We start from the raw sequence: 1153433 nt of genomic DNA on the forward strand, positions 1-1153433 counted from the left end.
GCCAGCTGGGTCGCCTAACAATCAGAGAACTGCTGGGGACCAGGCCCATGCTCAGACCTTCGCTCATGATGATCCTCTGTTTGTTGCAATATGACATCTGCTGGGTGTGCAGCAAAGCCATGTGGAAAATATGTCGAAGATGCCTGAGGTCATGTGTGGCTTTGTGCATGCCATGGAGGAGTGTTTGCAAGCCACAATGTCTGCCATGTCCCAGGCATTTGAGGTATGGCTTCCTCAGTCGAGAGTCTGGTGAGCTCTGTGGTGAGTCTGGTTGAGCACTCAAGCCATATGTGATCTGTCCTGAACTCCATCGCTGTTGACGTGGGCTCCATGCAGCAGCGTCTAAACGAAAGGGGGACAAGGAGCCTGGACCTCCCTCCAGGTGCTGCTTCCCCTCAGGGAGACAGGCAGGTGACATCGTGCACACAGATGGAGGAGGAGCACAAGCCAGCTGTCCCGTGGCCTTCCTGACATTGACCCCCTTACATCCAGCAGACGAATACATAGGGGATACTCAAGCACCATTGCTGCAGACCCCCAGTATGATGGAGCCATCCAGGCCCCGTTCCTCCAGAGGGCATCTGCCACGGTCATCCACAGTAACAGGGCAGCACAAGGCTGCTCCTCAAGTTCTGGCTGCACTTCAGTCCCACGCTCCTGATCTTTGGGCACCTGGTGCGGAGAGACGTGGGCCGGGAGGAGGATCTCCTCGTCGGTCTGCTCCTGGGCCTGGCCAAGGTGGCAATTCACAGGTCCAGGCTGTGGGCCGTCGGGGGGTCCGTCCTCCCCGATTGCCTGCCCCTCTTCTGCGGTTACGTTCACGCCCTGGTGTCCCTGTGGAGGGAGCATGCGTTGTCTACCGGTACGCTTGAGGCCTTCCGCAACCGGTGCGCACCACAGGGACTGGAGTGCATCACTGACGCCGAGAATGGCAGTTTAATTTGAGTTTTTTGTTTATTTATCTGTTTTTAATAAAGTTATTTTTAAAATGTAAATATGTATATAAAGGGGACCTGAGGAATAAAGGCCCCCTCGACATGAAAAATATAAAAGGGGCCTGGGGTATAAAGGCCACCTTGGAGAAAGAAAAAAAAAAACGGGGTCAGATCAAGAGTAAAGCTCCCTCTACACTAAAGAAAAAGAAAAAAAAACAGGGCAGCACACTGAGCAGACTGCCTCCACCTCTGCTGCTAATGTCAGGGTAGCACCTAGACGTAGTGGAAGAAAAAGGAAATTGAAACAGTATTGATTATGAAGCTGGCATGAGTGCTGTATAAATTGTCATGGTTGCAAAGGTTCATTAAAAAAAATCTTATTACATGAAAAATTTGATCCACTCTCGGTAATGTTTTTCTTGGTTGCAGATGAATACAAAGATATTTTTTGGAGGCCTATGACAGGAATGCAATGATGTTTGCAAAGCATCTCAGGAAATGTCGAGTGTCCATTTCTCATTGGAATTTGAGCCTTCACTCTTCAATAACGGCTGTTTTCTTATTGATGATTATTCACTTTTTCAATACTGTCACGTCTTACTTTTGTTTCCTACGGTCATAACTTAACGCTGCTCGCAGTGGTGTGTTATCACATTCATCGTGGCCCATAGATGATTTAAAATGCCAATCACATGAATGTGCAGCAACACTTTGTTAAGATTGCAGAGATGAAAACGACCTTATGCAAAAGGGAATTTCTGTGGGGAATTGTTATGTTTCTCCTTCCAAAGTTCCTTGATGATGTGACTTATTGTTGGCTAACTGTGCATAAATCTGGTTCTCCCTGATGTCCCTTGCATGTCTCTGCATGGCCCTCATATATATGGCATCACTGTCATTGTTGTTCTCCTCCTCACCCTCTTCATAGTCATCCTCATCTGAGGAGGACTAGTGTTCCTCCTGTTCCTCCGACTGCAGAGTGTTGCCGCGTCTAATTGCAAGGTTGTGCAAGGCACAGCAGACAACAATTAGTCGTGACACCCTCTGTGGCACATACTGAAGAGCCCACCCAGACCGCTCATGGCAATGGAATTGCATTTTCAGAATGCCAATGATGTGTTCAGTGATGGCTCTGATGGATGCGTGAGCAACATTGTACCACTCTTCAGCAGCGCTTTGGGGATGCCGTACTGGTGTCATCAACCTTGTACAACCTTGTCACCCAGGATCCAGCCGTCCACTTTGGCTGGTTCCTCGAAAACTTCTGGCAGCTGGGAGTTCCTCAAAATGTTGGAGTCATGACAGGTCCCTGGGAAACATGTACAAACATGCATGATTCTTCTCCTGTGGTCGCAAACCAGCTGTGCATTTGAAAAATGGAAACCTTTGTGATTGACAAAGACAGCAGGCTGGTCACAGGGAGCTCTAATGGCCACATAGCATAGTCGATCACCCCTTGCACTCTTGGGAACCAAGCGATGGTGCCAAAGGTCACAGACCTTGCTCTTGGCTATCCTTGTGTGCAGGTAAGTAGATAAAATCACTGTCACACCAAAAAAGGGCATTCATCACTTCTTTGATGCAGCCGTGGGTTGCAGACTGCGAGATGCCACATATGTCACCTGTGGATCCCTGGAAGGAGCTGCTGGAGAAAACATTGAATACAGCAGTCTGCTTGAGGGCAACTGGCAACTCCCATCAAAGCCGAGCGGCTGCAGGTCACGCTACAGGATCCTACAAATTTCTGTGACCATTTCATGTGACATCCTCAGGCGTCTCTGACATTACCTCTCTGACACTTAAAGGTAATTTGTCCTTGTCCTGAGGATACGATGATGTGCCAGCGCCCATCTTCAATAAGGCCATTCCTTGATGTTATCATTCAGACCATCATCACTTTCCTGTTCTGCCTGTTGCTGGCGCTCAGGCATCATGAGTTGAGGGTAAACAGCCATAGAGTCATAGATGCGTACAGCATAGAAACAGGCCCTTCGGCCCACCGCGTCCATGCCGACCATAATGCCTATCTATACTAATCCCACCTGACTGCATTAATTCCATATCCCTCTATGCCTTGCTCATTCAAGTACCTGTCCAGATGCCTCTTAAATGTCGCTACTGTTCCTGCCTCCACCACCTCCTCAGGCAGCTCATTCCAGATACCCACTATTCTTTGTGTGAAAAATTTACCCCTTTGATCCCCTTTAAACCTCCTCCCTCTCACCTTAAATCTGTGCCCTCTAGTTTTAGTCAGCCCTCCTTATTCTCTCTCTATGTTCTTCTTCCCATGGTCCTGAACAAATTGTGTGGGATTTATGCTCTCCCCCGTGGCGGTTTGGAGGATGGGAGAGCATAAAATCGGGTGGGATGGTGGTGTGGGAGGACACCGCGACCAACCCGTCTCTGCCAAAATTTAGCCTGGGGTGGGAAGGCCTGTCAACTGAGGCCCTTAACTAAGTAATTCACCCCCAATTAAGGGACTCTTCCCACCGTGGCCGCAATTACCTGTACGGCGGGCGGCCCTATTGCCGCATGGAAAGCATGGCACAAAAAACTGTGCGGGCTGCTTCCCGGTTCCAGGGGTGGGGAAGAGGATCCCTCCTTCAAAGGCACTTAGCGCCTGAACCAGGGACCCAGCATCGGGGGGGTGCCCGCTGAGGGCTACACCTTGCTGCCAAGCCCCGTTCCCCCCTCCCCCTGACCATCACCCTGTGAGACCCCTCTCATCTTGTTCCAGTAATGCTTCTTGGTGTCTGGTCACTGCTAAACTACAGCAGCAGCCACTACCTCCACAGTGTCTCTAATTGGCCAGTAGCTCTGCAAGGCCGGGACCTCCGGCGACGGGGTTCGAAATCCTATGGAAGGTCTGCTGCTGTCCAGTTAGGTGCCTAATTGGCACTAAATTCAGCAGGCCTTCCGTAGCAGAGGCAATGAGGGGATCTCAGCGTCGGTTTCCCCCAACATCGAGACCCTGCCAGCAGCATAAAATTCCCCGCATTGGGTGTATGAGACCCATGTCGCTGTGGCTTTTCGGAACAATAAATAAGCATAGCATGGTGATTCCGCCCTCTGTTGATAGTGAGCTGAAACATCGAGGCAATGAACAGTTCCCTTATATCTGCCTTCAAATTGCAGCCAAGTAGAAGACACACCCACTGTCATTTGCCTCCTCCCACTCTCCTTGCAATCCTTGCGTATCCACGTGGTTCCCATTATCATTGTAGAAAAGTGGTGCGGGTGGAATTCAGGTCAAGTCACCCCACCTTCCAACGTCCTCCTGCAACCTTCCAGCTTGAACCCATCACCCTTGACCCATCCAATGTTACTGTTACACTTCCCTCCATTACCATTGAGCCTCCCCCCATTGCTGTGCACAGTGTAATCATCAATGTATTCATGCCATCTCTCGGCCCTTGTTCCAATCCCATTACTATTGACATGCTGACTCTTATCCTTGAACCTTCCCTCATTGAACTGACCATTGTTGCCGAGTTCCATTCACCTCCATATGAAGCTGTCGAATATCCACCCAATAGTCTTGACCTCCCCGCTACAGAATCCATTTGCCCCCATTGACTGTGACCTTTCGCTCTGCTAGTCAGTACCTCAATTTGCCTCACAGCTCCCTGATGTAGTCAGCACTCCTCCCTCCCTTTAGGCCATTGTCAGATATCTTCACACAATTCTGATCTAATCCACCCATTACCCCCGCGCTAGCAACTTTGCATCTTCACCATCAACATCAACCATTCAACAACCTGAATGCTCCACTCCACCCTCCCCTTCTCCTCCATGCACCCGATCAACCCCACCCTTCCCTCCCCGATTACCCTGCCCTGCTCTTCCATGTAGCCCCTGCACTCACCGTTGCCGCCATCCCTTGAGATGATTCACCCTTGCTGGGGCGAGTCTGAAGGCAAACCTCCATTCCAATGCTGGCTTGGAGGTAAGCATCCATTGCAATGCTGGCGTTAGTTTAGCTGATGAGTTAAAGAGAGAAAAGTCTTGAGACTCAACTGCACAAATCCGACAGTTGCACGCCACGTTGAAACATTCATGAACTGGGTGGCACGGGAATATCGCTCACCGTTCACTTAATCTGGCAGATAGGATTAAATCATAACTATGTGTATGGTAATGAATATTCATGTTATTTAAATGAATGCAAAGCTGCAATCCGTCACCCTGCTGGGGGAACCCTGGAATGCCACAAACCTGCCGCTGACTTAATTTCTGTAAAATATCCCGCTGTTAGGAATCCAAAAGAACACCTCCTGCCTAATTATACCACCCCACACGCCACCAAATCGGTGGACCGCATAAAAGTTGTCCCATTGTTTCTGGTCCATGGCCTTTCATCAAAATTGTATTATAAAATTACAGTACAATGCTGAATCATGGACAGCGTATAGGAGGCACCTCAAAGCACTGGAGTCATTTCATCAATGCTGCCTCAGAAGATCCTACATATCAAGTGGGAGGACAGGCGCACCAACATCAGTATCCTCTCTCAAGCAGGCACCACAAGCATCGAGGTATGATTATCTGCCATCAGCTTCATTTGATTTGTCATATAGTTTGGATGTCAGATATCTGGCTCCCAAAGCATGTCTTCTCCCAGCTCAGGCAGGGCAGACCAGAGGAGGTCAGAAATAGTGCTTCAAAAATGTGCTGAAAGCCAACATGAAGAAATGCAACATTGACATCAACTCCTGGGAGACCATCACCCTGTACTGAAGAGAATGGAGGCAGAGTCTGTGAGAAGGAACCCATAATTTTGAGACCAAATGACGACAAAATGAAGTGGCGAAGCAAGAGCAGCGAAAAGAACAAGCCATGACCCGAACTAATAATAAACACCTAGACATCCCACATGACAACAAATGCCCTACATGCCATAAAGTCTGTAGATCCCGAATCAGCCTCTTCAGCCATCTTCAGACTCACGGAAGACAGTCATCCTTGCCTGCGAGGGATAGCCAATAATAATAGTATTATAAAAGTGCTGGTTACTCTTTTCCATGGTATAAAAATAAGCTGTTCTCTTTAAATCAAAGAGAGAGAACTTTGTTTAGGCCCGTTTTTGGGCACAGAATGGTTGGCAGTTAGAACACATGCCAGAATCCAGGGGTCCATCTAAGTTTATGCCTCAGGCCCCAATGACGTAATTCAGTGAGCTGCAGACACTAATCACAGCACCCAATGCAGCTGACTGGTTTCTAGGGCAACCAATTTGGGCTGGCTGTAATGCCAACAGTGGCTCTCAGGTAGGTCCTGGAAAGGGACAGGACAATGAGAGGGAGACAGGGAGGCATAGGCCAACAGGGGCCTGCACTAGTGCTGTGCAGTCATGAGGAGCACTTCTCATGAAGTGCCCACATTAAGGTATGTTAACATTTAAAACTTACCTTTAGTTGGTGAATTCCAAATGGATACTGAGTTCAGTAGCTAAAATAATTACTGGACAGGGTTTCTGTTCATTTACTGGGCATATTACCAAAAGCTCATCCAGATCTCAAGGCAAGAACAGATACTCTCAGTGGTTTGAGGAGTTGGGACTCATCTTTGAAAGTAATCTAATAAACAAGAGCCAAAACTATCTAAGGTGAGAATATCACAAAAGACCAAAATTGTAACGAATACGTGATTAATAGCAATGAATTGTCCCTGACCTACCAGTCTACTCCCAGCATAAATCTACTGGGATTGCAAAAGAAGGGCTGTAAATTAGGCAATACCTGGATACACAGACTCTCGGCCTTTACCATTAGTTTCTGAAGATCCTTGCATGGAACTGAATCTCTGCCTGCTCCAAACAAGATCACCTGTTCAGAGGGATCATGGCCAATAGGATAGAGCTCCCAGGCTGGAAGTTCCCACAGCTCCAGTCTGAGTTCCATCAGGTGGCTAGTACATTGAGAATGCATCTATGAGGGTTTGAAGCTCGGCCTCAGAGTGTGCGCATATGCAAGTATCATCAGCATACTGCAGTTCGATGACAGAGGTTGGTAAGTTTCCCGCTCGTCCTGTAGAGTAGATCTACTCCGGCAGGGAGCTTCAAGCAGATGAGGTGGAGTGTTGCGGCGAAAAGGATGGAGAAGAGTGTTGGTGCGATGACACAGCCTTGCTTGACCCCAGTTTGTACTCGGATTGGGTCAGTGGCAGATGCGTTGGCAAGGATTACAGCTTGCTTGTCATTGTGTAGCAGGTGGAGGATGGTGACGAATTTCTCCAAGCAGCCAAATATGAGGAAGGTTTTCCATAATCCCTCCCAGTTGATAGAATCAAAGACCTTTGTGAGGTCAAAGAAGGCCACATATAAAGGTTGCTGCTGCTCCTTACATTTTTCTTGGAGTTGTCTTGGAGCTGTGAAGATCATGTCCACTGTGTCTCTTAATGGACGGAATCCACACTGTGATTCCGATAGGAACTCTTCAGCCACAGGGAGGAAGTGGTTGAGAAGGACTCTTGCGATGACCTTCCTTGTGGCGGACAGCAGGGATACTCCTCTGTAGTTACCACAGTCAGTCTTGTCACCTTTTTTGAAGATGGTCAAACTTACAGCATCTCAGAGATCCCCCGGCATGCTCTCCTCCTTCTCAATGCATTCACGATGGCATATGAAAGAATGGGCCTTAAGCTAAACATTCAGAAGACAAAGGTCCTCTACCAGCCTGCTCCCACAGTGCAACAGTGCCTCCCCTGACTATCAAGATCCACAGCGAACCACTGGACAAAGTGGATCACTTCCCATATCTTGGGAGCCTCCTCTCAGCAAGGGCAGACATCGATGAGGAAACTCAGCATCACCTCCAGTGTGCCAGCACAGCCTTCAGTCATCTGAGGAAAAGAGTGTTTGACAACCTAGCACCAAGCTCATCGTCTGCAGGGCCGCAGTGTTACCTGCCCTCCTGTATACATTGGAAACATGGACACTGTACAGCAGACATCTCAAAGCCCTGGAGTGCTATCGCCAGCGGTGCCTCCGCAAGATCCTGCAAATTCAGTGGCAGGACAGGCGCTCCAATATCAGTGTCCTCTCACAGGCCAACAACCCCAGTATTGAGATACTGGTCATGGCTAGTCAGTTATGTTGGGCGGGCCACATCGACACTAGACTCCCAAAACAAGCTTTCTACTCCGAGCTCTGACACAGCAAGATGCTACCAGGAGAGCAGAGGAAATGTTACAAGGATGTCCTTAAAGCCTCCCTGAAAAAATATGACATCACCACTGATTCATGGGACTCCCTTACCCGAGACTGTCCAAAATGGAGAAGAAGCATCCGTGATGTTGCCAGCTAGTTCAAACAACATCGGCATGCCCAGGCAGCGACCAAGTGCAAACAGCAGAAAAAGCATTCGGAATTTCGAGCATCCCATTCACTAGCCTCACCAAACACCACCTGCCCCACCTATGACAGAGTGTGCAGATCCAAAATTGGACTATTCAGTCACCTAAGGACCCCCAACCCTGGAGTGGAAAAAAGTCATCCTCGTTCCTAAGGGACTAACTAAGAAAAGAAGAGTACAATAAGAGAAAATGGCCATCGGACATTGCCTGCAGCAGAAGTGAGGCCCACCTGGCATTTCAGGCCTGGATCTTAGTCACGATTCAGGCTACCAAGGTGCAGAAATTGTCCCCCTTTGAAAGAAATCTTGGTTACAAGGCTTCTGTTACAAAGACCCTGTGTTCCTTGAAGCAATGAACCTCTACCTCTATTTCCTCCCACCCTGTTCTGGCCAGCATTCAAAAATGCACCTCTAGTGATGCAGGTTCCCACTGAGAGTATTTAAATTGGGGAACCATCCCCTGACTCAGCGAACCTTGACAGGGTCAATGGTGGAGGTTCTGGGAATGAGGTTCCCAGAAGTGGTTCCCAGCACTTACAGTGGGATAAGTGAGCCAAAATTTCACTTGAGAACTCTCGTCTCCAAATTAAACAAACCCAATTTTTGCAGCAATATAATAAAAGCAAAATACTGCAGATGCTGGAAAGCTGAAATAAGAACAAGAAATGCTGGAAATACTCGGCAGGTCTGGCAGCATCTGTGGAGAGAGAAGCAGAGTTAACGTTTCAGGTCTGTGACCCTTCTTCAGAACTGATGAAGGGTCACTGACCTTAAACGTTAACTCTGCTTCTCTCTCCTCAGATGCTGCCAGACATGCTGAGTATTTCCAGCATTTTTTGTCCCAATTTTCTCAGCTTCTTCTCATAACTCAGCAGCATTAAGCCTTTCTATACTGCCTGGATACTTTTACTGTACTCCAGCTGTGTCTATACCAGTGCCTTATACAGACTCATTATCATCTCCATGGATATTGTGCTCTATCCCTGGGGAGGAAAGGATAGCGAAGATGATTCTCGACAGGGGCGAAAGTAACAGGGTAGTTGTTATGGGGGACTTTAACTTTCCAAATATTGACTGGAAATACTATAGTTCGAGTACTTTAGATGGGTCAATTTTTGTCCAGTGTGTGCAGGAGGGTTTTCTGACACAGTATGCAGACAGGCCAACCAGGGGCGATGCCACATTGGATTTGGTACTGGGTAATGAACCCGGCCAGGTATTAGATTTAGATGTAGGTGAGCACTTTGGTGATAGTGATCACAATTCGGTTAGGTTTACCTTAGCGATGGGCAGGGACAGGCATATACAGCAGGGTAAGAATTATAGCTGGGGGAAAGGAAATTATGATGCGATTAGGCATGATTTAGGATGCGTATGATGGGGAAGGAAACTGCAGGGGATGGGCACAATCGAAATGTGGAGCTTATTCAAGGAGCAGCTACTGCGTGTCCTTGATAAGTATGTACCTGTCAGGCAGGGAGGAAGTTGTCGAGCGAGGGAGCCGTGGTTTACTAAAGAAGTTGAAGCGCTTGTCAAGAGGAAGAAGAAGGCTTATGTTAGGATGAGACGTGAAGGCTCAGTTAGGGCGCTTGAGAGTTACAAGCTAGCCAGGAAGGATCGAAAGGGAGAGCTAAGAAGAGCGAGGAGAGGACACGAGAAGTCATTGGCGGATAGGATAAAGGAAAACCCTATGGCTTTCTATAGGTATATCAGGAATAAAAGAATGACTAGAGTTAGATTAGGGCCAATCAAGGATAGTAGTGGGAAGTTTTGTGTGGAATCAGAGGAGATAGGGGAAGCGTTAAATGAATATTTTTCGTCAGTATTTACAGTAGAGAAAGAAAATGTTGTCGAGGAGAATACTGAGATTCAGACTACGAGGCTAGATGGGATTGAGGTTCACAAGGAGGAGGTGTTAGCAATTTTGGAAAGTGTGAAAATAGATAAGTCCCCTGGGCCAGATGGGATTTATCCTAGGATTCTCTGGGAAGCCAGGGAGGAGATTGCAGAGCCTTTGTCCTTGATTTTTATGTCGTCATTGTCGACAGGAATAGTGCCGGAAGACTGGAGGATAGCAAATGTTGTCCCCTTGTTCAAGAAGGGGAGTAGAGACAGCCCTGGTAATTATAAACCTGTGAGCCTTACTTCGGTTGTGGGTAAAATGTTGGAAAAGGTTATAAGAGACAGGATTTATAATCATCTTGAAAAGAATAAGTTCATTAGAGATAGTCAGCACGGTTTTGTGAAGGGTAGGTCGTGCCTCACAAACCTTATTGAGTTTTTCGAGAAGGTGACCAAACAGGTGGATGAGGGTAAAGCAGTGGATGTGGTGTATATGGATTTCAGTAAGGCGTTTGATAAGGTTCCCCACGGTAGGCTATTGCAGAAAATACGGAAGTATGGGGTTGAAGGTGATTTAGAGCTTTGGATCAGAAATTGGCTAGCTGAAAGAAGACAGAGGATGGTGGTTGATGGCAAATGTTCATCCTGGAGTTTAGTTACTAGTGGTGTACCGCAAGGATCTGTTTTGGGGCCACTGCTGTTTGTCATTTTTATAAATGACCTGGAAGAGGGTGTAGAAGGGTGGGTTAGTAAATTTGCGGATGACACGAAGGTCGGGGGAGTTGTGGATAGTGCCGAAGGATGTTGTAGGGTACAGAGGGACATAGATAGGCTGCAGAGCTGGGCTGAGAGATGGCAAATGGAGTTTAATGCGGAAAAGTGTGAGGTGATTCACTTTGGAAGGAGTAACAGGAATGCAGAGTACTGGGCTAATGGGAAGATTCTTGGTAGTGTAGATGAACAGAGAGATCTTGGTGTCCAGGTACATAAATCCCTGAAAGTTGCTACCCAGGTTGATAGGGCTATTAAGAAGGCATATGGTGTGTTAGCTTTTATTAGTAGGGGGATCGAGTTTCGGAGCCACGAGGTCATGCTGCAGCTGTACAAAACTCTGGTGAGACCGCACCTGGAGTATTGCGTGCAGTTCTGATCACCGCATTATCGGAAGGATGTGGAAGCTTTGGAAAGGGTGCAGAGGAGATTTACTAGGATGTTGCCTGGTATGGAGGGAAGGTCTTACGAGGAAAGGCTGAGGGACTTGAGGTTGTTTTCGCTGGAGAGAAGGAGGAGGAGAGGTGACTTAATAGAGACATATAAGATAATCAGAGGGTTAGATAGGGTGGATAGTGAGAGTCTTTTTCCTCGGATGGTGATGGCAAACACGAGGGGACATAGCTTTATGTTGAGGGGTGATAGATATAGGACAGATGTCAGAGGTAGTTTCTTTACTCAGAGAGTAGTAGGGGCGTGGAACGCCCTGCCTGCAACAGTAGTAGACTCGCCAACTTTAAGGGCATTTAAGTGGTCATTGGATAGACATATGGATGAAAAAGGAATAGTGTAGGTCAGATGGTTTCACAGGTCGGCGCAACATCGAGGGCCGAAGGGCCTGTACTGCGCTGTAATGTTCTAATCTATACATCCAAGATCAGGTTAGCTTCCCTTGCGGCATGGTACCTAATGGCTCCAGAGTCTTAGAGAACAGGAAGTAACATTCTGCTTCTCTCAGTGCTGATCACATTTCCACCCACTTGCTTTCTTTCCCACCCAACCCCCCTCAACCCCAGACCCACTGGAGCAGCAATCGGCACTAAGCTGTCTACGTGGTTTAAAATCCCACCTTTGTGCATACAACCTTCCACAGGCAAGAATCGCAATGATTACATATTATGAGTAAGAATAGAAGCTTTGGCAGGAACATTGGATATCCCAAAACATACTGCTATTTAACTCAACTTTCAAGTTACACTGTTATTGTTTCCATAGGCCAAGGTTAAATTGCAATCAGTTTATAACATACAGATTATATGCCTACAAGTGAGTGCTTAATGCAAATCGTGATCTATCTTCGTGTCACTGTTACTGAATTAGCGCTGCTGGAAACTTAAAATTTGTGTGAAGTAAGCAAAGCTAAACTGCCATGGTGGTCTAATCTATTATTAAAAATAAAAGTATCAACTTCAAAAATATAAAAAAGACAAAGCTCTTGACCTATTAGTACTTGATAGGGGAGATAAAATGATGTTCATTTTAGTTAACAAGATTGAGCATGTAGTATAACAGAGTGATTGAGGGCCCATTTGCCAGCCATAGGGTAATGAGGGCCTTGAACCCAGAGGCAGTGTATGGTCCCTTTGGGAACATCCCTTTTAAAGATAACCATGTCTGGAGTGTCCGCTGTGGCTCATCTGATAGCACTCTTGCCTCTGAGTCCAAAGGTGCAGGGTCAATATTGTGCAACAATATAGGTTGACAGTCCAGAGAGTGCTGCCCTGTCTACGATGATGCCTTTAGATGAGATGACAAACTGAGGCTCTGTCTGCTCTCTCAGGTAAAAGATCCCCTGACTATTTCAAAGAAGAGTTATCCATGGTGTCCTGGCCAATACTTAGCCCTCAATCAACATCACAAATAATTTGTGGAAGCTTGCTGTCTGCAAGTTGGCTGCTGCGTTTCCTACATTAGAACAGTGACTACACTTCAAAAAAAATACTTCCTTGGCTGTACCATGTCCAGTAGTTGTTAAAGGCACTATATAAATGAAAGTTTTTCTTTTCTTTCGGAGTGGGAGGGGACTGTCCTCAACCAACAAAGCATGAAAGAGGAAGTTCAAGAGCAGTGGACCGTGAAAGAGGCTGGGATTTGAGGAAATAAAAGATGTACTGTGTGATCTTGCTTTGTGTTATGTGTAACGAGTTCTTTTTATGTTGTCTGATGCAAAATAAAATGAGATGCGAGGAGTTCAGGATGTTGAAAATCTCAAATAGATTCATTAACAGATAACTATGATATACAGTACAGAACTAACTATTTACAGAACTTGCCTCTAGGTGTTACAGTTGCAGAGTGTCTCAGGCTTTGAGTCACATGACTACATCCTGGTACCTAGTTCATTCGTATACTAAGATCTTAAAGGGACATCACTCTTAAAGGCAATCAGAAAACATCCCCTTTCTTTCCAAAGATTAGTCTTGTATGCTAAAATTAAAAATACATAAAATTAGATAACATCAAAATTATTTACACATGGATAGAGATTATGAACTTTACAAATATAGGAGCTTAAGATTCCATATATTGTTTTGATGTTTTGTCAACTCTTACTCGGAGAATTTACATCTTAGCTGTTGCTGTTTTTTCTGACATTTCTCCCTCTCTGCATTCAGTTCCTGTTGCTCTGCTTTCAGCCTGCTAAGATACTCTGTTGCTTTTCTCAAGCTCACCATTTTTGAGATCTTGTCATTCTTGGAAAGTTCCAGCACCTCATCACGAAGAACCAATAGACAATGCTTCAACTTATTCCTCCTCCGCCTCTTCAGGGCATTGTGTGTCCATCACCTCTCCTCATCCTCCGCGTCTGAAGGTCTGGGGATCAAGGTCGAGGACTTTTTGGGGCAGGAGAACGTGGCCTCATGGCGGTACCTGTCCATTCTGGCTCGTTGTGGTGCTGGTGGTTCTCTAGATAGCAGAAGTGAAGGGGCGGCATAGTCGCGCTGTTGCTGGGTTTCCAGACTGCACCATTTGATGTTGGCCAGAGTCTGCGAATGGATTCTGAGGAGATTTCCCTTTGGCAAAGCTCTGGTGAATAATTATAATGTTGAGGTCCTTACATGCTGATAGTCCTGCCAAGGCTGGTCTGCTCGTGTCTACTAGGTAGAAGATTTGTGGTTTCCATGCCAACTTGCCATAGCTGCATTGCATTGTTAGTGTGCCACTGCACGGGATGGGTGACCCATTGTATGCCAATAACTTGGCGGTTGTCAGTTGTATCATTGATTTCCTACAACTCCAGTACATATCTTTCAGGTTTCAGACTGGTATGATATTTGCACTAGTGCCAGTGTCAATCTTAACCCTGTGTGTGTTTGCTAGCTTTCTTTGGGCATGTAATGTAAATAGTGGCGAAAGCTTCCAGTTGTTTAACTTCATCAACATAATGTCTCAGGTTCAGAATGTGGAACACCTGTTCGGCTCCTGACTGAGAACAGCTTCTTGTCTGAGTCTTGTCTCAGGTCTGTTTCAGCATGGACTTTGTGTATCAGCTTGTGTTTACGCTGGTCTCTGGAGCTCTCCTTGATGCTGTTGCCCTGTTTCTGTGCCTATCGTCTGTTGGTCTGTGCTCTACTGTGATATCTGGCTGCATCTTCAGAGCCAAATTTCTTGCATATGTAGGCCCAGTGTCCTTTTGCACTGCACACCTTGCACAGGTCTCGAAATGCAGGACAATTTCAGCGTGAGTGGGACCAACCACACTTAGCACACAGCTTGTTTGCCTTTTCGACCAGGTTATGGTACAGATACTGTTGGCTGCACCTAATGCTTTCTGGTGTTGTTGTCCAGCTACAATGCCTCGTATTTCCTGTCATCTTCCAGCAGTGCATCAATGCTGTGACCTTTCTTTTACCCCAAGATGTCTTTCTGACATGCTTTAATGGGTGTTGATAAAATCACCAGCTCCATTATTCGGTCTGACAGCTCAGCTTCTGAGAAATCACATTCATTGCCCTTACTATAGCATCTACTGATGAACTGGTCTATTGGTTCCTGTGGCTATTGCCTATAGGACATCAATTCCAGGCAGTGAATTTGAAAATTCACTCGTAATCAGAGCTGCTCTTACACTGATTTTCATATTTTTGTGCGATTTTTTGGTCCTCTTCAGATATCTCTGAGGTATTGGTTTTGTGTAATACCTCATTTCCAATTACTATCATTATTTTTACAGCCTGTTTTACAGGTTCTGTAATCACGAGGTCGGTGAAGCATAACTGCTTGAAAAGTTGGAATTCAGATAAGATACCCCAGGCTTTCCAGTTTACGCTGGGAAATTTGGTATCCCTTTTTCTGCTGTTCTTTTGCTTAAAAATAGATTTAAGATTTGTTTCTGTGGCTCTGTACTGCTTTCCCTTTTTTAAAAAAACTCTGTCACTTAGACTGCCTGCTTTGATTGACAGGAGCAGGTGTTTAACAGTGCATGTCTGTTTATCTAGCTTCCAGCACTCTCGTCTGTCTGTTTACACAACTATGCAATGGGCATTTTAACTAAGAACAAAGAACAAAGAGAACAAAGATAATTACAGCACAGGAACAGGCCCTTCGGCCCTCCAAGCCTGCGCCGATCCAGATCCCCTCTCTAAACATGTCGCCTATTTTCTAAGGTTCTGTATCTCTTTTCTTCCTGCCCATTCATGTATCTGTCTAGATACATCTTAAAAGACTCCATCGTGCCCGCATCTACCACCTCCGCTGGCAATGCGTTCCAGGTGCCCACCACCCTCTGCGTAAAGAACTTTCCACGCATATCCCCCCTAAACTTTTCCCCTTTCACTTTGAACTCGTGTCCTCTAGTAATTGAAACCCCCACTCTGGGAAAAAGCCTCTTGCTATCCACCCTGTCTATACCTCTCATGATTTTGTACACCTCAATCAGGTCCCCCCTCAACCTCCGTCTTTCTAATGAAAATAATCCTAATCTGCTCAACCTCTCTTCATAGCTAGAGCCCTCCATACCAGGCAACATCCTGGTGAACCTCCTCTGCACCCTCTCCAAAGCATCCACATCCTTTTGATAATGTGGCGACCAGAACTGTACGCAGTATTCCAAATGTGGCCGAACCAAAGTCCTATACAACTGTAACATGACCTGCCAACTCTTGTACTCAATGCCCCGTCCGATGAAGGAAAGCATGCCGTATGCCTTCTTGACCACTCTATTTACCTGCGTTGCCACCTTCAGGGAACAGTGGACCTGAACACCCAAATCTCTCTGGACATCAATTTTCCCCAGGACTTTTCCATTTACTGTATAGTTCACTCTTGAATTGGATCTTCCAAAATGCATCACCTCGCATTTGCCCTGATTGAACTCCATCTGCCATTTCTCTGCCCAACTCTCCAATCTATCTATATTCTGCTGTATTCTCTGACAGACCCCTTCACTATCTGCTACTCCACCAATCTTAGTGTCGTCTGCAAATTTGCTAATCAGTCCACCTATACTTTCCTCCAAATCATTAATGTATATCACAAACAACAGTGGTCCCAGTACGGATCCCTGTGGAACACCACTGGTCACACGTCTCCATTTTGAGAAACTCCCTTCTGCTGCTACTCTCTGTCTCCTGTTGCCCAGCCAGTTCTTTATCCATCTAGCTAGTACACCTTGGACCCCAAGCGCCTTCACTTTCTCCATCAGCCTGCCATGGGGAACCTTATCAAACGCCTTACTGAAGTCCATGTATATGACATCGACAGCCCTTCCCTCATCAATCAACTTTGTCACTTCCTCAAAGAATTCTATTAAGTTGGTAAGACATGACCTTCCCTGCACAAAACCATGTTGCCTATCACTGATGAGCCCATTTTCTTCCAAATGGGAATAGATCCTATCCCTCAGTATCTTCTCCAGCAGCTTCCCTACCACTGACGTCAGGCTCACCGGTCTATAATTACCTGGATTATCCCTGCTACCCTTCTTAAACAAGGGGACAACATTAGCAATTCTCCAGTCCTCCGGGACCTCACCCGTGTTTAAGGATGCTGCAAAGATATCTGTTAAGGCCCCAGCTATTTCCTCTCTCGCTTCCCTCAGTAACCTGGGATAGATCCCATCCGGACCTGGGGACTTGTCCACCTTAATGCCCTTTAGAATACCCAACACTTCCTCCCTCCTTATGCCGACTTGACCTAGAGTAATCAAACATCTGTTCCTAACCTCAACATCCGTCATGTCCCTCTCCTCGGTGAATACCGATGCAAAGTACTCGTTTAGAATCTCACCCATTTTCTCTGAGTCCAAGCATAACATTCCTCCTTTGTCCTTTAGTGGGCCAATCCTTTCTCTAGTTACCCTCTTTCTCCTTATATATGAATAAAAGGCTTTGGGATTTTCCTTAACCCTGTTTACTAAAGATATTTCATGACCCCTTTTAGCCCTCTTAATTCCTCATTTCAGATTGGTCCTACATTCCCGATATTCTTTCAAAGCTTCGTCTTTCATCAGCCGCCTAGACCTTATGTATGCTTCCTTTTTCCTCTTAGCTAGTCTCACAATTTCACCTGTCATCCATGGTTCCCTAATCTTGCCATTTCTATCCCTCATTTTCACAGGAACATGTCTCTCCTGCACGCTAATCATCCTCTCTTTAAAAGCCTCCCACATATCAAATGTGGATCTATCTTCAAACAGCTGCTCCCAATCTACATTCCCCAGCTCCTGCCGAATTTTGGTATAGTTGGCCTTCCCCCAATTTAGCACTCTTCCTTTAGGACCACTCTCGTCTTTGTCCATGAGTATTTTAAAGCTTACGGAATTGTGATCACTATTCCCAAAGTAGTCCCCTACTGAAACTTCAACAACCTGGCCGGGCTCATTCCCCAACACCAGGTCCAGTATGGCCCCTTCCCGAGTTGGACTATTTACATACTGCTCTGGAAAACCCTCCTGGATGCTCCTTACAAATTCTGCTCCATCTGGACCTCTAACACTAAGCGAATCCCAGTCAATGTTGGGAAAATTAAAATCTCCTATCACCACCACCCTGTTGCTCCTACATCTTTCCATAATCTGTTTACATATTTGTACCTCTATCTCACGCTCGCTGTTGGGAGGCCTGTAGTACAGCCCCAACATTGTTACAGCACCCTTCCTATTTCTGAGTTCTGTCCATATTGCCTCACTGCTCGAGTCCTCCATAGTGCCCTCCTTCAGCACAGCTGTGATATCCTCTTTGACCAGTAATGCAACTCCTCCACCCCTTTTACCTCCCTCTCTATCCCGCCTGAAGCATCGATATCCTGGGATATTTAGTTGCCAATCATGCCCTTCCCTCAACCAAGTCTCAGTAATAGCAATAACATCATACTCCCAGGTACTAATCCAAGCCCTAAGTTCATCTGCCTTACCTACTACACTTCTTGCATTAAAACAAATGCACCTCAGACCACCAGTCCCTTTATATTCATCATCTGCTCCCTGCCTGCTCTTCCCCTTAGTCACACTGACTTCATTATCTAGTTCCTTACAGGCTTTTGTTACTACCTCCTTACTGTCAACTGACCTCAATTGGTTCCCATCCCCCTGCCACATTAGTTTAAACCCTCCCCAACAGCGTTAGCAAAAGCACCTCCAAGGACATTGGTTCCAGTCCGGCCCAGGTGTAGACCGTCCAATTTGTAATAGTCCCACCTCCCCCAGAACCGGTCCCAATGTCCCAAAAATCTGAACCCCTCCTTCCTGCACCATCCCTCAAGCCACGCATTCATCCTGACTATTCTTTCATTTTTACTCTGACTATCACGTGGCACTGGTAGTAATCCTGAGATTACTACCTCTGAGGTCCTACTTTTTAACTTGGCTCCTAACTCCCTAAACTCTGCTTGTAGGACCTCATCCCGTTTTTTACCTATATCATTAGTGCCTATGTGCACAATGACAACTGGCTGTTCACCCTCCCCCTTTAGAATGTTCTGCAGCCGATCTGAGACGTCCCTGACCCGTGCACCTGGGAGGCAACATACCATTCGGGAGCCTCGTTTTCGACCACAGAACCGCCTATCTACTCCCCTTACAATCGAATCCCCTACGACTATAGCCCTTCCACTCTTTTTCCCGCCCTTCTGAACAGCAGAGCCAGCCACGGTGCCATGGACCTGGCCTTGCTGCCTTCCCCTGGTGAGCCATCTCCCTCAACAGTATCCAAAACGGTATACTTGTTTTGGAGGGAGATGACCGCAGGGGACTCCTGCGCTGCCTTCCTGCTCTTTCTCTGCCTTTTGGTCACCCATTCCATTTCTCCCTCAGCAATCCTAATCTGCGGTGTGACCAATTCACTAAACGTGCTATCCACGACCTCCTCAGCATCGCGCATGCTCCAAAGTGAGTCCATCCGCAGCTCGAGAGCCGTCATGCGGTCTAACAAGAGCTGCAGCTGGACACACTTCCTGCACGTGAAGGAGTCAGGGTCATCAGCCATGTCCCTGAGCTCCCACATTGAGCAAGAGGAGCATGATACGGGTCTGAGATCTCCTGCCATTTTTAATCTTAAGTTTAAACTTTGTTAAATGAAAAAGGAATGAAAAGTTTTTACCAATCACAATAAAACCAGAGAAATCGAAAAAGCCTTACCTTATAAACACCCCACCGAGTCCTTTTTTTTGGTTAGAGGAGGAGGGCGGGTGGGTGACACTACAAGTGTGGTGTCTCGGGTTCAGAAACCGCCCAAATATATAGTGTTTTATTTACCCAGCAGCCCCCTGGCCTCCGCCGAAAAACAAAAGGAAATTAAATTTACTTTCAAACTGACTTTCCCAGCTGCTCACTCGCTCACACTCTGCTCCCGAAAAAGCTACTGCAATGAAAGGAAAGTTATTTTAAACCGCCCAAATATATAGTGTTTTACTTACCCAGCAGCCCCCTGGCCTCCGCCGAAAAACAAAAGGAAATTAAATTTACTTTCAAACTGACCTTCCCAGCTGCTCACTCGCTCACACTCTGCTCCCGAAAAAGCTGCTGCAATAAAAGGAAAGTTATTTTAAACCGCCCAAATATATAGTGTTTTACTTACCCAGCAGCCCCCTGGCCTCCGCCGAAAAACAAAAGGAAATTAAATTTACTTTCAAACTGACTTTCCCAGCTGCTCACTCGCTCACACTCTGCTCCCGAAAAAGCTGCTGCAATGAAAGGAAAGTTATTTTAAACCGCCAAAATATATAGTGTTTTACTTACCCAGCAGCCCCCTGGCCTCCGGCGAAAAACAAAAGGAAATTAAATTTACTTTCAAACTGACTTTCCCAGCTGCTCACTCGCTCACACTCTGCTCCCGAAAAAGCTGCTGCAATGAAAGGAAAGTTATTTTAAACCACCCAAATATATAGTGTTTTACTTACCCAGCAGCCCCCTGGCCTCCGCCGAAAAACAAAAGGAAATTAAATTTACTTTCAAACTGACTTTCCCAGCTGCTCACTCGCTCACACTCTGCTCCCGAAAAAGCTGCTGCAATGAAAGGAAAGTTATTTTAAACCACCCAAATATATAGTGTTTTACTTACCCAGCAGCCCCCTGGCCTCCGCCGAAAAACAAAAGGAAATTAAATTTACTTTCAAACTGACTTTCCCAGCTGCTCACTCGCTCACACTCTGCTCCCGAAAAAGCTGCTGCAATGAAAGGAAAGTTATTTTAAACCGCCCAAATATATAGTGTTTTACTTACCCAGCAGCCCCCTGGCCTCCGCCGAAAAACAAAAGGAAATTAAATTTACTTTCAAACTGACCTTCCCAGCTGCTCACTCGCTCACACTCTACTCCCGAAAAAGCTGCTGCAATGAAAGGAAAGTTATTTTAAACCGCCCAAATATATAGTGTTTTACTTACCCAGCAGCCCCCTGGCCTCCGCCAAAAAACAAAAGGAAATTAAATTTACTTTCAAACTGACTTTCCCAGCTGCTCACTCGCTCACACTCTGCTCCCGAAAAAGCTGCTGCAATGAAAGGAAAGTTATTTTAAACCGCCCAAATATATAGTGTTTTACTTACCCAGCAGCCCCCTGGCCTCTGCCGAAAAACCAAAGGAAATTAAATTTACTTTCAAACTGACTTTCCCAGCTGCTCACTCGCTCACACTCTGCTCCCGAAAAAGCTGCTGCAATGAAAGGAAAGTTATTTTAAACCACCCAAATATATAGTGTTTTACTTACCCAGAAGCCCCCTGGCCTCCGCCGAAAAACAAAAGGAAATTAAATTTACTTTCAAACTGACTTTCCCAGCTGCTCACTCGCTCACACTCTGCTCCCGAAAAAGCTGCTGCAATGAAAGGAAAGTTATTTTAAACCGCCCAAATATATAGTGTTTTACTTACCCAGCAGCCCCCTGGCCTCCGCCGAAAAACAAAAGGAAATTAAATTTACTTTCAAACTGACATTCCCAGCTGCTCACTCGCTCACACTCTGCTCCCGAAAAAGTTGCTGCAATGAAAGGAAAGTTACTTTAAACCGCCCAAATATATAGTGTTTTACTTACCCAGCAGCCCCCTGGCCTCCGCCGAAAAACAAAAGGAAATTAAATTTACTTTCAAACTGACCTTCCCAGCTGCTCACTCGCTCACACTCTGCTCCCGAAAAAGCTGCTGCAATGAAAGGAAAGTTATTTTAAACCACCCAAATATATAGTGTTTTACTTACCCAGCAGCCCCCTGGCCTCCGCCGAAAAACAAAAGGAAATTAAATTTACTTTCAAACTGACCTTCCCAGCTGCTCACTCGCTCACACTCTGCTCCCGAAAAAGCTGCTGCAATGAAAGGAAAGTTATTTTAAACCGCCCAAATATATAGTGTTTTACTTACCCAGCAGCCCCCTGGCCTCCGCCAAAAAACAAAAGGAAATTAAATTTACTTTCAAACTGACTTTCCCAGCTGCTCACTCGCTCACACTCTGCTCCCGAAAAAGCTGCTGCAATGAAAGGAAAGTTATTTTAAACCGCCCAAATATATAGTGTTTTACTTACCCAGCAGCCCCCTGGCCTCTGCCGAAAAACCAAAGGAAATTAAATTTACTTTCAAACTGACTTTCCCAGCTGCTCACTCGCTCACACTCTGCTCCCGAAAAAGCTGCTGCAATGAAAGGAAAGTTATTTTAAACCACCCAAATATATAGTGTTTTACTTACCCAGACGCCCCCTGGCCTCCGCCGAAAAACAAAAGGAAATTAAATTTACTTTCAAACTGACTTTCCCAGCTGCTCACTCGCTCACACTCTGCTCCCGAAAAAGCTGCTGCAATGAAAGGAAAGTTATTTTAAACCGCCCAAATATATAGTGTTTTACTTACCCAGCAGCCCCCTGGCCTCCGCCGAAAAACAAAAGGAAATTAAATTTACTTTCAAACTGACTTTCCCAGCTGCTCACTCGCTCACACTCTGCTCCCGAAAAAGTTGCTGCAATGAAAGGAAAGTTACTTTAAACCGCCCAAATATATAGTGTTTTACTTACCCAGCAGCCCCCTGGCCTCCGCCGAAAAACAAAAGGAAATTAAATTTACTTTCAAACTGACCTTCCCAGCTGCTCACTCGCTCACACTCTGCTCCCGAAAAAGCTGCTGCAATGAAAGGAAAGTTATTTTAAACCGCCCAAATATATAGTGTTTTACTTACCCAGCAGCCCCCTGGCCTCCGCCGAAAAACAAAAGGAAATTAAATTTACTTTCAAACTGACCTTCCCAGCTGCTCACGCGCTCACACTCTGCTCCCGAAAAAGCTGCTGCAATGAAAGGAAAGTTATTTTAAACCGCCCAAATATATAGTGTTTTACTTACCCAGCAGCCCCCTGGCCTCCGCCGAAAAACAAAAGGAAATTAAATTTACTTTCAAACTGACTTTCCCAGCTGCTCACTCGCTCACACTCTGCTCCCGAAAAAGTTGCTGCAATGAAAGGAAAGTTATTTTAAACCGCCCAAATATATAGTGTTTTACTTACCCAGCAGCCCCCTGGCCTCTGCCGAAAAACCAAAGGAAATTAAATTTACTTTCAAACTGACTTTCCCAGCTGCTCACTCGCTCACACTCTGCTCCCGAAAAAGCTGCTGCAATGAAAGGAAAGTTATTTTAAACCACCCAAATATATAGTGTTTTACTTACCCAGAAGCCCCCTGGCCTCCGCCGAAAAACAAAAGGAAATTAAATTTACTTTCAAACTGACTTTCCCAGCTGCTCACTCGCTCACACTCTGCTCCCGAAAAAGCTGCTGCAATGAAAGGAAAGTTATTTTAAACCGCCCAAATATATAGTGTTTTACTTACCCAGCAGCCCCCTGGCCTCCGCCGAAAAACAAAAGGAAATTAAATTTACTTTCAAACTGACTTTCCCAGCTGCTCACTCGCTCACACTCTGCTCCCGAGAAAGCTGCTCTTTCTTTCTCTGTAAGAGTTTGTTTATACAGCTGTTCAATCTATATTGAGCGGTTTTATGGGCTTTTTTTAAACTGTGACTCTTCGCACTAGAGTGGTTTGATGATTTTTTTCTAGCTTTAGCTGTGGGCTGTGAGAATGGAGGATTCTCATGCTTTTGCTGTCGGATGCTTCATGTAATGGTGCCGACTTCGATCATCCTGGGAGGGGAGCCTTTGAAAACAATCAATCAGCTTGAGATAGGGATTGGGTTTTCCATGTTTTTTTTTAAACTGAGCCTTTAAAAAAAATCAAGTTTGCGAGCACCTCAAAGCTTTTTTTTAAATGGGGATTCCTGCACCGTTGGGACAATGACTCACCCAATCGCAATGATTGATTTGTAGCCTGGCATTCAGCACTCCGTCTTCTACAGCCTGAAGTAAGTGTTTTCCTCTTTCCCTGTTTGGGCCAGTATTTTCTTTTTTTTTAAACTTTCTTTGCTTTAGCTGTAGGAAGGTAGTTTTTAAAGCTGTTTTACTTCTGGTCTTCAGTCTTAAATTCTGTCTTCTCACCACAGCTGAGTTCTTTTTCTGTTGTCTGATGCAAATGGAGTCCAGGTTGTTGAAGATCTCAACAAGTTTATTAACAGCTAACTATTATATGCAGTAGAGCTAACTATTTACAGAACTTGCCTACAGATGTTATAGTTGCAGAGTGCCTCAGGCTTTGAGTCACATAACTACATCCTGGTTCTTAGCTCATTAATATACTAAGATCTTAAAGAGACATCACTCTTAAAGGCAATCAAACAACATAATGTACATTAACAGGTGTTTAAACTTGGATTGTTCAAGGATTACTATTTTTAAGGAAAAAGAGACCCCAAGACTGTAGGGCACTGTAACAGTTGCTATCCCTTATTCTTTCACCAGAATTAAATACTTCTTTTTTTATTAGCAATAGAAGATTGAAACTTTCATTCAAAGTATGTACAGCTTACATGATTTGAATGTCAAGCCAATTGAATTGCCACTTAATATATATAAGCATATATATATATGATCTTCAATCATATGAGTCTATTCTCAAGAGAAGCCTGCATTTATTTTTGTTTTTTACATTAAATGACACTTTTGAAAACTGTAAATTATGTAGTCATGTCTGAATCAATTTATTTTGAGCCAGGCGAAGATGACAACATCTTAAAATTGGAATTCAGAATTTTTCGCCTATTTGCAGGACTTTGAAATCCACTTACAGACTATTAAATTTGTTTTGTTTTATTCGTTCGTGCAATGTGGGCATCGCTGGCTAGGTCAGCATTTATTGCCCATCCCTAATCATTGAGGATGGGGATATATGTGGAGCCTCCTCCTCCAGTTAGTTGTTTAATTGTCCACCACCATTCATGGCTGGATGTGGCAGCATTGTAGAGCTTAGATCTGATCCGTTGGTTATGGGATCGCTTAGCTCTGTCTATCACTTACTGCTTACGCTGTTAGGCACACAAGTAGTCCCGGGTTGTAGCTTCACCAGGTTGACACCTCATTCTGAGGTATGCCTGGTTCTTCTCCTGGCATGCGCTCCTGCACTCTTCATTGAACCAGGGTTGGTCCCCTGGCTTGATGATAATGGTAAAGTGGGGAATATGCTGAGCCATGAGGTTACAGATAGTGGTTGAGTACAATTCTGCTGCTGATGGACCACATGCCTCATGGATGCCCATTTTTGCATTGCTAGATCTGTTTGAAATCTATCCCATTTAGTATGGTGGTAATGCCACAAAACACGATGGTAGGTATCCTCAATGTGAAGATGGAACTTTGTCTCCACGAAGACTGTACGGTGGTCACTCCTACCAATACTGTCATGGACAGATGCATCTGCGGCAGGCAGATTGGTGAAGATGAGGTCCAGTATATTTTTCTCTCTTCTTGCTTCCCTCATCACCTGCTGCAGACCCAGTCTAGCAGCTACGTCCTTTAGGACTCAGCCAGTAGTGGTGCTACCGAGCCACTCTTGGTGATGGACATTGAGGTCACCCACCCAGAGTGCATTCTGCACCCTTGCCACCCTCAGTGCTTCCTCCAAGTGCTGTTCAACATGGAGGAGCACTGATGCATCAGCTGGGAGGTGGCAGGTGGCAAACAGCAGGAGGGTTCCTTGCCCATGTTTGACCTGATGCCATGAGACTTCCTGGGGTCTGCAGTCAATGTTGAGGACTCCTAAGGCAATTCCCTCCCGACTGTTTACCACTGTACCACCACCTCTGCTGGGTCTATCCTGGCGACATCGGTGACATTGTCTGTAAGATATGATTCGGTGAGTATGACTATGTCAGGCTGTTGCTTGACTAGTCTGGGGACAGCCCTCCCAACTTTGGCACTAGTGCCCAGAAGTTAGTAAGGAGGGCTTTTCAGGGTCAACACGCCTGGGTTTGCCAATGTCATTTCTGGTGCTGAGTGGGCCGTCCAGTTTCATTCCTTATTGACTTTGTAGCGGTTAGATAAAGCTGAGTGGCTTGACTTGCTCGGCCATTTCAGACAGCATGTAAGAGTCAACCACATTGCTGTGGGTCTGGAGTCACCTGTAGGCCAGACCTGGTAAGGATTGCCAATTTCCTTCTCTAAAGGGATATTAGTGAACCAGGTGGGTTTTTACAACAAATGGTTTCATGGCCATCATTTTTAATTCCTGATTTATATTAAGTGAATTCAAATTCTACTTCTGCTGTGGTGGGATTCAAACCCTGGTCCCCCGAGCAATAGTCTGGGTTATTAATCCAATGACAATACCATTACGCCAACACCACCCCGTGGTGTCTTTTTATGAAGTTCGTAATCATCACCGAATTCTAGGCCTAAGTGTTTTGTTGTCCTTTAATTGGGGCATATCTGTCCTACGTGGGATTTCTGCCCATTTGAAAGGTGCCCTCCATCCCCAGCAATATTTCCAGCCCCTGAGTCATTTACACACAGGAAGTAGCCACCCTGGTGAATGTCAGTGGAGAGGTGGAGCCATGTTGCTGCAGGCCTGAGTAGCCTGTCACAATGGAATGAAGAGGCAGCTGATTGATAATACATTTGGTGATAAGGTTTTACACAATGGCTGTTCCCTAAGAATGCTTGGACAAGCCCTGTTCATTTTTTTTTCTGATGCTCCTTCTACCCACTTCTGAAGATCAGAATCTAACAAGCAACTCCTGCATTCAGTGTTTGAAGAGAGAAAATGGTTGGAAACATACCAAAGACCATGTTTCCACCATTTCCATGTAGTTAACATTCATTTACCCATAAATGGTGGACGTTCTTTGTCCTGACAAGACTGGTTCAAGAAAATGACAGGGACACAGGAAACAGTAGAAGACCTCCTGATTAGCTTTCTGCCTCTTCCCACCCCAGATTCACTGAAGAATTGTTGGGGGCAGGCAAGAAGCCTACACCTCAATCTTTGCATGCTGTTGATCCCTTCCCATTTTGTTCTTCTCTGTCCTCTTCACAGGAACCCCCTTTCATCTGCCTATGCTAGTTCCAAAGAAGGATATGACCCAAAATATTCTGGTCAGTCCTGTCCAGAGACCTTTCCTACCTGATTGTGCCAGTTGTGATGAAAGAATTTCACCTGGAATGTTATGCTGCTTTCTCTCAGGTGCTGCCTGATCTTACTATGCATTTCCAACATTTTATTTTAAGCTATGGAAATATGGTGAGAAATTTCTCAATAACTGTAAGGGAGCAGCATTTCAATATCAACTGATGTTATATGGAGGATGTCAATCCTTCTGTAATTGTGCGTTTAAGCATTAATTTTGTTGTTATTCATATGGTTATGTCTTTATTAAATTGATCCAACTGCAATCAGTCCATATGTCACCCATCTGATTTATGTTTCAGCAAAATTGTTTTGTTCTGGAAGATCAAGATCAAGTTCATCAAGACATTTTTTGTCATTTCCTGCTTGGGATTCAAAATGTTGCTATTGAGCAATAACTCCTCCCAATCATAAAATAACAGTGCATCAAGACCTCAAGTGGACAAAAGAGGATTATGGCCAGAGATTGACCAACGAGAGACTGAAAAATTACTGACCCAAAGCCCAGGCCAATATGTTCAAAGAAGGTTAAATATGATTTGCACCTTTTGATGACGCAATGTCTCAAGAACCATTGTTTGTGGATGAGGTGGTGGGAGGGATAAAGATACAAACAATCTGTTACAGATAGGGTGGTCAGAGGTGTGGATAACTTCCACTCTTCACTTCCCAACTGACTGCAGTCATGTTTTGTTAAAAATGGTGTGTTACTCTCTGAGTGTTTTTTTTAGATAAAATAAACAAATGACAAGTTTTCTCCTAGGTCAAAAAAAGATAACTATTTTTTTTAAAGAATTCCCAAAATAGTCGCAACCTTCACCCACTCACACATTCATACACATTTGTATACTCAAGAATGAATAGATCGAGAGAAAAGAGTAGGATGCAATTTTAAAGTTCAAGGTGATGTAAGAGTTTGTGACTTACAGAGTATTGTTGAGTCTTCTCAGGAGGAAAAGTCTTCTTTAAAGGTGCAGGCCTGGTTGTTTGCAGTATTGAACTTGCTGAGGTGTTGTAGCGTTCTAGTGGTTAAAACACAGCCCAAAGTTGGTGGTGTGAATTTGGTTTACCTTCACAGATGGAGAGTCTGAAAGTTACTTTGGACTTTCTCTGATGTAGTGGTGGTTCAGTTCTTGTTCAGCAGGTTTCTTCTGTTTAGCTGAACCTCTCTCAGTCTCTAGCTGGAAACTGGCTTTCTGAGGCCTTGGCTTGATCTCTTCCTCTCTCTCCAGAGGGTTACCTTTTAGGGGAGGCAGTGGCATGCTGGTATTGTCACTGGACTAGTAACCCAGAGACCCAGGTATTGCTCTGGGGACATGGGTTTGAATCCCACCACAGCAGAAGATGGAATTTGAATTAAATTAATAAATCTGGAATTTAAAGCTAGTCTAATGATGGCCATGAAACCATTGTTGATTGTCGTAAAAGCCCATCTGGTTCACTAATGTCCTTTCGGGAAGGAAATCTGCTGTCCTTACCTGGTCTGGCCTACATGTGACTCCAGATCCACAGCAATGTGGTTGACTCGTGCATGCCCTTGAAATGACCTAGTAAGCCACTCAGTTCAAGGGCAATTAGGAATGGGCAATAAATGCTGGCCTGGCCTGCAATGCCCACATCCCATGAAAAAAAAAGGTTAAAATCCATCACCTTTGATTTTCTTTTAGGTGACACATGGCCCTCTCCCCGATATAACCACACAATGGACCAGGATATGGAAGTGATGGCTGTCTATTGATGTCTGAATGGGTACCATTCTTTTAGAATGGTGCTATTTCTCACCTATTCATTTTGGTTTGGATTGTGAGTCTCTGTCTCCAGAACCTTTTGTTATTTCATTCCTGTATATTGGAGTCACCAATAAGCAATGGTACCTGTCATGCTAGACCCCTACCTGTCAGGAATGAGGCATATTAATTTTGCCATATGAACATTAAATTTCAAACTGTTGCTGAAGTGAAGAAAGGACTTGTTTAAAAAATCACCAGGCCCTTGACTGGAAAAAACATTTTTGCATACCAAAAGACAGTGCTTGGAAGGACAAAGGGGTTATTCCCTACTTCAATTTAACCCACAATGGACTTTGAGCACCAGGTATTTTGCGTAAGAAGAGAAATTCCAGGGTCGGCTAAGACCAGAGAATCCACAAACATACATGGTCAGACCAGCTAGTCACATGACTTACCTGCTAGGCAACCTGGATTTTTCTAAATTGTACAAACAATTTGAACTCAGAAAAGACCCCCACAGCCTTTTCTGTCTGCTCCCATCTCTTTCTCATGGAACTCCAAATCCACTGAAGACACATGAACCCCAAGAGAGAAAAGTCTCCCACAGCAAACAAAGTTTAAAATGAATACTGGGTCCCAACGAAAAGCAAGATCTACCTACAATCAAGGACTCTACAGTGAGCTCAAAGATCCATAACAAAAACCCTCTTCAGAGATTGTCTCAAACTTTTCCACTTTATCTTTCTTCTTCTCTTTTCTGTCTCTATCTGCATGTATGTATCGCATATGCACGCTAGTGTGGATGCGTTATGTATCCGTACACGTTAACTGTATTAGAGTTTAAGTTTAAGTTTCATAAATTTCAACCTTTCTTCTTTAAACTTAAGAAACCCTATTTCTGCTGGTTTCTTTGCCTTATACTTGGAAGGCAGTGAACAAGGATTCACCAAGGAGGAGCTAAAAACATGGTGTGTTTAAAATTAATACCCTGTTACGGTAAGACCGGGTGAAGGCTGAGAGGGAACCCTAGACCCCTTTCTCACCTGGTCGTAACAGTGCGACTTTCAATTTCAGTGGATTCTCCCCAGAGCTATTTCAGACAAAGTAGAGTTTTGTCTTTGCAGACAGGTTTGTTGATTTCCCATACAGGAGGGGAGGGCTGACATGACTGCTACTCCATTTTGATTGTGGTGTAAATGTCCATATTCTTGTGGTTTCATTTAACAGCTGACTTTATATTTACTTAAGTCCTCCAATTCATTGTTTATTTCATCATGGTTCCTTCTGTGCATGACACAACCAGAGTGAAAATCCTTTAACCACTTAGTTGTAGTACCTTCAGAAAGTATCTAGGGGTTCTGACAGGGCAAGTAGTATCCCATTTGTACATGTTTATTTATTTTTTTAAATTTAGTAATACAGCACTGAAACAGGCCCTTCGGCCCACCGAGTCTGTGACGACCAAGAGCCACCCATTTATACTAACCCGACAGTAATCCCATATTCCCTACCACCTACCTACACTCGGGGCAATTTACAACGGCCAATTTACCTATCACCTGCAAGTCTTTGGCGGTGGAAGGAAACCGGAGCACCAGGCAAAAACCCACGCGGTTACAGGGAGAACTTGCAAAGTCCGCACAGGCAGTACCCAGAATTGAACCCGGGTCCCTGGAGCTGTGAGGCTATGGTGCTAACCACTGCACCACTATGCCGCCCCATGATGTTGCCCATCATCTTCCAAGATAGGGAGCCAAGTCTAAAGGAATTTTGCTTAATTGTTGGACAGGAGTATAGTTGGGTTTTAATGAAGATTTTGTAGTTACCTAATAGTTTGGACTTGAAATTGCTCCGATCAAATTATGTTTAATTTGCCTTCCAAGAAGCACTGAATGTATTGATTTTGATACAAAAGTGCTTCCATTTTTTAAATATTTTATTTTTTTGAGGACTTGTGTTAAAACTGAAAAGTTTCCATGGATGTGTTTTTTTTGCCAAGTTCACCAAAAGAGATGTGGTTTGGAAACCACCTGTGATTTGGACTCAGTAAACAACAGAACACTTGGTGACCTGGCGAAAAATGGTTACAGAGAAGTCACATGTCAAGGTTTATGGAGGTCAGGAGATCGACTCTCTGTTTGGGGTTTGGATATTATTTTCAGCAGTTGGGGTGTGAACTGCTTGAAGACAGTTGGTATTTAACCTGCCAGGGATAAAGAGAATAAAAATAAGAAATGCTGGAAATACTCAGCAGGTCTGGCAGCATCTGTGGAGAGAGAAGTAGAGTTAACATTTCGGGTCAGTGACCCTTCTTTGGAAGGGTTCCGAAGAAGCGTCAGTGACCCAAAACGTTAACCCTGCTTCTCTCTCCACAGATGCTGCCAGACCTGCTGAGTATTTCCAGAATTTCTTGTTTTTATTTCAGATTTCCAGCATCTGCAGTATTTTGCTTTTATTTTAGGGATAACGAGAAACCACCCAGCTCACCTCCTTCTCTACCTCTGAAGAAATCCTGCAAAGATCCAGGGCTGGATTTTACCAGCCTCCCAACATCGGGGGTCGTGGCTGGGGGCGGGGGACAGAAAATACCTCTGGGAGAGGCCAACCACAGGCCTCGATGCTGGGAAGGCCCCGCCCCATATTACCAGTGGCAGCGAGGCCTTGTGGTGGCCCCCCCACCATTCGGCAACAGAAACTTCATTTACATATTTAAATAAATGTTAATTGATGAATAAGTACTTACCTCGTCGCGACGCCTGTCCCGCTCCGATAGTCCAGCCAGTTGCAGTAACTTCCGCACATTTGGATCTCCGTTTGGAGATCCGAGGCGGAACACTGGTGGGGAGGTGGGAGGAGTTTTCAAGGCGGGGGAGTGGGGAAACTCTTGCGATCGGTGGAGGGGATGGGGGAAGGGGTTGTAGGTCAGGGAGGGAAAGTTCCGGATCGGAAAATGAGTTGTTTTTTGGGGAGATAGGGCAATCAATAAAGTCTTCAGTCATTGGGGGTTGAAAGAGGGTCTGGAATCATTTATTAAATTTTGCACATTACATTTTTAGTGCATGTGTCCTTAAAAATTTAAATTACATGTAAGGGCTTGAAGCCCTTTAAAAATGGTGCAGGCACTTGCGCAGTGATGCCAGACGCTGTTTCTGGGGATGGAGCACCCGCCTCCTTCTACATCATCGGGGGCGGGCAGTCTGCTTCAAACACGTAAATGAGCCATCGCGTGAAATATTACAGTCGCTCCGAGGGGCAAATCCTGCGGGTGCACCTCGCCACTAAAATTCTGTCCCCAGTGTGGGAGAGCTAAAATCATTGACGCTGAAAGAAATCCTATGATTCACGTCTGTGTCGGTGGAAAACCCTGATGCCACATTTCTCCTGGACAGCCTACTGGAATAATTCTTGACATCTCCAGAACGGACTGCTTCTGAAATGATCCCAGTGACCCATCTGTATGCCTGGATGCCAGACCAAGAAAAAGGGACAACTGACTTCTTTCCATATCTTCTCTTTTACTTGTCAAGAATTAGCAAGTATTTGGCCAATGTAGATTTTTTTGTCTTTTTTTGTAACAGACCTGTGCAGAGAGAATTTCTGTATTTTTTTTTCCAGTGTGTGTGTGGGCTGAATTTTACAAACAGCCCGACATTGGGGGTCATGCTAGGAGGGCCAGAAAATGCCTCCAGGAGAGGGCCGTCATGCACCCCGATGCCAGGAGGGCCAGGCTCGATACTGCCAGCGGCGGCGAGGCATCGTGGCAGCCCCTCCGCAGCTCAGCTACAGGACTGCCATTTAAATAAATTAAAGTCAATGAATTAATTATACTTACGTTCCCACCATCTGTTCCGGTGTGATCTTCATGCCGCTGGCAGGCACTGCCATGCCTTCAGATCCCCATCCAGGGAACTGAGGCAGAACACTGGCAGGAGTGGGGAGGAGGGAAGTATCTCAGTGCAGGAGTGGGAGAGCAGGGTCAAAGTAATTGGTGAAGGGGATGGTGGGAAGGGTTATAGTTTAAGGTTTATGCACTTTGGTGGGGGGGGGCGAAGGTCAGGTGGACAGGGTAAGTGTTTTGGGGGGGAGAGGGCAAGTAATTAATTCTATGGCTATTTGGGGGGGTGGGAGAGTGGCAAAATAAATGTTTTAATTTTTTTTATACGATTTCTCTTTAAATATTTAAATTGAACGGTAGGGCTCGAAGCCCTTTAAAAATGGTGTCAGTGCCTGCGCACAGGCAACTGACATCATTGCTGGGAACGGACAGCCTACCCCCTCCACGTCATCAGTGCAGAGGCGGTCTGCACCGGCTATTTAAATGAACCGCTGTACGGATGACTGCGGCGGCTCTGCCACGTGCGACACGCATGGGCGGGCCGCCCTTGTTTTTGCCCGCCGCCAATTTCAGCAGCGCGAGTATAAATTTCAGCCCTGTGAGTGTAATTTAGGGATTTTAAAAAGGGAACTTTCATATTTCAATGTGTGTGTTAATGCTTTGCTTCGTTACTGGTTAATTCTTGTTTCATAATAACCTGATAATTTTGTTTTTTATTAAAGAAACCTGGTTGGTGTATTTTATTCTGGGATAAAAAATAAAGTGTATGATTGGCTGTACTGGTAACCTGCGAAAAATTTAAATATGTGCTGCTAACTGTGGACAAGTGAAACTAGAAAAGACAGTGCACTCTTCCTGCCTCGGTCATAACAATTTGCATCTGTTTCTGATGTATACATAGCCTTATTTTCAGATAGCGAGTTTCATCAATCTGTGATTTTTTTTCATGCATTCACTGGATGTGGGTATAGCTGGCTGGATCAGCATTTATTGCCCATCCCTGATTGCCCTCAACTGAGTGATTTACTGGGCCATTTCAGGGGGCAGTTAAGAGTGAACCATATTGCTGTGGGTCTGGAATCACATATAGACCAGACCAGGTAAAGGTGATAGATTTCCTTCCCCAAAGGGCATTAATGTATCTGATGGGTTTTTTCCAACAATTCAGGAGTTACACAACTGATACTAGATTTTTATTTGAGATTTATTTGTTATTGAATTTAAACTCCTCAGCTCATGAACTCATGTCTCTAGATTATTAGCCCAGACGTATGGATTATTGATCTAGTACCAAAACCACTATGCAACCATATGCATTTAAAACTTATGTGTTTCTGTTTCAGCTTTTAGATTTATTATAATACCGTTCCTGGTTCATAAACACCAATGGCAGATTTTTACCACGTAAAATAGAATGCCTTGTGCAACAAGGAGAGAAAGTATTTACTGATGAGAATCTTTTATAATATATGAAAAAGAATAAAAGAGTTGTTTCTTCTAGTGTATATGACTGTTTGCACTACTTTGTTGCTACAATAAAAATGGCCCGAGAGGAACATAGAAAAGGAAAAGAGTTGGAGGTTGTGAAGAAAATGTGGCTACTTGGACCAATACTTCTGTGACTTATATTTTCAGTCACCATAGTCTGCTATTGTTACCTGATGTACAAATGCTCGCTTTTAGGTCTTATGGAAAGGTTTTATTTTTCATAGGATTTATTATTTTCTACATTGCATTATGCTGTTATCATAACGATAATGATACAAATTCCATTTTTGATATGACTACTTGTGAAACCATTGTTTTATAGGTCAGAGATTAGGTAAAGAAAACTAAAATGGGTATGTGAAATCAGTAATAACAACAATCACTTCTATAACACTCCTGACGCACAGAAATATGTCTCAAAACATGTTAGAGTAGAAGGAAAGAGAAGTGGAGAAAGCAGAAATGGTAAAGACAAACCTGAAGGGTGCAAGTGGACTTGAAAGCACAGTTATCTCTGCAGCTGCCTCCATGATCTGAAGCTTAGCAGGTGGCAATTACAGAGCTGTGCTCTCTGTTTCAGGAAGACCTGCATTATATTTAGCCAAAGTATGGCATTGCCAGTGGCTGTCAAGGTCATCAAGACACTCAATTTTTTTGTCTTCAGCTCTTTTCAGGATAGCAAAGTGTACATCTGTGCTGTTGGACAATTTGTTGAGATGACTGATACTTTATTCAGAAAAGTCAACACCACCAGTTGTTCTCCCTCTCTTCTGAAAAACAACAGCAAATTAACAAGGCTGACAAATTCTATGGGACTGCTGGCTTTCCTAAAGTACAGAGAGTGATTAGAATACCCATGTGGCTCTTCTGGCTCCTGTCCAACGCACAGTAGCCTGCATGAGAGGAAACAGTATCTACTCTATCAATGTGCAGCTAGTCTGTGACCACCAGCACTGTGTCATGCAGCTCATTGCCTGCTTCCTAAATGTTTTCATTTTGTACCAATCATCTACACCAGATTTATTTTAAGGTGCAGGGAGATTTAAAGAAGAGTTCCTGGGAGACCAAGGAAACCACCTTCAGCACTGGCTAATAATAGCCTTGAGGTAGCTATGAACAGAAGCTAATGACCAATACAATAAAGTCTGCACCAGTACTGAGCATGCTCGTCACTAAGCTGCACTTCAGATGTCTAGTCAGTTTTACAGTTCAGACTTTCCTTATCTCCTTATTCACATTCACAGCAAAGTTCAGCTGACCCACATTTCCTAACAACTCAATCTTATATCTGAAGGTGCTGTGAAGGAGTTTGCCACATGATTAACAATTTCCCGATTACCAAATTATTTCACTTTATAAATTACACAGGCTGCTCATTGTGGCTGAATTTTCCCTGGCCTTTGATGATGGGTTGGGAGGTGGGATGGCGATGAATGTGGTGGGAAGGCATCAAGAGGGGAACCCAATGTCTTCCCACCACCAGGGCATATTACCAGTGGCAGGAACCTCAGCAGCGTGGTCAAGTTGAACCAATTAATTGCCCAATTAAGGGCCCCCTCCTGTCCCCGCTGGCATTTTACTGGCAGCAGAAGGTGATGGCCACCCCCAGGTCTAAGTTGCCGTCACTGGAATAACATCCCCCCCACCGCAATAACCCCCATCCCCAATCACTGGGACCTGCCTTCCTGGCCCTGGCTTCTTCAAAAAAACGTACATGTATCCAATGATGCATTGAGATGCCCTCTCCTTCGTGCTACAGCCTCGGCAGTGTCCATCGCTAGTGTTGGCACTGCCGAGGTTGCCAAGGTGCCAGTCTTCTGATTGGGTCAGCAGCTCTGGGAGGCGGGCTGCCATCCTCCATTGGAAGGTGGCCCCAGTGGCAGCCTCTTTACTGGCCGCTGCTGGAAACGTGCCGCCCGCTGGTTCCGCCACCCGCCAGCATGGGGTCAGCTTCTGCGTTCGGTCACAGTGGTGGGACTTCCTCAAGGCTGACAAAATTCATCCCTGTGCATTCCTGTCCTTTTGAAAAGGGTGGAAAACATTGTGCTGATACACTGGACTGAATTTTGTCAGCCTCAAAGAAATCTTGCCGCTGGGACCGAAGGTGACTCTATGCTGTTGGGTGGTGGGACCTGAGGCAGCAGTTTATTGGTGATGGCCAACAGAGAGGCTGCCGCCAGGACCGCCTTCAAATAAAGGATTATGGCCCACCTCCCAGAGCTGCTGCTCCAATCAGAAGGCCGGCGTCTTGGCAGCCTTTGCCAATAGAGGTGTCCACTGCTGAGGCTGCAGCACGAAGGAGAGAGCGCCTCAATGCTGAGGCACCCTCAAAGACTTGTACATTTTTCTGAGGATGCGGGGGCCAGGCAGTCACATCCTGGTGATCAGGGCTGGGGTGGTCATTCCAGCAGCGGTGACTTAAGTATAAAGGCGGTCAATGCTGCCAGGGAGCCCCTACCTGTTCCATGGAGCAGCCATCAAGGCGAGCCAGCTCATCCTCTGGCAAACCACTATGAAACCGCTAAGATTTACCCGGCTGTCTCCCCATTAAGTGGCGGCCCCTCCAGATTCCGGTAAAATGCTGGTGGGTGTGGGAGGTGGCCCCTAATTGGGCAATTAATTGTTTCAATTGGCCGCCTGGTGGTTGGTTGTGCTGTTGATGTTTCCACTGCTGGCAATATGCTGATGCAGCTAGATGATGTCAGGCTCCCAACCGATGCCTTCCCCTGCCATATTACCAGCACTCCTTCCTCCTCGCCCATTGCCAAAGGGCTAGGAAAATCCAGCCCTCTCTAGAGTACAGATACAAACCAATGATTGAATTTACTTACACAGATGCAAAAGTGGTACAACAGATAATCAGTAATATATCATTGTACTTCCATATTACTTTAAATTATCCTGTACATAATAAAATTCCCGACATCTTACAACTCTCTTCCTTTAGCTGAATCTCACTTCCCTCTCACCACAGCTATATGGAAACAAACAATTACAACAAAGGAACAATAGAATATGGAAAACCACTTCTACTTCTCCAAACAAACTCTTTCCACCCAGGCCCAACCTGAAGATAGATTGGGCCATAAACCAACACGAATCAGGTGAAACTGGTTTCTGCTGGCTCTCCTGACTTCTAACGTCCTGCTCATGCCCCAAATTGGGGTGCTGGTATGCCAAAAATCAACCCATGTATGTTTTGTTATTTAAGCACACGTGTCCATGACGGAAACATGACACTAACCCTATGCTTGGAACAGCCTTTGGCTTCACTGCTCCTGTGGTCTCGATGGTCCTGTGCCCTCTGATTTCCAGCATAACCTCTACAAAATAATTTAAAGGATGGTACTGCCTTTGACATCACCATTTTGTTTTACTCCATTTGATGATGTGCCCTCTTGTCATGTAGTCAGATAAGTAGCCTTGCAATATTGCAAGTTAATGCAATATAGACCAGTGTTGTGCAATTATTTGTTCATAACACCATCTTGCCTGGTGCTACGTGAACAATGTATAATGCAGATATATTGGCTCACAAGGATTTCTGTGATGAATCCCTTTAAGATGCTTTGGTGCTCACAGATCGGTTAATATTGTTGCTCACTGTATTTCTTCCATGCTGCAGTATGGCATGTATTGAATTGTAATTTTGTATAGGTTAAGCTTTTATTACTGGTTAGCATGATTCAGCACAAAGGATTTGCAGGTTCTGAGGACAAACTTTGTGACATGGCTCAATGATCAGGTAACAGATATTCCAAATGACTGGCCTTCGCTACTTTCTTCAAATCAGCCATCTTCGTCCCCAGGTCTCCAAAGGTTTTGAAGACTACATTCACCAAGTCTGCTAGTTCTTTCTATGCCTGTTACACCAGGAATTTCTGATGAGGGTGTCCATTAGTCCCATAACAGGCCTCTTGTCAGGGGCGGCACAGTGGCGCAGTGGTTAGCACCGCAGCCTCACAGCTCCAGGGACCCGGGTTCGATTCCGGGTACTGCCTGTGCGGAGTTTGCAAGTTCTCCCTGTGTCTGCGTGGGTTTTCTCCGGGTGCTCCGGTTTCCTCCCACAAGCCAAAAGACTTGCAGGTTGGTAGGTAAATTGGCCATTATAAATTGTCACTAGTATAGGTAGGTGGTAGGGAAATACAGGGACAGGTGGGGATGTTTGGTAGGAATATGGGATTAGTGTAGGATTAGTATAAATGGGTGGTTGATGGTCGGCACAGACTCGGTGGGCTGAAGGGCCTGTTTCAGTGCTGTATCTCTAATCTAATCTAATCTAAATCTGCTCTCCCATGGCCTGGATACCTATGTTGCACAATTAGCTGAATAGATCAGAACGTTTCAACCTTCTTACTTCCGAGTTCCCTCTCCTGTGTTATTAAATTTCTGCAGAGCCCTTGTAACACAATGCAAGTATTTTTCCTGTATAAAAGTTAGTTATTCATAACATTATTACAGCTCACGTAAAGAATAATTTATTAAGTCCTACATCATGTGCCTATCCCTGTATCGGATCTAGATTATTATGACTTTGCTGCAGGCCCAGAGACTGGAAATTCTCTTTCTTTCAGCCCCCCATCCCCCCAACCTCCAAGGCCATGTGGCACACAACTCACACCATTGACGCCACCCTGTCCCTGCCTCAAACACCAATTTACTCAGGAAAAATCAGTCTCTTTTCAAACACCCAAGCAGCTTCCAATCAGCACAGAGTGATTCCCCATGAGGGGAAAAAAAAAGCTTGAAAGAAAGGCTCGCACTACCCCAGCCCATGAACTGCCATCAATTCAAGTTTAAATCCCTTGGAAGGGAAATTATAACTCACACTATTTTGTTTATTAGTTAAAAGTGGTAAGTGGCTTATGAACATGGAAGCTAATAGGGCTAGATCAAAAAAAACTTGCCAAGATAAATGCTGCTAGAAGGGTCAGTGACTTGCAAAAGGGCTTATCTAATGGTCACAATGGTGTTGGACAGCAGGAAGCTGAATTGACCGCACATGCACAGTCTTTGCATTGCTGAGACTATTCCATTCATCTCACTATACTGGGGAAACTTGCAATAAACATCAGTAGTCTCCTATATATTTTGATAGGATGAGACAGCTGACGGGTCCCACCTAGGGGACCACACCCCCCCAATTGAGAACCTCTGGAATACACAACTGTTTTGCTCTCCCCTGTGCTGGTTAGCAAAGGGGCTTCATTACTATCATTTAAGAAAAACCACACAGTTAACACCTGAATAGCATACTAACAACAATTTGCCTTTTACGGAAAAGAAACTCAGGCAGCGTGTAAAACAGTGCAGCTAAGCGTGTAAAACTGGCAGCCAAGCGTGTAAAACAGGATGACTGAGCGTATAAAACAGGGTGGCTGAGTGTAAAAAGAGACCATATAAAACAGGGCGGCTGACCATGTAAAATGGGCAGCCAAGCAAGTAAAACAGGATGACCGAGCACGTAAAACAGGGTGGCTGAGAGTAAAATAGGGTGGCCGAGTGTAAAATGGTCAGCCAAGCACATTAAACATGGCGGCCAAGTCTGTAAAACGGAACTGCCAAGTGTGTAAAATGGGACGACCAATTTGCTGTCCCCCATTTTGCAGTACCACCCAAGACCAACTTATACCCCTACATCCCAGAATATTTTGACCATGCAGCCCATGAATTTCTGTAAATTGGTGATTTTTATATTGAGATGATTTTAAATAAAGATTCTAGCACGGATTGGATAATTCGCAGATTTGAAAACCCTAAATCAGTTGGATCTGTTTAAATTCAGCAGTGATGAGAAGTTAAGTTTAACTTGAGAGCTTTCTGGGATGATGTCATCACATTTTGCCAAACACAAAACACAAGAGTCACCTCAGCACCAACTGTTTTCTCTACCTCATGCATTCACTCTAACACTTATTCCCGAGAAGGATGAAGCTTCTACTGTGTTTCCCAAATTAAACATTAAATATTGATTAAAATGTTTTATCTAAATTGAAGCTAATTGGCCGGATCATTTGTTGGGTCAGTTCATCTCATCTGAGCAGCTGGTGTTTATAATGGATAAAATGCTTACTGTTATATTGTTTCCTGGAAAAATTATTTTAAAAGCTTAGTGTGGAACCTTATATTTGGCATTTTAGTGCAAGATTAATGTTGGGCCTATTTTATGGTGCCTGTATTTATGGATCAATAATCTTCACATTGAAATGTTCATTTGTCCACTAGATTATTGGAGGCAAAGTGTTTTTGCAGGCTTACATTTTAGAATAAGGTTTTCTATATAAACATTATAGTTTAAATAGGCAGCAGACAGTGTACTGAAGAAAGTAAGCCAGCACCTAAAAACCGATTGGCCTCGCAAAATAAAGGAAGAACTGGTTCCATACTGCAAAGTACGTAATGAGCTCGCATTGTTTGATGACAACTGTATAGCATGCGGAACTGGAGCAGTTATCCTGAAAGCATTGCAGCAATGGGTGTTGCATTTTGCCCATGAAGGACATCCAGGGGTAGTTAAGATGAAACAACGATCCCATGAAGCTGTCTGTTGGCTAGCAATAGATCGCTGCATGGAAGAGTTCACCAGAAACTGTGTAGCATGTACAGTCAGTGAAAAATCTGCTAAACTGGGACCCGCACCTCTACAACTGACCCCATGGCCAACAAAAACCATGGCAACAACTCCAAGTAGATATTTTCAGAGAAGTGCATGCAATCCCTGGCAATCAAGGTGTCATGCTAGGCCCCCACCTGCCAAGAATGAGGCACTTTAATGGTGTCATGAACATTGATTTTAAACTGTTACTGGAGTGAAGAAGACTTGTTAAACAGATCAGCCGTGGCTGGAAAAGACATTTGCATATTAACATTCAGTGTTTGGAAGGACAAAGCAGCCAGTCCCTGACACATTCAACCCACATTGGACTTTTGATCACCAGACATTGAAGGTGGGGGAGCTTGCATTCCAGGTTGACAGCTAAGATGGCCGAATACACAAATGGACATGGTCAAACCAGCTAGGCACATGACTAACCTGCTTGGCAACTTGAGTTTTTTGAATTTGTACAAACAGTTTGGACAGAGTGTCTGTTTGCTCATGGACTGAGAAGATGTCTCTCCTGTCTGCTCCCATCTCTTTCTAACAAGCCTCTGAATCCACTGAAGACACATGAACCCCAAGAGAGAAAAGTCTCCTACAGTGAACAAGGTTTAAGAAGATTACTGGGCCCCAATGGAAAACAAGTTCTACCGACAATCAAGGACTCTACAGTCAGCTCGAAGAACCGGAACAACAACTCTTCAGATATTGCCTCAAACCTTTCCACTTTATTTTTCTTCTGCTCTTTTCTGACTCTATTTGCAAGTGTGTCGAATATGCATGCTAGCATGGGCACATCCTGTATCCGTAGGCGTTAACTGAATTAGAGTTTAGGGTAAGTTTAATAAATCTCAACTTTTCCTCTTTAAACCTGAGAAAGCCTGTCCGTGCTGGTTTCTTTGCCTTGTCACCACCATCCAATGTGAACGTCAGAGTGAAAGCAGAAGAAACCAATAACGAAACCCATGCAAGGAAACCACGATTTGCAGTCGGAGATTGGATTCGCATCAAACGCCCAAATTGCAACCACAAGCTCGCATCACTTCTATCACGACTTAAGCGGTACCGACGCTTATCTCTTGGACGACAACAAGTAGAATGTGAGATGCTTCATTACGAGTAGACCTGGAGATTTTGAGATCATGACTCTGAGAATACATTTCCTTTCCTAATTAGTGATCATGATGTTGATCAAGATGATCGTGCTGAACCACAACCATGTCACCATCATAGAAGACCTCCATATACCGAAGATAATTTGTCTACTTAAAGGGACAAACAGACTAAAAAAAAATGGCTCAATATAGAGCTGTTTGATGCTTATTATGATTTCATTCAAAATAAACTCCTTCGTCTTCAAGGGGGAAAATATGTTGTGTTTGATTGTTCAGTGATTGATTGCTCTGTGCTGGGTAAGACTGCTCACGATGGTGTTAGTCAGCTCTGGAAGGGGCATGGATACTAAAGTGAAACTTAGACAAGTCCAGATGATCCAGGCAGCCTGCTTGAATAAAGCCTTTGCACATACAGAAATTGAGAGTCTAGTTTCTTCATGTTTGGGCACAGAACATAACAGTGTTATGTCAAAAATGATGAGGAGTTTGGGTTGTACACTTCTGACTGATGCAATTGTTTTTTATTATTAGGGTTTAACCCATTTGTGTTTTATTTGTTAAATAAACAGACAGCAACAGGTTTTCTTGTAGGTTTAAAACAGAAGATCAATTATTTATTGATCAATACACCTTATCCTAAAATTGTCACAACCGCATCCATTCATGCACTCACTCACGCACATAAGAAGATACAGATGGAGAGGAAAATGGGTAAGTGGTTGTAAGTGGGGTAGGTTTTGGGGCTCACAGTGAACCTGTTGAATTCTCTTGGAAGTCAAGTTCTCATTGGTTGCAGGCTGAGGTGTTTGTAGGTTTTTCTCTTGGTTGAAAGTTCAGTCGAAGTCAGTGTATCTCTTTTAATTCACTGCTGGATAAGTAAAGATGTAGAATTCTACAGCAGGACACTTTTCTTCTGACCTTCTGGATTTCTCCCAGCCCCTTAGCTGGAAACAAGCTTCTTGGTGATGCTTCTTTTTGGGTGTCCCCCTCTCTCTCTTCGGGGAGATACCTTTAAGGTTAAAAATGGTTTCACACCTTTGTCTCTGTGGGAGATGTAGATCTCCCTCCCGGTGGTGACCAAAAATGTCCTAGGATGTGGGTACTTCACACCTTCTTTGTTTTCAAAGAACCATGCAATTCAAATTGTTTCTTGATGGGTTCAGGATGAGAGTAATTTGGTTATGATGTTTCCACTTTATAACTTCTTTGTTTCAAAAGAATCCATTCAGTTCAGGAATGTTTCATGATGGGTGTAATTGACACCTCCCAACTCAAAAGGTATTTCTTTGCCCATGTCAGACAGTTTGAATATACAAAGACCAGGTCATTGACCTTCAGCAGCCATTTTTAGCAGCATTGTCCATTTTTTCAAAAAGGTAAATGTCAATTTTTATAACTCTTCAGTTTTAATCTGTATTTTTTTTCAAGCGTCGTGCTTCTAGCACACATAACAATAGCTTGCAGGCCAGGTGGAGCAGGAACAATTCCTCCAGGATCAAAAAGCTACCCAGTAAACTCCTGAACCCCGTGATCTGTCTGCTCCCCACCCTGACTACCACAGGGGCCCCCGACCACCATCAGACCTCCTGGGCCACGATCGGACCCCTCACCCCAGATAACCATCAGATCACATGCCTCTGAATTAGCCTACAGGAGCACCATCACACCCAGCCCCACCCTGCATTCCGGAACGACAGCAACCACCCTGCCCCCATACTCACCCGCTATTGGGACTCTTCCCCCTACACCCACCATCCGGACCCATCCCACAATTTCTCTCACTCATAAGCTTCAGCAATGTGACGCAGGCTTCCTGCCAGACAGATCTCCAACATGTCAATCAGGCTGCCTGTGAGCAGGAATCCCACTTAAAGGAGCTTTGCAGTTAAATTCAGTGGGACATTGCCCTCACAATGCCAACCCACCACACCCCCCTCCTACACCAACCCTTGTCACCTCACCCCACAAAGAACTCACCTCCCAGCTAAAATCCACCGACCAAATCCAAATTAAATAACTTCTTCTTGCAGGAACTCAAACTAGGCATCTGTGTGAAACAGTTTTGGCTTTTATCATCCTTTCTGCAGGAAGGATTTTCCTTTTTTCATTCTTTTTTGGGATGTAAGTGTCACTGGCAAGATCAGAGTTTGTTGTCCATCCTTAATTGCCCTTGAGAAGGTGGTGGTGACTCACCTTCTTGAACCGCTGCAGTCCATCTGGTGTAGGTACATCCACAGTGCTGTTAGGAAGGGAATTCCAGGATTTTGACCCAGAGGAAGTGAAGGAACGGGGATATAGTTCCAAGTCAGGATGGTGCGTGGCTTGGAGGGGAACTTGCAGGTGGTGGTGATCCCATACTTCTGCTGCCCTTGCCCTTCTAGGTGACAGAGGTCGCGTGTTTTGGAGGTGCTCTCAAAAGAGGCTTGGCAAGTTTCTGCAGTGCATTTTGTATATGCGACACACTGCTGCCACTGTGTGCTGGTAGTGGAGGGAATAAATGTTTTAGCTGGCGGATGTGGTGCCGATCAAACGGGCTCCTTTGTCTTGGATGGTGTCGAGCTTCTTGAGTGTTGTTGGAACTGCACCCATCCAGGTAAGTGGAGAGTATTCCATTGGCCTCGGCCATTCCTTGATATCATCTGGAGTGAATTGAATTGGCTGAAGACTGGCATCTGTGATGCTGGAGACCTCAAGAGGAGGCCGAGGTGGATCATCCACTCGGCACTTCTGGCTGAAGCTGCTCGCAAATGCTTCAGCCTTGTCTTTTGTACTGACATACTGGGCTCCCCCATCATTGAGGTGATGTTTGTGGATCCTCCTCCTCTGGTTAGTTAATTGTCTGCCACCAATCATGATTGGACGTGGCAGCACTGCAGAATTTTGAAGTGATCTGTTGGATGTGGGATCACTTAACTCTGTCCATAGCATGCTGTTTCTGCTATTTAGCATGTATGTGGTCCTGTGTTGCAGCTTCAGCAGCTTGGCACATCATTTTTAGGTATACCCGGTGCTGCTCCTGCCATGCTCTCCTGCACTCCTCATTGAACCAGAGTTGATTCCCTGGCTTAATGGCATTTGTAGAGTGAGGGATATGGCTAACATGTCCCCAGGTCCTGATAGACTTCATCCTAGGGTCTTAAAGGAAGTGATGAGTGAGATAGTTGATGCATTGGTTTTACTTTTCCAAAATTCCCTAGATTCAGGTAAAGTTCCATTTGATTGGAAAATAGGCAAAGTAGCTCCTTCGTTCAAAAAGGGAGGGAGACAGAAATCAGGAAACTACAGGCCAGTTAGCTTAACATCTGTCATAGGGAAAATGTTAAAAGCTATTATTAAAGACGTTATTGCAGGGCACTTCAAAAAATTCAAGGCAATCAGGCAGAGTCAACATGGTTTTGTGAAAGGGAACTTATGTTTAACCAATTTATTGGAGTTCTTTGAAGAAGTAACATGTGCTGTGGATAAAGGGGAACCAGTGGATGTACTGTACTTAGATTTCCAGAAGGCATTTGATAAGGTGCCACATCAAAGGTTATTGCGGAAAATAAAAGCTCATGGTGTAGGGGGTAACATTTTGGCATGGATAGAAGATTGGCTAGCTAACAGGAAACAGAGAGTAGGCATAAATGGGTCAATTTCTGGTTGGCAAGATGGAACGAGTGGTGTGCCACAGGGATCTATGCTGGGGCCTCAACTTTTTACAATTTATACAAATAACTTTGATGAAGGGACCGAAGGTGTGGTTGCTAAGTTTGCTGATGACACAATGATAGGTAGGAAAGTAAGTAGTGAAGAGGACATAAGGAGGCTACAAAGGGATTTAGATAGGTTAAGTGAGTGAGCAAAGATTTGGCAAATGGAGTATAATGTGGGAAAATGTGAAATTGTCCATTTTGGCAGGAAGAATAAAATTGAAGCATAATATCTAAATGGTGAGAGATTGCAGAGCTCTGAGATGCAGAGGGATCTGGGTGTCCAAGTGCATGAATCACAAAAGTACAGCAAGTAATTAGGAAAGCCAAAAAGAATGTTATTGGTTAGTGTGAGGGGAATTCAATACAAAAGTACAGAGGTTATGCTTCAGTTATACAGGGCATTGGTGAGACCACATCTGGAGTACTGAGTACAGTCTTGTTCTCCTTGTTTAAGGAAGGATGTAAATGCGTTGGAAGCAACTCAGAGAAGGATTACTAGACTAATACCTAGAATGGGCGGGTTGTCTTATGAGGAAAGATTGGACAGGCTAGGCTTGTATCCGCTGGAGTTTAGAAGAATAAGAGGCGACTTGATTGGAAACATATAAGATCTTGAGGGGTCTTGACGGGGTGAATGTGGAAAGAATGTTTCCTCCTGTGGGAGAATCTAGACTAGGGGTCATTGTTTAAAAATAACGGTTTGTCCATTTAAGACCGAGATGAGGAGAAATTTTTTCTCTCAAGAGGGTCATGAGTCTTTGGAACTCTCTTCCTCAAAAGGCAGTGGAAGCAGAATCTTTGAATAATTTAAAACAGAGGAAGATAGATTCTTGATAAGCAAGGGGGTGAAAGGTTATCAGAGGTAGGCGGGAATGTGGAGTTGAGGTCTCAATCAGATCAGCCATGATCTTATTAAATAGCAGGGCAGGCTTGAGGGGCCGAGTGGCCTACTCCCGCTCTAATTCGTATGTTCGCCATGCCACATTGTTACAGACTGTGGTTGAATACAATTCTGCTGCTGCTTCTGATGGCCCACAGTGCCTCATGGATGCCCTGTTTTGAGCTGCCAGATCTGTGTTTTGTTCTGAACTTATCCAATTTAGCACAGTGGTAGTGCCAGACAACATAATGGAGGGTATCCTCAGTGTGAAGTCAGGCCTTTGTCTCCACAAGGACTGTGTGGTGGTTACTCCTACTAATGCTGTCATAGACAGATGCATCCACAACAGTAGATTGGTGAGGGTGTGGCCAAGTAGTTTTTTTCTTCTTGTTGTTTCCCTCACCATCTGCCACAGGCTCAGTCTAGCAGCTATGTCCTTCAGGACTTAACCAGCTTGGTAAGTATTGGTGCTGCCAAGTTACTCTCAATGATGGAGATTGAAGTCCCCCAGCCAGAGTACATTCTGTGCCCTTGCTACCCTCAGTACTTTTTCCAAGTGGTGTTCAACATGGAGGAGCACTGACTCATCAGCTGAAGGGGGTAATCAGTAGGAGGTTTCCATGCCTATGTTTGACCTGACAATATGAGACTTCATGGGATCTGGAGTCAATGTAGAGCACTCCAAGGGCAACTCCCTCCTGACTGTATACCACTGTGCTGCCACCTCTGTGGTCTGTCCTGCCGGTGGGTTACCCAGGCATGGTGATGGAGGAGTCTGAGATATTGGATGCGTGGTATGATTTGGTGGGTATGACTGTCAAGCTGTTGCTTGACTAGTCTGTGGGACAACTCTACCAATTTTGGCACAGGTCTCCAGATGTTGAGAAGGAGGACTTTGCAGAGTCAGCTGGACACAGTGTGTTGTTGTCATTCCTGGTGCCCAGGTTGATGCCGGGTGGTCATAGATACAACACTGAAACAGGCACTTCGGCCCACCGAGTCTGTGCTGACCATCAACCACCCATTTATACTAAATCCTACATTATTCCCATATTCCCTACTACATCCCCACCTTCCCTCAATTCTCCTACCACCTACCTACACTAGGGGCAATTTACAATGACCAATTTACCTATCAACCGGCAAGTCTTTGGCTGTGGGAGGAAACTGGAGCACCCAGCAGAAGCCCACACAGCCACAGGGAGAACTTGCAAACTCCGCACAAGTAGAACCCAGAACTGAACCTGGGTCGCTAAAACTGTGAGGCTGCAGTGATAACCACTGCGCCACTGTGCCGCGCAAATCATAACAGTTTCCAGCATCTTCCCAACGGGTGATGTTAGGCTAACTGGCCTGTAGTAACCTGTTTTCTCTCTACCTCCTTTCTTGAAAAGCGGAGTAGCATTTGCCAACTTCCAATCTGACGGGACATCCACTATCTCTGCAGCTATCTCTTTTAGAACCCTCGGAATGTTGGCCATCTGGTCCCGGGGACTTGTCAGATTTTAGTCCCTCAAGTTTCTCCAATACTTTTTCTCAGCTGATATCAAGTTCTTTCATTTTCTTACTCTTTTTAGCCGCTAGGTTACTGCCTATTTCTGGTATGGAACTTATATCTTCTACTGTGAAGACAGACACAAATATTTGTTCAATGCCTCTGCTATTTGATGTTGATGTTGAACAGTTGATGTTCAGAGGGAGGATGTGCTGGAAAATTTGAAAGACATGAGGACAGATAAGTCGCCGGGGCCAGACGGGATATACCCAAGGATATTACAGGAAGCAAGGGAAGAGATTGCCGCGCCTTTGGCAATGATCTTTGCATCCTCACTGTCCACTGGAGTAGTACCAGATGATTGGAGGATGGCAAATGTTATTCCCTTGTTCAAGAAAGGGAATAGGGATAACCCTGGGAATTATCGACCAGTCAGTCTTACGTCGGTGGTGGGCAAATTATTGGAGAGGATTCTGAGAGACAGGATTTATGATTATTTGGAAAAGCATAGTTTGATTAGAGACAGTCAGCATGGCTTTGTGAGGGGCAGGTCATGCCTCACAAGCCTTATTGAATTCTTTGAAGATGTGACAAAACGCGTTGATGAAGGAAGAGCAGTGGATGTGGTGTATATGGATTCCAGCAAGGAGTTTGATAAGGTTCCCCATGGTAGGCTCACTCAGAAAGTAAGGAGGCATGGGATACAGGGAAAGTTGGCTGTCTGGATACAGAATTGGCTGGCCCATAGAAGACCAAGGGTGGTAGTAGATGGAAAGTATTCAGCCTGGAGCTCAGTGACCAGTGGTGTTCCGCAGGGATCTGTTCTGGGACCTCTGCTCTTTGTGATTTTTATAAATGACTTGGATGAGGAAGTGGAGGGCTGGGTTAGCAAGTTTGCCGATGACACGGAGGTTGCTGGGGTTGTGGATCGTGTGGAAGGCTGTTGTAGGTTGCAATGGGACATTGACAGGATGCAGAGCTGGGCTGAGAAGTGGCAGATGGAGTTCAAGCTGGAAAAGTGTGAAGTGATTCATTTTGGAAGGTCAAATTTGAATGCAGAATACAGGCGGAAAGACAGGATTCTTGGTAGTGTGGAGGAACAGAGGGATCTTGGGGTCCATGTCCATAGATTGCTCAAAGTTGCCACCCAAGTTGATAGGGTTGTTAAGAAAGCGTATGGTGTGTTGGCTTTCATTAACAGGGGGATTGAGTTTAAGAGCCACGAGGTTATGCTGCAGCTCTATAAGGCCCTGGTTAGACCACACTTGGAATATATTCAGTTCTGGTCGCCTCATTATAGGAAGGATGTGGAAGCTTTAGAGAGGGTGCAGAGGAGATTTACCAGGATGCTGCCTGGACTTGAGGGCATGTCTTACGAAGAAAGGTTGAGGGAGCTAGGGCTTTTCTCATTGGAGCGAAGAAGGATGAGAGGTGACTTGATAGCGGGGTACAAGATGATGAGAGGCATAGATAGAGTGGATAGCCAGAGACTTTTTCCCAGGGTGGAAAGGGCTGTCACCAGGGGGCATAATTTTAAGGTGATTGGAGGAAGGTTTTGGGGAGATGTCAGAGGTAGGTTCTTTACACAGAGAGTGGTGGGTGCGTGGAATGCACTGCCAGCGGTGGTAGTAGAAGCAGATACATTAGGGACATTTAAGCGACTCTTGGATAGGTACATGGATGATAGTAGTATGAAGGGTTTGTAGGTAGTTTGATCCTCGAGTAGGTTAAAGGTTCGGCACAACATCGTGGCTGAAGGGCCTGTATTGTGCTGTACTGTTCTATGTTCTATTTCGTCATTCCCCATGATGATTTCTCCTGTCTCTGCCTCTAAGGGACCAATGTCTACTTTAGTAACTGTCTTCCTTTTTATGTACTTATAAAAGCTCTTACAATCTGATTTATATGGCTGGCTAGTTTACTCTCATATTCTATTTTTTCCCTTTTTATCAACTTTTTGGTGGTTTCTAAAACATACCCAATCCTCAGACTTTTAGTCTCTTCTTTTAGTCTAATACTCCCCTTAACTTCCTGAGTGAGCCACGGATGGGTCTTTCTGGATGAGTTTATGTTTTTGAACGGAATGTACTTTTGTTGAACCCTTTGAATTGTTTCTTTAAATGTTTGCCACTGTTCATTTACCGCCATACCTTCCAGTCTATTTATCCAATTAACCTTAGTCAGTTCTCCCCTCATACCTTCGTAATTGGCTTTGTTTAAGATTCTTGTTTGTGATTAAAATGTGTCACTTTCAAACTTAACATGAAATTCAATGGTGTTATGATCACTATTTCCTGGTGGATCTTTTACTATGACATTGCTTATTAAGACGAGATCTACGATAGCTTTATCCCCAGTTGGTTCTACAATGTATTGCTCCAAGAAACTGTCACAAAAGCACTCTACAAATTCATCTTCTCGACCACTGTTGCCAATTTGATTGTCCCAGTCTATATGCAGATTAAAAGCCCCCACAATTAATACATTACCTTTTTTACATGCTCCAATAATGTCCCATTTAATGTTCTGTCCAATAATATAACTACTGTTAGGGGGACTGTAAACTACTCCCACCAGTGCTTTCTGACTCCTGCTATTCCAAAATTTCCACCCAAACTGATTCTACTTCATGATCTTCTGAGGCCAGATCCCTTCTTATTAATGTCCTTATGCAATCATTTACTATCATGGCCATCCCTCCACCTTTGCCATTCTGTCTGTCTGTCTGGAATATTGTTTACCCTGGAATATTTATTCTGAACCTTGATCTCCTTGTAACCATATCTCAATAATGGCAATTAGATCTAGATCATTCACCTCTATTCGTGCTATTAGTTCATCTATCGTATTACAGATGCTTTGTGCATTCTGATAAAGGAACTTTGATTTCATTTTTTTTACCTCTATTCCCTGTAATGACCTTATTTGCCAATGTACAATTTTTGTTAAACTCTCTGTCCCTTCCTGTCCCATTCTGTTGGGAGTTACCCACATCACTATCCTGCTCCGATGCCTTGACCTCTCTATTTGGATTTCTAAATTTCCCTTTACCCACCCCACCCCACCCCACCCCACCCCACCCCACCCATTAGTTTAAAGCCCTCTCCACAGCCCTAGTTATGCTCCTGCTTCTATTTCTCATGTTATTGTTATCTTCTGTTTTTTTTTAAGAGATACAGCACTGAAACAGGCCCTTTGGCCCACCGAATCTGTGCCGACCGAAAACCACCCATTTATACTAATCCTACATTAATCCCATTGTCGTATCCATTGTCTCTCGAGATAAGGAGGCCCAAAGAAGAAGACATTAATCCCATATTCCTACCACATCCCCACAATTCTCCTACCTATACTAGGGGCAATTTATAATGGCCAATTTACCTATCAACCTGCAAGTCTTTGGCTGTGGGAGGAAACCGGAGCACCCGGCGAAAACCCACACAGTCACAGGGAGAACTTGCAAACTCCGCACAGGCAGTACTCAGAATTGAACCCGGGTCGCTGGAGCTGTGAGGCTGCAGTACTAACCACTGCACCACTGCTCTAAAGAATGGCTGGAATGTTCTGGAGCTTTGACTAATACATGTTTATGCCAACTGAAAAAGGTTTCCTGCCACTAGAATGGAATATCTGGTCCACCTAGTTTTATTATTATAATGAAAAGTTTAAAAAATCAGAAATGGCCAGTTTGAATGCAAGATCAGGCTTATGGTTGATCCTGCTTTACTTTCTTTAATTTATGACTTTCATAATGTTGGGATCTTTTCTTCAGTGTTGAGTCAGGGAATGCAATGTCTGATTTCGGTGTTCGTTGAACTGTGCTGTTATTTGGCTTTATGGTTCATGCACTTCTTCCTGTTTGAATAAAATGGTCTGACAGGTATCTAATTTCTCATTTTATTGGGTTTTAGTATTCCAGTGAACTTTGATTTATTGTCCACTCAATTTCAGAGATTAAAAATGTAATTTTACTGACTATAGAGAAACCAAATAAACAAACGCATTTGTCTCTGCCGTTGGTATACTTGTGGTGATTATATATTTGGTGAATTTAATTATAATCTATTATATTTGTTTTTGATAAACAGATGAACAACATTTCTCTGATTAGATCAAAAATGATGAAGAGAAAATTACAAGCTGATATGAACTTGGGCTGGCTAAGAATGATTAGTTTGGGTTTTGCTTTAATTCTTGGAAAGTAATCAGTATTTTTTTATTTCATAGTGATTATCTTGATCCTTGAAAATTATTATTACCTGAACCTGAAACCTGCCTCTCATATTTCTAGTTTAATTCTCGGCATGCCTTCCGATACAATCTTCAGTATCCCTCTGCAGAATGGTTCATACTCTTCTGGAAATAGATCTGGGTGTAACAGTCTATTTTTAGTTAGAATCGGTCTCGTTTAATGAATACGTTTGTGGAGAGGAAACTGTTTTCTCTTAAATATAGTCACTTCATTGATCTGGGCTGAATTTAGTGAACCTGCTGCAGGTCCCAGTGGCAGACATGAAAGTGGGCACCATCACTACTTGTCACATGCAATACTGGTGGGCGGCCAATTATTATAATGGAGGCGTGGGGCCATCCAATTACATGACGGGGCAGGCAGTGAGGTGCCGATGGTGTCATCAGCAGAGGCGACGCAGGTGCTGGCGCCATCTTTATAGCATTGCCAGCCCCACTTAAACTGCTGCTTTACTGACTGATTTTGTTCCTGATCTGCCTTGAATGCTGCTTTGCCTTTGCTGCTGCTGTAATCCTGTGCTACTGACACCAACGCCCCCCTACTCCCCCAACCCTCCATTCCCTCGCCTGGAGTCCCTCTAAGAACCTAAGAAATAGGAGCACCCTGTCGAGCCTGCTCCACCATTCAATATGTTCATGACTGACCTTGGGCTTCAACTCCACTTTCCTGCCTGCTCCCTACATCCCTTGATTCCCTGAGAGACCAAAAATCTATCTCAGCCTCAAATATATTCAATGTTGGAGCAGCCACAACCATCTGGGCTAGAGAATTCCAAAGATTCACAACCCTTTGAGTGAAGAAATTTCTCCTCATCTCAGTCCTAAATGGTTGGCCCCTTATCCTGAGACTGTGCCCCCTATGTTTTAGATTCTCCAGCCAGGGGAAACAACCTCTCAGTGTCTACCCTGTCAAGCCTGTTCATAATCTTGCATGTTTCAATGAGACCACCTCTCAATCTTCTAAACTCCAGAGAATATAAACACTATTTACTCAGCCTCTCATCATAGGGCAATCCTCTTATTCCAGAGATCAATCTAGTGAATATTTATGAACATACAAACATACGAATTAGGAGCCGGAGTAGACCACTCGACCCCTCGAGCCTGCTCCCCCATTCTATAAGTCCATGGCTGAAGTGATTACTCCACACTTCCACCTACCCCCGATAACCTTCCACCCCCTTGCTTATCAAGAATCTATCTACCTCTGCCTTAAGAATATTCAAAGACTCTGCTTCCACTGCCTTTTGAGGAAGAGAATTCAAAAGACTCACGACCCCCTGAGAGAAAAAATTTCTCCTCATCTCGTCTTAAATGGGTGACCCCTAGCTCGAGATTCTCTCACACAGGGAAACATCATTTCCACATCCAGCCTGTCAAAACCCCTCAGAATCTTATATGTTTCAATCAAGTCACCTCTAACTCTTCTAAATTCCAGCCTAGCCTGTCCAATCTTTCCTTGTAAGACAGCCCACCCATTCCAGATATTCGTCTAGTAAACCTTTGTTGAACTGCCTCCAACGCATGTATATCCTTCCTTAAATATGGAGACCAAAATTTCACACCGTACTCCAGATGTGGTCTCACCAAAGCCCTGTAAAATTGTACTCCAATCCCCTTGCAATAAACGCCAACGTGCCATTTGCTTTCCCAATTACTTACTGTACTTGCATGCTATCTTTTTGTGATACATGTACAAATACTCCCAAGTCTCTCCGAACATCAACATTTGCAAGTTTCATGCCTTTAAAAAATATTCTTTTTTTCTATTCTTACGACCAAAGTGAATAACCTAATACTTCCTCAAATTATACTCCATCTGCCCCATGTTGCCCACTTTGTGTTGTCCTCACAGCTTGCATTCCCACCTAGCTTTGTATCATCATCAAACTTAGATACATTACTTTCAGTCTCTTCATCAAAGTCATTAATATAGATTGTAATATAGATAAACCCCAGCACTGATCCTTAGGGCACTCCACTAGTCACAGCCTACCAACTTGAAAATGCTCCATTTATTCCTACTCTCTGCTTCCTGTCTGTTAACCAATCCTCCACCCATGCTAATATATCACCGCCAACTCCATTAGCTGTTATCTTGTGCATTATCTTTTGTGTGACACCTTATCAAATGCCTTTTGGAAATCCAAGTACACTACATCTACTGGTTCCCCTTTATCTACCCTACTAGTTATATCCTCAAAAAAACTCTAATAAATTTGTCAATCAGAATTTCCATTTCATAAAACCATGTTGATTTGTTCTAATCTTACTATGCTTTTCTAAGTGAATTACTAATACTTCCATAATAATAGATCTTCGCACTATCCCAATGACTGATGTGAGGCTAACTGGCCTGTAGTTCCCTGTTTTCTCCCTCCCTCCTTTCTTGAATAGCGGTGTTACATTTGCTAACTTCCAATCTGCTGGGACTGTTACAGAATCTAGGGAATTTTGGAAAATCATAGTCAGTGCATTCACTACCTCTGCAGCGATCTCTTTTAGAACCCTAGGACGTAGGCCAACAGGTCCCGGGAATTTGTTGGATTTTAATCCCTTGAGATTATCCAGTAGTTTTTTTCTTTGCTGATATTAAATACCATAATTTCCTCACTCTTACTGTCCCCTAGTTACCCTCTATTTCTTGTATGTAACTTGTGCCTTCTACTGTGAAGACAGACACAAAATATTTGTTCAATATCACTGCCATTTCCTCATTCCCCCCGATAATTTCTCCTGTCTCTGCTTCTAAGGGACCAATGTTTAGATTCTCTCTTCTTTCTGATATTTTGTCATGCTAGGCCCCCACCTGCCAAGAATGAGGCATATTAATTTCAACATACAAACATTAAATTTCAAATTGTTGCTGGGAAGAAGAGAAGACCTGTTACAAGGGCTGCCAGACACTTGGATGGAAGACATTTGCCTACCAATGGAGACAAGAGATGTTACTTCCCTGATCCACTTAACCTAAAATGGACTTTGATCACCAGGTATTGTGTGTAAGAAGAGACATTCCAAGGTCTGCTAGGACAAGAGAATCCACAAACACAGAAGTGATTACACCAGCTGGTCACATGACTAATCTGCTGGCCAATTTGGGAGATTTCGAATTGTGCAGACAGTTTTTGAACTCAGAAAGACTGCTTGTTCCTGGACTGAGAAGAACTCTCCTGTCTGCTCCCATCTCGTTCTCAAAAGCCTCTGGACCCAGTGAAGATACATGAACCTCAAGAGAGAAAAGTCTCCTACATCAAACAAGGTTTAAGAAGAATACTGGGCCCCAACGTAAAGCAAGACCTACCTACAATCAAGGACTCTACAACGAGCTCGAAGAACAGTAACCAAAACCATCTTCAGATATTGCCTCAGACTTTTCCACTTTATTTTATTCTGCTCTTTTCTGTCTCTATCTGCATGCGTGTATCATGTATGCATGCTAGCGTGAGCACGTTGCGTATCTGTAGCTGTTAATCAGATTAGAGTTTAAGATTAATAAACTTCTACCTTTCTTGTTTAAAATCTAAGAAAACCTGTCTGAACTGATTTGTTTGCTTTATAATTGGAAGGCTGTGAACAAGGATTCACGAAGGGGGAGCTAAAACATGGTTTTTTTTTTAATTAAACCCTGTTACAGTTAAACCAGGCAAAGGCTGAGAGGGAACCCCTAGACCCCTTCTCACCTGGTCATAACAGAAATTTGGGGGCTACAGTTCTGGATTTGACCCAAAGACAAACAAGAGAAATTGGAAGTGGGTAGCCAAACTGTTCCCAATCAAAAAAGAGCAAGATTACAATACAGGTTTTCTTGTGGTTGTGTGTGCTTGAATACTAACATGTCTGCAACTGAAGCCAGTAACTCCCCAAGCCAGGGTGAAGTAACTTGGGATAAGTTAAAAGAATTGTCTACGGAGGAGCTGAGAAAAATGGCTGAGCAGTGTGGGATCACTGTCCGTGCCAAGGCTAGAAAGTCTGAACTCCTAAGGCTAGTGGCCAACCATCTTTTCCTTGAATCTGAAGAAGCAGAAACAGGGTTAGAAGCAGACTCTAACAGGGTATTGTTAACAAAGATACAATTGGAACAGAGGAAATTTGAATTTGAGGAAAGGGAAAAAGAGAGAGACACACAGAAGGGGGAGAAAGAAAGAGCCTTCCAGAAGGAACATGAAGACAAAGAGAAGGAGGAGAGAGAGAGAGAAAGAACCTTCCAGAAAGAATGCAAAGAAGGAGAGCTAAGGCGGCTTGAGTTAACTCTTGGGCGACAGAGTAACCCCAGTGAAAGCAAATATGAAGGAGCGTAATTCAGGGAGGGGTACAGAATTGTTAAAGCTATCTCAACTAATCCCAAAATTCAATGATGGAGATGTGGAAGTGTTTTTTGTATCTTTTGGGAAACTGCCAAGGCAGCTAAAATGGCCAGCTGAGACTTGACCTCTCTTATTACAAAGCAAGCTAACCAGAAAAGCCCATGAGGTTTATTTCCTGTTACCAGATGAGAGTTCATCAGATTATGAACTGACAAAAAATGCTATCCTCTGGGCATATGAAATAGTACCTGAAGCCTATCAATGAAAGTTTAGAACTCTCAAGAAGCAAGCTGATCAAACTTACCTGGAGTTTGAAAGAAGTAAGCAGCTGGCTTTTGACCAGTGGCTGAGGGCTGTTAAAGTACAGCTCAGCTATGAGAATCTCATAGAAGTAATTCTGTTAGAGGAATTTAAACACTCTCTCCCACTCTCCATAAAGACCCATGTAGAGGAGCAGTGGGTCCAGAGAGCCCAGCAAGCAATCGTTCTGGCTGATGAGTTTGCTTTAATTTATAAGTCAGTTTCCCAGGGGAAAACCTTTCCTGGTCACCTCCACAAATCCGAAAAGGACAAAGGGTGGAAAAGTGATAGTAGCCCAAGCAGTACTGGGAGAGACAGAAAAGCAGGAGACACAGGGGGCCCTCCTCTAGCCAAAAAGGAAGGTGGTGTGAGCAGGAGTGAGACCCGGAGACCTGTGCGCTTCCATTGTAATAATGCAGGTCATATAAAAGCTGACTGCGGGTAACTAAAGGGAAAACCTTGTAAAGCTCCTACAATCCTTTTTTTTATATTCCTGGCTAGTTTACTCTCATATTCTATTTTTTCCCTTTTTATCAACTATTTTGTTGTCCTTTGCTGGTTTCTAAAACAGTCCCGATCTGCACTATTCTTTGCAACATTATGAACATTTTATTTTAATCTTATACTATCCTTAACCTCCTCAGTAAGACACAGGTGGATTTCTCACTGAGTTTTTGTTTTCCAATGGAATGTATTTTTGTTGAACGTTTTGAATTGTTCCTTTAAGTATTTCCCACTGGCTCCACAAATATCCCCATCCTCAATGATGGATGAGTCCCAGCACATCAGTGCAAAAGATAAAGCTGAAACATTTGCAACGATCTTCAGCCAGGAGTGCCGAGTTGATGATCCATCTCAGCCTCCTCCTGAAGTCCCCAGCATCACAGATGCCAGGCTTCAGCCAATTCGATTCACTCCGCGTGATATCAAGAAAAAACTGAAGGCACTGGGTACTGCAAAGGCTATGGGACCTGACAATATTCCAGCAACAGAAGAACTGTGCTCCAGAACTTGCTGTGCTCCTAGCCAAGCTGTTCCAGTACAGCTACAACACTGGTATCTATCTGGCAATGTGGAAAGTGTCTGGGCATGTTCTGTACACAAAAAGCAGGACAGATCCAGTCCAACCCAACCAATTACCACCCCATCAGTTTACTCTCAATCGTCAGTAAAGTGATGGAAGGTGTTGTCGACTATGCTATCAAGTGGCACTTGCTTAGCAATAACCTGCTCAGTGATGCTCAATTTGGGTTCCGCCAAAGCCACTCAGCTCCTGACCTCATCACAGCCTTGGTTCAAACATGGACAAAAGAGCTGAACTCAAGACGTGAGGTAAGAATGCCTGCCCTTGATATCAAGGTAGCATTTGACTGAGTATGGCATTAAGGTCCCTCGCAAAATTGGAGTCAATAGCAATCAGGGGGAAAACTCTCTGCTGGTTGGAGTCACACCTAGCACAAAGGAAGATGGTTGTGGTTGTTTGAGGTCAATCATCTCACCTCCAGGACATCACTGCAGGAGTTCCTCAGGGTAGTGTCCTAGGCTCAACCATCTTCAGCTGCTTCATCAATGACCTTCCTTCAAATCATAAGGTCAGAAGTGGGGATGTCTGCTGATGATTGAACAATGCTCTGCACCATTCGCGACTCCTCAGATACTGAAGCAGTCTGTGTAGAAATGTAGCAAGACCTGGACAATATCCAAGCTTGGGCTGATAAGTGACAAGTAACATTCATGCCACACACGTGCCAGACAATGACCATCTCCAACAAGAGAGAATCTAACCATCTCCCCTTGACATTCAATGGTATTACGATCGCTGAATCCGCCACTATCAACATCCTGGGGGTTACCATTGACCAGAAACTGAACTGGTATAGCCATATAAATATAATGGCTACAAAAGCAGGTCAGAGGCTAGGAATCCTGTGGCGTGTAACTCATCTCCTGACTCCCCAAAGTCTGTCCACCATTTACAAGGCACAAGTCACGAGTGTGATGGAATACTCTCCACTTGCCTGGATGTGTGCAGCTCCAACCACACTCAAGAAGCTCGACACCATCCAGGACAAAGCAGCCTGCTTGATTGGCACCCCATCCACAAACATTCACTCCCTTCACCACCAACGCACTTTGGCAGCAGTGTGTATCACCTGCAAGTTCCCCTCCAAGCCACACACCACCCTGCTTTGGAACTATAATCGCCGTTCCTTCACTGTCACTGGGTCAAAATCCTGGAACTCCCTTTCTAACAGCACTGTCTACACTAACTACCCACATGGACTGCAGCGGTTCAAGAAGGCAGCTTACCACCACCTTCTCGATGACAATTAGGGATGGACAATAAATGCTGTCCGAGCCAGTGATGCCCACATCCCATGAACGAATAAATAATTTTTTACTGTTATACTTTTTAGTCTATTTACCTGATTTACCTTAGCCAGTTCTCCATAGATCCATAGAAAAATCTTGGCACAGAAGGAGGCCATTCAGCCCATTGTGTCTGCGCAGCTGAAAAATCTAACCCACCTTCCAGCACCTGAACTGTAGCCTTGCAGGTTACAGCACTTCAGGTGCATGTCCAGGTGCCTTTGAAATGAGTTCAGGGTTTCTGCCTCCACCATCGTCCCTGGCTGTGAATTCCAGACACCCATCATCCTGTGGGTGAAATAGTTTTTCCTCATGTCCTCTCTAATCTTTCTACCAATCACCTTAAATCTGTGCCTCCTGGTAACTGACCCCACTGCTAGGGGCAACAGGTTCTTCCTGTCGACTCTGTCTAGGCCCCTCATAATTTAGTACACCTCAATTAAGTCACCCTTCAGCCTCCTCTGTTCTAAGGAAAACAACCCTAGCTTATCCAATCTTTCTTCATAGCTGCAACTTTCAAACCCTGGCAACATTCTTGAAAATCTCCTCTACTCTCTCCAGAGCAATTATGTCGCTCCTGTAATGTGGTGACCAGAAATGTACGCAATACTCCACCTGTGGCCTAACCGGCATTTTATACAGTTCCTGCATTACATCCTTGCTTTTGTATTCTATACCTCGGCCAATAAAGGAAAGCATTCCATAATGCCTTCTTCACCACCCTGTCTACCTGTCCTGCCATCTTCAGGGACCTATGAACATGCCCTCCAAGGTCTCTCACTTCTTCTATCCCTCTCAATATCCTCCCATTTATTGTGTATCCCATCACTTTGTTTTCCCTCCCTAAATGCATTACTTCACACTTCTCTGGATTGAATCCCATTTGCCACTTTTCCGCCCACTCAACCAAACCATTGATATCATTCTGGAGCTTTCCTCTTCCCTATCAGCTACATGGCCAATTTTTGTGTCATCAGCAAATTTCCCAATCATGCCTCCCACATTTAAGTCCAAATCATTATGCATACCCACAAGCAGCAAGGGTCCCAACACTCTGTGGAACACCACTGGAAACTGCTTTCCATTTGCAAAACCATCCATTGACTACAATCCTTTGTTTCCTGTCACTGAGCCAATTTTGGATCCAACCTGCCACATTCCCCTGTATCCCATCAGTTTTAATTTTTCTGACCAGTCTGCCATGCGGAACATTTTCAAATGTCTTACTAAAATCCATGTAGAGCACTAACCTGATCAATCCTCCTTGTTACTTCCTCAAAAAACTCAATCAAGTTATTAAGACATGACCTTCCCTTAACAAATCCATGCTGCCTATCCCTGATTAACCCATGCCTTTCTCAGTGGCAGTTTATCCTGTCTCTCAGAATTTATTCTAATAATTTACCTGCCACCGAGGTCAGACTGACCAGCCGACAATTATTTGCCCTATCCGTCGCACCCTTTTCAAACAATGGTATAACGTTCGCAGACCTCCAATCCTCTGGCACCTCGCCCATATTCAATGAGGATTTGAAGATGATCTTCAGTGCATCTGCTGCTTCCTCCCTGGCATCCTTCAAATACCTGGGATGCAATCCATCTGGCCCTGGCGATTTATCCATTTTCAAGGATGTCAAACCCTCTAGTACTTCCTCTCTCATTGTGCTTATCGTATCTAATACTTCACACTCCTCCTCTTTTACTGCAATGTCTGCATCATCCCTCTCTTTTGTGAAGACAGAGACAATAAACTCATTAAGAACCCTGCCCACACCTTCTGCATCCACATGTAAGTTCCCTTGTACATCTCTGATAGGCCCTATCCTTTCCTTAGTTATCCTCTTCCTCTTAATGTACTGATAAAACATCTTTGTGCTTTCCTTGATTTTCCTGCCAATAATTTTTCATGTCCTCACTTTGCCGTTCTAATTTCCTTTTTTACTTCACCCCTGCATTTTCTATACTCCTCTAGGCTTTCTGAAGTATTAAGTTTTTTGTGATCATCATAAGCTTTCTTTTTCTGCTTTAACTTACCCTGTAAACTTCTAGATAACCAGGGGGCTCTGGATTTGGTTGTACCACCCTTTATCTTTGTGAGGACATGCCTACACTCTCTCACTTTTGAATGCCTCCCAGTGATTTGCCACTGATTTTCCTCCAAGTAGCTGTATCCAGTCTACTTTCGCCAGATCACTTCTCAGTTTCTTAAAATTTGTCTTCCCCCAATTTAGAACTTTTACTCCTGTTTTATCTTTGTCCTTTTCCATGATTATGCTATAACTAGCTGTATTATGATCGTTATCTCCAAAATGGTCACCAACTGCTACTTCATCCACTTGCCCAGCTTTATTACCAAAGACTAAATCTAGAATTGCGCCCCCTCTCGTTGAGCTTGTTACATGCCCTCATACCTACATATTTGGCTTTGCTAAAGTTTAAGATTCTTGTTTGTGATTGGAGTATGTGGAATTCAATTGCATTGTGATCACTATTTGCCAGTGCATCTTTTACTATGGCATTACTAATTAACCCTGCCTCATCTTATTCTTTCATGGGATGTGGGCATCGCTGGTAAGTCCATCATTTGTTGCCCATACTTAATTGCCCTTGACAACTGAGTGGCTTGATAGATTATTTCAGAGGGCAGTTAAGAGTCAACCAGATTGCTGTGGGTCTTGTTATGCCAATGCATTTTGTTGAATGATAATTTTCTTTGGTCCAATGAATGGATATCTGAATTTATATTTATTTTGAATAAATTTTAAAAGAACATTAAAAACAGAATGACTGCTGGCAGCTTGGTATGGTCATCTAATTTGCAACACTGTATCCTACATTGCAAAGGACTGTGAGGAGGGAGATGAAATGCATTTCCCAGCAAGAACCAAGACCCAGGAAGTTTAAAGGAACTACTGCTAACTGCTATGCTTGAATCACTGAGTGACTGTCATGTGACAAGCCCCTCCCCATCTGTGGTTTTAAGCTGATGTTTTCTCTGCAGCACAGGAGAAGCAACTGGACTCTGACATGAGCAGCCCTTAAGTGGGGTCCCCCCCCTCCACCCCCCCACCACCTCCTCTCTCTCTCTCTATCTCCAGTCCAGCTTGAAAGCTTTAAAATCCCGCTTGTTTACTGACCACCTTTGTATACTCTGGCTACAATGAGAAACCCTGTTGGAGAAAATCATCTGCATCGCTATCTCCAAAAGACTCATCAAACCAGTCATCTACTTCTTCAAACTAAAAGCCTCAGGACCACTAAATTCAACTGGAAGCCAACTGAATCACCAAAATCCACAGACTGTATACCTTTTTTTATGAACTATAACTCAACCAATCTACCTTTCCCCACTCTGTAACCTATTTGTGTGTTTGTAAACCTCTAATGTGTGAAAGAGTGAAAGTTGGAGCATTGTTTATTATTTTTTTAGTTTGGTTTAGGTACAATAAAGTTAATCACTTTGTTAACTCAAGAAAACCTGTCCAATTGGTTCTTGTTATGATCATAGCAAGTAAGCAATCAAACACCTATTGAATTGGTCAGTACATCCACGTTGAGAAAGAATTAAACCTGTTGTGGTCAAACAAGGAGAGGGAAGAGGAAAGTCCTTCAACCCCTTCTCATTTGATCATAAATATCTGGAGTCACTTGTTGGTGAGACCAGGTAAGGACAGCAAATTTTCTTCCCTAAAGAACATTAGTGAACCAGATGGGTTTTTGTGACAATGATATTCTTATGTCACCATTACTGAGACTAGTTTTCAATTCCAGATTTTTAATTAATTAATTGAATGTATTAATTAATTGAATTTAAACTCCACCAGCTGCCATGGTGCGATTTAACCTATATCCTCAGGGGATTAGACTGGGCCTCTGGATCACAAATTTAGTGACATTACCACTATGCCACTATCTCCCCAATACTAGATCTGAAATAGATTTATCCCTAGTTGGTTGCACAATGTATTGCTCCAGAAAACAGTCACAAAAGCATTCTACAAACCTATCTGCCAGACCACCTTTGCCAATTTGATTGGTCTAGTCCAAATGAAGATTAAAGACCCCCATAACTATTAAATTGCCTTTGTTACAAACTCCAATAATTTCTTGTTTAATGCTCTGCCCGATGGTTTAACTACTGTTAGGAGGCCTATAAATTATTGTTACAATCACCTAGTTCATGGTTTATATTAATTTTTTTCCAGAAGTCACTTTTAGTTTTGGGGAAATTAAATTTGTAGATGTAAGGTAATCCAAACTATGGAACTTAGAGATTGGCAGACCACTCAAGGTATCTATACTTCAAAGGTATACATGCATACTTACAGGGGCAGAGTTAGAGGGGTGAGAGCCATAAAACAGCAGACGGTCCCGTTTATTTGGGGAATTGAATTCAGTGAGCCTGAAGAGGATTGCCCTGTCTTTGTTAGCAATATAAATTATTCATGTGGGTACCCAGAATCAAAGGGATGTTTTGGAGTTGGAGTTAATAAATTTAAATTTCTATCTGGCTCATCACAGATGTACCACATTGCTATTGAGATAGATGATGCAGGGGGCCTTTTGGTCTTGGGATTTTATCTCTATGATTTCTCACAGAAAGTTAGTTTGTGTTTTAGAGCAGCTTGAATGAGACAGAGAGAGAATCTGCCAGAAGCTGGGATAAGGAGCAGAGAAGCCATCAGGAATCAGGGGTGTTTCTGATTAGGAGTCACTGAACAAGGATGCGAGTGAGTCAGGCTGTGGAAATCAAAATTTGTGAGGTGTTTAAGTAGGGCTAGATGGTTCGCCGAGCTGGATGATAGAGTGGGAATCCCCAAGGAACACCTCACCTTGGAAGATAGCTGGGAAACGAAGGAGAATCAAAGTGAGTTCCTGAGAGCTGTGGGATATGCTTTGGATTGGTCCCAAGTGATGTGAATGAACCCTCAAGATCCTGTAATACATAGGGGAACTCCTGGGTGGAATTAAAAGTCATATGGGAGGGTTCTGTTGAGATTTTCAGGTTTAAAGTATAAGACTTTACGTTCTGTTAAGATTTTGGGTTTAGAATATAAATGATTACAAATTATAGTGTTAAGTTAGTAGTGCTTGCTTCGTTTAACACTTGTACAGTAAAGGTTTTTGTTTAAATTATGAAATCTTGTGGCATAATTCTTTCAGTTAGTAACTGTGAGTTCGAATTACTCTTTTTAAAAGTTACTGGTTTCTAACAAGGTCGTAACGCTACTCCCACCAGTGTTTTCTGACACTTGTTATTCCTAATCTCCATCCATACTGATTCTACTTCCTGATTTTCTGAGCCAAGATCCTTTCTGACTGATGTCTTTATGTCATCTTTTATTATCAGGTCTACTCCTCCTTTTCTATTCTGCCTGCCTTTTTGAAATATTGCTACCTTGGAATATTTATTTCCCAACCATGGTCACCTTATAACCATGTCTCTGTAATGGCGATTAGATCTAAACCATTTTTCTCTATTTGTGCCACGAGTTCATCTATCTTATTGCAGATGTTCCATGCATTCAGATAAAGTGACTTCAATTTTATTTTTGTACTACTATTCCCTGTATGGACCTTACTCTCTGATTCACTTTTACTGTTAAAGTCACTGTCCCTTCCTGTCCCACTCAGCTTGTCTTTACCTACATCAATATACTTCTCAATTGCCTCAACTTTTATCTTTAGATTTCTAAATCTCCCTTTTTTTCCTCTCTGTTAGTTAAAAGCCATTTTTCCCTAATCTGACCATATTTGTGGGTGCATTCTTATGTTTGTATGCTCTGTCCCTTCCTGTCACCCTATGGTTACCATTACCCATATCGCTACCCTGCACAATTGAAGTGTCATTTCTCTTTAACTTTCCAAACCTCCCCTCACATGAACCCTTCCCTGACTATTTAGTTTAAAGCCCTTTCGACAGTGTCATGAAGACCCCACCTGCCATGAATGAGGCATATTCATTTTGTCATTTGCACATTGATTTTAAACTGTTATTGGAGTGAAGAGATGAATTGTTTAAAGAGATCAACAGCGGCTGGAAAACATTTACATATCAAGAAATAGTGCCTGGAGACAAGAGAACTGCTCCCTGATCCAATTAACCCAAATGGAGTATGATCACCAGACACTGAATGTGTAAGAAAGCCAGCATTCCAGGGTGTCTGCTAAGGTGGAGAATCCACAAATGCAGGAGCTTGTTAAAAAAAAACACCTAGTCACATGACTAACTTGCTGGCCCAGGTTTTTGGTTTTGAACTGCTCACAGGACAGTTTGGGTCAGATTGCAACTGAACTTGGAAGAAGAAACCCTCTCTCCTGGCTGGTTCTCTCTCTCTCACACGAATCTCCGGATTCACTGAAGTCACTTAAACCTCAAGAGAGAAAAGACTCCTACATCGAAACAAGTTAAAGCGTGCACTGGGCCCCAACGGAACAACAAGACTTAGCGGCAATCAAGGACTCTGCATCAAACTCAAAGGACCGTAACTAAATCCCAGCTATTGCCTCAAACTTTTCCACTTTATTCATTCTACTTTTCTGTCTCTATCTGTGTGTGTGTTTATTGCGTATGCATGCTAGCATGGTTGCATTGTGTATTCATAGTCGTTAACCAAATTAGAGTTTAAGGTTAATAAACCTCCACCTTTCTTGTTTAAATCTAAGAAAACCTGTCTGGTTGATTTCTTTGCCATATAGTTGGAGAGCAGTGAACAAGGATTCAGTCAGGGGGAGCTAAAAACAGTGTTTTTAAAAATTAAACCCTGTTACGGTTAAACGAGGCAAAGGCTGAGAGGGAACCCCTAGACCCCTTTCTTACCTGGTTGTAAGAGAAATTTGGGGGCTAGCTTCCAGGAATTGACCCACAGACAAACAAGGAAAATGGAAGTGGGAAGCCAAATTGATCCCAATCAAAAAGAAACAATTTCAATACAGGTTTTCTTTTGGTTGTGTGTGCTAGAATACTAATGTGTCTGCGACTGAAGTCAGTAACTCCCAAAGCCAGGGTGAAGTCACTTGGGATAAGTTAAAAGCACTCTCTATGGAGGAGTTGAGAAAAATGGCTGAACAGTGCGGCCTGAACTGTCTGTGCCAAGGCTAGAAAGTCTGAACTCCTAAGACTAGTGGCCAACCATTTTTCCCTTGAATCTGAAGAAACAGAAACTGGGTTAGAAGTAGACTCTGACAGGGTATTGCTAGCAAAGATACAATTGGAACAGAGGAAACTTGAATTTGAAGAAAGAGAAAGAGGAGAAAGAAAAAGAGACGGGAGAGAGAGAGAAAAAACCTTCCAGAAGGCACATGTAGAATAAGAGAGAGAGGAGAGAGAGAAAGAGCATTGCAGAAGGAATGTGAAGAGGGTGAGCTGAGATGATTTGAGTTAACTGGGGGGGGGGGGGTGGCGACAGAGTAACCCCAGTGAAAGCATGGCCAATATGGAGGATCATAATTCAGGACTGGGTGCAGAATTGTTAAAACTTTCCCAATTGATTCCAAAATTCAATGAGGGAGACGTGGAAGCATTTTTTGTATCTTTTGAAAAACTGGCAAGGCAGTTAAAGTGGCCGGCTGAGAAAGCAAATTAACTGGAAAAGCCCATGAGTTTTATTCCCTGTTGCCAGATGGGAGATCATCAAATCATGAACTGACAAAAAATGCTATCCTCAGGGCATATGTGTTAGACCCGGAAGCGTATCGCCAAAAGTTTAGAATCCTCAAGAAGCAAGCTGATCAAACTTACTTGGAGTTTGAGGGAAATAAGCAACTGGCTTTTGACCAGTGGCTGAGGGCTCTTAAAGTGCAGCTCAGCTATGAAAATCTCAGAGAGGTAATTTTGCTCGAGGAATTTAAAAACTCTCTCCCACTCTCCATAAATACACATGTGGAGGAACAGAAGGTTCATAGATGAGTTTGATGCATTTGCCCTCTTTTAGAAGTTGGTTTCTCAGGGGAAAACCTTTCCGAATCACCCTCACAAATCCAAGAAGGACAGAGGGTGGGAAGGTGATAGAAGCCCAAGCAGTCCTGGGAGGGGGCCCTCCTCCAGCCAAAAAGAAAGATTTTGTCAGCAAGAGTGAGACCACGAGACCTTGTGCTTCCATTGTAATAAAGCAGAGCATCTAAGAGCTGACTGCTGGAAAATAAAGGGAAAACCTATAGGGTTAATCAGGGCACATCCGCTCAGTGAAGGAGAAGGAACCCTGATGGAAAGCACAGCAGAACAAGCTGTGGCTTTAACTGCAGTATCAGTAAGACCCAGGAAGCCTGCTGCGGCAAGTGCAGGAAAACTTAACAGGATTCCTGAAGGTCATCAGGGTTTTGTGTCTGAAGGGAGAGTAACCCCATACCCCTCGAGTGGGGCAAGCAAGCCCATAGTAATCCTCAGGGACACAGGGGCCACTAGATCCCTTTTACTGGGAAAAGGCCTGACCATTCCCCCAGAGAGTGCAGTAATAACCAGAATGGTGGTAACTGGTATTGGACAGCAGTGTACCTTTACACGGATGCACTTGGAGTGCGACCTAGTTTCGGGACTGGTGACCGTAGGGTTTGTCTCTAATTTGCCTGTGGACAGGGTTGACCTGTTCCCAGGTAATGATCTGGCAGGGCCGAAGGTGGTAATTTCCCCAGTAGTGAAAGAGAAACTGCATGATGTCAGAGAGATAGGGCAGTGGCAGGAGACGGTCCCCTGCAGTTTCCCAGCATGTGTAGCGAATCGAGCCATGACCAAACCAGCTCCCGCAGAGGAAACTGAATTAGTACTGCAGGCAGATGACCAAGAGGTCTGTCGATATGAGACATTCTTTGGAAAATTAGAAGACCCAGGAAATTAAGTAAATAAATCTTCCCTAGCTGAGGCTCAGTGAGCTGACCCAGTATTGAGAGAGTTAGCACAGGCTGCCCAGTCTGAAATTGAAGCAGAGGGAGCCCCTGATTGCTACTATTTAAAGAATAATACACTGGTGAGGAAGTGGAGTTCCCTCACAGACCTGAGAGCAAGGGGTGGACAATAGTTCACCAGTTAGTATTGCCGCAGAGGTACTGGAGAGAAATATTAAGAAAGGCCCATGAGATTATAGTGGCTGTACATGTCGGTATACGAAAAACCAAAACCCATATAAGATAGCAGTTTGACTGGCCAAAACTCCACAATGATGCGGTGGAGTACTGTAGGAGTTGCCACATGTGCCAGGTTGAGGGGAAACCCCAACCCACAGTGAAATCTACATCCCTAAGTCCTGTATCGGTGTTTGGAGGACCCTCCAGCAAAGGGCTGGTAAACTCGAAGGGACCCCTGCTGGGAACAAAATGTGACAGACAGGCACAGAGCTGACAAAAGGTTAGAGAGGAAACGGGAAAAGGCAACAAAGAGGACAGATTAAAGGAAGTCCTGGAGGATTCGTGTTTTTGGGATCCTTAAGGGGGAGGGGGAGCAGCCCCAAGTCGTCGTCCACATAGGCACCAACAACATAGGTAGGAAGACAGATGGGGATTTAAGGCAGAAATTCGGGGAGCGAGGGTGGAAGCTTAGTGCGAGAACAAACAGAGTTGTTATCTCTGGGTTGTTGCGCGTGCCACGTGCTAGCGAAGCCAGGAATAGGGAGAGAAAGGAATTGAACACGTGGCTGCAGGGATGGTGTAGGAGGGAGGGTTTTGGTTTCCTGGATAATTGGGGCTCTTTCTGGGGTAGGTGGGACCTCTACAAACAGGATGGTCTTCACCTGAACCAGAGGGGTACCAATATCCTGGGGGGGAGATTTGCTAGTGCTCTTCGGGGGGGTTTAAACTAATTCAGCAGGGGAATGGGAACCTAAATTGTAGTTCCAGTGTACAGGATGTTGAGAGTAGTGAGGTCAGGGATAAGGTTACAAGGATGCAAGAGGGCACTGGCAAGCAAGAACTTGGTTTAAAGTGTGTCTACTTCAACGCCAGGAGCATCCGGAATAAGGTGGGTGAGCTTGCAGCATGGGTTGGTACCTGGGATCTCGATGTTGTGGCCATTTCGGAGACATGGATAGAGCAGGGGCAGGAATGAATGTTGCAGGTTCCGGGATTTAGATGTTTCAGTAAGAACAGAGAAGATGGTAAAAGGGGGGGGGTGGTGTGGCATTGTTAATCAAGGAGAGTATTACAGTGACAGAAAGGACGTTTGAGGACTCATCTACTGAGGTAGTATGGGCCGAGGTTAGAAACAGGAGAGGAGAGGTCACCCTGTTGGGAGTCTTCTATAGACCTCCGAATAGTTCCAGAGATGCAGAGGAAAGGATAGCGAAGATGATTCTCGACAGGAGCAAGAGTAACAGGGTAGTTGTTATGGGGGACTTTAACTTTCCAAATATTGACTGGAAATACTATAGTTCGAGTACTTTAGATGGGTCAGTTTTTGTCCAGTGTGTGCAGGAGGGTTTTCTGACACAGTATGTAGACAGGCCAACCAGGGGCGATGCCACATTGGATTTGGTACTGGGTAATGAACCCGGCCAGGTGTTAGATTTAGATGTAGGTGAGCACTTTGGTGATAGTGATCACAATTCGGTTAGGTTTACCTTAGCGATGGGCAGGGACAGGTATATACCGCAGGGCAAGAATTATAGCTGGGGGAAAGGAAATTATGATGCGATTAGGCAAGATTTAGGATACGTAGGATGGGGAAGGAAACTGCAGGGGATGGGCACAATCGAAATGTGGAGCTTATTCAAGGAGCAGCTACTGCGTGTCCTTGGTAAGTATGTACCTGTCAGGCAGGGAGGAAGTTGTCGAGCGAGGGAGCCATGGTTTACTAAAGAAGTTGAAGTGCTTGTCAAGAGGAAGAAGAAGGCTTATGTTAGGATGAGACGTGAAGGCTCAGTTAGGGCGCTTGAGAGTTACAAGCTAGCCAGGAAGGATCTAAAGGGAGAGATAAGAAGAGCAAGGAGAGGACACGAGAAGTCATTGGCGGATAGGATAAAGGAAAACCCTAAGGCTTTCTATAGGTATATCAGGAATAAAAAAATGACTAGAGTTAGATTAGGGCCAATCAAGGATAGTAGTGGGAAGTTGTGTGTGGAATCAGAGGAGATAGGGGAAGCGTTAAATGAATATTTTTCGTCAGTATTTACAGTAGAGAAAGAAAATGTTGTCGAGGAGAATACTGAGATTCAGACTACTAGGCCTGATGGGATTGAGGTTCACAAGGAGGAGGTGTTAGCAATTTTGGAAAGTGTGAAAATAGATAAGTCCCCTGGGCCAGATGGAATTTATCCTAGGATTCTCTGGGAAGCCAGGGAGGAGATTGCAGAGCCTTTGTCCTTGATCTTTATGTCGTCATTGTCGACAGGAATAGTGCCGGAAGACTGGAGGATAGCAAATGTTGTCCCCTTGTTTAAGAAGGGGAGTAGAGACAACCCTGGTAATTATAGACCTGTGAGCCTTACTTCGGTTGTAGGTAAAATGTTGGAAAAGGTTATAAGAGACAGGATTTATAATCATCTTGAAAAGAATAAGTTCATTAGCGATAGTCAGCACGGTTTTGTGCCTCACAAACCTTATTGAGCTTTTCGAGAAGATGACCAAACAGGTGGATGAGGGTAAAGCAGTGGATGTGGTGTATATGGATTTCAGTAAGGCGTTTGATAAGGTTCCCCACGGTAGGCTATTGCAGAAAATACGGAAGTATGGGGTTGAAGGTGATTTAGAGCTTTGGATCAGAAATTGGCTAGCTGAAAGAAGACAGAGGGTGGTGGTTGATGGCAAATGTTCATCCTGGAGTTTAGTTACTAGTGGTGTACCGCAAGGATCTGTTTTGGGGCCACTGCTGTTTGTCATTTTTATAAATGACCTGGAAGAGGGTGTGGAAGGGTGGGTTAGTAAATTTGCGGATGACACGAAGGTCGGTGGAGTTGTGGATAGTGCCGAAGGATGTTGTAGGGTACAGAGGGACATAGATAGGCTGCAGAGCTGGGCTGAGAGATGGCAAATGGAGTTTAATGCGGAAAAGTGTGAGGTGATTCACTTTGGAAGGAGTAACAGGAATGCAGAGTACTGGGCTAATGGGAAGATTCTTGGTAGTGTAGATGAGCAGAGAGATCTTGGTGTCCAGGTACATAAATCCCTGAAAGTTGCTACCCAGGTTAATAGGGTTGTTAAGAAGGCATATGGTGTGTTAGCTTTTATTAGTAGGGGGATCGAGTTTCGGAGCCACGAGGTCATGCTGCAGCTGTACAAAACTCTGGTGAGGCCGTGCCTGGAGTATTGCATGCAGTTCTGGTCACCGCATTATCGGAAGGATGTGGAAGTTTTGGAAAGGGTGCAGAGGAGATTTACTAGGATGCTGCCTAGTATGGAGGGAAGGTCTTACGAGGAAAGGCTGAGGGACTTGAGGTTGTTTTCGTTGGAGAGAAGGAGGAGGAGAGGTGACTTAATAGAGACATATAAGATAATCAGAGGGTTAGATAGGGTGGATAGTGAGAGTCTTTTTCCTCGGATGGTGATGGCAAACACGAGGGGGCATAGCTTTAAGTTGAGGGGTGATAGATATAGGACAGATGTTAGAGGTAGTTTCTTTACTCAGAGAGTAGTAGGGGCGTGGAACGCCCTGCCTGCAACAGTAGTAGACTCGCCAACTTTAAGGGCATTTAAGTGGCCATTAGATAGACATATGGATGAAAATGGAATAGTGTAGGTCAGATGGTTTCACAGGTCGGCGCAACATCGAGGGCCGAAGGGCCTGTACTGTGCTGTAATGTTCTAATTCTAAATTCCGAGATAGAAGCCTCTACTGTCCGCTCAGTCAACCCCGAAATGTTCGAAAAGTTAGACCCCACATCCTCCTATGTAAATGCAGACACTATAAGCACCACACCAGAGTTGCTAACAGCATTTACAGCAACCTGCAGGGACAAAGAGAGACCTCTCGGAGGCAGAGAAACCATGAGGATGATGCCACACCTAGTCGAAGTGCCGCAGTGGAGTGCAGTGGAAGCTGCGCAACTACATGCAAGCAGGAGTGTCCCAGATGAAAAAAGGAAGGTTAGCAAGGAATCCACCCCCACAGTCAGGACAAAAGGGAACCAACCAGCCCCTAAGGTGAAAAGCCCTTGCATGACGCATCAAAGCACTGAAAGAGAGTTCAGAGTGGAACCACCCACTGCCAACATCCATGAGCAGAACTCCAACTTAGGGCTAATTAAATCTAGCCCCTCCCCTTGCAGATCTCAGCAGGAACAAAGACACCCTAGGCAGTCATGGAATTGTGCAAACTGAAAAACTTCCCCGAACATCACGTGTTTATTTGGACGTCCAAAAGAGCAGTTTAAAGCAGCACTGCTACCAAGAAAAGACAGGCAGTAACAATTTTAGGAATTCTGCATGAATGTGAGAGATGCATGTGTGTTTTCCTGTACCTGCGCTTCTTTCTAGTCCCTTTTAATGAAATACTCTTCAAAAATCACATTTTATTCCACTGGCTGTGGAGGTGTCATGAAGACCCCACCTGCCAAGAATGAGGCATATTAATTTTGTCATATGCACATTGATTTTAAACTGTTGCTGGAGTGAAAAGATGACTTGTTTAAAGATATCAGCAGTGGCTGGAAAATATTTGCATACTAAGAGATAGTGCCTGGAGAGAAGAGAACTGCCTCCCTGATCCAATTAATCCAAATGGATTTTGATCACCAGACATTGAATGTGTAAGACAGCCAGCATTCCAGGGTGCCTGCTAAGATTGAGAATCCACAAACACAGTTTGTTAAAACACCTAGTCACATGACCAACCTGCAGGCCCAGGTTTTTCGTTTGAACTGCTCGCAGGACAGTTTGGGTCAGATTGCAACTGAACTTGGAAGGAGAGAGCCTCTCTCCTGTATAGCTCTCTCTCTCTCTCTCTCTCTGTCTCATGAATCTCCGGATCCACTGAAGTCACTTAAATCTCAAGAGAGAAAAGATTTCTACATCGAAACAAGTTGAAGTGTGCACTGGGCCCAACGAAATGGCAAGACTCAACGGCAATCAACGACTCTGCATCGAACTCAAAGGACTGTAAATAAATCCCAGCTATTGCCTCAAACCTTTCCTCTGTATTCTTGTTACTTTTCTGTCTCTATCTGCGTGTGTGTTTATTGTGTATGCATGCTCGTGTGGTCACATAGCGTATTCATAGTTGTTAATCAAATTAGAGTTTAAGGTTAATAAACTTCCACCTTTCTTGTTTAAATCTAAGAAAACCTGTCTGGTTGATTTCTTTGCCTGACAATTGGAGTGCAGTGAACAAGGATTCACTGAGGGGGAACTAAAAACACAGTGTTTTTAAAAATTAAACCCTGTTACGGTTAAACCAGGCAAAAGCTGAGAGGAAATCTCTAGACCCCTTTTCACCTGGTTATAACAACAGCCTTCGTTATACAATCTGCCACGTTCTGGCCCCAGCATGGTTCAGGTGATGACCGTCCCAATGATACAGCTCCCTCTTTCCCAGTGCCAGTGTCCCATGAATCGAAATTCACTTATCCCATACCAATCTTTGAGCCACACATTCAACTCTATGATCTTATTTACCATATTACAATTTGCTCATGGCTCAGAAAGTAATCCAGAAATTATTACTTTGTGTTCTGCTTTTTAATTTTGCCCCTAGCTGCTCGTGCTCTTACAGCACAGCCTCTTTCTTATTCCGACCTATGTTGTTGGTACCCACATGTACCACAACTGGATCCTTCCCCTTCTACTGCAAGTTCCTCTCCAGCCCAAAGGAGATTTCACTAACCCTGGCATCAGGCAGGCAACACAGCCTTTGGGATTCATGTTCTCGGCTGCAGAGAACAGTATCTATCCCCCTAACTATACGGTCCCATACTACAGCTACATTCCTTTTTACTCCCCATATTTGAATGCCCCCTGGTGGTGCTCTCATGCATCTGCTGATCTTGTCCTTCTTGGTCATAGAGACCACGGGTTTGGAAGGTGCTGTCAAAGGAATCTTGACGAGTTGCTGCATTGCATCTTGTAGATGGTGCACACTGCTGCCACTGTGGAGGTGGAGGGAGTGAAGGTTGAAGGTTGTGGATGGGGTTCCAATCAAGCAGGCGGCTTTGTCCTGGATGTGTCAAGTTTCTTGAGTATTGTTGGAGTTGTACCCATCCGGGCAAATGGAGAGTATTCCATCACACTCCTGACTTGTGCCTTGTAGATGGTGGACAGGCTTTGGGGAGTCATGAGGTGAGTTACTCGCCACAGAATTCCCAGCCTCCGGCTTACTCTTGTAGCCACAGTACTTATATGGCTGGTCCAGTTCAATTTCTGGTCAATGGAAACCCCCAGGATGTTAATAGAGGGAGATTCAACAATGGTAATCTCATTGAACGTCAATGGGAGAAGGTTGGATTAGCTCTTGTTTGAGATGGTCATTGTCTGGCACTTGTGTGGCACGAATGTTACTTGCCACTTATCAGCCCAAGCCTGAATGTTGTCGAGTGTTTTATATCAAAGCAAAATAGTGTAGATGCTGGAAATCTGAAATAAAAACAGAAAGTGCGAGAAATACTCAGCAGGTCAGGCAGCATCTGTGGAGAGAGAAGCAGGGTTAATGTTTCAGGTCTGTGACCTTTCCTCAGAACTGTTTTTTGTCCATATTTGGACCAAGGTTGTAATAAGATCAGGAGCTGAATGACCCTAGAAGAACTCAAAATGAGCACCAGTAAGTAGGGTATTGCTGAGTAAGTGCTGCTTGATAGCATTGTCGATGACCCCTTCCATCACTTTGCTGATGATTGAGAGTAGACTGATTGGGTGGTAATTGGCCGGGCTAGATTTGTCCTGCTTTTTGTGCACAGGACATTGGTGGGCAATTTTCCACATTGCCAGTTAGATACTAGTGTAGCTGTACTGGAATAGCTTGGCTAGGGGTGCGGCAAGTTCTGGAGCACAGGTCTTCAGTACTATTGCCGGAATGTTGTCAGGGCCCATAGCCTTTGCAGTATCTTGATATCACATGGAGAGAATCGAATTAGCTGAAGACTGGCATCTGTGATGCTGGGGACTTCAGGAGGAGGCTGAGATAGATCATCCACTCCGCACTTCTGGCTGACAATAGTTGCAAATGCTTCAGCCTGATCTTTTGCACTGATGTGCTGGGCTTGCCCATCATTGAGGATGGGGCTATTGGTGGAGCCTCCTCTTCCTGTTAGTTGTTTAATTATCCACACCATTCACGACTGAATGTGGCAGGACTGCTGAGCTTAGATCTGATCCATTGGTTGTAGGATCGCTTAGTTCTGTCTATCGCATGCTGCTTTCGCTGTTTGGCATGCAAGTAGCCCCATGTTGTAGTTTCACCAGTTTGGCACTTCATTTTGAAGTATGCATGGTGCTGCTCCTGACATGCCTTCCTGTACTGTTCATTGAACCAGGATTGATTCCCCAGCTTGATGGTAATGATACAGAGGGGGATATGCCGGGCCATGAGGTTACAGATTGTGGTTGAATACATTTCTGCTGCTGCTGATGGCCCACAGAGCCTGATGGATGCCCAGTTTTGAGCTGCTAGATCTGTTCAAAATCTATCCCACTTAGGATGTTGGTAGTGCCACACAATACAATGGAGGGTAACCTCAATGTGAAAATGGGACGTAGTCTCCACAAGGACTGTGCGGTGGTCGCTCCTACCAGTATTACCATGGACAGATGCATCTATGACAGGTAGATTGGTGAGTACGAGGTCAAGTAGGTTTTTTTCTCTTGTTGGTTCCCTCACCACCTGCCACAGACCCAATTTAACAGTTATGTCCTTTAGGAGTCAGCAGGTTCGGTCAATAGTGGTCCTATTGAGCCACTCTTGGTGATGCATTCTGTGCCCTTGCCATCTTCAGTACTTCTTCCAATTGGTGTTCAACATGGAGAAACACTGATTCATCAGCTGAGGGGGGTGGGCGGGAGGCGGTAATCAGCAGGAGGTTTCCTGCCCATGTTTGACCTGATGCCATGAGACTTCATGGAGTCTGGAGTCAATGTTGAGGCCTCCCAGGGAAACTCCATCCTGATTGTGAAGGTGGTGTCTGGGACATTTTCTGTAAGTTATGGTTCTGTGAGTATGACTATATCAGGCTGTTGCCTGACTAGTCTGTGGGACAGCTCTCCCACTTTTGGCACAATCCCCCAGATGTTAGTAAGGAGGAATTTGCAGAATCGACAGGACTGGATTTGCCTGTTGTTTCCAATGCCGGGTGGTCCGTCTGTTTCATTCCTTTTCGACTTTTCTCTAGTGGTTTGATACAACTGAGTGACTTGCTAGGCGATTTCAGAGGGCAATTAAGAGTCAATCACATTGCTGTGGGTCTGGAGTCACAGGTAGGCCAGACCAGGTAAGGATGGCAGATTTCCTTCCCTGAAAGACATGAAGGAACCAAGTGGGTTTTTATGACAATCGACAATGGTTTGGTTTCATGGTCACGATTACTGAGACTAGCTATTTTTAATTCCATATTTTTGTAAATTAATTGCATATACATTTCACCAGCTGCCATGATGGGATATGAACCCATGTCCCCAGTGAATTAGCCTGGGCCTCTGGATTGCTAGTTCAGTGACACTACGCCACAGCCTCCCCCTTAATGGATAGCCCTTGTCACTGAGAATCCACCCTTGAACGCAAGCAATGGTGTGGCATCTGGGACTGGCGAAGTATGTAGGCGTCCCGCTTCGCAGGAAGTGGGCACATATCTGTAGGAAATGCTTTCAATGGTCACAGACCAGTAGAACATTGGTGGAATGAAAGCCCTTCCTGTTGATGAAGGCGGCTTGCTGGTCCCTTGGAGCCTTGATGGCCACATTCGTGCAATCTATTACACCTTGTACCTGGGGGCATCCAGTGATGGCCTTTAATCCGATGACCCTCTTAGCCTGACTGTCAGGGTAGGTCCAGTTGTGCAGATAGTCACCGGCCCTCTTGAACAGGGCATTGGTCAAGTCCTTGATGCAGCAGTGGGCTGCTGCCTGGGAGATCACACACATGGGCCCAGTAGATCCTTGGAATGATCCAGACGCTTAAAATTAAGTGCCACTATGATCTTCAGGGCCACTGTCATTGGGTGACCACCGAATCCCATAGGTCACAACTCGTCTTGCAGCATGGTGCATAAGTCAATGACGGCCTCCCTGGACAGCTGCAGTATTTGCTGACAGTGCTGCTTGGTACACTCACAGCTTCAGTTGGGCCCTTCTTGGCATGGCTGGCTGCAGCTGCTGTCGTTGCGGAGCTTCATGGGCAGGTATAGCAGCCTCATGGCCCTCCCTTTGTTGAAGACAACACATCACACCACAGGGCTCCAAAAAGACAGGGTGTATGAGATCCATGCCAGCTGATCAGTTGGCCTCCAGAGTGCTGTCCTTGCAGAGGCGAAGTTGCCTTTGCATCTTTGCCTTTGCTGCTCCTCTCGGCTTACACACTGATGCACCTCAGTGCCCACCCTTGCTGATAGCCGACCCTCTCACCCAGCTGTATGGCTACCTGTGCCAACCACCCAAGACCATGCCCTGTTGTCCACTTAGTCCCAAAGCCCCTATTGAATCGCTGTCAAATGCATGCAAATGTATTATAATTAACTGTTCTATGATTTAAAGGGCAGTCGCATCCCGTCAGGACAGTCGGATCAGGGCACAAATTTCATGTAAGATATTTTTCAAAAAGTCATGGGTAACTTGAGCCTAACCCAGCTAAAGTCCTCAGCCTACCACCCACAGTCATAAAGGGCTTTGGAGCAGTACCACCAGACCCTAAAGACAACAATCAGGGCGTATTGCTTTGTGTACCCCCATGACTGTGACAAAGGGCTGGAATTTCTTCTCTTTGCTACCAGGAACTAACCCAATGAGTCAACTGGCTCTAGTCCCTTTGAATTAGTTTATAGACACAAGGTGAGAGTCCTCTAAAAGTAATCAAGGAGACGTTTTTGGGACACGGAGATGAATCTTCCCTGTTGGACTACATCTCCATGTTTCGAGAACGGTTCACGAGAGCCTGTACAGTGGCTCAGGAACACCTAAAAGCCTCCCAGACAACTTTGAAAAGGCAGGCGGATAAACATGCCAAGGCCAGAACATTTCAGCCTGGAGACCATGTGTTAGTGCTACGACCAATACAGGGAGAACCAGTGAAAGCCCGGTTCAGTGGTCTGTACAAAGTAGTAAAGAGAATTAGCCAGATGAATTATATAATTGACATCCCAGATGGCAGGGAAAAGAAAAGGGTGAGCTACATCAATATGCTAAAATGGTATCACAGCCGGGAAGGGGACAAACAAGCACAGGTCTGTCAGGCAGTCAAGTAAGAGGAGGGCGAAAGGAATAGTGAGGGCGAGTAAGAGGGAGGCCTGGACGATTCCCAAATCGAAGCCCCTATCGTCTGGTTAGCTAACACTGAAATGTTAGGGAGATGAGACACCGTACTCTCCAATTTAAACACAGAACAGAGTGGAGACCTAACAAGGCTGCTCACAGCGTTTAAGGGGATCTGCAGGGACAAACCAGGGTGAACAATCCTAACCCTACACGATGTGGATGTAGGAGAGACCCCTCCCATAAAACAAAATCCCAATCGCCTATGTCCTGAGAAACAAATGCAGGTTTGCGAGGAAATTCAGTATATGCTGGAGCACAAGTTGACTGAGCCCATTGTCATGCAGCCCGCCAACTGCCAAGAATGAGGCATATTAATTTTGTCATATGAACATTGATTTTAAACTGTTGCTGGAGTGAAGAAATGACTTGTTTGAAGATCACCAGACACTTGGCTGGAAGAATATTTGCATACTAAGAGATAGTGCTTGGAGAGTCAAAAGAATTGCTCACTGATTCAATTAACAGAGATTGGTCTGGGTAATGGTTTCACAACTTGTCGGTAAGAAACAGCCCAACACGCACCCCCGCCCCCCCCCACCCACCCCCCTCCACCGCACTGCCCCCACCACCACCGAGAGCTTTGAAATCCATAAAGGCAGGACTGGTTAAACCAGCTGGTCACATGACTGACTGGCTGATCCAGGCTTTTGAATGCAACACAGGACAGTTTGAATTGAGACGACAGAGTTTGCAACGGAAACTGGAACAAGGAGGTCTCTCTACTGGCTGTCACTCTCTCGCTTTCTCCCAAGCCACCAGTCCTACGGAAGACATGTAAACCTGAAGAGAGAAAAGACTCTGACATCGAAACAATTTGAAGCATGCACTGGGCCCCAACAAATTGCAGGATTTACCAGCAACCAAAGACTCCACATTGAACTTAAAGGACTGCAATTATAACCCCGATATTGCCTCAAACTTTTCCCCTTTATTATTTTCTACTTTTTCTGTCTCTATCTGCATGTGTGTTTATCGCGTATGCATGCTAGCGTGGTTGCGCCGCATACTCGTAGTTGTTAACTGGATTTGAGTTTAAGATTAATAAACTTCCACCTTTCTTGTTTAATTCTAAGGAAACCTGTCTGATTACTTTGTCTTACAATTGAAACAATCGCAAGGGGAATTGAATACAAAAGTAGGGAGGTTATGCTTCAGCTATACAGGGCATTGGTGAGACCACAGCTGGAGTACTGTGTACAGTACTGGTCTCCTTATTTAAGGAAGGATGTAAATGCATTGGACGCTGTACAGAGCAGGTTTACTAGGCTAATACCTGGAATGGGCGGGCTGTCTGACAAGGAAAGGTTGGACAGGCTAGGCTTGTATCCGCTGGAATTTAGAAGAGTAAGAGGCGACTTGATTGAAACATATAAGATCCTGAGGGGGTCTTGACAGGTTGGATGTGGAAAGGATAGAGTCATAGAGTTATCCAGCACAGAATCAAGCCCTTCGGCCCATTGTGTCTGTGGCGGCCATACAGCACCCAACTATTCTAATCCCATATTCCTACACTCGGCCCGTAGCCCTGTATGCAATGGTGTTTCAAGTGCTCATCTAAATACTTCTTAAATGTTGTGAGGGTTCCTGCCTCCACCACCTATTCAGGCAGTGCATTCCTGATTCCAACCACCCTCTGGGTGAAAGAATGTTTCCTCAAATCTCCCCTAAACCTCCTGCCGCTTACCCTAAATCTATGCCCCCTGGTTCTTGACCCCTCCGCTAAGGGAAAAAGTTTCCTCCTATCTAACCTATCAATGTCCCTCATAATTTTGTATACCTCAACCATGTCCCCCCTCAGCCTTCTCTGCTCCAAGGTAAACAACCCTAGCCTTTTCAGTCTCTCTTCATAGCTGAAATGCTGCAGCCCAGGCAACATCCTGTTGAATCTCCTCTGCACCCTCTACAGTGCAATCACATCCTTCCTATAGTGGGAGAATCTCGAACTAGGGGTCACTGTTGAAAAATAAGGGATCGCCCATTTAAGACAGAGATGAGGAGACATTTTTTCTCTCAGAAGGTCGTGAGTCTTTGGAATTCTCTTCCTCAAATTGTGGTGGAAGCAGAGTCTTTGAATATTTTTAAGGCAGAGGTAGATAGATTCTTGATAAGCAAGGAGGTGGAAGGTTATCAGGGGTAGGTGGAAATGTGGAGTAATCACTTCAGCCATGAACTTATTGAATGGCGGAGCAGGCTCGAGGGGCCGAGTGGCCTACTCCTGCTCCTAATTTGTATGTTCGTATGTACATATGTTCAAATGCAAGTTAAATCCTGTTAAGGATAGACTAGGCAAAGGCTGAGAAGGAACCCCTAGACCCCTTCTCACCTAATCGTAACACCAGTCAGAGTAGTTGAAGCTCCCCAGTTGTGCTGGTGCCCAAAGCTGATGTCTCAATCAGGCTCAGAGAGATTAATGCAGTGACCAAAGCTGATTTCTACCCAATTCCCCACCTGGAAGACTGCATAGATAGAGTAAGAAACACCAGCTACATAACCAAAATAGACCTGTTCAAAGGATACTGGCAAGTACCGTTAACCACCCGAGCTAAAGAGATCTTGGCTTGTGGCACACCAGACGGCTTGTTGCAGTGCCCAGTGATGACATTTGGATTTAGAAATGCCCCAGCCACCTTCCAAGGCCAATGAACCAGGTAATGGCTAGCCTGCCCGACTGTGTACTGTACCTGGATGATCTGTTAGTGTACAGTCACACCTGGAGGGACCACCTAGACCAATTAGAAGCACTCTTCCAAAGGTTAGTCAGCTGATTTTGCGGTAACTCTTGCAAAGAGCGAGTTCTCCAAAGCTCAAGTAATTTACCTAGGGCATACTGTGGGTCAAGGGAGAGTTTTGCCCAGAGAAGCAAAGGTACAGGTACTGATAGATCTTCCTGTCCCCACAACCAAATGGGAAATAATGTGATTTTTGGGGATGTGTGGGTTTTACTGCAAGTTTGTCCCAAACCTCAGCACTATGCCCCCCACTGACAGACTTGTTACAGAAAAAAGCAAAGGTAGTGTGGTCAGGGAGGTGGCAAACAGCTTTCGAGAGGCTAAAAGCCATTTTAGAACAAAGGACAAAGAACAAAGAAAATTACAGCACAGGAACAGGCCCTTCGGCCCTCCAAGCCTGCGCCGATCCAGATCCTCTATCTAAACATGTCGCCTATTTTCTAAGGGTCTGTATCTCTTTGCTTCCTGCCCATTCATGTATCTGTCTAGATACATCTTAAAAGACGCTATCGTGCCCGCGTCTACCACCTCCGCTGGCAACGCGTTCCAGGCACCCACCACCCTCTGCGTAAAGAACTTTCCACGCATATCCCCCCTAAACTTTTCCCCTCTCACTTTGAACTCGTGACCCCTAGTAAATGAATCCCCCACTCTGGGAAAAAGCTTCTTGCTATCCACCCTGTCTATACCTCTCATGATTTTGTACACCTCAATCAGGTCCCCCCTCAACCTCCGTCTTTCTAATGAAAATAATCCTAATCTACTCAACCTCTCTTCATAGCTAGCGCCCTCCATACCAGGCAACATCCTGGTGAACCTCCTCTGCACCCTCTCCAAAGCATCCACATCCTTTTGGTAATGTGGCGACCAGAACTGCACGCAGTATTCCAAATGTGGCCGAACCAAATTCTTATACAACTGTAACATGACCTGCCAACCCCGTCCGATGAAGGAAAGCATGCCGTATGCCTTCTTGACCACTCTATTGACCTGCGTTGCCACCTTCAGGGAACAGTGGACCTGAACACCCAAATCTCTCTGTACATCAATTTTCCCCAGGACTTTTCCATTTACTGTATAGTTCACTCTTGAATTGGATCTTCCAAAATGCATCACCTTGCACTTGCCCTGATTGAACTCCATCTGCCATTTCTCTGCCCAACTCTCCAATCTATCTATATTCTGCTGTATTCTCTGACAGTCCCCTTCACTATCTGCTACTCCACCAATCTTAGTGTCATCTGCAAACTTGCTAATCAGTCCACCTATACTTTCCTCCAAATCATTAATGTATATCACAAACAACAGTGGTCCCAGCACGGATCCCTGTGGAACACCACTGGTCACACGTCTCCATTTTGAGAAACTCCCTTCCACTGCTACTCTCTGTCTCCTGTTGCCCAGCCAGTTCTTTATCCATCTAGCTAGTACACCCTGGACCCCATGCGACTTCACTTTCTTCATCAGCCTACCATGGGGAACCTTATCAAACGCCTTACTGAAGTCCATGTATATGACATCTACAGCCCTTCCCTCATCAATCAACTTTGTCACTTCCTCAAAGAATTCTATTAAGTTGGTAAGACATGACCTTCCCTGCACAAAACCATGTTGCCTATCACTGATAAGCCCATTTTCTTCCAAATGGGAATAGATCCTATCCCTCAGTATCTTCTCCAGCAGCTTCCCTACCACTGACGTTAGGCTCACCGGTCAATAATTACCTGGATTATCCCTGCTACCCTTCTTAAACAAGGGGACAACATTAGCAATTCTCCAGTCCTCCGGGACCTCACCCGTGTTTAAGGATGCTGCAAAGATATCTGTTAAGGCCCCAGCTATTTCCTCTCTCGCTTCCCTCAGTAACCTGGGATAGATCCCATCCGGACCTGGGGACTTGTCCACCTTAATGCCTTTTAGAATACCCAACACTTCCTCCCTCCTTATGCCGACTTGACCTAGAGTAATCAAACATCGGTCCCTAACCTCAACATCCGTCATGTCCCTCTCCTCGGTGAATACCGATGCAAAGTACTCGTTTAGAATCTCACCCATTTTCTCTGACTCCAAGCATAACTTTCCTCCTTTATCCTTGAGTGGGCCAATCCTTTCTCTAGTTACCCTCTTGCTCCTTATATATGAATAAAAGGCTTTGGGATTTTCCTTAACCCTGTTTGCTAAAGATATTTCATGACCCCTTTTAGCCCTCTTAATTCCTCGTTTCAGATTGGTCCTACATTCCCGATATTCTTTCAAAGCTTCGTCTTTCTTCAGCCTCCTAGACCTTATGTATGCTTCCTTTTTCCTCTTGGCTAGTCTCAAAATTTCACCTGTCATCCATGGTTCCCTAATCTTGCCATTTCTATCCCTCATTTTTACAGGAACATGTCTCTCTTGCACGCTAATCAACCTCTCTTTAAAAGCCTCCCATATATCAAATGTGGATTTACCTTCAAACAGCTGCTCCCAATCTACATTCCCCAGCTCCTGCCGAATTTTGGTATAGTTGGCCTTCCCCCAATTTAGCACTCTTCCTTTAGGACCACTCTCGTCTTTGTCCATGAGTATTCTAAAACTTACGGAATTGTGATCACTATTCCCAAAGTAGTCCCCTACTGAAACTTCAACCACCTGGCCGGGCTCATTCCCCAACACCAGGTCCAGTATGGCCCCTTCCCGAGTTGGACAATTTACAAACTGCTCTAGAAAACCCTCCTGGATGCTCCTTACAAATTCTGCTCCATCTAGACCTCTAACACTAAGTGAATCCCAGTCAATGTTGGGAAAATTAAAATCTCCTATCACCACCACCCTGTTGCTCCTACATCTTTCCATAATCTGTTTACATATTTGTACCTCTATCTCACGCTCGCTGTTGGGAGGCCTGAAGTACAGCCCCAACATTGTTACCGCACCCTTCCTATTTCTGAGTTCTGCCCATATTGCCTCACTGCTCGAGTCCTCCATAGTGCCCTCCTTCAGCACAGCTGTGATATCCTCTTTGACCAGTAATGCAACTCCTCCACCCCTTTTACTTCCCTCTCTATCCCGCCTGAAGCATCGATATCCTGGGATATTTAGTTGCCAATCATGCCCTTCCCTCAACCAAGTCTCAGTAATAGCAATAACATCATACTCCCAGGTACTAATCCAAGCCCTAAGTTCATCTGCCTTACCTACTACACTTCTTGCATTAAAACAAATGCACCTCAGACCACCAGTCCCTTTGCGTTCATCATCTGCTCCCTGTCTACTCTTTCCCTTAGTCACGCTGACTTCATTATCTAGTTCCTTACAGGCTTTAGTTACTACCTCCTTACTGTCCACTGACCTCCTCATTTGGTTCCCATCCCCCTGCCACATTAATTTAAACCCTCCCCAACAGCATTATCAAAAGCACCCCCAAGGACATTGGTTCCAGTCCGGCCCAGGTGTAGACCGTCCAATTTGTAATAGTCCCACCTCCCCCAGAACCGGTCCCAATGTCCCAAAAATCTGAACCCCTCCCTCCTGCACCATCTCTCAAGCCACGCATTCATCCTGACTATTCTTTCATTTCTACTCTGACTATCACGTGGCACTGGTAGCAATCCTGAGATTACTACCTCTGAGGTCCTACTTTTTAACTTGGCTCCTAACTCCCTAAATTCTGCTTGTAGGACCTCATCCCGTTTTTTACCTATATCATTGGTGCCTATGTGCACAACGACAACTGGCCGTTCACCCTCCCCTTTCAGAATTTTCTGCAGCCGATCTGAGACATCCCTGACCCGTGCACCTGGGAGGCAACATACCATTCGAGAGTCTCGTTTTCGACCACAGAACCGCCTATCTACTCCCCTTACAATCGAATCCCCTATGACTATAGCCCTTCCACTCTTTTTCCCGCCCTTCCGAACAGCAGAGCCAGCCACGGTGCCATGGACCTGGCTACTGCTGCCTTCCCCTGGTGAGCCATCTCCCTCAACAGTATCCAAAACGGTATACCTGTTTTGGAGGGAGATGACCGCAGGGGACACCTGCACTGCCTTCCTGCTCTTTCTCTGCCTTTTGGTCACCCATTCCCTTTCTCCCTCAGCAATCCTAATCTGCGGTGTGACCAATTCACTAAACGTGCTATCCACGACCTCCTCAGCATCGCGGATGCTCCAAAGTGAGTCCATCCGCAGCTCCAGAGCCGTCATGTGGTCTAACAAGAGCTGCAGCTGAACACACTTCCAGCACGTGAAGGAGTCAGGGACATCAGCTGTGTCCCTGAGCTCCCACATTGAGCAGGAGGAGCATAACACGGGTCTGAGATCTCCTGCCATTTTTAATCTTAAGCTTAACTTAGTCTTAACTTAGATAAATGAAAAAGGAACGAAAAGTTTTTACCAATCACACGAAAACAAATAAATAGAAAAAGCCTTACCTTATCTGCACACCACCGAGTCCTTTTTTTTGGTTCGCGGAGGAGGGCGGGTGGGAGACACTACAGGTGTAGTGTCTCGGGTTCAGCCGCTGCCCAAATATATAGGACTTACTTACCCAGCTGCCACCTCGCTCTCCCTGTCGCTGCTGCAAAAAGAAACCAGCTGCCACCTCGCTCTCCCTGTCGCCGCTGCCAACGAACTGGTGCTGGCAGCTCCAAACTTTAACACACCAATTAAAGTGGCAGTGGATGTGCTGTCCTGCTCCAGGATAATGACTTAGGCATTGAGAGACCAGCTGGGTACTTCTCCAAAGAATTAAACAAGCATCTAGTGTGGAAAAGGAAGCCCTGGGAATGTTACTGGCTCTCAATCGTTCTGAGGTATATGTCCAAAATGGATATAGAGACATCATGGCTTATACCGATAACAATCTTTGACCTTTGTAGAGAAATTCAAATCCCAGAATGCAAGGCTTTTTCATTTGAGTCTGCTTCTGAAACCTTACCACCTTAAGATTATCCACATTGCAGAGAAAAACAATGTGATAGCTGATGCTTTATCGAGGGTTTAGCTCAGCACGGAGCTATCCCAGATATTTCTATCGTCACATTTCATTTCGCGTGGTGGGGAGGTGTCATGCCAACTTGCTTCGTTAAATTATAATTTTCTTAATCCACTGACTGGAGATCTGAATTTATATCTTTTTTTTAAAAGAAATTTAAAGAAGAACAGATAAATGATGACTTTGCTGGCAGCTTAAGATGACCACCTAATTTGCAACACTGTATCCTACATGGCAAGGCCTATGAGACAGGAGACAAAATGTCTGCTCATCCCAGCACGAACAAAGACCCAGGAAGTTTAAGGGAACTGCTTGTTCTTTTCCTTTTAACAAGAAGAAATACTGATAGCTACTATGTTTGAATCACTGAGTGACTGTCATGTGACAAGCCGCTCCCCATCTGTGGTTTTAAGCTTGTGTTTCTCTGCAGCAGCAAGGTGAAACATCTGGACTCTGACATGTGCAGACCCAAGTGGGGGTCCCTCTCTCTCCCTCTCTCCATTCCAGCTTACAAGCTTCAAATCCTGCCTGTTAACTGACCACCTTTGCATATTCCAGCTATAATCAGAAACCCCATTGGAGGAAATCATCTGCATCACTGTCTGCAGTAGACGATTTGAACCTTTTCAAACTTAAAGCCACAGGACCACTGGAAGCCAGCCGAATCACCAACTCCACAGACTGGATACCCCTTTTTGGTGCATTGTTTATTATGTTTTAGTTCAATTTAGGTACAATAAAGTTAACCTCTTTGTTTAACTCAAGAAAACCTGTTTGATTGGTTCTTGTTATGATCATTGCAAGTAAGTAATCAAACATCCACAGAATTGGCCAGTAGATCCACTTTAAGAAAGAATTAAACCTCTTGTGGTCAAACAAGGAGAGGGAAAAGAGGGAAGCCCGTCGACCCCTCCTCACTTGACTGCAACAAAGTATACACTCGCATTGGAGGTGTATAGTGAAGGTTCACTAGATTGGTTCCTGTGATGTGAGGGTTGTCCTTTGATGGGATGCTGAGAAAGTTGGGCCTATACTCTCTGGTGTTTAGAAGAATGAGAAGTGATCTCATTGAAACATACAGGATTCTGAAAGGGCTTGACATGGTTGACACTGAGAGTTGTTTCCCCTGGCCTGGGATTCTAGAACATTGGGGTGCAGTCTCAGGATAAGGGGTCGATCATTTAGGACTGAGATGAGGAGAAATTTCTTCACTCAGAGGGTGGTAAATCTTTGAAATTATCCAACCCAGATAATGCTCCACTGCGTGAGTATATTTAAAGCTCTAATACATTTTTGATCTATTAGGGAATCAAGGCAGACCAGGAGCAGGCAGGAAAGTGGTGTTGTGGTAGAAGATCAGCCATCATAGTATTGAATGGTGGAGCAGGCTTGAGGGACCATATGGTCTGCTGCTGCACCTATTTCTTATGCTCTGACATTGTCCAAGTGACTAGTAATTCTGTCTCAAATTTCATTTCTAAAAGCTGTCCCACCATCGAGGTTCAACTGACTGGCTTGTTGTTGCTGGGATTATCCTTAATCCTTTTTTTGAACAATGGTGTAACATTTGCAGTTCTCCATTCTCTGGCACCATTCCTGTATCTAAGGAGGTTTTGAAGATTATGGCCAGTACCTCCATAACTTCCACTTTTACTTCCTTCAGTATCCTCGAATACATCTGAACTGTTCCTGGTGACGTATCAACTTTCAATACAGCCAGCCATTCTAATGCCACCTCTTTATCAATTTTTAGTCCAGTATCTCAACTCTATCCTCATTCACCTCATTCATCCTCATTCATGAGAAAGGTAAAATGGGTTGCTTTCATCTTGAAAGCCATGCAATGACACAAAAATGACCCGAAATCATTTTGGTTAATGTCTGTTGTCAATCTTAGTCAAAAAGGGGACCACCGCCTAATCTGACAAATCTGTTGCTTTCTAAAAAAAACCATAATCTATGGATAGACATATGGATGAAAATGGAATAGTGTAGGTCAGATGGTTTCACAGGTCGGCGCAACTCGAGGGCCTAAGGGCCTGTACTGCGCTGTAATGTTCTATGTTCTATAATGGTATTCTTATACTTTGACGTAAGCACTTTATGAGGTGCTATCTGACCGATCGGATCACAGTAAGGAACTATGGGGGCTAAATAGGATAGTTACCGAAAATGGGTGCAGGGATCACAATCTGCGATGACCCCATTCCCATCCAACTTCGTCCAGGCAGCACGCCATCTTTGTGCTGCCTTTTCATCATCATGATTTCTGCATGCAAACAGCACCAGCTACATCTGTTCACTGGCTTCACACATCAGTGGGGCCCAATATCGTTACTTCCGAACGCCACTTGAAGCTAATCTGCACCTCTTAAAGGGAACAAAAACAGATTATGCTGGAAATACTATTCCTCCGTAGAGATATCTGCAATTCTAATTTAAGTTAAGAATTATTATATGAAACAAAGTAAAATTACAGTAAAAGTTTTCTTATTTATTGAAAGGTTTTGTAATCAGTTTATTAATCCAAATGAAAACTATATAAATTGCTGTACAGAATTGCAGCCTGAGATTTTTCTAAAATTATGCAGTGCGACAACCAGATTAGTAGTTCAGGCATTTTCTGCATTTAACAGTTTGACTTTCAGGGCATGTAACACCCTGTGGAAATTCACAGGTTCACAAGCAATAAATCAAGCTGATAAATCTGCTGCACTTTGAAGTCATTTATGTAAATATGTGCCGATCTCCCACAGCAATACCCATGGTGAATTTGAGGTTTTATAAGAATCGGGGTATTACGCCTTTTGTGGGACAACTCAATCACTACACGAGGAGACACAGGTACAGGTTTCAATCGTTTATTCAAACATGCGCAGGGAGAGACCATCTCATCTAGTCTGATTTTACACTTAAAGATTCAAACTTATATACTGTTCTTGTCACGCTATGTAGTCAAACAATGGATGATTTATCATGCAGTTTCAAGAATACACGGTTCTAGTGCTCATAACAGATGTCTCCAGCCTTGGTCCTCTATCTTTTTGTTTCACATTAGTCAAACATTCCACAGTTTGTAGATTGTGCAGCTTGGACTGCAACACTCACTGCCTAACCTTTCCACCGTCCGAGCAGCTTGTTTGTCTTTTACTCATCCTGACTGGAGTACATTCTGCTGAGTTTATTTTTTATTCATTCATGGGATGTGGGCATCACTGGCTAAGCCAGTATTTATTGCCCATCCCTAATTGCCTTTGAGAAGGTGGTGGTGAGCTGCCTTCTTGAACCACTATCGTCCAGGTGAGGTAGATACACCCACAGTGCTGTCAGGAAGTGAGTTCCAGGATTCTGACCCAGCGACAGTGAAGGAACAGCGATATAGTTCCAAGTCAGGATGGTGTGTGACTTGGAGAGGAACTTGCAGGTGGTGACGTTCCCATGCATTTGCTGTCCTTGTCCTTCTAGTTGGTAGAAAGGTGTGTTTGAAAGGTGCTGTCGAAGGAGCCTTGGTGCATTGCTGTAGGGCATCTTGTAGATGGTACACACTGCTGCCACTGTGCATTTGTGGTGGAGGGAGTGAATGTTTGTGCAGTGGGAGACAAGCAAGTGGGCTGCTTTGTCCTGGATGGTGTCGAGCTTCTTGAGTGTTGTTGGAGCTGCACCCATCCAGGCAAGTGGAGAGTATTCCATCACACTCCTGGCTTGTGTCTTGTAGATGGTGGACAGGCTTTGGGGAGTCAGGAGGTGAGTTACTCGCCTCAGGATTCTGAGCCTCTGACCTGCTCTTGTAGCCATGGTGTTTATATGGCTACTCCAGTTCAGTTTCTGGTCAATGGTAGCCCCCAGGATGTTGATAGTGGGGGACTCAGCGACGGTAATGCCATTGAATGTCAAGGGGAGATGGTCAGATTCTCTCTTGTTGGAGATGGTCATTGCCTGGCACTTGTGTGGCTCGAATGTTACTTGCCACTGAACGGCCCAAGCCTGGATATTGTCCAGGTCTTGCTGCATTTCTACATGGACTCCTTCAGTATCTGAGGAGTCACGAATGGTGCTGAACATTGTGAAATCATCAGCGAACATCCCCACTTCTGACCTTATGATTGAATGAAGGTCATTGATAAAGCAGCTGAAGATGGTTGGGTCCAGGACACCACCCTGAGGAACTCCTGCAGTGATGTCCTGGAGCTCAGATGATTGACCTCCAACAACCACAACCATCTTCCTTGTGCTAGGTATGACTCCAACCAGTGGAGAGTTTTCCCCTGATTCCCATTGTCTTCAGTTTTGCTTGGGCTCCTTGATGCCATACTCGGTCAAATGCTACCTTGATGTCAAGGGCAGTCACTCTCACCTCACCTCTTGAGTTCAGCTCTTTTGTCCGAGTTTGAACCAAGGCTGTAATGAGGTCAGGAGCTGAGTGGCCCTGGCGGAACCCAAACTGAGCGTCACTGAGCAGGTTATTGCTAAGCAAGTGCCGCTTGATGGCACTGTTGATGACATCTTCCATCACTTTACTGATGATCGAGAGTAGACTGATGGGGCGGTAATTGGCCAGGTTGGACTTGTCCTTTTTGTGTACAGGGCATACCTGGTCAATTTTCCACATTGCCAGGTAGATGCCACTGTTGTAGCTATACTGGAACAGCTTGGCTAGGGGTGCAGCAAGTTCTGGAGCACAGGTCTTCAGTACTATTGCCAGAATGTTGTCAGGGCCCATAGCCTTTGCAGTATCCAGTGCCTTCAGTCGTTTCTCGATATCACACGGTGTGAATCGAATTGGCTGAAGTCTGGCATTTGTGATGCTGGCGACTTCAGGAGGAGGCCGAGATGGATCATCAACTCAGTACTTCTGGCTGAAGATTGTTGCAAATGCTTCAGCCTTATCTTTTGCACTGATGTGCTGGGCTCCCCCATCATTGAGGATGGGGATATTTGTGGAGCCACCTCCTTCAGTTAGTTGTTTAATTGTCCACCACCATTCACGGCTGGATGTAGCAGGACTGCAGAGCTTAGATCTGATCCATTGTTTATGGGATCACTAAGCTCTGTCTATTGCATGCTACTTACGCAGTTTGGCACGCAAATAGTCCTGTGTGTAGCTTCACCAGGTTGACACCTCAGTTTGAGGTATGCCAACAAAAATTCGTTTTAATTTGATAAAATGTTGAAACTAAAGGAACCTCCAGTTCTACCAGTCATCAATTCTTGATAAATACATCGCCAGCAGAGACCTCCTGCACTCTTCATTGAACCAGGGTTGGTCTCCTGGCTTGATCGTAATGGTAGAGTAGGGTCGACAGATGCATCTGCGGCAGGCAGATTGGTGAGGATGAGGTCAAGTATGTTTTTCCCTCTTTTTGTTTCCTCACCACCTGCCGCATACCCAGTCTAGCAGCTATGTCCTTTAGGACTCAGCCAGCTCGGTCAGTAGTGGTGCTACCAAGCCGCTCTTGGTGATGGACATTGAAGTCCCCACCCAGAGTACATTCTGTGCCCTTGCCACCCTCAGTGCTTCCACCAAGTGGTGTTCAACATGAAGGAGTACTGAGTCATCAGCTGAGGGAGGGCGGTAAGTGGTAATCAGCAGGAGATTTCCTTGCCCATGTTTGACCTGATGCCATGAGATTTCATGGGGTCCAGAGTCGATGTTGAGGACTCCCAGGGCAACTCCCTCCCGACTGTATACCACTGTGCCGCCACCTCTGCGGAGTCTGTCCTGCCGGTGGGACAGGACATACCTGGGGATGGTGATAGCAGTTTCTGGGACATTGTCGGTCAAGTATGATTCCGTGAGTATGACTATGTCAGGCTGTTGCTTGACCAGTCTGTGGGACAGCGCTCCCAATTTTGGCACAAGCCCCCAGAGGTTAGTAATTAGGACTTTGCAGTGTTGACAGGGCTGGTTTTGCCATTGCCGTTTCTGGTGCCTAGGTCGATACTGGGTGGTCAGTCCGGTTTCCTTCTTTTTTACTGACTTCTTAGCAGTTAGATACAACTGAGTGGCTTGCTAGGCCATTTCAGAGGGCATGTAAGAGTCAACCACATTGCTGTGGGCCTGGATTCACATGTAGGCCAGACCAGGTAAGGACAGCAGATTTTAAGGACATTTGTGAACCAGATGGGTTTTTACAACAATCGACAATGGTTTCATGGCCATCATTAGACTAGCTTTAAATTCCAGATTTATTAGTTGAATTCAACTCCCACCTTCTGCTGTGATGGGATTCAAACCCATGTCCCCAGAGCAATACCCTGGGTCTCTGGGTTACTAGTCCAGTGACAATACCACTAGGCCATCGCCTCCCATGTTGCCTTTCTAATTCACGTTATTTCTTCTTAACCCCTTCAGTCCCCCGTTTTGGCCCTTGGCCGAGCCCAAGATGGCGAATGAATCTAACAGTGAAGAATACAATCCCATTTGCTCTACGCCACTCATAGATACTGGCCAGGCATCAAGTTTAGGGTCGCAAAGGCAACTGACTACATCGTCTGTATCGGTCAGCCCTGCGGTAAGGGCTCATAAATAACCTGTCTAGCCCCCATATTCCCATGTCCCCATACTGATTGCCTTTTCTTATGTGTCCTCCTGGCCCTGTAAATATGAGAACTGACTCACTTAATATGTGAGGTTTTCCTTTATGCCTTCTGTGACCTGCAAGGTAACCCTCCCCTCTTACCAATTAGTGATCAGTCTTGGAAAGGACGTCTTTTTTAACCAACCAAGGATTATTTTGTGATGTTTGCTAACCTTCTGCATTTACGCAATTAATACATAGAAAAAGTCTCTGTGTTAAGCACCTGATCTCAATGCATGTACTTTTCCAGGAATACCTTATCTTACTACGAGACAAATCTATGCAGAAGCTGTGTTCACTGTCTGTTCTTAAGGTCTGACATTTTTACTGCAATAAGCATTTAGAACTTGACATAATCTCCGAGAATCCCTCTGCCTTGACATCTTGTCTATACTGTGTCCTATTTTCTAAGTTTTCCCACTTAATCATACTACAAAGAAGGATTCCAATAAATCTAAATGTTAGACTCTAAAATGGGACATTCTATCCTTTCATGGATCATTGTCTGAGCATTAGGGCTATTACTACCCCATCTGTGGATGTTTATATCATGGTGGCAACATCCATGGATCCATGGCCCAATCACACTCTCTCACAAAAGCGTCATATTACATCCATTACAATATCACGATACTTCCATCATGCATGAACTTAAAAGATTCTCCAGCTCTCTCTTTGCCTTTATCCATCTTGTGAATAATTCTTATTATCATTTTTCTAGCCCTTCAACTGCCTTTCTGAACTTTAATTTTACTCACTTTGCATTCTTCAAGGAAAGGGGGGGGGGGGGTATGCAGGGGTCTAACTCTGCATTCTTAAAGGGAGGAGGGAGGGGGGGATATGCAGGGGTCTAACTCTGCATTCTTAAAGGGAGGAGGGAGGGGGCATATGTAGGGATCTAACTTTTATTCCTAAAGGGAGGAGGGAGGGGAGATATGCAGGGGTCTAACTTTCATTCCTAAAGGGAGGAGGGAGGGGGGAAGAATACACAGAGGTCACACTCTGCATTCTGAAAAGGAGGGGATCTGGGACTGTTGGAGGGAAAGCTGTGCTGGCATGAAGGGAGGTACCATGTACCATCCCTCTGTTAACAGTGTACACTCTGTGTTTGTGAGGAGGCAATGGCACACTAGGCACCCTGTGTGTGGGGAGGGTGCCAGAAAGGGCAAGAGCATTAAGGTTTTATGGATGGTGGGGACAATCGATTCAGCTGGTAGGATCTTGATGTGGTCATGTTGCGCCACTCTGAGTGTTGGCCAAGATGGGCAATGCCATGGCATGCCACATAGTTGATCCAGGAAAGCAGATGATGTACCCGTCAACACCAACCCATGCCCTGTTAGGAACCTTCAAATACATGCAGGGTTCAACTTTATTTGTCACATGGAAATAGGTACGGCTCATCCTACATTGTGTGATCCTCTGCACGTGAGGATCTGAATGCGCCAGAGGCAATATCAACAGGCTGGTGCGATCCACGTAGAAGCCCCCGGTCATGAGCAGCAGCCCCCAAGGGCGAACCCGCCATTACGGTTGACGTGCATCTACAGGCCCCACATGACGTGCCATTGGATGTCAGAGCCTCAGTGTCAGAGGAGATTGCACATATAGAGAGGGTGGTGACACGTCTCTGTGCCCTGCTCAAGGATAACCTACAGCCCATAGACTCCGGTGGACATCCCATTCCTTTGTTCCTCATAGTGGCAGCAGTTCTCAAGCCTGACACCTTTGCAGCCTTTTAGGGGCCCACCAGAGACCTGTGTGGGGTCAGACAGTCAGCAGTGCACCACTGCATCAGGGAGGTCACCAATGCCCTGCACCGGAGGGCCAGTGAGTATGTCCACTTCAGGACGTACTCCCACAGCCAGGCGCAGAGGGCCATTGGTTCGAGCACCATTGCCGGAGAACCATAAGTTGTAATGTTCATAGACTGTACTCATGTGGCCATCAGGCCTACTGCCAGGCTACCACCTGCAGACGTTACGATTAAAACAGTCCTCTCAATCTAGGTGAAGCTGGTATGTGATCACCGCAGATGCTTGCAGCGAATCTGTGACCACTTCTCAGGCAGCTACCATGTCACCTGGGTCTTGCGCCAGTCCCGGCTACCACTGCTGTTCACTGAACTGACTCAGATGGAGGGGTGGCTTCTTGGAGATAAGGGCTATCCTTTGCAGACATGGCTCCCGACACCAGTGAGCGACTCCACCACTGCTGCAGAGGAGAGATACAACTGAGATACAGCCACTGAGCTACATCAAGCCACCATTGAGCAGGAGATCAGCATGCTGAAAGAGCACCTCCAATACCTGTATGGATAGGGTGATGCCCTGTGGGCAAAAAGGCCAGCTCTTTTCTTTGCTGCTCTGCACAACTACGCACCCAATAGGCCTGGCATGATGAGGAGAGACGTCAACAGGATTCCTCCTCGGACTATGAGGGCGCTGAGGATCTACAACATGAAAGACACATGGGAGGGCAGATGGCACCCAGGTTCTGCACACAGGACTAGCAGTGAGGTAGGGATGTATGGCAGTGGCTTATCAGACAAAGGTTCTCTGCTCCATCGGAACCGACATGAGCTCTGCAAGCCACACATCACCAACGCTCTCCTACTGTGCACCAGTCCACATCTGCAGCATCCCTGTGTAAACCATTAGAGGCAGCAGCTGACTGAGCCAATGTCCATGTCACTGCATCCGTGGAGATGCTCATGAGTAATGGTAACATGGCAATGATGTTATTGCATCTTTGGCTCTTCTGAAGGGGCAACCATGCAAAGGGATGTGACATTGGCACTACATGCTGGCACACATCATTCACACAGAGAAAAGGACACACATGTTCGTGAGGAACATTTAGTGAAAGACGTATTTACATTGCTATGACACCTGTGCATTCCCATTTGTGTCAGTGTGTTCTCTGTAAACCTCTGTAATACCTTTTATGGTCTATTTAAGTCTCACGTCCTGGAATGTGCAAAATTAAGATTATTCACCCAGGTGCAGCACGCCTACAAGAAGGAATGTTACACTTGAGTGGAAGAAGAGGATCGCAACTTCACAGGACACTGGGACACAGCAGGGTAAGTATGTGGCAGCAAAGCAGAAAGTGCTGGGGCCACTCAGCAGGTCAGGCAGCATCTGTGGAGAGAGAAGCAGAGTTAACTTTCGGGTCTGTGAACTTGGACAAGCTAACTCTGCTTCTCTTTTCACAGATGCTGCCTGACCTGCTGGATTTCTGCAGCACTTTCTACTTTGCTGCCAGATTGACAGCAGCCCCACTCTTTAGCAGTCAGGTAAGTATTTCTTTGACAACTGTCAGGAAGCAGGTGCTGGGGCGTTTAAAATAGGGTTCCAGCACCTGCTGCACAACTGTCATAGGGTTCCTCATTGCGCCAAATGTCCCACCTCTCCCCATGTAATATTGGGGTGGGGGGGGGGTGGCGGCTCGGCGCAGTGATGCTAATGAGCCCCCACGCGTAATATCGGGGGGCTCTGCGGCAGCCGCTAAATGCAGGCGCTGTGCTGAGTTCAAAGGGCGCTGCTGCGGACGGCGGCGCCCCAATAAAATTCAGCCCAAAGCCGCCCTCAAAAATTGACATGATATACTTGGAATTCTTTGTGGCTACAAATGAAATTCCAGTTTTCTCAACTTAACAAGTTAGGTAACCTTAATAGTATAAACTTAATTCAGACTTATTAACTTATAATATTTATTAACTACAAACAGAACAGAATAGCATGTGTTTTTTTAAAGAAAAGGTAAGTTACATCATTTTTCTTGTTCTTTCTTCAGGTGCCTTTTCAATTGACTAATAAAACCAAAAACTAAATAAAAAGTTATTTAATATTCTTACAACAAAAGATTTAACACCAGCTTCTTAAACAGAAAGAATCTTTCCCATTTCTCCTTTGTTTATCTTTCTCTCCCTTAAAACAATATCCAGTTTCTGACATTTGCTACTTAAAAACAATCAGTAAGACAGGCATTCAATTTAAACTGCAAAGTAAAGCAATAACAGATTTCAAACTTTGGTCCACTTAAAACAAGGTGTTTCAAACTTTAAATTGGATTTCTGCCAGACATCTTCAGGCATTCAAGGCTGAGGCTTATGTCTTACAAAATTGTTCATTATCATTTCACAGTTGCAAAGCCAACTTTTGAAATAAAAATAAAAACTTTAATTTAAAATATAATTCAATTTTATATCCCATTCCTGGGTGCACAATCTTGAAATGAATACACTCAACAATCACTTCCCTACTCATTCAATTCCAAACAACTTAGAAAAAATTGATTTCAAAGTACCAAAAATCTGTGTTAAATTCCCTGTCCCAATCCCAAGGAACACACATAGGTTAGAATCATAGAAACATAGAAAGTTTAAAGCACAGAAAGAGGCCACTTGGCACACCGTGTCATTGCCGGCCAAAAAACGATCCACCTATTCTAATCCCACCTTCCAGCATTTGGTCCGTAGCCCTGCAGATTACAGCACTTGAGGTGCATATACAGACTCCTTTTGAACGAGTTGAGAGTTTCTGCCTCAACTACCCTTTCAGGCAGTGAGTTCCAGACCCCCACCACCCTCTGGGTGGAGAAGTCTTTCCTCATCTCCCCTCTAATTTTTCTACCAATCACTTTAAATCTATGCCCCCTCGTCACTCACCTCTCTGTTAAGCTGAATAGACCCTTTACCTTCACTCTATCCAGGCCCTTCAAAATTTTGTATAATTCAATCAGATCTCCCCTCAGCCTTCTCTGGTCCAAGGAGAACAACCCCAGCCTATCTAATCTTTCCTCTTAGCTGCATTTTTCTAGTCCTGGCAATATCCTTGTAAATCTCCTCTGTACCCTCTCGAGTGCAATTACATCCTTTCTGTAATGAGGTGACCAGAACTGCACACAATACTCAAGTTGTGGCCAAACCAATGAGTTATACAGTTCCAGCATAACCTCCTTGCTCTTATACTCTATACCTTGGCTAATAAAGGAAAGGATTCCATATACCTTCTTAAGCACCTTATCGACCTGTCCTACTATCTTCAAGAATCTGTGGACATTCACTCCAAGGTCCCTCACTTCCTCGACACTTCTCAGCACTTTCCCATTAGTCATGCATTCATCTGCCTTGTTTGACCTCCCCAAATGCATCACCTCACACTTCTCCAGGTTGAATTCCATTTGCCACTTTTCTACCCATCTGACCAGACCATCAATATCATCCTGCAGCCTACAGCTATCCTCCTCGCTGTCTACCACACGGCCAATCTTTGTGTAGTCTGCAAACTTCTTGATCATGCCCCTACCTTTACATCCAAATCGTTAACATATACCACAAAAAGCAGTGGACCCAGTACTGAGCCCTGCGGAATGCCACCAGAAACAGCCATCCAGTCGCCAAAACATCCATCAACAATTACCCTTTGTTTCCTGCCACTGAGCCAATTTTTGTATCCACCTTGCTACATTTCCTTGGATCCATGGGATTTTATTTTTTAACCAGTCTGCCATGTGGGATTTTGTCAAAAGAATTTCTAAAATCTATGTAGATCACATCAACTGCACTACCTTCATCTATCTTACTTGTTACTTCTTCAAAAAATTTGATCAAGTTGGTCAAACAAGATCTCCCCTTAACAAATCCATGCTGACTATCCTTGATTAACCTGTGCCTTTCTAAGTAACAGTTTATCCTGTCTGTCAGAATAGATTCCAATAATTTGTCCACTACTGAAGTTAGACTGACCAGCCTGTAATTATTTGGTTTATCCTTTGCTCCCTTTTTAAACAGAAGTGCAACATTGGCAGTCCTCCAATCCTCCGGTGCCACACCTGTATCCAGTGAGGACTGGAAAATGATGGCCAGACCTTCCGCTATTTCCTCTCTTACTTCTTTTAACAGCCTGGGGTACATTTCATCTGGCCCCGGCGATTTATCAACTTTCAAGGATGCTAATTCCATTAATACTTCCTCTCTCCCGATGTTTATCACATCCAATAATTCAATTCCTCCTCCTTAACTACAATATCTGCATTGTCCCCACTTTTGTGAGGACAGACGCAAAGTATTCATTAAGAACCATACCAACATCTTCCACCCTTACATATAGGTTACCTTTTTGGGCCCTACTCTCTCCTTAGTCTTACTCTTAATGTATTGATAAAACATCTTTGGGTTCACCTTGATTTTGCTTGCCAAAGAACAAAGAACAGTTCAGCAAGGAACAGGCCATTTGGCCCTCCAAGCCTGCACCGATCTTGATGCCTGCCTAAACTAAAACCTTCTGCACTTCCGGGGTCCGTATCCCTCTATTCCCATCCTATTCATGTATTTGTCAAGATGCCTCTTAAACGTCTCTATGGTACCTGTTTCCACCACCTCCCCCGGCAACAAGTTCCAGGCACTCACCACCCTCTGTGTAAAGAACTTGCCTCGCACATCACCTCTAAACTTTGCCCCTCTCACTTTAAACCTATGTCCCCCAGTAACTGACTCTTTCACCCTGGGAAAAAGCTTCTGACTATCCACTCTGTCCATGCCGCTTATAACTTTGTAAACCTCTATCATGTCGCCCCTCCACCTCTGTCGTTCCAGTGAAAACAATCCGAGTTTATCCAACCTCTCCTCATAGCTAATGCCCTCCAGACCAGGCAACATCCTGATAAACCTCTTCTGTACCCTCTCCAAAGCCTCCACGTCCTTCTGGTCGTGAGGCGACCAGAATTGCACGCAATATTCTAAGTGTGGCCTAACTAAAGTTCTGGACAGCTGCAGCATGACTTGCCTATTTTTATACTCTATGACCTGACCGATGAAGGCAAGCATGCCTTCTTGACTACCTTATCCACATGCGTTGCCACTTTCAGTGACCTGTGGTTCTGTACGCCCAGATCTCTCTGCCTGGCAATACTCCTAAGGGTTCTGCCATTTACTGTATACTTCCCACCTGCATTAGACTTTCCAAAATGCATTACCTCACATTTGTCTGGATTAAACTCCATCTGCCATTTCTCCGCCCAAGTTTCAAATCGATCTATATCCTGCTGTATCCTCTGACAATCCTCATCACTGTCCGCAACTCCACCAACCTTTGTGTCGTCCGCAAACTTACCAGCTACATTTTCCTCCAAATCATTTATATATACTACAAACAGCAAAGGTCCCAGTACTGATCCCTGCGGAACACCACTAGTCACATCCCTCCATTCAGAAAAGCACCCTTCCACTGCTACCCTCTGTCTTCTATGACAGAGCCAGTTCTGGCGATCCATCTTGCCAGCTCCCCTCTGATCCCATGTCACTTCACCTTTTGTATCAGTCTGCCATGAGGGACCTTGTCAAAGGCTTCATTGTAGTCCATATAGATAACATCCACTGCCCTTCCTTCATCAATCATCTTCGTCACTTCCTCAAAAAACTCAATCAAATTAGTGAGATACGACCTCCCCTTCACAAAACCATGCTGCCTCTCGCTAATAAGTGCATTTGCTTCCAATTGGGAGTAAATCCTGTCCCGAATAATCCTCTCTAATAGTTTCCCTACCACTGACGTAAGGCTCACCGGCCTATAATTTCCTGGATTATCCTTGCTACCCTTCGTAAACAAAGGAACAACATTGGCTATTCACCAGTCCTCTGGGACCTCACCTGTAGCCAATGAGGATGCAAAGATTTCTGTCAGGGACCCAGCAATTTCTTCCCTTGCCTCCCTCAGTATTCTGGGGTAGATCCCATCAGGCCCTGGGGACTTATCTACCTTAATGCTTTGCAAGACACCCAACATCTCCTCCTTTTTGATAATGAGATGACTGAGACTATCTACACTCCCTTCCCTAGTATCATCATCCACCAAGTCCTTCTCCTTGGTGAATACTGATGCAAAGTACTCATTTAGTACCTCACCCATTTCCTCTGGCTCCACACATAGATTCCCTTCTCTGTCCTTGAGTGGGCCTACCCTTTCCCTGGTTACCCTCTTGCTCTTTATATACGTATAAAAAGCCTTGGGATTTTCCTTAATCCTGTTTACCAATACCTTCTCATAACCCCTTTTAGCCTTCCTGACTCCTTGCTTAAGTTCCTTCTTACTGTCTTTATATTCCTCAAGGGATTCCTCTGTTCCTAACCTTCCAGCCCTAACGAATGATTCCTTTTTCTTTTTGACAAGGCTCACAATATCTCGCGTTATCCAAGGTTCCCGAAACCTGCCAAACCTATAATTCTTCCTCACAGGAACATGCTGGTCCTGGATTCTAATCAACTGACGTTTGAAAGACTCCCACATGTCAGATGTTGATTTACCCTCAAATAGCCGCCCCCAATCTAAATTCTTCAGTTCCTGCCTAATATTGTTATAATTAGCCTTCCCCCAATTTAGCACCTTCACCCGAGAACTACTCTTATCCTTATCCACAAGTACCTTAAAACTTATGGATTTATGGTCACTGTTCCTGAAATGCTCCCCTACTGAAACTTCGACCACCTGGCCGTGCTCATTCCCCAATACCAGGTCCAGTACAGCCCCATCCCTAGTTGGACTATCTACGTATTGTTTCAAGAAGCCCTCCTAGATGCTCCTTACAAATTCTGCCCCATCCAAGCCCCTCGCACTAAGTGAGTCCCAGTCAATATAGGGGAAGTTAAAATCACCCACCACTACAACCCTGTTACCTTTACATCTTTCCAAAATCTATCTACATATCTGCTCCTCTACCTCCCGCTGGCTGTTGGGAGGCCTGTAGTAAACCCCCAACATCGTGAATGCACCCTTCCTATTCCTGAGCTCCACCCATATTGTCTCGCTGCATGACCCCTCCGAGGTGTCCTCCCACAGTACAGCTGTGATATTCTCCTTAACCAGTAATGCAACTCCCCCACCCATTTTACGTCCCCCTCTATCCTGCCTGAAGCTTCAAAATCCTGGAACATTTAACTGCCAATCCTGTCCTTCCCTCAACCAAGTCTCTGTAATAGCAACAACATCATAGTTCCAAGTACTAATCCAAGCTCTAAGTTCATCTGCCTTACCTGTTATACTTCTTGCATTGAAACAAATGCACTTCAGACCACCAGTCCCGCTGTGCTCCGCAACATCTCCCTGCCTGCTCTTCCTCTTAGTCTTACTGGCCTTATTTACTAGTTCCTCCTCATTTATTTCACTTGCTGTCCTACTGCTCTGGTTCCCACCCTCCTGCCACACTAGTTTAAACCCTCCCAAGTGACGCTAGCAAGCCTCGCAGCCAGGATATTTGTGCCCCTCCAGTTTAGATGCAACCCGTCCTTCTTGTACAGGTCCCATCTGTCCCTGAAGAGATCCCAATGGTCCAGATATCTGAAACCCTCCCTTCTACACCAGCTGTTCAGCCACGTGTTTAGCTGCACTATCTTCCTATTTTTAGCCTCACTGGCACGTGGCACAGGGAGTAATCCCGAGATTACAACCCCAGAGGTCCTGTCTTTTAACTTTCTACCTAACTCCCTAAACTCCCCCTGCAGGACCTCATCAGTCTTCCTGCCTATGTCATTGGTACCCATGTGTCCCACAACCTCTGGCTGTTCACCCTCCCCCTTCAGAATGCCCCATGCCCGTTCAGAGACATCCTTGAACCTGGCACCAGGGAGGCAACATACCATCCTGGAGTCTCTTTCACGTCCACAGAAGCGCCTATCTGTGTCCCTGACTATAGAGTTCCCTATAACTATTGCTCTTCTGCGCTTTGTCCCTCCCTGCTGTACAACAGTGCCAGCCGTGGTGCCACTGCTCTGGCTGCTGCTGTTTTCCCTTGATAGGCCACCCCCACCAACAGTATCCAAAACGGTAAACGTGTTAGAGAGGGGGATAGCCACAGGGGATTCCTGCACTGACTGCCTGCCCCTTCTAGCGGTCACCCATCTATCTGCCTGCACCTTGGGTGTAACCACTTCTCTAAAACTCCTGTCTATGACGCTTTCTGCCACCTGCATGCTCCTAAGTGCGGGCGGTCCATGCGGTCTGTGAGGAGCTGGCACTGTTGTACAGCAGGGAGGGACAAAGCGCAGAAGAGCAATAGTTATAGGGAACTCTATAGTCAGGGGCACAGATAGACACTTCTCTGGACGTGAAAGAGACTCCAGGATGGTATGTTGCCTCCCTGGTGCCAGGTTCAAGGATGTCTCTGAACGGACATGGGGCATTTTGAAGGGGGAGGGTGAACAGCCAGAGGTTGTGGTATACATTGGTACCAGCAACATAGGCAGGAAGAGTGATGAGGTCCTGCAGGGGGAGTTTAGGAAGTTAGATAGAAAGTTAAAAGACAGGACCTCCAGGGTTGTAATCTCGGGATTAGGAAGATAATGCAGCTAAACACGTGGCTGAACAGCTGGTGTAGAAGGGAAGGTTTCAGATATCTGGACCATTGGGATCTCTTCAGGGACAGGTGGGTCCTGTACAAGAAGGACGGGTTGCATCTAAACTGGAGGGTCACTAATATCCTGGCTGCGAGGTTTGCTGGCGTCACTCGGGAGGATTTAAACTAGTGTGGCAGGGGGGTGGGAACCAGAGCAGTAGGACGGCAGGTGAAATAAATGAGGGGGAACTAGTGAATAAGGACAGTAAGACTGAGAGGAAGAGCAGGCAGGGAGATGTTGCTGAGCACAGCGGGACTGGTGGTCTGAAGTGCATTTGTTTCAATGCGAGAAGTATGACAGATGAATTTAGAGCTTGGATTAGTACTTGAAACTATGATGTTGTTGCTATTACACAGACTTGGTTGATGGAAGGACAGGATTGGCAGCTAAATGTTCCAGGCTTTAGAAGCTTCAGGCGGGATAGAGGGGGGTGTAAAAGGGGTGGGGGAGGAGAATATCACAGCTGCACTGCTGGAGGGCACCTCGGATGGGTCATGCACTGCGGCAACATGGGTGGAGCTCAGGAATAGGAAGGGTGCATTCATGATGTTGGGGGTTTACTACAGGCCTCCCGACAGCCAGCGGGAGGTAGAGGAGCAGATATGTAGACAGATTTTGGAAAGATGTAAAGGTAACAGGGTTGAAGTGGTGGGTGATTTTAACTTCCCCAATATTGACTGGGACTCACTTAGTGCGAGGGGCTTGGATGGGGCAGAATTTGTAAGCAGCAGGAGGGCTCCTTGAAACAATACTTGGATCGTCCAACTAGGGATGGGGCCGTACTGGACCTGGTATTGGGGAATGAGCCCGGCCAGGTGGTCGAAGTCTCAGTAGGGGGGCATTTCGGGAACAGTGACCATAATTCCGTAAGTTTTAAGGTACTTGTGGATAAGGATAAGAGTAGTCCTCGGGTGAAGGTGCTAAATTGGGGGAAGGCTAATTATAACAATATTAGGCAGGAACTGAAGAATTTAGATTGGGGCGGCTGTTTGAGGGTAAATCAACATCTGACATGTGGGAGTCTTTCAAACGTCAGTTGATTAGAATCCAGGACCAGCATGTTCCTGTGAGGAAGAAGGATAAGTTTGGCAAGTTTCGGGAACCTTGGATAACGCGGGATATTGTGAGCCTTGTCAAAAAGAAAAAGGAAGCATTTGTAAGGGCTGGAAGGCTGGGAACAGACGAAGCCCTTGAGGAATATAAAGACAGTAGGAAGGAACTTAAGCAAGGAGTCAGGAGGGCTAAGAGGGGTCATGAAAAGTCATTGGTAAACAGGATTAAGGAAAATCCCAAGGCTTTTTATACATATATAAAGAGCAAGAGGGTAACCAGGGAAAGGGTAGGTCCACTCAAGGACAGAGGAGGGAATCTATGTGTGGAGCCAGAGGAAATGGACGAGGTACTAAATGAGTACTTTGCATCAGTATTCACCAAAGAGAAGGACTTGGTGGATGGTGAGTCTAAGGAAGGGAGTGTAGATAGTCTCGGTCATGTCAATCAAAAAGGAGGAGGTGTTGGGCGTCTTGCAAAGCATTAAGGTAGATAAGTCCCCAGGGCCTGATGGGATCTACCCCAGAATACTGAGGGAGGCAAGGGAAGAAATTGCTGGGGCCCTGACAGAAATCTTTGTACCCTCATTGGCTACAGGTGAGGTCCCAGAGGACTGGAGAATAGCCAATGTTGTTCCTTTGTTTAAGAAGGGTAGCAAGGATAATCCAGGAAATTATAGGCCGGTGAGCCTTACGTCAGTGGTAGGGAAATTATTAGAGAGGATTATTCGGGACAGGATTTACTCCCATTTGGAAACAAACAAACTTAATAGCGAGAGGCAGCATGGTTTTGTGAAGGGGAGGTCGTGTCTCACGAACGTGATTGAGTTTTTTGAGGAAGTGACGAAGATGATTGATGAAGGAAGTGCAGTGAATGTTGTCTATATGGACTTCAGTAAAACCTTTGACAAGGTCCGTCATGGCAGACTGGTACAAAAGGTGAAGTCACACGGGATCAGAGGTGAGGTGGCAAGATGGATACAGAACTGGCTGGGTCATAGAAGACAGAGGGTAGCAGTGGAAGGGTGCTTTTCTGAATGGAGGGATGTGACTAGTGGTGTTCCGCAGGGATCAGTGCTGGGACCTTTGCTGTTTGTAGTATATATAAATGATCTGGAGGAAAATGTAGCTGGTCTGATTAGTAAGTTTGCGGACGACACAAAGGTTGGTGGAGTTGCGGATAATGATGAGGATTGTCAGAGGATACAGCAGGATATAGATCGGTTTGAGACTTGGGCGGAGAAATGGCAGATGGAGTTTAATCCAGACAAATGTGAGGTAATGCATTTTGGAAGGTCTAATGCAGGTGGGAAGTATACAGTAAATGGCAGAACCCTTAGGAGTATTGCCAGGCAGAGAGATCTGGGCGTACAGCTCCACAGGTCACTGAAAGTGGCAACGCAGGTGGATAAGGTAGTCAAGAAGGCATACGACATGCTTGCCTTCATCAGTCGGGGCATCGAGTAGAAAAATTGGCAAGTCATGCTGCAGCTGTACAGAACTTTAGTTAGGCCACACTTAGAATATTGCGTGCAATTCTGGTCGCCTCACTACCAGAAGGACGTGGAGGCTTTGGAGAGGGTACAGAAGAGGTTTGCCAGGATGTTGCCTGGTCTGGAGGGCATTAGCTATGAGGAGAGGTTGGATAAACTCGGATTGTTTTCACTGGAACGACGGAGGTGGAGGGGCGACATGATAGAGGTTTACAAAGTTATGAGCTGCATAGACAGAGTAGATAGTCAGAAGCTTTTTCCCAGGGTGGAAGAGTCAGTCACTAGGGGACATAGGTTTAAGGTGTGAGAGGCAAAGTTTAGAGGGGATGTGCGAGGTAAGTTCTTTACACAGAGGGTGGTGAGTGCCTGGAACTTGCTGCCGGGGGAGGTGGTCGAAGCAGGTACGATAGCGATGTTTAAGAGGCATCTTGACAAATACATGAATAGGATGGGAATAGAGGGATACGGACCCCGGAAGTGCAGAGGGTTCTAGTTTAGGTAGGCATCAAGACTAGCGCAGGCTTGGAGGGCCGAATCACCTGTTCCTGTGCTGTACTGTTAGAACATAGAACATAGAACAGTGCAGCACAGTACAGGCCCTTCAGCCCACGATGTTGTGCCGAACATTTAACCTACTCTAAGATCAAACTAACTAACTGCCCTTCATTCTACTATCATCCATGTACCTATCCAAGAGTCGCTTAAATGCCCCTAATGTATCAATGTATCTGCTTCTACTACCACCGCTGGCAGTGCATTCCACGCACCCACCACTCTCTGTGTAAAGAACCTACCTCTGACATCTCCCCGAAACCTTCCTCCAATCACCTTAAAATTATGCCCCCTGGTGATAGCCCTTTCCACCCTGGGAAAAAGTCTCTGACTATCCACTCTATCTATGCCTCTCATCATCTTGTACCCCTCTATCAAGTCACCTCTCATCCTTCTACGCTCCAATGAGAAAAGCCCTAGCTCCCTCAATCTTTCTTCGTAGGGCATGCCCTCCAGTCCAGGCAGCATCCTGGTAAATTTCCTCTGCACCCTCGCTAAACCTTCCACATCCTTCCTATAATGAGGCGACCAGAACTGAACACAATATTCCAAGTGTGGTCGAACCAGGGCCTTATAGAGCTGCAGCATAACCACACGGCTCTTAAACTCAATTCCCCTGTTAATGAAAGCCAACACACCATACGCCTTCTTAACAACCCTATCAACTTGGGTGGCAACTTTGAGGGATCTATGGACATGGACCCCAAGATCCCTCTATTCCTCCACACTACCAAGAATCCTGTCTTTCCGCCTGTATTCTGCATTCAAATTTGACCTTCCAAAATGAATCACTTCACACTTTTCCAGGTTGAACTCCATCTGCCACTTCTCAGCCCAGCTCTGCATCCTGTCAATGTCCTGTTGCAACCTACAACAGCCTTCCACACTGTCCACAACTCCAGCAACCTTCGTGTCATTGGCAAACTTGCTAACCCAGCCTTCCACATCCTCATCCAAGTCATTTATAAAAATCACAAAGAGCAGAGGTCCCAGAACAGATCCTTGTGGAACACCAAAATCGTTATTTATCAGTTATAATCTAGAGAGGTTCAAGAGTTATATCTAGAGTTACTACTTATTGTGAAATATATTTGATCCACACACCAACTTAGAAAATCTGATCAACAACTTCAGGAGAGCTGATAACTCGAAACCAGTCTGAGTAGAGTCCTATGATTTGTAGATACTCTGAAAGCAACCTGCCTCTTTAATAACTTGCACAGTCTTTAAACAGTAAAACCTGTTTGCACGAAAGATCATAGGCTGGATTTAGACAAGTACTGCTGTAAGCAGGTTAAAGTCTTGCTCTTGACATTTGTAGACATGTCCAACATAAGTATGATGACAAATCGTATCAAAAATTTCTTAATTTTTAAAAAAGAATACAATACCCTACAACCAATCCCTCTGGACTTCACATGGACAGTCAGCACAATGGAAAATTAGCTCCTGCCTCCTACCTGAAGCTGCTGCTGGACCAGGAGTGGATCTGTTACTGCGCAGCATGGATGTGAATTCTCATAACAATTTTGCAAGAACAGGAATTTCCTGCAGCAGAATGGGCGGAGCAGTGGTTAGCACCGCAGCCTCACAGCTCCAGCGACCCGGGTTCAATTCTGGGTACTGCCTGTGTGGAGTTTGCAAGTTCTGCCTGTGTCTGCGTGGGTTTCCTCCGGGTGCTCCGGTTTCCTCCCACAGCCAAAAGACTTGCAGGTTGATAGGTAAATTGGCCGTTATAAATTGTCCCTAGTATAGGTTGGTGGTAGGGAAATATAGGGACAGGTGAGGATGTGGTCGGAATATGGGAATAGTGTAGGATTAGTATAAATGGGTGGCTAATAGTCGGCACAGACTCGGTGGGTCGAAAGGCCTGTTTCAGTGCTGTATCTCTAAATCAAACACCACTGGTCACCGAGCTCCATGCTGAATACTTTCCATCTACTACCACCCTCTGACTTCTATGGGCCAGCCAATTTTGTATCCAGACAGCCAGCTTTCCCTGAATCCCATGCCTCCTTACTTTCTGAATGAGCCTACCATGGGGAACCTTATCAAACGCCTTGCTAAAATCCATATACACCACATCCACTGCTCTTCCTTCATCAATGTGTTTTGTCACATCTTCAAAGAATTCAATAAGGCTTGTGAGGCATGACCTGCCCCTCACAAAGCCATGCTGACTGTCTCTAATCAAACCATGCCTTTCCAAATAATCATAAATCCTGTCTCTCAGAATCCTCTCCAATAATTTGCCCACTACTGACGTAAGACTGACTGGTCTATAATTCCCAGGGTTATCCCTATTCCCTTTCTTGAACAAGGGAACAACATTTGCCATCCTCCAATCATCCGGTACTACTCCAGTGGACAGTGAAGATGCAAAGATCATTGCCAAAGGCGCAGCAATCTCTTCCCTCGCTTCCCGTAATATCCTTGGGTATATCCCATCTGGCCCCGGGGACTTATCTGTCCTCATATCATTCAAAATTTCCAGCACATCCTCCCTCTTAACCTCAACCTGTTCGAGCATATCAGCCTGTTCCACGCTGTCCTCACAAACGACCAGGTCCCTCTCACTAGTGAATACTGAAGCAAAGTATTCATTTAGGACCTCCCCTACCTCCTCCGACTCCAGGCACAAGTTCCCTCCACTGTCCCTGATCGGCCCTACCCTCACTCGGGCCATCCTCTTGTTCCTCACATAAGTGTAGAACGCCTTGGGATTTTCCTTAATCTTACCCGCCAAGACTTTTTCATGTCCCCTTCTAGCTCTCCTAAGTCCATTCTTCAGTTCCTTCCTGGCGACCTTGTAACCCTCTAGAGCCCTGTCTGATCCTTGCTTCCTCAACCTTAAGTAAGCTTCCTTCTTCCTCTTGACTAGCTGTTCCACATCTCTTGTCATCCAAGGTTCCTTCACCCTACCATCCCTTCCCTGCCTCATCGGGACAAACCTATCCAGCAGTCGCAGCAAGTGCTCCCTAAACAACCTCCACATTTCTGTCGTGCATTTCCCTGAGAACATATGTTCCCAATTTATGCTCCCCAGTTCCTGCCTAATAGCATTGTAATTCCCCCTCCCCCAATTAAATATTTTCCCATCCCGTCTGCTCTTGTCCCTCTCCATGACTATAGTAAAGGTCAGGGAGTTGTGATCACTATCACCAAAATACTCTCCCACCGAAAGATCTGCCACCTGGCCTGGTTCGTTGCCAAGCACCAAGTCCAACATAGTCTCCCCTCTAGTCGGCCTATCTACATATTGAGTCAGGAAACCTTCCTGGACACACCTGACAAAAACTGCTCCATCCAAACTATTTGCACTAAGGAGGTTCCAATCAATATTAGGGAAGTTGAAGTCACCCATGACAACAACTCTGATACTTCTGCACCTTTCCAAAATCTGCCTCCCAATCTGCTCCTCCATGTCTCTGTTGCTATTGGGGGGTCGATAGAAAACTCCCAACAAAGTGACTGCTCCTTTTCTGTTTCTGACTTCCACCCATAATGACTCAGTAGACAAACCCTCCTCGACGACCTCCCTTTCTGCAGCTGTGATACTATCCCTGATTAGCAATGCCACTCCCCCACCTCTTTTACCTCCCTCCCTATTCCTTTTGAAACATCTAAACTCCGGAACATCCAACATCCATTCCTGCCCCTGAGATAGCCACGTCTCCGTGATGGCCACAACATCGTAGCTCCAAGTACTGATCCATGCTCTAAGTTCATCACCCTTATTCCTGACACTTCTTGCGTTAAAATAGACACACTTCAACCCATCATACTGGCTGCAACTTTGCCCTGTCAACTGTCTAACCTTCCTCGCAGACTCTCTGCACTCTGCCTCTGCCAGCTACCCCATCCACTGATCCGTGGCTCCGGTTCCCATCCCCTTGCCAAACTAGTTTAAACCCTCCCGAAGAGTCCAGTCCATAAACAGCAACAAACTTTCAATGTGAAGTCAGTGACCTCTTTGAGCTCCTATGCAGAGAAATCATTTGGAACATTTTTTTAAAATACCAAACAATAATTCAATCGATTGCATTTCTCTGTCGAGATCAACCACATTTTTCATATAAACATCGGGCGTATACTGTTTTCTTCTCAAAAATCTCAATCATACAGATGCAGACTGCTACCAATTCTTCACTAACACTGCTGCTGTTTAATCCTGTGTCCTAAGATTGAGAGATGTCATTCACCATACATAACCTCAGAGTCTCCTATCACAATGCAGCAATGCAGTTTGACTGCCTTGCATCCAGAGATAGATTTTTGTCTAGTTACTTGCACTTCTGTGTCAGATTATAAATATATTATTCATGAAATAATATGTATTCAAGGTATATTTCCTGAGGCGCATATTCATGCTGAGCTTAAAACTCCTGAAGGGCCTTTAGCATCATGCAAGGTCATCCTATTATTTCTGCAGCTATTTGGTGCAAGCAGGCTGAAGATAGTCCAATTCACTATTTTTCAAAATTGGTTTAAGTAAAACTCTGTGTTCAGTATTATTTAAATGTTGAATTGATCGCCATTAATTCCTTTGGTTTTTTAAACTAACAGATATTCAGGCTTTCAAACAATTCTGACTTCAGACATACTGACAGTGGAATCTGTCTTGGATGGTAATGCAAAACAGGTGACAGTGGATCGACTGCACGCTTTACGCTATGACCAATTTTCTTTAAAAGATTCTAGATTTACAAAATTAAGAAAATATAATTGCACAGGTATTATTGAATTAGGCAGTTCGGTGGGTGCAATCGTTTATGCACTTTTGGATCTGAAATAAAACAGAACCAGTATTATTTATGTTCCTGATGCAGAACTTTGTCCACTGAGAGTGCATGTCAAAAAATCCAAACTCAGAGGTCAGTGGAAAATGAAGGATGTCATCCATTTCATCAAGGTTCTCTAACCTTTGTACCTATAACAGGAGCACAAAATTCACCCAATGCAGCTGCTAAAATAGAAAAGTTAGGAAATTCGGTATATTTTGCAAGTTATCACTTCTAGAGCAGAGCCTTGCTCACCTGGACAAGAGATCACACAATTTGATTTTGACGTCTGGTGTGGGAGATGTGGCAGTGCAACGGGGTAGCAAATAAGATGCATTATCCTGTGTGCATGATTGTACAATTCACCCTGTCGTTGAGCAAGGCTTCACACTATGAGCACTCACTTGTAAAACTTGCCTACTAAGCCTAACATTTCACAATTCTATGTGAAGTAAATATTAAATCTTTAACAATAGAATGGTCGAGGTATTTCAAATATGAACTCTGGAAATAGGTGTTTTTAGTCAATTAACTTTAGGAATGAGGTCTTTCATACTTCCGTTATTCGAAAGCTAAGAGTGAATATATAACATTAAGCAGAGAAGGCCATAACTGTATAGTTCAGAAAGGGACCAAGAAGCTAATTGCAAAGCTATTATGGCTGGTCTCATTACATTTGAAGGATAAAAGAGCTATAGATCTTAACAGCATTCTTGCTTACATCCTTCAAGTCTCACTCATTTATAGTGAGACTCATTTTAGTTCAAATTGATAAGTTTTTTTAATGTATCTTATGTGGAAAAGTAAAGAGAGCTCCGTAAGGCCAATTTTCTTAGCCTTACCATCCCCTGAGCACAAGACGGGAGCACGGAACTATAACTATGGATGGAAACGTCTCCAGAGCACCGCCCACAAAGTTCCTGACATGATCTTCGTATTGATGTGCCTCAGGGAAGTGTTGCCCTGGAAATTAGTTATTTTGTCACATTTATCAAACTACAGGCAGCTGCAATCTTATTTTTGTGCCCAGTGCTAGTCATAGGTTATGGACAGGTTTATTCAAAAGGTAGGACGCCATGAAATTTTAAAGAGCTGTACTGATATTGTGAGGGCTGAGTCAGCAGATTGTGTGAGATAAAGTAACATATCTAAAATTGGAGCCTTATGTTATTATTAAAAGAGATATTTTGTTTGCCCATTTTGTCCTGTTATTTATGGTTTTTGGAGTACCACAGTGAGAGGTGTATGATGGGGTTGCCCTTGGGATTCCTCTTTATCTGTATTATTTGGAGAAGGAAAAAGCTACTCAAGAAATGTTGTCGGATGTGAGGACTGTGAGACGCCAGAGGAAGAGGATGCTGACTCAGAAATAATCAGAGCAAGGGGGGCATTCCTGGCCACACAGAGAAACAATACTTGTAGAGGCTCTGGTTGAGCTGATTTGCAAGCTCCAAGAGATTGAAATGCTCATTATAGCAATCATAACGAATACAAGTCATTTGGGGTAATTTTGACTTTGTGCGAATTGTTACAATGGGTAATAGAGAATTTTTAACATCTCTTCCGATTTTTATTTCCATTGACTTCAATGAAGATCAATGTCCATCACCAGATTTTGCATGAGACAAAGCAGGCACTATTTCCCAGTGCTCAATGAGTGTGCCTGAGTGCACATCATGCCCTCTGTACATATTATCCTAAACTGAGCTACGCTTTACCAAGTCTTGAAATTGTGATGGGGTACCAGATTCTTGCAGGTTCCTTGGACCATCCAGCTTCAGATTGTACTGGTGTTCCTGTGAAGACATATAAAATGGATAAACATGAAGACAATGGGCCAGATTTTATTCCATCTACTGGGGTCCCAGCAGTGGCCAGAAGACAGGGGAAGACCCTGCCCTGAAGCCCATTTGGACCCCCATTGCTATCTCACGGCGCAGCTGCCTCCAGAGCTGCCTGACAATCGCAAGGCCAGCAGCCCCACCAAGAGTGGTGGCCAGAGCTGGTACTGCAGGAGGCTACAGAGGAGAAGACTGGAGGAGACCGTGGGAGAGGTAATTGGGGTCTGGCTCGCCATGGCCATTCAGGCAGGTCCCAGCGAGTGGGTGGGGTTAGGGTAGGTGAGGGTGGGGGGGTGGTCTTCCCAGGAGGGTGGCCATCACCGTTAGGGGGCCTTCTGGGGCTCGGGATTTCCCCAAAGGAGGATGCGCACCAATCCCATTAATTGGCCACTTAAGGACTCAATTGGCCTGGGGCAGGAAGAGCGTGGTCAGCCTTTTCTGCCACAGACCAAATGGCAGGGGGCCCAGGCGATGCTGGGAAAAGCACCCTCTGCCATTTTATTTGCCCCCGTCCCCCCTGCCTCTGATCCTGTTTCCTAAGGAAGCACAAAATCCTGCCCAATGTAATAGGTGAATGTGTATTCATGAACCTCATTGTCACTTTCACCTGCATGGAAAGGTCCTGAAGGTTAACATTTTCAGACACAGAGAAGGATAAAGAATAACAAATCCTTAGCAGGTGCATGCCCAACTGTTTCACCCTCCCCTGCCACTTGTTTCAAGTTGTGTTGCAGGAGCACTATCACTCTATCCTCAAACAGGGCCACTTCTTGAACTGTAGCAGATCCTCCTCCAGTAACTGGGGCCTGTCCTCTTGCAGAGACATATAAGAATTTTATGATTTACCTAATTTGCCCCTGCAACATTAGCAGTTACATTTCCCTTCACTTTCTGAAGTAGTTGTAGTTACTGTGAGGGTGACTCTACAGATCTTTCATGCACAGGATTCTTCCAACTACTTGTGTGGAGTGAGTGTAACTTGTTACCTGCAAGCTAATGCTTATTGTGAATGAGACTGTATAAATCCTTATATGATTCCAATTTAAATGACTGATTGCACTGAGTGATAGAAAGCACAGGGGAGTTGGCACAAAATAGTTTTAAATCCACTCCTCTGGCTCACCCAAAATGCTTTAGTCCCTTTAAACAGCAACAGGCATTTAAAGCTTGCAGCAGAACTTCTATTTCCTGTTCCACATGACTGCACCCAATTGAAAGCCTCAGCTATGTTATACATATGACGCACAAATTAGTCCTGAAAGGAAGTTGGGAAGATTGGGTATCGCACTGCCAAATCATAGCCATTCATTTCCATAGGCCCCAGGAAAATTGGTCCTCATATGTTTAAATAAGTTTGCTGTTAATTTCATTTTTTGACTGTAAATTTCTCTCCCAACATTCCCCTGATGATGGTGTTTTTAAATGTTACTGGGTATCCTTTTATAGTTTGATAATTGATCCCTAACTAGGAAAAATATTATTAAATCTCGGGGATAAATACAGATGCATATTTACTTGACTTTCTTTTGTCCTTTTCCCTTATTTCTTATTAATGAGGCCTCTCTTTCTCTATGTTTCTGTTTCTCTCTATCTGTACCAGTACTAAAATACTCTATACAGAAACCAGGTGTAATATACTGTAACTCGATAATGAGCAGATTCCCATCTCTGATGTTATTGAATATTTAACATTGTATTGTTTGATTTGATTTTCCTTGTTTGAGGTATCTCTCATGGAATCTGTTGAAACAAACATGATTATGTGCTTTTTAAAGTAAATCCTGGCATTTTATGTAAGCTCCTGTACTGACTATTGATCTGTGTCTATGTCTTAACCAATGTTTTTTTTTGCTCGACCGTATCCAACAGTCCCACTAAACTTAATGATGTGTCTGGCTGTGCCCTGAGTGAGTTGGGCTCTGAAGACATGAAATCCTTATTACACTCACATCAAGATAGTATTTATTATGATCAGTATACAGACTGAAGTGTTGTAAAAGTTAGATTGGAAAACACACTTGTATAAATCACTACCCTAATTTATGGTTATTATTTTGATCGGAAATGAGACCTCCATGCATGCCCCTGCCTTGCCAAGGACACAAAATAAGTATGACTATCTGAGTTATAAATGGGATCATACAAAAGATAAACTAGAATCAGAGTTGGAATGAACTGGCCAGATTAAGGCAGCTGGCAAAAGCTTCTTTCAGTATGTGAAAAGGAAAAGATTAGCAAGGACGAATGTGGGTCCATTGCAGGCGGAGACAGGACAGTTTGTCGTGGAGAATGAGGACATGACAGAGAGACTAAACAATTTTTTTGTGTCTGTCTTCATGGAGGAAGACACTGAAAATCTCTCAGAAGTGGGACGGCACAGTGGCGCAGTGGTTAGCACCACAGCCTCACAGCTCCAGCAACCCAGGTTCGGTTCTGGGTACTGTCTGTGTGGAGTTTGCAAGTTTTCCCTGTGACCGCATGGGTTTCTGCCGGGTGCTCTGGTTTCCTCCCACAGCCAAAGACTTGCAGGTTGATAGGTAAATTGGCCATTGTAAATTGCCCCTTGTTTAGGTCGGAGAATGGTGGGGATGTGGTAGGGAATATGGGATTAATGTAGGATTAGTACAAATGGGTGGTTGTTGGTCAGCACAGACTCGGTGGGCCAAAGGGCCTGTTTCAGTGCTGTATCTCTCTATGACTCTAAATACTAGGGAACCAAGGGACTTGTAAAAATGAGGAACTGAAAGAAATTACTAGCAATAAAGAGGTAGTACTCAAAAAATTAATTGGATTGAAAGTTGATAAATCCCCTGGACTAGATAAGTTACATCCCAGAGTATTGAAGGAGGTAGTTATAGAGATAGTAGATGCATAGGTGGTTAGATTTCAAAATTCTATAGGTTCTGGAAGTGTTCCTGCAGACTGGAAAGTAGCATATGTAACCCCACTACTTAAGAAGGGAGTGAGAGAGAATACGAAGAAGTACAGACCTGTTAGTTTGATGTCAGTAGCAGGGAAAATGTTAGAATCTATTAGAAAGGATGAGATAACTTGGTACTTGGAAAATAATGATATGATTGGGCAGAGTCAACATGAATTTATGATAGGGAAATCATGTTTGACAAACCTGTTGGAGTTTGTTGAGGATGTTACTTGTAGCATAGATAAAAGAGAACCAGCGGATGTGATGTATTTTGATTTTCAGAAGGTTTTTGATAAGGTCCCACACAGGAGGTTAGTAAACAAAATTAGAGCACATGGGATTGTGGATAATATACTGCTATGGATTGAGAATTGGTTAACAGACAGAAAGCAGAGAATAGGAATAAATGGGTCATTCTCAGGATGGCAGGCTGTCACTAGTGGGGTACTGCAAGGATCAGTACTTAGGCCACAGCTGTTCATAATCTATATAAATGATTTGGATAGGGGGACCAAATGTAATATTTCCAAATTTGCTGATGAAACAAAACTAGGTGGGAATGTAAGTTGTGAGGAGGATGCAAGGGGATTCAGACAGGCTAAGTGAATGGGCAAGAGCATGGCAGATGAATATGTCAGTGTGGAGTGATCCACTTTGGTATAAAAAACAGAAAGGCAGAGTATTTCTTAAATGGTGAGAGGTTGGGAAGTGTTATGTCAAAAGGGACCTGGGTGTCCTTGTTCAGGAGTCACTAAAAGTTAGTATGCAGGTGCAGTAAGCAATTAGGAAGGCAAATGGTTTGTTGGCCTTTATTGAAAGGGGATTTGAGCACAGGAGTAAAGATCTCTTACTGCAATTGTATAAAGCCTTGGTGAGACCGCACGTGGAGTATTGTGTACAGTTTTGGTCTCCTTATCTAAGGAAGAATATACTTGCCATTAGAGGGAGTGCAACGGAGGTCCACCAGACTAATCCCTGGGATGGCAGGATTGTCTTATGAGGAGAAGTTGGAGAAACTGGGCCTGTATTCTCCAGAGTTTAGAAGAATGAGAGGTGATCTAATTGAAACTTACAAAATTCTAACAGGGCCTGACAGGGTGGATGTAGATAGGTGTTTCCCCTGGCTGGTGATTCTAGAATGAGGAGACATATGGTTGAATTTGCAGCAGGTGAAAAAATGGTGGCCCGCACATATGGGCCGCGTGCCATCATGCTGCCGCGATCTAGCGCATGGCAGCTCATTTCCATATGCAGGGCGGTCCACCCCCCACCCTCCCCAATCACGTGGCAGTGGTGGGTTCTGTTACACCAATAAAGGCATCAGCTGCCTCTGCGCAGGCGCTGGTGCCATTTTTTAACAGCCTGCACAGAGAGTACAAAGTTCAACCCCGGAACTTCCCCAACAACCCCCCCCGCAACTACATTCTACATAAATGTGTGACCCAATACACAGAAAATAAATGGTAGCCCCATTCTCTCTCCCCTCCAAAGCACTTAAATTGAATAGTTGACCTCTCACCACACCCCCCCACCAACTACACAAAGTGCAGAGGTCACCCCTTCCCCCACCCACCGCCCCCCCCCAACACTAGAAATGCAGAGTTGACCCCATTTCTCTTCCCCCTGCCACTACACTAAAAATCCTAAGTTCCCCCTTTCCTCACCTCGGTCGCACCAGCTTTCCCTGGACGAGAAAGTGAAGGCGTGTGAATGCCACCCATTGCATGGAAGATCGTGGACAGCTGGGAAGATTGCAGGGCATAGTATGTTAAATTATTCATGTCCTTTCAATATTTAAAGTTGGGTCCCATTGCCAAGTGGCGGGAGGGCTGCCACGGAGCCTCAGCGGCGTCGGGAGGATCGGACCCAGCATTCCTGGCGTCAGGCTCCATGGTGGGCCGCTGCCGGTACAATCTTCCAGTCCCCACATGCCACAGAACCGTTCGTCGGGAGCTCAATAAAATCAGGGCCATAGTCTCAGAATAAGGGGTAAGCCATTTAAAACTGAGATGAGGAGGAATTTCTTCACTCAGAGGATGGTGATTCTTTGGAATTCTCTACCCGAGAGGGCTGTGGAAGATCAATCATTGAGCATGTTTAGGACAGAAATCGATAGATTTCTGGATGCTAATGACATCAAGGGATATGGGAATAGTAGGGAAAAATGGCGTAGAGGTAGATGATCAGCCATGATCTGTTTGAATGGTGGAGCAGGCTCAATAGACTGAATGTTTCCTATGATCCTATGACAAGGGCTAACATTAAAAACATTGGGATTAACATTTCATCTTGAGTGGCAGCACAAAACGAGTGATAGCCCATTGGCTGTTAATTGTACATTCCACCTGATTGGGAAGAAAATCAGGCAGTGTGTGAAACTGGCACGCCACCTGTTTTACCCTTTGCCTGATCAGAGAGAAAATTAGACGGAGTGTAAAACAAGCAGTTGATAAATGATTGAATTGCACCCACAACAATATTCTAATACACTACACAAAACAATTGTCTTTATTGAATCACACAGCTCATGAGGTCAATTCGAGGGTGGAGTTGATATGGAAACATGAATAGGCCATTCAACACCTTGAACCTGTTCTGCCATTCCATTAGATCATGGCTGATTCGAATCTTAACTCCATCTTACCCTTAATACCATTGTCAAAGAAAAATCTATCTAATTTTTTGTAATTTTCAATTGACCTACCTCAACATCTTTTTGAAGGAGAGTGTTGCAGATTTCCACTACTCTTTCTGTGAAGAAGTCATTCCCGACATCACCCCTGACATCCTAGTTCTAATTTTAAGGTTATGCGCCCTTGATCTGGACTCTTCCACCGGAGAAAATAATTTCTATCTATCCTATCAAATCCTTTAATCATCATAAACTATTGATTTAGAACATTTTTTATACTATACTTAAGGGAATACAAGAACAGCCTATGCACCTGCCCTCATAGTTTAACCCAGGGTTGTCTAACATAAAGCCTGCGGCCAGAAGCTGTCCCACCAAAGGTTTCCATCCGGCCCACCAAGGATGACAAATTTCGGCTGGAAATCCGCCATTGGCTTCTTCCGGTCGTCAAAACTTGCTGTGACTGACAATGGCTGCCGTTCCTTTGCTGATATGGCAGACACGCCTCACTGCACATGTCCTCCTTTACCAAGATGGCAGATGCTCTTCACTTCCTGATATTCTGGCTGCTTCAGTAAGATGGCTGCATCTGGGCTGAGCTGCATGTCCGCCAGTGCTTCCTGCCCCCAACCCCACTCCCAGTGCGGCTTTCCCGGCCTTGAGCTCGAACCCCAGGCCCAGCACTGGCTCTGCCTGCGTACAGACCTGGCCTGGGTCTCGGACCCCGGGTTCTTCATCTCCACCGTCACCGAGATGGAGCTGCCTGAGTAGGCGGAAGGGCCTAGTCCCGGGCTGTGGGAACAAGGTGCCAGGGTAACCGAGTCCTGGGAGCAGGTTGCTGGGGTAACCAGGAGTAGGGTGCTGGGGTAACTGGGCTCTAGGAATGAGGGTTGGGGGGAGAGGGGGCAGCCATGAACTCAGAGAGGAGTGCTGTCACAGAGGGAGGGGGGAGAGAAAGATAAAGGCACACAGAGACAAAGACAAAGACAGAGAGAGACAGAGACAGAGAAACACAGAGAAAGAGAGAGACAGACACACAGAGACGGACAGAGAGAAAAACAGATGCCGGAATTTTTCACTGGGTGGGAGGCCCCGCCCACAGGTTGTAAAACAAAGTCGGTGGCGAGCCCGCCTCCACCGGGCCAAGGGAGCCAGACTGGGATTTTCGCTCCCCAGGCCTTCAATTGGTCATGGGCGGGACTTCCATCTCCTTGAGGCAAGAAGTCCTGCCCAAGGAAGCTGCTGGCCAATCAGCGGGCCGGCAGCTCTTAGTCACAGCAGCACCACCGGGAGCAGTGGCCACTGCTGGGACTACAGCGAGCCATTGCAAGCAAGGTGAAGGATGGCCCCAGAAGACAGGTAAGTTTTTAGGGCTCACTGGAGACAATCATCCGGGCCCCGGCGAGGCAAGGGGGGTGCGTTAGAGGGGCGGGGAAGCGTTGTGCGTTGGGGGCGGTTGGGGCTTCGGGGGCAGCCCTCCATGGTGCACAGGGTGTCCGACCAGGAGGGCCCCCCACAGCCCACAAGAAGACCGCCTACTTTTAATACCCGCGGCAGCAGAAGGAAGCCCTTAAGTGCCAATTAATTGGCCACTTAAAGGTCTTGATTGGCCTGGGGCAGGTGGGCCATTTCTCTCAGCCACTGCCCCGCATATAATTGCAGAGGGGGAGGGAGGAGGTCGGGAACACCTCTCCCCCACCCCCCCCACTGTCTCACGCTCAATTTTACGCCCCCCCCACCCCCCCCCCCCCCAACACCTCCAGCCCACTCATTTGGGGGCTGTAAAATTCTGGCCAGGGAGAGACACACAGAGACACAGAGAGAGAAACACAGAAAGGCAAAAACACACGAGAGAGAGAGAGACAGAGAGAGACAGAGAGAGACATACAGAGAACACAGAGACATAGAGAGAGAAACACTGACAAAGGCAGAGAGAGCGAGAGAGAGAGAGACAAAGAGAGAGAGAGTGATACACACAGAGGCAGAGACACAGAGAGAAAGAGAGGGAGAAAAATAGAGAGGAAGAGAGACAGAGAGAGAGACAGGAGGGACAGAGAGCGATCAAGATCACTCCTGACAGATGGACATCTATCCGGAATACTTTGCATTGCTACCATCAAGTTTGCGGGCAGACCTTGTCTACTTCTGCAAACAAAAACAATGCCAGGTATCTCACTAAACCAGTGTAGTGATGAAAAAGTAAGTTAATAAATTAGTCTTCTCATTTAAAGCTTGTTCACAAAAATGCACATTTTTTGTTTTGATTAATAGTAAAATAAAGTTCTAATACCTTTAACTTTCTGAAATTTGCTCACCGGCTCCCTATGTATGACAAAAATTATAACGCAGCCCCTTACACAAAAAGGGTGGGCACTCCAGATTTAGCCCTTTTAGTCCTGGTGAATCTGCATTGCTCCTCCTCAAGACCAATATATTCTCCCAGAATTGAATGCAGCATTCCAGATGGGGTCTCACCAGAGCTCTGTGCAGCTATAACATAACTTTCACCATATTTTTTTTTATTTGTCCACTAGCTTTTAGTGTTTTATGTACTTGGACCCCTAACTCTCTGCTCATTCACAGTTCCTAGTTTCTCACCATTTAGAAATACTCTGATCTATATTTCTTAAGTAAAAAGTGGATGAGTTCATTCTTTCCCCACATTAAACTCCATCTGTCACAGTTTTGCCCACTCACTTAATCTATAAAAGTCCCTTTGCAAACTTTCTGTCTCCATGTACACTACTTATGGTGCCACCTAACTTAGTGTCATCAGCAAACTGAGATATACAACTCTGTACTCCTTTCATCCAAGTCATTTATAAATAGAGTGAAAAGCTGTAGCCAAGTACAGATCCAAGTACAGACACCACTAGTGACATTCTGCCAACATCAGTACGTACCCATTATCCCTACTTTCATCCCTCCTAACCAAGCCAACAGATTGCCTCCAATTCCATGCATTCTTATTTTTGCTCAGTCTCTTATGTGGAACATTGTTGAATGCCTTCTGGAAGTACACATAAGTTACATCCATAGATACTTCCTTATCTGCCATGTTAGTTACTTCCTCAAAAAGTTCAACTTTTTGGACATGAAGTCATCTTTACAAATCCACGTGATCTCTCTCCGATTAGCTCATACTAGTTCAAATGCTGTCACATTTTTTCCAAATAACATATTCTAGTAATATAAATTAGCTGAACACATAAAGGTTGATAGTTTCAATCCTCTGTGCAGATCAACATTTGTAGTCAGTTTGTGGAGTTCATCAGTAATAATAATGTGAAAATTACATATCAGGGTAGATTTTATGAATGTGGACTCACAGCACAGAAATGTACAAGATAAGAGTCTACTTTAGGAATTCAGGATCAAAGGTCAGCACACATTGCAGGGTTTCCTGTTCATCAGTTTTAATTGACAGATCTTGCAGGGCCCACTAACACGCATGGCCAAACTCCTGATATGTGCTCCCAGCACGAGTTTAAACTGGAGTGCAAATCTGTAAAGTTTAATATATCTAGTGATACTTTCTGTTCATTATAAATGTAGCTATTGTAATCAGTCCATTCCAAAAAAACATGGCAATTGCAAACACATTTCATGTTGAATGCGGAGGGCGGCAAGCAAGTTTTCCAATGTAGAGTTACAAAGCTGTAAAAGTATGTTGGAATTTTTCTTGATTACTGTGGGATCAGTAAATATTTATACAGGATTTGCTCTAAAGATATTAACTGGTTTGAATAGGGCCTGACAGACCATGGCATGCCTTGCCAGGCCAGCACAGACTTGAGGGGCCAAATGGCCTCCAGCTGCACTGTACTATTCTATGTTTCTATGCGGAAATTCGATGGGTTAAATGGTCTTTTCTTATCCCTTTCTTTCTAGTGTTATTATGCACCCTTTAGCTCCCTCAGACACAATTAAACTATGGTGGAAATTTGCCGATTGATTTTGGTCTGAAAATCTGTAATTCTATCCAGCCAATTATTCTCAGCCAGCAGAAGTAGGCGCTAATTCTTCAATTTTCTACTCATTTCTTTGTGTCCCATCAAACAACAAATAGTCTACTCAAACTTAACGATCATTTCTTTCACTTCCCCTCTAAATTCCTATGGATTTTTCTTTCTTTGCATACCTGTTACAAGCCCTAAGCCTACCAATGGTAGCAGCAAAGAATATTTAACCAAAGGCAGCAAACAAAAGTAACAAATATATTGATGCAATGCTCCAGGATATGTATAGTTATTGAATCCATGCAATTCCAATGCAAACTAGCACTAAAATATTCCATTAAACCAATGAGAATGTTAAATAGATTACCACTGAAATGCTCATCGATGCCTTTTCCATCTCAAGTCTCAACTATTCCTATATTCTCTTAACAGGCTTCGCAAACTCCATCCTTCACCCTTCACTTCAGCTCTTCCAAGATTCTTCTGCCAGTATCCTACCCCACACCAAGTCCTGCTCACCCATATCCTCAATGACCTGCATTGGCATCTTGACCTCCAATATTTAAAATTTAAAATTCTCATCTTTGTACTTAAATCCCTGAACAGCCTTGTACCTCACTATCTCTAACTTTCTCCACCTCGCCCCCCCCTTAACAGTGCCTTCCCCCTTCACCATGCCCAGCCACTGATTCCCATTCCTCTGACTTTGGACTCTTGTGCATGCCCCCATCCAACACCCTTTGCCCCAATATTGGCATCAATACCCTCAGCTGTCTAGGTCCTAAGCTCTGGAATTCCCACCTGTCCAACTCCCTCCCCTCCTTAAGATCTTTCTTATGTCAGCCGTGGCTCAGGAGGTAGCACTTCTGCCTCTGAGTCAGATGATTGTGGGTTTAAATCTCACTCCAGGAAGTGACCATAAAAATCAAGGCTGGCACTCCAGTGCAATAACAGGGAGTACTGCACTGTCAGACGTGCCATCTTTCACATGAGACATTAAACAGAGCCCCTGTCTGCCCTCTCAGCTTGACATAAAAGATCCCATGGTGCTATTTCGCAGATGAATTATCCCCGGTGTTCTGGCCAGTTGCTATTCCTCAATCAGCATCATAAAAGCAGATTATCTAATCTGTTTGTGGGAGCTTGCTGTGCAAAAATTAGCCACCATGGTTCCTACATTATAACAGTAACTACACTTCAGAAGTACTTCATTAGCTGTAAAGTGCTTTGGGACATCCTGAGATTGTGAAAGGCGCCATATAAATGCAAGCCTTCTTTTGAAACCTACCTCTTATCAAATGTTTTGTTCAGCTCTCCTAATCTCTTCCTTTTTGGTGCAGTGTCCTTCTTTTTACCTATATCTCTGTGAAGTGGATCAGTTTTTTTTCCTTATGTTAATTGTATGACATAAATACAAACTATTGTCATTGTTCTTGGCCCCTTCATCTTAATTTTTTACCCTCACTTCTCTTTACAGTGGTGGCTCAAGAAATTGGTAGTGGGCTATGTGCCAGGAGCCCACTCAGATCAGGAGAGCCAACAGCAAAGTGAAGAGGACTAAGAGATATATGTCCAAACTTTGCGAGCAGGGCTCGATCCCTTGCAAAAATCAGAAGGGACTAGGACCAGCGACCAGGCTCACAGCTCCACTTCTGAATCCACCATGACTCCTGGCACTTCGTCCTACTTGGGGAATGTGCCCACATTAATGGCCTGGCCCATCAAATTCATGAATGAAGGCCTGAACAGGCAAAGCACACAATTGATTCATTCTACCAGTCCTTTCCTGGAACAAGGGGAGGAGAAGAGTATGGTGCCCTGTAAACATGCATTTTAGAAAAAAACAAGTGAACAGAAATATACCTTAAATAGTAAATCCTGAGTAAGATACAGGCAAAAATTGTAGTAACTTTTCCCCAAAGGATGGACATGGAAAAAAGATCTGAATTGCAGAGATGAGGTGAAAGTGACTGCCCTTGATATCAAGGCGACGTTTGACCGAGTGTGGTATCAAGGAGCCCTAGCAAAATTTAAGTCAATGGGAATCAGGGTAAAACTCTCCACTGGTTGGTGTCATAACTAGCACGAAGGAAGATGATTGTGTTTTTTGGAGGCCAAACATCTCAGCACCAGGACATCGCTGCAGGAGATTCTCAGGGTAGTGACTCACAGCCAGCCACCTTCAGCTGCTTTATCAATGACCTTTCCTCCAACATAAGCTCAGAAATGAGGATGTTCACTGATGATTGCACAGTGTTCAGTACTAATCACAATTCCTCACATACTGAAGCAGTCTGTGCCTGCATGCAGCAACATTCAAACTTGGGCTGATAAGTAGCAAGTGACATTCACACCACACAAGTGCCAGGCAATTACCATCTCCAACAAGAAAGAAACTAACCATTTCCCCTTGGCAGTCAATGGCATGACCATCGCTGAATCCCCCACTATCAACACCCTTGGGTTTACTATTGAGCAGAAACTTAATTGGGCCAGGTGTATAGATAATCTGGCTGCAAGAGCAGCTCGGAGGCTGGGAATTTTGCAGTGAGTAACTCACCTCCTGACTCCCCAAAGCCTGTCTACTACCTACAAGGCACAAATGAGGAACGTGATGGAATACTCTCCACTTGCCTGGATGACTGCAGTTCCAACAACACTCAAGAGGCTTGCCATCATCCAAGACAAAGCAGCCTACTTGATCATCACCCCTTCCATCACCTTAAACATTAACTCCCTTCACCACTGGCAGACAGTGGCAACAGTGTGTGCCATCTCTAAGATGCAGTGCAGCAACTCGCCAAGGCTCCTTCAACAGTTCCTTCCAAACGCATGACCTCTACCACCTACAAGGACAAGGACAGCAGATGCATGGAAATACCACCACCTGCAAGTTTCCCTTCAAGTCACTCATCCTGACTTGGAACAATATTACCATTCCTTCACTGTCGCCGGATCAAAATTCTGGAACTCTCTTTCTAATAGCACTTTGGGTGTATTTAACACCAGATGGACTGCCGCGGTTTAAGAAGGCGGCTCACTGACACCTTCTCAAAGGCAATTAGGGATGGGCAATAAATGCTGACCTTACCAACTTCGCTCACATTCCAAGAATGAATAAAAAAAAAAAATCCATGCCTTCACTCCAATGTTATCGATTTCTGGGACATCAAGGCTGACACCGGTGAATTGCTGAGGGAGTACTGTTTTCTTGCAGATCACGGCATTAGTTCAAAGCTCCATCTGTCCTCTCAATTCCCAATGTCTTGGTTAATATTTATCCCTCAAGCAACCTCACTAAAACAGATTATCCAATCATATGTGAGATCTTGCTGTGCACAAATTGATTGCTGTGCTCCCCTACGTCACAACAATGACTGCACTTCAAAGGTAATTAATTATCCTTATAGCACTTTGGGAGGCCCTGAGGATGTGAACGGTGCTATATAAGTGCAGGTTGAGGCTCTTTTCTCTAGAGAAGACTGTGGGCTAAACTGATAGAGGTCTTTAAGATTATGAAAGCGTTTAATAATGTAAACATGGAGAAAATGTTTTCACATTTGTCGAGTGCGAAACTAAGGGCCATATATAAAAGGTAGTCACCAATAATTCCAACACAAATTCAGTAGAAACCTTTTTACCAACAGAATAATTAGGAAGTGAAGCTCTCTCTTTCTCTTCTCTCTTTGGCCTCCTTGTCTCGAGAGACAATGGGTAAGCGCCTGGAGGTGGTCAGTGGTTTGTGAAGCAGCGCCTGGAGTGGCTTAAAGGCCAATTCTAGAGTGACAGATTCTTCCACAGGTGCTGCAGGCAAAATTGATTGTCGGGGCTGTTACACAGTTGGCTCTCTCCTTGCACCTCTGTCTTTTTTCCTGCCTACTGCTAAGTCTCTTCGACTCACCACGTTTTAGACCCGCCTTTATGGTTGCCCGCCAGCTCTGGCGATCGCTGGCAACTGACTCCCACGACTTGTGATCAATGTCACAGGACTTCATGTCGTGTTGGCAGACGTCTTTAAAGCGGAGACATGGACGGCTGGTGGGTCTGGTACCAATGACGAGCTCGCTGTACAATGTGTCCTTGGGGATCCTGCCATCTTCCATGCGGCTCACATGGCCAAGCCATCTCAGGCGCCGCTGGCTTAGTAGGGTGTATATGCTGGGGATGTTGGCCGCCTCGAGGACTTCTGTGTTGGAGATACGGTCCTGCCACCTGATGCCAAGGATTCTCCGGAGGCAGCGAAAATGGAATGAATTGAGACGTCGCTCTTGGCTGACGTACGTTGTCCAGGCCTCGCTGCCGTAGAGCAAGGTACTGAGGACGCAGGCTTGATACACTTGGACGTTTGTGTTCTGTGTCAGTGCGCCATTTTCCACACTCTCTTGGCCAGTCTGGACATAGCAGAGGAAGCCTTTCCCATGCGCTTGTTTAATTCTGCATCAAGAGACAGGTTATTGGTGATAGTTGAGCCTAGGTAGGTGAACTCTTGAACCACTTTCAGAGTGTGGTCGCCGATATTGATGGATGGAGCATTTCTGACCTGTCCCATGATGTTCGTTTTCTTGAGGCTGATGGTTAGGCCAAATTCATTGCAGGCAGCCGCAATCCTGTCGATGAGTCTCTGCAGACACTCTTCAGTGTGAGATGTTAATGCAGCATCATCAGCAAACAGGAGTTCCCTGATGAGGACTTTCTGTACTTTGGTCTTCGCTTTTAGATGGGCAAGGTTGAACAACCTGCCACCTGACCTTGTGTGGAGGAAAATTCCTTCTTCTGAAGACTTGAACGCATGTGAGAGCAGCAGGGAGAAGATCTCAAACAGTGTAGGTGCGAGAACACAGCCCTGTTTCACGCCACTCAGGATAGGAAAGGGGTCTGATGAGGCGCTGCTATGCTGAATTGTGCCTTTCATATTATCATGGAATGAGGTGATGATACTTAGTAGCTTTGGTGGGCATCCAATCTTTTCTAGTAGTCTGAAGAGACCACGTCTGCTGATAAGGTCAAAGGCTTTGGTGAGATCAATGAAAGCAACGTAGAGGGGCATTTGTTGTTTACGGCATTTCTCCTGTAGCTGGTGAAGGGAGAACAGCATGTCAATGGTGGATCTCCTTGCTCGAAAGCCACACTGTGCCTCAGGATAGACACGCTCAGCCAGTTTCTGGACCCTGTTTAAGGTGACACGAGCGAAGGCTTTCCCCACTATGCTGAGCAGGGAGATTCCACGGTAGTTGTTGCAGTCACCGCGGTCACCCTTGTTCTTATAGAGGGTGATGATATTGGCATCGCGCATATCCTGTGGTACTGCACCCTCGTCCCAGCACAGGCAAAGCAGTTCGTGCAGTGCTGAAAGTATAGCAGGCTTGGCACTCTTGATGATTTCAGGGGTAATGCCATCCTACCACAAGAAGTAGTTGAGGTGAATAGAATAGATATATTTAAGGTGAACCAGATAAACACATGAGGGAGAAAGTTAGAAGGTTAAACTAAAACAGTGAGATATAGAGGGGTGGGAGGAGACATATGTGGATCATAAACAGTGATATGGACCAGTTAGACTGAATGATCTATTTCCATGCTGTAAATTCTATGTAATTCTATGTAAGTTCTTTCTTTCTTGGACATAAGAGGAGCAGGCAGAAAGCTCAACCATTTTCCCAATTATCTGGTTTTTGGATTGCTTTTCCGGTGGAACAATATTTTAGCAGATTCAGGTTTTACCCAAAATCCTGACCTCCTGGGACAATCCAACCCAGCATTTTTTCCTCTCCCACCCCAGGAATTTTGGTACCAGTACATTTTTGGGCAGCCAACCTCAAAATATCCAACTATGTTAGCCTAAATCTTAGTACTACTTCATTGACGATGTTCTAAGTACCAACTACCATCCGTAGCAAGGAGATGTGAGCCTGATCCATAGGAATTTGTGAGATCCACTCATCTAAATGTGAATTTTGTCACTCTTCATTTGAAAACTGAAAGATGAAAGAGTGATGGTTCTCCTGACTTGTTGAATGGGGTTAGCTGAATTTGTTCCAGTAACATGCAGTTGTCAAATTGGATTGATCCATGTCTGGTTATAGGGCTGTGTACAAATAAATATTACATGTGTAAAAGAAATTAAAGTGTGACTAAATTTAAATAATGTAGCTGTGCACTGCCATAATAAATTGAAAAGAGATTGAAAGATTAATGAATGTGACTGATCTTATCTTTCATTTCTCTCCCAGTTTTCACTTGCATGGTGATAAATATGTCCGCCCATCATCAATGATTTAATCATTGCTCAAATGGTACTGATGACAAATCACAAAACGAACCTCTTGCAGGATGACAATTTAGTTTTAAAACAGCATGAAGTAAATCCATCTGCAGTAGAAATAGCAGACAAGACACAGCACTTTTATCCCTAGCTGAAGTAGGCAGTAAATAGACTTTGCTACACTGGAATTGTCCCCATGCAGATAATCATAATTTGCCTGTATCTTTGCTCTGCATAAGGCAGAGGCACTGATGAATAATTAACAAGACCCTATGTGGGTCACCAAGATAGCTTAGCCAGCAGGTTTATTTGTAACAAGCTCTCAGCTGTGACCAAGTTTAAGATATTGGAATATGAAGCATTGGAGAACTGTAATGAAATCACTGATTTCTGTAATTTACTGTTGCTGTTCTGAACTGTTCATAAACAGTTTTTTTTTAATATCATAGCAAATTCTGGAAGCATTGCAATCAGTGACAGCGGCACTGGTAATGACACCAATTGCCAAGTTTTAGATTTGAATGCAAGTATTTTTATTCTATATGAATAGTGCGCTGTGATATATGGCAATGTGGTTTGATAATGAATATCTGCCCTGACACTGTTACTGTGCTTCTGTATGATCGTCTTTAATTCAACAGTCCAGTAGTGTACCAAATGAGTTCCCCTAAAGTAAAATTAATTAAGGGCCTTTCCTGTTCAAAAAAAGCTAATACAAATGCCTTAAGGACTCAAATTTTCTGGTTTTTTTAACACATTGCCATTTGGCAGCAGAATGATTTTGCTGCACAGCCGAAAAAGTAGTCTTAGCAGCACCATATGCCTGAAACTCCTGTGACAGCAACATTTTACAAAACAGCCACCGCAATACTCGCTACAGTGTAATAACATCACCAAACCCTGTCTGTAGTCAAGCACCATTCCAGCTGTGCTACAAAAGCCTAAATATAGGGATAACTACATCTGCTTTGCATTGTTGCTTAAAACAGTGCACCACAAATTTCAATTGCATTTGTACTGTTCCAAACAATTCTTATCACAGTGTTGTGAAACTGATAGAAAAAAAAACTTATAGCACAATAAGACATCTGAATGAGCAAAGCCACCTGCTGACAGGGCTACCAAGAGATCTGAGCTGATCTGTTCTCTCGACAGATATATTTAGACTGCGCAACAGCACAAATTCTAGTTACAAACATGCTCCCTGATTTGTGATTTAGCAGTATGGTGCCTTAGTTCATGTGAAAGGGAATATGTTTTAGTACTAAAATAAAGAGAATAACACTGGATAGAGTGCTGCAGGCAGTACTGGTATCATAGATGGAATAAGCATTTCTGGAAACACTACCTGTTTTTGATCTCGGCATTCTTCTTAATTAAAATCATCAGCTGGGCTTTGACCAGCAGGGCATAACTCAACATGTGAACCCTAGCCGTGCTGCAAGAGGTTGGATGTAGCTGATATTTTCACTCCCCTGCTCCCCTTACAATCTACAGCTGGGGGAGGTTAAAGCTAGAGCAGAGTGAAGCCAGGTCAGATCATTGATTTTGCAGTAAATAACAGTATCACATGGAACTCTGGAATTGTCAAATCATTTTTTTCCTGCTGCATGTGAAATACTAGTTTAAAAATCCTTAATATATTTGTAGTAATGTGGTTTATAATGCATAAAAGGTGGTTTATGTTAATGTAAGCCACTGATAAAAATAACTTGATTATACTGCCTATCTTAGAAATTCAATGTGCCTCCAGGTTATGTCAATAATCCAATGCTCTTTCAGATCCACTTTACATATCAACATTTGTGCACATCCTATGTCAAGTGGTATCGCCAACTGCAACAGAATTATAAATATTGTAACACAATGGTTAAAAAAACTCATTGCAAAGGAAGTTCACAACCTTATATACAGATTATAATATAAATGATAGATATTTCATGATGGATTTAAGGCAGTCTCAAAATTCAGAATATGGGCATAAAAAACATATTTCACACTTGTCATTTATGGTATCATCTCAACAACTACTTAAATCAAAAATACAATTTCCTGAAAGGTATCTATTATGTGTGCTGCCCTGGAAAAATTGGACAATTGAAACCATGCTGTAATTTGTGTAATTTTATTGAACCTGTTAAATTAAAATTTTGTTGAGCAATTCATTCAATAATTTGTCAGCTTCAAGTTAGACTTTATAGAGAATGTGGATGGTATCACAGCAGTGTAAAGGTGTTTTAACATATTCAGCAATAAATTAATGGAGTTTTCTCCTGTAGTTGCCTTCATCTTTTAATTATTGTTGTGTTATAGAATTAATTAGAAAACAATTTCAATTATATTTTTGTTTCAATCTTAACATGAGTATCTGGAATTAGTTTTTTTTTAGCAATGTTTCTTCCAAATAGTTGCAAATCATCTGCTTTGCAAATCCACTGAGCATGACAGGTGTGCTTTTAAATGAATGTCCTTGTCAATATTTTATAGCACAACTTATATTTATACTTCAAATTCCTCAACACTGACTCCATCTGGAATTTTCACACTATCACATAGTGTCAGCAATTGATGTTTGTACTTTTCTAATGCTCTTCATAAGAATTAAGAAGTGAAATATTTCTCTTTCTACCATATTCTTTTAAATATTTGCAGAATTGGAACATTCCTCTGCTGCTTCTTGTTTTGATGCAAAGTCACAGTGGAACCTTTGGACTATGACTTAGGATAATTGAAGATTCCCAAATGCTGGTGCAGCTGGTCCCAGGCATGGTAATAAAGAGGAATACAGTAATAACACCAATTTGCAGTACTGGAGTGGTTATGTTACTGGACTAGTAATCTAGAGAATGCGATTTCGAATCCCTCAATGACAGTTTAGGAATTTAAAATACATTTTTTTTAAATGTTTGACAAAAAGGCTGGTACCAGTAAAAGTGACCATAAAGCTGTCGGATTGTCATAAAATCCAAATCAGATAATGCAAATTATAAAACTAAGAATGGTTTCGCATTCAGAAATTGTTAATGATCCAGAATGTTGCTGACAGTCATTATCAGATAACTCGGACATGCTTGTCAGCAGTTGCTGTTATTACGGAAGATATTTCCACTAACATGCTATCGTGAAGGAAACCTGCTATCCTTACCCAGTTGGTCTACATGTGACTCCAGCCCCACACTAATGTGGTTGACTCTTAACTCTCCTCTGAAGTGGTAACATGCCACTTAGTTCAGCAAAACAAGGGATGGGCAATTAATGCCAGCCTTGACAGCGATTCCCACATACTTAGAATGAATTTTTAAAAGGAACATTCTGGGAGTGAATTTCCTTGGGTCGCTCCCGCCCTGTCATTGTAACTGCAGTTGAACGACTGCACACATTTCTAGCAGGAAGCCCTGAGGAAATTCACCCCTCTTTTAATTAAATAAAATGCAAGTAACAAAATAAAATATATGTAGCTTTGATATTGTTTGCAAACTTCATCCTGCAACAATTCTGGCAGGTAATCAGGATAATTGGAATGCAGGACCCATTGGAAAGCAAAGAATTATTTTTAATTCAGAATCTTTAATGATTCAGAATGTTCCCACAGAATAAGAGTCATTATTAGATAACTTAGACATGCTTCTCAGCAGCCACTGTTAATGCTGAAGATTTGTTCAATGGACTATTGTCATTGAATTATAAGTGATAATTGAAATACTATGTTATCACAAGTGCGCCATTATTCATCTCCTATTTTGATGTCATTATTGCAGGTCTTTGTGCTGCTAAACCTTAATTAGAGCTGTTGATTAAAGTGGCATTACGGATTCCCAATAAAACTAATTTAATTTCCTGTTCTTTCTAAGTGAAAAAGGGTTAATAGCATGGCTAGGATAAAATGTCATGTACTACTTTTGTTTATATCTGGCTGAATAATCCTGTGGTTGATAGAAATTCAACAAGACATCATAAGGCTTCGAAGAAACCATAGCAACTCTGGTAATGATATTAAATATGTGCCAACTTTTTTTTCAAGGGCTACTGGAACCGATCACACTACAAGCACGATATCAAAATAAGCATGGTATTTTCTAGCAGACTTTACAGTATCAACAAACTATAGTGTTAAGAAACTTGCCTAATGCAAACTCTTAGCTAGATATTGTGAAACAAACATATTTTGCTTCACTCATATATGTGACCATGTTAACAGCCACAAGATCTTTGATACAGCTGTAATGTTCAAAATTCTAGCACGCCTCTTTGATCAGTAAACATTTAATACATGCATTATATAATCATTATTTAACTACTTAATCACATATAAGTAAACACTAGCAGTGACTTTACTAAACATAGAATAATGTACAACTGAAAGTGACTTAATCTAATGTGGAATTTCAGATTACTTCACAACCCATGACAATGAATATCAGGCAGTTTATAAATGTCAGCTCAACCCTGAGATTAATTGTGATTATTACTCACTTCCTGGTATCTAAGATTTCTATGTATGGATTGATGGGGAGAATTTGCACAATTGGAAAAAATTCAAGTGATTTTTCAGGAGCATCATGTGTCTCAATTAGGTTCCCAGATATGTGCAATGCAGCTTTACAGTATGTGTACCTTCACAATTAGAGCAAATAAATTTGTATTACAGTATAACAGAGATATTTCATTCCCAATAAATCTTAAACAGACTGTTGTCTTTCTGTTATACAAGTCAATACAAGTTTAGCCACATTGAGTGCTCTAGAGCTTGGAAATAAACCAACTATAAAACAGATAACTTGCTACTTGACCTAATCTATAAACTGCTATAAAAACAAGAACTTGCTGGTACCTACGGAGAATAAGTCAATGCCTCCCTGTAGCTCTTGCTTCTTGCATTTACCTTTGCATTCTTTTCCTTGAAAAAAAATCTCAAAATTGTATTTATAGTTTAGCAAAAAAAAAACTTATCTGTATCCTTGAGAATATTTAGTTTAAAAGCATCTTGAGTTGTTAACAAAAATTATTAGGAATACAGTATAAATGAAACAGCGTTTTCATGCTCTGCTGTTTTGTTTTGGCCTATTGCTGCATTCCCTTCCATTACTTGGAGCATGAGAAACCACTTCCTCACATGAATCTTCACACTCATGGTATGACATGAGTCCAAAATATAAACAGCAGTCCCTAGCTGATTAAGTTTTCTGGGGAGAAATTAAAATTATTTTCAGTCACTTCTTTATCAAGTCAATCTTGTTGACTGTCTCAGTGATAAGATTGTACTTTAGGGGTAGAATGCTCATGTAATTGACACAGTTATAGAAAGCATCTGAAAATAGGCCATTTAAGGTATAGACAGTGTATATTCTCCAAGGTAATGACAAGGGTGGGAGATTATCGTTATGAGGAGGCAGCTGAGATTCAAAGGCGATTTCCACAGGGGCAAAGAAGGCTAAAGAGGTAAATTTATGAACTTTTAATAGAGTGAAGCTGAAAAACCAATTACCTCTCAATTTAAGATATTCGCTCAGAATGAAAAGAGCAGTTGGGAGAAATTTATTTAAACAAAATATTGTTAGAGTATGGATTTGCTTTGGTGCAGTGAGTGTTTTAGACAGCGATAGTACATTGTCTATGGAAAAGTTCAATAACTATTTGAAACGGAAGATGCATGTTGATGTGGAGCAGTGGGATTAGTTTTGGATTTCTTTAACAAACAGCCAGAAAAGATATGATAAACCAGATGGCCTGTTTTGTTGTTGTAAACATCTACGACTCCATGGTAAGGGTAAATTTTCCAGCAGGCAAAATTATGTCCAATTTGTTTGGGTGGAGACTGGGAAATTTGGTGCTGTACAATCCCACCTGGACTCCACTGGAAACCTGCTAAGAATCAATCACCAGATAAGAGGGTAATGAGTGTGAAGAGAAACCAGATCTGTAAAAGAGCCCTTAAAGGGACAAAGACATTTTTAATGAAAATTGTTATTCTTTTCAGTTTTTTTTGCTGCAGGTATTTTTATGAGCTTTTTGTGGTTTGTTTTATTCCTTGCCCAGCGCCTTTTTTTTTTGCTCTTTTTCTGGGCGTCAGGACATGTTTGGAATGTTTGTGTGGAATCAAAGCAACCAAATTATCTTGTAAAATCCCCAGGAAGCTTACTGTGATTGAAGTAGTTAAAATAGTTCAGTGTATCAAGAACACAGTTAAAGAAAAGTGTGCTTGAAAAAAGGCTGCTGCAAAACTCCAGCTCAGGGAGAAGTACACCATCTAATGTAGGCTACAGAGTTCCATGCCAGTTGGGGGTTGTTTATGAAGCACGTCAATTTCCTTATTTCATGATTGAAGAGGTATAAGATGAAAAGAGCTATAACAGTGAGGTCAACAAATAGCAAAACCAAGACAACATGACCAGAAATGTCATCTCCTTTCCACTTACTAGAAACAGTAATGTGACATGCTCAATGTCACCACACATTGTATTTCACAAAGTACAGAGAGGCCATTGGCAGCTGCTGTTGGGCTCCTCCCCTCAGATGATCACTTGGTTCTTCTTACTTAGTCACTAGAAACATAGGAGCAGGAGTAGGCCATTCAGCCCATAAAGCCAGCTCTGCCATTCAATTACATCATGGCCGATCATCTACCTCAACGTCACTTTCCCGCGCTGTCCTCATATCCCTTGATGTCATTAGTATCCAGATATCTATCAATTTATGTCTTGAATATGCTCAATGATTGAGCTTTACAGCCCCCTGGGGTAGAGAATTTCCAAGATTCACCACCCTCTAAATCCATGTTGACTCTGCCCAAACATATTATTTTCTAAGTGTCAAATTATCACATCCTTTAGAATAGATTCTAACATTTTCCCTACTACTGATGTCAAACTAACAAGTCTGTACTTCCCCATTTTCTCTCTCCCTCCTTTCTTAAATAGTGGGGTTACATTTGCTACTTTCCAGTCTGCAGGATCTTTTCCATAATCGATAGAATTTTGAAAGATAATCACCTATAAGATTATTCGGTTGCTAAAAGTCACTAAACAGCATACTAATTGTGATCATCTAGCTATTACAAACTAACAAAGGACTTGTTATTATAAACTAACATTTAGCTTTATTAGAATCCTTCTGAACAAATTAAAATAAAATAAACACAAAAAAATAAAAGAAAAAATAACTAAAGATAAAAGTAAAATGGGGGCCCGTCATGCTCTGAAATTATTGAACTCAATGTTCAGTCCAGCAGGCTATAGTGTGCCTAATCAGTAACTGAGATGCTGTTCCTCGCGCTTGCGTTGATGTTCACTGGAACACTGCAGCAATCCCAGGACAGAGATGTGAGCATGAGAGCAGGGGGAGTGTTGAAATGGCCAGCAACCGGAAGCTCTGGGTCATGCTTTCGGACTGAGCGAGGTGTTCCGCAAAGCGGTCTCCCAGTCTCCATTTGGTCTCCCCAATGTAGAGGAGGCCACATTGTGAGCAGTGAATACAGTATACTACATTGAAAGAAGTACAAGTAAATGGCTGTTTCACCTGAAAGGAGTGTTTGGGGCCTTGGATAGTGAGGAGAGAGGAGGTAAATGGGCAGGTATTACACCTCCTGCGCTTGCAGGGGAAGGTGCCGTGGGAAGGGGACGAGGTGGTGGGGGTAATGGAGGAGTGGACCAGGGTGACGCGGAGGGAATGATCCCTTCGGAATGCTGACAGGGGAAGGGAGGGGAAGATGCCTTAGGTAGTGGCATCACACTGGAGGTGGCGGAAATGGCGGAGGATGATCCTTTGGATTTGCAGGCTGATGGGGTGGAAAGTGAGGACAAGGGGAACCCTGTCGTGGTTCTGGGAGGCAGGGGAAGGGGTGAGGGTAGAAGTGCGGGAAATGGGCCGGACACAGTTGAGGGCCCTGTCAACTACAGTGGGGGGGAATCCTCGGTTGAGGAAAAAGGAAGACATATCAGAAGCGCTGTCATGGAAGGTAGCATCATCAGAGCAGATGCGTCGGAGACAAAGAAACTGGGGGAGAATGGAATGGAGTCCTTACAGGAGGCAGGGTGTGTTGAGGTAGCTGTGGGAGTCAGTGGACTTCTAATGAATATGAGTAGATAGCCTATCCCCAGAGATGGAGACAGAGAAGTTGAGGAAGGGAAGGGAAGTGTCAGAGATGGACCATGTAAAGATGAGAGAAGGGTGGAAATTAGAAGTAAAGTTGATAAAGTTTTCCAGTTCGGGGGGGGAGCAGGAAACGGCACCGATACAGTCATCAAAGTACCGGAAAAAAGAGTTGGGGGAGGGGGCCTGAGTAGGACTGGAACAAGGAATGTTCGATATATCCCACAAAAAGACAGGCATAATTCGGGCCCATGTGGGTACCCACAGCAACACCTTTTACTTGAAGTTGAAGGAGAAGTTGTTCAATGTGAGAACCAGTTCAGCCAGGCGGAGGAGGGTGGTGGTGGATGGGGACTGGTTGGGTCTCTGTTCCAGGAGGAAGCAGACAGCCCTCAAACCATCCTGGAGGGGGATGGACGTCCATAGTGAAGAGGAGGCGGTTGGGGCCAGGAAACTGGAAATTGTCAAAATGACGTAGGGCGTCAGAAGAGTCACAGATGTAGGTGGGAAGAAACTGAACCAGGAGACAAAAGATAGAGTCAAAATAGGAAGAAATAAGTTCAGTGGGGCAGGAGCAGGCTGAAACAATGGGTCTGCCGGGACAGTCCTGTTTGTGGATTTTGGGAAGGAGGTAGAAGCGGGCTGTCCAGGGTTGCGGGACTATGAGGTTTGAAGCTGTAGAGGGAAGATCTCCAGAGGAGATGAGGTCAATGACAGTCCTGTGAACAGTCGCTGGATGTTCGGTGGTGGGGTCATGGTCCAGGGGGACGTAGGAAGAAGTGTCCGAGAGTTGGCGCTGAGCCTGTACAAGATTGGTACGCCATACAACAACAGCACCACCCTTGTCTGCAGGTTTGATGACAATGTTGGGGTTAGACCTGAGAGCATGGAGTGCGGCAAGTTCAGAGGGGGACAGGTTAGAGTGAGTGATGGGGCAGAGAAATTGAGATGGCCGATGTCTCGCGGACAGTTTTCAATGAAAAGATCAAGAGCGGGTAAGAGGCCAGAGGGAGGGGTCCAGGTTGATGGAGAATGCTGGAGACGGGTGAATGGGTCTGCTGATCGGGGGGAGGACTCCAGATCAAAGAAGCGAGCCCGGAGGCGGAGGCGATGGAAGAAGAGCTCAACCTCATGCCGAGCGCGAATTTCATTGATGTGAGGGCGTAAGGGGATAAAACTGAGTCCTTTGCTGAGGACAGAACGTTCAGAGAGGGGGAGGTCAGAAGGTATAGTGAATACACGACTAGGGCCAGATCAGAAGGGGTAGAATCAGAGGGAAGTGAAGGGGAAGAAGGATCTGGAGGGGCATTAGTCCCCATCAGCTGCTGGAGCTTGCGTTCCTTAACACCTGAAAGGAAGAAAAAAAGTTTTTTGTTAATGCGTCGGATAAGACGAAGGATGAAATGAAACTGTGGAGTAGTACAGATTTGAGATAAAATGAGGCAGTGCTTCTGGAGAGAGAGGTCCAGTGTGTACATGTGGCGGCGCATAGCACTGAGTGTGGATCTCAGGATGTGGCGAGAACAGCAGTCCGAGGAACATTGTATTCCTCAGAGATACCTGTAATCCTGGGTGGATTCAAAACATGATGAGTGAAACTGCAGTTGGAATCCACGTGGAATAAGTCGGAGCCGGAGACAGTCACTGAGGAAGGAAATGTGGCTGTGAAAACCTTTTTCACATACCCCTGCAAATTAGTCTTCTTCAAGTACATGTCCCCATACACCTGGACCCCACACATACACACACTCCATTCCCACATACATGTGCACCCCACACAATTGGTTAATTGTCTGCCAAATCCTTACTAGCTTCCTGCTACATTAACACCATTGAGATCCAAAGGGCATTAAGTATTGACACTTCTTGTTTTCCATTTCCTATTTTAGTGAATGTTTCTGCCTTAAAGTTGTAGCCTTGACCTTGATCCCTTCACTCTGAGTTAGTTTTTTTTAATCACTTTCAGAAGGAAAAAACATAAAACCCCAGAGAAGTAAGTAACTAACCCACTAATTAGCGTATAAAGTGGGAGAAATTTGTTCATGTTGAGCTGCTTCTTGTGACACTATGCAGACTACATTGATTCCCTGGGGGCAGACAGTGCTACTGGCTGCTACATGACATTCTTCAATGATATTAATGAGGAATGCCACACGGACCATGCAGGCCATGGTCCACGACATTGCCTGCCCCAGGGAAATTGACATAAACCTGCTAGAAGTGTCGCTACGAGAATAAATTTCAACCCCAAAGTCTTTTACTTTACTAGCCAAAGACAACTATAATTACAACTGCAGGACACTAGATAACAGAGGATCTTCACAACGCTAACTACATTTCGACTTTGTGCACTGTACCATATCACCATTCTCACATGCTTTGCACCTTCCTCAGTCATACTGTTCAATCACAGCAGCACTGTGAGTTCTGAAGCCTGTTTGCCTGTCTGACAATGACTAGATCAAATTACACATTGCAGAGGACACTTAATTACTCTTAATTACTCTCAATCTTAATCAAAGATTACATTAGATCAAAGGGAGTGGTTTATAAGGTTGCCAGAAAAAGTGGTAAACCCAAGGATTGGGACACTTAATTAGCAGGCAGGATCAAAGTATACATTCCAGACAATTGATTGGGTGTGTCTTGTCCTCCAAATGGAACAATCAGAAATCTCGTCCAACCCACTTGTGTTGCAAGTAAACGCTGTCACTGATTTATACCTAAAATGTATGTGTAATTTAGAAGAGGGGTCTCTAGAGAGAAGAAAAACATCACAATTGGAACTGCTTCAACTGAGTTTTATGCAATCCAGTTCATTTAACACTTGCTTGGTTCTTCTTTAGAACTTTCTTTTAGTGTTCCTTAGAAGTTCTGCTATCCTATGGGCATTCTGTCTGTCTCTGTCTCCCTCTGATCACCTTGCAGTATAGTCAGATCATTTAAATTTTCAGTTTCTTTGCCCTTTTTGTTTGCATCTCTGTATCTTAACCCCCCTCCCCAGACACTGTAAAGTTCTGATTTTACATAAATCGTTTAAAGCTTCAAAGTCGATATATTTTATAAAAGTGTTTACTGAAAGTTGTCAAGTGTGGATGTAGCCTTAGTTTATATGTAATGTTTACCTCCAAACAATATCTTAGCACTAGGATGTAGGGATTTAAATAGACAAATGAACCAAACAGAATCCCCTCAGATTGAATTGAAAAATAGTAAGGGATTGATCACATTAATGAGAGTAAGTGGCAGACTGTTAAACAGCAGAAAGAAGTTTAAATTTGAAAATTGTAGACAAATTACAGAGTCTTATGTTAACAATACAGTTCTGAGTATAGATTTTAATTATGCATGAATGGACTGGAAATTGTTAATTGTGAGAAAGGGGAACATTTGTAATGTATTCAGGACTCTTTTCTCAATCAATATGATATGACTTCAACAAAGAAGGAGACACAATTTGACTTGGTTCTGGGTAATTAAGCAGAGAAAGTGGTGACCAAAAGGTTGGTGAATATTTAGAAAATGGTAAAATGTAAACACAGAAAAGGAAAAAGAGAAAATTGGGAGACGTGGGTATTTGACTGAAAAAGACATAAATTATAGCAAATGCAAATAGAAGTAAAAATCACCTGTGAAATATTTAAACAGGAAATGGAAAAACACAAATGCAATCCTGGGAGAAATATAGAAGTATATTGAATCAACAGTCAATGAGTGAATAGGGAGATAAGCTCAAATCCAAAGTAAAAAAGAAACATTTAACACCTATAGAGAGGTAATAAAAATGAAGACAGGGCAAATATAAAGGGGGAAATTTTAGCTCATCCCACCCAGAGCAAACATGACACGTGGATAGTTACAATGACTGCAAAGATTTACTGCCCATTCCTTCCTGCCACCATTTTAATTGAGCTCCTTTTTTAGGAGGCTGAGAATCCCGTCTAACTCAGGCTGGAAGTGACCATGTTGATGCAGGAAGAGAAGCCATGCAGTAAAGATGCAATAACTAAAAATTGGAGAGAGGGATGCCATAGAAGAAGACTGTGGTGGAGAAAAACAATCCAGAAAGATAGAGTAGCAATCAGTAAAAGGCAATGCAAAGGTTGAAGAGGATGAAGAGGGACAGTAAGCTGCATTGCAGTTAGACAACAGTCATTAGTAGTCTTAACAGTGGCATTTCTCTGATCTGGATGGGGCAAATGTCTGATTGGGGACTTCAGGGACAAATGGAAAATGTGGAATCGTATTTGTGAGGTGACCTGTTCCAGCACTTTGGAAAGAAATGGAAGGTTGAAGTTGAGTTGGTAACTGCAGATGATACACAGGGTGATGGTAATGACTCTGAATGATGTCGGGATCATGCTGCCTATGGATAGTAGCTTAACAATGATACTGTAAAGGAAAAGTAGGTGGGCAGGAGTTGGGATGAGAAGGAGTCAAGAAAGCAGATAGTAAGCTTTGTAGATGAAATAATGTTTAGTGAGGCCAAACGGTGAGAATGATACAGTAAAAACTATGTAATAAAGGGGTAAATAGCTGGAGCTTTTACATCTAATGTCTGGGTCGTATTTGACTCCAAGATGAGCTTCTGAACACCTACCTGCTTCATCACTAAAAGTGCCTACTTCCACCTGTGTAACTTTACTTGACTCTGTCACTACCTCAGCTCATCTGCTGCTGGAACCCTCATCCATGCCTTTATTACCTCTAGGCTTGGCTATTCCAATGTTCCCCTGGCTGGCTTCCCATCTTCCACCCGATCCAAAACTCTGCTACTCATATTCTAACTCGCACAAAGTCCCCTTCAATCATCAGCCCTGTGCTTGCTGACCTACATTGGCTCCTGATCCAGCAGCACCTCAATTTTAGAATTCGCAGCCTTGTTTTCAAATCAGTCCATGGCCTCACCCTTCCCTATCTCTGTAGCTTCCTCCAGCCCTACAAGCATTGGAACATGGGAACATGAGTATTGCATTTCGCCCCTCAATCCTACTCCTGTTCCTATGTTCCAACACTTGAAGGGCTGGAAGAAATAACAGCGATAAGGTGGGGCAACACCATGGACAGATTTGAAAACAAAGATGAGAATTTTAATTTAGCCACTAGTTCCTGGTACTCTCCAAAGAGGACCACTTGCCTACTTTTCCCTATGTTATTGGTCCCAACAAGAACCACATTGACCAGATCCTCCTTTTCCAATATCCTTTCAAACTGATTCAAGTTGTCCTGCACAAGGCAGGCAAAATAACACATGGAACTTTCAATCCTGCTTACAATAATTGAAACACATACGACTCCCACATTATACTTCCCCTCTTCCTCCTCCTCTTTCTATGCTGGCACCCCCTACAACGCCCCCAACTTTGCCCTGCTCCAAGATGATAAGGTCAGCACACTGGATGTCCTTCCAATAATTTTTATCCTTATCCTCACAGGTAGCAAGTACATTGTACCTGTGGAATAGGATCAGTTGCTGCAGATCCTCATTCTCTATCTCACCTGGGTTCCCCTTACTCTGCACACTGTTGGTCACACCAACCCTGTTCTAAACCTGCACCTCTGAACAATGTGTGGCTGAAGTCTGAAGCAAATTGTCCATGTACGAATTCCTCTTCCTTATGTGTCCAAATGTCTCCAACTCACAATCCAGTTCAATGATTCTGAGCCAGCGAGATTCAAGACAGAGATATCTACTGCAGATAAGCTTGCTCGGGACAGTCTCACCTTCGAGGTCTCTGCACACCTCCAATTCTGGCCTCTTGTACATCCCCAGTTTTAATCACTCCACCACTAGTGGCCATGTCTTCAGTTGCCTAGCCCCTAAGCTCTGGAATTCCCTCCCTGAACCTGTCTGCTTCTCTACCTCTTTCTCCTCTTGAAGATGCCCCTTAAAACCTACCTCTTTGTCCAAGCTTTTGATCATCTCTCCTTTATGTGGCTTTGTGTCAAATTTTGTTTGATATTGCTCCTGTGAAGCAGCTTGGTACATTTCACTATGTTAAAGGTGTTAAATAAGTTAAAGTTGTTGTTGTCTGTTGTGGACTAATTGATGGTGATTGTTAGTTACAATTGGTCAATACCTGCATTATTGTAACAGGTGACTACCAGGATCATATATGGTGAGATAGATGGAGATTGGCTGATCCTCATCTAGAAATTTGTATGTTCCCAGTAAGAGTGAGTAGGGAGTAGAGTTGAAAGGCTGGAGAATTGGAGGAGGCAGAAACAACAGAGTAGATGTTCTTAATTTTGATGATTAAACGGTCCATAAGCCCCTCACATTTGATTTCTGAAGTGAGTTTAGAGGGAATAGTGGAAGATCATCAGAGGGGAAGATTTATTGTTGATAAGTGGAGTAATATTTGATGGTACTTATTGATGCAGAATTTTGATTTTATTTTCTTCTGCTTTTTGAGACATGGTAGAAACAACTACAATTGCACAGAGCATTCTGGACCAAGCCAGCACCTCATAGCACCCTGCATCAGTGACTACCAGCACAGCTATACATATCCCACAAGACCTAGATAGTGAGGTTAAGGAGGGAGGGCAGGGTGGATTACAACGCACAGGTGGAGAGGAACAAGTGGAGGTAATTAATGAAGACCAGGCAGCAAATAGCCAAAGATCTAGCACTGCTCCTGCCACTACTGCAGCTTCTGGGAATTCAGACCTCACAGTGGCTGCTTGCAAATAAAGATTGCTGTCTAAGTAGAATTGATTGTCTAATAATTCACTTCTGTCAATGCATAATACACTGGAAGGTCTGGCAAGGAGTTTACATGCCTAATCTGGGCAGTAGTGAATAAGCAGTTGTCTGCAGTGCAATCTATCAAGGAGCACATGGCATGTGCAAGTGTGCAATGAAGCTTAGGTCATAGTCACAGTGAAAGCATCTCTCATGAATGCTCACATTGCTGCTATGGAACCCTTACTCTTAAGAAACTCTTATGACTAGTTTCAACATGCTCAGAGAATAGCTAGGGATGACTTTGAGGTGGGATTCACAGAACTCTGAGCTGCCCAAAGTTCTGCTTCCACATGAATCAGTAACATGGTAAAAGAATATCCAGCTAGTATGCCTGTAACAGTGACCAGGCAGATGTCTCTCAAAGTACTGCCACATCCAGACGATCAAGTATTTCTGCACAAGTGCTATAGCTTACTCAGGTGTGGCAGACTCAGTTGTAGAACCATCACAATATACACTGCAATGAGGTAAAGCTTCGTTAGTATCCCAGTGAATTCCTATAGTGAACAGCACACTTTCTTCTTCCACAAGGGAATACTTGGAAGAAATAATAGACTAGAGGGGTAATTCCACAATCCAACACTTCCAGCGGGAAGTCAAGCTTGCAAGGGGAGTGGGTCAGAGAATTAGGATGATGGTATTGTTGGCCTATCAACATTCTGTGCTCCTTGCTGGGAGTGTGAGATTGTGGCATTATCCATTAGGTATCACATTGAAAAGAAACCACTGTCAAAAAGGGGGAACCACTGTGGCAAATCACACTGACACATTTCATCAACTATAAACTAGATTAAATAAATGCACTGCACTTGATTTAAACACTGTATTGAGTATTTGTGTAATTGTTTCGAGTTATACAGGACCACAGAAAACATGGGTGATAGTTGAGGAGGTGAACCAAGAGGTACAACAGTTGTTTTGATCTGTACAAGACATTTCAGAAATCTTGGTGCTAATCGGACCATATCTTGTACAAGTATCTCGTCCACCAGTATGTAGTAGTATTTCACATCTTATTGTCATTTCAATGGTGGCATGGCTCCAGCATTCTGCTCATCATGGCATATCCATGTAGAGAAATGTTGTGCATTTTATTCTTGACACTCTTGGGGAAGGAAGCTGTACTGCAATGTTTCCCCTTATCTGTTGCTGCCTGTGACTTGTTTGGGATAAAGTTGAGACTGAATCATGACTACTGCCAGGAAATTGGGGACAGACCTGCATGATGCATTGCCTGTGGTTGCAAACAAGCTGGACATTCAGGGTGTTGAATCATTTTGCATTCAGAAAGATACCAGGCTAGTTATGGGGAGCAAGTAGGCAATGTGACTGCAGTCAATGGCACCTTAGATCATGGGAAAGCCTGCAATGCAGGCAAAGCCTAGTGCTGTCTCATCCTACTTTGTTCTGTCCATTGGGAATGATATAGGTGTTCCTCTTGGTGTAGAGAGCTTGGTGACCTCCCTGATACAGCAGTGCAAGCCAAACTGGGAGATGCCACTGATGCCACTAGCTTCAGCCTGGAAGAAGACTGTGATATAAAGGGTAAGGCCACAGTAACTTTGACAACCACAATCAGTGCTGTCAATGTCTTGGCTTGTGGCTGCAACAGGTGGCGTAGTTCAGTGACAGCCTCCCTGGTAAATGTGCAGGCGCCTCCCACATTGCTCTTTGGTCAGGTTGAGGTACGAGAAGTGCTCTTTGAAGACTCACTATGTGTATGTCCTCTTGCCTTCAGTTGAGAGAGCATCAGCCAACTGTGGCAGAAGCTTTGCTGGAGGGGCTGGAAGGGGGCGACGATGAACAAAAGGGCAGTGCTGGAGGGCCTATAATTGTGGGAGGTGACATAAGACTAGAGGAGATTGCATAGATTGGGGGTTGAGGCAATGGGAGATGAGGACGAGGATCCTAAATGCAGTCCATTGGGGAACAGGAGTCAGTGTAGGCCAGTGGAAACAGGACTAGATTGGAATAGCAATGGCTGAATTCTGGACAAGTTCAGAGTTATTGATGGTAAAGAATGGGAGATCTGTAAGAGGAGAGTTGGAGCAATTGGGAGTAATTTTGACTTTGTGCGATAGCGTAAAATTTGTGGTAGTGAACTGGAAGCCCAGTTTACAGCTTTTCCGATTGTTATTTTTAAACATTTCAATGAAGGAGTGAGTAGGGACAGAGGCGGGCAATGTTGAAGCGGTGGAAATCAGAATTCCTGGTGATGAATAGGATGTCGGGTTCAAAGTTCTCCTCTGGATCAAACAGGGTGTCATGATTTCATAAGATCTGATTCAGCCTGAGTTAGTGATCAAAGAGGAAGATGCTGTTGGTACCAAGGGGCTTGATATCAGGACCAACAATGATGGCTTCAGTACCTCCATGTTCAACTGAAGGAAGTTATGACTCATCCATGACTTGAAGTCAGGTAGGCAGTCTGACAACATGGGGCTGAGGTCAAGAGAGGGAGTCTAGTGAGAGAGTCAGGCGTTCTTGACATAGGTATGGAAACTAACCATCCAACTGCGAATTATGTCTCTTAGGACAGCACATGGATGAGAAATAAGAAAGGTCAAAGATGATTCCTTGGGTGACATAGCAGGGTTGTAAAGAAAAGCCATGACTGGAGGTGTGTTGGCTATATTCAGATAGATGGATGATCATGCTGTCAAACCCTATCATTCAGGCTAAAATTAGCAATCAGATTTGTTTATAGGATTTATAATTATACAGAAGTGAATAGAATATAGCAGCTATACAAATACTTTATACCATTTAATTATCTTGAAAATAAGCAAGTGCCTGAAATCCTAGTTAAAACATTCTGAAAAGGATTTCGAATCCTTGGGGATTGTAATATAGATCTGCCTCTCCTTGGGGAGTTCCGAATCATCGCTGTAGCATTGAAAACAAATGATCGACATGAGAGAATTGGCAACTGATGAAACAGGGAAAATCCCCACTTATTATACCATTCTTCTCAGTCTCAAAGACACAAGTTTAAAGGAGTTCTTTCCCCGAGGCAATTTGTTATAAATCAATTTTACTTTTTGGATCGATGAGTCAATTGTAGCTGCTGCCTTTGATGGGTTTTGTGTTTGATTTTGACATCTGAGTTGCATATCAAATAGTCTGAGCCTGAGGACCAGGAGCTTGACACCAAAGAGAATCTGCAAGCACACCTGTACTTAATGTTTTAAAGATTTGACTCATTTGTTGATGCAAACACCAAAGACTATCTTTTTCTTTCTTTTGGACCTCCTTATCTCGAGAGACAATGGATACGTGCCTGGAGGTGGTCAGTGGTTTGTGAAGCAGCGCCTTTCCAGAGGCCAATTCCAGAGTGACAGGCTCTTCCACAGGTGCTGCAGAGAAATTTGTTTGTCGGGGCTGTTGCACAGTTGGCTCTCCCCTTGCGCTTCTGTCTTTTTTCCTGCCAACTACCAAGTCTCTTCGACTTGCCACATTTTAGCCCTGTCTTTATGGCTGCCCGCCAGCTCTGGCGAATGTTGGCAACTGACTCCCACGACTTGTGATCAATGTCACAGGATTTCATGTCGCGTTTGCAGACGTCTTTAAAGCGGAGACGTGGACGGCCGGTGGGTCTGATACCAGTGGCGAGCTCGCTGTACAATGTGTCTTTGGGGATCCTGCCATCTTCCATGCGGCTCACATGGCCAAGCCATCTCAAGCGCCGCTGACTCAGTAGTGTGTACAAGCTGGGGATGTTGGCCGCCTCGAGGACTTCTGTGTTGGAGATACGGTCCTGCCACCTGATGCCAAGTATTCTCCGGAGGCAGCGAAGATGGAATGAATTGAGACGTCGCTCTTGGCTGGCATACGTTGTCCAGGCCTCGCTGCCATAGAGCAAGGTACTGAGGACACAGGCCTGATACACTCGGACTTTTGTGTTCCGTGTCATTGCGCCATTTTCCCACACTCTCTTGGCCAGTCTGGACATAGCAGAGGAAGCCTTACCCATGCGCTTGTTGATTTCTGCATCGAGAGACAGGTTACTGGTGATAGTTGAGCCTAGGTAGGTGAACTCTTGAACCACTTCCAGAGCGTGGTCGCCAATATTGATGGATGGAGCATTTCTGACGTCCTGCCCCATGATGTTCGTTTTCTTGAGGCTGATGGTTAGGCCAAATTCATTGCAGGCAGCCGCAAACCTGTCGATGAGACTCTGCAGGCACTCTTCAGTGTGAGATGTTAAAGCAGCATCGTCAGCAAAGAGAAGTTCTCTGATGAGGACTTTCCGTACTTTGGACTTCGCTCTTAGACGGGCAAGGTTGAACAACCTGCCCCCTGATCTTGTGTGGAGGAAAATTCCTTCTTCAGAGGACTTGAACGCATGTGAAAGCAGCAGGGAGAAGAAAATCCCAAAAAATGTGGGTGCGAGAACACAGCCCTGTTTCACGCCACTCAGGATAGGAAAGGGGTCTGATGAGGAGCCACCATGTTGAATTGTGCCTTTCATATTGTCATGGAATGAGGTGATGATACTTAGTAGCTTTGGTGGACATCCGATCTTTTCTAGTAGTCTGAAGAGACCACGTCTGCTGACGAGGTCAAAGGCTTTGGTGAGATCAATGAAAGCAAACTATCAACCATACAGTAAGTAGCTGAACACATATTCCCAGAGAAATGTATATTTTTCTAGGCAGTATAGCCATGAAATTCCATTGGCGCCCTACCAGTCTCCTACCATTACATGCCAGTTCACAGCTATTTTCATTGTTTCTAAAATTTCCCTGAGGGTTGCACTAGCTTTGCGGTGCAGTTAGGCAAGAGATTGGTAGAATATCTATGGAACATTAGAGCTTAAATTGTTTGTTTATATTACTTTAACTTATTCTCCTGTTCCCACGGAACATAAACAAATATTTTAAAAATCTTTTCAGAAGGCAGCTAACAGTTTCATCTTAAATTCACCATATAATATAACTAAAATTTCAAATTAAGATACAGTAAAGACATTTTTACAGTTCGAGTAAGATAGACCTCAGTTTTCATCCCCTTTCAGCAAATGGTTACATTTAGGTGCCATGTGAATGGTCCTAATGGAAATTCATCCAATGTCTTACTTGATTGAACTGCTGGGGAAAATGGCAACAAATATTTTTCGATACACCACTCCATGAATGTATGGAATTCTAATAGAAGCATTCTCTCTGTGAATATTACTATTTGCACATTGCACTCATTGTGGTCTTGTACATTACATGGCATGGCTATTGTTTGGGTGGCACCATACTGGGCAAATTTCCTTAGTTGGCAAAAGTGACTGGAAGCTTTCCATAGGCTTTTCTGCTGTAACTGCAAATATATCCATTCTGTCGCTAGAGTATCTTAATTTATGCCAATTGTAAAATCATTTTTTATTCGTTCATGGGATGTGGACATCAATGGCAAGGACATGATTTATTGCCCATCCAAAATTGCCCTTGAGAAGGTGGTGGCAAGTGCCTTCTTGAAATGCTGCAGTCCATGAGGTGTAGGTATTCCCTATTAGGTAGGGAGTTCCATACGTTGAACCAGAAACAATGAATAAATAACAGGACAAATTGAACAGGCTGGGTGTCTTTTCTCTAGAAAAGAGAAGACTGAGCAGTGGCCTGATAGAGGTCTTTAAGATTATGAATGGGTTTGATAGGGTATAAGTAAAGAGGTTGTTGCCACTTGTCATGGAGACCAGAACTATGGCAAATAATTATAAGATAGCCTTTAATAAATCCAGTAGGAAATTTAGGAGAAACTTCTTTACCGAGAATGTGGTGGGGATGTTGAACTGACTATCACAAGGAGTAGTTAGAATCATAGAATTATAGATTGTCACAGCATAAAAGGAGGCCATTCAGCCCATTGAGTCTGTGCCAGATCATCAAGTACTTATCCAATTCTCTTTTGAAGACTACTGTTGAATCTGTATCCACCCTATCAGACAATGGATTCCAAATTGTAACCATGTGAGAGTAAAGACTTTTTGCCACATATTGCCTATTTTTTGCCAATCACCGTAAATCTGTTCCCTCTTGTTATCAACCTTTCAGCCATTGGAAACAGTTTCTCTTCATTTAAGCAATCTAAACCTTCATGATTTGAAACACCTCCAACAAATCTCCTTTTAGCCTTCTTTGCTCAAAGGAGAACAACCCCAGCTTCTCTAGTCTATCCACGTAATTGTAATCCCTCATCCCTGGAACCATTCTAGTAAATCTCTTCTGTACCTTCACCAAAGAATTTATGTTATTTCTAGTTGGGGAAAATAGCATAGATGCATATAAGGAGAAGCATGATAAACATATGAGGGAGAAAGGTACAGAGGAATATTTTGATAGGGTTAGAAGAAGGATGGGAGGAGGCTCGCGTGGAGCATAAACACCAGCATGGACCTGTTAGACTGAATGGCCTGTTTCTGTGATATAAATACTCTGTATATTCAGGAGTTGCTATGGCCTGTAATTAATACTGGATCTGTTATTCCCTACAACAGAATGAAAAAGGGTATGGGCTATCACTTCATTGCACTTACATTTCACCTGAGGCTGCCTTAGAGTGATGTTGACATCTGCACCATTTGTAAAAAAGATATCATGCAAAGTTTGTTATTTTCTTACATGGGTGAGATTGAGTTCAGTGAACTTATAGCCTCAGGCAATGAAAGGCGATTTGACACAAGAACTCCTGGCCAAGACACCTAACTAGGTCACACTAACTTAGCACTGAGCAGCTTCTTTAACTAGCAATCACACATTGGCTGTGCCACTCTGCTATAGGTCACTAAGTAGGTCATGCAGTAATGCAAGGGGGTGGGTGGGAAGAAGAACAAAAGGGAAGATCTGTGATAGGACAGATTAAGTAATAAAAGGTTTTATGATACAAAAATAATGTGGTAATGTGGAGAAATCAGTTCAGCCATGAACCTATTGAGTGGCGGAACAGTCTTGAGGGCCGAGTGGCCTACTTCTGCTCTTAATTCATATGTTCGTATGTTCTTAAAATAAAAGGGAGTGGTAATTGGACAAGTAAAGAAACAAAAGATGTGTCCAGATGAGGTCTGAATGTCAAGATAGAAGTAATCCAAACACAAATTAAAGAGATTAAGAAACAAGGGAGAAAACTGAACCAGCAAAATAAAGGAACAAAATCGGGACAGAGGTTATGATCTAAAATTATCGAACTTAACAGCCACCTTGACTGCACTTCCTTACACCCCCTTCCTGTCAGGACTCTATCCCATTCTTCCAGTTTCTCTGTCTCCGTTGCATCTGTTCAGACAATGCAACCTTCCATGCAAGTACTTCCGATATTTCTTCCTTTTTCCTCAACCAAAATTCCCTGCACCATGGTTGACAGGGTCCTTGACTGTGTCCATTCTATTTCTTGCAATTCTGCACTCACCCCTTCCCCTCCCTCCCAGAACCACAATAGGATTCCCCTTGTCCTCACCTTCCACCCCACCAGCCTCCGTAGTCAATGGATCATCCTCCACAATTTCTGCCACCTCCAGTGTGTTGCGACCATCAAACACATTTTCCCCTCCTTTCCTCTTTCAGCATTCTGAAGGGACCGGTCCCTCTGCAGCACCCTGGTCCACTCCTCAATCACCCCAACACCCCCTCCCTTTCCTACGGCATTTTCACATGCAAGTACAGGAGATGCAAACCTGCCAGTTTACCTCCTCCCTTCTCATCGTCCAAAGCCCCAAACACTTCTTCCAAGTGAAACAGTGATTTATATGTACTTCATTCAATTTAGTATACTGTATTTGCTTCTCACAATGCGGTCTCCTTTACTTTGGGGTGACCAAATGCAGACTGGGTGACCACCTTGTGGAACACCTCCCTTCAGTCCACAAGCGTGACCCTGAGCTTCCTGGCGCCTGTCTTTTCAATTCTCTACCTTGCTCCCATTCTGACTTTTCTGTCTTTAGCCTGCTGAGATTGACAGATTTCTAAATACAAATGACATAAGGGGAGATGAGGATAGTGCTGGAGAAAAGCATTGAAGTGGATGATCAGCCATGATCATATTGAATGGGGGGGCAGGCTCGATAGGCTGAATGGCCTGCTCCTGTTCCTATGTTCCAATGCAGTGTTCCAATGAAGTTTAGTGCAAGTTGGACAAACAGAACCTCATCTTTCAACCAAGCACTCTACAGCCTTCTGGACTCAACACTGAGTTCAACAATTTTAGATCAAAACCTCTGTCCTCATTTTGTTCCATGTTTTTCCTGGTTCGATTTTTTTCTCTTGTATCTTCCTTAATCCCATTGCATTTAGATGGCTGCTATTCTGCCATTCACACCTCACCTAGACACATCTTTTATTTCTTTAATTGTCCTATTACCATTCTCTTTGCCTTTGCACTATGGAATCTTTTGTCATTTAATCTCTCCCGCCCTCCACCCTATTACAGACCTTCCCTTTTGTTCTTCTTCCCACCCTCCCCACTTTAATTTGCTCAAAACCTATTACATTTCTAACTTTTCCCAGTTGTGATGAAAGGTCACAGAGCTGAAACGTTAACTCTGTTTCTCTTTCCACAGATGCTGCCAGACCTGCTGAGTGTTTCCAGCACTTTCTGTTTTTATTTCAGATTTTCAGTATCCACAGTATTTTGCTTGTGCATGCAGAAATGGAAGCAGTTTAGTAGGTTACACACATAACTTATTCAATTGAGGGTGAATGAAACGCAAACACTATTAGTCCAACACTACGCACCCCATAAATCACGGATGTGAAAGATCGTGTAGTTAATTAACGTTATACCTCTTTCATTGGGTGAGGTACAGATCGCAGATATTGATGTTATTGTCTTGCTCAGCCCCAATTTTCATTGATCGGCCATTTACGGCCATGTCTGGGTCCTGGGCTCTGGGGTTCCTTCCCTCCACTCCACCTCTCTATTTCTCTTCTCTTTCCTCCTTTGGGAGGCTCCTTGGAGTCTACCTCTTTGGCTAAGCTCCTGGTCACTTGCTCTTGTGTGGCTCGGTGTCAGATTTTGTTTGGTGATGTTCCTGTGAGGGATATTGAGATGTTTTTACTGCATTGAATTTGATGTTATAATTGCAAGCTGTTTTTTTTTTCTTTTTAAGAATTTGTGTGATTTTTGAAGAGATAAATAAAATTCAAGTGAGATCAGTGGGAAGTTTCACAGAGCAGAGCAGTGGCAGAGAGAGAGAGAGAGAGAGAGACCAGCGGGAGTTTAACAGAGCAGTGGCAGAGAGAAAGACAGAGAGAGGGACCAGCAGGGAGCTTAACAGAGTGGTGGCACAGAAAGAGAGAGAGAGAGAGAGAGGAACCAGCAGGGAGTTTAACAGAGCGGCGGCAGAGAGAGAGAGAGAGAGAGTGAGGGAGAGAGGGACCAGGGAGTTTAACAGAGCGGCGGCAGAAAGAGAGTGAGACCAATGAGGAGTTTAACAGAGCGCTGGCAGAGAAACAGAGAGAGGGGTCAAGCGGAGAGTTTAACAGAGAGGTGGCAGAGAGAGAGCAAGACCAGTAGGGAGCTATCCCGTCCAGTCCAGTCTGTGGCTCCAGAGCAGATCGACGGTGTTCTGAAAAAATCAAAGTGTGTTATCACAGGAAAACAGGTACCTGATTGTTTTGTGAGTATTTTTTATCATTTAATCTTACAAAATTAGGGTAATTTTAAGGCTTTATTAGTAGTAGGGTTTACGAATAGTCATAAGGTTTATTAGATTGTCTGGTGATTATTTCCTATTTATCACTATTACTATTGCTAAGGTTCATTGCTATTTGTGTGCTTATTACTACTATTGGTAACGTTTTAGTATTGGTAGAGTGTATTAACAGTGGTAATGTCGATAAGTATTGGTAAAGTTTATTATTAGCTTTAATGAGGTTATTATTACTATTGGTAATGTTATTATTACTATTGGTAAGGTTTATTAATTTTAGTAGGGTTATCAGCATTAGTTGTAGCAGGGTTTATTAGTAACAGGGTTTAGTTTAGTTTAGTTTAGTTTAGTTTAGAGATACAGCACTGAAACAGGCCCTTCGGCCCACCGAGTCTGTGCCGACCATCAACCACCCATTTATACTAATCCTAAACAAAAACAAGAAATGCTGGATTCACTCAGCAGGTCTGGCAGCATCTGTGGAAAGAGAAGCAGAGTTAACGTTTCGGGTCAGTGACCCTTCTTCGGAACTGACCTACACTAATTCCATATTCCTACCACATCCCCACCTGTCCCTATATTTTCCTACCACCTACCTATACTAGGGGCAATTTCTACTGGCCAATTTACCTTTCAACCTGCAAGTCTTTGGCATGTGGGAGGAAACCGGAGCACCCGGAGGAAACCCACGCAGACACAGGGAGAACTTGCAAACTCCACACACGCAGTACCCAGAATTGAACCCGGGTCGCTGGAGCTGTGAGGCTGCGGTGCTAACCACTGCGCAACTGTGCATTATTATAATAGATAGAGGAATGGCAGGGCTGCTCCAACCTCTGTAGTGTACATCCTGTGCTATGTGGGACCTCCAGGATGCTTCATGTGTTCCAGATAACCATATGTACAGGAAGTATCATCAGTTGCAGCAGCTTGAGCTCCATGTTTTGGAACTTGAGCAGCAGCTGGTGACACTGGGGCGCATCCATGTGGTTGAGAGCTTCGTGGATAACACGTTTATAAATGTGGTCACATCGCAGCTTAAGAGTATTTAGGGAGAAAGGGAATGGGTGACCAACAGACAGTCAAGAAGAAACAGGCAGGTAGTGCAGGAGACCCCTGCGTGCATCTCACTCTCCAGTCGGTATTAAGTTCTGAATACTGAAGAAAGTGATGGTTCATCTGGGGAGTGCAGCCAAAACCAAGGCCATGGCACCACGGGTGGCTCAGCTGTACAGAGGGGGACAAGGAAAACTGGAAGAGCGATAATGATAAGAGATTCGATAGTCAAGGGAACAGACAGGCGTTTCTGTGGCCACAGAGGTGAATCCAGGATGATGTGTTGGCTCCCTGGTGCCAGGGTCAAGGATATCACTGAACAGCTGCAGAGAACCTTGATGGGGGAGGGTGAACAGCCAGCAGTCGTGATCCACATTGGTACCAATGACATAGGTAGGAAGAGGGATGTTGTCCAGCAGACAGAGTTTACTAAACTAGGTAAGAAATTAGCAAGCAGGACCTCAAAAGTAGTAATCTCCTGATTACTCCCGGTACCATTCGCAAGTGAGTATTCTTGCGGATTGTCATGATGAGTGCAAGACAAAAAGCATTGACAACATGTCTCTATTTTCAGCAATACTCAAGTTTTGTACTACCAAATGACTATTAGTATGGAAATAGGAGGATAGTGCAGATTAATGTGTGGCTGGAAAGATGGTGCAGGAGGGAGGGCTTTAGATTCATGGGGCACTGGGATTAGGTCCGGAGAAGATGGGACCTGTACGGGCTGGACAGGTTGCACTTGAACAGAGCTGAGACAAATTTTCTAGAGTGCAATTTGCTTATGCTATTGGGGATTGTTTAAACTAACTTGGGATGGGTGTGGAAACAAGGAGATAATACAAGAGAGGAACACCAAGGTGCACAGAGAATTGGAAGAGACATTATGCACTAGGGTAGGAAATAGCAAAGTATTAGGTGGGGCCAGAGTGAGAGTGTTAGACAGTACTAGACAAGGGAGTAGTTCCAAATCAGATGGGGGTACAGTGAGAAGGACTACAAGGAATGCAAAGACAGGATTACAATTCAAGTGTGTAAACACACAAAGTGCTGTGAATAAGGTTGGTGAGTGCAAGCACAAATAGCAATATCAGAATATGATGTAAAGGCAATAACGGAAACGTAGCTTAGAAATGGTGCCAACTGGGCACTTAACATACAAGGATATAAAATGTTCAGAAAAGATAGAGAAGGAAAAAGGAGAGGTAGGGTGGCAGTCCCGATTAGGGAAGATATTGCAGTGCTGGAAACGGAGGATGCCCTTGAAGACCCAAGAACAGACTCCATTTGGTTAGAATTGAGGAGCAAAAAGGGAATGATCGTGCTACTAGGGTATTGTATAGGCCTCCAAATAGTGAGAGAGAGAGAGATATTGGAGCAAATCTGTGGGGAAATCACAGAGATGTGCAAGAACTATAGAGTGGTGATACTGGGGGACTACAATTACCAAAATGTCAGTTGGGATAATTTTAGAGTAAAGGGTAAGGAGGGGGAGGAACTTCTAAAATGTTTTCCCGAGAACTTCCTTGATCAGGATGTTCTCAGCCCAACTAGAAAAGAAGCATTGCTGGATCTGGTGCTGGGGAATAAGGTGGGTCAAGTGAACCAATTGCCTGTGGGAGATTACTTGGGTAAGAGTGATCATCATATCATAAGGTTTAGTCTAGTAATCCAAAAAAGCAAGGAACAAAATAAGATAGAATGTCTGGATTGGAAGAGGGCTAATTTTAATGCAATGAGAAGGGATCTAGCCAGGGTAGAATGGAATCAAAGACTGACAGGAAGAGCTGTATCAGAACAATGGGTTATCTTTAAGGAAGAAATGCTTCAGGTACAGGCTAGGAATATTCCAACAAGTGTGAATGGTAGGGGAACTGAGAACAGGGCTCCTTGGTTGACGAGGGAGATAGAGATAATGATGATACAAAAAAAGGTGTATGATGCATGTCAGGTGAACTCATCAAGTGAGATCCAGGCCATATACAATAAGTTGAGAGGGGAAGTGAAGTAGAAAATAAGACTGGCAAAGAAAGAATGTGAAAATAGAACGACAGTCAACATAAAAGAGAACCCAAAGATCTTCTACCAGCATGTAAATAGTAAGCAAGTAGTAAGAGGAGGGGTGGGGCTTATTAGGGACAAAGAGGGTAATATATGCTTAGAGGCACAGGGCAAGGCTAAAATACTTAATGAGTACTTTGTATCAGTGTTCACTAAAGAATTGGAGACTGACAAAATAGCAGAAGAAGCAGAGAGAGTAGAGGCAATGGATAGGATAAAAATAGAGATGGGGGAGGTACTAAAAAGGCTGGTTATGCTTAGGAGAAATAAGTCACCTGGTCTGGATGGCTTGCATCCCAGGTTGCTAAAGGAATTCAGGATGGAGATAGTGGAACGGCTTTCCATAATCTTCCAATCTTCCCTGGATATGGGGGAGGTGCCAGAGGATTGGAGAATGGCAAAGGTGACATCCTTGTTCAAGAAAGGGTGTAAGGACAGTCCGAGCAACTACAAGCCAGTTAGTTTAACATCAATGGTGGGTAAGGTTTTAGAAACAATAATCAGGGAAAAATCAACACACACTTGGAGAGGTTCGAGTTAATTAAGGATAGCCTTTGTAAAAGGCAGATCATGCTTGACTAATCTAATTTAATCTTTTGGTGATGTAACAGAGAAGGTTGATGAAGGGAATATGGTGAATGTTGTTTATGGGAATTTTAAGAAATAAGGTACCTTTAAGTGATAAGGTACCACAGAAATGGCTGGTTAGAAAATTGAGGCTCATGGAATAGGAGGGTCAGTGTTCAATTGGATTTTTTTAAAAATTGGCTTAAGGACAGAATACAGCGAGTTGTAGTAAATGGTTGTTTTTCAGACTGGAGCATGGTAGACATTGGTGTTCCCCAAGGGTCAATGCTGGGACCACTGCTTTTTTGCTCTATATAAATGACTTGGATCTTGGACAACAGAGCAGAATCTCAAAATTTGCAGATGGCACCAAACTTGGAGGTGCAGCAAACAGTGAGGATGATATGAACCACCTGCAACAGGACATAGATAGGCTCGCTAGGGCAGAGCGGTAGCAGATGGAATTTAATACTAACAAGTGTAAGGTGCTGCATTTTGGCAGGAGGAATACGGGGAGGCAATATATACTTAATGGCACCAATCTTTGAAGGTGGCAGGACATATTGAAAGAGTTGTTAGTAAAGCACATGGGATCTCAGGCTTCATAAATAGAGGCATCAAGTACAAAGCCAGGAAAGCTATGCTGAACTTTTATAAAACTCTGATTAGGCCCCAACTGGAGTATTGCATCCAGTTCTGGTCACCACACTTCAGGAATGATGTGAGTATCCTTAAGAGGGTGCAGAGGAGATTTACCAGAATGGTTCCAGGAATGGAGGATTTTAGTTACAAGGTTAGTTTGGAAAAGTTGGGTTTATTCTTAGAACAAAGGATATCAAGGAGAGATTTAATAGAATGGTACGAGATTATGACAGACTTAGAAAAGTGAGACAAGGAAAAGCTGCTCCCATTAACAAATGGTAGAAGGAGTTGGGGACACAGATAGAAAGTTTTGGGCAAAAAATGCAGGAGGAATATGAGGAAGCATGTTTTACACAGCGGGTGGTAATGACCTGGAACTCGCTGCCCACAAGGTTGGTGGAAGCGGAGACAATCAATGACTTCAAGAGGAATTTGGATGGGCGGCTGAGAGAAATAGACTTGCAGGGCTACAGGGATCAAGCCACGGAGTGGGACTGACTGCATAGCTCTGTGGAGACCTGGAATGGATTCAATGGGCCAAATGGCCTCCTGCTGTGCCATAAATGACTCTATGGCTGTAAGTTCTGAAGTCCATCTGAGGGTTCAGTGGATATCTGCACTGAGCTACAGAAAGCAGCAAGGTCAGGCTTCAATCCTGATCTATTAATTGACGGAGGTAGGATTAATACAATTGGCCTCAGCTCAGGGAGCTGCCTAGAAGGACAAGGGCCGATGGGAGTACCACCACCTTTAGGTTCCCCTCCTGTCTTGTACATATTTGTCTGTTCCTTTATCGTCACTGTTATGGTCAAGTGAGGAGGGGTTGAAGGGCTTCCCTCTTTTCCCTCTCCTTGTTAGACCACAATAGGTTTAATCCTTAAAGTAGATTTACTGGCCAATTCAGTAGGTGTTTGATTACTTACTTGCTATGATCATAACAAGAACCAATCGGATGGGTTTTCTTGAGCCAACAAAGAAAGAGGTTAAATTTATTGTACCTAAACTGAACTAAAAAAAAATGCACCAACTTTCACTCTCACACACACACTGGAGGTTTACAAACACACAAATAGGTTATAGAGTTGGGAAAGGTAGATTGATTGAGTCAGAGTCCATAGAAAAGGTATACGGTCTGTGGGGTCTGGTGATACGGCTGGCCTATAGTTGAATTCGGTGGTCCTGAGGCTTTTAGTTTGAAGAGGTAAATGACTGATTTGGTGAGTCTCTTGGAGACAGTGGTGCAGATGATTTCCTCCAACGGAGTTTCTGATAGTAGCTGGAGTATGCAAAGGTGGTCAGTCAACAAGCAGGATTTGAAAGCTTTCAAGCTGAAATAGAGAGAGAGAGAGGAACCCCCACTTAAGGTCTGCTCATGTTAGAGTCCAGCTGCTTCTCCTCTGTTGCAGAGAGAAACACCAACTTAAAAACACAGATGGGAAGGGGCTTGTCACATGATAGTCACCTAGTGATTCAAACATAGCAGTTAGAAGTATTTCTTCTTCTAAAGAGAACAAACAGTTCATTTAAACTTCCTGGGTCTTGGTTCTTGCTGGGAAATGCACAAACATTTCGTCTCCCTCCTCACAGTCCTTTGCAATGTAGGATACAATGTCGCAAACTAGGTGATCATCTTAAGCTGCCAGCAGTCATCCTATTTTAAATGTTCTTTTTAAATTTATTCAAAAAATATAAATTTAGAAATCCAGTCAGTGCATTAAATAAAATTATCATTTAACAAAACACAAATGTCCTACTTAGCAGCACTGTGCAAGTACCTTCACCACATGAACGGCAGTGGGGTCAACATGAAGGCAGCTCACTACCACCTTCATAAGGGCAGGTAGGGCTGGGCAATAAATTCTGGCCTTACCAGCAACACCACACATCCCAAGAATCAAAGGTTTTCCTCCTGATCCTTATCCTGATCTGTCGGTTCGGAATAGCATGAACCAGAGCTTCTGATTGCTATCCCGGAAGGGACACTCAGATAGATTTTCTTCTGCCCTGTGCCTGGAAAATTAGTATTCCACCAGCACAGGACGAAGGGAAAGGAAATGAATGCATTATGTCAGGTCACAGTCCTCATCTTCTCTTTCTGGGAATTCCCTGGAGTCTTTGCAAATGGCCCCACACCTACTTAGCATAGTGAGTTGGGAGGAGTAAATCCAGACCGTCCATGCCAATTTCATTTGACAACGGTGAATGGCAAAAGAACCAGAGGTGATGTAAGAAAACATTTTTTACATAGCGAGTTGTTGTGATCTGGAATGCACTGCCTGAAAGGGTGGTGGTAGCAGATTCAATAATAACCTGCTAAAGGGAATTGGATAAATACTTTAAAAGGAAACATTAACAGGTCTCCGGTGAAACAGCAGGTGAGTGGGACGAGTCGGACAGCTCTTCCAAAGAGTTGGCACAGAAATAATGGGACAAATGGCTGTATTATTCTACAATCCAGCAGTATATTTCCAAGTCAGGATGATGTATGACTTGGAGTGGAACTTGCAGGTGGTGGCATTTCCATGTTCCTATTGCCCTGTTTTTCTAGTTGGTAGAGTTCGTAGGATATGCTATTGAAGAAGCCTTAGTGAGTTGCTACAGTGCATCGTGTGTACTTTACACACTGCAGCCACTGTGTGCCAGTGTTAGGGAGTAAATGTTTAAGGTGTTGGATCAGCTGGGTTTCTGGTCAATAGTGACGTTCCCAGGATGTTGATGGCGGGGGATTCAGTGATGGTAATGCCATTGAATGCTAAGGGAGGTGGTTAAACTCTCTCTTGTTGAAGATGGTCATTACCTGGCACTTGTGTGGCACAAAGGTCGCTTTCCACTTATCAACCCAAGTCTGAATGTTGTCTAGGTCTTGCTGCATGCAGGCACCACACTGCTTCAGTATCTCAGGAGTTGCAAATGGTACTGAACACTGTGCAATCATTAGATAACACCCTCACTTTGACCTTATGTTAGACGGAAGGTCATTGATGAAGCAGCTGAAGATGGTTGGGCCTGGGACACTACCCTGAGGAACTCCTGCAGCGATGTCCTGGGTCTGAGATAATAGGCATCCAACAACAGCAACCATCATCCTGTGTGCTAGGTATGACTCTAACCAGTGGAGAGTTTTCCCCCTAATTCCCATTAACTTCAATTTTGCTCGGGATCCTTGACGCCACATTTGGTCAAATGCTGCCTTGATGTCAAGGGCAGTCACTCTCACCTCACCTCCGAAATTCAGCTCTTTTATCCAAGTTTGGACCAAGGCTGTAATGAGATCTGGAGCTGAGTGGCCCTGGCAAAACCCAAACTCAGCATTGGTGAGCATGTTATTGGGTGAGTAATTGCCACTTGATAGTACTGTCTATGAAACCTTTCATCACTTTCTTATGATTAAGTGTAGACTGATGGGGTGGTAATTGGTCAGATTGGATTTGTCCTGCATTTTGTAGGCAGGACATACCTGAACATTTTCCACATTGTTGGGTAGATGCCACTGTTGTAGCCGACTACCTGTTCTTGAGCAGGCAAGAGACAAAAAGCTATGTCATCATGGGTGAGGTGTTGTGATTTTTTATCAGCCCTCACGGGTACTTCTGATGAACTGATACTGCGTTTTGGGAATTAAATGATCCTGTAAGCTCAATCTGTACAGTGAAATCTATGGTCCCCACCTTCCTTCAAACAGTCAGCACAGCAATAGGGTTATTGTGCTGAGCCTCTACCAGTCCTAATTTAGGCCTCCCTGAACAACAGTGTTTCAGTTAAACTTTTTAGGTGTTTTGCTGCCTCTCTGCATCTTCAGCAACCCTGCAGATGGAGCGCCGAGTACATACACCTGGTCAAGGCCAGATGGGTCTGGCTATTCCAGGATAGAATTCTTGTTTGTATCATAAATGTTCAAGGTCAGATCCACTGACATCAAGTCAGTGTTCTTCTCTGACAACTGCCTCCTACTGGTCGACTGTCACTTACAGGAAGACCAGGGGGTGGGCAAGGAGGTATGGAAGCTGAACATGAAACTGTTGATCCCAGAAAACATTGAGGAACTCATAAGGGATTACAGAAGTTGGAGAACCGTGAAAGCCCTTTTTGAGTCCCCGATGCACTGGTGGAAAACGATCAAGGCAAACATCAAGAGGTTCTTCATCCTCAAAGGAGTTCAGAGGGCAAAAGAGAGACAGAGGGAAATGTCCCAACTCCAGAAAAGCATGCAGAATGTGCTCCTGCTGCAGTCAATGGGGGTCGATGTCAAGGAGGATCACCAAGAGGTGAACAGCCAGCAGGCCTCGCTCTTTGCCGCAGTGGCTTGCAAGATCATCTTCTGGACCAGAGTCCGCTCCATGGAGCAGGATGAGACATGATCGCATTTCTTCTTCCAAAAGTTAGAGAGAGAGAAATCTCTGTGATCGGCAGCCTGAAATAAAGAAGATGGCTCGGTAATGTCATTGAAGCCTGACAGATTAAGGACTAGTAAATCCTTTTATGCTGGGCTGTATGACGTGAAGACCACAGACATCACAGCCTTCCAGTCCTTCCTGTCCTCTATCACAGAGGTCTGAGAAGACAGTATGTGGGAGAGTCTGGACGAGCTGACAAATGTTGTCATGTCCTTCGAGATGAATAAAACCCTCAGAAGCGACAGTTTACCAGCCGAGTTGTATTCTACTTTGTGGGACTGGATTGGCTGGAAGTATATGAGTATGCTTCTGGCCGGCAGCATGTCAGAATCCACGAAGAAATGCATCATCACCCTCATCTACAAGCAGATGGGAGAGAGGGAAGAAATCAGAAATTGGCAGCCCATTTCACTACTGAATGTGCAGTACAAAATTCTGTCCAAGATCATCACCAATCGGATCAAGTCTGCTCTGGAGTTGGTGATTCATCCCGGTCAGCCTGTATTATATCCGGCTGGAAGATCTCTGATATCTCACGCTACTCAGAGATACAATCTGTGTAACAAGGGGGCTGGACACCTGATTTATCAGCTTGGACCAGGAGAAGGCCTTTGGCAGAATATGATAGATGGCACCTATATGATAGACACGCTCTCCAAAATGGGGTCTGGGAGAGAATCCTCAATTGGATCCAAGTGTTCTGTACAAACATCAATAGCACAGTTTCAGTAAATGGGTGGAAATTGGAAAGCTTTCTGATCAAATCTGGAGTCAGGCAGGGCTGTCCTCTCTCCCTGTCTTGTTCATGTGCTGAATAAAACCTTTTGCTGAGTCCATCAGAAGGATGCATGCATAAAAAGGGTGACAATCCCAGGCAGTAAAGGCACTCAGGTCAAAGCCTCTCTGGACATGGATGACACTGCTGTCTTCTGCTTGAATCCGCTGTAGGTGCAATGAGCGTCTGCAAGTAGTTCGAACTGGCCTCGGGAGTGAAAGTAAATCACGGCAAAGCAAGGCCATGTTCTTTGGGAACTGGGCCAACTGTTCCTTTACCCCTTCACCGTCAGCTCAGACTACCTGAAGGTGCTGGGGATATAGTGCAGACGGGCCATGGCGTGTGCCAAAGGAGCATATAGACAGTGTGAAACAGAACCTGGGCATGTGGGAGTGATGGTCCCTCTTCATTATGGCTAAGAACCTGGTCATCAAGTATGAGGTGCTCTCGGTGTTGCTCTACATGGTGCAGGTCTGGTCCATACCCCAATCCTGCGCAGTGGCAATCACCCGAGCCATCTTGCGCTTTATTTGCAGATCAAAATGGACTGTGTCCACATGGACAAGATGTTCAAACCTCTATATAAAGGGGGAAAAAACGTACCCAACATTGCCCTCATCCTAATGGCCACTTTTGTGCGAGGCTGCATCAAGTTGTGCGCAGACCCTCAGTACACAAACGCCAAGTGTCTCTACATGCTGAGGTTCTATCTGTCCCTAGTGTTGCAAAGGATAGGTCTGGCCACGTTGCAGTGGAACGCTCCATTCAGTTGGACTGTGCTGTACAACCTATTCTTCATGGAAATGTTTGTACAGAATAATACCTTTGACTACAAGTCTGTCAGGTAGTGGTCCGTACGTATTGTCCTCGAGGTCCTGCAGGAAAAGGAGATGGTGGACCCTGTCAGATGGTTCCCGGAGCAGACTGTCAGAATGCCTCATCACCAGAACTTTCCAACAAGCACCAGGACGTAGTTTGACTGGTGGCGAGAAGGGTCCTCCCTGTCAGATCCTTCCTCCGCACCCGGAGTCTCACTGCCTTCACACTCTGCATGCGAGGCAGCTGCGGTGGGGAAGAGACTGTTGCCCACCTCCTTGACAAAGCAGATCTGGAAAGAGATGCAGTGGTTTTTGTCAAGGTTCATCCCGAGCAGCTCTGTAACGCAAGATTCAGTGCTGTACGGGCTGTTCCCAGGGACGCACACCGAGATAAACATTAGCTGCTGTTGGAGGAACATCAACTTGGTGAAAGGCTCTCCTTGATCTGCCCAAAACTTGCTGGTCTTCCAGTGTAAAGAGCTGTCAGCAACCAAGTGTTGCAGACTGGCACATTCCGATGTCCAGGACTATGTGCTGAGGGACGCACTAAAGCTTGGGGCAAAGGCTCTGTGGGGAAAGGCCACAGTATGCCGAGGAGCTGTAACCTGTGTAAAACCCCTCGGGCTGTATGCATGAGAGAATGTTTGACATGAAATGTAAATATACATTGTAAATATAACCTGTAATGGCAAGTGTAGTGAGGCACCACATGTACTGTATTGAAAGAAACTGATCTGTGTTGCACTTTATGTAATGTCAAATTTGAACTATTATGTCATTTTATTTACATTTTTATTAAATTTTATGAATAAAGTATATTTTTGGAAAGAAAAAAGTCTTGCTGTCTCTCTGCACTTGCCCACTGCGCTTGGAGTTAATGTGCCCTTTTTTGTGCCTCTAGTCGGTTCAGGTTTATGAAACTCTGCCCCCCCCCAATGCTTTTGACATCTACCACTAATGCCTATGCTCATCTTACAAAGGAATAATCCTGTTTTTCACCTGCTATAGATTTATTAAATTAACTACATATTAGTCGTTATTTAAATAATTTCCCAGTAAAACATCATATAGCAATGTTGTAAAAACCTCTCATTTACACTTAGTTCAAAATGGACACACTAGTCACACCTCATAGTTCCAGATACATCTGCTCGCCTACCCTCTATAGGCTTATTGCCTTTCACTGACACAGATGTAGAGCATCAGATTCTGCAGGCTGAATTTTCCCATGGGCTTCGTGACCCAATGGCAGAACCAACTTCGGGTCCCGAACCCACAGTTGCCAGCAACAGGATTGGCACAGGGATATTCCTGGAGCCGGCCTCCTAATTGGCCGCCCCCGAGCGTGTCATCCAATTAAGGACAGCAGGCAGGCTCCCGATGCTGCTGGCCCAGAATGCCACCAGCTCTGAAGCCTTGGCAGCCCCAACGGAAAAGGTGGGCATTGCTGAGGTAGGTAGGAGATCAAGAGAGCAACTCAACATGGAGAGAAAGGTAAGTTTAAAATGAAATTTCAGAGGGGACAAGCAAACAGGCCCCTTGGATTAGAGGGGAAAGCCCTCTGGATAGTCTACTGGAGCCACGGGGTCTGCCTTTCATGCCCTTAGCCCCCTCTTTGGGCCTCTGGCTCCTATGCTTCCCTGGACTGGTGCAAGAAGATCACCTCCGTGGAGCTGGTGACTTCCCTATGGGGCCATCTAAACCACCCTGAATTAGGGCCTTAAATATGGTAAATGGCTGCCTGCCTCCGTACAGCGGACAGCCAATCTGGGTCCCTGACTGCCACTGGGAATCTTCGCCACTATTTTCCTGGCAAACCCCTCCCCACACCCCCCATCTCCAAGCCCGCCACCCTGGGGCCAGGAAAATTTTGTACTACATCATAAGGCTTCTGGTATATAGTATCATGAATACTTTCTGTCGGGTAATCTCATGTCTCAAAGAAGAACTCATCGTCAGCAAATGCACTTGATTCTCTTTCTAGACAGGCAATTGTTTACTTTACATTCCACCTTAATACACACATTTCATTAGAGTTCCCTTGAATCCTCCCTCTGGGACTTGCTTGGCTGCACTGACACAGGCTCTTGCATGTTATCTGATTATTTGGTTCAGTTATTTACTTGTCAGTCAGTTGGTGTGGCACATCTGCTTTCTCAACCACTTCCCAACTCCCTGATTCTCTCAGCCATCTGATTCAGGATCTTGTAACCCTGGACAAGCATCCATATCCTTAAATCATCTGGAACCACTTCCCGAAAACAATTCCTTAATATTGTTTGCTACATTTCACTATATGACATATCCTACCCCCTCCAGCTGGTGCATTCCTATTTGCAAGCTCTTTCTAGCTTCAGTCCTGAAGTGCATGCTTGTGCACTTCTGGCTTCAAATTATAAACAACAGGAATTGCTCATTTTATAACATTATAATCTGCACCATTCATTGGAACTATCAATTTTAATGTAATGAGTTAATTTTATATTGTCGATGCAATATAAATAAGATGCGTGGAGTTCAGTTGGTTGAAGATCTCAAAACAGGTTTAGATTAGATTAGATTAGAGATACAGCACTGAAACAGGCCCTTCGGCCTACCGAGTCTGTGCCAAACATCAACCACCCATTTATACTAATCCTACACTAATCCCATATTCCTACCAAACATCCCCACCTGTCCCTATATTTCCCTACCACCTACCTATACTAGTGACAATTTATAATGGCCAATTTACCTATCAACCTGCAAGTCTTTTGGCTTGTGGGAGGAAACCGGAGCACCCGGAGAAAACCCATGCAGACACAGGGAGAACTTGCAAACTCCACACAGGCAGTACCCGGAATCGAACCCGGGTCCCTGGAGCTGTGAGGCTGCGGTGCTAACCACTGCGCCACTGTGCAGCTAACTACAGAACATGCCCCCAGGTGTTACAGTAGCAGAGTGACTCAGGCTTGTAGTTACATGACTGCATCCTGGAACCTGGCTCATTAGCATAATAAGATCTGAAAGGACATCATTCTTAAAGGCAATCATACAACAATACCTGGTTGAAGAATGTGAATTGCAGCCTTGATAGTTTTTGTGTTTTGCTTTTGACATCAACTTGTATATCAATAGTTTAGTCCTCAGACTGGCACCACTGTGAACCTGTAAGCATGCATGTATTTAACATTTCAAAGACCCAGCTCAATTGCTGATGCAATCAGCTGGTAAGTACAGACCATCAACCACGCTGTAGGAAAGTTGTAGGCTTGATAGGCCCCCCAGAAATGTATATGCCCCTAGAGAGTATTTGGATATTGCTTGAATTCACTTCTTCCCCACTCAAACACAAAATAATTCCTTTCAGAAAGCAACTAACAGAATTTCATTTTAAATTTGCAATATGTTATTCAGTATAAAATGTCAGTATAAAATTACCTTGAAGAAGGTAATACCAGCAGAGCTATTCATGGTTTGATATGAGGCACAGCTCTGCTTCCATCAGAATCTCCTCATTTCTGTTCTCACCCCATTTAATCCACATGTGCATATTCCATGACTACAACAGTAGTGTTTGTTCATTTATTATTCATTTTGTATTCATTTTGTTCATTTGAGGCCACCGTGCATGCGCCACTAGAGGGAGACGATGGTGAGGTTTCAGTTTACAGCAGCAATCTAGAAGGTAGTGCCATGTGTTTCTTCCAGAGATTTACAATAGCAGATCTACAATGTGAGATCTTACAATGACTACGAGGACAGAATCTGCATTTACTTTATAGCCAGGTATAATTCACTGTGATTCCAATCATGACCTCCAGGTAATACAGATTGTCAAATACGGATAGTGTTGTGGTTTGTGCATGGCAGGCCTTGTATCTTTGTGCAGCTAATGCAGGACAGTCATTTTGTCTCTTAACCGATACAAAGGTAGTTTGATCTGCTTAAGCCTTAAAGAAGAATTTATTACAGGATTGTAGCACTCCACAAAATGTACATTTGTTTCTTCCACCTGCCATCATTACTTTTGATGACATCCGTGTGTGCCTGCGGAACACTTTCCTGGATCCTTGATCACGCACTATCACTGTACTGATGATCAAGATGGCGATGGCTATGCCCAACCTATCACATTTTGACGTGCGCTCCGAGCCTTTATTTTTGTTCCCTCGTTGGCAGAAGTGGCTGTGACAATTTGAGGGTGCAGTGGTGGGCTTTGGGATCACCGATGATAAGAGAAAAAAGGCCTTACTTCTCCACTATGGAGGTGAAGAATTGGAAAATATTTTTCAGCCACTTATGCCTGCACAAGACGACTATGACTCTGCAAAAAATGCACAAATAACTTATTTCATGCCCAAGAAGAATGCAATATATGAAACAATTATCTTCTGATCAGCCAAGCAAGAAGCAAGTGAGACAATTGATCAATATTGCACATGATAGAGACAACTGGCAACCAAATGTGACTTTGGTGACATTAAACATGTTGAACAGGAAACACAAATAATTGAAGGTTGCCTCTGCAGTCAATTGCGCAGAAAACCACTTGAGAAAGACAGAAATCTGTCAGAGCTGCTAGAGTTAGCAAGATCGCTATCCCTTTCAGAGTCCAGAGCTGCTGAAGTTGAGACTGCCAACAACAACTGTCACACTTTAAGCTTAACTCCTGTGAACAGTGTTCATTGCTCATGTGCCAGGCATCCATCTGAAAGCAACAACAGCAATCTTGCAAACAGGATCATGACTTGTCCAAGCAATGCTTCCACTGTGGTAATGCTTATCCACACCAGACACTATGTCCTGCTGCTGGCAAGCAGTATAAAGCTTGTAGGAAACTCAACCATTTTGTTCATGTTTGCCATTCATCAGCGAAATCAACTGTTAAGACCAGTACTTCCAAACAAATGCCACGTATGCATACCACACCAAAAGGGCAAGATAATGTAGTCAATGTAGATATAGATGACCCTGAATTTACTTTTGTGCTCAATTCCAGACACAACAACATGTGACAGTGACCATAGGCTGTTGGAAAGTAGCTGTTCTCAGATACAGGAGCATTTGTCAACGTCATGGGAGATAAAACATTCAACGGACTGCAGGACTGCCCCATTCTTTGCAAGCCAGGGAATACAAAAATATTCCCCTACAACTGTAACAAAGGGACTTTTGAAATGCCAGTCACATTCAAAGACACCAGAACGAATACTTTATTCCATGGCATATCTGGAGAAAGTGACACACTCATCATTTTCAACACAGCAACAGATCTGTGCATGATTGCAGTAACATAAGTAGTTCCAATGCATACTGACAACGTTCTTGAACTGCATGCTGACTACTTCATGGGTATTGGCAAACTGAAGGGTGCTACATGCAAGCTGCATGTAGACCCCAAGGTGAGTCTAGCCGTGCGTCAACATAGATGACTACCATTCCATGTCAGAAAGCAGACAGAGAAGGAACTTCATTGCTTGCTTGACCTTGACGTCATTGCGAATGTTAGCGATGAACCCACCTCTTGGGTCCCACCCATATAACTTGTCAAGAATCCAGGAGCGAGAAGAAGATCAGAATCTGTGTCCATAAGCAGTTACCAAGCCAAGCAATTCAACAAGAATATTTGACACTGACATTTAATGATATCATAGGAAAAGTGAATGATGCCAACCATTTTGCTAAACTTGACCTCAATGCAGGCTACCATCAAATTGAGCTTGCAGAAGAATTGTAGTATCTTACAGTGTTCACCACTCATATCGGGCTCTTTCAATACAAGAGGCTCAACTTTGGTCTTAGTTCTCCAGCTGTGGTATTTCAGCACATAGTTCAGTCTGCACTGCAAGGACTTGAGGGCATGCTGAATATCAGCAATGACATTTTCATCTATGGCCATACTGAAAGTGGAATCGAGACACGCCTACAAGCATACCTACAACGTCTTAAAGAATGCAACCCCACCCTGAACAATGACAAGCACCTGTTTAATGAAAGCAGAATTGAAACCTTTGGTCATGTATTCAGCAGTGAAGTATCACTTGATCCACGGAAAGTTGAAGCCATTGCAAACGCTGCAGATCCTACGAACGTGCATGGAGTCCGCAGTCTGCTTGGTCTCATCACATACTATAGTCGTTTCATTGCTGACCTCATTACGCTGTTGGACCCCCTACATGATCGCACAAAAGAGACCACTAAGTGGGAGTGGAATAAGTCGCACAAAGAAACTGTACATCAGATCAAACAACAGTTGTCAGCAAGTTGCACAAATGTCTACTTCGACCCTGAGAAAAGCACCCAGCTAGTCATGGATGTGAGCCAGGTTGGCTTAGGTGCAATTGTTGTGCAGAAAGACAAAGCAATCATCATAATGGTAAGCAGATCGTTCATACCCATAGAACAATGATATTTGCAGAGAGGGAAGCACTCTCAATGGAGCATCCTACACTTTCATCTCTACTTGTATGGAAGCAAGTTTGAAGTGACAATTGATCATAGGCCACTAGTGAGCTTGTTCAAAAACTCGCATAGCAAGCCACTTACTCAAATGGAGCATTGGATACTCAAATTACAAGAGTACATGTACCATGTCAAGTATCAGCCAGGTAGTTTTAACTCAGCGGACTAACTTTTGTGCCATCCTTTGCCGACAATCAGTCCTACTAGTCGTGAAGAACAGACTGCAGAACAACACCTTAGCTATGTGAGAGTAAACACGGTGCCAAAGTTGCTAAAATTAACTAACATCAAAGTGGCAACTCATTTGAAATAAGTTCACAGTTGCAATTACTTCTCATCTTGTGTTCTGCGGCAACTGCATTGTCATTCCACAATCATTGAGAGAATGTGTTGTAGAAATAGTACATGAGGGTCACCAGGGAATTGTCAAAATCAAGCAACTTCATTGGGAAAAGTATGATTCCTGGGAATTGACTTGCATGGTGGAGCACAAAATCAGTCAAGCATGTCCAGCAATCATGTCAAATCCTTGTAAACCGCTCAACATGTCTGACCTACCTGCAGACCCATGGATTGAATTTAGTGTAGATTTCGCAGATTTGTCCACTGATGAGCACTTGCTTTTTGTCACTGATGACTACAGCAGATTCCCAGTTTTAGAAACAGTTACATCTACCTCAGCGAAAGCAGTCATCCCAAAGCTTGACCAAATTTTCACTTTGTTTGGAGTCCTTCAAACAGTGAGCAGTGACAATGGACCCCCATCTAACAGTGATGAGTTCAGTAAATTGCGAACTACCTGGGCTTCACTCACCACTGAATCACGCCCTGTTGGCCAAGAGCTAATGGAGAAGCTGAGAGATTCATGTGTATCTTAAAAAAGTGATCCATACAACTACTGCTGAGCGCAAGTCATTGAAGCAGGAGTTGTATTGTTTTCTTCACAATTACAGAGCAACTCCTCACTCGACCACTGGAAACCCTCCAGCTACACTCATCTTTGCACATCCTATGTGCGCACATCTTCCTGAGCTACCCCGCAAAACAAATGATCAACAGGTACGCGAGCGTGATCAATGACAGAAAGATCCCATGAAAGCAAACGCAGAGCAAATATGAATTTCAGAACTACACCGCTAAAGCCAGGAGACAAAGTGCTTGTAAAATGTGATGGTTATGTTGGAAAGCAAAAAACCCCCTTTCCACAGTTCCCAGATTTACATGGTTTCTTCTCAGTGTGACTGTGCTTGTGTCTTGACAGGCCAGATGTTCAGCTGAAACCTCGTCCAAACACAGAACATGTGTACAGTTTCTCCCCACTGTGATCGCTGCTTTTCCTTTCACATTCAAAATCCAGCCATTTGTTGTAATCAATACAAAAGGATCACTGATCACTGCTAAGTGTGGTTCGTAAATCATCACATGAAACGCATCATTCTTCAGTGCTGCAAACACCATTGCAAGCGCTGTGTCTGATCCAGACAGCGACACTTCAGATGAAGCACATAAGGTAAATGAGACAACACCTGATGTTACATGTTGATATCTTACTCATGAGCAGAAACATCCACCCTACTTAAGTGATTATGTTACAATCTGTAATTAAGGAATGTCCAAACAGAACAAAGCATGCAAACCATTAAAACACTCATTTACCAAGAAGGGGAGGGATGTGGTGTATTGTTCATTTATTGTTCATTTGATATGTAGTGTATTGTTCATTTAAGGCCACTGTACATGCTTGGTGTGTGCCACCATACATCACAATTGAGGCCACCGTACATGCTTGGTCTACGTCAGGCGTGCTATAGACACCTTTGAGACTGCGCAAATAATCAGCATGAAAGAGAAAAGGAGGAGAAGGATAGATCCATTTGCCCACAGCAGGGACTACAGCTTCACCTGCACCCGCTGTGGGAGAATCTGCCGGTCACGGATAGGCCTGACCAGCCACCAGTGGACCTGCAACCGATGAGTACAACTTTCCTAAATTTTTGTCCATGAAGCACGTGCAGTGTGCCACTAGAGGGCGTTAACAATAAAGTTTCGGTTTACAGCAGCAATCCATAAGGTGTTTATTCCAGAGATTTACAATAGCAGATCTACAATGTGAGATCTTACAACAACTTACTTCTGTAATAGGGCTGTTCAAAACTGCACAAAATACTCAACTATGGCTAATCAACTTCTAGTGCATTTCTTGTGCACTTCCTTACTTTTGTACTTAATGTCATACATATAAACCCATAGTCCTATCTGCCCTTTTTATGGCCATTCCACCTGTAATTCTGCTTTTAAAGATCTGTGTAGTTGCACCTCTAGATCTTTCTGCTTCTCCACTCAATTAAAAATGTCACTGTTTAAGATCCATTACCATTTCTGCTCTTTTCCAGAAATGGACTACATTGTATCTATCTGTGTTCTAATGCATTTTTTACTTATTCCTCTAACTTGTCTATTTTCTTCAATTCAGAGGATAATTCCCTTTTTCTGTGTATTTTCCCATGGAATCCTGCACACAAGTTTCTCTCTATTTCATTTCAACTACATCGTCTCAGGTATTAACCAACTCTTAACATTTTTAATCTTTACTTTTTCTTGTTATTTGCATTTGAGGACTTAGACTATGAGAAGATCCTTCATTGCCTGGGTGACAGTGTCAAAGTGGGTCACCTACCCATTATAGAACCTGCTTGATTTCATTCCATTTATTTTAATGGAATAAACATGGTATGGGCTGTCCAATGGCAGGAGGTGGTTGAGGGGGGGAGTGGGGGATGGGGGCAAGGTGGGGCAATCTGCTTTGTGACATTAGTCCTCCAGGTTATAAAGATTGGCAATAGTAGCCTGGATGAGGAGTTTAGAGAATGCTTTTGAGATAGTTTCTTTGAGCAGCACGTTCTGGAACCAACCAGAGAGCAGGTTATATTAGACTTGGTATTGTGTAATTTGACAGGATTAATTAATAACCTCAGAGTAAAGGCACCTCTAGGTAGCAGCGACCACAATATGATTGAATTTTACATCCTGTTTGAAAGCGAGAAGAGTGGGTCTAAGACTAGCATTTTAAACTTAAATAAGGGCAACAATGTGGGCATAAAAGCTGAGGTAGCTGAAGTGAACTGGGTTACTAGGCTAAGGGATAGAGCAATAGAGAAGCAGCGGCAGACACTTAAGAGTTTTTTTCAGAATACTCAGAATAAGTATATTCCTACTATGAAGAAATGTTCTAAGGGGAGGACCCACCGTCCGTGGTTAACGAAAGAAGTTGAGAAAAGCATCAAACTTAAGGAAAAAGCATATAAATTGCACAAAGATGAGTGGCAGGTCAGATGATTGGTCAGTATATAAAGAACGGCAGAGAATGACTAAAAAGTTAATCAAGAGAAAGAAATTAGAGTATGAGAGGAAGTTAGCTAGAAATGTAAAAACAGATAGCAAGAGTTTCTACAGGAATTTAAAAAGGAAAAGAGTAAGTAAAGTGAGTTTGGTCCTCTCGAGAGTGAGAATGGGAAGTTAACAGTAGATAATTAGGAAATGGTGGATGAAATGAACAAATATTATGCTTCTGTCTTCACTATGGAGGATACAAAAAACATTCCAGTAATAGTTGCAAACAAGAAGGTGGAAGGAAGAGAGGAACATGGTGAAATTACAATCACCAGGGAAGCGGTATTGAGCAAACTAATGGAGCTGCGGGCTGACATGTCCCCGGATCCTTATGGGCTTCATCCTAGTGTCTTAAAAAAGGTGGCTAATGAGGTAGTAGATACGTTGGTGTTAATTTTTCAAAATTCACTAGGTTCTGGATAGGCGAGGGTTGCTTTCCTTAGGACAGAGGAGACTGAGGGGTGACTTAATTGAGGTGTACAAAATTATGAGGGGCTTAGATAGAGTAAACAGGAAGGACCTGTTTCACCTAGCAGAGAGGTCAATTACCACTGGATACAGATTTAAGGTGATTGGTAGAAGGATTAGAGGGGACATGAGGAAAAACCTTTTCACCCAGAGGGTGGTGGGTGTCTGGAATTCACTGGCAGAAACAGTGGTGGAAGCAGAAACCATCAACTCATTGAAAAGGTACCTGGACCTGCACCTGAAGTGCTGTAACCTGCAAGGCTACGGACCAGGTGCTGGAAGGTGGGATTAGATTGGGCGGCTAGTTTTTTTAGTCAGCGCAGACACGATGGGCTGAATGGCCTCCTTCTGTGCTGTAACCTTTCTATGATTCTATGATTCTATGACTGGGACAAAGGGCTGGGATTTCTTCTATTTGCTACCAGGAACTCACCCAATGAGTCCACTGGCTTTAGTCCCTTTGAATTAGTTTATGGACACGAGGTGAGAGGTCCTCTAAAACTAATCAAGGAGCGGGTTTGAGGACACGGGGACAAATCTTCCTTGTACGACCACATCTTCATGTTCCAAGAACGGCTCGCGAGAGCCTGTACGGTGGCTCAGGAACGCCTAAAAACCTCCCAGACAATTATGAAAAGGCAGGCGGATAAACATGCCAAGGCCAGAACATTTCAGCCTGGAGACCATGTGTTAGTGCTATTACCAATACGGGGTGAACCACTGAAAGCCCGGTTCAGTGGCCCATACAGAGTAGTAAAGACAATTAGACAGGTGAATTATATAATTGTCATGTCAGATCATAGGGAAAAGCAAAGGCTGTGCCACATCAATATGTTAAAATGGTATTACAGCCGGGAAGAGGACAAACAAGCGCAGGTCTGTCAGGCAGTTAGGAAAGAGGAGGGCAAAAGGAACAGTGAGGACGAGTTAGAGGGAGGCCGGCCCGGAGGATTCCTGATTCAAACCCCCTATCGTATGGTTCACTAATGTTAGGGAAATTAGACTGCATACTCTCCTATTTAAACACAGAATAGAGAGAAGACCTCACAAGGCTGCACACAGTGTTTAAAGGGATCTGCAGGGATAAACCAGGATGCACAACCCTAACCCTACACGATGTGGATGTAGGAGAGACCCCACCCATAAAACAAAATCCTTACCGCCTCGGACATAGGAAACTGACTCAGATTTGGGAGGAAATTCAGACTGAAGACCTAGAAATTAAATATTTAAATTCTTAAGGGAGACGCAGAAAAGCTCAAAGGGAAACCCTAAGTCCCAACAAGGTTTTTGTGGCATATTTGGAGGGTGGTGATGGTGGTGGTGACGGAAAGTCAAGTAGCCTAACTGAGGAGAAATTGTGGACCAGGCTGGATGAGCTAGAACAACAGGAAGAGATGCAGGATGAAATTGATAGACGGTCTCAAACTGCAAGGAAGAAAATCCAGCATTGCGTTAAAGTACAAAATGACTAGGAAGCACTTCAAGGCAGGCTTAAAACCTTGCTTGACAAAGTGTCATATGATGTTAAGGTGCCATTTGGCCCACTTGCATTTGTACCAGGATAGCTAATCCACACAAATGAAGTCACCGTTTTACTAGGTGATAATTGGTTTGCAAAGTGCTCTGCAAAGCAAGCTGTTGGCCTGGTGTAGCACAGAAAAAAAAATGTACAAAAAGCACCGGATGATCTTCACAAAGTTATGAACAACTTTGAATCCAAGGTTGAATTCACTGGTATAGAGAAACTGGAAAAGGAAGATATTGTAGAAATCTTTGGCCTCCTTATCTCGAGAGACAATGGATAAGCGCCTGGAGGTGGTCAGTGGTTTGTGAAGCAGCGCCTGGAGTGGCTATAAAGGCCAATTCTAGAGTGACAGGTTCTTCCACAGGTGCTGCAGAGAAATTTGTTTGTCGGGGCTGTTACACAGTTGGCTCTCCCCTTGCGCCTCTGTCTTTTTTCCTGCCAACTACTATGTCTCTTCGACTCGCCACACTTTAGCCCCGCCTTTATGGCTGCCCACCAGCTCTGGCGGACGCTGGCAACTGACTCCCACGACTTGTGATCAATGTCACAGGATTTCATGTCGCGTTTGCAGACGTCTTTAAAGCGGAGACATGGACAGCTGGTGGGTCTGATACCAGTGGCGAGCTCGCTGTACAATGTGTCTTTGGGGATCCTGCCATCTTCCATGCGGCTCACATGGCCAAGCCATCTCAAGCGCTGCTGACTCAGTAGTGTGTACAAGCTGGGGATGTTGGCCGCCTCGAGGACTTCTGTGTTGGAGTCCTGCCACCTGATGCCAAGTATTCTCCGGAGGCAGCGAAGATGGAATGAATTGAGACGTCGCTCTTGGCTGACATACGTTGTCCAGGCCTCGCTGCCATAGAGCAAGGTACTGAGGACACAGGCCTGATACACTCGGACTTTTGTGTTCCGTGTCAGTGCGCCATTTTCCCACACTCTCTTGGCCAGTCTGGACATAGCAGTGGAAGCCTTTCCCATGTGCTTGTTGATTTCTGCATCTAGAGACAGATTACTGGTGATAGTTGAGCCTAGGTAGGTGAACTCTTGAACCACTTCCAGAGCGTGGTCGCCAATATTGATGGATGGAGCATTTCTGACGTCCTGCCCCATGATGTTCGTTTTCTTGAGGCTGATGGTTAGGCCAAATTCATTGCAGGCAGCCGCAAACCTGTCGATGAGACTCTGCAGGCACTCTTCAGTGTGAGATGTTAAATACACAAGGAAATTTGTGTATGCCGGAGCATAAGCTGATTGAGCCCATTCAAAGCAGTTGTGTTCATGCACAATCCAGGATAAACCAGAGTAAGGCTATGATAGTGAGACTGATGGGTGTGTATACAGAGTTTCTTTTTAATTGGTGACCTCATAATGAAATGTTCCTGTTGTCACATTTAATTTTGCATGGCGGGGGTGGGGGGGAGGTATCACACCCATTAGCTCTGTTAAATGATAATTTTCTTTAATCCACTGTGCTAACACTGTATCCTACATTGCAAGGCTTGTGAAGTGGAGACAAAATGTCTGCTCATTTCCCAGTAAGGACCAAGACCCAGGAAATTTAAGGGAACTACCTGTTCTTTTTAGCAAGAGAGAAATACTGCTAACTGCTATGTTTGAAGCACTGAGTGACTGTCATGTGACAAGTCCCTCCCCACCTGTGGTTTTAAGCTTGTGTCTTTCTGCAGAATAGAGAGGAGAAGCTTTTGGATTCTGACACATACAGACCCAAGTGGGGGTCTCTCTCTCCATTCCAGCTTGAAAGCTTTCAAATCCTGCCTGTTGACTGACCACCTTTGCATACTCTGGCTACAATCAGAAACCCCATTGGAATAAAAGGGATGGTATCAACATGGATATGACATAGGCTGAATCATAGGAAACAAAGAGTCGCAGTTAATGGATGTTTTACGGGCTGGAGGAAGGTTTGTTGTGGAGTTCCCCAGGGATCAGTGTTGTGACCCTTGCTTTTCCTGATATATATTAATGACAGGTTTGCGTCTTCCTGCAATGAATTTGGCCTAACCATCAGCCTCAAGAAAACGAACATCATGGGGCAGGATGTCAGAAATGCTCCATCCATCAATATTGGCGACCACGCTCTGGAAGTGGTTCAAGAGTTCACCTACCTAGGCTCAACTATCACCAGTAACCTGTCTCTAGATGCAGAAATCAACAAGCGCATGGGTAAGGCTTCCACTGCTATGTCCAGACTGGCCAAGAGAGTGTGGGAAAATGGCGCACTGACACGGAACACAAAAGTCCGAGTGTATCAGGCCTGTGTCCTCAGTACCTTGCTCTACGGCAGCGAGGCCTGGACAACGTAGGCCAGCCAAGAGCGACGTCTCAATTCATTCCATCTTCGCTGCCTTCGGAGAATACTTGGCATCAGGTGGCAGGACTATATCTCCAACACAGAAGTCCTTGAAGCGGCCAACACCCCCAGCTTATACACACTACTGAGCCAGCGGCGCTTGAGATGGCTTGGCCATGTGAGCCGCATGGAAGATGGCAGGATCCCCAAAGACACATTGTACAGCGAGCTCGCCACTGGTATCAGACCCACCGGCCGTCCATGTCTCTGCTATAAAGACGTCTGCAAACGCGACATGAAATCGTGTGACATTGATCACAAGTCGTGGGAGTCAGTTGCCAGCATTCGCCAGAGCTGGCGGGCAGCCATAAAGACAGGGCTAAATTGTGGCGAGTCGAAGAGACTTAGTAGTTGGCAGGAAAAAAGACAGAGGCGCAAGGGGAGAGCCAACTGTGCAACAGCCCCGACAAACAAATTTCTCTGCAGCACCTGTGGAAGAGCCTGTCGCTCCAGAATTGGCCTTTGTAGCCACTCCAGGCGTTGCTTCACAAACCACTGACCACCTCCAGGCGCGTATCCATTGTCTCTCGAGATAAGGAGGCCCAAAAGAAAGAAAAGAAAGATTAATGACCTGGACCTTGGTGTACAGGGCATAATTTCAAAGTTTGCAGATGGTATGAAACTTGGAAGCATTGTGAACTGTGAGGAGGATAGTGTAGAACTTCAAAAAGAGATAGACAAATTGGTGAAATGGGCAGACAGATGGTGGATGAAGTTCAATGCAGAGAAATGTGAAGTGATTCATTTTTGTAGGAAGAACATGGAGACACAATATAAAATAAAGGGTACAATTCTAAAGCAGATGCAGGAGCAGAGGGACCTAGGCGTATATGTGCATAAGTCATTGAAGGTGGCAGGACAAGTTGAGAAATTGGTGAACAAAGCATACAGTATCCTGGATTTTAGTAATAGGGGCATAGAGTACAAGAGCAAGGAAGTTATGTTGAACTTGTATAAGACACTAGTTCGGCCTCAGCTGGAGTATTGCGACCAGTTCTTGGTGCTGCAATTTAGGAAAGACGAGAAAGCATTGGAGTGAGTACAGAAAAGATTCATGAGAATGGTTCCAGGGATGAGGAACTTCAGTTCTGAAGATAGATTGGAGAAGTTAGGACTGTTTTCCTTAGAGAAGAGAAGGCTGAGAGGTGATTTTATGGAGGTATTCAAAATCATAAGGGGTCTGGACAGAGTAGATAGAGAGAAACTGTTCCCACTCGTAAAAGGATCGAGAACGAAAGGGCACAGATTTAAAGTATTTGGTAACAGAAGCAAAAGTGACATGAGGAAAAACTTTTTCACGCAGGTAGTGGTTAAGGTCTGGAATTTGCTGCCTGAGAACGTGGTGGAGGCAGGTTCAATTGAAGCATTCGAAAGGGAATTAGACAGTTATATCAAAAGGAAGAATGTGCAGGGTTATGGGGAGAAGGCGGGGGAATGGAACTGAGGGAATTTCTCTTTCAGAGAGACAGTACAGACATGATGGACTGAATGGCCTCCTTCTGCACTGTAACAATTGTGATACTGTGATTGTGATTGTGGAGGAAAACATCCACATCACTGTCTCCAAAGAGACCCACTGAACCAGTTATCTACTTCTTCAAACTAAATGCTAGAATTCAGCTAGAACCTAGCCGAATCACCAAACCCCACAGACTGTATACCCCTTTTTTATGGACTCTAACTCAACGAATATACGTTTCCCCACTCTGTAACCTATTTGTGTGTGTGTAAACCTCTAGTGCATCTGTTTGAGTGCAAGTTGGCACAAAGTTTATTATTTTCATTAGCTCGGTTTAGGTACAATAAATGTTTCATCTTTATGTTGTTTCTGGTTCCCAAATGTTGGAAAGAATCACACTTTAAACTTGGAAAAGGCTGGAGTCAGTCTTTATTTATTTCAACACCATGCTTGTGCTATACAATCTGGTTGAACTGGTTCTTGTGTAACATATAACATGACTCCCCAGTGCAGCCATGAATGAGACCCCCCCCCACTGGAACGCTTACACATAACAAATAGTTCCCAGATAATTAGTTCCTAACACTTAGTTTTTACGAGGAATTCCAGAATATCAAGAGTAGCATCCCCAATACCGAGCACCTGTTTCTGCTGGGGGACTTTAATGCCAGGGTTGGGGCCGACTATGACTCGTGGCCCTCCTGCCTTGGGTGCTATAGCATTGGAAGGATGAATGAGAATGGACAGAGACTGCTTGAGTTGTGTACCTATCATAACCTCTGCATCACCAACATGGTTCTTTCACAATAAACCCTGTCACCAGGTTTCTTGGAGGCACCCAAGATCACGTCGTTGGCACCAGCTGGACCTCATCGTCACAAGTCGAGCCTCTATAAACAGCGTTCAAATCACACGCAGCTTCTACAGTGCGGACTGCGACACCGACCACTCCCTGATGTGCAGCAAGGTTAGACTCAAACCAAAGAAGCTGCATCACTCCAAGCAGAAGGGCCGCCCGCGCATCAACACTAGCAGAATTTCTTATCCACAGCTGTTACATAAGTTTCTAAATTTACTTGAAAAAGCCCTTCAAAACACTCCGACATGGGATGCAGAGACCAAGTGGGCCCACATCAGAGATGCCATCTATGACTCAGCAATGACCGCCTATGGCAAACGTGTGAAGCGGAATGAAGACTGGTTTCAATCTCACTTTGAAGAGCTGGAACCTGTCATAGCCACTAAGCGCATTGCACTGCTGAACTACAAGAAAGCCCCCAGTGAGTTAACATCCGTAGCACTTAAAGCAGCCAGAAGCGCTGCACAACGAACAGCCAGGCGCTGCGCAAACACTGGCAACACCTATGCCATGATATTCAGCTGGCCTCTGACACCGGAAACATCAGAGGAATGTATGATGGTATGAAGAGAGCTTTTGGGCCAACCATCAAGAAGATCGCCCCCCTCAAATCTAAATCAGGGGACACAATCATTGACCAACGCAAGCAAATGGACTGCTGGGTGGAGCATTACCTAGAACTGCACTCCAGGGAAAATGTTGTCACTGAGGCCGCCCTCAATGCAGCCCAGTCTCTGCCAGTCATGGATGAGCTGGACGTACAGCCAACAAAATTGGAACTCAGTGATGCCTTTGATTCTCTAGCCAGTGGAAAAGCCCCTGGGAAGGACGGCATTACCCCTAAAATAATCACGAGTGCCAAGCCTGCTATACTTTCAGCACTGTAAGAACTGCTTTGCCTGTGCTGGGTCAAGGGAGGAGTACCACAGGACATGCGCGATGCCAATATCATCTCACTCCATAAGAACAAGGCTGACGGCGGTGACTGCAAAAACTACCGTGGAATCACTCTGCTGAGCATAGTGGGGAAAGTCTTCACTCGAGTCGCTTTAAACAGGCTCCAGAAGCAGGCTGAGATTGTCTACCCTGAGGCACAGTGTGGCTTTCGAGCAGAGAGATCCACCATTGACATGCTGTTCTCCCTTTGCCAGCTACAGGAGAAATGCCGTAAACAACAAATGCCCCTCTACATTGCTTTCATTGATCTCACCAAAGCCTTTGACCTTGTCAGCAGACGTGGTCTCTTCAGACTACTAGAAAAGATCGGATGTCCACCAAAGCTACTAAGTATCATCACCTCATTCCATGACAATATGAAAGGCACGATTCAGCATAGCGGCACCTCATCAGACCTCTTTCCTATCCTGAGTGGCGTGAAACAGGGCTGTGTTCTCGCACCCACACTGTTTGGGATTTTCTTCTCCCTGCTGCTCTCACATGCGTTCAAGTCTTCAGAAGAAGGAATATTCCTCCACACAAGATCAGGTGGCAGGTTGTTCAACTTTGCCTGTCTAAGAGCGAAGACCAAAGTACAGAAAGTCCTCATCAGGGAACTCCTCTTTGCTGACGATGCTGCATTAACATCTCACACAGAAGAGTGTCTGCAGAGACTCATCGACAGGATTGTGGCTGCCTGCAAGGAATTTGGCCTAACCATCAGCCTCAAGAAAATGAACATCATGGGACAGGTCAGAAATGCTCCATCCATCAATATCGGCAACCACGCTCTGGAAGTGGTTCAAGAGTTCACCTACCTAGGCTCAACTATCACCAGTAACCTGTCTCTTGATGCAGAAATCAACAAGCGCTTGGGAAAGGCTTCCACTGCTATGTCCAGGCTGACCAAGAGAGTGTGGGAAAATGGCGCACTGACACGGAACACAAACGTCCGAGTGTATCAAGCCTGTGTCCTCAGTACCTTGCTCTATGGCAGCAAGGCCTGGATAACGTATGTCAGCGAAGAGCGACATCTTAAATCATTCCATCTTCGCTGCCTCCGGAGAATCCTTGGCATCAGGTGGCAGGACCGTATCTCCAACACGGAAGTCCTCAAGGCGGCCAACATCCCCAGCATATACACCCTACTGGGCCAGAGGCGCTTGAGATGGCTTGGCCATGTGAGCCGCATGGAAGATGGCAGGATCCCCAAGGACACATTGTACAGCGAGCTCGTCACTGGTATCAGACGCACCGGCCGTCCATGTCTCCACTTTAAAGACGTCTGCAAACGCGACATGAAGTCCTGTGACATTGATCACAAGTCATGGAAGTCAGTTGCCAGCGATCGCCAGAGCTGGTGGGCAGCCATAAAGGTGGGGCTAAAGTGTGGCAAGTCGAAGAGACTTAGCAGTTGGCAGGAAAAAAGACCGAAGCGCAAGGGGAGAGCCAACTGTGTAACAGCCCCGACAACCAATTTTATCTGTGGAACAGTCTGTCACTCTAGAATTGGCCTTTATAGCCACTCCAGGCGCTGCTTCACAAACCACTGACCACCTCCAGGCACTTACCCATTGTCTCTCGAGACAAGGAGGCCAAAGAAGAAGTTCCTAACACTTTATAGATAGTAAAACAATATATACATATATAGCATCCCTCTTTAAAACATAATGCCCCATTTCAAGATAACTGTCAATATAAATAAAGAAGATTATCTTCCAACTTGTGGAAATAATCTGAACCCATTTTAAAATCTTTTATCGAGCGTATTTTTTTAAATATTATTCACGGTATCGCTTGGGTGGTAAGATGTTGTGCCTCCATCTTGTAGATTTGGCATTTGTGTTCTTAGTGGTGAGTTGGCACGCTGTACAGGTGATGATGTGTCACTTGCTGGTGATGTTGTTAATGTTGTCTCGCTGGATAGTAATGTTTCCGGTGTTGTTGATGGTCTTTTCTGTTGTTCCAGCTCAGGTGTAGGTCGAATGTGGATTCTGTTCCTTCTCATTTGGTTACCGGTTCAGTCTCAATGATATATGACCTTGGAGTCTCAGCTTCACTAACAACTTTTGCTGGGCTCCAGGTTTTCATGATTGGATCCTGTACATGTACAGTTTGTCCTTTCAACAGTTCGGGTAGGGATTTAGCATATTTGTTGAAGTGTTGCTCTCCTCTTACCTGTGCTTCAGTGACTTGTTGTTTCACTTCCTCCTGGTCACTTGAAGGGTGTATTTTGCTTGGCAGAGTGATCTTGTATTTTCTTCCATTAAACAGCTCTGCAGGTGATTTCATGTCAGCCTTGAGTGGTGTGGATCGCAGTGACAATAAGACCAGGTTTGGGTCTTTCTTCATCTCTTGGCATTTCACAAGTGTTCTTTTGACTGTCTGGATGTGTCTTTCTATAAATCCGTGTCCCCGTGGGTAGTGTGGAAATGAGGTGAAGGCGTTGAACCCATACTGGTCAGCGAATTCCTTAAATTCACTGGATGTAAATTGTGTGCCATTGTCACATATTAACCTTTCAGGAATCCCTTGCTCAGTGAACAGAACTCGTACTGCTGAGATTATTGTTGTGGCTCTCAAGTCTTTCATCTTCTGGATAAAAGGGAATTTTGAGTAGTAGTCTGCGACTATGAGATACCATTCTTGATTATGTGTGAATAAATCGACTCCTACAATATGCCATGGTCTGGGTGGTACTTCAGTAGCTATCATCTCCTCTTTCTGTTGTGAGTTTCTGTACTTCTGGCATACATTGCGTGTTGACACCATATTTTCAATATCTTTGTATATGCCTCTCCAGTGCACAGCTGATTTGACTCTGAGCTTACATTTCTCCATTCCCATATGGCCTTCGTGTATCTTTTGGAGAAGTTGTTTTGGATATGATTATTCTGGATCCGGCCAGCAGAACACCATCTTCTAGTGAGATGTCATCTCTAATAGACCAGTACTGCTGTATTGTTGGCTGTGTGTGCTGTATCCTATCAGGCCATCCCTGGATCACTTACTGGAATAGTATCTGTACCTCCTCATCTTTGCTGGTCTCATCTCTAATTTGACTCAGTTTTGGTGGTGTTACGTTCACTAGGTGATGAATCTTTATGCCTAGATCTTCTATCTCATGTTTCTCCTGTGGCAACAACCGAGATAGGGTGTCTGCTAGCACCATTTCTCTTCCTAGCTTATAATTCAGGCTGAAATCATAATTCTGGAGCCTCAAGAGTAACGTCTGCAGTCTTGCTGGTGCTTTACATAGATTTTTCTTGTAGATATGCTCTAGTGGATGATGATCTCTCTCCACTGTGAACTTCCTCCCATAGAGATATGTGTGGAACTTCTCACATTCATACATGACTGTCAAAAGCTAGGCATATCTTGCCTCAGTTAATGTCAGAGTTTTGGATGCAAATGCTGTTGGCTTTCCCTCTTGTACCAGGGCTGCTCCCAGTCCTTTTGTGGAAGCATCTACTTGTGGAGTGACAGGTTTATTTCTGTCATAGTACGACAGACTTGGCTCCTTGCATGCTACCTTTTGGAGTTTGTTGAAAATCCTGTCATGTGACTCTAACCACTGGTACTCTACATCTTCTTTCATCAGCTCCCGCAGGTTTGCCATGTGTTCTGACATGTGCGGAATAAAGGAGCTCATGTATTGTATCAAACCAAGGAAACTTCTCAACTCTCTCATATCTTTTGGGGCTTCCATCCCCGAGATGGTTGAGATTCTTTCAGGGCTCGGCTTAACTCTGTCGGGTATGTACACCATTCTGAAGAACTGACATTCTGTCACTTTCACAATGCATTTGTCTGCGTTTAGTTTAATCCCAGCTTTCCTGGTTCTCTCCATGGCTTTATGTAGATGGTTATCATGATCTTTTCCATCTGCACCATATATCTGGATATCATCAGCTATGCCAACTGCTCCTTTGCATCCCCTGTATGTCTTGTCTACTTTCTGTTGGAACACATCCTGGCTCACTTTAAGGCCAGTGGGTAGACGCAGGAATTTGTACCATCCAAAGGGTGTGTTGAATGTTGTCAACAGTGAAGATTCTGCATCTAGCTTCACATTCCAGTAGCCATTTCTGGCATCAAGCTTGCTGAAAACCTTTGCCCCTGCCAGTGCTATTGTGATTTCTTCCAATGTTGTAATAGGGTAGTGACCCCTCTTTATTGCTTGGTTAGGATCTTTGGGATCTAGGCAAATTCTTAGCCGTCCATTTGGCTTCTCTCTCACCATGATGGAATTTACCAAATCTGTCGGCTCTGTGACTTTGGCGATGACCTTTTATTCCATTTATCAGAGATTTCTTTCAAGCTTTCCTTTTAGTTCTACTGGTACTTTATGTGGGAGATGAATCATTGGTTTCATCGCTGGGTCAATAGCGATGTGATACTCAAAATCTTTGAAGCATCCAACTGTCTCTTCAAAACACTCTGGGTACATTTGTACCAGAACTTCTTTGCTTCTTATCGGAGAGTGCTTTTCAACGGGTGTACTATCTTCAACCCTCAGTGTCACCTCCTTCACCTCATGGTTTACTGAGATAATCTGCAGCTCTTCACAACTGCTCAACCCCAGGATAGCTGGACCATCCGTTTCTGTGACGTAGAACATACAGTTAACATCTTTTCCTTTGTGTGTCCTTCAGATTTGGGTTGTTCCGAGCTGTCGAATCTCAGTTCCCCCATATGCTGTTAGCATGACATTGTTTGGTTTAGAGCACCTTCCCTTGGATAACCAATTTTCTCCAAATTTTCGGGAAACATCTGCTGGTATAGTCTGAGTGGGATGATGTTTCTCTGTACTCCAGTATCAATCATTACCTTCAGATTTATCATTGTGGGCTTATTTCTCAGCCTCTTCCTGATCTGAATGGTTGTATGAATTTCTTTTCTCTGGGGACTGTCACATCTGGACATTTCGAGCAATTCTATGGTTCCTATGTTTAACGTGTTCTCAAACCCATCGCAATCTTCCGCCGTATGGTATTGGTTTCTTTCACTAGTCCTTCGCCCTGTTACTCTGGCTCTGATGACTCGTTTACCACCTTCTTGCCTTGTTCTGCACATCTTTTCCCAGTGTTTGGTCTTTCCACAAGCTCTGCAGATTGATCCATATGTGGGACATTTCCTTCTATCTGTCAATTCATGTGGCCGTCCACAGCTCCTGCACGTCTTTCTCTCTGTTTGGTGTATATCCTTTAGTTGTTGTTTCACAGCATCAACCCTGCTGCCTGTCTCTTGGCTGAACTGAAGGCTAGCCATTTGGGAGATCAGAGTCTTCATCTGTCTGCTCGTGGCTTCATGTGCTCTGGCAGTGTCTACAGCCTGCGATATTGTGAGCTTGTCCTGTCCGATTAGAGCTTTCTGTACCCCAAATAAGCTGATCTATCAGCCGTTCATCTGTGTCCTTTAATTTGCATTTTCTGGTTGCATTTTTCAATCTTGCTACAAAATTGTCAATGGGCTCACCTTGTTCCTGACTAAGACCTTGAAAATGATTTCAGTATATCCAATGATTTGATTTTGGCTGGAGATGGGTGCTGAATCTTTCAAAAATTGTATCTGGGTTTCTGCTGTCCTCTTTGCTTAGGTCCCAGCTGTTAAATAAATGTAATCCTTTATCTCCAGCCCAAAGAAGGATATAGATGACCCTCTCCTCTTCACCAGTGCCTTTTAGGAAACTACTGAATGCCAAATTGCACTTTTGTTTAAACTTCTCAAATGCTTCTACAACATCATCGGCTCCCCAATTCATGATGGGCTGTAGCAGTGCATTTATTCCTGTCCCGGCTGACATTTCGATCTTTTTTTTGAGTTTTTGCATGAGTCACTCAGTTTTTCTGTCTCTCTCATTCTGGCACTAATTTGGGTCACTTTTCTCAATCTGATGCTTTTAAAAATGTTGTAGGTTTACTCACAGACTCTCGCTGCCACCAGATGTTGGAAAGAATCACACTCTAAAATTGGAAAAGGCTGAAGTCAGTCTTTGTTTATTTCAACACCATGCTTGTCATAGACTCATAGAGTCGTACAGCATAGAAACAGGCCCTTCGGCCCACCGCGTCCATGCCTATCATACTGCCTATGTATAATAATCCCACCTGCCTGCATTAATTCCATATCCCTCTTTGCCTTGCTCATTCAAGTACCTATCCAGATGCCTCTTAAATGTCGCTACTGTTCCTGCCTCCACCACCTCCTCAGGCAGCTCATTCCAGATACCCACGATTCTTTGTGTGAAACATTTACCCCTTTGATCCCCTTTAAACCTCCTCCCTCTCACCTTAAATCTATGCACTCTAGTTTTAGTCACCCCTACCATGGGAAACAGACTCTGGCTATCTACCCTATCTATGCCTCTCATAATTTTATATACCTCTAACATGTCCCCTCTCAGCCTCCTTCACTCCAGGGAAAACAGATCCAGCCTATCCAATCTCTCTTTATAACTCAAGCCCTCCCAACCAGGCAACATCCTTGTGAATCTTTTCTGCACCCTCTCTCGCTTAATCACATCTTTCCTGTTGTGCGGCGACCAGAACTGCAAAAAGTACTCCAAATGCCGTCTAACCAACGTTATGTACAACTGTAACATGACGTCCCAACTCTTGTACTCAGTGCCTCAACCGATGAAGGCAAGCATGCCATATGCCTTCTTCACCACCCTGTCTACCTGTGTTGCCACTTTCAGGGAGCTATGTACTTGCACCCCAAGGTCTCTCTGCTCAACAACACTCCCCAGGGCCCTGCCATTCACTGTATATGTCCTGCCCTGGTTTAACTTCCCAAAATGCATCACTTCACACTTGTCTGCGTTAAATTCCATTTGCCGCTCCCTTGCCCACTTTCCCAGTTGATCTATATCCTGTTGTAAACTTAGACAACCTTCTTCACTGTCCACTATACCACCAATTTTGGTGTCACCTGCAAACTTACTAATCATGCCCCTTACATTCACATCCAAGTCATTAATATATATGACAAACAACAGAGGGCCCAGCACCGATCCCTGCGGCACACCACTGGTCACCGGCCTCCAATCTGAAAGACAGCTCTCCACGACAACCCTCTGCCTCCTATCACCAAGCCAATTTTGTCTCCAATTTGCTGGCTCACCCTGGATCCCATGTGTTCAAACCTTCTGGACCAGCCTACCATGCGGGACCTTGTCAAACTAAAGTCCATGTCGACAAGGTCCATCATCCTGCCCTCGTCAATCCTCTTGGTCATCTCTTCGAAAAACTCTATCAAATTCGTGAGACATGATTTTCCATGCACAAACCCATGCTGACTATCCCTAATCAGACCATGCCTTTCCAAATGCATATGAATCCTGTCTCTCAGAATCCCTTCCAATAACTTTCCCACCACTGATGTAAGGCTCACCGCCCTGGCTTATCCCTGCTGCCCTTCTTAAATAAAGGCACAACATTAGCTATCCTCCAGTCTTCTGGTACCTCACCTGTGGCTAACGATGATACAAAAATCTCTGCCAGGGCCCCAGCAATCTCCTCCCTTGTTTCCCATAGCATCCAAGGATATACCTGGCCAGGCCCTGGGGATTTATCCACCTTAATGCGTTTCAAAACCTCCAACACCTCCTCCTTTGTAATGTTGATATGCTCCAGGATATCGCTGTTCCCTCCCTTGAACTCACTAGCTTCCATGAGCTTCTCCACGGTAAATACGGACGAGAAATATTCATTTAAGACCTCGCCCATTTCCCGTGGCTCCACACATAGATTGCCACCCTGATCCTTAAGGAGACCTACTCTCTCCCTAGCTACCCTTTTACTCTTAATATACTTATATATACACCTATACAGTCATATTCAGCTGGCCTCAGACACCGGAAACATCAGAGGAATGTATGATGGCATTAAGAGAGCTCTTGGGCCAACCATCAAGAAAGATCGCCCCCCCTCAAATCTAAATCAGGGGATATAATCACTGACCAGCGCAAACAAATGGACCGCTGGATTGAGCACTACCGAGAACTGTACTCCAGGGAGAATGTTGTCACTGAGACTGCCCTCAATGCTGCCCAGCCTCTACCAGTCATGGATGAGCTGGACATACAGCCAACAAAATCGGAACTCAGTGATGCCATTGATTCTCCAGCCAGCGGAAAAGACCCTGGGAAGGACAGCATTACCCCTGAAATAGTCAAGAGAGCCAAGCCTGCTATACTCTAAGCACTACATGAACTGCTATGCCTGTGCTGGGACGAGGGAGCAGTAACTCAGGACATGCGTGATGCCAATATCATCACCCTCTATAAAAACAAAGGTGACCGCGGTGACTGCAACAACGACCGTGGAATCTCCCTGCTCAGCATAGTGGGGAAAGTCTTTGCTCAAGTCGCTCAAAACAGGCTCCAGAGCTGTCCGAGCGCGTCTACCCTGAGGCACAGTGTGGCTTTTGTGAAGAGAGATCGACCGTTGTCATGCTGTTCTCCCTTCGTCAGATACAGGAGAAATGTCGCGAACAACAGATGCCCCTCTACATTGCTTTCATTGATCTCACCAAAGCCTTTGACCTCATCAGCAGACGTGGTCTTTTCAGACTACTAGAAAAGATTGGATGTCCACCAAAGCTACTAAGTATCATCACCTCATTCCATGACAATATGAAAGGCACAATTCAACATGGTGGCTCCTCATCAGACCCCTTTCCTATCCTGAGTGACGTGAAACAGGGCTGTGTTCTCGCACCCACACTTTTTGGGATTTTCTTCTCCCTGCTGCTTTCACATGCGTTCAAGTCTTCTGAAGAAGGAATTTTCCTCCACACAAGATCAGGGGGCAGTTTGTTCAACTTTGCCCGTCTAAGAGCGAAGTCCAAAGTACGGAAAGTCCTCATCAGGGAACTCCTCTTTGCTGACGATGCTGCTTTAACATCTCTCGCTGAAGAGTGCCTGCAGAGTCTCATTGACAGGTTTGCGGCTGCCTGCAATGAATTTGACCTAACCATCAGCCTCAAGAAAACTAACAGCATGGGACAGGAAGTCAGAAATGCTCCATCCATCAATATTGGCGACCACGCTCTGGAAGTGGTTCAAGAGTTCACCTACCTAGGCTCAACTATCACCAGTAACCTGTCTCTCGATGCAGAAATCAACAAGCGCATGGGAAAGGCTTCCACTGCTATGTCCAGACTGGCCAAGAGAGTGTGGGAAAATGGCGCACTGACACGGAACACAAAAGTCCGAGTGTATCAAGCCTGTGTCCTCAGTACCTTGCTCTATGGCAGCGAGGCCTGGACAACGTATGTCAGCCAAGAGCGACGTCTCAATTCATTCCATCTTCGCTGCCTCCGGAGAATCCTTGGCATCAGGTGGCAGGACCGTATCTCCAACACAGAAGTCTTCGAGGCGGCCAACATCCCCAGCTTATGCACACTACTGAGTCAGCGGCGCTTGAGATGGCTTGGCCATGTGAGCCGCATGGAAGATGGCAGGATCCCCAAAGACACATTGTACAGCGAGCTCGTCACTGGTATCAGACCCACCGGCCACCCATGTCTCCGCTTTAAGGACGTCTGCAAACGCGACATGAAGTCTTGTGACATTGATCACAAGTCATGGGAGTCAGTTGCCAGCGTTCGCCAGAGCTGGCGGGCAGCCATAAAGGCGGGGCTAAAGTGTGGCGAGTCGAAGAGACTTAGCAGTTGGCAGGAAAAAAGACAAAAGCGCAAGGGGAGAGCCAACTGTGTAACAGCCCCGACAAACAAATTTTTCTGCAGCACCTGTGAAAGAGCCTGTCACTCTAGAATTGGCCTTTATAGCCACTCCAGACGCTGCTCCACATACCACTAACCACCTCCACGCTCTTAACCATTGTCTCTCGAGATAAGGAGGCCAAAGATGCAAGAAGATACTTATAGAATCTTTTAGGATTCTCCTTTATCTTATCTGCCAGGAAAATCTCATGGCCCCTTTTCGCCCTCCAATTTCCTTCTTAAGTGTGGTCCTACATCCCCTATACTCCTTGAGGGACTCGCTTGATCCCAGCTGCCTTTACCTGACATATGCCTCCTACTTTGTCCTGACCAGACCCTCAATATTCCTCGTCAACCAAGGTTCCCTAAACATGCCAGCCTTGCCCTTCCATCTAACAGGAACTCTTCCTATCTCACTTCTAAAAGCCTCCCACTTGCCAGTCGTTCCTTTACCTGTAAACAGCCTCTCCCATTCAACTTTTGAGAGTTCCTGTCTGATGCCATCGAAATTAGCCTTTCCCCAATTTAGGACTTCAACCTGAGGACCAGTCCTATCCTTTTCCATAACTATCTTGAAGCTAATAGAGTTATGGTCACTGGTCCCAAAGTGCTCCCCCACTGACACATCAACCACCTGCCCATCCTCATTTCCTAAGAGGAGGTTAGTGTAGCCCCTTGTCTAGTCGGGCCATCCACATACTGCTTCAGAAAACTATCCTGGACACACGTAACAAATTCTTCCCCCTCTGATCCCTTAGCACTAAAGCAGTCCCAGTCCATATTAGGGAAGTTAAAATCACTTCCTATTACAACCTTATAATTCCTACACCTATCTGTGATTTCCCTACATATATGCTCCTCCACTTCCTTCTGACTATTGGGTGGCCTATAGAATAATCCCATCAAAGTGATCACCCCTTTCTTATTTCTACGTTCTACCCATATGGCCTCGCTGGACATTCCCCCCGGGATATCCTCTCTAAGTACTGCCGTGATGTCCTCCCTAATCAATAGTGCAACTCCCCTTCCTCTCTTACCTCCACCTCTGTCATGCTGGAAGGATCAGTACCCCGGAACATTGAGATGCCAGTCCTGCCCATCCCTCAACCATGTTTCCATAATAGTTATAATATCACAATCCCATGTACCGATCCATGCTCTGAGTTCATCTGCCTTACCTGTAAGACTTCTTGCATTAAAGTAAGCAGTTTAGCCGACCAGACCTTCCACGCTCCCTGTCCTGCCGCTGCACGGCCTGTCTACAGGACTTGCTTGCTTTAACCTCTGCACATGCCTCAACTATCTCATCTGAGAGACTACTACTTTGGATCCCAAAGTCAGTCTTTGTTTATTTCAACACCATGCTTGTGTTTTAGAAGCTGGTTGAACTGGTTCTTGTGTTACATAGAACATGACTCCCCAGTGTAACTGTGAATGAGGCCCCCCCCCCCCAGTGGAACACTTACACATAACAACAAGTTCCTCGCTAATTAGTTCCTAACACTTTACAGATAGTATAACAATATATACATATACAACATTAAAGTTAACCTTATTCTTTGTTAAACTCAAGAAAACTTGTCCGATTGTTCATGTTATGATCACAGCAAGTAATCAAACACCTGCTGAATTGGTCAGTACATCCACTTTAAGAAAGAATTAAACCTGTTTTGGTTAAACAAAGAGGGGGAAAGGAGGGAAGCCCTTCAACCGCTCCTCATTTGACCGTAACAATAATTACAAAGTGAAAAACCATTTTACTGTCATTTTCACTTTTGCTTAATTGCAAGTGTATTAACATATCCAAAAGAACAGTAATGCAAATTTCCAGACTGCAATTTGAAATGCAATTATCAAATACTTACTAGAATTGAATTAATATACATCTTAGCACATACAATAAAAGCAACTCAGTCTATAGGTTATGCAATGCATATATTCTTCAGCTGCATGATATATTGATCTGCTTTCTTTTTTTTGCAGTGATGCCATCAAATGTTTCCACTTTGAGTCATATCGGAGTTTTCACTGACTCGGAAAGGCTTTTGTGCAATTTCTGTCCTTGCAACTCATTGTCTATTGGTAGCATAATCTCAGCATGTCTGCCTCAATCAATAATGTCAAGAAACAGGTCAATATCATTTAGATGTAAATAGTTTTTCTCTCAACTGAAAATGGTTATACAGTTAATATTGGGCTTTTTTAACTTAAAAATCCTAATCCACCTCCCAGTGGGAAAATTTACATTGAACAACATATTTCTGTTAAGGTCACTGCTGCTTGCAGTCATTTCACTTGGTAAACACTTTAATTGAAATTTTTGTGTTCAACACTTAAACATGTCGGAATGCAAGATAACCTGTCATGCAGTGTTTGGTATATTAGAATAGTGATTTTTCTTTACATTATATTGCTATAGATTGAAGATAGATTGTATAGGAACATTTTAGTAGAGAAGATCACTAACTTAACCATTCCTGTAACATTCCTGCAGGGGGTGGTGGGGGTGTGGCAGGGGTGGGGGGGTGGGGGTGTGCGTGTCACCGAATCACAGAATCACAGAATAATACAGTGCAGAAGAGGCCCTTCAGCCCATCGAGTCTACACCGATGCATTAAAGACACCTGACCTGTCTACCTAATCCCATTTGCCAGCACTTGGCCCATAGCCTTGAATGTTCTGACGTGCCATCCAGGTACTTCTTAAAGGATGTGAGGCAACCCGCCTCTACCACCCTCCCAGGCAGTGCATTCCAGACCGTCACCACCCTCTGGATAAAAAAGTTCTTCCTCAAATCCCCCTTAAACCTCCTGTCCCTCACCTTAAACTTGTGTCCCCTCGTAACTGACCCTTCAACTAAGGGGAACAGCTGCTCCCTATCCACCCTGTCCATGCCCCTCATAATCTTGTACACCTCGATCAGGTCACCCCTCAGTCTTCTCTTGTGATGGTGATGGTGGAATTACACAGGTTGATAACTTCATTGAAAGAATCAGTCCGTGTATAAATAGGAAATCCTTTTCAGTAAAATTAACTTTGCTTTAAAAGTCAATATTTACATGTAACCCTTTTCAGTGGAAAAAGAAGTTAATAAATTGACATTCTTGAACATTACTTTGTCCCTTCCATGACCTTCTGTATACCATCTGTCACCTGACAACCCTGACTTCCAATCTTACATGGGCATGATTTACATCTGACACCTTACATGCGAGACCAGTGAGATATAGACCGGAATTTTACATCCCTTCCCCACCCATAGGGAAGTGGCCGGGAGGCAGCTGGTGGGGGGGTCGGGTGGGGGGTGGGGGGGGCATAAAATCGGGTGGGATGGTGGAGGGTGCTGGTCCTCTAGAAAGTGAGAATGGGGAATTAATAGTAGATAATAAGGAAATGGCGGATGAAATGAACAGATATTTTGCTTCTGTCTTCACTAGAGAAGATGCAAAAAACATTCCAGTAATAGCTGTAAGTCAGGAGTTGGAAGGAAGAGAGGAACTTGGTGAAATTACAATCACCAGGGAAATGGAACTGAGCAAATTGACGGAGCTGCGGACTGACACTTCCCTGGGTCCTGATGGGCTTCATCCTCGGGTCTTAAAAGAGGTGGCTAATAAGGTAGTAGATGCGTTGGTGTTAATTTTTCAAAATTTCCTGGAATCTAGAAAGGTTCCATCAGACTGGAAAGTAGCAAATATAACCCCTCTATTCAAGAAGGGGGAGGGGGGAGGCAGAAAACAGGTAACTATAGGCCAGTTAGCTTGACGTCTGTCGTGGGGAAGGTGTTAGAATTGAGATGGTTCAGAGGAGGTTTACTAGATTAATACCTGGAATGAGCAGGTTGTCTTATGAGGAAAGGTTGGACAGACTGGGTTTATTTTCACTGGAATTTAGAAAAGTGAGGGGAGACTTGATTGAAGTTTATAAGATCCTGAACTGTCTTGACAAGGTGGATGCGGAAAGGATGTTTTCTCTTGTGGGTGAGTCCAGAACTAGGGGGCACTGTTTTAAAATTAGGAGTTGCCCTTTTAGGACAGAGATGAGGAGAATTTTTTTCTCTCAGAGGGTTGTGCGACTTTGGAACTCTCTGCCTCAGAAGGTGGTGGAGGCGGGGTCATTGAATAATTTTAAGGTGGGGTAGATAGATTCTTGTTAGGCAAGGGAATCAAAGGTTATCAAGGATAGATTGGAGTGTGGAATTCGAGACATGATTTTATTGAATGGCAGAGCAGGCTCGAGGGGCTGAATGGCCTACTTCTACTCCTAATTCGTATGTTTGTATGTTCTCTCTCACTCTCTTCTTAATTAGTGGAGTTATAGAGTCATACAGCACTGAAACAGGCCCTTCGGCCCACCAAGTCTGTGCCGACCATCAACTACCCGTTTATACTAATCCTACATTAATCCCATATTCCCTACCACATCCCCTCCTACATTAATCCCATATTCCCTACCATTCTCCTACCTACACTAAGGGCAATTTACAATGGCCAATTTACCTCTCAACCTGCAAGTCTTTGGCAGTGGGAGGAAACCGGAGCACCCGGCAGGCACCCACGCGTTCATAGGGAGAACTTGCAAACTCCACACAAGCAGTACCCAGAACCAAACCCGGGTCACTGGAGCTGTGAGGCTGCAGTGCTAACCACTGCGCCACTGTGCCACCCAGTTACATTTGTTATTTTCCAGTCTGCAGGAACCCAAAGACTGGTGGATTGAATCAAACAATATGTCCCTTCTGCTGTTTGCAACGGGCAAGGTACAGGTCGTACACAACCAGCCCGTGCTTGCGAAACTCAAAACACAGTGTCCAACATTAAATTTGATTCTGCGATTGGACAACATTTGTTTAGTAATCTTCAGTGTGCTAGGAATTATACTGACAACCAATTTAAGATTGTCAGTTGGGCTCGTAGTGTGGCAGTGGCATACTGGTATTGTCACTGGACTAGTAACCCAGAGACCCAGGTATTGCCCTGGGGACATGGGTTCGAATCCCACCACCGCAGAAGGTGGAATTTGAATTCTATTAATAAATCTGGAATTTAAAGCTAGTCTAATGATGGCCATGAAACCACTGTCGATTGTTGTAAAAACCCATCTGGTTCACTAATGTCCTTTAGGGAAGGAAATCTGCTGTCCTTACCTGGTCTGGCCTACATGTGACTCCAGATCCACAGCAATGTGGTTGTCTCTTACATGCCCTCGGAATTCAGTTGTCAAGGGCAATTAGGGATGGGCAATAAATGCTGGCCTGGCCTGTGACGCCCACATCCCATGAAAGAATAAAAAAAAACATTTGCACGTACTGGAAGCTACATATATTAATGCACAGGACCCTGTTCTTTGTAGACAGAAAGAATATGTACAAGCATTGCGCCTGTTTCAGCTAAACAAAATAAATGGCAGCCATTCGCTGGTTCATTCCTCAGGGCAATGCCTTGACCAATCTAAGTCAAGCTGCCTGGTTTAAATTTCAAACAAAGCTTGGCAGTTAACTGTCAGTCACCATTAACTGGTGCATTCTCCATGCCAACGCCTCTACCAATCAGAGTTCCCTTGCCAACCAATCAGCACTCTCTTCTCATACAGTATAAATTTGTTATTTTCCATTACACTGGTATTCTTGCAGATTGTCCTGATGAATGCACGACAAAAAGCTTCAACATAATGTCACTATTTTTAGCAATACTCGAGTTCTTTACTACCAATCAACTATTTATTATGTCTTTATTGATACTAAGTTATTTCAGTTCCTCATTTTCACAAGTCCCTTGGTTCCCTAGTATTTCTGGGAGATTTTCTGTGTCTTCCTCTATCCATGGATTGTGGATGCTCCATCGTTGAATATATTTAAGGTTGGGATAGACAGATTTTTGGTCCCTCAGGGAATCAATGGATATGGGGTATGAGCAAGAAAGTGGAGTTGAAGCCCAAGATCAACCATGATCATATTGAATGGTGGAGCAGGCTCGATGGGCTGTTTGGTCTTCTCCTGCTCATATTTCTTGTATTCTTATGTTCTAATGTCGACCAAGCTTTTAGTCATCTTTCCGAATATCTCTTTATGTGGCTTGGTGTTCAATCTTGCATTGTTACATATAAAGCACCTTGGGATCTTGAATTTTGTTAAAGGTGCTATATAAATACAAGTTGTTGTTGTTGTTACATGACTCTAGGAAGAGGAGCAGGCCATTTAATCCCTTGATCCTGTTCTGTGGTAGATTGGGTGATCAAGTGATCTCTATCTTAACTATATCTATCCACCTTGGCTTCTTAACCTCCTAATGTCCTTGCCTAATGAAAATCTATCAAAATCATTTTTGAAATTTTCAATTGACCTGACCTCAACAGCTTTTTGGGTGAGGCAGTTCCAGATTTCCACTATCACTTTGTGTGAAGAAGTACTTCCTGACATCACCTCTGAACGGCCTAGCTCTAATTTTAAGGTTATGTTACCTTGTACCAGCTCCACAAGAATTCAGGCAGAACTCCTGCAAAACCAACTTCGATTGACTGGACACTCTGTCTGGATAGCCGAAAACCATCTCCCCCACCATGTCATGTTTTCTCAACTCTCAAATGGCCAAGAGAAGGCAAAGAAAATACTTCAAAGACACTCTGAAGCTCTCTTTTAAGTGCAGAAATATTGAGATTGATGCCTGGGAGAAGCTAGCTACTAATCATTCAAAATGGTGACAACTTGTCCATCTAGCTGCATCATACTTTAAGTTCAAATGCCTTAATGATAAGGCAGAGTGGCGGCAGAAAAGGAAGCAAATCCTGCAGTCCGGATTCCACTACCTTGTGGGACATCCTGCCCCATGTGCCCCAAGATCTCCGGGTCGAGAATCGACCTGTTCAGTCACCTGAAGACCCATGGCAGAAACTCGGGACCTTGAGTCAACGTCATCCTTGAATCAAAGAACAGCCACCGCTGACGACCTTGTACTGGACACTCCCACCGGAGGAAATAGTTACCCTCTATCATATCAACTCTTTCAATCATTATAAACACCCCAACTGGATCACCTTAACTCAAGGGAATAAAAGCCTCGTCTATGCAACTTGTCCTCATACTCAAACCCTTTTATTCCTGATGTAATACTGGAGAATCTGCACTGCACCCTAATACACTATATGCTATATGCTTCCTGAGCTGCAGTGCCCAGAACTGAATCCAGTTCTCTAAATGTGATCAAACCAGACTTCATATAACTGTAACATAACTTATACCCCATTTGAATTCCAGCCCCTTGCAGATGAAAGCTAACTAACGTTCCATTTGCCTTTTTAATTATTTTTGTACTTGTCCACTCGATTTTAGTGATTTCAGTACCTGAACCCTAAATCTCTCTGCTCCTCCACAGTTCCTAGCTTCTCGCTGTTTAGAAAATAATCAGATCTATCTTTCTTCAGTCCAAAGTGGCTGACCTCACACTTCTCCCCATCAGTAAAGCACAATAAGCACCTAAATACAACAGTGCATCAATCCTTGGATGTGATCTGTATATTGTGAAATTGGGATACTTTGAAGGATTTCTATCAGTCAGAGCTGTGAAAAGCAGTTTAGAAATCTGATAAATGGATTTTATTTGAATCTCAGGAACCTTCTTTGAAGTTCAGCAAATCAAAAGTGTTCACTCTGAAAACTACTAAGCGGAAGCCTTGACACTTTCTCTATAAAACCCTATGATTTGACAAGTTCTTGATATACGGTGCCCTCTACAATCTGACCTTGTCATATCCTGTTTGGGCTTGCCACAAACTACATGGTGAGGCTGTTGTCTGATGAAAGTCTTCATTTTTGCTTTTCATGGATCATCCATATAGTAGAAGTTTTGGGGAAGTAAAATAGTTCTGTGGTCACTCAATAGTTTTGATATCACTTCCTGAACGCTTATTTTTTGGGGGATTTTTTTTTTAAGACTTTATCAAAATGGATATGTTTGATAGCTTGTAAAAGTATAATACTGTGAAATGTACTTGTGTCTACTCGTATAAGTGTGAATTATCATTGTTGGAAAATCAGGAATGCTGTGAATCAACCACACTGACCTGCATTGATCCAGTCCACACTACCATAAGCAAAACTTCAGGAGCTTTGTCTTGCAAAATCTACCCTATAGATTTATTTTGAATTCAGATTGATCTTAACGTATTTGAATTAAAATAGCCACTTAACATTATTATTTCTGCCAATATTGTTGGTGGGTAAGTTTGTATTCAGGTCACCTATTTATGATGCATTTACAATACTTTTGTTTAAGAAGTAACAATGGAATTATGAACATGAATTTCCTGTTATCCCTATTATCTGTGATCCTCTAATTCTGGCCTCTTTTGCATCCCTGATTTTAATCGCTCCAACATTGGTGGCAGCGCTTTCAGCTGCCTAGGCCCTAAGCTCTGGAATGCCCTCCCTAAACCTCTCCACTTCTCCACCTCATTTTCCTCCTTTAAGACACTCCTTAAAACCTACCTCTTTGTTTTGGTCATCTGACCTAATATCTCTTTTTGTGGCTCAGTGTCATACTTTGTTTTATAATGCTCCCGTGAAGCACCTTGGGATGTTTTAATACATATAAGTTGTTGTTGTTACAGCACTTCCTGTTTGATGATGAATAGAGACAGCTGAAGTAGAATTTATTGCAGCAGGAAGTTCCTGTTTACCAAAACCTCAACTTCAAATATCTATACAGTACTATCATTCCGAAGCTATTGATACAAAAGGAACAAAAAAGTGCTCAACAGCATATGCTGACAGCTTTAATATATATTGCTGCTGAGTACATTACTGCAAATGATTACTCAGGAGCTGTTTTTTAGACCAGCTGTATTGCGGTCAAAACATTTAGCAGGCAACAATGGCTCTAATTGTCAGATGAAAGATTACAGACCTGAAACATTAACTCTGCCTCTCTCTGCACAGATGCTGCCTGACCTGCTGAGTATTTCCAGCACTTACTGTTTTTAGCTCTAATTGTTAGCTTGAGTGAGTAGGTACCACTCTTACCTTTGTTTCAGGAAGTTGTGTTTAAATCCCACTCTCAGACGTGAGCACTTAATCCAATCTGCACACTTCAGTGCAGTACTGAGGCACCATCATTTAGATGAGATATCGAACCTGTTCAGATTCATGTAAAGACCCCATCGCACTATTCAAGGAAAAAACAGGGAACTCTCTTGCTGTCAAGGCCAACATTTCTCAGTCAACCAACACCACCACAAACAAATTAACTGCTCACTTATCACATTTGCTGTTTGTGAGACCTACTTGCCATGTTCAACTTGTATGTCGTGTCCTTTTCTATTCTTGCATGGGATGTAGGTGGCACTGGCCAGGCCAGCATTTGTTGCCCATGTCCTTGAGAAGATGATGGTGAGCTGCCTTCTTGAAATTGCTGCAGTCATTCTGGTGTAGGTACATGCACAATGCTGTAAGGAAGGGAGTTTCAGGATTTTGACCCAGCGACAGTGAAGGAACGGCAATATAGTTCGAAGACAGGATCGTGTGTGGCTTGGAGGGAAACTTTTAGGTGGTGGTATTCCTATGCATCTGCTGCCATTGTCCTTCTAGGTGATAGAGGCTGTGGGTAGGGGGGTGCTGTTGAAGGAGCCTTGGTCAGTTGCTGCAGTGCATCTTGTATACAGTACACACTGCTGCCACTGTGCATCGGTGGTGGAGGGAGTGAATGTTTAAGTTGGTGGATGGGTGTCAATCAAACAGGCTGCTTTGTCCTGACTGGTGTCGAGCTTCTTGAGTGCTGTTGGAGCCGCATTCATCCAGGCAAGTGGAGAGTATTCCATCATACTCCTGACTTGTGCTTTGTAGATGGTGGACAGGTTTTGGGGAATCAGATGAGTTAGTCACCTCAAAATTCTCAGCCTCTAACATGCTCTTGTAGCAACAGTATTTATATAGCTGGTGCAGTTATGTTTTTGGTCAATAGTAACATCAAAGATGTTGATAGTGGGGGATTCAGCAATGGTAATGCCATTGAATTTCAAGGGGAGATGGTTGTATTCTCTTTTGTTTGAGATGGTCATTGCCTGGCAGTTGTGTGGCATGACTGCTACTTGCCACTTATCAATTCAAGCCTGAATGTTGTCCAGGTCTTGCTGCATCTGGGCATGGGCTGCTTCAGTATCTGAGGAGTCGCAAATGGTACTGAACATTGTGCAATCCCCACTTTTGACCTTATGATGGAAGGAAAGTTATTGATGAAGCAGCTGAAGATGTTTGGGCCGAGGACACTACCCTGAGGAACTCCTGCATTGATGTCCTGCGACCGAGATGATTGGCCTCCAACAACCACAGCAATCTTCCTTTGTGCTAGGTATGTCTCCAAACAGTGGACAGTTTCCCCCATGATTCCCATCGACTTCAATTTTCTCGGGCTCCTTGATGCCACACTTGGTCAAATGCTGCCTTGATGTCAAGGGCAGTCACTCTCACCTCCCCTCCAGAGTTCAGCTCTTTCGTCCATGTTTGGACGAATGCTGTAGTGAGATCAGGAGCCGATTGGCCCTGGTGGAACCCATTTTGAGCATCAGTGAGCAGGTTATTGCTGTGTAAGTGCCGCTTGATAGCACTGTCGACGACAACATTTTGCTGATAATCGAGAGTAGACTGATGGGGTGGTAATTGGCCAGTTTGGATTTGTCCTGCTTTTTGTGGACAGGACATACCTGGGCAATTTTCCACATTGTCGGGTAGATGCCACTGTTGTAGCTGTACTAAAAGAGCTTGGCTAGGGGCGCGGCAAGTTCTGGAGCACAGGTCTTCAGTGTTACAGCCAGGATGTTGTCAGGGCCCATAGGCTTTGCTGTATCCAGTGCCTTCAGGCGTTTCTTGATATCATGTGGAGTGAATCGAATTGACTGAAGACTGGCATCTGTAATGCTGGGGACCTCAGGAGGAGGCCGAGATGGATCATCCATTCGACACTCCTGGCTGAAGATGGATGCAAATGCTTTAGCCTTATCTTTTGCACAAATGTGCTGGGCTCCCCCATCATTGAGAATAGGGATATTTGTGGAGTCTCCTCCTCCTGTTAGTTATTTAATTGTCCACCACATTTCACAACTGGATGTGGCAGGACTGCAAATCTTTGATCTGATCCGTTGGTTGCAGGATCGCTTATCTCTGTCTATTGCATGCTGCTTCTGCTGTTTGGCATACAAGTAGTCCTGTGTTGTAGCTTCACCAGGTTGACACCTCATTTTTAGGTATGCCTGATGGTGCTCCTGGCATGCTATCCTGCACACTTCATTGAACCAGGGTTGGTTCCCCCGAATTGATGGTAATGGTAGAGGGGGATATGCCGGGCCATGAGGTTACAGATTGTGGTTCAATACAATTCTGCTGCTGCTGATGGCCCACAGTGCCTCATGGATGTCCAGTTTTGAGCTGCTAGATCTGTTCTGCATCTATTGCATTTAGCACAGTGGTAGTGCCACACAACATGATGGAGGGTATGCTCAGCGTGAAGACGGGACTTCGTCTTCACAAGGACTGTGCAATGATTACTCCTCCCTGTCCTGTCATGGACAGATGCATCTGCAACAGGTAGATTGGTGAGGACAAGGTCTTTTAGTAGGTTTTCCCCTCTTTTTGCTTCCCTTATCACCTGCCACGGGCCCAGTTTAGCAGATATGTCCTTCAGGACTCAGCCAGGTACTGGTGCGACCGAGAAACCTTTGGTGATGGACATTGAAGTCCCCCACCCCGAGTGCATTCTGTGCCCTTGCCACCCTCAGTGCTTCCTCCAAGTGGTGTTCAACATGGAGGAGTACTGATTTATCAGCCGAGGGGGGCGGTAGGTGGTAATCAGTAGGAGGTTTCCTTGCTCATGTTTGACCTGATGCCTGATACTTCATGGGGTCTGGAGTTAATGTTAATGTTAAGGACTCCCAGGGCAACTCCCTCCCGACTGTATACCACTGTGTTGCCTCTTCTGTTGGGTCTGTCCTGTCAGTGGGACAGGACATACCCATGGATGGTGATGGTGGAGTCTGGAGCACTGGCTGTATCTATCTATAAATAAGAACTTCACTTAAACAGCAAATCAATGGCTGTGACATGTTTTGAGACATTCTGAGGACATGATAAGGCATTATATAAATGAAAACTTTTTTTTCTTGGAGAATCACCTGTCTAGACTAACACGTATGCCTAGACACTTTCTCAAAAGCAAATCTTCTATGATGCAAAAGAATGAAGCCTTAAGCTTGTTATTCAATTGTTAAGCCACAGAATTCAAAACAGAGTGCTCATACCATTAAAGAACAATTTGCTTCACAAGCACAAATTTATTCAATTGTCCCACAAACTAGTTTTGCTTGCAGCAACCATTGCTAATGACACACCTGCCGATGTCTCGACTTCCCTGATGCATTTAGATCTCATTCTCTAAACAAACAGACTAACAAAAAAGACAAATTTGTTCTTCCTCTGAAACTTCAAAAGCTTTTGATCTTTTATAGAACTGGGTATCAAACGCAGTTCAAACACACAAAGCATTCACTTACATAATAAAAAAAAAGCAAAATATTGCAGATGCTGGAAATCTGAAACAAAAACAAAAAGTGCTGGAAATATTCAGCAGGTCTGGCAGCATCTGTGAAAAGAGAAGCAAAGTTAACGTTTCAGGTCTGTGACCTTTCATCAGAACTGGCAAAGGTTAGAAAAGAATTAGGTTTTAAGCAAGTGAAGGGGAGAGGGGGTGGCGGAAAGAACAAAGGAGAAGGTGTTTAAACAGGTTACGACTCTACAGGCTCCTACCCAGAATCAGCAGCTCAGATTCTCCAAGCTAACTATAGTTGGTTACAAGGCTTAACATCTGCTTTTTCTGAATGCCCTTCTTAATGGGCACCTGGCAGAAGGCTTTCCTGCTTTATTTGCATAGCTGTCTGACCCCTGCGTCTGTTCTAGGCAGAAGCACTTCACCACCCTCCCTTTTCCCCTATGGGGATCTCCAGGAAAGCCATGGGCAATGTAAAGGAAACAGAGATCTGCTTACTTTTCTTCTTCTTTGCAGATGGCAACTGAACTTTTCTCTGGCACAAAGGAGATGTGTATCTGCCCCCATGCCTTCAGTAGTAGCCTCAAATTAATTGACGTGCAGGAAAAGACCAGGATGACTGGAGCTTCATGACTCGACATCTCCTGTCCTCCCTTGCCACCTAAAATTAAACAAAAAACCTGCACACAATCAAAAGCCCCTGACAATGCAGGTCTATGATCTGCCTTAAAAGTGCCCATGAAAGCAGCAGGAGTTTACAAAGTCTTAATAGTGCCCACTGGGAAGGACAACCACTAAATAACAATTTAAAGCACATTACAAAGGAATTAGTATAGCTGTCAACTATTTCTAACTTGGCTGATGTTAATGAAAGTTACAAAAAAGAGGCCAGGGAGGGAAACAAAATCCAATTTCAGCAGACAGTGAGATGTCACTGATACAGCTGCTTCCCAGCAGCTAACAGGATGAAACAATCATTCTGTCAGTTGCTGTTTTTAATGCATTAACATTTAAGCTGCATTCAGAAAAGCAAGCCGAGGGCTAGATCTTGATATAAATTCTACCTGCTGTGAAAGCAGGAACAAATTGAAACTAGTCGGCAAACAAAACTGTAAAGGAGATGGAGAATCAGCTAAGGCATAAAATGCTAAGTGACCAGACTGGAAAATTGGAAGTAGTTTTCAAACCAGAGAAAGCTACCAACACCCAGACCGAGACACCAGTTCCAAAAATGGAATGTAGAATTTAGCGGAGTGTAAAACAGCTGGCCAGTTTGCTACTGCCCATTTTGTGTCGGCATCCAAGTCAATGTCACCCCTTAAGACTCTGGAGGTACGGGAGAAGCTATTATTGATCAAGTAAAATTTAAAGCTACAAACAAAGTAAAGTATTAAGCTTTCGGATGAAAGATCACAGACCTGAAACATTAATTCTGGTTCTCTCTCCACAGATGCTGCCTGACCTGCTGAATATTTCCAGCACTTTCTGCTTTTATGTAAATTTGGCACTGCAGTTATGTGAAGAAAGATGGGGACTGGTCATCTCAGGTTCAGGCCTACAATCAACATTGGTAATGACCAGCCGGGTGGGTGATTGTAAGTTTTTCAGTCAAATCTTCAAGAGGTTTGTACTGTGGGGGCTGCAGTCGAGAAGGAGAGTCAGGGGTGGTCAACCTGGCTCGTGGAACTACATTTCTCACTGGAAGGACCAACCATGTGGAGGATTGTAAGCTATCAGCCAAATCCAAAGGGTATTTGGGGCCGAGAGTTATAAAAGTATTTTAAGTGCAGCAGCCAAATCCAGGAGGGTTTGGGTTTTGAATTGAGTGAATTTGGGGCAGTGGCACAGTGGGTAGCACCGCAGCCTCACAGCTCCAGCGACCCGGGTTCAATTCTGGGTACTATCTGTGTGGAATTTGCAAGTTCTCCCTGTGTCTGCGTGGGTTTCCTCCGGGTGCTCCGGTTTCCTCCCACATGCCAAAGACTTGCAGTTTGATAGGTAAATTGGCCATTATAAATTGCCCCTAGTATAGGTAGGTGGTAGGGAAATATAGGGACAGGTGGGGATGTGGTAGGAATATGGAATTAGTGTAGGATTAGTATAAATGGGTGGTTGATGGTCGGCACAGACTCGGTGGGCCGAAGGGCCTGTTTCAGTGCTGTATCTCTAAACTAAACTAAACGTGTGGTTTTGCCTGTGTTTTTTTTTCAAAAAGGTTTATTTTATAAGTCATGGGAACTTGTATGTTTGTGTGAGTGCTGAAGTTAAATCGTGGAGGGATTTATATCGGACTAACCAATCAAGGTGTCCTTTAAATTAGTTTAGAGGTCTTTGTAACAGGGTGTTAGGAGTGCTTTTGTTTTTTTTTTAAATAAACAAATTTGTGGTTCAGCCTAACTCTGTGTCATGTGCAATTTTGTTCTTGTAATTCCCAAAGTCCAAGAACTGTAGTAAGGGGGTACGGGAACAGAACCTTTTTCCAGTACCTTGGCTTTGATTGACGGCTCTCCTATTAAGGTGTACATCAGGAGGAGGGGATAGCCAGAACTTGCATCTGATGGATGGTGGATGCCTGTCTGTGATTGGTCACTGACTGTGATTGACAGTGGGCTTTCTGGGCAGGATGAGCACTGATTGGCAGTTCATGCCCCCTGCTATTTTCGCACAGTTCAGAGATTGGGCAGGAATGGCTGCTGCAGAGGAGAGGGAGAGAGAGGCCAAGGGGAGAGGAGGAAGTGGGCCAGCACACAGCCAGAGGTGTGAGACGTAGTGGCGCTGAGGGAACAGTGAGAGAGAGAGGAGAGCGAGCAAGTGAATTAGGCAGTGCTTTAAATCAGCACTGATCCAGTTGGGTGGGGGGTGGAGGGGGAGAAGGGGTAGAGAGAGAGATGCGAGAGGAGAGAGAGTGTGTGAGAGAAGAGGGAGAGTGAGAGAGAGGGTGGGGAGAGACAGGGGAAAGAATGAGTGAGACAACCCTTTAAACCAGCACTGGCCTCGGGGTAGTAGGGAGAATTGGGAGAAAGGAGGGGGGAGAGAGACAGAGGGGGAGGTAGAGAGAATAAGTCAGACAGTCCTTTAAACCAGCACTGACCTGGGGGGAGCAGAGAGAGAGAGAGAGAGGGCCGAAGTGGGTAGAGATGGGGGGAAAGAGAGAGGAAGGGAAGGGGGTGGAGAGAGGGGGGAGAGGGAGAGAGTGGGAGGGGAGGGGGTGAGAGAGAGAGGGGAGAAGGGAATGGAGGGGGAGAGGGAGGGGAGGGGGTGGTGAGAGAGGGGGAGAAGGAGAGAGAGAGATGAAAGAAGAGAGAAAGCTAGAGAGAGAGTGGGAGACAGAGAGAGTGGAAGACAGAGGGGGAGACAGAGGGGACAGAGAGATGGGGAAAGAGAGAGGGAACAGAGAGAGTGAGGGGAGAGAGAGAGAGGAGGGAGAGAGAGGGGAGAGAGAAGGAGGTAAAGAGAAAGAGGGGAGAGTGAGGAGAGATAGAGATGAGAGAGCAGGAGAGAGAGACACACACACAGAGAGGGGAGAGAGAGACACAAAGAGAGGGGAGAGAGTGAGGGAGTGGGGGGACAACAAGAGATCAAGATCCTGGCAGATGGACATCTATCGGGAATACTCTGCATAGCTGCATCAAGTGTACAGGCAGACATTGACGACTAGTGCAAGCAAAAACAATGCCAGTTATCTCACTAAATCAGTGTTCAACATAGTGATGAGACAGTAAGTTAATAAATGAATCTTCTCATTTAAAGCTTCTTCACAAAAATACACATTGTTGTTGTTTTGATTAATGGTAAGATAGATTTCTAATGCCTTTATCTTTCTGAAACTTGCCAAATGGCCTCCTGTGTGGGAAAAAATTGTAATATAGCCCCTCACGCGAAAATGTTGGACAACCCTGATCTACAACAATAATCTGCATTTGTATGGAAGAAAAGGCATGTAAAACAGCAAATCAGCAGCAAACAGGATCTGTGGTCAATTGGCATCTTGCTGCTTGTAAGCACTTGTAAAAAAAGCAGGGTCAAATTCAGGCAAATGTGGTATAGAAATCTGTATGCCTCGTAGTCTCCTAGTAAAAATCCTAGCTGCTTCACTTCAGGAGCAGATTCTTTGCTGCAATCAGGAATTCCTGGAAATGTTAATGGATCAGAAATTCCTGCCGATGGTGTAGTTTGCCTGCAGAATGTAACAGCAAGGTCAGGCTAGAGCTGTAGTCAAGACAAGAGCGAAAGGATCATCAAGATAGGGCGGCACAGTGGCGCAGTGGTTAGCACCGCAGCCTCACAGCTCCAGGGACCCGGGTTCGATTCCGGGTACTGCCTGTGTGGAGTTTGCAAGTTCTCCCTGTGTCTGCGTGGGTTTTCTCCGGGTGCTCCGGTTTCCTCCCACAAGCCAAAAGACTTGCAGGTTGATAGGTAAATTGGCCATTATAAATTGTCACTAGTATAGGTAGGTGGTAGGGGAATATAGGGATAGGTGGGGATGTGGTAGGAATATGGGATTAATGTAGGATTAGTATAAATGGGTGGTTGATGTTCGGCACAGACTCGGTGGGCCGAAGGGCCTGTTTCAGTGCTGTATCTCTAATCTAATCTAAGAAGACAAAGGCCTCAATGTTACCCACCTCCCCAACCCCTGGGTGGGAGAGAGTCAGGGTGGAGGGGGTGGGGGAGATAAAAAGTTAAATAAGCAGAATGCTATCCCCGACTCTAAATGACGCTTAATTAAAATATTAAAATCAGATTCCCGGGGGAGAAATTTGTTCACATAGCGTCTTACAGCACTGCACAGAGTTACAACGATTTCCTGGGGCAGGTAGCGCCATGGGCCGCGACCTGCATGGCATTCTTCAGTGATATCAATGAAGGACACCATGTGGGCTGAGCAGGTAGTGGCCTGCGGTGCTGCCTGATCCCAGGGAATCGACATAATTCTGCGTGGCACCACATGGTGAATGGATTTCCCATTTCCCCACCACTACCACCTCCCCGGTACAGAGCCCAATTTGAAATGTACTGCCGTCACAGGAGTCAGGAAACTTGGCAGTGAAACAGAGGCAAATGTCAGCTCCAGAAGACATGTAAATAACAGAAAGTGACACTTTCAGCTCTCCTTGTGAACTGAGAGAAACGAAAGTACTCCCATCCAGCCCCTCAGCGAAGCCTTCGCCTACCCTGATTGCTGAGCTCCACAAATCCAACTGACAACCAACCCTCAGCCTCCCCAATCGTAGGCCTCTTTCCCTTCCCAGTTGCTGGGGACGGCCTCCAGCTGCAGCCTTCTACTGCTGGTGATCACTGTCACCCACTTGCCACACTGTCCATTTGGCTGGCTCCGGACAGGAGATGGACCTACAGGATATTAATAAGGTCATGCCATTATGATTGTCAGGACCTTTGCATCTTCAGCCTTACCAGGCATCACCCACGCTCTTCCTGCCTCCTTGCAAATATTGGGGCCAGAGTGTCTTGTTTACTGGGAGTAAGAAGGAGACTTAGGAGAGATCAGAGGGAGAGATTGCCTCTGTAAATTGAGGGGTTAGAGGGAAAGATAACCCCCGTGAACTGACAACAGTGTTAGAAGGGGATGGTGCTGCTATCAAGGGGAGGGAACTGCCTTAGTAACTGGGAGAGGTTATCTCTGTGAAGGGTTGAGAAGATGTCTCAATGGAAAGGGAGGGAAGTGCCTTGGTGCAAGGATGAGTAATTGCTCAGATAGCTTTCAGAGAAGTGATTAACTGTTTTGTCTCTTGAATGAGCATAAATCTAAATATAACAATTTGTTCACACAGGGAAAGATTCTGTGGTGCTGCCAAGGTATCAGTTGCATAAATCGAATTGGGAGATTATGCTTGTGCCCATTTTAAACAAGGTTCCAATTCTGTAGTCTGCATCATTCTGTGTGCTCATGTCCTTCTTGTAACTTTAGCCTCATTGAGGCACCAAATTTCATGGAGAAATATTTAAATGACCTGCTTGTAAATTCAGTGATATTCTTTTATCTGTATGTGCCCATTAGGAATGGGTGCAAGGAATTCTGTGGTGAAGAAACTCTTAAAGTGGTGCAGATTTCGTAATTTATTTTGCTGAAAAGCTTATGATAGGCCAGATGATATGAATTTTTAGTTAGACATTATCTTGAATGGTTAATATTTATAAATGTTTTCCCACAAGTCTGCTAGAGGTGCAGCCGATAACAGTGCTGTTAGGCCAATAGGGTATCTGGAATCTCGAACAATGGGACTGTTATGCTTACACAGGGTTGCTGGATATATTATATATCTGATTTATCTCTGAGTAATGCAGATATGTATTAAATCGCCAACTGGTTTATTTACAGAACTTTAAAATATCTCAGCACGACAAGATTTCAGCACAATGTCTTCTTCAGAACAGTCTCTGTTTCAAACATTTTAGCGCTGTGACTTTTAGTTTCAGTTTCAATTTCTTCAGCTCCACCCATAGGCTTAAGCAATCAAACACAGTGAACACAGATCAATGGACAGACTAATACAATCAAACCCAGATCACTCAAACACTACATTTTTCCCCCTTTTAACTAAAGACATTGGGCTGAATTTTACCAGCCCCCTGATGTTGGGGGTCATGGCGGGTGGGCCTGGAAAATACCTCCGGGAGTGGCACGCCACGGGCCTCAACACTGGACAGGCCCCACCCCATTTTACCGGCATTGGTGAGACCTCGTGGCGGCACCCCCCACCCCCCCCACCGCCGTTCGGCAGCGGCGCATTCATTTAAATATTTAAATCAATGCATAAACACTAACCTTGTCCCGGCGGCTATCCCACGCCTTCGGATCTCCGTTTGGAGATCTGAGGCATGACACTGGTGGGGAAGGGGGAGGAGTGAATTTTTCAGGGAGGCGGGGGGAGCAGCAAAAATGAATGCGATTGGTTGAGAGGATGTTGGGAAGAGGTTGAAGGTTAAAGTAAAGAAAGTTCAGGAGGCAAAGGTGGTGATAGAAAATCTACTATTTTGTCGGGGAGAGGTCAAATTATAAACTGATTATTTATTGTGGGGGGTGAGAGAGGGGATTAGAGGTGTGAATAAAATTTTATTTCAATTTTTTCACAAATCTGTCACTTTAAACAATTAAAAGGCCATGAAGGGCTTGAAGTCCTTTAAAGGTGGCGCTGGACGCCGTTGCTGGGGAAAGAGTACCCGCCCCCTCCAAATCATCAGGAGCGGGTAGTCCGCCCCTAAATGTTAATGAGCCACTGCGCGAAATATTGCGGCAGCTTCACAGCGCATGTCTCGCACATGCGCCACGCACTTTTTGAAGCTCACCACCAAGAAGGGCGGCGAAGTTTAAAAATTCAACCCATTTTTGAATTAAAGTATTCTAAACATCAAACACATATACATCAAGTTATTTCTTAGTGTTCAACTTGTCTGTTTTCTCTGAGCACAGAAATAGTCTATGAGATAGGGAGGTCTCTTAGGTCTGCCATTAGATTTATGAATTCGAGGTGTTTGATCAGCTTGATGAGGCAGATGATCAATATCACTCATAGGAAAAGGAAATTTATTCTCATACCCACTATCCTTAAAATACCCTGGTTTGCTCCTTATCAAACATCTCACATCTCACTTGCTGTCGTCATCCAACAGATAAGCATTGGTACCAAGCAAACATTTAATCTACTTTGGACTTGATTCTGATGAAGCAAGTTTGTGGTCGCGATTTGGCTGTTTGATTCAAACCCAATCTCCAACTTTAAATTTTGTTTCCCTTGCGCCTGTACATTTGTCCAAGTATGCTTTTGCTTGACCTTGTCGCTTTGTGATTTCATTTACTTTTGCTCTGACGTTCTCGTTAACTGGTTGTGATGGCTTAAGAATGGTGAGTGGCATACAAAAGCTATGACCCATCATAAGTTTGTCTGGTGTTTTTCCGGTCAGAGAGCGTGTAGGCTTTACTCCAGCTGCTGTCACACTGTAACCTAGAAAATTAATGGCGTGTGTCGCAAATGTGCATATGCCCTTGTTGAGCTTCAAATTGTGTTTTGCAAGTCAAATGAGCACTGCTGATAATCGTTGATCATGTTCAGTTTTGTCCCTTCCATGGACAACGACATCATCAAGTAGGTTGAGCATCCTCGCAACATCTGACAAGACTGAAGAAACAATCTTCTGGAATGTGCTACGTGCTGAATATCGTCCATGTGGAATTCTGCAGTACTGAAACACACCTTCATGGGTAACAAAAGCTGTAAGATATCGGCTTTCTTCTGCTAGAGGTATCTGAAGATAACCTGGTCACATATCAAGCTTTGTGAAGCCTGTGGAGTCATGAAATTATGCTGACTGTTCTTGAATTGTAGGAAGTGGATACCTGTCTTGTATGATAGCTTTGTTGACTGCTTTTAGCTCAATGTTTAGTCTAAGTTCACCATTTCTTCATCGTGCAATGATTAGATTTGATATCCACAGTGATGAGTTGATTCACTCAATTATACCATCTGCTTCTAGTCATTTCAGCTCCTGTGACACTTCAGCATAAATTGCAAACGGCAATCGTCTCAAATTTTGTGAAACTGGTAGAATTGATGTGTCAACGTGAGGAGCATGACAGTACCCCTTGATCTCCCCAAATCCAGTAAATAAGGACGGATAATGGTGTGTATAACCTCCATCATCAATTCCATTAATGCGTGTTCTGGTGGGGTTTTCAAGTTTGAATCCAAGCTTATCGAAAATGTTTACCCCCATAAGGCTTCGGCTTTTAGTTACATAGAAAGTGAACCTGTCTAGGGTGACATTTTTGTAGCATACTGATGCAGTGATCATCCCCAAAACTGGAATGCTAGTGTCATCATAAGCTTGAAGAGTGTCTATTGCAGGAGTTAGAATTGCAAAAAATACCGATGGTAGAGTTTGTCACTCAAAATAGATACATTCGTGCCAACATCGATAAGGCAGGACTTCCTGCCTCAAGGAGATGGGGCTTGGTTTAACAGCTAATCTGAGGGACGGCATCTCCAAGTGTCACTGATGGCTGCCATGTGCCCAACCTGAAACCCACCCTGATGTCAGCATGTTGTTACATGTGTTTCAATAGTTTGATGTGTCATGCCTTTAGAAAATAGGAATTGTAATTTATAGCTTGCCCTGCTGAAATATAGGAATACATGATGTCATGATCCTGTAGCTTTTTTTTCCAGGAAGAATGCGGTATGCTCTTAAGGCTGGAAAGAGAGCCATACTGCTTTAAGACAGCAAGCTCTAAAGACTGAGTCAAAGAATGCATTCTCATTGCCTTGGATACAGCTATTCAGAGACTGCGATTCAAAGGGTGCATTCTCATTGCCTTGGATACAACAACTCGGACTGAATATAAAGAGATACATTAGTTACAATTTAATTTTGAACCGGCTTGTAGTGCAAACAGGGGACACAGACAGACAGCTGTGTGTTAAGATCTGAAAGGAGAGCTCTCAGCCCATTTTAAATGAAGGAAGAGAATTTAGTCTGTTTATTTATTATTCTCTTTCAAAATTCTGAAAAAGTCAAGCCAAAGCAGAGATCTCTGATAATTTAAACTGAAGGAAGGGTAGTTCGACTGTGACAATCTTTTATCCCTCAAAAATTCTAAAGCCAAATTGATTCATTTAAAAAGTGTTTGCAAGTCGTTAATTGTTGAAATTCATCACTGGAGAAGGAAAGCATCATTTACTGCTGGAATTAGACTATGGAATGTTCTACTGTTGTAGAACATTTTTTCTCCCCATCGGACGGCTGAGAAGAGTTCAAGCAACATTGGACTGTAAATTTGCAAGGACTCATGTTTTCTATTTTAAATGTTGTTTATGTCTTAGTACTGTTTAAGAATTTAGTTTTTCTAATTAAACAGTTAATTTGTTGATTTAAGGACACTTGGTTTGGTTAGCCTCATTTCTTTCTTTAATTTGGAAAGTTTAAAATGATACATTAGGCGAACTGTGGAGGAACGGAATTGAATTAACAGTGCGTTTCTCCCACCACAATCATCATTTTTTGAAAAATAAAATTTGCCAACTCACACCAAGACATATGGTTAATATTTCTTTCCAAATCCTTGTTTAGAGCTGCACTGAGACTTTAAGTGCAGTGGGTGAATGAAGCTACTTTTAGTTAAGCTTGAATTAATTTCCTGTGTCACACACATAATCTTGTCCCCAGGCTCCACTTGACAAAACACGTTCCAATGCTTCTTCAGAAACCTGACAAGAACATTAAACACTTTTGTGAAATATGTTGTGTTGTCGGATATGCCAAGGAATTTAGACAAAGTCACATAGACATTCTTGCAAGTTGTATTTCTGATCAGTTGGTACACAAGCTTCTACAGCAGTTCAAACTAATAAATAAATCTATATATAGGAAAGACAAAGTGAAAGCAAGTGCACAGATTTACATCTAAATGGCATTTTTACAATTCCACAATAACAAGTGTAGCAATTAATAGTTAACACTTTTTAACATTGGCTAGCAAACCCAACTACAAAGTCATTTCTCAGATAGCAGATGTCTTCTTGCACACGCTCAGGTCTTTTGTGTGATTCCATTTATTACTTTATCAAAAAGCTGGAAAAAAAGGAAATTTATCAATGACAATATACTGTTCTTTAATGGTCACTAGTCTATCTGCCAATTAAATGCAACATTTCAAAAATATATCAAGAGTCACTGCTTATTTTGAAATATATTTGATCCACACACCAACTTAAAAAGCTGATCAACAACTTCATAAAAGCCGATAACTCAAAACCAGTCTGAATAAAGTACTATGATTTGTAGATGCTCTGAAACTGCAGTAGAACATGCGCTTGGCATAGCTTAACCTGTAGGTTTACCGAAGATTCCATCGCTTAAAGAGCAGAAGACAGCAACAAAAATTGTGAGGATTTTCCCTGCTTTCTTGCAGTGAAATTGTGGATAATTGTGGATTTACATTGGCACTCTCTGTTGCTAAAACTGATTGCTAATTTTCATTAAAATTGTTTTTATGGTTGTTACAGTAACAAGGAGGCACTCTTCTCCCCCTATCCCTCCTCCCCAGTATAAGCAGGATCTCCTCTTCTCGCTCTCAGTTCACACGGGCACGCTCTCCTCTTTCCCCTCAGTCATGCTGGCTCACTTTTCCTTTATCTTCTCAGTTCATCAGTTCCTATTTGCATTGTTTCTCTCTATCTCCTAGTTCACACCAGCACTCCTCTTCCTTACCCTCAGTTCATGCTGGCTTTCTTCGACCCGCCTCCCCCCCTTCATTTTTGCTGACACTCTCTCCACCTGCAGTTCACAGAGATATAATTCTTCCCTTTTCTCTGAGTTTAAATTGGCAGTCATCTCCTCCCAAACCCCCTCACCATTCCGCACCCCCGCTCACCTCCAACAACATCCCCATTACAGTTGGCATCCTTCTCCTAGGTTTCAAAGATCACAAAGATACTCCCTTCCCTCTCAAGTTCATGCTGGAAACCGTTTACCACTTTTCCACTCAGATTATGCTGGCACACCCATTCCACCCTTTCCAAGTTTACATCAGCACTGTTTCCCTCCTGCCTCACCAACCATCCCAGCTCAAACCTCAAATCTGTCAACTGCTGCTGTTATGGGGTGGGGTTGATTTAATTTGATTTAGAGATACAGCACTGAAACAGGGCTTTCGACCCACTGAGTCTGTGCCGACTATTAGCCGCCCATTTATACTAATCCTACACTAATCCCATATTCCTACCACATCCTCACCTGTCCCTATATTTCCCTACCACCTACCTATACTAGGGGCAATTAATAACGGCCAGTTTACCTATCAACCTGCAAGTCTTTTGGCTGTGGGAGGAAACCGGAGCACCCGGAGGAAACCCACGCAGAGACAGGCAGAACTTGCAAACTCCACACAGGCAGTACCCAGAATTGAACCCGGGTCGCTGGAACTGTGAGGCTGCGGTGCTAACCACTGCGCCGCCCATTCTGCTGCAGGAAATTCCTGTTCTTGCAAAATTGTTATGAGAATTCACATCCATGCTGCGCAGTAACAGTTCCATTCCTGGTCCAGCAGCAGCTTCAGGTAGGAGGCAGGAGCTAATTTTCCATTGTGCTGACTGTCCATGTGAAGTCCCGAGGGATTGGTTGTAGGGTATTGTATTCTTTTTAAAAAATTAAGAAATTTTTGATACGACTTGTCATCATACTTATGTTGGACATGTCTACAAATGTCAAGAGCAAGACTTTAACCTGCTTACAGCAGTACTTGTCTAAATCCAGCCTATGATCTTTCGTGCAAACAGGTTTTACTGTTTAAAGACTGTGCAAGTTATTAAAGAGGCAGGTTGCTTTCAGAGTATCTACAAATCATAGTACTCTACTCAGACTGGTTTTGAGTTATCAGCTTTTTTGAAGTTGTTGATCAGATTTTTTAAGTTGGTGTGTGGATCAAATATATTTCACAATAAGTAGTAACTCTTGATATAACTCTTGATCCTCTCTAGATTATAACTGATAAAAAATGATTTTGGTGCTTTAAGCTACAAAATGTAAATGTCCCTATCACAACCCCATAAAAGAAATAGCATAAAATCTCCTCTTTCTGATACATCAACAGAAGCATCAATGACAAAAAATTATTTGTAAAACTTAAAGAGAAAAAGTTGTCAGTTTGAGCACCATTATAAAACTCTGTTCTTTCAAATATAAGTCACATATTGTGAAAAAAGGGCAACTGAAACATGATGAGCATCTCCGTTTCCCTTCTCTTACTTTACATTTACTTCATTAGAACAACCTTTGGGATTTAGTCTGTGAGGAATAATGGCAGTTTTAATCTTAATCATTCCTAGAGCACTTAACCTGCTGACATGTGGAACAAAACATTGAAAAAGATCAACATAAGTTCAACATTTTAGTTCTACCATGTAAAGGGCATCCTTAGGGATATGAAAATGATAACAGATGATGAATATCATTAAATAAATGAATGCAGCAGAGAGGCAATCAGTGGTGTTTTGTAGAATGACCTTTTGAAGTGCCTGCATTTAAATAAGCGCTTGTTTTGACATATAGCAGGGTTGAATGCCTGGTTAGCAGCTTTTTAATAGTTGTGTTACTCATGCATAATATTGTGCGGCCATGATGGGTTAGGGAATGCAATTGCTAAGCCCTAACAGTCGTAATTAAACAGAAAAATTGCCGTTCACATATCCTGAATCCTTTCACAAACAATATTATATAAAGTAATTGGATAATTTTTCATCCCCACCCCTTCACCTCAGCATATGACGGATTGCACGCATGCATCTAACCTTACTGTTGCAAAACCTGGTTGTTTTATGGCAGGTTCAGCTCATTTGAATGTGCTGGGTGAGCCAGGTAGGCCAATTACCTGATATTCAGGACTCGCTGACAGAAAGGGGGTGGTAAACTCTGCGTGGGACAATAAAGTTCAGAGACAAGAGTGAGTTGGAGGATTGTGATTTAGAGAGTGCAGCGCCTTATGGCCTGTTCGGTTGTGAGCTCAAAGCCGATTAGTAAGAACTCAGGATGGATGTTGATGAAGATGACTCTGAGCAAGTAAAGACTTGCAACTGGTGGAAGCAGAAGGCTTAAGTTTTGAAGGCAAACATTTTGAAGGCAAGTGCACAAAAGTCACTTTGGCATCCCTGAAGTTGTCAGTCCAGCCTGCAGGGAGTAACTCACCTCCTGACTCCCCAAAGCCCGTCCATCATCTACAAGGCACCAGTCAGCAGTGTGATGAAATACACTCCACTTGCCTGGATGGGTGCAGCTCCAACAACACTCAAGAAGCCTGTCCAAGTACTTTTTAAATGTTATGAGGGTTTCTGCCTTTACCATTCATTCAGGAGTTCCAGATCCCCACCACACTCTGGGTGAAAAATTGCCCCTCGAATACCCCCTAAATCTCCAACCTTTTACCCAAAATCGATGCACCTGGTCACAGACCCTTCAACAAAGGGGAACAGGGCCTTCCTATCCACTCTAGATAGACCCTCAACATTTTATACACTTCAATTAGGTCTCCTCTCAGCTTCCTCTGTTCCAAAGAAAACAACCTTAGCATATCCAATCTTTCCTCATAACTAAAATTCTCCAGTCCAGACAACATCCTTGTAAATCTCCTCTGTACCCTCTCTAGTACAATCACATCTTTCCTATACTACATTAACCAGAAGTATATGCAGTTCTCCAGCTACAACCTAACTAGTATTTTATACAGTTCCATCATAACCTTCCAGCTCTTATACTCTATGCCTGGGCTAATAAAGGCAAATATTCTGTATGCCTTCTTGACCACCTTATCTATCTGTCCAGCCACCTTTAGGGATCTGTGGACATGCACTCCAAGGTCCCTCTGTTCCTCTACATATCTCAGTTTGCCACCATTTATTGTGCATTCTATGCCTTGTTAGCCTTCCCCAAATGCATTCCCTCACACTTCTCCGATTGAACTCTATTTGCCATTGTTCCGCCCACCTGACCAGTCCATTGACATCTGCCTGCAGTCTGCAGCTTTCTTCACTATCAACCACGTGGCTAATTATTGTATCATCTTCAAACTTCTTAATCATAGCCCCTACATTCAAGTCCAAATCATTGATTTATACCCCAAGAAACAAGGGACCTAGTAATGAGCCCTGCAGAACCCCACTGGACACAGCCTTCTATACACAAAAACACCCATCAATCATTACCAATTGCTTCCTGCCTCTGAGCTAATTTTGGATCTAAAATGAAACGAATGTGCTGTCCAGCTCTGGCAAAGAGGGTATCAATGACCAGTGAGATCAGTGGTATGCAACCGTTCTTGAGATCCCACTAAGGTCAGCAGCTGATCCTTGCAAGGAGCCAGAAGCGAAGAAGTTCAAGGCCACAGTGACTTTGGTAACTACTGACAAGGCCTGGCGACCAGTGCTGTGAGATGCGAAGTCATCAGCAATGGTCTGTGACCATCTGCCTGGAGAGTCACAGTGTCCGACAGCATTGGGTCTCATTCCTCTCCAGGTAGCTTCATCTTCGGTGATAGATCCTGTGCTGAGGGTATGGGCTAGATTGCCTTCCTGCCCCTCTTTCCTGTCCCATGCCCTTCACCATTGGGCCCAAAATCTGACAGTCATACTCCCATTGCCAGCTGCAGCCTTCTGTTTGGACAGATGGCCGCTCAATTGTCCTTGGCAGCCTTGCTCCCTGTTCTTCTATCCCCATGATGTCGGGGGTGGGGGGGCGGGGGCGGTGGGGGGTGGTGATGATCCAGTTCAATGCCCAGTCTCCCCACCACCTGTGCAGTGCCAAACGCTCCTCCCTACCAAATTCTGAGTCCCCCTTTTCTCCGCTGACCCTCTTTTGGAGATGGGGTGATGCCCTGAGACAGCCTTGACTATCTCCCCACTCTCTACTAACCTCCCTTCAGCTTTCCAGAAACTGACAGCTCCTGAAACCCACGCAGCCCTTTAAATAATTCACCCTCCCCCTCCAACAAGCTCATTAACAAGCTTTTTAACTAATCTAATTGGCCTCAGTAGGGACCAGAGCGAGATTCCTGCCCACCCTCCCCCAGTCTGGTTAACATTACCAGTGCTGGGAACAGTGCCCTGTAACTGACACGCCGGCTGGCACTGGGTATTTTTGGGGCCCCCCCTCTACCTCTGTTCCTGCCTTTTAGTGGCCCCAAAAATTCAGCCTCTTGAGTTTGGGTGTAAAAAGATCATCTGGACACTATATACACAGGAAATTAGGTGGGGAGAATTGGACAATTTGGGCTGGATTTTATGCAGTCTTTGGAGCTCCCAGCACTGGGCCAAAAAGGTGGGGGGAGCCCCATCTTGGCCTTTATGAGCCCCACTGGCACAATCGTCCATTGTTCCGGAAGCGAGGTTTCCGGCGCTGGGATTGCCATCCCTTTAAAGACGGGGACTCGCCTCCAAGAGCTGCCTGCCAATCACAGGGCCAGCAGCTCAGCAGTATCGCCAGGAGCAGTGGCCACTGCCGGCACTGCAGAAGGTTTGGCCCAGGGCCAGCACAGGAGACACTGGACTTGGGACTCCAGCCTGCAAAAAAATTAGTTATTCTCCTTTCGTCAAAAAAAAAATCTTTTGCAACACTGTGAATTTCAGAGGATTTATTTTCACACAGAACCATTTTGAAATGTACAAAGAATCTCTCATTATACAAAGCGTTAGTCATATTTTCATTGTGTCATCTTCTATTTGGAATTCAGTTGCTTTGTTGAATAGCATTGCTTAGATATAGGGCTAAATTTTACCCTCATCGGTCGGGAGTCGTCCACCGACCAAAGTGTCTGTGGCGATCCTGCCTCCGGGGATCCAGTCCGAATCTTATGGTCCCCAGGCCCTTAATAGGTCTGAGGCGGGACTTCCACCTCAATGAGGCAGGAAGTCCCACCTAATGGAGCTGTCGGCCAATCAGAGGGCCAGCAGCTCTTAGTCCTAGCAGCGCCACCAGGAGCAGTGGCCACTGCTGGGACTGCAACTCAGCTTCGCGAAGAAGAAGAAGGACGGCCCCGGGAAAAGGTAAGTTTTTGGGGCCTCGCAAGGGTGTCAATTGGGGGTGGGGACAAGGGGCGTGCTGGATGTTGGGGGTGGTTGGGGCATCGGGGGCAGCTCTCCATCGGGCACAGAAGGGCCCCCCCAAGGCCGTCAGAGAGCCGCCTGCTTTTGTCAGGCGGCTTTTCTCAGGCCTGGGCCGCTCAACCGGTCAAGGGTAAAATCCACGTGGTGGCGGGCAAAGGCCCTTAAGTGGCCGTCAATTAGCCACTTAAGGGCCTTGATTGGTCTGGGGCAGGCGGGCCGTTTCCTACCGCCGCCCTGTGTGAAATGGCGGCGGAGGCGGGAGTGGGTCGGGAAGGGCCACCCCACCTCTCACTCCATTTTACACCACTGCACCCCCACCACAATCCCACTGTTTGTTGGAGGGGGGGGGGGGGGGATAAAATTCAGGCCATACTTAAAGAATTATAGCTTCTTTAACGACTATGGATAATATGTGTTGTGCTCACTCAGCATTAACTGTTGTCATGCTAGGCCCCCACCTGCCAGGAATAAGGCACATTAATTTTGTCATGAACATTGATTTTAAACTGTTACTGGAGTGAAGAAAGGACTTGTTAAACAGATCAGCCCTAACCCACAATGGACTTTTGATCACCAGACGTTGAAGGTGGGGGAGCTCGCATTCTAGGTTGACTGCTGAGATGGCCGAATACATAAACGGACATGGTCAAACCAGCTAATCACATGACTAAGCTGCTGGGCAACCTGAGTTTTTTGAATTTGGACAGTTTGGGCAAAAAGGCAGAATGCCCCTGGACTGAGAAGATATCTCCTGGCTGGCATGCTGTCTGTCTGCTCCCATCTCTTCCTCACAAGCCTCCGAATCCACTGAGGACACATGAACCCCAAGAGAGAAAAGTCTCCTACAGTGAACAAGGTTTAAGAAGAATTCTGGGCCCCAACAAAAAGCAAGATCTACCTACAATCAAGGACTCTACAGTGAGCTTGAAGAACTGTAACAACAACTCTTCGGATATTGCCTCAAACATTTCCACTTTATTTTTCTTCTGCTCTTTTCTGTCTCTATTTGCATGTGTATATCGCGTATGCATGCTAGCGTGGGCATGTCCTGAGTATGTAGGCGTTAAGCGAATTATAATTTAAGTTTAAGTATAATAAATTTCAACTTTTATTCTTTAAACCTAAGAAAGCTTATTTGTGTTGGTTTCTTTGCCTTATAATTCGAAAGCGGTGAACAAGGATTCACCAAGGGGGTGCTAAAAATACAGTGCGTTTAAAAATTAAACCCTGTTACCATAAGACCAGGTGAAGGCTAAGAGGGACCCCTAGACACCTTTCTCACCTGGTCGTAACACTGTAAATACCTCAAAGACAGCAGATTGAGATTAGAAGGTATGACAATGCCTACCTGTAGGGATAGCCATGATACTTGGAGCGGAAGATTGACAGCAGCAAACTGAAGAAAAAAACCACCAAACCTAATCCCACCAGGCAGATTACTGTAGGAAACAGACCGAGAAATACATCAGAATTAATCAAAGTCATTCAGTGCAACTTCAAAAGTGTTTATTCAAATGCAACTTGGTGACACTATTGGTTTTCTTGGGCAGTTTGATTCCACTTTCAAGGAACCACCACTTGCAATTCTGTGGAAGATTTAATGCTAAAATTGCTTTTCAAATGAAAATGCAAAGCCATATGTGACTTCCAACATTGCTACAATGACCTGTTTGGAAGTATCTGAGGAACCATTTCAATTGGAGTTATGGAACTGTATGAGGAAACTAGCCATTGCAATTGCTCTGCTGCAAATTTGTGGGTGGTGCAGCTTCTCCATCCAAAGCACATAAAAGTTCTTTGGTAATTGGGGGAGGGGGTGAGGGTCTGAGGGGGTACGGCCGTGTGTGTGGCAACCAGTGATTTTATGCTCATTAAGGTGAGCAATGTTGTTCCATTTTTCAGTATCCCACTCTCTCTTTGGCCTCCTTGTCTCGGGAGACAATGGGTAAGCGCCTGGAGGTGGTCAGTGGTTTGTGGAGCAGCGCCTGGAGTGACTATAAAGGCCAATACTAGAGTGACAGACTCTTCCACAGATGCTGCAGATAAAATTGGTTGTCAGGGCTGTTTTGCAGTTAGCTCTCCCCCTGGCTATCCCACTATTCTAGTGACAATCATTTGGACCAAACATTTATGCAACCATAGGTTTGCATTACACTTATAACAGCAGCTCATATTATTAAAGGATAAAGAATAAAGAAGCTGCAGTTATTCCCATTTGAAATTCATTAATTTGCAAAGAGGACATAAGGAGGCTACAAAGGGATATAGATAGGTTAAGTGAGTGGGAAAAGGTCTGGCAAATGACATATAATGTGAGAAAATGTGAAATTGTACATTTTGCAAGGAAGAATAAAAAAGAGGTGTCGAATCTAAATGGTGAGAGATTGCAGAGCTCTGAGATGCAGAGGGATCTGGGTGTCCTTGTGCATGAATCACAAACAGGTCAGTATGCAGGTACAGCAAGTAATTAGGAAAGCTAATTACTGTTATCGTTCATTGCGAGGGGAATTGAATACAAAAGTAGGGAAGTTATGCTTCAGTTATACAGGGCAATGATGAGACCACATCTGGAGTACTGTGTGGTCTCCTTATTTAAGGAAGGATGCAAATGCGTTGGAAGCAGTTCAGAGAAGGTTTGCTAAACTAATACCTGGAATGGGTGGGTTGTCTTATGAGGAATGGTTGGATAGGCTAGGCTTGTATCCACTGGAGTTTAGAAGGACCGGAACCAATTTTCTTGGGGGGTTGGGGGGGTGGCAGGTGGTGTTTGCTAGTGCAGTCGGGGAGGGTTTATACTAGGATAGCAGGGGAATGGTAATCTGAGCAGGGAGACAGAGGAGGGGGAAACAAGGATAGAAATGAAAGACAGAAAGGTAAGAAGCAAAAATGGAAGACAGAGAAAACAAGGGCGAGAAACAAATGGGGCCATAGTGCAAAATAAAGCTAAGATGACTAACAATGTAAAAAGACAGCTGTAAAGGCATTGTGTCTAATGCGCAGAGCATTCGCAATAAGGTAGATGAATTAACAGCGCAAATAGATATAAACGGTTATGATATAGTTGCGATTATGGAGACATGGTTGCAGGGTGACCAAGGATGGGAACTGAACATCCAGGGGTATTCAATATTTAGGAAGGACAGGCAAAAAGGGAAAGGAGGTGGGGTATCGTTATTAGTAAAGGAGGAAATCGATGCAATAGTGAGGAAGGATATTGGCTCGGAAAATCATGATGTGGAATCTGCATGGGTGGAGCTAAGAAACACCAAGGGGCAGAAAATGTTGGTGGGGGTTCTCTATCGGCCGCCAAACAGTAGTGGAGATGTAAGGGATGGCATTAAACAGGAAATAAGAGATACATGCAATAAGGGTACAACTGTAATCATGGGTGACATTAATCTACATATAGATTGGTCAAACCAAATTAGCAATAATACTGTGGAGGAGGATTTCCTGGAATGTATACGTGATGGTTTTTTAGGCCAATACGTTGAGGAATCAGCTAGAGAACAGACTATCCTAGACTGGGTATTTTGCAATGAGAAATGATTAATTAACAATCTCATTGTACGGGGTCCCTTGGGGAGGTGCGACAATAACATGACAGAATTCTTCATTAAGATGGAGGGTGAAGCAGTTGAATCTGAAACTAGGGTCCTGAATCTAAATAAAGGAAACTACGAAGGTATGAGGCACGAGTTGGCTATGGTAGATTGGGGAACTTTACTAAAAGGGTTGACGGTGGATAGACAATGGATAATATTTAAAGAACATGTGCATGAATTGAAACAATTATTCATTCCTGTCTGGCACAAAAATAAAACCAGAAAGGTGGCTCAACTGTGGCTTACAAAAGAAATTAGGGATAGTATTAGATCCAAAGAGGAGGCATATAAAATTACCATAAAAGCAGCAAGTCTGAGGATTGGGAGCAATTTAGAATTCTGCAAAGGAGGACAAAGAGGTTGATTAAGCAGGAGAAAATAGAATATGGGAGTAAACTTGCAGGGAACATAAAAACTGACCATAAAAGCTTCTATAAATATGTGAAGAGAAAAAGATTAGTGAAAACAAATGTAGGTCCCTTACAGTCAGAAACAGGGAAAATTATAATGGGGAACAAAGAAATGGCAGGACAATTAAACACATACTTTGGTTCTGACTTCACAAAGGAGGACACAAATAACCTCACAGAAATGTTAGGGAACCAAGGGTCGGATGAGGGGGAGGAACTGAAGGAAATCAGTATTTGTAAAAGTATAGTGCGAGGGAAATTAATGGGGTTAAAGGCTGACAAATCCCCAGGGTCTGATAATCTACATCCCAGAATACTAAAGAAGTGACCCTGGAAATAGTGGATGCATTGGTGGTCATCTTCCAAAATTTTATAGATTCTGGAGCAGTTCCTACAGATTGGAGGGTGGCAAATGTAACCCCACTATTTAAAAAAGGAGGGAGAGAAAAAACAGAATATTACAGACCAGTCAGCCTTACATCAGTAGTGGGGAAAATGCTAGAGTCTATTATAGAGGATGTGATAGCAGAACACCTGGAAAGCATAAATGGGATTGGGCAAAGTCAGCATGGGTTTACAAACAACAAACAAAGAACAAAGAACAGTACAGCACAGGAACAGGCCATTCAGCCCTCCAAGCCTGCGCCGATCTTGATGCCTATCTAAACTAAAACCTTCTGCACTTCCGGGGACCGTATCCCTCTATTCCCTTCCTATTCATGTATTTGTCAAGATGCCTCTTAAACGTCGCTATCATACCTGCTTCCACCACCTCCCCCGGCAGCAAGTTCCAGGCACTCACCACCCTCTGTGTAAAGAACTTGCCTCACACATCCCCTCTTAACTGTGCCCCTTGCACCTTAAACCTATGTCCCCTAGTAACTTACTCTTCCACCCTGGGAAAAAGCTTCTGGCTATCCACTCTGTCCATGCCGCTCATAACTTTGTAAAGCTCTATCATGTTGCCCCTCCACCTCCGTCGTTCCAGTGAAAACAATCCGAGTTTATCCAACCTCTCCTCATAGTTAATGCCCTCCAGACCAGGCAACATCCTGGTAAACCTCTTCTGTACCCTCTCCAAAGCCTCCACGTCCTTCTGGTAGTGTGGCGACCAGAATTGCACACAATATTCTAAGTGTGGCCTAACTAAAGTTCTGTACAGCTGCAGCATGACTTATCAATTTTTATACTCTATGCCCCGACCGATGAAGGCAAGCATGCCGTAGACCTTCTTGACTACCTTATCCACCTGCGTTGCCACTTTCAGTGACCTGTGGACCTGTACGCCCAGATCTCTCTGCCTGTCAATACTCCTAAGGGTTCTGACATTTACTGTATACCTCCCACCTGCATTAGATCTTCCAAAATGCAGTACCTCACATTTGTCCGGATTAAACTCCATCTGGCATTTCTCCGCCCAAGTCTCCAACCAATCTATATCCTGCTGTAACCTCTGACAATCCTCATCACTATCCGCAACTCCACCAACCTTTGTGTCGTCCGCAAACTTGCTAATCAGACCAGCTACATTTTCCTCCAAATAATTTATATATACTACAAACAGCAAAGGTCCCAGCACTGATCCCTGCAGAACTCCACTAGTCACAGCCCTCCATTCAGAAAAGCACCCTTCCACTGCTCCCCTCTGTCTTCTATGACCAAGCCAGTTCTGTATCCCTTACGAAAGGGAAATCATGCTCAACAAATCTATTGCAGTTTTTTGAGGATGTAACGAGTAGAATAGATAAGGGAGAACCAGTGGATGTGGTACCAGTGGATGTGGTGTATTTGGATTTTTAGAAGGCTTTTAATAAGGTCCCACATAAGAGGTTAGTGTGCAAAATTAAAGCACATGGGATTGGGGGTAATATACTGGCATGGATTGAGAATTGATTGACAGACAGGAAACAGAGAGTAGGAATAAACAGGTCTTTTTCCGGGTGGTAGACAGTGACCAGTGGGATACTGCAGGGATCAGTGCTTGGGCCCCAGCTATTCACAATATATGTAATGACTTGGGTGAGGGAACTAAATGTAACATTTCCAAGTTTGCAGATGACACAAAGCTGGGGAGAAATGTGAACTGTGAGGAGGATTCAAAGAGGCTCCAATGTGATTTGGACAAGTTGGGTGAGTGGGCAAATGCATGGCAGATGCAGTATAATGTGGATAAATGTGAGGTTATCCACTTTGGTTGTAAAAACAGAAAGGCAGATTATTATCTCACTGATGATAGATTGGGAAAGGAGGAGGTGGAAGTATACGAGAGTATGCTTCTGGCCAGCAGCATGTCAGAATCCATGAGGAAAGGCATCATCACCCTCATTTACAAGCGGAAGGGGGAGAGGGCAGAAATCAGAAATCTGTCCAAAGTCATAGCCAGTCGAGTCAAGTCTGCTCTGGAGTTGGTGATTCACCCTGATCAGACCTGCACTGTACCCGGCAGGAAGATCTCTGATAGTCTCGCGCTACTCAGGGATATGATCGCCTATGTACAGGACAGGAGGGTGGACACCTGCCTCATCAGCCTGGACCAGGAGAAGGCTTTTGACAGGATATCGCACACCTACATGATGGACGTGCATTCCAAAATGGGGTTTGGGGAGGGAATCTGTAATTGGATCAAACTGCTGTACACAAACATCAGTAGCGCAGTCTCAATCAATGGGTGGGAATCGGAAAGTTTCCCAATCCAATCTGGAGTCAGACAGGGCTGTCCTCTCTCCCCGGTCTTGTTTGTTTGCTGTATTGAACCCTTTGCTGAGTCTATTAGGAAGGATGCGAGCAGAAGAGGGGTGACAATCCCAGGCAGCGGAGGCACTCAGGTGAAAACTTCCCGATACATGGATGACGTCGCCGTCTTCTGCCTGGATCCGCTGTCCGTGCGCAGACTGATGAGCATCTGCGACCAGTTCGAACTGGCCTCGGGAGCCAAAGTTAACTACGGCAAGAGCGAGGCCATGTTCTTTGGGAACTGGGCTGACCGATCCTTTGTCCCCTTCACCGTCAGGTCAGACTACCTGAAGGTGCTGGGGATATGGTTCAGAAGGGCCGGGGCGTGCACCAAAACCTGGGAGGAGCGAGTAGCCCAGGTACAACAAAAGTTGAGCATGTGGGGGCAGCGATCTCTCTCCATTGTGGGTAAGAACCTGATCATCAGGTGCGAGGCACTCACGTTGTTACTGTACGTGGCGCAGGTCTGGCCCATACCCGACTCCTGGGCTGTGGCGGTCACCCGAGCCATTTTCCGCTTCATCTGGGGATCTAAAATGGATCGGGTCCGGAGGGACACGATGTTTAAATCTCTGGATAAGGGCGGGAAAAATGTACCCAACGTGGCCCTCATCCTGATGACCACCTTTGTGTGCGGCTGCATCAAGCTGTGTGTAGACCTCCAGTACACAAACGCCAAGTGTCACTACGTACTGAGGTTCTATCTGTCCCCGGTGTTGCGAAGGATGGGCCTGGTCACATTGCCGCGGAACGCTCCATGCAGTTGGACCGTGCTGTACCACCAATCCTTCGTGGAGCAGTTTCTGCGGGAAAACACCTTTGACCACCGATCCTCAAGGCCCTACGGGAAAAGGAGATGGGGGATCCTGTCGGATGGTTCCCCGAGCAGACCGCTAAAGTCATTTGGCGGAATGCCTCATCACCAGAACTTTCAAACAAGCACCAAGATGTAGCTTGGCTGGTGGTGAGAAGGGCCCTCCCCGTCAGATCCTTCCTGCACGCCCGAAGTCTCGCCCCCTCCGCACAATGCCCCCGTGGTGGCTGTGGTGGGGAAGAGACGGTTGCCCATCTCCTCCTGGAATGTGTCTTTGCAAAGCAGGTGTGGAAAGAGATGCAGTGGTTTTTGTCGAGGTTCATCCCAAGCAGCTCTGTAACACAGCAGTCTGTGCTCTATGGGCTGTTCCCAGGGACGCACACCGAGACAAACATCAACTGCTGCTGGAGGACTATCAATTCGGTGAAAGACGCCCTTTGGCCTGCTCGAAACTTGCTGGTCTTCCAGCGCAAAGAGTTGTCCACCACCGAATGTTGCAGACTGGCACATTCCAAGGTCCAGGACTACGTGCTGAGGGACGCACTAAAGCTTGGGGCAGCCGCAGCAAAGGCTCAATGGGGAAAGACCACAGTGTAAGGTCCCCCCACCAAGCTGAACTGAGGAGCTGTACCCATGGGAAACCCCTCAAACTGTATCGGGAAAATTTTAATTTGCTGTAAATGTAAAAATGTAACTGGCATGACAAATGTGAAATGGAAGGGTTGTGAAGCAACCCATGATTGTATTGAAGAAAACTGATCTCCCTTGCAATGTTTGTATTTTTGGTGTGGTTTGAAACTGTTTGGCAATGTGATTTTTTACAGATTTTTATGAATAAAATATATTTTGGAAATAAAAAAAAAGGTGCAACGAGACCTGGGTGTCCTTGTACACCAGTTGCTGAAAGCAAGCATTCAGGTGCAGCAAGCAATTAGGAAGTCGAATGGTATGTTGGCCTTCATTGCAAGAGGATTTGAGTACAGGAGCAAGGATGGCTTACTGCAGTTATACAGGGCCTTGGTGAGACCACATCTGGAGTATTGTGTGCAGTTTTAGTCTCCTTATCTGAGGAAGGATGTTCTTGCCATGGAGGGAGTGCAAAGAGGCTTTACTTGGCTGATTCCTGGGATGGCAGGATTGACGTATGAGGAGAGATTGGGTCGACTAGGCCTATATTCACAACAGCTTAGAAGAATGAGAGGGGATCTCATAGATACTGATAAAACTCGAACAGCACTAGACAGGCTAGATGCAAGAAGGATGTTCTCGATGGCTGGGGAGTCCAGAACCAGGGGTCATAGTCTCAGGATATGGGGTATGCCATTTAGAACCGAGATGAGGAGAAATTTCTTCACGCAGAGGGTGGTGAACCTGTGGAATTCTCTACCGCAGAAGATTTAGGTCAAGTCATTAAACATATTCAAGAAGGAGATAGATGCCAAAGGGATGAAGGGATATGGGGAGAAAGTGGGAACAGGGTACCGAATTAGACGATCAGCCATGATCTTTTTTGAATGGCAGAGCAGTCCCGCAGGGCCGAATAGCCTACTCCTGCTCCTATATTTTATGTTTCTATGAAGAATAAGAGGTGACTTGATTGAAACATATAAGATTCTGAGGGGTCTTGACAGGGTGGATGTGGAAAGGATGTTTCCTTTGTGGGAGAATCTAGAACTACGGGGTCACTGTTTAAAAATAAGGGGTCGCCCAGTTAAGACAGAGATGAGGAGAATTTTTCTTTCTCAGAGGAACTCTCTCAAAAGGCGGTAGAAGCAGAGCCTTTGAATATTTTTAGGGCAGAGGTAGCTAGATTCTTGATAAGCAAAGGAATGAAAGGTCATAGTGGGTAGGCTGGAATGTGGAGTTGAGGTTACAATCAGATCAGCCATGATCTTGCTGAATGGCGAAGCAGGCTCGTGGGTCCGAGTGACCTTCTCCTGCTCCTAATTCGTATATTCGTATCTGATATGGTTTAAAATAGATCTCCGCTGTGCATTAATGCAAGATTACTATGCATTGTATAATCAAATAGAAGGCATGGCTCAGCATGAAATAAGCCATATTAAACAAGCCAAAAGTCTGGCAATTAAAACTATTCTCACTTGATTCCAAAGCAATGCATAGCAATGTTCTAAATCTAGTTTAACTCTGCTTGTGGAATTGTGTGCTATGCCCTAAAAGGCCATCTCACAGCTTATTGCTTCAGTAATTCGACATTCCATGTTACAATGTATTTGGAACAAACACACCATTAACTTTGTTATAAAATGGGCGCACACACATTTGAACTGTAGCGTGGATATAATGAAAATAATGGTGATGCAACTAAAATATCATGAATGTATTTACATTTTTCTAATACATCATATTTTCTTCAGCAATAACAACAGTAATGTGTCGTATTCCTTTCTGGTGTAGTCATAACTGTGAGCTTCCCCATTAAAAGTAGATTTTGAAATACTTCATTACTCAGTAAATATGTTTATAATGAAAGATTGCATCATACAGCCGCTAATAGTATCAAAGAAACGTTTTCCAGCAGATAAATGAAAATGTATTACAGTCAATTCGTCAATTCCTCAAGCCATATTTAATACTTTAACTTAACCAAGAGACTACTATTAATTATGGCACATGGTATAATTAAAAACAGTTAGAAATTATTTTTAAAAAACACAGAACAAGCACTGGCCGTTATGCACGGTATTATAAGGTCTGCTTCAAGGGCAATGCTGGTTGATGGATCAGATTTCTCAAGTTTTATATTTTGTTATCTTGCCACTTAAAAAGTTGCTTAGTTTTTTGGATTTTGCAGTTTTATTCTTGTCTGCTATTGTTACCTATTTGTATGACACCATTAAGCACAAATAAGCAAGGAAATAACCCAGTATAGAAAAAAACACCTCCAATTATGACCTTATCTAAGCAAATCTCAGCGATCCTCCTTCAGCACTATTTAATAATGTAGTATATGGAAACTAAATCCAGAAAAGCTCGCATTAGAATCATTGAGAATTTTGCATGGGATTTTCATGCCATGATAGAGGTCGTGAAAGAGGTGTCTGCAGTGACCCAGGAAGAATCGATGGCAAATCTAAAATGGTGTTTTGTAATCAATAAGTTCTTGATTTTAAGTATGATGGAACATTAAAAAATATGATTCCCAAAATAGTGTGGCTCCTCCAGGCCACTCAGCAGCAGTGCACAGGAAAAGATGCAAATTAGGCCAAGATCAGGATATGCAGCTTCTGACCTTATATGGGGATTTAATGATAGCCTCTTGGGGACAGTGTCTCTGCCCACTCTAAATGAGGCAGGTATTCCCATTTTCCTGCCCCTCAGATGGATCTGGAGTACCACTGGTGACAAGTACACACTGAGAGCAAGTAAATTGGCCCGCTCAAGGATCGTGCCACTGTCTCTACTATCCTTTCCACGAGGCAATAGCTGCAGAATATTTCAGGCTGACAGCTGCAGCTGTTTTCAGATTCTTACATCATATCATATGAGCTGAAATTCAAAGCAATCGGTGAATTCCAGTTACAAAAATATTCAGCTACTAAACTTTGTGGTCCTGAATATTTGCAATCCCACTCCACTACGATAGCAATGGCAGAACACAAATTCTGATCGACCTAGACAGAATGTTTTTATACTTTCATGGGACGTGGGCGGTGCTGGCAAGGCCAGCATTTGTTTCCCATCCCTAACTGACCTTGAGAAGGTGGTCGTGAGCTACCTTCTTGAACTGCTGCAGTCTGTCAGGTGCAGGTACACCCACAGGGCTGTTAGGGAGGGGGTTCCAAGATTTTGATCCAGTGACAGTGAAGGAATGGCGAAATATTTCTAAGTCAGGATGGTGTGCTACTTGGAGGGATCTTACAGGTGGTGGTGTTCCCATGCATCTGCTGCCCTTGTCCTTCTAGGTGGAAGAGGTCCTGTCCCCACCTCCAGAGAAAATTCTAATGCTCTATCGAGCAGCAGTGCGAGGTCACTCCTCCAATTTCTGGTTGCTCCGAATGTGCTTAAAATCTGACAAAATCTTCATACATTTTTAAAGCCTATATGTTAGAAGCCTGCTCATCTACCTCTTCTCATGCTTTGAGATCAATACTGGTGTATTAAATGGTCTCAGCAATCTCCATATCACAAAAAGCTGCTGATGTTGCATCATGGTGTAAATATGCTGTTACTATATTGTGAATTGGTTTGCTTGTGGGCTACTAGGTTTAATGTATAATTAGCCTAACTATCTATCAGTAACAACACTTCTACTTATGCAATCAGGAGAATTGGTAGCTGTAATAATGATTAAACTTGGCATGTCATCATTCAAGAGAAAAGTCATATTTAGATCACTAAGCTTAAATTAGAAATTAGTAGCTTATTCCAGGCTACTCAATGATCTTACATTAGAATTGTTTGACCAGTGCCACAGTGTGAGATGAAAGCTGCTTCATTTAGCATCTGCTGATGCTAGAAAAATGAAGCATCAAATTTGCATTATTTGCACATAGTTTAATTGACTTCTATTTTTATTTTAGCATATTTTTGGTGATTTTTCATATTCTTTCACATTTAATATTCCTATCCAAATGTAACAAAACAAATGCAAAATAAAGCTCCATTGATTTCGCATCAATTTGTGCCTGAATATACATAGTAGGAAAGCACTCCACACTGCATCAGTAGTAATTGTTCCAAGAGCTTCTCTTAGTGAGATTGCTCACTTGTATTGAAACATAAGTAGTTCTGCTCTGTTGACAGTAGGTTATGGGCTCTAAGATTTGTGAGCCTCTGATCCTGATGTAAGCACTGGGATCAGTCCACCAGCGACTTACGCTCCTTACCTTCCAATACCATTTTTATCTCTCCATTCTCGTTCTCTCCTTCATCTTTCTCTCATAGTTCTCTCCCTTTCCATTGTCTAATTTTCTTTTTCCCTCTGTCTCCTTTACTTTTTTATATTTTGTTCTCAATTCCATTCCTCCACTTATCTTTGTAACAACTTTGTCCCTATTCAGCTGAGTTTACTCTTGCAGAATCACTTCAGAGAATTGTATAAGCACACCTTGCTGATAATGCTTTGCTATTTATTGATATACTCTATTAGGCAAAAAGTGGAAAGATTGAACATCACCAGAACAAAAATGTATGATTAAGGTTTTTTTTGCTTGCTTAAAACACCCATTTAATATGAGATGTTGTTAAAACTATAAGCATATTCTTTACTTTCATTTTGAAATAACGTAAAAGTGCTGCATATTTAAGAGCATTGATGCAAAAATATTGGGATTTTAACAGTAGTAAAGCACAAGAGCTGATGAAAGGTCACAGACCTGAAACGTTAACTCTGCTTCTCTCTCCACAAATGTTGCCTGACCTGCTGAGTATTTCCAGCACTTTCTGTTTTTGTTGAGATGAAGATTATGTTTTGTGATTATGTTCAAAAATCATGGACTTGTATTGATCTGATAAGGGAGAAATGTCATGATTGTCGGTGTGGGATTGAGTATTGGAAAATATATGGTACTTGGAAGGGAAACTGAAAGCAGGTTTGTGCTTTGGGGTAAACATCTAACCTGGGGGTTGTTGTCAGGTCAGATAAGCTTATTCTGCTGTCGTGAGAACAGTGAATAGAATTCTACAGAAGTCATAAAACACTTGCTAAATCTTTGTTAAAGTTGCAGCTGTAATTTCAAGTGTGGTTCATTTCAGCCTGAGATGTGACAAGCGTGATTTGAATATTACGTACACGGAGGTCGGCACTGGAACCCGCTGTTGCCAGAACGCGACATCATTTTTAAAGGGACGTTCACAGCGAGGGAATGGGTTGGGTGCATGCCTCTAATTAATTTCCTGTTGAGCTCACTGAAGAGCTCATGAAAAGGCTTATCAGCAGACGTTTTAAAGGCTGGGAACATGTAGGACGCAAGATATGAACACAGTGGGGGGCCATGAGGGCTGTGGGAAGGGCTCGTTAACATGATACAGAGGCCCCCAAAAAAAGCTCAGCTGCTTCAGACATGCAACAGAGTGCCCATTGCTGAAACTGTAAAACTTGCTTTTCTCAGTGATGTATGGCAGGAATCCGGAGAGGGATGTGAGGCCACTGGCATCACTTGGGCAGCTGGGGTTGGCAAGGGAAGGCCTGGAAAATGCACAAAGCCCATCTGAGGGAGTTCAGATGGGAACAGGCTACTCTGACATTGGACAGAGCAGCCAGGATGAACTACAGCAGATGTAACCTCCTAGACAGCCGGAGGCCATAGGAGCATAGCGGGGGCTGCAAGGGAAGAAGGCACTACCCAAGACATTGGGTCTATCACCCAAGAATCAGCTACCTGCAAATGGCAGGGAGCCACTGCCGTAGGAGCCTGCACCGATCTAGGCAGATATTCTCAGACCTGTGTGCTCTGATCCACAATGACCTGAGGCCTCACAGCCCCTCTGGGCAGCCCCTTACCTGCAGCTGTCAAGGTCACCGTCGCCCTGCATTTCTATGCAACTGGGTCATTCCAGGGATCAGCTGTGCACCCAGGTGGAATCTCGCAGTCAGCAACTCATCACGCCATCCGGCAGGTCCCGAATGCCATTTTCTGGAGGGCAGGGGACTACATCCACTTTGACACAGATGGGCCTGCGTAGGCACAGAGGGCATTGGGTTCAGCCTCCATCGCTGAATTCCCCCAGGTGCAGGGTATCATCGATTGTGTCCATGTGGCCATCAAGGCATCCAGTGACCGCCCAGTGAGATCCATCAACAGGAGGGGCTTCCACTCCTCAATGTCAAACTGGTCCACAACCACGACAAGAGTTTCCACCTTGTGTGCACTCGCCTTCCTAGCAGCTGCCACGACTCCTTCCATCCTCCACCAGCCCAGGCTGCCTCAGTACTTCAATCCATCCGCCAAAGTGCATTGATGGATGCAAAGGGACAAGGGAAATCTCTTGAAGAAATGGCTTCTGACCTCTCTATGGGAGCCCCAACAGAGGCAAGAGGCAATACAACCAATGCCAACTGCTCAGCAGGCCAACCATTGAGCAGGCCATCGGGTTTCTGAAAGTGCGATTCTCGTGTCTGGATCGTTTGGGTGACACCCTCCAATACCCTCTTGCAAGGATCTTGGTGTGCTCTCCATAACACAGCCCTCCAGGGAAGTGTGCACCTTGAGGACAGTGAGGCCCTGGATCATCAGGGAGGGGGAGGGGGAGGAGCAGGAGATAAAAGAGGAGGAGGAAGAGGGGGATAACACAAAATAGAGAGGCGCCCCTACTGCACGACAAGGTGGCCTCCTCCTGCCGCACTCTGTGAAGAAGACCTCCCTCCTCTCCCTCATGGCCTGCAACATTAGATCCAGGTGGGCATCGAAGAAGCGATGCCAGGCCTCCAGCTCCCCTGTGACATCTCACTTCCCTCTGGTGCTGTGGAAGGCAGATCTCTTCCTCAGGACAACCAACAACCTCAGTGATGGCTGCCGTGGAAGTCTACATGAGTCCCAGAATTGATCTGACCCACTGCCATCTAAGATGACAGGAAACCCGTCTCCAGACCAATTATGGGCATACCCATTTGAAAATTGCAATCTGTACCAGCTTCCCAAAGGAGGCAGGAACAAGACCTGGCTCCTGTTTCCCACCTCCATAATGAAAACCCAGCCATATAAATCTGTTACACATGAATTTATTCAGTAAAAATGGCGTAGCTCTGCTTTCAAACCATAGTTCAATAAAACTGCCAATATACTCAACTCAATTTGATTTTTTAATGTCAACCTTACTGCTGGGCTCATCCTTCTTACTTGCTCTCTATAGCAATATCAATGACAGGGAAAATCCTTTGTGTCCCTGAGCAGTTCCCTTTAAAACTGGAGAAATGTAGTTTCCAACTGTCCTGAGAGATGCCAGGGAACCATCGTACAACAGGGAACGGTGCAAGATCTTTGTTGGGCCATTTAAGTTTTGCCATCTCACAGATGAATGGCTAAGTAGATGGCTTGGACTGATAAGTGGCAAATAATATTCAAGCCACACAAGTGCCAGGCAACGAGCATATCCAACAACAGAGTCTAACTACCTCCCTTTGAGATTCAATGGCATTGCCATCGCTGCAACCCCATCATCAACATCTTGGGGATCACCACTGACCAGAAATCTATGTGGCCCAGCCACATTGATACTGTGGCTGCAAGACCAAGTCAGAGGCTGGGTATCCAGCAGTGGGTAACTCACCTTTTTACGCCCCAAAGCCTTTCCACTATCTACAAGACACAAGTCAGGAGTGTGATGCGATACTCCCTACTTGTCTGGATGAGTGCACCTCCAACAACACTCAAGAAACTCGACGTGATCCTGGACAAAGCAGCTCTTTTGACTCCATCCAACATCTTAAACATTCACTCCCTCCACCATAGCTGCACTGTTGCTGCAGTGGGTACCATCTACAAGATGCACTCCAGCCACATGCCAAGCCTCCTCTGACAGTACAGGGTGATGTGGAGGGCGCAGTTACTTTGTAATGATGAAAGGGGAGGGGAGGGGGAAAAGGGGTTGGTGGTGCCATCATGCTGGTGGTGGAAATGACAGAGGATGATCTGTTGAATGTGGATGCTGATGAGGTGGAAGGTGAGGACAAGGGAAACCCTATCGTGGCTCTGGGAGGGAGGGGAAGGGGTGTGAGCAGAAGTGCAGGAAATGGAGAGCAATTCTTGCTTGAGGATAAGGGAATAAATATTGGAAACACTAATATGGAAGGTGGCATCATTGGAACAGATGCAACAGAGACAGAGACGATGGGAGAAAGGAATAGGGTGCTACAGGAAGCGGGGTGGGAGGAAGTGTTGTCAAGGTCCTTTTATGGTTTAAGCCTGGTACATCATATTAACCTACTGTTAGATTTTCAGTTTTCCACAAATATTTTGGGTGGAAATTTCATTTGTAAATTGTGGAATTTGTTGATTATTTTGACACAGAAGTTTGAAAATCAATTTGTCTAGCTATGGGTAAGCCATTTTTTGAATATCTGCTTTGAATAATCCTGGTGACACTCTTTACCTCACTGTACATTTCACTTTTAAATGTATTTGCTAAATTTTAGGTCAAGAATATAATTTTATATCTGTTGCATTTCAGATTTTTTTTAAAACTCAGGATACAATTGCTATATTAAGATTTCTTCACAGTAAATGTTTCTGTTTACTGATTAACATTTGTAGAAAAGCACCTTTATGTCGTAACCAAGGCCTGCAATGCAGTCAAGTAATAGTTATCCAAGCAAAAAAGGGACTACTTTACACAGTCTGTACTTAATTGGAGTTCTTAGGTAAGTGTATCAATTGATATAGAGCAAAAGTGGAAGTACAGATCAGCCATGATTTAAGCAAATGACAGAACAGACTTGAGGGGCTGAATGACCTACTCCTATTCCTATATTCCTGTGTACCAATATTGTGATTCTGGAAGAAAATCTGCTTACTTCTCAGACGTTAAGTGATGCTATGCTCCTGGGGGGAGCCACGTTCACAGGGAAGTAAAGCTATAATTCTGTGGTCACAATTCTCTGATCTGGGCTTCTTTCAAGTGTAGCTCTCTGCCCAGAGCACACAATCATTAAATTTATCCTTTTATGTGCAGGACTTAATATCTGATTCTCACAGCATTGCCGTGGATAAATCATAAACCTAGTGATGTAACTGGAGAATGTTACACAGGCCCACTCCTTTCACATGATGGGTGATTACAGAACAGGTTCAAAGGTAGGCCACTATTTTAGCATCTAGTTTAAAGACGCTCCAGTATTCATGGTAGCCTAAGAGAGTTGGTTTACATTAGAAAAGTGTACACTTCGAGGAGATTTGATTGAGGTCTTAGAAATAATGAAAGAATTAGAGTCAGCTGCGGCTCAGTCATGATCCAATTGAATGGCAGAACATGCACAAGGGCTGAATGGTCTAATTCCTGTTCCTATGAGTTATTCTAAGTGGATAAGGATAGTTTAGGGAGGAGCAGGGGGCACAAGTACAAGTTATGCACAAATTAGGTGTTAATTCTATATTGATTGTGTTTAATTGTATGCAGGTGGTGGAAATTAACTGGTGATTCACTTGAATCCTGACAAATAGATACAGTGGTTGTTGGGTTAGGAGGTGTATACTTATAATGTGTAACTCTGCAAATAAAAATATGTAAGGATTGGCTCCAGTTTAGTCCTTTACTAACTGGCTTTCTGGGAAAGAAAAAAGAACTAGGTTAGATGCTCAGAGGCACTTATTTCTGCAGAGAGCTGTCAACCTCCAGAAGAATTTGGCAGGACATGCAGTGAGTAGATATTTGCTGCTAGTGTTCAAAAGAGAGGTGTTTGAGTTCCTGAAAGTGGTAAACAATTTATATTTGGAAGGTAGGTATTTTGCCTATGTCAATTTGTGTCTAAATTTCTGCCAATCTCATTTATAACAGAAATTTGCCATAAACAACCAATTTTGGATTCCCTTTTATATTAGCTACCAGTCCCTTCTCATATTCTCTCTTTACTTTACTTATTTGTTTTATCACTTCCCCTCATGAACCTTCTACATTCAGCCTGGATCTCACTTATATTATCCACCTGACATCTGCCATATGCACCCTTTTTCTGCTTCATCTTGCCCTCTATCGCTTTTGTCATCCAGGGAACTCTGGATTTGTTTGCACTACCTTTCCCCCTCATGGCAATGTACCTTTACTGTACCCAAAATATCTCCTCTTTAAAGGCAGCCCATTGTTGCAGGTTTGTTTTCCAATCTTTGATTACAATTTATCTGAGCCAGATCCATTCTTACCCCATTGAAGTTGACCCTCCCCCAATTAATTATTTTTACCCTGGATTTCCCCTTGCCCTTTTCCATAGCCAGCCTAAACTTTATGATTATATGATCACTGTCTAAATGCTTCCCTACTGATACTTGATTCACTTTACCTACCTCATTCCCCAGAACCAGATCAGTATCCCAGCAGTACCTCCTCTCTTATTGGACTGGAAACGTACTGATGTGGAAAATTCTCCTGAACACACTCTAGAAACTCTTGGCCCTCTCTGTCCTTTACACTATTCCTATCCAAGTCTATATTGAGATAAGTAAAGCCTCCATTATAACTACCCTCTTGCACCTCTCTGTAAATTACTTGCAAATTTGTTCCATTATATCTTTCCCACTAGTTGGTGGCCTATAGAATACACCCAGCAATGTAATGGTACCTCTATCATTTCTTAGCTCTAACCAAATAGATTCTGTCCTTGACACCTCTAGGATGAGAGCACATGGTGTTGGGAGTAACATATTAGCATGGATAAAGAAATAAAAATAAAGTGCTGGAAATACTCAAGGTCATGCAGCATCTGTGGAGAGAGAAGCAGAGTTAATGTTTCAGGTCTGCGACCTTTCATCAGATAATTCGGGGACAGTAAAGGTATATTCCCATGATGGGGAAACAAACCCAGAGTTCCCTGGATGACAAAAGTGATAGAGTAAGATGAGGCAGAAAAAGGGTGCATATAGCAGATGTCAGGTGGATAATACAAGTGAGGTCTGGTGAAAGGTCACAGACCTGAAATGTTAACTCTGCTTCTCTCTCCACAGATGCTCCCTGACCTGATTATTTCCAGCACTTTCTGTTTTTATTTCAGATTTCCAGCATCTGCAGTATTTTGCTTTTATTTTCGCATGGATACAGACTGGTTAGCTAACAGGAAGCAGAGAGTAGGAATAAATGGGTCTTTTTCGGGTTCGCAAGCTGTCACTAGTGGAGTGCCACAGGGATCAGTGCTGGGGCCTTGACTATTTACAATCTATATCAATGATTTGGATGAAGGGACCAAATGTATGGTAGAATTTGCCGATGATGCAAGATAAGAAGAAAAGTAAGTTGTCAATAGGAGGTAAAGAGTCGACAAAAGGATACAGATAAAGTGAGTGGGCAAAAATTTGGCAGAGGGAGTATAATGTGGGAAAATGTGAACTTGTCCACTTTGGTAGGAAGAATATAAAAGCTGTATACTATTTAAATAGAGGGAGATTGCAGAACTCGGTAGTACAGAGGAATCTGGGTGTCCCGGTACAGCAAGTGATTTAGGAAGGCAACTGTGAATGTTGGCACTTATTGCAATGGGAATGGAGTATAAAAGCGGGGAAGTTTTACTGCAGCTGTACAGGACCTTGGTGAGACCACAGCTGGAGTACTATGTCCAGTTTTGGTCTCCTTGTTTGAAAAATGATATAACTGCATTAAAAGCAGTTCAGAGAAGGTTCACTCGACTAATTACATGGCTGAAGGGCTTATCTTATGAAGAAAGGTTGAACAGGTTGGCCCTATACCCATTGGAGTTTAGAAGAATGAGAGGTGATCTTATTGAAACATATAAGATCCTGAGGGGACTTGACAGAGTGGATGATTCCTCTCATGGGGGAGACTAGAACTGGGGGGGGACACAGTTTAAGAATAAGAGGTCTCCTTTTTAAGATGGAGATGAGGAGAATTTTTTCTGAGGGTCGTTAGCCAGTAGAATTCTCTTCCCTAGAAAGCAATGGGGGCTGGCTCATTGAATTTATTCAAGACTGAGTTAGATAAATTTTTAATAGACAAGGGAGTCAAGGGTTATGGAGGGGCAGACAGGAAAGTGGAGTTGAGACCACAATCAGATCAGCCACGATCTTATCGAATGTTGGATCAGGCTCAAAAGGCTGAATGTCCTACTCCTGCTCCTATGTCATTGTTCTTCCATCTTTTCGCCACATGTAACTGCGAGAAATAGCTCTGATATCTGATGTCATGCACAACCAACCCTCAAAATATAGCAACAGTTCATAGAAAGGAGCAACATCATCCCCTAGTGACCTATCCCAGAATATTCACCTCCCTGCATGACCTTGTCACAGAACCACAGGTAATATCTTGTTCCACAATGCTAGCCAAACACATACTGCTGGCCCAATATGCTTAATACACGAGTAAAATATCTTTCACGTAAATGTAATAGAACTGATAATGCAGCTCATGATGCCCACTGCAGCCCCACCTCCTCGACTATTGTCGAGGTCCAACAGATGTTCCTTGTTCCCAGGAAGCCTATTGATGCTGCTGCTGATATTTCTACTGTTACTCTTCCTCTTCAATTAAGCAAAGTTACTCTAATCAGTTCTGTAAGTTTTAAGCACTTCCTTTTTGAATGAGCATTCATAGGTGCTTAATGATCTGAAGGAGGAAATGGGTCTGTTTAATATACCGAGCTTGATTACCAAATAAGTTTTTTTTTTTTTGCACAGGTGAAATTTTCTGTGTCTTTATAATCAGAGACACACGTAATTAGTGTGCAGAGCAAATACCTGGTGTCAAGGACATTCAGGTGCAAGTGTGTTATGCACATAATCCCGCCACACCAGGATTTCCATGATCCTTTAAGCCCATCTATCAATCACATCTTGACTCATTATCGTGGTTCCCCACTTGCGCTATAGGGCCATACACAATGAATTTCCTGCAAATATGCTGGTTCAAAATGGTGTAAAATACTTAAAACTTACAGAACTGATGAGAGTAACTTTGCTTAGTTGAAGAGGAAGAAGAGTAACAGTAGAAAAATCAGCAGCGGCATCGTGCGAATTTAAGGCACAGAAAGTAACAACTTAATTTCTTGTATAACGAATTTTAAGCATTTTTTATTTCATCCTTTCAGACCCGCACTATATTTTCCAGAGTTATTTTAATGTACTCTTATGACATCAGTGAGTCACATTAAAAATTGAATAGCTTCAACAATTGCAAGTTCTTAAACATATTGTGCCTACTGTGCTTGAATGATGGTTAGATGGGTTGAAACTCTTTAAGTCTCATACTTAAAGAATACTGTGAATTCCATGCTTGCCTCTTTAGGCATATAAATAGTAAAAGGGCGGTAAAAGGAGGAGTGGGACCGATTCGGGACCAGAATGGGGATTTAGACATGGAGGCAATAGGCATGACTGAGATACTAAATGAGTATTTTGGATTTGTCTTTACCAAGGCAGAAGATGCTGCCCACATCATTGTAAAAGAAGAGGTAGTTGAGACACTGGATGGGCTAAAAATTGATAAAGAGAAGGTTTCAGAACTGATGAAAGGTCACAGACCTGAAACGTTAACTCTGTTGCCAGATGCTGCAAGACCTGCTGAGTATTTCCAACACTTTCTGTTTTTATTTCAGTCTTCCATTTCTGTCCTCCCCGAAATCAAGAACTTTAGGTCAGTCAGTCAATTTATAATACACTCAGTAGAAATGACTTTAACCTGCTAACATACTGTGCATCATGGGAACAAAAGAAGATCAAGTCTAAGAGTATGACTATCTCCAGAAGCTGTGACAAATATTGCTGAAGAACTGATACACTATATGTTTAATCTAAGAAGGTTCATGCGCCCTATAGTGCTACCAAAAGCATCAACTTCCTCCCATCCCTTAAGACATAGAGCAAAGTCAATATGACGTTACAACCCAACAGAATTCAACCATGGAGAATTCGATCTGCTGCATCTCTCAATGATAGTCAATCTATATTTACTTGACTTGGGGCTGATTTTACCAATATTCAGCTCGGTGATGATACTCGCTGCTAATGTGCATAAAAACAGCCCTGTAGTCTATGCTAATTGCTGGATCAGCACTAGCAATAACAAATTGTATTAGAGAAAGCTACATATATAGTTACAACTAATTAAAGTTTTTTAAATTGCAATTGGTCTCAGTTTTTTTTAATTCGTTCATGAGGGGATGCAGTGAGAAGAGGCATTTTCCTAAGTGAGGCATTGCCAGAGTGAAGCTGGAATTTGGTACACGTGGTAAGATCTGGTAAGTTTTTGTCAAGCTTAAATTTTAGATTAACAGTCAGGCTTTTAAAATCTCCTGGTTAGGTAAATAGCCTAGTTAAACAAGAAGCAGCCAGCAGTGGCAGTTATCTGTCAATCAGTTGAAAGTAGTTGGGTTCAATGGGTGCTAATTATTGTCATCAGAATCTCTATATAATCTCTATATAATGCAGAGCAGGCCTTAGCTGAATACAGTGAGGGGATGCAGTGAGAAGAGGTATTTGCTGGAATGAGACATTGCCAAAGTGAAGCTAGAATTTGGTGCAAGTGGGAACTCAGTGCAGAGGGGGAAAGAGGGGCTCCTTTTCCCATCCTTTTACCCTCCAAAGTAGGTGATTGGTTGGTTGGTGAGTGTTTTATCATTTATCTTTCAAAACTCAGGTAATTTTAGAAATTGTAAGGTTTTTATTTGGTAATACCAGTTAAGCTTAGATTGGGTAACAGTGACTTAATTAAGAAAGTGATTAAGTAATTGAAGTGAATTAACTAATAGCATAAGTAACAATGGCAGGACAAGTGTAATATTGCAGCTGTGCTATGTGGGAGCATTTTGGATGCTAAGGTGATCCAGGGAAAACATGTCTGCAGAAAGTGTAAACAGCTAGAGGAATTCTGGATCAGGATTATTGATCTGGAAGCCAAACTGCAAGCACTGTGCAACATAAGGGAGGGGAAGAAATACCTGGACATTTTGTTCCAAAAGATGGTCACACCTCTTAGAACAGGGTCATTTGTTTTGGTCAGCAGTGAGGGACAGGAGGACATGACTGTGAGTGAGGCAGATAAAGGGACTGAGCAGACAGTAGTGGAGGAACCTCAGACTTTGCAATTGTCAAACAGGTTTGAGGTGCTGTCAACCTGTGTAGATGAAAGTGAGGTCTGCAAGATGGATGAGCAGGCTGGCCATGGTACTGTGGTACTAGAAGCCATTCAAGTGGGAGGAGCAAAAAGGAATGTAGTGGTGGTAGGTGATAGTATAATGAGGGGGATTGACACTGTTTGGTGCAGCTGAAAGCGTGGGTCCAGAAGGCGCTGTTGCCTACCCAGAGCCAGGGTTTGGGCCATCTGCTCGGGGCTGGACAGGAACTTGGATTGCGAGGGGGAGAATCCAGTTGTTGTGGTCCATGTAGGTGCCAATGACATAGGTAGGACTAGGAAAGAGGTTCTGTTTAGACAGTATGAGGAAGTAGCCACCAAATTGAAGAGCAGAATCTCAAGGGTAATAATCTCTAAATTATTTCCTGAGCCACATGCCAATTGGCAAAAGGCACATAAGAGTGAAATGAATGTGGCTCAAAAACTGGTGTGGAAGAAGTGGGTTTCGGTTCGTGGGGCACTGGCACCAGTATTGGGGAAAGTGGGAGCTGTACTGTTGGGATGGTCTGCATCTGAACTGTGCTGGAACCAGTGTTCTAGCAAACTGTAACTTGGGAATTGGAGGGTTTTAAATGAAACAAGCATGGTTGAGGGATCAAGTCTGGGTAGACACAGCAAACCAAGGGGTAGAGTCAAGGCAGGAAAGTGGAATAGTAATATGGGAAATGAAGGTCAGAGAATGGCAGGAAGGGACAGAGGAAAAAACCTAATAACCCACCAACAGTCAAGACTAGATTTTACAAAGATAACAAAGACTAAACTAAATGCATGTAACATTCATAACAAAGTAGACAAACTGATAGCACACAATGAAGTAAATAAATATGATCTGATAGCCATCACGGAGAAGTGACTAAAGGATGATGAGGATTGGGTCCTGAATATTGAGGGGTATATGACGTTCAAGAAGAATAGGGAACTAGGTAAAGGTGGAGGGGTAGTGCTCTTAAACAAGGAAGGCATTGGTGGAATAGTTAGAGATGACCTTGGTTCAGGAGATCAGGATATGGAATTGGTTTGGGTGGGGATGAAGAATAGTAGGGGAAAGAAGTAACTAGTAGGACATGTCTGCATCTAACAGTAACCATAATGTAGGATGAAGTATATAAGAAGAAATATTGAGTGCTTGTGATATAGGGATGGTAGTAATCATGGATGATTTTAATCTACATATAAACTGGAAAATCAGATTGGCAATAGCCTCCTGGATGAGGAGTTCATGGAATGCTTTTGAGAGTTTCTTAGAGCAGCACGTTCTGGAACCAACCAGACAGCAGGTTATATTACACTTGGTTTTGTGTAATTTGACAGGATTAATGACCTCCGAGTAACGGCACCTCTAGGTAGCAGTGACCACAATATGATTGAACTTTACTCCAGTTTGAACGTGAGAAGGGTGAGTCTAAGACTAGTATTTTAAACTTAAATAAGGGCAACTATGTGGGCATGGAAGCTGAGCTAACTGAAGTGAACTGGGTTACTAGACTAGGAGATAAATCGATAGAGAAGCAGTGGCAGACATTTAATGGGATATTTCAGAATACTCAGGATAAGTTTATTGCTACTATAAAGAAAAATTCTAAGGGGAGAACCACCATCCGTGGTTAACTAAAGAAATTAAGGAAAGCATCAAACTTGAGGAAAAGGCATATAATTGTGCAAAGATGAGTGGCAGGTCAGATGATTGGTTGGAATATAAAGAATGGCAGAGAATGACCAAAAGGTTAATAAGGATAAAGAAATTAGAATGAGAGTAAGCTAGCTAAAATGTAAAAATGGATAGCAAGAGTTTCTACAGGTATTTAAAAAGGAAAAGTGAGTAAAGTGAGTGTTGGCCCTCTAGAGGGAGAATGGGAAGTTAATAGATACTAAGGAAATGGCGGATGAAATGAGCAAATATTTTTGCTTCTGTCTTCGCCATAGAGGATACAAAAAACATTCCAGTAATAGCTATAAATCAGGGTGGAAGAAAGAGAAGAACTTGGGGAAGTTTACAATCACCAGGGAAGTGGTACTGAGCAAACTGATGGAGCTTTGGGCTGACAAGTCCCTGGGTCCTGATCAGCTTCATCTTGGGGTCTTAAAAGAGGTGACTAATGAGGTAATAGATGCGTTGATAATTTTTCAAAATTTACTAGATTCTGGAAAGGTTCTTGCAGACTGGAAAGTAGCAAATATAACCCCTCTATTCAAGAAGGGGGAGGCAGAAAACGGGTAACTGTTAGTTAACTAGATGTCTGTTGTGGGGAAGGTGTTTGAATCGATCATTAAGGAGGCTATAGCTGGGCACTTAGAAAAATTCAAGGTAATTTAGAATAGTCAGCACGGTTTTGTGAAAGGGAGATTATGTTTAACCAGCTTATTGGAGTTCTTTTGAAAGAGTAACATGTGCTGTGAATAAAGGGGAGCCCATTGACATACTGTGTAGTTCATTTTCCAGAAAGCATTTGACAAGGTGCCACATTAAAGGTTATTGTGCAAAGTAGGAGGTCACTATGTAACATATTAGCATGGATAGAAGATTGGTTGGCTGGCAGAAAACCCAGCATGCATAAATGGGTCCTTTGCTGATTGGCAGCATGTGATTAGTAGAGCCCTGCAGGGTTCCGTGCTGGGGCCTCAACATTTTACAATTTATATCAATAACTTAGATGAGGGGAGCGATGGCATGGTAGCTAAATTTGCAGATGACCAAGATAGTTAGAAAAGTATGTTGTGAAGAGGACATAAGGAGCTTGCAGACTGATGTAGATAGGTTGAGTGCGCAAAAATCTGGTAGATGGAGTATAATGCAGGAAAATGTGAAGTTGTTCACTTTGGCAGGAAGAATAAAAAGGCAGAGCATTAAACAGAGAATGACTATAAGAACTGAAGTGCAGAGGGATCCAAGTGTTCTGGTGCCTGAGGCACCATAGGTTGGTATGCAGGTACAGCAAGTAATAAACAAGGCTAATGGAATGCTATCCTTTATTACGCGAGGAATTGAAAATAAAAGTAAGGATGTTGTGCTTCTTTTATATAGGGCATTGAGGCCACATTTCAAATACTGTGTGCAGTTTTGATCATCTTTAGAGGCAGTTCAGAGGAGGTTTACTAGATTGATACCTGGAATGAGCAGGTTGTCTAATGAGGAAAGGTTGGACAGACTGGGCTTGTTTTCACTGGAGTTTGGAAGAGTGAGGGGAGATTTGATTGAAATATCTAAGATCCTGAACAATCTTGACAAGGTGGATGTGGAAAGGATGTTTCCTCTTTGGATGAGTCCAGAACTAGGAATACTGTTTTAAAATTAGGGGTCACCCTTTTAGGACAGATGAGAATTTTTTTTTTTTCTTTGATGTTTGTGTGACTTTGGAACTCTCTGCTTCAGAAGGTGGTGGGGGTGGAATCATTGAATAATTTTAACGCGGGGGTAGATAGATTCGTGCAAGGGAATCCAAGCTTTTTGGGGTAGATGGAAGTGTGGAATTCGGAAGGCCTACTTCTGCTCCTAATTTCTATGTTTATTTGGGATGTGGGCATCACTGGCTAGGCCAGAATTTGTCGCCCACCCCTAATTCACCTTGTGAAGATGGTGATAAGCTGCCTTCTTGAACCGCTGCAGTCCTTGGGGTGTAGTTACACCCACAATGCTGTTAGGAAGGGAGTTCCAGGATTTTGACCCAGTGATAGTGAAGGAATAGCAATATAGTTCCAAGTCTGGATGGTGTGTGGCTTGGAGGGGAGCTTGCAGGTGCTGGTGTTCCCATGCATCTGCTGTCCTTGTCCTTTCTAGGTGGTCGAGGTCGCAGGTTTGGAAGGTGCTGTCTAAGGAGTCTTGGTGAGTTGCAGTTATAACAAATAGTTATGTAGTGTTAGTTTGTAGAATGTTAGTAAGGCATATAGAAATGTATATAATGAAACTCTCAGTGAAAGGGAGTGAGCTTTTTTGGAGGCTTAAGCCTGGCCTGGGGGCTAGGTTTGGTGAACAGTCCTGTATTTTAGGTGTACTGCTTTTGATATCCTTTGTAGACGACCACCAGGTTGTCTTAGCTGCATTTGTGTAGCTGTGTGAATTTCTACAGCTGGTTCAGCCTCAGCAGGAGTATTGTGCCCAATTCTGGGCACCACACTAGGAAGGATGTCAAGGCCTTCGAGGGATCAGATGAATTTGTCATAATGGTAGCAGGGTCTTCAGTTATGTGGAGAGATGAGGAAAGCTGGGATTGCTCTCCTTTGATCGGAGAAGGTTAAGGGGAAATTTACTGGAGGAATTTAAAATCATGAATTTTTGAGAGAATAAACAAAAAGAAACTGTTTCTATTAAAGGGTTAGTAATCAGAGGACATTGTTTGAAGGCAAAAGAACCAGAGAGGAGATGAAGTGAACAATTTTTACAAAGTGAGTTATGAAATGGAATGCACTGCCAAAATGGTGGTGGAAGCACATTGAATAGTAACTTTCAAAGGGAACTTGGATCAGTACTTGAAGGGGGGGAAAAAAACTGCAAGGTTGTGGGGAAAGATCAGGGCCTGGACTAATTCGATAACTCTTTAAAAGAGCTGTCACAGGTACAATGGGCCAAATGGCTGCCTTCTGTGCAGTATGATTCGATAACCCAATAATTGGGTGGCACTTGCCCCACTCGTGCAGCACTTGGGCTGTATGAAAGATACTGTTCTGCCAGCTAGCCGCTGGCATTGGGCCATGATGGGAAACCGATTTTGAAAAGCTTTTCTTGGTGCAACCTCCAGGAGTGCATTGACTGTATTTTGTTTCAGCTTGGCCTGTTCTCCAAAGTGCCTTGAATCAAACTCACAAGGTGAGGTGATCTGCCTGCTGCCACCTCAGTAAGATGCAATTCTGTGGTAGATGGAAACTCTGCATTGTGTCCATCTCCAGGTCCACGAGGATCATTATGGGAACGTCCAGAAGGCAGCACGCTCAGCCTGGCTTAAATGTGCAATTGGTGATCCTTTGGATTCCATACACCACTTTTTAACTGCAGGGTTCAATCTTTGGTCATGTCCACAAACTGTAAAAGATTACTCCCTTCCCATCATCATGTCTCCAATTCCTCAAGTTTTGAGATCCCATTTGTGCAGGAAGAAAGTGGTTGTGGAATAATTTGAAGGACAAATATGTCCTTTTTTGGTTTGTTAGAGCCACTGCAATCTTCCATGCAGTAGCTAATTTGCATCCCCGGGGCGGGCCACTGCTCTGCCCCCGCCCCCTCCCACTGGATGATGTGGAGGGGGTGAGCTGTCCGTTGCCGGGAATGGCATCAGCTACCAGTGCACAAGTGCTGTTGCCATGTTTAAAGGGCTGTGAGTTCTACTGGCTAATTTAAATATTTAAAGGTAAATGGAATCTAAATACATCTCTTTTGCTGCTCTCATACTCCTCCATAACAATTAAATTAATTATTTGCCCTTTTGTCCCCAAAACACTTAACTTTACCATTTGACCTTCCGCCCCCCCCCACCCCCAATAAACTGCACAAATTTTCAACTGCTACCTTTCCCACCATTCCCTACACCCAGAATGTTAATTTGACCCTGTTTTTTGTTCTCCTCCCCCAACCCCCAGCAGCGTGGCACCTTGTTTCCCCAGACAGGGATCTGAAGGAGCAGGAGTGTCAGCTGCCAGGTCAAAGATCGCAGCGGGACATCAGGCGGTGACGTTAGCTTATTTAAATCAATTATTTTATTTAAATTCTAATTGGGGTCCTGTTGTAGACCTGTGATTGGGGGGGAGGGGTGGGGAGAGGACACAAGGCCTTGTCGCTGCCAGTAATATCGGGCTGGGCCCTCCAAGCATTGATGCATGGCGCCTCACTCCCAGAGGCATTTTCTGCCCCCCCACCATGAAACCTGACATCGGGGGTGGGGTTAGATTAGATTAGATTAGAGATACAGCACTGAAACAGGCCCTTCGGCCCACCGAGTCTGTGCCGAACATCAACCACCCATTTATACTAATCCTACACTAATCCCATATTCCTACCAAACATCCCCACCTGTCCCTATATTTCCCTACCACCTACCTATACTAGTGACAATTTATAATGGCCAATTTACCTATCAGCCTGCAAGTCTTTTTTGGCTTGTGGGAGGAAACCGGAGCACCCGGAGAAAACCCACGCAGACACAGGGAGAACTTGCAAACTCCACACAGGCAGTACCCGGAATCGAACCCGGGTCCCTGGAGCTGTGAGGCTGCAGTGCTAACCACTGCGCCACTGTGTGCTGTCTTAGAAATTAATCCTCACTTGCCATAAAGATATTGAGAGCCCTTGAGCAACTGGAGATAAAGGCTACCTGTTGCGAAGAAACCAGCTTGAAATTTGAGGGTGCTTTCCAGCATGGTGGATGAGTATGTGCTCTAGGCCAATTGACTAATTAGATAAAGTATGTGATCTGAAGGTAGTGGAAGCTTTCATTCTGGCTCAACTAGAATTCAGCTCAGTGTGAAGGGATTTTATGGTTCTGTTGTCTATAACTTGAGAAATTTCAGAGGCCAACAACTATTGCATCATAAGATGTGACAAGATTACATCATCTGGCCGAAGTTGTCAAGAACCTCCTTTTGGATTTGAAAGCTGGGTTAAATCTTGCTGCATCGGAAAAAGCTCAAAACAAGTGTTCATTTTCAACAAAATAAATTCAGTGGGTCAGTCCCAACAGGTAGGCAAAAAAAATCATGTGAATGTCAATTTTACCTCAAGAAAACCCTCTTGCTTTGTAGGAAAGCTTAAAATCATCATGAGCAGGATAGCAGATGGAGAAAAGTGACTTAATCAGATGGAATATAATGTCATGCTGGACTGACACCTGCCAAGAACGAGGCATATTAATTTTTCCATATTGACACTAAATTTCAAATTGTTGCTGGGAAGAGAAGGCCTTTTACGATGGCTGCTGGACACTTGGTTGCAAGACATTTATATGCAATAGGGACGAGAGGTTACTTCCCTATTTCCCTCATCCATTTAACCCACAATGGACTTTCAGCATCAGACATTGAAGGTAGGGCAGTCCATTCAGGCCCTGCTAAAATGATACAATCCACAGAGCCAAGGTGTGGTAAGACCAGTTAGTCACATGACTAACCTGCTTGAAAACCTGGGTTTTTCTGATTTGTACCAACAGTTTGAACAGTGTCTGTTTGCTCCTGGACTGAAAAGACTTCTAGCTGGCTCGCCACAGCCTCTCCTGTCTGCTCCATCTTTCTCAGGCACTCCAAATCCACTGAAGACACATGAACCCCAAGAGAGAAAAGTCTCCTCCATCGAATAAGTTTTAAGAAGAATACTGGGCCCCAAATAAAAGCAAGATCTACCTACAATCAAGGACTCTACAATGAGCTCGAAGATCTGTAATAAAAACCCTCTTCAGAGATTGCCTCAAACCTTTCCACTTTATTTCTCCTCCTTTCTGTCTCTATCTGCATGTGAGTATCACATATGCATGTTAGCGTGGGTGCATCATGTCTATGTAGGCAAATTAGAGCTTAAGTTTAATAAATTTCAACCTTTCTTTAAACCTAAGAAAACTTTTTGTTTGTTTGTTTCTTTGCCTTGTAATTGGAAAGCGGTGAAAAGGATTCACCAAGTGGAGGCTAAAACACGGTGTGTTTAAAAAGAAACCCTATTATGGTAAGACCAGGTGAAGGCTGAGGGGGAACCCTAGACCCCTTTCTCACCCTTTCTGGTTGTAACAGAAATTTGGGGGCTACCATCCTAGATTTTACCCACAAAAGAGAGAAATTGGAAGTGGGAAGCCAAATTGTTCCCAATCAAAGAACAGGATTTCAATACAGGTTTTTGTGTGGTTGTATGTGATTTGAATACTTACATGTCTGCGACTGAAGCGAGTAGCTTCCCAAGCCAGGGTGAAATAACTTGGGATAAGTTAAAAGCACTATCTATGGAGGAGTTGAGGAAATTGGCTGAGCAGTGTGGGATCGCTGTACTTTGCAAGGCTAGGAAGTCTGAACTCCTAAGGCTAGTGGCCAACCATTTTTCCCTTGAATCTGAAGAAGCAGAAACAGGGTTAGAAGTAGACTGACAGGGTATTGCAAGCAAAAATACAACTGGAACAGGGGAAACTTGAATTTGAGGAAAAAGAGAGAAAGGGCCTTCCAGGAGGCACGTGAAGACAGAGGGAGGATAGAGAGAGGGAGAAAAAACCTTCCAGAATTAATGCAAACAAAAAAGAGTGCTGAAGCAGCTTGCATTAACTAAGGGGTGGCAGAGCAACCCCAGTGTAAGCATAGCCAATATGGAAGAGAGTAATTCAGGGCTGGGTACAAAATTGTTAAAACTAGCTCAACTAATTCCTAAATTCAATGAGGAAGATCTAGAAGATTTTTTGGCTTCTGGGAAATTAGCAAGGCAGCTACAATGGCCAGCTGAGACCTGGCTGCTTTCTTTATTACAAAGCAAGCTAACTGAAAAAAGCCCATGTGGTTCATTCCCTGTTGCCAGATGAGAGTTCATCAAATTATGAACTGACAAGAACGCAATCCTCGGGGCATATGCCCATTGCCAAAAGTTTGATCAACTTGCTTCTTGAGGGTTCTAAAGTTACCCAGAGTTTGAAAGAAGTAAACAGCTGGCTTTTGATCATTGGCTGTGGGCTCTTAAAGTACAGTTCAGCTATGAGACTCTCAGAAGTAATTGTTAGAGGAATTTAAACACGCTCCCACTCTACATAAAGACCTTTGTAGAGGAGCAGCAGGTTCAGAGAGCCTGGCAAGCAGCTGTTCTGGCTGATGAGTTTGCTTTAATTTATGAGTCGGTTTCCCAGGGGAGAACTTTTCCAAATAATCACCATCCCCACAAATATGAAAAAGGCAAAGGGTGGGAAGGCGATTAGGAGCCCAAGCAGTCCTGGGAGAGGAAAAAAAAAGCTGGAGACACAGTGGGCCCTTCTCTTTCCAGAAAGGAAGGTGCTGTGAGCAAGAGTGAGACCCAGAGATCTGTGTGCTTCCATTGTACTAAAGCAGGGCATTTAAGAGCTGATTGCTGAAAACTAAAGGGAAAACCTGCAGGGTTAATCGGAGAACAACTGCTCAGTGAAGAAATGAACCTGATGGAAAGCACAGAACAAGCTGTGGCTTTGACTGCAGTAAGTGAGACTCAGGAAGCAAGTGCAGGAAAATTTAATAGGATTCCTGAGAGCTATCAGGGTTTTGTCTGAAGGGAAAGTAACCCCATACCCCTCGAGTGGGGCAAGCAAGCCCATAGTAATTTTCGGGGACACAGGGGCCACTAGATCCCTTTTACAGGGAAAAGACCTAACCTTCCACCCCCACAGTGCAGTGAACACCAGAATGGTGGTGAATGGTATTGGAGGACAGTGTATGCCTGTACCTGTACACCAGATGTAACTAGAGTGTAACCTAGTTTCAGGACTGTGACCATAAGAATTGTCCCTAGTTTGCTTGTGGATGGGGTTGACCTGCTCCAAGGTAATCTGGAGGGGGTGAAGGTGGTAGCGTGCCCCCCTACCACCGGACAATAGTGGAAGAAAGACTGCAGGAAGTCAGAGGCAGGGCAGTGGCAGGAAACGGTCCTCTGCAGTTTCCCTGCATGTGTAGTGAATCGGGCCATGACCAAACCAATTCCCCCAGAGGAGACTGAATTAGCACTGCAGGCAGATGACCAGGTTTGCTTGTCTGAGACTTTCTTTGGAAAATGAATTAAATGGATTTTCCCTAGCTAAGGCTCAGCGAGCAGACCCAGTATTGCAAGAGTTAGCACAGGCTGCTTCAGTCTGAAACTGAAGCAAAGGAAGTACCTGATTGTTGCTATTTAAAGAATGAGGTAGTGATGAGGAAGTGGAGTTGTTCTTTCAGACCTGAGAGCAAGGAGTGGACAGTAGTTCACCAGCTGGTGGTGCCACAGAAGTACTGGAGAGAAATATTAAGAAGGGCCCACGAGACTACAGTGGCTGTATATGCTGGTATATAAAAGACTGAAACCTATGTAAGACAGCAGTTTGACTGGCCAAAACTCCACAAAGATGTGGTGGAGTACTGCAGGAGTTGCCACATGTGCTAGGTTGAGGGGAAACCCCAGCCTACAGTGAAATCTGCACCCCTAAGTCCAGTACCAGAATTAGGAGGACCCTCCAGCAGAGGGCTGGTGAACTGTAAAGGACTCGTGCCGAAAACAAAAGGGGACAGGCAGGCAAAAAGTTAGAAAGAGAAGGAGAAAAAGAGGGCAAGTTAAAGGAAGTTCGAGAGGAATCCTGGATGAAAACCCCTACTGTCCGGTCAACCAAACCTGATAAATTTGAAAAGTTAGACCCCACATCCTCCTATGTAAATGCAGACACTAGATGCACCCCACCAGAGATGCTAACAGCATTTACAGGAACCTGCAGAGACAAAAAGACCTCTAGGGAGCAGAGAAACAGGGTGATGCCTCACCTAGCTGAAGTGCCACAGGGGAGTGCAGTCGAGTCTGCACAAATACCTGAAGGCAGGAGTGTCCCAGAGGACAAAGGGGAGATTAGCAAAGAATCCTCCCCCACAATCAGAAAAAGAGAGCCACCCATCCCCTGAAGTCAAAAGCCTTTGCATGGTTCAGTGAAGCACTGAAAGAGTTCAGGATAGACCCGCACACGACTGACTCTCCTGAGGGAAAAAAAAATTCCAACTTGAGGCTAATTAAACCTAACAATCTCAAAGACCCTAGGCAGCCATGGAAATGGGCAAACTGAAGAAAAACTTCCCCAAAAAAACATGTTTATTGGGATACCAAAAAGGGGGCAATTAAAGCAGCACTGGCACCAAGAAAAGACAGGCTGTAATTTTTTGGATTTATGAATAAGAATTGCACATTTTTCTGTATCTTATATTTTCTCATCCCTTTTAATGAAATACGCCTTTTCTCAAATTGTAGTTACCTCCACTGGGTGTGGAGGTATCATGCTAGACCCCCACCTGCCAAGAATAAGGCATATTAATTTTGCCATATGGACATTAAATTTCAAATTGTTGCTGGGAAGAAAAGGCCTGATATAATGACCGCCAGACACTTGGCTGGAAGACACGTACCAATCGGGACAAGAGAAGTTACTTCCCTTGTCCACTTAACCCACAATATTTGAGTACCAGACATTAAAGGCAGGGAAGCACATTCCAGGCCCTACTAAGACGATGCACTCCACAGAGCCAAGACATGGTCAAACAGTTAGTTGCATGACTAACTTACTTGGCAACCTGGGTTTTTCTGAATTGGACAAAAAGTTTGAACACTTTTTTTTTCTCCTGGACTGAAAAGACCTCTCCTGGCTGGCTCGCCACAGCCTCTCCTGTCTGCTCCCATCTCTTTCTCACAGAACTCCAAATTCACTGAAGACACATGAACCTCAAGAGAAAAGTCTCCTACAGTGAATAAGGTTTAAGAAGAATACTGGGCCCCAACGAAAAACAAAATCTACCTACAATCAAGGACTCTAAAGTGAGCTCGAAGATCTGCAACAAAAACCCTCTTCAGAGGTTGCCTCAAACTTATCCACTACATTTCTTCTGCTCTGTTCTCTCTATCTGCACGTTTGTATCGCGTATGCATGCCAGCGTGGGCGCATCGTGTATGCGTAGGTGTTAACCGAATTAGAGTTTCAGTTTAATAAATTTCAACCTTTCTTCTTTAAATCTAAGGAAACCTGTTTGTGCTGGATTCTTTGCCTTGTAATTGGAAAGCAGTGAACAAGGATTCACCAAGTGGGAGCTAAATACACGGTGTGTTTAAAATTAAACCCTGTTACGGTAAGACCAGGTGAAGGCTGAGGGAACCCTGGACCCCTTTCTCACCTGGTGGTAACAATAACTTCATTTACAAACTAATGTAAAAAGAGAATGCAGAAACCACCAGCAAGTATACAGCTTGACACATTTAGAATGGTCGGTACTGAAGAGGAAAGAGCACCATGACAGATTTAACTATCAAAGAATCATAAAATATTAATCAAGAGTCTATTGTGAAAAATTCAAGGGATTAATTTGATGTATGAAATGGATAAACACTAGCCATTATTACGAATAGATCATAAGTCATAGGATTTCAAGGCTGGACAGTTAGGACAGATTTATACTTGTGGGTTTGGGAGTAGGTCAGGTGGGGGTTAAAAGAGCTGAAATTGACAGTGCATTCGGAAGCTGGCACCAACCCGCCAACTCCTGCATTTAACCACAGTGCATTAGGCTGTGGGAAAACAACCCTCTCAGGAGAAGCGAGCTGTTAATTTTAATATTTTAATCACTCATTTAAGAGTGATTTTAACATGGATTTTGGGATTTAATAGTGAGTGCAATAGTTACCGAGAATGTATTTTTGAGAAGCTCAGATGAAGGGTCAAGGCCCATATTACAGGCATCAAGGTTGAAAGGAATAGGACAGAAAACAATTCAAAAATCATTGCCAGCTGAAAATAACTAGTGAGCTATTACACTTGTGGGATTGTGACTCCCAATAGAATCTACTATATGTCCTTAAATGGATTCTAACATTATATGTTGCCATTAACTCAGAACACAGGAATTAAGGACTGTTACTTGTATAGAATTATGGCTATTACAGGAGTAGAACAATGGCCAGAATTTTATGCCCCCCCCTCCACCCAAAGAATGGGCTGGTGGCGGGGTGAGGGGCGGGGGGGTGTAAAATGGAGTGGGAAGCTCAGAGGGCCCTTCCCAACCTGCGCTCGCCTCCACTACTAATTTACGCGAGGCAGCAGTGGAGATAAACCGCCTGCCTGCCTCAGGCCAATCAAGGCCCTTAAGTGGCCAATTAACTGCCACTTAAGGGCCTCTGCCCACCGCAGGGATTTTACATTTGGCTGGCTGGTGGCTGAGGCCTCAAAACTCACCTGATAAAACTAGGTGATGTTCTGGCGGGCTGGAGGGGCCCTCCTGATCGGGCACCCTGTGCCCCTCGAAGTGATGAACATAGCTATAATAGGTTTAATTAGGTAGAATTTAGATATAATACATTCAATCTCTTAGAATTAAAGGTTGAACAAATGGTTAGTTTTCAAGACTTACTGAAATTCCCCTTTAAGGGTAGAGTTAAAAAAAAATCCATTCCAAGGTCTTTCAAGGTCACTACTACAATGGAATTAGAACATGACACATATTGAAACATCCTGCGTGAGGTCAGTACAGGATGGCTATAAAATTAATTAGTTGGTAATATAGACTGACTCTACAGGATAGTACAAGGTACCATTTAAAAAAAAAAAATTACAGATGATAAATTACAAAATAAAATGGTAATTCCAAAAACAGACACCAAGTAAGCCCAATTATAAACATTTTGACCAGATAAAAGCTCAACTTCAACAGCAGGGGAATTCTAGCAAACACATTAAGTGGGGATGGTAGCTAATGATACCATATATGGATCTCAAATGCAGGAAAAACACACAAAGGTAACACCTACATTCTAAAAGGTCAGATGATAGATTAGAAACAGGGCGGCACAGTGGCGCAGTGGTTAGCACTGCAGCCTCACAGCTCCAGGGACCCGGGTTCGATTCTGGGTATTGCCTGTGTGGAGTTTGCAAGTTCTCCCTGTGTCTGCGTGGGTTTTCTCCAGGTGCTCCGGTTTCCTCCCACAAGCTAAAAAGACTTGCAGGTTGGTAGGTAAATTGGCCGTTATAAATTGTCACTAGTGTAGGTGGTAGGGAAATATAGGGACAGATGGGGATGTTTGGTAGGAATATGGGATTAGTGTAGGATTAGTATAAATGGGTGGTTGATGGTCGGTACAGACTCGGTGGGCCGAAGGGCCTGTTTCAGTGCTGTATCTCTAATCTAATCTATAAATGAGAGTTTTTGAATTAAAAAATAGAAGTATTGAATTCCTTATCAATGCTTCTCAACCTATGGTACTCAGGGAATTTAAAGTAAAAGTTTACTTTAAATTTTGATGGAAATTCTAAGATATTTTGCTGTAACATTATCAAGATTGAACTTTTGGATTCTATTTTAGAAATAAGATTGTGTTACATCCCAATTTTTGATTGTTGTAGTAGACATAGCCACTTAAACTGTATTGCATATTCATCTCTTGAATAAATATATTAAAGTTAATAAATCATCTCTTGTAGCATTCTGTATGCAACTACAAGAGCCCCCTCTGTCTTAAGTGGGGAGATACATATTCAAGAGTTTCCCAGACCTTTAATACCTGGGATATTTATGACTTAGCCTATTTTTTAAATTATTATAGCTATCTGAAAGAAAGTAATATTCTCTGGTTTTCTTTTTTTGAGGGAAAACTAGTTCAGTTCTTTAAGACCCAAATAAGTGTCTGTAGGAATCTGTCTGATCTGAACTTAATTAAAGGAGACTTATAGAGATATACGCTTGATTTTGGTTTAGTCCCTGTAAGGGGTTAAAGTCATAAATCACTTCAGGAGGGCTGCCTCCAAAGCCCCAACTGCCCATAATGACCAACACCACCACCCGCCCCCCCGCCCCCCCACTTGCCTTGTTGGGGCCTGACCTATTATCCCTGGCAAGACCCAAAAAACTTACTACTTTTCCAAGGCTGTCAGTCATCTTCTTTGTGCAGCTGGGGGTAGTCCCAGCAGTGGCCTCCGCTTCCAGTGACGCTGCTGGGACTAAGCTGCCGGCACACTGATTGGCCGGCAGCTCCATTATGCGGGACTTCCTGCTTTAATGAGGTGGGAAGTCCTGCCCAAGACCAATTAAAGGCCTGGGACCTGTAAAATCTGGTCTGGATCCCCAGGCCCGGCAGAGGTGGGCTCGCCACTGATCTTTCATCTATTGGACGGGTCCCCCCCACCGAACCCACTGTAAAATCCAGCCAAGTGACTTAGTTGGTACAGACTGTAACTAAGCCTTGCAGACGAGAAGGTTTAGTTGCCTATCTGTAAGGTAGTAGGGCTTAGCCAATTTGACAGCTGGGCTAGTAAAACTGCCCTCAACATTCCTCTATAGGGAGGGGGAAAAATTAGCTAGGATTCCCATTCCTGCCCATTATCCAGTGACCACCTCTCCAACCCCTGCTAAAAAGTACCCATGAGTGTGAACTGAAGATTAACTTTGCTACAAACTGAGTAGCTTTGCTGATACTCTGTATAGGCTCACACATGAAGAATGGTGACAGCTGAATAATAAATGTGGAACTATACCTTCTATCTACAGCAGAGGAGGGCAGGATTTTTTGATTTTTACATGTGAAAAGCATTGAAGCTGGGTGCAGTTATACTTCTTGATTTGCAGCAGAATTAGGGTAAGTCTTTCTCAGCTGCTGATAAAGTTCTCCGCTTATGTATTGTAAACTGTCAAGAATAGCTCATTACTGTACTATTTAAAATCATCATAAAAATCAATGTTCTCTTTCTGCCCGCACTAGTCTGTCCCTGCTTATTTGTTATCTTTTACTGTTGCTTCATTCTATATAATATACCCTATACTATTATAGTAACTTTAAAAAAAAAAGTTAAAGCATCTTCAATTTTAGCCTAGAGCTTGTGTCTTCTTGCATCGTCTTCCCAACTCACAGGGGGAATTTCCACTTGCAGGAGCGAGTGGATTTGGGAGCAGGTCAGGGGGAGGGATTAAAAACAGTAAAATTGACATTGTGTTGGAAATGTGGCTCCAATCCACCAACTTTAGCATTTAATACAGGGCACTAGGAGAGGCAGGTTGTTAATTTCAACAAGTTAATAGCTCAGTTAAAGCTACTTCAACATGGAATTTCAGATTTAATTGTTGATGCAGGGGGGTGGTCCCCTTTGGACCACAAATTTCCAACAAAGGAGGAACCCCCCACCCCACTCCCAAGTCCGCAGGGAGGGTGCCTCGTTTTCCAAGGCGTCCTCTCTGCATCCCCCCCGGAGGACCCCCCCCCCACCCCACCGCTGATAAGATCCTAGTCTCAGCAGGAAGAGGCCATTATTAGCCTACTTAAGGGCCTCAATTGGCTTCTGGGTGAAAGTCATCATTGACCTATCCTGCTCCCGGGAAAATTGGAACCGGGAAACCAGTATCAGGTTCCTTGGTGGGCAGTTCCACTCTGATTCTCCAGCCCCCACCACCACGAAACCTGCTTTCCAGACGAGAACAAGATCCGGCCCAACATTCCAGTTCTGATTTTTCATCAGAACTGTAAAAAGTTAGAGGTGTAATAGTCTTTCAGCAAGTACAGAGGCAGCAAAAGGGGACAGTGGAAGTGGGTGGGGAGGGGGGTAGAACAAAGAGGAAGTCTGTGATAGGGTGGAGGGCAGGAGAAATTAGATTACAAAAGGGATGATAATGGAAGGCAAAAAGAGATGTTAATGGAACAGTAAAGAACAAAATAAGGGTCTAAAGGAGGTGTAAATGTGAAAGGCAGAATCATTACCAGCTAACATTCAAAAACAAAAATAACAAACACAAAAAAATAGGGTAGGGATTATGATCTGAAATTGTTGAACTCAATGTTGAGTCCAGAAGGCTGTACTAACCTAAACGAAAGATGAGGTCAGTTCCTCAAGCTTTTGTTTCATTGGAACAATGTAGGAGGCCAGGGTGGGAGTGGTAGTGAAACAAAATAGGTGACCAGAAACTCGGTCATGCTTGCAGACTAAATGAAGATATTCCACAAAGCAGTCACCTAGTTTGCATTTGGTCTCCCCAATGTAGAGCAAATACAGTATACTAATTTGAAAGAAGTTTAAGCTGTTTCACCTGGAAGGGGTGTTTGGAGCCTTGGACAGTGAGAAGGGGGAGGTGAATGGGCAGGTGTTGCATAGGAAGGCGCCATGGGAAGGTGATTGAGGAGTGGATCAAAGTGTTGTGACTGGAATAGTCCCTCGGAATGCTGAAAAGGGAGGTAAGGGGAAGGTGTGTTTGGTGCTGACATCATGCTGAAGATGGTGGAAATGGGGAAGGATTATCCTTTGGATGTGGAGGCTGATGGGGTGGAAAGTGAGGACAAGGGGAACCCTATCATGGTTCTGGGATGGAGTGGAAGGGATAAAAGCAGAAGTGTGGGAATGGAACGGAACCGATTGAGGTCCTGCGAAACATGGCGGTGGGAAATCCTCAGTTGAGGAAAAGGGAAGATCTATTGGAAGCCCTAGTAAGGAAGGTGGCATTGTCAGAACAGACACAATGGAGACAGAGAAACTGGGAGAATGGAATAGAATCCTTTCAAGAAGCCGGGTGAGGGGAAGTGTAGTCAAGGCAGCTGTGGGAGTTAATGGAGCCATGTACACACGTTCTGACAAAAGGTCTTTGACCTGGAGCGTTAATTCTGTTTCTCTCTTCACAGATGCTGCCTGACCTGATATTTCCAGCATTTCTCTTTTTATTACATATTTTCAGCAACCACAGTATTTTGATTTTGTATTGCACGTACATGTTAAATGAAATGTCTTAACGCATCTCACCTGTCTCAGGATAATGTAGTATGTGGGAAATACCACTTCTCTGTTCAGTATACCAATATCTAATCCACATTTCTCTTGTGTGTTCAGTGGATTTGTAGTAAAAATATTTATAAAAATGAAAATTTTGTATAAAAAGGTCGAAATTAGATTTGGACAGCCTAGAGTAAAAAGACTGATGGTTTGCAGTTCATGGGGGGGATAAAAAAGACTGATCACCATGGAAACTGCATAATAACAAGGAAAATGGTTGATCAGTTCCTGAGCTGTATTTGAAATAGCCTATTGTTGGAAAGTAACCACCCTAAAAGTGTGGTTCCAATCAAGGGGATTATAAAAATTACCATGTGGAAAAGGCCACAGCTCTACCTAGCTGCTTCCCAATTACATCCTTCACCTAATGCCTGAATCCCAGAAGGGCCAATGGCCTGGATTTTATCAGCCCCCCAACACGGGGGTTGTGGCAGGGGGGCCCAGAAAATACCTCGGAGAGGCCTACCATGGGCCTCGACGCCAGGAAGGCCCAGCCCCATATTACCGGCAGCGGCGAGGCCTCATGGCAGCACTCTCACTGCTCGGCGACAGGAATATCATTAAAATATGTAAATTTATTTAGTTTAATGAATACATACTTACCTCATCGCGACGGCTGTCCCACTGTGATACTTTGGGCAGTTTTCGGATCTCCATTCCGAGATCCGAGATGGAACACTGGCTTGGGGTGGGGGGGAGAGAGTGGGGCAAACTATTGCGATTGGTGGAGGGGATGGTGGGAAGGGGTTGAAGGTGAAAGTGAATAAAGTTTGGGGGGAAGGTCGGGATCGGAAGGTACTTTTTTTGGGGGTGTGGGGGGTGGGTGGGTAGAGGGCAATCTGTTAAGTGTTTAGTCCTGGAAGGGATGGGATAGGGGTTTGAATCATTTATTAAATTTTTCACATTAAATTTTTAATGAGTGTTCTCTTAATGTAAATTTAAATGTAAGGGCTTAAAGCCATTTGATAGTGGAGCCAGATGCTGTTGTCAGGGACGGAGTACCCGCCCCTCAGGTTGGGCAGTCTGCCCCATCCAGTTAAATGAGCTGCCGTGCTAAATGCCGTGGTGGCTCCATGGAGCGAATCCCGCATATGTGCCCTGCCATCTTTGAAGCTCGCCGCAAAGATCAGCTGCGAGCTGGAAAAATTCCAGCCAATGTGCAAGAAATTTCCCAAGGCCTCAACAAACCTCAAAGGCAGAGACAACTTCAAGTACATGTAAAAACTTTCTTTTAAGGGGGTATTATAATCTAGACATTTTTTCCCCAATACATTTTGCAGTCAGAAGGTTTTTTTAGTTGTTAAAGCACTTCTAAATTGTGTATGAACTGGTAAATATTGTTCCACTTTAGGGCTACATTTGTCTGGTATTATAATAAATTATTTCTAATCCTGTTTCTCATCTATATGCTGCCCTGTGGTGACATCATCTGAAAGCACAGCATTAGTTTTCACATGTACGCTGACAGCACTCGGCTCTATCTCACCACCATTTCTCTTGATTCTTCCACCGTTGCTAAATTATCAGACTGCTTATCCAACATCCAGTACTGGATGAGCAGAAATTTCCTCCAATTAAATATTGGGAGGACTGAAGCCATTGTTTTCAGTCCCTGTCCAAACTCCATTCCCAGCTACTGACTCCATCCCTCTCCCAGGCAACACTGAGATTAAGCCATTCTGTTTGCAACCTTGGTGTCACATCTTCCGACTTCATTCATGCCATCATTAAGACCGCCTATTTCCACCTCCATAACACCACCTGACTTTGCCCACGTCTCAGCTCATCTGCTGCTGAAACCCTCATTCATGTCTTCGTTACCTCTAGACTTAACTATTCCAATGCACTCCTAACTGGTCTCCCACACTCTACTATCTGTAAACTTGAGGCTGTCCAAAACTCTGCTGCCCATGTCTTAACTTGCACCAATCCCATTCCCCTATCACCCCAGTGCTCACTGACCTACATGCTCCTGGTCAAGCAATGATTTTAAAATTCTCATTCTTTGTTTACAAATCCCTCCATGGCCTCACCCGTTCCTAACTTGGTAATCTCCTCCAGCCCCACAACACTCCAAGATATCTGTGCTCCTCTACTTCTGGCCTTTTTGTGCATCCTGATTTTAATCGCTCCATCATTGGCGTCCGCACCTTCAGTTGCCTTGGCCCCTAGCTTTAGAATACCCTCCCTGTATCTCTGTCTCTTCACCTCGCTTTCCTTCTTAAGACACTCCTTAAAACCTACTTCTTTGTACATGCTCTTGTTGATCTGACCTAATTTCTCCTTTTGTAGCTCAGTGTCATACTTTGTTTTATAATGTTCCTGCAAAGTGCCTTGGGACGTTTTATTATGTTAATATTGCTATATTTAATGCTGTAGTATTTTTAAAAGCCAAGGTTTATGCCTTTTTTGTTTATTCGTTCATAGGATGTAGGCATTGCTAGCTAGGCCAGTATTTATTGTGCATTCCTAATTGCCTTTGAGAAGCTGGTGATGAGCTGCCTTCTTGAACCACTGTAGTTCATGTGGGGTAGGTACAGCCACAATGCTGTTAGGAAGGGAGTTCCAGAATTTTGACCCAGTGACAGTAAAGGAACAGTGATATACTTCCAAGTCAGGATGGTGTGTGGCTTGGAGGGGAACTTGCAGGTGGTAGTGTTCCCATGCATCTGCTGCCCTTGCCCTTCTAAGTGGTAGGGCCTGTGGGTTTGGAAGGTGCTGTCTAAGGAGCCTTGGTGAACTGCTTCAGTGCATCTTGTAGATGGTACACACTGCTACCACTCTGCTCCAGTGGTGAAGGGATTGAATGGCACCCCATTCACAAACAATCAAGCAAGCTGCTTTGTCCTGGATGGTGTTGAGCTTCTTGAGTGTTATTGGAGCAGCACCTATCCAGGCTAGTGGGAGTATGCCAACACACTCCTGCCTTGTGCCTTGTAGATAGTGGACAGGCTTTGGGGGGGGGGGGGTGTTAGGAAGTCAGTTACTCGCCGCAGGATTCCTCGCCACTGACCTGCTCTTGTAGCTGCGGTATTCATATGGCTACAAAATCGGAACTCAGTGATGCCATTTATTCTGTAACCAGTGGAAAAGCCCCTGGGAAGGACAGCATTACCCCTGAAATAATGAGTGCCAAACCTGCTATACTCTCAGCACTCCATGAACTACTTTGCCTGTGCTGGAATGAGTACCACAGGACATGCGTGATGCCAATATCATCACCCTCTATAAGAACATGGGTGACCACGGTGACTGCAACATCTACCATGGAATCTCCCTGCTCAGCATAGTGGGGAAAGTCTTCGCTCGAGCCATTTTAAACAGGCTTCAGAAGCTGGCTGAGCGTGTCTCCCCTGAGGCACAGTGTGGCTTTTGATCAGAGAGATCCACCATTGACGAGCTGTTCTCCCTTCGCCAGCTACAAGAGAAATGCCACGAACAATAGATGCCCCTCTACATTGCTTTCAGAGATCTCACCAAAGCCTTTGACTTTGTCAGCAGACGTGGTCTCTTCAGACTACTAGCAAAGATCGGATGTCCACCAAAGCTACTAAGTATCATCACCTCATTCCATGACAATATGAAAGGCACAATTCAGCATAGTGGTGCCTCATCAGACCCCTTTCCTATCCTGAGTGGCGTGAAACAGGGCTGTGTTCTCGCACCTACACTGTTTGGGATCTTCTCCCTGCTGCTTTCACATGCGTTCAAGTCTTCAGAAGAAGGAATTTTCCTCCATACAACATCAGATGGCAGGTTGTTTAACCTTGCCCGTCTTAGAGTGAAGACCGGAAGGGCCTCATTAGGAAACTCCTCTTTGCTGACGATGCTGCATTACCATCCCACACAGAAGAGGGTCTGCAGAGACTCCTCGACAGGATTGCAGTTGCCTGCAACAATCCTGGCCTAACCATCAGCCTCAAGAAAACGAACATCATGGGACAGAACGTCAGAAATGCGCCATCCATCAATATCGGCGACCACGCTGTGGAAGTGGTTCAAGAGTTCACCTACCTGGGCTCAACTATCACCAGTAACATCTCTCTGGATGCAGAAATCAACAAGTGCATGGGAAAGGCGTTCACTGTTATGTCCAGACTGGCCAACAGAGTGTGGGAAAATGGCGCATTGACACGGAACACAAAAGTCAGTGTTTCAAGCCTGTGTCCTCAGTACCTTGCTCTATGGCAGCGAAGCCTGGGCAACGTATGTCAGCTAAGAGCAACGTCTCAATTTATTCCATCTTCGCTGCCTCCGGAGAATCCTTGGCATCAGGTGGCAGGACCGTATCTCCAACGCAGAAGTCCTCGAGGCGGCCAACATCCCCAGCATATACACCCTACTGAGTCAGCAGCAGTTGAGATGGCTCGGTCATGTGAGCTGCATGGAAGATGGTAGGATCCCCAAGGATGCATTGTACAGTGAGCTCGTCACTGGTATCAGATCCACCGGCCGTTCATATCTCTGCTTTAAAGATATCTGCAAACGCAACATGAAGTCCTTTTGACGTTGATCACAAGTCATGGGAGTCAGTTGCCAGCGATCACCAGAGCTGGCGGACAGCCACAAAGGTGGGGCTAAAGAGTGGCGAGTCAAAGAGACTTAACTGTTGGCAGGAAAAAAGACAGAAGCGCAAGGGAAGAGCCAACTGTGTAACAGCCCCGACAGCCAATTTTATCTGCAGCGCCTGTGGAAGAGTGTCACTCTAGAATTGGCCTTTATAGACACTCCAGGAACTTACCCATTGTCTCTCGAGACAAGGAGGCCAAAGAAGAAGACTCCAATTCAGTTTCTGGTCAATGGTAACTCCCAGGACATTGATAATGGGGGATTCAGCGATTTGTAAAGCCATTGAATGTCAATGGGAGATGGTTAGAAACTCTCTTGTTGTATATTGTCATTGCCCGACACTTGTGTGGCACTTGCATAACAGTTCTTTTTGGGGGGGAATGGGCAATTAATGAATCACTTTTTCCTTGGAGGTGTGGGTGAGAGGAGTGAAAATGTAATTCCATCTGCAACTGCACTTTTCTACATTCTTTGCCTTTAAAAATGTAAATTCAATTGAAGGGCTTGAAGCCCTTTAAAAATGGCGCCTGTGCGGTGTCGCCGGACCCCATTCCCGGGGACAGAATGGCCGCCCCCTCTGTCATCGTGAGTGGCCGTTCCACCCCCTCCATTTAAATAAGCTCCCGCGCGCAGTATCGTTTGGGGCTCAGCGGTGGCCGCTCTGCGCGGGCGGACAGAAAACTTCAAAGCGTGCCGCTGCAATTTGCAGCACACTCATAAAATTCAGCCCATTATGTGCTGAAACCAATTTATTAACATCTTGATGTAAATTACTCAAAGATTCCTTCCAGGAAAAGAAGCAAGAAATCTTGAAATGGAACAATAGCCATCTGTGTGTATGTGCCGGCTTGCAACCCAGAACTCCTTTTTTGTTTTTTAAAAATCCCTTTCCTGTTTGCTCTGCCTCTCTCATCTACTTATCCTATAGCTTATTCCTTGCATCTTGATTATCAATTAGTTCACATATTTCATCATATTGCCTCAACCCATTTCTTGCTCTCCTTATGCTTCCCTCCTCTCCTATCATTAACAATAAATTGATTCCCTTCAGAATTGATCCATGGTTTCTATTTGTTCTGCTCTGGGCATTCTCTGGCACTGTTGGCTTTCTGAAGTCATGATCCATCCTATCCCATTGCGCTATCTTATACATTCATCTTCTCTGGAACACCTTTTCAATCTCCAAATGTTCTGCTTTTCTCTAATGCTGTTCCTCCTTTTAGACTACATCTGCCTGTCCGCTAATCCACTGTCCATTGCCCTTCAATACATCTGCTCTCTTTCAAAGGTCCTTAACACTCACAGCCTTATCCTAAATGAATTGATCAATATTCTGGATTTTACCAAAAATTGGCACACAGATAGTGATATATTCACCTTAACTGACATGGCTGTGGCATGGTTCTCATTACGAGGTCCAATCTTTAACTGTGTCCTTACCCCTCTGACCTCTTTTTATTCTTTGATCACCTCCTCCACTACCATCTTCCTATCTCTCCTTCTAAATGCTTCTCATCTAACACCTTTCCAAGTCTTCTAGCAATGTTTAGCTGAAATTTCCAGGCTTTTCTCCTCCATCTGCGTCTGCATCAAATGACTTATCCTGTATGATTTCATCCTTTGTCACTACACAACCAATTTACAAATCCCATAAACATTAAAATAGTTTTTATCATTCCAAACAATAAAGATCTCTAATACATGATATGGTTCCTCCTTACAATATCTCCTGGTCTGTTTCATATTGACTCCCCCTGCTACCTTAATACCTTCAAAAAACGTACCATTAATACAGTATAGCCTAGAAGACAAGCATATGCAAATTTACATGTTCACCTTTAACTGGAGCTAAATGAGCCAAATGATTGTTTATACCAGATTTATGTTTCAATATGCAGCATTCCCTTACATTGTACAGCTAGATAGATCCTAAATGGACTTTTATGCCACTGTCAATACATTATCACCTTCTAAACTGCAAATGTAATTATATTTACTGAAATTTCAAACAAATATTTGTTTTAACCTTCTCATTGATTATAAAGATTCAGAGAAACATACAAAATTTTACTTGCCAGGCTTCCTCAGAGACAGCCTTTTTTGGAACTGCAATATTTGCTCATTGAAGATTTTGATCTAAAAGCATTTTACAAATGGTATAGTGATATCACAGCCCAAAGCTGTGTTATCAGCGAGGTATCATTCTCATATATCAGGTACCTTATTCATCTAACTCAAAATTACTACTTGGATTAAGTACAACATATTCCTTCTATATATAAGATTATAAAGGACAGTTTGTGGGGGGTTGATGAAGGAGGTTGAATTTAATTCTTCCAGTGAGGTGAGGGTTGCCAGTACTACAGAATGGAAAACTTGTACACCTTTGCTACGTAGTGTCACCATCAAAACACTCTGAGGCCTAGTATAGCGTCGGTCACATGCAGAGCAAAATTCTCTTTATCCTGCTCTCACAATGTGCCTTAAACCCAGCCACAAAAAAATTCTCTTAAATTAGTATGTATTTTGAGATTTACTGCACTAGCTTTTCCTTTGGCACATACGGACATAGGAATTCGGAGCAGGAGTAGGCCGCTTGGCCCTTCGAGCCTGCTCCCCCATTCAATAAGTTCATGGCTGAACTGATTACTCCACATTTCCACCTACCCCCGATAACCTTCCACCCCCTTGCTTATCAAGAATCTATCTACCTCTGCCTTAAAAATATTCAAAGACTCTGCTTCCAGCGCCTTTTGAGGAAGAGAATTCCAAAAACTCACGACCCTCAGAGAGAGAATATTTCCTCATCTCATCTCTGTCTTAAATGGGAAACCCCTTATTTTTAAACATTGACCCCTAGTTCTAGATTCTCCCAGAAGGGGAAGCATCCTTTCCACATCCACTCTGTCAAGACCCCTCAGGATCTTGTATGTTTCAATCAAATCGCCTCTTACTCTTCTAAATTCCAGCAGATACAAACCTAGTCTGTCCCGCCCATTCCAAGTATTAGTCCAGTAAACCTTCTCTGTACTGCCTCCAACGCATTTATATCCTTCCTTAAATAAGGAGACCAGTAGGATACACAGTACTCCAGATGTGGTCTCACCAATGACCTGTATAGCTGAAGCGTAACCTCCCTACTTCTGGGCACCTGAGTAAAATTGCTAAATTAATCCCAATTGCACTGAATTGTGTTTAATTTTGTGATATAAGCTCATGCCTATTATGAATTGGGTGAAACTGCAAAACTGGTTATTGTAGGAAACTTTTATCCAAGAGACGATTACACCATCAATCTAAAACTTGTTTCAAAATCCCCAAAATTAAGGAACTTAATACCTAAATACCTATGCTATTCTTCAACTACTTAAAAAAAATTCAGTTATATCATATAAGGGTCACTGACCTGAAATGTTAACTCTGCTTCTCTCTCCACTGATGCTGCCAGACCTGCTGAGTATTTCCAGCATTTCTTGTTTTTATTTCAGATTTCCAGCATCTGCAGTATTTTGCTTTTATTTATATCATATTGTTCTGTGAAGTCTTAACACTGTATCATAAAACAAAATGAAAACTTCTGTTCATAAACCTTGACCACTAACAGTAATTAATGAAAAATCGAGTTTTCAAAACTGAAAAGCTCAATACACAAAATTTTGATCAATAAGTTCTTGTGTGGTGTTCAAAGCATGTGCTACAGAAGCTCATTTAACAATTTGCAGTTTTACATTTAAATGGTACCACAATAATCCATTATGTTTATCCAGAGATCATAGATGGACAAGTAAAGGCAAATAAATATGATGCTGAGCTTCTTAAATTAAATAAATAACATCTCTCTTTTTTCATTAGTCTACAGCATGCAACAATTCAGAGGTCATGATGTGGTGAACAGGTAGCTCCCCATTTTAAATTGTAGAGTTATTGATCTTTGTAAAACTTACAAAACCTGCATTCTGTACATTTTTTTTTCATTTGTGGGATGTGGGCGTCACTAGCTAGGCCAGTATTTGTTGCCCATCCCCAACTGCCCTTGAGAAGGTGGTGGTGAGCTGCCTGCTTGAACCACTGCAGTTCTTGGGATGTAAGTACACCCACAGCGCTGTTGGGAAGGAAGTTCCAGGATTTTAACCCAGCAACAGTGAAGAAACGGCGATATAGTTCTAAGTCAAGATGGTGTGGGGCTTGGAGGGAAACTTGCAGGTGGTGGTGCTCCCATACATCTGCTGCCCTTGCCCTTCTAGGTGGGAGAGGTCACTGGTTTGGAAAATGCTGTCAAAGGAGCCTTGGTTAGTTGCTGCAGTGCATCTTGTAGATGGTACACACTGCTGCCACTGTGCATCAATGGTGGAGGGAGTGAACGTTGAAGGTCATGGATGGGGTGACAATCAAGTGGGCTGCTTTATGGGATTGGGGGTAGTGTATTGCAATGGATAGAAAATTGGTTGGCAGACAGGAAACAAAGAGTAGGGGTAAATGGGTCTTTTTCCGAATGGCAGGCAGTGACTAGTGGGGTACCGCAGGGATCGGTGCTAGGACCCTAGCTATTCACAATATATATTAGTGATTTAGATGAGGGAACTAAATGAAATATCTCCAAATTTACAGATGACACAAAACTAGGTGGGAGGGTGAGTTGTGAGGAGGATGCAGAGAGGCTTCAGGGTGATTTGGACAAGTTGAAAGAGTGGGCAAATGCATGGTAGATGCAGTATAATGTGGATAAATGTGAGGTTATCCACTTTGGTAGCAAAAACAGGACGGTAGATTATTATCTGAACGGCTATAAACTGAGAGAGGGGAATATGCACCGAGACCTGGGTGTTCTTGTACACCAGTCGCTGAAGGTAAGCATGCAGGCGCAACAGGCGGTAAAAAATGCAAATGGTATGTTGGCCTTCATAGCGAGAGGATTCGCGTACAGGAGCAGGGATGTCTTGCTGCAATTATACAGTGCCTTGGTGAGGATACACTTGGAATACTGTGTACAGTTTTGGCCTCCTTATCTGAGGAAGGATGTTCTTGCTATAGAGGGAGTGCAGCAAAGGTTTACCAGACTGATTCCTGGGATGGTGGGACTGACGTATGAGGAGAGATTGAGTCGGTTAGGATTATATTTGCTGGAGTTCAAAGAGGGGGAATCTCATAGAAACCTATAAAATTCTAACAGGACTTGACAGGGTAGATGCAGGAAGGATGTTCTTGATGGGTGGGGGAGTCCAGAACTAGGGGTCATAGTCTAAGGATACGGGGTAAACCATTCAGGACTGAGATGAGAAATTTCTTCACCCAGAGAGTGGTGAACCTGTGGAATTCGCTACCAAGAAAGCAGTTGAGACCAAAACATTGTATGTTTTCAAGAAGGAGTTAGATATAGCTCTTGGGTTTAAAGGGATCAAAGGATATGGGGGGAAAGTGGGAACAGGTTACTGAGTTGGATGATCAGCCATGATCATAATGAATGGTACAGCAGGCTCGAAGGGCTGAATGGCCTACTCCTGCTCCTATTTTCTATGTTTTTATGTTTATCCTGGATAGTGTTGAGCTTCTTGAGTGTTTGAGCTGCACCCATTCAAGCAAGTGGAGAGTATTCCATCACACCGCTGACTTGTGCTTTGTAGATGGCGCACAGGCATTGGGAAGATAGGAGGTGTGTTACTCTTCGCAAAATTACCAGCCTCGGACCTGCTCTTGTAGCCACAGCATTTAATGTGGCTGGTCCAGTTCAGTTTCTGGTCAATGGTAACCCCCAGGATGTTGTTAGTGGAGGACTCAGCAATCATAATGCCATGGAGTGTCAAGGGGAGATGATTAGATTCTCTCTTGCTTGAGATGGTCATTGCCTGGCACTTGTGTGGCGTGAATGTTACTTGCCATTTATCAGCACATGCTTGCATGTTGTCCAGGTCTTGCTGCATATGGACACTGACTGCTTCAGTATCTGAGAAATCGAGAATGGTGCTGAACATTGTGCAATCATCAGTGAATATCACCACTTCTGACCTTTATGATGGAGGGAAGCTCACTGATGAAGCAGCTGAAGATGGCTGAGTCTAGGACACTACTCTGAGGAACTCCTGCAGTGATGTCTTGGGACTGAGAAGACTGACGTCCATCAACCACAGCCATCTTCCTTGTGCTAGGTATGATTCCAACCAGCGGAGAGTTTTTCCCCTGATTTCTCCTGACTCCAGTTTTGCTAGGGCTACTTGATGCCATACTAGGTCAAATGCTGTTTTTTCTTCCAATCCCCCTCCCATTAACTGTATCCTCCAATTTGGTGTTGTATGCAAATTTTGAAATTTTTACTTTGAATTCCCAAGTCCAAATTATTTATGTAAATGATGAATAACAGTGGTCCCAGTGCTAATCCTTGTGGACCACCACTTCCCGACTTTTGCCAGTCTGATTTTGCCACAGTACTTGCAAATTCCCAACTGTCTAGTCTTTGGCCCTCCACTCATCATGACATTTCTCAGTCACACTTTCATCTCCATCTTTGATGCCCTTGTCTCCACTAAAACTATGACTCTCTTTCATCCTGGTTTATCCCCCTGGTTCAGCTCTCATCTCCACTCCCATGAGTCCAAGGGATGTAGCCTTGAACATCTATGACAACAACTGGATTAACCATTCATCACTAGATATGGTGGGACCACAGAAAGTATTAATAGATCCTATGCTCCTTTGCCAGAACTGTTCGCTATTCAAAGATAATCTTCGGCTTCTCTTCCCCACTATAAAGCATCTTCTTAAACCACCTACCTGCCTCCTCCATCCTCAACTTTAACAAACAAGTGCAAGGAGCTCGTCGACTTTTTTGTCACAAAAATTGAGCCCATGGTCTGGATCTTAAAAGCAGGTCGTGATTGGGATCGGAAGAGGGCTGGCCTGCAATTTCAAACTGCTGGTTCAGTGCTACGATCCCAACACCAAGCCATTTTTGGAGAGGCCAGGTCAGGGTCAGAGCAGCTACTCGTTGTAAGCAGTGGGTAGTCAATTGAGGGCAATTCGGGTCAATTTCAGAGCCTATTAAGGCCCCGTTCCCACACCGACTGAGATTTCCAGTTGGCAATGCGGGCAAGAGACATCGGCCTGGACCATATCCAGGCAACCATGGCAGCTCACATTGGGAAAGGTGGGGGAGGCTGCACTTCATCCCATGAGGGACACCCCACAAGCACCAGTCAAGGCCACAGCTGCGGCCACTGACTGTCCCATGGAGGGGTTGCCCCTCCACAATCATGGCCAGGCAGCTGTGGCCGTTTTAAATTTTTATAAAGCGGACCTCTTCTTTCGAGGGTGTCTCCATGTTGAGGTACCCTCTCTCTCTCTTCATTGCAAATCAGCAGCTCCCACCTTGGCCAGTGGGGTGCTGATGTGTCAATGCTGGACTGCCTCTCAATAGCCCTTTAACGTAAGGAGCCGGCCCTTCCTCCTTAGTTGGACAGCGAGCCCGCTGCCTGCCATTAATTGGCTTGGCCCTTTAAAATTCTGCTTGGGTGTATCTGGAATACACTGTCAGGACCCGAAACTGGTCTTGTATTCCAGTTGCCGATCCTGGACTGAAAATCCAGCCCCATGCATTCAGCTGTCTCTACCGCTTCCCTCTCTTCCCCTAACCCACCAAGCCAAACTTTTTAAGGCTCCTGCCCCACCAGCTCTGGCCCTTGTCTTGCATCTTTCTCTAGATTCTCTCCGTTCATTGTGCTCTCTCCGAGCTCAGCTTTCCAATGAGACCCACCTCCTACTCCCTCAACCCTATTCCCACCAACTACTGACCACTCAATTTCTTTTCCTGGCCCCCATGTTAGCTGATATTGCTAATGGTTCCTTCTCCTCAGCTACAGTCCCTCTACTCTTCAAATCTAGCATTATCACCCCTCGCCTCAAAAATCCACCTTGCCCCCTATGCCCTTGCAAACTGCCATCTCTAACCTCTCTTTCCTTCAAGTCCCTGAACGTGTTGTCACCTCCCAAATTCATGCCCATCTTCTTCACAATACCATGTTTGATTCTTTCCAATCTGATTTCCGACCCTGCACAGTACTTAAATGACCCTGATCAAAGTCACAAATGACAATCTGTGACTGTAACAAACTTTCCTCCTTATCTTTCTCAACCCTGTCTGCAGCCTTTGATATGGCTGACTACACCATCTTCTCCAATTCCTCTCCTCTGTCGTCCAGGTGGGTGGGACTGTTTGTCTGCTTCCATTCTTATCTATCCAATCATAGGCAGAGAATAACATGCAATGATTTCTCTTCCCACTCCTGCACCAATACCTCTGGAGTTCTATCCTTGGCCCCCTTCTATTTCTCATTTACACGTTGCCTCTCAACAACATCATCTGCAAATACTATGTCAGGTTCCGCATGTATACTGATGACACTCAGCTCTCTCACTCCATCACTTTTCTTGAACACTCCACTTTCTTTAATTGTCACACGGTTTGTCTGACATCTGGTATTGAACGAACAGAATTTCCTCCAACTAAATATTGGAAAGACCGAAGCCACTGTCTTTGAACCCTACGACATGCTCCATTCCCTGGTCATCAATTCCATCCCACTCCCTGGCAACTGTCTGAAGCTGAGCCAGACTGTTTGCAACCTTGGTGTTGTACTTGATCCAGAGATGCGCTTCCAACCATCACCAAAACTGCCTACTTCCACCTCTAACATTGCCCGACTTTTCCCTGCCTTAGCTCATCTGCTGATGAAACCCTCAACTAAGCCTTTGTTAGCGCTGGACTTGATTTCAATGCTCTCTTGGTGGGCCTCCCATCTTCCACCCCACTTAAACCTGTGTTCATCTAAAACTCTGCTGTCTCTATCTTAACTTGCATCACCTATCTCACTGGCCTACACTGGCTAACAGTCCAACAATGACTCAATTGTAAAATTTTCATCTTTGGTTTTCAAATCCCTCCACAACCTCAACCCTCCCTATCTCTGCAACTTCTTCCAGCCCTACAAGCCTTTGATATCTCTATGCTTCTCCAATTCTGGCATCTTGCACATTCCTGATTTTCATTGCTCTACCATTGACTGACTGCTGTGCTTTCAGTTGCCTAGGCCCTATTTCCTTCTAAACCTCTCCACCTCTCTACTTCTCCTCCTTTAAGACCTTCCTTAAAACCTACCTCTTTGACCATGCTTTGTCATCTGTCCTGTTATCTCCTTCTGTGCATCGATGTCAGATTTTTGTTGATAATGAACTTGTGAAGTACCTTGGAACATTTTTCTACATTGAAGGCATTATATAAATGCAAATTGTTGATGAGTAACTGCATTTAACCCCTACTCTTTGTTTTCTGTTTTGTAGCCAGCTTCCTATCGATTCTGCTAGTTGTCCTTACTCCACATGTTCTGATCTTAGTCATGAGTCTACAACCTGGTACCTTTAACAATGGACTTTTTAAAATTCAAATACATTACATCTACTGTGTTACCCTTATCTACCCTTTCTGTCACTTCTTCAAAGGTTGAACAAGCATGATGTTCCTATTTGAAATCTGTGCTGACTATTCCTTATGAAGTTTTCAGTTTTTGGAAGTTTTTCTATTGTGTCTTTGAGTAAGCATTCCATTATCTTTCCTCCCACTGACGTTAAGCTAATTGGTCTATACTTCCCGGGACTTGCCTATCTCCCTTTTTAAATATAGGAATCACATTAGATGTCCCTTATTGTCTGGCACTATTTCCAGCAAAGCGCCTTTTACTTAGGAGCAAAATAAAGCATGGAATGAGAGCAAGGAAAGCTGTACTGAAAACTACTAAATATATTTACTGTTATTTACCTCAAAGGATGAATGTATTTTGGGTAAGTTAAGTGATGTAGGAAGATCACTTTTCTGTCTTTTATTCAGGGATAATTATACTTTCTCGACAAGTTGTAATGAGGATACAATTAAGGAATAAGTGCAGTGTTGCAAAATGAAACCGTTTTACTCGGTTGTATTTGCGATTTTAATTAAACTGTCACGATGTCAAATTTTCACAAAATTTCAATAATCCCTTGCTAAAGTAGTTATTGTAGAACATTTTGTAATTACTGACTGAGAATCAAATTTTACATGTATTATTTCCAGCAGTTGCGGCAAGGAGCAAGTTAGGACTATTACAGCATAATAAAGAGAACATGATTTTCTTTACCAGTTTGACTACATAAAGACTCCCCATGACATTGAAATAAATGATGCCCACATTGTCTATTGGTCCTTACCTGTAAAGTTATCATACCTACAAAAAGTTATTAATGAACAGTTATCTCTTCAGTCATCTCTCTTCTAGACTTCCTATTACGATAACAGCAGGAATACGACTAGAACAGGATATGCTGAATCCTGGTCTATGTTAAATTATTCATTTCTAGTTTTTACTGTAAAATATGCTGTAGTGTCGTAACTTATTTTAAACAGAAGAGTAAATATAACATTTTTATTGAAAGTGAAAGCACATTTTAAAGCATTTCTCCACTAATTTTGACACCACACATTTGAGAGGTTGGGCAGGCAATTTGTTCGGAGTACTGAGAATGCCACTCAAAAATGGTCAATAGGAGATTTCTGCAGCCTGTCTAAGGTGATTCTTTCTCCAATTTTCACTCCATTTCCCAATGCTCCACACTGTTTGAGCATTTTTAAGGCCTACAACTGGGACAACAGCCACTGTGCAGCAAATTGGCCAAAGATAAAGCCTTCCAATTTCATGGTATTGCTCCATTTGCCAAGGTCCAGTGTGTAATACACCCACGTTGCTTTGCAACTTCCTACAGGTAACTTCTATAACTTTCTCAGCATAAGAACCTGAGATCATGTGTGATGACAAAGCGTCCTGCACGTCAATGCAAGATTTGCTTGAAGTTGTCACAATGCGTTTATCCTCTAGAATTCGGCCTACCTTGAGCTCTTCAAAAAAGAAAATCAGGCCAATGGATAGTTTGTGGATATCAGTAAATTAAAGGAGAAGGAAGTTAAAAGGGGACACAGAAAGAGGAGACAAACTATGACAGACTCATTTCTATGTGGGGAACTGTGAGGTTATCCACTTTATCAGAATATTTTTATACTAGTGAGAGACTAGGAGCTGTGGAGAAGCAAAGGGATTTGGATGTGCAGGCAACATATCATTAAAAGCTAGTATGCTGGTATAGAAAGGAAACAAAAAAGGCTAATGGAATATTTGCCTTTATCTCAAGGGATGGATTTACAAATGTGAGGGCAGCTTGGTAGGACTCCATCTGGAGCACAGCATTCAGTTTTGGAAACTGAACCTTAGGAGAGCTGTATTGATCTTGGAGGGGGTACAGCATAAATTCACCAGAATTATTCCAGGGCCTAAACGGTTAAATTATGACGACCGGTTGCATAAACTTAGTTTACATGTCCTTGAGTTTAGACAGCTGAGGCGTGATCTAATCTTTAAAATAATGCGACTTATGTAAATGATTTGGGCCTCTGACAAAGCTCATGAGGTAAGTCTTTGGCTTGCTTAACCCACTGTCTACCCAACGAATGGGATACCATGAAAATGTGTCAGATGTAAAAGGAGCTAATTAGCAGTTACATTATTTTTGTGACTGAAAACTTCTGGAGAACAAAATACTTCTCCAAATAATAACATCCCTAGATATAAATGTCAAGGCATGGAACAAAAAAAAGCATTTTGCCACCTTTTTTATACCTTCCACTTCCGAATCTTCAATTATTGCTTCTCTCATTCAATTGATCCTTTTGATTCTCTTATCTTTCATTCACCAAGAAACACTGAGGATTGTTAGACAAACAAGTATGCTGGGAAACATTGAGGGGTGGAGTGGCTGGTTGTAGCACGCATGCTGAGAATCTATATTCTGGATCTGACATTTTTTAGTTGATGATTTTACTTGTGTGTGAGGTGCAGGAGAAATGCAAATATCAAGGAAGGTCTTGGCTGGAAACAATTTGTCGCAGGCTAAGATGGGCCAGGAAGCACTGTGTGGGTACTGTGACCATGAAGCATGGATTGCAGTGGGATGGGGTGAATCAGGCCAGCCTGGGCAGCAGCGCAACACATTAGTTGAAGGGAATTTATTTTAATTAGCGGTTCTCATATGGTGTTACTCTGGGCCTCATTAGGGGATCAAAAACTAGCTGTATCAGGAGCACAGACCCCTGCCACAACAACAAACCCAAGCTGACAGGGGATAGGCCTTATGGGAGCATTTCCAACAGGTTTTGAGCAAATTTGAGTGAACTGCCTTTTTTGACTAATTCTTCACACTTTGACATGCTTTGCAAAGTTACAAATTGGTTTGTTACTTGTGTGTAGCTGGCAGGCTAAGGAAACAAATTGTACTTCAAGGGATTTTCAGAGGTAGATGGAATGATTTCTGCTTTTGGATTGGCAGCTTGTGATTGGTCGTTTTATTTCCAGTTTGCAACTTGTTCATGGATACAAAATGTGTGAAAATGTGATGCATACTTAACACGTCAAATGAATCGAACACAGGTGCATATGAGATTCTTATACAAGAAAGATTTTGTGACTGTTTAACAGCTAAAGTATGCTTCCCACCTCATTATGCAAAGCATATATCTTACATTGATATAAATTATTCATGGGACCGTGCAGCACCAGCTGCACAGTTGGAGGTGGCTTGCCGGTCACTCTGGCAGCTTGTGCAGATGCTCACGACATTTCCCTTGAGGGAGAGGTTGAAAAGGTGTTCTTCATTGGATTGTATAAGCCTTTTTCATGCCTTCTGGCTCTTTCTCACCCATGACTTTTTCATTGATGACTTAGTCCTTTTTATTTGAAAAAGGACTTGCATGAGGTACAAACTCTGCATTTATGGAGCAGCTAAAAGAAAATAACCAGCGCATTTCTAATTATCTCACTCATTTTGTTGAGATTTGATTGAGGTGCTGGAGACTTCGAACCCGAAATGTGCTTGCAGTTTTATCTGGTCATTTTAATATATTAGTATTGCTACATGACTATATGTCAAATAAAGTTAAAACATTTTAAATTATGTAAAAGTATGTATTCTCCATTCATTAGAGCTGTTGTATGGTCTGACTACCTTCTGGCTCAGGTCCTGGATGAGCTAAAAGTTCATAAAGCTGATTTGACAGGAATGAATCCATCTTGTTTCAATCTTACCAGTACCTCTGTGGCTTTGGCTCTGATACCATTAACCTTGCTGGCTCTGGATAAATTTGATGGTTTGCAACTTCAGCATTTTGTTTAACAACAAATTAAACTTTAAACTCTACATCTTGTTTGCTTTCAATGTTGCCTTCGTTCACTGCTGAAATACTGGCTGCCATGCCCCACCTCATTGCTGATGAAACTCTCATCTCTGCCCTCAGCCTCTCAAGAATTGCATTTCAGATGCCTTCCTTGCGGGTGTCCATATTTCCAGCCTTCATAAACTCAGCTATTTCTCCTCCCCATATTTATTTTATTATACTGTGCATATGACTCTTAGTCCTCATTACTTTTTAATTCTTTGTATATTAAGCAATTTTTCTTAATCATTTGATGATTTGTGACTTCCTTATTTAGCCATGATATAAGTACACTGCATCACTGTATGCACGTTTTGGGAAAGGGAAGCCTCAAGAAAGCAGTAAGGGGGCAAAATTGGACAGCACTTGAAAATGGGGGCAGAGATTGTGATATGTGATTAATCTGTGCCCGTTGCTTCCGATCCAGGCAGCATACAAACTTCTTGCTGCAAGTTCATTTACATGATTGCAGCATGCAGCCAGTGCTAAATGCGTTGTTGTGTAGCTGCATGCCTGCGTAGGGGCCGCAAAATCATGAGAGGCTGGCACAAGTTCATGTGCATCTGCGCTCCTTAAAGCTAGACTGCACCTCTTAAATGGGAGGTGCATTTTGGTTGGAGCAGGTGCTGGAAGTCAGTCAGTTAGAAAAAACCTAGAAAAGACAGTAACGGCACAACATGGGAGAAAGCAGGCTCTTTAGTTTCCTGATGCAGCACTGAAGACCTTAATGCAGGAGGTGAGCAGAAGGAGAGAGGTCCCCTATCCACAGGGGGCCAGGAGGCCCTCCAGAAAATTCTGAGAAGGCAATTGGAGCAGATAACCTTGTAGGTCAATGCCAGCAATGTAGCCCCTGGGACCTGGATTTAGTGCTGCAAGAGGTTCAATGACCTCAAGGTCATTGAATGTATCTTTTAATGACATCTTACGAACTGCACCACTAGCTCATGCATTGCTGAATGCACCACACCCCTTTACTCACTTACTGACAATCTCTGTCAATCACGACTCCTATCTAACATTCATAGCTTCACCACACCCTGGCCCACTTAGCACTGCTGCAAGCCTCACACCAACATCTCACAGCTTGCAAAGACTGCCAATTATTCAACCATGACAGGCACACCACCCAGACACATTGCACCACACTTGCTGACACACTTCCCCCTCTCATGCATGGCAAGGGTGTAGAAGGGTGGGTTAGTAAATTTGCGGATGACACGAAGGTTGGTGGAGTTGTGGATAGTGCCGAAGGATGTTGTAGGGTACAGAGGGACATAGATAGGCTGCAGAGCTGGGCTGAGAGATGGCAAATGGAGTTTAATGCGGAAAAGTGTGAGGTGATTCACTTTGGAAGGAGTAACAGGAATGCAGAGTACTGGGCTAATGGGAAGATTCTTGGAAGTGTAGATGAACAGAGAGATCTTGGCATCCAGGTACATAAATCCCTGAAAGTTGCTACCCAGGTTAATAGGGCTGTTAAGAAGGCATATGGTGTGTTAGCTTTTATTAGTAGGGGGATCGAGTTTCGGAGCCACGAGGTCATGCTGCAGCTGTACAAAACTCTGGTGAGACCGCACCTGGAGTATTGCGTGCAGTTCTGGTCACTGCATTATAGGAAGGATGTGGAAGCTATGGAAAGGGTGCAGAGGAGATTTACTAGGATGCTGCCTGGTATGGAGGGAAGGTCTTACGAGGAAAGGCTGAGGGACTTGAGGTTGTTTTCGTTGGAGAGAAGGAGGAGGAGAGGTGACTTAATAGAGACATATAAGATAATCAGAGGGTTAGATAGGGTGGATAGTGAGAGTCTTTTTCCTCGGATGGTGATGGCAAACACGAGGGGACATAGCTTTAAGTTGAGGGGTGATAGATATAGGACAGATGTTAGAGGTAGTTTCTTTACACAGAGAGTAGTAGGGGCGTGGAACGCCCTGCCTGCAACAGTAGTAGACTCGCCAACTTTAAGGGCATTTAAGTGGTCATTGGATAGACATATGGATGAAAATGGAATAGTGTAGGTCAGATGGTTTCACAGGTCGGCGCAAAATCGAGGGCCGAAGGGCCTGTACTGCGCTGTAATGTTCTAATTCTAAAAAAAACAGCAGCAGCTAACTGGTGGGGGACAGGCATGGCTGCATGTCCTCACCCCTATGAAGGGAGCGGTGCTAGCCAGCATTGGAGCAGCCATGACTGAGGCCGTGGCCACCGGCAGGGCTGAAAGCATTGAAGATTACTACCGAATCTTCCTTCCACCCCCACCGCCCCACCCTTCCCCTCACTGCAACCCTACCCTTGTGCCTTTCTCCTTTCAGATGCCCTACAGGTGCAACCTCTCCAAGCAATGGTGCATAAGTGTGATGTGCAAGAGGTGGAAGAGATTAATGATGATTCGATTTCACACTTGCAGCTACCAGCTTAGATTAAAGGCCTGCTCGGATATGTAATTGAAACCTGACCGGGGCCCGACAGAACCACGTCCAACCCGAACCTGACCCAGCCCGAGTCCTTTGATTTTTTCCCGCGCCCACCCCGACCCGACCCAACTACTGGAATGAAGTTGATTATATCAAAGAGGTTGTGCTTTACCTTGGATGGAATGGAGACATTCACTTGCTCACTGCAGACTAATGCAGAGTCTGGATGCATGTTTCCTGCCTTGACGTCCTGGCTGATCAAATTTTGAAGCTTTTCCCTCCTTGAGCAAAATGCAGCACTGTGTCCGACCTGGAACGATCCGACCCAAGCCCGAATGTTGGACCCGGAAGAGAGACCCAACTCGACCTGAACCCAACACGTTGTTAGGTTTGGTCAGGTTCGGGTCGGGTAGCAATGCTCCAGCTCCGATATTGACACTGCACTTGCATTTGAGGGTAGTAGAGGCAGGGCCTACATGTGGGAATCACCGGACATAGGTGGCCTGCAGCCAGGGTAACGCAGTGACAGCTCACTTGGGAGGGCAAGATTTCACACAGGTTCTTCTGCAGAGCACTCAGATGAGGACTTCGATGGGGTGGCGTACAGGAAAAGGCTGATGGTAATGCACGCAGAAATACTTGATGCATTGGCAGGCCTGCCAGAAAGCTTGTGGTTACTATCAGGGAGCATGGTGGAATTGTGCACCAACCCTGCACATGGCTTTGTGCAGAGCTTGGAGCGCATCCTTTCCAGTGTGGAAGGGATGGTCAAATCCATTCGCACACTTGTGGACTCGATCATGATACAGTGTCTGATGGACGATGTCTCAGCTTCCATTGCAGTACAAACAGAAGCCATCCAATGTCTGAGTGCTGCAGAGGAAGGTCAGATGAAAGTCATGCAAGGTCAGCTTGCTGCCGCTTAAGCTCAGACTGCTACCATCATGGCTGTGATACTATTGTTCAAAGAAGCTTGCAGCCTCTCACAGCGATCCAGCAATCTGTCCTTCAACAGAGCACTACAATTGCTGAGACGTTGTCCCACAGGAGTGGTAGTGACTCCATGGAGCACAAACCTGCTGTCCTCTCTCAGGATGACAGCATTCGTCCTCCCACCCCTGCCACTCTGCCAGTACCCTTGCCCTTGCCTGTCAGCCAGCCAGCACAGACTGCTGCCATCCATATCTAGATGATGCAGTCCAAAACCGGGCCTTCTAGGCCTACAGCTTCTCAAGGACATCTCCCAAGGCAATCTGCAGACTACCCCAGTGAAACTCAGCACCCTTCTGCCAATCGTGCTGCTGCCACTGGTGTAGCACTGGGTAGGAGCAGTAGGCTAAGTAAGGGCACATGGAAAACAGGCACTAAGGGAATGCACAAGGATGATTAGTTGACTTTTGTATGGAATATTAGATGGTTGGTCTGAAAAAAGTTGGTTTGAAATGTCTGTCTGTGGTGGCTTTTATTTCAGCATTGTGGCCAAGAGATGATAGTCAGTGACAGGAGGATGGTAAGCTATGGGACTGTTGTTGAATGGGGAATTAGTATTGTTTACTAGTAAAGTGTTGAGTGTTTCGCCCATTCCTCCTCTTCCTCCTCCTCAGTTACACGCTGTACACCTAATGGCAAGGACTATGCCCTCATGCTGGTGAGGTGGTTCAAGATGCAGTAAGCATGATGAATCGTATCATGTGATGTGGAGAGTACTGCAGGTCTCTTCCAGAGCAGTCCAAGCAGCGGAAGCGTTGTTTAAGTGCCCCAATGGTCTGCTCGATGACATTCCGTATGGTAGCATGGTTATATGCATACAGCCCACATGTATTTGGGTTTCCTACTGTGGTCATGAGCCAGGTGGTCACCATATAGTCCTTGTTGCCAAGTAGCCATTCTCTGGTCTCTTGTGGTGGATCAAATGCTGAAGGTACAATGGACTGTTTCAAAACAAAGGCATCATGACTGTTGCTAGCCTATTGGGCATTGACCTGTATGATGTTCTGATCATGATTACACAGCAGCTGCACAGTGAGGGAGTGCAATGCTTTGTGATTGCTGTCTATCTGTGAATTTAGATGTCGTGCCCGCTAAACAACATGTATGCTGTTAATGCCACCTTACACTATGAGGAAGTCCACAATCCTGGTGAAGTCACAATCAGGCTCTGGCTTCTTCTCTCTAGAAAGACAGAAGGCAATGTATTCCCCTCTCTTTGCATACAGTATGTCAGTTACCTCCCTTATACAGCTGAGGGTGACACTGTGAGATACTAGAGATGTCCCCTGCTCCTGCCTGGAAGGACCCCATGTTGAAATTCATGGCTGCAATCACCTTCAAAGCCACTGGCAGTATCACCTTCACTCTACTCTGAGGCTGCAGGTCTGCCTGCAATAGGTGGCAGATTTCAGTGAGCATGTCCTTAGTGACATGGAGGCATCCAACATACTGTTCCTTGCTGAGGTTGAGGTGAAAGAATTGTTCTATGAAGACCCTGGGTGGATATGGTCTCCTTCTGCCCTTCTCTGCCTCCTTTACCTCCTACTTCTTCAAGCAGCTTATCCTCCTCTGTGTTGCCTTTACTCATTTCTACATGCGTGTGCATGTGGATGTCATTTTGGATGCAAAATGGCACCTGTAGCACTGAAAATATGGGCACTATGGAAACAAATTTTGCTATTTAAAGGTCAGAACAAAATGTTTTTTCCAAAGAGGGAGAAAGAAAGTAAGAAAGACAGACAAACAGAAACACAGAACTTGCAGTTATATAGCACCTTTCAAAATTTGGGATTCCACAAAATGCTTCACAGTTAATAAAGTACTTCATGAAGTGTTGACCCTATTTTAAAGTATGGAAATGTGGCAGCCAATTTGTGCACAATAAGATCACACAAAGAACAATGAGTTAAATGACCAGTTAATATGTTTTACTGATATTAGTTGAAGATAATTGTGATCAGACCATTGACAAAACCTCTCTGTTCCTCTTCGAAGAGTGCCATGAGATCTTTTACATCTGAAAGACAGCGGCTAGGATTTTGTCTTGGTGACGGGGGTCTTGACCACCAGCAAAAGTGCAATGAGAGTCCGCTTCACCTCCTCCGGGGAAGGCCCAGCGGATCAAGTGCCAATTAGGCACTTAAGTGGACAGCAGCAGGCCTTCTCCGGAATCAAGGACCCCGGCAACAGAAGTCCCACCTGCTGAGAGGTGCTGGTAGAACAATGACCCGAGGCGCTGGAACCAGATCACAGGTGACCCGAGGCGCTGGAACCAGATCACAGGTAAGTCTCAGCAGGAGAGGTTTTGCAGGGTGGGGTCGCAGGGGATGGGGGTGTAGAGGGGTCATCAGCAAGTGCAGGGGGGGTGGCTCTCAGCGGGCACCCCCCCCCCCCACCCCTTCCCAATGCTGGGACCCTCGTTCAGGCACTAAATGCCTTTTAACGAGGGACCCTACCCCCCGGCCGCCCCCCCCGTCCCCACCAGCCTCCCTGGAGCCATCAAGCTCCCCGTGTGGCACAGGCCCGCCAGCCACTGGGCAAATTCCAGGGACAGCGGGATGAGTATTTTAATTGCACATTAATTGCCCACTTAAGGGCCTCAACTGGCAGTGGGGCAGAAAGGCCATTCACAGACCTTCCCGCCTCGCCCGGACTTTATTTGGGTGGAGGCGGGAAGATGGTGGTTTCACCCCCGCCACCATCCTGTCTGATTTTATGCTCTCCCCACCTCCAAACCCAACGCGATGGAGAGCATAAAATTCCCCCCAGCATCTCTGACAATGCAGCACCCCCTCAGAGCTGTGCTGAATAAGTGAAGCATATACTCAGCAAAAAAAGTGTTGGTAAGTCCTTTAAAAAGTCTCCATTCATGAATGACAGTGAAGGTTGAAAGCATAAATGCAGTCATAGATGACAAATTACTCTGTGGAGAACACAATAGTTGCTGTTCTCCTGGAACCATGTATTATGTCAACTTTGGAACACAACTGGTCACTGTTGAATATGATCTTAGATTAACAACTTGGAGTTTTGCTACATTACCCTAAAAGTCAGGGAGAAATGTCATAGACCTTTATCTGGGCCTCCCTTAAGAGATTAAGTAAGAATCTACGATAGAGTACATGATTTGTTGTAAGCACCAGCTTGGCAGGTTAAACACCCTATTTTCATCTCCCATTTCTTCATGTTGTATATCTGAATTCTGAGAACAGTTTTGGAGAAAACTGAGGGGGAGGTAATAACAGGTGCCCATTTTTGAGGTGGAAATTAGGTGAGAAGAATCCAATTTATCGGGCCAACCTTCTGGACTCGAACAGCATTGAAAACACATCCAATGCTGTAGTGCTGTCCCTGGAGGGTGTCTTAAACAGCTGTCAGGCTCCTTGAATATACCAACATGGGGCCTAACCCCTCTTTTAGGAACCAAACCAGAAATTGGTTTAAAAACAAGAAATGCTGGAATCACTCAGCAGGTCTGGCAGCATCTGTGGAAAGAGAAGCAGAGTTAATGTTTCGGGTCAGTGACCAGAAACCAGAAATTGGTGTATCCTGAACGCACTACTTAGTCTACATGAGGCTCCCAACAGAAAGGTAATCTTTTTAAAGCTCATCCAGGCTCCACATTAAAACTCTGTTTTAAATCAGAGCTCGCTCCTCTCACTGACCTCACCTGATACCCTCAGCAGCATTGCACCTCACCGTTTTTTCTCCCCCACCCCCACAACTGGCATGACCAGCACCCGCAGCTTGACAGTACTATGCTAATGAATCCAGTGAATCATTTTACCATGGTCCATCACCATCCTTATCAGACACGTACAACAGGCAATGTGAGCACAATAAATTTCTGGGTCAATATTTAATAATCTTTACTTTATTACAGTATTCTTGATCATTTTCATTTTGGTTCTTCCAAATGGTCAATGCAATCTACCCTCTTAAAGGCACATCCCATTGAGTTGCAACTTTTGTGTCAGAGATTACTATGAACACAGAGGAAGCTTCCAGCATGACTTGAGAATACCATTAGGAGCTCGTACAATTGAGAAAGAGGTGAGATTTCTTGTGCCGGTGCAACAATTCAAAGGACTGTCCCACACATTTAAAGATCATTACAGTTGTGCAATTAAGGGAACACCCAGGGCTGGATTTTGTGCTGGAAGCGGGGCACCTGGCACCAGGCCAAAAAGGCTGGGAGAGGCCCGCCTCTGCCTTCCCCACCATCTCCACCCCAACTCCTGGAGCGATCCTCTGGGCTTTTCTCAGTCAAAGTTTTAGGAGGTGGGATCCCTGTCCCTTTAAAGACTTTAAAGTGACGGGGATCCCACCTGCAAGAGCTGCCAGCCCATCAGAGAGCCAGCTGCTTAGCAGTATCAGCAGTGCCACTGGGAGTGGTGGCCATTACTGGTACTGCAGAGGCCTCGGACCCAAGCCCAGCACTGGAACTCTGGAGAAGAGGTAGGTGTGCCTGGATCGCCAGGGCCAGTCTGTAAGGGAGGAGGGGGGGGGGGGGTATGGGAGTGGTCTTGTGGTCCAGGGGGAGGGGTTCCCGGGGAGTGAATTAGTTCCTGATGGGGGTCCTCAGTGGGCCACAAATTGCCTACGACGGAGGGACCACCCTTAAGCCTGCAGGGAGGGTGCCTCGTCTTACAAGGCAACCTCCCTGCATGGTGGAGCCCCCCCCCCCCCCTCAAATGCTGGTAAGATCCCAGCAGCAGTGGGAAGAAACCCTTAATTGGCCTTTAATAGGCTACTTAAGGGTCTTAATTTGCCTCTGGGTGGGAAGGTTGTCACCAGCCTATCCCACCCCCGGGAAGATCACTGGGCGACGGGGAGCCAACGGGCCCTCTGCCCCATCACCTCCCCCACCACCCGCCGCGATTCTCTGTGTCAACCCACCTCCAATCCCACCTCGGGGTGGCCCGTAAAATCCTGGCCATGTTGTGGGGCTGAAGCCATGCGATGGAAAAATTACACGGTTTACAGATTTGAAACTGGAACTAATGCTTCAAGAGCTGTACACAAGGAAAGTCACTGCAGTGATTCAAGAAGGCAGCTCACCACCTTGGGGATGGGCAACAAATGCTGGCCTGGCCAGCGAGATTCACATCCCATGAAACAAATAAAAAAAAAATTAACAACTTGCATTTATATAGCAATTTAAATGTAGTAACATATCCTTAGGTGCTACACAGGACTGTTATCAAAGAAAATTTGACACCGAGATACATAAGGCGATATTAGGGTGGATGACCAAAAGCGGTCAAAAAAGGTCAGCTTCATGGAGCATCTTAAAGGGGGAAAGAGAGGTCGTGAGGTGGAGAGGTTTAAGGGGGACTTCAAGAGTTTAGGGTCTCAGCCTCTGAAGGCACAATGGAGAATGGTGGAGCACTGATATCTGAGGGTTGTAATGCTGGAGGATATTCCAGAGATAGGGAGGGCCGAAGCCATGGAGGGATTTGAAAACAAGGAAGAGAATTTTAAAATCGACACGTTGCTTAACTTGGATCCAATGTATAGGTCAGCAAGCACAGGGGTGATGGGTGAACAGGACTTGGTACGAGTTAGGACACAGGCAGCAGAGTTTTGGATGATGTGAAATTTACGGAGGGAGAACGTGGGAGGCTGGCAAAGAGTGCAATAGCATAGTCAAGACTGGAGGTAACAAAGGCATGCATGAGGGTTTCAGCAGTTGAGCTGAGGTAGGGGAGGAGTCGGGTGATATTTAAAGTTGCTCCTCTATCCATACATCACAGAAAGATAGTCAGAATAGGAGATAGTGGCAAAAGCTGCATGAAATGTTTTTGGACATCAACAAACATGCCAAGATAAGACTGCCCACCATTCTTCTATCAAGTAGATGTACTGCAGCAACTTGCCAAGACTCCTTTGACAGCACCTTCCAACCTGGGAACTCTACCACCAAGAAGGACAAGGGCAGCAGACGCATGGGAGCACCATGAACTCCAAGCTCCCCTCCAAGCCACACAACATCCTGACTTGGACCTATATCGCCATTCCTTCACTGTTGCTGGGTCAAAATCCTGAAACTCCCTCCCTAACAGGCTGTGGGTGTATCTAAACTGCATGAACTGCTGCAGTTCAAGAAGGCAACTCACCACCACCTTCTGGAGGGCAATTAGGGGTGGGAAATGCATGCTGGTCTTGCCAGTGATGCCCAAATCCTAAAATTGAATTAAAAAAATGAGCAAAGTAGGCATGCCACAAAGAATTTCCTCACAGCCTCACAGCCCCAGTACATGTCAATTGTGGCTGCATGCTAAACACTCAGTCGTATCAGTACACGTGCAAACCTCGTTGCATGATGCATGTTTCATTTTACACATTCGTGGGATGTTGGCAGTACTGACAAGGCCAGCATTTATTGTCCATCCCAACTTTCCCTTGAGAAGATGGTGGTGAGTTGCCTTCCTGAACTGCTGCAGTCCATGTGGATTATAGTTTTCCGTAGAAATTTTGATACAACTGTGTCTTTGTTAGGCCATGTCAGAGGGCAGTTAAGAGTCAACCACATTGCTGTGGATCTGGAGTCACATACAGTTAAACTGGATAAGGATGGCAGGTTTCCATCCCTGAAGGGCATTGGTCAATCAGATGGGTTTTTTACGACAGTCTGGTAGTTTCATGGTCACCATCACTAATCTTACCTTTTTTTCCAGATTATTTTTAACTGAATTTAAATTCCTGTGGTGAGATTTGAATTCATATCTCCAGATTATTAGTCCAGGCCTCTGGGTTACTAAAGCAGTAACATGACCACCAAGCTACCGAATCCATATTTCATGTAATCACATACGCAGTGAAATTCAGAGTCAGCACTTGGGCATCACTGTGCGTGCTTTTCAAACTACCAACATCTCAATAGGGTACAAATTTGTTTTGGCCCATTTTCAATTGCAGAATGGTCATTCCACTCTGAACATGTGCCAGAAGCCAGAGCTTCAAATGAAATTGGGACTTGGGCTTCATTAGCAACTGCAGATGTTCAATGATCTGTGGATATCAACTGGGCAACCAGAGGAAAACTGAGGATGATTTGAGCCAGCTGCCTCAGCGGCAATGGCCTTCAGGTTAATCATGGGATGGAGGGGGTGGTGGGTGAGAGAACTGCAGAGTGTGGGGCAGACTGGCAGGGTCCCACAGCAGCAATGGCGACTCAGGAGGATCACTCTGTCTCCCACCCAACTCCACATGAAGTGAGTTTAAAAGAAAATACTTATCTTTTTTGGCAGCAGATCCAGCAGTCCCCTAAAAAGGCAGCTGCTTAGGTCACTGAAGAACCCAAAAGTTGAGTGGAGCATGCTTGGTGAATGGCCAGTTCAGTCCTAACAAATTTATGGATGAGGTCCTGACACAAAAGCCTCATTAATGTATGCAAGGAACCTAATGCCTGTTTTAGACAGCTGCCAGGGATTCCTGAAAATATCACCTGCCCCATTATGGCAACAGACATATTTCAGGCACCTTTTGGGGCTTGGAAGACAGCACCAGGAAATTAGATGCTTTTTTGACCTGTTCTGCATTCTAAGACGGGCAGAAGCAGGTCCAATTTTTCCCCCTACTTCTTTAGGACAGGTTGACCATAAAAGGAGGTTGTAAACATGGGTGGGAGGAAAGCTGCAAGCTTCAGGCCTCTGCCAGCCTTTGGCGAGACCCAGAGGCAGCCTGCAAATTCAGGGCCAGTATCATTTTAATTTCTTATTTTCATTCTTTACCCCTTTACTTATTTACGGACTCACATAGGCATACACACAAGCACAGCAGCTTAACATACTACATACTTCCATGTAAACACTGAAGGGGTATCTTGCACTCAGTGTTCTACGAAACATTCCTCTCCTTTCTTTTTATGCTACCCAAGAACTAGTCATAGCTTGCAGGGAAATAGAAGATACCAGCTCACAGTACCCTGCATCATCCACTACATCTGTTGCAAGCAACAACACATGTCCACCCTGGGGGTTTTCAATCATCAGTTTGAAGAAGTAACATTATTGTAAGTCACACAGCACAAGTGAAGAGTGAATGACAGTGGAAAAATGGAGCCCAATGATCGGACTTCACGAGGTCTGTATGTAAAAGATGGTGCTACCTAGTACAATTGTCTTCTAGGATCATTTAATGTTATGTTTTTTACTCCTTCCTGGGATATGGGTGTTGCTGGCTAGGCCAGCATTCATTGCTCATCTCTAACTGCCCTTGAGAAGATGGTGGTGAGCTGCCGTTTTGAACCGCTGTAGTCCGTGTGGGGTAGCTACACCAGCAGTGCTGTTAGGAAGGGAGTTCCAGGATTTTGAACCAACGACAGTGAACAAACTGTGATATAGTTCCAAGTCAGGATGGTGTGTGGCTTGGAGGGGAACTTGCAGGTGGTGGCATTCCCATGCATCTGCTGCCCTTGTCCTTCTAGGTGTTAGAGGGCACGGGTTTGGAAGGTGCTGTCTAAGGAGCATTGGTGTGTTGCTGCAGTACATCTTGTAGATGGTACACACTACTGCCACTGTGCATTGGTAGTGGAGGGAGTGCATGTGTGTGGATTTGGTACCAATCAAGCAGGCTGCTTTGTCCTGGATGGTATTGAGCTTCCTGAGTGTTGTTGGAGCTGCACCCATTCCAGGCAAGTGGAGGGTATTCCATCACACTCCTGACTTGTGCCTTGTCGATGGTGGACAGGCTTTGGAGAGTCAGGAGGTGAGTTACTTGCCACAGGATTCCTAGCCTCTGATCTGCTCTTGTAGCCATAGAAATACCATGGCTACTCCAGTTCAGTTTCTGGTCAATGGTAACCCCCAGGATATTGATAGTGGGGGATTCAGTGATCATAATGTCATTGAATGTCATGGGAAGATGGTTAGATTTTCTCTTGTTGGAGGTGGTCATTGCCTGGCACGTGTGTGGCGCGAATGTTACTTGCCACTTATCAGCCCAAGCCTGGATAATGTCCAGATCTTGCTGCATTTCTACATGGACTGCTTCAGTATCTGAGGAGTTGTGAATCGTGCTGAACATTGTGCAATCATCAGAGAACATCCCCACTTCTGACCTTATGATTGAAGGAAGGCCATTGATGAAGCAGCTGAAGATGGTTGGGTGTAGGACACTACCCTGAGGAACTCCTGTAGTGATGTCCTGGAGCTGAGATGATTGACCTCCAACAACCACAACCATCTTCCTTTGTGCCAGGTATGACTCCAACCAGCAGAGAGTTTTCCCCCTGATTCCCATTGACTCCAGTTTTGCTAGGGCTCCTTGTTGCCATATTCTGTCAAATGCTGCATTGATGTCAAGGGCAGTCATCTCACCTCACCTCTTGAGTTCAGCTCTTTTGACCATGTTTGAACCAAGGCTGTAATGAGGTCAGGAGCTGAGTGTCATATGTACAATATCCTGCTCGATCTTAAAAGAACTGCAGTGAACCATGGAGCATATGGCAACTCCACAGGTATCAACATCAGACTAAAGTTCTTCAGTAGCAGTATGTCTCACCAATGCTCACACTGCTGGTATGGAGACCATGGCCTCAAAATATATAGCAGGCTTCCCTGTTCGTTGATAACATGCTGGGGGTTTAATAAAAGGAGCCATTATGCAGAACTTTGTTGCTCTCATTGCTGCCCAAAGATTTGTATCCACACAGAGAAAATGAGGGAGTGCAACCCCTCTTTCCCCTTTCAAAAAGAGGCTCCCTTGACGTATTAAAAAAAAAAGCCACGTCAATTTCTCCTCCATTGGGCAACACCTAAAAGGAGAATTAGAATAGGATATGGGGGAAACACTTTGTACTTTATTACCAAATGGGATCACCACAGTAAAACATACTTGCATGGTTATTAACCAGTCACTTTATGAATGAATGGTTAGCTATTCCAGCCTCTTGTTCACAGTGTTCATGCAGTGCCTCCAAGAACAACTGATGTTGGGATTGCTTAAATTGCTTTATTTTCTTTGATGATTTATTCATAACCATTTGTTCACCATCAATCTGCTAGCTGAAAGAAGAAATGAGGTATATGTGCAAACTGAAGCGCTGTTGCAAGAAAGCATGTCTCCAGTTACTCATATGCTTTATAAGGCTCCTTATGCTCACATGTGTAGTATGGTCCTGGGCCTCTTATTACCTAAGACTCAACAAACGGGACACGTGGTGGTGACATATGGTTTGAATAGGTTAATAAGTGAAGGCACTGGGCAGCCAGGCTTGTTGGGAAGTTGTGGCACTGCAGGTTCTTCCATTAGTTACAGTCAAGGACTGGCATCATAAATCTAGTCCATTTACTTATGACGTATGTTTGTTTAATCATCTTTTAAAGTTAAGCAAAGGAATGACAATTAAGTCGGAATTCTTAGTAAAAAAAACTTTGCTCATACTGTTTAAAAATTCTACTTGTATGTATCCAAATTATTTAATATTCCTTAATTCAGACATTTTCTACTCCTAATATACTCTTTTCTGTATAGGCACCCCAGAATGAGACTGATAATATTACACATCAAGTAATCTAATGCAGGTGGTAACAATTTGGCTTATAATCAAAACACCAACAATCACCAGTGAGAATACTAGTTAACACATATATATAAATCTAAATTTAAACGCAGCACATTGAAGGTTTACTCCTGGGACAGAAAGTCTGTTGCGAGTCCTGCCACTTATTGCATTCTTAACCAGAATTTAGTCTTGGTAATGACAAAATACTTCTGGAAGAGAAACAAACAAAGGAATCACTGTAGAAACATCCAGATTAAACTAGCAACCAGAGTGTGAGAATGAGGCAGATTGCAAGCCTTATTAAATGTACAGCACTGGGGAAAAATATGCATAATGGTAGAATGGAGGATTGCCTTGAATTTGTACAGAGACTTAGAAGGGAAACTGGGAGTATTAGACTGAATTACAATACTGGGAAACATTATTTTAAAAAAACGATAGAATGCTGCAATGTACTACATTCCCTACATAAGGTACTGCACTCCAAAAAGTATTTAATTGGGTCAGAAATCAGGTGAGTTCTACAATGCATGGGGGATCTGCTCCAGGTTACCACCAAGACTATGGCTATTAGCCTCTTTGTGTGAAATATTTTTGAGATGCTTTGATGCACGATAGGTGTTCTAGATAAAATCATAAAATTGAAATTAATATTTAATTCTAAATTAGTCCAACATGAAGGAGTATTATTAAGGCTTGTATTTCTTCATGCAGCCAAATCCATCATATATGATAAGGAGCCCAAGTTCCTTTCATTCTCTCTACTCTATCTCAACCCAAGTCATTCTTAATTACTGCATCAGTCCCATCATTGTCTGTCCCAGCCATTGACTCAAATTTACTCTCTGTGATTCTCTGTAACATTACTCACTGTACCTGTCATTCTCTGCCCTCACTTTCTTACTTGCCCCTTCAAAACATTCTCCAAACACCACTGTAAAAAATGCAGCGTATTTTGCTTTACTTCTAAGGGAATATTGAATATAACTGCATCTTAAGTCATGACAAGTTTGTGTCCCACTTTCATTGTAACTATTTCTTTTTGTATGTGATGCATGAGGCCATTGGCCTTCAATTTTCACAGAAAGGCAAACTTAATTGCACATCTTCCCAAAACACCAATCAAAATCCTTCAATCCAATAAAATAAAAAAGAATGTAACTTTTCTCAGTTGCCTTTAAGCAGTGAGTGACATTGGTCATGGGTCTATAAGCAGAGTTGTTTTTCAGAGTGCTTTTGTGATATTAACTTTTAAAGCCACCTATCAGTTTTGTAGGTTGGCATGTATGCACTACACACATAAGCTGAACTGTTAAAGGATAACATAATTGGTTTGCCTTTATTACTACTTCAACCAGAGAGTTTATTTTCAATGTTGCAGATTAAGGCAGCAGCTGATGAAATGATATCCATCCCTGAGATGAAGTAGTACAAAGGTCAGAGTTGGTGAAGATGCATTAGGCTACTGCATAGTGTACACAGCTATTAGTTTCATCAATGGTTAAGGAACTTGTTGCCTGGATTTTGTGGTTGTAATAATGGTAGATCTACCAAAACTGACAGCAACTTCTTGCATCCACACAAGCACAGTTAAACATGGAAATCCTGAACACAATGCCAGTGATTCCTTGCTTTGCTACAGGGTGCATTGTTGAAGTCGCCAATGATGGAAATCTTTAGAAATCAAATGAATTGGCATGAACTTCAACTTTTTACACTCCAATCTCTCTGTAAAAACCCCTGAAAAAGTTACGCCTTGTTGAATGAGGTTTTTAGCTAAATCAGAATCACTAGTGAACAACCTCTCTGGCCCTGAAAAACAAATTTTATATTTATAGAATGTTGAATTTTATTATAATAAACATAGATTATTTTAATGTAATAAAAATACTCTTCTTAAAGTTTGTTTAGATTTCATGTTTTACATTAATTCCATGTGCATGTCCAAATATTTATTAAGACACTGTCAAACAAATAATTCCCATTCTATAGTGAGACCAATTTGGGGGAGACTTGACTCTGCTGTTCATAGGAAGCTGTGGATTTGTGCATTTGACTTGTATCAGCCTTGAGGATTCAATGGTAGCACTCTCATCTCTGAAAATAGACTTGAGTTCAAGCCCCACTCCAGAAATTTGGGGCACAAAACTGGGCTCAGTTTTGTAGCTTGGGTGCTACAGATGCTGTTTTGGGACCCAAATGGTGTCCAATGCACGCACAAAGACATTTGCTGCAAATCACACTGGACAGAATCCTGGTGACGGTGTTGGCGTGCATGCAGCTAACAACTGCTGGAAGTATGCCAAGCTGACAGATCATGACGTCAATTAGTACGTTAATTTGATGCTAATGATGCCATTTTGGAGCTCAATGCTCCAGCTGATGCCCTCTCTGAACCTCACAAAGCTGAACACATTAAGCAGCAGAAACAACTGGCCATCAGTGCTATTAAAATGGATCAACAACTACTTACAGGTTAGTTGCTGGGTGATTTGTTATAGACATAGTCATTATTAGTGCCACTGAAGGAGACCATTCTGCCCATCGATTCCATGTCAGTTTTCTGTACAGCAATCAAGGCAGTTCCATTGCCCTGATGTATCCCCAGAGTCCTGCAAGTTTATTTCCCGCAAGTGCCCATCCAATTTCCTTTTGAAATCATTCATCATCTCTGCTTTTATCACCCTCCTAAGTTGATCATGACCACTTGCTGCATAAAAAGTTCTTCCACACATTGCCCCACATCTCCTGTCCAAAACCTTAAATCTGTGTCCCCTAGGACTTGTACCATTGCTAATGGGAAGAGTTTTTCTTTGTCTACCTTATCTAAACCTGTCACAAGCTTGTACACCTCTATCAAATCTCCCCTCAATCTTCTTTCCTCCAAGGAGAACAACACCAGCTTCTCCAATCTAACCTTGTAGCTAAAATCTCTCAATACAGGAACCATCTAGTAAATCAACTCTGCACCCTCTCAAGAACCTTCACATTCTTCCTAAAATGTGGTAACCAGAACTGGCCACAATGCTCTAGTTGGGGCCTAACCAGAGCTTTATAAAGGTTCAGCATAAGTTCCCTTTTGTATTCAATACTCCTATTTAAGAAGCTCAAGATCCCATATGCTTTGCTAAATACTCTGTCTTGCCACCTTTAAAGATCTATGAACATGAATCCCCAGATCCCTCTGTCATTGTACACTCTTTAGAACTATACCATTTAATCTATATTGCTTCTCCCTCGCCCTTCTGCCAAAATGCACCACTTTGTAATTCTCTGTATTAAATTCCATCTGCCACTTGTCTGCCCATTCTGCTAGCCTATCTAGGTCCTGTTGCAGTTGATTGATGTCATCCTCATTGTTTGCCACATCTCCAAGTTTAGTATCATCAGAAAATTTTGAAATTTTACTCTGTATTATAATATCCAAGCCATTATATATTATATATATAAGTGTGTATATAGTGGTCCTAGCACTGAAATTTGGAGAACACCAGTGGGCTGAATTTTACCAGCTCCTCGATGCCGTGGGTTGTGGTGGAGAGGCTCGTAAAATGCTAGCGGGAGCAGCCCGCCATGACCCACAATGCCGAGAAGGCTTCGCTGGATATTAGCAGCGGCGGCGAGGCCTCGGTGCGCACCCCTCACCACAAAGTGATGGGGCCTTCATTAAAATAGTGAAATTACCCACATTAACATGCAAATGAACTTACCTACCGCCGCCGGCTGTCCCACGCCGACTTTACGGGCAACCGGCCACAACTCTCATCTCTTCGGAACTCCGTTGGAATTCTGAGGCGAGACACTGGTGGGGAGGGGGAAGGAGGAAAATTATCAGGGCGGTGAAGGTGGCATGTGGGTAGAACTATTCCTATTGGATGCAGGGATGGTGGGAAGGGGTATAGGGTCAAAGATATTGCAGGTCAGGGGGGAAAGTTCAGAATTTCAAAAAGGGTATTTTTGGGGGGATAGGTCTATTTATGTGTTTAGGACTCAGTAGGGATGGGGTGGGGGTGGAATAGGGTATTCAATGTTACATTAAACGTTTATTAATTTTTTTATGCTCACCGGCACCTTTAAATATTTAAATCTATCATGAAGCGTTTGAAGCCCTTTAAAAATGGTGCCGGCGCCTGCGCAGTGGCGCCTGATGCCGTTGCTGGGGACAAGGCAGCCGCCCCCTCTATGTCATCAGGGTGGCCGCTCTGCCCCCCTCCATTTAAATCAGCCCTCGCGCATAATATCGTGGGGGGGCGTTGCGGTGGCAATTCAGTGTTGGAATGCCGCAGCTGATAAAATTCAGCCCAGTGTCTCCAGTCTGAAAAACAACTATTTACCACCATTCCCTGTTTTCTGTCCTTAAGCCGATTTTTTTTATCCAACCTGACACTGTCCTCGTCCATGATCCTCAATTTTGTTAACCAGCTGTTTAGATGATATTTTGTCAAATGTTTTCTTAAAATCCATATAGACAACATCCATTGCTTTCCTTTCATCAACCTTCTTTGTTACTTCATCATGCTTGGCTAACCTTATTTAATTTTTTGATCTGCCTTTTACAAGTATGTACTGGCTCTCCCTAATTAACTCAAATCTCTCCAAGTGCCTGTTGATTTTTTTTCCAGATTATTGTTTTTGAAACCTTACCCACCACTGATGTTAAACTGACTGGCTAGTAGTTACTAGAATGTCCTTACGCCCTTTTTTTGAATAAGGTTGTCACATTTGCCACTCTCCAATCCTCTGACACCTCCTTCATATTGAGGGAAGATTGGAAGATTATGGCAAGCCCCTCCACTACCTCCAACCTCACTTACTTTAGCAACCTGGGATGAAAGCCATCCAAACCAGATGATTTATCCACTCTCAGCATAGCCAACCTTTCCAGAACATCCTTTCTATCAATTGCCACCTCATCCATTACCTCTCTCATCTCCACTTCTACTGATATTTTGTCAGTATCCTCTTCCTTAGTAAACAATGATACAAAGTAGTCATTAAGTATTCTAGCCATTGCCCTGCCCGTTTAAGTATTTATCCCCCTGTTTGTCTCTAATAGACCCCAGACTTGCCTCTTACTATCTGCTTACTATTTACATGCCGATGGAAGATTTTTAGGTTCCCTTTTATGTTAACTACCATTTCGTTCTCAAATCCTCTGTTTGCCAGTCATATTTTCCTCTTAATTTTCCTCCCAATTTATTGTTTTTGGCCTGGTTCTGCCTTGAAGAATTCACCTGACATGCATCTTACACCCTCTTTTTTTTGTTTCATTATATTCTCTATATCCTTCATCATCCAAGGAGCCCTGGTTTTAATTCTCTTACCTTTTGCCCTTGTTGAAATGTACCTAGCCTGCACCTGAAGCAACTCTGCCTTAAAGATCACTCATTGTTCTGCTACCATTTTTCATGTCAATCTTTGGTTCCATTTTACCCTAGCTAGATCCCTTCTTACCCCATTGAAGCAGGCCCTCTTCCATTTTCGAAGTTTTACTTTCGATTATCTCCTGTTCTTCTCCATTATTAATCTAAACTTTATGATACAATGATCACTCTTAACCAAGTGTTCAGCCACAGCCATTTGGTCCACTTGGCCTATCTCATTCTCTGGCATCAGATCCATCAATATCTCCTTCCTAGTTGGACCGAGAACATACTGGTCAAGGAAGTTCTCCTGAACACATTTCAGAAACACACTTCAGACACAGACAATTTGCTCACCCTTCTTGTCAGAGATTAAAACCCCTGCTAAAGGATGTAAGTGTGATTGATGAACCATAGCACCATAGAAAAAGTGTATATGAAGTGTATACAAGGATAATAGAAGAGGTTAGTGAAAAGTGTTAAATCTGTAAAATGTATTGGAGGACACCATCACATCCTATTGTCAGCCTTCCATTGGGAGGTGACTTTAATGAGGTAGTTGCCATGGATTTAAAGGTGTGGGACAAAGACAAGAATATTTTCATTCTATATTTTATAGACCTAGCAACTAGATTTTGTCTTTCTACAATAATAAATAGCAAGGACAAAAGGGTGGTTCGAGACAAAATTATGGAGAAATGGATAGGGACTGGACTTGGGGCACCAGCTAAGTTTCTGACTGATAATGGAGGGGAATTTGCCAATGACAAGTTCAGAGACATGTGTGAAAACATGAACATTTTGCTTATGAATACTGCAGCTGAAAGTCATTTCAGCAATAGGCTCTGTGAAAGGAACCATGCAGTGGCTGATGAAATACTGCATAAAATTGTAGCTGACCAATGAAACTGCAAGTTGACAACTGCCCTGGCATGGATGGTTCATACGAAGAATTCGCTTTAGGTGCTTGAATGATAACAATTGGTCTATGGGTGGAATCCCAAATTGCCTTCTGTACTGTGTGACAGCCCTCCTACTCTGGAAGGTACTAAAATTAGTACCATTTTTTTCTGCACATTTCAATGCTTTATGTGCAGGGAAACGAGCTTTTATCAAGGCTGAGGTCCCTGACAAAATTCGAAGAGCTCTGAGACATCGTATAAGGCCATCTGAGGTGGAATTTAATTCAGGAGATTTGCTGTGTTATAAAACAGAGTCATAGGGAATGGAAGGGCCCTGGTAAGGTAATCAGTCATAATGGTAAGACAGTAGTTATCAAGCATGGGAATCAAACTGTTAAGGTTCATTCCTTGTGATTGATCGGAATTGATTACAAAATCACAGAATCTGAACAGTTGATAGAGGGAAACGATATACCTTGTACCTCAAATATTCATGTGTTTTGTGAGGAATGTCCTGAGGAACAAAATGAGGTAGATCAGGCTTGGTTAGTAATGTGAGTGATCATGACACTGAAGAAAGAACTATTGCATCCAAAGGACAATTGCCCTGAGTAGGTACTCAGATAATATATATTCCAGAGGAGTCTAATAGATGGAGGGAGGCAATAATTGTGGGATGTGCAGGAAAATCTACAAGCAAGTTTAAATACTGGTTAAATGTTCAAGGTGATGGCCAAGAAGGAAGGTCCATGGACTGGCAGAATGCGGTGAAAGAGTGGAGTATAAGAAAGCGTAGTGCAAGTTCTAATAGTGGGTCTGGAAGTGACTGTTGAATAAGGAAACGACCACAAACTGGAGAAAGAGCCTCCGATAATGTGTGAGGAAGATTTTCTAGCAGTAGTCTCAAAAGACATCAAAATGCTTTTAGAGGCTGTAGTTTGAGCAGATTCCACAATGAAATGAAGGCTAGAGAACAGTCTTGGAATAGAACTAGAAGCAGAAGTCCTCATGACGTGAGGTTTTAGTGGCCACCAATAAATTTGAGGATAAACTAATAAGAGAAGCAAAACATAAGGAATTAGAGAGTTGGAGAGAGTTTGGAATAAAAACAAGAAATGCTGGAACCACTCAGCAGGTCTGGCAGCATCTGTGGAAAGAGAAGCAGAGTTAACGTTTTGGGTCAGTGACCCTTCTTCGGAACAATTGATAGGATATCAATTGAATGTTATGTGGATAATCATTCTTTGTGGGACAATGTAAACTCTACAAAAAGTGAGTGAGAAAAGACTACATATTGACCTTGCTGGATTGAAACAAATGCTGGAGAGAAAGGAAATCTCCAAACTTAAATCGGTAGATGCAAATCTTCAGCTATCCGATTGTTTCTAAAAAAGGAAATGCCAGTACAAAGAAATTGTTAGGGGTGCTAGAGGAGGGGTGTCTCACAATGTAATACTTTATACCCTATATGGAATTTATTTTGATTTATTTTGAAATGTTCTTTGAGCATGTTACTAATTTGTACATAATGTGGAATTTATTTTGAAATGTTGTTTGAGCATATTAATCCACATTGTATATATAAAAGAAAGAAGGGAATCTGTTAATTGTATATCAATTGTTTAATTATATGCAGGTAGAGGGTGTTAATTGGAGTCTTGCTTGAGCACTTATAAGCAGACACCTACTGAAACTGGTGAAGGGTTTGAGTGAGGAGCAACATGTTTGTAATCCTTTTACTTTGTACAATAAGTGTAAAACTGAATAAAGATAGGCTCCAGCATTATCCTTCCATAACAATCTTTCTGGAGTTTAGCATCTTTGTGATTTCCCTGCACATTTTCTCCTTTATCTCTCTCTCTCTCTCTCTCTCTCTCTCACTATTTCGAAGCCTATTGAATATTCCCAGTAATGTTATCATACTCTTTTTGCCTTCTCAACTCTAACTAAATGGATTTTGTCCTTGCCCCCTCAAGAACATCCTCTTTCCAACACTACAATGTCTTCCTTAATCTGTACTGCCACCCCACCTCCTTTTTTTCCTTCCCTATCTTTTGTGAACACTTTGTACCCTTGCATATTAAGTGCCCAGTCCTTACCATTTTAAGCCACATTTCTGTCATTGCCACTACATCGTATTCCCACATGGCTATTTGTGCTGTAGCTCACCAACCTTATTCACCACACTGTGTGTTTTTGCATACATGAATTCTAAACCCGTCTTTGTATTCCTCATAATCCTTCTTAGTCTGCTGCTATCTAATATGGTACTACTTCCTTCTTTAGTACTATTCAACACTCTCACTTTATGCACCTTATTCCTCTTTTCTACTTCTATATGCTGGTGCCCATCCCCCTGCCAATTTAGTTTAAACCCTCCCCATACACACTAGTGAACTTTCCCGTAAGGACATTGGTCCCAGTCCTGTTGAGGTGCAACCCATTCCTTTTCAATAGGTACCTCCTGCCCCAGAACTGGTTCTAATATCCCAAGGATCTGAAGCCCTCCTGCACCATGCTTCAAGCTATGCATTGATCCTCCCTATCTTGTTATTTTTACTCTTGCTATTGCATAGCACTGACAGTAATCCATGAATTACTACCTTCGAGGTCCTACTTGTTAAACCTCCTCCCTAGCTTCTGAAAATTTGACCATAGGACCTCAATACCTTCTGTCTGTGTGTTGTTGGCAGCGACATGTGCCACAACTTCTGGCTCACTCCCTAACCCCAGCAGAATATTCTGCACCCTCTCCATGATGTCCTTTACCCTGGCACCTGGGGGGCAACACACCATACTGGATTCACGATGACGGTTACAAAAATGCTTGTCTGTCCCGCTAACTATGGAATCTCCGATAATGATTGCATTTCTACTCTTTGCTATTCCCTCCTGTGCAATCCCTTGCCCATTGGTGCCATGGTCTGGATTGCACTCCTTCAAGGTGTCTTCATTCCCAACAGTCTCCAAAGCTGAGTACTGTTTGAGAGCAGCGCACACCCTAAAGACTCCTGCCTCTTCCTATTCTTCTGATGGCCACCCATCTACTATTCTGAACACTCACTACCTGTGGGGTGATCAGCTCCTCGACAGTACGATACAGGAAACTCTTTTGGTCCCTTATGCTCCACAGTGACTCCAGCTCCCCCTCAATATGGGAAATCCTAAACTTGAGCTGAAGCAGCTGGAGACTCTTCCTACACATGTAGTTACCCAAGACACATGAAGAGTCCTGGAGTTCCCACATGGCTGAGGTATTGCAAGCAACAGGTCGCAGCTGCCCATCCATGATCTAAAAAAAGACTCTATTCATCTTTTAGAATCTGTTTAATATAATAGAAGTCATGACGAACATTTGGGGTCATGCACAACAAAGTATATTGTCATGCACATCGGAGGTGTGCTAATACAACATTCACAGTCTAACTCTGAAGAGTTATGAACAAAACAGACGTTGTCTTTAAAAAAATGAACGTTTATTTCAAAAAAGTGAACAATGGTCCAAAATGGCCACTGAAGAAAAGGAGATTAGCCTTTTGTGTATCCAAGGGGCTATAGATATGTTGAGTGAGTGGGCAAAAACTTGGCAGATGGAGTTTAATGTAGGAAAGAGTGAGGTCATGCACTTTGGTATGAAGAATCAAAAGGCAGACTATTATTTAAATAGAGAGAGACTCCAAAAAAGTGCAGCACAGAGGGATCTGGGTGTTCTTGTGCATGAAGCACAAAAAGTTAGCATGCAGGTGCAGCAAGTAATTAAGAAACCAATGGAATTTTGGCCTTTATTGCTGGGGGGGGGGGGGGTTGGAGTTTAAAAATAGGGAAGTCTTGTTACAACTGTACAGGGTGTTGGTGAGGCCACACCTGGAATATTGTGTACAGTATTGGTCTCCGTATTTAAGAAAGGATATAATGGCATTGGATGCAGTTCAAAAGAGATTCACCACGCTGATTCCTGGGATGAAGGGGTTGACTTATCAAGAATGGCTAAACAGGTTAAGCCTTTATTCATTGGAGTTTAGAAGAATGAGGGGTGATCTTATTGAAATGTACAAGATGCTGAGGGAGCTTGACAGGGTAGATGTTGAGAAGATTATTCCACTAGTGGGGGAATCTGGAACTAGGGGACACAGTTACAGGATAAGGGGACACTCATTTAAAACTGAGAGGCGAAGGAATTTCTTCTCTCAGAGGGTAGTGAATGTCTGGAATTCTCTACCCCAGAGAGTTGTGGAGGCTAGATCACTGAAAGTATTTAAGGAGGAGGCAGATAGATTTTTGAAATATCAGGGAGTTGAGGACTATGAGGAGCTGGCACGAAAGAGGAGTTGAGGTCTGGGGCAAATCAGCCATGATCATATTGAATGGCGGGGCAGGCTTGAGGGGCCAAATGGCCTACTCCTGCTCCTATTTCTTATGTTCAAACAGTCTGACAAGGACCAAGGACAAATCTTCAAAGCTGGAAAGTGTTAATGAAATCCATCTTACACCTACCCTATAAACATTGGAGAATTGAATGTCTTCTTCTAAAACAAAGGTGGTGTGAAGTAGCCACATCCTGGGCTATTGCGCGATCATCATGGGTAAGAAACCAGAATGTCTCCGAACAGGAGGTGAGAGGTGACACAGTGTTACCTTTAAAAAAAGGATATCCAGAGAGACAGAGAGAGACTGATCCAGAAGGCAAAGCTACTTGTAACAGCTGGCATTCCAGAAAGCCAGAAAGCACATGCCCTGCTGAAAAAATCCAACATCTACATAATACAGCAGAGAGAGCTGGAAGTTCAACAGAACCTTCAATCAAGAGAGAAATCTACAATAATTTCAGGCCTGTAACTATCTGGAATTTGAGTATCAAGAGAATTCAACAGGTTTATTGTAACCCTTCTCCCCCATAAAAAAACCCACCTACCTCTTTCCCTTCTCTATCTGTTTCTTCTTTTGTGTGTGTGTGTGCGCGCACGTGAATGTGTGAGTGAATGAGGTTACAAAAGTTTCAGGGTAAGGCGTTTTGATCAATAAACAATTGACTCAATTTTTAAAAAACCTACAAGAAAACCTGTCGCTGTCTGTTTATTTGAAAAATAAAACCCCAAAGGGGCTACACTCTTAATACAAATACACTTCCTGCAGTCAGGTGGGGAGTTGAACAGTGGGAAACATCCACATCACACCACGTGGCAATAATAATATGCATATTTAAAAAATCAGAAAAAAAACTTGTTTTAAAAATTGTCTTGCTTTGTCTTTGAGTTGCAATTGTTAACACCTGGAAATAAACGAAGGGCCAGGTGATTTTGCTATGGTTAGACTTATGGTCTCTGAGAATTGCAAAAGGCAAACGCCTATTGACTTTTTGATCTGGATAAATTTAACAGGCGTTCCTAAGTCTGGAGGTTGAAAAGAAGAAAGATAGACCAGCAAGCAGATCTGTGCAAACTGGAGGGAGAGAGAGAGAGAAACAGCTGCTCTCAGATCACCGATACAGCAAAAGGCTGCTAAGACTTGAACCCGATTCGAAAGTTGAGGTCTGTGGAGGAGAAAAGACCGACGGGGTCACCAAAGATTGCATTATTAATGGAAGTCCAAGTTGAATGTGCTCGGAAGACGTGATTGAAGAGGACATTGGCTTTGAGAAGGAGTGGGAGATCCAACCCAATGCAACAGGAGGAGTTGGGACTTGTAACTGCTTTTTGATGAGAACACTGCGTAACGTATGGGATTTTCAAGTGTGTTAATAAGTTAATGGAAAATACCTTCCTCTGTAATTTAGTGTAATAGCTACCTACTAAGTACTGTTTAGTTAATGTTGATTTTTTAGTTTAGTTGTTATAGTAAAAATCTTAAAACGTGAACATTTGTGTAATTCTTTAATCGGTGGAGGGGGGGATTCATTTTTGTTGTTGTAAAGTTACTGGTCTCTACTGAGGTCGTAACACCAACTTGATTGAGTTTTTTGAGGAGGTAACAAGGAGGGTCAATAATGGTAGCACATTTGCTGTAGTCTACATGGATTTTAGCAGGTTTTTTTGACACAGTCTCACATGGTAGACTGGCCAAAAAGGAGCCCATGGGATCCAAGGGAGAGTGGAAGTTGGATCCAAAATTGGCTCAGTGGCAGGAAGCAAAGGGTAAAGGTCTTTGGGTGTTTTGTGATTGGATGGCTGTTTTCAGTGGGGCTCCACAGGGCTTGGTAACAGGTCCTTTGATTTTTGTGGTATATATCAATTATTTAGACATAAATGTAGGGAGCATGAATAAAAAGTTTGCAAATGATATGCAAATAGGCCATGTGGTTGATAGTGAGGAAGAACGCTGCAAACAGCAGAAAGATATCAAAGGTCTGGCCAGGTGGACAGAAAAGTGGCAAATGGAATTCAATCCAAAGAAGTGTGGGCTAATGCATTTAGGGTGGGCAAACAATGCAAAGGAATACACAGTAAATGGTAGGACACTGAGAAGTGTGGAGGAACAGAGGGATCTTAGAGTGTATGGCCACGGCTCCCTGAAGGTAGCAGGACAGTTGGATAAGGAGGTTAAGAAGGTATATGGGGTATATTCCTTTATTTGCCGAGATATAGAATATAAGAGCAGACGGGGTTATAGAACTGTATAAAACATTAGTTAGACCACAGCTAGAGTACCGTGTACAGTTCTGGTCACCAGATTACAGGAAGGATGTGATTGTACTAGAGAGGGTACAGAGGACATTGATGAGGATGATGCCAGAGATGGAGAATTTTAGTTATGAGGAAAGATTGAATAGGCTAGGTTTGTTTTCTTTGGAACAGAGGAGGCTGAGGGGAGATTTAATTGAGGTGCATAAAATTATGAGCGGCCTGGATAGAGTGGATTGGAAGGAATTAGTTTTGTTAGTAGAGAGATCAATAACCAGGGGCCACAGATTTAAAGTAATTGGTAGAAGGAGTAGAGGGGAGATTAGGAGAATTTTTTTCACCTAGAGGGTGGTAGGGGTCTGGAACTCACTGTTTGAGAGGGAGAAAGAGGGAGTAACCCTTATCATATTTAAAGAAATTACTGGATATGCATATGAAGTGCCATAACCTACAGAGCTATGGACCAAGAGCTGGAAAGTGTGATTTTTGGCTGGCACAGAGGGGATGGGTCGAATGACCTGTGCGGTAAATTTTCTATCTTTCTCGGCTACTCAGGGAGCAATTCTCCTACCTGAACCTTAGCAAAGAACAATGTGTGAGACATCTGTGCTTCAATAAGGATGTCTTCACTGAATCTGGCACCAGCTGCAGTTACAATTGTAACTTCAGAGCAGGGCAAGGACTGCATTGCCAGTGGCTGCGAACGTGACCACGGCAATGCTATTTTTATGCTTCTGACTCCTTCCAGGTTGGAGCTGGAGATATTGACAACATTGCTTAGTTTGCCATCCACTGTAGATTAAGGGAGGTCACTGAGGCTCTCTAATCAAAGAGAGCTAACAGAATATTATTCTCACTTGCTGGAGCCCAGCAAGTGGAGAGTGCATGTTGATTTCACTAGGATTGCAGGCTTCCCATTGTGCAGGTGCCATTGACTGCACACACATCGCTTTGTGGGCATTGCATGCCAACTGTGCCATATATCGGAACTGATAGGGATTCCACACCCTCAACATCCTGCTGTTGTGTGACCATAGGCAGGTCAATGCTCAGTATCCTGGCAGCAGTCATGATGCCTTTGTTCTGAGGCAGTCCACTGTGCCAGCTGCATTTGAACCACTACAGTAAAGCAAAGGTGGTTACTGTTCAATAAGAGTTATTTGCTGATAACATGGCACATGACTCCGTTGCTCAACCCACGCATACAATGAGAGCCATGCTGCTAGACAAATGTGATAGAGCAGACCATTGGCATGCTGAAACATCATTTCTGCTGGTGGACCACTCTGGAACATCCCTGCATTACTTGACAGAGCGGGTGTCAAGGTTTGTGGTGGTCTGGTGCATCCTGCATAACCCTCGCCATCATGAGAAGACAGCCCTTGCCACCAGCTATATGGCAAACAGCTGAGGAGCAGGAGTATGATGATGACAGGAGGAAGAAAGGTAAGGGAGAAGGCAACCTTCTTCAAGGACAGCCCCTTTTTGCCCTGGCTGTCCTTGAATAAGTAATTCGAGGGCGATAGCAGTAAACCCAACCCCAATTTACCATTCACCAACAGTCCCACACCTTATTTTCCCTCTGTCGCTGAACATCACAGTGTCTGCTTGACCACAATGCAAAATTAAAAGACATCACAAGATGAACTTTCCAAACTAAATGTATAAATTAAATCATGCTATATCTCAGTGGGGGAGATTGCAAATGGCCTTGAAGAACAAATCTGTGCAGCTCTGGGCCTAGAAGGCCCAGCTGCGAACTGCACCATCTTGGCATGGATGGCAGCAGTGTGGTCTGCCTGGCTGATGGGCAACAGCAAGGGCACTGGCATAGTGGCAGTGGTGGAGAATGAACTCTGTTATCCTGAGAGATAACAGCAGGTTTGCGCTTTATGGAGCCACTGCCACTTCCCTGGAGCGAGGCCTCAGCAATCCTAGTAATCTATTGGTGGCCAGATTGCTGGAATGCTGTGGCGCACTGGAAGCCCCTTTGAACACTATAATTCATGGCCATGATGGCAGCAGTCTAAGCTAGCACAGCAACAAGCTGGCCTTGCGTAACAGCAGTCTGAGCTTCCGCTGCAGCACTCAGATGTTGGGTGGCTGCTGTTTGTGATGCAATGGAAGTTGTGACATCGGCCGTCAGATGCTGTATCATGGTTGGGCCCACAAGTGTGGAGCTGGTCACCACTTTAATGCTGGAAAGGATGGGCTCCAAGCTCTGCAGAAAGTCCTCTTCCAAGTTGATTCTGGTCTCCTCTATGTTCCTTGACATAGAATGCAGGCTTTCTGACAGGCTTCCCAATGCACTAAGTATTTTATTTCAGATGTCCATCAGCATTCTTCTGCAAACTGTCTGATGGAGGTCCTCATCTGAGACCTGGGCAGCAGAAGCTGTGTGCGACTTCGACTTCCAGCAGGCTGGCATGTGCTATCCTTGCCCCCTACCCAGGCTACAGCGCTGTTGTGCCTGGTGTCTTACCGTATGCAGATCCTGCCTTTAATCTATCCTCTAAGATACATTCTTTGTCAGTGTCTGAGCTGGTACCCGCAAGTGTGAAATCAAGTGACGGTATGTCTTCATCATCACTCCCTTCTTGCTGTTCCTCCACTGCCTGGCCAGCTTGCACCTCTTGTATATCTGAATGATAAAGGCACAGGGGCAAGATTGTGGTGAGTGGAGGTGGGTCAGGGGAGGAAGCAAGAGCTGCATGCTTACACCATCTGCAGCTCGTAAATCAGAAGCAATTTTGCAATAAGGGAAAAACTGCATGTGAAAAAGAGGATTAGACATGAGGATACTGTCATCATTGATGGTTTCAGTCCTGCAGCTGGCCACGGCCTCAGCAATGGTCATTCCAAAAATGGTCAGCACCATCTCTTCCATAGGGTTTGGGTTAGTTCCTCCTGCCTCTGGTCGTGCATCATCTTGCCCTGCTAAAGAGAAGCAAGTGTGTCAGTGAGTGTTGTGCAATATGTTCGGGTCATGTGGCTGTCATGGTTAAATAGCTGGCAGTGTGTGCAAGCTGTGAATTGTGAGTTTGAGGCTTGCAGCACTGCTCAGTGTGTGAGGGTAAGGTAATGTGTGGTATAGTCATGATTGATAGAGATTGTTGGTAGGGGCCTTGGAAACAGTTGTCGCCTATGTTGTGTCATTTCTCACTGTTTTCCAGGACAGCATCATTTCTTGCATACTCCCAGAACTTCAATCAACAGGCATTAATCGCATATCACAATCTCTGAGTCTGTTTTTGGGAGCGAAGCAATTTAGACCCCACAAGGACATAATCTAGTCAACACTTCAGCGTAGTTCTAAATGAGTACTGCATTGTCTGATGTATTGCATAGCATCCCAGATATATACCCATGTGGTGGAGATTAAAATTAGACTGAGTGGGGGAGTGAGTTGTGCGCATAGTGGAAGTTTCCTTATAGTAACTGAACAATCTTTTCTGTTTCAGTTGCTTCCTCTACCTGCACATAGGAAAAATGAATAAACCGCAATGCCCTTAAAGAAGGAAGTGTGATATTATTCTGTAAACCATACATTTAGTTTAGTAGAAATGATGGATGAAGTTAAGAATGTTAGTTAAGATGATTTAGATATATATACAATTGCATTGAATATACAGCACAGAAGTAGGTAAATCAGCCCAACCAGTGTATTTTGGCATTCATGCTCCACTCAAGTCTCCTTCCATCTTTCCTCATCTATCTCTGTTAGCATAACCCTCTATTTCCTTCTCCCTCATATGCTGACTTAGCTTTCCTTTAAATGCATGAATTGAGCAGTGTCTGAGGCTACTGATTCAGTTGTTATGATATATCATTTTAAGATGAATGCACAGACCTTGACCATTCGTGTGAGGTCATTAAACTTCTTCCTGCACTGCATCCAGGTCCTCGGGGCTGCACTGCCTACATTGACCACTGTGGTTACCCAGGTTGTTCATTCTTTTCTGGTAAGTACAATCTCAAAGTTCAGGTATCATTCTTGTAAATCATTTTGCACCCTATTTAGTGCCTCTAATATCCTCTAATATGGCAACCAGAATTGTACAAGGTTTAATTGAATCAAGGTTCAGCAGAACTTACTTACTTTTCAATTCAATTTCATTCCCTCCATGACACCCTGGTCCACTCCTCCATTACCCCCAACACCTTGTCCCCTTCACACAGCACCTTCCCGTACAATCGCAGGAGGTGTAATACCTGTATTTTTACCTCCTCTCTCCTCACTATCCAAGATCCCAAACACTCCTTTCAGGTGATGCTGCGATTTACTTGTACTTCTTTCAATTTAGTATACTGTATTCGCTGGTCGCAATGTGGTCTCCTCTACATTGAGGAGACCAAACGCAGATTGGGTGACCGCTTTGCGGAACACCTTCACTCTGTCTGAAAGCATGACCCCGAGCTTCTGGTTGCTTGCCATTTCAACACACCCCCTTACTCTCATGACTACATATCTGTCCTGAGATTGCTGCAGTGTTCCGGTGAACATCAATGCAAGCTCAAGGAGCAGCACCTCATTTACTGATTAGACACGCTACAGCCTGCCGGACTGAGCATTGAGTTCAATAATTTCAGAGCATGACGGGCCCCCTTTTTATTTTCAGTTCTTTTTTCTTTTTATTTTATTTTAGTTTGTTTCATCATTCAATTTTCTTACCATGTGCCTGCCCACTGGTTTTTTTTCATGTTTGTGCTTTGGGCTAGGACTGTTCATTTTTCCGTCCATTAACACCCTCTCTGCACTAACGCTTTGTCTTTCAACACACTATTAACATACCGTTTGCCTTTGCTCCATGACCTTGTGGTCAATTATTCTTTGTGATCTTCTCTTATCAACACCTTTACTTTTGTTATCTCTTTCCCCATCCCCACTTTATTTGCTTAAAACCTATTACATTTCTAATCTTTGCCAGTTCTGATGAAGGGTCACTGACCTGAAACATTAACTGTGCTTCTCTCTCCACCGATGCTGCAGACCTGCTGAGTATTTCCAGCATTTCTTGCTTTTATTTCAGATTTCCAGCATCTGCAGTATTTTGCTTTATTTCAATTTAATCCCTTTGTTCCTCAGCCCCATTTAGATTCTTATTATCCAAGTCATACACGATATATTCCAAGTGATACATAATCAGAATATGTTTAATGGAAGTACATCCACGAGTCCAAGTTGTAAATCAAAGCTTGTTTGAGTGTGAGGGAAAATAAAAGAAAATAAATACAAACAGAATGATTGTAACTCTTCTCTTTAAAGAATATTGCAGGAAGGATTGCTGAAAGAGCTTTATTAAAGTTTTGGAAATTGTGTGTGAATAAAAGCAAAATGTCTTCCACATATGTAATACTCAATTCCAGTGGTGTGAAGTTCAGAAAAAAGATAACAATATGATCTCCTGGGGCACACAAAAACTGCAATGAAAGCAACTTTCCTTGACAGAATCTTCAGACAACAATTATCACCAGTTCTACGGGGAGTGTGGAAATATTTGCCAATCAAGTTGAAACACTTCAAGATAAGCTGTTTTCTTGCAAGATTAAGGTGCTGAATAGCATAAGAAATAATTATATCAAGAAATAGTTGCTGTCATGATTTAGGATCTTTTGACCATTTTTTCATTAAAAAGGTTTGAATGTTGGCTTTTGAAGCCGAAACACTTCTGAAAATCCAAAAACGCTCTGAAACAATTAGTAATTAAAATGCTAAGGAGCTAGATTTTATGTTATTTCCCCATAGACAGAAAATAATTAGCAATTTGTTAGTCAGTGTCAGCAGTTCGGAAACACCTGACACCCAGTGTTTTTTATAGTCTTTCTGGCTGTAAACAGAGGGAGATTAAAAAACAGACATATGGGCTGAATTTTATAAGACTGCCAATGTTGGGGGTGGGGGGCAGATCGGGGAGCCGGAAAATACTTCCAGGAGAGGTCTGCCACAGGCCTCGACACCACGAAAGGTCCGCCCCATTTTACTAGTGGTGGTGAGGCCTCGGGGCAGCCCCCCCCCACTGTTTGGTGGTGGAGCCTTCATTTAAATATTAAATAAATGTAAATCAATGAATAAACACTTACGATGTCCCGACAGCCGTCCCACACCAATATTCTGGCTGGTTGCTGGAATTCCTGTGCCTTCAGATCTCAGTTCAGAGATCCGAGGCGTGACACTGGTGGGGAGGGAAAGGAGTGAATTTTTCAGGGCAGGGGTGAGGGGGAGTAGGGAAAACTGTTTCAATTGGCTGAGGAGATGGTGAGAAGGGGTTGAAGGGCAGAGATCTGTACATTTGGGAGTGAAAGATCAGGACCAGCAAAACAGTGTTTTCGGTGGAGGGGGGAAGAGAGGGAAATTAAAAACTTGTTAGGTCATTGCTGGGTTGCTGGGGGGGTGCGAGCCATTGGAAGAGGGGCTTCATTCATTTTCTCATTGTGAAAATTGAAAACACAGTTGCATTTTGCTTTAAAAATGTAAATGTCTTGTAAGGGCTTAAAGCCCTTTAAAAATGGCGCCTGCACGGTGGTGCTGGACGCGGTTGCTGGGGACGGAGCACCCACCCCCTCTATGTCATCGGGGCCTATCTGGAAGCTGCTCGCCGATGTCGGCGGCGAGCTATTAAAATTCAGCCCTGATCAATCAGGTTTTTAAAGGGCTTTTTCTGAGACTAAGGCACAAGAGATGCTGGAAGACAGTTAGGAGTCATTTTGTTTAAGTCAAGTAAGAGTTCCCACTAGTGTGGGAAAGTGAGGTGTGTTCTTGATTTCTCATTATTAAGCAAAGTTAGGTCATAATAATTGAATTGAGCAAGTCCAATTGTAGGAGCATAAGAAATTTTATAGCAGATGTGGCCATTCAATTCAGCCAGTTCCTCTCTTTTTTTTAATATCAGTTCCATCTCCCTGCACGATTATCATATTCATTTAACTCCTCTTCTTGAAAAACAATTATTGCTTCGCTTGAACTTTCTTACCCTATTTTTCTTGTTGCTTTCCCTGCCAAATTATTCCATGTCAATTACAATTTGTATGAAATAGTTTTGCTTGAATTCAGTACATAATTATAAAACTATGTTCCCTGGTTTTTAACCTTTTGTCAATGAGAATATCTCATCCAAATCAGCTTCATCAGATCCTTTCATAATTTTGAAAACTTCCATTTAGCCACCCTGACATCACTTTTTTCAATATGAAAACTCATAACTTCTTTAGACTTTCCTTATTACTTAACCAATTTTCCTCTTAATTTCTCTATACTCACCCACTCAAGGACAATCACATCCTGCTACAATATATTGGCTGATATTGTACACTGTACTCCAGATAAGGTCTAACTAGTTGTGGATGCTAAATGGGATAGAATCAGAACAAATCTGGCAGCTCAAAACGGGGCATCCATGAGGCAGTATGGACCATCAGCAGCAGCTGAATTGTATTCAAACACAATCTTTAACCTCATGACCCGGCATATCCTCCACTCTACCATAACATTAAGCTAGAGGATCAATCCTGGTTCAATGAAGAGTGCAGGACAGCATGCCAGGAGCAGCACTAGGCATACCTAAAAATGAAGTACAGCACAGGACTATTTGCATGCCAAACAGTGGAAGCAGCATGCAATAGACAGAGCTAAGCAATCCCACAACCAAGAGATCATATCTAAGCTCTGTAGTCCTGCCACATCCAGTTGTGAGTGGTGATGGACAATTAAACAACTGACAGGAGGAGGAAGCTTTATAAACATCCTCATCGTCTACGAAAGGGGAGCCCAGCACATCAGTGCAAAGGAAAGGCTGAAACATTTGCATTCATCTCAGCCTCCTTCTGAAGTCCCCAGCATCACAGATACCTGTCTCAGCCAATCCGATTCATTTCATGTGATATAAAAAAACCGCTGAAGGCACTCGATACTGCAAAGGTTATGGGTCCAGACAACATCACGGCTGTAGTATTGAAGACTTGTGCAGCAGAACTAGCTGCACCCCTAGCCAAGCTGTTCCAGTGCAGCTACAACACTGGCATATACCCAGCAATGTGGAAAATTGACCAGATATGATCTGTCTACAAAAAGCAGGTCAAATCCAAACTGGCCAATTATCGCCCCATTAGTCAACTCTCGATCATCAGCAAAGTGATGAAAGGTGACAGTACTATCCAGCACCACTTAAACAGCAATAACCTGCTCACTGATGCTCAGTTTGGGTTCCACCAGGGCCACTCAGCTCCTGACCTCAGGACAGCCTTGGTCCAAACATGGACAGAAGAGCCGAACTCCAGAAGTGAGGTGAGAGTGATTGCCCTGGATATCAAGGCAGCATTTGACCATGTGTGACATCAAGGAGCCCTAGCCAAACTAAAGTCCATGGGAATCAGGGGAAAAATGCAAAGGAAGATGGTTGGAGTTGTTGGAGGCCAATCATCTCAACCTCAAAACATTGCTGCAGGAGTTCCTCAGGGTACTGTCCTAGGCTCAACCATTATCAGCTGCTTCATCAATAACCTTCCCTTCATCATAAGGTCAGATGTGGGGATGTTCGCTGATGATTGTATGATGTTCAGTATCATTTCAAATCCTCAGATACTGAAGCAGTTCGTGTTCACATGCAGCAAGACGTGGACAACATTCAGGCTTGGGCTGATAAGTGGCAAGTAACATTCGCACCACACTAGTGCCAGGCAATGACTATCTCCAAAGAATCATAATAGAAAGTATTTACTGAATGGAGCAGTAATGGAGTGTATTGACCAGGAAAGAAGCTAAGGTTAATATGAGAAAGGTATCTGCACAGTATGACTGCATTGAAGAAGGAATTCAAGAATCTAGGTTGAATTAGCAGAAGAATAAAAGAGGTGACTACTTTTTAAAAAATTCTTTCATGGATGTGGGCATTGCTGGCAAGGCCAACATTTGTTGCCCATCCCTAATTGTCCTTGAGAAGGTGGTGGTGAGCTGCCCTCTTCAACTGCTGCAGTCCATCTTTTGCCAATAAGAGAGAATCTAACCATCTCCTCTTGACATTCAAAGGCATTACCATTGCTGAATCCCCCACTATCAACATCCTGGATGTTACCATTGACCAGAAACTGAACTGGAGCAGCTACATAAATGCTGTGGTTACAAAAGCAGGTCAGACGTTGAGAATTTTGCAGTCAGTAACCCACCTCGTGACTCACCAAAGCTTGTTCACCACCAGCAATGGTAATGCCATTAAATGCCAAGGGGAGATGGTTAGATTCTCTCTTATTGGCACAAGATGGACTGCAGCAGTTGAAGAGGGCAGCTCACCACCAGCTTCTCAAGGACAATTAGGGATGGGCAACAAATGCTGGCCTTGTCAGCGATGCCCACGTCCATGAAAGAATTTTTAAAAAAGTAGTCACCTCTTATTCTTCTGCTAATTCAACCTAGATTCATGAATTCCTTCTTCAATGCAGTCATACTGTGCAGATACCTTTCTCATATTAACTTTAGCTTCTTTCCTGGTCAATACACTCCATTACTGCTCCATTCAGTACATACTTTCTATTATGACTCTTCCTTGCATGCAAATTATAAAGCACTCTAAAATTAATCAAAATTACCATCTAACCCCATGACCTTATTATAGCTGAAAGCTTCCGTTATAAAGTTATCCTAATTTTCCTGTTTTTGAGCCAATTTTCTATCTATTGGTACAAAAGGAACATTTAAACTTGTGCTTGGAGACCACATTGCCTTAGTTCCTTCACTACTAAGACTTCTAGAAAAAAAAACAGAATAAAGTACACACATCATGCAAGACTATTTTATTATATGAGCCAGAATACCACGACAAAAACACCACATCATTCATGTATTCTGGATGTAAGGATACTCTCACTGCAACATTAGTTACCCATAGGGATTCAAGATAATTCAGCCAAGTCACATCAACGAGCAGAAGCCATCTGGCCTTGGACATATGGTCTCCATGTACAGTGATAAGGTCCCTCCTCTTGGGAAAATTGTATTGTTTAACAGAAGCACAAGAGTTATGGGTAGAAAGACAAGAAAGCAGTTAACATGCCATGCCTTAAACCCAACTCTTTTTTTATCCCTTTGTTAATGCAACTACAAAAGGAAAAGGATTGTGATCTTCCAGTCTGTTAGCAGGCCACATCCTCCAGAGTCAACTCAATTTCATAACCTTCAGTACAAATAACTACATTTAAGAAAAATGAGTTCAACATTTTCAATTCTGAACATTTTTCTTACCTACTAATTTAATCAAAGGATTTTCATTTGAATGAGACTAGAATCACACTTCAGTTGATTGTGTAGCAAACAAAAGTCAGAATATAAACACATTGTTTACAATAAATAATGCAATAATAATTCATGGTGTCAAGTGAAAATTTGCAAAGATTTAGGGCAGCGAGCAGAATAAGCATTGTTAGTGCTATGACCGTCATTATTTATATATTCTGGGACTACTCTGCTTTTAGAAAAAATCAGAAGTAGAAATATATTTGCAGCTGAAAAAAAGGTGAATGTCAAATCTGACTTGAAAATTCTAAAATACTGCAGCATGCAAAAGTGCGAATTATTTTTCTCTCTCAAAATAACCAAGCATTTGGAAATTAGACTGCTTCACATATGAACAGTCATTTGAAAATCTCTCAGCATTCCTTTATATTATAACTATAGTTTGGTAATGAATTATTGGGCGTAAGTTTCAACTTCACCATTTGGGCAGAATGGGTGGTAACCTGGCAGAGTGCTCACCCGTTGTAGGACCTATCCACCCTTCATCCTATTGAAATCAACAGAATGAAAATTGGGTGGGTTCCACAACAGGTAGGCAATTCGCTTTGCCAGGTTACCGCTCAGGTGGCAAAGTTGAAATTTACAGCTATTGGGCACAAAATCCATTGCTGTAGCATCGCTTCCAGCTACGGAGGCCTAGCGCCACTTTGCTGGGACAAGATGCACTGCTGGCCGCTTCCTGCGTAGCCCACACAGCATTCTATCAGGTAAGGGGCACACACGGTGGCATCCCAAGCATGCGCTGGAAGGCTGTAAACATATGCTATCCTGACGCCACACAGCCCAACCGGCTGATGCGATGCCAATATTCCAAATTTGGACCACACAGATCCAGGCAACAAATTCATCAATCACTCAGCAGACAATAGTGTGAAGCTGCAAGGTGGGCCTTGCACTATCATTCCTTAAAGGGACAGGCACTCAAATTGCAAGTAAGACAATTTCTAAGAACCTCTGCTATCGCGAACTGTCTGGAAGTACTCTGGAATGTCTTTGGAGGTGTTCTGGTGAGTTCCTGGATATGCGAGAGAGTTTTGCTGCATCCTCACAGGGATGGCAGAGATGTCCACTCAAAGGGCTGAATTTAAAGCCCCCACCAGAGACAGGCTAAAAGGTGGGGAGCTCATAAAATTGTGAAGGGAGGTGGGGTGCCTTCCTGTCACACCACAATTAAGTCGGGGGCAGGATAGACTGATGACGGACTTCCCGCCCAGAGACCAATTGAGGCAATTAAGAGGTCTATTGCCAGCCATTATCTCTTCCCCCCACCGCTGGAATTAAGCCAGCAGCAAGGGTGGGGGGGTAGGGGGGCACCTCTGCCACACAGGGAGGTCTCCCAGTAAAATGAGGCGACCTCCCTGCGGGCTTGGGGGTGTGTGGGGCCCTCCTGGGCAATCTATGGTCCATGGAAGGCCCCTGGAAGAAAACAACACACCACTATGAACTCCCTCCCTTTGCACTCAATGCCCACCCTGCCTTTCCCCATCGCCGCAGCCTGCTGGAATGGCCCTGGTGGCTCTGCCTCACTTACCTTTTGTCCAGTGCCCCAGCACTGGACTGCTCCCAGGCCTCTTGCAGTACGGTCTTTAAAGGGATGGGGATCCTGGGGGTTGGGCAGTTAATTGGCAGTTAAATAGAGCCAGTGGGGGTGGGACAGGGCGCTCTGAATGGCTGAGCTGGGTATCCCACTGCCTGGCACCAGGGTCCCTGCTGACTCCATTAAATCCAGTCGAAAGGATGCAATAGGTATGGGGGCTGCTGTGACTGTGCCTCCGGATGACTCACCACTTGCTGATCCTCCATTGCCTCATCCTCTCTCTGTCTTGGTATTCAATTTTCCATCATTTAAATACCATCAGTATTATTCAGTGCAGCCTCCTTTTAAGCAGGACAGTCTTCCTATAAGAAGAGCAGGCTAGCTACACCACGTTGTATCTGTGCAAATCTGTTTTGCTCCCTGCTGAGTGCGGAGGCAGCCGGCAGTGTGCAAAAGGAAGCAGCACAGGACCCACTCAGCCACCTGCTACAGTCATGCAGATGAGTTGGGTGCACCAACTTTTCATGCTGCCCACCTCATTCAGAACCAACGAATCGTGAACTGCTTGCCCAAAAACCAGAGCATGTGAATCTCTAGCCCATTGTCTTATGAATGCTATAACTTCATCGGATAAAATTAACTCAATTCTATGATTAATGATTTAAGTGCTTTATTTGTATTATATGTACATGCATTTATTTCCTGAACCATCAATACTGAATTTGATTTATGTATAATTACTTTCAAAAAATGACATTCTCTCGATTCTCAAGAGAATTGAGCTATTTTGTCCAAACGGAAAATACAACTTAGCTGGATGATAAGATGGAAATCAATATGTTACAAGTGACAAGATGGAAATCAGGTCGTAAGATATGGCTAGTCATAATATGGAATAATTTATATAAATGGCAAAGCTATGGGAATTGTCCTGGTATGAATCAGCACTTGTTCATTTAAAAAGTGGTCACTGCACATATCAAAGCAGTCATATGAATCATAGAATTAGACAGAAATTACAACATGGAAAAAGGCTTGTTTGACCTAACCAATCTATGTTGGGAGTACGAGCAGTATTCCTAATCCTATGTGCTGCCCTTTCCTTAAACCAGATGCCTTTATCCCCTTTCCTAAGCAATGATCCAACCTATTAAATAAAAACAAAATACTGTGGATGCTGGAAATCTGAAATAAAAACAAGAAATGCTGGAACCACTCAGCAGGTCTGGCAGTATCTGTGGAAAGAGAAGCAGAGTTAACATTTCGGGCCAGTGACCCTTCATCGGAACTGACAAATATTAGAAAAGTCACAGGTTATAAGCAAGTGAGGTGGGGGTGGGGCAAGAGATAACAAAGGAGGTCTAGATTGGACCAGGCCACACAGCTGACCAAAAGGTCACGGAGCAAAGGCAAACAATATGTTAATGGTGTGTTGAAAGACAAAGCATTAGCACAGATTAGCTGTTAATACACTGAATATTGAACAGCAGCAAGTGCAAACCTGAAAAAAAACAGTGGGTAAGCAAACTGAACAAACTAAGATGAAATGAAAAAAATGCAAAAAAAAAAAGATTGTAAAAAATGTAAAAAAGAATGTAAAAAAGAAGGAAGAAAAAAATAACTAAAAATGAAAGTGAAATGGGGGCTGTCATGCTCTGAAATTATTGAACTCAATGTTCAGTCCGGCAGGCTGTAGTGTGCCTAATCGGTAGATGAGATGCTGTTCCTCGAGCTTGCCTTGATGTTCACTGGAACACTGCAGCAATCCCAGGACAGAGATGTGAGAATGAGAGCAGGGGGGAGTGTTGAAATGGCAAGCAACCGGAAGCTCAGGGTCCTGCTTGCGGACTGAGCGGAGATGTTCCGCAAAGCGGTCACCCAGTCTGCGCTTGGTCTCCCCAATGTAGAGGAGACCACACTGTGAGCAGCGAATACAGTATACTAAATTGAAAGAAGTACAAGTAAATCGCTGCTTCACCTGAAAGGAGTGTTTGGGGCCTGGGATAGTGAGGAGAGAGGAGGTAAGTGGGCAGGTATTACACCTCCTGCAATTGCAGGGGAAGGTGCCATGGGACGGGGACAAGGTGGTGGGGGTAATGGAGGAGTGGACCAGGGTGTTGCGGAGGGAACGATCCCTTCGGAATGCTGACAGGGGAAGGGAGGGGAAGATGCGACTGGTAGTGGCATCACGCTGGAGGTGGCGGAAATGGCGGAGGATGATCCTTTGGATATGGAGGCTGGTGGGGTGAAAAGTGAGGACAAGGGGAACCCTGTCACGGTTCTGGGAGGGAGGGGAAGGGGTGAGGGTAGAGTTGCGGGGAATGGGCCGGACACGGTTGAGGGCCCTGTCAACCACAGTGGGGGGAAATCCTCGGTTGAGGAAAAAGGAGGTCATATCAGAAGCACCGTCATGGAAGGTAGCATCATCAGAGCAGATGCGTCGGAGACGGAGAAACTGGGAGAATGGAATGGAGTCCTTACAGGAGGTAGGGTGCGAAGAAGTGTAGTCGAGGTAGCTGTGGGAGTCGGTGGGCTTATAATGGATATTAGTAGACAACCTATCCCCAGAGATGGAGACAGAAAAGTCGAGGAAGGGAAGGGAAGTGTCAGAGATGGACCATGTAAAGGTGAGAGAAGGGTGGAAATTGGAAGCAAAGTTGATAAAGTTTTCCAGTTCGGGGCGGGAGCAGGAAACGGCACCGATACAGTCATCAATGTACCGGAAAAAGAGTTGGGGGAGGGGGCCTGAGTAGGACTGGAACAAAGAATGCTCGACATATCCCACAAAAAGACAGGCATAACTAGGACCCATGCGGGTACCCATAGCAACACCTTTTACTTGAAGGAAGTGCGTGGAGTTGAAGGAGAAGTTGTTCAATGTGAGAACAAGTTTAGCCAGGCGGAGGAGGGTGATGGTGGATGGGGACTGGTTGGGCCTCTGTTCCAGGAAGAAGCGGAGAGCCCTCAAACCATCCTGGCGGGGGATGGAGGTGTAGAGCGATTGGACGTCCATAGTGAAGAGGAGGCGGTTGGGACCAGGAAACTGGAAATTGTCAAAATGACGTAGGGCGTCAGAAGAGTCACGGATGTAGGTGGGAAGAGACTGGACCAGCGGAGAAAAGATAGAGTCTAGATAGGAAGAAATAAGTTCAGTGGGGCAGGAGCAGGCTGACACAATGGGTCTGCCGGGACAGTCCCGTTTGTGGATTTTGGGAAGGAGGTAGAAGCGGGCTGTCCGGGGTTGCGGGACTATGAGGTTGGAAGCTGTAGAGGGAAGATCTCCAGAGGAGATGAGGTCAGTGACAGTCCTTTGGACGGTGGCTTGATGTTCGGTGGTGGGGTCATGGTCCAGAGGGAGGTAGGAAGAAGTGTCCGTGAGTTTGCGTTGAGCTTCTGCAAGGTAGAGGTCGGTACGCCATACGACAACAGCACCACCCTTGTCTGCAGGTCCAACCTATTAAATGTTGGCATGGTCTCTGCTTTAATCACTAACTCTGCAAATGCACACCACAGTTTAACAATCCTCTCCATAAAATAGTGTCTCCAGCAGTCTGTCCTAAATCACTTATCATTAAATCTTATATCTATGCCTCTCATTCTCGATCACTCAGTCACTGGAAAGTGTTTCTACCTATCCCGTCTCATCCCTTCAAAATTTTAAACCCTTTTAACAAGAAATCCTGTAACCTTATCCACTATTAACAAAATCAACCTGCAATTCAACAAGAATTTTAGTGCAATTCACAAAAAACTTGATATTACAATTGAAAAATTGAAATTGGCAGGAAGTCTTCTCTTAAGATCTCCCTGGGATACATTTACAGCGGAATTCAAAGATTTGCAGAGAGATAAAGTAGTCCTTTAACACAGAAATTATGTTTTACTGTTCCTTTAAATGTGATCAGCTATTTTGACAGATATAATATCATATATATATTTGAACTAAAAATCATGATCTTTAAATCCAATTACACAGGATAACATAACATAGATAGGCACAGAAACAGGCCTTTCAGCCCATCCAGCCCATTGCCAGTGATAATTCTGCACTCGAGCCTCCTCCGATCTTTCTTCATCTAAATCTATCATTAAAACCCTTTATTTCCTTCTCCCACTTATGCTTGTATGGCTTCCTCTTAAATGCACCTATATTATTCGTTTCAACTACCCCTGTGGGTGCGAGTGCCACATTCTCACCATTCTTTTGGTAAAGAAGTTTCTTCTAAGTTCCCTACTGGATTTCTTGGTGACTATCTTATATTGATGGCCTCTAATTATATGAACATACGAATTAGGAGCAGGAGTAGGCCACTTGGCCCTTCGAGCCTGCTCCGCCATTCAATAAGTTCATGGCTGAACTGATTACTCCACACTTCCACCTACCCCCGATAACTTTCCACCCCCTTGCTTATCAAGAATCTATCTAACTCTGCCTTAAAAATATTCAAAGACTCTGCTTCCACCACTTTTTGAGGAAGAGAATTCCAAAGACTCACGACCCTCCGGGAGAAAAAATTTCTCCTCATCTCTGCCTTAAATGGGCAACCCCTTATTTGTAAACAGTGACCCCTAGTTCTAGATTCTCCCAAAATGTACCACCTTACATTTATCTGTGTTGAGTTTCATTTGCCAATTATTTGCCCATTCTGAAGAAAGGTCACTGACCTGAAATGTTAACTCTGCTTCTCTCTCCACAGATGCTGCCAGACCTGTTGAGTATTTCCAGCGTTTCTTGTTTTTATTTCAGATTTCCAGCATCCGCAGTATTTTGCTTTTACTGCAAGTTTATTCATGTCCTCCTGTAATTTGTTGCAGTCCTCATCAGTTTTGACTATCCCCCTCAATTTGGTGTGAGCCACAAATTTAGAAATTGTGTTATTGATTCCAAAGTCCACATCGTAGGAGCTTTATTCTCTTTGAGTTTGATTCGTTTATTCAATACATCCCCTTTTGTATTTCAAATGCACTTATCTCATTGCTCATCTCATAGTTCAATGTCATGTCTACCTGTTCTATCTCCCTCGTCAACACTAAAGCAAAATAATTATTTAATATTTAGATTAGATTAGATTAGAGATACAGCACTGAAACAGGCCCTTCGGCCCACCGAGTCTGTGCCGACCATCAACCACCCATTTATACTAATCCTACACTAATTCCATATTCCTACCAAACATCCCCACCTGTCCCTATATTTCTCTACCACCTACCTATACTAGTGACAATTTATAATGGCCAATTTACCTATCAACCTGCAAGTCTTTTTGGCTTGTGGGAGGAAACCGGAGCACCCGGAGAAAACCCACGCAGACACAGGGAGAACTTGCAAACTCCACACAGGCAGTACCCAGAATCGAACCCGGGTCCCTGGAGCTGTGAGGCTGCAGTGCTAACCACTGCACCACTGTGCCACCAACTCTCTATGGGTATCTGTGGTATTATCCTGTCTATCCCTTCGTGGTCCTATTCCCATCACAGCCTTCCTTTTTTTATTGATGTGCCCCTAATTTGTTACGGTCACGTGATGTGACGTGGGTGGTTCCCACTGTTCAACTCCCCACCTGACCGCAGCTAGAGTATTTGTATTAGAGTTTAGACCCTTGGTGTTTTATTTCCCAAATAAACAGACAGCGACAGGTTTTCCTGTAGGTTTTGAAATGCAGAAAGTCAATTGTTTATTGATCAATACGCCTTAACCCAAAATTGTTGCAACTGCATCCACTCACGCATTCGCTCGTGTGCACATACACACACACAGACACACACACATACGAAGACACAGATCGAGAAAGGAATGAGGAAGATGGTTTTTAGTGGGGGGGAAAGGTTATGATAAACCTGTTGAATTCTCTTGAGAATCAAGTTCTGGATGGTTTACTTCTAGCTCTCACTGCTGAATACTATAGATGTAGGATATTTTCAGCAGGGCACTGTGCTTCCCAGCTTGGCTGGGACTCAAGCTGTTACAAGTAGCAGTCTCTCTCTCTCTGGCCGACTTTTTTAAGGTAAAACCATGTCACCTCTCACCTCCTGGTAGAAGACATTCTCATCGCTTCCCCTGGTGATTGCATAATGGCCCAGGACGTATATACATCACATCTTCTTTGTTTCAGAAGAAGATATTCAATTCTGGAATGTTTTAGGGTAGGTTTAAGATGGGTTCCATGAGCACCTTTTGGCTTTGAAGATTTGTTAGACTGTTTGAATAAACAAAAGGCCAATCCTCTTTTCTTCGGTGGCCATTTTGGGCCATTGTTCATTTAAAAAAATAAAGATTAATTTTTTAAAAGCAAAGTCCACTTTTCATAACTCTTCAGAGTTAATCCATGATTGTTGTATCATCACACTTCTGTTGTGTGTGACACTGTAATATATTTTATTGTTATATTTTATTGTTTTGTTTTATGTTTCTTGATAATTTAATTTCATAGTTCCTATTTGCCTTCCTTTTATTTTACCTTTCTCCTAATCTCTTTGCATTCTCTCTTATCATGTACCCCTCTGTTGACTATGCATTCAATGTATGCCTCTTTCTAACCCTCAATTGTTCCTTGATACCTTTATTCATCCATGGAGTCTCACTAATGTTTAGATTGTTCTTCCCTTTTAGCGGAATATAATTTTCCTACACTCTGTTGAATACTGTTTTAAATGTTTACCATTGCTGTTCTACGTCATTGTTTGCCAATATTGTTGCCCATTTTAATTTCCCAAGTTCTATTCTCACTCCCTCAAAATCAGCTTTTCTCCAATCTATTAACCTGGTTTACATCATACTTATGTCCTTCTCTACATCACCTTAAAGTATATTACATTATGGTCACTATTGACTAGATTGTCCTCCACTTTTACTTCACTTATCTGCTCTGGTTCATTTCTCAATATAATCCAATAATGAATCTTCCCTTGTTAGGCTTTTTACATATTGGGTTAGAAAGGAGTCCTGTACACATTATAGGAATTATTATTTTTCATTTTCACAAACAGCTTTGCTTTCATGTGCTCCCTTAACATACATTGTGCATAACCACTATAGGCATTTTATGTCTGTTTTGAACTTCTGGTTGAAATATTTTCAAAACTGGAGTTGTTTGTATTTTATGAATTTAGATAAATCTGATGAATTCTTTTGCAATTTTATCATACTAGTTTGTTCACATAAGGTCATATCTTTAAAGGAAAGAAATTTAGCAGGAAAATCAATCATCACTTATATTTCTTTCCTGCTGCAGGCTTGTTATGTGAAGTGCTTTGCAATATAACCTTTAGTACAATTGTTGAATTATTAGAAAGAAAGTAAGCTCATTTGTAAATGGGCCAGTTCATGTTAGTGTTTAATTCACCAGACTTTTATTAAAATGAAGTACCAGTGATCCACTTTTACAGTGTTCCCATGTTAGATCTCTGACTAGTGCAAGTTCTATACAGATATAAACAATATCAAAAGTACTATCACCTCAGGTATGCAGGCTGCAGTACTGCCCAACACTTTATCTTTTGATCATTAAATATGCTACATAATTAATCACCCACAGAGATCCTGACCACAGTTGCATCTTTAGTGCCTAAGCGATCCATGCATTGAGAACCATTTGAGAATTCTACAACATTCTGCTTCATACCAAAGCTTTTGATCTGCAACATCTTTTGTGTCATGAGCAGTTAACCCTCTTAACATCTCACTGGTTGCTTGGTCACAACAGTGACTTGCTGCATGTAATAGACATTTGGGTTTTGCATTGATGTTAGTGATCACACACTGTCTCATAACAGAACATCTTTGCTCCTTGTGATAGGTTTTTTAGTCCCATGTGGTTGTCTCCTGTAGGAGAAAAAGTCAGTTTCAAAGTGTTTCTGGACTACTTTATGCCTAGATAATACATCTCTCAAAGATGATCCAAAAAGCTGATAGCCTGATAATGAATATCAAAAAATGTATGCCAGTCATTCACAAAGACAGTAGAATATGTAGGACTACTAGAATCCCATTATGAGAGAAGAGGTTTAACAGTGCAACTTCATTACCTTCAGGCTGCTATTAGTCATCTAATATAAGGGTCTTCCCTGTTCTATGAAGAGGTTTTTATTCATTAGTTACAAATAGTAGAGTCTTACCTAGAATGGGAACAATTGGAAGAAATAACAGAAATGTGGGAATAAAGGAATCAAATGATTCCTTGGAGAAAAAAAATCTATTTGCCTTGATATATATAAAAAAGGTCCTGAAAGTTTTGATGAAATTTTTATGATGGGACTTCAAGTGTCTTTATTTATTATATAAATTCTGAAATTATCAGAAGTGTGTCTCTCTGAAACTTCCACAAATTACTTACATTGATACTGCATCAAGTACAGAGTGCAACAAAGGGGTTGGATTTTAAAGCCCCATCACCATCGGGAACGTTGGCAGGGGGGGCAATGAAGATCGGTGCGGAGGAGGCCCGCCACCAACCCTGACGGCGGTAGGCCCTATGCTGATTTCGGTGGCGGCTGGCCCGCCACTCAGCGACAGGACCCCCATTTCAACATGTAAACTAATTTACATACCGGATTTAATGAGGGTCCCGTTGTCTCCTTAATCGCCGCACCGATCTTCATTCACCGACCCAACAATGCTGCGCCTTTGAATCCCCATTCAGGGAAACATGATGCAACACCTGCGGGGAGGGGGGAGGAGTATTTTTTCTCTGTGCAGGAAGGGGGAGAGTGGGATAAGAATGCTGCGGATTGGTCGGGGGAGTGATGGGAAAGGGTAAAGGGCAAAGTTGCTGAACTTTGGGGGAGAGAGGTCAAATTGTCAATATTCGAATTCTGAGGGGAAAAGGGCATGAATACCTGGAAATGCTATTGGGGGGAATGAGAAAATGCATTTAAAGGTCACTCAAATCTGTTTTGTGGAAATTCTACTTTCCTGACCCTCTAATTTTGCCCTTTTAAAATGGCACCGGCGCCTGCACATTGGCACCAGATGCCATTGCCTGAGGCGGCTCACCTGCCTCCTCCATGTCATCACTGGGAGCGGGCACCGTGGCCATGCAAATGAGCAGCTGCGTTTGAAATCTCAGCAGCTCTGTGACGCAGTGCCCGTGCGGGCGGGCCACACTTTTTTACATCCTCCGTCTAATTTGGTGGCGGACTCTTAAAATGCAGCCTGAAGTGTTTCAACAAACACTATTGCGATTGATTGATTTCCAATATCCATTTATTGTTCTGTCTTCCCCTAATTCCCTACCCATGTATATCCCACGATCAACTTCCTGTCAAGGCCTCTGATAATGCAGCTGATAGCTGTCTTAGGGATAACTTGCTTGATTATCTTTTTCTCTTAACTTTGTTAAGGAATGCACATGGACACTCTATGGTGGCTCCATATGGCTGCGTAGCTGTGGCTGAGAATTCAGTGGCATCGGGGATCCTAAGTCAGTGTGTCCCCAACTCCTGGGATACATCACGTTTGCATATAAGGGTGCTGTGTCACCCCATCCATCCATTCATTCATATTACTAGAGTGTCTATAAAGCTGCATGCGTCATACAAATGTTAAAGGTGCTATTCTTCCTGACTGGGAAAGGGCAAAATGAAAGTCAAAAACCATATTGAGTCAGATTTAATAAATTATTGTTAAATAAGCCTGTTGCAGAAATAACTGAGATGTAAGGACTCCTAGTTTGGACCTATTCTGACATTGTGGTTCTTCTTTGCTGTTTAAAAAAAACCTTTGGGCTGTCCTCTTTTCCTATTTTGTTTTTTTGTTTACTTGCTATTCCAGTTAAATCTGGGCACATGCAGATGTGTAGCAGTAGGTGAGTATCTTCCTCAAAATTACAAATGTTTGGGCTGACTTTAGCATTTGGTGCAAAACAGGCGGTGGTTGGAAGAAGAGTGCCGACTATCTGCCCAGTATTGCAGCCGTGAGACTGGGATATAAATTTGCATGAATGTGTCGATCTAGGGTCCTGCAAGAACACTCAAATGCTGGGGGTGGGGTGGGGGGGGTGGTTGCAGAATGGAGGGTTGATTGGACGGGGGAATGGGCGGGAATGTGCAGGATGTGGGGTGGGAGCAGTGTGGGGTGAACGGGTAGTGCATGGGCTGCCTGAAGCATTTGTGCTCTTCTTGGCCCCACAAAAATAATCAACAAAAATGGTTCAGGTTCTTTGTTGGTCCCTTTAAGTACCATTGGTTCGGCCACTCAATGTCAGTACAAATGGATGGAAAGTGCATGATGAATGATCCATCCATTTGTACTTCAAAATTGCAATCTGGGTCCATTGTACGTCAAACAACCCTGATTTGCATATTAAAAATAGTACCCTGGCAATCCAATAGCCCCAGCTGCAGAAACAAGAAAATGTGCCTCATAAAGAACCAGGTGAGTTAGTTTAAGACTAGGCCTTTGATTTAATGAGAATTAGATTTATGTTTCAAGCACAATTGCAATCAGTACTAGTAAAAATACTAATTGCACCTAAAGTAAAAACTGTGAGTAATTATGTTGCCCTTTTACTTGTGTCACAAATTTGTACCTTTTTTGGAGCACTTGCAAACTAGACAAGCAGTTTATTTTAATTAGATTATTTCTGAATTCAGTTTGGTGGAAAGGGTTACAGAGACATGCAGAGACAAAACATGGAAGAATTTTCCCTTTCAAACTTAAATCCATACTCTTGTGATTTATCGGGCTGAATCTTAATGTACAGTAACATGCTTGCTGCAAGACGGACTTTTGATTCGAAAAGGTTATTTCCTTTTATTCATTCGTGGGATGTGGGTGTCACTGGCTCAGCCAGCATTTATTACCCACCCCTAATTGCCTTTGAGAAGGTGGTGGTGAGCTGCCTTCTTGAACCACTGCATTCCTTGGGGTGTAGGTATGTCAATAGTGCCATTAGGGAGTTCTAGGATTTTGACCCAGCGACGGTGAAGGAATGGTGATATAGTTCCAAGTCAGGATGGTGTGTGGCTTGGAGGAGAACTTGCAGGTGGTGTTCCAATGCATCTGCTGCCTTTGTCCTTCTAGGTGGTAGAGATTGTGGGTTTGGAAGGTGCTGTCTAAGGAGCTTTGGTGTGTTGCTGCAGTGCATTTTGTAGATGGTACACAATGCTGCCACTGTGCGTTGGTGGTGGAGGGAGTGAATGTTGAAGGTCATGGATGGGGTGCCAATCAAGTGAGCTGCTTTATCCTGGATGGTGATGAACTTCTTGAGTGTTGTTGGAGCTGTACCTATCCAGGCAAGTGGAGAGTATTCCATTACACTCTTGATCTGTGCCTTGTGGATGGTAGACAGGCATTGGGGAAACAGGAGATGTGTTACTGACCACAGAATTCCTAGCCTTTGATCTGCTCTTGTTGCCACAGTATTTATGTGGTTGGTCAGCTCAGTTTCTGGTAAATGGTAAGCCCCAGAATGTTGATAGTGGGGGATTCAGCAATGGTAATGCCATTGAACATCCAGGGGAGATAGTTAGATTCTCTCCTGTTGGAGATGGTCATTGCTTGGCACTTGTGTGGCGCGAATGTTAATTGCCACTTATCAGCCCAAGCCTGGATGTTGTCCAGATCTTGCTGCATCTGGACACGGACTGCTTCGGTATCTGAGGAGTCGCGAATGGTGCTGAACATCGTGCAATCATCAGCGAACATCCCCACTTCTGAACTTATGATGGAGGGAAGGTCATTGATGAAAATGGTTGTGCCTAGGACAATATCATGCAGACCTCTTGCAGTAACGTCCAGGGACTGAGATGATAGACCTCCAACAACTACAACCATCTTCCTTTATGCTTGGTGTGACTCCAATAACTGGAACGTTTTCTTCCCAATTCCCATTGACTCCAGTTTTGCTAGGGCTCCTTGATGCTATACTCGGTCAAATGCTCCCTTGACGTCAAGGGCATTCACTCTCACCTCACCTCTGGAGTTCAGCTCTTTTGTCCATGTTTGGACCAAGGCTATAATGAGCTCAGGAGCTGAGTGGCCCTGGCGGAACCCAAACTGAACTTCACTGAGCAGGTTATTGCTGAGCAAGTGCCGCTTGAAAGCACTGTCGACGACCCCTTCCATCACTTTGCTGATGATTGAGAGTAGGTAGATAGGGCGGTAATTGGTCGGGTTGGATTTGTCCTGCTTTTTGTGGACAGGGTATACTTGGGTAATTTTCCACATTGCTGGGTAGATGCCAGTGTTGTAGCTGTACTGGAACAGCTTGGCTAGGGGCACGTCGAGTTCTGGAGCACAAGTCTTCAGTACTATTGCCAGAATGTTGTCAGGGCCCATAGCCTTTGCAGTACCCAGTGCTTTCAGCCATTTCTTGATATCACGTGGAGTGAATCGGATTAGCTGAAGACTAGCATCTGTAATGCTGGGGACCTCAGGAGGAGGCCGAGATAGATCATCCATGGCGTTTCTGACTGAAGATGGATGCTAATGCTTCAGCCTCATCTTTTGCACTGATGTGCTGGGTTCCACCATTATTGAGGATGTGGATATTTATGGAGTCTCCTCCTCCCGTTAGTTGTTTAACTATCCCCCACCCAAGCCAACTATTCCAACATAGAAAGGGAAACACTAGTTCTGGTGTTTGGAATCACAAGGTTTCACACTTATTTCTTCAAGAAACACTTTATAGTCGAAACAGCCATTAGTGAAGATCTGACAGAAGCCGCTCATAAGCACCTCTGCGTCTGCAAATGCTCTTACTAAAAGTGCAAGGATATGACTGCAAAGTCAAATACAAGCCAGGGAATCTCATGGTAACCTCTGACATTTTAAGCAGATTATTTAATCCCAAAAAGTGAGAAGATATTCCACTAGATGTCCAGGTTGACAAGGTTGACATGGAACTGGTGCAGCCAGAGCAAAGTCTGTGGCACTAAGGTTGGCACAGCTGCACAGGAAGGGAGGAAGAAGAGTGGAAGAGCAATAGTGATAGGGGATTTGATAGTCAGGGGATCTGACAGGCGTTTCTGCGGCAGTAAACGTGACTCCAGGATGGTGCCAGGGCCGAGGATGTCACAGAGCATCTGCAGGACATCCTTCTGGAGGAGGGTGAACAGCCAGAGGTCATGGTTCACACTGATACCAATGACATAGGTAAGAAGGGGGATAGGTCTTGAAAGCAGATTTTAGGGAGTTAGGAAGGAAAATAAAACTATGACCTCCAAAGCAGTAATCTCAGGATTATTCCCAGTGCCGCGTGCTAGTGAGCATAGCAATAGGAGGATTGGTGTAGGAGGGAGGGCATCAAATTTCTGAGGCATTGTGACCGATTCTGGGGCAGGTGGGACCTGTACAAGATGGACGGGCTACACCTTAACAGGACCGGAACTAATATCCTCACAGGGAGATTTGCTAGTGCTGTTGGAGAGGGTTTAAACTAGCTTGTCAGGGGGATGGGAACCTGAGGGGTAGCTCAAATTGAAAGGAAGTAAAGCTGGCAATAGGAGGTAGAAAAGTAGGAAGTGGCATTGGAAGGCAGGCGAAACAAAGGCGAGCATCAACTAGGCTTAGAATGCAGAATTAGGTCAAGAAGACAAGGTTAAGGGCACTCTACCTGAATGCATGCAGCAACAAGGTAGATGATTGAAGGGCCCAAATAGAGGTAAATGGGTATGATCTAATTGCCATAACTGAAATGTGGCTACAGGTTGACCGAGACTGGGAACTGGATATTCAAAGTGGCTTCAAGGGGATTTGGACAGACTTAGTGAATGGGCAAGAACATGGCAGATGGAATATAATGTGGAAAAATGTGAGGATATCCACTTTGGTAGGAGGAACAGTATTTCTTAAATGGTAAAAGATTAGAAAATGTAGATGTATAAAGGGACCTGGGTGCCTTGTCAATAAGTCACTGAAAGCTAACATGCAGGTGCAGCAAGCAATTAGGCTAATGGTATGTTAGCTTTTATCGCAAGAGGATTTGAGTACAGGAGTAGTGAAGTCTTGCTTCAATTGTATAGAACCTTGGTAAGGCCTCACTTGGAGTACTGTGTGCAGTTTTGGTCCCTTTACCTTAGGAAGGATATTATTGTCATAGAGGGAGGTCAACGAAGGTTCGCCAGACTTTTTCCTGGGATGGCGGGACTGTCCTAAGAAGAGAGATTGGGGAAACTGGACCTGTTATTCTCTAGAGTTTTGAAGAATAAGAGGTGATCTCATTGAAACCTACAAAATACTTAAAGGGATAGACAGGGTAGATGCAGCTAAGATGTTTCCCCTGGTTGGGGAGTCTAGAACCAGGGGACACAATTTCAAAATAAGGGGAAAGCCACTTAGGACAGAGATGAGGAGAAATTTCTTCACTCAGAAGGTTGTGAACCTTTGGAATTTTCTATCCCAGAGGGCTGTGCAAGCTCAGTCATTGAGTATGTTTAAAGCAGAGATTGACAGATTTCTATATACAAATGACATAAGGGGATATGAGGATAGTGTGGGAAAAAATGCATTGAAGTGGAAGATCAGCCATGATCATATTGAATGGCGGGGCAGGCTCGATGGGTTGAATGGTCTACTCCTGCTCCTATGTTCCAATGGAGGATGTGCACCAGATTGATTTGATGTTTTTCAGGCAGAATAAGCATGAAGAATAACGGGAAGAAACTGCAAAAGACCCAGTCTTGAAGATGTGATTGCAACTCATTGTTTAAGGATGGCCTGACAGCGTACAAAAAGGTTCTTGCGGAGCTCAGAACTCTCTGGCTATACCAAGTTGAGTTGAGCATTTCCAGCAGTGTTATCTCCAAAAGTAGGCAGGTAGTAATTCCAAAGATGCTTTGCCCAGACATCCTCTCACAGTTACAAATCAGCCATATTGGGTGTTGAGAAGTCTAGACGATTTGTGGGCAAGACCGACCGTCTACTGTCCAGGTATGAATAGTAACATTGAGCATGTGGTAAGTTCATGTGATGCATGCCAGCAACACCAACCATACCAGCATAAAGAGCCACTCTTTTCTGACAACATCCCGTCGCATCCTCAGTCAAGGACAGCCACCAATCTCTTCATAATCAAAGGCGACAATTATTTGTTGGTCATCGATTACTACTCTAAATTTCTGGTAATACGTCAATGAAGTGATACTTTAAGCGCATCATTTGCCAATAAATTGGAATCAAATGATGGCAGGAAAAACGGTAGCTGAACAGTGGGCTACCTTCAAAGAAGAGATAGCTCAGGCACAGTCAAGGCATATTCCCTCGAAGGGGAAAGGTTCGGCAAACAAATCCAGAACTCCCTGGATAAAAAAATAAATAGAAATGAAGATGAAGAAGAAAAAGGGAGGTTATGACAGATGTCAGGTAGATAATACAATGGACAACCAGGCTGAATATAGAACGTTCAGAGGGAAAGTGAAAAAGCAAATAAGAGAAGTAAAGACAGAGTATGAAAAGAGGCTGGCAGCTAACATAAAAGGGAATCCCAAAGTCTTCCAAAGGCATTTAAGTAGTGAAAGGGCGGTAAAATGTGGAGTAGGGCCCAATAGGGATCAAAAGGATGCAGCGGGAATAGCTGAGGTATCAAATGAATACTTTGCATCTATCTTTACCAAGGAAGACGATGCCACCCAGGCCATGGTAAAAGAGAAGGATTTAAAATTGATAAGGAGGAGGTATTAGATAGACTGTCTATAAATAAAGCTGATAAGGTACCAGAACCAGATGAGATGCATCCACGGATACTGAAGGAAGTGAGAATGGAAATTGCAGAGGCACTGGCCAAAATTTTCCAGTCTTCCTTAGACTCAGGGGTAGCGCCAGAGGACTGGAGGATTGCAAATGTTACACCCTTGTTCAAAAAAGGATGCAAAGATAAGCTCAGCAACTACAGGCCAGTCAGTTTAACTTCGGGTGAGGAAACTTCTGGAAACAATAATTCAGGGGAAAATTAATTGTCACTTGAACAAATGCGGTCTAATTTAAGAAAGCCAGCACAGATTTGTTAAGGAAAAATCGTGTTTAACTAACTTACTGGAGTTTTTGAAGGGGTAACTGAGAGGGCTAATGAAGGCAATGCTGTTGATGTGGTGTACATGGATTTCCAAAAGGCATTTGATACAGTGCCGCACAATAGACTTATGAGCAAAGTTATAGCTCATTGAATAAAAGGTACAGCAGTAACATGGATACGATATTGGCTGAATGACAGAAAACAGAGAGTAATGATTAATGGATGTCTTTCGGGCTGGAGGAAGGTTTGTAGTGGAGTTCCCCAGCGATCAATGTTGGGATCCTTGCTTTTCCTGATATATGTTAATGACTTAGACCTTAGAGTACAGGGCACAATTTCAAAATTTGCGGATGATATGAAACTTGGAAGCATTGTGAACTGTGAGGAGGACAGTATCGAACTTCAAAAAGACACAGACAAGTTGGTGGAATGGGAGGACAAGTGGCAGATGAAGTTCAATGCAGAGAAATCTAAAGTGATTCATTTTGGTAGGAAGAACATGGAGAGACAAAATAATATAAAGGGTACAAGTCTAAAGGGGGTGCAGGAATAGAGGGACCTGGGTGGATATGTGCTTAAGTCATTGAAACTGGCAGGACAAGTTGAGAGTGGTCAATAAAGCATAGAGTATCCTAGGCTTTATGAATAGGAGCATAGAGTACAAGAGCAAGGAGGTTGTGTTGACCTTGTATAAGACACTACTTCGGTCTCAGCTGGAGTATTGCAACCAGTTCTGGGCGCCACATTTAAGGGAAGATGTGAAGGCATTGAAGAGAGTGCAGAAAAGGGTCACGAGAATGGTTCCAGAAATGAGGAACTTCATTTACGAAGATAGTTGGAGAAGTTTTTGGGACTGTTTTCCTTGGAGAAGAGAAGACTGAGAGGTGATTTGATAGAGGTATTCAAAATTATGAGGGATCTGGACAGAGTAGAGAGAAACTGTTCCCACTCATGAAAGGATTGAGAACGAGAGGGCACAGATTTAATTGTGAAAAGAAGCAATGGCAACAGGAGGAAAAACTTTTTCACACAGCGAGTTGTTACGATCTGGAATACACTGCCAGAGAGCATGGTGGAGGCAGGTTCAATCGAGGCATTTAGAAAAGGAATTAGATAGTTACCTGTAAAGGAAGAATGTACAGGGTTATAGGGAGAAGGCAGGGAATGGCACTAAGTGAATCGCTCACTCGGAAAGACCTTCGGTGTGACACAAACAGGCCGAATGACCTCATTCAGTTCTGTAACAATTCTGTGATTCTGTGACTATGCCTACATGGTGCAACCCCTGTGGCTTCAGCAGTGGTAGAGGCAGCAGCTCAGATCCCTGTTCTGAATGTGTGATGCTTTGGCCAATGTACTCTGGATTTTGGACCAAAGACTGCCGCACCAGCATCTGTGCAGGGACAGACTCAGCCATTAGACATGAGGCAGAGTTTGGGGTACTGGCCGAGGGTGAGGAGGGCAACAGGTGACAAGTGGAAGTGCTTTGAGCCAAGTCCTCATTTCCAAGTCTCCTTCCACCTTCATTCTTCTCATGGCCCAGACACACTTCCGTGTTGGAACATCGGAAATAGTAACAGGAGTAGGCAATTCGGCCCCTCGAGCCTGCTCCACCATTCACTAGGTCATGGCTGATCTCCTATCTCAATGTCATTTTCCCACAATATCCCCATATCCCTTAATATCTTTAATATCTAGAAATCTAACGATCTCTGTCTTGAATATACTCAATGACTGAGCCTTCACAGCCCCCTGGTGTAGAGAATTCCAAAGATTCACCACTCTCTGAGTGAAGAAATTCCTCCTCATCTCAGTCCTACATGGCCTACCTTTTATTCTGAGACTGTGTCCCTGGTTCTAGACGACCCCCCCTGCCCCGCCCACCAGGGGAAACATTCTTCCTGTGTCAACCCTGTCAAGCCCCGTAAGAATTTTGTATGCTTCAATGAGATCACCTCTCATTCTTCTAAACTCTGGAGAATACAGGCCCAGTCACCTCAATCTCTCCTCATAAGACAATCCTGCCATCCCAGGGATCAGTCTGGTGAACCTTCATTGCACTTCCTCTTTGGCAAGTATATCCTTCCTTAGATAAGGAGACCAAAACTGTACTCAATGCTCAAGGTGTGGTCTCACCATGGCGCTATACAATTGCAGCAAGGCTTCTTTACTTCTGTACTCAAATCCTCTTGCAATAAAGGGCAGCATACCATTTGCCTTCCTAATTGCTTGCTGCACCTTCATGCTAGCTTTCAGTGACTTAGGAACAACGACACCCAGGTCCCTTTGGAAATCACCGCTTCTCAATCTCTTACCATTTAAGAAATACTCTGAATTTTGTTTTTTCCTACTAAAGTGGATAACTTCACAATTTTCCAAATTATTTTCTACCAGCCATGTTCTTGCCCCTTGAAGCCTCTTTGTATCCTCCTCACAACTCACATTCCCACCTAGTTTTGTGCCATCAGCAAATTTAGAAATATTACATTTGGTCCCCACATCCAAATCATTGATATAAATTGTTAATAGCTGGGGTCCAAGCACTGATCCTTGCGGTACCCCACTAGTCACACCCTGCCAATCTGAGAATGACCAGGATATTCCTGCTTTCTATTTTCGGTCTGTTAACCAATTCTCAATCCATATTTTACCCCAATCCCATGTACTTCAATGTTGTTTACTAAGCTCCTGTGTGGGACCTTATCGAAAGCCTTCTGAAACTCCAAGTCACTGGATTCCCCTTATCTATTCTGCTAGTTACCTCCTCCAAATCTCGAACAGGTTTGTCAAACTGGATTTCCCTTTCATAAATCCATGTTGACTCTGCCCAATTTTGCCATTATTTTCTGCGTGTCCAATTATTACATCCTTTATAATAGATTTGAGCATTTTCCTGACTACTGATGTTAGGCTAGCAGGTCTGCAGTTCCCCATATTCTCTCTTCCTCCTTTCTTAAATAGTGGGGTTATATTTGTTACCTTCCAATCTGCAGGAACCGCTCCAGAGTCTATTGAATTTTGGAAGATGACCACCAACGCATCCATTATCTCCACAATCACCTCTTTCAACACTCTGGGATGTAGATCATCAGGTCCAGGGGATTTATCAACTTTGAGTCCCATTAATTTCTCTAGTACTACTTTTCTACTCATACTAATTTCTTTCAATTCCTCATTCTCGTTAATCCCTTGGTTCTCTCGTATTCCTGGGACGTCTTTTGTTTCTTCCTCCGTGAAGACAGACACAAAGTATTTGTTTAGTTCTCTGCCATTTCCTTATTCCCCATTATACATTCTCCTGCCTATAGTGGGCCCACATTTGTCTTTGCTAATGTTTTCCTATTTAAATACGCATCGAAGCTTTTACGGTCCATTTTTACGTTTTTCGGTAGTATGCTTTCATATTTTATTTGATCTTTCTTTATCAGTATCTTGGTCCTCCTTTGCTGAATTCTAAAATGCTCTCAATCCTCTGGCTTACTACTTTTTTTGTCAACTACATAAGCCTCTTCCTTTGAGCTAATACAATCTTTAACTTCTCGTGTTAGCCATGGTTGGATCACCTTTCCTGCTGAAATGAGCCGGAGAAAATTTTGCTGCAGATCAACAGGGTGATGAATGGTCAAGGCTATGGTATCATTTATCCTATTTAAGGTGATTTTTATAGTGCACAAGCCATTGCTGAAGGTGTGCATGCACTTGTTTGATTGCCTCATTTGATGCAGGCAGGTAATCACCTACCATGTACAAAGACATCACAAATGCCTGCAACATCATGATATGCATGCTTGAGATGGACTCTTCCAAGCTCTCTGTAAGCATGTACAGTGTGGCTGGAAAGGCTGCCAGTACATCATACATTCTTTGCTGCTGCTACAGAAGTATCCTTTCTGTTCAGGATAGCAGCATCTGCATCCAGCTTAGAGCTCGGAACAACCTGCAGCCTCTGATGCAGACATGCCACTGCTGTCCCTATCTGCACAATCTGCTCTTGCTCATTTGTGATGCATGAGTCACCAGGTAAAAACCCAACATCTGCCTTACTGGTTCCACCGAAGTGTGAGTATCTGAGACGATACCTGGTCTGCAGAAGTCCTGTGACGGTGCACCCTCAAAGTTAGTGACCTCCTCTAAGGGATCGTCATTATCCTCCTGCACCAGCTACTGCAGGAACATTAAGGGCCCTGTGGGAGACTAAAGACATAATTAGAACTGTCACTGTAAGAATGTTTTAAGTTATTGTTATGCACATGATCATTTTTCACTCACTGTTGACATTGAATCAACATGAGTGAGGGTTGTATGCCACGTGTAATATTTAATTCTGTCACCAGGTAACTGGGAGGTCTCATCTCCCCATCTCCATTGACCAAGAATGCTGAGACTCCAGAGGTCCAATGCCTCCATCTCTGCAGCTGTCAGTTGAGAGCTGGCTGCAGGGCCACCTCCATTTCTCTGCCTTTCCCTCATATTCTGTGCTCTCTTCTGCTGCAAGAAAAGAAAGTAAAGAACTATGAGTGAGAGTAATGGCATGTGTTGAACGGATGGATCAAGAGCATTTGTTGAGGGTGGCTAAGCGAAAGGCATGACATTTGTCCTCAGGATAGTGTCTCAGCTGCTTCATCACTGACCTTCCTTCAACCATAAGGTCAGGAGTGGGGACGTTTGCTGATGATTGCACAATGTCCAGCAGCTTTCACAACTCCTCAGATACTGAAGCAGTCCGTGTAGAAATGCATCAAGACCTGGACAATATCCAGACTTGGGCTGATAAGTGGCAAATAAAATTCATGCCACAAAAGTGCCAGGCAATGACCATCTCCAACAAGAGAGAATCTAACCATCTCCCCTTGACATTCAATGACATTACAATCACTGAATCCCCCACTAGCAACATCTTGGGGGTTACCATTGACCAGAAAATGAATTAGAATAATAATATAAATAGCAGATCAGAGGCTAGGAATCCTGCAGCAAGTAACTCAAATCCTGACTCCCCAAAGCCTGTCCACCATCTATAAGGCACAAGTCAGGAATGTGATGAAATATTCCCCACTTGCCTGGATGAGTGCAGCTCCAACAACACTCAAGATGCTCGACACCATCCAGGACAAAGCAGCCCGCTTGATTGGCACCCCATCCACAAACATTCACTCCCTCCACCACCGACACACAGTGGCAGCAGTGTGTACCATCTACAAGATGCACTGCAGCAACACACCAAGGCTCCTTAGACAGCACCTTCCAAACCCGCAACCTCTACCACCTAGGAGGACAAGGGCAGCAAATGCATGGGAAATCCACCGCCTGCAAATTCCCCTCCAAGCCACACACCATCCTGACTTGGAACTATATTGTGGTTCCTTCACTGTCGCTGGGTTAAAATACTGGAACTCTGTTCCTAACAGCACTGTGGGTGTACCTACCCTACATGGACTGCAGCGGTTCAAGAAGGCAGCTCACCACCACCTTCTCAAGGGCAATTAGGGATGGGCAATAAATGCTGGCCTAGCCAGCGACACCCACATCCCATGAACGAAGGAAAGAAAATTGTATAAAGATGAGGGTGGGTTTTGTTGTGTGTTGTATTTGCAGCATTGCTAGGATTATCTGGCAAAAATCTTAGATTCCAGATAAAGTCAACTAACAACTCTTTGTTATTTACATTTCTATATACACTCTCCAAATGCCTCCTAAGCTAGCATCCTCTGTGCTGCTATCTGTTCTCCTCAAGTCCAAATCACGTGACTGTTACATCATCACCCTAACAGTGGGAGGGGCTCTCAATGTCTTCAGTATTAACCCTTTAACATCCTTTTACTACAAGTTTCAGTAGTGGATGGTGTGACGGAAATCACACCTGCCAAATGGAAACATATTGATTTTGTCATATGGGACACTACTTGAACATTTTTTTTTAACTGGACATTACATAGGACCTGTTTAAAAAAAGCCATGAACTTACTGAATGGCAGAGCAGGCTTGAAGGTCCAAGAGGCCTAATCCAGCTCCTAATTCATATGTTCATATGTTAAGAACTGAGCAGCTGTAAACATGATTACACATTTGCATTTTGAGAGACAGTTGAAAGGGAGACAATGGAAGTGCTCACTGATTCAATTATCAAGATTGGTCTAGGCAACAGTGATGATCCACATCTCAAGTGTGTCAAGTAAGCCCTGAAGTCCAGCAAACCATCCCCCCACCCCCTCCCCTGCCCAAGAACTTGCTGACCAATCTGGGACTTATTGAATTGTGCCATACAGAAAGATAGCAGACTGCAATTTGAAGACCAAAGAGAAGGAATCTCTCTCTCCAGCAAAGTCCCAGGAACCCACAGTAGCAGCTTCAGCCTCAAGACAGATCACTTCTTCAGCCTTCTGGTACCAGAGAAGCAAGTTTGAAAATGTGCAATGGGCCCCAGTGAGTACTCCAACCAAGGAGTTTACATCAACCGAAAGACAGTAACTGAATTCTAATTATTGCCAGAAAATAAAAGCAAAATCCTGCAGATGCTGGAAATCTGAAATAAAAACAAGAAATGCTGGAAATATTCAGCAGGTCTGGCAGTATCTGTGGAGAGAGAAGCAGAGTTAATATTTCAGGTCAGTGACCCGTCTTCAGAACTGGCAAATATTAGAAATGTGAAAGGTTTTAAGCAAGTAAAGCGGGGGTGGGGCAAGAGATGACAAAGGAGAAGGTGTAAATAGGACAAGGTCACAAAGAATAACCAACCAGAACGTCATGGAACAAAGGCAAACAATATGTTAATGGTGTGTTGACAGACAAAGCATTAGTACAGATAAGTTGTTAACGGACTGAAAACTGAACAGCCGCAATTACAAACATGAAAAAAACAATGGGTAGGTAAACTGAACAAACTAGCATAAAATAAAATAAAATAAACACTAAAAAAAATTTAAAAAGAGAAAAGAAAAAAATAACTAAAAATAAATGTAAAATGGGGGGCCCGTCATGCTCTGAAATTATTGAACTCAATGTTCAGTCCGGCAGGCTGTAACATGCCTAATCGGTAAATGAGATGCTGTTCCTCGAGCTTGCCTTGATGTTCACTGGAACACTGCAGCAATCCCAGGACAGAGATGTGAGCATGCGAGCTGGGGGATGTGTTGAAATGGCAAGCAACCGGAAGCTCGGGGTCATGCTTTCGGACTGAGCGGAGGTGTTTCGCAAAGCGGTCACCCAGTCTGCGTTTGGTCTCCCCAGTGTGGAGGAGACCACATTGTGAGCAACGAATACAGCATACTACATTAAAAGAAGTACAAGTAAATCGCTGCTTCACCTAAAAGGAGTGCTTGGGGCCTGGGATAGTGAGGAGAGAGAAGGTAAATGGGCAGATATTACACCTCCTGCGATTGCAGGGGAAGGTGCCATGGGAAGTGGACGAGGTGGTGGGGTTAATGGAGGAGTGGACCAGGGTGTTACGGAGGGAACGATCCCTTCAGAATGCTGATGGGAAGGGAGGGTAAGATGCGTTTGGTAGTGGCATCACGCTGGAGGTGGCAGAAATGGCGGAGGATGATCCTTTGGATATGGAGGCTGATGGGGTGGAAAGTGAGGACAAGGGGAACCCTGTCGCAGTTCTGGGAGGGAGGGGAAGGGGTGAGGGTAGAGGTGCGGGAAATGGGCCAGACATGGTTGAGGGCCCTGTCAACCACAGTGGGGGGGGAATCCTCGTTTGAGGAAAAAGGAAGACAAATCAGAAGCGCTGTCATGGAAGGTAGCATCATCAGAGCAGATGCGCCGGAGACGGAGAAACTGGGAGAATGGAATGGAGTCCTTACAAAAGGCAGGGTGTGAAGAAGTGTAATCGAGGTAGCTGTGGGTGTTGGTGGGCTTATAATGGATATTAGTAGACAGCCTATCCCCAGAGATGGAGACAGAGAAGTCGAGTAAGAGAAGGGAAGTGTTGGAGATGGACCATGTAAAGGTGAGAGAAGGGTGGAAATTAGAAGCAAAGTTGATAAAGTTTTCCAGTTTGGGGCAGGAGCGGGAAACGGCACCGATACAGTCATCAATGCACCGGAAAAAGAGTTGGGGGAGGGGACCTGAGTAGGACTGGAACAAGGAATGGTCGACATATCCCACAAAAAGACAGGCATAACTAGGACCCATGCGGGTACCCATAGCAACACCTTTTACTTGAAGGAAGTGAGTGGAGTCTATTTATTGCCAACCCTACATAATAGTCCTCCTTTAATTCTTTCGCCCCTCTGTATCTATTTGTGTGTGTCTCTCTCTCGTATGCATGCTCGCGTGGCTATGTCGCGTAGTTTAGTAATTTTAACTGAGCTAGAGTGATAAAGTTAATAAACTTACATCTTTCTTGTTTAAACCTGAGAAAATCTGTCTGGTTGGTTCATTTCTAATTACAATTAGAGAGCATTGAACAAGGACTCATTGAGGTGTTAAGCTAAAAACACTTAAGTTTTAAAAGATAAACTCTGTTATGGCCAAACCAGGAAAGGGGCAAGAGGGGAACCTGAGACTCCTTCCTCACCCAGTCATAACAATGGCCAGAAAGGGATGTGAGGAAGTGCATACACAGAGAGGGATGGGGGCATCTGCAAGGTAAGTTGCTGTGAAGAGCGATGTGCTGGAGTAGGCTGAATGAGGGATTGGGGTGATATGCGTTTCAAGTTGCAGGTGAGTGTGCCAGTATACTCACATTTCCTGCCCTGCTCCGGATATTAAACTGCTTTCAGCATTGAATCCACTTGTGAGACATCATGCCTCTACTGCTGACCTCATGGGCAACCTCCAACTATGCATTCTTTTTTCACCAGCAGACTTCTTCCTTCAATCAGAGGGAAGAGTATTTATCTCCCTGCAGGCCCTTACAACCCCAGCATTACATCTAGGGAGGCTTCACTAAAACGAGGTGCAGGCTTTGAACTCCTGGATTTCATTCTGCCAATTCCTTCTGTTTCTGCTTCCAACCCCAAAATTGAACAAATTGCATGTTTGAAGTGTCTCTTTAAATACTGAAGTTAAAATCGAATCATGCAAGTTGTCATCATGCCCGCTCATGCTAGTTGGACCGGAAATCCAGAAATAATATAGTAATGCAGTGGCTGGGTTAAAAAGCCACAAACAGATGTGCTGCACTTATGTCTGGGTTTCCTGCGTGCTATCAAATGCCTCAGTCCCAGTGTGCCAGAAAACTTAGGGCAGAATTCATAGAATCATAAAATGCTTACAGCACAGAAGGAAGCCATTCGGGCCATCGAGATCATGCTGGCTCTCTGCAAGAACAACTCACCTGGTTTCACTTCCCCACCTTTTCCACGTAGCCCTGTAAATTTTTTCCCTTCAGATAATTATCCAATTCTCTTTCAAAGGCCTCGATTGAATCACCACACTATCAGACAGTGAATTCCAGATCCTAACCACCCGCTGTTTAAAAAAGTTTTTCCTCATGTTGCAGTTGGTTCTTTTGCCAATCACCTTAAATCAACGTCCTCTGGTTCTTGACCCTTCCGCCAATGGGAACAGTTTCTTGCTATCTTCTCTGTCCAGACCCCTCATGATTTTGTACACCTCTGTCAAATGTCCTCTTATTCTTCTCTTCTGCAAGGAGAATCAGCTTCTCCAACCTATCCACATAACTAAGTTCCTCATCCCTGGAACCATTTTTCTAGTCTTTTATGCACCCTCTCTAATCCCTTCACATTGTTACCATCACCTGGTTCAAGGTTTGTATTAATTTTCTAGAGGTAGCTTTTAATTTGGGAATTGAATTTTTTTAATGTAAGACAGATGAAAACACCTGGTTAGAGAAGCTGACAAACAAACCTAGGGTGGTGTTATGCCAATGTGTTTTGTTGAATGAAAATTTTCTTTGATCGACTGACTGGGAGATCTGAATTTATATTATTTTAAAATAATTTTTTAAAAGACAAGCTTCCAGCAAAGTCATACTTTCAGCTAAAGATGATCACCTAGTTTACTACACTGTATCCTATACTGCAAAGAACTATGAGGAGACAAAACATCTGCTCAGTCCCCAGCAAGAACCAAGACCCAGGAAGTTTAAAGGAACTACCTGTTCTCTCAGCAAGCAGAGAATTACTGTTAACTGCTATGTTTGAATCATTGAGTGACAGTCATGAAACAAGCCCCTCATATTTTATGGTTTTAAGCTAGTGTTTGTTCTGCAGCAAAGGAGAAGCAACTGGACTCTGACATAAGCAGAGCCTAAGAGGGGGGTCCCTCTCTCTCTCCATTCCAGCTTGAAAGTTTTCAAATCCTGCTGGTTGACTGACTACCTTTGCATACCCTGGCTACAATTTGATACCCCATTGGAGGAAATCATCCACATCGCTATTTCCAAGAGACTCATGTTACAACCAAGGTGGGAGTAATGCACTGTTAATTCTATCCCACTATTCCACAGGTCGCAGCATATCAGTAAAGTTTCCCACTTACTGAAAATTAGCCAAATTATACAGTTAATTTATCCCCAGAATAAAGCATGCCAAACCAGGTTTCCTTAAACAACAACAAAATTAACTATTTATATAATAAACCAAGTTTTAAATGATATTGAGATGAATCTATATGTATGAAAAGATTTTATAACTTTTTATTCTTCCGAATCCTCATGCACACACACATACATTCAAAACGAACGGTTAACTGCAATATGTTTGTGTGTGAGAGTGAAAGTTGGCACATTGTTTTTTATTTTATTAGTTCGGTTTAGGTACAATAAAGTTAATCTCTTTCTTTGTTACCTCAAGAAAGCCTTTCTGATTGGTTCTTGTTATGATCATAGCAAGTAAGTAATTAAACAACTGCTGAATTGCAGTACATCCACTTTAAGAAAGAATTAAGCGTGTTGTGGTCTAACAAGGAGGGCAAAGAAAGAAGCCCATCAACCCCTCCTCACTTGACTGTAACAATGGTTACAAATCAAAGAGTGGCCCATTTTTATTTCGGAAGGTCATATTGGGAAGTGTGTAGACCCAAATCAATGGGAACACCTCTGAACCCTTTGATGAAGATGGTGTGTCTGCAGCTGCTGCAATTAAGGGTTTAAATATTCATGTGGATATCAGAAATCAAAGAGATGTTTTGAGAGTTGGAGATAATTAGCTTAAATTGCTATCTGGGACATCCCATGTGTATCATGTTGCTATGGAAATAAATGATGCAGAGAGTGTCTGTTGGTTTTTTGATGTGTTTGCTGGCTGACAGATAAGCAGTTGGCTTTTAGACAAGCAGTTGGCTTTTGGAAAGCTGTTGGCTTTAAAAGCAGCTGGGCTCAGGAGCAAAGAGGCCATCAGGAACCAGGGCTGGTTCTGTTTTGAGTAAGGCCCAAGCTCAAGCTGGGAAGTCCAGATTTGGGAGGTGTTGGAAGAGAACTGGAGGATTGCATGACGGATGCAAGTGGGAGAATTCCCAGGAAATCTCATACCTCGGGTGACTATTGAGAACTTGAGGAAAAGCAAAGTAAATTCCAAAGCGCTGTAGGACACTTTGGATAGGCCCCAGGAGAAATGAACAAACCACCAAGATCTTGTAACATATAGGGAAACTCTTAGGGTGGAAGTAACAGTCAAACAGGAATGTTCTGTTGAGATTTAGAGTTTAAATATCCATCTTCCTGTTTGGTTAAGATTTTAAGTTTAAAGTATAAATGTTTCAAGTTGAAGTGTTAAGTTAGTGCTGTTTTGATTTGTTTGACTTTTGTACAGAAACACTTTTGTTCAAAATATGAAATTTTGTGGCTCTTTCAGTAATAATTGGGAATTTGACTTTCTCTTTTTAAAAGTTAATGGTCCTGAATGGGATCATAACAACCTCAAAAGGACATAGACAAGTTGGTGGAATGGGCAGACAGGTGGCAGATGAAGTTCAATGCAAAGAAATGTGAAGTGATTCATTTTGGTAGGAAGAACATGGAGAGACAATATAGAATAAAGGGTACAATTCTAAAGGGGTTGCAGGAGCAGAGGTATCTAGGTGTATATGTGCATAAGTCATTGAAGGTGGCAGGACAGGTTGAGAGAGCAGTTAATAAAGCATACAGTATTCTGGGCTTTATTAATAGGGGCAGAGACCACAAGAGCAAGGAAGTAATATTGAACTTGTATCAGACACTAGTTCGGCCTCAGCTGGAATATTGCATCCAGTTTTAGAGTCATAGAGTCATACAGCATAGAAATAGGCCCTTTCGGCCCACCGCGTCTATGCCGACCATAATGCCTATCTATACTAATCCCATCTGCCTGAATTAATTACATATCCCTCTAAGCCTTGCTCATTCAAGTACCTGTCCAGATGTCTCTGAAATGTTGCTACTGTTCCTGCCTCCACCACTTCCTCTGGCAGCTCATTCCAGATACCCACTATTCTTTGTGTGAAAAGTTTACCTCTTTGATCCCCTTTAAACCTCTTCCCTCTCACCTTAAATCTATGCCCTGTAGTTTTAGTCACCCCTACCACGGGAAACAGGCTGTGGCTATCTATCCTATCTATGCCTCTCATAATTTTATATACCTCTATCATGTCCCCTCTCAGCCTCCTTAGCTCCAGCGAAAACAGACCCAGCCTATCCAATCTCTCTTTATAACTCAAGCCCTCCAAACCAGGCAACATCCTTGTAAATCTTTTCTGCACCCTCTCGAGCTTAATCACTTCTTTCCTGTCGTGCGGCGACCAGAACTGCACACAGTACTCCAAGTGAGGCCTAACCAATGTTATGTACAACTGTAACATGACGTCCCAACTCTTGTACTCAATGCCTCGGCCGAAGAAGGTAAGCATGCCATACGGCTTCTTCACCACCCTGTCTACCTGTGTTGCCACTGTCAGGGAACTATGTACTTGCACCCCATGGTCTCTCTGCTCAACAACACTCCCCGGGGGCCTGCCATTCACTGCATATGTCCTACCCGTGTTTAACTTCCCAAAATGCATCAATTCGCACTTGTCTGCATTAAATTCCATTTGCCAGTCCCTTGCCCACTTTCCCAGTTGTAACCTTAGACAACCTTCTTCACTGTCCACTATACCACCAATTTTGGTGTCTTCTGGAAACTTACTAATCATGCCCCCTACATTCTCATCCAAGTCATTAATATATATGACAAACAACAGAGGGCCCAGCACTGATCCCTGCGGCACACCACTGGTCACCGGCCTCCAATCTGAAAAGCAACCCTCCACTACCACCCTCTGCATCCTATCACCAGGCCAATTTTGTATCCAATTGGCTAGCTCACCCTGGATCCCATGTGTTCGAACCTTGCGGACCAGCCTACCATGCGGGACCTTGTCAAAGGCCTTGCTAAATTCCATGTAGACAAGGTTCATCGCCCTGCCCTCGTCAATCCTATTGGTCACCTCCTCAAAAAACTCAATCAAATTTATGACACATGATTTCCCTCGCACAAAGCTATGCTGACGATCCGTAATCAGACCATGCCTTTCCAAATGCCTATAAATTCTGTCTCTCAGAATCCCTTCCAATAACTTTCCCACCACTGATGTAAGTCTCACCGGCCTGTAGTTCCCTGGCTCATCCCTGCTGCCCTTCTTAAATAAAGGCACAACATTAGCTATCCTCCAGTCCTCCGGTACCTCATCCGTGGCTAACGATGATAAAAAATCTCTGTCAGGGCCCCAGCAATCTTCTCCCTTGCTTCCCATAGCATCCTAGGATACACCTGGTCAGGCCCTGGGAATTTATCCACCTTAATGCGCTTCAAAATCTCCAACACCTCCTCCTTTGTAATGTTGATATGCTCCAGGATATCGGTGTTCCCTCCCTTAAACTCACTAGCTTCCATGACCTTCTCCACAGGAAATACAGTCGAGAAGTATTCATTTAGGACCTCGCCCATTTCCATAGCTCCACACATAGATTACCACACTGATCCTGAAGGGGACCTACTCTCTCCCTAGCTACACTTTTACTCTTAATATACTTATAGAATCTTTTAGGATTCTCCTTTATCTTATCTGCCAAGGAAATCTCATGGCCCCTTTTTGCCCTCCTAATTTCCTTCTTAAGTGTACTCCTACATCCCCTATGCTCCTCGAGGGACTCGCTTGATCCCAGCTGCCTATACCTGACATATGCCTCCTTCTTTGTCCTGACCAAACCCTCAATATCCCTCATCAACCAAGGTTCCCTAAACTTGCCAGCCTTGTCCTTCCATCTAACAGGAACATGCCGGCCCTGAACTCTTCCTATCTCACTTTTAAAAGCCTCCCACTTGCCAGACGTCCCTTTACCTGTAAACAGCCTCTCCCATTCAACTGTTGAGAGTTCTTGTCTGATGCCATCGAAATTAGCCTTCCCCCAATGTAGGACTTCAACCTGAGGACCAGTCCTATCCTTTTCCATAACTATCTTGAAGCTAATAGAGTTATGGTCACTGGTCCCAAAGTGCTCCCCCACTGACACACCAACCACCTGCCCAGCCTCATTTCCTAAGAGGAGGTCGAGTGTAGCCCCTTCTCTAGTAGGGCCATCCACATACTGCTTCAGAAAACTATCCTGGACACACTTCACAAATTCTTCCCCATCTGATCCCTTAGCACTAAGGCAGTCCCAGTCAATATTAGGGAAGTTAAAATCACCTACTATTACAACCCTATAATTCCTGCACCTATCTGTGATTTCCTTACATATATGCTCCTCCAATTTCCTCTGACTATTGGGGGGGCCTATAGTATAATCCCATCAAAGTGATCACCCCTTTTTTATTTCTAAGTTCTACCCATATGGCCTTTCTGGACGTTCTCCGCGGGATATCCTCTCTAAGTACTGCCGTGATGCCTCCTCCCTAATCAATAGTGCAACTCTCCCTCCTCTCTTACCTCCACCTCTGTCAGGCCGGAAGCATCGGTACCCGGGAACATTGAGCTGCCAGTCCTGCCCATCCCACAACCACATTTCCGTAATAACTATAATATCACAATCCCATGTACCGATCCATGCTCTGAGTTCATCTGCCTTACCTGTAAGGCTTCTTGCATTAAAGTAAATGCAGTTTAGCCTACCAGACCTTCCACACTCCCTGTCCTGCCCCTGCAAGGCCTGCCTACTGGAATTGCTTGCTTTAACCTCTACATTTGCCTCAACTATCTTATCGGAGAGACTACTACTTTGGGTCCCACTCCCTTGCCAGACTAGTTTAAACCCTCCTGAGTCGTACCAGCAAACCTCCCCGCAAGGATATTGGTCCCCCTCCAGTTCAGATGCCACCCGTCCCTCTTGTACAGGTTACCTCTGTACCAGAAGAGATCCCAATGATCCAAGTAGCTGAAACCCTCCCACATACACCAGCTCATCAGCCACGCATTCATTTGCCTTATCCTCCTATTCCTAACCTCACTAGCACATGGCACAGGGAGTAATCCTGAGATTACAACCCTAGAGTTCCTGCTTTTTAACCTTCTGCCTAACTGCCTATATTCACTTTGCAGAACTTCATCTCTCTTCCTGCCTATGTCGTTAGTACCAATATGGACCACGACCTCTGGCTGCTCACCATCCCCTTTCAGAATGTCCTGTAGCCACTCAGAGACATCCTTGACCTTAGCACCAGGGAGGCAACATATCATCCTGGAGCCTCGTTTGCGGCCACAGAAACGTCTATTTGCACCCCTTACGATGGAATCCCCTATCACTACAGCTCTTCCTTTTCCTCCCCTGCTGTGCAGCAGAGCCCTCCGTGGTGCCACGAACTTGGCTGTTGCAGCTTTCCCCAGGGAGGTCAAGCCCCCCAACAATATCCAAAGTGGTATAGCTGTTTGAGAGGGGGATGGCCACAGGGGACTCCTACACTACCTGCCTGCGCCTACTATTCCGTCTGGTGGTCACCCATCCCTTTTCTGCCTGTGCAGCCATTACCTGCGGTGTGACCACCTCACTAAGCGTGCTATCCATGACGTCCTCAGCATCGCGGACACTCCACAGTGAATCCACCTGCAGCTCCAGCTCCGTAATGCGGGTAGTCAGTAGCTGCAGATGGATACACTTCCTGCACACATGGTCGTCAGGGATGCTGGAAGCATTCCTGATTTCCCACATAGCGCAGGAGGAGCATATCACGGGACTGAGCTCTCCTGCCATGACTTACCTTTAGGCTAATTAGTTACTCCCTTAATTAAAAAATACTAATTACACTAGGGGCCTTGTTCTACCCACTACAATCCGAAGTCCTTATTAAGCTACACTGATTTTTAAAAAAACACTTTAATAGTACTCACCTTATCACCAGAGGATTTTTTGTTCAACAAAAAAAACTTTCCCCTATTTAAAGATATTTAAATGCACTAACAACTGCTACCTTGCAGCTCTCCTCTGACGTCAATGTTGGCTTTTTTTTTTCAAAACTCCAGTGCGCTGGAAGAGCTCCTCTCCGCTCCACTCCTGGAAGGTAAGAGACTGGGCCTCAATCCTCGGGTTCGATTTATAGGCTACGCTCTCGGCGTTCTCCCCACAGGTCCGCTCCGCTCCCGGAAGGTAAGAGGGCACCCGCAATTTATGAAAGACATGAGGGCATTGAAGGGAGTACAGAAAAGATTCATGAGAATGGTTCCAGGGATGAGGAATTTCAGTTATGAAGATAGATTGGAGAAGTTAGGACTGCTTTCCTTGGAGAAGAGAAGGCTGAGAGGTGATTTGATAGAGGTGTTCAAAATAATGAAGGGTCTGGACAGAGTAGATAGAGAGAAACTGTTCCCACTCGTGAAAGGATTGAGAACAAGAGGGCACAGATTTTAAGTATTTGATAAGAAAAGCAAAAGCGACACGAGGAAAAAAATTTTCACGCAGAGAGTGGTAAGGTCTGGAATGCGCTGCCTGAGAACGTGGTGGAGGCAGGTTCAATTGACGCATTCAAAAGGAAAATTGGACAGTTATATGAAAATGAAGAATGTGCAGGGTTATGGGGAGAAGGCAGGGGAATGAACTGAGGAAATTGCTCTTTCGGAGAGCCAGTGCGGACACGATGGTCTGAATGGCCTCCTTCTGCACTGTAACGATTCTGAGATTCTGTGAACATCCTTCTTAAAACGTGTTGCACAGAACTGGACACAATACTACAGTTGATGCCAAACCAGTATTCTATACAGGTTTATAATAGCATCCTCCTTTTTCTACTCTATGGACTGGGTTTTGTCTTGGCCAATCCAAAAAGGTGGGGGGAACTCCGCCTCTGCATTTTCGCGATCCATGCAGCGATCTTCTGGTGTTTTTCAATTAAAGATTCACGAGCCGGGATCCCCTTTAAAGACGGGGATCTTGCCTCCCATGAGCTGCTGAACAATCAGAGGGTTGGCAGTTCAGCGTTATTAGCAGTGCCACCGGAAGCGGTGGCCACTGTCGGTACTGCAGAGGTCTCAGATGCAGGCCCAGAGCTGGAACTCTGGACAAGAGGTAGGTGAGTCGGGGCTGCTGGGGGCAGTCTGGAAGACCCTGGCAAGGTGGGTTGAGGGAGTGATCATGAAGTCCAGGAGGAGGAGGGTCCTGGGGGCTATAGTTGTTCCTGGTGGGGGTCCTTGTGTTGCAAGGCATCCTCCCACACAGTGGAGACCCCCCACCGACCCCCCCCAACCTCACTGCTGGTAATGTCCGGGCCCTTCATTGGCCAAGAGTAGGCCACTTAAGGGCCTGAATTCGTCTTTAGGTAGGAAGGCTGTCATCGGCCCACTTCTCCCCCTCCCCCGCCACCCATTGCAATACAATGTTCCCCCTCCTCCTTCCCCGCTTCAGGAAGGCCCATAAAGTCCTGGCCTGTGTCTCTATTTATGAAGCCCAGGATCCTGTATGCTTTATTATCCACTTTCTCTACCTGCCCTGCCACCTTCAATAATTTGTATACATATACCCACAGGCCCTCTGTTCCTGCACCCCCTTTAGAATTGTATTATTTAATTTATATTGCCTTTCCTCATTCTTCCTAATAAAATAAATGGCTTCACACTTGACTGCATTAAATTTCATCTGGCATTTGTTTGCACATTCCACCATCCTGTCGATGTCCTCGTGAAGTTTAGCACTATCCTCCTTACAGTTCACAATATTTCCAAGTTGTATTACCTGAAAATTGTGAAATCATGCCCTGTACACCCAAATCTAGGTTATTAATATATCAAGAGAAGCAGGGGTCCTAACACTGACCCCTGGGGAAAGCCACTGTGTACCTTCCTCTAGTCCAAAAACAACCATTCACAACTACTCTCTGTTTCCTGTAACTCAACTTTCCATGCTGCTACTGTCCCTTTTATTCCATGGGCTCTAACTTTGCTGACAATTTTATTGAGATAGACCTGGGGGACTGCTTGCTAGTGTTGCTCCTGCTTCTCCTGGTGATGTTGGGTTGTTGCTCCTCTGCAGTTTAAAGGTTTTCCAACCAGCCAGTATCATGGATCAATGGCTCCCTGTTGTGCTATCACCTTGTTGACCCTGCTGAGTTCCACACAGTTCGGGAAACCTGTTTACTGGCTGTTAAAGCCCGAATTCAGGGTTAAAGACACAATTAATTGACTATTTAAATATTTAAATGACTGACCTGACAGCTCCCGCTCACCTCTAAACCTACCCCAATAAAACCCAGAAGTGGACGGAACCATGTCGAGTTTCTGACCTGCAGAATCTTTGCAGTCTTTAAGCTCCGCCTCCCCACACCTGAACCCCCACCCCCACACCCACCCCACCCCTTGGCAGTTAAAATTCTGCCCTTAAAGTCCAGCCCATCATTTCTAATGTGAAAAGGAAAAACTTCTTCATAAATGGTTATAAAATGGAATCATCTAGTTTAAATACAGAAAATATAGCTGTAGAGATCTGGGGTATATTTTTCACAATCTATTAAGTTTAGAAAAAATAATTTTTATTAAACTGCAATATGTGTTTTCTTCAATTTTGCATATTGAGCTAACTTTAGTCTTTAAAGTTTCCACTTAATTATCAAAGTGTGTGAGCATTCATCTCTTCAAAGCAATGCAGCGCTGTAATGTTCTAATTCTAAATGATTTTCTTGCTAAATTAGAAAGAAGCAACTTAAAAATTATGTCATTTCACTTACTCGAATTTTTAATTTGATCTGTTTTTGGTCACAAGATTAACAGTTTCTGGACTAATGTTTCTTTTCTTTGTTAAGTCCCTTTTACTGCCTAAGTCAAAATTATATCTGAATGGAAAGGGGTAAGTAGGACTGGGAGATGTGCCATCTTTAAAAGGCTTAGAAGATTCACATGTACCTTTTATGAAATCTGAAATCAAATTGTAATTTCTGATTCTAAATTTCAATTAAGAAAACACACTAATCTCTGCAACTGCAATCAACAAGAACAAGTTTAGATACTTTCCTCATTGTGCTACTTAATGAACAAGCTCACATTTTTGATACTGCGCCAACTATGTTATAGAATTATTTATGATACAGAAGGAGGCCATTCAGTCCATCGAGTCTATGCTGGCTCTCCACGGAGCAATCCAGTCAGTCCCATTCCCCTGCTCTATCCCCGTAGCCCTGCAAGTTTATTTCCTTCACGTGCCCATCTAATTTCCTTTTGAAATCATTGATTGTTTCTGCTTCCACCACCCTTCCAGGCAGCGAGTTCCAGGTCATTATCACTCGCTGCATAAAAAAGTTCTTCCTTACATTCCCCCTGCATATCTTGCCAAAAACCTTCAATCTGTGTCCCCAACTCCTTGGACCATCAGTTGGGAACCGTTTTTCTTGTCTCACTTATCTAATCCTGTTGTTAGAACCAGGCAAGAAAGGGGTCTAGGGTTCCTTCTCAGCCTTCACCTGGTCTTCCCATAGCAGGGTTTAATTTTTTTAAACACCTTGTTTTTAGCTCCCCTTTGGTGAATACTTGTTCACCGCTTTCCAATCATAAGGCAAAGAAGCCAGCACAAACAGGTTTTCTTAGGTTTAAAGAAAAAAGGTTGAAATTTATTAAACTTAAACTCTAATTCAGTTAACTCCTATGGGTACACAACATGCCCATGCTAGCATGCATACATGATAAACATATGCAGATAGAGACAGAAAAGAGCAGAAGAAAAATAAAGTCGAAAGGTTTGAGGCAATCTCTGAAGAGGGTTTTTGTTACGGTTCTTCGAGCTCACTGTAGAGTCCTTGTTTGTAGGTAGATCTTGCTTTTCGTTGGTGCCCAGTATTCTTCTTAAACCTTGTTCGCTGTAGGAAACTTTTCTCTCTTGGGGTTCATGTGTCTTTCGTGGATTTGAAGTTCCGTGAGAAAGAGATGGAGAGCCAGATAGGAGAGGTAGTGGCGAGCCAGCCAGAAAAGGTCTTTTCAGTTCAGGAGCAAACATACACTCTGAATTCAAACTGTTTGTACAATTCAGAAAAACCAGGCTGCCAAGCAGGCTAGTTACGTGACCAGCTGGTCTGACCATGCCTGTTTGTGGATTCTCTGGTCTTAGCTGGTCCTGGAATGTCTCTTCTTACACACAATACCTGGTGCTCAAAGTCCATTGTGGGTTAAATTGGATAAGGGAAGAAACCCCTTTGTCTCCACAAGCACTATCTGTTAATATGCAAATATCTTTCCAGCCAAGGGCCTGGTGATTATTTTTAAACAAGTCCATTCTTCAGTTCAGCAAGTTTTCAAATCAATGTTCATATGACAAAATTAATATGCCTCATTTTTGGCAAGTGGGGGTCTAGCATGATACTGTCATAATCTTATATACCTCTATCAAATCTCCCCGCAATCTCCTTTGTTCTAAGGAGAACAACCCCAGCTTTTCCAATTTAACCTTGTAACTAAAATCTCCCATCCCTGAAACCATTCTGGTAAATCTCCTCTGTACCTTCTCAAGAACCCGCATATCCTTTATGAAGTGTGGTGACCAGAACTGGATGCAATACTGGTTGGGGCCTAAACAGAACTTTATAGAGGTTCAGCATAACTTCCCTACTTTTTTACTCAATGCCTCTTTTTATGAAGCCCAAGATCCCATATACTTTACTAACCACTCTCTCAATATGCCCTGCCACCTTCAAAGATTGATGCACATGCACCCCCAGGGCCCTCTGTTCTTGCACACTCTTTAGAACTGTGCCATTAAGTCTATATTGCATGGTCTACGCCACTTTTTTTGTTTATCTGTTTACCTTGATTACTGGTAGTTTAGGTTGCTGCTCTGCTCTTCATGGGAGGAGGGGAGGATAGATGTGGAGTTTGTTTCTGTATTGTCATCAAGTGTTGACAATGACATGGTATTTGCTTTCGCTGTGTTGCTTGAATTTGAACCTGAAGTTGTCATGAATGGCTTTCATCCAAAATACTAAACTGCATTTTCAGATTCTGACAGATCTGTGCTATTTGTCTAATATTTTCTCCATTTCACATCTCCAACATACTCAGTTTTCCTTTTTTTCCTATATCCTAAAAAATCATTACTTTCAAGCTGTTTCTTAAGAAAAATCAATATACATATTGATCAGAAAAATGGCTGTTCCCTACGGTAGCAAGAAATGTTCAGAAAAGTAAAAGGATTTAAGTTTGCTAAATGGAACCAGTATGGTATTTCTGATTGTTAGTACAAATGCATCTAATGGCTATGTTAGCATCCGATAAGACTTCTGCAATATTTGTAGAGATTTGGCAGCACTGAATTTTAGTTCTAATGATACACTTCTCTTGCTGTGGCACATTAATGTTGACTCTGTGATGGGATATCTTCGGAAATCACATGTGCCCAGCTTGCTGGACCACCAATATGCATCCCTCATGCTTCTGTTTAATTTTATTTTGCTTAAGTACAATCAGTAAAATTATGGATTATGACAGAATGCTGACTAAGCCTTCAAGGGTAGTGTTTACATTTTGTAACTAAAGAAAATCACAAGAGTTTCTTGTACAATTAAATTGTAGAGGATGCAGTTCAAATTTTATTTGCTTTTCTGTTTTAAAATTGAGGTTTGCATTTTCTTTTGACAAATTGTGAAATTATCAACTGAAGTCTTGTAGGTTTGTTTGCACACTAACTTGTAACATAAAATAGTGGAATGCAGATTTACAGCTTCAACTTTCTTTATCTCAGTTTCGTCATTAAAGGAAGGAACACAGCAGAGTTGAAGCACTTTCACATATGGAGGCAGAGGGAATTGGAAAGCAGAATCTTCACAGCTGAGTGTATAGTGCATTAGTAGGGGTATGAAAAGGTTACTTGTGCACCAGAGCACGTAACTTAAGTTTGTTTAAACAGAAAAAAACAATGGCCCAAATTTACCTGTCCCCACCTGGCAGAAATAATAAACAATGATTGGACCTCATTTAATCTGACAGCCTTACCTCAACACTGATTGACAGCTCATTGCTAACTGTGGGGAAAATAAATCTGGTGACTCCTCCATAGAGCTGAGCCAGCCTTTTCAACCTGAAGGGACAACACAGGGGTGGGGAGGTAGGGGTTAGCAGGCAACAGGTAGGAAGATTTTTCTGAGACCAGAAGGTGTGTTCTTGCTGTTCCAGGTCCCACAAAAATCCTAAAAAAAACTCTCATCCAGAGCACTTTATGAGCAACCTCCAGTAGTCCCTTAAAGAACCACTATTTATGCCGCTGTATGTCGAATTCCATCGGGCAGGGCTTGAATAACTCTCCCATCAATTTTATGGGCACTTTCTGACAACTGAACAGTTGGGATCACAAATAGAGTGATGCGTTGGACTGAATCTGTAGCGCAGTTCTCAGTAATTTGGTGCTTCATAATGCTGCGTCCTAAGCTCTTGTGGTCACCAAACACAGTGAGAAATTTCCCATAAACAAATTCATTCCATGGTTGAAATTGCACATATTAGGACAATCTTTTATAACAATTTAAAAGGACTGACTTTGTCTCCCAAACTTTTCTTCATGCCAACACTTACAAAACTAACCTATACCTTTCACACATAATACAGAAATATACTTGTCAACAATATATCTTTTCCTCAAATTCCATATTCTTTTCCTACACAAAGACACACACAAACTTTTTAAAATAAACCTGAGTAACAACTGAATTCTTTACACAGTTAGGAAACACAATATAAGATAATAAATGGTTGCCACTGAGGAACAAGGTAGTAATTCAATTGAGTGCTTCCATTCATATAATCACTGAGAGCAAAGCCTTAGCAGTTTGAGAACATCAGCAGAACCCTGTGTCTGAATTACTGTTTTATAACTCACTGCCAGTTCTTTGCTGTTCTTCAAATATATACTGCTCGATTTAAAAAAAAACATTGCTTTTGGCTTTTCTTATGTTAAGTGGTGGAGATATGCTCAGGAAAGATGATGTTGTGATGCAAATATAACTGTCAATAATACGGAATCACATAAGATAAAAGGTGATATAAGAATGCCTCTTAAAATAAAATGTAGAGCATTATCAAGAAAAAAACTGCAGGCAATATATTATATGGAAGATGAACACTGGATAGAAGGATCAATGATTTCAAAAGGAAATTGGATGGGCACATGAAGGCTATAAACCTGCAGAGCTTCAGGGATCAAGCAGGGGAGTGGGACAGACTGGATTGCTCTGTTGTGCGCCGGCATGGATTTGATGGGCTGAATGGCCCCTTTCTATGCCGTAAATTATTCTATGACTCTATGACAAAGTGGCATCAGAATTCAGGGGTCAGCAGTAATAAAGCTAAAGTTATTGTTCATTAATGTAATGCTGTGTATTTCCAGCCATTTATATAACACCTTTAATGACCTCAGAATGTCCCCAAAATGCTTTACAACCAACAAAATATTTTTGAAGTATGGGCACTGTTGTAATGTGGCAGCCAATTTGTGCACAACAAGCTCCCACGAACAGTAATTGAGATAATTTTATTTTATTTATTTAGGGATACAGCACTGAAACAGGCCCTTCGGCCCACCGAGTCTGTGCCGACCAACAACCACCCATTTATACTAACCCTCCAGTAATCCCATATTCCCTACCACCTACCTACACTAGGGGTAATTTACAATGGCTAATTTACCTATCAACCTGCAAGTCTTTGGCTGTGGGAGGAAACCGGAGCACCCGGCGGAAACCCACGCGGTCACAGGGAGAACTTGCAAACTCCGCACAGGCAGTACCCAGAATTGAACCCAGGTCCCTGGAGCTGTGAGGCTGCGGTGCTAACCACTGCGCCACTGTGCCGCCCGAATGACCAAATGACCTGTATTAGTGATGTTGGTTGAGGGATTAATATTGGCCAGGACACTGCAGAGAAACCCCCTGCTCTTCTTCAATAGTGTCATGAGATGTTTCTGCTGCACCTGAGAGGGTAGAATTTTAACAGCTCATCCAAAAGATGGCACCTCTGACAGTCCAGTGCTCCCTCAGGGGATCTGCACTGAAGTGTCAGGCTAGATTATGTGCACAACTCTCTGAAGTGGGACTTCAACCCAGAGCCTTCTAACATAGAGGCAAGAGTGCTATCACTGAGCCATGTCTGAAACCTCAGAATAAAGCAAATGTTGAATTATTGGAGAACTCACTATCAATACAAGATAGTACATGTTTTTTTCAAAGAGATTGCACTTGATGTCATTAGGATGTTCCTTCCTGCCCTTTTTCAAAGGATGACTTATATAGTTCTACAATGGAACCCCTTCAAAGGTTTTTTTTAAATTTTACTGAGAAAAATACCTGAATATTATCTTGAATAAGTACTGAGGCCGGGGTTTTCCACTTCTGTACTAGCCAGCTTGTAACTTCCTCCTGTGCACCATGATGGATGGAAAATCACAGACAAGCAGAGAGAAAAAACCTCGCTGCCCAATGTAATTCTCAAAGAACTTTTCCTTTGAATTACCTTCACTAATATTTTATGAGTAAATTTCCAAACGAGTTACCTGATGAAATAGGATTCAAGTAGAAACTTGTCTGAGGCAATGTGATTTTGATTTCTGTTGGACTGCATAATTAAGCTTGGGAGTTGGATGTTTTATGCATCAAAGAGCTAGACTTTCTGCCTATAGTTTGTCAATAGGTTGTAAATATAGCCCATCACAGATCCTGAAACTGGGGTTTCCAGACCCTGGGAGATCCAAAGGGGGACCCCAAGGGTCTCTGCGGTCATCAAAATTCCGTCTATCTGTTGTCAGGGTGCTGACTTTTTCTATTCTTGTTAATTAACATATTGGGTTGAATTTTACGGGCCCCCCCTCCACCCCAGAGATGGGTTTGGAGGCAAGGTTGCCCTTAGAATTGCGACAGGAGGCGGGGATGGGGGGGGGAGCAGAGAACCTTTCGCCTTCATGTTGCAACACAATTTTGTTGGAGAGGGATAGGCAAAAGACAGCCCTCCCAGAGGCCGCTTGAAGCCCTTAAGAGGCCTATTAAAAGCCACTTAAGGGCCTCTTACCCCTGTCGCTGGCAGTAAGCCAGCAGCAGGGGTGTCCTCCGCCATGAGGGGAGGTCGCCCAGTAAAACGAGGCGACCTCCCTGCTGGCTTAGGCTGGGTAGGGCCTCCTCACTAGGCAATCTGTGGCCTAGCAAGGGCTCCCACCATCAAACAAACCACCTGCCTGGACCCGCCTTCCTCTGCACCAAATGCCAAATGCCCCACCCCACTTTGCCAGGACATGCCGGACTGGCCCCAGCGATCCCACGTCACTTACCTGAAGTCCAGATCTCCAGTGCTGGGCACATGTCCAACGCCTCTGCAGTACCTGCTGTGGCCACTACTTCCAGTGGTACTGCCAATACTACTGAGCTGCCAGCCCTGTGATTGGCCAGCAGCTCTTGGAGCTGGTATCCCCATCTTTAAAGGGACGCGGATCCTGGCGGCGGTCTGTTAATTGGCCCAGTGCAGTAGAATCGTGCTGTGAGTCTCCAAATGGCTGAGGCTGGGCTCCCCCAGCCTTTTCTGCCTGGTGTCAGGAGCCCCACTGCTGGCACAAAGTTCAATTCATCATTTCTGCTTCTATACAATAGTACAAATATTTTCCACAATGTTACCCATTTTCCTTTGGGTAACTGATACTGTCTTTCAGAAGTTAGGATTTGGGGAAGAGTTAGGTGCAGTGGGTTGCTCCTAGAAATGTACCAATAGTTGCAGTGAAAGAAAAGGAAATATTTGCATTTATATTGTACCTTGCATGACCCCAGGACATCCCAAAGTGCTTTACAGTCAAGGAAATACTTTTGAAATATAGTTAATAACCTGGGAGGTGGGTTGGGAGTTGGGGAGCTGGCAGGGGCACATTAAAATCACTGGAACTGTGCTGGATTGCCTCCCCAACACAGTCCCACCATCAGGGCATTTTACTGATGATGGGACTGGTGGTGGACAAGCCGCCCACTCCAAGGAGGCAGGTAGCTAATTTCCATACACTAAGGTCCAATTAGCACAGTGGCGCAGTGGTTAGCACTGCAGCCTCACAGCTCCAGGGACCCGGGTTCGATTCCGGGTACTGCCTGTGTGGAGTTTGCAAGTTCTCCCTGTGTCTGCGTGGGTTTTCTCCGGGTGCTCCGGTTTCCTCCCACAAGCCAAAAGACTTGCAGGTTGATAGGTAAATTGGCCATTATAAATTGTCACTAGTATAGGTCGGTGGTAGGGAAATATAGGGACAGGTGGGGATGTTTGGTAAGAATAGGGGATTAGTGTAGGATTAGTATAAATGGGTGGTTGATGTTCGGCACAGACTCGGTGGGCCGAAGGGCCTGTTTCAGTGCTGTATCTCTAATCTAAAAAAATCTAATTAGGGGCCATTTTATGGAGCCTTCGATATCCTGCTGATGGCAAGTCAACCTCCCTACAGTTTGAGGTGGCCACCAGCTAAATGGAGGGGGAACGTTTTATGTGACAAAGAGGGGGCCACAGGAAGGCGAGGCAGCACCTGGGGCCCCAACGATTTCCCCGGGGGTGGGGGGGGGTTCCCCTACAGTACTCAGCCCTTTGATTGTTTAAATTTTTTTTCTTCACCTACCTGCTCTAGGCCCCAGGTCTCCTGCCTGCCTCCCTCAGTAGCGACCACCTCTCTTGGGGGCAGGCTGCTGTCCTTAGTAGCCACTTAATTGGCTGCCACCAACAAATGTGGCCTGGAGTCCCGCCGCCCATCAAAGTGAGGTCACACCCCTCCCCCCCCCCCCCACCCCGCAACCCCAACCCCCAGCTTTCAGCCCCAGCAGTGGGACTCCTGCCTCCTCCACAAAATTCTGGCAAATGTGTCAGGTAGGAAACACAGCAGCCAATTGCAAACAGCAAGTTCCCACAAACAGCAGTGTGATAATGATCAGATAATCTGTGGGGTACCTAAGAAAGTGTCAGTATGTCCAAGGAGACCCCTGACAGTGAATCTATATTTGCAAAGACTACCTAAAGTATCAATATTTGCAGGGAAGCTCCTAAAGTATATTAAGATTTGTAGATGGTCAGTGTGTCAGCATTGGAAAACCATTGGTATACACAGATTGGTCCATGCTCCTTGGGCCCAATTTTAACTCTGTGCAAGTGGGTGGATTTTGAATGAGTTAAAATCTTGCCGCTTGTTACAAGAAACAAAAATGTCTTACAAGGAAGGAAAAAAAAAGCATTGTGTTATAAGTGAAATACTAAATGACAAACTAAACCTAATGTTTATTCGCCTATCAGAAATGTACACTTGAATGTTTCTTTTGCAGAATAAATTTTGATTTTCATAATTAGGCAGTTTTTTTCCCTTTGTTTGGAGCGACATTTAGAAACAAAAAATCCTACCAGTTCTATTATTTATAAAAAGGTTCTTTCTGAGAATAGGGAAATTAAGAAAATTGGTCAAAATAAGTGCTGTCAATATGGGGGTAGTTTTGCAAGAACAGACTGGCAGCTGGGCACCTTGTCCACCAGCAACACAGATCTGTAAGCTTCTGGTGAAACAAGTCCCCTGGTGCCAGCGCATAATCAAAGAATTACCTTCTAACTGTTCAAACATGCTGCTAAAAGTGCTTCTCAATGGCACGTTTGGGAAATATAACCACCCGATGTGGCACCGATATAGTCAGATCAGGAGGTTGACAGATTTGAGTCTTAGTCTGTGATCAGTTAACTGATCTTAGCCAAGTAAGAGGGGTGGCAGAAAGCTCGTTATGCCACTGCAAGATGCAAACAATTATAGTTGTCTAATTTGCTATATACCTTAGTGAATGCCATCAGATGCCTACTATACAAATATTTTACATTTTGACTGCCTGAGACAGAAAGGATATAAGTTCTGATTTTCTGTTTTTAATTTTGGAGCTCTTAAAATGCAAGTTGGTCCCGCAGGGAGTCAAGAACAAAGTGGGGTTAGAGAGTAGGGGATAACAGAGTAAAGAACTCAGATGTAAGATTGGTTGTAAGACATTATATTGAAGATTTATATATACATATAGATGATAACATGGCTGCTCCTAGAATCGCAAAATGTAATTACTGCAAAATTAAATGAGTCAAAAGTTTTGTTGGCTAGATAGAAAGTAACAAGTAATTTCCTGGAATTGTCCAAGCCAGCATGGAGAAATCTAACTTAGAACTCAAAAGTACTATAATTGAAACGCATTTCTAAATATCCACTTAAACATTTTGATGGTGAAATCTATATCACAGTATTGCTTTACTCTTTTCCATACGGATTCTGCCTACTTATGCATGCATCAGATAGCCTTACAGTGCCCATCAAACGACAACTGCATTTATCCTGTCTTCATTTAGTCAAGAATAATGCACTTGAACAAAACTTTGGCTGTTCCTGACCCAGAATTAACAGAGTTCACATGTACTGTGGCAAAATGCTTCAGTGCAATTCTGCTGGAACAGAAATCTCTTGTCGCACAAATAAAAAATGAGATCTAGATGGAGGTCACAGGGTAAACATTTTTCATTAAAAGCATGTGATTGCTGCAGCATGAGAGAGATAGGTTCTTTACACCAAATATCTAACATGTGTGTTAACTTGCAGTATAATTTTTGTGAAATAGGCTTTTAAATCATATCTTACTTTTGTAAACCTATCACGAGAAAACAGTTATATTATGTTCAAAAACAAGAAATGCTGGATTCACTCAGCAGGTCTGGCAGCATCTGTGGAAAGAGAAGCAGAGTTAACGTTTCGGGTCAGTGACCCTTCTTCGGGTCACTGACCCGAAACGTTAACTCTGCTTCTCTTTCCACAGATGCTGCCAGACCTGCTGAGTGAATCCAGCATTTCTTGTTTTTGTTTCAGATTTCCAGCATCCGCAGTATTTTGCTTTTAGTTATATTATGTTGTTGCCCAAGGAAGCAGTAAATATCGATCACTGAATAACAGCCCCAAACTAACACCTGAAACAAATACAAGAACCCAAGATTGTACCTAATATCCTTTGTGACCTCTGATTAACAGCTAGTGCTATTCTGCTCCATGTCACAAACCAACTTGTTCCTAGCAAGCACATTTGAAATAAATTCACAATACAATGACAACATTGCTTGTCCATCTTGTAAAATAAGTTTTTGTTATTGAGCTGATACATAACTTCTACAGATTAAAACAAACATGACGTGTACAGGCTGCAAATGGAATACATTCCATATCCAATTATTAATGTGTTGTCTAACATTAACTCCTATCTTACTTAGCATGTTGTAGCACATCTATTTAATATGAAAAAATAACATTAAACACAACCAAGTTAACATGGAAAGTAAGTAGCAATGAAGCTGGTATATGGAATTTCATGGATACTTGACAGTATGTACCAAATAACAACCTAACATTTTAAATGTTGCAAATCTTTCTCTGGCACCTGTTGTTCATAAATATGCTCTCAGTTTTATGTAGTGTCTTCTGCTGTTTTGTTTCAGGCCTTGAATGGTAGTTCACAATACAGCCATCAGTATGCTCACCATGATGATCACACAACAGAATTAATATTGCTGCATTATTGCTGTGGTTAGGAAGAAATAATCAGCAACTGATTACTAGAAAATTATGTGTCTAAGAAGTATGTGGCATTTATTACAATCTCACGTAGTGAGACACATTAGAAGTTCAGAATGCCAGAAGAGGCCTTCAGGTCTGAATTCCCCCATATTGTAATCAGAAGTTTCATTTCAGAGGCTTATATGACTTAAGAGCAGTGGGGGCAGCCATCTTCACTGGATACTTTAGGCATCAAAGAGCCTCCAAGGTAGTCAACATGAGAAGCTAAGCTGAAATGCTACTTTAGCTCACGTTTAGCGCAAAATGCCATCTCGGTAAAGGAGTTGAAGCTTGCACTAGGAATGGCTGCCCAGAGGATTGTTAAGGGGCTGATTGAGACTTAAATTGCCTGCTAGTGCTCATTAATGAGTTTGCACAGCATTTTGGTGGTTAGCGCCAGACATAACACCCTCTCCTATCAGTGACCAGCTGATTGGAAGTACACAAGTTATTGCAGAGGATTTCGAGCGCTAAAGGTATATCATCTCTTACTGTTAACTTCCTGCTGGATGTTTGAAGACGGCTTTTGAAAGATATCGGAAGACTTGCTGGATCACTTTGTCAAGACTTACATGCAGGTGTCTGTTAAAGCACCTCCATCAAATTTCAAATCATAGTAATCAGCAATAAGGACCAAAATTGCATGCTAACTCCAGACTTTCAAACAGGCATGTCCTATTAGCACAGTAGTCTACTTAGTGCCTATTCTCACCCATTCACCAAAATAACCCCATAATGTGTGAAGTCAAATATTAATCAGATGGACTGCAGCAGTTACATACGATCATACAAATTAAGAGCAGGACTTGACTTGGCCCCTCGAGCCTGCTCCGCCATTCAGTAAGATCATGGCAGCTCACCATCACCTTCTCAAGGGAAATTAGGGATTAGCAACAAATGCTGGCCTTGCCAGAGACACCCACATCCCATGAAACAAGTAAAAAATATATATTTCACACAGATGCAGCTGTTGGAATGATTGTTCAGTGTCTACCTTAGATATTCTCTCAGGTTCAGCAGTGCTGGTCACTCCTGTAGCTTTCTGAATGTCCTATGTTCGGAATGTCGCCATTCAGCCAATGTCTAATTATGCAATAGCCTATTTCTAGGTGCGTAACAATTACCACTAAATGTGATCTATACTGGATATCAAGGGCCAATGACGGGAGTCCTGGCAGTGGGCCAAAAGGTATTTAACAGTTGCTATTTAACAGTTGGCAGGCAATTAACTGCCTGCCGTCGGGGATACTGTCCCTTTAAGGGTTGAACTCCTGCCTCCAGTGCTGCTGGCAAATCGGAAGGCTGGCAGTTCTGCAGTACTGGCAGCGCCACCTAAAGTCGTGGCCACTGTCAGTATTGCAGGAAGCCCTGCAAAGGAGAAGACTGGAGGAGACACCAGGACAGGTTAGTGGGGTTGGGGTTGCCAGGGCCAGTCAGACAGACCCCAGTTAGTAAGGGTGGGGGTGGCGGGTGGTGTCTTCCCAGGGAGGCAACCATCACCACCGGGAAGGCCCTCCAGGGGCCCTGAATTGCTCCCAAACAATGGATCCCTCCAACCCCACTAGGAGGCTGCCAGGCAAGCCCCTCCATCCTCCACAAAATTGGAGTGGAGGCGGGAAGAGGCCCTTAAGTGGCCATTAATTGGTCACTTAAGGGCTTTAATTGGCCTGGGCTGGTAAGGCTGTCCTCGACTTTCCCCACCTTGGCCAAAACGGAACCCCTTGTCATTTTGTTTGCCCCCCACCTCCATTCCCGTCTCCAAGGGCAAAATAAAATCTACCCCCATGTCTTTTGCATGAATCTGCCCATGCTTCTCTAGTCTTTTTTGAAGGAAGACCAAGAAACATTCTATTAAGAGACTAAAATGTAATGTTTTAATTGTAAACTAAAGAGAAGGAAGAAAGAATGGAAAGTTAAAGTCAGCATCATTGACACACAATCTCTGAGGTTCATGTGTTCAAGGACGGTACCAAAAAAAGCCTTCAATAGCATTCTTAAAACTTTGAGGATATTTTTACCATGTATGTTTCCTGAATTAGGTGTTTATATTAAAAGCCATTGCATGCTACTGATCTACAAATACACCAACGTTTGGTTTTCCTCCTCCTCAAGCTACGAGAAATGATATACAGTTTGTTTTCATGTCTAAATTACCCTCAACGTCTATAGACTCTCCTCCCAAATGCACGGCAGAAATATGCACATAGCTAGGTCCCACAAACAGCAATGAGATAAATTACCAGATAATCTGTTTAATCTGAATAGCAATTGGACAGGAATGACTACTGAAGAACGGACTAATCCAGGTTATAACTGCACACCTCCTGGTGGCCAGTTCAGATGCAACAGGAAGGCTGGGAAGCAGATCACTTGTTTGTCTGTGTAGTCTAGCACAGGCGTAATAAAGGAGGACTAAGCAAAAATCCATGCAAACCAATTGTGTTGTTTAATAAGTACAAAAGTGATTATTCTATATCAAATCCATTTTCAAAACCATGCAAATCACTTGTGTTTAATAAATAATTCAATCATATGTAAAATTTTAAAGTAAAGCAATTAATCTTAAATGAAACATGATTAGGTTTTTAATTTTAACTTTAATTTCTTACCATTCCTTGCCCAAGCAGAGAAAGTTGGAGTTGGTTTAATTTGATAACTGGTAAACATTGAATCTGGTGGTGGGGGGGGGGGGTGGGGGGGGGAGTTCTGCTCCCGATACAGTGTACTTATGCTCTGCATGTTAAACATGTGATACCATTCCATTTAGTAAAATATAATTTTTTTTTACTGCCATTTAAACTCTGTCAAAGAACACTAAGATATAAAATGCCAATAAAATAAAGATTTAGTAATATCCCTTTTGCACTACTGTGGAAAACAAGTATTTAAATAAACTTTTTTCTTAGAAAAAACTCAAAAGTAGACAAGAGATTTAAATGTGAGCCTTAGAGCATTATTTAATCTCCGATTCACCATTACAGAATATTTTAACATTAAAATATTTTTAAATACTCCATTTTGTTTTTCCTCTCATTTCTTGAGTTATTTTACTTTCTTTTAGCTATCTCCATGGTGCACATCATTTTTCAACAAATAGGGTGGGCCATATTGACCTCTCATGTCCAGCTGTTAACCTGGGTGAATGTGTGATCCTTTCCCTCTGATTTCTCTCTTACCTTGCAGTCTCTGAGTCACACTGATGATATATCTTTGGAGAAATTGATTAACATTTTTCTGCACAGTAAACGAATCAGAGAATGAAAAATGTGGTAAAGGTTAATTGATATTAGTCATTTCCGCAGAGGTAACAGTGTGAAGGTATGTGTAATGTTGCTGTGCTTGCCTCTTGTGTCTGATGGACTTCTGTGTGGGCTGTGCATCTACTTCATTACTAAGTGTTCTACCAGTTGAAGGAACAACACTGGCTAACCAACTTCCCAGTAGCAGGGGATTTGGAAGACCATTACCTGTATCCATGACTAACCTTGATGGACTTCATGTAGCTGCTATCAGCTTGCTGTTTCAGAGGTGGCACCTAATGTCACTCATGCTAGAGAATTGTTGCTGGCATTAATCCTCAGTACCAATATTATCTCTTACCCCATGATTCCTCCAAATTGTGACATTTGACAAAATAAACAGACATTTTCAAAAAAATGTACTATAGGTACGTTAGGCATGAAAAATGATCTTCAGTGCCCTCAGCTGATTTAACAAAAAAGCAGAAAATGTAATGGTATATTCAACTGTTGTACATTTGATGTAATGATAAATAGCATTATGTTTACAGTGTTTTATTTTGTTCATTTCTATTAAATTTTCTTCAGTGCAAAACAAACATAGAATCTCTAGAATTATACAGCACTGAATGAGGCCATTCAACATATTGTGCTTCTGATGGCTCTTAGAACCGTAGAACCAAAGAAAGGTTCTGCGTGTCTGTGCCATCTGAAAAAACAAGGCATCCATTCTAATCCCACATTTCAGCAGCTGGACGGTAGCCTTGCCGGTTACAGCACTTCAGGTACAGGTCCAGTTACCTTTAAATGAGTTGAGGGTTTCTGCCTCCACCTGGAAGTGAATTCCATTACCCTCTGGGTGAAAAATTTTTTCCTCATGCCCCCTCTAATCCTTCTACCAATCACCTTAAATCTGTGCCCCCTGGTAATTGACCTTTCCGCTAGGGGAAGCAGGTCCTTCCTGTCTACTCTATCTAGGTCCCTCATAATTTTGTACACCTCAATTAAGTCACCCCTCAGCCTCCTCTATTCTAAGGAAAACAACCCTAGTCAATCCAATCTTTCCTCATAGCTGCAATTTTCAAGCCCTGGCAACATACTTGTAAATCTCCTCTGTACTCTCACCAGAACAATTATGTCCTTTTCGTAATGTGGTGACCAGAACTGTACGCAATACTGCAATTGTGACCTAACCAACATTGATACAGTTCCAGCGTTACATCCCTGCTTTTGTATTCTATACTTCGGCCAATAAAGGAAAGTATTTCATATGCCTTCTTCACCATTTTATCTACCTGTCCTGTCACATTCAAGGAACTGTGGACATGCACTACAAGGTCTCTCATTTCCTCTACCCCTCTCAATATTTCCTGTTTATTGTGTATTCCCTTGCTTTGTTTGCCCTCCCCAAATGCATTACCTCACACTTCTCTGGATTGAATTTCAACTTGCCACTTTTCCATTGATATAATTCTGGAGTCTACAGCTATCCTATTCACTGAAAACTACACGGCCTATTTTTGTGTCATCTGCAAATTTCCCAATCATGCCTCCCACATTTAAGTCCAAATCATTAATATATACCACAAACAGCAAGGGACCCAGCACTAAGCCCTGTGAAACGGCATTGGAAACCACTTTCCATTCGCAAAAACATCTGTCGACCATTACCCTTTGGGCTGGATTTTATGAGCTGGTCGCCGATCTCAGCGGTGGGCGAGAAAAATAGTGGCCCGCACACCGCAGAGCCACCATGATCTCGCGCACGACGGCTCATTAGCATGCTCTGGTAGGGCCACCCCCCCACAATGATGTGGAGGGGGCGGGCTGTACAACACCATGAATAGCATCAGCTGACAAGTCAGCAGGTGTTGGCGCCATATTTAAATCACAGACAGCTCTGCATACATCCTCACTCATGATTAACTGTTTGCTGCTGGAGCAGACCAATCAGCAGTGAAATGTGAAGAGCCCCATCTGCCAAACAACTACCCCTGCATGGCACTAGAGGTGGCAGGGGTGTGAGGAAAGGTGGCCCCATGGTTCAGCAATGCCTCTCTGCTTACTCTTCTCTAGTCTGCATGGGCAAGGCCTTTTCCCCAGCGATGATAAGAAGAGGTCCTTCCACCTGACCAAGCAAGCCTGGACAGAGATTGCACAGGTGGTAAGCTGCCGTGGGGTCATCCACCAAAACTGAATCCAATGTCACAAGAGGATGAACGATCTCATGTGCTCGGCAAAGGTAAGTGACACTTTGTTGTATGGATCCGTTTCACCAGGGTGTCCCCACACAGAGTGGCACATGGGTGCCATTGCAATGTCAAAGACAGGGAGATCTGGCAGGGAGAATTGATGCCACATGAGTGGCTGCATGTGTGAAAGAACTCACCCTCAGTTGCACCTTAGAGCACGGCACCTACATGACAGGCTGAGTCCGTATTACAGACTGAGCTTCCCCACCTTTTGTTTTAGTGGCCCTGTTCTGACATGCATCATGTTGTTGTTTGGCAACATTCAACATCTGCATCCTTGCTCTTCCAAGCGAAGAGGACCCACAATGTGTGGGAGGCCTCCAGAACCAGTACAGGGGTGCCAGACATTAGATCACTAACACAGGCTGAGGTGGAGGCCCTCGAGCTAGCCAGCAGCCAGGGAGGACATGCCGTTTTGGACATGGGGCTTGGGGTCCCGGGTGAAAATACAGCTCTTTGACAAACACAATTATTACTCAAAACATTTCATTTTTGGACACAATGCTGTCATATTCGTGACATGTACACCATTAAATCTGAAACTGTGCTCTTCACATTGTATCTTGCAGGGCGACGCTTCAATTCAGCATTCAAGGCCCTGGAGACTTCCAGCGCCTCTGAGCGGGAGACAACCTCAGAGGACGCAATGTCCCATCACACTCCTAAACCTTCCACCAGCGTATATACACTCACTCCAGTGGGAATCCGTTCGGCTTTAGAGTCTGGGTTACAAGATGATGAAAGTACCACACATGCGCACGAGCAGCAGGCTGAGGCTGAGAAAGGCAATGCTTCTAACAGTCGGAGGACTGTGTGTGGCTAGACCCACGCTGAGCCCCAGACTGATGATGATCCTCTGGTGTTGACAGCACCGGGCACACTGGAGCTGCAGGGACAGGTAAGGCAACATCTGGTAGAGATGCCACAGCCTAAGCACAGCCTTGAGCCCATCCAGGCCATGACAGTTGCCATGTCCCAGGCATATGAGTGCATGGCTTCCTCCATGGAGAGGTTGGCGACCCTCATAGAGAGCCACATTCCACAGATGTGTGCCGACCCGCAAACCTTCATCTCAACCATGAGCTGGACACAGCAGTGGCTAGGCGAGAGAGGGACCAGGGGCCTGGAGAGTGTCTCTGCTACTGGTCCTTCTCCGGCGAGCAGCGAGGTTCTTACAAGCCTTGAGAGGGAGGAGGCGAGCCAGCGCTCCATATTGGGGGCCCCGCCTCAGGGTTATTCCAATGTGGACACCAGCTCCTCAGCCCCTCCGCCAGTGAGTCCAGCAGCCATGACGTCTGAGGACTGCCCTGTGATGGTACAGGAAGCCCTCCGGCAGCCGGGGCCCTCCAGGCCTCGTGCGCCCAGAGGATGACCGCCCAAGTCATCCAAAGCCAAAGGGCATCCTGATCAGCAGCCTGCCTCCAGTCAAGCTGCTAGTGCAGAAGTAGCACTGCAAAGGAGCACCCACAAAAGTTTCAAAAGACACCAGGACACGTATGGGTTTTCACAGGTAACACGCCTATGTATTAATTCCTTCACAGTAAATATGCCTTTCTAACATGTGTCTCCTTTTTACTCTGTGAATGTACATGCCAGCCTGTGCTGATTATGTGTTCTCCCGTTACATAATTGACCTGACAGAACTGCCAATGTATGGAATAACATCACTGTCATGCCAGTATGCGTGATGTGGCACTGCATGGATGCAGTTACATGGGTAATGGCTCAGCCATCTGCTGCCAGTAATGGTGGAGACACAGATGTTACAGATGCAGAAGACTGCCTACCAGATGAAGCACAGTGATGTGTGACGTGGGGAGCATATGGTGCACTTCAGGGATTGTGGAAGCGCTCAGCAAAAAGGTGTTGTCATGCATCCATTGCTCACTGCTCATCTTTTCTGCACTGCATCGATGCTCTTCGTCCTCCCATGCGCATATGTTACTGCAGCTCCTCTGTGTCCTCAATGTTCGAGATGTCTCCTGCTCCCATCTCTCATCATCCTGCAAGGTCTCCCCTCTCTGTATTGCAAAGTTGTGCAGAGCAAAGCATACAGCAACGATGGGCGCAACCCTTTCTGGTGAGTAATGTAGGAACCCACCTGATCTATCCAGGCAGCGGAAGCACATCTTCAGCATGCCGATGGCCTGCTCAATGGTAGCTCGTGTCGAGTTCTGGCAGGCGTTGTATCTCTCCTCTGCATCGCTGGTGGGATTTCTCACCAGCGTCAGGAACCATGTCTGCAAGGGGTCACCCTTGTCTCCAAGAATCCATCCTGGAACTGATTTGGTGCAATGAAGAGCATTGGCACCTGGGACTGGCGCAGGATGAATGAGTCATGGCAGCTGCTTGGAAAGCGGGCACACACTTGCATGAAGTGCTTCCTGTGGTCACATACTAACTGCACACTGAGGGAGTAGAAGCACTTTCTCTTGAGGTATGCGGCTGGTTGTTCGGTTGGAGCCTTGATGGCCACATGCGTGCAGTCGATGACCCCTTGTACCTGTGGAAATCCCACAATGACCCCAAATCCGAAGACACTCTGGTGCTGACTCTCAGGGTCCATCCTGAAGCGAACGTAGTCATCGGCCCTCCTATACAAGACATCGGTCACCTCCCTGATACAGTGGTGCACTGCTGACTGTGAAACCCCACACAGGTGGGTCCCTTGAATGATGTGGAGGCATAAACATTAAGAGCTGCAGTCACTTTGAGGGCCACAGGTATAGGGTGTCCAGCAAAGCCCATTGGCTGCAGGTCATCATTCAGCAGTGCACAGGGATGTGTCACCGCCTCTCTGGACATCCACAGTCACCTCTGACACTGGCAGTCTGACATCTGCAGGTATGTCATGCGGGGCCTGTAGACCCACTGTCTTCTGTGGCCTCGAGTGAGCCTTAGTGGCTGCTGCTCCTCGCGTCCATGAGCTTCCACATGGGATGTGCCTGCCTCTTGCTTCCGCCTCTGGCGGATACGGCTCCTCATGGCACGTGGATCAAGAAATTTAGGATGGACCACCCCACCCCCCCATCTGTATGCTGCAGGTAAACTCAGTTCCTTCAGTAAATCGATGGCACCTATCAGGGCAGAGAGTGATGTAAATTGATGCTTCAGCTGCATTCAGGCATCACCTATATGGTTTGGCATGACATTGTCCATCTTAGCTTTAAATACGAGGAGGGCAGCATGACCACAGTCAAATTATTGTCATTGCCCGGATTGGACCACAGGCAACATGACCTTAAACCTGCTACCATTTGTGGTCCCCACCCCACATAAAGGAGTCATGGACTGCCATTGTTCTCCCTGTCCCCCAAACATCATTGGCTGAATGCAGGGTCAGCCTCCTTCCCCATGCACCCCCCCCCAACCCCAAACGTTATTGGGTGCAGAGTGGCCCCCTTTACAGAAGAAGGGTACGGGGTTCCTCCCTTCATGAATGCAGAGTTGAGGTCCCCTTCATTACAGCCACCCACCCACCTTCACAGGCTCCGAGGACTGATGCCTCGGTGCCGCTGGATTTTCTTGGACGTGAAATTGAAGGCAGGTGAATACCACACGTCCGGATGAAGATCATGACCTGCTGGCTGAATCGCAACAGCATGCGTAATAATGTATGGTAAGCAGCAATTTAAATATTCAAATCTGGATCTTATCACCAAGTGACAGGAGGGCCATCACGGAGCCTTGCCGCCGCCGGGAGGATCGGGCCAGGCCCTCCCAGCATCGAGGTCCGTGGTGGGCCTCTTCTGGAGCCATCTTCAGGCCCCCACCGCACCCCCCCTCCCCCCGCCACGGATCACAACCTCAAGGCCTTCTTAAAATCCAGCCCTTTGTTTCCTGTCATTGAGCCAATTTTGGATCCAACATGTCACATTCTTTGAAGGAGCTATCTAATTAGTCTTATTCTTCTGAATGACTCTATGACCCCATATCCCGACCAATTTATACTTTTCAAGTATTAATCCATTTCCCTTTTGAAAGTTACTATTGAATTTGCTTCCATCACCCTTTCAGGCAGTGCATTTCACATCATAAAAACTTGAAGCATAAAATGTTATACAAGTAAGCTGCAAGGTTTTTTAAAATCTCTGTAAAATCTGGCTCATAAGTTTATACACTCCAGACCACTGACTTGAAAATATATATAACAGAAAAATTAGTACAAAATGATAGGTTACATTTTCAGAATTTGTGCTGAATCTTTACTATGATTTGGATTTACTGATATGCGCCTCTTGGAAGGCTATAGGTAGTTGCTTTGACTTGCTTCAAACCATTACTAACAAGAGAAATTGAAAATATATTTTCCTGTAAAGGATGTCAACATTATTTGCTTTCCTGTAACCTATGCAACTTTATCAAATTCCAATGAGGTTAACATAGCTGAATGACAGGATCATCACTAAGAATACACAGTGCTGATTTCATCTTCATGAAGTCATAACTACAACATTTGAATTTCTATTCGGACGAGCAACAAAGGTACAAAAATAGTAATAAAAGATGTTTTTTATTAACAGTAAGGCTTACTGAGATAATTTTTTAATCTATAGCTGTACTTAGGTGATTATTTTTTCTCTCATTGTATTTTGGTATCTTCTACTTTATTGCTCATTTTCTTTTCAAATAGGCTTAAAAGACCAACTGTCTGAGTGGCTTTAGCCATTATGTGGAGGATAGAAAGAGACTTTGTCGAGATCTAAGGATAGCAACAGTTGAAATGTTAAATCAAATAGAACGTTCATGGGCTGTGAGAAAAAATATTGAATGCTTACAAGCTTACAGTGGACACTGAAGGATGAAGTTGCACTGAAACTGTTTCCTCTTACAGGAACAAAAATAACTATAAATTGCATTTATATAGTGCCTTTAATGTAGAACAAATGTCCTCAGGTGTTTCACAAAGGAGCCAGCAAAAGAAATGAACACCAAGGAGCCCGAGCAAAACTGGAGTCATTGGGAATCGGGGGGAAACTCTCTACTTGTTGGAGTCATACTTAGGTAGATGGCTGTGGTTGTTGGAGGTCAATCATCTTAGCTCCAGGACATCACTGCTGGAGCTCCTCAGGGTAGTGTCCGAGACCCAACCTTCTTCAGCTGCTTCATCAATGACCTTCCTTCAATCATAAGGTCAGAAGTGGAGATGTTCGCTGATGATTGCACAATGTTCAGCACCATTCGCAACTCCTCCGATACTGAAGCAGTCCGTGTAGAAATGCAGCAAGACCTGGACAATATCCAGGCTTGGGCTGATAAGTGGCAACTAACATTCACGCTACACAAGTGCCAGGCAATGACCATCTCCAACAAGAGATTTGCAAAAGCTATTCAACCCAGAGGGTCGGGGTTGGGGTGTTGGGAGCGGCATCAACAGGTGAGATAAAAGCTTTCTCTAGCCAGTTGTACAGAAGTCATAACAGCACGTTTTGCAAGGCCAAAAGAGAAAATCTACAAGCTATTTTTTCACTGATAAACAATGCCATTGGTCTATAAAGAAGATCACACTTTCAAAGCCATGGAATGTTTAACAAGAGGCCCAAGAGTCATAAATAGGGTAGAAACCAACAAACAGCCATACTTCAAAGCTGTGTTTTGTTTTGAAGCCAAGGTAAAACCTTAGTGAAACTTTGTTTCAATAAGGCTAATAAGAAATGAAACTGGATAGTAAGAACACAGAGTCACGATGTCTGTTCCAAGGGGATTATAAAGCTCCAACTACAAAGATTTAGCTTATTCTAAGTGGTATAAAGTTTATTTGGAATCTACAGGAAGATAATACAAGTTGACATTGATTGATGATGTCAGGGCTTGTTTTCCTTAGCAATGCAAAGAAGTTCAGCTTTGTGTGTTTTTCTGTTCTTCCTAGTATCAGATATACTGTTTTTTTTAATTCAATGAGCAAAAACTGACAAGATGTCAGTGATTTGAGGCACCCTGATTGTGTAATTATTTTGGTGATCCTGGAATGTGTGACCAGGAAAAGGAACCGATAACAATCTAAAGACATCTGCAACATTCCAGAGTGATGGAAAATTCCTGAAGGGAGTTTAAAGAAGATGGACAATGTCGAGGCAGGGCTTAAATCCATGATTTGAACAAAGAATTTAACATATCATGGGACAATTGTAACTTAAGATGGATTTTGATAGGACAGCAAGAAACTGTCAATGGAACATCCCTACTGACCTTGGAAAAGAAAGGGTATAAATATTATTATAAAGAGTGATTTGGTGCTGCAGCTGGGCAACTTGGTAATTGCTGAAGAGTACGATCAACTGGAGGTGATTGCTCACTGGGTGATTCTATGTATAACTTCTTGTAACATATTTGTGACTAACCAGTGTATTGTATTGCTATCTAGTATTCCTACCAAACCGAGTAAAGACATCAATGTTTAATTTGACCTTTGAGTGTTGTCTCATTATTTCTTGTAATTCTCGTATGCAAACTGTAGGGCAACCTGTCAAGAGTAGAAGGTTATGTCGTACATTCTGTTGGAAATTGTACCAAGGATGCCTTTGAGATTCGTATATGAGATTCCCTGTAAACTGCCAGAAATGTGCCCAAAATGGAGTTTAGTTTGGATACTGTCCACTCAATATGGAGTTTAGCTGCTGAACTGAATGCTGGGATTTGGCTAGTCTAAGGTCATTGAATCACAGGCTTTAAGCAAGTTAGTCTACTTAGAGAGGATATCCCGGGGGGAACGTCCAGTGAGGCCATATGGGTAGAACTTAGAAATAAGAAAGGGGTGAACACTTTGATGGGATTATACTATAGGCCCCCCAATAGTCAGAGGGAAGTGGAGGAGCATATATGGAGGGAAATCACAGATAGGTGTAGGAATTCTAGGGTTGTAATAGTAGGTGATTTTAACTTCCCTAATATTGACTGGGACTGCCTTAGTGCTAAGGGATCAGATGGGGAAGAATTTGTTAAGTGTGTCCAGGATAGTTTTCTGAAGCCATATGTGGATGGCCCTACTAGAAAAGGGGCTACACTCGACCTCCTCTTAGGAAATGAGGATGGGCAGGTGGTTGGTGTGTCAGTGGAGGAGCACTTTGGGACCAGTGACCATAACTTCAAGATAGTTATGGAAAAGGATAGGACTGGTCCTCAGGTTGAAGTCCTAAATTGGGGGAAGGCTAATTTTGATGGCATCAGACAGGAACTCTCAAAAGTTGAATGGGAGAGGCTGTTTACAGGTAAAGGGACGTCTGGCAAGTGGGAGGCTTTTAAAAGTGAGATAGGAAGAGTTCAGGGCCGGAATGTTCCTGTTAGATGGAAGGGCAAGGCTGGCAAGTTTAGGAAACCTTGATTGATGAGGAATATTGAGGGTCTGGTCAGTACAAAGAAGGAGGCATATGTCAGGTATAGGCAGCTGGGATCAAGCGAGTCCCTCGAGGAGCATAGGGGATGTAGGAGTACACGTAAGAAGGAAATTAGGAGGGCAAAAAGGGGCCATGAGATTTCCTTGGCAGATAAGATAAAGGAGAATCCTAAAAGATTCTATAAGTATATTAAGAGTAAAAGTGTAGCTAGGGAGAGAGTAGGTCCCCTTAAGGATCAGGGTGGCAATCTATGTGTGGAGCCACAGGAAATGGGCGAGGTCTTAAATGAATATTTCTCATCCGTATTTACCGTGGAGAAACTCATGGAAGCTAGTGAGTTCAAGGGAGGGAACAGCAATATCCTGGAGCATGTCAACATTACAAAGGAGGAGGTGTTGGAGGTTTTGAAGCGCATTAAGGTGGATAAATCCCCAGGGCCTGACCAGGTGTATCCTAGGATGCTATGGGAAGCAAGGGAGGAGATTGCTGGGGCCCTGGCAGAGATTTTTGTATCATCGTTAGCCACGGGTGAGGTACCGGAGGACTGGAGGATAGCTAATGTTGTGCCTTTATTTAAGAAGGGCAGCAGGGATAAGCCAGGGAACTACAGGCCGGTGAGCCTTACATCAGTGGTGGGAAAGTTATTGGAAGGGATTCTGAGAGACAGGATTTATATGCATCTGGAAAGGCATGGTCTGATTAGGGATAGTCAGTATGGCTTTGTGCGTGGGAAATCATGTCTCATAAATTTGATTGAGTTTTTTGAGGAGGTGACCAATAGGATTGACGAGGGCAGGGCGATGAACGTTGTCTACATGGACTTTAGCAAGGCCTTTGACAAGGTCCCACATGGTAGGCTGGTCCAGAAGGTTCAAACACATGGGATCCAGGGTGAGCTAGCAAATTGGATACAAAATTGGCTTGGTGATCGGAGGCAGAGGGTGGTAGTGGAGGGTTGTTTTTCAGATTGGAGGCCGGTGACCAGTGGTGTGCCACAGGCATCGGTGCTGGGCCCTCTGTTACTTGTCATATATATTAATGACTTGGATGTGAATATAGGGGGCATGATTAGTAAGTGTGCAGATGACACCAAAATTGGTGGTATAGTGGACAGTGAAGAAGGTTGTCTAAGGTTACAACAGGATATCGATCAACTGGGAAAGTGGGCAAGGGATTGGCAAATGGAATTTAACGCAGACAAGTGTGAAGTGATGCATTTTGGGAAGTTAAACCAGGGCAGGACATATACAATGAATGACAGGGCCCTGGGGAGTGTTGTTGAGCAGAGAGACCTTGGGGTGCAAGTACATAGTGCCCTGAAAGTGGCAACACAGGTAGACAGGGTGGTGAAGAAGGCGTATGGCATGCTTGCCTTCATCGGCCGAGGCATTGAGTACAAGAGTTGGGACGTCATGTTACAGTTGTACATGAGGTTGGTTAGGCCGCACTTGGAGTACTGTGTGCAGTTCTGGTCGCCGCACTACAGGAAAGATGTGATTAAGCTAGAGAGGTTGCAGAAAAGATTCACAAGGATGTTGCCTGGTTTGGAGGGCTTGAGTTATGAAGAGAGATTGGAGAGGCTGGGTCTGTTTTCCCTGGAGCGAAGGAGGCTGAGAGGGGGCATGATCGAGGTAAATAAAATTATGAGAGGCATAGATAGGGTAGATAGCCAGAGTCTGTTTCCTATGGTAGGGGTGACTAAAACTAGAGGGCATAGATTTAAGGTGAGAGGGAGGAGGTTTAAAGGGGATCAAAGGGGTAAATTTTTCACACAAAGAATAGTGGGTATCTGAAATGAGCTGCCTGAGGAGATGGTGGAGGCAGGAACGGTAGCGACATTTAAGAGGCATCTGGACAGGTACTTGAATGAGCAAGGCATAGAGGGATATGGAATTAATGCAGGCAGATGGGATTTGTATAGATAGGCATTATGGTCGGAATGGATGCGGTGGGCCGAAGGGCCTGTTTCTATGCTGTACGACTCTCTGACTCTCGTCGTAAAGCTTCAAAATTAATTATACCATGAAGGCTTAGAGAAACACAAAACTTTCCTTGCTTGGGTCGTAAAGCCATTTAGAAGACTTGGTTCTAGGGAACAAGCACTTAGTGAGTCATAAACATGACACATCCCCTCATATTTGTGTGAAACACCTTGATAGGTAGACAAGGTAGATCATAAAATGAAGACCCGGAGTCTGGTGTGCCTGGGATATTCAGGCCACTAAGAGAGATATCTTTAATAGGAAGAGGGAATGGAGTCCTTCTGGCATACGTGCCACTCAGATTATTCAATCTTTCTTTGTCTCTGTTAGTAGTAGCAGTCGTTCTTGGCAGTCTACCACAAGAGGAGAGTAGTAAATTAGGCCAGTTAAGGGACCTATTAAGGCCCTTTTACCCAACACGACTGGAAGTGGGCTTCACACTGCGGCTGAAACACCGCCAGATAAACGAGCCAATTTCCTGGAGGGATGGGGGTCACACTTAATCCCACTAAGGACCCCCCTGCAATCGTCATGGCCATTGGGCCACAGCTGCGGCCACTGGCCATCCAGTGGAGAGGTTGCCACCCTCCAAAATTATGGCCAGGCAACTGTGCCTTTCTCAACTTAAATTTTCTTATCTGATCTTCAGAGGGCGCCTCCATCTTGCGGTGCCCTCTTTCTCTATGTAGGTATGGGCAGCTCCCACCTCAGCCCATAGGGCTGCCGATGTGTCATTGCTGGAGGTTCTCCTATTGGCCTTCCAGCCTTGATTAGACGGCCAGCGCATCCTCTGGTCATTAATTGGCCAATCCTGCAAAAATCGTTTTTGGGTGACTATTCCTGACACAGTGTGGGGTTGCGACCCGCATTTGATCCTGATTTCAGGGTCCTGATCCCAAGCAGAAAATCCAGCCCCAACAGTCGGGCCCTGCACCTACCCTCTGCAAAACTGTAATCAACTAACTTGGCTAATACCAGGCTCTGAACCCCAGGACGTTCCGGGCCTGTATAATTCACTTCTTAATTGGCAACACATTTACCAAACAGACTTGCAGAGAACTGAGATTTCACTGTTTTGCTTAACTATAAGGATTAATCAGTACTGAGGAAAATTCTGAATAGGTATCATGGGAGATCCTTTTCCTCAAGGAACAGTTTTGTCGCGTTAAATAGCCATTGCATAACTCATCTTTCTTTTAGTTTCCTTACATTTTATGTGAAATAATACATGGCCCTGAAATTTTGTGGGGGTTCAGCAGGAGACTGGTAGGCATCATCACTGATCTCTTGAAAAACCTAGTGGGAATTAATAAACTTAACTACACTCCATCGTGTGGTTTTAACACATCCAGGAAAAATATACCAATTAAGCAGTATTTTGCAATCTTCTTGGAGAAAAATGCTGAAATTACTGTTATTTCTTTTAGTTAGTGGATGGGGTATGTCAATTTGAACAACAAACCAAAAAGTTGTTAATTCATCTCAGAGTTCTGCAATTACTGTGTCAACGAGTTTACTTCAGGCAGTGTGTGAGAAAAATCTACTAGGTGCTTATTTCCTAAAAACAAATCCTACAATATTTATTTTTTATTCCCATTGGATTGTAGTGCTCATTTTCAAAGACCAGCATTGTTATGTAATCTGACTGCTTGAGATATTATACTCCAATGTTATCATTTGTTCGGGACTTCATCAAAGAACACAATGGTCAAAGGGCTTCAATTGTTGTGCAGAGGTAATGTAGTAGCCAAGATTTTGCAGAGTTTTGGTGCTTCTGCTATTAGCATGGACAACAAAAGTAAATTGGAAAACTAGTCATTACAAGTGCAAATATATCTTATTCTCAAGCCCTGATATATTTAGATAAGAATGTAAAAACTGCAGAACGGTCAGCCAGGCGAAAAATATTACAGAAGTACCATTCCTGGTTATTAGCAACAAAACAATTTCAACAAATGTGCCTTTATTTTAATCAACAAATACCTATGCAATAGGATTTGCTTGGTCAAACGTTTTTTTCCCCATCTTGAAAACTTTCTATTAATCTTGAAAATGGCACTGCGTGCACTTCATTAATGTGCTAACCATATGTAAATTGGTTGTAAGGTATGAGTGCACCTGCTCTGCCACTCCTATTGTTAAAATATCATTCAACTTGTCAATGCTACACCTATTTTGGAAAAATTCTCAAGATATTTAACAACATTGTGACTCAGAACAAGTCCCCAAATTATTGAGGTTCTGACATATTTTATTTCTGCTTCATAAGAAAAAACTTTCATGTCTGTCAAAAAAAGGACTCTATTATACAGTTGGGTGCAACTATGTCAATCGGATGAACAAGGGGTGAAAGAAACAGCATGTAGTTGGACTAAGAGGCCTTAGGCTTAATTCTCACCCAGCATGTACAGAATCATTCTGCAGCCAGGCTGAAGAGGGGGAATTGCAGTGTTCATAGGCTTCAAAATCATATTAATTATGCGATGTCACCATTTGTCATGTACAGCATTGGAAATCCTCTGAAGTCATTTAGTACACTGCACTGAAGGCATCAGCAGCTATTTTTGGAGACTGTACCCAAAAGGGCAATGCCATAGTAGCTGTATAACTTTACTCTGATTCTCTTCCCCCATGGCCCTGCACATTTTCCCTTTACAAGTACATATCCAATTCCCTTTTGAAAGATATTATTGAATCGGCTACAACCAACCATTCAGGCATTGCATTCCAATTTATCACAACTCACTGCATAAAAAAAAACTCTGCTCATCTCTGCTTTTGTTGTATTGCCAATTATCTCAAATCTGCGTCCTTTGGTTACTGACCCTCCTGCAAGCAAAAATAGTTTCTCATTATTTGTTCTAAAACTCTTAATAATTTTGAACACCTCTATTAAATCTTCCCTGAATCCTCTCTGCCCTAAGGAGAACAATCCCAGCTTTTCTAGTTTCTCCACATAACTCAAGTCCTTTAATCCTGGTACCATTTTAGTAAATCTCCTCTGCACCTTCTCTAAGGTCTTGACATTCTTCCTAAAGTGTGATGCCCAGAATTGGGCACAATACTCCAACTGAACTTTCATCAGAACAGAAGCTTTCGTCAGTTCTGATGCAAGGTCATCGACCTGAAAGGCTAACTCTCTCGCCACAGATGTTGTCTGACCTGCTGAGTATAGCCAGCAGTTTCTGTTTTTAATTTTAGATTTCCAGAATCCGTAGTATTTTGTTTGTGTTTTAAGGGAAATTTTGAGCTGGCCCTCTGGACGGCACACTTTTGTTTTTCCACTTGCTCTGTGATTCACCCAGTTCCTTTTCCTCAACTCATGAACTGAACTGTTGAGACTGGATGAATCTGTACTGGTGCTCACATCTGTTGGACTTAGTGAAATTGTGTGATGCTGGGGACAGGGTGCACACTGGCTTCCTGGACCTCTTCCTCATGGGCCCCTGTACAATGTTGGAATGCTAACAGTCAAGACACAATTTCAAATAAAGCTTCAGACATGGAAAGATATTGTGTGTTATGATGCTATGGTGCAGTCTATGCCCATGTGTCAGTGAGTGAATTAAATTTTGAGTGAGTTGAGGATGAAAGAATAATAAATAAAGGATGGTACTAACTCTGAGCTTGAGGGTAGACTTTGATCTCCCCTCTCTCAGTCTCTATAGCTCCAGCTCCAGAAATTGGAGAATCATCTTCTCATTCAGAGATAATGGTCAATAATTTCAACATACTTCTCTAATCTACGTTTGATCCCGGCTGTTCCATGTAGCCACTTCTTGGAAGCAGACATCAAACATAGATGTGTTGGAATTTGGAGGTGCAGACATAAATTCCCAGTCTACTTGCCATTTTTTCTTTTTTTAGAGTCCAAGAATGTGAAATATACAAGTGCCTTGCATTATTAGTGTGCGTGGTGACCCTTAAAGGATTTATGTGAGAGACTAGAAGCATGCTTCTGTGTCAACAACAAGAAGTCCCTGCAGCAGCAGAGGCATGCATATGCATGTTTCCAAGATTGGTTTGCATTTTGCCTCAGCACTAAGGTAAGAAAAAACTCTTGCGGGCATTCATTATCGTGTCAGACACGTTTCTCACCTTGGCAACATTACAAAGTCGAGGAAATGCCTTTTCCAACTGCTCCCATGTCATATGGACAGGTGAAAATACATTGACTCACTTGGCTACTTGCATTCAGGCATTTAGAACTGTAACCTGATTAAAGCATGCTCCCCAGTGCCAAACTCATGAAAGGACACCACTAAGAGCTGCATTCTCAAAAAGAGCAATCCACTTCTGCTCGTCCATGCTACTACCCTGAAATACTACTGCATTGCTATCAGTAAAAGTTTCAAATTGCCAAAATGCTTTTAATTCGTAACAGAAGTGCCTCAAGAGTTGCTGGCTGACTGAATACATTACACAGGCTGCAATCACATTGCATGTGTGCTCGCCAATCCATGTAGGGAGCATGTGCTAATCACTACAATGAGCTGACCTTGGGAGGTAGGTTCTCCATGATTCTTTAGTGCAATGCTTGCAAACCATCCAACACAAACAGGATTGCAGAATTGGCCTCATATTGCCAACAAATGGTTTTCAAACCATGAGGGCATTTAAAATAATCACACACATGTCTTTTAAATGTGGCCAGCACCTTAGCTGACAACAAACACTTGCCTATTGTGTGGTTGTTTAATGTTTTTTTGTATTTCAGGGCATAACAGTTTTGGTTTGTTTCTCTTTGTGTTGAGAGTAATGGAATGCTTTGCTCAATCATTTTCCAATACATTTTTGCAGCATTTTCACAAGATCATAAGATAAATAGAGATAAGAAAGGTTCATTCCAGCTCATCAATCTAGAAAAACTTACAGTCCCCCATCAAAACACTGCATATTTCCTTCAAATGATTCAAAAGTTTGTGGGGGCTAAATTAGATAGCCCCTGAAATTCGGGCACAGGGATCATGATATCAGTTCAAAGTTATACATTCAGCACACAAACATTGTGCTGCCTGCTCATTTGTGTGATTGTGGCTTGCAGCAAAGTGCTGAATGTGCTGCTGAGGGCTGCATACCTCTGCATACCACTTAAAGCTAGCCTGCACCATTTAAAAGCCAGACTGCACCTCTTAAAATCAAGGTCCATTCTGGCTGCAGCATGGGTTGACACTTCTTGATGAAGATTTGAGGACCTGGAGGAAGGGAAATGGCTCAACAAGCCAGAGAGCATACCCCAAGGCGTTTGGATGCCATGCAAGAGTCCTTGGTGCAGGAAATCAGCAGGAACAGAGAGGTTCTCTTCCTTTTGGGACCAGATGGCCTTCCAGACAAGTGCTGAGGTAGTGGGAGCAGGTAGCTGTGCCGAGGACCTGGATGCAGTGCTGCAAGAAGTTTAATAACCTCACACAAGGTCAGTGAATGCATAACTACAATACTATCAACTACACCACTACCCTCACACACTAAACCATTCACCACACCCCTTTCATTCACCCACGAACAATCAATGTCAACCATGACAAAAAGCTCACCTTCATATGCTTCACTTCACCCTCAGATACTTAGCACTGCCTCAAGCTGCACACTCATATCTCATAGGGTGGAATGTAACCACCCCCCTCCCCCTGCCAAGGGAGTGGGCTTGGAGGCGAGGGGGGGGCCCATAGAATTGGGAGGGAAGGCAAGGGGTGGAGTGCCCATCGCCTTTCAAACTCTCCCCGATTATATCCGGGGCAGGGAAGGCCAGTTGAGACACATAAGTGGCCAACTAATGTCACTTCAGGGCTTCATCACACTGCAGCTGACATTTAAACGGCAGCAGGGTGGTCTCTGGCACATGGAGAGGCCACCCAGTATAACCAAGCCACCTCCTTGTGGGCAGGTTGTTTGGGGGGGGGGGGGGGGTGGGGGGTGTCCTCCTCCGTGGGAAATCTATGGCCCATGGAGGGCTCTTAGTGGCAAAGGACGCCCCACACCAACACCACCTCCCCCCCCCACCCCCGGTCACTCGCCGGGACAACTTACCTCCAGTCCATGACTCCAGTCTGCAGTCCCAGTATTAGCCACTGCTGAGCTGCTGGCCCTCTGATTGACCAGTAGCTCTGGGAAGGAGGACCCCAATCCCTAAAGGGACCGGCGCCCAGTGCCGGGCAGTTAATTGCCTGAGCATCGTTAAATTTTGCTGCGTGCAAAAGGCTTAAAGGGAGGAATTCTTAATATGCATACAGGAGAGCTTTTTGAGCCAGCAAATAGCAAGTCCTACAAGAGAAGGGGCGATACTGGACCTATTCCTAGGGAATGAGGCCGGACAAGTGGTAGAATAATCAGCGGGGGAGCATTTCGGGGATAGTGACCATAACTCTAAGATTTAAGGTTTTCCTCTCCACAGATGCTGCCAAACCTGCTGATTACTTCCAGCATTTTCTGTTTTTATTTCAGATTTCCAGCATCTGCCGTATTTTGCTTTTGAATAGTTGATTATAGTATGGAATATGGAATGTGTTGTTGGATAAAGTTGGTATGAAATGCTTGTTTTATGGCAGCTTTTATTTTGTTTGTAGGACTCTGTGATGGTCTGTTACAGAGGGATGGTAAGGTGGGGAACTGTTGAACAGTAGGGATCTGCAGTTTTAATCATGAAAGTGCAGACTGCCCGCTCCCTCCCTCCTCTTCCTGAGTTGGTCGTGAAGCCTGTGGTGGCGAGGGCTGTGCCCTCATGATGATCAGACTGTGGAGGATACAACAGACCATGAATTGGGATACCCACTCTGACGAGTACTGGAGGGCTCCACCCGAGCATTCGGGGCAGTGGAACTGTTGCTTCAGCACCTCAATCCTCTGCTCGATAACATTTTTCGTGGCAGTATGGTTCTCACTATATGAGTGATGGCCACGTGTGGTTGGTTCGTGGAGGGGATTCATCAGCCAGGTGTAGAGAGGATAGCCCTTGTTGCCAAGTAGCCACCCTCTGACTCAACATGGTGGCTGAAAGATTGCTGGAACAGTAAATTGGCGCAGGATGGGCAAATCATGATAGCGGGCATTCATGAGGTTGCACTGAGCATGGTCGGATCAATTGCACACTAAGTGAGGGGTAACCTTTGTGGTCTTGATACATCTCACCATTGAGATACAGTGCCTGAAAAGCTATGTGTGTGTAATCGATGGCACCCTGCACTATGGGGAGGCCCATTATCCTGGCAAACCTAGTGCTCTCCTCCTGCTTCTCTCTGTTTAGAGAGAAGACAATTAAGTCCCTTCTCCTGGCATGAAGAGCCTCTATGACCTGCTGATGCAGCGATGCACGGTGAGCTGCGAGATGTTTGCTATATCATTTATTTCAGCCTGGAAGGAACAGCTGTTGAAAAAAGTTCACATTGACAGCGACTGGCAGTGCCATCCTCGCCTTGCTTTGAGGTTGCACAGCCTAACACACTGTTCCTGGCTTCGGTGCAGGTAGGAGAAGTGCTCTCTGAAAATCCTAGGTTGATAAGGCCTCCTGCTGAGAGCCCTCCTCCTTCTAACTAACAGTACATAAAATGGGAGATGGTGGGGGGGGGGGGGGCGGGTGCGGTTCCCGCACCTGTCCCGCCCCACTGCAACGCTGCAATTTTATGTGAGGCAGCGATGGTGAGAAATGGCCTGCCCACCCCAGGCCAATCAAGGCCCTTAAGTGGCCAATTAACAGGCACTTAAGGACCTCCTATCGCGCCGCAGGTATTTTACCCTCGGCGGCCGGACAGCAAAGGCCTCAAGAACCCCACCTGGTAAAACCAGACTGCCTTCTTCTGGGCTGGAGGGGGCCCCTCTGATCGGGCACCCTGTGCCTCATGGAGGGCCGCGCCTGATGCTCCAACCACCCCCAATGAACAATACCCCCCACGATAACTGAACCCCCTTGCCTTGCCAGGGTTTAAGTCCCCGTAAAGCCGTGAAATTTTACCTCCTTTCCCGGGTCATCCTTCCTCTTTCTTCTGAAGCTGGGGGTATCCCAGCAGTGGTCACTGCTCCCAGTGGTGCTGCTGGGACGAAGAGCTGCCAGCCCACAGATTGATTGGCAGCTCGATTAGGGGGACTTGCTGTCTCAAGGAGGTGAAAGTCCAAAGACCAATTAAGGGCCTGGGGAATGAAAAATCCTGGCCTGGTTCCCCAGACCCAGCAGAGGCAGGCCTGCCACTGACTTTTTGGCCAGTGGGCGGGACCTCCTGCCCAATCTAAAATTCCGGCCTCAATCTCAATGAGTACAGCAGTTACTCCATACATTAAATTTGGTACAATATAGTTTTCTCCCTCAAAATTAGTTATGGAAATCATAGAAATTTACAGCATGGAAACAAGCTATTCAGCCCATCGTGTCCGCTCCGCCGACAAGTAGCCTTCCAGCCTAATCTACTTTCCAGCTCTTGGTCCGTAGCCTTGTAGGTTAAGGTCCTTCAAATGCATATTCAAATACTTATTAAATGTTCTGAAGATTTCTGCCTCTACCACCCTTTCAGGCAGTGAGTTCCAGATACACTCTACACTCTTCAAGTGAGAACCAGACCATATACAATGAACTGAGAGGGGAGGTGAAGGAGAAAATCAGACTGGCAAAGACAGAATTGAAAGGCAGCAAACATAAAAGGGAACCCAAAAATCTCCTACCACCACGTAAATAGTAAGCGGGTAGCAAATGGTGGAGTGGGGCCTATTAGGGACAAAGAGGGTAATATACGATTAGAGGCATAGGGCAAGGCTAATATGTTAATGAGTACTTTGTATCAGCGTTCACTGAGGAAGTGGAATCTGACAAAATATCAGTAGAAGCAGAGAGAATAGAGGGAATGGATAGGGTAAATATTGAGCGGGAGGTACTGAAATGGCTGGCTATGCCTAGGGTAGATAAGTCACCTGGTCCGGATGGCTTGCATACCAGGTTGCTAAAGGAAGTGGGGGTGGAGATCACAGAAGGGCTTGCCATAATCTTCCAATTTCCCTTGGAGACAGAGGTTGTGCCAGAGGATTGGAGAGTGGCAAATGTGACACCCTTATTCAAGAAAGGGTATAAGGACAGTCCTTGGAACTACAGTTTAAAATCAGTATTGGGTAAGGTTTTAGAAACAATAAGCAGGGGAAAAAAAATCAACACTTGCAGAGGTTTGAGTTAATTATGGATAGTCAGCACATATTTGTAAAAGATCATGCTTGCCTTTTTTGATGAAGTAATAGAGAAGGTTGATGAAGGGAATGTGGTGGATGATGTTTATATGGATTTTAAGAAAGCGTTTGATAAGGTACCACATAAAAGGTTTGTTAACAAAATTGAGGCTCATGAAATAGGAGGGTCAGTGTCCAATTGGATGAAAAAAATTGGCTTAAGGACAGAAAACAGTGAATCGTGCTAAATGGTTGTTTCTCAGACTGGAGGTTGGTGGACAGTGGTGTTCCAAGGGTCAGTGCTGGGACCACTGCTTTATTTGCTATATATGAAATGAGTTGGATCTTGAAATACAGAGTTGAATCTCAAAATTTGCCAAAGGCACCAAACTTGGAGGTGCGGCAAACAGTGAGAATGATATGAACCTTCTGCAACAGGACATAGATAGGCTAGCAGAATGGGCAGAGAAGTGCCAGATGGAATTTAATATTGACAAGTCTGAGGTGATGCATTTTGTCAGAAGGACTAGAGACAGGCTATATATACGTAATGGCACAGTTCTAAATAGTGTGCAAGAACAAGGACCTGTTGATGCATGTGCATCAATCTTTGTAGGTTGTAGGACATATTGAGAGTGTGGTTAGTGAAGCATATGAGATTTTGGGCTTTATAAACAGAGACATTGAGTACAAAGCTCTGATTAGGCTCCAACTGGAGTATTGCATCCAGTTCTTGTCACCACACTTTAGGAAGGATGTGAGGGACCTTGAGAGGGTGCAGAGGAGATTTACCAGAATGGTTCCAGGGATGGGAGATTTTAGTTACAAGGTTAGGTTGGAAAAACTGGGGTTGTTCTCCTGAGAACAAAAAGGAGATTGAGCGAAGATTTCATAGAAATTTACAAGATTATGACAGGCTTAGGTAAGTTAAACAAGGAGAAACTTCCCATTAACTAATGGTACAAAGACTAGGGGACACAGATTGAAGGTTTCTGGCAAGAGATGCAGGGGGAGTACGATGAAGACCTTTTTTACGTAATGGGTGGTAATGCCCTGGAACACGCTGCCCACAAGGGTGCTGGAAGTGGAAACAATCAATGATTTCAAGAGGAAATTGGATGGCCTCTTGAAGGGAATAGACTTGCAGGGTCACAGTGATCGAGTGGGGCAGTGGAACCGACTGATAGCTCCATGGAGAGCTGGCATGGACTCGATGGGACGAATGGCCTCCTTCTGTGTCATAAATGACTGACTCTGGGTGAAAAAATTTCCCCTCGAAACCTCTCTAAACATCCTACCTCTTACGATAAATTTACACCCTCTAGTTATGGACCCCTCAATCAAGGGAATAGGATTTTCCTATCCATTCTATCTAAACCCTCCTAATCACTTAAATTAGATCTCCCCTCAGTCTCCTCTATTCCAAAGAAAACGAACATCGTCTGTCTAATCTTTCCTCCTAATTAAATTACAAAGTCCAGGCAACATCCTTGTAAATGTCCTCTGTACCCTCTCAAATGCAATCATATCTTTCTTCTGTTGCGGTGACCAGAACTGCATGCAGTTCTCCAGCTGTGGTCTAACTAGTGTTTTATATAGTTTCAGCATAACGTCCCTGCCCTTATATTCTATGCCTTGGTTAATAAAGGCAAGTATCCCATATGCTTTCTTGATTGTCTTATCTACCTGTTCAGCCGCTTTCATGGATCTGTAGACATGCACTCCAAGGTCCCTCTGTCTTTCTACACTTCTCAGTATCCTACCATTTATTGTGTATTCCCTTGCCTTGTAGCCTTCCCCAAATGCATTACCTCACACCTCTCCAGATTGAAATCCATTGTCACTGTTCATCAATCTGACTAGTCCATTGATCTCTTCCTGCAGCCTCCGGCTTTCTTCCTCATTATCAACCACACGGACAATTTTTGCATTGTCTGCAAACTTCTGAATCATACCCCCACATTCAAGTCCAAATCATTGATATATACCACAAAAAGCAAGGGATCTAGTACTAAGTCCTGCCGAACTCCACTGGAAACAGCCTTCCAGTCACAAAAACACCCATTGAACATTACCCTTTGCTTCCTGCCACTCGGTTTATCACTTTCTCCCTTTTTAAACAATGGTCCAACGTTAGCTGTCCTCCAGTCCACTGGCACCACACCTGAAGCCAGAGAAGATTAGAAAATGATAGTCAGAGCCTCTGCTATTTCTTCTTTTGCTTCCCTTAACAGCCTAGGATACATTTCATTCAGGCCTTTCAAAGATGTTAAACCCCTTAATACCTCTTCTCTTACTATGTTAATTTCATCTCATTTTTCACACTCCTCCTCCCTGATTGCAATGTCTGTAGCATCCCTCTCTTTTTTGAAAACAGACGCAAAGTATTCATTAAGAACCATGCCAACATCCTCTGCCTCCACACACTGGTTACCCTTATAGTCCATAACAGGCCCTACTTTTTCTTCAGTTTAGTTATCCTATTGCTCTTTATGTATTGATAAAAAAATCTGGGTTTTTCCTCGATCTTACTTGCCAATATTTTTCATGCCCTCTTTCCTACATTTTTTATTCATCTAGGTTTTCTCCAGTATTGAACCCTTGGTATGTCATGAGCTTCCTTTTTTTTTCTTTAGCCTCTCCTTTAAGCCCCTTGACATCCAGGAAGCTCTGGATTTGTTAGACCTGCCCTTTTTCTTCTACAAAACTTACTTGCTCTGAACCCACACTATCTCTTCCTTGAATGCCTCCTACTAATCTGGCGCAGATTTACCTTCAACAGCGGTTTCCAGTTCACTTCAGCTAAATCACTTCACAGCCTAGTAAAATTAGCTTTTTCCCCAATGGAGAACTTTTATTCCTGGTCTTTGTCCTTTTCTATAACCACCCTAAATCGAAATGAATTATGATCACTTTCAGCCAAGTGCACCCCAATAAATAAATCTTCCACCTGCCCAGCCTCATTCCCTAAAACGAAGTCCAGAACCACCCTCTCTTGTTGGGCTTATGTCATGGCTACAAAAGGTCTCCTGAATGCATTTTAAGAATTCTGCTCCCTCTGTATCTTTCACATTAATTCTATCTCAGATAATATTTGGGTATTTGAAAGCTATTACAGCCCTATTGTTTTTGCACTTCAGAGATTTGCCTGCATATTTGACCTTATGTCCCTTTGACTGTTTGGGGGTCCATAGTACATTCCCAATATTGTGATTGACCCTTTTTTGTTCTTCAATTCAACCCATATGGCCTCATTTGATGATCCTTTTACCATATTATCCTCCTCATAGCTATAATTGTTTCTTGAATCAATATTGCGTCCCCCTCCTTTTTTATCCCTCTCTATCTCGTCTGAAAACCTGTAGCCAGGAATGTTGAGCTGCCATTCCTATCCTTCTTTCAGCTATATTTCAGTAATAGCCATAATATCATACTCCCATGTGTCAATCTGTGCCCTCAGCTCATCTGCCTTATTTCCTAAACTTTTTGAAATATATGCCATTGAGCACTGCCAAACTCCCCTGATGTCTATTTTCTAGCCTTTGTTTCCTCTGCCTTCTCCACACACTTACTAATTTTCTGCCTTCCATTTCCAACTTCTTCTCTACTTTCTGAATCTACTCTCAAGTTCTTATCCTCCTGCCAAGCTAGTTTAAACCCTTCCCAACAAAACTTGCAAAACCCCGTGAGGATATTGGTCCCAGCTCACAGAGAAGTGGTCCCAATGCCTTAGAAAGTTAAAACCCTCCCTCCTGCACCATCTCTCCAGCCATGCATTCATCAGCTCTATCTTCCTATTTCTGTACTCACTAGCATGTGTAGTAATCTACACAGTATCTCCTGTAATATTCTGCTTACTGTTAGTCTAGTACAGAATATCTGAAGAGTCATATAGGTTAAAAGAAACAGGAGCTTTATTAAACACGTCTTACAGCTATGGTATACATCTTCCAAACCTCTACACAAAGGATCCACATACATAATGTTACATTACTTCCTGGGATGAGGTAAAACAGCATGATTAGCATATTTAACCCAGTAACAACTGAATATCTAGTATACCACATTATACTATAAATATCATTGAGGCTTTGCAATTCAATCCCTCTCCTAACTCCATAAACTCTGCCTGCAGGACCTCATCCCTCTTTCTGCCTATGTCATTGGTGCCGATATGGATCACGACCTCTGACTGTTCATTCTTCCCCTTCAGAATGTTGTGTAGCCGCTCAGTGACATCCTTGTCCCTGGCACCAGGGAGGCAATATAATATCCTGGAGGCATGACTGCAGCCACAGAAGCACCTGTATGATCCCTTCACTGTCAAATCCCCTACCACTATTACTCTTCCACTCTTCTTCCTCCCCCAACTCCCCCATCCTCATGCAGCTGAGCCATCTGTTCCATGGACTTGGCTCTGTCTGCACTCCACAGAAGAGCCATCACTCTCACCAGTATTCAGAACTGAATAGTGGTTAGAGAGCGAGATGCAATCATGGAATCTCTGCCCTGCTTGCCTGGTCCTCCTTGCCCGGTCCTCCTTGCCCTTCTGGCGGTCATCCATTCTCTCTCTGCCTGCCATTTTTATGTTGTGGGATGTCCACCTCCACAAACCTGCTATCTACGAAGCTTTTAGCCTCATGGATGCTCTGTAGTAGTTCCAGCTGCTGCTCAAACTCTGAAACCCGGAGCTTGAGCTGCTGTCCATCATAAGGTCAGAAGAGGGGATGTTTGCTGATGATTGTATGATGTTCAGTAGCATTCTCAACTCCTCAGATACTGAAGCAATCCATGCCCACATGCAGCAAGATCTGGACAACATTAAGGCTTGGCTCATAAGTGCCAAGTAACATTCGTGCCACACAAGTGCCAGGCAATGTTGATCTCCAACAAGAGAAAATCTAACCATCTCCCCTTGACATTCAATGGAATTACCATCCACCACCTTCAACATTCACTCCTTCCACCATCAACGTACAGCAGCAGCAGTGAATACCATATATAAGATGCACTGCAGAAACTCACCATGCCTCCTTTGACAGGACCTTCCAAACTCACAATCTCTTTCACCTAGAAGGTGAAGGGCAGCAGATGCACGGGAACACCACCATCTGCAAGCTCCCCACCAAGCCACACACCATAAATACGTGGAAATATTTCGCCGTTCCTTCACTGCTGCGGAATCAAAAACCTGGAACTCCCTCCCTAACAGCACTGTGGATGTACCAACACCACATGGACTGAAGCAGGTCAAGCAGGCAGCTCACCACCAGCTTCTCAGGGGCAATTAGGGATGGGCAACAAATGCTGGCCTTGCCAGCGATGCCCACAATACATGAAACAAATAAAAAAAAAGCTGGTGAGACTTCCTGCACATGTGGTCGTCCAGGCCACGAGAAGCGTACAGGATATCTCACATGGCACAAGATATATATTCCACGGGGTGAGATTCCCTGCCATGCCTTTACTTTCCAGACTATTATCTAGAAACACTAACCAACTACTCACTAATCAGCTCCTTACCTGGTTGGGATGTCACTATAGCTGTTTTGCAAATGTTTGATTTTGTTGTCAGAGATTTAGCTGGATGCTCTTCCCCTGCTTTAACTCCTCAGTTGCTGCGTTCAGTCTCCAACCAGGTCCTACGCCGCCGCTGTTGCTGTGACTATCTCTGTAGTGGAGATAAATGCCTCCCTGCGTCACCGACCACTCCCTGGTGTGCAGCAAGGTTAGACTCAGACCAAAGAAGTTGCATCATTCCAAGCAGAAGGGCCACCCGCGCATCAACACGAGCAGAATTTCTCATCCACAGCTGTTACAAAAATTTCTAAATTCACTTGTAACAGCCCTTCAAAACACTCCCACAGGGGATGCTGAGACCAAGTGGGCCCACATCAGAGACGCCATCTATGACTCAGCTTTGACCACCTACGGCAAGCGTGCGAAGAGGAATGCAGACTGGTTTCAATCTCATAATGAAGAGCTGGAACCTGTCATAGCCGCTTAGCGCATTGCACTGTTGAACTACAAGAAAGCCCCCAGCGAGTTAACATCCGTAGCACTTAAAGTAGCCAGAAGCACTGCACAAAGAACAGCCAGGCGCTGCGCAAATGACTACTGGCAACACCTATGCAGTCATATTCAGCTGGCCTCCGACACTGGAAACATCAGAGGAATGTATGATGGCATTAAGAGAGCTTTTGGGCCAACCATCAAGAAGATCGCCCCCCTCAAATCTAAATCAGGGGACATAATCACTGACCACGCAAACGAATGGACTGCTGGGTTGAGCACTACCTAGAACTGTACTCCAGGGAGAATGTTGTCACTGAGACTGCCCTCAATGCAGCCCAGCCTCTACCAGTCATGGATGAGCTGGACATTCAGCCAACAAAATCGGAACTCAGTGATGCCATTGATTCTCTAGCCAGCGGAAAAGCCCCTGGGAAGGACAGCATTACCCCTGAAATAATCAAGAGTGCCAAGCCTGCTATACTCAGCACTACATGAACTGCTATGCCTGTGCTGGGACGAGGGAGCAGTACCTCAGGACATGCGCGATGCCAATATCATCACCCTCTATAAAAACAAAAGGTGACCGCGGTGACTGCAACAACTACCGTGGAATTTCCCTGCTCAGCATAGTGGGGAAAGTCTTTGCTCGAGTCGCTCTAAACAGGCTCCAGAAGCTGGCCGAGCGCATCTACCCTGAGGCATAGTGTGGCTTTCGTGCAGAGAGATCGACCGTTGACATGCTGTTCTCCCTTCATCAGATACAGGAGAAATGCCGCGGACAACAGATGCCCCTCTACATTGCTTTCATTGATCTCACCAAAGCCTTTGACCTTGTCAGCAGGCGTGGTCTCTTCAGACTACTAGAAAAGATTGGATGTCCACCAAAGCTACTAAGTATCATTACCTCATTCCATGACAATATGAAAGGCACAATCCAACATGGCGGCACCTCATCAGACCCCTTTCCTATCCTGAGTGGCGTGAAACAGGGCTGTGTTCTCGCACCCACACTTTTTGGGATTTTCTTCTCCCTGTTGCTTTCACATGCGTTCAAGTCTTCTGAAGGAATTTTCCTCCACACAAGATCAGGGGGCAGGTTGTTCAACCTTGCCCGTCTAAGAGCGAAATCCAAAGTACGGAAAGTCCTCAGCAGGGAACGCCTCTTTGCTGACGATGCTGCTTTAACATCTCATACTGAAGAGTGCCTGCAGAGTCTCATCGACAGGTTTGCGGCTGCCTGCAATGAATTTGGCCTAACCATCAGCCTCAAGAAAACGAACATCCTGGGGCAGGACGTCAGAAATGCTCCATCCATCAATATTGGCGACCATGCTCTGGAAGTGGTTCAAAAGTTCACCTACCTAGGCTCAACTATCACCAGTAACCTGTCTCTAGATGCAGAAATCAACAAGCGCATGGGAAAGGCTTCCACTGCTCTGTCCAGACTGGCCAAGAGAGTGTGGGAAAATGACACACTGACACGGAACACAAAAGTCCGAGTGTATCAAGCCTGTGTCCTCAGTACCTTGCTCTATGGCAGCGTATGTCAGCCAAGAGCGACGTCTCAATTCATTCCATCTTCGCTGCCTCCGGAGAATACTTGGCATCAGGTGGCAGGACCGTATCTCCAACACAGAAGTCCTCAAGGCGGCCAACATCCCCAGCTTATACACACTACTGAGTCAGCAGCGCTTGAGATGGCTTGGCCACGTGAGCCGCATGGAAGATGGCAGGATCCCCAAAGAAACATTGTACAGCGAGCTTGCCACTGGTATCAGACCCACCGGCCGTCCATGTCTCCGCTTTAAAGACGTCTGCAAACGTGACATGAAGTCCTGTGACATTGATCACAAGTCGTGGGAGTCAGTTGCCAGCGTTCGCTTGGACCGCTCTCATTTTGTAAAAGACCAGAACAGCACCTTCTCCCTCACTCACCAAATTCCATAAGTGAACCACTCTGTTGAAGCAAAACTCTGTCAAGCTGGACTCCATACTACTTATTTTTCTTATGGAGCACTATAATCTTGATATCATGCACTATCAAAAATGAACAAGTTGACTTGCTTGATTTTATCGTAAACAAATATCGTATTTAAAATGACACTGAATTCTTGAAACACAGCTCTTGCATCTTCACATAAACTGTTGCATATTTGCAATTATGAATTCTCATTCTAAGATTCTCAAAGTGATACTAAAAATGGTACGAAGTGAAGTTAAACCCTCGATTCCTCACTGAACAAGTTCTTGATCTTAGTGATGTTTTCTGGGGAGAATGTCCCTTGATTTCCCCATGGGGAGGAAGGGAAGAGTCATCTGACCAGTCAATCCAAAGATCCTCTCATACACACTTGATTGGTGAACTCATGATTGGTGGGGTGTGAGCCAGTGTCTGGAATAGGGAAATATCCCAGGGATTGCTGCAGTGAAACGGAGCAATTCTTTCAGCGTATTGCATATCCAAGAAAAGTGAGCACCGAAGATATCAGAGCAGCGTGACAGTATTTTGTTCTGGCGGGGAAGTACAACTTCACAGGATATCTTCATATGGAAGCAGAGGGCATGGCTCAGGTACTAAATGAGTAATTGGTATCCGTTTTCACTAAAGAAGGGCATTTTGCCAATGTCACTGTAGAGGAGAAGGTAGTAGAGGAATTGGATAGGATAAAAATTTATAAAGAGGCAGTACTTAAAATGCTGGCAACGGTCAAAGTAGAAACGTCAAGATGGAAATTGCCGAGGTTTTGACCTCAATCTCGCAATCCTCTGCCAGAGGACTGGAGGATTACAAATGTTACACCCCTGTTCAAAAAATGCGAGAGAAATAAATACAGCAATTACAGGTCAGTAGGCCTAATGTCTGTGGTGGGAATACTTTTAGAGACATTAATTTGGTACAAAATTAATTTGGCAATTGGAAAAATACATGTTAATAAATGAAAGCCAGCACAGATTTATTAAAAGCAGATCCTATTTGATTAAATTGTTTGAACTATTTGATGAAATAATGGAGAGGATGGATGAGGGTAGAGTGATTGATGTTGTGCATATGAACTTTCAAAAGATGGATGACAAAGAACCATGTAATAGACTTGTTAACAATATTGAAGCCCATAGGATTAAAGGGGTAGTGGCTGTGCAGATACAAAATTGACTATGGGACAGAAAGTAGAGAATCGTGGAATCATTTTTTCAGACTGGATGGAAGAGTGCAATGGTGTTCCCAAGGGGTCGGTGTTGATATATAGTAATGGCCTGGACTTGGGTATACGGGAGATAATTTCAAAGTTTGTAGGGTGACACAAAGCAAGACAACACAAATTTAAGCTAATTGATGAAAGAACCACAGGCGATATGAGGAAAAGAATTTGACGCAGCGAGTTTTTATGATCTGGAATGCTTTGCCTGAAAGGGTGGTGGAAGCAGATTCAATAACAAATCTCAAATGGGAATTACATAAATACTTGAAAAGGGAACGTCTGCTGGGCTCTGGGGAAAGAGAGGGGAGTGGGGCTAATGGATAGTTCTTTCAAAGAGCTGACACAGGCATGATGGGCCAAATGGCATCCTCCTGTATTATATCATTCATTGATGTCGTCACAAACAAATATTCATGCTGATGACATTGATATTCCAACTGAATCTGTCAAAAACAAATTAAATAAGATAAATGCAGAAATTCTCACATGTTTAATAAAATATACCAAAGAAATAAAATTAGCATAAGTTCATTGTCATCCCAATTCTCTTTACTTTGCAAAACTAGCATTAATTTTTCCATTTGTAAATTTATGTAGAAAAGCAAAATTGATGTATTTCACCGAATAATAAATGCTGACCATGATTTATACGAATTAGACATTTAATTTTGGTGTGTAAAGATGGTACAATTTATATAAACTAATTGAGAATATTTTCGCTAGTTTGTTTTGTTAGCTGTTATTTTTTCCCCACAAAGTAGTGGGGATCCTTATTACATTATTCTATATGACAGGTCTGAGGTTCCACCTGAGACTTAGCAAAAGCCTGAAGCAATGCCACACCAATGTACAAAAGAGTTAGACAATTGGAAATATGTGGACAGTGTCGAGCAACTAACAACTATGTTCAGCATAGTCAGATAATGTGTATAATTGTGTCTGTTCTAATCCTGCTCTTTATTGAAATGCTTTTTATCATACAATAGCATAAGATTTTCTCTACCTTCAGCAGAAGTGATACAATTACTGAAGTTGTCATAGCTCAATGTACGTGAACCAGGGTTTTGCTTTCTTTCTGTAACTATTAAAAAAAACTTATGATGTATAAAATGCAGTTTCCTTTCCTACCGTTCTTCCAGGGCTCCTAAAATCACTCTTAAAACTAACAATGACCACAATCAAAAGTGGATTTGTAGTTAACAAGGTGCACCATTCCTCTTTAGAAATTGATTTATTGCAACTGTGACATATTTATACAAATATAGAGATGGCATTCAAAGCAAGCTGCAGGACAAAAACAAATTTAGTTAGAAAACTGCTGCTTTACATTCTCAATAGTAATGCTGTTTAGAGCTTGAACCACGACATTTCCACTGGCTAGACTGATTTTTTAACATCTTAAACATGAACTGCTGTAATGAACAATGAATAGATTAGCATTTCTAAAGGCTGTAACAGGGGAAATTAAAATGCTGCAGTAGAGTGCATTGTGTATTCAAACTCCAAAAATGTTCACCTAAATTAAAATTAGTTAGAATAATGAATTATTGTGGTAAGTAGTAAAATTCATTAATCAAGGGGTTCAGATGATGTCATTATATATAAAATTGCAGCTCAGTTGGCTTTGCTTGGCACTTGAACGGAGAAGTGTAATTGCAGCTGTATTTTATCACTTTCTACCATTCATTACTTTCTTTCTTTGCCAAGAGTCTCCCCTCATGTTCTCTCATGAAGGCATTTATTTTGTGACGGGTGCAATAGATTGTACAATCCTCTGAAGATTTATTTCATTTTGACAGAGAAAACTTTGTGACCTTACAATGGAAATTAATGTTAACTTTGAGTCTAACAATAATTATTTTACAGAATTTGTAAAGAGGTGATACATTGAATACAATTAATTTTCTTTAAGAAGTTACCTTTTGAGAGCCATTTCAAAGCAAGCTATGAAGCAGAATGATTTAAATGGGTTCATGACTGGTGAGAAAGTCATAAACAATACGTGCCTGAAATTCTGGAGTCCCCATTCAACCAGCAGAAGTGTGGGAGAACAGAACTTCCAATCGCTTCTGGCCAGCAACACAGACCCTATATTTAATTGTAGGAACAGGGTTATTACCATAACTGGGATAGTGATTTTTAAAAAATTTGTTCTTGGGATGTGGGTTTCGCTGGCTCGGACAGCATTTATTGCCTATCCCTAATTGCCCTTTAGAAGGCGATGTGTTAAATGCCATTGCATGGTACAGACTAGGAATCTCTCTGTTCAAGGGTCTAATTCAGGAATCAAGCCTGGCATCTTTTATCTTAATTATTATTTGTTAAACTTACACTTTAGAGAAGCCCTGGATTTTTCTAAGTCAGCACACAAAAGACTTACAAGGAAAGACATAATACTGGAGTTGATTCTGGTTTAATGAACTGGAGCAAGTCAGCATAATGAAGGTAGGAAAAAAATCTGCATAAGTTATCATAACAAAAGCAAAACACTGCAGATGCTGGAAATCTGATGAAGATGAGGAAACTATAAAGGGATAACTACCTTATCTACCCATGCTGCTGCCTTCAGTGATCTATGGACAAGTACACCAAGATCCCTCCAACCCTCTGTACTTCCTAGAGTCCTACCATCCATTGCATATTCCCTTGCCTTGTTAGTCCTCCCAAGATGCATCACCTCACACTTCTCAGGATTAAATTCCATTTGCCACTTCTCCGCGCCCATCTATATCTTCCTGTAATCTAAGGCTTTCCTTCTCACTATTTACAACACCACCAATTTGTGTCATCTGCGAACTTATTGATCATACCTCCTATATTCACGTCTAAATCATTAATGCACACTAGAAACAGCAAGGGTACCAGCACCGATCCCTGCGGTACACTACTGGTCACAGGCTCCCACTCGCACAAACAACCCTCGACCACCACTCTCTGCCTCCTGCCACTAAGCCAATTTTGGATCCAATTTGCCTTGGATCCCATGGGCTCTTACCTTCTTAACCAATCTCCCATGCGGGACCTTATCAAAAGCCTCACAGAAGTCCATGTAGACTACATCACCTGCCTTACCCTCATCTACACATCTAGTCACCTCCTCGAAAAATTCAATCAAGGCTGTTAGACACGATCTCCCCCTAACAAAGCCATCCTGACTATCCCTGATTAATCCCTGCCTCTCCAAGTAGAGATTAATCCTGTCCCTCAGAATTCTTTCCAATAGTTTCCCTACCACTGATGTTAGACTCACTGGCCTGTAATTACCTGGTTTATCGCTGCTACCCTCTTGAATAATGGCACCACATTCACTGTCCTGCAGTCCTCTGGTACCTCTCCTGTGGCCATTAGAACTGACAAGGTGAGAGGGTTCTCAGTCATCAAGTCAATTTGAGTGAGTGTTTACACCATATGGCTGTGTGTTATCCAATTCTGACCCCCATCTCTCACTGGCAATGACTATGCATCCCAACACTCTGCTAATTTTCATTGCCTCCTCTTCTATGGCAGCCAAGATTGTGATGACTAGAGGGCCACCCCCAGTTCTCTGTCTCTCCCTGGTGTTCTGCACCCTGTTCCTGCAAGGAGAGAAAGAAAAATGTTATGTGTGAGAGAAATGGAATGTGTTGAGAAGATGGAAGGACAACATTTGTGGAGTGTAACTGTGAGGGATAGTTGTGACGTGGCAATAAGATGAGGGTGAATGTCAGTGGTGGCTGGTCAGATGAGGATGTGAGGATGTGCCTTGAAAGAGAGGAATGGGTGCACCTGCAAGTTCTGAGAAGTGGTGCAGGAAAAGGCTGGGGAAGTCGGATTGTGAGGGGTTGCACTTGAATATGGCATGTCACTTGCCTTTCCTTCCTTGATGAGGTAATTGAACCTCGTGCGGCACAGTATCCATGAGCAAGACACCTCCTCTGCCACTTATGCCAGTCATGCCTTCATCGTTTCCAAGGCAGGTTTCATCCTGCATCCTCTGGGAACAATATTTCTCTGCAGGCTGTCATGAAAACATGCTAGGTCGAATGATTATTTATTTAATCCACTGGCTGGAAACCTGAATATTAAATTGGTAGAGACAAACCACTCAATCCTTGCAAGCTTTGAATTCTGTCTGCTGACCATGAGGCATAATCCCAGCTTCAGATTGTAGTGTACAGTGGTTTAATTGATCTGTTTGATTATGTTAGTCTGTTCATCGATCGATGCTCACTGTGCTTAATGACTTAAATCTAAAGCGGGAGGTACTGAGAGTGGAGAACTTTGTGGAAAGAACTGACAGAGACCCCCTCTCGAAGATCAGCCACACTATTGTCTCCCAGAGAGCCACTGAATCAACGTCCACATCTTCAAACCAGAAGCCTCTGGACCCCTTAAGGAAAGTCACAGGTCCACTGAATTCAGCCTGAAGCCAGCCAGGTCACCAACCTCCACAGGCTATATACCCCTTTTATTTCTCTGGACTCTAATTCAACCAATCTATCCTTCCCCACTCTAACTTATTTCTGTGTGTTGGAGTATATTTTATTTTTACTTAAAACATAGACAAATGTGCTGCTCAAACGACCATATTCCTGACACAATGGTGGCCTTCCCTGCCGTGAGCAGGTCAAAATATTAAAATTCAACTCAAGGACTCTATTTTCTTAATCTGTGTGAATAGAGGGTGGCATTTGGCAGTGCTGTTCAAAATGATAAAAGGAATAAACAAAATGAATATTGATAAATTATTTCTCGCAGTCGACAATTTCAGAAGCCATGATAACAAGAAAACGTACAGATACATAAGCAGGGAGTTAGAAAAAAAGTTTTTCATGCCAAGTGATTAAGGTTAAATAGATTGCAACATTCAAAAAGGCACCGGATAATAACTTTAAAAAAGATTAATATGGGGAAAAGTAGGAAAATGAGACAGCTAAAATCAGATTCCTGATGGAATATAAAGTCAGCAGAGACAAAAAGAGCCAAATGTCATCCCTCCTGTCTTGTGTGATATTTTTAAAACTTCTCAATGTGTGCTAAATTATTACATTTGCATTCTTCCAATTGTCACTGCGCTACTGCATTACAATAAACTAAACATCCTTTATTAGGCTTTGATGAATGTTCAAATTGTCTTCTGTATTAAAAATGGTATTAAATACAAATTGGAAGAATTTGTTCCAAAAAGCATTTTTCAAGCAGATTCACCATACAGATTTAACAGAAGGCCACATTTTGCTGCAGCTGGACATCTAATGGCATCTGCTATTAGTGATACTTGCCTTTAAATGTTTAGGTTTTTATTTTTGCATGGCAGATTGCTGAAAGTGCATCGCATTGAAGAAAACTGGGCAACTGGAGGCTGAGAACAGGACAAGTAACTGTGTATCTCAACAACAACAATTTATTGTGCCCTTAACATCATAAAACATCCCAAGGCACTTCGCAGGAGTGTTATATAGCCAAATTAGACACCAAGCCACATGAGGCGATATTAAGGCAAATGGCCAAAAATTTGGTCAAAGAGGTAGGTTTTAAGGAATGTCTTAAAGGAAGAAAGAGCAGTAGATAGTTGAAGAGGTTTAGGGTGGGAAATCCAGAGCTTAGGGTATAGGCAGCTGAAGGCCTGTCCACAAATGGTGGAGCAATAAAATCAAGGATGTCCAAGAGATCAGAATTAGATCAGTGCAGATATTTCGGAGGTTTGCGGGGCTGGAGGAGATTACAAAGATAGGAAGAGGCAAGGCCATGGAGGGATTAGAATACAAGAATGAGAATTTTTAAATTGAGGTGTTACTTATCCGGGAGCCAATGTAGTTCAGCGAGCACAGGGGTCATAGGTGAATGGGACTTGGTGTAAGGATACAGGCAGCAGAGTTTGGATGACCAAAAGGGTAGACGGTGAGAGGTTGATCAGGAGCGCATTGGAATAATCAAGTCTAGAAGTAGCAAAGGTATGGATAAGGGTTTCAGCAGCAGATGAGCAGAGGTGTGGTGAAGCCAGATGTTATGAAAGTAGAAATTGGCAGTCTTACTGATGTTATGGATATGTGGTTGGAAGTTCATTGTGGGTCAAATATGACACCAAGGTTGTGAACAGTCTGGTTTAGACTTAGACAGGTGCCAGGGAGATGTATGGAGTAGGTAGCTGGGAAATGGAGTTTGGAGAGGGGACTGAATACCACTGTTCCCACTAAGCTTCATGTGTGTGCAGCTGCACAGCAGCTTGCAAGATACTGCGCAGGCCTTGCTCTGTGATAAATAATGTGTGCGCGAAACCGTGCAAAAAAATTTACAAGGACCATGCACTGAAAATAACGGGCCATTACACAACAACTAAATTTTAAAGGGAACATTGCTGAAGATAACAGCTTCAAGCTTCCCAATATTTAGTTGGATGAAATTTCTGCTCAGCCAGTGGCTAACAAAATAAGTTAAAGATAGTATAAGGTTAAAGGAAGAGGTTTATAATGTTGCAGAAAATGGTAGTAAGCCTGAGGACTGAGGATTTTAGAAAAGAATGACCACAAAATTGATAAAGTGATAGAAAACAGAATGAGAATAAACTAGCAAGAGGCATAAAAATGGGGCTTAATTTTATTCTCCCGCAGCCAGGAGCATGCGGTGGCCCATCTAAATATGCGGGGCGGCCTGCCCCCCCGCAATCACGTGGTGTGGGCGGGTTCTGCAACACTGGCAATAGCATCAGCTGCCTCTGTGCAGGTACTGGTGCCATTTATAAAGGGCTGCCCAACCCCAACTACTCTAAAAATCCCAAGTTCCACCTTCCTCACCTCGGTGGTGCCAGCTTTCCCTGGACGGGAAAGTGAAGGTGTGAGAGAGCCGGCTGCCGTACGGAAGATCGTGGCCAGCCGGTAAGATTGCAGTGAAAGGTATGCTAATTTATTCATTTCCTTTATTTAAATATTGAAAGTTGGGTCCTGTCGCCTCGCCACCCCCAGGAAGATCGGGCTCGGCAATCCTGTGATCTTCCGGCCGCCCCCCACCTCCGTCCCTGCCACGGAGCCCGACATTGTTAGCTCAACAAAATCCCAGCCATGGATTGTAAAAGTTTCTATAGATATGTAGAGAGGAAGAGATTAGTGAAAGTAAATGTGTGTCCCTGACCAGCAGAGACAGGAGGAATTGTAATAGGAATAAGGAAATAGCAGAGGCCTTTCCAAGTGTCTGATTCTTTGATTGTTTCTAAAACCTTATTTACCACTGATGTTAAACTGACCGGCCTGTAGTTACTAGCAATGTACTTACATCCTTTCTTGAAAAAGGGTGCAACACGTGCCACTTTCCAATCCTGCCGTGTCTCGCATATCTGGGGATGATTGGAAGATTACAGCTAACCCTTCTGCTATGTCGACTCCCACTTTCTTTAGCAACCTGGGATGAAAACCATCTGGACCAGGCGACTTATCCACTCTAAGCATAGCCAGCCTTTCCAGTACTGCCTTCCCATCAATTTTCATCCCAACCATTACCCCTACCATCTCCGCTTCTACTGCTATTTCGTCAGTATCCTCTTCCTTAGTAAACACTGATACAAAATATTCATTAAGTATTCTAGCCTTGCCCTATGCCTTTCAGCATATGTTGCCCTCTTTGTTCCTAATAGGCCCGATCCCACCTCTGACTACCCGCTTACTATTTACATGTCTCTGGAATATTTTTGGGTTCCCTTTTATGTTAATTGCCATTCTATTCTCATATTCTGTCTCTGCCAGTCTTATTTGCCTCTTCACTTTCCCTCTCAGCTTATTGTATTTTGCCTGGTTCTCACTTGAAGAATTCACTTGACATGCATCATACAGCCTCTATTTGTTTTCCTCTTATTCTCTATCTCCCTCATCCAAGACCTTTCATCCTTGTTGAAATGTGCCTAGTTTATACCTGAAACAATTTCTCTTTAAAGATCACCCATTGTTACGTTACAAATTTTCCTGTCAATCTTTGGTTCCATTGTATCTGGCCATATCCCCCCTCATCCCATAGAAGTTAACCCTCTTCCAATTTAGAAGTTCTATTTTAGATTGTTCCTTGTTTCTCTCCATTACTAATCTAAACCTTATGATATGATGATCACTCTTACCCAAGTGTTCACCCACTTGGCGCACTTGGCCAACCTCATTCCCCAGCACCAGATCCAGCAATGCCTCTTTCCTAATTGGACCGAGAACATACTGGTCAAGGAAGTTCTCCTGAACACTTTTCAGAAATTCCTCCCTGTCTTTACCCTTTACTCTAACATTAATTGTCCAAATATCAATTGGAACAAAGTTCCCCAATATCAACAGACTGATTCCTGGGCTAAGGGTTTGTCCTATGAGGAGATATTGAAGAGACGGGGCCTATGTTCCCTGAAATTTAGAAGAATGAGAGGTGATCTCATGAAGCAAAAACATTTTTTAAGGGTCTTGATAGGATGCTTGGAGGATGTTTCTCCTGCTAGAAAGTCTAGAACAAGAAGTCACAGTTTCAGAATAGGAGGTCGGCCATTTATGACTGAGATGAGGAGATTTTTTTTCCCTAAAGATTTGTGGATCATTGGGATTCTTGGCCCCAGAGTACGATGGATGCTCAGTAATTGAATATATTCATTTTGGAGATTAATAGACTTTTGGATACTAAGGGAATTAAGGAATATGGGGATAGTGTGGGAAGGTGGAATTGTGACATAATTGTAATTGTAATGAATGATGGAGCAGGCTCAAAGGAGCAAATTGCCTACTTCTGCTCCTAATTCTTATATTCTTCTTACTCGACTCCGGTTCTCGTGAATCCAACCCCAGATCCCCTCGGACCACAAACCAACACCTTACCATCCCTCATTTATGCATCCTCACAGTGCTCTCTTGGCCATATTCCTGAAATAAAAGCCACCACCAAACAACTATTCCATAACAACTTTATCCAATAAAACATCCAAATTCCATATAATGCCCGACTAATCACACTTGTGCATTCACTTAGTGCCTCTCCTGTGGGTACATGTACCTGGCCTAGTGATTCCACACAGTGCTACTCCAGCAACTGCAGCATAGCTGGTCTCATTGGGGTTGGGGGAGGGGGGCCTTGCAGGACGAACATGAGCAATTCTGGGCTAGGAAGCTTGGCTTTGGTCTCACCACCTTGGCATGGGCGGCAGCACTCTGGGCTGGCTGGCAAGCAACAAGGGCACTGGTGGAGTGGCAGAGGTAGGTCCAAGAATGCTGTCATCCCAAGGACAGCAGATTCATGCTCCACTAGCACTGTCCAAGGGTGGCACCTCAGCAATCCTCATAATCTGCTGGAAGACAGATTGCTGGACTTCTGTGAGACCTTGCAAGCCCCCTTTGTCCTGGTATCTGCAGCCATGATGGCAGCAATCTGAGCCTGCATGTCAACCAGCTGAGATTCATGACCTCAGCCTGAGTTTCCATAGAAGCACTCAGACACTGGGTAGCTTCTACTTCTGCTGCAATGGAAGCTGAGACATTGGCCATCAGTGACTATGGTTGTGTCCTCAAGTGCTCTTATGGAGTTGGCCAGCATTTCCATGCTGGAAAGGATGGGTACTAAGCTCTGGGTTAAGCCTTGTGCCAATCTGGAACCAGGCACCTACATGATCTTTGACAATGATAGCAGGCTCTCTGGCAGGCCTGCCAATGCATCAAGCATTTCCATGTACCTGCACCTCAGCCTTTTTCTATGCGCCACTCCATCAAAGCCTCATCTGCGTCATCTGCAGCAGAACTCGTGTGCAACGTTGTACTCCATCAAGCTTGCACCCATGTTACTTTTTCCCCCTGCCCTGGCTGCAGTCCACTCATGCCCCGGTGGCTCACCACGTGCTGATCCAGACCCTAGGTTATCCTCTAACGTATGCACATACCAGTATGAGATCAAGTGATGGTGTTTCTTATTTAATAGTCTCTTGTACCTTAAGGATTTGTCTTCCTACACCACTGCCTGGCCTGGTGAAAGAAAGGAGGGAAAGCAAAATGTGCATGGTTACACCATCTGCAGCTTGTAAATCAGAGGAGATTATTGGATGAGCGGGAAGCGGAATGTGAGAAGGAGGATTAGGTAGGAGCATACCATGATCCATGTTGATTTCAGACCTACCACTGGTCCCAACCTCAGTCGTGGTTGCACTAATGATTTCCAGCATTGTCTCTTCCATTGGGGTGAGGACATGCAGCTGTGCCTGCCCCCTGCCGGTTAGGTATTTCTGCCTGATTGTGGGTCATCTTGTCTTGAAAGAGAGAGGGAAGTGTCAGTGAATGTGGTGCACTGTGTTTGGGTGATGTGCATGCCACAGTTGAATAGATGGCAATGTGTGCAAGCTATGAAATGTGAGTGCGTGACTTACAGCAGTGCTACCTGTGTATGGATAAGGCTATAAACGTGAGGCATGATAAACATTGCTGTTAGACAAGTGAAGGGGGTGTGCTGAATGGTGCAGTGTGTAAGGCTAGTGGTGCATTTGGAAGAATATGGCACGTGAAGATGAATTCAATGACCTTGATCACTTGCTTGAGGTCATTAAACTTCTTGCGGCACTGTATCCAAGTCCTTGGGGCTAGACTGCTGACATTGCCCACAACCTGTTCCCACTGCTTTCTTATTATCTGCCTGGAGGGTCTCCTGGTCCCCTGAGAGAAAGCAATCTTTCTCCTCTTGTGTACCTCTTGCACTAAGGTTTCCAGCGCTGCATCTGAGAACCTTGGTCAACCTCTCTGACCTGTTGCACCATTTTCTAACATTTTTCCTGGTCTTTAACTCCTCTTTCACCACTTCCAGCCCCTTCTGCTGCAAGAATGCATCTCACCTTTTAAGAGGTGAAAGTTAACTTTAAGTAGTGTTGGCTAGCTTTAAGTGGTGGTAGCCTCGCACAAACTTGGGCCCCCTGCTGGGACATGCAGTCACTCAACAGCGCACTCAGTGCTGAGCTGCACTGGACAATCATTAAGTTAACAGACAGCACAAAGTCTGTGTCCTGCCTGCATTACTTTGAATCGACATGGGTGAATCACAGCATCGTGGTCCCGATGTCTGATTTGGGGGGCTATCAAATTTTGCCTCACAAAGACTGTTAATTCTCATCTTCACTTAATATTATGATTGTCAAGCATTAAGACCCTCACCCGAATGCTTTGAGTACTGTTGTTAGATGGTTAAAATTATGAAATTCCTTGGCAATCTCTGTAGTAGACACACCATCAAGTAAAAGAATAAAAAGGTAAATAAATAGGAGGAATAAAGCCAGTATTCACACTTCAAATTAGATCAACTTACAAAGTAGTTGATTTCATGTCTCATTCAACACTTTACTGCTTGAAATGTTTTTTCCATTCAAAAAATAAGTACAAGTAAAAGCACTGAGATATAAACTGCTGGCATAACTTACTTCGTCTTTTGCCTACGTCGCCTTTGGATGTTGCAGCTTCATTTAGAAGAACCATTCCCATGGTGATGGCAGCATCTGCAGTTGTCGTCAAGGAAACAGAACTGTGCTTCCCACAGAATGCCACATAGGTACACTTCCAAAGTAAGTTAGCTTTTTCTCAGTTCTTTAAACACTCACACTAAAAATGCCTGCATTTTACTTCACCAATTATTAGATGCAAATTATGACTGATTTAAACTCTCCTTTTAAGTATTAATTCTAAAATGCACAGTTCACAGAGAAAATAAATCACTTAAACTCATTAAAATAGAGATTCAATTCTGAAATTACTTGTTGAATCATTTTACATTCTGCTGTTGGATGATTGCTTTAAGAGTGATGTCCCTTTCAGAACTCAGTATGCTAATGAGCTAAGTACCAGGATGTAGTCATGTGACTAGAAGCCCTGGTGACTCTGCACACTAACACCCTGGACAAAGGTTGTGTGTATAGTTTGCTCTGTATTGTACATGCTACTTTAGCCATTAATAAATCTTCTAGGATTCTTCAAGGAGCTGGAATCCATCGACCTCATTGTGTTGCTTAAGATAACACAAAGAAACTCATCATATGGTGACAGCGGTGGTGAAAAGACAAGATATAAGTTTAAAGACCCCCAGTAGAACTGCAGTGAAAGCGACCCTTCCGACAGCCAAAAGACAGAAAGTTCGAAAGCTAAAATAAAAGCAAAATACTGCAGATGCTGGAAATCTGAAATAAAAACAAGAAATGCTGGAACCACTCAGCAGGTCTGGCAGCATCTGTGGAAAGAGAAGCAGAGTTAACGTTTCGGGTCAGTTCCGAAGAAGGGTCACTGACCCGAAACGTTAACTCTGCTTCTCTTTCCACAGATGCTGCCAGACCTGCTGAGTGGTTCCAGCATTTCTTGTTTTTATTTTAAGTTCAAAAGCTATACTGGCCCAAACAGAGGAAAGAAGAAAAAAAAAAACTTACCTCCAGCTGTGGGAGACAGTAACTGAAGGACAGGCTGCAAATAAATTCCTGTGATCGGGTGACTCATGCTGACAGTCGAGGAATCCCGGTTTTAAAAAAAAAGCTTTGAAGGGTTTACAAAATTTTTTTTAAAGGCTCCATGGAAGATATGAAAAAAAAAAAGGGAAATCCCAATTCTCTCTCAGGCTGATCGAGGTCAGCGCCATTACAGGAAGCATCCAAAAAAAAAATGCGGAAACCCCGCACACGGTAGAGTCTCCATTCACGCAGCCAAGTCTGGAAAAAAAAACTAGTCAAGCGTGAAGATTAATAAACTCTAGTAAAAAAAAAAGCAAAGGGGAAAACCCTTGAACTGCCTATCAAACAGCTGTGTACCCATACAAGCGAAGGTTGAAAGAGAAAAACAAACAAACAGAACACTGTCAAGCACCTGTTACATTCCATCAAAGCAGCTAGCTTAGAAAAAAATTCTTAAAGGAGCAACAGTACAGAGTTAATAGAACAAGTTTTAAAACAAATTTTAAGCCACAAATAGAAAACTCTTCATAAGTGCAGTGCTGAAGGCACACACAGAACTGAACAAAGTTAAATCTAGAGCAGAAAAGGAACAGAAGGATGGATGTAAAATTTCCCAGCATGAACTGGAAGGCCATTGCTATCCTGTCAGAGTTCAAACTTTTTAAACAAAGAATGCAGTTATGCTTCATAGACCAGGCGGTTACAGAACTGGAGAATTAGGCTCTGAAAATACTGACAGTAGTTGGAAATGAGGGGTTATACAGAATCAATACATCTGGAATATCTGAAGAGGACCAGAAAGATCTCACAAAGATATAGAAAGTGCGAGAAGATTAGCTTCGGGTAAAAGTGAATTTTAGAATTCATCACCTGGAATTGATGTCAGACAGGCAACAGCCACAGGAATCAATAGATCAATTCATCAGTAGATGCTGTAGTAAGGGCAATGAATGCAATCTTTCAGAAACCGAGCTGTTGGAGCTAATAATGGAGCTGGTGATAGCCTGAAAATTTATTGAAGTGTTTCAAAAAGACCTCTTGGGGGAAAAAGAAAGGTCACAGCATTGATGCGCTGTTAGAAGATGACAGGAAATTCAAAGCCATTGTAGCCGGACAACAGCATCTGCAAGCACTAGATGCAGCTGACAATAGCGACATGGTAACCAGGTCACAAAAAGCAAGCAAGCTGTGTGGTAAGTGTGATTTGTCCCACTCACCAGAGTTGCCCTGCATTTCAAGATCTGTGCAAGGCATGAGACACTGGGTCCACCTATGCAAAAAATCTGGCTCCAAAGACGCAGCCAAAAGTCACAATAGGACACAAACAGCAGCAGCGAGGAGACACCAGAGACCTGCGTAAACCCAAATCGATACATGAAGTCCACAGCAAAGTAGACCTGAGGCAAGACTCAGTGTAGCAATTCTCAGCCAGAAGACGAGTAGGTGTTTCACATTGTGATCCTGACACATTGGGTCAATGAAGTCAAACAACTGGAAGCTTTTGCTACTATTAATATCATATGCCCAAAGAAAGTTGGCAAACACACACTCAGGACTAAGATTGACATGGGAGCTAGTGCAAATATCCTATCAGTCAACATCCTGAAGGATATGTACCAGGGTCATTGGAAATTAATGATAGAACCAACAACTGCAAAGTTAACTGCATACAATGGGTCATCCATCCCTTGCAGTGGCATACTAACAATGCAATGCAGCTATGGAAAGTCAGCATGGAAACCACAAATATTTTACCTGGTAGGCACAAGTGGACCAGCAGTGGCAGGACTACCAGCGTGTAAGGACCTCAACATCGTGACCATCCATAAGATCACCAAGGTACCCATTACAGAAGAGAACAAGGGTACCCGCATTGAGTCAGTCCAGGACTTCCAACAAATGTACCCGGACAGGTTCAACTCTATCGGAGATTTCAAAGGCGACATCATACTGCATCTCAGAGAGGATGCAATTCCATCGATTGACCCTCCCAGAAAGTGCATCGTGTATGTACAAGAAAAGCTTAAATGCAAGTTGGATGACATGGAACGCAATGGCATCATCCGTTGTGTGCATCATCACAGACTGGTGCAGCTCAATCATGTGGGTGCTAAAGAAGGATGGAGCAATCAGGGTATGTCCAGATCTGAAGCGTCTAAACCTCTCCCTAAAGAGATGCCCCCACAAGATTCCAACAGTAGAGGAATTGAATCCCAAGTTCACAGGAGCTAAGTTCTTCTCCAAGTTGGATGCGAAACATGGATATTTTTCAGTACACCTAGATAAGGAATGTCAGGAAGTCAACACCTTCAGAACAACATTTGGAAAATATTGCTTCCAGAGAGTACCCTTAGGCTTATCCATCAGTCAAGATCTGTTTCAGTAGCACATGGACAGAACTATAGAAAACGTGCCTGGATGAATATGCATTGCTGATGTTTTGCCCATTACTGCAATATCAAAGAAGAGCGTGATCAAAATCTTCACTTGCTGATGGCAGTAGCTCACCGCGAAGGGCTTATTTTTTAACAGCAATAAGTGCCAGGTGAATGTAAGTCAGATCAATTTCTCTGGCTCCTTCGATTCAGGTTGTGGAATCCGTCCAGACCCAGGCAAAGTCAAAGATGTAAGGCATATGCCTACTTCACAAGCAAAGAAGATCTACAGAGATGCCTTGGATTTTTCAACTTCTTGGCACCATACATGCCAAATTTTTCTGACAAGGCATCATCACTGAGAGAGATAAGAACAAAGAACAGTACAGCACAGGAACAGGCCATTCGGCCCTCCAAGCCTGCATCGATCTTGATGCCTGCCTAAACTAAAACCTTCTGCAGTTCCGGGGACCATATCCCTCTATTCCCATCCCATTCATGTATTTGTCAAGATGCCTCTTAAACGTCATTATCATACCTGCTTCCACCACCTCCCCCGGCAGCAAGTTCCAGGCACTCACCACCCTCTGTGTAAAGAACTTGCCTCGCACATCCCCTCTAAACTTTGCCCCTCTCACCTTAAACCTATGTCCCCCAGTGACTGACTCTTCCACCCTGGGAAAAAGCTTCTGACTATCCACTCTGTCCATGCCGCTCATAACTTTGTAAAGCTCTATCATGTCGCCCCTCTACCTCCGTCGTTTCAGTGAAAACAGAGTTTATCCAACTTCTCCTCATAGCTAATGCCCTCCAGACCAGGCGACATCATGGTAAACCTCTTCTGTACCCTCTCCAAAGCCTCCACGTCCTTCTGGCAGTGTGGCAACCAGAATTGCACGCAATATTCAAAGTGTGGCCAAACTAAAGTTCTGTACAGCTGCAGCATGACTTGCCAATTTTTATACTCTATGCCCCGACCGATGAAGGCAAGCATGCCGTATGCCTTCTTGACTACCTTATCCATCTGCGTTGCCACTTTCAATGACCTGTATGCCCAGATCTCTCTGCCTGTCAATACTCCTAAGGGTTCTGCCATTTACTGTATACCTCCCACCTGCATTAGATCTTCCAAAATGCATTTCCTCACATTTGTCCGGATTAAACTTCATCTGCCATTTCTCCATCCAAGTCTCCAACCGATCTATATCCTGCTGTATCCTCTGACAATCCTCATCACTATCCACAACTTCACCAACCTTTGTGTCGGCCGCAAACTTACTAATCAGACCAGCTACATTTTCTTCCAAATCATTTATATATACTACAAACAGCAAAGGTCCCAGCACTGATCCCTGCAGAACACCACTAGTCACATCCCTCCATTCAGAAAAGCACCCTTCCACTGCTACCCTCTGTCTTCTGTGACAGAGCCAATTCTGTATCCATCTTGCCAGCTCACCTCTGATCCCATGTGACTTCACCTTTTGTACAAGTCTGCCATGAGGGACCTTGTCAAAGGCTTTACTGAAGTCCATATAGATAACATCCACTGCCCTTCCTTCATCAATCATCTTTGTCACTTCCTCAAAAAACTGAAACAAATTAGTGAGACACGACCTCCCTTCACAAAACCATGCTGCCTCTCGCTAATAAGTTTGTTTGTTTCCAAATGGGAGTAGATCCTGTCCCGAAGAATCCTCTCCAATAATTTCCCTACCACTGATCTAAGGCTCACCGACCTATAATTTCCTGGATTATCCTTGCTACCCTTCTTAAACAAAGGAACAACATTGGCTATTCTCCAGTCCTCTAGGACCTCACCTGTAGCCAATGAGGATGCAAAGATTTCTTTTTTTATTAGAATTTTATTAGAACATTACAGCGCAGTACAGGCCCTTCGGCCCTCGATGTTACGCCGACCTGTGAAACCATCTGACCTGCACTATTCCATTTTCATCCATATGTCTATCCAATGACCACTTAAATGCCCTTAAAGTTGGCGAGTCTACTACTGTTGCAGGCAGGGCGTTCCACGGCCCTACTACTCTGAGTAAAGAAACTACCTCTAACATCTGTCCTATATCTATCACCCCTCAACTTAAAGCTACGTCCCCTCGTGTTTGCCATCACCATCCGAGGAAAAGACTCTCACTGTCCACCCTATCTAACCCTCTGATTATCTTATATGTCTCTATTAAGTCACCTCTCTTCCTCCTTCTCTCCAACGAAAACAACCTCAAGTCCCTCAGCCTTTCCTCGTAAGACCTTCTCTCCATACCAGGCAACATCCTGCTAAATCTCCTCTGCACCCTTACCAAAGCTTCCACATCCTTCCTATAATGCGGTGACCAGAACTGCACACAATACTCCAGGTGCGGCCTCACCAGAGTTTTGTACAGCTGCAGCATGACCTCGTGGCTCCGAAACTCGATCCCCCTACTAATAAAAGCTAACACACCATATGCCTTCTTAACAGCCCTATTAACCTGGGTAGCAACTTTCAGGGATTTATGGACCTGGACACCAAGATCTCTCTGCTCATCTACACTTCAAAGAATCTTCCCATTGGCCCAGTACTCTGCATTCCTGTTACTCCTTCCAAAGTGAATCACCTCACACTTCCGCATTAAACTCCATTTGCCATCTCTCAGCCCAGCTCTGCAGCCTATCTATGTCCCTCTGTACCCTCCAACATCCTTCGGCACTATCCACAACTCCACCGACCTTAGTGTCATCCACAAATTTACTAACCCACCCTTCTACACTCTCTTCCAGGTCATTTATAAAAATGACAAACAGCAGTGGCCCCAAAACAGATCCTTGCGGTACACCACTAGTAACTAAACTCCAGGATGAACATTTGCCATTCTGTCAAGGCCCCAGCAATTTCTTCCCTTGCCTCCCTTAGTATTCTGGGGTAGATACCATCAGGCCCTTGGGACTTATCTACCTTAATGCTTTGCAAGACACCCAACACCTCCTCCTTTTTGATAACAACATGACTGAGACTATCTACACTCCCTTCCCTAGGCTCATCATCCACCAAGTCCTTCTCTTTGGTGAATACTGATGCAAAGTACTCATTTAGTACCTCACCCATTTCCTCTGGCTCCACACAGATTCCCTTCTCTGTCCTTGAGCAGGCCAACCCTTTCCCTCGTTACCCTCTTGCTCTTTATATATGTATAAAAAGCCTTGGGATTATCCTTAATCCTGTTTGCCAATGACTTTTCATGACCCTTTTTAGCCCTCCTGACTCCTTGCTTAAGTTCCTTTCTACTGTCTTTATATTCATCAAGGGATTCGTCTGTTCCTCGACTTCCAGACCTTACAAATGCTTCCTTTTTCTTTTTGACTAGGCTCACAATATCCCGTGTTATCCAAGGTACCTGAAACTTGCCAAACTTATCCTTCTTCCTCACAGGAACATGCTGGTCCTGGATTCTAATCAACTGACATTTGAAAGACTCCCACATGTCAGATGTTGATTTACCCTCAAACAGCTGCCCCCAATCTAAATTCTTCAGTTCCTGCCTAATATTGTTATAATTAGCCTTCCCCCAATTTAGCACCTTCACCCGAGGACTACTCTTATCCTTATCCACAAGTACCTTAAAACTTATGGAATTATAGTCACTGCTCCCGAAATGCTCCCCGACTGAAACTTCTACCACCTGGCCAGGCTCATTCCCCAATACCAGGTCCAGTACGGCCCCATCCCTAGTTGGGCTATCTACATACTGTTTCAAGAAGCCCTCCTGGATTTCCTTACAAATTCTGCCCCATCGAAGCCCCTAGCACAAAGTGAGTCCCAGTCAATATTGGGGAAGTTAAAATCACCCACCACTACAACCCTGTTACCTTTACATCTTTCCAAAATCTGTCTACATATCTGCTCCTCTACCTCCTGCTGGCTGTTGGGAGGCCTGTAGAAAACCCCCAACATCATGACTGCACCCTTTCTATTCCGGAGTTCCACCCATATTGCCTCGCTGCCCGACCCCTCCGAGGTGTCCTCCCACAGTACAGCTGTGATATTCTCCTTAACAAGTAATGCAACTCCCCCACCCCTTTTACATCCCCCTCTATACCGCCTGAAGCTTCTTAATCCTGGAACATTTAGCTGCCAATCCTGTCCTTCCCTCAACCAAGTCTCTGATAGCAACGACATCATAGTTCCAAGTATTAATCCAAGCTCCAAGTTCATCTGCCTTACCTGTTATACTTCTCGCATTGAAACAAATGCACTTCAGACCACCAGTCCCGCTGTGCTCCGCAACATCTCCCTGCCTGCTCTTCCTTTTAGTCTTACTGGCCTTATTTACTGGTTCCCCCTCATTTATTTCACTTGCTGTCCTACTGCTCTGGTTCCCACCCCCCTGCCACACTAGTTTAAACCCTCCCGAGTGACGCTAGCAAACCTCGCAGCCAGGATATTTGTGCCCCTCCAGTTTAGATGCAACCCGTCCTTCTTGTACAGGTCCCATCTGTCCCTGAAGAGATCCCAATGGTCCAGATATCTGAAACCCTCCCTTCTACACCAGCTTTCCAGCTGGATGTTTAGCTGCACCATCTTCCTATTTCTAGCCTCACTGGCATGTGGCACAGGGAGTAATCCTGAGATTACAACCCTAGAGGTCCTGTCTTTTAACTTTCTACCTAACTCCCTAAACTCCCCCTGCAGGACCTCGTCACTCTTCCTGCCAATGTCATTGGTACCGATGTGTACCACAACGTCTGGCTGTTCACCCTTCCCCTTCAGAATGCCCCTTGTCCGTTCAGAGACATCCTTGACCCTGGCACCAGGGAGGCAACATACAATCCTGGAGTCTCTTTCACATCCACAGAAGTGCCTATCTGTGCCCCTGACTATAGAGTCCCCTATAACTATTGCTCTTCTGCACTTTGTCCCTCCCTGCTGAACAACAGTGCCAGCCGTGGTGCCACTGCTTTGGCTGCTGCTGTTTTCCCCTGATAGGCCATCCCCCCCAACAGTATCCAAAATGGTATACTTGTCAGAGAGGGGGATAGCCACAGGGGATTCCTGCGCTGACTGCCTGCCCCTTCTAGCGGTCACCCATCAATCTGCCTGCACCTTGGGTGTAACCACTTCTCTAAAACTCCTGTTGATGATGCACTCTGCCACCTGCATGCTCCTAAGTGCATCCAGTTGCCACTCCAACCGATCCATGCGGTCTGTGAGGAGCTGCAACTGGGTACACTTCCTGCAGATGTAGTCGTCCGGAACGCTGGAAGCCTCACGGACCTCCCACATCTCACAGGTATAGCACTTCACCCCTCTAACTGACATTTCTAGCACTAATTAATAAATTAATTTCAGATAAATAAATACTTATTAAATCCTTACTAAATTGGGAAGCCAGGGAGGAGATTGCAGAGCCTTTGTCCTTGATCTTTGTGTCGTCATTGTCGACAGGAATAGTGCCGGAAGACTGGAGGATAGCAAATGTTGTCCCCTTGTTCAAGAAGGGGAGTAGAGACAGCCCTGGTAATTATAGACCTGTGAGCCTTACTTCGGTTGTGGGTAAAATGTTGGAAAAGGTTATAAGAGACAGGATTTATAATCATCTTGAAAAGAATAAGTTCATTAGCGATTGTCAGCACGGTTTTGTGACGGGTAGGTCGTGCCTCACAAACCTTATTGAGTTATTCGAGAAGGTGACCAAACAGGTGGATGAGGGTAAAGCAGTGGATGTGGTGTATATGGATTTCAGTAAGGCGTTTGATAAGGTTCCCCACGGTAGGCTATTGCAGAAAATACTGAAGTATGGGGTTGAAGGTGATTTAGAGCTTTGGATCAGAAATTGGCTAGCTGAAAGAAGACAGAGGGTGCTGGTTGATGGCAAATGTTCATCCTGGAGTTTAGTTACTAGTGGTGTACCACAAGGATCTGTTTTGGGGCCACTGCTGTTTGTCATTTTTATAAATGACCTGGAAGAGGGTGTAGAAGGGTGGGTTAGTAAATTTGCGGATGACACTAAGGTCGGTGGAGTTGTGGATAGTGCTGAAGGATGTTGTAGGGTACAGAGGGACATAGATAGGCTGCAGAGCTGGGCTGAGAGATGGCAAATGGAATTTAATGCGGAAAAGTGAGAGGTGATTCACTTTGGAAGGAGTAACAGGAATGCAGAGTACTGGGCTAATGGGAAGATTCTTGGTAGGGTAGATGAACAGAGAGATCTTGGTGTCCAGGTACATAAATCCCTGAAAGTTGCTACCCAGGTTAATAGGGCTGTTAAGAAGGCATATGGTGTGTTAGCTTTTATTAGAAGGGGGATCAAGTTTCGGAGCCACGAGGTCATGCTGCAGCTGTACAGAACTCTGGTGAGACCGCACCTGGAGTATTGCGTGCAGTTCTGGTCACCGCATTATAGGAAGGATGTGGAAGCTTTGGAAAGGGTGCAGAGGAGATTTACTAGGATGTTGCCTGGTATGGAGGGAAGGTCTTACGAGGAAAGGCTGAGGGACTTGAGGTTGTTTTCGTTGGAGAGAAGGAGGAGGAGAGGTGACTTAATAGAGACATATAAGATAATCAGAGGGTTAGATAGGGTGGATAGTGAGAGTCTTTTTCCTCGGATGGTGATGGCAAACACGAGGGGACATAGCTTTAAGTTGAGGGGTGATAGATATAGGACAGATGTCAGAGGTAGTTTCTTTACTCAGAGAGTAGTAGGGGCATGGAACGCCCTGCCTGCAGCAGTAGTAGACTCGCCAACTTTAAGGGCATTTAAGTGGTCATTGGATAGACATATGGATGAAAATGGAATAGTGTAGGTCAGATGGTTTCACAGGTCGGCGCAACATCGAGGGCCGAAGGGCCTGTACTGCGCTGTAATGTTCTAATGTTCTAATAAATTGTTCTAACTATATGGTCCCTAGTGATAGATTCCTACTATAAATATTAAATGCTAACTAAATACAGTAATCTCCTCCCTCTGGTTTAGTTACTCTACTTGTTAATTAGGGTTTTGTAAAAAAAAATTCCCCACCAGCCAATCAGGTCACAGCTTTCCTGTGACATCACTGTGACCAGAGGTAAGTTTTTTTATACTTACCGGTCCAGAACTCTGCTCTCCGAGTCTTCTCCCAGTCTGCGACACTCTTTGGAAGCTCTGGGCTCCGCTCACTCTGAGGACAGGTCGGAAATGAAAGGAGCTCCTCGCTCTCTCCTTACCGGGTTTCCTCACTTACCAAACTTCCACTGTAGCACTCTATTGCAACCCAAGTCAACACTCCAATGCAAACAAAGTCAGCACTGTAAGATGGCTCACTTTTATACTGACTCACTCTAACCCCCTGAAAACTGGTTTAAACCAATTCTCTAATTAACAAGGTGCAGCTGCAAGCAGAGCCTGAGTGAACCCTGTTTAAAGCTGGTCTAAAACTCACCTTCCCCAACCCTAACAGCAACTGTTAAGTTGATCTGCTAAATAAAAGACAGATTAGATTTAAGATAAAATTAACCCTTAATTATCCTCACTTCCCAAACTTCCACTGCAGCACTCTATTGCAACCCAAGTCAGCACTCCAGTGCAAACAAAAAGATCTTAAAGAAAGACGTACCATATGTACAGCAGGAGGACCATCAGCATATGTTTGAGTCTCTCAAACAAGCATTGTCAGCAGAAACCGACCCCTCACAGAAAGGGCTAGCAGCGTGCATCGTGCAGGATGGCAAAGCAATTGCATTCGGATCTGAAAGTTTATCCTCCGCACAATCCAATTATTCAAAAATAGAATGCGAAATATTTGCTCTAGTATTTGGGATCACAAGATTCCACATTTATCTGTTCAGTAAGGAGTTCTCTGTGGAAACTGACCACAAACCACTGGAGATGATCTGACTCAAACCATTGACAAGCGCACCACTTCGAAGACAGTGATTTTTAGTGATGTCTGCTATAAACCGGGTACTAAAATGGTCACCTCAGATATGCTGAGCAGTTTACCAAATCCGAACAAGAACGAACAAGTTCCACTGGATCTACAAGTAGACAGCATAGACATTAATGTGGAAGATGTGCTCAAAATCGATTTATTGCATTTTGGTCAGCACAAATGTGACCAACTGCAATCAGAAACAGCCAATGACACAAAACTGAAGACACTGTGGAGAGTCATCATAGAAGGATGGCCTGATGTGATAAAAGAGGTGCCAGAAGCCCTCAGATGCTTTTGGCCTTATAGAGATGAACTCGGTATCTCGAGACGTGTAACCTTCAAAGGAAAGCAAGTGATTGCGCCCAAGATCTCCGACAGGACACCTTGTCACAGCTTCACCAAGGCCATAGGGTACAGAGTGAACGGGACATTGTTTATTGGCCAGGGATCAATGGTGACATCGAAAGGTTAGTGAGGATGTGCACGGCATGTCAGAGCCACCAGCCACAACAACATAAAGAATCTCTACAATCCTCACGAGGTTCCGTCAGTCCCATGGTCCAAAATCGCCACTAATCTACTTACTGCAAATGGAGACGACTTTGTCTTAGTCACCGATGTGTGGTTGTCACAGACACATTGTGTGCCGTATTCAGTCTATTTGGTGCACCTGAAGAAATTACTTCTGAAAAAGGTCTGCCCGTATACTGTAGCCCATTCAGGGATATGTGTGCCAAATGGGGCGTAAACCTTGTGGCGTCCTCACCACACTACCCTTGTTCGAACCGTCTTGCCAAGCAAATGGTTCGCACAGCTAATCACTTATCCTTTATGTACAATGTAGATTTCGATAAAATTTTATGTTAGATTAAATCATATTTAATCTTTTGTTCAATTCTTTCCTTCACTTCCAGGCATCATTTTCACACAAAGTACAAATTGCAATAAGAGAGCTTAAAGCTTTATTGGTACTGCCTGTAAAGACAAATTAGTGGAGCCATTCACATGAATGAGTATGGAAATACTGTAAAAGCCTTAAAAAATACAATTCAGAGATGGACTCTTGTTTTAGTATAGTTGGATGCTTGTTGCATTTCTTTAGTAGTTAATTTTATAGAAAATGTGCCCTGCCAGCACAAAGAAGAGGAGCACCTCAATATTTCTGATGACTTGGCAAGGAAAATAAAATGCTTAGATCAGATCTTTTGCAACTTTCAAAAATATTTCCCACTATTTTCCATCTTAAGAAAAATAACACCTGAAACTTACAATGTTTAATATTATAAGATAAAATTCAGGAAATGTAGAAAACCAGAGAACATATTTCAATTTATATTAAAGCAAATGCAAAATACTGCAGATGCTGGAAATCTGAAATAAAAACAGAAAATGCTGGAAATACTCAGCAGGTTAGGCAGATCTGTGGAGAGAGAAACAGAGTTAATGGGTTGGATTTTATGTAGGCGACAGGACTCCTGCTGCCGAGGCCAAAAGCAGCGGGGTGACCCCGCTTAAGCTGGCAGTGGAACCTGCTGCCGGCAGCAGCCAATTAAGTGGTCACAGATCTGAAACGTTAACTCAGCTTCTCCCTCCACAGATGCTGCCTGACCTGCTGAGTATTTCCAGCGCTTTCTGTTTTTATTTCAAAAGTACACCTCTATAATTACTAAGCTATAAATTCATGTATTTGGTAGTTCTTTTCTTTTGGGCCTCCTTATCTCGAGAGACAATGGATACGCGCCTGGAGGTGGTCAGTGGTTTGTGAAGCAGCGCCTGGAGTGGCTATAAAGGCCAATTCTGGAGTGACAGGCTCTTCCACAGGTGCTGCAGAGAAATTTGTTTGTTGGGGCTGTTGCACAGTTGGCTCTCCCCTTGCGCCTCTGTCTTTTTTCCTGCCAACTACTAAGTCTCTTCGACTCGCCACAATTTAGCCCTGTCTTTATGGCTGCCCGCCAGCTCTGGCGAATGCTGGCAACTGACTCCCACGACTTGTGATCAATGTCACACGATTTCATGTCGCGTTTGCAGACATCTTTATAACGGAGACATGGACGGCCGGTGGGTCTGATACCAGTGGCGAGCTCGCTGTACAATGTGGTAGTACAGAACTTGAATATTACTGGAAACAGAGACATTTTGCTGAAGCTTTGACAAAATGTCTCTGTTTTCAGCAATACTCAAATTCATTTATGAATAAACTAATTGTAATTTAGCATCATTTTGTTGTTTATGCACAGAATGAAAGCTTCAGGGAATGAAGATCAATGCAAGTGATCTTTATTCCTGTTATATGCATAATTATTTTTAAAAATCACAAATAATCATTTTGTTAACAATTATGTATTTGGGCCCAAAATGTCTAGTGAAACTTGATTCTGGCCCTTTTGTACATACTGTGAGTAGGAACTTTGCAAAATGGGGAATTCTTGGTCCAGTTCCAGCTGCCATGCACCTATTGATAAGGTCACATTTGCACTTGGATTAATGGATCACAAAGCTCACATATATGTCTGAATAGGAACATATAAAATTCTGTTCCAAACATGATATCGTAAAATTTTATGTCTTGTTCTCCTTTACCAAATAAAAATGATTTGATAGAACTATAATTTAATTTTAAAGTTCTTCACTAATCAGCACAGTTTAAAATGCAGAAATAAACAATTCCAAAGAGAATGCCCTAAAATAACCTGCTCAAACTGCCGTAAAGATGTTTCTACAGTATCTAAACTTGTCATCGTTACTTAATTGCTTTTTGATCCAACTGATGATCATTACTTCTGAAGATTTTACTCACTATAGTATGAATTTCAGTAAGAATTTGACAGGGTCGATCAATAACATACCCATGCACATAACAAAGGTGAAAAAGGCCTTCGTTTAAAAACAGAACACTGTATCTAATGTACTTGTAATTTATCGAATGGTCACCATATAGAAGGCTGCAATCTAAATATGATAACTTTACTCACTGCAGCAGTATGGAAAACAAGCTCTAGAGTTGTTTTTTCTTGCTTCACTATCGGCAGCAAATTCAGAGCAGCAACACAAACAACCATTTTATTTTGACTGCAGTGAGCTGAACACTTAATCCAGATGTTCTTGCATTATTGGCTTGGGCCGACACTCCAACACCCCCCCCAAACCCCACCAGTTTACATTGCTTCCATGCTGTGGAATCATCCCCTCAATGCAAATGGGATTCCACAACATAAGTAACCAAGAACAGTAGAACCACTTGTACCAGCATCAGCTCTGTATAAAATAAACTTACTAGAACAAATTAGTCCAAAACTCCTTCATGGCTACAAGTGATTAAGCCAGTTAGCAGCTGACCTTATACAAATTAAGAAGACTTCGGTTTGAATTTACTGATTTCAGCCAAGGCTGTGATAGGGGTGCTACAATTTGCCTCAGTAACCAAGTTAGGGAAGAGGCATTTGCCCAGGGTGCCTGCTGTTGACCACTATCCAGCAACTCCTGTTGGAAAGGCTGGTTTCTGCTTGTTGGGTTAAGGCAAGCATGGGTTTGCTTGTGATTTCTCCCCACGAGTTAATAGCTTACTGATATTCATTACCATGAAGAATGGCACTTGGGCGAAGTAGCAGGGGTGTCTGCTGTAGTTCAGCAAGAAATTAATAGCTTCAGAAAGAAATACTTCCAATTGTAGAACACTCTTCAAATCTGAAAGATGTCCACGGTGCTTTATAGATTGGAGATTGAAATGCACCCTAAGCAAGAGCAAAATAAATAAGTAGGGCTGAATTTTATACTCCTGTTGACGGGACCGGCAGTGGGCGAAAAAATGGCAGCCCACATGCACGGGCCGCGTGCTGCCATTCCGCTGCAATCTAGTATGTGGCGGCTGATTTCCATATGCAGGGCGGTCAGCCTCTCCCCCCCCGCCCCCAATCACGTGGCAAGGTCAGGCTCTGCGATGCTGATCTGAGGGTGTCTTGATTGGGCCTGGCAATCCCGGCGCGGGCTCCGTGGCGGGCTGCTGCCAGTATGATCTACCGGTCCCCCGCAAACCCTGCCACGGAGCCCGATGTCAGGAGCTCAACAAAACCCCGGCTATAGTCTCAGAGACTAGTCAAGCAACAGTCATACTCACAGAATCATACCTTACAATGTCCCAGACGCCACTATCACCATCCCTGGGTATGTCCTGTCCCATCCACAGGACAGATCCACCAGAGGTGGCGGCATAGTGGTATACAATCGGGAGGGTGTTGCCCTGGGAGTCCTCAACATGGATCTTGAGCAACAGAATTGCTTGCTCTATTATTGCCCTGATGGTAATATGGCTCTTATTGTATCTCTCCATTGGCTCACTGGTAGGGTTCCACACAGGAGTCAGCAGCCAGGTCTTCAGAGGGTAGACTTTGTCTCCTAGGAGCCAGTCGTTGAGGCTGTTTGGCAGAGAGATGTGGTTGATGCAGAATGAAGAGGTCATGGCAGCTCCCTGGATATCTGGTGCAGACATGCATAATGACGTTGCCGTGGTCACAAACTAGCTGGATATTAAGGGTATGGATGCCCTTCTGATTCATGAAGACTCCTGGCTGATCTGAGGGTGTCTTGATTGCCACAGTCATACAGTCAACCACCTCCTGCACCTATGGAAATCCAGTCAATGCAGCGAAGCTGACAGCTCTCTGGGTTTGAGTGGCTTCATCTGTGGCAAAGTTGATATAATTGTCAGCCTTGGCAAACAAGGCAGCCCTGATCTGGATGATGCACCAGTAGGCAGCAGACTGTCATATCCTGTAGATGTCTCCAGCTGATCCCTGGAAGGAACTGGAGGCAAAAAATTCAGTGCTGTAGTGACCTTGACAGCCACTAGCAATGCACGTCCACCTGGTCCACTTGAATGGAGGTCTTGTTCCAGGAGGCTGCAGATATCTGCAAAAGGCTGTCACGAGAGCCCGAGCCTCCTGAGGCACTGTTGCTCTGTCCTGTTCAGGAAGCTCACCCTCTGCCTGTTGACTTTGTGCTGGGGGTATTGCCTTCTTCGAGCTGAAGCTCTCCGTCCATCCCTTTGGTCCTGTAAAGTGGCATGTAGCTGCAGAGAAGGCAGCTACTCTGGTGCTGTTGATGCTCCTGGTGCTGCTGTTAATCTTGTTGTTTTCCCCGCTGCTGTTAATCTTGTGTTTTCCCCGCTGCTGTCGATCTTATTGTTTTCCTCGCTGCTGTTGATCTTGTTGTTTTCCCCGCTGCTGGTGTTGATGGTGTGGCGGATCCTGTTGCTCCTCTTCAGATGTCCAGGCTACTGCTGCATACATTGCTCCCATCCTGCAGTGAAGGCTCTGATCAAGGAAACTGAGATCCAGGTGCACTTGTGGCCAATTAAGGGCCACTTCCAGCTTCCATGGGCATTTTGTCTGGGTCAGGAGGGCCGGCCGCCACGTGGAGAGACCACCTAGTGAAACCTGGTGACCTCCGAGTAGGCTTCGGGGAGGGGGGACCTCCTTCAGGAACACTCCATATCCCATGAAGGGGCCCCAGGCAGCAATAGCTGCTCTAGTGGCTACCGCCACCGATCCCATGATCGCTGGGGCCTGGCTTCTCCCAACTTACCTGAACTCTCTTCGAGGGTGCCCCGGCATTAAGGCACCCTCTCCCTGGAGTTGCAGCCTCACCGGTGGTGCTGCTGAGCTGCCAACCCTCTGATTGAGCTGGCAGCTCTTGGGGTTGGGCCACCATCCTGGCGGAGGGCTGTTAGCTGGCCGCCGCTGGCAATATGCCACCTCAGGTCCCACCACCCGCTAAAGAAGGGTCACCTCTCGCTTTCGGCTCTGGTGGCGGGACTTGCTAGTACTCAACAAAATTCAGCCCAATGTGCTTCTCTTGTTTCCTCATGACTGGCTCCTCTTCATCCAAAAGATATCCAACTGTCAACCCATATCCCTCCATTCCCCTGAATAAAAAAAGATGAGTCCAGCATCCCTTTAAGATGCCTACTCTCAAAGAACCCAGTAATCAAACCATTATTGCGCCTATTTATATGGGTGTACAGGACTGGAAGTAACTCACCACTGCAGATTCAGAAAATTGAGCATGGAGGAAATCACCATGCATTTGTATGGAATTATAAGGTTTAATGAGGCTCTTGAACCAGTGAGGCCTGTCAAAAGATAGAACATTTTTGGATTATGAAATCTGCAGCACATCTTATCAGGTAAGACAATCTATTCACCCAATTCTGCACTCTGTTCTCCAAATGCACATGACACAATTGGCTCTAAAATATAAGCCCCAAGGTGCAGTTATTATTCTGCAACTCAGACTCCCAATATGACACTGGCAATGACTTAATTCAGTGTTTTCATCCAGTAAAATTGAGATGCCAAACAGATAGCTAAAATTTGAAGATAAATATGCAGTTTCATTCATGACTTGTTCTGGTTCAGTCTTACATACAGTGGTGGTTGTCAGAAAATTCAGGAGTCATACAAATAAAATGAAGGGAGTCATGCAATATAGACTTACCTTCCGGGACTTGAGGGGAGAACGCCGAGAGAGGAACGGATATATACAGCCCGAGAATCGCAGCCTAGTCACTTACCTTCCAGGAATGGAGCGGAGAGGAGCAGATCTGAGTGGAGAACGCTGAGAGAGTAGCAGATAAATACAGCCCAAGAATCGCGGCCTAGCCACTTACCTTCTGGGAGCGGAGCAGTGAGGAGCGGACCTGAGGGGTGAACGCCGAGAGAGGAGCGGATTAATACAGCCCGAGGATCGCGGCCTAGTCACTTGCCTTCCAGGAGCAGAGAGGAGCGGACCTGTGTGAGAGCAGTCCAGGCGCGCCAGGGTTTGGAAAAAAAAGTCAATGGTGACATCACAGGAAAGCTGCAAGGTGATTGGTTGGTGAGTAACAGCTGTTAGTGCCTTTAAATAGCTAAAAAAAAATCAGGGGAAAGTTCTTTTTTATAAACCTACCTTATAAATGATAAGGTTTGTACCACTGAAGTGTGTTTTCTTTAGTGTAATTTATTAAGGACTTTAGATTGTAGTGTCCCTGACAACCATGTGTGCAGGAAGTGTATCCATCTGCAGCTACTGGCTACCCACATTATGGATCTGGAGCAGCAGGTGGATTCACTGTGGAGCATCCGCGATGCTGAAGACGTCGTGGATAGCACGTTTAGCGAAGTGATCACACCACAGGTAATGGTTGCACAGGCAGAAATGGGATGGGTGACCACCAGGTGGAATAGTAGGCGCAGGCAGGTAGTGCAGGAGTCCCCTGTGGCCATCCCCACCTTAAACAGTATACCGTTTTGGATACTGTTGGGGGGGGGGGGGGGGAATGGCCTCCCAGGAGAAAGCAGCAACAGCCAAGTTTGTGGCACCACAGATGGCTCTGCTGCACAGCAGGGGAGGGAAAAGACTGGGAGAGCCATAGTGATAGGAGATTCAATTTGTAAGGGGAACAGACAGACGTTTCTGTGGCCACAAACAAGTTGTGATTATGGAGATATGACTGCAGGGTGACCAAGGATGGGAACTGAACATCCAAGGGTATTCAATATTTAGGAAGGACAGGCAAAAAGGGAAAGGAGGTGGAGTAGCATTGTTAGTAAAAGAGGAAATCAATACAATAGCGAGGAAGGATATTACCTCAGAGAATCCTGATGTGGAATTTGTATGGGTGGAGCTAAGAAACACCAATGGGCAGAAAACGTTGGTGGGGGTTGTATATAGACCCCCAAACAGCAGTGGTGATGTAGAGGATGGCATTAAACAGGAAATTAGAGATGCATGCAATAAGGGTGCAATTGTAATTATGGGTGACTTTAAACTACACATAGATTGGGCAAACCAAATTAGCAATAATACTGTAGAGGAGGAATCCCTGGAGCGCGTACGAGATGGTTTTTCTGACCAATACGTCGAGGAACTAACTAGAGAACAGGCCATCCTAGACTGGGTATGATGTAATGCGAAAGGATTAGTTAACAATCTTGTGTGGGGTCCCTTAGGTAAGAGCGACCATAACATGATAACATTCTTCATTCTCATTCTCCAGAGAGTGAGAGAGTTGATTCCGAGACTGGGGTCTTGAATCTAAATAAAGGAAACTATGAAGGTATGAGGCGCAAGTTGGCTATGATAGATTGGGGAACATTACTTAAATGGTTGACAGTGGATAGGCAATGACTAGCATTTAAAGAATGCATGGATGAATAACAACAATCGTTCATTCCTGTCTGGCGCAAAAAATCAAACAGGAAGGATGGCTCAACCGTGGCTTACAAAAGAAATTAGGGATAGTATTAAATCCAAGGAGGAGAGATATAAAATGGCCAGAACAAGCAGAAAATCTGAGGATTGGGAGCAGTTTAGAATTCAGCAAAGGAGGACAAAGGGATTGATTAAGAAGGGAGAAATAGAGTATGAGAGTAAGCTTGCAGAGAACATAAAAACTGACTGTAAAAGCTTCTATAGATATATGAAGAGAAAAAGATTAGTGAAGACAAATGTGGGTCCCTTATAGTCAGAATCGGGGGAATTTATAATGGGGAACAAAGCAATGGCAGACCAATTAAATACACACTTTGGTTCTGTCTTCACAAAGGAGGACACAAATTACCTCCCAGAAATGTTAGGGAACATAGGGCTGAATTTTACGCCGCCCCAGTGGGTTGGATGACGGCATGGGGGCAGCGTAAAATTGAGAGGCAGGCTCCGGGAGGCCTATCCACCCCGCTGCCGCCTACGGTGAACATTACGGCGGTCCGTTGGGGGAGAAAACGGCCCTCCCACCCGAGGCCAATCAAGGCCCTTAAGTGGCCGTTAAGTGGCCACTTAAGGGCCCTCGCCCGCCTCCACGGATATTTTACCCCTGGCAAGCGGGCGTGAAAGACCGCCCAACGAAAGTTGCCGGCCTTTCTGCGCCCAGGTGGGGGGGGGCATGGCAGTCGGGCACAGGGTGCCCGATTGAGGGCTGCTCCTGCCTCCCAACCCACCCCCGGGACCCAAGATGCCTCCTCCCCACAAACAACGACCCTAGTCTCACCAAGGCACGAGCGATCCCCCTGGTGAGGCATGCCCAACGTACCCAATTTCTGGGATCCATGGTGTTGGCTGGGCTGCAGTCCCAAAAGTGGTCACTACTCCCGGTGGCGCTGCTGGGACTAAGAGCTGCCAGCCCGCTGATTGACCGGCAGCTCACTGAGGCGGGACCACCTCCCTCAAGTGGGTAGAAGTCCTGCTTCGGGACAATTAAAGCCCGGGGATCCATAAAATACGGGACGGATCCCCGGGCTAAGTGGAAGCGGGTTTGCCACCGACTTTTTCGTCAGTGGCGAATTCCCGTCTGCCTAGGGTAAAATCCAACCCACAGGGTCTAGTGAGAAGGAGGAACTGCATGAAATCAGTATTAATAGGGAAATGGTGTTCGGGAAATTGATGGGATTGAAGGCCGATAATTCCGCAGGGCCTGATAAATCGACATCCCAGAGTATTTAAGGAAGTGGCCCGAGAAATAGTAGATGCATTGCTGGTCATTTTTCAAAATTCTGTAGACACTGGAACAGTTCCAATGGTTTGGAGGGTAGCTAATGTAAACCCACTATTTAAAAATGGAGGGAGAGAGAAAACAGGGAATTATAGACCGGTTAGCCTGACATCAGTAGTGGGGAAAATGCTAAAGTCCGTTATAAAAGATGTAATAGCAGAGCATTTGGAAAACAATGACAGGATCGGACAAAGTCAACATGGATTTACGAAAGGGAAATCATGCTTGACAAATTTACTGGAATTTTTTCAGGATTGAACTAGTAAAATAGATAAGGGAGAACCAGTGGAGTGGTGTATTTGGACTTTCAGAAGGCTTTCGATAAGGTCCCACATAAGAGATTAGCGTGCAAAATTAAAGCACATGGGATTGGGGGTAAGGTACTGACATGGATAGAGAACTGGTTGGCAGACAGGAAACAAAGAGTAGGAATAAACGGGTCTTTTTCCGAGTGGCAGGCAGTGACTAGTGGGGTACCGCAGCGATCAGTGCTAGGACCCCAGCTATTCACAATATATATTAATGATATAGATAAGGGAATTAAATGTAAAATATCCAAGTTTGTGGATGGGGCGGCACAGTGGCGCAGTGGTTAGCACCGCAGCCTCACAGCTCCAGGGACCCGGGTTCGATTCCGGGTACTGCCTGTGTGGAGTTTGCAAGTTCTCCCTGTGTCTGCGTGGGTTTTCTCCGGGTGCTCCGGTTTCCTCCCACAAGCCAAAAGACTTGCAGGTTGATAGGTAAATTGGCCATTATAAATTGTCACTAGTATAGGTAGGAGGTAGGGAAATATAGGGACAGGTGGGGATGTTTGGTAGGAATATGGGATTAGTGTAGGATTAGTCTAAATGGGTGGTTGATGTTCGGCACAGACTCGGTGGGCCGAAGGGCCTGTTTCAGTGCTGTATCTCTAATCTAATCTAATGGCACAAAGCTAGGTGGGAGTGTGAGCTGTGAGAAGGATGCAGAGAAACACCAATGTGATTTGGACAGGTTGAGTGAGTGGGTAAATACATGACAGATGCAGTATAATGTGGATAAATGTGAGGTTATCCACTTTGGTGACAAAAATATTATCTGAACAGCGATAGATTGGGAAAGGGGGAGGTGCAACGAGACCTGGGTGTCCTTGTGCACCAGTTGCTGAAAGTAAGCTTGCAGGTGCAGCAGGCAGTTAAGAAGGCAAATGTTATGTTGGCTTTCATAGCGAGGGGATTTGAGTACAGGAGCAAGGATGTCTTGCTGCAATTATACAAGGCCTTGGTGAGACCACATCTGGAGTATTCTGTGTAATTTTGGGGTCCTTATCCGAGGAAGGATGTTCTTGCTACGGAGGGAGTGCAGCGAAGGTTCACCAGACTGATTCCTGGGATGGCAGGACTGACGTATGAAGAGAGATTGGGTCGATTAGGCCTGAATTCACTAGAGTTTAGAAGAATGAGAGGGGATCTCATAGAAACCTACAAAATTCTAACAGGACTGGACAGAATAGATGTAGCAAGGTTGTTCCCGATGGCAGGAGAATCCAGGAGCAGGGGTCACAGTCTAAGGATAAGGGGTAAGCCATTTAGGACTGAGATGAGGAGAGATTTCTTCACCCAGAGAGTGGTGAACCTGTGGAATTCTCGACCACAGAAAGCAGTTGAGGCCAAATCATTAAATATATTCAAAAAAGAGTTAGATATAGTTCTTAGGGCTAATGGGATCAAGGAATACGGGGAGAAAGCAGGAACAGGTTACTGAGTTTGGATGATCAGCCATGATCGTATTGAATGGTGGAGCAGGCTCGAAGGGTCGAATGGCCTGCTCCTGCTCCTATTTTTTTATGTTTCTATGGAATAAAAAAGAAAATCTACTGAATAGAAAATTGAAAACATTAATATTCAGATATAAATGGGACATATTTTACTGTAAAAATTTGAATTATTGCAATACTGTAATTCCTATTTACATTTATTACAATTAGTTACACATTTTTATAGATGCTTATTGTTGTGTTTTCTTCTCGTTGCATTTACCAAGACATCGGACATCAAGGCACTAACCATGCATCGGGAGTCAGTTTAATAGTGGGTTCCTTTATTGAGGGTAGTAGCATGGCATTACATTGCGAGAGAACATCTGTACATGTCTGGTCTGGTTGGTAATCAGCAGCGTACAGAGGATGTGACTCGGCCACATGGTAACATAATTTCCTCTCTAACAAGGTGTACTGAAAATGTAATCACACCCACTTAAAGGTGGACTATAACTCTTTTGTATATCCACAGTGCTTAATGTGTACTTTAAAAGCATTAAGATTAGAAAAATCTCAGTAAATAATACTCACAAGTTATCAGCCTAATTCATTGTCTCAATGCATGGAAGGCTCATGAAGCTCAGATTGGAAATGATGGAATATTATAGTTAAAACCAAATTTTATCTGTTAATTTGAGTTGTGTTGCAGTCATACTACATGTCGTACTTTATAGTAGCATGTCGGTTTTGAATACTGCCACCCAGTAATACTGATATCATTGTTAATTCTGCAGACAATTCTGTAATTCTGTAAACAAGGGAAGTCAGAACTCTCTGCTAGCATATTTAAGTCGAGCTTTATGAACTAGTATCCCAATAATGCAAGCCCCATTTTTAATGTTACCAAAAAGCAGGCTGTTCAGTCAGCAGAGATGCAATTCAGTGGACTACTTTTCAGACATTTTTAAGTTTATAAAGCTAGATTTCTGCTGGGTGCAATTATACGGTGGCCAAAGTACCTTCAGACTATCTTGGTATGAGTCGTCTGACGCTGAATGATGAATCCTGAACTCAGATACAAGTGCCTACAGTTATTTGTGCACATTTCCTATTTCGAGGAAGCTGAATTTGCTTTATATTTTAAGCTCCTATTAGGAAGTTATTGCCACAGGTCCAAAAATTGAGTTTGATTCTATTCTTTTTGTTTCCAAAACAGAAAAGTATGGATCACTGCTCATACATAGAACACATTCTGAATTGACATATTTTGTACAACACACAATTTATTAAAGCTTTTTAGTCCATTAAGTGAAATAAAATGACATTAGTTGCAGGTTCCTCACAAATGTGAAAAATATTTTCAATGTCTACAATCTCTTTACAGTTTATTGTTTTTTCCTATTCCCTTTCCCTTCACCGATATTTTTTCATTGCCCTTTGAGAGTCTCTTTGATCCCTCCTATAAATGGTTTATTTCTGTCTCAAGTGCTGCAGTCTTTCACACTCTCTTCAATTGCAGCTGATTTTATATTTTATTTCAGCATTTTAAACAATCTTTCCCATCTGTGTCATGGGGAATGTGCAAGCAGACAAGATTTGCAAGTAAATTCTAGTCTAATTGTTATCTATGACTACTCCTGATGATTGCATGGTAAATGAGATATTTAAGTAAGCTCTTGCTTTATTTTATAGTGACATAATAACAATAAAATCAGTTTCAGCCATCCGATAATTGGAGAGGAGAAATTTTATTGCAGTAACTGTTAATTTTAATGGGCCTGGTGTTCCCCTTTAAATATAATGTAAGTCATAATAATGTGTAGTTGAGTTCTTACACTCTATTATGCAATCTATACTTAGTGACTCTGAAACAAGAACCCCTTCAGCCTCTCCAGCCTGATCCACCAATTAAACCATGGCTGATCTGCACTGCAGCTCCATTCACCCACTTTGATTCCATATTCCTTAATCCCCTCGCCTAACAAAAACTTACCAGCTTTTTGAGGGGAAGAAGTTCCAATTTCCACTACCCTTTGTGTGAAGCAGTACTTCCTCACATTACCCGTGACAACCTAACCCTAATTTTAAGGTCATATCCCCTTGCTCTGGACTCCCCCACCAGAGAGAGATTTTTTTCTATCTGTCCTATCAAATCCTTTAATCATCCTAAACATCTCAATTAGATCACCCCTTAATCGTCAAAATTCAAGGGAATACAATCCAATAGAAACATGACCAATGGAAAACTTCAATGAAAATACTCAGTTGGTGTCAAATTGATTCAAACTTTCGAGTATAGAACAAAGAACAAAGAACAGTACAGCACAGGAACAGGCCATTCAGCCCTCCAAGCCTGCGCCGATCTTGATGCCTGTCTAAACTAAAACCTTCTGTACTTCCAGGGACCGTATCCCTCTATTCCCATCCTATTCATATATTTGTCAAGATGCCTCTTAAACGTCGCTATCGTACCTGCTTCCACCACCTCCCCTGGCAGCAAGTTCCAGGCACTCACCACCCTCTGTGTAAAGAACTTGCCTCGCACATCCCCTCTAAACTTTGCCCCTCGCACCTTAAACCTATGTCCCCTAGTAACTAGCTCTTCCACCCTGGGAAAAAGCTTCTGACTATCCACTCTGTCCATGCCACTCATAACTTTGTAAACCTCTATCATGTCGCCCCTCCACCTCCGTCGCTTCAGTGAAAACAATCCGAGTTTATCCAACCTCTCCTCATAGCTAATGTCCTTCAAACCAGGCAACATCCTGGTAAACCTCTTCTGTATCCTCTCCAAAGCCTCCAAGTCCTTCTGGTAGTGTGGCGACCAGAATTGTACGCAATATTCTAAGTGTGGCCTAACTAAAGTTCTGTACAGCTGCAGCATGACTTACCAATTTTTTATACTCTATGCCCCGACCGATGAAGGCAAGCATGCCGTATGCCTTCTTGACTACCTTATCCACATGCGTTGCCACTTTCAGTGACCTGCGGACCTGTATGCCCAGATCTCTCCGCCCATCAATATTCCGAAGGGTTCTGCCATTTACAGTATACTTTCCACCTGTATTAGATCTTCCAAAATGCATTACCTCACATTTGTCCGGATTAAACTCCATCTGCCATTTCTCCGCCCAAGTCTCCAACCGATCTATATCCTGCTATATCCTCTGACAATTCTCATCACTATCCGCAACTCCACCTACCTTTGTGTCGTCCGCAAACTTACTAATCAGACCAGCTACATTTTCCTCCAAATCATTTATATATACTACAAACAGCAAAGGTCCCAGCACTGATCCCTGCAGAACACCACTAGTCACAGCCCTCCATTCAGAAAAGCTTGGAGGGGAACTTGCAGGTGGTGGTGTTCCCATGCATTTGCTGCCCTTGTCCTTCTAGTTGGTAGAGGTCGCGGGTTTGAAAGGTGCTGTCTAAGGAGCCTTGGTGCGATACTGCGGTGCATCTTGTAGATGGTACACACTGCTGCCACTGTGTGTCAGTGGTGGAGAGAGTGAATGCTTGTGGATGGGGTGCCAATCAAGCGGGCTGCTTTGTCCTGGATAGTGTTGAACTTCTTGAGTGTTGTTGGAGCTGCACCCATCCAGGAAAGTGGAGAGTATTCCATCACACTCTTGACTTGCGTCTTGTCGATGGTGGACAGGCTTTGGGGAGTCAGGAGGTGAGTTACTCGCCGCAGGATTCCTAGCCTCTGACCTGCTCTTGTAGCCACGGTATTTATATGACTACACCAATTCAGTTTCTGGTTAAAGGTAGCCCCTAGGATGTTGATAGTGGGGGATTCAGCAGTGGTAATGCCACTGAATGTCAAGGGGAGATGGTTAGATTCTCTCTTGTTGGAGATGGTCATTGCCTGGCACTTGTATGGAGCGAATGTTACGTGCCACTTATCAGCCCAAGCCTGGATATTGTCCAGGTCTTGCTGCATTTCTACACAGACTGCTTCAGTATCTGAGGAGTTGCAAATGGTGCTGAACATTGTGCAATCATCAGCAAACAGCCCACTTCTGACCTTATGATTGAAGGAAGTTCATTGATGAAGCAGCTGAAGATGGTTGGGCCTAGGACACTACCCTGAGGAACTCCTGCAGTGATGTCCTGGAGCTGAGATGTTTGACCTGCAACAACCACAACCACCTTCCTTTGCGCTAGGTATGACTCCAACCAGCGGAGAGTTTTCCCCCTGATTTCCATTGACCTCAGATTTGCTTGGGCTCCTTGATGCCATACTCAGTCAAATGCTGCCTTGATGTCAAGGGCAGTTCCTCTCACCTCACCTCTTGAGTTCAGCTCTTTTGTCCATGTTTGAACCAAGGCTGTAATGAGGTCAGGAGCTGAGTGGACCTGGCGGAACTCAAACTCAGTGTCACTGAGCAGGTTATTGCTAAGCAAGTGCCACTTGAATGCACTGTGTTGACACCTTCCATAATTTTACTGATAATTGAGAGTAGGGTGATGGGGTGGTAATTGGTTGGGTTGGACTTGTCCTGCTTTTTCTTTGCAGGACATACCTGGGCAATTTTCCACATTGCAGGGTAGATGCCAGTGTTGTAGCTGTACTGGAGCAGCTTGGCTAGGGTGATGAATTTCACCATGGATAATTTTAACCCTCCTAATAATCAACCTTGGAACTCACACACTGACGTCATGACTGATCTCACAGGCTATGATATCTTCTCAGTCGGTGAAAGGACACACACCAGAAACCAGCAGGGTCATTCTTTAAATATACAGATCGGGCTCTGATAATGTCATTGAAGTTGTACTGCTACTTTAACTGTGGCTTGAGTAAAGAAGCAGTTGTGGCTTTCCCACAAAGTCCACCTGGTGGGAGGAAGGGCTGGGAGAGACCCATAAATGTGAATTCTTTTCATTTTTTTTAAATTTTCATGTGGAGCCAGGAGAAGAAGCTGTGCCCTGGCTCCCCCCCACCAACTGATCGACTTACTCAAGTGTTGGGGACTGTTCCTTCTTTCCCCAGCCGTGGCCTTCTGCTGCCAAACATTGTGCTCCCTTTCGCCACCCAGTTGCTGCTTTCCACCAGTTTCAGGTGGAAGACTGACTGAGGGGTATGCAGATGAGTTTGAGTAGTTCAAATTTTTCACACTTCACACACCAAGTACAAAGTTAAGGAGGTGACGATGAATCTCTACAATACATTGGGGGCCATAGTTGGAGCACTAGGTACACTATTACAGAAAAATAATAGTTGCAATGAAGAAGTATAATAGAATGAAATAGATTCATTAAGATGATACCAAGGGTGACAGGATATATCTATGATGAATGACCTGGAAAAATGATTGGAACTAGTACATTGCATACTTTGTCAAGTTGACATTGAATTTCAGGCAGTGTCCTAAAACAGGAATTGCATATTCAAAGCACCTGATGCCTGTTTCAGGCACCCGCCCAGGACTTTTGAAAGCTGCCTACTGGGAACATTGGGATTGAGAAATTGCAGTCCAACAGTAATCTCCCCAACCTAAATTTTGCTCAAAAACAGGCATGACAAGAACCAATTTATCCCTCAGAATGAGATCTTGGAGCAATAGGGACTGATGAGGAAGAAAGGAAGCTTGAGATTATGGAGTCCGCAAGAGAAAAAAAACATTTAGCAAGTAAATTTATAAATCTACTATACCAGTGGTCAAGAAATATTTTGAAATACTAGATATTAAAATAAATAACCAGAAAAATAACCATCTGAAACTGGATTTTCTTTAAATTTCAAACAATGCAATTTCTGTTGTATAATATCTCCAAAATTGATATTCTGTTAGTTTTCAGAACTATTTTTTGTTGATAATGGTAGCATTTCACTCAAAATTTAATCAGTTCCAGTATAGTTCACAACCAACTGATTTCTGAATCCACACGGAGCCAATAGGCAGGAAACTTAATGTATAAAATGACAGAACAGGTACATTCACACAATCAATGGAACCTCCGCTGGGAGGAAAACAACTGAATAATGTGAATTTAGTGGAAACTGAGATGTAGTCTATGTAGCTAGTCACATGTAGCTCCCTGAGTAATGCACTGTATGTAATATCCAAGTTAAGCAGAGCAGAAAATCAATGGTGTGTTTAAAATAACTAACAATAAGCAATAATTTAAAATGTGTCATCAATAATTCACTACTGATGGCAGTTTTACAATTTTTGTCAAACTTCCTAGAATGTAGTTTCCAGTTCCTATTTAGACACATATTTCAAAGTCAATAACTTTTACTTTCTTTCCAAGTTTCCAAGTGTAAATATGAACTTGAAGCTTCTACATGCTTTAAGGTTACCTTATTACTTCACGTCAGATATTTCAAAGGATACTTAGCAGAAGTATGATGTGCGACTCAGCAACAAATTGAGCTTGGCTGCTCCCATGGATATAACTCTGCGGAAATGATAAATTCAAATATTACAAAAATGGAAGATCAAATGCCTTATAAAAAAATAAACAATAATTATACCTATTTTTGATACGTCTAAATATAACTTGCAAGTTAGAAGTTACATAGGTTGCTTTCTGAGTTGCAGTCTATCTTATTTAATATGAATCATCACCAATGACCATCGTCAAGAATAAGGAAAGAATAATTGATTTGTGGGCTTTTCACTGCAATTACTTAGGAATGAATTGGGGATCCAAGATTCTAACAGTACAATTTTGGACTCCAGTGGTAAAGGCAGAGGTTCAAATCCCAGCTTTGACTACATTTGAACCCTGCTTAACCAGACTGGGCAAGTTTCAATGGTTTCTGAGTGGGTTCCTGGATCAGTGTCTCCCAGAGGAAAGCTATTCTTCACCACAAAGTACACCTTCTGTCGAACACTATGAAGCAACATTCATGGCAATTACACACATTTGTGCCTCAAATGGGTTTATGTTCTTGATTGAAGAGATAAATACCGAGCCTATTCATAACAATGGCTGGAAAATAGCGACCATAGAGTTACAATAGTAGCACATTTGGAAATATGAAATTAGATTTTTTTTAAAATACATATTTAATTTTCAATGAAACAAAATTCATTTAATGCATATTCAAGCAAATAAAACCTAAAAATGTGGTTGTCATTTTGTTCTTCCAGAAATGATCTTCTTAACAAACTTCTCCTGATGGCACTTTCACAAAACCTTTCTGCACATCACTGGCACTAAGTTACTGGCAAGGCTACACACTCACTGGTTTCATTCTTTTACCCACATCAGACATAACCCTATAGGTAGCTCTCATGCATGCCACTGGTCATCCAACAAATGTGCGACAGAAAAAGAATCCGATAAGGAGGTTTCATTTCCAGTTTGCTGTACACACGCCTACTCTAGTCAGGACCTTCAAAGGATTAAGGGACTACTTGACAGCTCACAGGTGCCTGCAGTCATTACATTCTCAGAGCAGCTTCAGTTGTTGCAGGGGAAAGACATGACCCAGCACCCTGAGGTTCAAGGTCATGACCATCATAATCTCAACCTGCCAGACAACTTTACAGCTTGAGTGAAGGAATTGTGCAATATGCTCTTGGGGTGAAAATTTTTCAGTGGTTGTAAGTGTCCACTATTAGAAGTAGCTCCCTTGCAGAATTCTGTATCAATCTCCCTGCATGTACACTATCTCTATTTATGCTGCCCTCATGCTCTTCCTTTTTCTGTAAGCCTCCAACCCCATAGACCTGACCCTCTTATTGTCACATGCTTACTCCTCTTTAATTGATGAAACTGTCCACCATGGGTTGAATTTTGTGAGCTCGTCACAGGTCCCGGCAGCGGACCCGGAATTGGGTGCTGTTGCTGCATGTTACATGTACGGCCGGCCAATTGTGATCACTCGACGGGCGGCCACTTATCATCACGGAGGTGGGGGGGGCTGTCCAATTGCACAATGGAGGCGGGCTCGGAGATGGTTATTAGCGTCAGCTGACTCCAACACAGGCACTGGCGCCATATTTAAAGCGCTACTAGCTCTACTTGTATTGCTGCCTTTCAGTGTGGCAATGAAGCTGCAGTGCTGCTGGTCCCTGTTAAAGTGCTGTTGCAACACTTAGACCATCACCCTCCCTGCACAAGGACTAATAGCCATTGCGACGGAGCGGGAGAGACCTGGCACCATGTCAGAGGCAAGACACTGGGTGGCCCCACAGTTTAACAATGCCTCCCTGGAGATTCTCCTCCAGGCTGCAAGGGAAAGGTGGAAGGTCCTCTTTCCAAGGGATGGCAAGAAAAGATCATCCCGCCTGACCAAGCAAGCCTGGATGGAAACCGCAAAGGAGGTTAGCAGCCGTAGATCACCCCATCAAACTGGGTCCAGTGTCAAAAGAGAGTCAATGACCTCCTTTGTTTCACCAAGGTGAGTACTCCATAACTCTTTCCTCTTTGGGGCTTGCATGTGGCCATGCGGGAGGCTGTGCAACATGGGGAGGGAATCACCACAAAGACGCTGGCAAGGGGGTGAGGCATCACCACATCCTGGCAGATGCAAGGCTGCCTTCTTTCAGAGCTCATCCCCATTTGTTCCGAGAGTGAAGCTGGGAGGAGCCATGTAGGAGTCTGCATCAGGAGACAAGGGGCTGCCATTAGCAGAAGTGTTCTGTTGTTCTTCCTGTGAAGTTTTACTATGTCCTTCTTTCTACTTGCAGGCCCATAACACAAGGGTGACCTTGAGGACTGACGGAGGCATCCCAGATCTTTGGCCTCTGTAGTAAGCTGAGGAAGAGGCACTGGAGCTAGTGGAGGGCCATAGCTGCCATTCAATAGAGGATGTGAGACAGGAGTCTCTGCACAAGACAATGACGATTACGTTCATGTGTTCTCCACCACACTTCTGGAGATCCACTGCATGGTTGGCATGAGAAGATCTGCACAATCTAAAAGCAAAATACTGCAGATGCTGGAAATCTGAAAGAAAAACAGAAAGTGCTGGAAATACTCAGCAGGTCATGCAGAGAGATGCAGAGTTAATGTTTCAGGTCTGTGACCTTTCATCAGAATTTCTGAGGTTGGTGACCCTCATGAAGAACCAAATTCCACAAATGTGCGCAGATCTTCACACCATCACCTTGGCCATGAGCTCATCTCAGCAGTGGCAAGGCAAGAGAAGGATGAGGGGCCTGGAGGTTTCTCCAGGTCCTTGTTCTTCTCTGGTCAGCAGGGAGGTTCAAGTGAGCCTTGAAAGGGAGGAGGAGAGGCTGAACTTCACATTTAGGAGTTCCCCTTAGGCCCCTCTGCCAGTGTGACCAGTTCCAGTAGCCATGATGCCTGTGGAGAGTCCTGCACCTGTGCAGCAACCCCTCAGCCAGCTGGGGCCTTCCAGGCCTCAGGCACCCAGAGGATGGTGAAGTCATTCCAGGTCAAGGGGCAGCCTGATCAGCAGCCTGCCTTCACCCCAGCTGCTGGCGCAGGGGCCACACTTTCTAAAAGCACTCGTAAACATACAAAGAAGAGCACCTTGAGGCACTGGGGATTCACAGGTGTATGACAGTTGCCCTTTATATTGTTATCTTCACTTTTGTCATAAATAGAGTTCACATTCATTGGGCTGAATTTACACGGGCCGCGCGTAACCATGCTGGCACGTACTAGTGTGCGGTGGCTCATTTCCATACGCATGGTCAATATCCAATATAAGTGTTTTTTTGGGTGCGAGAGAGAGGTGGTGGACAGAGAGAGAGAGAGAGAGGCGGGGAACAGAGAGCATGGGGACGACACAGAGAATGGGGGAAACGAGACAGGAAAGAAACAGAGAGAGGGGAACAACACGAGGGGAAGCAACATAGAGAGGTGAGGGAGCAACACAGAGGATGGGAGCAACACAGAGAGGGGGAGACAACACAGAACACACGTGAAGTGAATCAAATTGGCTACTGTGATGGCTGAGCATGCTGGATACAGCAAATACTATAGGGCTTGACAACATCCCAGCTGTACTACTGAAGACTTGCACTCCAAAACTAGCCATGGCCCTTGCCAAACTATTCCAGTACAGCTGCAACACTGGCATCTACCCTGGAAAGTGGAAAATTGCCCAGGTATGTTCAGCACACAAAAAGCAGGACATTGCAATCTGGCCAATTACCACCTCCTGAGTCTACTGTCAGTGCTATCAAGCAGCACTTACTCACAAATGGCCTGCTCAAAATGCTCAATTTGGATTTTGCCAAGAGCACCTGGCTCCAGATCTGATCACAGCCTTTGTCCAAACATGGACAAAAGAGCTGAATTCAAGAGGTGATGTGAGAGTCTCTGCCATTAACAACAAGGCAGCATTTGACAGAGTATGGCATCAAGGAGCCCTAGCAAAACTGAAATTAATGGGAATCGGGAAAAACTCTCCACTGGTTGGAGTCATACCTAGCATAAATGAGGATGTTTGTGGTTGCTGGAGGCAATCATCTCAGCCCCAGGACATTGTTGCAAGAGCAGGGGTCAGCAACGTGTCTGTACACAGACGCCAGTGTCCGTGGTATAGGTTTTTGGGGTACGTGATTGGTAATTTCACATGATGAGAAATTTTCCATTGGTTTCTTCAGACCAGCTTCTAAAAATAAACACAAGTGTCAGTTTCACGGCTGACAGGTGCTGAAGCAGAACAGCGCCTCCGGTGGGTTCCAATTTTTTGTAAAAGTACCCCGGAAAACCACAAAGCTGTTCAAAGTTCAAAAGCGCTGTTCCCGCTCTCAGGAACGGTCAGAGAGAAAACAAGAAGGGAAGAGAGAGAGAGTTGGGGTGGAGGTACAGAGAGAAAGAAAGTGGGGGAGAGAGACAGAGTGGGGGAGACAGAGGGAGAATGGGGGGGGTGAGAGAGTGGGGGTGGGGTACAGAGAGAGAGGGAGTGGAGGGAGAGACAAGGGGATACAGAGAGAGAGTGGGAGAAAGAGTGGGGGTACACAGAGAGAGAGAGAGAGGTGGTGGTCAGAGAGCGAGATGGTGGTCAGAGAGAGAGAGAGGTGGGGGACAGAGAGAGAGAGAGGCGGGGATAGAGAGCATGGGGATGACACAGAGAGGGGGGGAAACGACACAGGGAAGCAACACAGAGAGGGGAGGGAGCAACACAGAGGATGGGTCAACACAGAAAGAGGCAGACAACACAGAGCAGGGGAACACAGGGAGGGGGGTCACAGAAAGCGGGGGAAGAGACATACAGACAGAGAGAGACAGACAGACATAAAGAGTGAGGAGGGAGAGAGAGCAGTCAAGATCACTTCTGACAGACGGACATCTATCTGGAATATTCCGCATTGCTACACAAGTGTGTGGGCAGACATTGGCTACTGGTGCAAGCACAAAAATGCCAGGTATCTCACTAAATAAGTGTCCAAAATAGTGACGAGAAAGTAATTCAGTAATATCGTCTTCTCATTTAAAGCTTCTTCATAAAAATGCACATTTGTTGTTGTTTTGATTAATAGTAAGATAAATTTTAATGCCTTTATCTTTCCGAAATTGTCTCACCAGCCCCCTATGTAAAACAAAAATTTTAATGTGGCCCCGCACGTGAAAAGGTTGGGCACCCCTGCACCAAGCCTTAAACCTTGTGTTTAAAATAATTTAGCAGCTTGGTTATCTTTAAACAGAAGTTTACAGGCTTGTGTTTTGTAAACTCATTTTAAAATGGCAAATGCCACTTAGGGAATGTCTCGATTTCTGTGCTCTGGCACACATTGCTCTTGCTTGGACACAAGCTCAGTGACATGTTGAAGTTACTGAACTTTGATTTCTATTTTAATGTCACAATTCCACTGCCATCAATTTGTAATCACATTGTCCCAAAACTTGTATTAAGGGGAAAACAGGCAAGAAAGTCCAAGGAATCTCCAAAGGTCAGCACTGTATGTTCCTCATGAATACAACAGTATGGAGTATTGGGGCTGAATGATATTGGTGAAAACATGATAATGCTGACCCATATACAATAGTTTGTAAATACAATTTAACAGATAGCTTTAATAAACCTTAATCTATGATGAACTGTCTACGATTCCTTAACAAATTCCATGCTACATTTGCGGTTTTAAAAACTGTTGGGGAAAACATAATAAACATTTATTGTGTATCAATAACCATGTTAGAAACAGTCATTAACTTTTTTGTTTGCTGTGAATTGGATTAAAGGACAAGTTTTACAAGTATATCAAAGATCACTAACTGCAATGTGCATAATGTACTATCCAGTTTGAGGGCTGTTAACCTAAGTGGTCAATGCCATTTGAAAGTTGTCTGTATCAGGTAATTACATCATGTTATAAGTGCACCTTTACTAACAGGTAAGCGATTTGGCTTGGACATAAATTTGTCTTTCTAGAGTACAATCTTACAGATAGTGAATAAACATTTTGTAATTGAATAATACATGCAGTAACAACCAATCAACTTTTGGCAGCAAAGCTTTTTGTTAATAATTATCTTGTCAGAGCTGAATCGGAATCGACAGTGATAGACTGAGGTATATACATAAATGAATTTCACAGAATCATAGAATTGTTGCAGTGCAGAAGGAGGCCATTCAGTCTATCGTGTCCATACCGACTCTCCAAAAGAGCACAAGAGAATCACTTTATTGGAGGAACTGAAGGGCTCTCTTTATTTGTAACTATGTTTATATAATTTTGTCATTAGCTTTGGTGAGCAAATTACATTTTGTCCATGAGGGATTCTGTTGTTTCTATATTTTAGAATCCATTACCTAGTTTAACAGTCTGTCAAGTTGAATAAACTAGTCTTGGCTACCTACCATTAATCTCTCTGTCCCTTCCCATTCCACTCTGCTTTTCTGTTTTACATGACTCTTCTGAAGTACTATCTGCTCCATCCTATAACATTCTCCTGATTTGGAGATCACAGCCCTTTTGTTGGCTGCCCTGTCTTCAGACACATATTACAAGCAGGTGACAAAGTTGCATAAACATTGACCACGGGTTAAATTGTCTTGTGACAACAGCAGTGTGAGAAATGGTCTGTCTTCCTATTGCTGATTTTTCTACTGCCTCACCTCAATGACCACAACAACAATCCTCTCCTTGAGTTTTATGGCTTATTGGATGAATTTGCACTCCTGACACAGTGTGAATCCACTGAGGTCATCCGATAAGGTCCATCTACCACCCCATGACATGGTATAGCTAGGACTATTCTGTCAACAAAAGTAATTCGCATTGGCATTGCATACTATTTTGCTTGCTAGCTAGCTAATACAGCTGTGCTGCCCTCCATTGATGTTTGTATATTTAGCTACTTTATTTAAAGGGAGAAATGTGTTTCAAATAGAACTGTGTTTTGATGGCATTAGATTGGCTGTACACTTTATATACAGATTAATTGCCCCCAGGTCCATGGCTGAGTCAATAATTTTGTCAAACGTCCGTGCTGCAACATGTCAGTGCCTATCCCTGTGCAGGAATCCCTCAGGGTAGTGTCCTAGGCCCAACCACCTTCAGCAGCTTCATCAATGACCTTACCGCCATCATATGCTCAGAAGTAGGGAAGTTCGCTGATGATTGCAGTGTTCCATTTGATTTGCATCTGATAATGAAGCAGTCTATGCCCGCATGCAGCAGAACCGGGACAACAGTCAGTCTTAAGCTGATAAGTGGCAAGTAGCATTAATGCCACAAATGTGCCAGGTAATTCTGTCTCCAACAAAAGAGAGTCTAACAACCTCTTCTTGACATTCAATGGCAATACCATCATCAAATCACCCACCATCAACATTCTGGGGGTCACCATTGACCAGAAACCTAACAGGACCAGCCACATAAATTCCGTGGCTACAAGAGCAGGTCAGAGCCTGGGTTTTCAGTGGCGAGTGACTCACCTCCTGACCCCCCTCAAAGTCGTTCCACCATCTACACAAGTCAGGAGTGTGATGGAATACCCTCCACTTGCCTGGATGAGTGCAACTCCAACAATATTTAAGCTCGATACCATCCAGGATAAAGCAACTGCTTGACTGGAACCCCATCTACCACTTTAAACATTCACTCCTTCCACCCTGTGGATGCAGTGAGTACCATCTACAACATGCACTGCAGCAACATGCCAAGGCTCCTTCCACAGCATCTACCAAACCTGTGACCTCTTGCACCTAGGACAAGGGCAGCAGGTGCATGGGAACATCGTCACCTCCAAGTCCCTATTCAAGCCATATACCATCCTGACTTGAAAATATGTCGCTGATCCTTCATCGTCTCTGAGTCAAAATCCTGGAACGCCCTACTTATCTGTTGGTGTGCCTTCACCACGTGAACTGCAGTGGTTCAAAAGGTAGCTCACCACCTTCTCAGTGGCAACTAAGAATGGGCAATAAATGCAGGCCTTGCCAGTTATGCCCATGTCCCTTGAATAAATAAATACTCTATTTTTAAGGCATGTTTTGTGACATAGTCATTCGTTTTAAGTGGAACAGCAGCTTAATGTTTCATAACTCTGCAATTGCAAAAAGTGTTTGCAAGTTTTTAAAAAGTAGTGCATATTAACTTTTACTGCAGCATCAGTTATTTAGATAAAAGCAAAATACTGCGGATGCTGGAAATCTGAAATAAAAACAAGAAATGCTGGAACCACTCAGCAGGTCTGGCAGCATCTGTGGAAAGAGAAGCAGAGTTAACACTTCGGGTCAGTGACCCTTCAGTTGTTTAGAACTATGTTGGTTGAATGCTATCACTGCATAAAACACTACTGTCATGCACCAGCAAGTCCAAAGACAGAAAATGTATTGTTAGCCAAAGCCACTATCATGTTTGCTATCTTCTTTGGGCCTCCTTATCTCGAGAGACAATGGATACGCGCCTGGAGGTGGTCAGTGGTTTGTGAAGCAGCGCCTGGAGTGGCTATAAAGGCCAATTCTGGAGTGACAGGCTCTTCCACAGGTGCTGCAGAGAAATTTGTTTGTTGGGGCTGTTGCACAGTTGGCTCTCCCCTTGCGCCTCTGTCTTTTTTCCTGCCAACTACTAAGTCTCTTCGACTCGCCACAATTTAGCCCTGTCTTTATGTTTGCTATACTCAATTGATATAAGGTTATGCAGTTGAATGACTAAAGTCCACTGATATACGGGTTGTTCATACATGGAATGAGAATTGACTGCACAGACAATCAAGCTATGATTCCACAGACCATGTATAACATATATTCTATTAGACTCTGCTAACTTATTTAATGTGTTTTAGAAAATTCTGCATTAAAATTTTGCGATCTCCAAAGACAACAAAGCAACATTTGAAATATTTATTGAAAGAATGATAGATAGCCACCAGAAAAAAAAGCACCTGGTTACATTTCTTAAGTCCCAATTTCGGTCAAAGATATTGGCAATGAGAAATTCAATCAGATGAAAGTTAGAATTTCGGCAAAGATCTTTGGATTTTCTTTTGAATGGCAGATGAGCAGCAAGGCAGACCCTCCCCTTGCCCATTTGAAGTGGCAGTGTTGGTGAATAATTCTATCAAAGTGCTAGAACATAAGGATGGAATTTGCAATAAGATGAAATCCATATGACAACAGTTAAGATATAGGAAGAGAAATGATACAATTCTTGGTGTGAATTAAGCCACCAAACACTGAAGGTAGGATAGAGGAGGAGATCTGCAGACTGTTCAGCGAGCATTTTTAAATACAACAGGGCAATAATATGGGGTGATTTAAACTGTCCTAAAATAGATTGTAATTGAGATAATACTTTCGATTAAAGTGAGGAACACTTTTTAAAATACATTCAGGATTGCAGATCAGGAAAGAAGTATTGCTTGATATAGTTCTGGGAAATTAAGTAAGGCAAATAGCTGATATGAGAGTAACAGAACAATCAGCGAACAGTGACCATATAATTATGTTCTGCAAATGAATTGAAAAGTAAATGAAGAGTTAAAAATAAGGCAGTTGGACTGCAAAAAGGCAAAATTCAGTAACATAAAAAATGATTTGTACCAGATTAACTGGGCAGGAAAGTAGGCAAACTGGTCAACAGATGAACAGTGGCAGATCTTCAAAAGTGAGTCAGAGAGTCAGTTACACAGGAGGCCATTTGGCCCATCGAATCCATGCCAGCTCTCTGAGGAACTATCCAGTCAGTCCCATTCCCCCGCTGGATCCCCGCAGCCCTGCAAGTTTATTTCCTTCAAGTGCCAATCCAATTTCTTTTTGAAATCATTGATTGTCTCCACTTCCACCATCTTCCTCGGAGGCAGCGTGTTCCAGGTCATTACCACTCACTGCGTAAAAAAGTTCTTCCTCAGATTCCCCCTGCATCTCTTGCCCAAAAACATCAATTTGTGCCCCCTAGTCCTTGTACCATCAGTTAATGGGAAGTTTTTTCTTGTCTAACTTATCTAAGCTTGTCATAATCTTACACACCTCTATCAAATCCCCTCTCAATCTCCTCTGCTCCAGGGAGAACCCCAGCTTCTCCAACCTAACCTTGTAACTAAAATCCCCCATCCTGGAACCATTCTGGTAAATCTCCTCTGAACCCTCTCAAGGACCCTCACAACCTTCCTAAAGTCTGGTGATCAGAACTGAATGCAATACTCTGGCAGGGGCCCAACTTGAGTTTTATAAAGGTTCAGTAAAATTTCCCTGTTTTTGTACTTTATGACATTGAATACAAAATAAATATATCCCATCAGACAAAAAGGATACAGATTAAAGTACAGAATGTTTTCAATAAACAAAGACTGAAACTAAACTAATATTTAAGGGTAGGCAACAATCCTCAAAATAATATTGAGAAATACAAAAAGTGTAGTGAGGAAGTGAAAAGATCATAGAAATTTCATAGAATCATAGAATTTTACAGCACAGGAGGCCATTTGGCGGCATTTTCCTGGCATCGTGTGGCAGGCTTGGAGGCGGGGGTGTGGCAGGAAAATAGGGGGGAACCCGGATGCATTTCTGCCACCAGGGAACATTCCCAGGAGCGCGCTGGGAATTGGATCACCTGCATACACCATGGAGGGGGGCAACCAATTAAAGTGATTAAAGTCCCATTTAAGGCCAATTTAGCAGCATCACCGGCTTCTTCCTGCTGGCAGAGCAGCTCCCCGCTACATGCGGAGGCTGCCAGCTTGATGGAATCAGCCTGCCGCCATCACAGCTCGAGGCTCCATGCCCCAATGACGGGGCTGCAGGAAGAAAGGCCACACTAGTGGCTCAAACAAATTGTCTGGAGGGATTTCCCTCTGCTTCATGATGCCTAATGGCTTCACCCCTCACAATTATTGAATTGAATCCATGCCTCTGAGGCTGCCTCCATGTTGAGGTGCTCTCGTGGTCCCCAACCTGCTTCAGCAGTGCCCGCCCCTCCTGTTGAGGCTGCCAAGGCTCCAGAGCTGCTGGCTCTCCTTAAAAGGAAGCAAACATGGAGGCAGCCAATTAGGAGGCTGCCTCCTGGATGATTACTGAGCTGATTGCACTGCTGGCATGTATGGCCTCAGGACCCCCATTTGGTGTTGACGTCTGGATCCCAAAGCCCGCGGGATAATCCAGGGTTTCCAAGTCTGCAATCAATAAGGGAAGTCCAGTCATTTTATCCTTTTGTGATGAACCAAGACCCGATTAATTTTCAATGTTTCTAATTTAGTCTGGAATCTACCAGGAATAGACTGCTAAGCCATGCCACTTTCCCACACCATCCTTCACCATCTTAAACCACCCCACACTGCTTGAAATCCCTGAATTCTGAAATATGTCAATATGCCAATGCTTCCAAGGGCAAGAGAACTAAAAAAGAGATGAAAAAGCACATCCTTGTTACAGTCCTTTGCCATGATAACAAAGATAAATATAGCATCCCATTAGTAACTATACAGGCTAATAAATGACTATTTACTATGTTGAGGCATCTCGCAAAATTTAAGTCAACCCTAATTTTTTCACATGACAGATAATTCAAACTTGAGAATGCAGGGCAAAAAAAACCAACTTGCATTTATATTGCACAGATAATGTAGAAAAACTTCTTAAGACGCTTCACAGAGGCATAAAGGGACAAAAATGGATGGCCGACACAAAGAAGGAAATGTTAGGACGGGTGAGGAAAAGCTTGCTCAAACATATTGTTGTTGAGAGTCTTAAAGGAGGAGAGGGAGATAGGGAGACAGAGAGATTTAGGAGGGAATTTCACACTATGGGGTTTAGACAACTGAAGGCACAGACAAAGGAAGGCACAGACAAAGTCAGAGTCAGTGGAATAGACTGCTTGGGAGAAGTTCTAGAATAAAAACAATCAATCAGTCAACTATTTATTTGGGAAATTAACCAAAGCCAGCAGATTCTGGAGTATCAGGAGATAATGTCAGCATTATATTGAATCTTTAGGTTGGCTAATTATGCAATCTATTACAAACTCGAGGGAAATCTAGACTGTGCATTTTAAGCTAGGTCAACACATTAAGATCGAAGCAAAACATCAGCAAAAAATCAATCTTATGATCTTTAAGCTGCATTTTTTGGACAAAGGAAATGTTTTGCTTTTGCATTGCTGTTAGAATTGTGAAGAAAAACCCTTCAGAACATAAAATAGCCAGATTTGTTTAAGAATGATTATGTTTCATTTTAAACTTTTATTTTCCATACACTGAATGGTTTTATTGGCAAATTTCCTAATTAATGTGGCAGTAAGCTTCACAGACCCAGAATGTCTATATTGAACTATATGATCTCAAGTAGTCAGTGATAGGAACTCCACAATTTCAATGTCGCCAGGCCAGGGATTGAAAAATATACCACAATTCCCACTTCTGGTTGCTACCCAGTAACTTCTTGGAAAGTACATCTGGGCAGATATTCAGTGAGGAGAAAATGATATCTGACTGTGATGCCGCCCACTGTCAAAGGACCTCCTACTTGGGCAAAGCACTGGAGAGTTGCCAGTGCTGTGAAAATATATGCTGGGATTATCATCAGAAGAGGAGGAGAGCTGAAACAGATTATTCTAAAAAATCCTGCTTTTGTCAGTAAAATTGGTGGATATAAATATATTGGAATGAGTCAATTGACATGGTATTTTTACAATTGATTAGCTCACAATTTAGAAAACATTAGTATAATTTCAAAATTATATAACATGAAAGTTCATTATCAAAGCTCAATACATATGTACAGATGAGTCATTTAAGGTTAAATCGATTTCAGTTGCAATATGTATGATTCGTGAGTAAATAGTTGCTTGGCAGTACATAATTTGACTTTTGCTGAAAACAGAGACAATTTGTCGAAGCTTTTCGTCTTGCACTAATCAGGACATTTCGCAAGAATACCAATGTAAGGGAAAGCAACAAATTTATACTGTATGAGAAGAGAGTGCTGACTGGTTGGCAAGTGGACTCTGATTGGTAGAGGTGTTGCTATGGAGAATGCACCAGTTTATGGTGACTGACAGTGAACTGCCAAGCTTTGTTTGAAATTTAAAACAGCTTGACTCTGATTGGTCAAGGCATTGCCCTGAGGAATGAACCAGTGAATAGCTGTCACTTATTTTGTTTAGCTGAAACAGGCACAATGTGTGTTCATATTCTTTCTGTCTGCAGAGAACAGGGCCCTGTGCAGTATATATGTAGCTTCCAGTACACGCAAATGCGCCACACTGCGAGCCCGACTGACAATCTTAAATTGGTTGTCAGCGTAATTCTTAGCAGACTGAGGATTATTTAGCAAATGTTGTCCAATCGCAGAATCACATCTAATGTTGGACACTGTGTTTGGAATTTTGCAAGCGCGGGCTGGTTGGGTACGGTCTGTACCTTGCCCGTTGCGAACAGTAGAAGGGACATGTTTTTGATACGGTCCGCCAGTCTTTGGGACAGAAGGAAGCCCGTGCTTGCAATCCATTAATCCAAAGTGTAAACATAAGGTGCAGAGAAGACCATGGCAGTTGGAACTGAGTCAAAATAGTCACCATTTTGCAAAGTTCCCCTATTCACAGCATGTACAAAAGGGCCACAATTAATTTTCACTAGCCTTTTGGACCCAAATACATATTTGTTAATAAAATGATTATTAGATTTCAGCACATGAGCTGAGGCAGGGCAGAGATGGGCAATGTTACGGAGGTGGAAGTAGGCAATCTTGGTTATGGAGCATTTTTTCATTCTTTTCATGGACATCACGGCAAGGTCAGCATTTGTTGCCCCCAATTGCCCTTCACAACAGACTGGCTTACTCGGTCATGTCAGAGGGCAGCTAAGAGTCAACCACATTGCTGTGGGTCTGGAGTCACATGTAGGCTAGACCAGGTAAGGACAGCAGATTTACTTCCCTAAAGGACATCAGTGAACCAAATGGGTTTTTACAAGAATCGATGATAGTTTCATGGCACTATTACTGAGACTAGCTTTTAATTCCAGATTGTTATTAACTAATTGCATTTAATTTCACCAGGTGTCATGGAGTTTGAACCTGTGTTCCCAGGACACTAGCCTGGGCCTCTGGGTTACAAGTTCAGTGATATTACCATTGTACCACTGTCTCTTATGTGGCAAGCTCTTCTTGGGGTCAAATAGGATGTCAAGATTGCAAACAGTCTGGTTCAGTCTCAGACAATGATCAGGGAAAGGGATGGAGTAAGTGGCCAGGGAGTTTGTGGCAGGGACCAAAGACAAATTTAGTTGGAAGAAGTTTCTGCTCATCCAGGACTGGATACAGAAAAGTAGCTTGACAATTCAGAGACAATAAAAGGTTTCTTTTTGCAGCGGCGACAGGGAGAGCGAGGTGGCAGCTGGTTTCTTTTTGCAGCGGCGACAGGGAGAGCGAGGTGGCAGCTGGGTAAGTAAGTCCTATATATTTGGGCAGCGGCTGAACCCGAGACACTACACCTGTAGTGTCTCCCACCCGCCCTCCTCCTCGAACCAAAAAAAAAGGACTCGGTGGTGTGTAGATAAGGTAAGGCTTTTTCTATTTCTTTTTTTTTTCTCATGTGATTGGTAAATACTTTTCGTTCCTTTTTCATTTATCTAAGTTAAGACTAAGTTAAGCTTAAGATTAAAAATGGCAGGAGATCTCAGACCCGTGTTATGCTCCTCTTGCTCAATGTGGGAGCTCAGGGACACGGCTGATGTCCCTGACTCCTTTTCATGCTGGAAGTGTGTCCAGCTGCAGCTCTTGTTAGACCGCATGACGGCTCTGGAGCTGCGGATGGACTCACTTTGGAGCATCCGCGATGCTGAGGAGGTCGTGGATAGCACGTTTAGCGAATTGGTCACACCGCAGATTAGGATTGCTGAGGGAGAAAGGAAATGGGTGACCAAAAGGCAGAGAAAGAGCAGGAAGGCAGCGCAGGTGTCCCCTGCGGTCATCTCCCTCCAAAACAGGTATACCGTTTTGGATACTGTTGGGGGAGATGGCTCACCAGGGGAAGGCAGCAGTAGCCAGGTTCATGGCACCGTGGCTGGCTCTGCTGTTCAGAAGGGCGGGAAAAAGAGTGGAAGGGCTATAGTCATAGGGGATTCGATTGTAAGGGGAGTAGATAGGCGGTTCTGTGGTCGAAAACGAGACTCCCGAATGGTATGTTGCCTCCCAGGTGCACGGGTCAGGGATGTCTCAGATCGGCTGCAGAACATTCTGAAGGGGGAGGGTGAACAGCCAGTTGTCGTTGTGCACAGAGGCACCGATGATATAGGTAAAAAACAGGATCAGGTCCTACAAGCAGAATTTAGGGAGTTAGGAGCCAAGTTAAAAAGTAGGACCTCAGAGGTAGTAATCTTAGGATTGCTACCAGTGCCACGTGCTAGTCAGAGTAGAAATGAAACAATAGTCAGGATGAATGCGTGGCTTGAGAGATGGTGCATGAGGGAGGGGTTCAGATTTTTGGGACATTGGGACCGGTTCTCGGGGAGGTGGAACTATTACAAATTGGACGGTCTACACCTGGGCCGGACTGGAACCAATGTCCTTGGGGGTGCTTTTGCTAACGCTGTTGGGGAGGGTTTAAACTAATGTGGCAGGGGGATGGGAACCAAATGAGGAGGTCAGTGGACAGTAAGGAGGTAGTAACAAAAGCCTGTAAGGAACTAGATAATGAAGTCAGCGTGACTAAGGGGAAGAGTAGGCAGGGAGCAGATGATGAACGCAAAGGGACTGGTGGTCTGAGGTGCATTTGTTTTAATGCAAGAAGTGTAGTTGGTAAGGCAGATGAACTTAGAGCTTGATTAGTACCTGGAAGTATGATGTTATTGCTATTACTGAGACTTGGTTGAGGGAAGGGCACGATTGGCAACTAAATATCCCAGGATATTGATGCTTCAGGTGGGATAGAGAGGGAGGTAAAAGGGGTGGAGGAGTTGCATTACTGGTCAAAGAGGATATCACAGCTGTGCTGAAGGAGGGCACTATGGAGGACTCGAGCAGTGAGGCAATATGGGCAGAACTCAGAAATAGGAAGGGTACGGTAACAATGTTGGGGCTGTACTACAGGCCTCCCAACAGCGAATGTGAGATAGAGGGACAAATATGTAAACAGATTATGGAAAGATGTAGGAGCAACAGGGTGGTGGTGATAGGAGATTTTAATTTTCCCAACATTGACTGGGATTCACTTAGTGTTAGAGGTCCAGATGGAGCAGAATTTGTAAGGAGCATCCAGGAGGGTTTTCTAGAGCAGTATGTAAATAGTCCAACTCAGGAAGGGGCCATACTGGACCTGGTGTTGGGGAATGAGCCCGGCCAGGTGGTTGAAGTTTCAGTAGGGGACTACTTTGGGAATAGTGATCACAATTCCGTAAGTTTTAGAATACTCATGGACAAAGACGAGAGTGGTCCCAAAGGAAGAGTGCTAAATTGGGGGAAGGCCAACTATACCAAAATTCGGCAGGAGCTGGGGAATGGAGATTGGGAGCAGCTGTTTGAAGATAAATCCACATTTGATATGTGGGAGGCTTTTAAAGTGAGGTTGATTAGCGTGCAGGAGAGACATGTTCCTGTGAAAATGAGGGATAGAAATGGCAAGATTAGGGAACCATGGATGACAGGTGAAATTGTGAGACTAGCTAAGAGGAAAAAGGAAGCATACATAAGGTCTAGGAGGCTGAAGAAAGACGAAGCTTTGGAAGAATATCGGGAATGTAGGACCAATCTGAAACGAGGAATTAAGAGGGCTAAAAGGGGTCATGAAGTATCTTTAGCAAACAGGGTTAAGGAAAATCCCAAAGCCTTTTATTCATATATAAGGAGCAAGAGGGTAACTAGAGAAAGGATTGGCCCACTCAAGGACAAAGGAGGAAAATTATGCGTGGAGTCAGAGAAAATGGGTGAGATTCTAAACGAGTACTTTGCATCGGTATTCACCGAGGAGAGGGACATGACGGATGTTGAGGTTAGGGATAGATGTTTGATTACTCTAGGTCAAGTCAGCATAAGGAGGGAGGAAGTGTTGGGTATTCTAAAAGGCATTAAGGTGGACAAGTCCCCAGGTCCGGATGGGATCTATCCCAGGTTACTGAGGGAAGCGAGAGAGGAAATAGCTGGGGCCTTAACAGATATCTTTGCAGCATCCTTAAACACGGGTGAGGTCCCGGAGGACTGGAGAATTGCTACTGTTGTCCCCTTGTTTAAGAAGGGTAGCAGGGATAATCCAGGTAATTATAGACTGGTGAGCCTGATGTCAGTGGTAGGGAAGCTGCTGGAGAAGATACTGAGGGATAGGATCTATTCCCATTTGGAAGAAAATGGGCTTATCAGTGATAGGCAACATGGTTTTGTGCAGGGAAGGTCATGTCTTACCAACTTAATAGATTTCTTTGAGGAAGTGACAAAGTTTATTGATGAGGGAAGGGCTGTAGATGTCATATACATGGACTTCAGTAAGGCGTTTGATAAGGTTCCCCATGGTAGGTTGATGGAGAAAGTGAAGTCACATGGGGTCCAGGGTGTACTAGCTAGATGGATAAAGAACTGGCTGGGCAACAGGAGACAGAGAGTAGCAGTGGAAGGGAGTTTCTCAAAATGGAGATGTGTGACCAGTGGTGTTCCACAGGGATCCGTGCTGGGACCACTGTTGTTTGTGATATACATAAATGATTTGGAGGAAAGTATAGGTGGTCTGATTAGCAAGTTTGCAGACGACACTAAGATTGGTGGAGTAGCAGATAGTGAAGGGGACTGTCAGAGAATACAGCAGAATATAGATAGATTGGAGAGTTGGGCAGAGAAATGGCAGATGGAGTTCAATCAGGGAAAATGCGAGGTGATGCATTTTGGAAGATCCAATTCAAGAGTGAACTATGCAATAAATGGAAAAGTCCTGGGGAAAATTGATGTACAGAGAGATTTGGGTGTTCAGGTCCATTGTTCCCTGAAGGTGGCAACGCAGGTCAATAGAGTGGTCAAGAAGGCATACGGCATGCTTTCCTTCATCGGACGGGATATTGAGTACAAGAGTTGGCAGGTCTTGTTACAGTTGTATAAGACTTTGGTTCGGCCACATTTGGAATACTGCGTGCAGTTCTGGTCGCCACATTACCAAAAGGATGCAGATGCTTTGGAGAGGGTGCAGAGGAGGTTCACCAGGATGTTGCCTGGTATGGAGGGTGCTAGCTATGAAGAGAGGTTGAGTAGATTAGGATTATTTTCATTAGAAAGACGGAGGTTGAGGGGAGACCTGATTGAGGTGTACAAAATCATGAGAGGTATAGACAGGGTGGATAGCAAGAAGCTTTTTCCCAGAGTGGGGGATTCAATTACTAGGGGTCACGAGTTCAAAGTGAGAGAGGAAAGGTTTAGGGGAGATATGCGTGGAAAGTTCTTTACGCAGAGGGTGGTGGGTGCCTGGAACGCATTGCCAGTGGAGGTGGTAGACGCGGGCACGATAGCGTCTTTTAAGATGTATCTAGACAGATACATGAATGGGCAGGAAGCAAAGAGATACAGACCCTTAGAAAATAGGCGACAGGTTTAGATAGAGGATCTGAATCGGCGTAGGCTTGGAGGGCCGAAGGGCCTGTTCCTGTGCTGTAATTTTCTTTGTTCTTTGTTCTTTCTTTGAAGGAGGTGGTGTTGTTGATGCACATGTTGAACCTAATGTTGTGATTTTGGTTAACCTAGCCCAGGGGCAGCATGTGATCAGAAAAAGGACAGAGCCAAGGATAGATCCTTGCGACACTGTCCAATGGAACTCTGACCCTAAACATCTCCACCACCCACGCTCTGAACTTTCAGAGTCCAGTTTTAATCTTCTTGTCTTCATTTCACTCCTGTTCTGCATCCACCTCCTTTTCACTTTTTCAAGAACTCTGATATGTTACGTAAGTATCACTAAAAAACTAATAATATTGTTACGACCAAAGTGGGAGGAGCACACTATTTATTCTAGTCCCACTTCTCCACAGGTCACAACATATGCTGTAAATTTTCCCACTTACTAATACAGTCAATCATATACACTATTTTCCCCAGAATAGAACGCACTAATCAGGTTTCTTTAATGAACAACAAAATTATCAGTTTATTATAGAACCAGTCTTAACTAGTAATGAAGTAAAGCAGAAACACACAGATTTTAAATTTTAAAGTCCCCTTTTTACCTGAGCTCCTCATACACACACACACACAAACCTTTGCACTGATATGCTGATATTTGTTATGCTTCTTTACCAACGTACAATATCAAGTTTTGTACGTTAAAACTGCAGTACATATTGGAGGCAGTCTGGATACCTTTTGTGACATTATAAACTTCTGCTCCAATGATGTCATGAATGGGACCCCAGTCTACACTTATTGAGCTTCCAAGGAGATATGTTCTTTGAGCCATAGAGAAATAACATCTTAAAAGTCTGCAGATTGCCCTCACCAAATATTCACTATGCACAACACCATTGTTGTGTCAGTAACACAGCAGGAAGCAATTTGTGTAGATAACAAGCTTTCTTCAGCTTCAGCAGCAATGGGCTGAATTTTACCAAAAGTTCTGAGGCCCCAATGCTGGGACTGAAAGCTGCTGTCGCTCAGGCGGCGGTGGGGGGGAAGTGTGGGGACGGGTGGGGGAGTGATAGAGAATGTGATTCAGTGGGAGCGAGCCAATTAACTCCTGGGAGATGGAGGAACCATCCACTCAGACAGCACAGGCAGTGTGAGGTCATGTGGCGAGAAGTGCTGGCGCCATATTTAAAGGGCTGCCAACATTCTGACAATTCCATCCACCCACAAAGGCAGCACTGTGAATCCCTGAAAAATAAGGGAGCACCAGAAATGGCAGAAGAAACATCCAGGGATGCCCCAAAGTTCAGTGATGCCTCTCTGCAAGTTCTCCCCCAGGCTGCTCGGGCCAGGAGGGAGGTCCTCTTCCCCAAGGACAGAAGGAGAAAACCAGCCTGCCAGATGAAGCAAGCCTGAACAGAGATCACAGAGGAGTTCAGTTGCCGTGGGGTCGCCACTTGAACCCAGCTGCAGTGTCACAAGCTGGTTAATGACTTCATGCATTCCACCAAGGTGAGTGCACCACACATTGCTTATCCTACAGCCTTACAAGTGACTAGGCACGAACATGAGATTGTTTGAAAGGCCAAACCCACCCAGCCTGACAAAGACATGTCAGCCTCTCTGTAAAGGGCTCAGGTCAGTCAGAGATGACTCCTGCACTGCCGTTGCTGAATGTCTGTATGCAGGAGGCATTCCTGTGGCACCAGCATGGACAGTCAGGCGGCCACCTGCAGAGGTGTTGTGAGTGTCTTTAGCAGGCCACTAAAAATGAACATTTCTGCACTTGCAGAAGAAGACTAGGGATAGGAGAAAGAGAGGGCCAAGACGGCGCCAGTGTTCCTTACCTGGCCATTCTGATGCCGATGAAGGAGGAAGCTCTGGAGCTCAGAGGCCAGCAAGTGGCTCAGTCTATACCAGATGATGAGAAAGCAGTGCAGCCCTGAGAGAGTGAGTGGCCTAATGAATGGGCACAAGAGAGCCTCTGGCGAACATGAGGCATAGTGCTCATGTGTCCAGCACAGGTCACATGCACCTCTACAGTAGGCTTGGTCTGAAGAATGTGATGGAATGCGCATTGCCATCGAATTAATCTTCTCTCTTACTCAGGTCAAGGGGATAAGGGCAGAAAGCTGCCATGACCGGGGGTGCACCCTTTGATGAGGAGGAGGGGACCTCAGAGGGTGCACTATCACATCATTCCCCCACACCCTCCACCAGCGCAGGTGCTCTCATGGTGTCAGGTATTCATTCGCTCATAGATTTGGGTTCAGAACCTGGTGAGCATACTGCAGATGTGCCCATGCAGCTGTTGGAGTCTGTGACAGTCAAGGCCACTGACACTTGGAGGACTATGGGAGGCCAGGGTGATACTGAGCCTCAGGATGATGACATGCCTCTGGAGTCATCAGTAAGGCGGCAGATGTGAGAGCTGCAGCATGAGGTGTGGGAACATCTGGCAGAGCTTCCGGAGGGTATGCGCACCCTGGCATGGATAATTGAGGAGTCCATCCAGGCCATGAGTGCCGTCATGTCTCTGGCATGTGCGCACTTGGCTTCCTCCATCGAGAGATTGCTGACCCTCATGGAGAGCCATATCCAGCAGACTAATCAGTTCCTCTATTAGCGTGCCGCGAACTTCGCTTACGCGTATCTCATTACACCTTCCCTGTGGTCCCTGGGGTTCCTCATCATGCAGCTCTACTGGATTAACACAGCCCTCTGAATGTTATCCAGGCCTTGCTGCATATGGAGGAGTGGCAAACAATGAAGATAATATAAACCCACTGCAAGAGGACATAGATAGGCCAGCAGAATGGACAGACAAGTGGCAGATGGAATTTAATACAGACAACTGTGAGGTAATGCCTTTTGGAAGAAGAAACAGGGTGAGGCAATATGGTGCAGTTCAAAAGAGTGTGCAGGAACAGAGGGACTTGGTGCATGTGCATAGATCTTTGAAGGTGGCAGGACATATTGAGAGAGTGGTAAGCAAAGAATATGGGATCTTGAGCTTCATAAATAGAGACATAGAGTACAAAAGCAGGGTATTTATGTTGAACCTTTATAAAACTCTGGTTAGGCCACAACTACAGTATTGCATCCAGTTCTGGTCACAACACTTTTGGAAGTATGTGAGGGTCCTTGAGAGGGTACAGAGAAGATTTACCAGGATGGTTCCAGGGATGGGGGATTTTAGTTACAAGGTTAGGTTGGAAAAACTGGGGTTGCTCTCCCTAGAACAAAGGAGATTGAGAGAGAGATTTGATAGAAGTGTGCAAGATTATGACAGGCTTAGATAAATCAGACAAGGAAAAGCTGTTCCCATAAACTCTTAGTCCAAGGACTAGAGGACACAGATTGATGGTTTTGGGCAAGATATGCAGGGGGAATGTGAAGAAGAAATGTTTTATGCATCGAGTGGTAATGAACTGGAACTCGCTGCCTACGAGGGTGGTGGAAATGGAGACAATAGATGACTTCAAAAGGAAATTGGATGGGCACTTGAAGAAAATAAACTTGCACTGTTAGGGGGATCAAGCAGGGAATGGGACTAACTGGATTGCTCCATGGAGATCTGGTATGGACTCGATGGGCTGAATGGCCTCTTTCTATGTTGTAAATGACTATAAATGTCTTCAGTGGCTAGCCCTTATTACCCAGTGTTCATCCTTGAAGATGCACAGGGGTCTGAAAAGTTCTGGTGCCTGGCACTGCCTCAGTATGTAGACCTTGCACAGACCTGAAGGAAGCAATTGTGGTTGTCATAGACTAGTTGTATATAGAGCAGATGGAAGCCCTTCCTGTTGATGAAAGCTGCTGCCTGGTCCATGGGATGCTTTGATTGCTACATGTGTACAGTAAATGACACCCTGTCCCTGGGGGAATCCAGCCATGGCCCAGAACCCTATGGCCCTCTCAGCTTGACTGTCCACATCGCTACAAAGGCCCTTTTGAAGTTGGCATTGGTGATCCTCTTGATGCAGTGATGAGCTGCAGACCCGGAGATCGCATTCATACCTCCAGAAGATCCCTGGAATGATCCGGAGGTTTAGAAATTCAATGCCATGTGACCTTCAGCGTCACGGATATTGGGTGCCCACCACTTCTCATAGGGCTCAGCTCATCCACCATCATGGCACACAGCTCTGTGACGGCATCCCTAGAGAGGTGCAGTCTTTGGCGACACTGCTGCTCCAACATTTGCAGGAAGCTGATCCTCTGATGGTAGATCCTCTCTGGTGGCTAACCTCCTTTGCACAATGAGGCTGGTTGCATGCCCCTCTGTGCCCTCCTCCTGCATTCTCCCTTCGAGGCTGAAGTTCCTGTTGCCCCTCTGGTTATTGCTGGCCCACTGCCTGTGGCTGCAGCTCTCTCCCTCACTGATGCTCCTCTTCACTGGAGGTCTCGAAGCATGAGTGAATGAGGCCCATGGCAGATAGCTTCCAATGCCTCTCATCCCCGCTGCTCTGTTCACACAACTGTCATTTCCAAGATGGCACACAAGCAGCATGTCCCCTGTGTGTTGGTATGTTTGTCCCTGCTCCGGACTGCCAATGCCAATGTCCATGCTGTTCCACCCTCCTTGCCAAGCCACACTAGTGTTCCCAATGGTAGCCATGTGCAGCTAACACTGACCTCCCACTAATCCACTGCCTCCTTATACCTGGCAAGGCTCTCAAGCCCTGTAGTTCTCATGCACTCTTTGAAAAATTCAAAATCCCTGGTAAGATTGCAGTTAATTGCTCATTAAACAGGCTTAATTACCTTCTCGCCACTTTTGAGTGCGAAGTCCTCCCACCATGCCAGCTGCCCTTTGGAATATCTGGTTGAGACGTAAAGATGTCGGGCTTCCCTCCCAGCGCCTTTCGTCATGATATTCTGTCTCCCCCCGCCTTCTAGTCTGTTGCCATAGGGCAAATAAAATTCAGCCCAACATGTTTCAGGAGGAAAACTTACATTTATTTTGTAAACAAAACATGCATACCTTTTTCCTTGTAAATTCAAAATAATGATTTGATTACAATTTTGATCAGGCAGATATATAAAAATGTACCTGTTGCTCTGCATTTTGGCTGTAAATAGCAAGCAGATAACTATCGGCCTAATTTCTGGATAAGTTAAAAATGAATTTAAGGAAAAGTTGGTTATTATTACAGCATGTGTGGTGGCATACCCTGTATGTTTTGTCCTAATTAATATATTTACATAATTTGTAAGTATTTTTTTTAAACTAAATGAAACGTATTATGGATATAGATCAGATAACTCTGCAGCTCAGAATTTATTACACTCATGGGGAAGACCTTTATAATTGAGTTCTTTCTCACAGAATAAATTCTGTATTTTACAGTTCCCTATTGAGTCACCTATTTCTTTTGTCTTGAAGCTTACATTAAAAATTAATAATTAAACCATCTTACAGGATTATGTCTTTCTAGGAATTAAAATGTCAACGTACTCTCTGTCCTGCTGACTGAACTGTTTCAGTTATTTATTTTCATTTGTGCTGTGTACTGGGAGATTGGCTGAGATTTCCAAAATGGATTTCTCCTGAGAGCTCCTATTAGCCAAGAGAAAGAAATGCCCAGTTCTTTCCTCTGCGCTGGTCTAATTTCAAACTACTGTTCTACTCATTCAGTAATTAAATATATTTTATTAAAAAAAGCAGTTTATTGCCCTTTCTTGTGATACAAAATTTATCAAACAGTGTGCAACCACAAGACTAGAGTTAGTTCTCTGAGAATGTACATTGACATTCTGCTGTATGACCTCCAACAAGCATGAACGGATTTTGTTTTTGTACAGGGACTGATGTCACAAAATACTTAGAGGATGAATTTCTGCAGGGCTTCTCTTGCTCATCTACTGTATCTTTTGTGGAAGTGTTGTTTTTCAGAAGTTTTGTGGCTCTTCTGCCGAAGTGACAGCACATGAGCAGGAAAGTGCCGTTGGAATTCACCCCTTCAGTTTATATTTTGCATAAAATACAAGTCTGCCCCTTACAGGGGAGGTGGTGGTGTTGTGGTATTCTCACGGGACTAGTAACCCAGAGACCCAAGGGGGTCTGGGGCTATGGGTTTGAATCCCATCACGACGGAAGATGGAATTTAAATTCAATTAATAAATCTGGAATTAAAAGTTAGTCTAATGATGGCCATGAAACCATTGTCGATTGTCGTAAAAACCCATCTGGTTCACTAATCTCCGAAAGGGAAGGAAATCTGCTGTCCTTACCTGGTCTGACCTACATTTGATTCCAGACCCACAGCAATGTGGTTGACTCTTAAATGTCCTCTGAAATGGCCTAGCAAGCCACTCGATTGTATCTAACTGCTACAAAGTCGATAAGGAAGGGAACTAGACAGACCACCAGGCATCAACCTAATCACTGGAAACAACATCAGCAAACCCAGCCCTGTCAATCCTGCAAAGTCTTCCTTACTAACATCTGGAGGCTTGTGCCAAAGTTGGGACAGCTGTCCCACAGACTAGTCAAGCAACAGCCTGACATAGTCATAATTATCGTATCATACCTTGCAGACAATGTCCCAGACACAGCCATTACCATCCCCGGGTATGTCCTGTCCCACCAGCAGATCAGACTCAGCAGAGGTGGCAGCACAGTGGTCGGGAGGGAGGGAGTTGCTCTGGGAGTCTTCAACATCGACTCCAGTTCCCATGAAGTCTCATGGCATCAGGTCAAACATGGGCAAGGAAACCTCCTGCTGATTACCACCTACTGCCCTCCCTCAGCTGATGAATCAGCACTCCTCCATGTTGGACACCATGTGGAGGAAGCACTGAGGGTGGCAAGGGCGCAGAATGTACTCTGGGTGGGGGACTTCAATGTCCATCACCAAGACTGGCTCGGTAGCACCATTACTGACCAAGCTGGCCGAGTCCTAAAGGACATCGCTGTGAAACTGGGTCTGAGGCAGGTGGTGAGGGAACCAACAAGAGGGAAAAACATACTTGACCTCGTCCTCACCAATCTGCCTGCTGCAGATGCATCTGTCCATGACAGTATTGGTAGGAGTTACCACCGCACAATCCTTGTGGAGACAAAATCCTATCTTCACATTGAAGATGCCCTCCACTGTGTTGTGTGGCTCTACCAACGTGCTAAATGGGATAGATTTCGAATAGATCTAGCAATGCAAAATGCATCCATGAGGCACTGTGGGCCATCAGCAGCAGCAGAATTGTACTCAACCACAATCTGTAATCTCATGGCCCGGCATATCCCCCACTCTACCATTACTATCAAGCCAGGGGATCAACCCTGGTTCAATGTAGAGTGCAGGAGGGCATGCCAGGAGCAGCACCAGGCATACCTCAAAATGAGGGGTCAACCTGGTGAAGCTACAACCCAGGACTACTTGCATGTCAAACAGTGTAAACAGCATGCGATAGACAGAGCTAAGCAATTCTCTTCACGTACCTACAGAAACTTTTACAGTCAGTTTTTATGTTCCCCGCAAGCTTGCTCTCGTACTCTATTTTCCCCTTCTTAATCAATCCCTTGGTCCTCCTTTGCTGAATTCTAAACTGCTCCCAATCCTCAGGTCTGTTGTTTTTCCTGGCAAATTTATATGCCTCTTCCTTGGATCTAATGCTATCTCTAATTTCCCTTGTCAGCCATGGTTTGGCTACCTTTCCCGTTTTACTTTTGCACCAGATAGGAATAAACAATTATTGCAGTTCATCCATGAACTCTTTGAATGTTTGCCATTGCCTATCCACCGTCATCCCTTTAAGTAATGTTTCCCCATCCATCATAGCCAACTCGCGCCTCATACCTTTGTAGTTTCCTTTACTAAGATTCAGGACCCTAGTCTCAGAATCAACTCCGTCACTCTCCATCTCGATGAAGAATTCTATCATATTATGGTCGCTCGTCCCCAAGGGGTCTCGCACCACTAGATTGTCAATTACTCCTTTCTCATTGCACAATACCCAGTCTAGGATGGCCTGTTCTCTAGTCGGTTCCTCAATGTATTGGTCCAGAAAACCATCCCGTATACACTCCAAGAATTCCTCCTCTACGGTATTGTGACTAATTTGATTTGCCCAATCTACATGCAGATTAAACTCACCCATAATAACAGATGTTCCTTTATCGCATGCGTCTCTATTTTCCTGTTTAATGCCATTCCCAACATCACCACTACAGTTTGGGGGTCTATATACAACCCCCACTAACGTTTTTTGCCCCTTAGTGTTTCTCAGCTCTACTCATACAGATTCCACATCGTCAGAGCTGATATCTTTCCTCACTATTGCGTTAATTTCCTCTTTAACCAGCAATGCAACTCCACTGCCTTTTACTTTTTTTCCATCCTTCCTAAATACTAAATATCCCTGGATGTTCATTTCTCATCCCTGGTCACCTTGCAGCCATATCTCCGTAATCCTGACTATATCATACCCGTTTACATCTATTTTTGCGATTAACTCATCCACTTTATTGCGACTGCTTCACGCGTTAAGGCGCAAAGCCTTAAGGCTTGCTTTTTTAACATTACTTGTCCTCTTGCCACTATTTTTCACTGTGGCTCTGTTTGATTCTGGTCCTTGATTTCTCTGCCTATCACTTTTCTTATTCTCCTTACTGTCTTTTGGTCTTGTCTTTGATTCCCCCTCCTTTGATTCCTTGCAAAGGTTACCATCCCCCTGCCATTTTAGTTTAAACCCTCCCCAACCACTCTAGCAAATACTCCCCCTAGGACATCAGTCCCAGTCCTGCCCAGGTGTTACCCATCCAGTTTGTACTGGTCCCACCTCCCCAGGAACCGGTCCCAATGTCCCAGGAATCTAAAACCCTCCCCTTCACACCATCTCTTCAGCCACATATTCATCCAATATATCCTGCTATTTCTACTCTGACTAGCACATGGCACTGGTAGTAATCCTGAAATCACTTCCTTTGAGGTCCTACTTTTCAACTTACTTCCTAACTCCCTACATTCTGCTTTTAGGACCTCATCCTTTTTACTGCCTATGTCGATTGTACCAATGTGTACCACGACCATTGGCTGTTCAACCTCCCCTTTCAGAATGTCCTGTAACCACTCTGAGACATCTTGACCCTAGCACCAGGGAGGCAACATACCATTCTGGAGTCTCTTTTGCGGCCACAGAAACACCTATCTATTCTCCTTACAATTGAATCCCCTATAATTATTGCATTCCCTCACTTTTTACTCCTCCCCTGTGCAGCAGAGCCAACCGTGGTGAAACAAATTGGGCTGTCGCTGCTTTCCCCTGAGAGGCCACTCCCCCCAACAGTATCCAAAGCAGTACATCTGTTTTGCAGGGGAATAGCCACAGGAGATTCCTGCAGTGCCTGCCTAGTCCTCTTGTTTTGCCTGGTGGTCATCCATTCCCCTCCTGCCTGTGGGGTCTGAGCCTGCGGTGTGACCACCTCTCTATACATGCTATCCACGATACTATCCGCCTCGTGGATGCTCCACAGTGTCCCCAGCTGCCACTCCAGCTCCGAAACCCGGGCTTCCAGGAGCTGCAGCTGGAGACACTTCCTGCACACATGCTGATCCCGGGCACTGGAATTGTTCCCGGCTTCCCACATAGAGCACGAGGAGCACACCACGGCTTTGATCTCCTGCCATGACTTAACCCTTTAAATTAAACCTTTTGGAAGATCTTAATATCAAATAATATCAATTACTCTAGGGGCCTTCTTCCCTGGTCCTCATTACTACAGAACTCCCTAAAAAACACTACTTACAGTATATGAAAAAAACTGTAGACCTTTCTTGCTTTAGTTACTGAGCCAGCTATTTTGAGCTATTCCCTAACAGCAGTGACTCACCAACCAATCACCTTGCAGCTTTCCTGTGATGTCACTGTTGGCTTTTTTTTTCTTTTTTTCCAAAATTCCGGCGCGCTGCAAGAGGTCCGGCTGCTCTCCGCTCCTGAAGGTAAGTGAAGGCCCTGAGCCTCACACTGGATTTATCCGCTCCCGGTTCTGGTTGTTTCCACACAGGTCTGACTGCTCTCCGCTCCTGAAGGTAATCTCTGGCTACAACTGGATAGATAAGAATGGAACTCGGCAAATGCAATCCCACCTAGCTGGATGATGTTGGAGCGATGCTGGAGAAGGATGGTGTGGTTAACCATGTCAAAGGCTGCAGACTGGTTGAGAAAAATGAGGAGGGATAGTTTACCTCTGTCAGAGTCACATAGGATATCATCTGTGACTTTGATAAGAATTATTTTGGTACTGTAGCAGAGGCGGAAACCTATTTGGAGGGATTCAAACATGGAGTGCTGGGAAAGATGGGCATGGATTTGGGAGGAGACAACACCTTCAAGAATTTTGGAGAGGAAAGGGAGGTTGGAGATGGGGCTGTAGTTTGCAATCTGTATCTACTAGTGGATAGCTCAATTGAAAGCTTCAACACAGTACGCAGCGGCAGTAAAGGAGGCAAAAAGTTATCTTAGAATGTCTAGGCAGAGGTATAGAGCATAAGTCCCAGAGGTAATCTCATCTAGAGCCCAAGTGCCCCACACCTAGATTATCCTGTACAAATCTAGTCACTGCACTACAGTGGGGAAATCCTGGCTCTGGAGTGGATACAAATAAAAGCAGCTAAATTGCCTCGGGTTTAGGCATTAGAAACCAGAGAAATATAGAAATATTTACACTGTGGGGAAGGTGATTCAGGGAGATCATATCACAGTTTTCAAGATTCTGAGGGTTATAAATAAACTGAAATTCAACTTGGGGTCACAGACTAAAGCTCAAAAGATGAATTGCAAACTGTTCAGGGAGAGAGACAGTTTTGGGAAATTCAAGACGTAGTTTTTTTGCAAAAGGATCATTTAAGGAGATAAAGTATTGTAGCTCAGAAATTGCACAAAACATTTCTGGGATAATTCTGGTTGGGTGGCTAGAAACACAGATCTGCCAGAATTCAGCAATATTCAGAAATCTCCAAGAGCAGGTGCTTTTTCTGCCCACTTCATTTATGTGGTGCCAGCACTGTGGGATGTTTTGAGGGCTTTCAAGGAATCCTGTTAGAAGCACCCATGGTAGGTCCAGCTCTCAGGTGATAAATTTTCCATTCTGGTCCCGGTAAAGGCCTCAACACAGAAGAATCAAATGGTAATCAACCGCAGAGGGATTTTCTGTGCTCTCAGAGAAGAAAAAAAGAGAAACAAATATTGGCTCAGATTTTTCTGCAGCAGGACCAATTAGTTAGACTTGTTTTCCCTCATGCCTCAGCTAAAAAAACATTCTGCCCTTTAAGTAGCTGGAAATGCAAGATGATAACAGCGTGGCGAGAGCAACGAGGCATCTGGGATCTTGGTAAACGACGGGATCAACAATCTACCTCCTTAACTAATGAGAGTTAAGGACTAAGAAAAAAACAGGAATGAGGACAGAAATAGGCTGAATAAGCCAAATCAGAAAGAGAAATAAAGAGAGAAAGAAAGACTGCACTAAGAGATGGGGGAAAAGATACAGAAAGGAAAAATAAGAAAAAATGTAAAAGTTTCAAACTAATTTTTTTTTTAAATCTCTAAAAACAACTTATGACCTATAATTATGAGCATCCACGATTTAAGTTGTTCCCTTTCTGAGCTTAACAGGTTGATTGACATTGCAGGAAAGAAAGAAAGACTTGACTTTATATAGTACCTTTCACAACCAACAGATGTCTCAAAGCACTTTACAGCCAATGAAGTACTTTTGAAGTGCAGACGCTGTTGTAATGTCAGAAACATGGCAGCTAATTTGTGCACAACAAGCTCCCAGAAAGAGCAATCTGATAATGATCAAGTGTTTTTATGATGTTGATTTAAGGATAAATATTAGACAGGACACAAGGGATAATTCCCATGTCCTTCTTCAAAATAGAGTCATTGGACCTTCTACAGCCATCTGTGAAGGCAGACAGGGCCTCAATTTAACATCGCATATGAAAGATAAGACCTCAGATGGTGCAGCACTTCCTTAGTACTGCACTGGAGCATCAGCCTAGATTGCCATGCTCAAGCACTAGAGCAGGACTTGAACCCACAACCATCTAACCCCGAAGTACAAGTGCTACCAACTGAGCCACAGCTGACACCTATGTAGAATTCCTGATTTAAAACATACTTATATCGTTATGTAGCAGCCCTGACTTTCTGTGGTGTTTAGTTGGCAATTAATCTGCAAATGTAACAATTCCTTGAAACTCACAAAAAGTTTGAGGGCGAGCTGCAGTTTTTGTGAGGTTAACGGCAGAGCAGTGCAAATTGTCCAGCAACTTGTGGTGATTTGCAATTCATGAGGTCTCTCTTCTTTGCCTTAAGTTGCTCGATGACTTACACATAAACAAGAGAGTGCCATTAAATTCACCAATATTTTGACAGTAAAATCTGAACCACTGCTTTTATCTTTGGCCTGATCTACATCTTAGTCTCCTAATCAGAGCAGCAGGTTGAATGCCCAAAGATGCCGCCGGAAATTTGGGGCAGGTACCTCTTTGTGATGCTACAGGCATGGTGGATGGCCCGATTATTAAAAGAACTCAGTCTGTGCAATCGGGCACAGTCACCTCCAGGTGAAAGCAGTGGAAGTTTCGCCTTGCTGAACTTCTGATGGTGCAATAGCAATGCAGGATTCCTTCCCTAGTGTGTCCAAATGGACCAAAGGTCCATTCCAGTTCTGTATATTCCTATAAATGTAATTGTTATACAGCATATGTTGTCTCGAAAAGTACAATTTATTCCATAGGCATAAAAATACATGAAACAGCTGTACATTTGTCTTCATTAGCAATCACAAGCTGTAATCATAATGATACTATCCATGACTGCCCAAAGCATGCATTACACTATAAATGGAAAAAGAAATCTTTCTGCTGCTTCAAAATAAACATGCAAAAAGCACTGAATTAGACAAAATGAAAGAAACTTAGCCATGTAGGTTAAGTCTAAATAACTAACACCAGCAGAAAACTTAACTGTTGCATTGTCTTCAGCATTCTAAAGACATCTAAGAGCTGAACCTCTACCTAGAATCTACATCACAGAAACTGGCATTTGGCCCAATTGAACTATACTAGTGTTTATTCTCCACGTGAGTCTCCTTCCATTCTAATTACCTCTTCCTCCATATCCCTCTATTGCCTTCTCCCTTATGTATGCATCAACTCTTCCATTAAATACACCAATTATATCTGCTTCAATCACTCCATGTGGCAGCGAGTTTCACATTCTCACAGTTCTGTAAAAAATTTCCTCCTAACTTCTTTATTTGATTTGTTACTGGCTATCTTATATTTATGCCTCAACCATAAGTAGAAATAGTTTCTGATCGTCTACCCTATCAAAGCCCATAATAATCTTAATGAGCTGTCAGATCCCCTCTTTGTCTTCTCTTTCCGGGGAAATGATTCCCGGTCTGCTCAATCGTTCCTAATAGTGGTTGGCAAAGTTCTGCTATGAACAATCAAAACACAAGAGATGCTACATTTCTTGTGTTCTAGTTTTACAAAGGCATTAATTTGTTGAATGGGTTAGCATCTACTCAAAATAGAAAATACAGGAATGTAGAATAAGTGCATTAAGCATTTGTACTTGACATTTGCTGATCAGTTCTATCCTCGAATAAATAGTACTGCATGCTAGTCTACACCAGATACTGCAGAGAAAAGACCACTGCATTGAATCAAAAACAATTTGCATTTATATTGTGCCTTTAATGCAGAAAATGTCCCAAGATGCTTCACAGACTCATAATCAGACAAAAATGGATATCAAACCAGAAAAGGGGATATTTGGAGGAATGATCAAAAGTTTGGTCAAACAGGTGAGTGTTAAAGGAGGACAGAGAAGCAGAAAAGTAGCAAGGTTTAGGGAGAAAAGTGCAGAGTGTGGAGTCCAGATGGCTGAAGACACATATACCAATGTTTTGCTGTAGAGAGTGAGAGATGCACAAGATGTCAGTATTGGAGGAACAGAGAGTTCTTGAGGTGGCTGAAGGAGATTACAGAGATAGGGATGGGCAAGACCATGCAGGGATTTGAATATGATGATGAGTATGAATACCTCAGGCTGTTGAAAGAAGCAAGAGAGGAAACAGCGGAAGGTCTGACCATCATTTTCCAATCCTCACTGGATACAGGTGTGGTGCCGGAGGATTGGAGGACTGCTAACGTTGGACCTCTGTTTAAAAAGGGAGCGAGGGTTAGACTTAATAATTACAGGACAGTCAGTCGAAAAGTAGCAAGGTTTAGGGAGAAATGTGCAGAGTGTGGAGTCCAGATGGCTGAAGGCACATATACCAATGTTTTGCTGTAGAGAGTGAGAGATGCACAAGATGCCAGTATTGGAGGAACAGAGAGTTCTTGAGGTGGCTGAAGGAGATTACAGAGATAGGGATGGGCAAGACCATGCAGGGATTTGAATATGAGAAAAAGTATGAATACCTCAGGCTGTTGAAAGAAGCAAGAGAGGAAATAGCGGAAGGTCTGACCATCATTTTCCAATCCTCACTGGATACAGGTGTGGTGCCAGAGGATTGCTAACGTTGTACCTCTGTTTAAAAAGGGAGCGAGGGTGAGACTTAATAATTACAGGACAGTCAGTCAAACCTCAGTAGTGAGAAAATAATTGGAATCTATTCTAAGAGACAGGATAAACTGTCACTTAGAAAGGTACAGGTTAATTAAGGATAGTCAGCATGCATTTTTCGGCTGGCACAGACATGATGGGTCAAGTGGCCTCTTTCTGTGCCATAAACTTTCTATGATTCGATGATTCTATTTTTAAATTGAGGTGCTAGTGGACCCAGAGGCAAGGTAGATCAGCAAGAACAAGCATGATGAGTAGTACTAGATGCAGGATAGGATAATGGAGCAGAGATTTAGATAAGCTGAGGGTTATAGAGTGTGGAAGATGCAGGTTGACCTGGGAAGCATCATGGTAGTTGGGTTTGGAGTTGACAAAGGTGTGGATAAGAATTTCAGCAGCAGGGAGGGATGGTCGTTGCCAATGTCATTGAGGTGAAAGTAGTCTTTCTGAGAAAGAGGTTATGTGTTGAAAACTCAGGTTGGGATTGGATAGAACACTGAGCTTGCTCATAGTCTGGTTCAACATGAGACAGTGTCCAGGGAGGAGTATGAAATTGGTGGTAAGGTTATGGAGTGCATAGTGCTGGAGGAAGCTAATGACTTTGCTCTTCCCAATGTTTAATTAGAGGAAATTGTGGCTCATTGAAGACTGGAGGTCAGACAAGCAGTCTAAAAGCACAGATGTAGTGGAGGGATCGAGCGAGGTGGTGGATAGATAGAGCTGGGTGCTGCCAGCGTATATCTGGAAGTTGATTTAATGAGTTTGGATGATGTTGCCAAGGGCAGCGTATACTTGAAGAAGAGGTTGGAGGCCATGGTTAGATCCTTGGGGAATTCCAAAAGTAATGGTGTGGGTTTTTTTTTAATAGAGATACAGCACTGAAACAGGCCCTTCGGCCCACCGAGTCTGTGCCGACCATCAACCACCCATTTATACTAATCCTACACTAATTTCATATTCCTACCAAATCCCCACCTGTTCCTATATTTCCCTACCACCTACCTAGACTAGGGGCAATTTATAATGGCCAATTAACCTATCAACCAGCAAGTCTTTGGCATGTGGGAGGAAACCGGAGCACCCGGAGGAAACCCACACAGACACAGGGAGAACTTGCAAACTCCACACAGGCAGTACCCGGAATTGAACCTGGGTCCCTAGAGCTGTCAGGCTGTAGTGCTAACCACTGCGCCACTGTGCCGCCCTAGAAATGCTGTGGCAACAATTGAAGAGCGCAACCAAGTTAGGGCGGTCTCATTAAAAACAGAAACAGCACTGCCCATGACCCCTCAACCCCCCAGCCCATCTCCATAATCTTTGATAAAAGCAAAATACTGTGGATGCTGGAAATCTGAAATAAAAATAAGAAATGCTGGAACCACTCAGCAGGTCCACGGACTGAACATTGAGTTCAATAATTTCAGAGCATGACAGCCCCCCATTTTATTTTCATTTTCAGTTGTTTTTTCTTTTTTTTTTTCTTTTTTACATTTTTTACAACCCCTTTTTTTTGCATTTATTTCATTTCATCTTAGTTTGTCCAGTTTGCTTACTCACTGTTTTTTTTTCAGGTTTGCACTTGCTGCTGTTCAATATTCAGTCCGTTAACACCTTTTCTGTACTAATGCTTTGTCTTTCAACACACCATTAACATATTGTTTGCCTTTGCTCCATGACCTTTTGGTCAGCTATGTGTCCTTGTCCAATCTACACCTTTTCCTTTGTTATCTCTTGCCCCACCCCCACCTCACTTGCTTATAACCTGTGACATTTTTAATATTTGTCAGTTCCGAAGAAGGGTCACTGACCCGAAACATTAACTCTGCTTCTCTTTCCACAGATGCTGCCAGACCTGTTGAGTGGTTCCAGCATTTCTTGTTTTTATTCCATAATCTTTGACCCCAGATGTTCCCCGTACCCCAGCCATCTCCAACACCCCATCTCCCCCCGTCTCCATATTCTCCCTCCCACCACAATATCCCCCACCCCAATCTTGATCTTTCTCTCTGATCATGACATCTCCCACCCCCAACCTCTCCTCTCCAACCATGAGTCCTACCTCCCCGTGATCTCACCCCACCAGACCACAAGCTGCCCCAACCATGAACTGCCCCCGACACCTTTGATCTCTCTCCCTCCCTCCTTCCCTGCTCCCCATCTGCAGCCTCCTGCCACAGGCTTTCTTTTTCTCGCCAGACAGGCAGGCAGCTTGTCAATCAGGCTGCCTGTTAGGCTGGAAACCTGGTGAAAAACTTTAAAGTGTGTCCCTCTGGTAATTTAAGCAGGACATCTGCAAAACCCATACTTCCAGGTTTCCTGTCTGGAACTCATTCTCTCCACAAATATCAGAGCCCAAGTGTGCAGATCATCTCACCAGTAGTGTTCTAACAGAGGTTCCCACTCCAAGTAACAAACTGCGCCCTCCCATTCCCAGGACGCCAGTCCTAAATTGCCAGCATCTACTGACAAGAGAGAAAATGGGAGTTGTAGTTAAGTTCTTAAGTTGGTAATTTTACAGTTAAGGCTATAGGGCTGCAAAGTGCCCAGTAGAAAGTTGAGCTACTGTTCCTCTAGCTTATGTTAAGCTTAATTGAAACCATGTAGAAGGCCAAAGACAGAAGTATCAGACTAAGAATGGGATGGAGAATTGTAATGGCAAGCTTAGGGTAGCACTTGCAAATAGCATGGAGATCTTCAGCAAACCTTTAACCTAACCTGCATTTGGTTTCTTTGATGTAGAAGAAACTGAGCTGGACAATGGAAGAGAGACATTGGAAGAGGATGGTTTGGTCAATTATATCAAAGGCTGCAGGGAGGTCAAAGATGATGAGGACGACCACGGTCACAGTCAGACAGGATGCCATTTGCGACTTTGTTTAGGGCTATTTTAGTGCTATTGTAGGGTGGAAACCCAATTGGAGACATTCACACATGGAGTTATAGGAACAGTGGACACACCATTTGTAGTTAGTATACATATTTGCAATTTTTGACTCTGCAAAATGAGGCATAAGCATACATTAAAATAACAACGGATATGAAGCTGTTGACCACCATGCTATTCCATGACTCATATAAGGTGACTCATACAATTCAACAATGATTTGCTCATGAATTATTCAATATCCTTTGCTTGGGGAATAAACATGGTCTTCAGCACCTCCATAACAAGGATGTTCGATATCAAATTTGTGAAGAGAACATAATATCATGCCTGTCACTACAAATGAATGGCTAATAACATTGAGGCAGTTCTGCTGCAAAGTGATTCCTTTGTTAAAAGCCACCCAGATAATTTTGCTTTACTCTAAAAGCAAAATACTGCAAATGTTGGAAATCCGTAATAAAAAGAGAAAATGCTGGAAATACTCAGCAGATCTGGCAGCATCTATGGACAGAGAAACAGAGTTAACATTTCAGGTTAATGACCCTTCATCAGAATTTTGCTTTACTGATTGGTTGCTGAAATGAAATACATGCAAATCTCCATGGAAAAACTCTGTAAGGGAAGATTTAAATAAAACACACAAACTACTAAAGAGTAAAGCAATTTTAGAAGAAAGTACTATTACAGATATATAATTATCCTTAGAATTTGCAGAACTTCCTCAAGAAACCTTGTAAAGTATTTTGCTTGGGACTTGGTGGGATGACACCAGCCAAACAGGATTCCCTGTCGATGAATCTACTACAGAGAATGGGGATAATAAAAGCAAAATACTGCAGATGCTGGAAATCTGAAATAAAAACAAAATATGCTGGAAATACTAGCAGGTCTGGCAGCATCTGCTTTTCTGCTAATCTCACAGATATCAATCCTGGCAGAGGTTCCCCTTTAAAAATAATTGTTCAGCATTGGGTAAATCATTGAAGGAGGCCTGACGGCTAACAGTATTCCAGTGTGTCTTCTCCAAATGCGAAACTGAAATACAGTCTTAGAAACAAATATTTTCCCCTCAAAAAAAGCAAAAACCTGGGTTACGTTTCTGGGTCAACATTTCCTATTCCTGGTATTTGCCACTCGAGTGCTTTTCCTTTTTAACTGAACAGTCATCATGGGTGAAAAGAATATGACAAAAAGTTATTAATCCAGTAGGAATCAATGGCATTGTGAAAATTCAATTTAAATGGCTTCCTAAACCATAAATAAATATCAGTATCTGTGTACAGATCCAACACAACCTTAGTTAGGCGCAAAGCATCATATCTTGTTACTCCTAACATTTCTTGCCATAAGATTAATTTCAGTAGACCTGTAGCTGTTTGATTTTTTTTTGTTCACTAATATTCTGCTGCCATGCACTTTACCATCCATCATATTTCAAATTATAATGGAATTCAACAATTTGCCTCCATCAGCACAATTTTATCAGCAACCAGGACTCTTGTAACATAAAAGATTCTAAGAATAGACATGTTGAAAATACAATAATCAAAAACAGCTGTAACATCAAATTTGTTTTTTTAGGAAAATAGATGTACCCTATATTCCAATTTTAAATCATACCGACATTTTTTTTTGCTTTGCCACTTGGTTGTTGAATACCATTTACCTTGTATTATAAATTACTGAAATAGACATCTTGTCAGTTTAATTAACTTTTAGTTTATTTCCCTTGGTGTTGCATATTACAATACAATTAGTATAGCCTACATAATCCAAAGATAAATCACAAAAAATGCATAGTTATAGATTGTAGAAATACAAGAAAAATGAAAAAGAAAACAAGAAAAACAGATAGAAAAGGAAGTAGGAACCCTAGCATTCCAGCAGAAACCAGGCGGACAGATGGTTAAAATGCTTTGAGTTCCTGACCAACCCTAGTGACACTACAATACAGCCCTCTGCAATTTTAATCTGCTTTTCTGTGCAAACTGGATGTTAACTTAAGTGATTTCTTTCCTTTATGCGGTCAGAAGGAGCAGGAACGCTCATCCGGGCCCCACAAGAAATGGTTAGGTCTCCCGTGTCCAAATCCACCACAACCCCCCGCCCCTCTCCAAATTTGAGATGCCTCCAGAACACAATCCCACCACCTATTTTGTGTCGGTGGGTGACCTCAGGCCACGGTTTTATGAGTGAGATGTGAAACTGCCCCGAAACACGCTTGAAAGGAGTCGGAGAAGGAGGGTGAAAGGAAGGAACTACATTTACATAGCACTTTTCGGGTGAAATCTTGTGCCCTTTAAATATAATCAAGGGTGGGACCATTTCTGAGCCCTAACTCCACACTTGCTGTTAGCGCACCCGCCTGGGAGGTCTTCCTTAGAGGTCTTCCTGAGGTAGCCAATTCAGAAGCTGCCTCCAGGTGCGCTATTCTATTAAGGATAGCAGGCAGGTTCCTGAGGCTCCAGGCCCAATCAGAGCCTTGGAAGGATGGCACCAGAGGTGGGAGCTGCTGCCACAGGATGGGGACCATGCGGGCACCTCCATCTTGTGGTGCCTCTGAAGAGGTATTTACTTTAATAAAATAAATGCTGGCCACAGCTGCCAGACTACCCACAGGTATGGCCCGCTGGTGGCTGCAGCTCCTGGGGGTGGAGGGGAGTGGTTAGAACAGGAGACCGTGTGGGCCCCCGAGGCCAGCTGTTGGTAAGCCACCTCCAGGCACCTGCTGGGCTTGGCCCTCAGTGCAGGGGCCCATCTGCCACCAGGAAGATCCTGGCAGTGTCCCCAATCAGCCCACAAATGGGCAGTTAATTGTGCAGATTGGCTACCTGCTGCTGCCAGGAAGATCACCCGGAGACAGGAATGTGTCAGACCACTGATCCAACACCAGGTTTTGTGAATTTCCTCCCGGTCCCACCTTCAGGCCTGCCCTGCAGGATCGGGTAGATTCTGCCCTTCATGAGCTAACCACATCCCAAAGTGTTTCACAGCCAATGAAGTACTTTTGAAATGTAGTCACTGTTGTAGGAAAATGCGACAACCAATGCGCACGCTAACAAACTTTCTTGCACCCAACAAGGCAAAGGATTCAAAACAATTATCACCAAGTTGGATGAAAATTTCAACCCTCAGCCACTCGAGATAGCAGAAAGCTACAAATTTGGAACCAGAAATCAGAAAAGTAGTGAAACAGTTGGTGAGTACATTGTGGCACTGAAGAATTTATCATTACATTGCAACTTTGGCACATTCTTAGACAGATTTGTGTGCGGATTTGTGGATGAAAGAATCCAATCAAAATTACTAAACACACATGATCTTACATTTGAGTTAGTGTGTAAGATTGCTTGTTTTATGATGAGGTGTTAGAAATGTGCAGACAAATGGAGTGCAATGTCCAATATAAGGGCAAGTCCCTCAAGTTACCCATTGTTGCAACAAGATATGTCAACAAACCAATATTAATGGGCAAAAACTGGCTTCTTAAGCTGAAGTTATACTGGAAGCATGTTTTCCAAGTTGAGACGACCAAAAAGCTTGATCAGCTATTGAATAGTTACAGGAACATTTTCGAGGATACCTATGAAGGTGTAATTGGTGTGAAAGCGTACATCCAAATTAGGCCTGATGCAAAACCAGTATACTGCAAGACTAGGTCGGATCCTTATGCTCTCAAAACCCAGGTTGTAGAGGAACTAAAGAAGTGAGAAAGAAATGGTATGCTAGTGAAAACTGACCACAGTGATTGGACAACCCCAATTGTACTAGTGCCCAAGTCAGACAAAATCGTAAGACCATGCAGGGACTACAAAGTCACAATCAACTAGGCAGTGGATGATGAGCAGCATCAACCTCCGACCTCTCAAGATTTGTATGCAGAGTTAGTGGGATCCAAGCTATTCACAAAGTTGGATTTGTCCCATGCTTATGCACAGCTCAAAATGGATAGAGAAAGTCAGCAGTATCTCACGATAAACACACACATATGGGGTTATACTCCTACACAAAGCTTCTCTATGATGTGAAGTCTTCTCCAAAAATCTTCCAAGCTACAATGGATAAGATTTTTCAAGGAGTGCCACATTGCTTGTGCAATCAAGATGATGTGTTGATCGCTACCGCAAAAGAGGAAGAGAATGTTCAAGTGTTGGATAAAATGTTAAAAAGGCTCAACAAACAGAAGTTGAAGAGATGCAAGCATGCCTTTGTACAATCTGAAGTAGTGTACTTTGGATTGAAAATCAATAAAAAGGACTGCAGCCAGTGAAAGATTAGAGGGAATAGTCAATGCCCCAAAGCCAAAAGCTTAGATCTTTTCTGTGCATGGTTCAATACTGCTCGCAATTTCTACCTGAGCTTGCAAAGATGTTAGCTCGACTACATGAGTTGTTGAAGAAAGCTGTGAAATGGGAATGGTCGAAAGCACAACAAGATGCTTATGATGCACGTATGAGAAGCGTGACCAGTGTTGCACTACTCATTCATTATGGCACAAGTCATGACCTGAAGCTAGCATCTGTGCTTCAAACTATGGAATTGCAGTCGTGATCAGTCATGTCCTGGATGATAGTCAAGAGAAGACCATAGCATTTGCATCACACACCCTGACCAAGAGTGAATGCAACGACTCGAAGATAGAAAAGAAAGCACTTGAAATCATGTTTGGAATCAAAAAGTTTCACCAGTTTTGTTGGGTAGAAACTTCATGCACGTAACAGATGATAAACCCCCCCCAGTAGCTATTCTGGGACCAAAGTATGCAATAGTGACAATGTCTCCATCCCGCCCCCACGCCATTTTTGCGGAGGTGGGATGGGGGCATGGGGCAATGGCAGGGCTACCCGCTAAGACACAGTGGGTTGTTGACCCACCTTGCTAAGGGCCACTAAAAGGCCAATTAAAGGAAGCCAACTGGGATTCTCCAGTTGGACTCAAGATCCCCGCAGGTGACAGGGACCAGTTTAACTGCCTGGAGGCAGCCACCCAGTGGCAGACCAAAGGACCAGTGCTCCAGGAAGGCTTAGAGGCCCTCCTGCCTGCCTGGGTGCTACAGCAGCCACAGACCACCATGTGAAGAGCTCCCCCACAACCCCCTACCAAACCACAGTGGTAGTGTGGCTGCAAAACCCATTTTTTAGTTCAAGTTTAAAAACGTTGGAGACAATACACCTACATTTTGAGGCTCCCTCTCCATTGCAGGTTGTTACTTCTTTCAAGCTAGTAGGACTTTGAGTGGCCCTCCTGATTTGACAATGGCAGCATTAAGGATACAGTGGTTTTGTATAAGGGTTTGAAAAGGTCTGGGTCACTGTAACACCTCCCACTGTGATGATGTAAGAGAGACTTGAGGAGAAGAAGCAGCATGGCATAAAAGGGCTCAGACATACTTAAGTAATGAAAGTGATGCTGTTTTGTTAAAAAATATTTTTAAAGGAATTTATGGTTAAGCTGAATAAATGTTGGAGCAATTTTTTTTAAAAACAGTCATCAAGAGAGCACTGAGGGAGCCAGATTGGCAACAATGTTACTAGTTGTCACATGGCTCAAGTTAAAGAAAGAACAGAAACCCTGGTAACAGGGGCAGAGAAGTGACAAGTGCTCCTTTGATTGGACAAGCCCAGTAGCTGCCAAGCGCATCTGGGATGGGCAGAAAAAAAACTCAAAAGCTTTTTGGTTGTGTGTCAGTGTGTGTGTGTTTTACCTCTGGACAAAAGGAAGGACAAAAGACCACAACCCAGCTCGCTTTCCAGAAACTCTCAAAAGACCCTGAGAAGTCCACTGTGTCAATTCATCTGTCCCTGTCTTTGAAGAAAGCCTGATAAATTACTTTTCAATACCACCTGAAAATAACTGTTCTGGAAGATCCTCGTGACCTGTCCACGTGTACTCAGAAGTTAGACTGTATGCCAGTTTTGGAACAACATATCTCATCTGCTGTTTTCATCAAAAAATGAGCAAGTAATCTGCCCAAGTTTTTTTGTCTGTAACAGAGCTCTGAATTTATAAAAATCCCTTTTATCTGTTATTGGTTAACGAGTGTGTATGTGTGTGTGTGAGTGTGAAGAGAATAAGGTAAAAAGGCAACTTTAAAATTTAAAATCTCTGTGTTTATGTTTTACTTCATCACTAGTTAAGACTTGTTCTATAATAAACTGATAATTTTGTTGTTCATTAAAGAAACCTGGTTAGTGTGTTCTATTCTGGGAAAAATAGAGTATATGATTGATTGTATCAGTAAGTGAGAACATTTTTAAATAATATGTTGTGATCTGTGGAGAAGCGGCAGTAGAATAAACAGTGCACTCCTCCCGCCCCAGTCGTAACAAGCTGTACATAGTTCTTCAATTTAGTGCCGATTGTGACACCAAACACACTTATCAGCAGCAGAGTGAAGGTGCACCCCCAAAAGATCCACAGCTCCAAACACGATGGCCCACCATGCATCAACATCCCTTGCATCAGCAATGATGCAAAATACCAGCACATCACACTGTCGCTAGAACGCTTGCTACCCCAAAAGTCTGAATGGGAAGCATCAATGCCAGCATTGATGAAACTTGGAAGTCACTCAGCATAATCATCTATGATGCAGCAGAAGCATCATTTGGTAAAGGCGGAACCCACAACAAGGGCTGGTTTGAAACCTACTCAGCTGAAATGATATCTGTCATTGATGCAAAAAACAAAGTCCATATGATGCACAACATAAACCCAAAAGATAAGAAATAAAAACTAGGAATGCTGGAAATACTCAGCAGGTCTAGTAGCATCTGTGGAGAGAGAAGCAGAGTTAACGTTTCAGGTCAGTGACCCTTCAACAGTGACCTGAAACGTTAACTCTGCTTCTCTCTCCACAGATGCTGCCAAGCCTGCTGAGTATTTCCAGCATTTCTTGTTTTTATTTCAGATTTCCAGCATCCACAGCATTTTGTTTTTATAACCCAAAAGATAAGACCTGTATGACCTGAAAGTAGTCAAGGCAGCCATGCAAAGGAGAGGGAGATACTGCGCAAACAAATACTGGATCAGCTTACGTCAAGAAATCCAAACTGCAAGTGACAAAGGACATTTACGAGCTATGCACGAAGGGATCAAGAGGGCGCTTGGCCCTGCCATCACAAAAGTTGTTCCCCTGAAGTTGGCAGATGTGAAGTACTCACTGACAGGAGTAAACAGATGTCCCACTGGGCTGAACACTACTGTGAGCTGTACTCCTGAGAGTCGGACATCTCCCAGTCTGCGCTCGATGCTCTCCCGCAACTTCCTGTCATGGATGTGTTAGCTGAAGAATTCTCATCACTGGAGCTCGAGAAGACCCGAGGCCGTCTAACAAACAGAAGGGCACCGGGCAAGGATGAAGTCCCAGCCAAGCTACTCAAGCACGGAAAGTCCCATCTATTGTCACACCTTTATGACCTTCTCCTTCTCTGCTGGAAAGTAGGCTCTGTTCCACAGGAGATAGGTGATGCCAAGATCATCACACTGTACAAAAATGCGATGGAGGAGACTGCAACAACTACAGGTGTATCTCACTCCTTAGCATCACAGGGAAGGCCTTAGCTAGGGTCATACTTAAAAGACCCCAGCCTATCCAATCTTTTCTCATAGCTGCATTTTTCCAGCCCTGGCAACATCCTCGTAAATCTCCTCTATACCCTCTCGATGTGCAATTTCATCCTTTCTGTAATGTGGTGACCAGAACTGCACACAGTACTCAAGCTGTGGCCTAACCAATGATTTATACAGTTCCAGCATAACCTCCCTGCTCTTATATTCTATACCTCGGCTAATAAAGGAAAGGATTCCATATGCCTTCTTAACCACCTTATCGACCTGTCCTGCTACCTTCAGGGCTCTGTGGACATTTCCTTCAAGGTCCTTTACTTCCTTTACACCTCTCAGTATTCTCCCATTAATCTTGTATTCCTTTGCCTTGTTTGACCTCTCCAAATGCCTCACACTTCTCTGGGTTGAATTCCATTTGCCACTTTTCTGCCCATCTGACAAGACAATCAATATCTTCCTGCAGTCTACAGCTATCCTCCTCGCTATCTACCACACAATCAATCTTTGTCTTGTCTGCAAACTTCTTGATCATGCCCCCACATTTACATCCAAATTGTTAATATATACCACATAGGCCAGCTACAGGAGCAGTGTAGAGAACAGAGTATGCCCCTTTTCTTTACTTTTGTAGATCTCACTAAGGCATTTGACACCATCAGCAGAGCAGGGCTCTACAAGATTTTGGGAAAATTGGCTGGTCACCGAAGCTCCTCAGTCTCATCCACTCCTTCCATGACAACATTCAATGCACTGTACAATTTGATGGCTCCACTTCCGATAGTCTTGGAGCGAAGAATGGAATAAAACTGGGTTGTTTCCTAGCCCTCACTCTGTTTAGCATCTTCTTCTCCATGCTCCCGGCCTTCACCTTCCTTGCAGATATGGAAGGAGTCTATTTGCGCACTAGGTCAGTCGGCAAGCTCTACAATCTATCAAGGCTGAAAACGAAGACAAAAACACATCATGTCCTGATCAGAGAACTCCTCTACGCTGATGATGCTGTGCTAGTCACTCACATGGAAACTCAGCTTCAAAGACTCACAGACTGTCTCTCCCGTGCCTGTAACTTGTTCTCCTTGACTATAAGTGTCAAGAATACTGTGGTCATGGGACAAGGTGGTACATCTCTACCCCGATGACACTAAATAACACCCCACTGGAAGTGGTTAGCAACTTTTGATACCTTGAGTCCACAGTGACAGACAATCTGTCCCTTGATGCAGAGCTCGATCACGAATAGGGAAAGCAGCTACCATCTTTGGCCAACTTGCAAAACACGCATGGGATAACACCAAGCTGACCCTTAGGACCAAGTTGATGGCTTATAAGGCCTGTGTTCTAAGGAAAAGAAGCTCAATAATTTCCATCTTCATTGTTTGCGGCGCATTATGGGTACATCCTGGCAGGACAAAATGACAAATGCGGCAGTCCTAGGAACATAGAAATGGGAGTAGCATTCAGCCCATCAAGCCTGCTCCACCATTCAATTAGCTCATGGCTGATCATCTACCTCAACGCCACATTCCCATGCTATCTCCATATGCTTTGATATCATTTGTCTCCATAAATCTATTGATTTCTGTCTTGAACATGCTCAGTGATTGAGCTTCCACAGTCCTCTCAAAAACAGAGCTCCTAAGTGTGTTGACACTAATCAAACAGAGGCAGCTTCAGTGGATCGGACATGTCCACAGGGTGGAAGACAGTCGCATACCCAAGGACCTTCTGTATGGTGAGGTAGCCGGTCCAGAAGACCAGTGGGGCGCCCAAAGCTCTGCTTCAAGGATGTTTGCAAGCTTGATCTGAAGGCCCTAAATGTTGACTATTGCACTTGGGAGTCACTAGCTGGCGAAAAAGGGAATGGCAACACATCCTGTGGACTGGTGTGTACTGTCACGATGACCAGTTGCTGCAGCTGCTTGACAACTGGTGCCAACGTCAAAAACAACAACTCACAGCATTACTTGGCAGCTTCGTGTACAGCACTTGTGGCAGAACCTGCCTCTCAAGGATTGGCCTTCACAGTCATCAACAAAGGTGCACCAAGAGAATACACACCACTTAAATGGATTATTTGCTGTGTGTCCATCATCTTTCATTGATGGAAGGATGCCAATCCAAGTTATTTAATATGTAATAAACTAGTTATTGTTAAAAGTTACCAAAGACTCAGTAATCTCTTCTAGCTAGTCTAATCAAACATGTAACAGCACTGGGCTCTACTTACCTCAAAGTATGACTACAACATTGAATATTGCAGTTCAAAGGAGAATGCTATTGCAGACAGCTCAGAAGTAGGCTATGAAGGTGCAATCATCACAATAGGAGTGGTAGATGATGACTTTCCAATCACTGAAACTGAAATTGCAGCTGAAATTCAGAAAGACTCTGTTGTAAAGAATCTACGAACAGACATTGAATGGATGGACACAATTTGGCCAGTGTTCAGATGAGGAACTGAAACCGTTCCACAATTGTCACAATGAGTTGTCATCTGAACAAGGCTGCATTAGGTGGGGTCATAGAGTGGTGGTACCTAGTTCTCTGAGAGATAGGATTATGACATAATGAACACACAGGAATGAATAGTCACTATGAAATCCATAGCTCAAAGTTTTGTTTATTGGCCTAGTCTCAGCAGTGACCTAGAATCATTGGTTAGTAATGTACTATTTATTTATTTACTTAGAGAGACAGCACTGAAACAGGCCCTTCGGCCCACCGAGTCTGTGCCGACCAACAATCACCTATTTATACTAACCCTCCAGTAATCCCATATTCACTACCACCTACCTACACTAGGGGCAATTTACAATGGCCAATTTACCTATCAACCTGCAAGTCTTTGGTTGTGGGAGGAAACCGGAGCACCCGGCGAAAACCCACGCGGTCACAGGGAGAACATGCAAACTCCGCACAGGCAGTACCCAGAATCGAACCCGGGTCCCTCGAGCTGTGAGGCTGTGATGCTAACCACTGCGCCACTGTCAAAACTGTAGGAACAAGCCACCTAAAACCCCTTTGCAATCGTGGTAATGACGGAGCAGGCTCGAGGAGCCGAGTGGCTTACTCCTGCTCCTAATACGTATGTTCGCAGTATTTATAATGCAGGTTTATACTAATCATTACTAAATATGGTTAAACAACAACTGCCATAATTTAGTAGTTGCAAATTATCGTATCTTTATGCCTGTGGGCACAATGGAATGCTGAGTTATTGCAAGAAAGCAAGGTTCATTACTTCCCATGGACATTACTGCTAAATCAGCACTAGACTTCAAGTGGCAACTCTGTGAGGAAAACCATCAAGCTATTTACCAGTCAATAGTGCCGAGAGATAGAAAAGTGGTTTATTACAACCAGTTCCTAAGAGAATGCAGTGTTTGCAATGTGTATTCCTCAGAGAGGTGCTTCTTTTTGATCCTGACAAGCAGCTGACAGATCCTCTGTTCTGAGTGCAGCACAAAACTGTACTCTGGCAGTTTTCCCTGCACAATATGACACACTTCATAACTCATATTTGACACTTGAGTATTTTTCATATCAGGGTAGAACTGCCTCTGCTGACCAACAACAGGCCAATCTGCTGCATGTGTGAGATAGTTTAATGCTTCTGCAAGAGTACACAGACCATGACCTCAAAATTCAGCCCCATTCTGCCCAAATTCTCAGTGATATGGTGCTGCTTCAGGTCCAAAATGGCATCTATGTCACATGCATACACTTCTGGTTGGGGCCATCTTGGGTAGGTTGGTAGCACCAGCGTTCAGAGCGTGGACCACAAGTATGCAGAGTAGGCAGATTGTGACGTCAGTCAGCATATAATGCTGATTTGACACCATTAGTGCCATTTTCGATCGCAATACTCCAGCCAAGTCTTCTCTTAACCTTGCACAGCTGAACAGGTGTTCAGCAGCAGGTAAGACCCCCCTGACCACTGCTACTCAAAGAGATCATCAATTACTTTCAGGTTAGTTACTGATTGACATTTTCTGGCTGCTGCTGAGTTAGCAGAAGTGTTTGATGAAAGGTTCTGATGAAAGGTCACTGACCTGAAACATTAACTCTGCTTCTCTCTCCACAGATGTTGTCAGACCTGTTGAGTATTTCCAGCACTTTCTGTTTTTATTTCGGAAGTGTTTGGTAGTTTGTTCAGTTAGTTAAAGTTGGTGAAGCCTACAGGGAGCGGTGAAGGCTTTGGTTCTGACTTCAAGGGTAATGTTCAGACCACATGCTCCCAGTCATGGGTGCTGTAGTTTTCACCCCCCTTGGACTGAAGCCTGACAGGGAGAATGAGAAAAGGCAACACAGAGGAGGACAAGCTGGTAGGAGGAGGAGGGGAAGAAGGGCTTTCAGCAGGAGGCCATATCCATCGAGGGTCTTCAGGGGGCAATTCTCCTACCTCAAATTCAATTAAGAACAGTGTGTTAGATGCCTCCGTTTCACTAAGGAGGTGCTCAGCTGTTGCAGGCATACCTGCACTCTCAGAGCAGGGTGAGGACAGCAGTGGCACTGGCTGTCAAGGTGACTGTGACTGTCATGAAGACCCCACCTGCCAAGAATGAAACATTAATTTTAAACTGTTGCTGTACATGTCAGTATACGAAAAACCAAAGCCCGCAGTTTGACTGGCCAAAACTCCTCAAATATGTGGTACAGTACTGTAGGAGTTGCCACATGTACCAGGTTGAGGGAAAACCCCAACCTACAGTGAAACCTGCACCCCTAAGTCCTGTATTGGTGTTTGGAGGACCCTCCAACAGAGGGCTGGTGAACTATAAGGGGCCCTGCCGAGAACAAAAGGGGACAGACAAGCACAAGGCTGACAAAAAGTTCGAGAGGAAAGGGGAAAAGGGACAAAGAAGACAGGTTAAAGGAATTTTTGGAGGATTCCCAAATGGATACCCTTACTGTCCAGTCAGTCAACTCCAAAATGTTTGAAAGGTTAGACCCCACATTCTCCTATGTAAAAGCAGACACCAGAAGCACCCCACCAGAGTTGCTAACAGCATTTACAGGAACCTGCAGAGACAAAGAAAGTCCTCAAGAGGGCAGAAAAACCATGCGGATGTTGCCTCATCTAGTTGAAGTGCCGCAGGGCAGTGCAGTAGAATCTGGACAAATAGCTGGAAGCAGGAGTGTCCCAGAAGACAAAGGGAAGATTAGTAGAAAATTCTGCCCCACAGTCAGGAGAAAAGGGAAAAACCATCCCACAAGGTGAAAAGCCCTTGCATGACTCATCAAAACACTGAAAGGGAGTTCAGAGTGGATCCACCCACTGCCGATGCCATGAGCAGAACTCCAACCTAGGGCTAATTAAATCTAACCCGCCCTCTGCGGCCCTCAACAGGAACAAAGACACCATAGGCAGTCATGGAAATGTGAAAGCTGAAAAACTTCCCCAAAAATCACATGTTTATTAGGGATGCCAAAAAAGGCAGTTTAAAGCAACACTGCTACCATGAAAAGACAGGCAAGTTGCCTGGGGAGACAATAGAACGGCTCCCTGATCCAATAAACCCAAATGGATTTTGATCACCAGACACTGAATGTGGAACAAGCCAGCATTCCATTTCTGCCCTCCCCTACCCCCTCCACTGCAAGTGGCTGCTAAGATGAAAGGAATCCACAAAAGCGCAGGGCAGTTTGTTGAAAAAAAACTAATCACATGACTAACCTGCTAGCCCAGGTGTGGTTTTGAGCTGCTCACAGAACAGTTTGGCTCAGACTGCAACTGAACTTGAAGAAAGAGCCTGGCTCTCTCTTATGAATTTCCAGATCCACTGAAGACACATAAACCTCAAGTGAGAAGACTCCTACATCAAAACAAGTTTGAAAGCGTCCACTGAGCCCCAACGAAACGTCAAGATTTAACTGCAACCAAAGACTCTACATCGAACTCAAAGGACAGTAAATAAACCCCAACTATTGCTTCAAACATTTCCCCTTCATTCTTTTTACTTTTCTGTCTCTATCTGCATGTGTGCTTATCACGTATGCATGCTAGCGTGGCCGCGTCGCATATTCGTAGTTGTTTTAACTGAATTAGAGTTTTAAGGTTTATAAACTTCCACATTTCATGTTTAAATCTAAGAAAACCTGTCTGGTTGATTTCTTTGCCTTACATTTGGAGAGCAGTGAACAAGGATTCACTGAGGGGAACTAAAAACATGGTGTTTTAAAAATTAAACCCTGTTACTGTTAAACCAGGCAAAGGCTGAGAGGGAACCACTAGACCCCTTTCTCACCTGGTCATACAGTGACCATAAACGTCTTCACATTGGACTCCTTCCAGGTTGGAGCAGGGGAAATCACGAACCTGTCACAGTTTACTATCCACTGCTGTGTAAGGGAGATGACGGACGCACTGGCAGGATTTTCCCTCCCGGCTTCTGAATCCTGCTGTCAGGCTGAAATGTTCATCAGAATCCCTCACTGTGATTTTTCCCTGGGAAGGCCAAATAATGGCCAGAGGGCAGGCTCGCTATCCAATTAAGGACAGCAGGTTCTCTCTCAAAGCAGGGGGGCCAATCAGAGGTCTATTAACTTGAAAGGAGCAGCAGCTTGAAATGGTAAGGGAGAGGGTGCCCCAAAATGTAGGTGCCTTGTTCTTAAACTTAAACAGAAAAATGGGTTTTGCAGCCTGATTTGGTGGTGGGGGCAGGGGGTTGGGGGGGTGTCCTCCAAAGGGTGGCGTGTGCCTGCTGTAGCACCCAGGCAGGCAGGGAGGACCTCTAGGCCTGCCTGGAGCACGTGTTCTCTAGTCTGCCGCTGGGAGGCCGCCTCAAAGCAGTTAAACTGGTCCCTGCCACCTGTGGGAACCTGGAGGCCAACTGGAGAATCCCAGTCAGCCTCCTTTAATTGGCTTTAAGAGGCCCTCAACAAGCTGGGTCAACTACCCACAGCGTATGGGCGGGTAGCCTGCCATCCCCCCAACCCTCCATCCGCTTCCGTAAAAATGGCCCGGGGATGGGTTGGAGCCAGGGAACTGGCAAACCAGCGGTGGCGCTATTTTTAGCATCCACGCGTCTCTGCTCCCAGCTCTATCAGGACCTCAAAATCAAGCCCATGGTACATAAAGAGAGCTGAATACATGGACACCTCTCTTTCCAGAGAGAAGGCAAATTTTGTATGTGACTTTGCCAGGATATAATGTTTCCCAATGCTGCAGGGTACTACTGACTGCAGACGCATTGTTTTGTGGGTGCCACATCTAATTTTTTTTTATTCGTTCATGTGATGTAAGCATCACTGGCCAGGCCAGCATTTCGTACCCATCCGTAATTTCCCTAGGGAAGGTGGTGGTGAGCCACTTCTTGAACCGCAGCAGTCCATGTGGGATAGGTACATCCACAGTGCTGTTAGGGAGGGAGATCCAGGTTTTTGACCCAGTGACAGTGAAGGAATGGCGATATAGTTCCAAGTCAGCATGTTCAAAGATTCAATTCAAAGATTTATCACAACCACAAAGCATTCTGTTCCTTCATTGTGCAACTTTGCTCAGCGCATCATGCAAATTAATGCCCGCTATCCTGACAGTAGTGTTGATGCCTTCATCTGTGCCATCAGCATTTGAGCCACGCTGAAAGACCAGAAATAAAAACAAGAAATGCTGGAACCACTCAGCAGGTCTGGCAGCATCTGTGGAAAGAGAAGCAGAGTTAACGTTTCGGGTCAGTGACCCTTCTTCGGAACTGAAAGACCAGAATGTGGCTACTGGGCATCAAGGGGTGCTCACTGACCACATGACTCATGATTCCAGTATGCAACCCACACATGCGTGGGTAGTATGCGTATGAGAGCCATGTTACCACATGGAATGTCGCTGAGCATCCTGCAAACCTTGTCATCATGAGGGCGCAACACTTACCAGTAGGTATATGACAAGCAGCTGAGGAGCATAAGAATATAGGAACATAGGAGCAGGAGTAGGCCATTCAGCCCATCATGCCTGCTCCGCCATTCATTACAATCATGGCTGATCATCCACTTCAATGTCTTTTTCCCACAATATCCCCATATCCCTTGATGTCATTAGTATTCAGAAATCTGTCAATCTCTACTTTAAACATACTCAATGACTGAGCTTCCACAGCCCGCTGGGATAGAAAATTCCAAAGATTCACAACCCTCTGAGTGAAGACATTTCTCCTCATCTTGGTCCTAAGTGGCTTCCCCCTTATTTTGAAATTGTGTCCCCAGGTTCTAGACTCCCCAACCAGGGGAAACATCTTACCTGCATCTACCCTGTCTATCCCTTTTAAGTATTTTGAAGGTTTCAATGAGATCACCTCTCATTCTTCGAAACTCCAGAGAATACAAGCCTAGTTTCCCCAATCTCTCTTCATAGGACAATCCCGCCATCCTGGGAACAAGGCTGGTGAACCTTCATTGCACTCCCTCTACGGCAATAATATCCTTCCTAAGGTAAGGGGACCAAAACCACACATAGTACTCCAGGTGCAGTCTAACCAAGGTTCTATACAATTGAAGCAAGACTTCACTGCTCCTGTACTTAAATCCTCTTGCGATAAAGGCTAACATACCATTAGCCTTCTTAATTGCTTGCTGCACCTGCATGTTAGCTTTCAGTGACTTATTGACAATTACACCCAGGTCCCTTTGAACATCTACACTTTCTAATCTCTCACCATTTAAGAAATACTCTGCACATCTATTCCTCCTACCAAAATGGATAACCTCATATTTTTCCACATTATATTCCATCTGCCACATTCTTGCCCACTCTTTAGTTTTGATAAGGTCCCGCATGGGAGATTGGTTAAAAAGGTAAGAGCCCATGGGATCCAGGACAATTTGGCAAATTGGATCCAAAATTGGCTCAGTGGCAGGAGGCAGAGGGTGATGGTCGAGGGTTGTTTTTGTGAGTGGAAGCCTGTGACCAGTAGCGTACCGCAGGGATCAGAGCTGGGACCCTTGCCGTTTATAGTGTACATTTATGATTTAGGTGTGAATATAGGAGGTACGATCAATAAGTTCACAGATGGGGCGGCACAGTGGCGCAGTGGTTAGCACCGCAGCCTCACAGCTCCAGGGACCCAGGTTCAATTCTGGGTACTGCCTGTGTGGAGTTTGCAAGTTCTCCCTGTGACTGTGTGGGTTTTCGCCGGGTGCTCCGGTTTCCTCCCACAGCCAAAGACTTGCAGGTGATAGGTAAATTGGCCATTGTAAATTGCCCCTAGTGTATTCAGGTGGTAGGGAATATGGGATTACTGTCGGGTTAGTATAAATGGGTGGTTGTTGGTCGGCACAGACTCAGTGGGCAGAAGGGCCTGTTTCAGTACTGTATCTCTAAATAAATAAATTACACAAAAATTGGTGGTGCCATAAATGGTGAGGAGGAAAGCCTTAGATTACAGGATGATATAGATGGGCTGGTAAGATGGGTGGAGCAGTGGCAAATGGAATTTAATCCTGAGAAGTGTGAGGTGATGCATTTTGGGAGGACTAATAAGGCAAAGGTACATATAATGGATGGTAGAACTCTAGGAAGTACAGAGGGTCAGAGGGACCTTGGTGTACTGGTCCATAGATCACTGAAGGCAGCAGCACAGGTAGATAAGGTGGTTACGAAGGCATATGGGATACTAGCTTTTATTAGCCCAGGCATAAAATAGGGAGGTTATGATGGAGCTGTACAAAACGCTAGTTAGGCCACAGCTGGAGTACTGTGTACAATTCTGGTCACCACACTATAGGAAGGATGTGATTGCACTGGAGAGTGTGCAGAAGAGATTCACCAGGATGTTGGTGGGAGCACTGGGCTGGAGCATTTCAGCTATGAAGAGAGACTGGATAGGCGAGGGTTGTTTTCCTTAGAGCAGAGAAGGCTGAGGGGGGACCTGATTGAGGTATACAAAATTATGAGGGGCATTGATAGAAGAGATAGGAAGAAACTTTTTCTCTTAGCGGAGGGATCAATAACCAGGGGGCATAGATTTAAGGTAAGGGGCAGGAGGTTTAGAGGGGATTTGGGGACAACATTTTTTCACCCAGAGGATGGTTCTAATCTAGAACACCCTACCTCAAGAGGTGGCAGAGGCAGGAACCCTCACAACATTTAAGAAGTATTTAGATGTGCACGTGAAACCCCATAGCATACAAGGCTATGGGCCAAGTGCTAGAAAATGGGATTAGAATAGATAGGTGCTTGATGACTGGCACAGACACGATGGGTGCATGGGCCTGTTTCTGTGCTGTATAAATCTATGACTCTATGACTCATTAAGTTTGTCCAAATCCCCTTGAAGCCACTTTGTATCTTCCTCACAGCACACATTCCCACCTAGTTTTGTGTCATCTGCGAACTTGGAAATATTACATATGGTCCCCACATCCAATTCATTGATATATATTGTGAACAGCTGGGGCCCAAGTACTGATCCTTGTGGTACCCCACTATTCACAGCCTGCTGTTTATTCCTACTATCTGTTTTCTGCCTGTTAACCAATCCTTAATCCATGGCAGTATATTACCTCCTATTCCATGTGCTTTAATTTTGCTAACCAAGTTCCTGTGTGGATTTTATCAAAAGCCTTCTGAAAGTCAAAGCATACTGAGTCCACTGACTCCCCTTTGTTAATCCTGTTGGTAACATCCTCAAAAAACTCCAACAGGTTCGTCAAACATGATTTCCCATTCATAAATCCATGTTGACTATGCCCAATCAGATTATTATCCAAGTGTCCATTTATCACATCCTTTAGAATAGATTCTAAAACTTTCCCTACTACTGATGCAAGGCTAACAGGTCTGTAGTTCCCTGTTTTCTCTTTCCCTCCCTTCTTAAATAGTGGGGTGATATTTGCTACCTTCCACTCTGCAGGAAACATTCCAGAATCTATAGAATTTTGGAAGATGATCACAAATGCATCCACTATCTCCATAGATACCTCTTTCAACACTCTGGGATGTAGAATTTCAGGTCCTGGGGACTTATCAACCTTCAGACCCATTAATTTCTCCAAGACAACCTTCTTACTAATACTAATTTCCTTCAATTCCTCATTCTCCCTAGTCTCTTGGATCTCTAATTCTGGGAGATTTCTTGTATCTTCCTCAGTGAAGACAGACACAAAGTAATCATTTAGCTTCTCTGCCATTTATGTATTCCCCAATATAAATTCTCCTGACTCTGCCTGTAATGGACCCACATTTGTCTTAGCCAAATGCTTCCTTTTTACTTACCTATAGAAGCTTTTACAGTCCATTTTTATGTTTTTGCTGGTTTACATTCATATTCTATTCTCTCTTTCTTTATCAGTTTCTTGGTCCTCCTTTGCTGTATTCTAAAATCCTCCCAATCCTCAGGTTTACGACTATTTCTGGCAACTTTATAGGCCTTTTCTTTTAATGTTATACAATCCTTAACTTCCTTTGTTAGCGACGGTTGACAGCCTTTACTTTTGGGGTTTGTGTGTCTTGAAGGAATGTATAGTTGTTGCAAACTATGTAATAATTCTTTGAAGACTATCCATTGTCATAACTTTTAATGTATTTTCCCAATCCACCTCAGCCAAAGAGACGAAAGAGGAGGAGAAAGAGGAAGAGGAGGAAGGGAGGAGTCAATGAACTATTCCCCTTTCTGGACTGGCTGTCCATGACTAGCTCATCTGACAGAGGCACCATTGAACGTAACCCCAATTCTCCCTTCAACAATAGTCCCACACCTTACCATCCCTCAGTTACTGACTATCACAGTGACCCCTTGGCTACAATGCTGAAATAAAAGTCACCACAAACAAACTTTACAAACTAACCTTGTCAAACAAACCATCCAATATGCCATACAAAAGTCAACTAATCACTCTTGTGCATTCCGTTAATACCTGCCTTGTCTCATGCTCCTACTCAGTGTTACCACAGTGGCTGCAGCATGGCTGAGGAAATCTGCTGACTTTCAGTGGGGGAGACTGCAGATGGTGAAGCTCTGGCCCGGCTTTGGACAGCACCAGCTTGGCATGGGTGGCAGCATGCTGGACTGGCTGGCTGACAGACAATAGAAAGGGCAATAGCAGAGTGGCAGTGGTTGGAAGATGAATGCTGCATCCTGAGAGAGAATAACAGGCTCGAGTTACATGAATCTATTGCCACTCCACCAGGGCAGCACCTCAGCATATCAGAGTAATCTGTTAGAGGACAGTTTGCTGAACTGCTGCGACACACTGTGTTACGCAGACCCCCACCTGCCAAGAATGAGGCATATTAATTTTGTCATATGAACATTGATTTTAAACTGTTGCTGGAGTGAAGAAATGACTTGTTTGAAGATCACCAGACACTGGGCGGGAAGGATATTTGCATATTAAGAGACACTGCTTGTGGAGACAAAGGACTATTCCCTGCTCAAATTACCCAAATGGATGTTGATCACCAGACATTGAAGGTGTAAGGAAGCGCATTCCAGGGCTTGCTAAGATGATACAATCCACAATGCCAGGACTGGTTAAACCAGCTGGTCACATGACTAACTGGCTGATCCAGATTCTTTGAACTCGCCACAGGACAATTTGAATTCAGAATGCAGTTTTTGCAACTGAAGCTGGAACAAGCAAGCCTTTCTCCTGTCTGGCTCTCTCATGCCTTCTCCCAAGCCACCGGACCCATGGAAAACACATACACCTCAAGAGAGAAAAGACTCCGACATCGAAACAAGTTGAAGCATGAACTGGGCCCCAACGAATAGCAGGACTTACTGGCAACCAAAGACTCCACATTGAACTCAAAGGACAGTAAATAACTAACAGATATTGCCTCAAACTTTTCCCTTTTATTCTTTTTCCTTTTTCTGTCTCTATCTGCGTATGTGTTTATCGCGTATGCATGCTAGCTTGGTTGTGTCGCATATTTGTAGTCGTCAACAGGATTAGAGTTTAAGATTAATAAACTTCAATCTTTCTTGCTTAAATCTAAGGAAACCTGTCTGATTTCTTTGCCTTACAATTGGAGCAGTGAACAAAGATTCACCGAAGGGGGAGCTAAAAACATGGTATTTCTAAAGTTAAACCCTGTTACAGTTAAACCAGGTAAAGGCTGAGAGGGAACCCCTAGACCCCTTCTCATCTTCACACACTGCAATACCTTTTGAACATGGCATCCGCAGTCATTATAGCAGCATTCTGAGCATGCCTAGCTTCAGACTGAGCTTTCACTGCAAGACTCAGTTATTTGGTCACTTCTGCTTGTGCTGCAATGGAAGCTGAGACCTCAACCATCAGAGAGTGCAGCATCATTGGGTCCACAAGTAGGATACTGAAACATGTAGAGGAACATAGGGACTTTGGAGTGCATGTCCACAAATCCCTGAAGGCAACAGGAAAGGTAGATAAGGTGGTTAAGAAGGCTTACGAGATATTTCCTTTATTAGCGAGGCATAGAATATAAGAGCAGGAAGGTTAAGCTTGAACTGTATAAAACTCTAGTTAGGCTACAACTAGTGTACTGTGTACAGTTCTAGTCACCGCATTATTGGAAGGATTTGATTGCACTAGAGAGGGTACAGAGCTGATTTACGAGGATGTTGCTGGGAATGGACAGTTTTAGGTATGAAGAAAAATTGGATAGGCTGGTTTTCTTTTCTTTGGAAGAGAAGAGCCTGAGGGGAGATTTAATTGACGTTTATAAAATTATGATCGAATTAGGTAGAGTGGATAAGAGGGACCTATTTCCCTTAACAGAAAGGGAAACAACCAGGGGGGCATAGATTTAAAGTGATTGTCAGAAGGATTCGAGGGGAGTTGAGGAGAGGTTTCTTCACCCTGTGGGTGGTGAAAGTCTGTAACTCACTGGCTGAAAGGGTAGTAGAACCCTCATCGCATGGAAAAAATAATACAGGGCTATGGACCAAGAGTTGGAAAGTGGGATTAGGCTGGACAGCTCTTTTTGGCCAGCACGTACATGATTGGCCAAATGGCCTCCTTCTGTGCTGTAAATTGTCTATGTTCCTCAGTTTCTACTCAGTGTGCTAATGGTCTTGGACTTCCATGCTGGAAAGGTTGCGCTCCAAGCTCTGCGCAAAGTGTGTGCAAGGTTCTCTTGCTCCTTGACAAAGACTGCAGGCTTTCTGGCATGCTAGCCAATACACCAAGAATTTCTTTGTGCATAACCAACAGTCTTTTCCTGTATGCTGCTCCATCGAAGTCATCATCTGAGTCCCCTGTAGCCAAACTCACTCTCCATCGAGCTGGCATCTGTGCCACCCCTTCCCGCTGCTCTGGTTGCAGGCTACTCGTGCCGGTGACTCACCACATGCAGGTCCCAACTCTATGCTACCCTCTAAAGTATGCGCAGTGCCTGTTGAGTTGTTGGTTGTGATATCGTGATCGAATGACAATGCTTCATCGGTGTTTCATCATTATCATTCTCTTCTTCCTCTTGCACTTCACACTCCCGCACCACTGCCTGGCCAAGCTGCAGCACTTGGGAATTTGAAAGGAGAAAGGGACAATGGTACAGTTGCAGTGAGGGTGGTGGGGGAGGTGGACAATAGGAGGTGCATGCTGAGACCATCTGCAGCTTGTAAACCAAAGAACAAAGAACAAAGAACAGTACAGCACAGGAACAGGGCATTCGGCCCTCCAAGCCTGCGTCGATCTTGATGCCTGCCTAAACTAACACCTTCTGCACTTCCGGGGTTCGTATCAATCTATTCCTATCCTATTCATGTATTTGTCAAGATGCCTCTTAAACGTCTCTATGGTACCTGCTTCCACCACCTCACCTGGCAACAAGTTCCAGGCACTCACCACCCTCTGTGTAAAGAACTTGCCTCGCACATCCCCTCTAAACTTTGCCCCTCTCACCTTAAACATATGGCCCCTAGGAACTGACTCTTCCACCCTGGGAAAAAGCTTCTGACTATCCACTCTGTCCATGCCGCTTATACCTTGGAAACCTCGATCATGTCGCCCCACCACCTCCGTCGTTCCAGTGAAAACAATCTGAGTTTATCCAACCTCTCCTCATAGCTAATGCCCTCCAGACCAGGCAACATCCTGGTAAACCTTTTCTGTACCCTCTCCAAAGCCTCCACGTCCTTCTGGTAGTGTGGCGACCAGAATTGCACACAATATTTTAAGTGTGGCCTAACTAAAGTTTTGTACAGCTGCAGCATGACTTGCCAATTTCTATACTCTATGCCCCGACCGATGAAGGCAAGCATGCCGTATGCCTTCTTGACTACCTTATCCACCTGCGTTGCCACTTTCAGTGACCTGTGGACCTGTACGCCCAGATCTTTCTGTCTGTCAATACTCCTAAGGGTTCTGCCATTTACTGTATACTTCCCACCTGCATTAGACCTTCCAAAATGCATTACCTCACATTTGTCCGGATTAAACTCCATCTGCCATTTCTCCCTGCAAGTCTCCAACCGATCTATATCCTGCTGTATCCTCTGACAATCCTCATCACTGTCCGCAACTCCACCAACCTTTGTGTTGTCCGCAAACTTACCAATCAGACCAGCTTCATTTTCCTCCAAATCATTTATATATACTACAAACAGCAAAGGTCCCAGCGCTGATCCCTGCGGAACACCACTAGTCACATCCCTCCATTCAGAAAAGCACCCTTCCACTGCTACCCTCTGTCTTCTATGACCCAGCCAGTTCTGTATCCATCTTGCCAGCTCCCCTCTGATCCCGTGTGATTTCACCTTTTGTACCAGTCTGCCATGAGGGACCTTGTCAAAGGCTTTACTGAAGTCCATATAGATAACATCCACTTCCCTTCCTTCATCAATCATCTTCGTCACTTCCTCAAAAAACTCAATCAAATTAGTGAGACATGACCTCCCCTTCACAAAACCATGCTGCCTCTTGCTAATAAGTCCATTTGTTTCCAAATGGGAGTAAATCCTGTCCCGAAGAATCCTCTCTAATAATTTCCCTACCACTGATGTAAGGCTCACCGGCCTGGATTATCCTTGCTACCCTTCTTAAACAAAGGAACAACATTGGCTATTCTCCAGTCCTCTGGGACCTCATCTGTAGCCAATGAGGATGCAAAGATTTCTGTCAAGGCCCCAGCAATTTCTTCCCTTGCCTCCCTCAGTATTCTGGGGTAGATCCCATCAGGCCCTGGGGACTTATCTACCTTAATGCTTTGCAAGACACCCAACACCTCCTCCTTTTTGATAATGAGATGACTGAGCCTATCTACACTCCCTTCCCTAGGCTCATCATCCACCAAGTCCTTCTCCTTGGTGAATACTGATGCAAAGTACTCATTTAGTACCTCGCCCATTTCCTCTGGCTCCACACATAGATTCCCTTCTCTCTCCTTGAGTGGGCCAACCCTTTCCCTGGTTACCCTCTTGCTCTTTATATACGTATAAAAAGCCTTGGGATTTTCCTTAATCCTGTTTGCCAATGACTTTTCATTACTCCTTTTAGCCCTCCTGACTCCTTGCTTAAGTTCCTTCCTACTGTCTTTATATTCCTCAAGGGATTCGTCTGTTCCTAGCCTTCCAGCCCTTATGAATGCTTCCTTTTTCTTTTTGACGAGGCTCACAATATCCTTATCCAAGGTTCCCGAAACTTGCCAAACTTATCGTTCTTCCTCACAGGAACGTGCTGGTCCTGGATTCTAATCAACTGACGCTTGAAAGACTCCCACATGTCAGATGTTGATTTACCCTCAAATAGCCGCCCCCAATCTAAATTCTTCAGCTCCTGCCTCATATTGTTATAATTAGCCTTCCCCCAATTTAGCACCTTCACCCGAGGATTACTCTTATCCTTATCCACAAGTACCTTAAAACTTATGGAATTATAGTCACTGTTCCCGAAATGCTCCCCAACTGAAACTTAGACCACCTGGCCGGGCTCATTCCCCAATACCAGGTCCAGTACGGCCCCATCCCTAGTTGGACTATCTACGTATTGTTTCAAGAAGCCCTTCTGGATGTCCCTTACAAATTCTGCCCCATCCAAGCCCCTAGCATTAAGTGAGTCCCAGTTAATGTAGGGGAAGTTAAAATCACCCACCACTACAACCCTGTTACCTTTACATCTTTCCAAAATCTGTCTACACATCTGCTCCTCTACCTCCCGCTGGCTGTTGGGAGGCCTGTCGTAAACCCCCAACATCGTGACTGCACCTTTCCTATTCCTGAGCTCCACCCATATTGCCTCGCTGCATGACCCCTCCGAGGTGTCCTCCAGCAGTACAGCTGTGATATTCTCCTCCCCCACCCCTTTTACATCCCCCTCTATCCCGGCTGAAGCTTCTAAATCCTGGAACATTTAGCGGCCAATCCTGTCCTTCCCTCAACCAAGTCTCTGTAATAGCAACAGCATCATAGTTCCAAGTACTAATCCAAGCTCTAAGTTCATCTGCCTTCCCTGTTATACTTCTCGCATTGAAACAAATGCACTTCAGACCACCAGTCCCGCTGTGCTCCGCAACATCTCCCTGCCTGCTATTCCTCTTAGGCTTACCGGAAGAGATTAGGGCATGAGGGGAAACTGAGGTGAGATGAAGGATTAGGTCGGAGCATACCATCATCTACGAAGTGTTTAGCCCCACCATTGGCCATGGCCTCAGTCAAGACAGCTCTAATTATCTAATTATGGCAAGCAACACCTCTTCCATTGGGGTGAGGACAGGCACCCGAGGACAGGCTGCCATGCTTGACATCCCTTCAGCCCCCCTCCCCACCCCCCACCACCCCCGGTTAGCTGATGCTGCTTGTGGTTGTGTGCCACTTAGCCCTGCAAAAGAGAAGGAAGTGTGTCAGTGAGTGCAGTGCATTGTATTCTGGTGATGTCACTGTCGTAGTTGAATATCTGGTAGTTTGTGCATGCTGTGAGATGTGGGTGTGAAATGTAGATGTGAGGATTGGAGCAGTGCTAAGTTTGTGAGGGTGAGGTGAAACTATGAATGGTTGGTATGAGTTGTGATTGATAGAGGTTGTTGATGGGTGAGTGAGGGGCATGTGGTGCATTGAGCTGCGTGTGAGGCTAGTGATGCAGTTGAAGAATGACAGAATCATAGAATCATTTTTTAAATTCTTTCATGGGGTGTGGGTGTCGCTTGCTCGCCAGCATTTATTGCCCAACCCTAATTGCCCTGGAGAAGGTGGTGCTGAGCCGCCTTCTTGAACAGCTGCAGTCCATTTGGTGTATGTACACCCACAGAACTGTTAGGAAGGGAGTTCCAGGAATTTGATCCAGCCACAATGAAGGAATGGCAATATAGTTCCAAGTCAGGATAGTGTGTGAATTGAGGGGAACCTGCAGGTGGTGGCGTTCCCAGGCATCTGCTGTCCTTGTCCTTCTAGGTGGTAGAGCTCGCGGGTTTGGAAGGTGCTGTCAAAGGAGGCTTGGTGAGTTGCTGCAGTGCATCTTGTAGATGGTACGCACTGCTGCCACTGTGCATTGGTGGTGGAGGGAGTGAATGTTGAAGGTGGTGGATGGGGTATCAATGAAGCAGGATGTTTTGTCCTGGATGGTGACGAGCTTGTCACGAAAACGTGCTGGACACCTGAATACTAAACTGGTAGAGATGAACCACTCAAGCCTTACAAGCTTTGAACTCTGTCTGCTGACGATGAACACTGAGGCATATTTCCTGCTGCAGACTGTAGTAATCAGTGGTTTAAATGATCTGTGTTTGATTGTGTTGGTTTGTTCACTGATTGATGCTCACTGTGGTTAATGACTTAAGCCTGAACGGGGAGGTATTGTGGGTAGAGTACTTTCCAGAAAGAACAGACAGAAACCTCCTTTAGCTACACAGTTGAGAACTTTCAGGAAATAACAGACAGAGATCTTCCTCAAAGAAATTCAGCCGCATTATCTCCCGAAGAACCACCAAATCAGCATCCACCTCTTCAAGCCAGCAGCCTCAGGACCACCGAATTCAGCCTGAAGCCAGCCATGTCACCAAACTCCCTTTATTGCTTTGGACTCTAATTCGACCAATCTATCCTTCCACACTCTATACCCTGTTTTGTTTGCGTGCGTGTGTGAAAGTTAAAGTGTACTTTATTATTTTTTCTTCAATCAATTTATGTACAATAAAGTTAACCTCTTTCTTTGTTAAACCTGAGAAAACCTGTCTGATTGGCTCTTTTTATGATCATGTGCGTGAACAGTTAAACACTCACTGAATTAGCAAATATATCCACTTAAAAAAGAAATAAATCTGTTGTGGTCAAACAAGGGGAGGAAAAAGAGGGGAGCCCTTTGACCCCTCTTCACCTGTTTGTAACAAGCTTTTTGAGTGTTGTTGGAGCTGCACCCATCCAGGCAAGTGGAGAGTATTCCATCACACTCCTGACTTGTGCCTTGTAGATGGTGAACAGGCTTTCGGGAGTCAGGAGATGAGTTATTTATTGCAGAATTCACAGCCTCTGGCCAGCTATTATAGTCACAGCACTTACATGGTTGGTCCAGTTCAGTCTCTGGTCAATGGTAACCCCCAGTATGTTGATAGTGGGGGATTCAACGATCATAATGCCACTGATGGTTGGATTCCCTCTTGTTGGAGATGATCATTGTCTGGCACTTGTGTGGCATGAATGTAACTTGCCACTTATCACCCCAAACCTGAATGTTGTCCAGGTCCTACTGCATATGGACAAGGACTGCTTCAGTATCTGAGGAGTCGCGAATGGTGCTGAACATTGTGCAATCATCAGCGGACATCCCCACTTCTGACATTACTGTGGAAGGAAGATCATTGATGAGGCAGCTGAAGATGGCTGGGCCTAGGACACTGCCCTGAGGAATTCCTGCACTGATGTCCTGCAACTGACCACAACCATCTTCCTTTATGCTAGGTATGACTCCAACCGTGGAGAGTTTTCCCCCTGATTCCCATTGATTCCAGTTTTGCTAGTGCTCCTTGACGCCACACTCGGTCAAATGCTGCCTTGATGTCAAGGGCAGTCACTCTCTGCAGCATAGAAGGGGGCCATTTGGCCCTTCATATCCTTGCCGGCTCTCTGCAAGAGCAACTCAACTGGTACCACTTTGCAGCTTTTTTCCTGTAGCCCTGCAAATTTTTTCTCTTCGAATAATTAGGGCGAATAATAACAGTGGTGCAGTGATTAGCACCGCAGCCTCACAGCTCCAGGGACCCGGGTTCAGTTCTGGGTACTGCCTGTGTGGAGTTTGTAAGTTATCGCCGGGTGCTCCGGTTTCTTCCCACCGCCAAAGACTTGCAGGTGATAGGTAAATTGGCCATTGTAAATTGCCCCTAGTGTAGGTAGGTGGTAGGGAATATGGGATTACTGTAGGGTTAGTATAAATGGGTGGTTGTTGGTCGGCACAGACTCGGTGGGCCGAAGGGTCTGTTTCAGTGCTGGATCTCTAAATAAAATTTAAAAACATTCTCCAATGACCTTTCTCCAGAAACACATCTACGGCTTCCTATGTAAGTGTCTGCTTACTGCCCTCCTTTAATAACTTTATCAACCACTCTCTGTTTTCTATGACTGGTGAGCTATGGCATTTGAAGATACATACCTTGATCACTCATGTGAGGTCACTGAACTACTTTCGAGACTGCAGCTGGCTGCTCAAGTCTGGCTGCACTGTTGGCATTGACCTGCACAGCTATCTGCTCCCACTGCTTTCTCAGAGTTTGTCTGGTGGGTCTCCTGGCTCCCTGTGGATAGAAGATCCTCTCTCCTTCAGACCACCTGGTGCACCAAGGCCTTCAGTGCTGCATCGGAGAACCTTGGAGCCCACTCTAGACCATGTTGTGCCATTCCTGGGTCTTTCCCAAGTCAAACAGATTTCTAAAATTACTTCCAGCACCCGCAGCAGCCAAAATTTGCCTCCTCAGTAAGAGGTGCAGGTTGGCTTTAAGTACCGCAGGCTAGCTTGAACTCGTGCTAGCCTCTCAGAATTTTACGCCCCCTGCTCAAGTGTACAGCCACTCCGCAGTGTGCTTAGTGCTGGATGCACACTGCAATCATTTAAATGAGCAGGCAGCATGAAGTTTGCACGCTGTCTGCATCTTGGGCAGATATTAATTGCATAGTGCAATATCCATACTCATTTTCAGGCCATAATAGATTTTGCCCTGCCATATCTTAAGTCTCTGACCATTCTTCAGAATCATTGACCAGAAACTTAACTGAACCAATCACATAAATACTGTGGCTATGACTCACCTCCTGACTCCTCTTCAACTCTTCACCATCTAAAAGACACAAGTCAGGAGTGTGATGAAATATTCTCCACTTGCCTGGATGAGTGCAGCTCCAACAACACTCAAGAAGCTCGATACCATCCCAGACAAAGCTCACCACCATCTTCGCAAGGGCAATGAGAGATGGGCGATAAATGCTAGCCTTGCCAGCAATGCCCACATCACATGAATGAATAAAAAAAAGTCCTACCACTATTTTACTGCATTATTCAACAACAGAACACCACAATTTATTTTGATATTAGAAAAAACATGCACATCACTAAGTAAATAATTTGTAAAATTCTATGCAAGTGACTGTCAAAACTCAGCATATGAATGAACAGACTGGAAAATCACAAAGTATGAGGGTTACAACTTGCCAGGAAACAAAACACTGGAAGCCTAAATTGGATAGCATCCAAAAAAGGGTGCAGGGATTCTAATATGCTATTAACCTGTGCCCATTGATTGCAATGCAGGCAGCATGCCAACCTCCTGCCGTCTGCTCATCTGAATGAGTTCTGCGACCAACAGCGCTAACCATGCTGTTTGTTAGCTGGATGCATCAACTGGGGAACAGTAATGTGAATGGATAGTACTAATTAAAGCTAGCCTCCATTGCTTAAAGCTAGCCTGCGTCTCTTAAAGCTGATGTGCATAGTGGCTGGAGCAAGTGCTGGGAGTTGTGCTTGAAGACAACCTGACCTGGGAAAGTGTGAGGAATGGCACAACCGGGCAGAGCGTGGGCTCCAAGGTTTTCGGATGCTGCATTGGAGGTCTTGGTAGAGGAGTTGGAACAGAGGAGAGAGGTCATGAACCTGCAGCAGTGGGGAGGGATGCCTTCCAGACACATGGTTATAAGGCCAGGGGAGCAGATAGTAGTGGTTGTCAATGCCAGGAATCAAGTCCCGAGAACCTGGATGCAGCGCCAAAAGAAGTTCAATGACCTCATACGAGTGGTGAAGATCAGTGAATACATTTTCCAATCCTACTAACTACACCACTAACCTCAGCCATCACTCAAATCATCACACCCCATCACTCACCTACCAACCATTTCTAACAATCAGGATTTATACCTAACAATCATACACTTCAACATACCCTCACACACTTGACACAGATGTAAGCCTCACATCTGTGTAGCTGTCCCCGGAATTAGCCAGCGATGGAGGCCAGAGAAGGTGGTAAGTGGGGTCAGGGCTCACCAGGGCCAATCAGCCAGGCCCCGGCGAGGTGAAGGTGGATGTCAATCGTGAAAGCAGGGAGTTGTTTCAGCAGGGGCGACCCGTGCCAGTGGGGGGGCCCTCCATGGGGCACAGGCTGCCCGATCAGGAGGTTCTCCCCCCAGGCCTCAAGGAGGGTGCCAGGTTTAAATGACCAGCTTCCCCAGGTTGCGAAGTGCCCATCTGCTGCTGCTAAAATGCCAGCAGTGGCAAGAAAAGGCCCTTAGGTGGCCATTAATTGGCCACTTAATGACCCCAATTGGCCTAAGGGCGGGCAGGCTGCCTGTCATCTCCCTCCACTGCTGGTAAAATACTAACAGAGGGTGGGTAGGTAACAGGCACGCCACCCCCGCCATCCACCCAATTTTACACCTGCCCTCCCAGCCCGCTCCTGGGGCGAGGTGGGATGGTGGGGGGGGGGGGGCACCATGAAATTCCGACCAACATCTCCTTATGTGGCTCTGTGTCAAATTTTGTTTCATAATGTTTCTGTGAAGTGCCTTGAGATTATTTTATTATGTTAAAGGCATAATATAAATATAAGTTGTTGTAGTCATAGTTGTGTTAGGAAGTCTGCCAGAAAGCCTGCTCTCAATCTCAAGAAGCATGGAGGAATCCAGCACCAACTTGGCACAGGGCTGAACATAGAACTTGAAGCCCATCCTTTGGAAGTGGTGGCAAACTCTGTTTGCACACTTGTGGGCCTAACCACGATACAGCGCCTGATGAACGATGTCCCAGCTTCCATTGCGATATAAGCAGCAACCATCCAACATCTGAGTGCTGCCGTGGAAGATCAGACTGTTGTCATGCAACATCAGCTTTCTGTCATGCAAGTGCCAAGCAATGACCATCTCCAACAAGAGAGAACCAAACCATCCTCCCTTGACATTCAATGGTATTACCATCGCTGGCTCCCCCACTATCAACATCCAGGGGGCTGCCATTGACCAGAAACTGAACTGCAGTAGCCATATAAATACTGTGCTATAAGAGCAGGTTAGAGGCGAGGAATCCTGAGGCGAGTAACTCACCTCCTGACTCCCCAAAGTCTGTCCACCATCTACAAGGCACAAGTCAGGAGTGTGATGGAATACTCTCCACTTGCCTGGATGAGTGCAGATCTAACAACATTCTGGAAGATCGACACTATCCAGGACAAAGTAGCCCATTTGATTGGCACCCCATCCACCACATTAAGCATTCATTCCCTCCACCACCAAAGCACAGTGGCAGCAGTGTGTACCATCTACACGATGCACTGCAGCAACGCACCAAGGCTCCTTAGACAGCATTTTCCAAACCCGCGACCTCTACCAACTAGAAGGACAAGGGTAGCAAATGCATGGGAACACCACCACCTGCAAGTTCCCCTCCAAGTCACACACCATCCTGACTTGGAACTATATCGCCGTTCCTTCACTGTCGCTGAGTCAAAATCCTGGAACTCCCTTCTTAACAGCACTGTGGGTGTACCTACCCCACGTGGACTGCAGCGGTTCATGAAGGCAGCTCACCACCACCTTCTCAAGGGCAATTAGGGATGGGCAATAAATGCTGGCCTGGCCAGCAACGCCCACATCCCATGAATGAATACAAAAAAAAAGAGTTTCTTTTAGACAATGGATGGGCAGCTGAGACCTGTTGCTTGCAAATCCTGCACCACGTGCGAACTTCAGGACATTTCATGTATCTAGGGGGTTCACGTGTATAGGAAGTGTTTCCAGTTGCTTCAGCTCGAGCTCAAGATTTCCAAGATTGAGGGGCAGCTGGAGTCACTGCGGAGCATCAGGGCCAATGAGAGTTTCCTGGATTGTATGTTCCAGGAGGTGGAACCCCCACAGGCAGAGAGAGTTCAGGATAATAGATGGGTGGCCATCCGGAAGAGTAGGAAGAGGCAGAAAGTGCAGGAGTCTTCAGGGAGTGTGCCACTCTCAAACCAGTCCTCAGCATTGGAGACTGCTGGAAGTGATAACACCTTGAAGCAGTGCAGTTCAGACCATTGCACCAATGGGTCAGGGACTGCTTAGGAGGAAACAGCAAAGAGTAGAAATGCAGTTGTTAGAGGAGATTCCATAGTTAGGGGACAGACAAGCATTTCTGTAACTGGCATCATGAGTCCCGCATGGTGTTTTGCCTCCCTGGTGCAAGGACAAAGGACAGCATGGAGAGGGTGCAGAATATTCTGCAGGGGGAAGGGAGTGAGCCAGAAGTTGTGGTACACGTCGGTACCAACGACATAGAGAGGGTAGGTATTGAAGTCCTACAGTCAGATTTTCAGAAACTAGGAAGGAAGTTAAAAAGTAGGACCTCGAAGGTAGTAATCTCTGGATTACTCTCAGTGCTACAAGCTTGCGAGAGCAGAACTCGGAAGATAGGGAGGATCAGTGTGTGGCTTGAGGCATGGTGCAGGAGGGAGGGCTTCAGAACCTTGGGGCATTTGGAACATTTCTGGGGCAGGAGACAACTATTCAAATGGGATAGGTTGCACCTTAACAGGACTGGAACCAATGTCCTCACAGGGAGGTTCTCTCGTGTGGTTTGGAGGGTTTAAACTCAATCAGCAGGGGGATAGGCACCAGCATATAGAAATAGAAAAGAGGAATAAAGTGCATCAAGGAGTGAGAGTATTGAATAGTACTGGAGAAGGAAGTAGTACCTTATTAGATAGGAGTAGACTAAAAATCATACAATTATAAAATCATAGAATGGTTACAGCTAAGAAGGAGGCCATTTGGACCATCGTGTTCATGCCGGCTCTCTGCCTTTTTCCCGTTGTGCTGCAATTTTTTCTCCTCAAATAATTGTCCAATCCTCTTTTGAAAGTCATGATTAAATCTGCCTTCACCATACTCTCAGGCAGTGCATTCCAGATCCTAACTGCATAAAAAAGATTTTCCTCATGTTGCCTTTGCTTCTTTTGCCAACGCCCTTAATCAGTGTCCTCTGGTTCTTGACCCTTCTGCCAAAGGGAACAGTTGCACCCTATCTACTCTGTCCAGACCCCTCATGATTTTCAGCAACTCTATCAAATTTCCTCTTAATCTTCTCTTCTCTAAAGAGAACAACCCGAGCTTCTCCAATCTGTCCATGTAACTGATGTTCCTCATCCCTGGAACATTTCTCGCAAAGTTTATGCACCCTCCTAAATGTTCGTGTCTCATAAGTTCTGTTAATGGATGTTAAATAGCTAGTAGTTGAAGGTAATAGGATGAACAGGTGTTGGCTGTTGATTGTACTCAGATGCATATATAAAGAGCCAGCCAGCAGCAGCTGGGTGTTGTTAGGAGTTTGCATGTGACATGCAATAAAAGGTCTCCACCAAAGCATCCTAGTCTCAGTGGGCTGCATTTTACCAATCATGGTCACCCCCCCACCCCCCACCACTCAGTGATGGGACATCCCTTTAAATTTGTTAACATAGGTAAATGAATGAATAATTACTTACCTCGTCCCGCTCCACTATTACAATTGGTGGCCAGCACCATCTGATTGCCAACCAGTGAAGTATGGCAGAAGGGAGGGGGGAGGAGGTACGTATATCAGTGTGGGAAGTGGGGAGCAGGGTCAAACTTACATGATTGCTCTGGGGATGGTGGAAAGGGGTAAATTTAAAAGGTTCTGACCTTTAGGGGGGGAAGGTCAGATACACAAGGTATTTTGGGGGGGGAGAGGGCAAGGGATGAAATATAAGTTTATTGGGGAGGTGGGAGAGGGCCTGGGAACATTGCATTTAATTATTTGTAATAGGTTTTAAATACATGTGTCTTTGAAAATTTAAATTAAATGTAAGGCCTGGACGCCCTTTAAAAATGGCATCTGCACCTGCGCAGTGGCGCCGGATGATTTCCCGCTCCCTCCACGTCATTGGTGGCGGGGGGTGCGCCCTGGCCGTGTAAATGAGCCACCGCGTATATTGCAGCTGCTCCGTGGAATGAAGGCCGTGCGTGCAGGCCGCCATTTTGAATCTCGCCACCAAGACTGGAAGTGAGCAAGTAAAATTCATCCTTGTAACTTCCTCACAAACAGGCTTGGAAGAACACTAAAGTGCAGTGCCCAATACTCCAGTTGAGGCCAAACATATGTTTTATACAAATTTATCATAACTTGCTTGCTTTTGTACTCTATGCCCCTATTTACATAGCCCAGGATCTCATAAGCTTTATTAACCACTTTCTCAAACTGTCCTACCACCTTCTATGATTTGTGCCACGAGGACTACAAGGATAGGTTTAGAATGCATGCATGCAAATGCACAAAGTGTGGTGAATAAGTTTGCTGAGCTACTAGCACAAATAGCTGTGTGGGAATATGATGTAGGGGCAATAACGGAAACATGACTTAGAAATGGTGAGGGCCAGGCGCTTAATATTCAGAATATTCAGGGATACAAAGTGTGTAGGAAAGATAGGGAAGGAAAAAAAATAGTTAGCTCTCTTTGATTAGGCAGCCTCAATGGCCTCCATTATGCAACAGTGGACAGCAAATTATGAGATGCTGCAGGTATCTCCAGCTCCAGTCTGGAATGAACCAGACTTATAAAGGTTTATTGCCACAGTCACTGACAATGTCCTGCTCTGAGTTTGCAGTTGTAGCTAAAACAGCTCAGAGCTTTCGGCACCTTCCAAACCCGGGACCTCTCCCACCAAGAAGTACAAGGGCAGTTGACGCATGGGAACATCATCATCTGCAAGTGCCCCTCCAAGTCACACACCATCCTGACTTGGAACTATATCGCCATTCCTTCACTGTTGCTGGGTCAAAATCCAGGAACTCCCTTCCCAACCTACACCACATGGACTGTAGCAACTCAAGAAGGCGGTTCACCACCACCTTCTCAAGGGCAATTAGGGATGTGCAATAAATGCTAGCCTTGCCAGCGACGCTCACATCCCAAGGACGAATTAAAGAAATTGCAGTGAGGACGTCCTTACTAAAGCACAGATGTCTATGCACTAGTCCTCACTGAGGTTCAGGCAGGAGAACTGCTCCCTGAATACCCTGGGCAGATATGTCGACCTGCAGAGACTCCTTTTCCCCCTTCCTCTTCCACTAGCTCATCCTGCTCTGCATGGCCTCTGTTCATTCTTGAACTCATGCTGAATTCCAAGAGAAATGCCCCGACTAATGCACCCATGTCAAGGAGAAACTGGTTTGTGCAGAAGCCTTGAAATCAGCAAAAAGTCTTTCAGCACCTGCCATATCAGTCCCTGTGGGCTTTTGCAATTTTAAACAACTATAGAAAGCACAAAACACTTGCAGAATCATAACAACAGCCAGAAGAAAGCAACCAGCAATTAATCTGTGAGTAGATGATGATAGCTTTATCCAGCACTCGTGGGGAGACCTGCCAGTTGTTGAACATGTGTTCAGCAGTGTGAGGCTGAGAGAATGCAGTGACTGAAGCATGAAGCTCCAAAATGGCACCACTAGCATACCACAATCTGTCTGCTCTGCGTGCTTCTGGTATATGTTCATGGTGCACTTGCTAAGGTTTGCAGAATTGTAGCGTCCAGCGTCATTCACCCCACAAGTGTGCCAAGAATGCTGTTTTGGAGCTCTAAGGGCACTCATTATTGCTCAAAAAGCAGGCGATAATTGTGAGAATATGGGTTCACACTACCCATGTACCTTACTGTTTGTGGGATCAGCACACAATGGGTTAAAATAGCTTTCTGTTCTGCTGAACAGGAATGCTTTGTAAAAGGATGAGAAGCTGAAAGAATGGGAAAGTCACTCATCCATTTCTTAAGGGTTTGGAACATGTTGTTTGGCCACTATTTACAGTAATAAAGTCATTAACTGTCCAGTGAGGTGCGATGACCTCTCCCACCGACAAAGGCAACCCATGGCGCCCAATCTCTACGCCAATTGAGCCGGACATTGACCGGGCAGCCCCCGGTCAATAGGTTCTGTCCCGCCACAGTCCACCTGCTTCAATGGGTGCTTGGAGCTCAGGGTCATTGCCCGAAAAGCGGACTGCAATACCGCACCAAACAGCACAAAAAAAGGAAAGAAGGTACCAGCCATTCGTTTTGCAAGCTAGAACATCAGAACTACGTGTCCTGGCCTGTCGGAAGACCTTACACAAATCAACGATTCTTGGAAGACCGCCATCATTAACAACGAGCTCAGTAGACTCAATGTGGACATTGCAGCACTTCAGGAGACACACTTCCCTGCGAGCAGAACTCTAACAGAGCAAGACTACACCTTCTTCTGGCAGGGTAGGGATCCTGAAGAACCAAGACAGCATGGAGTGGGCTTTGCCATCCAAAGAAACTCTTTGCTCAGCATGATAGAGCCACCTTCAAATGGCTCAGAACGCATACTGTCCATCCGACTGCTCACCGCCTCTGGTCCAGTACACTTACTCAGCATCTAAGCTCCAACACTCTGCTCCCCACATAAAGATAAAGACCAGCTCTACGAGCAACTCCATAATATCATTAGTAGCATCTCCAATACTGAACATCTGTCCCTGCTGGGGGACTTTAATGCCAGGGTTGGGGTCGACCATGACTCATGGCCCTCCTGCCTTGGGCGCTATGGCATTGGAAGGATGAATGAGAAGGGACAGAGACTGCTTGAGTTGTGTACCTATCATAACCTCTGCATCACCAACTCGTTCTTTCACACTAAACCCTGTCACCAGGTCTCTTGGAGGCACCCAAGATCACGTCATTGGCACCAGCTGGACCTCATCGTCACAAGGCGAGCCTCTATAAACAGCGTTCAAATCACACACAGCATCCACAGTGCGGACTGCAACACTGACCACTCCCTGGTGTGCAGCAAGGTTAGACTCAAACCAAAGAAGCTGCATCACTCCAAGCAGAAGGGCCACCCACGCATCACCACGAGCAGAATTTCTTATCCACAGCTGTTACAAAAATTTCTAAATTCACTTGAAAAAGCCCTTCAAAACACTCCCACAGGGGATGCAGAGACCAAGTGGGCCCACATCAGAGACGCCATCTATGACTCTGCTATGACCCCACCTGTGGCAAATTTGTGAAGCGGAATGCAGACTGGTTTCAATCTCATTTTGAAGAGCTGGAACCTGTCATAGCCGCTAAACGCATTGCACTGCTGAAGTACAAGAAAACCCCCAGCGAGTTAACATCCGTAGCACTTAAAACAGCCAGAAGCGCTGCACAAAGAACAGCCAGGCGCTGCACAAATGACTACTGGCAACACCGATGCAGTCATATTCAGCTGGCCTCAGACACCGGAAACATCAGAGGAATGTATGATGGCATTAAGAGAGCTTTTTGGCCAACCATCAAGAAGATCGCCCCCCCTCAAATCTAAATCAGGGGACACAATAACTGACCAACGCAAGCAAATGGACTGCTGGGTTGAGCACTACCTCGAACTGTACTCCAGGGAGAATGTTGTTACTGAGACCACCCTCAATGCAGCCCAGCCTCTACCAGTCATGGATGAGCTGGACGTACAGCCAAGAAAATTGGAACTCAGTGATGCCATTGATTCTCTAGCCAGCGGAAAAGCCCCTGGGAAGGACGGCATTACCCCTGAAATAATCAAGAGTGCTAAGCCTGCTATACTCTCAGCACTGCACGAACTGCTTTGCCTGTGCTGGGACGAGGGAGCAGTACCACAGGACATGCGCAATGCCAATATCATCACCCTCTATAAAAACAAAGGTGACCGCGGTGACTGCAACAACTACCGTGGAATCTCACTGCTCAGCATAGTGGGGAAAGTCTTCGCTCGAATCGCTTTAACAGGCTCCAGAAGCGTGTCTACCCTGAGGCACAGTGTGGCTTTTGAGCAGAGTGATCGACCATTGACATGTTGTTCTCCCTTCATCAGCTACAGGAGAAATGCCGCAAACAATAGATGCCCCTCTACGTTGCTTTCATTGATCTCACCAAAGCCTGTGACCTCGTCAGCAGACGTGGTCTCTTCAGACTACTAGAAAAGATCGGATGTCCACCAAAGCTACTAAGTATCATCACCTCATTCCATGATAATATGAAAGGCACAATTCAGCATAGCGGCGCCTCATCAGACTCCTTTCCTATCCTGAGTGGCGTGAAACAGGGCTGTGTTCTCGCACCCACACTGTTTGGGATTTTCTTCTCCCTGCTGCTCTCACATGCGTTCGAGTCTTCAGAAGAAGGAATTTTCCTCCACACAAGATCAGGTGGCAGGTTGTTCAACCTTGCCTGTCTAAGAGCGAAGACCAAAGTACGGAAAGTCCTCATCAGGGAACTCCTCTTTGCTAACGATGCTGCATTAACATCTCACACTGAAGAGTGTCTGCAGAGTCTCATCGACAGGTTTGCGGCTGGCTGCAACGAATTTGGCCTAACCATCAGCCTCAAGAAAACAACGTCAGAAATGCTCCATCCATCAATATCGGTGACCACGCTCTGGAAGTGGTTCAAGAGTTCACCTATCTAGGCTCAACTATTACCAGTAACCTGTCTCTCGATGCAGAAATCAACAAGCGCATGGGACAGGCTATGTCCAGACTGGCCATGAGAGTGTGGGAAAATGGCGCACTGACACGGAACACAAAAGTCCGAGTGTATCAGGCCTGTGTCCTCAGTACCTTGCTCTACGGCAGCGAGGCCTGGACAACGTATGTCAGCCAAGAGCGACATCTCAATTCATTCCATCTTCTCTGCCTCCGGAGAATCCTTGGCATCAGATGGCAGGACCGTATCTCCAACACAGAAGTCCTCCAGGCGGCCAACATCCCCAGCTAATACACCCTACTGAGTCAGCGGCGCTTGAGATGGCTTGGTCATGTGAGCCGCATGGAAGATGGCAGGATCCCCAAGGACACATTGTACCGCGTGCTTGCCACTGGTATCAGACCCACCGGCCGTCCATGTCTCCGCTTTAAATACGTCTGCAAACGCGACATGAAGTCCTGTGACATTGATTACAAGTCGTGGGAGTCAGTTGCCAGCGATCGCCAGAGCTGGCGGGCAGCCATAAAGGCGGGGCTAAAGTGTGGCGAGTCGAAGAGACTTAGCAGTTGTCAGGAAAAAAGGCCGAAGTGCAAGGGGAGAGTCAACTGTGTAACAGCCCCGACAACCAATTTTTCTGCAGCACCTGTGGAAGTCTGTCACTCTAGTATTGGCCTTTATAGCCACTCCAAGCGCTGCTCCACAAACCACTGACCAGCTCCAGGCTCTTACCCATTGTTTCCCGAGACAAGGAGGCCAAAGAAGAAGAAGAAGAAGAAGAAAGTCATTAAAGAGTTTGGGTGGAACATATAAACATTGAAATGGAATCATTGGGAGAAATTGATGACCATGAGAGTATCTTCTTAACTCCATTCTATATGAAGTCTGCATTGTGTGTCTTTTAATGTATTGTAATTTAGTTTTAGCATGCATGGAATGTGGAGATCATAGGTAGGATTGGTATAAGTGTTTAGAGCAAACCACTGCTTGCTGTAGTCAGGCTGAAACTATGGGTTGGTGCCGAGTTCTTGTAGTAAATTGTGAACTCAGTAATAAAGAATCATATAAATGGAATTATATTGTATGATTTGACTGAGTACTCACTCATGTTAGATTGTGTAACATGAATTCGTTAAAGACAAATATATGATTCTGCAGTTGTTACATCTGACATCTGAGTTTAATGAACGGAAATAGAACAGGAAAACAGTCCAATGCTAACAAGGGGAGCCACCAAGAAGAAAGATCATGAAAAGGGGGGAAAAAACTCAAACAGTGTGAAAAGCAGAAATAATTAATGTGGAGAATGCAGAACAGGTGGGAAATGGGCTGGAAAAGAAAACAAAATGGAAGAATTTGTAATGTTTCCTGTATACTGCAAATGAGTTCCTCATTTATTTTTGAGTCAAAAGGAGATCATTCAGTGTTATCCATGTAGTGGAGTCCATTTGCAGAATGATCATGGTTTGAAACAGTCATTTTTTTTGTTTCCATTTCTACAATTCAATTCAACAATCTTTGAAAACATTTCAGAAAAAAATAGTCAGAAGCTCTAATGTTCTTACAACTGTAATTTTGTTCTGTGTCCTCACTTGCACAATGTCCTGCACTCCCATTATTCCTGTCCTTCCCAAACTCCAAAATTCCTGTGCTCCAGCGAATTGATTTTAAGATCCTTGTCCTTGATTTCAAATTATTCTATGGCCACATCAGATTCCAGCTCAATTATCTCCTCCAACTTCATGTACCACACCATATCTCCAATCTTCTAATCCTAGTTTAATCCATTTGATCAGTGATTGTTCTTTCATCCATTTTGCCTCTACCATCGATAAAATCTCTCTCGGTTCCTGGGCCTTGCCACTTCATTCCTGACTTTCAAAACCTTCAAATAACTCTCCTCTGATACTATGCTTTCAACTCCAGCTCCTAACTCCTTCCTCATTTTCCTCTTTTTTTGTTTCTGTTCAGCAGCCGCTTTTTCTGACATTTTGTAAAATGATTTGAGATAACTTCTGCATATGAGGATAAAATGATTCAATACTCTTTTGTTAATCACTATATCCTAAAAGATTAATCTGCCACTATATTTTTTAAATTTCTTTTCATTAGCAATTCTGTTACATTTTTGGGTCTTTACTATTCATCTTAATTTGGCTTTTACCCCTTCCATATTTTAAAATTCTTGATAGTCCTTATGACTTCAAGAATACTGTCAGTCAGTAAGCTTTTGCTAAGATGACCCAGGATAATTAACAGAGTAATCTTTCTGCTAATTGCTTTAGCTATTGGAAATAGTCATTTGCACACAAAATATCTGAAAGAAAAACAATAAAAGGTCAAATCTGCAAAGTTGTTTTTCTTTTGCATACACAGTTCTTTTCTTGTAATATTTTTTAATGGGAGGCACTGACTAATATACTCAAGCACCTTCTATATATTTTTCATTTGTTATAAGTGTTTCCATTTTTTGTTAAATTTGTGTTTTAAAACTGAAAAGATTTCCATCGATGCTGGACCTTTGGCTGTTTGTTTTTAAAAAGGTCACCAAAAGGTTTGGACTGATTTTGAACTGTAAACAGTTACTGCAAGGCACTTGTTTTCAAATAGCTCAGCAGGGGTTGTTTTTGACTTGGAAAGATGTTTACAAGAAGTGACAAACCAAGATTTATAGTTGTCAGGAGGCTTTCTTTCTGGAAAAAGTTTTAGTTTCAATTTGAACTGTTAACAAAGCCAGTTGTTTCTTGATCTACCGGGAGAAGCCAGCTCATCTCTTTATTTTGAAAAGAAATCCTGCATCAAGTATGTTTCCTATTTCCTCCTGTATATGAAGCAACCCTGCATTGAATGTGTGGGAACTAAAATTTTGTTATTGCAATCCTGCTGTAAGACTTATTTGGAGCCTTCTGTAGCTGCATCTCTTGGAAAGCCTACCCAAACTGATCTTCAACTTCGCCTGGAAGGACCTTTTCTAGGAAGATCCCATTGACAGCTGTCTACACGCATTTGGGATGTCTAACCAAAACAAAGGACATCTTTCCATACCTTCTTTTCCGCCTAAATGTTTTTTTATTCCTTCCATTTCTTTGTAACAACTGTAAACAAAAATCCCTTTTTACTATTTCCCGATTAACCGGTGTATATGTATGAATGTGTATGAGGGTTAGGATAAATAAGGGGATTTAATATTGTAATTTGTGTGCATGTTTTACTCTATTATTGGTTAAGACTTTGTTTATAATAAATGGATAATTTTGTTGTTTATTAAAGAAACCTGGTTGGTGTGTTTATTCTGGGGAAAAATAGAGTATATGATTGACTGTATCATTGGCCGGAATTTTAGGCTGGGCAGACAGGAGCCAGACTCCGACGTAAATGTCGGTGCCAATCCCGCTCCCGCCCAGCCTGGGGATCCGTCCCGCATTTTACGGATCCCCAGGCTTTAATTGGCCCAAGGCGGGGCTTCCACCTGCTTGAGGGAGGAGGTCTGCCACCGGGAGTGGTGGCCACTGCTGAGACTGCAGCCCAGGTGACCGAGGAGGACACAATGGAACCAGGACAGAAGGTAAGTTCGGGAAGCCTCACCAGGGGAATCAGTCGTGCCCTGGTGAGGCTAGGGTGGTCGTTTGAAGCAGGTGGGGGGCGTCTTGGATCCCGGGGTTGGGTTGGGAGGTAGGGGCGGCCCTCAATCGGGCCCCCCGGGGTGCGAAAGGCCAGCAGCTATAGCTGGGCGGCCTTTCACGTCCCCGGCACACCCGCTTGCCAAGGTTAAAATACCCGTGGAGGCGAGCGAGGGCCCTTAAGTGGCCATTAAGTGGCCATTTAAGGGTCTTGATTGGCCTCGGATGGGCGGGCCGCTTCTCACCCCACCCACCGCCGCCGGACCTCTGTAAACTTGGTCGGAGGCGGAATCAGGGCGGTTAGGCCTCCCAGAGCCTGCCGCTCAATTTTACACCGCCCTCCCCACCACCACGCCACCATCCGACCCACTGGGACGGCGTAAAATTCCGGCCATTAAGTGGGAAAATTTAAATATATGTTGTAACCTGTGGAAAATGGGACTAAAATAAACAGTGCACGCCTCCCACCTTGGTTGTAACATATTCTATAAAAGTTATAAACAGTGTGATTCAATTCCAATCAGCTCAATTATCCTCTGCTACCTTAGCTTACAGAACATTCCCAATCATTTCAATACTCTTTAACTGGTTGCCAAGTGGTGAATTTGAATAATTAACAATCTGGCAGAATGAATCAATGAGAACAAAAAGGGTGAGTTTTGCAATAGATGGACAATCCATTCTGCCAGTTTACTGTCCAAATGGTGATGGGGAAAATCTCTACCAAAAAGCATGAATATCTTTGAAATATGCAGCTTGGCACCTCTCCCAAGCCTGTAAGCTTGGGAATAAATTGAGAAATCGCACAGCACTTTTATTGATTTAGGCTGGAACAGTCCAGTTGGCTTTTAAACTGTTTATGCATTGCAACTGAGCTAACGGACAGCTAACAGACAAAAGCAAGACAGCACTGTTTATTTTTGTCACACTGTCCACCAGCTATAGATTCAAATCACAACTATTGATACATTCAGCTAGTGCCATTGAAGGGCAGCATTACTAATGTTTATCACTGTGTAAAATGGAAACTTAAAAGAATCAAACCGAATCATCAAATTAACTTTTTACTGGGTTTAGTGACTCATGCATCATTTAAATACATACTGCATATCGACCAATACTATGATAAATCACTGCTGTCTTTGGTATTTATTAATGACCTAGAGTTGGCTTTAGGAGGCATAATTTCAAAGTTTGTAAAGAATATGTAATTCAGAAATGTAGAAAACAGTGAGGAGGATAGCAACAAGAAGACATAGGGCTGAATTTTATCAGTGCACCGCACTCCGCAGCGGCGCGCTGTGAAAGCGGCAGCCTTCCAACACGGAAGTGCCACCGTACAGCCCCGTGATATTATGCGCGGGGCTGATTTAAATGGAGGGGGCGAAGTGGCTGCCCTTGATGAAATAGAGGGGGCAGCCGCCGTGTCCCCGGCAACGGCTTCTGGCGCCAACACGCAGACGCGGCACCATTTTTAAAGGGCTTCAAGCCCTTAGCAAAAATTTACATTTTTAAAGGGATATTGGATTCATTTGTTTTTAATAAATAATTTAAAAATGGAGGCCCTTTCCCACCACTACCAGCAACCGCCCACCCCCCCCATGGTCTTTCCATTGCCCTATATTCAGAAAACATATTTTATTCCCGACCCAAACTTTCCCCCCCCCCCCAACCTTTTCACATTTGCCCTTCAACTCCTTCCCACCATCCCCACCGCCAATAAAAAGTGTTTTCCCCGCTCCCCTACCCCTCCCACCCTGAAAATTGTATTCCTCCCCCCACCCCCCCAGCTACCAGTGTCTCGCCTCAGAACTCCAACAGAGTTCCAAAGGCATGTGAGTCATGACCAGTTGGCTGTAAAATCGGAGTGGGACGGCTACCATCGGCAGGTAGGTCAATTTGCATTTTATTAATGCTGATTTAAATATTTAAATGTCGGGCCCGCTGGGCCGCATCGAGGCCTCACCGCCGCCGCTAATATCCAGCAGGGCCTTCTCGGCAACGTGGGTCATGACTGGCCGCTCCACTAGCATTTTATGGGTCTCCTGCCACGACCCACGGTGTCAAGGGGCTGGTAAAATTCAGCCCATTGACTGGTGAAATGGGCAGGCACGTGGCAGATGAAATTTAATGCAGTAAAGTGTGAAGTGATGAATTTTGGTAAGAAGAATGAGGCAATATATACTAAATGTTACAATTTTAAAAGGAGTGCAGGAACAGAGCAACCTGGGCATTCACATGCACAATCCAAGGCAGTTATGCTAAACCTTTATAAATCACTGGTTAAATCTTAGCTGGATCATTTCAACCAATTCTGGGCACCATACGTTAGGAAGGATGCCAAGTCATGCTAGCCCCCCACTTGCCAAGAATGAGGCACATTAATTTTATCATGAACATTGATTTTAAACTGTTACTGGAGTGAAGAAAAGACTGGTTAAACAGAGCAGCCGTGATTTGTAAAGATATTTGCATATTAACAGACAGTGTTTGGAAGGACAAAGCAGCCATTCCCTGACACATTCAACCCACAATGGACTCTTGATCACCAGACATTGAAGGTGGGGGAGCTCGCATTCCAGGTTGACTGCTAAGATGGCTGAATACATACATGGACGTGGTCAAACCAGCTAGTCACATGAGTAACCTGCTGGGTAACCTGAGTTTTTTTGAATTTGTGCAAACAGTTTGGGCAGAAAGCTGTTTGCTCCTGGACTAAGACGATCTCTCCTGGCTGGCTTGCCACAGCCTCTCCTGTCTGCCTGTTCCCATCTCTTTCTCACAAGCCTCTGAATCCACTGAAGACACATGAACTCCAAGAGAGAAAAGTCCCCTACACCAAACATGGTTTAAGAAGAATACTGGGCCCCAACAAAAAGCAAGATCTACATACAATCAAGGACTTTACACTGAACTTGAAGAAGCATAACAAAAACACTTCAGATATTGCCTCAAACTTTTCCATTTTATTTTTCTTCGGCTCTTTTCTATCTCTATTTGCATGTGTGTATCGCGTGTGCATGCTAGCGTGGGTGCGTTGTGTATCTATAGGCATCAACCAAATTAGAGTTTAAGTTTAATAAATTTCAACTTTTCTTCTTTAAACCTAAGAAAGCCTGTTTGTGCTGGTTTCTTTGCCTTATAATTGGAAAGCAGTGATCAAGGATTCACCAAAAGCTAAAAACATGGTGTGTTTAAAATTAAGCCCTGTTACAGTAAGACCAGTTGAAGGCTGAGAGGGACCCCTAGACCCCTTTCTCACCTGGTTGTAACACTAGAGATGAGGGACTTTACATGGAGAGACTAGAGAAGTTGGAATTGTTATCCTTAGAGCAGAGAAGGTTAAGAGGAGATTTAATAAGGTGTTCAAAATTATGAGGGGTTTTGATGTCTATACAATTTAATTTTGTGTGTTTACAACAAAACTTATGCATTTAAGAACCATTATTATGTGTTAGAGCATTTGGAACTGAGGAACTTCATGCAGTTTAAGGTGTGTTAATTCGGTGAAACATTAATTCAGTGAAACAGTTTCCACTGGCAGGAGGGTCGGTAACCAAGGAACATAGATTTAAGGTAATTGGCAAAAGAACCAAGGGGGAGATGAGTTTTTTTTTATGCAGTGAGTTGTTATGATCTGGAATGCGCTGCCTGAAGGGGTGGTGGAAGCAGATTCAGTAGTAACTTCCAAAAGGGAATTGGATATATACATGGAAAGGGAAAATTTGCAGGGCTATGGGGAAACAGCGGGAGAGTAAGACTAAATGGACAACACTTTCAAAGGAGCAGCATGGGCATGATAGGCCAAATGCCTCCTTCTATGTTGTATGGTTCTATGATTCCATATTTTTTATATCAGATTTCAACAAATTCAGTGATTTGTCCAATGTGAGCTTCTTTGAAATTTGTGGCTAAGAAAGTAGTCGATGCTGCATCCATTTTACAAGCATAAATTGGACACCAAAGCGTCCAAAATGACAGGTGGCATAAACATTCTGTGCCAGAAGTGTGTCTCTGTTCCTCCGCCTTGTTGGTAAAGATAGAAAAAGGTGCTCAGGACTTGCATTCGAAATAGGCATTGTCCCCTTGCATATAAATAAAGGGGTCAAATGTTTCTTTTAGGCTCCCTTTACAAAATGCTGTGCCCGAAATGTTGTCCGCGCCATCAACTATTTGCCCACCCTCAATTAAGCAATGTTGTGTGATGTGGAGAAACATAAGAGGTATTATGCTTCATTTTTTTTCCAGAATTACTAATGTCTTGCAGCACTGTGGTGTGGTGCTAATCATTTTATACACCATTGCACGCATGGTATCACATTTTATAATGCAAGACAACACCGTGATACAATTAGTGGTTATACCAATTATTTGTTGAATTACAGTGCACATCATACACAGAATTTTATTTTATAATTTTCAGATATGAAATGGCTGCTGGTTTGACATTATTCTTTAGAGAAGATTCTGCTCCACTGGTATAACAATGAGAACAGGAAGTTCAGGGATATTAGAGTTGATGGTGTTCAAAGAAACACACTTTTCCTAAAAGAAAAATAACAAGTCATTCCCCACTCCCACAGGGCATAAGATAGATGGCATTCAATACTCTTTGGCGCTGCCAACAATGGGCTGAATTTTGTTGAGCTCCCGACATTGGGAGCTCCATGCGGTGAGGGCCAGAAGATCGCAGTGGCAGTGGCGCACCCAGCAGCCCGATGCCAGGATTGCCAGGCCCGATCTTCCCAACGGTGGCGAGGCTCTGTGGCACCCTCCCCGCAGTCGCTCAGCGACAGGACCCAACTTTAAATATTGAAATAAAGGACATGAATAAATTAACATACTATTCCCCACAATCTTACCAGCTGTCCGTGACCTTCCGTGTGACGGCCGGCACTCACGCGCCTTCACTTTCCCATCCAGGGAAAGCTGGCGCCACTGGGGTGGGGATGGGGGAAACTTAGGATTTGAAAGTGGAGAAGGAGGTCAACTCTGTAATTCTAGTGTGGGGCGGGGGGAAGAGTTGACCTCTGCACTTAGTGCAGTTGTGGTGGGAGGAGAGGTCAACTACGATGTAAGATCACTGACCTGAAGCATTAACTCTGCTTCTCTCTCCATAGATGCTGCCAGACCTGTTGAGCATTTCCAGCATTTTTAGTTTTTATATTCAATTTAAGTGTTTTTTGGTGGGGGAAACAGGACTACCATTTATTTCCTGTGTAATGGCGTGGTGGGAAATGGGTCACACATTTGTACAGTGTAGTAGGGGGAGGGGGGGAGCTTCTGGGGTTGAACCTTGTACTCTCTGTGCAGGTCTTTTAAATTTTCTGGCCTTTTAAAAATGGCGCCAGCACCTACACAGAGGCAGCTGACGCCATTGCTGACATCACAGAGCCTGCTCCTGCCACGTGATTGGAGGCGGCGGACTGCCCTGTGTATCGAAATGAGTCGCCATGCATGGCCCGTGTGTGCGGTATGCTGTTTATTCATGTGGTCGCAGGAGAATAAAATTCAGTCCAATTACCTTTATGAAGTACTTCATTATGATATATATGTATAACAACGAACAGATGCATATTTAAAACATTTTAAAAGTGAAGTCAAAACTCAAATATTCTTGGTCTTTCGCAAATATCTAACATAAATACACTCCAAAGCAACAGGCCCCAGGACCATCAAATCATCATATGGCAAGTTTCTGACAATTTTCCAACTGATTTCATTACTGTTACCACTGAGGTGGGAGGAGTGCACTGTTTATTCTAGTTTCACTTCTCCATGGGTCACAACATATATTTAAATTTTTTCCCACTTACTGATACGGTCAATCATAGACTCTATTTTTATCCCAGAATAAAACACACCAATCAGGTTTCTTTAATAAACAACAAAATTATCAGTTTATTATAAAAAAAAGTCTTAACCAGTAATGAAGTAAAGCATAAATACATAGATTGAAATATTAAAGTTCCCTTTTTACCTTCCACACACACACACACACACACACACACACACACAAAAACACACACACACAACAAAGAACACTTTGGCTGAATACTTGCTCATTCTTGAAGAAACAGCAGATGAGATATGTTGTGCTCCAAAAGTGGTATACAGTCTGGCCTCCGAGTACATGTGTATGGGCCATTGGGATCTTTTAGAACAGTTTTTAGGCGGCATTGAGAATTAATTTAGCAGGCACTTTTTCAAAGACAGGAGATGAGATGAGTTGACACAGTGGACTTCTCAGGATCTTTTAGAGAAGTGCTGGAAAGCTGAGCTGGGTTGTGATCTCTCCTTCCTGGGGAATTCTCTTCTATCCTTGGAAGTTCTCTTCTCTCTTTGGAAGTTCTCTCCCTTTTCATACAGTTCTGCCCTAACTCAAAACAATTCAAAAGCGAAACTGACAACAGGAGGTCAACCTTTTGACTGCCATCAATCTTGACCTGTCACATCTTTGTAAACAACTTCTCCATTTCTCTGAAGTTCTCTGTTATTTATTGAGCTGGAAGTCAGGTGGTTTCCCAGAAAGTTTTGTTTTCCTCACAGGGCCTCTCAGTGCCTCTTTTAAAAACATTTCCAGGGACTGTTTTTTCAAGTCAAGAGGCCTTTACATGACCCCCATTGAAAACCCCAAAGTTTAACATTTCTTCAATCTTTCAAAAATGAATCCTCAAAAAATATATTGAACAAAACACAGAGGCACTTTTGTAACATTACTCTTCCACCTTACAGCCTCCTAAACAAAACAAAAAAACGGCATGACTGACCAAAGAACCACGTGGCAGTCACCCTTTGTGCAGTAAAAGTAATCTCTCTGATGCCCAATACAGGGATTTCTGACGGCAGAGATTTTTCCATGCTTTCCAGTGCTTTGACGCAGTTGGAAAGAAAGCAAAATAAGCTAACAAAGGCCTAGTTCACTCCTCATTTCTAATATACTCTCTTTGTCAATGAATAACAATAAAATATAATTATATATTGTAGAACGCAGCTAGTGAAGTTTCAATAAGGGCCTTGTTTGGACTACAAGTTTATTGTTCAGAAATTGAGTTATGGGATCATGATGGCTCTAAAAAGATGGAGGAGTAATGTAACTTTTAAGTTGAGAGGGAGATTTTCTATTTAAATACAGTATCATAGCAGGAGCTGAAACTGGACTTGGGAATCATCAAGATAGACATCCTCCCAATGCCCTTATTTATAGCTAAAAATAATAAACATAGCCTGAAGACCAGTTTTCATTTTTAAGTTTCAAAGACAGTTAATAAATAAAGGTTAATACTGAAGATTAATATATGTTTTGTGTGGCTCACAAAAGGTGGAGTGGATAGACTGGGTAAATACAAGCCAGTCAGTCTAACCTCGACAGTGGGCAAATTGTTGGAATGAAGTCTGAGGGACAGTACAAATCGTCATTTAGAAAGGCACAGATTAATCGAAGACAGTCAGCATGGATTTGTTAAAGGTAGGTCATGTCTGACTAACGTGATTGAATTTTTGAGGAGGTAACAAGAAGGGTCAATGAGGGTAATACATTTTATGTCATTTACATGGATTTTAGCAATGCTTTTAACAAGATCCCACATGGCAGACTGGTCAGAAAAGTAACAGCCCATAGAATAAAAGGAAGTGGCAAGTTGGATCCAGATTGACTAAGTGGCAGAGAGCAAATGGTTGATGGAGTTTTTGTGACTGGAAGACAGTTTTCAGTTGGGGAGCTCAGTACTACGTCCCTTGCTTTTCGTGGTATATATCAATGATTTAGATTTAAATGTAGGGGGCACGATTAAGAAGTTTGCAAATGATAAAAAAAATAGTTGTGTGATTGATAGTGAGGAAGGAAGAGATCAATGGACTGGCCAGATGGGCAGTAAAGTGGCAAATAGAATTCAATGAGGCAGGCAAACAAGGCAAAGGAATACGCAAAAAGAGGGACCTTGGAGTGCATGTCCATAGATCTCTGAAGGTAGCAGAACAAGTGGACAAGTTGGTTAAGCAGGCATACGGGATACTTTCCTTTATTAGGTGAGGCATAGAATATGATTATGCTGGAACTGCAAAAAACACTAGTTCGCCACAGATGGAATCTGCGTACAGTTCTGGTCACTGCATTACATGAAGTATGCGATCATACTAGAAGGGTACAGAGGGGATTTAAAAGGCTGTTACCAGGAGTGAAGAATTCTAGCTATGAAGAAAGATTGCATAGGCTGGGGTTGTTTTATTTTTGGTATATTGGAGGCTGAGGAGAGATTTAATTGAGGTGTATAAAATTATGAGGGGCCTAGATAGAGTGAATAGGAAGGACCTATTTCCTATATCAGAGAAATCAATAACCAGGGCGCGCAGATTTAAAGTGATTGGCAGAGGGATTAGAGGGGAATTGAGGAGATTTTTTTTCACCCAGAGGGTGGTGGGAATCTGGAACTCCCTGCCTGAAAGGGTGGTGGAAGCAGAGGCCATCACTGCATTTAAAGTATACTTGGATATACATTTGAAGGGCGACGGGACCAAGAGCTGGAAAGTGAGTTTAGGCTGGGTAGCTCTTTTTCGGCTAGCATGCGATGAGCCTCTGTGTCATAAATTACAAATAAACTATTTAACCTGACAAAAGGCTGCATCAATACCATGTACTAAAGGAAATGCTCTTTTCAGATGTTACCTGTTATATATGTATATATTATACTATCTGTAAAGTGTTAGGAACTATTTAGCTAGGAACTAGTTGTTATGTGTAAGTGTTCCAGTAGGGGGCCACATTCACAGCTGCACTGGGCAGTCATGTTATGTGTAACACAAGAACCAGTTGAATCAGGTTCTACAGTACAAAGCATGATGTTGTAATAAACCAGACTGACTCCTGCCCTTTCCCAGATTAAAGTGTGATTCTTTCCAACATCTGGGAACCAGAAACATAAAGACAAAACATGATGGCAGCGAGTGTCTGTGAGTAAACCTACAGCATTTTTAAAAGCATCAGATTGAGAAAAGTGACCCAAATTAGTGCCAAAGAGAAAGGTAGAAAAACTGAATGACTCGTGTGAAAACTTAAAAAAAAAGATCGAAATGTCAGCTGGGACTGGAATGAATGTACTGCTACAGCCCATCATGAATTGGGGAGCATTTGAGAAGTTTAAACAAAAGTGCAATTTGGCTTTCAATAGTTTCCTAAAAGGCACTAGTGAAGGGGAGAGGGTCAGCTATATACTTCTGCGGGCTGGAGATAAAGGATTATATTTATTTAACAGCTGGGACCTAAGCGAAGAGGACAGCAGAAACCCGGACAAAATTTTTGTAAGATTCAGCACCCATCTCCAGCCAAAATCAAATCATCAGATATCCCAATATGAATTTCAAGGCCTCAGACAGGAACTAGGTGAGCCTATTGACAATTTTGTAACAAGACTGAAAAATGAGGCCAGAAAATGTCAATTTAAGGACACAGATGAATGGCTGATAGATCAGCTTATTTGGGGTTCTGCACATTCTGAAGTACAGAAAGCCCTAATCGGACAGGACAAGCTCACAATATCGCAGGCTATAGACACTGCCAGAGCACATGATGCCACGAACATACAGATGAAGACTCTGACCTCTCAAATGGCTAGCCTTCAGTTAAGTCAAAAGACAGACAGCAGGGTCGATGCTGTGAAACAACAACTGAAGAATGTACACCAAACAGAGAGAAAGACGTGCAGGAGCAGTGGACAACCACATGAATTGACAGACAGAAGGAAATGTCCCACATATGGATCAATCTCCAGAGCTTCTGGAAAGACCAAGCACTGGGAAAAGATGTTCAGAACAAGGCAAGAATGTGGTAGAAGAGTCATCACAGCCAGAGTAACAGGGTGAAGGAATAGTGAAAGAAACCCAACATCCATACCCTGGAAGATAGCGATGGGTTTGAGAACATGATAGACGTAGGAACCATAGAATTGCACAAAATGTCTGGATGTGACAGTTCCCAGAGAAAGAAATTCAGATCAGGAAGAGGCTGAGAAATAAGCCCACAACGATAAATCTGAAGGTGAAGATTGATACTGGAGCGCAGAGAAACATCATCCCACTCAGACTATACCAGCAGATCTTTCCTGAAAATTTGGAGAAAAATGGTTATCCAAAGGAAGGTGTCATAGAGAGATACAGCACTGAAACAGGCCCTTCGGCCCACCGAGTCTATTCCAACCATCAACCACCCATTTATACTAATCCTACATTAATCCCATATTCCCTACCACATCCCCACCTTCCCTCAATTCTCCTACCACCTACCTATACTAGGGGCAATTTACAATGGCCAATTTATCTATCAACCTGCAAGTCTTTGGCTGTGGGAGGAAACCGGAGCACCCGGCGGAAACCCACGCGGTCACAGGGTGAACTTGCAAACTCCACACAGGCAATACCCAGAACTGAACCCGGATCGCTGGAGCTGTGAGGCTGCAGTGCTAATCACTGCTCTGAAACCAAACAACATCATGCTAACAGCATACGGGGGAACTGAGATTCGACAGCTAGGAACAATGCAAATCAGAGGGACACACAAAGGAAAAGATGTTAACTGTATGTTCTATGTCACAGAAACAGATGGTCCAGCTATCCTGGGGTTGAGCAGTTGTGAAGAGCTGCAGATTATCTCAGTAAACCATGAGGTGAAGGAGGCGACACCTTTGGTTGAAAAGCGCCCTCTGGTACAAATGTACCCAGAGTGTTTTGATGAGATGGTTGGATGCTTTGAAGATTTTGAGTATCACATCACTGTTGATTCATCCCCCACCTAAAGTACCAGTAGAACTAGAAGGAAAGCTTGAAAGAGAGCTCCGAGAAATGGAAAAAATGGTGATCGCCGGAGTCACAGAGCCTACAGATTGAGTAAATTCCATCGTGGTGAGAGAGAAGCCAAACGGACAGCTAAGAATTTGCCTACATCCCAAAGGTCTTAACCAAGCAATAAAGAGGGATCACTACCCTATTCCAACATTGGAAGAAATCACACCAGCACTGGCAGGGGCAAAAGCTTTCAGCAAGCTTGATGCCAGAAATGGCTACTGGAATGTGAAGCTAGATGCAGAATCTTCACTGTTGAAACATTCAACACACCCTTTGGACAGTACAAATTCCTGCGTCTACCCTTTGGCCTCAAAGTGAGCCAGGATCTGTTCCAACAGAAAGTAGATGAGACATACAGGGGAGGCAAAGGAGCAGTCAGCACAGCTGATGATATCCAGATATATGGTGCAGATGGAAAAGATCATGACAATCATCTACATGAAGCCATGGAGAGAAACAGGAAAGCTGGGATTAAGTTAAATGCAGACAAATACATTGTGAAAGTGACAGAATGCCAGTTCTTCAGAATGGTGTACATACCCGACAGAGTTAAGCCGAGCCCTGAAAGAATCTCAGCCACTTCGGGGATGGAAGCCCCAAGAGATAAGAGAGAGTTGAGAAGTTTCCTTGGTTTAATACAATACATGAGCTCCTTTATTCTGCATATGTTGGAACACGCGGCAAACCTGTGGGAGCTGATGAAAGAAGATATAGAGTACCAGTGGTCAGAGTCACATGACAGGACTTTCAACAAACTCAAAAAGGTAGCATGCAAGGAGACAAGTCTGTCGTACTATGACAGAAAGAAACCTGCACTCTACAAGTAGATGCTTCCACAAAAGGACTGGGAGCAGCCCTGGTACAAGAGGGAAAGCCAATAGCATTTGCATCCAAGCTCTGACATCAGCTGAGACAAAATATGCCAAAATAGAGGAGCACTTTTGGCAGTTGTGTATGGATGTGAGAAATTCCACACATATCTCCATGGGAGGAAATTTTACAGTGGAGAATGATCATTGTCCACTGGAGCAGATCTACAAGAAAAATCTATGTAAAGAACCAGCAAGACTGCAGAGGTTACACTTGAGGCTTCAGAGTTATGATTCCTCTCTGAAATATTAGCCAGGAAGAGAAATGGTGTTGGCAGACACCCTATCTCGGTTGTCACCACAGGAGAAACATGAGATAGAAAATCTAGGCATAAAGATTCATCACCTAGTGAACGTAACACCACCGATACTGAGTCAAATTAGAGATGAGAACAGCAAAGATGAGGAGTTACAGATATTATCTCATCAAGTGATCCAGGGATGGCCTGATAGGATACAGCACACACAGCCAGCAATACGGCAGTACTGGTCTATCAGAGATGACATCTCACTAGAAGATGGTGTTCTGCTGGCCGGATCCAGGATAATCATATCCAAAACAATGCAGGAAGAACTTCTTCAAAAGATACACGAAAGTCATTTGGGAATGGAGAAGTGTAAGCTCAGAGTCAAATCAGCTGTGTACTGGAGAGTCATATACAAAGATATCGAAAATATGGTGTCTACATGCAATGTATGCTTGAAGTACAGAAACTCACAACAGAAAGAGGAGCTGATAGCTAATGAAGTACCACCCAGACCATGGCATATTGTAGGAGTCGATTTATGCACACATAATTGAGAATGGTATCTCATAGTCGCAGACTACTACTCAAAATTCCCTTTTATCCAGAAGATGAAAGACTTCAGAGCCACAACAATAATCTCAGCAGTATGAGTTCTGTTCGCTGAGCAAGGGATTACTGAAAGGATAATATGTGACAATGACACCCAATTTACATCCAGAGAATTTAAGGAATTTGCTGACCAGTATGGGTTCAACACCATCACCTCATCACCGCACTACCCATGGGGACATGGATTTATAGAAAGACACATCCAGATGGTCAAAAGAACACTTGTGAACTGCCAAGAGATGAAGGAAGACCCAGACCTGGCCTTATTGTCACTCCGATCCACACCACTCAAGGCTAACATGAAATCACCTGCAGAGCGGTTAAATGGAAGATAATATAAGACAACTCTGCCAAGCAAATACATCCTTCAAGTGACCAGGAGGAATTGAGACAACAACTCACTGAAGCACAGGTAAGAGGAAAGCAACACTTCAACAAATATGCTAAATCCCTACCCGAGCTGTTGAAAAGACAAACTGTACACATACAGGACCCAATCATGAAAACCCGGAGCCTAGCAATAGCTTTTAGTGAAGCTGAGACTCCAAGGTCATATATCATTGAGACCAAAACCAGTAACCAAATGAGAAGGAACAGAATCCATAGTCGACCTACACCTGAGCTGGAACAACAGAAAAGACAATCAACAGCACCGGAAACATTACTATGCAGCGAGACAACATTAACATCACCAGCAAGTGACACGACATCGCCTGTACAGCGTGTCAACTCACCACTGAGAGCAACAAATGCCAAATCTGCAAGATGGAGGCACGACATCTTACCACCCAAGCGATACAATGAATAATATTAAAAAGAAGAATACATGTTATAAAAGACTCTAAAAAGGGGTTCAGATTATTTCTACAAGTCAGATGATAATCTTTTTTATTTATATTGACAGTTATATTGATATAGGGGTGTTATGTTTTAAAGAAAGAGGGATGTTATATATGTATATATTGTTATGCTATCTGTAAGGTGTTAGGAACTAATTAGCTTGGAGCTAGTTGTTATGTGTAAGTGTTCCAGTAGGGGGCCACATTCACGGCTGCACTGGAGAGTCATGTTATGTGTAACACAAGAACCAGTTGAATCAGGTTCTACAATACAAAGCATGGTGCTGTAATAAAGCAGACTGACTCCAGCCTTTTCCAAGATTAAAGTGTGATTCTTTCCAACATCTGGGAACCAGAAACAACATAAAGATGAAACATTACCCTATTTGAATTACGGATCTGTGCTGACTGGAGGTATTCAGACTAGCAGTGCAGAAAATTGAGACTGATTCCAGTCATAAATACACAAAATAACTCCCCTGTTTCTGTACAACACTGCAAATGCATGTTACGTATCAGTAATTATTGGTAAGAAAAATCATCATGTGAAAGAAATGTAAAATCTCCCAGCCCCATCACATTCTCCAATAACACAGGAATGCACAGGAATAAAAAAGGGACAGCCACATTGCTAGGTGTTTATTATAGACCCCCAGATAGTCAGCGGAAAATTGAGGAGCAAATATGTGTGCAATTTGCAGAGGTGTGTAAAAATAATAGGGTGTAAAAATAATAGGGTAATTATATTAGGTGATTTCAACTTTCCCAACATTAATTGGGATAGTCATCGTGTTAAGGGCTTAAATGGAGTGGAGTTCTTAAAATGTATACAGGAGAACTTTTTAGCTCAATATGTAGAGGATCCAACAAGGGAGGGTGCAGTGCTGGACCTAATTATGGGGAATGAAGCCGGACAGGTGGTTGATGTGTTGGTGGGGCGCATTTTGGTGATAGCGACCACAACATGGTACAACTTAAGCTTGCTATGGAGAAAGAAGTAGACAAGTTGCAAAAAAAGGTTTTGGTTTGGGAGAGAGCAAATTTTAGTAAAATAAGGCAGGATCTGGCCAATGTAGACTGGAAAGAGTTACTTGTCGGGAAATCTACAGAAGAGCAGTGGGGGGCATTCAAAAAGGAAATGGAGAGGGTACAGGCCCAACATGTTCCCTCTAGGGTAATAGGTAGCAGCAACAAGCCCAGAGAACCATGGATGACCAGAAACATTCAGGGTATGATGAGAAGGAAAAGAGAGGCTTTTCGCAAATACAAGGAGAGCAAATCAATGGAAGCATTAGTGGAGTACAGAAAGTGTAGGATGGAGCTTAAGAAAGCAATTAGGAGAGCAAAGAGGGGATATGAGAAAGCTCTGGCTGGTAAAAGTAGGGAAAATCCCAAGATGTTCTATAAGTATATCAATGGGAAGAGGATAACCAGGGAAATAGTAGGACCCATTAGGGACCAAGGGGAAAATTTGTGGGTGGAGCCAGAGGACATTGGTAGGGTGTTGAACGAATACTTCACATCTGTCTTCACCCAAGAGAATGAGGATGTAGATATGGAACTTAGAGAGAGAGACTAGGAGGTTCTTGAGCAAATTGTCATAGGGAGTGACAAGGTATTGGAGGTTTTGGAAGGCTTAAAAGTGGAGAAATCTCCAGGTCCGGACGATTTGTGTCCCAGGATGCTGTGGGAGGCGAGGGTGGAGATTGCAGGGGCTCTGACCCTAATTTTTAATTCCTCTCTGGCCACGGGGGAGGTGCCAGAGGAGTGGAGAACAGCTAATGTGGTCCCACTATTTAAGAAAGGTTGTAGAGATAAGCCAGGGAACTACAGACCAGTGAGTCGCACGTCAGTGGTAGGGAAACTATTGGAGAACATTCTGAATGAGAGAATCTATCTCCACTTGGAGAGGCAAAAATGTATTAGGAATAGTCAGCATGGCTTTGTCAGAGGGAGCTCATGCCTAACAAATTTGATTGAATTTTTTGAGCATGTGACCAGATGTGTAGCTGAGGGTAGTGCAGTTGATGTAGTTTACATGGATTACAGCAAAGCCTTTGACAAGATCCCACATGGGAGACTTATCAAGAAAGCAAATGCACATAGGATACAGGGTAATTTGATAAGGTGGATTCAAAATTGGCTTAGCTATAAGAGACAGAGAGTGATGGCAGACGGCTGTTTTAGTGACTGGAAGCCAGTGTCCAGTGGCGTACCACAGGGATCTGTGCTGGGTCCCCTATTGTTTGTCATTTATATAAACGACATAGATGACTATGTGGGGGGTAGGATCAGTAAGTACACAGATGACACAAAGATTGGCCGAGTGGTTAACAGTGAGTGGAGTGTCTTAGGTTACAGGAAGATATAGACAGGATGGTCAAATGGGCAGAAAAGTGGCAGATGGAATTTAACACTGAAAAGTATGAGGTGATACACTTTGGAAGGAGTAATGTGACACAGAGGTATTCAATGAATGGCGTGACACTGGGAAGTTCTGAGGAACAAAGGGACCTTGGTGTGTTTGTCCATAGATCTCTGAAGGCAGAAGGGCATGTTAATAGGGTGGTGAAAAAGGCATATGGGACACTTGCCTTTATCAATCGAGGCATAGATTACAAAGGCATGGAGGTCATGTTGGAGTTGTATAGAACTTTGGTAAGGTCACAGCTGGAGTACTGTGTGCAATTCTGGTCACCACATTATAGGAAGGATGTGATTGCATTGGAGGGGGTGCAGAAGTGATTCACCAGGATGTTGCCTGGGATGGAACATTTAAGCAATGAAGAGAGGTTGGATAGGCTTGGGTTATTTTCGCTGGAGCAGAGAAGACAGAGGTGTGACCTGATCGAGGTGTACAAGATTATGAGGGGCATGGACAGGGGGGATAGGAAGCAGCTGTTCCCCTTAGTTGAAGGGTCAGTTACGAGGGGTCACAAGTTTAAGGTGAGGGGCAGGAGGTTTAAGGGGGATTTGAGGAAGAACTTTTTTATCCAGAGGGTGGTGACGGTCTGGAATGCCCTGCCTGGGAGGGTGGTAGAGGCGGGTTGCCTCACATCCTTTAAAAAGTACCTGGATGAGCACTTGGCATGTCATAATATTGAAGGCTATGGGCCAAGTGCTGGCAAATGGGATTAGGTAGACAGGTCAGGTGTCTTTAATGCATCGGTGCAGACTCAATGGGCCGAAAGGCCTCTTCTGCACTATTATTCTGTGATTCTGTGATCAGAAAAATGCACTGCAGCCTAATTGGTGGTCCTAAAGCTTGATAGCCTGCAATTGCCCACTTCCTCAAACATCTATCCAATTTTTCCAAAAATGTTTCCAACCTATCAGGTTCTAAAAATGTTTTGTTTCACAGGTTCACCACCCTCTGCATAAAATAGTTAACTTTGCATTTTCCTTCTTCAAAGCTTGAAATCAATACCCCTTGGTTCTGAAGTATGTGACAATCTCAAAATGTTGTCAGGGTTCAATTTATTTATCCCATTAAGCACATTGAATAATCTTTCCTATCAACCTTCTGTTCTCCACAGTAAACAATAACAAATTTTAATCTCTGTTCAGATGCTTTAAGCTGGGTATCATGCCCTTTCCTCCATTGTCTCCAATGTCTGCATTTCCTTGCTATATAGTAGTGAGAAGAATTAAAAATTGTAGGGAAACTTTTACAAACAGATAGAAAATTATGAATTGCCCTTAATTTCTTGCTATATGCTCAAACAGCAATGGCCCCAGCACTGATCCCTGTGGCATTCCAAATTCCACCCATTCCCCCCATGCCCACCACTCCAAATTAGTGATGACAGATATAGCAACTGTAGCAGTCAGAAATATCAGCAGTGAAAGGAAAGATGAAAATTTTCCTGTCAGGAAAACGGTAAGCATCGATATTGCAGATGCACAGAAAGGTTAATAAAATTACAAACTTATGATAATTTATTCATGTTTTGAAACTGTGACTTATTTTTCTTGACTTCTTCTGTGCTTCATATCTATGGCAGCTTAAGCTGATAGTGACAATAGTTCATCAGCATTTTGTGCCTTAGATTAGAATTTAAGGGGGGAAAAATGTCAGTGCAAGAAATTGGATGGATGTATACTTATTCTGAGTCGGTGTCTACACAGCATGGTGCACTGTGCATTATTATCCTTCATGATTCATACTTGTGTGAAGATATAATCAAACAATATCATTCTTATGATTTGTACTGATTTCCGTGCCATACTGACATTCTCTGTCTTTTAAAATGACAACATCATTAATCAAGCTTTGTGTGTCCGTAACAAATGGTTGTCTGCTCTGAAGACAATGACATTAATATCAAGAGCTTGAGTTCACTGGTTACATCAAGTGAAATTCCTCATTATCAAGTTGTCTCGCTGGGCAATGCTATCTTGTGTAATCGGTTTAGTATCCCAGGTCTAATCGGCCAATGCTGAGGAACTGCAGAACAAATTTCCATTTTGTAACATTTAGAATCCAGCTACAGATGTAAGGTGCTTCAATTAAAAAAGAAAAATCTACCATACACTCATAAAAAATATTATGTTCTGTAAAATTACTTTGTTTACAGATCTTCAAAAATTAAAATGTGATAAAAATTTAAAAGGCAGAACAACAAGCTTATTTTTCGGATGTGGAAATGCTTTTATTTTGTTTCAAGCTTTACAAACAAACCACTTGCATTGATGTTAGCAAATGTTATGTTACAAAATACACCCCTTGCCGTGTATTCACTATACCCTCTGACCTCCCCCTCTCTGATGCTGAGCGTTCTGTACTCAGCAAAGGTCTCAGTTTTATCCCCTTACGCCCCCACCTCAATGAATTTCGCGCTCGGCATGACGTTGAGCTCTTCTTCCGTCGCCTCCGCCTCCGGGCTCACTTCTTCGACCAGGAGTCCTCCCCCCGACCAGCAGACCCATTCACCCGCCTCCAGCATTCTCCCTCTACCTGGACCCCTCCCCCTGGCCTCTTACCCGCTCTTGATCTCTTCATTGAAAACTGTCGGCGAGACATTGGTCGTCTCAATTTCTCTGCCCCCCTCACTCACTCTAACCTGTCCCCCTCTGAACTTGAGGCACTCCGTTCTCTCAGGTCTAACCCCGACATGGTCATCAAACCTGCAGACAAGGGTGGTGCTGTTGTTGTATGGCGTACCGACCTCTACCTTGCAGAAGCTCAACGCCAACTCACAGACACCTCTTCCTACCTCCCTCTGGACCATGACCCCACCACCGAACATCAAGCCACCGTCCAAAGGACTGTCACTGACCTCATCTCCTCTGGAGATCTTCCCTCTACGGCTTCCAACCTCATAGTCCCACAACCCCGGACAGCCCGCTTCTACCTCCTTCCCAAAATCCACAAACGGGACTGTCCCGGCAGACCCATTGTGTCAGCCTGCTCCTGCCCCACTGAACTTATTTCTTCCTATCTTGACTCTATCCTATCTCCGCTGGTCTAGTCTCTTCCCACCTACATCCGTGACTCTTCTGACGCCCTACGTCATTTTGACAATTTCCAGTTTCCTGGTCCCAACCGCCTCCTCTTCACTATGGACGTCCAATCGCTCTACACCTCCATCCCCCACCAGGATGGTTTGAGGGCTCTCCGCTTCTTCCTGGAACAGAGGCCCAACCAGTCCCCATCCACCACCACCCTCCTCCGCCTGGCTGAACTTGTTCTCACATGGAACAACTTCTCCTTCAACTGCACGCACTTCCTTCAAGTAAAAGGTGTCGCTATAGGTACCCGCATGGGTCCTAGTTATGCCTGTCTTTTTGTGGGATATGTCGAGCATTCTTTGTTCCAGTCCTACTCAGGCCCCCTCCCCCAACTCTTTTTCCGGTACATTGATGACTGTATCGGTGCCGTTTCCTGCTCCCGCCCCGAACTAGAAAACTTTATCAACTTTGCTTCCAATTTCCACCCTTCTCTCACCTTTACATGGTCCATCTCTGACACTTCCCTTCCCTTCCTCGACTTCTCTGTCTCCATCTCTGGGGATATGTTGTCTATCAATATCCATTATAAGCCCACCGACTCCCACAGCTACCTCGACTACACTTCTTCACACCCTACCTCCTGTAAGGACTCCATTCCATTCTCCCAGTTTCTCCGTCTTCGACGCATTTGCTCTGATGATGCTACCTTCCATGACGGTGCTTCTGATATGACCTCCTTTTTCCTCAACCGAGGATTTCCCCCCACTGTGGTTGACAGGGCCCTCAACCGTGTCCGACCCATTCCCCGCACCTCTACCCTCACCCCTTCCCCTCCCTCCCAGAACCGTGACAGGGTTCCCCTTGTCCTCACTTTTCATCCCACCAGCCTCCATATCCAAAGGATCATCCTCCGCCATTTTCGCCACCTCCAGCGTGATGCCACTACCGGTCGCATCTTCCCCTCCCTTCCCCTGTCAGCATTCCGAAGGGATCGTTCCCTCCGCGACACCCTGGTCCACTCCTCCATTACCCCCACCACCTTGTCCCCGTCCCAGGGCACCTTCCCCTGCAATCGCAGGAGGTGTAATACCTGCCCATTTACCTCCTCTCTCCTCACTATCCCAGGCCCCAAACACTCCTTTCAGGTGAAGCAGCTATTTACTTGTGCTTCTTTCAATGTAGTATACTGTATTCGCTGCTCACAGTGTGGTCTCCTCTACATTGGGGAGACCAAGCGCAGACTGGGTGACCGCTTTGCGGAACATCTCCGCTCAGTCCGCAAGCAGAACCCTGAGCTTCCGGTTGCTTGTCATTTCAACACTCCCCCCTGCTCTCATGCTCACATCTCTGTCCTGGGATTGCTGCAGTGTTCCAGTGAACATCAACGCAAGCTCGAGGAACTGCATCTCATCTACCGATTAGGCACACTACAGCCTGCCGGACTGAACATTGAGTTCTATAATTTCAGAGCATGACAGCCCCCCATTTTACTTTCATTTTTAGTTATTTTTTCTTCCTTTTTTTTACATTCTTTTTTACATTTTTTACAATCTTTTTTTGCATTTATTTCATTTCATCTTAGGTTGTTCAGTTTGCTTACCCACTGTTTTTTTCAGGTTTTTTTTCAGGTTTGCACTTGCTGCTGTTCAATATTCAGTGTATTCACACCTAATCTGTACTAATGCTTTGTCTTTCAACACACCATTAACATATTGTTTGCCTTTGCTCCGTGACCTTTTGGTCAGCTATGTGGCCTAGTCCAATTTGCACCTTCTCCTTTGTTATCTCTTGCCCCACCCCCACCTCACTTGCTTATAATCTGTGACTTTTCTAATATTTGTCAGTTCCGAAGAAGGGTCACTGACCCGAAACGTTAACTCTGCTTCTCTTTCCACAGATGCTGTTAGACCTGCTGAGTGATTCCAGCATTTTTTGTTTTTGTTTCAGATTTCCAGCATCCGCAGTGTTTTGCTTTTATTATGTTACAAAATGTTGGACTGCTGAGAAATTTAATTAGCAATCAAGAGGGTTCCTGATACTTGTTGAACTAACCCACAGCAAGGAACTAAAGGGTAGATTTTCAGAAAAATTAAAATTAATGGGATAAAAGATTGAATTGTAACAACTAACAATTCCTATATTATGGCTGGGGCATCTCGATCCGTCAGAGCTGTATTACTAAAGAAAATAGAAATAGTGACGGTAAGCATCTCTGCTGTGTCCTTCTGAATTAGTCAGAAAATGCAGACAGTATATTTATGAGTAACAATTGAAGAAAGTTGTTTGACAAATCTTTTAGAGTTTTTGAGGTTGTAACTAGCAGGGAAGGTAAAGGGGAATCAGTGGATGTCATGCCTTTATGATGAGATGTTAAACTGAAGCCCCGTCTGCCCTCTCAGGTGGATGTAACAGATCCTGTAGCACTATATCAAAGAAGAGCAGAGTAGTTATCCCCTGTGTTTGGCCCTCACCAGCAGATAAAAATAGATTATCTGGTCATTATCACATTGTTGTTGGTGGGAGTTTGCTCTGCACAAATTGGCTGCTGTGTGATTACACTTCAACAGTACTTCATTGGCTGTAAAGCACTTTGAGATGTCTGCTAATCATGAAAGGCACAGTGGCGCAGTGATTTGCACTGCAGCCTCCAGCAACCCAAGTTCAGTTCTGGGTACTGCCTGTGCGGAGTTTGCAAGTTCTCCCTGTGGCTGCGTGAGTTTCCTCCGGGTGCTCTGGTTTCCTCCTACAGCCAAAAACTTGCAGGTTGATAGGTAAATTGGCCATTGTAAATTGCCCCTAGTGTAGGTAGGTGGTAGGAGAATGGTGGGGATGTGAGAGGGAATATGGGATTAATGTAGGATTAGTATAAATGGGTGATTGTTGGTCAGCACAGACTTGATGGGCTGAAGTGCCTGTTTCAGTCCTGTATCTCTAAATAAATAATAATTACCTTTCTTTCTTATTTGGACTTTCAAAAAACATTCAATATGATGCCATACTTGAGGTTATTACCCAAAATTAGGTCTCATGGGATTGGTGGTAATATATTAGCAGTTTCAAGGTAGAAAATAGAGACTAGGAATAAATGGGTCATTTTTGGGTTGGCAGGCTATAACTAGAGGGGTACCGCAAGAGTCAGTGCTTAGGCCTCAGGTATGTACAATCTATATCAATGACTTAGATGAGGGGACCGAGTCTAATGTATCCAAATTTGTAGAAGATACAAGCTTAGGTGGGAAAGTAAGCTGTAAGGAGGCAATAAAGAGGCTGTAAAGAGGTATAGACAGATTAAGTGCGAGTTCAAGCACATGGCAAATAGGATAGAATATGAGGAAGTATTAAATTATCCTCTTTGTAAGGAAAAATAGAAAAGCAGAATATATTTCAAATGGTGAGTGACTGGGAAATGTGTGCATTCAGAGGGTCCTGGGTGTCCTTCTACATGAATCACAAAAAAGTAACATGCAGGTACAACGAGCAATTAGGAAAGCAAGTGGTACTTTAGCCTTTATTACAAATGGATTGGAGTATAAGAGTGAAGAAGTCTTACCGCAATTGTAAAGGACTTTGATGAGATCACACCTGGAGTATTGTGTACAGTTTTGGTCTCCTTACCGAAGGAAGGATGTACTTACTTTGGAGAGAGTGCAACAAAGGTTCACTAGACTGATTCCTTAAGGAAAGTGGAGTTGAGGTAAAAGATCAGCCATGATTGCATTGAATGGCAGAGCAAGCTTGAGGGCCCGAATGGCCTACTGCTCCTATTTCTTATAATCTTAAGTTATGTTCTTAAAATAAAACTGATTTATTGAAGGTTTACCAAAACTGAACTTCCCAAGACAGCACTTAGAATTCCTCCTGCCCAGTCAAAATATTTTTCTGTACCCAGGAAGAACAGCACTACTGAAATCCCTGCAGTAGGCAAAGGTGCATTGTTATAAGAGGAGCTCCACAGACAATTTATTCTACTATGGAGTAGATGGGCTAAAAATTGGCTTACCTTGGTTTTTGGGCGATAAGCGACCTGCTCGCGCTGGTTCCATTGAAGGTGGCTGCATGGAAATTTTGTGCTGGCCCATCATTATCATGATTGTAGTGTGGGTCAAGTACCTGCCATGCTACTTCCTGGCCACACAATGGAAGCCTAATTTGCCTAATGTGCGAGGTAAGCATGTGTGCAGCTTGCCTCTAGCTCTTAAAGGCAGAATGTCCCTCTTAAAAAAGAGAAACTGAACTGAAGGCTGACAGAATGTGATTTTGGAACATTGAAGGTCAAGAAAAATAGTGCACCAGGCAAGGGAGAGGGTTTCAAGATTTAGTGATGTTGCGTTGGAGGCATTCGGGACCCAGGTGGAGTCCAGGAGAGGGATCATGTTTCCACAAGGGCCAGGAGCCTCTGAAGGGACAGGAAGCACGTGGCAGGAGAGCAGAATATCCAGAGTCTGGCCCCAAGGATCTGAGAGCTGTTAAAGTTTAATGTCCTCACACATGTGGTCAAGGTCAGTGAATGCATCCTCAAATGATGTCATACCCACCGCATCACCGACCTCTCAAATTGCACCATGATGTCATACCCACCACATCCCCATCACACACACTGGAGCACTCACTAGCAATCAGGACTCATGCATAACATTCACATACTTCGCTTCACCCTTACACATCTTCCAATGATGCCAGCTTCACTCCGAGCTGTCGCTGCCTCTACACATCTCCTGCTGTTTAGCCATGGCAGACACATCAGAATGTAACACACACACTGACAATCTGCTCTGTCTCCTGCATGACAAGGTCACCCATAACAGCAGGGTGACTCAGAGAACTGGCAGGAGACCAGCACAACTCAATCCCTGAGTCCCCTTGAAGAAATGGTAATAAGAATCGTGGGCTGGTAGCAATAGAGGTGCTACTGAGGCCATCCAGGATGATGGTAAGTGACTGCTTTATGCCCCTTCTCAACTCCCTCCTCATGCTCATCAAAGTGAAAGCTGCAGAGAGCGTGACCATGGATCTCTGGCTTTCCTCCCCAACCCCATTCCTTACTGAAACCCTCCCCTTCTACTTTTATGCTTTCAGATATCCAGGAACTGCCACCTGGATGGTCTCAACACAGTCAGAAGCAAGAGGAAGAGAAACCACATGCCAGTGATGAGCAGGTATCGCCACTTGATCTCACAGCCACCAGCTCAGATACTGGCACTGCACGCATCTAAGAGAGTAGTCTCTAGTTGGGATCTGCATGTGGTGAGTCTCTCATGCGGGCATGAGTGGGCTGCATCAGGCCAGGATGAAAGGGTGGCTCATGTGCCAACTCCTGGGAAGGCAAGATTGCAGACAAGTTCAGCTGCTGGGGACTTAGGTGAGGACTTCAATGGGGTTGCCTACAGTGGAAGGATGATGAGCATGCACAACAAGATGCTTGGTGCATTGGCAGGCCTGCCAGACAGTCTTTTTGTCAGTGCAAAGGAACAGGGAGGAGCCCAGCTCCAATGTGGTAGAGGGCATCATCCAAAGCTTGGAGCCCATGCTTTCCAACATGGAAGTGGTAGCCAGCTCCATTAATGCACTAGCAAACTCGACCATGATGGACAGGCTGATGTCTGCTGTTTCAGCATTCACTGCAGCACAGGCAGAAACCACATAACATCTCTTTGCTGCAGTGGAAGCTCAGGCGTAGGTCACGAGATCCATGCTTGGTGCCATGCAGGTTCAGTCTGCTGCCATTATTGCTGCAGATCTCAGTGATCAAAGGGACCTTCAAGCTCTTCAAGCAGACAAGTCGCCAGGACCTGATGGCCTACATCCAAGGGTTTTAAGAACATAGAACATAGAACAGTACAGCACAGTACAGGCCCTTCGGCCCACAATGTTGTGCCGAACCTTTAACCTACTCTAAGATCAAACTAACTACCTACCCTTCATTCTACTATCATCCATGTACCTATCCAAGAGTCGCTTAAATGCCCCTAATGTATCTGCTTCTACTACTACCGCTGGCAGCGCATTCCACGCACCCACCACTCTCTGTGTAAAGAACCTACCTCTAACATCTCCCCGAAACCTTCCTCCAATCACCTTAAAATTATGCCCCCTGGTGATAGCCCTTTCCACCCTGGGAAAAAGTCTCTGGCTATCCACTCTATCTATGCCTCTCATCATCTTGTACCCCGCTATCAAGTCACCTCTCATCCTTCTTCGCTCCAATGAGAAAAGCCCTACCTCCCTCAACCTTTCTTCGTAAGACATGCCCTCCAGTCCAGGCAGCATCCTGGTAAATCTCCTCTGCACCCTCTCTAAAGCTTCCACATCCTTCCTAACTTTCTGTGTTCCTGGTACAAGCGCACCCAAGTCTCTTTGAACATCAACACTTAGAAGTTTCACACCTTTTAAAAAATATTCTACTTTTCTATTCATACAACCAAAGTGAATAACTTCACACTTCCCTACATTATACTCCATCTGCCATCTTGTTGCCCACTCATTTAACCTGCCTCTTATCTCTTTGCAGTCTCTCTGTGTCCTCTCCACTGCTTACCTTTCCACCTATCTAGGATAAATGCATCATGGCTGCTTCCAGGATATCAGGTATTCATCGAGTTGAAGGTCCTGGCAGAATTGCACACCTACTGAACATTTAGCAGAGGGAAACCCTTGTGAATCCTCTACCTCTCCCTGTTGACATGGAGGGTCTGGAGAGCCACAGCGGCCTATATCATTGGGAATCCCACTTTCCTGGCAAATCCTCATGCCCTTTCATCCTGTCTGTCCCTCCTGAACAGGGAGAAGATGATAAAGTCCCCCTCGTTTGGCCTATATGGCAGCAATTCCCAGAAGCTGCAATGGACGACGAACTGGGTCAATGTCAGCAATGTCAGTTGAGAGTGAAGGTGACCTTGAAGGCCACTTGGCAGGGCTGTCCTCGCCCTGGTTTAAGGCTCCTGGTCAAGTTGCAGGAGGTGGCACAGCTCATTGACCACCCTTGTCGAACCTGAATTCCTCAGGCATTGCCCCTGTGTTGGGTGAAAGTAGAAGAATTGCTATCTGAAAACATTGGTGGGTAGGGCCTTCTGTGGAGAGCCCTCTTTCTCCCTCCTCACAGAGTTTCCCCTCTCTGCATTCTCTGCCTATGTCCTGGGCGTGTTGCAAAACAAGAGGCACTGCAGAAAATGCCCCCATACCTTGGCCAAGTATTACTCGGCCCTTCCTGACTGTAAGCACCAACTGCCAAAAACTACACCAAATCCCAGCACAGGGTTTCCACAAACTCAGTCTAAACTAAAGTAAGTCAAAAGCACCTCACCTGCTTGTTCAGTCGTCCTTTAAACAGCCCTGGTTCAGAACCCAGCTTGCAGCATAATGTCTGATCTTTGATGAGTGATGTATGAATTCATTGCCTGGGCCCTCGTGGTCCAAATTAGGAGATGTCAGGATAGCACTGTTTCAGAACCTTCCAGTGCACAGTGGAGACTCCCGAGCATGTACCCTTTTCACAATGGACTCTCGCACGAACTGCGCTGGAAGCTGCTGGAGGTGCAGCGCCCCCTGCAAAAGGGCACTCGGACTCCATAGGGCAGCACCACAGAGAGGAAGTTAGCGCCCTATGTTTCTTTTGGATCCAATCTGTTAAACATAATGCCATGACGTTGGCTAAGGTTTGGCGTTGTGATGCAAGAGGTATTCAGGAAAGCAGTAGCACTCCGCTACTCATTTAGAATAGTATCAGTAAAAGTTAAATAATACCTGAAATTACTGGTCCCAATTTTGGGACCAGGTGTTTGTTTAATAAAAGCAGAACTCAGAGGCATACCTGCCTGCCTGGAGCATATGGCATGCTGTCCATGCTTCAGAGGGAGAGCATAACTATTGGCAATCTGCATCATCCAGCCACGGAAGCAAGGTTTTTGCCAGGTCATCAACATTGACATGTTGAGTTTTATTTCATTCAATTTGGTACAAAGACAATCAGAATGCATACAATTCTGACATTTTGGCCTAGGTTCCACTGTTTTGGGGTTGTACAACTAGAATTACATGAATTTATTGTTATACACAAGGAAACAGCCCAGCTTGCCCCTGTGTTTGCAGTATTGAATTTTATTGCTCACTCAATAGCTCACAGCTCACAGTTCACAGCTGAAGCTCAGGTGTTTCGAGTTTGTGTAAGTATACACAACCCTATTAGTCTGTTGTGGAGGCCCCAGCTGTGTGATCTATGCTCCAAGGTATTCTGATAAGCAGGTGTTGTCTGTTTTAAACAATATATCACATTGCCTTGGATACCTCCTTTGACATTCTCCCAAAGAAAGAAAGATTTCACTTTCTTGCATGCATTTCATTATTCAGTTTTGTGAAAAAGGAGCAGAGTAACCCTCAGAGTAATCACACATTATTTAAAGTCAGAAAGAATTAGAACATTGACATTACATGGGATAATCAGATATTTTAGTACTTGAGGAAGGAGATCTAAGGTGCATCATTCATAATCTATGCCATACTTATATTTTTTCTTGTTTGTTTTACCTTCATCATACTAGACAACTATTCATTGTAATATTACCCTGAAAAAAACAAACAACAGGTCAATAAGCCTGGGTTGTGATCGCTATATATGTTACGGCTGAGGCAGGAGGAGAGCACTGTCTTTTCTTGTTCCACTTCTCCATAGGTCATAGCATATATTTTAAATGTTTACCCAGTTACTGATATGGTCAATCATATACTCTTTATCCCAGAATAAAATACACTAACCAGGTTTACTTAATAAACAACAAAATTATCAGTTTATTATAAAACAAGATTTATCCAGTAAAGAAGTAAAGCATTAAAACACAGATTGAGATATGAAAGTTCCCTTTTTAAATATCCCACACACAAACTCACACACCGGTTAACTGAAAAATAAAGAAATTCTCTCTGCAGAGCTCTTTTACAAAAACAAGACAAAAAATACTTTGGACAGAGACATGCTAATTCTGGAAGAAAAAACGGGACGATATGGAAGGACGTCAGCTGTCCCTTTTGGTCTGACATCCGGGTGTACGGAGATGGGTTCCTGGGATCTTTTCTGGAGCAGTTCATTCTGGAGACTCAAGAAATAGTCTGGTAGGCTTTCCAGGAGAAATGTGGCTTCTGAGGTTCCAATTATCATGCTCTGGATTTGCAAGGTCTTTTCAAAGAGGTAGAGAAAGAGATGAGCTGGGTATTTTTTTTCTTGGCAGGTTGATCTCCAACTGCTTTCAAACACAGTCCACACCCCAACTGAGCCAAAACAATATCTCAGAAGCCAAACCCCAAACAGCAGGTCAGAACCTCCTGACTACTCATAAATCTTGACGTCACATCTCTGTAAACATCTCCCCAAGTCACTTGGTTTCTGTTGTTTACTTATCTTAAAGCATGTGATGTCCAGTAAAGGTCGTTTTGAAACACAGCATCTCAAGTGTCCTTTCACTGAACTTTCAACAAAAAACAGAGTCCAACATCCTTGAAATCTTCAGCCTTCCAAAATTGAATCCATTCCTACTATTTAAATACGAGTCCTCAAAAAAATTTAACAAAAAATGGAAGCACTTTCATAACATAGCTCCATCATACCAGACAACTATTCATTGTAATATTTCCCTAAAAAAAAACAGGTCAGCAAGTTAGGTTTTGATAGCTAGGAGCTATTGAATTGCTAGTCTATTCCATTTGGTTAACATTGAGGCCCACATTAGAATACCAGTGCATATTTTCTGCTCGCTCTATGACACTCTATCATGTTTCCGGTGGGCTCTGTAAGACACATTGGAGGTAAAATTTAACTTTGGTTGGGGAGTAGTGGATAAGCTCCAGGTTACACACTCTGCTCAGTTTCTGCCAGTTTTGCACCCCAGCTGAAGATGAATGTTACCCCTGTTATATTCTTTTCAACCTGCCGCCATCCTCTACATTTTTATCAAAGTATAATGTAGGTTTTTAAAAATCCAATCTTATCCCATTGATGTATGCTTTCACACTTGCTACAGTGAAGAGCAATGAGAGACTATTCCCCAGAATACTGAGCTTGAGGAAAGACTGAAGAAATTAGGATTATTTATATATGTGCCAACTGTTAACTTTTTAAGATGCTAGCTAATGATGCTAGTGTTTCAATTTGTTTGTGTTCCACAATGAAAACTATATTTTTCATTGGAATTGAAAGTTGTCAGTATCAACAAATCAGAAAACCCACAACCTCTATCACTTAGATGAACAAGGGCAGCAGGCGCTTGGGAATAACACCACCTGTAAGTTCCTGTCGTGTCTTAGAAATATATTGCTGTTCCTTCATTGTTGCCAGGTCAAAATCCCAGAACTCCCCCCACCCCCCGCCCCCTCCAACAGCACTGTCCAAGTACCAACTACACACTGACAGCAGTTGTTCAAGAAGGCATCTCACCACCATCTTCTCAAGGGCAATTAGGGATGGGCAATAAATGCTTGCTTTGCTAGCGATATCCACATCACATAAACGTATACAAAAAAATCAGTGGAACGGTGGGATGGTGACACTGGATTCTGTCACAACTGATCATATCAGATGGGGAAAAGGGTTAAAGTATGTCAGAAAGTCAAACTGATTGGAGGGTGGATCTAAAGGCATCGCGAACCAATTAATTATATGTTACCCTTGAAAAAATGAAGCATTTTTGAAGCTTGGTATTGACTTCTTTAATTATTTCATGGCACAAATAGAGTTAAAACAAAAAGCTTTACTCATAGAAATGATTTCCGAGTGACAACTGTTAACATTTTAGTATGTTTGCTTAGTGTCTGACAGAAGGCTAAATAAATTAAAATACAAACAGCTGGGACAAATTGTTTAACTGTGTGTATGATTGTTAAATTTTTAAAAAAATCAATTGTTAAATTTGCTGGTCCATTCACTTTTTTGAAAGCATTTATCATGCTGTTTAGTTCAAAACAGAGAGTCTGTTTGGAGTTTGCAAAGGAAAGACAGTCAGGCGGGATAGTTTTCATAGATGAAGAGAAAAAGAACAGCTATTCATTAATATTACTTTAATCAAAGCTTCACACAGCAATCACAAAATTGTATTTTTTTCTGCTAATCATGGACCGAGTAAGCTTAACAATTGTTGTAAAAATATATGTTGTACTACTGCAACGATTTTCTTATTCTATTATTGTTCAATAAATTTGACACAAAGCCTAAATCAAAATCTAGTCTCATAATATTCTGCAATTTTGCAAAGACAAGGAGGGTCATTAGAGACCACATGATAAAGCCAGTAGCTGCAGAAAGCAGAACAGCATTCTTTGTTCGATCTCTGGGCAAATTTATGAGGATAGTTCATTCCAAAAAAATAACAGTGCCTGCAGTCTTCTAAAAACCAGCCAAGTGAAAAGACCCCAGTGTAAAATAACCTTGCAGTAAAAAATCAGGAGCCTTCACCTTTCATCGATATGAACCAGCTAAAAATAAATCAGTGCTTCTCAAACTCCCTCAGTGAATCAACTGAAGATGGCTACACAGCTTGAGTCGCCCAAATCCGCCCTCCTCATAACTCCCTCCTCCAATCTGAGTGGGGATGTTAAAAACCTACGCCCATTACCACAGTGGTCAGAAATCAGGAACTCTCCTCCCTCCATCCCCTAATGTACTGAAATCAAGAGAGCTCTGCCATGCAGCCAAAATCAGTAACACAAACCTGAGAAGCCCAACAACCCTCCACCCACAGAACAGAAGCTCCACAATCTCCCCAGATTTGTTATCAGCAAACCCCTTCCTCCCCACTGAAGAGAAATGTGACTAGGAACTATTCCTTTCCCTTGGAAAAAAATGAAGCTAAATCTTTGAGTGAAATGAGTGGATGCATCGGGTTTGGTCTTCTGGAACTCCTTAGATTCTAGAACACAATTCCCAAGGATTTAAAGTAGCAAACATACCCCTGCTATTTAAGACAGGAAGGAGAGAAAAAGCAGGGAACTATAGGCCAATTAGCCTAACATCAGTAATAGGCAAAATGCTAAAATCGATTATTAGAGACGTAATAACAGGGCACTTAGAAAATCAGAATATGATTATGCAGAGTCAACACAGATTTATGAAATGGAAATCATGTTTTGTTTTATTCGTTCATGGGATGTGGGCGTTGCTGACTAGGCCAGCATTTATTGCCCATCCTTAATTGACCTTGGGAAGGTGGTGGTGAACTGCCTTTTTGAATGTTCAGTCCCTGAGGTGTAGGCACACCCACAGTGCTGTTAGGAAGGGAGTTCCAGGATTTTGACTCAGCGACAGTGAAGAAACAGTGATATAGTTCCAAGTCAGGATGATGTGTGGTTTGGAGAGAAACCTGCAGGTGGTGATGTTCCCAGTCATGTGCTGCCCTTGTCCTTCTAAGTGGCAGAGGTCACGGGTTTGGAAGGTGCTGTCGAAGGAAGTTTGGTGAGTTGCTGCAGTGTATCTTGTAGATGGTACACACTGCTGCCACTGTGCAAATCTGTTTGACGAATCTGTTGAGTTTTTTTTTAAGGATGTTACTGGTAGGATGGATAGGGGGTAACCCATGGATGTAGTGCATTTAGATTTTCAAAATGTATTTGATAATGTGCCACACAGAGGTTATTACACAAAATTAGGACCCTGAGCTTCCGGTTGCTTGCCATTTCAACACTCCCCCCTGCTCTCATGCTCACATCTCTGTCCTGGGATTGCTGCAGTGTTCCAGTGATCATCAACGCAAGCTCGAGGAACAGCATCTCATCTACCGATTAGGCACACTACAGCCTGCCGGACTGAACATTGAGTTCAATAATTTCAGAGCATGACAGCCCCCCATTTTACTTTCATTTTTAGTTATTTTTTCTTCCTTTTTTTTTACATTCTTTTTTACATTTTTTACAATCTTTTTTTGCATTTATTTCATTTCATCTTAGTTTGTTCAGTTTGCTTACCCACTGTTTTTTTCAGGTTTTTTTTTTCAGGTTTGCACTTGCTGCTGTTCAATATTCAGTGTATTCACACCTAATCTGTACTAATGCTTTGTCTTTCAACACACCATTAACATATTGTTTGCCTTTGCTCCGTGACCTTTTGGTCAGCTATGTGGCCTGGTCCAATCTGCACCTTCTCCTTTGTTATCTCTTGCCCCACCCCCACCTCACTTGCTTATAATCTGTGACTTTTCTAATAATTGTCAGTTCCGAAGAAGGGTCACTGACCCGAAACGTTAACTCTGCTTCTCTTTCCACAGATGCTGCCAGACCTGCTGAGTGATTCCAGCATTTCTTGTTTTTGTTTTAGGACTCATGGGATTGGGGCTAATCTGTTAACATGGATTGAAGATTGGTAAATGGACTGAAATCAGAGAGTAGGAATGAACGGGACATTTTTCGGTTGGCAGGCTGTAACTAGCAGGGTACCACAAGGATTAGAACTTGGGTCTCAGCTATTTACAATCTATATTAATGACTTAGATGAGGGGACTGAGTGTAATGTATCCAAGTTTACATATGATACGAAGTTAGGGGGGAAGGTTAGCAGTAAGGAGACAACAAACAGGCTGCAGATGGATATAGACAGGTTGGGTTATGGGCAAGAACATGGTAGATGAAATACAACGTGGCAAATTGTGAAGTTATCCACTTTCTAAGAAAACTAAATAAAGCAGAATATCTTTTGAATGGTGAAAGATGGGGAATGCTTGCATTCAAAGGGACCTGGTACATAAATCATAGAAAACTAACATGCATGTACATCAAACAATTAGGAAGGCAAATGGTATGCTAGCTTTTGTTACAAAGTGATTGGAGTATAGGAGTAAAGAAGTCTTACCAAAATTATACAGGGCATTGGTAAGACCACACCTGGAGATTGTGTACAGTTTTTGTCTTCTTACCTAAGGAAGGACAGACTTGCCCTGGACGGAGTGCAACAAAGATTCACTAGACTAGTTCCTGGGAAGAGGGATTGTTCTAAGAGGAGATATTCAGTAGACTAGGACTATATTCCCTGGTGTTTAGAAGAATGAGAGGTGATGTAATTGAAACATTTAATTCTTAAGGGGCGTGATAAGGTAGATGCTGAGAAAATGTTTCCCCTGGCTGGCGAATCCAGAACATGGGGCCACGGTCTTAGATTAAGGGATCAGCCATTTAGGACTGAGATGAGAAGAACTTTCTTCACTCAACGGGTTGTTTACCTTTGCAATTCTCTACCCCAGAGAGCTGTGGATGCTCAGTCGTTGAGTATATTAAAGACAAATGTTGAAATCCAGAAAGGTTGTTATGGAAGGCTAATGCTGAAGCTGATCCTGACTCAGTTTCACATTTATTGTACAGAGTTAAAGGATTACAAACATATAGCTCCTCACTCAAAACCCGCCACCAGTCTTGGGAAGTGTCTGCTTATAAATGCTCAAGTAAGACCGCAATTAACACCCTCCACCTGCATATAATCAAACAATTGATATACAACTAACAGATTAATAACACAGGTCGATAGATTTTTCGGTACTAAGGGAATTAAGGGATATTGGGATGGTGCGATTAGGTTGAATTGGGGTAGAAGATCATCCATCATCTTATTGAATGGCGGGGCAGGCTCAAAGGGCCAAATCTGCTCCGATTTCGTGTGTTCTAAGGTAAAGGCCCTATCCCCTACTGAGAATAACGTGGTTCTGCCACCCACTCTCAACACCACAAATGAAGACAAACATAAGAACAAATCCTCAATCCCTAATGAGCTGAAGCTTTCTCCCCTCCCCCTGCCAACTATCCTCAGTTTAGAACAAATTTGGAATTATTCCTGCCTCCTGCCAAGAACAGTAATTCACTTCCTCGCCTTCACTTTCTCTCCCTCCTATCTGCTTTCTTCAGCTTCCACTGAAACCTTCCCTCACCAGAATTCAGTTGTTCCACTGCCTTCTGGCCTGTTTGACCTGAATACAGGACTTGCCTTTGACTCCACATGTGTAAATCCACTGGGGATTGACTGGTATCTATACATTATACATATATATATATATATCTATATATATATATATAAACTAATTGTGCTGTCATGGCATTGCAGATATGGAGTCAAGATCAAATGAAATCTTCAGAGCATGCAAAGAAGTAGAATATAAACTAAACCACATCCCATCCCCTTCCAATCAGCCATCCTTAGGAGTGAGCCTTCCCCATCTGTATTATTGCAATCAACATCTAAAGGAAAATGGAGGAATGATGTTAATAATGAAAAAGACTACGGGCTGAATTTTACGCCATCCCAGCGGGTCGGATGGTGGCGTGGGGGCAACGTAAAATTGAGCGGGAAGCTCCGGGAAGCCTCGCTCCCATATACAGCCAACTTTACCCCCGTTGGGTGGGGGGGGGGGGGAAACGACCCGCCCACCTGAGACCAATCAAGGCCCTTAAGTAGCCGTTAAGTAGCCACTTAAGGGCCCTCACCCGCCTCCACGGGTATTTTACCTGTGGAAAACGGGCATCCGGGAGACGTGAAAAGCCACCCCCAGTGACAGCTGACTTTCTGCGCACCGGGGGGGGGGGGGGGGGGGTGTTCCATGGCAGCCAGGCACAGGGTGCCCGATTGAGGGCCACCCCCGCCTCCCAACCCACCCCCGGGACCCAAGGCACCCTCCCACCCCCCAAAGGACTATCCTTGCCTCGCTGCCACAACTGATCACCCCACCGGTGAGGCAAGCCCAACTTACCTCAAGTCCTGGCTCCATGGTGTCGAATGGGCTGCAGTCCCAGCAGTGGCCACCGCTCCCGATGGCGCTGCTGGGACTAAGAGCTGCCAGCCCACTGATTGGACTGCGGCTCACTGAGGTGGGACTTCCTCCCTCAAGCAGGTCGAAGTCCCACTTCGGGACAATTAAAGGTTGGGGACCCGTAAAATGCTTCGGTGGCGAAGTCACATCCGCCTATGGTAAAATCCAGCCCTACAGATTACAAACTCCAGCCTAAGCGCTTTCAGTTAGATTCACTGAAGACACAAAATATAACTGTCCCTGATTGTTCTTTTAAGTCACATTTCTGTATGCTTTAACTTTTTATTAATTATTGCAGTGTGTAATCATTTTTATCTCCAGTACAAGAACATAAATAATATTGACAGGGTTATAAAGTGATAAAAGTTAGAAATTTCAAGCTTAACCCGTGTGATTATCTCTGTACTTTCACACAAAACATTAACCTATTTTAAAATTATATTGATGTCTTTACAGCTATTTTATTTTCACATTTAAAATTTGTCGAACTTCAAATCACTAGAAGTAGCAATGCAGGATAATAAGGCCATAACAAAAAAAGAAATAAAGCACTAGTATTCGTTTCTCAGGGTATCAAACCGAAAAGCAGAGAAGTAATGTTACATTTGTTCAGAACCTTAGATATCCCACATTCGGAGTACTGTGAACAGTAACATATTATAAAAAGGATATGGCAGCATTGGAGAAAGTGCAAAAAGATTTACAAGAATGACACCAGAACTAAGAGGCAATAGATAGAAGTAAAGACTGAAAAGGCTGGGGCTCTTATATTTAGAAGACTGAGGGACATTTGATAGAGGTCTTTAAGATAATGAAAGGGTTTGACAGAGTAGACATAAAGATGTTTCTACCTGCAGACAAGACCAGAACCGGGGCCAAAAATATAAGATATTCCCATATAAATCCAATAGGGAATTTAGGAGAAACTTATTTCCCCAAGGAGTAGTTAAAATGTGGAACTTGCTACCACAAGGAGGTAAACAGCATAGATGTGTTAAAAAGGAAGTTAGATAGATACATGAGGGGGAAAGGAGTAGAAGGATACATTGATGGGGTTAAATGAGCAAGGCTGAGAGGAGGCTTGTGTGAAGCATAAACAGGATCAATGAGCTGCTGGGCCGAATGGTCTGTTTCTGTGCTGTAAATAGTATGTAAATACAGTAACATTAAAGGTACAATCCCTCGGCTTTGTTTTAACTTGTATAATAAAAGAAGACAATATGACAGTACTCTTTCGGAAAATAAGTTTGATAAAGCTGCAGTGTCAGATCGCTGATTCTTATGTTAATAGAACTGAGATAATGAAGAGAAAGTACACTACCTGCAGAAAAAAAAAATCATATCGGCTGCTCTTTCTGAAGCTATTTGCATTTTATTAGTGCAGATCGATAACCAGGATAAGATTTGTATGTTAACAAATAGTGGTCAGACCCAGTTTATGAAATCCATATTTTTTAATCATCAATCACTGCAAATAATATATGGATACATAATGGTAATTATTTTATCTTATTCCAAAAGACAGAATATTGTCATTCTTTCATGAGGCATTGCAGATATAATGGTGAAAAGAAAGCTATAAAATACCATAGTCAGAATCTGAGTGCTCAGCTATGCAATCAGCCCCTTTTTTAATTTATGAATGTATTGACGCCCTTGGATATTATTTGAAAGAAGCTACAAACTGATTGGCCTCCAAATCAATGATTTGCATTCGGTTTTCTAAAAGTGACCATTCAACATTTTCAATGCAATAGTCTCCATATGTATCATAAATAAGTATGTGAATGTCAGTTATGCCACAAACATAACACTGTGAAACTCACTTGCAACACACATGCATCAGCATGTATATCAGACACAAACCTTTACAACCAATGAGTTCCCATTTTTATTTATGAGTCGTGCCACACATCACCTTCCAAACTCCAGCCTCAGACAACTGCCAAAATTATGTGCTGACAGACATCACCTGAGGAAAAAGGGAATGGGGATCGGTCTAAATCCTCGCAGTAGAAAACCTCCTAATCCTGCACAAGCTGCTACTACTGAATATAAGTTTGTCTTTTTAGATGAGACTTTAAAGTTTCTGCTCAATGTAAGACCAGCCAACTAAATCAACCATAAAGCAGTTATTAGTGATGCAGCTAAAGTTCAACACATCAATGCATTAGAATTTTTTTCACCATCATCAACCTGAAGTAAATTGAATATTCCAATGAAGTATTGCAACAGAGTGTGGAGAGAGCAAGCCTGAGAGGAAGCAATGTGAGAGGCCAACGGGTAAAACCAGCGGCAGAGAGTCAGCGAGAGGGAAAGGTCAGAGCGTGAGGTGAACGCAGAACACTGAGAAAGAAATTCAAAAGTGATGTCACTGCTGTGGAGTGAGTGGATTGGATCGCAGTCTTTCAGAAGTTAGTTTCAAAGAATGAATCAGAGAGCCCAGAGCTAAGGAATCGTGGATCTGAAAGAGTTCGGAGCTGGAGCAGCAGAGTGCCAGGTCAGTTTAGATAGTAGTCTAATAAAAAGAGTGATGGCAGGGCACCTCAATCCTATCGAATGCACATCATGCATCATGTGCGAAGTCTAGGACGCTTCTCAAGTCCTGGACAACCACATGTGTAGGAAGTGTCGTCAGCTGGAGGAGCTCGAGCTCTGATTTTTGCAGTTTGAGCAGCAGCTGGCATCACTGTGGTGCATCCGTGAGGCTGAGAGCTGCATGAATGGCATATTTCAGAAGGTGGTCACCTCACAGCTTAAGTATGTGCAGGCAGAGAGGGAATGGAGGACTGGCAGACAGACAAGTGATGCAGGAGATGAGTTCGTCGCCGCAGAATTCCTAGCCTCTGACATGCTGTTGTAGCCACAATATTTATATGGCTGGTCCAGTTCAGTTTCCAGTCAATGGTATACCCTAGGATGCTGCTAGTGGGGGATTCAGCGATGATCATGACATTGAATGTTAAGGGGAGATGGTTAGATTCTCTCTTATTGGAGATGGTCATTGCCTGGCACTTGAGTGGCGTGAATGTTACTTGCCACTTATTAGCTCAAACCTGAATGTTGTCCAGGTCTTGCTACATATGGACACGGACTGCTTCAGTAGTTGAGGAGTCGCACATGAGACTGAACAGCGTACAATCATCAGCAAACATCCCCACTTTTTACTTTATGATGGAGGAAGGTCATTGATGAAGCAGCTGCAGATGGTTGGGCCCAGGACACTACTCTGACAAACTCCTGCAGTGATATCCTGGGGCTGAGATGATTAGCCTCCAACAACCACAACCATCTTCCTTTGTTCTAGATATGACTCCAACCAGTGGAGAGTTTTCCCCCTGATTCCCATTGACTTCAATTTGGCTAGGGCTCGTTGATGCCACACTCGGACAAATGCTGCCTTGATATCAAAGGCAATCACTCTTACCTCACCTCTTGAGTTCAGCTCTTTTGTCCATATTTGGACCAAGGCTGTAATGAAGTCAGGAGCTGAGTGGTCCTACAGAACCCAAACTGAGCATCAGTGAGCAGTTTCTTGGTAAATAAGTGCCGCTTGATAGCACTGTCAACAACACCTTCCATCACTTTGCTGATGATTGAGGATAGACTGATGGGGTGGTAATTGGCCAGGTTGGATTTGTCCTGCTTTTTGTGGACAGGACATACCTGGGCAATTTTCCACATTGTTGTGTTCATGCCCATGTTGTAGCTGTACTGGAACAGCTTGGCTAAGGGCGCAGCTAGTTCTGCAGCACAAGTCTTCAGTACTACACCTGGTATATGTGCCCCTGGTGGTCTAGTGGTGCATCCCTGGTGGTCCAGTAGTGCGTCCTTGGTGGTCTAGTGTTGCTTCCCTGGTGGTCTAGTGGTTAGGATTAGGCACTTTCACCACTGTGGCTTGGGTTTGATTCCTGGCCAGGGAAGGAATATTTTTTCGAGGGAGAACAGGGGAATGGAACCGAGGAAGTCGGTCTTTCAGAGGGCCGATGCGGACACGATGGGCCGAATGGCCTCCCTGTGCGCTGTAATGATTCTGTGATATTGTCTGGAGCCATAAATTTTGCATTTTCCAGCGCCCTCAGCCGATTCTTGATATCACGTGGAGTGAATTGAATTGGCTGAAGAGTGGCATCTGTGATGCTGGGGATCTCAGGAGGAGGCCGAGATGGATCATCCATTCCACACCTGGTTGAAGATGGTTGCAAAATGATTCAGCCTTTTCTTTTGCACTGTTGTGGCCTCCTCCATCATTGGGGATGGGGATATTTGTGGAGCCACCTCCTCTGGTTAGTTGTTTAATTGTCCGCCACCATTCACAAATGGATGTTTCAAGACTGCAGAGCTTTGATCTGATCCGGATTTAGCAAAAGTGGACAGGAAACGGCTACTGTGAGAACAACAGAAGGTCCAAGATCATAATGGAGATAAAGTAGTGGCGGAGGGAGAGCAAGAGAGCACTGCAAGAACAGCAGAAGATCCGAGAGCATAGTGAGGATAAAGCAGCGGTGGAGGGAGAGAGAGCGAGCACTGCAAGAACAGCAGAAGGTCCGAGAGCATAACGAGGATAAAGCAATGGTGGAGGGAGCGAGAGAGAGAGCACTGCGAGAACAGCGGAAGATCCGAGAGCACAGCGAGGATAAAGCAGCGGTGGTGGGAGAGAGAGAGAGAGAGAGAGAGAGAGAGAGAGAAAGAGAAAGAGCACTGCGAGAATAGCAGAAGATCTGAGAGTACAGCAGGGATAAAGCAGCGGTAGAGAGAAAGAGAGAGCACTGCAAGAGGATACCGGGAAAAAAAATCAGTGTAATGTCACAGGAAAGCAGGTAAGTGATTGATTGGTAAGTTCTCTGTTTCTGTCACTAAACTAGAGCATTCTTTCAAATTCAGAGCCGGGAAATTAATAACTTCAATCAGGGTGTGTACAACAGTGTGTGAATTAAGAGTAGTAGCTCAGAGTAGGTCTAGAGGCAGTAATTAAAATTAATAGTTTAAATATGGTACCAAATAGATTCAAAAAGAGGGAATAGAGGACAGCTGCGACACGTTGCTTGCAATTCATCCGCCATGTGGGAATTTCAGGACACTGCTAAGTCTTGGGCAGCCACGTGTGTAGGAAATGTCTTCAACTGCTTCAGCTTGAACTCAGGATTTCCAAGCTCAAGGGGCACCTGGAGTCACTATGGAGCGTCAGGGAGCAGGAGAGTTTCCTGGATCGTACTTTCCAGGAGTTGGTCACCCCACAGGCAGTAAGAGTTCAGGATCCTAGGTAGGTGGCCATCCGGAAGAGTAGGAAGAGGCAGGAAATGCAGGAGTCTTCAGGGTACTCAAACAGGTACTCAGCATTGGAGACTGCTGGGAGTGTCGATACCCTGAAGGAGTGCAAGGACTGTACAGGAGGGAGCAGCAAAGTGTAGAAATGCAGTTGTTATAGGAGATTCCAAAGTCGGGGCACAGACAGGCAATAACCATCATTGTGAGTCCTGCATGGTTTGTTGGCTCCCTGGTGTCAGGGTAAAGGACATCACAGCGAGGATGCAGAATATTCTGCAGGGGAAAGGGAGTGAGCCAGAAGTTGTGGTACACATTGGTACTAATGACACAGCAAGGGCAGCTATTGAGGTCCTACAATCAGATTTTCAAGAGCTAGGGAGGAAGTTAAGGAGTAGGACCTCAAAGGTAGTAATCTCTGGATTATTCCCAGTGCCAAGCGCTAGTGCGAGTAGAAACAGGAAGATAGGAAGGATCAATGTGTGGCTTGAAGCATGGTGCAGGAGGGAGGGCTTCAGATTCTTGGGGCATTGGGACAAGTTCTGGGCAGAAAGTCCCTATTCAAAAGGGATGAACTGCACCTCAACAGGAGTGGGACCAATGTCCTCACAGGGAGGTACACTACTGTGGTTGGAGATGGTTTAAACTAAATGGACAGGGGATGGGCACCAGCATATAGAATGAGAAAAGAAGAATAAGGTGCATAATGTGAGAGTGTTGGACAGTACGAGAGAAGGTAATAGTTCCATATTAGATAGGAGCAGATTGAGAAGGGCTACAAAGAATGCAAAGACAGGATTACAATGCATGCATGTAAACACAACAAAGTATGGTGAATAAGGTTGATGAGCTACAAGCACAAATAGCACGATGGGAATATGAAGTAATGGCAATAACGGAAACATGTCTTAAAAATGGTGAGGACTGGGCGCTTAATATACAAGGATACAAAGTGTTCAGAAAAGGCAGAGAAGGAACAAAGGGAGGTGGGGTGGCAGTACTGATTAGGGAAGATATTGTAGTGTTGAAAAGAGGGGATGTCCTTGAGGGAGCAAAGACAGAATCCATTTCGTTAGATTTGAGAAGCAAAAAGGGTATGATCATGCCACTGGGGGTATTCTACAGGCCTCCAAATAGCGAGAGAGAGATAGAGGAGTAAATCTGCAGGGAAATCAGAGATGTGTAAGAACTATAAAGTGGTGATATTGGGGGACTTTAATTACCCAAATCCCAATTGGGATAATTTTAGAGTAAAGGAAAAGGAGGGGAAGGAATTTCTGAAATGTGTTCAGGAGAACTTCTTTGATTAGTATGTTCTCAGCCCAACTAGAAAGGAGACATTGCTGGATCTGGTACTGGGAAATGAGGTGGGCCAAGAGGACTAAGTGTCTATGGGGGAGCACTGGGTAAGAGTGATCATCATATGATAAGGTTTAGACTCATAATACAGAAAAGTAAGGAACGATATAAGGTAGAACGGCTAGATTGGAAAAGGGCTAATTTCAATGCGATGAGAAGGGCTCTAGCCAGGAAAAAATGGAACCAAAGACTGACAGGAGGAGCTGAATAGGAACAATAGGTTGTCTTTAAGGAAGAGATGCTTCAGGTACAGGCTAGCTACATTCCAATGAGGGTGATAGGTAAGGGAACCAATAACAGGGCTCCTTGAATGACAAGGGAGATAGCGATTATGATGGAACAAAAATAAAGAGGGTGTGTGATGCATGTCAGTTGAGAACCAGGCCAAATACCAATAAGTTGAGAGGGGAGGTGAAGAGGAAAATTAGATTGGCAAAGAGAGAATATGAGAATAGAATGGCAGTCAACATAAAAGGGAACCCAAAAATCTTGTGCCAGCATGTAAATAGTAAGCGAGTAGTAAGAGGTGTGGTGGGGCCTATTAGGGACAAAGAGGCAAAAGGCAAGGCTAATATACTTAATGAGTACTTTGTATCGGGTTTACTAAGGAAGAGGAATCTGACAAAATATCAGTAGAAGTGGAGAGAGTGGAGGCAAAGGATAGGGTAAAAATTGAGAGGAAAGAGGTACTGGAAAGGCTGGCTATGCTTAGGGTAGATACGTCACCTGGTCCAGATGGCTTGCATCCCAGGTTGCTACAGGAAGTGGGGCTGGAGATAGCTGAAGGGCTTGTCATAATCTTCCAAACTTCCCTAGATATGTGACAAATGTGATAACCTTATTCAAGAAAGGGTGTAAGGACAGTCCGAGCAACTACAGGCCAGTTAGTTTAACATCAGTGGTGGGTAAGGTTTTAGAAACAATAATCAGGGAAAAAAAATCAACAGGTGCTTGGAGAGGAGTGAGTTAATAAATGACAGCCAGCAAGTATTGGTATAAGGCAGATCATGTTTGACCAATCTAATTGAATTTTTTGATGAAGTAACAGAGAAGGTTGATGAAGAGAATGCGGTGAATGTTGTCGACATGGATATTAAGAAAGCGTTTGATAAAGTATGGCATAAAAGTCTGGTTAGAAAAATTGAGACTCATGGAATAAGGGGGTCAGTGTCCAATTAGATATAAGACACTGGCTTAAGGACAGAAAACAGCGAGTTGTGGTAAATGGTTGTTTTTCAGATTGGAGGATGGCAGAGAGTGGTGTTCTCCAAGGGTCAGTGCTAGGATCACTGCTTTTTTGCTATATATAAATGACTTGGATTTTGGAATATACAGTAGAATTTCAAAATTTGCTGATGATACCAAACCTGGAGGTATGGCAAACAATGTGGATGATATGAACCCCCTGCAACGGACATAGATAGGCTAGCAGAATGGACAGAGAGGTGGCAGATGAAATTTAATACTGACAACTGTGAAGTGATGCATTTTGGCAGATGGAATAGGGAGAGGCAATATATACTTAGAAACCAGCAAAGGGCCACCAAAAAGATAAGAAAAAAGAGAAAAGGTCATATTGAGAGAGTGGATAGCAAAGCATTTGGGATCTTCGGCTTCATAAATAGAGGCATAGAGTACAAAAGCAAGGAAGTTATGCTAAACCTTTATAAAGCTCTGGCTAGGCCACAACTAGAGTATTGCTTCCATTTCTGGTCACCACACTTTCGGAAGGATCTGAATGTCATTGAGAGGCTGCAGAGGAGATTTGCCAGAATGGTTCCAGGGATGAGGGATTTTAGATACAAGGTTAGGTTGCAAAAGCTGGGGTTGTTCTCCCTGGAGCAAAGGAGATTGAGGGGAGATTTGATAGAGATGTATAAGATTATGACAGGCTTAGATAAGTGAGACAAGGAAAGACCGTTCCCATTAACTGATGATACAAGGACTAGGTGACACAGATTGAAGGGTTTGGGCAAGAGATGCAAGGGAAATGTGAGGAAGAACTTTTTTACCCAGCGCGTAATAATGACCTGCAACTTGTCACCCACGAGGGTGGTGGAGGGGGAGACAATCAATGATTTTAAAAGGAAATTGGATGGGCACTTGAAGGAAATAAATTTGCAGGGTTAAGCAGATTAGATAAGGTGAGAGTGACTGCCCTTAATATCAAGGCAGAATTTGACCAAATATGGCATCAAGGAGCCCTAGCAAAACTGGAGTCAATGGGAATGAGGGGGAAAACTTCCCACTGGTTGGAGTGGTACCTAGCACAAAGGAAGATGGTTGTGGTTATTGGAAGTCAATCATCACAGCTCCAGGACATCACTGCAGGAGTTTCTCAGGGTAATGTCCTAGGCCCAACCATCCTCAGCTGCTTCATCAATGACCTTTCTTCCATCATAAGCTCAGAAGTGGGGATGTTCGCTGATGATTGCACAATGTCAGCACCATTTGCGACTCCTCAGATACTGAAGCAGTCCATGCAGAAATGAAGCAAGACCTGGACAATATCCAGGCATGGGCTGATAAGTGGTAAGTAACATTCGTGCCACACAAGTGCCAGGTAATGGCCATCTCCAACAAGAGAGAATCTAACCATCTCCCCTTGTCATTCAATGGCATTACCATCGCTGAATCCCCACTATTAACATCCTGGGGGCTAGCTTTGACCTGAAACTGAACTGGAGTAGCCATATAAATACCATGGCTACAAGGGCATGTCAGAGGCTAGGAATCCTGCAGCGAGTCACTCACCTCCTGACTCCCCAAACCTTGTCCACCATCTACAAGGCACAAGTGAGGAGTGTGGTGGGATACTCTCCACTTGCCTGAATGGGTGCAGCTCCAACAACACTCAAGAAGCTGTCACAGCATCCAGGACAAAGCAGCCGCTTGACTGGCACCCCATCCACAAACTTTCATTCCCTCCACCACCGATGCACAGTGGTAGCAATGTGTACCATCGACAAGATGCACTGCAGCAATGCACCTCAGACAGTTCCTTCCAAACCCGCGACCTCTACCACCTAGAAGGACAAGGGTAGCAGATGCATGGGAACACCACCACCTGCAAGTTCCCCTCCAAGCCACACACCATCCTGACTTGGAACAATATCACCGTTCATTCACTGTTGCTGGGTCAAAATCCTGGAACTCCCTTCCTAACTGCACTATGGGTGTACTTACCCAACATGGACTACAGCGGTTCAAGAAGGCAGCTCACTACCACCTTCTCAAGGGCAATTATGGATAGGCAATAAATGCTGGCCTAGCTAGCGATGCCTACATCCCATGAACGAATAAAAAAACGGTAGGGGAGTGAGACTGACTGGATTGCTCTGCAGAGAGCCAGCATGAAGTTGATGAGTCGAATGGCTTCCTTCTCTGCCATAAATGACTCAATGACTTGAAAGTGAATCAGTGTCAGAGCAGTGGGAGATATTCAAGGAGGAGCTACAGAAACAAATCCCAAAGAGTTCAGATACAGTGTGGTTTTAGAATTTTCAGAGAAACATCCAACATGGTCTTTGTTGTCAGACAAATCCAAGAAAAATGTCAAGAACACCACCAGGAACTCTGTTCCGAGGAAGGGTCGCTGACCCGAGGCGTTGACTCTGCTTCTCTTTCCACAGATGCTGCCAGACCTGCTGAGTGAATCCAGCGTTTCTTGTTTTTGTTTCAGATTTCCAGCATCCGCAGTATTTTGCTTTTATTATACCAGGAACTCTTCATTGCATTCATCAACCTGATCAAAGCATTTGACTCAGTAAATCGCGAGGCTCTGTCGATTGTGCTCCAAAGATCTGCAAGTCCAAGAAACTTCATCACAATCCTGCAATTGCTCCATGATGATATGACTCCAACTGTCTTGAGTGTGAGATCTGAAACAGATGCATTCAAAATCCAGACCTGTGTGATAGCCCACATACTATTTACAATCTACCTGGCAGTGGCTACTCACTACCGCCGAGATGGAAAACTCTTCAACCTCAGTCGACTCCATGCCAAAACTAAACTGACCACCATAGATATACATGATCTACAGTTTGCGGATGACTGCAGTGCCGTTGCCCACTCTGCACCAAGTCTGCAAGCCACTCTCATTCTCTTCAAATCTGCATACAAGAGACTCGGCCTGTCCTTGAATGTGGCCTAAACACAACTCATAAATCAACCCACACCCAGTCAGCCAAATATTTCACCTCCCATATATGTTTAAGGAGAGACTTTGGAATATGTTGAGCACTTCCCATTCCTTGGCAGCCACCTCTCTCAAAAAGCCACCATTGATCAGGAGATCCAACACTGGATCAGCTGTGTCAGCTCAGCCTTCTACAAACTAATTAGCGAGTGTTTAACAACAAAGACCTCCACAAGTCAACAAAAGTCCTTGTGTACAGAGCAGTTGTTGTCAACACACTTCTGTACTGCAGTGAGACCCGGACTGTATACGAGCAACAAATAAGAGTGCTAGAGAAATTCCATCAGCAATGCCTCTGCCGCATCCTCCAGATTCAATGGGAGGACCGTCAAACAAACACTAGTCTCCTTCTTGAAACCAGCTCCACAGCATTCAGGCAAAACTCCTGCAAAATCAACTTCAATGGACTGGACACTGTGTCCGGATGGCCGAAAACCGTCTCCCCAGCCAGGTTCTGTTTTCTCAACTCTCAAATGCCAGCGTTCCAGGGAGGACAAGAAAAACACTTCAAAGACACTCTGAAGCTCTCTTTGAATTATGGCAGCATTGACATTGATGACTGGGAGGAGCTTGCCACCAATCATTCAAAATGGGGACAACTTGTCCATCAAGCTGCATCATGCTTTGAGTCCAAATGCCTTAATGATGAGGCAGAGCGGTGGCAGAGAAGGAAAGAAAAGGAAGCAAATCCTGCAGTCCAGATCCCACTACCTCATGAGACATCCTGCCCCATGCTGCGGGTCTTGGATCGGCCTGTTCAGTCAAATGAAGATCCATGGCAGAAACTCATGACCATGAGTAGAGATCATCCTCGAATCGTGGGACAGCCGACAAATGAACGAGAACACGCTGCCCACGAGGGTGGTGGAGGCAGAGACAATCAATAATTTAAAAAGGAAATTGGATGGGCACTTGAAGGAATAAACTTGCAGGGTTAAGGGGATCAAGTGGGGGAGTGGGACTGACTGGATTGCTCTTCAGAGACCTGGCATGGAGTTGATGGGCTGAATGGCTTCCTTCTATACCGTAAGTGACTCTATGACTTGAAGGTAAATCAGTGTCAGAGGAGTGGGATGCATTCAAGGAGGAGATAGAGTTCAGAACAAATAGGTTCCCACAAAGAAAAAGGGTAGGACTCCCAAATCTAGAGCATACAGGGTAGGATAAGACAACAAAAGGGAAGCTTACATCAGATACCAAAAGCTCAACAAGCGACTGCAGAAAGCCTAGAGGAGTATAGAGGGTGCAGGTGTGAAATTAAAAAGGAAATAAGGAAAGAAAAGAGAGAACAAGAAAAATATTTGCAAGTAAAATCGAGGAAAGCCCAAAGATGTTTTATAAATACATAAAGAGCAAGAGGATAACTAAAGGAAAAGTAGGGCCTATTACAGACCAAAAGGGAACCTGTGGGCAGAATTTTGTGCAGGCAGTGGGGGTCCAGACACCGGGCCAGGAAAGCAAGGCTGACCCCACCTCAGACATTTCCCTGATTATTGACTTGTCTGCTAAAGGAAATAGGTCCTTCCAATTCACTCTATCTAGACCCCTCATAATTTTATATGCCTCAATTAAATCTCACTTCAGTCTCCTCTGTTCCAAAGAAAACCACCTCAGCCTAATCTTTCTTCATTGCTAAATTTTTCCATTCCTGGCAACATCCTTCGAAATTTCCTCTGTATATTCTCCAGTGCGATCACATCCTTTTTGGAATGTGACCAGAAATGTATGCAGTACTCTAGCTGTGGTCTAACTAGTGTTCTTTACAGTTCTAGCATAATCTCCCTGCCCTTATATTTAATTGGTAGGGATATGTACCAACATGTTGCACCACGGACATTTGACAAAATTATTTACTCAGCCATGGACAACTGGGCAATTAATCTGTGTATAAAGTGTTTAGCCAACCTCATGCCATCAAAATGCAGTCCAATTTAAAACACATTTCTCCCTATAAATAAGGTAGCTAAGCATACTGTCATGCAGGCCCTCACCTGCCAAGAATGAGGCACATTGGTTTTGTCATGTTTAGTTTAGTTTAGTTTAGTTTAGTTTAGAGATACAGCACTGAACATTAATTTTGAACTGTTGCTGGAGCGAGGAAATGACTTGTTGAACAGATCAGCCGTGGCTGGAAAAACATTTGCATACTAACAGACGGTACTTGTGTAGATAAAGGACCATTCCCTGACACATTCAACACACAATGGATGTTGATCACCGGACAGTGAGGGGGTAGGGAAGCACATTCAAGGGCCTGCTGGGATGATACAATCCACAGGGGCCAGGAATGGTTGGACCAGCTGGTCACATGACTAACTGGCTATTCCAGGGCTTTTTTGAACTGGCCACAGAGAGTTTGAACTCAGAAAGACTGTTTGCTCCTGGACTGAAAATATCTCTCCTGTCTGCTACCACCTCTTTCTCACAAGCCTCTGAATCCATTGAAGACGCATGAACCCCAAGAGAGAAAAGTTTCCTACAGCGAACAAGGTTTAAGAAGAATACTGGGCCCCAACGAAAAGCAAGATCAACCTACAATTAAGGACTCTACAGTGAGCTCGAAGAGCCATAACAAAAACTCTTCAGATATTGCCTCAAACTTTTCCACTTTATTTTTCTTCTGCTGTGTTCTGTCTCTATTTGCATGAGTGTATCGCATATACATGCTAGCGTGGGCGTGTTATGTATCCATAGGCGTCAACCGAATTTGAGTTTAAGTTCAAGTTTAATAAACTTCAACTTTTCTTCTTTAAACCTAAGAAAACCTGTTTGTGCTGGTTTCTTTGCCTTATAATTGGAAAGCAGTGAACAAGGATTCACCAAGGCGGAGCCAAAAACATGGTGTGTTTAATATTAAACTCTATTATGATAAGACCAGGTGAAGGCTGAGAAGGACCCCTAGACACCTTTCTCATCAGGTCGTAACAATACAAACATCAACGGAGAGCAGCACAACTGTATCAGCTAGCTAGCAAGTCAAACAGTATTCAATGCCAATGTGAATTACTTTTGTTGATAGAATAGAGCTTCAGTGTTCCCTGAAATCTAAATAATCAAATTTCAGCACTCAGCAATAGAGTCCTTGGTTTACTGTTTATAATCATTTTTACAATCACTACTAATTTTTTAAGTTTTATAAAACTGGTAGAAACCATGTTTTAAACTGAGTGTGATGATAACTTTAGGAACATGACAAAAATCAGTAATAATAACTTCCGTAGTTTTGTTTTTAAAATTTCTACCTTATCATAAAACTCAAATCAGTTTCCATCCTAGTGGATAGGAATGTGCACCCACCTATGTTCACCACATCACCAGGAACTGAGGAATCTCTCAAATTTTGGATGAGGTGGGAGAAATAAGGAAAAGGCAAAAAAAAGTCTTTGAATCAACCTAACTAGCCTGCAGATGCACAAGATTGGGATTTAATTTGCAATTTCATAACTTTAATTACATTATTAGAACATCAAACCATGACCTGTTTAACTGACTGAAACAGATTGGTATAAGGTTTTTTAAAACAGACTTTTCCCTGAAATTCTCTTCCTGTCGGAAGGCACTGATTCTCTTTAGTAGAGTACAGTTCCATGGGAAACGGTCACTCTTCAGCATGTGATTCAAGAATACAACATTCATTTACAAGGCTTGATAGGCTATGCAGCCGTGGACAACATCACCACTGAAACAGACCCTGCTCTCATTCAACAACCACATTTACATACTTCAAGCAGAGGTCATAACATAACGAGCAGGAACTCTTGCCATTTTTAAAGGAATCTGAGCCCTAACATTCAATTTAAATATTTAGAGGTAACTTCAATAAAAAAATGTAAATCCATTTAAAGTGCCCCTCTTCCACCCACCCCCCCACACAATTCATAAAATTAAACACTTGCCCTCTCACCCCCAAAACATTTCCCCTGCCCACCTGAGCTTCCCCCAAACAAAGTACATAAACTTTACACTCTAGCTCTTCCCACCATCCCCTACACCAATGATATTATTTTGACCCTGGCCCCCGACGTCCGCACAGAGAAACTTACCCGCATTCCCACTTCCCACCAGTGTTCTGCCATAGGATCCCCTGACTACGGGAGCAAGAAGATAATTTATTCCTTTATTTAAATTAATTTACATATTTAAATTTGGCTCCCGTTGCCAAGCAGCAGGGGCGGTGGGGAGTGGGGAGATGCCATGAGGCCTCACCGCCGCCAGCAATATCGGGCTGGGCCTCCCCAGGGTCGAGGCCTGTGGAGGGCCTCTGCTGAATGTATTTTCCGGCATCCCCCACCACGACCCCCGATGTTGGGGATGGCGGGGGGCAGAGGTCTATAAAATTCAGCCCACTGTCTGGAAAGTTGACAGAGGCAGAAACCCTCTGCATTTGAAAAGTACTCAGATATGCACTTGAAGTAACCTACAAGACTACAGATCAAGAACTGTAAAGTGGGATTAGTTGTTTTTCGGCCGGCACAAACAGGATGGACTGGATTGCCTCCTTCTCTGTTGTAAATTTGTATGATTCTATTTCTATGCTTCTATGATTTTAACACACATTTCCCCATAAGACCAGCTGAATATCTTATTTCAAGAAATATCAGAGAAATGCTACAATCGACACTGCAATTTCCAAAATGTAAAGCTAATAACCTTATTTTATTAACAAGTCCATTACACAGAAACTTCCTAAGTCTCAACTATGTTAACATCTGAATTCACTTCCATCACATTTTATTCTATAATTGCAAAACACTTACCACTTGCCCATTTTGTGGGTTCTTATGGGCATATGGAGGGCCTCGAATGTGATTCCACATTTGTCCTGAAGTCATGGCAAATACCACACACTGTTGAAAAATAAACATGTGCTAATTATGAATTTCCATTTCATTAGTCCTTTTTATTATACTCAGTCATTTTCTGAATTTATAAGTGCCAATTTTCAAATCTCAACAAAACTGGCACTGTGAATACCTGTTCCAGCAACCCAATTTTTTCAATATAGACCACTCGCCTAATTGGAATTGCCTCCTGACACATGACAAACATGCACAGGGAATTAGAATGGCTGCCAATCAAAGTAGTACACCAACCAGCTGTTCTTGAAGGTATATACTTGTTCTTAATGTGCAGAGAGGAGTGCTGCAGCTGGCTGAAAGTGGAGCTACAACAAATGTTAAGGGTATTTGTGTAAAGATGGCAACAGCTTTCTCCTGCAGAAGGGGTGGTGATGGGAGAACATCAGAACATAAGAAATAGGAGCAGGAGTAGGCCATACTACATTTCAAGCCTGCTCCGCCATTCAATGAGATCATGGTTGATGCTGGGCCTCAATTCCACTTTCCCACCCAATCCCCATTTCTCTTAATTCCCCTTGAGTCTAAAAATCTGTCTATCTCAGCCTTAAATATAATCAATGACTGAACTTCTTCAGGCAGAGGGACAGGCAGCATGGGAGGAAGCAGCCAAAAAAGGCAATGCAGTTTTATGGACCTGGGAGCTGATGAGAAAGAAATTTAGTGGTGTCATGAATGGATAAAAAACAACTGTAAAATGTAGTATTTTTGTGCATTTGTGTGTTATTGTTAGCTGCCATTGCACACAGTGAAAATGGTAGGAACTAGAATACAAATAAGTTAAAACTTCAGTTCTTAATGTGCATGTTGACCCTTTGTTCTGGATACAGTATGTTTTTACTGAAGAATCTTTTGAGTTTGAGAACAGCCATTTTTTATTCTCGGATCTCTGTACAGCATGTTAAGTTGTTTTACTTCTGTGTTCAACTTGTTTAAATGGAGGGGGAGATCACTTCACCAACAGGAGGTGGGACAGCTACTTGAAGGGGTCCAGTCACATGACCTAGAAACCACCCTTTTCAGCCTGTCGAATTTTGAAACAGTTTCAGTTAAAGAGAACAGCTCGTAGAAGAAACAGCTGCCTTGAAGCCCTGCACCTCTCTATCTCTTTGGCCTGCAAGAAGAAGAAAAAGCCACAGTCTGAAAAGCAGCAAGAAATCTGTCTCTGCTCTCTGCTAGTTCCTCTCATCGGAAAGGATGAAGTCAGAAACTCAGCTGTCTCAGCTTATCTCCGATAGTGCATAAGAAGAAAGTTAAAAAGAAGAGATTTCCGAGGACCCTTACTCCATTCAGCATTTCCAGTCAGTTAGTTCCAGCTTTGGAATTTTATATTAGTTAAAAAAAGGATTCTGGTTTCAACAGGGACCCCTGTCAATTTCTAATTAAGCTATTTTCTACTTGGTAAATGTCCTTGCCCTTTTGACGCCTTTACCTTTCCTTGTATGTTTGTGAGTGTGCATTGCGAAGTTAACCCCCACCCCTCACACTGAGTTTAAGAGTGTGTGTTAATAAACCTGAATTCTATTTTTTTAACTTTAAAAACAATGTTGTCGTAGTCCTTTAAAAATCAGGACTCACAAACTGAGGGAGTGGAGAAATATGCCATCAGCTTTTTTTTTTAAAAAAAGGGAAAATTTAAACTCACAATCTGCTTACAGACAGGTTGTTGAAAATATAGAGAAATTTGTTTTCAACGTTAACTTCCTGTTCGTAGCAGTGTCATGAAAGGATGTGCCAAAATAAGGTCAAGTATCTTCATACACATCATTCATACACATTTACCCAAGTTGTGACGCCAATGTAACTGCCAATTAGCTGAATTCTCAACATCATGTGCCAAGTTAGCACACAACATTGACTTCTTATTTTAACAATCCATAACATCTGCATAGCAACAGGAGCTAATAGTTGAACACACTGAACTTTTCATGCCAAATGCATGGAAGTAAGCATTGTCAGGGAAAGAAGAGCTCAGTTCCATTTGTGTGGCAGGAGGAAGTGCCCTCTTAAAGAAACACATGTTCCCATTGCAGCACAGGATTTTGAGATACAATGTCATTGGATGCAGCTGCAAATCTTGCAGGAACACTGCATGTCCCTGTACTCAAATGTTCTGTGCCACACATAGGATGCTGGCGCTGCAGTATGCCACAGCAAGCTGCCACCATGGCAGCTTCTCCTATTTTACTGTTAGGTTATGGGGGAGGAAAAGCAAACCATATTGGTCCACTGTGAGAAAGCACAGGCATAAGGATCGGAATATTTAACAGTATGTAAGTATTTCCAAATCAGAAGAGATTTTTGATTTATTCTTAGTCTGGACAAGGAGGATAAATTCACTCAGGAATCCATCCTCCTCATCCAAGTCATGCAACACGATTGAAATACTCAAAGGGATTTTTATCGGGGGAGAATTTTATGCTCTCCCCTGCAGTGGGTTCGGAGACGGGGAGACCATGTAATCAGGTGGGAGTCCACCACCTTCCCGCCTCTGCTGAAATTAAGTCTGGAGCGAGATGGCTTCTGAATGGCCTTCCCGCCCCGCCACCAATTGTGGCCCTGAAGTGGGCAATTAATGCCCAATTAAGGGCCTCATACTGCCGATGCTGCAATTGGCCTAGCAGTGGGTGGGCCTGTTGCCGCACAGGAAGCGCGGCAAGAAAAAACATGTGTGTTGCTTGCAAGTTCGGGGGGGAGTGGTTGGGGGCAGGTCCTGGACAAAAGGCACTTAGTGCCTGAACAAAGGTCGCGGCATGGGGAAGGGGGGATGCCCGCTGAAAGCCACCTCCATGCACTTGCTGCCGACCCCCCTATAACCTCCTCCCTCGCGACCCCAACCTCGGGAGCCCTGACCTACCTGTGACCTGGGCCCAGCACTGGTCCTAGGCCTCGAGTGGGTGCTCCAGTGGCAGCAGCCACTGCCTCCGTGGTGGCACTGCTCAGTTCAAGAGCTGCCAGCCTCAGATTAGGTGGCAGCTCACAGAGGGCGGGACTTCCGTCGCCAGGGTTCTTGATCCTGTGGAAGGCCGCTGCTGTCCACTTCAGAGCCTTATTAGCACTTGATTTAGTGGGCCTCCCACAGAGGAGGCAATGGCAGGTTTTCGGCGTCGCTTTTGCTGGAGGTCGAGACCCCTGTCGCCCAGAGAAAATCCCGGCCATCATGTTGACTTGCTTTCTCAGGCTGTTGTATGGCAGTAATAGGAAAAACTGAGGCCAGAATTGTAAAAAAGGATACCCCTACTATACAAAAAGTAGCAACAACGCAGATATTAGTTTTCGACCAGAATAGCTCAAAAAGTCAGAAATATGTAGTGTTACGACTGAGGTGGGAGGAGTGCACTGTTAATTCAGTCCCACTTCTCCACAGTCACAACATATCAATAAATGTTCCCACTTACTGAAACAGTCAATTAGATACTCTATTTGCCCCCAGAATAAAGCACACCAATCAGGTTTCTTTAATAAACAACAAAATTATTTGTTTATTATAAACCAAGTCTCAACCAATAATGAAGTAAATATATATGTGAATTGAAATATTAAAGCCCTTTTTTTAGCCCTCACACACACACTCACTTGCACAGCGATCAACCAGAACAAAAAGAGATTTTTGTTTACAGCCATGAGAAAGAAGTAGAAGGAATAAAAAAAAACTTACACAGAAAAGCGGATATGGAAATCCTTTGTTTTGGCAAGGTGCCCCAAAGACGAATAGGTGACTGCCACTAGAAATCTTTCCAGGCGATGTTGATGAACAGTCTGTTTGGTTAGGTGTTCAAAGAAATTCAGCTACAGAAGACTTCACATAGGTCTTGCAACAGGTGTGCAGCAACAAAGGTTTCAGATCTCACACATTCAATGTAAAGTCCTTTAAAGGATGCAAGGTTTGTGCAAACATTCAGGATGTCTTCAAAATACAGGAGGCAACAGTACAACTTCATACAGGCTTTTGCTTTTCAAGAGCGGGGATTCTTCAAAGAGAGGTAACAATTGCCTGAATTTTCTTTTGATCTCCTGGCAAGTCCATAAACAAACGCCAACTGCCTCTTTTCAGTGGCTTTTAACAGTTCAAAATGAAACCAGCTTTTTCCAGACAAGTCCTATGATAATCGTAAATCCTGTCCTGTCACAACACAACCCCCTTCTATGTTTACTTGAAATCTTTTGCCTTCCAGTAAAAACTTGTTTACCAGTCAACCATTTATTGACCTTCCTTTTGACAAAAGCACCCACAAAGGTCAGCAACCTCCAGATAATTCAATGTCCATGAAATCCTTTTCAGTTTTTAAAATAAAGATTCTCAAGTTTTAACAAAAAATAGAAATGTCGTAACACCTCCGCCATTTTTGAATGCATTTCATTATAATGTATAAAACAATAGAAGTTGAAAACATTTTAAACACATTCTCACACTCATGTCCCCTTTCAACTCTTGTAGTTAATACAATTTTGCTTTGTACCATCTATACACATATAACTCAGCAAAGTTAGATTTGTGACAAAGCATCTGCAACAACATTATTTTTTTCCCAAAATGTGGACAATCTTCAAGTAAACTCCATCGGAATATTCTGGCATTCTGGGCTTTAAATTTTTCCACAAAGGTTAGCCAAATTCACCAATGGCAACCTTCAAACAGAGTCCCCCAGTTGTTCCAAGTGTTCTTTGCAAGTGGTACTGTAGACCAACATATCAGAAACACAGAAAATAGGAGCAGGAGTAGGCCATTTGGCCCTTTGAGCCGACTCCGCCATTCATTATGATCATGGCTGATCATTCAACTCAGTAGCCTGTTCCGGTTTTCGCCCCATACTCTTTGATCCCTTCAGACCCAAGAGCTATATCTAACTCCTTTTTGAAAACATACAATATTTTGGCCTTAACTGCTTTCTGTGGTAGTGAATTCCACAAGCTCACCACTCTCTGGGTGAAGAAATTTCTCCTCATCTCAATCCTGAAAGGTTTACCCCGTATCCTTAGACTATGACCCCTGGTTCTGGACTCCCCCACCATCGGGAACATCCTTCCTGCATCTACCCTGTCAAGTCCTGTTAGAATTTTATAGGTTTCTATGAGATCCCCCCTCATTCTTCTGAATTCCAGCGAATATAATCCTAACCGACTCAATCTCTCCTCATCCATCAGTCCCGCCATCCCAGGAATCAGTCTGGAAAACCTTTGCTGCACTCCCTCTATAGCAAGAACATCCTTCCTCAAATAAGAAGACCAAAACTGCACACAATATTCCAGGTGTGACCTCACCAAGGCCCTGTATAATTGCAGCAAGACATCCCTGCTCCTGTACTCGAATCCTCTCGCTACAAAGGTCAACATACCCATTTGCCTTTTTTACCGCCTGTTGCACCTGCATGCTTACCTTCAGTGACTGGTGTATGAGAACAACCACGTCTCGCTGCACATTCCTCTCTCTCAGTTTATAGCCGTTCAGATAATAATCTGGCTTCCTGTTTTTGCGACCTAAGTGGATAACCTCACATTTATCCACATTATACTGCATCTGCCATGCATTAGCCCACTCACTCACCTTGTCCAAATCACTCTGAAGCCTCTCTGCATCCTCCTCACAACTCACCCTCCCACCCAGTTTTGTGTCATCTGCAAACTTGGAGATATTACATTTAGTTCCCTCATCTAAATCATGAATGTATATTAATAACAGCTGGGGTCCTAGCACCGATCCCTGCGGTACCCCACTAGTCACTGCCTGCCATTCGGAAAAAGACCCATTTATCCCTACTCTTTGTTTCCTGTCTGCCAACCAATTTTCTATCCATCGCAATACACTACCCCCAATCCCATGCGCTTTAATTTTGCATGCTAATCTCTTATGTGGGACTTTGTTGAAAGCCTTCTGAAAATCCAAATAAACCACATCCACTGGCTCCCTCATCAACTCTACTAGTTACATCCTCGAAAAATTCTAGTAGATTTGTCAAGCATGATTTCCCTTTCGTAAATCCATGCTGACTCCGCCCGATTCTACCCAACACCATTTCTCTACTAATACTGATTTCTTTCAGTTCCCCTCTCTCATTAAGCCCTGTGTTCCCCAACATTTCTGGTATGATATTTGTGTCCTCCTTTGCGAAGACAGAACCAAAGTATGCATTTAGTTGGTCAGACATTTCTTTGTTCCCCATAATAAATTCCCCTAATTCTGACTGTAAGGGACCTACATTTGTCTTCACCAATCTTTTTCTTTTCACATACCTATCGAAACTTTTACAGTCAGTTTTTATGTTCCCCACAAGCTTGCTCTCGTACTCTATTTTCCTCTTCTTAATCAATCCCTTGGTCCTCCTTTGCTGAATTCTAAACTGCTCCCAATCCTCAGGTCTGTTGTTTTTCCTGGCAAATTTATATGCCTCTTCCTTGAACCTAACGCTATCTCTAATTTCCTTTGTAAGCCATGGTTTGGCAACCTTTCCCGCTTTACTTTTGCGCCAGACTGGGATAAACAATTGTTGCAGTTCATCCATGCGCTCTTTAAATGTTTGCCATTGCCTATCCACTATCATCCCTTTAAGTAATGTTTCCCAATCCGTCATGGCTAACTCGCGCCTCATACTTTCGTAGTTTCCTTTACTAAAATTCAGGACCCTTGTCTTAGAATCAACTACGTCACTCCAACTTGATGAAGAATTCTATATTATGGTCGATCGTCCCCAAGGGATCTCGCACCACGACATTGTCAATTACTCCTTTCTCATTACACAATACCCAGTCTGGGATGGCCTGTTCTCTAGTCGGTTCCTCAATGTATTGGTCCAGAAAACCATCCCGTATACACTCCAAGAATTCCTCCTCTACAGTATTGTGACTAATTTGATTTGCCCAATCTACATGCAGATTAAAGTCACCCATAATTACAGATGTTCTTTTATCGCATGCATCTCTAATTTCCTGTTTAATGCTATTCCCAACATCACCACTACAGTTTGGGGTGCCATCTCAACCCCCACTAACGTTATTTGCCCCTTAGTGTTTCTCAGCTCTACCCATACAGATTCCACATCATCAGAGCTAATATCTTTCCTCACCATTGTGTTAATTTCCTCTTTTACCAGCAATGCAACTCCACCGCCTTTTGCTTTTTGTCTGTCCTTCATAAATACTGAATATCCCTGGATGTTAATTTCTCATCCCTGGTCACCTTGCAGCCATCTCTCTGTAATCCCGACTATATCATACCCGTTTACATCTATTTGCGCGATTAATTCATCCACTTGATTGCGAATGCTCCGCACATTAAGGCACAAAGCCTTAAGGCTTGTCTTTTTAACATTGCTTGCCCTCTTCCCGATATTTTTCATTGTGTCCCTGTTTGATTCTGGCCCTTGATTTCTCTGCCTATCACTTTTATCCCCCCTCCTCTGACTCCTTGCAAAGGTTCCCATCCCCCTGCCATTTTAGTTTAAACCCTCCTCCAACCACTCTAGCAAATATTCCCCCTAGGACATCAGTCCTGGTCCTGCCCAGGTGTAACCCGTCCAGTTTATACTGGTCCCACCTCCTCAAGAACCGGTCCCAATGTCCCAGGACTCTAAAACCCTCCCCCTCACACCATCTCTTCAGCCACATATTCATCTGATATATCCTGCTATTTCTACTCTGACTAGCACATGGCACTGGTAGTAATCCTGAGATCACTAACTTTGAGGTCCTACTTTTCAACTTACTTCCTAGCTCCCTACATTCTGCTTTTAGGACCTCATCCTCTTTTTTTATCTATGTCGTTTGTACCAATGTGTACCACAACCACTGGCTGTTCACCCTCCCCCTTCAGAATGTCCTGCAACCCCTCTGAGACATCCTTGGCCCTAGCACCAGGGAGGCATCATACCATCCTGGAGTCCCTTTTGCAGCCACAGAAATGCCTATCTATTCCCCTTACAATTGAATCCCATATAACTATTGTATTCCCACACCTTTTACTCCTCCCCTGTGCAGCAGAGCCAACCGTGGTGCCACGAATTGGGCTGTTGCTGCTTTCTCCTGAGAGGCCATTCCCCCCAACAGTATCCAAAGCAGTATATCTGTTTTGCAGGGGAATAGCCACAGGAGATTCCTGCACTGCCTGCCTAGTCCTCTTGCTCTGCCTGGTGGTCACCCATTCCCCTCCTGCCTGTGGGGTCTGAGCCTGCAGTGTGACCACCTCTCTATACGTGCTATCCACAATACTATCCACCTCGTGGATGGGCACAGTGTCCCCAGCTGCCGCTCCAGCTCCGAAACCCGGGCTTCCAGTAGCTGCAGCTGGACACACTTCCTGCACACATGCTGGTCCCGGGCACTGGAATTGTTCCCGGCCTCCGACATGGAGCACGAGGAGCACACCACAGCTTTGAGCTCTCCTGCCATGACTTAACCCTTTAAATTAAATTAAACCTTCTGGAAGATCTTAATGTCCAATAATATCAGTTACTGTCGGGCCCTTCTTCCCTGGTCCTCGTTACTTCAGAACTCCCTAAAAAAAACACAACTTACTATATTTGAAAGAAACTTTAAACTTTTAAACTTTTCTTACTGAGATACTTATCCAGCTATTTAGAGCTATTCCCTAACAGCAGTGACTCACCAACCAATCACCTTGCAGCTCCCCTGTGACGTCACTGTTGGCTTTTTTTTTCAAAACTGGCACACTGGAAGAGGTTCGACTGCTGTCTGCTTCACTCCCGGAAGGTAAGAGACTGGGCCTTGATCCCCGGGCTCGATTTATAGGCTCCACTCTCGGCCTTCTCCCCACAGGTCCACTCCGCTCCACTCCCGGAAGGTAATAGCAAGGTAAACTACACAGTTCGGAACACAGGCTACCATTGGGTTCACTAGTCTCTTGAGAAGCTTCTGGAGTACCCCCTAACCTTTATGGTATCACTTGGCTCTGGAAAAACCTGTCCAATGTGATGAAATGTTGATATTTCTTTAGTTCGGAGTGTTAAAGGAACTTGCCAGTATCCCTTGAACAAATCTATCTTTGTAAGAAACATGGCACTGCCACTCTGTCAATACAGTCCTCCAAGCGAGGGATTGGGTAGGAGTCTGCCTTTGTTATTGCATTAACTTTTCTGTAGTCTATGCAAAGTCTGGTTGAACTGTCAGGTTCAGGCATTAATACCACTGGTGAGTTGCAGCTGCTTTGACTGGGTTCAATTAAGTGGTTTTCCAGCATGTATCGCATGTCCATTTTTACTTGGGCCTGTTTGTCTGGACTTAAACGATCAGGATGCTGTTTTATAGGAACAGATTCCCTTACATCCACATCATGTGTGGCTAAGGTTGTACATCCTAGCTTATCCCTACAGGCACTTTTAAATGCTGTGAGTAGCCTTGCTAGGATTTCTCGTTGTAATAGAGTCATAGAGTCATACAGCATAGAAACAGGCCCTTCGGCCCACCGCGTCCATGCCGACCGTAATGTCTATTTATACTAATCCCACCTGCTTGCCTGCATTAATTCCATATCCCTCCATTCCTTTCTCATTCAAGTACCTGTCCAGATGCTTCTTAAATGTTTCTACTGTTCCTGCCTCCACCACCTCCTCTAGCAGCTCATTTCAGATGCCCACTATTCCTTGTGTGAAAAATTTACCCCTTTGATCCCCTTTAAACCTCCTCCCTCTCACCTTAAATCAATGCCCTCTAGTTTTAGTCACTCCTACCATGGGAAACAGACTCTGGCTATCTACCCTATCTATGTCTCTCATAATTTTATATACCTCTATCATGTCCCCTCTCAGCCTCCTTCGCTCCAGGGAAAACAGACCCAGCCTATCCAATCTCTCTATATAACTCAAGCCTTCCAAACCAGGCAACATCCTTGTGAATCTTTTCTGCACCCTCTCTAGCTTAATCACATCTTTCCTGTAGTGCGGCGACCAGAACTGCACACAGTACTCCAAATGCGGCCTAACCAACGTTATGTACAACTGTAACGTGACGGCCCAACTCTTGTACTCAATGTCTGAGCCGATGAAGGCAAGCATGCCATATGCCTTCTTTGCCACCCTGTCCACCTGTGTTGCCACTTTCAGGGAACTATGTGCTTGCACCCCAAGGTCTCTCTGCTCAACGACACTCCCCAGGGCCCTGTCATTCACTGTATATGCCCTGCCTTGGTTTAACTTCCCAAAATGCATCACTTCGCACTTGTCTGCGTTAAATTCCATTTGCCAATCCCTTGCCCGCTTTCCCAGTTGATCTATATCCTGCTGTAACCTTAGACAACCTTCTTCATTGTCCACTATACCATCAATTTTGGAGTCGTCTGCAAACTTACTAATCATGCATCCTACATTCACATCCAAGTCATTAATATATATGACAAACAACAGAGGGCCCAGCACCGATCCCTGCGGCACACCACTGGTCACCGGCCTCCAATCTGAAAAACAACCCTCCACTCCCACCTTCTGCCTCCTATCACCAAGCCAATTTTGTATCCAATTGGCTAGCTCACCCTGTATCCCATGTGTTCGAACCTTCTGGACCAGTCTACCCTGCGGGACCTTGTCAAAGGCCTTGCTAAAGTCCATGTAAACAACGTCCATCGCCCTGCCCTTGTCAATCCTCTTGGTCACCTCCTTAAAAAACTCAAATCAAATTCGTGAGACATGATTTCCCAAGCACAAAGCCATGCTGACGATCCCTAATCAGACCTTGCCTTTCCAAATGCATATAAATCCTGTCTCTCAGAATCCCTTCCAATAACTTTCCCACCACTGATGTAAGGCTCACCGGCCTGTAGTTCCCTGGCTTATCCCTGCTGCCCTTCTTAAATAAAGGCACAAAATTACCTATCCTCCAGTCTTCCGGTACCTCACCCGTGGCTAACGATGATACAAAAATCTCTGCCAGGGCCCCAGCAATCTCCTCCCTTGCTTCCCATAGCATCCTAGGATACACCTGGTCAGGCCTTGGGGATTTATCCACCTTAATGCGCTTCAAGATCTCCAACGCCTCCTCCTTTGTAATGTTGATATGCTCCAGGATATCGCCGTTCCCTCCCTTGAACTCACTAGCTTCCATGACCTTCTCCACAGTAAATACAGACGAGAAGTATTCATTTCAAATCGCGCCCATTTCCTGTGGCTCCACACATAGATTACCACACTGATCCTTAAGGGGACCTACTCTCTCCCAGGCTACCCTTTTACTCTTAATATACTTATAGAATCTTTTAGGATTCTCCTTTATATTATCTGCTAGGGAAATCTCATGGCCCCTTTTTGCCCTCCTAATTTCCTTCTTAAGTGTAGTCCTACATCCCCTACACTCCTTGAGGGACTTGCTCGGTCCCAGCTGCCTATACCTGACATATGCCTCCTTCTCTGTGCTGACCAGACTCTCAATATCCCTCGTCAACCAAGGTTCCCTAAACTTGCCAGCCTTGCCCTTCCATCTAACAGGAACATGCCAGCCCTGAACTCTTCCTATCTCACTTTTTTAAGCCTCCCACTTGCCAGACGTCCCTTTACCTGTAAACAGCCTCTCCCATTCAACTTTTGAGAGTTCTTGTCTGATGCCATCGAAATTAGCCTTCACCCAATTTAGGACTTCAACCTGAGGACCAGTCCTATCCTTTTCCATAACTATCTTGAAGCTAATAGAGTTATGGTCACTGGTCCCAAAGTGCTCCCCCATCAACTGACACATCAACCACCTGCCCAGCCTTATTTCCTAAGAGGAGGTCGAGTAGGCCCTTCTCTAGTAGGGCCATCCACATACTGCTTCAGAAAACTATCCTGGACACACTTAACAAATTCTTCCCCATCTGATCCCTTAGCACCAAGGCAGTCCTAGTCAATATTAGGGAAATTAAAATCACCTACTATTACAACTCCATAATTCCTACACCTATTTCTGATTTCCCTACATATATGAACCTCCAATTCCCTCTGACTATTGGGGGCCTACAGTATAATCCCATCAAAGTGATCACCCCTTTCTTATTTCTATGTTCTACCCATATGGCCTCGCTGGACGTTCCCCCCGGGATATCCTCTCTAAGTACTGCCGTGATGTCCTCCCTAATCAATGGTGCAACTCCCCTCTCCTCTCTTACCTCCACCTCTGTCACGCCGGAAGCATTGGTACCCCAGAACATTGAGCTGCCAGTCCTGCCCACCCCTCAACCAAGTTTCCGTAATAGCTATCATATCACAATCCCATGTACTGATCCATGCTCTGAGTTCATCTGCCTTACCTGTAAGGCTTCTTGCATTAAAGTAAATGAAGTTTAGCCTACCAGACCTTCCACGCTCCCTGTCCTGCCCCTGCACGGCCTGCCTAATGGACTTGCTTGCTTTAACCTCTACATTTGCTTCAACTGTCTCATCGGCGAGACTACTACTTTGGGTCCCACCGCCCTGCAAGACTAGTTTAAAGCCTCCCGAGTATTGCTAGCAAACCTCCCCGCAAGGATACTGGTCCCCTTCCAGTTCAGATGCAACCCATCCCTCTTGTACAGGTGACCTCTACACCAGAAGAGATCCCAATGATCCAAGTAGCTGAAGCCCTCCCGCCTACACCAGCTCTTCAGCCATGCATTCATTTGCCTTATCCTCTTATTCCTACCCTCACTAGCATGTGGCACAGGGAGTAATCCTGAGATTACAACCCTAGAGGTCCTGCTTTTTAACCTTCTGCCTAACTCCCTATATTCACTTTGCAGGACCTCATCTCTCTTCCTGACTGTCCTGCATCTAAATATGAAAGCATAGTGTCCAATCTTCTTAGCCATTCAGTGTGAACTAACCAGATAGTAGGAAGTTCAATTTGAGAATTGTCTCGGCCTCCTTCTGTCTAATCCTCACTAACCCTTTCATTCTTAACTGTCCCTATAACCTGACATAAGTGTGCTTGCTTATTCTCCTCCCAGCGATAATATTGTTTTAACATATTGATATGACACAGTCGATTCTTTATCCGGCGATCTGGGATGTCAATCAAATAATTTATCTTACCAATTCTTTTGACCACTTTATATGGACCGTGCTTTTAATGGTTCACCTGTAAAGGTAGTAATACCAACATTTCATCCCCTGGTTGAAATGTTCGGGTCTTTGCATGCTTGTTCACCCATTTTTTCATTGTGATTTGAGATGCTTTAAGATGTTCCTGAGTGACACTGCAAGCTCTCGTGAGTTGTTCCCGGAACACAGATACATAACCTAGTACAGAAGATTCATCCCTCTGTTCTAAAATCTTTTCTTTAATTAGTTTTAGAGGACCTCATCTCATGTCCGTAAACTAATTCAAAAGGACTAAAAGCTGTAGTCTCAATAGGTGAATCTCTAGTAGCAAATAAAAGAAAGTCTAGCCCTTTATCCCAATCATGGGGATATTGATGACAGTATGCCCTGATCATTGTTTGAGGGTCTGACCACCTCCAGGCGCGTATCCATTGTCTCTCGAGATAAGGAGGCCCAAAAGAATGCCCTGATCATTGTTTGAGGGTCTGATGGTATCTTTCTGAAGCTCCCTATGTGTGTGGGTGATAAGCTGAAGACTTTAACTGTTGTTAAGACCAGGTAAGAAAAGGGTCTCGGGGTTCCCGCTCAGTCTTCACCTGGTCTTACCGTAACAGGGTTTAATTTTAAACACTCCATGTTTTTAGCTCCCCCTTGGTGAATCCTTGTTCACTGCTTTCCGTTTATAAGTCAAAGAAACTAGTCAAACAGGTTTCCTTCGGTTTAAAGAAGAAAGGTTGAAATTTATTAATTTAAACTTTAATTTTGTTAATGCCTATGGATACACGACGCGCCCACACTAGCATGCATATGCAATACACACATGCAGATAGAGACAGAAAAGAGCAGATAGAGACAGAAAAGAGCAGATAGAGACAGAAAAGAGCAGAAGAAATAAAGTGGAAAGGTTTGAGGCAATTTCTGAAGATGGTTTTGGTTACTGTTCTTCAAGCTCGCTGTAGAGTCCTTGAGTGTAGGTAGGTTGACATGTTACAAAATTAATATGTCTTATTCTTAACAGGTGGGGGTCTGCATGACATCTCCACACCCAGCGGATTGAAATGCGATTTTTGAAAAGAGCATTTAATTAAAAGGGTCGAGAGAGAAAATATAAGATAGAGGGGAAAAACACTCTCTCTCTCATTCTTGGTGGCAGTGCTGCTTTAATTGCCCCCTTTTTGGTTTCCCAGTAAACATGTAGTTTTTGGGGAAGTTTTTCCAGTTTGCCCATTTCCATGACTGCTTTGGGTCTTTGTTCCTATTGAGCTCGGCAAAGGGGAGGGTTAGATTTAATTAGCCCTAGGTTGGATTTTTTTTTTCAGGAGAGTCACTAGCGGGCGAGTCGATCCTGAACTCTCCTTCAGTGCTTTGCTGAGTCAAGCAAAGGCTTTTGATTTTGAGGGGTGGGTGGTTCTCTTTTTTCTGACTGTGGGGGAGTATTCTTTGCTAATCTCACCTTTGTCCTCTGGAACACTCCTGCCTGCAGGTATTTGTGCAGACTCTACTGCACTCCCCTGTGGCACTTCAACTGGGTGAGGCATCACCCTCGCAGTTTCTATGCCCCCTAGAGGTCTTTCTTTGTCCCTGCAGGCTCCTGTAAATGCTGTTAGCAACTCTGGTGGGTGCTTCTAGTGTCCGCATTTACATAGGAGGATGTGGGGTCTAACATTTCAAATTTTTTGGTGTTGGCTGACCGGACAGTCGGGGTTTTCATCTGGGATTCCTCTCAGACTTCCTTTAACCTGTCCTCTTGGTTGCTTTCTCCCCTTCCCTTTCTAACCTTTTACTAGCCTTGTGCCTGCCTGTCCCCTTTTCTTCTTGGTGGGGGTCCCTTACAGATCACCAGCCCTCTGCTAGAGGTCCTCCTAACACCAGTGCAGGACTTAGGGGTGAAAGTTTCACTGTAGGTTGGGGTTTCCCCTCAACCTGGCAGATGTGGCAACTCCTGCAGTAGTCCACCGCATCTTTGTGGAGTTTTGGCCAGTCAAACTGCTGTCTTATGCGGGCTTTGGTCTTTCACATACAGGCATGTACAGCCACTGTAATCACATGGGCCCTTCTTAATATTTCTCTCCAGTACCTCTGTGGTACTGCTAACTGGTGTACTACTGTCCATTCCTTGCTCTCAGGTCTGTGAGGAGAACTCCATTTCCTCATCAGTAACTCATTCTTTAAATAGTAGCAATCAGGGACTCCCTCTGCTTCACTTTCAGACTGGACAACATGTGCTAACTCTTGCAATACTGGGTCAGCTCGCTGAGCCTCAGCTAGGGAAAATCTATTTAACTCATTCCCTGGGTCTTTGAACTTTCCAAAGAAAGTCTTGGACAGACAGACCTCATGGTCATCTGCCTGCAGTGCCAATTCAGTCTCCTCTGGCGGAGCTGACTTGATCATGGTCCCATTCACTGTACATTCTGCGGAACTGCAGGGGACAGTCTCCTGCCACTACCCTGTCTCTCTGACTTCCTGCGGTCTTTCTTTCACTACTGGGGGGGCTCCCACCTTCACCCCTGCCAGATCATTACCTAGGAGCAGGACAACCCTGTCCACAAGCAAACTAGGAACAATCCCTTCAGTCAGCGGTCCCGAAACTAGGTCGCACTCCAGGTGCACCCAGTGTACAGTTACTGGCATACACTGCCCTCCAATACCATTCACCACTATTCTGGTGTCCACTTCACTCTCTGGGGCAAAGGTCAGGCCTTTTCCCAGTAAAAGGGATCTAGTGGCCCCTGTGTCCCTGAGGATTACTGTGGGCTTGCTTGCCCTACTCAAGGTGGATGGGGTACAATCCCTTCAGACACAAAACCCTGATAGCTCTCAGGAATCCTATTAAATTTTCTTGCACTTGCAACCGTGAGCTTCCTGGGTCTCACTCTTACTGCAGTCAAAGCCACGGCTTGTTCTGCTGTGCTTTCCATCAGGGTCCCTTCTTCACTGTTTGGATGTGCCCTGATTAACCCTACAGGTTTTCCCTTTAGTTTGCAGCAGTCAGCCTTTAGATGACTTGCCTTATTACAATGGAAGTACACAGGTCTCTGGGTCTCACCCCTGCTCACAGCACCTTACTTTTTGGCTAGAGGAGGGCCCCCTGTGTCTCCTGCTTTTCCTTCCCTCCCAGGTCTGCTTGGGCCTCTATCACCTTCCCACCCTTCCTTTTCGGATTTGTGGGGGTGATTAGGAAAGGTTTTCCCCTGGGAAACCAACTTATAAATTAAAGGAAATTCATCAGCCAGAACGGCTGCTTGCCAGGCTCTCTGGACCCGCTGCTCCTCTACATGGGTCTTTATGGAGAGTGGGAGAGAGTGTTTAAATTCCTCTAACAGAATTACTTCTCTGAGATTCTCATAACTGAGCTGTACTTTAAGAGCCCTCAGCCACTGGTCAAAAGCCAGCTGCTTACTTCTTTCAAACTGCAGATAAGTTTGATCAGCTTGCTTCTTGAGAGTTCTAAACTTTTGCCGACAGGCTTCGGGTACTAATTCATATGCCCCGAGGATAGAATTTTTTTTCAGTTCATAATTTGATGAACTCTCATCCGGCAACAGGGAATAAACCTCATGGGCTTTTCCGGTTAGCTTGCTTTGTAATAAGAGAGGCCAAGTCTCGGCTGGCCATTTTAGCTGCCTTGCCAGTTTCTCAAAAGACACAAAATATGCTTCCACATCTCCCTCATTGAATTTTAGGAATAGTTGAGATAGTTTTAACAAGTCTGTCCTCAGCCCTGAATTACGCTCCTCCATATTGGCCATGCTTTCACTGGGGTTACTCTGTCACCCCTTAATTAACTCAAGCTGCTTCAGCTCTCTCTCTCTTCGCATTCTTTCTGTAAAGTTCTTTCTTTTTCTCTCTCCTCTCTTGCTTTCTCTCTCTCCTCTCTCTTTTTCTTCACGTTCCTTCTGGAAGGCTCTTTCTCCCTCTTCTGCCTCTCTCTCTCTTTATCCCTTTCCTCAAATTCAAGTTTCCTCTGTTCCAATTGTATCTTTGTTCACAATACCCTGTCAGAGTTTGCTTCTTCAGTTTCGAGGGAAAAACAGTTAGCCACTCATCTTAGGAGTTCAGACTTTCTAGCCTTGGCACAGACAGTGATCCCACACTGCTCAGCCATTTTTCTCAGCTCCTTAAAGTTACTTCACCCTGGCTTGGGGAGCCACTAGCTTTAGGTGCAGACATGCTAGTTTTCAAGCACACACAACCACAAGAAAAACTGTATTGAAATCTTGCTCTTTTTTGATTGGGAACAATTTGGCTTCCCACTTCCAATTTCTCTTGTTTGTCTGTGGATAAAATCGAGGATGGTAGCCCCCAAATTTCTATTATGACCAGGTAGGAAAGGGGTCTAGGGGTTCCCTCTCAACTTTCACCTGGTCTTACCATAACAGGGTTTAATTTTAAACACACTGTGTTTTTAACTCCCCCTTGGTGAATCCTTGTTCACTGCTTTCCAATTATGAGTCAAAAAACCAGCCAAACAGATTTTCGTAGGTTTAAAGAAGAAAGGTTGAAATTTATTAACTTAAACTCTAATTCGGTTAATGCCTATGGATACACGACACGCCCACGCTAGCATGCATATGCGATACACACATGCAGATAGAGACAGAAAAGAGCAGAAGAAATAAAGTGGAAAAGTTTGAGGCAATATCTGAAGATGGTTTTGGTTACTGTTCTTCAAGCTCGCTGTAGGGTCCTTGATTATAGGTAGGTCTAGTTTCTTGTTGAGGACCAGTATTCTTCTTAAACCTTGTTCGATGCAGGAGAATTTTCTCTCTTGAGGTTCATGTCTCTTCAATGGGTCCAGAGGCTTGTGAGAAAGAGATGGGAGCAGACAGGAGAGGTCTTCTCAGTCCAGGAGCAAGCAGTCTCTCTCTCTCTCAAACTGTCTGTACAATTCAAAAAAACACAGGTTGCCCAGCAGGTTAGTCATGTAACTAGCTGGTTTGACCATGTCTGCTTGTTGATTCGGCCATCATAGCAGTCATCCTGGAATGTAAGATTCCTCACCTTCAATGTCTGGTGATCAAAGTCCATTGTGGGTTGAATGTGTCAGGGAATGGTCCTTTGTCTCCACAAGCACTGTCTGCTAGTATGTAAATGTTTTTTTCCAGCCACAGCTGATCTGTTCAACAAGTCATTTCCTCGCTCCAGAAACAGTTCAAAATAAATGTTCTGTGACAAAATTAATATGCCTCATTCTTGGCAGGTGGGGGTCTGCTTGAGACTGTGTGATACCCAAATTACCCATAACTTCTTGAAATATCTTGGACATAAAATTGGAACCTTCATCCGACTGAATATCAATTGGTAATCCATATCTAGTAAAGAATTGGGTTAACTTCTCTTCCACTACCTTAGCAGTAATTATCCTCAAGTGAATGACCTCTGGGAATCGAGTGGCCATATCCATGATACTGAGTATATACTGCTGTCCCTCTTTTGTTTTCGGCAAGGGTCCTACGTAGTTTACCAACACCCTACTCAATGGTTCCCCACTAACTGGTATGGAAATTAGAGATGCCAGTTTTATGGCAGGTTGCAGTTTTCCCACAATCTAACATGTAAGGCATGTTTTTCAAAACTGCACCACGTCCTTGGAATGACCTGGCCAGTAATAGTGTTGACTTATACGTGATTTGACCTTCCGGATCCCCATATGTCTTGCTATAGGAATTTCATATGCTAACATTAATAATTCCTGGCGATACCACTATCTGTCGAACTCTTCATCCGCAGTTCTGTGAGGTGGTCTCCATTTCCTCATCAGAACCCCATCTTTAACATAATAGCCTTCCGGAACTCCTTTTGCCTCAGCTTCTGTTAGAGCTGATTTTCTGCCACTTTATTTAACTCTGGATCAGCTTACTCAGCTATGATCAGAGAAGATTTATTAAACATTTCATTTGGATTAACTAAATCCCCAAAGAAAGTTTTGATATTTGGCTATCTGTCTGTGGTGCCAATTTTACCTCTGACAATGGAACTTGTTTAGCAATTGCTCGGGTTACTACACACGCGGGAAAAAAATCCTGGAACCTTTTCTTCTAACTGTTCTGTCTCTTTAATTTCACTTGGTTTCTTGGTGGCTATGGGAAGAAAATGGGCTTATCAGTGATAGGCAACATGGTTTTGTGCAGGGAAGGTCATGTCTTACCAACTTAATAGAATTCTTTGAGGAAGTGACAAAGTTGATTGATGAGGGAAGGGCTGTAGATGTCATATACATGGACTTCAGTAAGGCGTTTGATAAGGTTCCCCATGGTAGGTTGATGGACAAAGTGAAGTCGCATGGGGTCCAGGGTGTACTAGCTAGATGGATAAAGAACTGGCTGGGCAACAGGAGACAGAGAGTAGCAGTGGAAGGGAGTTTCTCAAAATGGAGACGTGTGACCAGTGGTGTTCCACAGGGATCCGTGCCTGGACCACTGTTGTTTGTGATATACATAAATGATTTGGAGGAAAGTATAGGTGGTCTGATTAGCAAGTTTGCAGACGACACTAAGATTGGTGGAGTAGCAGATAGTGAAGGGGACTGTCAGAGAATACAGCAGAATATAGATAGATTGGAGAGTTGGGCAGAGAAATGGCAGATGGAGTTCAATCCGGGCAAATGCGAGGTGATGCATTTTGGAAGATCCAATTCAAGAGTGAACTATACAATAAATGGAAAAGTCCTGGGGAAAATTGATGTACAGAGAGATTTGGGTGTTCAGGTCCATTGTTCCCTGAAGGTGGCAACGCAGGTCAATAGAGTGGTCGAGAAGGCATACGGCATGCTTTCCTTCATCGGACGGGGTATTGAGTACAAGAGTTGGCAGGTCATGTTACAGTTGTATAAGACTTTGGTTCGGCCACATTTGGAATACTGCGTGCAGTTCTGGTCGCCACATTACCAAAAGGATGTAGATGCTTTGGAGAGGGTGCAGAGGAGGTTCACCAGGATGTTGCCTGGTATGGAGGGCGCTAGATATGAAGAGAGGTTGAGTAGATTAGGATTATTTTCATTAGAAAGACGGAGGTTGAGGGGGGACCTGATTGAGGTGTACAAAATCATGAGAGGTATAGACAGGGTGGATAGCAAGAAGCTTTTTCCCAGAGTGGGGGATTCAATTACTAGGGGTCACGAGTTCAAAGTGAGAGGGGAAAAGTTTAGGGGGGATATGCGTGGAAAGTTCTTTACGCAGAGGGTGGTGGGTGCCTGGAACGCGTTGCCAGCAGAGGTGGTAGACGTGGGCACGATAGCATCTTTTAAGATGTATCTAGACAGATACATGAATGGGCAGGAAGCAAAGAGATACAGACCCTTAGAAAATAGGCGACAGGTTTAGATAGAGGATCTGGATCGGCGCAGGCTTGGAGGGCTGAAGGGCCTGTTCCTGTGCTGTAATTTTCTTTGTTCTTTGTTCTAATACTTTTGCTCCGGCCAAATCATTCCTTAGGAGTAGGTCAATTTCATATACTGGCAAACTATGGACAACCCCTACAGTTACCGTCCCAGACATTAGGTCACACTCAAGGTGCACTCAATACAAAGGTACGGGTATATACTATCACCAATTCCATTCACCAAAACTTTAGCATTCAGTGCACTCTCTGGTGGAAATGTTATACCTTTCCCCAGCAAAAGAGTTTTGGTTGCTCCTCTATCCCTAAGTATAATGATAGGTTTGCTTGCCTCACTTGAGGAATAAGGAATTACTTTTCCTTTCGACAAGAATTCCCGATACCTTTCATGTACCTTGTTCTTAACCCCTACACTCACACTGGTTTTTGTATTTGGCTTCACAGCTGAAGTTAGAGCTACAGTCTGATCTGCTGTACTCTCAGTCATGGAGTCATAGAGTTATACAGCACAGAAACAGGCCCTTCGGCCCATCATGTCTGTGCCAGCCATCAAGCACCTAACTATTCCAGTCCCGTTTTCCAGCTCCTGGCCCGTAGCCTTGTATGCTATGGCGTTTCAAGTGCTCATCTAAATACTTCGTAAATAATACTTAAATACTTCTCAGTCGATGCCCCTTTCTCTGCATTAACTTTGTGCACCCCAACAAGTCCCATGGGTTTACCTCGCAACTTCCAGTATTCTGAATGAAGATATCCCACCTTGTGACAATGATAACACTTAGGCTTAAAAGCCTTACTTCCACCCTCAGCACCTTCTTTTCTGGCCTGAGGAGATCCTGGGGTGTTCCCAGCTGTCTCTTCTTGTTCCTGGCTACTTGCCTCCCTTTCACTCTCCAACCTTCTATCCTTCTTGGGTTTGTGGAGGTGACGGACAACAGGCGTGAGCTTATACACAAGCTCAAAATCATCAGCAATTTCCGCTGCCTGTCTGGACCTTGAAACCTTCTGGTTCTCTACATGAGTTCTCATGACTGAAGGGAGTGAATATTTAAATTCTTCCAGGAGAATTAGTTCCCTTAGGTTCTCATATGTGTCTTTCATCTATACTGCCTCTATGCAATGATCAAAATTAATTTTCTTTACTCTCTCATACTCTGTATAAGTCTGCCCAGCCAATCTCCAGAGGTTCCAAAACTTCTGTCAGTAAGCTTCAGGAACAAACTCATATGCAGCGAGAATAGCTTTTTTGCCATATCATAATCTGCAGAAGTCTCCTCAGAAAGCATGGCATAAAGTTCATGAGCTCTGCCCATCAACCTGCTTTGTATAAGCAGTGTCCAGCTTTCCTTTGGCCAGTTCACTTGTTTGGCTATCTATTCAAAAGAAATGAAAAATGCCTCTGCATCCCTTTCCTCAAACTTAGGAGACCTTGCAAAATTTTAAACAGCTTTTCGCTGGGTCCTGGGCTGGATTCAGATTCTTCCTCACCAGAATCTCCACTGACGTGAAGATCACTCTGTTGGCTTAGCCCTATCTCTCTTAATTTGAATTCCTTTCCCTCTCTTTCTCTTGCTCTTTCCTTCTCCTTTTCCTCAAACTCAAGTTATTTCATTGTCATTTCTTTTTCAAACTCAAACTTAAGTTTTTCTATTTCCTGTTCCTGCTCAAGTTTTCTTAGTTCTTTTTCTGTTTCCTGTTGAATCTTAAGTTTGTCCAATTCTATTGCTTTTTCTTTTTCTTTTTCCTTGTCACATTCAAGCTGCCTCATCTGTAAATGAATCTTAGCTAACTCAACTGCACTACCCTCTGATTTGCCTCCTTCTTCCAATTTCAAATATATTACTTCAATTATGTCTGCTTTTTTAGCTCCTGATTTCAATTCTAACCCCAATTTTGTTGCCAATGCCATTAGCTTAACCTTGGTTAAGTGTCACAAGTCACTGAGGGATATATGCATCTTCCCCAGAAAAGTTTCAGCAACTGTTAAAGACATTCTGGTGGTGTAGACTTTACTCTACTACACAAAAAACCTGGTTCTTTTATTTTCCTTTTTCAATTATTATTACCCCACTTACAATTAAACGTAGTAGGCATTGGGTTTAATCCCGGACAAGCCCCCAATTAATACATTACGACGAAGGCTGGAGGAGTACACTTATAATTCAGTCCCACTTCTCCACAGGTTGCAACACATCAATAAATTTTCCCACTTAGCGAAACAACCAATTAGATACTCTATTTGTCCCCAGAATAAAGCACACCAACCAGGTTTCTTTAATAAACAACAAAATTATCCAAGTCTTAACAATAATAAAGTAAATATATATGCGAATTAAAATATTACAGCCCTTTTTTTATCCTAGTCCTCACACGCACATTCACTTACACAGCCGGTTAACCAGGAAAAATAGGGATTTTTTGTTAACAGCCGTTACAAAGAAATAGAAGGAATTAAAAAAAACTTATACTGAAAAGCGGATATGGAAGTCCTTTGTTTTGGCAAGGTATCCCAAAGACGAACAGGTGGTTGCCACTGGGAATCATTCCAGGCAATGTTGATGAACAGTCTGTTTGGGTAGGCGTTCAAAGAAATTCAGCTACAGAAGACTTCACGTAGGTCTTAAATCAGGTATGCAGCAACAAAGCTTTCAGTTCTCACACATTCGATGCAAAGTCCTTTTAAAGATGCAAGGTTTCTGCAAAAATTCAGGATTTCTTCGAAATACAGGAGGCACCAGTACAACTTCATATAGAGTTTTGCTTTTCAAGGGCAGGGATTCTTCAAAGAGAGGAAACAGTTGTCTGGATTTTCTTCTGATCTCCTGGCAGGTCCATAAACAAACTGCCTCTTTTAGTCCAAAAACCAGATGGCTTTTAACAGGTCAATTTGAAACCAGCTTTTTCCAGGCAAGCCCTATAATAATTGTAAATCCTGTCTTGTCACAACACAACTCCCTGCTATGTTTACTTGAAATCATGTGCCTTCCAGTAAAAACCTGTTTACCGGTCAACTTTTTGTTGACCTTCCTTTTGAAAAAAAACACCCACAAAGTTCAGCAATCTCCAGATGATTCAATGTCCATGAAATCCTCTTCAGTTTTTAAAATATAGACTCTCAAGTTTTAACAAAAAATGGAAACTTCATAACAATAGACTTTGTCAGCTCTCCCCCATTTAAATAATTGATTACAACCATATAGGCCCTTTCCCTCAAAAGCTCCCAGTTATTAGTACCAAGGGACCATGTTGTGGGTTTAACTTGATTGCAGATTTAACTTGAAATGTGAACATTTCAAAATTGTCCAAAGGAAACATGGACACAATGCAGAATCAGCAAGATCAGAGGCCCAAATTCATGAACCACACATCACCTGCATAATCAGCAGCCCCACAGATAATTAGTCTAATACAGCCTTAATAATGGATAACCTGTGCTGGCCTGATTTGTCAATCAGGAAATGGCTAGCAAAATCACACAGAATTGTTACAGTGCAGAAGGAGGCCATTATATGGGAAATCTACTGATTCTACAACTGAAAACAATTCCAAAATTATTTAAATGTGGCAGTCACAGATTGGGGGCTGCTGGAGGCATACATTTCTTTCACTGCCTTTCCCCCTTGAACTGGCAAGTTACACTGCAAATTGGAGCCAGTGAGAGCAGAAGGGTATTCTAGAGCACCATGAGTGGCATGGGTATTTGTTATTCACAAGGAAATAAAGGGAGCTTCCCTCTGCTAACAATATCAATTCAGTGGCATTTGTTCTGACACTAGGCCTGGATGCACATTTTTGGTCCTTTAAACTCCAAAAGAAATAATCCTTTTTCAAAAAAGTAAATGACTTTTACATGATATTTTTGTATTAATCCAGGTTAGGTATATTCCTGATTGAGGATGGACCTGAATTACTTTTCACTTCTATCAGCAGTGTCAGTATCAGTATCAAGCTCTCCCAAATCAGGTAAAATATAGCCAGATGTGGGGTACTGATTTTTGCTCTGCCCCAACAATGTGCCTCAGAAGGACACTCTGCAACAACCTGATATGTTTTGATTTCCATACCACCCACCTCTGAGTGAGATCTCCCATTTATTGTCAAATTGGCATAGCTTTGTGCTGTGGAACCATTCTCACAGGAACTATGATTCAGAATTAGCCCATGTATTTGTATAGGGGTCATTTTAACCTTGCCTGTACGATACCAACCGGACCAGTGAGCAATTAAAATTGACTGGGAAACTTACTCAGTGTCGTCCCGCTCTGTTCTCAGTCTAGAATTTTAACCTGCTCTTCTAAGCAGGCAGTACGGGCACCCACCCACAACTGATGGGGTCCTTCTGTAAATATGCAAATCAGACTCTAATGATATCATCAGGCCACAAATGCAAATTTCACTCTGGTTTGAGAGAGAAAGCCATTGTGGTTTTCCTACCAGGTAAAGACAGCAAGAAGTGGTCCAAAGAGGTAGGTTTAATTGAAAAAAAAACGTACTTTCCTTGTAGGCCAGGAAGAATAGCTGTTGTCCTCCAGACACCACAAGGAAGGTTTAGACCTTTCTGGACCCCTACCCTATCACAAGGCCCTCATGAAACCCTCCTCTCCATGACTATCTGAGGGCCAGGGAATGTTCCTCCTGCTGCCCAACATTCAGAACCAGCCCACTGGCCAGCTGCCTCTTCACAGGCGAGCAACTGACCCAAGGCATACAGATGAGGCCCAGGTGTTAAATCATCCTCCCGTTTGCTTTGACCCCTGCCCAATCCCATTTCACATTAAAATCAGGTCTTATGTGAAAAAAGAAATCCAATAATGAAGGTGTAACTCAATAGTAGCAATAAACTATTTCCATCCTGATATTTGTTAGATCAAATACCAAGGATATCACACTTCAGCCTTGATGCGATACATTTTGTTGGGTTCAGCTTTGGGTGCACCAAAGTGTTCTTTTGAAATGAAGACAGACTGCCACAAAGAGAGTCAAATTGCTTGAATTGAAATTTTTGCTGACTAAACATGTGGTACATTAACAATCAAAGGCTGAAAATTTGTAGCTCAAATTGACATGCAGTCCTGCTGGAAGATTGTGGATTACCAGGGAGAATAGGTCAAGTGTATTTGTGTGAGTGCATGTGAAAGACAGAGTGAGTTACAGGAAGACATACAGACACTCAAACAACCAGTCAAACACTGCAGAAAAACTTTTTAAAAATGACCACAATTAATGTTAGCACTTAGAACAATATCTCTAACTGTGTAATCAAGACTTGGAATAGCAATTCAATTCTATGGTAATCTGTATACATACCAGGGCAGCCATGGCCCATCCTGTCTTGTTATAGATGAATTCCAGGTTATTTCTCCGTAAATACAATAATCCACCTACAAGTGAAACGAGAAGAGCTAGGGCAATGGTGCCTGAGTAGTTAGGTGGCCTGAATACACGAATCTGAAAAAAGAATAAATTTACCTTATTAGCAGGCTATCATTTATAGGTCTCTTTCGGTTAATTACAGTTCGGACTCAAAAAAAATCAATATTAGGGTCTTCAGAAACTTCCCCAAAAGAATTACAAAATGACTCGAATTTAATGCAGGTTTCGAGGTTAATTTATACCAGTTCTTCCAAATCCAATTTTACCTCCTGATTTTTAAATCGCTGTGATGCCTTTTAACTCCTTGCGTTAGTGAGTTCCACGTTCTCACCATTCTTTGGATAAAGAATTTTCTTCTGAATTCCCGATTGGACTTTTTGGTGACTATCTTATATTATACTAGTTATGCTCTTTTCCACAAGTGGAAACATTCTCTCTGTATCCACTCTATTAAAACCTTTCATAATTTTAAAGACCTCTATTACGTCACCCCCCTCAGCCTTATTTTGTCAAGGCTGTTTTTGTTATTTTGACCCAGCCTGTTCATCCTTTCCTAATATGTATACCCAAGCATTTCTGGTATCATCCTTGTAAATCTCCTCTGCACCCTCTCCAGTGCCTCTATGTCCTTTCCATAATTTGGTAACCAGAACTGCATTCAGTACTCTAAGTGAGTCTAACCAAGGTTCGATACAGCTTTAGCATAACTTCCCGACTTTTGAATTCTATCCCTCTAGGAATAAAGCCTAGTGCTTGGTTTGCTTTTTATGGCTTTGTTAACCTGTGGTGCAACTTTTAGTGATTGATATATTTGGACTCCAAGATCCCTTTGATCCTCTACCCCTCCTTAGACTCTCAGCTTCCAAGTAATAAGTGATCTTCCTGTTCTTCTTAGCGAAACGTACTACTTCACATTTATCTGTGTTGGATTTCATTTGACAATTATTTACCCATTCTATGAATTTATTCATGTCCTCCTGCAATTTGTTGCACCCTCCTCAGTAGTGACTATTCCCCACCCACCCACCCCCACCACCACCCCCCACCAAAATGGTGTCATTCGCAAATTTAGAAATTGTGTTTTTAATTCCAAAGTCCAAATCGTTTATGTAAATTGTGAACAGCAATGGTCCCAGTACTGATCCTTGTGGATCACTCTGAATAAGTACCCCTTACTCCCACTCTTTGCTTGCTGTCTTGAAACCAGCTAGCAATCCATTCTGCCACTTGTCTCCTGATTTCGGATTCTCTGACCTTATTCATCAGTCTGTTATGGGGCACTTTATGGAAGGCCTTTTGAAAATTTAGATAAATTACATCCACTGCATTACCATTATCTACTCCCTGTTATCTCAAAAATTTCAATAATGTTGGTCAAGCAAGACTTTCCCTTTTGAAATCCATGCTGACTATTCATTATTATATTTTTCTTCTCAAGATGTTCTTCTATGGTTTCCTTTAGTGGGGATTCCATTATTTTTCATACCTATGTTAAGTCAACTGGTTTATAATTCCCTGGGCATGTTCTTAAATATAGGTGTTACATTAGCTATCCATCAGTCCTCTGGCACCACACCTTTTTCTAATGAATTATTAAATATGTGTAGTTATGCTTCTGCTATTTCTTGCCTAGGTTCTTGGTGCAAGCCATCCTGATCAGGGGCTTTATCCTCTTTGAGTTTGATTAGTTTATTCAATGCATCTTTTTAAAATTTTAAATGTATTCATCTCATGACTCATCTCATCATTCAATGTCATGTCTACCTGTTCTATCTCCCCAGTAAGTAACAAAGCAAAATAATTATTTAGTATTTCTGCCATGTCTCTATCATCATGTCTCTATATTATCCTGTCTATCCCTTAATGGTCCTATTCCCATCCCAGCAGTCCTTTTTAAATTGATGTGCCTGTAAAATATTTTACTGTTTTGTTTTATGTTTCTTGATAATTTAATTTTATAGTTCCTCTTTGCCTTCCAAATTTTGCTTTGACTTCCGTCCTAATATCTTTGTATTCTCTTTTATCATGCACTCCTCTGCTGTCTATGTAATTAGTGCATGCCTCTTTCCTAACCCTCAATTGTTCCCTCATGTCTTTATTCATTCATGGAGACTCACTAGTGTTTAGTTTGTTCTTTACTTTTAGCGGAATATATTTTTCCTGAATTCTGTTGAACACCATTTTAAATGTTTCCCATTATTGTTCTATGTCGTTGTTCCCAATATTGTTGCCCATATTATTTTCCCAAGTAGTATTCTCAGCCCCTCAAAATAAGCTTTTCTCCGATATATTAACTTGGTTTTCAACATACTTATGTCCTTCTTTATTATCATTGTAAAGCATATTATATTATGGTCACTATGCCTAGATGTTCCACTACTTTTACTTGTTCTGATTCATTCCCCATTACTAGATACAATAATGAATTTTCCCTTGTTGGGCTTTTTACATATTGGGTTAGAAAGAAGGCCTGTACACATTGTAGGAACTCCATTCCCTTAGCTCCTTTATCTACCTCTTCTGCCCAATTAATATTGGACAAGTTGAAATCGCCATGATTATTATTCTATGTTTTGTACTCAACTCCCTAATTTGTCTGCATGCTTATTCCTTCACCTACCTTCCACGATTATATGGTCTGTAGACTACATCTATTAATATGATTGATCCTTTATTACTTTTTATCTGTATCCATATGGATTCTAAATTTGTCTCGCTGATAGCCATGTCCCTTTTATCTACTGCCATTACATTATCCCTAATAAGTACAGTTACTCCACTTCCCCTATACGCAAGCCAGCCAGTAGAAGCAGCATGCTATAGACAGAGCTAAGCGATCCCACAATGAATGGATCAGATCAAAGCTCTGCAGTCCTGCCACGTCCAGTCATGAATGGTGGACAATTAAGCAACTATAGGGAGGAGGAGGATCCACAAATATCCCCATCCTCAATGATGAGCGAGCCCACCACAGTGCAAAAGACAAGGATGATGCATTTACATCCATCTTCAGCCAGAGGTGCCGAGTGGATGATCCATTTCGGCCTCCTCCTGAGATCCCCAGCAACACAGATGCCAGTCTTCAGCCAATCCAATTCACTCCACGTGATATCAAGAAACAGCTGAAGGCACTGGATACTGCAAAGGCTATGGGTCCTGACCATATCCCAGCTGTAGTACTGAAGACATGTGCTCCAGAACTGGTTGCACCTCTAGCCAAGCTGTTGCAGTACAGCTACAACACTAGCATCTACCCAACGTGGAAAATTGCCCAGATATATTCTGTTGACAAAAAAAAGGACAAATCCAATATGGCCGATCACCACCCCATCAGCCTACTCGCAATCATCAGCAAAGTGATAGAAGTACTATCAAGTGGCACTTACTCGCCAATAACTTGCTTATCAATGCTCAGTTTGGGCTCTGCTAGGACTACTTAGCTCCAGACCTCATTACAACCTTGGGTCCAAACATGAACAAAAGTGTTAAATTCTAGAGGTAAGATGGTAAGAGTGATTGCCCTTGACATCAAGGTAGAATTGATTGAGTGTGGTATCAAGGAGCCCTTGTAAAATTGAAGTCAATGGGAATTAGGGGGAAAACTCTCCACTGGTTGGTGTCATACCTAGCACAAAGGACGATGGCTGTGGATGTTGCAGGCCAATCATCTCAGCCCCAGGACATCGTCACAGGAGTTCTTCAGGGCAGAGTTCTATCCCCAACCATCTTCAGTTCCTTCATCAATAACTTTATCTCCATTATAAGGTCAGAGGTAAGGATGTTGCACAGTGTTCCATTCATAACTATTCAAATAATGAAACAGTCCATGCCCGCATGCAGCGCGACCTGGACAACATTCAGGCTTGGGATGATAAGTGGCAAGTAACATTCACAACACACATGTTCTAGGCAATGATCATCTCCAACAAGACAGAGTCTAACCATCTCCCCTTGAAGTTCAACAGCATTACCATTGCTGAACATCCCACCATCAATATCCTGGGGGTTGCCATTGATCAGAAACTTAACTGGACCAGTTAAATACTGTGGTTACAAGAGGAGATCAGAGGTTGGGAATTTTACAGTGAATGACTCACCTCCAGACTTCCCAAAGCCTTTCCATCACCTACAAGGCACAAGTCAGGAATGCGATGGAATACTCTCAACTTGCCTGGATGAGTACAGCTCCAACAATACTCAAGAAGCTCGGCACCAATCACGACAAAGCAGCCCACCTGATTGGCATCCCATCCACATTCACTCCACCACCAGTGCACTGTGGCTGCAGTGTGTACCATCTACAAAATGCACTGCAGCAATCATCGAAACTTCTTTGACAGCATCTCCTAAACCTGCGACTTCTGCCGGAGGACAAAGGCAGTAGATGCATGGGAACGCCACGTTCTTCTCCAAGCCACACACCATCCTGACTTAAAGCCAAAGAGTCATTTACGGCAAAGAAGGAAGCCACTCTGCCCATCGAGTCCACGCCAGCCCTCCACAGAGCAATCCAGACAGTCCCGCTCCCGCCTCAATCCCGGTAGCCCTGCAAGTTTATTTCCTTCAGGTGGCCATCCAATTTCCTTTTGAAATCATTGCTTGTCTCCACTTGCACCTCCCTTGAGGGCAGCGAGTTCCAGGTCATTATCAACTGCTGCATAAAAAAGTTCTTCCTCACATTCGCCCTGCATCTCTAGACCAAAACCTTCAATCTGTGTCCCCTAGGCCTTGTACCATCAGTTAATGGGAACAGTTTTTCCTTGTCTAATATGTCAAACTCCTGGAACTCCCTCCCTAACAGCACTGTGGGAGTACTCTTAGCTCACAGACTGCGAGGGTTCAAGAAAGTGGCTCACCTTCTCAAGGGCAATTATGAATGGGAAATAAATGCTGGCCGTGCCAGCAATATCTACATACCATGAATGAATAATAAAAAATAATTAGGGCAATGAAGAGAATGAAATGTTATCAATTCCACCAGACAGAGCCATGCGAGTGTAACAATGATACAATTAGTGTATAAAACAGCACTAGCAAAGATTCACAAATATTAACATTCTAAATGAACCAGGAATTCCACTGGAATGAAAATGAGTAGAACTTTTACTTTGTTAAATATTTTCAAAGAACGTACGTGCACATCAGTTCTGTCAGCTATCCACTTTGCAAGCTGCTCAGCTGCAAATCCGATTCGCTGCAGGTCAAAAGTGTCAGCTCTCTTGGGCTTGCCTTTTGGTGGAAAATGCATGAATGTAGGGGCAGAGTTCATGTTCAGCTGAAAAAGAAGGAAATATTGCCTGCAAATGTTAATGAAGCTTCCTTAACTTTGTGCATATCAAACAGTCACCTTTCCTACATTTAAACTCTTTATAGGTGGCAGTACAGTATTTGACCATCATGTAAGTTTAAGCTGCTGGTACAAAGATGCCATCCATTGGAGATAAAATTGGTTTACACCAGCAGCACAAAATGGCAACATTCAGGTTTAGGCTGACAAGCCTAACTGCAGAATACCCAGCCTCTAATTTATTCTTTTGCCACAGTAGTTAACTGGTTCAGTTAAATTTCTGATTGATGGCAACTCCCAGGATGTTGATGGTGGGGGTTTCAGTGATGGGATTGCATTAAATGCCAAAGGGAGATGGTTAGACTCTCTCTTGTTGGAGATGGTCATTGCCTGACACTTTTGTGGGCGCAAAGGTTACTTATTGCTTGTCAGCCCAAGCCTGAAAGTTGTCCAAGTAGCAAATTGGCAGCCAATGTTTCACCATGCCAGCTTTTATTTTACATTGACTTGGAAAATATTGCCAAGATCGTTAATTCTCCAAAAACAGTCTGAACTATCATTTTATGGATTTCAGTGGAAGGACTGGGCATGGTGAAAAACATCAGCTACTGATTCCCTATGAACCTGTTTTGCGCTGCTAGCATCAACCAATTCACCCTCATAATATTTAATTGTTTTTTTTACAGGAAAACATAAAATAACATCACTATTCATGATTGAATTACATTAAAAGTAAATGAAAATCATTATGCTTCAACTTCAGTGAGTCTCAATACATACTCCATAACGCTACCTGAAAATGTGCCTGTACCTCTAGTAGGTATAAGCTTGTAAACACAAAGCTAACAATGTGAGACTGACATCACCATGCCTCTCATGTAATTTTCCTGTGTCTCCGACATACAGCAAGAACAGTTTTATCTCCCACTTTTGGAAAAATTATCAGATAAGCACTTGGATTCTAATCTCCAACTGACTCAGCAAGCCAAACTGCATACTTTCAAAGTGAGTAAAAGTGTATTTCCAGTGTTTTCTGCCTTTATTTTAGATTTCTAGCATCCGCAGTACTTTGCACTTGAGTAAAAGTGTATTAGTCCCTAACCTGTCTCCTACTCCCACCCATTATCTTTCTCCAGCAATCACTATGCTACTTCGCTGTCCACCAACTCTCTTACAGACCCAACATCTGCTCCTCTGCTGCCACCCCCACCCCGGCTCCTCCCTCCCCCTCCCAAAGATCTCTTCATCTTTGCATTCTACAGTTTATGGCAAGAACAAACTTTGTGGTTTGGCTCCAATTAAAATGCCCTCTTTTCTGCACCTAATAATTATTGTACAGCCAATCTTGAAAACTCCAGTCCCCAGCTCCCATATCAAGGTCCCCACAACCCCATAATCAAAAAAAACCTTCTGACCTAATCTTCACCTTCACCTTTAACTCAGTTTTGCAATTTTTTTATACCCCTCACTCACAACACTGTCAAGTGTAACTTACATTTTTTGCTCTATACTCAGCACAACTCTTTACTTCCTTCCCGGCTATCCTTTCCCAACTGACTCTACTCCTTCCCTATCCCACATAATCTACTGCAACAGGAGCTTTCACTGCATCTTGGCCACTGTCAACATAAGAATTAGGAGCAGGAATAGACAATTCAGCCCCTCGAGCCTGCTCCACTATTCAATATGATCATGGCTGATCTCATCTCGGCCTCAACTCCACTTTCCTGCCTGTTCTGCATAACCCTTCAATCCATTACTAATTAAAAATCTGTCTATCTCCTCCTTAAATTTACTCAATATCCAGGCATCCACCATACTCTGGTGTAGTGAATTCCACAGACTCACGACCCTTTGAGTGAAGTAATTTCTCCTCATCTCTGTTTTAAATCTGCTATCCCTTATCCTAAAACTATGACCTAGATTGCCCAACCAGAGGAAACATCCTCTCTAAGTCTACTTTGTAAATCCCCTTAATCATCTTATATACCTCAATTAGATCTCCTCTCATTCTTCTAAACTCTAGACAGTAAAGGCCTAAACTGCTCCAACTCTCTTCATAAGACAAACCCCTCATCTCTGGAATCAATCTAGTCAACCTCCTCTGAACTGCCTCCAATGCAACTACATCCCTCCTCAAGTAAGGGGACCAAAACTGAGAAGAAGCAAGGCATCGAGAAGAAGAAAAAAGGAAAAGAGCTGTTTGGTCCTGTCTGACCTGGACCGGTACTTGCTACTTGTCACGGTGGTATGTTGTTGCTGTATAACTAGTGTGTTATAACCATATTGAACTCTGATTAAACTCAACATACCCACCATATTGGTTGCAGTCGATCCTGATTGATTAGATAATTGATAACAACAAAAGTCCTGCTTAAATCAAAATCTCTACATAAGTGAGTGGGCAACAAGGTGGCAGATGGAGTATAATGTGGGGAATTGTGAAGTTATTCTCTTTGGTAGTAAAAATAGAAAAGCAGATTTTTTTTTCAATACGGAAACTTCTAAACGTTGATGTTCAGAGAGACTTGGGTGTACTCGTTAGAGTAAAATAAAATGTTAGCATGCAGGTGCAAAAAGCAATTAGAAAGGCAAACAGCATTTTGGCTTTTATGGAAGCGGACTGTGGTGTATAACTCTATGACTGGGGTACAAGAATAAGGAAGCCTTGCTCCAGTTGTATAGGGCTGTGGTGAGACTACACCAGTTAACAAGGACTTCCAAGATTTCCAAATCTTATGCTGATAGACTCTCTGAAAAAGTTATGCCTTACTCAATGAGGTGTAACTTAAAGAAAAAGAAAGACTTGAATTTATAAAGCACTTTTCATGACCACCAGGCCGTCCCAAAGCACTGTACAGCCAATGAAGTAATTTTGAGGCAGAATTTGACCAGTCCTGTGGAGATGGAAATGGAGGCTGAGGGAGGCCAGTAAAATTCCCAGGGGGCTATGTCAGACCAGCCTCCTTACGACTTCCCGTCATCGACAAGCTTTACCAGATGCGGGCAGAGGGACAGATCAATGACTGACAGATCAGCAGCATTCACACCTCATCCAGAGACATCTTTTGTTTCTTTACTTGTCCCATTACCACTCCCTTTGGTTTTGAACCATGAAACCTTTTGGCATTTAATTTGTCCTGCCCTTCACCCTATCACAGACCTTCCCTTTTGATTTTCTTTCCCCACTTTCCCGCTCTTACTTGCTCAAAGCCTGTTACTTTTCTAACTTTTGACAGTTCTGATGAAAGGTCGCAGACCTGAATCATTATATCTGTTTCTATCTCGACAGATGCTTTCTGACCTGCTGAGTATTTCCAGCATTTTCTATTTCATTTCAGATTTCCAGTATCTACAGTATTTTGCTTTTGTCTTGATTTTCAACTCCTGACTGCCAAGCTATCAGTTGAATTTCTCCCTCTCTTTTTCAATTGGATGTATAATTTTCTCAATAATCTAACAAATCTGCTTTTAGATTAGATTAGAGATACAGCACTGAAACAGGCCCTTCGGCCCACCGAGTCTGTGCCGAACATCAACCACCCTTTTATACTAATCCTATACTAATCCCATGTTCCTACCAAACATCCCCACCTGTCCCTATATTTCCCTACCACCTACCTATACTAGTGACAATTTATAATGGCCAATTTACCTATCAACCTGCAAGTCTTTTGGCGTGTGGGAGGAAACCGGAGCACCCGGAGAAAACCCACGCAGACACAGGGAGAACTTGCAAACTCCACACAGGTAGTACCCGGAATCGAACCCGGGTCCCTGGAGCTGTGAGGCTGCGGTGCTAACCACATTTGCAACTCTTCTGGACATGAAATTTATCTGTTCTAAAGTCATCGTGTAGAAGTGGTTGATAACTACAGAGCACAACAAAATCCATACCTGTTGAAATACATCTGCTCCCTCATCATAGTCCACCACAGTGAAGAACAACTTATTAGAAAATGCAGATGAATACCGCCATGAGTTTGCCAGCACCTGGTACTCCTCATTCGCTTGTCTGTGGAAAATAAAGTGCAATGCACCAAAATCAGCTTGCATGATTCGGAAAATAACTTACTGTACTAGTATTTATAATTCATATTCTTTGTTGAGCAAACATAGCAACTGCACTGTAATCTTAACTTTAATGCATTTATAGTTACATCTATAAGGATGCCATATATGAACATCATCCATCAACAAATATTAACATTACCGAAATGAAAGAGGATCACTACATTTTTAATAAACCGTTTCAGTCACTCTATTATGGTATTTTCTTCATTTGTTCATGGGATGTGAGTGTCACTGGCAAAGTCAGAATTTGTTGCCCATCCCAAGCTGTCCTAGAGAAGGTGGTGGTAAACTGCCTTCTTGAACCGCTGCAGTCCATCTGGTGTAGGTACACCCACAGTGCTGTTAGGAAGGGAGTTCCAGGATTTTGATCCAGCGACAGCGAAGGAACAGTAATATAGTTCCAAGTCAGGACAGTGTGTGGCTAGGAGGGGATCTTGCAGGTGTTGGCGGCTTGTTCTTCTATGCAGTAGAGGTCGCGAATTTAGAAGGTGCTGATGAAGGAGCCTTAGAAAGTTGCTGCAGTGCATCTTGTAGATGGTACACACTGAAGCCATGGTGCACCAATGGTGGAGGATGTGAATATTTAAGATGGTGGATGGTGTGCCAGTTAAGCAGGCTGCTTTGTCCTGAAGGATATTGAGCTTCTTGAGTGTTGTTGAAGCAACACTCATCCAAGCAAGTGGAGAGTATTCCATCTCACCCTGACTTGTGCTTTGTCGATGGTGAACAGACTTTGGGAAGTCAAAGTAGAATACCCAGTCTCTGGTTGGTTCTTATAGCCGCAGCATTTATGTGCTAGTCCAGTTAAATTTCTAGTCAATCGTGAGCCCCAGGATGTTGATGGTGAGGGGATTCAATGATGGTCAAACTGTTTAATGCCAAGGGGAGGTATTTCGACTTCCTCTTGTTAGAAATGGTCATTGCCTGGCATTTGTGTGGCACAAATGTTACTTGCCACTTATCAGCTCAAGTTTGAAAATTGTCCTGGTCTTGCTGCATGTGGGCATAGACTGCTTCTTTATGTGACGTATTGTGAATGGAACAATGCACTGCAATCATCAGCGAACATCCCTACTTCTGACCTTATGATGGTGGGAAGATCATTGATAAAACATCTGAAGAGGGTTGGGCCCAGGAAACGAGTCTGAGGAACTCCTGCAGCAATATCCTGAGGCTGAGATGATTGGCGTCTAACAACCACAATCATTTTCCTTTGTGTTAGTTCTGACTCCAACCACTGGAATGTTTTCTCCCGATTCTCATTGACTTTAATTTTAATGGAGCTCCTCAATGCCACACGAAGTCAAATGCTGCCCTGATGTCAAGGGCAGTCACTCTCACCTCACCTCTGGAATTCAGCCCTTTTGTCCACATTTGGAATAGGCTGTAATGAGGTCTGGAGCTAAGTGGTTCTGGCAAAACCCAAAACAATCATTGGTGAGCAGATTGTTTGCTGAGTAAGTGCCACTTCATAGCACTGTCGATGACACTTTCCATTACTTTGCTGATGATTGAGTGTAGACTGATGGGCGGTAATTGACCGGATGGGATTTGTCCTGCTTTTTGTGGATAGGACATACCTGGACAATGGTGGTGGACAATTAAACAACTAACTGGAGGAGGTGGCTCCACAGATATCCCCATCCTCAATGATGGGGGAGCCCAGCACATCAGTGTGAAAGATAAGGCAGAAGCATTTCGAACAATCTTCAGCCAGAAGTGCCGAGTTGATGATCCATCTCGGCCCCCTCCTGAAGTCCCCAGCATTACAGATACCAGACTTCAGCCAATTCGATTCACTCCGCGTGATATCAAGAAACGAATGAAGGCACTGGATACTGCAAAGGCTATGGGTCCTGACAATATTCCGGCAATAGTACTGAAGACTTGAGCTCCAGAACTTGCCGCACCCCTAGCCAAGCTGTTCCAGTATAGCTACAGCACTGGCATCTACCTGGCAATGTGGAAAATTGCCCAGGTATGTCCTGTACACAAAAAGCAGGACAAGTCCAACCCAGCCATTTACCGCCCCATCAGTCTACTCTCAATCATCAGTAAAGTGATGGAAGGTGTCATCAACAGTGCCATCAAGCAGCACTTGCTTAGCAATAACATGCTCAGTGATACCCAGTTTGGGTTCCGCCAGGGCCACTCAGTACCTGACCTCATTACAGCCTTGGTTCAAATATGGACAAAAGAGCTGAACTCGAGAGGTGAGGTGAGAGTGACTGCCCTTGACATCAAGGCAACATTTGACCGAGTATGGCATCAAGCAGCCCTAGCAAAACTGGAGTCAATGGGAATCAGGGGGAAAACTCTCCGCTGGTTGGAATCGTACCTAGCGCAAAGGAAGATGGTTGTGGTTGTTGGAGGTCAATCATCTGAGCTCCAGGACATCACTGCAGGAGTTCCTCAGGTTAGTGTCTGAGGCCCAACTATCTTGAGCTGCTTCATCAATGACCTTCCTTCAATCATAAGATCAGAAGTGGGGATGTTCGCTGATGTTTGCACAATGTTCAGCACCATTCACGACTCCTCAAATACTGAAGCAGTCCGTGTAGAAATGCAGCAAGACCTGGACAATATCCAGGCTTGGGCTGATAAGTGGCAAGTAACATTTGCGTCACACAAGTGCCAAGCAATGACCATCTCCAACAAGAGAGAACCTAACCATCTCCCCTTGACAGTCAATGGCATTACCATCGCTGAATCTCCCATTATCAACATCCTGGGGACTACCATTGACCAGAAACTGAACTGGAGTAGCCATATAAATACCGTGGCTACAAGAGCAGGTCAGAGGCTAGGAATCCTGCAGCGAGTAACTCACCTCCTGACTCCCCAAAGCCTGTCCAAGGCACAAGTCAGGAGTGTGATGGAATACTCTCCACTTGCCTGGATGGGTGCAGCTCCAACAACACTCAAGAAGCTCGACACCATCCAGGACAAGCAGCCCGCTTGATTGGCACACCATCCACAAACATTCACTCCCTCCACCACCAAAGCACAGTGGCAGCAATGTGTACCATCTACAAGATGCACTGCAGCAATACACCAAGGCTCCTTAGACGGCACCTTCCAAACCCGCGACCTCTACCACCTCGAAGGACAAGAGCAGCAGATGCATGGGAACATCACCACCTGCAAGTTCCCCTCCAAGTCACACACCATCCTGACTTGGAACTATATCGCCGTTCCTTCATTGTCGCTGGACCAAAATCCTGGAACTTCCTTCCTGACAGCACTGTGGGTGTACCTGCCTCACATGGACTGCAGCGGTTCAAGAAGGCAGCTCACCACCACCTTCTCAAGGGCAATTAGGGATGGGCAATAAATGCTGACATAGCCAGCGATGCCCACATCCCATGAATGAATAAAAAAAAAAATTTCCACTTTGTCAGATGGATGCCAGTTTTGGTGCTGTATGGGAAACAGCTTGGCTAGGGCACTGCTCGTTCTGGAGTACAAGTCTTCAGCACTACAGCCAGAGCCCATCGCCTTTGCAGTATCCAGTGTGCTCAGCCATTTCTTGATATCAAGTGGAGTGAAGCAAACTAGCTAAAGAATGACACCTGTAATGTTGGTGACCTCAGGAGGAGGCCGAGATGGATTCTCCACGTGGCACTTCTGACTGAAGATGGTTGCAAATGCTTCAGTCTTGTCTTTTGCACTCAGGTGCTGGGCTCTGTCATTATTGAAGATGAGGATGTTCATGGAGCTTCCTCTTCCCATTAGTTATTTAACTGTCCACCACCATCCATGACTGGATACGGCAGGAGAGCAGCAGAGAGCAGTCCAGATGCGCCAGAGTTTGAAAACAAAGTGAACAGTGACGTCACAAGAAAGTAGCAAGGTGATTGGCTGGTGAGTAACTGCTGTTAGGGAATAACTCTAATTATCTGGGTAAGTAGCTAAAAGTAAAGGGAAAGGTCTACAGTTTTCTTAATATAATAGGTAGTGTTTTTTTCGGGAATCAAGGTCCCGAGTGTAAATAATCTAATTTTTGTGTAACTTAAGGGGATAAATTTACGGTAAGTCAGGGCAGGGCAGCGCGGCAGCGTGGACTGCTCCTCTTGTGCAATGTGGGAAGTCAGGGACACTTCCAGTGTCCAGGGCGAACACATGTGCAGGAAGTGTCTCCAGCTGCAGCTACTCGAAATCCACGTTTCGGATCTGCAGCAGCGGCTGGAGACACTGTGGAGCATTTGCGAGGCTGTGATCATCGTGGATAGCACGTACAGGGAGGTGGTCACACCGCAGGTAAAGACTGCTCAGGCAAAAAGGGAATGGGTAACCGCCAGGCAGAGTAGAGGAACTAGACAGGTAGTGCAGGAGTCCCCTGGGTCCATCACCCTATCAAACAGATTTTCCACTTTGAATACTGTTGGGGAGAAGGTGATGGTTGAAGGTTGCTTTTGCGAGTGGAAGCCTGTGACCTGTGGTGTACCACAGGGATCGGTGCTGGGACCCTTGCTGTTTGTCGTGTACATTAATTATTTAGACGTGAATATAGAACATAGAACATAGAACATAGAACATAGAACATACAGCACAGAACAGGCCCTTCGGCCCACAATGTTGTGCCGATCCTTTGTCCTCTGTCAAGGACAATTTAATCTATACCCCATCATTCTCCTTTATCCATATACCTATCCAAAAGCCTTTTGAAAGTCCCTAAAGTTTCTGACTCAACAACTTCCCCGGGCAAGGCATTCCATGCCTCGACCACTCTCTGGGTAAAGAACCTTCCCCTGACATCCCCCTTATATCTCCCACCCTTCACCTTAAATTTATGACCCCTTGTAACGCTTTGCTCCACCCGGGGAAAAAGTTTCTGACTGTCTACCCTATCTATTCCCCTGATCATCTTATAAACCTCTATCATGTCACCCCTCATCCTTCTCCTTTCTAATGAGAAGAGGCCTAGAATGTTCAGCCTTTCCTCGTAAGACTTATTCTCCATTCCAGGCAACATCCTGGTAAATCTCCTCTGCACCCTCTCCAAGGCTTCCACATCCTTCCTAAAATGAGGCGACCAGAACTGCACACAGTACTCCAAATGAGGCCTTACCAAGGTCCTGTACAGCTGCATCATCACCTCATGGCTCTTAAATTCAATCCCTCTGCTAATGAACGCTAACACCACATATGCCTTCTTCACAGCCCTATCCACTTGAGTTGCAACTTTCAATGATCTATGCACATAGACCCCAAGGTCTCTCTGCTCCTCCACATGCCCAAGAACCCTACCGTTAACCCAGTATTTTGCATTCATGTTTGTCCTTCCAAAATGGACGACCTCACACTTTTCAGGGTTAAACTCCATCTGCCACTTTTCAGCCCAGCACTGCAACCTATCCAAGTCCCTTTGCAGACGACAATAGCCCTCCTCGGTATCCACAACTCCACCAACCTTTGTATCATCTGCAAATTTACTGACCCACCCTTCGACTTCCTCATCCAAGTCGTTAATAAAAATCACAAACAGGAGAGGACCCAGAACTGATCCCTGCGGCACGCCACTGGTAACTGGGCTCCAGGCTGAGTATTTACCATCTAAGACCACTCTCTGCCTTCTATCAGTTAGCCAATTCTTAATCCAACTGGCCACATTCCCCACTATCCCATGCCTCCTGACTTTCTCCATAAGTCTACCATGGGGGACCTTATCAAATGCCTTACTAAAATCCATGTACACCACATCCACTGGTTTACCCTCATCCACTTGCTTGGTCACCTGCTCAAAGAATTCAATCAGGCTTGTGAGGCAAGACCTACCCCTCACAAAACCGTGCTGACTGTCCCGAATCAAGCAGTGTCTTTCCAGATGCTCAGAAATCCTATCCCTCAGCACCTTTTCCATCAACTTGCCTACCACCGAAGTAAGACTAACTGGCCTGTAATTCCCAGGGTTGTTCCTATTCCCTTTCTTGAACAGGGGCACAACATTTGCCACCCTCCAATCACCTGGTACCACCCCCGTCAGCAGAGAAGATGAAAAGATCATTGCCAGCGGCTCTGCAATTTCATCCCTTGCTTCCCATAACATCCTTGGATATACCCCGTCAGGCCCGGGAGACTTGTCTATCTTCAAGTTATTCAAAAACCCCAACACATCTTCCCTCCTAACGAGCACTTCCTCGAGCTTACCAGTCTGTTTCACACCGTCCTCTTCAGTAATACACCCCTTCTCATTCGTAAATACCGAAGAGAAGTACTCATTCAAAACCTCACTTATCTCTTCCGGCTCAACACACAGTCTCCCGCTATTGTCCTTGACCGGACCTATGGTCCCCCTGGTCATCCTCATATTTCTGACATACGCGTAAAAGGCCTTGGGGTTTTCTTTTATCCTACCCGCCAAGCATTTTTCATGCCCTCTCTTAGCTCTCCTCTTAGGAGGTATCATCAGTAAGTTCGCAGATGACATGAAAATTGATGATGTCGTAAATAGTGAGGAGGAAAGCCTTAGGTTACAGGACAATATAGATGGGCTGGTAAGATGGGCGGAGCAGTGGCAAATGGAATTTAATCCTGGGAAGTGTGAGCTGATGCATTTTGGGAGGAGTAACAAGGCATGGGAATATACAATGGATGGTAGGACCCTAGGAAGTACGGAGGGTCAGAGGGACCTTGGTGTACTTGTCCATCGATCACTGAAGGCAGCAGCACAGGTAGATAAGGTGGTTAGGAAGGCATATGGGATACTTGCCTTTATTCACCGAGGCATAGAATATAAGAGCAGGGAGGTTATGATGGAGCTGTATAAAATGCTAGTTAGGCCACAACTGGAGCACTGTGTACAGTTCTGTACACTATAGGAAGGCTGTGATTGCACTGGAGAGGGTGCAGAGGAGATTCACCAGGATATTGCCTGGGCTGGAGCATTTCAGCTATGAAGAGAGACTGGATAGGCTCGGGTTGTTTTCCTTCAGGCAGAGAAGGCTGAGGGGGGACGTGATTGAGGTATACACAATTATGAGGGGCATTGATAGGTTAGATAGGAAGAAACTTTTTCCTTAGCAGAGAGGTCAATAACTGGGGGGCATAGATTTAAGGCAGGAGGTTTACAGGGGATTTGAGGAAAGTTTTTTTCACTCAGAGGGTGGTTGGAATCTGGAATGCACTGCCTGAAGGGGTGGTAGAGGCAGGAACCCTCACAACATTTAAGAAGTATTTAGATGAGCACTTGAAACACAATAGCATACAAGGCTACGGGCCAAGTAGTGGAAAATGAGATTAGAGTAGTTAGGTGCTTGATGGCCGGCACAGACACGATGGGCCGATGGGCCTGTTTTTGTGCTGTATAACCCTATGACTCTATGACTCTGTTGATCTGATCGATGGCTTAAATATGTCTATAGACTTCAGCTTCCACTGTTTAGCATGCATGTAGTCCTGTGTTGGAGCTTTACTAGGTTGGCACCTCATTTTTAGATATGTCTGGTGCTACTCCTGGCATGCTCTTCTACATTCCTCATTCAACTAGGGTTGATCCCCTGTCTTGACGGTAATGGTGCAGCTCTGATGAAAGGTCACAGAGCTGAAACGTTAACTTTGCTTCTCTCTCCACAGTTGCTGCTAGACCTGCTGAGTATTTCCAGCACATTTTGTTTTTGTGTCACTTCTACCAATATTGTCATGGACAAATAGGGTTTTCCTGCTTGTTGGTTCTGCAGCAGTCCCAATCTGGCAGATATGTCCTTCAGGACTTGGCCAGCTTGGTCAGTAGTGGTGCTACCAAGCTACTACTGGCGATGGACATTGAAGACCCCACTCCGAGTACATTCTGTTTCCTTGCTACCCTCAGTGCTTCTTCCAAGTGGTGTTCAATATGGAGAAGTACTGATTCATCAACTGAGAGAGGGCAGTAGGTGGTAATAAGCAGCACATTTCCTTGACCGTGTTTGACCTAATACCATGAGACTTTATAGGGTCCAGAGTCAATATTGACGAATCCCGGGCCACTCCCTCGTGCCATTTCAGGTGGGTTTGTCCTGTCGGTGGGACAGGGCAAACACAGGGGTGGAAGAGTCTGGGATGTTGGCTGAAAGGTATGATTCTGTGGTATGACTATATCAGGCTGTTGTTTGACTAGTCTGGGAGACACCTCTGCCAATTTTGGCACAAGTCCCTAGATGTAAGTGAGAAGGGCTGACTGGGCTGGGTATGCCTTTATTGTGTCTGATGCCTAGTTTAATGCCAGGTGGTCTGTCTGGTTTTATTTTTATTACACTTTTTTGTAGCTGTTTGATAAAACTGAGTGGCTCGCTAGCCATTTTAGAGGGCAGCTAAATGTAAACCACATTGTTGTGGGTCATGAGTCACTTATAGGTCCAGTAAAGACAGCAGATTTGCTTCCTTGAAGGACATTAGTGAACTAGATGGGTTTTTAACAACAATCCGGTAGTTCTGTTACTGATGCTATATTTCCATTACTCATACTCTTAATTCCAGATTTATTTAATTAACTGCATTTAAATTCCCCAGCCGCTGCGATATTTAGCGAGGTGGCTCATTTATGTGGAGGGGGCGGAATCCCCCCCACAATGACGCAAAGGGGGTGGACGCTCCATCCCTGGCAATGGCACCGGTGCCATTTTTAAATGGCTTCAGGCTCTTCTGAGGCATTTAAATTTTTAAAGGCATAGTTTAAAAAAATTAAAATTAAAACTTTATTCAATGTTCCAATCCCCTCTCCCACCCCCCCCCCCCCCCAATGACTAATCAGTATATTAATTGCCTTCTCCCTCCAAAAAAACTTCTCTTCCGGTCCCGATCTTTTCCCCCCGTTCTTTAGTAACTTTGCCCTTCAACCCATTCCCACCATTCCCTCAACCAATAGCAAGAGTTTTCCCTGCTCCCTCCCCCTCCCGTACTGAAAACTTCACTACTCCCCCCCTCCCCACCAGCGTGTCGCCTTGGATCTCCGACTGGACATCCGAAGGCGCGGGAGTTCCGGCAACTGGCCAGAATATTGGCATGGGATGGCCGTCGCAACGAGGTAAGTAATTATGCATTCATTAAAATTTATTTAAATATTTCAATTAACTTGCTGTCGCCGAGCGGCGGGGAAGTGGGGAATGCACTCCAAGGCCTCACCGCTGCCGGTAAAATGAGCTAGGCTTTCCTGGTGTCGAGTGTGGCAGGCCTCTCCTGGAAGTATTTTCAGGCACCCCTGCCACGACCCCCGACGTCATGGAGCTGGTAAAATCCAGCCCTATATTTCTGGATTGTTAGTCCACGCCTCGTATACGACTAGTCCAAAAACAAAACCACCATGCTGCCAAATGCATTCTCGTAAATGGATTCTAGCATGGTTAGAGCAATATCCTACCTTAAATAACCACATTTTACTTGATTTGTAAATTATATTTAATGTTATTTACCCATTAAAGAAACTGTTATACATTTCTACATTCAACTTACATTATTACCTCAATTTAATCAAAAGATGTGAATAATTACTTCTGTACCAGTGAAACTCCTTGTTGGATTAAAGTGCATTGGTAAATCTGCAGTGATTCTTTACTCAACTTGTATTCAAGACATGCAATTGTTCAAAATGGTTTCTGGAAAAATTTCCTATGAATGTGGTACTGACAATATAAAACATACAGTGTCTAAAATGACTGCAGTAATAGCTTGACATCTGTTTCCATTTACTTTCCAACGGTAGTACTGATATTTTCTTCTATTAATTACAGTTTATGTACTTGTGTCTCACACTAAAGATTCAGGTGTTGATCCTTTTAAAATCCAGATGAGCTACTCTTCATCAATTTTAAAAAGTCAGCAAGACTTTCAAATATCATTGATTGATTGGGCTGACAGCCCTAATAGGTTTGATTAAAATCTTTTCAACTGGCTGACCCTTAAATGTACTTGATGAACTACATGCAACCAAAGTAAATGGCGATGTTACTACCCTCAAGCATAGAGATATTTCAAAGTTGCTCCAGTCACCCTTAAAATATGGAAAGCTAAATTGTATAAAGTGTACACTGTGATAGTGATTTTGACATTGCAAAGCTTACATTTAATGACAAAATAAAGACAAAGGGAATTGAATAGTTTTGGATCATCCCCAAAACTTTGGCAGAGGAACCACAGGTTTTTGTAGACCTTCTATCAGTGATCATGGAGGATCAGGAAAACTCTGGAAATTCCACCCAAAATATGAAGAATCACAATTCTATTTAATTTTTGAAAACTACTTTTCTTCCCATTTTCTCTTCTGCATCACCATGGGAAATCATGAAGCTAGTTTAGAAATCCTTGGCTAATAAACCCAAGAACAATTATCATAAACGCTGTCTCATTTCACATCTTTCAAAAGCTTTGCATTTTCTTACAATAATTTATAAATCATGGGCCTTCTGAAGAATCTGTAATCTGTCACAGGACATGGAGAACAAATATGAAGATGGGAGTTTCTTTAAAAAAAAAGAATAAATTGGCATTGTACAGTGAAATGATACAGCCCTCACTAATATCAGACTAATTAGCTACTAACAAGGATATGGAAAATGCAGTGAAATACTGCTTTTGGATATTCCCCCCATCATGCGGTCTGCTGAGTGCATCTGCAACTCAGTTTGCTAAAGGCAAAGGATTGAAACCAAACTGATAAGCTAACAGTCTGATCAATCCAGCACATTGGGAAAATCAATTTCCTTAAATTTATCTATTTAGACTGGCACTACTCATTCTTCTTTGAAGCAGACTGTTATCTAGTTATAGTGATAATGGAGGAAAACTAGTTGGATTTGTCAGGAAAACCCCCCATGCCAAATGAGAAATATTAATTTCATTGGTTGGAAACTTACATTAAACTTTTAATGGGAAAAAACCTACAGTAACTTTTTTAAAAACTAGCAGCCAAGATGGCGATTGCAATTGCATCTGAAACACCTTTTCATATTCAAAAGATCCACCAAACGTTTGAGCAGCATGGACCCAGAACAACAGCTTGCTCTAAGTGAGTGAATTACCTAAAATGGCTTCATTAGCACGGCAGTCAAGGCAATTCTAACATATTGACTTTGAAAGAGCAAACCCCTTCCAAGTGTAAATTGGCATCCTGGGGCATGCAGAGTCAATTCCCAACCTTGAATTTCATTAGAAGGTTCAAGAAAACCTGAAGCAGCCATGTGACAATCTGTCTATCTTGGTGGGGGGGGGGGGGGAGCTGGTTTTGTTTCCTTTGGACAAAGAGACAAGCAATAACTAAGTGTGCAGTAGAAAAAGGCTGTGTGCTTCCCTTTCTCTCTCATTCTCCCCAGAAAACATCAAATTTGAAAACCATCTGCAACTGTGGGCTCTCCAAGCCTACAGACTGCTACAGCCAGCGACCAGGGTAAGAGAGCCAACTACAGTTCTGCCTTCAAGAAAACCCTGAGCAAATCAGGCCAAACAAAACCTGTACTTTTACCAAAGAGGACTTCAAGAATACAGATTCAGCCGAGGACTACCGGATCACCTACTTCACAGACTCTGTACTTAAGTTCCATTTATTCCGGACTTTAATCTAACCACCAAATCTATTTTTTCCTCTGTAATCTATTTGTGTGTGTGTGTGTGATTTTCATATGAATGTGTGTGTGAATGTGCAGCATATTTTTAGTATTTTTAAATCGGATTAGAGTGTTACATATAATAAACTTACTTCTTTCTTGTTTAAACTCAAAAAAAGCTGTCCGATTGGTTCTTTCACAATCACAGGAAAGGAAAAGGGTAGAACACTCACAGAGATGGTAAGCATAACCACTGTTTAAAAGGAATAAACCCTCTTGCGGTCAAACAAGAGGAAGGATGTGCGACCCCTCCTCACTTGGCCGTAACAGATTTTTCTCAAGCTCATTGAACCTGAGTGCTCTGTCTCATATTACCTGACAAAGCTGGTAATTTGATTGTTGAACAGTATCTATGGTGCTTTTGTCCTGCCAAATGATTGATTCACAGGGCACTGAATCAATGCCAATCCCTTCATGCAACAAGAACTAGCCAAGGCACATCAGCATATAATCAGGGGACCTGTCCCATGCAACATCTGCTAACTAATGGAGCCCGCAGTAGTAGAATCGCAAGTCTATTTTTGGCTAACAATTACATATGTTAGAAGATGTGGCATGTCATACCTACAAATTTGGTTAATTGGGTGAGAATGAAGTTAAACCCTCTTCAAGATATTAAAATATAAAATACTGCAAATTCTGAAAATCTGAGAAACAGAAACATAATAGAAATATAGTAGATCAGGCAGCATCTTTAGGGAAAGGGACATATTGATGTTGGAGGTATAACCCTCCATCTGCCTGAACTGCTCAATGGGTCCAGCCTATTTCCATTTTTGTTCCTGTTCATACGACATAAAGTAAAAGAATGGAATTTATTTTAAAAATTAAAGGAAGACAACCTCGACACATTCTAAAGTGCTTTACAGCTAATGAAGCACTTGTTGAAATGTAGGACCTGATATATATGGGGAGCTGCGTGGGAAACCTCAATCCGCCAAGTAACCCAATAAGTCTGGAGTGTGGAGGCCCTGCCAATCTCAATGGCAGAGCCTCATTTAAATAAAATGCTGCAGTTTTCCGTCCTGCTCATCTGCGCAAAAGAGCAGGTTACCATCAGAACACTCTTCTCCTTTAGGATCCCCCCTTTAATAGCTACCACTTTAAACAAGCTTTTGGTCACCCATCCTAATATTTCCGTTCTCTCAGTACCAAATTTGTGATTAGGTTCATGTGAAGCACCATGGGAGGTTTTCCAGTTATATAGATTATATAAATGCAAGTTGTTGTTGTATTTCAATATACTTTTATCAAGATGAGAGATGTTCATTTCAAGACTACCCAATATCAGACTCAATCCCTTCCAAGTCACATTTGTCATACCCAGATGCAGAATAAATCTCCCTTTTTTCTGCCTGAACATCATATGCTAAGTTCAACAGAACAACATTTGGCACAACATTATTTTTACAAAGACAGGTTTAGAATGCACGTATGTAAATGCACAAAGTGTGCTGAATAAGATTAGTGAGCGACAAGTACAAGTAGTCATGTGGAAATATCATGTAACGGCAATAACGGAAACAGGTCTTAAAAATGGTGAGGTCTGGGCTCTTAATATTCTAGGGTACAAGGTGTTCAGAAAAGATAGAGAAGGAAAAAAGAGAGGTGAGTACTGATTTGGGAAGACATTGCAGTGTTCAAAAGGGAGGATGTTTTGAGGGGGCAAAGACAGAATCCATTTGGTTAGAGTTGGGAAGCAAAAAGGGAATGATCATGCCACTGGGGGTATTCTATAGGCCTCCAAATAGTGAGAGGGAGATTGAGGAGCAAATCTGCAGGGAAATCACAGAGATGTGCAAGAATTATCGAGTGGTGATATTGGGGGACTTTAATTACCCAAATATTGATTGGGAAATGTTAGAGTAAAGGAAAAGGAGGGTGAGAAATTTCTGAAATGTGTTCAGCAGAACCACCTTGACCAGTATTTATTGGTCCAACTAAGAAGGAGGCATTGCTGGATCTGGTGCTGGGGAATAAGGTGGGCCAAGTGGACCAAGTGTCGATGGGGGGACATTTGGGTAAGAGTGATCATTGTATCAGAAGATTTAGATTAGCAATGGAGAAGAGTAAGGAACAATCTAAAGTAGAACTTGAAAATTAAATGAGGGCTGACTTCAATGGGATGAGATGGGATCTAGCCAGGGTAAAATGGAGCCAAGATTGACAGGACAAACTGTAACGAAGCAATTGGTGATCTTTAAGGAGGAGATGTTTCAGGTAGCCTGTACCTACCCAGCATGTACATTGCAACAAGGGCAAAAGCTAAGGGAACCAAAGCCAGGGCTCCTTGGATAATGAGGGAGATAGAGAATATAATGAAACAAAGAGGGTGCATGATGCATGTCAGGTGAATTTTGCAAGCAAGAACCAGGCCAAATACAATAAGTCGAGAGGGTAAGTGAAGAGGAAAACATGACTGGCAAAGAGAGCATATGAGAACAGAATGGCAGTTAACCTTAAAGGGAACCAAAAAGTCTTCCACCAGCATAGAAATAGTAATCAGGTAATTTTAGGTAGGTTAGGCCTATTAGCGAGTGATATGTGCTTCAAGGTGCAGGGCAAGGCTACTTAATGACTACTTTGTATCAGTGTTTACTAAGGAAGTGGGTGCTGAAAAAATATTGGTAGAAGCAAATATGGTAATGAATGAAGTGAAAATTGATATGCAGGATGTACTGGAAAAGCTGACTATGTTTAGTGTGGATAAGTCACCTGGTCCAGATGGCTTGCATCCCAGGTTGCTAAAGGAAGTGTGAATGGAGATAGCAAAAGGGCTTGCCATAATCTTCCAATCTTCCCTGGATACGAGAGGAGCCAGAGGATTGGAGAGTGGCAGATTATTCAAGAAAGGGTGTAAGGACATTCCTAGTAACTACAGGCCGGTAAGTTTAATATCAGTGGTGGGTAAGGTTTTAGAAACAATAATCAGGAAAAAAATCAGCAGGCACTTGTGTTAATTAGAGAGGGCCAGCACAGATTTGTAAAAGGCAGATCATGCTTGACTAATGTAATTAAACTTTTTGATGAAGTAACAGAAAAGATTGATGAAGGCAAAGCAATGGATGTTGTCTCTATGGATTTTAAGAAAGGATTTGAAAAAGTACCACCTAAAAGACTGGTTAACAAAATTGAAGCCCATGGACCAGGAGGGTAAAAAATTGTATTAAAAAGGGTCAGTGTCCAATTGGATAAAAAAAAAGGTTTCAGGACAGAAAACAGCTAGTCACAGTAAATAATTGTTTTTCAGACTGGAGGATGGTAGACAGTGGTGTTCCCCAAGGGTCAGTTATATATATATATAACATATATTATTATGTAACTTATATATATTATTATATAACTTATATATCATTATAACTGTATATATATATATATATATATAAATAACTTGGATATTGGAATACAGAGTTAAATTTCAAAATTTACCAATGATACCAGAGACAGCGGAGGATGATATGAATTGACTGCAACAGAACATAGATAGGCTAGCAGAATGGGCAGATAAGTGGCAGATGGAATTTAAGACAGAGAAATGTGAGGTGATGCATTTTGGCAAACGGGATAGGGAGAGGCAATATAGACTAAATGGTACAGTCCTAAAGAGTGTACTGGGACACAGGGACACAGGGACCTGAGGGTGCATGTGCATAATCTTTGAAGGTGGCAGGAAATATTACGAGAGTAATTAGCAAAGCATAAGGGATTTTGGGCTTCATAAATAGGCATATTGAGTACAAAAGCAGGGAAGTTATGTTAAACCTTTATTAAGCTCTGGTTAGGCCACAACTAGAGTATTGTGTCCAGTTCTGGTCACCACACCTTAGGAAGGATGTGAGGGTCCTTAAGATGGTGCAGAGTAGACTTACCAGAATAATCTCATGGATGAAGGATTTTAGCTACAAGGTTACGTTGGAGAATCTGGGACTGTTCTCCTTGGAGCAAAGAAGATTGAGTGGAGATTTGATAGAGGTGTACAAGTTTCTGACAGGTTTGGAAAAGCTATTCCCAATAGCTGAAGGTACAAGGACTAAGGGTGTAGAAGTAAGGTTTTGGGCAAGAGATGCAGAGGGGATGTGAGGAAGAACTTTTTTACGCCATGAATGGAAATGACCTGGAACTCGCTGCCTATGAGGGTGATGAAAGTGGAGACGATGAATAATTTCAAAAGAAATTTGGATGGGCACTTGAGGGAAATAAACTCAGAGGTCTACACTATAGAACTGGGAAATGGGACTGATTGGATTGCTCTACAGAGAGCTAGCATGGACTTGATGATCCAAATGGCCCCCTTCTGTCCCATTATGACTCCTGAACTCTATCTTACACTCACCCAAAACTCTGCTGCTTATATCTTAACTGGTACAAAAGCGTGATCTTCACCAACCTGCTCTGACTCCTTGGGTTGGATTTTACCAAATGATACTAAGGCCCGATGTCAGGGTCATTTACGGGTTGCGCAGTCGCATGGACAGGTGGCGGAGTTATGCAGCGATCTTCCATTATACAGCCAATTAGCGACCGGCCAGCCAGACTGCAGCTGTCACACAGGCTGCACACAGAGTGGGCAGAGGAAGGGATGCAGCAGAAGAGAACATGTAGAGGAATGGCTGCAGTGACAGGAAGCTGGCTCCACATTTCAGTGACGCCTCCCTGGAGGTGCTCCTGCAGTGGTGAGGGAACAGAGAGAGGTTCTGTTCCCAGTGGACAGGAGGATGAGGCCAGCAAGCTTGATGAAGAAGGCCTGGCTGGAAGTGGCTGAGCAGGGTCGAAGCCGCAGGGTGGCCATACGAATATGGGTGCAGTGCTGGAAGCTCTTCAATCATCTTGTGACGTTCGGCAAGGTGAGTGGCATGCATGATGGCAAGGTGGCAGCCCTGATTGTCTTACATGGCAACCATGAGATGCGAGGTGAGGTGAGAAACCCTGCACAGGGAATCACCACTACCTTCTCAAGGGCAATTAAGGATAGGCAACAAATACTGGCCTTGCCAGCAGCACTCACATCCCATGAATGAATGGGAAAAGCATCATGTACATTGAGCCACAGGGTTGCCTCAAATCAGAGGACCATTGTGCCTTTTAGATGGCCCAGTTAATTTTCTGGTCAATGGTAACTCCAGGATGATGATGGAGGGGGATTCAACAATGGTAATGCCATTGAACATCAAGTGGAGATGGTTAGATACTCTCTTGTTGAAGCTGGTCATTGCCTGGCACTTATGTCGCGCAAATATTATTTGCCCGAGTCTGAATGTTGTTCAGGTCTTGCTGCATGCGGGCACGGACTGCTTCAGTATGAGGATTTGTGAACGGTACTGGACTCTTTCCAATCATCAGCGAACATCCCGACTTCTGACATTATGTTGGAGGGAAGGTCATTGATGAAGCAGCTGAAAATGGTTGGGCCTAAAACAATACTCTGAGGAACTCCTGCAGCAGTGTCCTGGGACTGAGGTGATTGGCCTCCAACAAGTCCAACCACCTTCCTGTGTCCGAGGTATGACTCCAACTAGTGGAGAGTTTTCCCCCGAATTCTCATTGACCTCATTTTTGCTCGGGCTCCTTGATGCCACAGTCAAATGCTGCCTTCATGCCAAAGGCAGTCACTCTCACATCACATCTGGAATTCAGGTCTTTTTTTCCAAGTTTGGACCAAAGCTGTAATGAGGTCTGGAGCTGAGTACCCCTAGCAGAACCCAAACTGAGCAATGGTAAGCAGGTTATTGCTGAGTAAGTGCTGCTTGATAGCACTGTCAATGCCACCTTCCATCACTTTGCGGATGATTGAGAGTAGGGTGATATGGTGGTAATTGGTCAGATTGAATTTGCCCTGCTTTTTTGTGGACAGAACATACCTGAGCAATTTTCCACATTGTTGGGTAGATGCCAGTGTTGTAGCTGTACTGGAACAGCTTGGCTAGGGGCTAGAGCACAAGTCTTCAGTACTACAGCCAGGATGAACCTCATTTTCAAAAGGACAACTGCCTGTTCGATGGTTGCCCTTGTAGTCACATAGCACTGGTTGGAGATCTCCTGTGCCTCGGTGTTAGGGTTCTGGACTAGTGTGAGCAGCCATGTCTTTAGTGGATAACCCTTGTCATCCAGGATCCATCCACAAAGGCGTTCGAGTGGGGTGAACTGTTGAGGCATCTGGGACAGTCTCAGGATAAACAAGCCATGGCAGCTTCACAGGAATCTTGCACACACATGGAGGATCCTTTTGCAGTGGTCATTGACAATTTGAACATTGACAGGGTGGAACCCCTTCCTGTTCACAAACGCACCAGTATGCTCTGAGGGAGTTGATGGCCACACACATGCTTTCTATAATCCCCATATCTGAGGGAATCCTGCCATGGCACCCCTCTGTCTGACTGGCCTGATCAGTGCAAAACCTGATGCTTTCCCCTGCCCTCTCGAACTAGGCATCTATCACCTGCTTGATGCAGCGATAGGCTGCTGATTGAGAGATACCACAAATGTCTACAGACAATTCATGGAACGAGCCTTAAGTATAAAAGTTGAGTGCCTTCACTGCCACAAACAATGGGTACCCACCACATCCCAGTGGGCACAACTCTGCATGCCACATAGGTCAGTGACAGATGCAGTCTTCAGAGACATTGGTGCTCTGACATCTCTATGAAGCTAAGCCTTTGTTTGTACACCCTTTGCATTGGGTATCACCTTCTTCGAACATTCATCTGCTTTTCTGCCTCCTCGTCCATGTCCCATCACAGCGACATGCCGGTGGTGCTCCCCTGCCCACTGCTACATCTCTCCAGGTGGCTAATTCAGTCTTTCCCCACCACTCTCCTCCTGATTGGAGTGCCAAACTCTGAATGCAGAGGATCCATCTACCTTTGGAGCCTTCACGGCACAATGAATCTCACCCGCTGTGCATTGCGTGTACTCGCTGCAGAGGATCTGGGAGACATCCTTCCACTAACAGCCCTCCACACTGGCCTTCTACTCCGCAAACCCTCTAAATGTCCCAGCCTTCGAATATCTCACCTGAGCCTGCCTGCTAGTTTCAGCCAATACACATCTGCCCCTCAGCTCTCGCTTACTTTGAGCAGGCAAACCACTGACGCTCCAAGGGACCTCTGTGTCCCATGGAAAATACTAAAAGCTGTGGAATATTGTGGTCAATTGGCTGCTTAACAGGCTCAATTGGATGCTTGTCGCTGACCTGCGTGATCCTGATCCCACTGCCCGACTGCCCTGGGTAATTTGGCTGGAGGCCTCACCACTGGGCCTGTAAAATTCCACCCCTTGTCTCCTTGCAGAATGATTTCAAAACCATCTTGATTAAAGTCGCTCCATTACTTTACCTTGCTTCTTGCAACCTTGTCCAGTACAACATTCCAACTCACAATTTTTGGTCTTCTTAATCTGGTCTACCACGCTTCCCCTATCTCTCTGCTAAACTATCAATTACATTTTACCAACTACTTTCTTGCATTCTGGAATTCTCTTCCTTAAACCCTTTCTTTCAGTCCAACTTTCATACATCACCATAAAACCTACTTCATTGGTGAAGACTTTGGCAATTCTCCTAATTCTACTTCTAAGTCATACTCGATGTGCCTATGCCACTTCTCTCCACCCCCCTCAGGTGAAACAACTAGTAACATTTTGTTACGTTAAAGATACCTTATAAGTTCAATCATAAGAAACGTTGGAAATACTCAGCAGGTCTGGCAGCATCTGTGGAGAGAGAAGCAGTGTTAACGTTTCAGGTCAGTGACCCTTCTTCAGAACTGGCAGATATAAGAAATGTAAAAGTTTTTAAGCAAGTAAAGCGGGGGTGGGGCAAGAGATAACGAAAGAGAAGTTGTTGATAGGACAAGGTCACAGAATAGCTGACCAGAAGGTCACAGAGCAAAGGCAAACAATATGTTAACAGTGTGCTTAAAGACGAAGCATTAGTACAGATAGGGTGTTAATGGACAGAAAACTGAACAGTCACAAGCATATGTCTATTTGGGATATGTCGAACATTCCTTGTTCTAGTCCTACTCAGGTCCCCTCCCCCAACTCTTTTTCCGGTACATTGATGACTGTATCGGTGCCATTTCCTGCTCCCACCCCGAACCTTATAAGCCCACCGACTCCCACACCTATCTCAACTACACTTCTTCACACCCTGCCTTCTATAAGGACTCCATCCCATTCTCCCAGTTTCTCCGACTCCGACGCATTTGCTCTGATGATGCTACCTTCCATGACAGCGCTTCTGATATGTCTTCCCCTTTCCTCAACCAAGGATTCCCCCCCCACTGTGGTTGACAGGGCCCTCAACTGTGTCCGGCCCATTTCCCGCACCTCTACCCTCATCCCTTCCCCTCCCTCCCAGAACCACAACAGGGTTCCCCTTGTCCACACTTTCCACTCCATCAGCCTCCATATCCAAATGATCATCCTCCACTACTTCCGCCACCTCCAGCGCGATGCCACTACCAAAGGCATCTTCCCCTCCCTTCCCCTGTCAGCATTCCGAAGGGATCATTCCCTCCGCGACACCCTCATCCACTCCTCCATTACCCCCACCACCTCGTTCCCGTCCCAAGGCACCTTCCACTGCAATCACAGGAGGTGTTATACCTGCTTATTTACCTCCTCTCTCCTCACTAACCAAGGCCCCAAACACTTCTTTAAGGTGAAGCAGTGATTTACTTGTACTTCTTTCAATTGAGTATACTGTATTCACTGCTCACAATGTGATCTCCTCTACATTGGGGAGACCAAACGCAGACTGGGTAACCGCTTTGCCGAACACCTCCGCTCAGTCCAAAAGCATGACCCCAAGCTTCCGGTTGCTGGCCACTTCAACACACCTCCCTACTCTCATGCTGTCCTGGGATTGCTGCAGTGTTCCAGTGAACATCAACGCAAGCTCGAGGAACAGCATCTCATTTATCGATTAGGCACACTGCAGCCTGCCAGACTGAAAATTGAGTTCAATAATTTCAGAGCATGACGGGCCCCCCATTTTACTTTTATTTTTAGTTATTTTTTATTTTTTTATTTTTTGTGTTTATTTTATTTTAATTTGTTCAGTTTGTGCCTACCCACTTTTTTTTCATGTTTGTGCTTGTGGCTGTTCAGTATTCAGTCCATTAACACCCTATCTGTACTAATGCTTTGTCTTTCAACACACTATTAAAATATTGTTTCCCTTTGCTCCATGACCTTCTGATCAGCTATTCGGTGACCTTGTCCTATCAACACCTTCTCTTTTGTTATCTCTTGCCCACTCCCGCTTTATTTGCTTAAAACCTATTACATTTCTAACCTTTGCCAGTTCTGATGAAAGGTCACTGACCTGAAGCATTAACTCTGCTTCTCTCTCCACAGATGCTGCAAGACCTGCTGAGTATTTCTAGCATTTCTTGTTTTTATTTCAGATTTCCAGCATCCGCAGTATTTTGCTTTTACCTTATAAGTTCAAGTTGTTTTGCATATATTGATGCTATTAAGAGGTCTGGGCTATTAATTTTGTTTTTATAAGAAACATCGGGAATGTAAGATAGCATGTTGCCGAGCAACCCTGTTCCTATACAGATCATGCGTATTTGCCTCATCACAGAACGTAGCCACCTTAAATTTTCAATGAAATGTGATGCAAAGTTTCTTCCTCCTCTTTAGTCATGCAGATCTCTGGAATATTGATGCAACCTTAAAACTTACATTATTCATATTTTGTTCAAAAGCCTTTTGCTAAATCATAAAATTATTTTTCTTTTACAAGTGGCAGAGTTGTTAACACAATGTCAACCACTAGCAAGTGAAGTACTTTTAAAGTGCATTTTGCCATCAACATCTCATTTCAAAAAGTCAAATGTGCCAATTTTATTTGATTAACTTCTAAAGAATACTCCAGGATAGATCCCATAATGACCTTAATCTAGTTAAATTATTATTTATGTAGTCTCCTCTCAAAATTCCCTCTTTTTCCAATTATCTTGCTAGCCCAATCATTTTATTATTTCTTTACCCTCTGGCTGGTCTCATAATTGCAACCACTACTTTATGAGTAATTTTTAGCTTTTAAGCTTCAGACTTAATGTTATATCCAATCAAATCCTCCCAACCTCCACTATTCTGTATCCTGCTTCTATCTGTATATACACTTTGGCCAGTAAGTTGATGTAAAGCAAGGATTTGTTTAAACCACTACTTTATATACCTGACAAAAAGTAAGCATTTTGTCTAAGCTGGATTATTTATTGGATTCTTTCTTGCATGTCACAGCACGCTGAGCAAAATTTGGTAACTGCCAGCTGTGTCTACAAGCTGAAGAGAATATATATTATGGTTTAGTATGTTAAAGGCCTTGATATGCAGGGATCAATCACTGCCATCGTCTTTGAATGGAATTACTTTGAGGTATATAATTTATCCACGGGTCAGGCCATTCTATTCAATTACAAGCATCCTTTGGGACTATTTACAATACATGGTTCTTTGGCACCTGAATTCTCTGAATATCTGACACATAAAAGAAATTATTGGAAATGAAAGCAGATTTTCCTTTATCGCACTTCAGTGTTAAAAATTGGTTGGACACAGAATGTATGGAAAAAATTCGGCAGAGAATTGCACACATAACAGGGTTCAACCTATTTTCCATCTCTAAGTTAATAGACGGAAAATTGGGCAGACTCCAATACATGTATGCAATCTTCCCCGCCCAATTGTCATCTATGCTCTGTACCTTTGCACCCAAACGTAAAAAAAAATCTGCACTATACAGTTTTAATGATGTTTGCTCTCAGATGTCGTTAAATTAATGTGTAGCTGTATCTTGGGGGATATGGTGTGAAGCCAATATTCAATGTGGACCCTTTAGGGTGCAAGATTTGTCAGATGACTTGGTGATACAAATAGCCATGTAAGATGTAAGTTACTCATGTTTCACAGGTTATTTTCAGGTTAAGGGTTGGGACAGAGGAAGATCACTTGTTTTCAATACTGGGGGCTTTTGTAAAGTTTGTAATTAATGTGAAATATACTGCTTGTATTGAGTACTGTTAATTTACCTGTTTAAATTTCAATTAATTTGTCTAGTGTTTTATAGCCTAAACTGCAGTTCAACCGAATGTATATTCTTTACCCTACTGAGTCTGGCTACATTAACCTGGAGATTGGGAAGTTAAAGGCACATTCTGGTTCATAGGTTACCTGAGGTCTGCTATGGCAGTGGACAATATCCTGAACTCAAGGGAGCAGCTAGAGTTAAAAAAAAACTTAATAAAGATAATGGCCCAGAAATTGCTGGAAAAATAATGGCGCGCTCATGGTGCCCACCATTATTAGTGCATAAAAACAGAGATGTGCCATAATTTCCGATTCACCACAAATTTTTGGACGATTTGTGCCACATTGTCATTAGCCTTGCCAAAACTGGGAAAAAAATCTCGCTATGAGCCTCTCCATTGTGTGTCATGAAATTTCTGGATTTGCACTGTTGATACAAATGAATCTCATTGCAGTCATTTAGGGCTGGTAATTCATGTCGCATGGACCCTGTTAATGACATGAGTTATAATTCTGACATGCACTCAACCTTGTCGGTCCAGAAAAGAAACAATGAAATTGCGCAGTATTACTCCCACTGGTAGTAAATTAGTTGGGGGCTTTTAAAATTATTTTTCTTACTTTTTCTTTCTATCTCTTAATATGCTATTTTTTACCCTCTCTTTATTTCCCTGTCTGTTCTTAATTTGACTCTAATTCACCCTATTTACTTCTCTGTCATTCGCTCTGTTTCTATCTTTACCCTTAAATTTCATTGGGTAAGGACATAAATCATTGGACCTAATATTCATCAATTCCCAGATGTTCAGTTGATGTTGTTCCGCTGTGACCAAAATATTAAACTCTACAACATTGTTTGCAGACTTCCAATAGGCATTTGATAAAGTTCCATACAAAGGTTGTAAGAATTGAGGACAAAACTTGTGAATAGATAAGAAATTGACTGACGGGTAGAGAAAAAAACAAAGATTTGTTAGCTGAGTAATGTGGGACAGAATGGAGTGCCTAAGACATCAATGCTCAAACTACCACTGTTTCCAATTTACATGAAGAACTTGGATTCAGAAATTCAAAGTAAATTGTGGTTATATTTACGAAAAGTACCAAACCAGGAGGAACTGTGGAATCGAAGAATGAATCCAGAGATTACAAAATAAGTTAAACATAATGGCATAGTGTTTCCACTTTGGATATAATTGGCAATCCGATGCAATTTGCACTCAAACTGCACTAGTTTTCTGAAATAATGTTGTAGTTCAAGTTTCCACTCCAACTCAATGCATAAGTACAATGTAAAATTGTTCCTGAACCAGTGCAATCAAGCAGTAGTTTGAGAATGTAGTTGTTTTCTATCTTACATTAAAAAATATTCTGTGATTTATTTAAGAGTGGTCACCTGGTAAAGTTTTATTAATACAACTGAAAATGGGTTTATCACAAAAATAAGCATTTTTAATCAGCTCACCAACTGTGAGTAACTGATTTTAAATAACTGAAAATGACTTTAAAAACTGTATAGAATCATTTAATAGTCATATTGGTGCATGGTAGTCATTCTCTTAGTACATTAATTGTGTTTTAATATTTAAAAGCTATGAAGATGCCTTTGTGCCTAAAAGAAAAACTTAATTTTTAGAGCTTCCTCAAAGGCCCACAAATGATTGCAATTAGCGGAAACTCACCATGATGACTACTTTGATTGGGGGTGTGGCTGGTTTCCAACACGATGTTTTTTAAACTTTCACAAAAAAATCACAGAAACTTGATTTGCGCTAAATGTAACTTGCGCTTGAAATTCCATGATCTTTTGTGCTGGTTTGGCTAATGTTAGCAGAATTGTTCCAGCAATAGCAGCACAGTCTAATGGAAACTCTACCCAATATGTTATTGGGTTGAACAATGGAAGATGAAACTTAATGCAAACAAAGTACTACATTCAGGAAAAAAAAGATAGGCAATTAATACTCCATAAATGACGCCAAAATGACTAAACATGTAGTTGAAAGAATGCTGCAAAGTGTCAACTTAACAGTACAGAGCCCATACAGAGCAGTAATCAACAAAGCAAAGAAAATGTTGAACTCATTGCCAAAGTAATAGAATACAAGAAAAAGGAATTGGTGTTCAAACTGTAGAGTGCTCTGGTCAGATTGCACATTGAGTACTGTGTCCATTTCTGGTTCCTGAGAAACAAGAGAGACATTTAAGTGCAGAAAAGAGCCACAAGGCTGCTTCCTAGTGCCAGGGGTCTGAGTTATGAGCAAAGACTGGAGAGACTCAAGCTTTTCAGCTCAGAAAGGAGGCATCTGAGAAGTGACCTTATGGAAGTATATAAGATTGTAAATGGTATGGAAAAAGTTAATCCAAGATACTACTTTAATTAAACTGTGGGAGAGGAAAAAGTACAAAGATTAAAGCTAGCAAAAAGCAACTTTAGGATTGATATCCTAAGTTCTTCATCACACAGAAAGTAATCAACATGTGGAATTGGCTTCCAGGCAGTCGTGGAGGCAAAAACCTCAGAATCATTTCAGAAACAATTTGAGACAGCAGGTGGAGGAGTGTAGGGTAATTGGATGGATGGATTTTTTTCATGGAATGTGGGCATCGTTGGCAAGGCCAGCATTTGTTGCCATCCCTAATTGCCCATGACAACTGCATGGCTCGCTAGACCATTTCAGAAGGCAGTTCAGAGTCAACCACATTGCTGTGGGTCTGGAGTCATAGGTAGACCAGACCAGGTAATGATGGCAGATTTCCTTCCCTAAAGGACATAGAGAACCAGATGGGTTTTTACAACAATCGATGGTAGTGCCATGTGCCATTACTAAGACTAGCTTTCAATTCCAGATTTTTATTAATTAATTGAATTAAAATTCCACCAGCTGTCATGGTGGAATTTGAACCAATGCCCCCAGGGCACTAGCCTGGTCTTCTGGATTACTAGTCCAGTTACATTACCACTACACCACCATCTCCCCTGCACTAATGGGCATTTCACACTTATAATAATCTATTAACGATCCAATGTTATAACCCTGCCTTCTGCAGGCTCATAAAGGATGACAAAATTTATATTCAATTTTACTTCTTATGTGTCATAAATGGAATTCAAAATCAAATAGAAAAACTTGCACTTATATAGAGCCTTTCATGACCTCATGGTCAGCAAATGAAGTACTTAATCAGTGTTGTAATATAGGGTAAAGTGGAAGCCTATTTGTGTGCAGCAGGTCTCACAAACACCAATGAGTTAAATGATCAGATCATTTGCTTTTAGTGATGTTAAGTTAAATGTTGGACAGAACACCAGGAAAAGTCCCCTGCTCTTCTTCGAAAAGTGCCACAGCATCTTTTACTTCCATCTGAGAGGGAGATGGGGCCTTGATTTGCCATCTCATCTGAAAGCTGACATCTCTGATATTGCTGTATTTCCTCAGTACTGCATTGGTACTGGCTTGAACCTGCAACTTCTGACTTGGAGGGGAACATGTTACCACTGAACCACGGCTGACATCTGCTATAGTTGAGTGGCATGTACGTAAATAATACTTAGTCCTTTTGTTGATAAATCCAAACTGCCACTAAGATTTTGTTCAAAGTTATTAGATAGAATGTCTGCTTTAGCAAATATTTCCTTGTAGCTACAGCAGAGAAATCAAAAGGAAAATGCCACCTGGTAAACACTTAAAAGCATGGCATGCAATGGATGGAATATGGTTGAAAATTTCTATATTCATGGGAAGATTATTTTTCACAGCAGCTTAATTAACTATTTCTTGACACAGCCACCTGATCCATATTACTTACACAGTTAATGAATGTAGTATAGATTTTAGCAAAAGTCTAATTAAAAGCCTCCTACATCAGTTCTATATTTAGGATCCTACAGTTTAAATGGAAAACTAGCCAAACACCACCGTTGAATGACAGTTTTGCACTTAACTACCCTATACGACACAGGTACAGAATATACACAACTCAAGTTGAATCTGGTTCACCAAATAATCTATACCAGAATATCAACATTTTCTTTGTTTGCGCTATTTTGCAGGGGTGGGAGGTAATGGAAAGAAAATTGAATTATCGTCTTCCACTTGATGCACGCAACAACTATCATTGACCAGGAAACATTGGTGGTTCTGATATAAGAAAGAAAGAAGTGGCAAAGTGACAGAAAAACAGAGGAAAATAATGAAAGGAAAAGGAGAGAAAATGAAGAAATAAAAAAAAACTTAATAAAAATTAAAAACAATACAAATTGCATACAGCAATATTGAAGGTGAAATTCCTCTTTAAAAAAAAACCTAGAAATTGACTGTTTCTCTCTGCAACCAATGAGATTGAAGGGATGTGTGCATGAAACATGCAATTTCTACAAATTAAATTTTGTTAATGGGTCATTAGTTGCAGAGAAAATAGGCATTTTCCATTTTCATTAAAGCAAGAATTACACTGTCAAACTGTGTATGAGAACACAACTCAGCTTGGAAACCATATATAGTTCTTTCAGCCACAGCTCTGCTTGAGAGCTTTTAATTTATTCATTTATGGCACATGAGCATCAAAGGCATGGCCAGCTTTTCATGCCCTTGAGAAAGTAGTGGTGAGCCACGTTCTTGACCGTAATAGACCGTATGGTGAAGGTACTCCCATAGCGGCAACAGGTAAGGAGTTCCAGGATTTTAACCCAGCAATGATGAAGAAATGGCAAGATAATTCCAAGTTAGGATAGTGTGTGACTTGGAGGGAAATCTGCAGATGGTAGTGTTCCCATGCACCAGCTGCCTTATCCTTCTAGTTGGTAGAGGTCACAGGTTTGGATGGTGCTGCCAAAGGAGCCTTGGCAAGTAACTACAATGCATTTTGTAAACTGTACATACACACTGTCGCCACTATGCACCAGTGGTGTATAAACTGAATGTTTAAGGTGGTAAATGGGGTGCTAACCAAACAAGATGCTTTGTCTTGGTGTGAAGCTTCTTCAGTATTGTTGCCACTACACTCGCCCGTGCAAGTGGCGAGTATTCCATCACACTCTTGACTTGTGCTTTGTAGGTGATAGAAAGGCCTTACAGAGTGAAGTAGTGAGTCACTTACTGCAGAATATCCAACCTCTGACCTGCTCTTGTAGCCACAATATTCATGTGACTGATTCAATTAAGTTTCTGCACAATAGTGCCCCCCCCCTCAGAATGTTGATTTTGGGGGATTCAACAAAGGTAATGCTATTGAATATCATGAGGAGGTGATTAGACTCTCTCTTATTGGAGATGCTCATTGTCTGTACTTGCGTGGTGTGACTGTTACTTGCCACTTACCAGCCCAAGCATGGATGTTGCCCAGGTCTTGCTGCATGCAGGCATAGACTGCTCCATTATCAGCAAAGGCAGTCCACAAAACCAACACTGGGAGGGGTGAGTTGGACGGGGAAGAGATTGGCAAGATTAGCTCCCAGCAGGCGAGCTGGGCTAGAAATTTGGGCTCGAGTGTAGGACTATCTTTTATTCGTTTTATGGAATATGGGCATCGCTGGCCACCAGCATTCATTGCCCATCCATAATTGCCCTTGAGAAGGTGGTGGTGAGCTGCCTTCTTAAACCACTGCAGTCCATGAGGGATTGGCACACCCACTGTGCTATTAGGAAGGGGGTTCCAGGATTTTGACCCAGCAACAGTGAAGGAACTACGATATAGTTCCAAGTCAGGATGGTGTGTGGCTTGGAGGGGAACTTGCAGGTGGTGTTGTTCCCACTCAACTGCTGCCCTTGTCCTTCTCAGTGGTAGAGGTCACGGGTTTGGAAGGTGCTGCCTGAGTAGCCTTGGTGCGTTGCTGCAGTGCATCTTGTAGATGGTACACACTGCTGCCACTGTGCATCAGTGGTGGAGGGAGTGAATGTTTGTGCACAGGATGCCAATAAAGTGGGTTGTTTTGTCCTGGATGGAGTTGAGCTTCTTGAGTGTTGTTGGAGCTGCATCCATCCAGGCAAGTGGAGAGTATTCCATCACACTTCTGACTTGTGCCTTGTAGATGGTGGACAGGCTTTGGGGAGTCAGGAGGTAAGTTAATCGCCGCAGGATTCCTAGCCTCTGACCTGCTGTAGTAGCAACGGTATTTATATGGCTACTCCAGTTCAGTTTCTGGTCAATGGTAACCCCAGGCATGTTGATAGTGGGGGATTCAATGATCGTAATGCCGTTGAATGTCAAAGGAGATGGTTAGATTCTCTCTTGTTGGAGATGGTCATTGCCTGGCACTTGTGTGGCGCAAATGTTACTTGTCACTTATCAGCCCAAGCCTGGATATTGTCCAGGTCTTGCTGCATTTTGACACAGACTGCTTCAGTATCTGATGAGTCGCGAATAGTGTTGAACATTGTGCAATCATCAGCAAACATCCCACTTCTGACCTTATGAACGAAGCAAGGTCATTGATGAAGCAGCTCAAGATAGTTGGGCCTCAGACACTAACCTGAGGAACTCCTGCAGTGATGTCCTGGAGCTGAGATGATTGACCTCCAACAACCACAACCATCTTCCTTTGCGCTAGGTACAATTCCAACCAGCGGAGAGTTTTCCCCCGATTGCCATTGACTCCAGTTTTGCTAGGGCTCCTTGATGCCATACTTGGTCAAATGCTGCCTTGATGTCAAGGGCAGTCACTCTCACCTCACCTCTTGAGTTCAGCTCTTTTGTCCATATTTGAACCAAGGCTGTAATGAGGTCAGGAGCTGAGTGGCCCTGGCGAACCCCAAACTGAGCATCACTAAGCAAATGCTGCTTGATAGCACTGTCAATGACACCTTCCATCACTTTACTGATAATCTAGAGTAGACTGATGGGGCGGTAATTGGCCAGGTTGGATTTGTCCTGCTTTTTGTGCACAGGACATACCCGGGCAATTTTCCACATTGTCAGGTCAATGTCAGTGTTGTAGCTGTACTGGAACAGCGTGGGTAGGGGCAGTTGGAGTTGTTGCTGCAAAGGAGGGAATGATAAATGCCTCGAAAGACCCTTCAGAGGATGTCATGAGAGGCATAGAGGTACCTAAGAGGGAATGAACACAGGGACAGCAGCAGGAAAGTAGGAAGGTAAAGGAGTACTGAAGGTTTGGGGTATGGATTTGGGAGGGCAGAGTACCCGAGAGGAGAGAAATGAAAGAAGGCATGTTGACAGGGAGATAGAAAGAAAATTAGTAAAGAGGGGTAGAAAAGAAAGGTGGAATTCGCAGTTATGGGCTCAGTTCCTAGGGGCACCTGAAATGCATAAATGAATGGACACAAGGAAAATCCAAGCTACACAGGCTCGGTGGCAAAGCAATTATTAGGAGATATATGTATCCTTGTAGTAGTTGGGAAATAGGGAGCAGACAACAGGAGGGAGTCCATATTTGAAGTCAGTAGTCCTGTGATGGGATAAACTTCATAGAGACAGTCTGGCAGGGGACTGAAGTCCAGAAGCTATTTAAAGGGTAGTGTATTACAGGACACACGTGGAGGTGCTTTTGCACCCACCTCCTGCCTATTTGGATCCATTTCCACTAAGCTGCTGCCCACCAATTATCCTAGACCCATAGGTAACAGAGAGTGTAAATGGTTCCCTTCCATCAGGCACTATTTTGACTTGCTTTTCAACTGCAAGTCATAGAATCATAGAATGATACAGCAACAAAAGGAGGCCATTTGTCATGCCAATGCTGGCTCTTTGAAATTGCTATCAAAATAGTCCCACACCCTGATTCTTTCCCATTATCCTGCAAAATGTATCCTTTCAGGTATTTATCCAATTCCCTTAGTAAGTTATTCTTGCATCTGCTTCCACCACCCTTTCAGGCAGTGCATTCCAGATCATAACAGCTCACAATGTAAATTTTATTTACCTCATGTCACCTCTGGTTCTTTGCCAATTACCTTAAATCTGTGTCATCAGGTTACCGACTCTTCTGCCACTGTAAACAGCTCTTCCTTATTTACTCTGTCAAAACCCTTCAAGATTTTGAACACCGCTATCAAATCGTCCTGTAACCTACTCTGTTCCAAGCAGAATAACCTTAATTTCGCTAGTTTCTCCACATAAATGAAGTCTCACATCCCTGGTACAATTTTAGTAAATATCCTAAGCATCCTCTCGAAGACCTTGGCATCCTTCCCAAAATGTGGTGCCCTGAGGTGGCTACAATACTCCAGCTGGGGCCTAACCTGTGTTTTATACAGGTTTAGCATAACGTTTTTGCTTTTTTACTCTATGCCACTATTTCTAAAGCCAAGAATGCCTTTTTAACAACCTGCTCAACTTGTCCTCCCACTTTCAAAATTTGTGTATATACATCCTGCACTGCCTTTAAAATTGCATTATCTCTGTGTTAAATTTCATCTGCCATGTGTTTGTCTGTTTTACGAGTCTATGTCCTCCCGTTACTATCCTCCACATTACACTTCAGAGGGAAAAAAGTCTTAGGCATGAAGCCTCATTAAAACTTTTAAATGAGAGACCTACCTCTGGAGATCAGGTTGTTTGCTCAACCCTCACCCCCATCCTGCTTCTGTTAAAAATGGAAGTAGGTCGGTTCAAGGCAGATTGGGGTCAGCTTTGAATTTTGTAAAATTTTAACTTCCCCCAACTCACTTCACAGGTTTCTGGGTGGTAAAATTACCTGCTATGTCTTTGCTTGCCCTCGCAGATTGGGTAACCGCTTTGCGGAACACCTCCGCTCAGTCCGCAAGCATGACCCCGAGCTTCCGGTTGCTTGCCATTTCAACACCCCCCCCCTGCTCTCATGCTCACATCTCTGTCCTGGGATTGCTGCGGTGTTCCAGTGAACATCAACGCAAGCTCGAGGAACAGCATCTTATTTACCGATTAGGCACACTACAGCTTGCCGGACTGAACATTGAGTTCAATAATTTCAGAGCATGATGGGTCCCCCCTTTTTATGCTTAGTTATTTTTTTATTTTTTTATTTTTTATTTGGTTATTTCATTTTAGGTTTTTCAGTTTGTTAGTTTGTTTCCACTGTGTTTGCTCACTTTTTTTGTGTGTTTTTTTATGTTTGTGCTTGAGTGCTCTGTGCTTTACAGTCATTCACACCCTCTCTTTACTAACACTTTGTCTTTCAGCACACCATTAACATACCGTTCGTCTTTGTTCCATGACGTTCTGCTCAGTTATTCTCTGTGACCCTGTCTTATCAACACCTTCACCTTTGTTATCTCTTGCCCCACCCCCGCTTTACTTGCTTAAAACCTTTTACATTTCTAATATTTGTCAGTTCTGAAGAAGGGTCTCTGACCTGAAACGTTAACTCTGCTTCTCTCTGCACAGATGCTGCCAGACCTGCTGAGTATTTTCAGCATTTCTTGTTTTTATTTCAGATTTCCAGCATCTGCAGTATTTTGCTTTTATGTAAGTTTCTTCAGGTTGCTTTTGGAGAGTTTGGAATATTTAGTGGTACGCTTCCAGTCCCAGCTCATATGCACTCAGAATAGCTTTTTTAGTCATCTCATAATTTAACGAACTCTCATGGGACAACAGGGAATAAACTTCATGGGATTTTCCTGTTAATTTGCTTTGCAGTAGCAGGGTCCAGCCCTCTGCCGGCAACTTCAACTGTTTTTCAAGCTTTTCAAAAGAAATTAAAAATGTTTACATGCCCCCTCATCAAATTTGGTACCAATTGGAATAACTTTAATAGCTCAGTACTTGGTCCTGAGCTCGGGGTAATTCCCTCACTAGTGGTGCCTTCACTGGGTACATTGGGTCTTCCCCTATTCAGTTCAAGCTGCCTTAACTCTCTTTCCTCCTTCTCCTTCTGGAAAGCTCTTTCTTTCTCCATTTCTTGAAGTCTCTGTCCTCCTTCCATTCCTGGAATTCTTGCTCTAGTCTCCACTATTCTATCTGTGTCTTGGCTAATGTTATTCTGGCTGTTTCAATTCTAGGCCTGTCCCCAGTTCTTCAGTGTCAATTTCACAATGGTTGGCCACAAGTTTTAGGATTTCGGGTTTCGTCTCTTTTGGATGGACATTTATTTCTAAATGCCTAGCTATACTCTTTAACTCTTCAACAGGCTTTTAAACTGTCCCAAGTTACTTCACGCTGTTCTAGGAAGGTACTGGCCTCGAATGAGGACATTTTAGTACCCTAGCACTGAAACCATAAGAAACCTGTATTGAAGTTTTTAAATTATTGCTTCAGATCAATTGAGATCAATTTGGTTTCCCGCTTCCAATTTTCCATTGGTCTTTGGGCGTGATCCCAGACATAGAGCCCCCCAATTTCTGTTACGATCAGGTGAGGAAGGGTCAAAGGGCTTCCTCTTGTCCCCTTCCTTGCTTGGCCACAACAGGTTAATTTTTTTTTTAAGTGGATATATTTGCCAAATCAGTAAGTGTTTTACTATTTACATGCTATGATCATAAAAAGAACTAATCGGATAGGTTTTCTTGAGTTTAACAAAGAGCTTTATTGTATTTAAATCAATCTAAGTAAAATAACAAACTACTCTCCAACTTTCACACACACACACTCGAGGTTCACACACATACACACAAATAGGTTACAGAGTGGGGAAGGACAGATTGGTCGGATTAGAGTCCGAAGCAATTAATGAGGTATATAGTCTGTGTAGGGTGGTGACTCAGCTGGCTTCAGGCTGAATTTGGTGGTCCTGAGGCTTTCGGTTTGCAGATGTGGCCTGTTGGTTCGGTGATTCTCCTGGAGACAGCGATGTAGGTGATTTCCTTCATGGGGTCTCTGTCTGCAGCAGCGATAGGCCTGATTGGTTATGGCCAGTAGGCAGGGTTCGAAGATTGTAAGGTGGACTGCAGGGAAAGAGGATGGACCCCACTTGGGTCTTCTCTTGTCGTTGTCTAGCTGCTTGTCTCAGTTGCTGCAGAGAAAACACCAGCTTAAACACACAGATGGTGGGCCTGTCACATGACTATCACCCAGTGATTCAACATGATGACTATCAGTGTGTATTCCCTCTTACAACGTAATAGGTTCATGTCTAGGAATTCCCTTCTCTCAACCAGGGTCCCATTGTTCCTGTGATTAGGTTTGAGCGGTTCGTCTCCACCAGTTTAATGTCCCAAGTGATTAATGCCTTAATGTCTTGTTAATAGGAGCGGGACAGGTAGATCACTCAAATTCGCCAGGTCAGTGTTCTTGAGGGGACTAGGCAGACAACTCGTCTCCACCTCGATGCTTTGGAATGTATGGTACAGTGAAGCAAATTGCAGTGGCCAAGTTGGCTGCTGGCAGTGTCACATTTTATCTGTTTCATTCAGATTTCCAGCTGGTGGATTAAAATATCACCATCCAACACAGCACGTTTTTGTGACAGTATTATAAGCCTTTCAAATGTTTTATGGTAAAATGGAGTTAGATATAGATGTCATAGCACTGATGGAATACAGTGTATTTAAGTTCATACCTCACCAAACTTTTCCATCATATCTAGTCATTTTTATTGTAGGAGAAGCATCAATGTTTATTTCTTACCTGCAGACTGAACACTGTCTCTGGGGCTGAAGAGCAGTGAACATCACAATCACGGAATAATTACGAGGAGGGGCCTTCACAAACCTGCGGAATTTGTCACCATTCATTCGAATGACAGAACGTCTGGAGCTCCATTCCATTAGCTGTTCCACCTTTTCTGCCAGGAGGTTCTGACATAAAATAGGAAATAATGAGAATTAGGCAGGAAAATCTCTTACATCAATTATATGACTGTCATAAAATGCTGACTGTAGAAAGTATTACAGTCAAAATGGTGAAGGAAACAATTTAGATGGAAGTATTAACATACTGGTTAAAAAGAAATTCTAGAAAGCATGAAATATTTAGCCTCTAATCTATACATTTTAAAATAGAGAGAAAAGGAAATAATAATCATTATCAGAGTTAACAATGAGGCAGGTAGTAAAAGATTTTAGGAGGATACAGACTGGTGAAATGGGCAGACACAAATTGAATGCAGAGAAGTGTGAAGTGATATATTTTGTTAATGATAAGAGATAATATTAACTAATTGGTACAATTTTAAAGGGGGTGGAGGAACAGAGAGGCCTGAGGTTGTATGGACCACAAACCTTTGAAGCTGACAGGACAAGTTGAGAAGATGGATTAAAAGGCCTATGGGATCCTTGGCTTTATTAGTCGAGGTATAGAGTGCAAAAGCCAGAAGTTATTCTAAGCCTTTATAAAACACTGTCTAGGCCTCAGCTGGAATCTTATGTTCAAATTTTGGAAATGCACTTTGGAAAGGATCTCAAGGCCTTGGAGAGGCTGCAGAAGGGATTAGAATGGTACCAAGGACGAGGAACTTCGGTTACGTGGAGAAGCTGGGGATGTTCTCCCTAGAGTAGTGAAGGTTAACAGGACAGTTGATAGAGGTGTTCAAAATTATGAATGGTTTTGATAGAATAAATAAAGAGAAACTGATTTCAGTGGCAGAAGGTCAGTAACCAGAGGACACAGATTTAAGGTGATTGGCAAAAGAACCAGAGGCTACATACATGAGGAAACATTTTTTTAAACAGCAAGTCGTTATGATCTGGAATGCACTGCCTGAGAGCCACATATTTAGGTTTGCCAATGGCACAAAGATAGGCTACATTGTAAGCAGTGTAGATGGAGGCATAACATTACAAAGAGCTTTTGATAGATTAATTGAATGGGCAAAAGTGTGACAAAAGGATTTCAATGTAGGCAAATGTGAGGTCATCCACTTTGGACCTAAAAAGGACAAAACAGGGTACTTTCTAAATAGTGAAAATCTAGAAACAGTGGAGGTCCAAAGAGACTTGGGGGTCCATGTACATAGATCCATGAACAGCTACAGAAAATAATTAAAAAGGCTAATGGAATACTTACCTTTACATCTAGAGGACTAGAATACAAGGGGGTAGAAGTCATGCTTCAGGGGCTATACAAAGCCCTGGTTAGATCACACTTGGAGCACCCTGAGTAGTTCTTGTCACCACACTTTAAGAAAGATATATTGGCCTTACAGGAATGCAGTGTAGATTTACCAGAATCATACCTGGACCCCAAGGGTTAAATTACAAGGAGAGATTACACAACTAGGGTTGTATTCTCTGGAATTTAGATGATTAGAGATACAGCACTGAAACAGGCCCTTCGGCCCACCGAGTCTGTGCCGAACATCAACCACCCATTTATACTAATCCTACACTAATCCCATATTCCTACCAAACATCCCCACCTGTCCCTATATTTCCCTACCACCTACCTATACTAGTGACAATTTATAATGGCCAATTTACCCATCAACCTGCAAGTCTTTTGGCGTGTGGGAGGAAACCGGAGCACCCGGAGAAAACCCACGCAGACACAGGGAGAACTTGCAAACTCCACACAGGCAGTTTCCGGAATCGAACCCGGGTTCCTGGAGCTGTGAGGCTGCGGTGCTAACCACTGCGCCACTGTGCCGCCCTGATTAAGGGATGATTTGAGCAAAGTTTTAAAAATATTAAGGGGTACAGACAGGGTAAGCAGAGTGAAACAACTGCCACTGACTGGGGAGTCTAAGACTGGGGGCATAGTCTAAAACTTACAGCCAGACCTTTCAGGAGTGAAATTAGGAAACACTTCTACACACAATGGATGGTAATAGTTTGCTCTTTTCCGCAAGTGGCAATTGATGCTAGATCAATTGTTAAATTTAAAACTTGAGATTGATAGATTTTTGTCAACAAAGCTATTAAGGGATTTGGGGCAAAGGCAGGTATACGGAGTTAGGTCACACATCAGCCATGATCTCATTAAATGGTGGAACAGGCTCGAGGAGCTAAATGGCCTACTTTTGTTCTTAAGTTCCTATGAAAGGGTGGTGGAAGCGGATTCAATAATCACATTCAAAAGAGAATTGGTTAATTACTTGAATGGATGACAAATTACAGGGTTATTGGAAAGAGCAAGTTAATGGGATCAATTGGATAGCTTTACCAAAGAGCCAACACATGTATGAGCGGATGAATGACCTCCTTCTGTGCTGTCATCTTTCTATGATTCTATGAAGTCCTGGAAGTTCATGTCAGCAACCATTAATGAGTTGCTGCTCGTGGTAACTTTATCTCCTGATTGTATGACAATTCTTCACTCTGTTGACAACTGCCAGATTAGCAAATTGTGTGGAAAGTCAAATATGCAAGTACTGCAGTGAGAACGGGAATATTCCAGTTTCTTTATAAATTTTGTTTAAGATATGACTAAAGTATTATTCTACTGAAGTCAGGATACCTTCAAGAGTAAAACTTAAAAATGAATAAAACTCTTAGCTTTGTTTAAAAAAAAGGATCAGGAGATGGAGTCAGCTATTCTGCCAATTGACTCTGCAAATAAACAAATGGCCAGTCATCCTGTTTTTGGTGATGTAAATCACATCAAATTCATGCTTCACACTTGGCCAAATCATGATAAGATGCAGCATATTCAGATTTTTACCCATTTGATCCAAAAGCATGTTGGCTTAATTTATATTATAGCTGAGATAGATAAGCCATTTTGAATTTTCATTGAGACAGTTAGGTGAAGTACCAGATAAAAACCCATCAAATTGTGTACTTTTGCTTGTCATGTTAATTTTGTGACACTGGTATGTTATTGAGCATATTCGAAAGCAGTTGACAATCTGATGATAGAATGGGTTTGCATTCAATATGCCTGGCGAGGAGGCTTAGCTGGCAAGGTATAATGATGCCACAAACTTCTATACCAAGAAGGAAAAGGGGGAGAGTTTTCATTCAAAGTAGGAACTTTGTGTGACAGCTCTGCAGACCAATCCCTGTTACAGAGTTGAGGCAGGGGTCAGAGGTTAGTCTTTGTCTCTATATCTCTCTAAAGAAGTTAATGAATCTCAGGCAGTCAGAGACACAAAGAAAAATCTTGCTCTCTACTAGAGAGCAAGTATCTTGCTCAGCCAAAAGGATGAGTGACTCAAGCCTGAGGTATGAACATGTAGAAACTGTGAAAAGGTTTATGCCAGTTAGTTTAGGGACTACCTGTACTCGGGGGAACATTGAGTAATTTGTTTTTTCTTAAGAACACAAAAAATAATAGGAAATAAATGTATCTTAGTAAAAAAACTGCATTCTGTTCATTCATATAGTTCATAACTAAACAAGTTTGTTGGTGTGCAATCAGTCTTGTCTCACTAATGTGCGATCCCAGGGTTGTCCAACTTTTTTGTGTGGGGGTGGGGGGGGGACATGACAATTTTTGTCTTACACGGGGGGGCTGGTGAGACAATTTCTGAAAGTTAGAGGTATTTAAACGTTATCTTACTATTAATCAAAACATCAACAAATGTGCATTCTTGTGAAGAAGCTTTAAATGAGAAGATCAATTTATTGACTTACTTTCCCATCACTATGTTGAACACTGATTTAGTGCGATACCTGACATTTTTTTGCTTTCACAAGTGGTCAATACCTGCCCGCACACTTCTTGTAGTGATGAGGAGTATTCCAGATAGATATCCATCTGTCAGGAGTGATCTTGATCTCTCTCTCTGTCTTTCTCTCTCCCTGTGTTCCCCCCTCTCTGTGTTGTTCCCCACCCCCCCCCCCCGTGTTGTCCTCACTCTCTGTCTCCCCCTCTCTGCCCCCTTTCTTTCTCCTGTGTCCCTCACTCTCTATCTGTCTCTCTGTCCGCCCCCCCCTCTCTCTCTGTCTGCTCCTTCTCTCTCTCTCTCTGTTCCCCCCTCTCTTTCTGTTCCCCCGTGTCTCTTTGTTCCCTCTCTCTCTTTGTTTTTCCCCTCTCTCTATCTCTGTTTGCCCCCTTTCTCTCTTTGTTCTCTCTCTCTCTCTCTCTTTGTTCCCCCCGACCCCCACCCCAGCCTCTCTCTATCTCTCTCTCCCTCTCTGACAATTGCAAGGAGCAGGGGTGCTCAGTATAGCAGCTTTGTGGTTGGTCAGTTTGTTTAAAAACATTGCTCTGTGAGTTTCACAGCTGCTGAAGCAGGAACACGCTTCCCAACTTCAGACAGATTTGGAGTTTTCTGACTTTTTTTAAAAGCCCGCCAGAAAATCCCGAATCTGCCTGAAGTTGGGAAGCATGTTCCTGCTTCAGCAGCTGTCAGCTGTGAAACTGACAACGCAATGTTTTTGAAAAGGCCGGTCTGCAAGACAAAGGGAAATTTCCCATCTCCAGTCAAGGACCTCTGGCGAGGATGATGAACGGCCCCGACTACAGTTTACATCCATGGGCTGAATGAAAACCTTTGGCGAGCTGTATGTTGGACAGCCCTGTATCCAGTCTGCCTGGTGAGACTACAGAACACATAAGAAATCTTTTGTTATGATCTCTGGGTCATGCAATAATTTGCAAAGACAGTGAACTATAAAGGTGCTCTTCAGATTATTCGACAAATGATCCACTGACAGGAGTGACTAGTGACACCAGACTGTAGGGTATCTGGTGTGGGCACATGCATTTTAAACTAATAGGTGAACAGCAGGGCTAAATTCTCTTACTCTTTATTGGTGTCAGTGCCAGGACGAGGACATTTGCTGCTTCTTTGAATTAAAAATGAGCAATTCTTAAAAAAGAAATTGAGTCACAGCTTTTTTTGAATAAATGGTTCCTTGGTCAATGAATTTCTCCTGATCTTGTGGAAGCAATGTCAATGGGAATCACCATTAGGCAGAGATTGACTCGAGAGACCCTAGAAGTAGATTTGCAAATGTCACATTCAATACAGGATTATGAACCAAAATATTCACATTTCAAAGAAAATCTAGTTGTTATCTCTAATTGTATCAAATATCAGTTAATTGGGATATGGTAATGGTTGATGAACTGAAAGCTTTGATCAATTAGCTATACACATTTAAAAACAAGAAACTGCTTTCAGCAATGGCTGTCAACATAAAAAGATCATGTGTATGTTGTTCAACGCATCAAGCCTTTTTTTGTTACAGTCCTGATTTTTCCAAGATGGGAAAACTCACGTAAACTACAATTTAAATATGAAAGGGCAATAACAAAAGTATCGGGATTGATCTCCAAGCTGTGTTAATTTAGCGGACTTCAACCAAACTGCACACAGGGATGTTACAATTAACTCAGTATCTCTAGGTTAGGAAAGCAAAAGAAAATCATCCAGAGTTCCCTCCCCCAAATGTTCTCCAGTCACATTTGCCAGGTGGGCACTTCTACAGGCATTGATTACAGTCTATAATTTCACTGTGGGAAAAGCCAACATTATGTATGACACCTTTAAAGAAACAATCTTTTACATGGATAATAACCCAATAGTTTTCCCCTTAAGGAGGAAAGTATATTTGTGCATCTATGGAGGCTGAACAAATAATGCAGAATTAATTTAGAAAAGAAGCCTGGGAAGAGGCAAAGTAGCAGTTAAAGACTATCTGGAAGAGCTTTGTGCAAAGTGCAAAATACTAATTTCCCACTAATAACATCCCTTTTTGTTTGTACCCTCTCCAAAACTGTTGGTTGTAATCATACTGTGCAATAACAATAATCAACCCCTTCCATGTCCATATAAAATTCATTTGTCCAATGCGTGAAGTCATACAATAACTGATTAAAAATAAATAAAAATAAAATTAATTCACTCTCTAACAACATTGCTGTCACAGTGCACAATCACAGTTTGAAATCACCCAGTACTTTTGCTATCATTACTTAACATTGTAGACTATGTTTTCTGATCTTACCTTCCAGGCTTAATATGAAATGAAAATCTGGATGTACTTCAATTATCATTTTAAATACTTCAATGAGGTCCCTGTTGATTATCTTATTTCCAGACTGTAATGCTGAAACATCTCTAATCTCTCCTCACAGATCTTTACACACATTTAGGATCAGTCTTGTTATTCCTTTATGTACATTTTCCATTTCATGTGTATTCATCTCTAGATAGCCCTGCAGCCATTGCTCATGTCAGTTCTTGACTTGAAAGTTGATGCAAATTCCTCAACCAGCAGAGCTACCTCCTTCCTGCAAAGTATCTCATGTATCTGTGTGAAGTTCACAGGGCTACAGCAATTGTTTGTGCAGTTATAAATGGCATGGCCTGTCTTTTACTTTCCAATTGCATTGTTCAACATTGTAGAAACTTCAAATCATTAGTTGGCAATGTGAAGCTGGATCAGTAATTTATGTAAATCCTCAGGGGTATGTAATCACATAAGAACTGTAAACTGGATTGTTACAGCAGGAATATGAGATGCTTTGGAAGCCCAGACAGAGCACAGACTAGATTTTGCTCTTGAGGAGTGTATCGGTTTATACAAGATCATGGAATGTTAAATGGCACAAGAAAAAGCCAACTCTACTACATTCATGCTTTTTATAAAGCTTTTCACCAAGTACCTCACGTGGCCCTCAAGAAAAAACATCAAGCCACTTCAGCACCATCATCACTGACTTATTCACCATCAAGATCTTGGAGGTCACCATTGGCCTGAATCATAATTAGATCAATCACATCAACACCACCTCTACAAAAGCATGGTTGAAGCTGGGTACTCTGTAATGACTAACTCACCTCATGATGCCTCAAAGTATCTCCACCATCTACGAGACACAAGATGGAATGTTCACCACTTGTCTGGATGGATGCAACCATACAAAAAGCATTTGGCTTGACTGGTGCCCTTTCCATTGGTCCAGATTTTGAAGGCATCTATTTCAGATCTCCCACTCAAGAAAGTTGGAGTCATATCATCATGGAGCAATTGCAGGATTGTGATGAAGTTTCTTGGACATCCAAATCTTTGGAACACAATCCACAGAGTCTCACAATTTACTGAGTCAAATGCTTTGGTCAGCTCAATGAATGCAATGAAGAGTTCCTGGTGTTGTTCTTGACATTTTTCTTGGAAATGTCTGGCAACAAAGACCATTTCAGAGTTTCCTCTGGAAGGTCGAAAGCCACACTGTGCCTCTGGAAGGATTTCTTCAACCATAGGAAGTAGGTAATTCAGGAGAATGCGTGTCAGAATATTTCCTGCTGTGGACAAGAGGGAAATACCTCGATAGTTTCCACAGTACGATTTATCTCCCTTTTTAAATATAGTTACAATTGCTGCATTCCTGAAGTTGGAAGTGTTCGTAGGGGAGAAAGTTCTTTTTCTTCCCAAATCCATGGGATGAGTGTATGGAGTCTTGATGTGAGCAAAAGCCCACCAGCTTTGAAGACCTCAGCTGGAATACCATTGGGGCCACAGGCTTTGTTGTTTATCATCCGTTTGATTGCTTGTTGCAACTTTCCCATCGATGGTGGTTCACCGATGGATTCTACCATAGGGTACTGGGGGATAGCCTGAAGACTGTGAGCTGCCACTGTGGATTCACGGTTAAGGAGTTGTTGAAAATGTTCTTTCCAGCGTTGACGTTGTCATTCTTCGCAAGAGAGACACAATCCTGTGAGCAAAGGGGATTTTGTCCATTTGACCTTGGTCTATAAATGTCCCTGGTGGCTTCAAAAAAGCTTCCCATGTCATGATGGTCGGCATATTGTTGGATCTCTCGGGCTTTCTCTTCCCACCACTTGTCCTTTATCTTCCAGATTTGTCTTTGGGTGTCAGCCTTAAGCTATTGGAGCGCTGCCATCTTGACTTACAAACTTGGGTTGTTCTGCCAGGCAATGCAGGCTGCTCAATTTTGTTTCAGGAAGTCACATTACTTCAGCATCGTTTTCATCAAACCAGTCCTGGTGACGATGATGCTCGAACCCAATGGTCCAGATACAGGAGTCTGGTACAGCTGACTTTATTTTTTTCCACTGCTCTGAAATTGAGTTGGATGTGTGAAGACTTTCCAAATTGGTTGCGAGCTACACTTGGAATTCCACTCTTCAGTCGGGCTGCTTTAGGGCTGAGGCATTGATCTTCTTCTTCTTGGACTTTTGGGTCTTGTGATGCCTTGGTGCTAGGTGGATGTTCATCACCGATCGAACAAGTCGATGATCTGTCCAGCAGGCATCAGTCCCCCGCATGGATCGAGTGATACAGACATCACTTTGATCACAATGACATAATCCAGGACATGCCATTGCTTTGATCTAGGATGCCTCCATGTGATTTTGTTTTTGCCCTTCTGGGGGACCAGGATCAAGCAAGGCTGTGTGATCACCCACATACAATTTACAATCTAACTGACAGTGGTATTCACCTCATCAAAGATCAGCTGCCCTCTGGCGTGCGTATTAAATACCGCCTCGATGGAAAACTCTATAATCTCAGTTGCCTCCATACCAAAACTAAACTGACAACCATAGACATACATGGTCTACAGTTTGCGGATGACTGCAGTGTCATTCCCCACTCTGCACCAGATTTGCATGTCACTCTCAATCTCTTCAATTCTTCATACAAAAGACTCAGCCTGTCCTTGAATGTGCCCAAAACAAAACTCAATTTAGTATATTGTATTCTGTATTCGCTGCTCATACTGTGGTCAACTCGACTTTGCGAAGACCAAATGCAGATTGGGTGACTGCTTTGCGGAACACCTCCACTTAGTCCGCAAGCATGACCCCAAGCTTCTGGTTGCTTGTCATTTTAACTGACCACCCCACTCCCTTGCCAACATTTCTGACCTTGGCCTGCTGCAGTGTTCCAGTGAACCTCAATGCAAGCTCGAGGAACAGCACCTCATCTTCCAATTAGGCACTCTACAGCTTTCTGGACTCAACATTGAGTTCAACAATTTCAGAGCATGACTGCCTTTTTTATTTTATTTTATTTTTTAACCATGGGCCTGTCTTAAACTATTTTTTCAGGTTTTTGCTTTTGCCCAGAGCTATTCATTATTCTGCCATTAACACTCTCTCTGAACTAATGCTTTGTCTTTTAATACAACTATTAGCACTCCCTTTGGATTGTTCTTTGACATCTTTGTCATTTAATCTCTCCTGCCCTCTGTCCTATCATACATCTTCCCTTTTGTTTTTCTTCCCCCTCCCCCTTTTCACTTGCTCAAAGTTTATTACACGTCTAACCTTTGCCAGTTCTGATGAAAGGTCACAGACCTGAAACATTAACTCATTCTCTCTCCTCAGATGCTGCCAGACCTGCTGAGTGTTTCCAGCACTTTCTGTTTTTATTTCAGATTTTCAGCATCCACAGTAATTTGCTTCTATTTTAGCATGGATACTAAATTGGCTGAGTGACATGCAAAAAAGAGTAGTGGTGAACACTGGAGGAAGGCATACAGTGGGATTCCCCGGGTGGCAATGTTAGGACCCCTGCTTTGCCTGATATATATTAATGGCTTAGACATGGGTGTACAGGGCACAATTTAAAAATTTGCGCATTACACAAAACTTGCAAGTATTGTGAACTGTGAGAAGAATAGTCATAGTCTTCAAAAGAACATAGACTGGTGAAATGAGCAGACCCATGGCAGATGAAATTTAATGCAGAGAATTGAGAAGTGATATATTTTGGTGGGAAGAACCAGGAGAGGCAATATAAACTAAAGGGTACAATTCTAACGGGATTGCAGAAACAGAGAGGCCTGGAGTTACATGTGCACAAATCATTTAAGATGGCAATGCATGTTGAAAAAGTGCTTTTAAAAGCTTATGGGATCCTGGGCTTTATAAATAAAGGCATAGAGTACAAAGGCAAGGAAGTTATGATGAATCTTTATAAAACACTGGTTCGTCCATAATTGGAGCATTCGTCCAATTCTGGGCACCACACTTTAAGAAGGATATGAAGACTTTAGAGATGGCGCAGAAAAGATTTACAAGAAATAGTTCCAGGCATGAGGGACTTCGTTTATGAGCATAGATTGTAGAAGCTGGGGTTGTTCTTAGAGAAGAGAAGGTTGAGAGGAGATTTGACAGAGGTGTTCAGAATCATGAAGGGTCTAGACAGAATAGATAGCGAGGTACTGTTTCCATTGGCAGAAGGGTAAAAAACATAGTGCATAGAATTAAAGTGATTGGCAAAAGAACCAGAGGTAACATGAAGAAAACCTTTTTTATGCAGCAAGTGGTTAGGATCTGGAATGCACTGCCTGAGAGTGTGGTGGAGGCAGATTTAATCATGGCTTTCAAAAGGGAGTTGGATAAGCACCCAAAGGGAAAAAAACTGCATGGCTACGCGAAAAAGCGGTGGAGTGAGACTAGCTAAATTGTTCTTTCAGGGAGATAGCAAAGACTTTACGAGCCAAATGGCCTCCTTCTGTGCTGTACCATTCCATGGTTCTATGACCCAGCATCCACAGACCTTTGCGGGAAGAACTTACTGAGCTCTAATTTTAAGAGTATGCCCCTTGTTCTAGGTTCCTCCATCAAAGGAAATTGTTTTTCTGCCTCTCTACTATCAAATCCCTTTATCATTTTAAACATCTCATTTAGATCATCACTCAATCCTTTTAATTCAAGGGAATACAAATTGAACAACCTGTCCTCATAATTTAACCATTTAAGATGTAGAATCCGTGTTGTACACTCTCCAAGGCCACTATATCTTTCCTGAGCTATGGTGCCCGAAGCTGAACAAAGTATTCCAGATGGGGTCTGACCAGGTCTCTATACAACAGAAGCATAAACTTCCTCACTTCTGCATTCCAACCCACTTGATAAAATAGGCCAGTGTTCCATTATTCACTTTGATTCATTTTGTATCTGATTTCACGTGTTTGCACAAAGAAAATATTCTGATTTGCCTTTCTCAAATCCAAAGTGGATGACATCACACCTCCGCACATTGAACTCCATCGGTCATAGTTTTGCCCACTTTCCTTAATCTGTCAATGTCCCTTTGTAACGCCCTGCTCCCATCTGCAAAACTTACTGTCCTTGCTAGCTAAGTGTCATCTGGGTTGAGTTGGCATCCTTCCATCTACGAAAGATGATGGACATGCAGCAAAGAATCTATTTAGGTGGGGTGACTTCTCTTGGTGCACATTTGCTGATGTCTGTGAAGGCCAATCCTTGAGAGGCAGGTTCTGCCACAAGTGCTGCACGTGAAGCTGCCAAGTAACACTGTGAGTTGTAGTTTTTGACGTTGGCACCTGTTGCCAAGCTGCTCTAGCAACGGGTCATCATGGTAGTAGACACCAGTCCACAGGATGTGTCGTCATTTCCCTCTTTCACCAGCTAGTGACTCCCAAGTGCAACAGTCGACATTTAGGGCCTTCATGTCACGCTTGCAAGCATCCTTGAAGCTGAGCTTTGGGCGCCCCATTCGTCTTCTGGCGCCAGCTACTTCACCATACAGAAGGTGTTTGGGTATGCGACTGTCTTCCATCCTGTAGACATGACCAATCCACAAAGCCGCCTCTATTTGATTAGTGCCAACAGACTTGGGAGCTCTGCCTTTGAGAGGACTGCCACATTTGTGATTTTGTCCCGCCAGGATATACCCATAATGCGTCATAGAGAGCAAAGATAGAAATTATTGAGCTTCTTTTCCTGGTAGCTGTAAGTCAGCCATGTTTCACAGCCATACAGCAAGGTGCTGAGAACACAGGCCTTATAAACCATCAGCATGATTCTAAGGGTCAGCTTGGTGTTATCCCATGCCCGTTTCGCAAGTCAACCAAAGATGGTACTTGCTTTCCCTAGGCATGCATTGAGCTCTGCATCAAGGGACAGATTGTCTGTCACCGTGGACCCAAGGTAGCAGAATTTGCTGACCACTTCCAATGAGTGTTATTTAGTTATTAGTTCTTGGGATAGACCAAGATGGCTCCTGGGCAGCTCCCCAAGGAGCTCCTCACTGTTCACGTTTATCCATGGCCATCTGCTGCCATTCATTGCTCTTTCTGCCCGCTAAATCATTTCTTCTGCTGTTTAAGTTCCCCTGATTCTAACAGTGGGTGGATTCTTAGCCCAAACTTCAGGTTAACTGTTAGTTTGTTGGAGTGTTGTTAATAAGGTTGGTGAGTTACTGGTGCAGATTGACATGTGCAGATATGATGTTGTGGCTATAACAGATACCTGGTTCAAAGAAGGGCAAGACTGGGTATTGAATATTCCTGGATACAAGGTTTTCAGGAAAGATAGGAAAGGGAAAAAAGTGGGAGGGGTGGCAGTATCGATTAAGGAGAGCATTGCAGTGCTGGAGAAAAAGGATGTCCCAGAGGGGTCAAGGTCAGAATCAATTTGGCTAGAGTTAAGAAACAAAAAAGGTACAGTTACATTGCTCGGTGTTGTCTATCGGCCACCAATTACAGAGGTGCAAAAATTATAGAGTAGTTATAATGGGGGACTTTAATTATCCAAACATAGACTGGGATAGTAGTAGTGTAAAAGGCAGTGAGGGGCAAGAGTTCTTAGCGTATGTTTAGGAAAATTTTCTACAGCAGTATGTTGCTAGTCCAATGAGCAAGAAGGCACTGCTAGACCTGGTTCTTGGGAATGAGGTGGGCCAAGTTGATCAAGCATCAGTAGGAGATCATTTAGGGGACAGTGATCATTGTATCATAAGGTTTAGGCTGACTATGGAAAAGGACAAAGAACAATCCAGAGGAAGAATAATTAACTGGGGGAAAGCCAACTTCAATGGGGTAAGAACAGAGCTGGGGCGAATAAACTGGAGTCAAAGGTTGTCAGGAAAAACAGTAGCTGAACAATAGGCTACCTTCATAGAACAGATACAGTCAAGGTATGTTCCCTCGAAGGGGAAAGGTAGGGTAAACAAATCCAGAGATCCTGGATGACAAAAGGGGTAGAAATTAAGATAAAGAAGAAAAAGTGTTCTTCTGACTGAGGCCAAGTAGAAAATACTATTGAAAACCAGGCTGAATATAGAAGGTCCAGTGGGGAAGTGAAAAAACAAATAAGAGAAACAATGAGAGAGCATGAAAATAGACTGGCAGCTAACTTTAAAGGGAATCCCAAAGTTTTTTTTAGATATATAATTAGCAAAAGGGTGGTAAATGGAAGAGTTGGGCTGATTAGGGACCATATAGGGGATTTTACGCATGGAGGCAGAAGGCATAGCTGAGGTATTAAATGAATACTTTGCATCTGTCTTTACCAAGGAAGAATTTGCAACCAAGGCAATAGTGAAAGAGGAGGTAAGCCAGACACTAGAAAGGTTTAATATTGATAAGGAGGAAGTATTAGATAGGCTGTCGGTACTTAAAGTGGATAAAGAAGCAAGACCAGATGAAATGCATCCAGGGATGCTGAGGGAAGTGAAGGTAGAAATCGTGGAGGCACTGACCATGATTTCTCAGTCTTGCTTAGACTCAGGGTGGTGCCAGAGGGCTGGAGAATTGCAAACGGTACAAACTTGTTCAAAAAAGCGTGTAAAGATAAGCCCAGTGATTACAGGCCAATCAGTTTATCTTTGGTGATGGAGAAACTTCTCGAAAAAATAATTTGTGACAAAATTAATAGTGCCATGGACAAATGCAGGTTAATTTAAGAAAACCAGCATGGATTTCTTAAGGGAAAATCATGTTTAACTAACTTGATGGAGTTTTTTGAGGAGGTAACAGAGAGAGTTGATGAGGGTAATGCAGTTGATGTGGTGTACATGGACTTTCAAAGGGTGTTTGATACAATACCACACAACAGACTTGTGAGCAAAGTTATAGCTCGTGGAATAAAAGGAATGGTCGCAACATGGATACAGAATTGGCTGAGTGACAGGAAACAAAGAGGAGTGGTTAATGGATGTTTATCGGGCTGGAGGAAGGTTTGTAGTGGAGTTCCTCAGGGATCAGTGATGGAACCCTTGTTTTTCCTGATTTATATTAATGACCTAGCCCTTGGTGGACTGGGCACAATTTCAAAGTTTGCAGATGATATGAAACTTGGAAGCATTGTGAACTGTGAGGAGGATAGTGTAGAACTTCAAAAGGACATAGACAAAATGGTGGAATGGGCAGACAGGTGTCAGATGAAGTTCAAAGCAGAGAAGTGTGAAATGATTCATTTTGATAGGGAGAACATGGAGAGACAATATAAAATAAAGTGTACAATGCTATAGGAGGTGCAGGAGCAGAGGGACCTAGGTGAATATGTGCATAAGTCATTGAAGGTGGCAGCCTGGTCCGATCTGCACCTTCTCCTTTGTTATCTCTTGCCCAACCCCCACCTCACTTGTTTATAATCTGTGACTTTTCTAATATTTGTCAGTTCCGAAGAAGGGTCACTGACCCGAAACGTTAACTCTGCTTCTCTTTCCACAGATGCTGCCAGACCTGCTGAGTGAATCCAGCATTTCTTGTTTTTGTTTCAGATTTCCAGCATCCGCAGTATTTTGCTTTTATTGAAGGTGGCAGGACAGGTTGAGAGAGCAGTTAATGAAGCATACCATATCCTGGGCTTTATTAATAGGGGCATCGAGTACAAATGCAAGGAAATTATGTTAAACTTATATAAGATACTGGTTCAGTCTCAACTGGAGTATTGTGTCCAGGTCTGGATACCACATTTTAGTAAAAATGTGAAGGCATAGAAGAGAGTGCTGAAAAGATTTACAAGAATGGCTCCAAGGATGAGGAACTTCAGTCTCGTAGATAAACTGGAGAAGTTGGGAGTGAATTCCTTGGAGAGGAGAAGGCTGAGAGGAGATTTGATGGAGGTATAAAAATCATTGGTGAAAGGATTGAGAACGAGAGAGCACAGATTTAAAGTAATGGGTAAGAGAAGCAAAAGCGACATGAGGAAAGCGTTTTCAAGCAGTGAGTGGTTAAGGTCTGGAATGTACTGCCTGAGAGTGTAGTGGAGGCAGAGTCAATTGAAAATTCAAAACGGAATTAGACTGTTATACGAAAAGGAAGAATGTGCAGGGTTATGGGGAGAAGGCGGGGTAATGGCACTAAGTTTATTGCTCTTTCGGAGAGCCGGTGTGGACATGAAGGGCCGAATAGCCTCCTTCTGCGCTGTAACAATTCTGTGATTCTGTGATTCAGTTTAATCGGCCTCTGCTTGATGGTACAAACACAAGTAGTAGTAGTAGTAAGCAGTAAGCAAAATTAGAAGACAGATGAAGCGAAGGCAAGCATAAAATAGGATCAGAATGCAAAATAATGTTAAAAAGACAAAGTTATAGGCACTCCATCTGAATGCATGCAGCATTTGCAACACAGTAAATGATTTGAAGGCACAAATAGAGGTAAATGGGTATGATTTAATTGCCATTTCAGAGTCGTGGTTACAGGGTGCCCAAGACTGGGAACTGAATATTCAAGGATATTCGTCATTCAGGAAGGATAGGCAAAAAGGAAAAGGAGGTGGCGTAGCACTCTTAATAATGACCACAAGAGTACATTAATTAGAGAGGATCTTAGATTGAAGGATCAAGATGTAGAATCAGTTTGGGTGGAGCTAAGAAATAGCAAGTGGCAGCAAACAATGATGGGAGTTGTTTATAGGCCACCAAACAGTAGTAGTAATATTGGGCACAGTATACTTCAGGAAATTAGAGGCGCGTGTAACATGGGTAATGCAGTAATAATGGGTGATTTCAATTTACAGATAGACTGAGTAAACCTAATCAACACTAATGCTGTGGAGGATGAATTCCTGGAATGTGTACAAGATGGGTTTCTGGAGCAATATGTTGAAGAACCAACTAGGGATCGGGCTTTTTTAGATTTAGTATTATGTAATGAGAAAGGACTAATTGATAACCTTGCTATTAAGGAGCCTTTGGGAAATAGTGACCATAATATTATAAAATTTTACATTAAGTTTGAAAGTGATAAGAGTTCATTCTGAAACTGGGGTCTTAAATCTGAACAAAGGAAGCTATGAAGCGATGAGGGGAAAGTTGGCTATGGTGGACTGGAAAAATACACTAAAAGATTTGATGGTAGACAGGCAATGACTAGTATTTAAAGAAGTATTACATGGTCTACAACAAATATACATTCCTCTAAGACACAAAAACCCAACAGGAAAGATGAATCAACAGAGGCTAACAAAAGAAGTTAAAGATTACATTAGATCAAAGGAAGTGGCTTATAAGATTGCCAGAAAAAATGGTAAACCCAAGGATTGGGAGCAATTTAGAATCCAGCAAAGGGTGACCAAGAAACTGATAAAGAAAGGGAAAAGAGAATATGAATGCAAGCTAGCGAAAAACATAAAGGCAGACAGAAAAGCTTCTTTAGGTATGTGAGAAGGAGAAGATTAGCAAGGACAAATCTGGGTCTATTACATGCGCAGACAGGGGAATTTATAATGGAGAATAGGGAAATTACTGAGAAACTAAGCAGTGACTTTGTGTCTGTCCTCACAGAGGAAGATACAGAAAATCTCCCAGAAATACTAGGAAACCAAGGGACTTGTGAAAATGAGGAACAGAAAGAAATGAGTATGATTAAAGAGGCAGTATTCAAAAAAACTAACTGGATTGAAGGTTGCTAAATCCCCTGGACCAGATGACATACATTCCAGAGTGTTGAAGGAGGTGGCTGCAGAGATAGTGGTTGCATTGGTGGTTATCTTTCAAAATTTTACCGATTCTGGAAAGGTTCCTGCAGACTGGAAAGTAGCAAATGTAACTCCACTATTTAAGAAGGGCGGGAGAGAGAAAATGGGGAACTACAGAAGTTAGTTTGATGTCAGTAGCAGGAAAAATGTTGGAATCTATTATAAAGGATGCCATAACCAGATATTTGGAAAATAATTATATGATTGGGCAGTCAACATGGATCTATGAAAGAGAAATCATTTTTGACAAACCTGTTGGGAGTTTTTGAGGATGATACTTGTAGCATAGATAAAGAAGAACTAGTGGATGTGGTGTATTTCGATTTTCAGAGAGCTTTTGATTCGGTCCCACTCAGGTTGGTAAACAAAATTAGAGTGCATGGATTGGGGATAATGTACTGGTATAGATTGAGAATTGGTTAACAGACAGAAAGCAGAGAATAGGAGTAAATGGGTCATTCTCAGGATGGCAGGCTGTCACTAGTGGGGTACCGCAAGGATCAGTGCTTCGGCCACAGCTGTTCTCAATCTATATACATTAGTTGGATGTGGGGATTAAAATGTAATATTTCCACATTTGCTAATGAGACAAAACTAGGTGGGAATGTAAGTTGTGAGGAGGATGCAAGGAGGCTTCAAGGGCACTTGAACAGGCTAAGTGAGTGGGCAAGAACATGGCAGATGAAATATAATGTGAATAAGTGTGAATTGGATTGTTTACTGCATGTCCAACATCTTTCGTAGATGGAAGGATGCCAACCAAGTGTGAAGTTATCTACTTTGGGAGAAAAAACAGAGAGACAGAGGGCTGGATTTTACAACCCTCCCCCCACCCCACGAGCCCGATGTCAGGAGTCGTGGCAGGGGCCGGAAAATGCCATCAGCAGAGGCCCAGCCCAATATTGCCGGTGGCAGCGAGGCCTCGTGGCGGCTCCCCCACCACTCCAACGGGAGCCAAATTTGCATAGGTAAATTTATTTTAATTAATTAATTAATTACCCACTCCCGCCATCTATCCTGGAGCAATATTGCTGCCGGTGGCTGGCACTCCTGCGCCTTTGGGTCCCTGTCCGGGGATCCAAAGCGTAACTCTGGTGGGGAGGGCGGAGCAGGTGCGTGTTTCAGTGCGGGAAGTGGGGGAGTGAGGTCAAACTCATCTGATTGGTGTTGTGGATGGTGGGAAGGGGTAAATTTCAGTTTATGAACTGTGGCGGGGGTAAGGTCAGGTGCACAAGATATGTATTTTACGGGGCAGAGGGCAAGGAATGAATTGTATGGTCATTGGGGGAGTGGGAGAGGGACTAGAAACATTTCTTTAAATTTTTTGAATCAATTTAAAATGACTATATCTTTAACTATTTAAATTAAACGGAAGGGCTCAAAGCCCTTTAAAAATGGCACTGGTGCCTGCGCAATGGCGCATGACGTCATTACCGGGGACGGACTACCCGCCACCTCCACATCATTGGGGTGGGCAGTCTGCCCCAGCCATTTAAATGAGCCACCATGTTCAACATAGCCGGGACTCTGCGCGTGCTAGCCGCCAAGCTTATAAAATCCAGCCCAGAGTATTTCTGAAATGGTGAGAGGTTGGGAAGTGTTGATGTCCAAAGGGAGCTGGGTGTCCTTGTTCATGTTTCACTAAAAGCTAGTATGCAGGTGCAGCTAGCAATTAGAAGGCAAATGGTATGTTGGCCTTCATTGCAAGCGGATTTGAGTACAGGAGTAAAAATGTCTTGCTGCAATTGTATAGAGCTTTAGTGAGACCGCACCTGGAGTATTGTGTACAGTTTTGGTCTCCTTATCTAAGGAAGGATATACTTGCCATAGAGGGAGTACAACAGAGGTTCACCAGACTAATCCCTGGGATGGTGGGATTGTTTTATGAGGAGAGATTGAGGAAACTGGGCCTGTATTCTCTAGAGTTTCGAAAAATGAAAAGTGATCTCATTGAAACTTACAAAATTCTTACAGGGCATGACAGGGTGGATGGCAATAGGATGTTTCCCCTAGCTGGTGAGTCTAGAACCAGGGGACATACTCTCAGAATAAGGGGTAGGCCATTTAAGACTGAGAGGGGGATCAGTCTCAGCAGGAGACTGATGTCTCTCAATCACAGCAGTGGTGGGGGAAGGGCAGTAAACTGATCAAAGTTACTTTAAATATCACAACAGAGCAGCAATTCAGAGACAAAGTTAGGTCTTAATTTATAACCAGTGTAGTCCAGAGCAAGAGGGTCTTCTTGATGTTGACATAAGTCACTCTAGAGTCGTGAATCTTTGGAATTCTCTACCTTAGAGGGCTGTGGTCGCTCAATCATTGAGCATGTTCAAGACAGAAATCGATAGATTTCTACATAATATTGATAGCTATATGGGGAAAGCTCGGGAAATCATTGAGGTAGATGATCAACCATGATCTAATCGAATGGCAGAGCAGGCTCGATGGACTGAATGGCCTACTCCCGCTCCTATGTTCCCATCCCCTAACTGTGATTTATGAGGTCCGGTAAAGATCTGTATAAGACCTGGATGTGGTCTTTCTCTCAAATATGGCTTCACTGGACATCAAGATCATGCTTCTGCGCTGGACTACATCAGAAAAAATGTAAGCCTCTGCTTCCATCAGTGAGCTGTGGCAAAGATCTGGAAAAAATCTAGATCTTCTTTGAAACTTGGCTTAAAATTTCTGGACTTATGTCAACATCAAGAAGACACTCTTGCTCTGGACTACACTGGCTATACCTTAAGACTTAACTTTGTCTCGAATTGCTGCTCTGTTGTGATATTTAAAGTAACTTTGATCAGTTTACTACCCTTCCCCCACCACTGCTGTGATTGAGAGACGTCAATCTCCTGCTGAGACTGTGACTGACTACTGGTTATACTGGTGTTTCCGCTTCAGCCTTTTCCAGGCCAGAAAATCACACGCCTGTGCTGAGTTCACTCTTACGTGTCAGCTGAAAACTTGAATATACAACTGTCTATTCCTCCATCAGGTCATTAAAGTATGAAGAATAGCTGAGACTCCAGTACAGAACTCTGGGAAACATCATTTGTCACCTTTTGTCAATCAGAACATTCCCTTTATCCTTACTCTCTGTCTCCCACCTCCCAACCAATGACCAAATCATATTACAAGGTTACCTCCAATTCCATGTCTCAGATTTTGAGGTCAGCGCTCATCACTATTGAGGAGTAAATTGAGCAGTAACTTCTAGCGTCCACACATGCACAGTTAAACACAGAAGTTGCTTTCTAATTTTCCCTGATTCTCCATAAGCTTTGCTCGAACAATATCTCGCTGAGAAATTGAACATTCAAACACAGGATGATTGTAAAGTTGCAGTTCTTACTACTAGATACCCACTAAACACGCGAGAAAAAGTTAGGGCTTGTCCATGCAAATGCAAGTAATACATTTTAACAACTACCAAAAAAAAATCTCTGGCACTGCAAATATGTTTTTACAAGTGTGGAATTTCATTCCTTCAGATTTTAATTTTTATAAAAAATATATATTTTTGCACTTTTTCTGTCTATCCCTTTTATCGCTGTCTCTCTCTTAATCCCAGTTTTTTTCCCCCTCTCTTCATTTTGTTTTCTGTGCATGATTTTACACTGAAATAAATATTCTAAATTACACTTCCTGGTCTAGATTCTGCATGCCTCATTGATGATTCTTCAATCTGATTGATTGAAGAGGCAATGATGTATTGTCCTGCTATCTCATCATAACTGTCACAATATTCAAAGGTTAAATTAAATGCACTGTCAACCGAAACATGCTGCGTCATAGTAAAAAGTTTTTTTTAATGGCTCGAAATTTGCAGTAGTAATAACAGCGAGGCTGTTAATACTTGCTTATCAGTCCTCCAGTTTGTACCCAATGCAGGTGAGCACAATCTCTCACTGACACAACTACTGACTCATCTTTTCTCACCCATAGAACTATTTTACACCATCTGGTCAATGCAATAAATACATGAGTATTATGAAAAATCTGCAACTGTAGATAGTCCCTCATCTAGTAGCTCATAAACAAAATGGTCACTCTGCTGCCTTGTGGAAATTGGGTTAAACTGCCCCGTGCAACTTACCCACACTGATCCTACTGCATTCCTGTGGGTTGCAATCTGAATTTGTTCTTCTGAGAGGTAAGAGGGACACCTGGCAGAAGGCAGTGATGTCATTCTTTAAAAATACAGAGTGGGCTCCAGTGATGTTATCAGGGCTCAAATGCAATTTTAACCGCTGGTCTGCATGGGAAAGCAGCTGTGGCTTCTTCATTAGATCAACTTTGCAATAAGTGGAGCCAGGCCCAGAAGAGGCTCACAAAGGTAAATGTATTTTTTTAAAGTTTCTTCTGGGGTGCACAAGAAAATCTTGGGTCTCTCTGCTCCCGAACCTTCCTTCACCTCTTCCGATCGCGAGCCCCCACCCCCCACCTTCGACGTCCTCTCCCAATCACTTACCTGAATGATGGGGTCTATTCTTTTGTTCCCAAGCAGCGGCCTCCAACTGCCTGATATCCCCCTTCCAGTCCCACAACCAGGATCAGCCTGGAAGCTGACAGGACTTAGACAGATGAGGCCCATGAGTTAAAATCTCTGGAACTCATGCTGCGGACATCCAGCGTTGTATTATAGAACCCCTGTACTGCACTGCAAAAGGGTTTACTGATATCAAGAGCAAAGTGAAGATATCTCTGCTTCCCACTCTTGCAACATATTTCTTGTGGGACCCATCAAACATGGCAGAATCCCAAAATGGAAACTCATGCATCCTCACGCGTAGCATGTTTCCATAGCAAGTATTATGTACATTCACTGTCCTTTCTCAAACACTTTTTCATTGTGTCAAAGCTGAATGCAAGTTTTTTTTATGCAGGTGAAGATGACATCCAGGGAACCGCAGATGCTTAGGCTTCCAATTCATTGTAATACGCTGTTATTAAGGAGTTTCTCAGTGGGGTCATCTGTCAAGGATGCAGAAAATTGTCCCATTCTCCTAAGAGCCATCGACCCAGGATTTTAGATCTTTCAAATAACTGACATTGTGGACTGCCACATAGGTTTCACAGCTGCTTTTTGGATAATAGCAAAAGATATGTCCAATGCTGTCCTTGTTCATAATCATGAATTCTGCTGTGCTACAACTGAATTTCCATGCCACAATCCTACTGTAATATAAGTAACATGTAAAATGGTTGGAAATGTGGGACGTGCCATGCCAACTCCCGTAATGTTACATGATTTGGATGAAGATGACCACTTTGTGAACGGGGACAAGACAACATTTTCATCGTTGTTTTTGTGTATAAAAGGCATCAGCTGGACAGAATACATAACCTTCACTGGATTGCAGGGCCCTCTCTCTCTGTTGAAGGAAAAACATCATATCTGGCATCCCTTGGGGAAAAGAGTTTTCGCTTTTCATGTCAACTCAATGGTCTTAATGAACAGAGAAGATTTTGATCCAGTTAATTTTCAGGTGGTATCTGATCTCAAAAACACTATTAGGCATGTCCTTGGCTATTATTCAAAAAACAACCATGTGTGGCACTCTACAATATCTCAGCCATTTGAAAGATATAAAACTCTAGGCCAATTTTTCTTTTTACTAAGCTCCGTATATATGACAGTAGTGTTGCTTAACAAAACCCTCCAACATGTCCTTCGAATTTCCCAACCCACACAGGTGTCCTGCGAGGCCCTTACATTCCATGTTGTCATGTCAACCCCTGCCTCACCCCAACCTACCTTTGTTCAATTTTGGATCCAGCAAAATGTGGCAACCCCATTCCTCGACACCAGATTGAAAAGTTCTAAGACTTGTATACAATTATAACATTAGCTACTATCAAGAAACAAAACAGTATTTTTCAGTATTCTGACTGCCTTGAATCAATCTGAAGAAACCACTTTACACATAAGAATTGTATCTTCAATACAACCCTTAACACTATCGTATCCAATTAGAAATTGACGCACTTCATGAAAAATGGTTATGTTCTTTCTCTGTAAGATATGAAATACACTTCTAGAGTATCACACCCGATTTTAATTGTTGCTGATACAATGCACTGTACATCTTGCACCCACTCTAACAGTGAATTCCTCAAGTTCTATTTTCAACCAGAAATAAAAGTCGTGTAATGTTCATGCCTCTTCATGATTTTCTACTTCGCATTTGTTGGCTTTAATAGTGATCTTCCAAAATAAGCATGTGTATTTGCATCTATTGAGATACTAAACAGTTAACTGTCAACTACAAAGTATAATATAGGGAATTTTGGATTTAATTTCTACAATATATGATTTTTGTGACCTTACACTAACTCACATTACAGATTCCTTAGAATTCTTGTTGATGAAAATTAAGAAGCTTCATAATTTGACAAGAGTGACAATGTTTAAATATCTTTTATTACATCACTAAACTATTACAATGTAACAATTTACAGCTAGTGTCGATATTTAACATCCTATATCAAAATGTAACCAAAGTTATTTGTTTATTTTTTGCAAAGTACTTCGTACATTAGCCAATGTCAAATAATAAATTGAGCTCATGGTACTCCCTACCGAAAGCCTCATCAGATGTGAACTGCAACAAGCAACACAACAAAAACAACTGTAGAGGATGAGCTGTAAAAAGAAAAAGCTGAGTATAGCGGGAAAAAAATAATTTTACGACAAATGGGAATTAGCAAGGGTTTGACAACACAGTGCGCTGCAGTATTTATTAGAACCACAAGCAGGGAGATAACCAATTTAACTATAAAGTTTTCAGCTAGGAATCAATAATTCTGGCAGCATAAGAACTGATTTGTTACTGTGATACTCCACACCAATCATGTACATTTAATATTTTTGCAGTTGTGTATTATAAACAATATCCTTAAGTGGGCCAATATCACAAATTTGCTTTTGTGAGTTCCAAAGTCATTTTGTAACTTCTTGCCGTGAGGATTTAATTGCATTATACTCTCATCTGTCATTTTAACAGTGTTAAATTTTCTACCTATTTTTGTTGCACTTATCTTTCCCCTTGAACTAACCTCACAAAGACATTGCATACTGCATTTACATTCTGCATAAAGAATCATGCATTTTCAGATCACTTTAACTCTATGGTTTTCTGATGAAATATGAAAGTTATGAACCACTCGATGGTAATCTTGAGACGATCCTATTTAAGATATTGGTCTGGATTTTGCAGTCAGCAGCGAAGTGACAGTGCTCACCGCTGACCTCGAAGAAAGCTGCCCACAAAGATTTAGCGGGTCCTTTGGCATTGTTTTCCCCTATTTCGATATAACTTTCAATCTGGCACCATCTGTGGCATCTAGGCACAGTGATGTCATCAAGCAGGCTGAGTAGACAATCAGACTGAAGAATTCTCACAGAGAGCCAAGAAATAAAAAGCACAAATTATCATTCACTTTTTAACCATTTTACAGAAAGTGAAATAAAGATTGCAACATACATATGGGCTTAAGGTAAAAGCTGAAATATCATAAACAAACTTTAAAACACAATAATCTATGAAATGTTTATCATGGAATGGAGGGAATGACATTCCACACTTATAGTTAATTGTTCAGGGTCAGGGAGGTTGTACAGCAGTATTATTTAGTATGCCGTTAAAAACTCAGTTACACCTCATTCAACAAGGAGATCATTTTCATTGGTTTTTACAGTGAGAATAATGCGTAAAAAGTTGAAGTTATGTCAAATCACTGATTTTGTGATGATTGCATCTGTGAAGCAAGTGAAGGACAGGGTACCACTGACAGCAGATTCTGGATTTCCGCATTTAACTGTGCCTGTGCAGACGCCAGAAATTGCTGGCAGTTTTATACAATAATGACAGCAACGCTGACATTTTCGCTGTCTTTACAAACCCACATTCCAGGCCATCCAGACTAGAAGTTGTTTTCTCTCATCTATTTCTCTCTCGTATTGGAAAATTTCTGCACTATTAGCCAGGTTATAAAGTTGATGGAGGCAAATATTCCAGATTTCATTGTGCCAGTGGGCAGCATTCATGCTAACCAAGAAAACAAATAAAAGCTGCCAAACATCTTCATAAAACAAACACTGCCCACAAAAAGTTGACAACTCAAGAACAACGCAGATTCGGAAACAAGTAGTTAAATGGGCTTCATAACTTAAGTGGTGAGTATGTGCAACATGAGTTCACTTGGAGGAAAAATATAAAGATAGGAACAGGAGTAGGCCACTCAGCCCTATGAACCTGTTCTGCCATTCAATTAGATTTTGGCTGATCAGCACATCAACTCTGTTAACCTGCCTTTGTTCCATTTTCCTAACAAACATTTATTGATCTCAATTTTGAAATTTTCTATTGACCTGGCATTCACAGACTTTTAGGGTAGCAAGTTCTAAATTTCCACGACCTTTTTGTGTGAAAAAGTGCTTCCTGATTTTACTCCTAATTGGCTGAGCTACAATTTAACATTATACCCTTTTGTTTTGGATTCCCCCACCAGACAAAATACTTTCTTGACATCTATTCTATCAAATCCCTTTGTCATTTTAAAGACTTTGATAAGATCATCCCTCAACCTTCTAAACTCAAGGGAATACAAAACAAGTTTACGTAACCTGCCTTCATAATTTAAGCTGCTAACATGGTAAATCTACGCTGACTGATGTATCTTTCCTGAGGTTCAGAACCCAAAATTGAATGCAGTACTCCATAAGGGGTTTTGACCAAGGCTCTTTACAACTGAAGTATCACTTCCTCACTTTGAGTACCAACCCCCTTAACACTAGCATTACTGTTGAAAAAAAATTTCCTTAAATTTCCCTCAAATCACCTCACACTTCTCAGGATTAAATTCCGTTTGCCACGGCTCCGCCCATTTTACCAGCCCACCTATATCGTCCTGTAATCGAAGACTTTCCTCCTCACTATTTACGACATCAATTTTCGTGTCATCTGCGAACTGACTGATCATACCCCGATACTCACATCTAAATCATTAATGTCGTCTACAAACAGCAAGGGTCCCAGTACAGATCCCTGCGGTACATCACTGGTCACAGGCTTCCTCTCGCAAAATCCAACCCTCGACCATCACCCTCTGCCTCATGCCACTAAGCCAATTTTGGATCCAATTTGCCAAATTACCCTGGATCCCATGGGCTCTTACCTTCTTAACCAATCTCCCATGCGGGACCTTATCAAAAGCCTTACTGAAGTCCATGTAGAATACATCAACTGTTTTACCCTCATCTGCACATCTAGTCACCTCCTCGAAAAATTGAATTAAGTTTGTTAGACGCAATCTCCCCCTGACAAAGCCATGCTGACTATCCCTGATTAATCCCTGCCTCTCCAAGTGGAGATTAATCCTGTTCTTCAGAATTTTTTCCAATAGTTTCCCTACCACTGACGTTAGACTCACTGGCCTGTAATTACCTGGTTTATCCCTACTACCCTTCTTGAATAATGGTACCACGTTTGCTGTCCTCCAGTCTTCTGGTACCTCTCCTGAATTTGAAAATTTGTGTCAGAGCCCCTATCTCCTCCCTTGCCTCACATAACAGCCTGGGATACATCTCATCTGGGCCTGAGGATTTAACCACTTTTAAGGCCGCTTAAACAGCTAATACTTCCTCCTTTTCAATGCTAATTCGGGATGTTTTATTACATTAAATGTGCTATATAAATACAACCTCTTGTTGTTGGTTGTGTGGCTGGAGGAGGTTATAGAGATAGAGAGGGGCAATGCCACAGAGGGACCTGAAAACAAGGATGAGAGTTTTAAAACAAAGGCATTGCATAACTGGCAGCCAATGCAGGACAAGGATCACAATGGGTGAACGGGCCTGGCTGTGAGTAAGACCACAGGCAGCACAGTTTTAGATGATCTCACGTTTACAGAGGGTACAATGTGGGAAGCTGCCCAGAAGTGCACTGGAATAGTCAAGTCCATATGTAATAAAGACATGAATGAAGGTTTCAACAGGAGATGAGCTGAGATGGGGAGGAGCCAGGCAATGTTATGCAGGTGGAAATAGGCAGTTTTAGTGATGGGTCTGATTATAGATCGACTGCAAAAGTTTTTTAAATTTTCTTTCTCTTTTGAGAATATATGAGCACTACAACTTATTAGTCAATACTCAATTGTGACTGGGGAAACCAAAAGGCATTCAACAACCATGCTGACCCAAGTAATAAGTGGGCAGTATTCTTCAAGGAAAGATTACATTTTTGCAGCGTGTCTACAACATGAACACTAATGTTGCATTTAAATGAAAATTGGGCAAACAGAATACGAGTCATATAGACGAGGAAGGTTCCAGATTAACTTCCTTGTCTGCGTAAAGTTGGGTGAATGCAACCTGAATAACAGTGGCTAGGAGGTAAGGGTGCTACAAATGGTTTCCATGTTCCCAGAAAGGTGAAACCATTGGTTTGAGTTCCTCTTCTTCATCAGTTTGATTGACTTCTGCTGAAAGTATACTTCTATCTTGTTGAATTTGTCTGTGGTGTTCTTCCATCCCCTTCGATTGTATACTAGTTTACTGTCACTTGCTGTCCTAGTTTACACATGAAGAATAGTCACTTTAGTACTCGAGGTCTGTCAATATATGTGGAATTGTGATCTAACATGAATTAGCTCCTTCAGTAGAAGAGGAAAGAAAAGTACAGTTTTGCCCACTCAGCTGATCTATCTGGCTACTTTTGGAAGTAGCCATTTTACCTTTGCTCTGCACCAATCCACTATAATTGCACTATTAAGCCAAAGATGTCAGGCTGATTGTATGAACACCTGGGAGACCTTGCAACCTTGCAAGAGGATGTAACCATTCTTCCTACCATATCTGTCCTTGCCAATGAATGCTGGAACCCTTTGCAATGAAAATATCATGTGGAATCTTATGAGTGCCGCGGCGTTCCCGATGGTGGGACCGGAAGTTGCAATAACTTCTGATTCCACAGCAAATCTCGTTCTCCACGCAATTTGGTATTTAAATTCGCCATGCGGCGATGGGCACAGGGTACATGTGGGATCATGCAGTGGGGATGGCCTTTCATTGGTGGAACCCGCCGTCTCTGCCACGAGCGCCATGATTGCCACAGATTCTGTGCTTGCAGCCTCAAAGATCAGCCTTCCTTTCATGTAAGTATCTTCAGACTAACTTAAATTGAAGCTTTAGTTTAAATCAAAAAGTTTTTGCCTCCCTCATTTTGTGAATGCCACCACTAACTTCATATCATTTATTTTCCCAACAGCCAAAGTGCATCACATGGCAGCCAGCATCCCACCCCACGGTTCAGTGATGCCTCCCTGCAGGTTCTCCTCCAAGCCATCAGGGTAAGGCGGGAGGTCCTCTTTCCGGCAGATGGAGTGCGAAGACCCTCCTGCATCACCAAGGTGGCCTGGATCAAGGTACCAGAGGAGGTCTCGAACTGTGGGGTAACTCTTAGAACATGGGTGCAGTGCTGCAAGCGCATCACTGACTTGTTCAGATCGGCGAGGGTAAATAGTCCTGGCAAAGCTACTCCATTATTTTCTTCCATGGCTCTGTGTCTTTAAGGCAGAGGGTATGCAAGGAATGCAGTGGAATGTGTTAACAGCCTTGGTGACATTCAGTAAATGATCTAGTGCCAAGATGAAGATTGGCATTTTTTATGTAATTGGATGTGTCATACGAAAGCCAATGCAGAATGAGTGATGTTGATGCAAGTATGCAATGGTTGTGATGCATCATTTGCCATGTCATTAAATCTGCACTATCTGCTGCAGGATAAACAAAGCCACAACCAGCGTGAGCATGGTATGACTTGAGGAGGGGCCCCTGACATGGCTGTGGAGGAGGCGTCTGAGTTAGTGAGAGAGGAGGGATGCAGAGCAAGCGGAGATGGTGAGGCTGGTGCCATAAGACATTAGGATGAAGTGTCATCGTTGCACTAACAGCCATGTGTGGAAACTGAAGGAAATTGTGTGAACTTATGTGAAACACATGTTTAAAGTGCCCCTGTTCGTGTCTCCACTGCAGGTGACCACACTCGAGTAGCAGAATGCGACGTGGCCCAAGAATCTTCCTCTGGGGAGGAAGCAGAAGCCAATGGCCCAGAGGGTGCACCGTCACCTGCCTCTTCTTCCGCCTCCGCCAGCGTAGATACATCCACACGGTCCGTGGGGGGGTTTAAGATTAGAATCTGGGTCACAATCTGGTGTGCACGACACAGACACCTCCCAACAGCTGAGGGAGCATGTGCCAGCCGGGTCCCCTGACAATTGGAGGACTGCTCAGGACCAGGCCCCTGTTCAGCCCCATGCTCATGATGATCCTCTGTTTGTTGCTACGAGAAGTCTGTTAGATCTGCAGCAAAGCCATGTGGAACATATGTCGGAGATGCTGAGGTGATGCGTGGCTTTGCGCGTGCCATGGAGGAGTCCATGCCAGTCATGACGTCTGCCATGTCCCAAGCATTTGAGCATATGGTTTCCTCAGTCAATAGTTTGGCGAGCTCTATGGTGAGTCTGGTTGCGCACTCGAGCTATATTCGATCTGACCTGCACTCCATCGCTGTTGCCATGGACTCTTAACAGTCTAAGCGAGAGGGGGATGAGGAACCTGGACATCCCTCCAGGTGACCCTTGCCCTCAGGGAGACAGATCGTGCAGGCAGATGGAGGAAGAGCACGTCCTCCAATTGTCAGCACATTGAGCAGACTGCCTCCACCTCAGCTGCTAATGTTGGGGTAGCACCTAGACGTAGTGGGAGAAAAAGGAAATTGAAAAAGTTCTCATCATGAAGGTGGCATGGGTGAGGTACATATTGTGACAATTGTAAAGATTTAGTCATACATTTTTATTTCATGCAAAATTTGATCCATTCTCGGTAATGTTTCGCTTGGTTACAGATGGATACAAAGATATTTTTGCAGGCCTATGGCAAGAATACAATGATGTTTGCAAAGCATCTGAGGAAATGCCCAGTGTCCACATCTCATTGGAAATTGAGCCTTCACCCTTCAATGATGGCTGTTTTCTTATTGATGATTATTCATTTTTTTCCAATACTGTCACTCCTTACTTTTGTTTTCTATGATCATAACTTAACTCTGCTCACAGTGGTGTGTAATCACGTTCATCGTAGCCCATAGTTGATTTCAAATGCCAATCACATAAATGTGCAGCAACACTTGGTTAAGATTGCAGAGATTAAAAAGACCTCATGCAAAAGGGAATTTCTGTGGCGAATTGTTATGGTTCTTATCCCAACGTTCCTTGATGATGTGGCTTATTGTTGGCGGAAACGTGCATAAATGAGGTTCTCCCGTGTGTCCCTTGCATGTCTCTCCATGGCCCTAATATCGATGACAGCATCGTTGTCATTGTTGTCCTCCTCCTCACCCTCTTCATAGACATTCTCATCTGAGGAGGACTGGTGTTCCTCCACCTGCCGAATGTTGCCGTGTCTAATTGCAAAGTTGTGCAAGGCACAGCAGACAACCATTATTCATGACACCCTCTGTGGCACATACTGAAGAGCCCCTCCAGACCAGTCAAGGCAACGGAATCGCTTTTTCAGCATGCTAATAATATGTTCAGTGATGGCTCTGGTGGATGCGCGAGTGACATTGTACCTCTCTTCAGCAGTGCTTTGGGGATGCCGTACTGGTGTCATCAACAATGTACAAAGTGGGTAACCCTTGTCACTGAGGATCCTGCCATCAACTTCAGCTGGTTCTTTGAAAACTACTAGCATTTCCTCAAAATGTAGGAGTTATGACAGCTCCCTGCGAAACGTGTGCAAACATGTATGATTCTTCTCCTGTGGCCACAAACCAGCTGTACATTTAAAGAGAGGAAGCCTTTGCAATTCACAAAGACAGCAGCCTGGTCCCAGGGAGCTCTAATGGCCACGAGTACAGCTGATCACCATTTGCACTCTACGGAACCCAGAGATGGCACCGAAGGTCATAAAGCTTGCTGCCTGGCTGTCCTTGTCTACAGGTAAGTAGATGAAATCATTGGCACATCGATAAAGGCCATTGCTCACCTCTTTGATGCACCTGTGGGTCACAGAATGCGAGATGCCACATATGTCGCCTGTGGGATCCTTGGAAGCTGTTGGAGAAAAAACTGAGTGTAACAGTCACCTTGAGGGCAACAGGCATGGGTCATGCCGCAGGATCGTAAAAATTTCTGTTACCATTTCCCATGACATCCTTAGGCGCCTCTGGCATTGCCTCTCTGACATTTAAAGGTAATTTATCCTTATCCTGAGGATACGATGATGTGCCAGTGCCTGTCTTTGATAATATGTTCCTGGATGTTACGATTCGGAGCATCCTCACCTTCCTGTTCTGCCTTTTGCTGGCACTCAAGCATCATGAGCTGAGGGAAAATAGCCCTCCTTAGTCTCTGTCTTTGTTCTTCTTCCCGTGGTACAAGACAAATTGGGTGTATGAGACCCATTCAATCTCTGTTGACACTGAGCTGAAACAATGAACAGTTCCCTTATATCTGCCCTCAAGTTGCAGCCAGGTAGAAGACACACCCACTGTCGTTTGCCTCCTCCCACTCTCCTTGCAATCCTTGAGTGTCCACGTAGTTCCCATTATCATTGGAAAAGGTTGTGCACGTGCAATCCAGGGCAGGTCTTCTCAACTTCCAACTTCCTGCAACCTTCCAACTTGAACACATTACCCTTGACCCATGCAATGTTACCGTTACCCTTCTATTAAATTACTATTGAGCCTTCCCCCATTACCGTGCACAGATTAATCATCAATGTATTCATGCCATCCCTCCCCCTTCTTCCTACTCCCATTACTATTGACATGCTGACTCTTATCCTTGAACCTCCTCACATTGAACTGACCATTGCTGCCGAGTTCCATTCACCTCCATATGATGCTGTTGAATACCCACCCATTAGTCTTGACCATCCCCCCCAACAGAATTTATTTTCCCCCATTGACTGTGACTGTTCCCTGTTAGCCTGTACCCTGAATTTTCCTCACAGCTCCCTAATGTTGACAGCACTCATCCCTCCCTTTAGGTCCTTGCCAAATATCTTCACACAATACTGATCGAATCCACCCACCACCCCCGAAGACAAAATGCATCTTCACCATCAACATCAACCATTCAACAACCTAGACGCTCCACTCCACCTTCCCCTACTCCTCCATGCACCCGACTGACTACCCTTCCCTGCTCCTCCATGAATGCGATCAACCCCACCCTTCCCTCCCCGACTACCCTCCCCTGCCCCTCCATGAACCCGATCAACCTCACCCTTCCCTCCCCAACTACCCTCCCCTGCACCTCCATGTAGCCCCTGCCCATGCCTTCACTGCCAGCCCCTGAGATGATTCACCCTTGCTGGTGCCGAGCCTGTAGGCAAACATCCATTCCAATGCTGGCATGGAGGGAAACATCCATTGCATTGCTGGCATTAATTTAGTTGATGAGTTAAAGAGAGAAGAACACAGTTCCAACTGAACAACTCCAACTGTTGCATGCCACATCAAAACATTTGTGAACTGAGTGGCATGGGAATATCGCTCGCCGTTCACTTAATCTGGCAGGTAAAACTAAATTGTAACTCTGCGTATGGTAATGAGTCTTCATGTTATTTAAATGAATGCAAAGCTGCTATCTGCCACCGCGCTGGGGGAACCCTGGAATGCCACAAACCTGCCGCTTACTTAATTCCTCTAAAATATCCCACCGTTGGGAATCCGGGAAAATACCTCCCACCTAATTAAATCACCCGCATGCCACCAAATCTGCTGCAGCGGACTGCATAAAATTCCCCTCATAGAATGATAGAAGCATCTCATCGGCACAACACTGAATCTACAGCCATGTCATGGTCAGAATATTTTCAGATAGAGGGAAGCAGCAATCACATCATATTATCAGGCAGTGGGAAAAGGTACAGTGGTGGGAAAGGAATCCATGTGCTGGTGCCTTGTGAAATATTTTGCCATCATATTTTGTGTTTTACACTATGAGGCCTTGGTAGTTATGATGGTGAATCATGCTTCTCATATTTCAACATGTGCTTGGACCTTGATCAACTTTCAATAGGTTCGTAAACATTTCCTAGCATTGGTAGCAGTACCTGGAGTGGTGTTGGAGGCACTCATTGTCAGAGTCATCTGCCTCCATAGTGGCTGAACTTCCGACTCCTGTGGATTCTTATGTCTATCCCTAGGAAATGCACTTTGCCACTGGGATATCCACAGAGGAATTGGAGAATCTGGCGTGGGATGGGGGGGTTCTCCTGGCTTCCACTCTATCTTTCTTTTTATCCTTGTTACCCTCTTCTTTAGAACCAAGGAGCAACCGCAGATGAAAAATTCATAGCGTCCCAAAAATATACAATAAAAGTCAAAATGTAAGTTAATTGGGCTGAATTAAGCAAGCCTGCTGTGAGTCCCGAGGCAGACGCGGAAATGGGCGCCATTCCCACTAGTCACGAAGGTGGCCACCCCATTGTAATCATGTCGCGGTGCCCATTTTGCATACTGGAGGCGTGGTGCCCGTCTAATCATGTGATGGGGTCAGGATGCAAGACATCAAATATGGGGTCAGATGACTCCAGAGCAGGTGCTGGGAACATATTTACAGGCTTGCCAGCCCTGCTTACATTGCTTTCTTGCACTCATTTGCTGCTACCTTGTCAAAACTGAGACCTGTTGCAGTGACTCTGGATCCCCCACTCCACCGAGGCAGATACACAGGATTGCAGAGGCAAGACAAAGGATAGCCCCACAGTTTAGCAACACCTCCCTCAAAATTCTCCTCCAAGCTGCAAGGTAAAGGCGGGAGTCCTCTTCCCCAGCGATGGCAAGAAGAGGTCCTCCCGCCTGCCTCCCGCCGACCAAGCAAATCGGATGGAGATCGCTGAGGAGGTTCGCAGCCATGGGGTCACCACTGCCCCCACAACCCACCAGTAACCACCGCCACCCCCCCCCACCCCACCCCTGGACATGGGTACAGTGCCGCAAGAGAGTCATTGACCTTCTATGTTCTGCCAAGGTGAAGGCTCCATACCTCTCTCCTTTTTAGTGATTGCAAGTGGCTCCGCAAGAGGAAGTGGGACATGGGGAGTGAGACACTGCAATGGCAATGGCAGAGGGAGTTAGGTATCAATTCATCCAAACAGATGCATAGCTGCATCTCGGCCACAGGCCACCTTCTATCATAGATCACCCCCATTAAAATTTCCTGAGAGTGGAAGGGAGCATGAGCTATATGTGACACCCCAGTAGGGGACGAGGTGCTGACACTAGCAAAACTGAATATATTGATCTCTCAGCGAAGTATGACTATCTCCTTCCTTCCACTTGCAGGAAAAGAGGGCCAAGAACAGGAGGGAGACATCCCGGACTGACAGAAACATCCCAGATCTCTCTCCATAGCAGAGAAGGGGGCGGCACAGTGGCACAGTGGTTAGCACCGCAGCCACACAGCACCAGGGACCCGGGTTCAATTCTGGGTACTGTCTGTGTGGAGTTTGCAAGTTCTCCCTGTGTCTGCGTGGGTTTCCTCCGGGTGCTCCGGTTTCCTCCCACCGCCAAAGACTTGCAGGTGATAGGTAAATTGGCTGTTATAAATTGCCCCTAGTGTAGGTAGGTGGTAGGGCATATGGGATTACTGTGAGGTTAGTATAGATGGGTGGTTGTTGGTCGGTACAGACTCAGTGGGCCGAAGGGCCTGTTTCAGTGCTGTATCTCTAAATAAAATAAAAGGAGGCATGAGAATTGGCAGGAACCCAGGGCGGTTACTCCATATCAGATGGAGAGACTGGAGTCTCCGCACAAGAGAGTGAATATTGTCTTCCACTGACACACAGTTCACCTCTGGAGACCCACATTATGCATGGTTGGCATGACAAGATCTGCACAGTCTAACCCACACATGTTTATAAAAGCAAAATACTGCAGATACAGGAAATCTGAAATAAAAACAAAAAGTGCTGGGGATACTCAGCAGGTCTGGCAGTGTCTGTGGAGAGAGAAGCAGAGTTAACTTTTCAGGTCAGTGACGTTTCAGTAGAATTGGCAAAGGTTAGAAATGTAATAGGTTTTAAGCAAATAAAGCGGGGTGGGGGGAAAAGAAAACAAATGTGAAGGTATTGATAGGACGGAGGGTCAGCGAGATTAACTGACAAGGAGGTCATAGGACAAAGGCAAAGGCAAAGAATGTATTAATGCTGCGGTGAAAGACACAAGCATTCGTGCAGAGTGGGTGTTAAATGACAGAATAATAAACAGCCCTAGCCAAAAGCACAAACATGAAAAAAAACAGTGGGCAGGCACATGGTAAAAAAATGAATGATGAAACAAACTAAAATAAAATAAAAAGAAAATAAAGAAGAGCCAGTCATGCTGTGAAATTATTCAACTCAACGTTCAGTCTGGTCGGCTGTAGTGTGCCTAATCGGTAAATAACAGCATATGAGCATAAGAAATAGCAGCAGGAGTAGGCCATTCAGCCCCTCAAACCTGCTCCACCATTCAATAAGATCATGGCTGATCTGTCCCAGGCCTCAACTCCTCTTTCGGGCCTGCTCTGCCTAACCATCGACTCCCCGAGATTTCAAAAATCTATCTACCTTCTCCTTAAATATATTTAGTGACCTAGCCTCCACAACTCTCTGAGGCAGAGAATTCCAGAGATTCACCACCCTCTGAGAGAAGAAATTCCTTCGCATCTCAGTTTTAAATGTGTGCCCCCTTATTCTGTAACTATGTCCCCTAGTTCAAAATTCCCCCACCAGTGGAAACATCTTCTCAACATCTACCTTGTCAAGGCCCTTAAAATCTTATATGTTTCTCTAAGATCACCTCTCATTCTTCAAAGCTCTAATGAATAAAGGCCTAACCTGATTAGCCATTCTTGATAAAGACAACCCCTTCACCCCAGGAATCAGCCTAGTGAACCTTTTCTGAACTGCCTCCAATGCTAGTATATCCTTCTTTAAATATGGGGACTAAAACTGTACCCAGTACTCCAGGTGTGGCCTCACCAACACCCTGTACAGTTGTAACAAGACTTCCCTATTTTTAAACTCTAACCCCCTAGCAATAAAGGCCAAAATTCCATTTGCCTTCCTAATTACTTGCTGCACCTGCATGTTAACCTTTTGTGTTTCGTGCACAAGAATACCCAGATCCCTCTGTACTGCAGTATTTTGTAGTCTTTCTCCATCTAAATAATAATCTGCCATTTTATTCTTCTTACTAAAGTGGATTACCTCACACTTTCCCACATCGAACACCATCTGCCAAGTTTTTGCCCACTCATTTAACCTATCTATATCCCTTTGCAGATTCTTTGTGTCCTTATCACAACATGCCTTCCCAGCTATTTTTGTATCGTCAGCAAATTTGGATACACTACACTCTGTCCCTTCCTCTAAGTCATTAATAGTTGAGGCCCTAGGACCAATCCTTGTGGCACCCCACCAGTTACAGCTTTCCAACCTGAAAAAGGCCCATTGATCCTGACTCTCTGCCTTCTGTGTGTTAGCCAATCCTCAATCCATGCCAACACATTACCCCCAATACCCTGACCTCTTATTTTGTGCAATAACCTTTTATGTGGCACCTTATCAAACGCCTTCTGAAAATCCAAATACACGACATCTACTGGTTCCCCTTTATCCACTCTGCTTGTTATATCCTCAAAGAACTCTAACAAATTTGTCAAACATGATTTCCCTTTCATAAAACCATGTTGACTCTGTTTGATTGCATTATGTTTTTCTAAATGTCTTGCTATTTCTTCCTTAATAATGGACTGTAGCATTTTCCCAATGACTGATCTAAGCTAGCTGGTCTGTAGTCTTCTGCTTTCTGTCTCCCTCCTTTCTTGAATAGGGGTGTCACATTAGCGGTTTTCCAATCCGCTGGTACCCTACCGGAATCCATAGGAACATAGGAAGATATGAACAGGAGTAGGCCATTCAGCCCCTCGAGCCTGTCCCGCCATTCAATGAGATCATGGCTGATCCGCAGCCTAACTCCATATACCTGCCTTTGGCCCATATCCCTTAATATCTTTGCTTAACAAAAATCTATCTCAGATTTAAAATTAACAACTGTTCTAGCTTCAACTGCTGTTTGTGGGAGAGAGTTCCAAACCTCTACCACCCTTTGCATGAAGAAGTGCTTCCGAACATCTCTCCTGAACGGTATGCCCCTAATTTTTAGATTAAGCCCCCTAGTTTCTGAATCTCCAACCAGTGGAAATAGTCTATCTTTATCTAGCCTGTCTTTTCCTGTTAATATCTTGAAGACTTCAATCTGATCACTCCTTAACCTTCTAAATTCTAGCAAAAACAGGTCTAATTTGTGTAATCTCTCCTCGTAACTTAACCCCTGTAGTCCAGGTATCATTCTTGTAAACCTACGTTGCACTCCCTCCAAGGCCAATATATCCTTCCTAAGGTGTGGTGCCCAGAACTGCTCACAGTACTCCAAATGGGGTCTAACCAGGGTTTTGTACAGCTGCAGCATAACCTCTGTGTCTTTAGATATAAAGGCTAGCATTCCATTAGCCTTTTTGATTATTGTCTGCACTTGCTCATGGCATTTTAAAGATCTCTGCACCTGAACCCCCAAGTTTCTTTGGACATCCAGTGTACTTAACCTCTTCCCATTTAGAAAGTACCCTGCTCTATCCAAAATGGGCGGCACAGTGGCGCAGTGGTTAGCACCGCAGCCTCTCAGCTCCAGCGACCCAGATTCAATTCTGGGTACTGCGTGTGTGGAGTTTGCAAGTTCTCCCTGTGTCTGCGTGGGTTTCCTCCGGGTGCTCCGGTTTCCTCCCACAGCCAAAAGACTTGCAGGTTGATAGGTAAATTGGCCATTATAAATTGCCCCTAGTATAGGTAGGTGGTAGGGGAATATAGGGACAGGTGAAGATGTGGTAGAAATATGGGATTAGTGTAGGATTAGTATAAATGGGTGGTTAATGGTCGGCACAGACTCGGTGGGCCGAAGGGCCTGTTTCAGTGCTGTATCTCTAAATCAAATCAAATCAAAATGGATAACCTCACAATTGCCCGCATTGAAATCCATCTGCCACAGTTTTGCCCACTCACCTAGTCTGTCAATATCTCTTTGCAATTTTATGCTATCATCTAGACTGTCTACAATGCCGCCGAACATTGTATCATCAGCAAATTTGGATATATGACTTACTATGCCATCATCTATTCGTTTATGATCCAGTGAGTTTTGGTATATTATGACCAATGCCTCCACTGTCTCTGCAGCCACTTCTTTTAAAACCCTTGGATGCAGGCCATCATGTCCTGGCGACTTGTCTGCCTTTAGTTCCATCAGTTTGTCCAGCACCTTTTCCCTTGTGATAGAGATTGTTACAAGTTCCTCCCTCCCATTTACATCTTGCTCATCTATTACTGTTGGGATGTTTATAGTGTCCTCCACCATGCAGACCGATGCAAAATATTGGTTTAAATTATCTGCCATTTCCCTATTCCCTGTTATTAATTCCCCAGTTTCATCCTCTAGGGGTTCCACACTTACTTTAGCTACTCTTTTCCTTTTAATATACCCGTAGAAGCTCTTACTGTTTGTTTTTACATTTCTTGCCAATTTACTCTCATTATCAATTTTCTCCCTCTTTATTAGTTTTTTAGTCATCCGCTGCTGTTTTCTAAAATATTCCCAATCCTCTGGCCTACTCCTCATTTTTGCCACATTGTACGCCTTCGTGTTTGATTTGATACTCGCCTTAACTTCCTTTGTTATCCACAGGTGGTTCATCGTTCTCTTCAAGTCCTTCCTTCTGACTGGAATAAATGTTTGCTGAATGTTATGAAATATCAGCTTAAAAGTCTGCCACTGCTCATCCACTGTCTTCCTCTTTAGTCTATCTTCCCAGCCCGCTTTAGACAACTCTTTCTTCATATCTCTGTAATTGCCCTTGTTTAGGTTGAAGACACTGGTTTGAGACCCGAGTTGCTCACCCGCAAACTGAATTTGAAATTCTACGATGTTATGATCGCTTCCCCCTAAAGGATCCTTAACTACGAGAACTCTTATTAATCCTACCTCATTACACATTACCAAATCTAAAATAGCCTGTTCCCTGGTAGGTTCTGCAACATATTGCTCTAAGTAACAATCCCTGAGGCACTCTACAAATTCATCTTCCTTTGCCAATTTGATTTGTCCAGTCTATATGCAGATTAAAATCACCCATGATAATTGCAGTGCCCTTCTTACACGCTGTTCCTCGAACTTGTGTTGATGTTCACTGGAACACTGCAGCAAGCCCAGGACAGAGATGTGGGCATGAGAGCAGGGGGCAGGTGTTGAAATCACTAGCGACAGTTTTTGGACTGAGCGGAGGTGTTCCTCAAAGCGGTCACCCAATCTGCGTTCGGTCTCCCCAATGTAGAGGAGACCGCATTGTGAGCAGCAAGAAAGGTAAGGCAACACCTGGTGGAGATGTCAAGAGCGGACGATGGAGGAATCCATTCATGCCATGAGAGCTGTCATGTCTCTGGCATGTGAGCGCATGCTTCCTCCAATGAGAGGTTGGCGACCCTCGTGGAAAGCCAGATCCCACCAGTGCGCACAGACCTACACACCACCGCCTTGGCCATCAGCCCATCACAGCAGTGGCAAAGCGAGAGAAGGACAAGGCGTCTGGAGTCTTCTCCAACTTCTCGACCTTCTCTGGTGAGCAGGGAGCTTCAATTAAGCCTTAAAAGGGAGGAGGAGAAGCCGACCTCTACAGCTGAGGGCTCCCCTCAGGTTGCGTTGAGTGTGGACAGCGGCTCCTCAGCCCAATCCACCAGCCACGGCACCTGAGACAGTCCTCCACCAGTGCAGGAAACCATCAGGCAGCTGCACCTTCCAGGATTCAAGCAGCCAGAGGACGACCGCCGAAGTCATCTCAGGCCAAAGGGCAGACTGATCAGCAGCCTGCCTCCAGCCCAGCTGCTAGCAATGGATTCATACCTCATAGAAGCACTGGTAAAGGTATAAAGAAAAGCACCTAGAGACACTTGGAGATTCACAGGTGTTTGTAATTTGACATGTGCTGCATCATATAAAGTTCTTTTGTTCAAGCTATTAACCTTCCTTGTGTAAAAAAATGATTCTATCATGCCTTAATTGTGAGCTACAGACTTCCCCCTTAGTGGACTGCCAATGTAGGCACAGCCCTTATTTGAATATGATCTCCCATGGACACTAGCATATGGTTCAGCTGGGCACTAGGCATGGATCACAAATAAAAAGGAGGCGACAGACTGCATGCATTGAGGTGAGTCGTTATGGTTTACTTCTCTAAGTCTCCATCGTGGTGGCTGGAAGCGATTAAGTGTGAGACTATCTCCTGCCTCCTTGGCTCATCACTCAATGTACCTGGCCTCTGGGTGCAAGGACTTCAACATCCAGTGCTGCCTGCTTATCTCCCTTCTTTGCGTCTTGGTTGTCAGTGGAGGAGTGTCGCTCAGTCATGTTATCGTCATGCAAGACCTCCCCCCTCTGCAGTGCCAGATTGTGCAGAGCATAGGAGACCAGAACGATACACAAAATCCTTGCTGGAACATACTGCAGGGCTCCAATGGATCAATCTAGGGAATGGAATCTCATCTTCAGCAGCTCAGTGCCCTGCTCGATGGTTACTCAGATGGAGCCACAGCAAGTGTTGTACCTCTCCTTCGCTGCATTGCGAGGGTTCCAAACACACATCAGTAGCCATGTCTTTAATGGGTACGCCTTGTCCCCCAGAATCCATCCCTGAAGGTGTGCAGGGGACCTGAAAAGCTGTTGGATTGTTGAGGTACGTGGGTGTCATGGCTACTTACCAGGAAGCAGGCAAACACCTGCAGGAAACATGTACGGTGGTTGCAGACCAGTTGAACATTGATGGAATGAAAGCCTTTCCTGTTGATGAAGGCGGCAGGCTGGTCTATTGGAGCCTTGATGGCCACATGTGTGCAATCTATCACACTTTGCATCCAAGAAAATCCAGCAATAGCCCTGAATCCAATGGCCCTCTTGGCCTGTCAGGGTTGGTTCAGTAGCACACATAGTTATTGGCCCTCTTAAACAGGGCATTGGTCACCTCCTTGATGCATGGTTGGATTTCTGCCTATGAGACCCGCACATGTCCCTGGTGGATCCTTGGAAAGATCCAGGCCTTCAGGGCCACTGGCATGGGGTAACCCCCAAATCCCATTGTTTGCAACTTGTCCTGCAGCAGGTCACATAAATCAGTGATGGCCTCCCTGCAGAGCAGGGGAGCCCAAAAAGGCAGGGTGTATGAGAACCATGCCAGGTGACCATTGGGCCTCCAGAGCACTGTTGATGCAGAGACGATCCTGCCTTGGCAGCTGAGCTTTTGCCACGTCTCCCAGCAGACTCCCTGATGGCCCTCGGTGCCCACCCTTGCTGATAGTTTACCTCTCATCCAGCAGTATGGACAACCAAACATCTCACCCAACAATTTGGTCACCCAACACAGCCACCCAAACCCAAGTAACCCCCCCCCACCAGAGCATCCGAGACCCCAACACCCCTTACAGAGTACCCGAGCACCCAACTCCCCTTGCAGAGCCCACGAAAACCCAATTCCCCTTGCAGAACACACAGCACTGCAGGCTGACAATGGTCTCTGCACCCTCCTCTTACCCTATACAGTGCTGGACATGGCTGCCTACCTATTGCTGGCTTTCACTGAAGCCAGCTTTCAACAGTCGGGAATCCAAAGACAGGTGAGTGCCACCCGCCATCCACATAATCCCAAGCCCCCCATTGAATCGAAATGAATTAGATGCAATGGTATTAAAAGTAAGTGCTCAGGAATTTACAATATATTCCCGTTGTGTCGGGGCAGTGATTCTGCCTTGGTGCTTTCCCGCCACTGACTAAATCCAGAACTAACATCACAGCACCGAATTTCTGGGTGGACGCTTCCGATGCGATTCTCCGACCCTCCACACCACCATTGCTGCTCCAAATTGCCATACTAAATTCAGGCCATTACTGCCTCAGGTGTTAACAATTATCCTTAATTTATTTTACTTTTGAAATAACCTTCAGGTTCAAAGTGATGTTTTGTACTGTGCTCATCCATCTCTGCGTCACCATTCTGCTCCTGACAGCACCACCTAAGTAGTGGTTTCCTTTTCCAGGGGTAGGATGAGGCAGACAGCAGGAAAATGCAAACAATGGAGGTTTTCAGCAGAACATCTTTGGTTGAGGAATTAGCACTAGCATAGATGCAATGGTCTTTCTGAGCCTGAGTGTCTGTGATTCTATACTGTTGAAGTTACCTCTGATAAAGAACAAAGTAAGAAAATGAGCTTAATTTTTAAGTATTTCATGGTTTTTGCTATAATAATTGACATCCTGAACAGATGGAGAGTAAAGATAAAGCACTACTTCCCCATATTTCAATCAGAGGTTTTGATAACCCCCGATTTCTTTTCTCTACAGCAAACTGTCTTCTTAAACCCCCCTCCCTGTCTCCTCCACCCTCAGCTCCAACAGTAAGTGTGATGAGCTCATGAACTTCTTTGTCACTAAGATCAAGACCATCCAATCAGCTGCCTCTGCCACGTCCCTCCCTTCCACTAGCCCACCAGGCCAGACTTGCTCTAAAGTTCACTACCGCTTTAGCCCTGAACTCAGATCGTTCTCTAGTTTCTCTCCTATCTCCCCTCATGCCCTCTCCAAGCTCACCCTATGAGACCAACTTCCTGCTCCCTCAATCCTATTCCCACTAAACTGCTGACCAGCCAACTTCTCCTCCAGGTCCCCATGTTAGCAGATACTGTTAACGGTTCCCGCTCTCCTTTAAAGCTGCAGTAATCAAACCTTTCCTCAAAAAACACCATTGACCCCACCATCCTTGCAAACTACTGCCCCATCACCAACCTCCCCTATCCACGCCAAAGTCCTTGAATGTGTTGTTGTCTTCCAAATCCATGCCCATCTTTCCTGGAACTCCATGTTTGAATCCCTCCAATCAGGTTTCCACCCCGTTACAGTACCAAAACAGCTCTTATCAAAGTCACAAAGGACATCCTATTTGACTGTGCCAAAGGATATCCCTTCTCTTCCTTCTTGACCTGCCTGCAACCTTTGACACACCATCCTCCTCCAACACCTCTCCATTGTCGTCCAGCTGGAAGGGACTGCTCTGACCTATTTCTATTCTTACCTATCTAATCGTAGCCATAGAATCACTTGCAATGGCTTCTCTTCCCACCCCTGAACCGTTATCTCTGGTATCCCACAAGAATCTATGCTTGGCATCCTCCTATTTCTTATCTACATGCTGCCCCTCAGCAATGTCATCTGAAAGCACAGTGTGAGTTTTCACATGTACACGGATGACACCCAGCTCTAACTCACCACCATCTCCCTCAACTCCTCCATTGTTGATATCTGGTCAGACTGCTTATCCGACATCCAGTACTGGATGAGCAGAAATCTCAACCAATTAAATATTGGGAAAACTGAAGCCATTATTTTCGGTCCCTGCTCCAAACTTAATTCAGTTCCCTAGCTACTGACTTCATCCCTCTCTCTGGCCATAATCTGAGACTAAGGCAGACTCTTAGCAACCTTGGTGTCATATTTGGTCCCGAGATGAGCTTTTGACCACATATTTGGGCCATTACTAAGACTGCCTATTTCCACCTCCATAACATTGCCTGACTTCGCCCCTGTCTCACCTGCTGCTGAAACCCTCATTCTTGCATTTGTTACCTCTAGACATGACTATTCCAACTCAATCCTGGATGGTCTCCCACTTTCTACCCTCTGTAAACCTGAGGTCACCCAAAACTCTGCTGCCCATGTCTTAAATTGCACCAAAGTACCATTCACCTTTCACACCAGTGCTCGCTCACCTACATTGGCTCCCAGTCAAGCAATGTCTTGATTTTAAAATTCTCATCCTTGTTTTCAAATCCCTCCATGGTCTCGCCCCTCCCTATCTCTGTACTCTCCTCCAGCCCCACAACCTTCTGAAATATCTGCACTCTAATTCTGGTCTCTTGAGCATCCCCAATTTTAATCGCTCCTAAGCTCTGGAATTCCATCCCTACACCTCTTCACCTCTCTTTCCTCCTTTAAGACACTTCTTAAAACCTACCTGTATGTTTTATAATGCTCCTGCGAAGCACCTTGGGACGTTTTATAACTTTAAATGCTTTATATAAATATCAGTTGTTGTTATGTAACTATGGTAGAGGAGGGGAACAAAGTTATTTATATAGGCAAGGAAAACAGAATAAGAGTATTACCTGTTTGGTTGGGAGCAGTGTCTCACAAAATTACCCCTTATTTATTACTTTATTTATTTTCCAGGACAAGCATCACTATTTGTGTGGAGATCTCTTGGAAATTGTTTTCCAAATCCTTTCAATGGAGATTTGCATTCTTCCTTCATTTTCACACTCTAGTACCTCTCATCAACAATGTAACTTCTGACTCGCTATGAATAGGCCACTGGAAATCTTATGGTCAATTAAACACAAGTATGTTTGCACTTGTTTCTACTTACTGTAAACAGTGGCTACTAAGAGCACTATAATACTTTATACTCAATTTCTAAATTGTGTCCTGTAGTTATAAGTAAGGTAGGAATTTCCTGTCATTCCAGGTCTTTATGGAAACATTTTTTGTGGATGGCTAAAAAATATCTATGGTGCGATACACAGCCTATCAGTTTTACATGAAAATTGATTAAATGTACAGATTGGTGAATTTTTACATCTCTGACGAGTATTATACAATGGTAAGAAATTAAACAATGTTCCATATAAACTTAATGCAATAATTTTATTCTACATAATTCTGATTTATATGCTAAGAATATTATTAAAAGAAATGTACTGCAAGTATATTTTATACAAAAACTCTAGTCACAAGATGGAACTTTCTATCAGATAAATTAAAAAGTAAATAAATAATTGAACTAAAGGAAGTATTTGAGAATTTGTTGAATAAGAATGTGCAAAACAATGGGAGAAATCTTAGACCCTTGACAGCAGTATTTTCTGTAGATAACATTTTGGTGAGAGGGTATTTCAATTAGTCTGCTAGTGGTTTACAAAATTGTATTCTTCAGTGGTCTGACATTTGGCTTAAAGAAAAGTCCTGTATAGCCAACAGTGCAGTCTTGATCATTAGCATTTTTAATGTATACAATGTAGTCACTGTGCCAGAAGGATAATACTTAGTATTCATTAGCTAATTATTGAAACATGGACTAAAACTCTGTTTGGCAGGCTGCGAGGTTTCCACCTGCACACATATTTGGGCAATATTTTTCATTCAATCGTAGTCATTGGATGAAAAATCTAGCTCATGAATTTTTAAATTGTTCTTTGGATATGGATGATGCAGGGAAGACTATAAATTATGCATCACTGGTTGCCTTGAGAAGGTGATGGTGGGTTGTCTTCATTAAATGATTTTGGTACAACATGTGAAAGCACCAGAAAAAAAAACGCAAAAGCTTCTGGATTATCGTGAAACCCAAGTAGTTCATTAATGTTCTTCAAGTAAGGCGGCACAGTAGCGCAGTGGTTAGCACCACAGCCTCACAGCTCCAGCGACCCAGGTTTGATTCTAGGTACTGCTTGTGTGGAGTTTGCAAGTTCTCCCTGTGACCGCGTCAGTTTTCGCCAGGTGCTTCAGGCAGAAGGGCCTGTTTCAGTGCTGTATCTCTAAACAAATAAGGGAGTCTGTCACCTATATCTTATGGAGCAGTTAGATAAGTATCAGCTGATCAGACAACATGGATTTGTGAAGGGTAAGTGTATATCTGGTGTTACGATACTGTTCGAGACCAACAACTTAAAAAAAAATTGAATTTACAGTTATTACTGAAAGAATTACACCACAAAATTTCCCATTTTAACAAAAAAACTTTACTGCACAAGAGTTAAACAAAGTAAACATTATTAACTTTAACACTACAATTTGAAATCACTTATTCTTTAAACTTAGAATCTTGATAGAACATGAAGACGTATACTTTAAACTTTAAATCTCAACAGGACACCCCATATGACTTTTCCTTCCACCCCAAGAGTTCCCTTATACTTAACAGGTTCTTGGCAGTTTGTTCACTTCACCTGGGACCAATCTAAAGTATACCGCAGTTCTTAGGAATTCACTTCGACTTTCCTTAGTTTCTCAGCTATCTTCCGAGGTATGAGATCTCCTAGGATTCTTCCTAGAATCTGGCTAGGCAACACTCCAGTTCTCTTTAAACACCTCATGAATCTGGATTTCCCAGCCTCAGCATGGGCCTTACTCAAATCAGAAACACTCCTGACTTTCTGTGAGCCAGCGCAGAGATTAAAAACACATGAACAACAGGCACCCCCCGCATCATCTATCTGCATAGTAATGTGGGATATCCCAGATAGCAATTTAAGCTAATTACCTCCAACTCCAAAACATCTCTTTGATTTCTGATACCCACATGAATAATTCATATTGCTGACAATGTCAGGGCAATTCCATCCAGACTTTCTGGCTATAGTTCCCCAACTAAACAAGCCCAACTGCTGTTTTATAGCTTTCACCTCTCTAACTTTGTCCTTGTAAGCACACATCTTTGAAATAAAAACTCTTGGGTGGTCCTTCAATCTTTTGAAATTCTGGAATTTCAATTATCTTCCAGCTACACATTTAATTTCCCGAAAACTAAAAGTGACCTCTAAAATTGTAATACAAACCATGAACTATATGATTGTAGCACTGGCAAATCTCATTTATTTTTTTTGAGCAAGTAATCGGCATGGTAGATAGGGGAGTGTTTAGGAATGTTGTCCACTATAACAACAACTTGTATTTATATAGCACCTTTAATATAATAAAATGTCCCAAGACATTTCACAGGGGCATTATAAAACAAAATATGACACAGAGTCACATAAGGAGATTTTAGGGCAGATGACCAAAAGCTTGGTCAAAGAGGTAAGTTTTAAGGTGTGTATCAAAGGAAGAAGGAGAGGTAGAGAGGTGGTGAGGTTTAGGGAAGGAATTCCAGAGCTAGGTTATAGGCAGCTGAAGGCACTTTCGCCAATGGTGGAGCAATTAAAATCAAGAATGCACAAGAGGCCAGAATTGGATGAGAACAGAGATTTATGAGGGTTGCAGGCTACAGCAGGTTACAGATATCAGGAGGGTAAAGCATCGGAGTGAATGGAAAACAAGAATGAGAATTTTAAAATCAAGCCGTTGCTTAACTGTGAGCCACTGTAGGTCAGTGAACACAGGAGTGATGGGTGAACAGGAGTTGGCGCACGTTAGGACGCTGCAGCAGAGTTTCGGATGATGTCAATTTTACAGAGGGTAAAACATGGGAGACCAACCAGGAGTAGTTTGAATAGTCATGTCTACCAGTAACAAAGGTATGGATGAGGGTTTCAGGAGCAGATGAGCTGAGGTGGGGGGGGGGGAGTGTCAAATGATGTAATGGAGGTGGAAATAGGTCGTCGTAGTTGTGGAAATGTGCTTGAAATCTCATCTCGGGGTCAGATAGGACAGCAAGTTTTCAAAACGTTTGGTTCAGCCTCAGTTGCCAAGGATAGGGATGAAGTCAGTAGCAAGTGTACAGAGTTTGTGACAGGAACCAAAGATAATTGCTTCCATCTTCCCAATATTTAATTGGAGGAAATTTCTGCTCATCCAGCACAGGACGTCGGACAGGTAGGCTGATAATTAGCAACAGTGGAGGGGTCGAGAGAGGTGGTGTGAGGTACAGCTAGGTGTTGCCAGCGTACATATGAAAACTAACTGTGCTTTTGGATGATGTTGCTGAAGGCTGCATGTAAATGAGAAATAGGAAGGGGCCAATAATAGATCCTTGGGGGTCCCAAGTAGAATAATCTCGGTGTTATCCTTGCATTCCAGGATGATCCTGAATAATGAGCAGTTTTGGCATTTGAGAGCAGGACCCAATGATATTTTATGTGATCCACAGATTTGGCAGCAAATTGCTAAACCAGTTGTCTGCCATATCTGTTCAAGTCCTTGTCCCTTGGAGTTAAGGGAGCAGAGATGAGGACAAAAGCAGGGGGAACGGACAGGGTGTGTGTGAGAGAGAGAAAGAGTGAGTAATGATTTTATTGGGGACTATGCATCAAAGGTGAGTTTATTGTGTGATTGAGCAAATCTGTAGGTATCTGTGCTCCTCTAATTCTGGTCTCTTCAGCCTTCCCAATTTTGATTGCTCCACCATTGGTGGCCAGGCCTTCAGCTGCCTAGGCTCTAAATTCTGGAATTCCCTCACTAAACTTCTCTGTCTTTCTTTCCTACTACAAGACATTCTTTAAAACCTATTTCTTTGACCATGCTTTTGGCCATCTGCCCTAATATTGCCTTTTGGCTCAGTGTCAAATTTGCTTTGTAATGCTCCTGTGAAGTGCCTTGGCAGGTATTATTCTGCTAAAGGCACGATATAAATAAAAGTCACTGTTGTTGATGATGTGGTACATTTTCTCGGGCAAAGATGTAGCAGAAGAATGCAGCATCTAAAAGCAAAAGATTAGTATAATGTGCAAAATAGCTCAGAATAAAGAAAAGCAAAAGTGTCTTGGACTTTCATATAAAACTATGACAAATGTACTTGCCTACAGTCGTGCACAAGTAGTAGTATTCACTGAAAAAAACACAGCTGTTCCACACAGTATCCTGTGGAGTAATTTCCAGTGGAGAACATTGTGAAATCAACTGTTCTGCTGATGCAAACAAAACTATTCCCCTTCAGAAAACCACAATGTACCTTTTAAGGTCGGGATAGTTCCTTCCTTGTTAATATGAAGTGGAGTATTTGAATTTGCAGCATGGCAGCATTAATAAAAAGGAAGAAAGACTTGCATTTCTATAGTGCCTTTTAATGACCATAGAATGAAGTGGTGTTGATTGGGGGATAAATATTGGCCAGGACACTGGGGATAACTTCCCTGCTCGAAGGCTTGAATTGCCTAGTCCTGCTCTTATTTCTTATGTATTCTTCAGAATAGTGCCATGGGATTTTTTCCACCCATCCAAGAGAGTAGACAGGGCCTCATTGTAATGTCTCATCTGAAAGACTATAATTGTTGATAGCTATATTTGTTGAATTCCATCAGAAATCTTACGATGCGATTGAAATCACACCTGCCAACTGGAAACATATTAATTTCATCATATGGAACACTACCTGAACCTTTTATACTGGATATTGCACATAACTTGTTTAAAAAAACCAACAGAGCTAACCAGCTGAAAACATGGGTAAACATTTGCATTCTGAGAGACAGTTGCATAGAGAGACAATGGGAGTGCCCCCTGATTCAATTAGCAAGATGGGTTTTGACCATAGTTATGATCAAAAGACATTGAGAGCCATTGACTTTGTAAGACACAAAACTCCATCCCGTACCGAGTGTCTTGAAGACTCTGAAGTCCAGCAACCCTCCAAGAAATTGCTATTTCAAACAAAGAGAGGGTCACATGACTTACCTGCTGGCCAGAGTGGGGACTGTTTGAATTGTGCCTCACAGAAAGGTAAGAGACTGCAAGTTGAGAAACAAGGAGGAAGGTCTTCGCTCTTTGTCTCCCTCTCAAGCAAAGTCCCCGGGACCCACGGTAGCAGCTTAAGCCTCAAGACACAACACCTCTTCAGTCTTCTGGTACCAGAGAAGCAAGTCAGAAATTGTGCACCGAACCCCAGCGAGAACCCCAAGACCGTAACTTCAACTGAGGACCTTATTTCAAGGTCATGACGATTGGGTAACCGAATTCTATTTATTGTCAACCCTACCTCAAGCCCCCCCCACCCCCGCCGCCCTCGCCACAATACTTTCTTCCCCTCTGCATCTATTTGTATGTGTGTTTCTCTCGTGTGCATGCTAGTATGGCTGCGTACTTGAGTAACGTTCAACCAAGTTAGCGTGATGAGACTGATAAACTTACATCTTTCTCCTTTAAACCTAAGAAAACCTGTCTGATTGTTTCATTTGTAATTGTAATTGGAGTCCAGTGAGCACAAGACTCACTGAGAGGGGTAAGCTAAAATCATTGTGTTTTAAAAGGTAAACACTGTTACGGGTCAAACCAGGAGGGGGGCATGAGACCCCTTCCTCACCAGGTTGTAACAATGAGTTTAAAATCAGCAGATATTAACATCTAGCAGCAACATTTTTCTGTTTTCCTATGATGTTCCCATGGCCATGAGAACAATCCGCTCATTTTTTTCCTCTCCTGATGTGTATCACACACAGAGGGCTGAATTTTGTGCTGAAGGCGGTGCTTCTGGCGCCAGGCCAAAAAGGTGGGGGGAACCCCGCCTTGGCCATTTGGAGCCTCCCTTGGGTGGAATTCTGTAGCGCCAGGCCAATTAACAGCCCAGCGGCGGAATCCCCAACCCTATAAAGAGAGTGGTGACCACTGCCGGTACTCCAGAGGCCTTGGACCTAGACCCAGCACTGGAAAACTGGATCTCAGGTAAGTGAGGTGGAGTCACCAGCGCCAGTCTGGCACACCGCAGTGAGGGGGGCATGGGGGAGGTTGGGCGTTCAGTCCAGGGGGACAGGCTCCAGAGAAGTGGTTTGTTTGATGGTGGGGGCCCTTCATGATCCACAGATTGCCCATGGAGGAGGGCCCTCCCCAAGCCAGCAGGGAGGTCACCTCGTTTTACTGGGTTAATTACAGTAGCGGGGGGAAGAGGCCGTTAAGTGGCTGCTAATAGGCCTCTTAAGGGCCTCAAGCGGCCTCTGGATGGGAAGGCAGTCTTTGGTCTGTCCCATGCCTGACAAAATTGCACTAAGACGGGAGGGTAACCGGCCCTCTGCCCCATCTCCCATCACAATTCTATGGGTCTCCCATCTCCGAACCTGACTCTGGGGGGCCCATAAAATTCAGTCCAGAGAATGGAAGTGTACAAATCCAAGTGTACAACAAGGCGAGATTTCATGCTAAATATCAATATTCTAACAACCAACACAGAGAGTGGTACTTTTCCTTGCCAAGAAGCTGTTCCATGTTCCATGAATGACATGACAGGAAAGCGGGTAAGTGGTTGGTTGGTGAGTATTTCTCTGTTTCTCTCTCTAAACTAGAGCATTCTTTCAAATTAGGAGCCAGGAAATTAATAATCTCAATAAGGGTGAGTATAACTGTGTGTGAATTAATAAGAGTGTAGCATACAGCAAGTCTAGAGTCATGAATTAAAATTAATAGTTTAAACAAGGTACCAACTGAATTCCAAAAAAGGAATAGATTTTTTTTGAGCAACTGTGACCTGTTGCAATTCCTGCGCCATGTGGGAACTCCAGGTTTCTTCACATGTCTTGGGCAATCATGTCAGTGCGAAGTGTCTCCAGCTGCTTCAGCTTGAGCTCAGGATTTCCATGTTTCAGGGGCAGCTGGGGACACTGTGGAGCATCAGGGAGCTGGAGAGTTTCCTGTATCATATTTTTCAGGAAGTGGCCACCCCATAGGCCTCCAAATAGTGAGAGAGAGATGGAGGAGCAAATCTGCAGGGAAATCACAGAGATGTGCAAGAACTATAGAGTGGGGATACTGGGGGACTTTAATTACCCAAATATCGATTGGAGTAAAGGGAAAGGAGGGGGAGGACCTTCTGGATTGTGTTCAGGAGAACTTCCTAGATCAGTGTGCTCTCAGCCTAACTAGAAAGGAAACATTGTTGGATCTGGTGTTGGGAAATGAGGTGCTCCAAGTGTATCTGGGGGTACACTTGGGTAAGAGTGATCATTGTATTAAAACATTTAGACTTATAATGCAGAAAAGCAAGGAACGTTATAAGATAGAACGGCTTGATTGGAAGGCGGCTAATTTTAATGCAGCAAGAAGGATCTAGCCAGGCTAAAATGGAATCAAAGACTGACAGTAAAAACTGTAATGGAACAATAGGTTATCTTTAAGGAAGAGATGCTTCAGGTACAGGCTAGGTACATTCCAACAAAGGTGAAGGTAAGGGAACCAAAAACACGGCTCCTTGGATGATAAGGGAGATAGCGATTATGATGAAACAAAAAAAGAGGGTGTATGATGCATTTCAGGTGAATTCTTCAAGTGAGAACTAGGCCATATGCAATAAGCTGAGAGGGGAAGTGAAGAGGAAAATGAAATGGGCAAAGAGAGAATATGAGAATAGAATGGCAGTCAACATAAAAGGGAACCCAAAAATCTTCTACTGGCATGCAAATCGTAAGCGGGGAGTAAGAGGTGGAGTGGGGCCTATTAGGGACAAAGAAGGTAATATATGCTTCAAGGTGCAGAGCAAGGCTAATATACTTGATGAGTACTTTGTATCAGTGTTAACTAAGGAAATGGAATCTTACAAAATATCAGTCGAAGCTGAGAGAGTAGAGGCAATGGATAGGATAAAAATTGAGAGGGGGGAGGTATTAAAAAGGCTGGCTATGCTTAGGGTAGATAAGTCACTTGGTCCAGATGGCTTCCATCCCAGGTTGCTAAAAGAAGTGGGATGGATATAGCAAAATGACTTGCCATAAACTTCCAATCATTCTTGGATATGGGGAGGTACCAGAGGATTGCTGAGTGGCAAATGTGATACCCTTATTCAAGAAAGGATGGGTTTAAGGACAGTCCCAGCAACTACAGGCCAGTTAGTTTAACATCAGTGGTAGGTTAGGTTTTAGAAACAATAATCAGGGAAAAAAATCAACACACGCTTGGAGAGATTTGAGTTAATGAAGGATAGCCAGCAGGGATTTGTAAAAGGAAGATCAGACTTGACTAATCTAATTTAAGTTTTTGATGAATTAACAGAGAATGTTGATGAAAGGAATGCAGTGTATGTTGTTTATATAGATTTTAAGAAAGAGTTTAATAAGGTACCACAGAGAGAGAGAGAGAGAACAGCGGGAGCAGAGCTTTGAAAAGCACGCCAAGAAATCGGAAGCCACAGAGAGAGAGAGAACAGCGGGAGCAGAGTTTTGAAAAGCGCGCCAAGAAATCGGAAGCCATTTCTCGTGTACAGGCGGAGCGCACGCGGGACTGCTGGGTAAGTGAGGTTACATATTTGGGCGGTTGCTTTACCCGAAACACTACTCGGGTAGTGTCTCCCACCCATCCCCCTCCTCTAACCAAAAAAAAAAGTTCTGTCCATCGGATTGCTAAGCTAACAAGTTTTGACTTTTTTTTGGTTTTCAGTAGATTTGTTGGGAATTTAGAATAGTGGGAATGGAGGTTAAGGCAGTTGAATGTTCCTCCTGCAGAATGTGGGAGGTAAGGGTCGCCAAGAGTGTCCCTGCTGACTGCATCTGCGGGAAGTGCACCCAACTCCAGTTCCTCGAGAACCGCGTTAGGGAACTGGAGCTGGATGAACTTCGGATCATTCGGGAGGCGGAGGGGGGTATTGAGAGGAGTTATAGGGAGGTAGTCACACCTCAGGTAAAAGAAGTAGGTAGATGGGTTACCGTCAGGTGAAGGAGAGGGAACCAGCAGGCAGTGCAGGGATCACCTGTGGCCGTTTCCCTCAACAACAGGTATACCGTTTTGGATACTGTTGGGGGGGACGACTTACCAGGGGTAAGCAATGGGGTACAGGTCTGTGGCACAGAGTCTGTCCCTGTTGCTCAGAAGGGAAGGGGGAAGAGGAGCAGAGCATTAGTCATTGGGGACTCCATAGTTAGGGGAACAGATAGGAGGTTCTGTGGGAACAAAAGAGACTCACGGTTGGTGTGTTGCCTCCCAGGTGCCAGGGTTCGTGATGTCTCGGATCGTGTTTTTGGGATCCTTAAGGGGGAGGGGGAGCAGCCCCAAGTCGTGGTCCACACAGGCACCAACGACATAGGTAGGAAGAGTGATGGGGATTTAAGGCAGAAATTCAGGGAGCTAGGGTGGAAGCTTAGTGCGAGAACAAACAGAGTTGTTATCTCTGGGTTGTTGCCCGTGCCACGTGATAGCGAAGCGAGGAATAGGGAGAGAGAGGAGTTGAACACGTGGCTGCAGGGATGGTGTAGGAGGGAGGGTTTTGGTTTCCTGGATAATTGGGGCTCTTTCTGGGGTAGGTGGGACCTCTACAAACAGGATGGTCTTCACCTGAACCAGAGGGGTACCAATATCCTTGGGGGGAGATTTGCTAGTGCTCTTCGGGGGGGTTTAAACTAATTCAGCAGGGGAATGGGAACCTAAATTGTAGTTCCAGTGTACAGGATGTTGAGAGCAGTGAGGTCAGGGATAAGGTTACAAGGACGCAAGAGGGCACTGGCAAGCAAGAACTTGGTTTAAAGTGTGTCTAATTAAACGCCAGGAGCATCCGGAATTAGGAGGGTGAGCTTGCAGCATGGGTTGGTACCTGGGATCTCGATGCTGTGGCCATTTCGGAGACATGGGTAGAGCAGGGGCAGGAATGGATGTTGCAGGTTCCGGGATTTAGATGTTTCAGTAAGAACAGAGAAGATGGTAAAAGAGGGGGGGGGTGTGGCATTGTTAATCAAGGAGAGTATTACAGCGGCAGAAAGGACGTTTGAGGACTCGTCTACTGAGGTAGTATGGGCCGAGGTTAGAAACAGGAGAGCAGAGGTCACCCTGTTGGAAGTCTTCTATAGACCTCCGAATAGTTCCAGAGATGTAGAGGAAAGGATAGCGAAGATGATTCTAGACAGGAGCGAGAGTAACAGGGTAGTTGTTATGGGGGACTTTAACTTTCCAAATACTGACTGGAAATACTATAGTTCGAGTACTTGAGATGGGTCAGTTTTTGTCCAGTGTGTGCAGGAGGGTTTTCTGACACAGTATGTAGACAGGCCAACCAGGGGCGATGCCACATTGGATTTGGTACTGGGTAATGAACCCGGCCAGGTGTTAGATTTAGATGTAGGTGAGCACTTTGGTGATAGTGATCACAATTCGGTTAGGTTTACCTTAGCGATGGGCAGGGACAGGTATATACCGCAGGGCAAGAATTATAGCTGGGGGAAAGGAAATTATGATGCGATTAGGCAAGATTTAGGATGCGTAGGATGGGGAAGGAAACTGCAGGGGATGGGCATAATCGAAATGTGGAGCGTATTTAAGGAGCAGCTACTGTGTGTCCTTGATAAGTATGTACCTGTGAGGCAGGGAGGAAGTTGTCGAGCGAGGGAGCCGTGGTTTACTAAAGAAGTTGCAGCGCTTGTCAAGAGGAAGAAGAAGGCTTATGTTAGGATGAGACGTGAAGGCTCAGTTAGGGCGCTTGAGAGTTACAAGCTAGCCAGGAAGGATCTAAAGGGAGAGCTAAGAAGAACGAGGAGAGGACACGAGAAGTCATTGGCGGATAGGATAAAGGAAAACCCTAAGGCTTTCTATAGGTATATCAGGAATAAAAGAATGACTAGAGTTAGATTAGGGCCAATCAAGGATAGTAGTGGGAAGTTGTGTGTGGAATCAGAGGAGATAGGGGAAGCGTTAAATGAATATTTTTCATCAGTATTTACAATAGAGAAAGAAAATGTTGTCGAGGAGAATACTGAGATACAGACTACTAGGCTAGATGGGATTGAGGTTCACAAGGAGGAGGTGTTAGCAATTTTGGAAAGTGTGAAAATAGATAAGTCCCCTGGGCCAGATGGGATTTATCCTAGGATTCTCTGGGAAGCCAGGGAGGAGATTGCAGAGCCTTTGTCCTTGATCTTTATGTCGTCATTGTCGACAGGAATAGTGCTGGAAGACTGGAGGATAGCAAATGTTGTCCCCTTGTTCAAGAAGGGGAGTAGAGACAGCCCTGGTAATTATAGACCTGTGAGCCTTACTTCGGTTGTGGGTAAAATGTTGGAAAAGGTTATAAGAGATAGGATTTATAATCATCTTGAAAAGAATAAGTTCATTAGCGATCGTCAGCACGGTTTTGTGAAGGGGAGGTCGTGCCTCACAAACCTTATTGAGTTTTTTGAGAAGGTGACCAAACAGGTGGATGAGGGTAAAGCCATGAATGTGGTGTATATGGATTTCAGTAAGGCGTTTGATAAGGTTCCCCACGGTAGGCTATTGCAGAAAATACGGAAGTATGGGATTGAAGGTGATTTCGTGCTTTGGATCAGAAATTGGCTAGCTGAAAGAAGACAGAGGGTGGTGGTTGATGGCAAATGTTCATCCTGGAGTTTAGTTACTAGTGGTGTACCGCAAGGATCTGTTTTGGGGCCACTGCTGTTTGTCATTTTTATAAATGACCTGGATGAGGGTGTCGAAGGGTGGGTTAGTAAATTTGCGGATGACACGAAGGTCGGTGGAGTTGTGGATAGTGCCGAAGGATGTTGTAGGTTACAGAGGGACATAGATAGGCTGCAGAGCTGGGCTGAGAGATGGCAAATGGAGTTTAATGCGGAAAAGTGTGAGGTGATTCACGTTGGAAGGAGTAACAGGAATGCAGAGTACTGGGCTAATGGGAAGATTCTTGGTAGTGTAGATGAACAGAGAGATCTTGGTGTCCAGGTGCATAAATCCCTGAAGGTTGCTACCCAGGTTAATAGGGCTGTTAAGAAGGCATATGGTGTGTTAGCTTTTATTAGTAGGGGGATCGAGTTTCGGAGCCACGAGGTCATGCTGCAGCTGTACAAAACTCTGGTGAGACCGCACCTGGAGTATTGTGTGCAGTTCTGGTCACCGCATTATAGGAAGGATGTGGAAGCTTTGGAAAGGGTGCAGAGGAGATTTACTAGGATGTTGCCTGGTATGGAGGGAAGGTCTTACGAGGAAAGGCTGAGGGACTTGAGGTTGTTTTCGTTAGAGAGAAGGAGGAGGAGAGGTGACTTAATAGAGACATATAAGATAATCAGAGGGTTAGATAGGGTGGATAGTGAGAGTCTTTTTCCTCAGATGGTGATGACAAACACGAGGGGACATAGCTTTAAGTTGAGGGGTGATAGATATAGGACAGATGTCAGAGGTAGTTTCTTTACTCAGAGAGTAGTAAAGGCGTGGAACGCCCTGCCTGCAACAGTAGTAGACTCGCCAACTTTAAGGGCATTTAAGTGGTCATTGGATAGACATATGGATGAAAATGGAATAGTGTAGGTCAGATGGTTTCACAGGTCGGCGCAACATCGAGGGCCAAAGGGCCTGTACTGCGCTGTAATGTTCTATGTTCTATGTTCTAAAAGGCTGGTTAACAAAATTGAGACTCTTGGAATAGGAGGGACAGTGTCCAATTGGATAAAAAATTGGCTTAAGGACAGAAAACAGTGAGTCATAGTAAATGGTTGGTTTCAGGCTGGATTATGGTAGACAGTGGTGTTTTCCAAGGGTCAGTGCTGGGACCACTGCTTTTTTTGCTATATATAAATGACTTGGATCTTGGAATACAGAATAGAATCTCAAAATTTGCTGATGACACCAAACTTGGAGGTGTGGCAAACAGTGAGGATGCCATGAACCACCTGCAACAGGACATAGATAGGCTAGCAGAATGGGCAGAGGTGGCAGATGAAATCTAATACTGATAAGTGTGAAGTGATGCATTTTGTCAGATGGAATAGGGAGCGGCAATATATACTTAGACCCAGAAAAGGGCCATCAAAAAGATGATAAAAAGGGAAAAAAAATAGCATATGAGAGTAAACTAGCCGTCAATATAAAAGCTTTGCACTGCAGCAGAGGCGAGGTACAACACCTGCCACGGGTCCACCCGCGCGATCATCGATCAGACCATTGTGCTGCTGAAGATGAGATTCTGGTGCCTGGATTGATCGATGGATCCATTCAGTACACCTCTGCGAGGATCTCGCATATCGTGGTGGTCTGCAGTGCTCTACGCAATCCAGCACAGCAGAGGTCCTCATCTGACAGGAGGATATGGAAGAGGCTAATGAGCAGGCAGCACTTACTTCCTTTGCAGTGGTGGCCAGGCCATTGATAGGTGCGCAAGGGAGGCCATAGACAATCTCATACATACCTGCTTCCTGCCACCATGATGGCCTCTCAAAGTGAACTCAATACAAACTCACCTCATCGTATTCCACCTGTCACCTTCTTCCTATCTCACTCCAGTGCCTAGTGCCCATCTTCACCACATGTTCTGGCACATCTGAGATACTGATCAAATATGGCCTGTGCCTGCACTGGCAGCCCATGGAAGCAGCAAGGGTAAAGGTTGCATCTCACAATTCAGCTATGAAAGGATGAACCATTTACAGCAAAGAATCTAAAATCTATTTATTACACCAACTGCAGAAACCAAAGCAAAGGCCACAATTAATACACCAACGAAGTCTCAAGTTCATTTAGGTACTCATCTTTTTACATTTTCACAGAATTATTACAGCACAGAAGGAGGCCATTTGACCCATTGTGTCTCCGCTGGCTTTCCAAAGGAGTAGTTTACCTAATATGACTCCCCACCTTCTCCCCGTAGCCCTGCACATGCTTCCTTATCAGATAACAATCCAATTTCCTCTTGAATGCCTTGATTGAACCTTCCTCCACCACACTCTCAAGCAGTGCATTCTGGATCCTAACTACTTGCTGCGTGAAAATGATTTTCCCCATGTCTCCATTGCTTCTTTTGCCAATTACCTTAAATCTGTGCCCTCTTGTTCTCGATCCTTTCACCAATGGGAACAATTTTTCCCTATCTACTCTGTCCAGACCCCTCATGATTTTGAATATCTCTATCAAATCTCCTCTCAACCTTCTCTACTCCAAGGAAAACAGACTGTGCTTCTATGCAATGCAACCCCTCCACTGACAGTTGAGGTGGAGGCAGGCTGCCGATCAGGTTGCCCCTTGGCCTGGGATGACTTTGGCAGGCATCCTCTGGTGGCCTGAGGCCTGAGGGGCCTGACTGCCTGAGGCGCTCTTGCGCATGAGTCGGAGCCTCCTCAGTCGGCGTGTCACTGGCGGAGGGGCTGAGGAGCCACTCAGAGTGCCCTGAGGAGAGCACCCAGCTGTGGAGGTCAGCCTCTCCTCCTCCCTTTCAAGGCTGACTTGAACCTCCCTGCTGACCAAAGAAGGACGAGGACGTGGCGAAGACTCCAGGCGCCTTGTCCTTCTCTCACCTTGCCACTACTGAGTTGAGCTCCTGGCCAAGGCGATGGTAGTCAGGTCTGTGCGCACTTGTGGGATATGGATCTCTATGAGGTTTGCCAACCTCTCGATGGAGGAAGCCATGCGCTCACATGCCTGAGACATGACAGCACTCATGCCTGGATGGACTCCTCCATCGCCCACTCATGGCTGCGCATGGCCTCTTGCAGTTCCGCTAGATCTTCCCTTTCCCCATCTCTGCAACTCCAGCATGTCCTGTTCTGCCGACAGCAGAGACTCATCATCAGCCTGGGGCTCAGCTTGGGCTTGGCCACCCACAGCCCTCTGACTGTTAGAGGCCTCAGCTGTCATATCCTCCATCAGCTGTTTGGGCATGGGTGTGGTGCTCTCGCCAGCTTGTGATTCTGAATCTAAGCCCGAGCACATATCCACCACATGATAGTACCTGCGCTGGTGAAGGATGCAGGGGAATGATGGAACGATGCATCCTCTGAATCCTTCTCTCCCTCTTCAGAGGTCGATGGCAAGTCCCTGTCCCTGAGGCTGCGTTTGCCTCTGATGTTCCATGACCTGCATGAGAGAACACAAACATTTGTGGTTAGGTTATTCAGATCTCATCATGCCAACCATGCGTGATGTGGATCTCCAGAAGTGTGATGGAGGATGCATGAACACAATGTCTCCTCACTGTCTTGTGCGGACACTCTAGTCTCACCATCCACAACTGCACGGCCACCCTGGGCCCCTGCTACCTCCAGAGCCTCCTCCTCTGCCAACATCAGAGGGCACACATCAAGGATGCAATGCCAGCCCTTGATGTCTCCCTGGTTTTATGGGCCCATTTTTTTTTGCACGCGGGATGAGGGTCACAATTATACTACTAACGAAGAGCAACAGAATACTTATGCTCGTGGCAGCCGCTCGTCCTCTGATAAGGTCTCCCAAATGGCTCCATTCCACGTCAACTCTCAGGGGATGTAATGGGGGTGAGTTCTGAAAGAAGGCGGCCTGTCACTGAGATGCAGCCATTCATCTGGCAGGATGTGGTGATGCCTCACCCCCTTGCCACCACCTTGGTGGTCACTCCTTCCCACGTCGCACTCTCTCCCGTGTAGACATATGCAAGTCCCAATGAGGAGATAGATATGGAGGAATCACCTTGTCAAAGTGAAGGAGGTCACTGAACCTCTTGCAACACAGGACCCAGTTCTGGGGATGACCCCATGGCTACTGATCTCCTCAGAGATTTCCATCCATGCTTGCTTGGTCAGGTGGGAGGATCTCGTCTTACCCTCCCTTGGAAAGAGGACCTCCTGCCTTTCCCTTGCAGCCTGGAGGAGAATCTCCAGGAAGGCATCACTCATCTGTGAGGCCGCCTGGAGTATTGCCTCGGACATGGTCCCAGTTCACTTCCGCTCTGTCCGGCATTCCATGTGCAGGGACGCTTGGAGGTGCAACAGCAATAGCAGTGGTGCAGGGGTGTCCAGGAGTTAGAGACAATGGCAGAGGGGTCCAGCAGCCCTCCAGGTTCACTGCAGCAGTGAAAAGCAGCAGTGCAAGCAGCCCTTTAAAGATGGCACCAACACTTGCACTCTGGTCATCTGACGCTGCCATCAGCACCTCCGAACCTATCCCTGTCCTGCAATAGGAACGGCCCTGCGCCTCGTTTATGTCAATTGGCAGGCCGCAGCATTATCGCAGTCGGCTGGCCACACATACGATGGCACCCGCTTCCGGTGTCACCTCTGGGACCCAAGACGGGCTGAAAAAATTCAGCCTGCATTGTGCACTTGTTGAAAATCCATTTAAGTGTGCAGCCAGTTCCATGTGATCCTCGACCATACATATCAGAAGAGTCCCAGTTTAACCTTCAGGTTGCGCTGAGTTAGGTGATCCCCAGGAAAATGGCTGAGGTGATATAATTAGCTTGAACACCCATGTGCTAGGGATTTGGAGAAAGAAAACTGGCCACAGTTCCAACTCCTGATTGTCATTCAGGGGCCCCTGCTGAAAAGTACACAAGTGGACCTTAAGGGAAAAAAAACTTCTAAAAATATTTTCACTCCCGCATAAACAATTCCTGAAAAGAAATCCTGATTGAAAAAATTTCAGCTTTTGTTTTTCTCCATCATATTTCTTACTTCTGCTGAGAATGCAGCACAATTTGGGTGCTGGACACCTCCATTCTTGCTGTCAATACCACAGTGCAACAAGATGGCAAGTGCTGTACCACTACAATGTAGTTTTTCCTCCAACTATATTTTTTTTTACTATTTTCTGTTGTGTAGTCCATCTGGCATCTCTATCAGGGTATGTTGAAACTTCCCTATTAAGTAATGAGAGTTCCAAATGTCAAATAGAGTCTGCATTTTTAACTTATGACTTGGGATCCAACATTCTCTCTCATCCTATTAGGTTTACTTTTCTTTATTCTGGTGCAGAATCTTAATTTGGTCCAGTCTTCAACAGTTTGGATTAATTTCATATCAAGTTTCCGCTTTTATTAAATACAAGTACAAATCTATACTCCCGCAACTGTGTGCAAGCATTTTATTATATAGAATTTTCAGGTAACTGCAGTAACATTCTAGTACTTTATTCTTATGACTAGATTTCAGAACATGGAGATTAGCAGGTAGAAGGTTCTTATTGGGGGATAGGTTAAAAATATTAGAAACACCTACTTAGTGTGTTTTGGCTTTCTCCGTGTCAGCGGCAAGTCTGAGGGTAGACCACAGGGCCAGGTTTTCTTGGCACCTGGCAAGCGCGCGTAATGGAAAACTGGGAATACTCTCTCCCACTTTATTTAAATGGTAATGTGTAGACTGCATCTTCTCCAACCTTCACCCCAAGAAAGTCCTGGAAATTCTGAAGCAGTGCTAAGGGATCAGAAGTTCAGGGAGCAGGGTCTCTGGCCCATTTCCCTAACTTTGCATCTGGGAATCCCCAGTTTTTCAGGCACAAGGTCTAAAGAAATGGGCTCTTTACTCTTCAAAAGCCAAATAAAATTACTTATTCTATTTTGAACAATTGCTAACCTCTGAATTTGTGATGCTGCCTTCATTGCGATCGTGATAAAGCATACAAAGTTAAGCATGGCAATTATAATTTAATTAAAGCACCTATATATACTGTGGGTAATAAATGGTAAGTTCTACATTTAATTTAGAAGATAAAAGTTAATGAAGGTGTTACAAGGGTTTTATTTTTGTACTAAATCTTAGAACTCTGTATGTTTTAAAAAACCCAAAAAAAAGGATTTTCAGTGGACATGGACACCTGCAAATAGCTGAAATTTTTGGATGTGGACTTTGTATACAAGAATAAAAAAAGCAAGCAGTTTCAAGAAAGCCAGCCAGGGTTTTTGGATCTCCTCAGAGGAACACTTTGAATGACAGGGGAGACACTGTGTCTGATCATGTGATTGGCTCAGGAAGGTTTACTTTATTTTGAACCCTTTTAGAAACTAGTGAGTTGGACAAAGAGCAAGCATTTGAAATTTTGAAACTTAGACCTGACCTGTCTGGAGACGATAGAAAAAGACCTCTCTCTGTAAAGGAAACTTGCATCTCTTGAAAAGAAACCCTGTATTTGAAAGGTGGCAGATTCCTATTGCCTCCTGTCTATGAAAAATTCCTGCCTCCAGTGTGCTTCCTGTTGCGTGCTGTGTTTTTGGAAATGAACCTGAAGAAAGCTTCTACTGCTACACTCCTACTGTGAGTCCTAAGCAGACCTGTTGCTACACCCCTGCTGAAAGACCTATGTGGCGCCTGCTGTAGCTGAACTGCCTTGAATGCCTACCCATCGCAGACTGTTCATCAACCTCACCTGGAGAAACTTTGAGTGGCATCCGAATATTCGACTCTGGCTAACCAAAGAATTTCCTACCAGAACGTGACAAACTGATTTATTTTATTATTGCCTCCTATTCCTTCCGAAGAAATATCTGTAAACCAAAACTGGATTTTTTTGAATGCATGTGTGTGTGCATGAGGTCAAGGGAAGTAAGGAGCTTTTCATATATATAGATTTATCTCATTAGTGGTTAAGACTTTTTTTTTCTAATAAATAGTTAATGTTGTTGTTTAAAGAAACCTGGTTGGTGTGCTTTATTCTAAGGGACAAAAAGAGTGTAATTGGCTATTCTTTGGCAGGTGGGAAAAATGATTGATTTGCTGTGACTGTGGAGAAGTGGGACTGAATTAACAGTGCATTTCTCCCGCCTTCGTCATAACAAAGGAATTTTATCTTAATTGACCACTTCTATCTTTTCACTCCTTTCGCAGCTAAACCTTGCCCAGACTTTTTTTTTAAATTAAATCATATAACATGCCAAATCCAGAAGTCACATTATAAAAATGTTATGAACAATAAGACTGGATAAAAGCTTCATACAAATTAACAGATATTCAGAACACATTGGTAGCGGCTTCCAGTGAAGAGGAAGAGGATTTATCAAGTCCACATTTCATTTTAAGATATTTCGCTGCAGGGGTGTCAAAATAGTCAATGCTACAGATAAATGTGCCCTGCCCAGAATAATAATTATCTCTTTTTTTTCTCAATCAGTAAGCACTGCTTGGTCCAATTTCTTTTGCAGCACCCTACCATGTACAATATGTTTGTACGACAAGTGCAAAAATGCTCTGTATCAGCAAAATTAATGCAAAGCTAGCCTACTTCTGCTGTTTTAGTCACAAAGCTGCTCCCTGAAGCCTACTGTAACTAGCATCATCTGCCCAGGAAACTGAATCCACTTCTGTTTTTGACATTGATTAATCATATACCACCGACTTCACAATATTACTGTGTATTATTATAATCATAATACAATTCAGATCTCCTTGGTATTGCTTGTTTTGTTTTTGCAAAGCAGATGTCAATTGACTTTACTTTCCATGAACACTCTATAAAGCAAACACAAACTACCTGTGTTGCAATGAAACTTTTTTTTCCTCAAGTTGTCAAATACAGTCACACTGAAAAACAAAGTTACAATTCATCAACTTCAACACCAGTTCAGAATTGAACTCTTTGACTGCTGTGTCATCTTGAAAGGAAAGCTACAGAGTCAATCTTGTTTGAGCCAGACATCTTGTGGCAAACGCTGTAGACTTTCTGCTGCACCCTTCAGTTCAAAAATGTTTGCGCCATAACTTGCTGGAAATGCAAATTGATAACAGTAATGTGAAGATAATCAGGCATCTGACACCTGCAGAATGACGGGCCAAAATTTTACAACCCCCAAAAAGCGGGCTGTTGGTGGTGGGGCAGGGAGGGGGGTGGGGGGTGGGGGGTGCGTAACATTGAGTGGGAGGCCTGGTTGGGGGGAGGGGTGGGGGGGGGCTTTCCCAACCTGCTCCGGCCTCCGTTGCCAATTTATGCATGGCGGCGGCAGCTGTGAGAAATGGCCCGCCCACTACAGGCTAATCAAGGCCCTTAAGTGGCCAATTAACTGCCATTTAAGGGCCTCTGCCCGCAGCCACAGATATTTTACGCCTGGCTGTCAGGCTGCTGAGGCCTCAGACAACCCATCTGATAAAACTAGCCGGCTTTCTTGCGGGCTGGGGGGTGGGAGCCTCCTGATTGGGCACCCCATACCCTACAGAGGGCCACCCCCAAAGCCCCAACTGGCCCCAAAACACAACACGACCCCCTCTCCCACCCCGGCCCCCTAACCGACACCTCTTACCTCGCCGGGTCCCGACCGATTGTCCCCGACGAGGCCCAAAAACATACCTTTTTTTCCGGGACCATCCTTCATCTTCATTCTGAAGCTGGGTGTAGTCCCAGCAGTGGCCACTGCTCCCAGTGGTGCTGTTAGGACTAAGAGCGGCTGGCCCGCTGATTGCCCAGCAGCTCCATTAGGCGAGACCTCCTGCCTCAATGAGGTGGAAGTCCTCCCCAAGAACAATTAAGGGCCTGGGGAGTGTAAAATCCAGTCTGGATCCTCAGGCCTAGCAGAGGCTCACCACCGACTTTTCAGGGCTCCCCTCACAGCCACCGTAAAATTCTGCCATGGGATCAGCAGTCCAGGTATGTCCTCCAATAGATGTCCGTATTCTTCCACTTTTTTTTTCAGAAAACATCAAAATAACATGCCATATATTTCTATAGAAAGTAAGATTATTGTAATATGGCACAGAAGTTGCTTTTCATGCATTTTTATAAATTCTATTTATAGGGAATGATTCATACACTGGAGAACTTCCAGTATTATTTTCTTTGTAAGTTAATTCGAACTATACACATGTATAACTCCATACAACCTGGGTAATAGGTCAACATACCACATGAAAAACTTTTGGTGTTGCAACATGGACAGCCAGCCCACCACAATCATGTAGCATGTGGCCGTTTTGCATACTGGAGGCAATGGCCCCTCACCCCCCAATCACATGGCGGGAGCGGGAGGTGAGTCGGTGTTTACGGCATCAGATGACTGCGGAGCAGGTGCTGGCGCCACATTTAAAAGACTGCCAGCTCTACATTCACTCCAGCCTTAGAGTCACTGACAGCTTTCATTGGACTGCTGAAAATGTTGCTGAGCTCATTTATGGAACCCCCAACACCCAACTCCCCCACAACCCCTCTCGAGGAGGACTGCAAAGGATGCCCAAGGCCAGGCACCCGGTAGCCTCACATTTCAGTGATGCGTCCCTGCAGATTCTGCTCCAGGATGCAAGGAAAAGGCATGAGGTTCTCTTCTCCAATGACCACCTCCCGCCTGACCAAGCAAACCTGGGTGGAGGTTGCAGAGGGGGTCAGCAACCATTGGGTCACCCAACGAAACTGGGTCCAGTGTTGAAAGTGAATCAACGACCGTCTGCATTCGGCCAAGGTGAGTGCTCCATACCATTCTCCTTTTTGGGGATTGCATTTGGCTTCATAGGGGGGTGCACGACTTGGGGAGGGTGGCACTACCACGGTGATGACAGAGGGATTAAGGTATTATCTCATCTCAGCCACAGACCACCTTCCTTCATAAATCACCTCCATTAACCCTCTGACAGCATGTGTCAGCATGAGATATATATCAGATCCCCCAGTAGACGACGAGGGGCTGGCATTATTTTGATCTCATTGCCATGCTCTACTATCTCCATCCTTTCTCTTGCAGATCAGGAGGGCCCACAACAGCAGAAAGACGGCCCGGATTGGCGGAGGAGTTCCAGATCTGTGTTCTCTCACCACCGCCGAGGAAGAAGCCTTGGAGCTGATGGGCACCCAGGGCGGCCATGCTATTTCGAAGGGGGAGACTGGGTCCCTTCACAAAAGAATGAGGATTGGCTCCCATCGGCATTCTCATTAATGTTGGAGACCCACATCATGCATGTTTGGCATGACGAGATCTGCACAGCCTAACCCATACATTTGTGTTCTCTCATGCAGGTTGTCATGCACAGGAGACTGCAGCCACAGAAGAACAGTCACCCACCTCTGAGGAGGGCAATCACTCTGAGGATACATCGTTCCATGACTCTCCTGCACCTTCCACCAGCACAGATACTTTCACCTCAGTGGATAACCACTCGGCTGTAGAATCAGGGTCACAAGCTGGTGAGAGCCCTGCACACGTGTCCGAGCAGCTGGCTGAGTCTGAGATTTCCAAGGCAGTTGGAGGACTGTGGGTGGCCAGGCCCATGCTCAGCCCCAGGATGATGATGAGCCTCTGATGTTAGCAGCACAGGACATGCTGGAGTTGCAGAGAGAGGTAAGGCCACATCTAGCAGAGCTGTCAGAGGCCATGCACAGCCATGAGTGGATGATGGAGGAGCCCATCCTGCTATGACTGCTGCCATGTCTCAGACGTGTGAGCACATGGCTTCCTCCATCGAGAGGTTGGCGACTCTCATGGAGAGCCAGATCCCACAGATGCACACACCGTTGCCATGGCCATGAGCTCAACTCAGCAGTGGCAAGGCGAGAGAAGGAAGCAGCTCCTGGTCCTTCTCTGGTGAGCAGGGAGGCTCAAGTGAGCCTTCAGAGGGAGGAGGAAAGGCTGCCAGCCACATGTAGGGAATCTCCTCAGGGCACTCCAAGTGTGGACACCAGCTCCTGAGCCCCTCTGCCAGTGAGTCAGACTCCAGTAGCCACGAAACCTGAGGAGAGTCCTGCACTGGAGCCTTCCAGGCCTCAAGCAGCCAGAGGATGACTGCCAAAGTCATCACATGCCAAGGGCCAGCCTGATCAGCAGTTAGCCTCCAGCCCAGCTGCTGTTGCAGGGATAACACCTCGTAGAAGCAATTGCAAACATGTTAAAAAGATGACCGAGCCACATTTTGGGCCTCACAGGTGTTTCTAATTCTGTAGTAATTAATTAAAAATTTGTTTGTCCAAATCATTAGGCTTCGTTGTTCGAAAACAATGTGCCATTATGCCTTAATTGTGAGCTGCTGATTTCTCCCTTCCCCCTTAGACCAATGCAAATGTGACTACAGCCCTCATTAGCATGCCGATATGATGGCAGCCCTCATTAACATATGGTCTCCCATGGGCACTAGCACACTTTGCAGCTGGTCACAAGACAGGGAAAACAAATGAAAAGGAGGCAACAGAGTTCATTAAGGTGAGCGTTCATTTGACTCTCTGTGAATGGACATCAGGGTGTCTGGAAACAGGACATTTTGAGATTGTCTCTTGCTTCCTTTGCGTGTTGCTCAACCTGTCTGGCCTCCTGTGCAGGGTGTTCACCATCCATTGCTGCTTTCCCCTCTCCCTCCTTTGCATCTTCCTTGTCAGTGGATGAGTGCCACTCTGGCCTCTTTGCATTGCTAGATTGTGCAGAGCACAGCAAACCACCACACTATGCAATACCCTCGCTGGGGCAAACTGCAGGGCTCCAGCAGATCGATCCAGGCAACAAAATCTCATCTTCAACAGCCCAATGGCCTGCAGGATGGTTGTTTAGATGGAGCATCACAAGGGAAGTGAGCAGAAAACGTTTTTTGGTAGTCGCAGACCAGTTGAACGTTGATTGAATGGAAGTCCTTCCTGTTGAAGAAGGCGGCTGGCTGGTCTGTACTATTAATCTGTTAATTGTGTGTCAATTGTTTAATTATATGCAGGTGGAGAGTGTGAATTGGGGTCTTACTTGAGCACTTGTAAGTAGACATTTCCTGAGACTGGTGGAGGTTTTTGAGTGAGGAGTTGCATGTTTGTACTCCTTTTACTTTGTACAATAAATGTGAAACTGAGTAAAGATAGGCTCCAGCATCATTCTTCCACAACAAGCTTTCTGGAATTTAACACATAGGAACTTTGATGGCCACATGCATGCAATCTATCACACCTTGCACCTGGGAAATTCAATGATGGCCTGAATCCAATGGCCCTCCCGGCCTGACTGTCAGGGTCAGTCTGGTAGTGCACATAGTTGCTGGTCCTCTTGATCAGGACATTGGTTGTCTCCTTGATGCAGCAGTGGACTGCTGCTGCCACATGTCCTTGGTGGATCCCTGGAAAGATCCAGATGTGCAGATCATCAGGGCCACTGGCATAGGGTGACCCTCAAATCTAAGAGATCGCAAACTGTCCTACAGCAGGGTGCATAAGTCAGTGACACCTCTCTGGAGAGCCATAGTCTTCGCTGACAGTGGTGCTTTGGCATTTGGAAGTAGGTGATCCGAGTCCAGTACACTCTGTGGTGCTGGTGGGCCCTTCTTGGGGGTTCACGAGCAGGCCCAGCAGGGTGTTGTCCCTCCCTCCGTCAGAGGCGCCGCATCATGCCACAAGGGTTCAAGACTGCAGGGTGTATGAGACTCATACCTGACCTGTGGGCCTGCAGAGTGCTGTCGATGCAGAGACGACCCTGCCTTGGCAACTGAGGTTCTGACTATTCCCTCGGCAGAGTTGCTGATGGACCTTAGAGCACAACCTGGATGATGGCCCACCCTCTGTTCCAGCAGTGAGAGTGACCAAACACAGCACACAGCAGTTTGTCAAACCTATGATGCCTGCCCACCGTCTGCCCCTGTAACCCACAGTGAACTCCCCTGCAGAGACCTTGAGACCACGAATCCCGTTGCAGAACCCGTGAGATCCTGGAGCCCCTTGCAGAGGCCCTGAGACCTGGACCCCCTTGCAGAACAAACAGCAACACAGTCCCACAATGGCCTCCCCTCCCACCTCCCCCCCCCCACCCTTCCCTTATGCAGCATGCTAAAGTAAATCAAGGAGTGGAGACAAGGCAAGAGAGAAAGGTATTAATATGGGAAATGATAAACAGACTGTGACAAGAAGGGACACAGCGTACAAATCTAAAAGTAAATCAACAGATAAAGCTAGAGGTTACAAAAATAATAAAAGGACACAACTAAAGGCTCTGTATCTGAATGCACGTAGCATTCGAAACAAAACAGATGAACTGAAAGCACAAATAGAAATAAATAAGTACGTTCTGATAGCCATTACAGAGACATGGCTGCAGGACGACATAGATTGGGACCTGAATATTGAAGGGTACATGGCATCGAGGAAGGACAGGCAGCTAGGAAAAGGAGAAGTTCAGGAGACTAAAATGTAGAAGCAGTTTGGGGAGAGATGAGAAATCATACAGGCAAGAAGTCTCCTCTGGGAGTGGCGTACAGGCCACCTAACATTAACCACACTGTAGGATGGGTATAAAGGAAGAAATAATGGCAGCTTGTCAGAAAAGTACAGCAATAATTATGGGGGATTTTAACCGAGATATAGACTGGAAAAATCAGATGGGCAGAGGTAGTCTAGATGAGGAGTACATAGAATGTTTTTGGGATAATTTCTTGATATAATACGTTCTGGAGCCAACCAGACAACAGGCTATACCAGACCTGGTATTGTGCAACCAGATAGGATTAATTAATGACCTCATAGTTAAGGTGCTCCTAGGTAGCAGCGATCATAACATGATTGAATTTTATATTCAGTTTGAGGGAGAGAAGAGCGGGTCCAAGACTAGTATTTTAAACTTAAATAAGGGCAATTATGAGAGCATGAAAGCAGAGCTAGCTAAAGTGAACTGGCAAATTAGGTTAAGGGATAGGTCAATAGAGATGCAGCTGCAGACATTTAAGGGATATTTCAGAATACACAGAACAGATACATTTCAACGAGAAAGAAAAATTCCAAGGGTGGGACCCGCCACCCATGATTAACTAAAACAGTGAAAGATAATATCAAACTGAAAGAAAAAGCCTATAATTGAGCAAAGATGGGAGGCAGGTCAGAAGATTGGACAGAATATAAAAGACAGCAAAGAATGACTAAAAGATTGATAAGGAAGGTAAAATTAGAGTACGAGAGAAAGCTAGCGAGAAATACAAAAACAGATAGTAAGAGTTTCTACAGATATTTAAAAAAGAAAAGAGTTAACAAAGTGAGCGTTGGTCCTATAGAAACTGAGTCTGGGGAATTAATAATGGATAATAAGGAGATGGCAGATGAATTGAACAGATATTTTGCATCAGTCTTCACGATTGAGGATACAAGTAACATCCCCGGATTAGCTGCAAGTCAGGAAATGAAAGGAAGGGAGGAACTCAAGAAAATTACAATCGCCATGGAAATGGTACTGAACAAATTGTTGGAGCTGTGGGCTGGCAAGTTACGGGTCCTGATGGACTTCATCCCAGGGTGTTAAAATAAGTGGCTAATGAGATAGTTGATGTGTTAGTTTTAATTTTCAAAAATTCCCTAGATTCAGGGAAGGCTCCGTTAGATTGGAAAATAGCAAATGTAATTCCTTTATTCAAAAAGGGAGGGAGACAGAAAGCAGGAAACTACAGGCCAGTTACCTTGACATCTGTTTTAGGGAAAATGTTAGAAGCTATTATTAAAGATGTTATAGCAGGGCATTTAGAAAAATTCAAGGCAATCAGGCAGAGTCAACATGGTGTTGTGAAAGGGAAATCATGTTGAACAAATTTATTGGAGTTCTTTGAGGGAGTTACATGTGCTGTGGATAAAGGTGGATGTATTGTACTTAGATTTCCTGAAGGCATTTGATAACGTGCCACATCAAAGGCTATTGCAGAAAATAAAAGCTCATGGTGTAGGGGTAACATATTGGCATGGACAGAAGATTGGTTAGCAAACAGGAAACAGAGAGTAGGCATAAATGGGTCATTTTCTGGTTTGCAAGATGTAACAAGTGGTGTGCCACAGGGATCAATGCTGGGGCCTCAACTTTTTACTATTTATATAAATGACTTAAATGAAGGGACCAAAGATATGGTTGCTAAATTTGCTGATGACACAAAGATAGGTCGGAAAGTAACTTGTGAAGAGGACATAAGGGGGCTACTAAGGGATATAGATAGGTTAAGTGAGTGGACAAAGAGCTGGTAAATAGAGTATAATGTGGGAAAGTGTCAAATTGTCCACTTCGACAGGAAGAATAAAAAAGAAGCATATTATCTAAAAGTTGACAGATTGCAGAGCTCTGAGATGCAGAGGGATCTGAGTGTCCTAGTGCATGAATGACAAAAGGTTAGTATGCAGGTACAGCATGTAATTAGGAAAGCTAATAGAATGTTATATTTTATTGCGAGGGGAATTGAATACAAAAGTAGGGAGGTTATGCTTCAGCTATACAGGGCATTTGTGAGACCACATCTGGAGTACGGTGCACAGTACTGGTCTCCTTATTTAAGAAAGGATGTAAATGCGTTGGGGGCAGTACATAGAAGGTTTACTAGACTAATACCTGGAATGGGCGGGCTGTCTTACAAGGAAACATTGGACAGGCCAGGCTTGTATCCGCTGGAATTTAGAAGAGTAAGAGGTGATTTGATTGAAACATATAAGATCCTGAGGGGTCTTGACAAGGTGGATGTGGAAAAGATGTTTCTGCTTGTGGGAGAATCTAGAACTAGGGCCCACATCAGAGACGCCATCTATGAGTCAGCTTTGACCACCTACGGCAAACATGCGAAGAGGAATGCAGACTGGTGTCAATCTCATATTGAAGAGCTGGAACCTGTCATAGCCGCTAAGCGCATTGCACTGTTGAACTACAAGAAAGCCCCCAGCGAGTTAACATCCGTAGCACTGAAAGCAGCCAGAAGCACTGCACAAAGAACAGCCAGGCGCTGCGCAAATGACTACTGGCAACACCTATGCAATCATTTTCAGCTGGCCTCCGACACCGGAAACATCAGAGGAATGTATGATGGCATTAAGAGAGCTTTTGGGCCAACTATCAAGAAGATCGCCCCCCTCAAATCTAAATCAGGGGACATAATCACTGACCAACGCAAGCAAATGGACCGCTGGGTTGAGCACTACCTAGAACTGTTCTCCAGGGAAAATGATGTCACTGAGACTGCCCTCAATGCAGCCCAGCGTCTACCAGTCATGGATGAGCTGGACGTACAGCCAACAAAATCGGAACTCAGTGATGCCATTGATTCTCTAGCCAGCGGAAAAGCCCCTGGGAAGGACAGCATTACCCCTGAAATAATCAAGAGTGCCAAGCCTGCTATACTCTCAGCACTACATGAACTGCTTTGCCTGTGCTGGGACGAGGGAGCAGGACATGCGCGATGCCAATATCATCACCCTCTATAAAAACAAAGGTGACCGCGGTGACTGCAACAACTACCGTAGAATCTCCCTGCTCAGCATAGTGGGGAAAGTCTTTGCTCGAGTTGCTTTAAACAGGCTCCAGAAGCTGGCAGAGCACGTCTACCCTGAGGCACAGTGTGGCTTTCATGCAGAGAGATCGACCGTGGACATGCTGTTCTCCCTTCGTCAGATACAGGAGAAATGCCGCGAACAACAGATGCCCCTCGACATTGCTTTCATTGATCTCACCAAAGCCTTTGACCTCGTCAGCAGACGTAGTCTTTTCAGACTACGAGATAAGATTGGATGTCCACCAAAGCTACTAAGTATCATCACCTCATTCCATGACAATATGAAAGGCACAATTCAACATAGCGGCACCTCATCAGACCCCTTTTCTATCCTGAGTGGCGTGAAACAGGGCTGTGTTCTCGCACCCACACTTTTTGGGATTTTCTTCTCCCTGCTGATTTCACATGCGTTCAAGTCCTCTGAAGAAGGAATTTTCCTCCACACAAGATCAGGGGGCAGGTTGTTCAACCTTGCCCTTCTAAGAGCGAAGTCCAAAGTACGGAAAGTCCTCATCAGGGAACTCCTCTTTGCTGACGATGCTGCTTTAACACCTCACACTGAAGAGTGCCTGCAGAGTCTCATCGACAGGTTTGCGGCTGCCTGCAACGAATTTGGCCTAACCATCAGCCTCAAGAAAATGAACATCATGGGACAGGACGTCAGAAATGCTCCATCAATATTGGCGACCACGCTCTGGAAGTGGTTCAAGAGTTCACCTACCTAGGCTCAACTATCACCAGTAACCTGTCTCTGGATGCAGAAATCAACAAGCGCTTGGGAAAGGCTTCCACTGCTACGTCCAGACTGGCCAAGAGAGTGTGGGAAAATGGCGCACTGACACGGAACACAAAAGTCCGAGTGTATCAAACCTGTGTCCTCAGTACCTTGCTCTATGGCAGCGAGGCCTGGACAACGTATGTCAGGCAAGAGCGACGTCTCAATTCATTCCATCTTCGCTGCCTCCAGAGAATACTTGGCATCAGGTGGCAGGACCGTATCTCCAACACAGAGGTCCTCCAGGCGGCCAACATCCCCAGCTTATACACACTACTGAGTCAGCGGCGCTTGAGATGGCTTGGCCATGTGAGCCGCATGGAAGATGGCAGGATCCCCAAAGACACATTGTACAGCGAGCTCGCCACTGGTATCAGACCCACCGGCCGTCCATGTCTCCGCTTTAAAGACGTCTGCAAACGCGACATGAAGTCCTGTGACAATGATCACAAGTCGTGGGAGTCAGTTGCCACCGTTCGCCAGAGCTGGCTGGCAGCCATAAAGGCGGGGCTGAAGTGTGGCGAGTCGAAAAGACTGAGCAGTTGGCAGGAAAAAAGACAGAAGCGCAAGGGCAGAGCCAACTGTGTAACAGCCCCGACAAACACATTTTTCTGCAGCACCTGTGGAAGAGCCTGTCACTCTAGAATTGGCCTTGATAGCCACTCCAGGCGCTGCTCCACACACCACTAACCACCTCCAGGCGTTTACCCATTGTCTCTCGAGATAAGGAGGCCAAAGAAAGAAGGGCGGGCTGTCTTACAAGGAAACATTGGACAGGACAGGCTTGTATCCGCTGGAATTTAGAAGATTAAGAGGTGATTTGATTGAAACATCTAAGATCCTGAGGGGTCTTGACAGGGTGGATGTGGATTTTATTTTAGAACATTACAGCGCAGTGCAGGCCCTTCGGCCCTCGATGTTGCGCCGACCTGTGAAACCATCTGACCTACACTATTCCATTTTCATCCATATGTCTATCCAATGACCACTTAAATGCCCTTAAAGTTGGCGAATCTACCACTGCTGCAGGCAGGGCGTTCCACGCCCTTACTACTCTCTGAGTAAAGAAACTACCTCTCACATCTGTCCTATATCTATCACCCCTCAACTTGAAACTATGTCCCCTCGTGTTTGCCATCACCATCCGAGGAAAAAGACGCTCACTATCCACCCTATCTAACCCTCTGATTATCTTATATGTCTCTATTAAGTCACCTCTCCTCCTCCTTCTCTCCAACGAAAACAACCTCAAGTCCCTCAGCCTTTCCTCGTAAGACCTTCCCTCCATACCAGGCAACATCCTAGTAAATCTCCTCTGCACCCTTTCCATAGCTTCCACATCCTTCCTATAATGCGGTGACCAGAACTGCACGCAATACTCCAGGTGCGGTCTCACCAGAGTTTTGTACAGCTGCAGCATGACCTCGTGGCTCCGAAACTCGATCCCCCTACTAATAAAAGCTAACACACCATATGCCTTCTTAACAGCCCTATTAACCTGGGTAGCAACCTTCAGGGATTTATGTACCTGGACACCAAGATCTCTCTGTTCATCTGCACTACCAAGAATCTTCCCATTAGCCCAGTACTCTGCATTCTTGTTACTCCTTCCAAAGTGAATCACCTCGCACTTTTCCGCATTAAACTCCATTTGCCATCTCTCAGCCCAGCTCTGCAGCCTATCTATGTCCCTCTGTACCCTACAACATCCTTCGGCACTATCCACAACTCCACCGACCTTAGTGTCATCTGCAAATTTACTAACCCACCCTTCTACACCCTCTTCCAGGTCATTTATAAAAATGACAAACAGCAGTGGCCCCAAAACAGATCCTTGCGGTACACCACTAGTAACTAAACTCCAGGATGAACATTTGCCATCAACCACCACCCTCTGTCTTCTTTCAGCTAGCCAATTTCTGATCCAAAGCTCTAAATCACCTTCAACCCCATACTTCCGTATTTTCTGCAATAGCCTGCCGTGGGGAACCTTATCAAACGCCTTACTGAAATCCATATACACCACATCCACTGCTTTACCCTCATCCACCTGTTTGGTCACCTTCTCAAAAAACTCAATAAGGTTTGTGAGGCATGACCTACTCGTCACAAAACCGTGCTGACTATCGCTAATGAACTTATTCTTTTCAAGATGATTATAAATCCTGTCTCTTATAACCTTTTCCAACATTTTACCCACAACCGAAGTAAGGCTCACAGGTCTATAATTACCAGGGCTGTCTCTACTCCCCTTCTTGAACAAGGGGACAACATTTGCTATCCTCCAGTCTTCCGGCACTATTCCTGTCGACAATGACGACATAAAGATCAAGGACAAAGGCTCTGCAATCTCCTCCCTAGCTTCCCAGAGAATCCTAGGGTAAATCCCATCTGGCCCAGGGGACTTATCTATTTTCACACTTTCCACAATTGATAACACCTCCTCCTTGTGAACCTCAATCCCATCTAGCCTAGTAGCCTGAATCTCAGTATTCTCCTCAACAACATTTTCTTTCTCTACTGTAAATACTGACGCAAAATATTCATTTAACACTTCCCCTATCTCCTCTGATTCCACACACAACTTCCCACTACTATCCTTGATTGGCCCTAATCTAACTCTAGTCATTCTTTTATTCCTGATATACCTATAGAAAGCCTTAGGGTTTTCCCTGATCCTATCCGCCAATGACTTCTCGTGTCCTCTCCTTGCTCTTCTTAGCTCTCCCTTTAGATCCTTCCTGATGTTTCTGCTTGTGGGAGAATCTAGAACTAGGGGGTCACTGTTTAAAAATAAGGGGTCGCCCATTTAAGACAGAGATGAGGAGATTTTTTTCCTCTCAGAGGGTCGTGAGTCTTTGGATTCTCTTCCTCAAAAGGAGGTAGAAGCAGAGTCTTTGAATATTTTTAAGGCAGAGGTAGAATGATTCTTGGTAAGCAAGGGGGTGGAAAGTTGTTGGGAGTAGGTGGAAATGTGGAGTAATCAGTTCAGCCATGAACTTATTGAATGGCGGAGCAGGCTCAAAGGGCCAAGTGGCCTACCCCTTCTCCTCATTCGTAGGTTCGTACTGCATACTCGTCGCAGCAATGTGGCCTCTCGCCTCGGTGCCGACAGGTTTTAACGGTCGTGAACCCGAAGTCATGTGAGCGTCACTCGCTGTTCACAAAATTCAGGACCAATCATTAAATCTGTATTAATTACATTTAGATGCATTTAAATAAGCATTTCAGCAATTCAAAATAGCTTCCCGTCGCGTTGGGGCCGCCATGGTGCTTTCCTGCCACTGACAAAATCTGGAACCGACGTCAGAACACTGATTTCCAGGCAGACGGATCCGGAGCGATTCTCCATCCTCTCACATCACAATACCCAACTTCGATGGCCGCATTAAATTCAGCCCAGTGAGTCAAGAAATAATGTATTTTTCAGGTGAAAGGCGGCGCAGGATTTTTAGGTCTCGCTGGAGGCAAGAACAAAGGCAGGCAGGCGCCAAAAGTAGTGGCGCCACTGGCATGCTGGATTCCGGTTGCTGCTCCTGATGCTGGTGAACTACATCAGGACAGGGGAATGTGGGCCTCGTAAATCTGCCCGACTTGGGAATGAGCTCACTGAAGGCCAATTTGGGATTTTGGTGGGGGTGCACGGGTTGCACCCTGGGTCAGGAGCAGACCAAGTGCATGGAAGCAGCAACACAGTGGGGAGCCAGTCATGGTTGCTACTTGAAATTAGGTGGGCCAATAAAAGGGAGCACAGCTGAGGGGGACACTCAGCCTTTGACACACAGGTGCCATCGAGTGTGCACAGGTTGCCTGGAGAGTGTTCTGTATGCACATGGGCAATGCAGGGTGTCGTCACCTTCTGGCATCGCTGGGGCATAAGAGAAGGGGGTAAGGCTTCCAGACAGTATAGGGAGTCCAGCTGAGGGCAAGGAAGGTAATTGCTGGTAATAGAAGCATGAATCTCAGATTGTGGGTCTAGTGACAATGAGGAGCAACATCCCCAGTAAGAGAGGCAGAGGCCTGGGCATGACAGAAGAAAAAAAAACTTGCATTTATATCGCACTTTTGACAACCACTGGACAGCTCAAAGCGCTGTTCAGACAGTGAAGTATTTTTGAAATGTGTGATGGAGTCTTCCTGTGTAGACTGAGTTCTATACAGCTTGTTTTTGATTATTTTTTTTAGATAGTCCCTGACTTAAAATTGAAATGAAAGGTTTCCAAGTTCTGGGAAGTCAAACCCGGGTTAGATAAATAAAAAGTCCTGCAACTGAGAAAAACCAAGGACATGTGACTGGAGGTTAAATTTCAATTTTGACCAGGAGACTTTTGAGAGTTGAGAAGAACTCTGAGCTTCCAAAGAAGCTGCTTGGAATAGCATCAGACTGCAAAGCAGCTGGTTGAAGCAGTGTGACTGCAGGCAAAAAAGCCTAGACTGAGGGCTTATGAATGACCTATGGCAGCTGTCATCAGTAACTGAAAGAGTTATCTGTGGTACCACACCATCAGGATGGTAGAGGGCAAGGCCAAGGTTATTTGAGTGGCGACAAAACCAAACCATTAAAAGGAATATTGCATCGCTCGCTATCGACAGGGGCTCATTACTTTCAAAATTGAATCCTGGAGGACAGGACTTGAACAACTACCTGAGGAAGATTCTGATTTTGTTGTACTGTGGGACTGTTTGACGCCATCTTGCCAATAAGACAGTTCAGAGAATAAGCAAGGACTATCTTTGATGCATCTGCTAATTAACGTGTAACCCTTATTTTTTTTTAAATATGTATATAAACTGTGATTTAACTGTTAGTTCATGTTTAGTTAATGTTGGCTTTGGTTTGAGTGTTAAAGTAAAATTTTTAAAAGTGAAATCTTGTCTGTTTGTTTATGGTTTCCGAAATTGGGCTCAGTGAGTGAATTTTATTCTTTTGGTTTGTTGGCGATCTCCACAGGGATCATAACAAATGTAGTCACTGTCGTAATGTAGGAAATGTAGCAGACAAACTCCCACAAACAGAAATGCAATAATGACCAGATAATTTGTATTTTTGTGTTATTGATTGAGGGATAAATATTGGCCAGGGCACCGGGGATAACTCCCCTACCTCTCTTCGAAATAGTGTCACGAGATCCTTTACATTCACCCAAGCAGGCAGATGGGGCCTCGGTATAACGTCTCATCTGAAAGATGACACGTCTGACAGTGCAGCACTGCCTCATTATAGCACTGGAGTGTCAGCCTTGATTTTATGTACTCAAGCCCTAGAGGGGGACTTGAGCCTGGAACCTTGTGACTCAGAGGTGAGAGTACTACCCACTGAGGCACAGCTAAGGAGGAGAGCAGCGGAGAGGGACAAGGAGCAGGAAGACAATGGTGACCGTACCCTCAGCATAGGATCTACCGTTGATGACAGAACTACCTCGAGATGTTGGAGAACCAGTACTGCAGGAGACTGCGACTATCCAGGCAGATGGTCACAGAGATTTGTGCCCTCATGATGGAAGACCTCATACTCACAGCACTGTAGCCTTGAACTTCTTTGCCTCTGGCACCTTCCAAGGAGCAGCTGCAGACCTTGGTGGCTTCCCGCAAATGGCTGCACACCACTACATCTCGCAGGTCACTGATGCCCCATTAACGAGAGCTGGATAGTACAGACAAATCCAGATGGATGGGACTTTGCAGGCACAAAGGGCAATGGGTTTTGCCTCCATCGCTGTAATCCACCAGGTGCAGGGCATCATGTGACCATCAAGGCACTGAGTGACTGACTGGTGATGTTCATCAACAGGACTGGCTTCCACTCCCTCAGTGTTCAACTGGTTTGCGACCACAACAAGAGCTTCCTGCACATGTTGTTTTCCTGGCAGCTGCCATGACTCCGTCATCTACTGGCAGTCCAGATGCCGCATTTCTTTATTCCACCCCCTAAACTGTGGTGATGGATTCTAGGAAACAAAGGGTATCCCTTAGAGTCATGGAATCATAGAATGTCTACAGCATAGAAGGTGGTCATTTGGCTCCTTCATCCTCCATGATTCCTTCATCTCCAGCAGTCCAGGGTGCTGGAGCTCTTCATTCCACCTCCCCCAATGCACCCCCCCCCCCACCCCAACCCACCCTCGCCCAGACTGCATGGAAGGATTCTAGGGCACAAGAGTTATCTGTTGATGAGATGGCTACTCACCCCTTTATGAGACCAAGAAGAAGCCACAGGGGCCCTACAACCGAAGCCAACTGCTCACAAGGACCACCATCGAGCTGCCTTCTGAAGATGTGTTTCTGGTTCCTGGACCAGTTAGGTGGCACCCTGCAGTATATTCCTGCAAGGGTGTCGCGCATTGTGACGGTCTGCTGTACGCTACATAACATAGCCCCGCAGAGATGTGTGGACCTTGAAGAGGACGAGGCCCTGAAATGACACAACTCACTGGAGGGAGAGAAGGAGCAGGACATGAACGAGCAGCAGAAAGAGGACGAGGAGGAGGAAGATGCAGAACACAGAGGTGCCCTGGTTGCACGGAGAGGTGGCCAGGTCTGGTGCAGGACTTGAGGGTCTCGTCATGGTTCTGTCAACGTCAGGGAACATCTTATCCAGGCATGTTTCAGCTGAGCCCTTCCAGCTCATGAGACCGGCATGGTCTGGAACTCACTTTGAGCTGCCTGTGAGAACATTCCCATTGAAGTCGCAGCCTGGAATAGATCGACTCTTACAGACAATGAAGGATGAACATATGTCACTGCCCCCCTTTAAGGACCCTTGATTTCCTTCACCACCACTTCCCTCTTTTCCAGTCTCATCATTAAAGAATGAAAGCTCGTACGCCTGACCTCATGTCAATTTTACGTTGTGCTGAAAATGAAAACAATGTACACTTACAGGTGAGACAAATTCCAGTGAACTACTCAGAGCTCTGCCCAGCAAGGTGGCCTCTGCTCCCAGCCACTTCTACACAGTGCTCCCCTGGTGACATCGGATGAGGTGGAGGCAGCTTACTCGCTTGTCTTGGCTTGCAGCTGAGATGCACATGGCATTTGTCCTCTTCATGGAGGTGCCAGTCAGATACCTTGAGAGGCTGCTGCACTGGCGTCAATGCAGTGGCAGCCTCCATCACTGGTCTCTGCTGCATTGATGGTCCACCAGTCAGAGGGGCCAAAGAGACTGATGATGATGGTGCCCCATGAGGGGTGGAATCCTCACCCTCCTTAGTGACTGCCTCAGTCCTTGGCTGGTGCTTCAGATAGCTAGAGGGGAGCAACAGCTCGGGTGCAAATTATATCCACTCCAAACATCTCTCCGTCACCAGCGCCACTGACCAGTCAATGCTACAGAATGTAGCATGCATACTGTACATGTCAGTGCGCTGCTCCTGCCTCCACGCCAAGTGCTGCCATATATGGCTCTCCATGAGGTCGGGCACTCAATAAGTTCAGAGCATGACGGGTCCTCATTTTACCTTTATTTTTAGTTATTTTTTCTTTTTTGTGTTCATTTTATTTTAGTTTGTTCAGTTTGTTTCTACTGTGCCTACCCACTGATTTTTTCATGTTTGTGCTTGTGGTAGTTCAGTTTTCAGTCTATTAATACCCTATCTGTACTAATGCTTTGTCTTTCAACACACCATTAACATATTGTTTGCCTTTGCTCTATGACCTTCTGGTCAGCTATTCTGTGACCTTGTCCTATCAACACCTTCTCTTTTGTTATCTCTTGCCCCACCCCCACTTTACTTGCTTAAAATCTTTTACATTTTTTATATCTGCCAGTTCTGAAGAAGGATCACTGACCTAAAACGTTATCTCTGGTTCTCTCCCCGCAGATGCAGCCAGACCTGCTGAGTATTTCCGGCATCTCTAGATTTATATGTGAATCTGGGCGAGATATTACTGCTGAGGGGTCATTACATGGTCTTGTTCTTCCTGCTATTGGTAGGCTAATTGGCTAATTGTGTTCCCTGATAGGTCCGTACATGCATTGTCCTTGCTGCTTATTGGTCAGCTATGGTCTCTCGTGGCATACATACTATTGTTCCTGTTGGGGTATGTTGGCTACAGAGCAGGTAGGGATTTGTTTCTTGAGTAGGGGTAGCCAGATATCATTGATGAGCAGGCCACTATCTTGGGAGACAGTGAGGTGATGATAGATCTCCATAGCCTTCCTGATGCAACTTGTATGCCAGGACATAATGGATAATGTGTGTTTGGAATTGGACTATTCAATGCAGTGGTTATTGAATCGAGCATGCTTGATGACAGCTGACTTGTCCCATTCACTGGTATGTATCGACTTACTTCAAGACACAATAGCTGACCAATCAGCAGCAAGAACAATAGCATGTACTGACCTATCACGGAACACAATTAGCTGACTAATAGCAGCAAGAATAAGAACATGTAATGACTTATCAGCAGTAAGATCCCGCCCACATTCCCATTCTCCACCATGTATAAACCCACTGTTTCCACTAATTCCAGTTATTCCTCCAGACAATGAGCACAGTATGCGGCCTGAAACATTGATGCCTACCAGTTCTTCTAAGACCTACTTTTTTCAAGGAAACAACTGCTCTTTTCAGAGTAAATTTACATGGTGTAAAAGCATAAAATCGTCTTACTCAATGTTACTGCTTTCACTGTGAAAACGTTCAAGCAACTTTTAACAGTTAAAAGTGTACATCACTGTGGAAAAATAGGGAAGTGGAGTTAGTTGGAGAATGGGAGTTTCTCTGCAACACAGGCTGAGGTTTGGAGATGCCAAATGAAGGCCTTACAGCACCACCTCTGGCAGAAGGCTATAATAGAGCACAATAACTATGCATAGGCAGTTTCTATTACAAAATATTCAGAAAAGAAATCATGAGTGGGAACTCTAGTTCATATTTCCTTTCCTAGCTTGGGGTTCTGAGGCCAAATGCAGCATCTTCATTGCCAACCCTACAATGAAACAACTTAGGACAGGTTGGAACCTGAACAGGAACCTTTTGGTTTACATGTCTCACTGCTACACCAAGTCATCTCTTTACCCACTAGACTACCAGGGGAGCAAGCAGCTATTTATTTTACAAACAAGTTACATCTTTTCTCTTGACTGAAATATATTTGGCAGGAATTTTTTTAACCACAATACAGAATGAACATTAACACAGAAAACTTCTGTTTACTTAGTAGCAAAATCCTAATTAAATGAAAATCAATTATAAAACAGTCCACATTGACATTTTTGGCTTCCCAAATATTTCAGTTTTACCAATTACTCTGACAGCTTCTCAAAAATTACTCTGATGTCAGGGAAAAAACTCAAATCATATCTGCTAAGTAGCAAATAGTTACCACCAAATAAGTGGAAAACAATTACTTTGAAATACAATTTTTCAGTTTAATGAACTGATAAAAATGAATTACTGTAGTACTGGGATCAAGATATTGGACAATTGGTTTATGCAGTTGGAAGCTGGAGATTTCATTAAAATTATACTTATTTTCTAACAGCAAAAGAAACTAAAAACATATTCAGCAACAATTTTTGGATCAATATAGAGTAACATTCCCTCCTGGCATTAAAAATTGTTTGTTTTCCTTTTCTGTTTTAATATTATGAACTTGACGTATAGCAATATTTATTCATTATATATTTTTTTTATTCATTCATGGGATGTGGGCGACGCTGGCCAGACCAGCATTTATTGCCCATCCCTAATTGCCCTTGAGAAGGTGGTGGTGAACTGCCTTCTTGAACCGCTGCAGTCCATTTGGGGTAGGTATACCCACAGTGCTGTTGGCAAGGGAGTTCCAAGATTTTGACCCAGCAACAGAGAAGGAACGGTGATATAGTTCCAAGTCAGGATGGTGTGTGACTTGGAGGGGAACTTGCAGGTGGTGGTGTTCCCATGTATTTGCTGCCCTTGTCGTTCTAGTTGGTAGAGGTCGCGGGTTTGGAAGGTGCTGTCTAAGGAGCCTTGGTGCATTGCTGCAGTACATCTTGTAGATGGTACACACTGCTGCCACTGTGCGTCGGTGGTGGAGGGAGTGAATGTTTGTAGATGGGGTGCCAATCAAGCGGGCTGCTTTGTCCTGGATGGTGTCGAGCTTCTTGAGTATTGTTGGAGCTGCACCCACCCAGGCAAGTGGAGAGTATTCCATCACACTCCTGACTTGTGCCTTGTGGACAGGCTTTGGGGAGTCAGGAGGTGAGTTCCTCGCCTTAGGATTCCTAGCCTCTGACCTGCTCTTGTAGCCACGGTATTTATATGGCTACTCCAGTTCAGTTTCTGGTCAATGGTAACCAGAATTACTTATCTGTCTATTTATCTAGTGATTATTCATGCTAATTTAAAAATGCCAACCAGATAAAAAGGCATAAGACTCATTTAAAGTTTCTTATAAATGACTCGCAACATAAGGTCAATTATACTTGCTGTTTTCTGTTTTTTATGCACCTTTTTTTTAAATTTAAGGAATCAAGCACATTGCAACTGTGTCAACATGTATCAATTTTTGAAATGCATCCTGTATTGTAAATCAGCATGCACTCTGAGAATTGCATCGAACAGGATAGGTGGCAGAATTTTACTTCACAAACTATGGCATAAGGCAAATGGCAGAAATGAACCTGATTCCCTACCCTTTTTATTTGCACCTTTTCTTTAGCCACTATCGCTCTAGGCTTGGCAGGGTTTATAACCTTTTTTCAGGACCCTGACTGAGGGGAATATAAAGTCAGATATTCAAATCAACTCCAATTGCTACTGTCCCATTGTTATGGGGACCATATTTTTCAACTACACATGCCACATATTGAAAGACAATACCAAATGTGTTCTCAAAAATGGGGAATGTGAAAGCGTCTGACTTCCCAAACATAAAATAAAGTCAGCTGGAACATAAACTGCCACTTTGAACAGAATCTGTTATTCCTTTGCTGAAAATGTGCACATAAAGGCACTCACCAAGTTACTTTCTTTCCTGCTTTGATGCCGGTGTTCACCATAGCTCAGTGATATAATTCATGCTACTGAATCAGAAGTTTATGGGTTTAAATCCCACTTGAGAGACTTGAGCACAAAATCTAGGCAGACACTCCAGTGCTGTACTGAGGGAATTCTGCAGTGGCAGAGGTGCTGCCTTTAGGATGTGATGTTAAACCAACATCTGCCCTCTCAGTTGGATGTAAAAGATCCCATAGCACAATTTCGAAGAACAGGAGGGGAGTTTTCCCCAGTGTCCTGGCCATTATTTATTCTTCAACTAATATCACTAAATTATCTGGTCGCTATCACATTGTTGTTTTTTGGGACCTTAATGTGCACAAACTGGCTTCCGCCTTTTCCAAATTACAACAGTGACAAGAATTCAAAAGTACTTCATTCGGTTGTAAAATGCTTTGGGACATCCCGAGGTCATGAGAGGTGCTATATAAATACAAGTTCCACAAGTCCTTCTTCTTTGGTATCTCCAATTCATTTGAAATTGGTTGGATTCCACTTTCTGTCGTGTTCCAAAAGTAAACTCTGCTGATAATTTCCAGCTATATCAGGTAAATGCAGACATTGCTGGCAGCCCTCAATGTAGTTCACTGCATTCGACTTGGAGAACAAGACAACAACACTGTTGATGCAACTAAATGACAAATTGAGTGAAGGTGCTGACATTTTTGCACTTGAATAAAAAGTGACCACCTTCCTTGTTAACTTCTCAAAATCTCAAACTTTGAGGGCCTAGTTTTTGTCAGGTTTCTCCCAAATGTTATTGCTCAAATTCATAGGGAGGTGAAATTCTTCTAAACAATAAATGGGCAAATGTCCTTCTTTTCTTCATAATGGGGGTGCAGGAGCAGAGGTACCTGGGGGTATATGTGCACAAATCATTGAAGGTGGCAGAGCAGGTTGAGAAAGCAGTTAATAAAGCACTGGGATCCTGGGCTTTACAAATAGGAGCACAAAATGCAAAAGCAAGGAAGTTATGATAATCCTTTATAAAACACTGGTTTGGCCTCAACTGGAGTATTGTGTCTAATTATGAGCATCACACTTTAGGAAGGATGTGAAGGCATTAGAGAGAGTGCAGAAAAGAATTACAAGAATGGTTCCAGGCATGAAGAACTTCAGTTACTCAGATAGATTGGAGAAGCTGGGGCTGTTCTCCTTAAAGAGAAGATTAAGAGGAGATTTGATAGAGATGCTCAAAATCATGAAGGTCTGGACGGAGTAGATAGGGAGAAACTGTTCCCATTAATGAAAGAGTCGAAAATTAGAGGACATCGATTTAAGATGATTGGAAATAGAAATAAAGGGGGCATGAGGAAAATCTTTTTGATATAGTGAGTGATTACAATCTGAAATGCACTGCCTGAGAGTGTGGTGGAGGCAGATTCAATCTAGGCTTTCAAAAGAGAACTGGATAATTATCTGAAGAGTAAAGATTTTCAGGGCTATGGGGAAAAGGCTGAGTTGCTCTTGCAGAGCTGGCACGGGCATGACGGGCCGAATGGCCTCTTTCTGTGCTGCATTCCATTCCATGATTCAATGATAATTAATGAACCACTAAGAAAATTGCAGGAACGCAGCTATATAAACCTGTGATTTCTGAGAATACAATTTCACTGACAGGTTACTTGGAGAAAAAGGGGCACTCTTTTTTATTCCAGGAAAAACTTCATCCGCCCCGGTAGGAAAAAGCCTTCTTTCCTCCAGATCATACTAGTGCCATACAGTGGTCGCCAGTAATCAATCACAGATTGCTACATTTGGTCATTTTTATTTTTGGCACAAGTAGATTAGCAAAGCAATGATCCTCTACTGAGATGTTTTTCAGCAGCAGAATCAAAAGATTGCAAAGTTTTCTCTTCAACACTTTTCCCACTACGAACAGCAAATCATTGTGCCAATGACTGTGACACCAATACTTTGCGGGCTCTGTTTAGATTCTGAGGCACTGAGAAAATGGTTGTGAATCAAGATCCAATGGGATAGGACAGGAAGCAGGCTGCTCTCAAACTTGCAAGGGAATGAGTGGCAGTCCACACTGGGCAGTGACGGAGAGCTTGGGTGGCTACAGCCATGAAACATGCACAGAAATTGTGAATATGTTGAGACATCACTGCTAAGCTTTGGTAAATACAATACACATCTTTCTTCAGTTCCACACTTTGCACCTTTCCAAAAGGGGAATTGAAGCAGTAAATGCTTCACTATGCCAGTGATATTACAATATTACCATTTTTTGTGTTAGTATTGACAGTCTCAATAAATCACAGTGATACAAATTTAAAGTAGGCCTGTAAGAAATTCCTAAAATATGTTTATAAAAGCTGCGCGAGCTGTGGCTATAGACATAAGATTGTAGAAAACACTTTCCAGCTCCGATGAGTGAATGCATTATGCAAATGAGGTGATTTGAAATAATATAAAATTGTCCCACATTTAACATGCCCACACTCATGGTATAAATAGTAACAGATTTCCAGATTAACAACATACTAAAAGCACAGCATAATTGAATCAACTGAAGTACCCATACCTATCAAAATGTGAGCTAACAGTCCAAAAGCTTTGAAAACAGAGCACAACATTTACATCATTTTAAACATGTGTGATTGGTGAAAACCAAAGGTGTACTAGAAAATTATGGCAGTTTATCAGACTGCCACATTATTTTGTTTAAGGTTTAAGTTTCTTTTTTCTAATATATCTTTTCTCATTATTGCTCAAATGAAAAGAATTTTTAAGTGAACAAAGGTCTATTGTCATGCAGGCCCCCAACTGCCAAGAATGAGGCACATTAATTTTGCCACATGAACATTAAATTTCAAATTGTTGCTGAAACGAAGAGAAGGCCTGTAACAAGGGGTTGCTAGGCCCCTAGCTGGAAAGGCACTTTTGCATATTAACTTCTTGGAACAAAGGAGCTTTCCCCTGCTCCAATACAATCCATGACTAACCTGCTTGGCAACCTGGGGGTTTCTGAATTGTACAGTTTTGAACTGACAGCCGGCACAAAGTTGTTTGCTCCTAGATTGAAAAGACCTCTCCTGGCTGACTCGCCACAGCCTCTCCTGTCTGCTCCCATCTCTCTTTCACGGAACTCCAAAACCCACTGAAGAAACATGAACCCCAAGAGAGAAAAGTCTCCGACAGTGAACAAGGTTTAAGAAGAACACTGGGCCCCAATGAAAAGCAAGATCTACCTACAATCTACCACCTACCTACAGTGAGCTCGAAGAACCTTAACAACAACCCTTCAGATATTGCCTCAAGCTTTTCCACTTTATTTTTCTTCTGCTCTTTTCTGTCTCTATTTGCATGTGTGTATCGCATATGCATGCTAGCGTGGGTGCATCATGTATCCATAGGCGTCAACTGAATTAGAGTTTAAGTTTAATAAATTTCAATCTTTCTTCTTTAAACCTGAAAGCCTGTTTGTGCTGGTTTCTTTGCCTTATAATTGGAAAGCAGTGAGCAAGGATTCACCAAGGGGAAGCTAAAACACGGGGTGTTTAAAATAAAACCCTGTTACAGTAAGACCAGGTGAAGGCTGAAAAGGAACCCTGGACCTCTTTCTCACCTGGTTGTAACACTATATAATTTGCAATTTCTGCAGCAATTGAGCAAAATTTTCAGTGGATTTCCTGAGTCTACTAACAGAACTGCTTGTGCTTTTAAAGCATTTCATTGTACTATGTTACGAAATCACTGACAGCAACTTTCCTCACTTCACTTTTTAATAGAACACCTAAGAGACTGCAATATGACAACAATGAATGGTTCTGCTCCAAGCATGCCATAAATAAGGTTTCCTTTTTCAGAACTACGAAGACTTTACCACATAAATTATTCAGACCACAGTCAAATTTTCTACCCATATAATTTATATCTATTGTGCAGCAATTTTTCAGTAAAATTAAATGAGTTTATTGACTGATAAGGTTTCTTTCTGGCTTGTAGATACAAATATGCAATTTTCTGTAAGCAGCAGGATCTTATTTTCCAAGGTTATCAGTGCATTGTAAAAGGTATTCCAATAAGAACATTTGAAGGAACAAAAATTCTGCTCCATTTTTAAGATCAGCAATGACATGAGGATGTATTGTTTGTCAGTTGTTACATCCAAGGCAGGAGTAATGCACTGTTAATTCAGTCCCACTACTCCACAAGTCACAGCATATTAGTAACGTTTCCCACCTACCGGAAAAATAGCCAAATTGAACACTTTATTTATCCCCGAGAATAAAGCACGCCAAACCAGGTCTCTTTAACAGCAACAAAATTATTATTTATCAATAAATCAAGTTTTAAACAAATGAGAAAAAAATCTATATGTATGAAATGGTTTTATAACTCCTGATTCTTCCTAACCCTCATGCACACACACATACATTCAAAAATCAGTTAACTGGGGAAAAAAGGTGTTTAAAGTTGCAATGGTTTCTTAAGAATAATAAAATAATTGGTTATCACAGTCTGGTAGGATATTTCCAGATTGGTGAGGTGTCCCAGTGTCGAATAGTCGGATGCCACTCGAAGTCTCTCCAGGCAATTTGATTAATAGTCTATGATGGGTTCAAGGCAATTCATCAGCAGCAGGCATCACATAGTTCTTTCAGCAAAAGGTGTAGCAACAGATCTACTTAGATGTTAAAGTAGCAGTCTAGCAACAGGATAGCAGCTGTCCATACACAAAGTAGAGATTAAGAAAGAAACGGGGGTAGGGCGAACAGCAAAAAAAAAACGGAAAAAGGAAAAAAAGGGGCAAAAGTTACGATCTAAAATTATTGAACTCAATGTTGAGTCTGGAAGACTGTAAAATGCTCTGTCAAAAGATGAGGTGTTGTTCCTCGAGCTTGCGTTGAACGTCACTGGAACACTATAGCAGGCGACGGACAGAAAGGTGAGAGTGGGAGTAAGGTGGAGGCGGTGGCATAGTGGTAATGTCACTGACCTAGTAATCCAGAGGCCCAGGCTAATGCTCTGGGGACATGGATTTGAATCTCAGCATGGCAGATAGTGAAATTTGAATTCAATTAATAAATCTGAAATTAAAAGCTAGTCTAATGGTGACCATTGTCGATTGTTGTAAAAACCCATCTGGTTCACTAATGTCCTTGAGGGAAGGAAATCTGCCATCCTGACCTGGTCTGGCCTACATGTCACTCCAGACCTACAGCAATGTGGTTGACTCTTAAATGCCCTCCGAAATGGCCTAGTCACAGAACCGGCACAAAAAGAGACCATTCAGCCCATCATGTCTGCGTCGGCTGAAAAAACAAGCTGCCCAATCTAATCCCACCTTCCAGCACCTGGGCCATAGCCTTGCAGGTTACAGCACTTCAGGTGCAGGTCCAGGTACCTTATAAATGAGTTGAGGGTTTCTGCCTCCACCACTGATCTGGGCAGCGATTTCCAGACACCCACCATCCTCTGGGTGAAAATGTTTTTCCTCATGTCCCCTCTAATCCTTCAATCAATCACCTGAAATCTGTGCACCCTGGTAACTGACCTCTCCACTAAGGGAAACAGATCCTTCCTGTCTATCTAGGCCCCTCATAATTTTGTACAAACCCTCAGCCTCATCTGTTCTAAGGAAAACAACCATCGCTGATCCAATCTTTCTTCATAGCTGCAATTTTCAAGCCCTGGCAACATTCTTGTAAATCTCCTCTGTACTCTCTCCAGAGCAAAAGTGTCCTTCCTGTAATGTGGTGACCAGAAGTGAATGCAATACTCCAACTGTGGCCTAACCAGCATTTTATACAGTTCCAGCATTACATCCCTGCTTTTGTATTCTATACCTCGGCCAATCAAGGAAAGCATTCCATATGCTTTCTTCATCTTTGTCTACCTGTCCTGCCACCTTCAGGGACCTGTAGACATGCACAACAAGGTCTCTTACGTCCTCTACCCCTCTCAATATCCTTTCATTTACTGTGTATTCCTTTGCTTTATTCGGCCTCCCCAAATGCATTACCTCACACTTCTCTGGATTGAATTCCATTTGCCACTCTTCTGCCTACTCAATCAAACCATTGATATCATTTTGGAGTCTAAAGCTATCCTCTTCACTATCAACTACATGGCCAATTTTTGTCTCATCTGCAAATTTCCCATCATGCCTCCCACATTGAAGTCCAAATCATTAATGTATACTACAAACAGCAAGGGACCCAACACTGAGCCCTGTGGAACGCCACTGGAAACCACCTTCCATTCACAAAAACATCCGTTGACCATTACTCTTTGTTTCCTGTCACTGAGCCATTTTGGATCCAACTCACCACATTCCCCTATATCCCATGGGCTTTTACTTCTCTGACCAGTCTTCCATGTGGGATCTTGTCAAATACCTCACTAAAATCCACGTAGACAATATCCACTGCACTACCCTCATCAATCCTCCTTGTTACTTCCTCAAAAAATTCAATGAAGTTAGTAAGACTCAATCTTCCCTTAACAAATCCATGCTGACTATCCCTGATTACTCCATGCCCTTCTAAGTGACAGTTTATCCTATCTCTCAGAATTGAATCTAATAATTTGCCCAGCACCGAGGTCAGACTGACCAGCTTATAATTATTTGGTCTATTCCTCGCATCCTTTTTAAACAATGGCACAACATTTGCAGACCTCCAATTCTCTGGTACCTTGCCTGTATCTAGTGAGGATTTGAAAATGATCCTCAGAGCATCCGCTATTTCCTCCCTGGCTTCCTTTAACAGCCTGGGATACAATCCATCCAGCCTTGGTGATTTATCCACTTTCAAGGATGTCAGACCCTCTCGCACTTCCTCTCTCATTATGCTTATTGTATCTAATATTTCACACTCCTCTTTAACTACAATATCTGCACCATCCCTCTCCTTTGTGAAGACAAAGTACTCATTAAGAACCCACACATCTTCTGCATCCATGCATAAGTTACCTTGCACATCTCTGATATGCCCTACTCTTTCCTGAGTTATTCTCTTGCTCTTAATGTACTGATAAAACATCCTTGGGTTTTCCTTTATTTTACCTGCCAATAATTTTTCATGACATCTCTTTGCTTTCCTAATTTCCTTTTTTACTTCACCCCTGCACTTTCTATACTCTTCTAGGTTTTCTAAAGTATTAAATTTTTTGCGACTTACATAAGCTTTCCTTTTCTGCATTATCTTACCCTGTATGCTTCTAGATAACCAGGGTGCTCTAGATTTGGCAGTACATGTCTACATTGTGCCTGTAGAATCTTGCTTTTGAATGCTTCCCACTGTTTTGCCACTGATTTTCCTTCAAGTAGCTGTATCCAGTCCACCTTTGCCAGATCATCTCTCACCTTCGTAAATTTTGCCTTCTCCCAATTTAAAACTTTTACTCCTGTTCTATCCTTGTCCTTTTCCATAATGATGCTAAATCTAACTGTATTATGGTCAACTCTCCAAAATGGTTACCCACTGCTACTTCATCCACTTGCCCAGCTTCATTTCCTAAGACTAAATCTAGAATTGTGCCCCCTCTCGTTGGGCTTGTTACGTGCTGGCTAAAAAAGTTCTCTTGAATGCAGTTCAAGAATTTCATATCCCAGTTGATATTAGGGTAGTTGAAATCCCAAACTATTATTGCCCTATTATTTTTGCATTCAGAAATTTACCTAGATATTTGTTCTTCTATTTCCCTCTCACTATTTGGGAGTCTATAGTACACTCCTAGTAGTGTGGTTGCCCCTTTTATTTCACAGCTCAACCCATATGGCCTCATTTGATGATTCATTTAGCATATCATCTCTCCTCACAGCTGTAATTGATTCCTTAACCAATAATGCTACACCCCCTCCTTTTCATCTCCCTCTCCATCGTGCCTGAAAACTCTATATCCAGGGATGTCGAGCTGCCACTTCCGCCCCCTTTAAGCCAAGTTTCCGTGATAGCAATGATATCATGCTGCCACGTGTCTATCTGTGCCCTCAGCTCACCATCTTTATTTGCTATACTCCTTGTATTTAAATAAATACCTTTTAACACTGCCAAATACCTGTGCTACACATTTTTTAACCTTTGCTTCTTCTGTCGATCAGAGCCGCTCACTAATTTTCTGCCTCCTGTTCCCTGCCTTGAATTTGTCCAATCTGAAACTGCCCTCAGGTTCCCATCCGTCTGTCTTGTACAAGTTTCACCTTCCCCAGAACCGGTCCCAAAGCCCCAGAAATCTGAAGCCCTCCCTCCTGCACCCTCTCTCCAGCCATGCATTTATCTGGTGTATTCTCCTATTTCTATACTCACTATCACATGGCCTTGGGAGTAATCTGGAGATTACTACCTTTGAGGTCCTGCTTGCTCATCTCTTTCCTAACTCCCTAAACTCAGCCTGCAGGACCTCATCCTTTTTTCTACTTATATTGTTGGTACCAATGTGGACCACGATCTCTGGCTGTTCACCCTTGCCTCCAGAATGCTCTATATCCACTCAGCAATAACCATGAATCTTGCACCAGGGGGGCAATATACCATCCTGGAATGAGGTCTGCAACCACAGAAATGTCTGTCTGTTCCCCTAACTATAGAATCCCACACCATTATTGTTTTCCTGTCTATTCTCCTCCCTCCCTGCACAGCTGAGCCACCCATGGTGCAGTGGTCATGATGCTCTCCAGAGGAACCCTCTCTCCCATCAGTACTCAGAACTGAATACTGGTTAGTAAGTGGGATGCCCTCCGGGGTCTCCTGCACTACCTGCCTTATCTGTCTTGTCTGTCTAGCAGCCACCTAGTCCCTCCCTGCCTGCACTCTCTTAAGCTGTGAGGTGACCATCTCCTGAAATGTGCTCCAACAAAAACAAGAAATGCTGGAATCACTCAGCAGGTCTGGCAGTTTCGGGTCAGTGACCCTTCTTCGGAACTGCTGGTGGGGTCATGGTCCAGAGGGAGGTAGGAAGAGGTGTCTGTGAGTTGGCGTTGAGCTTCTGCAAGGTAGAGGTCGGTACGCCATACAACAACAGCACCACCCTTGTCTGCAGGTTTGATGACCATGTCGGGGTTAGACCTGAGAGAACGGAGTGCCTCAAGTTCAGAGGGGGACAGGTTAGAGTGAGTGAGGGGGGCAGAGAAATTGAGACGACCAATGTCTCGCCGACAGTTTTCAATGAAGAGATCAAGAGCGGGTAAGAGGCCAGGGTGAGGGGTCCAGGTAGAGGGAGAATGCTGGAGGCGGGTGAATGGGTCTGCTGGTCGGGGGGAGGACTCCTGGTCAAAGAAGTGAGCCCGGAGGCGGAGGCGACGGAAGAAGAGCTCAACGTCATGCCGAGTGCGAAATTCATTGAGGTGGGGGCGTAAGGGGATAAAACTGAGTCCTTTGCTGAGTACAGAACGCTCAGCATCAGAGAGGGGGAGGTCCTGAAATGTGCTATCCACGTTATCTCTCATCCCTGAAAATGCACCTCAGTCACTCCAGCTGCTCCTCGAGTTCCAAGATGCAGCGCTCAAGTTTTTACGTTTGGTAGCACTTTCTGCACATGTATTTGTCCAGGACTTGGGCAAGGTCCTGGAGTCCCCACATGGCATAGGATGTGCATTCAATGGGTGTGAGCAGCCCTGCCATGACTCGAATTATTTATTTACTGCACTAAAATTGGAAGTAAAATAAACACAATAAAATGGTTATAAATAAAATGAACAAACGGGTAACCACCTAACGGCTACTAATATTTCAGCTTCTACTTGGTAGATAGACTTAAATGTTGAAAAAATAAAAATCTGCACAAAAAAGAAAATAAGTAAGAAAATACCCAGCAGATACTCAACTACAAGCTCCCTGTGCCTCGCCGCTCTCTCTCCCATCTCGCGCTATTTGGAGCTCCGAAGTATCACCCAGCCAATCACCTACCTGCTTCGCTATGATGTCCACTTACCAAAACTAATCTACCTTACCACTATTAATATACTCTATTAAAATGTTACCAATAGTAGTAATAACCTCTGTAATAAACCTTACTGCTTTAGAATAAAACAGAACAGTAGACTCAACAGCTTTTCCCTTCTGCTTGTATGCCTTAATTAATTATAAGGTAGTTACATGAATTTTAATTTAAAGTTTTTTTCTAATTTGTAGCTGTGTACTAACCCAGCTTTTTACATATACTCCCTAACAGCAGTTACTCACCAACCATCACCTTACAGCTTTCCTGTGATATAACTGTTCACTTTTTTTCAAACTCAGGCACACTTCGACTCCTGTCCGCTGCTCTAGGTAAGTGCTGTAGGCCACAATCCTTGGCCTTTATTTAACTGCTCCCCCTCCGTGGTCCCCCCGCAGGTCCGCTCCTGTTCTGTATGGTAAGTGCTGTAGGCTGCGATCCTCGGGCTTATGTAACTGCTCCCAGCTCCATGTTTCCCCCCACAGGTCTGCTCCTCTCCTGGCAAGCCACTCAATTGTGTCAAACCACTACAAAGTCTAAGAAAAGGAGCAAAACCAGGCGAACAACCCGGCATCGACCTAGGCACCTGAAGCGACAAAGGCAAACCCAGCCCTGTCAACCCTGCAATGTCCTCCTTACTAACATCTGGCGGCTTGTGCCAAAACTGGGAAAGCCAACCCACAGACTAGTCAAGCAACAGCCTGACATAGTCATACTCACGGAATCATACCTTACAGACAATGTCCCAGACACCACCATCATCATCCCTGGATATGTCCTGACCCACTGGCAGGACAGACCCACCAAAGGTGGCGACACAGTGGTATACATTTGGGAGGGAGATGCCCTGCGAGTCCTCAACATTGAATCCTCACCCCATGAAGTCTCAAGGCATCAGATCAAACATGGGCAAGGAAACCTCCTGCTGTTTACCACCTACTGCGCACCCCCCCACCTCCGCTGATGAATCATGCTTCTCCATGTTGAACACCAATTGGAAGAAGCAGTGAGGGTGGCAAGGGCTCAGAATGTATTCTGGGTGGGGGACTTCAATGTGCATCAACAAGAGTGGCTCTGTAGCACTACTATTTAACGAGCTGGCCAAGACCTAAAGGACATAGCTGCTAGGCCGGGTCTGTGGCAGATAGTGATGGAACCAACAAGCAGGAAAAACCTACTTGACCTTGTCCTCACCAATCTATCTGTCGCCGATTCACCTGTGATGACAGTATTTATAGGAGTGAGCGCCGCACAGTCCTTGTGGAGACGAACTCCCATCTTCACATTGAGGAAACCCTCCATCATGTTGTGTGCAGTACCACTGCGGTAAATGAGATAGATTTCAAACAGATCTAGAAACTCAAAACTGGACATCCATGAGGCTCTGTGGGCCATCTGCAGCAGCAGAATTGTATTCAACCACAATCTGTAAGTTCATGGCACGGCACATCCTCCAATCTACCATTACCATCAAGCCAGGAGACCAACCCTAGTTCAATGAAGAGTGCAGGAGGGCATGCCAGGAACAGCACCAGACATACCTAAAAATGAAGTGTCAGTCTGGTGAAGCTACAACACAGAACTACTTGCATGGCAAACAGTGGAAGCAGCAAGCGACAGGGCAAAGCGATCTCAGAACCAATGGATCAGATCTAAGTTCTGCAGTTCTGCTACATCCAGTCGGGAATGGTGGTGGACAATTAAACAACTAACAGGAGGAGGAGGCGCCACAAATAACCCCATCCTCAACGATGGGGAGAGCCCAGCACATCAGTGCAAAGCACATCCATGCATTTGCATCCATCTTCAGCCAGAAGTGCTGAGTGGATGATCCATTTCAGCCTCCTCCTGAGGTCCCCAGTATCACAGATGCCAGTCTTCAGCCAATCCAATTCACTCCACGTGATATCAAGAAATGACTGAAGGCATTGGACACTGCAAAGGCTTTGGGCCCTGACAACATTCCAGCAATAGTTCTGAAGACTTGTGCTTCTGAACTAGCCGCGCCCCCAGCTACAATACTGGCATCTACTCAGCAATGTGGAAAATAGCCCAGGTATGTCCTGTGCACAAAAAGCAGGACAAATCCAACCCAGCCAATTACTGCCCCATCAATCTACTGTCTATCATCAGAAAAGTGATGAAAGGTGTCGTCAACAGTGCTATCGAGCGGCACTTGCTTAGCAATACCCTGCTCAGTGACGCTCAGTTTGGGTTCCGCCAGGGCCACTCAGCTCTTGACCTCATTACAACCTTGGTCCAAAGATGGACAATAGAACTGAACTCCAGAGGCAAGGTGAGAGTGACTGCCCTTGACATCAAGGCAGCATTTGACCGAGTATGGCATCAAGGAGCCCTAACAAAACTGCAGTCAATGGGAATCAAGGGAAAAACTCTCCACTGGCTGGCACAAAGCACAAAGGAAGATGGATGTTGGAGGCCAATCAGCTCAGTCCCAGGAGTTCCTCAGGGTAGTGTGTTGGGCCCAACCATCTGCTTTATCAATTACCTTCCCTCCATCATAGATCAGAAGTGGGGATGTTGGCTGATGCTTGCATGATGTTCAGAACCATTTGCGACTCCTCAGATACTGAAGCTGTCCGTGTAGAAATGCAGCAAGACCTGGACAATATCCAGGCTTGGGCTAATAAGTGGCAACATTCATGCCACACAAATGCCAGGCAATGACCATCTCATACAAGAGAGAATCTAACCATCTCCCTTTGATGTTCCATGGCATTACCATCGCTGAATTGTCCCACTATCAACATCCTGGGGGTTACCATTGACCAGAAAATGAACTGGACCAACCGCATAAATGCTGTGCCTAAAACAGCAGGTCAGAGGCTAGGAATTTTGTGGCAAGTAACACACTTCCTATCTCCCCAGTGCCTGTCCACCATCTACAAGGCACAAGTCAGGAGTGTGACAGAATACTCTCCACCTGCCTGGATGGGAGTAGCTCCAACAACACTCAAGAAGCTCGACACCATCCAGGACAAACCAGCCCACTTGACTGGCACCCCATTCACAATTTACTCCCTTCACCACTGCCGCACAGTGGCAGCAGTATGTACCATCTATAAGCTGTCCTGCAGCAACTCACCCAAGGCTTCCTTAGACAGCACCTTCCAAACCCATGACCTCTACTACCTGGAAGGACAAGGGCAGCAGATACATGGGAACACCATCATCTGCAAGTTACCTCCAAGCCACACACCATCCTGACTTGGAATTATATAACTGTTGTTTCACTGCCACTGGCTCAAAATCCTGGAACTCCCTTCCTAAGAGCACTGTTGGTATACCTACACCCCAAGGACTGCAGCGGTTCAAGAAGGCAGCTCACCACCATCTTCTCAAGGGCAATTAGGGATGAACAATAAATGCTGGCCTTGCCAGCGACGCCCACATCCCATGAACAAATAAAAAAAATTAAAATGACAAGTGACAGGAAGCTTGGGATCGCACTTGTGTACTGAGCAGAGGTGTTCCACAAAACGGTCACCCAGTCTGCATTTAGTCTTCCCAGTGTACGGGAGACCACATTGCAATCACGAATGCAGTATGCTAAATTGAAAGCACAAGTAAATTGCCATTTCATTTGGAAGGAGTGTTTGGAGCCCAAGACAGTGGGAAGGGAGGAGGTAAAAGGACAGGTGCTGTATCTCCTGTGCTTGCATGAAAAGATGCCATAGAAAAGGGGGGAGGTGTTCGGGGTCACTCAGGGGTGGACCAGGGCATCATGATGGGAGCGGTGCCTTTGGAATGTTAAAGGGGAGGGTAGAGGAAGATGTGTTTGGTAGTGGCATCACGCTGGAAGTGGCGGAAAGGATGATCTATTGAATACAGAGGTGGGGTGGAAGGTGAGGACAAGGGGAATCATATCCTGGTTCTGGGATGCAGGGGAAGAGGTGAGAGCAGAAGTGCATGAAATAGATTGCATACGGTTGAGGGCCCTGTCAACCACGGTGGAGGAGAATTCTCAGTTGAGGGAAAAGGAAGCCATATCTGATGCCCTAATATGGAAGGTTGCAGCCTCTGAATAGATGTGATGGAGACGGAGAAACTGGGAGAATAGAATCGAGTCCTTGCAGGAAGTGGGGTGTGAACAAGTGTAGTGCATGTAGCTGTGGGAGTCCATGCGTTTATAATGAATATTGGTTGATAGTCTATCCACAGAAATGGAGACAGAGAAGTCAAGGCAGGGAACAGAAGAGTCAAAAATGGACCATATGAAGCTAAGAGAAGGGTGGAAATTTGAAACAAAATCAATGCAACTTTCCAGTTCAGGGCGAGAGCAGGAAGCAGGAACTGATACAGTTAATGTACCAGAGGAGGTAAGGGAGGGGGCCTGAGTCAGACTGGAACAGGGAATGTTCCACATATCCCACAAAAAGGCAGGTATAGCTAGTACCCATGTGGGTATCCATAGCAACACCTTTTATTTGGAGGAAGTGGGTGGAGTTGAAGAGTTTAATCAGACTAGAGAAATATTGTTGCACTTTAATGAAATTGGCTATAAAGAATATTTATTGTAATGACGCTAACCTTACCATGTCTGATGCTTGGGTGAAGGTTATGGTTAGGCAGTTGGATGCCCTAACATACCTACTGGCAAAACATTTTTCGTAAGTTTAGATGGCCATCTACTAAATGGAGACATTTACAATTTTTTTCCAGTGTTTTAGTGCTTATGAAAGTTAGCGTGTAGAAAACGAAAGAAAAAATGTTTACAACAAACTAAAAGATTGATATAAAACATCTAAATAATCTAGACCAGGATACGGCAGAGCAGGTTGTGTGTCTGGACTGCAGTATGTGGGAGTTTTTGGACAGTGAGATTATCCCAAGTAAACATATCTATCAGCAGTAGATGTCTCCATCTCAAATCTCTCCAACTCAGTCATTAAGCAGAAGCACAAGTTGGAGACACTTGGGCACATAAGGGAGAGGAAAAGTATCTAGACAGTTTACTCCAAGTTTCGACCACAACCCATAGAGAAGTGCAGGTCCAGAACAGGGTTGGTGTGACCAATAATGTGCAGAGTAAGGGGAACCCAGGTGAGGTAGAGAACAAGTATATGCAGAAACTGATCCTATCCAACAGGTACAATCTACTTACTACCTGTGAAGATAAGGATAAAGACTATCGGAAAGAAAGCCAGAATTCAGACCATGGCACCTTGGAAGCTGTCCAAAGCTGGGAGGAGAGGAAAGAGGAAGGAAGCATAATGTGATAGCTGTAGGGGTTTCAATAATAAGGGGGACAGATAGCATACTTTGTAACCAAAATTGAGAGTCCCACATGGTACGTTGTCTGTCTGGTGCCAGGGTTAGGGATATATCGAACCAGCTTAAAAGGATACTGGAGAAGGTGGGAGGATCAAGTCATTGTAATCCAAGTTGGGACCAACAACATTGGGAAGAGCAGGCAAGAAGTCTTGTTTGGAAAGTACCAGGAACTACAAGCTAAACAGGGCAGCAAGGGTTATAATCTCTGGATTATGACCCAAATCTTGTGCAAATTGGCAGAGGAATAAACAGATTACAGATGTGAACCTGTGGTTGAAGGATTGGTGTGGGAAAGCGGTTCCATTTCATGGAACACTGGCAACCAGTATTGAGACAGGAAGGAACTGTATCACTGGAAAGGGCTTGAGCTGAACCAGGCTGGGACCAGGGTCCTAGCGAAAAGAATAAATAGAGTGGTCACACGGACTTTAAACTAGTAAGTGAAGGGGAGGGCTCTGGTGGAAAATGTAGTATAGATTATCATTCAAAAACTAACAAAAAAGAGTAGAATAACAGTCAGAGATTAGATATTAGGCACAACAGGTAAAGGGAAAACTAAAAGATGTGGAGTAATTAAGCCAGGAGAGAGAAGTAAGAAATGTAAGAAAACATTAGAGCTGAAGGACAGGTCACGGTATGTGGCCCAAATAAACATTATGCAAACGCATGGAGTATAAGGAACAAATTAAATAAATTGCAGGTACAAATTCAACTTGGAGGATATGACATGGTAGCCATTACAAGACGGTCAGGACTGGGAATTAAATATACCAGGTTATAAGCAAAGATAGGGAAAATAGTAAAGGGAAGGAACAGCCATAGTGATTAAGGATGAAATCCCTTAACTAGTAAGAGTGGATATAATAAGAGGTAAGCAGGCAGTGGAGACTTTATTGGCAGAAATAAGAATTAGAAAAGGATTTAAGACTGTCGCGGGAGTTGTGTTTAGGCCCCCTAGTGGTAGCCTTGAAATGATAGCTTGTTTAAATTCTGAGATTAGACAAACATGCAGCAAAGGTAGAATGGTTTTAATGGAGTCATAGAGCTGAATTTTATGCATCCCTAGGAATGGGAACAGAGGCAGGGGGCCCATAAAATTTTGTATGAAGACGAGGGGTGGAGTGCCTGTCACCTTCCCGACTCCTTCCAATTTAGTCCTGGACAGGGAATGCCAAGGACGAGGCCACTTCAGGGCCTCTTCCAACTTCACCTCAATTTACCAGAACGTGGAGGGACGCGTCACCACGGGAAGACACCACCAGCCTCCCAGCAGGGTCAGGGGGTCCATCATTTGGGGGCAATTCAAGGCCTCTGGAGCGCCCCCAAGGCAGCAAAGGCCAGCCCCCTGGAAGACATCCCCACAACTTCACTATCACCTCCCCACCCGACCATGTCGCTGGGGCCTGCGTGAATATCCCTGGCAACCCTGACCCCATTTACCTGTCCCAGGGCCTTCATCATTCTTCTCATCTTCAGGGCCTCCTGCAGTACTGGCAGTGGCCACCGCTCACGGTAGCGCTGCTGGCCTTCCAATTGGGGAGCTTGTCCCTTAAAGGGATGGCATCCCCGACAGCGGCCAGTTAATAGAGGGTGAAGATAGCCTGCCTCTGGAACTCCTGTCGCCGGAATAAAATCCAGCCCATTAAATAATTTCTGCATAGAAGGAGGCTATTCAGCCCATCAAGTCCACGTCAGCTCTCCGGACAGCAGTCAGTCTCATTCCCCGGCTCGATCCTTGTTGCCCTGTAAGTTTATTTCCCTCAAATGTCCAACCAATTTCCTTTTGAAATCATTGTTAGTCTCTGCCTCCACCACTATCATAGGCAGCGAGTTCGAGATCATTACCACTCAATGCGTAAAAAGGTTCTTCCTCACATTCTCACTGTATCTCTTGCCCAAAACATTCAAGCTGTGTCCCCTAGTCCTTGTTCCATCAGCTATTGGGAACGGATTTTCTTTGTCAACCTTATTTAAACCTGTCATAATCTTGTACACCTCTATCAAATCTCCATTCAGTCTCCTTTGCTCTAAGGAGAACAACACCAGCTTCTCCAAACTAACCTTGTATCTAAAGTCCCTCATCCCTGGAACCATTTTGATAACCTCCGCTGCACCCTCTCAAGGACCCTCACATCCTTCCTGAAGTGTAGTGACCAGAACTGGATGCAATATCTAGTTGTGGCCTAAAGAGAGCTTTATAAAGGTTCAGCATAACTTCCCTGCTTTTGTATGAAGCACAAGATCCCATATGCTTTGCTGACCACTCTCTTGCTATGTACTGCTACCTTCAAAGATCTATGCACATGTACTCCCAGGTCCCTCTGTCTCTGCACTCTCTTCAGAACTGTGCTATTAAGTCTATATGACCTTTACCCATCCGTTCTGTCAAATGCATCACCTCACACTTCTCTGTACTAAATTCCAATTTCACTTGTCTTCCCATTCTGCTAGCCCATCTATGACCTGTTGCAATCGATTTGTATCATCCTCACTGTTGGTACACTCCTCCAAGTTTGGTATCATCTGCAAATTTTGAAGTGTTACATTCTACTTCAATATCCAAGTCATTTATATATATAAAAAAAACAGTCGTCTGAGCACTGACCCAGAGAAACACTACTGTCTACCATCCTCCAGTCTGAAAAATCACCATTTATTATGACTCGCTGTTTTCTGTCCTTAAGCCAATTTTGTCTCCAATCTGACACTGACCGTCCTAATCCATGAGCCTCAATTTTGTTAACCAGCCTTTTATCTGGTGCTTTGTCAAATGCTTTCTTAAAATCCAAACAGACAACATCCATTGCAATCCCTTCATCACCCTTCTCTGTTACGTCATCCAAAAATTCAATTAGATTAGTCAAGCACAATCTGCTTTTCACAAATCCATGCTGGCTATCCTTAACTAGCTCAAACCTCTCCAAGTGCCTGTTGATTTTTTCCATGATTATTGTTTCCAAAACCTTACCCACCACTGATGTTAAACTGACTGGCCTGTCGTTGCTAGAACTATCTTTGCACAATATCTGGAATAAGCATGTCACATTTACCACTCTTCAATCCTCTGGCACCTCCCCCCATATCTAAGGAAGACTGGAAGATTATGGTAAGCCCTTCCACTATCTTCACCCCCACTTCCTTCAGCAATCTTGGATGCAAGCCATCCGGACCAGGCGACTTATTCACTCTAAGCATAACCAGCCTTTCCAGTACCTCCTGCCTCTCAATTTTCACCCCATTCATTACCTCTACCATCTCCCCTTCTACCAATATTTTGTCAGCATCCTCTCCTTTAGTAAACACCGATACAAAGTACTCATAAGGTATTCTAGCCTTGCTTTGCACCTATAAGCATATATCACCCTTTGTCCCTAATAGGCCACACCCGGCCTCTTACTACCCGCTTAATATTTACACGCCGATAGAAGATTTTTGGGTTTCCTTCTATGTTGACTGCCATTCTATTCTCATATTCTCCCTTTGCCAGTCTTAATTTCCTCTTCACTTCTTCTCTCAACTTACTGTATTTGACCTGGCTGTCGCTTGAAGAATTCACCTGATGTGCATCACACACCCTCTTTTTTTGTTTCATCATGTTCTCAATCTCCTTTGTCATCCAACGAGCCCTGGCTTTGATTCCCCTACCTTCCGCCCTTGTTGTAATGTACCTAGCCCGTACCTGAAACTCTCCTTCTTAAAGATTGCTCCGTGACAGTTGTTCCTGTCAATCTTTGGTTCCATTTTACCCTGTCTAGATCCCTTCTCTTCCCATTGAAGTTTGCCCTCTTCCAATTTAGACATTCTACTTTAAATTGTTCCTTGCTCTTCTCCATTACTAGTCTAAACTGTATGATACAATGATCATTATTACCCAAGTGTTCCCCCACAGATACTTAGTCCACTTGGCCCACTTCATTTGCCAGCACCAGATCCAGCAATGCCTCTTTCCTAGTTAGAAGTCATTTCGAAAATTCCTCCCGCTTCTTGCCCTTTAATCTTATACTATCCCAATCGAGATTTGGGTAATTAAAGTCCCCCAATATCACCACTGTATAGTTCTTGCAGATCTCTGTGATTTCCCTGCAGCTTTGCTCCTCTCTCTCACTATTTGGAAGCCGATAGAATAGCTCCAGAAATATGATCATCCAATTTTTGCTTCCCAAATCGAACCAAATGGATTCTGTGCTTGCCCACTCAAGGACATCCAGTCTTTCAAATACTACAATGTCTTCGCTGATCAGTACTGCCACCCCACCGACCATTTTTTCTTCCCTATCTTTTCTGAACACTTTGTATCCTTAAATATTAAGTACCCAGTTCTCACTATTTTTAAGCCACGTTTCCATTATTGTCACTACATTGTATTCCCACATGGCTATTTGCTTGTAGCTCACCAACCTTATTCACCACACTTTGTCTGTTTACATACATGCATTGTAAACCTGTCTTTGTATTCTTAGAAGTACTTCTTAGTTTGCTCCTATCTAATATGGTACTACTTTCTTCTCTAGTAGTATCCAACACCCACACGTTGTGCACCTTATTCATCTTTTCTACACTGGTGCCCATCTCCCTGCCAATTTAGTTTAAACCCTCCAGAACCACACTAGTGAACCTAATTAAGAATGAGGAAACTGGGCCTGTATTCTCTCGAGTTTCAAAGAATGAGAAGTGATCTCATTGAAACTTACAAAATTCTTACAGGGTGGATATAGATAGGCTGTTTCCCCCGGCTGGTGAGTCTGGAATCAGGGGACGTAATCTCAGATTAAGACTGAGATAAGGAGGAATTTCTTCACGCAGAGGGTGGTGAATCTTTGGAATTCTCTACTCCAAAGGGCTGTGGTAGATCAGTCTCTGAACATGTTCAAGACAGAAGTCGATAGATATCTGGATAGTAATGACATCAAGGGATATGGGGATAGCGTGGGAAAGTGGCTTTGAGGTAGATGGTCAGCCTTGATCTAATTGAATGGCGGAGCAGGCTCAATGGGCTGAATGGCCTACTCCTGCTCCTCCGTTCCTAAATTCCTGCAAGGACATTGGTCCCAGTCCTGTTTAGGTGTAACCCGGCCCTTTTGAATAGGTGCCTCCTGCCCCAGAACTGGTTCCCATGTCACCAGAATCTGAAGCCCTCCCTCCTGCACCATGCCTCAAGCCAAGCACAGATCCTCCCTATTTCTACTCTCGCTAGCACACGGCCCTGGAAGCAATCCAGAGATTACTAGCATCAGGGTCTTACTTTTTAACTTGCTCCCTCGCTCCTGAAAATCTGACATCTGTCCTCTCTATGTTGTTGGTTCTGATGTGTACCACAACTCCCTCCCTTCCCCCTGAAAAATGGGGGATTTTAACCTTCATATTGATTGGGATAAGCAGACTAGCTCATGCCAGAAAGGTTGGTGAATTTCTTGAGTGTGTTTGGGATAGTTTTCTGCAGCATTATGTTCCAGAACCAACAAGGGGGCATGCCAATTTAGATTTAGTAATGAGTACTGAGCCAGATTAAGTGAACAGCCCAACAGTGCAGGAACATTTATCAAATGTGATCATATTATGATTGATTTCAACATAGTGTTTGAAAGGGAGAAATATGAAACAGCTAAATTTCTAGGTTTAGGTAAGGTTGATTTCAATGGGATAAGCCAGAGACTTCTACAGTAAACTGGGAAAACTTGGTCATGGGTAAAATGACAGAAGATCAGTAGGAGGTGTTCAGAAAAGAATTTGTGATACAGATCCAGTTTAAACCCCTAAGGGTCAAGACCTCTACTTCCCAAAAAAAAAAAAACGCCATGGACAACTAAAGAGCTAAGAGAAAACATAAAACTAAAAGAAAATGCATAAACAAATGCAAAAAATTCTATCTTTTCCATTTGACAGATCTGTGCTAAGAGCAGCAAAGGGTGACAAAACAGAGAGCAGGGACAACAAACTTTCAAGGGATATCAAAATCAATACAAAAATCTTTTACAATTATATTAGAAAAAAAGGGTGGTCAGGAGCAATATGGGCCCCGTGAAAACTGATAACAGTGATACTGTCAATGAAAATAAGGAAACGGTGGACATGCTGAGTAATTAATTTGTGTTAGTATTTTCAGTCGAGGAACAGGACAACATGCCAGACATCCCAAAGAAACTAATACTGAATCAGAGACAGGGACTCAGCAAAATTAACATAAGCAAAACAACAGCAATGAAGAACATAATAGCACTAAAGAATGACAAATCCCCAGGACCAGATGGCTCCATTCCAGGGTTTTAAAGAAAGTAGGTGGAAACACTGCAAAGTACTCTTGATTCAGAAATGCTCCTTTAGATTGGAAAATTGTGCATGTCACTCCACTATTTAAGTAAGAAAGGTGAGAATTGGAAACCAAGGAATTATAGACCAGTTAAACATCCATTGTCAGGAAATTGCTAGAGTTTATAATTAGGGATTGAGTGACTCAACAGCTTGAAAACTTTCGGCTGATCAGAGAGAACCAGCATGCATTTGTAAAGGGTATCTCATGCCTGATGAGCTCGATTGAATTTTTTGAAGAGGTGATTAAAGTAGTGGATAGGGGAATGTCTATGGTTGTTATGTATATGGACTTCTAGAAGGCATTTCATAAAGTCCCTAGGAAGAGACTGCTAGTTGAAGTTGAAGCTCATGGGATTGGAGGACAGCTCATGTACCATTTTTAAAAAGGGAGATAGGGATAGGCCAAGTAATTACAGGCCAGTCAGCCTAACGGATTTGTTAAGGGAGGGTCATGTCTGACTAACAGAACTGAATTTTTTTTGAGGAGGTAAAAAGGGTCGATGAGAGTAGTGCATTTCATTTGTCTATATGTAGTCTTTACCAAGGCTTTTGATAAGGTCCCACATGGCAGACTGGTCACAAAAATAAAACCCACAGGATCCAAGGCAAAGTGACAATTTGTATCCAAAATTGGCTCAGAGGCAGGAAGCAAGAGGTAATGGTTGGTAGATGCTTTTGCGACTGGAAGACTTTTTCCAGTGGGGTTCCAAAGGACTCAGTACTAGGTCCCTTGCTTTTTGTGGTATACATCAATGATTTGGACTTAAATGTAGGGGGTATGATTAAGAAGTTTGCAGACAATATAAAACTTGGCCGTGTGGTTGATAATGAAGAAAATAGTTGTAGACTGCAGGAAGATATCAATGAACTGGTCAGGTGGGCGGAACAGTAGCAAATGGAGATCAATGAGATATCTGGATACCAATGACATCAAGGGATTTGGGGATAGTGTGGGAAAGTGCCATTGAGGTAGATGATCAGCCATGATCTAATTGAATGGCAGAGCAGGCTCAATGGGCTAAATGGCCTACTCCTGTTCCTATGTTCCTAATCTGGAGAATCAAGGGTTAATGCAAGGGAATACACAATAAATGGTAGGATACTGAGAAGTGTAGAGCAACAGAGGGAATGAATGTCCACAGGTCCCTAAAGGTGGCTGGATACGTAGATAAGACGGTGAAGACAGCAAATGGGATACTTGCCTTTATCAGCTGAGGCATAAAATATAAGAGCAGGGAGATTATGCTGAAACTGTATAAGACACCAGTTTGGGCACAGCTGGAGTATTGCATGCAGTTCTGACCACCACACTATAGGAAAGATGTGATTGCAATAGAGACGGTACAGAGGAGATTTGTGAGGATGCTGTCTGGACTGGAGAATTTTAGTAATGAGGAAAGATTGAATATGGTAGGGCTGTTATGGGGATCTGGAACTCACTGTCTGAATGGGGAAGAAACCCTTATAGCATTTAAAAAGCACTTGGATATGCACTTGAAGTGCTGTAAACTACAAGGCTAAGGACCAAGAGCTGGAAAGTGGGATTGGGCTGGATGGCTACTTGTCAGCTGGCATGGTCACGATGGGCCTCCATTCATACTGTAAATTTCTATTATTTATATGATTCTACGAATTGAAGGCAAATTATTAACCTGGTTAGGAAATTGGCTGAGTGGCAGGAGACAGAGTAGGGAAAATGGGCAAGTACTCTAACTAACAGGATGTTGACTTGTGGTGTCCCACAGTGATCCGTGTTAGGGCCTCAAGTACTCACCGTATTTATTAGATGATGGGATAGAAAGCTACATATCCAAATTTGTCAATGACACAAGATAGGCCTCATTTGTAAGCAGTGTGGATGGAAGCGTAAAATAACAGAGACATTAGTAGTCATTTGGCAGTGCAGAACTTGAGTACTGCTGAAAACAGAAACATTTTGTCAAAGCTTTTCGTCTTGCACTCATCAGGACGAATCACAAGAATACCAATGTAAGGGAAAGCAACAAATTCATACTGTATGAGAAGAGAGTGCTGATTGGTTAGCAAGTGGGCACTGATTGGTAGAGGCGTTGCCATAGAGAATGCACCAGTTAATAGTAACTGACAGTTAACTGCCAAGCTTTGTTTGAAATTTAAACCAGGCAGCTTGACTCTGATTGGTCAAGGCGAGGAAGAACTTTTTTACATAACTGGTAGTAATGACCTGGAATTCACTGCCCACAAGGGTGGTGGAAGCGGAGACAATCAATCAATGACTTCAAAGGGAAATTGGATTGTCACTGGAAGGAAAGAGATTTGCAGGGCTGCGCGGATGAAGCAGGGGAGTGGAACTGACTGGATAGCTCTGTGGCGAGCTGGCATGGATTCAATGGGTTGAATAGCCTCCTTCTGTGCCGTAAATGACTCCATGACTCTACCTTTTGGATTATTATGTGAAGCTGCTGTTGCAGCAGCTCATGCATTTCTCATATAAACATGGAGGTTTAAGCACTAGAAATTCTTATGCTATTGTCCCAGCTATAATAGTAATGTAATAATAGTTTCAAACAAGAGAAAACCTTTCCATCTATCCACAATATTCCCTTGCATTTTTAAAAATGAATCCTATTTGTTGACTAGAATCTCTCTAGTTCCTTTTTGAAGCCCATCAAGTGTCCTTGTTCCATGTGTAATCTATTTCACATACTTAACACTTAAAAAAAAAGTTCCTCCTGTATTTCCTATTTTCTTTTGTTGTTCTTAATTGATTAATATTGATTAATTGGGCGGCGCAGTGGTTAGCACCGCAGCCTCACAGCTCCAGCGATCCGGGTTCAATTCTGGGTACTGCCTGTGCGAAGTTTGCAAGTTCTCCCTGTGACTGCATGGGTTTTCACCGGGTGCTCCGTTTCCTTCCACAGCCAAAGACTTGCAGGTTGATAGGTAAATTGGCCATTATAAATTGCCCATAGTATAGGTAGGTGGTAGGGGGATGGGGTAGGAATATGGGATTAATGTAGGATTCGTATAAATGGGTGGTTGATGGTCGGCACGGACATGGTGGGCTGAAGGGCCTGTTTCAGTGCTGTATCTCTAAATAAATAAATTTAAAAAAAATGTCCCTTGCACTTAAATTCCATCGACAGGTCACTTGGATCCAATTTGTTCAAACCTTTCATAATTTTAATCTTGAAATGGACTGAGTCCAACCCCATTTCTCGTATAATAGTAATTTTGTTTTAATTCTTTATCGGGATGCAGAGATTGCTGGCAAGGCCAGCATTTATTGGCCAGGCCTCGTTGCCCTTAAGCAGGTTGTACTGGTCATTCCTTGCTGCAATCATGAAGTGAAGGTACTCCCACAATGCTGTTATGTGCAAGGAGTTCCAGGATTTTGACCCAGCAACAATGATATGTGTCACGTCGGATGGTGTACGGCTTGGAGGGGAATGTGGAGCTGATGGTGTTCTCATACACCTGCTGCCCTTGATCTTCTAGGTGGCAGAAGTCAAAGGTTTGGGAGGTGCTGCCGAAGAGCCCTTTGTGAGTTGTTCCAGCACCCTCCTGAAAATAGTACATACTGCAGGCACATTGATGGTAGAGGGAGTGGACATTTAAGGCAGTAGATGGGGATCTGAGCAACCAGACTGCTTAGTCCTGGAGTGTTTTTGGAGCTGCATGCATCCAGATTCCATCACATTCCTGACCTGTGCCTTGTAGATGTTAGAGAGGCTTTGGGGAATCAGGAGGCGAGCCATTCGCTGCAAAATACCCAGCCTCTGACCTGCTCTCGTGGCCACAGTACATATATAGCTGTTTCCATTTCTGGTCATTAGTGACCTGCAGGATGATAGGGGGATCTGACAGTGGAAATGTCATTGAATGTCAAGGGGAGATGGTTATGCTCTCTCTTGTTGGAGATGGTCATTGCCTAACAGTTTTGTGGCAAATGTTAGTTGCCAGTTATCAGCCCAAGCCTGGATGTTCTCCAGGTCTTGCTGCATGTGAGACTGGGCTGCTTCATTATCTGAGGAATTGTGAATGAAGCTGAACACCATAATTATCAGTAAACAGCTAATGATTGAAATAAGAATTCAGCCCTTGTCTGAATATAATCGGATGCCCCCTGCTGTTGGCTCATCAGCACAGAGATAATCATTTTGGATGGCAGCCACCGGTCATTGATTGGATCAAGAAACAAGAGTGAAGTAAATCACATTTCCAGGAGGGATTCCTGCATAGTACTGCTATAAGATCAACTTTTCAAACCATTTAGAGCTCATATTAGACAGATTTAACCAAAGCAAAGCTATTTATAGGACAGGCTGTAGCCAACTGGATATTGTAAGATTAACACACTTAGGATTTTTTAGGGCTCTAAAATCTCAGTTAAACTGTTGATCCTGATAAAGCAAAGGCTCTATCAGATAAAGGACCATTCTTTACACACACAGTTGACCATTAATGTAAAACAGATTTCTTAAAGTTTTGATGCCCGATATATTGACTATAATGTACCTAATAATCATTTTAAATGCTGAATGCTTAAAATATTTGAGGAAGTACATTCATGTAGTTTGAATAGAAACAACAAAATTAATGGAGTGATTAATGGGAGAAAAACTATCAATAGGTGCATTAAATTGTTTTCAAATCCATTACAAAGACAAGTTCAACAATTGTTACAACTTAGAGTATAATGTAATATAAATAAATATAGGGTGTGAGTTAAAGTTACAAGGCAAGGACAAGTCATGAAAAAAGATTAGACAATTCACTAATGACATCAGAGGCTACAACCAACACACTTCTCAGGAAAATCATTTTTATTAGGAAAAAAACACAATTTCTCAATTCTGTTGAGAAAAGCTGGTCGAAGGTCCTGCTGACAAGGTATCTATTAATAATATAATAAGATGAAATAGTTCAACATATAAAGTGGAAAACAGGCAAAGACATACACTTGTGATTGCAGGCATATTTTAACATTAACTTAAAATAAGGTAATTTAAGTAGATTGATAATGAGGACAGTTTGATAACCATTTTAGCTTCACAGTTTAATTATCATATTGATACCTACTGATTGAACACAAGTAGGGCCTTGTCTGCTTCAAACATCATAGTTAAACAACACACTGGATTCACTTTGAGAACTAGGAGTATACATGATCTATGATCCAGTATGTTTTCAAACAACTCAAAAATACTCTTAATCATCTATTCTCTCCAATTATTGGCTTATCTCTAACCTTCTTCTCTTCTCTAAGGATCTTCAAACAAACAGCTTCAGGAAAGTTGAGCTGTTGCCTCCCAGGTCCGTGTCCAACTTTCACCATATATTTGCAAGTTTGTTCTTTCTTTGTAGTAATGCTACTCCATTCCTCAAAGAATTATTCACCCATTAAAAGGAGGTGTTCAATTAAGCTGTCTCAAAGTCCTAAATATTATTAAAGAAAATACTGTAAACATACGAACATACAAATTAGGAGCAGTAGGCCATTCAGCCCCTCAAGCCTGCTCCGGCATTTCATAAGATCGTGGCTAATATGATTGTGGCCTCAACTCTACTTTTCTGTTTACCCCTTACTCCCTTTGACTCCCTTGTCAATCAAGAATCTATCTAACCCTGACTTAAAAATATTCAATGACCCTGCCTCCGTTGTTCTCTGGGGAAGAGAATTCCACAGCCTGACGACCCTCTGAGAGAAAAAAATTTCTCCTCATCTCCATCTTAAATAGTAGACCCCTTAGTTTTAAACTGTGTCCCCTGGTTATAGTCTCTCTCATAAGGGGAAATATCCTCTCAGCATCCACCCTGTCAAGCCCCCTTAAGATCTTGTTTCAATAAGATCACCTCTCATTGTTCTAAACTCCAATGGGTACAGACCCGATCTGTCCAATCTTTTCTCATAAGATGACACCTTCATCGCAAGAATCAGTCAAGTAAACCTTCTCTGAACTGCTTCTAATGCAATTATATCCTTTTTTTTTAAACTAAGGAGGCCAAAAACTGTACACAGCACTCCAGATGTCAGCTCACCAATGCCCTGTACAACTGTAGCAAAACTTCCTTACTTTTATATTCCATTCCCCTTGCAATAAATGACAATATTCCATTTGCCTTCCTAATAACTTGCGGTACCTGCATACTAATATTTTGAGATTCATGTACCAGGACACCCAGATCCCTCTGTCCTGCAGAGTTCTGCAATCTCTCTCCATTTAAATAATATACTCCTTTGTTATTCCTTCTACCAAAGTGGACAAGTTCACATTTTCCCACATTATACTCCATCTGCCAAATTTTTGCCCACTCACTTATCCTATCCAAATCCCTTTGCAGACTCCTTTTATCCTCCTCACAACTGACTCTCCTACCTATCTTTGTATCATCAGAAAGCTTAGCAACCATACATTCGGTCCCCTCATCCAAGCTATTTATATAGATTGTAAATGTTGAGGCCCCAGCACTGATCCCTGTGGTACTCCACTAGTTACAGCTTGCCAAACATTATCCCTCCTCTCTGCTTCCTGTTAGCTAAACAATCCTCTATCCATGCTAATAAGTTACCCCCTACACCATGAACTCTTATTTTGTATTGTAACCTTTGATGTGGCACCTGATCAAACGCTTTTTGGAAATCCAAAACTAGAGATGTTTCTCAATTATTCTTGTGGTTCATGCTTTCTAACTGGTAGTTGGAACAACACAAGAAAAGAGAACTATGAGCAGTAAATTCACAAAGTCAATAGAAAGGAACGACTAAAACATAGGTGAACTGGGTCCCCGAAACACAAACAGAAACTCTGGGGTCATCAGATTTTCACCTGCATATCATCAGGTTCTGCATTTGTTGATTTATTAGCCTATCATTTCCTTTGTGCAGTCATAAGAATGCTTCTAAAAAAGATAGTTTCTTTTTTAAAAAGTGTCAAAATTTCCAAGGGAATCAAACACAGAAATTTAAAAAGAAAATTGAAGAAGACACAATGGGCTAAAAATTGGTCTGCACCCATTTTTGGATGCGGGACCAGAATTCACAACCTGCTTGCGCCCATTCAGGCAGCCTTCTCAAATATATGGTTATAGCATTGGCTCATGCGCTCATCTGGGGACCAAACAGAGTGTGCTGATATCACATGGTGCAGCCAAAATGCTCCTCTTAAAGGGATGATACACTCAGTCGAAGGGAGCTGCTGCTGATTGCCTGCTGACACTGGTTGCAAGTAGGAGCTGCACAAATGGAGTAGAAGGGAAGAGAGGATGTTCCTAAGTTGACAAATGTGGCAGCAGAGGCCTCAGTGGTGGAGACTGACAGGAGGAGAGAGCTCATGTTTCCACAGGGTGGGTCAGAAGGCCCTCAAGGCACACCCTCAGAAATGAATGGGAGTTGATGGCCAGGGCAGCCAATGCCCTGAGTTAGGCCCCGAGGACCTGGCAGCAGTACCACAAGAAGTTCAATGACCTCACGCAGTTGGTCAAGGTCACTACATGCATTTCAAAAAACATCTACCCACTGCACCGCCAACCTCTCAGGCTGCTTAATGCACCACACCCAATGGTTCAGACAGCAGCACTCGCTAGCACTCAGGACTCAAAGCTAATATTTGGATACCCCACCTCACTCTCACACACATTCCAAGGATGCCAACCTCAAAACCAGCTCCCGTTGCTTCCACATAACTCTAGCTATTCAGTAGTGGCAGCAGATCACGCAAACACAGCGCAACATAATCATCGACATTCTGCCCTCACTCATGCAGGACAAGGTTGCGTGTAACCACTTGGAGTAGAGCAGAACCGGTGGGGAACAAGGACGCCTGCATTTCCTAAGTCCTATAGTGGAGATGGTTCTCCGCATCATGGGGCCACTGCAACAGGGTCCACGGCATCCGGTGTTGTTGAGGACATCAAGGATGACGATATGTTCTTGCATTATGCCCGTTCTCAATGCCCAGCTCACCCTCATCCTGCTATCTGGCATGATATGCAAGCTACTGATGGTGTCAGCATGGATCTCTTGCTTTCCAACCCATGCATTTTCTCCCCGACCCTTCCCTTTCTGATTTTATGCTTCCAGATACCCAAGAACTGTCACCTGCCCAGCCACTGTAGCCCCAGGAGAGAGAGCAACACCACAGCACTGATGAAGCTAGTGGTCCTGGCACTCGCAGCTATCAGCTCAGATCCTGGCACTGCATGTACCTTAATGACTCGTATAGAGTCAACAACTGCACGTGGTGAGTCACCGGGTATAAGGGATGCAGTGAGGCCAGGAGAAAAAATAGTTTGTGTGCCAACTGACTGTAAGGGATGGGGGTGGGGTGGTGAGGGAGGGGGAGCGAGGTCGCAGACAAGTTTCGTTACAGGGGACTCAGATTTGGACTTCAATGGAGCAGCATACAGGATCTAATGAGGATGCACACTGGAGATTCTACCTGCATTGGCAGATCTGCAAGACAGCCTCCTGTCACTGTCAAGGCTCATGGAGGAGTCTGGCTCCAACTTGGCAGAAGGCATTGCTCAGAGCTTCCCATCTCCACGGTTTCTGCTCCAGCGCCCCATCATGTTGCAGATCCAGAAACATTACAACGGCAGGCTCCAATATCTGTTGCAACCTTTGTGTGTACAGATCACCAAATACTCTGCCTTCCCTGTATGGATGCTGCAACACTCCCTGCCAAATCCAGCAACTCACTAGAACACTTCCAAAAACTCTCCACAATACCTCCACAAACGTTGCAGTAGCAGAAGTTAGTCTAAATCACCTTACCTGCAAGTTGGATGACTAGCCCTTGAAATAATGCCAGTGGGGGTTTCCTCTTCCATCTGAACACATGTTCTTTAGTGAGTGACAAGTGAATGAGTTGAGTGGACCTGTGCGGTCCAAGTTTGGAAGTTGTGCATCAAATCAGCTGAAGTGGCTGTTTGACATCACTATCAGGCCAATTGAAAAGCTTCTGACGGAGGCCTGGCGTGCCTGCATCAGCACCCTTCCCAGCATGGAGCGCCATGCGGGCCATGCCAGAAGTGTTGCACACCCGACTAGGAGAGTCACTGGCTTCCTTAACACCGACTCCAGTGACGCTACGCAGCCAAATTCCTCGGCCTATATTCACAAGCATTTTTCTATAATTTTTGAGCCATTCAATAAACTTTTGCATGGTTACAATTTTATTCAATTTTGTGCCACAAATTATCATAGTTTACATTCAGCAAAAATATGTCAGTAGCAACATTAAAGTGTGCCAGAAATTAAATTTAACTAATAATTTGCCACCAGTAAAATCCAGTTCACAAACAATGAATGCAGAATTTAATGCAGTGGTACTACAAACACCATTTTGTGTTTTCATGGAGTCCAAACAAAATAGAGTAAATAACATTTTGCTCTGTGCATCATGTGCCATTATCAAAATTTTAGAATTTACAACTCGTTTATTTTGAAAAACAATTTATAGAAAAAGATTTCAATCTCTAGTCCTCATATTTGCTGTATTAGAAAAAAATCATAATTTATCTGTTTTGAAAAGATAAGCTTTAACTTTTCACAGGGAGAAATCAACTGACTGAATACTCAATTTAATTGGCATCTTCTGAATGGAAAGAATGCTTAAGTGATGTATATGAAGCTATGTCTCCATGCAATGTTAATGCATACCACTGTGCCCCAACCTCTGGAAAATCTATCCTGCTATTTAGGCAGGACATACCTAGGGAAGGTGATGGAGGAGATTGGGGCTGCATCAGGTGAGGTGGGAATCTACACAGGAGAGTAGCTGAGATGACTATTTCCTCATCAATCCTTCTTTGCAGACATGTCTGTCCACAATAGGACTGCCAAGAATACCACTGCACAATCCTTGTGAAGAGAAAGTCTCAGCTTCCGTGAAGATATCCTCCATCATCTAGTGTGGAATTAACAACCTGTTAAGCAAGACAGATCTAGCAACCTAAAAGTGGCATCCAGGAGGCATCTGAGCCATCGGCAGTATCAGAATTATATACCAAAGCAATGTATAACCTTATGGTTCAGCATATCCCTATCCACAAAAGCAGGATAAATTTAACCTGATCAATTTTTTTTGCCTGATTAGCCTCCTCCTTATCATCAGCAAAATGGTGGAAGGAACTATCAATAGTAAGAACATACTTAGCAATAATCTGTTTGCCTATGCTCAGTTCAAGTTCTGCCAGAGCTAGTTGGTTCCTGACCTTGTCACATCCTCGATCCAGGCATGGACACAAAAGCTGTATGCCAAAAGAGAAGTTAGAGTAACTGGACAAGTTACTCAAGGCAGCAGTCGACCAAGAATGGCACCAAAGCACCCTAGCAAAAATGTGATTAGTGGAGGTCAAAGTAAAGACCTTGATTAGCTGGAATCACACTCGAGGCAAAGGATGATGGATGTGGTTGCAAGAGGCCAACATCACAGCTCCAGGACATTGCTACAGGAGATGCTTATGGCAGCAGCCTTGGCCCAATCACCACCAGCTGCTTCATCAAAGGGTCAAGAAAGGGGCTTTTCCCTGACAGAGTATTCAGTTCCCTACAGTATTCAGTTCCATTCAGAACTCCTCCAGCAATAAAGTAGCTCATGCATAATACAGTAGGATTGCAGAATATCCAGACTTTGACAAGTGGCAGATAGCATTTGTGTCACATAACTGCAACAGTAACCATCCACAACAAAAGTGCCCAACCTCACCCTGATCTTTAATTAGTTTAGTTTAGTTTAGAGATACAGCACTGAAACAGGCCCTTTGGCCCACCGAGTCTGTGCCGACCATCAACCACCCATTTGTACTAATGCTACACTAATCCCATATTCCTACCACATTCCCACCTGTCCCTATATTTCCCTACCACCTACCTACACTAGGGGAAATTGCTAATGGCCAATTTACCTATCAACCTGCAAGTCTTTTTGGCATGTGGGAGGAAACCGGAGCACCCAGAGGAAACCCACGCAGACACAGGGAGAACTTGCAAACTCCACACAGGCAGTACCCAGATTTGAACCCGGGTCACTGGAGCTGTGAGGCTGCGGTGCTAACCACTGCGCCACTGTGCCGCCCTCAACACTGCTTCTCCAGTATCAATCTCATGAGGATCACACCATTGACCAGAAGCTTAACTGGAAGAGCTGTATCAACCACGTGGCTACAAGATCAGGGAAAAGGCTGCATACTCTGCGATGAATGGTTCACACCTGACTGCTCAAGGTCTATCCACTATCTACAAGACACGAGGAATATTCAACACTCACCCTGGATGGGTGCAGCCATAACGCTCAAGAGGTTTGGGGCCATCCAGGATAGCGCAACTGTTTGATTGGTGTTCATGCCACTAGAATCAATATCCATCCTTCCTACCATTGACAGACTGCGGCTGCAGCAACTGACTATGCTTGCTTCAAGAGCACAAGAGCAAGATCATGGAAACATCAGCACCTCAAAATTCCCCAAGCCGCATACCATATCTTGATGTTTATCACCGTTTCTTCATCATCACTGGGTCAAGAGCCTGGAATTCTCTACCTAACACCAATGTTGAAGCAACACCAGTACAAGGACTATAATGGCTCAAAGTGAAGGTCCACAAGCATCTTCTTAGAGTAATTAGATATGGCCAATAATTCACTGCCAAAATTCATTGTCTAGGCTCCCACGTGATATATTCACCTTTGGGAAAGGTGTCAAACCTTGACCAGTGCCCAGTGAACGGTGCACCAACAAGACATCAAATTCAGGGAATTCATCAGAGAAATTCTGATGAAAGGTCATCGACCTGAAACGTTGACTGTTTCTCTCTCCACAGATGCTGCCTGACCTGCGGAGGATTTCCAGCATTTTCTGTTTTTGTTTCATATTTCCAGCATTGGCAGTATATTGTTTTTGCAAAATTCTCTCCAATTCAATTTCCACCCTGCCACAGCACCAAGACGGCCCCTGCTCGAGACAATAAGCAAAAACTTGTAGAAATTAATCCCATACTTCTCCTGATGCCACAGATAACCATTCCATCCTTCTCAAAACCTTTGCTTCATTGTTCTTTTCCATGACACGGCTCTCTCTTGGTTTTATTTCTAATAATCAGAACAAAATCATTGCAATTCCTCCCGTATGCTTTCTTACATCCGTTCAGTCACTTATATCATTTTCTATCACTGACTTTGGCAGAATCCAGGATTCAATCCTTTTCATCATTCACCTGCCACCCATCCAAAGCATCATTTATAAGCATGCAGACAGCTTCCAAATGTACACTAATAGTATCAGTTTCCTGCCTCAGTCTGCACCATTGACTCCATTGCTGTTGCCACTGTCTTCAATTGCCAATCTAACATTAAAGCTTGGATGATTCTTAAGTTTTTCCAGATTGATTAGTAAAACTGATGATATTTTCTTTGGTTCCAGCCATCTCTTCCATGCTATTGTCTTGAACTATGTCAGTCTACCTAGCTGCCTTCTCAAGCTTACTCCAAAGATTCAAAGCTTTGGTGTCCTTCTTGACATTGAGCTGAGCTTCCTTCCCCACATTTGTTCAGTCACCAAGAACTTTTTCTACCATCACCAAAATATTGCCTGCATCCAGCTTGGCTCCTCCCTACTGCTGCAGAGACCCAAGTCCATGCCTACTCATGTTTCAAGGCTCCAGTTCTTGAACTTTTTTTTTGCTGCCCTCAAAGTCATCATCATCTACAACTTAATTAGAATGCTATAGTCAGCATGCTTTCCCACACAAAGTACCAAATGTCCATCACCACTATCTTTTCGAAACCAACTGGCTTCATGTACCCTTATGAATTGATTATAAAGTCCTTATCCGTGTGTTCAAACCCCTTCATGACTTGGCACCATCCTACATTGGATCTTCAGCGCACATCCTTACACAACATTGCTTCTCAAACACTCCTTAACTGTTCATTTCTGTTCCTTCCATGCCACCTGTGGGGGCCCTTGCTTCAGCCATTATGCCACATTTTCTAGATCTCTCTTCCAAAATCTCTCCTGTTTCCAAAAGAAGTGGTGACAGTATAAGCAAACACATGAAAAAAATTTTCAGAAAATGTTGGACAAATTATAACAGTAATGCACAAATTAATGAGTGTTTGTTAAAGCCTGGCTACCCGACCTGAACCTGACCAAACCCACTACGTGTCAGGTTCGGGTCGGGTCTGTATTCGGCGTCCAGCATTCGGGCTCAGGTCGGGTCGGGCTGGATTGTACTACTTTGTTTCGTATTGTTTTTGTTTTAGTCTATGATCTTTTTCTGTTTCAAAAATATGTTTGTTATTTTCGGGTCGGGTCAGGCATTTAAAAAATTTAAAGGACTCGGGCCCGGGTCTGGTTTGGGTTGGCTGTTGTCGGGTCAGGCCTGGGTCGAGTTTTAATTTAATGATGTGCATACTTATTTTAATCAGATTAAGTCTCTTGTTCTCCTCATGGTTCTCCTTAAGCTGAGAGGAATGGCTTAGATTAATAAGCAGTCTTGCGAATCAAATAGCGATGTTGGGGTGGGAAATGAGTACTCGAGCACATATCCAAGTTACAGACAGAGTCTGAATGAAAGTGCAGTTTCATAGGTGAGTACTTACCAGCTGTAAAACCTGCTGCTACTGTAACAACCAGCCTTACAAATTCAATATATACTCAGCTCAGCTCACTGGCAATATCATTCAATCTGGTAAACTGAGTACATGTTGAATGTATAAAGTCAGCTCTTACAGTAAACAGCTGGAAACTTCCTTCAACTTCAGATGGATGGAGAGAAGCAGAACACTTGCAGTTTAAAAACACTCTGATTAAAATTGCAGTGCTGGAGAGAACAGAAATTTCCTGGGACTGGACCACTGGAAGAAAAGCATCTCTTGCAAATTACCTCTCAACTTCACAGTAATTTTCAGCAATTTTTTGCCACGCCAAATCACTTGTTTCACTTAATATGTCTTGTCCATTTTTCTTTCTTACTCTTGTACTCCAAAGGCTGATTAAAGAAAAAGTGTTGCAGAATAACCTACAAATAATTATTCTGCAAATTAGTCAGGATTCAATGACGAGAATAAATAACACTAATTAGCCTCTTGATCCATTGATTCTCCAAGGAACCTACTTATAATCATTCCACACTATGTACATACTATGGTAGTTCAACAAAAATAAATGCCCAATCTGAGATTTCAAGTTGGAAAAAAAAAACAATTTGAGCAAACTAATGTTGTCAGCAAGTAGTATGGCTGTTGTGCGATAATACATTCAGAGCAGAATAAGCAGTGGCTTCTTAATACTTATATATTATATATCTATACACACACATATATTGTAATGAATGCTACTTCATCTTATAGTTAAATGAACCCTATCATAAAAGGGACAATCTATTAACTGTTTAAATAAGTGACATATATTCAGAAATGATGCAAGACAAAAGTATGAAAATATAAGTAGATTAGATTATCTACTTACATTCACTTTAATGGTATTACCAAGACAGTCAGATGATTTTCTTCAAATCTTGGCAGTAGTTTTGCAAAGTTGTGTTTACTATGGTTTAGCATATGGCAATACAGATGCACCAGCAACATAAAGGACATTTTACCCCACTTTTCTTCCCTTCTTTCCAGAAGGCACTAAATCCTGCAGGTACACATCCATGCACAACAGCATCCAACCAGTCCCTCAGCCAAGTGGCCATTCTTCACATGCTAGCCAAGAAAATGTGTGTCAAAAGGCTATTTTAACATTGAAAAGGATGACTGACAACTAAATTATGCTTGCATCCAATATGTTCACAAGCACACTTTCAAGCAGGAACATTGGATGATTATCAAGAACCCTGACTGATTTTTAGCCTTCCTAGCCAAGGGGCATTAAAGCCAATTGTACTGCCTTATCAGCTAAGTCAGCACATGAATTAAACCCAAGACCTTCTGGGCTGTATGGCTTAGCGCTACTCTCTGTGCCTTTACTCACTATGCTATGAGCAAGCCTCTGTCAAAGATGTTATAAACCTATTGATGAAAAAAGAAAATTCTTATGACAGTAGCAGTTATGTAATTCTACATACCTTCAGGTCGTACATATCTAGCATTATTCTTGACCTAGTTCATCCTGCCCCTATCATTCCATATATTGTTAAATCAGAAATTATATTTTTCTTTAAAAAAAGCTTTATGCTATATATCTCAAGAATAACAAATAGCTGCCGATGCCTTTCAGTTTTTTTCTCCAGCTCAGGCTGACATTGATAAACACATTCAATCTTTGTTCATGCATTTTGTAACATCATCACATCTACTCACTGCCTGCAATTGCTCTATAATTAGCTCAAGAAATTTTTAATGCAGTATACAATTTTATCAAAATGGGTGGCACAGTGGCTAGCACCGCAGCCTCACAGCTCCAGCGACCCGGGTTCAATTCTGGGTACTGCCTGTGTGGAGTTTGCAAGTTCTCCCTGTGACCGCGTGGGTTTTCGCCGGGCACTCCGGTTTCCACAGCCAATGACTTGCAGGTTGATAGGTAAATTAGCCATTATAAATTGCCCCTAGTATAGGTAGGTGGTAGGGGAATTGTGGGGATGTGGTAGGAATATGGAATTAATGTAGGATTAGTATAAATGGGTGGTTGATGGTCGGCACAGACTCGGTGGGCCGAAGGGCCTGTTTCAGTGCTGTATCGCTAAATAAATAAATAGTTATGCTATTGCATTCGGTCTCTGGTAAGGATTCCAATTATTGTAAATAGGGCCTTTGTGAATCTTGCACGCTCTGGTATTGCCACGCAAGATTAGTGATCTTTCCAACATGCTCTCACATCACTCAATATTCACTCTTTGTACCTAGGCAGGTAATACTGCACATTATTTTCTCCAAATGACTGATGTTAATCAGTGAGTGAGAACATATGCTTTGCCATAACATGTACTGTTGAGATTTCTGGTTTTAAATGCAACCAATGAAGCACAACTGCTTATCTGGAGCCTATCTGGACAATTATATCCATGAGATTTTCAAAGTAGATCAAAGTCCTGACATGTTACTGAGCTTACACTTTGATGTTATCAATTTCTAATTCAAATGACATAAAACCAATATATGTTGCAAAATTTAAAACATGAAAAAATTGTACACTTAAAAATAACTAATTTTCCACAAGCTATAAGGATCCATTAGTACATCAGACAGGAATTTCTCTTCACCTCTCCATTTCCCCAAACACCTGTCCATCCTTGGGTTGATACAACAAGGAAAATTTGTGGTGGAGGACATTTGTTATAGAAGCGGAAAACAATTCAAACACAGAATTATTGGGGCATTCAAAGTCACATTTCCCTCAATTTTCTTGAAAACTAATAACACTCAAAGTTGTAGGATCCATAGAAGACTGATTGAGATCCATTATAGCTGAAACTTATTAAGATACACTGTTTGTACACAAAGTCACACCACCAATTTACACTGAGTGAACATAACTGGCTGTCATTTGTAAACGGTGGCCTGTCACCATGTCAATGTATGTGTGAGAACTTAATGAGAACTTTGCATAAGAATTAATAGTGCGCATTTAACTAATTTTAAATGTATTGACCCATAAATCACTAAAAAAAAATTACAAATTAACTGTGCCCGCCATTATTAGTTCAAATCTAGCAATTTGTGGCAAAGGGGATACACGCCATAAGTTCCAATTCTCGCTCCAATGTTAGCCTTGACAAAACTGAAAAAACTGCAACTTTGCTGTGAGTCATTGCGGTGAAATTAATTGCATGTTATGAAATTGCTGCATTTGGGTCGTAAGTGCATATACTGCCATTTAGAGCTAGTGATTCATGTTGGAAGGATATTGTTAGTGATATGATGGCCGGAATTTTACATTGGGCGGGAGACCCGCCCACCGGCCAAAAATTCAGGGGTGAGCCTGCCTCCGCCGGGCCTGTGGAGCCACGCCAGGAATTTATGCTCCCCAGGCCCTTAAATGGCCTTGGGCGAGACTGCCACCTCTCTGAGGCAGGTAGTCCCACCTAATGGAGCTGCCAGCTAATCAACGGGCCGGCAGCTCTCAGTCCCAGCAGCACCACTGGGAGTGGTGGTCACTGCTGGGACTGCAACCAGTCAACAGAAACAAGAGGGACAATGGCCCTGGAACCAAGGTAAGTTTTTGAGGCCTCGCTGGGGACAATCGGCCAGGCCTCAGCAAGGGGGATTGGTTGGGGGAGGACAGTAGGGGAGTGGGGATTGTGCAGTGGGGGTGGTTGGGCCATGGGGGGGCCCTCCATGGGGCACAGGGTGCCCGATCAGGAGGGCCACCACCCCCACCCAGCCTGCAAGAAGGCTGCAGGTTTTATCTGGCAGTGTTCTGAGGCCTAAGCCGCCTGCCGGCCACTGGTAAAATACCAGCAGCTGCGGGAGGAGGCTCTTAGGTGGCCACTTAAGGACCTTGATTGGCCTGGGGTGGGCAGGCCGTTTCTCGCACCGTCGCCCCACGTAAAATTGCAGCGGGGGCAGGAAAGCGTCGGGAATGGCACACCCTAGCATGAAATTTAATCTTGGAAGCACAGGAAGGCAACAAATGAAAATGTGGAGTCTCATTCCAGCAGGCAGTTAATTGTTCCTCGAGTTTTTAAAACTTTATTTCCTGTCTTGACAGTATTTTTATGTCACTTCACATTCCTGTTCCTATCCAATGGTGATGACTCTCAGGATGCAAAGCTTTTTTGACACTTCAAAGTGTAAATTTGATAGATTTATTTCAGAAAATAATTTTGCAATACAGTGTATGAGAAAGAATGTTGGTACATTTTGCACACCTATGCTGCCATTCACTCATTATAAACTTTTAAAGGACCAATACAACAATTCCTAAACACAACTGGGGTACAATGTCCTCTTCTTCTGGCTATTCTTTTTCATTTTTTTCTTATTTAACCTTGCTGTCTCTATTTTCTCCCTCAATCCACTTGCTTTCTTTGCATTTTTATTTCTCTTTCTGTATCTAATTTGACTCTATTTCACCATATTTCCTTCTGCATCACTAACCCTACTTTCAATATTCTTAAATGTAGTTTATTAAGGGCATAGACCATTGGGATCCCAGATGCAACAATGACATCGCTGCACCATTATTAATTCACATTTCCAACAATTTGCAGTGCAAATAGTGCAATCTGAAGGGTAAGGAATGGAAGTCCAATTCATGTCGTGCAAGACAAGATGCGCCATTCCAGCGATTTCTGGGCCATTAAAATTTCCTAACGGAGTACTCCAGGATAGACCTGTTAGCTAATGTTGTTAATGGCTCCCTTTCCTCAGGAATTGTCCCTCTCACTTTCAAAACTGGCACCATCACATTCTCCTCAAAGTCCACATAACAGCCCTCTGTCCTTGAAAACTGTCACATCTCCAAAGTTCTTGAACTTGTTGTCACCTCTCAAACACATGCCCATCTTTAATGAAATGCTATGTTTGAATCTCTCTAAATGGTTTGTCTCTGCCACAGCACTGAAATGGCCCTAATTATTGTCACAAATGAAATTCTCTATGACTGACAGCAATTCATTATCCTCCTCATCCAATCTGCAGCCAATGACACAGTCGACCACACTAGTCTCCTTGAGCATCTTTCTTCTGCTGTACAGCTCACTGGGATTGCCCATGCTTCGTTCCACCCTTATCTATCCAACTGTGGCTTATCTTCCTTCCCTCACATCATTACCTCCAGAGTCCCACAAGGATCTGTTTGTGGTCCCCTCTTCTTCATTTACATTCTGCCCCATGGTGACATCACCGCAGACATGGGGTACAATGACGATACTCAGCTCTACAGCCACACCACATCTCACAAGTTTGACAAGATTCAGTCTTGCATCAGCTGGAATTTCCTCCAGTTAAATATTGGGAAGACTGAATCCACTGTCTTTGTCCTTTGCTACTATTCTATACCTTCCCCAACTTTTGCCTCAGGCTAAACCAGAATGCTCACAGCCTGAGCTGATCTTATGACCTCATATAATTTTCATCATAAAGATCACTTTTTTTTTTCCACGTTCATAACATCACCTGTCTCCATGCATCTGTCACTGAAACCCTCATACAGTCATAGAGCGATACAGCACTGAAACAGGCCCTTCGGCCCACCGAGTCCACGCCAACCATCAACCACCCATTTATACTAATCCTACATTAATCCCATTTTCCCTCTCACATCCCCACCTTCCCTCAATTCTACTACCACCTACCTACACTAGGGGCGTTTTTTTTTTTACAATGGCCAATTTACCTATCAACCCGCAAGTCTTTGGCATGTGGGAGGAAACTGGAGCGCCCGGAGGAAACTCACGTGGTCACAGGGAGAACTTGCAAACTCCGCACAGGCAGTACCCAGAACCTCATCCAAGGCTTTGCCACCTACAGACGCCACTATTCCAATGCTCTACTGGCCAGCTTCACATACTTTATGAACTTCAGCCCTCCAAACTTCTGCCATTCATAGCTTACAATGTTGAGTCCCACTCAGCCATCACCCTTCTGCTCACTGGCCTACAGTGGCTCCTAATCCCTCAACATCGCAAATTTAGCATTTTCATCCTTGTGTTTAAATTCCTTCATGCCTTAACCCTCTCCATCTCTGTCAGCACCTCCAACCCAACAATCTTCCCCAGCCCACCCCCAAAACTCTCTGTTCCTCTGACCCTAGCCTTACGTGCCTCGCCTGGTCCATTTGTCCCACTATAGGCAGTTGTGTCTTTAGTCATCTGGGCCCCATGCTCTAGAATTTCCTCCATACCTCTAGCTCCCTCTACTCCTTTAAGATCCCTCTAAAACTCATCAAACGTTTAGCAGCCCCTAACATTTAACTTAAAAAGCAAAATACTGTAGATGCTGGAAATTTGAAATAAAAACAGAAAATGCTGGAAATACTTTGAGGAAAGAGAGATAGAGAGATGGAGTTGTTTAAGGAGGGAATGCCAGAGCTTGGCCTTGGCAGCTGAAGACATGGCTACCAATGGCTGTGTGAGTGAAGTTGGGGATGCTCAAGAGGCCAGAACTGGAGGAGCGCAGCGATTTCGGAGGGCTGGAAGAGATTACAGAGATATGGAGGGGCAAGATCATTGAGGGATTTGAAAACAAGGATAAGAATTTTAAAAGAGGCATTGTTTGACTGGAAGCCAAAGGAGGTCAGTGAGCACAGGGGTGATGAGTAAACAAATCTTGGTACGAGTTAGGATATGGCAGCAGAGATTTGGATGACCTCAAGGTTACAGATGGCAGAACCGCCTGTTTTGGAACAGGTAACTTTGTTTTTGAACTCCCAACTGCTTCAATTCATGACAACTCCTCAAATAGATTGGATTAACTCGCCCTCCAGCAATTTGCCACTTCAGTAAGGTGAGGCCAAGAGCGGAGCAGTCAGAGAGAGCGAGGCCGAGAGCGGAGCGGTCAAGGAGAGCGAGGCCGAGAGCGGAGCGGTCAGGGAGAGCGAGGCCGAGAGCGGAGCGGTCAAGAGAGCGAGTCCGAGAGCGGAGCGGTCAGGGAGAGCGAGGCCGAGAGCGGAGCGGTCAGGGAGAGCGAGGCCGAGAGCGGAGCGGTCAGGGAGATCGAGGCCGAGAGCGGAGCGGTCAGGGAGATCGAGGCCGAGAGCGGAGCGGTCAGGGAGATCGAGGCCGAGAGCGGAGCGGTCAGGGAGATCGAGGCCGAGAGCGGAGCGGTCAGGGAGATCGAGGCCGAGAGCGGAGCGGTCAGGGAGATCGAGGCCGAGAGCGGAGCGGTCAGGGAGATCGAGGCCGAGAGCGGAGCGGTCAGGGAGATCGAGGCCGAGAGCGGAGCGGTCAGGGAGATCGAGGCCGAGAGCGGAGCGGTCAGGGAGATCGAGGCCGAGAGCGGAGCGGTCAGGGAGATCGAGGCCGAGAGCGGAGCGGTCAGGGAGATCGAGGCCGAGAGCGGAGCGGTCAGGGAGATCGAGGCCGAGAGCGGAGCGGTCAGGGAGATCGAGGCCGAGAGCGGAGCGGTCAGGGAGAGCGAGGCCGAGAGCGGAGCGGTCAGGGAGGGCGAGGCCGAGAGCGGAGCGGTCAGGGAGAGCGAGGCCGAGAGCGGAGCGGTCAGGGAGGGCGAGGCCGAGAGCGGAGCGGTCAGGGAGAGCGAGGCCGAGTGCGGAGCGGTCAGGGAGAGCGAGGCCGAGAGCGGAGCGGTCAGGGAGGGCGAGGCCGAGAGCGGAGCGGTCAGGGAGAGCGAGGCCGAGAGCGGAGCGGTCAGGGAGGGCGAGGCCGAGAGCGGAGCGGTCAGGGAGAGCGAGGCCGAGAGCGGAGCGGTCAGGGAGATCGAGGCCGAGAGCGGAGCGGTCAGGGAGATCGAGGCCGAGAGCGGAGCGGTCAGGGAGATCGAGGCCGAGAGCGGAGCGGTCAGGGAGATCGAGGCCAAAACAGAGCGAAGCAAGAAGCAGAGCAGTCAGGAAGAGAAAGGCTGACAGCAGAGTGGTCAGAGAGAGGGCCAAGGCAAGAGCCGAGAAGTGGTGGCACCTTGAGAAGAGACCCAACTGCCATGAGCCCCTTCTTCCCTCTCAGGGCTCCCCTGCAGTTCCCTGCTAAACAAGAGCAAGCGACCATTTGGCTGAATATCAGTGTGGCATTCAGCCACCAAGGCGAGACTTTGATCGATGTGTAAGCTGGTGATCAGACTATGTCGGCCATTGGTGTGGGCTAGCATGCACTTGGTGGCCTGCCGCGTCTGATTCTCCATGAGGTTGGCTACTCTTTCAAAGGAGGTGGTCATCAGTGCAAATGCCTGAGACGTTATGGTACTCATACTAGAGATGAGTACTCCATTTTCTGTTCAAGGGTGCACAATGCCTCTGGAAATTCTGACGGAAGCACAGACATTTCCTGTTGCTGCTCCACAAATACCCTAAGGCTCAGCATCTGTGTCCAGCTGAATAGAGCTTGAAGTGTCCTGAACCCTCCAATGGGGACTCTCCAATGCTATGCCCATCTCCAGCACCTGCTCCTACTCACTGTGTGATGTGTCCCTCCCCAGGTGCGACTCTATCTTGCTGAAGAACTGGACCTACCAAGGTGCATCTGTGCAAGTGGAGGGTGTGCAGGAGTCATGTGACAGTGCATCCTCAGAATGCTGGTCCTCCTCTGAAGACTCCTTGGGCTCCTCCCTCATTTTCTCCCTTCACACTGTCAATGCACCTGTGTAAGTTAGTGCTGAGAAAAGGTAAAATCAGGTTCCAGGTTAGCATAGTGCAGATCATGACATTAAATGTATTGGTGACATTGGTTCAACATGAGTGACAGTTAAGTGCCAAGTGGCAGTCGGAGACCTAATGCAGACACCAGTGGCTGAATTTTCCATTGGACTTTGGGACTCCAACATAAGAACCAAATGGGAGTCCCAAGCCTGCACTTGCCAATATCAAGACCAGCACAGCAATCTTCCAGGAGATGGCTTCCTAATTGGCCACCTCTGCACTCGCACTCCTATTAAGGACAGTGGGCAGGCTCTCGATATGGCAGGCCCAGAGGGCCAGCAGCTCTGGAGCCTTGGCAGCCCCACCAGGAGAGCCGGACGCTGCTGAGGCAGGTCAGGGACCATGAGGGAGCCTCAACATGAAGGCACCCTCAGAACGGAGGGGAAACCTCTCCTGTGGAATCGTTTGGGCAGCGGGTGCGGCTTTTGCAGCTCTATCATTGGGGCATGGAGCCTCCAGCTCCATGGCCCCCTAACCTGCTAAAGGGAGACCGCCTCCAGTGAGCTGGCAGCCCACACACACAGCTGGGGGCTGCTCCACTGCTGGCAAAATGCTGGCAAGACTGCAAAAATCACCCCTAATTGGGGCCTTAACAATGTTAACTGGTTGCTCGTCTTTATTGAGCAGGCAGCTGATCTGCTTCCCAGCCTGCCCCTGGGAAAGTTCCAAGGTAACAGGATTGTGTCGGGAAGCTGCCCTGACGCAGCTCCCCACTGTTTTCCAGGCCCTACCGCTGCCAAGCCAGCCGCCACAAGGTTGGGAAAATTCAGTCCCAGGTTTCTGGACCACCTCCATCTCTCCATCGGCAACAGCCAGCACTAGTGTCACTCTGCCAAACTCCAGAGCTTCCTCCTCCAACATGGCTGCAGCTCCACCCCCCCGGTTTCTGCCTCTCCCTGGCATTGTGAGCTCTCTTCTCCTGCAATGATAAAAGGGTTAGGAGTGTGAGGAATGAACTGATTGCTGATGATGGAGGGTGTACCTTTGAGCCGGGTGACTGGGAAGAATGGGTGGAAGAGGGCATTATGATTAGGGTGAGCCTAAGTGCTGTCTGTTGAGATGGAGATTTGAGAAGGAGGCTGAAGAGAAAGGAATGTGTGTGACAGTAACATGTGTTGGTAAGAGGAGTGCTGTGCAGAAGAATCCTGGGTAGCGGGGTGCGGTGATAGAGTGATGGCTACCAGCTGAGAATTGCAGGATACACGCCTTGCAGTCCTCATGAAATGATTTAACCTTTTCTGGCATTCGATTCAGCTCCTCAGCACCACACTTCAGCTGCTGACAATCTCAACAAATTGAGGTCATGCCTTCTTGGCGAGACTGGCTGGCCTCCTCCTGCTGTCCCCAGAGAAGAGGACTTTTCCTCATGCCCTCACAGGATCCATCATCACCAACCGAGGACAAGTCTGAGAACCAGAATTGGGGGGAGAGCGATGTGGGTGGGTAGTGCAGCCTTTCCACGTATTCCTGCCATTCTGCGGGTCTTTGCTCCTTCCCACTGGTGTCCTGAATGTTACAATCACTGCCGCTATTCTGAGTCCCTTTAAATAGAGATACTTCATTGTTTGTTTCAGTGCATCATACTGCCCATGCTCCCTGATTGGTCGGGGAACTGGGAGGTAGGATAGTAATTACATTGCTCTGGGAGGGTTCCGAACCCAAAAATGGTCCCACCATTGTTGCAGGGATTAAGTCCACAAAATTCTGCCCCTACACTTTGGTGGACAGGGCACAAATTCAAAGTTTACAGATGATACAAAACTTGCAAACATTGTGAACTGTGAAGAGGATAAGTTTTTTTGTTCTTTCATGGGATGTGAGCATTGCTGGCAAGGCCAGCATATGTTGCCCAGCCCTAATTGCCCTTGAGGAGCTAGTGGTGAGCTGCCTTCTTAAACCGCTGGAATCCATGTGATGTAGGTACACCCACAGCGCTGTTAGGAAGGGATATACAGGTTTTTGACCCAACGACAGTGAAGGAACGGCGATATTGTTCCAAGTCAGGATGGTGTGTGGTTTGGAGAGGAACTTTCAGGTGATGGTGTTCCCATGCATCAGTTGCCCTTGTCCTTCTAGATGGTAGAGCCTGCAGGTTTGGAAGGTGCTGTCAAAAGAGCCATGGTGAATTGCTGCAATGAGTCTTGTATATGGTACACACTACTGCCACTGTACACCAGTAGTGGAGGGAGTGAGTGTTTAAGGTGCTGGATGGGGCACCAAACAAGTGGGCTGCTTTGTGCTGGATGGTATCGAGCTTCTTGAGTGCTTTTGCAGCTGCACCCATCCAGGCAAATGGAGAGTATTCTATCACACTCCTGACTTGTACCTCATAGATGGATAGGCTTTGGGGAGTTAGGTGAGGTACTTGCCACAGAATTCCCAGACTCTGACCTGCTCTTGGAGTATTAGTTTTCACATGTAAGCTGACGGCACCCAGCTCTACCACCTCTCAACTCCTCCACTGTTGCTAAATTATCTGACATCCAGTACTGGATCAGCAGAAATTTCTTCCAACCAAATGTAGGGAAGACTGAAGCCATTGTTTTCGGTTCCTGTTCCAAACTCCATTCCCCAGCTACCTAGGCACCGGAAACGACAACGGCAAACCCAGCCCTGTCGACCCTGCAAAGTCCTCCTTACTAACATCTGGGGGCTTGTGCCAAAGTTGAGAGAGCTGTCCCACAGACTAGTCAAGCAACAGCCTGACATAGTCATACTCACGGAATCATACCTGACAGACAATATCCCAGACACTGCCATCACCATCCCCGGGTATGTCCTGTCCCTCCGGCAGGACAGACCCAGCAGAGGTGGCGGCACAGTGGTATACAGTAGGGAGGGAGTTGCCCTGGAAGTCTTCAACATTGACTCTGGACCCCATGAAGTCTCATGGCATCAGATCAAACATGGACAAGGAAACCTCCTGCTGATTATTACCTACCGCCCTCCCTCAGCTGATGAGTCAGTAGTCCTCCATGTTGAACAGCACTTGGAGGAAGCACTAAGGGTGACAAGGACACAGAATGTACTCTGGGTAATATGGTGTCATATTTTGTTTTATAATTCTCCTCTAAAGCACTTTGGGACATTGTGTTATATTAAAGATGCTATATAAATATTTGTTGTTGTATTCTATACCCTTAATTACATAAACCCCTTACCTTCCATTTTCCTCTCCTGTTCCCTCTATTTTCCTCTCTTCCCTCCTTCACTACTTACCTCGCCTTCCCCCTTTCCTTATTTCTTTCCCTCAACTTCTCCCTTCTGGCCTTTTGACCTAACATTCCCAGGCTAGCTGACAGGGGAGAATGAGCGGATGGAACATATTTGGATTTTCAGAAGGTATTCAATAAGGTGCCAAACAAAAGATTAGGACTCAAGGGATTGGGGGTAATATATTAGCATGGATCGAGGGTTGGTTAATGGACAGAATACAGAGAGTAGGAATAAACGGGTCATTTTCAGATTGTAACTAGTCAGGTGCTGCATGGATCAGTGCTTGGTCCTCAACTGTTTCCAATCTGTATCCATGATATAGATGAGGAGATCAAGAGCAGTATATACATATTTGCTGACAATGCATAGCTAAGTGGGAAAGTAAGCTGTGAGGAGGATGCAAAGATGCAGCAAGGAGATATAGACAGGTTGTTATTGGGTAGGAAGATGGCAGATGGAGTATAATTTTGAAAAATGTGGAATTATCCATTTAGGTAGGAAGAATGGAAAAGCAGAATATTTTTTGAAAGGTGAAAGACCAGTAAATGTTGATATTCAGAGGGATTTGGGTGTCCTTGTACATGAATCACAGAAAATTAACGTGTAGGTATAGCAAACAATTAGGAAGGTAATTGGTATGTTAGACTTTATTACAAGGAGATTGGAGTATGAGAGCTATTTTTATGTCCTTAAGGGATGGAGATACTTTGAATATGAAATTAAAAGTTGTTGCATAGACTTTCATGCAACATTTGGAGATAAAGCCAACGTAAATGGTTTAACATCTTCCCGTTAAAATAACATTAGTGCACAGATTTTACCAATAGAATTTTTGTTTTGAATCTATCAAAAGGGTTTATTCTCTTACAAACTGCAATCATTAAAAAAGTAAAGTGCACAAAATTGTGATTTCCAAGAAGAGAAAGTGAGCTGAATGTTGCGCTATGAGGTGCATCAAACAGAGATTCCCATCTCCTGACTAGAAACAATTATACTCATATTGATTATTATCATTCCTCATACTTCCCTATAGATGCTGACTGGTCTAATACCAGTCGCATGGGCTCTTTTCCAGTTAGCCCACAGGAACAAATGGACTGCAACTATGTGTGTAAGTAAATCCAACAACAGCTAAATCACAGAATGTAGCTGGGTAATGTGACTCACACAAATAAGCCAGGAGCCAGGTTCATACCTCATACCAGACACTGTAGTAAAGTCCTAAATATTGGAATCGACATGAAAATTGTTAAAAGTAATTATTCCAAAAATTCCCCAGTGCAGTTATGGAATGCTCAACAAAGCCAATCAATACATTGACCCCAGGGAAAATCCTCCTTATCTCAAAAAACAGCTGCAACCAGAATAAACCTTCATAAAAGGGCAACAATCTGGCAATTCAAGAATATTCCCTTGCAAGTTTTGTAGCCACATTTTCTAAGCTTATTCATTGTATAGAATTTCTTTAAGAACACCTATAACTGAGATGCTCAGAAATCATTAGCTCAGATTAAAATATTTCTGCTTAAAGTTTGTGTGTAACCAACAGTGGATAAAAATTGGTTCAGCAGACATCAGTTCCACCTTCCAGTTGATCGATTGGATTTGACAGCCTCCAGTTGTGGTTTGTGACTGATCCGATTGGTTCATATTGACAACTTTCAATCCAAGTAAACAAATGATTTTTAAATGATGCTGAAAGGTTGTCATAATGAAAAGCTGGTGGTCAGTATGTATGGGCTCAGTGTCCATTCCTTTACCACTTGTTATTTTTCTCCCCTTTTGTTAAGTACTTGGGGACAGTTTCTTTATTAATGAATGGAATTACAACTTAAGGGCCTGTTAAAAGTATTTTTTGTGTGTGCACGTATACGCTCTACGCATTTAAATGGTTTCATTGCATAGTCTGCCCGTCATGGTTCCACGACCATCATTATTGTTGGTGGTGGCTGGCCTTTGAATAGCACCATACAAATGCTGAGACTAACAATTATTTGTGGGATTTCCATAATACTTCACGATTTGGTGAAGATGACAACATGAGAGTCAGGGGTCAATTTTAACTGGGGCGCATTTAGAAAGGGTAGGGATGTGGGGTAGAAGCGAAACCCCTAAGGGGAGTTCGAAATAAGGCTTGGTCCATTTTAACTCCCAGATCTTATTTAAATAATCCAGGAGAGTCTCCCCTCCGAAATTGCCAGGCGTGGCATCAAGACCAGTGAACGAGAGCGAAGTTTAGGTGGGGAGCTGAGGATGCCGGGGACCCAAAAAAGTCTCCAGCATAAAGTTAGTGGTGGCTAGAGCTTTGGCAGCTGTGCTCGTGCTGGGAAAGAGAGGCAAGACCAAGGCTGCAGAAGCCCAAGGACTCCTTGCGAGCCCAGGGGAGGACTCCTTGTGGGCCCAGGGGATCATTACCACCTTTCCTGGCCCACAAAGGCTCAACAGAAAAGTAATGTTTTTTAAATTTCACCTTAACCTCTTATGGAGACAGCACAACTTCCACCATTGGTTGACTGTCATGGTTGACCTTGTACAGGCCTCTGAAATGCTGAAGTTAAAATGCTTTCGCAGACCACGACTTTGAGATTTAAATTTAGTACTGCCCGTCTCCAGCAGGATCCTTGGCTGACTTCAAGATAAAATGTCGTCGGAGGGTAATGACGCAGCCTTGGGTCAGTAAGTGGAGTTGTATGATTTTAACGCCACATGCACTGCTGGGCAAGAAATTTTTTGTCCATGTGTATCACCATACCAGAACCTGTGCTTTAAGACAGTTCCACTGGTTCCTGGACCTGTCTTTATCGCAAGACAAATTTGTAAGATCAGCGGCACAATGACCTGCAAACAACATGTGGAGTAGGGGTAACAGTCCCCTTAGAGGTGACGATTACCACATCATGAAGCTTTTACGTTACCAGACCTTTCCAAGACCCTGCAAGGGTCATTTGCCACATCTACAATACACAAAGTTACCAAACAAGCAGCAAATGTTATTTTTTCAAGGGATTTTCTCTGTGGAAAAAGAGCATCGGTTGAACAAGGTACAGAGTTTTCACCAGGAGGGCAGGGTTCTCTGAAGTGCAGAGGATCACTGATGGCACTCAACTGAGCATTAAGGTTTCTCACATTAGTCACATGGCCAACATAAACAGAAGAGATTTGCACTCAATCACAGAAACACAATTTTGAATATCACTCCTAGAATCAAACATGATGGCTTTATAATGTGACCTTGCACAATTCCCACATTATTTGATGGAGAAGTAGCATGGGGAAAGGACGAGTCAGGGCAGATGGCTGTTAGGAGACCAGTGCAAACCTCTGCCTTCATGGCTGCTCATCCCATGGAAAGAAGCCTGCTAATAGCAGAAACGTGCTGTCAGGTGTAAGTCTAAACATCTGTTTGTTTTGCTTAGACAAACAATGCCACCTGCAAGAAAACTGTGCAACCCAATTCTGACACAGTGAAAGCTTGTGTGCAAAAGGAAATTGGTTCCTTACAATGCTAGAATCCTTACAATGGGAATACTTCCCAGAGTTTCCAACTGTGTCAAGTTGAAGGGCTCCAGAAGAAATGTGTACAAAAGTGAGGGGCTCACTTTCCTTAGCTTTCTTCCTGACCCTTCATTTGCAACCAAGGGGGCCTCCCTTCATGCAGATTGCACATTTATTTTAGTGGACAGTAGCCTTCATCCATGCTCCTTTGGTGCATTGCCTGCAGCATAATCTCCAAATCTGTAGCATAGAAAAGGGGAAGTGTTGTCCACATCAGTCCACAGTGCGATTGCAAACAGCCTTCCAGTTTTCTGTCACCACCACAATGTCCCCTTTAATGGCAGATTGCAATCCTTGAATAGATTCTGCCCTGGTGAATTCTAATGTTCCTAGCTAAGTATATTACAGGCCAAGTTCTCAAGACAATCTACTCAAAACCTTATGGCCCCAATTTTGCAGTCAGCAGCAAATTGGCACTCACCAGTCATTAGGCTTACAGTTACCCACAGACTTTTCACGGGTTTCTGTGCGGCAAGTTACAGTGTTCAGGATTCCGATACAGTGCAGTGCCCTCTACAAGGAATTTGGGATATGTAAGAACAGGGCAAAGAACAGTGTCTCCAGATTGAAGATCCCATCTGTGTCATGCAGAGGCAAAACCAGAAAGTGTAAAAATTAGAATATTTAATTCAATGTAAAATCATGTACAGAAAGCAAAATAGAAAGATGGAGAGATAAAAGAGACAAAGTTAAAAAGATTTTTTTTTACATTTCCAAATAATTAAAATCAGAGACACCAAATCTGTAAAAGTAAATTTTCAATGCCAGAGAGGTTGTTGGGCAGTAATTAAGAATCATTGCACCATTAAAGATTCACTTATACTTGAATGGACAAGTCCTAAATTTTGCTGGCCTGTCGAATGTCTCGGTGAACATATGAACATACGAATTAGGAGCAGGAGTAGGCCATTCAGCCACTTCGAGCCTGCTCCGCCATTTAATAAGATCGTGGCTGATCTGATTGTGACCTCAACTCCACTTTCCCGCCTACCCCCGATACCCTTTGACTCCCTTGTTAATCAAGAATTTATCTACCTCTGCCTCAAAAATATTCAACGACCCTGCCTCCACCACTCTCTGGAGAAGAGTGTTCCAAAGACTCTCAACCCACAGAGAGAAAAAATTTCTCCTCAGCTCCATCTTAAATGGGAGACCCATTATTTTTAAACTGTGTCCCTAGTTCTAGTCTCTCCCACAAGGCGAAACATCCTTTCGCATCCACCATGTCAAGTCCCCTCAGGATCTTCCCCTTGTCCTCACTTTTCACCCCATCAGCCTCCATATCCAAAGGATCATCCTCCGCCATTTCCGCCACATCCAGCGTGATGCCACTACCAGTCGCATCTTCCCCTCCCTTCCCCTGTCAGCATTCCGAAGGGATCGTTCCCTCCACGACACCCTGGTCCAATCCTCCATTACCCCCACCACCTCGTCCCCGTCCCATGGCACCTTCCCCTGCAATCGCAGGAGGTGTAATACCTGCCCATTTACCTCCTCTCTCCTCACTATCCCAGGCCCCAAACAATCCTTTCAGGTGAAGCAGCAATTTACTTGTACTTCTTTCAATGTAGTATACTGTATTCGCTGCTCACAGTGTGGTCTCCTCTACATTGGGGAGACCAAGCGCAGACTGGGTGACCGCTTTGCGGAACATCTCCGCTCAGTCCGCAAGCAGGACCCTGAGCTTCCGGTTGCTTGCCATTTCAACACTCCCCCCTGCTCTCATGCTCACATCTCTGTCCTGGGATTGCTGCAGTGCTCCAGTGAACATCAACGCAAGCTCAAGGAACAGCATCTCATCTACCGATTAGGCACACTACAGCCTGCCAGACTGAACATTGAGTTCAATAATTTCAGAGCATGACAGCCCCCCATTTTACTTTCATTTTTAGTTATTTTTTCTTCCTTTTTTTTTTACATTCTTTTTTACATTTTTTACAATCTTTTTTTTTTTGCATTTATTTCATTTCATCTTAGTTTGTTCAGTTTGCTTAGCCACTGCTTTTTTTCAGGTTTGCACTTGCTGCTGTTCAATATTCAGTGTATTAACACCTAATCTGTACTAATGCTTTGTCTTTCAACACACCATTAACATATTGTTTGCCTTTGCTCCGTGACCTTTTGGTCAGCTATGTGGCTTCGTCCAATCTAGACCTCCTTTGTTATCTCTTGCCCCACCCCCACCTCACTTGCTTATAACCTGTGACTTTTCTAATATTTGTCAGTTCCGAAGAAGGGTCACTGACCCGAAACGTTAACTCTGCTTCTCTTTTCACAGATGCTGCCAGACCTGCTGAGTGATTCCAGCATTTCTTGTTTTTATTTCAGATTTCCAGCATCTGCAGTATTTTGCTTTTATTATCCCCTCAGGATCTTATATGTTTCGATAAGATCACCTTTCATTCTTCTAAACTCCAATGGATACAGGCCCAACTTGTCCAACCTTTCTTCACTACCGGGGAGAGGGTGGTGCAGTAGTAATGTCACTGAGCTAGTAATCCAGAAGTCCAAACTAATGGTCTGGAGACACGGGTTCAAATTTCACCACGATGGCTGGTGGAATGTAAATTCAATTAATTAATAAAACAAAATCTGCATAATGGTGTCATGAAACTATCATCAATCATCGTAAAAACCCAGCTGGTTCTTTAATGGAGGAAATCTGCTGTCCTTGCCAGGTCTGGCCTGCAGGTGACTCCAGACCCATAGCAATGTGGTTGACTCTTAACTGCCCTCTGAAATGGCCTAGCAAGCCACTCAGTTGTCAAGGGCAATTAGGAATGGGCAACAAATGCTGGCCAGAGATACCCACATCCCATAAAGTAAAAAAAGCATAATATAACCCGCCCATCCCAGGTATCAGTTGACTAAACCTTCTCTGCACTGCCTCTAACACATTTATATCTTTTCTTAAATAAGGAGACCAAAACTGTACACAGTACTCCTGATGTGGTCTCACCAATACCCTATACAACTGTAACAAAACATCCCTACTTTTATATTCTATTCCCCTTGCAATAAACGACAACATTCCATTTGCGTTCCTAATTACTTGCTGCACCTGCATACCAATCTTTTGTGATGCATGTACCAGGACACCCAGATTTCTCTGTACCTCAGAGTTCTGTAATCTTTCTCTATTTAAATAATATGTTGCTTTACTATTCTTCCTGCCAAAGTGGATAAGTTCACATTTTCCCACATTGTACTCCATTTGCCAAAATTTTGCTCACTCACTTAACCTATCCCTTTGCAGACTCCTTATGCCCTCTTCACAACTTACTTTCCTACCTATCTTCCCCTCCCCTGTCAGCATTCCAAAGGGATTGTTCCCTCCGTGACACCCTAGTCCACTCCTCCCTTACCCCCACCACCTCATCCCCTTCCCACGGCACCTTCCCCTGCAATCGCAGGAGGTGTAATACCTGCACTTTTACCTCCTCACTATCCAAGGCCCCAAACACTCCTTTCAGGTGAAGCAGCGATTTACTTGTACTTCTTTCAATTTAGTATACTGTATTTGCTGCTCACAATGTGGTCTTCTCTACATTGGGCAGATCAAACACAGATTGGGTGACAGCTTTGCAGAACACCTCCGCTCAGTCCAAAAGCATGACCCCGAGCTTCTGGTTGCTTGCCATTTCAACACACCCCGCTGCTCTCACGCCCACATATCTGTCCTGGGCTTGCTGCAGTGTTCCAATGAACATCAACGCAAGCTCAAGGAACAGCATCTCATTTACACTACAGGCTGCCGGACTGAACATTGAGTTCAATAATTTCAGAGTATGACGGGCCCCCTTTTTATTTTCAGTTTTTTTTTTCTTTTTATTTTAGTTTAGTTTGTTTCGTCATTCATTTTTCTTACCGTGTGCCTGCCCATTGTTTTTTTCATGTTTGTGCTTTGGGCCAGGGCTGTTCAATTTTCTGTCCATTGACACCCTCTCTGCACTAACGCTTTGTCTTTCAACACACCATTAAAATACCGTTTGCCTTTGCCCCATGACCTTCTGGTTAGTTATTCTCTGTGACTCTTTCCTATCAACACCTTTACTTTTGTTATCTCTTGCCCCACTCCCGCTTTATTTGCTTATAACTTATTAAATTTCTAACCTTTGCCAGTTCTGATGAAGGGTCACTGACCTGAAACATTAGCTCTGCTTCTCTCTCCACAGATGCTGCCAGACCTGCTGAATATTTCCAGCATTTCTTGTTTTTATTTCAGATTTCCAGCATCAGCAGTATTTTGCTTTTACTTTCCTACCTATCTTTGTCTCATCAGCAAATTTAGCAACCATACATTCGGTCCCTTTATCCAAGTCATTGATACAAATTGTAAATAGTTTAGACCCCATCACTGATCCCTGTGGCACTCCACTAGTTACAGCTTGCCAACCCGAAAAATACTAATTTATCCCGACGCTCTGCTTCCTGTGAGCCAACCAATCCTCTATTCGTGCTAATACGTTCCCCCCTACACCATGAGCTCTTATTTTGCTTAGTAACCTTTGATGTAGCACCTTGTCAAATGCCTTCTGGAAATCCAAGTACACCACACCCACAGGCTCCCCTTTATCCACATTGTTCATTACTTCATCAAAGAACTCCAATAAATTAGTCAAACATAATTTCCCTTTCATAAAACCATGTTGATTCTGTCTGATTACATTGAGATTTTCTAAGTGCCCCGCTATAACCTCCTTGATAATAGATTCCAGAATTTTCCCTATGACAGATGTTAAGCTAATTGGCTTGCAGTTTCCGGCTTTCTGTCTCCCTCCTTTCTTGAATAGAGGAGTCACATTTGCTATTTACCAAACTGACGGGACCTTTCCAGAATCGAGGGAATTTTGGTAAATTAAAACCAATGCATCTACTATCAGGGTTAGATAGGGTGGATAGTGAGAGTCTTTTTCCTCGGATGGTGATGGCAAACACGAGGGGACATAGCTTTAAGTTGAGGGGTGATAGATATAGGACAGATGTTAGAGGTAGTTTCTTTACTCAGAGTAGTAGGGGCGTGGAACGCCCTGCCTGCAGCAGTAGTAGACTCGCCAACTTTAAGGGCATTTAAGTGGTCATTGGATAGACATATGGATGAAAATGGAATAGTGTAGGTCAGATGGTTTCACAGGTCGGCGCAACATCGAGGGCCGAAGGGCCTGTACTGCGCTGTAATGTTCTAATTCTAATTCTAATTCTAATTCTAAAATCTCAGCAGCCACTTCTTTTAAGACCCTATGATGAAGTCCATTAGGACCTAGGGACTTGTCAGCTTTTACTTCCAATAATTATTTTCAGTACCCTTTCCCTAGTGATTGTAATTGTTTTACGTTCGTCCTTCCCTTTCACCTCCTGATTCACAATTATTTCTGGGATGTTATTTGTATCCTCTACAGTGTAGACAGTTGTAAAATATCTGTTGAATCCATCCGCCATCTCCTTATTTTCCATTAATTCCCCAGACTCACTCTCTAGAGGTCCGACGCTCATTTTAATTACTCTTTTCATTTTTAAATATCTGTAGAAACTCTCACTATCTGTTTTTATATTTATAGCTAGCTTTGTCTCGTACTCTAATTTCTCCCTCCTTATTAACCTTTTAGTCATTCTTTGCTGTTCTTTATATTCTGCCCAATCTCTGATCTGTCACTCATCTTTGAAGAATTATATGCTTTTTCTTTTAATTTGATACTATCTTTAACTTCCATAGTTAGTCACGGATGAAGTGCCCTTCCTTTCGAGTCTTTCTTTCTCACTGGAATGATAGAGGATTGGCTAGCTAACAGAAAACAGAGAGTAGGCATAAATGGGTCATTTTTCTGGTTGGCAAGATGTAACGAGTCATGTGCACAGGGATCAGTGCTGGGACCTCAACGTTTTACAATTTATATAAATGACTTGGATTAAGGGACCAAAGGTATGGTTGCTAAATTTGCTGATGACACAACGATAAGTAGGAAAATAAATTGTGAAGAGGACATAAGGAGGCTACGAAGTGATATAGATAGGTTAAGTGAGTGGGCAAAGATCTGGCAAATAGAGTATAATGTAGGAAGATATGAAATTGTTCATTTTGGCAGGAAGAATAAAAAGGCATATTATCCAAATGGTGAGAGTTTGCAGAACTCTGAGATGCAGAGGGATCAGGGTGTTCGACTGCATGAATCACAGAAGGTTAGCATGCAGGTACAGCAAGTAATTAGGAAAGCTAATAGAATGTTATCGTTTATTGTAAGGGGAATTGAATACAAATGTAGACAGTTATACAGGGCATTGGTAAGACCACATCTGGAGTACTGTGTACAGTATTGGTCTCCTTATTAAAGGAAGGATGTAGATGCGCTGGAAGCAGTTCAGAGAAGGTTTACTAGACTAAAACCTGGAATGGACGGGTTGTCTTATGAGGAAAGGTTAGACAGGCTAGACTTGTATCCGCTGAAGTCTAGAAGAGTAATAGGTGACTTGATTGAAACATGTAAGATCCTGAGGAGTCTTAACAGGGTGGATGTGGAAAGAATGTTTCCTCTTGTGGGAGGATCTAGAACTGGGGATTACTGTTTAAAAATAAGGGGTCGCCCATTTAAGACAGAGATGAGGAGAAATCATTTTCTCTCAGAGGGTCGTGAGTCTTTGGAACTCTCTTGCACAAAAGGCAGTGGAAGCAGAGTCTTTGAATATTTTTAAGGCAGAGGTAGATAGATTCTTGATAGGCAAGGGAGTGAAAGGTTTTCAGGGGTAGGTGGGAATGTGGAGTTGAGGTTACATCAGATCAGCCATGATCTTGTTGAATGGCGGAGCAAGCTCGAGGGGTCAAGTGGCCTACTCCTGCTCCTAAATCGTATGTTCGTATGAATGCAACTTTTCTGAGTATTCTGAAATACCTCCTTAAATGTCTGCCAGTGCATCTCTACTGACCTATCCCTTAACCTAATTTCCCAGTTTACTTTAGCCAGCTTTGCCTTCATGCCCTCATAGTTGCCCTTATTTAAGTTTAAAACATTAGTCTTAGATTCACCCTTCTCTCCCTCAAAGAGAATGTGAAATTCGATCATATTATTGTCACTGCTACTTAGGAGCGCCTTCACTATGTAGTCATTAATTCATCCTGTCTCATTGCACAGTACCAGATCTAGTATAGTCTGCTCTCTGGTTGGTTCTGGAACATGCTGCACCAAGAAACTGTCCCGAAAACACTCAATGAAATCATCATTCAGGCTACCTTTGCCAATCTGATTCATCCAATCTATATGTAGGTTAAAATCACCCATGATTATCGTTGTACCTTTCTCACAAGCCCCCATTATTTAATCCTGCATATCCCGTCCGACAGCGTGGTTACAGTTCGGGTGCCTATAAACCACTCCCACAAGTGACTTCTTACCTTTACTATTTCTCTTCTCTGCCCAAACTGATTCTACATCGTTATCTCCAGAACTAAGGTCATCTCTCTCTATTGTACCAATGCCATCCTTAATTAACAGAGCTACCCCTCCATCTTTTCCTCGCTTCCTGTCCTTCCTAAAGGTCATGTGCACTTGAATATTCAGGACCCAGTCTTTGTCATCTTGCAGCCATGTCTCTGTAATGGCTATCAGATCATACGTATTTATTACTAATTGCGCTGTCAATTCATCTATTTTATTATGAATACTACCTGCATTCAGATACAGAGCCTTTAGTTCTGTCTTTTTACTATTATGGTAACCTCTCGTCTTATCTACTGGGGCACTCTTAGGTTGGTACACTCTGTCCCTTCCTGTCACACTCTGATTGTCATTTCCCTTATTGCTACCCTGCTCTCGTGCCTTGTCTTCTCTACGTAATTTATCACATCTTCTCAATCCTGATCCCTTGCCCCCACTATTTAGTTTAAAGCCCTCTCTACCGCCCTAGTTATACGACCTGCCAGAACACTGGTCCCAGCATGGTTCAGGTGAAGACCGCCACAACGGTACAGCTCCCACTTTTCCCAGTACTGGTGCCAGTGCCCCACAAATCCAAACCCACTTCTCCCATACCAATCTTTGAGCCACGCGTTTAACTCTCTAATTTTATTTACACTATGTCAATTAGCTCGTTGCCCAGGTAATAATCCAGAACTTACTACCTTTGAGGTTCTGCTTTTTAATTTAGACCCTTGCTCTAACTTGCTCAGCAAAACCTCGATCCTAGTCCCCCTATGTTGTTCGTACTCACATGGACCATGACCACTGGATCCTCCCCCTCCCACTACAAGTTCCTTTCCAGCTCAGAGCAGATGTCCCGAACCCCGACACCAGGCAGACAACACAGCCGTCAGGACTCTCGCTTGACTGCAGAAAATTGTGTCTATCGCCCTGACTATGCTGTCCCCTACTGCCATGACATTCCTATTAATTCCTCCCACTTGAATGGCTTCCTCTGCCATGGTGCCATGGTCAGTTCGCTCATCCATCTTGCACCCCCCGCTTTCAGCCATACAGGTTGCAAGAACTCGAATCGGTTAGACAATTGCAAAGGTTGAGGCTCCTCCACTTCTACGTTCTGGGTCCCCATAACTGCCTCACTCTCAGTCACACCCTCCTGTCCCCAACCTTGGATCAAATCAGAAAACACTATCCTAAGGGGTGTGACCGCCTCCTGGTACAAAGTGTCCAGGTAACTTTCCCCCTCCCTGATGTGTCTGCAGCTCGGCTTCCAGCTCATTAACTCTGAGCCAAAGTTCCAACAGCCACAGACACTTACTGCAGAAATGTTTGCCCTGGATCACATTGACATCCAGGAGGTCCCACATCATGCAGTCGCAACACATAAGAACATAAGAACCAGGAGCAAGAGAAGGCAATTTAGCCCCTCAAGCCTGCTCCGCCATTCAATACGATTATGGCTGATCTCATCTCGGCCTCAACTCCACTTTCCACCGTTCTCCATAACCCTTCAACCCATTACTAATTAAAAATCTGTCTATCTCTTCCTTAAATTTACTCAATGTCGCGGCATCCACTGCACTCTGGGGTACTGAATTCCACAGACTCAAGACCCTTTGAGAGAAGTAATTTCTCCTCATCGCTGTTTTAAATCTGCTACCCCTTATCCTAAAACGATGACCTCTCGTTCTAGATTTCCCCACCAGAGGAAACATCCTCTCTACGTCTACTTTGTCAATCCCCTTAATCATCTTATATACCTCAATTAGATCTCCTCTCATTCTTCTAAACTCTGGAGAGTAAAGGCCTAAACTGCTCAATCTCTCTTCATAAGACAAAGCCCTCATCTCTGGAATCAATCTGCCCTGCCATTTTTATTATGTGATACTTAATTTATTTTTTACTTAATTAACTTATAATTAACCCTCTACTCCCAATAAGATTTATTACTGCTGCTAAACTTTATTAATAATAAAACCTTACAATTACTGATAAATTACCTGAGTTTTGAAAGATAAATGAACAAAATAGCAAAATACTCACCAACCAATCTTAGGTATTTCCCTATGACGTCACTTTTTTTTTCTCTGAATGTGGTGCGTTCACAGACTGAGCCCCAGATGATTTGTATGGTAATTACTACACTTAATGTCATAAAAAATTCTTTAGTTTAGATAATAAAAAAGAAAATGTTCACCAACCACTTACCTTATTTTCTGGAACATTAAACGTCAACTTCTCTTTCTCCCTCTGCACTAAATTTCCCTGTGAACCAAATTCCCACGTGAACCAAATTCTCACCTACACGCTCTTTGACTACGTCTCACACAAGCAAAGTTTCCTCTTCGTGCGCCCCTCACTCTGTGAGATTTGAAAACCTGAGTGCTTTTATAGAGCCTCTAATGAGTCACTAGCCAGATGGCTTAGCTTCCTACTACAGTAAATAACAGCTGTGGAACCAACTACTTTCAGCTGATTGACAGGTAAATGCCACTGCCAGGTAAATGCCACTGCCAGCAGCTTTCTGATTAACAGAGCAATTTAACTAACATGAAGTTTGAATGTCAAAGCCTGACTCTTAATCTAAATTGAACTTGAGGAAAAACTTATCAGAAGTTACCATGTGAACCAAATTCTCACCTTCACACTCTGACTACATCTTCACTCCGTACACCCCTCACCCCGAGGTACCAACATAGCAAAGCCCACAGATGAGCTGGGCAAATCGGGCAGCAATTTCCTGATTTGGGGAGGCAGTGGCAAATTGGTAATGTCACTGGACTAGTAATGCAGGGGCTTAAGCAAATGCTCTTGGGACATGGGTTCGAATCCCACCACAGCAGATGGTGAAATGTGAACTCAATTAATAAAATCTGGAATTAAAAGCTAGTCTAATGGTGACCATGAAACCATTGTCGGTTGCTGTAAAAACCCATCTGGTTCACTAATGCACTTCAAGCAACATTGGACTGTAAATTTGCAAGGACTCTATTTTAAATATTGTTTATATCTTCATAGTGTTTAATTAGAAGAACTAAATTCTTAAAGAGTTAATTTGCTAATTTAAAGACATCTGGTTTGGTTAGCCTCATTTGGAGGGTTACTAGATGGTACAATTTGGTCTTTCTTTAATTTGGAAAGTTTTAAATGATATGTTCGGCAATCTGTGGAGCAGCAGGATTGAATTAACAGTGCGTTTCTCCCACCACAATCAGAATCGTATATTTTGATCGGGGGCTTTGACTGGAGCAGTCAGTCGTAACACAGGGCTAAGCGATCCCACAGCCAACGGATCAGATCTAAGCTCTGCAGTCCTGCCACATCCAGTCATGAATGGTGGTGGACAATTAAACCACTAAAAGGAGGAGGATCCACAAATATCCCCATCCTCAACGATGGGGGAGCCCAGCACATCAGTGCAAAAGACAAGGCTGAAGCATTTGCATCCATCTTCAGCCGGAAGTACCAAGTGGGTGATCCATTTCGGCCTCCTCCTGAGGTCCCCAGCATCACAGATGCCAGTCTTCGGTCAATCCGATTCACTCCACGTCATATCAAGAAACAGCTGAAGGCACTGGATACTGCAAAGGCTATGGGCGCTGACAACATTCTGGCAATAGTACTGAAGACTTGTGCTCCAGAACTAGGGCACCCCTTGCCAAGCTGTTCCAGTACAGTTACAACACTGGCATCTACCCAGCAATGTGGAAAATTGCCCACGCATGTCCTTTACACATAAAGCAGGACAAATCCAACCCAGCCAATTACCGCCCCATCAGTCTACTCTCGATCATCAGCAAAGTGATGGAAGGGGACGTCGACAGTGCTATCAAGCAGCACTTGCTTAGCAATAACCTGCTTATTGACGTTCAGTTGGCTTCCGCAGGGCCACTCAGCTCCAGAGCTCATTACAGCCTTGTTCCAAACATGGACAAATAAATTGAACTCCAGAGGTGAGGTCAAAGCCCTTTACATCAAGGCAGCATTTGACCAAGTGTGGCATCAAGGAGCCCTAACAAAACTAGAGTCAATGGGAATGGGGTGGGGGGGGTGGAGGACTCTCTGCTGGTTGGAGTCATACTTAGTACAAAGGAAGATGGTTGTAATTGTTGGAGGTCAATCATCTCAGTCCCAGGACATCACTGCAGGAGTTCCTCAGGGTAGTGTCCTAGGCCCAACCATCTTCAGCTGCTTCATCAATGACCTTTCCTCCACCAGAATGTCAGAAGTGGGGATGTTCGTTGATGATCGCACAATGTTCAGCACCATTTGCGACTCCTCAGATAAAGAAACAGCCCGTGTCCAGATGCAGCAAGACCTGGACAACATCCAGGCTTATGCTGATAAATGGCAAGTAACATTCATGCAACACAAATGTCAGGCAATGACCATCTCAAAAAAGAGAGAATCCAACCATCTCTCCTTGATGTTCAATAGCATTACCATCGCTGAATCCCCCACTAACAATAACTTGGGGGTATCATTGATCGGAAACTGAACTGGACCAGCCATATAAATACTGTGGCTACAGAGCCGGTCGAGGTTAGAAATTCTGCGGCAAGTAACTCACCGCCTGTCTCCCCAAAGCCTGACCACCATCTACAAGACACAAGTCAGGAGTGTGATGGAATACTCTGCACTTGCCTGGATGGGTGCAGCTCCAACAACTCTAAAGAAGCTCGACACCATGCAGGACAAAGCAGCCTGCTTGATCGGCACCCCATCTGCCACCTTCAACATTCACTTCCTCCACCATAGACGCACAGTTACAGCAGTGTGTACCATCTACAAAATGCACCGCAGCAACTCACCAAGGCTCATTTGACAGCCCCTTCCAAACCTCTGACCTCTGCCACCTAGAAGGACAAGGGCAGTAGATGCATGGGAACACCACCACCTGCAAGTTCTGCTCCAAGCCATACACCCCACTTGAAACTATATCGCCATTCCTTCACTGTCGCTGGGTCAAAATTCTGAAACTCCCTTTCTAACAGCACTGTTGGTATACGTACCCGACATGGACTGCAGCGGTTCAAGAAGGCAGCTCACCATCAACCTCTCAAGGGCAATTAGGGATGGGCAATAAATGCTGGCCTAGCCAGCAACGCCCACATCCCATGAATGAATAAGTAAGTAATTCTGCATTCAGCTGTGCTGGTTCACAGCTGAAAGTTGTTGTCAAGTTTACTCCTTTGAATGTTAATTTTTTTTATTCTTTCATGGGATGTGGGCGTCGCTGGCAAAGCCAGCATTTGTTGCCCATTCCTAATTGCACTTGACAATTGAATGGCTTGCTAGGCAATTTCAGAGGGCAGTTAAGTGTCAACCACATTGCCGTGGGTCTGAAGCCACATGCAGGTCAGGCCAGGCAAGGATGGCAGACTTCCTTCCCAAAAGGACATTAGTGAACCAGATGGGTTTTTATGACAATCGATGATAATTTCATGGTTCAATTACTGAAACTAGCTTTCAATTCCAGATTTTATTAATTAATTGAACTTATTAACTAATTGAATTTAAATTCCACCAGCTGCCATGGTGGGATTTGAACCTGTATCTTCAGAGAATAGGGCTGGGCCTCTGGATTACTAGTTCAGTGATATTACCACTACGCCACCATCTCCTCCCGATAACTTCACCATTACCTGCACTGCAAAATTCAGGCCAATAGCTTATTCAAACTGACGAGGTGTCTTGTTGCCAAATTCAGTGGTACCCACCAATTGAGCTTACGGGACTGTTGACTCAACCCCAATTGCTAGCTTAACTCCATGTTTGACATTCATGCAAACTTAGAGCTTAGATGTCTCCAAAAATACAATTCATTTATTTTTTTTTATCTCTGATAGGCAGTGTGAGTTTTCTGAATGTAGTCTAATCTGTGTCAAAACATTCATCAGCAGATATATTTTCCTTTATTATGTAAAGATTTTTTAAAACTATTTTACTAAATGGTTCATACTTAATTTCACAGAAAAGCATATACTCATGTTACTCCAATGTGAAAAACAAATGCAAATGTTCTAAGCACAAAACTAAATTCTGGTGCTGTACCATCTACAGCTTGGAAAGAAAAATGCACAAATCTCAATTCAAGACCTTTATTTTGGTGTCTTATTCACTATAATATGATAAATCATTCAATCATACGTGATTTAGCAATGTCAAAATTGTTCAGCATCTAAGGGCAGATATATAAAATAGAGCAGCACAATGGCTAAACTACAATTGCAAGCCCTTTTGATACCTTAATTAAAAAACATTTTTTTGACAAGGGGATATGAATATAAAATCTGGATGCAAGCCTAAAACATTTTCCTCCTGATTAAAATGTTATTCGTAAGTATGCTGGCAAATGAAAGCCTAGTGTGAAATTTTCAAATTAAGCACTTTTATATTAAAAAACAAGGAATAGTAGAATACTGTTGTGCATATCCTGCATGGTTTAAGATCAGCAGGAATTTGCTGTATTATTAATGTAATTATTGCCGCAGACAGTGGAAAAATTCTGAAATTAAACAAATAATTTTTCAGCATTAGGATGTTAACCTGCTCAAAATTATTAGAAAAAGTGCAAAATACAATAATTTTCTGAAAAGAACCAGCTGGATGTTAGTCATTAGAGAATTTTGCACTTCATATAACATGATTTAATGAACTTTTGTCGCCTGTATGTCATATATAAAAGCAGTTTTTACTGATGCTTTAATTTGAAAGTTTGCCTTGAATACATAATAAATTAAACAGGATTTCTTAAAATCAAGCAGATGAACAAGAAATATGTTCATTATTCATGTGTGCTGAGCAGTACATTTCTTCAGCGCTTACCTGCAGCTTACAGAAGAAACCTATTTCCATGAAGAAAAATTTCTTATACTCTTAACAATATGCTATTTGTATGGCTTTGTACACAATTGCAAACATTTTTTTCAGGAATCTGGTGCATGTTTACATAAATGGAGCACTGATTTGGTGGGAGGGGGGGTGGGGGTGGGAGCTCACATTACAATTTCTTCCAGAAGGAGCTGGTGAGACAATTTTGGAAAGATGAAGGCATGAAAAATGTATCTTACTTTTCATCAAAACAACAAATGTACATTTTTGTGAAGAAGCTTTAATTGAGAAGACTAATTTATTGACTCATTTACTCATTTTCTCTTCACTATGTTGGACACTGATTTAATGAGGATACCTGGCATTTTTTGCTTAAAGAATTAGTCAATGCCTGTCCACAAACTTGTTTTGGCGATGCAGAGAATTCTGGACAGATGTCCATCTGTCAGAAGTAATCTTGATCGCTCCCTCCTCGCTCTCTATGTCCCCCTTCACTGTGTTACCCCCTCTGTGTTTTTCCCCTCTATGTTGTTCTCTCCCATCTGCATGTTATTCCCCCGCCCATGTGTAGTTCCCCTCCCCCACTCTCTGCCCCCCTTTTTCTCTCTGTCTCACCCCTCCTCTCTCTGACTCCCCCTTTATGTCCCCCCCTCTCTGTCCCTCCTCTCTCTCTCTCTCTCCCCCCTCTCACTCTGTCCCCATCCCCCCCTCTCACTCGCCCCATCCCCCCTCTCTCTCTCCCTCGCTCCACCCCTCTCTAACCGTTGCTGAGAGTTGGAACAGCGGTTTCCAAACTTCGGGCAGAGTCAGGGTTTTCCGGCAGGTTCAGATTTTTTTTCAAAGCCCGCTGGAAAACCACAAATCTGACTGCATTTCAGAAACCGCTGTTCCCGCTCTCAACACCTGTCAGCTGTGAGCATGGAAAGGAGTACTAATGAGCATTAGATAAAGATCTGAGCTTAGAAGTTAGAATTCAGCTGTGAAACAGACAGTGTGATTTTTTTTTTAAAGCCAGTCTGGTTGGAAAGAAAAAGCCAATGGAAAATTTCTCATCCCTGAAGCGACCAGACACGGACCTCAAATTGTTTACCACAGACACCGGTGTCTGTGTACGGACATGTTGCCGACCCCTGGTGAGGATGAGGAACGGCCGGGTACAGTTTACATCCGCGGGCAGGATGGAGACCTTTGGTGGGCCAGATCCTGGACACGTCCATATGTTGGACAACCCTGATCTACAGTAACTACATATGACAAAATCCATTTTTATTAAATGGTATTCTGGACTTTTTAAACCAATGCTTTGGGATAGAAATCCATAACTATGTCCATTATTCCATGAAACAGTAAATAATTAGACTTCGCTTCATTATGTACATATTCCTTTATCTATGTATTTAATTTTTATGCCTCACTGATTTTAAAGCTCGGAATAGACAGTATTAGTTGGAGTTAGATATTTGGTATTGAGCAGTACTGGTCAAGGGGAGTGTGGTTTAGTTGAATTGAGGCTTTGTCATCACTGGGATTTAGACTTTGGAATGGGATGGGGATCCTGGAATTTGGCAGCACATCAGAGGGGCTGCTTAGATTTGGCAGTACAGGGACGGATCTTTTGGTCTGGCAACACTGTAGAAAGAAACCTGTAGTTTAGCAGAACGGGAGTATAATACAGGTTTTGCTTGCTGATGAGATTCCTGGAGGGAAAAATTCGATAAAGTCCATTTTGGGGTGCAGGGATTGCAATGCGCAGTACACCTCGCCTGGTCTTGTTGAAGCAGACAACACACAAACTTCATGCTGCCTGCTCATCGTGATTGCAGCGTGTAATCCATGAGCATCTGACTGTCAATTCCCAGAGTCTGGCCCCCAAGGACCTGGCAGCAGTGCCAGAAAATGTTCAGTGACCTCACACAAGTGGTCAAGGTCAGTGAATGCAAGTTCAAATGACAATTGCTACCCATTGCACCAGAAATCTCTCATGCTGCTCAATGCACCACAGCCCCGTCACTCACGCCCTAGTAATCAGGATACATGCCTCTCAATCAGATGCTCCACCTCCCCTCAGACACTTACAAATGCTGTCAACCTCACGTCCACTTCTCACAGCTTCCACAGTTCTCCGACTATTCAGCAGTGCCAAGCACATCATCCAAAAACATTGCAACACACTCACTGACATTCTTCCCTCTCTCTTTCAGGAGAAGGTCACACTAGGCTGGGCAAAGACATCTGAAGACAGGAATGAAGGGACAGCACAAGGGTTAATAGTTCAGTTTTGAATCTATTATTTGAAGTGTTGGATAAAGTTATTATGGAGTGGCTTTTTGGTGGTGCCCTTTATTTCAGTATTTACATAGCAGAGGGATTGAAAGGTGGGGAATTGTGGAGCAACTGCAATGTGGGGATGAGATTTCAGGGGAACTGGAATCTGAGTAGCAGCTCATGGACAGCCCATCTGGAATGAAGGTGTCCTGATGCCTCCTCCCTTCATCCTCCTCTGAAGGCTTGGTGGCAAGGGTTGTGCCCTCATGAGAGTCAGGTGGTGAAGGACACAGAAGACCACTTGAAAACACGCTCCGGCGAATACTGGAGGGCTCCCCCCGAAGTGGTCCAGGCAGCAGAACCAATGTTTCAGGATGGTCTGCACCAGGACATTCCTGGTCGCAGCATGGCTCTCATTGTAGGTGCGTGGTCCATGCATGGTCTGGTGGCAGAAGGGTATCATGGGCCAAGTGTAGAGCGAGTACCCCTCATCAACAAGCAACCAGCCTCTGGTTCGTCGTGGTGGCCCGAGGATGGTGGATTATGGATAACTGGTGCAGAAAGAGCAGGCACTCACCAAAATGATTCTCTGTGCAGGGTTGCACCAACTGCACGTTTAAGGAGTGGTAGCCCTTGCAGCTGCAATACATCTTCCCGTTAATATTTGGAGCCACAGAGCCATGTGCATGAAGTTGATGGCACCCTGCACCACTTGGAATCTTGGCTGGCCTGGCAAAGGCACATGCTTGCTCCTCCTGCTTTTCCCTGGTAAGAGAGAAGATGATGAAATCCCCTCCTCTTCTGGAGAGGGTCTCTGTCACCTCCCTAATGCAGCGATGCATGGTGAACTGTGAAATGTTGGAAATGCCACCTGCTCCCTCCTGGAAGAATCCGATGGCATAGAAATTGAGGGCCACCACAATCTTCTCAGTCACTGGCAGTGCTGTTTTTGTCCTGCTGAGCAGTTGCAAGTTCAGCCGGAGGAGACAGCAGAGTTCAGTGCCCACCTCCTTTGGTAAAAACATAGCCCCCCCAAGACACTGCTCCTGGCTGAGGTGGAGGTAGGGAGAAGTGCTCTCTGAAGACCCTTGGTGGGTATGGCCTTCTACTGAGAGCCCTTTTCCTCCTCCCTCTGTGCACTGTTTTTCCTCTCTGATGCCACTGCTCCATTGCCAAATCATGCTGCAGCCCAAGAGGAACTGCAACTTGAACCCTTATTACTGAAAGCAGGCTTTCTCTTGACAGGCCTTCTAATATCTCCAACCTCCTTTGTGAATTCAAAACCTTTTCAGAACTCCTCCAATAACATTCAACACAGTAGTTTCACACACTCTGCAGCAGCAAAAGAAAGTCAAAAGCACCTCACCTGGAAGTCCCATGTTGAGCCTTTTACAGAGCACAAGTGGGGAGTCCCTTGTGCAACTGAACACATGTTTAGCTGGGAACAATTAAGAGAGGACATTAACAGCACCTACGAGGTCCAAAGTGGCAGTTTGCATGCCAAATCAGCGTTACACAATGTTTGGCATCACGATCCACCCATTCTGTACGCTTCCAGTGCACATACAGCATGCCCACACTAGTGCCCTTACAGTAAGGCACCAGCAGTGCTACGGAGCTGAATTTTGCAGCCTTAGTATCCTTAAGCAGTGAGGGCTGGGGGAGGACATGGACCTAACTACATTGGATAGGGATATAGGCACCCCAAGGCTATTATCATTGGTTTGGAACTTTCTATGCAATCTTTGCAAAGTTTAAATTTTCTGTTTTATGATTAGCTTCTGAAGGTGTACCTCTGTCAGAAGAAAGATCAGTAACTAGTACAAAAGCAAAATAATTCAGATGCGGGAAATCTGAAAAAAGAAAATGACAATTGAGGAGTTGACCAGGGTGTCGCAGAGGGAATGCCCTTTGGAATGCAGGAAGGGGAGGGTAAGATGTGTTTAGTGGTGGCACTAGAGGTGGTGCAAATAGTGGAGGATGATCCGTTTAATACAGAGAGGCTTGTGGGGTGGAAAGTGAGGACAAAGGGAACCCCATCATGGTTCTGGGAGGGAGGGAGAAGTGGATGAGAGCAGAACTTCTGGAAATCAGACCGACACGATAAAAGGGCCCTGTGAACGACAGTGGGGGGGAATCTCGGGTGAGGAACAAAGACATATCAGAAGCGCTGGTATGGAATGTTGCAGCATATCAATAAATGCACTGGAGAAACTGGGAGAATGGAATGGAGTCCTTACAGGAAACAGAGTGTGAGTAAGTGTAGTTGAGGTAGCTGTGGGAGTCAATGGGCTTATAGTGAATATTTGTTGATGGCCTATCTCCAGAAAAGGAGTGTTGGCCAGGGACTGTAAGAATTATAGAGTCTGTTACAAACTGCTGGATAGTTCATGAACTATTTTTTTTTTTAGAATTAGAACATTACAGCGCAGTACAGGCCCTTCGGCCCTCGATGTTGCGCCGACCTGTGAAACCATCTGACCTACACTATTCCATTTTCATCCATATGTCTATCCAATGACCACTTAAATGCCCTTAAAGTTGGCGAGTCTACTACTGTTGCAGGCTGGGCATTCCACGCCCCTACTACTCTCTGAGTAAAGAAACTACCTCTAACATCTGTCCTATATCTATCACCCCTCAACTTAAAGCTATGTCCCCTCGTGTTTGCCATCACCATCCGAGGAAAAAGACTCTCACTATCCACCCTATCCAACCCTCTGATTATCTTATATGTCTCTATTAAGTCACCTCTCCTCCTCCTTCTCTCCAACGAAAACAACCTCAAGTCCCTCAGCCTTTCCTCGTAAGACTTTCCCTCAATACCAGGCAACATCCTAGTAAATCTCCTCTGCACCCTTTCCATAGCTTCCACATCCTTCCTATAATGCGGTGACCAGAACTGCACGCAATACTCCAGGTGCGGTCTCACCAGAGTTTTGTACAGCTGCAGCATGACCTCGTGGCTCCGAAACTCGATCCCCCTACTAATAAAAGCTAACACACCATATGCCTTCTTAACAGCCCTATTAACCTGGGTAGCAACCTTCAGGGATTTATGCACCTGGACACCAAGATCTCTCTGTTCATCTACACTACCAAGAATCTTCCCATTAGCCCAGTACTCTGCATTCCTGTTACTCCTTCCAAAGTGAATCACCTTGCACTTTTCCGCATTAAACTCCATTTGCCATCTCCATTTGGTCACCTTCTCGAAAAACTCAATAAGGTTTGTGAGGCACGACCTACCCATCACAAAACCGTGCTGACTATCGCTAATGAACTTATTCTTTTCAAGATGATTATAAATCTTGTCTCTTATAACCTTTTCCAACATTTTACCCACAACCGAAGTAAGGCTCACAGGTCTATAATTACCAGGGCTGTCTCTACTCCCCTTCTTGAACAAGGGGACAACATTTGCTATCCTCCAGTCTTCCGGCACTATTCCTGTCGACAATGACGACATAAAGATCAAGGACAAAGGCTCTGCAATCTCCTCCCTAGCTTCCCAGAGAATCCTAGGATAAATCCCATCTGGCCCAGGGGACTTATCTATTTTCACACTTTCCAAAATTGATAACATCTCCTCCTTGCGAACCTCAATCCCATCTAGCCTAGTAGCCTGAATCTCAGTATTCTCCTCGACAACATTTTCTTTCTCTACTGTAAATACTGACGCAAAATATTCATTTAACACTTCCCCTACCTCCTCTGATTCCACACACAACTTCCCACTACTATCCTTGATTGGCCCTAATCTAACTCTAGTCATTCTTTTATTCCTGATATACCTATAGAAAGCCTTAGGGTTTTCCCTGATCCTATCAGCCAATGACTTCTCATGTCCTCTCCTTGCTCTTCTTAGCTCTCCCTTTAGATCCTTCCTGGCTAGCTTGTAACTCTCAAGCGCCCTAACTGAGCCTTCACGTCTCATCCTAACATAAGCCTTCTTCTTCCTCTTGACAAGCGCTTCAACTTCTTTAGTAAACCACGGCTCCCTCGCTCGACAACTTCCTCCCTGCCTCACAGGTACATACTTATCAAGGACACGCAGTAGCTGCTCCCTGAATAAGCTCCACATTTCGATTGTTCCCATCCCCTGCAGTTTCCTTCCCCATCCTACACATCCTAAATCTTGCCTAATCGCATCATAATTTCCTTTCCCCCAGCTATAATTTTTGCCCTGCGGTATATACCTGTCCCTGCCCATCGCTAAGGTAAACCTAACCGAATTGTGATCACTATCACCAAAGTGCTCACCTACATCTAAATCTAACACCTGGCCGGGTTCATTACCCAGTACCAAATCCAATGTGGCATCGCCCCTGGTTGGCCTGTCTACATACTGTGTCAGAAAACCCTCCTGCACACACTGGACAAAAACTGACCCATCTGAAGTACTCGAACTATAGTATTTCCAGTCGATATTTGGAAAGTTAAAGTCCCCCATAACAACTACCCTGTTACTCTCGCCCCTGTCGAGAATCATCTTCGCTATCCTTTCCTCTACATCTCTGGAACTATTTGGAGGTCTATAAAAGACTCCCAACAGGGTAACCTCACCTCTCCTGTTTCTAACCTCGGCCCATACTACCTCAGTAGACGAGTCCTCAAATGTCCTTTCTGTCGCTGTAATACTCTCCTTGATTAACAATGCCACCCCCACCCCCCCCTTTTACCATCTTCTCTGTTCTTACTGAAACATCTAAATCCCGGAACCTGCAACATCCATTCCTGCCCCTGCTCTACCCATGTCTCCGAAATGGCCACTACATCGAGATCCCAGGTACCAACCCATGCTGCAAGCTCACCCACCTTATTCCGGATGCTCCTGACGTTGAAGTAGACACACTTTAAACCAGGTTCTTGCTTGCCAGTGCCCTCTTGCGTCCTTGTAACCTTATCCCTGACCTCACTACTCTCAACATCCTGTACACTGGAACTACAATTTAGGTTCCCATTCCCCTGCTGAATTAGTTTAAACCTCCCCGAAGAGCACTAGCAAATCTCCCCCCCACCTGTGCTCAGACACTGGCCTGTGCTGGTAAAAACCAGTTTGAACTAATTAATTTATGTGACAAGACAAGGAGAGAGATCACAGGAATAGAGCCTTATTTGGACACGGTGTGACACCAGGGTCTTTGGGCCTGGGCCAATAAGGAGAAGATACGAACGAGGTGAGCAGGCCTAAGCCAACCGGAAAGAAACATCAAAGTTTTGAAGAGATAAGAAAGAGAATAAGTATGGGGATTCTCAGGCATAGAGCCAGCGAGAAACTCCGGAGATCAACCGTCACGGAAGTGGAAGACCCTGTGTGAGCAACGCGGCGACAACGTAAAAGAGAGAGAGAACGGAATGCCTGGCCAGCGTCAGCTCTCCCCTTTTCCGGGTATTATCCTTTGTTTTCTGTGACTAGGTCAGGGAAAGGTCAGAGGAACCTAGTGGGTGTGCTTATCCATTCTAGCTAGCTTTGTTATTAACTGTATAACCCAGTTTGAGTTGCATGCTTTTGTCTAACCAAGTGTAAAAGCCTTATTCTTACATTGTACAACAACGTGAATAAAGTAAATTGATAGTTTAAAAAAAGGACCGAGTTGCCTCCTCTTTGTACTAAGCCATTAACTGTAGCCGGTGGATTAGGTGGAGGGTGGCTCTCCTGTAACCCGATATCCCAAACACCCAGCCTGAGCCTGAATTAAGAGGACTTAGTCCCACGTGACAGCCAGGATCAAGTGGGTGAAGGGAATAAAGGGGCCAAGGGGGAGTTGACTCCGCGCCACAGTTTACAGGAGACAGAGGTCAAGGAAGGGAAGGGAAGAGTCAGAGATGGTCCATGTGAAGGGGTGAGAGAAGGGTGGAAATTGGAAACAAAGATGATGACATTTTCCAGTTCAGGGCGAAAGCAGGAAACAGCACCAATACAGGCAACAATGTACCGGAAAAAGAGCTGCGATTTTCAATTAAGGATACTATATTTGCTACTCAAAATGAGATCTGGTCTACACTGGGGAGAGCAAACGCAGATTGGGTGACTGCTTTGTGGACCACCTCCGTTCAGTCTGCAAGCATGACCGAAGCTTCTAGTCGCCTGTCATTTTAATTCTCCACCTTGATTTCACACTGACCCTCTGTCCCCAGCCACCTTCACTGTTCCAATGAAGCTCAACATAAGGTGGAGGAACAGAACCTCATCTGTCGACTGAGTACTTACAATCTTCTGGACTCAACACAAAGGTCAACAATTTCAAACTGCAAACTACCCCATATTGTTTCCTTTTTATTTTCAGGTTTAGCTTTTACTCTATAGTTTATCTTTTGTTTTTACTTACAGATGGCAGCTGTTCATTATTTTGACATTCACACCTCCTCTCGACAGATCCTTTGTTCCTTTACTTGCCCCATTACCACTCACCACCAACTCTTTTGTCATTTAATTTCTGCTGCCCTCTACCCTGTCACAGACCTTCCTTTTAGTTCTTTTTCCACCCTTCCCCCCATACCCCCACCACTTTCATTTGCTTAAAATCTATTATATTTTGAACTTTTCCCAGTTGTGATGAAAGGTCATTGGCCTGAAACGTTAACTCTGTTTCCCTCTCCACAGATGCTGCTGACCTGCTGAGTATTTCCAGCATTTTCTGTCAGTAAATAGTATGTTTACATACATTTTCTAACAATATAACGATGATGATAATTAGGTAATAATTAGAAGCTTTGTTGTGCTTTCAAAATTCAATTCATTGGCGTTTTTTAATGAGTTCAAATTGGGCTGAAGATAGATACTCACAAGTTGTCTGTCTCTCTCTCTCAGCTAACTGCACTTTCTAAGATCATAAGAAATAGGAGGAGTAAGCTATTCAGCCCATTGTGCCTGATTGGCCATTCAGTAAGATTGTCTGATTGTGGCCTTAACTCTACTTTCCTGCCTGTCCCCCATTACCCTTGACTCCTCTGTAGCCCAAAAATCTGTCTAATTTAGCCTTGAATATATTCAGTGACCCAGCCTTCAATGCTCGCTGGGTAAGGGAATTCCAAAGATTAATGACACTCTGAGAGAAGAAATTCCTCCTCATCTTTGTCTTAAAAGGGAGACCCTTATTTTGAAACTGTGCCCCCTAGTTCTGGATTTCCCCACAAAGGAAAACATCCTCTCAGCATCTGTCCTGTCAAGCCCCCTCAGAATCTGATGTTTCAGTAAGATCACCTCTCATTCTTCTAAACACCAATGAATATAGGCTCAACCTTTCCTCATAACACAACCACAATCCCAGGAATCAGCCTAGTGAACCTCCTTTGAACTACTTCTAATGCAGGTATATCCTTCCTTAAGTAAGACGACCAAAACTGTACACAGTACTCTATGTGCTGTCTCACCAATGCCCTGTATACTGGTAGCAAAACTTCCCTACTTTATACTCCATCCCCCTTGCAATAAATTGCAACATTCCATTTGCCTTCCCAATTACTTTCTGTGCCTGCACGGTAACTTTTTGTGATTCATGTACAAGGACCCCCAGATCCCTCTGTGCCACGGCATTCTGTAGTCTCTCTCCATTTAAATAATATTCTGCTTTTCTGTTCTTCTGCCAAAATTGTCAACCTCACATTTTCCCACTCTATGCTCCATCTGCCAACTTTTTGTCCACTCATAACTCACTTTCCCACTTAACTTTGTATTATCTGCAAATTTGGCTACAATACACTCGGTCCCTTCATCCAAGACTGAAGTTTATAAATGTATAATTTAAAATCAATAAAAGCGAGGAGATGTTTCTCATTTTTTATTTCTCATATCCACATTAAGTGTTTTAAAGCAAAGAGAATGTCTGTTAAAGGTAGAAATTCATCTCGTGGATGTGGCACAAAATGGACAGTATTGGATTGTCCGCCCATGATTAGTAATGCCTCATATTTAATTCTATTGCAGTCAATAAAATTAAATATCAGGCACTGAGTATAACGGGCAGCAAATCCGATACTATCTGTTTTGCGTCATCACCCAAGACAATTTCTACCCCTTAATCTAAATTAAACCCGAATAAAGCATTTGAAAATTGTTTTCTGGCTTTGCTTTAAATGATTCTGAAATACAACGAAATTGGTTTAAAACCAAACATTCCATCCATAGGTGAATGCTAATAATACATCCTTATAAACTGTGCCCAATGCAAGTGATCAAACTGCAGATCTGCCTTCAGCTGATAGAGACGCTCCTCTGGGCAAAAGCATAAAGTCCAAGACTAGACTTATGAGATAGCCTATGGCCTTTAAGTAGAATTTTAGATATTAACAGGAAATAAAGGCAATTCAATGCAAAAAAAACATGTTATTGTGAAACATAAATTGTGACATAACATGTTTTTTTAAACTTGATTTTGGACAACAGAAAATGGAGGAAAAAATGGCAAACGCATGTTTTTCTACAAGCATTTGAAGTGATTTGATTAGTTTTATCAACAAAGTATGATGGTGAAATCTTAACAATAACTTGCATTTTGTAGCATCTTTAACATCGCAAGATGTCCCATTGTATTTTCCCATTCTAAGGTGTTTGTTTCAGATTTCCCATTAAAAAATATTGATGTAAAAAGTTTCCATTTTAAGTGTTGATATGAAAAGTATGACAAAGTAACATTTGTGCACCGTACAAATATATTTTTTTAATATGTGGATAAATATGCCACACTTGCAGACCTGTAGAAGGATTATTTTAAATACGACTAGATTAAAAAAATCAGAAAAAAGAGAAACTGGGTACATTTTGCTGAAATACATTGATCACAACAAAACACAGTAGCTTACACATCATAATGTGGACAGGTGTGATGGAAACCTAAATCCAACCTGTTTTCAAGTTTTAACATTTCCATGATATTCTTTAATTTTAGGTTGTAATGCAGCAGGGCTGTGGAACATAGGGGCAAGATTAGGTGATTCAGCTCTCCAGCCTGTTCCATCATTCAAATAAATCATGGCCAATCTGTACCTCCACTTATCTTCCATTGATATCATTACCTAATAAAATTGTCGATCTCAACTTTCAACTTCAATTTCAAATGATGCGGCATCCACAAGCATTTGGGGAGATAATTCCACATTTCCACAATCCCTGTGTGAAAAATGTGCTTCCCGATTTTATCTCTGAATGGCTAGCTCTAATTTCTGAATTTCCCCACCAGAGGAAAGAGTTTTTCTATATCTACCTTACTGAATCCCTTTATCATTTGAAACACCTCAACTAGATCACCGTTCAACCATCCAAAGGGCGGCACAGTGGCGCAGTGGTTAGCACTGCAGCCTCACAGTTCCAGGGACCTGGGTTCGATTCCGGGTACTGCCTGTGTGGAGTTTGCAAGTTCTCCCTGTGTCTGCATGGGTTTTCTCCGGGTGCTCCGGTTTCCTCCCACAAGCCAAAAGACTTGCAGGTTGATAGGTAAATTGGCCATTATAAATTGTCACTAGTATAGGTAGGTGGTAGGGAAATATAGGGACAGGTGGGGATGTTTGGTAGGAATATGGGATTAGTGTAGGATTAGTATAAATGGGTGGTTGATGTTCGGCACAGACTCGGTGGGCCGAAGGGCCCGTTTCAGTGCTGTATCTCTAATCTAAAAAAAAAAGTCAAATTTATGCAATTTATCTTCACAATTAAGCCCTGGTATCATTCTGGTAAATATGTATTGGAGCCCTATCAAGACCGATATATTTTGGCACCTAAATCTAAATACAGTATTCCAGACAGGACCTGACCAAAGCATAATTTCCTCCCAATTATATCCAACCCCTTGAAAATACAAACATACGAACTGGGAGCAGGAGTAGGCTATTTGGCCCCTCATGCCTGCTCTGCCATTCTATAAGAGCATGGCTGATCTGTTTGTGTACATAACTTGACTTTCCTGCCTACCCAGATACCCTTTGACTCCCTTATTTGTCAAGAATTTATCTACCTCTGCCTTAAAAACTTTCAATGACCCTGCCTCCACCACTCTCTGGGAAAGAGAGTTCCACAGACTCACAACCCTCTGAGAGAAAACATTTCTCCTCATCTCTGTCTTAAATGGCAGACCCCTTATTTTTAAACTGTGCCCCCTAGTTTTAGACCCTCCCACAAGGGGAAACATCCTTTCAACATCCACCCTGTCAAGTCCCCTCAGAATCTTATATGTTTCAGTAAGATCACCTCTCATCCTTCTAAACACCAATGAATACAGACCCAACCTTTCCATATAAGATAACCCTCTCATCCCAGGAATTAGTCGAGTGAACCTTCTCTGAACTACTTCCAATGCAATTATATTCTTTCTTAAGTAAGGAGACCAAAACTGTACATAATACTCTAGATGTGCTCTCACCAATGCCCTATACAACTGCAGCAAAACATCGCTACCTTTATATTCCATTCTCCTTGCAATAAATAACAACATTGCATTTATCTTCTTAAGCACCTGCTGTACCTGCATACTAACTGTCTGTGTTTTGTGTACTAGAACAACCAGATCCCTCTGTATCGGAGTTCTGCAATCTCTCTCTATTTATATAATATGTTGCTTTTCTATTTTTCCGGCCAAAGTGGACAAGTTCACACTTTCCCACATTATACTCCATCTGTCAAATCTTTGCCCACTCAATTAACCTATCTATAAGCCTTTGAAGATTCCTTATGTTCTCTTCACAACTTACTCTTCTACCTATCTTTGAGTCATCAGCAAATTTAGCAACCTTATATTATGTCCCTTCATCCACGTCATTGGTATAGACTGTAAATAGTTGAGGCCCCAGCACTGAAACCTGTGGCACTCCACGAGTTACAGCTTGCCAACCCGAAAACGACCCATTTATCCCTACTCCCTGTTACCTAACCAATCCTCTATCTGTGCTAATATGTTACCCCCTATCACATGGGCTTTTCTTTTTAGTAACCTTTGATGTGGCATCTTGTCAAATGCCTTCTGGAAATCCAAATACAGCATATCCATAGGTTCCCCTTTATCCACGTTATCCACATTTACTTCCTTAAAGAACTCTAACAAATTAGTTAAACACCATTTCCCTTTCACAAAACCATGTTGACTCTGCCTGATTGCATTGAGATTTTCTAAATGACCTGCAACAACCTCCTTAATACTAGATTCCAGCATTTTCACTACAAAGTGACTCCTGACAATGGAGAGCACGCGCAGAGTGATAGCGGACATCATCAATGTGTGCGAACATGTGCCAGCCTGCCAGTATGAATCCGCACATACGCGCATGATGTTACCACGCCATGACGTCACCATTCAATGGCTGAACGGTGCCCTGCTCCCTCCCGCCATCCCTGCTTCAATCGCCGCATCACCGTTGCCTTTCCTCAGCCACTCACTCCCCCCCCCCCCCCCCACTTATCTACTCGCTCCAGCCCCACTGGCCAGAGAACAGGGTGGGGGGGAGGGGGGGAGGAGGAGGGATGGGGAGCAGGCGGCCAGAGACAATGGGGAGCGGCGAGGCCAGAGTGAGTGGCTAAGGGAAGGCAACGGGGAGCCAGCGGCAACAAGACAGGCGCAGGAGGCAACGGCAAAGAGAGGCGCAATGGCGGGAGGGAGCGGGGGTCTGTTGGGGGTGAGATGGAGACGGCGATGGGATTTTCGGGTTGAATTTGTTTGTTGTGATAAACTGAGCATCTTTAATCCTAGCAGCTGCCTGAAATGTCGCAGGCAGTGATGTTTCAGTGGAAGAGGCTGCATTTGTGCATGCGCCAGTACTGCGCCACCGAGTGGTTGCATTGTCAGCAAACTCAGCCTTTTCCCTATGACAGATGTTAAGCTAATAGGCCTGTATTTTCAGCTTTCTCCTTTACTACTTTCTTGAATAGCGGAGTTAAATTTTCTATCTTCCAATATGCTGGGACCTGTCCAGAATCTAGGAAATTTTGAAAAATTAAAACTGATGCATCCACTATCTCTGCAGCCACTTCTTTTAAGACCCTAGGATGAGGTCCGTCAGGACCTGGGGATTTGTCAGCTTTTAGTTCTAATTATTGTCTCAGTACGCTTTCCCTGGTGATGGTAATTGTTTTCAGTTCTTCCCTCCCTTTCAATTCTTTGATTCACAATTATTTCTGGGATATTATTTGTATCCTCTACAGTGAAAACAGATGCAAAAGATCAGTTCAATTCCTCCACCATTTCCTTATTTTCCATTATTAATTCCCCAGACTCACTCTCTAGAGGACCAACACTCATATTACTTTTTTCCTTTTTAAATACCTGTAGCATCTCTTATTTATTTGAAGATACAGCACTGAAACAGGCCCTTTGGCCCACCGAGTCTGTGCTGACCATCAACCACCCATTTATACTAATCCTACATTAATCCCATATTGCTACCACATCCCCACCTTCCCTCAATTCCCCTATCACCTACCTATACTCGGGACAATCTACAATGGCCAATTTACCTATCAACCTGCAAGTCTTTGGCTGTGGGAGGAAACCGGAGCACCCGGCAGAAACCCACGCGGTCACAGGGAGAACTTGCAAACTCCACACAGGCAGTACCCAGAATCGAACCCGGATTGCCGGAGCTGTGAGGCTGCGGTGCTAACCACTGCGCCGCTAACCACTGTGCCACTGTGCCGCCTTCCTATCTGTTTTTATATTTCTAGCTAGCTTTCACTTGTACTCCAATTTCTTTCTCAGTATTCTTTGAGTCATTCTTTGCTGTTTTTTATATTCTGTTCAATCTTCTGACCTGCCACTACTCTTCGCTGAATAATGCTTTTTCTTTCAATTTGATATTATCTTTAACTTCCTTAGTTACCCACGGATGGAGCATCCTTCCTTTAGTGTCTTTCTTTCTCACTGGAATGTACCTTTGCTGAGTGTTATGAAATATTTCCTTAAATGTCTGCCACTACATCTCTAATGACCTATCCCTTAACCTAATTTCCCAGCTTACTTTAGCTAGATCTGTTTTCAAACCCTCATAATTACCCCTATTTAAGTTTAAAACACTAGTCTTAGATCCATTCTTCTCACCCTCAAACTGAATTGGTTTACTCTGAGGTCATTAATTAACCCTGTCTCGTTACACATTACCAGATCTGGAGTAGCCTGCTCTCTGGCTGGCTCTAGAACGTGCTGAAAGCACTCCATGAACTCGCCTTCCAGGCTACCTTTGCCAACCTGATTCGTCCAATCTATCTGTAGATTAAAATCACCCATGATTATCCCTGTACCTTTCTCACAAGCCCCCCTGATTTCTTCCTGTATGGCCCGTCCAAAAATGTAGTTACTGTTAGGGGGCCAATAAACTACTCCCACAAGTGACTTCTTACCTTTACTATTTGTTATCTCTACCCAAACTGATGCTACATCTTGATTTTTAGAACTAAGGTCACCTCTCTCTATTGTACCAATGCCATCTTTAATTAACAGAGCTACCCCTCCATCTTTTCCTAGCTTCCTGTCCTTCCTAAATGTCACGTACCCTTGATTATTCAGGTCCCAGCCTTTGTCATCTTGCAGCCATGTCTCTCTAATGGCTATCAGATCATACATATTTATTTCTATTTGAGCTATTAATTCATTTGTTCTGTTATGAATGCTACGTACATTCAAATACAGAGCCTTTAATGCTGTCTTTTTACTATTTACGCAACCCCTAGCCTTAGCTGCATGCACACTCTTAATTTTGTACATTGTCCCTTCCTGCTACACTCTGATTATTATTTCTCTTATTGCTACTTTGGTCTCTTGCCTTGTCCTCTTTCTTTAATTTATCATATCTTCCCTCACTTGATTGCTCGCCCCCATGATTTAGTTTAAAGCCCTCTCTACCACCCTAGTTATACAACTCGCCAGAACACTGGTTGCAGCACGGTTCAGGTAAAGACTGTCCCAATGGTACAGCTCCCACTTTTCCTAGTACTGGTGCCAGTGCCCCACGAAACGAAATGCATTTGAGCCATGCATTTAACTCTCTAATCTTATTTACCCTACTCCAATTTGTTTGTGGCTCAGATAAAAATCCAGAGATTATTACCTTTGAGGTTCTGCTTTCTAATTTAGCCCCTAGCTGATCATACTCTCTATGTGGAACCTCTTTCATAGTCCTATCTATGTCGCTGGTACCCATGTGGACCCTGACAACTGGATCCTCCCCCTTCCACTACAAGTTCCTATCCAGCCCTGAGCAGATATCCCATACCTGGCACCGGGCAAGCAACACAGCCTTCTGGACTCTTGCGCTTGACTGCAGAGAATGGTGTCTATCCCCCTGATTATACTGTCCCCGACATTCCTATTTACTCCCCACTCTTGAATGGCTTCATGTACTATGGTCAGTTTTCTCATCCACCCTGCAGCACTTGCTCTCATCCATACAAGCTGAAAGAACCTCAAACCTGTTGGACAATTAAAAGGGCTATACCTCATCTATTTCTGCCTTCACAATCCCCTTACCTGCCTCATTCGCAGTCACATCCGCCTGTCCCTGACCACTGACCAAATCAGAAGACAATATCCTATGGGGTGTGACTGCCCTCTGGACCAAAGTGTCCAGGTAACTTTTCCCCTCCCTGATGCATCACAGTGTCTGTAGCTCAGCCTCCAGCTCACTGACTCTAAGTCGAGCTCCACGTGCTGCAGACGTAGTTACTGTGAATCACACCGGTGTCCATGAGCTCCCTCGCAGGTCCAAATCTTCTCAGCTCCCGAAGGTAAAGATCAACATTCTATTAGCCTTTTTGATGATATTTTATGCCTGTTCACTAGTTTTCAGCAGACTTAGTTACTGTGAATCACACGGGTGTCCATGAGCTCCCACATACTGCAGCCGCAACACGTCACCTGCCCTGCCATCCTTATTGTGTTTTAAATAACTAATTAATTATTTACTTAATTAATTTTTAATTAATGACTCTCCTCACCAGCACTTACTGCTCTAATTTAAACCTTGGTAATACAATAACCTTATCGCTTAAAAATAAAACAGAACAGCAAACTCATCAGCTTACTTCCCTTCTGCTTGCCTGTCTTATTTAATTATAATTAATTATTAAGTATTAAATTTTAATTTTATGTTTTTTCTAATTTCCAGCTATTAACACGATGAACACACACACACACCCTAATAGCAGTGTACAAACCGAGCTATTTACAGATAGTCCCGAACAGCAGTTATTCACCAACCAATCACGGTACAGCTTTCCTGTGATGTCACTGTTTGAATTTTTTTCAAACTCAGTCAGCATGTGCCGACTCCTCATGCTGTCGAGGTGCTCCATCGCAGGTCCGACTCTCCTCAGCTACTGAAGGTAAGTGAATGCCCTGAGCCTGGTGTTTTATTTATTCTCTCCCGATTCTAGGTGCTCCCTCGCAGGTCCGACTCCCCTCAGCTGTCGAAGGTAAGTGAAGACCCCGAGCCTGGCACTATATTTGCTCTCTCCCGATTCTACGTGCTTCCTCACAGGCCTGAAGCCTCTCAGCTCCCAAAGTTAAGTGAAGGCCCCAAGCCTGGCACTGTATTTATTCTCTCCTAATTCAGGGTCAAAATCCTGGAACTTCCTTCCTAACAGCACTGTGGGTGTACCTACCTCATATGGACTGTAGCAGTTCAAGACGGCAGCTCACCACCACCTTCCCAAGGGCAATTAGGGATGGGCAATAAATGGTGGCCTAGCCACCGACGCCCACATCCCATGAATGAATAAAAAAACTCCCTCACAGGTCCGATTCCTCTCAGTTCCCGAAGGTAAAGATCAACATTCTATTAGCCTTTTTGATGATATTTTATGCCTGTTTACTAGTTTTCAGCAATGTGCATGTGGACACCTAAACCCCTTTGCTTCTCTGCCATTTCCAGTCTCTCAGAATTTAGAAAATATTTTCATTTGTCTTTTCTGGATCCAAAATGGATTATCTCACACTTCCCTACATTGAACTCCATCTGTCAGTTTTTTTCCCACTCAATGTGGGATTTTTAAAACAGATACCACAGCTGCTGCTTCTATCAACTTTTATGTTTTTAGCTTCACAGTTTATAGCCAAAACAAATATACACCTTTGTCAAAAGAATTGTATATTACAGGCAAGCTTAGTCTGATCTGTGCTTTTGCATTCTGACAGAGAATTCTGTTGTTTTTGAGCATGTGTTGAGGGAAACATACACTGTTGGACATACATGTGCTAGCTTCATGTGATGGTCTGCCTCTACTAATTAGTGGCAGCAGGCTCCTATTAGTTCAAAATTGGCTTAATTAATTCCTCAGATAAAATATGTAGTTTGCCACTGCAAGAGTCAAAGGCTTTATCTGTATTGGATACTCCACAAAGAGGCATCCTGCTGAGAAAGACATTGTTATCTCAAAGTTAGCATCTGTGACATGAAAGACCTTGAGACAGCTGTTCATCTTTAGTTCATTCTGATAAACTATTGTTTCCAAGTCACTGAAGCAAGGCAGAATGCCTTGAGCATCAAGATTAATGCTCACATTTCAAAGTTCATAAAAAGTTCATCAAAAGATTGAGATTAAAGGATTCTCAAAAATAAATACAAGAACATCTTTGTTCTTTGGTCTTAGCAAGTTAGTTATGTTTTGCTTTGTTAACTGCTCATTTAACTTGTTATGTGTATATTTTGTTCTTGTAGTTTCACCTGAAATATATAATCAGTCAGCACAACATTTTCCCACCTTTTGAACAGATCAAGTGTACTCTTCAGTATTTCATACTATATCAGGTATAACTCAATAGTCAAAAGAGTAGATTGTTAGCCCAGAGGCGCATGAAGTCCCATTCAGCACCTGCAAAACATTTGGATTTCTAAGACATGAGCTTATGGAAGTTGTTTTTTTGCAATGATCATGCGTTTAAAAAAAGCCATGGGGAGTTTTTGTTCCTGTACCAGGAACTGAGATCAGTAACAGTAACAACCACCCACTAGTGTTCCTGAACTGCTAAATTTGCATTCCTGCAGATACCATAGTTCTCAGGCTTACCCTTTTACTGTCAGGTTTGCTTCCTATGCTGAATATCAAACGCCATTAAAAAGATAAATCCCAAAACTTAATGAAGGCTGCTCATGCATATATTATAGTTAGAACAAGTAGAACACCATAAACAATTTGGAGGGCAACAAAGGGGATGAGAGAAGGGTATACAAACATTTAAAAAAAGCAAAAGGAGATCCACCAGGCCAATGCAGTAGAAACTGTCACCCATCCCTTGTAATGCTATCTCCTGAGAGAGACAAAATAAAATCTTGTGAAAACAACATAGAGCTGCAGAAGGTCATTTGGCCCTTTGAGCCTGCTCTGCAATTCAATTCATAGCTGATCTTCTATCTCAACTCCACCATCCCACACTATCTCCATATCTCTTAATTCTTAGTACCAAAAATATATCAATCTCGGTCTTGAATATACTCAATGATTGAGCATCCACACCTCTCTGGGGTAGAGAATTTCAAAGACTCGCAGCCCTTTGAGAGAAGAAATTTCTCATCTCAGTCCTAAATGGCCAACCCCTGATTCTAAGACTGTGTTCTAGATTCCTTAGCGTTTATTTGGGCGGCGCAGTGGTTAGCACTGCAGCCTCACAGCTCCAGCGACCCGGGTTCAATTCTGGGTACTGCCTGTGTGGAGTTTGCAAGTTCTCCCTGTGTCTGCGTGGGTTTCCTCCGGGTGCTCCGGTTTCCTCCCACAAGCCAAAAGACTTGCAGGTTGGTAGGTAAATTGGCCATTATAAATTGCCCCTAGTATAGGTAGCTGGTAGGGAAATATAGGGACAGGTGGGGATGTGGTAGGAATATGGGATTAGTGTAGGATTAGTATAAATGGGTGGTTGATGTTCGGCACAGACTTGGTGGGCCAAAGGGCCTGTTCCAGTGCTGTATCTTTAAACTATCCTGTCAAGCTGCTTAAGAATTTTACATCTTTCAATAAGAACATCTCTCATTCTTCTAAACGCCAGAGAATATAGGACTACTCTACTTAATCTCTCCTCATAGGATAATCCCGTCATCCTAGAAACCAGTCTAGTGAACCTTTGTTACACTCTCTCCAGGGCACATATGCCCTTCCGTGGGTTAGGAGACCAAAACTGCAGACAGTACTCCAGGTGTGGTCTCACTAATGTCCTGTATAATTTTGTAATATATACAGTCACGGGATGTAGGCATCACTGGCTAGGCCAGTATTTTTGCCCATCTCTATTTGCCCTTGAGAAAGTGGTGGTGATCCACCTTCTTGAACTGCTGCAATCCATGCAGTGTAGGTACACCCACAGTACTGTTAGGAAGGGAGTTCCAGGATTTTGACCTAGCGACAGTGAAGGAACGGTGATATAGTTCCAAGTCAGGATGGTATGTGACTTGGAGGGGAATCTGCAGGTGGTGGTGTTCCCATGTGTCTGCTGCCTTCGTCTTTCTAGGCATTAGATGTCACAGGTTTAGAAGATGCTGTCAAAGGCGCCTTGGTAAGTTGCTGCAGTGCATCTTGTAGCTGGTACACACTGCTGCCACTGTGCACTGGTGGTCGACAGAGTGTATGTTAAAAGATGGGGATGGGATGACGATCAAGTGGACTGCTTTGTCCTGCATGGTGTTGAGCGTCTTGAACGTTGTTGGAGCTGCACTCATCCAAGCAAGTGGAGAGTGTTCACCACACTCCTGACTTGTGTCTTGTAGATGGTGGAGAGACTTTGGGGAGTCAGGAGATCGGTTGCTCGCGTCAGAATTTCCAGCTTCTGACTAGCTCTTGTAGCCACAGTATTTATATGGCTGGTCCTGTTAAAGTTCTGGTCAATGGTATCAACCAGGATGTTTATAGTGAGGGATTCAGCGATGGTAATGCCATTGACCATCAAGGAGAAATGATTAGATTCTCTCTTGTTGGAGATGGTCATTGCCTAGCACTTGCATAACGCAAATGTTACCAGCTACTTATCAGCCCAAGCCTGAATGTTGTCCAGATCTTGCTGCATGCAGGCACTGATTGCTTCAGTATCTCAGGAGTTGCAAATGGTATGGAACACTGTGCAATCATCAGCGAACATCCCCACATCTGACCTGATGATGGAGGGTAGGCATTCATGACGCAGCTGAAGATGTTTGGACCTAGCACACAGCCCTGAGAAACTCCTGTAGTAATAGCCTGGGCTGAGATAATTGGCCTTCAACAACATAGGAAATAGGAGCAGGAGTAGGCCAGTCAGCCCCTCAAGCCTGCTCTGCCATTCAACTATCATGGCTGATCTTCTACCTCAATGCCATTTTCCTGTACTAACCCCATATCCCTTGCTGTCTTTAAAATCTAGAAATCAATGACTGAGCCTTCACAGGTCTCTGGGGTAGAGATTTCCAAATATTCACCAGTCTCCGAGTGAAGAAATTCCTCATCTCTGTCTTAAATGGCCTACCTCTTATTCTCAGACTATGTCTGCTGATTTTAGACCCCCTAGCCAGAGAAAACAACCTTCCTGCATCTACTCTGTCGAACATACAAATTAGGAGCAGAGGCCTGCTCCGCCATTCAATAAGATCATACTAATCAGTTTGTGTCTCAAATTCCAAACTCCCATCTACCCCCAATAACCTTTGATTCCCTTGCCTAACAAAAATCTATCTACCCCTGCCTTAAAATTATTCAATGACCCCGCCTGCACCATCTTCTGAGGAAGAGAGTTCCAAAGTTGCACAACCCTCTGAGAGAAGAAAATTCTGCTCATTTCTGTCCTAAAAGGGCGACCCCTAATTTTAAAACAGTGCCCCCTAGTTCTAGACTCACCCACAAGAGGAAACATCCTTTCCACATCCACTTTGTCAAGACCATTGAGGATCTTGTATATGTCAATCAAATCTCCCCCCACTCTTCTAATCTCCAGTGAAAACAAGCCCAGTCTGTCCAACCTTTCCTCATAAGACAACCCGTTCATTCCAGGTATCAATCTAGTAAACCTCCTCTGAACAGTCTCCAACGCATTCACATCCTTCCTTAAATAAGACGACCAAAACTGCACGCAGTATTCGAGACGTGGTATCACCAATGCCCTGATAAATGAAGCATAACATGCTTACTTTTATTTTCAATTCCTCTCATAATATAGGATAGCATTCCATTAGCCTTCTTTATTACTTGCTGTACCTGTATACTAACTCTTTGTGACTCATGCATCTCGGAGTTCTGCAGTCGCTCTCCATTTAAGTAATACTCTGCTTTTTTATTCTTTCTGTCAAAGTGAGCAACTTCACATTTTCCCACGTTATACTCCATCTGCCAGATTTTTGCCCACTCACTCAACCTATCTATATCGGTCTGCAAATTCCTTATGTCCTCTTCACAACATAATTTCCTACCTATCTTTGTGTCATCTGCAAATTTAGCCACCATGCCATCGCTCCCCTCATCTAAGTCACTGATATAAATTGTAAAATGTTGAGGCCCCAACACAGAACCCCAGTGGGACTCCACCCATCACATCCTGCCAATCAGAAAAGGATCCATTTATGCATACTTTCTATTTTCTGCCAGCCAGCCAATCTTCTACCCATGCTAATATGTTACCCGCTACACCATAAGCTCCAACCTTGCGCAATAACCTTTTATGTGGAAATTTTTCAAATGCCTTCTGGAAATCCAAATACAGTACGTCAACGGGCTGCCCTTTATCCACAGCACATGTTACTCCTTCAAAGAACTCCAATAAATTGGTTAAACATGATCTCCCTTTCACAAAGCCATGCTGACTATTCCCGATTACCTTGAGTTTTTCTAAGTGCCCAGCTATAGCCTCCTTCATGATCTTTTCTAACACCTTCCCCACTAAAGGCCGGCTTGGGTCTGCAAATGAAACCTGACCAGAGCCCAATAGAACCACATCCGACCCGAGACCAACTCAGCCCTTGTCCTTTCATTTATTCCTGAGCCTGCCCCGACCCAACCATCAGTTTCCATTTTTTACTTTGCTGCTTATCTGCACAAGCTTTAAAAAACTATAACTAAACAACCTTTCAAGTCCAAAAAGTACATTAACATTGGAGCCACTTACCGGAGATGTTAAGAGTGTCAGTCCAACCCGGCCCAAGCCCGAATGCCGGATCCGGAAGTGCGACCCGACCCAAATTTGACACGTCGTCGGATCCCATTGGGTTTGGGTCGGGTAGCCATGCTCTATTCCCCACGGCAGACGTCAAGCTACCTGGCCTAAAGTAACCTATTTTCTGCCTCCCACTCTTCTTGAATAGAGGGTTATATTTGCTATTTACCAATCTGATGCAACCTTTCCAGAATCTAGCGAATTTTGAAAAATTAACACCAACACATCTACTACCTCATTAGCCACCTCTTTTTAGACCCTAGGATGAAGTCCATCAGGATCCGGGGACTTGTCAGCCCACAGCTCCATCAGTGAATGTAATTTCACCAATTTCCTCTCTTCCTCACACCTCCTGATTTACAGCTATTACTGGAATGTCTTTTGTATCCTCTTTGGTGAAGACAGAAGACAGACAAAATATTTGTTCATTGCATCTGTCATTTCCTTATTATCTACTATTAACACCCCATTCTCACTCTCTGGAGGACCAAACTCACTTTACTTACTCTTTTCCTTTTTAAATACTGTAGAAACTCTTGCTATCCGTTTTTACATTTCTAGCTAGCTTCCTCTCATATTCTAATTTCTTTCTCCTGAATAACCTTTTAGTCATTCTCTGCCGTTCTGTATATTCTGACCAATCATCTGACCTGCCACCCATCTTTGCGCAATTATCTGCTTTTTCCTTAAGTTTGATGCTTTCTTTAACTTCTTCAGTTAATCACAGATGGTGGGTCATCCCATTAGAATTTTTCTTCTCGGAAGAATATACTTATCCTGAGTATTCTGAAATGAAACAAACCCGGTAAGAATTTTGTAAGCTTCTATGAGATCACCTCTCATTCCTCTAAACTCGAGAGAATAGAGGCCCTGTCACCTCAAACTCCCCTCAGAGGACAATCATGCCATCCCAGGGATCAGTCTGGTGAATCTTCATTGCACTCCCTCTATGGCAAGTATATCCTTGCTTAGGTGAGGAAACCAAAACTGGACACAGCACTCCAGGTGCGGTCTCACCAAGGCTCTATACAATTGCAGCAAGACTTCTTTACTCCTGTACTCAAATTTGCTTGCAATAAAGGCCAACATACCATTTGCCTTCCTAATTACTTGCTGCACCTGCATGTTAGCTTTCAGTGACTAATGAACAAGGACACCCAAGTCCCTTTGGATCAACCCTTTCCAATTTCTCACCATTTAAGAAATACTCCGCATTTCTGTTTTGCCTGCAAAAGTGGATAACTTCACATTTTTCCACATTATATTCCATCTGCCATGTTCTTGCCCACTTACTTAAACTGTCTAAATCCCTTTGAAGCCTCTTTGCATCCTCCTCACAACTCACATTCCCACCTAGTTTTGTGCCATCAGCAAACATGGAAATATTACATTTGTTCCCCACATCCAAATCATTGATATAGATTATGAAGAGCTGGGGCCCAGGCACTGATCCTTGCAGTACGCCACTAGTCACAGCCTGCCAACCTGAGAAGGACCCTATTAAAACCAGGTGGAAAAGAGGACTAGGGGTCCCTTTCAGGCTTCGCCTGGGTTTACTGCAACAGGGTTTTATTTTTAAACACAGTGTTTTAGCTCCCCTTGGTGAATCCTTGTTCACCACTTTCCAATTATAAAGTAAAGAAACAAGTGCAAACAGGCTTTCTTAGGTTTAAAGAAGAGAGGTGAAATTCTATTAAAATTTAAACCCTAATTCGGTTGACGCCTCCGGATATACCACGTGCCCATGCTAGCATGCATATACGATACACACATGCAAATAGAGACAGAAAAGAGAAGAAATAAAGTGGAAAAGTTTGAGGCAACATCTGAAGAGTTTTTGGTTGCGGGTCTTCGAGCTCACTGTATACCCCTTGCTTGGATGTAAATCTTGCTTTTCATTGGGGCCCAGTATTCTTCTTAAACCTTGTTCACTGCAGGAGACTTTTCTCTCTTGGGGTTCATGTGTCTTCACCAAAGCTGGTGAGAAAGAGATGAAAGCAGACAGGAGAGAGATGTTCTCAGTCCAGGAGCAAAACTGCTTTCTGCCAGTTCAAACACTGTCTCTACAATTTAAAACTCCCCAAGTTTGCCAGCAGGGTGATCACGTGACCGACTGGTTTAACCAGGTCTGTTGTGTATTGTATGGGAGCAGGGGATAGTTGTTCCAACACTGCCTGCTAATATGAAAAAATGTCTTTCCGGCCAGGGCCTGGCAATTCCTTGGAACAGGCCTTCTCTTCTTCCCAGCAACAATTTGCAATTTAATGTCCATGTGGCAAAATTAATTTGCCTCATTCTTGGCAGGTGGGAAGCTGCATGATTTATGCATGATTTATTCCTACTCTCTGTTTTCTGTCTGTTAACCAATTCTCAATCCATGCCAGTATATTACCCCCAATCTCATGTGCTCTAATTTTGTTTACTAACCTCCTGTGTTGGATCGTATCAAAAGCCTTCCGAAAATCCAAATACACCACATCCACTGGTTCCCCCTTATCTATTCTGCTAGTTATATCCTCAAAAAACTCCAACAGGTTTGTCAAACATGATTTCTTTTTCATCAATCCATGTTGACTTTGCCCAATACTACCATTATTTTCTAAGTGTCCAGTTATCACATCCTTTGGAAGAGATTCCAGCATTTCCCCTACCACTGATGTCAGGCTAACAGTTCCCCGTTTTCTCTCTCCCTCCTTTCTTAAATAGTGGGGTTACATTTGCTACCTTCCAATCTGCACGAACCGATCCCAAAATTCTATCGAATTTTGGAAGATGACCACCAATGCATCCACTATCGTTACAGACACCACTTCCAATGCTCTGGGATGTAGATCATCAGGTCCAGGCGATTTATCAATTCTGTGTCTTTGGGGAGGTGGTAGTGTCGTGGTAATGTCACTGGACTAGCAATCCAGAAGCCTTGGCTAATGCTCTGGCGACACAATTTCAAATGCCACCATGACAGCTGGTGGAATTTAAGTGCAATTAATCTGGAATTAGAAAAAAAGCTAGCAATGGTGACCATGAAACCATTGTTGATTGTCATAAATACCCATCTGGTTCACTAATGTCCTTTAGGGAAGGAAATCTGCTGCCCTTACCTGCTCTGGCCTACAAGTGACTACAGACCCACAGCAATGTGGTTGACTCTTAACTATCCTCTGAAATGGCCGAGCAAGCCACTCAGTTGTACCAAACTGCTCAAGAAAAAAAAAGTTCAGTCCCATTAATTTCTCCAGTACTACATTTTTTCTTTCCGTTCCTCATTCTCGCGAGTCCTTTGGTTCTCTAGTATGCCTGGGAGGTTTTCTGTATCTTCCTCCATGAAGAGAGACACAAAGGGCTGGATTTTAAGTTCCCGCTGCAGATCTTGGCGGCGAGTCAAAAAATGGCGGCTTGCATGTGTGGGCCGGACGCCAAAGAGCCACCGCAATCTCCCAAGCTCATTTACATAGCTGGGACGACCGGGTCCCCCCAATCACTTGGAGGGGGTGGGCTGTCCATTCCTAACGATGGTGTCAGCTGTCTGTGCACAGGTGCTGCTGCCCTTTTTAAAGGGCAGCCAGCCCTGCCAGTCAATTTGAATTTTGAAAGCTGTATCCCCCAAATATTTATCCAATAAGTTTCTAACACTCCTTTCCCACCCCCCAAGACCAATTACATTCACCATTTGCCTTTTCTCCCACCAAAACACTTAACTTTTGAATCTGATCTCCAAATGGCACAAAGCTTAAAGTTCATCTCTTCCCACCATCCCCGACATGCATTATGTTTCTTTGACCCCGATTCCACCCCCCTAGCACTAAAAATTTTAACTCCTCCCCCTCCCATCAATGTCACGCCGGCTCTTCAGAGAAGGGGAATTGAAGGCACGGGAGAGACGGGCGCCGCACTGAGGATTGCGGCAGGCCCAGAAGATGGAAGTTAGGTTTATTTAAATATATTCATTTTATTGATTTAAATATTGAAATTCCGATCGCGTCGCCCTGCGCTGGGGGGTGGGGGGGCGCCACAGAGCCTCGCCACTGCTGGGATGATTGGGCCGGGCCCTCCCAGGATCGGCCTCCGTGGCAGACCGCTGCCGGACCCTATTCCGGCCCCCCGCCATGGAGTCTGACGTCATGGGTTTGGTAAAATCCAGCCCAAAGTATTTGTTTGGTTTCTCATTATAAATTCTCCTGTTATCAAATTATCAAGAAACAGCTGAAGTCACTGGATACAGTAAAGGCCATGGGCCCTGACAACATCCCAGCTGTAGTACTGAAAACTGTGCTCCAGAATTAGCCACATCCCTAACCAAGCTGTTCAGGTACAACTGCAATACAAGCACCTGATTGACAAAGTGAAGAATTGCTCAGATATGTCCTATCCACAAAAATGAGGACAAATCCAATCCAGCCAATTAGGACCTCATTAATCTACTCTCAATCATTAGCAAAGTGATGGAAGATGTCAACAGTGCTATCAAGCAACACTTATTCAGCAATAACCTGCTCACCAATGTTCAGTTTGGATTCCACCAGGACCACTCAGCTCCAGACCTCATTACAGCCTTGGTTCAAATATCGAGCTGAATTCCAGAGGTGGGATGAGTGACTGCCCTTGGCATCAAGGTAGTATTTGTGACTTCATGGAGCCCCGGTAAAACAGAAGTGAATGAGAATTGGGGGAAAACTCTCCACTGGTTGAGGTCATACCTCACACAAAGGAATATGGTTGTGGTTGTAGGAGGCCAATCAACTCAGCCTCAGGACTTCACTGCAGGTGTTCCTCAGGGCAGCGTCCTCAGTCCAACTATCTTCAGCTACTTTAATAAAAGCAAAATACTTCAGATGCTGGAAATCTGTAAAAACAAAAAATGCTGGAAATACTCATCAACTGTGGAGAGAGAAGCAGAGTTAATGTTTCACATTAGTGACCTTTCATCACAACTGACAAAGATTAGAAATGTAATAGGTTTTAAGCACATAAAGTGGGGGTGGGGCAAAATATAACAAAAGGGAAGGTGTTGATAGGACAGAGGGTCACAGAGAATAACTGACCAGAAGGTCATGGGGCAAAGGCAAAGGGTGTGTTAATGGTGTGGTGAAAGACGAAGCGTTAGTGCAGAAAGGGTGTTAAATGACAGAATAATGAACAGCCCTGGCCAAAAGCACAAACATAAAAAAAACCACCCAAGAAAAACACACATTACCCCTGAAACCTCGTCCCCTTCCCACAGCACCTACCCATTCAATCATAGGAGGTGTAATACCTGCCCTTTTACCGCCTCTCTCCTCACTATCCAAGGCTCTAAACACTCCTTTCAGGTGAAGCAGCGATTTACTCGTACTTCTTTCAATTTCGTACACTGTATTCGCTGCTCACAATGCCCTCTCCTCTACATTGGGGAGACAAAATGCAGATTAGGTGATGGCTTTGTGGAACACCTTCACTCAGTCTGAAAACATGACCCCAAGCTTCCTATCACTTGCCATTTCAACACAACCCCCTGCTCTCATGCCCACATCTCTATCCTGGGCTTGCTGCAGTGTTCCGGTGAACATCAACGCAAGCTCGAGAAACAGCATCTCATTTACCGATTAGGCACGCTACAGCCTACCGGACTGAACATTGAATTCAATCATTTAAGAGCATGACTGCACCCCCCATCTTTTTTCTTTTGTATTATTATTTTTATTTTATTTTATTTAGTCCATCATTCATTTTTTTTTTACCATGTGCCTTCCCACTGTTTTTTTTTTCATGTTTGCGCTTTTGGCCAGGGCTGTTCATTATTGTCATTTAACACCCTCTCTGCACTAATGCTTTGTCTTTCACTACACCACTAACACACCCTTTGCCTTTGCTCCATGACCTTCTGGTCAGTTATTCTCGGTGACCCTCTGTCCTATCGACACCTTCCCTTTTGTTATCTTTTGCCCCACCCCTGCTTTATTTGCTTAAAACCTGTTACATTTCTAACATTTGCCAGTTCTGATGACAGGTCACTGACATGAAACGTTAACGCTGCTCCTTTCTCCACAGATGCTGCCAGACCTGCTGAATATTTCCAGCATTTTTTATCTTCAGCTACTTCATCAATAACCTACTCCAACACAAGGTCAGAAGTGGGGATGTTCGCTGATGATTGCAGTTTTCAATACCATTCGCAACTCCTCAGACACTGAAGCAGTCCATGTCCATATGCAGCAATATCTAAATAACATTCAGGCTTGGGCTGCGAAGTGACAAGTAACATTCGTGCCACATAAGTGCCAAGTAATAACCATCTCCAACAAGAGAGAATCTAACCATCTCCCTTGACATTCAACAGCATTTTTTTTTATTCATTCATGGGATTTGGGCGACGCTGGCCAGGCCAGCATTTATTGCCCATCCCCAATTGCCCTCGAGAAGGTGATGGTGAGCTGCCTTCTTGAACCGCTGCAGTCCATTTGGGGTAGGTACACCCACAGTGCTGTTAGGAAGGGAGTTCCAGGATTTTGACCCAGCGACAGTGAAGGAACGGCGATATAGTTCCAAGTCAGGATGGTGTGTGACTTGGAGGGGAACTTGCAGGTGGTGGTGTTCCCAACTATTTGCTGCCCTTGTCCTTCCAGTTGGTAGAGGTCATGAGTTTGGAAGGTGCTGTCTAAGGACACTTGGTGCATTGCTGCAGTGCATCTTGTGGATGGTACACACTGCTGCCACTGTGCATCAGTGGTGGAGGGAGTGAATGTTTGTAGATGGGGTGCCAATCAAGCGGGCTGCTTTGTCCTGGATGGTGTCGAGCTTCTTAAGTGTTGTTGGAGCTGCACCCATCCAGGCAAGTGGAGAGTATTCCATCACACTCCTGACTTGTGCCTTGTAGGTGGTGGACAGGCTTTGGGGAGTCAGGAGGTGAGTTACTCGCCTCAGGATTCCTAGCCTCTGACCTGCTCTTGTAGCCACGGTATTTATATGGCTACTCCAGTTCAGTTTCTGGTCAATGGTAGCCCCTAGGATGTTGATAGTGGGGGATTCAGCGATGGTAATGCTGTTGAATGTCAAGGGGAGAGGGTGAGATTCTCTCTTGTTGGAGATGGTCATTGCCTGGCACTTGTGTGACACGAATGTTACTTGCCGCTTATCAGCCCAAGCCTGGATATTGTCCAGGTCTTGCTGCATTTCTACATGGACTGCTTCAGTAACTGAGGAGTCATGAATGGTGCTAAACATTGTGCAATCATCAACGAACATCCCCACTTCTATAATTGAAGGAAGGTCATTGATGAAGCAGCTGAAGATGGTTGGGCCCAAGACACTACCCTGAGGAACTCCTGCAGTGATGTCCTGGAGCTCAGATGTTTGACCTCCAACAACCACAACCATCTTCCTTTGCGCTAGGTATGATTCCAGCCAGCGGAGGATTTCCCCCCTGATTCCCAATGACTTCAGTTTTGTTCGGGCTCCTTGTTGCCATACCCAGTCAAATGCTGCCTTGATGTCAAAAGCAGTCACTCTCACCTCACCTCTTGAGTTCAGTTCTTTTGTCCATGTTTGAACCAAGGCTGTAATGAAGTCAGGAGCTGAGCATTGGGATCACTGAATTGCCCATCATCATATTTTAGCAAGGCTTTTGACAAGGTACCACATGGTGGACTCATTAAAAAAAATTAATCCCATGGTTCCAGGGAAATGCAGTAAGGTGGATACGAAATTGGTTCAGTGGCAGGAAACAAAGGGTAATTGCGATTGGAGGGCTGTTTCCAGTGGTGTTCCACAGGGCTCAGTACTGGGCCCCCTGCTTTTTGTGGTATATATTAACGACTTGGACGTGAATGTAGGGGGCATGATCAAGAAGTTTGCAGATGCCACTAAAATTGGCCGAGTGGTTGATAACGAGGAGGATAGCTGCAGGAAGATACTGATGGTCTGTCAGATGGGCAGAAAAGTAGCAAATGGAATTCAACCTGGAGAAGTGTGATGTGATGTATCTGGGGAGGTCAAACAAGGTAATGGGATACAAGTTTAATGGGAAAATACTGAGAGGTGCAGAGGAAGTGAGGGACCTTGGAGTGAATGTCCACAGATCCCTGAAGGTAGCAGGACAGGTCAATAAGGTGGTTAAGAAGGCATATGGAACCCTTTCCTTTATTAGCCGAGGTATAGAATACAAGAGCAGGGAGGTTATGCCGGAACTGTATAAATCATTAGTTAGGCCACAACTTGAGTATTGTGTGCAGTTCTGGTCACCTCATTACAGAGGGGATGGAATCGCACTGGAGAGGGTACAATGGAGATTTATGAGGATATTGCTGTGACTGGAAAAATGCAGCTATGAGGAAAGAGTGGATAGGCTGGGGTTGTTCTCCTTGGAACAGAGAAGGCTGAGGGGACATTCGATTGAGATGTACAAAATTGAGGGGCCTGGATAGAGTTGATGTGAAGGGCCTATTTACCTTAGCAAAGAGGTCAGTGACTAGGGGGCATAGATTTAAAGTGATTGGTGGAAGGATTAGAGGGGAGATGAGGAAAAACTTTTTCACCCAAAGGGTGGTGGGGGTCTGGAACTCACTGCCTGAAAGGGTAGTTGAGGCAGAAACTCTCAACTTATTGAAAAGAAGTCTGGATATGCACCTCAAGTGCCGTAATCTGCAGGGCTACGGACCAAATGCTGGAAGGTGGGATTAGAATGAGTGGAACGTTTTTCGGTTGGCACAGACACAATGGACCAAGTGGCCTCTTTCTATGCCGTAAACGTTCTATGATTCTATCATTTCTATTATATCAATATCCGGGGGAGGGGTTCACTATAAACTAGAAACTTAACTGGAGCACCCATATAAATACTGTGACAACAAGAGCAGGTCAGAGATGGGAATTCTGCAGTGAGTAACTCACCTCCTGATTCCACAAAACCTGTCCACCATCTACAAGGCACAGTCAAGAATGTGATGTCTGGATGAGTGCAGCTCTACCAACATTCAAGAGGCTCGACACCATCCTGGGCAAAGCAGCCCATTTGATCAGCATCCCATCAACCGTCTTAAACATCCATTCCTTTCACCACATGCACACCATGGCTGCAGTGTGTACCATCTACAAGAGGCACTGCAGCAACTGACCAAGCCTTTTTCGACAGAACCTTTCAAACCTGTGACCTCTACCACCTAGAAGAACAAGGGCAACAGATGCATGGGAACAACCCCAACTGCAAGTTTCTCTCCGTAGGGCTCCAAATCGCACAAGGACTGGATTTAATTGGTCCGGTGATGGGCTAGGAAACAGGGGACCCACAGAATTGCAGTGGGAGGAATGGAGGGCCCGTCGCACTGTAATTAAGTTGGGGCGGGAAAGGCTGATGACAACCTTCCCACCCAGAGGCCAATTCAGTCCCTTAAGAGGCCTATTATCAGCCATTTAAGGGCCTCTTCCAGTGCCGCTGGAATTAAGGCAGCAGCGGGGCCTCCGCCACACGGGGAGGTTGCCCAGTAAAATTAGGTGACCTCCATGCAGGCTTGGGGGGATCCCACCTCCGTGGACAATCTGTGGCCCACGGAGGGCCCCCAGTGGAAAACAACACACGTCCTTGAACTCCCTACCCACCCACATTCATCGCCCACCCTTTCCCTCACCGCCCTCGCCAGGGCCTGCCGGACTGGCTCAGGCGACCTCGCCTCACTTAACTTCTCTCCAGGTCTCCAACACTGAGCCTGGTTCCAAGGCTTCCTGTAGTACCACAGCAGCCACCACTCCCGCTGGCGTTGTCAATACTACTGAGCTGCCAGCCCTCTGACTGGCTGGCAGCTCTTGGAGGCAGGATCCCTATCTTTAAAGGGACAGGGATCCGGCACTGGGAAATAAATTGCCCAAGCACCATTAAATACAGCCGGGGGCTCCGAATGGCTGAGGCAGGGTTCCCACCACCTTTTCCACTCGGCACCGGGAGCCCTGCTGGCTCCACTAAATCCAGCCCATAGAATCATAGAAAGGTTACAGCATAGAAGAGGCCATTCGCTTGTTGCTGGCTCTCTGTAAGAGATATTCAGCTAGTCCCACTTCTCCGTCCTTTCCCCGTAGCCCTGCAAATATTCTCTTCCGATATTTATCCAATTCCCTTTTGAAAGCCGTGATTGAACCTGCCTCCACTGCACTCTCAGGTAGTGCATTCCACATCCTAACCGCTCACGGCATAAAAAGGTTTTTCCTCATGTCACCTCTGGTTCTTTTGCCAATCACCTTAAATCTGTGTCCTCTGGTTCTCGACCCTTCCGCCAAGGGAATAGTTCCTCCCTATCTACTCTGTCCAGAGCCCTCATGATTTTGAACACCTCTATCAAATCTCCTCTCAACCTTCTCTAAAGGTAGCCTCAGCTTCGTCAATCTAACCTTGTAACAGAAGTATCTCCCAGAATCACTCTCAAAATCTTTTCTGTATCCTCTGTAATGCCTTCACATCATTCCTAATGCGACTTGGAACCATAACGCTGTTCGTTCATCATCGCTGGGTCAAAATCCTGGAATTCTCTCCTTACCAGCATTGGGAATGTACCTACACCACATGGACTACAACAATTCAAGTTAGGCAGCTCACCACCACCTTCTCAAGGCAATTAGGGATGGGCAATAAATGCTGGCCTTGCCAGCGATGCCCAAATGCCATGTATGAATATATTGAAACAAAGATTGTAAATAATGAGGCCCAAGTATGGATCCTTGGGTATCCGCTAGTTACAGCCTGCCAACCAGGAAATGCCCCGTTAATTCCTACTCTCTAGTTTTTTTTCTTTTGTCCATTAACCAATCCTCAATCCATGTTAATGTATTACCCCCAATCCCATGCGTCCTAACTTTGTGTTATAACTTCTTGTATGGCAGCTTATCAAATGCTTTCTGAAAATTCAAAAACACTACATTCACTTATCCATTTTACTAGTTACATCCTCAAAAAACTCGAACAGATTTGTCATACACAATTTCCCTTTCATAAATCAGTGTTGACTCTGCCTAACCATATTATTATTTTTCTAAGTGCCGTGTTACCATTTCCCTAATAATAGATTCTAGTATTTTGCGTACTACTGCTATTAGGATATGGCCAGATCAGGGAAAACTCAAATTCCTCTTCATCTCCAAGGCAAAGAAAAGCAAGCTGCAAGAGACACAGATTCCCATGACTCATCACAATTTAAATGGACTCATCACAATTTAAATGAACTAATCATTTGTTGCCTTTAACTTGCAATTCCCTCTCCTGTCTGGGATTAGTACAAACACCATGTCACAGATATTTGTTCCAGAACATGATGACTCTCTGCAAAAAGAAATGCTTTCTGGTATTCAACCTGACTTTTTGTCTATGAGCAGGAGGGAAAATGCTCTGAATTAACTATGACATTAGTCAGTTCTTTCCTAATGTAGAATTATTGGACCAGAATTTGCTGGAGCAGGGCATCTCGTGATGTGTTTTATTAGATTTTTTTCCAGCACCCTTTAGCTCAAAATTTTTTGCACTGCTATTCACTGGGCAGTGCAAGCTGAGAATGATTTGGCAAGGGAAACAAGGCATCTGGGACCTTAGTGAACAGAAGGACCAACAGTGTATTTCCTTAACCAATGAGACTCAAGGATTGAGAAATACACAGAGGAATGACTGAGAAGGAAGGTAATTTGAATGGGTGAATTCAATGTCAAATCAGATAGAGAGAGAGAAATAGAAAGAAAGATTGGATTAAAGGAGAGAGGAGAGACAGAGCATAAGTAAGAACAAAATCTAAATTTTAAATTTTAAAAATTTCCAACAATTCACTATCTCGAGGACTGAAATTCCACAGTTTAAATTGTTCACTTTCCAGGCCAGAGTGGCTGATCGGCAGTCATTAACAATTATCATATCGTTAAAAGGGTACTTATGCTATTAATTACTAATGTGGCCTTCTGTGGCGAGCTTAATCGGCAAAAAATGTGCAAACCCATCAAGTTCTTAAAAATAGCAAGGAGGCTAAGAGTGAGATGCTGTTTATACAAAGTTAACAGTGGAGCAACAGGGACTTGTAGTGATTCACAACTCACGGGGTATCCCTTACTTGCCATATGTTGCTGGAAAATTTACACATTAATAATGGTACACACCATTAAACTCACCAATATTTTGACAGCAAATTCTGGCCCAACGGTTTGGGCATGGTGTTTCACATTACTGATTAATTAGATGCAACCCACAAACTGGTTTTAACATCTATCTGGTCCCCTAGCTCCAGAAGGTTGGCCATTCTGCTATAGTGGATAATTTAATGGAAGGGTAATTAAAATCCCTGTGATAAAAATGCTACATTGTCCTATTGTTTTTTAATTTATTCACAAAGTTTCCTTATCCTGCTCAACCTGTTATCTGTAACAAATGCCAAGGATCACCAGGACTACCTCCAGCCTCCAACTGCACATGAATCACTCCTTATCTGCTGCCCAAAATCCTCCTTCTCAATCATAGATATATCTTCTTTTATAACTATTCTTTATGGGTGAATATATCTTTTAAAAATATTTGATAACCTTGCAACAGCAATTTCAAACCCTTGTCATCATCCAAAAAGGCTTCAGCGATATCAATTACATCTAAATATCTGTATAAGCATATTCCTGTAATTCCAGAATTTTATTTCCATTATTTCCAATAATAGTATAAAAACATTCCAAGAGATTTGGTGTGTGCCATATGTGGTTCACCACATGTAAATTATTGTTTCTTGTAACAGAAATTAATTAGTTATTACTATCAAATGGCTTACTTGTATGACAGTAACTGAACTCATTATTAGCTGATGCAATACCAGTACCAATTAGCTTAAATACCTATTGGAACATAATATATCTTTTAGTCCCCAACCTATTCAAATAAACCCTATCCTTGCTGAAATTTTTTTTAAAACTCTACATCTTCAGTCAATCATTAGAACTAATAATCTGACCGTTTCTTTCTGATATATCACCAATAACTACAAACTTAGTATCTTTATCCCTAAATTTGCTGAACATTTTCTGCTAATAGCTATTGAAAAGGACAGACTTCCTGTCCATTACATCATTCATACCAACGTGTAAAGCAATTACAGTTGTGTTATTTACTTCCTTCATCAGAGGAACTAACTTACCAATATTGCCTTAACCTTAGCCCCAAGCGAAAGCATAATTGACAAACTGAAAGGCTTTACTCTGCACATCCCACTGTTAGCATATCTCATAATGAAACCTCCAACTGGCAAGGCTATTAATTCCTAGCATACAGCAGTCTTCGACAAATGATACAATAACAGAATCAACATTACAGTGAATCGTACTGCATGGTGACAGTGAATCGTACTGCATACTAATAAACACATTCAACAATAATTCATTGGCAAGCTCTCTACTGAGTTTAGAATCTTAGAAGCAATTATTATTATTTAACTGTGCAATTTAAAAGATCAACATTTCAAATTGTTTGGTAATATTCTGCAGGTCAAAGTATAATTAATATCAGATTCCAACCACAAAGTATAAATTGAAGTCATGATTTATTTTGTGCAAATCTGGCATTCAGTTAACCCTGCTGATATTTTTAACATGGTACACCACAGTCAGAGAATAGAATAAAAGTATCCAAAGTTCCATTTAAAAAACATTGAAACATCCACTTTTGTCCTCTTCAATTTGACTGCAAAGCAGTTCCACAGCTCCAAAAAACCATGACACAATAAAACAGAAGGTGCTGAAAATATGCAGCAGTTTGCAAAGTACCTGTAGGAGGAACAGAGGAGTGAGTTAAGGTTTGACTGTGGCCCCTTCATCAATGAAGGGCCAACACCAAAACACTATCTCCTCTGTGCTCTCAACAGATGCTGCCTGGTCTTCTGAATGTTTCCAGCATTTTTCGTTTTTGTTTCAGATTTCCAGCGTCTGCAGTATTTTGATTTTTGTTAGTAAAATAGTCGAGCTTGGTCTCAGCCCATCAGATCCAAAGAAAGCAAACAGAAATGAACAAAAAAGTGTAAGACTGAAAAGGTTTTTTTAATAAAATAATGAATTACAGCATGCACAAGCCAACTATGCAGCGAGTGAATTGCCCAAAGCTGATATCCAAGCAGCCGTGCTGATAACTTTGAACCCTACTTTGATTGGAAACATTGTTAAATTGTAAAATGTCGCTCTTTGATACTCCTCCCTATCAGCTTAACACCAAAACAATAAAGAAAACTATAGTCCAGGCTGTTAGCACTTGTTTTTGATTCACTGCCTGCTGTATCCACTTTAAAGACAGAGGTTAACAAAAGACTGGGTCAGGATTTAGTTTTACATATAACTGGTCATCACACACATCTGGCCCAAATGAAAAGTGACTATCAAGAACTAGTAGAGTTTCAAGATATTTGGTGTTTTGAAAAGGATGTAAATTAAGTGAAGTGCTATAAACTAACCAAATTCATTTTTGGCTTTAACCTTGCTTAATAAACTTGATTCAACCATTAGCTTGGGCTGTATGGTCTGTTAATGTTAACTGTCAGTCTGTTCGGGAGAACAGAAGAATACGATGAATTTCTACGCAGTTTCTAGCCCACATATCAATGGTAAGCCAGTTAATTGTTCACCTGAGGAACACTAAATATGAGATTACATTGCATGTACATTTCAGTTCATAGAGAGCAAGGATTTGTCTTTGAAAGTAGTCATCTGGTGAAGACCAGATAATAGTATCTAGAGAGCGTGCTATTTAAGTAGCAGGTGGTGGTGTTCTCATGCGCCAGCAGCCCTTGTCCTTCTCGGCAGTAGAGGTAGTGGATTTGAAAGGTGTTGTCAAGGAAATCTTGGTGAGTTGCTGCAGGGCATCTTGTAGATAGTATACACTATTGCCATGATGCGCCAGTAGTGGAGAAAGTGAACAATAAGATTCATTAATTGAATAAATGTGAAATTAAAAGCTAATCTCAGTAATGACGACCACAAAACTATTGCACTGTTGTAAAAACACATCCGGCGCACTAACGTCCTTCAGGCAAGGAAATTTGCCTTATCCGGTTTGGCCTACGTGTGACTCGAGACCCACAGCAATGTGGTTGACTCTTGACTGTCCTCTGAAATGACCTAGTAAGCCATTCAGTTGCATCAAATCGTGACAAAAAAGTTGAAGAGTAAACCAGACCGACCATCCAGCATCGGCCTAGGCAATGGATACAACAAAGGCACATCCTGCAGTGAACCCTGCAAAGTCCTCCTAATTAACATCTGGGGACTTCTGCCAAAATTGGGAGAGCTCTCCCACAAACTAGTTAAAGAACAACCTGACATAGTCATACTCACAGAATCATACCTTTCAGCCAATACCCCAGACTCCCCTATCACCATCCCTGGGTATGTCCTGTCCTACCAGCAAGACAGGCCCACCAGAGTTGGCGGCAGAGCAGTATGCAGTCAGGAGGGAGTGGTCGCTGGGAGTTCTCAACATTGATACTGGACCCCATTAAGTCTCATGGCATCAGGTCATACATGGGCAAGAAAACTTCCTGCTGATTACCACTTATCGCCCTCCCTCGCCTGATGAATCAGAACTCCTCCATGTTGAACACCATTTGAAAGATGCAATGAGGACAGCAAGGGCACAGAATGTTCACTGGGTGGGGGATTTCAATGTCTGTCACCAAGAGTGGGTCAGTAGCACCACTACTGACCAAGCTGGCTGAGTGCTGAAGATCGTATCTACCAGGCCAGGCCTACAGCAGGTACTGAGAAAGCCAACACAAGGGAAACTTGACCTCGTCCTCACCAATCTATCTGTTGCAAATGTGTCTGTCCAAAACAATATTGTTAAGAATGACCAATACACAGTCTTTGTGGAATCGAAGTCCCAACTTCAAATTAAGGACATACTTGACTGTGTTGTGCAGGATTTTTTTAATTCATTCATGCGATGTGGGCATCGCTGACAAGGCCAGCATTTATTTCCCATCCCTAATTGCCCTCGAGAAGGTGGTGGTGAGCCGACTTCTTGAAACGCTGCAGTCCAATGGTGTAGGTACACCCATGGTGCTGTGAGGAAGGGGGTTCCAAGATTTTGACCCAGCGACAGTGAAGGAACAGCGATATATTTCCAAGTCAGAATGGTGTGTGATTTGGAGGAAACTTGCAGGTGGTGATGTTTCCATGTGCCTGCTGAACCTTGTTCTTCTGCATGGCAGAGATCGTGGCTTTGCAAGGTGCTGTCGAAGGAGCTTTGGCAAGTTCCTGCAGTTCATCTTGCAGGTGGTATGCACTGCAGCCACAGTGCACCTCTGGTGGAGGGAGTGACTATTTAAGGTAGCAAATGGGGTGCCAATCAAGTGGCCTGCTTTGTCTTGGATGGTGTCGAGCTTGTTGAGTGTTGCTGGAGGTGCACCCATCCAGGCAAGTGGAAGGTATTCTATCACACTCCTGACTAATGCCTTGTAGATGGTGGACAGGCTTTGCGGAATCATGAGATGAGTTACTTGCTGCAGAATTCCCATCTCTGGCCTGCTCCTGTTGTCACAGTATTTATATGGGTGCTACAGTTACATTTCTAGTCAATAGCGACTCTCCCACCACCCCCCCAGATGTTGCTGATGGGGGATTCAGCAATGCAAATGCCAGTGAATGGTTAGATGGTTAGATTCTCTCTTGTTGGAGACGGTCATTGCCTGGCACTTGCGTGGCACGAATGTTACTTGCCACTGAGCAGCCCGAGCCTGAGTGTTATTCAGATTTTGCTGCATGCAGGCACGGACTGCTTCAATGTCTGAGGAGTTGCAAATGGTCCTGAAAATTGTAATCATCAGCGAACATCCCCACTTCTGACTTTATGTTGGAGTAGGTCATTGATGAAGTAGCTGAAGATTGTTGGATTGAGGACACTACTCTGAGGAACTCCTGCACTGATGTCCTGAGGCTGAGATGATTGGCCTCCTGCAACCACAACCATCTTTGTGCAAGGTATCACTCCAGCAAGTGAAAAGTTTCCATCGACTCACATCGACTTCAATTTTACAGAAACTCAAGGAAGAAGCCGAGAAGGATCATCTACTCGGCTCTTCAGGCTGAAGAGGGTTGCAAAAGCTTCAGAATTCTTTTTTGCACTCATTTGGTGGTCTCATCTATGATTGAGGAAGGGGATTGTTCATGCAGCCTCCTTTTCCCATGAGATGTTTCATGACTGGATGTGGCAGGACTGCAGAGCTTTGTTCTGATCCGTTGGTTTTGGGATCTGTCACGAACAGGTAATTATTTTTTTTCTCTGAACTAATTTCCCTTTTTTTCAACCATCTGTCCATAAATAGATTAGCCATCGAATTTTTTTCCCTCCCTTAAACCCTATTAATAAATGACCACAATAACCACACGGTGTAAAGTTAAAACAAAGAAGTAGGGTTTATTTGCACACTCAAACTCGGGAAGGGGTTTAACTTCGCCACGCACACTTACAAACATACAGGGTAAGGTTAAAGGCATAACATAGCAAGGCTGTTTACTAAATAGAACTATAAACTACCATGAATTTCAGTTAAAACTAATGTCTGTTAAAATTATCCAAAAGAGTCCAAAAAAATTGGAGATCACCGATTAGAAATGCTGAATAGGGGAGGAGCTGTTGGAAATATCTCCTCTTACAAATTTCTTCTTCTGGAGGAGCTTGGTTTTGCTGAAGTCACCTTTTCCTTAGATGGAGAGGAAGCTAGCAGAAGGCAGGTTTTCTTGCTATTTTTGCAGACTGTGTGTTTAATTTTCTTCGCTGTTTTCTGTCTGTAACTTCTTTAAGATTTCTGACTTCTCGCAGCCTGTGACTTAGAGAGAAGTGTACAGCAGCCGGCAGCTGGGTTAATCTGCTAGGCAGCTGTGTCTTCCAAATTGGATGTTCCCTCAACTTGTTACAGTTTCAAGTCCAGGCAGGTTGGATAGGGGTTTCCTGGACAAGCTGTACCACATGATCTCTCTCTCTCCTCCAGTTTAACAAGTGGAACCCAGCTAAAACTTAAACATGATGGATAAAGTTGGTGGTTGACATTAATACTGAAAAAAATGCACAAAACACAATTTACAGTGGATTCTCATCTATTCATGACAGATCATTTAGCTGTCCATAGCATGCTGCTTCCGCTGTTTGGCATGCAAGCAGTCCTGTGTTGTAGCTTCACCAGGTAGGCACATTATTTTTAGTTATGCCTGGTGCTGCTCCTGACATGCTCTCCTACACTCCTCATTGAACCAGATGAATCTCCTGGCTTGATGGTATTGGTAGAGGACGGGATATGCTGGGCCATGAGGTTACACATTGTGTTGGAATAAAATTCTGCTGCTGCTGATGGCCCACAGCACCTCACAGATGCCCAATTTAGCACAGTGGTAGTGCCAGACAACTTGATGGAGTGTGACCTCAGTAAGACAGGACTTTGTCTCCAGAAAAACTATGCAGTGGTCACTCCTACCAACATTGTCATTGGCAGATGCATCTGCGACAGGGAGACTGGTGAAACGAGGTCAAGTAGGTTTTTCCTCGTGTTGGTTGTCGCATCATTTGCCGCAGGCCCAGTCTAGCAGCTGTGTCCTTCAGGACTTGGCCAGCTTGGTCAGTGTGGTGCTACTGAGCCACTCAGTGATGGACACTGAAGTCCCACATCAAGAGTACATTCTATGCCCTTTCTATCCTCAGTGCTTCTTTCAAGTGCTGTTCAACATGGAGGAGTAGTGATTCATCTGCTGAGGGAGGCAGTAGGTGGCAATCAGCAGGAAGTTTCCTTGCTCATGTTTGACCTGATGCCATGAGACTTCAAGGGTTCCACAGTCAATGTTGAGGACTCCAACGGCCACTCACTCCTGACTGTATACCTGTGTCCACACCTCTGGTCTCCCTGTTATGCTGATGGGATACGACAAACCAGGGATGGTTACTGAGGTGACTGGGATGCTGGCAGAAAGGTATGATTCTGTATCACTATCAGTCTCTTGTTTGACTAGTCTGTGGGCAGCTCTCCCAATTTTGGCACAAGTGCCAGAAGTTAGTGAGGAGGACTTAACAGGGTTGACTAAATCACAGAAGAGTGGCAGCACAGAAGGAGACCATTCTGCCCATCAAGTCCCTGCTGACTCTCTGCAAGAGCAATTTAGCTACTGTCATTCCCCTACCATCTCTCCACAGCCCTGTAAATTGTTTTCCCTTCAGAAGCTTACCCAATTCCCTGTTGAAGGCCACAATTGTATCTGCCTCTACCATCCTTTTAGCAAGTGCATTCTCGATGATAACCAAAAACAGTTTTTCCACATGTCGCTTTTGGCTCTTTTGCCAATCATTTTAAATTTACGTCCTTTGATTCTTGGCCCTCCTGCCAATGACAACAGTTTCTCTCTATCTACTCTGTCTAGACCCCTGATGATTTGGAAAATTTCTACCAAATCTCCTCTCAATCTTCTCTCTGGAGAACTGCCCCAGCCTCTCCAATCTATCCTCTTAACTGAAGTTCCTCATCCCAGGAACTATTTTTATAAAGCCTTTGCACCTTTCCTAATTGAAATTAGACAAAATCTGGATTCAGACTGGGTCGTGCCCAATGCCTAGGTCGATGCCAGGTGATCCATCTTTGTAACGTTTTGATACAAGCAGTTTGCTAGGCCATTTCAGAGGCCAATTAAGACTCAACCACATTGTCGTAGGTCAAGAGTCACATGTAAGCCATACCGAGGCAGATTTCCTTCTCTAAAAGGCAGTGGTGAACTGGATTGGTTTTTACAGCAATCCAATTTTTTCATGACCACCATTACTGATACTAGCTTTTATTTCAGATTTATTTAGTTAACTGAATTGAAATTCCCCAGCTGCTTTGGTGGGATTTGAATTCATGTCCATAGACCATTAGCCCAGGTCTCTAGATTATTAGTCCAGTAATATCGCCAGTCAGCTACTGCACCCAGCACACTAAACATTTTGCATATAACCCAAATTTCCAAGTGTTTACTTTCTCTCACATTTCCCTATCACACATTGTTGATAATAATCATATAATAAAACAGCATACATTTGATTTATAAGCAATGCCACAGAAGGTCTGCCATGGCAATGTTCACAGAGTAGGAAAATGCACTGTTTTATAATAAAAGGGGTGTTTATACAAACTAGGGATGACACCAGGCTACAGCAATCACAAACAACAATACAGTGGATAAAAAACAGTGCAAGGGATAAATGTAACCATGGGATTATAAAATGCAGAAAACATGACATTTGCACTGATTTTAGTACATTAAAAAGATATGTTGTTTTATTTTTGACCATGAGTAACATCATGAGGAATGAAAAATGATTTTCAAATCAATACTAAAGTCATCTTTGATGTCCAGATTGTTGGGGACCATTTTGCAGCTGTGGTTTGGAGACTGCTTTTATTTCTGCAGTGGAGAGATGTGTCGCTGACTAAGTGAGATATGTTGTTTGTGTTTCTTATGATTGTTATTATTAATCGATAATACTTGTGCTTTCACTGTTGTACTGTGTATGTTAGTTCATTTGACTTATAATTTAATTATGCTAGGCAGTCTTTCTTAATGTGTTTTCTATGCACTGCTGTTTATATTCATAATACATATATATAATTTCTTCCTATAGATTGAGCTTTATATCAAGTTCAGCCTGTGTTGGAAAGTGACATGTTGTCAGGTTCCAGCATAATCAATGGGAACTGATGTTTGTATTTCTTAAATCAAAGGGTCTCCATAGTCATTTTCAATACAACATGAATTTAAGTATTGGTGGAAAAAAAAGACACGCTGTCGAAGCTTTTCATCTTGCACTCATCAGGACAGAGGCAAAAATGCCAAATTTCAAAGGAAACAACAATTTATACTGCATGAGAAAAGGGTGCTGATTGGCATGTCAACTCTGATTGGTCAAGGCATTGCCATGGAGAATGCATCAGGAAACTATTGTCTGCCATGCTTTTGTTTAACTCAATGCCTGGACATGTTCTTTTTGCCTGCAGAGGACAGGTCCCTGTGTATAAATATATGTAGTTTCTAGCAAGCGTAAGTGCAAGCCTGACTGATCATTTTAAATTGATTGTTAGCATAATTCTTAGCAACTGCGGGATTGTTCAGTAAGTGCTGTCCAATCACGGAATCACATCAAACGTCAGACATTGTGTTCTGAGTTTGCAAGTACGAGCTGGTCGAGTACAGTTAGTACTCTGTCTATTGCGAACAGCCAAAGGGACATGCTGTTTGATACAATCCGCCTGTCGTTGGGACGTATGGCCTATATAACTGGCATCATGCCAACACTGGAATTCGTATACCACATGAGGAACATCGGAGCAGTAGTAGGCCATTCAGCCTGTTGAGCCTGTTCTGCCATTCACTTAGATCATGGCTGATCATCTACCTCATTGACACGTTCCCGCGCTATCCCCACATCCCTTGATGTCGTTAGTATCCAGATATCCATCGACTTCTGTCTTGAACATGCTCAATGATTGAGCTTTCACAGCCCTCTGGGGTAGAGAAGTCCAAAGATTCATCACCCTCTGAGTGAAGAAATTCCTCCTCATCTCCGTCTTAAATGGCCTATTCCTTATTCTGAGACCGTATCCCCTGATTCTAGACTCACCAGCCAGGGGAAACATTCTATTTACATCCAACTTGTCACAGCCTGCAAGAATTTTGTAAGTTTCAATGAGATCACCTCTCATTCTTCAAATCTAGAGAATACAGGCCCAGATTCCTCAAACTCTCCTCTTAATACAATCCCACCATCCCAGGGATTAGTCTGGTGAACCTCCATTACACTCCGTCTATGGCAAGTATATCCTTCCTTAGATGGGGAGACCAAAACTGTACCAGGTGTAGTCTCACCAAGGTTCTATACAATTGCAGCAAGACTTGGCTATTCCTGTACTCAAAACCCCTTGCAATGAAAGGCAACATACCATTTGCCTTCCTAATTGCATGCTAGCTTTTAGTGACTCATGAAGAAGGACACACAAGTCCCTTTGGACATCAACATTTCCCAACCTCTCATCATTTAAGAAATATTGTTTTTTCTACCAGTCGATAACTTCACACTTACTCACATTATATTCCATCTGCCATGTTCTTGCCCATCACTTAGCCTGTCCAGGTCCCCTGTCCATTAACCACTTCCCAATCCATACCAGTATATTACTCCCAATCCCATGTGCTCTAATTTTGTTTACTGACCTTCTGTGTGGAACCTTATCAAAAAACCTTCTGAAAATCCAAATATACCACATCCACTAGTTTGCCTTTATCTGTGCTACAAGTAACATGCTCAAAAAACTCCACAAAGTTTGTCAAACATGATTTCCCTTTCATAAATTCATGTTGACTCTGCCTAATCATATAATTATTTTTAAGTGCCTAGTTATCACATCCTTTAGAATAGATCCTAACATTTTCCCTCCCACTGATGTCAAACTAACAGGTCTGTAGTTCCCCATTTTCTCTCTCCCTCCTTTTATAAAATAGTGGGATTACATTTGCTGCTTTCCAGACTGCAGGAACTTTTTCAGAATCTATAGAATCTTGAAAGATAACCACTAATGCATCCATATCTCTGTAGCCACCTCTTTCTACACTCTGGGATGTATCTCATCTGGTCCAGGGGATTTATCAACCTTCAATCCAGTTAATCTTTTGAGTAATACCTCTTTATTAATAGCAATTTCCTTCAGATCCTTATTTTCACAAGTCCCTTTGTTCACAAGTATTTCTGGGAGATTTTCTGTATCTTCCTCCGTGAAGACAGTGTCATGAAGAATGAGGCATATTGTCATATGAACATCAATTTTAAACTGTTGCTGGAGTGAAGAGATGACTTGTTTAAAGAGATCAGCAGTAGCTAGAAAAACATTGGCATATGAACAGAGTGCTTGGAGAGACAAAACAATTGCTCACTGATTCAACTAACAGAGATTGGTCTGGGCAATGGTGATCCACATCTTGTTGATGTAAGAGACAACACTACACCCCCACCTTACCCCCCACCCCACTGAGAGCTTTGAGATCCAAAACGCAGGAGTTTGTTTAAACAGTTAGTCAATGACTAAAATAAAAGCAAAATACTGCAGATGCTGGAAATCTGAAATAAAACCAAAAAGTGCTGGAAATACTCAGCAGGTCTGGCAGCATCTGTGGAGAGAGAAACAAAGTTAACGTTTCAGGTCAGTGACCTTTCATCAGAACTGGCAAATGTTAGAAATATAATAGGTTTTAAGCAAATAAATTGGGGGTGGGGCAAATGAGAACAAATGGGAAGGTGGTGATAGGACAGAGGGTCACAGAGGATAACTGACAAAGAGGTCATGGGGCAAAGGCAAAGACAAAAAAATGTTAATGGTGTGGTGAAATACAAAGCGCTAGTGCAGAGGTGTTAGATGACAGAATAATGAAAGCCCTAACCAAAAGCAAAATGTGGGCAGGCACATGGTTAAAAAAAAAAGTGTAATGATGAAACAAACTAAAATAAAATGAAATAAAAATTAAAAAAAAAGTAAACCTAAAAAAAAAGTAAAACTGAAAAAACAAAGGGGGGGGCAGTCATACTCTGAAATTATCGAACTCAACGTTCAGTCCTGACAGCTGTAGTGTGCCGAATCAGTAAATGAGGTGCTGTTCCTCGAGCTTGCGTTGATGTTCACTGGAACATTGCAGCAATCTCAGGGCAGAGATGTGGGCATGAGAGCAGGAGGATGTGTTGAAATAGCAAGCAACAGAGTTATGTTTTTGGACTGAGCGGAGATGTTCCGCAAAGCGATCATCCAATCTGCGTTTGGTTTCCCCAATGCAGAGGAGACCACATTGTGAGCAGTGAATACCGTATACTAAATTGAAAGAAGTATAAGTAAATCGCTACTTCACCTGTAAGGAGTGTTTGGGACCTTGGATAGTGAGGAGAGAGGAGGTAAATAAGCAGGTATTACACCTCCTGCAATTGCATGGGAAGGTGCCGTGGGAAGGGGACGAGGTGTCAGGGGTAATGGAGGAGTAGACCAGGGTGTCCCGAAGGTTTTGTTCCCTCCGTAATGCTAAAAAGAGAGGGGAGGGGAAGATGCGTTTGGTAGTGGCATCACGCTGGACGTGGAGGAAATGGCAGAGGATGATCCTTTCGATGTGGAGGCTGGTGGGGTGGAAAGTGAGGACAAGGGAAACCCTGTCGCGGTTCTGGGAGGGAGGACAAGGGGTAAAAGCAGAGGTGTGGGAAATGGGCTGGACACAGTTGAAGGCCCTGTCAACCACAGTGGGAGGGAATTCTCAGTTAAGGAAAAAGGAAGACATATCAAAAGCGCTGTTGTGGTTAAACCAGGTGTCGTTTCTTGCTCCCACCCTGAACTGGAAAACTTTCATCAGCTTTGCTTCCAATTTCCACCCTTCTCTCACCTTTACGTGGTCCATCTACACTTCCCTTCCTCAGTCTGTCTCCATCTCTAGGGATAGGCTGTCTACTAATATACATTATGAGCCCACTGACTCCAACAGCTACCTCAACTACATCTCTTCACACCCTGCCTCCTGTAAGGACTCCATTCCATTCTCCCAGTTTCTCCGTCTCTGACACATCTGCTCTGATGATGCAACCTTCCACAACAGCGCTTTTGAATTGTTCTCACAGGACAGTTTGAAGACAGACTGCAGATTGCAACTGAACCTGGAACCGGAGAGCCTCTTTCCTGGGTCGCTCTCTCTCGCTTTCTTACAAACCTCCGGACCCACTGAAGTTGCTCAAACCTCGAGAGAGACAGAGAGAGAGAGAGACAGAGAGAGAGAGAGACAGAGAGAGAGACAGAGACAGAGAGAGAGAGAGAGAGAGAGAGAGAGAAAAAAGACTCCTACATTGAAACAAGTTAAAGCGTGCACTGGGCCCCAACAAACGGCAAGACTTACCGGCAACGAAAGACTCCACATCCAACTCAAAGGACTGTAATTACAACCCAGCTATTGCCTCAAACTTTTCCCCTTTATTCTTTCCACTTTTTCTGTCTTTATCTGCATATGTTTATCGCGTATGCATGCTAGCATGGTCCCGTTGCGTATCCGTAGTCGTTAACCGGATTAGAGTTTAAGGTTAATAAACTTCCACCTTTCTTGTTTAAATCTAAGAAAACCTGTCAACTGATTTCTTTGCCTTAAAGTTGGAAAGCGGTGTACAAGGATTCACTGAGGGGGAGCTAAAACAGTGTTTGTAAAAGTAAACCCTGTTACAGTTAAACCAGGCAAAGGCGGAGAGGGAACCCCTGGACCCCATTCTCACCTGATTGTAACAGACACAAAGTAATTGTTTAGTTTCTCCACCATTTCCCTATTCTCTATTATAAATTCCCCTCTCTCCGTCTGTAAAGGACCCACATTTGTCCTTGCTAATCTTTTCCTTTTCACATACCTAAAGAAACTTTTACTGTCTGCCTTTATGTTTCTCACACACTTGCATTCATATTCTCTTTCCCCTTTCAGTTTCTTGGTCATCCTTTTCTGGATTCTAAATTGCTCCCAATCCTCAGACTTGCCACTTTTCCTGGCAAGCTTATAAGCCACTTCCTTTGATCTAATGCAACTTTTAACTTCATTTGTTAGCCACTGTTGATTCATCTTTCCTGTTGGGTTTTTGTGTCTTAGAGGAATGTATCTTTGTTGTAGACCATGTAATACTTCTTGAAATACTAGCCATTGCCAGTCTATCGTCAAATCTTTTATTGTATTTTCCCAATCCACCATAGCCAACTTGCCCCTCATAACTTCATAATTTCCTTTGTTCAGATTTAAGACCCTAGTTTTAGTATGAATTATATCACTTTCAAATTTAATATAAAATTCTATCATCTTATGGTCACTATTTCCCAAAGGCTCCTTTACAGCAAGGTTATTAATTTGCCCTTTCTCATTACATATTACTGCTTCCATTTTTTAAAATATTTTTTGAGGACTCATGTTTAAAAATTGTGGAAATTCATTCATTTGAAAGACTGAAGAGATTCTATAGATGCTGGACTTTTTTTTTTAAAAAGGGTCACAGAAAGGACTTGGTTTAAAAACAAACCCTTACTGGAATTCACATCTTAAGCTAAATAAACAGCAGGAGCCTTGATGACTAGAGGAGTTGTTTACAGAGAAGTGACATGTCAAGATTTATGGTGGTGAAGAGTCGGTTTTGTTTTTTGATATTGTTTTGTGTCAGTTGGGGTTAAGCCTGCTAAGAGAGAAGACACCAGCTCCTCCTTTTTCCACCTCTTTGAGAAACCCTGAGAATCCAGTGTGATAGCTGAAACCCCTGATGCTGCAATTCTCCTGGAAAGCCTGCCAGACTAATCCTCGACGTGCCTGAAGAGAACTGCTCCAAAAAGATCCCAGTGATATTTGTGTATCAGGTCTCCAGATTAAAAGGGACAGCTGAGATCATTCCATATCTTATCCTTTTTTCCATCAAGAATTAACAAGTATTTGGCCAAAGTAATTTTTTGTCTTTTTTGTAAAGAGATCTCTGCAGAGAAAACTTCTTTACTTTTTCTTTAACCGATGTGTGAGTGCATGTGTTAATTTAGAATGGAACTTTCATATTTCAACCTGTGTGTTAATAACCTTTGCATCGATACTGAATAAGTCTTCTTTTATAACTAATAAACAACAAAATTATTAATTTAAGAAACCTGATTGGTGGATTGTAGTCTGAAGCTAAAAATAAAGTATATAATTGGTCATATTGGTAACTGGGTAAAACATTTAAATATATGTTGTGACCTGTGGAGAAGTGGAACTAGAGAAAGACAGTGCACTCCCCCAGCCTCAGTCGTAACAATACTAAATCTAAAATAGCCTGATCCCTAGTTGGTTCTTCAACGTACTGCTCCAGAAACCCATCTCATACACAATCCAGGAATTCATCCTCCATAGCATTAGTGCTGATTAGGTTTACCCAGTCTATATGTTGACAAACACATCGGAAGTCAATGATACAATATTCACAGATTAACTGAAGAATTATGAAACAACGAACTGTGTCCTTAAAAAATGAACATTTACAATCTGACAAAGGACAATCTCCAAAGCCAAAAAGTGTTAATGAAATCTATCTTACACCTATCTTAAAAACATTCCAGAATTGAACATCTTCTAAAACAAAGGAAGTGTGAAGTAGCTACATCCTGGGCCATTATGCGATCACCATAGGTAGAAACCAGAGTGTCCCCTATCAGGAGGTGAGAGATGACACAGGTTTATCTCCAACAAGGAGAGAGTGAGAGAGACAGAGAGAGAGAGAGAGACAGAGACACTGAGCCAGAAGGTAAAGCTACTTGTAACAGCTGGCATTCCAGCAAGCCAGAAATCATATGCCCTGCTGAAAAAAATCCGACATCTACATCATACAGCAAAGACAGCTGTAAGTGACTCACCATCTTTAACACTTCAACAGAACCTTCAGACAAGAGAGAAATCTACAATCATCTCAGGCCTGCAACTATCTTGAACTCGAATCTCAAGAAAGTTCAACAGATCTATCGTAACCCTTCTCCCCCAACTAAACCCACCTACCTCTGTCCCTTCTCTATCTGTTTCTTTGTGTGTGTGTGTGTGTGTGTGCGCTCGTGGGAAAATGCATGAGTGAATGAGGTCACGACAATTTCAGGATAACATGTATTGATCAATAAAACAATTGACTTTTTTTTTTTAAAAACTACGATAAAATCAGTCACTGTCAGTTTATTTGAAAAATAAAACACCAAGGGGCTAAACTCTTCATTCAAATACACTTGCTGCGGTCACATGGGAAGTTGAACGGTGGAAACCATCCACGTCACACAACATGGTGTAACAATGCAAAATGACATCGCCCAGAGTTACTGTACATTACGAGTATAAGATGAAAAGCTTCGACAGCATGTCTCTTCTTTCAGCAATAGGATTTTATTTTTATTTTTCTTGCGATAGTGTTGTTCTATTCTCATTTGTGTTTGGCATTCAGTTGAATATTCCAAATACTATTTTACATTTGTCCTTGTTTATTCTAGAAGTTGCGCTCTGGTTCTCTGTCACAACTTTTCTTGTGTTCGTTATTTTTAAAAAAATTTTATTTAGAGATACAGCACTGAAACAGGCCCTTCGGCCCACCAAGTCTGTGCCGACCAACAACCACCCATTTATACTAACCCTACAGTAATCCCATATTCCCTATCACCTCCCTACACTAGGGGCAATTTACAACGGCCAATTTACCTATCACCTGCAAGTCTTTGGATGTGGGAGGAAACCGGAGCACCCAGCAAAAACCCACGCAGACACAGGGAGAACTTGCAAACTCCGCACAAGCAGTACCCAGAATCGAACCCGGGTCCCTGGAGCTGTGAGGCTGCGGTGCCAGCCACTGCGCCACTGTGCGGACTGCAGTTTGTATTCCTCTGAATTTTCTTGCCTTCCTCCTTCTCAGCTCCAAATATGTCACCGACTTGGTATTCCTCCTTCTCATCTCCCCTGAGGATGATTTATGTTCAGAACCATCTTGTTTGAGAATGAAAAATATGAGATGTTTCAACATGTTCACAGTTGTTGAGATGGAATCTTCTCTAACAGTGTGAAGATACCCAGGCTCTCAATTTGAAATTGTAGTGATACAACATCACTTTTGCTTTCTATTATATGCTTTTATTTTGTGTGTTTTATTCAAAAAAAAACTCACTCATCATAAACTCTTTAATGTTGGAATCCAGATGTTGATTGTGATGCTGGTCATGCAGATTAAAAGGCACTGTCAAGAATCTATAGGGGATATTTTATTGAGTCTACATCTCGATGCATTGGATCACCTGAAAATCAAATAGATCAATGTACACACCTATAAAGAAACCCACCCCATTGTTCTTCCATTTAAATTAATTGAAGCAAAATTGGGTATTTTCCTATATCGGTAGGAACCCCCCACCTGATCACTTTCCCCGTATTCACGACACTGAGGCAAATCTGCAAAACCTTTCCTTATGTGCAAATAATCTAATCAATGAAATAATTTGTATGAAAATGATTTGCTGGTTTTCATTGTGCTGAATTACACTTGCTCAAGTATCCATTCTGAAATTTGCAATTCATCTCTTATACATGGGATTTGCTGCAGAGCTTTATTTTTATAAATGGCAGTTATCCAAGTTGCCCTCAAATGTAAATTAATTTACTGAGGATGGAAATGTACAAACATTGAGGAACTACCTAATTCAGTTTTTTTGCTATTGTACAAATCCTTCTGTTCCTTTCAGAGTTGTACAATGATCACAACTTTGAGAGGAGATTTAAGATTTTCATACCATGCAACGCTGAAGTATTTTGATTTAAAATTTGCTTCTCTCTCCCCAGATGCTGCCAGACCTGCTGAGTATTTCCAGCACTTTTTTGGTTTCACTTCAAATTTCCAGTATCTGCAGTATTTTGCTTTTACTAAAGTATTTTGACTGTTGCTGATGCCTATTGCTATGGTGACGAGACACTTCTGAGTGCTACAATCCAGTCTTTTCTGGTACGAGTGAAAGCAGTTTCAAAGCCTACCATCAACTGGATATCGTGTGTGTACATCACAAAATAAATCATGATTTAGGAAATGAAAATGTACAAACTTCAGTAAATGCACCATAAATAAGCCACCAATACTCAATCTGAAGCAAATGTCATTTTTTGCTTATATGGACATGGGGAAAAGAAAAATCAGTTACTTACTATTACACTCTAATACCAAAAAGAACAAAAATTTGCTTATCGTAATGAAATTTAACAGAAAAATGGCCCAATGTGCTACAGAGAGGCATAATCAAAAAAATGGATACTGAGCCAAAGAAGGGAATATTAGGAGAGGTGACTAAAATCTGAATCATAAGAGTTGGGTTTTAAAAAGGCTCTCAAAGGAGCAACAGGAGGTGGAAAGACAAAGGGGTTTGGGGACATAGGAACAGGAGTAGGCCATTCAGCCCCTCAATTTCAAAATGTGCAGAGGACACAAAACTTGAAAGTATTGTGAACTGCGAAGAGGATAGTGGTAGACTTCAAGACGACAGACAGGTTGGTGTAATTGGCAGACACGGAGCAGATGAAATTTAGTGCAAAGAAGTGTGGAGTGATTGATTCTGGTGCAAAGAATAAGGAGAGGCAATATAAACTAAAGGATACAATTCTGAAGGGGCTGCATGAGCAGAGGGACCCGTAGGTATATGTACACAAATCGTTGAAGGTGACAGGGCAAGCTGAGAAAATAGTTGATAAGGCATACAGGATCCTGGGCTTTATAATTATATGCTGTGATAGAGAATGCATTATTGTGTTCATATATTTTAGGTAGGAAGGGAATGTTGGTTAAATAAAAATATACAAATGTAAAATAGATTAAATGGTAAAGAAATTATATAGATATTGAAATTCATATAATTGAAAAGTCACATGAAATTGTATATCAGGTTTATCTAATTGTACATATTTATGATAAAGAATGGGAATTAAATTTAATTAATGCAAAGCATACAAAATAGGATATAAAGTGTGTACGAAATCTGTGCAATATTTTTCTACACCATATGCAATTCAATTGTAAGAACTCTTTATGTATTGATAAGTATATGTAATAAAAATTATAGAATTTGATATTTATTTGAAAGTCAGTGTGTGGTGTTGAAAGGTTATGTTTCTTTTGACAAGTGTGTGAAAGTGGGTGTATCAAGCCACATGAAGTTGGGGTACAGTGCTCAAGTCGAAGACTTATTTTAAAAGTGGTTGATATCACGTTACAGGTTATTTGTTAGTAAGAACAAAATTGTCTATGTGACAGGCAAAAAGGGGTAGATTGAGTAATCCAAGATGAAAGCATGAAATATTAGAAGAAAGAAAAGGGCTATGGAATGGATTGGACTCTTCGGGTTTATCCAAATTGGGGTGATGGTCCAAATTATGCATCTTAAAAAACCCCACCAAAAACAGACAGAAGTAGCAGAAATGTACCAAAATAAGAAAATGCATAGAGAGGAATTTTTTTTTTAAAAGCTTGATTGAGAGTGGGACTAAAAGAAAACAAACACCAGGATTTGAACTAAAAGGAGACAGGTGAATTGTAATTAAAAACACAAAAAATCAAAAATGAGATTTTAAAAAACACCATGACCTAGAGTTTCCACTAGTTGTTGCTGGTTTTATCAGTGCAATCCAACTGAAATCAACCAAACCATGCAAAAGATTGCAGAATTTTAAACACAAGTTACATCAAGTATATCTTTAACATGGTTTTAAACAGTATCGTGCTGGAAACTGGCACAACCCACAAAACTGGCCACACCCTCCAAATGAAAATAATGAGTACAGCGTGTTTTCACCAATTGCGACTATACTTCAAATTGAGCCTTTTGTTTTAGGTGCACACAGAGCAAAAGCACAGGGCAAGAGGAAATTGCAAATCAATTGTATTGATTTTTTTTTCTTTCATAGGATATGGGCATTGCTGGCATTTGTTGCCCATCCCTAATCGTCCTCGACAACTGAGTGGCTTGCTAGGCCATTTCAGAGGGTCTGGAGTCATGTGTAGGCCAGATCAGGTAAGGACAGTAGATTTCCTTCCCTAAAGGACATGAGTGAACCAGATGGGTTGTTACCATCAATGATAGTTTCACGGCACGATTACTGAAACTAGCTTTCAATTCCAGATTTTTATTAATTAATTAATTGAATTGTTATGCTAGACCCCCACCTGCCAAGAATGAGGCATATTAATTTTGCTACATTAAATTTCAAATTGTTGCTGGGAAGAAGAGAAGGCCTGTTATAAGGGCTGCCAGACACTTGGCTGGAAAACATTTACATACCAATAAGGACAAGAGAGGTTACTCCCCTTATTCATTTAACCCACAATGGACTTTGAGCACCAGACACTGAAGGCAGGGAAGCGCATTCCAGGCCCTGCTAAGACGATACAATCCACAGAGCCAAGACGTGGTCAGACCAGCTAGTCACAAGACTAATCTGCTTGGCAACCTGGGGTTTTCTGAATTGTTCAAACAGTTTGAACTCAGAGTGTCTGTTTTCTCCTGGACTGAAAAGACCTCTCCTGGCTGGCTCACCACAGCCTCTCCTGTTTGCTCCCATCTCTTTCCCACAGAACTCCAAATCCACTGAAGACACATGTATCCCAAGAGAGAAAAGTCTCCTACAGCGAACAACTTTTAAGATGAATACTGGGCCCCAACAAAACGCAAGATCTACCTACAATCAAGGACTCTACAGTCAGCTTGAAGATCTGTAACAAAAACCCTCTTCAGAGATTGCCTCAAACTTATCCACTTCATTTTTTCTGCTCGGTTCTGTCTCTATCTGCATGGGTGTATTGCGTACGCATGCTAGCATGGGCGCGTTACATATCCATAGGCATTAACTGTATTAGAGTTTAAATTTAAGTTTAATAAATTTCAACCATTCTTCTTTTAACCTAAGAAAACCTGTTTGTGCTGGTTTCTTTGCCTTATAAGTGTAAAGCGATGAACAAGGATTCACCAAGAGGGAGCTAAAAACAATGGGTTTTAAAAAATTAAACCCTGTTACGGTGAGACCAGACGGAGGCTGAGAGGGAACCCGAGACACCCTTCTCACCGGTCGTAGTAGAAATTAAATTAAACCAGCTGCTGTGGTGGGATTTGAACCCATATCCCCAGGGCATCAGCCTGAGCCTCTGGATTACTAGTTCAGTAACATTACCACTATGCCATCGTCTCCCCTATTTTATCATTGTTTGGATTGGTACTGAATTTTTGGTTTTATCAATAGCGACATATAGCACAAGAGTAACTCAGTAATATGCACAAAACATTGGTTAGGCCTAGTTAGTGTAATTTTGGCTATCCCTTTAGGCCTTTAATATCCTTTGTATAGAGTATACAATGCAGAATCACTGGCATCATAAGCAAAATCCTGTGAATGCGGAGTTAAAAACAGAAAATGCTGGAAATGCTCAGCAAATCAGGCAGCGGCTGTGGAGAGATAAACAAAGTTAACGTTAAGGTCAATGACCTTTCATCAGAACATTCTGAAACTGTATCTCTGTTTCTCTCTCCATAGATGCTGCCTGACCAGCTGAGTATTTCCAGCATTTTCTGTTTTTATTTTGCTAGGATATTGCCAGAGATGGGATACTAACATTATCAGGAAAGACATGAGGCAATTTCCATTGGAGCAGAAAAGACTAAAAGGAAATTTAATAGAGGTTTGTTAAATTATAATGGTTTTTGATAAGAGTGAAAGCGGAAGCACTGTTCTTTCCGCTTGGGCTGCAGTTGACAAGTGTTCTTCAATTTAAAGTGAATAAGGAGAGAGGTAGGTATGGAGAAATTTCTATACACAGAAGTTGTTAGAGCAGGGAATGCTTTATCACAGGGCATGGTTAAGGTAGAAACCACTGCAGCTTTTAAGAGAAGATTGAATATATATTTAAAGCAAAGGAAGATGTAAGGATATGAGGAAAGAATGGAGAAGGGGGGGGGGGGGGGGGAATTAGTTAAGGATCGCTCCAGCAAAGATCCTGAATTGACACAATGGGCCAAATGGTTTCTTCTGTGATATAATTGTGTACACTTCTATTTTTTTAAAATTCAGGATTTAGAATAAATTACTCCAAGTCACAGGCAATCTGAAATTATGCAGAAGTACTGGAAGGCACACGATGCACTTTTGGTAGGGTTTGAAAGGGTGTCCGTGGGGTGTAGGAGTATTAGGACAGTAGTGATGGGATGCAGGAGAACTGGGTTGCAGGCTTCTGGTTATGGGAATTCTGAAGGTGGTAGAAACAGTGGAAGGGTCGGATTACGTAATATTACTTGTCCCTTTGCTATGTGAATTATTGTATGATGCACAGGACTATTAGTAATATCCAAAGAAAACATGGTTATTATAATACAATTACTGCATGAGCAACATCTAACACATCTCATTCTGTCGGGGTACACCCACAACTAACTGGTCATGTATGAAATGACATCACTTCCTCTGCTGATCTTCACTAACAGGTCTTAAGGAGGTCCACTATTAAGGCAGTCCCTGCTTAAAGTCAACCCACAACATCCCTTTTTCTCCCCAAAGATAAAACATATGTACAGTAAACAATGATGTTGTGGCTCTGACTAACTATGCATGATTAAAACAAAACATTATCTACAAGTGAAAATTGCTGTAAATCAGGAAATGGAAGGGTGGGAGGAACTCAAGAAATTACAATCAGCAGGGAAGTGGTATTGAGCAAACTGTTGGAGCTGCGGGATGACAAATCCTTGGGCCCTGACCAACTTCATCCTAGGGTCTTAAAAGAAGTGGCTAATGAAATAGTTGATGTGTTGGTTTTGATTTTTCAAAATTCCCTAAATTCGGGGAAGGATCCATTAGATTGGAAAATAGCCAATGTAACTCCTTTATTCAAAAAGGGGGACAGAAAACAGAAACTACAGGTGAGTTAGCTTAACATATGTCATAGGGAAAATGTTAGAAGCCATTATTAAAGATGTTTTGGTAGGGCACTTAGAAAAAGTCAAGGTAATCAGGCAGAGTCAACATGGTAATGCAAAAGGGAAATCATGTTTAACCAATTTATTGGAGTTCTTTGAAGAAGTAACATGTGCTGTGAATGTATTGTACTTAGATTTCCTTAAGACATTTGATAAGGTGCCACATCAAAGGTTATTGCAGAAAATACAAGCTCATGGCATAGCTGGTAACATTTTGGCATGGATAGAAGATTGGCTAGCTAACAGGAAACCTTGAGTAGGCATAAATGGATCATTTTCTGGTTGGCAAGATGTAACGAGTAGTCTGCCACAGCGATCAGTGCTGGGGCCTCAACTTTTTACAATTTATATAAATGACCTGGATGAAGGGAGTATGGTTGCTAAATTTTCTGATGACACAAAAGGTAGGAAAGTAAGTTCTGAAGAGCACATAAGGAGGCTACAAAGGGATATAGATCCGTTAAATGAGTGGGCAAAGATCTGGAAAATGGAGCATAATGTGAGAAAATGTGAAATTGTCCATTTTGGCAGGAAGAATAAAAAAGATTATCTAAATGGTGAGAAATTGCAGAGCTCTGAGATGCAGAAGGAACTGAGTGTCCTAGTGTATGAATCACAAAAGGTTGGTATGCAGGTACAGCAAGCAATTAGAAAAGCTAATAGAATGTTATCATTTATTGCCAGGGGAATTTACTACAAAGGTAGGGAGGTTATGCTTCAGCCATACAGGGCATTGGTGAGACCACATCTGGAGTACTGTGTACAGTATTGGCCTCCTTATTTAAGGAAGGATGTAAATGCATTGGAAGCAGTTCAGAGAAGGTTTACTAGACTAAGACCTGAAATGGGTGGGTTGTCTTATGAGGAACGGTTCAGGCTAGGCTTGTATCTGCTGGAATTTAGAAGAGTAAAAGGCGACTTGATTGAAACATATAAAGATCCTGAGGGGTCTTGACAGAGTGGATGTGGAAAGGATGTTTCCTCTTGTGGGAAAATCTCAAACTAGGCATCACTGTTTAAAAATAAGGGGTCACCCATTTAAGACAGAGATGAGGAGAAACTTTTATCTGAGGGTCATGAGTCTTTGGAACCCTCAGAAGGCAGTGGAAGCAGAGTCTTTGAATATTTTAAAGGCAGAGGTAGATAGATTCTTGATAAGCAAGGAGGTGAAAGCAGGAATGTGGAGTTGAGATTACAATCAGATCAGCCGATCTTACTGAATGGTGGAGCAAGCTTGAGGGGCCAAGAGGCCTACTCCTGCTCCTAATTCGTATGTCCGTATGTTGTTCATATGTAACACTCACTAAAATGTAGAGGAGGTTTGCATATTCATCCCAATCTTGTAATTGTGAACCTCTTCCCAGAGCTCAGCTCGTCTTCACAACTCAAGTTACTGGCGACTCAGAACTCTGGTTGCCATGTTCTTCCTCTGTGCTCATAGCCTCTATACGCTTATCTTCAGACTTTGTCTTTGAATGTATCCACCATGCCACAGGCTTGTCACATGTAGTATTGTCGTACAGCTCTCTGATTTGACTTCAGTTTCATCTGAGAATCGCACCATTGGTTGTCTGGACGTCGTACAATCTGGGCTGATCACACATCCTAGCAACCTCTGCAGGATACCAAATTCCAGACGCATGATTTAGGATTGTAACCCTCTGCCTTACTCACAATTGAGCTCATTCTGGTCCTGCTTTCCTGTCATACGATACCTTCATCTTCCCTCATTTAGAAAGCTTAGAGAAATGATGACTTGCAACATCACCAAGCACCGGTTATCCCTCTGACCTCTGGATACTTACTGCAACGAACTGAAACCAGAGTAGACTCTCCAGGTCATATCGCCTCTTCATGCCAAGATTCCCGGCCTTTGCATCGACCTTTACATGGACCAACCGATACACTTGACCTAGGTATTTTCTACTACCTTCGGTGCGTTATTGACTTCATGTATTGTAACAATTTGTAGAGAGTTCGGCCTACTGGATATCCTGTGGCAACTGGTCCAGTTGTCTAAAATACAGAACATTTGTGGTAGCCATTCAGAGCTCCTAAAGCTGCACTGCAAGGTTATCATTCCAATGCACTTGAGTGAAGAACTACTGTAGGCAGTCAACCTCACTGTATGTAGTGAGCTGCACCATAGATTCCCATTTCGTTAAGTACACGTTGTTCAGTATACAGATGCGCGGACTCTTTCTCTTGCTCCAGTGACAATTTTAACTCTGAACTTATGCTTACCACTCTTCTGCGGACATACAATCCCAATCATGGCAAATGCCTCAGATTGTGTAATAGCATTGACACATTGATCCAAATTAACTATGTAAAATGCTTGCTCGCTGTTTGCACAAGTGCACTCTTCATCCGTCTCCTCCTCACAATCTGTCTCTCTGCTGACCTGATGTAACTGCTTGGGTTTCTATGTTGGCATACCTTTTGTTGTGTTTGTCATCCTGTCTTGCAGTCATTCTCTCTGCTTGTGATCTGCCACCACTCCTGTGTGCAGTATCTGAGCTCGGCCTTCTGCACTGCCTTGCCCAATGTCCTTGCATGCCGCAAGCCTTGCGCTGGTCCTAGTCTGACAGACAACTCTGAATTGGGCGAGTCAGGCCACATTTTCCAAGAAGCTTAGCAGACATCTGAGCCTTGGTTGCCATACCAATGGTCATAGCCACCCCTAACACTTGTAGCTGTTGGTGCGCAGCTATGATGGCTTCAAATTCCTTCCATCGAGTGGTGCACCTATGGTGTGCCCTCCCTTCTTTGCTAGCAGGTCTTTTTGAAAGACCCCTGATGAGGTAGATGCAATTACTAGCTCTAGAATCCATTCTGGCAATTTGATATCTGCAAAGTCACAGTATTGAGCTTTGTCTCAGCATCTTGCAATGAACTGGTCAATGGGCTCATCTTGCTGTTGCCAGTAGGTCATAAGATAACAGAAATTTACCTTCAACTTGAATTGTTGCTCCGACAATGTTCTTAGCTTGCTAGGGTCCTTCTGATCCTCAGCTGACAATGCTGATGTATTGATCCATTGCAGGCCAGTTGTTGCCCAGTGTGATTTTAATCTTGATAGCTTGTTTCTCTGGTTCACTCACTTCTTGATCCAGGAAACACATTCGCTGTCCAAAAAGTTTAAATTCAGACGCTACGTCCAATGCCTTCCAATCTATAACTGGATATCCGAAAGCCATTGTCTTAATAATCCTGCTTTTTTATAAATATGACTTTCTACGGGTTTTTCTTTTCACAGGTACACTTCTTTGTTTCTTTTTTAAGACAGATTTGTTTTTTGCAGGTCTGCCTCTTTTAACAGTGAGAGAATACAGTTTTCATTGTTTACACAACTTGTTTTGTTTTAAACGAGAGATCAGCTCTTTGCTTACACAGCTGTAAGATTTTTTAAACTCAAAAAGCTGTTTTTTTTTAAACTGAGAGTTGTTTTAAAAAAAGAGATCTGCCTCCAGTACCTCTGTCAAGTTCTTCCTGGTCTTTTTGGCTTAGGCCCTCCCATGAAGCAAAAAAAAAACTGGGAAAACTAAAACAGTGATGGCTGTAGCTACTACTTTCCATATTTTTCGACCCATTGCCAGCTTAGGTGAAATCTATAATCTCCTGGCAGATTGCCTGCTGTACACACAAAGTTTCAACACTTCTCGGCATCTTGTCTGTAGTCTAGCTCACTGCATTGCTGTGGGGTCCCCTGCTAACTGCTCTCCAGAATCTTCAGCCTTTCGAGGCAAGTAAACGCTGTTCTTTGTTCTTTCTTATTGTGTTCTTCAGAAAAAAAGAATCAAACACTTCCACAAAGTAATATTTGATGCTCTTCAGAAAAAATATATCCCAAATGTTGCCACCATTTATTATTACTTGTTCCTTTGATATATGAACTATTGTAAGATTCACAGGACTACAAGTAATATCCATAGAAAATGTGGGTTGTATTACAACGTAACTAGAACATACAACACTACACAAGCCACATCTAAATACATCTCACTGTCGGGGTGCACCCTTAACTAACTGGTCATGTGTGATGTGACATCACTTCCTTTGGTGATCTTCACTTACACCTCTTAAGGGACTACCTTAAGAGTGGACCACCTTCTGAAGGTCATACCCCAATGCACTGCAGAATGCTACAAAAAAATGTCTGTAGCCTGGGAGTAGCTTTAAGTTCTTCAAAGCGCACACTACACATTCATATAAGCATGCGGTGTTTCTACTTCTAAAAAAAACTATGATCGTTACATGAATCAAACTTTTGAAATGTGCAATATAGTTTTTGTTTTGTTTTTGAAAAACAACCAGATATTACTCGTATAATTGTGCTGACATAGATGTTCAACTGCAGAATCTGCCTTCAGCTGGCAGAGGCATAGCACTGAGCAAAAATATCAAGTCCAGGTCTAGGACGACAACTAGCATCTCTTTTAAGTTTAGAAAGATTAACAAAGGTATTCAAATATTTAAAAGACAAGTTTATAAACAGATTTAATCATGTTATTTTAAAGTATGTAAATTATACTTTTTTATGTTAGATACCTTGGGCCATATTTTATTCCAGTGCCATGGGTCCCAGCAGTGGGCCAGAAGGCAGGAGGAGAACCCACCTCAACCCTCTGTTGCACCACACTCCTTTGCAATTTAATGGCACACAGCCAATTAACTGCCCACCATCAGGAACACTGTCCCTTTAAGGGACGAGCGCCCACCTCCAGAGCTGACAACCAGAGGTCAGGCACCTCTGCAGTGCTAGCAGCACCATTGCGAGTGGTGGCCACTGCCAGTATCTCAGAAGGCCTTCAGAAGAGAAGAGTTCAAAGACTTCGGGATGCGGATAAGTGGAGTCGGGGTAGCTGGGGGCAGTCAGTCAGGCCCCTCAATGGGGTGAGAGAAGAGGTTAGTGAGGGCCAGGGGTGGGGTTCTTGGTGGGGGCGGGCGGCCACTGCTGCCGGGTGGGCCCTCTGGGGGCCATGGATTGCCTCCAAAAGTAGGATCTCCCCCGAACCCCACCCCCCCCTCAAGACCACTAGGAGATCACCAAGTTTTACCTGGCAGTGTTTCCACGTGGCAGCACACCCTTCCGTCCTTCACAAAATTGGAGTGGAGTCGGTAAGAGGCCAAGGACCTCAATTGGCCTGGAGCGGGAAGGCCGTCCTCGACCTCCCCGATCCATACAAAATTGGCAGGGGGCCAGGACAGCGTCACAAATGGCTCCCCTTACCATTTTGCTTGCTCCTCTGCCTCCATGCCCATCTCCAAGGGCAGCATAAAGTCCTACCCCCTTGTTTTGGACATTAGAAATTTTGCTTACTGCAGAAAATATGGTGCAAAATGTTTTTCAAAAAGCGTTTTGCATGTATCTTTTAATGGTACATTTTCCTGACAAATCTTTCACATTTAGTTTTTTATGCTAAGACTTTTATGCTAAGACATTAACAGTCTGTCACTGGTAGTTTTTTAGATCCTGCCCTTTCTTTTGATTTATGAATTTCCTACCTCCTCAGTTTTAAGCTACCCTTCCACTTTTAACCAATCAACAAGGTGAGATGGTGACACTAAGAAGATAAGTAAATGCAACACCAGTAGAAAGTGAGCACTCTATGCAAGACTTAAGAAAGCGCTGGCAAATTTCCTGTAGCATTGTGCACAGTAAGCCAAAGAATATTGTAACCCATTTATTTATCACCAATGTCTTTGTGTTAAAGAGATTTAAATTTACATAGCGCTTTTCACAACTACAGGACATCCTAAAGCACGTTACAGCCAATGAAGTACTTTTTGAAGTGTAGTCACTGTTGTAATGTAGGAAGCACAGCAGCCAATTTGCACACAGCAAGCTCCGACAAACAGCAATGTGATAAATGGCTACATGATGTGTTTTTGTGATGTTGATTGAGGGATAAATATTGGCCAGGACACTTGGAATAACTATCCCGCTCTTCTTCAAAATAGTGCCATAGGATCTTTTATATTCACCTGAAAGGGCATACAGGGTCTTAGTTAACATTTCATCCAAAAGATGGCACCTCCAACAGCGCAGCATTCCCTCAGTACTACACTGGAGTGTCAGTTTTGATTTTTGTGCTGACGTCCTAGTGTGAGCCCTGAACCCACAATCATGTGATTCAGAGGCGAGAGTGCTATCAACTGAGCCACAGATGATTCGCTGTTACCAACACACTCTGCCTCTTCCCTTCTGTTTCTGCCTTTATCTTTTTATTCTCTCCTGATTCTTCCCCCTTCATTCTTCTTATACTTCTCTCTTTGTCCACTTCTGCCTCTGTCCTTTCATTTTCTGTGGTAGGTAGTGGATGATACGGTAGGGAAAGGAGCCACTTCAGCTGTACTTGGAGTGGGGATTGCAAGGTAAATGTAGTCCTTAGTGGTGCGCTTTTCTTCTCTCAGTTCCTCATGCCTCTTCTATGTCCTTGTTTCCACGATCTTCACAACACACTCTCACTCCAATCACTCCCCCCATTTCTTCCTCTTTGGACAACCTATTCAACCTCTCTATACTCCTCTCCCCCTTGCTTCATTGTCACTCACCTCAAGTATAATCCTCTATCTACTGTTCTCCCACTGATTTCTCCCAAGAATGGGTGCTGAGAGGCCAGAGGGCCCCTCATTCTCAACCTCAAGCAGTTTCCCTCCCCTATCTTTGTATGACTCTCTGCAAAATGCAACTTAAAAATCAAATTAGAATGAGGAACAAAACTACCATTTGCCTTCCTCATCACTTGTCTTTCTCTGTGTGTCTCATAGATGTAAAAAATTATAATGACCCAGATTTTGTATTCAGCAATGAATGGCACTCGTTGCTGGCCTTGAAGAGAGTTCCCTACAAAGATCTACTGATCTCTGTGGCGAGGAGTTTCCCTTTCCCGACGTTAATTTGATTCTGACACCAACTTTAGGGGATCTCAGGTGTCCAGCCAGTGATGTCATCAAGTAGGGTAAGTAGCCAATCACACTGAAGAATCCTGACAGGCAGCAAACCAGGAAGTAAAATGTATTGATTATCCTTCAATTTTTATAAATTTTACAGAGACTGAAATAAAGATTGGACCATACATATTATAAGCTGAAATATAAAACAAACTTTTAAAAAATAATTACATTAAAAAATGATGAAATGATAATAGAAGAATTTGATATTACACAAATATAAAATTCGTTTTCCAGGCCCAGAGAGGTTCTTCAGCACTAGGTATGAATTTGTACACTGTTAAAAACCCAGTTGCACCTCATTAATAAGGGCTAACCTCTTCAGGGGGTTTTAAACAGTAAGCTTCCAGTGTAAGAGGGGAAGTTCTCGTTCGTTCAGTGATTTCAAGGAGATTGCCATCTGTGAGAACTTCAATAGCGTACCCTGTGGAGCAGGGAATCACTGACAGCAATTTCTGGATTTCCACATTTAGCTGTGCATGTGTGGACACCAGAAGTTGCTGTCAGTTTCAAAGTTGCAATGACACCAAACACTGACGGTTGTGCCATCATTAACACAGCAAAATTTGGGCCATCTGTGGCCTTTTCTAACTGACTTGTGGAACTAATTAGTCAGCTTCAAAATCAGCTTTTTTGACAGTTGAACTAATATTGCATAAAGTACACTGGTTGTCTGTCATTCTCTTGCAAACACATAGGCAAACACATACAGTATCTTTTTTTAAAAACTCAATATAAAAGAAAAATACTGCAGATATTGGAAATCTGAAATAAAAACAAAAAGTGCTGGAAAATGCTCAGCAGGTCTGGCAGCATCTGTGGAGAGAGAAACAAAGTTAACCTTTCATCAGGTTCTGATGAAAGGTCACTGACCTGAAATGTTAATTTTGCTTCTCTCTCCACAGATGCTGCCAAATCTGCTGAGTATTTTCCAGCACTTTTTGTTTTTATTTCAACATAAATTTTACCTCACTACAAGCTTTTGAAAATTGTCTCTTGATTTTAAAAACTATTTGAAAAGCTACCAGGCAGAAAGTTCTACAAGGTTAAATAAAATACCATCAGAGCAGCTGACTAAATGGTACTGATGCATGCTGGGAAATTAGGTAGACTGCAAATGCTCAGACTGCAGAATCCAAATCCAGTTTACTGAGTCACACCTCTCAGCAAAAATATCATGTCCAAGCGCAAGGTTTTGGGAGAGGAATGAGGCCATCAAGTAAAAACTTTAATGAAGACATTAAGGGATACAAAAGATAATTCAATGGACAAAAATAGTCATAATGCAAAATTTTATTTGGATTATTTTATGTTGTTGCCTCGCTTTGGATATTATAAATTTCCATAATTGAGAGAAAAAATAGCAGCTGGAATTAAAAAAATTAACAATTTGTGGGAACCCAGTTACCTGATGTGCAATCTCAGGTTAAAACAGTTGACCATAAAATAGCAGCGACTGTGTGTCATACAGTCTGACACCTTTAACATTGAAAATGCTTAACATAGTGCCACCTACAGGACTAACTGGTGCTGCAAGTACTTAACAAGTTTCAATGAAACACCCGATGTACCAAGATACGATATGCATAGGTAGGATACATTGTTAATCACAAGAACTCAGTATTCCAGAATCTTAAAATCTCAAAGTCCATATACTAAGCAAAATATCAACATTCTGTACTATTTTCATAATTCATTCAATATTTTTGGCACAATAACAATTTTAGCACTTTCCTGATCACGTTTTTGTTCGATTGTATTTTATGTCACTTATACGGCTATCCTAACATTCTAAGCACCAGTGAAAGAAATAGATCATTTTAACACCTGCTAGGAATTTCAGAATAACTGCATGCCACATCATTCATCATGACAGAAAGGATAAAAGGAAGAATTAAAGAAAGAAGTATTGTTAGGAGCAGGCAGGGCTAAGTGTGCTTGAGATAAGTATTGGGAGGACTGAAGATGGTATCAGATGGTTATTTATGGTAGAAATAAGCAACAGAAGAGTTTAAGAATGAAGACGGAGTGGATTTTGAAGAAAATTTTAGTTACAACCTTGACAGAGATTTCATTATGAGCTTCTTTGCAACTTCTATGTTCTGCGTGAAAGAAGGTTAGACATGCATCAGAGAGAATCAAAGAAAGATACTGCAGTCAGGACCAAATAGGGTCAAGTGTTCTACTTATTCCTCTACATTGTGACTATATTTCAGAATTGCAGTAAGACAAGCTGGCAATAAACTGACAGTTATTAAATGAGCCTGTATAAGGCAGCCATTTGTAAACTCTCAAAAAGTAGAAGACAGTAACACACAACATAATATTACATGAACATTTATACAGTATGATTAAAAATGAATGAAACTTATTGACTGAAGTCATAGGCACCTGCTTTTAGCATTCTAAGAACTTCGAGCAAGCTAAAAATATATAAACAGATAGTAAAAGGTTCTGTAGATATTGAAAAATGAAAAGTGAACAAAGTGAGCGTTGGTCCTATAGAAAGTGAGTCTGGGAAATTAATAATAGAAAATAAGGAGATGGCAGATGAATTGAACAGGTATTTTGCATTGATCTTCACCATAAAAGATACAAGTAACATCCCAGAAATAGCTGGATATCAGGAAATGGAAGGGAGGGAGGAACTCAAAAAAATTACAATCACAAGAGAAGTGGTACTGAGCAAATTGTTAGAGCTGCGGGCTGACAAGTCCCCGTGTCCTGATGGACTTCATCCAAGTGTCTTAAATGAAGTGGCTAGTAAGATAGTTGATGCATTGGTTTTAATTTTCCAAAATTCCCTAGATTCGGGGGCAGGTCCCATTCCATTGGAAAATAGCCAAAGTAACTCCTTTGTTCAAAAAGGGAGGGAGACAGAAAGCAGGAAACTTTAGGCCAGTTAACTTAACATCTGTTTTAGGGAAAATGTTGGAAGCTAATATTAAAGACGTTATAGCAGGGCACTTAGAAACATTCAAGGTAATTAGGCAGTGTCAACCTGGTTTTGTGAAAAGGAAATCATGTTTAATCAATTTATTGGAGTCCTTTAAGAAGTAACATGTGCTGTGGATAAAGGGGAACTGGTGGATGCACTGTACTTAAGATTTCCAGGAAGGCATCTGATAAGGTGCCACATCAAATGTTACTGCGGAAAATAAAAGCTCATGGTGTAGGGGGTAACATTTTGGCATGGATAGAAGATTGGCTAGCTAACAGGAAACAGACAGTAGGCATAAATGGGTCATTTTCTGGTTGGCAAGATGTAACGAGTGGTGTGCCACAGGGATCAGTGCTAGGGCCTGAACGTTTTACAATTTATATAAATGACTTGGATGAAGGGACTGAAGATATGATTGCTAAATTTGCTGATGACACAAAGATAGGTAGGAAAATAAGTTGTGAAGAGGACATAAGGAGGCTACAAAGGGATATAAATAGGTTAAGTGAGTGGGCAAAGATCTGGAAAATAGACTATAATGTAGGAAAATGTGAAAATGTCTATTTTGGCAGGAAGAATAAAAAAGCATATTATCGAAATGGTGAGAAATTGCAGAGCTCTGAGATGCAGAGGGATCTGGGTGTCCTAATGCATGAAAGGCAAAACGTTAGTATGCAGGTACAGCATGTAATTAGGAAAGCTTAATAGAATGTTATCGTTATAGTGAGGGGAATTGAATACAAAAGCAGGGAGGTTATGCTACAGTTATACAGAGCATTGGTGAGACCACATCTGGATCACTGTGCACAGTATTGGCTTCCTTATTTAAGGAAGGATATAAATGCATTGGAAGCAGCTCAGAGAAGGTTTATTTGACTCATACCTGGAATGGGTGGGTTGTCTTATGAGGAAAGGATGGACAGGCTAGACTTGCATCTGACGGAGTTTAGAAGAGTAAGTAGCGACTTGATTAAAACATACAAGTTCCTGAGGGGTCTTGACAGGGTGGATGTGAAAAGGATAGAACTAGGGGTCAGTGTTTAAAAATAAGGGGTCGCCCATTTAAGACAGAGATGAGGAGAAATTTTTCTCTGAGGGTCATGAGTCTTTGGAACTCTCTTCCTCAAAAGGTGGTGGAAGCAGAGTTTTTGAATATTTTTAAAGCAGAGGTAGATAGATTCTTGCTCAGCAAGGGGGTGAAAGGTTATCGGGGGTAGGCGGGAATGTGGAGTTGAGGTTAATCAGTTCAGCCATGATCTTGTTGAATGGCAGAGCAGGCTCAACGGGCCAAGTGGCCTACTCCTGCTCCTAATTCATATGTTCATATGCTCGTATGTTCTTTTAAGTTAGATTTATAGGCATTCTTTGGGAACAGTGTAAAATGTGTATTGAAGGGGATCTCTTGCTCAGGATTCAACGGACTAAAGTATTCAATTATAGTACATAAAAACATAAGAAATAGGAGCAGGAGTAGGTCATTTGGCCCCTCAAGCCTGCCCCACCATTCAATAAGATCATGGCTGATCTGCCCCAGGCCTCAACTCCTCTATCGCGCCAGCTCCTCTTAGCCTTATCGCCCCGATATTTCAAAATTCGATCCACAACTCTCTGGGGTAGAGAATTCCAGATATTCACTACCCTCTGAGAGAAGAAATTCCTTCGCTTCTCAGTTTTAAATGAGTGTCCCCTTATTCTGTAACTGTGTCCCCTAGTTCAAAATTCCCCCACTAATGGAAACATCTTCTCAACATCTACTCTGTCAAGCCCCCTCAGAACCTTGTACGTTTCAATAAGATCACCCCTCATTCTTCTAAACTCTAATGAATAAAGGCCTAGCCTGTTTAGCCGTTCTTGATAAGTCAACCCCTTCATCCCAGGAATTAGCCAAGTGAATCTCTTTCGAACTGCCTCCAATGCCAGTATATCCTTTCTTAAATATGGGGACCAAAACTGTACAGAGTATGGGATTAATGTAGGATTAGTATAAATGGGTGGTTGTTGGTCGGCACAGACTCAGTGGGCCTAGGGGCCTGTTTCAGTGCTGAATGTCTCTATGTCTACTCCAGATGCGGCCTCACCAACACCCTGTACAGCTTGCAACAAGACTTCCCTATTTTTAAACTCCAACCCCTTGGCAATAAAGGCCAAAATTCCATTTGCCTTCTTAATTACTTGCTGCACCTGCATGTTAACTTTTAGTGTTTCATGCACAAGAACACCCAGATCCCTCTGTACTGCACTTTTTTGCAGTCTCTCTCCATTTAAATAATAACAGTGGTACTTCTGTGTTAATAAACATCCAGAATTATGTTGCATCGCCATAAAATTTGCTGTAAAAATTCATTCTGCCTGTGGTGTAACTCAACTCAGGAAAATTAATCTGCCCATGCTCTCATGGCAGTGACTTGCAATACAATTCTAATTGGGGATAATCCAGTGAAGTCAATATGTTGCCGATATCAATGCCCAACATTCAAATCTGTGAATAATACTTGTAATTTAATTAGATATCCACCAAGTAATAACATAGGCTATACAATTGAAGCTTTACAGGAGCATAAAATACCTGACATCACTTTGCTTACAGCACTGTAGATGGACCTCCTGAAGACCCATCCCACAGATAAATAGTTGGCCTTGAAAAGGTCTACAACCTGCCATTGCTCTCTTGGCTATCGGAGCTGTATATAGGATACTGACTCCATAGTAGGGGGGAAAACCACATTCTGTGTATCAAAGTTGGTCTGTATTGCAAATAAAACTAGTTAATTTCTGGTTAACCAATGCAACATGAAAACATAAGCATAGTAATACACTCGTACAAATTTAGACTCCAACTTTTGCGGCAAACCAAGACTCACTACAATATTTGGTTGAAAATACCTTTAGTTCTTTGTTCACATTTAATGCATGACATATTTTAAACATGGCCTGTGGACACATAAATACTGCATTGATATGAAATTTGTTTAATCAAAATTTTCAACTTTAAATATGTATTAATATAAATGAAGGTAGATGAGTATATACAACATAATGGTAAACTGGTATCTCCAACTTTACAGCAGAAAAGGACCAAATAGCTCACAGACAACTTCTCAATTAATTGTATAAATCTGAAGATTGATATTTTTGTACCAGTAGAATTGCATTACTTTAATGAATATGCATTTTGCATTGGTATATTTTAGCCTATGGCATCATTATTTTATGGAAAGGGTGCTTTATCATGGAGCATGCAAGCAAGTTTCTGTGTTTTAGATTACCTCATAGACAGCACCCTCCACAGTAAAACTTACCATGCATAGTTAAAAATTTAAAATGTTGTAATCCTTCATATTGTGGAAACACATATGAACAGATATAGGAAAGTTTTTTTAAAGTTATTGGACTTATATTTGCAAGTATATTAATAATAAGGCCATTGAAATACATGTGCAGCATTTCACACTTTTTTCCTAAATTCCTAAAATGAGAAACAAGCATTTCTCTCCCTCTTGCTTAATTTGCATTAAAATGATATACCATTAACCTCATACAATTTTTTTAAATCAAACACCCATTTAAACAAATTTTTCAGAGAGAAATAGGAAGACATTGATCCTGATATTTAAAGGGCTAAAAGTTCAGAGTTGTGGGGAGTAGTTCTGGATGTGAAACGGCGAAGTGAAAGTTTGCAAATTTTTCTGCAGGCTGCCTGTTGGGCGGGAAAACCTGCAGCACAAGGACGCACCCAAGCAAACAGTAAGTAGGCTGGGGGTTGGGGAGGAGGGAAAAAGAGATTGAATTCGGAGAGATCGCAGTGCGGTGGAGGAAACATATTGTGTCTGCATGGCGACATGGCAGTCGAGAGGAGCAAGATAGTGATCATAGGGAGTGAAGCAAGTAAGCTGGTTATACTTGGTGGGAAGACTACAAGCAGTGCTGCAAAGGCACTTACCTTATAGGCCCTTCACACCTCCTTTGACCTGCTGGGTTTCCAGAGGCCCAGATAACCTGCCCGACATTAGTTAAAATCTATCACATTGCAAGATTTTTTGACCAGTTTTCTACAGAAAGGTTTTGAGAGAAAAGGAGTTCCACTGAATGATTGTGTTTTAAAGCAAAGTGTATTCACTCAAATATGAACAGGCAGATTCAAAATTTATATAAATGCTACTGAATTAGGCTTTGTGATTATTTCATTGTCGACTTAACTAATAAGCAATTCATCAGTCAGTCTCAGTCGTCGATAAACACTTCATATCCATGGTGTTGGGAAGTCCCTGTAATCAAACAGTCATAGAGTTATACAGCACAGAAACAGACCCTTCAGCCCATCGTGTCTGTGCCGACCATCAAGCACCTAACTATTCTAGTCCCATTTTCCAGCACTTGGCTCGTAGCCTTGTATGCTATGGCGTTTCAAGTGCTCACCTAATACTTCTTAAATGTTGTGAGGGTTCCTGCCTCTACCACCCTTCAGGCAGTGTATTCCAGATTCCAACCACCCTCTGGGTGACGCTTTTTCCTCAAATCCCCTCTAAACCTCCTACCCCTTAACTTAAATTTATGCCCCCAGGTTATTGACCCCTCCGCTAAGGGAAAAAGTCTCTTCCTATCTATCAATGCCCCTCATAATTTTGTATACCTCAATCAAGTCCCCCCTCATCCTCCTCTGTTCTAAGGAACCCTAGCCTTTTCAGTCTCTCTTATTCACTGAAATGCTCCAGCCCAGGCAACAACCTGGTGAATCTCCTCTGCACCCTCTCCAGTGCAATCACATCCTTCCTATAGTGTGGTGCCCAGAACTGTACACAGTATTCCAGGTGTGCCCTAACTAGCATTTTATACAGCTCCATCATAACCTCCCTGCTCTTATATTCTATGCCTCGGTTAATAAAGGCAAGTATCCCACATGCCTTCCTAACCACCTTATCTACCTGTGCTGCTGCCTTCAGTGATCTATGGACAAGAACACCAAGGTCCCTCTGATGCTCTGTACTTCCTAGGTCCTACCATCCATTGTATATTCCCTTGCCTTTTTAGTGCATCACCTCACACTTCACAGGATTAAATTCCATTTGCACAGCTCAACCCATCTATATCGTCCTGTAATCTAAGGCTTTCCTCCTCACTATCTACGACACCACCAATTTTCGTGTCATCTGCGAACTTACTTATCATCCCTCCTATATTCACGCCTAAATGTACACTACAAACAGCAAGGGTCCCAGCACCGATCCCTGCGGTACACCACTGGTCACAGGCTTCCACTCGTAAAAACAACCTTTAACCATTACCCTCTGTTTCCTGCCACTAAGCCAATTTTGGATCCAATTTGCCAAATTGCCCTGGATCCCATGGGCTCTTACCTTGTTAACCAATTTCCCATGCGGGACTTTATCAAAAGGCTTCCTGAAGTCCATGTAGACTACATCAACTGCTTTACCCTCATCTACATATCTAGTCACCTCCTCGAAAAATTCAGTCAAGTTAGTTAGACACAATCTCCCCCTGACAAAGCCGTGCTGACTATCCCCTGCCTCTCCAAGTGGAGATTAATCCTGTCCCTCAGAATTTTTTCCAATAGTTTCCCAACCACTGATGTTAGACTGACCGGCCTGTAATTACCTGGTCTATCCCTGCTACCCTTCTGGAATAATGGTACCATATTCACTGTCCTCCAGTCCTCTGGCACCTCTCCCGTGGCCAGAGAGGATCTGAAAATTTGTGTTAGAGCCCCTATCACCTCCCTTGCTTCACATAACAGCCTGGGATACATCTCATCTGGGCCTGCAGATTTATCCACTTTTAAGCCCGCTAAAACATCGAATACCTCCTCCATTTCAATGTTAATATGTTCAAGTATATCGCAATCCCCCTCCCTGATCTCTACATCTACATCGTCATTCTCCACAGTGAAAACAGATGAAAAGTAATCATTTAAAACCTCACCTATGTCCTCCCGCTCCACACAGAGATTGCCACTTTGGTCCCGAATAGGCCCTACTCTTTCCCTTGCTCTTAATATACTTATAAAACGCCTTAGGATTTTCCTTTATCTTGCCCGCCAATGTTTTTTCATGTCCCCTCTTCGCTCTTCTAATAACTTTTTTAAGTAACATTGAGCAGGCTTTGTCTGGTTTGGACCCTCACTTCCCTTTCCTTACAAAGGGACATAACAAATAGGAACAAAAACATACATTCAGTCAAGCTGTTAAGACAACAAAAAATGCAAGGGAAAGCCTTCATAGGATCGGATCCTTGGCACCCAGAAAGCTAGCTAGGCGTTACTTTAAAAAAAGCAAGACTTGCATTCGTATGGCATTTTTATGACATAGACAAGTTGGTGGAATGGGCGGACAGGTGGCAGAAGTTCAATGTGGAGAAATATGAAGGGATACGTTTTGGTAGGAAGAACATGGAGAGACAATTTAAAATAATGGGTACAATTCTCAAGGGAGAGCAGGAGCAGAGGGCCTGAGAGTATATGTGCACAAGTCATTGAAGGTGGCAGGACAGGTTGAGAGAACAGTTAATAAAGCATACAGTATCCTGGGCTTTATTCATAGGGGCATAGAGTACAAGAGCAAGAAGGTTATATTGAACTTGTATGGAAGACTAGTTTGGCCTCAGCTGGAGTATTCTGTCCAGTTCTGGGCGCCACACTTTAGGAAGGATTTGAAGGCGTTAGAGAGGATGCAGAAAAGATTCGCAAGCATGGTTCCATGGATGAGGAACTTCAGTTATGAAGGTAGATTGGAGAATTTTGGACGGTTTTCTTTGGAGAAGAGAAGGCTGAGAGGAGATTTGATATGGGGTGTTCAAAATCATGAAGGGTCGATACAGAGCAGATAGGAAGAAACTGCTCCCACTCGTGAAAGGATCGAGAATGCTAGGGCACAGATTTCAAATAATTGGTTAAAGAAGTAAAAGCATATGTACATACGAATTAGAAGCAACAGTAGGCCACTCGCCCCCTGTCAAGACCCCTCAGCATCTTATTTGTTCCAATCAAGTCGCCTCTTACTCTTCTAAACATCAGCAGATACAAGCCTAGCCTGTGCCACCGTTCCTCATAAGACAACTAGCCCATTCCAGGTACTAGTCTAATAAACCTTCTCTGAACTGCTTCTGAATTTGCATCCTTCCTTAAATAAGGAGACCAATACTTTTTTTTTATTCATGGGATGTGGGCGTTGCTGGCCAGGCCAGCATTTATTGCCCATCCCTAATTGCCCTTGACAAGGTGGTGGTGAGCTGCCTTCTTGAACCGCTGCAGTCCATTTGGGGTAGGTACACCCACTGTGCTGTTAGGAAGGGAGTTCCAGGATTTTGACCCAGTGACAGTGAAGGAACGGCGATATAGTTCCAAGTCAGGATGGTGTGTGGCTTGGAGGGGAACTTGCAGGTGGTGGTGTTCCCATGCATTTGTTGCCCTTGTCTTTCTAGTTGATAGAGGTCACGGGTTTGGAAGGTGCTGTCAAATGAACCTTGGTGCGTTGCTGCAGTGCATCTTGTAGATAGTACATACTGCTGCCACTGTGTGTCGGTGGTGAAGGGAGTGAAGGTTGTAGATGGGGTGCCAATCAAGCGGGCTGCTTTCTCCTGCATGGTGTTGAGCTTCGAGTGTTGTTGGAGCTGCACCCATCCAGGCAATTGGAGAGTATTCCATCACACTCCTGACTTGTGCCTTGTAGATGGGTGGACAGGCTTGGGGAGTCAGGAGGTGAGTTAATCGCCACAGGATTCTTAGCCTCTGACCTGCTCTTGTAGCCACGGTATTTATATGGCTACTCCAGTTCATTTTCTGGTCAATGGTAGCCCCTAGGATGTTGATAGTGGGGGATTCAGTGCTGGTAATGCCATTGAATGTCAAGGGGAGATAGTTAGATTCTCTCATGTTGGAGATGGTCATTGCCTGGCACTTGTGTGGCACGAATGTTACTTGCCACTTATCAGCCCAAGCCTGGATATTGTCCAGGTCTTGCTGCATTTCTACACGGACTGCTTCAGTATCTGAGGAGTTGCGAATGGTGCTGAACATTGTGCAATCAGTGAACATCCCCACTTCTGACCTTATGATTGAAGGAAGGTCATTGATGAAGCAGCTGAAGATGGTTGAGCCTAGGACACTACCCTGAGGAACTCCTGCAGTGATGTCCTGTAGCTCAGATGATTGACCTCCAACAACCACAACCATCTTCCTTTGCGCTAGGTATGACTCCAGCCAGCGAAGGGTTTTCCCCGATTCACATTGACCTCAGTTTTGCTTGGGCTCCTTGCTGCCATTCCCGGTCAAATGCTGCCTTGATGTCAAGGGCAGTCACTCTCACTTCACCTCTTGAGTTCAGCTCTTTTGTCCATGTTTGAACCAAGGCTGTAATGAGGTCAGGAGCTGAGTGGCCCTGGCGGAACCCAAACTGAGCATCACTGAGCAGGATGTGGCATGACTGCAGAGCTTAGATCTGATCCGTTGGTTATGGGATCGCTTAGCTCTGTCTATTGCGTGCTGCTTAAGCAGTTTGGCACGCAAGTAGTCGTCTGTTGTAGCTTCACCAGGTTGACACCTCATTTTGAGGTATGCCTGGTGCTGCTCCTGGCATGCCCTCCTGCACACTTCATTGAACCAGTGTTGGTCTCCTGGCTTGATGGTAATGGTAGAGTGGAGGATATGCCGGGCCATGAGTTACAGATTGTATTTGAGTACAATTCTCCTGCTGCTGATGGCCCACAGTACCTCCTGGATGCCCAGTTTTGCATTGCTAGATCTGTTCGAAATCTATCCTATTTAGCACGGTGGTAGTGCCACACAACACGAAGGAGGGTATCCTCAATGTGAAGGCAGGACTTCGTCTCCACAAGGACTGTGCGGTGGTCACTCCTCCCAATACTGTCATGGACAGATGCATCTGTGGCAGGCAGATTGGTGAGGACGTAGTCAAGTATGTTTTCCCCTCTTGTTGGTTCCCTCACCACCTGCCACATACCCAGTCTGGCAGAAATGTCCTTTAGGACTCGGCCAGCTCAGTCAGTAGTGGTGCTACTGAGCCACTCTTGGTGATGGACATTGAAGTCCCCCACCCAGAGTACATTCTGTGCCCTCGCCACCCTCAGTGCTTCCTCCAAGTACTGTTCAACATGGAGGAGTACTGACTCATCAGCTGAGGGAGGGCGGTAGGTAGTAATCAGCAGGAGGTTTCCTTGTCCACGATTGATCTGATGCCATGAGACTTCATGAGGTCCAGAGTTGATGTTGAGGACTCCCAGGGCAACTCCCTCCCTACCGTATACCACTGTGCCACCACCTCTGGTGGGTCTGTCCTGCCGGTGGGACAGGACATACCCGGGGATGGTGATGGCAGAGTCTGGGACATTGTCTGTCAGGTATGATTCCATGAGTATGACTATGTCAGGCTGTTACTTGACTAGTCTGTGGGACAGCTCTCCCAACTTTGGCACAAGCCACCAGTAAGGAGGACTTTGCAGGGTCGACAGGGCTGGGTTTGCCGTTGTCGTTTCCGGTGCCTCGGTCGATGCCGGGTGGTCCATCCGGTTTCATTCCTTTTTATTGACATTGTAGCGGTTAGATACAACTGAGTGGCTTGCTAGACCATTTCAGAGGGCATTTAAGAGTCAACCACATTGCTGTGGGTCTGGAGTCACATATCGGCCAGACCAGGTAAGGACAGCAGATTTCCTTCACATTAGTGAACCAGATGGGTTTTTACAATAATCGACAATGGTTTCATGGCCATCATTAGACTAGCTTTTTAATTCCAGATTTATTAATTGAATTCAAATTCCACCTTCTGCTGTGGGTGGGATTCGAACCCATGTCCCCAGAGCAATACCCTGGGTCTCTGGGTTACTAGTCCAGTGACAATACCACTACGTCACCACCTCACCCTAACACTGTACACTGTACTCTTGATGTAGTCTCACCAATGCCCTCTATAACTGAACCATAACCTCCCTACTTATGTATTCAATTCCCCTCACAATAAACGATAACATTCTATTAGCTTTCCTAATTGCTTGCTCTCTCTGCATACTAACCTTTTGCGATTCAGGCACCAGGACAACCAGATCCGTCAGCATCTCAGAGCTCTGCAATCTCACCATTTAGATAATATGCTTTTTATTCTTCACCCCCAAAATGGACAATTTCACATTTTCCCACATTATACTCCATTTGTCAGATCTTTGCCCACTCACTTAGCCTATCTATACCCCTTTGTACCCTCATGTCCTCTTCACAATTTACTTTTCTACCTATCTTTGTGTCATCAGCAAATTTAGCTCCAGCACTGAATCCCACGGCACACCACTCACTACATCTTGCCAGCCTGAAAATAACCCATTTATGACTACTCTCGGTTTCCTGTTAGCTAGCCAATCTTCTATCCATGCCAAAATGTTACCCCCTACCACCATGAGCTTTTATTTTCCGCAATAACCTTTGATGTGGCACCTTATCAAATGCCTTCTGCAAATCGAAGTCCAGTCCATCCATTGGTTCCCCTCTATCCACGGCACATGTTACTTCTTCAAAGAACTCCAATAAATTGGTTAAACATGATTTCCCTTTCACAAAACCATGTTGACTCTGCCTGATTATCTTGAATTTTTCTAAGTTCCCGGCTGTAACGTCTTTAATAATAGCTTCTGACATTTTCCCCAAGACAGATGTTGAGCTACCTCACCTGTAATTTCCTGCTGCCTGTCTACCTGCCTTTTTGAATAAAGGAGTTACATTTGCTATTTTCCAATCTAGAGGAACCTTCCCTGAATCGAGGGAATTTTTGAAAATTAAAACCGCCACATCAAACATGTCACTAGCCACTTCTTTTAGGACCCTAGCATGAAGTCCATCAGGAAGCGAGGACTTGTCCAACAATTTGCTCAGTGCCACTTCCCTGGTGATTACAATTTTCTTCAAGAAAAACTTTTTCATGTGTTTAAAATCTGGAATGCACTACCTGAGAGTGTGCTGGAGGCAGATTCAATTGAAGCATTCAAAAGGGAATTGAACTGTTATATGAAAAGGAAGAATGTGCAGGGTTTACAGGGAGAAGGGAGGGGAGTGGCACTAGGTGAAATGCTTATTAGGAGAGCTGGTGCAGACACGATGGGCTGAATGGCCTCCTTCTCTGCTGTAATAATTCTGTGACTCTGTGAGAATGAGAGAGACTTGGTACATATTTAATGCCACTGAAGCTGAGCAGATATCTACAATAAAACTCAATTTTTTAAACAATTTATAGAATTGCATATAAACTGCTTTACTGATTGCATATTTACAATTATGGTTTACTTTCTCAAAATAAACACTGGAGCAAGGAATTTGAATGATAAACAACTTTTGGAATGTTAATTTACATTAAAAATCAACCTTTAATTTATAGTTTATTACGTTTATCAAAAAAACTATAAAGGGCACTCCAGCTTAACTTATTTGATCAATGGGTTGGAGATACTTTCTGTCCAGAAATTGACATTAGTACAAACAACGGTCAGTATACGAACTTATGAACTTGGAGCAGGAATAGGCCATTCGCCCCTTGAGCCTGCTCCACCATTCTGCAAGATCATGGCTGATCTGTTTACAGACTTAATTCCACTTTCCTGCCTACCCCCGATACACTTTGGCTCCCTTGTTTGTCAACAAACTGTCTACCTCTGCCTTAAAAACATTCAATGATCCTGCCTCCACCACTCTTTGGGGATGTGAGTTCCACAGACTCACGACCCTCAGAGAAAAATTTCTCCTCATCTCTGTCTTAAATGGGAGATCCCTTATTTTTAAACTGTGTCCCCCTAGTCTCTCCCACAAGGGGAAACATCCTTTCAACACCCACCCTGTCAAGTCCCCTCAGAATCTTATATGTTTCAATAAGATCACCTCTCATCCTTCTAAACTCCAAGCTGTCCAACCTTTCCTCATAAGATAACCCTCTCATCCCAGGAATTAGTAGAGTGAACCTTCTCTGAACTGCTTCCAATGCAATTATATCTTTTCTTAAGTAAGGAGACCAAACTGTAAACAATACTCTGAATGTGGTGTTACCAATGCAGTTACAACTGTAGCAAAACATCTCTACTTTCATATTCCATTCCCTTACAATAAACAACATTGCATTTGTCTTTTTAATCACTTGCTGTACCCTCATACAAACTTTTTGTGTTTCGTGTCATCTGACACCCAAATCCCTCTGCATGTCAGAATTCTGCAAACTCTCCCCATGTAAATAACACGTTGCTTTTCGATTTTTTCCGGCCAAAGTGGACAAGTTCACACTTTCCAACATTATATTCCATCTGTCAAATCTTTGCCTAAAGTATCTAAATGAAAGCGACATTATTTGCCTCATTAATGCTAGGCACGCGATTTTATTTGTGTACGATTTTAGGAAACAGTTTGTTTCCAGGACAGCACGCGCCCTTTCACTAAAATCTGCCAAATATCTACAAAACTATCAATAAGGGCGATATAGAGACTCAAGTAGTCGATTGCAACCCCATATAAACCTTGGGGACTGACTTATGACAGTGGGATGCTCATATAAACAGGTTATGTTTTAAGATGAAAAGAAATGAGCGTAACTCGTTATGTGCTGTGTCACTGCCCCTGGTTTAGCCCCCTGAGCACCTGCACCATCAGCATCCACGGAGAATCGGGCCCTTTTCCCATCAGTTGCAGAATAATTTCGGAATGCACCGTAGCCGCGGTGTGATTCCATTTACCTCTTTCTTCTTCTGTCCGCCTCCGAACTGAACGCACAAGAGCAGGAGAAGCCAGGAACCGACGGTTACCAGGGGCAGCGCCGGCAACCTCCGACCAGACGCCATTCCGATAACTGGGGCAACGCCGGGTCCGCATGCCATTGGCTGGGATCCCTGTGCCCAACTGCACTCTGGAAGCTGTAGTCCGAGCGCAGCCGCTAATCCGCAGGAGGAGGAGAGGTGAGAACTACAACACCCAGAATGCCGCGGGCCCGGGGGATGATTGACAGCGGAGAATCTTGAACCAGCTGGTGGCGCTGAGCCACATCCAGCGAGATACCCGGTGATATATCGGTGGCAGCTGGGACTGGAAGCTGTGTACAACTGAGGAAAAACACTAGACACAAAGTAGCTGGTGACAGGAGCTCCAGTGATATTCATACTTAAAGCCATAAACCTTAAGTACTAGTTTTAAGGTAGGTTTATAAACACTTGTTTGAATAAATTATTGGGCATTAAAGCGTTGTACAAACAAATTCGAGGTAGTTACATTATTACATTTGCGTACTTGGGAACAAAACTTGAAAAATTAAAGCGTGGGGGCGTAATGCAAAAGAAGCAATTTAAGTGCGGCAGAGTCTGCAAGTCAAAGTAAAAATGCACCGAGATTTTCTAAATGTAGGTATGTAGGTGTTTAAATAGCAATTTGAATACGAAAAAAACTTTTCCGCGTGCATAACTGGCATTTTGTAACAATTAGAATATGCCACAAACTATACACAAAATACACAAAAAAGCAAATTACAATGGTTACTTTCACAATCCGTCACTGCACACAAAAAAAAAACCAGGGCAGCCCGTCTCAGTTATGGCACTGACAGTCAATGCATTTCAGAAATGTAGTTAGGAGATTATAACATGACATAAATTCAAGCACGAATTTGCGTTCACAATCACATTTATCACGGCTGAAATTTATCTAACAGTGCGTTCATTGTGAACACTACCAATAAAATAACTTACATTTACTTAGTACTCCTGTCTCTGAGTGCTTTAGTATGCACAAGGACGAAGAGTCGACACAGCAGAAAGTAATTTAGAGGTAAAAGTGGAGCCAATGGGGAATAAATTAGATTTTTGAAGGCAGGAAAAAATATATTGGGGTATTAGCTAAAGGATAAGCCTCTGACGGCAGGAAACAAAACAGCTGAAGGGTGCAGGCACAGACTTCGAAGGGGTTGGGTAAGACATTTCCCAAATATAGCAAGTGCTCCTGTGGAACAATTTGAAAACGGGACTGAAACCCTTGAAGTCAATTTTCTGGGGCACTGTCGCAAATGGCACCCATACAACAAAAAGCGTCAGACTTTGGATAGGATGGAACAGTGGTGGTATGGTGGTTGGGTGAAATTGGTCAAGGAAGAAAACAAGGAGGCTAGCGAGCATCACATTAGAAAAATGAATGCTGCGGTATGCTGATGACGTTTGCGTATGCGCACACTCGGGCCAAGCTTCAAACTCTTATCAATGCATTCACGGAAGTGTATAAAAGAATGGGCCTTAAGCTAAACATCCAGAAGACAAAGGTCCTCTAACAGCCTGCTCCCGCAGTGCAACACTGCCCCCCGACTATCAAGATCCACGGAGAACCACTGGACAATGTGGATCACTTCCCATACCTTGGGAGCTGCCTCTCAGTAAGAGCAGACATCAATGATGAAACTCAGCATTGCCTCCAGTGTGCCAGCACAGCCTTCAGTCATCTGACGAAAAGAGTGTTTGAAGACAAAGACCTCAAATCTGGCACCAAGCTTATGGTCTACAGGGCCGCGGTGTTACCTGCCCTCCTGTATGCATTGGAAACATGGACGCTGGACAGCAGATATCTCAAAGCCCTGGAGAGATATCACCAGCGGTGCCTCCGCAAGATCCTGCAAATTCAGTGGCAGGACAGGCACCCAAGTATCAGTGTCCTCTCTCAGGCCAACATCCCCAGTACTGAGACACTAGTCAGTTACACTGAGCAGGCCACATCGTCTGCATGCCTGACATAAGACTCCCAAAACAAGCTTTCTACTCCAATCTCTGTCACAGCAAGAGGCTACCAGGAGGGCAGAGGAAATTCTACAAGGATGTCTTTAAAGCCTCCCTGAAAAAATGTGGCATCTCCACCGATTCGTGGGAATCTCTTGCCTGAGACCGCCCGAAATGGAGAAGAAACACCTGTGATGGTGCCAGCCATTTCGAACAACGTCGACATGCCCAGGCAGTGACCAAGTGCAAATAGCGAAAAGAGCATTTGGAATTTCGAGCTACCCATTCACTCGCCTCACCAAACATCACCTACCACACCTATGGCAGAGTGTGTGGATCAGAATTGGAATATTCAGTCACCTAAGGACCCACAACCCTGGAGTGGAAGAAAGTCATTCTCATTCCTGAGGGACTGCCTAAGAAGAAGAAGAGAAAAATGAATCATTGAGGTGATGAAGGTATAGTTAAAGCTCACCTCAGCAAAGGAATGAGGGGCATAAATGGGCAATCTTGACAATGGGTCAACCACAACTGGAGGAAAAAGTTTGGCTCATGTTCAAAAAGCATTTGAGGTTGTGTGTCACTGTGGTCAGCTTGAATAAGTATTAAAGGGAAGTTTATGGAGTCAGTAATTAGGAAATGGCAAGTGCAATACAAGATAGTTTCAGTTGCCTTTTTTAAAAAAATGCCTCATCTAAAACTTGACATTACAGTCATTTGAATAATATTGCAACAATTCTGGAGTCAATGGACCAGTGGCGATGGAAAAGTGGAGCTGGATTTCTTCTGCATATGCATGAGAAGCCAGCCCCAGGTTTGTAAACAATGTTAGCATCCTTCCATCTTATGAAAGTTGATGGACACGCAGCAAACAATTCATTTCGGTAGGGTGTCCTGCTACGGCTTTATTCATGGCTGTGAAGGCCAATCCTTGAGAGACAGGTTCTGCCACAAGTGCTGCATGTGATGCTGCTAAGTGATGCTGTGAGTTGTTGTTTTTGATGTTGGCACCTGTTGCCAAGCTGCTGTAGCCATTGGTCATCATGGTAGTGCATGCCAGTCCACAGGATGTGTTGCCATTTCCCTCTTTCACCAGCTAGTGACTCCCAGGTGCGATAGGGCCTTCATGTCATGCTTGCAAGCATCTTTGAAGCAGAGCTTTGGACATCCCACTGGTTGACTGGCCCCAGCTACCTCACCAGACAAAATGTCCTTGGGTATACAAACATACGAATTTGGAGCAGAAGTAGGCCATTCAGCCCCTCAAACCTACTCCACCATTCAGTAAGATCATAGCTGATATGCCTGTGTTTTGAATTCCACACTCCCATCTACCCCCGATGACCATTGATGCCCTTGCCTAACAAGAATCTATCTACCTCCACCTTAAAAATAATCATTGACCCAGCCTTCACCACCTTCTGAGGCAGAGTGTTCCAAAGTCGCACAACCCTCTGAGAGAAAAAATTTCTCCTCATCTCTGTCCTAAAAGGGTGACCCCTAATTTTAGAACAGTGCCCCCTAGTTTTGGACTCACCCACAAGAGGAAACAACCCCTCCACATCCACCTTGTCAAGACCGTTGAGGATCTTGTATACTTAAATCAGGTCTCCCCTCACTCTTCTAAACTCAAGTAAAAACAAGCCCAGTCTGTCCAACCTTGCCTATTAAGACAACTCGCTCATTCCAGATATCAGTCTAGTAAACCTCCTCTGAACCGCCTCCAATGCATTTACATCCTTCCTTAAATAAGGAGACCAAAACTGCACATAGTATTCAAGATGTGATCTCACCAATGCGCTGTATAACTGAAGCATAACATCCTTACTTTTATTTTCAATTCCTCTCATCATAAAGGATAGTATTCCATTAGCCTTCTTTATTACCTGTTGTACCTGCATACTAACTTTTTATGACTCTTGTACTAGAACACCTAGATCCCTCTGAACCTCAGAATTCTGCAGTCGTTCTCCATTTAAGTAATACTCTGCTTTTTTTTTCTTCCTGCCAAAGTGATCAACTTCACATTTTCCCACATTATACTCCATCTGCCAGATTTTGCCCACTCACTCAACCTATTTATAGGTCTGCAACCTCCTTATGTCCTCTTCACAACATACTTTCCTACCTATTTTTGTGTCATCTGCAAATTTATCTACCATGCCATCGCTCCCCTCATCTCAGTCATTGATATTAATTGTAAAAAGTTGAGGCCCAGCACAGACCTCTGTGGGACTCCACTTGTCATATCCTGCCAATCAAAAAAGGACCCATTTATGCATACTCTCTGTTTTCTGCCAGCCAGCCAATCTTCTATCCATGCTAATATGTTATCCCCTACACCATGAGCTCCTACTTTGCGCAATAACATTTTATGTGGCACCTTGTCAAATGCCTTCTGGAAATCCAAGTACAGTACGTCAACGGGCTCCCCTTTATCCACAGCACATGTCAGTTCTTCAAAGAACTCCAACAAATTGGTTAGACATGATGTCCCTTTTACAAATCCATACTGACTATTCCCAATTACCCTGAGTTTTTCTAAGTGGCCAGCTACAACATCCTTCATGATCGATTCTAACACCTTCCCCATGACGGACGTCAAGCTAACTGGTCTATAGTTGCCTGTTTTATGCTTCCCCCCCCTTCTTCAATAGAGGGGTTATATTTGCTACTTTCCAGTCTGATGGAACCTTTCCAGAATCTAGGTATGCGACCGTCTTCCATCCTGCAGATGTGTACAATCCACCAAAGCCACCTTTGCATTGATTAGTGTCAACACACGTGGGAGCTCTGCCTTTGAAAGGACTACTACATTTGTGATTTTTGTCCTGCCAGGATATACCGATAATGTGCCGCAGACAGCGAGATAGAAATTATTGAGCTTCTTTTCCTGGTAGCTCTAAGTTGCCCATGTTTCACAGACATACAGTAAGGTGCTGAGAACACGGGCCTTATAAACCATCAGCTTGGTCCTAAGGGTCAGCTTGGTGTTATCCCATGTGCGTTTTGCGAGTCAGCCAAAGGCGGTAGCTGCTTTTCCTATACGTTTATCAAGCTCTGCATCAAAGGACAGATTGTCTGTCGCTATGGACCCAAGATAGCAATTTACTAACCATTTCCAGTGGGTTGTTAGTGTGATCAGGGGTGGAGATGCAACACCTTGACCCATGACCGCGGTTTTCTTGACGCTTATAGTCAAGGAGAACAAGTTACAGGCATGGGGGAGACAAACCATGAGTCTTTGTAGCTGAGTTTCTGTGTGAGAGACTATTGCAACATCATCAGCATAGAGGAGTTCTCTGATCAGGACGTGATGTGTTTTGTCTTCGCTTTCAGGCTTGATAGATTGTAGAGCTTGCTGTCAGACCTAGTGTGCAAGTAAACTCCTTCCATATCTGCAGGGAAGGTGAAGGTCAGGAGCATGGAGAAGAAGATGCCAAACAGTGTAGGGGCTAGGACACAACCCTATTTCACTCCATTCCTCACTCCGAAACTGGTGGAGCCATCAAACTATACAGTGCAGTGCATGTTGTCATAGAAGGAGCGGATGAGACTGAGGAGCTTCGGTGGAAAGACAGTTTTTCCCAAATCTCGTTGCCTGGACTAGTATTTGAATTAAAAGTAAAGGAGACTGAGGATGGAGCCCAGGGTCGATGAGAAATTAAATTGTAAACACAAGAGGAGAAGCTCTTGGAATATGCAGAGGTGAAACCATCAGGGAGCAGTCCCACGAAGACTGGAGAGAAGACAGAAAAGGAATGCTCCTTTTATTTGAAATAAACAATAACTAGTTTGAGCAGCTGCATTATTTGTCCCTATCTAAATTAGAACTTAAAACCAACTAGCAGAAAAATAATGATTGAGTGGCAAATTCTTTCAAGTGTTACAATCTTCTAATTTTATGATTGATATGAATATTTTAGAAGTCACTTTTAGTTTTGCAATAATTCAGTTTGTAAATGTAAGATAATTGAAACTCTGGAATTCAAAAGTTGCCAGACCACCCAAATTATTTACACTTCAGTGGTATTTCTATGATTATTTACAGAAGTCAGGGTTAAAAGTATGACAACATTAAATAATGGGTAGCCCTTCTCATCGCTTATTAATGGAGCCAGAAAGTCTGCAAAGACTGCAGATGTCCCCATCGGAGGTAAAAATTATTCATGTACCCAGATTCAAAGGGATGTTTTCAAGTTGGAGTCAATTACCTTAAATTTCTATCTGGGACATCGCAGGTATATCACATGGCTATGGAAATAGATTATGCAGGGGGATGCTTTTTGATCTTGGGTTTTTATCTCTCTGATTTCTCACAGAAAGTCAGTCAGTGTTTTGGAGAAGCTTGAACTGGGCGGAGAGAGAATCTACCAGAAGCTGGGACAGGGAGCACAGAGAGGCCATCGGGACCCATGGGTCTTTCTGATTTGGAGTCACTACACAAGGATGCGAGTGATGCTCGTGCTCAGGCTGAGGAAATCCAAATTTGTGAGGTGTTGCAGTAGGGCTGAAAAGTTCGCCTAGCTGGTTGCTGGAGAGAGAATCCCCAAGAAATGCACACCTCGAAAGATAGCTGGGAAACTAAGCGGAATCGGAGTGAAGTTCTGAGAGCTGTGGTATGCTTTGGATTGGTCCCAAGTGAATGAACCTTCAAGATCCTGCAATGTATAGGGAGACTCTTGCGTGCATGTAAAAGTCAAACAGGGAGTGTTCTGATGAGATTTTTGGGTTTAAAGTATGTGATTACAAAATGTGGTGTTAAGTTAATAGTGCTTCATTTTTTTTAACTCTTATGCAGTAAAGGTTTTTGTTTAAAACATGAAATTTTGTGGCATCATTGTTTCAGTTAATTACTGAGATTTCAAATTTATTTTTAAAAACATTACTGGTCTCTTGAGATTGTAACAAAATGGCAATAGCATAATTCAAAACCTCCCTCCAAATTTGAACAGAAATTCTGAATTTAAATCTATTTAATAAGAAAGCCTTGCATTTATATAGCATCTTTCGTAACCTCAGTCCATCACAAAGAACTTTACAGCCATTGAAGCACTTTTGGAAGTGTAGTCACTGTTTATTGAAGCATAACTTTTTATAATGGGGAACAAATAACTACAATATATATTCAGGATGCTGTTCTTGTTTATTTTGTAAAATGTTGCACTGTCGTGGTTGGAAGTGTCACATTTGTAAAATGTAGACCACACTTGCACCTGACGACTTTTTTTTTAAATAAATACGATGTCGAAGCTACAAATCAGATCTGTAAAGTTAGAAATTAACCACTCAAGTAGATGCAAGAGACTATGAAAACAACCATTCCAGAGTCAACAGTCATCTGATTGTTATGAATACAATCATTAATAAAGAAGTGAGTGGAACCAATAAAGTCACATTTTTCATATAAATGTTTTCACTGTCATTTTGCTTTTGTGTAGTAATGTAATAATGCAGTCCTAAAAGTAAGGTTTGCAACTTAAACTTATAAAGCCTTAAATAATTTATAAAACTATATTTAAACCTACCATAAAACTGACCATGCCCACTTGGAAAGCCATTCAATAGGCTTTGTCCACAGAGACCTATTGTCTCAGTACAGGAGCAGGGATGTCTTGCTGCAATTATACAGGGCCTTGGTGAGCCCACACCTGGAATATTGTGTGCAGTTTTGGTCTCCTTATCTGAGGAAGGATGTTATTGCTATAGATGGAGTGCAGCAAAGGTTTACCAGACTGATTCCTAGGATGGAGGGACTGACTTATGAGGAGAGATTGAGTCGCTGGAGTTCAGAAGACTGAGGGAGGATCTAATTGAAACCTATAAAATTCTAACAGGACTTGACAGGGTAGATGCAGGAAGGATGTTCCCGATGGTGGGGGAGTCTAGAACCAGGGGTCATAGTCTAAGGATACGGGTAAACCTTTCAGGACTGAGATGAGGAGAAATTTCTTCACCCAGAGAGTGGAATTCGCTACCATAGAAAGCAGTTGAGGCCAAAACATTGTATGTTTTCAAGAAGGAGTTAGATATAGCTCTTGGGGCGAAAAGGATCAAAGGATATGGGGGGAAAGCGAGAACAGGTTATTGAGTTGGAAGATCAGCCATGATCATAATGAATGGCAGAGCAGGCTCGAAGGGCTGAATGGCCTACTCCTGCTCCTGTTTTCTATGTTTCTATGTCTCCTAGGAGCCTGGAGCTTTCATTTTGTTCCTTTTCTGGATTTTGCCAAGCTCTCGTCTTTCAGGACATCGTCCATTTTACCATTAACGAATGTTTAATTGTTTGTGTTATAAATGGTGAGAATTGTTTCATTACATTTGAAAAGGTATTCAAAAATAACTAGCAAAATAAAATAAGAATGACAAATGCCATGCTATGATTCAAGTTTGAAGGTAAGTTCTGAATTAAAATCTAAAACTTATTGAAGCAAAACATTTGTTACATTAATTACTATTGCTGGTAACTGTAGAAAATAAAGTAATTCAATCTCAAATTTTATCATTTTAACCTCATTATGAAAGCTCAGACTCTAAACAGCTGGGACACTTTCCCTATTTAATGTTTAGATAAAGGAGCTGCTGATCAATCCATCTCAGAAGCCATCAGAAGGAAAAAAAATAATTGAAATGATATTTACTAAAAACATGTGTTATGTACCTCTAAGCATGAAGGAAATTTAGAAGAAAGTATAAAGCAAACTTATAATGTTTGGAATCTAAAGAGAACCTATTGATGAAAACAGTGAGATGTAATGTAGTTTGTGTGGTTCAATTTATGTGATGCAATCAGATTATTATAGATTTTTACATTGTATGATATCTGTGACTTCTGATTTTCTGAGAAAATGTCTGTTTTCTGAATGTTTTCAGTCTGTTCATTTGGTATTCTACCTGATCTCAGTGATGACCATATCTGTATTTGAAAGACAGAGAGAGAGATACATGTTTAGAAAATAAGAACTGCCAACTATAAAGCCTTTACAACCATCAGAGAAGTGGTCTGCACCTTCATCATGACAATTTGGATTGAGTTCTGACACCTCCCTAAAGTGAAAGTGTCTTTGATCCCCTTGTACCATCCAGTCCTTTAAATACATGTTTTAACACCATATTATAAAAACTCATATGTATTCCATGCTAATTATTACCACCATATTGAGTACATGTAGAATGAGAAAGACCAGCGTGAGTAGACAGCCACAGTTCTATACACCTTCTGGTACTGCTCCAATGTATGGTCTTGTGATGTTCTCAGACTGACTTCTCTGCCAGTTGAACTTGAATATGGTTAATCAGACATGCAGACTAGTACAACTTTCACTACAAGTAACAAGAAATTGCATCTTTAATAGGGAGGAAATGTGATTAAAGCAATTATAGAATGTATGTAATTTGAAATGAATGATGATCAGCCTCCACCTTGAGGTGGAACAGCAGCAAGCAATCCAATCTATTCCTAGAAGCTCATGAAACAAGACATGCACCAATGAATAATATAACATGCAACTATAAGCAGAAAGAGAGAATGGCATAAGCAAAGATGTTTGTACATTCTTTATCCATCATAGAAAAGCTATATAGTGGTATTCCTGGGGAAGGTAAAGTCATCCAAGTCATCCTTAGAAGGTCATCCCCTCAGTGACCAATCCCAATAAGACATATTTCTGTTGGAAATTTTTGGTGATTAATTTCAGTGATGGTATTGAAACACATCCTACTTGCAAAACAAGTGTCCCAAGTTACTAAAGAATTAATTAAAGAAGTTCTGGAAGTAAATCCAAAATGTGGTGTTTAGTCCATCAAAAGTTGAGTTTTTGTCCTTTCAAATATATTTTACTTTTAAAAATGGTAATCAAGTTCTCCAATTGCCTCGCATGCTTTATTGTAAACTAAAATAGCTGCCAGAGAGCACTGATTAATTAATGGGATCTGTTACTTGCATCCCTGCTGGTATGATACGGAAGATGAAAGTGCAATTTTAAATTATTTTTCAGCTATTAATAATTATCGAGTTATGCTGAGGAGCCAGCTATTAGGCATTATTCCATTTTTTTATGCAAGTTGTTAACACTTTGAACATTTGTTCTAGCTTCTTCAAGGATATTACTCTGAACATGCCTTCAGCTGTCTAGACCCAAATCTCTGGAATTCCCTCCCTAAACCTCCCGCTTCTCTACCTCTCTCTCCTCCTTTAAGAGGCTCGTTAAAAGACACCTCTGACGAAGCTTTTAGCCACAAGTCCTAATATTTATTTATGTGGTTGTGTCAAATTCTGTCTGATAATGCTGCTATGTAGTGCCTTGGAACATTTTACTATGTTAAATTTTACATGCCAAAGACTTGCAGGTTGATAGGTAAATTGGCCATTAGAAATTGCCCCTAGTATAGGTAGGTGGTAGGGAAAATAAAGGGACAGGTGGGGATGTGGTAGGAATATGGAATTAGTGTAGGATTAGTATAAATGGATGGTTGATGGTCGGCACAGACTCGGTGGGCCGAAGGGCCTGTTTCAGTGCTGTATCTCTAAACTAAACTAAACTAAAGGTGCTATATAAATGCCAGTGGTGGTTGTTGAATTTGAAAGGGGAAACATATATATTACCCACAAATCTTCTCATGGTTTTGGTTTCTGATCACTGACTGGATGGCGGTGGATAGAGTTCGAGAAGTATTGCTTACAACCAAACTACCAAAGACTGTTTAAGAGTTTGACAGCTGGAAGATTGTCAAAACAGTTTGATGCATTGTCTATTAAAAATTATACTAGACTGTACCTTATATCTATTCGTGTGAGAATTATTTGATTTGTAAATTAATCCAGAAGATAGTTTAAACTGTATAAAGTGATGTAGCTTCTGAATATTTTCTGTTACTCAAACTGACAGGAGGTTCACTGGAATCCTATATATTTTTCAGAAAGCAATTTACCAGAATCCAGAGCTAATTGTGAGGCCTGGGCTGTGTGGCAGAAAATAATAGATGTAGGTTTCAGTTGGTAAGTAACACGCCTTTCATTTGGCACATTGTTCTTATGAGAAAAAGGTATTGAATGAAATCTCGAACAGTAGCTGCTACTTTACATCTTTTCACTGTTTTGATCCAATATAAGGGTGCAACTTATTAATTTTACTATCAGATGGCATGCTTCTTACACAGGTACAACCATTACACCAGATTTTACAATAATTGTTTCAGCTGTCAGGTTGTTGGATGAATCACCTATGAATTATCAAGCATTTCCTGTAACTGTCCAAAAATACATTTGAAATTTCATCTAGTTACCATAATAACATAAAGTCAAACTTCAATGATCTGTCTCGTGATTAACTGAAAATTAGATTATTTGACTGGTTTGCAACCAGAAATGGATTTCAATGATGTAGGTTCTAACTCCAGTATTTATAGTAGATCAGTGATTGCACATGATTAGGACAATGGACAAGTTCCCTATTTAAAAACAGATGGAGAAGATGGAGATGGGGCCGGATTTTCTTCTCAGCAGTGAATGAATGGCGCTAGCTGTTCATTGCATTTGTACTTTCCCACAGACTTTCTATGGGATTTTGCAATGGAAAAATGCTGTGGTGTCCCCTACAGTGGGGATTTCAGACCTTTATGGATAGGGCACACAACTGATATCTCCTTAACCAATCAGATTAAAGAATCATTCATGTTCAGCACAGAGTCTTTAGAAAAAATTTTCAGTTACGATATTTAAATCAATGTCAAATCAGGTACAGAAAGTGAAATAAAGAGAGGGAAAGAAAAATTGGATTGAGAGAGAGAAATAAAAAGAAAGAAAAAGTAAAAGAATATATATTTTTAAAATATCCAACAATAATTAAAATCTGAAGGAATAAGACTCCACACTTTTAAAGTTAATTTTCAGTGCAGAGAGGTTGTTTGACAGTAATTAAGACTTATTACACCAAAAAATATACTTACAATGGTGAGTTTAGTGCATAGCCGTGATGCAAGTACAGCAACTTCACATAATTTCATGTATTTGAATGGTGAGTCTCTTGGCGATATACTGGTTCTGGAGTAGCAAAGCAACTTCGACAGCAACATCCTGATTTTGCACGTAACTGCACATGTGTGGTTGTTGGAAGTTGCTGTGTAATTTACACTGTAATAACAGTGAACGCTGATAGCCTCATCATTATTTCTATCACAAAATCCAGTCCATTATATAAAATCGAGAGTAAAAAATAACATAACACTTAAAATAGAAAAGGAAGAGAAAATAGCAAAGGCAAAGGGAAAAACAGATACTTTTATTAAATGTAAGTGTATATGTTTTATGAATACAATATTACCATAACAAAATTACTCCTAATATCTCTGCATTATTACTGTAATAAGTGATCCTTGAGTCTGCCGACAAATGAGCTGAGATCTTTAAAGAAATAACTGGCTAAGGTAATGCTGAATTCTCTAGAGATGTCAGTTCTATAATGCTGAAGTTAAATATATACAGGTAGAAGGGGAAAGACTTAATTTTGCAAGAAATTCTCCCTTTTTAATTCTGATTCCCCCCCCCCCCCCCAAGATCAACATTAGATCGTACTAATAAAAGTAAGTTTTCATTGTGAAATATTACAAATGGCTATACCATAAGAATATACAGTTTCTAATCTTCATTCAGAGACCTCAAACTAATTCAAGCAATACACTACTTCACTTGGATTTTGCCTCATCTTCCAGTGTAAAGAATTCCATGGCCATAACTTCCATATAAAAGTTGTTTTTTATTTTTGAAATTTTGTTTTACAGGTATTAGAAGGGTTGACAAAAAATAGTGAGTTTCAAACATGGTCTTCATGCAAATGAGGGAGGTGGAGATGCAGAGGGGTTTAGGGAGTGAATTCCAGAGTGAGGCCTCAGAGCTGAAGGGATAGCAAAAGAAGAGTTTTTTTTTCAGAAAGGGGATCTCAGGATGTTGGCATTGCTACTCAGGCTGGCATTTATTGCCCATCACTAGGTGCCCTTGAGAAAATGGTGTAGGTTCCTCATCAATCACTGAACTGCATATGATGAAAGTACTCCCACTGTGCTACAGAGTAGGGAGGGTTCCAGGACCTGGACTTGGTTTCCAATCAAGATGTTGTGTGAGATGGAGGGGAATTTGGAAATCATTGTGTTCCCTGCACCTGCTGCCCTTGTCCTTGGTTGCTGATTTGAAGAATCTTGTTGAAGAAATCTTGGCAACTTTCTGCCCCGCATCCTGTGCATGGTGCACATCACGACCAATGGTGGAAGAGGTGGATGTTCAGGTTAGTGGAGAATGTGGCAATCAAGCGGACTGCTTTGTCTTGGATGCTGTTGAACTTCCTGAGTGTTGTTGGAGCTGCAGTTATCCAGACAAGTGGAAAGTATTCCATCACTCCCCTGACCTGTGCCTTGTAGGTAGTGAAGAGGCTTTGGTGAATCAGGAGGCAAACCACTTGCTGCAGAATACCGAGCCTCTTAACCAGGGCATTTATGTGGCTGGTCCAGTTCAGTTTCTGCTTAACGGTAACCTTTTACATGTTGATGGGCGGTTTGGAGATGGTAGTGCCATTGAATGTTGAGAGGAGATGCTTAGACTCTCTCTTGCTGGAGATGGTCATTATCTGCCCTTTGCGTGGTACGAATGTTAATTACTATTCAGCAACCCAAGCCTGTATATTGTACAGGTCTTGCTGCATACAGGAATGGACTGCTTCATTATCTGAGGAATTGTGAATGGAGTTGAATGCTGTGCAATCATAAGCAAACATCCCCACTTCTGACCTTTATAATAGAGAGCAGACCAGTAATGTCCCTGCTTTGATGAGTGTCCTCTAGCAACCACAACCATCTTACTTTGTGCCAGGGATGACTCCAGCCATTTCAGAGGTTTCCCCTGATCCCCATTGATTTCGGTATAATTAGGACTACTTGGTGCCACAATTAGTCAAATGTTACCTTCATAGTACCAGTCTTACTTATCTCACCTCTGGATTTAGGTCTTATGTCCATATTTGGACCAAGGATGAAATGAGACCTGGAGTTGAGTGGAACCCATAATGAGCATCGATGATCTCTGAAGCACAATTCTACAGTAGTACAGCTGGAATGTTGTCAGGGCCTATAGTCTTTTCTGTATTCAGTGCACTCAGCTAGCTTTTGATGCATGTGGAGTGAATCAAGTTGACTGAAGACTGGCATCTCTGATGATTGGGTCATCTTGAAGCTCCTATCATCCATTTGGGACTTCTGACTGAACCTTGTCTTTTGCATTTGTGTGCTGGGCTCCACCATCATGGAGGATCGGGATGTTGATGGATCCTCCTCCTCCTATTATTTGCTTTATTGTCCACCACCATCCATGATTGAATGTAACTTTGCTGCAGAGCTTTGACCTGATCTATTGGTTGTGGGATTGCTGCAGGACTGGAGGAGGTTGCAGAGATAGAAAGGGCAAGGGCATGAAAGGATTCAAGCAGTAGGATGAGAATTTTAAATTTGTGTATTTGGGGGAGGAGGAGTGAATATAGATAATTTAATTAATTTATGTTCCTATTCTGTTCGAAACATTGTATGACTCAACTGACGTGCTCGATAATCTAAAAGCAAAATACTGCGGATTCTGGAAATCTGAAATAAAAACAAGAAATGCTGGAACCACTCAGCAGGTCTGGCAGCATCTGTGGAAAGAGAAGTAGAGTTAACGTTTCGGGTCAGTGACAAAATGGTGGCCGATTTTTAAAAAAAAATATTGTGTGATTTGTTTGTTTTTAAATTGGAAGATGTTTGCTGACTGCCTACTTTGATTGGTAATTTCTCGACTTCATTCCCGTTTGCTACATATGCATTGCTACTTTCCTTCTGCTCCTTTTAGTTGTGATTTTGTTGCTGATTGGCCAAATGTTATTTATAATGAGATACGAGTGTGACACAGTAATTTGTAAATGTGTCACCTGAGATGTGGTGAACAAAACTTATACGAGAAGCTAGCTCTCAGATCTGTTTAGTTTAGATATTACATACATGACTATATTGGTACAGTAAAGACGTGTAAATAAACAAATTACTCTAAACCAATTAAGATAACATTGACAATTGATCTTTGCTTATAAATTGTTTTGAACTAAAATCTCATTTATTTTGGAAAGCATTCTGCTGAAACCTGGCTTGAACGGCCAGCAGGTTCGGCAGCCTCTGAAAGATGCGTTCACCTGTATCATCTACATACGAGTTAAATAAACAGAACGTCCAGACTGTAACCAGCTTTCCGGGCTTTTTATTGGTCTGGTTTGTGTTGATTGCAATCTTCCCTATTGGAACTAGGAACAATAAAAAAAAGTTTTTAAAAGTTTTTTTTTTATTTGGAAGCAAGTCAGTTTTTCAATAAGTAACCGATTAAATTCGCAGTGCTTCATACAATACACGGTGTCAGTATAAATATATGCGATAGTGCGAACTCCAGCATTATGGCCAAATGCTGCTTTAACGGTTAATTCCCAGTTGCCTTATATAACTAAAGTAGACGGGCATTAAGACCAGTTGGAGCACTGCTGTTGAAGAATATCAGCGCTGCCGACTTACAAGAAACCCCTCAGTGTCTTAAAAAGACAGGAGTGTAGTCACCTGGTGGTCAAGGGCAGTAAAACACAAGTGAATCAGCCCTTGTCTGCTACAGATGCTCCTTTCTGCCTACGTTTCCTGCTCTATCGCTTTGCTGAGAATGTTAAAATGAGAGCATTTCCTCCGGATCCCTGTTATTTTGAATATTATCAGCTGTCAGCAGTTTCAGTTTGAAGTCAGCTCTGGCTATTGTTTTTAACCGCAGCCGGTGAAATTGATCATGCTAATGGCTTACAGCTGATCAGATATGAAATTAGATACTACATCAGCATAATGGAGAAAAGCTATCACCATCTACTGTACTCGCCAGTTTAAGTATTTGTGTTCCTGTAAATTGCCGCATGATGCCATACAAGGGAGATGGTTGTTAATGATGCAACGATTTTCTGGCATTTAGTTCCTCACTAAAGAAAATCTTTCTCTTCCCGAAAGAGGAATATTCTTCCTGATTATACAGGACGTGATCTGCTGGCTAGGAACATTAGCTGCTTTTGCAAAAGAAATCCCGGGGAAGAAAAGTGTTTTTATCAAAAAAAAACACACTGGAGGCGTGATCTATGGGAATAAGACTGAGCGGAACCCCAGCTCGGTGGAGGACGATGCTGAGTTTGAGCTGGGAATTGCAAGTCTAGATTTTCCAACTTTCTACTTCATTCTGCGTCTCCTGCAATTTGATACACCAATCCTGGACTCCAAAGAGTTAAAGGTATGTGACATCAGTGATTAAAATAACCTAGTTACTCTTCACCCTCAAGTTCTAGGGAGGCTACACAATTGTGTAGATCCCCCAATCAATTTTTAAAGGATATGCATATAAAAAGGAGCCTAAAGACTGCCGGGAATATTTGCATATAGGAAAATAAACCATAAACCTCGCAACGATTTCTACTCCTTCCCCGATTTCCTACTCTCTGCCTCTCCGCTGAATGTTTATTTCTCTCCTCTCGCTTTCCCTGTTGATTGCTCCTCCTCTACTCAATGTTTCCGTTTTCATTTCTCTATCGAGATTTCTGATTCCTCACAATCTGCATTTATGTTACCGCGTGCAGTTTTGAGCGACCGGCAAAAGACCGTGGTTTTATTTGAGTTAATATGTAAATATAAAAAGTTGTTTTGTCAAACCTGATATATGATTGATATCGATTTCTACACTGAATGCATCCACTTACTGTTATGTATGTTAAGAGGCTTGCGTGTTTCTTCTGGGGTTAGCTGTAGTTGTGGGGAAATGTTGATGGACACTGTTATTGTTTAATTTTAGTTGAAACGATGAATGCTCGGTTTATTCGGGATGGTTGGTGGGATCTGTCCCATCAGGGAAATTGGCGCTCGAATTTAATGTGTTTCACTTAAAGTGTGGTGATCAATGAAGAGCTGCAAAAAAAAAACTGATGAGGTTTCAAACTAGTATAAACTGCTTCGCAATGGATGGCTGGCGAGTGATGTGTGGCAACTGATAGTTTTTCGTGTTAATTAGGCTTTTTATGGTTCTGCAATGTCAATGCTGTGGAAGTATAATGCGAACTTTTACCTGCTGTATTGTGCATGATTTGATTCCGTGCACGGAAACGCGATGAAACCCATCTGTGCTTTGAGAGTTCATCCAGACCTTTGACCGGATCTGCTTTCCTTTTGATCTGTTCCTATCCGATCTACCCTCCAAGTTTTTTACTGCAGCACTCCGAGACTTGTCACTGCCTCTTGTCAACTGGAGACTTTATCGCTAATTTGGTTAAAATTGGGGTCTATACGTTAGCGGTTTATATGCACACGCATTCAGATGTGTTGCGGTTCGACGGCCGAGCAGCACTTTTATTGAACATTATAAAATAGTAATTCGAGAAAATGTAGGAGCGGAAAGATGGGCAGGTTAGCACGTTGGACTAGTGATTCCATGTGTATAACTTGGGCTCGAACTCATGGATTTCTAATTCTGTCATTCCAGTTTGTGAAATGTCTAAAGAAAAGTATTGCATTTTGGTTGCTGCAACCATAGTAATTTCATCTAATGGGGAGTGCTAATCTTATGCATAGAACTTTAAAAAAACATCCACAATTGTTCAATGTTACTTCATGGTCTATTGCTAGTACTCATGGGCTCAGTTAAATTTTGATTTATTGTAAAATGAGTGGATTGCTTTAAAAAAAAACACTTTAACCTTTTTGTGTATGCTATTTAATGTTGCCCCTTAGAAAAAAAATTTTCTGGAGATTTGCGAAGCTGAGTATTATAAGGTAGAATTGTAGGAATGTAGCCATCATCAGAATATTAATACATGGTTTACTCAGGATAAGCAGGGACATTGTGGTTTTTCAATGATTTAACAAGCAATATAAATGCTTGGTTAAAATATTTGCACCATGTAAAATATTATCTTGAAATTGTCAATTTTCATATGGGCATTGGCAAGAAGGTTTGGTTCTAAAGTGTACATGGTTTGTATTCATTGACAGCAGTAAACAGAGGGGTTGGATTCATTCTGAATTCTCACCACAATTGTCAATAGTAAATTCCTGAATAAAAAATGGCATAAACTGGCGTTGCTTTGGGTGTAAATTTCATGTTGGAGCCGATTCTGACATGTTCAGTATAAACTCGCAGTGGGCTCCTGACCCAAATCTCTACCTCTCTCTCTAACTGTCTGTCTCTCTTACTCTCTCTTCCTCTTTCTGGTCTCTTTTTTTCTGTTATTTGTTCATTCCATCCAATATCAGCCAACACATTCTTTTCATTTACTGTTTGTTCCTTTCCATACTACTCAATATCAATTGTTGATGAGAAAAATATGATAAAATTATCTCGGTTTGTATATGCATTCAGCATGTTTAGAAGAAACAATACATTACGGATTTCTGCAACAATACTAATGAAGTACAGTAGTCTACTTGAATGAATTCAGTTGGTGAGAAGGTTACGTTGCTGGAAATTTGTTTGATGCTACCTAACCAAAGTTCTTATTGGGTAACTACGCCATATATATTTCTCAACCTACTTGTTAGATATTCAGCTAGTGTTGTAGCATGCTTTGAGATGGCATTGCTATAAAATATTGAAACTGTAGGCGGATAAGCATTTTCATTATCATGAAGGAGCTTTCTTCAGCAACAACTCCCAGGCCTGGGAGTTCAAAAAAAAACTTCTGGCTGGAAATGCTTTACTCTTAACTTTTCATAGTATGTTCTTGAGTTGTATTTTTTAAAAAAAACTCATTTTAGGCTTGTGTCTCAAATTTCCCATGGGCTGAGTTTTCATTCATGGTCAGTGTTTTGGGACAAGTGTATGGCAGCTTCTGGCAACACTCCATAGAAAAATAGGAAAATTGAATTGGAAAATGGAAAGCCTGAATTAGTCTTACAGCATACTTGACCAGGTTGGTAAATTGATTATGCAATCATCAATTGAGCATGTCACTAAAATATTTTAACTTTAAAATAAGTGAATAAAAATCCATAATTTGCATTGAAAACATTCACAAAGTAACAGACACACTGATGGAGCATTTGTTGCTTCTATTGATTAACCTGGTGAATATTAGCTTGGTTTATTTGGAGCTGTTACTACAGAAATTTAACTGAAAACTCCAATATGATAATGATATTCATTCACTATTAGATCCTGGATTAATCTGTCTTCATCTGGACAATTCCTTCCTCTTGCAAAGCACCTAAATCTTTCATGATGCAATCACCAAAGGTTCATACTTTCTAATCTGAGTAAATTTTCAGGTATTGTATATCAGACTCAGTACATCTAGGCAAAAGTAAGAGAAACACTTGTTTTCTCGTGTGTTTTCTGTTTAGTGAATTCTTTGTGAAATAAATGGCAGTTTTCGCTACATAAAGGAATTCTGGTTCTTCTGTGATCAAGGAAATTGCTTTGGGCTTAGTTTGTGTGCAAATTTGATTGGAGTGTGGAAGTACCTGCCCCAAATTTTACTATCTAATGTTAGCATGTTAATGTTTAAGTGGTTTAGGCAACAGAGTGACAATCTTGTTGTAGCCCCAACATAGTACCATAAAGTGATGAGACACAGATGTGTGCCCATTATTTTCTGCACCATAAGCTAACAGTTGTGGCCATGCTAGTAAAGGAAGGCACTGGTTGATAATTGCATGATACTTTACAAGGAGGGAAATACATAGATTGATTATCTTGTGGTGGAGGCCTAAAACAAATTGATTGGACTGCCTTTTGGGTTAGGGAAGGACAGTTATCTTGGAGCAACCTAAATAGAAGGGGTCAGAGAAAACAAAAAAAGAGGTTATTGTAAATATGAGCCTTTGATAGGCCAGGAAGAGTAAGAAGCCAGGACTTGGCTAGAAGGGTGGTATTAGGGCAAAATTTAGTACATAGTACAGTGTAGGCTGTATCATTGAATATATTCAAGGCTGAACTAGATAGATTTTTGATGTACAAGGGAGTCAAGAGTTATGGGGGGCAGACAGGAAAGTGGAGTTGAGACCACAATCAGATCAGCCATGATCTTATCGAATGGGGGAGCAGGCTCGAGGGGCCAAATGGCCTACTCTTGCTCCTAATTCTTGTGCTTTTGTGTTTTATAATGAAACTGGATTCAGTACTAGCTGGAATGATTTGGAAGATGTCGTACAGTTGACAGTTTGGTCCCAATAGGACGATACTGTATTCTGTCTTTCCCTATTTTAATGATGTAAAATGCAGTAGAACATGAAATATTATTACTGTACATTGCAATGGCTAATACTATGCCACAAATACAGAGGCAGTTTTAAATAATGAAAATATATTTCATTAGCAATTATATACTGTCCATTGATGGACATGTATAAATATGATGCGCATGTATAAATATTTATTGCAAACAATATTTAGCTGTCAAAATTTTGTACATTCAAGACCCAGTTCTTTTGAAAAGGGAAATTTTCTTGAAAAAGATATTGAAATGAGACTCTGAGTGACAAACTTTGTAATGGATGTAAATTGCATGTAAGGTTTTCAGCTTGCATTCCTCAGGCTTTACTGAAGAAACATATGGCAGGGTTGTCCCTTGTCTTCAGTTTTGTTTCCACTTGCAAGTTAACCAGAAATGGCTCCGTCTGATTTAGTGGTTGATTTACCTCCTAATGTGTTATTGTTTGAAGGTTATATTTTCTATTTATCAGCCTTGAATATCCCACAGTGTGTTCTGGAATTTGGTATTCTATTAAGCTCTAAGTATATTTTAGTAAATTATTGGACTATCTCTGGGCTACACTTCCACTTCAAAATACTTATGATAAAGAAATGTCTGCTTTCTAAACATTAGATAAAGTCATAGCTTCTCAGTTATTGATGGACTTCAGCCATAAACTTTTTGAAGGTGACAGGACAAGTTGATATGGCTGTTTTTAAGAAAAAAAACATTTGCAATCCTTGGTTTTATAAGTAGAGGCATTGGACAGAATTTTTACTAGCCTGACCCACGTTGGGGAAGGGCGGGTCAATCGGTGGAAGGAGGGGGGTCGATTGAGTGGGCTGCCCATTCTGGGGGGCTAGGTGTTGGACCTCGGAAAGTTCCGGTGTGGGGGAGGGGGTGTGCAGCCTGAGGTGGGGGAGGTTTGTGGCCTGGTGGTGGGGTGGAAGAGGTTGAAAGCCTCATGGTGGGATCAGAAGGGCTAGGGGGGAGGGTTGTTGGGGGTTTTGGTACCTGATCACGGAGGCCTCACAGGCAGGCACCTGGATCCAAGAATATAAGCAAAATACTGTAGATGCTGGAAATCTGAAATAAAACCTAAGTGCTGGAAATACCCAGAAGGTCAGCCAGCATCTCTGGGGTGTTCTGATGAAAGGTCACAGACCTGAAATGTTAACTCTGTTTCTCTCCCCACAAATGCTGCCAGACCTGCTGAGTATTTCCAGCACTTTCTGATTTTATTATACCTGGATCCAATGTGATGGCACTTGTTTCCTGAATCCACCAAATCCACACCTTGATGAAGCTATCAGCTTACCCAGTGCTTGGGAAACCTGGCCGACAGCAGTCAAAATTGAAAAGCTGAATAACAATGAGGCTTTTAGCTCATTTTGATATTTAACGTTGCAACCTGCCTCCTTGGATTGAGTTGGTCACCGCCCAACTTGCAGCCTTAGTTAAAGTTGGAAATGGGTGGGTTAGCGGTAGATTTGGGTCGGGAAATATATTTTAGAGACCTTAATACCCCCACCTGACAAAAACCCACCTGTTTTTAGGTTAAAATTCATTAGAAAGAGTACAAAGTAAAGAAGTTATGTTAAACCTTTGTAAATTACTGGTTAGATATCAGCTGGAGTATCATATCCAATTTCGGGCATAACACTTTAGGAAGGATATCAAGACCTTGGAGATGTTGCAGAGGAGATTAACTGGACTGGTATCAGGATGAGGGACTTCAGTTATGTGGTGACACTAGAGAAGCTAGGATTGTTCTTTTTGGAACAGGGAAGATTTAATAGAGGAGCCCAAAATTATGAAGGGTTTTGATAGAGTAAATGAGGAAAAACTCTTTCCACTGGCAGGAGAGTCAATAACCAGAAGACACAGATTTGAACTTGAGGGGAGATTACAATTTTTTTTAATATAATGAATTGTTATGATCTGGAATGCACTGCCTAAAAAAGTGGTGGAAGCAAATTTAATAGTAATTTTCAAAATGGAATTGGATTTATACTTGAAAAGCAAAACTTTTGCAGGACTATGGTGAAAGAGCAAGGGTGTAAGTCTAATTTGATAGCTCTTTTTCAAAAAACCTACCCGGGCAAATGTGTTGAATTGCCTCCACCTGTGCTATGATAAAGGGGGCAAACTTTGCAATTCTGTTTCAGGCCTAGAAATGGCTGTGCAGCATCCATTGTTTGGGTGCAAACTGGCCTACGAAGCTCCCAATATGAAGGCAGGAAGCACGTACACATTTCCGGTCAGAAGTGCACCATCCACAATATCATATAAGATAGATGTATAGCACACATCAGATCAGAGTTTATTTAAATTAGGGTGCTTCACAACTTGCAGAATCTGTTTTTGATTTTTGAATACCTCAGCACGTCACTAGCCATGTACTGAACTCACAGCATAAATGTCAGGAAGGTCCCCATACTTACTGGCACCCTACTCGGGTATGACTCCTCATTAAATGAATGTAGGCTGATCACCCCTCCAGCCACTGATTGCTCTCCCTGCTCCAATTACTCCCTTTCAGTTCGATCACCCACCCTTCCTGGCTGCAGGCTCAATTGCCCACCTTCCCTGCCCGATTGACTCCCTTTCCTTACTTACCTGAAGGCCATTATAATGCTAACAATTACACTTTGCCAGCAGCTCATCAGCTCCATGGAAATGAAACCCAAAGTCCAATATTGAGCTCACCATGTGTCAGCCTTGGCTCTATGGTAGCACACTCATGGATGAGTCAGAAGGTTGTAGGATCAAACCTCACTCGAGGACTTGAGAACATAATCCAGGCTAACATTCCAATGCAGTACTAAACACGTGCTAGTTTGTTGGAGGTGCTGACCCTTGCATGAGATGTTTAAAAAAAAAATAGTCTCACCTGCCTTATCAGGGGGACATTAAGTTTTCCATGGCGCTCTTTAAAGAAGAACACGTGTCCAGATTAACATTTAGCCCTCAACCACCATCACCAAAACAGTTTCAACATTTCTTTCAGCTGTACAGATTACATGATGTGCAGGATGTACTACAACCAAAATCAATTTAAAATAACAACGGTATAATCTGAAAATAAATTAAAAATTTGTGATGATGGTTTATAACCCATGTGAAAAAATGTCCAGATGATTTTTCGGATTATTGTTAAACATTTGACGCCTTTCCAGGTTTCACGAGGAAAATATGGATTTGTTTCACACACAATTCCTATTTACCTCCTCCTATTGAAATTATGGTTTATTGGATATCAGTTGCCCTCTGGTACCTTACTGGAGAGGGTGCTTCATGTGTGAGCTTGGACAATGTGTAACAGTAAGCTACTTAACTGTTAAAGTCATCACAGTGCAGCTAGATTCTGTACTTGCTTGTTGTCTCCACAGGGAGCTTCCAACCTGTACAATGTGATCTTACACTGGGCCACATCTACTCGCCATTTTCCTCACCCTACCACCACCCCACCCCCAGTCCAAAGAAAATGACTGTATTTCCTTTTTTCAAATGGAGACTGAAGACTTTCTGGGAAAGATTTTTAGAAATTCAGTCCAAATTATAGAACTCTATTTCGATTTGTTGTTAGTAAACTGGATATGTGCAATAAATATCTTTGAATCTGTTTAAGATTATCAAAGCTATTCCACAATTAATCTGGAAAGATAATGACTGCGAATGAAATTGTTCAGATTACAACTATCAAAAGATATGGGTGGAGTTGCATTCGTAAATATGAAATTCTATTTTTAGTTATCTCCATGACAGCATGTGGCGCTATAGTATCTCACTTTCAGATTGTAGTTAGCATTGTATTGAACAGGAAGATGCTTATTCCCTCCCCTCTCTAGCTAATATGACATTGACAGATGATGACAAATAAAATCCCTTTGAAAAATGAAGGGGCAAGAACCTGTTAATTGAAAAACTCAAGATTTTAATTTCAGTTTATACGTTTTAAGCTCTCTTTCCTTCTATCAAACATTTGCTTTCCATATCACTTTAAGGTTGAAGGTTCAGAGTCTGACAGAAATTTGACTAGGATGGAATAGTTGATTTACTTGATGATTACACATGAAAATATCCTGAGTAGTTAGAGATTGGAAGTGCACAACTAATCCAACATTTTCAAAATGTGGTATTTTAATTCTTTCCAATCATCTTCATCACAATCAAGCTTTTCTCATTCAAAAGATCTATTTGAGTTGTACAAGAGCAACAAAGCATGGACAGTACAGAGGCAGAGGGAACTTTCAGAATAGGAAAAGGATCCATTAAGCCTGCTGTTTTCTTGGTTGTCCTTAACCACATTATCCTCTGTGTGCATGACCGTTCCATTCAGGTGTTTGACTCAGTATCTTGTATCCTGTACCAATTACATTTGTGTACAGACTTATCACATTGTATCAGTAATATCCATTGTCTTTCCACTTGTAAGTTCTCAAACTCTGCTGCACCACTATGGCATTGTTCCAGGTGGACCTTTTCCAGTCACAGACACTGGAGAGAGAACTGTCCCAGAGCATTCAATCACACCTACACTATGCAATTAGCTGAGGCCTTGGAAGGGATTGCATGATTTTCCTCAGCTGTTACATTGTCTGTGGTTCAGAAGAAGAAGGAAACAGAGAAAATAAGAATTTATGGTAATGTTTATACAATCACCTGAAAGTACGGAAAAAAATTTCAAATATCTAAAGGGGTTTGATTATTAACATCTGTCAGACTATGTTGTGGAAACACATTCACATCTTAGCCTGTTAAGTATAAGAAAAACTGATTTTCAAAAATTGCCTATATTGCACACATTGTGTTGCATATGATTCATTAATCTGTCACAATCTACAGTCACACCGTTTTGAGGATTTTCCCCCAATACTAAAAAGAATGGCAACCTCTTTCCAATTTTGGGCAGCATTTTGAAACCTCTTTTTGAAAAAAAATTGATTTTATGAAACATTCCTTGATATAATTGAGTGATAATTGGTAAAGTTTGATTAATAGAGCTGAAAATGGGCTTAGCAAAAAAAATAAGCATGTAAGATCACTGCCAAACCAATAGCTAGGAGTAACTTTATTTCAAATGATTGAAAATTAGCATTTTTTACACTTATTAAAAGTATTTTCCAGTTAGATGGGGTACACTAGTCCGTTCTTTAATAAATTTTAAATTGATTTCATTTAAAAACCATTCAAAACTAGTGACTGTGCACTCAAAAACTCAGCTTGATTTTTAGAGCCTCCTTGAAGGCCTGCAAACGAGCAAAATTAGTGGAAAACCCCAATGGTGAGTAATTCACCCTGGGGTTGTGGACAGTTTTGTGAGTGCTTCGAGTGCAAAGTTTTAAAACAAGTACAAAAAATTGCAGAAACTGGAGTTGCGTTGAACACAATTGGCGCTATAAAATCCGCAAACCTTTGTGCCAGTTACATTGATATTGGGCGAATTGCAGCAAAACAAACTACCCTGTCTGGTAGATCTGAAGGAGGGGAGTTCTCTTCTGTGTCCCAGCCAATATTTATCCTCAACCATCACCATTAAAACAGATTGTCAGGTCACTATCACATTGCTGTAATGTGGGACCTTGCTGTGCATAAATTGGCTGCTGTGTTTCCCAACATTACAACAATGACTACACTTACGAGCATACGAATTAGGAGCAGAAGTAAGCCATTCGTCCCCTCTAGCCTGCTCCGCCATTCAATAAGATCATGGCTGATATGTTTGTGTCTCGAATTCCACACTCCTATCTACCCCCGATAACCTTTGATTCCCTTGCCTATCAAGAATCTATCTACCCCTGCCTTAAAACTATTCAATGACCCTGCCTCCACCACCATCTGAGGCAGAGTTCCAAAGTCGCACAACCCTCTGAGAAAAAATGTCGTCTCCTCATCTCTGTCCTAAAAGGGCGACCCCTAATTTTAAAACAGTGCCCCCTAGTTCTAGACTCACCTAGAAGAGGAAACATCCTTTCCACATCCACAAGACTGTTGAGGATCTTATATATTCCAATCAAATCTCCCCTCACTCTTCTAAACTCCAGTGAAAACAAGCCCAGTCTGTCTTGTCTTTCCTCATAAGTCAACCCGCTCATTCCAGGTATCAATCGAGTAAATCTCCACTGAACCGCTTCCAACGCATTCACATCCTTCCTTAAATAAGGCGACCAAAACTGCACACAGTATTCGAGATGTTTTCTCACCAATGCCCTGTATAACTGAAGCATAACATCCTTACTTTTATTTTCAATTCCTCTCATCATAAAGGATAACATTCCATTAGCTGCCTTTATGACTTGCTGTACCAGTATACTAACATTTGATGACTCATGCACTAGAACACCTAGATCCCTCTGCGCCTCGGAGTTCTGCAGTCGTTCTCCATTTAAGTAATACTCTGCTTTTTTATTCTTCCTACCAAAGTGTACAACTTCACATTTTTCCACATTCTACTCCATCTGCTAGATTTTTGCCCACTCACTCAACTTATCTATATCGGTCAGCAAGCTCGTTATGTCCTCTTCACAATATACTTTCCTATCCATCTTTGTGTCATCTGCAAATTTAGCCAGCGTGCCACAGCTCCCCTCATCTAAGTCATTGATATAAATTGTAAGAAGTTGAGGTCCCAGCAGAGACCCCAGTGGTATTCCATTTGTCACATCCTGCCAATCAGAAAAGGACCCATTTATGCATCTTCTATCTTCTATCCATGCGAATATGTTACCCACTCACCATGAGCTTCTACTTTGCATAATAACCTTTTATGTGGCACCTTGTCAAATGCCTTCTGGAAATCCCAAGTCGGTGTGTCGATGGGCTCCCCTTTATCCACAGCACATATTACTCTTTCAAAGAACTCCAATAACTTGGTTAAACATGATCCCCCTTTCACAAATCTATGCTGACTATTCCCGATAACCTTGAGTTTTTCTAAGTGCCCAGCTATAGTCTCCTTAATGATCGATTCTAACACCTTCCCCATGACAGATGTCAAGCTAACTGGCCTCTAGTTATCTGTTTTCTGCCTCCCCTACTTCTTGAATAGGGGGGGTTTATATTTGCTATTTTCCAGTCTGATGCAAATTTTCCAGAATCTAGTGAATTTTGAAAAGTTAACACCAACGCATCTGCTACCTCTTTAGCCACCTCTTTTAAGACCCTAGGATGAAGCCCATCAGGACCTGTGGACTTGGACTTGTCAGCCCGCAGCTCCATCCGTTTGGTCAGTACCACTCCCATGGTGATTTGTAATTTCATCAAGTTCCCCTCCCTTCCACCTCCTCATTTACAGCTATTACTGGAATGTCTTTTGTATCCTCTATAGTGAAGACAGAAGTAAAACTTTGTTCATTTTATCTGCCATTTCCTTATTATCCACTATTAACTCCCCATTCTCACTCTCTAGAGGACCAATACTCACTTTACTTACTCTTTTCCTTTTTAAATACCTGTAGAAACTCTTGCTATCCATTTTTACATTTCCAGCTAGCTTCCTCTCATATTCTAATTTCTTACTCCTGATTAACCTTTTAGTCATTCTCTGCCGTTCTTTATATTCTGACCAATCATCTGACCTGCCACTCATCTTTGCGCAATAATATGCCTTTTCCTTAAGTTTGATGCTTTAACTTCTTTAGTTAACCATGGATGGTGGGTAAAGAATTTTTCTTTACAGTAGGAATATACCTATCTTGAGTATTCTGAAATATCCCCTTGAATGTCTGCCACTGCTTCTCTGTTGATCTATCTCCTAGTCTAGTAATCCAGTTCACTTCAGCTAGCTCAGCTTTCATGCCCACATAATTGCCCTTATTTAAGTTTACAATACTAGTCTTAGACTCACTCTTCTCTCTTTTTTAAAAGGGATGTAACATTCAATCATATTCAAACCTTCAAAAAGTAAAATGGCTATAAAGTGCTTTGGGACGTCCTGAGGTGGAGAAAGGTGCTGTTTAGATGCAAGTTCTTTTCTTTATAGAAATACTCCAACACATGTTTATCTTCTGTTCGCAAACAAATACATCCCCATCATCCAGCCCACGGCTGTTCCACTGGCACAACTGTAATCACTTAAATTTTAATTTTGTCTCTACATTTTTCAAATTTAACACGCCTTTGGTTTTAATTCGCTTTTGATATGTATAATTCTTATTTATTTTCGTTATATTTTACAATGAATATAAAATAGCAAAATACCTTGGGACTAAATGTCAAAAAGTACAAATGTTTTTACTTGAGTTTAGTGGGTAACAGTATTCTGTTGCGTGCTGATGAGGGGAGTATTAGTGGTTGACAGTGAAACTGTTTTCTAGCTGGCAAATTACATTTTCAATCCCAAGAGAGGGGGATGTGCATGTTAAAATTTATACCTCTTGTGGAGATACAGACTGCTGAATACCCTTTTGTTATTTGGTGGTCTTTGATTTGCATAGTGTGTTCAAGTGCAAGAGCTGGGACTAATTTCCTCCTTCACTCATTATCCAGAAATGCCTCAGTTAATGCACTGAAACAACATATTTTAATAATTCCTCTTCATGTTGGTTCAAATTTCTACATCTGTGACTCATTGGCACTGTGAATATAAATATATTTTAAAAGCTGCAGCATGTGAAAGAGCTGAAGTAGGCAGAGTATTGCTGCTCTAAATAGAGCTAGGCTTGCATGCTGGTACTGACCATCATTTATATCTTTAATTGGGAGTTGAAGTAGCAGGGATAAACATACAAAAGAGTTCATGAAGCTAGGCAAAAGATCTCTTGATATATGTATTAATTTCTAATTGCAATTCTGCTAATAACTTCAGTATTACTAGTGACATTTTCAAGATGGTGGTCAGAATCATCAGAGGGGTGTAAGCTATTCTCACACAAGCATGGAGCTTATCAAAATACCCGCTGGCATATTTCTTTTGGTCGTGTATCATAGGCTGCACTTTATTCAATGAGAACACCAATCATGAATTGTTATTTATGTTTGGATGTGAATAGAAAGAAATGTGATGAGTATTTAAACTTTTAAAAGCCAATATCATGTGCTGCAAAAAATTGGGTGGTAACTAAGAAGTACACCATTGGGAACACATCCTCACCAACAAACTGAGATCGAAGATGCTCCATTAAAATGGTCTCTATTTGTATGTGCTTTTTGGTTTTTTGAAATGATAGCAAAACCTCTCAAGTATACTAATTCTCTGTACTGTGTCATCTTAATTTATCATACCTTTTATCCTATTTACACCCTTCTGTAAGTTCAGTATTTATTTGCATGTATTTGCGGAGTAAATAAACATATTACAGATCTGCTTTTAAACTTCCCTCTTCCCCCTCATCTTCTGAAATCAGTGGCTCATACAGGGGTAAAGTACCATAACATGAACAGGAGAGATTAGGAGGGGGTGACCAAATGCCTGGTTGAAAAGAAGAGTTTATTGTGGAGGTCATAGAAGGTGGATGGAGTGACAGAGAGGTTAAGCAGGCTGATGGCAGGACTAGCCGTGGTGGAGCAAAGGTTGAATGGGATGTATGGAATGACAGAGTGAGAAATGGGAGTATCTATGTTTCTGGGGGTGGAAGTGGGAGAAATGTAGGGCTGGAAGAGATTGTAGAGACAGGGTTGGGCAAAACTATGGAGGGATTTATAGAGAAGGACCTCTAAATTTAATGTGTTGGGAAATTTTCTAGAAAGTTAACTAGAATTCCAAGCAAGAATGGAATCTTTGAACCTGAGGGGTGAGTATTGAGTAATGTGCAACTTTCAAAGCTTAATTTACAGCTCTATTACAGCATACTTTGTGCAATCTATTTACAGATACACTCTCATGCTTATATGCACTAAAACCTAAACCATCTTTGCGCATGTGTTGTGATTACATAACAGAACTATTATGATGTCTGGACCTATGATATATTTTATAAATAGCAGGTATGGCTTTGCTAAGGTCTTATTCTGGTTTGTAGTGTAGGAGTTAATTAATATTTGGATAACATCACTATATTCATATTTGAGTCAGTAATTTTTTAAAAAATGTCTCTTCTACATTCTTTGATATACTTTACTGGTTAGACAACAACAAGTTTTACGAACATACGGGAGGCACAGTGGCGCAGTGGTTAGCACCTCAGCCTGACAGCTCCAGCGACCTGGGTTCAATTCTGGGTACTGCCTGTGCGGAGTTTGCAAGTTCTCCCTGTGACCGCGTGGGTTTTCGCCGGGTGCTCCAGTTTCCTCCCAAAGCCAAAGACTTGCAGGTTGATAGGTAAATTGGCCATTGTAAATTGCCCCTAGTATAGGTAGGTGGTAGGGGAATTGAGGGAAGGTGGGGATGTGGTAAGAATATGGGATTAATGTAGGATTACAAATGGGTGGTTGATGGTCGGCACAGACTCGGTGGGCCGAAGGGCCTGTTTCAGTGCTGTATCTCTAAATAAAAATAAATAAATACATACGAACATATGAATTAGGAGCAGGAGTAGGCCACTCAGCCCCTTGAGTCGTATCCACCATTCAACAAGATCATGGCTGATCTGATTGTAACTTCAACTCCACATTCCCCCAATGACCTTTCACCCCCTTGCTTATCAAGAATCTACCTCTGCCTTAAAAATATTCAAAGACTTTGCTTCCACTGCCTTTTGAGGAAAAGATTTCCAAAGATCCACAAAGTTCAGAGAGAGAAAATTTCTCCTCATCTCTGTCTTAAATGGGCGATCCCTTATTTTTAAACAGTGACCACTAGTTCTAGTTTCTCCCACAAGAGAAACATCTTTTCCACATTCCTGTCAAGAACACTCAGAATGTTTCAATCAAGTCGCCTCTTACTCTTCTAAACTCCAATGGATACAAGTCTAGCCTGTCCAACCTTTCCTCATAAGACAACCCTCCCACTCCAGGTATTAGTAGTAAACCTTCTCTGAACTGCTTCCAATGCATTTACATCCTTCCTTAAATAAGGAAACCAATACTGTACACAGTATTCGAATGTAGTCTCACCAATGCCCTGTATAGCTGGAGTATAACCTCCCTACTTTTGTATTCAATTCTCCTCGCAATAAATGACAACATTCTATTAGCTTTCCTACTTACTTGCTATATCTGCATACTAACCTTTTGTGATTCATGCACAAGGATACCTCGATCCCTCTGCATCTCCGAGCTCTGCAATCTCTCACCATTTAGATATTATGCTTTTTTATTCTTCCTGCCAAAATGGACAATTTCACATTTTCCCACATAATACTCCATTTGCCAGATCTTTGCCCACTCACTTAACCTATCTATATCCCTTTGTAGCCTCCTTATGTCCTCTTCACAACTTACCTTCCTACCTATCTTTGTGTCATCAGCAAATTTAGCAATCATATCTTCAGTCCCTTCATCCAAGTCATTTATATAAACTGTAAAAAGTTCAGGCCCCAGCACTGATCCCTGTGGCACACCATTTGTTACATCTTGCCAACTAGAACATTATCTATTTATGCCTACTCTGTTCCCTGTTAGCTAACCAATCTTCTGTCCATTCAAAAATGTTACCCCCTATACCATGAGCTTTTATTTTTTGCAATAATCTTTGGTGAGGTACTTTATCAAATACATTCTGGAAATCTACGTATAGTACATCCATTGGTTGGCCTTATCCACAGCACATGGTACTTCTTCGAAGAACTCCAATAAATAGGTTAAACATGATTTCCCTTTTACAAAACCATGTTGACTCTGCCGATTACCTTGAATGTTTCTAAGTGTCCTGCTTTAACGTCTTTAATAATGGCTTATAACATTTTCCTTAAGACAGATGTTAAGCTAACTGGCCTGTAGTTTCCTGCTTTCTGTCTCCCTCCCTTTTTGAATAAAGGAGTTTTCTTCTTTCTTTCTTTTGGGCCTCCTTATCTCGAGAGACAATGGATACGCGCCTGGAGGTGGTCAGTGGTTTGTGAAGCAGCGCCTGGAGTGGCTATAAAGGCCAATTCTGGAGTGACAGGCTCTTCCACAGGTGCTGCAGAGAAATTTGTTTGTTGGGGCTGTTGCACTTGGCTATTTTCCAATCTATTGAACCTTCCCCCGAATCTAGGGAATTTTGGAAAATCAAAACCAACGCATCAACTATATCACTAGCCACTACTCATTTTCTATAGGACCAATGCTTACTTTGTTAACTTTTTTTTATATATCTACAGAAACTCTTACTATCTCACTTCATATTTCTTGCTAGCTTTCTCTTGTGCTCTAATTTTTCCCTCCTTATTAATCTTGTCGTTCTTTGCTGATTTTTATATTCTGTCCATCTTCTGATCTGCCACCCATCTTTGCACAATTATATGCTTTTTCTTTTACTTTGATACTATCTTTAACTTTTTTAGTTAACCACAGATGGTGGGTCCTCCCCTTGGAGTTTTTCTTTGTCATTGGAATGTATCTCTTCTGTGTCTTCTGAAATATCCCATTAAGCGTCTGGCACTGCATCTCTATTGACATATCCGTTAACCTACTTTGTCAGTTCACTTTTGCTAGCTCTGCTTTCATGCCCCCGTAATTGCCCTTATTTAAGTTTAAAATATTAGTCTTGGACCCACTTTTCCCTCCCTCAAAATGAGTGTAAAATTCAAACATATTATGATCACTACTGCCTAGGGGTGCCTTCACTATGAGGTCATTAATTAATTCTATCTGACAGGAATTACAGATCTAATATTTGCTACCAGGTATACAGTGAGCATCTAAGGAGCAGGAGCCTGACGAGGAGCAGGAGCATGCAGGGGAGGAAGAAAAAACCTAGGCGGCCCCTTTCTGCCTAGGCTGTCCGTGAAGAACTCCTCTGAGTGCGACAGCCATAATTGCAATCCCAATTCCCCACTCGCCAACAGTTCCACACTTTTCCTTCCTACTGTTGCTGACCATCACAATGTCCACTTAGCTTTCATTTTTGCATAGTGGCTATCACAAAAGAAGCATTCCAAACCAGATTTATGAATGAAATCATGCCATGTTGCATATAAAAGTCAACAATTCCCCTTGTGCATTCCACATTCCATTTGTGCCTGTCTTGCACTATCTCAGACTGGGCTGGCTTACTGACAGCTAACAGCAAGAGTGGATTGGCAGGGGTGGAAGGATGAATGTCTTCATCCTGAGAGAGGACAGCTGCTTTGTGCTCCATAGGACCACTGCCACTCCCCCAGATTGCTGCACTACTGTGACACCCTGCAAGCCCTTTTCCATACTGTAATCCACAGCCTTCTGGTGGAAGCTGCTTGTGCGCAATGGAAACTGAGACATCAGGCATCAAATGCTGCATCATGATTTGGAGAAGTGTGCTGATAGAATTGGCCACCACTTCCACACTGGAAAGGATTGTCTCCAAACTCTATGTAAAACCCTGTGCCAAGATAGTGTTGGACTCCTCCATGATGCTTGACGTTGACTGGAAGCTTTCTGGCAGGCCTTTAGTAGTGCATACCCTTCAGCATTCTTCAGTGGATTGCCCCATCAAAGTGCTCAGCTGAGTCCTGTGCAGCAGAATTCATGTGCAACCTCACCCTCCGGAGAGCTGGGATCTGTGCTGTCCTTGCCCCCTGCTTTGGCAGCAGGCCACTTGTGCCTGGTGTCTCACCATGTTCAGAGCCTGCCTCTATGTTATGCTCTAAATTACAATCGCGTCATTGTCTGAACTGGTGACTGTGAGATTGAGTGATGGTGCATCTTCACTTGTGTGGCTAGGTTGTGGTTCTTGGGTATCTGAAAGGAGAAAAGATCAGGGTACAGTTGTGTGTGGGGTAAGAGGGGAAAGTAAGAGGTGCATGCTTACACCATCTGCAGCTTGTAAATCAGAAGAGAGTGAGAGATGAGGGAGAGATGGATGTGAGAAGGGCGATTAGGAATAAGGATACCGCCATCTTCGATGGTTTCAGCCCCTCCACTTGCCACGGCCTCAGCAATAGACATCCTAATTATGGCCAAAGTCATCTGCCCTATGAGGGTCAGGACATGTAGGCACACCTATCCCCCTCCAGTTAGCTCCTACTGCCTCCAATTGTGCGCCACCTTGTCCTGCAAGACAGAGGGAAGTCTGTCAGTGAGTGTTGTGCAACCTGTTTGGCTGATCTAGCTGTCACGGTTGACTAGCTGGTAGTGTGAGGCTTGCAAAAGTGCTCAGTGTGTGAGGGTGAGTTAAAGCTATGGATGTGCTTGATAGAGATTATTGGTCAGTAAGAGTTGGGGGTGTGGTGAATGGAATGCCTGATGCTACTTGCACAGTTAGGAGGATATGGCATTTGAAGATGCATTCACTGACCTTGACCGCTCATGTCAGGTCATTGAATTTCTTGTGGCACTGCATCCAGGTCCTAAGGACTTGACTCTTGGCATTGACTTCCATGGCTATCTGTCTCTGCTGCCTTCTGAGCATGTGTCTCCTGGCCCTGCGGATATAGGAAACCTCTCCTACTTTCCATCTTCTCCACCAAGACTTCTAGTGCAACATCGCAAAACATTGGAGCCTGTTCTCTCCCATGTTTTGCCATTATTCAGTGTTTCACAGGTCAGCTTCAATTTCTGCATGACTTCCAGCACCTGCTCCAGCCACAATGCACCTTCCTTTTAAAAGGTGCAGATGGGCTTTAAGCAGTGCAGGCTGGCTTTAACTGATACTCCTACTCATGATATTGGCCCCCTGCTCAGGCATACAACCAATCAACAGTGCAGTTAGCACTGGGTGGACACTGAAATCATGTAAAACAGCAGGCAGCGCAAAGTTGGCATACTGTCTGCATTGCGTTCAACGGACACAGGTTGATTCCACATTGTGATCCCTGCACCCATTTTTCATGAGCTATTAAATTTAGCCCAATGTGACTTTCAGTATCACTTCGGTGTGCACCACTTCAGTCTTGTCAGTTTTTACAGCTTATTGCTTCATCCAAATTAATGTTGAATATTGTTCATAGCTGAACCAGGCAAAAGTCTGTACTGTTTCAGTTGCCAATTTCAGTTAATTGCTTTAGTAAATTAAAGCATTAGAAGAACCACCAGTTGTGTTTGTGCTGCGGCATGACCACAATAAACGTCTGCAGCTGCACTTCAGGACTTCTGAACAGCACCACGGGAGCCCTTGATTACGTTCTGCTGCAATTTATTGGATTAAGCAAAATGAAACAATTTTTAAAATGTGTATTTCTGCATCCTGTAGTCTTGCTGATTTATGATTTCTCCGTTGTTACACTTGTGTTACTTTAGATTCTTTGTGCTCATCTTTAGGCAGAGGAGACTTTTTTTTCCTTGTTAAGTTCATTCAGCACTTAATTCACGTAAGCCAAGTTATATTTAGTAATTGTGTAAATAAGTCATACGTTCATCCTAAAACCACTTGCATAACTGTCTAATAAAATTAAGGATGTATGCCATGTGTTTCTATATTCAGTGATAACCTTCCAATCATGCAGCTGACCATTCTGAAACAAAGGTACTCTTACAACACCTTGATGGAGTATTTACTTCTCTGGTCCCTGATCAATAAGTAGTGTGTAAGCATCTGTTAAGCAGTCAACTACAGAATAATGCACATAAATTAGGAAGATGCCTTAAAGCTAAAGGAAAGAGCTTAATTTTCTCTAGATTGAGGAAATCTGCTATTATGGGTTAAGTTTATTTTTGTATAACAGCTACTTGATATGAATATCATATGAAACCTACACTGCTATTGCAATTGCAAACCCTACAATAAATTAGCAGTAGGTTTCGATGTGTGCTTTAACAGTGGTGCTCTCGGTTGCTCATTTTATAGAAGATGTTACCATTATACATCATCCAAAAAATTGGGGATTAATTTACTGTGTAGATACTGATAGTGTGGGGCCAAGGTTTGGAGGAAGACATGCCTAATAATTTAATTTGATAAAATTACCTTTAACGCAAAGACATCTAATTTCTAATTTGAAAATTCAGTTTTAACAGATAATGCAATCAAATATGCTGTCTTTATGTCAGTGAATTCCACATGATTTATATGAAAATGTTCCCAAGTACTAATTTAGTCATCCTGCCATATACACTTGTACAATCAGTGCTGTCGTCTGTGACTTTTTTTCACTTTATTCCTGGATTTCTGCCAATACTGCTCTACAACTGGCCGCCAGGAGGTATGCATTAATAGAGTGGACTACTTTCTGTGCAATATTTGCTTTTTCTAGCCATGTGGGCTTTGTCCCCCACTTCTATCAGGAGCACATAGGGATTGACAGGGTTGACCTTGCAACTCAGCTGTTCCATGATACAATATGCCAGTGTACTCTGTCATTGGCTTACTTCCTTAAAGTGACAACTGTTATTTTTATAATTGTAGTAATTTAAAAAAATCAAATCTGAGCATCAATGCAATTAGGAGTAGAAGCTTCAAAGTTTATTTACTTTGAACAATAAATATCTTCCACCATTCTCAATTTAAGGTTTAACATCCTATAACCTCAACTTTTCTGGAAGTGACGAATGCAAGTTATTAGAAACAGGACATTTTCAGAATAAACTTTAAAGGTTATGTGTAAGGTTATAGATTTAATTTTGGTGCAAAGTACCACTGCAGTCCTTTAAAGTTCCTAATATTTTTCTACAGTCCATTAATAAACTGGAAGACAAACCTTTTCAAATTCCTCAATGCGCATGACTCATGAGCTCCAATTTGTTCGCCTAGTGATTCTGGTACCATATATCATCAGCCAACTTTGCCCACAGGTTCCGAGCAGTCATCTGGGAACAGTAATATTCTTTTTAAAAACTTGAGCATCAGCTTTCCTCTCCCATATACTTTCACTGAACCTTTCCGCTCCATTATTTTTGTCTCAAAGTTCCTGTAACTTTTTTTAAAAAAAACTTCCTGATAATTCTTTAAAATTGCTTCACCTCTTTTTCTTTAAAATAACACACAAATTATGTTCAATATTTTATACACTACATAAAAATATTCCACTTACTGCTTTATTTCTGTAATATATTACAGCTGGGATCTTGTGCACCCAATAAAGGCGAAAGCCGAGACTTTCACCACCGTTGAGGGCTGCAACCGCACCACAATTCCCGGTGATAACACTTGCACCGAAAATCGGAACTTGCGGCGTGCCTCAAAGGGCTCTGGCAGAGTGCACGTTGACGGTTCTGCCAGGTCGGTTTCTAAAGGGACAGATACCTATAAACCAAGAACTTTGGCTGATTGCCCAGCAGTTGCACATGTTTTTACAAAGATCTTTTCAGGGCTGATGCCAGCGGGTGCAGTGCCTGTCATGAGCACATCTTTAAACGCAAAGCAACAGAAGTGTTGAAACACTCAGGCACCGCTGGCTCCCCCACCCCCTATTTCTTGCGGGTACACAAGTATGCAACTCTTCAAGTTTACCTAGTCACAGGTTTAGTACAAATTTTTATGGAGACATTTGTGTCCTTTTCCTATCCCTCTTCTCGTTGCTCAAGCTTGAAGCCTCACTTCTTATATCCCTAAGTTTATAAACCCCAGGGGACATTCTCGCATCAAAAGATTGTCAAGGGCTCTTCCACCACTGTCACTGAAGTCCTAAAATAAGCAATACACATTCCATGCCTAGTTCTTTTCATCTTAAAAGGGATGTTTTCGAAAATAAAACAAGACTGGAGGTGTCAAAAAATTCTGAAATCTGCTATCAATCATATTTCCTTTTCTAACATTTTTAGTTGTGCCAAATTGTGGCTGTACATAACAATCAGGAAACCAATAATATTCAAATCCCCAAACCAACATTCCATTTGAACCCCCAAAAATATACTTCATGCTTTTGAATATCAGTAAAACTGCATCCAATGAAGTAGGGCTGCAGGGTTTGTGTTACAAGCATTTTGTTAATATTTATATTTGCAATACATTTCAACAATTCAAATATTTGTGAACATTTTATATTTACAAGGAACAGAAGTATATTCATGTCTGGGATTATTTAGTGGATTTTCATCAGTCACATTTAAGGTACTTTGCACAATTTTAAAACTGTTATAAAAATGTTAAATGTATTGTAAAGGTTATAACAGTTTTCAAAAGTGTCCTAATAGTTTAATAATATTTAAAATCATTAAAGAAAACTTATGTCATTGAGCTGAACACAGACCTCAATGGTATGTATTCAACTCGTGACATCGAAATGGAGCAGTGAACTTCACCAGCAGTGAACTGCGCTGGAACCCTACGCTTCTGGTCTTGATGGTAGGCCCTGCTGCAGGAAGAACAGGAATTTCATCCTGCAAACTATGAACCAGGTATGTTCATACTTTTTTGGACAGTCAGTGGTGTCTTCGCCACTGACAGGATGATCCGGGCCGACGTCTTGTGTATAGTCTGTACTTCCTGTAAGTGTCACACTTGCATCTTGTAACCATTTCCCTGGCACGTTTTGTTCACAATGCAGCTGTTATAAAACATTATATTCGCCAACTGTGAGTGAACAATACCACTGGTGATCTGCAAGTTGCATCTTAAAAGTCTTGTGTGCACTTCCTATGATTACACTCATTGTAATGTTACAGCTTTTCTGCCTCACTTTTGATCTATAGAATCTTTATTTTTCTTAGTGGAATTGAAACATTGTGTCTCTGCACAACAGTATTTCATTTTGTGTCCTTGAATACAAGACAGACACACGGTCCCATTGTTTACATTGAATCACGCTATTTGTTTGTAAAGCTACTATAGGTGAATAAAATTCTTATCTGCTGTTAACTGGAAAATATGAAAGCAATGTAAGTTAATCTTTTGTATATTTTTAATTCATTATTAGAATATGGGCTTTGCCGACAAAAGCAGCATTTATTTCTCAACCCTAGTTGTCCTCCTTGAACTGCTGAAGTCCATGCAGTGAAGATACTCCCACAATTCTATGAGGTGGGGAGTTCCAGGATTTTGACCCAGCAACAATAATCTGATGCCACATAAACACTTTGCCATTCTCAGGTTTTTAATCCAAGGAGAAATACATCAAGCCTTGGGTGAATAATGTTTTCTGGAATCACTTATTGAAGTATTGTTTGACTGACAGGAAGACATGCCATTTTTAAAGAGTTTTGGTTGCAAACCTTGTCTCCCTACACCCCTACCAACCTACTTTTCAAGAGCTGCAAAAATATTGCTGCTCAAAGAAAAAATATTGAAGCAGCCCTGCGTTTATTTAGTTCCGGACGGGCAGAGGCACAGCGAGTGGCAGCAGATTATTTGATTATGTAGCTGTGATATTTATTCATCTCTGGAAAATAATATTTGTCTAGGAACCAATCACAATACAACTAATTCAACTTTTGTAGAGATCTATTATAAATGTATTAAACTAATGCTGCCAAATGCTAGGACATGAAGATTGGGAACTTTCTGGTTCAGGCTGAGACCATTGCAGTTTGAACATTTGGTGGGGAATTTTATCCCGCCGGCAGGGGTCTCAACGTCGTGGGAAACTGACGCCAAACTGACACCAAAAAACTGACGCTTTTCTGGAAGGCCTGCCAAATTTAGTGCCAATCAGGCACTTAACTTGACAGCAGCGGGCCTTCTGTAAGATTTAGGACCCTGTCACTGGAAGTCCTGACCTTGCAGAGCTGCCAGCCAATCAGAGGCCTGCAGCTGTAGCGCCACTGGAGGCGGTGGCTGCTGCTGCAGCTGCAGCGACCAGACACCAAGGAGCGGCGCTGGAACTTGGCTTGGCATATGTCAGAGTCGGAGGGGTCGTGCGGGGTCATGGGAAAGGGGAGAGGAGTGGTCGATAGCAAGGGCTGGGGGGGAGGGGTGTCAGCAGTAAAGGCAGGGGGATGGCCCTCAGCGGGTTATCCCCTTCCCTATGCTGGGTCTCTGTTTCAGACGCTAAGTGCCTTTGAACAATGGATCCCCACCTCTACACCCTGGAACCAGGAAGCGGCTGCACGGTTTATTGTGCTGTGCTTCCTGTGTGGCGACAGGGCCGCCTGCCGCACGGATAATTGTGACTGAAGTGGGAAAAGGCCCATAAATGGGGGTTAATTACCCACTTAAGGGCCTCAATTAGTGGCGGGGTGGGAAGGCCGTTCACAGGCCTTTCCGCCTGGACTAAATTTTGGCGGACGCGGGATGTGGCGGGGTCCCCCCGCCCTTTCCCCTCACCATCCCTCCCGATTTTATGTTCTCCCCAACTCCAAACCTGCCGCAGGGAAGAGCGTAAAATTCCACCCTTGAATTCAGTTAAAAACAAATCTGGGAATATTTTGTTGGTATCAGTGTTTAGATTGAAGTGTTTAGATTGTTATAATGCCCTGTAGACAAGGAAACCTGCCATCCTCACCGTGTCTGGTCTACCTGTAACTAACAGGAATATAGCATCATGGAACAGGAGTAGGCCATTCAGCATCTCATGTCTGTTCCACCATTCAATGATGAACGATTTGTACCCAGCTCTGTTTACCCATTTTTGATACCTTCCACCCATAACTCACATCATCAAAGTGATGGAAGGGGTTGTCGATAGTGCTATCAAGTGGCACATGCTTAGCAATACTAACTGATGCTCAGTTGGGTTCCGCCAGGGCCACTCGGCTCCTGACCTCATTACAGCCTTTGTCCAAAGATGGACAAAAGAGTTGAACTCCAGATATGAGGTGAGAGTGACTGCCCTTGACATCAAGGCAGCATTTGACTGGGTATGGCATCAAGGAGCCCTCGCAAAACTGGAGTCCATGGGAATCAGGGAGAAAACTCTTCACTAGTTGGAGTCATACGTAGCATTTCTCCTTGGATTAAAAACCTGAGAATGGCAAAGTGGTTTATGTGGTATCAGATTATTGTTGCTGGGTCAAAATCCTGGAACTCCCCACCTAATAGAATTGTGGGAGTATCTTCACTGCATGGACTGCAGCGGTTCAAGGAGGACAACTAGAGATGAGAAATAAATGCTGGTTTTGTCAGCAAAGCCCATATCCTAAGAATGAGTTAAAAATATACAAAAGATTAACTTACATTGCCTTCCTATTTTCCATTTAACAGCAGATAAGAATTTTATTCACCTATAAATGTGGTTGTTGAAGGTCAATCATCTCAGCCCCAGGACATCACTGCAGGAGTTCCTCAGGGTAGTGTCCTAGGCCCAACCATTTTCAGCTGCATCATCAATGACCTTCCCTCCATCATTAGGTCAGAAGTGGGGATGTTTGCTGATGATTGCACAATGCCCAGGATCATTTGCGACTCCTCAGATACTGAAGCAGCCCATACCCAGATGCAGCAAGACCTGGACAACATCCAGGCTTAGGCTGATAAGTGGCAAGTAATATTCGTGCCACACAAGTGCCAGGCAATGACCATCTCAAAAAAGAGAGACTCTAACCATCTCCCCTTGATGTTCAATAGCATTATGATTGCTGAATCCCCCACTATCAACAACCTAGGGGTTACCATTGACCAGAATCTGAACTGAACCAGCCACATAAATACTGTGGCTACAGGAGCAGGTCAGAAGCTGGGAATTCTATGGTGCGTAGCTCACCTCCTGACTCCCCATTGCCTGGCACATGGCACCATCTACATGGCACAAGTCAGGAGTGTGGTGGAATACTCTCCACTTGCCTGGATGGGTCCAGCTCCAACAACACTCAAGAAGCTTGACACCATTCAGGATAAAGGAGTCTCGCCAGCAATGCCCACATCCAATGTAAAAAAAAAACCCAAAAAGCCATCACTCTTAGTCTTGAAAATTTCAATTGACACAACATCCACAGCCTTTTGGGGGAGTGATTTCCAGATTTATGGGGAAAAAATGTTTCCCAATTTCACAAGGTTACGCCTCCTTGTCTGAATTCCCCACCAGAAGAAATAGGGTAGATACAAAGAAACTATCAAAGCATGTAATCATTTTAAATACCTCATAGCCTCAACATTCCATACCCAAGGATATACCATCTTGTTGTCATCATTTTAAGTATCATCCTGGTAAATCTGTGCTGGGCAATCCTGGTGTTGTATTTGACGCGCGATGAACTTCCAACCACATATCCACTCCATCAACAAGACAGTCTATTTCCAAACTGCCTTATTCCGCCCCTGCCTCAACCCATCTACTGCTGAAACCCTGACCCCTGCTTTTGTTATCTCTAGACTCGACTACTCCAATGCTCTCCTAGCCTCCCACCTTGCCCACTCTGTAACCTTGAGCTCATCCAAACTTTGCTGTCCATATCTTAACTTGCACAAAATCCACTTCACACATGACCCCTGCGACTCCCAGTTATGTAACACCACAATTTTTAAATTCTCATCCTTGTTATTAAATCATCGCCTCTCTTTATCTCTGTAACCTTCTCCAGATCTACAACCCTCTGAGATCACAACAGGACTGGGACCTATGTCTTCATTGGAGGTGGGGTGGGGTTCACTAGTGTAGTTGGGGAGGGTTTAAACTAATAGGGGGATGGGCACCAGCATGTAGAAGTAGAAAAGAGGAATAAAGTGAGAGTGTTAGTACTAGAGAAGGGAGTAGTTGCACATTCGATGGACTGAAAAGGATTACGAGGACTGCAAAGACAGGATTACAATGTATGTTTGTAAATGCACTAAGTGTGGCAAATAAGGTTGGTGAGCTACAAACACAAATAGCAGTGTAGGAATGATATAGTGGCAATAACGGAAACATGGCTTAAAATGGCGAGGACTGGTGACTTAATATACAAGGATGTAAAGTGTTCAGAAAAGAGAGAAGGGAAAAAGGGAGGTGGGTTGGTCATGTTGATTAGGGAAGAATTTGCAGTGTTGGAAAGGGAAGATGGCCTTGAAGGGGCAAGGACAGAATCCATTTGGTTAGCTTTGAGAAGCAAAATGGGTATGATCACATGACTAGGGATAGCGATAGAGGAGCACATCTGCAGGGAAATCAGAGAGATGTGCAAGAACTATCAAGTGGTGATATTGGGGGACTTTAATTACCCAAATATCAATTGGGATAATTCTAGAGTAAAGGCTAAGAAGGGAGGGAGTAATTTCTGAAATGTTTTCAGGAGAACTTCCTTGATCAGTATGTTCTCAGCCCAACTAGAAAGGAGGAATTTCTGGATCTGGTGCTAGGAAATGAGGTGAGCCAAGTGGACCAAGTGTCTGTTGGGGAGCACTTGGTTAGAGTGATCATCGTATCATAAGGTTTAGAGTGGTAATGCAGATGAGCAAGGAATAAAACAAGATAAAACGAGGAGATTGGAAGACGGCTAATTTCAATGCGATGAGAAGAGATCCCGCCAAGGTAGAATGGAACCAAAAACTGACAGGAAGAGCTGTATCAGAACAAGGGGTTATCTTTAAGGAAGAGATGCTTCAGGTAGAGATCAGGTACATTCCAATGAGGGCAAAAGATAAAACAACGAATAACGGCTCCTTGGATGACGAGGGAGATAACGATTATGATGAAACCAAAAAATAGGGTGTATGACGCATGTCTGGTAAATTCTCCAAGTGAGAACCAGGCAAAATGCAATAATTTGAGGGGGTAGGCAAAGTGGAAAATAAGACTGGCAATGAGAGAATAGAATGGCAGTTAACATAAAAGGGAACCCAAAAATCTTCTATTGGCATGTAAATAGTAAGCCGGTAGTAAGAGATGGAGTGGGGCCTATTAGGGACAAAGAGGATAATATGTGCACGGCAAGGCTAATATACTTAATGAGTACTTGGTATCAGTGTTCACTAAGGAAGTGGAATCTTACAAAATATTGGTAGCAGTGGAGACAGTAGATGCAATGGTAGGGTAAAAATTGAGAAGGGAGAAGTACTGAAAAGGCTGGCTCTGTTTAGGGTAGATAAGTTACCTGGTCTGGATGGCTTGTATCCCAAGTTGCTAAAGGAAGTGGGGATGGAGATAACAGAAGGGCTTGCCATAATCTTCCAATCTTTCCTGGATATGGGGGAGCTGCCAGAGGATTGGAGAGTGGCAAATATGACATCCTTATTCAAGAAAGGATGTATTGACGTTCTCGCAACTACAGGCCAGTTAGTTTAACATCAGTGATGAGTAAGGTATTAGAAACAATAATCAAAAAAAAATCAACAGACACTTGGAGAGGTTTGAGTTAATTAAGGATAGCCAGCACAGGTTTGTAAAAGACAGATCATGCTTGATTAATCTAATTGAATTTTTCATGAAGTAACAGAGAAGGTTGAGGAAAGGAATGTTATGGATGTTTATATGGATTTTAAGAAGGCGTTTAATAAGGTACCACATAAAAGGCTGGTTAACAAAATTGAGGCTCATGGAATGGGGGGGGGTCAGTGTCCAAACTGAATTTTTTTTAAAATGGCTTAAAGACAGAAAACAACAAGTCATGGTAAATGATTGTTTTTCAGACTGGAGGATGGTAGACAGTAGTGTTACCCAAGGGTCAGTGCTGGGACCACTGCTTTTTTTGCTATACATAAATGGCTTTGACCTTGGAATACAGGGCAGAATTTCAAAATTTGCCAATGACACCAATCTTGGAGGTGTGGCAAGCAGTGAAGATGCTATGAACCATCTGCAACAGGACATAGATAGGCTAGCGGAGTGAACAGAGCGGTGGCAGATGAAATTTAATACTGACAAGCATGAAGTGATGCATTTCGTCAGAAGAAATAGAGAAAGATAATATATACTTAATGGCACAGTTCTAAAAAGTGTGCAGGAACAGAGGGACCTGGGAGTGCATGTGCATCGATCTTCAAAGGTGGCAAGACATATTGAGAGTGGTAAGCAAAACATATGGGATCTTGGGCTTCATAAACTGAGTCATTGAGCACAAAAGTAGGGAAGTTATGCTGAACCTTTATAAAGCTCTGGTTAGGTCCCAACTGGAGTATTGCATCCATCTCTGGTTTCCTCACTTTAGGAAGGATGTGAGGGTCCTTGAGAGGGTGCAAAGGAAATTTACCAGAAAGATTCTAGGGATGGGGGATTTTAGTTATAAGATTAGGTTGCAAAATCTGAAGTTGTTCTCCTTAGAACAAAGGAGACTGGGAGGGGATTTAATAGAACGGTACAAAGATTATGACAGACTTCGATAAGTGAGATGAGGAAAAACTGTTCCCGTTAAGTAATGGTACAAGGACGAGGGGACACGGATTGAAGGTTTTGGGAAAGAGATGCAGGGGGACTATCAGGAAGAACGTTTTATGCAGCGCGTGGTAATGACCTGGAAGTCGCTGTCCACAATTGTGGTGGAAGGAGAGATAATCAATGACTTCGAAAGGAAATTGAATGGCCACTTGAAGGAAATAGACTTGCAGGGCTATGGGGATCAAGTAGAAAGTGGGACTGACTGAACAGTTCCATGAAGAGCTGGCATGGACTCGATGGGCCAAATGGCCTCCTTCTGTTCCATCAATGACTCTACGACTTTATCTCTGCATACCTCCAATTCTAGCCTCTTGCATACCCCAATTGTAATCGCTCTACTATTGGTGACCGTTCCTTCTGCTGCCTAGGCCCTAGCCTGTGGAATTCCCTCCCTAAACTCTCTACCTCTCCTCCTTTAAGGCACTTCTTAAAACCTATCTGTTTGTCTAAGCTTTTGGTTATCTGCCCGATTATTTCCTTACATGGCTTGGTGTCAAATGTTGTTTGATTTTTTTTTTATTTCCAAAATATACTTTATTCATAAAAATCTGTAAAAATTACATTCCCAAACAGTTTAAAACAGCATCAAGTCAAAAAATACAAACAGTGCAAAGGTGGTTTCCTTCTATACAATCACAACTTTTCCATATGCCTCACAACCCTTCCATTTCATTGTCATGCCATATACATTTTTACATTTACAGCACACAAATTTTCTCCGATACAGTTCGAGGGGTTTCCCATGGATCCAGCCCCTCAGTTCAGCTTGGTGGGGGGGACCTTACACTGTCGTCTTTCCCCATTGAGCCTTTGCTGCGGCTGTCCCAAGCTTTAGTGCGTCCCTCAGCACGTAGTCCTGGACCTTGGAATGTGCCAATCTGCAACATTCAGTCGTGGACAACTCTTTGCGCTGGAAGACCAGCAAGTTCCGGGCAGACAAAAGGGCGTCTTTTACCGACTTGATAGTCCTCCAGCAGCAGTTGAGGTTTGTCTCGGTGTGCGTCCCTGGGAACAGCCCGTAGAGCACAGACTCCTGTGTTAAGAGCTGCTTGGGATGAACCTCGACAAAAGCCACTGCATCTCTTTCCACACCTGCTTTGCAAAGACACATTCCAGGAGGAGGTAGGCGACCGTCTCTTCCCCACCACAGCCACCGCGGGGGCATTGCGCGGAGGGGGCGTGACTTCGGGCGTGCATGAAGGATCTGACGGGGAGGGCCCTTACCACCACCAGCCAAGCTACATCTTGGTGCTTGTTTGAAAGTTCTGGTGATGAGGCATTCCGCCAAATGACTTTGGCGGTCTGCTCGGGGAACCATCCAACAGGATCCCCCGTCCCCTTTTCCCGTAGGGCCTTGAGGACGTTCTGTGCAGACCACTGCCAGATGGATCGGTGGTCGAAGGTGTTTTCCCGCAGAAACTGCTCCACGAAGAATAGGTGGTACGGCACGGTCCAACTGCATGGAGCGTTCTGCGGCAATGTGACCAGGCCCATCCTTCGCAACACCGGGGACAACAGCCTCGTGAAGCACCTTGAGATATTTTACTATGTTAAGGTGCTGTACAAATGCATGTTGTTGTAGTACACACTCCAAGGTCAACATGCCCATCCCAAAGTTTGGTGTGCAAAACTGAATGCAGTGCATCAAATGGGGTTGAACCAAGGTTCTGTACAGCTGAAATATAACCACTTCTCCTATTGTACTCAAGTTCCACACCAAGGTGCTTGACTTTTAAATTTCTTCCAAAATTCTTCAAGCCACTCAATTGTACAAGTGCAACTTGACTTTGATAGGCAATAAATTCCAGACTTGCCAGCAGCGGCCACACCCTGAGAATGAATTTACAAGTGTTGAATTGTTTTCAGTCTGTCTGTGAAGCTACAATACCCAGAGTATATCAAGACTACTGAAGTCACATATCAAGCAGGTAGACAAAACCTGAGAGTTCTAGCCCCTGTAGAGAAATTATTTGTTTGTGAGATGAATGATGGGAGTTTCAATTATCACTCTGCTCTTAAGTAGCTACAATACCATAGCATATTGTGATTTAAAAAAATTGAGACACAGGTGGCGAGATGAAAATATCTTGTATGCAGTTTAAGCCATTAAATAAAAATTTTGAGTTGACAGTATTATTGAGGATGATTTTCTTACATTGCTGAGAGGGACTATTGTTTCTTCTGAGGAGGTTTATGAGGAAATTTTTGCTGAACTTGAACATTGTGGGCTGAGTTAGTCAGCCAAGCCTCGGCCAGGTTGAATGGCCTAATGGTCAGGTGCCAATCAATGCTTAGTCAAGTGTGGGGAAAGCTACCTTTCACCATGCTACATCAATGACAGGTTCCGAAAAAGAACAACTCCTATGTGGGATGCACGGGCAGGGGGTGATAAATATATTTTAATTATATAAATTATTGTGTAATAAGTTCTGGGGAAGGAAGAATAAGCAAATAAGTTACTTTAGTTGTAAGCAAATCTGGAAAATCCACAGAGGGAATAATAGAGAAAAAATTAAGATTTTACTATGTGCATCCCTCCCCAAAATTAAAATTTATCTTAATTCTGAAAGAATGCCGGTGGCTGCCCGGCAGCACTCGGGTAAGTTGTGGGAGGAAGGGGATCAGCAGGGTCTCACCTGTGATGGGAGAATGGTGGGAGGGGATTGTTGGCACTCTCACACAGCAGAGGCTCAGTCTTTCTTTATGAGGCGCGGGGAACATTGCTGCTCATCTTGGCCCCACAAAGGAAAGTTTCAAACTCACCTTACAAGACCTCAGCTTTCAGACCAGGTTCCACTAAGTGGGGCAGCCATATCACATCAAAGTGGCATCAGGGTCGTTTGCATATCACAGGATCCCGAATTACATAAATGTATAAGACTCCAGTTTGATCCAGATGCACACCTCAGTTGCCTGAAAGAACAGTGCCATTGAAATCCCCATAGAGCAGGAAGTTGATGTACCCATTTTGACTCCTTCTCCGCCTGGCTTCTACTGGATGGGGGAAGTCTTTTAGCTACTTTTAACTGGGAGTCTCATCCAAATATCCAAAATAATGTATGTCTGTGTACTATGATGCTCAAGTTTGAGGATTCCTCATTTCACCTTTATTTCTTGCAGTTCTGCACTCAAAAACTAATATTTCCTTTTAGCATTTAAAAACCTGTAAAATATTGGCCCAATTTTTCTCTACAGTTTTAATTTCTTGGGTCTTAATTCCTTGATACTCTTGCCACTCTTTGAACCTTATCCTAATATAGCTGTAAAATAAAATGCCAAAAATTGCACACAATATTACAAATATGGCTGTTGATTTTTGTCTTTACCCCCTGGGTATTAAGTATAATCTGAGTAGGCACAGAAAGGAAAATTTGGCAAAGAGTTATGCTTGCCAGTGACAGAAGATCGCTTGCTTTTCTTTCTAGGGAAATTAATGGCAGGAAAATCTGATAAGTTCTGTAAGGGGTGTGTCAGATGCCCTGGAGATATATCACTATATATGAAAAATTTTTGATAACAGCTTCATATTAACTGGAAGCTTTCAGTGAATAGTTGTCCTTTTTTTATTTTCCACTCACCTTTATAAATGGATATCCGTTATTTCTTTACATATAATATTCTCATGCATTTCTTGATTTTAAAAAGAGTGAGTGTCATAAGATTTCCATTATATTTCATAATGGAATATAATGTGAAGAAATGTAAAATTATACACGTCGGTACGAAAAGTAGAAAAACAATATTTTTTCAAAGTTGAGAGATTGGGAAATGTTGGTATTTGGAGGAACCTGGGTGTCCTTGTACATGAATCACAGAAAGTTAACATGCAAGTACAGCAAGCAATTAGGAAAGCAAATAGTGTGTGGACCATTATTGCAAAGGCATTCGAGTATAAAAGAACATATGAATTAGGAGCAGATGTAGGCCATTCAGCCCCTCGAACCTGCTCTGCCATTCAATAAGATGATGGCTGATCTGTTTGTGTCTTGAATTCCATACTCTCATCTACTCCCGATAACCTTTGATTCCCTTGCCTAACAAGAATCTATCTACCTTCGCCTTAAAAATATTCAATGACCCTGCCTCCACCACCTTGTGAGGCAGAGAGTTCCAAAGTCACACAACATTCTGAGAAAGAATTCTCCTCATCTCTGTCCTAAAAGGGTGACCCCTAATTTTAGAACAGTGCCCCCTAGTTCTGGACTCACCCACAAGAGGAAACATCCTTTCCACATCCACCTTGTCAAGACCGTTCAGGATCTTATATACTTCAATCAAGTTTCCCCTCACTCTTCTAAACTCCAGTGAAAAAAGCCCAGTCTGTCCAATCTTTCCTCATATGACAACCTGCTCATTCCAGGTATCAATCCAGAAAACCTCGTCTGAACCGCCTCCAACACATTCACATCCTTCCTTAAATAAGGAGACCAAAACTGCACACAGTATTCGAGATGTGGTCTCACCAATGCCCTGTATAACTGAAGCATAACATGCTTACTTTTATTTTCAATTCCTCCTCGGCATAAAGCATAGTATTCCATTAGCCTTCTTTATGGCTTGCTGTGCGCACATACTAACTTTTTGTGACTCATGCACCAGAACACCTAGATCCCTCTGCATCTTGGAATTCTGTAGTTGTTCTCCATTTAAGTAATACTCAGCTTTTTTATTCTTCGTGCCAAAGTGAACTACTTCACGCTTTCCCACATTATACTGTGTCTGCCAGGTTTTTGCCCACTCACTCAATCTATCTACATTGGTCTGCAACCTCCTTATGTCCTCTTCACAACATACTTTCCTACCTATCTTTGTGTCATCTGCAAATTTAGCTACTAAGCCATCACTCCCCTCACCTAAGTCATTGATATAAATTGTAAAAAGTTGAGGCCCCAGCACAGGCCCCACTGGGACTCCACTTGTCACATCCTGCCAGTCAGAAAAGGACCCATTTATGCATACTCTCTGTTTTCTGCCAGCCAGCCAATCTATCCATGCTAATATGTTATCCCCGACACCATGAGCTCCTACTTTGCGCAATAACCATTTATGTGGCACCTTGTCAAATGCCTTCTGGAAATCTAAATACTGTACGTCAACAGGCTCCCCTTTATCCATAGTGCATGTTACTCCTTCAAAGAACTCCAATAAATTGATTAAACATGATTTTCCTTTCACAAAACCATCCTGACTGTTCCCGATTACCTTGAGTTTTTCTAAGTGCCCAGCTGTAGCCTCCTTAACAATTGATTCTAACACCTTCCCCACGATAGATGTCAAGCTAACTGACATATACTTGCCTGTTTTCTGTCTCCACCCCACCCCTCCACATTCTTGAATAGAGGGGTTATATTTGCTACTTTCCAAGAAGTCTTAGTACAATTATGTAGGACATTAATGAGACTACACTTGGAGTACTGTGTACCATTTTGGTTTCCTTACCTCAGGAAGGATATACTTGCCTTAAATAGGGTGCAGTAAAGATTGAGTAGACTGGTTCCTGGGATGAAGGAATTGTCCTTTGAGGAGAGATTGCGTAGACCAGGTCTATATTCCCTAAAGTTCAGAAAAAATGAGAGGTAATCTCTTTGAAACATACAAAGTTTTTAACAGGCTTGACAGGGGAGATGTTGGGAGGATGTTTCCTCCAGCTGGGACATCTAGAATTCGGCATCACAGTTTCAGAATGAGTTGTTGTCCATTTAAGACTGAGATGAGGATAAATTTCTTCACCCATAGGTCTGTGAATCTTTGGAATTCTCTACCCCAAGAGTTGTTGTTGATCAGTATATTCAAGACAGAGTTCGATAGATTTTTGGGTACTAAGGGCATTCAAGGATATGGGGTAGTGCAGGATGGTGGAATTGAGGTAGAAGATCAGCCATGGTCTTATAGAATGGAGCAGGCTGAAAGGGCCAAATGACCTTCTCCAGCTCTATATTACGTTCACAGGATTTTTCCTCTTTTTTTTTGTTGTTGATCTCAGTTGCTGGTACAAGAACCTAAACTTCTCACAATTTTTGCTTTTGATCATTGCAGAGACCAACTTCCATAAGTCTTTGCCTTTTACAAACCCAAATGTTTTGCAGGTAATGAATGGTATTTAATGTGATGAAGGGCTAACAATCTCCTCTTTAATGACTGAATTATAACTAATATAGCATGAGATATCAAAGAGCACATTTGATCTGACCAAAAGGTGGGAAAACATTATAGTGACAGACCTTTTTTTGTTGTCATTCATGGGTTGTGAGCATCACTAACAAGGCCAGCATTTGTTTTCCATTCCGAATTGCCCTTGAAAAGGGGATGATGAGCCACCTTCTTGAACTGCTGCAGTCCACATGATGTAAGTGCACCCACAGTGCTTTTAGGAAGGGAGTTCTAGGTTTTTGACACAGCAACAGTGAAGGAAGAGTGATATAGTTCCAAGTCAGGATGGTTTGTGGCTTGGAGGGGAACTTGCAGATGGTAGTGTTCCTATGCATTTGCTGCCCTTGTCCTTCTAGGTGGTGGCGATCGCAGATTTGGAAGGTGCTGTCGAAGGAGCCTTGGTGAGTTGCTGAAGTGCGTTTTGCAAATGGTTCAGACTGCTTCCACTGTGCATCGGTGATGCAGGGAGTGAAGGCTTAAGGTAGTAAATGGAGTGCCAATCAATCTGGTTGCTTTGTCCTGGATGGTGTTGAGCATGGACTGCTTTAGTATCTGAGGAATTTAAAATGGTGCTGAATACTGTGCAATCATCAGTGACCATCCCCACTTCTGACCTTATGTTGGAGGGATAGTCATTGATAAAGCAGCTGAAGATGGTTGGGATTAGGGTACTACCCAGAAGAACTCCTGCAGCATTGTCCTCCAACAACCACAATCATTTTCTTTTGTGCTAGGTATGACTCCAGCCAGTGGAGAGTTTTCCTGCTGATTTTCTTCAATTTTCTAGGGCTCCTTGATGCCAACCTCGGTCAAATGCTGTCAAACCTCACCTATGTCCTCAGGCTCCACACAGAGATTGCCATTTTGGTCCCTGGTTATCCTCTTGCCCTTACTGTACTCCTAAAACGCCTTAGGATTTTCCTTTATCTTGCCCACCAGTGTTTTTTCATATCCCCTCTTTGCTCCCCTAATTACTTTTTTTAGTACCCCCCTACACTTTCTATACTCCTCTAGTGCCTCTGCTGTTTTCAGCCATGTTGTGCTTCTGGCATGCTCTGCTACACACCTCATGAACCAGGGTTGATCCCCTGGCTTGATGCTAATGGTAGAGTGAAGGATATTCCAGATCATGAAATTACACATTTTGGTTGAACGCAATTCTGCAGCTACCAATGGCCCGCAGCAGCTCATGGATGCCCAGTTTTGAGCTGCTAAATCTGTTCTGAGTCTATCCCATTTAGTATGACAAGCCAATGGAGGGTATCCTCAGTGTGGCAATAGGACATCGTCTCCAGAAGGACTGTGTGGTCGTCACTTCTCCCAATGCAGTCATGGACAATTGCAACTGGGACAGTTAGGTTGGTGAGGGCAAGGTCAAGTAGGTTTTTCCCCTTGTTACGGAAAGAATTGAGAGAGAACTGAAACCCCAGTTCTCTACTGTCTGTAATCAGTGTGTTGTGGACCAGGATATTAGGTGTGTTTTTCTTAACACCCGGGTGTCTGGCCAATTTGAATAACCAGCAACACGCTTTTTGTGAGTTTAAATAAAGAGGATTATTTTTATTCACACATTCACCCCAAAAGTTTGATGCTACATTGCACACTCACCACTCTGTCTCTCGCGGCACATGCACACACAAACACACTTTCTCTCTCTCTCTTTCTCAAGAAAGAAAGCCATTTGAGAGGATCGAACACATTTACCAATTGCAAGCAAAGGAATAGTTCATAAGTCGTGTGATTTTGACTCGTCCGAGGGAAAAGGCCCGGGCCTGGTGAAGAAGGCATTTTCACTTCTGATGTGTAGTTAGGTGGATTCAATAGCCAGAGTCATATATTGAGGTTGTTGCAGGCTTCCCTCAGAGGTGGATTTTCAGCAGGTCACAAAGTTATTTGCTTATAGTCTCATTACCAGGATGTTGGTTTTCTGTACTGGTGGACTTGGAAAGGAACATGCTTGGAGGCCTTAAGATCTTACAGCCTCCAGTTCTTTTTAAGGCACAATGGTACCGCCTTGTCTGCTTTCTCTGCAGCTTTTGTCTGCTGACTGACCAGTTTCTTCTTGGGTGCTTGGAGTAATAAGATCTGTTATCTGTGGTTAGTTTCGGTCATGTGACCACCTGATCAACCTATTGTCCTCCCAGAAGGATTTGAAGTTCAAAGTCATAGCTGCACAATGGGGGATGGATGATGGCCATTCATGCCTACTTATGATTTAATTGGTTTCTTACAGCTCTTTTTAAGTTTTGAGCTTGGAGACAGTGGAGGGAATTTTATCCTGATGGCGGGGGTCTTGATGTCTGGAAAAAGTGATGCCAAGAACCCTGTGTCGCCTCTTCTCCGGAAGGTACGCTGAATCTAGTGCCAGTCAGGCACTTAAGTGGACAGCAACGGGCCTACCACAGGATCAAGGTCGCCGTCGCCAGAAGTTCTGCCCTTGGAGAGCTGCCGGCCAATCAGAGGCCGGCAGCTGCAGCACCACCGCGGAGGTGGTGACTGCTGCAGGGAGGAGCACCTACTGGAGGCTGAGGATTGTCACTGGAACCAGGCCTCAGGTAGGTCAGGGCGGAAGAGGTCTCATGGGGTTGAGGGGGGAGGTGGCGGGTGATGTCAGCAGCAAGGACAGGGGGTGTCTCTCAGTGGGACCCCCCCTTCACAATGATAAGACAGCAACAGTTAAAATTCTGTGTTATGTTAATCATGAAAAGATATTTTAAAACATTTAAAATCTAATTTACTGCTTATTTAAGTTCTAAAATAGTGGGAAAGAAAAATGGCTTCAGTTACACCAGCTCAAATGACCAAAATAATAGCAATTTCAGGAAATGCTCGGAATGTTGGAAGATTGCCAAAGTTTGTTCTTTTCAAAAATGAAAATAAAAAGATGCTATCGCTATTTCTTATTTCAGTATTCCTGTCTTTCAGCGGAATTATAGTATTTTAGCAAATGCATTACTTGATTTTTAAAAACTTGTATTGAAAAACACGAACAGTCTTCAGAAAGATTCTCTGGACTTGCCGGTTTGAACAGTTTCATCAAGCAGTTTCCAATCCCTGTCCATATGTAAATGAGATTCTACATAAATACAGGCCTTTATTCCGCATAATAGCTACCTGATTTTCACTTTCAAATTTTCTTTGATTTGATGGTTGGTTGAGTCTTTCTTGAAGTCGATACGTTACGTGGTAAGTCAACCATTAAAATATTGCTCAAAAAGCTTAAATTATTTTCAGTTACAAGTCAATACTTTAAGTCTGTTCATCAAGGTGAGAAATTTTGGTGCTGGGGACATGGAATTCTTCTGATCAACATCAAGCATTCCCAAGTCAGATATACCATAGCCAGAAGCGCAGAACCGTAGAAAAGTTATGGCACAGAAAGAGGCCATTCAACCCATCATGTCTGCACCGGCTGTAAAACCTAGCCGCCCAATCTAATCCCATCTTCCAGCACCTGGTCCGTAACCTTGCAGATTACAGCACTTCAGGTGCATGTCCAGATACCTTTTTAAATGAGTTGAGGGTTTCTGCCTCCATCACCGATCCGGGCAGTGAATTCCAGACACCCACTACCCTCTGGGCGAAAACATGTTTCCTCCTGTCCCCTCTAATCCTTCTACCAATCACCTTCAATCTGTGCCCCCTGGTAATTGACCTCTCCACTAGGGGAAACATGTCCTTCCTGTCTACTCTATCTAGGCCCCTCATAATTGTGTACACCTCAATTAAGTCACCCCTCAGACTCCTCTGTTCTAAGGAAAACAACTCTAGCCAATCCAATCTCTCCTCACAGCTGCAATTTTCAAGCCCAAGCAACATTCTTGTAAATCTCCTCTGTAATCTCTCCAGAGCAATTATGTCCTTCCTGTAATGTGGTGACCAGAACTGTACACAATACCCCAGTACAGCTCCTTCTAGTCTTCCCCTGTCAGGGAATGTCAATCCCAATCTCCGAAGAGCACCATCTACTACAACAGTGATAATTTTCCATTTCCCACACCAGCCACCCGTGACCTCTCTGCATGAGATTGCCAATTAATACAAAATCTACTCGCAACTGGATTGTAAATGTCTAAACTTACTGTATATTGACACCTGAATGTTTGCTCGGTTTCTCCTGATCATCCACTGTAACATCAGCAGAAGGTTAACAGAAACCCCAAGAAGCAGTGTAAATAGTTATTTATATCATTTCTTCCAGTTTTCTGCTGAAGCTCAGGAGAACCCCTGTGGATTTTCTGTCGCAGGATGTTTACAGCAAGTATCAAGAGGAGACTTTCATCTTATAAATCAGATTTACGTTTGATCCCAGATATGAAAGATCAGTGTGTTAACACAGTGCACCAATTTCTCTACAATTCCTTTAACTAATGATGATAACTATAGACGTTTGCAACATGGATGGAGGCCATGCAACCCATTATATCTATGCCCGTTCTTTGTTAGAGCAATCCAAAACTAATGTCATTGCCCTGCTTTCTCCCTATAATAATTCGTGTTGTTTTACTTCAAATGATTATCTACTTTTCCCTAAAAATGTAGTGATCTCGACTTTAACTAATCCCTTTGGTGAACCATTCCATGCTCCAACAACCTTCTACATAAAGAATATTTTCCTATTCCCACTTATCACTCTTTCAGTGAATGCTTTAAAATGAATGATTTCTGTCACTGACCCTCCCCCACCCCCCACCCCCCACCCCCCAACCAAAGGAAATAATCTTTGCCTATTCATCTTGTCAGAAGTGTTCATAATTTTTAAGGACGAGGGAGTGGGACGACCTGAGTTGCTCTTGCAGAGAGCCAGCATGGACACAATGGGCTGAATGGCCTCCTTTTGTGTTGTAATCATTCTGTGATTCTATAAAATCTCTGTTTAGCCTTGCCTGCTCCAATGGAAATAGGCCCAGTAGCTCACGTCTTTATTCATAATTATATTTCCTCTTAATTCCAATTAAGTTATGATAGACAATCTCTGTATCTTCAATGTCCTTTTTGTAATGGGATTGACAAATCTGCACTGAGTACTCGAACTGTGGCCGAACTAATTGTTTGTATCAATTCATCATTAGCTCTTGTATTCTATTCCCCTGTCTAAAAAACTGAATAATTTGTTAGATCAGATCATGACTTGATCTGTTTGTATGTGCACTTTGAGGGAATTATGTGTTTAAGTCCCCAAGTATCTGTTTATTCACATCCTTCAGAATCTTTCCATTAAGTGTATACTTTAATGCTTTTTTCCCCTCAAACATATATCACCTGAAAATTAAATTGTACCTGTCACCGTCACATGTCACTGCTAGTTTACTACACTTTTATGGTCCTCCTTGAATTTTGCTAAATCCTTTACTGACTCCAGCTGTCACAATTCCCGAGGATCATGGATCTGTGTTCCCACAGTGAAATGGCTGGTTGAATGGTAGCTCTCCTATCATGAAAGCCCTGAGACACAGCAGCATGCAGTGGAGTGGCATCGAAACCAGTAGGCAGGGTGCTATTTACTCTCTCCCTTATTGCCACCGAAGATGCAGTTTGTGCACCTGTTATGGTGGAGGCACTGGCTGATCCCTAGCTGTTGCTTAGGCAGAGATCTGTGGCAAATTTCACTGAAACTGCCATATGTTTCATTGATGCCAACCAATGTCACAAATGAGAGTTGTAGACTCAAGTACTGTCAGTTACTCACATCCTTGGCAACCAACCTCAGAGGTGCACTTTGATGTGATGTTCCTCAAACATCCTTCTTTTCAGGCAAGTACCCATGAGATGTGGGTCCCATGACTCCAAATCCATAGGTAACCTTCTCCTTGGCCCTCTGCTGGAAAGGTGAGATATCCTCACCCACTTCTCCTCCTTCTGGTTCCTTCATGCTCTGTGTGTATCATCTCATGTCATATTGCCAATAAGTCTTATTCTCCCAGATGAAAGTAGTTGAGCAGGTGAATAGCAGTGAAGAATCAGCTGATGTAGGGATGATTTATATGAGGTTGAGACAGCGAAACATAAGACTGAAGGTCTGCACAGGTGCTCATGGGAAGGTTTGAGTCTGACATTAGCTTCCCATCATCATCATAGTTCAGAAGAAGGTAGTTGTTTCTGTAGCTTCTCCTTCTCATCATCACTATTACCCGATTGCTATATGGAAAGGATGGTAGAAGCTGCCAGCTTCTCTCGCAACAAGATTGTGTCAATTAGGAGAAGACTAGCAGTTGAATGTATACCAAGTAGCAAAAGAGATCCTGAATAAGAGCATTGCCCATTATAATGAACAGATTTAAGGACTATTAATGGAATCATTGCTGTTATGATATGAGATATTGGTAGCCAGAGTGAACGATCCCAAATTAGTGCATTTTAGTGCTATTGCTGAAAATAGAGACATTATGTAGAAGCTTTTCATCTTGCATTCATCTGGACAATCTGCAAGAATACCAATGAAAGGGAAAACAACAAATTTATACTCTGAGAAGAAAGTGCTGATTGGTTGGCAAGTGAACTCTGATTGGTAGAGGCATTGCCATGGAGAATGCACCAGGTAACAGTGACTGACCGTTAACTGCCAAGCTTTGTTTTTAAATTTAAACCAGGTAGTTTGACTCTGGTCAAGGCATTGCCTTGAGGAATGAACCAGCGAATGGCTGTCACTGCTGAACGTTCTGCATTCAACAAAGGACTCAGTTTTATCCTCTTATGCCCCCATCTCAATGAATTTCATGCTTGGCATGACATTGAGCTCTTCTTCCGTCACCTTCACCTCCGTGCTCACTTCTTTGACCAGGAGTCCTCCCCCCCCACCAGCAGATCCATTCACCCGCCTCCAGCATTCTCCCTCTATCTGGACCCGCTCGATCTTTTCATTGAAAACTGTCGGCGAGACGTCGGCCGTCTCAATTTCTCTGCCCTGCTCACTCACTCTAACCTGCCCCCCTCTGAACTTGCCACACTCCTTTCTCTCAGGTCTAACCCCGACATTGTCATCAAACCTGCAAAAAAGGGTGGTGCTGTCGTCTGGCGTACAGATCTCTACCTTGCAGAGGCTCAGCGCCAACTCTCAGACACTTCTTCCTACTTCCCCTTTGTCCATGACCCCACCACTGAACGTCAAGCTATTGTCCACAGAACTGTCACTGATCTCATCTCCTCTGGAGATCTTCCCTCTACAGCTTCCAACCTCATAGTCCCACAACCCCAGACAGCCCACTTCTACCTCCTTCCCAAAATCCACAAACAGGACTGTCCTGGCAGACCCTGGTTTCAGCCTGTTCCTGCCCATTCACCTCCTCTCTCCTCACTATCCAAGGCCCCAAACACTCCTTTCAGGTGAAGCAGTGATTTACTTGTACTTCTTTCAATTTAGTACACTGTATTCACTGCTCACAATGTGGTCTTTACATTGGGGAGACCAAACGCAGATTGGGTGACCACTTTGCAGAATACCTCCGCTTAGTCTGTAAGCATAACCCCGAGCTTCCGGTTGCTGGCCATTTCAAACCCCCCCCCCACTCTCATGTCCTGGGATTGCTGCAGTGTTCCAGTGAACATCAACGCAAGCTTGAGGAACAGCATCTCATTTATCGATTAGGCACGCCGCAGCCTGCCGGACTGAACATTGAGTTCAATAATTTCAGAGCATGACGGGCTCTGTAGTTATTTTTTCTTTTCTTTTTCTTTTTTTTTCTTTTTTTTTCTTTGTTTAGTTTATTTTAGTTTGTTTAGTTTGTTTCTACTGTGCCTACCCACTGTTTTTTTTAATGTTTGTATTTCGAGTCAGGGCTGTTCATTTTACAGTCAATTCACACTCTCTCTGCACTAACGCTTTGTCTTTCACCACACCATTAACATACCATTTGCTTTTGTTTCATGGCCTTCTGGTCAGTTATGCTCTGTGACCTTGTCCTATCAACACTTCTCTTTTGTTATCTCTTGCCCCACCCCTGCTTTACTTGCTTAAAACCTTTTACATTTCTAATGAAATGTTCTGATGAAGGGTCACTGACCTGAAGCGTTAACTCTGCTTCTCTCTCCACAGATGCTGCCAGACCTGCTGAGTGTTTGCAGCATTTCTTGTTTTTATTTCAGATTTCCAGCATCTGCAGTATTTTGCTTTTATTTTAATGGCTGTCACTTATTTTGTTTAGCTGAAACAGCCGCAATGTTTGTACATATTCTTTCTGTCTGCAAAGAACAGGGCCCAGTGTATTAATATACGTAGCTTCCAGTATGCGTAAATGCACCACACTGCGAGCCCTACTGACAATCTTAAATTGCTTGTCAGCATAATTCTTAGCTTGCTGAGGATTATTTAGCAAATGTTGACCAATCGTGGAATCACTTCTAGTGTTGGACAATGTGTTTTGAGTTTTGCAAGCATGGGCTGTTTGGCTACGATCGGCCAGTCTTTGGGACATACGGCCTATATACCTAGAATTAGACTGGCATTGAAAATCATTGATCACATTACTCATTTGTGTGATAGGCAGGACGTCTTTTTGGCTTGACGGCAGCATCCTGCTAGGGGCAAACACCACACGTGTTGCTACTGCATAGCTGCGTGAAACAGCTAGCATCATCTGTTGCTCAAATTTTTGGGATACATTACCCTTCCAGGGTAAGTTGAGGTTGACTGGGCACTTTGTAGGGCCGAAAATGACGACCTTAGTCCTGTTCATAAGTTTGCGTGATATACAGCGAGAAATGATATGATCTGGGTGGCTATTGTCACACAGGATATCTTTGATTCGCCCTATTTCAGCATCAAGCTTGCATGGTGAGCAAATAGCTCGCGCCCTTTTTATGAGGTTGCTAATAAGGACAATTTTATAGCGCATGGAACTGTAAGAATCCCAACACCTGTATTGTGGTAATCTTATGAACGGGCCTAAGGCCTACTCCTCCCCAGTCTCTTGCTATAGAGTTCAGCCAAAACTGGCTTTTTAAAGGTTGCAGTCTAATTTTGATGCACCCCAGCAGAATATGCCTGTTTTACATGGGATTTATGGCATTCACTACTCCAGTGAATATGCAAATGAGATTATCCAGGAAACTTGTGTAAGTACCTCTCCAAACATTTGGCAGGTGTAAATCTTTTTGCTTTGGTGTAAAAGCAGCACAAACCATGACATGAAAATTGTTCCCCACTGCCTCTTAACAGGAACAGTCTTTGGTGTTTAAAAAGTCACCTGTCTTCCTGGAAGTGTAAAAGAACAAGGATTAGAACCATTAAAAGTAATATGAATGATATTCAAGCCATTTGCTGCTCACAAAACTGGGATTATTCTAAGTTTATACTTATGATAATTTTGATCTTTAACACTGCCACTGCAGAGTCTTCTCATTTCTCTTCACATAAATCTATTTTGGGCTTGTATTAAACACATTGTTCAGAATTCAGATGTACAAAATATCTACCGAAATGTGAGCAGTCATATTAAAATGAAGGGCAGCAGATGCATGGGAACACCACCACCTGCAAGTTCCAGTACAGCTACAACGCTGGCATCTACCCAGCAATGTAGAAAATTGCCCAAGTTTGTCCTATCCACAAAGAGCAAGACAAATCCAACCTGGCCAACTACCGCCCAATCAGTCTCCTCTATTAATGTGCTGGGCTCCCCCATCATTGAGAATGGGGATATTTGTGGAACCTCTTCTTCCTGTTAGTTGTTTAATTGTCCGCCACCATTCACAACTGGATGTGGGGGGACTGTGGAGCTTAGACCTGATCCGTTAGCCCTATTGCATGCCGTTTGGCATTCAAGTAGTCCTGTATTGTAGCTTCATCAGGCAATATAGTTTCAAGTTAGGATGGTGTGTGGATTGGAGGGGAACTTGTAATGCAACAGCTTGGCTAGGGGCACAAGTCTTCAATACTACAGTACTACTGCCAGAATGTCGTCAGGGCCCGTAGCCTTTGCAGTATTCAAAGCCTTCAGCCGTTTCTTGATATCATATGGAGTGAATTGGATTGGCTGAAGACTGGCATCTATGATACTGGGGACCTCAGGAGGAAGCTGAGATGGATCGTCCACTCGGCAGTTCTGGCTGAAGGTGGATGCAAATGCTTCAGCCTTGTCTTTTGCTTTAATGTGCTAGGCTCCCCCATCATTGAGAATGGGGATATTTGTGGAGTTTCCTCCGCCTGTTAGTTTTTTAATTTTGTGCCACCATTCATGACTGGATGTGGCAGGACTGCAGAGCTCAGATCTGATCCGTTAGCCTTATCGCATGCTGTTTGGCATTTAAGTAGTCCTGTATTGTAGCTTCATCAGGCTGACGCCGCATTTTTAGGTATGCCTGATGCTGCTCCTAGCATGTCCTCCTGCACTCTTCATTGAATCAGAGTTGTCCACTGGCTTGATGATAATGGTAGAGTGGGGGATATGCTGGGCCATAAGGTTACAGGTTATGGTTCAATACAATTCTGCTGCTGCTGATGGCCCACAGCGCCTCATGGATGCTCAGTTTTGATCTGTTTGAAATCTATCCCACTTAGCATGGTGATAGTGCCACACAACACAATGGTGGGTATCCTCAATGTGAAGACGGGACATTGCCTCCCCAAGGACTGTGCGGTGGTCACTCCGACCAATACTGTCATGGCCAGATGCATCTACGACAGGTAGATTTGTGAGGACGAGGTCAAGAGATCTTTCCCATTTTGTTGGTTCCCTCACCACTTGCTGCAGACCCAGTCTAGCAGCTATGTCCTTTACGACTCAGCCAGCTTGGTCGGTTTTGATGCTGCTGAGCCAGTCTTGGTGATGGACATTGAAGTCTCCCACCCAGAGTACATTCTACACCCTTGCTACCCTCAGTGCTGCTTCCAATTGATGTTCGACATGGAGAAGCACTGATTCATCAGCCGAGAGGGGAGCGGTAGGTGGTAATCAGCAGGAGGTTTCTTTGCCCATGTTTTACCTGATGCCATGAGACCTCATGGGCTCCGGAGTCAATGTTGAGGACCCCCCTTTCAACTGTATACCACTGTGACGCCACCTCTGGTTCATCTGTGCTACCAGTGGGACAGGACATACCCTGGGATGGTGGTGATAGTGTCAGGGACATTGTAAGGTATGATTCCGTGAGTATGATGATGTCAGGCTGTTGCTTGATTAGTCTGTGGGACAGTTCTCACAATTTTGGCACAAGCCCCCAGATGGTAGTGAGGAGGACTTTGCAGGGTCAACAGGGCTGGGTTTGCCTTTGTAGTTTCCAGTGCCTAGGTCGATGCGTCCAGTTTCATTTCTTTTCTTAGGCTTTGTTGCAGTTTGATACAACTGAGTAGCTTGCTAGGCCATTTCAGAGGGCAGTTAAGAGTCAACCACATTGCTGTGAGTCTGGAGTCACATGTAGGCCAGGCCAGGTAAGGACAACAGATTTCCTTCCCTAAAGGATATGAGTGAACCAGCTGGGTTTTTACAAGAATTGACAATGGTTTCATGTCACTAGCTTATAATTCCAGATTTATTAATTGAATTAAAATTTTGTGATTCAAACACATGTCCCCAGCGCATTTGCCTTGACTTCTGGATTACTAGTCCAGTTACATTACCACTGCACCACCGCTTCCCCTTATCTAGCTCCATTTGCAGCAAAGCAATGGCAGATGAAAGACATGCCATGTAGTCTCAGCATATAATGTTTTTGTAACATGGTAAAGAAGAATTTCAATGTTAAAGGTTCCAAGGACTGCAGCAGTGATTTTTCTCTCTTTCTTAAGTGAAGCTCTTTAACACGTGCATATCCCTCCAAATGCTTGCTGAACATATTCAAATAATCCTGACTCCAGAGCAACAGTGTGTGACCACTGGTGAATTAGCCACATTCCTCTCCAAGTATGTTGCTATGATGTTGCATGGGCCTAACCCTTGGAGAAAGCTTGTTATGAAAATTCAGGCAGTGAGGATAGATGGATGGATAGAAATCTGGTTAATGCTAAAAAGACCATGATAAACAAAGACTGGACCAGATATAGCACTTTTCTTTGCATGTTTCATTTGATAATTTGTAGTTGATTTTTAAATGTTGGGTGATAATTTTGGAAGTATTCCAAGAGCTACATGATATATTTTGGGAAGGAGACCATTGGAAGAAGCAGCAGTGCCTGGAAACTTTGCTCTTGAAGAGATTTTGAATTATTACATGTGTTATGCTGTTTCTCTTGCCCTTGCAACACTTCTGAAATGTCCTCAAAAGTTAACTGTACCTGTACTGCAGCCTTTTCCACTCTCAATTCTGCCAACTCTCCACTTCACCCACACAGCTGATTCTGGGAATCCACCACATCCTCCCCACCAACACCCAATCACTGTTCCTGTAACCTGGGCTTCCTCCTCTTGTTGAGGTGTGAACTGGCTGTGGGTGGCTGCCTGCAGCATCGCTGTTACAGTTAAAATGCTGTTTAGTAATGTGCTTCTTTTCAATGATTGCCCTTCAAAGCCAGTTAAGAATTATATTTGCAAACCTATACACAGAAAATTGTGCTTAGTAACTTGGAAATAATGAGGTCAACAACAGGTATTAGGGATGTATTGTATAGTCACAGAGCGTTAAAGGGGGACATGGACCCATTGAAGATAGAGGCAGGCAAGACTATATGATGACACTATGTCACTAAGTTCACAAAGAGATATTGGCAGATTAAGTGAATAGATAAAACTATGACAGGTAAAGTTCCAAGTGGGGAAGCGTGAGGTCATCCATTTTGGATCTCAGAAAGGCAAATTGGAATATTTTCTTAATGGCAGAGGCAAGGATCTATGGAGGGGTAACAGGATTTAGGTGTCGATCTATACAGGTACCAAAAGGAATCAGAATAGGTTAATGGACTGTTGGCCTTTATCTCAAGGAATACAAACAGGAGGAAGTTATGCTTCAGTGGTACAGAGCTTCAGTCAGACCCCATCTACAGTACTGTGTTCAATTTTGGGCACCGTACATCAGAAAAGATATCATAGCATCATAGAATGGTTACAGCACAGAAGGAGGCCATTCAGCCCATTGTGTCTGTGTTAGCTCTCCAAGTGCAACATAGCTAGTCGCACTCACCTGCCCATTCCCTGTAGCCCTGCAAATTGTTTCTCGTCAGATGCTTATCCAATTCCCTTTTGAAAGTCATGATTGAATCGTCTCCACCACAGTCTCGGGTAGTGCCTTTCAGATCCTAACCATTCACTGCATATTTTTTTATTTCCTCATCTCGCCATTGGTTCTGTTGCCATTCATCTCATATCAGTGTCCTCTGGCTCTCAAAAATTCCACCAATGGGAACAGTTTCCCTCTTCCTACTTTATCTAGATCCCTCATGATTTTGAACGCTTCCATCAAAACTCCTCTCAACCTTCTCTAAGTAGAACAATTCCAGCTTCTCCAGTCTATCCACCTAACTGACATCCCACATCCCTGGAACCATTCACATAAATCGTTTCTGCACCATCTCTAAAGCCTTCACATCCTTCCTGAAATGTGATACCCAGAACTGGACATAGTACTCCAGTTGAGGCCGAACCAGGATTTTATAAAGGTTCATCATAACTTCCTTGCTTTTGTACTCTATGCCTCTTTTTGTAAAGGGCAGGATCCCATATGCCTTTTTAACCACTTTCTTAACCTGCCCTGTCACATTCAATGATTTGTGCACATATAGCCCCAGGTATGTCTGTTTCTGCACCCTCTTTAGAATTGTACCCTTGGTTTTATATTGCCTCTCCTTATTCTTCCTACCAAAATGTATCACTTCACACTTCTCTGTATTAAATTTCATCTGTCGCATGTCCAGCCATTCCACCAGGAATGAGTGATAGAAATTGTTGGTAAGTGAGTGATGGGGATCTGGTGAATTGAGCAGTGTCTGTGGTTAGTTGGGATACGGCATTTGAAGATAAATTCACTGACCTTGACCACTCATGTCAGGTCCTTGAAACTCGGTCCTCAAGGCTACACTTCTGGCATTGACTTCTACAGCTATCTGCTTCCACTGTCTTATGAGCATGTATTTGGAGGACCTGTTGGCCCACTGCCCATACAGGACATCTCTCCTGCCTTCCATCTCCTCCACCAAAGTCCCCAGTGCAACATCTGAAAACCTTGGAGCCTGCTCTCCCATATTAGAGGCATAGAAAGTAGTGTAGATGGGAGCATAAAATGATAAATAGACATTGATAAAGTAATGGGCAAAACTGTGGCAGATGGATTTCAACACAAGAAAGATTGAGGCCAAATACTGTAGATGTTGGAAATCTGAAACACAACAGAAAATGCTGGAAATACTCAGCAGGTCAGGCAGCATCTAAAGTGTGAGGTCCTCCATTTTGGATCAAAAAAGGATAGATCTGAGCATTTTCTAAGTAGTGAAAAGTTAGGAACAATGGAGACCTAAGACATTTAGGGGCCCATGTTCAGAGATTACTAAAAGGTCACAATCAGGTACAAAAAGTAATCAAAAAGGCTAATGCAATGTCAGTATTTATAACTAGAATGTTTCAGTATAAAGGGAAGAAAGATTTGCGATGGCTATACAAAGCCCTGGTTAGATCACATCCAGAATATTGTGTACAGTTTTGGGCACCTCACCATAGAAAGGATATATTGGCCTTGGAAGGAATGCAGCACAACATTTACCAGAAAGCTACCAGGGCTCCAAGGGTTAAATTTTGAGGAGAGATTACATAAAATTAGATTTGTATTCATTGGAATATCGAAGTTTAAGGTGTGATTTGATTGGGGTTTACAGGATTTTGAAAGGAATTGATAGGGTGGATGGAGAGAAACATTTTCTGCTGATGGGGATATCCAGGACAAGAGGACATAACCTCAAAATCAGAGCCAGGCCATTCAGGAGAGAAGTTAGAAAACACTTCTTCACACATAAGATCGTAGAAGTGTAGAACTCTTGTCCACAAAAGCAGTAGGTTGTCGCTCAATAAATTAATTTTAAATCTAAGATAGATCGATTATTTGGCCAGCTGAGGATATTAAGGGAAGTGGAGCCAAGACAGTGGATGGAGTTGGATGCAGATCAAACATGATCTCATTGAATGGCGGAACAGACTTGGGATGCTGACTGACCTACTCATGTTCTTATGTTCCTATGTTTGCTGAGACTATATTAAATTGTCCTCTGCTCAAATAAGAGACAGAGAGCTAATCAATGTATAATGCGAGAGCCCTGTATGTCGGTTTTCAGATACCTTTCATAGTGAAATTTGGATTATTCACTGAAGCATTTATGAATAAGCCAAGTTGAAACAGAGAACGCTTTAGTTTGGTCAGGACAGTGAATTTTACATGAGACACTTTCAGGTTTAAAAATAAGTCAGCAATAGTTGATGGCGTTTAAGCTAATCAATGTTTACTGTTTTCTTTTCTTTCTGTCAGATGAAAGCAGTGAGGAATTTTGACCTTGGTCAGAGTAGGGTTTAGCCTTGAGAAGAAAAAGATAGCAATCCAAGGAAGATAAATGCTGGCAGCTCCACGGATGCATCAGCAATCGACCAAAATGGATCTGAGAAAATCTGAAATAAAAGCAAAATACTGTGGATGCTGGATGAAATACCCCAGTAGGATTCTGCAATCTTATTTAATTGTTCAAAATATAATCTAATATTTAAAATTCTGTGACCGGTAAGGTAAAATATAACACAGTCCCAACACTTACACCAATGTTCCCTCTAATTTCCCTTCACTGTGCTTGGGCCGTTTGTTGTGCTACGCAGTCCCTTTAAGATTGCCATGCTGTTATGCATGTGCGCATATTAAAGGGACTGCCCCTTGTGCGTGGCTTTTTTATCCCTTATGCAGTAAGTTCTGGCCTGTTGCACACCGAGCACCCGCACAGCTTAGAGGGAACATTGACTTGCACCTTTGATGCTTATCACAGGTAGCTGCCTATATCGGTCATATGTTACTAACCATTTGCCAGTATCATTAGATTATAAATGGCAGCTTTATAATTGATTCTATTAAGCACACTGGGTATTTAGGACAATTTTTCATGCCTTGTTAATCCTTTACAGTATTTACTGATGTGCGATGCTCGGTTTTTATCCTTGACCCGGGTTCCAGGAAGTCAGTGCTGCCACGTGTCTCTCCTATGATTCTCTTTGCTGGCAGACTCTCAATTTCTGTTGGTGCTTCTCTAGGTCAGGACAGAAACTGAGTGGAAGCTGCACCCAACACCAGTAGACCAGTAGAGCCCACAGGATCATTGCAATGGAGATTGGTTTTACTGTCTAGTGCTTATACTGTGTTAGCCATGGCTCAGCTGGCAGCACTCTCGCCTCTGAGTCAGAAGCTTGTGGATTCAAGTCTCACTCCAGGGCTTGAACACGAAATCTAGGCTGACACTTCAGTGCAGTAGTGAGGGAATGCTGCACTGTCATAGGGTGCCATCTTTCAGATGAGACATTGAACTAAGTCCCTGTCTGCCCCCTCAGGTGGATGTATAAATCCCATGGTACTATTTCAAAGAACAGCAGGGCAATTATCCCTGGTGTCCTGGCCAAAATTTATCCTTCAATCAACATCCCAAAAAGATTATCTTGTCATTATCATGTTGCTGTTTGTGGGAAATTGCTGTGCACAAGTTAACTGTCGTGTTTCCTATATTACAACAGTGACTACATTTCAAAAGTACTTCATTGGGACATTTCTGTGGTTATGGAAGGTGCTATATAAGTGCAAGAATGTCTTTTTTATAGAGGGTTAATTGCTCCAGCACCAGCACGGTAGCTATCAGCAGTAGGGACTGTTTAATGAAGCTGGCAGTTGGAGGAGCTGGTGGGATAATAGCCCTAGGCCTTAATGGGCAAACTCTGTGATGTAGTTAGGATCAACTAGTTTTTGAATGAACCCCTTTGCTCTCTTTTTTTTCTTTCTGTCTTTAGTATATAACCATTAGTGTAGAAATATTTTTCAGAAGGTTGATTTTTTTCTTGTGTTTGGGATCTGACTACTTTTTTTTAAAATGAGAAAGCAAAATTAAAATGGAAGATAATGGAAGTCAGAAACTTAAAGCAGAAAGTGCTGGAAATACTCAAGCTGAGGCAGCATTATTGAGAGAACAGATGAGTTGATGTTTTAGGTGAGGAACTTTTGTCAGAACTTTGCCATTTTTAACATACAGTACACATTTCACCAGTTTCCTGGTATCGCCACAAATGCTGACTGAGCTACTGAGTGTTTTCAGCATTTTCTGTTTTGTTCAATATTATTTCTTAGTTTATTTCTGTGTAATGTTAACAAAAATGTTCAACTTAAATGTCTTCACCAAAAGTTCACTTCTTTGAGACAGGTAATTAAAATTTTAAATTCTGCTGTTCCATTTTTTGTTTTAATTTATTTTTCTTATCCAATGGTGTTTACAGACAAAAATGACTGATACACTGTGAGTTACCATCTGTCTCTTACTTACAGGGCCGGATTTTATTCCGGTGACACGTTTCCCAGCAGTGGGTCAGAAGGTGGGGCGAGAACACGCCTCGGCCTTCGTTGGACTCCCGTTGCTATTTAACAGGTGGGCAGTTGATTAACTGAGGTCCTGCAGTACTGAAGACGTCGGAGACCCCGGGACGGGTATGTGGGGTCACTCACAGGAGCTCAGTGAAGGCCATTAAGTACATAATGAGAAGTGTGCATTTGATTAATATACTTTACTGAGCTACTGAGATAAAGAACTACAATTGGTAGTCCTTCAATTTTAAGCAAATTTCAAAAATGCTCAGAGGGTAGATATCAACAAGATAGCAATTTAATCTAGGTATAAGTTACACAAAACAAGTTATAAAGTTAGAAGAAGGCAGGCAAGGGTGGAGTTGGATGATAAGGAGGTGGAAATAGGCAGTCTTAGTACATGGTAGGAATATGTGGTCGGAACCTCATCTCGGGGTCAAATATGACAGCAAGGTTGTGAACCTTCTGGTCTAGTCTCAAACAGTTGGCAGGGGAGGGTGGCTATAGAGCGGAGTTTGTGTTGGGGACTGAAGCGGATAGTTTTGATCTTTTCAATATTTAATTGGAGGAAATTTCTACTCATCAGTACTGAATGTTGGACAAGCAGTCTGACAATATGGAATGTCGCCGCTATTCCAATGCACATAACAACAGTAAATTATTAAATGTATCTCAGCCCTTTTCTGCTACTAGCAGTATTTCCAAAAGTTGGAAAGCGGTAAGCTTAACGGATAGTGTATGAGCATGCATGTGGGAAGGTCTATGTTTTCCCATTCATCAACAATGCAAGTGACTAGCTATAATGGCTGCCTAGTCACACCACTGTTAAGGAGGTACCCATTACTATACTGGTGTAATATGGCTAGGACGTTGAACTAACTCTTTTGCAATTATGTAAAGAAAAACAATTGGGGCTGTAGTTTCCCCAAGTAATTTTATTTACTGAATTCCTCAGCAAGAGCATTCTCTAGGATGGCTGCAAGTTTCCCAAGAAGAAGTTCAAAAGATCTAATATTCCACGTTGCTTCACAGAGGATGGAGTGGGTTGGAGATGGGTGTATGAACTTTGGATATTAGGACCTTCAGCTGGAGTTAGTATAATTAGGGTAGATGGTTGAAGTTAGATTTTGAGCAGGCTTTTGTAGATAGGAGAAATTGTGAAAGAGAATTCAAGACATCAAGGTGTGATGGCTGAAGGAGAGAGAGAGTACAGAGGAGATTTACAAGAATGTTGCCAGGGCTCGAAAGTTGCAGCTATGAGGAAAGATTAGATAGGCTACGGTTGTTTTCCTTAGAACTGAGGAGGCTGAGGGGTGACTTAATTGAGGTATACAAAATTATGAGGGACCGAGATAGAGTGGACAGGAATGACCTATTTCCCTGAGCAGAGAGGTCAATTTGCAGGGGCACAAATTTAAGGTGATTGGTAGAAGGTTTAGAGGGGACATGAAAAAAAAGTTTTTCACCCAGAGGGTGGTGGCTGTCTGGAATTCACTGTCAAGAACTATTATGATGTCTGGACCTATGATATATTTTATAAATAGCAAGTATGACTTTGCTAAGGTCTTATTCTGGTTTGTAGAGTAGGAGTTAATTAACATTTGGATAACATCACTATATTCATATTTGAGTCAGTAATTTAAAAAAAAAACGTCTCTTCGACATTCTTTGATATACTTTACTGGTTAGACAACAACAACTTTTACAAACATACGGGCGGCACAGTGGCGCAGTGGTTAGCACCGCAGCCTCACAGCTCCAGGGACCTGGATTCGATTCTGGGTACTGCCTGTGAGGAGTTTGCAAGTTCTCCCTGTGACCGCGTGGGTTTTCGTCGGGTGCTCCGGTTTCCTCCCACAGCCAAAGACTTGCAGGTTGATGGGTAAATTGGCCATTGTAAATTGCCCCTAGTGTAGGTAGGTGGTAGGGAATATGGGATTACTGGAGGGTTAGTATAAATGGGTGGTTGTTGGTCGGCACAGACTCGGTGGGCCGAAGGGCCTGTTTCAGTGCTGTATCTCTAAATAAAATAAAAATAAGTAAGAACGGTGATGGAGCCAGAAACCCTCAACTCTTTTAAGAGGTACCTGGACATGCAGCTGAAGTGCTGTAACCTGCAAGGCTATGGACCAGGTACTGGAAGGTGGGATTAGATTGGGCAGCTAGCTTTTTCGGCCGGCGCAGCCACGATGGGCTGAATGGCTTCCTTCTGTGCCATAACTTTTCTATGGTTTTATGGATGTAATGTTAACGGAGGGAGGAGGGGGACAGACAGTTATTCTCTAGGACTAGAGGAGATTCCGGAGGTAGTGAGGAGCAAAGCAATGAAGGAGGGGGATTTTGTGAGCCAGGATGAAGATTGAGAGTTATTTCATTGGTATATTAAAAGCAAAATACTGCAGATTTTGGAAATCTGAAATAAAAACAAGAAATGCTGGAAATACTCGGCAGGTCTGGCAGCATCTGTGGAGAGAGAAGCAGAGTTAACATTTCAGGTCAGTGACCTTTTATCAGAATGGGCAAAGTTAGAAATGTAATAGGTTTTAAGCAAATAAAGTGGGGGTGGGGCAAGAGATATCAAAAGGGAAGGTGTTGATAGGACAGGGTCACAGAGAATAACTGACCTGAAGGACATGGAGCAAAGGCAAACGGTGTGTTAATGGTGTGCTGAAAGAAAAAGCGTTAGTGCGGAGAGGGTGTTAATTGACAGAAAAATGAACAGCCCTGGCCCGAAGCACAAACATGAAAAAAACAGTGGTTAAAAAAATGAATGATGAAATAAACTAAAATAAAATAAACAAATAAAAAATAACTGAAAATAAAAAGGGGGGTGGGGGAGGGCCGTCATGCTGTGAGATTATTGAACTCAATGTTCAGTCCAGCAGGCTGTAGCATGCCTAATCAGTAAATAAGATGCTGTCCCTTGGGCTTGTGTTGATGTTCACTGGAACACTGCAGCAAGCCCAGGACAGACATGTGGGCACAAGAGCAGGGGGGAGTGTTGAAATGGCAAGCAACCGGAAGCTCAGGGTCATGCTTTTGGACTGAGTAGAGGTGTTCCGCAAAGCGGTCACTCAATTTTGCGTTTGGTCACCCCAATGTTTCCCATTGGGAGTTGGGGAACCAGTTGAAGTCAGCAAGGCCAGGAATAACAAATGATTGGTACTAAGTAGGGTAGTTTGTATTGGTGACATTTGGGAGAGCAGAGAAGTTAAGCCTGAAGGTGATAAAATATGGATAAAGATTTCAGCTGCAGTAAAGTTATGCTAGGATGGAGATACACAGTGTTGCAGAGGTGAAACTAGATGCTGATGAACTGGAAGAGGAATTTGAAGCTCAGCTCATTATCACAGAGAACAGAACTTGCATACTGTTGGATTTAGCATGTGTGCATAGATCGGAAAGAGAATTGGGAGTACTAGATTTCAGGCAACAACTAAAAAGGATGTTAATTTCAGGCAAAATTAAAATAGGAAATACTGAAGATACTCAATTGGTCTGGCAACATCTGTGGAGAGAGAACTTCTGATGGAAGGTCATCGACCTGAAATGTTGGGCTGGATTCCGTGAAGCCATTTGGTGCAAGAATGGAGGGGTGGGGGCCAGAGAATAGCATTGGATGCGTTTGCCTGGAAATCTGACATGAACACTAAATTCAGCCCATTAGCTCTGTTTCTCTCTCTGCAGATTTTACCAGACCTGCTGAGTATTTCCAGTATTTTCTGGTTTGTTTTTCCAGATTTCCAGTATTTTGTTTTTTGTACATTTGAGGCATGTTTGGCCACTCAATCCTTGGTCGTCATATGTCTAATTTTTTGTTATGTATAATTTGATTTATTATGCAGGGAGAGCTGAGTTTTCTCAATAGGAATAAAATACAAGAATTCATAATTAAGACTGAAAAGTGCCTAAAGCTCTAAATCCATCAACTAATGGACACTAATTGACTGGTTTTGAGTTAATGAATATTACCCAAGGTTTAATAATGAAGATAATTATTAGCAAATAACTCTGTGTCTGGTGATGCATTCTTTTCTATTGAAAATATATGGTTAGGAAGAAAATTATTCTGTAATTCCTGGGGTGAGGGAAAGCCATTTGCAGCACAATGGCTGTGGAAAACCCAATTGCCAAATGGCATGGCACCCCCACCTCGAAGATAGTTAAATTGGCTTAATTTTAGTATTTTGGACTGGTCAGGGTCATCCTTTTTTCAGATAGTCAGTGCAACCTTATGGTCATAGATTGTTAAGACCACTCCATCATCAAACAATATAAGATGCTTTTGGGAGAAGACAAGCTTGCCTTATTTGTTACAGCTACAAGCTCCAGCACTAACTTTTAGATGAGCAGGAAAAGACCACCTGACAGTAGCATGGATGAGCACATAATTGAATCCTTATTAAAGCTGTATTTTAAGTTTTACATTGTGAATGTGCGCCATCAGTCTTCTTGTGAAGTTCATGCTGCTTCTTAGTCAAATATTCAGTTGATAAGGACATTAATTCAATCTCAGCCATGCACCTTGCTTTAGCTACATTTGCATTCATTGAAACAATTGCAATCAAAAGAGGAGAGCAACATAATTTTAGCAATAAAATTGAAGGCATACATTCAGAATTTTATGCTTTTAATCCAAGGATTTTAATAAAGGATCTATTGATTGTGTGCATTTTAAAGCATAAGTTAGGGATTTTAATACTTTAATTTGTGTGTGATTTTTGTTTTCTGTATCATTTAATGTTTTTGCTGAGTACTTGACTGTCTTATGTTATTCCATGGCTCCAGCTATCAAGCTTTGATACCAGTCACAGATGCCATTACTTCTACCAGCTGCCATTCCGTAGATTTTATCCTAGTGGTAGCACATCTCACGCATTAGATTCTCGTCCCATTCCTGGATGAATGGAGAGGCCTAGAGATTCAAATATGTAGAGGTCTAAATTCCACATTGTTGGGTCTGGCAGCATCTGGGGAGACAGAAGCAGAGTTAACCTTTCATCAGAACACATTTCCAGCACTACTTCTGTTTTTATTTCAGATTTCCAGCATCTGCAGTATTTTCTTTTATTCCATATTGTTGGGCCTGTTTTATAGGCCTGAAACAGATGCAACTGTAACCAATTTAGCATGCCAGAATTCTACACAGGAATCCTGCACTGGATCTGCGTGGGCATTCTGGTCACTGCTAATTGCTCAGGGACTTTTTTCTGGCAACTCTGAAAGCCACCTGTAATGAGAGCAGGCTTCATTTCAATATTAAAATGAGGCTTCTGTGTTCATTTCAACCCAGATCAGTAAATTTGTTTTCACTAGTTGGAGATTGCACTGCACGTGCTTTGACTAAGAATTCACGGTCCAGAGCAACCTAACTAGCAGTCCTTATGTTTCAAATCATCAGAGAGTGGGGAGAGATTTGTTTACTCGGAGTTGGAGCTTTCCCACAGGGACTAAATAGAGACCATTACTCCTTTAACAGGGAGAGTGGATGAATATTTGAAGTAGAGGAAGATACAAGGCTGTGAAAAGAGTGTGGGGAAGTGAGATTAGTCTTGAATTTCTTGAACAAAGAATTGTTTTCTTCTGTGCTTTGTGGTTTACCTGTTCTACCTCCACAATTCCCCACTGATCCATACTTTTCCCCCTCCTATTCCTTATCTATCTACTGTTCTTTGTTGAGATTATCTCTATTGGCATGGGGTCAGCTTCCAAATGTATACTACCACTCAGCTTTATATTTCTAGCCTTTTCAAGTAGAATTTCGTCTAATTGAGCATCTGGAAGATTCTAACCTTTCCAAAAGCTCCACCCCTTTGTCATTAATACCATCGCCCCCTCTGTCTTTGCTCAGCTTGAATCAGACTTCTTGCTACCTCAACAACCTGTTGCTCAAAGTTGAGTTTCAAGCTCCATCACAAAGGCCGCCTACCTCTGCCTCTAATTCATACCTGTTAATCCATTTGACACCAGCAGCTTTGATTTCTGAAACACCTCATTGACCTCCTGACTTATTCCCTGCATAAACCTCAACTTGTCCAGAACTCGGCTGCTTATATCCTGACTCCCAAAATGTCCTGCTCACCTAATTCTTCTGCTCATACTGACCTATAGTGGCTCACTGTCTCCCAGTGTATCAAATTTGAAATCCTCATCCACAAATACGTCCCCATCTTCCCTGTGCCACACCTTATCTCTACAACCTCTTCCAGCCTTATGGCCCCTTTTATGTCTATGTAGTCCTCTGATTCTGGCCTCCTTTTCTTTAATACTCCTCCCAGCATTAATGATGGTGGGAATGCTTTCAGCTGCATTAGTCTTACTCGCTGTAATCCCTTCTTAAAACTGTCCACTTTTGAAAAATTTTTTCATGGGATGTGGGCGTCACTGGCAAGGCCAGCATTTGTTGTCCATCCTGAATTGCCCTTGAGAAGGTTGTGGTGAGCTACCTTCTTGAACTGTTGCAGTCTATCTGTTGCAGGTACACCCACAGTGCTGTTAGAAAGGGAGTTCCAGGATTTTGACCCTGCGACAGTGAAGGAACAGGAATTTATTTCCAAGTGTGTGACTTGGAGGGGAACTTGCAAGTGGTGGTGTTCCTGTGCATCATCTGTCCTGGTTCTTCTGGGTGGAAGAGGTTGTGGGTTTGAAAGGTGCTGTTGAAGGAGACATGGTGAGTTGCTGCAGTGCATGTTGTAGATGGTACACACTGCTGCCACTGTGCATCAGTGGTGGAGGGATGGGGGTGCCAATCAAGCGAGCTGCTTTGTCCTGAGTGTTGTTGGAGCCACACACATCCAGGTAAGAGGAGACTATTCCATCACACTCCTGACTTGTACCATACAGATGGTGGACAGGCTTTGGGGAGTCAGGAGGTGAGTTACTTGTCGCAGAATTCCCAGCCTCTGACCAGCTCTTGTAGCCACAACTGGTCCAGTTCAGTTTCTGGTTAATGGTAACCCCCAGGATGTTGATAGTGTGTGAGTCAGTGATGGTAATGTCATTGAATGTCAAGGGGAGATGGTTGGATTCTCTCTTGTTGGATTTTGTCATTGCCTGGCGCTTGTGTTGCGCTGATGTTAACTTGCAACTTATCAAGCCAAGCCTGAATGTTGTCCAGGACTTGCTGCATTTGGACATGGACTGCTTCAGTATCTGAGGAGTTATGAACGGTACTGAAAATTGTATAATCATCAGCGAACATCCACACTTCTGACTTTATGATGGAGGGAAAGTCATTGATGAAGACATTTGGGGCTAGGACACTATCCTGAGGAACTCCTGCAGCAATATCCTGGCACTGAGATGATTAGCCTTCAACAATGACAACTATCATCCTTTATGCTAGGTATGACTCCAACCAGTGGAGAGTTTCCCCCATGATTCTTATTGACTTCAGTTTGGCTAGGGCTCCTTGATGCCACACTCGGTTAAATGCTGCCTTGATATCAAGGGAAATCACTTTCACCTCCCCTCTGGAGTTGAGCTGTTTTGTCCATGTTTCGACCAAGGCTGTAATGAGGTCAGGAGCTGAGTGGCCCTGGTGGAACACAAACTGAGCATCAGTGAGCAGGTTATTGCTGCTTAAGTGGCGCTGGATGGCACTATTGATGACACATTCCATCATTTTGCTGATGATCGTGAGTAGACTGAGGGGATGGTAATTGTCCAGATTGGATTTGTCCTTTTTGTAGATAGGACATACATGGGCAATTTTCCACATTGTCGACCAGATGCCAGTGCTGTAGCTGTACTGGAACATCTTGGCCGTGCAATTAGTTCTGCAGTACAAGTCTTCATTACTGCAGCCAGGATGTTGTCAGGGCTCATAGCCTTTGCAGTGTCCAGTGCCTTCAGCCGTTTCTTGATATCATGTGGAATGAATCAGATTGGCTGAAGACTGCCACCTGTGATGCTGGGGACCTCAGGAGGAGGCTGAGGTGGATCATCCACTGAGCATTTCTGGCTGAAAATGGTTGTGAATGCTTCAGGCTTTTCTTTTGCACTGATGTGCTGGGCTCCCCGTCGTTGAGGATGAGGATATTTGTAGAGCATCCTTCTCCAGTTAGTTGTTTATTTGTCCACCTCCATTCATGACTGGATGTGGCAGGACTGCAGTGTTTTGATCTGTTCTGTTGGTTGTGGGATTGCTTAGCTCTGTCTGTTGCATGCTGCCTTCCCTGTTTGGTATGGAAGTAGTCCTGTGTTGTAACTTCACCAGGTTGACACCTCATTTTTAGGTATGCCGTCCTGCACTCTTCATTGAATAAGGGTTGGTCCCTCGGCTTGATGGTAGTGGTAGAGTGAGGGATATGCCAGGCCATGAGGTTACAGATTGATGTTGAATACAATTCTGCTGCTGCTGATGGTCCACAGCACCTCATCGATGTCCAGTTTTGCATTGCCAGATCTGTTCTGCATCTATCCCATTTAGCATGGTGGTAGTGCCACACAACATGATGGAGGGTATCTTCGGTGTGAAGACGGGGCTTTGTTTTCATAAGGATTGTGCGGTGGTCACTGCTACCAATCCTGTCATGGACTGTCATTTAACAGGTAGATTGGTGAGGACAAGGTCATGTAGGTTTTTCCCTCATGTTGGTTCCTTCACTACCTGCTGAAGGCCCAGTCTGGCAGATATGTTCTTCAGAACTTGACCTGCTCAGTCAGTAATGGTGCTACCAAGCCACTCAGTGATGGACATTGAAGTCCCCCACCCAGAGTACATTCTGTGCCCTTGCCACCCTCAGTCCTTTTCCAAGTGACGTTCAACATGGAGGAGTACTGATTCATCAGCCGAGTAGTTGGGGGGGGGGTGGGTGGGGGGGAGGTGGGCAGTGGGGGCAGTAGGTGGTAATCAGGACATTTCCTACCCCATGTTTGATCTGATGCCATGAGACTTCATGGGGTCCAGCGTCAATCTTGAGAAATCCCAGGGTAACTCCTTCTCACCTCTATACCACTGTGCCGCCACCTCTGGTGGGTCTGTCCTGCCACTGGGACAAGATATACCCGGGAATGGTGATGATGGTGTTTGGGACATTGGATATAGGGTATGATTCCGTGAGTATGAATATGTCAGACTGTTCATTGACTAGTCTGTGGGACAGTTCTCCCATTTTTGGCATAAGCCCCCAGATGTTCGTAAGGAGGACTTTGCAGAGTCGGGTTTGCTGTTGTCATTTCCAGTGTTCCATCTAGTTTGATTTCCTTTCAACTTTTGTGTAGCAGTTTTGTACAACTGAATGGCTTGCTAGGTCATTTCAGAGGACAGTTAAGAGTCAACCACATTGCTGTGTGTCTGGAGTCACATGTAGTGCAGTCCAGGTAAGGGCGGTAGATTTCTTACCCTAAAGGACATTAGTGAACCAGATGGGTTTTTATGACAGTCAATGGTAGTTTCACGGTCACCATTACTGACTAGCTTTCAATTCTGGATTTTCATCAATTGAATTGAATTTAATATTCCACCAGCTGCTGTGGTGGGATTTGAACCTGTGTCCCCAGAGTACAGCCTGGGTCTCTGGATTACTAGTCCAGTGGCATTACCACTACACCACAATCTCCCTCTCCACACTCTTGTTACCTCTGTTCCCTCTCGTAACTGTTCCAAAAGGCTTTTGACTGTTCTTTTATTTTCTTCTGGGATAGCTTGTTATTATTCAGTTTTCATTTATGATGACATCAGGATTCTACTACTTGTATATGTTCTTGATTAGTCTCATTTTGTACAGTCAGCATTCCTTTTGCTGCAGATTTTATAATAGAAGGAGGTTTAGATAACATATGAACTAAAGAAAATAGTGAATTTTTTTGTTTGACATGTAATGTTAATAGTAATGGCTAATGATTACAGGAAAAGGATATAGAAGTTCAGCTCAAATGCTGCTGAAGAATCTACTTCATGTGAATGTCAATTAGGGCTGGATTTTACCTGCCCCCCCAATGTCGTGGTGAGGTGGCCTGGAAAATGCGTCCGGGAGGGGCTGCCATGGGCCTCGACGCTGGGAAAGCCCCACACCATATGGTGGCTCATGGTAGCACCCCCACCGCTCGCGACGGGACTATCATTGCAATATGTTAATTTATTAAAATTAAGAAATAATTACCTCATCGTGCCAGCCGGCCAGCTCCCATTTTACCGTCGGTGGCCGGCACTCCGGCGATGTCCGATCTCTGACTGGAGGTCCTATGCGGGACACTGGTGGGGATGGGGGAAAGGAGGAAAGTATTTCAGTGTGGCGGGGGAAGGGGTGGGGGGGGGGAGAGGGAAAAGACTTAGCTGATTGGTCGAGGGGGTGATGGGAAGGGGCAAAGGTAAAAGTTTCTCAACTTTGGCGGGGCCGGGGGTTGGGGAGGGGAAGGTCATATACTCAAAGTAAGTATTTTGTGTGGGGGCTGGCGGGGGGGGCGGTGGGGAGAGGGCAGGAATGAAATGTAAGGCTATGGGGGGAGGCATGGGAGAGGGGCAGGACATATTTTTCTATTTTTAACACCTTAATATTAACTTTCTTTAGAAGTTTGACCTGTCAGTATGGGCTCCAAGTCCTTTAAAAATGATGCTGGTACCTGCGCAGTGGTGCTGGAACAGTTTTAGGGGACGGAGCGCCCGCCCCCTCCATGTCATGGGGTGGGTGGTGGCGGTTCGCCCCGTCCATGTAAATGAGCTGTCACGTTGAATGTTACGGTGGCTCTACAGAGCAAATCCCGTGTGTGCGCCCCGCCATCTTTGAAGCTCACCGCCAGGAAAACTTCAGCCATTTGTAAAGAATATCTGGAAGGCGGGTTGAGGCCTGACGAAGCTCATCTTGGCCAGTGAGGCAGGTGCAAGCACATGAACATTCAACTGGCAAGACAGGAATCTGTGACCAGATTTCGTGTTCACCTCGCAGGCTGTTATGTTAATTTAAGCACAGTAGCAATCTTCAGGTGAAACTAATTCGTCTGAATTAGCATGATCTTGAATGCAATGAAAGAAAATGAGGTTGAATTTCCATAGAGAGAGGGTGGGGTTCTGAATCGTCTGGCATAACATCAGGAGAAGATAATTGGAAACACTTTAAACCAGTTCACCAGGATTTCTATGGATCTTGTGCTGAAGTTATAATAGTTAAGGGTGAAGACCCCGGTAGATATCTAACCCCAGTATCTTTACAACTATATCAAAGTTGTCCCTTGTTTCTGAGTTATTCTTTCAAACTTCTGGTCAGAAGCAGTCTATGAATGGACATTTCTTATAAGACGTTTCCCTACTGTGTCATTATCAGTCCTTGTTCCAGTGAATGAGAGAATTCTGCCTTTTGTGTGATGAATTATATTCCTGTTTGTACTATTCTGGAGCAGAGCTTCATAATGTCATGGCAGGAGAATTTCTGCACAAAATATCTGTCCTCATGGTTACAGTGAAGATGGTATATTTAAATTATACTTGTCATAAGTTTTGAATCTTAGAATCACACAGCGCAGAAGTGGACTATTTTGACTCTGAAATAGCTATCCAATTAGATCCACTCTCCCACTCGTTTCCTAAAGCCTTGCAAATTGTTCCTTTTGAAGTGTATATCCAGTTCTCTTTTGAAAGTTATTGTCGGATCTGCTTACACCACCCTTTCAGCAAATGTGTTCCAGATCATAGCCACTCATTACATATTTCTCCTCATCTTTCCTTTTGTTCTTTTGCCAATTATCTTAAATCTGTGCTGTCTGGTGACCAGCCCTCCTGCCAGTGGAACCAGTTTCTCTTTATTTACTCCAACTAAATTCTTCATAATTTTCAACACCTCTGTTATGATCAGGTGAGAAAGTGATCTAGGGCTTCGCTCTCAGCCTTTGCCTGGTTTAACCATAACAGGGTTTAGTTTTTAAAAACACTGTGTTTTTAGCTCACCCTCAATGAATTCCTTGTTCACTGCTGTCCAATTGTAAGGCAAAGAAATCAACCAGACAGGTTTTCTTAGATTCAAACAAGAAAGGTGTAAGTTTATTCATCTTAAAGCTCTAATTTGGTTAAAACTACTACGAGTACGCTACGAGACCACACTAGCATGCATACACGATAAACGCACACACAGATAGAGAAGAAAAGTAAAAAGAATAAAGGAGAAAAGTTTGAAGCAATAGCTGGGGTTTATTTACTGTCCTTTGAGTTCGATGTAGAGTCTTTGACTGCAGTTAAATCTTGACGTTTCGTTGGGGCCCAGTGCATGCTTTCAAACTTGTTTCGATGTAGGAGTCTTCTCACTTGAGTTTTAAGTGTCTTCAGTGGATCTGGAAATTCATGAGAGAGAGAGAGAGCCAAGCAGGAGAGAGGCCCTTCAAGTTCAGTTGCAGTCCAACCCAAACTGTTCTGTGAGCAGTTCAAAACCAAACCTGGGCTAGCAGGTTAGTCATGCGACTAGATTTTTTTAAAACAAACTCCCTTGTGTTTTTATGGATTCAATTCACCCACAGTGGGGTAGTGGGTGGGGGGGGGGGGGGGGGCGGTGGTGGAGGGGAAGGGTTTGTTCCACATTCAGTGTTTGGTGATCAAAATCCATTTGGATTAATTGGATCAGGTAGCAGTTCTATTGTCTCTCCAGGCAACTGTCTCTTAGTATGCAAATATTTCCAGCCACTACATCTCTTTAAACAATTCATTTCTTCAGTCCGGCAACAGTTTAAAATTAATGTTTTATATGCCTCATTCTTGGCAGGTGGGGTCTTCATGACACCGCTATTAAATCTTCCCTAAACTTTCTCTGCTCGAAGGAGAATAATCAGAGCTTCTCTAGTATCTCCACATAACTGAAGAAACCTCAGCCCCGGCACTACTCTCCAAAGTCTTGACATCTTTCTTACAGTGTGATGCCTAAAATTGGACACAGTACTCCTTCTGAGGGCTAACCACTCATTTATAAAGATATAGCATGACATCCTTGCTTTTCTACTCTATTCTGACCAAGATGTTTTTATATATTTGAAATGGAAATTTTAATAACTGGAAGTTCAAATTGGAAACGAGCTTTACAAGTCATGAGGATTGCTGTCAAGATTATTAATTAATCAACTTATCTTTATTTCTGCCCATATATTTCCTTATTTAAATTGTTGAGATAACATGAATTTTGAACATTCATTAAATTGTCACGATAGGTAAAGCAAGGAGTTAGTTTTATACAGTGCTTTCATTTTTTTTAGGAAACACTGACACTTGTAAAATAGGCACTCTAGAAAAAGGAGAAAGCTTTCCACAATGAAAGAGAAAATGTACATTCTCTCATTTTCAGTCCTTTACAGTCTATTTTAGTGGTTTCCAGGATACTTTCATTTGTCAGAGTCAGGTTCCTGATGCTTCCTCTGATGAGTAGAGGTGATATTAATTAGTAAGTTCTGCCTAAGTGTTGCTGCTGCTCCTCTTGTAATATGACCTTTTTAAAGCATTCAGTGCCTCAGCATGGTACTTTTTGGACAAATGATAGATGACTTGCTCCAGTGAGAGCAAGGCTGGCATGCTTCAAAAGTGAAACCTGTAGCATTATACTGTTTCTGTTAGCTAGCGTGTTTTAGTTTAAGGAGTGTTTGTTCATGCATTTGAATAGTTTCATTTTGTTTATACAAAAAAATAGTACAAGCATTTACTTCAGGACTCTAAACACACTATATGGTAGATTGTATTTGGCCCAACATTACCAATCCACGTCAATTTTTAGGTGCTAAGGTAGCTTTTTTAAGACTCGGAGTTGGAATATTTAATAAAAGCCAATTGAGTTCACTAGAATCTTCAACCCACTGTCTATCATCATGAACCTTGCAACTGAACTCTCATGGTTCCATTCCTATTGTTGCCATCACATCTTCTACGTACCTGCATGGCCATCTCCAGTGTGTCACAACAACTGGGTCCCCTCCCATTCCTCATTACTTTTGTCTCTAGAACTTTATGCATAAGCTTGAATATAGCTTTGATGTGCATACCAACAATATCCAGCTATAGTTCTCCACCACCTCCTTTTATTCCTTGCTGTCGCCATGTCGCTTGTGGTCTAACAGCAAGTTACAGAAGAAACACCTTTTTGTTTTTGCAAATCAACATCAAGACAGAAGTCATCCTGTTGGAGTCCTGTCAGAAACCACTCACTTTAGCACCTGATTCCATCTAACTCCCCAAATTCCCATTCAAACTCAACTTGGCCACATGCACCTCAGGGTCCTGCTGAGCTGAGTTACAATTGCTACATCTAGTCCACCACCATGATTACCTATTTTCACCTCTGAAACATACCTATCTGTGTCCCACCTCATCTCACTGCCATTGAAATTCTCCTGTATGCCATTATCACCTTAATCATAACTAATCTAACTGAAGCACAAATCTGTTCGACAGCTGGTGCTAAATTTTCTTCCAGTATGTCATGTGAAAATCCATTTTTTTGCATTAATTATGATGTCATTTGCATCTGTTTAAATATCATGTAATAGTTGAATGAAAGATTTGTTGCTTTAGCAAAATTGGTGATATATATGCAAAATGTATAGTCTTTAGATATATACTGTGTTTTAACTACATTGACATATTAAAGTGTGATAGCATTCACTTATCCCAGGAATTTCCTCAGTGCTTCTCCTGTTCTGCCACGAAGTTCATTGGAAGCCCTGGGCCTCTGACCACATGTGCGTTCCATCAACAAGGCTACTGACTTACACCTCCGTAAACTTTATCTGATTCTTCCCCTGCCTCAGCTCATCTACTTCTGAAAGCCTCAGCTCTGCCTTTGTTACCTCTAGATTTGACTATTTCAATGCACGTCTAACTGGCCTCCCATCTTGCACCTCTATAGATTTGATCTCATCCAAAACTCTACTGCCCGTATCCTAACTTGCACCAAATCCTGTTCACCCACTACCCTCTGTGCTCAGTTGACGAAGACCTTGATTTAAAAAAATTCACTCTTGTTTTCAAATCCCTCCATGGCCTTGCTCCTCCCTATCTCTGTAACCTCCTCCGGCCCTACAAATCTCCAAAATATCTACATTCCTCCAATTCTGGCCTCTTGTGCATCTCTGATTTTAATTGCCCCATCATTGGCAGTCATGCTTTCATCCGCCAAGGCCCTAAACTCTGGAATTCTCTCTCTAAACCTCTCTGCCTCTCTACCTCTCTTTCCTCCTTTAAGGCATTCCTTAAAACCTACCTCTTTGAGCAAACTTTTGGCCATCTGCCCTAATATCTCTGTGTTTCACTTCCAAATTTTGTTTGATATTGATCCTGTGAAGCACCTTGGGAAGTTTTACTACATTAAAGGTGCTATATAAATGTAAGTTGTTGGTGAACCTATCAGTTTCCCCAGGCCCCGAAAATTAAGGGTATCCGATTAACCGGAAGTATAATGAGTCACTGATCCAATACCTCCAGTTTTCCACCCGTGTTGATGTTGACACTATCCCGAGGCTTTCTACCAAACTTAAAGCAATGTAACAGGAGAAGGCCTGAGAAAATGTATCTCTTAAAATCATTTCCAGAATCTTTTCTCAAGGCAATCAATAAGAACTTAGAAGGAAGCGTCAAAGAATTAATTGAATTGACCATCTTTCTTAAGTTATCTTTGTGTTGCTACACATTTGATCATGAATATTCAAACAATATGAGGGATAAAATTCAGCTTGTGGAGCTGTGCAAAATGGCCAGTAGCACATTGGCTGCCTGTTTATTTACTCTGTCTGATTTTCTTTTCCATTAAAACTACTGACGTGGTTTGGGAGGGTGGTTCAGGAGCCTGTGTATGGTGGGCATTAGGAGGACCAGAGATGTGTGGAACTATTGAGTGAAGGGGATCCTTGTGTCTTGTAATAGCTATAAAGAGTACCATTCTAGGCTCTGGGAATATGGGAGTGGTGTCTTGAGAATACGGGTATTGTAGGATTAGGGTGCATTGGGGTGATAGTGATGGATTGTGGGAGTAATGGAGAGGCTGGTATGCACTTTAAATAACAGGCTTCCCTAACTTCCGAAGAAGGGTCACTGACCCGAAACGTTAACTCTGCTTCTCTTTCCACAGATGCTGCCAGACCTGCTGAGTGAATCCAGCATTTCTTGTTTTTGTTCCCTAACTTAGCCCTGGGGAAATCCTTTGGCAATGCTACCCTTGTGAGGATATCCCAAAACCCACCTTCCCGGAATTCCCAGAGCAAAAAATGGTGTTAAGTTGTTTGCACTTTTACTAATACCGTACTAAACACAGTAACCACTCAAACACAATTCTTGATCTTGGCCACAAACAGGGCTTTTGAGATTTCCTCATGAGGACAGCAAGAAAATTGGCAAGTGATTGAGGAGGTGCAGCGAATATAGCAGCATTGTGTGGAAAAGGGAGCAGGGACAGTTAGCAAGGGGCAGCATTGGCATTATTATCACAGGCCTCAGTTACTTTAGAAAAGAATATTTACCTGCTTTAAATCTAAAGCTGGGCACAGTGAGCAGTGTAATATATAAGTACATTTATGCTTTTGCCAAAAATAGTGTGATAAAGTGTGAATGTCTGACACTTATAAGATGCATGTGTTATATGGCCTTGATTTTCCGATACTCAGTGTGCCCAGGTGATTCAGTAGCCCAAGGCATATATACATAATTCCATTTTTCATTTTAAATCAACAGGAAATTGATTTTCAGAACTAAACTACTCTTTCCAGATCAAAAATGCCATTCCAACAGATATCTTTTTGGGGTTTAACCATTGCATCACATGCTTTAAAGTTAAATAGCCAATCAGAACTAGATTTTCATGAGCCTGCGATGAGCTCATTTTGTTGCATGATAAATGTAGTTGGCTGCATAGAAAAGGTAACTGTAGTCGAAAAGGACGTTGACCACGTGTCTGAGAGTCCAGAGATAAATTATTTAACTAATAGCCCACTTAACCAATAGAATTGATGAGATGCTTTAATCCTAGATACTGTTACTTGGATGTAAAAATGCTACTTTCATTTTTCTGGGTTAGCTCTGATGAGAAAGGAACAACATCTAAAATCCTTTGACAGTCGTACCTGTAAACAATAGCACAACAAAGGACTTTGTATACTTACAAGTTTAAGAGGAAACATGCAATAGATATTGATTGCAGCATTTCATTCATCTGGTACAAGTCGACAAATGGGAGTTTTAATATTCCATGTATTGATTCAGACTGATATAATACTGAATAATATATTATATATTTATCTATTTATTTACTTGCCTTGACTATCCAGTGAAATTATTACGATTAGCTTATTGTGAAAGTCCATTTAAAGTAGAAATATAGTATGGTGGAAATTCATTTGTGATTTAAGTAACGGTGGATAAATGCCTATACTCCAGAGGCAGCTCACTGATTGAGGATTTGAGCAAAATCGGCCGGCTGGAATGTTGGCTGAGGACGGCAGCAAGTCCGGGAATTAAGGAGTAAGGCAATTCAGAAAAGGGGGCATGAGTTCATGTCTGGCAGTGGCTCGCAGGTGTAAGTTTTTTTTAATCTACTTATTTGGTGGCTGCTCGGGCCCAAATTTGCATAGATAATGGGCCGAACACCAGTTTCTGGATGACTACAGGGCGCCCTAAACATTAACGGATGCAGCACACTTTCTTTTATTTTTTAAGTTAATTCATGGGATGTGGGTGTTTGTGGCTAGGCCAGCATTTATTGCCCACCCTTAATTGCCATTGAGAAGGTGGTGGTGAGCTGCCTTCTTGAATGGCTGCAGTCCTTTGGGTTTAGGTACACCAAAGGTGCTCTTAGGAAGGGAGTTCCAGGATTTTGACCCAGCGACAGTGAAGGAATGACGATATAGTTCCAAGTCAGGATAGTGTGTGGCTTAATGGGGAACTTGCACATGGTGGTGTTCCCATACATCTGCTGCCCTTGTCTTTCAAGGTGATAGAGGTCGTGGGTTTGGAAGGTGCTGTTGAAGGAGCCTTGGTGAATTGCTGCACTGCATCTCGTAGATGGTACACAGTGCTGCCACTGTGTGTTGGTGGTGAAGGGAATGAATGTTGAAAGTTGTGGATGGGGTGCCAAGCAAGTGGGCTGCTTTTTCCTGGATGGTGTTGAGCTGCTTGAATGTTGTTGGAGCTGCACTCATCCAGGCAAGTGGAGAGTATTCTATCACATTCCTGACTTGTGCCTTGGAGATGGTGGACAGGCATTGGTGAGTCAGGAGGTGAGTTAATCGCCACAGAAATTCCAGCCTCTCACCTGTTCTTGTAGCCACAGTATTTATGTGGCTGGTCCAGTTCAGATTCTGGTCAATGGTAACACCCAGGTTGTTGATAGTGGAGGATTCAGTGATGGTAATGTCATTCAACATCAAGGGGAGATGGCTAGATTCGCTCTTGTTGGAGATGGTCATTGTCTGGCACTTGCTTGACGCAAATGTTTTTTGCCACTTATCAGCCCAAGCCTGGATGTTTTCAGGTCTTGCTGCATCTGGATACGGACTGCTTCAGTATCTGAGGAGTTGTGAATGGTGACTGAACATCGTGCAATCATCAACGAACATCCCCACTTCTGACCTTATGATGGAGGGAAGATCATTAATGAATCAGCTGAAGATGGTTTGGCCTAACACTACCATGAGGGACTTCAGCAGTGATTAACTGCGAGTTAGATGATTGACCTCCAACAACTACAACCATCTTCTTTTGTACTTGGTACGACTCCAACCAGCAGAAAGTTTCCCCCCTGATTCCCATTGACTTCAGTTTTGCTAGAGCTGCTTGATGCCATACTCGATCAAATGCTGCCTTGATGTCAAGGGCAGTCACTCTCACCTCACCTCTTGAGTTCAGCTCTTTTGTCCATGTTTAGACCAAGGCTGTAATGAGGTCAGGAGCTGAGTGAACCCAAACTGAGTGTCAGTGATCAGGTTATTGCTGAGCAAGTGCCGCTTGATAGTACTGTCGACGACCCCTTCCATCATTTTGCTGATGGTCGAGAGTAGACTAATAGGGCGGTAATTGGCTGGGTTGGATTTGTCTTGCTTTTTGTGTACAGGGCATACTTTTTTATTTTATTCATTCATAGGATCTGGGCGACGCTGGCCAGGCCAGCATTTATTGCCCATCCCTAATTGCCCTTGAGAAGGTGGTGATGAGCTGCCTTCTTGAACCGCTGCAGACTATTTGGGGTAGGTATACCCACAGTGCTGTTAGGAAGGGAATTCCAGGATTTTGACCCAGCGACAGTGAGGGAATGGCGATATAGTTCCAAGTCTGGTGTGTGACATGGAGGGGAGCTTGCAGGTGGTGGTGTTCCCATGTATTTGCTGCCCTTGTCCTTCTAGTTGGTAGAGGTCGCAGGCTTGGAAGGTGCTGTCTAAGGAGCCTTGGTGCATTGCTGCAGTGCATTTTGTAGATGGTACACACTGCTGCCACTGTGCATCGGTGGTGGAGAGAGTGAATGTTTGTAGATGGGGTGCCAATCAAGCGGGCTACTTTGTCCTGGATGGTGTCGAGCTCCTTGAGTGTTGTTGGAGCTGCACCCATCCAGGCAAGTGGAGAGTATTCCATCACACTCCTGACTTGTGCCTTGTAGGTGGTGGACAGGCTTTGGGGAGTCAGGAGGTGAGTTACTCACCGCAGGATTCCTAGCCTCTGACCTGCTCTTGTCGCAACAGTATTTACATGGCTACTCCAGTTCAGTTTCTGGTTAATGGTAGCCCCTAGGATGTTGATAGTGGGGGATTCAGTGGTGGTAATGCCATTGAATGTCAAGGGGAGATGGTTAGATTCTTGTTAGAGATGGTCATTGCCTGGCACTTGTGTGGCGTGAATGTTACTTGCCACTTCTCAGCCAAGCCTGGATATTGTCCAAGTCTTGCTGCATTTCTACACGGACTGCTTCAGTATCTGAGGAGTTGCGAATGGTGCTGAACATTGTGAAATCATTGTGCCTTGTAGATGGTAGACAGGCTTTGGGGAGTCAAGAGGTGAGTTACTTGCCTCAGGATTCCTAGCCTCTGACCTGCTCTTGTAGCCACGGTATTTATATGCCTACTCCAGTTCAGTTTCTGGTCAATGATAACCCTTAGGATGTTGATAGTGGGCGATTCAGTGATGGTAATGCTGTTGAATGTCAAGGGGAAATGGTTAGATTCTCTCTTGTTGGAGACTGGCACTTGTGTGGCGCGAATGTTACTTGCCACTTATCAGCCCAAGCCTGGATATTGTCCACGAATGGTGTTGAACATTGTGCAATCATCCGCGAACATCCCCACTTCTGACCTTATGATTGAAGGAAGGTCATTGATGAAGCAGCTGAAGATGGTTGGGCCTAGGACACTACCCTGAGGAACTCCTGCAGTGATGTCCTGGAGCTCAGATGATTGACCTCCAACAACCACAACCATCTTCCTTTGCGCTAGGTATGACTCCAGCCAGCAGAGGGTTTTCCCACGATTCCCATTGACCTCAGTTTTGCTAGGGCTCGGTCAAATGCTGCCTTGAGGTCAAGGGCAGTCACTCTCACCTCACCTTGAGTTCAGCTGTTTTGTCCATGTTTGAACCAAGGCCGAGGTCAGGAGCTGAGTGGCCCTGGCGGAACCCAAACTGAGCGTCACTGAGCAGGTTATTGCTAAGCAAGTGCTGCTTGATGGCACTGTTAATGACACTTTCCATCACTTTACTGATGATTGAGAGTAGGCTGATGGGGCGGTAATTGGCCTGGTTGGATTTGTCCTGCTTTTTGTGTACAGGACATACCTGGGCAATTTTCAACATTGCAGAGTAGATGCCAGTGTTGTAGCTATACTGGAACAGCTCGGCTAAGGGCGCGGCAAGTTTTGGAGCACAGCTCTTCAGTACTATTGCCGGAATATTGTCAGGGCCCATAGCCTTTGCAGTATCCAGTGCCTTCAGTCATTTCTTGATATCACGCGGAGTGAATCGAATTGGCTGAAGTCTGGCATCTGTGATGCTGGGGACTTCAGGAGGAGGCCAAGATGGATCATCATTTCGGCACTTCTGGCTGAAGATTGTTGCAAATGCTTCAGCCTTATCTTTTGCACTGATGTGCTGGGCTCCCCCATCATTGAGGATGGGGATATTTGTGGAGCCACCTCCTCCAGTTAGTTGTTTAATTGTCCTCCACCATTCACGGCTGGTGTGGCAGGACTGCAGAGCTTAGATCTGATCCGTTTGTTCTGGGATCGCTTAGCTCTGTCTATCGCATGCTGCTTACGCAGTTTGGCATGCAGATAGCCCTGTGTTGCAGCTTCACCAGGTTGACACCTCATTTTGAGGTATGCCTGGTGCTGCTCCTGGCATGCCCTCCTGCACTCTTCATTGAACAAGGGTTGGTCTCCTGGCTTGATGGTAATTGTCGAGTGGGGGATATGCCGGGCCATGAGTTTACAGATTATGGTTGAGTACAATTCTGCTGCTGCTGATGGCCCACAGTGCCTCATGGATGTCCGGTTTTGCATTGCTAGATCTGTTCGAAATCTATCCCATTTAGCACGGTGATCGTGCCACACAAAACGATGGACAGTACCTCAATGTGAAGGCGGGACTTCGTCTCCACAAGGACTGTGCGGTGGTCACTCCTACCAATACAGTCATGGACAGAAGCATCTGCAACAGATAGATTGGTGAGGACTGGAGCAAGTAGGTTTTTCTGTCTTGTTGGTTCCCTCACCACCTGCTGCAGACCCAGTCTAGCAGCTATGTCTTTTACGACTCAGCCAGCTCGGTCAGTAGTTGTGCTACCGAGCCACCCACACCAAATCCATTCTGTGCCCTTGCTACCCTCAGTGGTTCTTCCAAGTGGTGTTCGACATGGAGAAACACTGATTCATCAGCTGAGGGGTGGGGGGGGGCGGTGGTGGTGCGGTCGGTGGTAATGAGCAAGAGGTTTCCTTGCCCATGTTTGACCTGATGCCATGAGACTTTATGGCATCTGGAGTCAATGTTGAGGAGTCCCAGGGCAACTCCCTCCTGTCTGTATGCCATTGTGCCACCACCTCTGGCATACCCAGGAATGCCGATTGGGCGTCATGGACACTGTCTGTAAGGTATGATTCCGTGAGTATGATTATATAAGATTGACTCGTCTTGTGGGACGGTTCTCCCAAGGAGGACTTTTCAAGGTCAGCGTTTGCCATTGTCATTTCCAGTGCCTAGGTCGATGCTGGGTGCTCCATCCAGTTTCATTCCTTTTCTTAGACTTTGTAGTGCTTGACTCAATTGAGTGGCTTTCTAGGCCATTTCAGATGGCATTTAAGAGTCAACCACATTGCTGTGGGTCTGGAGTCATATGTAGGCAATACCAAGTAAGGATGGCAGATTTCCTCCCCTAAAGGTCATTAGTGAAACGGGTTTTTATAACAATCGACTATGATTTCATTGTCACCATTAGCCTAGCATTTTTTTAAAATTCCAGATTTATTAATTGTATTCAGATTTCACCGTCTGTCGTGGTGGGATTCGAACCCATGTCCCCGTAGCATTAGCCTAGGCCTCTGGATTATTGTCCAGTGACATTACCACGATGCCATCGCCTCCCCCTAATCCTGCAGAATGAGCTCGCATGCTATCTTGGATCCTTCAGCATAGTTTTTCTCCTCAAAAAAAAAAATGGGTACAGTGTAAACACATTTCTAGGTCACTGTGTTGCTGGCATGCTGAAGGAAATTGACAAGCTGTCAAATGTTGGGGAGTTTTGAAAGGATGTTCCAGTTCAGGCTGATCACAGTAAAATTTAAGCATAGTGAGGGTGAATTTTCTGCATGTGTTAGAGTGCACATAATAACTTTACATAAATGTGTTTATACTTTTATGCACTAATCCTGTGTTAACAACTGCTTATGCTTAATTAGGGCTTGCTAAGGAGCGATTGAATGGCTACTTCTTAAATTCTTAAGACTTGACTTTTGACAGAAAAAGCATTATTGGTGCCAAAGCTGTCATTACAGCACTCTTAGGGATGGCAAGGTACACAAAGTGACCCAACACAGACCAAACCAGCAAGTTGGATAATGGGGAAGCTGATAAAAATGATTACCATGGCAAAGGGAATGCAGAAAACTCCAGGCTGTTCTGATGGAAAATGCTACACATGCTGCAAACACATTGGTGTTTATTTTTATTTCAGATTTCCAGCATCTGCAGTATTTTGCTTTTATTACGTTGATGTCAAGGCCCATCAGTACTTGCTGTAATAGTGCTGAGCCATACTTGAGAAGGCAAAGCTAAAGAGCAGGGGCATACAATTCTGTTAATCATTCATAATACAAAGTTTATAGTTTATGCATTCCAGATCTGATGTAATGTTATATTAACACACTGGGGATGAGCAAACTCCATTGATCCATACACCATTTCTTATTGGACCCAGCTCATTGCCCACACCCATTCTTTTACCCTTCCTTTCACCACAACCGCACCCACCCCCCCACCCTTCAAATCTCCTGCAGCCAATTCAGGAAACCAGTGTGAAAACTTCCTCCTTAGCACTCCAAAAGGCAACTTGAGAAGTCACAGAAGCTCCCTGCTCTCTCTCTCTTCAAATGGGTGTCTCTTAGTTCTACCTTCCCCTATCAGAGCAGCAACATTTAACCTATTAATTTGGTATTTTGACTTTTGAGGGACTCATTGGTAACCTAAAAAGGATACCTGAGCACCAGATGGTTACGCTGTGTCGAAATGGTTATTCTTGAACTGACCACTGAGACTGCCAGTTCAGGAGTAATTGAATATGTCATCACGGTGCAAAAAATATTCATCATCCTCAAATGACGACTGTTATTTAATTACATCAGAAATAAAAGCAGAAAATGCTGAAACTACACAGTAGAGCTATCAGCAACTGAAATGAGAAAAGATAATCCAACATTTGGTAAGATCCTTCATCAAACAGCAAAACGAGTCTCCCCAAAATGCTCTATTTTCTTTTTTCAAATATTGCTGGACCTCTTGTGTTTTTTGCTTATATTTCATATTTCCAGTGTTTTTTTTTCATTATAAAGAATTAATTGCTTTTCCTGTATAGGAGAATGGAGCATTTTATTATACTCTAACACATTCCTCTTGTTGAAGCAGCTTTCATGATTTCATCTTCCTAGTTTTGAAATATTACTGACTTGCTTCATGCAATATGCATTTTTAGCTGGTTCTAGCTGTTTAAAAGGAAAGCCAGGAGCACTCCTGCAAATAGTTATTTCAACACGGGATTTCTATCATTTGATAAGTAAAAAGCGGAATGATTGTCGTTGCATGCATGGGCTGATGCAGGGCCTTCTAGCTGCTTTGGATTGGTTCACAGAAAAACAGTCAAAAGAAGAAGCATTTTAGGCATAAACTACACAGCAGCATTAACCAAATCTTTTGGTTTCAGCTCATTAAGTGCATGACTAGCAATTCAATGAGTTGCTTGCAGCTTTATGGAAGTGTGTGAACATCAGAAAAACAGAAGCCATTGTTTTCAGCTCCCATCATAAACTCTGCTCCCTTGTCACTGACTCCAACTATCCCAAAACACTCGCTCAGAGTGAACCTGGCTGTGGAATACTTTGGCAACCTATTGATCCCAGATTTCAGCTTCAAAATCCACATCCTGTCCATCAACAAGACTGCAATATAGTCTACCTCTGCCCCTACCTTAGCCCTTCATAGAATCATGGAAATTTACAACACAGCCATTCAGCCTGTCATGTCTGTGCTGGCTAACAAGTTGCCATCCAGCTAAATCCCATTTTCCAGCTATTGGTCCGTAGCCTTGTAGGTTGCAGCACTTCAAGTGCATCTCCAAGTACTTTATAAACATGATTAGGGTTTCTGCCTCTACCACCCTTTCAGGCAGTGGGTTTCAGATTCCACCACCCTCTGGGTGAAAAAACTTCCCTTGCATCCCCTCTAAACCTCTACCTCAGCCAAAATTTATGCCCCCTGATGATGGACCCCTCAACCGAAGGGAATAAGTCCTTCCTTTCCACTCTATCTAGACCCTCGTAATTAGATACACTTCAGTTAAGTCTCCCCTCAGCCTCCTGTGTTCCAAAGAAAACAACCTGGCCTCTCCAATCTTTCCTCATACATGAAAATTCTCCAGTTGATGCAATATCCTCATAAATCTCCTCTGTACCCTCTCCAGTGCAATTGCATCTTTCCAATAGTGTGCAGTACTCTTAACTAGCGTTTATACAGTTCCAGCATAAGGTCTTAGTTCTTATATTCTATGCCTTGGCTAATAAAAGCAAGTATCTCATATTCCTCCCTAACCACCTCAGCTGCCTGTCTGGCCACCTTCAGCGATCTGTAGACAAAATCCCTCTGTTCCTCTACACTTCTTAGTATCCTACCATTTATTGTGTATTTCCTTGCTGCCTTTGGCTTCCCCAAGTGCATTATCTCACACTTCTCCAGATTGAACTCCATTTGCCACTGTTCTGTCCATTTGACCAATCCATTGGTAGCTTCCTGCAGTCTACAGTTTACTTTCTTCATTATCAATCACACGTTCAATTTTTGTATCATCTGAAAACTTCTTAATCATATCCCCTACATTCAAGTCCAAATCATTGATATAGACCACAAAAAGCAAGGGACATGCTACTGAGCCCTGTGGAACCCCACTGGAAACAGTCAGAAAAACACCCATCCTTTGCTTCTTGTCTCTGAGCTAATTTTGGATCCAACCTGCCACTTTTCCTTGGATCCCATGGGCTTTCGTGACCAGTCTTCCATGTGGGACCTTATCAAAGGCCTTGCTAAAATCCAAGTAAACTACGTGAAATGCACTGCCCTCATTGACCCTCCTTGTTACTGTTGTATTAGGGCTTTAAGGAAATGTATAAATGGTGGGCGTGATCATTGCCGAAGGAGTTGTAGTGTGTTGGATCCCTAGGGTAGAAGTATGTAGTGGGTTCTCCTGTAATCTATATTAAACAGTCCTAGTCTTCAAGTAAAAGAACCGACATTGTTCATACCAGTCGTCTCTGTGTGATTGGTGAGTTTGTGCATATCAATCAAGAAACGCAACAGTTACCTCCTCAAAAAATTCAATCAATTTAGTCAGACACCACCTTCCCTTAACAAATCCCTGCTGACTGACTTTGATTAAGCCATGCTTTTCTAAATGAGGATTTATCCTGCCCCCAGAATTTTTTTCCAATGCTTTTCCCATCACCAAGATTATGCTGACTGGTCTGTAATTGCTCGGTCTAGCCCTTTCCCCCTTTTTTAACAAAGGTACAATGTTAGCTGTCCTCCAGTCCTTTGGAAGCACACCTGTAGCCAGAGAGGATTAGAAAATGATGGTCAGAATCTCTACTATTTCTTCTCTTGCTTCCCTTAACAGCCTAGGATACCTTTCATCCGGGCCTGGGGATTTATCCCCTTTCAAAAATGTTAAACCCCATCATACTTGCTCTCTCACTATGATAATTTTATCTAATATTTCATACCCCTCATCCCCAATTGCAATGTCTGTATCTTTCCTCTCTTTTGTGAAAACAGACGCAAAGTATACATTAAGAATCATACCCATATCCTCTGCCTCCACACACAGGTTACCCTTATGATCCCTAATCCGCCCTACTCTTTCTTTAGTTATCCTCTTGCTCATTATGTATTTATAAAAAAACTTTGTGTTTTCCTTGGTCTTACTTGCCAATATTTATTCAGACCCTCACTTTGCTTTCCTAATTTCCTTTTTAATTTCACCCTTTTGCTCCTCTAGACTTTCTGCATTATTGAGTCCATGGTATCTGTCATAAGCTTCCCTTTATTTTCTTTATTCTCTCCTTTAAGCCCCTTGACATCCGCATTTGTTTGTCCCACCCTTTTTCTTTAAGGGAAGATACTTGCTCTGAACCCTCACTATCTCTTCCTTGAATGCCTCCCACTGATCTGGCACTGATTTACCCCCAAGTAGTTGTTTCTAGTCCACTTCAATGACATCTCAGCTTAGCAAAATTTGTTTTTTCCGTAATTGAGAATTTTTATACCTGGTGTATCTTTGTCCTTTTCCGTAACTACCCTGAATCTAACTGAATTATGATCACTCCCACCAAAGTGCCCCCCAACTGACACCCCTTCCACCTGCCCAGCTTCATTCCTTAAAACTATGCCCAAAACTGCCCCCTCTCTTGTTGGGCTTGCGAAGTACAGGCTAAAAAAGTTCTCCTGAATGCATTTTAAGAATTCTGCTCCCCCTGTGCCTTTTAAACGACTTCTATCCCAGTTAATACTAGGGTAGTTGAAATCACCTACAGTTATTGCCCTAATGTTTTTACACTTCTTATGATCATGGCATGGAAACAAGTTAAACACTCACTGAATTGGCAAGTATATCCACTTAAAAAGGAAATAAATCTGTTGTAGTCAAACAAGGAGAGGGAAAAGAGGGGAGCTCTTCGACTGCTCCTCACCTGATCATAACAGAAATTTGGAGGCTCTGCATCCGAGATCAAACTCAAAGACAAATGAGAAGTTGGAAGCAGGAAACCAAATTGATCCCTAGCAATAATTATTAAAAAAAAACTTTGATACAGGTTTTCTTATGGTTCAGTGCCAGATTACTAAAATGTCCACCTTCCCAGAACAGAGTGAAGTAACTTGGGACAGTTTAAAAGCCCTATCCATTGAAGAGTTAAGAAGTATAACTAGGTATTTAGAGATAAATATCCATCCAAAAGCTAGGAAACCCAAAACCCTAAAACTTGTGGCCAACCATTTTGAAATCGAAACTGAGGAACTGGGGACAAGCATAGAATTTGAAACAGACAAAATAGCATTCGTCAAGATGCAGCTGGAACTGCAGAGACTAGAGCTAGAATACCAAGAAAAAGAAAGGGAGAGACAGGCATGGCAGGAGGAGAGAGATTTCGAGGAAAGGGAGAAAGAGCGTGCTTTCCAGTAGGAGAAGCAGGAAAGAGAGTTAAAGCAACTCGAATTAAATAGGGGAAGACCCAGTGTATCCAGTGAAGGCACTGCAAGTGAAGGAACGACCCCTTGCTCAGGACTAAGTGCTGAGCTCTTAAAGTTCTCCCAGTTGATACCAAAGTTCGATGAGGGGAACGTGGAAGCATTTTTCATCTCATTTGATAAGCTTGCAAAACTGTTGAAGTGGTCAGCAGAGGGCTGGACCTTGTTACTGCTAAGCAAATTAACAGGAGAAACCCATGAGGTTTATTTCCGCTTGTCCAATGAGAATTCATCAAACTATGAGATGACCAAAAATGCTATCCTGAGCGCATATGAGCTGGTACTGGAGGTGTACTACCAAAAATTCTGAACTCTCAGAAAACGGCCTGAACAAACTTACATCGAGTTTGAAAGGGTTAAGCAACTCATTTTCAACTGATGGATGCTGGCGCTAAAGATAGTGCTCGCCTATGTAAAGCTCAGAGAGGTGATCCTTCTTGAGTTCAAAAATTCGCTTCCTCTTTCCATAAGAACCCACATGGAGGAACAACAGGTTCCAAGAGCCAGGCAGGCAGCAACACTGGCTGATGATTATGAGCTTGTCCACAAGCACTTGCCTCATGGGAAACCCTTCCCTTGTCACCTCCAAAAACCTGAAAAGGATAGAAGGTGGGAGGGTGTAGGAAGACAAACAGTCATGGGTGAGCAGGCAAAGCTGGAAATGCAGTGGGCCCTCCTCAGGCCAAAAAGGAAGATACTGAGAAAAGGAGTGATGCCTGAAAGCCTGTGGCCAGCGTTTTCCATCCCCACAAAGAGCGGGAAGGTGGTGGGGGAGGCATAAAATGGAGTGGGAGGCTTTGGGGAGGCCATTCCCAACCCACTCCTGCCTCTGCCGCCACTTTACGCAGGGCAGCGACGGCTAGAATTGGCCTGCCCACCCCAGGCCAAATAAGGCCCTTAAATGGCCACTTAAGGGCCTCCGCCCGCCTCTACGGGGATTTTACCCATGGCTGGTTGGGCGGACAGGCCCAGGAAAAGCCGCCTGTTAAAAGCAGGTGGCTCTCTGACATCCTGGGGGCGGGGCCCTCATGATTGGGCACCCTGTGCTGCCGCCCCCGATGCCCCAACCGCCCCCAATGCCCCAACCACCCCCAACACGCCTCCTGTCCACCCAATCGACCACCCTTGCCTTGCTGGGGCCCGACCAATCACCCCGGTGAGGCGACAAAAACTTACTGCGTTCTGGGGTTCCCCGACATTGTCTTCGTGATGCTGGGTGCAGTCCCAGCAGTGGCCACTGCTCCTAGTGGCGCTGCTGGGGCAGAGGGCGGCTGGCCCTCTGTTTGGCTGGCAGCTCCATTAGGCAGGACTTCCTACCTCAAGGGGGCGGAAGTCCCGCCTCAGACCACTTAAAGCCCGGGAAACCGCAAAATACGGGTCAGTTTCCCAGACCAGGCGGAAGCAGGCTCGCCACGGACTTTTCAGTCGGTGGACGGCTCCCATCCGCCGAGGGTAAAATCCCGGCCTGTTTGTTTCCGTTGCAACAAGGCAGGTGACCTTAGAGCTGACTGCTGGAAGTTACGGGAAACACCCATAGGATTAATCATGATACACCAGACCATTGCAGGAAAGTGTCCCTGACAGAAAGCACAGCAGACCAGGCTGTGGCTCAAACCGCGGCAGTAACTTGCAGTCAACCTACCACTGTGAGTGCAGGAGAACTTAACAAAATCCCTGAAAATTACCAGGATTTTGTGTCTAAAGGAAAAGTGATCCCATACCCCTCAAGTGAGGCAAGTAAGCCCATAGTAATACTTAGTGATACAAAGGCCACCCAATCCTTTCTGTTGGGAAAAGGCATGACCTTTCCTCCAGAGTGTGCATTGAACGCCGAAGTATTAGTGAACGATATCAAGGGAAGGTATATGCCCATACCTTTATATCGGGTGCACCTGGAGCGCGACCTTGTTTCAGGACCAGTAACCATGGGGATTCTCCCTAGTTTACTTGTGGACGGGGTCGACCAGCTCCTTGTTAATAACCTGGTGGGGGGCGAAGATGGTAGCTTCCCCAGTGGTCTTAGAGAGGCCGAAAGAGGTCAGGGAGGCAAGGTAGTTACAGGAGAAGGTCCCTGACATTTTCCCTGACTGTGTGGTGACCCGATCCATAGCCAAACAAACTCCATCAGAGGAGGCTGAACTGGCACTGCAGACGGATGACCCTGCTGTCTGGTTATCCAAAATTTCCTTTGGGAATTTAGATGAACGAAAGAAAATGTTCAATAGATCTTCCTTGGTTGAGCCTCAGCAAGCTGACCCAGTGTTAAAAAAGTTAGCACAGACTGCCCAAACTGAAGCTGAAGCAGAGGGAGTTTCTGAGTGCTACTAGTTAAAGAATGAGGTTCTGATGAGGAAGTGGAGACCTCCTCATAGACCTGTGGACAAAGAGTGGACAATCATCCACTAGGCAGTGGTGCTGCCAAGAAACCATAGGAAAATATTGACGATAGCCCACAGAATTACAATGGCTGGACATGTCGGTATCCTAAAACCCCAAGCCTGCATAAGACAGCACTTTTACTGGCCACCACTCCACAAGGATGTGGTGGAGTTCTTTAAACTTGCCACATGTGTCAGTTTGTGGGGAAGCCCCAACCTGCAATAAAACCTGCGCCCCTAATTCCCATACCGGCTTTTGGGAGACCATTCAGCAGAGAGCTGGTAGATTGTGTGGGGCCCCTGCTGAAAACAAAAGGGGACTACCAGTATCTCTTCACCATTATGAATGTGGCTACTCGATTTTCAGAGGCCATTCCCCTGAGAAGTATAAACACAAAGTGCTGGAAATACTCAGCAGGTCTGGCAGCATCTGTGGAGAGAGAAGCAGAGTTAACGTTTCTGGTCTGTGATTGTTAATCATCGGTTCTGATGAACATGAGGTGAGAAGTCCTCTTAAACTAATCAAGAAGAGGCTTTTAGGACAGAGGGACGAACATTCCATGTTAGACTACAAATCCGTGTTGTGTGAGTGACTCACGAGAGCATGTGTGGTGGCTCAGGAACACCTAAAAGCCTCCCAGACAGCTATGAAAAGGCAGGCGGATAAACATGCCAAGGCCAGAACATTTCAGCCCGAGACCATGTGTTAGTCTTTTGGGCCTCCTTATCTCGAGAGACAATGGGTACGCGCCTGGAGGTGGTCAGTGGTTTGTGAAGCAGCGCCTGGAGTGGCTATAAAGGCCAATTCTGGAGTGACAGGCTCTTCCACAGGTGCTGCAGAGAAATTTGTTTGTTGGGGCTGTTGCACAGTTGGCTCTCCCCTTGCGCCTCTGTCTTTTTTCCTGCCAACTACTAAGTCTCTTCGACTCGCCACAATTTAGCCCTGTCTTTATGGCTGCCCGCCAGCTCTGGCGAATGCTGGCAACTGACTCCCACGACTTGTGATCAATGTCACACGATTTCATGTCGCGTTTGCAGACGTCTTTATAACGGAGACATGGACGGCCGGTGGGTCTGATACCAGTGGCGAGCTCGCTGTACAATGTGTCTTTGGGGATCCTGCCATCTTCCATGCGGCTCACATGGCCAAGCCATCTCAAGCGCCGCTGACTCAGTAGTGTGTATAAGCTGGGGGTGTTGGCCGCTTCAAGGACTTCTGTGTTGGAGATATAGTCCTGCCACCTGATGCCAAGTATTCTCCGAAGGCAGCGAAGATGGAATGAATTGAGACGTCGCTCTTGGCTGGCATACGTTGTCCAGGCCTCGCTGCCGTAGAGCAAGGTACTGAGGACACAGGCCTGATACACTCGGACTTTTGTGTTCCGTGTCAGTGCGCCATTTTCCCACACTCTCTTGGCCAGTCTGGACATAGCAGTGGAAGCCTTACCCATGCGCTTGTTTATTTCTGCATCTAGAGACAGGTTACTGGTGATAGTTGAGCCTAGGTAGGTGAACTCTTGAACCACTTCCAGAGCGTGGTCGCCAATATTGATGGATGGAGCATTTCTGACATCCTGCCCCATGATGTTCGTTTTCTTGAGGCTGATGGTTAGGCCAAATTCATTGCAGGCAGACGCAAACCTGTCGATGAGACTCTGCAGGCATTCTTCAGTGTGAGATGTTAAAGCAGCATCGTCAGCAAAGAGGAGTTCTCTGATGAGGACTTTCCGTACTTTGGACTTCGCTCTTAGACGGGCAAGGTTGAACAACCTGCCCCCTGATCTTGTGTGGAGGAAAATTCCTTCTTCAGAGGATTTGAACGCATGTGAAAGCAGCAGGGAGAAGAAAATCCCAAAAAGTGTGGGTGCGAGAACACAGCCCTGTTTCACACCACTCAGGATAGGAAAGGGCTCTGATGAGGAGCCACCATGTTGAATTGTGCCTTTCATATTGTCATGGAATGAGGTGATGATACTTAGTAGCTTTGGTGGACATCCGATCTTTTCTAGTAGTCTGAAGAGACCACGTCTGCTGACGAGGTCAAAGGCTTTGGTGAGATCAATGAAAGCAATGTAGAGGGGCATCTGTTGTTCACGGCATTTCTCCTGTATCTGACGAAGGGAGAACAGCATGTCAATAGTCGATCTCTCTGCACGAAAGCCACACTGTGCTACTAACTGTGTTAGTGCTACTACCAATACAGGGAGAACCACTGTAAGCCTGGTTCAGTGGCCCGTACAGAGTGGTAAAGAGGATTAATGAGGTGAATAATTGACACCCCGGACCGTAGGAAAAAGGAAAGGCTGTGCCACATCAATATGTTGAAGCGCAGTGGTTAGCACCGCAGCCTCACAGCTCCAGCGATCCGGGTTCGGTTCTGGGTACTGCCTGTGGAGAGTTTGCAAGTTCTCTCGGTGACCGCGTGGGTTTCCGCCGGGTGCTCCGGTTTCCCCTCTCAGCCAAAGACTTGCAGGTTGATCAGTAAATTGACCATTGTAAATTGCCCCAGGTGTAGGTAGGTGGTAGGAGAATGGTGGGGATGTGGTAGGGAATATGGGATTAATGTAGGATTAGTATAAATGGATCATTGTTGGTCGGCACAGACTCGGTGGGCCGAAGGGCCTGTTTCAGTGCTGTATCTCTCTATAACTCTATAACAGTATTGCAGCCAGGAATGGGACAAACAAGGTCTGTCAGGCAGTCAGGAGAGAGGAGGGCGAAAGGGACAGTGAAAACGGGTTGGAGGGAGGCCTGGAGGATTCCCAGATCGAACTACCTACCATCTGGTTAGCTTACGCTGAAATGTTAGGGAGATTAGAGGCTAGCTAGAAATATAAAGACAGATAGTAAGAGTTTCTATAGATATTGAAAAAAGAAAAGTTAACATAGTGAGCGTTGGTCCTCTAAAAAGTAAGTCTGGGGAATTAATAATGGATAATGAGATGGCAGATGAACTGAACAGGTATTATGCATCGGTCTTCATTATAGAGGATAAAAGTAACATCCCAGAATTAGCTGTAAATCAGGAAACGGAAGGGAGGGAGGAACTCAAGAAAATTACAATCACCAGGGAAGTGGTACTGAACAAATTGTTGGAGCTGCAGGCTGACTAGTCCCCGGGTCCTGATGGACTTCATCCTAGGGTCTTAAAAGAAGTAGCTAGTGAGATAGTTGATGTGTTAGTCTTAATTTTTCAAAATTCCCTAGATTTGGGGAAGGTTCCATTAGATTGGAAAATAGCCAATGTAACTCCTTTACTCAAAAAGGGAGGGAGACAGAAAACAGGAAACTACAGCTTAACATCTGTCTTAGGGATAATGTTAGAAGCTATTATTAAAGACGTTCTAGCAGGGCACTTGGAAAAATCCAAGGTAATCAGGCAGAGTCAACATGGTTTTGTGAAAGGGAAATCATGTTTAACCAATTTATTGGAGTTCTTTGAGGGAGTTACACGTACTGTGGATGAAGGGGAACTGGTGGATGTATTGTACTTAGATTTCCAGAAGGCATTTGATAATGTGCCACATCAAAGGTTATTGCAAAAAATAAAAGCTTCTGGTGTAAGGATTAACATATTAGCATGGATAGAAGATTGGCTAGCTAACAGAGAGTAGGCATAAATAGATCATGTTCTGGTTGGCAAGATGTAAAGAGTGGTGTGTCACAGGGATCAGTGCTGGGCCCTCAACTTTTTACAATTTATATAAATGACTTAGATGAAGGGACCAAAGGTATGGTTGCTAAATTTGCTGATGACACAAAGGTAGGAAAGTAAGTTCTGAAGAGGATGTAAGGAGGCTACAAGGGATATAGATAGGTTTGTGAGAGGGCAAAGATCTGGCAAATGGAGTATAATGTGTAAAAATGCGAAATTGTCCATTTTAGCAGGAAGAATTTTTTAAAAAGCATATTATCTGGATGGTGAGAGATTGCAGAGCTCTGAGATGCAAAGGGATCTGGGTGTCCTAGTGCATGAATCGTAAAAGGTCAGTATGCAGGTACAGCACGTGATTAGGAAAGCTAATAGAATGTTATTGTTTATCGTGAGGGGAATTGAATACAAAAGGTTATGCTTCAGCTATACAGGGCACTGGTGAGACCACATCTGGAGTACTGTGTACAGTATTGGTCTCCTTATTTAAGGGAGGATGTAAATGCGTTGAAGGCAGTATGGAGAAGGTTTACTAGACTAATACCTGGAATGTGCGGGCTGTCTTACGAGGAAAGAATTGGACAGGCTTGGCTTGTATCCGCTGAAATTTAGAAGAGTAAGAGGCAACTTGATTGAAACATATAAGATCCTGAGGGATCTTGACAGGGTGGATGTGGAAACAATTTGTGGGAGAATCTAGAACCGGGGTCACTGTTTAAAAATAAGGGATCGCCCATTTAAAACAGAGATGAGGAGAAATTTTTTCTCTCAGAGGGTCGTAGGTCTTTGGAATTCTCTTCCTCAAAAGGCGGTTGAAGCAGAGACTTCGAATATTTTTAAGGCAGAAGTAGATGATTCTTGATAAGCAAGGGGATGAAAGGTTATCGGGGGTAGGTGGGAATGTGGAGTAATCAGTTCAGCCATGAACTTACTGAATGGGTGAGCAGGCTCGCGGGGCCGAGTGGCCTACTCTTGCTCCTAAATCGTATGTTCGTATTAGACACTGTATACTCCTATGTGAACACAGAACGGCAAGGAGGCCTAACAAGGCTGCTCACAGAATTTAAAGAGATCTGCAGGGACAAACCAGGGTGCATAATCCTAACCCTTCATGATGTGGATGTAGGAGAGACCCCTCCCATAAAGCAAAATCCCTATCACCTAGGTCCCGGGAAACTGACCCAGGTTTGGGAGGAAATTCAGTATATGCTGGAGCACAAGCTGATTGAGCCCAGTCAGAGCAGCTGGAGTTCCCCAGTTGTGCTCATGCCCAAGCCTGATAGCTTAACAAGGCAGGAAGGTTGATGCAACGACCAGAGCACACTCTTACCCAATTCCACGCCTGTAAGGCTGTATCGATAGAGTAGGAAATGCCACCTACATAACAAAGATAGACTTGTTAAAAGGATATTGGCAAGTTCCCTTAACCACCTGAGCTGAAGAGATCTCAGCTTTTGTCACCCTAGACAGCTTATTCCAGTGTTGGGTGATGCCATTTGCATTAAGAAATGCCCCAGCCACCTTCCAAAAGCTGATGAACCAGGTAGTGGCTGGCCTACCCAACTGTGTAGTGTACCTGGATGCTCTGTTAGTACACAGTGACACCTAGGGGGAACCACCGAGGCCTGTTCGAAGCCCTCTTCCAAAACTCTCAGACAGCTGACTTCATGGTAAATTTTGCAAAGAGTGAGTTTGTTAAAGCTCAGGTAACCTACCTCGGGCATGTTGTGGATCAAGGGTGGGTGCTGCCCAGAGCAGCGAAAGTACAGGTGTTGTTGGATTTTCCCATCCCCATGACCAAACGGGAAATAATGCAATTTTTGGGGATGTGTGGGCAAGTTCGTCCCAAACTTCAGCACTATAGCTGTCCCACTGACCGACTTGTTACAGAAAACAGCAACGGTAATGTGGTCAAGGAGGTGCCAATCAGCTTTCGAGAGGCTGAAAGCCATCTTAACCACTGAGCCAGTGCTAGCAGCTGCTAACTTTAATGAACCATTTAAAGTAGCAGTTGATGCTAGTGACCTCGGGGTAAGTGCCGTCCTGCTCCAAGATGATGAGTCAGGCATTGAGAGACCAGTTGGGTATTTCTCCAAGAAATTAAACAGACATCAAAAGAGATACTCTACTGTGGAGAAGGAAATTCTGGGACTGATACTGGCTCTCAAGCTCTTTGAAGTGTATGTCTGAAAAGGATATAGAGACCTCGTAGCTTATACCAACCACAATCTTTTGACATTTTTGGAGAAATTCAAACCCAGAATGCAAAGATATTTCAATGGAGCCTGCTTTTGCAACCTTGCCACCTAAGGATTACCCACATTGCAGGGAAAAACAATGTGATCAATGATGCTTTATCCAGAGTCTAACTCAACACAGCATCATCCAGGATGAAAACTGAACCAGAGCATAGCTATGGCAATGTGAGAATGATAAGTGAGTGTTTGAGGATGCATGTGTGTGTATGTATATACAGTTCTTAAAATTTTTACAACTTTATACTGAAATGCTGCTGTCATCGCATTTCATTTTGCGTGAGGTGGCGGTGTCACAAAAACATGCTAGGTCGAATGATGAATTTTTTTAATCCACCAGCAGATAACCTGAATATTAAACTGGTGGAGGTGAACCACTCAAAACTTGCAAGCTTCGAACTCGTCAGCTGACCGTGAGCACCGATCGATGCTCACTGTGCTTAATGACATAAACCTGACGGGGGAGCTATTTGGAAAGAGAATTTTCAGAAAAGAACAGGCTGAAACCTCCTTCAGCTACACAGTTCAGAGAACAATCTGGAAAGAACAGACCGAGATCTCTCTCGAAGGAATTAGTCACATTGCTGTCTCCCAGAAAACCACTGAATCAGCGTCCACCTCTTCAAACTGGAAGCCTCAGGACCACTGAATTCAACTTGAAGACAGCTGAGTCACCAACCTCCACAATCTGTATACCCCTTATTTCTCTGGACTCTAATTTGACCAACCTATCCTTCCTCACTCTATAACCTGTGTGTGTGTGAAAGAGAGAGAAAGTTAGAGCGTATTTTATTATTTTACTTAGATCAGTTTAAGTACAATAAAGTTAACCTCTTTCTTTGTTAAACTTGAGAAAACCTGTCCGATTGGTTCTTTTTATGATCACGGCGCATAAATAAGTTAAACAGTCACTGAATTGGCAAGTATATCCACTGCAAAAAGAATTAAAGCTGTTGTGGTCAAACAAGGAGAGGGATGAGAGGAGAGCGCTTTGACCTCTCCTCACCTGATGGTAACAAGGGAGATAATTGAACTTTTAATCTGTTCTTTAGTGGTATTGCTTGAGGGAAGAAATTTCTGACTTCAGAAGAACTCCCTGCTTTTCTGCAATTGGTACCATGGGATCTTGAGAATCTACAAGAAGAGGTACATGGAACATTGGTTTGAGCTCTTATCCAGAGGGCAATACCTCTAGAAATGTAGCACTCAATCAAAAAATGATGGTTACCATACAGATTCTATAATTCAGAAACAGCTCTCCATAACTTAGTTAGTTTTGAGAGAGCCATTGAAGTTATTCGGAGATAAACGATGTAATTAAACTAAACAAAATGCGGCTTCGGATCAATGTTCAGTTCTTACATGAGATGCCCTCCTAAATCATTTAATTGTACAGCGCGGAAGGAGGCCATCTGACCCATCGTGCCTGTGCCGGCTCTTTGAAAGGGCTGTTAAATTAGTCCTATTTTATAGGAACAGAGTTTTGGCGAGCCAACAGCATTGTAAACCTGCACAAATGTGGATCTGTTTATATGTCATCAGGATAAGGGCACCAATTTCAGCGGAATAAACACGGGAGTCAACCCCACACACTTGTACCACATCAACATCACACAGTGGAGTTCAGAGTACCCATGGAATGATTACAATACAGAAGGAGACCATTCGGCCCATCGTCCCATGTTGGCTGTCTAAGTGTAACTCAGCTTGGCCCCACACCCTTGCCCTTTCCCCATAGTACAAGAACATAAGAAATAGGAGCAAGAGTAGACCATTCAGCCCTTCGAGTCCACTCCGCCATTCAATGAGATCATGGCTGATCTACTTCAACACCACTTTCCTGCACTATCCCCATAACCCTTGATGTTTTAATATGTAGAAATGTATCGATCTCAGTCTTGAACGTATTCAACAATTGAGCCTCCACAGCCCTCTGGGGCAGAGAATTCCAAAGATTCACCATCCTCCTCATGCTTTCGTGACAGTTTCTTGGAGCAATGCATTGTAGAACTGACTAGGGATAAAGCTCTTTTAGGACTTGTATTGTGTAATGAAGCAGGGTTAATGAGCAGTTTCATAGTAAAAGATCCACTGGGAAATAGTGATCATTATACCATTGAATTTCATATAGTCGTTTGGTAGTACAGAAATTGAGAATTGCTGAAAATAGAGACATGTTGTCAAAGCTTTTCGTCTTGCACTCATCAGGACAGTACGCAAGAATAACTAATGCAAGGGAAAACAACAGCTTATACTGTATGATAAGGGAGCGCTGATTGGTTGGCAAGTGAATTGTAATTGGTAGAGGCATTGCCATGGAGAATGCACCAGTTTATGATGACTGACAGTTAACTGCCAAGCTTTGTTTGAAATTTAAACCAGGCAGCATGACTCTGGTCAAGGCGTTACTCTGAGGAATGAACCAATGAATGGCTGTCACTTATTTTGTTCAGCTGAAACAGGCACAATGTGTGTACATGTTCTTTCTGTCTGCAAAGAACAGGGCCCTCCGTATTAATATATGTAGCTTCCATTATGTGCAAATGTGCCACACTGTGAGCCCTACTGACAGTCTTAAATACGTTGTCGGCGTAATTCTTAGCACTCTGCAGATTATTTAGCAAATGCTGTCCAATCGCTGGTTCACTGGTTCAACAACCATGTCTCTATTTTCAGCAATTGAATTTAATTTTAAGTTTGAAAGTGACATATTTCAATCACAAACAAAATCTTAAACTTAAAACAAAGCCAATTATGATGGTATGAGGGGAGAACTAGCTAAGGTTAATTGGGTAAATGGACTGGAAGGTATCGCGGTAAATGAACAGTGGGAAACATTTAAAGAAAAAATTCAAAAGGTTCAACAAAAGTACATTCCATTCAAAAACAAAAACTCATCGAGAAAGACCCATCCATGGCTCACTCAGGAGGTTAAGGAGAATATTAGACTAAAAGAAGAGGCTTACAATGTTGCAACAAAATAGTAGCAAGTCTGGGATTGGGAGTGTTTTAGAAACCAGCAAAGTGTCACGAAAAAGTTGATAAAAAGGGAAAAAATAGAATGAAAGTTAACTAGCCAGCAATATAAAAACAGATTGTGAGAGCTTTTATAAGTACATAAAAAGGAAGAGAGCAGCTAAAGTAGACATTGGTCCCTTAGGGGCAGAGACAGGAGAAGTCATCATGGGGAATGAGGAAATGTTTTGTGCCATCTGCAAGCTTGGAAATATTACATTTAATCCCCACATACAAATCATTGATGTAGATTGTGAATAGCTGGGGCCCAAGCACTGATCCTTGTGGTACCCGACTAGTCACAGCCTGCCAATCTGAAAATGACCCATTTATTCCTACTGTTTTCTGTCCGTTAACCAGTTCTCAGTCCGTGCCAGTATATTCCCCCCAATCTCATGTGCTCTAATTTTGTTTACTAACCTCTTGTGTAGGACCTTATCAAACTGCAAATCTTTTCTCTTCAGGTTCTTATCCAATTCACTTTTGAAAGCCATGATTGAATCTGCTTCCATCTCACTCAGGCAGTGCAAACCAAATCCTAACCAGTTGCCGCATAAAAAAAAGTTCTTTCTCATATTGCCATTGCTTCTTTTGCCAATTACCTTAAATCAATGTCCTCTGGTTCTTGTCCCTTCTGCCAATGGAAACAGTTTCTCCCTCTCTACTGTGCCCAGACCCCTCATGATTTTGAACACTTCTATCAAATCTCCTCTCACCCTTCTGTTCTCTAAGGAGACTAATCCCAGCTTCTCCAATCTATCCATATTACTGAAGGCCCTCATCCCCGGAAGCATTCTCTTAAATCTTTTCTGCAACCTCTCTAAAGCCTTCACACCCTTCCTAGAGTGTGGTGACCAGAATTGGACACAATAATCCAGTTGAGGCTGAATCAGTGTTTTGTAAAGGTTCGTCGTCACTTCCTTGCTCTATGCCTCTACTTATAAAGCCCAAGATCCTGCATGCCTTTTTAACCACTTTCTCAACCTGCCGTTCTCCATTCAATGATTTGTGCTCTGTTCCTGCACCCCTTTAGAATTGTACCCTTTGATTTATATTGCCTTTCCTCGTTCTTCCTACTGAAATGTATCACTCCAAACTTCTCTGCGTTAAATTTCATCTGCCGGGTGCTAATCTATTCCACCAGCCAGTTTATGTCCTCTTCAAGTCTACCACTATCCTCTTCGCAGTTCATAATACTTCCAAGTTTGTGCCATTCGCAAATTTTGAAATTTGTGCCCTTTCGACCCAAATCTAGGGTCATTAAAATATATCAAGAGATGCAGTGGTCCTAGTACAACCCTGGGGGACCCCACTGTATACAGAATCACAAAATGGTTACAGCACAGAATGCACTGGCTCTCCGAATGAGCAATTTACCTAGTGCCACTCCCCCGCCTTCTCCCCGTAGCTCTGTACTTTCTTCCTTTTCAGATAACAATCCAATTCCCTCTTGAATGCCTCGATTGAACTTGCCTCCACCACACTCTTGGGTATTGCATTCCAGATCTCAATCACTCACTGCATGAAAAAGTTTTTCCTTAGGTCGCCATACTGCTCCTTTGTGCAAGTGCAAGAAATACAAGTTTGGTATTTATTTGGACAATTTGTGATATGAAATAGTATTGTATTGGTGGATGCATTGGCAGTTAAGCTAATAGATGTCTATGCCGGTGCCCTGATAGTAAAAATCCTATCTGGCCACTGCTGGTGGTAAGCAGCCATATGATAGTGCTGTGCTGTCCAGGAGGGTCAGGATTTTAATAGTTCTAACCAATAATTCTAGTCCTCATAAAACTACTTTTTAGCCTTTTACAATTATTTGCTTTATATTAAGCATCACTGATAATTTGTACAATTTGTTCTTTTCTGATCCTTTGTGATTGAATACAAAGACACTCTGAATTAAACCAAATATTTATGCAAAATAGATTCTTGTTAGGAGCCGTATGCCTGATTTTCAAAATTATCCCAAGTGTATTTTCAGCATATCCCATGCCCAAGTACAAAGATTCAACTTTAAATACAATGCAAATTTCCTGTTACTGATCAGACTGCCACAGGAGGGCGTCTTTCTCTGCCTTCCCTCTTTCTACCTTAGAGGGGAGAGGGTGGTCCTTTTGGGGGGATAACTGGATGCAAAAATCAGATCTTACTGACTTGAATAATAAAAATCAAGGTGCAATAAAATAATATTACTCTTCTTGTTTAGACTGGGATTCACTGAGCAGCTCTGTAAAATAAATTTTTATTTGATAACAAATGTGCAGATTTTCCACGGTTGACTTAAATTGGATTAAATTTCTGTTTGGGAAAAAGCAATTGCCTGCCATGGAGGTTTATTCTTCATTTTCAGTGCAAAACATGTTTGACAAAGAATTTTGATCATTGAGTTTTTAAAAAAATCGTTGAGACATTTTTGCAAGAGGTGTTTGACAAATTCACAATGCTATTACAATGTACATATATAGAGGCGTATATATGAATAGAAAGCTAAGGATTAAGGCCGCTCAGCAGGAGGTCATATCCGCCCAAGGTGTTGAGGGAGGAAATCTCCAATCTGAACTTCAGTGAGGAACAGTGTGTGAGATGTCAACACTTCAGTAAGGACATCCTCACTGAAATCTTCCCCCTGCTGCTGCTACAACTCCAACCTTGGAGCAAGGCACAGATGGTATTGCCAGTGGCTGTGAACGTGACCCTGGTGATGAACTTTTATGCTTCAGGCTCCTTCCAGGCTGGAGCAGGTGATATTTGCCACATCTTGCAGTTTGCCATCCGCTGTTGCATAAGGGAGTTCCTTCTCTTTTGCCAGAGTGTGTGTAGCTTTGCGAGGATTGTAAGCTTTCCCATGATGCAGGGTGCTATTGACTGCACACACGTTTTGTGGATGCCACATACCAACTCTGAAGTGTACCATAACTTAAAGCAATTCTACTCCCTCAACAGCCTGTTGGTTGTGACCATTCTCAGCATATCATGCAGGTCAATGCCGAGCATCCTGGCAGCAGTTACAATGCCTTCATTCTGTAGTAGTCATCTGTTCCATTTGCATTTGAGCCACCAATGCAAACCAAAGGTGGCGATTAGGCAGCTGATAAGATGGCTCATGATGATAGTGTGTAACACATGCACTTGTGGGCAACGTACACATAATGAAAGTCATGCTGTCACACAAAATATGATAGAGCAAACATTGGTGTGCTGAAACAATATTTCCTCTGCCTGGATCGCTCTGGAGGAGCCCGATAGTACCCTGCAGACCAGGTATCAAGATTTGCGATGCATAACCTGCCATCATGAGGGCACAACCCTTGCTACCAATTATACAGTGAACAACTGAGAAATAGGTATAGAAGGAAGAGAAGAGCAATACGGAAAAGGGCAAAAATGGCAGCTCAACATCCCTGGATATAGCGTTTTCAGGCAGGATAGAGAGGGGGATTAAAAAAGAAGGGGGTGTAGCATTATTGGTTAAAGAATTAATTACAGCTGTGAGGAGGGATGATATGCTAAATGAATCATCAAATGAGGCCATATGGCCTGAGCTCAGCAATAAAAAAGGGGCAGCCACACTACTAGGAGCGTACTATAGACCCCCAAAGAGTGTGAGGGAGATAGAAGAACAAATATGTAGGCAAATTTCTGAGTGCAAAAACAACAGGGCAATAATAGCTGGGGATTTCAACTACCCTAATATCAACTGGGATACAAACCGTGTGAAGGGCACAGAGGGCACAAAATTCTTGAACTGCATTCAAGAGAACTTTTTTTTAGCCAGCATGTTACAAGCCCTATGAGAGGGGGCATAATTCTAGATTTAGTCTTCGGAAATGAAGCTGTAGCAGTGGATGACCATTTTGTAGATAGTGACCATAATACAGTTAGATTGAGCATTAATACGGAAAAGGACAAGGATAGAACAGGAGTAAAAGTTCTAAATTGGAGAAAGGCAAGTTTTATGAAGCTGAGAGGAGATCTGGTGCAAGTGGACTGGATACAGCTACTTGAAGGAAAATCGGTGGCAAACCAGTGGGAGGCATTCAAAAGCATGATTCTATGGGCACAGTGTAGACATGTGCCCACAAAGAAAAAGGGTGGAGCTGCCAAATCCTGGTTATCTAGAAGCATACAGGGTCAGATAAAGCAGAATAAGAAATCATATGACAGTCACAAAAATCTTAATACTTTTGGACACGTAGAGGAGTATAGAAAGTGCAGGGGTGAAGTAAAAAAGGGGGAAAGCAAAGAAAGGACATGAAAAAATATTGGCCGTGGATGTTGTCTACATGGATTTTAGTAAGGCATTTGACAGGGTCCCACATGGCAGACTGCTCAGAAAAGTAAAAGCCCGTGGGATTCAGGGGAATGTGGCGAGTTGGATCCAAAATTGACTCAGTGACAGGAAACAAAGGATATTGGTCGACGGATGTTTTTGCGAATGGCAGGTGGTTTCCAGACGCGTTCCACAGGGCTGTGTTAAGTCCTTTGCTCTTTGTGGTATATAGTAATGATTTGGACTTAAATGTGGGAATCATGATTGGGAAATTTGCAGATGACACAAAAATTGACGGTGCAGTTGATAGTGAAGAGGATAGCCGTAGACTCCAGAATGATATCAATGGTTTGGTTGAGTGGTTGGAAAAGTGGCAAATGGAATTCAGTCTGGAAAAGTGTGAGGTAATGTATTTGGGGAGGGAAAACAAAGCGAAAGAATACACAATAAAAGGGAGGATATTGAGAGGGGTAGAGGAAGTGAGAGATCTTGGAGTGTACGTCCACAGGTCCCTGAAGGTGGTAGGACAGGCAGATAAAATGATGAAGAAGGCATATGGAATGCTTTCGTTTATTGGCCGAGGTATAGAATACAAAAGCAGGGATGTAATGCTGGAACTGTATAAAATGCTGGTTAGGCCACAGCTGGAGTATTGTGTACAGTTCTGGTCACCACATTACAGGAAGGACATAATTGCTCTCGAGAGTACAGAGGAGATCTACAAGAATGTTGCTAGTGCTTGAAAATTGTAGTTATGAAGAAAGATTGGATCCTTGGAACAGAGGAGGCTGAGGGGTGACTTAATTGAAATGTACAAAATTATGAGATGCCTATATAGAGTAGACAGGAAGGACCTGTTTCCTCTAGCGGAGATGTCAATTACCAGGGGGCACAGATGTAAGGTGGTTAGTAGAAGGGTTAGAGGGGACATGAGGAAAAACGTTTTCACTCAGAGGGTGGTGGGTGTCTGGAATTCACTGCCTGGAATGGTGGTGGAGGCAGACACCCTCAACTCATTTAAAAGTTACCTAGACCTGCACCTGAAGTGCTGTAACCTGCAAGACTATGGACCAGGTGTTGGAAGGTAGGATTAGATTGAACGGCGTCTTTCTGTGCCATAACTTTTCTATGGTTCTAGGAGTAGCATGAAATTGATGTGCCGCCCACATCAGAAGCAGACAGCACAGGTTATTCGGCTACTGCAATACCCATTCTCGTTTTTGATGATTATGAAATTTTGCAGCCGTATGGTTTTTAAACCTATGAGATTTAGCTAACTATTCGGGGGTGGAGGAGAAATGAAAGGTGAAAGCATCACAATGTATATTGAGCAACTTGATTTGTTTGCTCTATCCTTTCTCAGAGGTTTAAATATGACTGAATCACAAATAGGGAGGGAAATCTGCTGTCCTTACCTGGTCTGGTCTGCATGTGACTCCAGACCCACAGCAATGTGGTTGACACTTACATGCCCTCTGAAAAAGCCTAGCAAGCCACTCAGTTGTATTTAACCGCTACGAAGTCAATAAAAAAGAATGAAACCAGATCGACCAACCAGCATCGAACTAGGCACCAGAAACTAAAGGCCTGCTACCTGACCCGAACCCGATAGGATCCAACGACATGTATTGGGTTTGGGTCAGGTCGGGCCCATCTTCCGGGTCCGGCTTTCGGGCTCGGGTTGAGTCGGGCCAGACACACGCAGTAAGTGCTCCATTGTTAAGTATTGAAATTAAAAAACTTACCTGAGCTGGGAGTCCGGGACGAAACTGAGACTGCGCAGTGAGCAACTCAGAAGGTAGGTAAAGGAATGGTCGGGTCGAGTTGGGGCCAGGCTCGGGGCAAAATCAGAGGAGCAGGGGGTCAGGTCGGGCTCGGGTCTGCTGTGGTTCGGTTGGGTTCGGGTAAGGTTCTTTTTCCCGACCTGAGCAGGCCTTGACTGGAAACGACAACGACAAACCCAGCCCTGTCGAACCTGCAAAGTCCTCCTTACCAACATCTGTGCCAAAGTTGGGAGAGCTGTCCCACAGAATAGTCAAGCAAGAGCCTGACATAGTCATACTCACGGAATCATACCTGACAATGTCCCAGAAACGGCCATTATCATTCCCGGGTATGTCCTGGCCTACTGGCAGGACAGACCCAGCAGAGGTGGCGGAACAGTGGTATACAGTCAGGAGGAAGTTGACCTAGGAGTCCTCAACATCAACTCCGGACCCCATGAAGTCTCCTGGCATCAGGTCAAACATGGGCAAGGAAACCTCCTGCTGATAACCACCTACCGCCCTCCCTCAGCTGATGAGTCAGTACTCCTCCATGTTGAACACCACTTGGAGGAAGCACTGAGGGTGGCAAGGGCACAGAATGTGGGAAACTTCAATATCTATCACCAAGAGTGGCTCGGTAGCACCACCACTGACCGAGCTGACCGAGTCCTAAAGGACATAGCTGCTAGACTGGGGATGGGGAATGTGGTGAAAGAACCAACAAGAGGGGAAAACATACTTGACCTCGTCCTCACCAATCGGCCTGCTACAGATGCATCTGTCCATGACAGTATTGGTAGGAGTGACCACCGCACAGTCCTTGTGGAGAAAAAGCCCTGACTTCACATTGAGGATACCGTCCATCGTGTTGTGTGGCACTACAGCCGTGATAATGGGATAGATTTTGAACAGATCTAGCAATACAAAATCGGGCATCCATGAGGCGCTGTGGGCCATCAGCAGCAGCAGAATTGTGCTCAAACCACAATCTGTAACCTCATGGCCCGGCATATCCTCCACTCTACCATCATCATCAAGCCAGGAGACCAACCCTAGTTCAATGAAGAGTGCAGGAGGGCATGCCAGGAGCAGCACCAGGCATACCTCAAAATGAGGTGTCAAACTGGTGAAGCTACAACATCGGACTACTGCGTGTCAAACTGCGTAAGCAGAATGCCATAGACAGATAGACAGAGCTAAGTGATCCCACAACCAACGGATCAGATCTAAGCTCTGCAGTCCTGCCACATCCAGCTGTGAATGGTGGTGGACAATTAAACAACTAACTGGAGGAGGTGGCTCCACAAATATCCCCATCCTCAATGATGGGGGAGCCCAGCACATCAGTGCGAAAGATAAGGCTGAAGCATTTGCAACAATCTTCAGCCAGAAGTGCCAAGTTGATGATCCATCTTAGTCTCCTCCTGAAGTCCCCAGCATCACAGAAGCCAAACTTCAGCCAATTCGATTCACTCCACGTGATATCAAGAAGTGACTGAAGGCACTGTATACTGCAAAGGCTATGGGCCCTGACAATATTTATTTTTTTTATTTTATTTATTTAGAGATACAGCACTGAAACAGGCCCTTCAGCCCTCCGAGTCTGTGCCGACCATCAGCCACCCATTTATACTAATCCTACACTAATTCCATATTCCTACCACATCCCCACCTGTTCCTATATTTCCCTACCACCTACCTATACTCTGGGCAATTTATAATGGCCAATTTACCTATCAACCTGCAAGTCTTTGGCATGTGGGAGGAAACCGGAGCACCCGGAGGAAACCCACGCAGACACAGGGAGAACTTGCAAACTCCACACAGGCAGTACCCAGAATTGAACTCGGGCCGCTGGAGCTGTGAGGCTGCGGTGCTAACCACTGCGCCACTGTGCCGCCCCTGCAATAGTATTGAAGACCTGTGCTCCAGAACCTGCTACACCCCTAGCCAAGCTGTTCCAGTACAGCTACAACACTGGCATCTACCCAGCAATGTGGAAAATTGCCCAGGTATGTCCTGTACACAAAAAACAGGACAAGTCCAGCTCTGCCAATGACCACCCCATCAGTCTACTCTCAATCATCAGTAAAGAGATGGAAGGTGTCATCAACAGTGCCATCAAGCGGCACTTGCTTAGCGATAACCTGCTCACTGATGCTCAGTTTGGGTTCCGCCAGAGCCACTCAGCTCCTGACCTCATTACAGCCTTGGTTCAAACATAGACAAAAGAGCTGAACTCGAGGTGAGGTGAGGTGAGAGTGACTGCCCTTGACATCAAGGCAGCATTTGACCAAGTATGGCATCAAGGAACCCGAGCAAAACTGAAGTCAATGGGAATCGGGGGAACACTCTGCTGGTTGGAGTCATACCTAGCGCAAAGAGAGATGGTTGTAGTTGTTGGAGGTCAGTCATCTGAGCTCCAGGAGTTCCTCAGGGTAGTGTCCTGGGCCCAACCATCTTCAGCTGCTTCATTGATGACCTTCCTTCAATCATAAGGTCAGAAGTGGGGATGTTCGCTGATGATTGCACAATGTTCAGCACCATTCGCAACTCCTCAGATACTGAAGCAGTCCCTGTAGAAATGCAGCAAGACCTGGACAATATCCAGGCTTGGGCTGATAAGTGGCAAGTAACATTCGTGCCACACAAATGCCAGGCAATGACCATCTCCAAAAAGAGAGAATCTAACCATCTCCCCATGACAATCAATGGCATTACCATCACTGAATCCCCCACTATCAACATCCTGCAGGCTTCCAATTACCAGAAACTGAACTGGAGTAGCCATGAATACCGTGGCTACCAGATCAGCTCAGAGGCTAGGAATTCTGCAGCGAGTAACTCACCTCCTGACTCCCCAAAGCCTGTCCACATCTACAAGGCAGAGTCAGGAGTGTGATGGAATACTGTCCACTTGCCTGGATGGGTGCAGCTCCAACAACACTCAAGAAGCTTGACACCATCCAGGACAATGGAACCCACTTGATTGTCACTCCATTCACAAACATTCACTCCCTCCACCATTGATGCACAGTGGCAGCAGTGTGTGCCATCTACAAGATGCACTGTAGCAACGCACCAAGTCTCCTTAGACAGCACCTTCCAAACCCGTGACCTCTACTAACTAGAAGGACAAGGGCAGCAAATGCGTGGGAACACCACCACCTGCAAGTTCCCCTTCAAGTCATATACCATCGTGACTTGGAACTATGTTGCAATTCCTTTACTGTCACTGGGTCAAAATCCTGGAACTCCCTTCCTAACAGCACAGTGGGTGTACCTACTTGCCATGGACTGCAGCGGTTCAAGAAGGCAGCTCACCACCACCTTCTCAAGGACAATTAGGGATGGGCAATAAATGCTGGCCTAGCCATTGATGCCCACACCCCACGAATGAATAAAAAAATTACATTTGTATATCACCAGTTATGGTGGAAGAATTTTGAAGTGAGGTTAAAAAATGTAAATATGAGCCAAGCAATCATAAGTTTGACACATTAGAAAAGGCTATAATTAAGTTTCCCTATGTACTATGATCGAAATCCAACCTAGTTTAATACATACAGTGCAAGGTTAAAGAACACTGGCTCTGGACAAAGGGATAAACATTTTTATTTGGTCTGTCTTTCCTATATATTTCTACAATAAGATTAAAATTATACAGTAACCAAATGGCAAGTTGGAGTTCTTTGTCATGTTTTTATTTTATTTATTCATCTTTCAATTTGCTTTCTTTGGCTGTGCTTTCAGAAGTGTAATACTTCGTCAATACCAATATTATGAAAAGCACTTCTGCCACTGTTTCGTGTCATTGAACATGACTGTGAAATAACAGTTAAATGTGAAAAGTTCCAGCAAGATCCTTGTCCCCTAACTTTCAAAGAAATTGTAAGGATTTTGTGATTTGTTAAATGATTATAATTTAGACTTGATTCCACTTGGTTCAGTATTATTTTCAGAAATGGATTTACATAATTTGATATTTAGCCAGCAACCCAGCATTTTCCCTCAATTTTCAACTCCTTGCAAGCTTCTTATTTAATCAGAAGGTGCTACAGCTCTATTGAAAAATCTTATATTGGATAAGAGAATTTTAAATAGATACAACCTCTAACACGCATTAACATTAATTCTTGCTGCAGAATGCTTGCAGTTGCAATAGAAAATGTTATTTGCACAATGATGTTTTCTATTTCGAATTCGGTTTTTCCATATTGATCCAGGGTTAGATTAATGCAAACGTTACTTAACCATAGTTTTTTTTATGTTATGCACAAAATTCAGCTGGACATGAGAAGACGGGGCCTTCTTCATCTGACCTTCAGACTATTTCATAGAAATCATAGAACGTTTAAGGCACAGAAAGAGGCCACTTGGCCCATCATGTCTGTGCCGGCCGAAAAACGATCCACCTATTCTAATCCCACCTTCCAGCATTTGTTCCATAGCCCTGTAGATTGTCACACTTGAGGTGCATATCCAGACTCCTTTTGAATGAGTTGAGGGTCTCTGCCTCAACTACCCTTTCATGCAGTGAGTTCCAGACCCCCACCACCCTCTGGGTGAAAACGTTTTTCCTCATCTCCCCTCTAATTTTTCCACCAAGTACTTTAAATCTATGCCCCCTCGTCACTGACCTCTCTGCTAAGGTGAATAGACCCTTCACCCCCACTCTATCCAGGCCCCTCAAAATTTTTCCCATTCAAGTCGATCTCCCCTCAGCCTTCTCTGTTCCAAGAACAACCTCATTTTATTTAATCTTGCCCTTCTGAAGTACCATCTGTGTCAGCTTCTTCATTATTCAATGTTGTTGTTTCATAAAGAGGCCAATATCCTGGCCTTAACCACATCCTTGCTGATGATCTATTGCAGCCACTTAGCACACTGTGCATGAAGAAATGTTTCTTCACAACTTAAAATGCTTCTCAACGCTGAATATCCTCCTCTTCTGGTAATTAGTGTAACTGAAATTATTCCAGCTTTACTTTCTTAATTCAGTTACCCATTTTATATACTTTCATTACATCCGTTCTGATGTATCTCTTTGGAGTCAAAAAGCTTTTGCTTATGAGGTCGTTCCTCATAGTTCATAGATCCAACACTGGGGATCAGTCCAATTATCCTGTACAGCACTCATACGTTGTAGTATTCAGAACTATACACAGTACTTCAAACTCAACCTCAGCAAAACACTGTAGAGCTTCAGCATAATATCTTGTTACGGATACGTGGAAATGATGTGGGTGGCTTCTACTTTTCACCTCTCAACTGACTCCAGATAATGTTTTTCAAAAATAGTGTTTTAGTCCCCGAGTGTTGAAGTGTCTAATAAACAGACAAACAACAGGTTTTCTCATTTGTTTAAAGGAACGGTAACTATTTATTAGAACAATACCTGTAAATGTTCACAACCTCACCCACTCATGCATTCATACACATGCACACACACTAGAAAAGATAGAAAGTAGAGGCTAGCACGCAATTAGAGTTCAGTTGTTGTAAATAGAGTTCACTTTGAAACATTCTGGGTTTTCCGGGAGGAATTTCTAAAATAAGAGAATTTTAGTCTGTTTAATTTTTATCTCTCAAATTTCTAAAAAAAAAAAGTCAAGCCAAAACGGAAATCCCTGATAATTTAAACTGAAGGAAGGGAAGTTAGACTGTGGCAATCTTCTATCCCTCAAAAACTCTATAGTCAGATTGATTCTATTGAAAGTGTTTGCAAATTATTAATTGTTGAAATCCATCGCTGAAGAAGGAAGCATCACTTACTGCTGGAGTTAGACTACGGACTGTTCTACGGTGGAAGAACCTTTTTTCCCCATTGGACGGCTGTGAAAACTTCAAGCAACATTGGACTGTAAATTTTCAAGGACTCTAATTTTTCCTATTTTAAATGTTGTTTATGCCTTAGTGTTTAAGAATTTAGTTTTTCTAATTAAACAGTTAATTTGTTGATTTAAAGACACCTAGTTTGGTTAGCCTCATTCAGGGGTTAATAGATAGTACAATTTGTATAGGTCTTTAATTTGGAGAGTTTCAAATGATATGTTGGGCGATCTGTGGAGGGATGGGATTAATTATCAGTTTCTCCCACCGCAATCTGAATCGTATATTTCGATTGGGGGCTTTGACTGATTTTGAGGGGATGAGAATTCAGTGAGAGAATATAAACTGGAAAAATGTACTGACCGAGAAAGAAATAGAACAGCAATGGGAAACATTTAAAACTATGATCAATCAAGGTAGGAAAGATAATGGAATGCTTACTCAAAGACATAATTAAAAACAATCTAGAACCTGGAAATATAATAGACAATATTCAGCATAGATTTCAAAAGGGATGGTCATGCTTGACTAATCCTATTTCATTCTTTGAAGAAGTAACAGAAAGGGTAGACAAGGGTAATATAGTAGACGTAATATATTTAGATTTTCAAAAGGCTTTCGATAAGGTACTGCATAGTAGACTGACAACTAATGTCAGAACATGCGGAGTCAGGAGCCAAGTAGCAGAATGGAAAGAAAGCCAGCTTCAAAATAGAAGAGGAAGATTCAAGCGCCATTGTCAAGATTTTCCGGATGACCACGTGGGTTCCTTATAAGGTAAATAGTATCAGGGCAGAATCCATACACTGGGAGTTTCTGCTTTCCTCAGCCTAAGATCGGCGACTGGTTGTGCCAAGTGTGATGAAGCATAATGTCCTCCAGACGAGCAGAAGTGGGCCTCATCTGAGGAATGGGATGACGGGTCAATTCAGGAAAGCGTTTGTACCTCTCTGGACTGAACAACTTAAAATAAAATCAATCTGCATTGGCCCTCTTCCCAAACAGAGCCAAGCATCTGATTTTCCAACTGCATGGGGCAGTCAAGTACCAGAGATGCATCTATTGATCCAGTGAAGATTAAGTGCCCTCACATTGACCTTGCAGATTCTAGGAACGTTGGCATTGCAGGGCACTAGCAGCTGGATTTTTCTGGGCACAGCTGCTTTGCAGTCACTTTTAAGGCAGCTGGTGGACCTGTATTTCCAGGGACTGGCTGGCCTCCATTGTTCCAGCTAACTTCCAATTTTTTACATACCTATATTTGATAATCACATTGAGATGTGGTTAACTTTGGGGCTCAAAGCAAATTCAAACAGACATTTGAATGCATATAGGATTTTGTTTAATTTTAGACTAGTATCATAGGTATGGAGGCAGATATTCTTTGGGCCAGAGGAATGCTCAGTTTTCAGATCCAAAAGAGAAGAAAGGGGGCAATCCTTACACTGGGCAATGGTCAAGAAAATCAACCTTGTATCTTCCGTATGCTTTAAGCTATACAACAAATCACTGCATCTAAAACTCATAATTTTTTCAAACATGATTTGCCTTTAACAAATCCATTTCTGCTTGTTCCTAATTGGCCATTAATGCTCTGAATGCTCACAGATTTAATCTTGAGTTATGCATTCTAAATGTTTTCCCAGAACTAACATTAGGGTAACTTAGAAGTACTTACCCTGGTTACCCTCTGTCCCCTAATGAAGAGGTGCTGTCTTGGTAACTCTGCAATTCCTTGGCACAATTTGCATATCTAAGGAAAATTGAAAACTTTTGGTCAGAACCTCTGCAATCTCTTATATAATATAAAAGCAAAATACTGCGGATGCTGGAAATTTGAAATAAAAACAAGAAATACTGGAAATACTCAGCAGGTCTGGCAGCATCTGTGGAGAGAGAAGCAGAGTTAATGTTTTAGGTCAGTGACCCTTCTTCAGAACTGGCACATATTAGAAATGTGAAAGGTTATAAGCAAGGAAAGTGGGGGTGGGGCAAGAGATAACAAAGGAGAAGGTGTAGATAGGGCAAGGTCACAGAATAGCTGACCAGAAGGTCATGGAGCAAAGGCAAACAATATGTTAATGGTGTGTTGAAAGACAAAGCATTAGTACAGATAGGATTTTAACGGACTGAAAATTGAACAGCTGCAAGTACAAACATGAAAAAAAACAATGGGTAAGCAAACTGAACAAACTAAGATGAAATAAAATAAAAAACAAAAAAAAATAAATATATAAAAAAGAAAAAAATAACTAAAAATAAAAGTAAAATGGGGGGCCTGTCGTGCTCTGAAATTATTGAACTCAATGTTCAGTCTGGCAGGCTGTAGTGTGCCTAATCGGTAAATGAGATGCTGTTCCTCGAGCTTGCGTTGATGTTCACTGGAACACTGCAGCAATCCCAGGACAGAGATGTGAGCATGAGAGCAGGGGGGAGTGTCGAAATGGAAAGCAACCGGAAGTTCGGGGTCATACTTGTGGACTGAGCGGAGATGTTCCGCAAAGCGGTCACCCAGTCTGCGTTTGGTCTCCCCAATGTAGAGGAGACCACACTGTGAGCAGCCAATACAATATACTACATTGAAAGAAGTACAAGTTAATCTCTGCAATCTCTTATCTGATTTTCTTCAACATTCATGGGTACATGCGATGAGCCGGTGACTTATTCACTCTGAGTTCTGCAGTTGATATTGTGTATTTAGAAGTTTCTCAACTAATTTCTCTGAAAGCTAATAACCAAGGCAAAGAGTCTCAGAATGAGGGTAAAGTATGTTTGTAGATAGATAATTAATCTAAAACACGAAACAGTAGGTAGCCATGAATGAGAATTTTTCAAGCTGGAAAGCTGATACATGTGGGATATCCAGGGTTTGATCTTGGGGGCCCTTGTTGTTTTTCATATACATATAATGACCTAGACAAGTACATCAAAACTAAATGTCATGCATAATATTGGAATATAGAAACATTTACATGACTGCACCAGATATTAATAATGGAATGAACTGTTTCTTTTACAGATACATTTGGCCTTTGTTCAAGAAGTATTTGTCTGGCCTTGAAGTAAATGGATGAGTAATTCATATTTTGGAACAATGCCAAAGAAGTCGGTTTATGGAATGAAATAAAGTACAACCAGATTTAGAAAGAATTGATTCTTTTAAGTAACAGACAATAGGTGGTAGATATAGTTCAATGTGACATACAAAATAACTACAACTTGCATTTATAATGGTGATGATTTTCAATTGCCATCTGTCCATTTCTTGTCTAAAAAATGGGTTGCAAGCATTAGAACATTAAGGGAGTTACATTAAGTATTCCTGGGATGCAATTTTCAGGCAGTCCAGTCAATGGATGCACAGCATGCCTGCCTTAAACAGTTAGGAGGATGCTTACATATGCAAATCAAGGTCCAATGATGGTTATAGGACCCAATTTTCAAGTGTCAGTTGGAAAACAGGAATTGTTTATTCTGAAGTATTGCATCAGTCATGAGACAATGGGACATCATTTAACACATCCCAGAATAATTTGTACTCTTAATGCAGGAATGGTTTTCCTCCAATACACCCATAAGAGAGCTCAGCTAAGCAGAAATTGTAGTTGTAAATTCACACACAAAGGTAGAGATTTTGTCCAAGCTGGTAATTTCATTTTGTAGCTCTATGAGCCTATCCTTATCACAGAGTTAAGTGAGGGATGAGAGATTCACCTTTCTTTGTCCATAATAAAAATAGAGTATGTTGGAAATGCTCAACAAGTTAGGCAGCATTTGTAGACAAAGAAACAGAGTTAGTGTTTCATGTCAAAGACCTTTTGTCAGAACTGGGAAAAGTTAGGTTTTGCTTGTCTGTCTGTCTGTTTACCTGCCTCTCTGGTTGACTTGAAAGGTTCATTTGGGCAGCCAGCGACATGGAAAGGTCTGCTTTCTAGTCAGTGAGAGAGGCTGTTAGACTACAGGCTGAGGCATGAATGTGCATGACATGTAAGAGAAAAGTTTAGTGCTTGTTATTTCTAGCAAAAATTTCTCTCAAGGATGTCATAACGACTCTGAACTTTGACCTTGTAGTTCAACTTCAATCCACCTTGAATAATAATCAACAACTATTAGAAACATTTTACTTTTATGTTTGAAAAGATCCATTCCTGGACATTCCCATGGTCTGGACGGAGAAGAAGATGACCTGAGAGGTTCTTTCATTTCCTATCGTGTGATAGCACACGTGATACTTCTCGATATCATCTCTTCAATTTCTTTTGTTATATCAGGCCACCATACTGAATATCTCGCCCTAGCTCTACACTTTATAATTCCCAAATGTCCTTGGTGTAATCCCTCCAAGGTATCTAATCTTAATAAAACCAGATGGTGCTGGAAATACTCAGCAGGCATCTGTGGAGAGAGAAGCAGAGTTAATATTTCAGGTCTGTGACCTTTCATTAGAACTGGCAAAGGTTGGAAAAGAATTAGGTTTTAAGCGAGTGAAGCGGTGGGTGGGGGTGGGGGGGGGGGGGTGGAGGCGGTGGTGGTGATGGTTGGGAAGCGAACAAAAGAGGTGTGTGATAGGGCAGAGGGCAGGAGAGATTAAATAATAAAGCAGTCCTGGGCAAAGGCAAAGAGTGTGTTGATGCTTGTGGTGAAAGCATTATCGCTTTGTCCCAGGATAGCTTTGTTTTTTAATCTCTCCTGCCCTCAGCCCTATCACCCACCTCCCTTTTTGTTCTCTTCCCCGCCACCGCCGCCCCTCGCGCCCCGACATCCCCTTCTCTTGTTTAAAACCTAATCCTTTACTAAACTTTGCCAGTTCTGATGAAAGGTCATAGACTTGAAACATTAATGCTGCTTCTCTCTCCACAGACACTGCCAGACCTGAGTATTTCCAGCACTTTCTGTTTTTATTTCAGATTTCCAGCATCTGCAGTATTTTTCTTTTATCTAATCTTAATACTTCAGGGATAACTAATCTCTCTTTGTAGATCAGTAAATCATCAGCAATGCTTAGATGACCCCTCTGTTCGTAATACCGTCTTAGAACAGGGTTATGTGGCATGTATGCTGGCCATCCATTCAAGCAATATTCCCTGATTTCCGCACATACTTCCTCCGTTTGCTGCGCATTCCTGATCTCATTCAGTTTCTGAGCTGTAGTAGGTAAAGTGTTGTCATCGTCAAAGCGAAAGCGTCTACTTCTTCAAGAAGCAAAATATCTCCTCCTCCTGGTCTTGCTACTGAAATATGTGATAAAGTGTCTCCTGTGATCTGTTGTTTTCCTGGAATGTATTCGGTTTTCACATCAAATCTCATCAATCTTAACCTAAACCTTTGTACTCTTGGTAATTTTGCAAGCTTCTTTCAGTTTAATAGAGTAACTAGTGGTTTATGCTCTGTTTCAATTTTGAATCTGAAAATTTTTCGCATGCCCAAGTTGCTGCCAAAGCTTCCTTTTCTATTACTGTGTATCTCTGCTCGGTTTCATTTAACAAACGATAAGCAAAATATACAGGTCTGCGTCTCCCATCTTTCTGGACTTGAAATAAGACTGCTCCCAATCCTGTTGATGACGCATCCGCAGCTATAATAGTGAATAGCTCTGGATCATAATGTGCCAAGATTTCTGATGATACTAGCATTTTCTTGATTTTCTCAAAGGATTCTTGTTGGACTTCTTTCCAACACCAAACATTATCACTTTTCAACAAGTGTTGTAATGACTCATTGATCATGGCTAAATTTGATATAAATTTCCATACTTGATTCACCATTCCTATAAACCTCTGAAGCTGTATCATTTTTAGGCTCTGGGAAGTCCTTTATTACCTTTGTCTTTTGTGGATCTGCTTTAATAGAGGACCCATCTATTATATGTCCACGAAATCGTACCATTGGCTGTGAAAAAAACACATTTCTCGTTCAATGTGAGACCTGTTTCTTCCAATCTCTGTAGTACTGCTCGGAGTCTAGTATCATGTTCCTTCTTATTGGCTCCATGAATTAAGATGTCGTCCAGATGGCAAATGATCCCATCTAATCCTTCTAAGATCCTTGACATCATCCTTTGAAAGATCTCCTGTGCTGACGTAATTCCGAATGGCAACCTGTTCAAACAGAATTTTCCAAATGGTGTTATGAAGGTTGCTAAGAGCTTAGATTCCTCATTCAATGGTAATTGCAAAAACCTCCTGTTCGCATCAAATTTGGTAAAAATTTAACTCTTCCCTAGCTTTGCCAAACTCCCATCTACTGATGACATTAGATGTATTTCTCTTTCTACTACCTTATTTAGTTGTGTGACGTCAACACAAATTCAAATGGATCCATTAGGTTTCCCCATTGGAACCCTACCTGAGTGCCATCCTGTAGGTTTTGTTGCAGGTGGATTAACTCCTTGTTTTTCCATTAAGTCAATCTCCTTTTTAATTTTCTCTAGGAGTGGAACTTTCCTAGGTGTGAACAAACACGCTGGCTCTGTTTCCTTTCTCAAAGTGATTTAACTTTTTTAACTTCCCCAATCCTCTGAATAACTTTGTAAATTCAGCTCTAAAATCTCTCTGCTGATCTTCTTTACATTTGAGCTCTTCTCCTCTCCATATTAGTTGTAGGTCTATGCAATCCTTTCTGCTCAGGAGTGAACAACTTTGATTTTTAATCACATATAAATTCCCAGGAATTTCTTTGCCCCTGTAACTCAAAGATGTTTTTAACTCTCCTTTTACCTTCAACTTGATGCCTCCAGGTTCATATAACTTTTGATCTGTTGGTTTAAGACTTTTCTTTTTCAGCCACAGTTCTGTGTCTGATAAAACTGAAGCTGCTGCTCCAGAATCCAGTTTAAAATTGGTCTTATTTCCTTCCACAAGAATTTCTGCTGTCCAGCAATCTCTCTGGTTTCCTGGATCTCTCCTAAAAAGGGTACTTTGTTAACTTTTTTACGCTCTCGGGATTTTTCCTTATTTGTCTGCAATTAGTTGCTGCTGACTCTAGATGCTTTTCCTGCCTTTCTAGCCTTTTCCTGCCATTTTTCTCCTTTGTTTTATGAACAAATGCATTTGAGTCTGATACGCTCGAGATGGGACTCTCTGTTCCCTCAAACCATGGATAAGTTAAACTTCCTGATCTCCACTTGTTGGCTCAATTGAATGGCTTTCGATGATAAATTATCCCTCGACTGTAACTGATCTGAAAGGGTGTCATCTAATACCCTGACTATGATTCTGTCCCTAATCAGCTCTTCCCTCGCAATTTTACATAAATCATTAATAAATCGTACCCTTTCTGCTGGGTACGCTTATTAAATTTGGTGCACTCCACGCTAAGACATTTTCTTACTTTAAAGTGCCTTGGTAACTTCTTCATATGGAGCCCTCTTTGCACCTATGCTTTGGGCGATGAGAATGTCATCTGCACACTCCCCCATAGCATACAGTAATATACTGACCTGCTCTTTGTCTGGCTTCTGCGCTAGACCCATGCAGAATGGTACCTTTCGAACCTCCCGATACATTTCGTCCATGCCTCAGTTGGTTTGGTCCAGTTACACTCTCGATGTTTTCCAGTAGAGGCAAAGACTTTTCCATTTTTTGCTTCCTCCTTCAGTTTTTCCATTGTTATAATCATTTTTCTGCTGCTGCCATATTACATTCTGGCAACTATTGACTTAGTATTGGATGAGGGTTAAAGTAACAGTTTATTCACACACGTTTTGCATCCAAGGCTTTCACAACAACTCTTGCACAAGGTTCCGTACAGATTACATTACATCACTTCCCCTGATGATGCTCAACCGTCTATTTACATATTCTGCCTAGTAACACGCCGTTACATTATACTACAACCACTACTTCTGAATATCGTTTCACCTGACTTTTTTTTTTGAAATGTGGTGATGCTCTCAACTATGGCCCTTGGTCAGTCTTCTGTTTTCCTCAGATTAATAAAAGTTATTGTTCTGGGGCTGTTCTTGGGAATGCTGGACTTCTGCAGCATTCTTTATTTCTTCTTCTCACCCTCTTGGCACTACACCAATCAGAGGGTGGTGGGGAGGGGGGGGTGGGTGCGGGGTGGAGTCTGCTGCCACCACTGACCTCTGGCATTAATGTGCCCACATGGAGGCAAGTCTTTCTGTCGAAATGTTCATTCCCTTTTGCTCAACTGATCTTTTGGAGTGCTGAAAAGCATGCACAAGACCTTTCTTAGTATAAAACGCCATGATGTAATGTCCTGATACCAATCACCCTTCCCAATGTCAGACCTGAGTAAGTTTCTTTTATGATTCTCCTTCACTTAGCTATTGTGGCAGCTCTCATTTATATAATCTTTTGACATTACTGTTGATTAGCTTTATCTCTACTCAGCTGCTTGATTTGTATAAACATTTATTTAAGGTAGCATTTGCAATATTACAGTGTAATGTATTTTATTTTGCTTTGTACTTTTGCAGTTTTGTCTTTGCTTTGTTATTCAAAATATCCCTCCCCCAAAGAAAATAATAAAGCTTCTTTTAAATCATGTGTGGGAATAGGCATTTTATTTTTGTGCAATTTTGCAATTTGTTAACAGATTTCTATTGTGTAGCTATATCTGTGACATTATGGATTGTTTTGCACCACCATCTTCAAGGTATTATGCACCCACCCTGATATTTTAATTAAATATGCAATCTGAATAATTTCTTGAATGCTTCCTTCAAAATATCATTTAAGCACCAGAAATTATGGATTTAAATTTGGTCATTCCTTAGTTGAGAGCTTGTGACATGCATGTAACAGTCTGAAACTAACCAAGCACAACATATACATTAGTAAACACTCCGAGCCAGTCAGTATTCTATATTTAAACATGCTAGTTGACACAAAAAGCAATGCTGAAGGCTAATTAGCTGCCATTTGTTTTGTGTAGATTGTTACAATTATATTCATAATCTAGTCCTTACAGCGAGTGGTGAGCAAATATGCAATGTCCTTTTATTTATATATATATATATATATATATATATATCCGCAAACACACAGAAATATACGATTAAAGCTATTTAACAGTTTTTACAGTTGTGTGAATATGTATTAGACATCAAAAAGATACACTTCAGAAGAGGTAACAAATGAGAAGATATATAGGGCTTCTTTCATACCAATCATTTATGGCTCAGCTGCTGGTGAAACCCATAAGGGAAAAAGGCTGTGCAACTCTCCAAGCTAATTATTTGGAAAGACAAATTGTTACAGTTTTACTGTAGGACAATTTATATTCATATAAATGGGTGCTGAACTCAGCTTGTACTAACTCCTACACCTGTGGGACTGAAACTGCAGAAACTATCTTGAAACCAGATGTGACAGCTACCTTTCTCCAACTGAGTCACATTATCTGGATGAATGTATTTCCTGAAATACAATGTAAATATCATCCTGACTTTACAAATCAACTTGGTGAAGCACATTGCCATTTCTTTGACAATTCCCATTTACTTGTATATATTTATTTACATTTAAAATATCTGCATGAACAAGAATTAGTTACGTGATAGCCATTTAGCCAGTAATGGTTCTGTGCCAACTGACGAGTTCAAATTTGCATAAATCACCTTAACCCAATGCTACTTATGAACACAATTACAATTTATTCTGTTCACTTTTGCCATGTTGTTTTCGTTGTTGAGAAAGCTTTAATAATATATAAAAACTACTGTACAATTTGGTACGGAAGTTGCATATTCAGAAATTGTCATAGAACTTTTACTGAAAGTACATTTGCAAAGTAAGAAATTAAGTTAAATAAACAAATGAATATGGTGTAGGTTGGTAGATAGACAGATGATAGTATTCTCCATTTTATTTCTGAATGGCAGGAGACCCAGGACATATACTGCAGAGGTTCATAAGTAATTCTCATCAACTTAAGAGCTTCTTCCATTTCTCATGATGCCCTGTGTCTGTTGCTAAGTCAGTTATCTAATATCACACCAATTACATAAGACTACAATTTACTCCTAAAAGTTTCTGCTTTTGCAAACTATGACAGAAAATTAACACAATTTACAAGTGTGTTCCTGTGGCTAATAAAAATGGGAATCCCATGGGACTTTATTTTGAAAGCAGGAGAGTCTGCATGACTCCAGTGGAAGTGATTTAATTAATGTTTAATTTTTTTTATTCATTCATGGGATATGGGCATCATTGGCAAGACCAGGATTTACTAACCACCCATAATTACCATCATTGAGGATGGGGTGTTTGTGGAGCCTCCTCCTCCTGTTAGTTGTTTAATTGTTGACCACAATTCACAACTGGCCAGATTTGTGTTTGTGTAATGAAAGAATGCACTGATTTACTAGGGGCAAAGAATAAACCTGAACACGGATGTCAAATATAGATTAAAGGATGATTATAAGACTATGTGGATTTATTAGTCGAGAAACAATTTAATGATGGCATTTTTGACAAGGCACGAGACAGGAGTATGATGGAATATACTCCACTTGCATGAATGAGTGCAGCTCCAACAACAGTTGAAGGTCAATGCCATCCAGGACAAAACAGCCTGCTTGATTAGCACCCCATCCACCACCTTAAACATTCACCCTCTCCACCACCAGTGCACAGTGGCAGCAGTGTGTACTGTTATGATCAGGTGAGGAGGGGTCAAAGGGCTCCCCCTCTTTTCCTTCTCCTTGTTTGACCACAACAGGTTTATTTTGAAAAGGATATACTTGTCAATTCAGTGAGTGTTTAACTGTTTACATGCTGTGATCATAAAAGAACCAATTGGACAGATTTTCTTGACTTTAACAAAGAACGAGGTTAGCTTTATTATGCTTAAACCGATCTAAGTGAAACAGTAAAATATACTCTGAATTTCTCACACGCACAGACACACAAATAGATACACACACACATAGGTTACAGAGTGAGGAAGATTAGATTGGCGGTCAGATTAGAGTCCAGAGAAAGAAAACCTCTGTGGAGGTCGGTGACTCAGCTGGCTTCAGGCTGAACTCAGTGGTCATGCGACTTTTCCTTGATGGTCCTGATGCTTCCGAATTAAAGATGTAGATGGCTGCTTAGCTGTTCTCCTGGAGACAGTAGTGCAGGGGTGATTTCCTTCATGTAGTCTCTGACTGCAGCAGGGTGCATCCCAGGGTGGTCTCGATCAGCAGCCAGTTCGAAGCTTGCAAGGTGGGTTGGAGAGAGAGAGAGAGAGAGAGGGAGGAAGGAGGCTCTTCTCTCATTAGCATCTCAGCTGCTTGTCCACATCCTGCAGAGAAAACAGAAGCTTAGGGCGGCGCAGTGGTTGGCACTGCAGCCTCACAGCTCCAGGGACCCGGGTTCAATTCTGGGTACTGCCTGTGTGGAGTTTGCAAGTTCTCCCTGTGTCTGCGTGGGTTTTCCCCGGGTGCTCCGGTTTCCTCCCACAAGCCAAAAGACTTGCAGGTTGGTAGGTATATTGACCATTATAAATTGTCACTAGTATAGGTAGGTGGTAGGGAAATATAGGGACAGGTGGGGATGTTTGGTAGGAATATGGGATTAGTGTAGGGTTAGTATAAATGGGTGGTTGATGGTCGGCACAGACTCGGTGGGCTGAAGGGCCTGTTTCAGTGCTGTATCTCTAATCTAATCACACGACGGGTGGACCTGTCACATGACCATCACCCAGTGACGCAAACATAGTCATTATTAGTGTATTCCCACTTGTAACTTAATCAGTTCATGTCTGGGAATCCCCCACTCACAGCCAGTGTCCCATTGTTCAAGTGATTAGGTTTAAGGCATTCCCATTATAGCTTGATGAGTTCATGTCTGTAACACTGTTTCAGCTAGGGTCACATAGTCCCTAAGATTAGGTTTAATGGTTCATCACCAGTTGAATACCTCAGGTGATGGCCTTGATGCCCTGACAATGGGGACAGGATATATGGTTCACTTCGATTCCCCAGGTCATTGTCCTTAATGGGTCTATGGTGTCTCCATCTCAATGGATTGGAATGTAGAAGATACAGTGATGCAAATTGGGGTAGCCATTTTAACTGCGAGCTCAAGTCACCTTTCATCTCTGTTTTTAAAATTCAATTAGGGTTTTTAGCCAAAGGATTAAATGTCCTCATTTGACGTAAATCAAAGTTTTCGTGACTGTATCATCTACACGATGCACTGCAGCAACTCACCATGGATCCTTTGACAGCACCTTCCAAACCTATGACCTCTACCACCTAGAAGAGCAAGGGCAACAGACACATGGAATCACTACCAGCTGCAAGTTCCTCTCCCAGACACACACCACCCTGACTTGGAACAATATCGCCATCACTGCTGCTGGGCTAAAATCCTGGAACTCCCTCCCTAACAGCATTCTGGGTGTACCTACACCAGATGGATTGCAGTGGTTCAAGAAGGCGGCTCACCACTGCCACGGGAAATTAGGGAAGGGCAAAAACTGCTTCATCTGCCAGTGACACTCGCATCCCATGAATGCATTAAAAAAAATACATGTACCTTGAATACAGTTGCTTCACATCTAACACTACACTGACTGGGAACAATTAACACTCATAGATAGCCAACAAAAACCCAAGATAATATTGATCTGCACAAAATGGAATCATTTGCCCAATGGGGTTAAAACTTGCATTTATTTGTCTGCTTGACACAACACAACCTGAAAAGGCTAGGATTTTTTTCCTTAGAGCAGAGAAGGCTGAGGGGGGTACATGATTGAGGTATACAAAATTATGAGGGGCATAGATAGTTTAGATAGGAAGAAACTTTTCCCTGAGCGGAGGGGTCAATACTCGGGGCAGAGATTTAAGGTAAGGGGCAGGAGGTTTGGAAGGGATTTGAGGAAAGAAAATTTCACTCAGAGGGTGGTTGGAATCTGGAATGCACTGCCCGAAGAGGTGGTGGAGGCAGGAACCCTCACAACATTTAAGAAGTATTTAGATGAGCATTTGAAACGCCATAACATACAAGGCTACGGGCAAAGTGCTGGAAAATGGGATTGGAATAGTTAGGTGCTTGATGGCCAGCACAGACATGATGGGCCGAATGGCCTGTTTCTGTGCTGTATAACTCTATGACTCTATAGCAGTCACACGATGAGATCCTATTTAAATAGTGTGAAGCGTACAATACTTGATGTATTTAGAAATACTCTCATATTGCATTTAAGAACAAATCAATGAAGAAAGCAAGGTGAATAAAATTCTGTAGGATTGTCGTAACCATCAAAAATTATGGTGGAATCATTTTGACATTCCCAAGAACTGTGGTGATAAGAAAATATCTTGTGTTGAAAAGGTTTTCCAATAGATTTCAATATTACCTGTTCGTTTTCTTAAGGCATTAACGCATGTAGAATCCACTTTCTCTGAAGTTGCTAATGGTCAGATAAATATTATCATTGAAGCACAAAGAGATCGCTGCAATATGTTGTGATTAGCTTTGATAAAAAAAGCAGCCATTCTGTGTGGCAGATGTGGTTTCAAATTCCATTCTCTCATGGAATATGGGTTCCACACTAAAAAAAGGTTATTAAGTGTAAAAATGCAAATAAATATTCCAAGACAAGTATTAATTCATCAAAACAACAACACTGCACTTCAAAAGTAATTCATTAACTGTGAAGCACTTTTGGGACACCTTGTAGACATGAAAGATACTATATAAATGCAAGTTCTTTCCTTATCACCAGCTACTTCAAAGACATTGATAAAGTTTGATATGTGTATGTATTTTTTTATATATATATAATTCACAGTCATATGTTTATTACGTACCTATGGTGTGTGAGACAGGGTTATTTTTCAAAATGTCACATGTATATCATTCATCATTGCAATTTGTTGATTGGTTTAAATGACCACTATCCATTTATTTGTTATTTTAACCATGCAGATTTTCTCAAAATATAGATAAGAAAACCTCCTGATCACAAAAATAAATTTCTTACCATGAACCAGAAATCCATATAAATCCAACCAAATCTCTGAGAATAAGGGATTTATGAGGAGGAAAGAACAAAGTTACTTGTTTTCTGTATGTTTTCTGATGTGCTTGGTAAGTAGCATTACAAATATGTCTGTGAGACCTGTGCCTTTCAGTATCCGTAAATATATGCAATATTGAAACTTTCGAGTGGTTCATGTGATATATTTTTTCTGCAAATTTGCATTATTATGGAATTGACAGACTCTGCCAAATTTCAACGGCTGTAAGACAGAAGTAAGATCAGAAATTAAATTTTAGTTTCCAGAATATTCAGGAGCAACACACTTAGTTTTTTTAAATTCATTCATAAAGTCATAAGAACTAGGAGCAGGAGTAGGCAATTCAGCCCCTCGAGCCTGCTCCACCATTCAATACAATCACGGCTGGTCTCGGCCTCAACTCCACTTTCCTGCCAGTTCTCCATAACCCGTCAACCCTTTACTAATTAAAAATCTGTCTAACTCCTCCTTAAATTTACTCAATTTCCCAGCATCCACCACACTCTGGGGTAATGAATTCCACAGACTCACGACCCTTTGAGAGAAGTAATTTCTCCTCATCTCTGTTTTAAATTTGCTACCCCTTATCCTAAAACTATGACCTCTTGTTCTAGATTGTCCCACAAGAGGAAACATCCTCTCTACGTCGACTTTGTCAATCCCCTTAATCAGCTTATATACTTCAATTGGATCTCTTCTCATTCTTCTAAACTCTAGAGAGTAAAGGCCTAAACTGCTCAATCTCTTTTCATAAGACAAACCCCTCATCCCTGGAATCAATCTAGTGAACCTCCTCTGAACTGCCTCCAATGCAACTACATCTCTCCTCAAGTAAGGGGACCAAAACTGTACGCAATACTCCAGGTGTGGTCTCACTAATGCCTTGTACAGTTGCAGCAACACTTCCCTACTTCTATATTATATTCCTTTAGCAATAAATGCAAAAATTCTGTTTGCATTCCTTATTACCTGCTGCACCTGCATACTAGCTTTCTGCGATTCATGCACGAGGACACCCAGATCCCTCTGCACCGAAGCATTCTGAAGTTTCTCTCCATTTAGATAACTTGCCTTTCTATTCTTCCGACCAAAGTGGATCACCTCACACTTATCCACGGTAAACTCCATCTGCCAAATTTTGGCCCTTTCACCTAACCTATCCATATCCATTTGTAAGTTTCTTATTTCTTTATTGCAACTTATTATCCCACCTATTTTGGTGTCATCTGCAAATTTGGCTATAGTACCTTCTATCCCTGCATCCAAGTCATTAATATGGATTGTAAATAGTTGGGGCCCGAGGACCGAACCCTATGGCATCCCACTAGTTACATCTTGCCAACCAGAAAAAGACCCATTTATCCCGACTCTCTGTTTTCTGTTGGTTAGCCAATCCTCTATCCAAGCTAATAAATTGCCCCTAACCCCATGTGATCTTACCTTGTGTATTGACCTTTTGTGCGGCACCTTATCAAATGCCTTCTGGATATCCAGATATATCCCATCATGGGAAGTGGGCATCGCTGGCCAGGCCAGCATTTATTGCCCATCCCTAATTGCCCTTGAGAAGGTGGTGGTGAGCTGCCTTCTTGAACTGCTGCAGTCCATGTGGGGTAGGTACACCCACAGTGCTGTTCGGAAGGGAGTTCCAGGATTTTACCCCAGCGACAGTGAAGGAACGGCAATATAGTTCCAAGTCACAATGGTATGTGACTTGGAGAGGAACTTGCAGGTGGTGGTGTTCCCATGTATTTGCTGCCCTTTTCCTTCTAAGTGGTAGAGGTCGCGGGTTTGGAAAGTGCTGTCTAAGGAGCCCTGGTGCGTTGCTGCAGTGCATCTTGTAGATGGTACACACTGCTGCCACTGTGCGTCAGTGGTGGAGGGAGTGAATGTTTGTAGATGGGGTGCCAATCAAGCAGGCTGCTTTGTCCTGGATGGTGTCGAGCTTCTTGAGTGTTGTTGGAGCTGCACCCATCCAGGCAAGTGGAGAGTATTTCATCACACTCCTGACTTGTGCCTTGTGGACAGGCTTTGGGGAGTCAGGAGGTGAGTTACTCACCGCAGGATTCCTAGCCTCTGACCTGTTCTTGTCGCAACAGTATTTACATGGCTACTCCAGTTCAGTTTCTGGTTAATGGTAGCCCCTAGGATGTTGATAGTGGGGGATTCAGTGGTGGTAATGCCATTGAATGTCAAGGGGAGATGGTTAGATTCTTGTTAGAGATGGTCATTGCCTGGCACTTGTGTGGCGTGAATGTTACTTGCCACTTCTCAGCCAAGTCTGGATATTGTCCAAGTCTTGCTGCATTTCTACACGGACTGCTTCAGTATCTGAGGAGTTGCGAATGGTGCTGAACATTGTGAAATCATCAGCAAACATCCCCACTTCTGACCTTATTATTGAAGGAAGGTCATTGATGAAGCAGCTGAAGATGGTTGGGCCTTAGTGAACTACGAGTGTATTTTACTTTTGTTTGATTGCCATAATGCAAGCCTTTGGTTTGATGTAACATTCCTGCCTTTAGTCAGAAGGTGCAGGGATTCAACTCTTCTTGTCAGTCATATTACTGGGAACCCCAACCCTGGCATTGAATTTTGGGATAACATCCAATGGAAATACTTACATTTGGTGGCTTTGGGTGCCCTTTCTCCTCCCCCTTCCCCCCACATCATATGGGTTGTTGGAGCACAAAAATCCCCCTGAGGTATAGAATTGGTCATCCAATGGCTGATATAAAGAAAGTTACAGCCATAGAAGGTATGTTCACGTTATGACCCATCAAAATGTTAATCAGTAGTTCCTCCTGCTGCACAGGAACATAGATAAAAAAAGATCAATGTCCATCTAGCTCACCTTCCACTATCTTGGTAGTCAAATGATACAATAATGGAGCAGTTGGCTAATCAGTCTCTGCCAATTAGTCTACAACTGACCTAGACATAAGGTGAGAAAAAAACAAGTGGTGGAGAGCTTTGGCATAGGTACAAAGTCATGTGTTCCAACCAAGCATTCTACACTTACCATATGTCATGTCTCAAATTCCTCATACATTGTATTGCAAGGTATTATTTTCTGAAAGAAATCTATCTAATTTGTATTTGAATAAAACAATACTATCTGCTTCCACCATCGCAAAGGGAGCCTGTTTAATATGAAGGAGACAGGCAATGGCTAGCATTTAAAGAATTAATATGTGATTTACAACAAATTTAAATGCACTTGAGGCAGAAAACCCAACAGGAAAGTGATCCAACGATGGCTGACAACAGAAGTTAAAGATTGTATTAGATCAAAGGAAGAGGTTTATAAAGTTGCCAAAAAAAGGTAGTAAACATGAGGATTGGAAGCATTTTAAAATTCAACAAAGGAGGACCAAGAAAGTGATGAAGAGAAAATAGAATATGAAAGTAAACAAGCAAAAAACATAAAAACGGACTGTAAAAGCTTCTATAGGTATGTAAAAAGATTAGTAAAGACAAATGTGGGTCCATTACAGGCAGAGACGGGAGAATTTATTATGGAGAATAAGAAATGGCAGGGAAATCAAACAAATACTTTGGCCAGAATTTTACGTTGGGGCAGAAGCCCCGCCAATGGCTTAAAAGCTGGGGGTGATCCCGCCTCCACGGGGCCTGGCAGGCGCGCAGAGATGTTACATGGCCCAGGCCCTTAATTGACCTCGGGCAGGACTTCCACCCCTCTGAGGCACGAAGTTCCACCTCTAGGTAATACCAGCCAATCAGGGGCTGGCAGCTCCTCTGTCCCAGCAGCACCACCGGGAGCAGTGGCCACTGCTGGGACTGCACCCAGCTTCAGGAGGATTATGGACTCCGGCGCTGAAAATGGTAAGAGGGTTTTGGGCCTCGCCGGGACAATCACCTGGGCCCTGGCAAGGGGGGGTGGGGTCAATCAGGAGGGCGGCGGGAGGTGCACTCGCAGGGGAAGCAGGAGCTGGTGGGGAGGCCTTCCTGGGGCACAGGGTGCCCGATCAGGAGGACCACCCTTCAGGCCCGCAAGGAAGCCGCTTGGTATTACCGGCCGTTACCGGGCGGCCGCCACAGCTGACAAAGTGCCCGCCACTGGTAATATACTGACGGCAGGAGACGGCCCTTAGGTGGCAATGAATTGGCCAGGCCATTTGTCACCTCTCCTCCTACTCGTAAAATTGTAGCGGGGGCAGGAAGGTGGCGGGAATGGCACCCCTGCCTCCCTCACAATTTTACGCCACCCCGCCTCCAGCCCACTTCCATGGGGGGTGTAAAATTCTGGCCTTTGTGTCTGTCTTTACATAGGAAGATCAAAAAACCTCCCAGAAATAGTAAAGAACCAAGGGACTAGCGAGAATGAGGAACTGAAAGAAATTAGTAAAAAAAAGTAGTATTGGAGAAATTAATGGGATGAAAGTTGATAAATCCTCTGGATCTGATGATGATCATCCCAGAGTGTTGAAAGAGGTGGCTGCAGAGGTAGTGGATCCATTGGTAATCATCTTCCAAAATTCTATAGATTTTGGAATGGTTCCTGAAGATTGGAAGGTAGCAAATGTAACCCCACTAATTAAAAAAGCAGTGAGAGAGAAAACGGGGAACTACAGACCTGTTAGCCTGGCATTAGTAGTAGGGAAAATGCTGGAATCTATTATAAAGGATGTTATAGCGGGACACTTAGAAAATAATGGTAGGATTGGGCAGAGTCAACATGGAGCTATGAAAGAGAATTCATATTTAACAAACCAGTTCGAGATTTTTGGGGATGTAGCTAGCAGACTAGATAAGGGGGAACCCCAGTGGATGTGGTGTATTTGGATTTTTAGAAGGCTTTCAATAAGGTCCCACACAGGAGGCAAGGAAGCAAAATTAGAACATTTTGGATTGGAGTTAATATACTGGCATGGATTGAGAATTGGTTAACGGACAGAAGACAGAGAGTAGGAATAAACGGATCATTTTCAGGTTGGTAGGCTGCGACTAGTGGGGTACTGCAAGGATCAGTTCTTGGGCCCCAGCTATTCACAATTTACATCAATGATTTGGATGTGGGGAACAAATGTAATATTTCTCAGTTTGTTGATGGCACAAAACTAGATGGGAATTTGAGTTGTGAGGAGGATGCAAAAGGGAAATTTAGACAGCATAAGTGATTGGGCAAGAACATGGCAGATGGAATATAATGTGGAAAATGTGAAGTTATCCACTTTAGCAGGAAAAAAAAGAAATGCAGAGTATTTCTTAAATGGTGAGAGATTGGGAAGTGTTGATGACCGAACAATCAACGATTTCAAAAGGAAATTGGTTGGGCACTTGAAGGAAATTAACTTTTAGGGCCATAGGGATCGAGCAGGGGAGTGGAACTAACTGGATTGCTCTGCAGAGAGTTGGCATGGACACAATGGGCCGAATGGCCTCCTCCTATGCTGTAAATGATTTTATGACTCTATGACAAGGGCATTTGTGCATATATTTTTCTGGTGCAAAATAGTCACAGTATTTTGAGCAAAAATTATACCTTAAAGAACTTGCTTCTCCTTTAAGAAAATCCGAACTGCCATTCAGTTTCTCAATTTTTATTTTTGTTTACTTCTAGATTTAGTTTATAATTCAGTTACATCCCCACTATATATTTTTCAATTTACTGGGATAGTTAGTGAGTTCAATACATTTGGGTACTTGCAAATAAGATGCAAAACATAAAATAAATAGGGGGAATTGGGCCTGGGGCATTTCAATACAACAAAGTTCCAAAAGATGTGAGAGGAGAAGGAGATACAGCTCACTTCAATCATTCTGAATTGGACTTTGTATTGCTGCTGAGGTGATTATTAAGCAATACAGAGCTGAGCATACTCCAAGAGCCAAAGTCCAGCATGTCTTCAAAAGATTTTCAAAACTTTTTTTTTGATATTTTGCGCATAAACTTCAAGGGAAGGGAAATAATTTTATAAAATAATGTAAGATCAAAACAAAAAATGCTGGAAATACTCAGCAAGTGAGTATTTCCAGTATTTTCTGTTTCTGTTTCAGATTACCAGCATCCGCAGTATTTTGCTTTTGTATGATCAAAACAATTTGGCCCACATAAAGCTGAAGCAGAAACAGAGAAGAGTTTCCTATTCAATTAATTTCGAAGGGGGATTAGCTAGGGTTAACTTCAGCAGAGCAAGTAGCACTGGTTCATCCCAACATTTGAATATGGTCTCCATTTTATCATCATTGAAAGCACTCTGACTATACCACACTAAGTGAATAAGCTTCAGGACACAAAATGTGCTCTGCCTTATTGGCCATCACAGAGACTACCTACTATTATCATACGAAAGAACACCTAATCAAAGAAGCAAGCAATTTCCTAATATTCAGCTGGTCTATCCTTAGGTTCTTATCTTAAATGTCCTTTCTTTCTCACATAGGATGGCAGGTGCTGTCCACTGAAAGCCAAGGGCACTCTCTGAATATCTGCTTTGTGAGGGATGTCTTCTCACCAGTAACCTAGCCGTTTACATCCTGGTGTGACCTCAAGTAACACTTGAAATAATATATCCCCAAAGAATCACTTCATTTGGGAAGTTGTGAAATAAATTGGGATGGTTGGAATTGGCACTCATTAAAAGAATATTTAAAAATATTGTACGACCAGGGGAGGAGTGTGTCTAGGGGTCTTTTGCTGTCTTTATCTGGCCTTATTGTAACAAATTTTATTTTTAAACACACTGTGCTTTGAGCTCCCTTTTGTAAATCCTTGTTCACAGCTTTCCAATTATAAGGCAAAGAAACAAACACAAACAGGCTTTCTCAGGTTTAAAGAAGGAACATGAAATTTATTAAAGCTTAAACTTAAACTCTATTACGGTTAATGCCTACGAATATACGACGCGCACACGCGATACACACATGCAAATAGGGACAGAAAAGGAGAGAGGAAAATATAGTAGCGAGGGCTTTGAGGCAATATCAGAAGAGTTTCTTGTTTACTGTGCTTCGAGCTCACTTGATTGTAAGTAGTCTTACTGTTCGTCGGGGCCCAGTGTTCTTCTTAAACCTTGTTCACGTAGGAGAATTTTCTCTCTTTGAGGGTCACGTGTTTTCACAAGATTCAATTCCGTGGGAAAGAGATGGAGGCAGGCAGACAGGAAAGGAGGTTCTGCTTCAGTTCCAGAAGCACATGGCTCTCTGTGTTCAAATCCTGTTTACTCCAATTCAAAACTCTCTCAGTTCCAACCCCTGCAACAGCCAGCTGGTTATGCCACTAAAACTGGTCTGACCACTTCCTCTGTGTACTGGGGAAGCAACGACTGGGCCCCCATTTTTCCAAAACTGTCAGTTACTATGCAAATGTGTTTCCAGTCAGGGGCTTGCAATTTTAAGTTTTACTGTTCAGGTGGCAAAATAATGCGTGCCTCAGTCTTGGCAGGTGGGGAGGGTGGGGGTGGGTGGGGTTTGCCTGACAATATGTGCTGTTGGAAAAGCTGGAACACACATACATTTCTAACAGATTGCCATTTTGTTACAATTGGTAATGTCTAATATATTGGTAAATGCAGCAAAAGCAAAATATGTCAACAAAATGATGCGAGGGAGAATCAAATATATCAAGCGATCCTAATAAAAATGTCAATGACTTTGTGAAATGACTTTTGACATTGCTGATTAGCTGATAAGCATGGGTGCTCCAGCTGGGGATCTGAAAGATGCCTGTAACATAGAAGGTGAGTGGCACAGTCATCTTCGCTGACATCAGTGACATGCAATTCTTGTCAGAGCAACGTGCTCAATCCTTTCAATTCCTCAAAAAGGTCATAACACATTTGCTTGCTAAATCAATCATTAAAAAGAGCATATGTCACATCAAATTCTAAATGAATTAAATATCTAAATCCAAAGGGAATACTCTGAGCAACATGGCTGTACTGGTACCAGCATTATCTGCTTTCCGTATTGACATTGGGAACACTGTTCCAACATAGCAATTTGTTTTGCTTCATGCTGTTCTGCATGCCACTTTTAGGTGACTTAAACAACAGCACAAGAATTATGGAGGCACTTTTAATCCACCCTGCCTTTAGGGAATGGAGTGTGTGAGAGGATAAGATTGGCTAAGTGGTCTTACCATCCTATTGCTGCTCTGTTCCTGCCCAGCACCATTTTATGTTTGAGGACTTTCCAGGAGACTGAGGCTCCTGCTCAGGCAGCCAGGCATCTTAACAACCTCATGTATTTCAGATCTTACAATGCAATTAGGACACTTATACAATTTTAACTGGATAAAAGAGAATTTCTGCCTGTTGTCGATTCCTGAGATGAGATAGCTGTCCAATGAGAAAAGATTGGCTAGAATCAGCCTATATTCTCTGAAGAATGAGAAGTGATTCTATTGAAACTTATAAAATTCTAAGAGGGCTTGACAGTATAGATACTGAAAGGCTGTTTCCTTTGGCTGGATATGCGTGGAAAGTTCTTTTCGCAGAGGGTGGTGGGTGCCTGGAACGCGTTGCCAGTGGAGGTGGTAGACGCGGGCATGATAGCGTCTTTTAAGATGTATCTAGACAGATACATGAATGGGCAGGAAGCAAAGAGATACAGACCCTTAGAAAATAGGCGACAGGTTTAGATAGAGGATCTGGATCAGCGCAGGCTTGGAGGGCCGAAGGGCCTGTTCCTGTACTGTAATTTTCTTTGTTTTTTTTCTTTGTTTCTTTGGATAATCTAGAACTAGGGGTCATGGAGGATAAGGGATGAGCCATTCAGGACTGAGATGAGAAGAAATTCCTTCACTCAAAGGGCTGAATTTTATTGGTGCGTCGCTGTCTGCGGCAGCGCCCTTTGAACTCGGTGCCACGCCCGCATTTGCTGGCCGCAGCTGAGCCCCCCACGATAGTAATCATGGGGGCTCATTAGAATCACGGCACTGAGCCGCCCTCCCCGTATTACATGGGGAGAAGCGGGACATTTGGCGCAGGGAGAGAGTTTTTGACAGTTGTGCAGCAGGTGCTGGGCCCTATTTTAAGCGCCCCAGCAACTACTACCTGACAGCTGTCAAATAATACTTACCTGACTGCTGAAGAGTGGGGCTGCTGTCAATCTGGCAGCAAAGTAGAAAGTGCTGCAGAAATCCAGCAGGTCAGGCAGCATCTGTGGAGAGAGAAGCAGTGTTAACTTGTCCAAGTTCACAGACCTGAAAGTTAACTCTGCTTCTCGCTCCACAAATGCTGCCTGATCTGCTGAGTGACCCCAGCACTTTCTGCTTTGCTGGCACGACTTATCCTGTTGTGTCCCAGTGTCCTGTGAAGTTGCGATCCTCTTCTCCCACTCAAGTGTAACATTCCTTCTTGTAGGCGTGCTGCACCTGGGTGAATAATCGTAAATTTGCGCATTCCAGGACGTGAGACTTAAACAGACCATAAAAGGTATTACAGAGAACACACTGACACAAATGGGAATGCACGGGTGTCACAGCAATGTAAATAGGTCTTTCACAAAATGTTTCTCACCAACAGGGAGGCGCAGTGGTTAGCACTGCAGCCTCACAGCTCCAGCGACCCGGGTTTAGTTCTGGGTCCTGCCTGTGTGGAGTTTGCAAGTTCTCCCTGTGACCGCGTGGGTTTCCGCCGGGTGCTCCGGTTTCCTCCCACAGCCAAAGACTTGCAGGTTGATAGGTAAATTGGCCATTGTAAATTGCCCCTAGTGTAGGTAGGTTGTAGGAGAATTGTGGGGATGTGGTAGGAAATATGGGGTTAATGTAGGATTAGTATAAATGGGTGGTTGATGGTCGACACAGACTCGGTGGGCTGAAGGGCCTATTTCAGTGCTGTATCTCTCTATGACTCTATGACCATCTGTGTCCTTTTCTCTGTGTGAATGATGTGTGCCATCATGTAGCGCCAATGTCACATCCCTTTGCACTGTTGGCCCTTCAGGAGAGCCAACGTATGCAATAACATCATTGCCATGCCACCATTAATCATGAGCGTCTCCATGAACTCAGTGACATGGACATTGGCTCAGTCAGCTGCTGTCTCTAATGGTTTACACAGGGATGCTGCAGATGTGGACTGGTGCAGAACAGGTGAGTGAGGGTAATGTGTGGCTTGCAGAGCTCATGTAGGTTCCTATGGAGCCGACAGCCTTTGTCTGATAAGTGACTTCTGTACGTCCCTACCTTACTGCTAGCCCTGCCTGCAGAGCCTGGGTGCTATCTGCCCTCCCATATGTCTTTCATGTTGTAGGTCCTCAGTGACCTCATAGTCCGAGGAGGAATCCTGTTGACGTCTCTCCTCATCATGCCAGGCCTGGCCCCTGTTGGGTGCGTAGTTGTGCAGAGCAGCAAAGGAAGGAGCTGGCCTTTTCAGCCCATAGACAGGGCATCACCCTATCCATGCAGGCATTGGAGGTGCTCTTTCAGCATGCTGATCTCCTGCTCAATGATGGCTCATGTCACTCAGTGGCTGGCGTTGTATCTTTCCTCTGCAGCAGTGGTGATGTCTCTCACTGCTGTCAGAAGCCATGTCTGCAAAGGATAGCCCTTATCTCCAAGAAGCCACCCCTCCATCTGAGCCAGTTCAGTGAACAGCGGTGGCAGCCAGGACTGGCACAAGACCCAGGTGTCATGGCAGCTACCTGAGAAGCGGTCACACAGTCGCTGCAAGCATCTGCGGTGATCACATATCAGCTTCACCTAGACTGAAGGGGCTCCTTTAATGATGGCGTTTGCAGGTGGTAGCTTGACAGTAGGCCTGACGGCCGCATGAGTGCAGTCTATGATCATTACAACCTATGGTTCTCCGGCAATGGTGCCAGAACCAATGGCCCTCTGGGCCTGGCTGTGAGAGTCCATCCTGAAGTGGTGCACTGCTGACTGTGTGACCCCACTAAGGTCACTGGTGGGTCCCTAAAAGGCTGCAGAGGCATCAGGCTTGAGAACTGCTGCCACTATCAGGAACAAAGACATGGGACGTCCTCCGGAGCCCATGGGCTGCAGGTTATCCTTGAGCAGGGCACAGAGACGTGTCACCACCCTCTCTACGTGCGCAATCGCCTCTGACATTGGCGCTCTGACATCCGACGGCAACCGTAATGGCGGGCTCCCCTTGGGGACTGCTGCTCACAACCGGGGGCCTCAACATGGATCGCACCTGCCTGTTGGTATTGCCTCTGGCGCATACAGATCCTCACATGCAGAGGATCACACAATGTAGGATGAGCTGTACCTATTTTCTTGTGATAAATAAAGTTGAGCCCTCAAGTATTCGAGGTTCCTGACAGGGCATGGATTGGTGTTGTCGGGTACATCAGCTGCTTTCCTGGATCAACTATGTGGCGTGCCATGGCATTGCCCATCTTGGCCAACACTCAGAGTGGCACAGCATGACCACATCAAGACCCTACCAGCTGAATCAATTGCCCCAACCATCCATAAAGCCTTAATACTCCCACCCTTTCTGGCACCCTCCCCACACACAGGGTGCCTAATGTGCCATTGCCCCCTCACAAGCACAGAGCGTACACTGTTAACGGAGGGATGGTACACGGTACCTCCCTTCATGCCAGCACAGCTTTCCCTCCAGTAATCCCAGAACCCCTCCCTATAAGAATGCAGAGTTAGACCCCTGAATATTCCCTCCCCACTCCTCCCTTCCAGAATGCAGAGTTGGACCGCTGTACATACCCCCTCCCTCCTCCCTTCCAGAATGCAGAGTTGGACCCCTGCATATCCCGCCCCCCCCCCCTCCTCCCCTTCTGTAATGCAGAGCGAGGACCCGCTGGCTTTTCGGATAGTGAACGGGGCGGCATGTGATGACCCCCATTCAACGAAAAATCCGGCAGTGTCGGTGGAGAGGCGGTGGGCTGCATAATCAGCATAGGTAAGTAATCATTACCATATGTTGATTGTGGTGTCGCCGCCATGCAGGGGAGTGGGACGAGGTGAGTTGCTCTTGTAGAGAGCCAGCATGGACACAATGGGCCAAATGGTCTCCTTTTGTGCTGTAATCATTCTATGATTCTGTAAGAAGGGCAGCAGCAGCACAGCCCTAAGCATGCAGAAGCTGCTATAGTGGATTTCTGAGAAGAAAGTAGGTGAAGGTGCCTGCTCGCACAAGGTCTTACCTTACACCTCTAAAGACATGTTGGGGGTTTCTGACATTTGTAACCTCCTGCATGAAGACCTGCTGTCTGTAGTGTCAGAGGACCATACCATGCTAGTCACTGCAAAGGTGACAACAGGCCTGAACTTTTTTGCCTCAGCATCTTTCCAAGGTACTACCTATGGAAATCCCACAATCAGGGGTCCAAAAGTACATTGAGGAGCTGATTCATGCTTTATTTGCCAGGAGGAACCAATGATATAATTTCCCATTGATGACTGCAGTCAAAGCTAGAGAGTCTTGAGGTTTGCAGCAGTAGCTGGCTTCCCTTTAGTGCAGGGCACTATTAACTGCACTCATGTTGCAATCAGGGTAACTCAACAGCAGCCAATCACAAGGGCACACTGTACTACCTCTCATGCTCACTCCTCCTGCTTCCTGCTTTTGCTGCTTTCATTTATGGCATACTCTTCTCATCTGCTGTCAATTGCTGAGCCTACACCTCCTCTCAAGACTTCTTCCTTAAATCACATTCATATCATCTATTCCCACTCAAAATATCCCCATTCCCCAATATCGTGCTTCCTTCCCCCTCTCAGCTTCTGCAATACATGTAGAAGGCCCATTTCTCCACTTGCCTTTCAGTAGTCACTCATAACTCTCTCCTTACCCTTCTGCAGGAGAAGATAGGAAAAAACATAAAGGAAAGAAATAAGACCAGCGAAGAATGTAGAATCATAGGAACAAAGCTAGGCCATTCAGTCCCTTGATCCTATTCTGCCATTTGTTAAGTCATGACTGATCTGCACTTCACCTCCATTTACCCACATTTGCTCCAGATTCATCAATACCCTTTCCCAACAAAAATCAATCTCAGTCTTGATAATTTCAATCAACCCAGCGTCCAGTTTTTTTTTGGAGAAGGAGTTCCAGATTTCCACTAGCATTTTCATGAAAAATGCTTCCTGATTTCACCCCTGAGTTGCTTAGCTCTAATTTTAAGGTTATGCCCTTTTGTTATGGATTCTCCCACCAAAGAAAATAGTTTCTTTGTATCTGCCCTATTGAATCCTCATCATTTTAAATACCTCAATTTGATCACTTTTTAAACTCCTAAACTCAGGTGAATAGAAAACAAGTTCATGTAACCTGATCTCATAATTTAATTCTTTACGTCCTTGTATTATTCTGGTGAATCTGTCCTGTACCCACTCCAATGAACAGCTGACATCATGGGCCTCACCCACAGCTGGAAAAGGAGGTTATTGAAATAAGTGGGACATCCAGAGCAATCAGCATTGGAGGTGGCAAGGCTGGCAGCTTGTCCGAGTAGGGTGACTGTTCTTCACTCATATCTCTTCATGGACCATGAGCCATTATAGCTTCAACCAACTTCAAAACCTCAACTGGCTATCCTTTCAGCCTCTCAATTGATGACAATTGATCAAGGGACTGAATGGCCGAGTTTTGTTCCTATGATCTTACATTCTCCACTGGTCTTATTTCTTTCTTTTATGTTGTTCCTATCTTCTCCTGCAGAAGGGTAAGGAGAGAGTTATGAGTGACTACTGAAAGGCAAGTGGAGAAATGGGCCTTCTACATGTATTGCAGAAACTGAGAGGGGGAAGGAAGCACGATATTGGGGAATGGGGATATTTTGAGTGGGAATAGATGGTATGAATGTGATTTAAGTAAGAAGTCTTGAGAGGAGGTGTAGGCTCAGCAATTGACAGCAAATGAGAAGAGTATGCCATAAATGAAAGCAGCAAAAGCAGGAAGCAGGAGGTGAGTGTGTATTAGGAGTGAGCATGAGAGGTAGTACAATATGCTCTTGTGATTGGTGGTGTGTAATGCAGTGCAGGAGGGGTCATTGCTCTGAAGGATGGAGGGGAAGGACTGTGACCAGATGCAATGCAACAGCTAGGGGAAAAGAGCTGTACTCACCTTTACTGATCTGGTGAGGCCATTAAATCTCATCCTGTACTGGATCCAGGTCTTTGGGGGATGTTTTTGTGACGGACTTCCCCTGCCACCTCTAACCAGGCTTTCTTATAGAGGCTGTTGCGTATCTTCTTTCCACTTTGTGTAAAAGTCACTTCTCTCCTGGCCCTGAATGCTGCCAACAGCACCTCTGCTTCCAATGCAATAAGCTGGCCAGCCCACCCACTAATCATATCTAAATGAATATTTTAGTACAATAGTTAAAATTGATTGGGTCTTGCTCCGATTTCATTTTTCAGCTGTGCTGCCCGCCTTACCCCACCCCACATACCAATCCCAGTCCAGGATAAAATCACTCATAGAGTCATACAGCACAGGAACAGGCCCTTTGGCCCATCGTGAACTTCTTACACATTTTCCCCCCAATAGAGCAGTTCAGTTAGATGTAGGAAAAATGTGCTGAAAGATAAATGTAAATGAACCTTCAGAAAATTGTGAAGAATGTGTCTATGAATTTCTGATATGTGCTCCCAAAGGACAAGGATGCCTCCTTGAAGTGCAAAGTTGATAAATCATCCCTCCCATGTGAGTGATGTTGACACAATATATTTGAAAAATTCCCAATGTATAAAATGTTCAAATGTCATGCAAAATGCTGTTACAGAACTTGTGTCCAATGCAACTTTTAATTGAATCCAATTACATTACCAATATATTCAATGTATCTTTGGCTGGGGTAGGAGGGGATCATTATAGAATGAAATATTATGTGATTGATTGTTCTTACCTTGTTAAGTACTGCCTGGATGAATGAATATGTAAGAGATGGCAGTTTAACATTTAGCATCCCATCTCAGCATCAAATGCTCTCAGGTCACTTAGGGTAAAAGTACAGTGTTCCATTACTGTTCTTTACCTCCATCCTTCTACTGCACTGCAATAACTTTTCCATTTCCACACTAGCCACCCATATGATCTATTATTGGAATCGTCAGTTTTGGGCAGTTTGGTAAACTTTGCCCACTAGAAATTGGCTCAAGATTGATGGTGCATTTCATTCACAATGCTTACAGAGTGATCAAAGGAAACAATGGATTTCTGTTAAGGAACCCAGAGATGAAATGACAGTATTATAATGACATTGTTACAAAATTTGCTGGTATTGCACAACACAGTTTCTTGGCTTTAGGGCGGGATTTTTATTTGTGCGTGAAGATGGGAAAGAGGTGGGATTAATCCCAGCCCTGGGTTTGGTGTGTCGGTTTCCCAATGCAAAACTGGCACACTCCAAGTTCAATTGGTAGCAACAGGAGCGGAAAGAGGCAACCCGTAGATGGCCACTTTCGCCCATTAATGAGTTTATTGTTAGCTCATTGAAGGGCCAAGTTTGTATTTTGTTTCTAAGGTGCGGGTTCGACGCATTGTCAGAACAACAACCTGGAGGAGAAGACAAGGAGCGAGCTGGAACAGAGGGACAGAAGCAAGAGGCAGCATTAAAGAGGGAAGGCTCTGAGAAGGCCCTCATTCACAGGCAGCCAGTTGTGCTCAATGAAAAGAATTATCTTTCATATCTCTGCACTCTTGACAAGGGCATTTTGTGGGGGCCGGGATGGAGAGAGCAAGGGTCGGGGGATGAGTCTTCCTGCTAACAGGTCTCATGGCTCATGACAGGGGGCAGGGGTGTTCAGGAAAACTTCACATTCCCTTGCCAATGAAGAAAGGGCATTTGTGGAAATGGGGTCAAGCTTCTCGAGTTTGCTCTGACCAGCGATGAGGAGCAGCATACGCCAGTGCAGAGGCAGACCCATGGGCAATGGGGGCATAGGGGTGAGGAAGGCGGAGAAGGAAGGATCCAGATTCTTCACCTTACACAATCTTCACCAGTACACTCCATTGCTTTGCCAACCCTCACTTCCCATTCTCCTGTGCCTCGCCAATGTGAAATAGAAACACAGAAGTGAGCATTGGTGCAACAACTTTCCCAGTGCTTTATCGCTTAACATTTCACCATTATTTACATCAGAAACACCCAAGTGACCCACAAAGTGAGAATACCAGTGTAGTGGCCTCTGCTCACAGCCCCTCCTGTGAGTGCCTCCCTCTGTGGCTGAGGATGAGGTGGAGGCAGACTGCTCATTAGTGCCTGCCTGGCCTGAGATTTCCATGGAGATCAGCCTTGTCGTAAAGGTGTGCAGGGGTTGGGTTTGGGGGTGGGGGAAGGTGTGCCATCAAAGACTGCTGCACCGGCAGTGCTGCACAGGCAGCCTCTATCGTGCGGTGTGAATCCACAGATGCTTCTTCACCCCTCGCAGGGACCATGGGGTGGTGAGGATGACGGTGCCCCATGAATGGTGGCCCCCTCATCACCATCCGTCACCTCCTCGTCGATTTCCTGGCTCCTTAATCACTGGAGGGGATCATCAGCTGGGGTGCAGCTGGCATCCACTCCATGCTTTGTTGCGCCATTTGCGCTACTATCAGTCAATGCTACCGAGTGCGGCATGCATTCTGTACATGTCAGTGCACTGTTCCTGCATCCGCTGAGTGTTGCCATATATAGCTCTCCATGTGGTTGGCCACTCTATCTATGGAGGAGTTCATGTGCTCAAAGCACTGAGTCATTGCGGAGCACATGAGATGAATGGACTCCTCCATTCTCATCCCTTGACTCCACAGAGCCTCAGGTAACTCCGACATGTGGGAACACATCTCACACTGATTCTTCAGGTAGAGCCACCTATTTTGTGTCTTCCGAGACTCTGCATCACCGCTCTGCTGAGCAGGGCTGCACCTGTCCTCCATCCTCCGAGGGGGACTGGCCACAGCCGACTCGACCTTCCCTGTATCCTCCAGCTCTGATGTGATGTGTGCTTCACTCTGTGTTATCCTCTCTAATAATGTGTGAGAACCCATCGAGGTGTGAGTATCTGAGCTGGTTGAGGGTACACAGGGAAGATGTGATGGTGCAGGCTGCGGTGTGATTTCCTCCTCTGATTCCTCCAGAACATGTCTTTGTCTGGCCTCCTGAACCCTCTGTAGTTGGCCCTGTGGGAGGCGCAGGAAAAAATGCTTATGAGGGACTGGAACAGTCAATAGATGCTCACCCTGCTAAAAACAATGAAATGACAATGTAGGCATTGACAGATCATTGCACAGGGAGCATTGCCACACATCCCCTGAACCTGGACATGTTGGGATGTTTTCACCCTCTCTATGGAGGACCCCCATTTCTCCCTCCCCAGTGTCCCTGTGGCTTGACACTCTGGCCAGATCAAGGGCCAGCTCCTCAAAGTGCGTCAGTGATGCTATCGATGGCATCCCATCATCCAGGCGTGCCCTCTCATTCTCCCTGGAATTCACCTCCATTTTGGCTTGCAAGGTGAAGAAAGATGCCTCTCTCAATCACCACTTCCAACTTTTCCTTCGCTTATGCTGCTGCAGTCTGCACTCCAGCCTCCTGTCCAACAGCATGAGGGTTCTGACCTATGCTTATGGGTCACCAGGCCTACTGAGCACACATCTCTTCCATGGTCAAGAAACCTCAGGATGCCCCTTTCTTTTCTACTCTGGTGACTGGTGACCAGAAGGCATGCCATCTGGGGCAATCTTTGAACTCGCCTTTCCAGACCTACAAAGGTCATTGAAATGCTTCTGGCACTGCACCCAGTTCCCCCTCACCACTCCTCTGCTGCTGACCTCATGAACCACCTCCAGCTGTGCCCTCTTGGTGAGCTTTGCAGGTTTTCTGTTGCCACTAGTAGGGAACAGGATGTTTCTGCGCTCAGTCACCCCATCCAGCAGCACCTCCAATGAGATGTCTGAAAATGGGAGTCTGCCCTGGCACGATGGTGCCTCCTTTGCTGTTCATGTTCCTCCATCTCTTGGGTGAATGGCAACCTCAGCAGCAAACGCGACTCCAGGCCGATTACCTCTTTGCGTATCATAATTGCAAAGCATATGCATTGCCGATGCAGCACAGGGTCAGGGCACCAAAGTCACCACTACGTCGGGGTCCCAACCCTGAAAAGTAAATCCTGCTCCAACTGTCATCGGTTAGTACTGTAAGCAGATCTCATTTCCCCTATGATCCCTAATGCACCTTTATTGCCCAATATCTATTTGGAAGATAGGGCCACCCAAGGTGTCAGGTTGAAACAGAAAACACTTGTTGTATGTACTGGCTACTGCAATCTGTTGCATACTATCACACTGCCTTTATGGAAGGTGGACTGAAAACATTGCCAGGGACCGAGGGATGGTTGTACCCCAACAAACAGGCTCATTTTGCAAAATGCACGAATAAATGAACTACCGTTTTCACTGTGAGATTCATCAATTTCAACAACAACAATTTAGATTTATAAAGCATCTTTAGGACAATGCCTCAAAACACTTCGTAGAGGCAAAAGGAAAAATGGATGTTGAACTAAAGGAGGATTAGGAGGGGTGACCAAAGCTTCATCAAAAAGATAGACTTTAAGAACGGTCTTAAGAGAGGGGGAGGGAGATAGAGTGGGGCTTAGGAACCTGAAGACACAGCTGCTTATGATAGGGTGAAAGGAGGGGAAAATGCACACGGGGGACATTTATCATGCTGGAGAGATAAAGAGGGATTTAAATGCAAGCTTGAGAAGCAGTGGAGGAACCAAGAGCCAATGTAAGTGACTGAATATGGGGAATGAGTGAGCAGCACTTAGCATGAAATTGGCTACAAGCCACAGAATTGTTGATAGGTGGAGGCTTGAAGGGTAACCATTAGAGCATTGGAGTAATTGAGTTTGGAGATGATAAAGGTGTGAATAAGGATTTCAGCTAACCCTGTGTCTGCAGATTATGTTGCCATGGGGGTAGCAAATATATGAGGAAGATGAGGAGGTCTTGGGGAACTCCTGAAGTGATTGTGTAGGTGTCAGAAGAAAGGCCAGCTCTGATTAGAAAAAAAAAATTCTTACTCCTTGGTCCATGATGACAATAGAAATGCAATTCTGCCACTGATCTCAATGAAAGTTTACATTTGCAATAGCTAATCTCAATTTAACTGGTTTTGTATTCCTCTGTTACACATTGTCTGCATTTGTACCACTATTTGCAGTCTGTGTATATCACGAGAAAAAGGGTCCTATTATCCTAAAACATTAACTTATCGATGTACTTTATATGCTGCAAACTTACAAAACTGTACCTGAGATAATTTATGCAGTCTATGAATGCTAGATAAGGAGGCCCAAAAGAAGAAAGAAATTTAAAATAATTTTTCTTTTTGTGAAATCCCTGTGTGCCATGTTAAGACAAGTCTATTTTTAACTGCAGTGCCTTTAATCTAAAATGAGCTTTGGGCTATATAAATGATCTTATGTGCTGCTTTGTATGAATGATATTTTCCTTGCTAAACTTGGGAATTTGATTTTATACTTGCATTAGAGTAACCAGTGCTGTTATAAATTCATTTAAATAAAGCAGTTAATTGTTCTCTAGACTATTCTTCCCCTGAAATTTTAGCTATGAGAAAGAAAATAGCTCACTTTTCCTCTCAGCACAATACCACAAAAAATATTTGTGCTGACACAAAGGATATTAAGCACCTACAACCACCTCTGCTTGTATTTTCATTTCCCTCTAGAGCTAAGTAATAGATTTACGTTGTGATTGGAGGGGACAGCACTCTGGTCAGAATAAACATGTGTCAGTACTTCAAATGACCTCTTTTTGCCCCCTACTTGTGTTTTTCCATAAACCTGCTATTCCTTTTGTGGATATATTAATTTAAAAAACAAATTTCTTCTGCTGTTGGAGGTGTATTTTATGTATTAAATACAAGCTGCCTTTATCTCCTTGATGACCTTGATGCTCTTGGGAGCTGCAACCTGTTCAGATATGATTCGATGTTTACTTGTGACAACTAAAAACATCTTCAGCCACTGCCCCTTATTCCATGTTAGAGGTAAAAGCATCAGTGGCAGCAGACAGTGCAAGTTACAGATAATAAATCTTATGAAGATGATGAGAATATAACCCTCTTTTCAGAATATCTTTTATCTGTTTGGGAAGGTTTGGTGGTGATAGGAAGGAAGAAATTGCATTTATATAGCACCTTTCACAACCTCAGGACATTGCAAAGCATTTTACAGCTAAATTTTGAAGTATAAACAGAAAATGCTGGAAATACTCAGTTGGCGAAGCTGCATCTGTGGGGAAAGAAACAGAGATAATTTTTCAGGTCAGTGACCTTTGGTCAGAACTGGCGATAGATCACTGACCTGGAAAGCTAACTTTGTTTCTCTCGCAACAGATGATGCCTGATCTGCTGGACATTTCTAGCATTTCTATTGCTTTTTCAGATTTCCAGCACCTGTAGTATTTTGCCGAAGTATTTTTGAAGTGTTGTCACTGTTGAAATGCTGGAAATGTGGTGACCAAATTGTACACATTGTACAAATTGTACAAAGCAATGAGGTAAAGACAAAATAATCTGTTTTTTCGTGATGTTAGTTGAGGGATAAATATTGGCCAGGATGCCAGGGAGATCTTCCCTGCTCATCTTCAAAATAGCACCATGGGATCTTTATGTCCATCTGAGAGGGGCGCTAGGGTCTCTCAGTTTAAGGTCTCATCTGAAAGATGGCGCCTCAGTCAGTGAAGCACTCCCCCAGTACTGCAATAATGAACATAGATAATGTGCGCGCATCTCTGGAGTGAGACTTGAACCCACAATCTTCTGACTCAGAGGTGAGAGTGCTCCCACTGAACCAAAATGGACTAAATGAGCTGCCTATTTTCTGGGGGAGTGGTTTTGAAAGCATCGCAAGGATGTATTAAGCTTGACCTGTGTGTTAAGGCATATAATGAAATTAAATCTAATGTAATATTTGTTACATGTAGGTATCACATTCCTTTTTATTCTTCCATGAGATATGGGCATTGGTGGTAAGGCGAGCATTTATTGTCCATCCCTAATTGCCCTTGAGAAGGTGGTGTAGCGTGCCTTTTTGAACCGCTGCACTCCCTGTGGAATAGGTACACCCACGGTGCTGTTGGGAAGGGACTTCCAAGACTTCTTGAGTGTTGTTGGAGCTGCACCCATCCAGGCAAGTGGAGAAGATTCCATCACATTCCTGACTTGTGCCTTGTAGATTGTGGACAGTCTTTGGGGAGTCAGGAGGTGAGTTACTTGCTACAGAATTCGCAGCCTCTGACTTGCTCTTGTAGCCACAGTATTTATGTGGCTGGTCCAGTTAAGTTTCTGGTCAATGGTAACCCCCCAGATGTAGATGGTGGGAAATTGAGCAATGGTAATGCCGTTGAACATCAAGGGGAGATGGTTAGGTTCTCTTTTGTTGGAGATGTGAGGTGGCACTTGTGAGGTGCTGTCAATGATAACTTAGATCACTTTGCTGATGATTGAGTGTAGACTGATGGGCGGTAATTGGCTGGATTGGACAGCATATAGCTGGGCAATGTTCTTCTTTGTTGGGTAGATGCCAGTGTTGTAGCTGTACTGGAGCAGCTTGGCCAGGGGCGCGGTTAGTTCTGGAGCACAAGTCTTCAGTACTATTGGCAAAATGTTGTCAGGGTCCATAGCCTTTGCAGTATCCAGTGCCTTCACCCGTTTTGTGATATCATGTGCCACTTATCAGCCCAAGCCTGAATGTTGTCCAGGTCTTGCCGCATGTGAACACAGACTGCTTCAGTATCTGAGGAGTTGCAAATGGTATTGAACATTATGCAATTATCAACAAACATCCCGACTTCTGACCTTAGGTTCGAGGGAAGCTCATTGATGAAGCAGCTGAAGATGGTTGAGGCTAGGACACAATCCTGAGGAACTCCTGCAGTGATGTCCTGGGCTGAGATGATTGATCCCAAAAACCAGAACCATTTTCCTTTGTATTAGGTATTACCCCAACCAGTAGAGAATATTCCTGCTGATTCCCACTGACTTCAATTTTGCTAGGGCTCCTTGATGCCACACTCAGCCAAATGCTGCCTTGATGTCAAGAGCAGCCACTTGCACCTCACCCCTGGAGCTCTTTTGTCCACGTTTGGACCAAGGCTGTAATGAGTTCCGGAGCCGAGTACCCCTGGTGGAACCTAAATTGATCATCAGTGAGCAGGTTATGGCTGAGTAACTGTCACTTGAAAGCACTGTCAATGACATCTTCAATAACTTTGCTGATGATCGAGAGTAGACTGATGGAACAGTAATTGACGGGATTGAATTTGTCCTGTTTTTTGTGGATAGAACATACCACACTGTTGGGTAGACAGCAGTGTTGTGGCTGTACTGCAACAACCTGGATCGGGCCGCGGCTAGTTTTGGAGCACATGTCTTCAGTTCCACATCCGGTTGTTGTCAGGGCCCCTAGCCTTTGCTGTATCCAGTGTCTTCAGCCGATTCTTGATATCACGTGGAGTGAATCAGATTGGCTAAAAACTGGCATCTGTGATGCTGGGGACCTCAGGGGAGGCTGAGATGAATCATCCACTCGGCTCTTCTGGCTGAAGATGGATGCAAATGCTTCAGCCTTGTCTTTTGCACTTTTGCCGGTGGGACAGGACATACCCAGGAGTGGTGATGGAGGAGTCTGCGACATTGACTGCACGAAATCATTTGTTCTACATATATTTGTTGTTTGACATAAATATTTCAAGACACTTGAAATTTAAAAATGTTTGGATCCAGTTATTTTTCTTCAATTCAGCTTCCTGTCATTTTTCAGGATTTGCCATTCCACCAAATTATTTTCTCTGATATATAAGTACTTTATTTAAATAAAAGGAATTCTAAACAAGTCACAGAAACAGATGACACAGTTAATTGTTTTTTACTTTTAAGCATGATATTGATGCCTCACTATTATTGAACTATATTCATTGTGAAAAAAATAAAACAATGTCCAAATCACCATCTCTCCTCAAGAAGCATAGACACCTATTAAGCAGTAAATTTCATATATTGATTTACCCCTTTAAAAATGAGTTGGACAAATTTCTGGAATATTGGGATATAGATCGGTGTAGAAGATCAGATACTCTAAAACTCTGTCCACAACTTGAATGTATGCAATGTGACTGATTATCATTGAATAATACAGAAATTAATGTTGGTTTGATATCCTAGAATTTTGCTTAATTATCTTTGAAATAACTGGACTTTTCTTGTCTTAAAAGTTCTACTTTGATTGTTCGCTGCCCTCCTGGATCAGAATGGGCCCATGACAGTGAAAACCATACTGTGTCAGCGTGATTGACATTATTTTGTTCAATGTCTTCTTCAAGTCTCAGCTTGATTCTGTTGGACCACTCAGAGTCACAAAATTGTGGGTTTAAAACCTACTGCAAAACTTAATCAAATAATCTAGCCTAATCCTTCACTGCAGTATTGAGGGAGTGCTGCAATGTCAGACGTGTGACATCTTTTGGGGGAGATATTAAACCAAAGCTTTTTCTGCTCGTCCAGGTGGATGTATTAGGCTACTATACAGAGAAGAGCTTCTCTCGTCATCCTGGCTGATATTTGTCTCTCAACAAACAGGTCAAAGACCAAAAGCTGAATTATATTTTTCTAATCCACAGGGAACAGGTTGGTCAGAAAGTCATAGGGAACCAGGAATTCAGGATTCCCCCTCACAGGCCAGGCCAGAATCATCTCTCGGCAGCATGCGAAGGATGTGGCACCCGGCCTGCACCGGCCACATATCGATGAGCTGCCACAATCTTCAGTGCAGTGGCTCATTTGAATCGATTGGATGACCCATCCACCCCCTGATCACCTAGAGGGGTGGCCCGTCCATCCCCGGTAATGGTGCCAGCTGCCGTGCGCAGGCGCTGACGCCATTTTTAAAGGGCCTTGAACCCCTTCCAGTATATTTAAATATTTGAAGCAAGATTTGTAAAAACAATAACACACAGTATTTTTGTCCCTCTCCCCTCCCCTGTCAATAACCATTAAATTTACTACTTGCCCTCTCCACCTCAAAACACCTACCTGTTCACCTGACCTTTTCCCCTCTCAAAGTGCATGAACTATAAACTTTATCCCTTTCCCACCATCCCTTCCACCAATGAGAATAAGTTACTGCCACTCCCCCCCCCACTCCTGCACAGAAAAAATTACCTGCTCCCCCATCAACCAGTGTGGCGCCTCGTTTCCCCGGACCGGGATCCAAAGGCGTGGGAATGCTGGCCAGTGGCATGAAGGTCATACCGGGACAGAAGGTGGCAGCATGATTACCATTAATGCAGGTAAGTAAATTTATATCCATGTTTAAATGGAGGGCCCGTTGCCAAATGGCAGGTTTCCCGCCACAAGGCCTCGCTGCCTCCGTGAGGATCTGGCCGGGCCCTCACGGGGTCGGTAGCAGGCCTCATCCAGGGGGATCTTCAGGCCCCCCCACCCCACCATGGACCCTGACGCCTGGGGGGGGGAGCCAAATTCAGCCCACGCTGTGGAGTTTTAATTTAGGAAGGGGGGTCAATTGGGGGAGGAGGAAAGCTAGGGGTGAATCGATGGGGGTGGAAGGAAGGGGTGAACAGATGGGTTGGTTGGAGGCGGGTTTGGATCGGGAAACAGATTTCTCAAACTTTAACACCCCACCTGACACAAACCTGCCCAGTTCTTTAGATTAAAAGTTACCTCTACAGCTTTGATTTTAACCTAGCCTGAGTGTCGAGAACGAGATATGTTCAGGTCAGATGTCTGATTTACACTCTGCTCTATTTATGGCTCCATTAAAGTTAAGTTAAATTGGGGCTTAAGTCATTTGCTGTTTTGGGACCTTACTGTGTGCAATTTTCCTGCTCTGTTTGTCTCTATAACAACAATGGCTGCACTTCAAAAGTAATCCATTGTGATTTTGAGCCATCCTGAGGATGTGATAAAGTGCTTGATAGATTCAAGATCGTGTTCTTTTTCTTATGGCCTTGTAAATATTATGTCTCCTCCAAAGGGAAAATTTGAACCTTACATGCTCTGCAATATAATATTTAACAGTGTACTTATTTTAGAACACTAATAAAAAAAAATTTAGGAAAAGAAACAAACTGAATAGAGCAGCATGGCGAGTGACCAAAAGGTTCCAGGATAAGTTTCTTTATTATTTGTTCACAGGATGTGGGCCTTGCCGGCTAGGCCAGCATTTTTTGCCCATCCCTAATTGCCCTTGAGAAGGTGCTGCCTTCTTGAACCGCTGCAGTCCATGTGGGGTACATAGACCCACAGTGCTATTAGGAAGGGAGTTCCAGGATTTTGACCCAGTGACAGTGAAGGAACGGCGATATAGTTCCAAGTCAGGATGGTGTGTGACTTGGAGGGGAACTTGCAGGTGGTGGTGTTCCCATGCATTTGCTGCCCTTGTCCATCTTGGTAGTCGAGATCACGGATTTGGAAGCTGCTATCGAAGGATCCTTGGTGCGTTGCTGCAGTGCATCTTGTAGACGGTACACACTGCTGCCACTGTGCATCGGCGGTGGAGGGGGTGCCAATTAAGCGGGCTGCTTTGTTCTGGATGGTGTTGAGCTTCATGAGTGTTATTGGAGTTCACCCATCCAGACAAGTGGAGAGTATTCCATCACACTCCTGACTTGTGCCATGTAGATGGTGGACAGGTTTTGGGGAGTCAGGAGGCACTGGATTTCGAGCCTCAGACCTGCTCTTGTAGCCATTGTATTTATATGGCTACTCCAGTTCAGTTTCTAGTCAATGGTAACCCCCAGGATGTTGATAGTGGGGGATTCAGCGATGGTAATGCCATTGAATGTCAAAGGGAGATGGTTAGATTCTCTCTTTTGTTGGAGATGGTTATTGCCTGGCATTTGTGTGGCCTGAATGTTACTTGCCACTAATCAGCCCAAGCCTGGATATTGTCCAGGTTTTGCTGCATTTCTACATGGACTGCTTTAGTATCTGAGGATTTGTGAATGGTGCTGAACATTGTGCAATCATCAGCGAACATCCCCACTTCTGACCTTATGATTAAAAGAAGATCATTGATGAAACAGCTGAAGATGGTTGGGCCTAGGACACTACCCTGAGGAAGTCCTGCAGTGACGTCCTGGAGTGGTGATTGACCTCCAACAACCATCTTTCTTTGCACTAGGTATGACTCCAACCAGTGGAGAGTTTTCCCTCTGATTCCCATTGACTCCAGTTTTGCAAGGGCTCCTTGATGACTTACACGGTCAAATACTGCCTTGGTGTCAAGGGAATCATTCTCATCTCACCTCTGAACTTCAGTTCTTTTGTCCATGTTTGAAGCAAGGCTGTCATGCGATCAGGAGCTGAGTGGCCCTGGCGGAACCCAAACTAAGCGTCAGTGAGCAGGTTATGGTTGAGCAAGTGCCACTTGATAGCACTGTCGACAACACCTTCCATCACCTTACTGAGTAGACTGATGGGACGGTAACTGGCCGGGTTAGATTTGTCCTGCTTTTTGTGTGCAGGGCGTACCTGGGCAACTTTCCACATTGCCAGGTAGATGCCAGTGTTGTAGCTATACTGGAACAGCTTGGCTAGGGGTGCTGCAAATTCTGGAGCACAGGTCTTCAGTACTGTTGCCGGAATGTTGTCATGGCCCGTAGCCTTTGCAGTATCCCGTGCCTTCAGTCATTTCTTGATGTCAAGTGGAGTGAATCGAATTGGCTGAAGACTGACTGGCATCTATGATGCTGGGGACTTAAGGAGGAGGCCGAGATGGATCATCCACTCGGCACTTCTGACTGAAGATTGTTGCAGATGCTTCAGGATTTTCTTTTGCACTGATATGCTGGGCTCCCCCATCATTGAGGATGGGGATATTTGCGGAGCCACCTCCTCCAGTTAGTTGCTTAATTGTCCACCACCATTCACGATTGGATGTGGCAGGATTGCAGAGCTTAGATCTGATCCATTGGTTGTGGAATCACTTAGCTCTATCGCATGCTGCTTACGCTGTTAATAATAGTCCTGGGTTGTAGCTTCACCAGGTTGACACCTCATCTTGAGGTATGCCTGGTGCTGCCCCTGGCATGCCCTCCTGCACACTTCATTAAACCAAGTTTGGTCTCCTGGCTTGATGGTAATGGTAGAGTGGGGGATATGCTGGGCCATGAGTTTACAGATTGTGGTTGAGTACAATTCTGCTGCTGCAGATGGCCCACATTGCCTTTGGATGCCTAGTTTTGCATTGCTAGATCTATTCAAAATCTATTCCACTTAGCATGGTGGTAGTGCCACACAACACGATGGAGGGTATCCTCAATGTGAAGATGGGACTCCGTCTCCACAGGGTCTGTGAGGTGGTCACTCCTACCAGTACTGTCATGGACAGATGCATCTGCGGCAGGCAGATTGGTAAGGACGAGGTCAAGTATGTTTTTCCCTCTTGTTGGCTCCCTCATCACCTGCTGCAGACCCAGTCTAGCAGCTATGTCCTTTAGGACTTGGCCAGCTCAGTCGGTAGTCGTGTTACCGAGCCACTCTTGGTGGTGGACATTGAAGACCTCCACCCAGAGTACAGTCTGCGCCCTTGCCACTCTTAGTGCTTCCTCCAAGTGGTGTTCAACATGGAGAAGCACTAATTCATCAGCTGAGGGGGAGCGATAGGTGGTAATCTGCAGGAGGTTTCCCTGCCTATGTTTGACCTGATGCTATGAGACTTCATGGGGTCCTGCGTCAATGCAGAGAACTCCCAGGGCAACACGCTCCTGACTATATACCACTGTGCCGCCGCCTCTGCTGGGTCTGTCCTGCCGCTGGGACAGGACATACCTGGGACTAGTGATGACGGTGTCTGGGACATTGACTGCAATGCTAGGTGGTTTCCAAGGAAACTGAAAGGCATCTAGTTATTTTGGTGAAACACTGTCAAAAGCTCAGTCATAAAAACTGTTATGAATTACATCACTTCACAATTTCAGCTTTCATTGGAGTAATGAACATCTCTGTATCATAATTATCTTACAAAAGCTTTCATAAAATGTTATCCTAAAAGCTTATTCTTACATGTCAGCTAGAAAGCAATTTTCACCAATGAATTTGAAAAGGCACCATGTTTATGTGCTATCAGTGTTTAGTGCATTTTATTACTTTGATGTATAGTTGCATTCCCGAAATACTTTTAACGGATGTTGCTCACACTCATTCTTAAGTATCATTGTTTCAAAAAGGTTACTGCAATGCAATTTGTAAATGGAGGATATATGGATGGTGTTGCTTGGTGCTTTACTGAAGAAAAACTTGAGTTGAGGTTGCTGTAAAGGTCTTTTTGTGCATTTTTTTCACAAACCAACAGGTACTGTCATGTTTAGTTGAGCCTCTTTTGCTGCAGAGAAATAATGATGTATTTATCCTTTAGATCTATTTTACTGGAGATATATAGTGTTTTAGCAGTTTATTTTCTCTGCTTTCTCCCCAACAATACTGGCATCTACCCATCAATATGGAAAATTTCCCAGGTATGTTCTGTACACAATAAAAAGCAGGACAAATCCTACCCGGCCAATTACTGCCCCATCAGTGTACTCTCGATCATCAGCAAAGTGATGGAAGGGGTCGTCGACAGTGCTATCAAGCGGCACTTGCTCAGCAATAACCTGCTCATTGACACTCAGTTTGGGTTCCGCCAGGGCCACTCAGCTCCTGACTTCATTACAGCCTTTGTCCAAACATGGACTAAAGAGCTGAAATAAAGAGGTGAGGTGAGAGTGATTGCCCTTGACATCAAGACAGAATTTGACTCAGTATGGCATCAAGGAGCCCTAGCAAAACTGAGTCAATGGGAATTGGAGGAAAACTCTCCACTAGTTGGAGTCATACCTAGCACAAAGGAAGATGGTAGTGATTGTTGGAGGTCAATCATCTGAGTCCCAGGACATCACTGCAGGAGTTCCTCAGGGTAGTGTCCTAGGCCCAACCAGCTTCAGCTGCTTCATCAATGACCTTTCCTCCATCAAATGGTCAGAAGTGGGGATGTTTGCTGATGATTGCACAATGTTCAGCACCATTTGCGACTCCTCAGATACTGAAGCAGTCCAAGTAAAAATGCAGAAAAATCTGGATAATATCCGGGCTTGGGCTGATAAGTGGCAAGTAACATTCGCACCACACAAGTACCAGGCAATGACCATCTCAAACAAGAGAGACTCTAATCTTCTCCCTGTAATATTCAGTGGCATTACAATCGCTGAATCCCCCACTATCAACATCCTGGGTGTTACCATTGACCAGAAACTGAACTGGAGTAGCCACATAAATACGTTTGGCTACAAGAACAGGTCAGAGGCTGGGAATTCTGCAGCAAGTAATTCACCTCCTGACTCCCTAAAGCCTGTCCACCATCTACAAGGCACAGTCAGGAGTGTGATGGAATATTCTCCACTTGCCTGGATGAGTGCAGCTCCAACAACACTCCAGAAGTTCCACACCATCCAGGACAAAGCAGCCTGCTGTTTGGCACCCCATCCACAACCTTGAACATTCACTCTTTTCACCACCGATACTCAGTGGCAGCAGTATGTACATCTTCAAAATGCACTGTAGAAACTCACCAAGGCTCCTTCGAAAGCACCTTCCAATCCTGCGACTTCTGCCACCTAGAATGACAAGGGCAGCAAATGCATGGGAACACCACCACCTGCAAGTTCCCCTCCAAGGCAAAAACTAACCTGACTTGGAACTATATCGCCGTTCCTTCCCTGTCGGTGGGTCAAAATCCTGGAACTCCCTTCCTAACAGCACTATGGGTCTACCTACACCCCAAGGACTGCAGCGATTCAAGAAGGCAGCTCACCACCACCTTCTCAAGGGAAATTAGGGATGGGCAATAAGTGCTGGCCTAGCCAGTGATGCCCACATCCCTCGAACGAATAAAAAAAATGGTTAATTTACCACAGCGCCTCTACGCTGAACTGTTTATTTTAGATTTTATTTACCACTATCTTTTCCCCCAGTTTTCCCAATCCCCCTTTTCTTAACAAATTGTAACCTTGCTGGGATACGGTTGCATGGATGCCACTTATGTCACAGTCTTGCTTGACTTCCAGTTTTCCATGCCTGGATTTGGACTACACATCCAAGGCAATATATGGATTGTGTCCACACGCTTCATTTATACATACATCCAGCAGGGCTCTTTGGGGAAATTTCCAACCCCTGTTTTTGTTTAATATTGCCAAATTTTTCACAAAAAAAGTGAATTAAACAAATAAATTTAAAATATGGAAAACTAAGAAAAGAAAAATCGTCCATATGTATAATTGTAGAATACAAAGAACCAGAAATGTCTTTTCACATTCTTAAATTCCTCAGACACACATTCTAAACATTTGCTAAAGTGGTTTAGCTTTCAGACTGGATCATTGTGGAACATTTGTGGTACTGCAATCATCTCCGAGTAAGCAACCATATTGTCACCCACAATTGAGTGGATGCCATTTCCAGTACTTCAAGCAAAGAAGCTTTGAAGTGCAATTTGAAACCATTACTGCATATCAGAGTCAATCGCAATTAGTTTGAAATTGTGAAGAAAGTTTTTTAAACAGTAGATAAAGAGAAAATCCCCATCTTCATAATTTGTCTACATATACTGAGAAAAACTTCACTGAAAAGAGCAGGTCACTACTTTCTGATATATCTGGTTCTCAGTTCTTCAGCCTCTAGAAACATTAGCAATGGCATCTCTGACTATGAAGCAAACCATGATGCATCCATGAGGGCTATGGTAGTAAAACAGTCATGTTACTGGACTAGTAATCTAGAAATCTGAATTAATAATCTAGAGATATAAGTTCTCGTCCCATCACAGCAGCTGAGGAAGTTAAATTTGGTTAATTAAATACATCTGGACTAAAAAGCTTGTATCAGTACTGGCAACCATGAAACTACTGGATTGTTGTAAAAATCCATTTGGTTCACGAATGATCTTTCAGGAAGGAAATCTGCCATCCTTACCTGGTCTGGTCTACATTTGATCTGATGTGGTTGACTCTTAACAGCCCTCTGAAACGGCCTAGCAAGCCACTCCCTTGTATTCAAATGGTGGCCACTACCTTCTCAAGGGCAAGTGGGGAGGGGTAATAAATGTTGGCCTTGCCAGCAGCACTCACATCCTATACATGAAAACAAGATCCAATCTATTTTATGCATTGAAGCACTAGCACAATTGAAATATGGAGATATATATTTACTGACTTTATGGCTGGAATTTTATACCCCCGCCCAACCTCTCCTCAGGAGCACCATGCCCGTTGCTTACCTGCCCCTGCTGCTTTCTTACCAGCAGCAAGGGATGTGGCTGGCGGCCTTCCTACCCTTAGGCTAATTGGGGTCCTTAAATGGCCAATTAATGGCCACTTAAGGGCCTATACTTGCCACTTAAAACTGTGTTTTCCCCACAGCGGATGGGCGCTTTGCCACCTCTGGAGGCCACCCAGTTAAACCTGGCAGCCTCCTTGCAATATGCGGGGTTGGGGGGAGTGGTTGTGGGGGGGGCGGTGGGGGTGGTCATTCTGATCGGGCACCCTGTACCCCAGGGAGAGCCCCCTCAGCAGCGTCCACACCTGCTAGAACACCCTCCCATCCTCTCAATTGACCTACCCCACCCCCCTTTTACCAGGGTCTGGCTGATTGTCCCTGGTGAGGCCTGATCCCCAGTTACCAATGTCCAGGTGCCTCTTCTGTCTGGGTGCAGTCTCAGCAGTGGTCACCGCTCCCGATGGCGCTGCTGGGACTGAAGAGCTGCCGGCCCTCTGAATGGCTGGCAGATCTTGGAGGTGGGACATCCTGCCTCAGAGGGGTGGAAGCCACGACTGCAGACAATTAATTGCCTGAGCCACGCAAAATAGCAGTGTGCCTTTCAGGCCCGGCGGAAGCGAGCTCGCCCCTGACTTTCCAGCTGGTGGGCAGGGCTAAAGCCTCATTGTTAAATTCTGGCCTATATATATATTTTTGGTGGGCCTTGATTTTATCAAGTGCCATCTTTTCAGACTTGACTCAGTGGTAGCACTCTCACCTGAGTCAGACATCATGGGTTCATCCCACTCCTGAGACATATCTAGGTTGACATTTCAGTTCAGTACCAAGGGAGTGCTGTATTGTTGTAGGTTGCTGCCTATCAGATGAGATGTTAAACCAAGGACATGTCTTACCCCTTAAATTGACATAAAATATCCCATGTACTAGTCGATGAAGAGCAGAGTTAGGGGGAGACATTCGTTCGCGAGCGCTGCCTCTTGATATCCTTGAAGAACACCACAGGTACCCCACAGGTAGCAGCCCATGGTGCTGCCTGCCGATGGAGAATCGAGATAATCGCGTAGTTCAGCTATGCAAACAAATTCTTCCCTGAAGTTCTCTTAGTAACCTGTCCAATATTTATCCCTCAGTCAACACCAGGATCTGTATATAAAAATATTGGCCTGTTCCGTTTTAAGGAAAAGATCCCATTAACAAAGAGAAAGGAATTCTCCTAATGTCCTGGTCAACACCTCTCTGTCAATGAGCATCATCCAAACAAATTAACTGGCTCGTCATCTTGCTTTTTGTTGGAGAGCCACCCTGTACTCAATTGGCTACCATGTCTGGCAAGTAAGAACTGTGGCAGCACTTCAAAAGTTATTCTAGTTGTGAAATGCTTTGCAACGTCCTAAGAATGTGATAAGATGCAATATAAATGCATGTCCTTTATTATTATTCTTTCTTGAGCTGACTGTTGAAATCCATGAAAAATGTTCTCTGCTGAAACTGGGTAGGAACACTTTGAAAATGATAGCTGCAGACATTCTCTGAAAACAATTATGCAATGCACATGGTGATTAGATCAAAACAGCTGTAGTTTTTTATTCTTTCACAGGATGTGGGTGTCACTGGCAAGGCCAGCATTTGTTGCCCTTACCTCATTTGCTTTGACAAATGAATGGTTTGCTAGGCCATTTCAGACAGCAGTTAAGAGACAACAGTGGGCAGTTAAGCGTCAATCACATTGCTGTGTGTCTGGAGTCACATGTAGGTCAGACCAGGACAGCACATTTCCTTCCCTAAAGGCCATTAGTGAAGCAGATGTTTTTTTTTATGACAATGATAGTTTCATGGCACCATTACTGAGACGAGTTTTTAATTCCTGATTTGTTTAAATATTAATTAATTGAATTTAAATTCCACCAGCCACCATGGTGGTATTTGAACCCATGTCCCCAGAAATTAGCCTAGTTCAGTGATAATGCCACAACAACATCATTTTTCCCAATGCTTTAAATCTCAAACAGAAGGAAACAGTGCTGGAGATGCACAGCATGTCTATCAATATCTGAAAAAGAGCAAAGACAAGTTAACATTGGCTGATGAAGGGTCACTGACCTGAAAAGGTAACTCTGCTTCTCTCTCCACAGATGCTGCCAGATCTGCTGAGTATTTCCAGCATTTCTTGTTTTTATTTCAGATTTCCAGCATCTGCAGTATTTTGCTTTTATTATACTGTATATCTATGACATTTTCTATTTCTATTTCATCAAGTGATTAGTCAATAATATCCAGCCATCTATTTTTGTGTGCCTGATTGGAGCTGGGCTGATGAATGACCAAGTTAAAATTTAATTGGATAGTTTTTGTGTTGCAGGGACTGCAGGGAAACTGGGCAGCTTGAAGCAGTGGCGATAGAGGATAGATAGGTAGCTATTACAGAGTTTTTCTTTATTGTTATTGGCAGTAATTATGCAGGACTTTTCCTTGCAAGGTTACACCGATGTGTTAGAATTCATTATAGAGTACGTTGCATGTGGTGTATAGAAGGAGCCAGCTTAATGGAATAAAGGCCTTTTACTTGTTCTTTTTTGGAATGACGCCCAGCTTTTTTTTTTGGCAGCGAGAAAAAGATAAAGTTTAAATGATGTATGATCATAATATGCAATGTGTATTTGTGACAAACTCTACCATCACTGTTGCATTGGCTGCTTTTCTCCACCATCATGCCTGTCACTAGAGAAAAAAAAGCGCCTCAGGTTAAAATCAAATTAAAACACCACGAGTAACGTTACATTCTATATCACAAACAAGAATTTATAGGAGTAATTTCAAGGTTATCATCTTTTCTGGGTTTCAGTAACTCACTGGGTCCTTGACGTCATCCGGAACTTGTGATATGAAGACCAGCTTGTAATCGCTGCTCGGTATCCATTATTCTCTGTGTTAACCAAAGATCAAAATAGCTTTGTAACTTAATTATTTCTCTGCTTTGTTGGATTTTCACAATTGCATGTTGTGCATGTCATGCCAAATGGAAATATTAATTTCATCTGATTGTGCCTGAGACTTTTCCTGAAAATTGTTACAAATAACTTTTAAAATAGAACAGTGAGCAGCCAAGATGGCCACATGCAATTTTCATATGAAAAACCCAAAGGATCAGGCTGGAGACCGATGTGATTAACTCAGCCTAGCCAGAACAAGGGGTGCTCTCTGATTCACTTATCTGGGATAGCCTTATCAATGTGGTTGTCAAATGCCATTGACACCCATTGACTTTGAAAGAGCCCCCCCCCCACCCAACCAAGTATGTCTGAATAGCCTGGGGGGAGAGCCTTGAATTTCAAAGACCATTGCAGAAGATTCTGATTCAAACACAAAGAGGTGGTCACATCACATGACTGCTTGGGCCACTCTGGAGATTTATAAATGGTGACTTAGAAGGCAGACAGTAACTGAGATCCAGAAAAGGAACATCTCTCTCTCCTCTCTCCCTCTCTCCAGTAAAGTCCCAGACAAGCCTCGCTGCAGCTACTAAGCCTCAGGTCTACAGAGCCTTAAAGTCAGCAATGAGAGGACATGGATAAAGCCCTTCTTTTGCCTTCCGGAACCTGAGAAGCAAGCCTGAACCATGCACGTGGCCCAGCGAGGACTTCAGGACTACAGTTTCTACTAAGAACTCTGGAACTGAAATTGAGAATTTAAATTCCATTAATTACAGACTCTACTCAAACCTCCCAACTCTGTTTTTCCCTCTATAATCTATTTGTGTATGAATGTGGGTGTGGATGCATAGCGTATTTTAGTAATTTTAACCGGTTTAGAGTGATAAGGCTAATAAACTTACATCTTTCTTGTTTAAACTGAAAAGCTGACAGCTTGACAGTTAACTGTCAGTCATTGTAAACTAGTGCATTCTCCATGGCAAAGCATCTACCAATCAGAGTTCACTTGCCAACCAATCAGCGCTCTCTTCTCATACAGTATAAAAATTGTTGTTTTCCCTTACATTGGTATTCTTGTGGATTGTCCTGATGAGTGCAAGACAACATGTCTCTATTTTTAGCAATATGAAATTTTAATTATTTAATTTGACCGATTAAGATCCACTAATTCTGATTTTACATTGCATCTGTGTACTTTACTCAAAGTCTCTTCAGCTTCAAAGTCTTCATGCCACATCTTGCCAAAGTTTCCCACTTCTCAATATTCCTTGCGCTGCTTCTTGTGGACATTCATCACCACTCGGGAGAAACAAGGAACAGGACAGAAAGATGCTCAGTTTTTCTTCCTGAAATTGGAGGCAGCAGTGGGGGGTCGGGGGTGGATGTGGTGGTGGGGTGAATGGTGAGTGCAAAGAGAAGAGAGAACATGCTAGACTAAACATTCTTTGCATAGAATTCTCCTTTAACGCTGAATTAATGCTGTGGAGGTGGAAGTCATATAACATTTGAATCTGAAAAGGACATCAGGTTTTCACAGTCAGGCCAGAGCTTTTCAGCGGAGGGAGCAGCCCTGCCACTGGGGCTGAAAGCAGGAGCCGACCCTGCTTTGGCAGGTGGCTGGATCCTGGGGTGGCATATTGCTGGCGGCGGCCAATTCAGTGGCCACTGCCAGGCCGCTATCTAATTAAGGATAGTGAGCCATCCTCAAGAGCTGCCGGTTCAATCAGAGGGCCTGCAGCTCAGTAGTGCTCAGCCCAGAGTTATCTAGAAGGCCGGCAACACTTGCTGCCGAACCTCACTAAGAAGCGTGCTCATCCAAGGTGCCAGAGGGCATTTGCTGCCCGCAGAACTGTGCCAAGCAGAAATTATTTTTGGAGGACAAAAGAAGAAAAATGCCATTGTGAGTTTGGAATTTGCCGAATAAAATAGTGGCTCACATTTTGTTGCCAAAATAATGGCGATCTTACTGCACAAATTGTTATTCATATATAAATCGCCCAGCAGTGTGGCGAGGAGGAAATACCACGTGAATTGGAAATCTCTGCAAATTGCTGAACAATTTGAGTCGCTCTGCCATTAGCCTTGCAAAAATGGCAATTCACTGTTAATCTGCCTGTGAGCTTCAACAACTTATTGCATTTGCACATTAATTGCTAATTAAATTCACTGCAAAAATTTAGGACTGACGTTTAACAGTGTAAGGAGCCTTTCAATGAGAAGATTTATATTCTGACAATGTTACTCAACCTCTCCAACCCAGACAGGGAACAACTGAAACTGTGGAGTTGTAAATTATTCTGAGAAATTTTTAAAATTTAAAATTTAAAATTTTTATTTGTCTTTTTGCTCTCTGTTAATCCAATCTTTCCCTTATTTTGTTTTTCCTTCTGTAACTTATTTGATTCTCATTCCTCTATTTCTTACTCATTAAATCCCATTGGTTAAAAAGATTGTCTGCGGGTCCAATCACTCAGCAAGGTCCAAAATGCCCTGTTATTAGCTCGTATTTGCAGCAATGTTCAGGGAAAAACATTTTTCAGCTGAAGGGTGAGGGAAAAGATCGACCTAACAGGGCATGCGAGATGCACCACTCCAGCACAATCTGGGCCAATGCTTTGTATTGCTTTAAACTCAAATCAAGCATCAGACAAAAGTGAACAAAATCATATTACACACAAAGGTTGGCAAATGTCAGTACAATGCAATTTAAATATGAATGTGAATTCTAATGATCATTTTGGTTTTAGGTTATAATGATTAATCTTTGCATTTAAAAATGTTTGGTAACCAAATTCATATTTTAGTCAACCTTTGTGGGATCTGTTTCACAGAAGAGTTTAAATTACCTAATGGAATAAGCTGAGACTCCATAATTAGTTTGCAATTTTTAATTTATCTCCCTTATAGACTGTGAAAATACCTGAAAGAGCTGGGGTAGATTTGTATCTCTTGAGTTAACTGGGTGAAAGGTTGCTTGGTGTCAGTTGTGGCTCAGTGGGTAGCTGCTTGCTTTTCTAACTTAGAAGGTTGTGGGTTCAAGTCCCACACTAGAGTTTAAGCACAAACACTGCACTGGAGGTGCTGTCTTTTGGATGAGATGAGAAATTGAGGCCCCATCTGCTCTCTCAATTGGAAGTAAAAGATCCCATGGCACTATTTCAAAGAAGTGCAGTGGAGTTATTCCCGGTTATCCTTGCCAATATTTTAACATCACAAAAACAGGTTATTTGGTTTTTATCACATTGCTGTTTGTGGGAGCTTGCTGTTCGTGGGGCTGTCACATTTCCTACTTTACAACAGTGACTACACTGCAAAAGTACTTCATTGGTGATAAAGTGTTTTGAGACATCCAGTGGTTATGAAAGGTGCTATATAAATGCAAGTCGTTTAATTCTTAACCTGTGTATCTTGTGTATGCCACGTTGTGGTTGCAACAGAAGTTGTAGGGGGTTAGATGTGAAAATTGATTTTAACTACAAACACTATATGTGCAGAATGTGGATTGAAACTCAATGAGACTCTTGCCTGGCTGGAGTGAGTGCCTCACATGTTGCCTGATACGTGCCTGTTGAAATGAGCACATGTGCAGTGCGGATCTGAGGAGTGCTACACTGCTTACATGTTAAACCCCTCCCCTCATAGATTTCTAACGATGTTGATAATTTGTCACAAGTTGTTGCCACCAGCCCTTATACTGCTGTGGGTTTTTTCTCTAAAGGTTGTGAATTTTGTTATGTCTTTATCAAAAAATAATGAAAATGGACTTTCATAGCAGTTTTTAGGATCTCCTGGAGAAAGCAATTGTAGAACTGTGATTTTAAAGGAGGAATTTTTATTCCCTCTGTCCACTGGAAACCAGCAGAACAGGAGTTCAAATCGTAGTGGTACACTTACCGTTCATTTACCGCCACTGTTTTAATGCCTTTTCTTGGGAACCTGAGATGCCTGATGTGCAGGGCGGCACAGTGGCGCAGTGGTTAGCACTCCAGCGACCCAGGTTCAATTCTGGGTACTGCCTGTGCCGAGTTTGCAAGTTCTTCCTGTGATCGCGTGGGTTTCCGCTGGGTACTCTGGTTTCCTCCCACAGCCAAAGACTTGCAGGTTGATAGGCAAATTGGCCATGGTAAATTGCCCCTAGTGTAGGTATGTGGTAGGAGAATTAAGGGAAGGTGGGGATGTGGTACGAAATATGGGATTAATGTAGGATTAGTATAAATGGGTGGTCGGCACAGACTCAGCGGGCCGAAGGGTCTGTTTCAGTGCTGTATATCTCTATGATAAGTATATGCAAGTAAGATTTCTATCACCTGCTGTATATGCTCAGCTCAGTAAAACCTGGCACACATGAAGTGTGGGCAATGCAAGGTTAGAATAAAACTTGCCTTATTTGGGGCGAGTGCACAATAGAGCTCCACAAGGGAAATTTTGATATTTCCATCCAGGGCTTCCCTCTTTCACAGCCATGAAGCCTTCCTGATCGCCCTTCCTGATAGCCTGATCTTCTGGTCCCAAATTCAGCACGCAGCCACTGAATGGTCCAAATTCAGCACGCAGCCGATGAATGGTCCAAATTCAGTGATGAAAACAGACATCCACATGCCTCATTATAATATAATTGAAGGGTTCTGTTCCTTTTTATGTCTGTTTAATGGTAAAAATAATATTTAAAGTAGACATAATTAGCTATTTTCTTAATTTCTTTTGGCATTTTGAAGACATTTTCAGATCTGTGACATTTCATCAGAACTGAAACATTAACTCTACTTCTCTCTCCACAGATGCTGCCTGACCTGCTGAGTATTTCCAGCACTTATTGTTTTTATTTCAGATTTCCAGCATCCACAGTACTTTTCTTTTAATATATAAATTTGTTTTGCTTTCAGGGGATCATTGCCAGTTGGGTTTTCATTAACTGTTGATTGTCTAGACTTACAAGTTAATTACTCCAGCAATTCCTTTAATTTAAAATGCTTAAATGCAAGAAAAACTTGCATATAACTGTCAGAAAAATTAGAATTGTTCTCAAAACCAAACTATATGATATGTCATATTAAAATAAATTGAGGTGTCACCTCACCTGCCAAGAATGAGGCACATTAATTTTGTCACGAACACTGATTTTAAACTGTTACTGGAGTGAAGAAAGGACTTATTAACCAGATCAGTCGTGGCTGGAAAAGACATTTGTATATTAACGGACGGTGCTTGGAAGGACACAGACTATTCCCTGACACATTCAACCCACAATGGACCTTGATCACCAGGTATTGTGTGTAAGAGACTGCTATAATCCAAGACGTGGTCAGAACAGTTAGTCACATGACTAACCTGCTTGGCAACCTATGTTTTTCTGAATTCCACAAACAGTTTGAACTCTGAGTGTCTGCTCCTGGACTGAGAAGATCTTTCTTGTCTGCTCCCATTTCTTTCTCACAAGCCTCTGAATCCACTGAAGACACATGAATCTCAAGAGAAAAAAGTGTCCTACAGTGAACAAGGTTTAAGAAGAATACTAGGCCCCAACAAAAAGCAAGATCTACCTACAATCAAGGACTCTACAGTGAGCTCAAAGAACCATAACAACAACTCTTCAGATATTGCCTCAAACTTTTCCACTTTATTTTTCTTCTCTTTTCTGTTTCTACATATGCGTATCGCAAATGCATGCTAGCGTGGGTGCATCGTGTATCCATTGGCATTAATCGAATTAGAGTTTAAGTTTAATAAATTTAAACTTTTCTTCTTTAAACCCAAGAAAGCCTGTTTGTGCTGGTTTCTTTGCCTTATACTTGGAAAGCGGTGAACAAAGATTCACGAAGGGGGAGCTAAAAGCACGGTGTGTTTCAAATTAAACCCTGTTATGGTAAGACCAGGTGAAGGTTGAAAGGGAACCCTAGACCTCTTTCTCACCTGGTTGTAACAGAGGCAACAGACAACCAAGGCTGCTGTTCGCATTCTTCAACCTGAAATGCAAAATTGGTTCGTAATATAATTGCTTGTTGAGTGGGAAAGATCTATTTCAATATTACGTGTTGTATTCTGTCATGGAAACTCAGCGGAACAGTATGTAATATCCCTGTTTCATCAGTTCAAGATTAGAGTCCAACGTTTTGACTGTTTCAGTTTCTATAATTGACACTTACATTCCATCTTTTAGGTAGGAAAATCATCTCACCAATATACAAACATTAAATTGGATGTCTACATAAATTTGTATTTTCACCAAATCTTGTTGATTATCAGACTGCCTAAGTCATATGGTATGGAAACGATACTTAAAGGGTTGAATTTTACGCCGCCCCAGCGGGTCAGTTGGTGGCGTGGGGGCGGCGTAAAATTGAGTGGGAGGCTCCGGGAGGCATGCCCGCCCCGCTCCCGCCTCTGGTTGACTTTACGGCGGTCGGGCGTGGGGGGGGCAACGGCCCGCCCGCCCGAGGCCAATCAAGGCCCTTAAATGGTCACTTAAGGGCCCTCGCCCACCTCCACGGGTATTTTACCCATGGCAAGTGGGCATGCTGGGTACGTGAAAGGCCGCCCAGCAATAGCTGCCGGTCTTTCCGCGCCCCGGGGGGGGAGGCGGGGGGCATGGCAGTCAGGCACAGGGTGCCCGAATGAAGGCCGCCCCTGCCTCCCAACCCACCCCCGGAACCCAAGACGCACCCCCCCACCCCCCCCAAAACTATCACTCCAGCCTCACCAGGGAAGGTCCGATCCCCCTGATGAGGCATGCCCAACTGACTCACTCTCCAGGGTCCATTGCATTGGCTGGGCTGCAGTCCCAGCAGAGGCCATCGCTCCCGATGGTGATGTTGGTACTAAGAGATGCCAGCCCGCTGATTGGCCGGCAGCTAACTGAGGTGGGGCCTTCTCCCTCAAGTGGGTGGACGTGCCGCCTCAGGACAATTAAAGCCCGGGGACCCATAAAATATGGGATGGATCCCCAGGCTAGGCGGGAGCGGGCTCACCACCGACTTTCACGCGGTGGCGAATTCCCGTCTGCCCAAGGTAAAATTCAGCCCAAACTCTCATGGAACGATTCAATTCTTGTTTTCTAAATATTCATATTATCGATAACATTCTGTATTCTTTACTTTGTGATTGTAAGTAGATACAATTATTTGATTTAGCATATATACAATCTGACAATGTGGCATTTTCCATCAATCTGAATGGACAGAAGCACATAGATATTCACTGCTCAACACCAAGGTAAAAGGTGATTTTGCTTTTATGGTGATCAGTTCCTCATGAAGACAATAGTGTGCTTAAGAAAGCTGTTCTTCGCTATAGACATGAACAAAGAGTCGAGAGAAAGCTTGAATTGTACTCGCTCAATCCTCCTGAATAGGACCAGGAGATATTCTATTGGTCCATACAATATACCCATAAGAAAAGCAAGATGGAAAAGAAAATCAAGCCCATAGATCCTGTGCCATCCTGTTATGTGCAACCACATCCATCACTTACTCTGTAATCACGCAATCTCCTGGGAGAGGAATTAAGAATATCTCTGATACCTTCCTATCTGATACCCTAAAGCAGTCAAGCAAGACTCCACGAGACCATGATTGGCCAAGTGTATCAAAGATAAAAGGTTAGAATTTAAATGTTCAAGAGAAACAAAGACTTTTAGATATTAGAAACAACACAGGAGACTGCAGTTTACATTGCCGCCGCCGATTTTGTAAACAATGGTGGTCCGCCCACACAGAGAGCACGTCGCGGAGCTGCCGTGATATTCAACGTGGTGGCTCCATTTAAATGACCGGAGCAGACCACCCACCCCTATGATGTGAGGGAACGGGCTATCCGTCTTCGGCAATAGTGTCAGGTGCCATTGCACATCACCCACGCCATTTTTAAAGGGCTTCGAGTTCTACATTGCAATCTAAATATTTAAAGCTACATTGATGTTAAAAATTAAATAAACTGATCTTGACACTCTCCCCCCCCCCTCACCAATAATCATCAAATTAATTACCTGCCCTCTCCCCCCCAAAAAAACCCACTTACCTTGTACACCTGACCTTCCCCCTGCAAAGGTCATAAATTTGAAACTTTACCCTTACCCACCATCCCCTACACCAATAAAAGGACTCTGATGCCACTCCCCATCCACCCCCTCCCCCGCACTGAAAACCTTACCTGCTCCACCCTCTCCACCAGTGTTCTGCCTCGGATCCTTGGATGGGGATCTGAAGGCACGGGAGTGCTGACCACCAGCACCAATATCGCTCCGGGATGGATGGCGGGAGCGTAAGTTTCATTAATTCCTTTATTTAAATTTATTTACATATGCTAATAGCGCTTCCGTCACCAATTGGCGAGGGGGCTGCCACGAGGCCTCACCACCGCCGGCAATATTGGGCCGGGCCTTCCCGGTGTCGAGGCCTGTGGCAGGCTTCAGCCGGAGGCATTTTCTACCCCCCCACCACCATCCCTGACATCGGGGGGGCTGGTAAAATCCAGCCCAGGATTACAAGAAATAAAAACAGAAAGTGTTGGAAATACTCAGCAGAAATACTGTGGAGACAGATAGAGAGTTAATGTTTCAGGTCTGTGACCTTTCATCAGAAATAGTTTTGATACAATTTTGTTCAATCAGGGAACCACTTTGTTTTACTTAAAACCTTTGGTATACATACTCTTTCAATTCACAATAATCAGTTTCATATCTTGCTAATTTCTGACACAGTCTGAGCCAGTCCACCCAGTTTCATAATGGATGCCCAGTCACAGTAGAGAGAGGAAGTGAGGTGGTAGCCCAGGTTCTCCAGGTGTTGTCTGAACCAGTCTTATGACATATACAGGAAATTAACCAAGAATGGCAGTTACAATTGGGAGGCAGCCACTAGGGTCTTTTTTATAGATAATGGCAAATCTATAAAATGAGAAATGAATCTGACAATTATACAAACAGTTGGGGTTGGCCTTTATAGCCACTCCAGGCTCTGCTTCACAAACCACTGACCACCTCCAGGTGCTTACCCATTGTCTCTCGAGACAAGGAGGCCAAAGAAAGAACGAAGAAAGTTGGGGTTGGATTTTAACTTTCCAAGCCCCACACAGTGGGGGAACCAGCAATGTGTTGGGAACCTGGGAGCATGTTGGGAACCCAGCAGCACTTTGGAAACCCCAAAGTTTCAGCAGCACATTTGTCACTTACTTTTTAGAATAGCCACCACATTTGCATCTGACTTTTGAATTTTCTGACCAATTGGAGCAAGTGGGCGCAATGACGACGTGCGTCAGTCTATTTCACTTCAACAATTTGAGTTGAAGCATGGTCGTGGTCTTCAGACAGATCCAGAAACTGCAGAAAATGGAGACACAACATAAGGCAGCACCAGTGATCTCTGGACAAGGTACTCCCTGCAGACGGGAGGAAGAAGCCTGCTTCCAAAAACAAGAAGGTGTTGTAAGAAGTGGTTGAGGAGGTCAGCAGTAGGTGTGTGATGCCACGCTCTCAGATACAGTGTCGCAAGAGGTTCAGCGACCTAATCAGGACAGGAAAAATGAGTGGCTTGGCACATTCGACTGTATCCTGACGTGCATCTGATCCTAATCCCTCTTTCTCCCAAGCTTTCTCCTGCGTCTCATTCTTCGTGCCAACACACCTTGCAGGTGCACCCATCCATCGCTGTCTAGGCACCTCTACACATCCCCATCTGACCATCCATCACTGACACTCACCCTCATTTTAATGCAATACCACACCCATCCCTCACAGTGACCTTCCAAAAATGTTGCCCTTCCATCCTCTTATTTCTCACACACTTGTATCTCCTCTCAGAAACACCAACTAGAGGCAGAAATCTGATGGTGCCCTTCAGTCATCTCCATTTTGACAATTGCAGAGAAGGAAACACAGGATATAAGCTGGGTCTTGGCATCCCTGGCCATGGGAAATGGAGAGATGGGAGCTTTCCAGCTACTTGGTAACAGAATTAAATATCACACAGCCACACAGCATACAACATTCACTCATGTTGACTTCATGTCAGCAGGCAATGAAAATTGATAATGTACGCAATGTCTTCTTGTCAGGTCTAATTAACTTCTTTCATCTCCCGCAGGCCCTTCAAGCGTCCCTCAGGTGGTGATGGGAGGAGAATGAAAACTCCTCAGAGGAGGTCAGTTATGCTGAGGATACACCATCACAGGACTCATGCACACTGTCCACCAGTTCAGATATGAACAGCTCGGTGGGACTGCCAGGACAGGTTGTGACTTGGTATCTCCGACATCACATGTCAACAGGAGCAGGGGTGGAGGTAGAGACAGCAGTGGAGAGTCCCTGTTAGAGGGTGTAACACCCTCCAAGCTCTGCTCAGCTGGACTTGGATACTGAGCCTCGGGGGCCATTGATGAAGAGGACAATTTTGAGCAACAGCAGAAAATATGTGAGGTTCTGTCAGCCTTTTCAGCCACATTGCACACCATTGCAGAGAGATTGGAGTCCATTTCTAGCATGAGCGCCATTATGTCTCAGGTCTTCGCGCTGATATCTAAGTCCAGTGAAAGAATGGCCACCTGCATGGAGCATCAGACATGACAGGCAACCATGTGCATGCTAGCCCTCATCAGTGGCCTGCACACTCAGAACACGCCTTATGCAGGACTGAGGAAAAGCCCACCTTGGCCATTCAGTGCATCACTGAAATGCAGCGAACTGCTCTCCAACTCTTGGCCAACAGGGAAGTGTAGATGGGACATGAGAGGAAAGATGGAGATGGAGACATGGATATGGGGATTCTACTCAAAGCTTCCACATCTGACCTCTACCCCCCACCCCATCCTCAATCAGAGCCATACATGCTGTCTGCTGTTGCGATGGCCACGTTTGCCCTTGCACAGGTGCAGATGGAACAGTCTTTGGCAGGGCCCTCCCAGGTCTCTAAAACCTAGAGGATATCAAGCAAGAGCATCTGAGCAGTCAGAACAGAGATATGAGCAGCCTGTCTCTAGCTCTGCTGAAGGCACAGAGGTAATACCCATGTTACAGAAAAAGGATGTAGTTACATAAGGATATTCACTTGGGTGCTTAACATAGTGTTACAGTGTTATGTTTCTGTTTAATGTTTATTAAAATTTATTTCACTGCTCCCGTGTCCCTGCAGCCTGGCAAATGGCCTTCTGCCTTGTGAAGAATGGTAGGAGAAGAGTTAAAGATGAGCAATGGATGTCTGTGAAAGTGATGGATTGTTGATTGCTATGTGCTGAGGACTGGAGGGCCAAGTGGCATGAGAATTTGTGTGCCAGATGGCTACACTGCCTCAGTTTAAGTGAAGTGTGCCTGAATCCCGGGCATCCCTGGCATTTATGTGTGTGGCTGCTGATGCCCTCCCCACATCATACTCCTCTTCCTCCTGCTCTTCCTGTTGTTTCTTCTCTTGCTCCACCTACTCTGAAGAGAAAGTGTGTTCAACCCCTTCCTCCTCCTGGAGCTCCATTCCTCGCTGCTATGCAATGTTGTGCAAGGCAGTGCAGACCATGATCAATCTAGATTATCCCAGCTGGTGCATATTGAAGAGCATCCCTAGATCTGCCCTGCAATGCATCTTCAGCATCAATATTGCTGGTGGTCAGGTGGCTTCTGTTGTACCTTTCCTGGGTGTTATTTTGGGCTCCTCACATGTCTTCAGAGGATAGCCATTGTCTCCAAGGAACCATCCACTAACTCTGCCATGGCAATGTATACCCACCTGGTCCACTTGGCAGAAGGTCGTCTTCCAAGACTCTGCAAATGTCAGCAACCACCTGACAGGAAACTTTGAGCCTCCTGAGGTACTGGTGCTCAGTCATGTTGAGGAAGTTTATCGTCTGCCTGTAAACTCTGTGTTGGGGGAATCGCCTCCTGCGAGGTAGAGCTCCGTGCTCATCTGCTCTGTCCTGTGGTTGATGCTGCTCCTGCTGCTGGTGGTGTTGCTGCTGTTGATCCTCTTGTTCCTCATCTGAGGTCCAAGGTAAAGCTGCATAAATGGTTCCTATGTTGATCTGAAGGATGACTGCAGGGAAGTGTGGTGTCCAAAGAGCTAGAAATCACCTCCAACGCATTGGATATCACCTCCAAAGCAGTGAAAGTACATGTCAGAACGAGTCCTGTGAGCAAAAGCCTTTCACCTAGACAAGGAAGCAGGTGTTAGATCTCAATATTGAAAGCATTTCTTGTCTATCACTTGTGCAGCCCCCTCAAATCCTACTGCCTTCTTGCCTTGTTTTCCCTGGCAAGTTCCACGAAGCCCAGGAAACCTGTGCACACAGTATTAAAGTGAGAATTAAGGGTTAAAGAAGCAGAAAGTTAGCTCTTTATATATTTAAATAACTGACCAGCCTGTCCCACAGGGGTTTTCCATGCAATGCAGGTTAAAGGTAGAAGTTGGTAGGCTCCTGCCAGCTTTCCAACAGACTGGCAATTTCAGCACTTTTAACCTGCTGTCCACTCACAAACCCACCCATCGTGTCAACAACAACAACTTACATTTATATAGCACCTTTAAGGTAAAACAATGTCACAAGATGCTTCACAGTAGTATTATAAAGCAAATTTGGTGCTGAGGCACATAGGGCAACATTAGGGCAGATGGCCAAGAGCTTGGTCAAAGAGGTAGATTTTAAGGAGCGTCTTAAAGGAGGAAAGAGAAGTAGAGAGGCTGAGAGATTTAGGGAGGGAATTCCGGAGCTGAGGGTCTAGGCAGATGACGGCACGGCCACCAATCGGGATGCTCAAGAGACCAGAATTAAATGAGCGCAGATATCTCAGAGGGTTGTAGGGCTGGTGGAGATTACAAAGATATGGAGGGGGTGAGATCATGGAGGGTTTTGAAAGCAAGCATGAGAATTTTAACATCGACAGTTGCTTGACTGGATGCCATTGTAGGTCAATGAGCACAGGGGTGCTAGGTGAACGGGACTTGGTGCGAATAAGGACAAGGGCAGCAGAGTTTTGAATGACCTCAAGTTTATGAAGGGAAGAATGTGGGAGGCCAGCCATGAGTGCTTTGGAATAGTCAAGTCTAGAGGTAACAAAGGCATGGATGAGGGTTTCAGTAGCAGATGAGCTCAATCAAATTAAAATTGCCCCCGTAATATCTAGTATAAGACTGTACTAGGTTGTTATTTTGGCATATTTCTTTAATCTATTTAAACATGTGACAAGCAAAAATTTTACATATATGTATCACAACTGTAACCCTGTTACATATAAACTTAGTTAAACTAAACATTAATCAAAGTATCTCAATTAATTGGTACAAATGCCCACAAACACAAAGATGGGACTTCTCTGTTAAAAATAGTGATAGATTTTTTAACTTAATCAAAAAAAGTTATAAATCATCCAATATGAGTCCCCTAGAGGGTCTCTGTGATTATGGCATCCACTGTATAAAATGCCACAGCACTGTTGCTTGCAGCCAGTAGTGTTGATTTTTGTTGTTGCAGTAGTCCATGAAATTGTATTGGTTGTTTCTCACTAACAAAATAACCTTATGTTGAGACAGTGAAAAAGCATTGCACGCAATTTAAATAGTTATGGCTAAGGGTGAGTTTAGTGTTTTTGATTCTCAGAGCTGACCTTTAAAATACAGAAGGGTCGAATGCAAATTGTTATAATTCCTAAAAGGCAGAAGTGACCTAGCTCACAAGATATCTACTAAGTTCTTTTCAGTTCTCGAAACAGCTGAAAATGATATTAATTTCAAGTGACATTCCAAAATCTGCAAGCTCCTTTAGCGCCATATCACTCTAGGTTTAGTACAAGATAATAAAAATGTTATTACTCTGAAAATTATGAGTGATAGCAGTTGGAATAGCATCAATATTATAATGTAAAATAAAGTCCCTTTCCAGTTGCTCTGTGATCACTTACATGGGTATTATAGATAATAATGTTGCATGGCATTCTTGGACAAATTTTTATTTTATTTTTTATTTAGAGATACAGCACTGAAACAGGCCCTTCAGCCCACCGAGTCTGTGCCGACCAACAACCACCCATTTATACTAATCCTACATTAACTCCAGATTCTCTACCACATCCCCACCATTCTCCTACCACCTAGCTACACTAGGGGCAATTTACAATGGCCAATTTACCTATCAACCTGTAAGTCTTTGGCTGTGGGAGGAGACCGGAGCACCCGACGGAAACCCACGCAGACACAGGGAGAACTTGCAAACTCCGCACAGGCAGTATCCAGAACTGAACCCGAGTCGCTGGAGCTGTGAGGCTGCGGTGCTAACCACTGCGCCACTGTGCTGCCATTGAGCTCATTATTTGTAGTTATTGTCATAGAGGGTTAATGTGTAATTGTTGACAAACTTCTTCCGAAATCTAAAAGTTAAAACGATTGCTTGACATCAATTAAAGCTTGAAAATGATAGGCAAAGAGTGAGCCACTAAAGTGAGGCCCCATCTGTCCTGTCAGGTGGGTATAAAACACCTCGTAGAACTATATGTAAATAAGCAGGAGAATTCTCCCACTGACCTGGCCAAACTTTATCCCTCAATCAACATCACTAAAACAGATTATCTGGTCATTTATTTCATCATTGTTTATGGAACCTGCCTTTGTGCAATTGATTGCTATATTTCCCTGCATTAAAAGGAAGACTTGCATTTATATAATGCCTTTAATGCCCACTGGATGTCCGAAAGCCCTTTATAATCAATGAAGTACTTTTGAAATGTATTCATTGTGCTAGAGTAAGTTCACACAAACAGCAATGTGATAACCAGATAATCTGTTTTTGTGATGTTGATTGAGGGATAAATATTGGCCAGGAAACCAGGAATAACTCCCCTACTCATCTTCAAAATAGTGCCATGGGATCTTTTACATCCACCTGAGAGGGCAGAAGGGGTCTCGGTTTAATGTCTCATCTGAATGACAGCATATGTAACAGTGCAGCACACCCCCAGAAGTGTACTGGAGTATCAGCCTAGATTGTTGTGCTCAAGTCAACATTGACTGCACTTCAAACATACTTCATTGGCTGTGATATGCTCTGCAATGTCCTGAGATCAAAAAAGGCACTGTATAAATGCAAGTTTGTCTTTCTACCTCTTTCCCTTGCCTCATTTTCCTGGGTCTGCATTTGGTGATTGACCAACTAGAACAATGTTTCCAGCCTTAGAGGCTGGAAGTTAGTGGCCTTACTGCCTATGCCTAACACCCTCAGATCAGAGGATCTGCAAGAGAGAGAGAGGTAGAAAGCATATGATAGCCCCAAATAGTTAAAACATTTTTTACAGGGTCTACAGAATATCACATTTGGAAGCCTTCGTCCCCAATTTCTGAATGTATGCCCCTGCCTGTACAGGTGACCTTAATGCAGAATAGAGGCAGCCTCAACTCAGGTCAGACAGCGTGCACTTTGGGGACTGAATTTAGTGTAGCCATTTGGAGTCGTAATGATGGAATGGGGGGATGGAGAATCATGCTGGAAGCATCCGCCCGGAAATCCAATGTTGTTACGACCGAGACGGAATGATTGCACTGTTTATTCTAGTTCCATGTCTCCACAGGTCACAGCATATATTTAAATTTTTCCACTTACTGATACGGTCAATCATAGACTCGATGTTTCCCAGAGTAAAACACACTAACCAGGTTTCTTTAATGAATAACAAAATTATCAGTTTATTCTAAAGCAAGTCTTCACCAGTAATGAAGTGAAGCATAAACACACAGATTGAAATTTTAAAGTTTCCTTTTTACCTTAGCCCTCATACACTCACACACACACACACCCTGGTTAAATGGAAAAATAACAGGGATTTTTGTTTCGAGCTCTGTTATAGACAGAAAAACACTTGGGCTGAATATTTGCTCATTCTTGAAGAAAACAGCAGATGAGATATGTTGTGTTCCAAAACTGGCATACAGTCTGGCCTCCGAGTACATGTAGACGGGTCACTGGGATCTTTCAGAACAGTTATTTTCAGGCGACGTTGAGAATTAATTTAACAGGATTTTCTTCAGACAGGAGACGAGAGGAGTTGACACAATGGACTCCTCAGTGTCTTTTAGAGAGTTGCTGGAAAACTGAGCTTGCTTGTGTTCTTCTCTCTGTCCTTGGGAACTCTCTCCTTGGAAGTTCGCTTCCTTATTCTGCAGGTCTTTCACAGAGATTCTTTTCCACCAATCTTTCCAGTTCACTTCCCTGTACACATCTTTCTTAGTTACCAGGGTTTCTGTTCTATTTTTAACTTGAGTCATGTGACAACCAGTACATGTTGTTGGCAACAGGTCCTTTCACTGTTCTCTTGATGAGCCTCTTGAAAAAAAACTGGTCCAACATTTCTTCAGTTTGACTATGAATTCTCAAAAAAATATTTTAGCAAAAACAGAAGCACATTCGTAACAATGTCGTGACGTGGTTTGGGATTTAGTCAGTGGCGGGAAAGCACCAAGGTGGAATCTCTGTCCCGACATGATGGGAATGTATTTTAAATTACTGAGCACTTACTTTTAATATATTTGCATCTAATTCATCGCGATCCAATGGGGCATGGAATTGTGGCCAGCGGAAGGCCCTCAATTGCCTTTGGATTCCTGACCATTAAAAGCTGGTGGCACTGAGGTGAGGCTTCAGTACTACGACAGGTAGGCAGTCATGTTCAGCACTGCATAGGGGAAGAAGAGGGTGCAGAGCCATTGTCGGCCTGCAGTGCTGTGTGCTTTGCAAAGGGGAGTCAGGTTCTCGGGCGCTCTGCAGGAGGGTGGGTCAGGGATTTGTCTGCTCTGCAAGGGGGAGGGGAGGGGTCGGGGTCTCGGGTGCTCTGTGTTGGGGGGTGGGGGGGGGTTGCTTGGGTTTGGGTGGCTGTATTGGGTGACCAAACTGTTGGGTGAGAAGCTTGGTTGCCCAAACTGCTGGACAAGAGGGTCGACTATCCGCACAGGTGGGCACTGAGAGCCATCAGGGAGTCTGCCAGGAGAAATAGAAAAAGCTCAGTTGCCAAGGCCAGGTTGTCCCTGCATCGACAGCACTCTGGAGGCCCACTGGTCACCTGGCATGGGTCTCATAACCTCTGTCTTTTTGGACCCCCGTGGCGTGATGTGTCACCTCCGACAGAGGGAGGGCCAAGAAGCCCTTGAAGCTCCACGATAAGAGCAACAGCAGCCGGCCATGCCAAGAAGGGCCTGCCTGCACCAGAGAGTGTAACCAGATTCAAATCAGCTACCTCCAAATGTCCAAGCAGCATTGTCAGCAAAGACTATGCCTCTCCCAGAGGCTGTCACCTGGGGGACGAGTTGCGACCTATGGGATTTGGGGGTCACCCTATGCCAGTGGCCCTGAAGATCACAGTGACACTGTCTTTTTACTCGAGGAGGACGTGGAGGATGGAGAAGAGCAAGCAGCACTGGATGTTAAAGCCAAGCACCAGAAGCCAGGCAGATTGAGTGATGGGCCAAGAAGGCAAAAGAAAATTTCATACTTAACCACTTCTAGCCACGCTGATGGCAACTCAGAGAAAAAACAATAAAGACCCAGTTCAATGCATGCAGTTTGTCACCTCCTTTCTATTTGTAATTTGTGCCTAGCGCCCAGCTAAAGCACGCACTCGTGCCCATGGGAGATCATATTCAAATGAGGGCTGTGCCTATATTTGCATCCACTAAAGGGGGGGGTAAAGTCAGCAGCACACAATGCATGCTAAATCATCACTGTTGCACAATGAAAGTTAATGGCTTGAACAAAATAAATTTATATGATGCAGCACGTCAAATTTCAAACACCTGTTAACCCCCAAGTGTCTCTTGGTGGTTTTCTTTATATGTTTGCGAGTACTTCTACAAGGTGTGGCCCCTGCATCAGCAGCTGGGCTGGAGGCAGGCCGCTGATCAGGCTACCCCTTGGCCTGTGATGACTTCGGCCACCGTCCTCTGGCTGCCTGAGGCCTGGAGGGCCCCGGCTGCCTGGCTGTTTCTTGCACTGGTGCAGGACTCCTCTCAGGTATCACAGCTGCTGGAGTTGAACTCACTGGCAGAGGGGCTGAGGAGCCAATGTCCACACTCCAAGCGCCCTGAGGGGAGCCCCCAGCTGTGGAGGTCAGTCGCTCCTCCTCCCTTTCAAGGCTCACTTGAACCTTCCTGTTCACCAGAGCTGAACAAGGAGCTGGAGAAGATTCCAAGGGCTTTGTCCTTCTCTCATCTTGCCACTGCTGCGATGAGCTCATGGTCAAGGCAACGGTGTGCAGGTCTGCACGCATCTGTGGAATCTGGCTCTCCATAATGGTCACCAACCTCTCGATGGAGGAAGCCATGCATTCACATGCCTGAGAAATGGTAACACTCATGGCATGAATGGACTTCTCCATCGTCTGCTCTTGGCTGCGCATTGCCTCTGGCCCCTCTGCCATATGTTGCCTTACCTCTCTCTGCAATTCCAGCATGCCCTTTACTAACACCAGAGGATCATCATCAGCCTGGGGCTCAGCATGGACCTGGCTACCCACAGTCCTCCAACTCAGCCAGTTACTTGAGTACGTATGTGGTGTTCTCAACAGCTTGTGACCCTAATTCTACAACGAAACGGAAACTACCAAGGTGAAAGTATCTGTGCTGGTGGAAGGTGTAGGAGAGTCACTGGATGGTGCATTTTCTGAGTGCTTCTCCTCCACAAAGAAGGACGGCTGTCCCCTTCTGGTTGAGTCACCTGCGGGCACGAACATGCATGAAAGAACACAAACGTGTGGGTTAGGCTGTGCAGATCTCGTCATGCCAGCCATACATTAAGAACATTACAGCGCAGAACAGGCCCTTCGGCCCTCGATGTTGCGCCGACCTGTGAAACCATCTGACCTACACTATTCCATTTTCATCCATATGTCTATCCAATGACCACTTAAATGCCCTTAAAGTTGGCGAGTCTACTACTGCTGCAGGCAGGGCGTTCCACGCCCCTACTACTCCCTGAGTAAAGAAACTACCTCTGACATCTGTCCTATATCTATCACCCCTCAACTTAAAGCTATGTCCTCTCATGTTTGCCATCACCATCCGAGGAAAAAGACTCTCACTATCCACCCTATCCAACCCTCTGATTATCTTATATGCCTCTATTAAGTCACCTCTCCTCCTCCTCCTCTCCAACGAAAACAACCTCAAGTCCCTCAGCCTTTCCTCGTAAGACCTTCCCTCCATACCAGGCAACATCCTTGTAAATCTCCTCTGCACCCTTTCCAAAGCTTCCACATCCTTCCTATAATGCGGTGACCAGAACTGCACGCAATACTCCAGGTGCGGTCTCACCAGAGTTTTGTACAGCTGCAGCATGACCTCGTGGCTCCGAAACTCGATCCCCCTACTAATAAAAGCTAACACACCATATGCCTTCTTAACAGCCCTATTAACCTGGGTGGCAACCTTCAGGGATTTATGTACCTGGACACCAAGATCTCTCTGTTCATCTACACTACCAAGAATCTTCCCATTAGCCCAGTACTCTGCATTCCTGTTACTCCTTCCAAAGTGAATCACCTCACACTTTTCCGCATTAAACTCCATTTGCCATCTCTCAGCCCAGCTCTGCAGCCTATCTATGTCCCTCTGTACCCCACAACATCCTTCGGCACTATCCACAACTCCACCGACCTTAGTGTCATCTGCAAATTTACTAATGTGGATATCCAGAAGTGAACTGTATTTCAATGGAAGCCAATCGTCACTCTCTTGCGCGGAGACTCCAGTCTCTCCACCTGATATGGAGCAGCCACTCTGGATCCCTGCCTATTCTAGTGCTACCTCCTCTGCTGTGGAGAGATGCCTAAGATCTGGGATATTTCTGTCAGTCTGGGATGTCTCCCTATTGTATGGACCCTCTTGTCCTGCAAGTGGAAATAGGGAGATAGTCATACTTCGCAGGGAGAGCAATATGACAGTTCTGCTAGTGTCAGTCGCTCGTCCCCTACTGAGGTATCACACATGGCTCATGCTCCCGTCCGCTCTCAGGGGAGTTAATAGGGGTGATCTGTGAAAGGAGGTGGCCTGTGGCCGAGATGCAGTCATGCATCTGTCAGGATGAGGTGATGTCTAACCCTGTCTGCCAGCGCCATTGTATTGTCTCCCTCCCTATGTCCTTCTTCCTCCTGCATAGCCACTTGCAATCACTAAAATGGAGAGTGGCGTGGAGCATGCACTTTGCTAGAACACAGGAGGTGTTTGGCCCTCTTGCAGCATTGTACCCAGTTCTGGGAGGTGACCCCACAGCTGCTGATCTCCTCAGCAATCTCCATCTAGCCTTGCTTGATCAGGCAGGAGGACCTCTTCTTGCCATTGCTGGGGAAGAGGACTTCCCACCTTTCCCTTGCAGCCTGGAGGAGAATCTGGAGGGAGGCATCACTAAAGTGTGGGGCCACCCTGTGTCATGCCTCGGCCATCCTGCAGATTCTATCTTGGGGTGTGGGGGGTGTTCCACACACAGTCACTGCAGCATGGGTCTCAGTTTTGTTGAGCTAGCTGCAAGTGAATGCAAGGAACCTATTTGTGTGCTGTACAGGGACACATTTGATTTTCCATATGGTGAATTGGCAATAAGAGCTATACTGGTGTGGTGAGTCATGAAGCTAGAAGTTCTTTTCCATAGGGTGGGAAAATTTGACTTAGTTGGTATATGTCTGTCATTCATTCATTCATGTACTTACACAGGACTTGAAACTCCTTGCATTCTTGGCATCTGAAGAGGAGATCTATAGGAAGGGAAAGTACAGTTCTATGAGCATCCTCTAGTAACTTCCCCAACTTAACCACTCTTCGGGCTGGATCTTGTTCTCTTCCCAACAACAGGTTTCATGGAAGGGGGTGTAATGAGTACTTTTTATGTTTTCTGATGCAACATAAATGAGGTGTGTGGAGTCCAGTTGGTTGAAGATCTCAAACAGGTTTATTGCAGCTAAATTATTATACAATGCAGAGCTATTTACAGAACCTGCCTCTAGGTGATACAGTAGCAGAGTGATACTGACTCCGAGTCACATGACTGCGTCCTGGTATTTAGCTCATTAGCACACTAAAATCTTAAAGGGACATCACTCTTAAAGGCAATCATACAACATCCCCCTTCTTTCCAAAGCTAAGTCTCGTATCTAAAAGTAAAAATACATAAAATTAGATATAATCAAAATTATTTACACATGGATAGTGATTGTGAAATTCACAAATATAGAGGCTTAAAAGTCCAAATATCATTTTGGTGGTTTGACAACACATCCAGATCTGGTTATGGTATTATCTTCTGGGGATGTGGAATTTACCCTTGGCTGTCTTGGGTTTTCAGGCATCTTGTCAATGCGTTGGCTGCCGTCCTGTTGATCTGTCAAACCCCTTCGTGCTCCCTCGGGTTGGTTGTTTGCCATTGCAGTACTGCATACCTCTTTCAGTTGGCTTCGGTTCCTTCTCAACACCGTTCTGCCAGATGTTGTACTCCTGTAGGACCTATGCTCACCGCACACTCTGGACACGTCAGCTGGCAACCATGTTTTCGCTGTGGGGTGTATGAACCTGACCTTTTGTCCTACTTGTAACTGAGGTCATTCCACCCCTGCATGTCAGTCATACATCATTTTCAGTCTCTCCTGTTTTTCAAGCAGTGTCTCCTGCATCTTGGAGAATTCGGACAGATGATGGCTTGGCAGAGTCGTCCGCACTTGTCTGCCAAACATGATCTCTGCTGGTGACGGTAAGCCCATATCCATAGGTGTAGCTCTGATGTGGAGCATGGCAACATGAAAATCTTGTTTCAATGTCGTATACTTTAGGATAAGTACTTTGACTGTGCAGACCATTCGCTTGGCGAGACTATTAGACTAGGGTAATGTGGTGAGGACGTCACGTGGTTTATGCCCCATTTGGTGCACATATCACTGAAAGGTTTGCCCACATACTGTGGCCTAATTTCAAAAATGGTTTCTTCAGGTGTACCAAATTGACTAAATATGGCACTCAATGAGTCTGTGCTGACCGCGCTTGAAGTGTCTTTTACCTATGCTGATGTTCCTCCTGCCATACGAATGGTATGTCATTTTTGAAGAGCTCTCTCAGCGATGTTGCTTTGTCAGAAAAATGTGGAATGTATGTTGCCAAAAAGTTGAAAAATCCAAGGCATCTCTGTGGATCTTCTTTGTCTTGTGGGGTAGGCATTTGCTTCACATCTTCATCTTTTCCTGGGTCAGGACAGATTCCGCAACCAGAATTTGTGGAGCCAAAGAAATTGATCTGACTTACATTCACCTGGCATTTCTTGCTGTTAAAAATGAACCCTTCATGACAAGTTACTGCCATCAGTGGATGGAGATTTTGATCATGTTCTTCTTTGGTTTTTGCCCATTACCACAATGTCATCAATGATGCATATGCAGGCAGGCACGTTTTCTATAATTCTGTCCATATGCTGCTGAAACAGATCTTGACTGACAGATAAGCCAAAGGGTAGTCTCTGGAAGCAGTATCTTCCAAATAGTGTTCCGAAGGTGGTGACTTCTTGAGATCCTTAGCTAGGTGTACTGACCAATATCCATGTTTCGCATCCAACTTGGAGAAGAATTTGGTTCCTGTGAACTTGGGATTCAATTCCTCTAATGTCAGAATCTTGTGGGGGCATCTCTTTAGGGAGAGGTATAGACACCTCGGATGTAGACGTACCCTGATTGCTCCATCCTTCTTCAGTATGCACGTAATTGAGCTGCACCAGTCTGTGTGATGCACACGGCGGATGATGTCATTGCGTTCCATGTCATCTAACTTGTGCTTAAGCTTTTCTTGTACGTGCACGCAGCACTTTCTGGAAGGGTCAGTTGACGGAATTGCATCCTCTCTGAGGTGCAGTATGCCATCGCCTTTGAAATCTCCTATGGTGTCGAACCTGTCTGGGTGCATTTGTTGTAGGTCGTGGACTAACTCAACACCGGTACCCTTGGTCTCTTCTGCTGTAACGAGTACCTTGGTGACCTCATGAATGGTCACAATGTTGAGGTCCTTACACGCTGGTAGTCCTGCCACTGTTGGTCTGCTCGTGTCTACTAGGTAGAATGTTTGTGGTTTCCATGTCGACTTGCCTTAGCTGTATTGCATTGTTAGTGTGCCACTGCAAGGAATGGGTGACCCATTGTATGCAGATAATTTGGCAATTGTCAGTTGTATCATTGATCTCCAACGACTCCGGTACATATCTTTCGGGATTCGGACTGGTAGGATATTTGCACTCGCTCAGGTGTCAATCTTGATCTTGAATGTATGTTTGTCAGCTTTCTTTGGACACGTAATGTTAATGGTGGTGAAAGCTTCCAGTTGTTTGGCTTCATCAATGTGATGTGTCAGATTCACAATGTGCCTGAGAGTTACTTCTCTCTGAGTCCTGTCTCAGGTCTGCTTTGCTGTGGACTTGATGTATTGGCTTGTGTTTACACAGGTCTCTGATGCTTTCCTTGCTGCTGTTGCTCTGTTGCTGCGCTTGCCATCTGTTTGTTTGTGTCCTGCTATGATTTCTGGTCATGTCTTTGGAGCCAGAAATCTTGCATAGGTGGGCCCAGTATCCTTTTGCACCACATGCCTTGCACAGATCTTGAAATGCAGGGCAACTTCACCATGAGTGGGACCAACCACACTTACCACGCAGCCTGCTTGCTCTTTTTGACCTACTTATTGTGCTGATATTGTTGGCTGCAACTAGTACTTGCAGGTGCTGTTGTCCAGCTACAATGACTTCGTATTTCCTGCCATCTTCCAGCAGTGCATCAATGCTGTGACCTTTCTTTTTCCCCAAGAGCTCCTTCTGAAACGCTTCAATGGATGTTGATACATTCACCAGCTCCATTAGTCACTCTGACATATCAGTTTCTGAGAAGTCACATTTGTTGCCCCTACAACATCATCTATTGATGAACTGGTCTATTGATTCCTGTGGCCGTTGCCTGTAAGACATCAATTCCAAGCAGTGAATTCTGAAATTCACTCCTAACCGGAGCGGATCTTCTAGCACTTTCCATATCTTTGTGGGATTTTTCTGCTGTTCTTCAGATATGCCAAAGTTATTAATTCTGTGCAATCTCTCATTTCCAATTGCTATTCGTATTTGTATAGCTTGGTTCTCTGGTTCTACAATTACTTGGTCTGTAAAGCATAACTGCATTCTTTCTTTGAACAGTTGGAACTCAGATAGTTCGCAGTTCATGCTGGGAAATTTGGTATCCATTGTTCTGCTGTTCTTTGCTTAAAACTTACTTTAAGACTTATTCTATGAGACTGTACTGATTTCCCTTTAAAAAAAAAACTCCCTTGGCTTCTTTGATTGACAAGGGCAGATACTCAGCAGTGCTTATCTGTTTATCTTGCATCCAGCACTCTAGTCTCTTTACACAGTTGTGCAATAGGCATTTCAAGGTTTTTTTCTCTGTTAGTGTTTGTTTATACAGCCGTTCAATAGGCAGTTCTTCACGGTTGAGTGATTTTATGGATTTTTTAAAAACTTTGGCTGAGTGAATGAAAGCTCTTCATGCTTGAATGATTTAATATTTTTTAAAGCTTTAGCTTTGGGCTGCATGAATGGAGGATTCCCACGCTTTTGCTGTTGGGCACCTCCTGTAATGGTGTGGACCTCGATCAGCCTGGAGGGGGCCTTTGAAAACAATCGATTAGACAGAGATAGGGATTGGGTTTTCCCTGTGTTTTTTCTTTTACTGAGCCTTTAAAAAAAATCAACTTTGCAAGCACCTCAAAGCTTTTTTTCAATGGAGACTCCTGGATTGTTGGACAATGACTCAAACAAACACAGTGATTGATTTACAGCCTGTCGTTCAGCGTTCTGTCTTCTACAGCTTGAGGTAAGTGTTTCCTTCTCTCCCTGTTTGGGCAAGTTTTTTTTTACTTCCTCTCTTTTAGCTGTAGGAATGTAGTTTTTAAAGTTGTTTTCCCTGTGGGCTTCAATCTTAGATTCTGTCTTCTCACCACAGCTGCCACCATGTAATGAGGAGCTGCCACCATGTTCTTTTTATATTGTCTGATGTAACATAAGTGAGGTTCGTGGAGTCCAGTTGGTTGAAGATCTTTAATAGGTTTATTACAGCTAAATTATTATACAGTACAGAGCCTGCCTCTAGGTGATACAGTAGCAGAGTGACTCTGACTCCAAGTCACATGATTGTGTCCTGGTACTTATCTCATTGCATACTAAGATCTTAAAGGGACATCACTCTTAAAGGCAATCATACAATGGTGGGGAGTGGGGTGGGGTGGAGTGGCAGCGGCTGCCATGGAACCTGACGCTGGGATTGCCGGTTCCGATTCTCCTGGGGACGACCGTCCTGCCGAGAAGCCAATTGAGGCCCATAATTGGCTTATTTACGGCCACTTTGGGCTTCTTCCCACCGGTGCTGGGATATTACCAGCGGCGTGGAGGGCTTCCGCCACGTGGGGAGGACACCTTGGAAATGAGGTGCCCTCCCTTCAGGCTTGGTGGGGGGGTGATCCCTCCTTTGTGGACAATTTGTGGCCCACAGAGGACCCCCTTCAGGAACCAATTTGTCCCCCAGGACCTCCCTCCTCCTGGACTGAATGCCCACCCCTCCCAGCACCCCCTCACTGGGCCTTCAGGGCTGGCCTCAGTGACCCCTCCTCACCGACCTGTTGTCTGGGGTTCCACTGCTGGGCCTGGTTCTGAGGCCTCTGCAGTACCGGCAGTGGCCACTACTGAGCTTCCGGCCCTGTGATTGGCCAGCAGCTCTCGGGGCCGGAATCCCTATTAAGTCTTTAAAGCGATAGGGATCTCACCTCCTTAAACTTTCCCTGCAAAAGGCCGGAGGATCGCTCCGGGGTGCTGAAAAAGTGCAGAGGCGAGGATCCCCTCGCCTTTTCAGCCTGATGCCAGGAGCCCCACCTCTTGCACAAAATCCAGCCCTTTGTGTGTAATTTTAGCATATTTAAGTATATATGAAATAGAAATAAAATTAGAGATTAATGTAGTCATTTCACTTTCAGTGGTTCAATTTGAATTAGGTTCCAAATTTACTTTTATTAGTTCAGTTTAATTTAATAGAAAGTTAATCAGCAGCAAATCTAGATTAGCAACTGAAATGGATAGCAAATTAAAACAGAAAGTACAGGAAATACTGAGTTCTGTTGAAAAGTCACAGATCTGAAACATTAACACTGTTTCTCTCCCTACAGATGCTGCCAGACCTGCTGAGTATTTCCAGCACTTTCTGTTTTTATTTCAGATTTCAAGAATCCACAGTATTTTGCTTTAATTATTACGGATAGCAAATTAGTTCAATTCTGCCAAAATATAACTGAAATAAATGAAAGCTATTAAGAAACATAACCTTTAAAGCCGCCTGATCAATTATAAGATGAAACAATTAAAAATTCTATTACAAATGAATATACAATACAAACCATATAAACCGAGACCTATTTTGGACTCTATCCAACTTATTAACTCATGAGTGAAGGTTCTTTAAAAGTTCTCTCTGCCCCCAAAAACAATTATGCAAAATTCTATAATGTCTATCCAATCATAGACCTTAATGTCCCAGAATTTCCTTAAACACTGTAACTGCAAGTTATGCCGAAATTTACGCTAATCTTGCCATCAGTTAAAATTTCCTGACAATCTCATATACAGGAATGTAAAAACAACACTGAATGATTGGTGCCCAAGGAAAACACCAACTTATTAATTTTCCTTCTTTAAGCCCCTCTTCCCTGTCAAGCCATCCTTTATGGAAATTAGACATGTTGTAGAATATGTAATCATGGAACCTTTTCAATTTTAATGTCACTCATTCTATGCCATAAAAAGGCATTCAGAGACCAAAAATATCAGACAGGCCTCAGTGAAGTGAAATGTATTAAAAATGGTGTAAAAAATAGTCACCATAAAACAGCAGAAATGTAACTTTAAGTCCTGCTGCACCTGAAATTTTAGGAGTCAAGTCATCACCCACTGAAAACGGGCATAATTGCAAAAAACACACATTCTCCGATCTTTTGCACTGGGACAGAGATATGGTAATGAGCAGTGGAGAGTTTCGGCAGATGTTTTGCTGAATTGGTGGAAATGATTGAGAAACGTCAGGTGTAACTTGAAAACAAACAAAAGTCACTTATGCCTAAATCGCCTTGATTTTCTTTGCACTGAAAATCAGCATTCAACATACTTACCATTGTTTTGGTGCAAGTTTTCAGAAAATGTTCGGCCATTCATGTTTAGTTTTGATTAGTATTTATGACAGTTCCTACCCATTGTGTTAGCAGATCAGTAACTTCCATATTTTTCAGATCATTCAGTCATATTTTTGGTTATGCCTAAAATCTTCAGTTTAATTTCTAACCACGTATTTATTCATGTGAGCCCATTGGATACAACATTTATTCAAGAAGCTTACTCAGTAATGTTATTCAGCAAGATCTGCTTGGGAGTGAACATATTTGCTTCAAAATTACATAGCACTGCTGCATATTAATACCACATGCCTGAACTGGGAGTCCCATTACACTGCCACTGGACAAAATAACCATAATCATTTGAAAGTGTAACTGAGCAAGTTTAAGTAAAGGTAAACATTTAAAAACTTGCGTTCGAACAGATATTGAAACCTGGGCCTCGTCAATCCTGTTGAAGTACAATAATGGGTTGATTCGTCTCCTCCTCCTCCTCTTGCCCCTCCAACTCTTGCTGCCTAATTGTTGGCAAAGGGTCATCCCACATGAAACACAAGTTGTGGAGCATGCAGCAGATAATGACAAATCTAGATACCCGCTCAGGAATGTATTCAAAAGCTCCTCAAATAAACTCTGTAGCGGAAGTGAAAGGGGGGAAGAAGAACAAAAGGGAAAGTCTGTGATATGGTGGAGGGCAGGAAAGATTAAATGACAAAAGGTTTCATGGTACAAAGCCAAAGGGAGTAGTAATGGGACAAGTAAAGAAACGAAAGATGTGTCTGGAAGAGGTATGAATGGCAGAATAGCAGCAGATGTTGTTCAATTGTGGAAACACATCTAATGTCGGACACTGTTCTGAGTTTTGCAAGCATGGGCTGGTTGGGTATGGCCTGTACCTTGCCCATTGCGAACAGATGTGATTCCGTGATTGGACAACATTTGTTAACTAATCCTCAGTGTGCTAAGAATTACGCTGGCAATCAATTTAAGTTTGTCAGTAGGGCTCGCAGTGTGGCACATTTGCACGTACTGGAAGCAACATATATTAATACACAGGGCCCTGTTCTTTGCAGACAAAAAGAACATGTACAAATATTGTGCCTATTCCAGCTAAACAAAATAAGTGATAGCCATTCACTGGTTCATTCCTCAGGGCAATGCCTTGACCAATCAGAGTCAAGCTGCCTGGATTAAATTTCAAACAAAGCTTGCCAGTTAACTGTCAGTCAACGTAAACTGGTGCATTCTCCATGGCAATGCCTCTACCAATCAGAGTTCACTTGCCAACCAAACAGCACTCTCTTCTCATACACTATAAAGTTGTTGTTTTCCCTTACATTGATATTCTTGTGGATTGTCCTGATGAGTGAAAGACAAAAAGCTTTGGCAACATTTCTCTATTTTCAGCAATATACATTTAATTCCTTGCCCTCTCCCCCCACAAAATACTTACCTTGTGTTCCTGACCTTCCCTCCCCCAAAGTTTATGAACTTTTCACTTCAACCCCTTCCCACCATCCCGTCCATCAGCCGGATTGCTTTGACCCCATTCCATACCCCCCACCCCCCGACATCACTGAAATACTTACCTGCTCCCCCCTCCCCACCAGTGTCCCGCATCGGATCTCCGGACGGAGATCTGAAGGCATGGGAGTGCTGGCCACAACCACGAATATCTCACCGGGACCAATGGTGGGGGCGGATAAGTATTTAATACATTACGTTACATAAATTAACAGAATCAAATTTTGATCCCGTCACCCAGTGCTGGGAGTGCTGCCATGAGGCCTCACTGCCGCCAGCAATATGGGGCTGGGCTTTCCTGGCGTCGAGACCCATGGAAAGCCTCTCCCATAGGCATTTTCCAGGCCCCCCACTATGACTCCCAACATCAGGGGGGTCTGTAAAATTTGCCCCCGTTTCCTGTTTCTTGCCTCCATGGTGAAAATTCAACCCCTAGTGTTGTATTTAGGTTTAGCATAACCCCCTGGCTTTTGTAGACTATGCCTCTGTTTATAAAGCTCAGGATCCTATATACTTTATTAACCTGACCTTCTGTCTTCAAAAATTTGTGCACAGCCATCTCCATGTCTTTCTGTTCTTGCACCCATTTAAAATTGTATCATTTGGCTTGTATTGTCTCCATTCGTTCTTCCTACCAAAATGTATCTCCTCATACTTTTCTGCATTGAATTTCATCTGCCACAGGTCCACTCTGTCTATGTCCTCTGGAAGTCTATTCCTATCTTGTTGTTTTCTACACTTGCAAGTTTTGTGGCATCTGAAAATTTTGCAATTGTGTGCTGTTCCCTCCCAAGTCCAAGCCATCCCAGTATATCAAAAACAGCACTGGTCCTAAATACTGACTCAGGAGAACACCCCTGTTTTTATATTCATTCATCCACAGGATATGGGTATCACTGGTAAGGCCAGCATTTATTGCCTAATTGCCTTTAGAAGGTAGTAATGAGCCACCTTATTGAATACAATTGAGTGGCCATTTCACAGTCAACCACATTACTATGGCTCTGGAGTAAAATATCAACCAGACAAGGCAAGAACACCAGGTTTTTCTTCCCTAAAGTACATTATTGAACTAGATGGGCTTTTAGAATATTCCGGTAGTTTTATGGTCAGTATTAATGGTTCTAGCATTTGATTATAGATTTTAGTTAATTAGTTAAACGTAAATTCTCCAGCTGTCATGGTGAGATTGGAACTCGCGCCTCCAGATCACTAGTCCAGGCCTCTGGATTATTAGTCCAGTAACATAACTATTATGTGACAGTTACCCCATGTACCTCACTTCAGTTTGAAAAAATCCATTCATCACAACACTTTTTTTTATCCCTTAACCAATTTTGTATCCATGTGCTCCTGCCCCTATTATCCCAATTTTGCTAACAAGCCTAATATGTGGTATTTTAAAAATCCATATACACAACATCAGCTGCATTGCCCTCATCCAGTCACTGTTACCTCATCAAAAACTCAATCAAGTTAGTCAAAGATGATTTGCCCTTAACAAATCCATGTTGGCTTTCCGTTATCAGTCCATGCTTGTCCAAGCGGCTGTTAATTTTCTCATTGATTTTTGTTTCTAAAAGGTTCACCAGCGCCCACATTAAACTGATTGGTCTGTAATTGCCAGATTTATCTTTCTCCCATTTTTTTCAACAAGGGTGTAACATTTTGCAATTCTCCAGTCCTACACCATCCCTGAATCTAAAGAGAATTGGAAGATTGTGGCCTGTACCTCCACAACTTCTACCCTGACTTCCCTCAGCATCCCATCTGAACTGGGTGACTTATCCACTTTAAGTACTGCCAGCCTTTCTAGTGCCTTTTTTTAAAATCTCTTCCAGTATCCCAATAACCTCCTCGTTTATTGCAGGTTTGGGAAAGTCGTCTCCTTGGTAAACACCAATGTAATGTACTCATTTAGTACCTTTGCCACGCCTTCTGCCTCCACCAATAGATCTCCATTTTGGTTTCTAATTGTCCCTACCACTCTTCTGATAATCCTTTTACTGTTAATATGCCTATTGAAGACTTTTAGATTTCCTTTTATGTTAGCATCCCCATCTATTCTCATATTGTCTCTTTGCCCCTCTTATTTCATTTTTCACTATTCCTCTGTACTTTTTATATTCAGCCTTATGCTCCCTTGTATTATCAAGCTGACGTCTTTCATACCCCTCTTTTTCTGCTTCATCCAACTCCCGAACTCCTTTGTCATCCAGGAAGCTCTGGCTTTGATTACTTTCCCTTTCCTCGTTGTGGAACTGTACCTTGGATGGACCTGAACCATTTCCTCAGTGTACTGGAACTGGGACATGTCACTGATGTCACCTGTTGCTGCATGGAAGTTGAGGTCTACAGTGACCTCGACAGCCAAAGACAGTGCTCTCCATACCCGGTTCAAGGCCAAGTTGTTACTGCAGCAGGTGATATAGCTCAGTGATAGCCTCCTTGATGAAGCGAAGGTGCCTGAGACATTGAAGCTGCTCTCAGCCCTCTATGATATTGCTCCTGAGTAAAGTTGCTCCACGGTAAGGGCTGAATACCTACTGTGGATATGGCCTCCTGTGCTGTGCCCTCCACCTCCTCCCTCTCGTGGCAGATGCTCCTGCTGTCTACCTTGTTAGTCCCCTCATTGTCCAGTCCTGAAGGCAGCCCTAAGAGACCACCCATGACTGCAGTCAAACTATCTCTGAGGCAGCCAGCAACAGTTCAACACCAGCCAACTGTTACTCAGTTTAGACAAAGTTACTTCAGGAGTGAAGAACATCCAGAAGTTAGCTAGCAGCCTAAAATGACAAACCAGTAACTAACCTGTAAGTACTACATGATTCTTTCCAATATCACTAGTTCAGGGACCTTCCTGCTGGTTAGCTTCACGTTGTGTTGTGGGAGTTCAACAATTGGTGAGCGAAGCACTGGGTGATTCAAATATGGAAAGTGGTCCTGCAAAAAGGGCAGGACCCTGATTTACATAAGAAATTCTTTCCTTTATATAATCCCGGTGTGTGTCCCTTAAAGCAGCACATCCAATCCACCAATATGGCAAGTAATGGATATCAGGCTGGAAATGTGTACACGTTTTCTGCACACCATATTGGGATCTGGTTGGCCGGTTAGCTCCTTGTTCTAGTTTCTTGACGGTAGCTCTGATTCCTTGTGATTTGAAATGTCATAATTGTAGAAGTGTGATATTTATCTTTAGCACAACAGAGATATATATGATGTCCTGTAGTGTACAAAATATTAAGATTTCTGATTGATAGCACCATTGTTGTAATTCTTACTTTAAGAGCAGATTGAATAATATTGAGGAACTGAGTTATTTCCGGTATATAAATACTTCAATTTTATTTTGGGACAAAGCAAAATTTCTGTATGTTTTAATTGATGTTGCTATTTCTACATATTTCCTGCAAGAATTGAAAAGATAGTGTATATTTATGTTTTGCAACAGCTGATTGCTCTTAAATGGAACAAAGCCAGCACATGTTGACTTTTAAACAATCATTAACAATTTATTTACTACACTTATAGTTACCATGAGGCTTTTTATTTAGTAATAGTTATTTATACATTGACAGTGCAGACAGAAAATAGCAGACGTGTTAATATTTGATTTTTTTTAGAATTTGGATTTAACATTGTAATAAATATTTACTAATGATAGACTAAAGACATCATCTGAGTCAATTATTAGAAAGCAGTTTCAATTAAATGTAAGTACTGAACCATTTCTGAAATTGCTAAACCTTTGGACCATTTGTACAATCAGCCACAACTGAACCATGCTTTTTTAATATTAAAGGGATTGTCTACAATCTTACATGCAACTGTAAATAACTTTGTACTTCTTATAACTATGATCTATCTGTGTGAGAAGCAAGAGAAAAGAGAAGGGGCCCATGAAGGAGCAAAGCAATCAGGTTTGGGCCCACTATTGGAAAGACTGTACAGACGTTTCCAAAAGGTATCAGTGTATTAAGATCTAGATGGTCAAAGGTAATCTTCTAACTGAACTCTTCCAAATGGTTGCCCAGATTTGAAAGGGTTCTAAATGAATTGCATTGTGTGTAGCTATAGCAGTATGGAAGAAAATTAACAAAAAAACACAATAAAATGCCATAAACATTACAAAGAAATTTTGCGAAAAGACCATGCAACTGCTTCTATGCCCTCAGAGTCTCTCCTATACACATTTCAAAAAGGTGTGCAAAAGAGAAAGAGCAAATCCAGCATAAAAACTGTTGATTATGCAAATATGTGTGCATTATTTTTGCAAATTGATAATATTTGCTCTGGAGCTTTAATGAAGTTCGTTCATGAAACAGTTGCAAATGCTTCAACTCACTAAAAAAAATACCATGAAATTGCGGGCCAGAAGTAAATTGGGACACAATATACTCTCCGAATTTAATGCTTCTTCCGTATCAGTTGTGCACCCAGAAGTACAGTGCACAGGGCCACAAAATCAGCCCTAATATTTAGATGATGCCTCTATACTTAACTTTAATTAACTTATTTTTCTGTATGAAATCATGATCTGTTTTAATCTTCTGCTGAACACCTTGTGCACAAAGAGCATGATTGAATACCAAGCCTGTGGTGCTTTGAGGAAGTTTGAACGATATTTCAGTTTTACTACATCTGACAGCAGCATCTGTCTGAAAATAGTTCATATTTTCTGAATATATTTTATGCGCACCAAAAAAGGTACAACATAAGGAGGTATCACGAGCGACACATACTGCATGTTAGAGTATCTCAATTTGCTAGAGAAATTGACATCACTTTCTTCAGCACTTGAGATTCTGAAAAGTTCAAAGGATATATTCAGTATCAATATTTTTGAGCTGGTCAGAATTGGTACAGTTCCTGCAAGATAAGGTTTGAATGTTGTACAATTGGTTTTGAATTAGACAAAGAGCCAAATTAAATTACAAGGTAGTACCAGATGGTAGTACTCGATTACAGGCAATAGCAGTCTGTGGTTTCTTTACATACTGCAATTTTATGGTAAAAGAACCCACACCAATTTAATTACTATTAATATTTGGAGCAAAATGTGATGATATTCCTCCATCACTTTCTATGTTGCAAAAGGATTTTGTTTTCATTGTTAGTTTAAAAGCTGGTGCAATCTGTAAAATATAAGATAAAGATTTCAGTTCATTAGCCAATGTGTCAACCCCTCAGAATCATTTACTGTGGAGAGAAAACATTCTGTTAAAATCTCCTGCAGTAAATGCAACATTTTGGTTTTGATATATTTAGATGAAACCAATAACTTCCGAACATGAAGGCCGGGATTTTACTGAGCTCCTGACGTCAGGCTCCATGGCGGGGGGCAGGGGCAGATGATCATTCCGGCAGCGGCCCACCATGGAGCCCGACGCTGGAAGTGACGGGCTTGAGATTCTGTCCAGGGTGGGGAAGGGGAGAACTTATGATTTTTAGTGCAGTGGGAGGTGGGGGAACAGGCTCTAATGTAAATTACTGGTGTAGGGGTCAGTGGGAAGGGGAGACCTCTGCACTTTGATTGGTTTGGTGGGAGGGAAGGACAAGTGTTGAAGATAAGTGTTTATTGAGGGGCAGAGGACAAATGTTGAATTTAATTGTTATGGGGGGAAGGGGCAATAGATATATCAATGGTACGTTGGGGTTGGTAGCCCTTTAAAAATTTAAATGACCTGGCAGGGCTGGCTGCCCTTTAAAAAGGGGGCCAGTGCCTGCGCACAGGCAGCTGATGCCATTTTTGGCGTTGGAGAGCCTGCCTCCTCCATGTGATTGGGGGAGGCAGATTGACTGCCTCATTATGCTGGGCCTCCACGAAGATGATGGCAGCAGTGGCCCCCATGTGCAGGCCGCCATTTTTTTTGCCCACTGCTCTCGGCTGCGGGAGAAGAAAATCCAGCCCCAAGTGTTCATAACTAGTTTATCTACATGTTATTTTTAACCAAACAGCAGTGTTGGGATACCAACAGCAGTACCTTGGGAACCAGTGTCCCGTGTTCCATACCTATCATCACTGCTGGTCTTGGGGGGATTGGGGTAACCCATTCCCATGGTCAATTTAAAGAGAACACTGCAGAGAATGAGGTCTCCTTACTTATGCAAGAATGAGGAAGCCTATCCCCTGCAAAGCTCTTTTTGTGTCAATATATTCCTCAGACAAGGTAATAGTGTGGGATAGCAAATTGCAGGATCGAGGTTTTGGAAAATACTGAAGAACATTAAAATTCAAGTTACACTTGCTGGAGAAAAACTACATGTCATATCCATTGTGACTCGTTGCATGTGAAGACCTGCATTATGCACTTTTATTTTTGCAAAAAATGTTGCAAAAACACTAATGGAAGCCTTTGGTCATCATGAAGTTGGGCTGAATTGCATCAGAACATCACACTATTGTGCTGTCATCATGGCAGGAATGGCACATGGCTCCTTCTTCCTCTTCAAAGAAAAAGGAAGATTTGCCTTTCTTTATGAAGACGGTGCCTATTTTAGATGTCTTTCATTTTCTTTATCAATAGTAGTATCTGTATTTCTCTTTTTCATTCTAGCTCTTTTCTAAGCCTAATGTACATTGCAGCCCAATACACACTTTGTATGGACAGCCTGTAGTATCAGACAGAAATGGCTGATTTTCATCTGAATTCACTTGCTATTTGCCCTTCACTTTATTTCAGGATAATTATAATTAATTTACTAAAAACATTGGCTCATAGCAGATTCATTTATTCATTGTCCTTGAATTGTCAAAGTTGACCATTATTGTTCCAATAAATACTGAGGCACCTCTTCAGTATTATAAAAAAATGTTCCACACTGAGCAAATTACACACAAAAGTGCTCAAATGAAATTGCAATACATCATCATTTTCATTAATGGCCTGATTCACTAAATGTCACAGCAAATCATTTAATATCTTTGATCATTTATTTCCTGTAGGTTTCCGTCCCTAGTGACTCACTATAACTGGTATAATTACACACAATTAAAAATTACATTATAGACCATTCTTTTCACAATGCAGTAATGTATTATATAAAAGAGAACATGATGTGATTGAAAAGAAACCTCAAAATATTAGTTATTCCATTTAGCAAGTATAAAAGCCATTTTAGGCAACTCTCTCTGAATGATGATCGGTGAAGAGTGCTGTTGTCACTGTCATTGGTCAATCTAAGATTAAATTGTTTAGCTCTTTTTTGGCCAGCACTGACACGATGAGCCAAATGGACTCCTTCTGTGCCATAAATCTTTCTATGTTTCCATGTCCTATGTTTCTAATACTTTGCAATTTCATCCAATTTTGGAAAGGCAATACTGTGGCCTCGACCTTATCTCCTAGGTGCATTCCATGTGGGTGGGTAAGAAGTTAGGAATGGAAAACTCTGAAGTGTGGGTTTTCCGAAGGTTGGCTGGTTAACAGGTTGACTGCCTATTGGGTGGAAAAGCTTGCAACACAAGGCCAGAACTAAGCTGAGAGCAATTATGTCTGGTGGGGAGGTAGGAGTGATCATAGGATGGGTGCGGGAGCAGACAGGTCATTTGGTTGGCAAGAGGTTTGCTGGTAAGTCTGTTGGGCCTGGAGGAAACACTGCTGTTTCTCCTGGCCCACAAGCAGTGCTATAAAGGCACTAACCTCATGGATTTAGCCCTTCTCACCTCCTTTCACCTGTTGGGCTTCGAGGGAATCCCAGCCAGCTGTGGTTAAGAATGGAATCACTGTTAAAATGAAGGCATACAGACTCATTAAAATATTGAAATGATCAACCCACCTCGTGAGAACGGATTGGTTGCTTGCCCCGCGTCTGAAAGTGGGCAGGCTCGAGGTGGGTTGGTTCCTACCCACAGGTTTTTAGTTTTTAACCTTCCCCACCTCAATAAAACCCATCGGTTTTTGAGGTTAAAATTATCCCCAGTGTAAATGTTGATCAACATTTAGCAAGCATAAAAGCCATTTTAGGCGACTCTGATTAAAAAATTGGCAACTCTGGTTAAAAAAAATAAAATCCCATGGGATCCAGAGAAATGCAGCAAGGTGGATACAAAATTTGCTCAGTGGCAGGAAACAAAGGGTAATTGTTGATGGATGTTTTTGTGATTGGAGGACTGTTTCCAGTAGCATTCCGCAGGGCCCAGTACTGGGTCCCTTGCTTTTGGTGGTATATATTAACGATTTGGACGTAAATGTGGGGGGCATGATCAAGAAGTTTGCAGACGATACAAAGATTGGCCGTGTGGTAGATAGCAAAGAGGATAGCTGCAGGCTGCAGGAAGATATTAATGATTTGGTCAGATGGGCAGAAAAGTGGCAAATGGAATTCAACCAGTAGAAGTGTGATGTGATGCATTTGGGGAGGTCAAACAAGACAAAGGAATACAAGATTAATGGGAGAATACTGAGAGGTGTAGAGGAAGTGAGGGATCGTGGAGTAAATGTCCACAGATCCCTGAAGGTAGCAGGATAGGTCGATAAGATGGCTAAGAAGGCATATAGAATTCTTTCCCTTATTAGCCGAGGTATAGAATACAAGAGCGGGAGCTTATGCTGGAACTGTATAAATCATTGGTTAGGCCACAACTTTAGTACTGTGTGCCGTTCTGATTACCTCATTACAGAAAGAATGTAATTGCACTAGAGAGGGTACAGAGGAGACTTATGAGGATGTTGCCGGGACTGGAAAAATGCAACTATGAGGAAAGATTGGATAGGCTGGTGTTGTTCTGCTTGGAACAGAGAAAGCTGGGGGGAAATCTGATTGAAATGTACAACATTTTGAGGGGCTTGGATAGAGTGGAGGCGAAGGGCCTATTTACCTTAGCAGAGAGGTCAGCGACTAGGGGTCATAGATTTAAAGTGATTGGTAGAAAGATTAGAGGGGAGATGAGGAAATGTTTTTTCACTCAGAGGGTGGTGGGGGTCTGGAACTCACTGCCTGATAGGGTAGTTGAGGCAGAGACTCTCAACTCATTCAAAAGAAGTTTGGATATGCACCTCATGTGCTGTAATCTGCAGGGCTGTGGACCAAATTCTGGAAGGTGGGATTAGAATGGGTGGAATGTTTTTCAGCTGGCACAGACATGATGAGCCAAGTGGCCTCTTTCTGTGCCATAAACTTTCTATGATTCTATGTATAGGCTTCGAAATTTGGCCACGGAGCATCTGTTTCTTGGGTGCCAGCCAGCCTACTAAGATCCAAAGATGGTGGGCAGGAAGCACGCACACACATTTCGAACCGGATGTGCGCCACATGTCATATTGAGAAAGGAAACAAATAGGCGCAATGGGCCTATGCTGGAAACAAGTGTTAGGCCCCTTATTTGCATATGCAATGGTCCTTAACACTTGCATGAGGCCCCCATGCAAGATTGATTTGCCTTGAGGCAATCAACATCAGCACTGGGTGCACTCAGTTAAATCAGACCTTGCGACCGGCTGCTACCAAGATAGTAAATCTTTGAAATTTATTCACCTAAAACCAGCCTCTGCTATCCCTGCCCCATCAACTAAGATAGTCCCCTGGCCTAGCTTTCCCCCCAGCACCCCACTCCAGCCCAGCTTGCTACCTAAACTGCTCTACCAGCCTCCTATCTGCGCCCACCCCACCCCCACCGGCATGGCCTCCTATGTCTCGACTCCCACTTGCCTGATGTTAGCAGTTTAGTGACATAAGCAGCAGCTTGATTTTGGTTTCCTCTTTGCTATCTGGCTATTTGTGCCATGCCAACTCCATTGAAATGAGCCCTGAGGCCCAGTATCAGGCCCATCTCAGGGCTTACTAACAAAATGCAGGGAATGTACCCTTCATCTTGCACAGCCAAGAATGAGGGCACCCAAATTTCTATCCCACAGTCTTTTGATACATGAAAAGTACTCAGATGTTAATCAAACACACAGCACATTTTGATGGTTGTCAACCGTAAAAGAGTTCAGTCCCGAAACACCAATTTTCGTGAGCTTCTTCTACATAGTGAAAACTGACATTTTTTATGAAATGACTATGACTGACTTGAATTATTGATACTTTGAGAACAATTTTTATTTACTGAGCAGTAGACATTGGACCTCAATGCACCCATTTTACAACTAGGTCCAATTTCAGGGTCCAACTTTCTGTGCTCCAAGAATGCTTGAAACACAACTCATCAAAAATTGGGTCAGGCCATTTCTCAGGCATCTGGGGCAGTTGCCTAAAATTGGTGCTATTCCCTTGCATTTACTAATGAAGAGCCTGATGCCTTTTTTTAGAACCCTCTGCCAAATTGGGGTGCTCCTTTCTTTAATTGATTTGGAGCCAGGAGGACCAGGAGTGCTCCTTCTGATTTCACCGCACTCCTGCTTTCCTTCCTCTTCCCAAGGACTTACCTGATGGCTGCTGCCGATGAGACAGTTGGTTCTAAATTAGACTCTTGAGTTGGCCGAGCTGCCTGTAGAAGTATGATAGATGCTGCCAGCTTACTACAATTATGTAGATGAGGCCCGAGGACAAAATTGTCATTGATCCTTGAGCTTCTATCCCTGAACATCGGATTATACTCAGCATCCATTTAGCATTTCAAAACCAGCTTAAATTAATTTCTAGGGAAAAATTCTCCTTCGTCCTTCTTTAACTAAGCAACAGCTTCTTTTGTCAAGATTGCAAGAAGCAATAAACTCTTCAGTTCTGAATAATTGCTGACATATGGAAGATATTTGTTGCTTCCCAAACAAAATGATATATGTATAATATTACCATTCATGAAAGATTGAAGTAGTTTACATGTTGTCCCTTAAGGATTATCTCTAAATGATATAATTGATGACTCTGTCCTTATGTAAGCCCTGGCCAACTGATAACCTTTCTTAAATTGGAATGTTTTCAGGGTAGATGTTACACAGTGAACTGTAAGTCCATATTGACCTCAATTAACCTTATTTTTCAATTTGCAACACTGTTGTTCTAAAACACAGATGTTCCAAATAAGCACATAGTACTTTATCATTGTAGGAAACAGCTAAGAAACAGGTATAGTTGCATCGGAAAGTTTTGAGACCAGAAAGGACTAAAATTGAGATTTTCCTGGGTCTATGCTGAGGTGTCAGTGTCAAGGATGCCACTGAGTGGCTGCAGAGCACCCTGAGGGGGGAGGATGAACAGCCAGTAGTTGTGGTCCACATTGGTACCAATGACATAGGTAGGAAGAGGGATGTGGTCCTGCAGAAAGAGTTTAGTGAGTTAGGTAAGAAATTAGCATGCAGGACCTCAAAACTAGTAATCTCCAGCTTACTCCCAGTGCCAGGCGCAAGTGAGTATAGAAATAGGAGGACAGTGCAGATGAATGCCTGGCTGGAAAGATGGTGCAGGAGGGAGGGCTTTAGATTTCTGGGACACTGGGACCAGTTCTGGAGAAGGTGCGGCCTGTACAGGCCAGACGGAATGGACCTGAACAGATTTGGGACAAATTTCCTTGTGGGGTGATTTACTAGTGCTATTGGGGAGGGTTTAAACGAACTTGGCAGTGGTGGGGGAACCAGGAAGAAATGTCAGAGAAGAATATAAGGTGCACAGAATACTGGCAGACATGGATAGCACTAGAGTACAAAATAATAAGTTATTGGGTGAAGTCAGAGTAAGGGAGAAAGTAATAAATTCCACATCAGGGTTAATGTGCATGTATGTCAATGCACACAGTGTTGTTAATAAGATTGGTGAGTAACAGCTGCAGATTGACATGGGGAAAGTTGATGTTGTGGCTATAACAGAGATCTGGTTCAAAGAAGGGCAAGACTGGGTATTAAATATTCCTGGATACAAGGTGTTCAGGAAAGATAGGAAAGGGAAAAAAAGGGGAAGGGGTGGTGGTATTAAGGAGAGCATTGCAGTGCTGGAGAAAAAGGATGTCTCAGAGGGTTCGAGGACAGAATCAATTTGGCTAGAGCTAAGGGACAAAAAAGGTGCAGTTACATTGCTCGGTGTTGTCTATAGGCCACCTGCTAATGGGAAGGATGTAGAGGAACAAATTCACAAGGAAATTACAGAGAGCTGCAAAAATGATAGGGTAGTTACAGTGAGGGGCATTAATTATCCAAACATAGACTGGGATAGTAGTAGTATAAAGGGCAGTGAGGGGCAAGAGTTCCCAGAGTGTGTTCAGGAAAATTTTTTTCAGCACTATGTTTCTTGTTCAACGAGAAAGGAGGCACTGCTAGACAGGTTGTTGGAAATGAGGTGGTCCAAGTGGATCAAGTGTCAGTAGGAGAATATTTCGGGGACAGTGTTCATTGTATCATAAGGTTTAGGCTGACTGTGGAAAAGCACAAAGAGCAATCCAGAGTAAGAATAATTAACTGGGAGAAAGCAAACTTCAATGGAGTAAAAACGGAGTAAATTGGAGTCAAAGGTTGGCAGGAAAAGCGGTAGCTGAACAATGGGCTACCTTCAAAGAAGAGACAGTTTGGGCACAGTTGAGGTACGTTCCCTCGAAGGGGAAAAGTAGGGTAAACAAAACCAGAGCTCCCTAGTTGACAAAAGGGATAGAGATTAAGATAAAGAAGAAAAAGTGTGCTTATGACAGATGCCAGGAAGAGAATACAAAGAATCTAGAGTACAAAGAACTGTACAGCACAGGAACAGGCCATTCGGCCCTCCAAACCTGGGCCGATCTTGATGCCTGTCTAAACTAAAAGCTTCTGCACTTCCGGGGACCGTATCCCTCTATTCCCATCCTATTCATGTATTTGTCAAGATGCCTCTTAAACGTCTCTATTGTATCTGCTTCCACCACCTCCCCCGGCAGCAAGTTCCAGGCACTCACCACCCTCTGTGTGGAAAACTTGCCTTGCACCTTAAACCTATGTCCCCTAGTAACTGACTCTTCCACCCTGGGAAAAAGCTTCTGACTATCCACTCTGTCCATGCCACTCATAACTTTGTAAACCTCTATCATGTCGCCCCTCCACCTCTGTCGTTCCAGTGAAAACAATCCAAGTTTTTCCAACCTCTCCTCATAGCTAATACCCTCCAGACCAGGCAACATCCTGGGAAACCTCTTCTGTAGCCTCTCCAAAGCCCCCACATCCTTCTGGTAGTGTGGCGACCAGAATTGCACACAATATTCCAAGTGTGGCCTAACTAAAGTTCTGTACAGCTGCAGCATGACTTGCCAATTTTTATACTCTATGCCCCGACCGATGAAGGCAAGCATGCCGTATGCCTTCTTGATTACCTTATCCATCTGTGTTGCCACTTTCAGTGACCTGTGGACCTGTACGCCCAAATCTCTCTGCCTGTTAATACTCCTAAGGGTTCTACCATTTACAGTATACTTCCCACCTCTATTAGACCTTCCAAAATGCATTAGCTCACATTTGTGCAGATTAAACTCCATCTGCCATTTCTCCGCCCAAGTCTCCAATCGATCTATATCCTGATGTATCCTCTGACAATCCTCATCACTATCCGCAACTCCACCAACCTTTGTGTCGTCCGCAAACTTACCAATCAGACCAGCTACATTTTCCTCCAAATCATTTATATATACTACAAACAGCAAAGGACCCAGCTCCGATCCCGGCGGAACACCACTAGTCACATCCCTCCATTCAGAAAAGCACCCTTCCACTGCTACCCTCTGTCTTCTATGACCGAGCCAGTTCTGTATCCATCTTGCCAGCTCACCTCTGATCCCGTGAGACTTCACCTTTTGTACCAGTCTGCCATGAGGGACCTTGTCAAAGGCTTTACTGAAGTCCATGTCGACAACATCCACTGCCCATCCTTCATCAATCATCTTCGTTACTTCCTCAAAAAGCTCGATCAAGTTAGTGAGACACGACCTCCCCTTCACAAAACCATGCTGCCTCTTGCTAATAAGTCCATTTATTTCCAAATGGGAGTAAATCCTGTCCCAAAGAATCCTCTCCAATAATTTCCCTACCACTGACGAAAGGCTCACCGGCCTGTGATTTCCTGGATTATCCTTGCTACCTTTCTTCAACAAGGGAACAACATTGGCTATTCTCCAGTCCTCTGGGACCTCACCTGTAGCCAATGAGGATGCAAAGATTTCTGTTAGGGACCCAGCAATTTCCTCCCTTGCCTTATCAATATTTTGGGGTAGATCCCATCAGGCCCTGGGGACTTATCTACCTTAATATTTTTCAAGACGTCCAACACCACCTCCTTTTTGATATCGACATGACCCAGACTATCTGCACTCCCTTCCCTGGACTCATCATCCACCAAGTCCTTCTCTTGGGTGAATACTAATGCAAAGTACTCATTTAGTACCTCGCGCATTTCCTCTGGCTCCACGCATAGATGCCCTCTTCTGTCCTTGAGTGGGCCAACCCTTTCCCTGGCTACCCTCTTGCTCTTTGTATACATATAAAAAGCCTTGGGATTCTCCTTAATCCTGTTTGCCAATGACTTTTCATGACCCCTTTTAGCTCTCCTGACTCCTTGCTTAAGTTCCTACCTACTCTCTATATTCCTCAAGGGCTTCGTCCGTTCCCAGTCTTCTAGCCCTTACGAATGCTTCCTTTTTCTTTTGACTAGGCTCACAATAACCCTCGTTATCCAAGGTTCCCGAAACTTGCCAAACTTATCCTTCATCCTCACAGGAACATATTAATTCTAATCAACTGACGTTTGAAAGACTCCCACATGTCAGATGTTGATTTACCCTCAAACAGCCGCCTCCAATCTAAATTCTTCAGTTCCTGCCTAATATTGTTATAATTAGCCTTCCCCCAATTTAGCACCTTCACCCGAGGACTACTCTTATCCTTATCCACAAGTACCTTAAAACTTACAGAATTATGGTCATTGTTCCCGAAATGCTCACCTACTGAAACTTCAACCACCTGGTCACGCTCATTCCCCAATACCAGGTCCAGTACGGCCCCTTCCCTAGTTGGACTATCTACATATTGTTTCAAGAAGCCCTCCTGGATGCTCCTTACAAATTCTGCCCCATCCAAGCCCCTGGCACTAAGTGAGTCCCAGTCAATATCGGGGAAGTTAAAATCACCCACCACTACAACCCTGTTGCTTTTACATCTTTCCAAAATCTGTCTACATATCTGCTCCTCTATCTCCCGCTGGCTGTTGGGAGGCCCGTAGTAAGCTCCCAACATTGTGACTGCACCCTTCCTGTTCCAGAGCTCTACCCGTATTGCCTCACTGCATGAGCCCTCCGAGGTGCCCTCCTGCAGGACAGCTGTGATATTCTCTTAACCAGTAATGCAACTCCCCCACCCCTTTTACATCCCCCTCTATCCTGCCTGAAGCATCTAAATCCCAGAACATTTCGCTGCCAATCCTGTCCTTCCCTCAACCAAGTCTCTGTAATAGCAACAACATCATAATTCCAAGTACTAATCCAAGCTCTAAGTTCATCTGCCTTACCTGTTATACTTCTCGCATTGAATCAAATGCACTTCAGACCACCAGTCCCGCTGCGCTCAGCAACATCTCCCTGCCTGCTCTTCCTCTCAGTCTTATTGGCCTTATTCACCAGTTCACCCTCAGTTATTTCACCTGCTGACCTACTGCTCTGGTTCCCACCCCCCCTGCCACACTAGTTTAAACCCTCCTGAGTAATGCTGGCAAATCTCACAGCCAGGATATTTGTGCCCCTCCAGTTTAGATGCAACCCGTCCTTCTTGTACAGGTCCCATCTGTCCCTGAAGAGATCCCAATGATCCAGATATCTGAAACCCTCCCTCCTACACCAGCTGTTTAGCCACGTGTTTAGCTGCACTATATTCCTATTTCTAGCCTCACTGGCACGTGGCACAGGGAGTAATCCCGAGATTACAACCCTAGAGGTCCTGTTTACTCCCTGAACTCCCCCTGCAGGACCTCATCACTCTTCCTGCCTATGTCGTTTGTACCAATGTGTACCACAACCTCTGGCTGTTCACCCTCCCCCTTCAGGATGCCCCCTGCCTGTTCAGAGACATCCTTGACCCTGGCACCAAGGAGACAACATACTATCCTGGAGTCTGTTTCACATCCAGAGAAGTGCCTATCTGTGCCCCTGACTGTAGCGTCCCCTATAATTATTGCTCTTCTGCACTTTGTCCCTCCCTGCTGAACAACAGAGCCAGCAATGGTGCCACTGCTGTGGCTGCTGTTGTTTTCCCCTGATAGGCCATCCCCCCCAACAGTATCCAAAATGGTATACTTGTTAGAGAGAGGGATAGCCACAGGGATTCCTGCACTGCCTGCCCCTTCTTGCGGTCACCCATCTAGCTGCCTGCACCTTGGGTATAACCACGTCTCTAAAACTCCTGTCTATGATGCTTTCTGCCACCTGCATGCTCCTAAGTGCATCCAGTTGCCGCTCCAACCGATCCATGCGGTCTGTGAGGAGCTGCAAGTGGGTACACTTCCTGCAGATGTAGTTGTCCGGAACGCTGGAAGCGTCACGGACCTCCCACATCTCACAGGTGCACCCCTCTAACTGACATTTCTAGCACTATTTAATAAATTAATTTAAAATAAATACTTATTCAATGCTTACTAAATTAAATTACAATTAACTATATGGTCCCGAGCGCTATATTTCTACTATAAATATTAAATGCTAAATATAGTCATCTCCTCCCTCCGGTTTAGTTACTCCTCTACTTATTAATTAATTAGTTAATTGGGGTTAATTAGTTTATCGATGTTTCATTTTCAAATTCAGTGCAGATTCCCTACCAGCCAATCAGGTCACAGCTTTCCTATGACGTCACTTTTTCAGTTTTTTTTCCACCCGAGGTAAGTTACTCCGCCCTCCTAGTCTTCTCCCAACCAATCACCTTGCAGCTCCCCTCTGACGTCATTGTTTGCCTTTTTTTTCAAAACTCCGGCGCGCTGGAAGAGCTCCTCTCCGCTCTGCTCCCGTAGGGTAAGAGACTGGGCCTCGATCCTCAGGGTCGATTTATAGGCTCCGCTCCCAGCGTTCTCCCCACAGGTCTGCTCTGCTCCGCTCCTGGAAGGTAAGATTGAGAACCAGGCTGAATATCGAAGGTACAGAGGGGAAGTGAAAAAGCATATAAGAGAAGCAAAGAGACAGGATGAAAAGAGACTGGCAGCTAACATAAAAGGGAATCCCAAAGTTTTCTTTAGACATACAAATAGTAAAAGGGTGGTTAAAGGAGGAGTGGGGCCGACTAGGGAAAAACAAAGGGATTTGCGCATCGAGACAGAGGGCATAGCTGAGGTATTAAGTGAATCTTTGCATTGGTCTTTACAAACAAGGAAGAAGATGCAACACAGGCAATGGTGAAAGATGAGGCAATTCAGACACGAGAAGGGTTTAAAATTGATAAGGAGGGCATATTAGAATGGCTGTCTGTACTTAAAGTGGATAAGGCACCAGGACCAAATGAGATGCATCCAAGGATACTGAGGGAAGTAAGAGTGGAAATTGTGGAGTAAGTGACCATAATTTTTCAGTCTTCCTTAGATCCGGGGGTGGTACCAGAGGACTGGAGAATTGCAAATGTTACATCCTTCATCAAAAAAGGGTGTAAAGATAAGCCCAGCAACTACAGGACAGTCAGTTTAATTTCGGTGGTGGGCAAAATTCTAGAAAAATTTATTCGGGACAAAATTAATTGTCACATGGACAAATGCAGGTTAATTGAAGAAAGCCAGCATGGATTTCTTAAGGGAAGATCATGTTTAACTAACTTGCTGGAGTTTTTTGAAGAGGTAACGCAGAGGGTTGATGAGGGTAATGCTGTTGATGTGGTGTACATGGACATCCAAAAGGTGTTTGATACAGGGCCACACAACAGACTTGTGAGCAAAGTTATAGCTCATGGAATAAATGAGACAGTAGCAACATGGATACAGAATTGGCTGAGTGACAGAGAACAGAGAGTAGCAGTTAATGGATATTTTTCAGGCTGAAGGAAGGTCAGTGTTGGAACGCTTGCTTTACCTGAGACATATTAATGACCTAGTCCTTGGTGTACAGGGCACAATTTCAAAGTATGCAGATTATACAAAACTTGGAAGCATTGTGAACTGTGAGGAAGATAGTGTTGAACTTCAAATGGACAAAGACAAGTTGGTGGAATGGGCAGACAGGTGGCACATGAAGTTCAATGCAGAGAAATGTGAAATGATACATTTTGGTAGGAAGAGCATGGAGAGGCAATATAAAATAAAGGGTACAATTCTAAACCGGGTGCAGCAGCAGAAGGACTTGGTTGTATATGTGCATAGGTCATTTAAGGTGGCAGGACAGGTTGAGAGAGCAGTTAATGAAGCATACAGTATCTTGGGCTTTATTAATAAGGGCATAGAGTACAAGAGCAAGGAAGTTATGTTGAACTAATTCAGCCTTAGCTGGAATATTGTGTCCAGTTCTGGGCACTGCACTTTAGGAAAGATGTGAAGGCATTAACCAAGGTGCAGAAAAGATTAACAGGAATAATTGCAGGGATTAGAAACTTCTGTTATGAAGATCGATTGGAGAAATTGGTCCTGTTTTCCTTGGAGAAGAGAAGGCTGAGGAGATTTGAGAGAGGTATTCAAAAGCATGAGGGGTCTGGACAGAGTAGATAGGGAGAAAGTGTTCCCACTTGTGAAAGGATCGAGAACGAGAGGCAACAGATTTAAAGCAATTGTTAAAAGAAGCAAAAGTGACATGAGGAAAAACTTTTTCATGCAGCGAGTGGTTAGGATCTTAAATGCACTGCCTGAGAGTGTGGTGGAGGCAGGTTCAATTGAAGCATTCAAAAGGGAATTAGGCTGTTATATGAAAAGGACAAATGTGCGGGGTTATGGGGAGAAGGTGGGGGAGTGGCACTTTACTTATTCGGAAAGCTGGTGCAGAGATGATGTGCCAAATGGCCTCCTTCTGCGCTGTAACAATTCTGTGATTCTGCATAGGAGTGCCTCAATGCACATGCACAAAAATCTCCCCTCATGGACCTGTTATCCTAGCAACTGTAACAGATGTGGTGTTTTTTTTTCAAGTGTGTGTTTAATTTGACTTTGAAGAAATCTAAGCTATTTGCCCATACTCCCTGCCTTAGAACATAAGAACTTAAGAAATAGGAGCAGGAATAGGCCATACAGTCCCTCGAGCCTGCTCCGCCATTTAATAAGATCATGGCTGATCCTTGACCTCAACTCCCAAACATTTTCCAGTACTTTTTCTTTATTAATATTAATTATTTTGTTCCTCAGTCTCATCAGACTCTTGTTTCCCCACTATTTCTGATATATTTTTGTGTCTATGCCTGTGAAGATAGGCATGAAATATTTGTTTAACATCTCTGCCATTTCCTTATTCCCAATTATAAATCTCCCGTCTCAGCTCTCATAGACGTTTACTTTTGGTGCTCTCTTTGTTTTTACATACTTGAAGCTCTGACAATTTGTTTTTATATTTAGAGTCATAGACATAGAGTCATTTACGGTGCAGAAGGAGACCATTCGGCCCATCGAGTCCATGTCTCCTCTTCGCGGAGAAATCCAGTCAGTCCCACTGTCCCGCCCGATCCCAGTCGCTGTGCAGTTTATTTTCTTCATGTGCCTATACAACTTCCTTCTAAAATAATTGTTTGTTTCTGCTTCCACCACCCCTTTTCTGACTAGTTTACTCTCATTCTAATTTCTCCCTCGTAATCAATTTTTTGGTTATACATTACTGGCATCGAAAACTCTCCAAATCCTCAGACTTACTATTACCTCAGACTTACTGCACTTTTTGGCAATAGTATAAGCCTCTTCTTTTAGTCTAATATTAATACCTTTTAATCTTATTTCCCAATTTACCTTAGCCAACTCTCCCCTTGTACCTATATAATTGTCTTTACTAATGTTTAATATTCTAGTTTCAGACTTATGTACTTCACTCTCAAATCCATTGTGAAATTCTATTCTATCATGAACACTCTTTCTCAGAGGATCCCTTCCTGTGTGACTACTAATTAACCCTGTCTCATTACACAAAACAAGATCTAACATAGTCTCTTCCTTTCTATTTATTTTCTAGGAACCTATCTCAAATGCATTCTACGAGCTTGTCCTCCAAACTACTTTTGCCAATTTGATTTGTCCCATTGATATGAAGATTAAAGTCCTCCATGATTATTTCATTGCCTTTGTTATGAGCTCCTCATATTTCTTGATGAATACATTGTCCAACTGTATAGCTATATTTAGGGGGCCTATAAACTATTCCTTCTTGTGTTTTCTGACCCTTGTTATTTCTCAACTCCACACAATGGCTGGGATTTTACAAAGCTCCTGACGTCGGGCTCTGTGTTGGGGGGGCCGGCAGATCGTTACGGCAGTGGCCTGCCACACAGCCTGACACAGGGAGGGCTGGGCCCAATCTTCCTGGCAATGGTGAGGCTGCATGGTAGGCCCCCTGCCGCTGGGCGACAGGACCCGGTTTTAAATATTCAAATTAACAAAATGCATACATTTAAATAAAATTGACTCCAATCTTACCATTGGGCCGCAATCTTCTGAGCGGCGGCCGGCACTCACACGCCTTCACTTTCTTGTCTGGGGAAAGCAGGCTCCATAGTAGTGGGGAAGGGGGGAATTTAAGATTTTTAGTTGGGGGGAAGACAGGGTCAAATTTACATCATTCTTCTTCTTCTTTGGCCTCCTTGTCTCGAGAGACAATGGGTAAGTGCCTGGAGGTGGTCAGTGGTTTGTGAAGCAGCATCTGGAGTGGCTATAAAGGCCAATTCCAGAGTGACAGACTCTTCTGCAGGTGCTGCAGATAAAATTGGTTGTCGGGGCTGTGACACAGTTGGCTCTCTCCTTGCACTTCTGTCTTTTTTCCTGCCAACTGCTAAGTCTCTTCGACTCACCATGCTTTAGCCCCGCCTTTATGGTTGCTCGCCAGCTCTGGCGATCGCTGGCAACTGACTCCCACGACTTGTGATCAATGTCACAGGACTTCATGTCGCGTTTGCAGACGTCTTTAAAGCGGAGACAAGGACGGCCGGTGGGTCTGATACCAGTGATGAGCTCGCTGTACAATGTGTCCTTGGGGATCCTGCCATCTTCCATGCGGCTCACATGGCCAAGCTATCTCAGGCGCCGCTGACTTAGTAGGGTGTATATGCTGGGGATGTTGGCTGCCTCGAGGACGTCTGTGTTGGAGATACGGTCCTGCCACCTGATGCCAAGGATTCTCCGGAGGCAGCGAAGATGGAATGAATTGAGACGTCACTCTTGACTGACGTATGTTGTCCAGGCCTCGCTGCCGTAGAGCAAGGTACTGAGGACACAGGCTTGATACACTTGGACTTTTGTGTTCTGTGTCAGTGCGCCATTTTCCCACACTCTCTTGGCCAGTCTGGACATAGCAGAGGAAGCCTTTCCCATGCGCTTGTTGAATTCTGCATCAAGAGACAGGTTACTGGTGATAGTTGAGTCTAGGTAGGTGAACTCTTGAACCACTTCCAGAGTGTGGTCGCCGATATTTATGGATGGGACATTTCTGACGTCCTGAAACATGATGTTCGTTTTCTTGATGCTGATGGTTAGGCCAAATTCGGTGCAGGCAGCCGCAATCCTGTCGATGAGTCTCTGCAGACACTCTTCAGTGTGAGATGTTAATGCAGCATCATCAGCAAAGAGGAGTTCCCTGATCAGGACTTCCCGTACTTTGGTCTTCGCTCTTAGACGGGCAAGGTTGAACAACCTGCCCCCTGATCTTGTGTGGAGGAAAATTCCTTCTTCTGAAGACTTGAACGCATGTGAGAGCAGCAGGGAGAAGAAGATCCCAAACAGTGTAGGTGAGAGAACACAGCCCTGTTTCACGCCACTCAGGGTAGGAAAGGGGTCTGATGAGGCGCTGCTATGCTGAATTGTGCCTTTCATATTGTCATGGAATGAGGTGATGATACTTAGTAGCTTTGGTGGACATCCGTTCTTTTCTAGTAGTCTGAAGTGACCACGTCTGCTGACGAGGTCAAAGGCTTTGGTGAGATCAATGAAAGCAACGTGGAGGGGCATCTGTTGTTCACGGCATTTCTCCTGTAGCTGGCGAAGTGAGAACAGCATGTCAATGGTGGATCTCTCTGCTCGAAAGCCACACTGTGCCTCAGGGTAGACAAGCTTAGCCAGCTTTTGGAGCCTGCTTAAAGTGACTCGAGCGAAGACTTTCCCCACTATGCTGAGCAGGGAGATTCCACGGTAGTTGTTGCAGTCACCGCGGTCACCTTTGTTCTTATAGAGGGTGATGATGAGTGTCGGGGATGGTGGTAAGGGATGACCTGTGCACTTTGTTCAATTTGAGGGGGTGGAGGTCAAGTGTAGAAGCTAAGTGCTTTGGCGGGAGAGGGCAAATAATTAATTTTATTGTTATTGGGGGGTGGGGAAGGGGCGGCAGATTTTTAATCAATACAGTGGAGTGGGGTATAACTTTAAAAATTTAAATTAGCTGGCAGGGCTTTAAAAATGGCACCAGCGGCTGTGCACAGGCAGCTGACGCTATTGCTGGTGTCGGAGAGCACCCCCACGCCCCTCCACATGATTGGGGGTGGAGGTGGCCCGACTGGCTCATTATCCTAGGCAGCTGTGGATGATCGGGGTGGCATGGCAGCATGCAGGCCGCCATTTTTCCTGTCCGCCTCCACTCCTAGCGGCAGGTGCATAAAATCCATCCCAATGATTCTACATACTGCTCTTCTGAGCCAAGATCTTTCTTCACTATTATCCCTATGTGATCCTTCAATTTCAGGGTTACCCCCTGCCCCACGCCACCTCCCCCTGCCCCCCACCAACTCCCTTTTCCATTTTGTCTGGCTTTTTGAAATGTCAAGTACCCTGGTATATTTAGTTCCCAACCTTGGTCACCATGCAGACACGACTTTGTAGTGGCTATTAGATTAAACCTATTTCTCTCTATTTGTGCCATTGTTCGGAATGCTTCATGCATTCTGATAAAGTGCCTTTAATTTTGTAAATTTGCTTGTTTTCCCTGATGCTTCACTGATACATTATTACCATTAATCCTTTTGTCCCTTCCTGTCACAACCTCTTTATCTTTACCCAAATCTCCACACTGCTCTGTGGCCTGGACTTTTCTCTTTCGATTTATAAATTTTCCCTCATTTGAACTCTTGCCCTCCCCCTCCCCTTTATTAGTTTAAAGCCCTATTTACATCGCTAGTTATTTGATTCTCCAGGACACTGGTCCTAGCCTTGTTTAAATGGAACATGTCCCAATGGAACAATCAGTTCTGATGAAAGGTAATTGACCTGAAATGTTAACGCTGTTTCTCTCTCTACAGATGCTGCTTGACCTGATAAGTATTTCTAGCATTTTCTGTTTTTATTTCAGAATTCCAGCATTCACAGTATTTTGCTTTCCTCTTAGTACATTGTTTCAATAACAAACCATCCTCTCAGTGAAGAAATGTTTTCTTATGTCCCGCCTATAGCTACTCCTTTTCAGTTTATATTAATGCCCCATAATTCTGAAATTCATTACTAAATTAAATATCCCGGAATGATACTCTCCATCCCTGAGCCTTATTAAATTGAATACTTTTGTCAAAATCCCACTTAGACTTTTGCTTTCCATAGTGGAGTCCCAGTCTGTGAGTCGATCCTGAAATGTTTTATTAAGAGAATAAAGGGATATGGGCATACAATGGGAAAGTAGAAGATCAGCCATGAGTTTATTGAATGGTGGAGCAGACTCGGGGGACCATATGGCCGACTCCTGCTCCTATTTATTATGTTCTATGTTCTTATTCTCTAGTAGATTTTAATCAATCTCTAGTTCCTTACTGATATGTGCAGCTCCTGTGTGCACTTTTTCAGCTGAGCTCCACAGGCCAGAATTTTATGCCGCCTGAGCAGGTCGGATGGTGGCGTGGGGGCGGAGTAAAATTGAGCAGCAGGCTCCGGGAGGCCTACCCGCGCTGATGCCGCCTCCAAACAAGTTTACGGAGGTCAGGCGGGGTGAGGGGGGGGGAGCCGGGGGTGTTTAAATGGCCTATCCACCCGAAGCCAATCAAGACCCTTAAGTGACCACTTAACAGCCACTTAAGGGCCCTCGCCCGCCTCCACGTGGCAAGCGGGTGTGCCGGGGACATGAAAGGCCACCCAGCATTAGCTGCCGGCCTTTCCGCATCCCGGGAGGGCATGGCAGCCGGGCACAAGGTGCCCGATTGAGGGCCACCCCCGCCTCCCAACCCACCCCCGGGATCCAAGATGTCCCCCTCCCCCCAAACGACCACCCTAACCTCACCAGGGCATGACCGATCCACCTGGTGAGGCAGCCCAAACTTACCCAAACTCTTGGGTTCATGGCGTCGGCTGGGCTGCAGTCCCAGCAGTGGCCACCACTCCCGGTGGTGCTGCTGAGACTAAGAGCTGCCGGCCCGCTGATTGGCCGACAGCTCACTGAGGCAGGACCTCCTCCCTCAAGTGCGTGGAAGTCACGCCTCGGGTCAGTTAAAGCCTGAGGATCTGTAAAATATGAAACTGATCCCCAGGCTGGGTGGAAGCGGGTTCGTCACCGACACTTATGTGATGAGTGTTCCAGAACTGTGCATTATACCATAACTGCGACCTGACCAATGCTCTACACTGCAATAGAATAACCTCTTTGAATATATACACTTCCTCTTTTTATATTACTTAACATCCCATTTGTTTTTGACATTCAGCTCAACATTGGCTTGACATTTTGATGGAATGGTCTAAGATGACTGTCAGATTTTTAAAATTTGTTCCTGGGATGTGAGCGTCATTGCAAGGCCAGCAGATCTTGACCATCCCTAATTGCCCTTTAGAAGGTGGTGGTGAGCTGCATTCTTGAACCACTGCAGTCTTGAACACTTCTTGAACACTGGTGTAGGTACACCCACAGTGCTGTTCGGAAGGGAGTTCCAGATTTTTGACCCAGCCACAATGAAGGAATGGTGATATAGTTCCAAGTCAGGATGGTGTGTGGCTTGGAGGGGAACTTGCAGGTGGTGATGTTCCCATGCATCTGCTGCCTTTGTCCTTCTAGGTGGTAGAGTTCATGGGTTTGGAAGGTGCTGTCAAAGAAGGCTTGGTGAGATCCTCTTTCTGATTTGCTCTTGTTAATTTTTTTCCATTATCCCAATAATGTGTCTGCTTATTTCATATGCTTAATTGTATATCCTTACATTTATCGACAATAATATGCATCTGCTCACCTCCCCAATCTAAGTGCCCCAAAGCTTGTCCTCCATCTTTCATTTTTCTATTCTTGCTATATTGGTGTCATGCACAAACTTTGGCATAAAGCTACTGACACCATCTGCCAGATCTCTTAGGAAAATTTTGAAGAATATTAGTCCCAATAGCAAGCCATTACCCTCCTCTGCCCAGGATATGTCCGTCTACACTGACCCTCTGGGCAGGTTAATCAGGTTACCAAGTTAATATTACTCTGACTCAAGATTGCAGGCTGCAATTGTAACTATTGCAGAGTGAAAAAATGACAGGCTGCATGTGTACACCATGTGCCGCCATGCTGCCATGATCTTCCTCACGGCGGCCAAGGATAATGAGCCGGTCGGTCCAGATCACGTGGAGGAGGCGGACTCTCTGACCCCGGCAATGGTGTCAGCTGCCTATGCGCACCATTTTTAAAGGACCCTGCCAGGTCATTTAAATTTTTAAAGGGCTTTCCCCCCAATGTACCACCAATAACTCTATCACCCCTTTCCCCCCGCAATAACAATTCAATTCAACATTTGCCCTCTTCCCCCCCCACCCCACCCCCCCAAAATACTTACCTTCAAAATTTGACCTTTCCCACTGCCTCCCCCCGCCGTCCCCCCCCCCACCAAATCGATCAAAGTGCAGAGGTCTCCCCTTCCCAACCTTCCCTACACTAGTAATTTGCATTGGAGCCCATTCTCCCCACCCCAACTGCACTAAAAATGATAAGATTCCCCTTCCCCACCACGGGTGGCGCTTGCTTTCCCTGGATAGGAAAGTGAAGACATGTGAGTGCCAACCGCTGCTCGGAAGATCGTGGCCCGAAGGTAAGATCACTGTTGATTTTATTTAATTGTATTCATTTAATTAATTTAAATGTTAATCCGGGTCCCGACCCCTGACAGCGGGGGGGCCGCCATAGAGTCTTGCCACCGCTGGGAAGATCGGGCCCGGCACTCCTGGTGTCGGGCTCCGTGGCGGGCTGCTATTGGACCAATCTTCCAGCACCACCCCCGACACTGGGAGCTCAGTAAAACTCCGGCCTTAATTTCCCAAGTTGTATCATTTGGTAATATGGGAAGGTCAAACACCATTCTGCTCTTGCACATCCCTGATTCTCTGTAGTGGGTCAGCACAACTTGTGATAAGGAACAGGGAAAATGATATGCCCTTTAATATCTCGACTATCCATGAATAAACTGAACTACCATTGGTAACATTCCCAAAAACCACCATCAGAAAGATTCTATTAATATATATTTATTTCTAAACACATTATTGATATACCCAAAGTCTCTAAATGGAAACCTGGTTTGCCATAACAAAATGCCTTTGTGCCTGATTGGAGTTTTTAGCACTGAATCATCTTTGGTGTCTATTAGGCAATGTTAATTTTTACACTGACTCACAATCATCCCAAACATAGCATACTCAGCCCATTGTTAATGTGAAATCAGATACTCTGGGGTTCTGCAATAAAATCAAGAAATGGTTTCTGCCAGGAATCTTAAAAATATCAGTGTGAATAAAAAGCTACTTTCAAGGAATGAATTTGTTGCTGTTAGAGGACCATGTCAACTTGTAATCAAATTGTTGCACTGCTTGTGATTCCTGATATGTTCATCCATTTTGCCAGAAGTCCTCACATTCTTGAACATACAGCAAGAGCTTTATCATGCTATTAGCTTTCTCAGAGTCCAGTGTGTTGTAGATGACACCCGCATAGAGTTGAGAGAGATCACGCCTCACTGCATAACTTGAGCTGACATGCCAGTGCAGCACTGACGAAATGTTGCATTTGTCACAAATATCTTTGTTGAAATGAGAATTTAATGAAGGGCCTATCAGACTGTTCCTATGATTCAAGCAGATGCAATGGATCCTATGATATTATTCATAGAGCAGCAGTATGCTCGGCAGTATTCCTCCCTCAATTGACATCATTTAAATTAGATTCACTGGCCATTCACCTCATTTACTGTTTGTGGGATCTTGTTGTATGAAAATTGGCTGTAGTATTTGCCAACTTAACAAGAGTGATTGCACGAAACAATGTATTTCATTATATGTGTGGTGCTTTGTTAAGTCCTAACATTATCCCATGATACATATTGACAGTAAGGATACATATTGACAGTAAGGATTTGCCTGTGAACCTGAGCAAATCAACTTCCTGAGAAATACAAAATCTATTCATCCTGAACTGATCTGTTGATGTGTTATTTCAGTGACTTTGAGTGACCATGGGTATGCCTGGAGACTGTAGCTACTGATACCATGGGTAAGGTTTTCCAAATTTGCATACCAGGAATTCAGGCACAGAGGAAATTGAAAGTTCTGTCTATTAAAATTATTGGACAGGAAATCCTGCAATGTGTTGCCTCCACATCCAAATTCTTGTTATACAATACTGATGCGCAAAGCTCTATGCCAGGATTGGGAATACATAAAAGACAAACACATCCCCACTCACTGAACATTGATATAACCATGTGAATAAGACTCTCCAACATTATACAGTGATGTTTTGGAACCTGGATCCTTGGGTGGGGTGGGGTGCAAGGGAAGCGATGAGGAGAGGGTAGAAGGGTGGTGTAGCCCGACAATAGGATGCAGCAAAGAGTTAAAAAAAAAAACAATCATGAATAACAGCACCAATGTGAAGGGTGTTCAACTGAGAAATATAGAATAATGCATCAATACACTGGCAAGGGATGTCAAGAGTTCAAAACAACTTGCTTAGGAGAGATGTATTCATGCTGGCAGGACATTTGACAGTAACTTTATCGAACAGCACTTCAGCTGAGGCAACCATTCTTATCATTATAACCTTTCCCTCCCATGTAATCCATTCATTGCCTCTTGCCTCTTAATCCAATGGCTGTCCACCAGCTGCGGATGGACTCACTTTGGAGCATGCGCGATGCTGAGGAGGTCGTGGATAGCACGTTTAGCGAATTGGTCACACCGCAGATTAGGATTGCTGAGGGAGAAAGGGAATGGGTGACCAAAAGGCAGAGAAACAGCAGGAAGGCAGCGCAGGAGTCCCCTGCGGTCATCTCCCTCCAAAACAAATATACCATTTTGGATACTGTTGAGGGAGATGGCTCACCAGGGGAAGGCAGCAGTAGCCAGGTTCATGGCACCGTGGCTGGCTCTGCTGTTCGGAAGGGCGGGAAAAAGAGTGGAAGGGCTATAGTCATAGAGGATTCGATTGTAAGGGGAGTAGATAGGCGGTTCTGTGGTCGAAAACAAGACTCCAGAATGGTATGTTGCCTCCCAGGTGCACGGGTCAGGGATGTCTCAGATCGGCTGCAGAACATTCTGAAGAGGGAGGGTGAACAGCTAGTTGTCATTGTGCACATAGGCACCAATGATATGGGTAAAAGACGGGATGAGGTCCTACATCAGAATTTAGGGAGTTAGGAGCCAAGTTAAAAAGTAGGACCTCAGAGGTAGTAATCTCAGGATTGCTACCAGTGCCACGTGATAGTCAGAGTAGAAATGAAAGAATAGTCAGGATGAATGCGTGGCTTGAGAGATGGTGCAGGAAGGAGGGGTTCAGATTTTTGGGACATTGGGACCGGTTCTGGGGGAGGTGGGACTATTACAAATTGGACGGTCTGCACCTGGGCCGGACTGGAACCAATGTCCTTGGGGGTGCTTTTACTAACGCTGTTGGGGAGGGTTTAAATTAATGTGGCAGGGGGATGGGAACCAAATGAGGAGGTCAGTGGACAGTAAGGAGGTAGTAACTAAAGCCTGTAAGGAACTAGATAATGAAGTCAGCGTGACTAAGGGGAAGAGTAGGCAGGGAGCAGATGAAGAACGCAAAGGGACTGGTGGTCTGAGGTGCATTTGTTTTAATGCAAGAAGTGTAGTAGGTAAGGCAGATGAACTTAGGGCTTGGATTAGTACCTGGGAGTATGATGTTATTGCTATTACTGAGACTTGGTTGAGGGAAGGGCACGATTGGCAACTAAATATCCCAGGATATCGATGCTTCAGGCGGGATAGAGAGGGAGGTAAAAGGGGTGGAGGAGTTGCATTACTGGTCAAAGAGGATATCACAGCTGTGCTGAAGGAGGGCACTATGGAGGACTCGAGCAGTGAGGCAATATGGGCAGAACTCAGAAATAGGAAGGGTGCGGTAACAATGTTGGGGCTGCACTACAGGCCTCCCAACAGCGAGCGTGAGATAGAGGTACAAATATGTAAACAGATTATGGAAAGATGTAGGAGCAACAGGGTGGTGGTGATAGGAGATTTTAATTTTCCCAACATTGACTGGGATTCACTTAGTGTTAGAGGTCTAGATGGAGCAGAATTTGTAAGGAGCATCCAGGAGGGTTTTCTAGAGCAGTATGTAAATAGTCCAACTCGGGAAGGGGCCATACTGGACCTGGTGTTGGGGAATGAGCCCGGCCAAGTGGTTGAAGTTTCAGTAGGGGACTACTTTGGGAATAATGATCACAATTCCTTAAGCTTTAAAATATTCATGGACAAAGACGAGAGTGGTCCTAAAGGAAGAGTGCTAAATTGGGGGAAGGCCAGCTATACCAAAATTCTGCAGAAGCTGGGGAATGTAGATTGGGAGCAGCTGTTTGAAGGTAAATCCACATGTGATATGTGGGAGGCTTTTAAAGAGAGGTTGATTAGCGTGCAGGAGAAACATGTTCCTGTGAAAATGAGGGATAGAAATGGCAAGATTAGGGAACCATGGATGACAGGTGAAATTGTGAGACTAGCTAAGAGGAAAAAGGAAGCATACATAAGGTCTCGGTGGCTGAAGAAAGACGAAGCTTTGAAAGAATATCGGGAATGTAGGACCAATCTGAAACGAGGAATTAAGAGGGCTAAAAGGGGTTATGAAATATCTTTAGCAAACAGGGTTAAGGAAAATCCCAAAGCCTTTTATTCATATATAAGGAGCAAGAGGGTAACTAGAGAAAGGATTGGCCCACTCAAGGACAAAGGAGGAAAATTATGCGTGGAGTCAGAGAAAATGGGTGAGATTCTAAACGAATACTTTGCATCGGTATTCACCGAGGAGAGGGACATGAAGGATGTTAAGGTTAGGAACAGATGTTTGATTACTCTAGGTCAAGTCGGCATAAGGAGGGAGGAAGTGTTGGGTATTCTAAAAGGCATTAAGGTGGACAAGTCCCCAGGTCCAGATGGGATCTATCCCAGGTTACTGTGGGAAGCGAGAGAGGAAATAGCTGGGGCCTTAACAGATATCTTTGCAGCATCCTTAAATACGGGTGAGGTCCCGGAGGACTGGAGAATTGCTAATGTTGTCCCCTTGTTTAAGAAGGGTAGCAGGGATAATCCAGGTAATTATAGACCGGTGAGCCTGACGTCAGTGGTAGGGAAGTTGCTGGAGAAGATATTGAGGGATAGGATCTATTCCCATTTGGAAGAAATGGGCTTATCAGTGATAGGCAACATAGTTTTGTGCAGGGAAGGTCATGTCTTACCAACTTAATAGAATTCTTTGAGGAAGTGACAAAGTTGATTGATGAGGGAAGGGCTGTAGATGTCATATACATGGACTTCAGTAAGGCGTTTGATAAGGTTCCCCATGGTAGGCTGATGGAGAAAGTGAAGGCGCATGGGGTCCAAGGTGTATTAGCTAGTTGGATAAAGAACTGGCTGGGCAACAGGAGACAGAGAGTAGCAGTGGAAGGGAGTTTCTCAAAATGGAGACGTGTGACCAGTGGTGTTCCACAGGGATCCGTGCTGGGACCACTGTTGTTTGTGATATACATAAATGATTTGGAGGAAAGTATAGGTGGTCTGATTAGCAAGTTTGCAGACGACACTAAGATTGGTGGAGTAGCAGATAGTGAAGGGGACTGTCAGAGAATACAGCAGAATATAGATAGACTGGAGAGTTGGGCAGAGAAATGGCAGATGGAGTTCAATCAGGGCAAATGCGAGGTGATGCATTTTGGAAGATCCAATTCAAGAGTGAACTATACAGGAAATGGAAAAGTCCTGGGGCAAATTGATGTCCAGAGAGATTTGGGTGTTCAGGTCCATTGTTCCCTGAAGGTGGCAACGCAGGTCAATAGAGTGGTCAAGAAGGCAAACGGCATGCTTTCCTTCATCGGACGGGGTATTGAGTACAAGAGTTGGCAGGTCATGTTACAGTTGTATAGGACTTTGGTTCGGCCACATTTGGAATACTGCATGCAGTTCTGGTCGCCACATTACCAAAAGGATGTGGATGCTTTGGAGAGGATGCAGAGGAGGTTCACCAGGATGTTGCCTGGTATGGAGGGTGCTAGCTATGAAGAGAGGTTGAGTAGATTAGGATTATTTTCATTAGAAAGACGGAGGTTGAGGGGGGACCTGATTGAGGTGTACAAAATCATGAGAGGTATAGACAGGTTGGATAGCAAGAAGCTTTTTCCCAGAGTGGGGGATTCAATTACTCGGGGTCACGAGTTCAAAGTGAAAGGGGAAAAGTTTAGGGGGGATATGCGTGGAAAGTTCTTTACGCAGAGGGTGGTGGGTGCCTGGAACGCATTGCCAGCGGAGGTGGTAGACGCGGGCACGATAGCGTCTTTTAAGATGTATCTCGACAGATACATGAATGGGCAGGAAGTAAAGAGATACAGACCCTTAGAAAATAGGCGTCATGTTTAGATAAAGGATCTGGATCGGCGCAGGCTTGGAGGGCCGAAGGGCCTGTTCCTGTGCTGTAATTTTCTTTGTTCTTTGTTATCCCTGACAATTGTGGACATTCTAATTTACTTTTATTGTCACCAAAATTGTTAATGGTTCCAGCTGCACTCTCTCCTTTCCCAATGGAATGTGGCTACATGTTTTTCATGGTAAATTATACCTCAATTAAAACAGTAATTGGACAGAGGTAGCAGAAAATTGACTTGTTTTCTGATACTAAGTTTTTCTGGCCATTGTGTTTCTGTAATATTCTCACTGAGAACTTTGAACTTCTTGCCACTAATTGCCCATATGGCTCTGACTCCACTTTTGATCCCAATATCATCAGAGGCAGGGGTTATATGAGAATATGTGTGCAGTTTGAAGTGTGATCGGAAAAGGACAGCATCAGCAACACTATGATGCTTAAGCATCAGACCACAGAATGTCATGATTTGCTTCAAGGGACAAATTAATGTGTTCTGGAGGGTGTTGCAACAAGATAGCGCTCAGGTCCTGCATCATTACAGGCACCTTACTGATTTAAAAGAGCTAGGGGCAGGGATTGTTGCATTCTCTCACTATAACTGTAATGAGAAACCAATGGAAGACCCCAGAAAAAGGCATGGGTCTTCATTGTTTCCCGGAGCTTGCCGTTTGCCTCCTAAGGGACAGTACCTCTGTCTGGCCCTTACAAAGCTAAGTTATTGGAAGATAGTACCATAGTTGGAGACTCCCTGTGCCAAGAGTTTCTGCTTTAATGGCAGTGTAGGAACTGATGTATCTGTGCAGGCTGGTATGCTTGAGAGGTGAAATGCACTGATCCTGATATTTGAAAATGTAGCTGCCACTGATGGGGTGCAGGCCAGGGGAGTGGCTTGGAGCCTAAAGAAATACTCTTATTGTTGCTCTAACAAAGGGGGCCAAGATGAACATGGCAAATGTTGAGTCGGGGCATTGGGCAACCTTATTGTGGCCTGTCAGTTGCAAATGAGGTGCTTCCCCACACCACCCGAGGATCATGCCCAAGCAATTTTCCCCTCTAGTTTTTTTGCTTATTGTATTACTGTTCCTGGTTTTGCTGAAGTGGACTGTTGTTATACTGACTGAGACCAGATTGAATGACATCTTTTTACCTTCACCAAACTTTGTCTTATTAATAACCTCAGTACCTTTTAAACTTCTGTAACAGCTACTCAGCACAGCTACTTAGACACATGTCAGATACATTCATAGCAGTTTGCAGCAATGCATCTTGTTGTTGAATCAATAAGTTACTGTGGATTCTAATGGAGTCATCATGTTGAATGATAATTGCCATGGAATAGACTCCAGTGCAGTAATTGGTTTTTAATACTCCTGCTTCTATCAAGAAAAGTAGCAAAAAATTACCATAAAAACTATAGTTGTGATGGTTTCCCAGTAAAGTTGATAAATTAGTGAACCTTAATTCAATATAATTGGGAATTCCTTGCCTCATGTGTTAGGGTGTGCCGCAGAACAAAAAACGTGAAATAGAAGTGTTTGAAAAAAAATCAACAATGACATCGCGAGAAAACTGCAAGGTGATTGGTTGGTGAGCAACTGCTGTTCGGGAATAGCTCTAAATAGCTGGCTTAGTAACTAAGGTAAGAAAAGTCGACAGTTTATTTTCATATATAGTAAGTAGTGTTTTTAGGGTGTTCTGTAGTAACGAGGACCCTAGAGTAATTGATATTATTATTTGATATTAACCATATTCCAAAAGGTTTAATTTAAAGGGTTAAGTCATGGCAGGAGAGTGAAAGCCATGGTGTGCTCTTCGTGCTCTATGTGGGAATCCGGGAACAATTCCAATGCCCGGGACCAGCATGTGTGCAGGAGGTGTCTCCAGCTGCAGCTCCTGGAAGCCTGTGTTTCAGAGCTGCAGCAGAGGCCGGGGACACTGTGGAGCATCCGCACGGCGGAGAGTATCGTGGTTAGTACGTATAGAGAGGTGGTCACACCGCAGGCTCAGACTCCACAGGCAGGAAGGGAATGGGTGATCACCAGGCAGAGCAAGAGGACTAGGCAGGCAGTGCAGGAATCTCCTGTGGCTATTCCCCTGCAAAACAGATATACTGCTTTGGATACTGTTGGGGGGGAATGGCCTCTCAGGGGAAAGCAGCAACAGCCCAATTCGTTGCACCATGGTTGGCTCTGCTGCACAAGGGAGGAGTAAAAAGTGAGGGAATGCAATAGTTATAGGAGATTCAATTGTAAGGGGAATAGATAGGTGTCTCTGTGGCCACGAACGAGACTCCAGGATGGTATGTTGCCTCCCTGGTGCAAGGTTCAAGGATGTCTCAGAGTGGCTACAGGACATTCTGAAGGGGGAGGGTGAACAGCCAGTGGTCGTGGTACACATTGGTACAAACGACATAGGTAAAAAAAAGGATGAGATCCTAAAAGCAGAATATAGGGAGTTCGGAAGTAAGTTGAAAAGTAGGACCACAAAGGTAGTGATCTCAGGATTACTACCAATGCCACGTGCTAGTCAGAGTAGAAATAGCAGGATATATCGAATGAATACGTGGCTGAAGAGATGGTGTGAGGGGGAGGGTTTTAGATTCCTGGGACATTGGGACCGGTTCTGGAGGAGGTGGGACCAGTACAAACTGGACGGGTTCCATTTGGGCAGGACCGGGACTGATGTTCTTGCGGGTGTATTTGCTAGAGTGGTTGGGGAGGGTTTAAACTAAAATGGCAGGGGGATGGGAACCTTTGCAAGGAGTCAGAGGAGGGGGATCAAAGACAAGGACAAAAGACAGTAAGGGGAATAAGAAAGCTGATGGGCAGAAAAATCAAGGGCCAGAATCAAACAGGGCCACAGTGAAAAATAGTGGGAAGGGAACAAGTAATGTTAAAAAGACAAGCCTTGAGGCAGAGCATTCACAATAAAGTGGATGAATTAGTTACAAAAATAGATGTTAACAGGTATGATATAGTCGGGATTACGGAGACATGGCTGTAGGGTGACCAGGGATGGGAAATGAACATCCAGGAGTATTCAGTATTTAGGACAGACAAAAAGTAAAAGGCGGTGGAGTTGCATTGCTGGTTAAAGAGGAAATTAATGCAATAGTGAGGAAGGATATTAGCTCTGATGATGTGGAATCTGCATGGGTAGAGCTGAGAAACACTAAGGGGCAAAACACGTTAGTGGGCATTGTATATAGACTCCCAAACTGTAGTGGTGATGTTGAGAATGGCATTAAACAGGAGATTAGAGATGCATGCAATAAAGGAAAATCTGAAATTATGGGTGACTTTAATCTGCATGTAGATTGGGCAAACCAAATTAGTCACAATACCATAGAGGAAGAATTCATGGAGTGTATATGGGATGGTTTTCTGGACCAGTACGTTGAGGAACCAACTAGAGAACAGGCCATCCTAGACTGGGTATTGTGTAATGAGAGGGGAATAATTGACAATCTAGTTGTGCGAGACCCCTTGAGGATGAGCGATCATAATATGTAGAATTCTTCATCAAGATGGAGAGTGATGTAGTTGATTCTGAGATTAGGGTCCTGAATCTTAATAAAGGAAACTACAAAGGTATGAGGCGCGAGTTGGCTGTGCCGGATTGGAAAACGTTACTTAAAGGGATGACGGTGGATAGGCAATGGCAAACATTGAAAGAGCGCATGGATGAAATGCAACAACTGTTTATTCCTGTCTGGTGCAAAAGTAAAACAGGAAAGGTAGCCAAACCATGGCTTACAAGGGAAATTAGAGATAGCATTAGATCCAAGGAAGAGGCATACAAATTCGCCAGAAAAAACAACAGACCTGAGGATTGGGAGCAGTTTAGAATTCAGCAGAGGAAGACCAAGGGATTGATTAAGAAGGGGAAAATAGAGTATGAGAGTAAGCTTGCGGGGAACATAAAAACTGACTGTAAAAGTTTCTATAGGTATGTGAAGAGAAAAAGATTGCACTGACTTACAGTCAGAAACAGGGGAATTTATTATGGGGAACAAAAAAATTGCTGATCAACTAAATGCATACTTTGATTCTGTCTTCACAAAGGAGGACAGAAATATCATACCAGAAATGTTGGGGAACATAGAGTTTAGTGAGAGAGAGGAACGGAAGGAAATCAGTATTCGTAGAGAAATGGTGTTGGGGAAATTGATGGGATTGAAGGCCGATAAATCCCCAGGGCCTGATGGTCTGCATCCCAGAGTACTTAAGGAAGCGGCCCTAGAAATAATGGATGCATTGGTGGTCATCTTCCAAGATTCTATAGACTCTGGAACAGTTCCAACAGATTGGAGGGTAGCTAATGTAACCCCATTATTTAAAAAGGGAGGTAGAGATAAAACAGGGAAAGATAGACCAGTCAGCCCGATGTCGGTAGTGGGAAAATTCTAGAGTCCATTATCAAATATTTTATAGCAGAGCACTTGGAGAACAGTTGTAGCATCGGACAGAGTCAGCATGGATTTACGAAAGGGAAATCATGCTTGACAAATCTACGAGAATTCTTCGAGGATGTAACTAGTAGACTTGATGAGGGGGAGCCAGTGGATATGGTTTATTTGGAATTTCAGAAGGCTTTCGACAAATTCACACATAAGAGATTTGCGTGTAAAATAAAAGTGCATGGGATTGGGGGTAGTGTATTGCGATGGATAGAAAATTGGTTGGCAGACAGGAAACAAAGAGTAGGAATAAATGGGTCTTTTTCCGTATGGCAGGCAGTAACTAGTGGGGTACCGCAGGGATCGGTGCTAGGAACCCAGCTATTCACAATATATATTAATGATTTAGATGAGGGAACTAAATGCAATATCTCCAAATTTGCAGATGACACAAAACTGGGTGGGAGGGTGAGTTGTGAGGAGGATGCAGAGAGGCTTCAGGGTGATTTGGAAAAGTTGATTGAGTGGGCAAATGCATGGCAGATGCAGTATGATGTGGATAGATATGAGGTTATCCACTTTGGTAGCAAAAACAGGAAGGCAGATTATTATCTGAATGGCTATAAACTGAGAGAGGGGAATATGCAGCGAGACCTGGGTGTTCTTGTACACCAATTGCTGAAGGTCAGCATGCAGGTGCAACAGGTGGTAAAAGGGCAAATGGTATGTTGGCCTTCATAGCGAGAGGATTTGAGTACAGATGCAGGGATATCTTGCTGCAATTATACAGGGCCTTGGTGAGGCCACACCTGGAATATTGTGTGCAGTTTTGGTCTCATCTGAGGAAGGATGTTCTTGCTATAGAGGGAGTGCAGCGAAGGTTTACCAGACTGATTGCTGGGATGACGGGACTGACGTATGAGGAGAGATTGAGTTGGTTAGGATTATATTCGCTGGAGTTCAAAAGAGTGAGGGGGGATCTCACAGAAACCTATAAAATTCTAACAGGACTTGACCGGATATATGCGGGAAGGATGTTCCCGATGGTGGGGGAGTCCAGAACCAGGGGTCATAGTCTAAGGATACGGGGTAAACCTTTCAGGACTGAGATGTGGAGAAATTTCTTCACCCAGAGATTGGTGAACCTGTGGAATTCGCTACCACAGAAAGCAGTTGAGGCCAAAACATTGTCTGTTTTCAAGAAGGAGTTAGATATAGCTCTTGGGGCGAAAGGGATCAAAGGGTACAGGGAGAAAGCAGGAACAGGTTATTGAGTTGGATTATCAGCCATGATCATAATGAATGGCGGAGCAGGCTCAAAGGGCTGAATGGCCTACTCCTGCTCCTATTTTCTATGTTTCTATGTTTCTAGAATAAATTACAATAATTTAAATGTACTTTTCTGATTTTTCCTGGGAAATGCATGCTGCAACCCCCACTTCCCCCAGAATAATAGCTCTCCTTGGGTGCTTGAATATCACAGTCGAGGAAGGTAGAGAAGAATCATATTGCACCATTTCAAGGAGCCCCCTGAGCATGCCTAGTAGCCTGTTTCATCAAAAGCATTCATGTTTCTTTGCTATACAGTAGTAACCTGTTTAAAAAAATGTTTGCTTAGGAATTTAGTCTACATGAACCCTGAAATGACTTTATGAGATGCTAAAGGATAAATAATTAATGTGTTAATATGACATTTTTCTCTCCATTATTTCATTGGAAACATTTTAACTCATTTATTTTAACTTGGTTAATGCGTCTTCTAAATTAACAGAGATGAATTAAGCATTGATATTCCATGGTGTAATCTCAGGACTATTATTATCACATTCATTATACATTTTTATTAAATGCATTCTCAAAAGATTTGTTTATAACTATGAAACACACTGATAATGTTTAGCAATCTTTGCTACAACAAATAATGTATGCGGTATCTGTTTTCCTTCTGCCTATCTGTGTGGTGGATTTGGTTGAACCTGTATAAAACACTGGTTTGGTCTCAGCTGGAGTATTGTGTCCAATTCTGGGCACTACACTTTAGGAAAGATTAGAGAGGGTGCAGAAAAGATTCACGAGAATGGTTTCAGGGATAAGGAACTTCAGTTACGTGGGTAGATGGGAGAAGCTGGGGCTGTTCTCCTTGGAGAAGATGAAGAGGAAATTTAATAGAGGTGTTCATACTCAAGAGAGGTCTGGACAGTGTAGATAGGGAGAAACTGTTCCCATTGGCGGTTGAGAACTAGAGGACACCGATTTAAGGTGATTGACAAAAGAAGCAATGGCAACATGAGGAAAAGCTTTTTTAAACAGCAAGTGGTTAGGATCTGGAATGCAATGCCTGAGAGTGTGGTGGAGGCAGGTTCAATCAAGGCTTTCAAAAGGGAATTGGATGATTATCTGAAGAAAAAAAGATTTGCAGGGCAATGGTGAAGTTGGGGGGGATTGGTGCCGGTGTGTGGGACTCGGTGAGTTGCTCTTGCACAGAGCCAGCATGGACATGATGGGCTGAATGGCTTCATTTTCTGTGCTGTGAGCATTCTATAATTCTATGTTCTTTATTTAAAGGTGTTGTATAAATGCAAGTTATTGCATATAATTTCTACTGCTATACCTGTCGCCATCTAATTTAGCAACAATTTAAGTAGCCAGGTCGGAGGATAATATTGTTTGGGTGTATTGAATCAAAAGGAAACATTTTCTGCTGCTTAAATAACATAAAAGAATGGCAATCACATTTCTTAAAAAAGCCAAAAATTGTACCAGCTTGAAATTTTATGATTTAGTCCCGGCAGCTGTTAAATTAAGACATCTTCTTTGATTCTGTTCATTTATCTAATTTCAGTTTTTAAGTTCTTGTCCAGAAATTTGCAGAACATCACTTTTGTTTATCTTTCATGGAACTGTACATTTTGAAAGCAGAAAAAAGCCTTTCTGTTCTCAAGAGACAAGCTGCTGCATGGTGTAACTATACAATTTGACATAATTGCAGCTCAAGTCTTTAGCATCACAAAGCTGCCATTTGGTGTTTTTAGTAAAACTATGCAGAATCAGAGAATCACAGAATTGTTACAGCCCAGAAGAAGGCCATTCAGCCCATCATGTCTGCACCAGTTCTCTGAAAGAGCAACTCCCTCAGTTCCAATCCCTGTCTTCTCCCCGTAACCCTTCACACTCTTCCTTTTCATATAACTGTCTAATTCCCTTTTGAATGCTTCAGTTGAACCTGCCTCCACCACATTCAAAGGCAACGCATTCGAGACCTCAACCACTTGCTGCGTGAAAAAGTTTTTCCTCGGGTCACTTTTGCTTCCCTTACCAATTACTTTAAATCTGTGCCCTCTCGTTCTTGATCCTTTCTCGACTGGAATCAGTTTCTCTCTACTCTGTCCAGACCCCTCATGATTTTGAATACCTCTATTAAATCACCTCTTAGCCTTCTCTTCTCTAAGGAAAACAGTCCTAATTTCTCCAATCTATCTTCATAACTGACATTCCTCATCCCTCGAACCATTCTTGTGAATCTTTTCTGTACTCCCTCACATCTCACAGCCCCCCATTTTACTTTCATTTTTAGTTGTTTTTTCTTTTTTTACATTTTTTACAACCTTTTTTTGCATTTATTTCATTTCATCTTAGTTTGTTCAGTTTGCTTACCCACTGTTTTTTGTCATGTTTGCACTTGCTGCTGTTCAATATTCAATCCGTTAACACCTTTTCTGCACAAATGCTTTGTCTTTCAACACACCATTAACATATTGTTTGCCTTTGCTCCATGACCTTTTGGTCAGCTATGTGGCCTTGTCCAATCTGCACCTTCTCCTTTGTTATCTCTTGCCCCACCCCCACCTCACTTGCTTATAACCTGTGACATTTTTAATATTTGTCAGTTCCGAAGAAGGGTCACTGACCCGAAACGTTAACTCTGCTTCTCTTTCCACAGATGCTGCCAGACCTGCTGAGTGGTTCCAGCATTTCTTGCTTTATTCCCTCACATCTTTCCACAAGTGCGGTGCCCAGAATTGGACACAGTACTCCAGCTGAGGCCGAACTAGTGTCTTATATAAGTTCAACATAACTTCCTTGCTCTTGTACTCTATGACCCTTTTAATAAAGCCCAGGATACTGTCTGCTTTATTAACTGCTCTCTCAACCTGTACTGCCACCTTCAATGACTTATGCACAGATACACCTAGGTCCCTTTGCTCCTGCACCTCCTTAGAATTGTACCCTTTATTTTATATTGTCTCTCCATGTTCTTCCTACCAAAATGAATCACTTCACATTTCTCTGCATTGAACTTCATCTGTCACCTGTTTGCTCATTCCACCAACTTGTCTATGTTCTTTTGAAGTTCTACACTATCTCCTCACAGTTCACAATGCCTCCAAGTTTTGTATCATCTGTAAACTTTGAAATTGTGCCCTGTACACCAAGGGCTAGGTCATTCATATATATCAGGAAAAGTAAGGGTCCCAACACTGATCCCTGAGGAACTCCACTACAAACCTTCCTCCAGCCCAAAAAGCATCCATTAACCGCTACTTTTTGTTTCCTGTCACTCAGCCAATTTTGTATCCATGTGCTACCGTCCCTTTTATTCCATGAGCTACAAGTTTGCTCACAAGTCTGTTGTGGGGCACTGAATCAAATGCCTTTTGAAAGTCCATGTACACCACATCAACAGCATTGCCCTCATCAACCCTCTCTGTTACCTCCTCAAAAAACAGATTAGTTAAACATGATTTTCCCTTTAGAAATCCATGCCGGCTTTCCTGAATTAACTCACATTTGTCCATGTGATGATTGATTTTGTCCCAAATTATTTTTTCTAGAAGTTTTCTCACCACCGAAGTTAAACTGACTGGCCTGTAGTTGCTGGGCTTATCTTTACACCCTTTTTTGAACAAGGGTATAACATTTTCAATTCTCCAGTCCTCTGGCACCATCCCGTGTCTAAGGAAGACTGAAATATTATGGCCAGTGCCTCTGCGATTTCCACCCCTCAGTATCCTTGGATGCATCTCATCTGGCCCTGGCGTTTTATCCACTTTAAGTACAGACAGCCTATCTAATACTTCCTCTTAATCAATTTTAAACCTCTGTAGTGTCTGACCTATCTTCACTTTCAACATTGCCTGGGTTGTATCTTCTTCCTTGGTAAAGACACATGCAAAGTATTCATTTGATGCCTCAGCCATGCTCTCTGCCTCCATGTGTGAATCCCGTTTCTGGTCCCTAATCTGCCCCACTCCTCCTTTTACCACCCTTTTACTATTTATATGCCTATAGAAAACTTTGGGATTTCCTTTAATGCTCGCTGCCAGTCTCTTTTCATGCTCTCTCTTTGCTTCTCTTATTTGTTTTTTCACTTCCCTTCTGGACCTTCTATATTCAGCCTGGTTCTCAATAGCATTTTCTACCTGGCATCTGTTATAAGCACGCTTTTCTTCTTTATCTTAAATCTATACCTCTTTTCTCATCCAGGGAGCTTTGGATTTGTATGCTGTACTTTTCCCCTTTGAGGGAACATACCTTGACTGTGTCTGAACTATCTCATCTTTGAAGGTAGCCCATTGTTCATCGACCAGTTTTCCTGCCAGCAGTTGACTCCAATTCTTACCCCATTAAAGTCGGCCTTCCCTCAGTTAATTATTCTTATCCTTAATTGCTCTTTGTCCTTTTCCATAGTCAGCCTAAACCTTATGATACAATGATCACTATTCCCTAAATGCTCTCCTACTGATACTTGATCCACTTGGCCCACCTCAATCCCAAGAACCACGTCTAGCAGTGCCTCCTTTCTCATTGGACTAGCAACATACTGTTGTAGAAAATTTTCCTGAACACACTCTAGGAATTCTTGCCCCTCACTGCCCTTTACAGTACTATTATCCCAGTCTATGTTTGGATAATTAAAGCCTCCATTATAACTAGCCTATAATTTTTGCACCTCTCTGTAATTTCCTTGCAGATTTGTCCCTCCACATCCTCCCCACAAGCTGGTGGCTTATAAACAACACCGAACAATGTAACTGTACCTTTTTTGTTCCCTGGGTTTAACCAAATTGAATCTGTCCTCGACCCCTCTGGGACATCCTTTTTCTCCAGCACTGGAATACGCTCTTTCATTAATACTGCCACCGATCCCCCTTTTTTCCCTTTCCTATCTTTCCTGAACACCTTGTATCCAGGAATATTTAACACCTAGTCCTGCCCTTCTTTGAGCCAGATCTCTGTTATAGCCACAACATCATATTTCCACATGGTAATCTGTGCCTGTACCTCACCAGTCTTATTAACCACACTCTGTGCATTCACATACATGCACATTAACCCTGATTCAGACTTCATTACCTTCTCCCTTACTGAGAAGATACTGAGGGATAGGATCTATTCCCATTTGGAAGAAAATGGGCTTATCAGTGATAGGCAACATGGTTTTGTGCAGGGAAGGTCATGTCTTATCAACTTAATAGAATTCTTTGAGGAAGTGACAAAGTTGATTGATGAGGGAAGGGCTGTAGATGTCATATACATGGACTTCAGTAAGGCGTTTGATAAGGTTCCCCATGGTAGGCTGATGGAGAAAGTGAAGTCACATGGGGTCCAGGGTGTACTAGCTAGATGGATAAAGAACTGGCTGGGCAACAGGGGACAGAGAGTAGCAGTGGAAGGGAGTTTCTCAAAATGGAGACGTGTGACCAGTGGTGTTCCACAGGGATCCGTGCTGGGACCACTGTTGTTTGTGATATACATAAATGATTTGGAGGAAAGTATAGGTGGTCTGATTAGCAAGTTTGCAGACGACACTAAGATTGGTGGAGTAGCAGATAGTGAAGGGGACTGTCAGAGAATACAGCAGAATATAAATAGATTGGAGAGTTGGGCAGAAAAATGGCAGATGGAGTTCAATCAGGGCAAATGCGAGGTGATGCATTTTGGAAGATCCAATTCAAGAGTGAATTATACAGTAAATGGAAAAGTCCTGGGGAAAATTGATGTACAGAGAGACTTGGGTGTTCAGGTCCATTGTTCCCTGAAGGTGGCAACGCAGGTCAATAGAGTGGTCAAGAAGGCATACGGCATGCTTTCCTTCATCGGACGGGGTATTGAGTACAAGGTCATGTTACAGTTGTATAAGACTTTGGTTCGGCCACATTTGGAATACTGCGTGCAGTTCTGTTCGCCACATTACCAAAAGGATGTAGATGCTTTGGAGAGGGTGCAGAGGAGGTTCACCAGGATGTTGCCTGGTATGGAGGGCGCTAGCTATGAAGAGAGGTTGAGCAGATTAGGATTATTTTCATTAGAAAGATGGAGGTTGAGGGGGGACCTGATTGAGGTGTACAAAATCATGAGAGGTATAGACAGGGTGGATAGCAAGAAGCTTTTTCCCAGAGTGGGGGATTCAATTACTCGGGGTCACGAGTTCAAAGTGAGAGGGGAAAGGTTTAGGGGGGATATGCGTGGAAAGTTCTTTACGCAGAGGGTGGTGGGTGCCTGGAACGCGTTGCCAGTGGAGGTGGTAGACGCGGGCACGATAGCGTCTTTTAAGATGTATCTGGACAAATACATGAATGGGCAGGAAGCAAAGAGATACAGACCCTTAGAAAATAGGCGACATGTTTAGATAGAGGATCTGGATCGGCGCAGGCTTGGAGGGCCGAAGGGCCTGTTCCTGTGCTATAATTTTCTTTGTTCTTTGTTCTGACCCCATCTAATAACATACTATTCCCTACCCTTATGCTATCTATCTCCCCCAGTATTCTGTGCACCTTGGTATTCCTCTCTAATACTTGCACACCCCAGCCAAGTTACCAGTTTTGCTTCCCTCCAATCTGAACTCCCTCTCAGGTTCCCTTCCCCCAGCAATTAAGTTTAAACCCTCCCCAACAGCACTAGCAAATCTCCCTGCGAGGATATTTATCCCAGTCCTGCTGAGATGCAACTGATCCATCTTGTACAGGTCCCACCTGCCCCAGAACCAGTCCCAATGTCTCAGAAATCTGATGCCCTCCCTCCTACACCAGTTCTCCAGCCAAGTGTTCAATCAGTCAATTCTCCTATTCCTATGGTTACACATTTGGGACTGGAAATAATCCTGAGATTACTGCTTTTGAGGTCCTGCTTTTTCATCTCATTCCTAGCTCCCTAAAATCTGCTTTAGGACCTCATCCCCCTTCTTACCTCTGTCATTGGTACCAATGTGGACCACGACCTCTGGCTGTTCACCCTCCTCCAGAAGCATGTCCTGCAGCCTCTCCATGACATCCTTGACCCTGATACCAGGGAGGCAACACACGCATCTTGGAGTCACATTTACTGCCGCAGAAATGCCTGTCTGTTCCCCTAACTGACGAACCCCCCCGATCACTATTGCTCTTCCACTCCACTTCCTCCCCTCCTGAGTATCTGAACCACTTGTGGTGCCACAAACTTGGCTCTGACTGCACTCCTCTGAGGAACCATCACCCTCACCAGTATCCAAAATGGAAAACCGGTTAATGAATCAGATCATATCAGGGGACTCCTGCACTATCTGCCTGGTTCTCTTACACTGCCTGCTGGTCACCCATTCCCTATCTGCCTGCATGCTCCTAACCTGTGGTGTGACCACCTCCCTAAACGCGCTATCCACATAGTCCTCCGCCTTGCAGATGCATAACAGTGACTGCAGCCGTGTTCTGAAACCCGGAGCTCGCACTTCTGCAGCCGGTGGCACTTCCTGCAGATGTGTTTGTCTGGGACATATGGTGTGTCCATGACTTCCCAAATGCCACAGGCTGTACATTCCACTCGGCCGAGCTGCCCTGCCTTACCTTAACTTTGCAAACTATTTATTATAAGTAGAATAGTTTACCAGGTACTCACCAAACAGCTCCTTCCACTGCACCAAAGCAAGAACCAAATACTGGAGGGTTACAAAAGTAGAAAAAAAATTAGAAAAATGGAGCACCTCCTCCCCCCTTCACAAAACTCACCACTCAACAAACCTGAATCTCTACACTCAACTTGCAATCTGCACTCAGTTGCAGAAGTTGATTAGTTCTGTGCTCTCACCCAGTGTATAGAAAGCATTGAGTGGTATGGGGTAGGTGTTTGAGTTTGTACAATGCTAAGCATACATTGTCAAGGGCCAAAAAGGTTTGTTTTTCAGTTTCATTAATGGCTTGTCATAATTAATGTGTTACTTAAAATTGTTATCACATATTCCTACTTTTCTTCTGGATACATGTGATATTAATCATCTTGTATGGAATATATGTAGATTATAGAGTGTTTTCTTGTTTTCTTCATGGAAAGTGTGCATTGCTGACAAGGCCAGCACTTATTGCACATCCCTAATTGCCCTTGACAAGGTGGTGGTGAGCTGCCTTCTTGAACCGCTGAAGTCTATGTGGTGTAGGTACACCCACAGTGCTGTTAGGGAGAGAGTTCCAGGATTTTGACCCATCCACAATGAAGGAACGATGATACAGTTCCATGTCAGGATGTCATGTGGCTTGGAGAGGAACTTGCAGGTGGTGGTGGTGTTCCCATGCGTCTGTTGCCCTTGTCCTTTTCGGTGGTAGAGGTTGCGGGTTTGTAAGGTGCTTTCAAAGGAGTCTTGGCAAGTTGCTGCAGTGCATCTTGTAGATGGTACACACTGCCACCACTGTGCATTGGTGGTAGAAGGAGTGAAAGTTTAAGATGGTGGATGGGGTGCCGATCAAGCGGGCTGCTTTGCTCCTGGATGGTGTCAGGCTTCGTGAGTGCTGTTGGAGCTGCACTCATCCAGGCAAGTGGAGAGTATTTCATCACACTTCTGACTTGCCCCTTGTAGATGGTGGACAGGATTTGGGGAGTCAGGAGGTGAATTACTCGCCGCAGAATTCCCAGCCTCTGACCTGCTCTTGTAGCCGTAGTATTTATCTGGCTGGTCAAATTACGTTTCTGGTCAATGGTAACCCCAGGATGTTGATGCAGGGGAGTCAGCAATGGAGATGGTCATTGCCTGGCACTTGTGTGGCGGGAATGTTACTTGCCCAAGCCTGAATGTTGTCCAGGTCTTGCTGCATGCAGGCATGGACTGCTTCAATATCTGAGGATTTGTGAATGGTACTGAACACTTTCCAATCATCAGCGAACATCCCCACTTTTGACCATATGTTGGCGAGAAGGTTATTGATGAAGTATCTGAAGATGGTTGGGCCTAGGACACTACCCTGAGGAACTCCTGCAGGGTTGTCCTCGGGCTAAGGTGATTGGCCTCCTGCAACCACTACCATCTTCCTTTGTTCCAGTTATGACTCCAACCAGTGAAGTGTTTTTACCAGATTCCCATTGATTTCAGTTTGGCTTGGGCTGCTTGATGCTCCACTTGGTCAAATGCTGCCTTGATACCAAGAGCAGTCACTGTCACCTCACCTCTGGAATTTAGCTCTCTTGTTCATGTTTGGACCAAGGCTTTAATGAGGTCTGGAGCCAAATGACCCTGACAGAACACAAGCTGAGCATTGATGAGAAAGTTGTTGCTGAGTAAGAGCTGATTGTCAGCACTGTCGATGGTACCTTCATCACTTTTCTTATGCTTAAGAATAGACTGATGGGTCGGTAATTGGCTGGATTGAATTTGTCCTGCATTTTATGGAAAGGGTATACTCGGGCAATTTTCCACATTGTTAGGTAGATGCCAGTGTTGTAGTTGTAATGGAACAGCTTGGCTAGGGGCGTGGCTAGTTCTGGAGCACAATTCTTCGAGCACTGCTGGGATGGTGTCAGAGCCCGTAGCCTTTACTGTATCTATGATGTCAAGGGTAGTCAGTGTAAGTGCGATGTCATAGTAGTAGTGTATTGTAGGAACATGGCCACAGGAATATGCCACTCCCTTTCAAGTGCTGCTACTACAAGTCCAAAATGCTGACAAATGGGGACCATAACTTTCATTATTTGTGAGGAAGTTAAGACTCACCCGAAGTAGGAAAACTGCTTTAAAATAATAGCTCAGCAACGTAACCAAGTGCTTTCTCCATTCTCATTACAATGAAATATCTCTTGATTTAATCAAAACTTCTTTTAACAATACTCCAATCATCATAGGGCTTTCAGAATTTCTCTGTTCTGGGGCATTTGATCTGCTGGAGGGCACCTTATTCTCCACTTTTAATTCGAATCTAATAAATTGAATTCCTTCTGGTTTCCTGATTTGCTAAGAATTGAGAAAGATGGTTAGCACGACAGATTGTCTTGTGCTCGCTGCAAAACAAATGACCACACTCCTCTATGATTAGCAATTGAGTTGGTTGTTTTGTGCAGTATGGAAGCTTTTAAGATTATTTTGTAAAACAATGTATATTATTACAATTCTTTTGATTCATTGCACACACAAATACTATACTCATTATTCTCAATGGCTTCAGTCTTCCCAATATGTAATTGGAGGAAATTTATATTCATCCAGTATTGGATGTCGGACAAGCAACAACGATAGTTATTAAAAGCAAAATACTGTGGATGCTGGAAATCTGAAATAAAAACAAGAAATGCTGGAAATACACAGCAGGTCTGGCAGCATCTGTGGAGAGAGAAGCAGAGTTAACGTTTCAGGTCAGTGACCCTTCTTCAAAACTGGTAAATATTAGAAATGTCAAAGTTTATAAGCAAGTAAAGTGGGGGTGGGGCAAGAGATAACAAAGGAGAAGGTGTAGATAGGATAAGGTCACAGAATAGCTGACCAGAAGGTCATGGAGCAAAGGAAAACAATATGTTAATGGTGTGTGGAAAGACAAAGCATTAATACAGATAGGGTGTTAACGGACCGAATATTGAACAGCCACAAGTACAAACATGAAAAAAAAACAGTGGGTAAGCAAACTGAACAAACTAAGATTAAATAAAATAAACACACAAAAAAAAAAGAAAAAAGAAAAAACAACTAAAAATAAAAGTAAAATGGGAGGCCCGTCATGCTCTGAAATTATTGAACTCAATGTTCAGTCCGGCAGGCTGTAGTGTGCCTAAACGGTAAATAAGATGCTGTTCCTCGAGCTTGCGTTGATGTTCACTGGAACACTGCAACAATCCCAGGACAGAGATGTGAGCAGGGGGGCGTGTTGAAATGGCAAGCAACCGGAAGCTCGGGGTCCTCAGTCTGCTGATGGTTTTAATGATCTGTTCACTAAACACCCAAGATTTCTCTCCTGATCCAAAGCATTCAAGCACAGTCCTATTTAGCATATAATCTACATCAATTTTCCTCTGCTAAATCTCATAACCTTACTTTTCCTTGTATGAAGGGCCTCAATTGGCTGCAGCAGGAAGGCCATCCTCAGTCTAACCTTAGAAGGCATCGGGAAGGTAACGGGCACTACATGCGCACACCCACCCCCCCCCACCCCCAACCACCCTCCGACGCAATTTTATGGGGCCTCCATTCATGTCCCAAGGGGGCCCATAGAATTTAGAACATTAACTCTGTTTGTCCCTCCACATGTGCTGCCAGACTATATTATATTCCCCATTTCTCCAACCACTGATCAAATTTGTCAAGATCCATTTGAATTTGTGTGTATTGATTCATCATTTGTCATTGTTTTCCATTTGGTGTCATCTGCAAGTTTGAACACATTGGAAAAAAATTCTTCCTCTAAATCATTTATAAATATTAGCCTTGTTCTTTCCCTTTTTTTCTTTGACATTTTCTCACAATTTATTTCAGCTTTCTTTTTGGCTTCTATTTCAACCGCATTATTAATCCTGCTCTCTCTCTCTCTCTCTCTCTCTAGTCTCAAAAGTAGGCTTTCCCCATTCCCTGTTGGCCATGTGGATGGTCGCTCAGTTCTCTCTTTCTCCACTATCCCTGTGTCCTAAACTATTTTGCACCTCTTGGATGACTAATGAGTAGAAACACTTATCCTCTCTCATGCTGCAAAGTATGGCTGTTTGCTCCTCAAGCAAAGAGAGCGAGGTGGGTGGAAATCGCTGCTAGGAGGCAACGCCTACGGCTCTGGTTTTCCCCCAAACGGGGGGACCCACCCAATCCAGCGAGGAGGCTGCCAGGTTTTATCTGGCAGTGTCTCCCCGCAGCATTGAGCCCCTTCCATCTTCTATTAAATTGAGGCGGAGGCAGGCCTTGAACATTTAAGAGAAAAGTGGGTATTTGAAGCAGAGGAAGATACAAGGCTATGAGGAAATGATGAGGCATTGGGATTCATTTTGGATTAATCTCGAAAAGAATCAACGCAGACACAATAGGCCAAATGGTCTCGTTCTGTACTGTAAACTTCTACAATTCTTCCATATTACTTTCAGAGGTTAGCAAACAAATGCACAACAAGGCAGACAGCATCACTGTTACGTTATTACATAATTCATATTGTATGTGATAAACCAAATTTGAATGGTTAAAAAAGTGAAAATGGCCGAGTGAAAAGAGCATTGCAATATCCTGTAAGGTGAGCTGATTGTTTTCTTTTGCTCTATGAAATTTACTAGAGCCAGAATAGTGACTGTGGAATAGGAAATTCAAAGCATTATAGTTTTTTTTTCTACAATGCCCATCAAAGCCCTTTTTCTTCATATGTGTACATGCCCTTTAATGATCTAAAGAGTGAAAAACACTGGAGTGGAAATTTCACAACCCTTCCAGCAGACTCCCACCACAACTGGCAGAGGGGTGGCAGAAGGGCTATACATGAGATCAGGGCAATGATCTCTGCCATGTTTCCAAATGGCCTTCTAAGAAGAGGAGCCTCCGCACGCCCCTTATAAAGCCAGTGACATGGAGGTGGTTAGGACTCCTTACATTGAGAGTTCCCATGACCTCAGTCTCAGAGGTCTAACAGAATAGTGGTGCTCCTATACTGATGCAGGTGCCTGCCAACAATATTAACATAGGATAACTACTGAACCCACCTATTCAGTCAGTGGCTGGCAAAATCCAGGAATTATTTCTTTGTTTTCACCTTGGATGTTGTTCTTTTCAGTCACCAAAGAGAATCAGATATTCAGCCTGCCATTGATTCCACAAGTTCCGTAGCAGTGATGATATTATTCACTGTTTTGCTAGTGTCTGAGCGAAGTTCACAGATTTCCTCTCAGTTGTATTTAGAGGACTCGGCTATTATGGCAGAATCCAATCTGCAGTGTATTGTTCAGACAAGTTTTGTGTCAACTACTCAAGAGGGAAGAAAGATTATACATGAAAGAGCCAGAATGAATACATTTTTGAGATGGACTATGCATTGTTGTTTGTCAGCCTGAATCACGATTGACCTGATTTTGCTGGAACAGGGTATCTCACATCATGCCCCATTAGTTAGACTTACAATTGCATGTTTAGGTTTCAAGATTTTTTGCAACAGGCCATATGGGTGCTTGGTGAACAATGGGACAAATGGTATATTTCCTTAACCAAGGAGATTAAAGGATTGAGAAAGAAACAAAGGAATGACGGAGAAGGAAACAGGGTGAATTCAATGTCAAATCAGATATAGAAAGAGAAATAAAGGGCTGAATTTTCAAAGCCAGCTAGGGGCAGGTATGGCTGCGAACATGATTTGAATATTGTGTTCTTTGAGGTTGGCACTGGATCCCACCGCCTACGGAATGAGATGCTATTTTCAAAGTGCAGCTGGCCGGGAGAGAACAGGTCGGGTGACCGTGTCCAATTAATTGCTTGTTGAGCTCGTAGAAGAGCTTTTAACAGGCATGTCAGTTTCAGGGAACAATTTTTAAAGTGTGGGAACAGGGAAGATGCCGGAGGTGTAATATGACAGGGTTATGAAGACGTGAACAGTTTGGAGAGCCATGGGGGCTATGGGAAGGGCCGATGAAAATAAAGCAGAGGCAGAAAATAAAGCTCAGCTGCTTCAGATGTGCGTCAGAACAGCTATTACTGCAAATGGAAGTGTTGAATTTCTCAGTGGAGAGCGGCAGGAATCCGGCAAGGGATGTGAGCCCTCTGGCATCACTGGAGCAGCTGAAGTTGGCGGTGGAAGGCCTGGTGAATGCACAGAGTGCAGCTGAGGGGGTTCAGATGGGAACAGGCTACTCTGACATTGGGACAGAACAGCCAGGATGAGCTGCAGCAGTGATGCCTCCCGGACAGCAGGAGGCCAGAGGAACACAGCGGGGGTGCTACAAGGCAAGGAATGCGATAAGGTGCCACATCAAAGGTTATTGCGGAAAATAAAAGCTCATGGTGTAGAGAGTAACATATTGGCATGGATAGAAGATTGGCTAGCTAACAGAAAATAGAGTAGGCATAAATGGGTCATTTTCTGGTTGACGTTAACATTTCAAGTCTGTGACCTTTCATCAGAACTGGTGAAAGGTCACAGACCTGAAACAAGAGCTTCCTCCATGTGCGCACTCGCTTTCCTGGCAGCTGCCATGACTCTTTCATCCTCCTGTAGTCCAGGCTGCTTCAGTCCTTCACTCCATCCCCCAAAGTGCATGGCTGGCTCCAAGTGGACAACGAAATCCCTTGAGGAGATGGCTACTGATCCCTCTATGAGAGCCCCAGACAGAGGCAGAGGTGAAAAAACTAATGCCATCTGCTCAGTAGGCCAGCCATTGAGCAGGCAGTTGGGTTTCTGAAGATGCGATTCCGATACCTGGATCAGTCGGGTGCACCCTCCTGCAAAGGTCTTGGTCATTGTGGCGGTCTGCTGCACTATCCATAACATGGCCCTCCAGAGGGGTGTGGGCCAAACAGTGAAGGCCTGGAAGGAGACAGCTCATCGGGGGAGGAGCATAAGGTAAGAGAGGAGGGGGTGGAGGGGGAAACAACACTGAACAGAGAGGTTCCCTGCTGCACGATGTGATGGCCTATTCCTGCCACCCTCTGGGAAGAGGACCATCCTCCTCGCCCTCATATCCTCCAGCATTAGATCCAGGTCGGCATCGATGAAGTGAGGATTTGCCCTACCTCCAGCTCCCCTTGACATCGTGCTTTCCTCTGGTGCTGTGGAAAGCAGATCTCTCCCTCAGGACAACAAGCAGCCTCAATGATGGCTGCCTTGGAAGTCTTTATGAGCCCACACTTGATCTGACCTACTGGATATTCAATCCCACTGGCTCGAAAAGGACAGAAAACCTGTCTCTAAACCAATTAAGGCTTTCCCACTTTAAAATTGCAACCTGAATCAGCTTCCCAGAGGAGGTGGGTTTCTGACCAAAAACCAGATCCAGTTCCTGTTTCCCACCTCCACTTGAATAATCCAGCCCAAAGAAAGGGAAAGAAAGATTTGATTAAGAGAGAGAGTGAGAAAAGAGACACAAAGGAAAAGAAAGAAAAATAATTTAAAAAATTTAAATTTGACATTTTTAAAATATCGTAAAACAATTCACAACTTGAAGGAATGAAACTCCCCACTCGTAATTGTTCACTTTCTGGGTAAGAGAAATTAATTGGCAGTCATTTAACAATTATCACATCGTTGAAAGGTACTTAGCTGATATTTGCTATACCTAATGTTCAATGGTGAGATTAATGGGCAATTGGTGTGCAAATGCAGCAACTTCATGGAAACCATGGGAAGGTTAAAGGATGCCATTTTAGTGAAGCTAATGGCAAAGAGGTGCAAATTGGCTGGCAACCAGTGGCAATTCCCAATTCACAGGGTACCTTTCCTTTCCACAGGTTGCTGCACGATTTAGACATTAAAAACAGTATTGTTCAGACACCATATTTTCTCAGAAAAATGGGCCATTGTTATGAGCAGGAGGACATTCATGTACAGTTTTAGATTTTACTTTTCCACCTCTTGAAATACAAATGTTCCTTTGAGAACAATTTACTCTGAAAGGGATACTTCAATAAAATGGTTTCATGCTTTCTGGGTTGCAGCACTGTTATAGTATGCTTCTGTTTTGGAAGTACCAGAGGAGGCATTGGGGGTGAAATTGGTCAAGGCAAGTAATGCAAAATAGGCTGATGTAAAACAGGCTGCTGGTTCACTATCAGCCTATTTTGCATTACTGGCACTGACCAGTCCCTTTGTGCTTTCTATTACACACATATTAAAAATAAACAGTACTGAAAATCTCAAATATAAAACAGGAAATGTTTAAAATGCACAACAGGCCCTTCAGCATTCAAAAAAATGGAGGAAGGACAGGTTTACTGACAAAAGACCACTATGCAAAAAGCTAACTTGCCTTTTTTCCATTTAGAAGTTGATCGATTTGGTGTATTTCCAGCACTTTCTCCATGTCAATATAACACTAGCAATTGTAATGTTTGCATTCTTTTAAATTTTGAGAACCATTACACAGGTGAAGGACACTCTTTATACTTCAGTGGATCAATCAGGTTCAATCCAGTAAACTTCCTTCCACTGTGAATGCTCGCTGTCTTGAAAATTCTCTTAATGGGTATTAATAATTAAAATTTTGGCATCATCTTTTCTCAAAACAAGTTGCATTCCATCACTAATCTACAAGGATGGAATGAGCCTGTAAGTGTAATTTAGTATGAAGTAAAAGATTCATGATTCCATTTGAGCTCAGAGTTCATGCACTGTATGAAATTAAAGCAGTAAATGATAATAGCAAGTCACAGAAGTAAAATGCTTGTAGTCATGAAGATTATTTCATATTTTTATTGATTTTGTATACTGTAATAAAAAAAAGTCTGCCATTCCATAACCTAGACACAGTGATTTGTGTGAGTAAAACATTAGAGCAAAAGGACAGGTTCGGATAAGCGTTCTTTATACAAATTCATGGAGTATAAGCAACAAATTCAACACGGAGAGTATGATATGGTAGCCATCACTGAGACATGGCTGCAAGACAATCAGGACTGGGAGCTTAATATACCAGGTTATAAGGTCTACAGGAAAGATAGGGAAAATGATAGAGTGGAAGGGGTAATCTTAGAGATTAAGAATAAAATCACTTCAATGATGAGGTTGAATATAATGAGAGGCAAGGACGCAGTGGAGATTTATTGGTAGAATTAAGAAATAGAAAAGGATTGTATTCTAGAGGGTGTTGTGTTTAGGGCCCCTTGTAGCAGCTATGAAGTGGTAGAATGTATAAATGCAGATGTTAGACAAGCATGTAGCAAAGGCAGTGTGGTTTTAATTGGGGATTTTAACTTTCTTATAGATTGGGATAAGCAGACTAGCTCATGTCAGAAATCTAGTGAATTTCTTGAGTGTGTTCAGGATACTTTTCTCCAACCATAAGCCCTAGAGCCAACAAAGGAGAATACATATTAGATTAGTAATGGGTAATAAGCTAGCTTTAATTAATAACCTAACAGCGCCTGAACATTTATGTAATTGTAGTATGATTGAATTCAATGTAGTGTTTGAAAGGGAGAAATGTAAAACATCTATTAAGATTCCCTATTAAGGTAAGCTGACTTCAATGGAATGAGACAGAAAATGTCCTCAGCAAATTGGGCAAATCTGTTAATGGATAAAATGACAGAGGATCAGTGGGAGGTGTTCAAAAAAATCATTTAATATGATATAAAACCAGCTTTATCCCTAAAGGACAAGATCTCTACTTGCCAAAAGAAAAGTCATGGCTGACTAAAGAGGACTAAAGACAACACAAAACTAAAAGAAAAAACATACAAAATTTTAAAAAACATAAATATTGGTGAATGGTGGAGTAAAAGGAGGTAAAGGGTTAATATTGAAGATAGTGAGAGTGATGATGCAACAGTCACATGGTATGGACTTGAGGAAAAGAAGGTATAGCAGCACAGAGGATTCTAGCTGAGGAGGCTTGTGGAAAGTCTATACAGTAAATGTAAATAATAGAGTTATTATTTGACTTCATTTGGAGTCTAAGACTTTCTCCAGAATGCCCTAGCAACACTACAAATACAGCGACAACACACAACATGGTGGCAATGGTAAAACAGCAGTAAAACATGATGAATAGGGAAATTTAAAGATAAACATTGGCCAGGTACAGTAAGAAAACTACTTACCTGCTGAAGAGGCTGTGAAGAGCTCCAGAGCTGCGGTGAGTCAGCGAACAGAGATACAGGCTGCACCACAGAAGTGTGGTGGTCTTCAAGTAGCTTTCAGGGTGAGTCACAATATCAACGGACTTGGATCAGGTTAAAAGCCTTTTGAACAGCTTGAAGTAATTCTCTAAAGGCATTGTGCTCTGAAACTGCAAGAAAAAGGGGAAAACCCAATCCTTCACTCAGGCTGATCATGAGGGCAAAAAGTGCAGGAAGCCCCCAAAAACAGCAGGGGCACTTCCATCCAAGCCTGGACAAAAAACAAACAAACTGAATTTCTCAAAGAAAAGGGAACACCCTAAAAAAGCCTATTAAAAACAGCAGGGAACTTCTGAAACTGCAGAGCACCTCCATTAAAGCAGGTAAGGCCTGAAAAACCCCCCAAATAAACAGAAAGAAAGGGGAACACCCTAAAAAGTCTATTAAAGAAAGCAATATGGCTTCAAAATTTGGCATGCTTGAAGCTTCCATGATCAAGAAGGACCCAATCAGGTACAAAATTGGTCCTTATGCAGGATAAGGTTCCTAAGGTTTTGGATTGCTTCTCAACTCCATTCCAAATCAGAAGTGGAACAAGTAAACACCCTATTATATTCAATAAGTACAATTGCAGATGGCGTAATTGTCCAACAAGGGATCAACAAGGCTTCCCATAAATTTGAAGAGGTACTTTAAGCCTTTGATAAATATTTCAATCTTCACAACAATAAAATCTTGGAAAAAGCCAAATTTAATAAGCAGGCGCAGAAGATTGATGAATCCATAGATTGCTATATTAATGATCTGTGCAGATTGGCAGGAGGATGTGAATATGTCAAATTAAAGGCAGAACTAATTAGAGACCGGATAGCTGATGAATCCTTATCAGACCTTTTGCAATCCAAGGAAGACCTTACACTGGAAAAGGCCATTCAGATTGTAAGACAGGCTGAAGTTCACAAACAGAATAGGGCCATTCTACCAGCTGAAGACAAGCCATACATGAGGAGAAGTCCAATGCCAGTACAGTTTGTGAGGCCAAAGCCAGAGAAACACTTTGTGGAAAAGAAAACACATACAGGTGAGAAAGTGCATGACACAGGGAAACCATGCCAATGTTGTGAAGCCAGGAAGACCCATAGATCGGAGCAGTGTCTAGCAAGTAAAGCCAAGTGTAAAATGTGCCAGAGCAAAATTTATTTGCTTAAGAGTATAAAGCAGAAGACCTTCACACAAGCAGCATTCAATCAAGTGCATCAATATCCTGATGAGAAAGAACCAGGAGATTTCCTGGGAGAAATTTGTAACCCAGATCAAGATTTCTGGACAGTGGACATCTACGTGAATGGATACCTCTTGAATTTTAAACTTGACACAGGGGCTAGTGTCACAGTACTGTCTGACCAAGAGCCATGGGTGATGAGACATTGCCTACAACCGGCAGATATCCACTTGCACGGTCCAGGCGGGACACAACTGAGAGTAAAAGGCAAACTCCAAGCAACTCTTCAGCATAGAGGGTGACAACTGGTAGTGACCTTATGTGTCTTGCAGAATCAAGAATTTTCCTTACTGAGTAGGAATGCATGTTTAGAACTACAGTTGATTCAGAAGGTTGACGAAGTCAAGAAAACAAATGTAAACAATCATTTTCAAGCAGATTACCCAAAACCTTTTACAGGGCTCAGAAGACTCAAGACAGAGTACAGGACCACACTGAAGGAAGGGGCCAGGCCAGTGTGTATGTTCACACCAAGAAGGATACCTCATCCATTGTTGACCAAAGGCCAAGAACAATTGGAAGAGATGACAAGAATGGACGTTATCTCTCTGATAACACAATCAACGGAGTGGTGTTTGGCCATGGTTCCTGTCCCAAAGAAAAATGGAATTCTGTGTATTTGCGTGGATTTAATGCAGCTCAACAAAGCAGTAGTGCGTGAGATTCACCCAATGCCCACAGTTGATGACTGATTAGCGAAACAATCTCAGGGCACCATGTTTACAAAACTCGATGTCAATAGTGTGTGTTTTGGCAGGTACCCCTAGATGAGACCTCAAGATTACTAACCACATTTATAACACCTTTGGGCAGTTTTGTTTCAATAGGTTACCGTTTGGAATAACGTCTGTACCAGAGATCTTTCAACAATCTATATCCAACATCTTAGAAGGGTTCAAAGGAGTTATTTGTCACATGGATGACATCCTGCTACATGGAGAGTCAGTAGAAGAACATGACCAAAGAGTTTGACAAGTTCTACAGGGACTTCAAGAAGCAGGACTAGCTCTAAACGAGAAGTGTGAATTTTCCAAGACTTCGATTTGGTTCTTGGGCCACAGTGGGATAATGGAATAGGTATAAGGTATAATAGCAGATCCACAGAAGACAAGGGCCAATACAGAATTTCCTGCTACTACTACCATTCAACAGCTCCAGGGAATGGTAAATCAATTAGCAAAGTTTCTACCTCACTTAGCACAGATAATTGATCCACTGAGACAACTCCTCAGAAAACAGCAAGTGTGGTGTTGGAATTCCTACCAAGAACAAGCATTCCAGAAAATTAAAGAAATGCTTATTTTTATGGGCATCTTGGCACACTACAACCCTACACTACAACCCAACTACAATAGCGGCAGATGCCTCCTCAGCTGGGTTGGGCACCGCTCTTTTTAGGGAGCAACTTGATGGTTCCTGTAGACCAATATTCTATGCGTCAAGAGCTTTGTCAGATACAGAGACACACTATGTGGTTATAGAAAATGAAGCTCCAGCCGTCACACAGGCATGTGTAAAATTTTCAGACTACATCATTGGATTACGTGTGGTCACCTTTGGTATCTTTGTTAAATGAAAATAAATTGCAAAAATGCCTCCATGTATGCAAAGATTTTGTCTAAGATTAATGAGGTATATGTATGGGACAGTATATGTCAAAGGGAAGTTGCAATCGTCAGCCGATGCACTAGGCCATCACACACAGGAAGGTGTGAATTTCTTACGCAACGTAGAATCATATCCACAGCCCAAAATTGGCCATGAAGAATGCACTCGCATTAGACAGTCCAACGAGAAAGGAGGCACTGTTGGACATGGTTCTTGGGAATGAAGTGGGCCAAGTGGATCAAATATCAGTAGGAGAACATTTAGGAGACAGTGATCATTGTAACATAAGGTTTAAGTTGGATATGGGAAAGGACAAAGAACAATCTAGCGTAAGATAATTGAACTGGGGGAAAGCCAACTTCAATGGGGTAAAAATGGATTTGGGCCCAATAAATTGGAATCAAAGGTAGGCAGGAAAAGTGGTATCTGAGTAATGGGCTACCTTCAATGAAGAGATAGTTCGGGAGCAGTCAAGGTTTATTCCCTTAAAGGGGAAAGGTAGGGCAAACAAATCCAGAGCTCCCTTGTAGGTATGAGGGGAGAACTGGCAAAGGTAAATTAGGTAAATAGACAAAAAGGTATGGTGGTAAATGAACAGTGGGAAACCTTTGAAGAAACAATTCAAATTGTTCAACAAAACTACATTCCATTGAAAAACAAAAACTCAGCATGAAAGACTCATCCGTGGCTCACTCAGGATGTTAAGGATAGTATGAGATTAAAAGAAGAGGCTTACAATGTTGCAAAAAAGAGTAGTAAGTTTGAGGATTGGGACTGTTTTAGAAACCAGCAAAGGGCCACCAAAAATTTGATAATGAAGGAAAAAATGGAATGAGAGTAAACTAGCCAGGAATATAAAAACAGATTGTAAGAGCTTTTACAGGTATTTAAAAAGGAAGAGAGTAGCTAAAGTAAACATTGGTCCATAAGAAGCAGATACAGGAGAAATTATCATGGGGAACGAGAAAATGGAAGAGGCATTGAATCAATATTTTGTGTCCGTCTTCACAGTAGAAGACACAAGTTTCATACCAGAAATAGATGATAACCTAGGGGCTAAAAAGAGTGAGGAAATTAAGGAAATGAATATCAGCAGAAAAAAAATATTGGAGAAACTTAAGGAACTAAGATCTGACAAATCACCAGGACCTGATGGCCTACACCCTAGGATTCTAAAAGAGATAGCTGCAGTGGATGCGCTAGCTGTGATTTTTCAAAATTCCTTAGATTCGGGAACAGTCCTACCAGATTGGAAGTTGGCAAATGTTACACCATTTTTCAAGAAGGGAGGGAGAGAGAAAACAGAACTACAGGCCAGTTAGCCTAACCTCAGTCATTGGGAAAATGCTGGAATCTATTATTAAGGAAATCTTAGCAATGCACTTAGAAAAGCACAGTATGATTAGAACAAGTAAACATGCTTTCACTAAAGGGAAATCCTGTTTGACAAATTTACTAGAGTTCTTTGAGTAACTAGTAGGGTAGATAAAGGGAAACCAGTAGATGTAGTATACCGGGAGTTCCAAAAGGCATTTGATAAGGTGCGACACAAAAGGTTCATAGGCAAGACAAGGGCTCATGGAGTTGGGGGTAATATATTAGCATAGATTGGTTAATGGACAGGAAGCTATGAGTAGGCATAAATGGGATATTTTCAAGTTGGCAGGCAGTGAATAGTGGAGTGCCACAAGCGTCAGTGCTGGGGTCTCAGCTATTTAAAATCTATATTAATGACTTAGATGAACAGACAGAGAGTAAGGTATCTAAGTTTGCTAATGATGCAAAGGTAGGTGGAAAGGTAAGCTGTGGGGAGAGCACAGAGAGGCTGCAAAGAGTTATCGACAGGTAAAGTGAGTGGACAACAATGTGTCAGATGAAGTATAATGTAGGGAAATCTGAAGTTATTCACTTTGGTCGTAAGAATAGAAAAACAGAATTTATTTTAAAAGGTGTGAAACTTGCAAGTGTCGATGTTCAAAGAGACTTGGGTGTGCTTGCACAGGGAATGTGGAATGTTATCATGCAGGTACAGCAAACAATTAAGAAGGAAAATGGCATGTTGGCCTTTTTTGCAAGGGGATTGGAGTACAGGAATAATGAAGTCTTGCTACAATTGTACAGGGTTTTGGTGAGACCACATCTGGAGTACAGTGTGCAGTTTTGGTCTCCACATTAGAGAAGGGATATACCTGCATTGGAGGCAATACATCGAAGGTTTCACTAAATTGGTCCTTGGGATGAAGGGGTTATCCTAAGATAAGAGGCTGAGTAAATTGGGTCTATATTCTCTGGAGTTTATAAGAATGAGAGACAATCTCATTGAAATATACAAGATTCCGAAGGGGCTGGATAGGGTAGACACTGAGAGATTGTTTCCACTGTTCGGGGAATCTAAAACACAGGGGCTCAGTTGCAGGATAAGGGGCAGATCATTTAGAACTGAGATGAGGAGAAATTAATTCACTCAAAGGGTTGTGAATCTTTGGAATTCTCTGCCCCAGAGGGTTGTGGATTCTCCATCATTGAATACATTTCAGGTTTGGACAGACAGATTTTTGGTCTGTCAGGCAATCAAGGGATATGGTGAGCAGGCGGGAAAGTGAAGTTGAAAGCTAAGATCAGCCATGATTGGATTGAATGGCAGAACAAGTTCAATGGGTCGTATGGTCTACTCCTGCTCCTAATTCTTGTGTTATTGTGACCCTGGATGACAAAAGAAATAGAGATGAAGTTGAAGATGAAAAAGCGTGCTTATGACAGATGTCAGGTACATAATACAATGGAGAGACAGGCTGAATATAAAAGGTTCAAAGGGGAAGTGCAAAGCAAATAAGAGAATCAAAGAGACAATATGAAAATAGACTGGCAGCAAATGTAAAAGGGAATCCCAAAGTCTTCTATAGGCAAATGAATAGTAAAAAGGAGTTAAAAGGTGGGGTAGGGCCAATTAGGGACCAAAAGGCAGATTTATGCATGGAGGCAAGGGGAATAGCTGAGGTGTAAAAAAAATAATATGCATCTGTCTTTACCAAAGAAGAAGATGCTGCCCAGGTCACGAAAAAGAGGAGAAGGACTTAAAATTGATAAGGAGGAGATATTATACAGGCTGTCTATAATTAAATATATTTATAATTAAAGCACTAGGACTGGATGAAATGCATCCAAGGATACTGAGGGAAGTGAGAGTGGAACTTGCAGAGGCACTGGCCATAATTTTCCAGTCTTCCTTCGACTCAGGGTGGTCCCAAAGGACTGGAGAATAGCAAACATTACTCCCTTGTTCAAAAAAGTAAGTAAAGATAAGCCCAGCAACTACAGGCCAGTCAGTTTAGCTTCAGTGGTGGGGAAACTTCTAGAAACAATATTTCAGGACAAAATTCATAGTCACATGGACAAATGTGGGTGAATTAAGGCAAGCCCCCAGCATGGATTTGTTAAGGAAAAATCGTGTTTAACTAACTTGCTGGAACTTTTTGAAGGGGTAATAGAGAGGGTTGATGAGGGTTATAATGTTGATGTAGTGTACTTGGACTTCCAAAAGGCTTTTGATACAGTGCCACACAACAGACCTGTGAGCAAAGTTATAGCTCATGGAATAAAAGGGACAGTAGCAACATGGATACGGAATGACAGGAAACAAAGAGTAGTGGTTAATGGATGTTTCTCTGGCTGGAGTATGGTTTGTAGTGGAGTTCCCCAGGGATCAGTATTGGGACCCTTGCTTTTCCTGATATATATTAATGACTTTGATCTTGGTGTACAGGGCACAATTTCAAAATTTGCAAATGATATGAAACTTGGAAGCATTGTGAACTGTGAAGAGGATAGCATAGAACTTCAAAAGGACATAGACAGGTTGGTGGAACAGGTGGACAAGTGGCAGATAAAGTTCAATGCGGAGAAATTGGAGAAAATTCTGAAGGAGAGAATCTATCTCCACTTGGAGAGGCAAAATTTGATTAGGAATAGTCAGCATGGCTTTGTCAGAGGGAGCTCATGCCTAACAAATTTGATTGACTTTTTTGAGCATGTGACCAGGTGTGTAGATGAGGGTAGTGCAGTTGATGTAGTTTACATGGATTTCAGCAAAGCCTTTGACAAGGTCCCACATGGGAGACTTATCAAGAAAGCAAATGCACATGGGATACAGGGTAACTTGATGAGGTGGATTCAAAATTGGCTTAGCTGTAGGAGACAGAGAGTGATGACAGACGGCTGTTTTAGTGACTGGAAGCCAGTGTCCAGTGGCGTACCACAGGGATCTGTGCTGGGTCCCCTATTGTTTGTCATTTATATAAACGACATAGATGACTATGTTGGGGGTAGGATCAGTAAGTTCGTGGATGACACAAAGATTGGCCGAGTGGTTAACAGTGAGGTTGAGTGTCTTGGGTTACAGGAAGATATAGGCGGGATGGTCAAATGGGCAGAAAAGTGGCAGATGGAATTTAACCCTGAAAAGTGTGAGATGATACACTTTGGAAGGAGTAATGTGACATGGAAGTATTCAATGAATGGCCTGACACTGGGAAGTTCTGAGGAACAAAGGGACCTTGGCGTGTTTGTCCATAGATCTCTGAAGGCAGAAGAGCATGTTAATAGGGTGGTGAAAAAGGCATATGGGACACTTGCCTTTAACAATCAAGGCATAGATTACAAAAGCAGGGAGGTCATGTTGGAGTTGTATAGAACTTTGGTAAGGCCACAGCTGGAATACTGTGTGCAATTTTGGTCGCCACATTATAGGAAGGATGTGATTGCACTGGAGGGGGTGCAGAGGCGATTCACCAGGATGTTGCCTGGGATGGAACATTTAAGCTATGAAGAGAGGTTGGATAGGCGTGGGTTGTTTTCGCTGGAGCAGAGAAGACTGAGGGGTGACCTGATCGAGGTGTAGAAGATTATGAGGGGCATGGACAGGGTGGATAGGGAGCAGCTGATCCCCTTAGTTGAAGGGTCAGTTATGAGGGGACACAAGTTTAAGGTGAGGGGCAGGAGGTTTAAGGGAGATTTGAGGAAGAACTTCTTTACCCAGAGGGTGGTGACGGTCTGGAATGCGCTGCTTGTGAGGGTGGTAGAGGCGGGTTGCCTCACATCCTTTAAAAAGTACCTGGATGAGCACTTGGCACGTCATAACATTCAAGGCTATGGGCCATGTGCTGGCAAATGGGATTAGGTGGACAGGTTAGGTGTCTTTAATGCATCAGTGCAGACTCGATGGGCCGAAGGGCCTCTTCTGCACTATTATTCTGTGATTCTGTGAAATGTGAAGTGATTCATTTTGGTAGGAAATACATGAGGAGACAATATAAAATAAAGGGTGCAACTCTAAAGGGGGTGCAGGAACAGAGGGACCTGGGTGTATATGTGCATAAATCATTGAAGGTGGCAGGACAGGTTCAGAGAGCGGTCAATAAAGCATGCAGTATCCTAGGCTTCATAAATAGGGGCGTAGAGTACAAGAGCAAGGAGGTTATGTTGAACTTGTATAAGACTCAGCTGGAGTATTGCATCCAGTTCTGGGCGCCGCATTTAAGGAAAGATGTGAAGGCATTGGAGAGAGTGCAGAAAGGATTCATGAAATTGGTTCCAGCGATAAGATAGATTGGAGAAGTTGGGACTATTTTCCTTGGAGAAGAGAAGGCTGAGAGGAGATTTGATGGAAGTATTCGAAATCATGAGGGGTCTGGACAGAGTAGATAGGGAGAAACTGTTCCCACTCGTGAAATTACCAAAAACAAGAGGGCACAGATTTAAGGTAATTGGCAAAAGAAGCAATGAAAATATGAGGAAAAACCTTTTCACACAGCGAGTGGTTAGGATCTGAAATTCACTGCCAGAGAGAGCAGTGGAGGCCAGTTCAATCAAGCCATTCAAAAGAGAATTAGACTGTTATCTGAAAAGGAAGAATGTACAGGGTTATGGGGAGAAGGTGGGGGAATGGCACTAAGTGAATTGCTCACTTGGAGACCCAGTGCAGATACGATGGGCTGAATGGCCTCCTTTTGTGCTGTAACAATTCTGTGATTCTGTGATTCAAATTGCCCATGATTATTGCAGTACCTTTCTTACAAGCCCCCATTATTTCTTGATTTATACTCTGTATTACAGATCTGTTTAGCTACTGTTAGGGGCCTATAAACGCATCCCACCAGTGACTTCTTTCCTTTGCTATTTCTCATCTCCACCCAAACTGATTCTACATCTTGATCTTCCAAGCCAAGACCATTTTTTACTACTGTATTTATCTCATCCTTTATTAACAGAGCTACTCCCCTCCTTTTCCTTTCTTCATATACTTCCAAAATGTCAACTACCCTTCAATATTTAGTTCCCAGCCTTGGTCACTTTGCAACCACTTCTCTGTAATGGCTATCACATCATACACATTTATTTCTAGCAATTTGTCCAACTTGTTATGAATGCATTCCAATAAAGAGCCTTTAATTCTGTCTTTTTACCATTTTTCCCTACTCTGACCTTATTTGCTGGCATTCTTTTATGTTTGTACACTCTGTCCCTTGCTGTCACACTCTGGTTATCATTACTCGTATCGCTACCCTGAACTATTGCCTTGCCCTTTCTCATTATATTACTAAATTTCCCCTCACCTAAATCCTCCTCCCCACTATTTAGTTTCAAGCCCGCTGTACAGCTCTAGTTATCCAATTTGCCAGGACAGTGATCCCAGCTCCATTCATGTGAAGGCCATCCCAACGGTACAGCTCCCTCTTTCTCCAGTACTGGAGCCAGTGCCCCATAAATTAAAACCCATTTCTCCCACATCAATCTTTGAGCCATGCATTCAACTCTCTGATCTTATTTACCCTATGCCAATTTTCTCGTGGTTTAGGTAGTAATCCAGAGATTATTACCTTTGTGGTTCTACTTTTTAATTTAGCTCCTGCTGCACATACTCCCTCAGCAGAATCTCAATCTCAGTCCTACCTATGTTGTTGGTAATCACATGGGCCATGGCAGCCGGATCCTTCCCCATCCAGTCCAAGTTCCTCTTCAGCCCCAAAGAGATGTTCTTAACACCGGCACCAGGCAGGCAACACAGCCTTCGGGATTCACGTTCTCGGCTGCAGAGAACAGTATCATCCCCCTAACTATACTAACCCCCACTACCACTATTATTACAACATACTACTCCATTTATTTTACTCCCCTCCCCCACTTGAATGGCTGCTTGCACCATGGTGCTGTGGTCAGTTTGCTCATCCTCCCTGCTGTCTCTCGTCTGCACAAGCTGCAAGAACCTTGAACCTGTTGGGCAGGTGCAAGGGCTGAAGCTCCTCCAGTGTTAACTTATGGATCCCCATACCTGCCTCATTCAAAGTCACACCCTCCTGTCCTGGATAAAGGACCAAATCTGAAGTATCTAGCCTAAGGGATGTAACTGCCTCATGAAACAAAGTGTCCAGGTAACTTTTCCCTTCCACAATGCATCACAGTATCTGAATCTCAGACTCCAGCTCATCAACTCTGAGCCGAAGTTCCTCAAGCTGCAGACATTTCCTGCAGAAGTGGATCACACCGGTGTCCACCAGTTCCTACGTGCTACAGGTGCACCACACAGCCTGCCCTGCCATAATTATTGTGTTTTATTTAACTACTTAGATTTCTGGTTTAGAAATATCACTGAGTGATAATTCATAGTTATATGAAGTAGTTCAACTAGTTAAACTACATATTTAATACAATACTAATTTCTCCCTTGTACCAGTTTAAATTACTGTCCCAGTTTTAAAAGGAAAAGAAAATTTTTTAAAACTCACCAATCAATCACTCACCTGCTCCCTAATTAATGCCTCTGGGATTCAGCTCTCAGGTCTCACTGTCTCTGGCTCCCTCTCTTGGATCATTGCTTGTTCTGTAAAAGACCAGAACAGCATCACCTCCTTTACTGCACTGAATTCCCATAAGTACCAAATTCACGAGTTAAGTAATCTGTCTCGCAGGACTCAATCAATCTGAACTTTGTGCAAGTAAGTAATAAGTAAAGAACCTGTGATAATGTAATCAGAAATTTTAGCCTTTGATCAAAATAAGCTATGCTATGCATTTATCCAGAACAGTACTAACATCTGCTGATGTTTCTACTAATGGGTCTTCCCATTATCTTGGTGGTTCTTGTTTGTTGGGCAAAGCATAAGGTACATGGCAATTAACTAATGAAAAAGAAATGCACAGTACTTGCCTGATGGTATCATAGTTTTAATTTTTCTAATAAATGTAGCTTTCTCAAAGCAATATTCCTATCCTCTTCCTTTTGGATCGTGACCTAGTTTGAGGACATACAGAATAACAAGGAAAATTATGAGCTGGCAAAACGATAAATGGATTACATCTTCTACTTCCAAAAAAATTATTTAGGTTGATCACAAAGTTTTACAGGTTTCTAACTAAGTTCTGTAGAAGGGAAGATTCTGGCTTCCTAACCATGGGGTGGCCCTTTATTTCTAAGTTGAGCTTCTGTGCCTCTTCTGGTTATTTTAACAAGAGGCTAACTAAGATTGTTCTGACAAAAGCAGAGTTTTTCTCCAACATCATATATTGGGGTGTGACCGCTATTTTCCTTTCTGCAGTTTTGGAATGGCTAGAATTAAAATAGAAACTTACACCCCTTAAGTAAACTTCAAAATTGAAAAGCAGGCAGTTTCTTTATCTTGAGATAAGATAGGATGAAAAAGTATTGTCAGGCAAGTCCCCCACCTACCAAGACTGAGGCACACATTATTTCGCTACATGAACAGTAAAACTTAAAATTGCAAGCCCCTGACTGGAAGGACAGTTGCGTAGTACCAGACAGTGTTGAAACAAAGGAACCAGTCCCGCCCCAATACACAGAAGAGACCTGGTCAAACCAGTCAGTCACGTGACCCCTGCCTGCCAACTAGGGGAGTTTTAAACTGGAAAAAACAGAATTTGAACTCAGAACGCCATGTGCTCCTGCAACTGAAGCAAGAATTACCTGCTCTCCTGTCTGCCTGCCTGCTCATCTCTCAGAGAACTGAATCTTGTGAAAACACATGAACCTCAAAGAGAGAAAAATCTCCTACATGAACAAGGTTTAAGAATACTGGGCTCCAACGAAAAGCAAGACGACTTACAATCAAGCGAGCTCAAAGCATGGTAAACAAGGAACTCTTCTGATATTGCCTCAAACCGCTCTCTACTATATTTTCCTCTCCTCTTCTCTGTCCCTATTTGCATGTGTGTATCGCATGTGCATGCTAGCGTGGGCAAGTTGTATATCCATAGATGTGAACCGTATTAGAGTTTAAGTTTAACTAAGTTTCTCCTTTAAACCTGAGAATACCTGGTGTGTTTGTTTCTTTGCCTTATAATTGGAAAGTTGTGAACAAGGATTCATAAAAGGGGGCAGCTCAAAACACAGTGTGTTTAAAAATAAAACTCTGTTACAATAAGACCAGGTAAAGACCGCAAAAGACCCCTAGACACATTTCTCAACTGGTCGTAACAGTATTATTCGAGGTGCATATAGGCCCAGAATCTCCAGTCCACTAATTTCAATTAAATTGCCCATTTTACACCAGTGGGAGTTAAGCTCCCTTACTGCCAGCATAAAATTTAGATGCGTATGTTGATGCTAGCTCATGCCAATCAGACACAGGAATGCTTTTAGTTTCTAACAAGTCTTAAAAATTATATAGTTAGAGCTAGATGCATTGCATTTTAACTGATTTAACCACTCTGCGTGTTTTGTTCTAAGAAGCTACAGTTGTACATTATTTGAAAGCATTATGCAAAATCTGATAAAATGTGATTTCATTGGCCAGTGGGTGTCAATAGCAAATGAGCTATATGGTGGCCCGCCTTTACATTGAAAAAGGATTCCCAATATAATTTATGACCCTTCCTATGATTTTCAATTCTCTGCTTCACCTTGCCTATGCTACGAGAGTGGGCAAGAGGGTTTTGTGTAAATTACCTCCCATATAATATCCATCAGAGGGTCAGTCAGAAGATGCTTAGAGAAACTAGTTTTATACTGTTTTGCACTTGTTAGATAAAATGTGTAAATCAGGTATTATTCATTTTAGTTTCCTCTGGTGTCCTGCTGCTTCTGTGTAATGGATGTTACTTGCAAATAAATTTGATCATTAGTTTTAATCCAAATGTAACAGTCTCATTATGTGACATTTACTGCTCTTTTGAAGTAGGTAGGAGAATGTGATAGGTGGCACATGTGGTCTCCAATACAATATACCCTGGTGAAGGAGAATTGTTTGTTCATGGCACACTATCCATATCAAGGCAGACAACTATGCAGTTTTTAGTTTTTAAGACACAGTGGGTCACGAAATTCATATCTGCGGCATTGCTGGAGTCCGGAAGCCAATCGCCCTATCGTGGGTGCACCCTTTGCCGCTGGCTGCTTCTGGCACGATGCAATCTCTTGAAAAGAGCACTCACACGGGATTCCCTTGCATGCACCAGAAGAAGCTGAACCGGTGCTATCCTGATGTCACACAGCCCTACCGGCTGATGTGAAGCCTGTTGCCCTAATTTGGATCACACACATCCATTCAATCAATTCATACATCACTCACCAAGGATCAGGCATTCTGCAACATTAGCATTATTTAAAGGAGTGGGCACTTAACTTGCAGGTAATGTAATTTTGAAGAACTTCTGCTATTGTAAAGTATTTTTGCAGTCGGTTTCTGAGAGCTGGTGCTAATGGTCAGGGAGAATAGAGGACTATCTGACCCAGGCATAGGAGGTGCGGTAGCAGTGCCTCTTGGTCTGCAACATGACCGAAAATGGAGTAGAGGATGCAGAGAGGGGAAACTCTGTGAAGAGGAGGAGGAGAAGGAATGGGAGGAGGCATCCTGGACCCCTTATATCCAGACGAGTTGTCATAGAGCAGATTTTCAGGTTCCATTTTCAGTGATACACCTCCCCTGACTAACATGGACCCAGCATTCCCCATCCTTACATCCACCAGAACTGCCACATCACGGTATCTCCTTGGCTACCATCCAACAATAAATGTCATCAAAAGTAGCCTTTACATAATATCTTTACACGACAGCACAATTATAGAATCAACAATTAACTACTTATTGCGCATTTTCGTAGTGCCTGTCTTGTGAGGGCCTTTGCCTGTCCTAGTGTTTGTAAGCAGTGTTATTCCAGTAGCTGCAGCACGACTGGTGGAAGGCTATTGACTTTCACTGGGGCAGACTGCAGATGGCCTTGTAGGTGCCCTCAAGCAACTCTGGGCCTTGAGGGCCTGGCTTCAGACTCCACTACCTCAGCATGGATGGTAGCAGTTAACAGGCTGGTTAACAGACATCAGGCAATAACAAGGGCACTAGTACAGTTGCAGTGGTGAGAGCATGAATGCTGCTATCCTGAGAGAGGACAGCAAGTTCATGCTTCATGGTGCCAATGTCACTCCCATGGTCAGCACAACAGAAATACTAGTAATCTGTTGCAGGACAAATTGCTGGACTGCCATGAGAGCCTGTTGTCATAGGACAAAGGCAAAGAGTGTGTTACTGCTAGTGGTGAAAGACAAAGCCTTAGTCCAGAGACAGTGTCAATGGCAGAATAATGAGCAGCTCTGTCCACATGAAAAAAACAGGCATATGGTTAAAAAATAAAAGAATAAAAAAATAGAAAAAAAGGCCAGCCATGCTCTAAAATTGTTAAACTCAAGGTTGAGTCCGCAAGGCTGTAGAGTGCCCAATCGAACGATGAGGTGCTGCTCCTTGAGCTTGCGTTGATGTTCACTGGAACACTGCAGCAGACCAAGGACAGAAATGTGAGTATGAGAGCAGGGGGTTGTGTTGAAATGGCAAACAATCTCATGACCTTGGTCTGAGTTTCCACTGAAGCACTGAGATTGTTCCACTGCAGCACTGAGGTCCTTGGGGCTAGACTCTGGTGGCTTCCGATGGTGCTGCAGTGGAAGCTGAGAATGTGGCCACAAGATACTCCATCTCACTTGGGTCTGTTAGTGCTGTCATGGAATTGGCCACCACCTCCATACTGGAAAAGGATTATCTCCAAGCTCTGCATGATGCCCACTACCACACCTGAGCCAATCTCCTCGGTGCTCCTTGACAGGGACAAAAGACTGCCTGAAAGACCAATGCACCAAGTATCTCCTTGTGCATGCTCACCAGCATTCTCTTGTATACCACTCCATCGAAGTCCTCATCTGAATCTCCTGTAGCCAAAATTATATGTAACCTCATCCTCCAGGGAACTGGTACATGAGTTACTCATTCCCTCTGACTTGGCTGTAGCCCACTCATGACCAGTGACTCCGTATGGGCAGATCGTGACCCTCTACTACCCTCCAAAGTTACGCAGTGCCAGTGTTTGAGCTGGTGGCTGGGATTGTCAGATCAAGTGACGGTGCTTCCTCATCACCGGCATGGGGTTGCTCTTCCTCTTCCTTCTGTGCATGCGGCAGCTGGACAAGTGGCACTTCCTGGGTATCTGAAACATAAAAGCAGAAGGGGAGGGTTAGAGTGAGGAATGTGGTTGAGGAGGAAAGCAGGAGGTCCATGGTCACACCATCTGCCGCTTTCACTTCATGCCACATCTTAGGATGAGAGTGAGGAGGGAGTTGAGAAGGAACATAAGGCATTAACTTACTGTCATCTTCAATGGTCTCGGTGACACTAGATGCCATGGACTCTGTCGCGACCGGCCCCATGATTCTCAGTACCAACTCCTTCAACATGCTCAGCGGATGGAGTTGTGCCCGCCCAATGCTGGTTTTCTGAATCTCCTTCCTGTACAACCTTCTGCAAGAGAGAGGGAAAAATGTCTGTGATTGTGTAGAACTGTGTTTGAGTGATGTTCCTGCCATAGCTGTATAGCTGGAGGTATGTGGAGGCAGTGAGAAGTGAGTGTGGGGCTGGCAATATTAGAAAGGGTGTGTGGGTGAGGTGAAGTAAGTAGATGTTGCACCTCAGTCCTGAGTGCTATTGAATGCTGCTGGATGAGTGAGTCAGCGTGAGAGGCTGGTGGTTTGTTGAGCAGGAGAGGTGATGTGAAGATGTGTTTGCTGACCTTGACTGCACATGTGAGGTCATTAAATTTCTTCCAGCACTGCTGCCAGGTCCTTGGGGCTAGACCCTGGGCATTGACCTTCCTTGCCACTTACTCCTACTCCCTTTGGAGGGTCTGGAGTGAGTGCCTCCTGAACCCATGTGGGCACTGAGGCTGACAGCACTTTGGTGAAGTATAGTGCAGGCCTCAGGAACAAAAATTAAAAACAAATCATAAAGGAAATCGCTATCAAACTCCAGAAACCTCAGTTATGATGATATCAGGTGGCTTTGGGCCATGCTGTAACCATTTTATATGTAGCATGATCCTACAAACAGCAATGAGATGACTGATCAATTAATCTATTTTTATGATAATGGCTGAGGTAGGACTGTTGACCAACTCCCTACCCTCCTGTGAATAGTGCTATAGGGTCTTCAATGGCCTAAAACACTGTACCAGGCAGAGCGGGTCTAGATTTATTGTCTCATCGGAAGAACAGACTACAGATTAATGACAAGTTAGAATCATAGAAAGAGGTCACTTGGCCCATCGAGTCTAAACCAGCCAAAAAAGAAGACCCACCCAGCCTAATCCCACTTTCCAGCATTTGGTTCAAAGCTCTGCAGGTTAGGGCACTTCAGATGCACATCCAGGCACCTCTTAAATGAGATGAGGTTTTCTGCCTCTTCCACCCTTTCAGGCAGTGAGTTCCAGACACTCACCACCCTCTGGGTGAAACAATGTTTCCTCATCTTCCTTCTAATCCTTCTGCCAATCACTGTAAATCTGTGCCCACTAGTCAGTGACCTCTCTGCTAACATAAATAGGCCCTTCCCATCCACTCTATCCAGGCCCCTCAAAATGTTGTACATCTCAATCAAATCTCCACTCAGCCTCCTCTGTTCCAAGGTGAACAACCAAAATCTGTGCCTGCCATATTGTGCCAGCTTGAAAAATAATTGTTGCAAGTGCCTTTGTGAACATAATGAAGTCTACTTTAAACTGCCATTTCTCACCTGAAACGCTGCTTGCTAGCAGATGAAAATCCAGGTGGGGAATGTAGGCTATCCCATTTATAACCAAGGCCTGTCGGATGCAATTTACAAGCCAGCCTGTAAGTGTGTGAGCAGCACGTCCACGTCAAAATGGGAAGCTACTAAATATGCAAATTGGGGGCCTGTGTGGGTTTTAGAATTCCAGTTGCATTTTCCAGATTCAAACGGGCTTGATGCAGCTCTCAAAACACCCCAGGTAACTTTAATGATTAATTTTGCAGGACAGTAAGAGCAGCAGTGCTCTTCTTGGTCTCACAATAAATCTTTGACCCACTACCAACCTGTGCAAGTAACCCTGCCCGAGCCACCTCCCAAACTAATCTCCTGGCTGGCTGTAAAGAAACCCCACTCTATTGCTTTAGATGAAGGAAAAACAGATGGGTCCCATATTCACAGTGCCCAGATGTTCCAGTGCACCCAACACAGACCCAAGAAAATCTCCCCTATAAAGTTTAAAAGACTTCTTTTAGAGCTGCTAAATTTAGAAGTCATTCAACTGTTAAAAGAGCTATTTTCTACTATTATAATGTAGAGCAAAATAATGTTTCAATTTTTTTTATTCCTGTGAAAAATTAATTTAGATCTCCCTCTAATGAGGATTCTGGTAACGAGAGTTTAGGTACTTCTATCCTTCCAAGTGAAATTGTGGCCCATTAAAGTAGAGTTGTTCTGGTTGGTGGTGCATGGGTCCCTATCTTCGATAAAAGTTTTTGTAAATTAGTGAGTGCAAATAAAACACTTCTGCCATTATCTTGGCACTAAATACATTTTTTGTGTTGCATTTAATGAAAGTTAATTAGGCACCACACTCATTGTGTTTGGGCAATACAGTTTACTTTTAGATCCAAACTTTGTGGTTAATTTTACCTTTAATGAGAAAAGGCATGTATGATGGATTGCTTTGCTATTTAATAACTCAGCTCATGTAGCTACTAGACATGACATGAACACAGAGATGCCACTGTAATACAACAATATTCCCTGTAGTCAACTGCAATGAGCTGCAATGAAATCATCATTTTAATTCTAATGTGTGTTGTAACCATCCAAGTTCCCTATTGTAACAAGGTTAGTTCTGACTGCTCAGCAAATCAATACAGAAGAAAAAGTACTTTTTTTGGGCTTACTAACACTGTTACCACAATTAATCGGCACTTTCAATTAATGCGTTTAAAAGGGGGAAGTTTAGCTTTGGGCATCTGACGCCATGGGATGTTTTACTATGATAAAGGCACTGTTATAAATGCAAGTTGTTAAGCAATATGCTGTCCAATCTTACATTATAACTGTGTTTACACTTTAATGTGTAAAATACTTCATTGGCTTTCGGACATCCTGAAAGGTGCTACATAAATGCAAGTCTTCCATTTCTTTCTTTTTAATCGTATGACCAATCTATCCAATTACCAAATATGATCCGATAGATTTTTTATTTTCTTTCCATTTCATAGTCAGTAAAATTTGCAGCTTCAGATTGATCCTATACATGCAAGGAAACTTTCTCCAGCAATATCATATCCTATATTTAATGCAAGGCTATTGGACTGAGTTTCTGAAATTTTATTTGTGTTTTCTTTAGGGCACTAAACATTTTTCTGTGAAGTGGAATTTGCAGGAAAACTTTCAGAGTTGTTAATGCTTACAACTACTGATCAACCATGGTTTTTCCCTCTGTGCATTCAGTGCTAGCTTTTAGGTATTTAGAGATTACACCTCAAATGCACGAAATACATTCAACTTGTGGCAGAGACCATTGCATCTTTTAAGGGAAGAGTAGCTAAAGGACAGCATTTTCAACTTTGGTAGGAGTTTAAAATGGACAGTTGCAGATTGGCCAGTTGCTAAACACCCTACCCAATTTTCCTTTCCATTGAAGGCTGATCCATTGCCACTCATTTTATACCCATCACAGAGGAAGGTAAAGGACAATGAGGAGATAGTGGAGAAGTGGGATAAGCTATGAGTTGCTCTATCAAAGAGCTGGCACAGATATGGGCCAAATGGACTCCTATGCTGTAAACCTCTATAATTCTGTGATTCTGTTTCCCAGTATTAAAGGGAATGAGTTGAAGCTAATCACTTTCACTAGCTTAAGGTTTTGACTTATAGCATTGGGAATACATTTCCAAAGAGAATATTTGTAAGTCACCACGATTGTTCCTCTCCTGACAATCATTCAATGAAGTGAAATTCTGGATAGTCATCTTTCCAGACATAAAACTGGATCAGTTGGTTAAGTGGTTCTGTGTGATCAGTCTTAAAGAAGTCCATGTTCAAATTACCATTTGGAACAGTAGCTGTTCTCAAGTTCCAACTGGGGCATTAGTTACCAGAAATGTGTGCATTTCTGTGAATTAAATTCAACCCTAGGTTTTAGAACTGTCTAGTGATGGCAGTTCATGTTACTATTCCAGGAATTCTATGTGCAATTTTATTCAGATGGGTTGCAGGAAAGAGCTGTTTCCAAAGAAATAGACAGGATGGGGTGGAAATATGTCTGAGTCCATCTACGAGCCAAGAATCAGTGCTGCACAGGCAGTGTGCACCCCAACTGGGAGCCCTAAGGCAAGCCCAATTGCAGGTTGGACTTCTTTCAGACTCCCTTTGGGCAATGGATGTTAATTCCCAAAATTGGGCCTGGTTATGCCTGTTTCTATCCCAGTGCGTAGTTGAAGAAAATAGGATTCCTCAGTCTAGAAAAATTTTAGCTATCTCTTTCCCGGGACTCACACTTGCATAATCAAGGTTTCAAACAGTGCCTGCTCCTGGAATATATTTTGGATTTCCAGTGCACCATGGTTTTTGGGAGTAACCTCAAATGTTTATCTTAGTATCTTTGGACCTATGCTTGCCTGCTATGCTTACGTCCCACAGCACTTTCCATAAGCCATTTGTTCTGTATTTTCTATTTATTCTTGGGTTGTGGGCATTGCGAACAAGGCTCTAAGTTGCTCTGAGAAAATGGCTGTGGATCTTCTTCTTGAACCACTACTGTGTGGTGGAAGTGCTCCACAATGCTTTATTATTATTCTTTCCAGAGGGTTGATATAACTGAGTGGCTTGTTGGAGGACTTCAGAGGGCAATTAGAATCAACCATGTTGGTTTAGAATTGGAGTCACATATTAGCCATATGGGAGGTTTCCTTCCTTAAAAGATACAACTGAAGTGTTTTTAACAGCAATCCAGTAGCTTTTGGCCACTATTTTTATTTGCAGATTTTTAAAAAACAACTCAAATTCTCAACTGTCATAGCAGGATTCGACTCACATTCCTTGGATTACTGGCCCAGTTACATTATCACTATTCTACCTATATCACTTCTTTGGCCTCCTTATCTCGAGAGACAATGGATACGCGCCTGGAGGTGGTCAGTGGTTTGTGAAGCAGCGCCTGGAGTGGCTATAAAGGCCAATTTTAGAGTGACAGGCTCTTCCACAGGTGCTGCAGAGAAATTTGTTTGTCGGGGCTGTTGCACAGTTGGCTCTCCCCTTGCGCCTCTGTCTTTTTTCCTGCCAACTGCTAAGTCTCTTCGACTCACCATATTTTAGCCCCATCTTTATGGCTGCCGCCAGCTCTGGCGAACGCTGGCAACTGACTCCCACGACTTGTGATCAATGTCACAGGATTTCATGTCGCGTTTGCAGACGTCTTTAAAGCGGAGACATGGACGGCCGGTGGGTCTGATACCAGTGATGAGCTCGCTGTACAATGTGTCTTTGGGGATCCTGCCATCTTCCATGCGGCTCACATGGCCAAGCCATCTCAAGCGCCGCTGACTCAGTAGTGTGTACAAGCTGGGAATGTTGGCCGCCTCGAGGACTTCTGTGTTGGAGATACGGTCCTGCCACCTGATGCCAAGTATTCTCCGGAGGCAGCGAAGATGGAATGAATTGAGACGTCGCTGTTGGCTGACATACGTTGTCCAGGCCTCGCTGCCATAGAGCAAGGTACTGAGGACACAGGCTTGATACACTCGGACTTTTGTGTTCCGTGTCAGTGCGCCATTTTCCCACACTCTCTTGGCCAGTCTGGACATAGCAGTGGAAGCCTTTCCCATGCGCTTGTTGATTTCTGCATCTAGAGACAGATTACTGGTGATAGTTGAGCCTAGGTAGGTGAACTCTTGAACCACTTCCAGAGCGTGGTCGCCAATATTGATGGATGGAGCATTTCTGACGTCCTGCCCCATGATGTTCGTTTTCTTGAGGCTGATGGTTAGGCCAAATTCATTGCAGGCAGCCGCAAACCTGTCGATGAGACTCTGCAGGCACTCTTCAGTGTGAGATGTTAAAGCAGCATCGTCAGCAAAGAGGAGTTCTCTGATGAGGACTTTCCGTACTTTGGACTTCGCTCTTAGACGGGCAAGGTTGAACAACCTGCCCCCTGATCTTGTGTGGAGGAAAATTCCTTCTTCAGAGGACTTGAACGCATGTGAAAGCAGCAGGGAGAAGAAAATCCCAAAAAGAGTGGGTGCGAGAACACAGCCCTGTTTCACGCCACTCAGGATAGGAAAGGGGTCTGATGAGGAGCCACCATGTTGAATTGTGCCTTTCATATTATCATGGAATGAGGTGATGATACTTAGTAGCTTTGGTGGACATCCAATCTTTTCTAGTAGTCTGAAGAGACCACGTCTGCTGACGAGGTCAAAGGCTTTGGTGAGATCAATGAAAGCATTGTAGAGGGGCAGCTGTTGTTCACGGCATTTCTCCTGTATCTGACAAAGGGAGAACAGCATGTCAACGGTCGATCTCTCTGCACGAAAGCCACACTGTGCCTCAGGGTAGACGCGCTCGGCCAGCTTCTGGAGCCTGTTCAGAGCGACTCGAGCAAAGACTTTCCCCACTATGCTGAGCAGGGAGATTTTTTAAAAACTTAACTCAAATTCTCAACTGTCATAGCAGGATTCGACTCACATTCCTTGGATTACTGGCCCAGTTACATTATCACTATTCTACCTATATCAGTTGTCTATAGTATTCATCACTTTTGCTAACAGCCATCTGGAGAAGCCATTTAATGACCCATGTAAAGTAAAGTTTTACAATATCTACTTTATCTATTGGTAAGGCTTTTTGGACAATGCAGTTTTTAGCTCTCCCATGCAGACTGTCATTATCTCATCAAATGATATCAGAATGCACAAATTTATTCCATCCAGATTACTGTTACTTCATTCAACATTTAAGTTGCATCTGACCATTTTCATCTTTGCATTATTTACAGGTGTTTGAGGTTCTATAGCATGGTTGTAATGATTAATTGCGAACTTGGTCTGTCCCTTTCAAGCCAGTATCTGTGGGGAAGTTGTGCAATAGGGATATCCTGAAATTAATTTAATTAGAGGCTAATTCTCTATTTTTGTTGGAAGTTTCTCCAGATTAACAATTGCTTAGTGCATCTGTTTGGGGCGAGATCAGGTTCTCTGATGGTCAAAAAAATCAATGTAAGATGACTAGCTTTCTTTCTCTTTCTGTTTATTTATACCTTTCATAAGATTTGTTAGTACTTTATACAAAATCTGATATTTGAAGTATCACTGTATTTATTCTCTCTGTTTATTTATTATTAGCTCAGTTGGGAACATTGCTGTCCGAGTTAGAAGGCTGTGGATTCAAGTCCCACTCCATGATGGGAATACAAAAGCTAGGCTGACATTTCAGTGCAAAAATGAGGGATTGCTGGATTGTCAGAACTACTGTTTTTTGGATGAGAGAACAAGCAAAAGTCCTGCCTGCAGATTTATGTAAAATATTCCATGACACGATCCCTCAACTAATGTCACCAAAACAGATTCATTGATCGATCAATTTTTTGCAGTGAGTGTGTGCAAATTGACTGCTGTTTTTGGCTACATAACAACGGTAACTGCATTTCAAAAGCAGTTAACGATTGTGCGACATTCTGCTGATGTAAGTGGTGCTGTATAAGTGCAAGTTCCTTCATTGATTTGTTTTGCACAGGTAAATACACACACATGTCGCAATTTGTACCCTGGATTGATTACTTCCCTATGTTATATGGCTAGATTATTACGTAACTGACAAGTCTGACAGGATTTTAACTACTAATAGGCTTTCAGCAGGAAACTGCTGGGTTCAGTTAACTTGTTGTCTGCCTGAAACTTGTGACGCCACAGCAATTTTAACCACTAGGAATCATCAACATATCGCCAGTCCCCTTTGTGTCAAGTACCGGCAAAAGTGGGTATGAAGTTAGTGCCTGCCTCCGGAAAGTTGGTGCATGTTATCTGAGTGCTGGTGGGCAGATATGTGTTTAGGCATGAATTCAGTTTTAAATCAGTGTTGGCTTGCAATTATAAGCTTTACCAGAATAAATGCTTTTGAATGAGTTGTTTCATAATAAGATTCAATGTTTATCTGACTCTTGACATAGAGAGCTGTTAGATTATGTCGGCTTTGCAACAGGAAATCATTAAGGCAAAAATGATTTTACCTTTAAGAGAAAAGTGGATAAATATTTTAAGCAGAGGAAGAAACATATAAAAATGAGGGGCAAGAAAGGATCATCTGCTCCATCCAACCTGCCTCACAACTCATCATGCTTGGAGCAATAGCGCTGGACACTCCTACCTCCCAGCAGCCACGGAATCTCCTGGGAGAGGCAAAAACACAGAAAAGGAAACTCAGTTCAAAAAGAGGGAAATAAAATCTGGAAAATTCCTCTTAGGCGATTGAAACTAGTTCAGAAGATCACATTGGCCATGCAGAAGTTAACTGTTAAATCACTTACCTCTTCTAAGATGTGATCTCTACCCCAGCCAAGAACCAGTCCAACTCACTTTTTAAGAGAGCGAGTCTATACCGCACAAGTTGGTAATGCAATCCAAAAGTCTCTGGATGAAGAAGAATGGCCCAACATCTAACCTATTCCTACTTTTGTTCAGTTTAAAGACATGACCCCTGGTCCTCCCCAATCTGTCAAACTGTAATAAATTTCTATCAAGAGGTATGCAATCCAGCCCTTTCATTATTCTATATACCTCTATGAGGTTGCCTCTAAATCTAATTTGGATTGCTCTCACAAAGAGCCAGTACAGATAGGACAAATAGTCCTGTAAATTCCTATGTTTCTTGTAATAAAAATATTAGGTCTACCAACTTCAGTATTGGACTTCTTTCATTTTTCAAAAATTAGCTACTTTTTAATTTTCCAGTATTAGCCCAGTATTACATGAATTGAAGACATTTTCAGTTTCAATGCCCCCTAAATCCGTCTCGTTTCCTTCACTCTTCTTGTATACATTACATATGATCCTGTTGTTCTGTGATATTGATATTAATTTGTTTATTTCTGAGCTCTAGTTCCCATGCAATTAGATGCATAACATCTCTCAATTATTTTAAAGGAAATATAACATTTGCTATACCGAATGTCTCTTATATTCTTTTACTGTCCTATCTTTTCTTTATTTACACCCATTTATGCAATTTTATCATTCTTATTTTTATGTTCATTAACATTTTAGATAATACTGTATGAACAAAGCCCAAACGTCTTTTTATGTCCCCATTACTTTTTAAGGATTACTTTCCAGTTGTTGTTTTTACTGACAGATATATCAGCAAATAATTACAAGAATTAAATATCCAATGGGTTATCTTTATCTTGAGAAAATCAGGGAGCATACCTTGGCTCATACTGAAAATTTCATACAGCTATGAAAAGGTGTTTTAAAGCAACTGAAAATCTTAAAGCAGCAGATGAACTCCATATGAGAGAGACTCTCATATAGAGTCTCTCTATATTTAAACAATAGGACCAATCTAAGAATCAATCAGTTAACAAGAATAAGGATCAAATTTGACATCCATTTGATATTTATTCTGTCATTTCTGCTGATATTTTATATTCTTGTTTGATCGGTGAATGCTGATGACATTATTCAGGGAATGGCTTGTAAAAGTCATTAAGCTGAATGATATGGCAGAACTGATTTAACATACACACAGCTGAAGTTGACGCATCCTGAGTTAATGATAGTATCAATGAAACTAATTTAGTTCTTATACGTTATCAGAATCACTAAATTCCCCAAGTCCATTCTCCTGTGACAATATCAACAGGAGTCACTGTTCAAACAATAATCAGCACAAAAGATCAGCAGAAATTAACAAAAGAAACCAATCAATTGTTTAATCATAATTCCTTGCAAAGACTTGATTTTTAATAATGGTTACTAATGGCTTCTCTTGAAAGAAGTGAGGTAGAAGTTCCATCTTGGAGAGGGAGAGCTTCCAACAGCAAAGTTGGTGCTTCTATTGTGGCCTGCCCTGATTATTAAAATAGCCCTCTCCTTGGAAATTCAGGTGGGAGTGACTATTGAACAAAGCACTGGAGAGGATTCCTTCCTCACCATGCTTTTTCAGAAATTCTAGCCCACAGAGCATTAAAAGTGCTGCAACTCATTCAACAAAAGATTCAATGCTAATCCAAGCTTTAAAAAAAGGTCAGAAGCATGATCCTGGGAATTATAAAACCATTAACTTAATATCTATAATGGGAAAATGCTACAGTCCATTATAATGAAAGCAATTCAACGGCAAATAATGACTGTAATGATAATAAAGCCAAGCCAACAAAAACCAACAAGAAATATAAGCTGTGCCTAACAAATTTATCTGAATTCTTTGCAAATTTATTAGAGTCAGTGGTTGATGATAATATGGTTGGTCTTCAAACTACCTTAGGGATATCTTCAGAATATTTAGAAAAAGCAAAAGGCCAGAAGGTCAAACTAATCTTTCAGTGTCCAGAGAGCAACCCACAAGCACCATTTGGTGTGTGGATGCTGCATTCATCAACATGGGAGTTTGTCGGCATCGGAACTCCAGATGTTGGTGATCCCAACCCTGGCTCCACTTCCTCCTGTGCCACTCCACTTCATAAAAGCTCCTGCAGAATCTATAACATAATGCCTGGTGTATCCTGGTCCCAGCCTGTTTTGCAGCCATTCTGCCAAATTTGCATTGTGAATGCATCTGCATCGCTGTGCATTTTTGACCCTCCTAATTTTAAATACTATAGATGAGCTGAGTGTTTGCCAACCAGTTAGTTAGCTGGAAACTTCCTTCAATGTGAAATGGGCTGAAAGAGAACATGCTGCTAATTTAAACTAAAGTGCAAGTGAAGAGAAAAACCCCTAACTGGGTCAGCATGGGACTGAATTTCCAAGCCGACAGGACTCTGCTCCTAACCAGCTGACGGTTCCTCCCAGAGCCCTCATTAGCAATGCATACTGGCTTAGATATAATTATATCACTCCTGATAAGGTTACCACAGCTGGGAAGATGGAAATACTGAACTAGTGCAGCCTTTAACTTCAAAAGGTGGAAGCCAATTAAGGGGGGCAGAACTTTTTGTACAGAAGAGAGTGCAAGATGTCTGAAGGTGCAGCAGCCTTTGCTGAGTGGTGGTGGTGGTGGGTTGGGATGGGGGTGGGGGGTGGGGAGCGGTGGTGGTCTTGGTAGGGAAGATCAGCAACAGGAAGGACCCCCAGATATTCAAATTCATCTGGGATGTTGGATGATGTCAGGTGAAGATGGGATTAACTGAGGGCAGGAAGCTCCAGGAAACAGGACACTGTTACCAATCTACATCCTGTGCCACTGATAGAAGCTACACTCACTGCTTAGCTCTTGTGCACTTTCTCTGGCAGTACCTGTTATCAGAGAATCCCCTGCACCCACATAAGCACCACCATAACTTAAAACTACTCTGTCAACTCACAAAGCATGCTACTGGGGCACTGAAACAGCATCGCCTGTGAGAGTTGTTGATTCTTCAAAGCTTACTAGATACACTTGGGGGTTGGGGGTGGGGGGTGGGTGGGGGCTGTGGGTAGACTGCTGGCTCTTACACAGACAATGGCTGACAGTGTCTTTTGATCATCACTGTTGCCCAGCCCAATATTGCTAATTGAATCAGGGAGCACTTTATCAAAGACAGTTTGATGAAAAGGAAAATGTGCCTGCATCTCTCATCATTATGAGATACAAGCACGCAATTTGAAAAATTTGGATCTCTATGCCTCTCACATTCCTCTCTCCTCACAAAGGAAAAGATGGGAAATAGTCATGTCAGTGACCTACAACTGGGGAGGTACACCAATACTGCACATTCTGAGCCCACATGAAGAAGAAGCTCTGCAAATAATAGGAAGACAAGAGTGACTTTAAAGATAATGAGGTGGCATCAGAAGGTTGGTAAAGGCAGGGCAAGGCTCCTTGTGATGAAACCACACCTGCCAAATGGAAAAATATCAATTTTGTCATATGGAACACAATTTGAGCTTTTACTGGACATTGAACATAACTTCTTTAAAAAGCCCACAGAGCTCAACGCCTGAAAACATGGCTGCACATTTGCATTCTGAGAGACAGTTGAATAGAGAGACAATGGAAGTGCTCCCTGATTCAATTAGCCAGATTGGGCTGGGCAATAGCGATGATCAAAAGACATTGTCTGTATAAGAGCCAGCACTCCACCCATCAGCCCTCCCATCCCACCCCCAACCGAGTGTGTCTAGTAAGCTTTGAAGAATCAACAACCCTCGCAGGTGATGCTGTTTCAAATGGAGAGCTGGTCACATGACTAACTTGCTGTCCAACCTGGGAATTGATTGAATTGTGCCTCACAGAAAGTTTTGGGGCAAACTGCAATTGAACTTCAAGAAGAAAGCACTGCTCTCTCCCTGTCTCTCTCTAGCAAAGTTCCAGGGAGCCATGGAAGCAACTTAAGCCTCAAGACAGAAGACCCCTGCAGCCTTCTAGTACTAGCATAACAAGTTTAAAAGTGTGCACTGGGCCCCAGCGAGAACTGCAAGACTTAATTCCAATCAAGGTCTTTACATCCAAACTAGAAACAATAACTGAATTCCAACTACTACTCCAAATCCTCCCCATTTAATTCTTCCTCCCCCTCTGTATCTATTTGTGTATGTGCTTTTCGTGTATGCGCTTTTCGTGTATGCATGCTTGTATGGTTGTGTCACGTATTTTTAGTAACTTTAATTGAGTTAGAGTGTTAAGGCTAATAAACGCACATCTTTCTTGTTTAAACCTAAGAAAGCCTGTCTGATTGCTTCCTTTACAATTACAATTAGAGAACAGTGAGTAAGGATTCACTGAAGTGAAACTAAACACAGTGTTTTAAAAGTTAAACCCTGTTATGGCCAAACCAGGAAAGGTGTGAGAGGGGAGCCTGAGACCCACTACTCACCCGGTCATAACACTGCTGATGAGTAGTATCAGCTTCATGTGCTTTCTCACAGTATTACAATGACCTTACAGTCACCTGCAATCAAACTCTTCTGTGTTTCACATAATAGATGTGCTATGGAGGAAGACCAAACCTCTCGGTCACCCACTTCTAGAGACAAAGCTACTTTGACTTACACATCTATAATTTCTGTCGCTTCATCAAGAACTCCTTTGTTACATTTTACCTGTGAAAGCACCGCTACAGAGACATTCACTCAGGAGGAAGCAGTTTGTGAGTCAGAAAGATTTTCACTGGATCAAGCACTGAATACGAGTGAGAGTGAAGACCTGAGAGTAGAAGAGAAGGAGAGTATTGTTTCTGCATGAGGGTGGAGAAACAACTTCCATCTGTTTAGGTCATAGGGCTCAGATCTTAGGAGATCAGTCACTAATCGACTATGATTATGCTGCATCAGTCTCAGGTGAGGCAGCTTCTGTACACCTGATGGAGAAATGTGATGTGTTCACCACTGACATCTGCAATGCATTGTAGCAAGTTTCCTGCAACATATTTTTGGGAGTTGTTATACATGTTGCACCTTGATGACATCCTTTGTAGATATTGATTCAGCTTCCACAACTCTACCTCTCCACATCTCTACCTCTCCACCTCTCTCTTTACTCTCCATTTCCTCTGATGGTCAGATTGCTTAACCTTGTAACCTTGGATGACCTGAAATTTCCTCCAGCTAAACACTGGGAAGACTGAAGCCATTATTTTCAGCCTCTGCCATAAACCAAGCACCCTTCTCACTGTATCTATCCCCTCCTTGGAGAGAGTGCAGAAATGTTTCATGAGTATGCTTCCCGGGATGAGGAACTTCAGTTATGTGTATAGATTGGAGAAGTTGGGACAGTTTTCTTTGGAGAAGAGAAGGTTGAGAGGAGATCTGATATAAGTATTCAAAATCATGGGGGGTCTGGACAGGGTGAATAGGGAAAAACTATTCCCATTGGTGGCGGGATTGAGAACAAGAGGGAACAGATTTAAGGTAACTGGCAAAAGAAGCAATAGCGACATGAGGAAAAACCTTTTTATGCAGCGAGTTGTCAGGATCTGGAATGCACTGCCTGAGAGTGTAGAGGAGGCTGGTTCAACTGAGGCACTCAAGAGGGAATTGGATTGTTATCTGAAAAGGAAGAATGTGCAGGGTTAGGGGGTGAAGGACGGGAAGTGGCACGAGGTAAATTGCTCCTTTGGAAAGCCAGCGCAGACACGACAGGCTGTAACAATTCTGTGATTTTGTGATTCCTTGGTCACTGTCTCTGGCTGAACTGGACTGTTTGTAATATTAGTGTACTATTTTACTCCATATTGTCTTCATCACTAATATTCATGACCTGTCTTGGCATTTTCCTCAGTCTATCTATGCCTGAAAATCTCTTCTATGCTTTTGGTATCTCCAAATAACTATGGTAACCAATGGTCATAAATCATTCCTAGCAACCTAGAACTTCTGAGTTCAAATCCCACCATAGCATAGGAGTTGAATGCAACAAGAAAAGTTACTATTAAAAGTATCCATTTGTTGTAAAAACTTAGGTGGTTCACTAATGTTCTTTAGGGTAGGGAGCCTGCTGTCCCCATTCATCCTGGCCTACAAGTGACTCCAGTCCCACACTTTGTAATTGATTTTTAATGCTCTCAGGGCAACTAGGAAGCAAATATTGCCTTGCCTGTGTTTCCCATATCCCAAGGACAAATGAAAAAAGGACTTGATTATTCTAATTTTTTCCCAGCCAGCCTCTCATCCTTCACAATCCATAAACATCAGTTCATTCAAAGCTCTCCTGCCCCATCCCATCTTACAACATCGTGTTTTCCCATCATCTTTGTCCTTGCTGATCTATATTGGCTCCAGTCTCCCAATGCTTCAAATTTAAATTTTTCATCCTTGTGTTGAAAACTCTTCAGTTTCAGCTCTCCCGATCTCTGTAACCTCCTCCATCGCTATAACCCCTTGAACTCTTCATTCCTCCAATTCCCATCTCTTGTGCTTTCATCCCCACCAATGGCGGCCTTCGGGCATCTAGGCTCCATGCTTTGGAATTCTCTCCCTAAACCCTAACACCTTTTCACCTCCCTGTCCTTCTTTAAGATATTCCAGAAAAGCTCTTTGACCAAGCTTATGGTTTTCCATCTTAATCCTTTCTTCCTTGGTTTGGTGCTTATTTTTTCTATTATTTTCTACATTAAAGGTACTATTTACATGCAACTTATTATTGTTCAGTCTCTTAAGCTGACAGTTAAAGTCTATAATGAAGCCCATGAACCTGAGTCATGGGTTTCTCAGAAAAATTTCTTGTACGTTTTGTGTTTTTATGCCTTATTATGTTAAAAGTTTTACTTTCAGGAGAATGTCCTCAGTTTAGTTAGAAAAGCAAGATTGAATATATTTTTTTCAATGAAGTAATTGGCTTTACTGGTAGATTTTAGTGACTGCACATGCTTGATTTGTTCCTTGCACAGCTGCCTAGTAGTTTTGTATTGATAGTTTTTCTAGTCACCATCTCATTTTTTGATTTGTTCATTCCCTTACATCCCCAGTTCTGATTTGCTGCTGTTTACTTTGAACTAATCAACAAAGAGTTATGTAAAAAACTAACACTGGAGTATCATGTCTGAAATGTGTTGGTTGCAATAGAAAGCACTCTAAGATTTAAATTAATAGATACCCTGTCTGCATCTGAAGAGTTTCTCACAAATGTATTTAACTACAGTGAGCTCTTTTCTAAATTCAGTCACCATTTATTTCAAGCCAACAACAACAACTTGCATTTCTAATGCAACTTTAATGTAGGAAAACATCCCAAGGTGCCTACAGAAGTGCATCAAACAAAACCTGATACCGAGCCAAGTAGGACAGGTAACTAAAAGTTTGAGGTTTTAAGGAACATCTTAAAGGTGGAGAGAGAGGAAGGATTCTGAGAGGTTTAAGGAGGAAATTCCAGAAAATAAGGCCAAGGCTGCTGAAGGCACAGCTGTCAGCGATGGAGTGATTAAAACCAGGGCGTCGCGAGAAGCCAAAATTGGAGGAACACAGAGATCTCAGAGAGATGTAGGGCTGGAGGAGATTACAGAGAGGAGCTTGGTTATGGAGGGATTTGAAAACAAGAATTAGAATTGAAAAATTGAGGCATTGCTGAACTGGGAGACAATCGGGGAGAGCCAACACAGGGGTGATGGGTGAACAGGACCTGATGAATGTTAGGAGGTTGCATCAGAGCTTTAAATAAGCTCAAGTTTACGAAATATACAAGGTGGGAGGCCGGCCAGGAAAGCATCAAAATAGTTGAGTCTAGAGGGGACAAAGGTATGGATAAGGGTTTCAGCAGTGCATGAGTTGAGGTGCGGCGGGGGGTGTGGGGGATGGGTGGTGCAGAGACAGGTCATGTTATGGAAGTGGAAGTGGAAGCCTTGTTGATGGAATGGGTTGGGATTAAAAGCTCAGCTCAGGGTCAAATACTATGCCGAGGTTGTGAGCGATCTTGTTTAGCCTCCGACAATAGCCAGAGAGAGGAACGGAGTTGGTGGCTAGGGAGTGGAGCCTGGAATTTTATGCTTTCCCAGTGGTGGGTTTGGAGGTGGGGAGAGCATAAAATCGGGTAGGATGGTGGTGAGGGTGTAGGTTCCCGCCACCATCCCGCCCCCACCAAAATTTAGTCGGGGGTGGGAAGACCTTCCCGCCCCACAGTCAATTGAGGCCCTTAACTGGACAATTAACCCAATTAATGGCCCCATCCTGCCGCTGCTGCAATTAGCCATGTATCGGGCGACCCTGTCACGGCACAGGAAGCACGACAGGAAAATCCATGCAGGCTGCTTCCTGGCTCTGGGGGGAGTGGGAGAGGATGTGGGTCTCTCATTAAAAGGCATTTAGTGTCTGAATGAGGGACCCAGCATCAGCAAGGGTGGCCCACTGAGAGCCAACCCCTGCCCTTGCAAACGATCTCCCTACACCTCCATCCCCCATGACCTGCACCTCCCGAGACTCCTCCCACCCTGACTTACCTGTGGCTTGGGTCCAGCGATGGTCCTGCACCGCCAGTAGGTGCTTCTCTGGCAGCAGCCACCACCTCCGTGTTGGCACTGCTCAGTGGAAGAGCTGCCGACCTCTGATTGGCCAGCAGCTCTCCAAGGGCGAGACTTCTGGCGATCGGGTCCTTAATCCCATGGAAGGCCCACCGCTGTCAGTTCAGTGCCTAATTGGCATTAGATTTGGCTGGCCTTCCGGAGAAGAGGCAACATGGGGTTTTCAGTGTCACTTTTCCTGGATGTCGAGAATCCCGGCCAGACTTTCTGGAGGTGACTGAAGACAATGGCTTTGGTCTCGCAATATGGAGTTGGAGAAAAGTTCTGTTTGTTCGAGACTGTATATTAGACAGGCAGCATGACAATTCAGAGGCAATAAAGGAGAGAGGTGATGGTAAGGTAGAGCTGTGTGGCAACAGTGTCCATGTGGAGCCTGACATTGTTTTTTGGATAAAGTCACTGAGGGGCAGCATGTAGTTGAGAAATAGAAGGTGGCCAATGATAGATCCTTGGGGGACTCCAGAGGTAATGATACAGAAGTGGGAAGAGAAGCTATTTCCCTGCCTATGATTAGAGAGGTAAGAATGGAACCAGGCGAGTGCAGTCCCACCTAGCTGGATGATGGAGGAGAGATGTTGGAAGAGGATGGTAAGGTCAACCATGTGAAAAACTGCAGACAAGTCAAGAAAGATGAGAAACGTAATGTACCATGGTCACAGTCGCATAGGATGTCATTTGTGACATTGATGAGGGCTGTTTCAATACTGTGGTAGGGGTAGAAGCCTGAGGGGTTCAAATATGGAGTTGCAGGAAAGATGGACACGGATTTGGGAAGCAACAATACACTCAATGAATTTAGAGAGGTGGAGATGACTTGGATCTTGCAATACAGAGTAGAATTTCAAAATTTGCCAATGATACCAAACTTGGAGGTGTGGCAAACAGTGAGGATGATATGAGCTGCCTGCAACATGATATAGATAGGCTAGCAGAATGGACAGAGAGGTGTCAGATGGAATTTAATACTTATAAGTGTGAGGTGATGCATTTTCGCTGAAGGAATAGGGAGAGGCAATATATACTTAATGGCACAGTTCTAAAAAGTGCAAAGGAACAGAGGGACCTAGTGGTGCATGTGCATCGGTCTTTGAATGTGGCAGGACACATTGAGAGACTGGTTAGCAAAGTATATGGGATCTTGGTCTTCATAAATAGAGGCATTGAGTACAAAAGCAGGGAAGTTATGCTGAACCTTTATGAAGCTCTGGTTCGGTCCCGACTAGAGTATTGCATCCAGTTCTTGCCACCACACTTTAGGAAGGATGTGAGAGTTCTTGAGCGGGTGCAGAGCAGATTTACTGGAACGATTCCAGGGATGGGGGATTTTAGTTGCAAGGTTAGGTTGGAAAAGCTGGGGTTGTTCTCTCTGGAGCAAAGGAGATTGAGGGGAGATTTGATAGAGGTGTACAAGGTTATGACAGGCTTAGATAAGTCAGACAAAGAAAAACTGTTCCCATTAACTGATGATACAAGAACTAGAGGACACAAATTGAAGGTTTTGGACAAGAGATGCAGGGGAATGTGAAGAAGAACTTTTTTACACTGCGAATGGTAATGACCTGGAATTCGCTGCCCACGAGGTGGAAACAGAAACAATCAATGATTTCAAAATGAAATTGGATGGACACTTGAAGGAAATAAGCTTTCAGGACTATGAGGATTAAATGGGCGAGTGGGACTGACAGAATTGCTCCGCGAAGAGCTGGCATGAAGTTGATGGGCCGAATGGCCTCACTTCTGTAAATGATTCTATGAGATGGGTTGGTACTTGCAAGGACAGAGGGGTCAAGGGTGGCTTTTGAGGGGGTTTGATGAAGGTAGATTTGATGAGGAAGAGGACAGTATCTAAAGGGATACTTACGTGTTCAGAGCATCTAACCTTTATACCCATAAAGAACTGGGCTTGGTCGTATAGTGGTTACGTTACTGGACTGGTAATCCAGAGGCCTAGACTAATGATCCAGAGATAATGGCTGAAATTTTGCAGCCCCCACCCCCCCACCAACAGATAGGCTGGTGGTGGGGGGTGCATAAAATTGAGTGGGAGGTGGGGGCGGCCATGCCGACCCCCTCCTACCCCCGCTGCAATTTTATGTGGGGCGGCAGTGGCAAGAAATGGCCCACCTGCTCCAGGGCAATCAAAACTCTTTAGTGGCTAATTAACTGCCACTTAAGGGCCTCCTCCCACCACTGCGGGTATTTTACCCTTGGTGGTCGGAAAGCAAAAGCCTCAACAACCCTGCCTGGTAAAACTTCTTGCGGGCTGAGGGGAGGAGCACTTCTGATCGGGCACCTTCTGCCCATGGACGGCTGCCCCCGAAGCCCCAACCGCCCCCATTGCACAACACTCCCTCTGCCAGGGCCCAGCCAATTGTCACCAGCGAGGCCCTAAAAACCTAACTGAGTTCCGGAGCCATCCTTCCTATTGCTTCCAATGGCTGGGTATTGCCCCAGCAGTGGCCACCGCTCCCGGTAATGCTCCTGGCATGAAGAGCTGCCAGCCCACTGATTGGCCGGCAGCTCCATTATGCGGGACATCCTGCCTCAAGGAGGTGGAAGACCCATCCAAGATCAATTAAGAGCCTGGTGGGCAAAACATTTCAGCATGGCTCCCCAGGCCCCAAGGAGACGGGCTCGAAACCTGCCCAACATAAAATTCCAACCAACATTTCAAATCCCACCATGGTAGCTAGGGAATTTTAAATTCAATTAAATAAATCTAGACTAAAAACGAAAAAAAAGCCTAGCATCATTAGTGGTGACCATGGGACACAGGGGGGCCCATAAAATAGTGAGGGAAGGGCGGTGGGGTGTAGAGTATATTTTACCAGCAGCTGTTGGGAGCACTGCCAAGTGTGGAAGTTCCCCGGTAAAGCAGGGTGGGTGGGGTGGGAGGGATGGGGGGGAGTCTCCTCCACGGAGAGGCGGTGGTGTAGTGGTAATGTCACTGGACTAGTAATCCAGAGGCCCAGGCTAAAGCCTTGAGGACATGGGTTTGAATCTCATCATGGCAGATGATGAAATTTGAATTCAATTAATTAAAAAAAAAATCTGGAATTAAAAAGCAAGTCTAATGGTAACCAAGAAACCATTGTTGATTGTTGTAACAACCCATCTGGTTCACTCATGTCCTTTAGGGAAGAATATCTGGTGTCCTTACCTGATCTACATGTGACTCCAGAGCCACAGCAATGTAGTTGACTCTTAAATGGCCGAGCAAGCCAGTCAGTTTCTCAAGGGAAATTAAGGATGGATAATAAATGCTGGCCATGTCAACGACGCCCACATTCCGTCAACGAATAAAAAGAATGTCTGTGGCCCAAGGAGGGCAGCTGGTAGCAAAGGCCACCCCTCCACAAACAAATGCCCCCATGCCCTCAACTACCACCCTGCATCTTCCCCTTGCTGGAGCAGACTGGCTCCAGCAAGCCCTCTCCACTTACCTCATGTCTGTGTTCTTGTCCTGGGCCTCTGTCGTACTGGCAGTGGTCACCACTCCTGGTGGTGCTGCTGGTAATACTGAGCTGCCAGCCTTTCAATTTGCTGGCAGTTTTTGAGGGCGGGATCCCCATCCTTAAAGGGACAGCGACCCTGACAGCGGGCAGCTAATTAGCTGCCAGCCGTGGATTTCGGCTTGGGGTTCAAAACAGGTCCTAGGCGGGGTCACCCCCTGCCTTTTGGCATGACACCACTAATGGATTGTTGTAAGTATCCATCTGGTTCACGAATGCCTTTCAGGGAAGGAAATTTGCTGTCCTTACCTGATTTGGCCTATATGTGATTCCAGTACCCCCAGCAATGTGAGCGACTCTTAACTGCCCTCTGAAATGGCCTAGCAAGTCACTCTGTGGTCCAGGAGGTGACTCATCACCACCTTCTCAAGGCAATTAGGGATGGACAATAAATACTGGCCTTGCCAGTGATGCCCACATTCCATGAATAAAAAAAACTCCATCATTTGCATGTTGACTAGTACCTACACCTATTTCTGGAAATCTAATGTGATTTGGGAAACTTTCTCTTTTCTTCCTGAGTACGTCTTAACTTGGAGAGTGAATTGATTAGGATCTGGGTAGTTGCTCTAATCAGTTATGGCAAACAGTACCTTGGAGTTTCATTCTGGGACTTTTGTTTCTCATAATATGTGTGCATCATCTCAATGATGGCATTTTACCTGGAAGTTTGGGTGATATCTACAAAACAGACTGGGGACTTGATTATAATTTAATCATGAATAAGTTATGTGTAATTTAACCCTTCCAAAGGACTGCTATATTCATATTACTTATAGTGCTGAAATGACTATTTAAGATTTTGGCTCAAGCAATATGAAACACTAGATATGACTCTAAGTAACACCCTCTATAAAAACAAAGGTGACCGCGGTGACTGCAACAACTACCGTGGAATCTCCCTGCTCAGCATAGTGGGGAAAGTCTTTGCTCGAGTCGCTCTGAACAGGCTCCAGAAGCTGGCCGAGCGCGTCTACCCTGAGGCACAGTGTGACTTTCGTGCAGAGAGATCGACTATTGACATGCTGTTCTCCCTTCGTCAGAAACAGGAGAAATGCCGTGAACAACAGATGCCCCTCTACATTGCTTTCATTGATCTCACCAAAGCCTTTGACCTCGTCAGCAGACGTGGTCTCTTCAGACTACTAGAAAAGATCGGATGTCCACCAAAGCTACTAAGTATCATCACCTCATTCCATGACAATATGAAAGGCACAATTCAACATGGTGGCTCCTCATCAGAGCCCTTTCCTATCCTGAGTGGTGTGAAACAGGGCTGTGTTCTCGCACCCACACTTTTTGGGATTTTCTTCTCCCTGCTGCTTTCACATGCGTTCAAATCCTCTGAAGAAGGAATTTTCCTCCACACAAGATCAGGGGGCAGGTTGTTCAACCTTGCCCGTCTAAGAGCGAAGTCCAAAGTACGGAAAGTCCTCATCAGAGAACTCCTCTTTGCTGACGATGCTGCTTTAACATCTCACACTGAAGAATGCCTGCAGAGTCTCATCGACAGGTTTGCGTCTGCCTGCAATGAATTTGGCCTAACCATCAGCCTCAAGAAAACGAACATCATGGGGCAGGATGTCAGAAATGCTCCATCCATCAATATTGGCGACCACGCTCTGGAAGTGGTTCAAGAGTTCACCTACCTAGGCTCAACTATCACCAGTAACCTGTCTCTAGATGCAGAAATCAACAAGCGCATGGGTAAGGCTTCCACTGCTATGTCCAGACTGGCCAAGAGAGTGTGGGAAAATGGCGCACTGACACGGAACACAAAAGTCCGAGTGTATCAGGCCTGTGTCCTCAGTACCTTGCTCTACGGCAGCGAGGCCTGGACAACGTATGCCAGCCAAGAGCGACGTCTCAATTCATTCCATCTTCGCTGCCTTCGGAGAATACTTGGCATCAGGTGGCAGGACTATATCTCCAACACAGAAGTCCTTGAAGCGGCCAACACCCCCAGCTTATACACACTACTGAGTCAGCGGCGCTTGAGATGGCTTGGCCATGTGAGCCGCATGGAAGATGGCAGGATCCCCAAAGACACATTGTACAGCGAGCTCGCCACTGGTATCAGACCCACCGGCCGTCCATGTCTCCGTTATAAAGACGTCTGCAAACGCGACATGAAATCGTGTGACATTGATCACAAGTCGTGGGAGTCAGTTGCCAGCATTCGCCAGAGCTGGCGGGCAGCCATAAAGACAGGGCTAAATTGTGGCGAGTCGAAGAGACTTAGTAGTTGGCAGGAAAAAAGACAGAGGCGCAAGGGGAGAGCCAACTGTGCAACAGCCCCAACAAACAAATTTCTCTGCAGCACCTGTGGAAGA

The 1153433-nt window shown here is 43.6% G+C and overlaps 1 protein-coding gene across 2 annotated transcripts; it reads right to left on the reverse strand.

The window, feature by feature from the left end:
- Nucleotides 1-213221: 213221 nt before the first annotated feature.
- tusc3 (tumor suppressor candidate 3) lies at nucleotides 213222-863241 on the reverse strand. 2 transcript variants are annotated; one of them, XM_068056826.1, is made up of 10 exons: nucleotides 863122-863241; nucleotides 633676-633761; nucleotides 599294-599411; nucleotides 595244-595384; nucleotides 590044-590184; nucleotides 564305-564394; nucleotides 436034-436097; nucleotides 407138-407212; nucleotides 220866-220956; nucleotides 213222-213497 (listed from the first exon to the last, which is right to left on the reverse strand). In XM_068056826.1, exons 1-10 carry the CDS (start codon nucleotides 863224-863226, stop codon nucleotides 213482-213484), a joined length of 927 nt encoding a protein of 308 aa, XP_067912927.1. In that variant the 5' UTR covers nucleotides 863227-863241; the 3' UTR covers nucleotides 213222-213481. The 2 variants fall into 2 exon arrangements, with proteins under 2 accessions (XP_067912927.1, XP_067912859.1); XM_068056758.1 differs by having other exon boundaries at nucleotides 633592-633761.
- Nucleotides 863242-1153433: the final 290192 nt, after the last annotated feature.

The sequence above is a fragment of the Heterodontus francisci genome, chromosome 1, assembly GCF_036365525.1.
Source record: "Heterodontus francisci isolate sHetFra1 chromosome 1, sHetFra1.hap1, whole genome shotgun sequence".
Lineage (NCBI taxonomy): Eukaryota > Metazoa > Chordata > Chondrichthyes > Heterodontiformes > Heterodontidae > Heterodontus > Heterodontus francisci.

Excerpts from the sequence above, each read along its gene's own strand:
- tusc3 (XM_068056758.1), bottom strand. The coding sequence starts at position 863,226 with ATGGCGTCTGGTCGGAGGTTGCCGGCGCTGCCCCTGGTAACCGTCGGT. Across the intron at positions 564,395-590,043 it reads GATGGGCCATGGCTGCCCTG|TGTGTGGTATTTGCCATGAC; the intron begins GTATGTATACAG and ends ATTTTTCAACAG. Across the intron at positions 220,957-407,137 it reads CGACGTAGGCAAAAGACGAA|TAATCTGCCTGGTGGGATTA; the intron begins GTAAGTTATGCC and ends TGTTTCCTACAG.